The 943,575-nt window shown below is 53.7% G+C and overlaps 18 protein-coding genes, 2 long non-coding RNA genes and 2 pseudogenes across 46 annotated transcripts; 12 read left to right on the forward strand and 10 right to left on the reverse strand.

The window, feature by feature from the left end:
• Positions 1 to 11,014: 11,014 nt before the first annotated feature.
• PPP6R2 (protein phosphatase 6 regulatory subunit 2) lies at positions 11,015 to 134,610 on the reverse strand. Of its 12 annotated transcripts, none has more exons than XM_054987930.1 (23): positions 134,555 to 134,610; positions 133,388 to 133,596; positions 115,450 to 115,695; positions 109,893 to 110,079; positions 107,743 to 107,880; positions 106,837 to 106,902; positions 93,093 to 93,205; positions 90,343 to 90,456; positions 81,411 to 81,543; positions 80,649 to 80,801; positions 80,123 to 80,323; positions 62,876 to 62,940; positions 52,516 to 52,631; positions 50,208 to 50,293; positions 49,845 to 49,937; positions 48,877 to 48,974; positions 47,182 to 47,239; positions 43,485 to 43,615; positions 41,481 to 41,680; positions 40,252 to 40,414; positions 25,818 to 25,906; positions 21,507 to 21,717; positions 11,015 to 12,969 (listed from the first exon to the last, which is right to left on the reverse strand). In XM_054987930.1, the coding sequence occupies exons 3-23, from the start codon at positions 115,674 to 115,676 to the stop codon at positions 12,918 to 12,920; spliced, it is 2,694 nt and encodes an 897-aa protein (XP_054843905.1). In that variant the 5' UTR covers positions 115,677 to 115,695; positions 133,388 to 133,596; positions 134,555 to 134,610; the 3' UTR covers positions 11,015 to 12,917. The 12 variants fall into 12 exon arrangements, with proteins under 12 accessions (XP_054843905.1, XP_054843912.1, XP_054843907.1 ...); XM_054987937.1 differs by lacking the exon at positions 134,555 to 134,610 and adding an exon at positions 116,846 to 117,042 and having other exon boundaries at positions 115,461 to 115,695; positions 133,388 to 134,144; XM_054987932.1 differs by lacking the exon at positions 134,555 to 134,610 and adding an exon at positions 133,872 to 134,143.
• A 1,376-nt stretch (positions 134,611 to 135,986) lies between these two features.
• DENND6B (DENN domain containing 6B) lies at positions 135,987 to 151,293 on the forward strand. Its single transcript, XM_054987698.1, has 20 exons — positions 135,987 to 136,056; positions 136,139 to 136,177; positions 136,267 to 136,309; positions 136,613 to 136,693; positions 137,671 to 137,776; positions 138,420 to 138,499; positions 138,624 to 138,686; positions 138,944 to 138,999; positions 140,062 to 140,184; positions 140,454 to 140,549; positions 140,668 to 140,762; positions 141,117 to 141,182; positions 141,910 to 141,974; positions 144,513 to 144,602; positions 144,914 to 144,967; positions 145,379 to 145,488; positions 148,572 to 148,674; positions 149,146 to 149,220; positions 150,442 to 150,560; positions 151,074 to 151,293. Exons 6-20 carry the CDS (start codon positions 138,482 to 138,484, stop codon positions 151,078 to 151,080), a joined length of 1,140 nt encoding a protein of 379 aa, XP_054843673.1. The 5' UTR covers positions 135,987 to 136,056; positions 136,139 to 136,177; positions 136,267 to 136,309; positions 136,613 to 136,693; positions 137,671 to 137,776; positions 138,420 to 138,481; the 3' UTR covers positions 151,081 to 151,293.
• A 1,352-nt stretch (positions 151,294 to 152,645) lies between these two features.
• Positions 152,646 to 168,010, reverse strand: GCC1 (GRIP and coiled-coil domain containing 1). 3 transcript variants are annotated; one of them, XM_054988097.1, is made up of 5 exons: positions 167,945 to 168,010; positions 167,325 to 167,427; positions 162,043 to 162,268; positions 158,683 to 159,712; positions 152,646 to 155,847 (listed from the first exon to the last, which is right to left on the reverse strand). In XM_054988097.1, the coding sequence occupies exons 4-5, from the start codon at positions 159,688 to 159,690 to the stop codon at positions 154,543 to 154,545; spliced, it is 2,313 nt and encodes a 770-aa protein (XP_054844072.1). In that variant the 5' UTR covers positions 159,691 to 159,712; positions 162,043 to 162,268; positions 167,325 to 167,427; positions 167,945 to 168,010; the 3' UTR covers positions 152,646 to 154,542. The 3 variants fall into 3 exon arrangements, with proteins under 3 accessions (XP_054844072.1, XP_054844071.1, XP_054844074.1); XM_054988096.1 differs by having other exon boundaries at positions 162,043 to 162,271; XM_054988099.1 differs by lacking the exons at positions 162,043 to 162,268; positions 167,325 to 167,427; positions 167,945 to 168,010 and adding an exon at positions 161,706 to 161,796.
• On the forward strand, positions 161,640 to 162,441 carry LOC129335714 (fascin-3-like; annotated as a pseudogene).
• A 634-nt stretch (positions 168,011 to 168,644) lies between the features above and the next one.
• Positions 168,645 to 188,707, forward strand: FSCN3 (fascin actin-bundling protein 3). Its single transcript, XM_054988858.1, has 6 exons — positions 168,645 to 168,743; positions 170,544 to 171,240; positions 171,747 to 171,865; positions 180,724 to 180,883; positions 186,137 to 186,307; positions 188,337 to 188,707. Exons 1-6 carry the CDS (start codon positions 168,645 to 168,647, stop codon positions 188,540 to 188,542), a joined length of 1,452 nt encoding a protein of 483 aa, XP_054844833.1. The 3' UTR covers positions 188,543 to 188,707.
• Positions 188,708 to 191,715: 3,008 nt separating this feature from the next.
• PAX4 (paired box 4) lies at positions 191,716 to 212,205 on the reverse strand. The gene is made up of 7 exons (XM_054988504.1): positions 212,055 to 212,205; positions 211,695 to 211,825; positions 211,199 to 211,414; positions 210,161 to 210,251; positions 195,912 to 196,064; positions 194,907 to 194,989; positions 191,716 to 192,101 (listed from the first exon to the last, which is right to left on the reverse strand). The coding sequence occupies exons 1-7, from the start codon at positions 212,203 to 212,205 to the stop codon at positions 191,979 to 191,981; spliced, it is 948 nt and encodes a 315-aa protein (XP_054844479.1). The 3' UTR covers positions 191,716 to 191,978.
• A 10,390-nt stretch (positions 212,206 to 222,595) lies between these two features.
• Positions 222,596 to 476,631, forward strand: SND1 (staphylococcal nuclease and tudor domain containing 1). Its single transcript, XM_054988223.1, has 24 exons — positions 222,596 to 222,770; positions 227,860 to 228,009; positions 229,205 to 229,325; positions 236,100 to 236,178; positions 239,082 to 239,242; positions 239,419 to 239,510; positions 240,303 to 240,461; positions 241,882 to 241,988; positions 242,460 to 242,550; positions 250,182 to 250,295; positions 310,251 to 310,340; positions 331,853 to 331,953; positions 353,035 to 353,145; positions 360,547 to 360,619; positions 382,726 to 382,867; positions 412,078 to 412,187; positions 460,697 to 460,885; positions 471,086 to 471,227; positions 472,811 to 472,934; positions 473,569 to 473,638; positions 475,144 to 475,257; positions 475,738 to 475,941; positions 476,020 to 476,064; positions 476,250 to 476,631. Exons 1-24 carry the CDS (start codon positions 222,696 to 222,698, stop codon positions 476,313 to 476,315), a joined length of 2,730 nt encoding a protein of 909 aa, XP_054844198.1. The 5' UTR covers positions 222,596 to 222,695; the 3' UTR covers positions 476,316 to 476,631.
• Positions 437,144 to 439,099, reverse strand: LRRC4 (leucine rich repeat containing 4). The gene has a single exon (XM_054988225.1). The coding sequence runs from the start codon at positions 439,097 to 439,099 to the stop codon at positions 437,144 to 437,146; it is 1,956 nt and encodes a 651-aa protein (XP_054844200.1).
• A 29,994-nt stretch (positions 476,632 to 506,625) lies between the features above and the next one.
• LOC129335716 (tRNA-dihydrouridine(16/17) synthase [NAD(P)(+)]-like) lies at positions 506,626 to 507,757 on the forward strand (annotated as a pseudogene).
• Positions 507,758 to 611,407: 103,650 nt separating this feature from the next.
• LOC129335419 (uncharacterized) lies at positions 611,408 to 611,946 on the reverse strand. Of its 2 annotated transcripts, none has more exons than XR_008597610.1 (2): positions 611,845 to 611,946; positions 611,408 to 611,636 (listed from the first exon to the last, which is right to left on the reverse strand). It is a non-coding gene; the product is annotated as an uncharacterized LOC129335419 (long non-coding RNA). The 2 variants fall into 2 exon arrangements; XR_008597611.1 differs by having other exon boundaries at positions 611,408 to 611,765.
• Positions 611,947 to 612,990: 1,044 nt separating this feature from the next.
• On the forward strand, positions 612,991 to 613,529 carry LOC129335404 (uncharacterized). Of its 2 annotated transcripts, none has more exons than XR_008597608.1 (2): positions 612,991 to 613,092; positions 613,172 to 613,529. It is a non-coding gene; the product is annotated as an uncharacterized LOC129335404 (long non-coding RNA). The 2 variants fall into 2 exon arrangements; XR_008597607.1 differs by having other exon boundaries at positions 613,301 to 613,529.
• Positions 613,530 to 634,861: 21,332 nt separating this feature from the next.
• LEP (leptin) lies at positions 634,862 to 636,855 on the forward strand. The gene is made up of 2 exons (XM_054989383.1): positions 634,862 to 634,996; positions 635,808 to 636,855. Exons 1-2 carry the CDS (start codon positions 634,862 to 634,864, stop codon positions 636,168 to 636,170), a joined length of 498 nt encoding a protein of 165 aa, XP_054845358.1. The 3' UTR covers positions 636,171 to 636,855.
• Positions 636,856 to 670,789: 33,934 nt separating this feature from the next.
• On the reverse strand, positions 670,790 to 692,314 carry RBM28 (RNA binding motif protein 28). 2 transcript variants are annotated; one of them, XM_054989376.1, is made up of 19 exons: positions 692,116 to 692,314; positions 690,001 to 690,150; positions 686,542 to 686,636; positions 686,075 to 686,150; positions 685,547 to 685,639; positions 684,017 to 684,091; positions 680,136 to 680,268; positions 679,814 to 679,965; positions 679,023 to 679,101; positions 678,655 to 678,764; positions 677,998 to 678,071; positions 677,718 to 677,853; positions 676,171 to 676,235; positions 674,956 to 675,114; positions 674,102 to 674,251; positions 672,804 to 672,878; positions 671,880 to 672,187; positions 671,181 to 671,280; positions 670,790 to 671,073 (listed from the first exon to the last, which is right to left on the reverse strand). In XM_054989376.1, exons 1-19 carry the CDS (start codon positions 692,252 to 692,254, stop codon positions 670,933 to 670,935), a joined length of 2,310 nt encoding a protein of 769 aa, XP_054845351.1. In that variant the 5' UTR covers positions 692,255 to 692,314; the 3' UTR covers positions 670,790 to 670,932. The 2 variants fall into 2 exon arrangements, with proteins under 2 accessions (XP_054845351.1, XP_054845350.1); XM_054989375.1 differs by having other exon boundaries at positions 679,781 to 679,965.
• A 35,144-nt stretch (positions 692,315 to 727,458) lies between these two features.
• On the forward strand, positions 727,459 to 728,898 carry LOC129335727 (adenylate kinase 8-like). Its single transcript, XM_054988518.1, has one exon. The coding sequence runs from the start codon at positions 727,459 to 727,461 to the stop codon at positions 728,896 to 728,898; it is 1,440 nt and encodes a 479-aa protein (XP_054844493.1).
• A 24,481-nt stretch (positions 728,899 to 753,379) lies between these two features.
• On the reverse strand, positions 753,380 to 781,326 carry IMPDH1 (inosine monophosphate dehydrogenase 1). Its single transcript, XM_054988157.1, has 15 exons — positions 781,164 to 781,326; positions 780,742 to 780,840; positions 773,742 to 773,790; positions 771,503 to 771,604; positions 770,867 to 770,941; positions 769,191 to 769,397; positions 768,809 to 768,896; positions 768,303 to 768,502; positions 767,421 to 767,511; positions 765,017 to 765,112; positions 762,782 to 762,925; positions 761,709 to 761,853; positions 761,122 to 761,265; positions 759,949 to 760,032; positions 753,380 to 754,303 (listed from the first exon to the last, which is right to left on the reverse strand). The coding sequence occupies exons 1-15, from the start codon at positions 781,184 to 781,186 to the stop codon at positions 754,282 to 754,284; spliced, it is 1,569 nt and encodes a 522-aa protein (XP_054844132.1). The 5' UTR covers positions 781,187 to 781,326; the 3' UTR covers positions 753,380 to 754,281.
• A 43,110-nt stretch (positions 781,327 to 824,436) lies between these two features.
• On the forward strand, positions 824,437 to 828,757 carry LOC129335728 (Golgi-associated RAB2 interactor protein 1A-like). Its single transcript, XM_054988520.1, has 3 exons — positions 824,437 to 824,577; positions 826,044 to 826,231; positions 828,118 to 828,757. Exons 1-3 carry the CDS (start codon positions 824,437 to 824,439, stop codon positions 828,755 to 828,757), a joined length of 969 nt encoding a protein of 322 aa, XP_054844495.1.
• A 17,983-nt stretch (positions 828,758 to 846,740) lies between these two features.
• Positions 846,741 to 851,883, forward strand: LOC129335450 (dromaiocalcin-1-like). The gene is made up of 6 exons (XM_054987960.1): positions 846,741 to 846,774; positions 848,290 to 848,372; positions 848,626 to 848,720; positions 849,832 to 849,966; positions 850,191 to 850,305; positions 851,376 to 851,883. Exons 2-6 carry the CDS (start codon positions 848,306 to 848,308, stop codon positions 851,435 to 851,437), a joined length of 474 nt encoding a protein of 157 aa, XP_054843935.1. The 5' UTR covers positions 846,741 to 846,774; positions 848,290 to 848,305; the 3' UTR covers positions 851,438 to 851,883.
• Positions 851,884 to 854,382: 2,499 nt separating this feature from the next.
• Positions 854,383 to 880,007, reverse strand: CPT1B (carnitine palmitoyltransferase 1B). 8 transcript variants are annotated; one of them, XM_054987955.1, is made up of 19 exons: positions 879,817 to 880,007; positions 874,517 to 874,669; positions 873,716 to 873,855; positions 870,737 to 870,908; positions 869,685 to 869,786; positions 868,389 to 868,526; positions 867,175 to 867,252; positions 866,659 to 866,766; positions 866,265 to 866,349; positions 864,927 to 865,122; positions 864,555 to 864,743; positions 863,471 to 863,576; positions 863,187 to 863,303; positions 859,412 to 859,576; positions 858,815 to 858,949; positions 857,358 to 857,510; positions 856,402 to 856,515; positions 855,775 to 855,867; positions 854,383 to 854,724 (listed from the first exon to the last, which is right to left on the reverse strand). In XM_054987955.1, exons 2-19 carry the CDS (start codon positions 874,655 to 874,657, stop codon positions 854,635 to 854,637), a joined length of 2,322 nt encoding a protein of 773 aa, XP_054843930.1. In that variant the 5' UTR covers positions 874,658 to 874,669; positions 879,817 to 880,007; the 3' UTR covers positions 854,383 to 854,634. The 8 variants fall into 8 exon arrangements, with proteins under 8 accessions (XP_054843930.1, XP_054843934.1, XP_054843931.1 ...); XM_054987959.1 differs by lacking the exon at positions 879,817 to 880,007 and adding an exon at positions 879,737 to 879,757; XM_054987956.1 differs by lacking the exon at positions 879,817 to 880,007 and adding an exon at positions 879,379 to 879,526.
• Positions 880,008 to 881,071: 1,064 nt separating this feature from the next.
• On the reverse strand, positions 881,072 to 887,175 carry LOC129335381 (kelch repeat and BTB domain-containing protein 13-like). Of its 2 annotated transcripts, none has more exons than XM_054987824.1 (4): positions 886,489 to 887,175; positions 885,721 to 886,182; positions 884,313 to 884,613; positions 881,072 to 883,695 (listed from the first exon to the last, which is right to left on the reverse strand). In XM_054987824.1, exons 1-4 carry the CDS (start codon positions 886,777 to 886,779, stop codon positions 883,292 to 883,294), a joined length of 1,458 nt encoding a protein of 485 aa, XP_054843799.1. In that variant the 5' UTR covers positions 886,780 to 887,175; the 3' UTR covers positions 881,072 to 883,291. The 2 variants fall into 2 exon arrangements, with proteins under 2 accessions (XP_054843799.1, XP_054843797.1); XM_054987822.1 differs by having other exon boundaries at positions 885,460 to 886,182; positions 886,489 to 887,174.
• A 2,931-nt stretch (positions 887,176 to 890,106) lies between these two features.
• On the reverse strand, positions 890,107 to 899,824 carry CHKB (choline kinase beta). 3 transcript variants are annotated; one of them, XM_054989262.1, is made up of 11 exons: positions 899,604 to 899,824; positions 898,174 to 898,282; positions 897,456 to 897,569; positions 896,478 to 896,611; positions 895,894 to 895,998; positions 895,319 to 895,377; positions 894,977 to 895,064; positions 893,998 to 894,106; positions 891,994 to 892,100; positions 891,669 to 891,750; positions 890,107 to 891,326 (listed from the first exon to the last, which is right to left on the reverse strand). In XM_054989262.1, exons 1-11 carry the CDS (start codon positions 899,780 to 899,782, stop codon positions 891,270 to 891,272), a joined length of 1,143 nt encoding a protein of 380 aa, XP_054845237.1. In that variant the 5' UTR covers positions 899,783 to 899,824; the 3' UTR covers positions 890,107 to 891,269. The 3 variants fall into 3 exon arrangements, with proteins under 3 accessions (XP_054845237.1, XP_054845236.1, XP_054845238.1); XM_054989261.1 differs by lacking the exon at positions 899,604 to 899,824 and adding an exon at positions 899,175 to 899,509; XM_054989263.1 differs by lacking the exons at positions 897,456 to 897,569; positions 899,604 to 899,824 and adding an exon at positions 899,175 to 899,509.
• A 281-nt stretch (positions 899,825 to 900,105) lies between these two features.
• On the forward strand, positions 900,106 to 907,274 carry LOC129335729 (uncharacterized). Its single transcript, XM_054988521.1, has 6 exons — positions 900,106 to 900,195; positions 901,656 to 901,811; positions 903,193 to 903,294; positions 903,777 to 903,902; positions 905,741 to 905,849; positions 907,105 to 907,274. Exons 2-6 carry the CDS (start codon positions 901,656 to 901,658, stop codon positions 907,272 to 907,274), a joined length of 663 nt encoding a protein of 220 aa, XP_054844496.1. The 5' UTR covers positions 900,106 to 900,195.
• Positions 907,275 to 911,316: 4,042 nt separating this feature from the next.
• MAPK8IP2 (mitogen-activated protein kinase 8 interacting protein 2) lies at positions 911,317 to 940,811 on the forward strand. Its single transcript, XM_054988522.1, has 15 exons — positions 911,317 to 911,381; positions 924,066 to 924,171; positions 926,345 to 926,581; positions 928,781 to 928,977; positions 929,596 to 929,710; positions 930,196 to 930,316; positions 931,989 to 933,280; positions 933,398 to 933,899; positions 934,093 to 934,168; positions 934,540 to 934,712; positions 936,074 to 936,183; positions 937,232 to 937,351; positions 939,560 to 939,630; positions 940,246 to 940,344; positions 940,739 to 940,811. Exons 1-15 carry the CDS (start codon positions 911,317 to 911,319, stop codon positions 940,809 to 940,811), a joined length of 3,357 nt encoding a protein of 1,118 aa, XP_054844497.1.
• The last annotated feature ends 2,764 nt before the right edge of the window (positions 940,812 to 943,575 follow it).

The raw sequence follows: 943,575 nt of genomic DNA on the forward strand, positions 1-943,575 counted from the left end.
GAAAGCAAGAGAGATTCAATACACCTGAATAAAACAGCTGAAGCCTATTTGTATACTGCCACAATTTTGCTAAAGAGAAGCACTGCATGACATAGTGACATGGCTGAAGATGATGGAACAGTAATTAAAGGACTGAAATTGTCAATAATAACATTGGAAGCAAGCCATGTTGGTATGGAAGTTGTCATGACTTGGAATATTTCATGCTGTAGGTGGTGGTGAGCCTGATCTCATCAGATCTCAGAAGCTAGGCAAGGTCAGCCTTGGTTATTAATTGGATGGGAGACCTCCAGTGAAGACCAGAGTTGCAGATACAAGCAACGGCAAAACCATCTGTGTTAGTCACTTGCCATGAAAACCCCACCAGGGGTTGCCATAAGTCAACTCTGACTTGAGGGCAGTCTCCACCACTCCACCAGCACCACCAGGTTTTGTCTATGGGACATGTTTCCCTAAGTTGATAAGCTTGACATCAGAACCATCAACAAGCTGCTGTTTCTACTGGCGATTTAAAAATGAATGTTGGTCTGATATATCAAGGACAGTCATGGATTCCTGACAACTGCAAGTTGCGCAAGGAAAACCCTTCTGTAAAATGCCCATGACCTCCTTGGCTTAGGTTCTTTTGTCTTTTAACCCTGATAACTACCCTGGCAGATACCATTACATTTCCATTGTTTTAAATGGTAAAATTTGTTATTTAACTACAAATAGAAAGAAATGGAAATAACTGTAGTAAATACCACTTAACATGTAAAATGTCTTTGGGGAAATGGTAACATTATAATGAAACAGACTTACATTGACATAGCTATGTCTCACTGCTGCCGCCACCTCCTCCAGCTCCCGGCACAGGGATGGAGAGTGGGCTCCGCGTTGAGGCCATGTGGGTGCCCCGCCACCACAGCCTCCTCCAGTTCCCAGTGCTGGGATTGAGGGACCCCTCGGGCTCAGTGAATAAGCCACACAAGCGCCCGCTCACCGCAGCCACCACCTCCTCCCTCCAGCTCCCGGCACTGGGACTGAGAGGCTGCTTGGCAGGCAAGCAGAGGCCACGCGGGCGTCTGCCCGCCGCCTCTTCCAGCTCCCAGCGCTGGGGTGGAGGGACCTCCCCAGCAGGCACGGCGGAGATGCTGTGTGGGTGCCTGCCCATCACCGCCTCCTGTAGCTCCCAGCACTGGTACTGAGGACCTGCAGCGGGCGTAGTGAAGAGGCCACGCGAGCGCCTGCTCAGCGCCTCCTCCTCCTCCTCCTCCTGGCACCAGGACAGAGAGACTGCTTGGTGGGTCAGCAAAGAGGCCGTGTGGGCGCCCACCCGCTGCTGCCACTGCCGATGCCTCCTCCAGCTCCCAGCGCTGGGATGGAGGAACCCCACAGTGGGCGCGACAGAGAGGCGGTGCAGCCAGCCGCCAATCGCCGCCACCTCTAGCTCCCAGCACTGGGACAAAGGGACCCCGCGGCAGGCATGGCAGAGGCTGTGCGGATGCCTGATCACCCCCACCGCCTCCTCCAGCTCTCGGCACTGGGATGGAAGGATGGCACAGCGGACTTGGAGGGGAGGCCAGTCAGCTGCCCTCCTACCATCACATTCTTCTCTGGCTCCCAGCACCAGGACTGAGAGGCCAAAGAGGGAATTCCTCCATGCCAGGGCCAGAGTCACACCAAGCCCTTGGGAAGGTGGGGCCCAGCGCTAAGTTATAAAGACACACAGGTTAGCAGGAACAGTGGTTCCCTCTACTTTTTTTTTTTTTTAATAAAATTTTTATTGGAATTAGAATAATTTGATTTCACAATACAATCAATTCCCGTTTCCCAATTTCTAACCCCCTCCCTTTCCCCCCTTTTTTGTAGACTTCCAACAGTTTTCCAACCCTTTGTCCCTTTTCCCTTACTCATTTTAAATTCATCTATCTAACAAACATATACTTTCCCTTTAATCTAAGCAATAATTCTTTAACTATTTTTAACTCTCTGTACCCTATCTTTGGGTCCCTTCTTCCATGTTAGACAAACAATTTGTCCCTTTTTCCATTATTTCATAATTTTCTGGTTTCAAATATTTCTATAAGCCATATACCATATAAACCATATAATCCATACATTCATATAAGTCAACCAATTTAACTTATATTCTGTATATTACTTTTTCTACATATCTTCATTCTACTTTAGTTATATTTAATTATATTATATTATTACTTCCTCTTTCTTTAATTATACATCTATATAACTATCGTGAAAAATTATCAATCAATTTGATCCATATATTTCTTCAGGTAGACTTATTCAGTTTAACATGTTACACGTTTATACCAGAAACAATATTAATTAGTCGGTCCTTATAGTTAATTATTTTCTATCCATATTCTATATATTTTTCTATATATAACAATCTAACAAAATAACTGCTTAGACATTTTCATTTCTCTCTCTACCCTCTGGTAAAGTCACCCCCCTCTACATTTTGTCATATTTCAGTAGTTCTCAAACTGCCACAGTTCTCTTCCCACCTCCCATTTCTTCAACACATATTGCTTCAGCTTCTCCCAGTCTGTGTTGAACTGTCCTGGGTCCAGATTTCTCAATTTTCTTGTCATTTTGTCCATTTCGGCCATATACAGCAATTTGTAAGTCCAGTCCTCAATAGTTGGCACTTCTTGTACTTTCCATTTTTGCGCATACAAAAGTCTGGCCGCTGCTGTCATGTAAAATAACAATGTTCTATATTGGGCTGGAATGTTCTCCATTCCCAAGTTCAGTAGTAGGAGTTCTGGGTTCTTATTAATTTGAAATTGTAGAATCTCACTTATTACTTTTATTATTTCTCCCCAGTACTGCCTAGCTACCTCACACGTCCACCACATATGATACAGAGAGCCCTCATGTTTTTTACATTTCCAGCATTTGTTAGAAGTGTTCAGATTCCCTAGCGCAATCTTCTTTGGTGTCATGTACCAACGATAGATCATTTTGTAAATGTTCTCTTTAATATTAGTACACGTTGTAGTCTTCATTGTGTTTTTCCACAAGTGTTCCCATGCCTCCATTGTTATTTCTTTGTTAAAATTTATGGCCCACTTCACCATTTGTACTTTAACTATTTCATCTTCAGTATACCATTTCAACAGTACTTGGTATACCTTGGAAATTTCCTTCTTATCCTCTTTTAAAAGTGTCTGCTCTAGTTCCGAATTCTCTGTTCTTATGCCTCCCTTTGCACAATCTGAATTGTAGAGATCTCTGATCTGCCTGTACTGGAACCAATCATAGTTGGGTGATAACTCGTCCTGTGTCTTTATTTTAAGTTTGGAAGATTCTATTCGGGTTATCTCCTTATATGTTAAACAGTGTTGCTCAGTATCGACAGCTCTCGGATCTATTACTTCATATGGAACTACCCACATGGGGGTTCCTTCTTGTAGAAAGTCTCTATACTTCTTCCAAGTTGCATATAGGCTTTTCCGTATATAATGATGTAGGAACATAGAGTTCGCTTTTACTTTGTCGTACCATAGGTATGCATGCCATCCGAATATTTTTTTATATCCCTCTAGGGCCAGTAATTTCTTATTCTTCAGCGTCATCCAGTCTTTCAGCCACACTAGGCAAATTGCGTCATAGTAAAGTCTTAGATTGGGCAGTTGCATTCCGCCTCTTTCCTTTGCATCTTGTAAAACTTTCATTTTCACTCGAGGCTTCTTGCCTGCCCAAACAAAGTCTGATATTTTCCTCTGCCATTTTTCAAACTGCTTAGAGTCTCGGATAATTGGTATTGTCTGTAACAAAAACATTACTCTTGGTAACACGTTCATTTTAACTGCTGCAATCCTTCCCAACCATGACAAATTCAATCTATTCCATTTGATCAAATCTTGCTCAATCTGAGTCCATAATTTTTCATAGTTGTTTTTGAATAGATCTATATTCTTTGCAGTCAGTTCAATTCCCAAATATTTCACCTTAGTTGTTACTTCACAGTCCGTTATTTCCATTAACAGTTGTTGTTTTTGCTTAGTCATATTTTTGCATAATATCTTTGACTTCTTTTTGTTAATATAAAACCCTGCCAGATCTCCGAACTCCTTAATCTTCTCTATCACTTTTGGCATATTCTCCATTGGGTCTTCCACAATTAACATTATATCGTCCGCAAATGCTCTAACTTTATAAGAAAAGTCTTTTATTTTTATTCCGCGGATTTCTTCATCTTGTCGTATTTGTATCATCAGTATCTCCAATACCAAGATGAATAACAGCGGAGACAGCGGGCAACCTTGTCTTGTTCCTTTACTTATAGTCAATTTCTTAGTAGTCTCATCATTCACCACAATTGCTGCATTCTGGTCTCTGTAGATTTCTTTAACTGCTCTTATGAATCTTTCTCCCATTTGTAGCTTTTCCATAGTGGCAAACATAAAGTCCCAGTTCAAATTGTCAAACGCTTTTTCAGCATCAACAAAGAAGAAACCAACCTCTTTGTCACAACGCTTATCATAATACTCAATAGCATTGATCACTGTCCTTAAATTGTCTCTGATTTGTCTACCAGGTAAGAAACCTGCTTGTTCCTCCTCAATAATTTCCGAAAGCCACCCCTTCACTCTCTCTGCCAGTATCTTCGCAAAAATTTTATAATCATTGTTAAGTAAGGATATAGGCCTGTAATTTTTCACATTAGTCAGATCTTGGCCCTCTTTGGGGATCAATGAAATATTAGCTTCCTTCCATGTATCTGGAATCCGTTGGTCCTTTAATACTCCATTGATCACTTCTTTTAGGAATGGTACGAGTTCGTTGGCCATTGTCTTATAAAATTTAGCTGTAAGTCCGTCTGGCCCTGGCGCCTTTCCCAAATTTGTTGATTGTATTGCCGTTTTTATTTCCTCATCCGTTACTTCATTGTTCAATCTGTCTCTCCACGCTTCCGAAATTACTGGGAGCTTCATTTTCTCCAAATATGTCGCTATTGATTCTTTATTCACCTCTTTCTTATTATACAATTTAGCATAAAATTTATAGAACGCTCTACTAATGGATGTCTGGTCCAAATACGTTTTGTTTTCTTCACATATTTTATTTATTATTTTCTTTTCCTTTCTCTTTTTCAATTGCCATGCCAAATATTTCCCAGGTTTGTTTGCGCCTTCAAACCCTTTTTGATTCAGTCTTTTAAGATTCCACTCCAATTCTTTATTATTCATTGCTGTCAGCTGTTCTTGTAATATTTTAATGTCCTGATAAATTTTCTTTTTCCCTGGTCTCTTCTTTAACTGTATTTCCTTGGCTTTTATTTTCTCCATAATCTCCTGTCTCTTCTCCTCTTTCTTTTTTCTGGCTCTTCCGTTTAAGTCCATTAGTATGCCCCTAATTACCGCCTTATAAGTGTCCCAAAACTTGTTGGTTGGTACTTCTTTATTCATGTTGTATTGTATGAAGAACTTTGTCTCTCTTCTCAGCACCTCCATATTCTCTCCCTCTTGAAGTAAGTCCTCATTTATTCTCCATCCTTTCCTTTTGCTCCTTCTCCCCAATTTCCACATAATTGGATTATGATCCGAGCCTACCATCGGCATTATTTCCGCTTCCTTAGTCCATAACGCTAAGTCTTTTGAGGCCCAGATCATATCAATTCTCGATAGTGTAAAGTGTCTTGCGGAGTAGAACGTAAATTGTCTGCTTTTCGGGTTTTGTCTTCTCCATACATCTTCTAAGGTTTCCTGTTGTATCAATTCAAAAAACAACTTTGGTAACAGTCCTCTCTTCTTTTGTGCAGTTGATGATTTTTTGTCTAGATCCAAATTTGTCACTCCATTGAAGTCTCCAGCAAGTATTATCTGATCATATGAAAGTTCATCTAATTGCTTCCTTAAGTCCTCAAAGAAGCTTTCTTTCGCTCCATTGGGTGCATAAATTCCAACTACCAGCACTCTCTCTGAATTCCATTCGCATTCCACTGCTATAAATCTGGCTTCCACATCTTTCATTACAAACTTTGGCTGCAGCTCCTCTTTAATGTAAAGCACTACTCCTCTTTTTTTCTTATTGGAGGCCGCTGCAAAATCATTGCCCAATTTTTTTGATTTTAAATACTTTACATCTTGTTTTCGAATATGGGTCTCTTGCAAACAAACAATATCACATTTTTGTTTTAATAGCCAGTGAAAAATGCTTTTTCTTATTCGGTGAATTAAGTCCATTTACATTCCAAGATAAAACTTTACACTCCATAATCATAATCTGGTTGCTGGTAAGTCCTTTTCATTGTCTCTTATGAATCGCTCCATCTCTCGTTCAGATCCGATGCGTTTTTTGGCCCCTCCAAATTCAAAGGACACTCCCTCTGGTAATTCCCATCTGTACCTGATTTTCATGTCCTTCAAAATCTGAATTAGCACCTTATATTTTTTCCGGTCCAACAACACCGATCTGGGTATTTCCTTCATAATAATAATCGTCTTGCCGTCAATCTCCAATGGATCTTGAAACTGTTTAGTCACAATCTTCTCTTTCATATTTTGGGTCGTAAATTGCACAATCACATCTCTTGGTAGTTTCCTCTGGGTCGCAATTCTTGAGTTTACACGATATACCACGTCCAGGATAGCCACAACTTCCTCCTCCTCCTTCCCCAGGTATTCAGCTAACACCTCAGTCATCTGTTCTTGCGCTGTCTTTCCTTCCACTTCCGGCAAACCGCGAAATCTTAGCTGCTTCTCCATGTGTTTACTTTCCGCAACCGCCATTCTCCCCCTCATCAGCCTCATCTCTGTTTGTTGCATGTCAGCCAAATTCCCCACCGCGCCTTCTACTACTTTAACTCTCTGCTGTGTTCCTTGCAGTTCATTTTGCATTATTTCCATACCTTTCTTTACTTCTGACAGCTCACTTTTCACTGTCTGTTTAACCTCTTTGATCAGCTCCGGTTTCATGTCCTTAAGTTCTTTAATCACTTCTAAGAGTTTTTTGTCTAGGTTCTCTATTGCCGATTGCCACTCTTTTTTCGACATCGTGGGGCTTGCCTTAGCTCGCTCCCACGAGTCCGCCCTCTTCCTTAACTCCGTGGCGTGAAGTTAAGCGTCTTTTTAATTTTTAATTTAAATGTCCCAGTCTTTTTGCAAAGGAAAAACTTTTAGAAAATCCAAAATGTCGGGCGTCTTTTCTCTATGGTTCTTCTATGGTTTTTGTAATCCAAAATGGCTTACTTCCTCTTCTGCTGAAGCCGCGGCTTTTCCCCTTTCAAAGATGGCGATTCCCTTCTTCCTGCCCTCCGGCAGGAGCCGCTTCTCTCCAGCAACTCTATTGTTATTACATACTTCCTGTCTCCCGACTTCCCACAGTAGCTCTCGCGATGGCAGAATTTTCTCACAGCTCCATAACCGCAAGTATTCAAAACAATAGTCCAAATTCTTTAATAACTTCTTTAAACTTGGTCTTTTTTCTATTTCGACTCTTGCTGAGTCTTCTCCTCCTTATAATTAGCCTGTTGCAGTTTTAAAATCTACTTTTATTCTTCTTTACTTTTAACAATCTGTCCCGTATCAGAAGATAGTGATCTTTACCTTCCCATTCACTTTCCGTGGGTTGTAATCACTGTTTCAATCTTCGTTTCTCCTCCACTTCTCTTTCCCCTGTTGAAGCTTGGGTACGTAGGTCTTATGCCAACCGCATTGGCCCCGAAACTGCCGCAGAGATCTTTGCCGACCTGTCACAGGGTGGGACCTCAAGGGTCGTGAGGGGGCCCGTCGCGTAGAGCCCCCCCTCGCCCGAGATCAACGTGCCCTGAGGTCTTGAGCGTTCTTTGCCTGCTCTCCGCCTGAGAGCAGTCGGCCGCGGGCTATTTTGCCCCCTCCGGCCGCTTAAAACGGCAGTCCGGTCAGCTCCACAGTTGGAGCTGCGTCAGACCTCCATGAATCCCAAACCGGAAGTCGGTTCCCTCTACTTTTGACAACTAATTCATAGTAGCGGGCAGTGATAAATGAGTCTTTAATTACTAGAATGGACCAATCATAACCAGCTCACTTTTTGTGTGTCAATTTTTAAAGATTTATGAAGCTTATTTTATATCTGCATCATGGCATCACTTTTGGCTTTGGCAGTGTCACATGATCAAAATTCTGAAGAATCAACTAAATCTACAGCCAATCATATTTTTATAGCGTTGTCAGGTGTGAAAGATTTCTTAGTAGATAGAACATGCCAATGAGTATAAAAAATGCCATCCAGGTTGCAAGAAGTTCCCAGTCCAAACCCAGGTTTCGGTAAGAATGGCTGAACCTGTGTTCAGAGGTGTGTTTTCAGGCTCTGGCTGAGCTGATTAATGACACCTGCGGAGCAGACTCCGAGTTCCCTAGGGATTTGACCTTGGGAGGTTGTTCTCGGAGATGCTCCATGTTCACTCCCTAGATTTTCACGCCGCTGAAACGCCAATTAACAGCTTGGTCCTGATTGACTCTTGAGTTGCCGGGTGATGCACTGAACCCTAGAAAAGATGGCTTCTCACCTGAGGCCCTTTTCTTTTTTCTTTTCATCTCAGCATGTCCCTACGCCAGACCAACCAAGCATTGGAGAGGGCACATATTCTACCAGAGACATAAAATGAGCAAGGTACGAATGCCAAGTAGAGAAGCTTGGCTCAAGTTTTAGACAGGCAGATTTTATGTAGCAGCAGCAAGGTTTGTTTTATGTCTGTTGCCTGTATGAGAACGTTCTGCTTTTGCAAACACTCCTTAAGCCAATAAATCTAATTTTAATTAAGCCAAATCTGGAATTCATGACTTGGGCACAAGTAGACCCTGGAATGAACCCGGAGTTTGGAAAGCCAAGGTGGAGCTTTCAGTCTCACAAATAAAAGGAAGCACATGCCACCTGCCTAATGGTTGGAGTGGCTGTGGCCAGTGCCCAGAATCAGGAGGACTAGGGCAGCTATCCCTGCATGGGTTACGACAAAGGACCTCTCATGAGGATCATCTAGGTGAGAAATATATTTGTCCGCGTGCTTAGTGAAAATTCACTGTATCTCATACATCTGATTTTAAATCAATCTTAGATCTGTTTGAGAGATGTTAGGAGAACTAATCCTTGTTATATGTTTGTTCGTTAACTATAGATTTCATCTTGATAATCCTTTATGTTTTAGTATCATGCTTAATCTTAACTTTTATTTAAATAAAGATTAAACTTTAAACTCTAAAAGAAATTTCTATGTGCCTTGATGGAAGGTGTTAAAACAAGGAGAACCCATACAAATTATTTGTATTAAGTAACAAGTTCTTTAAAGGTGGATCCCTGTTTTTAGGTCTCATTATTTAAAGTCCTCTGAGCAGTTCACAATTGGAATATAAATCTCAGAACTGGATGGTTTGGAAGCTTTAATGAGGCATGGGTAAAACATTCCATTGCAAGTTATGGCTTGAAGGCACTTCCCACTACGTTCTTAGTAGTTCTTACACCTAAGTTCACTGGCTAGTCATGATGAAAGCAGTCCTTGATCGTTCATTATAGTAGCTGAAAGAATATCAGATTTATTGCTCTTTTAACTGCAAGAGCCAAATTTCGCCTTCTTAATGTTGCTGCAGAAATTAATGAACAATATCAGATTTATTTTAGAGCAACTGTTTTTTTAAAAAATCTCATAGTCACTTTGGGGACCAACATTTTATCTAGAGGACGTTCACATGTTAAAATGATAAAGATTAGTCTTAGTTTGTGGCTGCCACTTCCTTCATAAAAAGTGTCAGCAGAGTGCCCAGGTGAGCCTGGTCTTGTCAGATCTCAGAAGCTAAGCCGGGTTGGCCTTGGTTAGTAATTGGATGGGAGACCTCCAAAGACGGCCAAGGTTGCAGAGGCAGGCAATGGCAAACCACCTCTGTTAGTCTCTTGCCATGAAAACTACACCAGGGGTCACTGTAAGTCCGCTATGACTTGAGGGCACTCTCTACCACAGAGAGCTAATCAAACTTCTATTGATGGGACTCTCAGAAAAGTTATTTTGTGTGTGTAGATGGGCTTCCAAAAACTCCCGTAACATTTTGGAGGTATTTAGCTGAAACTACATTCACATATTCAGTTAAGACAGAGAAATGCTAGTCAATTTCTTATTGCATGTATTTTTTTTCAACCATTTTAGTTCAATTGGCATTTGTATGGACCATTTAAACACTTGTCTGAAAGTTTTTGCTTGGTTTGCTGGTAAAAGATCAAATATTGAACCCACTATATATTCATTGTACTATAAATATAGTTCTCTCAGGTCTGTCTACACAGATGATATTTGGCTAATAAAAACCTGTCTCACCAAGTTAAGTGGATGTGAACTAGTAAACTTGTTATATATCCCTTTCTTCTGCAAGCACAGAAGAGAGTCTAACGGCAGGAGCCACATATGGCTGTATGACGACAATGGGAATCATTTCTTGCTGCTACCCCCGCCCAACCCTCCATTAACTAAATGGCATCAGGAAGAAGCCTGAAGCTTTATACACTGTCCGACAGAAATTGTTACTTCATTCAACAAAGGCATATTGAATCCCCCTAAGAGCTCCACCAGCCCACGAGCATCACTTCTATCTTAGCCCAGATTCCACTTCACCACGTTCTTCTCCATCCATTAGACCACTTACTCTGGTCACTGAGCCAGGGCAGAGCTGCAGTATCCAAGTGTCAGGTTAAAGAAACATCACCGCACTGATGACAGGCAACTCCTAAATTAAGGATGAACTTATTCAAACCCATACTTGTACACATGTAAAACAGCACTGGAGGCAAGGACAGAATGGCGTGGGATGTCACAGTTCACTTTCCGGGCAGAAGAATCCACCTCTGCCATCTGAGCAAAACATAAGACTGCAAACAAAACAGGATAATACTCGTAGTTCCGCTCAAGTAACAAAGCTGCCTCCAGGTTTGCTTCATCTCAACTGAAAGATGGTAGGCCTTCTCAGCAGCTCTGGGACCCAACCTTGCCAATGTGAGGTTAGGGAAGAAACTGGGGGGGGGGGGGGGAGCTTCAGTGCCGTTGTGGAAAATAGGTCAGGGAGTCCAAGAAGCTAGACCCCCTACCACAGAAGGGGGGGAAATCGCTCCGTGCAAGTGAAGACCCTTTAACTTCAGCAGAGCTCACTGTTTACCCTGCCTGGTGCTGAAATCTGCCCTCCTGCATAGCCCAGGAACAGAGAAACTGAAATCCTAAACTTCCAAGTAACTGAGAAGGGCTAAGTAACCAGGCCCCAACTCCAACAAACACAGCTCAAGGGAGGAGCCTTTGCCGCAAATCTACTAATGTTTAATGTAACTGACACCAGGACCTGCTAGAAGCTCGTTCTTGAGTATATAATAAACGCTTACTTTTAATAAGTTTTGTTGAAAACTCTCAACAAGATTACACGTTTTAACTCAGTTTTAATTTGACCCCACCATGAAATCAGGAAAATGCTTCCCCCCCCGCCCCCCCAGCACAGGAAGGCCATCCTGCATCCTCGGCATGGGCAGCAAGGGGCCCTAGAGCCCTCCCTCCCTTTCCTCTCCCTGCCCAGCTCTTCCAGAACACCGAGGCACTCTTCTGCTCTCGCTGCCTTGTCCTGAAGGGGACCACCCAGTTGGACTGGCAAACGACTCCAGAAGCAGGTCAGAGAACACCTGCCGCTGTCAGCCTCAGCCGCCGTTCTCAGGCCCGCACAGCCTCACTTGACACACAGAATCTGTAGAGTGAAAGGTACCGTAATCATACAATTTAAGGAGGCATTCCTAAGACGAGGGAGGGCAGAAGACGGGTGGGCAGGGGTGCAGGCAGGCCGCACTTCTTAGCTGCCTTCGCTTCCGCAGCCCTCCCTCTGAAACCAACCCAGCTTCCTTCCCCAAGGCCAGCTTAGTTCTGCCGCTGGCAATCAGTCGGCCTCCATGGGGCTCTGCAAAAAAAGGGCGGCCTCCGTCAGCTCCTGAACAGGCCAGCCAATGGAACCCCAGCCTCCTGCAGCGTCGCCTGGAGGCAGAGCGTCCTGCTGAGGAAGGGCCCGCCCAGGGTGGCAAGAGGGGTCAACAGCTGCCAGTTCCAGCCTGTCGAGGGGCGCCTCCGGTTCTCAAGAGTCCTTTTGGCAGGGATTTTCTATGGCACCGTTCCCTCCAGAACCCAGGCAGGATCAGATACAAAGTGCAAAGTGTTGCAGTTGCTGCATCCATCACAAACGCCACGAAACAAAATAAGCCAAAAGAATCCAAAGAGACCCATCTCCAGAAGCCCGTTCCCATACCCTAGGCACCTGGCCACCCCCGCAGTCGTCTTGTGGAGTGGCCACTCTCCTCTCTCCTTTCCACCCTCCAAAGCCCAACACCAGGAATGCCATCGCAGAAGTGCCACCCAATGGCTCTGGGAGGAAGGGAGCCATTTCTTGAAGGCAGGATGTTGTGCTCAGGGCAGACCCCCACAAACAACACTCCACAAACAAAGGCAGCGGGGCAAGAGGACCCTAACCCTTCAGTCCCTTGCTGGGGAAACCCTCCCCACCCCTCTCCCTTCTGCCTCAGCCCAAGAGAGAATGTTTCACAAGGCGTTATTGCTGTACAAAAGGGTGTCAGGTGCTGTCCGCTTGGAACGCCCCATCATGGGCACTGGGCACTGTTCTCCAAAAAGAAGCCATGACGCCGGACTACCCCTCAAAGAGCAGAACCGAAGAGGAGTTGCTCTGCAGGAGGGACTGGGGGCTCCTTTCGGAGGCAGGGGGAAGCAGCACAGCCGACCGCTGCTGCACACTGGCCCTGGAGGTCCTTCAGAGCAGAGCGGCAGGTGCAGAATTAGCATCACGGCTCCCTCCCCAAGGCAGCATCCACCACGAAAAGGAAGTTCTGTGTCAGAAACGGGCCTCGGGCCTCATCCCAGGCAGCTGCTGGACCAGCTTCAGGGCAGCCGACTCTGGCCACTTGGGTCACACCGGACCGTTCAGGGCGGCCTCTGATCCTGGCGGGAGCTCCCCTTTCCTGCAGAAACGTAAAACAGAGAAAGGAGGATTCTGTCACATCTTCTGTACCGGGACTGTGTGGATTGAGCCCTTCAGCGGTGCCCGAGAAGTCCTGCAAAACTGTTTGGGATTTTTATGGCACACCGTACCTTTACGCAAGCAACACCAGCCACTCTCAAGTCTGTCTACCCGTTATCTGGTTGCGTGCAGGAAACCTGCAGAATCCTTCCATTTTCCTCCGTATTCCCTTTCCCACACTATTTCCTTTTCGTCTCCTCCTGACAGTCCCGATGTCACCTGCCTTTCCTTTGCTTCCTTTTCTCCTTCCCATTCACCACCCAACCTTTCTTTTTTCTCTCCCCCAGTCGACACCTGTATTTATTATTGATTTGCTTTTGAGAGATTGCAGTTGGCACGAAGACACCCAGTGAGCTTCCATGTCAGAGTGGAGATTCGAACCTGGGTCTCCCAGAACACAGTATGCCACACTAACCACTACACCACACCAGGTTTCCGCTTTCCCTCTGTGCCAGGGAAGATACTGGAGCAGATTATTAAAGGCGTCAATTTGCAAGCATCTGACGGACAACATGATGATTCAGAGCAGTCAGCGCATGGATTTGTCCCTCACAGGTCCTGCCAGACCAACCTCATCTCCCTCTATGATCGACTGACAGGCTTAATGGAATGCTGTCAATGGAGTTTATCTGGATTTCACTAAAGCTTTTGACAAGGATCCTCTTGCTGTTCCGAAGGGTAAACCGGTGGGCTGTGGACTAGGATGGTTAGATGGATAAGGAACTGGCTGGATAACTGCTCCCAAAGAGTGGTTGTCAATGGCATCATGTCTGATTGGAGGGAGGCGTCCAGTGGGGGGCCACAGGGCTTGGTCCTGGACCCAGTGACCCAGTCCTGGACTCTTTACTATTTTTCTACTACACACTAACATGGCTAACTCCTCTGGATCTACAAGCAGATGAGTTGCACAATAACATACGAAAAGTACTTGCTGATAGACAAGTCTTTATTGGTCAAAGTAAAATTAGTTCTATCCAGGGCTTCTTTTCTGGGAAAAGAGGCGGTGGAACTCAGTGGTGGAACTCAAGTCCGCACAATGATGTCACTTTGGGTCAGCTGGAACGAGGGGGGTGGGTTAAAGTTTAAATCGCCCTCGCCAAAAATGGTCACATGGCCAGTGGCCCCGCCCCCTGATCTCCAGACAGAGATGAGTTTAGATTGACCTCCGCGCCGCCCGTTAGAGCATGAAGTTAAAGGGAAGCTGGACCAACCACCGTTCATAAAAATGAACAAGCCAGATAATGGGAATATACCAAATGCCACCCCAAGAGTCGAGAGGGGATCCAGGAAATTAAAAGCCAGTTAGCCTAATATCTATTCCAGGTAATGGTTGTTGTGGGTTTTCCGGGCTGTACTGCCGTGGTCTTGGCATTGTAGTTCCTGACGTTTCGCCAGCAGCTGTGGCTGGCATCTTCAGAGGTGTAGCACCAAAAGACAGAGATCTCTCAGTGTCACAGTGTGGAAAAGATGTAGGTCATTTGTATCTACTCAGGAGGGGTGGGGTTGAGCTGAGTCATCCTGTAAGAGTTTCCCAGGGTGTGGAATGCTAATGGCGGGAGGCTTCACTGTATCCTGAGGAGGTTCTTTTGCATATGGATTGGTGCTTGATGTGCTAATCTTCTCTGCAGGGCTATTGTCGAGTATAGAGTTGTTTTGTTAGCCTGGTGTTTTTCAGAACTGGAAACCATGCTCTGTTCATTCTTAAGGTTTCTTCTTTCCTGTTGAAGTTTTGCTTATGCTTGTGAATTTCAATGGCTTCCCTGTGCAGTCTGACAAAGTAGTTGGAAGTGTTGTCCAGTATTTTGGTGTCCTGGAATAAGATACTGTGCCCTGTTTGAGTTAGGCTATGTTCAGCCACTGCTGATTTTTCAGGTTGTCCAAGTCTGCAGTGTCTTTCATGTTCTTTTATTCTTGTCTGCATGCTACGCTTTGTGGTCCCAATGTACACTTGTCCACAGCTCACCTCTGCAGGAGTATACCGTATACCCAATCCATATGCAAAAGAACCTCCTCAGGATACAGTGAAGCCTCCCGCCATTAGCATTCCACACCCTGGGAAACTCTTACAGGATGACTCAGCTCAACCCCACCCCTCCTGAGTAGATATAAATTACCTGCCAACATCTTCTCCACACTGTGACACTGAGAGATCTCTGTCTTTTGGTGCTACACCTCTGAAGATGCCAGCCACAGCTGCTGGCGAAACGTCAGGAACTACAATGCCAAGACCACGGCAATACAGCCCGGAAAACCCACAACAACCATTGTTCTCCGGCCGTGAAAGCCTTCGACAATACATATTCCAGGTAAGTTAGTAGAAACTGTTATAAAACAGAACATTATTAAGGACCATTGAGGAACAAATTCTGTTCAGAGAAAATAAGCAGATTTTCTACTACCGCTCCCCCTGACACCTCCTCCTCCTCCTCCAGTAACACACCACCTTTCTCCTCAAGGGTGATCCAAAGTGACTTGCGTTGCTCTCCTCCACTTACCCTCACAATAGCCCTGTGAGGTAGGATAGGCTGCAGGGGTGTGACTGGCCCCAGGCCACCCAGCGAGCTTCCAGCCAGGGCAGAGTGGAGATTTTAACCTATCGGAACGATCCTAGACAGGCACAGGGAAGTCTCGGGAAGCCAACCAACCCCTACACTGACATATCCCCGAGTTACACTGGCATAAGTCTGAGTTGCGCCAGCACAGGTCCCTGGCACTGCCCCTCTGAGTTGTTGCACTGGTGGTACCCCACCTCAGCCAGTGCTGGTGTGGGAGTAGGCGGGCCAAGGGGCGGGCTGGGAGTCAGTTGGCTCCCTAAGCCAATCCAGGCTGGGCAACACCCCCAAACAGTAGTGGAAAGTTATGCATATCCCACAGGCACTCATGCAAAGGCAAAAGCTGGCCACCCCTTAGCCACGCATGGCCCCACCCAAATGGCCCGACAGCACAGGATGCCGAATAAAGCAGTGTGGACGAGCTGGCCTCGCTGTCGCTGCATGTCTGTTTCCCTTCAGGCAGGTGGCGATCCAATAGGGAGACTTGAGAGCAGGCATCCTTTCAGACTGCGTTTCCAGCCTGCCTCCAGGAGCAATCTCCCTCAGGCAGCCGTTAGACCGGCGAGCAGCACAAGGGATGGCTCGACCTGCCTCCAAAAGGCCTGAGAGCAGCGCGCACAGACCCCATTGCCATACCAGGAAAAGGGAGCGGGACAAACACGGTTCCCCACAACTGTCATCCTCAGACATTTTCATGCTGTACGTTTTGGAATAATTAAATACTCTGAAAATAAAAGTGTTCCTTACACAAAAAGAGAAAATATTTCATAGAATGGTCTTCCAGCGCTCGTCTACATCTCCTAGTTTTTTCCACTGGAAAAACTGAAAAAGGTCTCAGACTTTTTCATGTTAATCATTTTGACAGTGAAAAACCTTGCCTTACAAAGCATTTTTCTTATTCTGAAAGTAGGAAAAATCATAGTTTTTTTCAAATTTCCCAATAGAAAAAACTGAAAAAGAAAACTAAAAAAAGGGATTCCTCCCAATCCCCCCCCGAAAAACCTTCACATCATTAGACAGGCTTCAGGGCACATATCACTTCAAGAGAGGGTGCTACCAGAAGCCCTGCAGCAGGCAGTGCTCTCCGTCAAAGTTCAGAGTGGCAGAGAACCACCCGGGGTCCAAAAAGCCAAGCTGGTAGCCTTGCGTTTCACAGATTTCTCCCGTAACCACCAAACGAAAGAAATGAAACTGAACCCTAGAGCCAAAAGCAGATCACTATACTAAGTGAACTAAACTAGGCTTGTGTTCCTATAACTGGAAGGGCATTATGCAAAACTTAAACAAGGGAAACGCACTGCCTGCAACAGTCCAAGCCATAGCCACGGCTGCTGTGGGTGATAAACACTATCCAAGGATCAAGCGTGAATCCTCTTGTGCCATCACTTGGACTCCCCCACCCCACCCCACACACACACACTGTGCCTTCTCTGCAGCAGACACACCGCTGGATAACTTGAAGTGCTCGGTCTAGAGTCTACAAGCATGACGGGGTCACTGTATTTTTGAAAATTATCTACCTAGAGAGAGAGTGTGTGTGTGTGCATAAACAGAACTGGAAGACTTTGAACACACTGGAAAAGTGGGCAGATTTGAGTAAGATGCAATTTAACATGGATAAGTGCCAGGCTCTCCACCTGGGTAGTAAAAATGCAAAGCAAGCATGCTGGATGGGGGATACACTTCTTGGTAGCAGTGTATGTGAACAAGATCTTGGGATACGGGTGGATGGGAAGCGAAATATGAGCGGTCAGTGTGATGCAGCAGCGAAAAAGGCAAACACAATCTTGGGGTGTATCAACAAAGGCATAACATCCAAATCACGGGATGTCACTGTCCCAGTATGTACCACCTTGGTCAGGCCCCACCTGGAGTATTGTGTGCAGTTCTGGGGGCCTCACTTTAAACAGGACATGGACAAATTGGAACAGGTGCGGAGGAGAGCAACGAGGATGATCAGGGGCCTGGAGACCGAGCCCTGCATGGAAAGAAAGACTTCAGAATGCCCAGCCTGGAGAGGAGGTGGTTGAGGGGAGACATGGCGGCTCTCTTCAAGGATTTAAAAGGCTGTCACTTAGAGGAGGGATGGGAGCTGTTCCAGTTGGCAGCAGAGGACAGGACTTGCAACAACAACAACAACAACAACAACACCTACGGTACTGAAAAATTCAAGAAGAAAGACGAATATAAATATGGTATGGATTGACTACAAAAAAAGCATTTGATTCACTGCCACACAGTTGGATTAATACCTGCCTAGAAATTTTTGGAATTAGTGAAAACATCAAGCTGTTCCTTAAGGAAAACATGTGAAAATGAAAAACCATGCTAATGGCCTGTGGTCAAGAAACTGGGGAAGCTTGTATCAAAAGAGGCATATTTCAAGGGGACTCCTTCTCGCCTTTATTATTCAACATCTCATTAATCCCCTTGACAATGGTCCTAGAGAAAACTAAAATGGGTTATTATATTTCTGATCAGGCTGGGAAAACATGGATGATTTGAAATTGTATACAAAGAGTCCCACTGAACCTGAATCATTGCTTAATACAGTGAAAATGTACAGTGATGATATTCAAATGAAATCTGCCTTAGACAAATGTGCAGTACTCTCCATGAAGCGTGGAAAAGTAAAAAATATTGACGGAATAGAACTTGAAAATGGCGACATTATGAAATCATTATCAAACAATGAAAATTATAAATATCTTGAAATATTAGAATTAGATAACATCCTGCATGTGAAAGTAAAAGAACGGACTCGGAAAGAATATATCAAGAGAGTATGAAAAATTCTGAAGTCCAAATTAAATGGTGGAAGTACAATCAAGGCCATAAATACATGGGCAGTTCCAGTGATCAGATATCCAGCTGGAATAATAGATTGGACACAAAGCGATTTAGAAAAATTGGACTGAAAAACACGAAAACTAATGAACAAGCATCACTCTTTACACCCAAAAAGTGATGTTGACTGGCTATATTTACCACGAAAAATTGGTGGAAGAGGACTGTTACAAGTACATCAGGTAGTAGAAGAAGAAAAGAGAGGCCTGAATGATTACATTAGTAGAAATACAGAAAATTTACTTCAGGCTGTGAAAACAGAGAACATATTGAAAACAACCGAAACAAAGAAACAGTTTGAGAATAGATTAAATGGCTGGAAGAACAAACCCTTACATGGGCAACATCTAAAAAATATTGAAGGAAAAAGTGACAACAGCCTAACTTGGGCATAGCTAAAGATGGGTACAATCAAGAAAGAAACTGAAGGTCTGACCTTCGCAGCACAAGAACAAGCGTTGCAAACGAATGTTATGAAAGCCAAAATTCAGAAAATCAGTAAAAATTCAAAATGTCAACTTTGCCAGGAAAAAGATGAAACTGTGTCCCACCTTATCTCTGAATGCAGCAAAATTGCACAGACGGACTACAAAGCTGGAAATGACAGGGTCGCAAAGCTGGTCATTGTGTAAAAAGTATAATTTGCCAGTATCAAAGAATTCATGGGAAGATCAGGTAGAAAAGCTGCTAGAAAATGAACAAGTCAAGATCTTGTGGGATTTCAGAATTCAAACTGATCAGCACCTTGAACATAATACACCAGACATAACAGTTGTGGAAAATCGAAAAGTCTGGATAATCGACATTACAATTCCTGGTGATGCCAGAGTCGAAGAAAAAGAACAAGAAAAAATGATTAAATAGAGAGATCTGGCAATAGAACCCACCTGACTACGGAAGAAGAATGCAACAGTAGTCCCCATTGTCATCGGGAGACTTGGAACCATCTTGAAAAACTTTGCAATTCATATGGAAAAACTGCAGCTGACATAACACCTACAGAACTGCAAAAGACCGCGCTACTTGGAACAGAGTACATATTACGCCGATATCTGGTTGATACTTAGGTCTCCGGTGGAAACTTGTATCAGCTTAGCAAGGCTAATCAGTAATAATATGTGACCTCTGCTTATTGTTGATTGTGTTTCAGATAATTCAAATAACAACAACAACAACAATAAATAAATTTATATACTGCCATTGGGGCAATTTAACACCCACTCAGAGCAGTATACAAAGTATGATATTATTATCCCCACAACAATCACCCTGTGAGGTGGGTGGGGCTGAGAGAGCTCTGAGAGAGCTGTGATTGACCCAAGGTCCCCCAGCTGGCTTCAAGCGGAGGAGAGGGGAATCAAACCTGTCTCTCCAGATGAGAGTCCTGCCACTCTTAACCCCTATACCAAACTGGCTCAATAATAAGTAAAAACTATAGGCGGGAAAGTATCGGCTGGATGTTGGAAAAAACTTCTTCGTGTTAAAGAGTAATCCAGCAGTGGAACCGGCTGCCTGGGGACGTGGTGGGTTCCCCCCCACTGGCAGTCCTCAAGGATCGGCTGGATGAATACTTCTTGGGGACGCTTGAGGCTGTTCCTGCACTGGGCAGGGGGTTGGGCTAGGTGGCCCTGCAAGGTCCCTTCCAGCTCCAGGATTTTGTGACTCAACACAAACCAAAGTGATGACAACCACATTCAAGCACTTAGACATCTTACCTCCCCCCCCCCCCGCACCCTAGCGGCTTTCCGTCCTCCCATCATGCCCCACGAATTTTAATAGGCTACTATGACCTTCTTTGGCAGCTCCCTAAGGAGACCTTGAACTGGAACAACTGAAATTAATCTGAACAGCTTTCAAGACCACCTCAGCAGCCAGTCCTTCTGTGGAAAAGAGATGGGACACAGAAGACAACACCAATTTGAGAGATGACTATCCAGTTATCAGACATTCCAAAGAAATCAAAAGCTTTTCATGCCTGGGGGGCTCCCTTCCTCTTTCCCAATTCCAGCTTTGGCCACAGGCTACAACGGAAAGAAAGCTCAGCACCAACAGAAACAGGCAGCCTCTGCCAGCTTCTTGTTCTTCACAGCTTAAGACAGAACTGCCCTCACCTGTCAGTCAGGGGAGGGGGTCCCCAGAGTCAGATGAGCATGTCATGTAGTGCAGGCTTGGGACGGACACACTCCCCAAGTCTCACCTTTCCACTACTCCACCGCAACCATGACTGTGCTGGGAGCGTGAAAAAGGGAAGGAACTGACAGCCAAGCTGCCCTGGCCACCAGCTTTCACAAAGGACACTGAAGCCAAACGGCTCTCCTGCACATGCCACAAACTGCAACGCTGAATCTCTGCAATGCACGACCAGAACAACGCGTATGTAAAGCGATAAAGAGCCCGAGTCAGATTTGATTGTCAAGTATACATCAGTGGTTTATTTCCTCCCACAACGTCTCTTGCTTTTGCAGCCATCGCATCTCAGCAGAAACGTGTGGGGTTTGGCACCCTCACCGCCACCTGGGAGCTTCTTAACCATCAAGCTAGGCTCTGGAAGAGCTCCTGAGCACTACGCAGCTGTTGCTGGCAAAAGGCACACCCTAATTGAGGGAGATGGCCACACCCTTCCCGACAGCCTTCCTCGAAACTCCCTCTTCCTGTGGATCAATGAGACTCGACATCCTGTCAAATCACCGTTTCAGAAACATCCATGATCCTCAAGGCTTGGCACTCTTAAACACTCACAGGCAATCAAAGCGGAAGCAACACCTTTGGGAACACCAGCCTCTTCCCCAGCCTGTGCGATGTGGGCGTTCCAAAGGAACAGCTGTGATCCCCCCCCCTCCAATCCGCACTCACAGCCCCCTCTACCGGGCCTCGCTACAGGGTGCTCCAGCCCAGAAGTGCCTGTGCAGGACGGCCTCCTGCCGGAGCCCCTCTGCAGCGGCCGCTGGCCCAGCGCCACCTGAAGGACATGCGCCTGCAGAGGCTTGCCTGGTGTCCCCTGGGACCCACAGCCGGCAGCATCAGCCACTCCCACCCACACGGCCCTTTCTAGCCTGCCCACCGTCGACTCCTTTCGCACCTGGTGTAAACAGCCTTCTCATTCTTAGTATCCATGGTCAGTTGGATTTTTTCCTGGCCTGAACCTGTGCTGAACGTTTCTGTGACAACATCTTTCTCTTTCTCTTCCTCTTCCTCGCTGTCTGGGCCGCCAAAGGAGCTGCTGTCCGAGGCTACCAGAGGTGCCTTCCTTGCCACGCAGATGTTCCAAACACAAGGAGAGGCAGCACTAACTGCACAGGAAGAAAACAGGTTAAATTCCCCCCCAGAGGACTTGACTTTTCCATGCACAGGACCTTGCCCTCCCTCCGTAGTTCCTGACATAGCTCCACAGCAGCCCAGCAGCACACACAGGATTTTATGGGTCTAGGGTGCGCCTCCACAGAATGGGAGCCCAGCAGAACCTTCTCTCGTAACCAGCAACCTCTCATCCGAACAGCATGCATGGGCAAGAACTTCAAGCAGACTGACAGTTGCCGAACAGTCCCTTTGGAGATCATTTCTAAAGGACGACAAGCTCTAAGTCTCTGCAGAAAATAATTTAAAAAACACTTCAGCTGGGGGGGTGCAAAGAGGGGAAGGGTCATAAAATTTCTTCATTCCCACAAGAAGGTAATATCAGGTAGGTAGCCATGTTAGTCTGTAGCAGCAGGACAGAATTAAGAGTCCAGTGGCACCTTAGAGACCAACGTTTCCCAGGATACCAGCTTTGATGAGTCAAAGCTCACTTCACCTGATACAAACGAGAAGGGAGATCCATCAGCCCTTATATCCAGGTCAGAAGGTAGGAGAATTGTTAGCAAGAACACCAGATGGAGTCAAGCTACAAAAGAACAATGCAAAGGGTAACTAGCTTGGCTGGAGCAAGGAGATCTGCAGAGAGGCGGGAAATGCAGAACAGCATCGGGAAGGAGGTAAGGAAACAGGATGGTGCTGTGACTGCTGTCCATCGACTGCCTTCTGTGCAGGAACACACAGGGACTGAGCAGGCGCAGGCCAGCTGTGGAGGAGACTCTTCCAGCTCAAATAACCTGAGGAGGGAGGCGTCCCTCCCGCCTGGCACACGGTGGTGACATTTCCCACCCAAACTGTCACATGCTGTGAGGGAGCGGTGCCCTTTTCTCTTTTCTGTTTGAATTTTCTTTACTTAAACTATAAACTACACACCATAACATAATAAACAATAAACACAGAGAATAAGAAAAAAAAGGTGCCCCTTTTTCTCAGTTCTTCTAAGCTGCCGCAAGCTCAAAAGAGGCATTAAAATATGAGAGCTTACAGCGGGGCAGGAGGGAGGGCATGTGTGCCTGCACAGAGACACTCCACGAACGGCAGTAACAGGCAAGTGCAACCCGGATTTCATCTTTGGTCTTCTGTGCCGTCCCACATTGGGAGAATGACACGTTACTCACTCAGGAGGTGGGATGAGCCTCTTACTCAAACAAGGAGTGCAACGCAGCCCTTGCCGATTCTTGCCTTGCATCCGTGTCGTCAGAATAGTGCTGGACAAAGCTGTCAGAGAAGGACCAGGCAGCAGGCCTGCCCAGCAACGGAACTCCACAGAAGAATGCAGTTGATAAAGCCTGGCCCTGGTAGAACGAGCACGAATAGGGAGAGCACAAGTTGCTCCAGCCTATTGGTAACACAGGTAATTGGTTGACACAATCCAATGAGAGACAGTAGAAAAGAGCAAGAGTCCAGTAGAACCTATAAGACTAACAAAATTTGTGGTAGGGTAGGAGCTTTTATGAGCCACAGTTCACTTCTTCAGATACCTTGCAGAGGTATCTGTGGTACTCTACCACAAATTTTGTTAGTCTTATAGGTGCTACTGGACTCTTGCTCTTTTCTACTGCTACAGAGAAACTAACATGGAGAGACAGCCTGAGAGGAAGCTGAGTGGCCCTTGCAAGGTCCACAGTGGCACACAAACAGGCTTGAGATTTGTGTAATAAGTGTGATCTTTTAAGACAAAACACTAACACACATTTACTGTCTCAACTGTGTAGTTTGCATTATGCATCTGAGGATGGAGGTGGAAAGAATACAGGTAACATGAGAGCTTGTGCTAGATGGAACCCAGAAACAACCTTTGGGAGAAATTGGATGCTGGATGCAAAACCACTTTTTCAGGATAAAACTGAGTAAAAGGACTATCAGCCCACAGCACTGCCGATCCCCCCACCCTTCTGCTGAGATAATGGCCATCAAAAAACTACGTTTTGAACAAGAGAGGCAGAGGCTCAAAAGGAGCCAGCATTAACCTCAGCAAAACCAAAGACAAACTCCTCTGAGGAACAGTAAGTGGCCTGGGTTGGAAAAGGTTGGCCAAACCTTTGAAAAATTGGTTACAAACATCAGGAGAAAATACAATCTTCCCATCTACTGGTTTGTGAAAAGCCTGAATGGCTGCTAAATGCAGCTTCAGAGGCGAAGAAGCCAAACCAGAAGACTAAAAGGCCATCAAAAGGTATGATGCAAGAAAAAAGAGAGCCTCCTCAATTAAAGGCACCCCAAAAGAAAATCTTTCCCATTTGCAAGCACGGGACATGTGTGTGCAACATTTTCATGCATGAACTCTCAGAAAAAGGTTAGCTTGGACGGTTTAGAAGCCATGCTGTCTGAGCTGTCTGAGTGATACGAGACAAAATACACTCAAATTACAAGGGTAATTCAAGTGTATTTTGTAATTCGAGTGTATTTTGTCTTGTGTGGTTTGACCCTAAGAGAACATTGGAGAGAGACAGAAGGGGTGGGTATAAAGCACCCTTGCGACACTGATGTATCAGAGATCGAGGGAGCCCCTTCCCATAGTCCTGGAAGCCCTGCTACTAGGGGCCTTGGGTGTGACTTGTTGGCAGTGCCAGCAAGTGGAGACTCGGTGCCCCTCTCCAAGGCACAAAAGGCAGAGAGAATGCTGGTCCCTGTGGGTCATGCTGAGCACACATCTTGAGAAGAGCTTTTTGAGGCATGCCTGAAAAACAGATCAGACAAAGAACAGCGACACGGAGGGAACGGAGAGAGAGAGAGACAGATGGAAGGAACTCTTCTCCACAGTGGTAAAAAGAGAACTGAGGGAAGGGCTGCTGCTCCCTCATAGCACATGACAGTTCCGGTGGGGCGGGGCGGGGCGGGGGGGATGCCGTCTCTGTGTGATGTGGGGGGGGGGGGGTGCTGGCCCTCAAACTATTTGAGCTGGAAGATTCTTCTCTGTGGCTGACCTGTGACTGCACAGTCCCAAGCAGGACTGTACAGAAGACCGAAAATGAATCCTATGTTCTTGTTTAAGCTCGGGGGGAGGGGGGGTTACCATTGTCCTGAGCTTGCTGTTGAATTAGAAATCTTTCTCAAGTTCAGGTCAATGGACTCCCCAGGGCTGAAGAGGGACATGGGATTCTTACAGATACTAACTTGCTGCATTCCTCATCTCTATGCATATCTCCTTACTCTAATCAAATGGATTACCCTTTGCATTGCATCTCTGACTCCAGACTCCCAACTGGCCCTTCTTGGCAACAAGCAGCTTTTGTAGCCTCCCGTCTTCTGACATGGATGTCAGAATTTTTACTTGTTTCTGTTGGAGCTTTAACGAACAAGAAGTTATATATAAGGCCTCTAAAGGCAGTCCTCAAGAATCTTTCGTCCAGATACGACGAGTCCTCTCAAAATGAGCCACTGGCTATGCAAGGACAGTATAACTGGCAACTTAGGGCTGCCCCTCTGGTAACAGAGAGAAATCAAACAGGCAATGATTACTGGTGATTGATGACTTGCATTTTTATGAATTTGAAGTGGTTCAGAATTGAAACTTCTTTGTTTCGAACGCAAGCTTGGAATCATTTTCCTTTCCTGCTTTGAAGACAGTTGTTGCTACTGAAACGCCAAAGCATTTCACAGCCAAGCCATCTTCCTTGGCCTATCCAAGCTTCTGAGTACAGAGCTACTGTTGATATGTACTGTGGAGTATAAGCGCTGATATCTGGGCCAGGTGAAGCAACCATCAGGATAAGACTCCTGTAAAGATTGTCCAAGAGGCCAGAAGACAGCTGATCTCCCAAGCATTCTGTGGCAGGGAAAGGGGCAGCAGCCTTCCTAGCTCCAAGTGGAAACTACTCCTAGTACAACTCGCTAAGGCAGCAGGGGAGAAACATTTGCAAGAAGCAGAATGTTAACGTTCCTTCCGCCCACCCTCCTCCACCAGACAAGAAGGACACCCAGTGCCCCAGAAAGGGGCGTCATCAGCCCTCCTCCCAGCAGAGGGGGCTCAAGCCATCAGCTGCCCTTTGGTTTGGACACAGCCCTTCCTCTCATGGCTCAGGTGATCACCACTTACAGTTCTTGTCTTGGCTCTGCTTGGGGTTTCCTTCCGAATCGCTGCTCTCTGTGTCCACAGGAGAACTGCACCTGGGGCCTGCCTCGGAGCTGGAAGGGAAAAGGCACCGAAGCCTCCATCCAAGGATCTCTCTCAAGTTGTTTCACGCTTGTGTAGCCTTGTGACCAGGGTGGTTTTGGGAAAGCAGCCTATCGGTACCCCATGGGAGACTGAGGCTGCATGCGCGAGCAAGCGAGACAGGCAGGAACGGTGCAGGTGAGCTCGGCATGCTGCTAAACAAAGAGCTTGCAGGAAAGCAGGAAACGGGATCCTTTAATGGATGGCCTGTAATGGACGGCCTCTAATTCTGCCCTCCAGATCCCACAGCCAACCCCTGCTAGCTTCCAGCAGCATCAACCAATAGGAGGCTGCAGGCCCTCTGACAGAGGGGGAAGGAAAGGAGTCTGGGGGCAAAGAAAGGCTGCCAAAGCCTCAGGCAGGCCTTGGCAAGCAAAGAGGTGAGGAGAGACAGAAAGGCGTCTCCGCTGGGAAGGACCAGGGTGTGAGGCACTTTGTGCTAAGCGAGGCAGACTCTCTCAGGGAGCGAGGTGTCAGGCGGAAGGCATGGAACCAGGGTAAGGCCCAGGAGTCAGCAAACCGGGTCCTACAGGCAAGTGGACCAGGGAACTGCAGGGACAGGACAGGGGTAACGCCCGCCCTTCTGGCCTCCACGCCCAGCATTGTGCAGGGGGGTGGACCAGATGACCCCAGAGGTCCCCTTCCAGCCCTGCGATTCTAGAGCATTATTTCCCAACCTTTTTTCCCATGAAGGAACCCCTAACTCAATTTTTCAAATCCTAAGGAATTCCCACCTATGAAAACATTTGCAGGCCAGAAAAAGTTAATGGCAGGGAGCACAATTCAATTATGGATAAATTATTGTCAAGAAAATTTATTTATTTTCAAATATGAAGATACTAAATCAAAATAAAGTTTACTGAAACATCAAAATAAAGTTCACATCCAAAGTCAATATCAGGTTTGATTTCAATGTGATATTTGGGCTTTTTCATGGTACTGGGGTTTTTCAACATATTTCAAAGTTTTTGCTTATTTATTTCACAATTTCGCGTAGAACTCCAATGATGTCCTGCAAAACCCTGGCTGGGAAACACTGGGTCAGAGGCAGGCACCACAGGAGCAGGTCTTAAGGAGGCCTGAAAGCAAGCCCCTCTCTCCTGAGGGTCCTCATCCGGGAGGGCGCAGTGCAAGACTGAACACTGCAAAAAACCCTGCCATTCTACTTAGCTGACAATATTGGGGACACACTTAAGTTATAATGTCCGACAACCAAAATAAGCTTTTACTCTTCTTCGGAAGCGACAATACACTTGCAATTGCTTTGTCAAATTAAAGGTGACTGCAAGAGCCACCTGGGGAAGGAAGGAAGAAAAATTTACCTCAGAAACCAGAACTTGCTCTGCCCTGATCTACAATTGACCTCAGAACAGTATATAACCATCAGTATATATAACTGACCTCTAGGCATTTATTGTACACTAATAATTTATTTGGGGGCACACAGGGACACAGAAGTGTGCTTTCTCCAACCGTCAGAATCACCAACGGATGTCTGTGGTAGGAAAGGAATATTAATTAATATACAAACTATCAGTGATGGACTTTAGAACATGTTCATGATGAACTCGTCTCGCCTACTCGGAACAACACAAGAAAATTCAGTCAAGAAACTTTCAGATATAAGCCACAGAAGATGGGATGAGTGCGGGGAAAAAGCATAGCAAAGATTTTAGGAACGGGCAGTTCAGGAGAAAAGACCTAAGGAAGCCGTTCGTTCCAAGGCTGATGCCGTGACCAGGCTCCACACGCTGCCAGGTTTTCCTCTCCATGCAAGTTGTTCCAACCTATCCCCACAAAGTATTTGTGTGAAGAAAACGCAGCGTGTGGACTGGCAAGACACAGGCCTCCTTAGCGAGACCTTTTATGAGAGCAGCAGCAGCTGGAAGAGTTGCAGGGACACTCCCCGAAATTGCTGGTGGACCACTGTTGGCGCATAATTCAGGAACAGCAAAGCAAGTCAACCATTAAAGAGGCTGCGGCAGAGACATGTGACAGGATGATCAAAATGGAGACTTCCTAGCTTGGGCCTGTTTTTCTAAACATTTCCTTTTCCTGACAGCAAGTTCATCTTTGGGTTCTCTTTAAGCGGACTGGCCCTGGAGGCACAGTAAACCTGAGTTTCTTTTATAACGAATCTCGTGGAACAAGCCATTGCAACACGTTTATACAGATGAGATTTTTCAAGACCAAGATCCAGGTAAGGACTGCAACCTGCACTATCCTTCGCAAGCCGTGACCTATTTATGATGCACTGTGCTTTGGGGGAAGCAAGTGACCAATTGTGAAGAAAATGCCGTGTACTGTTTTATACAGAAGCCATCTTTTCTAAAACTTTGGTCAAGAGATCTTTTGCTCGGAAAATTCCTTTCCTCCACACTCCCCCCTTTTCCTGCCAGAGGCCTCACTGAGAAACCAGCTGTCTTACAGCCTCAGCATTCAGCAGCCTTGAGATAACACTTCCAGCTCGTTACCAATCGAGCCTCCACGGCAGAGCTCTCCTTGAAGGAATTACGAAACAATTTGCACCTGCAGAATTGAGTGAGTGTGCCAAGAACTGCAGGCTCGGTCTCACTCCCCCTCCCTCACGTACGCACCTTCTTTTAGGTGACATCAGCACTTGGACACCTGCCTGGCTAACAGGCCTGGGTCACTCTGGTTTCCAAATGACACAAAAGTAGCTACTCAACATGGAGACCTGAAGCTCTGGGTGGGTTTCATTGACTGCAACTTGTCCACTGCTTCGCTCCTGGCTCGAGAACTCCGAGAGGGATGCTGAGGTACCCATCTGTTCACTTTGCTGAGATGCCTAACTGATCTGACTTCTGATCAGAGGCTCTGATTCCTGCACCTCTGACCACATTTTGTTTTGCCTCCTTTTGGAATCCTGTGGTGTGTATTAGCAAGTGCTTACATGCTTTAGGATTTGTTGTTTTATCCTCACATTGTGTCTTGTGTTTTTAGATAACCTTGCACCTTAAAATAAATAATTGTATTTTAGTTCTGTGTGGGTTTATTGACTTTGAAGCTTCAAAGCTACAGATCACTCTGTTGAACTCACTTTTTGAAGCTCATGAACCACCTACCATAACAATATATTTTGTGAACTCTACTTGCAAGCCACCCTTGCAAGGTACACTTCTGTTTGGTTTAGTTCCCTAATAGGCTTGGAGCTTTGTCCCTTTACTCTGGTGCCTTGGGATAGACAAAGGGACTGGTGGCAGTCTACTAAGGCAATTTTGAGACTTTCTCTCATTGCCAGTTTTGTAATCTGTGTGAAATAAGTCTATAGGGCGCTGTGCGGCTCTTCCTCTCAGCTGGGTTGAGGTGGTGGTGCCCTGTAGCTTTGACACCAACGAAACAGAAAAACAGTGTTGCACTTACCTGTAACTGTTGTTCATTGAGGTCTTCCATGCAGGCACACATAGGACTGTGCAAATTCAGGCCTGCCAATTCGGAGGTTACTTTAGCTGAAAATCCACTAGCAGGCGCTCTCACTCTCCATTGCGCATGTGTGGCCGTTTTCCCACCGAAACAGCCCCTAGAAGGGCAGAGTGCCCGGATACCCTCGGTTCCTGTTTCGCCACCATACCACCCCCAATTGGAAGGCTCAGCAGGGAAGGCGGGTATGTGTGCCTGCACGGAAGACCTCGATGAACAACAGTTACAGGTAAGTGCAAAACTGTTTTTCATTGTTGGTCTTTCTGTGCAGTCCCACATGGGAGATTAACAAGCTATTTACCTGGGTGGTAGAAATTGTCACAAAAAAATTGACTGTATTACTGCTGTCCCCACCACTGCCTCTCTCCTGCCTAGGATATCCAGGGCGTGGTGCTTCACAAAGGTGTTGGTTGAAGACCAGGTCACTGCCCTGCAGATGTCTGGCATCAGCATTTCTCTCAACAACACTGCTGATGACGCCTGTGACCTGGTGGAGTGAGCATGCACCGCCAGGGTACACAGTAAGTTAGCGTTCCTATAACACAGTCTAAGTGCCTGTACGATAGTTCGAGCACTGGCTTTCTTCCCCTTGTTAGGACCAGCAAAACAGACAAAGAGTTATGAATCAGGCTTAAATGACCTCATACGGTCAAGGTAAAAAAGGATCGCCCTTCTAAGTGTGGAGGGCTCTTTCTGCCTCATTGGATTGTTCCCTGAAAAAAACAGGCAGGACTATTTCCTGTGGCACATGGAATTTTGATACAATCTTAGGCAGAAACTCCAATTTCCTCCTCAGTACCACCTTATCAGGGTGTACCTTTACAAAGGGTGGGTTTGCGCTCAGTGCAGCTAACTCACTCACTCTCCTTGACGAAGTGACTGCCACCAAGAAGGCTACCTTCATGGACAACCATCTCAAGTGACATGTTGCTAAGGAATCAAAAGACTTATTCAATAATTTTGTTAGAACTAACTGAAGTAACCACTGGGGCACTATCTTCTTAGCAGGGGGAAATAAATTGTTCAGACCCTTCAAAAACAAGTTAGAAGTACGGTGGAAGAAAACAGTCTCATTATCTACTGGCGCATGGAAAGAAGAAATTGCTGCCAAGTAAACTTTAACAGAGGAGTTGGATAACCCTGTGTGTTTTAGTTCCAACAAAAATTCTAAAATTGTAGTTAAAGGGCCTAACCGGGTCTAATTCCTTCCGTTCCACCCAGACTCTGAACCACTCCCATTTCAGACTATACGATTGTCTGGTCGACAATCGCCTGGCATTAAGAATGACGCGCGTCACTGGATCAGAAAGCGACCCGCCTATGTTATCAGCCAGGCCGTCAATTTGAGTCTCTGGATCTCATGGTGAAGGATTCCGTTCCACGACAGGAGGTCTGGATTCGCAGGAAAGTGATGAAATTCCGTTCTGTGACAGGAGGTCTGGATTCGCAGGTGACGAAATTGACTCTTCAATTTCATCAGCAACTGGAACCACAGTTGCCTTGGCCAGAAAGGGGCAATGACTATTGCTCGTGTCCTGTCTGCTTGCATCTTGCAGACCACCCTGGTCAGTAAGGGTATAGGTGGGAAAGCGTAGTAGAACTTTTTGGACCACTGTATCCGGAAGGCGTCTCCCAGAGACCCCAGCCCGTGACCTCCCCTTGAGCAATACAATTTTGTTTTTCGGTTCCCTTCTGAAGCGAATAAATCCATGTCGGGCAAACCCTAACTTTGGAAAATAGTGTCCAAGTAAGTGTCCTTTATTGCACATTCATGTGCGTCTCTTCCTACTCTGCTGAGACAGCCTGTGATCACATTGTCCACCCCAAGAATATAGACTGCTTGCAGCCAGGAGGAATGACTGATAGCCCAAGTCCAAATATATATATATATTTTTTAAAAAATTATTGGTGAGTTTATATTTCATATTTAATACATACATTCCCATCATATCTAATTTACTCTAACCCCCACCCTTTCCTCCCCCTTCCTTATCGGCTTCCAACAGCTTTCCAACCCTTAACCCTTATTACTTAACTTGACTTCACTTATATTCTTCTATAACACATATATCATAATATTTCTTACTCTAAGCATATTCAAATTGTTTTATATATATACTATATTAAAATCACTAATCCACCAATGTGTCCGTTTTACTCTTCCTTGATTAAACTCTATATTCTAAATAAGATTTACTTAAACATAATACTAGCTTAGATTGTAATAATTAAATTCCCCCTTAGTGGTAAAGTTGCTTATCTCTTCTGTTTACAACATCACATTTTAATAGTTCTCAAACTGCCACAGTTCTCCTTTCACATCCCATTTTTTTCCTAAATATTGTTTCAATTTCCCCCAATCAGCAATAAATTGTCCTGGATCAAGATCTTTAAGTTTTCTTGTCATTTTGTCCATCTCCGCCATGTACAGCGATTTATAAATCCAATCTTCTATAGTTGGTATTTCTTGTATTTTCCATTTCTGCGCATACAAAAGTCTTGCCGCTGTGGTCATATAAAATAACAATGTTCTGTACTGCACTGGAACACCTTCCATTCCCAAGTTCAGTAGCAACAATTCTGGGTTCTTATTTATTTGGATTTGTAAAATCTCATTAATTGCTTCAATTATATCTCCCCAGTATTGCTTAGCTACCTCACAAGTCCACAACATATGATATAGTGACCCTTCATGCTTTTTACATTTCCAACATTTGTCTGACATGTTATTGTTTCCTAGTGCAATCTTCTTTGGTGTTAGATACCGTCTATAGATCATTTTGTATACATTCTCTTCGATGTTCGTACAGGTTGAAATCTTCAATGTATTTTTCCACAGGTGCTTCCACGCCTCCATTGTTATTTCTTTATTGAAATTTACTGCCCACTTCACCATCTAGACTTTTACTATTTCATCCTCCGTATGCCATTTTACAAGTACTTTATAAATCTTTGAAATTTCTTTTTTGCCTTCTTGTAATATCACTTCTTCTAATTCTGAGTTTTCCATTCCTATTCCTCCTTTTAAACAGTCCAAATTGAAAAGATCTCTGATCTGTCTATATTGAAACCATCCATAACAAGGAGACAGCTCTTCTTCTGTCTTTATTCTTATTGTTGAATATTGTATTTGTGTTATCTCCTTGTATGTCAAACGTTGCTGTTCATTGTCGACAGTTCTCGGATCTATTACTTCGTAAGGAACCACCCATGAAGGAATTCCATCTTCCAAATAAACCTTATACTTCTGCCAGATTGTGAAGAGGCTTCTTCGAATATAGTGGTGCAAAAACATAGAGTCTGCTTTAACTTTATGATACCACAGATAGGCATGCCATCCAAACAACTTTTTGTGTCCCTCCAAAGCCAGCAATTTACGGTTTTTTAATGTTATCCAATCTTTTAACCATGCCAGACAAATTGCTTCATAGTATAGTCTTATATTGGGCAGTTGCAAACCACCTCTTTCCTTCGCATCCTGTAATACTTTCATTTTCACACGTGGTTTTTTGCCTGCCTACACAAAGTCTGAAATTTTCCTTTGCCATTTGTCAAATTGTTTAGAGTCTCGGATAATTGGGATTGTTTGCAACAAGAACATCACACGTGGTAAAACATTCATCTTTACTGCTGCTATTCTTCCCAACCATGATAAATTCAATTTGTTCCATTTTATCAAGTCTCTCTCTATTTGTATCCACAATTTCTCATAGTTATTTTTAAATAGATCTATGTTTTTCGCAGTCAGTTCAATACCAAGATATTTTACTTTTTTGGTTACCTCACAATCCGTTATCTCCATTAGTTCTTGCTGCTTCTGCTTGGTCATATTTTTACATAGTATCTTCGACTTTTATTCACATAAAATCCAGCCAAATCTCCGAACTCTTTTATTTTGTCCATTATTTTAGGCATATTCTCAATTGGATCGTCTACTATTAACATTATATCATCCGCAAATGCTCTGACCTTGTAGGAAAATTCCTTTATTTTTATGCCTCGAATTGTATCATCCTCACGTATTTGAATCATCAGTATTTCCAAAATCAAAATGAACAACAACGGAGACAGAGGGCAGCCCTGTCTTGTACCTTTACTTATTTTCAACTTTTTAGTTAAGTCGTCGTTCACTACAATCGCTGCACTTTGGTCTCTATAAATTTCTTTAACTGCTTGTATGCACTTTGCTCCCATTTGCAGCTTTTCCATAGTGGCAAACATAAAGTCCCAGTTCAGATTGTCAAATGCTTTTTCTGCGTCCACGAAAAAGAAACCAACCTCCCTATCACAGTGCTTATCATAGTATTCAATAGCGTTTATTACTGTCCTTAAATTGTCTTTAATTTGTCTATTAGGTAAAAATCCAGCCTGCTCTTCTGCAATAAATTCCAACAGCCATCCCTTTATCCTTTCCGCCAAAACTTTTGCAAATATTTTATAGTCATTGTTCAGCAACGAAATTGGCCGATAATTTTTAACATTGGTCAAATCCTGTCCACCTTTCGGAATCAGTGATATGTTAGCTTCATTCCATGAGTCGGGAATCTTATGGCCTTGCATAACTTCACTCATTACCTCTCTCAAAAAAGGTGCCAATTCGCTAGCCATCATTTTGTAGAACTTTGCCGTCAGTCCATCCGGTCCCGGTGCTTTCCCTAATTTCGTGGATTGGATGGCCTCTTTTATTTCTTCCTCTGTCACTTCCCTATTTAATTTTTCTTTCCATTCCTCTGACATTGTTGAAAGTTTCATTCTTTCCAAATACTCCGCTATTGAATCTCTATTCACTTCTTTTTTTTGGTACAGTTTTGCATAAAATTTATAGAAAGCTCTACTAATAGCTGGTTGGTCCAATAATGTTCTGTCTTCCTCTCGTATTTTAATTATGGTTTTCTTCTCTTTTTTCTTTTTTAATTGCCAAGCTAGATATTTGCCAGGTTTATTTGCACCTTCAAATGTTTTTTGATTCATTTTTTTCAAGTCCCACTCCAACTCTTTGTTATTCATTGCCGTCAATTGCTCCTGCAATATTTTTATATCCTGATATATACGTTTCTTCCCTGGTCTTTTCTTAAGTTGTATCTCTTTGGCTTTAATTTTTTTGGTTATTTCCTTTCTTTTTTCTTCTTTTCTCCTTCTGTCCCTTGCATTCAAGTCCATCAATATTAAGTCCAAATATTTATAGCCTCCAAGCAGAGGCTTCCTCAACATTGTGTCTCCCTGTTTGTTGATATAAACTTTCCTGTGAGTCCCTGTCACTGTGGAAAACTGAAATAAACCATAACTGTAAGCGTCTCATTTTCATCCTAGCTAATGGTACCACAGCTGTGGTGGAAGCCATGAACTCTATCAATGTTTGTATCTTCTTTGCGGATTGAAATCTGCAAGCCAGTTTGGTGTAGTGGTTAAGAGTGCGGGAGTCTAATCTGGAGAGCTGGGTTTGATTCCTCACTCCTCCATTCGAAGCCAGCTGGGTGACCTTGGGCTAGTCATGGCTCTCTGGAGCTCTTTCAGGCCCACCTACCTCTCAGGGTGTTTTGTTGTGGGGATAATGAGAGCATACTTTGTAAACTACTATGAGTGGCCATTAAGTTGTCCTGAAGGGCGGTATATAAATCGAATGTTGTTGTTGTTGTTGTTGCATCTCTGGAACATTCTGACCATCCCTTTGATCTTTTGAACCCTGTCGGGTGGAAGAAAGACCTTATTCAGGTCTAAATACTACCCTAATGAATTGGACCTCCTTAGAAGGTGTCGATTTAGACTTCTTTTGATTTAGGAACAACCCAAAACTCAAACAAAGTTGGAGTGTCAAAGAAACTTGCCCCTGGACATCTTGTTCAGACTGACCCACAATTAAACAGCCATCCAAATATGGATACATACAACATCCCATCGATCGTAAATGAGCTATGACCACTGCCATGCATTTAGTGAATACACGAGTGGCTGTAGAAAACCCAAAGGGTAAGACATGGTACTAGAGATGGGCACGAAATGGGGAAAAAAATGAAACGACCGTTTTGTGTTTCGTCGCATTCCATTAATCATGAACTTTCACGAAATTGTCCTGTTTCACGAAATGATTCATTAAGTTTCATGATTCGTCAGAACTCAGGGCACTTCAATGGCCCCTCTCATATCCAGAGATGCCAAACTCACAGGGAGACTTCAGCAGGCTCTCCTCCATCCACCCTCACCCAACAAGCCAGCAAGAACAAATGCTCTAAATAAGGATATAAGCAAAGAAAATTAAAGGGAAAAAAGTAGGCCTCAGTCAAGCTAGGCCCTAGAGCCAGGCAATGCCCTGAGACCGGGGTTGGGTGGGGTGAAGGAAAGAAGGCACCCTCATTCAACCTTCCCAACAAGGCCAAGAGCTGAAAATAAGAAAGAGGCTTTTCAGTCTTTAAAAGCAACAGCAAATCCAGCCAAAAGCTCCCAATTTCACCCTCTCACTCCAAATCCCAGCAACAGGTCCTCCCTTTCCCTGTCTCCTGGAACTGAAAAGCACGTGCCAGACAGCTGTGCCTTATATAAGAAATGCTCATATTGAGCAGAACAGGAGGTCTCTGGTTGGCAGACAGACCTGCCTAACAGGGTTTGGAGGGATGAGATTGGTGTTCCCATGGCTGCAGAAGGCCCATCTCCTCAGTTGCCTGGGGGATTAACCCCTCCTGCTCCTTGCTGTATAGAGCAGAATGGAGGCTCTCCAGTTGGCAGGGAGAGCTGCCTATCAAGATTATGTGGGCTAAGATTGGAGTTTCCAATGGCAACAAAAGGTCTGCAGACATTCCGGGCCTATGTTGCCTAGGGAATCAATGGATTGGAACCAGCCTGTCTGGCATCAAGAATCATTCACGAATCGAACGAATCGGCCCCAAAAGTCATGAATTTCATGAAAACCGTGGCCACACGAAACATGTTTCGTGAAACACGAATCGGCCCGATTTGTCACGAAATTTGATTTGTATTTCGATTCGTGCCCATGTTTACTTGGTACTGATATATTTTTTATCGTACGTGAACCTGAAATACTTTCTGTGTGTCTCACAGATGGAGATGTGGAAGTACGCATCCTTGAGATCAAGAACAGTGAACCAACACCCTGGCGTGAGTAGTACCATGACTAGGTGCAGCGTAGTCATATAAAACCTACGAACAAAAATAAACTTAAGTTCCCTCAGATCCAATATTGGTCTTTTTCCTCCATCTTTTTTATCAACCATAAAGAATCTGGAGTAGAAACCCTCCTGAGATTCACTCTCCCCAACTCAACGTACCACCTCCTTATTGAGCAGGGCCTCAAATTCCATCCCAAGTTCAGGGCATGTGTGTGCATCTGAAAAACTAGGAAGACCCAGACGAGGGAAACTTTCAAACTCAGCTTTATAACCTTGATCAACAATTTTTAGAACCCACACATCAGAAGTAATAACACACCAAACATAATAACAACTATTTAATCTATTTCCAAACACTGGCTCTGGCCCTTGATCTAGTTTGATCTAGGACAGCCAGTTTGGTGTAGTGGTTAAGAGTGCAGGACTCTTAATCTGGAGAGCCGGGTTTGATTCCCCACTCCTCCGCTTGAAGCCAGCTGGGTGACCTTGGGCTAGTCACAGTTCTCTGGAACTCTTTCAGGCCCACCCACCTCACAGGGTGTATGTTGTGGGGATAATAATGACATACTTTGTAAACCGCTCTGAGTGGGCATTGTAGTCCTGAAGAGCGGTATATAAATTGAATGTTGTTGTTGTTGTTATTATTAGTCAGAACTGTTTCTGGCCATTGTTATGCTCCTTGGGTTGCAACTGCAGCCCCTGCCTTTGCCTGTGGCTCTGCTTCCTTCTCTGGAAGGTGTTCTGCGATGCTGGATAGAGCCTTTGATTAGAATACGTGTATCCTTGATACGGTTGGTACTGGTATGCCCTACTTGTATACTGGTGCTGCCTGAATTGTCCCCTCCCTTGCTCCTGTTGGGCATAAGGGATTACTCCACAAGATTTAGCCGTTAGGCAGTCCTTTCGCTTCTGAGTTAAATATTCGTCTGTTTTCTCAGAAAACAAGGTCTTGCCCTCAAAGGGTAAGTCCTCCACTTCATTCCTGATTTTGACAGGAAGTGGTCACTCTCAGCCAGGCATGCCACCTCAATACCACTGCTGAGGCCATTGTCCTCACTGCTGTGTCTAGTGCATTCCCGCTTGCATTAATCTGGTCTTGTGCCAGCTTTGTTGCCTCCTCCTGGATGACTTTTGCGAAGGATTTCTCTTTGTCTGGCAATTTCGCATGGAACGCTGCAGCCTTACTCCATAGGAAGATTTGGCATGCGGCTCTCATCATGGCCATATATTTGGTCACCTTAAAGCTCAAGGCCGCTGAGGAACAGACTTTTCTGCCCATAGCGTTCAATTTCCTCCGGAATGGCTCTTCAAAGGTCTCCAGCTCTGGCAATTGGTTTGCCATCCTAGAGCTAGAGAAGGAGTGGAGTCTACTGACTGGCTCTGGTGAAGGTTCTCTATGCAATATGTTATCAGGAAAGTGTGCCTGGTGTCCACTTGGTAATCGAAAGGCCTTCCACAAGACCAGAAGCTCCTCTCCCTAGAGTGGTAGCTGTCTCTCGGAGACTGGTGGGATCTCTGTCTCCTGGGGGGAAGTTCGCCTTCCCCTTGTGAAGAGTGGTCCGACCATGATTTGGATCAAGTGGAGTGTGACTTCGATCCAACTGATGGTGTACACGAAGGGTCAATTATAAGTACCTCATGCTCCATCTATTGTTCCCTCGGAGTTGATGATGAGGACTCCTGGGCATGCGAGCACCTTGACTTCTTGGATTTCTTCTGAGGGGGTTCGCCCTCCTTCGGAACCGATCAAGCCTCTTTCAGCCTCTTCTCCTTTGTCTTTGTTGGGTTTCGGTCGCCAGATCCGATCTGACTGGTGACCTCGGTTCCAGGTTTGGTTCCCGAGTCAGTTCCATTGCACCCAAGCTAACAGCCAGAGTCGAAGGCTCTCAAGGTCTTGGTGTCTTTGAACCTGAGCGGTTCGGATCCAACTGCCTCACAGCCTCTGAGAAACCCGATGGGGCTGGTGCCGGAGTCATTGTCCGATCTGAGGCCTCAGAACCACCGGCCTTGGTGTCATGAGTCAGCCTCAGCCTCGACTGGCCACCTTACCTCTTGCCCCAGAGTCCTCCTCAGAGGATGAGCAGGAAGAACCAGCAGGGGCTACTCTAGAGCCAGAGCCAGCCATGGAAGAGCCAGCAGGATCTACTCTGGAGCCAGAGCCAGCCGTGACAGCGGCTGCTCTGAAGGAAACTCAGCAGGAGCAGCCAGAATCCTCTGCAGAAGCTGTTGGAGAAAAGGAGCAGCCAGAAACCTCTGGAGAGGCTGTTGGAGACAAAGGCTCCCCCAGAGCAAAAGAGAAACCTGGGCACCTTGGGCCAGCTGAGAAGAGGAAAAATAAGGCAAAGACAGCTCTGTTGGAGAAGAGAAAAAGTGGTCGTTTGCAGGCACAGCACTGGCTGGGGTTATTAGACAAAGAGACAACACCTGCTTCTCATTAGGACAGTATAAGAGAGAGAAGCTGAAGAAGCCAAGTGTGGAAACAACTCAGCTCGCCACTCCCTGTGACCAAAGCTCTGCGCCTGGAAGCTCCTGACCTGCCCTTGCCTTGTGCACTGCTCTGCTTCTCTATTGATCGGACTCTGACCTCGGCCTGCCTTCTGACTTCCCTTCTGCCTGCTCCCCTCTCTGACTGACGTTTTGGCTCTGACACTTGGCCTGACTTCTGGACTCTCGTTTGCCGGCTCCTTGACTACTGACTTCCTGGCAACTAACCATGGGACCATCTGCAGTACCAGTGAGCCACCTGCCTGTTGTGGCCAGCCCCGAGAGTGACACTTGGCGGTTTTCTTAGCCTCTGCTGGGGTCTTGGTTGCGTCTAGCACCCTCTTCCAGGGGGAGGCTTTCAAATGGCCACCTTTCTCAGCCCTCGCCTTAGGGGTGAAATTAAGGCAGTGTCTGCAGGATTGGGTGTTATGGGTCTCCCCTAGGCACATCAAGCACAAGGAATGACCATCTCTTCTGGCCATTTTTCCATTGCAGTGCGTACAGTGATTGTAGAGAGACTTCTCAGACATATTGTACTGAAACGTTAAGATAAGAAGCAAAAATTCAACTTATCCATCTGTTGTATCAGCAAGAACCTCTTCAACTGGCAGCAAAAGAGCGACTGAGGGTATCGAGGGTGCTCTGCCCTCCTAGGGGCCATTTCGGTGGGAAAACAGCCATGCACGCACAATGGAGAGCAAGAGCACCCCTAGTGAATTTTCAGCTAAAGTAACCTCCGAATCAGCAGGCCTGCGCGTGTGGGACTGCCCAGGAAAACCGACAATGAAAGGCCAGTTCCCAGAAGGATCTATACTGGGACAAGTACTATTTCATCTGTTAATCAATGTTCTGGAGCCGGGGAAGACAGCAAGGCCGCCAGGTTCTGAATGACACCAAATCACTCAGGACACTGTGACTTTGCATTTTCTAAAAAGCATTTTATAAGCTAAGCAAGCAACCTAACAGAACAACAGATGTGATTCAATACAAGGTAACATAAGCAGGACAGTCCGATATACTGTAATGGCACTATTAGCTACAAAAGCTAAAAATGGAATCCTTGTATAGCTCTGATTACGAAAGGATTGCTCAGAAAAAGAACTGGCTTATGTTATTATGCCTCAGTTATGTGTTCACCAGATACGTGGTCTGGCCACTGACAAGACACAAAATGCTGGACTAGACATTCTCATATTCTTGCTTCCGCAGGCACGTTCTGCTCACCATGCCTCAGGAGACAACAGTGGTGGTTGCACCCCTATCCCACTTACCAACAGAATGGTTGGAAGTCCGCAAATGTGGCCCAGCCCCTCTCCTCCGAAGTCTTAACATCGGGGGCTGCTGAACCCCACGCACTGGATCCTACATCCATGGCCACGCACGATCCTGGAGGCTTGACACTTACAGGTTCAAACACAGCTGTCCACTCAGATACTGGAGAAACACAAAGGACAGCCGTGTGTTAAGCCAGAAGAAACCCAAGTCTGCAGCAATCCTTGAACACAGTGTTGGTACTTATTGTAGAGAGTCCTTGATGGACAGAGGGAATCCAGGATGGGTGACTTCACCCATTTTTCTCCACATGCAGGCTATGCTAATTCAGCAAGTCTTTTAGTAATCAGGCAGGCTGGGGGGGTGCAGGAGTAGAATCCCAGTTTGGGCCATGGCCACGATTTGACAAGCCATGCGCAAAACTCTTCCTTGTACAGAGGAGAAAAGAAGAAAAGGGCACTCAGTGGGCACAGCAGGAAATTCACCCTTGAATGGGGATGTAAGCAAACCCTGGTCCATGCCACAATCTTCATGACTATCATGAAGCCCTGGATCTGAGATCGGCTGCAGCCTTGGAGGTGACAGCTGTGACTGCAGGTTACAGTTGAATGATGGAGAGGGTGCATTTCCTGGGACCTCTTGGCAACTTCCGATACTGTTGACCCTGTTAGCCTTCCAGAGAGGCTGCTGCCTAGGTCGGGAGTGGAAACATCACTCCTCAGTGGTTCTGCTCTTACCCTGTTGGCTAGTTCCAGAGAAGGATACTGCTATATGCTCCTGGACCCCACGGCATTTATGCTGTGAAGTCTCATAGGAGTCCATTTTGTCACCCGTTCTGTAAACTGCTCGGATTAATCAGGGATTAATCACCAATATGCAGATTACACTCTGCTCCCTTTCTCCCAAACAGCTGTGCCAGATGGGTCTATCTAAGTTCTGATCTAGTAGCAGGAGTGGATGATAGCCAATAAACCAAAGCTTAAGACCATGGTGTTGATGATCAAGGATAAAGTCTCCTGAGGACCGAGGAGTCAGCTATTCCTAAAGGAGGTTGAATCCTCTGAGGGAAGAGTTTTGTAGCTGGAGGATGCTGTTCAAGGTCTTCAGATACAAGAGCATGCAGAAATGACACTGGGCGTGTCTGCAGAAGGCAGCAATTATTGCCTGCCATCTGCAGCAGGTTCCCAGGGACCGCAAACCAACAGGATACCACCAGAGTGCCATTTACCTTCAGAAGAGAAGTCCGAGCTCTTCTGCTCAAAGAGGCTGCAGTTGTCCTCAGTGCTGACCGCAGTCGAGAAAGATGCCTGGCCTGTCTCCTCTCCTCCTGTCTCCTCCCCTCCTCCTTCCCAGTCCCCACGGTCACCATGATCGCCATTCCGTAAGTCACTTTCTGAAGAGCCCTCAGAGGCATGAGACACTCCAAACCTGAAGCACAACATCGGAATCAACAGCATAATTAGGATTGTTCTAATGACTTGTGTTTGTTATAGACTCATAGGGTTGGAAGGTACCTCCACGGTCATCTAGTCCAACCTCCTACACAATGCAGGAAGTTCACAACTACCTGCCCTCCCCATACACCCCCAGTGACCCCTGCTCCATGCCCAGAAGATGGCAAAACACTGCCAGGATCCCTGGCCAAACTGGCCTGAGGAAAACTGCTACCTGAATAGTTAGATAATATACGTCCTTGTCTGGTACCTTCACCAATTGGAAGTCATTCTGTTTCCCCATATTCTGTCCTAACATTTTTAATGTTTTTATAATGTTTTTATTGTTTTAAGCTGCTGTTAAACCACCCTGAGCCCATCTGTCAGGGAGGGCGGTCTAGAAATGCGATTAAATAATAAATAGAATCATAGAATCATCCACCCCACCCCACACACACACACCCAGTGACCCTTACTCCATGCCCAAAAGACGGCAAAACTCCATCAGGATCCCTAGCCAAATTGGCCTGGGGAAAATTGCTAACTGACCCCAAGGTGGCGATTGGCATTACCCTGGGCATGTAAGAAGGGGTCACGAGAACTTAGCACTGATGTAACTCGTTCTGTCCTCCCTCTCATGCCCTGCCCAGGTTCACAGATTCAGCATTGCTGTCAGACGGTCATCTAGCCTCTGCTTTAAAACCTCCAAAGAAGGAGAGCCCACCACCTCCCGAGGAAGCCTGTTCCACTGAGGGACTGCTCTAACTGTCAAGAAAAAAGAGTAGAAAACTATTTTGATTTAATTTCAACTCGTTGGTTCTGGTCCAACCTTCTGGGGCAGCAGAAAGCAACTCTACACCATCCTTTATATGACAGCCCTTCATGTACTTGAAGATGGTTATCATATCACCTCTCAGTCGTCTCCTCTCCAGGCTAAACATACCGAGCTCCTTCAACCTTTCCTCCCAGGACTTGGTCTCCAGACCCCTCACCATCTTCGTTGCTCTTCTTTGGACGTGCTCCAGCTTGTCTGTATCCTTCTTAAATTGTGATGCCCCAAACTCTAACCCAGAGTAGATGGATACCATCACTTTGCGTGATCTGGGCACTATAGTTTTGTTGGTACAGCCCAAAACTGCATTTGCCTTTTTAGCTACAACATCACACTGCTAACTCATGTTCAGTGTATGGTCTACTAAGAACTCTAGATCCCACCCCACATCCCAGCCAGCTTCACTCCACAGCTGCTCCAAAACAAAGCGGGCCATGACTGTTCTGTCAATGTGGCAAGGCGTATGTGATAGTGAGGGTCTCAGAGCATTCAAGACCACCCCCTGCCTCTTCAGCCCTCAGCAAAGCTGTCCTTGGCAAGCAACTGGCTATAGGTATTTGCAGGGCTTTTTTCTGGGAAAAGAGGTGGTGGAACTCAGTGGGTTGCCAGCACAGGGGGCAACTCCTGGCGGGAGGTGGTGCCCCTGGTACCACATGTGTGCGCGCGAAGTATGCCCACGCTCCCAGGACCGCACAATGATGTCACTTTGGGTCAGCTGGAACAAGGGGGGAGTTTTTTAAAGTTTAAATTGCCCTTGGCGAAAATGGTTACATGGCCGGTGGCCCCCGGCCATGTGACTATTTTCAAGAGGTGCCGGAACTCTGTTCCACCGCGTTCTAGCTGAAAAAAAGCCCTGGGTATTTGTGAAGCAGCAGATGAGGAAAAGCCCCAGCAACACAATCAAAAATGGAGACAATACCCTAAGAGCCTGGGGGAAGGGTGTCATGCTGGTTCCCTTTCACCTTACCGTGTCCTGGACTTGACCTGGGTTGTATAGGTTATTTCTTTCTCCTCCCAAATATCTTCCTCCTCCTCTTCATTATCATCGAACTGCTGGATTCGTTCACTGTTGCAAGCTTCAAACAGAGAGGCACTGGGCTACAAAGGTCAACAAAGGGTTACAACTGAGGTGACCTTCTGGAGAGAAGCAAGCAGCAGCCATAGCAAATGCCCAGGGAGGGGGGCAACATCTGACTAAAGAGGCTCCCCAGGATGGAGCCTTTTGTCTTTAATGCAATCTAACAGGTTTCACAAGATCAGAGGCAAAAGCAGCAGAAAGACCACAGGAGCTAAAGAAATCAGTCATTCTGAAGTGGTTCTTAACCCTGGGTGGAAAAAGCAGAAACAGGCACTTGCAGATCTTTTGGGAGCCCCTCAGATCAAGGGCTGCCTCTCCAGTGGTTCCTGAATTAGCTGTTCCAGGAAAAAGTCACACAGACCCCTGGGATATTTCCTGTACCACACAACTGGAAAAGACAGGTTCCTTTTCCGAAACTGTTCGAGTGATCGTCTGTGCATTCACACTGATGGGTTTTGTGCCTGCAAAGCACACAATCTCAGAAACATCTAGAGCAACAAAAAAGTGTGCCCCCCCTCCCCGAGCACATGCTCAAGGGGAGGAGTTGTCCCTCTTCCATGCAGTTCCTTCCAATTTGAGAAAGCCGCTAAAAAGTGAGTACCTCTGTTTTGTGCGTCATGTGAATGTACAGAAGAACAATTATTTCAGGTAAGCAACATGTCTGGACTTCTTTGTGGCCTTTGTCCATCACACTGATTGATGTAGACTAGCAAGCTTGCTTACCTAGAGGTGGGTGTAGGTGCTACTTATGAGAAGATGGACTGGAGTACCTATTACTCAAAGCATGGAATGCTGGCCACGGCATTCCTTGGGTCATGGTGATGGCAGTTTATGTGCTAGCTGGTACTACAACTAAATGGTATGGGAGACCCATCAGGTTCGTTGCTGTGAGGACACAGGTTGACCCATATGCCTGCTGGCATAACAAAATTTCTTACATGAGACCTGAGGTGCGGTCTATGTTGAAAGCCAGTTCCCTCCTCACATCAAGTACATACCGGGTCATCTCTGCATTGCTGGTAGTAGCAGCATGATATTCCGGACCAGATGAAAGTACGAGGTGACTTTATGGCTACAGTCATCTAATCTACCTCCTGATGTACGGTCTAGAACTGAAGCCTTCCCCTTTGATGTGGGGAGGTTCTGATGGGTGAAGAAGATGGAAAGCTCCCTGAAAAGGATCCAGAAGCTCTGCAATAATGGGCCTTGCCTCTTTTCATCCAGGCTGCAATCTTCCAGGCGTTGGAGCACTAACCAGTGGAATGTCAAACAGTCATTCAAATCATACCCCATTTGGAGTGCCATCCAATCCACACACAGCTCATCTGTTTCCAGAACCAAATTTCAGTCCTCTTGCATTCTAAGCAATCCTCGAACACCAAGAAGGAGTTTTGAGGTTCAGCATTATTTTTCTCCCCTTTCCATTCCCATGTAAGTCAACACCTGCATGCACGGGGCCCCATCACTTCTAGCCTGCAGCCCTCACCATCATTATACTAGGAGATGCAAGAGAATCTGACACTGCACCAAAAATGCACGTTTCCACCTTCTTCCCTCTGCCCCACAATCCTCTGTCAGGAGACAGAAAACCTCCTGCTCGAGCACGTGATGGAGCCCCTTCCCTGCTTTCTGTGAAGTTCCTACTCTCAATCGCTCACTAAGCCTCAGAGGAATGACAGACCTTGGCGCATCAATGTCATCACACCACAGAAGCTCAGGAAGACTGCAGTGGCCTCCACGCCCCCCCTCCTGCTCCAAGGAACATGATTCACATCCATATACCTAAAGGATATGAACGGCCACACTGCAATCACGCCTCAGCATCACCAGTTCCTCAGTTTTGGCATGGCCAACCACCATTTTCAGTACAGGGTGTTGTACTTTGGCCACTGAGCCTTTACCAAATGCATGGTGTTAGCTGTAGCTTACCAGAGATACTTTAGTATAACAGTTCCTGTGCCTCAAGGACTCCCACCAGGATAAACAGTACGTCATGGCCAATGCAGCCTCCAGAGGGCGCCACCACAGCAGGATGGCCAAGCAAGCCGTGCCGTCCCTCCAGAGGGAGCCACCTGGGGGGGGGGGGGGAAGCCAGGCGAGCTGGCCCATCACTCCAGCTGGACATTAGGAAAAACTTTCTTCAGCATAAGAGTAATCCAGCAGAGAAACTGGCTGCCTGGGGACGTGGTGGGTTCCCCTTCACTGGCAGTCTCCAAGGAGCAGCTGGACAAACTTTTGTCGGAGAAGCTTTTTAGGTTGTTCCTGCATCGGTCAGGGGGTTGGACTAGATGGTCTGTAAGGGCCCTTCCAGCTCTAGGATTCTAAGCAGGTCTCTAGAGTATGTGGGCTGTGCATATAAAAATTCACACTGCATCGTAAGCTGCCATGAGCAGTTGTGGGAAAATGGGATAAGAATGTTTTGTAGGTTACTGAGCTGTGCAGACATATTTGCGTTCATAACTACCCAGTCCAGCACCTGCTTCCAAGAGGGAGCCTTCGACTGGGTGATCCACAGGAACACTCAGCTCTGTTTGCAGCAGGACCCATCTCAGGAACCGATCAAGGGATGCAGGAGGCGGAGCAAAGGAGGCTCTGCCCGCCCTTAAAACTCACTTTGTGTTCAGTGAAACATGGGCAAAAGGCTCTTCAGTCTCTGCCCAACTCTGCAGAGGCTCTGGCACAATTCTCTGGAGTAAGGCCAACTGCCAGGCCTAGGAGCGCAGAGCAGCAGAGAGCCTGAGGTAGAGAGCTTGGAGCCTGGAGCTTGAGCACAGGGCTTGTACCTACAGGACAACGCAGCCTTCTCAAGCCGCAGCCTGAATAGGCTGGGAGTCAATCAGGCTCAGCCGCACTTGCTGGCAGGTGCTGCCGCTCTGCCCAGGATGCTGCAAGGAAGTTCCAGTCTTGGCCATCTGCTCTGGATCTACAGGGAGGTGGTGGCCAGCCAGTCTGGCGCTTCACCTCCTTTGTGCCATCTCAGCCTGGGCCTTCTGCCACTGCCATCCTGGTAGAGTGGCAGAGGGTACTACGTGCTACAGGCCCAGGTACGTGTCCTGCCTGGTAGACGCCTAGTGGTCACTTCTCACCAGTGGCAGGCTCTGGCAGAGAGGCCTCTGGTGCAACTGGAGGTGGTCCCTCTGGCCTCCTTGGCTCTGCAGGCTCTTCCTCTGAGCACTCTGAGTCAGTCACTGGGTGGGCCAGAGGGGTCATGGCAGTGTCCAAGTGAGCAGTTCACACTCGGGCGGAAAGGGCGATGAGCCCTCGGTCTCTGATCACACAGGAACAACCACTGGGGGGGCGATGATGGGAGCCTGGACGAGCATTCAAGTGGCCATCTTTTCTGTGCTTGTTGCCCATCAAAAATAGGGAGGGGAAGAGGAGCGAGACCATGTACAAACTGTGAAGTCACTCCTCCCACCCAACTCACAAGGCCAGCACTGCCTCCTGGCAAAAGGAACAGCCCTACTACCATTCCTAAAGAGGCACTCACCACCTCTCTGGCATGTTGGAGGCTTCAATAAATAAAGCTGTTCCTTCTACAAATCAATATATCATTTCTGTGGATCCACCCAGAAGAGATACTCACCCTGTCATCATCTGCACTGATATTGAAGCTGATCTCCGCAATCCTGTCAAATGGTGCACTAGAGAAGGAGACAGAATTGTAAGGGGCAGCAGCAGCAGGAACAAGGTGCAGGACTGCCCCTCTCCATTCCCCCCATACGAAGGCTGCCAAGTAGTCCACCACACTCTCCAGAGACACACACGCACACACCACGCTTCAATAACCTGGACCTGAACTGGGGAGAGGAAGCAGTGGGGCCCCACAAGGATCTGTACTGGGATTGGTGCTCTTCAATTGGCTCAAAAATGATCTGGAACTTGGGGTGAACAGTGTAGTGGTCAAGTCTGCAGATGACACAAAACTACTCAGGATGGTGAAAGGCAAAGCCAACTGTGAAGAACTCCAGGAGGATCTCCACAAACTGAGTGAGTGGGCAACAATGTGACAAATGAAGTTCATCATAGAATCACAGGGTGGGAAGGGACCTCTAGGGTCATCTAGTCCACCCCCCTACACAATGCAGGACATTCACAACTACCTCCCCTTCCTACACCCCCAGTGATTCCTGCTCCATGCCCAGAAGATGGCAAACACCTCCAGGATCCCCAGCCAAACTGGCACACTGAAAGAACTCCCAGCTTCAAGTATATGCGAATGGGGTCTCAACTTGTTGAGAATGAGAGGGAAAGAGAGCGGAGGGTCATAGCTCAATGAGAGTGTCAACCCAGTGCGCTGCTGAAGAGAGAAAGGAACTGAAAATAGAACAGCCAATGTTATAATGCCTCTGTACAAATCTATGGTGTGGCTTCATTTGGAATACCGTGTATAGTTCTTGTCACCATATCTCAGAAAGGACACTGTAGAGCTGGAAAAAATATAGAACAGGGCAACCAAGACGACTAGTGGCTCGGAGCATCTTTCCTAGGAGGAAAGTCTGAAAAGTCTGGGACTTCTCAGTTTAGAAAAGACGCAACTAAGGGGAGACATGATAGAGCTTTATAAAATTATACATGGGACAGAGAGAATGGAGATAACTTTTTTCTCCCTCTTCCAAAATGCTACAGCTCAAGGGCATTCAGTGGAGCTGATGGGCAATCGACTCAAGATGATCCAAAGGAAATACTTCTTTATACACCAAGGGATTAAAACACGGAATTTGCTGCCAGCAGACGTAGAGATGGCTGCAGGCACAGACGGCTTTAAAAGGGGATCAGCTAAACGAATGGAGGAGGGGTCTAGCAGTGGCCACTGGGCATGGGGACTACAGGAGCCTCCGCCTTCAGCCACCCTATGAATCCCGGTGCCAGGAGGAAACTTCAGGGGAAGGCCTCGGCCTTTGTGCCCTGCTACTGGCCCTCTAGTCTCCCTGGATGGCCACTGTACGAGGCAGGATGGACACTGGTCTGGTCCAGCAGGGCCCTTCTTGTTTTCTGAGGCTGTGGAACAAGCGCAACATTGCTACTCCCCACAGCCACATCCAATTTCCGGCATCAGAAAACTGCCCGTCCACCCCAGTGATCACGTACAGGCAGGAACTGCAAGCAACCGCCCACCGTCAGCAGCTGGAACCTCTGCCCTCATCCAAGAACCTTCTTCTGTCCGCAGAGGAAGCCAAAGAGTCTGAGCAGCTGTCCAAACCCTTCTTCCACCTCCACATTCCTGCCTCTGGAGGCAGATCTGAATTTAAGGGAACCCCTTAAAGGAGGTGTGGCTCACTTGATATTGTCATCCTGGTCAGCGAACTCTTCGTCACTGAAGCCGAACTGATCCACAAAGTTGGCCGTCATCTGCTGAATCTGGTACTCCGAGAATGCCTGAGGAAACAACTAGGCCATCACTGCAGTGCCAGAATCAGTTCCACCCACTGTGGCTGTCTTGGGACGCTCCACCTGCTGAATCGCTCTGTGACAAACCTGTTAACCCAATTGCTGCTGATGCCGATAGCAACAAAAGTCCCCTCTGACACCCACCCAGCCTGAAAAGGAGAGCTGTGTTATACAGATGTTACATATTTATGGGGTTCTTATAAAGGCAGAATTGCATTCTGAAGACTTCAGCAGACAGGGGTTTGTTTCTAAAAACACATTCCTAATCTTCTGTCTGTCAAAGCTGGCTTAAAAAATAAAAATTCCAAAAGAAGCTGTTTGCAGTCATGTGGGTCCCAAAGTAAAATCCAAAAAACCCCAGGACAGAATTCTACCTAATGCCTTTTATTACGATCAATCAAAGGAGTCGTAACAGTGTGTGAGGTTTTGAGATCAAAAGAACTCTTCAGTCTGGACGTTTCCAATTTTTTTTACAAAATTAAACAAAAAAAGGTAACATACCGCCAATGAAGAGTGCTGACGAACTCAAAGGATCACACATTCTGATGTGACATTTGGTGGGCCCTAATACCAGGTATCACACGGATTGCGTTGCTGCTGCTTGTAAATAAAAACCAGGGCAGCAGCTGGCGAATCCTTATCAGGTGGGGTCTGCACGTGCAGAAAAGTACACGGAATGAGCACTCCAGCTGATCTGAGGAGAGGGCTTCGGCAGCTGCCCACCTCCTTATCCTCCCCCCCCCCCGGTTCCATTATGATCCCTAAGCAGGGGCTACCTGCAAGAGTCCAAAACACAACAAGCTTCGTAATGCCTCGGTCACCACACTGCACCACGCAGACACCAGTGAGGAGGGTTACCTGCTGAAGAGAGAGCTCGTTGGGGAAGGCTGCCTCAATATCCTCATCCTCGCTGGAAGGATGCAAGTGGTGGGTGCTCACCTGGAAGGAGAACTGACATGAGCATCAGCAGTCAGAGGAGCAGCCAGCAGCGCCCGGCCTCTCACTACCTCCCCCCCCCCACCCCATAGCTGCTTCTACAGGAACAAGTCAGAAGAATCAGCTATCAAAGCCCAGCTCCCTCTATTGGAAATGGAGCCCCAAATGCTGTTGTTCAGTGCAGAATCACACCCCAGAGAAAAGCCCCCAAACAAAGCAGCTTCGAATACAGCCAAGCGGAGCCGCTGCTCTCCCACGGGGCCTGCTGCCCCCAGCCTCACTCACCAAGTCCACCGTGTTCCGCCGATTAGCCTCTGTCAGAGTCTCCCCCACAAAGCTCTCCCACCGCCCTCTGCAATCCTCAGGAAGCCCTGAAAGAAAGGGAAGGCTGTGCCAGTGCTCAGAGATACAGGACACGGGGCCGAGAAATCCCTTCCAAGAGAAACCTCTACGCTGTTAACTGACTGGATCACTCAAGCCAGAAGAGACCGGACTCACTCTGGCCAAAACTGTACCCTCCCCAGTACTATGCGGCCCTTCTAAGTAAAAGAGGAAATCATTTGGGAAGGAAAGCAAAAGAAAAATATTAAGTATCATTCTCTTAAGCATTCTGCAGGAACTGAATGTGTAGCTTACTATCCCCTATAAGTTAGATCAAATCCCAGGACTCTCCCAGACTGTGTACAGTCCAATAAACTCCCAACAGCCCCCTGTCTGACAGCCTGGACTGTTTACGTGGACACAACACAAAAACGCAGGCCTCTGTACACACAGGGTATATTAATATGGACCCCCTCTCCTTCTGAAGGACAGAGGCCCACCCCACTCACCTCAGCCTGCCATTTTCCCAACAAGAGACCACCAAGTCCAGTCAGCCATACGCAGCTCCCAAGGCCAAGATGCATCAACTACTCTGCTGTTATTTTACCATATTTTTGTATTTCTCTTTTTCAGTTATTTGCAAATTCGTATGTTGCATTTAATGAGACAAAGTTTCCAATGCTCTTTACAACAGAAGAAATCTTAAAACTATCCAAGCATGGATACAGGACAGTATCCAACAAAAATAACCCCAACCCATCCAAAATGTTGTCAAAAGCATCATTAAAACTGTTGTACCATGTTGACACAGATTATGTTCTGCACAAAGCCAAGCAGGAAGAGGTGGTCTTTAACAGGCCTCCAGGCTGAAAGGATGAAGAGGCAAGATCGGATCCCTGGTGCTACATCAATGGTTGAGAAGGCCTTGTTCCTAGCCAATGCCAGCCCCGCACGTCACCATAGGATGGAATCTGGGGAAGGGCTTCACTGGAGGCCTTCGGAGCAGGCGAGTTCTTATGGGAAAAGATGCTCCCAAAGGAAACCATCTAGGGATCCCAGAGGTGAACCTGGGCAGATCATGCGAGGGAGGGCGGGAAGGGTTACATCAGGGCTTAGTTCTCGTGGCCCCTTCTTACTTGCCCAGGGTAAGGCAGACAACCACCTTAGGGTCAGGTAGCAATTTGCCCCAGGCCAGTTTGGCTAGGGATCCTGACAATTTTGCCATCTTCAGGGCATGGAGCAGGGGTCACTGGGTGTGTGTGTAAGGGGGGGGGAGGTAACTGTGAAACGTGCATTTTTGGTGCAGTGTCAAATTGCGCAGGGGGTTGGACCAGATGACCCTAGAGGTCCCTTCCAACCCTATGATTCTAGGGAAAACTTTCATTATAAATATATGTATGAGCCCACCATAGTCATCTTAACTGAAAAACCCCAGATTCATAAACTGAACTCAAGAATCAAGAGACTCACATCCCTCCAGGATGCTTAGAAGTTAAGTAAAAACACATGAACTGAAGGCCAGACAGAATACCTGTCTCGGATTCGGAAGGGGGCCAGGTTCTCTGGAGAGGCAGCATAGAAATGTCCTAAATAAGTAAATACCCTGAAGTATCTTGCTGTCGGTAGGCCTGCGCATGCCTTGTGGGACTGCACAGAAGAACGACGATGAACCTCAGGATTGTCAGTCTAACCCTGCTAGGCACCACCAGTTCTTTACGTAGTCACGCATCCATACACCTCTAGTTTGAAGGTGTCGCAACGAGAATGCCATCAGGGTTGGCTGGCACTGTGACATCCGCCCTGAATTTTAGCAAGGCAGGCAGGCTATGCACGATGTAAATGAACAGGACTGAGAGCAGGAAGTGCCTGCAGTCAAGGGCCTGGGACAGGCTTTGCCCCAACGGTCTTCTGCTGCCCGCCTGGTCACACTGTCAGGTCAGACGTAAGAAGGGAGCTGGACTGCACGGCCTGGGGCCAGGAGACCCCCCAAAGCCCGCTATTAACTAGTTGGGAGTTGTTCCCCGACTACATCTCCCAGCCCCAGCGCTGATACTGGGGATCTAATTTCTCGACAGCGTAAAGTATGTGACCAAAGGCTCCTCCTCTTTCCAGCATTGTGAATCAACAGGGAGAGAGAAAAGGGTCCGTGTAAAAGCAGACCAGCAGCCAACTGCGCCATTTCTCAAGAAGGGCACTTCACTCCCTTTTCTTCCCTACTTCACACTGCCCCATGGGGCAGCCCCTCCCACCCACCCCCGCCCCCATCTCTTACCTCTAATGAACTCTCTGATCTGGATCTGACCAGGGCCCTTCTCCATATTCTGCACAACAGCATTGGCAATTCGGGTCAGATGGCCCATGTGGCCTCTCCGCATCCCACCATCTGCCCTGGAAAAATAAGAAGTCAGGCAGACTCAGGACGCCAAAGGCAAGCCACTTGGGGTCTTCAGTTTAGGACAAGGAGCAGATGCAGAACAGCAGCCGGAAGCTCTCCGCATCGCACACACTGAACTGCACAAACTGCCCAGTGAGAAACAGCCGCAGCTGTGAGCAAGAAGGACACGGAGCGGACGGCCTGGGTTTCTCTCAGCAAAGAGAAGCTAAGTCGCCTTGCTGTCCTGGGATAACGCGGCTGTTCCCAATGTGTCACCAGCACAGCCAATATGGTGTAGTAGTTAGGATTTCAGACTAAGACCTAGAAAAGCTTGGTTCAAATTCACTCACTGCCATGAAGCTTGCGGGCTGACCTGAAGGCAGTCACGCCCAGCATAACCTACTCTCCAGGGTTGTTGAGAGAAAGTCAAATGAGGGACAGTCATAAACGCCTCTCTGAGCTCCTTGGAGAAAGTGGGATAAAATATACTGAAACGGTACCCCTGAAGCTGGTGGCCAGGAGCAGACAAGAGGGAATGCAGCAATCTCGGGGGGCGGGGGGCGGGGGGGGGGGCGGATCCAGCACTGGCACAAGGCTGGGCAACCGTCGTTCCCTTTCTTCCTGGAGCTGGAGGCAGATGTTTGGGTGACTCTTGCACAGGCTGAAGAGTTCACTTGTTCTGGGGCCAACTTTTCTCTCATCTCTTTCAAACATCTACATGAAATGAGTGGGAGAAATCATCCGATGATCCGGAGGAGGGTCATCAACGCACTGATGACACGCAACTCCTTCCTTCTCCTCTAAATCCAGGGAGCAGAGCTCCCTAATTAGTGGCGTAAAGAGCTGGAGGTGGCAAACCAACAGAAACTTAATCCAGGTAAGACAAGAGTACAGCTGGCCAGTCAGAGAAAAGCCAAACCAGGAGTAGGTACATTGCCTGCTCTGGATGGGGTTGTACTCCCAGTGAAGAGGCAGGTTCACAGGGGAAGGGGGCTCGTACACACTGGATCATGTTCTGAAAATTTTGTTTGAAATGTTAATTGCGAACAGGCTGTCAAGGCAGCAGCCCCATACCCTGACTACCTCCATCAACATGAATACCCTCATGTATAACAACAGAATCACTCCCTAAGTTAGAGAGGGCCTCTGAAACAGCCTCCGACTGCAGATACAGAGAGCTCCATTTGTGACGAGGGCCACTGCCGCCTGCCTTCCTGTGCCTCAAGGCAGAGATCTGTTCAGGGGCCTCTGCAGCTGGCACCTTATCTATTCATTTTAAATAATTATATCCTACTTTCTTCTTTATCAGTGGGACTCAAAGAGGCTCACGTGACATTAAAAACAAATATAAATGCCAACAGAAATACAAATTAAATGAAGCAGACAAGAACCTCCATTCATGGGCTACTAAAAGCAGGCCAGAAGACCTCTGCCTTACAGAGCCTCTAAAGTCTGTGCCAGTTTGGAAGCTCCCTTGCGTTCTCATGACATTGACTGCCTGGCAAAGGTGCAATCACTGGGAAAGCACGCGTGCCAGCCACAACAGTACTGACAGACCCAAATGGAGGAAGTGGTCTGATCAGCGCAGCTGCCTTGCGGACACTCGAGGGTGGAAGTGGTCCTGCAGTTACAAGGGCTCCCATTCGTGAAGATCATTAAAGGCTGACACAGAAAATGGGGCACAGAAGCAAACTGGCAGCCAACGTAGTGATTTTAAATTCAGGAGTCTATATTCAGAAATCTCAACTCCTGCTACCCTCTCCTGCATCAATGGCTTCTAAACATTTATGCTGCTTTAAAGGACATCTTACCATTCTTTACCCAGGTAAAGCATGTCACAATAATCTAATCTTGAGATTATCATAGCATGGGTTATCTGCTTTTCCAGAAAAAGAACATGAGCCAACAGAATAAAACATTGAATCACGAGGTCTTTTTCTCATCATGGGCTGGAAGGCATCCTTTCACAGTGGGCTTATACTTTCCACTCCCGCCACAAGGCAAGGCATGTGTACATGAAGTTGTGAGGCTGTCACATCCAGCTAGAAGTGGATCTCCAGTTCACGGCTTGCCAAGTTTCAAGATAGGGAATCACCTGAACAGAAGAACCAATCCCAGGAAGAATGTTTAACAACCAGAAGCACAAAGGAAAAAACTGGAAAAGACAAGAAAGGAACCCTATTGAATCTGAATCAAAAACTATTTCATGAAAATTCCACTGTACTTAAGAGGGTGGCAAGAACAACTTCCAATCCACTGATGAGAAGAAAACCCCTCTCGGTCAAATGTTTCATTCTCCATTGGTGGAGGAAGGTATCCTTTAACAATGGGATGTGAAGAAGCAGTGCCGTCCGGGGTGGGAGTGTGTTATGTGCCATCAAGTCGCTTTTCACTTATGGCAACCCTATGAATTAAGGATCTCCAAAATGTCCTGTCATTAACAGCCTTGCTCAGGTCTTGCAAGCTGAAGGCCATGGCTTCCTTTATAGTGTCAATCCATCTCATGCTCCGTCTTCCTCTTTTCCCACTGCCTCCCACCTTTCTTGGCATTTTTGTTTTTTCCAGTGAGTCTTCTAAGATCGTGATGTGGCCCAAGTACAATAGCCTCATTTTAGGTTATTGGGAGAATTCAGGCTTGATTTGATCTACAATCCACTTATTTGTCTTTTTGGCCATCCATGGTATCCACAAAACTCTCCTCCAGCACCACATTTCAAAGGAATCCATGTTCTTCCTGTCAGCTTTCTTCACTGTCCGGCTTTCACATCCATAACACAGTAATGTGGAGTACCGTCGTAAGAATGTTCTTGATCTCGGTCCCCAAAGAGACATCCTTCTCCTTAAGGATCTTTTCTAGTTCCTTCACGGCTGCACATTCTAGTTTCAATCTCGTTCTGATTTCTTGGTTGCTGTCTCCCTTTTGGTTGATGATTTGAGCCAAGGAATAGAAAACCTCCAACAATCTCAGTTTCTTCATTATCTATCTTAAAGCTGTGTAATTCCTCGGTAATCATCACTTTTGTCTTTTAGGGGGGGAGACTGCAGCCCAGTGGTAGAGCCCCTGCTTTGAATGAAGAAGGTCCTAGGTTTGATCCCCAGCATCTCCAGTTAAAACGACCAGGAAGTAGGTGATGTGGCCTCTGCCTGAGACGCTGGATAGCTGCTGCCAGCCTGAGCGGACAAGACCAACCTTGAAGGATCACTGGCCTGACTCAGTATAAGGCAGCTCCACGTGTGCTCATGCGTGAGTTTTTGATTTCAGCTGTAATCCTGCTTTGGCACTTTCTCCTTTAACCTTTATCAGAGGTCATTTCAAGTCTTCACTATTTTCTGCTACTAACGCGGCATCACCTGCGTATCTCAAACTATTAATGTTCCTTCCACCAATTTTCATTCCACCTTCATCTAAATCTAATCCAGCTTTCCTTATGATATGCCCTACGTATAGGTAGAACAGACAGGGAGATAATATACATCTTTGTCTGACACCTTTGCCAATCGGAAACCATTCTGTTTCCCCATATTCTGTCTTAACAGAGGCCTCTTGTCTTGAGTACAGATTGTGTGTCAACACATTCAGATGTTGTGGCACACCCATTTCTTTTAGCATCATCCATAGCTTTTCATGACCCACACAGTTCAAAGCTTTGCTGTAATCTATAAAACACAAGGTGATTTTCTTCTCAAATTTCCTGGTATTCTCCCACCAGCTCTGGGTGGGAGACAATGAGGAATTGAAGAACCTGCTGCCCCTCTATCAAGACAGTCTCAACTGGGGCAAATACTACTAAGGCTGGACTACTTCCTGGGGGAGAGATTCTTCAGTGGCTCTCTTACAGATCTTCTCCAATGGTCATATAGGTGGAACAGGTGGCTGAAAGGTGAGCCCTTTATTTTACTTATTTATATCCCACCTTTCTCACTGAGACCCAAGGCATGAGTTCATTTACTCCTAATGTTTTCTGTCATTTAAAGAGTTTCTTTAAAGTGGTTCTTACATGATTTTACCAAGCAGGAATGACAAGGATCCAACACAAAAGTAGTGACCTTGTCGATGTCTGTCACAGTAATTGGGTCAAAGAGGCCCATAAGCAGACCACGAGAAGCACTAGGCATTTCTTATCTGACCTATATTACAGGTAGCACTCAGATCAGAAACTACTCATGTTACTAGCAAAAAAAAAAGCATCATAGCTAACTGCCCGCTCCTGAGATAATAAAGTGTCAGATTTTGGCGTCTACATACTTAGAAACTGGGGAAGCCACGAAGCAGCTGATGCAATGGTTGCAGAAAAATAACATTTCTTTGCTGCTATCACTGCTGCTTCTTACGTCTGTCAATAGGCTCTGTAGCTTGATCTGTCTGATTCAGCATGCGTTTACTGCCAGCATCTTTTTCGACATCTTCCAGCTCTTTAGGTCACTGAGTGTCTCTATACATGACACATAAATTACAAAAAATTACAGAGCCTTCCGATCTGCCTTTTTTTTTTAAAGCTTTCATCAGCTTTACCTCTCTACAAAGAGCCGGAGTTCGCTCCTCAGAGGGTCTGTTATTTCTCCTTCTCTTCCCCCAGGCTATGTTCCTTTCACCTCCCAATCCAGGAGGCAAAGAAGAAATAAACAAACTCTCCGAGGAGCGAACTCCAGCTCTTTGTAGAGAGGTAAAACGGATGAAGCCTTTGGCTCCATCTTTTAAATGCCTACATTTCCCAGAGAGCGTTGCATCTCCCTTCATTTGAGCGTTTTCATGTAAGAGAGCTTGTCTAGAGAGACTCTGAGCTGACTTCTACCCCAAGGGTAGGAGAGGACCACAAGGAGCAATTTTGTTCACAGCTTCAAGGAGCTCTGAGTCCCTAGCCCCTGCTGCAGCCTCAACAGCACGTGTTTGGAATCCTAAAATCATCCAGAACATTTTGGAGTCCAGAAGGATCCAAGAGCCTCCATGGGTGGACCATTTTAACGAGTCCTCTCTTTTTGCAGGGCACTAGCATTACATTCACACTAGATGAGCAGACAGCAGTCAGACCATGTGTCAGGCTGGATCTCCAGCCTGAATGAAGAGCTCCCCCGGCAAGAACTAATGTCTGAAGGATCTTGTGGCGGTCCAAAGATGGGAAATTGTGTGGAGTGGGAGGAACAGAGATCAACACTCCATTACAAAATCCTTTGGTGCAGCTATGCACAGAGAGGGGCTGGCCTTCCATCAGGTCGAGGACACAGAGAAGGGGCAGTCAGTGCTCGAGAGTGCTGAGCTGGCCTATGCATCTCCAATAGCACATGCAACAGTTTATACTTCCAGAACCCTCCCTGCTTAGGAATTAAAGACCTTTTTTTGCTGCCCTATTATGACTGCAACTGCCAAGCAATTGCATAAGCGCACCTGCGGAAGATCAGCTGGAGAGCATCTATGTATCAATGAATTAAGCTGGTTAACGGAGGAAATCAGAATTCTACTTTTAATTTCCAGGCAGAATGTCATGGCTGGGGGATAGCCATATTGCTCTGTAGTGGATGTGCAACATTTGGGTCCAGAGGCTCCTTAAAGACCTACCTGATTTCCAGGGCATGCCCATTCGAGAGTCAGAGCTCCCGGGGCTCTGACTCTCAAAATATGGCTAGTGGAGTGGTTGAGAGAGACTTCTGTGCCCTTGCTACTAGATCAGAGATTCCAGGGGCCACTTGGCCTGCAGGGAGTGATGAACATTTCTTTCACCACCACCACCCAACTAAACCTGCTGAGGGCAACAGAGGAAGAGTCTGGGAAAGGTCTAGTGCAGGGATCCCCGGCATGGTCCCCGGGAGTACCCACAGACCTTTTCTGGTGCCCACCAAGTTCTCTTAGAAAGTAGGCGGAACAAATTGGGTCTTTTGCCCAGCAAGGCTTATGATCAGACATTGGGGATTTGATTGGCTATGCAGTTTTTTTAAAAAAACTGCTTTGGCAGGAGCCACTTCCACAGCACAGTAACTTCACTGTGCAACTGAAGGTAAGGCTGCAGCAGCCACTGTGTGGCAGCCATAGTGTGGGGGCACCCAACACTCTCCAAGGGTGCCTGCAGGTTCAAAAAGCTTGCGGGCTGCTGAAATAGAGGATGTGTGGAGACTTCCAAACAGTGACAGCAACTTCTTCCTTTGACTTCATGTGACGAGAGTAAGAGCAGAAAATTTGTTGCGGCATAAGCTTTCAAGAACCACCGTCAGATGCCTCTGACGAAGAGAGCTGTGGTTCTCAAAAGCTTATGCTACAATAAAGTCAGTTAATCTTAAAGGTGCTACCAGACTCTTTACTATTTTGTGACTACAGACTAACACGGCTAATTTGTCTGGATCTATGAGCAAAAAAATTGGAAATTCATTGTTTGCTAGAATTGATAACTGGTCCAGATAAGGCGTGACTAGCTTCCTGGTGACAACATGAAAGGCTCTGGATTGCAGGACTTACTGCTCTTGGTTCTGGTCATGATGATTATGCCAAACAGCCTTCAGGTACTAAAAAAGCCCTGAAGGGATGCAATATGGGCCTCCACCTGGACAAGCAGTTCTAGAGGCTTTACTGAAAAACACGGGACATAAAGAAACCTCTGACGGACAGTCAAAGACCTAAATCCTAAGGAAATGCCATCTCCTTTTCCTGGGCACAGGTGAAGGCTTGAATCATTTGGAGAGCAGGGAGTGAGGGTGGGTGAAGTACGCCTTGGCTAATGATTTGTGATGCTCACTTGTCACCAGTGGATTGGAACCATACCTTGGCAAAGGCTTGCAGATGGCCACCTATGAAAGTCCAAAGAATAGAACAGTTCCTTGCAGATATGATGGGAAAGATCTGGATGTTGGAATTGGGCTCAAAGGGAATCTAGAATAATTCCTGGAGGACCAGCTGAATCTGGACCCCATGCTGTCTCCACATTGAAATAAGCTACAGTAAAAGCAAGAAGATTTAGACGGACAGATAATTCCAGAGTAATAGCCACGTTAATCCACAGTAGCAAAATAAAACTGAATTCCGACAGTACCTTCAAAGACTAGCAGCGTTTATTCCTGCGTGAGCGACTGTAACACAGAGCTCAGTTTTTCAGATTCTTATAGGCTGGAAATCATTTTGCTCAGTTTTACAAAAGAACGTTATAGAAGAGAACGGAGAAGGAGCTAGGGCAGAGAAAAGTCTGGTGTGAATCCTGCCACACCTTCTGTATATAAAGGAGAAAGATTCTACATGTCCGATAAGCTCTGGCCTCAGGTTACCACAGGTCACTATATAAGCTCTGCAGAAAATGGAAGATTTTTATATCCCACCTTTCTTCTGAGGTGTACAAAGTGGCCATTTAAGCCTCACCACTACACTGAGAGGTGGGTCAAACCCAGAGGAGCTCCATCAAATCAAATCCTCACAATGGCCCTGTGAGGTGGGAAAGGCTGAGGCAGAGCGATGGCCCGAGGCCAGCCAGGAAGCTACATGGCAGCGTGGGGACGAGAACCCGGGAATTCCAAGTCCTAACTGAATCCTCTCACCACTGGACCACCCTCATTCTCCCTACCAGGAGGGGTAGAAATGGAGGCAGCCTTTCCCAAGAAGCAGGAGAAGGCCACAGTCAGGGGAGACTGGTGGAGGCAGCGCTTGTGGATGGCAACCGGTTCTTCTCCCAGCCGTTCCCGCCGCCGCCGCCGCCCCCCCAGCCCCGGCCCCAGCCAGACCAAGCAGGATTCGAAACATGGAGATCCAGCCCAGAGTGGGCACTGTGGCAGCAGAGGCCTGGGCTGAGATGGAGGCTGCATTTTGAGGCTGGCGACCGGAAAACGCCGTGGAGCTCCTGCATGGAGAGGAGGCTTGGGGTCTGGGGAACTGAGGCATATTCTTCCTCGGTTATTCAACCACAGCTTCCAGACAGCACAGCGACAGCTCCTTCTGGAGGATTGTTCAATATGGTGCATAGCTGGGTGCCATCAGCAAGTTAATACAACTAAAAATGTAAAATTTCCAGAAATTTTGAATTTTTTTTTCCTCAAAAAAATCCAGAAATGTTGGGAAATATTCAAATTCATGCATTACCTACTTTTCTATCTCATCTAAACTTTTTTTTACTGATTTAAAAACATAAAATGCAGCATTTCTAACTTACCTAACATATAACACTATACTGTTTGATATATTTATGGAATTTAAAAGATAAATGTCTTTGTTTTCTATAAAAAAACCTGCAAGTATGCTCAATTCTTAAGAGTTGAACAATACTGGATCCTATGCTACCATAGCATATGAATCTTAATCTGAAAGTCCCCCCCCCCCCCCCGCTTTCAGATTAAGATTGAAGGTAGAAAATAAATATATATATGGATATTGTTAAACTTTATAATGTTGAAAACACTGAACTGTCATTAAACATATTTTAGCATATCAGTTGCCAAAATTATTTATATTTACAAAAAAAAATTAAAAATGTTATATACATCTATGGTATACGCAGTAATTATTTAATGCTGTAGATTGTCTTACATAATAATTTTCATTCTATACTTTTTGAGTAAAATCTTTTCACTCATTCAAAAAGGGGGAAAAATCATTTTTTTTAGTGCTCTCCCCCACATTCTAATTTTTGTTGGGGGGGGGGGTGGATTAAAAAAAAGCCCTTGGGGGAAACGTCATCCCCCTGCCCCCCATTTCCCACTTTCCTCTAGGCCTGTACAGATTCTGGGTGACAGCTCTTTCCAAAGCTTTAGACCGCCTTAGCCGGGGGTCTCACCAGATACTAAAGCATGAGTGAGGGAAGACAGAAGCCCTGCACGGTTCCCACCTGGCAGCTCCTCCGCAGCAGGAATTTTATCATCAATAAGCACTTTCTGCACACAGTCAGATAAAAAAAGACCGAACCCATCTCAATCCCGTTAAGTCCGATGCCATAAGTCTAGCAGGGTTAATGAAGCAGGGCTGCCCTGTCTACTGGGACGTGGAGACCACCCACCAGAGCTCCTAATGCTGTCTCCATTCAAGAGTCGGGCCTGCAGACTGACTGAAACGGCTCGAGGGCAGACGACTCCTCCTCCAGAAAACCCTGGCATCGCTCTGCTACCACGCGCTGAGCAGGATCCCGTTGCCATCCAATGAACCCCTGCCTCTTTCAAAGGTCTGGGGAAATCACTCTACCAAAGAGGTCTTTGATAGAAGAAGTCTGAAGTGCTGTCACTGGAGGCTGACCAGCCCATAATGCCCATCCAAGGAAGGGTAAGGAACAGTAACCCACCCCTTGTGACACAATTTACGGCAAATAAACCCACAATCTAGCCTGTAACATCCATACAATTCAAGTGTGGCTAAAGAAAACTTTTTCTCACTTTCCCCAAAATACCAGAACTTGAGATCACTCAGCTTCACTGATAGGCCACAATGATGGGAGAAGACAAAACGAAGTGCTGACAGCTGCGCTGTTCTGTCTACCTTCAGAATGAAACAGCCTCGTCCTGCACTGACGTACCCATGGCCGCTGGCCCCCATGCACAGAACATGCCACTGAACACTCGCTGCTGCTGCCGTTGCTGGGGTGCAAAGCGTGGAGGAGGGCTGGGGGCCTTCGTGCTCTGCTTGCGACTTCCGGGGGCACAGGGCTGACCCCTGCGGGAAACCTAACCTGCTGCTCTTGCGAGTACTGGAAATTATTCAGAGCCCACTACCTGGTTGATGTGCTGCTTTTAAGCTGGGCGGGTAGTTGTTCACACTCCATACAGATTTGGCACATGGGCAAAATCACCATTTTTAAAAAATGGAAACAAAACCTCACTTCTGGCCTGAACAGCAAAGAGTTTTCACTGTTCAGATAACAGAGCTTTCTTGCCCCTTCCTTCTGGAGTCGAATCACTTTTTAAATTGAAAACGTCACTCATTTGAACAGTATTTGTATAGTATTAATTCATAAATTTATATATTGCCTATAGCAAACCTACCATCTTCATCCTGCTATTTAACTACCCCTTTTATATTCCATCTCCACAAAGAGAAAAAAAAAAACTAAAACAAAACAAGAAAATGGAGAACGTTTGTGAGGAAACACAGGGACACACTCAAAGGATTTCGTAATGGGGTGGTTGGTGGCAGGCCTGGGGCGGCTGTGGCAGTTAGCACGGACAGTTTGGGCTGCCCTTTCCCATCATGCATGCTTCTACTTGACAAAGCCACGTTTGACTACGGTTCACAGGACAAAATTTAGAATTCAGAGAAGGTGCAGCTCCAAGCCCAGAGCGACAGCACAAGCAGAAAGAGCCTTACTGTATTTTGTCGTTTGCCTCCCAGGCATCCAGGATCCTTTGAACCAGGCAGCATGTCTGGAATAACTGGAGGGGGAGAGGAGCACAAGATCCATGAACTGCACAGCGTGCTTATGACCACATCCGGAATGAAACTCGGGACAGGCATGAGTCCCAAGAGCACCTGCATTTTGAAACCACATTTCCCTCACACCCCTGCAGAGAAAGCCTAGCCACACAGGGAACAGGTCTGCTGGAATGTTCAGAAGGCGTGGGATTCCAGGAGTGGACACAGTCCCTTTCCGTACATCAGCCATTCCCTTCTCCCCTGCAGATCTAGCACACACTGCCAAGCGTCATTACACAACAGTTAGCAGCAGGGGTACCACAGCAGACGTGCTGGGTCTCTGGTGGGAGAAGCCAGGATTGAAGCTCATTCAGACTTCAAGACAAGAAACACATCTAAATAAATCTTCTAGCCAGCAACAGCTGACCTTTCCATAGCCTTGGACCAGTAAGACTCTCTCAGCATGGTTAAGAGAATCAATCAATTTTCCTTGGATTTCAATGGAGGGGCATTTTGCCAGATCGCTTAAGCAATAGCTGTGAGGGTCAGTGTTTCCCGACTCTTTTTTTCATGGAAGAACCGCTAATTTTTTTTCCCAAATACCGAAGAACCAGTACTTATGAAAATGTTTACAGGCCAGAAACAGCTGCAAGTGGGGTGCGCAATTCAGTTACCGCTAAATTATTGTCAAGAAAATGTATTTGAAAAGAGCTGCTATGTATGTTTTTGCATGTGTTTTTATATATGTGTGCGTGTATCAGCTTGCATTGTAAAATACAAAGGAAACATTTTTCCTGTTGTTTATATTATCTTTTTTTTTCCAAATATATTTATCAAAATAAAATTTCTGTAAACATCAAAGAAAATTTGCATCCAAAGTTGATATAATGGTTGAGTTCAGTGTGATATTTGGACTTGCTTATTTTTGCACAAATGTTGAATTTCTGGATACCTGGAATTTTCTGCAGGATTTCAAAATTTTTATTTATTTATTCCATAATTTCTTGCAGAACTCTGGTTGGAAAACACTCGCTTATTTGTGGTGTAATTTCTGCTACATTGTGGCTCAAAAACAAATTTTAAAAAGCGTGCAGAGGGGTGTTTAGGTGTTCCGAAGTGCTAACAGCCTGTGGACCTACTGGCCGGGCAACCATCAGGGAGAGAAGGCTTTCAAGTCCAGAGCAAGATTTGGATGAGGAGCAGTGGCACAGGCAACACATTAACTCCCTTCCCCCCACTTCCAATTTGTTTTAGCAAATCCACTGATCTCTGATTCATTGGCCAACTGAAATGACAGTCTTTGGAATTGTTATTCCAATTAAAGAAATTAGTTTGTAGTATTATGGCTACATCTAATAGGTCAAAAACCATTAAGGAAAATAACTGAGTTTTGGGTTTGCAGGTAATAATTGCCTTTAGATCTAAGTAGTACCAGAGCAGGTCTGGGGTTTCTCTTCATTTAAGAGATTCTGATAATGTATCCAGGCAACAATAATATTTTCATATTACTGACTGAGAAACCTCATATTTTCCGTCTTGGGGAACTATCTGAAGATAGTCTTGGCTGGAACCGCAAGGCCTGGATGAGATAAGGGATAACGGCAAGTGCCTGCAAGGAGTGGAGATACCGAAGAAACTGGTCGCATGCCCCGCAGTTGATCATCTTATTAACAAGCTGTCTGCCTGAATGCTGGAGCAAACCACCCGATGTCGGGCTTGTGGTGGCTGGGCAGTAGAGGCACTGTCTCCCTGGTGTCTACCTACCTTCCTTCCTGGAACTGAATCACTATGGACTCAGGGCCATAAGGAGGCTTGGTGGAAACTGGAGTTGTGGGCCTGCCAGCTGTTTCTGAAAAATCAGTAGGGTTGTGCCTTTGGGTGGTTTGATGTTTTTTAGTTGTACTTCCGCCCGATGTATCTGCATTATTTTTAGCTGAATTTGGAGGATACGGGGCAATGATGTTGTGCTGCTATTGTATGTTAAATTGTGAGGTGGGATTTGAGGCGGGTAGTGGATATGAGGGAGGAGAATGGGGTGGGGCTGGGGATCCCAGCGCTCTGGGGTCGAGGGAGGTATGGCGGTGCGACATAAGGGTAGAAAGGAAGGTTGCGGAGACATGGTAGGGTTAGGGTTCCCTTCCAACTTGCATCCCATCCCAAGACATGCTGGTAGTGGGGCTAGAAGGTGTAGTCTCCCTCCGGCACTGATATTGTGTAACGCCAAGTCCATTAATAATAAGACCAAAACGCAGCAAGATTTGATTGCAGCGGAAGCAGTGGACCTGGTATGCGTGACCAAGACCTGGGTGAGGGAGGGTGAGATGGTCACCTTGAAAGACCTGGCTCCCCCAGGGTTCTTGGTCCTTCATCAGTCCCGGACAGATGGTTGGGGTGTGTGTGGTGGCAATACTCATTCGAGAGTCTTTCTCCTTCAGGACATTCCTTGCTCCAAAGATCCCCGGTATTGATTGTGTTGGCCTGGCATGGGATGCTGAGGAGAGTTTGGATATCTACTTGGTGTACCAACCACCTAGCGCACCAGTAGCTACCCTGTCGAGTTTGTTAGAGGTGGTATCGGGGTGGGCATTGGATCATCCTAGACTGTTGGTTCTGGGTTATTTCAACATCCATGTTGATGATGCCGCCTCTTCTCAGGCTACGGACCTGGTGTCTTCCATGGTAGCCCTAGGACTCTATCTGTTTCAGCTCCTACGCATCAAGTAGGCTACATGCTGGATTTGATCTTTGGGGCAGGGATTCAGGTGGACCTGGACACTATTAAAGCGGTGCCATGGTCAGACCACCATGACCTGAGGGTTCGTCTGGGTGTACTGGCCCCCTCCTGCATGGGCGGTGAGCGGATTTATGGTCGCCTGCGGAGATTTATGGATCCAATTGGCTTCCAGAATGCTTTGCGGGATCCGATGCCCTCTGGAGGTTCGTTGGATGAGCTGGTGGGGGACTGGCATGACCGTCTCTCGAAAGCCATGGACGAAATCCTCTCCGTCCCCGCATCAGACTGACTCCCTGGTATACAGAGGAGCAACGTCTGATGAAACGGGAACTGAGATGGCTACAGCGAGTGTAGGGGCAGAATCGGGGCAAAGAGGCGAGAACATCTTATAGAGCGTTTATGAAAGCCTATGAGGTGGCTTTGAAGGAGACAAAGAAGGAATACTGTGTCGCCTACATAGCGTCTGCAAGCTCACGCCTGGCTAAATTGTTTCAGGTAGTTCGGTTCTTGGTCTCCATATCGCAGAGACCCCGTCAAATTGGAAATTTGGCTATTAGCTGTGAGGCTATTGGGAGCTTTTTTGCAGATAAAATCTCATCCCTCCGTCGCGATCTGCCAGCCACGATTGATACAGTAAGGGAACTGAAGGCCCCTTGGCCAACTTCCGGCCTATTTTTAGAGCACTTCAGCCTGGTCTCTCAGGAGGAGGTGGACAGGATCCTGTGGCTGGTGAGGCCCACTATGTGCTCCCTGGACCACTGCTTGTTGTGGCTGGTGAAAGCCGGTGCTGATGGGTTGGGGGCCCAATTGGAGGTCATTATTAATACATCATTGAGCTCCGGGATTTTTCCCAGGGTACTAAAGGAAGCCATAGTGAGGCCTCTTTTGAAAAAAAAACATCTTTGGACTCCACTAACTCATCCAGTTACCACCCAGTATCGAACTTCCCGTTCCTGGGAAAGGTGATTAAGTGGGCGGTGAAGGATCACCTACAGGTGTTCCTGGAAGAGATCTCTGTCCTGGATCCATACCAGTCCGGGTTCCATTCGGGCCATGGGACTGAGACAGTATTGGTCACCCTTGTGGACGATCTCTGTAGGCACCTGGTTCGGGGCAGCGCTGCTCATCTTGTTATATCTTTCAGCAGCGTTTGACACAGCCAACCATGAGTTGTTGGCCCACCGCCTTGCCGATGTGGGGATTCGTGGGATGGCCTTGCAGTGGCTTGTCTCTTTTCTCCACCGTCAGGGACAGAGAGTGGCACTGGGGGAGAGACCGTCCGCACGCCAACCTTTAGAGTGCTGCATCCCACAGGGGGCGATACTCTCTACCCTGTTGTTCAATCTTTATATGCGCCCCCTTGCCCAGTTGGTGCAGAGTTTTGGACTTGATTGTCAATATGCAGATGACACGCAGTTGTATCTGTTGATGGGCAGCCAACCTGACTCTGCCTCTGACAACCTGTTGAGAGTTCTGGAGGCCGTGTCTGGGTGGGTAGAACAGAGCAGGCTGAAGTTGAATCCCGTGAAGACAGAGGTCCTGTACTTGGGCCATGGGCTGTCACAGGCAGGGATCCTTCTCCTGACCTTTGGTGGGGGCAATACTTGTGCCCATACCATTGGTTAGGAGTTTGGGTTTGATTCTGCACTCCTCGTCTATGGAGGGCCAGATCGCAGCTGTGGCTCGGGTGGCCTTTTTCCACCTTCAGCAGGCCCGGCAACTGGTGCCCTACCTCTTAGCCCAGGACATAACGACAGTGATCCATGCAATGGTCACCTCCAGGTTGGACTACAGTAACTTGCTCTACTCAGGGCTGCCCTTGGACTTGATCCAGAGACTTCAACGGGTCCAGAACGCTGCTGCACATGTCCTAACTGGAGCTTCGTGTGGGACACACATTATGCCTATCTTGCAGCAGCTTCACTGGCTCCCAGTATAATTCCGGATCTGGTTCAAGGTGTTGGTTCTGACCTAAAAAGCCCTAAACCGACTGGGACCAGCAAACCTAAGGGACCATCTCTCCCCATATGTACCCCAGAGAGCACTCCGTTCAACTGGAAAACATCTATGGGTGGTCCCTGGTCCTAGGGAGGCTTGGCTGGCCTCTACCAGGGCCAGGGAGTTTTCAGTCCTGGCCCCAACCTGGTGGAACTCTGTCTGAGGACACTCGGGCCTGCCAGGATCTTGTATCATTTAGGTGGGCCTGTAAGACAGAGATGTTCCACCAGGTATATGTTGGAGGCGAATTTTAGTTCATCATTGCCGAGCCTTCCACCGGTCTCCCTCTATGAGGGGTTATGGAGAGTCCACTGCTGGCTGCCCCAAAAAGTCTTCTATCTGTCTGCTACTACCTCCTCTTTTTGCATGCTGATGGACAGGAGTGCAGGACTGCCCCGTCTTGGAATGGTTTTATTGACTGCTTTTTTTTGCTATGATTATTGTTTTTATGTTGTATTTTAATCAATGTTGTACCTTGCCCTGAGCCCACTTGCAGGGAGGGAGGGTCAAAAATATAATAAATAAATAAATAAATAAATAAATAAATAAATAAATAAATAAATAAATAAATAAATAAATAAATAAATAAGATGGTCATGTCAAAACCAGAAAGCTACTGGATGCCTCTAATCACATTTGATGTATGTGTTTATCTGCATTTGAACTTCATACTCCTTTGTCTACAAAAGCTCAAAGTTTTTACACAGAAAGAGAATCATATTCCACTGTAATTCAGCTCCACTTTCTAGCGCTTAGCAGTGCTGACTGCATCCAAAGTAGAACAGGGACCATGGGGGGAGGGGAGTCGTGCCTGGGATGGGCGGGCACTGCTGAGACCTGTCTCTTAGTCAAGGCCATTTCTGCCAGGTCACACAAGCAGCCGCTGGAGGCAACTTGTGAAAGCATCCCATCCTTCTCCAGGGAGATGAAGCGTCCACTCAGTGGATTCATCCCGTTTGGAAAGCCTGCTCAGCCTCTGCAATGTTATTGTAAAAGATGGCAGGAAGCCACCTGAGAGACAAATTCTCTGTTGGGTCGTTGGGATGTCCACTGAGCAGATCAAGAAATCTCTTGTCTGTTGGTTAGTTTTATGGACTTTGAACAGTACATTGCTTTTATCATTCCTCTAACCCACATTACTTCTCTAAAGCTCCTTTTGGTATACTTCCTGAGCCCTACAACTAAAGAAAGAAAATGAAAAGGGAGAGGTCTGGAGAAGGAAATCAAAGCTGTGCCTGAGTACCAGCCATTGGGGGACAAACCCTTCCTTGGCCTGTTTTCTTACGTTTTGTCACGGCCCCTTCTGACCAGCCTGAGAGGGCTCAGAGGAAGAGTTTGAAGATCCAAGCCAGGAGGCCAGGGAGGGCCTGATGTCCCAGAGGCAGTCCCTGGCTGTGCTCCAGCAGTGCCAGAAGCCATCCTGCCACAGCTTACAAGGGAGACCTTGCCACCAAGCCTCGGATGGGCGGGATACACACCTGGGCCCACAGCCCCACTCCACAAGAATTGCACGGGTAGGCGGCCAGGGCCAAGGCGGCACAGAGGAGGTAAAGGGCCAGACTGTCAGCATGCAATCCCAGCCGGGATCCAGCTCTGAAAGGATCCTGGCGAAGTACAGGGCAGCCTCGGGAGCCTCTCTACACCTGCCAGCAACTAGAGCCAAGCCAGACTGACTCCCAGCCTATTTAGGCTGGGGCTTGACAAGGCTGCGTTGCTGGATCAGCCCTGTGCTCCAGCTCCTTAGCTCCAGCAGAGATGCCTAAGCCTGCCCAGCTGAACCCGAGGCCTTACTCCAGAGGAGACTAGGCTGCCTGAAGAGTGCAAGACACCTTTTGATAGAAAGTGCAAAACTTATTCCTGAGTCAAGAAATATTTGCTTTGCACTCTGATTCTACACACTCAGAAGCAAGCTAAATGTCAGTTAAACTCAAGTATTTGGGAAGCGGGATTGCAGTTTATTCAACCCAACTCCCACGCTCAGGATATGCTGGGCAAGTGGGAAATTTAAATTTGTTTTCTCATTTCCCCCACAGTGCACTTGCAGGCCTTCCCACCCTCATACCCCCCCCCACCCCACTTTCGCTGCTTCTTTTCTTCTAGTGAGCTGGTGCCCATCCTAGTCCCTCCTCCACAACCGTAAAAATCGGTAATGGAGTGGACAACAGTAGCGATGGCAGCACCGAGAAGGAGAGGGACAGGGGGCGGCTGGGCAGGTGCCTGCATCCACACACCGGTCCTGGCAAGCAAGTCTCCTTCCACAGACACATTCATCCAACTACAGTGCATCTGCTGGCACCGTCCACCTGGCAAGGAGCTCAGTCCCAGGGCTGGGATCTCTGCTTTTCACTCACCTCCCCCTTGGCTGCCCAATGTAACCTTTCCCCAAATCTCTAGAATTTGGCAATCTAGTGCATATTTTTTTCAAAGCAGAGATGTCACTACTTTACTAAAAATGGAGGTGGTCATTTGGTGATAACATGAAGACACTTTGCACGTGTTCTGAGACATGCTTTTGAACTATTCTTTCTTCTTGGAACTTCTAAACAGTATTGATTTCCAAAAAAGATGCTGGGGTTCGTTTTCTTAAAAGAGACACGCCTCTCTCAAAGCTATCCTCTACATGTTCAGCGGGTGGCAATTTCTCAGTGGTAGGCATGGCAAAAGCTCTCTCAGCATGCCTAAGGCACTCTTAAATTACTGAACTCCACAGCTGAGCCCTGATGGAAAACAAGCCTTGGGTAATGCCTGGCGAGCCTCGTGCGCATGAAGATGCTTCTGACTGGCAGGCTGGCAATGGCTGCCAGAAAGAGAGACCGGGATGCCTTCCGATTGTTTAGCCAACAGTGAGGTGAACAAGGTTGTCTGAGAGGCACGCAAATCTCTACACAGCCTCAGGCTATGCCAGTTGGGAATGGAGCAGGTGTCTGCACCTGGAAAGCATGCTGTGCAGCAGGCCAGGCCAAGCCAAGTTTGTGCAAGGACACCTGCCTTGACCAGGAGCCGAGAACGGCTGCTTCCCCGCAGGCTTTCTGAATAGGTTTGCATTTTCTGGTGGGCCTTCTATGAGAAGTAGGGTGGCATGGGGAGTGGCACGACTGGGACACTGTATGGCACTCAATGAACAGATCTTTATTTTTCTGAGTGACTTTGCATTCAGTTACTGTGCTGTAAACTAATCAAACAACTAACGTATCCGCCTGAATTCTTTGAGAACAGGACACTTACCATGAGGGTTCCTTCTCATCTGTGGACGAAAGGGTCCCTGAGATGAGTCACACCTCCCCACTTGTTTCACAGCAAAGCTTAGGCCACATTTTCGTCGCAAGACCTTCCATATCCCGTTGAACCCCAGTCCATATAGCTTGCCATGCCTGAAGCCAAAGTCTCTTCCCAGGCAACAGTCAGAATGGGCTGACAAGCCTCAGAGATAAGAGGGGAAAAGATTCTAGAGGGACACTCGAAATAAGACCGGAAGTCATGGAAGAAAAGAAAAACCTCTCGGCAACTCAGAACCCCACCCTAAGGAGCAGAAGTGCAATAGATCACCCCCGTGTTAACTAGTATGAACAAAGCAGGAGAGGCAGCAAACAGGTTGAGCTTTTAAATGGCAAAGCAGATACATAGTCTTAGAAGTACAAATATGCCTGTGGGAGATACTCGCTGACGTTTGTTGGAAGCAGTGGTTACTACCCAGAGAAAAGTAGGTGCCCTGGGGGAAAGGGGGCACACTGCCAGGTGGAGACCTGGGACAGCTGTGGAGCTTTACCAAGCTCCCTGAACAAAGAGGGAGTGGGGCTTGAAAGCCTGATCCTTCACAATTAGGACACAAACATCAAGGTTTGTGATGGTCATGACTGGCCTGGCTGGTGCAAAGGTCGCGGGCATTATGCACTCTCTCGATAGGCTGGAAGTGCTGGGAAGAGCCAGGGTCATGTGTACATTGACACTAAAGACACTGGGAAACATAGCCATGGGTTGCTGGGGGATGAGGTTACCAGGCAACAGGTTAAAGGCCAGGACCCCCAAGGCAGCCTTCTCAGAACTGCTGCCCATTCCATGCACAGGGCCAGCTAGAGAGGCACAGATTACGGGCTGCAGCGTATGCATGGGGAAGTGATGCCAGGAAGAAGGGTCAAGGTTTCTTAGGTGCTGGGGAACTTCAGGAACAAACCCGACCTGTACAAAGGAGACCGGCACCTGGAACTTAATGCCAGGAAGGCGGCATAACAGTTATTAAACTAAGACCTGTCGGAAAGCTGCAGCGCCTCGCATTGAGAATGACTCATCCCAAAACGATGGTTTGTTTTATTTACTTCATTTATACCTCACCTTTCTAATCATCAGGGACAAAAGGTGGCTTGCATAATTCTCCTCTCCTCCATTTTACTCTTACAACAACCCTGGGAGGTAGGTTATAGGTTGAGAATGTCTGACTGCCCAAGGTCACCTTGTGAGATCCCGCGACAGAGTGGGGATTCAAACTTGGTTCTACGAGATCCTAGTCTAACACTCTAACCATGACACCACATTGATTCTATTTAGAATAATGAATAGAAGTTCATGCGGAAGTTCTTAGTTGTATGAATAAAAACTTGATCACTGCATCTCCCTTTCCACCTATCTACGCATTTTATCACATTTCATTTTTATTTTGTGCAAAGCAGCTGTTGCTACCAACAATTTTCAGACAAAATGTTCTATGAACAGGAGATATTAGTGGGAGCATGAAAGAGCTTGAGAGTGACAATGGGTGGGAAAAGGAGGGTTGTCAGCAGAGACCAAAGGGACAAAGGATCACTGCAGAGGTGTCTTCAGGTCAGTGCTAGTACCCAGGATGGGGGAGCCAGAGAACTTGGTGCTAAACAACCATTTAGATATAGTATAGCCATGGTGGAATGGACAAAATCAATGGGATATGATAGTCTGTGCTAGGAGTATGCAATTTGGGTTTCCAGTTCTGGTAAAATACCCGAATCAGACACGATTTGCAAAGATTCAGGATTTCTGGATCAGGCCCAGCATGCTGGGCCCGATTCAGAAACCCCGAATCTAAGCTTCTTGAAGCGATTGGTATCACTTCGGGAAGCTTCGGGTCAAGGGGTTTAATAAATGCCCTTTTCCCATGCTGCTTCACAGCTGATCCAACCCCCAGATCAGCTGCTTGGCAGGGAAATCCTCAGCAAACAAGAAATCCAAGCTGGTGAGGGGGTCAAATGTCCCTTTCTGTGACGCTTCACAGTGGCACAGAAAGGGGTATTTAACCTCCTGGATAAGCTGCTGGGTGGGGAAAGCCCCGCCCAGCAGCTGATCCAAGCTGGTGGAGGTGGCACTTCTCTCCGCCACCCAGCTGGCCCGAGGCAGTGGTGCAGCAGCTCCCGGCCTTCCCGCTGCCTTGATGGCTGGCGTAGCAGCTGCATGGGCAGCGGAGGAGCTGGCTCCAGGCCTTCTTGCCTCCCAGCTGGCTGGCGCAGCGGTGGAAGCAGCAGCAGCGCGCCCTTCCACCACCCAGCTGGGCTTCCCTGCTATCGGAGAGGTTAAGTGGGGTGGGTGGGCTAAGTAGAGTGGGAGGTTGGGACAACACTTCCCCCTTCATGTTGGTATTCCCCAAATCTTTATGGAGCATACCGAAGCATTTTAAAGACCCGAATCTGGAAGCGGCTTTCTGCTTCGGGATTCAGATTATTACGGAATACGGGATTCGGAATTATTACGGTAAACCTAAAGCAGGAAACGTGAATTTCCCCCCGGTGCACACCCCTAGTCAATGTACATAAGCTCTATAGCCAGGAGAGGGAGGGACGAGTTGAGGGAGGTAAAGCAAAGAGAGCATAACCTAGATGAGCTTGACTAGACTCAAAAAAGCTAAAAAACTGTAGAGGAATAAATCCGCCCCCCCCCAACCAGAATTGCTATGGGTGGAGATCCTGGACTCCAAGGGTTATTTAAAAGTGAGGGTATACTATTGCACTCCAATCAAACCTTTGAGGCGGACCTTGAGACAAAGAAGGAAATTATGGAGGTGACTAAAGCAGAAAACATTACAATACTGGGTGAAATAAAGTTCCCGGGCATCATAAATGACTGCACTAGAACCACTGGTTACGGAGCAGTTCAAAAGGATAGTGAATAAATGAAGTTTTTTCAACGGAGGGAAGTGAGCAGTGAGGTCCCACAAAGATCTATATTTTGAGAATTCTTGGAGAACAGGTGAGGTGCCAGAAGACTGGAGGCAGGAAAATGTTGTCCCCATCTTCAAGAAGGGGGAAAAGGAGGTTACAAGTAACTACCGACCTGTCAGCTTGATGTCTATACCTGGAAAAGTTTTGGAACAAATCATCAAACAATCAGTCCTTGAGCATTTAAAAAGGATGGCTGTCATTACTAAGAGCCAGCATGGGTTTCTCAAGAACAAGTCATGCCAGACTAACCTCATGTCCTTTTTTGAGAAAGTCATTACTTTGCTGGTCAGGGGAATGCTATAGACGTAGTTTATCTCGATTTCAGTAAGGCTTTTGATAAGGTTCCACATAATATACTTGTTGACAAGTTGGTAAAACGTAGTTTGGATCCTACTACTGTTAGGTGGATCTGTAACTGATTGACAGATTACACCCAAAGAGTGCTCGTTGATGGTTCCTCATCCACTTGGAGAAGAGTGACAAATGGAGTGCCTCAGGGATCAGTCCTGGAACTTGTTCTGTTCAACATTTTTATAAATGATTTGGACGAAGGAATAGAGGGAAAGTTTATTAGGTCTGCAGATGATACTAAATTGGGAGGTTGAAGACAGTCTGGATCCAGGATAATCTTGACAGGCTGGAAAATCGGGCTAAAAGAAATAAAATGAATTTCAACAGAGATGAATGTAAGTTCTGCTTTTAGGTATAAAAAATCAAATGCACAATTATAGGATGGAGGAGACTTGTCTTGACAGGAGTACGTGTAAAAAGGATCCAGGGGTCTTAGCAGACCATACGCTGAACATCAGTCAGCAGTGTGATGTGGTAGCTAAAAAGGCAAATGCGGTTTTGGGCTATATCAACAGAACCATAGCGTCCAGATCACAAGAAGTGATGGTATCACTCTACTCTGCTCTGGTTAGACCTCACCTAGAGTATTGTGTTCAGTTTTGGGCACCACATTGTTAGAAGGATATAGACAAGCTGGAACGTGTTTAGAGGAGGGCAATGAAGATGGTGAGGGGTCTGGAGACCAAGTCCTATGAGGAAAGGTTGAAGGAGCTCGGAATGTTTAGCCTGGATAGGAGACGACTAAGAAGTGATACGATAACCATCTTCAAGTACTTGAAGGGCTGCCATATAAAGGATGGCACAGAGTTGTTTTCCACTGCCCCAGAAGGTCAGACCAGAACCAACGGGTTGAAATTAAATAAAAAGAGTTTTTGGCTAAACATTAGGAAGAACTTACTGACAATTGGAGCAGTCCCTCAGTGGAACAGGCTTCCTCGGGAGGTGGTGGGCTCTCCTTTTTTGGAGGTTTTTAAGCAGAGGCTAGATGGCCATTGACAGTGATGCTGATTCTGTGAACCTGGGCAGATCCTGAGAGGGAGGGCAGGAAAGGTTACATCAGTGCTTAGCTCTTGTGGCCTCTTCTTACATGCCCAGGGTAATGCCGATCGCCACCTTGGGGTCAGTTAGCAATTTTCCCCAGACCAGTTCGGCTAGGGATCCTGATCAAGTTTTGCTATCTTCTGGGTATGGAGTAAGGGTCACTGTGTGTGTGGGGGGGGGGGGGGTAATTTTGGGATTTCCTGCATTATGCAGTGGGTTGAACTAAATGATCCTAGAGATTCCTTCCAACCCTATAATTCTATGATTCTAACTCCAAAACAAACCGGTAGCCAGTTTAGCTGTTCCGAATGGGCAAAATACATTCCCATCAGCCAGTTTCTGACAATAATGGGGTTGCAACATTCAGGACCAGCTATAGTTTCCAGGTTGGCTTCAAGAGCAGCCCATTGTAGAGCATGTTACCGCAATCTCAACATGATGTTACAAAAGCATGAATCAGTGTGGCCAGATCAACTAAGAAAGGAGAAAGCTAGTAAATCAGGATGCATCTGTCAGAAGGCACTTTGGGTCACCGCGTCATCCTGCTTTTCAAACAGCGAGACTAGATCCATAAAGAGGCTGGATCTCTTAACCTGATCCGCCGCAGCCAATTCCACTCCATCCAAGACAAGTGTACCCAGCCTCTCTGAAACGTCACCCTTCCCAACCAGCATCCCGCCCATCTTGTCTGGATTCTGCTAACTGTGCCTTAGCCTCTTGACCACAGCCTCAAAGCACTGGCTCAGAACAAAGATGGGTGCATGGGAACGTCTGGATAATGAAGGGCAGATCTGGTGTCATCTACCTATTGAAATGAATAAAGGTGCATGGACGGATGTGGAAGCCCTGCAAAGAAGATCTGACGGTGCCTTGACTGCAGAGCCCGTGGGAGGCAAAACCCACCTCAAGGAGACCTTCCTCCACTGACGGAGAATGTGCATGGCGCCTCTGATATGAACTGTAAAATCACACTAAGTTCCCAGAACCACCTACACAAGACAGTTAAAAAATTCTATTTCTACACTTTGTTCATCAATTGTTTTACTATGTATTCTGAAATGCAAATCCTTTCCTCTTAAATTGTTGTTTATCGAGTGGGGGGGGGAGCTCCAGGCTTGGTCTGAAGGGGCATGGTTTTCTTAGACGTTAGACCTGTAGAAGCTAAAGAGGTCTGCTTGGAACCCTACATATGCCACCTTGAACCCATGGTGTAAAAAGGGTGGGACAGAAAAACAGTTATAAATACAATTTTTTTTCCTGAGGGGTTTCTTAAAACAGCTTTCTGTACTGTATTACAGTACTTCTGATCCATTCAGCCATGCCATGAAGACGTGCAGCTGAAATTGTGGGTCAGGCTGTCTGGCTACACACCCCTACACCTTCACACACAGGTTTTTATTTCAGTCTGTGAAGCCAAGGAATGTTAATACTCATAAAAGTTGCTATGCTAAAAATGAAAACTATCCCAAGAGGTTGTGAGAACTTTCTCATGAACTCTCTTGTGCTGTTTAGAACTAATGGCAGTGGTAAAGCATGGGGCGGGAGGGCGAGTACCTTGCATGGTTTAAACTTGGTTTAAAGGGAGAAGGTCGCGGAGATATGGAACGGCTCAGTGCCCTTCTAGCCTACGTCCCATCCTGAGGTATGCTGGTGTTGGAGCTAGGAAAAACTCCCCTTCAACACTGATGTTGTGCAATGCCAGGGCCATAAACAACAAGACAAGAACACTGTGTGATATTTTCACAGCAGCCAATACGGACCTGGTATGTGTGACCGAGAGTTGGGTGAGGGAAGGCGAAGCAGTTGCTCTGGGTGAGCTGACCCCGCCCCCGGGATACTCATTCCTTCATCAGTCGCGAACAGGGGGGAGGGGGGGAGGGGTGGCTATCCTCATCCCGGAGGGATTCTCCTTCAGGCCGCTTCCCATCCCGAAGATCTCGGGCATTGATTGTGTGGGCCTGGTGTGGAATGCCAAGGAGAGTTTGGCTGTCTGTCTGGTGTACCGACCGCCTAGCGCACCAGCAGACGCCCTGCCGCGCCTGTTGGAGGTGGTTGCAGGGTGGGCCTTGGAGTACCCCAGGCTGATAGTGCTGGGGGATTTCAACATCCATGCTAATGATGCCGCCTCTATACAGGCTGCGGACCTGGTGTCAGCCATGGTAATACTGGGACTTTCCAAGTTTGTATCGGCACCCAAATGTGAAGCAGGCCACACGCTAGATTTGATCTTCGGGATGGGATTGGATGTGGTTCTGGACAGAATAGAGCTAGTACCATGGTCAGACTACGCGGTCCTGGATGCTTGGCTGGGTGTGTCACCAGCCCCACTCCCCCTGCAAGGGTGGTGAGCAAATTTGTGCTCACCAGTGGAGACTTATGGATCCAATTGGTTTCCAGAATGCCCTATGGGAACCGATGCTCCACAGTGGTTCATTAGATGAGCTAGTGGAGGACTGGCAAGTCCGGCTCTCCAAGGCCATTGATGAAATCACTCCCTGTCGTCCTCTTCGTTGCCGAAATCACCGAGCTCCTTGGTATATGGAGGAGCTACGGTGACAGAAACAGGAACTAAGACGACTTGAGCGAGTGTGGCAGCGATCTTGTGACGAGGAAGCAAGAACATCTTATAGGTTGTTTATGAGATCCTATGAGATGGCAGTGAAAGCTGTGAAGGAATACTATACGGCTTCAATTGCATAAGCTAGCTCACGCCCAGCTAAATTGTTTAATGTGGTTCACTCTTTGGTCTCCCAATTAGGCAGAGACCTCCAAAATTCAAATTCGGAGATAAGCGGTGAGGCTTTTGCGAGCTTTTTTGTTGGTAAGATCTTGTCTCCGCCGCGATTTACTGGCCACAGTTGATATGGTACATGAACTAGAGGCCCCTTGGCCGTCTTTGGGGTGTATATTTGATCATTTCAGCCCCCTTTTCGGGGAAGATGTGGACAGGATCCTGCAGCTGGTACGGCCTACCACATGCCCCCTGGACCCGTGTCCATCATGGCTGGTAAAAGCCAGTGTTGACGGGCTACGGGATTCCTTGGAGGCTATTGTAAACTTGTCCTTAAGCGCTGGAGTTTTTCCTAGGGCACTAAAGGAGGCTGTGGTACGGCCTCTTTTGAAGAAACTATCATTAGATCCCGCCGATCTGCTCAGTTACCACCCGGTCTCAAACCTCCCGTTTCTGGGTAAGGCAATCGAGTGGGCGGCTGAGAAGCAACTGCAGAGTTTCCTGAAGGAGACTTCGGCCCTAGATCCCTTCCAGTCTGGTTTCCGCCCAGGATATGGGGTCGAGACACTGCTGGTCACCCTCACAGACGATCTCCACAGGCATCTAGATCAAGGGGGATCAGCATTTCTGATTTTATTGGATCTGTCAGCAGCGTTCAATATGGTCGATTATGGTCTTTTGACCCACCACCTCACCAATGTGGGGATACAGGGGACAGCGTTGCAGTGGCTAAGCTCCTTTCTCCATGATCGGGGACAGAGGGTGGCGCTAGGGGAGAGGTTACCGTCCCGTAGGCCACTAGTATGTGGTGTGCCACAGTGAGCGATACTCTCCCCGTTATTACTTAATATCTATATGCGCTCCCTCGCCCAGCTGGTGCGGAGTTTCGGGCATGGGTGTCACCAATATGCGGATTATGCCCAGCTTTATCTGTTGTTGGACGGCCAGCCTGGATCGACACCAGGTGCCCTGGAGCGTGCTTTTGAGGCTGTGGCTGGATGGTTGAGACAAAGCAGGCTGAAACTGAACCCTACGAAGAAGGAGATCATGTATTTGAGTCGTGGAGGGATGGTTTAGGGACCCCGGCTTCCTACACTCGATGGGGCAGTGCTTACACTGGCCCTGAGAGTTAGGAGCCTGGGGGGTGATTTCTGATCCCTCCCTGAAGATGGAGGATCAGATCACTGTGGTTGCCAGGTCTTCTTTTTACCATCTTCGACAAGCCAAGCAACTTACCCCCTATCTATTGTCCCGCGACTTGACTACAGTGGTCCAAGCAATGGTCACCTCTAGGCTGGACTACTGTAACGCACTCTACGCTGGGCTTCCCATGAACCTGATCGGTTACAACTGGTACAGAATGCAGCGGCGCGAGTCATCGTCGGAGCACCTCTATGGGGGCATATTACACCGGTGTTGCGCCAGCTGCATTGGTTGCCGGTGGACTACCGAATCAGGTTCAAAGTTTTGGTACTAACTTATAAAGCCCTACGCGGACTGGGACCGACGTATCTGTGGGACCATCTCTCCCCATATGAGTCCCAGAGGACCCTTCGCTCGTGTAATAAACATCTATTAAAGGTCCCTGGCCCTAGTGAGGCCCGCCCGGCGTCGACCAGAGCCAGGGCCTTCTTGGTCCTGGCCCCAGCCTGGTGGAACGCTCTGTCTCATGAGACCAGGGCCCGGCAAGACTTGTTAACATTTCGCCGGGCCTGTAAGACAGAGTTGTTCTGCCAGGCATATGGTTGATGCTAAGCGGGTGGGGGGGGCAGGGTAAACCATATGCCCTCCCATGCAATGTCGTTATCCATCTTTTTATACTTTTGTTCTGGGAAGAGCTGTTGTATGGAACGTCCAAATCAAATTATGTGCTGCCTTGTTTCTTTGCTCTCTCTCTCTCTCTCTCTCTCTCTGTGTGTGTGTGTGTATAAATGTAATTTTAATGATAAGATGTAGTATTTTTATAATTTTAATGATAGTTAAATATGTTTTAAATTGTGTTGTTATCCGCCTTGAGCCCGCTGATGTGAGGGCGGAGTATAAATCCAATAAATTAAATTAAAATTAAAATTAAATTAATGGAATGAAAAAAAACCCCTTGAAACCACCCCCTTCCAATAGCCCTTGCTAATATTGCCGCTCTGATATAACAACATAAAGAGCCTTACGTGTGTCACCATGATGTTCTCAGGACTGCTGCCTGGGACTTCCAAATCCTCCGAAGCCACGCTCCCATCCAGTGCCGCCTCATTCTCCGTGGCTTTTGGGGCCGATTCGCTTTCATTTGTAGAGTGAGCCAAAATAACGGCTATACACAATTCCACTTGGAAGTGCAAAAAGTTATTCCAAGTGTATTTAAAAAACAAGTCCTGGAATGGAAGGAGGAGAATTACGTTCACTCAGGACACCTTTGAGAACAGAAGAGCAGCCCTGCTGGATCAGACTAGGGAGGCCCATCGCATCTCGCAAACTGTTGCACACAGAGGCCAGCCAGCTGTCCTGGAGGACACAGCAATCCTTTAGGCACGAAAAGATTGTTCTCTGAGCTTAATGGCAGTTCCCTTCCACATGGATTTTTCTGGGAACAAGCAGGAGAAAAACCAACTGGAGTTCCACCTACGTCACAAGGGAGCAACTACCAAGGCAAACCAACGCCAACGGAAGATGGCCTATTCGTTTTCACACATGACTCACCAGCAACAAGCCCACGGTGTTCAGGCGGCACAGCTCCTGGTTGATGCCAGCCGAGTTAGTCTGCAGAAGGGCAGCGATCAGGCGAGCACCATGAAGGCGGGCATTGCCCAGTGGCTCTTCCAAGACCCCAACGGTAGTCAGGATGGAGCTCCTCTGTCACACACAAAGGGCGATCATCTCTTTAGGGCTCCGAGTTTGGCGCAATGCTATGCTCAAGCAAAGAGCACCTGCCCACCTCTCCCCCACCCAGTATCACTACTGATCAGCAAACCAGAAGGTTAAAGTATGCCTATTTGAATAATTACTCAAGGGACATGGAAATGGAGCAGAGGCAGCTGTCTGCCGGCACAGAAATCAAACTTGCTTCTTAGCTCAGAGTAGACCAAAGGCTGGAGGGGAGGGCACAGTACAGGAAAGGTGATATTTTTCACTGGGCCAATTTCAGCTGGAATAAAGCATGCAAGCTTTCAAATTTTGACACAATGAAGAAACTGAAAATGACGAGTCTCAAAAGCTTACATGACCCTTCAACCCCTTGAGAGACTTTTATTTTACGTCTTTTCTTCCACAAATGAAGACTCACAGTTCTACCCAAAACAAACTAGCCTCCCACTCTCCCAAAAGCTATTCTGAATTTCCTACTCCATCCCGATTCCCCACACCACTAGCTAGAGATGCATCTCCCCCCTCCGTCTCCAGCCTACAGAAAGCATTCACAACAGAAGAAACTAAAGACTGTCTATGAGAAGCAAAACCACCTACCTTGGGAGGGTTGAGCAAAAGGCGATGGAAGTCCTCCAGCCGTGCCTCAATGCCAGTCAAGATGCTGCTGCTGCTGCTGACAGCGTAAGACCTTTCAAGCCCTTGAGAGACAGAATCCACGAGCCCCTCCATTCTGCACACAGAGAGGGAGACCCCCCCATCAGCCACAGAACCAAGCCAGCCCCACAGCAACCCCTGCCCTGCAGAACCTGCCACCTGCACAGCCAGAGTCCAAAAGCTCTCAAGAAGATCTTCAAGCCAGCACCACTCGCCCCAAGGAGCGGGGGACAGGGGAGGTGGTTCCCCTTTCCTCCCTGTATCCTCCCCACAGTCCTATGAGGGTGCTGCAGCTGAGAGAGCACAGCTAGGCCAAGGTCACCTAGCATGGTTCACTGAAGGGTGGGAAAGGACTCTGCAGGAGAGATCTAGACAAACCTCACACAGCAGGGTGGAGGGCAGAAAACCATTCAAGAGCATTTGGGGAGTAAAATTAAGAGAATGAGTTGTTTAGCTCAGCTCCTGCACTCTTAATTTTGTGCCTTTAAACTTGCATGGCTTCTAAAATCTAAAAACAGAATCAAAAGCATACACACCAAAACAGCAAAAGTAAAATCAGCTATAAGCCATATAAAGAGCACAGAACAGGGAAAAACCCAAAACCTCCTGCTAAGCAACGTAAAACACTGAGCCACCCACGGCAGTCTACAAATGCCTCAAAAGGGTTCTCTCGATGCCCAAACGCACTCCATTCAGTGCCAAACAAAGAGCTGCAGAGGCGCTGCTCCATGGACAAGGCGCTACAACACAAGAGGCCCCGCCTGTCTTTTATGGCTCCATTAACATCTGGGATTTTAGTCACTATGCCACAGGACCCCAACACCGGACCCACCAACCTCTTTCCTGGTGCCCACTGAGTGTTTTTTAGAAGGTGGCGAGGAGAGGCAGGGCTTTTCCCCAGCAGGGCTTCTGATTGGCTATGCAGATTTTTAAAAAACTGCTTTGGCAACATCTGCCCACACAGCTCAAGGATGTTCACCGTGTGACTGAAGATACACTGTTTGCAAGCAAGAACGTATTTTTAAACAATACATCCATTTTAAAAGGCACCCTGTGAAACAGAGCTTCTTCCTGAATGCTAAAGAGTATCTTTCCCTGACATCTTATGGCTAGCTCCACCTTCTACGCAGCCATTTTCTGGCTGTGCCAACCATCTCATGTCAGAATTCCAAAAAGGCTGGGAACCCCCGGTTTACAGCAGAAGCTTTGATACTCAAATTTTCTCAGATTATAATCCTGTATCTATGACTTGTAAGGGGAAAATGGGTACCTTTAGGTGGAGATTAAATGAAGCTGTGCTACAAAATGAAGGGATTGTTAACGACTGTAAAAGTAAACTAAATGAATTTTTTGAATTAAATTAAAATAAGGGTACAGTCATGAGAGTGGTCTGGGATGCAAATAAAGCTTTTATTAGAGGTTATTTAATTCAATAAAATGCTCAACTGAAGAGAAAGAAAAAGCAAAATATTCTAGATGAGATAAAGAGGAATGAGGAAGAATTGAAAGGAGCTCCTGGAAATACAAATATTTTGCAACAAATTAAGATTTTACAACAATTATCGATGTTAATGTCAAGAAAAATGGAAAGAAAATTGAACTATGCTAAGCAAAGAACGTTCAAACATGCAAATAAGCCAGGGAAATGGCTGGTATATAAACTGAGAAAGGACAGAGAGGAGAATACTGAAAACAGGCAGAGACTGTACTCACAGGCACTTCAGACATACAAGAAGCATTTTATCAATATTACTCAAATCTGTACAGGAGTTGTGAGGTATCAGTGGGAAAAAAGATGAATGTTGGTTGTTGGGGGTTTTCCGGGCTGTATTGCCGTGGTCTTGGCATTGTAGTTCCTGACGTTTCGCCAGCAGCTGTGGCTGGCATCTTCAGAGGTGTAGCACCAAAAGATAGAGATCTCTCAGTGTCACAGTGTGAAAAAGATGTAGGTCATTTGTATCTACTCAGGAGGGGTGGGGTTGAGCTGAGTCATTCTGTAAGAGTTTCCCAGGGTGTGGAATGCTAATGGCGGGAGGCTTCACTGAATCCTGAGGAGGTTCTTTTGCATATGGATTGGTGCTTGATGTGCTAATCTTCTCTGCAGGGCTATTGTCGGGTGTGGAGTGTTTTGTTGGCCTGGTGTTTTTCAGAACTGGAGCCCATGCTCTGTTCATTCTTAAGGTTTCTTCTTTCCTGTTGAAGTTTTGCTTATGCTTGTGAATTTCAATGGCTTCCCTGTGCAGTCTGACAAAGTAGTTGGAAGTGTTGTCCAGTATTTTGGTGTCCTGGAATAAGATACTGTGCCCTGTTTGAGTTAGGCTATGTTCAGCCACTGCTGATTTTTCAGGCTGTCCAAGTCTGCAGTGTCTTTCATGTTCTTTTATTCTTGTCTGGATGCTACGCTTTGTGGTCCCGATGTAAACTTGTCCACAGCTGCAGGGTATACGGTATACTCCTGCAGAGGTGAGGGGGTCTCTGCTGTCTTTTGCTGATCGTAGCATCTGTTGTATTTTTCGGGTGGGTCTGAATACTGCTTGAAGGTTATGCTTTTCCATAAGCTTTCCCATCTGATCAGTAATTCCTTTGATATATGGCAAAAACACTTTTCCTGTAGGTGACTGTTTTTCCTTGGTTGTTTGATTCATCCTGGGTTTGATTGCTCTTCGGATTTCATTTCTGGAGTAGCCATTTGCCTGAAGTGCGTGGTTTAGATGATTAATTTCCTCATTGAGAAAGCGCGGCTCACATATCCGTCTTGCACGATCCACTAATGTTTTCATTATGCCTCTTTTCTGTCGGGGGTGGTGATTGGAGTTTTTGTGTAAGTACCGATCCGTGTGAGTTGGTTTCCTGTAGACCTTGTGACCTAACTGAAAGTTTGCTTTGCGGATGACCAAGGTATCCAGGAATGAGAGTTTTCCCTCACTTTCTTTCTCCATTGTGAATTGTATGTTCAGGTGGATGTTGTTGAGATGATTCAAAAACTCCCTCAATTCTTCCTCCCCATGGCTCCAAATGATGAATGTATCATCCACAAACCGGAACCATACACTGGGTTTGTGGGGTGCTGATTCTAGAGCTGTTTTTTCAAAATGTTCCATGTAGAAGTTTGCTATAACTGGGCTGAGTGGGCTCCCCATGGCCACCCCATCCATCTGTTCATAGAATTCGTTGTCCCATTGGAAGTAACTGGTTGTCAGACAATGATGGAATAAGGCTGTTACATCCTCTGGGAAAATCTGATTAATCAGTGCAATAGTGTCTTTTACTGGAACCTTGGTAAACAGGGATACAACATCAAAACTGACAAGTATGTCTTGTGGATTGAGTTTCAGAGAACTGATTTTCTTGATGAAATCTGCTGAATCTTTGATGTAAGACGAGGTTTTCCCGATGTGGTCCTGCAGGAGATCTGCCAGATGTCTAGCTAATTCATATGTCGGTGAACCAATGGCACTCACAATGGGTCGGAGTGGGACTGAATCTTTATGTATTTTGGGGAGTCCATATAGTCTAGGTGGCTGTGCTTCAGTCTTGCATAGTTTTCTGTGCATGTCGGGATGTAGTGAGGAATTCTTGATCAGCGCATTTGTTAGCCTGGTGATTTTGCAAGTGGGATCTCGTTTTAGTTTTTTGTAGGTGGAGGGGTCCAGGAGTTCCTTAATCTTCTTTTTGTATTCCTCCGTTTTCATGATCACTGTAGCATTGCCTTTATCAGCTGGTAGAATGATGGTGTCTGGATCTGCATTGAGGGTCTTGATGGCATTTCTCTCCTTGCGTGTTAAATTGCTGGTGGGAAGCTTTGCCTTTCGTAGAATCCTGGCTGTCTCTCCTCTTATTTCCTCAGCTTCCTCTTCCGGTAGATGACGGATGGCAGCTTCTACATTTGCAATGATGTCTTCCACAGGAATTCTGGTGGGGGTGACTGCAAAGTTTCCTCCCTTTGCCAAGATGGAGGTTTCTTCTGGTGAGAGTTGACGGTCTGTCAGATTGATGACAATGCGTGCATTGTCGAGCATTGGGCTTGTCTGTCTTTTTTCCTGTAGTTTGTTAAACTTCTGCTTCTGTCTGGATGTGTGGTTGGTAAACACTTGTTCCATCTTCCTGTAGGTGAGATTATCGACCTTGTCCCAATCCTGACTTCTCATTTTATGGCTGGTGTTGATATGCAAGCAAAATAGCTCCTTGTCTGTGGCAGCAAGTTCTCTGCGGGTAGTGTGGATTCTCTCACGTAAGAGGGCCTGTTTTAGACGGTCATAAATGCGGTTCGCCTGTGTGGTTTTGAAGATTCTTTTAGTTGTGAGAAAAGATGGAATGGTTCTTGTGTCCCTGCAGCGTAGAAGAAAGGTCAAAGAACAGAGTAGATGTGCTTTCTTGTTCCGAAGTGTTTCCAATCTTCGGGTCTGTTGGAATGTTTCCTCCCCGTAGAGGTGTTCGATGTATTGCCATTGAAATTCACAAGCATAAGCAAAACTTCAACAGGAAAGAAGAAACCTTAAGAATGAACAGAGCATGGGCTCCAGTTCTGAAAAACACCAGGCCAACAAAACACTCCACACCCGACAATAGCCCTGCAGAGAAGATTAGCACATCAAGCACCAATCCATATGCAAAAGAACCTCCTCAGGATTCAGTGAAGCCTCCCGCCATTAGCATTCCACACCCTGGGAAACTCTTACAGAATGACTCAGCTCAACCCCACCCCTCCTGAGTAGATACAAATGACCTACATCTTTTTCACACTGTGACACTGAGAGATCTCTATCTTTTGGTGCTACACCTCTGAAGATGCCAGCCACAGCTGCTGGCGAAACGTCAGGAACTACAATGCCAAGACCACGGCAATACAGCCCGGAAAACCCCCAACAACCATCGTTCTCCGGCCGTGAAAGCCTTCGACAATACAAAGATGAATGTATTAGTAACCAGAAGTTACCCAAAATCACTGAACAACAAAGACAAATGGTGAATGGACCCGTAACAATAAGAGAAGTGGGGGATGCTACAAAAAAGAGCAAGATGGGAAAAGCGCCTGGGCCAGATGGACTCCCAAATAGTTATTATAAGTGTTTTGAGAATGAACTTTTACAACCTCTACAAAAGACGATGAACACTATCCTAAAGGGAGGTAGAAGGCCTGAGCTGTGGAAGGAAGCCAATGTAACACTTACACCAAAAGAAGGACAAGATCAGACACTGCCGAGAAATTATAGGCCAGTATCACTACTAAATATCTACTATAAGCTGTTTGCAACGATACTGGCTGGAAGACTTACAAGTATTCTTCAAGACCTTATTCATGAAGATCAAAGTGGATTCCTACCTAAGAGGCAGATGAAGGACAATGTAAGAACAGTATTGGATATTTTGGAGTATTTGGAAAGACTTAAGGAAAAACAAAATGCTTTAATTTTTCTAGATGCTGAGAAGGCCCTTGATAATTTAAACTGGAAATTTCTCTTTAAGACTTTGGAAGAAAAGGACTTTGGAGAAAAATTTATAAAATGGACTAACTGGATTTATACATCCCAGTCAGCACAAATAGTTGTTAATGGGGAGTTAAATAAAGCATGTGGGATACAAAGAGGTACAAGACAAGGTTACCCACTGTCACCCTGGTTATTTATACTGGTGACTGAAGTTTTGAACAGAAATATAAGACAGGACGAGAGAACTGGAGGTATAAAGATGACACAAGAGACTTACAAGTTAAGAGCCTTTGTGGATGGTGGTGTTGGTTTTGGAGGACACCCTAAAGGGAATTGAAACTCTAATGTTAAAAATGAAAGAATTTGGTGCAGTGGCTGGCTTCAAGGTTAATAACCAGAAGACCAAAGTGTTAACTAAAAATATGAAAATACAGAATCAAATAAAATTGGACAAAAGTCAGGGTTTAAAATTGAGAAAAAAGTAAAATACTGGGTATTACTTTGTCAAATATGAATTGTATGTTATTCCAAAATAATTATATTAAGACCTGGAATGAAATTAAAAGGGATATGTTAAGAGGGGATAAAATTCAACTATCACTGCTGGGAACAATGGTGGTGGAGAGTGCCTTCAAGTCACAGCTGACTTATGGCGACCCCAGCGGGGTTTTCATGGCAAGAGATTAACAGAAGTGGTTTGCCATTGCCTGCCTCTGCAACCCTGGTCTTCGTTGGAGGTCTCCTATCCAATTACTAACCAAGACTGACCCTGCTTAGCTTCTGAGTAACTTGGGCTATCCAAGTCAGGGTTGTTGGGAACAATAGCTACAATTAAAATGAATGTTTTACCTAGAACGTTATTCTTATTCCAGACAATTCCAGTTTTGACAACTGAAGCACCATTTAAACAATGGCAGAAGGATATATCGATATTTATATGGCAAGACAAAAAAAAACAAGGGTTAAATTTAAGGTTCTGCAGGAGGCAAGGAAAAGAGGAGGTTTGGGTTTATCAGATTTGAGATTATATTTTGCTGCTAACTGTTTGGTTTGGATGAAGGAATGGATTTTGTTAAAAACCAGAAGATTATTGGACCTCGAAGGGCATGACTTAAAATTTGGGTAGAATGGATACCTATGGCATGATAATGCTAAGGATAATGCAGACTTTAATAATCATTACATCAGTTGTGCTATTTTGAGAATATGGAATACATATATACTTAGGTTTGTTCGAAAATACCTCTGTGGCTATCATCGCAAGAAGCACATTTTAGAAGGTAAATGGCGAGTCCAGTTAAATGGTTAACTTATTGTGATTTGTTGGAATTTTCTCAAGGTCAAGTTAAAATTAAATCAAGAGAGGATTTAGTAGCAGGACATGTTTGCCAATGGTTTTCTTATATGCAAATCTTGGAGAGATTTAAGTTAGTACAAGGCAGCCCATTGAACCTCACAGCCACCTTGTAATGTAATGCTGTCGGGGGGGGGGGTGACGGGGAAGTAGCAGCTGTGAATTTCCTGCATTGTGCAAGGGGTTGGACTAGATGACTCTTGGGATCCTTTCCAGCTCTATGTTTCTATGATGGCATGTTTAGATAGTTCTCCTTCTCTCATTTAATCCTCACAATGCCCCTGTGAGGTGGGAAAGGCTGAGGCAGAGCGATGGCCCGAGGCCAGCCAACAAGCTACATGGCAGCGTGGGGACGAGAACCCGGGAATTCCAAGTCCTAACTGAATCCTCTCACCACTGGACCACCCTCATTCTCCCTACCAGGAGGGGTAGAAATGGAGGCAGCCTTTCCCAAGAGGCGGGAGAAGGCCACAGCCGGGGTAGACTGGTGGAGGCAGCGCTTGTGGATGGCAACCGGTTCTTCTCCCAGCCATTCCCGCCGCCGCCGCCGCCCCCCCCCACCCCCAGCCCTGGCCAGACCAAGCAAGATTCGAAACACGGAGATTCAGCCCAGAGTGGGCACAGTGGCAGCAAAGGCCTGGGCTGAGATGGAGGCTGCGTTTTGAGGCTGGTGACTGAAAAACGCCCATGGAGCTCCTGCATAGAAAGGAGGCTTGGGGTCTGGAGAAGTGAACCCAGAGCCTTCCGTGGAGAGATGGCCAAAGCAGCAGCGTATCTGGGCCCCAAATTGTGCTGGAAGAACCACACCCCTTTTCCTTCTACTGCCGCTTTCTTTTTTGCAGGGGCTCCTGAACATCTTGCACAGCCCTTGCGTGATCCAGGAGCAGAGAAGCCCCCTCTGTATTGGAGGTGGGGGTCAGGAGGGCTACAGGCATCCAAGGAGACCCCTGCTGGGAGTCCTGCACCTCCCTCCTAGCCTCCCAAAGTACTCAGAGCACGGGCTTCCACTAAGCGTGATCCTCCACATTCTGGAAGCTCAGAGGCAGAGGGGATAGCTAGAAGAGATCCCCAGAGCAGCTGAAGAGGCTGGGGAGAGGCAGCAGCTCCCAAATGACCCCTGGCGCTGGCTGAGGCCTCCTCAATAGGCTCTTGCGAAGACCCTGGATGAGAAAAGGGGCTTCTGAGCGCTCCCCTTTTTTGCTGAGGATTCAGCAAGGGGAGGGAAGGTGATGACGGGTGTTGCGCAGGGCCATGAATGCTGTCAGCCTTCTCCTGCTCCTCAGACCCGTCCTGAGCCCGCTTGCAGGGAGGGAGGGCTAAATACCAAATAAAGTAAAGGCCCAGGGAGCTGGCAGGGGCAAGCACAAAGATGTTGATGCCAGGCTCTATTGCCTCCTTAAAGTTCTCTCACTGGGGCCGGCTGCAACCGAGGCTTTGGGCAGGGGAGGACTGGCCACGCGCTCCTGTCCATGCCAGGGCCTTGACAAGGGGGAGGAGAGCAGCGGCAATAAAACTACCGCTGCTGCTTCTAAGCTCTCTCATGCGGCCCCCTGCCACCAAGGCCTTGGGGCCGGGTAGGGCAACTGTATAGCTACCGGTCCTCCTGCCAGGATCACGGCCAAGAGCAGCCACAGCAAGCTCCCCTGCCCGTTCCTGCTGGAGTCTGGTTGATGGTGGGCTGCTGGACCCTTTGAGTATTCTTTTACATTGCCTGGTCCCCAGAGAGAAAAGGGTGCTGTGGAAGTGCGTCCTACGACAAAGCAGCCAAGGCATGTGGGGGGGGGCACCTCCAGCTGGATGTGGAAGCCTTGCAAGTTCATTTGTATATGCCCCCCCCCACCTTGGAAGCAAGGGAGAGGCCTAACTCAAACAAGGAGGCCTTCCTCCACTGAGGGAGGGAGCCTGATTTCAGTTCTTCCTTTTTCCTTTCATCAAGCACCTGCCTGTGCCCTACAAGGGCTATGAGCGTAGCACTTAATTATAAACCGCAGGGGCCAGATGACTTCTGAGAAAATGTGCCATGACTGTTTACACAGAAACGCACACAAAATCTTAAGTACAACAACCACCTTGATCAACCAGTCCTTCTTACCCAGCACGCCTTGGCTCAAGCAACGTCAGTAAAACCTGAGTGCCATTCACAAGGCAACTTTCAGTCTGTTCCCCGTCAAACATGTTCTTCAAAAGTTGTTCCACACACTCCTGCCTGGGAACATCAAACACAAGTCAGAGCTGCTTAGACAGCTGGAAACACTGCACATCCTAATGCAGGCAGACAGCAAACGTCCAGCTGGCACACACCACCCACAAGCACTCCTCTGCATCAGGAAGCTGTGGCAAGCCCCATCCCTCCTCTCCTTTCAAGCCTGGCTTCTCCCCCCAATCCACTGGTCTGGCCTCCTGCTGGGTAGGCAGGGGACCACGATCGCCAGGAGCACTTGTCCTTAGCTTTGGCTGGTGAGCAGGCTGCAGCCTTTCCTGGCCTGGCCACCACAGCGCATGCCCTGGGAACATTTAGATTAAATTTCTGCCATGCAGTCCAGCATGGCGCTACCCTCAAAGTGTGTCTGGAAACTACCCCTTGATATGCAATGCTATGGCAAGAATGCTAAGTGGAGAGGGTCACAGGAACCGTATCAGTTCAGTCTCATTCATCTAATCTTCTGCCCGTGGATGAAGGTCTTTTTGTTTTGCTTGGCTTTCCCTTACTGACCCTCCTTCCTGTTGGAAGTTTTTAATGTCCGTTATGTATGTGCAGAGGAGTTAGCCGTGTTAGTCTGTGGTAGCCAAATCAAAAAGAGTCCAGTAGCACCTTTAAGACTAACCAATTTTATTGTAGCATAAGCTTTCGAGAATCAAGTTCTCTTCGTCAGATCTCTGGTACAGAAACTGGTCAAATATAGAGGAGGAGGGGGGAGGAGGAGAGGAGAGAGAATTGCCTCTTCTCTCTCCTCCCCTCCTCCTCCCTCCTCTTCTATATTTGACCAGTTTCTGTACCATGCATCTGACGAAGAGAACTTGATTCTCGAAAGCTTATGCTACAATAAAATTGGTTAGTCTTAAAGGTGCTACTGGACTCTTTTTGTTATATATGTGTGTGTACTCTTTTTAAAATTAGGATTTTTTGGTAACACTATTAGCAATTATCTATGTAAAACAGTAACGACAACAGTAGTAACACATGTGGCGTTATGCTTTCCATTCAACAATTCAGCTCAATATTTCAGACACTGGGACTGCAGCCTGTCCATGAGTAGGAACCCAGCTGGAGGGGATGTGTGGAAGGAAGGAGCCACCCAGCTCCAAGCACAGAGCCCTCGAATGCTTGGTGATGCTAAGGACTCTGGCAGAAGCAGGACAATGGTCTACCATCCCACACCCTGGCGGGAAGGTGACACACCCAGGGACAGAGAGGGAATCAGATAAAATGCTAGAATGCAAACTCGTCCTTAGGAACAGGAAGGGACTGTTGTGTTTTGTCTGACATATACCCCCATAACTGTTACTTGCCCTCCTCCCGAGTTTTGGTGTGAATTATTTGACTGAATTATTTTTATATAACATTTTTAATGTTGTTTTAATGTTGAAATGTTTTGATGTTTGCTGGATGAAAAGGTGTCAGAGAAATGTTTTAAATAAACATTTAAATAAACAAACAAACACACTCTTAGCTTCTAGCTTCTAACCAGGGAGTACAAACTATGCACTAAGATTTTAAAAGGATTCCCTCTTGTCCACATAGCCAGGGACAACGGAGAGAAGACCCTGCTCAGACAACCAAGCTAATGCTGAGCTTTAAACTCCTTCATCTTCAAAAGGTGGCTACTGGCTAGCGTGTCCTAAACATCTTTTAGGATAAGTTCTGAGTACAGGGTAAGGGGACTATTTTTTTCACCTTTTCTTTGTACCCTCTGCTCAGCCTGAACACTTGAACATGTCATGTGCAATACTTCTTTACACAATGAGTGATTAAGATGTGTAGTTTACTGCAGAGGATTTAGTGATGGCCCCAGGCACAAACAGTTTCAAAGGGGAATTAGACAGACCCATGGTCTACCAGTGGCTAATGGCCGTGGTGACTAAAGGGAACCTCTGAGTCCCAGTGCCCGCAGGCAACTTCAGGGGAAGGCCTCGGTCCCTATAGCCTGGCCCTGGCCCTCTGGAGTATCTGGCTGCCTACTATGTGAGACAGGATGCTGTTCTAGATGGATTACTGGTTTGATCCAGCAGGGCCCTTCTTATGTTCATGTGTATTCTTTTTATTCTTATTTATTATACACTTTTTAATATTTGGAAAGCTCTAAACTTGATCCCTGGAAACAAACCGTAACTATCCAGACTTACTATCTAACAGGGAAAGGCAGCGGATAAGCTCAACAGCGTATCCATCTCTTTGGACATTAGTTGTGTAAGACAGATTACTGATACATTCATCACCTTGAGGGCCCTAACTGGGTGGAAAGGAAGGAAAGCAAACAAATGATCTGGGGGAAAACACGTGGAGTCACCCGTGCTATTCCAACGCAGAGGGCACCAATTCTGCCAAATGTCGACTGGCTGGTCAGCGCTTCAGGTACCAACCCTACCTGTATCCACATGAATGGACCAGCAGGGACCAGCAGGGAGCAAGACAGAACTCAGAGACCAAACTGAAAAGAAAAGGCCGCACTGACCTTGCTGGCAAGGAGGCGCAGCTGTGAAATGCGAAGCCGATCACCCGGAGGAGACTATCAGAGCTCTTCTAAAGGTTGTATTAAAGCACCTTGGGGCTAGGCCGTTTGTGCCTCCTGTGTGATTCGCAGAAACAATCAACGGCACGAGGCTTTAACGGCATGTACTTACGACTCCAACACTGCAAGGAGCGGATCAGGCTCAGCCGCCTCCTGGAGTTGGTTGCTCTGATCTCTGCTCAGCCGGATGAGATCACACAAGGCTTGAGAAGCATTTGACTGCCTCTGTAAATAAGGAGACACGGTCACTGCAGGAATGGCCTGCGGAGCACCATCAGGGGGGCCCCTCCTCCTGGACGGCGAGGGGGGCGCCCTCTACACACAGGGGCAGGAATTAGGCTGCAATTCATGGCTCCACCAATCAGGGAGCCCGTGTCCTCCTGCAGTCCGGAGACTTCTGCAGCTGTCTACCAACTCCTACAGTCCTAGGCTGCCGTAACTGAACCCAAGCCCCAACAAATTTTCTTCGCCTGTAGGAAGCAGCCCAGAAATATAGGAGCCAGAATTATTTTTTTTTCTTTTTTAATTAAGAGTTTTATATAGCAAAAGAACAAACCTAAAAATCTACAATTACACAAAAACTCATGAAACAAACAAAAACTGCTAACCAACATACAGGAATAACAAAATTTACAGATAATACATAGAAACAACATACAAAGAAAGAACAAACAATATAAATTTTTAAAGCTTCCTATTTTCTCCACAACAAATATTAGTATCATTTTCAAATTTACGCTTATTCCAAGTGATGATTAAAAGCTCTCTTTTTTCTAATGTTCAAATTCCTTAGTCCACAAGAAGCCAGAATTATTTTTCAACCTTCAGGGTTTTGTCTGTGAATGACCATGTTTTCTTGTTATTGTTACCACAAAATCTAGTTCTTTTTCACAGCTCCTCATAATTTCAGTTCCTTTTCAGAGTTCCAGAAACTGTCTCTTTATGACAAAAGTATTGTGTATGAGATACTCTTGGCTGTCATCACCCCAACAAAAAGCTAACCTATAATCCTAGCCTAACTTCTCCCAATTTCTAGTAAGTTCATTACTATCCTAAAAAGTTTCATTTAACTGAATACTGGAGTCTGTATAGAAAGCAATAGATCAATAAAGACTTTATCTTCTAGTGTATAATTAACAAGTAAGTAATGATAAAAACTTCACACACGTGCACTTTATGTCATACAACAACACAGTCTAAAATGAAACTATAAATAAGCTTTGTACTCCTACCAAGGACTTTTGATAAATAGTACAAAAATATAATAAATCTCTAGGCACCAAGATGACCTGATACCTGGGATGCATCAAGCCCTGACTGAACCAGTAACAGTAACAGTGAAAGAGAGAGAGAGAGAGAGAGAGAGAGAGAGAGAGAGAGAGAGAGAGAGAGAGAGAGAGAGAGAGAGAGAGAGAGAGAGATTTTGTCTCTGCTTCTGGTGGTGTCAGCCGTGAGTCTCATTGGATAGACAACAGACCCCCCCCCCTGCCCTGAAATAACAGCACGGGCCACTTCAAGCAGAAACTTTCAGGAAGGCAGCCCTGTCAGCCTGCAGTAGAATAGCAGGATTTGAGTCCAGTGGCACTTTAGAAACCAACAAGATTTTCAAACCCTGAGCTTTTCGATAGTCAAAGCTCTCCACACTTCAGATAAAAACAAGGTATCTGAAGAAGGGAACTCTGACTTGTGAAAGCTCATACACTAAAAATCTTGTTGGTTTCTAAGGTGCCACTGGACTCAAATCCTTCTGTTCAAACAGAAGGTACCTTTTTAGTAAGCATTTGTGTGTGTGTTATGTACGATCAAGCCGCCTTCGGCCCATGGTGACCCTATGAATGAAAGACCTCCAAAATGTCATTAACAGACTTGCTCAGAACTTGCAAACTGGAGGAATAATAGAATCATAGGGTTTGAAGGTACCTCTAGGGTCATCTAGTCCAACCCCCTGCAAAATGCAAGAATTTCACAAATATCTCCCTCCTCCCCCCACAGGGCATGGCTTCTTTTATTGAGAAGCCATCTCGTTTTAGGTCTTCCTCTTTTCCTACTGCCTTCCACTTTTCCTAGCATTATTGACTTTCCAAGAAAATCTTGTCTTCTCATGATATGACCAAAGTACAGTACCATAGTTTTGTTGTTTTAGCGTCTAGGGAGAATTCAGGCTTGATTTGATCTAGTACCCACTTATTTGTCTTTTTGGCTGTTCATGGTATCCGCAAAACTCTCCCCAGCACCACATTTCAAATGAATAAATGGTCTTCCTGTCTATCTTTCCTCAATGTCCAACTTTCATGTCCATACATAGTAATGGGAAACACCATCGTTTGGATTATCTTGATCTTGGTCCCCACAGAAATATCCTTATCTTTAAGGATCTTTTCTGGTTCCCTCACAGCTACTCTTCCAAGTCTCAGTCTTCTTCTGATTTCTTGGTAACAGTCTCCCTTTAGCTTGATGATTAAGCCAAGGAATAGACAATCTTGAACAATTTCATTTCCTTACTGTCAGCTTTAAAACTGTGTAATTCCTCAGTAGGCATTACTTTTATCTTCTTGATGTTCAGTTGTAATTCTACTTTGGGACTTTCTCCTTTAACCTTCATCAGTAGACGTTTCAAGTCTTCGCTATTTTCTGCCAGTAACATGGTGTCATCTGCATATCTCACATTGTTAATAATCCTTCCACCGATTTTCACCCCACCTTCTTCTAGATCTAATCCACCTTTCCCTATGATATGTTCTACATACAAGTTGAACAGGTAGGGAGATAATATGCATCCTTGTCTTATACCTTTGCCATTTTCCCATATTCTGTCCTAACTGAAGTGGGCATCAAAGGATGTGCCCTGGACTGGTTTAAATCATTTCTCTTGGAGCGGACTTAGAGGGTGGTCATTGGAGATCAACTATCTCCAGAATGGGAACTACCTTGCGGGGTTCTGCAGGGAGCAATCTTATCTCCCATGTTATTCAACCTCTACGTAAAACCTTTAGGAGAACTCATTCACAGCTATGGAGTGGGATGTCATCAATATGCAGATGACACCCAACTCTGTATCTCGCTATCCAGGTCCCCACAGGATGCAGTAGAAATCTTAGATCGCTGCCTGACAGCCATGGTGAAATGGTTGAAAAGTAACAAATTGAAATTGAACCCAGACAAGATCGAAGTGAAGCTTCTTGGGAAAGCAGAGATCTTGAAGAACACTGTACTCCCCAATTTCGATGGAGTTCGTCTGACCTTTGCAGACTCCGTTAAGAGCCTAGGGGTTATACTGGATCCAGCGTTATTACTAGAAAAACAAGTTAAGGCAGTGGCAAAAAATGCTTACTATAACCTCACTCTAGCCTGGAAGATGGCTTCTTATCTTATCTTGACACGGCTGACCTGGCCACCTGGATCCATGCTATGGTAGCATCAAGGCTTGACTATTGTAATGCTCTATACATAGGTCTCCCATCTAAGTTAACTAGGATGCTCCAATTAGTGCAAAATGCTGCAGCTCGACTGTTATTAGGAGCGAGCAGGAGCATGAACATCATTCCCATCCTACAGTTGCTCCATTGGCTACCTATCAGTTACCGTGCTCAGTTCAAGGTATTAGTTATTACATACAAAGTTCTTCATGGCTTTGGTGCGGCGTACATACGGGACCGCCACCCTCCCTATGTTCCTCCATGGCAGCTTCACTCATCTGAACAGGGTCTCCTGCAGGTGCCAGGCTGCACACGGGTGAAGTCAGCAGCAGCCCATACATGGACTTTCTCTGTGGTGACCGCTATGCTGTGGAATGACCTGCCTGAAGAGGTCAGGAGAGCCCCCACTCTCCTGGCTTTCTGCAAACGATGCAAAACCGAACTATTCAAAAAGGTTTTTTATTCAAATGGGAGGGCTGTATTGTAAGGAAGGGGTTTCAGATGCTTCGCTAATGAGTTAGGGACCATAGACTTCATCACTATATTGCCTTACATATTATCTGCTGCTTTAAATATGTACTCCTATGTACCACCAGTGCTCCATGTTGTCTAATGTTAGTCCTAGAACTGATATGTTCTGCTTCACTATTTTTTCTACGCTGTATTGGATTCTTGCTAATACTATGTCTTTTAAACTTGTATCTATTTACCATATGGTATTTTTTATGAAATGTCCTTGATACTGTATTGAAGTGTCCTTGATACTGATTGTACTAATCACACACTGTGTAATCCGCTTTGAGTCTCAGTGAGAAAGGCAGACTATAAATGACATAAATAAAAAATAAATAAATAAATAAAACAGCCTCTTGTCGAGAACACAAGTTGCACATCTAAACAATCACATGTTGTGGCACATCCATTTCTTTTAACACTCTCCAAAACTTTTTTAAACCAGGTTTAAATTTTTATTTTATTGTGGAAAAATTAAAAAGAAAAACAGAAAAGAAAAAAATACTTAAGACTAATAAAGGCCTAGAATGGCCTTTACAAAGTGAACTAAAAAGGAGAGCTAACTCATATTGTTAATCATTACAGTTTTTCCCCTACAACACTTTACTCTTCACATCTGTCAGGGCTTGCCACCGCTGCCACTGGGCGTGGCACTGGGCGGTCTGCTCCTGACGTCATAGGGGGGCCAGGGATTCTGCAGGACCCTGCTCTGTGGAAGGAGGGGCGGTATACCTCACCCAGACTCCCTCTCAGTCCACTCGCTGGCCTGCTCAACCTGGCCTGCTTACCCTCTGCGTCCTCTTTCACTTCTTCCTCCCAGAGCTCTCCTCCAAACCCCCACGCTTGCATCACACCGCTCTCACTCCACATCATCACTCCCTACTCACACCCACCACCACAGGGCTCTTCCCAGCCAGCTTTTATAGGGATTCCTTCTACTGTCCCACCCCTCTTCCAGCCTGGTCTTGGGCTGCACCAAGCAGTTGCAGCTGGGGTAGCTGATCTGGCCCCACTGACCAGCACCAGCTGTGCCTTGTTCCCTGGCTGCCCAGCCTCCCTGCCTTGGCTGATTGCTGCAGGCCTGTCCAGCTGCAGTCCCCTGGCTAGCAGCCCAGCCTGCCTGGCTGAGCTGATGGCTGAAGGTGGGTCCAGCTGCGGCTCCTTGGCTGGTTGCCCAGGGCTTCCTGCAGAGTGCCTCCAATAGCCCCACCTGGAGTGGCTTGGCTTTTGGCAACTCCTGGGCCAGGCTACTATTTTCTAGCTGGGGCGTGGCTTTGGGTTGTTGGGGCTGCTGCTGCTTCTCCTCCTCAGGTAAGGTTTTTGGGTGGGTGACTGCTGGGCCCCCAATCCCTCTGCCCTTGCCCCCTTCTGCCTTGCTTAGTCCCCTTTCCTTCCCCAGGGGAGTGGGACTCGCTGGCCTCCTTCTGTCTCCCCCTGCCTCCTGAGGCCCTGGGCCTTTGCCCCTTGCCCCTGGCACAGGCAGGTTCTGGCTCCATTTGCCCATGGGAGGGGTTGACCTGCTGTCCCCTGGCTGCCCCCTCTGCTTGCCAGTCAGACCGGTTGACCTACTGTCTGCTGGCTGACCAGTTGACCTGCTGGCTGCTGGCTGCCCCCTCTGTTTGCCCGTCGGCCCGGCTGACCTGCTGTTCCCTCTTGTCAAGTCTGGGGGCTGGGGCTCAGACCCCGGACACACACCCCCACTTGGCTTTGAGTTGTGGGGGTCCGGTTCAGCCTCGAACATGCGGGACATGAAGTCCGCGTCCACATGCCGTGCCCCCTGGCGGTATTTGATGGTGAATTGGAAAGGTAGGAGGGAGAGGTACCACCGCAGCACCCTGGGGTTGTGTGCCTTCATGCGATGGAGCCACTGCAGGGGTGCATGGTCTGTCAGCAGTACAAAGGGGTTGTTGGCCAGGTAGTACTGCAGGGCCCCCACCGCCCACTTGACCGCTAGGGCCTCCCGCTCCACCGTGGCATAGCGCTTCTCGGCGGGCTGGAGCTTCCGGCTTAGGAACAGAATTGGGACATCCACGCCATCCCGCTCCTGGGTCAGCACAGCCCCGAGGCCGGTGTCCAAGGGCTGGTCAAAGTCCGGGTTCCATAAGGCCGTGGCATTGGAGAGGGCTAACCGCAGGTCCTTAAAAGCTGCCTCTAGTTCTGGGGTCCACCGGACTTGGTTGGGCAGCCCCTTCCTTAAGCTGTCCGTCAGGGGCGCCGCTCGGGAGGCAAAGTGGGGGATGAACCGCCCGTAATACCCCAGCAGTCCTAGGAATCGCCGAACCTGCCTCTTGGTCTTGGGCTGTGGGGCGTCGGCTATTGAGGCCACCTTGTCCGGTGGTGGCCTGACTCGTCCTCCCCCGACCACAAAGCCCAGGTATTGGAGTTCCTGGAACCCCAGGTGGCTCTTTTTTGGGTTTGCCCTTAGTCCAGCTCGTTGGAGGGCCCTTAAGACGGCTTCCAGGTGTTGGAGGTGGGTGGGCCAGTCGGGGCTGAAGATAATAATATCATCAATGTACGCCATGGCGTATGCCCGGCACTCTCCCAGCACCTGGTCCACCAGCCGCTGAAAGGTGGCTGCTGCCCCATGCAGGCCAAACGGCATCTTCTTGAATTGGAAGAGGCCTTGGGGGGTGGCAAAGGCCGTCTTCTCCCGGTCCTCCGGCCGTACGGGCACCTGCCAGTAGCCCTTTGTTAAGTCCAGGGCCGACAGGTAGCGGGCGGACCCCAGGTGGTCCACTAGCACGTCTGCTCGGGGCATGGGGTAGGCGTCGAACTGGGCCACCTTATTCAGTTCACGATAGTCAATGCAAAACCGGGTGGTCCCATCTGGCTTGGGCACCAGGACCATCGGGCTCCTCCAGGCACTTCGTGAGGGTTCGATTACACCCAGCCGGAGCATCTCGTTTGTCTCCTTCTCCACTGCCTCCCACCGCTTCCTGGGGATGGGGCGCCAGGTAGCCCGGGCTGTCTGCCCCGGGCTGGTCGGGATGGCATGTTGAATCAGGCTGGTGCTGCCCGGCCTGCGGGAGAAGACCCCGGTAACCCGTGCACAGAGGTCTCGTAGCTGGGCCCGTTGAGCTGGATCGAGCTGGGGGTCTACCTTGGGCTCCTCGAACTCCGGGGCTTCGGAGGTCCATGGCAGCTCACTGTCAGGAAGCTCCAACGGGTCCTCGGCCACGCCACACTCCTCTTCTGGGCGCTCATGCTACCGCTTCAGGAGATTCACATGCAGGGTCCTCCGCCGACGCCGGCCAACCCCGCACTGGACTTCGTAAGTAGTGGGGCCCAGCACCCTCCGAATCGGGTAGGGGCCCCTCCATGGGTCCCCTTCCTCTCTGGGGAATACCGAGTGGTGCACCAGGACCTTCTCTCCCGCCTGGAAGGCCCTCATCCGTGCACCCCGGTCGTAAGTGGCCTTCTGCTTCGCCTGGGTGCGAGTCAGTCTGCGGTTCGCCTCGGCTTGGGACTGTTGCACCCGGTTACGGAGTTGGCTTATGTACTCCTGTGTGGTGGGCGCAGGGCTGCTGGCCTGGGGCGCCCAGCGTTCTGTCAGCCGGGAGAGCATCCCTCTTGGCTTGCGCCCATACAGCAGCTCGAACGGGCTGAAGCCAGTGGAGGCCTGCGGGGCCTCCCTGAGGGCAAACATGAGTGGGTCGATGTACAGGTCCCACTGATGAGGCTTCTCCTGTGTCATCTTCTTCAGGGCCTCTTTGATGGTCTGGTTCAGCCGCTCTGCCAAACCGTCTGTCTGAGGGTGGTAAGCCGAGGTGAACACCTGCCGGATCCCCAAACTCTGGCAGAGTTGGCGCATGGCGGTGGCACGGAACGGGCCTCCTCGATCTGTCAAGATTTCATCCGGCAGCCCCACCATCGCGAAGAACTTGGACAGTGCCCGGACCACCCCCGGGGTCTGCATGGTCCTCAGCGGGATGACCTCGGGGAACCGTGTGGCGTAGTCCACAATCACCAGGGCAAAGCGATGGCCCCGGGGTGTGCGTGGCAGTGGTCCAATGAAGTCCATCGCGATGCGTTGGAAGGGCGTCCCCATGACGGGTAGTGGGGAGAGGGGGGCCTTCGGTGGGCGGCGGGCTGCCACCCGCTGGCAGGTGGGACATGAGCGGCAGTGGGCCTTCACGTCGGCATTCACGGAGGGCCAGTAGAACTGCTCAAGGATCTTCTTCAGGGTCTTGTGGTGCCCCAGATGCCCGGCCCACGCATGCTCATGGGCCGTGCGGAGGACTTCGGCCCGGTAAGCAGTCGGCACCAATAGCTGGCGGACCTCCCCCTGGCCACTTGGGGCGCGAGCTACGCGAACCCAAACCCCTCCTTGCTTCTCGATGCGCGGGAGCCATTGGGACCTCCGCTCATCCCGCACTAGCTCCTCCTCACGAGCTGCCATCTCTTGTAAGCGCTGCAAGGACTCATCTGCCCCTTGGGCGTCACAGAATGGGCGATCGGCCGGGGGCCCAGCTGGGTCTCCAGTCCGTGGTTCTGCCCCTGGTCTGGTGGAGGGACCCTCTCCCAGGTCGTCGGCCTCCTCCACTTGCAGAGCGGTGTCAACTTGGGGGTCTGTCAATTCCCCTGCCGCCTTCAACCGAGACCCGGCGATCCCTGGGGTGTCTCTTCCCAATTTCTTCGCTGCCAGCTGGAGGAGCCTGAAGAACCCCGGGGCATCTCTTCCCAGCAGCATTGGCACGGGTAGGTGAGCTAACTGGGCAACTTCCATTTGGTGGCGGACCCCTAGGTACTCTATCATGATTAGGGCCGTAGGGTACGGCTGGGTGCGGCCCATCACATCTGTCACCGGGATCCAGCAGTGCACTGGGGTAGCAGCTGGGAGGAGCTGGGGCCGAATTGCTGAGACTGCACTCCCAGAGTCTAACAGGGCTTGTAGGATCAGCCGGCCTATCTTCACGGTGGCGCATAGACTCTGCACCTGCTTGCCAGGCAGTGGGTTATTTTCCCAAACGAGGGCACAAACCCTTGGCAAGGCCTCTGTGAGCGCGCTGGCTTGCAACCGCAGCTCCGCTGTCTGTGCTAGTCCCACTGGAGCGGCTGGGTAGGCTGCCTCCAGCTTTCCCCACATCCTATCCTGGCGTTCCTCCAGCCACAGTCCAAGCTCCGCTGGGGCGGCGGCCTTGGGAGGCCGCCCCTTGACTGGCGCCTGCGTCGGAACATCTCTCCCCGTACGGGCCACCAACTTGTCAGGGCTTGCCACCGCTGCCACTGGGCGTGGCACTGGGCGGTCTGCTCCTGACGTCATAGGGGGGCCAGGGATTCTGCAGGACCCTGCTCTGTGGAAGGAGGGGCGGTATACCTCACCCAGACTCCCTCTCAGTCCACTCGCTGGCCTGCTCAACCTGGCCTGCTTACCCTCTGCGTCCTCTTTCACTTCTTCCTCCCAGAGCTCTCCTCCAAACCCCCACGCTTGCATCACACCACTCTCACTCCACATCATCACTCCCTACTCACACCCACCACCACAGGGCTCTTCCCAGCCAGCTTTTATAGGGATTCCTTCTACTGTCCCACCCCTCTTCCAGCCTGGTCTTGGGCTGCACCAAGCAGTTGCAGCTGGGGTAGCTGATCTGGCCCCACTGACCAGCACCAGCTGTGCCTTGTTCCCTGGCTGCCCAGCCTCCCTGCCTTGGCTGATTGCTGCAGGCCTGTCCAGCTGCAGTCCCCTGGCTAGCAGCCCGGCCTGCCTGGCTAAGCTGAATGCTGAAGGTGGGTCCAGCTGCGGCTCCTTGGCTGGTTGCCCAGGGCTTCCTGCAGAGTGCCTCCAATAGCCCCACCTGGAGTGGCTTGGCTTTTGGCAACTCCTGGGCCAGGCTACTATTTTCTAGCTGGGGCGTGGCTTTGGGTTGTTGGGGCTGCTGCTGCTTCTCCTCCTCAGGTAAGGTTTTTGGGTGGGTGACTGCTGGGCCCCCAATCCCTCTGCCCTTGCCCCCTTCTGCCTTGCTTAGTCCCCTTTCCTTCCCCAGGGGAGTGGGACTCGCTGGCCTCCTTCTGTCTCTCCCTGCCTCCTGAGGCCCTGGGCCTTTGCCCCTTGCCCCTGGCACAGGCAGGTTCTGGCTCCATTTACCCATGGGAGGGGTTGACCTGCTGTCCCCTGGCTGCCCCCTCTGCTTGCCAGTCAGACCGGTTGACCTACTGTCTGCTGGCTGACCAGTTGACCTGCTGGCTGCTGGCTGCCCCCTCTGTTTGCCCGTCGGCCCGGCTGACCTGCTGTTCCCTCTTGTCAAGTCTGGGGGCTGGGGCTCAGACCCCGGACAACATCAATCATTCTTCTTCTTCAGTCAGAGAGAGTCATCCAGGGCTTCCAATTTGCTATGTATATAAAAATATTTTTATCTCTTTACAATTATAAGTTTGACAATCTCAATTAGAGCCCACATCATTCAAATCCAATCCCTCCACTAACAGCAGATAAGCCACTTTAACATTTCCCAATATAACATTACCAACAAAAAACCCCACCATACTCTCTTCCCCTTCTCCCCTGTCATATTTCCCAACAGATACAACCCTGGTCTAAACTAAAAATTGATCTTTCAAATACACATTAGCCACCCAAAGTAATACAATAATACTTCTATTCCTCTTCTTTTGGGTCAACTGTCTGATGTAGATGCCGAACAGTCCAAGTCCATTCTTTGGGTATATCATATGAGGCAAAGAGAAACCTCAACCATTCTTTTCTTTTTCTTTTTTTATCAGTCCCTTAAGTTAAATTCTTTCCCTATTCAGTTCCAATAAAATCCAATTATTTTAATGTAATTAAAGTCCAATTTCAGAGTTTTCATAATATTATTTCGCATAGATCCAGAAATTAGTGTTATTGAGCCAGAGTTCTATAGCCAAAAACATAAAATAATTTCAGAGAAACAGGGGCCTCTCAAGATTTGTTGTCATTTAGCCGGCTTATCTTCAAGGCTGTTACTTCGCACTACATTCCAGCTTGTCATGCCAGATTGCTTACCTTATCAAGTCGTAAAAAAGACACACAGGCTTCCACACACACATAGCAAAAAAGTCACCCCAGGTCCGTTTGAAACTTTCTTCTTCCAATATAAATAAAACAAGCTCTTGTGTGTATAATCATTTCTTCTCATTCTTGTTTTCCAACATATAAAAGACTTCCAAGCTAGACAAGAGTTAAGTAAGAGAAATTTTCTCACCAAAGCTGCACAGAATCATTCTGTATTGCAGGTTCCAAACTGTAGTTAAGAAATCGAAGAAAGCAATTAGTGGGTAAGATTGGGAGGGGTCACTGTTCACTCCAGCATAGCTTCTAACTATGTTGCATTCCCGGTCCTCAGCACTTCGACATCGGACACTACCCTGACATAGTCTAGGGAGTAAATCTTTCCGTCAAACTCACCAAATGAGGCACAGATGGGTATCTTCCTATCATTCTCTTATTAAGAATGATAAACGGCTGAAGAAAGACTCTCTAGCCACAAAAAGCAGCTGCATGTCGCTCCCAGACATGGGAGTGTCTGGATGCCATTGCCTCCCGAAGGGGCAGGCAACACTCTCCAAAACTTTTCATGATCCACAGACAAAAGCTTTGCTGTAATCTATAAAACATAGGCTGATTTTTTTCTGAAATTCCCTTCCATTGGCTATTGTAAATTTGTATGTGATCTCTAGTGCGCCTCTTCCTTTTCTGAATCCAGTTAGAACATCTGGCATTTCTTGTTCCATTTATGGTAAGAGTCTTTGCTGTAGACTTTTGAGCATCAAGTTGCTTGCACAGAAAACCAACACAATAGTCTGACAGTTGCTGCACTCTTTGGCATCCCCTTTTTTTGGAACTGGAACTAGTGTTTTCAGTCTGTGGGCCATTGTTGTGTTTTCCATTTGTTGACAGATTTGGTAAATACAATGGTCCAATTCCACTGGATGAAGGAGAAGGGTAGCCTTGTGTTATGTCCACTATAGAGGTTTGGGGTTTTTTTTGTTTTTTAAATATCAAACGCTGCCAATAAGGCAATGCTCTTGAGCAAGTGTGTTGATCCTTCCAGGGTATTGTTGTTCCTATGAAACTTGTACCAAGCATAAACATTTTCTGGAGACACGACTTGTATCTGTCCAAAATAAAGAGTCTATTCCTGAAGTATTTCTGTACAAAGAAAACTTTCACCCAGATCTATTTGACAATGACTGAGCCAATCTGCTAGAATACTGTTGAATCTCCTTAGTACAGATGTGAAAGCTCAGAAGAAACCCCAGAAAAATTAGGAGAAAAGACTAACACACCCATTCCCTCCAAAGGACTTTTTTTTTTTAAGGTGGGGGGCACTGAGGGAAAAGCTCCTACAGAATATATTTTCTTTTTGCGTAGAACATTTCACTCATTCCTAAAGTCAGAGGATTTTGTTTCTCATATGGAAAAAGTGGTAAATGTCGGGGAACACTGAAAAGAAACTTTTTCCCTTTTACAATGAATTAAGTCAAGGTTTTACTCAAAATGTATAGTATGAAGTTTTTATGTAAGAATCTACAGCAGTAGATAATAATAATTCTTAGTTATTTACATACCTCATTTTAAAGAATATTTTTGTCTATAGCATTCAATATTACCAAAACTATTTACATTTAATAACACATTAAAGAGTTTAATGTTTTTAGTTTTATGTTTATTTTAATATTAAAATATGACAGTCCTACCTATTTTGACTGTATGAGCGCTTCTCTTTGAATACATTTTCTTTTGTTTACTACAGAATTTGTTTTCTACTTTTAACTTTTTATTTTTTCCTACCTCTCAGATGGTAGAAATTAAAATACGTGTACTTTGGTAATATAGCAGTTTGCAACTCTATCAAGTATGGGGTATAACTGGGTATACTTTCATATAGAAAATGAAAAAAATACTTTTATAAAGTCCATAGATATGCCAAATAGCACTCTGTCATACAAGAAATAATTTCTATATGATCCATTTTATGTTGTAAAATCAGTAAAGAAGTTTAAGTTTGATAGGGAAGTGAGTATAGGTTTTTTTCCAGTTTTTTCCAAAAGTTTTCCTTACTCAAACTAGAAACCCCCTATCCCCCGGCTTCAAACTTTCTGAATATATGACATCGCTAGCTCTCAGGGGGCTAGATATTTCTCGGCTCATGGACAAACATACTGCGCTTCTTGTAATATGGTCCTTGATTTTGCTCCATCACCCCAATGGTACAGATGAGCCCTGGCTGTCACTTTTTCTGTCCTGATGCTAACCTCTAGGTGCTCAGCGTTGGATGGGAAATGAAGCAGGCAGTCGCCCCTGGTGGCAAAGATCAAAGCTGCAACCTAATTCTTGCCTCCAGGGCATGACGGAAAGAACAGCCTCATCTTTACACAGTGCCCTCTCTCTCCTCCAAGTGAAAGGCAGCAGAGCAGCAGATGATCATGCAAAAGTCCACATTATGGAGCTATAGCAGGCTTCCCTAGAAGAACCAGTGTCCTACTGAATAACCTTTCATTTCCAGTTTAAACTCTTATATAATCCTCTAGAATAGAACAGCTACCAAGAAGTAATTTTAAAAATCAAACGATAATGCATTCCCCATGCTGAAGCCTCTGCTAAAGACAGCTCAGCTGCCCTTCCCACCCATGAGCACCCCTTCCTTAACACACACATATCCAAGGAGCTAGTCACAGGGCAACAGCCAGTCTGATCAACACAACAGACAGACGCCGAGGAAAGAACTGGCTCCTTCCAAAGACTATTGAACAAAAACCTGGAAAAGAGATCTATGTATTGCATTTCATTGGATGAAAGTATTTATAGATCAGGTTTCATCAAGTCAATATGTGCAATAGTGTGCCTTCCCTCCCCTTCTCTTAACACCAAGAACCAATGTACAATTCCAAAATGCCTCTTCTGGCAGACACAGAACCAGACAAAGTCATTAGTGGGGTCACACTCACATCCTCTTCTTGGCTTGGACAGATCAGCTCCACGAGTCTCTGAATGACCTTCGCTTCATTCAGCCACTGAAGGGACCAAAGAAAAAAAGGATATAGACCTGATGGTTATTCTACAGACACCCCCAAAACCAGAACACCCTTTTGGAAAGGGAGTTTCTCTCCCTCAACAGCAGACACTGTAGCCCATACATGCAAGTAGGGATTCTCACCACCTTCCTCACTTCTCGCCACAGAGTGGAGACTTCCTCAGAAAAGTCATCACACACCTTACACAAAGACAATTTGACCCCACTGTCTCCTGCCAGGCCACCCCCAACAAAGGCCAGCATGCAACAAGCAGAGAAAACCCATTGCCCTGCAGGAAAGGAAAGGCAGCCCTGCCAGACCAACAGCTGCAGGTGACTCACCCCAAGAAACCAAGCCCTGCAGGAAAGACGAGCATCTCCCAGGGCCCTTCGCTCTCACTCCCAAACAGGGCAGCTATTCAACCTAACCCAACAAAATATGCTCTCCAATATCCAGATTTAAACAGGACCAGGGTGTTGAAACACCTGAGGGACACAAGAAGCCTAGGTAACCACTGGCTGAATGGAACAGGGTGGGGCCCTTCCTGGACTCCAGTGGCCACGTTACAAGACCGCCCCTCCTGTCTATTCAACGTACAGCTGGGAAGCCGCCTGCAGAAAGGGAAGGTCCTGCTCCATCAAATGGGACAGAACACCAACTGCAGCCCCTGTACAACAGTGCCCTTTTGCAAGCCTTGGCCACCAAAGAAGCTGGCGCAGAGCCCTGCTTTCACTCTCTCCTGTTGCATAAAGATGAAACACACACACACACACACACACCAAGAAAGAGTTCTAGTTGCCTCCAAGACAAAAAGCAGCGCAACGCAACACAAGTCCTCACATTCAGCACTTCCTGCCGCAGCTGGGCTGGCTCCACGCAGCTGACGAGTCGCAGGAGAAGGTCCATCATGGCAGAGGCATCGATGTGTTTCAGCACCAGGTCAATGAACTTGACTTTTTTTCTCAGAAACAAAATCATCTAAAAGAATAAAGCTCAGCATGAGTTCTTTTTTTGTTTGTTAACCATAAGCTGCTGTACAAAACAGCAAAGATCCAGACAGACAGGAGGAAACAAAAACTGCTTTTAAAAAACTCCACGAGAATGCATACTTTGGGGGGGCGTGGCGTCGATGGAGAGGAGGAAGGACGCTTAGTGCAAGAGCTCCGTCGTCCCCCCCTCCAATTTCTCCTTTAAAATCATCACAACAAAAAGAAACACACTAATTATGGGAAAGCAGATGTCCGAGAAAAAGAGGCACCAGGTAAAAGCGATAAAAAACTTACAGAACTTTTTTACAAGCCGGGAAACAGCATTAGAGTCAGGGAGACAGCAGGGAGAGGAAGACAAAATGGCGGACGCAACTAAACCGGCCGAAATAAGCTCACCCTCCCAACAGGACAGCTTTACTGAACTGATAAAACAAATGGAACAAAATCTGCTTGACAACATAAAAATGTTATCACAGCAATTTACAGCACAATTTGCTGAAATGAAAATCGAAATAAATAAAGCAACTCACAGTGCTAATAAAGCGGTGGAAATAATGCAACTCAGATAGAAGTCAAAGAGCTTCAACGTATAAATACTTATCATCAGGAAAGATTATTAAGGTTGGAAATGGCTATAAGACAGAGGAATGTTAAATTTAGAGGATTTAAAGAAAATATTGATACAAATGAAGAGTTGCCAGACTTTCTGTTCTCATGGCTAACAAAGCAGCTGCAGTGGAATGAGAATGAAGATGAGCCTTTAAAAATAGAAAATGCTTACAGAGCGGGATCAAGGAACAGCGGAAGGAACAAATATTCCAGGGACATCATAGCTACTTTTCAAGATGGGAGCATTAAGAAAAAAATTCTTGCAACAGCTAGAGCGAGGGGAGCACTCGATTACAACGGAAACCCAATATTAGCCTTCACTGAGCTACCACCAGAAGTACTGAGCAAAAGAAGAGAGCTGAAAAGAACAACTGAGGCTCTGAAGAAAGCTCATATCAACTATAAATGGACTAATCTTGGTCATCTAGAGGTCACACATCAAGAACAAATCTACAGAGCTATTGATCAAGAGTCTGGAGAAGCACTTCTTAGAGCCATTGGAATTGACTCCACAATAGAAATGGAGAGGAACACACAGAAAAGAAGAAAGCTATCTGCCTTATCTCCCATTAAGAATAGCAAAATACCAGTTCGTTTGAATTAGAGGATTGTTCTCAATAAGCAGGACATAATTTTTCATGTTGTGAATTTAAAAAAACAAGCATTTAATTAAGATACTATAGGGGATTGGGGTGGTAGGGGGGATAGGGGGTAATTGCATTGAGCCCTCATTGTCTTTTCCTGCTCTTGGAATTGGTATTTTTATACCAATAACCTGTTAGGTAATTACCTACAGGTCACCGTGTCAGGATTGTCTATATGTGGGGTTAGGGGAATGAAAGAAAGGGGGGGAGGGAGGGGGATGAAGAGGGAGGGAACTGCAAGTCAGGAGAATTTATGATTGATAACTATCTTTAGGGGGGAAAGAGGGGGGAGGGGGGAGGGAGGGGGATGAAGAGGGAGCGAACTGCAAGTCAGGAGAATTTATGATTGATAACTATCTTTAGGGGGGAAAGAGGGGGGAGGGGGGAGGGAAGAAGGATTTGTTCTTGTAATGTTGTAGTGATTCAATGATAGTTATGTATTATTGCCTTTTTTCCTCACTATTTTCAAGCCCAAGTTTATAACTAAAGTTTGTCTACCTTTTGTGAAACAATTTTAGACTATCTACTAGAAAGATACTTTATGCAGTATACCACAAATGTCTCACTAAGAACATTTATCTATTAGTACTTTTGGAATAGTTATCTCTAAAAGCTTTGTAACTATTTTGTATTTGTAAGCATTATTAATTTAAAAAATTTTTTAAAACAAACAAAGCAGTAGCTGTTGAAAATGAAAATGAAAAGAGAATGCACACACTGAATGGGAGGGGGAACACTGGCCCTCTACCTGCTCGGCTTTCCTTGCGACGAGGTTGCTCACGGTCTTGCTGAAGAAACTGGCAAGCAGAGGGTTCAGCGGAGGCTCCTGATGCAGGAAGTCGCAGAGGATGTCCAGTAAGGCCTCATCCCCGCCAAGCCGGTCACTGATCTGTGGCACGTCAGAGGTCAGCAGCTCGCAGGCCGTGTTGGGATACCTGCGGGAGGGAGCCGGTGCAGCTATTGAGGCTGTGACACAGCCCTCAAGCGGTGCATGAGCGCTCCAAGCTGGGCCCCTCCCCTGCCTACCCATTCCTGACCAACGAGGGTGGTCAGGGCTTCCACCCATCCCCGCAGCAGCTGGATCAAGCCACACAGTGAGAACAGCAACCCAGTCCTTCCAACTAAAGGGCAGCTGTAGCTTGAATTAAGGTTCTAGTAGGACAAGTAGTCCTTGCTGGGGCGATTCTGGGATTGGCCAATTTACAGCCGCATGTGTGGCACACGCGAAAGGCAGCTGATGAAAAAGGCTTCTGCCCGCCTAAGCTGAAAACCTCAAGTTCAGCTATTGCTTCTGGGCCCAGTGGAATAAATCTGCAGTAGAGGGAGAGCAAACGTGCTTGAGAGTGCAGCAGCTGCATGAGTTACAAAGGAGAAACCAGGAAGGGAATCGGAACTACATCTCTGGAGGCTGCTTTCTCGGTCTCTCATACGGGCAGTGACTCTTCTGTCAGCCTGTGTGGCTTCGAGCCCACCGCACCTGCCCCTCTTGTAGGGGGTCCCCTACAAGGCCTGGCATGGAAGGAAGGCTGCTGAACTTGTCTTAACGCACCACTCTCTCCCTGGAGTGAGGCTGCCTCCTTTTCTGGCAGGTACAGCCTGATCTCCAATGTAACCCAGAAAGCAGCCCTGAGTCAAGAGCCGTGTTTTTTTGGCACCTTCGTGACTTCCCAGGCCAAAGGCTAACTGAGATTGCGGGAGGGAGGTCGGCCACAGGAAAGCTGACTCACTCACAGGGATGCAGTCATGTCCCCCCACGGGCCAAGACACTCCCTTAGGAACAGCCCCTATCCTTTGGTTTCCTAAGGGCTCATCACGAGTCAGGTCATGTTTAAAAACCGAAGTCTGCTGGACAATAATTGACCTCTAGGCCTATTCAGTGAGCTGCACCACAATGAAGAGCTTCCTGGAAACCTCATCAGAAGGGAGGCCAGGGCTACCAGCCATCCGCTCTGTGTGTGATGGGCCACCAAGTCGCCGCCGACCTAGGGCGACCCTATGAATGGAAGGCCTCCAAAACGTCCTCTCGTTAACAGACTTGCTCAGATCCTGCCAGCCTTTGCTCATCAGGATTGTCACCGAGATAACTCAGGTCTCCGCTCTGACTCACTGCTTTGAGGTTGTGGTCAGGAGCCTAAGGCGGAACAAGCGGAAGCTAATCCAGACAAGGCAGAGGTAATTCTGGTCCAGGAGGCTGATATTCAAGGGGGTCTGGATTCACGTGCCCTATACAAAGTAACATTGGCTTTTTCAGTGCAAGTTAAGAGACACTGGGGGGTGGGGGGCGGGGTCATGGACCCTTTTAGAAAACCAGGCTGGCACGGTGACCAGGAGTGCTTTCTATCACCTGCATCTGGTTTACTAACTCGTTACCTAGGATTCATGCTTCTGGAACTTCAGGGCTGGATTACTCTAACAAGGTCTACACGGGGCTGCCCCTGAAAACAACCCATAAACCACAACTGGTCCAGTATGCAGCAGCCTGACAATTGTCAGGAGCATGGTGCTGGGAAAATATGCTGCCCATTTTGAAACAACAATGTATCAAAGTATCGTGATGTTCTAACGAAATAAAGTACTACTACAACAGTTACAAAATAATTAACTTGTTCTTATTTCATCTGTGCACAATTTACCATCAACATACCAGTACACGCAATCTTCCCACCTTCAGACCTATACATAAAGTGCTAGTGCATTTAATACAACTGATGAACAGTCATTTAACAACATTCAATATTGCCGAAGGCTTTCATGGCCGGAGAACGATGGTTGTTGTGGGTTTTCCAGGCTGTATTGCCGTGGTCTTGGCATTGTAGTTCCTGACGTTTCACCAGCAGCTGTGGCTGGCATCTTCAGAGGTGTAGCACCAAAAGAGAGATCTCTCAGTGTCACAGTGTGGAAAAGATGTTGGCAGGTCATTTGTATCTACTCAGGAGGGGTGGGGTTGGGCTGAGTCATCCTGTAAGAGTTTCCCAGGGTGTGGAATGCTAATGGCGGGAGACTTCACTGTATCCTGAGGAGGTTCTTCAGGCACTTCAGGCAAATGGCTACTCCAGAAATGAAATCCGAAGAGCAATCAAACCCAGGATGAATCAAACAACCAAGAAAAAACAGTCTCCCACAGGAAAAGTGTTTTTGCCATATATCAAAGGAATTAATAATCAGATGGGAAAGCTTATGAAAAAGCATAACCTTCAAGCAGTATTCAGACCCACCCGAAAAATACAACAGATGCTACGATCAGCAAAAGACAGTAGAGACCCCCTCACCTCTGCAGGAGTATACTGTATACCCTGCAGCTGTGGACAAGTTTACATCAGGACCACAAAGCGTAGCATCCAGACAAGAATAAAAGAACATGAAAGACACTGCAGACTTGGACAACCTGAAAAATCAGCAGTGGCTGAACACAGCCTAACACAAACAGGGCACAGTATCTTATTCCAGGACACCAAAATACTGGACAACACTTCCAACTACTTTGTCAGACTGCACAGGGAAGCCATTGAAATTCACAAGCATAAGCAAAACTTCAACAGGAAAGAAGAAGCCTTAAGAATGAACAGAGCATGGTTTCCAGTTCTGAAAAACACCAGGCTAACAAAACACTCTATACTCGACAATAGCCCTGCAGAGATTAGCACATCAAGCACCAATCCATATGCAAAAGAACCTCCTCAGGATACAGTGAAGTCTCCCGCCATTAGCATTCCACACCCTGGGAAACTCTTACAGGATGACTCAGCTCAACCCCACCCCTCTTGAGTAGATACAAATGACCTGCCAACATCTTTTCCACACTGTGACACTGAGAGATCTCTGTCTTTTGGTGCTACACCTCTGAAGATGCCAGCCACAGCTGCTGGCGAAACGTCAGGAACTACAATGCCAAGACCACGGCAATACAGCCCGGAAAACCCACAATAACCATCATTCAATATTGCTTTTTGTAAACAATTCTTGATATAAGGTGCATGAAGTCCATCAATGCCAACTGTAGGTCAAGGTGTGCAGGATGGAAAGGAAACCATCTAACGGGCTGACCGGTTCGCTATAGGTCCCGCTTCAGTTCTTTGTCAAAGATGGTCAAAGAGCCAAAGTCAATTTCACCATTCCTGAAACCATTCTATTCAATCAGTAGTAAGCCAGACGTCAGGTAATGCTCCTAAGAACCTGTCAGCCTGTTTCTGAGCTCAATTCAAGGCGCTAGTTATGACCTTTAAAGCCCTTCACAACCTGGAACCCACATCTTTGAAGGAACCATCTCCTTCCATATGTCCCTGTGCACCAGCTGTGGTCTGCATGCAGCCCTCTGCCTGATATCTTACCTCTCAGAGTGGCCTATCTGTCTTCAACCAGAGCCAGGGCCTTTTCCACTGTGGCCCCTGCTCTGTGGAATGGGCTCCCTGAAGAGGTGAGGGTGTGGGAAATGGATTTAATGAAAGAGATTTTATATACCTTTCTGTGCCTTTCAGTATTATGCACTTTTACTATTCTCAGGAGCTAAAGTAGAACTTGCAAGAAAATGAAACTTGAAACAAAAGACCAAAGAAGAATGTATGTAAATCACTGTAAAATGTAAGATCAAAGCACTGTGACGCTTGCTATCAGTAGATTGTGCGCAATTCATTTGATGAGCACCTGTTGATTCCTGACACCTGTTACTTACTTGATACAGAAATCCCCTTTGTAGAACTGTCTACGCAAAATGTTGCAATAAAAGCAAGCTAGGATTAGAAACATCTCTCTCACAGCTGAGAGAGAGAAACTGCAAAACTGGAGCCAGGGGCTGTAACCACAAGCGCATTCCAATAGCGCTTTTCCACCCACGGAACCCAGCTCGCTTGAAAGCCCCCAAGGTTGCAAGAAGCGACTCCGGGGCGCCGCTGTTAAATGTTACATTGGCCAAATGAGTGGGCAGGAATAAGCCCATAAGAGGAGACGTGTGAGAAAGGAAGATGTTCCTTCCAGAGATAACACCAAGGACAGATAAGGAATTGCAATCTTGCAATTTCTGTAATTATGCTGCTGACCTAAGTTGCTTCCTCCAATCAGAATGCCCCTGGACATTGTGTCATGATAGGTGGTCCCCCCTTCTTTGCCAATGAGGGACCCCTGTATTCTGCGAGCCAATAAGATAACAAATATGATAATTAACCAAAAGGTATGAATTGCTTTGCACTGCTATTGTAGCTCTGATGAGCTTTGGACACGAGGAGACCTTCTACTCCCGGTGTAAATTGCTCCTCCATTGTTTAATAAACAATTTTAGATTACTTCCTCTACAGAACTCCGTGCGTTTGTGTCTCTTATCAAGATTGGCCAGAGGGACATTCAAGGTACCTAATTTGTACAAACAAGGGGAGCCCCCACCTTGGAGATCTTCAGGAGGCACTGCAAGGTCTGTCTGTTTGCAAGGGCTTTTGAGGGGGTGGTGAATGGCATGCACTTTTTAAGGGGGTGGGTGGAATTTAGGGGGTTGTTATTTTGGTTTTAGTTGCAAATGGCAGCTCTCCGATAATTGCCCCAAGTTAACTTTTCTCATACCGAATATGGTTGACCATACCCATATGTAGAGCTCTTATTACATTCTACTCCCGTAAAATTCAAAGCCCAATGTTTCAAAATTCCCATCAAAGGTAAGACTCAGTGTCAAGCCTTCATCTTTCTACCTCTGTTTTTGTACTGCTACCCAATAATACAATCAATACGCTTCCAGTTCTATCCTTCTCTCTGGATAACTCACCCGACTTCCAACTCTTTTATTCTCTGTTGCAATCCTTTGTGTTATGAAAAGAACCCATGTTATCCTGCAGCTCCCAACCTTCCATATAACCAGCCTTGCAGGTAGGTCTGTGTCCATATAACCAGCAAGAACTCTGAGATCAGCCCAAGCCAATCTGCTAAACATACCATCATTTGCAGACAATCGTTTGGCATGCATTCAGAGCAAGTGTTGCGGCAATGCCCTCCCTTGAGAAGCTCACTTAGTTCTGACTTTGAGATCTTTCTGAAGATACACAAAAACGTTCTGTTCTACCAGGCCTTGGGGAATGGAGACCATATATTCCTAAACTTGTTTTGTAATGTTTTTGTGGATTATTTTTTGTATTCTTAACTGATTTTAGGATTTTATTTATCTTATTGCAACCCACTTTGGAAGCAGCTGTTGACAGACACCCTGCTATCTCTGCCACCAGTGGGCCAAGCCCCCAGCCATTCCCCTTCAGGCAACGCACCCAATGAGCTGCCCAACACAACAGGACTTCTGGGAGCCAGCAGTCCTGAAGAAGCCAGGTACATACTTGAAGCGGACCTTCTCATCCATGTCCCAGGGTGGCTCATGAGTGACGAGGCTGACCAGCTCCTCCAAGCAGTGCTGCTGACACAGGAAGTCCACCAGCTTGCGGTTCTGCGCTTTGCACTCCTGGAGAAGATCATCTTCGTCCATTAGCTCTTGTAGCGTCACATCTTCCTTGTCTAGCAGCTTGTCAACGTGTGACGTCGTATTCAGATCAAATTTCCAGAACATGGTGAGGACACAGACCTACCTGCAAGGCCAGGACACCAAAAGTAGGCCAATTACTAAGCTGTGATTAGTTTTCTACTTGCCGTTCATATTCCAAGCTGCGCTCAATGTTGGCTAAGCACTGGATCCTCACAGCAGCTACACATTCCAGGGAAACTGGAAAACACATGGTCCTAGCCCCATGAACTAGAGCGTCATCTCTTGCTAGTTAGGCAGACACCCAGTGTTAATCGAAGTGAAGGAAAAAATTAGTCACAGGAGAGCCCACAGAACTCCATCAGCAGGAGCCCCAGGCTGACGCTTCCCTATGCGCTCTCACCCAGCCTCCAGTTTCCTCTCACCCGCCTCTATGCAAAAGGAAATGCTCAGTTTTAGTAAGACAAAATGTTCCCTTCCCCTACTCCCTCCCAAAGGCAAAGGGCTGAGTTTGTGTACACCTACTGGTGAAAACAAGGACCTACCCAAGCTTTTACTGAGCAAGTTCTTAACCTGAGAGCAACCTGATTCTGGCTTCCCACAATTCTGAGGCTGCATGCACCACCCTTCCCCCACCCCCACAGAAAAATAACCAAAATTGCAATCTCAAGATAATGTGATGCTGGACAGCTACTACTTAGCACTCCTTAACTGTTCTATATTGCTACATTTAACTTCAAAAAAAAATCTCAAAATGTGAGGATTAATCAAAAGAAAGTTAGCAAGTTAACAGTGCAATCCTAAGAACAGTTGCACCCTTCTAAGTCTATTAACTTCAACGGAGTGAGAAAGATGTAATAGTGTTTGCGACAGCACTGAAAATCTCTTGAGGATATTCCTATCTTCTTCAAATTCATATTAACTGAAGTTCACATGGCACACATACCACACTAAAAAATGTTTAGAAGACGTATTAGCAATACCCCCACAAAAAGTAATGAAGTACAGGACAGGAAGAATATACCACCAACGGGGCAAAAGGCAAATATGACCTTAATATATAAAGAAGAGAATGATCCATTATTACTGTAATCATACAGGCCAATCTCCCTATTGAATGTGGACTACAAATTTTTTACAACGATAATGGCAGAGAGACTAAAAAAACGTATTCCAGATTTACAGTGCAATCCTAAGCAGCAGGGTGGAAAAGCACATAGAGAACTAAGGCTTGCGCAGGCATAAATGGCACTTACATGGATGTAACTCCTGCTTCGCCGGCGCCCGCCCGAGGCACACTACCACAGATGGGTCGCCGCCAGCAGGCACGCTTGGTGGCCGGGCGGAGGTGTAAGTGTGGCGCAAGGTCCCGCGCTGGCGCTGGAGGGCACAGGGCAGGCCGCAAGTTAGTCAGCTTCCAAAGCCGCTCCAGGCCCAGGAACGCCCCCTGAAGCTGTGGAAAGTTATGCCACAAGAAAAGGAGGTGTAGCCTATAGGCGCCCATTGAACGGGAAAACTTGGGCCCCTCTCCCTGCACCCAGCCCCACCCCCGCGGCCTGAAGGAACATAGGATGGGAAATACCACAGGGGCCAATCCGCGTGCACTTCACCTGCCCATGCACCCTACAAAACCTCCGGCTGCGCCGCTCATGAACTCAGGTAGGTGAGCACACAGCCGGAGGATCTGCCCGTCAGCCTCCTGCCAAGGGGACTTTGTGTGCGAGGCAGGAGAGTGGGCACTCATGATGGTGGGCCATTAATGCACTGGGGGGACTTGGTGGAAAATTGGGAGCACTTTGCACTCGCTCAAGGGAAGAAGGGCAAAGTCTAGAATGTCTGACCAACTAACGATAACCACTCAAGTCCCCTTGTAGGTTATTTGACTCTGGTGTCCCAGCTCGAGAAGGAGCAAGACAGCACTGACAAGTAAGAAGGAGCTGGGGGGAGGGCGGCTGGGGGGGGGGACAGGTTGCTTAGATGTTTGTAACACCCTGTTGCTGGAGGGTGCTCAGTCCCTTGACTTTCTCCCTCACAGGATAAGATCATCCCAAGGCAGAGCACTTTCTCACCAGAGGGTCATGCATCATCTGGTCATAAGCTGCACCTGTGGAGTTGCTGCCGCTGCTGCTCCCAGGCACTGCAGGTTGGGTTTGACCTTGGCCGTGGACTGGGCTGGTTCACTAGCAACACTTGGGTCTGTTTCCCTTGCAGGCAGTCACAACTCATCCAGGAGACCATGGAGCATGGCTGTTTTAGCCCCAGTTATCCCCTGGGCATGCAATTCAGGTCTGGCCCAGGGAGCCATTTCCCAAAGCAGCCAGCCTGGCTCCAGCCGAGGAACATTGGCAGGAAACACACCCAAAGCGCCTCTGCACCTTTTCCAGTTTAATAAAATATGTGTAGAAAAACAACAAACTGCCTGTCTTTTGCTTGCTTTCCTGACATTGACAGTCCCCCACCCCACCCCCAACTCCCCGCCGGGATGTCTTCTCACACATCCCCAGAAAAGTTTCTTGGCTCGGGGCTGGGATGGAAGGGGTGGGCTCTGCTGCCAAGAGGAGGTGTGAAGTGGTGCCCCATTCGGCTTCCCTCCTCCTCCCCCCCCTCAATGTAATTTCAGGAAGTGGGGTGGGAAATGAAGTGTGGCCTGTGAATGTCTGGCGGGGGGGGGTGCTCCACTGAGGACTTTCATTCTCTGTCAGACTGAGCTGCTGGCATCTGATAAGCCAGGAAGACGGTCGCTGCATGCGGGAAAAGGAGGACGTTGCTGCCAGGAGGTGGGGGATGTGGAGCAATTATCTTCAGATCTCCAGGGCTCCTCCTCCGGGAGGATGGACCACCTTCCTTTTTGCTGTTTGCAGAAGCAGAGATGGACTTGGGAAATCTGGCCCGGGGAGAGAGTGGGCAATGGCCCCCAGAGCAGTTTCTCTCCTCCCGCGGGTGTCATGGGCTAGGACAGCCCAAGCAGAGTTGTCCAAGTCCGGTCTGAGGTCAGTGTACAGGTCCAAAGCCAGGAGTGAGTACCGAGTTCAAAGTCCAGAATCCGAGAGCCGAGTCAAGAGGTCCGTAGGTCAGTTACCAATCCGAGCAAGGGCGATCCAGAAACAAGGTCAAGGCGCAGTCCAGAGGTCACACGGCAAGGCAAGAACAAGGCAAGGTTCAGCAGAGTGGTCGCGGTCAGAGCAGGATCCTGACGTGTTGCTTCCCCGCCTCCTGGTCTTCTGGGGCTGGGTTTTATAGACAGGCTGGGCTTGCAGCCAGCTGCTTGGGAGCTGTTCTGTGCTCGCTCCTCATCGCTCTCAACAAGCAGCTGGCGTCTGGCCAGGAGGTGTGTGCACTCTGCCGCCTTTCCTGCAGCTCCACACACTGCTTTTGTCTGCGGCGCTCTCTGGGCGAGGCTGGAGGTTTTGGCATCCTTGGCTGTGCTTCACCAGTGGTGTTGGCGCCGGAGGGCATTGGTGCCTGTGACTCAGCTGCTGACTGAGGACTTTGGGCAACTGGTGGCTGGGCTTCACTGGTGGTGTTGGAGCTGGCTCAGCTGCTGGCTGTGGACTCTGATTAGCCAGCAGCTGCTCTTCCTGATCACCGGCTTCTGCTGAGTCAGGGCTGGCTACACGGAGCTCCTCTTCTCCTGAGGACTTAGGACTGGCTACACGAGGCTCCTCTCCTTCTGAGGAGTCCTCACTCTCAGTGAGCCCAGACTGGCCCATGACAGCAGGCTTCAATTCACTCTGGGGGGCATCACCCCTGAACCGAGGCACGGCTCTCAAGGTCCAACCAGTGTTCTCGCATCGTCGTGATGCAGTGATATGTTCCAATGGTGCTGCTGCAAGTCAGTGGGCGCTTTTCACTCCCTTCTGGCCTCTCGCGTGGTTCCCAATGGGCATTCCTGTCAGTCACTGAAGAACCCGCCCTCTCCCTCCCACCTGCCTCTCCAGAACCTGGGGGCTGATCCCAAGTGCAGCAGGCTGCGAGTGCGACTCTCGCCAGGTCCTATCGCCTTTCTGGTCCCACTTTTCAGGGAGGGGAAACCTGTTTCTCGCAGCGGCGGCGGCGGGGGGGATTTGCGCCGAGCTGCAGCCACCAGCCTGGTCCTCAATGGAAATGCGGGCTGGACGGGTGAGAGAGTGGGCGTCCAATCCACACCTTCAGTGTTACCTCTGCCCCCCCCCACCATCCCAGCAGGGAGGCCTGCTCCCTGACGAGGGGGTTGTTGGTGGGTGGCGGGGATCGCGGCCTCCCCACTGGCTGCACCGCCACTTGCCCCTTGCCCGCATGTCAGAGGAGTGATGCAGCCATTGGCTGCTGTGGGCGGGGTTGTCAGGGGAACGGCGGGTGGGTGCTCTTGGCAGCGGCCATGCTGAGCTCTTGCGCCAGCAGGACCCTCCGGCAAAAGTCCATAGGGAAGCAGCAGAGGGGATGTCACATTTACGTCAGAGATATACGAGGGACAATAGCAGGTATCTACTAGATGCAACTGAACATTCAAGGAGGAAAGAAGAAGAATGGCATTTATGTTTTTGGATGCCAAGAAAGCCTTTGACAATGCGTCTGGAAAATTTTTGATGAAAGTATTACAAAATATGAACCGTGGGACTGAATTCATAAATTGGATGCAAAGTATTTACATTGATCAGCAAGCTAAAATCCCAGTAAACAGCTTCCCAATGGAAAAAATAGAAATAGCAAAAGGAACTCAACAGGGATGTCCAATATTTCCATTACTGCTTATTATCATATTGGAAGTGCTGGATGTGAAAATAAGGAAGGACCCCAGAACTGTTGGAATAAAAGAAGGCAAAGAATAATATAAAATGAAATACGTAATGGAACAAACAGAGGCTGCTCTAGCAGACCTGAAAAGAGTATGGAGGAGGGCAACTAAGATGATCAAAGGGTTGCAGCACCTGTCTTGTGAGAAAAGGCTAAAGAGACCAGAACTTTCCAGTTTAGAAAAAAAAGATGGTGGGGGGGGGGACATGATGGTAAAGAATGCCACCAAGTCATAGCTGACTTATGCCGACCCCTGCTGGGGTTTTCAAGGCAAGAGACTGAGGGGGTTTGCCATTGCCTGCTTCTGCATAGACACCCTTGGAAGGTCTCTCATCCAATTACTAACCCAAACTGACCCTGCTTAACTTCTGAGATCTGACGAGATCAGGCTTGCTCAGGCGATCCAGATCAGGGAAGGAACCTGACAGGGGTTTATAAAATCATATGTGTGTATATATAAAATTTCCATATAGATTATTACATAGGTAATTGAACATTAACTAGGAATAAACAGGAATATGAGCTATTAGTTAACAAGCACTACACCAAGGAACAGAGAAAGACTCAAACCATAAATTATTACTTCATCACTAGTGAGTTAGGAGAATTATAAACTTAAAGTATTGTCTAGATATCTACAAAACAAAAAATTAAGGAAAATTTATCGGGCAGCCCAATCCTAAGAAGGGCACGGAAAGTGAACAGGAACCGAACTAAGGCTTGCGAGGGCGCATCTAGCCCGTACGCCCGCGTAAGTGGCCCTCCGCCCGCGCTGGGACGCGGCGCTGGCCCGCCGGCGGGCCAGCACCGGTGCAAGCCACAGGCGCCCGGGCGGCAGCGCAGAAGTGGCGTAGAGCCCTACGCCGACGCAGGGGGGGGCGGGGAGCAAGGCGGGGTCGGAGTTAGTCCGCTCCCTAAGCTCCTCCAGAAGCGGGAACGCCCACAGCGGCGCAAAAAAGCTACGCCACGGAAAAAGAAGGCGTAGCCCATAGGCGTCCATGGAACGGCGAAAAATCAGCCCCCTCTCTGAGCGCCCCGCCCCGCCCCTATGGCCCGAAGGAGCATAGGATGAGAACTATCCCGGGGACCAATCAGCGTGCGCGCCCGGCGTGGACGAGCCCCCCTCTCTGCACCCAATCACCTGCGACCGCGCCCTACAAAACATCCGGCCAGCGCCGCCCAAACCCCCAGGTAAGGGAGCACTCGGCCGGAGGCTCTGCCCGTCTGCTGAGTGGCATTGCCCCTTTGAAAACCGAAACGGGCTGAGGGCATTCACATTGGCAGGCGCAGAATGCACTTGGGGGACTTTGCGAAAAACTGGGGGAACTTCGCATAAAAGGGAAGAGGTGCAAATGTCTGCCTAACTCTCTTTCTACCGTGATAGAAAGAATGACTCCACAGCTAACTGATGCATGCTAGTTGCTTCTAACTAAGCACAAACAAACTAACCCTTCCGTGGCAGAAGGGAATGACACTTTGCAAATTAACCGCATGCTCTCCCGTTTCCTTGCAGGTGCCCTGACTCTGGCGCTCCCACCTGGTGATGACCGACAGAGCGCTGACAGGTAAGGAGGAGGTGGGGGGGGCATTCCGCAGATTAGTGCAAACCGCCCATTCACCTGAACCCACCCGCTCACTTGCCGCTTTGGGTGAGGCCCAGCAGGGGTGGGGGGCAACCATGGCCGCCCCTGGCTGCCTCAGAGGCAGGCGCCTCGAAAACCACATGTGGCCAGGTGTTTGTTGTGACCAGCTCATTCCCTCCCATAAAGGTAAAGGCTTCCCAAGGCTGAGTGCATCCTCGCCAGACTGTCAGGCATCAGCTGCTGCCCTCGACCATGTGCAACCCCCCCCGGATGGCGGAGTGTGGGGCTTGCCTTGCCAGTGGAACGAGGCAAAGCTCACACGTGTCTTTTTCCCCCACAGGCACGTCCAGGGCATGGCTGCTCCCCCGCGCCCCGCCCTCCCCAAACATCTCTGACGGACGGTTGGCTGCAGCCCAGGAAGCACCGTCGCGCCGCGGCCTGCATCCCAGCCCCGCCCCTCCGAGCGGGAAGGAGGGCTGTGTGGAATGCTCCAGCTCCCTCGCCAGCCTAAACGCAAGCCCGCTCTTTCCAGTGCAATAAAACGAGATGTACAACAACTGTTTTCTGTGTCTGCGAGTCTGACTTCGTCCTCCGCCCCTCCCCCAACACTCCCGTCACATCTCCCCACCTGCACATTGCCACAAATGTATCCGACACACCCCGTCTTGCCTCCCCGCCCCCTCCCTCCCTCCTCCTCCCCCCCTCCTCCTCTGTATTTGACCAGTGTCTGTACCACCCATCTGCCAAAGAGAACTTGATTCTCAGAAGCCTATGCCACAATAAAATTGGATAGTTTTAAAGGTGCTACGGGACCCTTTTTGAATTCGCTACCACAGGCTAACACGGCTAACCCCCCTGCATCTATGGCCAGGTAGAGGGTTGGGGCGGGGCATGTGAGCGGGGGGGGGATCAATCCCCGGTGGGGAGAGTAGCTGGCACCCGATAAGCAAGGGAGAGGGTGGTGCGAGCTGCCGCTGCAAGGGGGCGGGAGATGGCAGGGGAAACGGTCCACTCGCGGGAACCCTAGCCCCCACCAATGGAGAATCCAGGGTAGTGGCAGGCGGATGCCATATCCCGGGCAGGAGGTCTCGCGCGCCTGGGGAGGGTCGCCCCCATCGCAGCCGCAGCCCCAGCAACACAGTCCCATGAGCGGCCGCCTCCCAGAGTGGGTCCAGCCCCTCGGGCGTCTGCAGCAGCCCCATTGGTCATTCCAACACCTTCCACCCCAGGGCGTCCTGCCTCGCATCCAATCCCGTGGAGCAGTTGCCAGCCTCCCACGCCAACAGGCCATGGTTGTTGGGAGGGGTGGGGTGTGTCCGAGGCTGCGCGTGGCTCCGCCCTGGCTCGGCGCCGTTTCCTGCGTTCAGCAATTGTGGCCACTCGCGTTGCCCTGCCGGGGGGGGGAACCACTCCGAGGCTGCCAGCCCCGCCAATCCTGCAGGGAAGGCCGCTGGCCCCGCCCACAGGGGCAGTGGAAGAGCGCATCAGCTGCGCAAAGTGGCTAAAATGCGGGAGCCCGAGGCCTTCCGGCTGGCTGCCACAGCGTGCCCCTTCCCCGGCCGGGCCATGCAGGCTGGGTGGCCACCCCAGGCCCGGGAGGGCCCCCCGATGGCAGGTTGCGTGACTGCCCCAGCTCAGGGCGGCATGCCAGGCAGGGCAGGTGCGTTAGGGCAATATGGAAGACATGCCAGAGCGGCCCCTGGCCAGTCCTTGTGCATCCTAAGCCCCCCCCCCTTGGAAGGGATGCGCTGTCACCGCGGGCCTGGTCATGCGCTCATGGTGCCAGGGCAGGATATGGCTGGCAGTTCACCAAAGTATCGCAGGCAGACATGGGTCCATGTGTAGATGAGCTTTATTCCCAGTCCCACGGCGCAACGTACAGCCAGGCCCAAGGGTTCACGTCCCGCAAGGATGCACTTGAGCAGCACAGCATCCCCGCAAGGGAAGAGGGCCCTGGGGCCATAGGAAGCCAACCACCACGGCCCCCTCCCCTCCAACCCACAGGTCTGAGACGGGGGGGGGGCTGTGCTGAACCTATCCATGAACTATGCAGCTGCCAGACAGAAGATAGGGAATTGTTACATCTCAGACCCTCCAAGGTCATGCCGGCGGGCGGTGTAGTTCGGTGGGCAGCACAGAAACACTATACCCACAGCGGTCCCGGCTGCATGGAGGGCGACGGGTGGCGGGAGCAGTGGGCGGCCAGGCTCGGGGCCCAGCTCATTGCCAAGGCAGCCGGGAATGACCTCCTGGCAGATGAGGGTGCGATGACTGCGCGGCCAGTTTACCTGGAGGAGCTCTTCCCTGGCCGTGCGGAGGAGGCCCACCTCATACGAGCGTGGCTAGACACGGCGCTGTGCGAGGTGGAGCATGACCTCCTGGAAGAGGAGGTGGCTGCGGGCCCCGCGCGCAGTAAGTCAGGGTCCTCGGCGTCATCCAGGGAGCCTCCTCCGCTGCCACAGAGGGCAGGCCGTAAGGGCCCGGAAGCGTCCCAGCCACTTCCGTCGAGGCGCAGGTTGCAGGTGCTTGCAGCAGATGCCGGGCTGCCACCAACGGGTGCCCCCCCTCCCTCTCTCCCCCCTCTGCAGGGACCATCAATGACAGGTGGATGGCTGCCATGGACCGGGTTCACGGGGCATTCCAGCAGGCGCGGGCAGCGGCACCATGTGAGTCTCGCCAACAGGAGGGGCACGGGCATGTGGGGTGGGGCGGCCTGCGGCCGCGACAACAACCCCAGAGCCCACAGGGGCCCTGACGCTCCCATCCCCCACCTCTTGCCCCCACAGCGGCGCCCGCCCGGAGCCCCTCGCCAGATGAGGAGGAACTTGGGAGGGGCTTCACCGCCTGGTCTCCACCCCGCTAACCGCCACCCGCTGAAGACCCAGAGGGTGACTCAGTGGAGGGGCCTGGCAGGAAGCGGCCGAAGCTGGAGCCCGTCCCCGCAGACGGCCGGGCAGCTGCCGATATGCCATCCCAGGCACAGGCATCTTGGACCCCAGCCGGGCCCCTGCTCTGTAACGGGGATGCCGTGGCGGGGCCGCTGGCCTCCCCCTGCTCCGACGCGCTACCTAGCCCTCACCCTCCTGGCTGCTGAGGCCGGGGTTCTGGGTTGGCAAGCTGCTCTCTGAGCGCCTGATGCGGCCCTGGAATCGATTGGGAATAAAGCCAAGTTCGTTAACCGCTTTTCCCGTGCAGCCCGTCCATGGGGGGCGGTGGCTGCTGGCCGGGGCGGCTTTCCCATGCTCTCTACATGCAGGGGTTGAGGGAGCGGGGACTCAGAGGGGCCGCCTGGGACACCATAGGGGCGTAAAGGGCGAGTGTTTGGCCGGCCGAGCCCCCCATGGCCAGGCATGGCCCTCAGCGCGCAGCATGCCACAGGTGCTCCGCGACCCTGTCTCGCACAGCTCGGTCATGCTCCTGGGGCTCTGCAGGGGCGTCAGGAGAAAGGCGACCGGCGGGCGGCAGCCAGGGGTCCTCGCCTGGGCCCTCTGTGGCTGGCAAGGGGAGCTGCTGGCGCACGGCAATATTGTGCAGCATGACACAGGCAGCCACGAGCTTGGCGACGGTGAACGGCTGCATGGCCAGGCGGCCGCCCGTGTGATGGAGGCATCTGAAGCGCATTTTCAGCTGACCGAAAGCACGTTCGATCACCATCCTCGTGCGCCGGTGGGCCTGGTTGTAGTTGGCTCTGTCGGCGGGCTCATCCGCAGGGTATGGCGTCAGGAGGTAAGGCAGCAATGGATAGCCACGGTCACCTGCAAGGGGAGGCGGAGTTAGGATCTCCCTTCCCATCCCCGTCCCCTCACAGCTCCCCCACCAACTCCTGACCTAGGAGCCAGCCTCTCCCCTCAGGCCATGATGACAGGAGCCTGTTCAGGCCGGAGGTGGTGAAGATCTGTGCGTCGTGGACGCTTCCCGGGAACTTGGCAACGAGGTCCGTGAAGATCCCCTGGTGGTCACAGGCTGCCTGGACGTTGATACTGTAGAACTGGTGCCGATTCCTGTAGACCTGCGGCTCCTCTCTGGGAGCGCATATGGCCACATGCGTGCAGTCGACTGCTCCAATCACATTGGGGAAGCCTGTAAAGGAGGAGAAGCCAGCCCGGATGGGTGCCAACTCTGCCTCCGAGGTGGGAAAGTGGATGTGCTCGCGGATCCGACCAACTAGGGCGTCCAGGAAGGCATGCAGGCAGCGGCTGGCGGATGACTGGGAGACCTCCAAGGCCTCAGCCATGACTCCCTGGAAGGAGCCGGTCGCAAGGTAGCGGAGGGACAGCAGGACCCTCTGGAGGACGGGGATGCCCCGGGGAGCCGCAGCTTGCCCCTGAAGGGCGGGGCGCGAGCTCCTCGCACAGAGCCTGTATGGCTGCCCTGTCCAGGCGGAAGCGGTCCAGGCAAGTCATGTCGCCCAGGAGCAGGGATGGCACCCTGGCCTGGAACCGGCGGCGGCGTCTGAGGCGGCGCCGCCTGAGGGCCGCTCGGACAACCACGGCTGGCAGGAGGTGGCTGGTCCGGATGGCTGGGAGCCGCGGCGGCAGTGGCGGGCACCAGGCGGGGATGATCAAGGTCCTGCCTGGAAGGAACGCAGGTTGAGTTCCAGCACCCTGAACCCCCCCCCACGCACAGCAGCAGGCCTACCAGTCTCAGCGGCCCGTTGCAAGTGGTGCTCAGGAGCAGGTCCTCTGTCCGCTGCATGGGCCGTCCCAGCCACCCTTCCCGGTCCTGCACCCCCTGTGCCCTCCTCCATCTTGCCGAGGGGATGGGTGAGCACATGACTAGGTGGCTGGTTCCCACCACTTATCTCGGGGACCGGACATTCCAGCGGGCACTACCCCCATGTCTGCTGAGAGCACTAGTGGCGGCGGAAGCCAGCGCCAGGCAAACTGGACAGAGGCCGAGAGAGTGCTGCTTTTTGGGCTCGTGGTGGAGAATGCGGAGGTCGCCCTGAGCACGCACAGGGGCGCCTCGTCCCGGTCTCGACGACGGGCATTCTGGCAGATGGCAGCTGACAGGGTCTCGGCTGTGGGCAACGCGCCCCGCACTGCTCACTCGGCAATGAAGCGCTGGAATGATTCTTTCGGGCCCGCGCGCAAACGAGTGCGCCTCCTCATGTCTCAGGGGGTTCCTTATGAGCGGGCCCTTGACGAGGGGCTCCCAGGCCCAGAGGCGGTCATGCGAGCGGTCATCCCGGAGGCGGTGGTGGGCGGCCTGGGCGTTGAGGTCCTGCCCGGTTAGTATTTGTGGATTCAGGGAGGCGAGGGGGGGGACGTATGGATCGTGGCACATGTGTGACAGGGCCTCTCCCGTGAGTAGGCACGGCCCCTGAGGGTCCAGACCCAAGCCAGGCGGAGGCAGAGGCAGCGGAGTCTGTGCCCCCCCTGGCAGAGAGCGGGGCCCAGGAACCGGCAGCCCTTCCACCGCCACAGCAAGCCCCTGCTGCCAGCGACGAGGAGCCTCAACCGGGCCCGTCGGGGGGCATGGATCCGGAGCACGGTATGTATCTGTGGCCCTGCTGCTGGTGGGGCCAGGGACCGGCTCGGCCGCCGGCCTCGGCCACACATCCGAGGCCACTCATGGCGCCGACCGGTCTCAAGACGAGGGGCTGCGGCCGCAGTTGGAATGGGTGTGCTTGGCCCGGCTCGGTGGCCTGTGGCAGCCCATGTTGGGCCGCTGCTCTTCCCTCCCTGGGGCCTCTTCCCACCCATGTCTCGCTCCAGCAGGGACCATGCGCCTGGAGACAGGCGGGGAGGTGATTGCCCAGCTGCGCGAGCTGCCACCCTCCCGGAGGACCTCTGCTGCCGGAGCGGCTCTCCTGCAGTCGCTCGGCTTCCCTGTGTCGGTGGAGGGTGAAGGTGGCCCTGGGACTCCGCCGGTTCAGGACACCTCATCGACAGAGCCGCTCGAGGAGCTGTCCCAGCATGCAGCACCATCCCCTCCAGCCCCCCCGCCCCCGGGTGCCATGGGCCGTGTGCGGGAAGGACCTGGCTCCGCCTCTGAGGGGGAGGGGCCCATGGAGGGGATCCTTCCAGGCGCACGGGCTCGCGGCCCCCGCCCTGCCCAGCGGCTTCCCCCGACACTAGCCGCAATGTGGGCGGCGATCGAGAGGGAGCGGCTAGAGGTGCACGCTGCATGGGAGGAGGCGAACAACCGCGGCCGGGAGTTCATGGCTGCGGTACTGGAAGTGGGGGAAGGGGTCCGTGCCTCTCAAGTCCGTGCCGAAGCCCTGCTCGGGCGGCTCGTCGCCATCCTCGACCCTCCGGCCCCACCCGCTGCAGCAGCTCCACCCGCCCCAGAGGCACCCCTCCCTCGGGCCCAGTTGCGTGCGAGAGGCCGTGCCCGTGGACGGCCAAGGGGGTCCGGCCGCCGGCCTCACCGGTGACCGCCGCTGCCGCCTTGGGGGTGGGGTGGGGTGTTTTGCTGCACAGACGGCTCTCCTACATGCCTCCCCTTCCTCACGTCTGCTGGGGGAGGTGGGATGATATAATAATAAAGGCTGATTTCTGTGCAATGTTCTTTGCCTTGGGATGGGGACGAGGGGGCAGGCCCGCTGTGTCTGCCTCTTGGTGGCGGCCTCAGGCCAGCCCTCCCCTTCGGCGCCACTTGGGGGCTGTCCCCTGCTGCCAGAGACTGGCTGCTGCCCTGGATTCCTCATGGCAGGGCGCCTGCCAGTCCCATGCCAACCTCTCTGGATGCGGCCGCCACGGACTTGGTGCTACATTGGGCAAACGGGGGAAAGGCTTCTCAGACTACGCCCACCCCTCTCCTTCCCGACTGCGAGCCCCGCCCGACACACGAGCCGAGGCAGTCTGCCGGCATGGGCGCGGTTTGCCTGCTGCTCTGGGGCCTGGCCGGGATCGCGTGCTGCCCATAGGCTGCGCCTTTCCTGGCCCCTCCCCCTGACGCTTGTCAGGAACAGCGCCCTTTGGCTGCTCCTGGCGGCGGCCGTGCATCAGACCCGCCCACAACACTTTCTGGTTCTCCAAAATTGCATCTCTGCGCTGCTGCGGGCGCCGCTGCGGCCACACTTTGCTGGCACAGGATCCGGCCCGGCGCCGCCGCCACACCACCAGTGCAGCCGCGTCGGCGTTGGGGCCGGCCATAGGATTGCGCTGTTAATCTTCCCCAAATACATAATTGCCATCATTTAAAGGGATATATATTCCAAAAAAGAATTTATCATAAACATTCAAAACATAGACACCTCTAAAGGCTCAAAGTAAATATAACGTTAAGCATCCACTTCAAGTATTCTTCCAAAACATAATGAAAAAGTCTGTTTTTCAAGAAACTTGTCAGATAATAAATACCAAACACTTATTACTTATTGTGCATTTATAATAACTCGTTTTGGTCAAATATGCAATATACCAAATTATATACATCCATTCTGATACTGTGGTGGCCCCTACCCTATGGAACAGCCTGCCTGAGGTCAAGAGAGCTCCCACGCTCTTGGCTTTCCACAAACAATGCAAAACTGAATTATTCAAAAAGGCTTTTTTACTCAGATAGGAGGGCGGTATTGTAGGGAGGGGGTCTCGGATGTTTCGCCAATGAGTTGGGAACCATGGGCTCCACCATTATGTTGCTTTACGTATTATCTGTTGCTTTGAATATGTACTCATATATACTGCTTGTGCTTCATGTTGTCTAATGTCAATCCTAGAATTAATTATGTTCTGTTTCAGCAATCCTTTAACCCTGTATTGGATCCTTGCTAATGCTATGTCTCTGTAAACTTGTATTCATCTACTCTATGACATTGTTTATGGAAATGTCCTTGACATTATATGGAACTGATTGTACTTGCTACTGATTGTACTGATCTCACACTATGTAATCCGCCTTGAGTCTCAGTGAGAAAGGCAGAATATCAATGACATACATACATAAAAATATATTTCCAATAACATGCTATGCATACTCACACAGAATTTCCAAAACCTTTCAAGATCAACATCATGGACTATACAAGATTTCAAGGAATAATATATTCAGTGATATATATTAAATCTAATATTGAACTCTAAAACATATGCACCTTTGTTTAGATAAATCAACATATAAAACAATATTGAACTCTAAAACATATGCACCTTTGTTTAGATAAATCAACATATTTCGTTTAATTTTCCCCCTTCCCCCCCTCCTTTCCCACTTCTCTTTTCCTTTCTATTCCCTCCTCCTCCCTAACCCACCCAACTTTGCCCTTTAAGTCTGAATTAGCAATACAAATGAGCTTTAGAAATTTCTCCCCCTCCCTTGATGTTTCCCTTTCCCTAGTTATCTTATCTTTCCCTCCCACGGAACTCTTGGTTGATTAGCTCTAAGATCACAATAATGGGAGATCTATTTCAAATCCTTTCCCTCCCACAAATCCCCTGGCCAGTTGTTACAAACTGCACAAAAATAATAGATTTGTTCCCCAAAGCCCTTTTAGCTAGTGTGTTCTATTCACACACTAGTTTGGTATATACCAAAACTTACCGGGCTTAACTAAAAAAGGAGTTACATTGAAAGGACCGAACTCCCCCCTCCCTTTCTTACCCCGTTTTGAATCTTCAATAAAGAGTATTATGATAACGCTTCCCTTAAATTTTAGCATTGTGGCTAAGTGTCTAAATCAATTGTCTCTTATTGGAATTTTACTTCCCTTCTGAGGGGATGAAGAAATTATTACTGAGAAAATTTTCTTTTTTGACTTGGTTTGCTTGTTTCCATCGGTTCTTCTAGGTTCAGTTCATTTAACATTGATGCTGCAGAGTCGTAGTCGGAAGCGATAAGACGATGTCCTTTGTGATAGACCAGTAGTTTCGTGTAATTCCACCATTTGTATTGTACTTTCGCTCTCCTCAAAGTCTCGGTTGTGGGTTTAAGTTCTTTTCTCTTTAAGAGAACTTCATTACGCAGGTCGCTGTATACTTGTATCTGGGTGTTATTGAATAATAGAAAGCCTTTGGATCTTGCTTCATTGATTATTTTCTTCCTGATGTTAGTATCTGGTACTTCAATAATGATATCTCTCGGCATATTTCTTTTTTTCTGCTGGCTTAAAGATCCGATGCGATAAGCTTTTGTTATGAGTTGGTTTGTGTCTTCCTTAATGCCCAGCAGCTTAGATAGCCAAGGTGTTAATGTTCTGATTATATTTTCGTTTTCTATAAGGGACTCTTCAATCCCACGGAGCTTGAGATTTCTGTAACGAGCTGACACTTCCAGGTGAAGAATTCTTTCCTCCTGCTGTTCTAGTTTATTATATATTTCTCTTACGTCTCTTTGAGACATGATACTAAGTTCCATAGCACTTTCAGCTGTTTGATTTGTCTTTTGAAGTTCTAATTTGATTTCTGTTAATTGTGTAGATAGCGGTTGGATGAGCAGCGTCATTTGCTTGAGCAGGTTTTCTTCAAATTTTGCAAACTGTGCCTCGAGGGAGTGATTATTAGTTTTTGCCACTGCGTTTGTTTCTACAAGTTTCCCGTCGGCCATTTTGGATAGCTCGGCCTTGCTGTGTTCCTGAGGCATAGTTTGGGTTGTGCTGTAAAAGAACTGCTGCAAATTTCTTGCCGATTTTGGACAGATCTTCTTTTCCCTCTGCGTCTGCTTTCTCAAATATATAATGCAGGGTAAGCGATATCAGCTGTTTTCCGGGGTTTACAGAGAGGAAGGAGACGGAGATCTTTCAATGTGCGTCCATACCCAAAGGCTCCGACGCCACGCCCCCCAAACATATGCACCTTGACACAATCCCAAAAAATATGACATAAATCTGCACAAGCAGGTGTATGCTTTCAACATTTATCACTTGGTATATCCTAAATCCTAGACAGTTTATGTGTAGATACAGGCGAAATAATAGTGTAAAGAATTCCCCCCCCCCCCGCCAATATCTACCCAAATTAATTTTGGCAGTAGTTTCACAAATCCAGCGTCATTCATTGATAAAGATTTTTCTCCAATATCATTTCCTATTTTAACAAGTAATTATTCAGTAACTATATGATTCAAAATCAATAAATACAAATAAAATTTTTTCCAGATATCAGTCCCAACATGATTGTTTCATAAGGGGTTTTTAAAACAATGCTACTGACATTTACTATGAAGTACCATTACAATATGTCTTATCTGAAGATATCTGAAAACGTGTCTCATCCATTACCTGTTCAAAAGACAACATAGTGATACGTATATATATCCCCCAGGTTTAGAATGGCCCATTTCTTCATTATAAAGAAGTTAATTCATATAGCTCATATTCCTGTTCAGTTAATGTTTGTCTATGTAATCTATACAGAAAATAAAATTTGTGGAGAAGGCGATCCGTGGTGACTGACTGGGGGACGCTGTCCTCCTATCCACTCGCCCCTGCCCGCACCAGCCCTGCAGCAGCAGGCACTGTCCTCAGGCCCTGCAGTACCACCTCTGTTAGTACCTCAGCTGCAGGTGCCTCTACGGAGCCCCAGGCCACCTTCACCATTAGGACAGCAGCAGCCAATGTCCAGGCACTACCCAGAAGGACAGCCTGCAGCCGCCCAGCAGACCCCCCTTCTCCTGCAGTTGCCTAGGCAGCTCAACTTCAGCCAGGAGATTGTCAGCAGCACAAGCCAGGCAAGCACAGACCCCAAGCTGCCAAGGGAGCCACTGGAGGATTCAGAAGCAGCAGGGGCGAGCCAGGCAGAGAACAGAACAAATGCCCCACCCTAGGCTGGGATGGAGTAGGTGGGGCCCGGAAACTGCAGAGTCTACCCAGCCCTCCCATCAGATAGGCTGGGAGAAGGGCCACTCAAGGAGGCTGGGTGAGGATTGGGAGAAGATCCAGGGAGGTGGGGTAAGGGGGATCCTTTAAAGGCCGGCTAGTGCTGTCACTCTCAGGGCAGGAGAAGGACCAAGGTGGGGCAACCTCCTTCCCTGCCCATCTGAGGCCAGAGGACACTTGCCTGGGGAGCTGCCAGGTGGGGGCACCGGTGAGGGAGGAGCAGCCTCACACAGGGCTACTAGCTGTAATGACTAAAAGGAGCCTCCACAGCTAGTGGTAACAAGTCTCTCAACACCAGGGCTGAGAAGCAGCATCAGGGGAAGGGCTCGGCCTGCCAGGGCGACTGGTTGGCCCCTGTGTGGAACAGGATGCTGATCTAGATAGACCATCACAGGTCTGATTCCACAGAATTTACATTCTAACCATGAGGTATATTTGCAATTTTGCTTGTATAAATAAGACGTTTGTGGCATTAAATTCCATAAATATGCCAATTAGTACAATTTGATATGTTAACTAAGTTATAAATAATGGGTTTTATGTTATTAAAGCAGGAAAGTGTGGTTTGATAGCAAATTAAGCATTGCATATATTTAATTTAACCCCACGTTCTGTCCCCCCCCCCCCGAGATTTCAAAACTACTGGAAATTTTACATCTCTAATTGTTCGATATAAATAATACCTCCAAGCTTGCTTGTGGCTTGAGGAATGAGCTTGAGGAATGTATCCTCAAACCTCAAAAGAAGAAACTGGAACCACTGGTCCTACCCCTTGCCCCAATGCTGTTTCAGAAAGATGTCCTCCACAGGCCCATTTGGATCCCAGCTCCGGCAACGCTCGCCACCTTGAGAATAAGGGCCATTTAATCCAAAGCGTCTCTTGATTCAATCTCTGAGGGAATAAAAAATATGAAAACATTATAAGCAAACGAACTCAAGTCACTGATGTAGCAGAAGGCATTTATGGGTGAATTCATCCGCAGAAGAATTTGCACTAGGCATGAACAGAGCAGCCATAAAAATCTGAACCAGAAAACAGGGTCCCAGGGCAGGCACAAAAGCGATCTTAAAGATAAAAGAGCAAAGCACACGCCCCGCAATAAACACTTTCAGGAGAGTACAGCCAATAATCCGATGCCTGTTTCCTCAGGAGTAAGTGCTGCTGACCCGGCTGGGATGGCCTCTCAGTTAAGGGTGCACAGGATGGCAGCCCGGGTAATTCAGCTCAAGAAGAACCATCCAAAGGAGGTCTGCTCAGAATCTCACACAGGTCTCTTCAGCGGGGCTTGCTCCCGACGCCGCCCTGCACACGGGCGAAGTCCACAGCCGCCCACACGCGGGCTTCCTCTGCGGTGGCCCCGACTACCCTGCCGGAGGAGGTCAGGACCCGAGCCCCCGCCCTCCGGGCTTTCGGCAAACGACGCAAAACCGAATTATTCCGAAGGGCTTTTTGCTCAGCCGGGGGGGGGGGGGGGGCTTGTATCGCGGGGCGGGGCGGGAACGGGGGGGGGGTCCTCGGGTGCTTCTCTAATGAGTTCGGGGGGAGGGGAGGCAGCGACTTCCCCGCGACGTCGTCCCGGAGTCCCGCTAACGACGCGTCTCTGGGAACGCGCGTGTCGGGCCGTGGCAGAGGGAGGCCCCCGCAGCCTCGCGGCCAGAAACCCACCGGCGCCGCGGACCCCCCGCCCCGCCCCGCCCCGCCCCGCCGCTCCTGAGGGCCGCCGAAAGGGCTCCCGGGCGCGCCTCCCGCTCTCCCGGGCGCTGCCGCGGCCTCTCCGCCGTCAGGGGGCCCTGAGGGCCCGGCCGCGCTCCTGCCCCGCTCCCTGCCTGCCTGCGGAGTCGGGCCTCACCTGGGCCGGCGGCTGCGGCTCTCCCGCCTCAAGATGGCGGCGCCGAGGGGGCGGGGCCTGCGGGGCAGCCGGCCGGCCAGCCGGCGGGACCTTGCGCATGCGCCCCCGCGCCTGCCCCTAGTCCGCCTCTCTCGCGGAGGCGCGCGTGGGAAGCCCCTTCTGCGCCCATTTGCCCAGGGTTCAAGCCAGCGGGGGTCCGATACGGCCCGAGGCAACGCCGGCACGCGCGAGTCTAGCGCCGCTCAGGAGGACCTGCCCAGCAGGGTCACTCTCAGAGCGGGCGGGGGGACGCCAGTGGGCGCGCCTTCTCACCCCGCCCCCCCCCCCCGCCTCGTGCGGGAGCTCTCCAGACGGCTTCCTTGCGGCGCAGCAAAAAGCCCAATACGGAACCATTCGGTTTCGCGTGACTTGTGGACGGGGGGGGGGGCTTCCGAACCTCTTCAGCTGGGCCGTTCCATAAGGGGGGGGGGAGAGAATGCAGCTGTCCAGGCCGCGGTGGCTCTGGCCCCCGGGCAAGCGGGCTCCTGCCGCCAGCCTGCTTCAGCTGAGCCGCCCGGTAGCGATGAGGGGCCAGAGCAATGCAGGCCTCGGCGGGCCACGGCCAAGAGACGGCCTTCTTGTACCCGGCGCCGGACACGCAGCCCGCGGAAGGCCTGCCGAACGGGCGCCACGGTCCTGCTGCTGCCAGCGCCCCACCGCCACAGCTGCGCCTCGGCCTCCGCTTAGAGGGGCGCCGCGCCTTGCAGCCGTCGCGCACGGGCGGCCTGGCTCCGGGGACCCGGTTCGCCGCCTCGAGGGCGGGGGAGGGAAGCACTTTTGCAGCGGCGGTGCGGCGGGACCCAGGCTCACCCGCCCCCCGGCTCCCTGCCCTCGGGGCCGGCATCTCTTGCGGGGCGCGTTTGCTCCAGACCCCCGGCGCCGCGCGTCGCTGCCCCAGCCCTGCTGCCGCCCAACTGCACCGCCGCCAGGCAGCCTCCTGGCGGGAGCCGTCGGGTGCCGGCGCCAGACAACGCGGGGGCTGGAAGCGTCGCGGCCGGCTGATTCCTGTGTTTTCCCGGAGCAACAAGATGCGGGGAAGCGGCCTTACCGCGCACTCGCCGCAGACGGCCCCGACAGGCGCCCGCGGCAGGGGGGCAAGGAGGGGGCGCGCACGGGGTCCTCCTGGCGGGGCAGGCAAAGGGCCTTCCGTCCCTCCGTTTTTGCGGCCAGCAGTCCGGAGGGCATGCCGATGGCAGCGCCTGAAGGAGCCGCGGCAGCCACGGGGCTCGAAGCTCCGGCGGGCGGAGAAGGGCTTTCGCGCCTCCCGCCCCGTCCAGCCCCGCCGGCTCTGCGCTGCCCGGGCCGGCCGCCGGGGGCGCTGCGGGGGCCGCGCGGGGCGGAGGCGCGCAGGCCGGGCGATGGCGGGGGCTGCGGGCGGGGCGCGGCGCTGGGGGGGCTTCTCGGCCTGGCTGGAGTGTGTCTGCGCCGTCACCTTCGACCTGGAGCTGGGCCAGGCGCTGGAGGTGGGCGGCGGGGCGGTGCAGGGGGCTGGGGCGGGGGTCCTGCCGGCGGCCTCCCACTGACGCCCTCCCCTCTCCCCCCCAGCTGGTCTTCCCCCCGGGCCACGCCCTCAGCGAGAAGGAGGTAGGCGGGGGAGGGGCGAGGGGGAGAGGCGGGGGAGGGGAGGACCGGGCCGACCCCCCTGACGCCCCCCACCCGCGCGTGTCTTGCAGAGGAGCAGCGTCTGCTTCCTGGCCTTCCCGGACTCCTTCTCAGGTGAGCGGGGAGGGAGGGGCTGGGGGGCGCCCGAGGGGGGTCCAGATGCCCGCGCGCCCCTCCCCCCGCTGAGCCCCTCTCTTTCCCTCCCCCTCTGCAGGCTGCCTGGGCGACACCCAGTTCTGCTTCCGCTTCCGCCAGTCGGGGGGGCTGCGCGGGACCCCCCAGGCCGTCAGACCCCAGCCGGACGCGCCGCCCGCCCTGCAGGTCAGGCGGGAGGGGGAGGGCCCGTGGGGGAGGGGAGGGCCGCCCCCGCCCCCGCCCCCGCCCGCCCTGGTCCGACTGCGGCTCTCTCCCCGCCAGCCGGACCCCGCGCACCGCTTCGGCTACGTGTATTCCCGGCAGGTGCCCGACCGCTCGGTGCGGCGCGGCTACTTCCAGAAGGTGAGCGGCGGCGGGCGGGCGGGCGGCGGGCTTGCCGTGCTTGGCCTTCGGTTGCATGAAAGCAAAAGCGCCCCCCCCGCCCCCTCCGTGCGCCCGCGGCGGGAGAGCGGGAGTGCTGCCGGCGCGCCTGGGGTGCCCGAAGGGGAGGCATGTCCGAAGATGCGTGAGAAAGCCCCGCATCAGGCCGGGGAGGGTGCGCCCGCGGCTGGCCGGGGGGGGGTGTGGTTCGCAGGGACCGGGCCCTCCGGCTGCTGGGCGGGGCGCCGGGGGGGGGCTCTGCTGCCCTGGCTGCCTGGCCCAGCGCAAGTCCCCCCCCCAGTGCTGTGGCGATTCCCTGGGCCGGCTTCTGCAGTCAGGGAGGCAGGCGGGGGCCCCAAGGAGCAACCTGCTCAGTTGCCTTGAGGAGCTCCGCACCCCAGGCAGAGCCGGCCTTGGGATTTCTAAAGCCCCCCGCCCCCCCCCCCGCAGCCTTGGGGAATGCAGAAGGGCCCCTGGCGCCCAAACCCTGGCGCTCCCTCCCGGAGGGATTTGTCCCTCCCCTTCCATCATCCGCAGCACGTGAGGCTATTTCGGTTTTCTGGGGCCTCCCTTCAGAGATCAGCCTGGCCTGGCCGGGACTGAGCCGTCTGCTGGGCCCTGCTGCCGCCTTCAGACACCTGCTCGGGACTTTCAGACCCACCACTCATCTGCTCAAGAGAAACTGAGTGTGTGTTGCATCATTTGCAAATGCTATAGCTTCTTTCACAGATTGTGTTATGCTATACGTTTTAAGTGAGTAAAACTTTAAAAACATTTCAGTCATTCCAAAGGGAAACAGGAGTTTGTTTTCCATACTCCCCAAATGTCCCAGTTGCCCCCCCCCCCAAATTGGGAATACTGAAAGTAGTGTAGCGTTATAGCAGGAGCAGGCAGTACTGCCACCTGCACACAGGCCACCCATTCTTGACGGGGGGGGGGGGTGTTCCTCTCTCTTTCAGTCTCTTGTCCTGGTGTCTCGCCTGCCTTACGTGAATCTTTTCCAGCGTCTGCTGCAGCTCATTGCTCCCGAGTATTTCGACAAGCGGGACCCATGTCTGGAGGCAGGTGAGGAGCTTCGGCACATGTTTTGGCGTTGCTGAGAAGCGTGCTCTGAGTGAGCACACCCAGACCTCACGCATAGTGCCGGATGCGCTGCCACGTCTGCACTGAGGTGGCGGTGCTTCCTTGTTCCCTCCCTGGAGGAAAGATGCCCGGCTTCCCCCCTGTACAGGCAATTGTGTTTTTGCAAAACTGCATAGGAAGACGGCCAAGACATCTGTGTGGCTTTGCCTGTTATCTCCTGCCGGCAGCTGGGGGTCATCCACTGGGAGCCCAGATGTAGAAAAATGCTTTGCTTGACCGTTAGATAAAAGCTCAGCTCCCACGTGGCTCTGGTGTGCTCTTAGAGCAGTGGGATGCTGAATTCGGCCACCGGTGTCGGTGCACTGGAGGCATTGCCTGCCTTCTCCAGCAGCCCAGCCAGCCAGCGGAGGAGCAGAAGCCTAGGTTCCCTCCTTTGCCTGGCAGGTATTTACGGTGTATTTTCTAGCTGCCTTTTCTGCCAGGTTGGCTCCAAAGTGTTTTACCATTCCCAAGAATTGTTCATGTTGCTGTGGAGACGGCGGGGGGGGGGGGAGGGTTTGAAGTGGTGCCCCAGTGGGGGCTGCAAGGGCGCTGAAGCGGCCTGTTGTGCTCTGGGGTTTTTCAGTGTGCAGCGAGATCGACCAATGGCCTGCTCCAGTACCTGGCCGGACTCTGAACCTGCCCGTGATGGGTGTCGTCATTCAGGTATCTAGTGGGGATCCTTCCTTTCCGGGGGGTGGGGGTGGGGGTGGGGGGGGCGACACATTCTGCACGTGTTTTTGCATTCTCACGATGGCCCTCACTTTCTGTCCTGTGCTTTGTCACACAGTTGCGAGTTCCCTCAAAGGCGGACGAACCTGGCTCCAGCCCTGAGCAGCCCGTCAGTCAGGAGGTGAGAGCTTGCCGGATGGATCTTGCTAGGCTGCAGGGGGCTTCCCTGAATGGCTGTGGATTAGCCTGTGTGTGGGATGGATGAGGGCCCCTGTGGGTTGCCTTCCACTCGTCTGTCCTGGGTGCTGAGCACCTGCTGGTTTCCCTGGGTGAAAGGGCACAGGTGTGTCTGGGGAACGGCCTTGTGTCTGGAAGAAAGGGGCAGCAGAGAGTCTTGGCTTCGGGTGAGTTGAGTTGGCTGCCTTCTCTTTTACTCAGAACCTCGTGCCAGCCCCGATCGTTCTCACCAGTGTCTGTGAACTGGACCTCTTTCGGTAGGTGCTTCGCTGCCTCTCCTCCTGGAATCTACTGCGCAGGTGACAAGGGTCTGGGAAGTGAGGAAGTGTGGGGGTCAGACTTGGGGCTAGCCCAGGGCATAAAGCATGAAGCTGCTCCTTCGGCGGGGCAGGGGCAGGGGCAGGGGCTGGAGGGGGGCGGGGTGAGCGACGGCCAGCAGTGCTCGTGGCTTCTCCTCTCTTCGGGCAGGGAGATCAGGCACGGGGGGCTCAGGGAAGGCCAGGTGCCATCTCCTAGTGTGGTTCTTCCGGACTCATTTGGTCAGGCCAGTTTGCTTCTGAGGCAAGGTGGACGTTTTTGGCCCACCAGGCAGGGGCTGGAGTGGTTTGTGCCCAAGAGGGAAATGGCCCGGGGCTGGGCTGGAGGCCCGTCTGTGGGCACGGCCCCCTGGCTGGAGGCCCCCGTGCTCCTTGTTGGGCCCAGGCAGGGAAGCACGAGCAGCAGCCTTCCTGTTTGCTAACTGGCTGCCTGGATCACGCCAGTTCCACCAGCTCAATTGAGACATGGAGCAGCCTTGCACGGGGTTGGAGCGCTGGCCCATTTTGCTCAGCAGGTCTGCCCTGACTGGCAGCGGCTTTTCCAGGCCTGCCAGCAGAGATTTGCTGTGGCTGGCAGTATTGGGGATTGAACCTGAGACGTCAGGTATGTGATGCCGTTGATGTACCCGCCCCCGGGGCATATGATGCTTCCCTCTAGGCAGCCGTCTTGTTTGGTCTTGTCTCCTCTGACGGGCTGCAGCTCTCCTGGGTCTTGGGCGCAGGGGGGGCTTTCCCTGCTCCCAGCGGTTCTTTAATGTGAAGCGGTGCCAGAGTTTGAACCCTGGGCCAGCTACACGTAACATCCGAGTTTTACCGCTGAAGCTGCAAGGTAGTGCTTTTCCAGGGTGCTTGTGAGTTGCCTGACCGAGCTAGTGAGGACTTGGCCAGAAGCCCTTTCTAGTCTCTGTGGGCCTGTCCGTGCCAGCTGGAGGCGTGCGGGTTGTCTCTCTGCCTGGGCCTCATCACACACACGCACCCCCTCACCCGTGTCTGTGGCTGCAGGTGTTTCCAGCCAGTGCTGGCCCACGTGCAGATGCTGTGGGAGCTGCTGCTGCTGGCGGAGCCTCTGGTCGTCATGGCCCCGTCGCCCGCCGTCTCTTCGGAAACGGTTCTGGCGCTTACCGGGTAAGTAAGGGGCTTGAATTCTGTGCCTGACTTGCCCAACTGACCCCAACCCTGCGCTTTGCTCTCGGCGTTTATTCAGAGCCGCTCTGTTGGCCTGCTGTGAGCCTGTTGTCCACAGGGGCTGGTCGGACGGACTGCAGGGGCGGAAGTCGGGCCAGCCCTGTAGCCAGCGGGCAGGCTTTCTCTGCCCGGCCTGTTTGGGAACGGCACTGCTGGCCCTGGCCCCCAAGAGGGTGCGTGCCCCCTGATGCGCTTCCCTCCTCCTCTAGCTGCCTGGCTCCTCTGAAGTACTGCTGTGACTATCGTCCCTATTTCACCATCCACGACAGCGAGTTCAAAGAGTACACCACCCGGACGCAGGCCCCGTGAGTGCGCTCCGGCCAGAGGACTGGCTGTCCTGTGGCTGTGGGGAGGGCGGAGACATGGGGCTTTCTGCTGAGGATTCCCCCTCCCTCTTTCCCTCTCTGGCCTCTTCCTCCTCAGGCCGAACGTTGTGCTCGGAGTCACAAATCCATTTTTTATCAAGACGCTGCAGCACTGGCCCCACATCCTCCGGCTTGGAGAGCTCAAGATGGCTGGTAAGAGGGTGTTGCGGAGATGCTTCTGTCAGGACAGAGAGTCAGCCGGGGCTGCTTGGAGAATGGCCCCTGGGCATGGGGGAAGATAAGGCAGCCCCCTTGATACTTCATCGTGTCGAGGAAAGAGAAAACCCCGCTGAGTAGCCTGCGAAGGACGGCTGTGCCGGGAGTGGGAGACGGGGCTTGTGTGGGTGCGAGCCGTTTCTGTCTTTGGCTTTCGAGCAGAGTGTGCGCGGATCTCCCTGTTCTCAGGCGAGATCTGTGGGGGGGGGGGGAGGCCGCTGGGCTCTGCATGCCGGACGGAGCTGCCGTGATCGTGGCCTGGCCCGGCCCATGCTCTGTCTTGCCCTGCAGGGGAGCTGCCCAAACAGGTAAAGCTGAAGAAGCTTGCCAAGCTGAAGTCGCTGGATGCCAAGCCAGGTACCGCCTGCTTCAGGCAGAGTCTTGAACTTGCCCTCCTTCCCCAAGTGCTGGGCTGGGAACGACGCACAGCAGCCGAGCGTGTGGTTGCTCTGGGTCCATCCCCTCCTGTCCCAGGGAAGGGCTTTTTCTCTGCACTGTTATCTGCAGAAACCCTTGTAGGTTTTATTTTTATTTACTTAAAACATTTGTTTTCCCTCCCAGTTAGAGCTCTCTAGGCAGCAAAGGACACAAAAATCAACTTTAAAAACAATACGTAGATATAAAACAACAAATTAAAACATGCAAAGAGAAGGGTCAATAAGAACACCAAAGCAAAGAAGAAAGTCTTCAACTTCAGATGGCCGATAATGGATTAAGGAGTCAGATTAATCTGCCTGCGGAAGGGAAGCCGCAGTTCTGGTGCCACAGCGGGGGAAGGCCCTTTCTCAGCTCTCCAGCCATCTAGCCTCCCATGACGGGGGCCCCGAGCAGGGCCCCCAAAGACACCGGCAGTGGCCGGGTAGGTCTGTGGGGAGTAGGCAGTCCGTCCGTCCGTCCCTCGGCTGTGCTGGCAGGGCAACGGCTTTCAGCAGAGACGCTCTGCACTCTGTGGGCCCCCCCCAGGACTAGCACTAGGGCAGCTTCGATGCAGAGGCTGGCTGTTCCGGAGCTGGTCACCGCCCTTCTCCAACCCCTGGGATGACGACTGCTTTTTTCTCTTTCTGTTGCTGCTCGCTGTATCTAGGACTTTACTCCTCGTATAAAACATTCTTGCACAAGGACAAGGCCCTCATCAAGAGACTCTTAAAGGTGAGCGCAAGCCAGGGCCGGCCGTTGCCACAGCCAAGCCTCCCCGCTCCGTTCTTGGTGCCTGGCTTCCATCTGCTGCTTCGTGCCCAGCCTCCCATCTTGTGGGGAAGGCCGGAGGGCTTAGAGGTGTGGCCTTTGGTGTAGTCAGCCCACCCAGGTCCTTTTCCAGTTTTGTAGCAGCTGAAGGAGGAACGGGCAGGCTTTGTCCGCCCCGGCTCAGGGTGTCACGACGAGGGGCACTCCTCTGAGACGTACAGAATTGAGTCAAGGCTGTGCTGTGGCACTCCTTGCCTGGGGGGTCTTAAGCTTTTCCCAGAGCTGCTAGGAGCAGAAACTTAGACATGCCAGATACCTGGATTCTCTGGGAGAGGGATGGGCATCTCCGTCAGCCTGGAGACCAGGGCCGCCACCCCCCGCCCCCCGGCCGGCCGGCCTGCATTCATGAACTTGCCTCACTCTGTGGTGCAGTCTTGTTCCCAGAGTGAAGGCAGCTGCCCCAGGATAAAAGGAGAGGGTGCCCTAGAGAAGAAGGGCTCTGGGGTGTGCCCTTCTTGGTCGCCTGCAGACTGGAGAGCATTGCTGCCAGTGCCTGCGCAATCAGCACTGCCTTTCCAGCGTAGTGCGCCAGGCGCCATTTCATACCTGTTGATAGCCGCCTGGCATTCCCAGCCCCGGACGGGACTTTGTTACCCAAATCAGTCCCTTTGTCGAGCCTGCTGCGTGTAGATCGCTCTGCGTGTGAAGAGCCAGTGCTTGCCTTCCAAGACAAGTGATCCTTTCCATATGTTGCGTACATGGGTCCCAGTCTGGCACAATAAGTCTTAATGAGAGAAAACTGGAAAGGAGACGGCCACTTAACCAGTAAGTAACTTTATTACAATACCCAGAGAGCAGAGCAGAAAAAGGGGGACCAGACCAAAGTACAAGGTAGTGTCACCGGACTGTTCAGTTGCAGTAGGACCACAGCAGTTTAGAGACGACATCCAGTAAAAAAACCTTTCACATGTGCCCAGTCCTAGTATGGAGTTGCATGACTTCTAGCCAGAAAGCTAATTCGAAGTTTTTCCAGATTATGTTCCTCCCCTGTGGCTGGTCCAGAGCAAATCAACCTGGAGAGAAGAGAGTTGCCCCAAAGGGATAATTTGGGGAAGGAGTCCTTGGCCTGGCAGGGGGTGGGATAGGGATGGACGGGCTGTCAGTAGGGCAAACCCGCCAAGAGCAGGAGGTGGGAGGAGCCAGGCACGGGGACTGGGCAGAAGGACGGGGAGGGTTAAGTTCAAGAAGGAAGGCAGGGTGACGGGAAGGCGGGGCACACTTTGCTTGCCTTGACGTGGAAGGCGAGGGGGGGAGGTCCAGTGATTTCATGCTTGTAGTGCTGGAAGAAGGCTCTGGAGGGGCACCAGGTGAAAGTATAGGGGTTGAGCTGCCCCTGGGATGCCCTGGTGCCAGCGGCGGGGTGGGGGTGGGGGGCTGCCATTGGCCCAGTCTGGTGCAGAATCAGGATGCCCAGTGGCAATGGGCCAAAGGGGCAGGACCCAGGTGCACCGCGGTGCAGCTTTCGGGCTGTTGGCGCCGGGCTCTGAATCTCAGCTGCCAGAGGACGATCCAAATTCACTGTGTGAGAGAGGCTGGATATGCGGGAGCTGGGCCTCCTTGCAGGGGAATGGCAGGAGCTAGGCGGCCAGGCATGATTCGTACTTGCCAGCCATGGCCAGCGATGGGCTGATGGTCTTTCCCGGGCTTACGATTAAATCACCCGGGAGGCTGTATTGTGAAGGAGAGTCAGGGAGCTTCAGTTGTTGTCCTACAAAGGTGGGGCTGTAGGCCGTGGTTGTAAGGAGCTCTGGAGCGCTAAACAAGAAGCCTTGGTGAATGTGCTCCTGGAGCATTCAGGTAGTGGGGCAACATCCTCTTGCAAGTGCCTAGCAGAATCCCAGCCTTAATTGAGGGACCCTGCCTCAATCTCAAGCAGGCTGGACTTCATCCACAACTCTGACTCCTGAGGGCCGAAGTAGTGTAGGGGTGCAAAAGGCACGGGGCCCGGGAGAGGGGGAGGCTGCACCCAACGGCATGTGGGCTTCAGCTCTGGGTGTCGTCCCAGAGGCTCTGGGGGTCCGTTCCCAGTGCTGGAGTGGGACGAGCTGACTGTAAAGGATGCTTCCTGAGTGGACTAGAATTGCTTTAGGAGAACATGCCCGGGAAGCATCCAAGGCCAGGCTCCACGCAGTGAGGAAGCGAAGGGGTTCCCGGAGCCTGCCTTGCTTCAGCACTGGCTGGGCAGAGGTTCCGCTCCGGGGACGGAAGCAGTGCCACGGGCTGCAGTGGTGTTGCCTGGGCAGCCGTGTGCAGCCACCCCCTCTCAGCGGGCAGGTGCTGCGAGGGTTGCTAGTTGGCCGTCCCCAAGCCAGGCAGTGCTGAGCGCGACCCTGAATTCCTCGCCGGGTCAGGTTCCGTGGCCAAATAAGCCCTTCAGATGTGTGGGGGCCAGGCCTGAGGTCTCACCTCGTGCCCTTTGCCTTCCCTTGTCCCGACCTGCAGGGCATCCACAGGAAGTGTCCCTCCGAGGCCCAGAGCGCCCTGCTGAGGCGACATCTCCTAGAGCTCACACAGAGCTTCCTCGTCCCCTTGGTGAGTCGCCGGGGCTGCCTGCAGGCAAGTGGCTGCTCCCTCGGCCTGAACGGCAGCGTCAGGGAAGGCTGCCCTGCCACTCAGGTCACAAGGGAGGACCACTAGCCACCCCCCCGGGGGGCATCCGGCTGCATCCCCCCCCCCCGAGGGGCAGCTCTTGTGCTGTGGGAAGCTGCCCTGTCCGGTGTGAGGAGCTCTTTTGGGGCGACACCTGCCCACGTGCGGGCCTGGGAGCAGCCGAGGTGCCTCCCTGTGTTCTGGGAGGGTGGCCTGGGGTGGCCCTGACTTCCTCTTCTCCTCTTCTTCCCTAGGAGCACTACATGGCCAGCCTCATGCCCCTGCAAAGAGCCATCACGGCATGGAAGGTGTGGGCCGCCTGCACCTCTTCTGGGCTGCTGCTGAGAGTTGTCCCGTGGGGGAGTTGTGGGCCTTTCTTCGGCTTCCAGATTCTGGGCCAAGGCAGGCCCGCCCTGCCAGCCCCTCCGCCCAAGAATCTCTGCTGCACACGTGGCTGTGCTCTGGGGCCCCTGCCTGAAGCGCGTGTCAGTGGGTGCCAGTTCAGCAGCAGCTGAGTTTTCTCACCGCTTCTTCTTCACCAGGCTGGTGCTAGTATAGAGTACAACCATCCCCCTCCTGCCACCACACACACGCAACTGGGCCTTTTTCCGTGGAAGGCCGGGGGGGGGGGCTTGCTTGAATCTAGTTCACAGGGACATCCCAGCAGACTCGGCGTATGCAAGCTTTGCTCTTACTCCTTCTGTTTCCCCCTCACCCAGAATCCCCCTCAGATCCGCCCGTTCCATCAGGAAGACTTCCTCAAGACCCTTGAACATGCTGGGCCTCAGCTCACCTGCGGGATTAAAGGGGACTGGATTGGCCTGTACAGGTAGGCTGTGTATTGCCCCGCGGTAGGCAAACAGTTCAGAACAAGCGGGTCACATAGCCCTGGAGGCACTCTACCACGTGGGATCTTGTGGGGCCCCTAGATATGCACGGGAAGGAACAGTCACTCCTGGAGCCAACCAATGGGGTGCAGTGACCTTGGACTAGATTCTGAACTCGCCAGTTTGTACATGACACTAGATTATTGGGAGTGCTTAGCAAAAAGAAACGGATTCTGAACAGCTCCAAAAGCATCTCTTCCAAGGGGGGAAATGGGCATTCAAACGGCAAATAAGGTTCAGTGTAAAGGGAATGCATATTGGTTCTAAAAATCCCACCCTCACAAATTCCCAGGGATCTGAGCTCCAGTGACAGGTGAGGAAAGAGATATAATAATAACATTTGATTTATATATCGCCTTTCAGGACAACTTAATGCCCACTCAGAGCAGCTTACAAAGTGTGTTGTTGTTATCCCCACAACGACAATCACCCTGTGAGGTGGGTGGGGCTGAGAGAGCTGAGAAGCTGTGGCTGAGACAAGGTCACCTGGCTGGCTTCAAGCAGAGGAGTGGGGAATCAAACCCGGTTCTCCAGATTGGAGTCCTGCGCTCTTAACCACTACACCAAACTGGCTCTCTGGATCTGGTGGGGTTGGGTGGACAGCCTGATGAAAATGTCAATCCAGTGTGTGGCTACCGAGGAAAAGGAAAATTCCATGCTGGCCATAATTAGACAAGGAATAGAGAATAAAACGGCTGCTATCATACTCTCCTTATGCAACTGTAGGGCAAGACCACGCTTGGGATACTGTCTGCAGTTCTGGTCACCACACCTGAGAAGACGTTCTGGAGCTTGAAACAGTGAAGAAAAGAGCAACCAGAATGATCAGGGGGCGGAGCAACTGCCCAGTGGGGATCAGGCCAAAGGCTTGGGCCTGTTTAGCTGGGCAGAAAGGCAAGGAAGAGGAATATGACTTCATGTTGCGGGGAGAGTGCAGGCAGGGAAGCTTTTCTCTCTCCCCTGCGATGGCAGACTGCAGTGTCAGTCACCCACTGAAGCTGGGAGATTCAGGACAGATAACAGGAAGTACTTCTGCACACAGCACATAGTTAACTTGTGGAACTCACTGCCACAGGATGAGGTGATGGCCACCAACTTACAAGGCCTTAAAAGAGAGTGGGCAAATTCATGGAGGACGGGGCTGTCAATGGCCACTAACCATGATGCGTCCGTCTCTTCTCCCTCCAGCAGAGACAGTTTACCTCATTTGCTGGGAGCCTGGGTGGGAGGGCGCTGTTGCCGTCGGTCGTCTTCTGGGCTTCCTAGAGGCAGCCAGGCAGCCACTAACAACAATAATCATCTGGGTGGACAAGAGGACTGGCCTAGATGGGCCTTTGGTCTGATCCCGCAGGGCTCACGGCCTGGTGCAGTGTGCGGATGCTGTTTTACCAGTTGAGAACAAGGGGACTGCAGCGCTGTTATGTGCAGCATTCGTGTAAGTGGGAAGCTGCTCCCCCATTCCAGAAGTGTTGTGTGAGGGGATGGTCTTTTGAGCCCCATTCCTGTGGCTTCCTGGGAAGTCGGAAATCTGCACAACTGGCCCAGTGCCCCTTTCCTCACTGCTGTGGGTTCCAAAACCAAACCGGACTGCAACTGCTGCCACCAGCAAATCAAAGTCTCTCTCTCTCTGGGTGGGATTGGCACAGCTAGCAACCTGATCCAGGCTTGGAGCATTCAAAATAAAAGGAAGTTTTATGAACAAAACCAAAAAAGGTCTACAGGGCCTGTTCAGGTATCAGGCAGAGCAAGAGTATGAAGGAAAGGGAAAATGCAGTCCTTTCAGTCTACATTCAGTACTTAACCTGAACGATGTTTAATTAAGACAAGTTGGTATCGATTGAAGTTGTGTAGTTAAGTTCCCTTAGTTCTGAGAGCTGGGACTCCCCCCACCCCACCCCCACCGTCCTCACTACGTGGGCAAGATGGAATCGCCAGATAAAGGCTTAGCCCTTCAGGGCCTGTGCCTCCCTCGTCAGAAGCCGTAAGATGGGGGAGAGCTCCTTTCCCATGGCCTGGGAATTTATAATCTGGCCTTGGAAGTCAGCCCCCCCCACCTCCAGATCTTCCTGTCTCAAGAGGAAGAGAAAACTTGAGCCATTTGTCTGTCCGTGACTCTGTGCCTCGAGATGTGACATTCCAGCAAAGTGGGCGATGCAAACCCGCATCACAGTGCATAGCCAAGAGATGCAAACCCGCATCACAGTGCATAGCCAAGAGATGCAAACCTGCATCACAGTGCATAGCCAAGAGATTGGCCCCACTCTGTTCTCAGGGGCCGGGACGCGTCTTTCCTGGCCCTTTCCTCTCTGCCAGCTATAGAGTTGCAAAGGAGCTCCTGCCCTGTGACAAGCAGTGGAACCCAGTGGATAAAAAATTGGGGTGACTTCTGGAACGGAGGACATTTCTCCACATATCATGTATCACTTTAAAAGAAACAAATTCCACACAAGTAGTCATGTGTCTGTCCTGAATTTCCTGCCCAACACTGGATGTTCTCTCTCTGCAATACATAGTTTTTTTCCTCCCTCCCACTTAGTCATTTTCTGGCACCCAGACCTCTACATCCCATTCCAAACGTAGCCACTCGAGTGTATTGCACTCTTCTAAGGACTCTTGTCAATCCCATCATAATAGCAGGCTGCCAAGATGTCCGCTTCACAACTCTCCAATTCCAGGTGACTTGTGCACCGATTAAATGGCACCTGGTCCCAATATAGTTGCAGTGAGTTTTCCCCAGCGTACTTCCTAATAGCTGAATTGAGCCTCTGTTCAGGGGTTGCTATATTTCTGGGTTTTAAGATGCTGGGAACAAACAGGCCGCAGCCCTCCGTTCCTAATCACGCTGCTAGAATTCCTGAGGCTTCTGGCTGGTAACTTGTGCAAAGATGCCAAGCAGAGGTCCCCGCTGCTGAAACCTTGGAAGGCTGCTTCCCCCCCCCCCCCCCGCCCCTGTGCCAAGGGCAGGAGGCGCTCTGTGCCGCCTGGCCTGGCCGCCTCGGGGTGACGCCTCCCCCTCCTCCCCCAGGCGATTCTTCAGGTCACCCAACTTTGACGGATGGTACCGCCAGAGGCGCAAGGAGATGACACTCAAGCTGGAGGCCCTGCACCTGGAGGCGATCTGTGAGGCAGTACGTGGGGAAGGGGGTGGAGCGGGAGGGGGGGGCATCCTGCCTTCCACCTATCCTCTGCAAGCCAGCCCTTGCCCAAGGATTCCTCAGCCCCATGTGCTTGCTCCCGCTGTCTCCTAATGGGTCTGGTCCTAGCAGTAAGCCTAGTTGCTTGCCCTTGGAGTAATTGTCAAGAGACCCTGAATATGACACAGCCAGGGTCCATACCCAGGATCCCGTAACAATTACTCCACAGTAAGTGGCTGAGTTGCAGAGACAAGAATGTCTCAGCCTGTTGATGGATGGTCTCGGTGCCCACCTCGCCCTGTGTTCTGCAAAACCATCTCAGCAGTTGGGAGCTGTGGGGAGGGGCCCTCCAGGAAACAGCCCTTGCTTCCATGTTTCCTGCCCAGCCCCCTGGTCTTGCGACCAGGGAAATGGGGGGCGGGGCGGGGGGGCCCTTTCCTTCTAAAGTGACTGCTCTTCCTGCAGGACATCGGGGCCTGGATGAAGCACAAATCCGAAGTGGAGCTGGTTGACCTGGTCCTGAAGCTCCGTGAGAAGCTGGTGAGCTGCCTCTTCCCCCACAACGGGGGCATGTGCGATTGCCTTGCCCTGAATAACTTGAGTTGGGCCCCCAAAGCAGCCAACGACAGTGTTCTCCCTTCTGCAGTACTATCTTTCCAATAGCAACCTTGAGAGGTAGACGAGGCGGAGAGAGAGAGAGAGAGAGAGTGTGTGCACAGCTACCCCAAGGACCCACGGCAGAGGGGGGGGATTCGAACCTGAGCCTCTCAGACCTTAGTCGAACACTCACCCTGGATTTGTGCCCATTTGTGTTCTCAGAACCTGGAATCTTTCTGGCACTGATGAGTGTGCCCAAGGGAAGAAGTGGGCAGAGGTTAGTTCAGCCCAGTTCATGGCGGAATCGAGGATGCCTTTTCCTGGGTAGGAGCACTTCAGGCCATCCCACGGGGGGAAAATGCTTCCTTGCCTAGAGAAAACAAGCCTTGAGGGGGAAGGATCCAGCTGAGCCTCCCTGACATGACTGTGTGTCATATACCGGAAGTGTTCCTCCTGTGGACGCATTAGAGGATGCAGCCAAAGAGCCTTTTCAAGAACACTTGAACGTACAATAGCACGGGCACATCCGTTCAGGCCGTCCTAGCTAGACACTGCCACCTTCTGTCCAATATTCCCAGGTGCAAAGATCCCCACCCACCCACCCCTTGTTCACAGCGAAAAGAGCAAAAAACCTCCGGGACTTATTAGTCAAGAGTAAACTACCAGAGGCGAAGGACAGCAGCTGTGGAAGTGGGAGGAGAGCGACAACAGGGGTTGCTTTCCTTGTCGACACTGTGCTGGGTGTGGTGGCTCTGCGTGTGCCTAGAAAAACTTTTCATGATTCACCAAATACTAAATCATCGTTCCAAGGGGGGGGGGCATTCTAGCCTTGGTGCCCAAGAGTTCATTTTCCCTTGTGCAACAGTGGAAGTTCAGGGTGCTCCAAGCAAGGGCAGCTGAGCCACACCTGTCCTTCGGCAAGGCTTCAGCCTGTCTGCTGGGACATGCCCGCCCTCCAGTTTTGCAGCTGAAGCACTGCTAGAGGTGGCTGTAGCCATGAAGCGTGGAGTACGTTCCAAAGCCCCAGTGACAAGCCGGTGCTCCTGGCAGCCTTTCCCAGTGCCGGTTGGAACCGTTGGTTCATGCCCTGGGGAGACTAGATGTGCTGTGCTCTGCCTGCCTCTTCCTTTTGTGCTCCTCTCTGTGTTTGGTCTCCCCTTGCAGGTGCGAGCCACGTGCCATCACTTGCCTGTGAAGGAGGAAACTGTCCAGCGTGTGACCCAGTACATCACCACCATCATTGGGTCACTGCCTGAGGATCTCCAGGCAGTGCTGTGTCCACAGTAAGCGGCCCACCGCAGCAGAGCTGGGCTGCCGGTTTGGGGGGCTGCCTGTGATGCGTGGCCCGGGCTTTCTGAGCGGCTCTGGAGGGGCAGACCCTTCTGCCAGACTCTCTTCCTCTCCCCGCTCCCTGAGGTCTGGCGCTCTCTTGCCTCAGTGTTTGCTGGATGATGGAGCCCTGTACCAGCAGCTGGAGGCCTCCACCTGTTGGGCTGAGGAAAGCTCGGAGACTCCCTGATGCCCCCCTCCAGGTCGCCATTCTGGAAAGACCAAGGAGGGTGCTGCCCAGCTCTCCTTCCATGGGGGGTAGAGCGCCCTCCATAGCCCCTGGGCCTGGGCAGAAATGGTGGCTGCCTGTCGTCGTCCCCCCCCCCCCGCCTCTGGCCCCAAGATTGAGTGTTCCTTGGTGTTTGTGCCTCTGCCCTGCCTAGTCCTAAGAACGGCTAGTAAATGTTAAATGTCTGGAAGGCTTGCTGCTGCGTTTTGACCTGGGATCTGTGTGTTGATTTTTACAGCACTTGAGCTGCGCTTGAGAGTCCCAGGGCCGATGCTTCCCAAGCCAGAGAGTGTGGGGCTTGTTTCTTGGCGTCAGGCCCAACTCTGAACAAGGCCCTGCGTTGCCGCTAGAAGGGCGATGCCGTTCTGCAGGGGACTTGCGGAGCACAGCAGAAGCGGGGGGGAGCCTCCTGTGCTGCGCCCCGGCAACTTCTTCCCCGCGGATCCTGGCCCTCCTCAGACGCCACCCCTCCTCCTCCGAAAGGGCGGAGTGCGGAGATGAAAGGGCAGCTGAAGTAGCAGGGTTGGGGGGGCGGGGGGGCGGCAGGAGGAGGAGCGCCCGCGTACCGGTTTGGCAGAAGGCGGGCAGGGGAGGCCCTGCAGGGTTCACTTGAGATGTGGCCCTGCTCCGCCTTGCTTCTGAACACTGAGCGGGTGGCTGGTTGGTTTACTCTGCAGTCGCTGCCTCTCCCTCCATGAATAAAATCATGGCGTTTGCAGTGTCTGGACACAGCGTATTATTAGTGGGTGTTAGCTACAGATGGAGCATCCACGGTTAGCTGCAGTATACCTCAATACTCCATATATTAGAAAGCCAATGGGGTCAGCTGCTGCTGTCATGCCCTGCTGATGAACTTTCTCGACGCCTTTGCCTGCCTACCATGTAAGAACTGGTTGCGGGATTAGATGAGCCCACGTGGGTCTGGTAGAGCAGGTGGGCTAAGACCGCCAACCTGACAACTCTCTGGGCACCTCAAGGGGCTCTGGGTCCAGGGCTGGTGGTTCTGCATGGCAGTTCCCTAGGGCAAGGAGGTAAGGCTGGAGAAGGACCCCGAGAGAAGCGTTTTGGAGCCCCGAGGGCCAGGCTGGGGCTGCCCGCCAGTCAAGCCGTCCCCTTCTGTCCAGCCGGGACGGGCACTCGCCTGCGTTGGTGGTTAACCTAATGAAGGCCAGAGGCTGAGCGCAACCTCAGCTCTTACTCAAGGCCACTCAGTGCTCTGAGCAGTGCTGCTGGGGAGGGTGGGGGGGAGTTCCCATATAGCTTCCTGATGGAAGCTGTCTTGCAGCCGTGCGTACAGCAGGTTGTGCAGGAAGCCTGGCGGGTCTGGGGATGTGTGCGCGTGCAGGTAGGAGATCTGGTATCTTCAGTAGATGAGGAGGGTGGCTGAGAGGGGCTGCAGCCCCCTTTCACCTCCACTGCTCTTAAATGTGTGTATTGAACCTTTATACCCCACCGGCATATGGAGGGCCCGGGGGGAGTGTAGCAGGGCCCTCTGCGAGAGTGGCTCTGGGCACTAGCAGGGCTGTTCGGCTGCTCTCCTCTGTGCTGCCCTCCCAGGGCCTTGTATGTGGCTGCAAACTTCTGGGGGAGCTGGCCAAGGAGTGCTGGACAGTTACGGGCCTGAGCTGCTTGCAGGGTAGCCTTCGGGCCATTGTCTGCACTTAACTTGCTCCCTCATTACTAGATGACTTGGTTGCACAAATGGGCAGTCGGAGGGTTCACCCAGAGGGCCTCCCGTGCAGTGTGTTTCAGGGCAGCTGACACGTTGATCAGATTCTTCTATGGAAGCATGCAGCTTTTTGACAAAAGGTCATGTGACAGCTTGATTTCTGTTTTTATTTTTTAATGCATGTACAAGCGTAAGCAAGTCAACTGTAAATAAGTCAGAATACAGACTCTGCAGGAATACTATATAATCGTCTGCTTGTCTGCCTGAGTTATGTATAGGGCATGTATTCTGATTTACTTAGGCTGCTTGCCAAGTCATTAACTCCAATTCATGGTTGCCTTCACCCACTTCCTTTTCATGCTGCTTTAAAAAAAAAAAGCAGTTGACTATATCAAGGTCTGTGGAATTCTTTTTTCCAATATTAAATGTTTCCAGCTCCCTGAGAAGTAGGCTCAGCTGGCCTGATAAGTGTCTTAACCTGACAAATTCAATCGGTTTACACAGCGTTCTTCTCTCTGACTTCCTTTACCCAGAATTTAATATTCAAGCTTTATCTTCTTAACAGTCCTGTGCAAGTAACATGTTTGCGGCATTTGAACGATCAAGAACTACGCCCTTAGATATTTCCTGGACACAACTGGGGAAAGAGCCCTAGTAGAAAATGCCTTGGGTGGTTTGGAATTGCTCTGTTTGATAATTTCATTGAGAAGAGACTGCCGAAAATGTCTGACTACGGAGCACTTCCTAAACTTGTGCCTGAAAGAGGCGGCGGCTGGTTTTCCAACACATCCCAATTCGCACGATCCATCCAGTTCAATTGGAAACATCAAATACTTTTGCTATATTACTATGCAGAGATTCTCTTCAGCGAAGAGGCAAAGCTCATCTATCAGTCACTTTCAGCTTCACATACAGCTTCCCCCATAAAATGCATAGTGCCCAAGAGTCTCCTAGGGGCACCCTAAGTTCTCTGGACGGCTCTCCGCCCATGCGCACTCTGGTGCCTAGGAGCCAGACTTCCTCCCAAGAAGGCTCGTGCACGAGGCCTGCATGTCTTCATGTTCTTTATTGTCAGAAAAGGCCACATGCCCAGAGCGCAAATCACAGAGGCCCAGGGCACAGAGGTCTGTCTTTCGCATTATTACCCCGCGCTGCCTGCAAGTAACCAAGGGTGGCAGAAATGGTTCTCCTTCCTTTTATCCCCTCAGTAACTCTGAGGTAGGCTAGGCTGAGCGGATGTGCCATTGTCGCCCAGGATGTTTCGTGGCTGAATGGGGATTTGAGTCCTGCTTCCCCAGTCTGACCCTCTAACCACCATACCACACAGGTACACCCCCCCCAACCTTGTAACGACCTTGGAGGCAGGCAGGGGCCTGAGGCCAAGCGGGTTCAGGTGGTGCAGGGCGCAGGGTGATGCAGACCTTACCCTGACCCTTCTTGTCCGTGAGTGACCGGGACCAGGCTAGAGCCACAGAGCAGGGGCTGGCTGGGCCCTGCAGCCAGAATTTGGTAGCCTTTGCCATTGCCCCCCCCCCAGCTGCAAAAGCGCACCCTCCATTGCAGGCAAGCTCCAACCAAGGCTGGCGCCCTCGCCTTGCCCACTGGAGACCGCTCCACTGCTGCCCAGGAGCGCAGGAACGTTTCAAGGGCAACAAGGACTTGGCCCAGAGGATGGGCAGTCGAGGCTCTTTTTATTACCCAATCACAAACAGGGAAGAACGCCATTAGGGTTCAAAGCATTCCCCCTCCCCTTTCATAGCTGGTATAGTTAAAGCAAGAAACAAAAAGAACTCGGAAAAATTCACCTGCTCCTGAGCAGAGGCCCCCTTAAAGATCTCCGGGAAATCCTGGGGGCAGGGAAGCCCACCCCACAGCCCGGCTGCACAACCTGCAGCTCAGCGAGGGGGGGGGGCAGAGTTGAGGTGGGCTGGTCCCAGGGTCATCTCCCCTTCCCCACACCCCTCATTAGAATGGCAACCATCCCCTGGGTACTGGCCCAGGGAGGGAAGCTGCTCCTTTGGCCCAGCGGAGGGGAGCTTCATCTCTTCCCCGAGGGCCACCAGCTGTGGCTGCCCCCCACGTGTCTCAAAACCACCTGCCTCTCCTCGGGGCTAAAGTGAAGGATGGTCAGGATGGCCGTCAGCGTTTGCTGCCGACCCAGCAAGTCTGTCAGGGTTAGGAACCGATAGAAAATGTTTTTGAGATACTCCAGGTTGGCCCCTTCCCTGCTCCGGTCCCTGCAGCCCTTCTGGATGTGGCTCTGGAGAGCGGCGACCTCCTCCTTGTGCTTTTCTCCTTCCTCCAGGAACCTCTCCTGGAAGTGGTGCACCTCTGCCTCCAGCCGGTGCTTCTGTCTCTTCAGGGCAGCCACTTCCACTTCCTTCCGCGCCAGCTGCTCCGTATATAAGAGGAAGCTGGGCTCGTTGGGGGCCGTGAGGCGCAGTGCCTGGGTGAGGGTCTCCAGGGACTCTGCCCCCAGCGGGTCAGGGCTGCTGCTGCTGCTGGCTGGGAGGCCTGGCCCAAGGCCCCTTTTGGCTCCCTGGAGGCCGCAGGGCAAGACCACGGTCCTCAGGTGCTCCAGCTCCTGGTCCTTCTCTGCCAACACAGCCAGAGCTCGGTCCCGCTGCTTGTGCATCTCTTCCTCCACTTTGAGAACTTTCTCCCTGTGGCCCGCCTGGCACCGCTCCAGCTCCTGCCTGTGGACCTGCTGGAGACGGGAGATCTCTTGCTTCTTGGCCTCCAGCTGCTCCTGGTGCTGCTTCTCCACCCCCTCGCAGGAGAGCCGGAGGGAGATGTACTTCTCCTTCAGCTCTGCCAGCTGCTCCTGCGCGTCCTCCAGCTCTTTGGCCAGGCTGCCATCTTTGGCCGACTTGTTCTTGAGGACCACCTGCGCTCTCAGCTTGTACCTCTCAAACTCTTCTTTCAGCTGCTTCAGCTCCTGCTGGTAGTAGGTGGCCGTGGCCTTCTCTCCATCCCCAGCCTCTGTGCCCTTGGGCAGTTCCAGCTGGCAGAACGCCTCCACAGCCGGGAGGGACTGGCCGTGCTTTGCAGCCACCTGCACCAAGTGCCTCAACTTCTCCATCTTCTCCCGCAGGACGTTGACATCCAGGTTGCTCTCCTCCAGGGGAACGTCCAGCGGGGAGCGGCCGGAGGCAGCCATGGCCAGCGTCTTGTTCTCCAGATCCAGCTGGGCAATTCGGTCCTTCAGCTTGTGGATGGTCAGCTGGTCCTTCTGTTTGGCCTTTTCATAGGTCCCCAGAAGTTCGGACACCTCCGACATCTGGGCCTCGAGGCTGGTCACCCTCTGCTCGTCCACCTGGACACGCTCCTCCGCCTGAGCAGTCTAAAAAGAACAAGGCAAACAGGCACTGCTTCATACGGCTCCACTCAGACAGAGCCTGGAGGGGGAAGGGAAGAGGGGTCCCTTTGGCTCTGCCTGGGGAGTGAGAAAGGGAAACGCACATGCCGGGAAAAGGGAGCAAGGAAGGGGACTTTTTTTCCAATTTGCAAGCTTGTTGGGATCCTCAGGAACCTCCATGTTAGCATCCAAAGATTCAAACAGCTACCTGGATGAAAACGGTCATGCCCATCAGAATATCCCAGGTTAGGTTTAAGCAAGCAATCCATGCTGGGGCAGCCCCTTCCTCCCATTCATGGATATACACAGACGGGGTCTGAACACCTGGGACTGAGAGAGAAAGAGAACCTGGCGTGGCAGTGCTACTATTTTCAGGAAGGGAGCCTGAAGGACTGGGTCAGACTGAGGTGAGGAGAGATGAAGTTCTAGGACTACTGGCCAAACTAAAATCCATAAATGTTCTGGTCCACACAGCGTGCATTCCAGGATCCACAAAGAACTCAGATATAAAACTTCGTTTTACATCTGCCCTGAGCCTGCTGGAAATGTGGGGAGGGCGGAATAAAAATCGAAAATAAATACATTCATTTACAAACTTGGGGGTCCCTGGACAGAGTGCTCAAGAGCCCCTTCCCTTCTGCCACCCTGATCGCACCCCTTCCCATGCCCGTTCTCGCCTTCCTGTGTGGCCCCCCACCACGGCCCATGGCCTGTCCTTCCGCTGAGACCTCCCACCCATCTGTGCATCACCTGGCGCGCCCCTTCCCCAGCGGTGGTGCAGGGCAGCTTCATGGGCAAGGGGGGGGCAATGGCTGTGGGCCCTACTGGAAGGTCTGGGCAGCTACTCTACTTTCGGGTGCGCTGATATCAGCCCCGAGCGCCGCCACATGCCACTTGTTGCTGGAGATTAGCAAATGTTACACTGATTTTTTTTTACAGCTGCCCAGAGGGACCCAGGAAATCACACGCCACTGGGCCTAATGTGTGTCCCAAGCCCATTAGTTGAGATGGTAATCAAAGACAAAGTCATTAGGCGCATCAAGGAACAAAGCTGGATGAGGAAAGGCCAGCCTGCATCTGCATGCAGATAACGGTGATTTGACAGACATTATGTACTTGGATTCTCAAAAGGTTTTGACAAGGTGCTTCTCCAAAGAGTTAAGCTTACCAGTCACGGGACGGCGAGTCCTCTAACGGCTCAAAAATTGATTAAATTGCAGGAAACCCAGAGTGGGAATAACTGGTCAGTCTCTGCAGCAGAGAGAAGTGAGCAGTGGCTGGTACTGGGACCGCTCCTGTTTAGTTCATACATTGCCTGAAACTGAGGGGGGGGCACTTTAGGGGCCGCATCTGGGGTGGCGCCAAATAATTCAGGACAAGGACATACAAGGCAGACGGTGAAGAGCTACAGGACGCTCTTTCCACACTGGGGGGGGGGGGAGTGGGATCAGCATCACAGCACTGTGTTTACACACAACTGTTCTGGGCAGAAGACGAGGGCTCCACTCAGAGCGGTGAACAGAGTCAGTGTTGTCATCATCATCCCCACAATGCACCTGGCGAGCTGGGCTGAGGAGTCGAACCAGCAGAGTGCTGATACGCAACCCAAACACTAGCTGCTATGCTACATCAGCTCTCTACATGGCAAATGAAGTTCAATGTGGCTAAGCGCAAGGTCCTGGAACACAAAATCCTGGTTTTAAATATGTGCTGATAGGGTCTGAACTGGCCAAGACTCAGACTGAATGATTTGGGAATCGTAGTGGAAATCCTGAAGAAAACATTGACCCAGAGTGCAACGGCAGTGAAAAACGCAAATGCTATATTGGGAATGATTAGGAAAGTGACTGAAAATAAGAAGTCTATGTTGTTATGGCCCTGTATAAAGCTACGGTGTGGCCTCATTTGAAACACTGGGTGCAGTTCTGGTCACTGTATCACAAAAAGGGTATGGCAGATTTAGGAAGATACAAAGGAGGGCAACCAAGATGATCAGGGGGCTGGAAGACCTTTCCTATGAGGAAAGGCTGAAGAGTCCGGGACTTCTCAGTTTAGAAAAGGGACAACTAAAGGGAGGTGCCAGAGGTTCATACCGTTATGCACGCAGCGGAGGCTTTTTCTCCCTCTCCCATTAGATTAGAACTCGGGGGTAGATTCAGGACAGAAAAAAGGAAGGAGTTCTTTACTCAAGGAGTGATTAAAATGCGGAATTGGCTAACAGAGGATGTGGGGATGGCCACAGGCACAGATGGTTTTAAAAGGGAATCAGGATTCGTGAGGATGGCGCTGTGTGTGTGGTGACTAGCCACGGTCTCAAGGGAACCTCTGCATTTTGGGGCAGTCAACCTCTGAATACCTGTGCAAGAGACAGCACCAGGAAAAGCCCTTGGCCTCTATGCCCCACTGCTGGGTCTCAAAGAGCAACTGGTTGGCCACTGGATGAGAAAGGAGGCTGGACCGGGTGGACCCTCACTGGTCTAGTGGAGGAATATTTTCGGCCTGGATGCAGCAGTAGTGGAAATAGCAAACTCCACGCCAGGGACGATCAAGGAAGGGACTGGAAACAAAATGCCCGGAGAGCTGCCTGCCATTGCTAGGGAGGCCTCAGTGGAATCACCAGGAACGTTGGGACTTCAGGACCCCGATCGGGACCCCCCTCAACATCACGACCAACTTCACGAAGCCTCGCCTGAGGGGGGAAACCAGAAACTGGCCTGAGTGCAAGCCAGGCGAGAGCAACCTCTGTGGCCCTGAGCAGTCCCCAGGCACCCAAGGGGGCCCCAGGGCCCTCCCTTCTCCCCGGGGCGGCACCAGCAGCACCTTTCTCATCTCCTGCAGCAGCTGGGCCTGGAAGTGGCTCTGGAGGGCAGCCATCTCGCCCTGCAGCTCCTGCAGCCGAGGGTCAGGCCTGCGGTTCTCCTCCTGCGAGGCCTGCAGCGCTTTCCTGAGGCTCTCCACCTCCTGGGCCAACTGCTTGGCGTGGCGCTCACAGCCTTCCACCCGGTCAGCCGCCCCTGCTTTCCCAGCCAGCGCCTCTCTGGTCTCCTCCAAGTTCAGCTCCGCTTCCTGCCGCTGGGCACGCTCGCTCTGCAGGAGCCTCTGCAGCTCACGCAGCATGACCGCGTGGTCGCTTTGCTCCTGAGCCCGGTCGTGCTGCTGCGTGATCAGGCGGGCTTTGACCTCTGCTAGCTGCTCCTGGGTCCACTTCAGCTCGCACTCCAACCCACTTCGCTCCTCCTCCGCCCTCCTGCTCAGCTCCTCCGAGTCCTGCTTCATCATCTTCTTGTCTGCTTGGTAAGAGGCCTCCATGCGCGACTTCTCCTGGGTGACGGTGGCCAGGGCGCTGGTGACAGTGGCCAGCTGGGCCTTCAGCTGGAGAAGCCTCCGGTCGGCCTCGCTGGGGTCCCCGCCGCCAGAGCTGACACCGCTCTCCGAACTGCTCGTCTCCTCGAGCTTGGGGGGAGAGGCCGTCCCGGCCACCCTCTCCTCCTCTTGGCCAGGCTCCCCCCTGTTGCTGGCCAGGCTGGCAGCTGTCCCCGCGCTGTCCTCGCTGTGCACAGAAGTCCTGTCGTCACTTGGGTCTGGGCTGGAGCCAGCCAGTCCCAGAGGGTGGCCCACCCTCTGGCCAACGTCCGCCTCATGGGACACAGACAGCACCTTGAGGCTGGCCTCCAGGGCTTCCTTCTCCTTCAGCAGGCTCTTATAGGCCCGCACCACATCCTTCAACCGCGCCTGATAGTAGAGGAGCTCCTTCTTCTGTGACTCAATTGTCTCCAGAAGGTCTTTTTTACTGGGACCACCACCAAAATTCATGCCAAATTTCTCCATAGCTCATGAAGCTCCGCCAGCCCTAAAAAGCCAATGAGAAGAAATGTAAGGTGCAGCAGGCGGAGGCCGGGATGGCCAAGACACCCCTACAAACCCTGCTTGAGAGGCGCCTCTGGGCAGAAGGCCAGGCAATGCAGCCCCCAGAATGCTGCCCTCCAATCAGCAGGATTCCCCCAAAGGATTCCCCAAAGCAGACTGTTCAGTGGCCTCCCCCCAGCCCCTGTGCTGCATGGTCCCAATCCTACCTGCTTCAGGGAGGCTGAGTGAACCCAGCCAGGGTCCAGGAGGGCAGCAGCTCTTTCTTCACCTGCAGTGGCACCTCCCATCCCCACAGTGTGTAGTGACCAAAATGAAACACGGCCGCCTTAAACCCGCCTTTGGGTGCAGAAGGCTTCTCTCTCCTACTGAGCCTCCCTCTCTAAAGCAGCAGGATGGAAAGAGCTTCCCAGGAGTGAGCAGGCTCTGCTTCCATGTTTCCTGGGGAATGAGAGGGGCTGCTTGCAGCTCAGGGATGTCACTCGCATGCGCGTGAGAGTCGGGGCCTTTGGGATGTCCAATATTCAAATGGGAACCCTTCCCTGGCATTTCAAGGGGTGGGGACTGCGCAGAGGGTCCTGTGAAGACCCAAGGTGAGGTGGTCTCTGCCGGGTCTGCCTTGCTACTTTCCTCCCTGCAGGCAGGGGAGTTGCTGCAGAAGACAACTCACACGCAGCTCCGCCACCGCCACCACGAAACCCCTGGGCCCATACTGAGCAGAGGGTGCTGCGGCCCAATGCAGAATGGCCCCCTTTCCCCCCTCACCGTGCACCGGGGGGCCGGGAGCATAGCTGGGGACCGGCCTTGGTCCTCCCCAGAGATTCTTCTCCAGGCAGGCCCAAGGGGGGGCCTGCAGAGCCATTCTGAGTTCAGCCGCGTGTCACAGCGGCCAGGTGGGCTCCCTCTGCCTCCTCCCTCTTGGAATGCCTTCTGAGCCTTCCAGCCTCCCAGGGCCCAGCTGGGCCAGACCACTGTGGGGCACAAGCGGCCTGCCCGCCCGCCCGGCAAGGCATGCAAGAAGGTCCAATCAACTGGACAGGCGGCCACTGGAGTGCTGACTGGGAGCAGAAGCAGGTCACGAGCAGGGAGGGCATCTGGGATGAGGGGCTCCCCAGGCACTCGGCAGAGCTGGTCCCTTGGGCAGCAGCAGGAGAGGAACCTTTTGGTGGGCTTGTTTTATTGCAAACCTGCAAGTGTTGCAGCTGCACCCATTTCCCCTCGGTAAAGTGAAAAAGGAGGAGGTGCCGCCTTGCCCCATCCTGCACAGCTCCGGATGCAGCGTCTGAGGCTGGGGGCCTTTCCTGCCTCGGAGACTGCAGGCTTCGACGTTCCCGGCACCTTCAGCTTTCCTTGTAGAACCCCCAACCGACCTGATGTCAGGTGCTCAGGATCACCTGTCCTATTCAATACCCCCCTGCAGCTGAAGCTGATGCTGTTGGGGTGGTTCTGTTATTTGAACCTGGGGTGGGAAACTCAGAACGTGTTTGTTCCTGTTCTAATCTCTCCTGAGCCTGCTGGACCTTGAGCAGTCCGTGAATCACAGCTTGTTTTCCTGAATACAGAGTTAAAGAGCTGTTAGGAGGAGGAGGGGGATTAGGAGCAGCACTGGGGGGGCCTGTATCTGCGTGATGATTGTCTGTAGTCGCCAGTCCTAGCAAAGATGGCGCAAGTGTGCGATACTGGCAACTTGGCAACGAAGTCTCTTGAGTCTCTTGCCTGGCATCCTTACATTTGACTGCTCCCCCCTGAATGCACCTTTCTGAAGGAGAGCACCAGACACGGTGCGCTTCTCCCCCCTTTGGCTTTACCATTCCAGGAGCGGGCATGCCAAGATGAGGATGGGCAGACTGGCCTCTGCACCTCACCCCGCCCCCCGCCCCCATACTACGATCTTAGCTCCTGAGTGCTTTGCCAATTCGCCTCTTTTGGTCCCTGCAGACCTGGAAGCTGAAGGTCACCACAAAGCAAGGGAAACAAACCGTGGTGGAGCTGATAGGGCATCAGGGGCAACCCCTCTTGGTGGATGCCGATGGCACAGTCCGGTGCGCTCCGCCCGTGTCTGAGCAGCAGAGGCAGTTTCTGCTGGAGGTGCACCCAAGTGGGGCGTGGACCCTCCAGCACATGCACAGCAGGAAGTACCTGGAATCTGACGGAGAAGATGTCTTCTGCATCACCCGGGGCCTGGCCTCCTACCACAGGTGGATGCCCCAACTAGCCATGCACGTCCACGTGGTCTTATTCAACCCGAGCGCTCAGCTCTACGCCCGAGCAGATCCCGAGCTGAATCGGGTCTAGGTCGACACGCCGGTGCCTTACCTCGAGGAGTGCAGCTTTATCCTGAGGTTCAGGAGCGGGGTGTATCATTTGGAGACCTCCAACCGTATGTTTGTCTCCAGATCAGAGACGCTTGTCACGAAGCCATCTGCAGAGACGGCCTTTCACCTGACTCTGAAGCCAGGAGGCCTGGTGTTCCTTGCAGATAGGGAGGGACGTATCCTGTATCCGCATGGCAGTCGTGGGCTCCTGTGCCTCGGAGACAACCCTGCTGATAATGAAGAGTGGTTTGTTATCCAGAGGTGTCCACAGTGGGTCAGTCTGAGGACGAGAACCAAGAGATACATGACCCGTCACATGCAGCCAACCTTGCTGGGAAAAGACCGCAAGAGGCGGGATTGGGGGTGGAGGGTGGGGGAGATCCTCATTCACAAAAGCTGACGGGACCAGGTGGACTCAGCTAGCCAGTGTAGAGGGGTGGTTACAGTGGTGGAGACTCAGGTTCAAATCCTCACTCAACCATGGGCTTTGTGGGGTTAGTCTCAGCCTAGACAACTACCTAAGAGTTGTGGGGATAAACATGGAAACTTCAGCTGAGTGCTGCCATTAGGTAACTACCCATTTTACACCATATGATCATATAACACCTGAGCTTTGGCAGCCTCATTGGTTATCAGTTTGTTTGCATACATATTTCAAGATCCCGGGTGTTATCTTTAAAGCCCTTCACAGCTCGGGTCCCACACAGCTAATAGACTGCCTTTCCCCATATGAGCCCATCCACCGACTGCGCTCTTCAAACATCTCACTTCTGATGGCCCCTTCTGAGAGGTTCATTCAGCTACACGCTCATTTTCAGTGGCTGTGCCTACACCTTAAAATGGCTTGCCAGACACGGTGCAGAAAATCCTACACTCCCTCCCTTCCTTAAAAGGCACAAAGTGGAATTACTTTGCTGCATCTTCGGTGGAAATAACTAAGCAACGTCTCTGGCAATTGGTAGAGCATGTTTATTTTTTGTAAGCTATCTTGGGCACTGAGAAAGGACGGGATATAAATATTTTAAACAACTAAAGTGGAGGGAAAGAGAACTACGACTGCCGCCCCACTTAGTAGAAGGGTACGCTAAAACGAGACATGCAAAGTGGAGTCCAGCGCAGAATTGTGGTCACTCCATGAGTCTGCGTATGGAACTGGCGCAAGGGCTGGATTGTAACAGATTCTTTTATCCTTGACTTACTAAGGATCCCACCATCTGAGAAGAAAAATGTATCTTTACTCTTGGATAACTTTCATCAATTAGTCAAGACCTGCCAAACAGAGACTGTTCTTTGAACAAGTTCTGCTTGTCAGTACATTATTTATAGGGTTCTTCTTGCAATTATTTTCTCACCAAGGCACACAGAAACCTTCTAGAGTTTATTTCTTTCTTTTTATTTAAATTACATTCTAGTCTTTTAAAGAAGCAAGGTATCAAAAATATGGTTATTAATATAAATCCTACAAAAAATAGAACACAGAAAAGTAGTAAGAATTAGGTTTGCTAACATTTCCTAATTAACTCTGTTTGAAACAAATTTTCTATGAAATGCGTTAAGATTCTCAGAGCATACGATACAAAGATAAAAATCTCACCTAGATTCTCATGGGATTTCTTCCAATCAGAACTCTAACATACTATCTGAATTTGCATGTTTTTTAGGTTATCTTATGCAAACATCTAAGATCTTTTTCATGTGACAGCATAGATAAACTATGATTGGTTTAATGCTTAATTAAATATTTGTATTTTCTACTGTATAACGTTCTAATTAACCAAAAAGTGCCATTATATCCAACTTGCAAAACAAAACTATAAATCTGTGAGAAATGATAGAAAGAGTCAATTTGGCAGATCACCACTGGTCCATTCTATGATTGGAGAACATTAATCTAGTTAGTGTTCACTATTTTTAATTGGCTGTCAAAGATGAAAGCACACCTGTTTTAGTTATACAACATTCTGGGGAAAAAACAGACAGTTAATGCAAAGTGCAGAAGTTCACTTAGAATACAAGTGTACTGCTTTATGTAATGTGCTTTAATCTATATCACAGGAAGAGAAAGCACAATGCGCCGCGACCAACTAAATGAAGAAATTACAGTCTAATAAATAGCAATAAAAGATGTCTCGTGGTTAATCAGTATCTTCAATTTCACATATTCATTTAACATCCACGATGACTGCCAAAGTAACAATACAGAACTCAGAGGACGTCACGTACAATCAATCAATCAACAACAGCAATCTAGGCCACAAGATCACAATGTTAAAGCAGAATACTGCAATAAAGTGCTAGATGCTTGTATGCAAGAAATAACAGAAAGAAGGTGACCAGTGCTTACAGATGTAAAGCGACAGTGCCTCGAGTTACAAAGCAGTCAAATAATCCTGTTATGCCATATCTACAAAATTCATGAGGAAACGTTCATTCAGTCCAAGAGAGGGGACATTATTCCAGATATGACGTGTAACCGCAACGGATGTGCTAGCATTCACGTCCCGTTTCTGATATCCTTCTTCCAGGCAGCCTTAAGAGTACGCTTGATACATGCAGGGGATGTTCCTTATTATGAACTGTAAATTTCCATTCTGATAACTGCCTGGAGTGGCTAGACGGCCCTCTGACAGCAATGCTGATTCTGTGAACTTGGGCAGCTCATGAGAGGGAGGGCAGGAAGGGTTACATCAGGGCTTCGTTCTCGTGGCCCCTTCTTACACACCCAGGGTAAGGCCGATCGCCACTTTGGGGTCAGAAGGCAGTTTTCTCTAGGCCAGTTTGGCTAGGGATCCTGACAGTGTTTTGCCATCTTCTGGGCCTGGAGGAGGGGTCTCTAGGGGTGTGGGGAGGGTAGGTAGTTGTGAATTTCCTGTGTTGTGCAGGGGGTTCGACTAGATGACCCTGAAGGTCCCTTCCAACTCTACGATTCTGTGAACTGAGATGATTAGGGGCTTAGAGGACCTTTCCTTTGAGGAAAAGCTGAAGAGTCTGGGACTTTTCACTTTAGATAAGGGCATTATTCTACTTTAGGAAAAAAGTTACCATGACATAGGTTTATAAAACTATGCACAGAGTAGAGAGAGTAGACAGAGAGAATTGCATAGGGTAGAGAGTAGACAGAGAACTTTCTCTCCATTTCCCAAAATACTAGAATTCTGGAGCATCCACTGAAATTGATAGGCAATAGATTCAGGACAGAAAAAAGGAAGTACTTCTTTACACAGTAAGTGATTGAGATATGGAATTCACTGCCAGAGGACACAGTGACGGCCACAGGCACAGACAGCTTTAAAGGGGGGGGGGGGTTAATCAGATACTCGGGGAACTGGTCTATCAGTGGCTACTAGCCATGGGGCCTAACAGGAAGCTCCACATTCAGAGGCAGCAAACCGCTGGATATATCAGGGCCAAGAGGCAACGTCAGGGGAAGCCCTCGGCTGCTACGCCCTGCTGTTGACCCTCCATAGCAACTGGTGGGCCACGGCGAGAGATTAAGGTGCTGGACTAGCTGGCCCACTGGTTTGATCCAGCAGAGCTCTTCTTATGTTCTCCTTAACACATTTAAACAACCTAATCAATGATGACGTTAGTATGCTTAGAGAGGGATAGGGGCTATCCAGAAACTGCAGCCAGTGTCATGACAAATTGTTGGTGTGTGCAAGGGAAGGTCAAGAAAAGGCCAACCCCATTTACAGTAGCAGTCATGTATTATAATAATGCATTTTCCCTGGTTAGCCCTGCCATGGCAAAGAAATCATGAGTAGGGACATGCACACTGGGTTTCGGACTCGGGTTTTTAACCCAAATCGGGCCCAATTTGTAAGACAGAGACGTTTGTCCGTAAAACAGAGATGTTCCGTCAGGCATATGGTTGAGGCTAGACTAGTCCTCCACCGGCCTAAATAGAGGAAGAGAAAGGAAGACCGAGCCCTCTCTGCTAGGGGGATTGTGTGAAGCGAGAGGTGAGGCATTTGAAACTTAAAGCCACCCTTTTCGTGTCACTTCCCTCCTCCCCCTCCCATCAGGGAAAAAAGTGGTAGGGCGGGAAGTTTAAAGTAACACTTTTCTTGCTGCTTGCAAGAAACCTGAAGCGGCTTGCGGGTTATTCTGAATCTTTTTTCGGTGCACGCCCCTAATCATCAGTCTTTGCTTGGGTCTTAAGAAATGTACTACAGTTTCTGGATGAATACTAGTTCAGCAGTTTCAGGCTGGATGGAGCCTGTCTTGGAACGACACAAGCTTCTTTGGGTCCCCCTTGGGTGGGAAGGGAGGGAGGGTCAATCAGCAGAAGTTCACCATACTGCTGTAACTGGGATGCAAGGCCAGGGGCCACTCCACACGCTTCTGTTCTGAACAGGCCCTCTGGCACTCGCCTGCAGCTGCACGGCCAGCCTAGAATTCTGGGGGCACAGCTACAGACCAGCAGCTAACCAGGGGCCTCCAGTTCTTTGCTCATTTCGTGTCTGTGTTTGGGAGAAACTGCAGCTTCCCCTTTCCAGTTTCCATGATAATAATAATAGTAACATTTGATTTATATACTGCCCTTCAGGTGGGGAAGGCAATGGCAAACCACTCTGTACCAAAAAGCCTGCCAAGAAAATGTTGTGATGCAACATCCCCCTATGAGTCAGTAACGACTCGGTGCTTGCGCAGGAGACTACCTTTACCTTTACTGCCCTTCTGGACAACTTAACACCCACTCACAACACAACAAACACCCTGTGTGGTGAATAGAGTCCAGTAGCAAGGTGCTACTGGATTCTTTTCGATTTTGCTACTACAGACTAACACGGCTGACTCCTCTGGATCGATGACCTGTGTGGTGAATGGGGCTGAGAGAGCTCTGAGAGAGCTGTGACTGACCCAAGGTCAGCCCGCTGGCTTCAAGCGGAGGAGTAGGGAATCAAACTCAGTTCTCCAGATCAGAGTCCTGCCGCTCTTAGCCACTACACCAAACTGGTTAGATTTTTTCCTATGGCCACCTTATCCATAAAGCAAACCCTCTCCTCAGCCTGTCCCTCCAGCCTTCCTTGACACCTCTATTCCTACCTGAAGAAGCGAAGAGCAAGTTCTGCTGTTGACCTGCATTCAGACACAGCGATTCACAACATTCCCCAAAACATTCCCCACAACATTCCCCTATTTTTAAATTATTTTTCCCATTTGCGACTAAGAGGAAGAGGAGTAAACGCCAGACCCTACCCTTCCACTCTCTCCTCCAGACTCCCCAAGTGGTGCCCCCAGAAAAGTTCTGGGCTGACGGGCGCCGGTGGCACTACCTACCACTTGCCAGGCTGCCAGCAGAACAGGGATCCTTCTCCAAACTGCGGGTCTGGCGTCTTCCCAGTAGCGGAGGGGTTGGCTGGCCTTGTCGCAGCGCAGGACCCTGTGCCGGAAAGATACGTATTCGCGGAAACAACTCACCTCCGGCCTTTTCCCCAAAACAAGGCCCCCCCCCCCCCAGGCAACGAAAAACAGGCATCACAGAACGTTGAACCGACATACAACAGAACAAAGCGACACAAACGCGGACACACTCGGGAGGGGCACCCGAAAGAGGGCACGGCCCAGAGCGGGGGGGGGGGGCCACCAAGGGCCGTTCGCGGGTCGCGCCTCCCGCAGAGGGCCCCTCGCCCCGGCCCCGGCCCGCCGCGCTCAGCGCCCGACTCCCAGCGCAGCCCCGCCCGGACCCTCCGCCCCGCGGGCGCCCCGGCGGTTCCCGGCAGGAGAGGCCGGCCGAGCCCGGCGCGGCTTCCGGAAGGGGCGCGCGGAGAGGCCTCGGGAGGCGCCCGCCCGCCCGCCCGCCCGCCTCCCTGCCTCCCTCCCTGCCTGCGGGGCCCGGGCCGGGGGCGCGGCGAGGGGGGCCTGAGGCGGAGGGGGCGCCGGGCCGGGCCGGGCCTCACCTGGGCTGGGCTTGGCCGGCGGCTGCGGCTCTCCGACCCCAAGATGGCGGCACCGAGGGGGCGGGGCCCGCAGGACGGCCCGCCGGCGGAATCCTGCGCATGCGCTCTCTCCGCCCCTCCCCGTGGCCTTGGAAGGGCGGGGCCTGCGGGGGCGGGGCCGCCTCGGCTCCCTCCGCGCCGCCGGCGGGGGCGGGGCCGGCGGGGCTCCGGGCTGCAGCCCCGCCCCCTGCGCGCTCGGGCCGGCGGAGCTTCGCCGCGGCCGTGGGCGCCCGAAGAGCCCGGGGCGCGGAAGGGCGGAGCTGCCTGTGCGGCCAGGCCAGGCCCGGCCCGGCTTCGGGCGGAGGGCTCCGCGGGAGAGCGCTGCTCGTGCAGGGGCGTCTGGGGCTCCCCGCCGTCGCTCGCGCCGGCCCGGTGGGCGCCTCCTGCCCTCCTGGAGGGAGCCGCGGGCGAGGCCGGGAAGGACGGCGCCGGCCCGAGCCCCGCCGAGCAGGGGGCGCTGCGCCCAGGCGGGGGTGGGTGGGGTGGGTTGAGGCCAGCCTGGGTCCCCCCCCCCCTCCCGCCCGCCCGGGACTGGGGCTGGAGGGCCCTTGTGAGCTCAGCGGCGTGTCACAGAGAGGCGGCCTGCGGGCTCCCCCCCCCCCCGCTCCCCCCGGGGCCCTCCCGCCTCCCCGGCCCGGCCCAGCCACGCCCCCGGCAAGGCATGCAGGTGGGGCTGATCTGCGGGGCCGGCGGCTACCTGACTGCTGGACGCTACGGGGATGGGGTCACGGCCTTGGGGAGCTCGCTGGGCAAGAAGCAGGTGACAGGCAGGGCAGGGGTCTGGGGCTGATGAGGGGCGCCCCAGGCACTCTGCAGGGCGGCGGCGGCGGCGGGGGGGGGGGGCGCCTACCGGTGGGCTGGTTTCCTTGCAAACCTGCAAGTGTTGCAGCTGCGCCCGTTTCCCCTGGGCAAGGTGAAAAAGGAGGAGGTGCCGCCTTGCCCCATCCTGCGCAGCTCCGGACGCAGCGGCTGAGGCTGGGGGGCCTTCCGTGCCTCGGAGACTGCAGGCTGCCCGGAACCTTCAGCTTTCCTTGTTGGACTTGGTTTCCAGACCCCACAACCAGTTTCATTGCTCTCCCCTGGACCGTTTGAATGCCTCTTTCTGAAGGAGGCGCCCTGAGAACCAGACACACAGCTCTCAGGGTCTCATTTAATTCAGCATAGATAAGTGCACACTGTTAACATCTGGGCCACAAAAAACGTGAAGCACCAATACTGGATGGGGGATTCACTTCTGGGCAGTAGTGTGTGTGAAAAGGATCTTGGGGTAAGAGTGGACTGTAAACTGGATATGAGCAGTCAATGTGATGTGGTGGCAAAAAAGGCTAATTCAATCCTGGGTTGTATCAAAGGGGCCATCGCATCGAAATCGCAGGAGGTCATAGCCCCTCTATACTGCCTTGGTCAGGCCACACCTGAAGTATTGTGTGCAGTTCTGGAGGCCTCACTTCAAAAAGGATGTGGACAAAATCGAGAGGGTGCAGAGGAGAGCGACGAGGATGATCAGGGGTCTGGAGACTGAGCCCTACGAGGAAAGGCTGAGGGCCTTGGGAATGTTTAGTTTGGAGAAGAGGAGGTTGAGGGGGGACATGATTGCTCTCTTTAAGTATTTGAAAGGCTGTCATTTGGAGGAGGGCAAGGAGCTGTTCCAGTTGGCAGCAGAGGGTAGGACGCGAAGCAATGGGCTTAAATTCCATGCACAAAGGTACTGGCTCGATATTAGGAAAAACTTTTTCACGGTCAGAGTAGTTCAAAAGTGGAATCGGCTGCCTAGGGAGGTGATGAGCTCCCCTTTACTGGCAGTTTTCAAGAAGAGACTGAACGAATACTTGTCAGGGATGCTTTAGGCTCATCCTGCATTGGGCAGGGGGTTGGACTAGAAGGTCTGTATGGCCCCTTCCAACTCTGTGGTTCTGTAAAGAGATCACAGTGGTTATATCACAGTTTGCTTTTTAACTCTGATCTAGCAGAGGAGACCCCCCCCCCCCCCGGCTCCCTTGCTGAGTCTTGGTCTTTTCACATAGGTTGTGTGTGAGCTTCCTAGATCTGCTCCCTTCCCTTCGGGCTGGGATCTCTAGTGAAGCAGCCCCCACTGCCTTCCATTGCTCTGAACTGGCCATGAAGTCGGCAAGCAGGTGCTCTGCCCGTGTGTGACTACTCTTGAGAAAGGAATCCCAGGAGAGCCAAAGAATTCTGCCACTCGCTCAGTGTGGCCCAGTGGGAACGAGGGCCCTTGGCTGCCTCTCGGAGTGAGTCACAGCTCTAGTGCCAGGGCCTGCGGGCTGTCCTGCATTCTTGTAGCACAGCTTGTGTAGTCTTTTGCGGTCCCTTGCCAGGCCCACTAGTACCCGCATCTGCCACTGCCAGGGCTCCTGCTGCTGGCAGTGCCATGTGAAGGGGAGAACCTGCTTCTCCCCCCTTTGGCTTTACCTTTCCAGGAGCAGGCATGCCAAGATGAGGATGGGCAGACTGGCCTCTGCACCTCACCCCGCCCCCCGCCCCCATACTACCATCTTAGCTCCTGAGTGCTTTGCCAATTCACCTCTTTTGGTCCCTGCAGACCTGGAAGCTGAAGGTCACCACAAAGCAAGGGGAACAAACCGTGGTGGAGCTGATAGGGCATCAGGGGCAACCCCTCTTGGTGGATGCCGATGGCACAGTCCGGTGCGCTCCGCCCGTGTCTGAGCAGCAGAGGCAGTTTCTGCTGGAGGTGCACCCAAGTGGGGCGTGGACCCTCCAGCACGTGCACAGCAGGAAGTACCTGGAATCTGACGGAGAAGATGTCTTCTGCATCACCCGGGGCCTGGCCTCCTACCACAGGTGGATGCCCCAACTAGCCATGCACGTCCACGTGGTCTTATTCAACCCGAGCGCTCAGCTCTACGCCCGAGCAGATCCCGAGCTGAATCGGGTCTGGGTCGACACGCCGGTGCCTTACCTCGAGGAGTGCAGCTTTATCCTGAGGTTCAGGAGCGGGGTGTACCATTTGGAGACCTCCAACCGTAAGTTTGTCTCCAGATCAGAGACGCTTGTCACGAAGCCATCCGCAGAGACGGCCTTTCACCTGACTCTGACGCCAGGAGGCCTGGTGTTCCTTGCAGATAGGGAGGGACGTATCCTGTATCCGCATGGCAGTCGTGGGCTCCTGTGCCTCGGAGACAACCCTGCTGATAATGAAGAGTGGTTTGTTATCCAGAGGTGTCCACAGTGGGTCAGTCTGAGGACGAGAACCAAGAGATACATGACCATCATATGTGGCAAGTAAATTCCATTTTCTAGTCCAACGTTGCTGGGAAAAGACGGCAAGAAGAGGCGGGATGGGGGGAGAGATCCTCGTTCACAAAGGCTGACGGGACCTGGTGGACTCAGCTAGCCAGAGTAGAGGGGCGGTTACAGTGGTGGAGACTCAGGTTGGAAACTTCAGCTGGTTCAAAGAGTGCTGCCACTAGATAACTGCCCGGTTTACACCTGGGTGGTGGGAACCAAAGCTCAGCCTCTGGATATGACTGGAGGAGATGAACAGGTTCATAGGGGAGAAGGCCGTCCTTCGCATCGACTGCTTCATGGACAAAGGCAAGTCCATGTTTGTTCTGGACCTAGAGCACCGCTCTGCGTTTCACAAGGGGCAGTTCTAATTCAAACCTGCATTTTAAATGGCAATCAATGAATGAACCGACTGAAGCAATTTGTGCTTGTGGGCAAGAGTGGAGAGTGCTCCACTAGCCGTCTTGTGAAGGCTGAGGAAACATTTTCTTCCCCCCAGATTCAGAAGTTTATGCTGGCTCCAAGAAGGTGACCCCGATGTCTGTCTTCCACTTGGAAGTTAACTCCGGTGCCAAAACTGTGCAGTTAAAAGGCATCAATCACAGTTACCTGGCTCAGGTGAGTCACACAGGCATGGACTGATTTGTCATTAAAAACTGTATATGGGGGGGGGGGGGAGGCTTTGATGTCAACCTGCCTCAGCAGCCCGAGGAAAGGAGGGTGCCTGTGGTTCTGCTCGGGTGGATTCTGGGCTTCTTGCCTGGAAGGGGGTGGGAGGAAGTTTCTCCGGGGCTTGCTCTCCTTCCTGCGGCTTCTGGGCAGCTGGGGAGGTGTGAGCCTGATCTTCGTTGCACAGAAGCTGGCATCTCCCAGCCAGGTATTTCAAGCCCAGCAATGCCAGCCTCAGCCTTTCAGCAGTGCAGCGGATAGAATGAGCCCGAGGTTGGGTATGTACACACACACACCAGCCCCTTCAAGAGCTCAGCATAGTGCCCCAGGGCTACCTGGCCCACACATGGCATTGCTGTTGCCCAGGAGGCTGGCAAGGCAGTGGGAGGGCCGTCTTATGGGGGGGGGATTCCCCAGCCTGGGATGGCCTCTTCAGGAAAGCCAGAGCTGAATGGAACGCATGTGGAGCCAGGGAAAGACCAGTCTAGCTGTGCTCATGGGGCAGCTCAGCTCTTTCCTTCAAGTCCTGGGCATGGTCTCCCTCTTCCTCCCCAAACAAAGTCTCCCCAGGAGGATGCAGGTGCTCTTCCAGGTGTAGAAGGCACCGCGATTCCCGTGCCCAGCTTCCACGGATCACAGCCTCCTCACTGCCGCAGGTCAAAGAACCACACAGAGTCATATCTCTTTATAACCCAGAGCTTTAATAATGGTCCTGGCTCTGTGGCTTAATGGCAGTGGGGTTTATTGTGGCTGATAGAATTGAGGGATGCAAGGAGAAATGGTCATAGGACTAAGTAAATTAAATTAGGCAAGCGCAAATTAAAGATAGCAACTTCAAAACAAGGAAGGAATTATGTAAAATTGTTGATGGGAAAACGGAATATGTTTCATTACACTGTCAGATACGCCTCCAGCATATCGGTCATGTGTTATGGATTCCTCGCTGCAGTGTGTAGTGAGAAACATGTAGAGGGAACCTCTGAGAACATGCAGAGGGAACCTGTTTTGCTGACTGGTTGCTAGCTGCTTATCTTGCAGATGTTTTGGTTACCATTTCCTGGCAGGCTTGTGAACGTGGCCTTGAAGTTCCAGCAGAGACTGCACCAACCTCCTAACAGACTGAGCAGAGCTCATCCTTTGCCTCCCCCCCTCTTCCCTGACTCCCTGGCTCAGCGCACCAAAATCCTAATGGACTTTCTTTCCCACTGGGGGGCGTGGACTTTGTCCTATAATTTACCTTGCTTTGCTACCTTGAGTCACTTCAGCCAGTGATCCTGTCTGACCATCTTGATACTGGTATTCTTCTTTAATAAAGTAACTCATACACCTGAGTGATGAAGTGAAGTGCTTGGGGGGGGAAATACCTGGCAAGACCTGACATTTTGGCTGAAGTCCTAAAAGTACCCCTGGAACCAGAGTCCTGAACTTCACTACCTGTGTCATGGCAGACAAAATGGATAAGGGATCTTATGAGATGCCAGAGGGACTACCGTCCAGCCCAGCACAACCACAGGGCTCTGGAGGTGAAGTGCAGAAAGGGTTGGGGGCACGCCCCAAGTCGGGGACCAACTACTTGAACTGGCTGACCGCAACCCCCCAGGAATGGGCAACGCTGGGGCCTGACGGCCGCCGAAGCCAAGAAGAGAAAATGAACCGAAGGGGTAAGTTGTTCAGACTGAGCATGAGCAACCCTACCACCATGCAGGAGGAAGCACAGCCCACCCCAGGAGACAACGAGCCGGAAGGAGATGGCTCTGGCTCAACAAAAGATGAGCCTGAAGATCTGGACAAGCACGAGGCCCACCAAGATGTTACCGAGGAGATGCGTGCCCTCTGGGGGGAGATACATGGCATTAAAGAAGGACTGGGAGAACTACTGGATGGCTTCCGGGAGATAATGCGAATCCTGCCACAACCCGGGCCACCTGTGGGTCCCCCTCCGGATGGCGGTGTGCCAGGTCCGGTCCCAGGACTGTGAGACACACTGGCATTGCCCACACCTCAGCCACAGGGGTGGTGCAAGCTGGACGCCCAGTTGGAGGGAGATCTCAAGGAACTAGGTTTCTTCCTAGTGCAGGCAATGGAGTTCTTCTGAGAGTAGGGTCCTACCTTCCCCAGTGAAGCTAGCCGAGTGAGTTACTTGGGCTCACGGTTGGGGGGCCCAGTAGCAAAGTGGTACATGACCCTGTATGGGGCCCACACCCCAGAACTGTGGAGCTTGGATGCATTCGTCTGAGCCTTAAGAGAGCAGTTTGAGGACCCGCTTGAGGAGGAGAGGGCAAGGACGAAGCTGAAATGGATGTGACAGGGCACCCATCCCATGCGAGAATACGCCGCAGAATTCCGATAGTATGCAGCCAAATTGAGGGACTGGACTGAGGGAGTAAAGATCGAATTCTTCCGGGCAGGCCTGAACCCAGACTTGGTGGCCAAGGCTTTGGTGCAAGACGAGCCCCCGACCCTGCTGGGATGGATTCAACTCACCTGCGAGATCGAGAATCAGGACCAAATTGTCAAGCTACTGCGGATGCAGCACCAAGTGGGTCAGCACAGACACACACCCCTTCAAACGCTGGGGCTCAGGAGAGGAAGCACTCCAGAAGCCTCCTCCCGGCAGCTGAGCGGGCCCTCCACCTAAAACGGGGCCTCTGCTTGCCATCCGTGGGGTCGGGCCATTTCGCCACCGACTGCCCAGGGCCAAGAGCAGAAGCTTCAGAGAGAGGGCACAAGGCTTGGAGGAGCCCAGCGGAAGCTTCAAAGGTGTTGTGGGCTCTGATTCCTCGGAGGATGAAGACTTCGTGGAGGACGACAGGGGAGAGAGTATTCCAAGCTCCTCAGGAGTCAGGCACGTGGAGGACCAGCAGGGAGTGGAACAGCAGGAGCCCTTGCCAGAGCAGGCTGAGGAATCCAGGGCAGACTCAGAGCCAGAAGCTGTTCCCTTACCTGCACCAGCATTTGAGACCAGGGCAACATCCCCACCCAGCTCCCCTGAACCTGAGAGGCAGCACAGGGTGCAGCAGCGTCTTGTTGTACAGGAAAGGAGACAGAGTGCAACGCTTCAGGCACTCAAACAGGGGCGTAGTGACCTTGAGTCCTAGCAGGATGCAGCACTGCCTTGGAGGTGATTGCTCTTAAGCCAGGACGCCCTTTCCCTCATTGCAGAAGCACCTGTGCAACGACCCGCCCGGCTCTACTGCGACCCAGCTCTGCTCTATCTGCTCTCTTGGCTCTGACCTTCTGGACTCGGCTCTCTGGACTACGCTCCCTGCTTTGTTCTTTGGTCGGCTTCGTTAAACTCCGGACTTTAGTGAGGCTTGTGTCAGACTCCCTGCCCGCATTCCAGCACAAAGGGTCACTAAGAAGCCAGCACAGCTGAGGAACGAAGCAGCCATGATGTTAGAGAGTCGTCTAGCGGAGACCCATCTGGGGCTGAGGAAGACAAGAGCCCGCCGGTGGGAAACAAGGACAACTTGCTGTAAGGAGGCCCCACCAGCAGGTCATGGAGAAAGCAGCACCTGAAGAGACAAGACCCAAAGGGGCCTTGTTCTATTTGCCGGTTACCCTAGTGAACCCTCAGAGGGGGACACACATCAAATACGAGCTCCTCCCATCCCAGAAGGTGTGCTGTTGACTACAGAGGAGACACAGCAAATCCCCCCCTGAGTATCGGGACTTGAGCCAAGTGTTTGATGAAAAAGAAGCAGACGAGCTTCCCCCCCCCCATAGGGCCATTGAACTGATCCCCGGACAAAAACTGTCAAAGGGGAAGATATACTCTGTGAGCCCTAGGGAGAGAGCTGAGCTACGGAAGTTCATTGACAAAAATCTGGCAAGAGGTTTTATTAGGCCTACAAGCTCTCCCCACGCCACCCCAGTGCTATTCTGCAAGAAAAAGGGTGGGGGGTTGAGGCTGTATAGACTATAGGGGGTTCAATGCAGTCTTGATGTCTAACGCCTGCACAAATACCTGTACAAAGGGGTGATCATTTATTTAAACAATGTGTTACTGTTTTCTCAAGATTATGAGTCGCATGTGAAATTAGCACGGGAGGTGCTGAAAACCCTGCAGGCCCACCAGCTGCCAGTTAAATTGTCCAAGTGTGAATTCCATAAGAGAGAGTTGGACTTTTTGGGCTACCGAGTCTCAGGTCAAGGGCTGAAAATGGACCCAGCGAAGGTGCAAGCCATGGTGGGGTGGGAAGCCCCCAAAACCCAACAGCAGCTGCAGTCGTTCCTGGGCTTTGCTAACTTTTACCGACCCTTCGTAAAGAACTTTGCCCAAATCTCCTTGCCGTTAACTGACCTGTTGAAAACCAAGCGGAAGGGACCCCAGGGAATAAAGCCTAGTGCTAAACTACCATGGACTGCCGAGTGTCAGGAGGCTTTCAAGTGCCTAAAGCAGTTGTTCACCTCAGAGCCAGTCCTGCGCCACCCAGATGAGACTCGCAAGTTTATAGTGCAGGTGGATGCTAGCGACCTGGCAATGGGGGGGATGATTCTACAGGAGGACAATGAGGGACAATTACACCCCTGCACCTACGTGTCGAAAAAATTTTCGGACTCTGAGCACCACTGGGCGATCTGGGATAAAGAGGCAGCGGCAGTCAAACTGGCTTTGTACACTTGAAGACATTGATCGGAAGGTGCTAAAATGCCATTAAAGGTGTGGACTGATCATAAAAACTTGGAAGTGTTATGCGCCCCTTGCAAATTGGGTGCCAAGCAGTTACGGTGGGCGGAGTTTTTCTCCCGATTCAATTTTATATTGAAGCACCTCTTGGGCAAATCGAACTTCCTGGCTGATGCCCTTTCGTACCTCCCCCAACATGACAGTCAAAAGGAGAAGGTAGTGGACACTCTGTTTTCACCCACTCAGCTGGGAGGGGCAGTCGTTACTAGGCAACAGGCGAGGAGCAAAGCAACGCCGCCTGTTCTCACGGAGTGGGAGGAGAAAGTGAAAGCTGAGGGGGAAAAGGAGGGGGAGGAAGTACCCAAGGAGGAATTGGAGCAGGTCGGGCATGGAGGCTGGTGCCGGCAAGGCAAACTATACGTTCCTGCCAGCCTGAGAGGAGAGGTGCTGAAACGTTGCCATGATGCCAAGTTGGCTGGGCATTTCGGGTACTTGAAAACCTCACACCTACTGCAAAGACAATTTTGGTGGCCCAAAATGAGGCATGATGTGTCGCAATATGTTTCCACTTGCCAAGTGTGCCTGATGGGGAAGAAAAGGCGTGGGGGGGGAAGCCTCCCGGGTTACTGCAGCCGCTTGAAACTCCAGCCCGGCCATGGGCCACAATTTCTATGGACTTTACTACTGACCTTCCCCCCTCCAAGGGAAAGACGGTGGTTCTAGTGGTGGTGGACTTATTTTCAGAACAGGCCCATTTCATACCGTACTTCAAACTACCGACAGCTAAAAACTTGGCCGCTTTGTTTATGCAGCACGTGGTCTGTTTGCACTCGTTTCCTGAGAAGATAATTTTCAACTGGGGTACAGTTCGTGGCCAAGTTCTGGAGGGAGTTGTTGCAGGTGGCGGGGATAGAGCAAGGGTTAAGCTCCTCTCATCATCCCAAGACCAATAGACAAGCAGAAAGGGTTAACCAGGTGTTGGAACAATTTCTAATGTGCTACATTAATTATCAGCAGAATTATCAGCAGAATGGGTGGACTTTCTGGTTTTCGTAGAATATTGTTACAACGATAGCATACACGGCTCCACGGGAACCTCCCCTTCAAGATTGCTCAAGGATTTGAGGGCAAAGCCATGCTGTTCATATGCACCCAGGGTGAGAGCAAAGGGGGATCTGACTGAGTGGTAGACTAAATTAACTGACCAGTGGGACATGATCAAAAGGACGCTGGACAAAGCCAAAGAGGACTATAAGAAGCAAGCAAATCGGAAAACCACTGCCCCCTGGAGTCTAAAAGTGGGAGGCCAAGTTTACGTTTCCACCAAAAATCTGTGGGGGGAGCAGCCAAGCAAGATGCTAGGGTGGAAATATTTGGGACCCTTCGAGGTCACCCGGGTGATCAATGATGTGACTGTGGAAGTAAAACTGCCAAAGAACCTAAAAAATGTTCACCCTGTATTTCATTTCATCCTCCTGAAGAAGGCTCTGTGCCCTGACGTGTGGAACCCAGATCCGGGGGTCCCACCCACCCCTCATTGTGAATGGCCAACCTCACTACAAAGCTGAGGAGGTTTTGGACTCTTAATTGAAATGTGGGGCATTGCATTACTTAATTCAATGGGTTCATTTCAACAAGAGTAATGTAGAGTGGGTAAAAGCTTCTGATGTGAATGTTCCTAAGCTTGTATATCAGTTTCAGAAGAAGTACCCGGAGAAACCCGGGGGAGGGGGTCAATTAAGAAGAAACAGGGGGGGAAGTATGTCAGATACGCCTCCACTATATCTGTCATGTGTTATGGATTCCTTGCTGTAGTGTGTAGTGTACCTCTGAGAACATGCAGTGGGAACCTGTTTTGCTGACTGGTTGCTAGCTGCTTGCAGGTGTTTTGGTTACAATTTCCTGGCAGGCCTGAGAACGTGGCCTTGAAATTCCAGCAGAGACTGCACCAACCTCCTGACAGACGGAGCAGAGCTCATCCTTTCCCTCTTCCCCTCTTCCCTGGCTCAGTGTGCCAAAATCCTAATGGACTTTCTTTCCCACTGGGGGGCGTGTCCTATAATTTACCTTGCTTTGCTACCTTGAGTCATTTCAGCCAATGATCCTGTCTGACCATCTTGATACTGGTATTCTTCTTTAATAAAGTAACTTTAACTCATACACCTGAGTGATGCAGTGAAGTGCTTGTGGGAAATACCTGGCAAGACCTGACATACACATACAAAGCAAAACACAAGAATAAATTCAAAACCTTTTGGAATTATTTATTTATTTACTTTGTTTGTAGTCCTTTCTCACTGAGACCTGTCAGATTGCACAGTTTCAGTTAATAATGGCTTAAGTATTCAGTAACAAGGCAATAGAGCGTGGACTGCAGAAATGTGAGCACAAACAGAAATCCAACACGGAGCTGAAACAAAGCATAACACACGACATACTAACTTATGCAGAAGTTGCCCTGTAAATACACAGTACAAAAGTTCACAGCCCCTGACCCTTAACCAAAGCACCTGAATCATTTCCATACTGTACAGCTCTCCCACCTCTGTTTAAAAAAAAAAAAAGGCCCTGCATAAATCATTAAGGGCGAGTGGGAGCCCCCTTAACCTCCTCAGCAGCCATTCCGTGCGGTGAGGGGCAGGTACGGGCAGTGGTGGGATTTTGCCCAGTTGCAGGGTGGTGCCATCAGAAGGCCCTGTTCAGATAAGCGAAGCTGCCCTGGTGGAGCATAGGGAGGGGGACGGTCCTGCAGATATGAGGGACTGAGGCCGTGAAGGGCTTCCTTTGTGACAGCCGAGACCTTGAAGCGAGGCCAGCAGAGTGACTGCAGAATGGGGATGACGGACATGCTTCACCTGGCTCCCAATAATAACTGAGCGGCGGTGTTCTGCACCAACTAGAGTCTCCAAAGGGCAGTCCCATGTCGAGTGCATTATGGTAGTCTAGTCTTGATGTTACCGTGGCATGGATTCAGGTGGCTAGATGGGCTGTGTCAAGGAGAGGGCCTTTTTTAGGGCTAGACTGCATTGTAAGGTGGTCTTTTCTGCAGCTTTACTGCTTCCCTAGGAGCCGTGCCAGATCCAGTATTACCCCATAGCTCTTAATCGAGTCTGCAAGGGTCAGCTGAACCCCTTTGAAAGTGGGGGGCACGGCACCCTTCAGGATTTCTGCCTTCCCAACTAGCACCCCTTCCAACTTGTCTGGGTTCATTTTCAGTTTATTAGCTTTCAGTCATTTGACCATAGCTGTCAGGCAGCCACCCAAAATCTCTACTGCATCTCCCAGGGATTTGGAGACCAAGATACAGAGGCTGGGAGTCATCTGCATATTGGTGGCATCCAATTCCATAGCTATGAATGATTTCTCCTAAAGTTTTTCCAGAGAGGTTGAATAACATGTAGGATGAAATTGCACTCTGTGGAACCCCACAAAATAATGGCACTGGAGATAGCTGGTCTCCAGCAACAAGCCTTTGGGTCCGTTCTACAAGTAACGATTTACACCAGTCCAAGACGCATCCTTTGATACCAGCTTCTGCCTCCACATTCCTTAACAGGATGGCATGTTCTACACAATGCAAGTGAAAAGCCAACTAAATCCACTGGAGCCAACTCCGCCTGAACCCAGACTGGAAAGGGTCCCGAGCACCAGCATTATCCAAGAAAACCTGAAAGTGGTCCGCTACTAGTCTTATCACTTTGCCTAAAAAGGACAGATTGGAGAAGGGGTGATAATTGGCCGCGTTGTTTTTGTCTAGGTATGGGTTTTTAGGAACTGGACAGATGACCACCTCTTTCAGTGGGCAAGGGAAGGTGCCCTGAGTTAGTGACTGATTTATGAAAGACATCAAGGGCTCCTTTGTGGCCTTGCGAGATTTTAACAACCAAAATGGGGGAGGATCCCGTGTGCAAATAGCGGCCTTCACAAGATAGCAGGACTCCACCAATAGCCATGATTGTAATTGGGCCCAAATGGGCCTTAAATGAACCAGAGAAGAGTGTATTAAGCATTTCTTCTGCCTCACCTGTATTAAAAGTGGCGTGCAGGTCAGAATGCATTCATGCAATTTTATCGGCAAAACGAAGGGGTGTGTGAAATTCCTGGGGCGGGGGGGGGGGGAGATGACCTCATGCTCCAAGCAGCGCTCTCACCTCTGACCCCTGTCTCCCCTCTCCAGAGAGAGTGCAAGAGCGTGGTGGCCGATGGCTGCTGCAGGGAACCAGAGACCAGCTTCCACGTTCTGTGGCATTACGGGAAAACCTTCCTGCGAGCTTGCAATGGCCGCTACCTGGGCACGCTTCCTGTTGGGTTGGTGGTAGCCAGAGCTGTGCACCCAGGTGAGAACAGGAAGGACACCCTAACCCTTCTGCACCCTTCCGTTACTCTCCAGCCTCACTGGGGGGCAGGATTCGCTGACGCCCTCACCGCTGCCAGTGCTGCTGCTCACCTTTGGGAAGAGGGTGTGCATGAGTAGGAACAAATCTGGACGCCTCCTCTGCCCCCCTCTCTTGCGCTCCTGCTGCCCCTGGATGTCAGCCTGGCTTGCTGTGAAGCATGCTGCGTAAGCCCCCCTCCCCACCCCCCAAAGGCAAGGATAGCCGTGCCCCACCCCCGTCTTCTCCCTGGAGTGGCCTTGCTGCCCCTAGGAGCTCTCCTCACAGAAAGCCATGCAAAGGGAGGGAGTAGCCTTCCTAGAAGGGAGGCTCCCTGTGGTCTGCTCTGCCCCTGCCCTGTTGCCTGTTGGCTTTGCTCTTACACATCTGGCCTGCTGTGGCTGGGCTGCGTCATCCCTCCCTTGTGCGCCAACTGTCAAGAGAGCCTATCAACTAGAGAGCTTGGAGCAAAAAAAGTCAATGAGATATAACAGTTTTGCAATGCTCAGTTTAATTGTTTACAATCCAGAAGAACTCTGGGCTGAAACCAGAAGTATTATCAAAGAAGAATGTGCAAAGATTATTCCTGTAGCCAAAATAAAGGAGGAACATAAATGGATGATGACTGAGGAAATGGTGACAGAAATAGAATTCTAAATGCAGCTTTTCAGAGACTTGCATGCAGAGCGAAAGAAATCTGACGGGCAACATGGTGAGATGAGGAAGTGAACAGGGATTTGTCCCCCACAGGTCTTACCAGACCAACCTCATCTCCTTCTATGATCGAGTGACAGGCTTAATGGATCGCGATAATGCTGTCAATGCAGTTTATTTGTATTTTAATAAAGCTTTTGACAACGTTTCTCATCATATTCTGAAGGGTAGACCGTGGACTGGACTGTAGGATGGGTAGATGGACAGGGAACTGGCTGCAGAACCACGTATTTGTCAGTGGCCTCACATCTGGTAGGCGTCCGGGGGAGCGCCGCAGGGCTTGGTTCTGGGCCCAGTGCTGTTCAGTATTTTTTCAGATGGTCTGGAAGGGGGGGGGGGGGTGAAGGGATTACTCAGTAAATCTGCAGATGACACCAAACTGGGAGGAGCAGCAAACACCCTTGAAGACAGGGATAGAATTCAACAAGAACTGAACACACTGGAAAAGTGGGCAGATTTGAATAATATATTGTCGAAGGCTTTCACGGCTGGAGAGCGATGGTTGTTGTGGGTTTTCCGGGCTGTATTGCCGTGGTCTTGGCATTGTAGTTCCTGATGTTTCGCCAGCAGCTGTGGCTGGCATCTTCAGAGGTGTACCACCAAAAGACAGGGATCTCTCAGTGTCACAGTGTGGAAAATAGATATAAATGACTTGCCAACATCTTTTCCACACTGTGACACTGAGAGATCTCTGTCTTTTGGTGCTACACCTCTGAAGATGCCAGCCACAGCTGCTGGCAAAACGTCAGCAACCACAATACCAAGACCACGACAATACAGCCCGGAAAACCCACAACAACCAGATTTGAATAAGATGCAATTTAACATGGATAAGTGCCAGGCTCCCCACCTGGGTAACAAAAATGCAAAGCATGTATACAGGATGAGGGATGCACTTCTGGGTAGCACTGTGTGTGAACAAGATCTTGGGATACGGGTGGATAGGAAGCTAAATATGAGCAGGCAGTGTGCTGCAGCAGCAAAAAAGGCAAACACAATCTTGGGGTGTATCAACAAAGGCATAACAGCCAAATCACAGGATGTCATCCCACTGTATACTGCATTGGTCAAGCCCCACCCTGGAGTTCTGTGTGCAGTTCCGGAGGCCTCACTTCAAAAAGAATGTGGACAAATTGGAACAGGCACAGAGGAGAGCAACCAGGATGATCAGGGGCCTGGAGACCAAGCCCTGCCAGGAAAGACTGAGGGGCCTGGGAATGTCCAGTTGGGAGAAGAGGAGGCTGAGGGGAGGAGACAGGATCGCTCTCTTTAAGTATTTTAAAGGCTGTCACTTAGAATCATAGGGTTGGAAGGTACCTCTAGGGTCATCTAGTCCAACCTCATGCACAATGCGGGAAATTCACAACTATCTCCCCTCCCCACACCCCCACTGACCCTTGCTCCATGCCCAAAAGACGGCAAAACACCATCAGGATTCCTAGCCAAACTGGCCTGGGGGAAATTGCTATCCAAGGTGGCGATTGGCCTTATCCTGGGCATCGTAAGAAGGGTCATGAGAACTACGCACTGTTGTAGCCCTTCCTTCCTTCCCCCTCATGATCTTCCCAGATTCACAGAATCAGCATTGCTGTCAGATGGCCATCTAGCCTCTGCTGAAAAACCTCCAAAGAAGGAGAGCCCATCACCTCCCGAGGAAGCCTGTTCCACTGAGGGACTGCTCTAACTGTCAGGAAGTTCTTGCTAATGTTTAGGTGGAAACTCTTTTGATTTAATTTCAACCCATTGGTTCTGGTCTGACCCGGGGCAGCAGAAAACAACCGTGCCATCCTCTATATGACAGCCCTTCAAGTACTTGAAGATGGTTATCATATCACTTCTCAGTCATCTCCTCTCCAAGCTAAATATAATCTCTGGACATGCTGCAGCTTGTCTATATCCTTCTGAAATTGTGGTGCCCAAAACTGAACACAGTACTTTAGATGAGGTCTAACCAGAGCAGAGTAGAGCAATACCATCACTTCTCGTGATCTGGACACGATGCTTCTGTTGATGCAGCCCAAAACCATATTTGCCTTCTTAGCTACCATATCGCACTGCTGACTCATGCTCAATGTATGGTCTACTAAGACCCCCTAGATCCTTTTCGCACATACTACTGCCAAGACAAGTCTTCTCCGTCCTATAATTATGCCTTTGATTTTTCTTACCTAAATGCAGAAATTTGCATTTACCTCTGTTGAAATTAATTTTATTTCTTTTAGCCCAGTTTTCCAGCCTGTCAAGATCATCCTGTATCCTGACTCTGTCTTCGACCGTATTTGCTACCCCTCCCAATTTAGTTTCATCTGCAAATTTAATAAGCATGCCTTCTGTTCCTTCATCCAAATCATTTATAAAAATGTTGAACAGAACAGGCCCCGTGACCGATCCCTGAGGCACTCCGCTTGTCACTCTTCTACAAGAGAATGAGGAACCATTAACTAGCACTCTTTGGGTGCAATCTGTCATCCAGTTACAGATCCACCTAACAGTAATAGGATTGAAACCACAGGGAAGGGAGCCGTTTTTCCTGTTGGCAATGGAGAATAGGACTCGAAACAATAGGAGGTGCCACAACATCTGATTGTTTTGATGCACAACCTGTACTCTGGGCAAGAGTTGAGAGTATGCAACCTGTACTCAGTGCGCAACCAGTTCAAACCGGCCATGGCCATCTGACAGCAATGCTGCTTCTGTGATTCAGTGTGAACTGAGGCAGATCGTGGGAGGGAGGGCAGAATGGGTTACATCAGGGCTTAGTTCTTGTGGCCCCTTCTTACATGCCCAGGGTAAGGCTGATCGCCACCTTGGAGTCAGGTAGCAATTTCCCCCAGGCCAGTTTGGCTAGGGATCCTGATGGAGTTTTGCCGTCTTTTGGGCATGGAGTAAGGGTCACTGGGTGTGTGTGTGCGGGGTGGGGTAGGTGATTCTATGATTCTACTGTTAGGACAGAATATGGGGAAACAGAATGACTTCCAATTGGTGAAGGTACCAGACAAGGACGTACATTATCTAACTATTCAATCTATGTACAGAACATATCATAAGAAAAGCTGGATTAGATTTAGGATAAGGTGGAGTGAAAATTGGTGGAACATTAATAGTTTGAGATATACAGATTGACACCATGCTTGCTACTGGCAGAAAATAGCAATGACTCAAAATGAATACTGATGAAGGTTAAAGGAGAAAGCGCCAAAGCAGGATTACAGTTGAACATCAAGAAGACAAAAGTAATGATTACCGAGAAATAACACAATTTTAAGGCTAACAATGAGGAAATGGTTCAAGATTTTCCATTCCTTGGCTCAGTCATCAACCAAAAGAGAGACTGCAGCCAAGAGATCAGAAGGAGTTGGAAGCCATGAAGGAGCTAGAAAAGATCCTTAAGGGTAAGCATGTATTACTGGGGATCAAGTTAATTCACATTTTGGTATTCTGCATTCTATGTAAGCAGGGCTTTTTTTCAGGGGGAATGCAGTGGAATGGAGTTCCGGAACCTCTTGGAAATGGTCACATGGCCGGTGGCCCCACCCCCTGATCTCCAGACAGAGGGGAATTGCCCTCCGCGCCGCTCAGCAGAGGGTAATCTCAACTCCCCTCTGTCTGGAGATCAGGGGGCGGGGCCACCGGCCATGTGACCATTTCCTCCGAGGGCAACCCACTGAGTTCCACCACCTCTTTCCCCAGAAAAAAAGCCCTGTATGTAAGGATGTGAAAGTTGGATAAAGAGGAAAGCTGACAGGAAGAACATGGATTCCTTTGAGATGTGGTGCTGTCGTACTTTGGTCACATGAGAAGACAAGACTCACTGGAAAAGACAATAATGTTAGGAAAAGTGGTAGGAAAAGAGGAAGATCCAAAACAAGGTGGAAGGACTTAATAACAGAAGCCACATCCCCCAGTTTGCAGGATCTGAGCAAGTCTGTTAATGAGAGGACCTTTCGGAGAGCTTTCATTCATAGAGTCGCCGCCATAGGTTGGAGGCAACTTGACAGCACATAATACACACCCGTCTAATAAAATATATTAATTATAACTATATTCAATTCCCCTTTTTCTGTCCCATCCTCTCTGGTTACCCTTCTCTGGCAGGGGTGTGCTTTGCCCCTCCTTCTCTGTTGTCCTTACTTGGGACGAGCCAGGGGCCAGCGGCCCACTTCCGAATGGCCAGAACACCCGCGCAGAAGGCAGCGGCTCCCCTTGCTGGTTCTCCCCCCAGCAGGTGGCTGTCAGAGGTAGCCTGCCTCTCAGCCTGGAGGTTCTGTCTAGCTGTTGTGACGCTTGACTGCTGGTAGCCTCCTGCTCCGTGAGCGCATCTTCGAGAGCAAAGGGAGCGGCTGCAGACACCCCTTCTGACTGTGAATGTCACGTGTGAACGTTGCCTGCCCTGGCCTATCTGGCTGGAACTGGGTTTCCCCGGGGCATGCTCCTGCCATGCCCTGACGCTGCAAACCGTGTGCCAGGGGGCTTCTACTGCCTGGGCTGTTCTTCTTGCTGCAGGGCCCAACGAGGAGTTCAGACTGCGCCTCGCCAACCGCTCCTTTGTGATGCTGCGCGGCCGGTACGGTTATGTGGGGAGTTCCGGTGGCCACCGGGTCCTGCGGTGCAACCTCCTGGAGCCAGACTGCATTGAGCTGCTGCCCTGCAAACGTGGCGTCTACCACCTCCAGAGTAAGCATGGGGAGGTGTGGGGGGGGGTCCCTGGTGGCCGTGACACTTCCTGCCACCCAGAGGGAGGCCCTCTCCGCGCTCACCTGGCCCCTGCGAGGGCCCTCTTCCTTCCCCATGTCTCTACGTTTGGCTGTGCAAAAGCCCCCACCAGACCCGAGATAGCCACTCTCCCAGGTTGGGCATGGCTGCTTCTTTGCAGAAGCTTCACCCCCCCAGGTTACTGCATCCCCATAAGCAGCCCACCTATCAGCAGGGCCCTGCATCAGCCTCCTCAAAAGGAGCCTGGGTGGTGTTTCCAAGGGATCAGTGGAGATGCCCAATCTCACTCGTTCCTGGCACACACACACATACCCCAAGCCTGTTCCAGCTGCATATGTGCCAGCTGCGCAGCAGCAGTGGACCCTCTAACCCCCCTTGCCCATCAGCTGGCTCTCAATTCCACACCCAGGGCAAGGAAGAGTGAGGCAGCCAGGGGACCGCTTGAGAGCCCCCAACTGGCTGCTCAGAGAGGGTGGAGGGAAGCCATTGGCTTGGGGGGGGGCAGAGCCATTGGGTCTGGGCCAGATCTGGCTAGAAGTCTCTAAAAGCTGGGGGGGAGAGGGGGAGAGGCCAAGGAGGCCACACAGGCTCCAGCTCCAAGACCAGAGGGAAGAGGAGTTGGACCTGGGTGGCTCATCTTGCCCACCCCTCTTCACCTGAGGCCATTGGGGGGCACCTCTAAGCAGCCGGGGTGTGTGTGGCTGGGCTCCGGAGTCGGACATGATGTCTGCCATCTCTTGGCCTCTGCTGGGAACCACAGACAGCCTCCTGCAAAACACAGCTGCCAACGGCAGGCAGAGAGTCTGTTTTCCCTTTGTGCAATATTGTTTCTGAAGTAAAATGTCTGTTTTTGCTGGGTGTGAAAGAGAGAGAGAGAGAGAGAGAGAGAGAGAGAGAGAGAGAGAGAGAGAGAGAGATCTGGGTCACATTTAGCTGTCTGCAGCTTTTGGGGCTGCATCCCTGTAGTCTCTACGGAAGAGCAGGTCAAGAACCCCTAAGCTGGGTTCCCAGGTTGGGGGAGTCTATCCAGAGCACCCCTGCAGCAGAGGTCAAGGGCTGCCATCAGGTTCCCTGCTAAGTCCTAGCAGTGGGGGGGGGGGTGTTGGGGAGCCACACTCAGGCCTGCCTGTACTTGGAGACCGCAAGCAGCCCCCCCCCCCCTCGCAAGAGTTCCCGAAGGCAGCCCTGGGCCAGACTGGCCAAGACGTTATTTCGGAGGGAAGCAGTTAAACCAATGAAACAGCAACCAGTTGTAAAATACGATTTGTTTATTAGTAAGTGTTTAAGATGTTAAACTGGAAAGTGTGCATAAAGGGTAGGTAAAATAACAAGCTAAGTAACCTGGCATCTAAACGTCCCTGACAGAATCTTTGTGCAGAATAACACAGAGTTCAGCATCAGAGTTTCCAGGACTGTAAATCCAGGTGGCCGACAGCTGAAGTCACACCTAGACCCCAAACTCAAGCGGAACTGAACCAACCTTTATTCCCTGAAGCCCAGCAAGGGGGCAAGATCAGTCAGGACAGGGCCGTCACGTAAGGACATGGGGGCTGCAGCTGAATCAGGCCCCTCTGCCACGGCCCACCCTCCTCTCGAGAACCAAGCTGGTGCAGCCAAGCCAAGGAGAGTGGTTGTTGCCCAGCCACCCCAGTCTCGGCTCCCCTCTTAGCAGTTTCAAGGCGCCTTGCACCTGGGGCAGACAACGAGCCTCGAAATGTCTCTGGAAATCTTCTACTGATGCTTACCCAGAAAATCTTTTTGACCATCTGGTCAGGCAGGCAGCAACTTTTACCATAACTGACGCCCAAAGCAGGCCTGGTTCTTCATGGAGGCATCACCTCCAAGCACCTGGGAGCCTGAATCAGCTTTCAAGTGACGGGTGCCCATCCCTGGGTGTTCTTTACTCTAGCCCCCTCCCTTTGGCACCGTTCTTTGTCCTTGTATGCATGTGGGTCACTGTGGGCAGCTCACAGCTTGTTTCTTTCTGCAGCCCGTGGCAAAAGCTTTTGGTCTCTGACTTCAGAAAAGACATTTAAGACTTGGGGGAAGTTTGCCTTGAATTTCTGCTTGGAGATCCGAGGGAACAACCTTCTGGCTATTCTTGCCCCCAATGGGTACTACCTGCGCGGGGACCGGGAAGGTGCCCTCGTGGCTGACAGCGAGGAAGTGACTGGTGAGAGCATCTGGGAGTTCTAGCTCTAGGAAGGTAACGGGGCAGAGGGCAGTTGGGAGGACCAGCTCCCCGCCCCTGGAGGTGGCCAGTGGATCCCTTTGGGTCTTGATCTGCCCAGCTCCCTTAGCAGCCACTGCAGAACGATCTCTGTCGGTTAACATGGAAAACTTGCCTCGATACCTGGATGTTTAAAATAAGCTTTATATGCTTATCTACAAAATTTCTGAAGCTTCTTTTTAACACTCAAAGCACTGTTTAAATTTTTTTTGAAAAATCAAGATGAATGAAATGGAACAGTATAGTAACTGAAACAAGAGGAGGAGCCAGGAAGCAGCCTTTGAATAGCCCTCCTAGGCAAAAGAGGTTGATTGACGGTCTTGTTGTGCGGTCAACTTTGCCTGCCTGCACCAAAAGGCACATTTTGCAAGAACGGCATGGTTCAGCCCCTTAGAATCCTAGGGCTGGAGGGTATCTCCAAGGTCATCTAGTCCAACCCCCTGCACAATGCAGGAAATGCACGACTACCTCTCCCCCATCACACACCCCCAGTGGCCCCTGCTCCATGCCCAGGCGATGGCAAAACACCTCCAGGGTCCCTGGCCAAACTGGCCTGGGGAAAATTGCTTCCTGACCCCAAAGTGGGCCAGGAAGCCTTCATCAGGCCTCTCTTTCTGAGCAGAATCCCAGGCAGATGGGCTCTGTCTGACCCCTGATCCCTGCAGGCTGACTATGTTGCTGTTGTCCACAGGTGCTGAAGGGGACGAATCATGCAAGAGACCGCATGGGTTGTTCACATATGCCTCGGACTTGTCTCTGGACACTTCAGCCAGAGGAGCTGAGGAGGGGTGTGTGTTTGCTCTTCCACCACCCCACTACACCCCCCCACCCCACCCCCGCCCTGCTTCTGCCAACAGCAGTCAAAGGCATTGACTCTTCCCTTCAGGGCCTCGCCATCCTGGGCTCTGAGCGCTCTCGCCAGTGGCCTGGAATCCTCCCTGCGCCCTCGCATTGCAAGAGGCCCCCTGTGCTGTTGTGGTCCTTCGCCATCCCTCCTTATGCCAAATGCAGAGGTGAGGGCGGAGCTGCGTGGGCGCTCCTCAGTGGGGTGGCACGGGCACAGCCGCCTTTCAAGGAGCAGTGCGGAAATGGAAGCTCAGTCATGGGGGGCCTGTCTGCTCCTGTGTTTTCTTCAGACCATGAATGTTATGGGCTGGAAGCAGAGATACCTGCTTGGTGTTGGGAAATTCAGGGAGATTTGGGGTGGAGCCTAGGGGTGGGTGGGGTTTGGTGAAGGGACCTCAGTGGGGTATAATGCCAAACTGTCCAGCCATTTTCTCCAGGGGAACTGATCTCTGGAGTCTGGAGATCAGGTACAATTCCTGCAGATCGCCAGGCCCCACCTGGGGGCTGGCAACCCTAGAGAGAAGAGGTCCCCCATTGAGTTGGGAGCTCCAGCACGTGGCCTTGTGACATGAGAGGCAGTCCTAAATAAGGCCTCTGAGAACGTACACCTGCTCCTGTGTGGAGAGCCAGACCTGCATCCCCTCAGAACAGGATGCATCCTGCATCCTCCTGGAACGGGAGGGCATTCCTTGTGGCTTCTCAGCAGGCTCCCTAGACTAGCTAAACCCTGGGATGTCCTGGGTTTAGCCTGAAATGATGCCTGGCCATTTACTCCCAGGAAATTCCAGTAGAACAAGGTTGCTTACTCTCCCGGAGGCACCCAAGAGCCTCCTTCATCACAGCCTTCTCCTCTACCCCTATCCCCCCCCCCCCAGAAAACATATGCATTATGACTTGGGATGCTAGTCGTTGTTCTATGTTCCACATTTGAATACAATATTGGAAAGGGGCTCCAGGGGAAGAGAGGCGGGCAGTAGGCAAATCACTAACTCCCTACTGGGGCCCAAGTGGTGTAAACTGTCCCCGTGGAGACGCCCCTTAAGGTGGGGCCTTAGAATGGCAACTCAGGGAAGGGAGCTGGGAGCACCGGCCCTCTCAGCAGACAGTTACTACCAAGGCCAGTTGGTGGCAGCCGCACCAAAAGAGAGAGAGAGCAAGAACCCCTCCGAGGGTCAGGAGAGCTGCGAGAGCGGCAGGGTGGCCGGAGACTTGCACGGCCGCCAGTGCAGAGACATCGTGGAGGGCAGGACAGTGGGGTTATGCGATCACAATAGGAATAGAATCGGGGGCTTCAGGCACACTCCTGGACCACGGGTCCTGTCCCGCTGGAGGTTAGTGCCAAGAAAGAAAGTTCGACTGTCAGCCAAGTATGCAAATCCAGCCAAAAGCCCCGTGAAGACCCTTTTGGGAGGCGAGCATCCCCCAGTGGAGTTCCTAGGAATCCTGAAGCCGTGCAAAGGGGGCTGGCTTACATTCCAGAGGCATTCAACCCGAAGGCCGCCTGGCCATATAGCATCTTGTTAGCTGTCTTGCTGGGCAGGTGTTTTAGAAGCCCTTTACACTAGGGCAACCTCTAGAAGAATTAACTCTGGTCTTGGGGCAGATGCAGAGTTCCAGAAGCAAAAGGCACTGGTAGGGAGGGGGGTTCCGTGGCCCCAGATGGCTGAAGAGGGGAGGCTTCCAGGGCGGCTGGTGCCCATGCTGGTCTCCTGGGTGGGAGAGGCAGTGTTCCTCCAGCAGCCAGCCCTGGGGACAGAGAGCGAGAGATCAGGCACGGCCCAGGCCTCGGGGCAGAGCTCCCTACAATGGAAGCGTGGCCCTCTCTTGCTCCTGGTGCCCCAACTGGCAAGAGGCGTTTGCAGAGTTTCTCCCACCCCTTCCACTCCCACTGGACAACAGACCACCGGAAGGCCACTCTTACCACGGAAGGGCTCATTGCAGGCCCAAGGTGGGGAAGGGGTCAGGTGCAGATGAGATACCGTTCCTAGGTGGAGGCAGACGGAGTTGGAGTCTTGGGCTTCTGGGCCAGGCACGGGGCTCAGCTGCAGAGGGTGAGAACAATGGAAGGGGGGGTGGCAGCCACGGAGGGAGGTGGTGGATGGCCAGGCATCTTTGGCAGAGGAGCTCCTGCTGCCAAGGAAAAGCTGCCACAGCTGCTCCGGAACTTGGTTGTCCCATGAAGAATTCCCAGAGCTCTCAACAGACTGCAGTGGTCAATGGCTCCGTTTGAAGGAAGCTGTGACTGGCAAGCTGAGCTACTTCCAAGCGCGCCCTTCACACTGGCCCTGTCTGCATGGCGCAGGCATCAAGCAAGCACACTGTGAAGCCTCTGCCTACCTGCTCAAAGAGGGCAGCAGTGCTCCTGTGGACAGCTGAAGGAACTGGAGCCCAGCCATGGGCTGCTGGTGCAAAGGAGGCTCCTGGGGTGGAGACGGAGAAAGAGAAGGACCCTTGCACAGTCGCTCCCTGGTCAGTTGGCAAAGAGGCAGTGACCGCCTTTGGCTGGCAGCAGCCTGCAGCCCAGGTGCTTGTCCCCTCCCTCTCCAGGGGTGTTGCTCAGTTCCCCCCACCTTCAAAGCCTGGGGCGGGCCTGGGCACCTGGGGCTGTGCAGGGCAGCCAGGGAGCTGAGATTTCAGAGTCTCCCGTCGCCATCTTGCTCTCCGATTTGAGAACCAGACCTGGTTGGCAAGAAGGAGAAGGAGACAGGCGTCAGGGGAGGGGTGAGGCTGCGCCCTGGGGCCGCACTACATGTTCAGCCCTCGACTGCTGAAGGGCCAAACCACGTTCTTGGGAAGCACCCCCGGCTTTAAGACACAGCCCGGCCCCTGTTGGCTCCACTAACATTGATTCCACACACACGCACACACGTCCCTAACACCCCCCAACGTGGCTGGCATGACTGGCTCTTGCTGATCTGTTACCCTCCCCACCCCACCCCTACACTTGATGAGCAAGCCAACCTGAGCCACCACCCGAAGGAGAAGTGGGTGGCCCTGGAAGCTTTGGAGGGAAGCTGCTGCTGCTGCCTGGCGTGATGCAGAAGCCGCAGTACAGATGCCGGAAGGAATCACTGGGAGGGTGGCTGAGGGCAGTGCAGAAATGCTGGGGGGGGCCCTGTACCCTCACGGCTGGGGCATGGACAATCATGCCTTTTGCACGGCAGCGGAAATCCTACAGAGCCTGAGTGATGCCCTCAGACACAGCCCTTGAAATGGAAAACACTTTCCTGGGAGAATATTTCGGTGCAGAAGGAACCGAGATCCTCCCCTGCTGCCACCCCAAGAAATGTGGCGCAAAGGAGAGATCGAGGGATCTCTCACAGCAAAGACGTACCTTTGTAGGTGTAACCTTGCCATCTAGGAGACCGGGGGCTCCCGGGCGGGAGAAAACAGAAGGACAGCCAAGTCGAGGAGGAGGACAGGGTCCAGAGCCGCTGAGAATCGCTCAACAGGGGGCTGGCTGTTCTCCTGTTTCAACAAGCTTTTTCAAGAGCGTTCAAAGACAGCCCTATTCTACGTCTCCAGTTTGGTCAGATACTGTACGTTCAGCAGTAAACAACCATAATAGGTACCCAGATACAGAGTGAGCCCCCCCGGTCTCCTAGACGGCAAAGTTACGCCTACAAAGGAAGAAGAAAGAACATAATGCGTCATGAGAATTCTGCTACGATGTAAAGGACTTCCCTCAGGTGGTCTCTTATCTAACATCATTAGCACTTTCGGCCGGGCAGTAGAGGAGTACTACCTGACCACATGATCTGTGTGAATTGTGATGGGTTGTTGTAAATTATTGAATGTGCAATTATTGATGGATGTGAACCGTATACTGTTATTTGATAATTAATTATTTATTGTTATTTATTGAACACTGTGCACCTTGCACTTTATATTTAAATATATAATTATTGAGTACCAGTTGGTTTTGCATGGTGCACTTTAACAGATCATAAGCACTGTAAGTCTTTGCCACGGGAGATTCCTCAATCTCTCCTTCGTTCCACATTCTCTGCGGCGGTTCCCCTCTATTGTTTTGGCCCACCCCAAGAAACAGCAGTGGAAATGTCAGAACCCACCACAGAGGCCGATCAAAGGACGGGGGCTGTAAAGAACCTCCAGAATTCAAGGCACTCTACCACTGGCTGCTGGATGCAGAGGCTGTGCCTTGCCCACCGGCATCTGGCTGGTCTGCTGGAAGTGAAACGCTGCCCTTGGTGGACCCACCATCTGGGTCTGACATGTGTAGCCCAGCCCAGCCCAGCCCAGCCCATGGTTTCTCACGCTACCTGCAGACCAGAGGCTGGGTTGTGCAGGGCTTGTGCCCAGGTTGGTTGCTGCTGACCTGTCCACTCATGCCCACGTCTTCCTCTTACAATCTGGGCAGGTTGCACGATTTAACTTCGGGCAATGAGTCTGGGATTTCTAGCTAGGGGGTGCTTTTTGTCTGGGGTGGGGGAGGAGGCTTCAGGGCACAAGGTCTCTGTCAGAAAGGGAGACCGTTTTCTCCGTGGTACAACTAACAATACATGTCCCAGGTCCATCCAGGGCTGAGAGACCAATCCGTGAGGTGAATGCAGGGCCAAGAGGAGTGGGTGCCAGTGCAGAAAGCACGGCTGGAGAGAGGCGCAGAGCGGAGAAGCCGGAACCCGGGCCAACATCCTAACCCAGAGAGCCCTAAAGGTTGGGCTGTCAGTCCTGGGACTCCAATGCCAGAGCTGCATTTTTACAGTGGTTCTGTTCCACCCTGGGGGGCCTTTGAAACCTTCTGAGTAGCCCAGCAAAGGATGTGAAAAATTCCACCACGTGCAGAGTCCACTTTTGTCAGCATAGAGTTGGAAGGGTCCTCCGGGGTCATCTAGTCCAACCCCCTGCACAATGCAAGACTTTCCCAACTACTCCCCCCCCCCCCACACACACACGCACGCACGCACCCAGTGACCTCTGCTTCTTGCCCAGAAGATGACAAAAAACCTCCAGGATCCCTGGCCAATCTGTGACCCATTGTGAGTTGAGGAGAGTACATAAGCTTGACACCAACCAAGTCGCTGGAAGCGTGTATGTGCATGCGTGCGTGCGTGTTTGGTGCATGCTTGCATTGTGCTGCTCTGGACTGACGCTGTTATGTTTGCCTAATCAGCAGACGTGCCGCCTACCTGTTTGCATTTCCAGATAAGGCAAGCTCCTTTCTCCTCACCTGTCCTGGATGCTTGTTGGTGAGGTCAGGGCTAGTGCCCTTGAAACTCCTGGCCAGAGAGAGATGGAAGGCAGGGCAAGGGTGAACTTCTGCTTAGTAGTGGCCAGCTACAGGGGCGAGGGGGGCAGAATCCTGCAGACTCAGGCCAAAGGCTGGGAGCTTTCCTCCCCATGGGCATCGGTGGCCATACTCCAGAGGAACAGCTTTGGTTTCTGGCTGTGTAGGGCTCCCCTCTGGGCTTGTGTGCAAATGTCAGTCTGTGCAATGCTACTTCTGGGGACAGTTTTACTCACACGGATGGTGGCACTGGGCAGCTGAGTCACAGCCGAGAGCTTCTCCCATGTCGCCATCCCTGGGTACTGCCCTCTCAGGAATTCTGGAAGGGAATTCGAAATGCAGTCATCCCTCTCACCCCGGGCGCCAAAGCAACATACTGAGGCTGACGGAACCCATGGAGAAAGACGGTCCCCCCTCCACTGAAGAATGCAGAATTGGTGAGGGTGGCCAAAGCCCACTGAGGCGTTCCCATGTCCCAGCAGTGAATGCATGGGCTTGGTGTAGCCATCTACCCCCGGCTGTTGCGAGGGGGCCGTAGATCGCCCCCCGGCACCGATGGCTCAAAGCCACAGGCAGACCCACCTCCAGACATGCACGGCTGAATGGGACATAAACCAAGCGCCGGGACTGCATCAATGCTTCCCAGGGACATGATCAACGCATGACGGCCCATTGAGCCACAAGCTTCCTCGGGCTGCCTATTTCACTGCCTGATCACAAGAAGCAACATTCTGGGGAATGACCCTTTCTCTCCCTTGAGCTGTTCCCTTCATCCCATTCATACTTTTGTGGTGAGGGGAGAGGGGACACAAATGCCCAAGTAACTGAACCCCTGTCATGTTCCCCCGTCCTCTTTCTTCTGGACTAAGAAACGCCAAAGCCCGCGGCCCCTTCAGCTAGGGAAGATGCTGGAAAGCGAGAGGCAGCTGGAGCTGTCCACGGCAGAATGCGGCCCCCCGCCCCCAGCCCATTCCTGTCTGTGTCTGCTCTCCCAAACAACATGCTGCTTTGGTGGCCGATGGTTCTGCCCTTCTTTATAGGAGGAATGGAAGGAGCAAGGGGGGACCCTGGGAATCAGGCTGCCTCCACCCCATCAGTGGCCCCACCAGGGCCCAGCTTATGTCTGCAAAATGTTCTCCCCAGCTGCCCTCCAAGACCCAGAAACGTTGGCCTTCTGCCCTGACCTCACCCTCCACCTTGGGCCTGCAGGACTCTCAGCCCTGCCCAGGCCTGGCAGTCACCTTCCTCCAAGGCCTCCCGTTGCTGCTTGGAAAAGGCCGTTCTGTTCCTACTGCTCCCCCGGCTCTTGGCTCCCTCCGGCAGGCCTTGGATAGGTGGGGGCTTTGGAGCCTCTAATAAGGCCTTGGTGCCTCCTGTCCCCAGCAAGGAGGGCCCTGCAGAATGGGATGGGAAATACCTGTAAGCTGTTTTTTCTCTTAGACAATGGAGACCCTAGTCAAGAATAAAAACACTCGTATATAACCAGAAATAGAAAATAAACATCAAAAGCATAGACATTAAAACCCAACGTGAGCTGCCCTCTTCACAGGCCAGTTCCCAAGAAAGGGCCCCTTCTCAAGCACAGTAATATATCACTTCTGAAAGGAGGAATGCCTGTGCCAGTTTGGGAGTGTGTTTGTGTCACAGAGATACAATTTTATCTTTGACAACCAATTAAAATTATTTGGGACAGGAGAGATTAATTTTTTTCATTGTTAAGAAGAAAAAGAGTGTAATCTCTTTTTAACATCTTTTAAAGATTTGTGGATTCTTATCTAGGCAGGTGCCCTATGGCCCCCTAGCTGGCCTTCGCAAAATGCCACATGATTACAAATCTGAAGAATCACCTGAATCTAAGACCAATCACATTTTTATATTGCTGTCACCTGTGAAAGACCTTAGAGATGTCTTTCTAGACAGTAAATGTCATCTTACTACCTAATTCAGTAAGCGGGTTTCCGACGACTCGCCCCGTTTCCCAGAGCGCAGGCGTGTTAGTGCGCCCCTAGCGGGGATAAGGGGGAGTCGCTCCCGGCAGCGCCCACCACCTTCTGCGACCGATCCAGCGCACATGGGGCTGAAATGGGTCGAATCCACATTCACCCATTACCCGCATGTTTATCGGATATCTTCCGTTTGCCTCCAATCCGTGATTTTTTTCTCTTCGTTCACATCCCTGCTTCCAATTCGCCTTTCTCGCGCGTCCCTCCGGTCACACGGCTGCTCGAAAACTGCTTTTTTGGGCGGGACCTTTTTTCCCCGCCCATTTTTTAAAAAAATTTTTGAGCTCACTTTTCCGTTATTTCGATCTTGTGTTATAAAGAAACATCATTGAAGATAATGATGCCTCTCTTTCCCCCACTGACAGCACTGATGGCTCTTCCGTTTCTTTTTTGGACATTCTGAAGCATGCGGGAAGCTTTCGTGGGCATTTCCTATGCAGGACAGTTCAGTGCTCGAATTTTACTGAAGTTTCACAAAGCCAAGCTTTGGGCGGGTTCAGGCCGGTCAGTCACTTTGGATGAAGAGGCTGGTTTGAAAGGTGGTTTGAAAGGTGCAGTTTGAAAGGCTGGTTTGAAAGGTGCGGGTTGCATGTCTGTGCGAGTGGAGCGTGCCGAGACGCCACCCAGCCGTCCGCTCCCCCTTCCCCCCTCTCCAAGACTGGAGCGGCAGCGCCTGCGGGGTCAAGCCAGCTTGGTGGCCAGAGGGCCGTTTACCCCAAGGGGGGAAGGCTGCGCCCCCTCCCCTCCCGCGGACCGCCGCGCTGATGGGCGACCTCGCAGGGGCAGGCGCCCAGCGAGCTGGGCCTCTGCGTGGCGAGCGCCTGAGCCGGAGTGCCCACAGTGGAGAGGGCGCCTCGCAGCGCAGCGCATCCTCGCCCCCCGGCAGCGCAGCACTGGCTCACTGCAGAGAGAGGCTTGGAGGGACGCGGCTGTCTCCTCGGCCGGCATCCCCGGCCCGCCGCCGCCGCTTCTCTCGGCAGCAGTTTTTAAAATCCCTGTTCATCTTCAGCCCCCCTCCGCGGATGTGCCAGCCCACGGGCCAAGCCACCTTTGCTGTCCCCCCTACACTACACAACCAAAAAAACTCACCCCAGGCGGAAAATTACAAATTCATGCAATTTAAATGTGTAATTCCAGAAAGCAATAAATATGCAATATTATTGTCAATAAAGGCTGAGGCAATTATAATCCCCAATTTCATGGAAAGGGCAACAGTTCTAGTAGACGTGTATACCAGCCGTAGTCCAACAAGCTGTCCCGGTCCAATACTTGTAGAACCAATTTAAAGACCACTAAGGCAAGATAACGTCCCGGTCCGACGCTAGTAGGAGCCGCTGTAGAAGGAGCGGGAACAGATGAGTAAGGCACAAGGTCAAACACAAAACAAGCCGTCTCAATCCGACGCTTGCAAGAGCCGCTGCGAGGTGAGCGGAAACGGAGAGCTGAGGCAACGAGCAAAAGCCGGCCAATTCTTTCTCTTTATCTCGTTTCAGACCTAGATATGTCTTTCATCAGGCCATAACGTCTAAAAAGTAACATAAAGCAATAATATGCATCGAAGTTAAAGAGAAACATGCTATTACGTAAAATACCCTCCCCCAAAGAGGACATATGAGAATTACTTACAGCATAAGTTACAATTGTGAACTCCCAGGAAATTATCCAACATATGCGGAGTAACGGGGGGTGGGGTAATACAACCACTTAAATATATATCAGGGTGGGACCATAATACATCCAAGTTAAAGACACAGTACAGTAAATTATTTTAAAAGCACAGAGCAATAAATAATTATTCACAAGATAGTTTAACATGTTAATATACAAGATACTATTCAGTAATGATAAATTCCGACTGTCAGCCAAGGGAAGGGGGGGGGAGGGGAAAGGGAGAAGGAGGGAGGAGAAAAAGGAAAGGAGAGGGGGAGGGAGAAAGGAAGGGACTAACAAGCCGGGTAGCTGCCGATCAGGGAAATACCGATCATAAAAAGGAGGAAAGTTCCAAATGGTTATTCAGACCATGTGGGATCATGGACCGAAGTCTAACGAAAAAAATAATTTCAGTAAAGACACAGTACAGTAAAATAATTTACTGTACTGTGTCTTTAACTTGGATGTATTATGGTCCCACCCTGATATATATTTAAGTGGTTGTATTACCCCACCCCCCGTTACTCCGCATATGTTGGATAATTTCCTGGGAGTTCACAATTGTAACTTATGCTGTAAGTAATTCTCATATGTCCTCTTTGGGGGAGGGTATTTTACGTAATAGCATGTTTCTCTTTAACTTCGATGCATATTATTGCTTTATGTTACTTTTTAGACGTTATGGCCTGATGAAAGACATATCTAGGTCTGAAACGAGATAAAGAGAAAGAATTGGCCGGCTTTTGCTCGTTGCCTCAGCTCTCCGTTTCCGCTCACCTCGCAGCGGCTCTTGCAAGCGTCGGATTGAGACGGCTTGTTTTGTGTTTGACCTTGTGCCTTACTCATCTGTTCCCGCTCCTTCTACAGCGGCTCCTACTAGCGTCGGACCGGGACGTTATCTTGCCTTAGTGGTCTTTAAATTGGTTCTACAAGTATTGGACCGGGACAGCTTGTTGGACTACGGCTGGTATACACGTCTACTAGAACTGTTGCCCTTTCCATGAAATTGGGGATTATAATTGCCTCAGCCTTTATTGACAATAATATTGCATATTTATTGCTTTCTGGAATTACACATTTAAATTGCATGAATTTGTAATTTTCCGCCTGGGGTGAGTTTTTTTGGTTGTGTAGTGTATGGTTGAATTGTGTCTAAGCTCTCCACCCCCCTTTGTACTTGTTCTACCTTTGCTGTCCCGGCAGCCCCCGCAAGCCCTGCCGTTCGGCTCAGCCGGGGATGCCTCGGCCAGTCCCTTCTCCGCTCTGAGCTGGGAGCCTCCAGCTGCGCCTGGGCTTCGACTCGGTCTGCCGGGCACCTTCTTGACCCCGGCGGGAGAGGAGGCGAGTGATGAGCCCGCCGGCTTCCCAGCGCCTCCAGCCCTGCCGCTGGGGCGGCCCTCGGCAGCGACTGTTTTCTTTATTTTGAATGATTGATTCACTGTAATTTCGATATTACAGTAATATAAAATTAAAAAAATAAAAAACAGTTAAAAAGGAAGTTTTGCGAGTCCGTTCTGATGATGGATTCACCCCAAAATGATTTTTCAAACTACCAGATTTGATTCAGAAACAGCATAATCAATAAATCCAATGCTATGAAGTCAAAAACAGTCTTTTGCAGACTACGGAGCACTTGCAAGTTGAATCAGCCAATAGGAACTCTCGGAACGGCCGGAGAGACAGGAAGGGGGGGTGGTTTTTAAAAAAACCGCGTAAATTGCGCATTGGACTGTTCACGGCCACCGTGAAACTCCCGTTGAAAAACTGTGACCACATATTCGGGAGAAATGCGAATGAAATGCGTCTGTTTAATGAGGTAATGTGACCGGCACTCAAGATTGCGGGGAGAATGCGGGGAAAACGCAGAAAAAAAGAAGTAATGTGGATTTGGCCATGGATAGCTGCCGGGCGCACAAGCCCACGAGAAGCGCTGCGAGGCGGCCTGAAGGCAGGCAGGGGAGAAGCCACACTGCTGTGTCCCAGCTGCCAGGCAGGCAGGCAGGCAGGCAGGCAGGCAGGCAAGCAGGCACCTGGCTCGCCCCGCTGCCTCCTGAAGGCAGCCAGGTGCCGCATGCCCCCACTCGCGCGTGCGCCCAGCCGCCAGGGTTGTCGTGGCAGCGACTCCGGCTCTCCCCACCTCCTGCAGAGCCCCTCGGAGTGCACAGATCCGGGCCCGCCATAGGACAGCCCCGGGCGGGCAGGAGCCACTCTGCCTTTAACCCTCCCGGCGCTGGGGCTCCTCCTGTGTCAGGGGGCCAGCCGACCAAGCTGCAGCAGAGGAGAGCCCAGTCGGGGGGGCGGGGGGTCTGTGAGGCTGTGCTCCCCCACCACATCCGCCTGGCTGGGGTTTGAAAGGCGGCAGGAGGGAAGCTGTTGGGTTGCCAGCTCCAGGTGGGGAAATTCTGAGGGACGGGGGGGGGGTGGAGCCTGGAGAGGGTGGCCATAGCAGCCCTCTCCTCCAGTGGAAGTGATCTCTGTCAGCTGGAGAAGCTGGGAAGCAGGGTTGGCAGCTTCAGGCTGGAAAATTCCTGGAGAAGGTGGCGTTCGGGGAGGGATGGGATATAATGCCATAGAGTCCCCTCTCCTAAGCAGCCCTCTCCTCCTGCGGAAGGGATCTCCCCCAGCCGGAGTTCAGTTGTAACTGTGTGCACCCTTCTTTTTCTGAGATAAACTTATTCACAAAGTGCCTGGAGCGAAGTGGTGCAGTCGCCGCTATTGGTCTTCGGGGCTCAGCTAGTTTCCCAAGTTCACTGGGGTCTTGAGTGTGCACGTGGGAATGCGCTTAGACGTAAGCCCCACTGCGCACCGCAGCATTTAGTTCTGCGTGAAGGCCCAGTGCTCCAAAGGGTCTTGCGGTTGCAGGGTGGTACTTGCAGAAGGCTTTGGTCAGATGAGTGAAACTGTTGCAGCAGAGTGTATTGGGAGAAGTAAGAATGAGTCCCAGACCATGAAGGACTTCTTCTTACCTCTAAGGAACTTGAATTGAACCTGAATATGAACGGAGCAGCTGATCAGTTGGTGCGATGGGCCTACTCAGCCTAGCAAAACTATAGTCCCATCCTAAGGAGAGTCACCCCTTTCTATGCCCGTAGACTTCAGTGGACTTAGAAGGGTGTGATGGTTGTTGTGGGTTTTCCGGGCTGTATTGCCGTGGTCTTGGCATTGTAGTTCCTGACGTTTCGCCAGCAGCTGTGGCTGGCATCTTCAGAGGTGTAGCACCAAAAAGCTATGGCCAGCCACAGCTGCTGGCGAAACGTCAGGAACTACAATGCCAAGACCACGGCAATACAGCCTGGAAAACCCACAACAACCATCGTTCTCCGGCCGTGAAAGCCTTCGACAATACTTAGAAGGGTGTGTTTAGAAGCGCACGGCTAATCTCCTTAGCCTTGACTCTTGGGGAAAGTGCTCCAATCTCTTGATCATTCTGGATGGTTTTTGGCACCCTTTCCAGCACTACAACCACTTTTCTGAGATAGAGCAACTAGAATTGCACACAGTATTCCAAATGAAGCTGCAGCATAATGCCATAGAAAAGCATTACGATATCGCCGCGGAGGCGGCAGGGAGGCCCGGCTCAGCGCATCCCTCCCAACCGTTTGCTAGAGCCCGTTGCATTTTTTCACGCAACGGGCTTTGTTGCTAGTTTAGTATAAAAGGATGTCACTAAGGTAAGAAACGAAGGGTTTGATGAGGGAGATCGCTAGCAGAAGATTTTAGGTGAGAAATGTATCTGTCTGTGGGTCTATGGAATTTCCAGTGCATTTCATAGTGGTTCATAGATCTGATTTTAAATCATTCTTAGCTTTGATTGAGAAATGTTCAGAGATTTACTTTTCATTTCATGCATATGTACATCAATTATTGGATTCATTTTAATATGCCTGTATATTTTAGCATCTTGCTTAATTAAAAGATTAGGGTTTATTTCAATAAAGATTCTCTTTGTGCCTTGAGGGGAAAGAATTAAATGAGAAGTAACATATATCATTCGTACTGAGAAGCTGGCTCTCTAAAGAGGAATCTCTCTTTTCAGACCCTTTCTGAAGCTTTGAGCTTACCAGAACTTGAGATATAAACCTCTGAACTGGACAGTTAGAAGGTCTAATGAGGTACGGATAAATTACAGGCTCTCCTCTGTTCTCCTTGGAGGTCACAGAGCAGGTGCAGCTATTGAACAAGCCGAGGAGTAGGTGGCCAAGGATCACGCCTGGCCGTAGGCGGGGGGGGGGGGGAGGAAGAGAAAGCAGCCGAATGTCGCTGCTGTGCTGAGTGAACTCGCCAAAACCTCCTTACAGAGAAGCCCACCTGCCTTCTAAAAGGGCATTGGAAGTTGTATGTTATTTTGGCTGAAAAGCAGAGCAATAGCAGGTCATGTACGTTCTGAAGAGAGAAAGCGTGCCCGTAGAATAACACAGTCTCCACTGTGGGATGGGAACAATGACATCCTAAAGCAGCACCTCCGGAATGGAGGACAAGGACCGAATCCTGGGCTCATCTCACCGTTTGGCAAAGCGGTCAAAGGAGCTGGAATGGATCACTTCTAATTTTCCTCCATGGCACCATAACCTCCATTATCCAAACTTCTGAAACAACTAGTCAAGAGCAGGCTCCAAGGGTATCTCTGAGCCTGCAGCCCCATCTCTGGTTGGGTTGGAAAGGAAACTCTATAGAATTGTTAGCTTGGATTGGGCTTGGGTGCCACCGATATCAAAGGCAGGCCCTGTCGGGCTATGCGGAGAGGCTCCATCTTGGACCCATTCCTAGGAAGAACAACATCAAGGCTCTTTTCTAAGATAGGATTAACCAGCAACGTACCTACCTATTGATTCTTTTTCTAGTGTTTGTCTATAACTTTCTGTCTACTGATGGTTCTGAATTATTAATAATTTGAAACAGGGCACCGCATTTCATGCCAGATCGTCATTGGGCTCCCCTCCTTTCATAAGAGTCTCGTCTCACAAGAGTTACAAGAGGTCAGGACAGGGGAGTGTTGCCCAAAGTGAGCCTGACATAGATCTGAGCTTCCTGGGAGGAAGCAGCAAGACCCCCAACGAAGCATGACATGTAATAAATAAATAAAATGTAAGGCTCCGGAGTGCGGGGTGGCCTGAACCACACTACAGGTTGGTATTCAAAGGCCCCAAGACTCAAGCGAGCAGGAAGGGTCCTTGCGAGGAGTTGGCTGAGACTCCTCCATTGAGTAACCCCTTTGTGCTTGATGCAAGTGTCTTGTGCCTTGGTCTGATACCAGGCGAGGGAGGCCGTTGAGCCTTTGGAAAAGGAAAGGAATGAAAGGACTGGCTTAGAAAGATGGGGAGATGGCAGAGAAACCAAAGCAACTCCTTGCAATGGTTTTCACTGGGGAAAATGAGTGGCACGAACCCACACTGGAGCCACGGTTTTTAGGAAGGGGGTCTGAAGGACTGAGAAAAATTAAGGTGACGGAGATGAAGTTTTAGAACTACTAGCCAAACTGAAAACCTGCAGATCCAGGTAGCATACATTCAAGGAGTCTAAAAGAACTAAAATATAACATTGCTGTTCTACTAACTAGTATATGTAACTTGTCGCTCAAGTCAGCCTCTCTGCTGGATGAATGGAAAACAGAAAATGCCACCCCCGTTTTTAAAAAGGGATCCAGAGAGGAACCAGGACGTTATTAGCCAGTTAGCCTAACATCAGTTCCAGGTAAATTAATTGAAAAACTGTTCTTAAAGGAGACGTATTAAGCGCAGTGAGGACCAAAGTCAGCTGAGGGGAAATCAACGTGGCTTCTGCCAAGGGAAGTCCTGCCTCACCAACCTCTTGGGTTTCTGAGCACTTTACCAAACCTGTGGGCAAGGGTGATATAGTAAACATTGGGACAGGTAGACGTGCTCGTCTGTCTGTAGCAGTAAAAAAGAGCAAGAGTCCAGAAGCAGCTAGAAGACCAACAAAATTTGCAGTAGGGTATGAGCTTCCGTGAGTATCTGAAGCAGTGAGCTGTGACTCTTGCTCTTTTCTGCTAGTAGGCATTATATACTTTTGAGTTCTAAAAGGCTTTGGAGAAGGTTCCTCACTAAAGACTAGCAATATTAGCAGGCACGGTGTAAGAGGATGGGTCCTCTTATGCTTTAAAAGTTGGTTAAATGACAGGAAGCCGAGAATAGGAAAAAACAGACAGTCCTCACATCTGAGGGAAGTGAGCAGCAGGGTCCCACAGGATCAGTGTTGGGACTGTGCTATTAATATCTTGGGCTGAGCCGTTCTGGGGCCAAGTTTGCAGATGATACCCAGTTATTCAGAATAGCGAAAGCCAAGGCCAACTGGGAAGAGCGATAACTTGTGTGAGTGGGCAGCCATGTGGCTAATGAAGTTCACCGTGGGTAAGTGAACAGTGGTACCCACTGGAACAAAAATGCCGCATTTTAAATATATGCTGAACTGGCTGCGGCTGAGATTTCTACAGATCTTGGGGCTGTTGTGGAAAGCTCAATAAAAAGGTTGACTCGGTGAGCAGCAGAGAGAGCAGCAAACTCCGTGCCGGGAATTATTAGAAAAGGGAATGAGAATAAAATGGCCGGTGTGGAAATGCGGTTACAAGAAAGCTATGGTGTGGCCTCATCTGGAACACTGTGTGCAACTCCGGTGACCAGGAATCGACGACAAAGGGGAAGAGGGGCAGCACCAAGGCAAAACGAAGAAGAGGCGGCAAGTGGTGGTGCCATTGTACAAATTGTACAATTATTGTGCCATTATTAAAGACTCTTCTCTTTGCTCCACTTAAGAAGAAGCAAGTGGAGCAAAGAGAAGAGTCTTTAATAATGGCACAATAATTTGTTTTGCAATTTTGGTGCCATATCAGAGATATGAATCCTATAGATCTGGAAAAAAGTACAAAGGAGAGGCACCAACATGCCGAGGGGGTTGGACCCCCTTCCTATGAGGAAAGGCTGAAGAGTCTGGGGCTTCACAGCCTAGAAGAAAGACAGCTGAAGAGGGAAGGGACATGACAGAGGTTTATAAAACTGTGCATTGGGCAGAGAAAGTGGATCGAGGGAACATGACCTTGTACTTAGGGGAGACTTTAATTTCCCTGATGCATGCTGGGAGACCAGCTCTGCTACCTGTCCCAAGTCATGCAACTTCCTGACCTGCCTGGCTGGCAACTTCCTTTCTCAAATGGTGGAGGAAGTGACAAGGGGCTCAGTTATACTAGACTTGACATTAACCAACAAGAAAGAGTTGGTTAATAGGGTAAAGGTGGTAGGAACCTTAGGGAGAAGTGAAGACGTCCTCTTAGAATTCCTTTTGCTGTGGAGTACCAAGGGAGTTTGTAGCCAGATTTTAGTTAGGCAAACTTTAATAAACTTAGAGATATGATCATAGAATCATAGAATCATAGAGTTGGAAGGGGCCATACAGACCATCTAGTCCAACCCCCTGCCCAGTGCAGGATCAGCCTAAAGCATCTCTGACAAGTATTCATCCAGCCTCTTCTTGAAAACTGCCAGTGAGGGGGAGCTCACCACCTCCCTAGGCAGCTGATTCCACTTTTGAACTACTCTGACGGTGAAAAAGTTTTTCCTAATATCCAGTCGGTACCATTGTGCATGTAGTTTTAGCCCTTTGTCTCGGGTCCTACCCTCTGCTGCCAACTGGAACAGCTCCTTGCCCTCCTCCATATGACAGCCTTTCAAATATTTAAAGAGAGCAATCATGTCCCCCCTCAACCTCCTCTTCTCCAAACTAAACATTCCCAAGGCCCTCAGCCTTTCCTCGTAGGGCTCAGTCTCCAGACCCCTGATCATCCTCATCGCTCTCCTCTGCACCCTCTCAATTTTGTCCACATCCTTTTTGAAGTGAGGCCTCCAGAACTGCACACAATACTTCAGGTGTGGCCTGACCAAGGCAGTATAGAGAGGGGCTATGACCTCCTGCGATTTTGATGCTATGGCGCCTTTGATACAACCCAGGATTGAATTAGCCTTTTTTTGCCACCGCATCACACTGACTGCTCATATTTAGTTTACAGTCCACTCTTACCCCAAGATCCCTTTCACATATACGACTACCCAGAAGTGTATCCCCCATCCAGTATTTGTGCTTCTCATTTTTGTGGCCCAGATGTAATACTGTGCACTTGTCTTTGTTGAATTGCATCCTATTCACAGCTGCTCACTTCTCCAGAGTATTCAGGTCTTGTTGAATTTTAATTCTATCTTCTTGGGTGTTTGCTACCCCTCCCAATTTGGTATCATCAGCAAATTTAATGAGTAACCCATTTACCCCTTCATCCAGATCACTAATAAAAATATTGAAAAGTACCAGGCCCAAAACCGAGCCCTGCGGCACCCCGCTGGACACCTCCCTCCCTCCAATCTGATGAAATGCCGTTGACCACCACTCTTTGGGTGCGGTCCTCTAACCAGTTCCCTATCCACCGAACTGTCCTATAGTCCAGTCCACAGTCTTCATGAGAGCTATTCCATGATGAGAGCTATTCCACGGACAAGAATGCTGAAGGGGAAAAGAGCGAGTGTAGGGTGGGCTCTCCTAAAAGAAGAGCTCTTGCAGGCTCAAGCTGTCACCATCCTAGCAAGACAGAAACGTGGTAGAGGATCTAGGGAGCCCACGGGGACGAACAGAGAGCTCTGCAATTAGCTAAGGAGGAAAAAGATGTTCAAGGAGCGGAGGGAACAAAGTGCCTCTGAGGAAGATGGCTGGGCACTGTAGGGCAGCTGTCAGAGAGGCCAAAGCTCAGAATGAGCTGAGAAGGGCTAGAGGGGATTACCGGAACAAAAAGACGTTCTTCAGATATGTGAGGAACAAATGGAAGGTGAAGGGGGTGATTCCCCCATTGCTGGGTGAAAATGGAGAAACTCTGACAGAGGAAAGAGAGAAGGCAGAAAGGCTCCATGCTTACTTTGCCTCATTTTTTGCCCCGAAGGAGAGAACAGGCTCACCTAGAGATAATGGTAGACCAAGCATGGCTTCAGGGCTGCTGGTTGACATGCGCAGAGAAGTTGGGGAGGAGCACCTGGCTGCACTAGGTGTGTACAAATCCCCTGGGCCAGAAGAGGTGCACCCAAGAGGGCTTAAAGGACTTTCGAAAGAGCTTGCAGACCCTTCGTTGATCATCTCCCAGGCCTCTTGGAGGACAGGCGATGTGCCGGAAGACTGGAGGAGGACAAGTGTCATCTCAATCTTCAAGAAGGAAAAAAGGACAGTCATGGGAACTACAGGCCAGTCAGCCTTACCTCTGTCCCAGGGAAGGTTCTGGAGCAGATATTGAAGGCATCAGTCTGCAAGTCAGCACGGATTTGTCCCCCACAGGTCCTGCCAGACCAACCCCATCTCCTTCTATGATTGAGTGACAGGCTTAATGGATCGCAGGAACACTGTTGATGGAGTTTATCTGGATTTCAGTAAAGCTTTTGACAAAGTTCCTCATGATGTTCTCATGAATAAACTGGTGGGTTGTGGACTGGACTTTAGGATGGTCAGCTGGATAAGGAACTGGCTGGATAACTGCTCCCAAAGAGTGGTTGTCAATGGCATCGGGTCTGATTGGAGGGAGGCGTCCGGTGGGGGGCCACGGGGCTCGGTCCTGGACCCAGTGCTTTTCAACATTTTTATAAATGATCTGGATGAGGGTATGAAGGGTTAGGGTAGATGATACCAAACTGAGAGGAGCAGCAAACACCCTTGAAGACACCGATGGAATTCAACGAGATCTGAACTCACTGGAAAAGGGGGCAGATTTGAATAAGATGCAATTTAACACGGATAAGTGCCAGGGTCTCCACCAGGGTTACAAAAATGCAAAGCATGCATACTGGATGAGGGATAGCAGTGCGTGTAAACATGATCTTGGGATATAGGTGGATAGGAAGCTAAATATGAGCAGTCAGTGTGATGCAGCAGCAAAAAAGGCAAACACAATCTTGGGGTGTATCAGCAAAGTCATAGCATCCAAATCACAGGATCTCACTGTCCCAATATATACCACATTTGTCAGGAGTATACCTGGAGTATTGTGTGCAGTTCTGGAAGCGTCACTTCAAAAAGGAGGGCAGTGGCCACGAGCAGAGAGAGAAATTCATGGCGGAGAGTCCCATCAGTGGCCATTTGCCGTGCTGACTAAAGGGAGCCTCCAGGTGATCTGGCCAAAGGGAAGAGCTAGTTTGGGGCAATGAAGCCACCAGTGCGATCATGTCAGCAGCCCGAGAGAGACAGGGGGCGGGCTTTGGGGAAGAACACCCAGCGGAGACCTCCCACCCACCGAGCGACCCTTAAAATTACTTCTTCTCCCTCTGTGGTGGTGGGGGGGTGGGGGTTTTTTTGAGGGTTTGTGGGATGAAGTCATGCCCGTTCTTAGAGGGGCAGCCATTCTCTACGTGGTCAAACATGCTTGAGGCACACAGAGGCATGCTAGAGCCTCTGCGGGCACTCTGAAGGAGCCCCACTCCAGCACGTGGTCTGGAGAGAGGGGACCAGCCAGATGGAGGAAGAAGACACTGGAGGCAGGACTGAGATTAACCGGGTCTGAACCACAAACCCAGGACCCCTGACCCATTTTTGCCTTTCTCTTTAACAGAGAGAAGTTTTAGACCTAAGAAAAGATGACTGTTTCATTTTGCTCTGTGCTCAGGTGCTGTAAACTTTTGCTGCTCAGCTTGTAATACTAGTTATATCCATTGAATGTCTATATTCTTAAAGATAACATTCTCCTTTTTGGAACTTGGAGTTATTGGGTCTTTGCAACACAGGAAAATCCTTGTGATTTGGTTCATGCTTAACAAGTATAAGAGAGAAGTGGAGAGAGAGACCTGGGAATAACTCTAACCGGAGAGATTTCCAACGTGCCTAAACCTAGGAGGGGGGCAATGGAAAGCACCCGCCTCTTCCTCCTCCCCTCCCTTGTAGCTTCAGGCTGGGAGGGAGGGGCACACAGAGCCCTGGTCCTGCTCTCCTTCATGCCCTCTCCACCCAACCAGGAGTGGGCAGTTGAGTGCCCTGCATGGAAGAGCCCCTTCTTTTGCAACAGGTCAGGAAAACCCTCCCCTTTGGACCTGATGCGGTCTTTCTCTTCCCAGGAACTGCTGCTTAGCTGAGCTGAAAAGCGATGGCACCTCCAACACAGAGGAGCCACCACCCTCTCCCAGACGAACTTACAGAAGGGGAGCCAGTGGCCGGGAAAGGGCTCGTCCTGGCAGCTGGCAGGCTTCCTCTTGCGCATTATACATGCATCATCCTTTGCCACACGATGCAACAGTCCTGAGATATCTTAGAAAGTGCACAGTTGGATAGCCATCTTTAGGGCACTGGAACAACATGGACCCTTCATTTAGGCCATTCTTTGACTGTCAACAAGGCAGTGCAACTCAAGAGGACGGCTTTATCTGCCTGAGAGAGGGGATGCGGGAGGAAGCAATCGCCAGGCTTTCCCGCATGGGCTTGGCTTGCAGTGCCATCCACACTGAATAGACTTGAGCAGGACTCTGAGTGGACCTGCTCCTATCTGCTTTCTTGGCCACTTACTAACCCAATGGGTGCTCCGCGAGCCAGCATGTGCAAGGCTAACTTGTTCCTCTGACTAGTTCTGCTTCATCCAGCATCAACTCTGCTTGGCATTTGGAAGAACTCATTTTGGTCTTCCAGAGCGAAGCAAGCAGCCCAATAACTACACGGACTGATGGGGTCTGATCCAGGCTGGCCTGCGTGGTCCTGGCGATGGTCTGCCTGTTGCAAAGGCCAGAGCTGCAGCCATGGTTCGCAGGGAGGGGACCGCAGCCCCAGGGACTCCCTGCTTAGGCGGCCCCTGATGGGAGTCTTTGCCTCGCAAGTGTTACCTGACGGCAGAAGGGCAGCCAGGCAAGCAGGTTGGCCTGGGAAAGCCATGTCCCTTTCCGGACCCCTCAGGATGCGGTTGATGGAAGATACCTGGGGGGGACAAGAGCAGATTGGGGCAGACATAGGCACAAGGCATTGGCTGGACTGTCTCGCTTTCGCCTGAATGGCTGGCCCAGAGTCCACGGCACTGCCTCCCAAGTGAACTTGCCGAGGGCCCCTTACAGAGGCAGAAGTCTCTCTCGGTCACAGTTTTGAAACAATGGCTCAGGACTGGCCAGAGTTCAGTACACAAAAAAGCCAGCCCTGCAAGGACCGCTCCCACCTCTTTTCTTCCCTTGGAGGATCGAGCAGCCCTCCTCCCCGCTTCCCTGCTGCTTCCCCCACCAGGTCTCTGCCCTTCATTGCTGAGTGGGAGTGAGTGCAGGTCCCTCATGTGGCGCAGGGGGCCCAGGAAACAGCAGGCGAGAGGGTCGGCCCAGGAGCTGGAGGGAACATCCCTTGGGAGACCTTCAAATGCGCCAGCGAGAGCACAGAGGCTCTACCGGCCCACAGGAACCGGAAGCAGCAAATCCGCACTGAGATCCAAGGTGGATTACCCAGCGCGAGGGAAAATACAAGGGACTTAGACCAGGAAGTCTCCCCTTCAGTTCTATGACTACAAAATGCCTGTATCCTCCACCACATGCAGCTGTTGGGCTGGGATGCCTCGTACACCACACCGGAAAATGCCACACGGAAAGGAAGAAGGACACAATCCCAGCAGACAGGTGGAAGGCCGAGACTCCTGCGGCTGCCAAACCCAAAGCATGTTGGCTGGCCTCAGAATGGCACGCCCACATTCCCCGAAGAGTGTTGGCTGCCCAGGAGAGGCCTTTCCCTCGCACACCTCCCGGTCCTTTTCTCAGGAGATGCCACCAGGGGCTGAACCTGAGACTCCCCTCACGTCAAGCAGATGCTCTGCCGCCGAGCCTCAGCCACCAGCCCTGGTCCCCACATGCCACCCAGAGGCCCATTCAGGTAAGCAGTGAACTACTCACACTGGGCACCCTGTTGGCAGCACAGACCCCCTCTGCCTTCAGCTTCCTTCTGATCTCACAGGCAAAGATGGACGGCTGCGCTTGCTTTAGCTGCACAATCCGGGCCACCACCTGTGGCGTGGACATGCGTGGCTGGCTGCCGCCCATGATCTTTGGCTGGATCACTCCACTCTGGTGGTAGCGAGTGAGAATCTTGCTGACGCACCCGTTGGAAACCTGGAGATACAGAGAGCAGACTGTGTTCGTGTGTGTAGGGATATGGACAGGAGTGGTCAGGCGGCTCTCCTTGGTTCACTCAGCTGAGGAGCCCCACAAGGTTTTCCCTCCTGGATTCTCCAGCCGCACCCCTGACCAGACTGCTCCAGTGGGCTTCTCTTTGGCCGGGTGCTTTAAGTCTCTCCCACATCTCCCGCCCCCCCCCCCCCCGCGCACACTTCTCATGGGAAATGCCACAGACACCTTCCTCCCAGCCTCCCTCCTTCCGTGTTATTGTTACCTTCAGGTGGCGTGAAATGTCCGAGGCCCGCAGTCCACATGAGGCCAACTCGACAATTTCCTTCCTCTTGGAGATGGGGAGGGGGCAGCCATTCACAAAGTGCCCACCCAGCTGGTTCACCCCGGTGGCCCCTGCAAACAGCCCAATATGGCGGGTCATCCAGAGCGTGCAAGGAACTCAGCCCCTTCCGGGGCCCATCTGGAGACGGGGCAAGATTCTGGGGCCACAGTCAACGTGGGCCAGGATCCCAGACGTACAGTAAAAACAACTGGTGAAAGGTGCTCTCGGATTGGGTGCCTCAGAGAATCCCAACGGAGACTCTGTGGCTTGTGACCTCCAGTTTTTGCTGCAGAATATCACGAGTCACTTCTTGCACCGTGTGAAGGGCATTCAGCTGCTGCATGAGAAGCGGGTGGCCGTGGCCGTGGCCAGGCCAGAGTACCACTGGATTGGCAATGTCTCCACCTACTCCGTGCTCAGGCATCTGGTGGAGCAGACTATCCCCCTGCATCGCGTGGCCTTGGAAGCCCACCGTGGGTGCAGAGGGAGACTGCTCAGCCACAGCCAGTCGCTAACTCTCCCCACACGACTGAGCCACTCAGCCTCTACACAGCCAGCTTGGGCCAGCCCTGAAGTCATGGGCTAAAGGCGAAATTGGTCTCCATTTGTGATCCAAGTTAGGGTGGTGTCTAGCTCCTTCCAGAGGAAGAAGCCCTGATGGAGATGCTGCAAAGGAGCACTGAGGCCAAGCTGCAAACTCTTGTCCAGAAGAAGGTCTCCATGTTGGTGAGATCAAGGGCAGCAGCATTGCCTTGCATGTCGATGCTCTCATTCACCGGAGAAAGGGGCTCTGCCAGTGTGAGGCACCTGCAGGCCAAGAGGGGCATGCTGGCCTAGCAGAAGAGCAGGAGGCGGGAGGGAGGAAGCAGTAGCCCCCCCCCAGCCCCCCCAGCTCTTATGCTGGACAGTTTGCCTCTCTCGCCACTGTGGGCACAGCCGGCACGTGGTTGCAGCTCACTGGGCAAGTGTTCCATCCCGGTGAGAAAAGGAGGCAAAGACGGGAGGGTCAGACAGAAGGGACGGGGCGGGGACTGCCTCGCAGGACCTTATGGGTTGCCTGACACGGATCCTTGGAGCTATTGGGGCCCAGAAAGCCACGCTGCGGCCAGGCCTCACTCTTGTAGCCCAGGAGCTCATCCCTTGCCCTCGGAGCATCGTGCAGCGGGAATGGGCCTTTGCCCAGATGGCAACATTGCCAGCCCTCTCCGTTCACGTCTGCTGCCTTGGAGGGTGGAGGAGCTGCCTTTCCTGAAGGTCAACTTGCCACTCTCCCACTGTTCAAACTGGCCTTTGAAAATGAGTGAGCTGAGTGGCATGTGGCCTTGCCGGCCCCTCTTGATCTCTTCGCCAGGGTTGGGGAGAAGAGAACCCTTCTTGTCTCGTCTCTGTCTCACTCTCTTCCCTTTCGGGGGGGGGGGGGGGCGTGTGTCTCTACAGCACCTTAAAAGGCTTTCCTAGAGCAAAGTTAAAAGAAAACCCACGGGGGATATTTGTACTCAAACACGTTTCATAAGCTGGGGTTAAAAAACCAACCCCCACGCCAAAGTGCATACGTAGATTTTCAGGGCACCTCTTTTACTTCAGGGCCTTCTCTGTTTATAGAAAAGACTCTGTAAATGGAAAGTGGCTGCCTTTACTGTGGGAAATACTTTAGAAGAGACAAAAGGATCTAGATCCATCCTGTTCTCTGCACTCTGTGGGGGGAAAGGGGGGGTACAGCCAGGGGGTTTGATATGTGCTGGATATAAAAAAACCTGAGTGATTTATAGTGTTTATTATATGTTTACTCTTTCTTTTCTTTTGATGTATTCATAATTGTGCTATCATTTTTCTTTTTTCTGTCCTGCTTATATTTATAAAAATAAATTCTATATTAAAAAAGAATTTATTCATTGCCTTAAAATACCTATGGCTATAGCTCACGCTAAGTAGCATAGTCCTTAATGCTGGCTGGTGGCAGTCACTTTCAATGTAGCAACAGCCAGATTGCAAGGCCTCAGTTGGACATAATTGCAACATAATTGCTTGGCTCCAATTTACATTTGGAAAACAAAACAATGGCCCATAGACTGGAAACATGGATGTGAAAGTTGGTGAGTGAAGAAAGCTGATAGGAAGAAAATGGATTAATTTGAAATGTGGTGCTGGAGGAGAGTTTTACAGATACCATGGACAGCCAGAAAAACAAATAAATGGGCACTAGATCGAATCAAGCTTGAATTCTCCCTAGAAGCTAAAATGACAAAACTGAGGCTATCGTACTTTGGTCACATCATGAGAAGACAAGTTTCTCTGAAAATGTCAATAACGCTAGGAAAAGTAGAAGGCAGTAGGAAAAGAGGAAGACCTAAAATGAGACGGCTCGACTCAATAACAGAAGCCATGCCCTCCAGATCGCAGGATCTGAGCAAGTCTGTTAATGATAGGACGTTTCGGAGGTCTTTCATTCTTAGGATCGCCATAGATTGGAAGCTACTTGATGGCACATAACAACAACAAGACTCCCCTTCTAACGCTGTCCCTTTCCTCAGGTTTCAGAGGGGGAGAAACTAGAGAGTTAGAAAGATAGACAGGTCAGGGCATCTGTTTACTGTTTACTCCTTTACTACCCTGAACTATCCTTTGATGTGTAGATTGCTAATCCCAGAACTTCCTCCTCAGGAATAGACAGGAATCTGTCTCGCCACATTCCTATGATAAAGAACTCTTACTTCTTTTTTAAAACTAAGCATACGTTTGTTACTTTCTCTTTCACACTCACACCAGCCAGCATGCTCCAACCACCCATTATTATGTTTTCTCTGCAATCAATGCCACTCTGTTAAGGAACAGTTTCTGTTCCTTTTAATAGGGAAAAAGTGAGTCTCTACTTTATTTTACTTTTCAGTTACTTTATCATTACATTGTATTTTGGAAATGGAATACTGGGAAAGGGTCGACCCTATGTTTCCTTGTTGGAATAGCATTGTGTTTTTGTTTTCTTGCTGTTTAGGGGGGAGTTGGGTGTGGGTTAGGGTTATGGTTAGGGAGAACAGTTAGTTTTTTCATGGTAGTGTGTGTGTTTGTGTGTGTGTGGGGGGGTGCTTCAGCCACTCCTAAGCTCCTCTTTCAATTTCCATTCCATTTTTAAATGGAGAGGTGGTATCTATTGCAGAAAAGCACAATTCCTAAAATGGCAGCCTGAGTGCTGTCTCTCTGAAAAATGAGAAAGCCCATCTGCATGAACAAGATTTTGGGGGTGGGGGTGTGCAGATCAGAGCCCTTTAAAAATTTCCTTTTGCCCTGTGTTTTGCAGCCTGGAAATAATGTTGGCAAGGAATGTGCACTTAATTATGTGATTTTGTTAATAATGTGTTCTGGATGTCTGTATTTTTAAGGTCGAATTTTTAAGCAGTGTGCTAAGAAGGCAAGGTATATACAATCCTAGGTAGTATAACTGTGAGTTTTCTTTGGGGTCATGACTAGCACTGTTCTGAATTGCCTCAAAATGTGTTTCTATTCAGTTTGAAATGATAAGGAGATTGCTACTACTCTGAACTTTGTACATTGCTCAGAAATCGAGTGCATAGCAACAGTTTTGTATTCTTCCCTGGTTCAGACTTCAACCACACATTTACCAAGTGAAGGCATCTGCGATGCCACAATTTAGTAAATTTCAGTACTAAGTCACTCTTATGAATAAGGCAGAATCAAGACTCCTGTAAATGAACATCCAGGAAAACTTAAGAAATGTTCCCTTACAGGCTTTTCTGTGTTGACTTTCTTAGTGTTAAATCTGTGACCATTAGTTTGTCCTATACATGTGGTATGTATATTTTTAGATCTTAAAGTGACTATCCTAAAAGTGAATTTCAAAAACAGGACACAGCAGGAGATGGCTAAGATACCACTATTACCACTGGCCAACTCCCACCGTTTTCTAGGTTAGGCCCAGCCCAGGGGCATTGTTAGGGGGTTCACCATGGGTGCCTGGGTCCCACTAAATTTTTGGGAAGCCTCTCCCTAAATCCCCCATGGCCCCGCCTCCATAGATGGTGGCAATGGAAGCCCCTCCCTGTGATGTAATTGGCTCCTTCCTATGACGTCACTGCCCCCCCCCCGTTTGTTTAAGGATGGGATATACAATGCCTCTGGCCCAGCCCGCCCCCCCCACCTGTGGAAATTGGCAAGTCTACGCCCCTGCTGTGGATGTATGATTTGGAGTGGCCCAAAGTTTATTTGGGGTGCAGAAGGGATGCAGCTGTTCTAGTTCCTTATTGAACATGTCTTATCTATGCAGCAGGCTTTGGGCTGGGGAACTGTTTGGGTCCCCTTGTAGGAAATGATTAGTTATGATGGGCTTACCTTGATGTATGGTCCAGCTCCCCCCAGTTTCTTAAGTTTCATTTCATCCCGAGTCCTGGAGCCATTAACTCTAAGACAAGCCTTTGGGCTGAGGAACAGCAGAGGTTCCCTGGTACGGCACAGCCCCCTTATCCTGAGGTATATTCTTTGGGGTGGTCTAATCTTATTTTTAAGTGTCAATATTTGTGGCTGAATTCATGAATAAGGAACTGGAAACCACCTTTCGCCTCCTAGAGAAGACCAAACTGGGGAACAGGCAATTCAGACAGAGAAAGCCTCTGAGATGAGATAAAAGATAAGAGAAAGCAGAGCAAGAAGGTCAGAGAGCTGAGGCTCAACATGGTTTGACTTGCTAGCTGAAAATGACAGTATTATTGGTAGCCGGAACAAAGAGCTACTGATGGGGGGGGAAGACTTCTGGCAAGCAACGCTGACCTTAAGAACAAGGCCGAGGCTTCAAGCAGAGAAGGCCAGAGTTTGGCCTCGGTTGTTTTTTTTTGAAAAGTGTATGAGTAAACCACAATTTGTAACGGCTGGCTTTCATTACCAGCTGAAGCCCTACCCTTTGCTGGAGGAGCGAGCACGGCTTTGTTAACCCCTGAGGTATCTCGCTGGCTGGAAAGAAAGCCCTGCTCAAATCTGGGGGGCGGGGGCGGGCGGGACTCCCAACTGGCACCAGCCTCAGGGGCTCCTGGCCTCAAGGTACCCAGAGCCTGACCCCCCCTCCCTGGTTCTCCATGCTATAGGGGTGGGAGGGAAGTCCTGGCTGCCCCACGGGGCCCAGGGCATTGCTTACCTTGGTGCTGCAGGGTGTGAAGAATGCTTCCAGGGCAGCTGCTCTGGGGCTTCAGGGACTCTGCCGGAGGAGAGAACGGCTTTTAGCTGTGGAGTGGCAGGTCTCAACGGAACGAGTCCAGCTTGAGACCGCCGGAGGGGCCGGGGCGGGGAGGCCCTGCCCAGATAGCCCTCTCCGGCCAGAGCAGAAGAAGCGCGGAGCCTAGGCTGAGCCGGCTGAGTCCCGGGCCTTGGAGAAGGCCTAACCGGACCCTGCGGAAGGCCACAGGCCGGCCGAGGAGGGGGGCGCCGGCAGGAGGGGGCCGCCTTGCGCTGCCTAGCGTCCCCAAGGCCTGGCAGGCAGGGGACAAGCCCAGGCAAGCAAGGAAGCGGCCGTGGGCTGCCACCAGCCCTGCCAAGAAACGGGCCTCCAGGCCCACCGCCTCGCTCACCGTCAATGGAAGACATGGAGCGCCTTCTCTGGACCGCACTTTCGATGAAGGAGGGCCGGGGCGGGGAGGGCGGCAGTGACAGCCCTTGGAAGGCCGGGCCGGGCCGGGCCGCGGGGCGAAGCAGAGCCGGAGGGGGAGCAGCGCCCCTTCGGCAGAGGCAGAGGGCGAGCAGCCGCGGTGGGAAAGCGGCCGCCGGGGGCCCCGGAGTCCGCGCCCGGAAAGGCGCCGGGCGGCAGATCGGGCGGCGGCGTTTCAGCACCGGCGCGGCTGGACAGCGACCGCCCGGCGGCGCGCCTGCCGGTCGGTTGGCTGCGGCTGGGGGCTCGGGGCGCAGAGCGGCTCCGGGGCGGGGGGTGGGGGGCGCCGGCCGGCCGGCCGGCCGTTTGAGCGCAGTCCTCGGGGCAGGCAGGGGCCCTCCGGGGCCAGGCTCGGCTCTCCTCCCGGGCGCGGCGGCTCCCGCCGGCCTGCAAGCGCGCCCGCAGCCCTCCGCCGATCCGGCGCTGAGATCCCACCCTGGACGGGCGCGCGTCCCTCTGCCCGTTCCCCGCCGGGCCGGCGCAGCTGGGTCGGCCGTAGCAGGGAGCCTTCTGCTCAATGGCCGGCACCGGAATGACCCGCCGGCGCCGCCCGGCCCCGCTCCCTTTATTGTGGGTGCCTTTGCCAGGCTGCGCCGAGCAAACAGAAGGCGCTGGGCCCGGGGCAGGGGGGGCGTCCGCCGCCCGCCCCAGCCCCCGAGCCGGCCCAGATGGCCCCCGCGGGGCAGGCGAGCAGAGCGCGGCCCGGCAGGCCGGCGGAATATTTGACGAGCAAATATTGGGCCCGGGCCGCGCTGCTGGGCCGGGGCGCTTGGCAATGGACCCTGGCCAGCCCCCGCCCTCGCCCCCGCCCGGGCTCTGCAGGCTGCCGGGGAAGCGGCCATCTGGCCCCAATTATCCATTAACCACGGCGCCCTCCCGCTGCGCCCTCCCCCAGAGGCCCCAGGCAGCGCGCCAGGCAGCTCCCGCTTGGCCCCGGAGCCGCAGAGGGGAGGGCTGGCTCGGACCCGCCGAGCGGCCGGGCTCTCCGGCGCAGCCTCCGCCGCGCTGCCCTGCGCCAGGAGCGGCCGGGGGGGCGGCCGGGGGCGCGGGAGGGCGTGCGCAAAGAGGCCCGGCGCCGGCCCAGGGGGCCGCCCTGCCAACGGACGGCCGCTCTGCCCGGGAGAGCCCGGGGACTGGGGCCCGCCGCATTCCCTCCCCGGGAGAGCCAGGGCCCCTTCAGACGCTGCGCGGCGGGCAGCGAGACGGCCTGGACGGCCTCGGCGGGGCCAGAAAGGCAGGCGCGCTCGGCTCTCCAGAGCGCACGGCTCCTGCCCGCCCAAGCCGGCTCCGCCCGCCTCTCCGCCCCCCGGTCCCGCTCCGCGCAGAGCCCGGCCCGGCAGAGCCCTGCGGACAAAGGGTGCCCCCCCCCGCTCGATTCGGGCGCAAGAAAAGCGCCGGGCGCCGCCAGCTCACCTCCGAGCTCGGCCAGAGCGCGCCGCAGGGGAGGGCGGAGGAGCCCCCTGCTCTGCTCCCAGCGCTCCCCGGCCCTTCCCCGACGGCACTCGCCCGCCGCCACCCCGCAGCCCCAGCCCCCGTCCGGCCCGCCGGCCCCTGGCTCCCCGGCCTCGCAGGCCTCCGGGGCAACTCTCCGCCCTCCCAAAGCCGTTGGCCCTCCGGGCAGGCCAGGAGCCGGCCCAGGAGCGAAAGCGGGCGGTGGGCAGAGCGGCCCAGGCGGAGCCCCAGGAGTGCCCCCTTCCAGGGGAGACCAGGCGGGCGGGGGCAGATCCCGGCCCTCGGAGAAAGGCCTGCGGGCCGCTCTGCCGCAAGGCGCACCGCGTTCCGCCCGGGAGCCCTCCGGCGGGAAGGCTGCACGTGCCGGCAGGAGCAGCGTCTCCGACGCGGGGAAAGAAGCGCCCGGGCGCAGCGGCAGCTGCCTTCGGGGGCCCGGCTCGTGGCCTTGCAGGCATCGGGGGAAGCCGAGCGGCGGTTCGGCCCCGGGCTGCCCGCGCTGGGAACGGCTCTTCGCTTCCTTTGAACCTGCCTCTCTCTCCAGTGGGGAGGGACCCCACGAGGCCTCCTGCAGGGTATCCTCGCCGCCGCCCCCGCCACCCCCCTGCGCTGCGGGAGTGCCTGCCTGCCTGCCTGCCTGGGGCAAGGTCCCCGGCCAGCGCCCCCGCCAGAGCAGCGGGTCCGAAGCCAGGCCACCACCCGGCGGGCGCGGCGCATCCCGCTGCCAGTCAGGCCTTCGACAGGAACCCTTGCCGGGCGGTTCTGGGAAGGACCCGGTTGCCCCCACAAGCCGGCGGGCTCTGCCCGGGACGCAGACCTGGGGCACCCCGCTCCCGGTCCCGGCAGCTTTGGGGCTCCCGGCCGGCTCCCGAGGGTGCGCGCGCCGCTGCGGGCTGGAGGATGCACCTTCTCCTTGCAGAGTTTGCTTCGGCCAAGGCGCGCTCTGGATTTGTTCCCCGCGTGGCAGCAGCACCGCAAGCATCGCTCAGACGCCCCCGTGAAATGTTTCGGCAAGCAACGCCGCCGCAGAAGCCCCCGGGCAAGGGAACCGCCTTGGGGCAGGCGGAGGGGGCCGAGACTTCCCGCCCGGCACCTCCAGCTGCGAGGGCGCGCGGCGCCTGGTTGCGGGGGGGGCAGGAAGACCCCCCTCTGGTGCCCCCCTGCTCGCTCTCGCTCTCCGCCCGCGCCCGCCCGGCCCGCAAAGGGGGTGCCCCCTCCAGGGAAGGGCGACGCCCATTCGGACGCCTGAGCCTCCAGGGCAGGCCCCGACTGCGGGGAGCTGCGCCCGTAGGAAGCCCCGGTCCTGCCTGGCCGGGGAGCGGCCCAGCCTCGAGGCGCTGCCTGAGCCGCCAGAGAACCGCTCTTCCCCGGGTCACTTTGTTCAAAGCCCCCGCGGAGCCGCTCTTCCAGGCCCGACCCCTGGGCCAGCCCTGCCTCTCCAACCAGCGGCAGAGGGCGCCGCCAGGGAATGGGCGCTCGACATCCAGCCAGGGCGCCACGAGAAGCCGGCCCGCTAATGCGGCTCCCGCCGGAAAGGGTCCCTGGGGCGCCACCGCTGTGCAGGTCCCGCACTCTGTGCCACCGCGTGGCCAATCAGAAGCCTCCTCGGGTCCTTGTGAGGAGAACCACGTCAGTTGCTTTTAGTCTCCACGGGGGAGAAAAGCAAACAAAGAATACCTTTAATAAAGCACTTCACTGAACGCCTCCAAGTTCGAAAGCCATGCTCGCTTCACTTTCTACCCATCACACATACCGCTGAAAGGTTTCGCTCCTTTCCCCCCTCCTCCCCCCTCCTCGTTCAGGGTCAACCCGCCCCTGAATCCCAGAGCCAGGAGGCAGCTTCGAGGGAAGGGCTCAGTCTTTGTTCCCTGTAGTTGGCCCTCCACAGCAACTGGTGGGCCACTGGGCGAGACAGGGTGCTGGCCTAGGTGGACCCCGGGCTGATCCGGAAGGGCCCTTCCTGCGTTCTCTTCCAGGCCAGCGGCTCCCAGGGACTCTCTCCCCGCAGGGGGGGGGCATGCTGACCTTCCTGTAGCTTTCCTCCATATTCCTCCCTGCGTGCTGTCTAGGATCAGCCTCTTTCTCCTCCCTTCAGACAGCTTATCATAGAGCACCAAGAGATGCGAAGACCATTTCAACTGCTCTTAGCAAGCTCCAATCTTGGAAGGTGCCTAAGAGGAACCAGATGGAGTGCCTCACTGTCTCCGGACACCAGAGGGGAGGAAAGCAAGGTTCCAGTGCAGAAATCCCATCAAGTTCAGCCAGGAAGCTGAGAGGGTGACCTTGAGCCAGTCCTGCTCTCTCCATGGCATGAAAGGACGGGTGGGAAGATAAAAGAGATCTGGGTGCTTGATGCCTGGAGAGGTCTGGAGGCACACACAGGTAGGCAGCAGGGCAGGGCTTGGTTACACTGGATTGCTAGGTCTGCTGACACTACTGTGTGGAGAGTCAGGCTGTTGCTCAACAGCTTTGCAAAAGGATGTTTTGACATCCCACAAAAACCAAGGCAAAGATTTCTGCGTTAGCCCCACTGGCTGCCTATCAGCTACTGGGTTTGATCTAAGGTATTGGCTATCACACACAAAGCTCTCCATGGCCCTGGTCATGGCCCACCTTTCTCTCTATGTTCTGCCTTCTGCAGGTGCCACCTTGCACACGGGCAAGATTAACAGCTTGGCTTCCACAGGCTGAAAAATGGAGAAAATGATGAAAAATATAATCTGAATCCCTCCCTACTAAGGTTGTCCACCACCTTATCCTGTTGAGTTGTATCTGCTGCTATCGATTGCCGCCATCTAAATATATATCTGAATATATTTATTTTATATGTGAAATATGTTATAATATGTTTTTTATCAATCGATTTGTGGTTTTTAACTCTATAAATTGATGTGTTTTAATGTGTTGTAATTCGCCCTGAGCCCTTTGTGGGGAGGGCGGAATAGAAATCCAAAGAAAATAAAAAATTGTATGTGGGCTCTCTCAACCTTATGGAACAGCCTGCCTGAAAAGGTCAGGAAAGCCCCCTCCCTCCTGGTTTTCTGCAAAGGATGCGAAACTGAATGATTCAAGAGGATTTTTGGCTCAGATAAGAGGGCTGTTCTGTAAGGAAGCGGTTAAAGACGGAGGCATAAGTAAAGGGATAGGGCCTGTAGACTTTACTACTGTGTACTGTGTTGCTGTAAGTAAGATCCTATAGGATAGCTTATATGTTATAACAACAACATTCGATTTATATACCGCCCTTAACGCCCACTCAGAGCCATTTGCAAAGTATGTTGTTATTATCCCCACCACAACTATCACCCCGCAGGGTCTCTTGGAAGGGCCGGCCACGCGCCCCCCTCCCCTCGGGCAACGGGAGCGTGCCGGAGTCGAGAAAGGCCCCGCCTTTCGGTCCACGTGGCCGCTGGGGATTTCCCCGGGATTCCCAGCTCTTCCACACATGCGCAGTGGGCCGCGAGGAAACGTCTGGCCCCCGCGGCCGCCCACGTGGGGCTGCCGCGCGTGCAGCTCCTTGCCTACGTGTCCTTCTGACGACGCGACCCGGAAGTCCCTCCCCCGGCGCCCCGACGTCGGGGTTTGAACGCGGCCTGTTCCCTCCACTGCGGCCGCCGAGCGCCGCGATTGGCCCGCCGGGGGCCCGAGGGGCGGGGCTTGCTCAGGCGCTCGGCGATTGGCCCCGCGCCGCCAGAGGGGCGGGGCTGCTGCGGCTGCTGCGCGTGCGCGGGGCGGCGGGAGTAATAAATGCCCGCGCGCCGCCGCCCCGCCCCTTCCCCTCCGCCGCTCCGGCCGCGCCGCTTCCCTCCGCCCAGCCCGCCTCGCCTCGCCTCGCCTCGCCCGCCATGGCCGCCTCCGCCGCCGCCTCCGCCGCCCCCGCCAGCGCGCCCCCGGCCCTGCAGCGCGGCATCGTCAAAATGGTGAGCGCCTCTGGGCATGTGCAGAGCGCCCGGCGCGGGAGGGGAGGGGAGGGGAGGGGAGGGGGGTAGCGGCGAGCGGGGCCTCCTCGAGGGCGGCGGGGCTGACCCCTTGCCTGGGCGGCAGGCCTCCCCGCCAGCTCCGGGCCCGAGCGCGGCCGGGGGAGGGAGAAGGGCGGCCCGGCCCGGCCCGGCCTTCCGCCTCGGTCCTCCCGCGGGGCTTGGCGAAGGGGCCTGGCCGGCTCCTGGGCGCCTCCGTCCGCAGGGCCGGGCCGGGGTCAGGGCCGGAGGAGCCTGCGGAGGCCTTTGGCCGGGAAGGCGCGGGGTCTCCGGCAGGCCGGGGCTGGGGTGGGGGGTCGCCCTGCCTCGGCCTGTCTCTCTGCCCCACCAGAGGGTCCCGTGGGCTGCCTTGACTCCCTTTGCCCCCCCCCCCGGCCTCTGGGAGCCCCGGAATGGCGCGCCTCGTCTCCCCCCCCCCCCAGCCCTCCGCCGTCTCCTCACCACAGCCTTGCGAGGTGGGCTTGGCTGAGCGCGCGCTTGGCCCAGGGCCGCCCGGGGAGGGGGCTCGCGAGGGCCCGCTCCCGGATCCTGGTTGGCCACGGCCCTCGCGGCACCAGGCCGGCCCCCGCTGTGATTGTTCTCGCGGCTTTGCTTCGTCTGGAGCTTGTTTGTAAGGCTGTGAGGGTGGGCTGCCTGTGGTGCCCCGGGATGACCCCTGGAGATATTGCACCACACCTTAAGCTAGATTTTCTGACAAGTTCTTTAACAGGTAACCTGGCTCTTTAGTATACCCATCAAATATGTTGATTAAAGGGTTTTTTTGCACTAAATAAAATTAATCTTTTAAAAATATTACACCAAATTTTGTTTCTGACTGGTTGCATTCCCAGCCCTATCAAGGGGCTTTGGCAGTCTTGGCCGGCAGGGGGATTGGGGAGTGGGAGAAGGACAGCTGGTGGCCGAGGGTCTGCATTCTTCACTGGAAGTACCCGGCTCTCCTCTCCTGCATCAGCTGGGAACCAAACGTGTGTTTCTGGGCATCGCTGGGAGTGGCGGGCCTGGCCATCTGTCTGGGGATCAGAGCTCCAAACTCGTGTCTGTGGGCCTCTTCCACACAGGGCTGCCCTCCACAGGTGCAGTATCTTGTGAGCGTGTGGCAAGCCTGCCCGTGTCTCTGCTGAGTGTGCACTGGTCAGGCTCTGTGCCACAGATCCAAACTGATGATCTGGGGGCAGCAGGTGACTTAGCCCACAGGCAGGGGCTGGGGGGGGTGCCGAGGGGGATTTGCTTCGGTATTGGAATGTGCGGTGAGGACCATGTGCTTGTTATAATTAGCTACCGCACTGTCTGTCAGAGATGTGGACGCAACTCTCAGAGCCACCCATGGTACATGCACCCACCCACCCCCCTTTTGTGGCTAGGATGGAGTGGTTTCACAGGGGTACTCATGCAGCAAAGTTAAAAGTATGGCAGTGCCGGAAGGACTAGCAAAATTTGTTTCCGCATGAACTTTCTTGTGTCCGAGCTTCTTTGGAATCATTTGAGGGACGGGGGAGCTGGAGCCGAGAGAGCCTAGTTTGAATCCTGCCATAAACCTTTCAGGTGGGAGTCCCTGTATCAGGGGCAAGAATGATTCATTTGCTGAACATAATGGGAGCTGAGAGAGGTCGGCGGTTCCGGTCTCTCCGATGGAGAGGTGGTGGAAGTAAAGTGTGATGAAGTCAGATGACTGACTGATCAGGGAAAAAGCAGCTTGAAGTGCAAGTTAATATCTGTAAAGGGTTATCCTGTGTGGTAACGTAAAAACGAGTAGCTGTGCTTGCACAAAGAGGACCCTGAATGGATGATGCCCCTTTTAAAAAGAGATTATACATAAAAGCAGATGACCCTGAATATAGAATGATCCCTCCTAAGATAATTTCCTTTTTTGCATCTAGAACATAGGGTTCGAAGGGCCCTCTAGGGTCATCTAGTCCAACCCCCTGCACAATGCAGGAATTTCACAACTACCTCCCCCCCACACCCAGTGACACCAACTGACCCCTCCATTGGAAAGAGTCACCCCAGTGACTTCGCGTTGTGAACTGTTCACGAGTCATGCTGGCGTGTGCTGTTTCAAATTTTAAAAGGCAAGAGATTATCTTTTTAACCCCGCCCCTAGAGGGGAACTGCTATGCAAAGGTTCAGATATTTGACCACCTAAAAAGAATTGCACCCTTCTAAATCTTCTGAAATCAGAGAACTTACAAGGATGTCGGTCTCTTTAGGAATGTGCATTACCTCATTCTGTGCATTTCACAATGCTTTCTGTAGGCCAGGAAGTTACACTTTTCTAACACACGTTCTTCTCCAATCCGGCAGGGTGTTTAAATGCCTTATCCTTCTCACTCTAAAATGTCCACAGGCTCAACAGCTGTAGCTTCTGTTGTGCAAAACTGCTGTATACCCACCAGCTTTTGGAGTTTTCCTTTCTGGAGGGGGAAAAAAGAGTTGAACCGCAAAGCAACTGGCTTGAAGCACAGGGCAAGAAGCCGAAGCTGGTGCAGCATGCTCTTCTGAGCCAAAAACCATGGGGGTCAGTAGAGGAGCTGGCCCCGCCCCCCGCCCCCCCCCACTGTTCCTGCGCTTTGCCACCTGTTAGGCAAGGAGCTGCAGTTTCTGAAGCTGGCCAGTGGTCCCTCCCTTCGAAAGTCGAAGCAGCTTAAAAGGCAGTATCGGCAGAGTCACGGCCTTGCTCTCCCTGTCACTCTTCCCAGCGGGGGAATGAGTCGGCGTGCTTTCTTTTAAGCTCTCCTTGTGTATGCAGTGAATCACCTTTCACACTCAACAAATCTGCGCGCGGAGTGGGAGATGCCCCCCTTTTTAGGAAGCCAAAAACGATGTCTTTTGAGTAAGTTACAGTAATTAAAGAAACTAAAAAGTGACCTTTGTTGAGCTATTAGAAATCACAGTAAGGAAACAGAAGTCTTTGTTTATGCCGGAGTGACCAAAGGGGTTTAATTACTTGATGCGTTCAAATTCAGCACTTTTGCATTATGTATTCCGTTTGAAGATGCTTTAGTAGAACAGTGACTTGCAGGTCTACAGCAGCAAGTCCAGGAGGGTTAAAACCTTCCCATGCTGGATTCTGAATGTTGGGATTTCTAATGTCAAATGAGTGGAGCTGTTTGTTGAACGTAGGAGTAAAAAGGCACAAGACGGCGTATATTAAGTTGGGTAATAGACAAGTGGATGTGCCCGAGAGATGGCTGACAGTAAGCCTCGTAACAGTATTGCCTGAGTGCTTTTGAGGCAGCAGGTATGGCCGGGAGCGCCTTGTCCTAGCTTAGGTTATCCGGTTGCAGCCTTTCCTGGTAGAAAGACTTGCCCACGGCGGTCCGTTCCCTGTTTACACCTAGGTTAGATTACTGCACTTTCCTCTATGTGGGGCTGCCTTTGTGAAGCGTTCAGAAATTTCAGTTGGTGCAGAAGGCTGTAGCCGGGATGTTGAATGCTGATTGCAGCGGTCTGGATTGATATGGTACATATGACCATCCACACAGGCACCTAATATGTTTCTGGGTACAGTTTAAGGTGCTAGTGCTGACTTTTAAAGCCTTACATGGCTTGGGGCGTACATGTCTCAAAGACCATCTAATATGAATTCTCCTGGCCAGTGGGGTCATCTTCTGAGGAGGCCCTGCTTTGGGTGCCCCACCCGGGCGAGGGCCTTTTTTGTTGTGGCTCCCTAAACTTTGGAAGTCTCTCCCTGGGGAGACTCCTCTGGCCCTTTCTGTCACCATTTTCTACCGGCGGGGGGGGGGGGGAGACTTCTTGGCTTTGTGGCTCCCTCAGTGATCCCTTCTTGCCCAATGTTTAGTTGATTTTATGGGGTTTTTTTGAGGCAGAAGGGTGAGGTATAAAATAAAACTGGAGAGCCAGTTTGGTGTACTGGTTAAGAGTGCGGATCTGAAGAGCTGGGTTTGACTCCCCACTTCTCCGCTTGAAGCTGGCTGGGTGATCTTGGGTCAGTCACAGCTCTCTCAGAGCTCTCTCAGCCCTACCCACCTTGCAGGGTGATTGTTGTTGTGGGGATAATAATGACATGCTTTGTAAACCGCTCTGAGTGGGTATTAAGTAGTCCTGAGGGACGTTCTATAAAATGGATGCTGCTGCTGTTAAAATGGATATATGAGGACGAAGTTGGCTTCTAGGTCTGTTGCAGGGCTTGGTGCCTGGATTTCTCTGTCGATAGCAGCCATTGTGCTTATTCTCCCGAATCTTTCAATCTGAAGTATTGGAAGTTTTGTGGCACGATCACATAGCTGACCTATTGTCTGCATTTTACTTGAATTAAAAATCACGCTAGCGGAAACAGCCTGACTCTAAGATAACCATGATTCTTTGCTTACTGTTTTTGTTCCTTTTGAAAAACCTGCTGCCTCTTGCTATTGGGCATGTCATGTTTTGCATATCATTGTCTGAGTCGTTTATTTCTACTTGCTAATGCTGGGTTTTTAAAGCTGTTGCTGTGAGTTAAAGTGCAGGCCTCTGAGGTAAGACAGGGGGGTGGGGGGGGCGGGCGGGGGGGTGAGTGGAGCCCAGTCTCATGGCCAGCAGATGTCTGGGGGGGGGGGCGGGGGCCGCAGAGGGAACTGCAGGTTTTAGTCAGTGCCGAGGGGAAGTTTCCCCCTCAGCTTCAGCATATCTTGGAGGCGATTCCAAGTGTGGCGCCTGATCGTCTGTCTGTGTTTCTGAGAGAGGTTCTGAGGGGCTCTTCCTGCGAGCGTCTTTGGGGGTCTCCGAGGAAGGATTCCGCCGAAGTCAGGCGAGCTGGGGGTGCGCCTGAGGGAGGCGTTATTCCCCTTAGGCCAGGCGAGCTGTGCGGAAAGCCCTGAGTGACTCTGTGCCTGTGTGGATGAGAAGAGAGTCTTGCTGTTAAGGAAGGCACTTGGTGCGACTGAGTCTGCGGAAGAAGAAAGACTCATATTTGCAAGTGCCAGGCTGAAGAACCGTTTGTGCTTTGTGCTGAGGCCTCCTGGCCTGTGGGGTCAGGGGGGTCCTTGGATGGGTGCCGCTTCAACTGACTCCTCCCTTTCTCACCCACCTCCAGGTCCTCTCAGGCTGCGCCATCATAGTTCGAGGCCAACCCCGGGGAGGCCCGCCTCCCGAGAGGCAGATCAACCTCAGCAACATACGTGCCGGAAACCTCGCCCGGCGGGCCGCTGCGGGTCAGCCAGAGGCCAAGGACACCCTGGACGAGGTAGGCGCTGAGCTCCGCAGGCCCAGGGCGCTGGCTCCTGGAGGCGAGAGAGGCAGCAGCTGTGGCTGGCTATTGCTGCCTTCCTGCTGCAAGCAACAGTTCGGCCGGGCGCTTTCCTGGGGAGGAGGCAAAAGTGCCCCAGGGAGCGGGGTGAGGGTGGCCCTGAGAGCACTTCGCAGCAAGAGCAATCCTGTGGTGGCCAAAACGGGCTTACCAGAACCTGGGCTTCTGTCTAAAGCCGGAGGGTAGCGGGCCTCAGTTCCCTCCCGTGGTGGCAGGAGGGGTGTCTCCCCCCTGAGCAGAGCTTGCGGCTTCTGGTCCTTGTAATCTTGAGAGTTTTGTCTCACGTAGATTGCTGTCTTTACTGTGCCAAGCTGCATGTGGCCATATGTTGGAGGCACCACAAGGAATGGGAAGGCTATCCTGACATTCGCCTTGACTCTCGGGGGGGGGGGGGAATAAAATAAGTAAATAGGGAAGGTAGAAGGGATGCTGTCTTGGATGGGTGCCTCTCTCTTCTGTGGCTGACCAGAGATCCATCTTTGTTGCTTCTGGCCAAGCACAATAGTCCAGGGTGCTGAGATGGTGTCCCAGAGTACGTTTGCTGTGCGGGAAGTGTACTGCCATTTTAGAGTATACTTTGTTCTGAGCTGATCTGAGAGTTAAGTGACAATAAAGAATTGATTTTGCTCTTTAACCAATGCTCCAGGCAGTTGTGGTGCCAGTTCTGTGTGAGTGTCTCATCACTTTAGAACCTGTGCTGCTGCTGTTAGGTGTGGGCCCATTCTGTGGCTCTGTGCTCTGCGTGGTGCAGGGTAGACCGTTTCCCTTTGATGAGAATTACATGCCCTCTGAGATGTCCTGTCTCCTGGTCTTGCTGCCCTGAAGTGAGGTTGTGTTGGGATTTTTCACCGTCCTTTGCCTGTTCCAACATCTGGCTCCTTGAAGAAATCATTGGGGTAGAGGTGCCTTCCTTCTCTATGGCAAGACGTGGTGAAGGTGGATTTCAGTATTTCAGTATAGTCTGTTAGTTATAGCCATTAAGCAGGGGAGGTGAAGGGAGCAGCTGGCAGCGTCCTGCTCCAGGGGCCGTTGGTGGGTTTCCCACAGCAAGTGCGGTCTCGTCCAATGGGCCAGAAGGGGCAGGGCAGTGGCTTCTTCTGCAGGTGACGTGTGCGTTGCTTTCTCCTCACAGCCCTGGGGATTTCCAGCCCGTGAATTCCTGCGGAAGAAGCTCATTGGAAAGGAGGTTTGCTTCACAGTGGAGTACAAGACTCCCCAAGGCCGGGAGTATGGAATGGTGTATCTGGGGAAAGGTGAGACTGGCTGACTAGATGGCCAAGCAAAGCTCTGCCGGGCTGACCGTGGTCTGCTCAGCCCCCTCTTCCCTCCTGCAGCTTGAGGGCTGGCCGAGGGGTTGGGGCAGAAGCCTGCCTGCTCTTCTGGGAGCGCTTGGGTGCGGCTCCCGGGCTTGCCTTCTGCAGCAGGCACCGTCAGCAGCATCTCTGGGCCCAGGGGGGCAGCTGAATTCCATCTTGCCTTTGGCACTGCTCCGAGTTGGGTGTTCAGCGGAGACCCAGCATTGATTCTTCAAGATACCTGTAGCTTGCTTTCCTCCCCAATGGAGACCCAGAGCAGCTGCAAGGGTCGTCCCCCTCTCTTCCTTTTATCCTCACAACCACCCCCTGGTGAGGCAGGTAGGTCAGGCGGAGGGTGGCCCAAGGCCATCCAGTGACCTTTCCTGGCAGAGTGGAGGATCGAACCTGAGCCTTCTAGATCCTAGTCTGACGGTCTCGCTATACATTTTTTTCTTCTTTTATATTCTACCTTTCTCCCCCAGTGGGGAGTAGCTCACATCTTTCCTCCATCCTCCCCCCCCCCCCCCCGGACACAGTCAACCTTGGAGGCAGAGGAGGCTGAGACCGTGTGCCTGGCCCGAGGTCGCCCAGTGAGCTGGCAGAGCAAAGCAGGGCATCAGCTTGGACCTCCCAGGTCCATGTCTGTTACTTGCCACTGGGCCACCCTCTTTTTGGCTTCCTGAGTACAATTTATTTTCTCTGGTATATTTCTCTGAGCCTCTTCCCTACATGCTAGGCTGGATAGATGTTACCCAGTTTTCCGTAACACCTGGCTATTTCCTCGTTTTGTTACTGTGCTGGAGGAGCATCTTCCAGCAGGTCAGTCTGGATTTCGTTTGTTTATTTGCCATTTATATGCTGCTTTTCTCTCCTATAGGGACCCCAAATAGCTTGCATCATTCCCCTCTCCTCCATTTTTTCCTCACAACAATCCTGTGAAGTTGGTTAGGCTGAGTGTGTGTGACTGGCCCAAGATTGCCCCTTTTCAGGAGGTCCCTGGATGCTCGCAGCTGGTTACCAGCGGGCTTTCCAGGGAACACTTGTTCTAAGCGAGTTCTTGGCAAAGGAGGCCACACGCCCCGCCCCACCTAACCGTAACAATTGCTGCTGCTGCTCCGTGCTGGCTGTGCTGGGGTCAGCCATCCTGCAGAGGTGAGCCCCCCCCCCCCAGGTAAATTACTGCCAACCTCCATGCTGAGGACCATCCAAGGAAGGTGCTGTGCCTGTTGCCTTGCTGACTTCTTCCTGTTATAAAGTCCTTCCCAGTATTTTCCTTCTAGTTTAGGGATCAGCAACCTTTTCTAATTAAATAGCAATCCTATATAAAAATCAGAGCAAGGGCCAGTAACTGAAAATATACACCTTAGTGTTACTGATGGTTGTTGTGGTGTTGAATAACGTTCAAAGTTTCTGCAGCCCAAACTCTGGCAGGCTGAGGTAGTTAGGAAATAGCACATAATAAATACATACGGGAGTGCCCTGTGCAGTTGTTTTAGCACACTGGGATAAATCTGCGCATGGTTCCCACTTGAATTGGTGGTCTCTATTCGCTTGTGATCTCTTTCTATAAAGCCTCTCCAAGAAATCCTTTAGTGCCCTGAAAACCTGCCCCTGCCTTCAGGGCCGGCGCCAGAGGTTTTGGCGCCTGCGGCAGCGTGCCTTGCGCCTCTGCGCGGCGTGATGACGTCATTGCAGACGTCATCACGCGCCGCAGGGGGGCTGGGCGGCACGCTGACCGCCGAAGCTGCGGGCTCCTGCTGGAGCGGCGCGCGGAGGCTGCTCCGTGCGCCGCCCCAGCAGCAGCTCATGGCTTCTGCGCTCGGCTGGGGCGGAGGAGTGCGCAGTGGAGCTGAGGTGGCTGGCTGCAGCAGTAGCTGCAGCCAGCCAGGCAGCCCCGTGCCGCTGCCGCCACATGCCCCAGCCGAGCGCAGAAGCTGCGAGCCAGGGCTGGGGCGGCGCGCGGAGGCTGCTCCGTGCGCCACCCCAGCAGCAGCTCACGGTTTCTGCGCCCAGCTGGGGTGGAGGAGCGCGCAGCGGAGCTGGCGTGGGCTGGCTACAGCTGCTGCTGCAGCCATCCAGCCAGCTCCGTGCCGCCGCCGCCGCACGCCCCAGCTGGGCGCAGAAGCCGCGAGCCGCTGCTTGAGCGGCGCACAGAGGCTGTGCCCGGCTGGCGTGTGTGGCGGCGGCGGCGGCAGCAAGGGGCTGGCTGGCTGGCTGCAGCAGTAGCTGAAGGCAGCCCAGTCACTCCAGCTTCGCTGCGCGCGCCTCCACCCCCAACACCCCCTCCAGCGCCCCTCCCGTGCACACGCGCCCGAGGCCACAGCCTACCTGGCCTCCATGGGCGCGCCGGCCCTGCCTGCGTTGCCAGTCTGTTCGCATACTGGTTATTCTGGCATCTCGCCAGTCCCTCCAGTATATCTTACTTTAAAATAAGGCCCCTTTTTGGCCTCGGAGCCATAGATGGTCGAGCCCTGCTGCGGCTGACCTTCAGGACTATTTCTCTAGGAAAATGTTATAGATATTTTATTTTGATCATATATACTTAAGTTATACATATGCATTTTTGTAAACTTTGTATGAGTTTTAGTTTAGTTTATCAGAATAAAAAAGTACAAGTGTCCTTTTATCTTTGACAACCAATTAAAAGTAGTTGAAAAGAGCAGATAAATTATTTTTAGTTGCTAGAAATGACAAAGTGTAATCTGTTAATCTAGCTTCAAAGCTTTATATGAACCTTATCTGTGCAGGTGCGCAAATGTTAGCTTTAGCAAAGCATCACGTGATAAAAATGGAGACTTGGTTAAATTTAAGACCAATTACATTTTTATATTATTGTCACATGTGAAAGATCTTAGAGGTGTCTTTATAGATATAAATGTCTATATATAAAAAATATGTCGTCAAGATAAAAACTTGAGCATTTTGACATAAGAAATCTCCTGCAGATGCTTTTAGGTGAGAAAAATGTGTCTATGGAAATTGCAACGCATTTCATAGTAGACCAAGTAGGATCTGATTTTAAATCATTTATATTAGTGATGTTTGAGCACTGTTAAGAGATTTAATTTTTATTGCATGCGTATGTTCATCTCCAGATGGATTTAGTTCAATATGCGCTTACCTTGCTTAACTAAACAGCTTAGGGTTTATTTCAATAAAGATTTAAACTCTGAAAGAAGTCTCTGTGTTGCTTGATGGGCAGGCGTTAACAGGGAGATCCCCCTTACAAATACTTTGTCCTGGGAAGCAGGTTGTCCAGAGAGGTCCTTGTTTTCAGACCCGATTCAAAGCTCATTGATGCTAAATTTTGCTGACTGGACAGTCCAGGAGCTTTAATTAGGTACGGATAAATGAGTCCATCATGCAGAGTCTACCCTTGAACCTTTCGAAAGGTCATATTGCCCGGCACACCCCTCCGCAGGAGCTCTGGCTAGTGTGCACTGATGCCCCTTGGTCTCTGGACAGAAGGGAGAAAAGGGCCTCCCCATTGGTCCCCAGTAGAAATGACCCCTCAGGGAGCCTCCCCAAGGGCCTGACTCATTTCCTCCCCCTCTCCTCCTGCTACCTCCTCCCTCCCCTTTCAGCCTTTGCCTGGTTGAGGGGTTGAGGGGTCTTTCTTCCAGGGCCTGTCCATGCTGATGAAGGTCCCTGGGGAGCCGAGGGTGGGCGGGGCCAGGAGCAAGGTCAGCCTCTCCTGCTGCTGCTGCCGTGGATTCTGTCACGTGCAGCCCTTGGCTGTACATTCCCAGTGCAGGCCTTGGGTCCTAGGCTCACCCTGCGGGGGCGGGGTGCAGGGAGGGGGTCTGATCCTGGCAGGAATGGGGCTGGACTGAAAAGGACCGTGAGGTTCCCTGAGAGAAGCCGCCAGGCTGCCAAAGGTGGAATTTTCCTCCTTGTAGGTTGCAGGGCCAGTAAGCAAAGATCATTTAAATACGTTTCAGTCAGCTGTGGCTGACCCTTCTTAACTTCCAAATTCTGACAAGCTGGGGCTGAGCTGGCTTTTCACATTTAAACAATAAAGTTTAAATAATAAAGTTATCCCTTAATCACTTTGAATATGCCTTACAGAACCTTACAGAACATTTTTCAGACTGTATGTGAGTAACACCTTGTCTTAATAAGTATCTCGCCTGTTCTAAAAGGGAACAATCTTTCACACGAGATTTTTTTCACTGCTTCTTCAAATTTCTCAAAGAATGTCAGAATAAATTGGGGGGGGGAAAGTCTGGTGGGGGAGGAATTTTAGTCATGCTGGAATCCTCTTCCTGTGTTTTCTCTTGTAAAAACCAAGAGAGGTGCTTTAATGCGCAGGCCGCTTGCAGCCTCACAGTGGCGGGGTGTGTGTGCTGCTCTTTCCATAGTCTAGATCAGGGATCCTCAACATGGTGCCCGTGGGCGCTTTTCCGGGCGCCTGCCCAGAATTTGTAGGAAATGGGCAGGGCCTTTCCCTATCAGGCTTCCCCATAGTTCATTACCAAGCAGATTAAAAAGAAGTTCTTTGAGTGGCAGCCACCACACTAGAGAAGCTGTCTGCCTTGGCCGTTACCTCCTTGCCCCCCCCCCCCCGCCCCATGGGAAGAGGGAGAGAAAAGCCCTTTCCTCCGCACATGAGTCGGCCAGGCTGTTCTAGTCTTAGGTGCCCCCCTTGCCGCCAGGGGCACGAGCGAGCCCCTCTTGGGTGTAAGCCAGCTGGCTCTCTTTTGGCCCAGGAGCTGCCGCTGCTGGGATGGTATCAGACTTCCCTCTTCCATGCAAGCTGGTGGGATTGTTCTCACTCAGGCGCTCTTCCCTCTGCTGTGTTTGTGCTACTGCCAGGACAAAGCTGGTGGAGGAGGTGCGAGGAACGCCCCGGACTGAACAGCCAGAGGAAACCCTTCTCTCTCTCTCTCTCCACCACCATTGGGGCTCACCTCTCCCCACCTTGGGCCTTCGTATCAGTTGGTTCTCCCCCCTTTCCCCTCTTCCTTTTAATTTCTCTTCTACCCCCCCCCCTTTTTTTTTGAAACACACACTCGTGGTGTGTGTTTGTGTGAAAGATTTTGTGGGGTTTGTATAATCATAACAGTTTATCATGGTGTAGACCTGTGTTGAGTTTTTGATGTTTATGGTTTAATGCTGGCAGCAGCTTTATCTAAAATAATGGTTTTCATCTCTAAAACTGAAACTACACTAAAAAACACAGTAGGGCTTGCTTTTAACTAAACTGGATTGGACTGCCCATTTGAAATTCTTAATGCGCCTACTGGGTCTTCTATGGAGCATCGGAACGGCCCACAGTTGACTAGCAACCACTGGCTTGGTATCCCATTGAACAGCACTTTGCAAGAACCTTGCCTGAAACGCACGGCTGTTGATTTAGTTTATATCCACTTTCCTCCTCAATAGGAGCCCAAAGTGGCTTACAACAGTCTTCCCTTCTCTATTTTATTCCCACAACGAGCCCGTTAGGCTGTTCCCCAGTGGCACGTTGGAGGTTCAGAGCTGGGAGACCTAGTGTCCTATTCTAGCCGCTGTACCATCTTGGCTCTCATATTGAGGAACTGCTGTCAGAGTTGTGCCTAACTCTCCCTCTGACCTTTTGTGTGGCTGGCCGCATCTCCTACAGAAGCCATTCTGGGGAGGCGCCTACAACATTTTGTCAAAATGCCAATGGTGCCCGCAGACTCGGGGGACCCCTGTCCCACACTAGTATTGAAGCAGCATTTAAACCCCTGTGGTTCTGAGCCAATCCAGGAGTGGTGGCTGTGTCTTCTAGAGCTTGAAGGCACAGCCCGTGGAGAACAGGCAACACCACCAGTAGCCACTTGCTGAATGGCAGGGAGGTAGTGGCAGCTGGCCGTGTCCACAGCAAATCTCCCTGTTCAGCTTCAGTATTTTTATTTGTTTCAGGCCTGCCTTTGCCATTGAGAGTCAAGCTGGATTACAAAATACAGAAAACAGTTCAGACAGCAGCTCACCTCCAATAAGCAACACACTAGGACTAGGGTTACAGAATTGGGTAACAACGCAAACAAAGACCAGTCTAAGGCACGGCACAGAAAGTGGCCTATGCAATAAAAGCAAGGCTATACATCCAATAGACCACAACCCTATTCACTTATAGTAGCGCCCCCTCAAGCTGCTTCATGACACTCCTGCCATCTTTCCTGTGGTGGCGGCAAGAGTTGTTAGCTGCCGTCCGATCTAAGAGTTCCGTTCTGGTTATCTGTCCACTGATCCCTGCTACATTCGGGACTTTTGTGCTGCCTTGGTGGGTCTTACTGCTCTTGTGCGACAGCAAAAATTCAGATGAATAGAGGGGTGGTTCCCAAGGGATGGGGCATGCAGAGCAACCCCCCCCCCCCAGCATGCCAGTGGAACAAGGCAACTTGGCAATAGCAGAGTCTGCATGCCGTACCCTGCGGGGGTGGGGGGGGGGTCGGTAACTGGTTCCTGCTATGGAGAGGCTGGACGCCTGCCCTGGTTTGCCCTTTTCCAGGCTAGCTTCTCATCCCAAGGAGGGTCCCAGCAGCATGAGGTCACCTGACCGAAGGCCCAGCTGTGCTGTGGGGGGCGGTTGTACCAAGCCGCTGGTGTGGCCATCAGTGGCGGTTTCCTTCCTGCCCTCCAGCTCCTCCTCGGCTTGGAGTCTCGGGCTTGTGGGGGAACGCTGGGAGGCCCCGGCAGGAGCGGCTCCTTTGGGCCACGCTCCCCCTTTGCTCTCCTGTGAATTCTGCTTTCTTTTCTCACCAGACACAACAGGGGAGAACATTGCTGAGTCGCTGGTGGCAGAAGGCTTGGCAAGTCGCCGAGAAGGAATACGTGCCAATAAGTACGTTGCCCGGCACCCAGGGAAGGGTCTTGCCGCTGGGTTCTTCTTACGCTTTTGGCTTGGGGCTGGGGTGCCATTTCTCCAGGGTTTGGTGTGGAGTTGGGCATGCGGGTGGGGTCTTGGAGCTCCTTCCGAAAGCCAGCCCAAGCTTTGGCTTGCTGCTGCTGGACAAAGGGGGCTGGAGGCCCTTCTCACCCCCTGCTGTTTGCTTCCTCGGGGGACTGGCTCAGGTTACGGCTTGGTGTCACCTGTGAATCCATCTGATTGGCTTCTCACCTGAGCAGGGGGATTTTGGACTGGTGAGCTTTCCTTTGGGCTGGTCGCAGCTTGGACTGAGCATGGCCCGAGGGGAGGAGGCCGGCCTTCTGTCCTGCTGGTCCCGCTCCTCTGCTGCGGCCGTGGCAACCTGAGAGCCCCGAGAGGCTTCTCTCCGTTTGCTTTTTTCTTAATATTTTTCAGCTACTTGAGGATGGCACTAAATGCTATCCTAAAGTACTGAACTTAGCTGAAGGATTTTTGAGAAATTGTCAACAGAGCTTCAGAGTAGCATTTAGTGCCATCACTAAGTGACAGAAAAATGTAACAAACTAATAGGAAAAATGAACTGTGGAGGAGGAGCTCGTGGCCCAGGAAACTGGCACGGTTGGCTGTGTGTGTGTGTGTGTGTCTGTGCTCACAGCTGTTGGTGGAAAACGCCTCTCTGCTTAGAGTTTCCCCCTCAGGGATGGAGCTTTGTTGTGTCTCTGCAATGAATGCTTTAAGTGCTGCCATAACCTTGCAGTAGCTAAAAAAAGACAGTTCCCTTTGTAAGAGAGCAGCGCGCATTTGATTCCCGGGCCCCCTGGCAGAAACTCACGAGGGAGGTGTGCTGGAAATTGGCTGTTTGCTGGAAGGCTCTCCTGCGGATTGGGTCCTCGTTGGGTTGGAAGGCAGGGAGGCCAGCTGGATGGTCTGTGCCTGCCTGTGATGCACAGAGACCCCACCCAGAGCACAGAAGGGGTTTCTCGCCCTTAACTGGCCCAGCTTCTTCCCTCTGGGCATGGTCAGTTCAAGCCGTGACCAAGTGGGGTGGAGGAGACCTCTGCACCTAAAAGTAAGCTCTAGAAATTGGTGGCTCCTCACTCTGCAGGCGCAAAGCTCATTCGTGGTGACGCACAGGTGTGATGCACACAAAGAGCAACTGTTACAGGTGAGCAACCTGTTTCTGCCGCTTTGTCCTGCAAATCACAGCAGCGCTTGCTTGCTTCGTTGTGTCTGCAGAGTTTCTATTATTGGTTACGCTTGTGGGAGCTGATTCAGACCCATCACCCTTGGCTTGGTGTGGCTGCCTCTGTCTTGGGGGTCTTGGGCAACAACCCTTGTTGTTCCTGTAGGCGAGGGCCGCGTTCCCCTTCCTCTGCGCCGCTGAGCATAACGCTAAGCGCGTGAGCCAAGGCAGCGTGGCTGCTGGGGCGGGGGGTGGGGGGAGGCTTTCCCCCTGCAAGCACAGGTTTCTGGCAGACTTTCCTGTTGCAGTGCTTAACATACGCAGGACTCAGGAGTGCCCGAGGCTGCGCAGAAGGCCCTGCCTTGTCCCAGCCTGCGGGATCGGCTGATGTGTTGAAGGCCTCGGCCCCTCTTGCTGGGCTTCCTGCCGCCCAGTTCCCCCCCCCCCCCCCCCCGAGGCCGCCTCTTGCCTGGCTCACGTTCAGCCTGACTGGGCCTTGCGTATTGAGGAGGGGGCGGTCTGCTGGCCAAGGCCGGGCAGTCCTCTGGAAACACTCGGCTTGCCTGATGCGCAGGCTCAGCAGTGCTGGAAGTGTAGGTGGTGCCCGAACACGGCCTCCGTTTCTGGCCTCGACGGTTGGTGCTCTTACAGCCCTGTGGGCAGGGAAGCCTCAGGAAATTCCGTGGTTCTGAACAGAGGGTGGAAACTTGTCCCTGGCCCACAAATGGCAGCTGGTCCAAAAGACCACAGCCCAGCAGTTGCCAGGAGCTAGTCTATGGGGACGTCTCTTGCAAGTTTTAAATTCCTTCCTAGGCTGCCAGTTGACGTCTGGGTTCAGTTCAGGGTGCTGGGTACGACACGCCCTTCGTGGCCTCGGATGCGTATTTGAAGGACATTCTTGCCCCTTATGTCCCCGTGTGCCAGTTACAGTCTTTAGACTGTATCTGACGAAGAGAGCTGTGGTTCTCAAAAGCTTATGCTACAGTAAAGTGGGTTAGTCTTAAAGGTGCTACTGGACTCCTTTCTGTTTTTCTACTACGGCTCACTCCTCTGAGTCTTTAGACAGTATCTAAGGGTGTTCTTCGTGTCCTCACTTAGGGCCTGTGTTTGCTTTGGAACTGCTCCCGGGCTATGGAATGGGCTTCCCAGGGTGGTGAGGGAAGTGCCATTCTTGGAGACTTTTAGAAAGTTCTGCAGGGCTGTTCTTATTCACCAGAGTGGTTAATAGTGGGCAGGTTGCAGGCCCTGTACTGGGGAGGGGGTGGATTTGGATTTTAATTAAGTATTTTAAGCTGCCTTGATCCTTAGGGAGAGGTGGGATATATGCATGTTTTAATTTAAAAACCCTAACCTGGTTCCCCATTCAGCATGTCTGCTGGTCTGTCTCTCTTGTCCTTTTCTTGGAAATTCGTTCAGGTTGCTGATGAGGGGGACTGATTCTTTTGAGCAAGGCAGTTCCTTGTTTTGTTATCCACTGACCCTGATGAAGCGAGGAGCGGGGTGGGGGCATGGCTGTGGGATGGAGATGATCTACTGTGTGCAGGAGGCGTCCTCAGTCTTGGATTCAGGAAGGTCTCCGGAAGCAGGGCGAGGGCAAGGCCATACTTGCTTGGGGGGACGGGTTCTCCTCCCTCCAGCCCCTGCCTCGTGTTTCTCCGTGTGCGGGGGTCGCCATCTAACAGAAGAATTTCTGCAGCCCTGAACAGAGTAGATTGGCTGAGCTGGAAGATCAGGCCAGAATTGCCAAGAAGGGCATGTGGAGCGAGGGCACCGGCTCACACACCGTTCGTGACCTTAAGTACACCCTTGAGAACCCTCGACACTTCGTTGATTCCATGCACCAGAAGCCTGTGAATGGTGAGTCGTCTGCTCTGGCAGGGAGTGGCAGTTTGGGCTGGCTGTGGTTCGGGGCAGGGGTCAGTGGAGCTGCTGGGGCTCGGAGTCTGCTTTCCCTCGGCTCTGGGTGCGGTGGGGTGGGGTGGTGGGAAGCCCTGGGACAGCAGGGCACTGAGCATCCTGCTTCTGTTCCACAGCTATCATTGAACATGTCCGGGATGGCAGCGTCGTCCGAGCCCTGCTCCTGCCTGACTATAACCTGGTTACAGTCATGCTCTCTGGCATCAAGGTGGGTGGGCATGCTCTTGCCCCTGACTCTCCAGAGCCTGCAGGTGTGTGGTAGAAGGGCAGGGCTTGCCTGGTCTTGGAAGCAGAGGGGGGGGGCGGTGTCTAGGCTGCCTTACTGACGGCAAGTGACGTTCTTCGTTCTGCTGCATTCTAGCAACGTGGAATCTAAGGTGAAGTCCTGTTGCTGTGGTGCGAGGCGAGTCCTGCCCAAGGAGGGGGAGTGTGCCCTGAGGGGGGGTGGTGGTGGCTGTGAGCCCCTCCAGCCGGTCTCTGCAGAGGTGGCATCTCAGTTTCCTCTTTTCTGTCTGTCATGGGGGTCTTCGGGTGTATTCTTCACTTTCCCATTTCAGTGGCGGAACCAAGGCGGGTGTAGGGGCAGAGTTCACATTTACCTTGCCATCAGGTCGATGTGTTTCTAGGCTCTCTGGCTGCACTGAGCCCCACTTCCTGTTGATGGGGAATTGTGCCCAGTGCCCGGAGAGCCTGAATCCAGAGGGGCCAGCAGCTTAGGCCCAGCGAGCTTCCGGTAGGCCTGGTGCTGGCACAGGTCTCGGGTTGCAAGCAATGGGCCTCTGGCGCTGCTGCAGGGTGTGCCGTGGAGAGCGCTGTCGTCCTGTGTCGGAAGCCGTCTCCAGCAGTCTGGAACGGTCTTTCCTGACTGAACTCGTGCACGAATTGGAGGCGATTCATGGCCGCCTGTATGCGCCAAGCTGCTTTTGCGAGGAGGTGGGAAGCGTGGAGGGCTGGCTGCCTTTGAGGGGCTCCTGACCGGATCTTGCCGGTCTGTTGCTAGTGCCCCACGTTCAAGCGGGAAGCGGATGGCACCGAAACACCGGAGCCGTTTGCAGCAGAAGCCAAGTTCTTCACCGAGTCCCGGTTGCTGCAAAGAGACGTGCAGATCGTTCTGGAGAGCTGTCACAACCAGAATATCCTGGGCACCATCCTCCACCCGGTGAGTGGGGCGGGGAGTGGGGAGGCTGGGTGCTGTGGAGGCGGGTGCAGGAGGGCGTGGCTGCTGAGCTGGCGTCCATCCCGGCTTTGTGTATGTGGCGTGGAGGGGAAGGTGAGGGCAGGCCAGGCCCTGCTTCCGAGGAGCTCATGTTCCCTGTGATGGAGGGCAGGGGTGCCTGCGCGCAAGATGCTGCTGGGTGTTCTTTAGCCGAGAGTCGAGCGTGGGCTTTTAGGGGGTTAGGACAAAGCCTTCTTGCAAACGGTCATATTTCTGGAGCGATCTGGAGCAGGGAGGGCCATCAGTTCCATGTTCAGGGAAGGGGTTTGGAGCCTGGGGGCAGCAAGAGAGTCTAGGTGAGGTCACTGGAGCCTGTGCGGCTGGGCAGAAGCGAATGTTCCAGGCAGCCTGGGGCTCTCCTGTGGCTGTGCTGGGAGAGAGGCCCAGGGAGAGGAGTGGTGGGTGTCCCGAAGAACAGAGAGCACGGCCCTGTTTGCAGCCTCCAGTGAGCAGATGCGGGCCCCGAGGCCAGCCCTCAAGCCCAGCTCAGGATAGCGAAGCGTGAGGAAAGCCTGCCTGCCTGCCCAGCCCAAGTCAGCTGCCCCTTCTCTCTGCTCAGCCCCCCTCCCCAGTTGGGCAGTAGCTCTCCAGGGACCTCTCCATTTTGTGTCAGCAGTGTTTGTCTCGGCTCGTTCCCGGAGGCTTGTAATGTTGAGAGTGCCCCCAGTGCATGTGTGGTCAGTCCATGTTGGTGGGTTTCTGCAGACCGGGGAGCGAGCTCAGAGACCCTGGGCGGCTACCCAGGCAGTGCCAGATTGCAGATACAAAACACGACAGTCCATTAGCAAAATGAAAACGACACACGTACAGCAGGTGCCGCCACGTCAGCTGGAGCCACTTATCATTCACCGAATGCCCTCTTTTATGTGACTTGCTGAAGGGAGTGGAGGCCCCTCCGCACCCCCTCTGGGAGGCCATTCCGGAGGACTGGGCCTACCATAGGGAAGCCCGTGGCCTTGCTTATGCCAGACACACTCCTTGGCGAGACTGCCGTAAGGGGAGGGAGGTCTGGAGGTCGTAGCTGATGCACAGGAGTACTCCAGCAGCCGTGGGTGGGGCTGGCTCCGTCTCTGGACTCAGGTTGCTTTATGGCAGGCAGAGTTCGGTCTGGGGCCATAGGAAGCGCTGCCTTCTGGAGGCCCCTTGCAGCGCAGGGCTCTGCCCTGTGGTCTTCCAATCTGGATGGACGTGGGGCGAAACTCCTCCCCTGCCTCCATTCCAGCTGTGCTGAGTTTCCAGCCGACTCACCTTTTTGCTGTGGCTCCTGGGGGGCGGGGGGAGCACTGCCTGCGGAGCCCTGAGTGGCCCTGGGGGGGCCCAGCGTGGTGGGAGTGGGTTGTAACTGCTGTTCTCCTGGCTTCAGAATGGGAACATCACGGAGCTGCTCCTGAAGGAAGGTTTTGCTCGCTGTGTCGACTGGTCCATTGCTGTCTACACCCGAGGAGCTGAGAAGCTGCGTGCGGCGGAAAGGTACCCCCTGGCTGGCCCCCCTTGCTTTCGTTCTTAAGTTGCTGGGCTCAGGTGGCTGGGGGCGGAGGGGGGACACACACACAGAGACTTGCAGCCGCAGGGGGGTTGGTTGCTCCTGGGGAGCATCTGAGAGACCTGGTCTGCAGCCTTCCTGTCTGGCCACTAAAGAACGGCGGTTTGGCGGAGTGTTGCCCTCAGGCACGCTCAGGTCTCCCTAAAGGAAGGGGCCCAGTGGAGTCCCCTCCTGCCCACTCACTGGCAGAGCCCCAGCCCATCAGTTCGTAGGGAGCATCGCTCTGTGCATGAAGGGCTGGGCGGAGGAGAGAGCCTGGCAGGACACTGTAGGGTGGGGTGGGGTGGTGGTGTTGGGGGCAGAGCAGGGGAGAGGACCTCTGAGGTCGGGTGGCCCCTGAGGATATCGGGCCACGGTGGCCCCATGCTCAGCCTTCATGTATGCCCATCTCGTGCCAGGTATGCCAAAGAACGCAAGCTGAGGATCTGGAGGGACTACGTGGCTCCAACGGCCAACTTGGACCAGAAGGACAAGCAGTTTGTAGCCAAGGTGGGTGTGCCGTGTGTCGAGGAAGGTCGCCTGGTGAAGCCCCAGCAGGCACAGCTCTGCTGGGATGGCCGTTGCCCTTGGGCAGCCAGGGCCGTGGCACAGAGGCTGGGCCCGCAGGCCTCCAGGGCTCTCTGCCCAGGCTTGGGGTCTGCCTGCCTTCCCTTTGCCTGGCGTGGCTGGAGGCGCTGGGCTCCTCTTTGAACTCCACCCCCCCTTCTATACGGTTGAAGCAGACCTCTCTGTCCGAATGGATCGCTCCGTTGCTGCCCTGCCCAGGTCGGCTGCACATCTCAGCATAGCTGTGGGAGTTGGCAGCAGCCCATTTCATGCCGGGTATATGCCAGAGAACGCAAGAACAGCAGCCTCCCCAGGACAGCCTGGCCAGGGGGGGGGGGACATGTTTGCATGCGCTTTCAAGCCTTATGAGTCTCTGCTGCCCTTGTCGATGTTGCAGCAGCAGCCCCCAGCGCAAGGCTTTTGTACCTCTGAGTACCTGAAGCTCCAGGGAGCTCCAGACCCCGAGTCATACAAGAATTGCCTGAAATAGTGCCTGAGACATGGCCACTAGGTGGTGCTGTTGGCCCACCTGGCTGTGCATCAGGAGGGAGGCCTCTTTGTTCCCCTTAAGCGTGAACTGGGGCTGGCGCTGAAATGCCGAAGAAAGGAGCAGTCAGACTTGTTGGAAAGCTCTCTTACCCCCCCTGTCCCCCCCTCTGCTTTCTAGGAGCCTTCCCACAACCCAGAGGACTCCTTTGATGCCCCTGCTGGGTCTGGGGTGCTGGCCAGGGCAGGGACCTCTGCTCGACCCCCTGCCGCAGGGATGTGGGGACAAGCTGTGGGGCAGCTGTCGGGTTGTCAGGATGCTGTGACGGGAGTGAATTTCCCTGCTTGTGTGGGCAAGTGCCAGGCAGCTGCCGCCCTGGGGCCTGTCCTTGCCCTGCTTGGCACTCCTGGCTGGATCCCTCCTGCGTGGCGATGGAGATGCCACTTGGCAGCTTCTTCACCCCGAGGAGTGGCCCGGAAGCCTCTCCGGCCCGCTGATGTGCAGCAACTCCCCTACATGCCCCGGCCCTGCAAGATGTGGGACGCCTCTCCCGCAGCAGCAGCAGCAGCAGCAGCAGGGGTCTCCCGGGAGCCATTGCTTGCCTCTCCGGGAATATGGCGGGGGGCTTCGGGGGGGTGCTTGCTATAGGGCAGGCTGCACGCCCCCTTGGCTGGGCTGGCTAGCCCAGCAGTGGTGCTTCTGGCAGCGGGGATCCTCTGGTGGTTGCCGCACAAGGACCGCTGCCTTTGGAGAAGTAAGGCCTGTGCTTGCTGCCAGGGCCGGGGGACAGCTGTGTTCGGCTTCTGCAGCCCGTGCTGGTTGCGGAGGATGCCTCGGTGTCTGTAGGAAAGGCCAGTGCTGTTTGCTTGCAGAATCGTGGCAGGTGGGCCAGAGGGCCAGGCAGGCGGGCTGTCTTCTCCTGGGTTTGGTGTGTGCTCCCTGGAGGAGGAAGCGCTCGGGATTTGGCCCGTTCTTGCTGTCAAGCACGGCAGTGATGAGCTCCCCTGAGTCCGATCCCCATGTCCTGAAATCCTTCCTTGGGCTCAGGACTGAAAACAAAACCGGCCCTTCAGTGCAGCTGCATTCGGAAAACACTGTCCAGTTGTGGTCGCCCCACCTCAAAAGAAGAGCGCGTAGAGCGGGAGGCGGTGCAGAGAAGGGCAGCTGCAAAGCAAGGGCTTAACGCGCCCGCCTGAGCCTGGAAGGCGGACGTGCTTGGGGGCCTTTCCGCTGAGGACAAAAGGGGATGGTGGAGGGGGGGCTGGTGCCGTGGAAAGGGGCGAAGCGTTCTCCTTTTCTTATAACTTTGGGACCTGGATTTGCCCCTTGAGGGTCTGTGCTGTTGATTCAGGACTGCCGAGTGGAGGTGCTGCGCGCTCATGCAATTCATGTCAGGAATGCGTTGGTGGGCGGCTCTGTCAGTGGCCGTTATTAGGCGACGGGAGCTCTGGCTGTGGCTGGCTGCAGTTTGGGATGGGACGCTGGCCGAGGCGGGCCCTGAGTTCGCTCCTGCAAGGCTGCTTTTGTATGTACAAAGTCCTTTCCGTGCCGATCTTGGTCTTCAGCAGCCCCACTACTACCCGAGAGGTTGGAAACGGCAGACGAAGTGGATTGGAACGGCTTCCTTTGGCATGCCTGGCGTGGGTTGTGCCACTGAAGCCCAGCCAAATTTGCTCGGCTGCCGGAGAAACTAGGCAAATGCCCCTTGTAATTTCCTTCCTCTCGTTTCCCAGACTTTGGCTTTCCAGGTTTTCAGCCTTTGGGGTTGTAGGAGGGTGTTTTGGGTTTGTGTGTACTTGGGGGCACAGGAACCTAAGTGGGGCATAAGGGGCTGGTTGGATCAGGAGGTCTGAAGGCTCTCTGGGGTGATTTCCTTCAGTTGTTGTGAAGAGAAGCAAAACTGCTTTGCTTGCAGTCTCCAGCACTCCAGCAATCGGGTGCCTCTGGGAGCTGGCCTGCGCCCAGCCAGCGTGAGCGGTCGGAGGCACATCTGCTCTTGGATGGGATGTGAATTGCTGGTGCCCCTGGGGTTCCCAGCAGGTGCTGTGCCAGGCTTCTCTGGCTGTTGGGCAGGCTGGCAAGCAGCAACCTCCTCTAGGGGCACATTCAGTTTGCCACAGGGAAGAGTGACCTACGTGGTGTGGCTGGTGGTGCTGGCTGCCACCACCGCCGCCACCTTTGGCCGGAGCTAGGGCATTCTTTGCATGGGCCTCCGTGTGCAGGTGTGTCAAGGTGGGCTCCTGGGTTGGCATCCTGGGGTTGTAGTGCTGCTTACCTAAGAAAGGGAGGCTGTTCCTTCTCTGGAGTAGGCCTGGCCTGTGCAGGTCTTGGGCTCTGGGTGATGTCATGGCCTCCACAGCCCCCCCTCCCTGCCTTGTGGTTGCTCTTTCCTCCCCACCCCCCCATGCTGAATCTTGGACAAAGAGTGCATTGCCTGTGACGGAGGCAAAGGTGCTCTGCTGTGTTTTGGCTTGCTGCAGCCTTCGCGTAGCAGGCACCTGTGTGCTCGAGGCGCCTGCCCTGTGTGGGCCGAGGGGGCTACAGCCAGGCACTGACTCAGCTTAGCCAGCAGTTGAGGCTGACTCCGTCCCAACTGAGAGCTCTTCCTGCCTCTTCAGCTTAGCTAGGCAGCCTGTGAACCTCCGAATGATTGGCTGCCCTTTCGTCTGAGACTTTTCCCCCTGCCACGGTGTGCCTGCTCTGCTTCTTTCTCTCTGTCGTTTCTACTGCGGACAGTCCTTTTCTTCCATATGGTCCCTTAGCAAGCGTATGGCCCTTCCCCTCCCCGTCACTGAAAGAGCTCTTCTGAGGGTCTCTTGGGTGCCCTGGAGGAGAGGGGAGCAGCAGGCCTTCTGCATACGCTGTTCCTTGGCCTCCCAGCTGCTCAGCTGATGGTCTGGGGGGGAGGGGAGAGTCGGGGGGGGGAGGCAAAGACCTGGCTGTTCTGGATCACCCTCTGGGGAAAAACCGAGGGCACCAGCTGCAGCTGTGGGGAACCCGCCTCCCCACAGCTCCCTCCACAGGACAATCGTTGAGACTGTTCGTCTGATGTGGGGCGGTGGGGCCCTGGGCTCGGACGCTTGTTTGTAGCAGAGGCCATTTGTCCTGGAGGTGCCCCCAGGCTTCCTTGCAGGCTTCTCCCTTTCCCAGAGGACCCCCCCCCCCCCCGTACCAGTCCTTGCTTTCTGCAAGCCACCAGATGTGTGGCTGAACACTTGCCAGTCGGGGGTTTATTCTGTTGCTTGTCAGGTGGCCTCTTTGTGCCGAATCTGTAGACGTGTGTGTGTGTGTGTTACCTGCTGAGGAGTCCACGGGGAGGGGTTTGTGGTTTGGCCATGTGGTCAGGAGTAGGAGGTAGGTTCCACTGAGTGCTGAACTGCTCAGTGTTCGTCTGTCCTCCCCTCTCTGGATGGAGGCTTCCATAGCTGCTTGAAGTGGTGGAGAGGAGAGGCCAGCGGCTGAGGAAGACATCTTGCAAATGTGCCCTTGGGTGGCCTCATTTCCGAACGTCAGTTTTTGGTCCCTCTCTGCTTCACAGTGAATTGTCAGTGACAAGGAAAATCAGGGGAGATGTCTGAGAGCCTTAAAGTGCAAATGAGCACACGCCGCGCAGGGCTCTTTAAAAGCCTCCTGCGGAAGGGACTCCATCAGCTTGAATCAATCTTCATGATGGGCTTAAGAGGCCCTTTCCGACTGAGGAGGGCAGAATTTGGGCCTGGCAGGAACCTGGGCCCCCCACTGACAGCCGAGCTGGGTGCAGATGTGGCAGATGTGAATTGCTGCGTCTGCATGTCAGGCTGATGAAACTGGACAAGCCCGTGCGGCACAGACAGCCGGCCTGATTGTGGGGGGGGGGGGGTTGTTGCTGTTCTTAGCAGGGAGTGGAGGGAGGGGGTGGGGAAATCCCCTTCCCAAGGTCTGCTCCAGAGAGCGTAAGGCTCTTAGCTCTGCGGCGGGGCAAGATCCGGCAGGCTCCTTGGGTCAGAGAGGCCGTCACCTCACCTTCCCGTTGCTTCCCAGTTTAACGCAGCAGGTTTGGCATCTGGGAGGACCCCCCATTCCTTTTTCTGTAATGGCTCCCACCTTGTGAAGCCGGGTGCCCGGAGGTGCTGAGGAAGGCATCCTCTTTAGAAATTGTTAGCAGGTTCTTTCTTTGCAGGAGCTTTTCAAGGGGGGGGGGAGTTTTTAGGGAGGGGGGCCTTACTGGAGTTCAAGTGTCATTTAGGTTCTTAACCTTCTAATTGCAAGCGGCCATGAGCCACAAGGGAAAGGCAGGGTGTATATTAATAAATAAGGCAGAAGGGAGAAGTCGATGCCGGAAGGGCAGTTGTGAACCCGGCCATAAATCGGCAGAAGTAGCAGTTACGCGTGGATGGTGGATGGTGGAGGAGGTCGGCTGTTGCGTGCCAAAGGCGGCTACCCAGCTGGCGTGTGTGAGGAGAATTTCCCTCTTGCTTGAGTTGTCGTCTTCCTTTGTAGTGTTTTAAGATTCCTACACTAGGAATACAGACTGTGCTTTGATGTATTTAAATTACTGTACTAATTTGCTTTAAAATAGAGTCATTTTAAAAGGAAACCACTTCACAGAAATGGTGCAATAATAAGAAACCACCAAAAGAGCCCAAAGAGGCTGAGAGCGGAACCTGGGTCTCCCAGATCCTACTTCGGATCTCTTAAGTTCTCAGCTTCCCCTCCTCCTGGGAAAAGCTGAGGCAAGTGCCCAGGTGAGTGGTGTGGTGGCAGGAGACTCAGGCGGGCCTGGGGCCCCCTTCTAGGCCTGCCCACTTTGTGCAGAGGCCGCCTCTTAGGAGTGGAAACCAAAGCTTGGTGTTGTTGCCAAGCAACCTCCACAATGACCGCAAGGGCACACATTTTTAAAGGTTTTAAAGGTCTCTGGAGTGCTGCTCGTGCGGCTTTTGGTCCAATTCATGGTGGGCTCCTTGGCCATCAGCGGGGGACAGTCTGCCCCTGAGGACGGCGAGCAGGAGGCAGCCATTAGGCTCTTAACCGTGTTTGTGGCTGCCCCTGGGTGGAAGCAGGATGCTGTGACGGTAGAGGTTGAAAGCACCAATTAAAAAGGTGTTCTTAGTCCTGGGGGGAGCCCTGCTGCTGCCGCCAGAGCCCCTTAGCGGGGCATCCGCTCAGGCCCTTCTTGCAGGCAGATTGGCAGGGGCTTGCCAGCACTTGCTTGGGTGGCGACAGTTGCAGGAGAACTTCATCAGCGGCCCAGGAACTGGCAACAGAAGGGGATTGGTATCTCTTAACAGGTGACCCGCCAAATTAAGCGTGCCGAGCCCAGGGTTGGATGGAGACAGTGTGGTGCAGTGGTTTGCGCGTCAGGCTCAGATCTGGGAGACCCTGGTTCGAATCCCCACTCTGCCGTGGAAACTTGCTGGGTGACCTTGGGCCAGTCCCACGCACTTAGCCTAGCCTACCTCGCAGGGTTATTGTTGAGAGGATAAAATGGAGGAGAGGGAAATGATGTCAGCTGTTCTGGGTCCCCCTTGGGGAGAAACATGGGGTATAAATGAAGTTAAATACAGGTCAAGAAAGAAAAGAAAAGAAAAGAAAAGAAAAGGCAGCCTTCTTGCATGAATGGCGTCACGTAAACCAGCCTCCCGTGTCGTCTGCTGGCTGTGTCTCCTGGTGGTTGCAAGAACAGAAGGGTGCGCAGGGGCCTCGGCAGCCCCTGTGCGTGGCTGTTTGGTGGGTCCTGGTGGGGGTGGATCTGCTTCAGTGACCTCCTCCTCAGGCCACGGTGATTTTTTTCTGCCTCTCGGACAACGCTCATTCCCCAAAGCAGCAGGCATCAGTTCGGAGGAACAGGCTCCTGCCCTTAGCTGAAAATACATGCAAGGGAGGGGAAATGGGATGGAAAGTTGGGGGGAGGGGGTTCCTCCTTTGGCAGTGCCAGTCTTTATATTCCTTGGTGGCCAGCCTGTCCTGCCCTTGGTGGTGAGGTGGCGTGCAGCTTCCCCGTGGCTGGAGGCAGAGGCCACCGTGCCCATGGGCGGTTTGCTCTGGAGGGCAGAGCGGGGGTGCAGCCGCTTTCCTGCCACTGTTCAGGCTCTTCCTGCTGGCTGGGCCCGTGCTGGTCTTTCCCTTGATGCTCTTCCTGAGGCGAAGGAGGTGCAGCTCTCCCTTTGGCCACTGGCACAATGCCCCTCCTCCTGCCCATGGGCGAAGCCCTCTTTCCCCAGAGCGCTGTATTCCGTAGGGGCTGCATTTTGCAGGACTGCAGATGCCCCGGCCCCCTGGGCTGTCCTCTGCTGTGCTTGACCAGCCAGTGACAGGCACCTGTCTGGAAGTGGCACCTGATCCTCTTGCCCCTCTGGCTGAGCTTCTTGTGGGCAAGGGGGGGCGTGTTCCGGGGTGGAGGCAGCGTGCCTTCCTCTTACCTCTCTTCTTGGCAGTTTTTTCCCGAGACCGTTAGGAACCTTTCTGGGTTTGTGGAGGGTGGGGAAAGAGGGGTCTCTCTTGCCCTGGGCACCTTGGCTGCTGCTGCCCAGCGTGCTCTCCTGGGCCTTGGCTGCCACGCTCAGCAGGAAAACTTCTCATTCATTGGCCTGTTGACGTTTTCGCAGTCGGACCCAGCCGGGGAATGCGGGTGGTGAGAGTTCCTTCCGCACAAGTGACAGGCCACACAGATGGTGCAAATGTGGCTAACAAGAGGGAGCAGCTTTCCTGGGGGAGGGAGCAGCAGGTTGGGCTGCCTTGCAGTCCCAAAGTACACTGGCATGGAGGACTGGCGGGGAGCCGGTGGGACCAGGGGAAGGAGGCAGGCAGGAGTGCATGTGCGGAGCAGTTGGCTGACCCAGCAAGGGAGGGGAAGGGAAGGGAAGGGAAGGGAGGGGGGGTGTCCTCTGAGCCCACTTGGAAGGGCTGGCGTGTTGGGATCTGCTGGCTGGCAGAGGCTCATGCCACGACTGCCCCAAGGGACTGGCCAGATGGGGAAAATGGTTCCTGGAAGGGGGAAGGGGGTGAATGCTGGGCATGGGCTGTTTCTAAACAGAAGGGGAGAAATCCCACAGAGCTCCGGGTGGCATTTGGATTCCCCGTCGATTCCTGTTCCTCTGTCTCTCCTCAGGTGATGCAAGTGCTGAACGCAGATGCCATTTCAGTGAAGCTCAACTCTGGTGACTCCAAAACTGTTCACCTCTCCAGCATCCGTCCACCTCGACTAGAAGGCGAAGGCTCTCAGGTGAGGCACCCGCTGCAGTGGGTGGGGTGGGAATGGCTGGTCCAAGCTCCTGCGGCAGTTGGCTGGTTCAGAATGCCCTCGCATTGCTTTAGAAGTGGCCCCGTGGCAGGTCAGGTATGAGTCCTTAAGGGGCCATCTCTGGCGTCCTTCTCCCCTTCTGTGTGAATACTGCTGGGCAGCTGTTGGGGCCAAACAAGTGGAGACCTTGATTTTGAAGAAACGCAGCGCCTATGCCACCTTATTTATTGATAACCCTCTGTCCCCGCGTTTCCTTCAAGGGCTCAGATCAGCTTTTTCCGTGGTCATCTGCAGAAGCCTTTGGGTCAGAGCCCCTTTGTCCTGAGGAAGCGTGATCTTGGGCCCTGCAGGCACAAACTGGGGCGCTGGCTGCTGGCTCTTCTCTGTCAGTGTGGGCGGTGATGGTTCCTGGGGAGTGCAGACCTGCCTTTCCTGCAAAGGAGAAGTTGGGGCGATGTCTGCTCTAGTAGAGCACTCAAGGAGCTGACGTGGTTTATTTGAAGTTCAGAGGGGTGAGATGCAGAGTTTGAAAACTTGTGTGTCCGTGTGTGTGACTGCAAGATATTGAAGCGTTTGATAAGAGTGCCTTTGACATGGTGCCTTAGCCACTGGCGTAGCCTGCCGTGGTCACCCCGGGGGTCCTCCAGATAATAAGCTGCTATGCACATCTGGTTTAATTTCCATTCTCTTCGGCCTGCTTGTGTTTCTCTTCTGAAATGAGCAGAGCTCTGCCAATGTGGCTGTGCCTTAGTGAAGGAGAGGGATTGCTGTTGCCTTGGGACCAAGCTCTGGCTTCTCCTGGCTGTCTTTCTGGCACAGATTCTCTGCCTAAGGGACCGTTGTTCATCTTTGGTTTTTGTCTGAAGACAAATTGTAGGGAGAAGGGCCAGTTCAGCACCAGGGACAGCATCAGATACATCGAACTGCCCTGTTGCGTGTGCGTAATGGTTGCCTTACCTGCACAGACATAGAACCACAGAAGGGGACACAGGAAATGGGCTGGGCGGGTGCCCCTCTGCTCCTCATTCTGTGTGTTTGATAACTTGATAACAGGCTCTTCTGCCAGGAAAACAGCCTGTTCAGCTTCCGTGCAACTGAGATCACATCCCGATCTTGGGTAAGGCAAACAGTCTTCTAGACTGTCCGTGTAACAGGCAGCCTCTACTGGGAATGAGATGGGGAAGCGTGACCCCGTTTTTCTTGGATCTCTCCGGCTTTTGAGACTGGAGCCTGCTCGTGCAGGGGATGCTCTGAACCATGACGGCTCGAGGACCAGCCGCCGGAGCTCAGTCCGGGCGAGAGCGGCTGTGGGGGCCAGTGACGCAGCCGGCCGGAAGGCAGAGGCAGCCTCTTCTCTCTCGCCGGGGCTGCGCTTGCCCCCCCTCGGGGGGGGGGAGGAGGAGGAGGATTGCCGCTTCGGGGGCACTTCTCATTCCTGGCCTTCCTCTGTGCACCATTCTGTAGCACCATTTGCTGTCTTCCATGGCCGTGTCCTTCTCTTGCAAGGCACGATTTGGCCACGCTCGGATCACGTCTAGGGTAGATTACTGCCACGTGCCTTCCAAGGGGCTGCCTTTGAAGACTGGGCCCTTGGGTGTGGCTGTCGGCTGGTACCTCTCCTGCTGGGGCATTATAACCTGCCCGTTTCGAGAGAACTGCCTCTGCTGCCTGTTTGCTTCTGTGCTCAATTCCAAGTTCTCTTTCTTGCTTTGGAAGCCACAAGCCGCCTGGGGCTGAGTCACCTGAACGGCTGCCTGCTTCAGTGCGTGCCTCCTGCGCCACGAACGTCGCCCACGGAGGCCCTCCTCTGCCCCCTTCCTTTTCCTGAGGTGAAACAGGGCCACTTTGGTGGTTGCACCCTGGTAATGAAAAGCCGTCTCCTGAGAGCTGTTCACCTGGCGCTGGTTCCTTGGATGTTCTCCCTCTGAGGCGGAGGACATCTTGAGATGGGTGACTCCCACCCTCTGTTCAGGGAGGCGGGACTGATGTGGACTTCCTGTCTTCCAGTAGCTGTCACTCTTCCCTTCACTTACGGTGACCCCAACAGGGCCTGAAAGTGGTGGCCAGGTGGCTGGGGCAGAACGGGCTGAGGCTCAGTCCAGACAGGATGGAAGCAGTGCTGGGGGCACCGCTCGTGCTCTCACTGCTCCTATTTAGAAGTGAATGTGAGGCGGGTTTTTTTGCTGGCCAGTTACGGGCTTTTGAGTGTTGAAGTCTTTTCTGCAGTGAAGGTCTTATGGGTAGTTCCTTTTGAGCTTTTCAATAACAAAAGCGGGTGTTTTTAACGTCGTTTTGCCGCCGTTGGCCTTTCTGTTATAAGCTGTCTTGGGCCCGTTCAGGGAATGGCAGGTGTGATGGATTTCCTGGGGGTGGGCGCCGCCTTGCCGGATTTCCCCCTCTGCCCCGGCATCACCAGCCAGCCTACCCCATTGCACCTGGATCCCCAGCAGGAAATCAAAAAGAAGGTTTGCGGGGTGGGGGATAGGATCTGGGCCTGAGAGTAGACACCCCCCCCCCCCCAGGCCTGGGTTGATAACTGAGGGAAACTGACTGGCTCGAGGAAGTTTGCCATTCAGAGTGAGCAAGAACTGTATTCAGAACAAACACACAAGGGAGGCAGATACCGACTCTTAACCTGGAATTCTGGGATGTTAGGTTTCAAACTGGACATGCCTCAGGAAAACCTTCTCAGGCATGTTTAATATGGTATCACTGCAGTCCTCTGCTACAACTAAGTTATACGCCAGACATAGCCAAACCCTGCCTGGAATGCCGTGGTATGACCCTCGATTCCCCCGAAGAAGGCGCCTTCCTTAAAGAGCTGAGGTCGCTTCAGACCACCAGTTCATATTCCTGCTAGGGCAGCCCTGTGCTCTCCACCCTCATCGAGGCTCTGCTCGGCTTGCCTCCTGTGCCTCTGTGCACTCTAAATACTATGAATGAATGAAATTAAACAGGCAAGTCCTGTAAAACCCAAGAAATAAGTGGGTCAGATAAGAGCATAAAAGCGATCCAGCCAGTGATCCCCACAGAAATGGAGCTGGGGTGCAGCCCAGAGCAGGCAGGCGGCGAAGATGGCCCTGGCAGACATGACGCCATTTAGTGTCCCCAGGTATGCGCTAGGAACAGTTTTTGCTCTGCGCCGTAAGCGAGGGCCCAGGTTGCCGACTCAGCTTCTCTGGCAGCAGTTCTTTGTCCCTCTGGATGAAAAAGGCAGAAGCCACCGGGGGAGCTGCCCCTTTAATACCTGCACCGCTAGGACCAGAACGGAAGAGTTTTACCCTTCTTACGGTAATAGAAATTGTCCCCTAGATGAACTGAAGTTGCCTCCCGTACAAATCCAGGCTGGAAGCCAGATAAAAATAGGTCAAGGGCAGGTGCCTCCAGGTACAGCTGCCGATGCTCTGCTCCCGTTCTCTTGATCACCTTATCCAAGAAAGGAAAATTGGACGGCAGGGTCTCTCATTGTTCCCACCCGCCTTTGCCAAAGAAGGCTTTTTAAGCAAAGGTATGTTGGCTGCTGCCTTGAGCACTTTTGAGAAATCTGTCGTTTAAGGGAATTGCTGTGTGCGTTGCTGCCATTTTTAAAAGCTGTTTGTAGATTCTTGCTGGTCTCATAATAAAAATGCAAATGTAAACTGTATTGTGGTTCAGCTTTTTTCTGGTTCTGTAAGTTTTTTTCCGCTTTCTGTAAGCTAAGTTGGAAAAAGTGGCAGGATGGAAATGTTAGTAATAAAATATACATTAAATGAGGTGGATCCTACCACGCCACCAAGCAAAGTTTTTTTGGAAGGAAGACCCACTGAAGTGGGAGGCAAGCTCCTTGGAGGATCGTTGGATCCACCGAAGTATAAACTCACATAAAAAATAGTGCCCCCCCCCGACTGTCAAACAGCAGCAGGAAGAAGCCATTTTTGAATGGCTGAAACTGGAGGGAGGCGTGGGAGGCTGCACTGGTGGTGAGTGAGGCAGGGCCGCTGCCGAGGATGCCTGCCCCACGGAAGGGCCCTGAAGCCCTCCAGCGAGGGGAGGCAGGCAGGCATCTCACGCTTTCAGCATCCCTCTTCCACGTGCAGTTTTCTCAGGTCTCTTCTGAGTAGAGCCACACCCCTTGCACCTCATGAGGTGGGGATGTGGTGAAGCCCACAGGAAGACGACGCTTCCGCAGTTCGGGTGGTGATAGGGGGCATATTTCGCTGCGTAACTGATAACGAGTGTACTGTTGGGACAGCAAAAAGTGCAGAATTAATTGTGTCAGGAGCTGAGAGGCCGTAAACTTGTGTGTATATACTGAGGAAGATGGGAGAACAAAAAAGGGGAATTTTATTGGAAGGTAAAGGCCATGTTGATTCCCCCAAACGAAAATAATTAGCCATTTTTGAAAAGCAGATAAGCAGGAACCCTTTGTCACTTCTGAGCATGGAAGGGCCACCTCTGTCTGGAGCAGGGCAGCCTGCAGGCGGCCTGTCCCGAGTTCTCAAATATTTGTCTTCTGTGCCCCCCACCAGTTTCCTGTTACTTCTGTTCCCTCATTGTTTTGTTCTCTTTCAAAACATGGTTGTGGTTTTCCTTGGGTTTTCTGGACATTCCTCTTCTGGAAGGATCTCATCTAGGAACTCTAGAGGGAAACAAAGTTAGCCTTGCGGTCTACTTTAGAGTAAGGTGCAGATATTGGGCCACTTAGAGAGCTGGCTTCAGCGGATGGGGCTGGAGGAGACGGAAGGGAAGGCCAGCTGTGTGAGTTCATAGAATCCCAGGGTTGGAAGGGACCTCTGGGGTCATCTAGTCCAACCCCCTGCATAATGCAGGAAATTCACAACTAACTCTCCCCCCCCCCGCCACACACCCAGTGACCCTTACCACATACCCAGAAAATGGCAATTTGTTGTTATCTATGTGTCATATTTGTCTGCCTTCACGTCTGGTGTTTCTTTCATTTATGATTTGTGTTGTTCCTAATTCATTTTAGTTAAATTACTGGATCTGTGTTCCTTACTGATCTGCATTTGTGCACTGGGACAAGTGAGGATTTAGGTAGCCAGGGATGAGAGAGGCTCTCTCAGTGGGCTCTTGGCATTAGTGGGTGGCCTTTCGAGGCAGCGCCGGGCACTCTCCTCACTCATCGAGGCTCTGCCCTTGGGCCTCCACAGCGAGACCCCGGTCTGCCCCGTCCCGAGATTAGGGTTCCTGTAGCAACTTCAGGCCATCTCTTCAGTGTTATCCTCCTTGTAGGCTTAAGAATAGGCACTCAGAAGGTTTCCACGTGGACAGTGCTTAAATAATCTTCAGTATGTGTGTTCAGAAGCAGGTCCTTTCCTTCAGCGAATGTGACGGCTGACGGTAGGTGTGCTTCCTTCCACGAGGCAGCTCTTGTTAGCAGCCTTTTCCTGTTGGTTCTGCAAGCAGCACAGGCAGTGCCTGCCGTCAGATGACAGAGGGGTGTGTGTGTGTGTGTGTGTGTGTGAGTGCGTCGGGGATTCCTTCGCTAGCAACTTCAGCTTAACTCTGTGTTGCTGGGCTGTATTGGAGCAGCACCGGGAATGGGATCGCTCCTTGGGGCTGTTGAAGTGAATCCTTGTGTCCCGTGGCATGACCGTCTGTCTCATGGGTGAGTAATCCACAGAGGCTGGAGGATGTCGTGTCCCCGCCTGGCTTCTCAGGTCAAGATGGCATGAGACGGGGGCTATTTGCCCTGCTGTAGGACTGCATGTGGACCTCCTGCAGGGAGTGCAGCACAAACAGTGCCCCCCCTACCCCACCCCCAGCATCTGCCATCAGCTTGGGGAAACTCTGTGGGAGGGAAGGCTGAAGCTCTTCTCCACCAGCGCTATGCCACCAAACAGAACTGGTCCTGGAGCTCTGGGGAGGCACTAGTTCCTCAATGGCATGTCTGGCTTAAAAAAGAACAGGCCTGCCCCAACGCGTGTCAGATGTAATGTCTAGTTTGGACCTTAGTTTCGTTTCAGTATACCAGTTGTCTCCTTCTGCCTTGTCCTCCATTCCGGGCTTTATTGCTGGGGGCACCAGCTCCTGCAGCTGCAGAAGAGGCAGCCTTTCACCTTCATTTAGCTTGGAAGATAGTCCCCATCTTGACTTGACTGAACTAGCTACGCGGAGCAACACGATGGCTGCCTTGAGGCTAGGCTATTGCAATCTGCTCTGCATGGGTCTGCCCTGAAACCCAATTCAGAAACTGTTTGGTGCAGTTCAGGTGGGTAGCTGTGTTGGTCTGCAGTAGAAAGGCAGGATGTGAGCCCAGGGGCACCTGAGAGACCAACCAGATTTTCAGGGTCTGAGCTTTCGAGAGTCAGAGCTCCCTTCTTCAGACAGCATTTGGGGCAGACTGCTGCACCCTGGTTACGATGAGGCACGGGGTGCGCAATATGAACGTCGCATCCATTCTGCAGATACTCCATTGGTTGCCGATCAGTTACCAGGTTCAGGTCAAGACTGTAGTTATCACCTGCAAAGCCCTTCCGGGCTGTGGAACTGCATATCTGCAAGACTCTGTCTCCTGCTCTGCGGGTACTTTTTGCTCAGTGAAAAAGGTGGGCTTGGATGTTCATTCGTTCGTTGGTTTTTGGTATTTCATAGAATCATAGAGTTGGAAGGGGCCACCCAGACCATCTAGTCCACCCCCTGCCCAGTGCAGGATCAGCCTAAAGCATCTCTGAAAAGTATTCATCCAGCCTCTTCTTGAAAACTGCCAGGGAAGGGGAGCTCACCACCTCCCTAGGCAGCTGATTCCACCTTTGAACTACTCTGACCGTGGAAAAGTTTTTCCTAATATCCAGCCGGTACCTTTCTGCTTGTAATTTAAGCCCATTGCTTCGGGTCCTACCCTCTGCTGCTAACTGGAACAGCTCCTTGCCCTCCTCCAAATGACAGCCTTTCAGATATTTAAAGAGAGCGATCGTGTCCCCCCTCAACCTCCTTTTCTCCAAACTGAACATTCCCAAGGGCCTTAGCCTTTCATCGTAGGGCTTAGTCTCCAGACCCCTGATAATCCTCGTTGCTCTCCTCTGCACCCTCTCAATTTTGGCCACATCCTTTTTGAAGTGAGGCCTCCAGAACTGCACACAATACTCCAGGTGTGGCCTGACCAAGGCAGTATAGAGAGGGGCTATGACCTCCTGCGATTTCGATGCTATGGCCCCTTTGATACACCCCAGGATTGAATTAGCCTTTTTTTGCCACCGCATCACACTGACTGCTCATATTTAGTTTACAGTCCACTCTTACCGCAAGATCTCTTTTGCATATACTACTGCCCAGAAGTGTATCCCCCATCCAGTATTTGTGCTTCCCATTTTTGTGGCCCAGATGTAATACTGTGCACTTGTCTTTGTTGAATTGCATCCTATTCACAGCTGCCCACTTCTCCAGAGTATTCAGGTCTTGTTGAATTTTAATTCTATCTTCTTAGGTGTTTGCTACTCCTCCCAATTTGCTATCATCAGCAAATTTAATGAGCAGCCCTTCCTCTCCTTCATCCAGATCATTGATAAAAATATTGAAAAGTACCAGGCCCAAAACCGAGCCCTGCGGCACCCCACTGGACACCTCCCTCCAATCTGATGAAATGCCGTTGACCGCCACTCTTTGAGTGCGGTCCTCTAACCAGTTCCCTATCCACCGAACTGTCCTATAGTCTACTCCACAGTCTTCCAGTTTGCCCATCAGAATGTCATGGGGGACCTTATCAAAAGCTTTACTGAAATCCAGATAAATCACATCAACAGAGTTCCCCCGATCCACTAAGCTGGTCACTCGATCAAAGAAGGAAACCAGGTTGGTTTGGCAAGATCTGTTAGGAACAAAACCATGCTGACTTCCCTGGATCACTGCACGGTCCTTCAGATGCTTACAGATTGATCCCTTTAAAATCTGTTCTAATATCTTCCCAGCAACAGAAGTCAGACTGACCGGCCTGTAGTTTCCTGGGTCATCCTTCTTTCTTAAAGATTGGGATAATATTTGCTCTTCTCCAATCTTGTGGCACATCCCCAGTCCTCCAGGAGGTCTTGAAGATGATGGACAGGGGTTCTGCAAGTTCTCTGGAAAGTTATTTCAGCACTCTTGGGTGCACCCCATCCGGCCCAGGGGATTTGTATTCATCCAGTGCAGCCGGGTGCCCCTCCACAACCTCTCTGTCAACGTCAACTAGCCCCTCAGGTGTCCTGTCATGTCTACTACCATCTCTAGATGTGCCTGAGTTCTTCAGGGAGAAAACAGAGGCAAAAAAGCCATTAAGCCTGTCTGCTTTTCCTCTGTCCTGCATCAGAGTTTCCCCATCTACTCCCAACAGCGGTCCAATTGCCTCTTTTACCTTGCGTTTGCTTCTCACATATCTGTAGAAGTTTTTCTTGTTGTAGCGAGCCCTCTTGGCCAGACCCAGCTCGTACTGAGCTTTGGCCTCTCTGATGGCTTGGATGTTCATTCGTTCGTTGGTTTTTGATATTTATAACCTGCCTTTCTCACTAGGACTCAGGTGGATTACACAGAGTAAGTCAATCCAGTCAGCAGGGTGGGACATCCCATAAACAATGCATTGGGAGTTGTACTGTAGAAAGTGGGAACTGACCAGGAATCTAAAAACAGAACTAAAGCAAAGCATAAGTATTAACATGTATCAAATGGTGCAAAATTGCGTCGTAGGACCCTGCTGAAGCAGTATGAGCTGTACACATTTATATACACCATAGTCCCTAAGCCTTTAGCCAAGGAGCTTTCTAAGCTACTGTGTACAGTACAACCATATATGTGCAGAAAAGCACCCTTGAATAAATCAGATTTTCACAGTTTGTGGAAAGCCAGGAGAGTGGGAGCTTTCCTGGCCTCCTCAGGCAGGTTGTTCCATAAGGTGGGGGCCACCACAGAGAAAGCACTTGTGCGGGCAGCCGTTGATTTTACAGAGTGTGCCTGCAGAAGGCCCTGTTCAGATGAGTCGGGCAGTTATGGGGAGAGGCAGTGCTGTGTGCATGAGGGACCAAGGCTGTGTATGTAGTAGCCAGTACCTTAAACTGAGCCCAGTAGCCAGTGGAGTGACTGCAGAATGGGGGCAAGAGGCATGCTCTGCCGAGCTCCCAGTAATAGCCAAGCAATGGCATTCTGCACCTACTGGAGTGTCCAAGTGGAAATGAAGCTAATGATAGTCAGCGCCCTCCTGGCAGTCAGGGAGACTGTTGCTTAGTGGGGGAGAATGCAGGGGAGCTCTTGATCTTGTAGATTGGCTCCCAGAGATGCCCAGTTCCAGGCAGGGAAGTGCTGACTCCTGCAGTCCAGGTAGCCTTCTTGGTCCTTAGGAGCCTCTTCTCAGGGAGCCCTGGCACTGTAGGTAAGGCTTTCAGCCTTCACAGCACGGCGAGGGAGGTGCCGGGGATGGGAAATTTGGCCATGGAGTGCTTCCAGTGCGGCTAACAGAGCAGAATTGGAAGAGGCATCTTCCTACAAAAGGTGACTGTGGAGCTTTGCCTGAAGTCAGCAGGGCTCCTGGCAGCCAGTGTGTTAAGTTGCTCTGGTAGCTGCTGTTATTTCGGGACCTGTGTCGGTGGGGAGCTTCTCTGTGAATAAGCCAGAGCATGGGGGAGACTCTGGGAAGGGCCCCTGCAGCAATGCTGAGAGACTTGGGCTGTGCAGAGTTGCACTGGAGGCGCCTGCATGTTCTGCTCGATGCTTCTGTCTCTGCAGGAGAGCTGCAGCCCGTCTTAAAAGGGTCGTTCTAGACAGAGGCTGGTTGCTGGTGTCGGGGAGGGGGGCCATGCCCATCTTATTCCAGTTGGAAGTAAGGAGGCGGGGCTTGGATGCCCGGGGTCAGGTGGACTGAAGAGGCTGCCTGCAGTGAGTGGGTGTCTTGGCTAGTTCTGCTACGGAGTTCGTGGTGTTCCTTGCAGGCAGCAAGACTGGCCTGTTGGTTGGGTTTAGAGCTGTTGCACAAAGACATTAAGAAACTTGCAGAGCAATAAAAGATGAATGAGAAACGGAGCCATGAGGCGATCAGCATCTCGTCTTAACTAAATGGTGCTACAAGATCACAGGATGTTGTTACATTTATAGTGTAAGAGAGCTAATGGTTGCATCCTCGGAGCCGACTCACTGCATGGTGTGGCTCTCTTGGCTGAGCATCGCCCTGTGAAATGCTAAGTGCTCATAATGCACGCTCTGTCTGTGCCAGGATGTTTAGGGGCTCCAGAAGAGAAGGGTGTGTGTGTGTGTGTGTGTGTGTGTGTGTGTGTGTGTGAATGGTCTGCGTCAGCAGCAGCATCAATATTTAAGTGGTGTCAGAACAGCTTTCCAGGAAGCCGTGCACAATCAGCTCTGTGTGCTGTCAAAACTGGGCTGAGCCCTGGGGGCCAAATGCTGTCCCCACTGGTAAGTTGATTGGCCCGTGGACCTCTCCAGTGCCCCTAGCCTCTCTCTGCATCAGGAAGGAGGGGTCTTTGGCTGGGTGGGCGTTTGGCTCTTAGTTGCTGGGATGCGGCCTGGGGCCAGGGAGGGGGGCTGCCATCTGGACTTGTGGGGATGAATGAGCTGAAAGAAGGGCTGCCAAGGGGTTTGGGTTCTGTGTATCAGCGGACTACGTGATCCACTGTGGATTTTTTTTGATCTGCTGAGAATTGTGTGGGGAAAAAGTGGCCAAGCCATACCACGCAAGCAGAGCTGTGTCAAAATGGTCGTGTTGAAGAAGAATCCTTTGGCCCTTTTGGATGGTGCAGAAGAGCAGAGGGACTTCCCGGCAAAAGGGACAGGACAGTTGTGCACATTGTGTTTCCGTCCGGCATTGTGGAAAGGAGCTCTAGCCTCTCCTAAGCATTTTATGCCCACTTCAGTCTCACAGACATCCAGATTATCTGCAGAATGAGTCGGGAGAGAAAGAGACTCTCTGACCTTCTGTCCACGCAGTCCTGCCACCTCATTATTTGCTCTGCAGATGAACGTACAAAGCGGTCAGGCCAGTGGCTCTTCTAGCTGCATGTGATCTGTTAGTTGCACGGGTGAGACGGTCGGTTTGAGTTAGAAGGCAGGAGTTGTTTCTGTTGAGACTCCGGTATCAATGTTCTAACATACAGGAAGGGTACGTGGCTCCATGGTAGAGTGCCTGCTTAGCATGCAGATTTCCAGTCCCGAGGACCAGATGGCGGGCAGTATGCAAGGCCTCAGCCCAGCCACCCTGCAGACACTGGCCTTGACAGGTCGCGAGGGGGCCCGGCTGGCCAGCAGGCAGCTTCCTGAGAGCGGGCATTGTGGCACTCACTTCTCCCGTTGCCTTGCCTGCGTCCTGAAGTCACTTGATCACCTCTGAGCACCTGTGCCCGGCACAAATCATGACGAAAGCCCAAGCCAGTCTTGCGTCTGGAATACAGCAGATGTGAATGGAATGGAACCGTTTCCGGATGACACGGCAGCTCCTAACGGCTTCCTAAGTTCCCCCCGTTTTCTGAGCATGTCTCAGGTTTTGACAAATGTGGGGGCCAGATCTCAATTGCCCTTTGCTTGAGGCATCTAATTCCAGGGCATCACCCCAGGGGGGGGGCCTGCTTGGATGTGAGCAGAGGTGCAAGTGACGAGATAGTTCTTCTCCAAAAGCTGCTGAAAAGGAGTGAGGACCGGCAGAGCATGGCACCCAGGGAGAGGCGGTTGCTGAGGGTCAAGAGAAGGGATCGGCACAGTGTCTGCACACGGGCACCCGTGTCTATCACAAAAATACGAAGGTCTGCCACAAGGGCCTTCATGTTGTTTCATGGTGCAGTGGAGCAAGGCAATTGTTGCTCTGCATGTGTGGTTGTTTGGTGAGTGTTGGAGCAGGTGCATAGGGTGAGCTCATTCTCCAGCAGGCGGGGTGATGGGAAGAGAGCCAGCGGTTGGCAAGCTCTGCCTTTCGGGCAGCATTCTGTAGTGGGAGGGGTGGGGCTCCCTTTGGGATCAGGGATCCCTGGGACGTTGTGAGATGCGGCAGGAACGGTGAAGTGGTGCGTTTTAATTATTTACTGCTCTCCCCCGTTTCTGTTCCAAAAGAGCACCCAAGGCACTTGCTGAATACTAACCATCCCAACCGAAGACAAATGTTCGGTCATCAGTGGGTCTTTGAAACAGAAGGGCAGGAAGAGGCTGCCATCCTAGGCATACTTGCAGGGAAAACAGCACGCTTAAATTGGCCTGCAGCGCTCAGTAGGAGAAGAGCTGGAAGGGAGGCGGAAAGAAGCCAAGGATGTATTTGCCGCTCCCCATCTCGGCCAGGGTGCTCCTCCTTGCTCCTGCCACCTCCAGAGTACCTTCTCTCCACCCCCCCCCCCCCCACGATAAAGGCCCCATGTGCCTGGGCTTATGGACTGCCCAGTGTTGGTTCTGCCTGGCTTTCTCTGTTGGGGTCCCCAGCGGGGCAGAGACTTGTAGCTTTCGGAATTGGAGAAATATCTGTAAGCTTGGGCGATTTCGCTGCTCCCTCTTGCACTCTCTCTGCTCTGTGCTGAACCAGGGCAAGGCCCCAGCTGCCTGTCTGGAACCTCCTTGTGGGGCACTTGTTGCACTTCACCAAGGGTGTGGGGTGGGGGAAAGGTGGGCAGCCGCCGCCTGGACCCCAGACATGGCAGCTGCCCCAGCTCTGCGCAGGCCTTTCCCTCCTTCCTGTGGCTTAAAATGTGAATTGCATTCCTTCCTTTGCCTTAAAATAGGTCAGGGCATGGGCATGGGCTGCCTTCTCTCCTACTGGCTTGGTTTGAAAAAGCACGACTCAATAAAACCACTGAATGCCACGGCAGCCAATCCCCACCCCACCCCCGCCCAGTGGTCCTCATCTCCCCCTTAATTGTTCTGTTGCCTTTTGCATTGACGGCCCCTGGACACCGGAAACCGGAATGCGCGCCTGCTGGAAGTCCTGGCATTATTCTGACTTGAAAGCGTTTTAAGATCCTGATTGCTGAAATTTTCTTTCCCCCTCTTTTATTTTGTAGTGTCTGGCCTGATGGAGAGTCCTGGGTAACTCCAAAGCTTGCGCACTGTTATGTGTGCTTTGCTCTGTGCTTGGCGCTGCTGCAGCCAACACCGTGCCCACACATGGTGCCCGGGCACCATGAAGTCCAGGTGGCGGGCGGCTCTAAATGCCAGTGGGGCCATGCGGTGGGCCTTCCTGGGCTGGGGGCGCTGCGAGCTGGACGGTGCCTGCATGTTCACCAGATGCGAGTCGGAGCGCACTGTGGGCGCCCTGCTGGCTGCTGGTCCTGTAGTGCCAGGGCTGGGTGGGCCCTGGGAGCAAAACCTCTGAAGGCTCCTCCCTGCGGATGAGTGAGGTGGGCATGTGCCCGCCCACGTGCCTTCTCTTCTTGGGGAATAGCCTGCCTGAGGAAATCAGGGAGGCTCTTGCAGAAGGTGCAGAAGGTGCAAAACAGAAGAATTCAAGCGGGCGTTCTTGGAATGGAGTGAGAACTGCAGTAGGAGAGAAGGGGCCGGAAAGGGGCCCCTTCAGACAGCAGTGGGGGGTGGGCCCTGCCTTGCCTTGTACCTTTGCAACCCCACATTCTGCTTTGCTTGCACTACGCTGGCCTGGGCAGTTGGCTGTTCAAATGGTCATTTAATTTTTCTAATCCTATTGCATTCTTCATTGGGTGTCTTACACTGTCTGATTGCCTCTTTTTCTTTCTGTACTTTAATCCACCCCGAGTCTTTGTGAGAGGAAGTAAATAAGCTACAAAAAATAAACACATGTCATTGGGTTGGTTTGAATAAAAGGTGTTACATCAATTGGGAAAGGATACTACCCCAGGGGATAGATCTTAGAAGGACAAGGGGCCTAGTTGGCAGCATTGGGCGGCAGGGGGGAGTTCACTTTCCCACTCACTGCTTTACAGCCAGGAAGAAGGCAAGGGATGGCTGCGAGCCTGGCGCATTTGCTCTGGAGCTGTCCGGTTTCCATCCTTAGATTTGCAAGTAGGCTGGGAAAGGCTTGGTTTTGAGAAACATTTTCCTGCCTTTCGAGAGCTGCCAGGCAAGCCTTCCTGCTCTTGAAAAAGAGGCTCTGCGGTGAAGAGAGCATCTCGGCAGCCATTTTCTCTTCTTCACCTGTCCCATGGCTTTTGCAGCTGCAGAAGATCATGCTGTGTAGCTTTGGGCAAATCTGAGGTACTGTTAATCTGCCTCAATTTTAATCCAGTCCTTCCTCCCACGGAGGCCAGAACAACAGATGCATTTCCAAATGTGAGCATTTAGAAAGGATCCAGTAGCACCTTTAAGACTAACCAATTTTATTGTAGCATAAGCTTTCGAGAATCAAGTTCTCTTCGTCAGATGCATGATACAGAGACTGGTCAAATATAGAAGAGGAGGGAGGAGAGAGAAGAGGCAATTAGGGGGGGAAAGGGGAGGGTGCAACCAAAACATTTACTAGCAAAGGAATGTTTTGGTTGCATCCTCCCTCTCCCCCCCTAATTGCCTCTTCTCTCTCCTCCCCCCCTCCCCCCTCCTCTTCTATATTTGACCAGTTTCTGTACCATGCATCTGACGAAGAGAACTTGATTCTCGAAAGCTTATGCTACAATAAAATTGGTTAGTCTTAAAGGTGCTACTGGACTCTTTTTGATTTGGCTACTACAGACTAACACGGCTAACTCCTCTGCATTTAGAAAGGATGGCAGTGATAACTAAGACTCAGACCGAAAAGGGAAACCTCCTGATATAACCGTCGTCAAAAAAAGCCGAAGCTCAAGGAGGTGAAAATTGGGGTTAATTCAAACACCCTATACACATATATCACTTGTCAATAACAATGTAATGTACCACGCAATATGTGTCTATTACCATTTCACTACATATAAACAATCCCCAAATGAAAGCGGTACTCGGAGGTATGGGCGATCTCAGCTACGAGCTTTGCCGGCTCCTTTCATATTGGCTAGTTTCGAGTGTTGTCTTCTTCTGGACAATATATTTATTCCTTTCAGCAAGCCTTTCTCCAATCTCCAAATGAGATTGATAGCACTTTAGCCCGGATTGGAGAAAGGCTTGCTGAAAGGAATTAATATATTGGCCAGAAGAAGAGAACACTCGAAACGAGCCAATATGAAAGGAGCCGGCAAAGCTCGTAGCTGAGATCGCCCATACCTCTGAGTACCGCTTTCATTCGACAGCACCGGAGGAATTCCAATGACTGACGTTTTTATGCTGAGCTAACCTGTGTGTTTGAGGAAGGCAACACAAAAATGGGCATGAGTGATGAAATAATCAAATGAAATCTACCCAGTATTTGAATGGGGAAGCGGTTTATATGTAGTGGAATAATCAAATGATGTTTACCCAGTTAATTGAATGGGGAAGCGGACAATGTGATTGTTTATATGTAGTGAAATTGTAATAGACACATATTGCGTGGTACATTACATTGTTATTGACAAGTGATATATGTGTATAGGGTGTTTGAATTAACCCTGATTTTCACCTCCTTGAGCTTCGGCTTTTTTTGACACCAGTGACAACTAAGAGCCAGCATGGGTTTCTCAAGAACAAGTCAGGTCAGACTAACCTCGTCTCTTTTTTGAGAAAGTTACTACCTTACTGAATCGGGGGAATGCTGTAGACAGTTTATCTCAATTTCAGTAAGGCTCCACATAACATCCTTATTGAAAAATTGGTAAAATATGGTTTGGATCCTATTACTGTTAAGTGGATCTGTAACTGGTTGACAGATCGCACCCAAAGAGTGCTAGTTATTGGTGTAGTTAAGAGCGCGGGATTCTAATCTGGAGAGCCGGGTTTGATTCCCCACTCCTCTGCTTGAAGCCATCTGGGTGACCTTGGGTCAGTCACAGGTTCTAGGAGCTCTCTCAGCCCCACCCACCTCACAGGGTGATTGTTGTTGTGGGAATAATAATGGCATACTTCGTAAACTGCTCTGAGTGGGTGTTAAGTCATCCTGAAGGGCGGTATGTAAATTTTTTATTATTATTATCATCATCATCATCATCTTCCTCCTCCTCTTGGAGAAGAGTGACAAGTGGAGTGCCTCAGGGATCGGTCACGGGGCCTGTTCTGTTCAACACTTTTATAAATGATTTGGATGAAGGAATAGAGGAAATGCTTATTAAATTGGGAAGGGTAGCAAATATGGTAGAAGACAGAGTCAGGAAAATAGGTTGGAAAACTGGGCTAAAACAAAATGAATTTCAATGTTCTTTCTGGTGTGTGTGTGTGTGTGTATTTATTGAATTGTTTTAAATACTATTTCAAATGTTATTTTACGTTTAAATTATTTTAAGATGTTTTAAATGGTTAATGTTCTATGACTTGAGGACCCTATTCTGGGTAGAAAGTCTAAATACGGATGTTTTAAATAAATAACATACTTTTAAAAAGGAGAGACTATCCTAGCCAAGAGGCTATTGCAGGAGGGCATACAGTATAAATTGGGTTTTCCATTTAATGATTACATTTTAAGATGAGCTATTTATGATAAAACAGGAGAAGAAGCAAGGAAATTTTTTATTTGTGTTGAACTCTGAAAATGAAATGTTGGCAGAAATACTTAAACTCAATTGGTCAAAGATGTAGCACAAAATAGGAGAGAATCAGTTACATTAAATAGATCCTTCTCTTACCAGCAGGAAAGAAGATTGATATTTAATAAAGGAAATTCTTTTAATTTATTTATTATAAATTTGACCAACAAACATGAGTGATTTTAAGTGGTTTTGAATGTGAATAGCTTAAGCAGCCCTAATAAAAATGTATAATTATACTTAAGAAAGCAAATGTAGATTTTTTTTCTGCAAGAGACGCACATTGAATATGAACATAAAAATATTTATCCTTAAATTTTAAGGGGCAAATTATACATGCTGTGCCTCCCAGTAAAACTTATGGTTTGATGATGATTACATTTAGTAAAAAGATGTTTTGTTACAACCTCAAAAATTAAAGATCAGAACAAAGTTTATTATTTGTTGATAGGAAGCTGAATGGCTGGAAAATTATTTAAGGTTTAATATATACTCCTAATTCAGGCAAACAAAGTTTTTAAATAAATGCTTAAGACAATAGGTAATTGGGTAGAAAGGGAGGTAATGATTGCAGGTGATTTTAATATTGTGTTGGATTTGCAATTGGATACTTCAGCAGAGATCACTCATGTTTTTTCTAGAAATGTATGAAGATGGCTTCAAGAAGTTAACCTTAGATGTATTTAGATTCTTTTTTCCAGGTCAAAAAGAATATACTTTTTTCTCGTATGCAAAGAAACCATATTCACGTGGATGATATTTTGCCTCTTTCAGGTCAGAGCAATTTTAATAATAATAACAATAACAACAACTATAACAACAATAACAACAACAACAACATTTGATTCATATATCGCTCTTCAGGACAACTTAATGCCCACTCAGAGCAGTTTACAAAGTATGTCATTATTATCCCCACAACAAAACACCCTGTGAGGTGGGTGGGGCTGAGAGAGCTCCAGAGAGCAGTGACCAGCCCAAGGTCACCCAGCTGGCTTCACGTGGAGGAGTGGGGAATCAAACCCGGCTCTCCAGATTAGAGTCCTGCACTTTTAACCACTACACCAAACTGGCTCCTGTTTTGGGTAGTCGGGAAAACTTTCAAAACATGCCCGTGTGGGCTTATAATTTTGCAGCAAGACAGTGTCAGTGAACGTAATAACAAAATTTGGGATGAGAGTCTTGCCAGAATTGAAAAATAGTTTTTAGTTTGAGAATCCACCTAGATGAGGCTGATGCATTGAGGAGATCTGAACGTCTTGATGCACGTGGAGCAGCTCAGTTGCCTTTAACTGGGAAACAAACTGCTTAGAAGAACCCCTCAGCAGGGGTGGGTCAATGCATGTGGGATTATCAAATTATGCAAGGGAGATGATCGGAACTGAAGAATCGGTAAGGAATTTTAAAAAATCCTTTTGAGTTTGTACTTGGCTGAAACTGTAGAAGACGCAAACGTTAAAGGTTATTGCAAGATGATTAGACAATAGCCAGAGGAAGGTGCATCAGTTCATAGATAATCCTATTCAAATACAGGAAATTATAAATAAAATAAATAATTTGAAGTTTGGGAAAGCACCTAGTCCTAACATACTGGTCAGTGAACTGTGTGTTATCTTTAAAGTGGATCAAGTTCCACATTTATTAAAATTATATACATTTTTTCTAAAGTGGGGGATTTTCTCAGAATTGGAGTATATTTAGGTAGATCAAACAGGCTTTCTATCAGGTCACTGAATGACAACTAATAGAAAGTTGATTAATATGATGAACATGGTAGAACAAAAACATCTGTCAGAAATTTTTTTGATGCTGAAAAAGCTTTTGGTAGATTTAATTGGTACTTTATGAAGGAAACAACTAAACAATTTGGATTTGATTCTAATTTTTCTGAGTGGATAGATTAGAGATGTGTGTGTGTTATGTACCATCAAGTTGCCTCCAACCTATGGCGACCCTATGAATGAAAGACCTCTAAAAGCCCTATCATTAACAGACTTGCTCAGATCCTGCAAACTGGAGGAAGTGGCTTCTTTTATTGAGTCCAGCCATCTCCTTTTAGGTCTTCCTCTTTTCCTACTGCCTTCCACTTTCCCCAACATTACTGACTTTTCCAGAGAATCTTGTCTTCTCATGATGTGACCAGAGTACGATAGCCTCAGTTTTGTCAATTTAGCTTCTAGGGAGAATTCAGGTTTGATTTGATCTAGTACCTGCTTATTTGTCTTTTTGGCCATCTATGGTATCCATAAAACTCTCCTCCAGCACCACATTTCTAATGAATCAGTTTTCTTCCTGTCAGCTTTCTTCACTGTCCAACTTTCGCATCAATACAGAGTAATGGGGAATACCATTGTTTGGATTATCTTGATCTTGGTTCCCAGAGAGACATCTTTATCTTTAAGGATCTTCTTTTGCTCCCTCACAGCTGCTCTTCCAAGTCTCAATCTTCTTCTGATTTCTTCATTGCAGCCTCCGTTTTGGTTGATGATTGAGCCAAGGAATAAAAAATCTTGAACAATTTCAAATTCCTCATTGTCAACTTTAAAACTGTGTAATTCCTCAGTAGTCATTCGTTTTGTCTTCTTGATGTTCAACTGTAATCCTGCTTTGGCGCTTTCTCCTTTAACCTTCATCAGTAGTCGTTTCTAGTCTTCACTATTTTCTGCTAGTAACGTGGTGTCATCTGCATATCTCAAATTGTTAATGTTCCTTCTATTTTCACTCCACCTTCTTCTAGATATAATCCAGCTTTCCTTATGATGTGCTCTGCATAGAGGTTGAACAGGTAGGGAGCTAATATGCATCCTTGTCTGACACCCTTGCCATTTGGAGACCATTCTGTTTCCCCATATTCTGTCCTAACCGTAGCCTCTTGTCCAGAGTACAGGTTGCGCATCAAAACAATCAGATGTTGCGGCACCCCCATTTCTTTTAACACTCTGTAGCTTTTCATGATCCACACAGATCTGAGATATTCTATTCCAAATGCTCAAATTTTCTTAGGTGGTAAATCAACAAAGAAGTAAAGAGTCCTGAGGCTATGCTACAACAAACTTGATTAGTCTTAAAGGTGCTACAGGACTCTACTATTTTGCAACTACAAACTAACGCAGCTAACTCCTCTGGATATCAACAAAGTTAATCTTTCTTGAGGAACATGGCAGGGTTGCCTACTTTCTCTTTAATTGTTTAGTATCTTTATAGAAAGATTAGCTGTGCAAGTTAAAAAAAAGAGCTCGATTTCTGGTTTTCCTACTGCAATGGGAAATACTATTACTTTTAGATGCAGGTAACATAATTTTTTACGTTAGGTAACTAAAGAAATCCTTGGTGCTGCAATTAAAGATTTTGGAATGGTATCAGGATTTAAAATCATTCTGGAGAAATTGGTGTTGATGGATTATAATATATCTGTTGAAGGGGAAAAGATAATGAATTTTACTAGTTCAGCTTGGGCCAATCAAAATGTAAGTTATTTAAGTATAAATTTTGGTAAGGACATCAATGAATTGACAATTAACTGGACTATTAAGGTTAAAAGGGAACATGACCTTGGCATTTCTATTTCATTGAAGCAATGGGGGGAAACGGTTTAGAAAAACTACTAATATCTTTAAATATAAATATAAGAGAAAACTGTCTATAGATGTATTTTCATTGGTACTAACCCTGGCTCCTTTTGCTAAAGTCACAGGCTAATTAAATGTGGTAAAGAAAAAGGCTACTTGTTATGTTTATGTTAGAACTGTGCTTTGGTTAACTACTGGATGTGAGTTCAATAAGGGCTGGTTTGTGATGGTTAGGGATAAAATCAATGATGTTTTCAGTTTCACAGATCTTGGTTTGCTCATTCATAGAAGTTTGCTTATCTTTAATTTTTGAAATCACCAATATCTCACTCTAAAATGAGAGAAGAAATGCTATAAGGTATTTGATAAGGATCAACTTACAAATGTATATAGGAAATATAAGTGTAACTTTTTAGTTATAAGGGACCTGATAATAGGTAATATTTGTTAAGGTGGTTGTTTTATATACTGGCTGTCTCACTGACCTTTATTTATTTTTTATTTAAAGCCCTGTGATCTCACTGAAATAATCCAATAAGTCTGTCTCTTTAAGTGACTATGCAGCATGTAGATAGATGTAGAGGTTGTATATATAAGGATAAAAAGGTTTTAATTTATTGATAGATTTTAAAGTATCAAACCAATATGAATGCATCAGAGTCTGTTCTTCCTAGCCGTGTTCCCTTTGCTTTACTGTCTAATGTCTAGATTTGTATACTAAGTTTGTTTTAAAATTAATTAAAAAGAGCTATAAAAAAGGGGACAGCCCTGCCGTTTGCTTCCCGCCAAAGCACTCGCCCTCCTGCGTGTCTCAGTGGCTCTTTCCTTGCCCAGTTTCCCCGGCGATTGCTGCTGCATCTGTGAACTTGCCGTGGTCCCGCAGCAGGCCCCGATGGCAGCTCAGCCTGTCCCCTGGCAGAGCTGGTGGGTGTGACGGGCGGAGGGGGCTGCCTCGGTCCTCGGCTTCTGCAGCTGCTCCTTCCCATGCGTGGCACGGACCCGGGTGTGCGGCTTTCATTCCTCGGTGAGGGGCCGGAGTGATTTTCTTTGAGAGCAGCCCCCTCCCACTTGAGCGCCCCCCCCTCCGACAATTGCAGGCCGGTGACCCTTGGCCCCTGGGTCTCTTGGCCTGTAAGCCCCTCTTCCTGCTTCATCTTAAACGGCCAAGGGGAAAGGGACATGGTGGCAAAGCGAGTGAACAAAGCGTGGCCGCCATCGACTGGTTCTTCCCAGAGCTTGTGCTGCTGATTGGACCCCAGCAGGAAAGTTAAACTTGTGGCCTGCGTGCCTCTCGCCAAAGGATGCTTGCAAGGTTGTAGGTTGTAACATCTCGGCCTGATAAAATCTGCTGCCCGCTCCTATCTTCATCCAGCCTGATGAAGAGTTGAGGTGAGCTTGAAAGTATTTCTCCATTGAGTTTTTTAATGGTCATTTTTATGCAACATCAGGGGCCTCCAGCGTGGTGCCGGTGGGCCCTACGGCTCTCCTCAGCACCTTTTCTGGTGCCTGCCAAGCCTCTTTAGAAAGCAGGGGCTGGGCCAGGTCTGGGGCTTTTGCCCTGCAGGGCTTCTGGTTGGCCACTGGAGGTCTGATTGGCTGCGCAGATGTTTGAAAACTGGCTTTTGACAGCAGCTGCCGCCCACCACACAAGGATCTTCATTGCCTGACTGAAGGTAAACTGTGCAGTGTATACAGGAAAATACCTTTAAAACCGTTTGTTCATTTAAAAAGTCATCCTGTTAAACAGAGCTCTGCCTGAAATGCTGAAAAGTTACAATTAGTGTTATGTATGACCTCTTTTCCTTATATTTTGTGGTTGGCTCCGCCTATTGTGGCGGCCATTTTGTGATTGGTCCCATCTCTTGCAGCAGCCATTTTATGGTTGTGCCCCCCCACCTTGTTGCAGGCTCTTGTCTGAGTCAGATATTGGTTGAACAAAAGGGAAGCAGGCCTGACCATGGTTTTATTTTCATTGTTGTAAGGCGTGTTTGCATAGCTAAGTTGTGTGCATGCTGGATAAAGATAAGGCACAATGGTTGGAGGGCAGCCTGGACTAATCTCCTCAGCTGGTTCCGAACTGGAACTAAGTTGGTTAGAGTTGTTTGTATGAGAAAAATCTTCAGCACAGAAAAGACCACGTGGCGTACCAAGGGGGAAGTGACAAGTGGGAGGCTTGTGCAGTGTGGTCATGGGGGTTTCGTGTCATTGCGCCTCTGCCCCAAAGGCACCGAATCTCTCTGATGTGGGTTGCATGGGAATATCTGATCTTTCAGAAAGCGCTCTGGTGAGATTCTTAAATTTCCATTTTATATTTTAGATGTAAGATATATAGGATAAGGGATTATGGCATGATATCTCCTTCGGATTTCATTTATATATGGAACTGTAACTTGTATCTTTGATCTCTGTATATTTGATTATTTGAAGATTGATTTCAAATAAAAGTCTTAAAAGGACAACTGTGAATGATTTCTGGAGGGGATACATTGCTGAATCTGAATGGAATGACGGAAGGCGGTCAAATAATGGCAACGTCCAGAAACCAGTGGGAGAACACTTCAACCTACCAGGACAATTCCATCAAGGACTTAAAGGTCATCATAGCCCAACAGAAACATTTCAAAAGCAAAATCCAACGGGAAGCTGCTGAATTAGAATTCATGTGTAAATTTGACAGTCAGACTTGGATTGAATGGAGACTGTGGATGGTTATCTCATTGCCAGAAGTAACTGCCTTCCAGGCATTCCACTCCAATTCAGCTATGGAGGGGAGGGGCCACACCCAGCCTGGATTACTGCACCTCACCTCTTTCATGACTTTTGCAACTGATTTACATGGCCCTCATTCCCTGCACCTTCTCCCCTCCTCTCACTACCTATATATCTCTGGCCAGTTTCTTCGTACCCTCCGTGCATCTGACGAAGAGAGCTGTGGTTCACGAAAGCTTATGCTGCAATAAAGTTGGTTAGTCTTAAAAGTGCTACTGGACTCTTTCCTATTTTGTTATTTTTTTAACATGGTAGCTGGAATGATGATTGGTGCTTTTCTTAAGTGGCAGGTCATTTGTAGGTGTCCCAAGTATTACTGTCCTATGTCTCTCTCCCGTGAGTAGATGGCCCTAGGAGGGGATGCTCTCTGACAGGGGTCTCTGCCTGATCACCATGGCCTCTCTTCATAATACAAGGCCAGACCGGTATCTTCAGAGCAGGGCAGCCAGCCACTTGATTTTTTTCCAAGAGCCTTGGGAACTACTAGTCACAAGACAACTGCTCGGTTTGGTGGGTGGAGATAGTCAAAAAGTGCTGGCTTGTGCAACATTTATGAACAGGGCTTGGGTGAGGAAATCTCCTCTTCTGACAAAGGGCGGCCTCTCCATTATACCTTGCCCTGCTAGGGGAGAATATTCAGGTGCCTCTGTTTTCCTTGGAAGCTGCAAATGGCAGCTTTGATGCACGGGGAAAGACGGTTCTGGTAGTTGAAGGGGCCCTGCAGGCAGTGAGGGTTGTGGCCGGGGTAGGCAGGGTGCCCTTTGGCCAAACGGTGCTGTGCAGGGAAAGCTGAGCTCCCTGCCCCAGGGAAGCTGCCTTGTGCTTGCCTCTGAGCATACAGCCAGTACTGAGAGGATGGCTCGCGGCAGTGAGCACTGCCGCTCCGCAGCTGAGTTTGTCTCCTGCCGAGAGGGATGATGGGGCAAGGCGGTGTGGGAGCCGGATGCACAGTGGGAGCAAGTGGGTTCCTCCTGTGTGGGCTGGTGAGTGGTGCTGTGCTGACAGATTTCAGTCGCTTTGCCATCCAGGGAGCACTGATGCCCTCAAGCGGCAGTAGATGCCAGGGGGACCGATGTGCCAGGAGAAGGGGAGTGCGCTTCCGCCTGCCGAGCTGTGCCTGGTCCTGCTTGTAGCGCATGGTCCTGCAGAGGGAAGTGCACTCTCATCCGTGAGCCCCCCATAAACTCCTCGTCCTATGCTCTGGGAAGGAAGTAAACACACTGGATGCTGATAAAGGGGAGGGAGACCGCAGACCGTTTGGCCCTGCTGCCATTGGTGGGGCAAGAGGCGTTACTTTTAATATCCCAGCCTGGAGCACTAAAAATCAGTCGTGCGCTATATGATGTGATGGGTTAGATGCAGGCTCAGCAAGAAGCGGGTAACTTCAGTACAGGATTGGTCCCACAGAATTCCTCCTCGCTGGGCAGAGCGAAGGGTCCCATGCTCGGCTCTCTCGGCGCATGTGCTCCAAGGATAGGAATGGGGAGGAACGAAGCCAATGCAGGAATATCCACCCTTCCTTCAAATTTCCTGTTTCGTGTCTCCCATTACTCCCGGAAAGATGCAGAGGGAAGCCAGTGGCCAGTGTGACTTGGCCAGGAGTCTCTTTTGTTCTAGTTTTCTAGCAATCTGAAGCTGGCCTTCTCCACACAGTGTTGTGCTGCTCCAAGGGCCCAATCTTAAGAACATCCAAAGAGTCCAGTTGGATCAGGCCAGTGGAGGTCTTTCTGATCTAGCAGCCTGTCTCACCCCTTGGCCAACTGCTTGCCCTGGAGTACCAATAAACGACTGCAGGTCAAGGCCTTCTCCAGATGTTGCCTCCTGGCCCCGGGACTCAGAGGTTGACTGCCTCTGAATGCGGAGGTTCTCTTTAATCACCATGGCTCGTAGCCACCGATGAGCCTGTCCTCCCTGAATCTGTCTAATCCCCTTTTAAACCTGTCTGTGCTTGTGGCCGTCGCGCCGTTCTTTGGCAGCAAATTCCACCTTTCAGTCTTTGGGATATTGCAACCAGCAGCATACGTAGTATTTCAAAGGACGCCACACCATCGCTCTATACAAGGGCATTAACAAGCGCGGTCTTTTTATTTTCATTTTCATTGAGGGATCCTCTCCAGTCTCAAGGTCTCTCTCAGTCTCAGCCAGTTCAGACCCCAACAGCATATATAGTTAAGATTTTCATCATTTTACACTTGCCTGCGTTCAGCTTCCTTTGCCATGCTGTGGCCTACTCTCCCAATTTAGAATGATCTTCCTAGAGCTCCGCAGTGTCAGATTTGGTTTTCACCGTCTCGCATAATTTGGTGTCACCTGCGAACATGGTAACGGCTCTGCTTGACCTAAATTCTGAATCATTTATGAACAAATTAAATAGCACCGACTGCAGCCTGGAACCTTATGGGACCCCACTGCTCGTCCCCCTTCATGGCAAGAACTCTTCATTTATTCCCACTCTTTGCTTCCTATTGTTTGACCAACTTTCAGTTCATATGTGGACTTTTTTCCTTTTATCCCGTGGATTGCTAAGCTTACTCAGGATTTTTTTCTCAAAAGCCATTTGGAAGTCCAAGTATATATAAAGCCTACTGTGTCAGCCTTGTCCACAGGCCCATTAATTCTAAAAGATTGGAGAGGCAGGACTTTCCTCGGCAGGCTTTGTTCCTCTACGCACTTCATAATTATCTCTTCAATTAAAATTCCTACTAATTTACCTGGAACAGATATTACATGGAGGCCTGCAATTCTCTGGATCATTTCTAGACCCCTTTTTAAAAATCGGTATGGCACATGGTCAGGGATCCTGGAGATTTTTTGCCATCTTCTGGGCATGGAGCAGGGGGTCATTGGGGGTGTGGAGGAGGGGGAGGTCGTTGTGAATTTCCTGCATTGTACAGGGGGTTGGACTAGATGACCCTGGGGGTCCCTTCCAACCATATGATTCTCTTCTATGATTTGATACTTTCTAGTTATCCACCACAGCGGCTGATTTTAGCAACAAATTACCCATGCTTGTTAGTAGTCCACAGTTTCATATTAGAATACCTTAGGAATCCTCGGGCGTATGCCATGCAGACCTGGAGACGTAGGATTTCCAGTTTGTCTAATAGTCCTAGAACTTCATCTCTCATTGCCTTGATTTGACTGAATTCTTCAGTCCCTCTTCCTACAAACAGTGGCTCTGGATTGGTATGTGCCCCCCATTTCCCCCAGTGGAAACAGATGCAGAAAAGTTCATTCAGTTTCTCTGCTATCTCCCCATGTTCTTTAAGCAATCATTTGATTTCTGTCTCCTCCAAAGGCCCAACTGCCTCTGTAGTGGCTATGGTTTGTCTTAATGTTCCTCATTTTTTCCTTCGCCTTACTGTCAACTTACATTCATTTGGCCAGAGCACGTGCCCCCCCCTTCTGTTCTCCCCAGTCAAGGAAAGCTTCCACTTCTTCAAAGAAGCCCCTTTGCCTTTTATGGCTACTGTGATCTGGACTGTTAGCCACTCGGGCGTTCTTTTACACTTGGTGGTGGCCCCCCTCCTGATTTCCTGTACTTGTTCTATCTGGGCCTCAATCAGCATCATTTTAAATCATCTCCAGCATTCTGGAGGGATTTAACTCTCAATTGTGCCTTTTAACTTTGTTCTAATCCCCTCATTTTCGCAACTCTTCCTCTTTTGAAATAAAAAGTGATTGTTTTGGACTTTGGGGGTATTGTGGTCACTGTTCCCAGTTAATGCAACAACCTGTACATCACCTCGCAGCAGGCCTGCTCAGAACGGAGCTCAGAGTTGCTGCGCCTCTGGTTTGCGCTGTGACCAGCTGTTCCAACGCACCGTCATTGGCGACGCCTGGAAGCCGTGTTCCTACAGCAAGATTCAAGCTCAGATTTGCCCAGTCGATGTGAGGATAGTTGAAGTCACCCAGTATTATGCCTGCAGTATAGTCACGTCCCCGATTTCCCTCTCCGTCTTGAGATTTACCTCTTGGATTTGATGTGTGGGGTGGGGGTGGGGAGGGGGTAACAGAAGAGCTGCCAGGGGGAGGGTTGGAAGGAAAACGGAGCGCTAGCCCGGTTAGAACGTCAGAGAGTAAGATTTGGGAGACCAGGTTCAAAAATGCCCAGTGGGCCATGGAGTCCTTCTGGGTGGCTGTGAGCCAGTCACACGGTCTCAGCCGAATCTGCCTCACAGAGTTGTGCGTATAAAATGGAGTAGGGGAGAGTGAGGTGAGCTGCTTTGGGTCCCCATTGTAGAGAAGGGTGGGGTAGAATTGAATTAAATAAGAAATAAAGCTGAAGGTGGGGACACTGACAAAAGAAAGGTTCATTAGCGAGTGGGAAGGAGAGAAAGAAGCAACGAAAAAGGGGGGGGGGAATTGGGGCTGCCAGGAGAAGGGAATATAGAGCAAAACAAAGTGGCCCCTGCACGTCCGGGGGCGGGGGGGGTGTCCTCACTTGTATCTAATGCTCACCATGGCCCTGGCTGCGGGTTCTAAAAATCTAGCATTTGGGGCCATGTACAGCTTCTAGGTGGGGCGGGGTGGTGGTGGTTCCAAAAAGCCTTTGGATTGGAGGCGCAGTGTCTGCGCTTTCCCAGGCATCATAACTGAATCAGTGGATCTCAAAGCACCATTTTGAGTAGGAACCTCTATAAACAACTAACGAAAAACTCACTGGGTGGTCAGGAAGGAGGGAGGGCCAGCTGCAGCCCAGTGCAACATCCTGCCCAGCTCCGTGCTTCAGGTCTCTCTTCCATACAGCAGCGGCAACTGCAGTGGCGACAGAGGCGAGAATGGATGCCCCGAAGTGCTGGGCTGCCCATGCTGCTGTGGCCCTTAAATGGGAATGATATGGTGGGGAGAGGATTAATGGGAGGGCTTGTGGTGTGGGGGAGCAGGGAGACTTTCTTTGTCAACACTCCTGTTCCCATAAGGCAGCTTTCTCTGCCCAAGAAAGTCTTGGGCCTGTGAGAGAGCGAGCGAGCGAGAGAGAGAGAGAGAGCATGCGCAGGCACGCAAAGGAGCATGCAGCGGGGCAGCTTTCAAGGTCTGTCATTGCTGGGCCCAGCGCCTGGGGGGCTTTGGCTTTGCTTCTGCCTTTCTGCTGTGATTCCTCTGCCCCTTTTGAACGCCCCCCCCCCCCTGGCCTGCTGATCTGCAGAGGTGCCCCTCCTGTCTCCCGGGCTTCTTGATTGGGCCAGAGTTTGCCTCCTCACGCTGCAGCCTCTTCTGCCCCCCTCCCCGTTCCTTTGCCCTGGCAGTGCTGAGGGGCCTTGCTCCTCCGTGGCTGCGGCTGTTCATCTCCTCCTCTGCCGGTAGAGCCTCTTTGCGGCACAGGGGGAAGAGGCTCCCAGCCGGGAGCCTGCCAGCATCCGATAAATTGAATTCTCTTCTAGGAGCTTTTATTGCCTGCCTGCCTGCCGGTCTGCCCTCCTCACTATTCTGGAGCACAAAGTGGAGTCCTTAGCAGCAGGCAAGGGAAGAAATCCATTTCCTGGCTGGGAGGGGGGGCGTGTGTGTGTTTTGCCTGGGGAGTGCTGGCACTCTCTGCTCGTTGGGAAGGCCGGAGAGAGCGGGCACTTGGGCTTCCGCGGGGGGGGGGGGGGGGTGGAGGAGGCCTGCTTGGGAGCGGAGTTGTGCCGGGGTTGTGCTCGCCAGACCTTCCGAAGTGTGGCAGCTGGGCCTGGCGATCCACAGGGATGCCTCTCGCCAGCTAATTTCCTTCCGGCCCCAGCTCATCACACCCTCTCTGTTGGGTGCCATTCTGCCCTGGCATTAGCAGCAACAGAGGCTGTCCTGCTATCCTGTGCTGCTGGCAAGCTGCCGTGCTGTGTCTGGTTTGGGTGTCTGGGGGATGGGGAGGGGTTTCCCCCCGTTGAGACTCTGTAGGGCTCCCCCCCCCCAGCATGCCCGCGTGGCTCACGTGGCAAGGGTTGGGGACTTTGTCCCAGCTCCTGCCGCTTGCCTTGCTGGATCCTAGGCCGAGCCTTGTGGGCACTTTAGTCCAGGACTTGCAGCCAGTATATACCACACTGGTGCTCTCAGAGCTCTCGCTCCTCTTCCCTTCCTTCGAAAGTTTGCCTGTCTGTTTTTTCTTCCATGCCCCACAATTGCCACTCCTGCCACCCTTGACTGCATGGCACTGACGATGCTGCGCCCTGAAGCGTGCCACTGGGGGTGGCTCCCCGCAGGCTCATGCTTCCCGAAGACCCAGGCACAGGGAGCCAGCTGGCTAATCAGCTGCGCTGCCTCCTCCGGAAGGTGGCAGGGGCTGGTTGGCGGCGAGGCTCCCCGTGGGACAGCAAATTGTCATGCCTCTCCCGGTTCTCTAACAAGGTGCCACGACGCTTAACACAAGCTGACAAGAGAAACAGCTTCATTAATTTGTGTCTGCTGCTGCTCCGGCACGGGGGATTCTGCTGCCTCTCGGAGTCTTGTGGACGTTGCCATAAATGGAGCTCCGGGAGTTCTAGCTGGTGGGCGGGGAGGGGGGGGAAGAGGCCTCCTGTCCCCCAGGCTCTGGGCTTTCTGCTCCAGCCAATCAACGACAGCTGGAGAGGAAAGAGCAGAGCAGCCTGGGGGGGTCTGAGAGTCTTGCCGCCTGTCTGTGCCAGCAGCGGAGGCATTGGTGTCCCAGTGTGCAGTGTAGGCACACGAGAAGGATGGTCGTGGCGGGGCTTTGCCTGCTGCTGCTTCTGACTGCTCGGCAGCCCTGGGGCTGCTGCGTGGTAGCAGAAGCTTCTTTGCCGCTCGGCTAGGGGCCTTTGGTTCCTTTGCCTCTTTTCTGTCCAGGGACCCCCTCTCCGTGTGTGCCCGTGTCATTGCTGTTTGCTCGCCTGCAAGAGCCTGGCAGGGCAGAGCAAAAATGTCCTTCATCCGTCTCTAGGAGGGGCTACATAAGGCCATCCCCCCCCCCCAAACTGGGGTAACTTCCAGGAAGACCTTGCTCTTAGTGGGTGTCAGCCTCATGTCCACAGAAAGTGACACGTTGAGTAGGGTCTTGTTGCCAGATTTGAATTCATGGAGAAGTGCATATGGCCGGGGATGGGGGGGGCACTTGTGGGCCTGTAGGACTGGGACACTGCGGGAGTTCCTTTTGCTTGTTTGTGTTTGAATCTGTGAGCATCTTGCCGCATGAGACTGGGCATGCCCGGAACGTGCCGCTTCTTGGACCAGAGACGACTCCTGTAGTGATGTGCTGCCAATGCCTCTTGAACGGCGGCCTGCTTGCTCGTGTGAAATAAGGAAAGGATCCCCCCCACCCCTTTGGAAATATGGCTTGGGGGAGGGAAAATAACCCAGAAGGCCTCTCAGCAGGCTCGAGTGGGAGTGGCGCCGGCACGCCCCTCTCTGTCCCCTATTGCTTCAGAAACAGGGATTAATTAATTTATATAAATTATCTGTTAACCAGACTGAAAAGGGTCCAGAGCACCAGAGTCATCCAAGAAGGCCTGGACTCTGCCTGCTGCTGCTCTCTCAATCACATTGCCTAGGAAGAGAAGCAGCGTGGTCGGCGGTGCCCGGCAGCTGCTCTCCAGGGCTTCAGGTGGGAAAGGTAATCGGAAACCCTTTAAATGGGAGATGAATCTGGGCTCTCTTGGAACGCGCAACATGTGCTCTGCCTGCTGCCGACACTCTAAACAATGCTGACCTCTGTGCCAGGAAGCATGGTGGCCACAAGAATCCAGAGGTGTGACAGTTGTGTGTGTGTGTGTGTGTGTGTGTGTCAGGAAGTTGCAGCTGATTTACGGTGACCCTAGCAAGGGGCTTTCAAGGCAAATGACAAGTAGATGTGGTTTATTTATGTCATTTATTGTCTGCTTTTCTCACTGAGACTCAAGGCGGATTATAAAGTGTGAGATCAGTACAATCAGTATCAAGGACATTTGTATAAACAGTGCCATAGGGTAAAATAGATACAAGTTTATAAAGACAGAGCATTAGCAACGATCCAATACAGAGTTGAAGAAATGCTGAAACAGAACATAATCGAGAACTGACATTAAACAACATGAAGCACAGGTAGCACATAAGAGTACATATTTAAAGCCACAGGTAAGATGTAAGGCAAACACAGTGAACATAAGAACATAAGAACATAAGCAAAGCCATGTTGGATCAGGCCAGTGGCCCATCCAGTCCAACATTCTGTCCCACACATTCTGTCACACATCCAGTGCCATCTAAAGGACTGTCAGTGAGGCCAGGACACCAGAATCCCTCCCACTGCCTTCCTTCCAGCACCAAGACAACAGAGCACCACCTCCCCACAAAGAGAATACCATCTATCTCCTGTGGCTAATAGCCACTGATGGACCTCTGCTCCATATATTTGTCCAGTCCCCTCTTGAAGCTGGCAATGCTTGTAGCTGCCACCACCTCCTGTGGCAACGAATTCCATGTGTTTATCACCCTTTGTGTAAAGTAGTATTTTCTTCTATCTGTTCTAACCCGACTGCTCAATAATTTCATAGAGTGCCCACGAGTTCTTGTATTGTGAGAAAGGGAGAAAAACACATCTTTCTCTACCTTCTCTAACCCGTGCATTATCTTGTAAACCTCTATCATGTCTCCCCTCAGTCGTCTTTTCTCCAGGCTAAAGAGCCCCAAGCGCCTCAATCTTTCCTCATAGGGAAAGTGTTCCAACCCTTTAATCATTTTAGTTGCCCTTCTCTGTACTTTTTCCAGTGCTAGGATATCTTTTTTAAGGTGTGGCGACCAGAACTGTACACAGTACTCCAAATGAGGCCTCACCATCGATTTATACAGAGGCATTATGATACCGGCTGATTTGTTTTCAATCCCTTTCCTAATAACCCCTAGCATAGCATTAGCTTTTTTTATGGCAGTCGCACACTGTGCTGACGTTTTTAGTGAGTTATCTATCATGACTCCAAGATCTCTCTCTTGGTCAGTCTCCGCCAGTTCAGACCCCATCAACTTGTATTTATATTTTGGATTTTTGGTTCCAATGTGCATTACTTTGCACTTGGCTACATTGAACCTCATTTGCCACATGGATGCCCACTCTTCTAGCCTCGACAGATCCCTTTGGAGTGCCTCACAATCCTCTCTGGCTTTCACCACCCTGAACAATTTCGTGTCATCTGCAAATTTAGCCACTTCACTGCTTAATCCCAATTCCAAATCATTAATAAACAAGTTAAAAAGCATTGGACCCAATACCGACCCCTGTGGCACCCCACTGCTCACCACCCTCCACTGTGAGAAGTGCCCGTTTATACTCACTCTCTGTTTCCTATTAATTAGCCAGTTTTCGATCCACAAGAGGACTTGGCCCTTTATCCCATAGCTACTGAGCTTACTTAGGAGCCTTTGATGAGGAACTTTGTCAAAAGCTTTCTGGAAGTCAAGATAAACAATATCTATCGGGTCTCCCTTGTCCACTTGTTTGTTCACTCCCTCAAAGAACTCTAACAGATTGGTGAGACAAGATCTTCCCTTACAGAACCCATGCTGAGTTTTCCTCATCAGCTTTTGGTCATCAATGTGCCCACTAATTTTATTTTTGATAATAGTTTCCACCAACTTACCCGGTATTGACGTCAGGCTGACTGGCCTGTAATTTCCCGGATCTCCCCTGGAACCTTTTTTAAAGATGGGGACAACATTAGCTACCTTCCAGTCCTCAGGAACAGTGGTGAGGTCTCTGGTCCCTAACTCATTAGCAAAGCATCTGAGACCCCCTCCCTACAGTACAGCCCTCCTATCTGAGTAAAAAGCCTTTTTGAATAATTCGGTTTTGCATCATTTGTGGAAAGCCAGGAGGGTGGGGGCTCTCCTGACCTTCTCAGGCAGGCCGTTCCACAGGGCTGGGACCACCACAGAGAAAGCCCGTGTAGGGGCTGCTGTTGATTTTGCCCACGTGCAGGCTGGTCCTCTCTGGAGACCCTGTTCCCCATTGCCTTCCCCTGCAGAGCTTCCCTGGGTGATGGATGGCCCACCCAAGCACTGACCCTGCTTAGCTTATGAGCTCTGATGAGATGGGGCTGTTCCATGCTGCCTCTCTCCCAAGTGTCCCAGTTACAGATGTAACATTTCTGGAAATTCTGAAGCCATGGAAATAAAAAATGGGATTTTGAGAAAAATAGAAATATATGCAATACTTATTTCTTATCAAATCTAAACTTCTTTTACTCATTCAACAACATAAAATGCATCACTTACAACTTAGCATATAAAATTGTGCTATTTGGAATATTTATGGTATTTAAAAAGTATAACCATTTTCTATAAGAAATATAGCCCAAAATGACTGATATGTGAGAAGGAGTTACATACTGCTGCACCCTATGCTACTGGGGCACATAGTATCTTAATTTTTCCATCTGAAAAGTGGAGGCAGAAAATAAATTCCATAGTAAACAAAAGAAGGTGTATTTTTTGGATCTGAACACTCTCATCAAGTCACTTATTTGGATAGCATGTCAAACCATAATATTGGAAACACAATTCTTTAATAGTGTATTATATTTACATATTAACTGTTGCCAAAGTTAGTTCAATTTAACCAAAAATCCTTGAAAATATTGTATATATCTATGGTATACATAGGAGTTATCATTAACATGGTCAAATCTGTGGATATTTAGATCCTTGAGATGGGGATCATGGACAAAATAGGTGGCTCTTTCTACAAACCTGAGGAAAACCCCAGATTGGCAGTAAAATTTGAAATTAAAGTAAGATTTGGCCAAAGAAAGGCGGACTACAAATGACATACATACCTACATACCTACACACATACATACCTACATACATACCTAAAAAGGTAGAATTTGTTGCTGGGCAGATGTCTTTAGGAAGGCAGTTTGATAGATGTGGTACCACTAGCAAAAAGTCGTAAGTGGCTGCCCATCTCCATCTGGCAGGCAGGTCTGCGCTGAGACGCAGACAAGCAATTCTTTTAGGGTCCCCAAATGTTTAGGGCTCTAAAGGTTACAGCCAGCACCTTAAATTGTCTCTGGAAACATACTGGAAAGCAATGCAGGCTTCCTCGCACTGGGGCCAAAACGATGACTGGGAACCCCTCTTGGCCTTGCTCCCTCGTATCTGTTTCTGCTCTGTGTCAGATGCAGATTTCTGCACCCCACACCTTATTGTGTGGTGCATTGAATGTGCCAGCTATTGATGCTATTGACTGGCGCTATGCAACCTGCCTTGAGTCCCAGTGAGAAAGGCGGGCTATATATAATGGTTTGGGCCATCTGCTCGACCTGCTTCCCTCTGTTCCTTGCCTCCTCCTCAGCTTGCATTTGTTTTGCTACAACCTGTTTTCTGTTCTGTTTACCTTGTTCAGGCGAGGTTTCCACTTTTTAAAAGGAAGCCCTTTCGCCTTTTGTGACTTGCTTAAATTGAGTCATTAACCACGCAGGCGTCCTTTTAGACCTGGTGGTTCCTTTCTTGATTTAAATTAGTCTTTCTCTTTGGACCTCAGTCAGCTGAGTTTTCAGTAGTTTCCGGTCATCTTGGAGTGGTTTGATTCTCTCAGTTCTCCCTTTGAACGTCCTTCTGCAGTCTGCTCGGTTTAGCAAAGCTCCGTCTTTGGAAATCAAGACAGCTGGTTTGGGACTGGGGCGTGGGGTGGGGGGTAATGCGGCAGGGGTCCCATCATAAAGTGCCACAGCCTGGATGGCAAAGGCAGAAAAGATAGTTGCTGTGGGTTTTCCGGGCTGTATTGCCGTGGTCTTGGCATTGTAGTTCCTGACGTTTCGCCAGCAGCTGTGGCTGGCATCTTCAGAGGTGTAGCACCAAAAGACAGAGATCTCTCAGTGTCTCCACACTGCCAAGACCACGGCAATACAGCCCGGAAAACCCACAGCAACCATCGTTCTCCGGCCGTGAAAGCCTTCGACAATACGCAGAAAAAGGCTTTCACGGCCGGAGAATGATGGTTGTTGTGGGTTTTCCGGGCTGTCTCCACACAATGCCACAAGTGGGCATTGTCTCCACACAATGCCACAGTGGGCAAGTGTCTCCACACAATGCCACAATGCCACAAGTGCCACAGCCTGGATGGCAAAGGCAGAAAAGATAGTTGTTGTGGGTTTTCTGGGCTGTATTGCCGTGGTCTTGGCATTGTAGTTCCTGACGTTTCGCCAGCAGCTGTGGCTGGCATCTTCAGAGGTGTAGCACCAAAAGACAGAGATCTCTCAGTGTCACAGTGTGGAAACGATGTTGGCAGGTCATTTGTATCTACTCAGGAGGGGTGGGGTTGAGCTGAGTCATCCTGTAAGAGTTTCCCAGAATTGATGGGGTTTTTGAATCATCTCAACAACATCCACCGGAACATACAATTCACAATGGAGAAAGAAATCAAGGGAAAACTCCCATTTCTGGATACCTTGGTCATCCGCAAAGCAAACTTTCAGTTAGGTCACAAGGTCTACAGGAAACCAACTCACACTGATCGGTACTTACACAAAAACTCCAATCACCACCCCCGACAGAAAAGAGGCATAATGAAAACATTAGTGGATCGTGCAAGACGGATATGTGAGCCGCACTTTCTCAATGAGGAAATTAATCATTTAAACCACGCACTTCAGGCAAATGGCTACTCCAGAAATGAAATCCGAAGAGCAATCAAACCCAGGATGAATCAAACAACCAAGGAAAAACAGTCTCCTACAGGAAAAGTGTTTTTGCCATATATCAAAGGAATTACTGATCAGATGGGAAAGCTTATGAAAAAGCATAACCTTCAAGCAGTATTCAGACCCACCCGAAAAATACAACAGATGCTACGATCAGCAAAAGACAGTAGAGACCCGCTCACCTCTGCAGGAGTATACCGTATACCCTGCAGCTGTGGACAAGTTTACATCGGGACCACAAAGCGTAGCATCCAGACAAGAATAAAAGAACATGAAAGACACTGCAGACTTGGACAACCTGAAAAATCAGCAGTGGCTGAACATAGCCTAATGCAAACAGGGCACAGTATCTTATTCCAGGACACCAAAATACTGGACAACACTTCCAACTACTTTGTCAGACTGCACAGGGAAGCCATTGAAATTCACAAGCATAAGCAAAACTTCAACAGGAAAGAAGAAACCTTAAGAATGAACAGAGCATGGTTTCCAGTTCTGAAAAACACCAGGCTAACAAAACATTCTATCCCCGACAATAGCCCTGCAGAGAAGATTAGCACATCAAGTACCAATCCATATGCAAAAGAACCTCCTCAGGATACAGTGAAGCCTCCCGCCATTAGCATTCCACACCCTGGGAAACTCTTACAGGATGACTCAGCTCAACCCCACCCCTCCTGAGTAGATACAAATGACCTGCCAACATCTTTTCCACACTGTGACACTGAGAGATCTCTGTCTTTTGGTGCTACACCTCTGAAGATGCCAGCCACAGCTGCTGGCGAAACGTCAGGAACTACAATGCCAAGACCACGGCAATACAGCCCGGAAAACCCACAACAACCATCAATACGCAGAAAAGATAATCCGTGTTCTGCTCACACTCAGGTTAGTTGATTTTAACGCATCTTACGTAGCACTGCCTTTGAAGACTCAAAAGTTTCAAAATGTCTTTGTTTTAAATATTTCATTTTTTTCTGAGTTTCTTCTATCTCTAATAAATCCAGTTGGTTCTTTAGCTTTCTTTCCGTATGTCTTTATCCCTTGTTATTTTGTGTTCTTCTTCCAGTTTCTTCCATTTTTGGGTTAAATGATCCATGGCTCCCAACTTTTTTTTCTTTTTGGATGCCGCTGTTAACAAGGCCCCTCTTACATGGGTTTTGCTGGCTTCCCAGATTGTTATTGGATTAGCATTCATTGTGTGATTTATTCTGAAATAGTCAATCAATTATTTTCTACATTTTTGTAATACATCTTCCTGTAGCAATAGAGCGTCATTTTATGCCCATCTTCTTATTTTCTTATCTCCACTTTGACAAATTACCTCTATCGGGTTATGGTCTGTTAGAGTCCTAGGGAGAATTTCTGCTTTGTCAAGAAGCTTTTGAATATCCAACACATATCTGTTGTGGAATACATTTGATGCTTGTCTGAGAAGAATGTTTAGTCTCTTTCCTTTGTGTGTAACCGTCTCCAAACATCTTCCAATGCCAAAGTAGACATATAATTAGGTACACACTTTGGGAGATTCCCTCCAACCTTGTAGATCTATCTATTTTTGGATTCTAGGACACCATTCATATCTCCAAAAATCAGAATCTCTCCTTCTTGAAAATCTAATAACGCCTGGAAATATCGCTCATAAAACTCCTTTGTGCTATTATTTGGTGCATATATTGACATTAATGTCCATAGTTGTCCATCAGAAAATCTTATTTTTAAAATCAGGTATCTTCCCTCCTCATCTTTTAATTCTAGGAGTATCTGCAGGCTCTGGTTATTGATGTTTTTCTTCGCTTGGGATAACGATGTATAACTGATTTTTTACAGTTTAGTAGATGTTCTTGATCTTTTTAAATATGGGTTTCCTGAATACATACAATGTCTGCTTTGAATTTACTCAGTTGATTGAAACTTCCTGATCTTTTAGAGGAAGACCATTCACATTTGCTGAGATTATCTTCATTTGTCTTCCTTTTTTTCCCTTTTTCTCTTTTCGCTCGCTAATTGTTCCTTCTTTCTCTCTAATTGAAGAATTGACATCTTCTGAGCTTGATGCTTGATCACTGCTGTCCGATTCTAAATCTTGTAGAAGTGCTTCCACTTCTGTAACTGATGTTTCTGTTTTCTTACCTTGACCCAAGAAATATTTCCAATCCACAAGGGATTTTCCAGTGATAACTTATTTCTTTCTGCTGCTGCACTCAGGCTCCCAAATTCTTTTTGTTTCTTTATTGTGTTTGGTTGTCGATTTTGGAATATTTGTATTTCTTTCCCTTCTACTTTCAGTGGTTCCTTCCTGTGTTGTAGAAGAATGGTGTCCTTTGTTTTCTTGTGTGAAAAGGTGACCAGTATAACTCTTGGCACCTTTTGCAGAATTGCGTATTTAGAATTAATCCTAAAGATTTGTTTGGTTTCTGGGAAGTCACCTCAAACTTTCAAATATTTCTGAGTTAACTTTCAGAATTCATTCTCTAAATCCTAGTCCCCAAACATTTCCGAAATTCTATGGAATCTTAAATTTTTGCTTCTGAATTTAATTTCTGAAGTCTCTATTCTTTGGTCTGTGTCTGTCAGGGAACTTGTCTGCTGTTGTTGTGAAGCTTCAACTTGCCTCTTTCAATTCTTTCCGTTAATATTAAATTTCTTGAATACTTTGCTAGTTTTCCTCCATTTTTGTTATTTCTTGCAGTCCAGTTGAAACTTCAGTCCTTAAATTTTGTATGTCCTTCCTGATTTCTGAGAATGTTTCTTCTGTCTTCTGCTCTGTTTTCTGTAACTGTGTTAAGATACTCCTGGTCTCATGTTGCACCTCTCTGACAGTGTCCTTGGACTTCTGTACTAGTTCTGTAGTTAGGGTCTGAAACAGCTGTGTGAGAGAAGACCTTTTCCGCTATTAGTTCTATTTCATCTTCAAAGTTTGAGTTTGCCTTTTCTTGTACTTTTTGCCATTCTCGTTAAGTTTTGCCAGCCTCCTTTGTCTTCTAATGGCTGCTAACAATCTTTCCATACAGCAATATACTCCAAACAATATGCCTCTGCAATCCCACCAACCACCAATCTGTTAATCAAATAGCAAAGCTGCTAGACATCCCACTCTTTAAATTATTAATTGAGTTCTTATACACTATGGGTACCAAATACATATAAAAGGCTTAGATAGATAATAATAACCAAAAAAAAACCCTGTATAAACAGACTAAGTATTGAATAAAACCAACAGAAAACAGGTGTTAGATGCCAGTTTTCTCTCTGGAAAGAACGATGTTAATTCAAGTCAACTTTAATAGTCAATTCTTCATATACACAGCAGATGGCCGGAGAGGGCTATTTATTAAATTGTTAAGTTAGTTAAATCAGTGGTTGGCCATTTTTGCTTTGCTTTGTCTTCAAATAAACATCAACCATTGGTATGCGGTGTCCCCCAGGGGGTGATTCTCTCCTCGTTGTTCAATCTGTATATGCACCCCCTCACCCAGCTGGCACCGAGTTTTGGACTGGGTGGCCACCAGTACGCTGATGACACTCAGTTGTATCTGTTGTTGGACGGCTGGCCTGGCTCAGCTCCAGAAGCCCTGATTAGAGCTTTGGATGCCGTGTCTGGTTGGGTAAAGCAGAGCAGACTGAAGTTAAATCCTACGAAGACAGAGGTCCTGTACTTAGGTCATGGGACGCTAGAGGTGGGGATTCAGCTTCCGGCCTTCGATGGTGCACCACTTGTGCCTGTTTCGCCAGTCAGAAGTCTTGGCGTGATGCTGGACTCCTCTTTATCAATGGAGGACCAGGTCGTGGCAGTTGCCAGGTCTACTTTTTCCCATCTTTAGCAGGCCAGGCAGCTTGCTCCCTGTCTCTCGACCCGTGACCTGAAAACAGTGATCCATGCAATGGTCATCTCCAGATTGGATTACTGTAACTCGCTCTACACAGGGCTTCCTTTGAGTCTGACCTGGAAATTACAGCAGGTCCAGAACGCTGCTGCCCATGTCCTGATGGGTGTGCCTTTCAGGACACATGTAACTCCAGTTCTGCAGCAGCTACACTGGCTTCCCATGGAGTTCTGGATCAGGTTCAGGGTTTTGGTATTAACCTGTAAAGCCCTAAACGGACTGGGACCAGCGTACCTGAGGGACTGTCTCTTCCCATATACTCCCCAGAGGGTGCTGAGATCAGCTGGTAAGCACCAACTGGTGGTCCATGGCCCCAGGGAGGCTCGATTGGCCTCAACCAGGGCCAGGGCTTTTTTGGTCCTGGCCCTGACTTGGTGGAAATTTCTGTCTGAGGACAACCGGGCCAGACAAGATCTTGTCTCCTTCAGGCAGGTCTGTAAGATGGAGGTGTTCTGCCAGGCATATGGTTGAGGCCATCAGGGTTTCCACCAAATGAGCCTCTCTCCCGGTCTCCTCTATGTCTGTAGGGGGTATTGACCATCTATCCCACATATATGAGTAGCCATGCATGGTTAAGCAGCACTTCCACCTCTGTCAGATGTTATATGGTTTTTATACAGTGAGCAGGTGTTTTATTAGAAAGCTGTGTTAATTTATTGTGATTTTATTTTGTATATTTTATCTTCAGTTGTAACCCGCCCTGCGCCTGCTTGCGGGGAGGGTGGGATATAAATATAATAAATAATAATAATAACAAGAATAGATATTTTTAATGTCTTGGCAAAAGCAATAGTGTATCTTCTAACAATGACTTTATAAGTAAAACTAGGCTGAAAGGGCAGCTTTTTACTTATAACAGGAGCATCTTAACACAGTTACAGGAGACAGAGCAGAAGACACAAGCCGATCTGTCTGATGGCGCCTGAATTTTAATGTGTTAATGTTAATAACTGTTTATTATATTTTAACAGTATATTTGTTGGAAGCTGCCCTGAGCCCGCTTGCGGGAAGGGAGGGGTGTAAATTGAATAAATAAATAAATCCATTCTTGATGTCAGTTTTTGTAATCCAAATAGTCAGTCGACTTTTGTAATCCCCATAATGTTTGTATTCCAAACAGGAGGTGAAATTTTTAAAAGTAATTTGTAATCCACAGATGGCAAAGAAAAGGAGATCAAGGGGTGGGGAACCTTCTTTTAGCAGAGAAAATAAGCCAGCAAAGATGCCACTTGTTGGCTAGGTTCCCAGACATTTTTAAAATAGTTCTTTAGGGGGTTGCCTACTCTCAATAAAAACTTCTTTCTATTAAGGCACTTGTATCTCCATTCAGAATTAAAACAAGATAATGTAAGAACTGTGAATCCAAACATGAGTGTTTCCATGGAGAGAACTTGATTTTTGCAAGTTCTGTCTCCCAAACAAGCAGGTAAACAGTGCTTATACCTTTCTGTTTGTTCCTTATATAAATTTCTTATATGAAGTGAAGAATTACAAGAAAGAAAGGATCTTAGCACAGTCTAAAAAGTATCTATTAGAAAAGTGTAGAAATGATCCAGGCGGACTTACCTGGCTTTCTCCACCAATTCGCTCTGCTCCTGCTGGTTGTTTTTGTGTCTTCGGAGTTCCGGGGATTCTTCAGCCCTCTCATTAGAAAGAGCTAAATAATTCCCCAGATGGAACTGGAACACACAGCTTGCTGTGTCCCTTATCAGTAAGGGGCAGGTTTCAGGTTGTTTTTTTCGCAATCCTACCTGGCTATACAGTCCAGGACATGAGCTCCTTATCAGTCACCATATTGGAACGAAGCTCTAAACAAACCTGGAAGATATTTAGCATACTGTTTGAGAAAAGAGAGAGAGAAAAGAACGATACTGGGAATTCGGAATGGCAATCAAGACATCTATAAAGAGCAAGAAATGAAAGACCAAATTGGAACTTTCTTTTCCAACCTCTACAAAGAAGGAGCCATAAAAGAATTCATGCATCTGATGAAGAGAACTGTGGTTCTCAAAAGCTTATGCTACAGTAAAGTTGGTTAGTCTTAAAGGTGCTACTGGTCTCCTTTCTATTTTGCTACTACAGACTAACACAGCTAACTCCTCTGGATAAAAGAATTTGAGATGGAGAAATATCTGCTAGAGACACCAATCAAAGAGTTTATGACCGAGCATAGGAATATTCTAAATCAAGCAATAACAATACAAGAGATTAACTTTGCCATAAAAAACCTAAAGGCAGCAAAGGCTCCCGGTCCAGAAGGATTGATGGCTGGCAATTATAAATGCTTTGAGGATATATTAGCCATACCTCTGCAAAAAGTGATGAAGGAGATACAAGACAGGAAGATCCTACCACAGACATGGCAAGAGGCAAATACACTTTAATACATAAAGAGGGGAGCGATCCATTAATTCTACAATCATACAGACCCATCTCTTTACTGAATGTGGATTATAAGATATTTACAACCGTAATGGCAGAAAGATTAAGATGTATCTCAGAAGTAATTCATGAAGATCAAACAGGCTTTGTCCCAAAGAGATACATGAAAGATAACATCAGATATCTTCTCAATGCAATTTAATATTCAAGAAGGAAGGGTGAAAAACTGGCATTCATGTTTCTAGATGCTGAAAAAGCGTTCGGTAATGTGTCTTGGAAATTTCTTATGAAAGTACTGCTAAGAATGAATTGTGGAACTGAGTTCTTGAATTGGATGCAAAGTATCTACACCAACCAGCAAGCCACAATCCTGGTTAATGTTTTGTTTACAGAGAAAATTGAAATAACAAAAGGAACATGACAGGGATGCCCAATATCACCATTACTGTTCATTGTTGCCTTGGAAATTCTTGTGGTGAGAATAAGGCAAGACAGTCGAATTGATGGAACGAAGGAGGGGAAAGAGATATATAAACTGAAAAACTATGCTGATGATATGGTTATATCAGTGAAAATCTAAACAACTCTCTGACTTATGTAATGGAACAAATATTAAAATTTGGACAGTACTCTGGATATAAGTTGAACAAAAAGAAAACAAAGATAATGTTACAACGACAGAGGAACGAGAAGAGATTGAAAAAATAATGGACTGTGCTATCACTACAAAGCCTGTGAAATACCTAGGAATTAATGTATCAGCACAAAATGAGAACCTATATAAGAATAATTATCAAAAAGTGCAGACAAGCATTACTGAAGACTTGCAAAGATGGGAAAAATTTAATATTTCATGGCTAGGAAGAATTTCTGCTGTTAAAATGAATATACTACCAAAATTGAATTTCCTGTTTCAGAAGGTCCCAATTCATATAGATCAAAAGATTTTAAACAAGTGGCAGAAAGTAATAAATGACTTCATATGGAAAGGGAAGAAACCAAGAATAAAACTTAAAGTATTACAGGATGACAAAAAACGAGGAGGATTGGCAGTACCGAATATTAAACTGCACTACCAGGCAGCTTTGGTTTGGATAACCGATTAGATTATGAATCTGAGAAGAAGACACATCAAATTGGAGACAACTGATGCTAAAGAAGGCATTCATAATTATTTATGGCTTAAGAAATCACTAAAATCCATTCAAAAGCAGCATGGGGTCCATATACTAAGAGATGGACTATTTAAAATATGATGGTTGTTGTGGACTTTCCAGGTTGTATAGCCGTGGTCTTGGCATTGTAGTTCCTGATGTTTCGCCAGCAGCTGTGACTGGCATCTTCAGAGGTGTAGCACCAAAAGACATTTAAAATATGGTTTCAATATAGAAATAGATTGAGCCCACCAATTTTGCCACTGATGTCACCAATAAACATTCACTGTGATGCCACCACCAGAAATAGAATTATCAGTTCAGCTATGAATCTATGATAGACAAGCAAGGAAATGTGAAAACTTGGCAAGAAATTCAAGCACAAGGGAAAAATATTCCATGCTTGATGTATCACCAAACAGTATCTAGGCTTAAAGAACAAACTCTTAAAGAAGGTGGCAGTTTAAGAGAAAAAACAGAATTCGAATTATTAATAAGCGGTGACCTGAAGTATTTATTAAGGAAAAATGCATAAAATTTTACTGCGATACCACATAGAAATGGAGCAAGTTAAAAATTGTATGTTAAAATGGATGAAAAACTTCAGAGAAACCATCCCTATGAATCAGTGGGAAGATATATGGACTAAAGATATTAAATTTACAGATTGTCAGTTGTTAAGTAAGAACTGGTATAAAATTGCTCTTTAGATGTTATGCTACCCCCAAAGACATTGCGAGAATTAGTAAGGACTATAGTGGACTGTGTTGGAAATGTCAATGCATGGATGCAACATTTTATCGTATGTGGTGGACATGTAAGGAAGCATGAAGGTACTGGATAAAGATACATGAAAAGAGTCAGAAGATTCTCAAGCTCAGGTTTGAGCTAAACCCAAAAAACACGCTACTAAACATTTAACTGAAAAATGTTACAAAAGAATAGGGAGATCTTTTCCGGTATGTGGTGACAGCTGCAAGAGCGCTGTATGCAGCGAAGTGGAAAACAGATTCATGCCCTGACGTGCCAGAGTGGATAGACAAGATGGACGAGTATGCATCAATGGCCAAATTAACTTCCTTTGTGCACAGTAGACCAATAGTGGAATTCTGGAAAAAATGGAAAGATTTCTTTGATTACTTAGGTTAAAACTAAGATAAATTAAGATAATTATGTTACAAAGATAAAATACAGGAGAAGTGACTGATTAAAAATTGACATTAAAGTTTGGGTATAAGCAACTAAGGGAGAGGGAATGAGAGCTGTTATACAATTTAGTTGTTTTGTTATATATTCTGAATATAGCTTTCTATTAGCTTAAATTAAATTCAAATGTAGTGCTTGTATAAGTTTATGCACTTTCTATTGTTATATCTTTTCTTTTTAAATAAAATCTTTACTTTAAAAAACCCCTCAAAAGTTCATTTAGTACAAAAAGCTGGCAGCTGCCTCACCATCAATATGGAGAATGTTTGGCTTCATTGGGCTTTGTGCTGCTGAGTGACGACTTTACCTGGCCTGTCTTTTTTGAACTATCAGGGAGGTTCGTTACTTTTCCCTTGGCTATTTCAGTTGTTGATCACCTTGACAATTGTATGTGGCTTGCTCTTGTGTGAGCTGCCTGAAGCAGTCTTGCCCTGGAGAGGTGGCAGAGGAATAAACGTATGGGGAAGAGCTGAGCCAGGCTGTTGTCGTCTTTGCCACGGGACCTGAAAGAAGCAGCACCATGGAAAAGAACAAGAAGAAGCCCCCCAAAGTGCGTGTTGCGCATCTCTTCCCGGGCAGGGGCCGGGGCAGGAGGACTGGGAGCTGAGAAGTGCCGCGTTGTTATTCAGTAGAAACGTCTTCCGTGTTCCCCAGGAGCCCTTTTCCAGGGGAGGCATAATAAGCTTAAACAAGGCTGAGTGAGTTGGTCAATCAGCCCCCAAGGACTGCAGCTGAAGCTTTGGAACGCCACGGTCAGACCGTTGCCTCTCAGACCCGGCCGCCTCTCAGACCCGGCCGCTGAACACGCCTCCCTGTTTATAGAAGTGCGCTTGGAGTGGGGAAAGCGGGCAGAAGAAGGAGCCTTTCCTCCCTGTCCCATGAGACCGGCTCTCAAGGGCAACCAGTGAAATTGCTAGGAAGTAGGTTCAGGCGAGACAAGATTACTGAATGGATAATTAAACTGTGGGATTCCCTCCCTGTGGAGGTAGGGATGGTGGCGAGCAGAGACAGCTTCCAAAGGGTGCCCACCAGTGGCTGCTAGCAAGCCTCGCAGTGCCAGGAGGCAGCTGGATGGGGAGGCCTTGGCCTGAATATTGTTTGTTGGCTGCTGTGTGAGATGGGAAGGTGGGCTGGATGGACCAGTGGTCTGATCCTGGAAGAGCCTTCTTATGTCCTTGTTGTCTAAGCAAAACAGGGATAGTTTAAACACTGCCTGTAGGGCCAGGCACTGCAGAAAGCTCCTCCACAGTCTCCTTTGGGCTGCGTCCTGCTGCCCTGTGGACCCCTCCCTTGCCTTCCTGGCATGGGTCTGGGGCCTAATTCTGGCCTTCTGATGGGCAGTTTCTATTCCATTCCATCCCTGGCAAGCTCAGACTGCAGGGCAGCTAGTGGCTGCCGTGAGCGGGTGGGAAGGGGAGAACCTCGCTGAAGCAGGCTGGTGGTGCAGATTAAAGTGAGCCGCAGGCTGGCCTTGTTCTAATGCAAGCAGGAATAAACTGAGCAGGATTGCCATATCAGCGAGGAGCGAGCCACCTTTTACCACTGAAGAGCCAAACTAAATCAACATTCAGAGCAGGAGAGCAACTGAGTGCCAGAGGAAGAGCCCCTTTGCAGAACTGAAAATGCACAGCTCAGCGTTACTGATCATTGGCGGATTGATAAATAACTCACCAAGTTTCCACCGCCCAGCACTGATTGTTGCCAGTCTTTTTTTAGGAAGTGGCACACGTGAGGCTGCATAATAAGTAATAAACATGAACAGGGGCGCCCTGTGCAGTTGTTTTGGCGCCCCGGCATAAACCTGTGCACGGCTCCTACTTGGATTAGTGGCACCTGTTCACCTCTGTGATCCCTTTCTGTAAAGCCTCTGCAAGAAACCCTTCTGTGCCCTGGAAACCTCTGCCTGCCATTCTTGTCACATACGGGTTATTCTAGCATCTCGCCGACTCTTCCAGTCTCCTTTAACTTAGCGTTTCATCTTCTTTTTTAAAGAGCCAAATTTGGTTCTGTATGGAGCTGCAAGTTGCAGACCCCTGGTGTAGGTTATTGGAAGGGGTCTGACAACGTAAAGCACAGTCTTCAATTGCCTATGCCCTCGCAAGACTGTCTGTATCCAGAACAGGAACGCTGTGTGCCGGCCGTGGCACTTGAAGGCGATGAAGCCCAGCCCCGGAGCCGGATGGATCCAAAGTGCTTTCTGACGGCTCCAGGGGATGTTTCCATTACAGCTGGCCTTTTCTGTCGAAGCCTTGATCAACCTCTGGAACGAGGAAAAAAATGGGTGGTTGAAAGATTGCTCCCAGGTCTCGAAGCCCAAGTAGCCCTCAGTATACGAAGGAGCTGCAGGCTTTGAAAGCCCAAGGGAGATGGCTGGAGCAGCAGCAGAGAGAGGCTCGTGGCGAATCGATGGCGTTCCAACAATCCAGATGGGTGACAAATGCAGGCTAGAGGTCTGTTTATATTTATTCACGTTATTTCCAGTTGCCTACTCTGTGCGGCTGGTGAAGAAATGCTCCTTCTGTAATGATCCTTTGCTTATGTTCAAAGTAAGAAAAAGAGCAAGACATGGTAGGCCCATTGCAGGGACAGGAAAGTGAAATTGTAAAAGGCGATGAAGAGAGGGAAGAACTGCTCGACTCCGACTTTTCCTGTCTTCTCCTGCGAGGGAAATGGTGCTCAGCGTGGCAATGAACAGTGCATGTTGTGTAAGGATACCAGGCAACTCTCAAAAGGCTTCACTTCTGGAGTTAAGCTTCTTTATTGATAAGATGCCAGTTTCATGCTCTTACGCCATCCATGCTAGGACTGGCGGCGACAGACAAGCCTAAAGCAGAGAAAGGTTCCCCACGATTCCTCCTGCTCCCTCCCCCTCCTTCTAACAGTTTTCTGCATGCAGGAAAACAGGCTGTGGGACTCACAGACTTCTCAAGGCCAGGCAGGCTCCCCGGCTAGGGAGGGAGATCAGAGCAGGAATCAACCACCACTTCCCGTTCTCAGTTTCCCACCCCGGTGACAGAACCACAGGCAGAATCACCACAACGACTTCAGCTGCCAGGGGTATGACGGGGGATCCTGAGCACCTGACATGTTGAGGGGAAGGAGATTTCAGCCTGGGATCGGCATAGGGGTGGTACGTAAACACTTAGTTTCGAAGTCCTCAGGACCAGACGAATTGCACCCAAGGGTACTAAAAGAACTTGCGGGTGCAATTTCTGAGCCTCTGTCCATCATTTTTGAGAACTCTTGCAGAACAGGCGAGGTGCCAGAAGATTGGAGGCGGGCAAATGTTGTCTCCATCTTCAAGAAGGGGAAAAAGGAGGTTCCAGGTAACTACTGACCCGTCAGCTTGACGTCTATACCTGGAAAAGAACAAATCATCAGTCAGTCAGTCCTTGAGCATTTAGAAAGGATGGCTGTGATTACTAAGAGCCAGCATGGGTTTCTCAAGAACACGTCACGTCAGACTAACTATCTCTTTCTTTGAGAAAGTTACTACCTTGCTGGATCAGGGGAATGCTGTAGACGCAGTTCATCTTGATTTCAGTAAGGCTTTTGATGCGGTTCCACATAATATCCTTGTTGACAAGCTTGTAAAATGTGGTTTGGATCTTGTTACTGTTAGGTTCATCTGTAATTGGTTGACAGATCACACCCAAAGAATGCTAGTTAATGGTTCCTCATTCTCTTGGAGAAGAGTGACAAGTGGAGGGCCTCTGGGATTGATCCTGGGACCTCTTCTGTTCAACATTTTTATAAATGATTTGGACGAAGGAATAGGGATTATGGAGGAATTTTGCCATCTTCTGGGCATGGAGCAGGGGTCACTGGGTGTGTGTGATGGGGGGGAGGTAGTTGTGAATTTCCTGCATTGTGCAGGAGGTTGGACTAGATGACCTTGGAGGTCCCTTCCAATTCTATGATTCTCTGCTATCATTGTGTCTGCATAGTGTAGGCCTGGGGAACTCTTCTGGGTGGGTAGGGGACTAATGGGATCTGGCCTTTGAGAGGAGATCGACTTCTTGGGGGATCAGCTGTGACCAGTTGGCTCAGCACGTTGCAGGTAAACTCTCTCACTTCCGTACAGATTTGGACTCTACTTCAGCAGTGACAGAGTCAGGCGGTGCCAGGGTGCTGATCTGTTGAATTGTAAGTGACACCTTTCAGTTCATTCAGTCTGAGGATGTGGACAGATTCTTGGAAGTCCCGTCAGCTGCGTGTATGACCCTTGCCCCTTCTGGTTGCTTAAACCTGCTGGGCAGATTGGTTGACTGTGTTCGGAGGCAGTAAACGCGGTCACTGCAGCCTTGCAACAGACTGTGACATGTCCGCTCCTGGACCTGTGCTTTTGGGGGATAGGAAACAGAAGCGTTGGGGGAAATTGAAATATATGGAATACTAGGCTGTCCCGTTAAACCTGAACTAATTTTACTGCTTTAACAACATAACATGAATCATGGAGTTGGAAGGGGTCTTACAGACCATCTAGTCCAACCCCCTGCCCAAAATGCATCATTTATAACTTAGCATATAAAACTGCATTATTTGACACATTTATAGAATTTAAAAGTTACAAATGCCTTTGTTTTCTATGAGTAAAATTGCAAATATACTCAATACTTGAGAGAAAACTGCAAGCTAACGCAACCTTAAAAAAGGTAAAGGTAGTCCCCTGTGCAAGCACCAAGTCGTTACTGACCGGGGGGGGGGGGGGGATGTCGCATCACGACCTTTTCTTGGCAGGCTTTTTGTTACGGGGTGGTTTGCCATTGCCTTCCCTGGTCATCTACACTTTACCCCCAGGAAACTGGGCACTCATTTTACCGGCCTCGGAAGGATGGAAGGCTGAGTCAACCTTGAGCTGGCTACTTGAACCCGGCTTCCGCCAGGATCGAACTCAGGTTGTGAGCAGAGCTTGGGCTGCAGTACTGCCGCTTGCAACTCTGCGCCACGGGGCTCCTTCAACCAGTGCAACCTATGCAACAACCTGATGCAACCTATGTTACTGATTTTTGCTATCTGAAAACAGAAAAAATAGGAATGAAAGAGAAAAGCTTTTGTGATAAATAAAATATATTATTTGGTCAGAAAAAGTGTCACACAAAGGGGCAGTAATGATACCTGCACAGCTGTGTGCCGTTCCAGCCAGACGCCGCCTTCTTCCTTCTGCGACTGCTGGCGAGAGAGAGAGAGCTTGGGACGAAAAGCCGTGTGTGTCTACGGCACGTCCGTTTTGTCTTTAAAAGCATTTCACTCATTCCGAAAGAGAAAATACTTCATAGGAGTTTATTATTATTTTCACTCGCACTATGTAATCTGTCTCGGGTAGAAAGGCAGACTATTAACAGCAACTACTACTACTACTACTACTATTATTCCAGGACTCCCCCAAATTTCTACTTTTTCCATTGGAAAAATTGAAAAAAGCCCCCAGGGCAAAAAGCCACGGTCCCCACACCACCGTTTGGAAAATGTATTGTTTTTTCCCCAGGCCTTCCCATCTCTACCCTGGATGTCCTGGAGCATATTCAGGGAACTCTTTGCAACTGAAGATGAACTACAGCAGCATCCCCCCGCCCCCCCGCCAGGCCTGTCTAGCCCCCTCGCTCTTCTTTGGACCGGCAGCCCCTGCCCAGGGTCTCTGGCGGAGGCTTTCCATGGCTGCCATCTCTCCCCCCCCCCCCCCCGCTGGCAATGCCGAGGATCTTCCGCTTCCCATTAAATTGTGGCCCAGCCAAAGGGATGGCTGAGCAGATGGGGGCCGGGTAGAGAGGGCAGCTGGGCATTGCTGTGGGGCTGCCCCACGCCAGCCTTCCTAATGGCGGTGGTGCCTGCTGTTCAGGTGCTGTGTCGAGCAAGAGCCACTGGCGTGCAAGGATGGCAAGAACTGGCAACGAGGAGGAGGAGGTTTGTGGGTCTGGATTGCCAAGAGACTTTGATGGTGCCGGCAATGATGCTGAGCAGAGCTGGGAGTCTGGGAGGAAAGCTTGAATGCGAGAGTCTGGGGTGGGAGGGGAAGCTTGGAGGAGGAGGAAGAGGAAGAAGCTGTCAAGCATCCCTCACCCTTGGGAATGCTCTGAGGAGACCAGCTGCCGAGAGAAATCAGACATGCGCTGCAGATGTGGCAAGTTTGGATTTGCAAGGGAACATTTGACGAAGTTACCCATTAGTGGCTAATGGCTGAAGCAGCAGAGCTGAGGTCTGGGGTGTGAAATGTGCTAGAGGGAAAATGGATCTAAACAGATGGCACCACCAGCAACCGGGGAAAAGCTGGTGGGGAAATGGGATGAGTCCCTGGGGGGCGGAGGTGCCAACAGCCAGCAGAGAGCTGCAGCAGTAGAGAGTGAACGGGGGCAGGGAGGGTGGCACTGATGCCCGCCAGTCTGGGGGCTTCTATACAAACCCCCACCCTCTGTGGTGCCTAGGGTTCACCGATTTGGAGTGAGTGACATGGTCTGTTTACCCGGCTGCCTGGGTTTGCTTTCCTCCGCCTCCGTGGTTTCAGATTGGAAAACTCCTTTTTCGTGTCCCCTGTAAATCCCCTCGGAAGGATCTGCCGCCGCAGCGTGTCCCTGTGCCAGTAATCTGTGGCCAGGCAGTACCTGGGCAAGGAAGCTGTGAGCCTAGGGCGTGTGCCTTCTGCCCCTTCTCACTCCACCAGCAGCTGGCTGTGCCTCTACCTGTGAGATTTTCTGCTGCCAAAGGAAGTGACAACAGTATCTCCTCCCCCCGCCCCCCATCTTGCATCGCTTGGCCTCCTGTGCCACTTCGACTTGTTCAATTCTGCTAATTATTTAAGAAAATATGAGCGTCTTAATTAGCTCATGTGGCAAATGGAGAGTTGTCCACCCACCTGCCAGGTGGCCCACAAAGCTGCCTCTGAACAGCCTCCCTGTTCTTATCGAGGGGGGGGGGCTGCCAGCTGGACCGCCGATGTCCCACTTGAGCCTGTTGTTCCTCAAGCCCTTTCTCCGCAGCTCCGTGCGCCGGGAAGGGGGCCCCATTTCACAGAAGGAGAATGAAGCCTGGTTCTTCTAGCTTGCCTGCCTGCCGCTTCCTTTTGGCTTTGCACTGGGAGCAAGGAGTTGCTGCGCTTGCCGTGGTGCAAGTGGGGTGGAGACCCTCTCTGTCAGGGGAAGGGGGTGGTCCCTCATGGGTGCTTCCTCTAACATTTTTTGTCTTGTGGTAATCCTGGCGCCTTCCAGTCCTGCCCCTTCCCGAAGAGGGTGAGGGAGAGGAGAAATTGTGACCCCCCCCCAAGGGTGGGCTCTAGCCAGAGCGGATGAAGTTGTGTTGGCCTTGCGCTACCGAGGCCAGGCGCTGGGGCAGGCTTTAGAGCCCCAGAATGAGGCGTGGCGTCCAAGCATGGCTTGCCCTACGTGCCAGCGAGCAAGGGCTGCCCGTCTCCAGAGGGGCTCAAAGGAGGCCCGGCTGCTGAGGCTGCCCAGGAGACGACAGCTGAAGAGCGTCACTGGTGTGAATCTTAATTGTGCTTCTGGCCTCTGCTGCCTTTTAATAAGTTAGCTCTACTTGTTGTTTGTTCAGGAGGGGAGGGGGGGGGGGTCTGCTAGGCCTTTTTGACCTGCCCCAGGGAGTTCACAGAGACGTCCTGTAGTGCTAGCCAGCTTTGGGGCCATTACTGGCAGTTGCCCCGCTCGGAGCCCCCTCTGTGAGAGACAATGTGGTTGCCAGGCCTGGGGCCTCTGCAGGTCAAGGTGTGAGGTGGCGTCGTAAGGGAAGGGAAGCGGGCAACCAGATGGGTTTCAGCCACCGGTCATGGGTGTTGGATGCTGCGGGAAGGGACTGCTGCGCTCGGGTCTCCTGAACGGAGAGGCACGGGCATCGGGTGTGGGAGCCCCCCGGCACTGGCGCTTCTTGACTCTCAGAGCCACGTTCTGCTTAGCGGTGCCTCCGGTGCTCTGGCCCTGGCATGGAGCATGTGCCCATGGATTGGACTGAAGCCCCCCGAGTGTAGAGCAGGAGATCTGTGGAGGCACTGTGGCTGGCTGTGTGGCTGGCTGGCTCTTCCTTCCTTCAGAGGAGAGAGTGAGTGGGGGGGGCCCTTCAGCCTTGGCCCCTCCACCCACCCACCCACTCCCTTTAGTCTTCACTGATCAGCAGCAGGAAGAGCGTCAGTGTGTCAGTGTCGAGGCAAGTTGTGCGGTCCCCTCCTGCTCTGGTTTCTCCAAGTCCGTTTCAGATCAGCAAGAAGTTGGGACAGGCCTGAGCGCGTGCGATGCTGTGGCATTATTAAAGGTAAGCTGAGTCAGTGTGTGGATGGGACAACACGCCGAGCCCCACGGAAACTACTCTGACCTCGCTAAACGAATTGCAGCATTTTCTAACCTTCCAGTGGCTCCACAGGGGGCGACGGGGGGGACTAGAAAGCCCCTCGTGGCTCCTCCCGGCTTTCTCTGCGAGGGCGGAGGGCCCTTTCTTTTGCTGCATGATTGTGTTTGAGAAGGAGGACTGAAGGGAGAGCTTTGCCTGGACGTGGCTGCCGTCTGCTAGGGCAGCTCAGCCTGAAGTAGGAGGTGCAGCACCGGGGTGGAGTGGACGAAGGGGTCTCTTCCAGAAGCCTTTATCATGTAATGTGGGTGGGTGGGTGGGTGGCCCTTTCTTCCTGCCTGGGCACAGCCGCAAAGCGCCCCATGCATGTAGGTCGAGGTCCAGGCCCAGGACTTCCGGGCGGCTGGCTGGGAAATAAGACATTCCTAATGCTCGCTTGGATTGTCCCACAGCATTGCTATCCATCCCTCTCAGTCCGATCTTGGGGCGCTCCAGGCATCTTGGTCTCTCCCCCGCCCTTGCTCTTAAATGATGTTCATTTGAATTGATTGGGTGGTTTTCTGCTGTGGGTAACAACGTGCTGTGGGGGGGGGGGGGCGGGGGAGCTGGCTGCACCCCTCTTGCCTGCACGCCTCCCCTTCCTCCTCCAACTTTTCAGAGCATTGAGGCCTTATTAGGGTCTAATGGGTTCTACCCTGAGAGGGCTGGACAGTTTTGTGACTGACAGGTCCCTGACAGGTTCCTGGTGCTGCGCAGCATTTGGGCAGGTATGATTGGCATTCTTCCTCCAGCCAGCCTGCTTCTGGAGAGGCGTGTGCTGCTGTGCCCACTTGCCTCATGCCATTAGGGTGGGGCTTTTTCCTTCTCAAGCAGATCAAATCAGTCCATCAGATCTCAGGCCACTAATCAGCTAAGATGGCTTTCATTTGACCCCATCCAGGCAGCTTTTTCTGCTGGCAGTTTTTCCAGAGGAGGCTGCCTCTTGCTCCCAGGGAGCAGCGCCCGCCTCCATCTCTGAATGTTCGCCACGCCTTCCGCTAGCGATGCGCAGGATGTGCTGGGCTGCCTCTGCCCAGTGGAGGCTTTGGTCCAGGGCTTGTCAGAGCTCCACCCAGCCTCAGCGGCGAGGCGAGGCTCTGGCTCCCCAAAGGAGGAAACTGGGTTGTGTCTGCCGGGGCTTTTCCTTTCCATTGAGGTGTTCCATACCTCTACCCCTACCCCACGGGCCAAGATTACTTTCTTCTCAAAAGGAGTGACGGAAGCCTTCTGGGAAAAGGGGGAAATGCCCCCCCTCCCCCCTCGATTTCCTCCTGTCTGTTCTGTCTGTTGGTGTTTGAGAGCCGTGCAATAGCTCCCTATTTGACAGTGGCAGAATTTAGCAAGCCTCCTTGCTGTTAGATTGATAGTTAATGTTTATTTGCCAAACCTCAAACCGTGCCTCCAGATTCTTCAGTGGCTTCCCAGATCACTGCCTTGCGTGTTGCCCCCTGATATGAAACATCATTTTTGCTGGCTGGCAAAACGGTATTTAATGGCGGCTGGCGGGAAAGTGTTTAAGGGCAATATGTATTGGACACTTAAGTGTTTCTATTATCTGTCTCCTGGCACAGACCATTGAGTTTTGCCTTGTTCTGGGGACAACAAAAGCCTCGCTTTCTATCAGCATCCGGGAAGACGGTTGCTTTTCCACCTCGTGACCCTCCTCTTTGCTGTGCTCTGCCCGCCTTTCAGGCATGCAAACATTCATCTCGCCTTGGGAGCTCTTTGGAGACAGCTACTGATGCTGAAGCTGCGGCGGGGGGCAGCGGCCCCCAAGGGATGTGTGGACTAAACCAGGAGTTTAATTCTGTGGAGTGCCTGGCTCCACGGTGTGCTGCTAGCTGCGTTCTGCTGGATCCGTGCCATTCCGGGAGTTGCATAAGATGCCGCTGGGCTTCATTCAGAGTTAGCTTTATATAGCTGCTGAAGGTTGGCTTGAGGAGATGCTGCGGGTGGGACGAGGCTGGTTTGCAAGGCAGATTCAAAGAAGCTAATGGAATTTTTGAAGCATGGGAGAAATTATTGCTCTTTCCAGTCCAGGGAATAGGAAGAAGGAGCGGGGCGGGGGGGGGGGGGGGACTGTGAAAGGGACCTCCTCTGATGGTGCCTGCCTTGACTCATGAAACATCTGGGTAATGCCATCTCCCCCCAAATCTGCAAGCCAGGTTTGGTGTATCTGCTCCCTGGAAGTCTCTAATTTGGCTAAAAGATGGGAGGGGCTAATGCCAGGGGAGTCAAGGATCTTGGAAGGTTTTGTGTTGGTTGGTTTGTTGGTTGCTTGGCGTGCGCCAAGTAGGGACTGCTGGGGTTGAGCCTTTTAACTGGGGAACTCATCAGGGGTTTGGTGTGGCTACCCATAATACTCACATTTGCAGTGGATGTGGGAAGGCTGGTTTGTCCGTGTGGAAGGAGATTCCTCAGGTGAGCCAGGGGGATGGAAGGGGGGCTGCCAGGCAGAGCCCTTCTTCTGCGAGTGCTACAGCCAGGCTGAGCAGAGAATGGGGGCGGGGGGGGGGAGAAGAACTCCTCTCCAGAGAGCCCCGTGCTGTGATCAGCCAGCCAGAGGTTCCGAGAATAGCCCTGAACAGGAGCCTGTATGCCACCCCCCCCCCCCCGGCCTCATGGTGCCCTTATCACTTAAGCACGGTGGAGATGTGGAGGTTGCTGGGCCTGTTGCCTCCCCCCCCTGGGCAAAAGAGGAGGCCCCCCCCCCCGCTCAGTACAGGGGATCCATCCCTAACAAATGGCGGTTGGGCCTCTGCTTTGAAGAGCAGGAATTGGGCTGTCAGCCAGAATATTTTGGAACTGATTCAGTGCATCTGATTTTTAAAATTTATGTATGTTATTTATAGTCCGTCTTTCTCACTGAGACTCAAATTTCGATGTGATCACCGTGGCCAGAGCACACTTCGTGGTGGAGGGGTGTGGCTGGCGTGTCGGCTGGAGCTCAGCCCAGGCACTGGACGCACCCCTAACTGGAGGTCCGGAACCAGCAGCACCCCAGGCTATGAACCTGCTTGGTGCGTGCGCGTGCGCGTGCACCACCCTTCCAAGATAAGGAGTTTCCTCTGTCCTCGAGTATCTTCTCAGTTGGCCTCAGTCGTGTCTGGACTGAACTTCAGCTTTCGGCCCTCAGTCACTCCGTTGCCTTCTCCACACACCTGTTCAGGACTTCCACAGACCCGGCTGCTAAGGAGAAATGGAGCTGGGTGTCGTCTGCATGTTGGTGGCTCCGTACTTGGAAGCCCCAGGCAACCTTTCCCTGGGCTTTCAGGTAGATGTTAAAATAGTATGGATGCGTTGGGGGGAGGGCATAGATCCCTTTGGGACTGTGTAGCGTAAATGCCAAAGGCCAAGCAGCCGTGCCCTGGCACCGCCTTCTGGAATTGGCCAGCCAATGAAGAACAGAACTGCTGAGGCAGGGTGCCCCCCACTCCCAGCCCATCCAGCCTCGCCAGACAGATACCATCGGGCATGGGACCAAAACTTGCCAAGAGGTCTAGGAGGATCAGTGGGCGTGCACTCCCCCACCACTCTTCTGGCGAAGAGCTTCAGTCAGGGCCATCAAGACTGTTTTGTCCCCAAAGCCAGGCCTGGATCCAGATCAGAACGGGTCTAGAACATCTGTGGTTCCCTGCACTGCCGAGAGCTGTGAAGCCACCATTTGATGGCGTATCTCGCCCCCAAAAGAAATGTCAGCCACTGGGCAGTAGTTACTTAGGCTGTTCAGGGCCCAGGATGCTTTCTTTTGGGGGGGGGGGTGTCATGGCCACTTTCAGAGCGGTCAGAACGACCCCTCCTGTGGAGAGGTGTTTATTATCTCTGCCCTCTGGACAACCCAGCCCAGCTTGAAACCAGCGGCCTCGAAGGGCACAGGTTGGGCGTCCAGGGGGCGGGTTGCACACTGCGGAGCAGCTTGGCCACATCTTCAAGCCTCGCCAAGAGACCCCCATCCACAGAACTAGGACTGTGCTGCAGTGGCGTCCCGGGACTGAACGAGGTCAGGCACGGCATAAGATTAACCCCAGCAAATGCCCTCAGAGGCAGCAATCGGAGCTGCCAGAGCCAAGTGGATCTCACCAGCTGGGCTTCTGACCCAGGCCTGACTATCAGGGGCACGTAGGGGCACGGGGGTCAGGGCAGGTTCTTCAGCCCGGGGGCAGTCGCGTCCGGCTGGGCTGGGCTGGGCTGGGCTGGGCTGGAGCTCCAGTGCCTTTGTGGGACTCGGCCCAGCCTCCTGGCTCTGGCTCAGGAGAGGAGAAGACAGCTGTCTCTGCCCCACAGGGTTAAAGCGCCCCGTGATCTGCCACCTCCAGGGAAGAGGGAACTGAGCTGGCTTTTATGTTCAGGCAGCAGCGTTCGGGGGATTTGTGGGGAAATACACACGTGTGTGATTTAAGCCACGGGGGCTGTTAAGCCAAAGAAATGTGCGCTGAGGGGAAGCCTGCCCAGTGCCTTGCAACCGCATAACTCAGGTTGGTTTGGGAGCGCTGCATATTTACGTCTCTGTTTGACAAGGGACGTGCCATCCGGCTATAAATTCTTCTGGCACCATTTAAATCACGCCACTGCTTGCCCCGTCCCGTTCTCCTTCCACTGCCAAATTGCGTAAGGCAGGGGGGGGGAGGTCTCGCATGAGGCCTGGGGGTTGCGAGGGGAACTTGCTCGGGGGCCTGGTGGAGTGGGAAGCTTCTCCTGCCCTCCTGGCTTGCCCAGGTCGGGAGCCTTTGCGCCGACTCAGGCTGGAGCTGACTGAGCAGGGGTTGTTCTCGCTGGGAAAAGCGAAGAGCAGGAAGGCGGATGGTTCCCCTAGTGCCTTTCTGGCTGCTCTCGTCACCCCTTTGGGGCAGACCCCTCAGCCAGCCTTTCAGTGCAGCAGCCATATTATCTCTTCAGCCCTGGCCAGAAGGGAGAAAAGGAGCCCCCTCTGCCCGGAGGCCCCCCATCCTCAGCTTCGCTGCCTTCTCTGAACCATGAGAGGAGGGCTGGTCCCCGAGTCTCCGCTTCAGGTGGGTGCTGATGAACTCTGCAGCCCGCCTGTGGTTTGCCCTGAGAGCTTCTGCCCACCCCACCCCATGCCACCCCCCCCCCCCGCCCAGCCCTCCTGTGGAAACCACTTCAAGCAGAAGCCTTGCTCGAGGCCCCCTGGGCCAGCCTGCCCTTCCTCTTCTTGCGTCTCCCCCCTGCCCTCTTTCTTAGGCAAGGGCTGTCCCTTCAGTTGCCTCTTCGGCCTCTGGGGGAACGCTTGAACAGCCGCTGCAGTGCTTGCTGGGGCATCTCTCGATCCGACTGGGGAGGAACACATTGGCCCGGCAGAGGCAGAGTTGTCTTGGCTCTCGCTCCAATTCCTTGGAACTGGCTTCCTGGGGAGGGGCGTCAGCCTTTAAGGAAGGGAGGGTTGGCCTCTGCCGGGGTCCGACTGCAGTCTGCTCAAGGCGAGGGGGCCCGCCGCTCCCAGTGCCGCCTGTGAGGGCTGCGGCTGCTGTTTGCTCCGGGCAGGCAGGGCAGGTCTTCCATAATCAACGCAGGCAGAATGCTGAAGGGTAACGTTGGCGCCTGGTCTGTCTTGGGGTATTGCCAGTCCAAATCCTTTTCTTAAAGGCTGGCAGTTAACCGTTATAGTTCCAGAGAGACCAAAATATTTGCATAGTTAATGAATGTGGTAAACTGGGATTTGTTGGTTTAATTCACAGTACCTTCAGCTCTTTGTTCCTGCTTCCCTGTGAGTCCAGAGAGCTGTTTTGTCTACAGAAGGGAATTCTGTGTTCCTGCGTGCTTTCAGCAGTTTCTCTAGGGAAGAATGCAGGCAGAGAGGTGGCCACATTGTCTGGCAGGGCTTGGGGGCTGGCGCGCAGCTCCTTAGTTGGCAGAACCAGAGGCAATTTGGGGGTGGGAGAGAGATTTACAAATGCACTCAGTTTCTCTCTTTCTCTCTCCCCCCCACACACACTAAAGCAGTGCCCAGAGATCTACTTTGAAAGGTGGGTTCTGTCACTACAAGAAACTATTTCACGCCAGATAGGCTTTAGGTTCGTTTCTTGCCTATAATGTTAGTCTGTAACGAGAGTGCGGTCCCTCCCTCCACTGCCAAGCATACGGAGGCCTTCCACTGGTCTTGTGCAGGGCCTGACCTTTGATCCTGGCGGTGTCTGGAGGGCTGCCCCTGCGACTGCCACTGGCGCTGGGCTGCTCGGATACGCTGGGTGGCAGAGGGGTGCCCACATGCTGCCCCTCGGTCAGTTCAGCCCGTCTCTCTCAGGCATTCTCTGTGGGGGCCAAGCAGCTCTGCTTATGGCTGGGACAGGGGAGGCAGGGGGCATAGGCGATGGGTGTGGGGTCCCTGCACCGGAGGGTTTGGGGGTTTGGGGGTGGGGCGGCATTTGAAAGAACCCCAGCGAAGTCCTGAGCAGTTTCAGGGTGCTTGGTGCCGGTCTCTGAAACGGGTGGCCTGGACAGCTGCTTTGCTCTCCTGAGAGGGGAGGAGCAAGGATGGTCAGGGCAGCCATCGAGGCCGGTGGGGCCCCAGAACCTTCCCCAGCGAGGGTGGCAGCAGGGGCAGGGAAGGAGGAGCTGCGGGGGCTGACCGGTCCGTCTGTGGTCGCCTTCTGTCTGCTCTCCGTAGCCTCGTGGCCTTCAGGGAACTGCTCGGTGGCGGCCTGCAAGTTCCCCTTACTTTAGGCAGGCTGGGGGTGGGAGGCCAAAGAGGCCAAGCCTGGAGGTGACCCCCCGGCTCAAGTTCCACCACCAGCCGAAATTCTGGGCACGAGGGATCCAAAGGTCTCGGCAGCCAAGGAATCCAAAGGCGGAAGAGCAGTGGGTCTGGGAACAGGGCACCCTACCCTTCGGGGGGTACATGGAGATGCAGGGCTTGAGCTGCGTGCCTGCTGCTCAGGCCCACGCAGCACCCCAAGACGTCCTTGCAAGGGGACAAAGGCGCACCAAGGAGGTGCAGCCAGAGTCCAACTCAGCGCCCTCCAAAGTAGCCGGTCGGGGGGGGGGGGAGGGCGGGTGATCCAGAGGGAAAGAGAAGCAGAGAGACAGGGTGGTGCGTAACAACAGGGCCCTTCCCTGGGACCAGGCTGGGGGTGACAGATGGTGGCCAGCGTGAGGCCTGCAGAAATGGGCAGATTAGGGCAGATTCTGGCTTCAGTTATACATTTAGAACGAAGACGAGGTTCTTTTTCCAGGGCTAGAGGAAAGGGGAGGGGAATCCGGGTGAACTGGCCGGTGTGCTCCCCGGTTGGCTGCAGGGGAAGCCATTGTAGAGGCAGTCAGGTGACCTTCCTGAGCTGGGCTTAGTGGCAGGAGGACCTTAAAGCAGAGAAGGCGGCTGGGGGCGGGCTGAGTTCTTTCGAGGGCTTGGCTGTCAAGCGGACACATCCTTTGTACTACAGTACACAGAAGCACTAAGGGGCCCTGACAAATAGCACGGGGGGCTGGAAAGAGCGAGGGGCTGCCTTTGCTTCTGGGTTGCCAACATGGGCTGGGGGGGAGGAGAGAAAGAGAAGCCGTGGTGTGCCGCCAGCTGATCTTCTTTGCTTTCCCATCATCCCCAGGACAAGAACCGGAAGCTCCGTCCTCTCTATGACATCCCCTACATGTTTGAGGCCCGAGAGTTCCTGCGCAAGAAGCTCATTGGGAAGAAGGTAAGCAGCTCTCTTGGCTGTGGGCTTCTGGGTTTCCCCCGGTGTGCATCAGGCCAGAGCATAGGAGAACCTGCAGCTGCGCCAAGCGGCTTGTTTGTCGTGCACAGTTCTGTTGCCTGCTTGCCTCTCATCGCTCTCCTCGGTGGCTTTGTGGTTTGATTTGTTGGCTTGAGAGAGCCAAGGACACTGAAGGGCCTTTGGAAACACCTCTCTGGTCTTTGTGGAAAGGACACATAGGAACACTTGAAGCTTCCTTATACGGGCTCTGACTCATCAGATGCACAGTCTTATCCTCCATGTGATTCAACCTCTATGTCGTGCCTCGAGGAGAGATTTTTTGCAGCTTTGGAACTGGATGTTGTCGACACATGGATGACAACCAGCTCTATATCACGCTATCCAGATCTCAGGTGATGTGGTAGAGATCTTGAGTTGCTGTGCGACAGCTGTGGGCAAATTGCTGAAAGTGGACAAATTGAAACTGAACCCAGACAAGACAGAAGCGATGCTGGTTGGGAAGCCAGAGATATTACAGGACGTTATGCTCCCCTCTTTTGATGGGGTTCAGTTGACCTTTGCAGACTTGGTTAAAAGTCTAAGGATTATACTGGATCCAGCACGGCTGCTAGAGTAGCAAGTTACGGCAGCTGCCAAAGTGCCCTCTTCCAACTCAGCCTAGCCTGACAGATGGTGCCCTCCCTTGACATGGCTGACCTGGCCACCTGGCTCTGTCGCTGGGCTCCTGTAACGCCCTCTACAGAGGCCTCCCATCAGTGGCCGCTTGGAGACTCCAGTTGGTGCGGAACGTTGCCGCTGGATTATTACCAGGAGCCCAGGAGAGCGTGCGTATCCCTCCCATTCTGCAGTCACTGCATTGGCTTCCCAAAAGTTACTAGGTGCAATTCAAGGTCTTGTCAGGTGAATCCCCGAGCACTTCACTGCATCACCTCAGGGTACGCGTTAAAGGCACTTTATTGATGAGATATACCAGTATCAAGATATTCAGACAGGAGCGTTGGCAGAAGTGACACAGGGTGGAAAAGCAAAGTTAATTATAGGGGGACGTTCCCGCCCCCGGAAAGAAAGTCCGTTAGGATTTTGGCACAAAGGGTCCAGGATCTCGGAGAGGAGGGGGAAGGGGGAGGATGAGCTCATCCCAGTCCTTAGGGAAGGTGATAGGGCTTCAGCTGGAACTTCAAGGCCACGTTCTCAAGCCGGCCGGGGAATAGTAACCAAAACACCTGCAAGATAAGCAGCTAACAGCCAAGCAAGCAAACATGTTCCCTTTGCATATTCCCAGAGGTTTAGAATATTGTGCACCAAGACAATCATGGCAGATATACTGGGGTGTAAGTGACAGGTATTGGCAATCAAATGTAAAGCCCTTCATAGCCTTGGCCCTTCATATCTACATGACCACCTCTCTCTCTCTCTACGTTCCACCACGACAGCTTCGCTCATCTGAACAGGGCTTTCTGCAGGTACCACCCTGCAAACGAGAGAAACCAGCCCCTGTCCATGCGCATGTTCTTTGTGGTGGCCCCCACCTTAGGGAATTGCCTGCCTAAAGAGGCCTGGTAAGTTCCCACTCTACTGGCTTTCTGTAAACTGAGCAAAACTGAATGATTCCGGATCAGGAAAGCTTTTTTTTTTTAAACACAGGTAATAGGGCTGCGCAATAAGGGAATGGTCCAGAGAGATGCTTGGGTTGAAGAGGCAGGAGTACGTGTGGACGATACCACTGTCTTTCGCTGACCGTTGCTCCCACAGGATGGTTTCTGCGTTGTTCGATGTGTCATGACCAGCTGTGTTATGTTTTGTTTCAGCTGTGTTCCGTCTCTGTATTGGATTTCTTCTTGTTTTCAAATGTCTGCAGTCCATATCCTATTGCACTGTTGATCGAATGTCCCAGCCATCGATCATATCGACGTCTGTTGTGTAATCTGCCTTGACTCTCAGTGAGAAAGGCAGGCTATAAATAGTGTAAATAAATAAAACGAAGGCGTTGCCTGCTCCGTCTGGCAGCGGCACTCCAGGGTCTCACGCGAGACTTCCCACGCGGCCTGCGGCCTGGTTCTGTTCTCTGGAGATGCCGGCTGGGGCCTTCCACGTGCCAAGCAGACGCTCTCCCCTGAGCACAGCCCCTCCCTGACAGAGACGTGAACCCTGTCTGGGCTGCTGCTCAGCACCACTCCAGGAGAACGGGTGTGGCCACCTCCCTCAGGCCTAGGCAGTGGGGCAGGGTCCGGGACTATGTGGCAGAGCGGGGGCGGGCATGCGGGAGGCCCCAGGCTCAGTGCTCAGCAGCATCTCCAGCTGAACGGTTCAGGCAGTGGGTGATGTGAAAGAGGATCAGAGAATCAGAGGGTTGGAAGGGGCCTCCAGGGTCATCTAGTCCAACCCCCTACACAATGCAGGAAATTCACAGCTACCTCCCCCTCCTCCACACCCCCAGTGAGCCCCTGCTCCATGCCCAGAAGATGGTAAAAGCTGGAGAGCTGATGCCCATCAGAGGAGAGGAGAGGAGATGTGCCCTGAGGGATCAGCTTCACGTGCCACCCAGGACGTGCCTGGCTGCTCTTGGCATGAAGGGCCAGGCCTGTGGGGAGCGGGGGGCCTGGGGGTCATTCCTGTAGCCCCTTGGGCTTTCTTAGGACACAGTCCTGTCTTTCTTCGTAGACAATCCGCAGGAAGGACGATTCGTGGATAGTAGTTCAGTTTCCCATTGAATGGTGAGCTCTGCAGGCGATTTGTGTCAGCAAGCTGTGGAGTGGGACCAGGGAGGGACGGGTCACAGCCTGGTTCTAGGAGTGCTAGTGCAAGGGGTGGGGGTGGGGGTGGGGGGGTCCAGGGTGGCGCCAGGAAGTCCCAGGGCTGCAAGTCTGCTGCAGTTCTGCCGCCGTGCAAGGAAAGCTTGCAGTAGGGTCTGGGAGGGGTGGGGGGTGCTGCTTCCGGAGAAGGAATCAAGCAAACTCATTTTCTAGCCAAACTGGCAGCAAATTAGTCAGGATGTTGGAAACCTGAGTGGATGGCAGGGACCCCACAAGGGTCTGGTTAAACGGGCAAAGATCTGCCATGCGAAAGTCTGTGTAATTACGTGCTTGGATGCTTTCAGACGACAGGGCTGTGGCAGGCTATGAGCCGTGAGTGCCCAAGGGGACCCTCAAGTGCTAAGCCTCTGAGTGTCGGAAGCCAGGGAGCCGTCAGCAGGGGAGGGCTGCGGTCCTCAGGTCCTGCTCGAGGGCTCCCTGGTGCCGGGGCTCCGCTAGATGGCCCCTGCTGGTCTGTTGCGGCAGGGCTACCAGACGTCCTTATGGAGCCCCTGTGCAGAAATGCAAAAAGAGGGTGTAGAGTCTCTGGGGGCTGGGAAGGGCCTCTGGGCCCAGAAGAGTTCTTAGCTTTTCTTGCAGAAGCAGTGGATGAAATTATACACATTGTTCAATTTGCATAATCTTGGCAAGTCCCATGATCACACTTTTCTAGGTCAGAATTCAAATTTCTCTTTTGTATGGAATAGATGCGGCCTTGCAGCTAGAAAGGGGTGGCTGGCGATGCAGGAGTACATGTGGACTGTACCACTGAGGGCCAGCCTCGGCGTTGTGTGTTTGCGAGCAGCAGGAGTGACCACTCAGCCCTGAGGTGGATTTTTGTGGGCACATGCGGGAGGCTCTTCCGGTTGTTGAAATCCTCACCAGAGTCTCCTGGCTCAGTGTGGTGTGTTTTGTGTGCAGATGGCACGAGGCTTGTGCCATCCTGCTCTTGAGAAGTCTGTTGTGCCTCTTCTGGAGCCAAAGAGGGGGCTTGAAGCGCGGATTGTGAGACCCCCTGCTGGGGGCGGTGGGCGCTTTGGGTGGCAGGCAGGGGTCGTCCCGGGGTCCCAGGGGCTCCTTGGCGAAGCGGTTCGCTGCACTTTCCCCCAGAGGCAGCCTAGGGAGCCTCGCCCCCCGTTGCCTTTGGTGCCGCAGAATTTGCTTTCTAAATATTGTCTTTGTCAGCACTGCATTTTTCACTTCCGATTAATTTGATGGATTTGAGCAGTGAAAAAGTCCTTTACGTGAACGATCAAACAGCCCCTGGAGGCTGGAGCTGCCTTTGGACTGGAAGGACGAGCGGAGCCGTGGCAGCTTCGTCCTTACTGTGCTGCCGCCATCCGTCTGGGCTGCCGGCTCTCCTGTTCCTCTGAGCTCATGCCTTCCAGTCCTGGGCGTGGATCGTGTGGCTCTGAAGGCCCCCCTGTCCCCCCAGCTGGTCTTCTCCTCTGCACAAGCCGTGGCTGCCTTGAGGGACCCCCCCCCCGCCCCAGGAAGCAGGGGCTGCAGAGGGTTGCTCGGCTTTGCCTGTGGGGCCATGTTGGCAGGCGGGTATTGCTGGCTTGGCCCTCCCTCACTCACTGCAGATCCATGCCTGTGGACGGTTTGGACCCTGGCCCGTGGAGGGCCAGCCCGGGGGCTGGGGCGGGGGAGACTCCTTTTGGGTGGAGTGAGGTGGGGCGTCTGTAGCTTTCGCAGTTGAGGAACTGGCTTTTATGGCCTTGGTTTTATAGTTGCCTTTGGAAGAGCTGCAGCTTGCCGAGGACTTCATGCGTGTGTGTCAAACTAAGAGGGCCACCCTGGGAACAACCAACCGGCTATCCAAAAGCAACCCCTTCCCGGAGCTAAAGAATATCCACAAAACTATTTGCTTCGTTTATATAATTAATTTATACTTGAATAAAGCGCCCAAGTGGAAAAAGTGCTCAGGAATAAGTATAAGAATGCTGCAGGTGCTTTAAGGAAGGAAATCGTTGATTAGTTGGTCTGTCCACGCCTGATCGTGGCATCGGACCGTCATTATATACCGACATGGTGATGAGCTACTGAATGTTTTTGTCTCTGTGAAAATGTGATTTGTATGATTTTCCATGGTAGCTGGTTAAAGGAGTGGCCATGAGTGCAATTGTAATTTTTATTATAGAGTGTTCATTAAAATGGAAGCCTATGAAGAAGTGATAATACAAAACGGGATTGATGCATGCGGGCAAAGCCCGTTGGCGTCTTTTGCATTTTTGCACTGGATTGCACTTATCTTCTCGGGCGTATGAGCCCATGAACTGTAATACAGAAACATACGGACATATTAATGCATACTCGCATTGCATGAGAAGCTACTACAGCGGAATACACATCATTACAGTACGAGGACTTACCTGCTGTTATTTATTCAAGGAGATTTTTCCTGTACAGACTGTATTTCTCCACCCGTTGGATTGCTGTAGTATTTAATAGAATGAAATGGAAATGTATGTATTTTTATAATTAAATTATGTATGTAATATTTATTGATGTATTTATAGTGGAGAATAGATGGAATATAGTATATGGTTAATTGGATTGTTATAGGAAATATTGAATAGTAGTGGAGCACTTTTTGCTCTTTGGCACTCTATTCGAGTATAAATTAATTATATAAATTAAGCAAATGGTTTTGTGGATACTCTTCAGCTCTTGGAAGGGGTTGCTTTTGGCTAGCCGGAAGACATCGTGCACGCAAAGTGCCGAGCTGTGGCCTTGTCTGGCAGTGGCCCTGCTGGATGAACTTGTCCTAGGAGTGTACCTCTTCCCCTGGGACAAGGGCCTTGCTGCTGCTGGGGCACAACGAGACAGGCCTTGGGAATAATACAGTGCAGGCAGAGGAGGGTATCTTGGTGCAATGCCCTCCCTGCTGGCTACCCAGGGTGAAGGTGCTCCTACGAGAGGCCTGTGTACGAGAGGCCCCTCCATACAGCACCAGGGGACACTGTACTGCTGTAGGACAGAGAAGCCTGAATGGAGGGGGTGACCGCTGCCCTTGATTAGTAATCTGGTGGCAGTTCATTTGGGCGTCTTGGCTGGGCTAACAGCTCTTCCTGCCTTTGGCAGAGAAGTGCTGCTGCTGCTTGCAATGCCCTGTTGCCCCGGAGCTGCTTCCCGGCGGGGGGCGGGGGGGTTGTCCTCAAGGCAGCCACGGCTCGTGCAGAGGAGAAGACCAGCTCAGGGACTGCTTGTCCTCTGGCCAGGGCTAGAAATGCTGCCAGGAGGGTCTGGCTGGTGGCCTGGGATCCCTCCTCAATCCGTGCCATCTTAGGGGGCCTTGGGTAGGCTCTGGCTGCCCCCATCACAGACTGCTAGTGCTGGCAATCGGGAGGCAGCACTGGGGTGGGGGTGAGAGGGTCTGCACAGAGTCCTAGTTCCTGGCTCACCTAACCTTTTCTCTTTTTCTCCTCTCCTTCCACTTTTGAAAATTGGGGGACCAGGGGTGGGGGTGGGGGTGGGGAGAGATAAGGCCAGATGGCATAAAACTCCTTGGGCTTGGGAGGCAGGAGAGAGACTCATGAAGGTTGCGTTTGGCGTGTGCCATCCACATTCTTTAGTCAGCCTTTTCCTTGTGGTGCTGCCATTTCCCAGGCATTCTCCGTGGCTGCTCCCGTCCCCTGGGCTGGCCTCCTTGGGTGGGTCCGGAGGGCCCTTTTGCTCCCTGTAGGCAAGTAATTCTCTTCTGTTCCAAATCTAATTTGGTGATGATAAACCATTTGAACTGCATTTTTTTTTCAATTCTGCACTTTAAAATCTGTAGCCTGAGAATTTTTGTTAAAATCCCGTGTGTCTTTAATCTGTGCATGTTTTGACAACTGCCCATGGGACTGTTGGGTTTGGTGCTGCCTTGAGTCTGAGGAGGGAAGGTGGGATGTTATTTCTTGGAAACATTTAATAAATGTTAATACTCCTCTTGCCTCCTCGGTTGTTGCTTTTTTAAAGTCTGTATTCTGGTTTTCAAGGAGGTGGGGGGGGGTTGGATGTCCTCTGCTGCTTCCGGTTGCTCTCTCTGACCTATTTTAACACTTTTGCTTTACCAGATTGTGCCCTTGGGGCACGGCTGCGCGGACTGGTTCTCTTGCTTGCTATTTCCAGTGGGGTAACCCTGTTAATCTGTTGTAGCAAAACAAAACCAAAGTCCAGGTGAATTGAGAAGCTGAGTGTCTCTCCGGTCTGAAAGGTGCCGCTGGACTTCTCTCTCCATCTCCTGCTTGCTGCCGCTCATTTCTCCGGAGGCTCTTCTGCTGTGAGGAATCACCTGCCACAGAAAGGATGACAAATCTTTCTGCCCAGCCAGCCGTTCCCCCTAACTGCCGGGAAAATAAGCCACCCAATGACTGGATAATCAGGCAGCAACTCGAGGAATTCTTTGGCTGACGGGAGTTTCTTGCTTGGTGGAGCTGGCTGTGTCCCCTTCCAAAGCCGCCTCCCTGTCCCTGTCCAAAGGCAGGCCTTCCCGGCGTTCCTTTGGGCCTGCCCTGCCTGTGCCATGAGCTTGATTGCCACGTGGCGTTCCTTTCTAAAGAGGCATTCTTTGTGGTTGAGGAGCCTCCTTCCAGCCAAATCTTGGCTGGTGCTATCTCCTCCGTGGGTGGAAGAAGCTTCCCATGCCCTGTCGCTGGGTGTGATGGGCACTGAAGGTGGGAGCTTCTGCCTGCGCACCAAGTCCTGCCTCCACCCTTGCTTCCCAGTCCCTGTTTTAACGAGTCTCTCTGAGGATCATGTCCCCAAAGAAGGGCACGGCCACCTTTTGGACATTATTTATTATTTATGTCATTTATAGTCCGCCTTTCTCACTGAGACTCAAGGCGGATTACACAGTATGAGGTTAGCGCAATCAGTATCAAGGACATTTCCATACAGTATCAAGGACATTGCCATAAACAGTGCCACTTAGGGGCCTGCAGCTCTGCACAGGAGAGCAGAGGTCTCTGGCTCTCCAGAGCTGGCCCGTGGCAGAGCCGCTCCCTTGCGGAAGACCTTCTGGCCCTCTGTCCGGGCTGTGGGGGGAGAAGTGCCTGCAGCCTCCGCTCTTGGTTTGGGGACCCCAGCAGATCCGTCCTCCCCGGCACTAGGGGCTTGGCAGCAGAGATGGGAAAGGCCTCTCTGTGCCTGAGGCTTTGGGGAGCAGCTGAGAGTCGGGACAGGCAGTGCCTGGGGAGGTGGCCCAGGAGCCTGGCTCAGGGCCGGGCAGCCCCATGGACTCGCAAGGCTGCCCAGCAAGAAGGGGCTGGGCTTGGCCCCCTCTCTTTAGGAATGGGCTCTGTCCCTCTCGCAGCCTTGGCTGCCAACCTCGGGCCTGGGGGCAAGGTTGATGTTATGGGCCTGGGCTGACAGAGCGAGGCCTAGTGGCTCCAGGGAAGCCTGTACTAGAGTGACTACAGGGCCTACGTTTCCCCGGTCCCCTTTGGGCCCTGTGATTGGTTAAGAGGGGGTTTGGCGGGAAAGATCACACCAATAGGGAAATGGGGGGGATGCCTGGGAAGGAGGGATAAAAGGCCTGGCCTCAGTGGTCGGGGTTCACCCCTGGGGAGCAGAGCTGGGGGGAGGCTGCTGCTGCAGGCGGAGGGACCCTCGGCCAGAAGGGGTGAGTCAGAGCGAAGCCAAGAGACAGCTAGGAACGGTCTAGGTAGACGCGCTAGGGTGGCTTATTTTGTTTGTCCACCCCCTTTTACTGTTCTCGCCATTCTACAAAGTTTTGAACACCAGTTGTTACGAAACCCTTTTAATTAAAGTTGTTTATTATTCTGCTTGGGTCCTCACGCCTCATTTGGTCACATATAAAGTAAAACCGACTGGGAAAGAATAAACAAAAGGGGTTGGTTGGGTGTTCCGGGCCCTTCCGAGGAAGCCTGTACCAGACTGGTGGCAGCCTACAGAGAGCTTCCCTGGCCCCTGGCCTGTGACAGAGAGTAATGCTGGAATCTTCCCGGCTGGGCTGGGCTGGGCTGGGCTGGGCTGAGTGGGAGACAGGGGAGCTCTTGGTGCTGCACCTGCTGTGCTGAACCCTCTGGTTGCCCTGGCCGTGTGTGTGGCTGACCCTGCCTGCGTGGGTGTGTGTGCCACCTGCAGCCCTTTCAATAAATTAATTTATTATATTTACATTATATACAGTCAGCCTTTCTCACTGAGATTCAAGGCGGATTGCACAGTGTGAGCCAGTACAGTCAGTTGCAAAGGCATTTCAATAAACAGTGTAATCGGGGCTATAAATGCAAATTTGCAAAGCTTTAAAATTAGCAGAGTTGAAGAAATGCTGAATGTAGGAACTGTCCAGTAGGACCGTACTTTCAGCAACAGACAGTGCATAGATGCAAAGTCTATAGTCCCTACCCCTTTACTTCTGCATTTCTTTGGGACCACTTCCCTACAGCATAGCCCTCCTGTCTAAGTAAAAAGCCCTTTGCATCATATGTGGAAAGCCAGAAGAGTGAAAGCTTTCCTGACCTCTTCAGGTAGGCTGTTCCATAGCCCTTGGCCTGCCAGAGGTCCAGCTCCAGACCAATAGCCTTCCACTGATGCGGTGTATGTATTCTTGTATTAACAATAGAGAATAAATTATATGGCCCATGAAACAGGCAGAATAAATAGCTAGCAGGCCAGTTGGCCAATTTTGCTTGTTGGCCCACAGTTTGCATACTGCGTGGCATTCTCCACCACCATATCTTCACACCGGGGGGGGAAAAAAAACAGGACTTCATTATTCATTTGGACTATATTTCTACACAACACTTACCTTTTATCTGGTCTGCTGTAAGCCGTTTGATGAACCCTGTTGAAAAGAAAAATATGGGATTGGCGTATGGTTAATTTCCATTTGCTTTGCTGTTGATTTTCTGTCTGACAGGTTATGATAATAGGATTGTTGTCCATGAAAACTATAGAATTTTATTATGGAATATGCACTTATAGCAGTTGCACTTTATTAGTACGAATCTGAAAAGGATATATTGAGTCTATTGTTTTAGTCTCCAGTGGAGGTTTCCTCTGTTGTTAGCTTGTTACCTTACAGGGACCCCTTCCTCTTTGGTTCTGGTCAGTGTTTAGAGCTTGGTCATGCCTGATAACACTTGGACGGCCACATTTTGCATCTACTGAAGTTTCCAGATGGTCTTCAGAGGCAGCATGTGTAGTGGTTAGAGCGGTGGAGATCCCCCAGCCTTTTTGAGCTTTCAAGCACCTTTGGGATTTAATCCTCACAGCAGTCCTTCTGGCTGAGGCCAAGAGATGACTGGCCTAAGGTCACCCCTGAGCTTCTGTGGCTGGGGGGTGGAGGGGGGGTGTTCGAACCTGAACCTCCCCTTTTAGAGCACTCTGGCCACTGCTTCACCGTGGCTTCCTCGTGGGATTGTGTCCCTTTGAACTTGTCCTCAGTCCCTCTGACTGCTTCTCACCAGCTGATTCTGTTGTCCAGGGGAAGGGTCCTCTTGCTAACCCTCCCACCTCTTATTCGCCAGGAGGGTTCCTGTTGGGCACAGGCAACAATGAGTAAGCATCTAAGCCAGTGGCCCTCACTACATCTGGTGGCAGTGAGTTTCAAAGACCAGTTGGTACAAAGAAGTCCTTCTTTGCTGTGGCCTGAGTCTGCTGCCCATCAATGTCATTGGGTGACCCAAGTTCTAGTAATTACAGGTTGAGGAAGAGGAGTTTTCTCTCCACTTTCTTCATGCCACAAGCAAGCTTCATCCAGCTGAGTATTGTTGTGTGACATGCAGAGACTGGAGGAGGGGGTGCAGCTGGAGCCGTTCTGAGAACATCCTGAAGGGGGCTGAATGGCCCAGAGGTCTGGTGACGGAGTGCCGGCAGCCTGAGCTGTGGCAGGGCCCTTCTGTGCATGCCCAGAGCGGGTGAGGCTGGGCACTTGCTGAAGCCCAGGAGAGGGAGCATGCCACGCTGGCCTTTCGTGCTTTGTGTGTGCCCAGCCACCTGAACGTGGGGGTGAGTACTGATCTCTTCCTCCTGGTTTTCTCTAAAGCTGGAGCCGGAGTTCCCCGGAATGGCTTAGGTACCCTTTTTAAACAAATCAGCACTGTGACATTTTCCAGGTGCAGACGTCCTTTCCTCCCTTTCCAAGGCTGATTTAGAGTGAGGGTTGGCCCCCGAATTTTTATTTATTTGTGTCGTTTATAGCCCGCCTTTCTCAATTTTTCGCTGCTGCTGCAGGGCTTGCGAAGGCAGAGCGGGTTTTATTCACCCACTCCTGGCTGGTTACTGATTGGCCACCTCTCCCCCCCCACCCCCCCTCGTGCTCATTGGGTTACAAAGCTTGAGGACCAACAGCATCTTAGGTAGCTTTGTACTGATTTGCCTTGGAGAAGGTCAAGAGAGGAGGTTTGAATGATGAGAACAGCCGATGCTTCCCCCTTAGAACTGCTGCTGCCGAACTCGGTGTATGTACGTGCACACAGTTTTTGTTTTTACTGACAGACAATTTTCTGTTTGGTACTGACAGTCTGCAAACTTACTGACAGTTGGCAAGGCAAAGCAGGGTTGCTCTTGCAACTTAATAATGACAGCGTGTTCCTCTGATTTTTGCAAGCCCTTCCCCCTGTTATCCCCAGAGCTCCGTCAGCCGCTTCTGGCTCTTTCCCGGATTTGGGATCTGAACTCAGATGTCGGTAGCCTTCATAAGGGTCCCCTTTTCCATTTCATGGACAGCTGCAGCTGGGCCTGGAGCTGGGCAGTTGAGGAGCAGGAGGTTCTGAGGGCAGCTGATCAAGTCCAGTTGCTAGGACTGGTGGGCTTTGGGTGCGGGGAGAGGCTGTTTGCCTCACACCATTCCGAGGAGTCAGGGGGGTTAATTTTGGCATGAGGACCCCATTCCAGGGCAACACAGCACTCTGAAGGAGCTGTCAGAATGAACGGAAGGGAAACGCGCAGAAGACTTTGTGGCAGACGCTTTCGTGTGCAAGAGCCCTCCTCTCCCTCCAGAGGCACCCAGTGGTGAGCTCTGGGCCGGCTGATGTCAGGGCTTCTGGTGCACAATAGATCCATTAGCTTCTAAGGTGCCACAGGGCTGCTTATTTTGCCTAATGCAGAACTACCCTTATGACCTTCTATTGTACGGTCAACAGACTTTTATAATACAGACACTAAAATGGAGTAGCAGATACTATAATTTTGACGAGCAGAGTTTTTTCTTGCCAGTGCAGAATGGGAAATGCAGTATCTCCCTTGCTCGGCACCTAAAGAACCTTGTCAAAAGGAAGGCAACTCAAACAGGGCAGGATTCACTTGTAGCCATGCTTCTGAAAGTGCTCAGGCTCATACTTTGGGGGGAGTCCCTGGACCGCGGGATGCCAGAGATGTGGGGCAAGTACCCAGAGTGCCCCTCATCTTGCTCAGCAGTTTCAGTCTTGGAATGTGAGTGGGGTAGAGCTGGCATGGCGAAGTGCTTAGAGTTCCAAGCTGGGGCAACTGGGTCGGGGTCTCTGCGGTGACCCTGGTTCTGTCCCAGTTTCTGAGCCTAATCTACCTCACAGGGTGGTTGTGAGGATAAAGCGGAGGAGGAGAGAATGATGTGATTAGCTGCTTTGGGTCACCATTCCAGAAAAAAGTGAGATATAAATAAAAATGAGGCAGTTAGAGGACTGTCACAGTTGCCTTCAGAGAACGTCAAGGGTGGGGGGGGAGGGCTGTATTTAGCATCTCTTGAGCCACTGGGGAGGCACGTGGGTGCGGACGGAAAGACTGTGTGTTTATTTAAAATCCACTGCATGTGGAACTTGACAGTAGAGGCTAAACAAGCATCGTTGGTTGAAAAAATGGTTATCCTACTTTTGGAGTCCACAGAAGCTCATGACTAACTAGTTCCAAAAGTTTACCAGCTTCAGCCACAGGCGTCATCTCATCTTGCCTGGATAAAATTCCCGCCTCGACCGTTCCACTGCTGCCTTGGCTGAGAAGAGAAGCAGATGTGCCAGGGTGCTGAGTCCACCCAAGATGGAGCTGAGTGCCATCAGCATCTGAATGGCGCCCTCCAGAACGCCCAGTGCTCTCTTGAAAGGGCTTCAGCTGGGGTGGGGCATGGCTCAGCTGCACAGCACTTGCGCTGCATGCACAAGACCCCCTGGTTCCCGGTTTCATCTCTGAGGTATCCAGCAGGGAGCATGTATGGGGAAGGACCTCTGGCTGCCTGAGCAGCTGCCAGTCAGAGGAGACAATCTGGAGCTCGGTGGCTCAGTGCTCTGACTCAGCAGTAGCGGCTGCATCTGCTCATCTCAGCAGCATCGATGGCACAGACACATGGTGCCTAACAACCCTTCTGGGGTGTGTGTGTGAGAGAGAGCTGCGGTGTGTGTGCTGACACAAAAGAACAGAGCCGAATGAACAGGTTCCAGACTCCTGCCGGCCCTTCCCACCAGCTCCACGGACTTACTCACTGTGCCAAAACCTGCAGAGCTCCAAGTGGATTGAGAGGGGAAGTTCCATTTGTCAACTTTCAACCAGGCCAGAAGAAGCCCAGTTACGAAAGGTGTTGAGGAAGTATTCTCCACTACCACATTTCATTTCCCAGTCCCCGAACGGTTCAGATTCCAAGCGAACTGAATTTGGAATTCCCTGAGTTTACTTCTTCAGGTTCTCTGTACACTACACTGATGTGCAGAGGCGAGATCCCGAAACTTCTAAAGCTTGCTTCTAGATGTGGAAGGTTCCCCCTCCTAGACGCAGCTTTGGCCTGTGCATGCCCCGAAGAGAGGGAGGACATGCCCTTTCCTGCTCTGCTTTCATTTGTCTGCCGCAGGGGAAGTGAGTTTCAGGTAGGGAGCCATGTGGCAACAGGAACCGCAGGATCTGAGTCCGTGTCATCTGGGAGATTTTGGGGGTTTGAGCTTTCGAGAATCAGAGGTCCCCTCCTCGGGTTCCGGAGTTGGAGCTTGCCACTGCAGTTTCTGACATATTTGGTTGGTAAGAAAAATTAGTGGCTTATAGATATGGAGTTGCCTGTCATTCTCATTGTAGTGGCTGAGGTAATACTGGGGTAGAGAATTTCTCTCTTCACCAGTGGTGTTTAGCCACTGATGGTGCAAAAGACTACCTTTAAGAGTGGAGGAAATCTCCCTTCTTTGGACGGCCACAGCCATGGCCTTCTTTGTTTGGGAGAGCAGCACAAAGTAGACTCCTTTGGCTGAGTATTTTCCTGAAACATCTGTACCCTCCTTCTGGTCGATACCTGTCAGTCTGAGGCACAGAGACTGCAAAGAAGTCCAGACAGGCCACTTCCATCCACACGGTGCTCCCATCCCTTCACAACCGTTGCTGCCTTGACTTGCTGTGGGGGGATGTGACTGCTCCTCTGCTCCCCAGTCCTGCTCCGCTGAGGGGGAGGTTTTCATCCCTAAAAGTCCCACAACTTCTGGTTGTCCAAATGCAGCATCCAGGCTTCACTCAAGGGCAGGACACAGAGACTGAATCCTCCCCCTGCTGGAAGAACCGGGCTGCCTTCTCGTCTCTTTGTGGACACAACTGAGCCAGTTTGCCGTAGTGGTTAAGAGCGCGGGACTCTAATCTGGAGAGCCGGGTTTAATTTCCCACTCCTCTGCTTGAAGCCATCTGGGTGACCATGGGTCAGTCACAGCTCTCTCAGAGCTCTCTCAGCCCCACCCACCTCACAGGGTGTTTGTTGTGGGGATGATAAATAACATACTAAGTAAACCACTCTGTGGGTGTTAAGTTGCCCTGAAGGGTGGTATATAAACTGAACGTTGGTTGTGGTTGTTGTTACGAGTCGAAGTGCTGCTTCTCACCTGTGGGGCCTTAAATGGCTTGGGGTCTGGGTACTTGAAAGACCATCTCTCCTCGGCTGACCAGCCGGCCAGCCCTGTTCTCTGTGCCTCTGCCTGCACTGAGAGGGCAGGTGGTGAGTAGAGAGGCAAGATCTCCTGGAATGTTGGAGCCAGGGGAGGGAGGGTGGCTGGGAAAAAACTGAAATATGTGCAACAACTTTCGTGTCAAACCTGTACCCGTTTTAATACTTTAACAACCTAAAATACATGTTTATGATTTAGTAGAATATTAAATGGTATTAATTGACAAATGTAAAGAGTTTACAAGCAAAACTGAAAATACAATGAATACTGAAGTGACAGAAAGCTGCAAACAGCCACACCCCACAGAGCATATTTCATTCGTTCAAAAAAAAAAAAAAGGAGTAGGGGGAGTTTCATAGGCTGTTTTCGAGAACTCCTCAAAGTCTCCCAATTTTTTTCCGATGGAAGAAGAAAAAAACGGAGCCATACATTTGGGGGTGAATAAAGCCTTGTCTTAAAGGGCCTGTTCCACTCAGTCCAGTGATTTTCCAGTGGTTCCCAGAACTCCCCAGTGACCCAATACCCTACAGTTTAAGTGAGTGGAGCTTCCTGTGAAAAAACATTTCATTCATAAAAAAACGTATTTCATAGGAATTTTTTCAGTGCTCCCCAAAATTTCTGTTGGCCAAATAAAAAAGAGTCCTTATACTTGCATGTTCTGTATTTTGAGTAAGTAAAACCTTGCCTTAAAACCTTGCCTTTCACATATTTCAAAGAAAAATCCTATTCATATGAGTTTGTTTCAATTATCTCCTAAGTTCCCCACTGGAAAAACTGAAAAAATATCATCAAAGAAAACCAGCCCCCCCCCCCTGGATTTTCCCATTTTTTTCACAGGCCTTCTCGTCTCATTTGGCAACCAGACACCGGGCTTTGTCCGTGGTGCACGCCCTTCCTCTTGAGGCTGGCCTGCTGCCCTCTCTACTCTCTTGTAGGTTCCAGGCCAAATAAAATAAACGATAAGTCAGAGCAAGTTTTAGACGTTTCCAAATCCTAGCTGTGGGCAGGTGCAAACTCATCCTTGTCGACACACAGAGCACAGGCTGGTGGGTCTCTGTGCAAAAGCATGGCTCAGAACCGGTCGCAGAGGGCCTGTGTTCGAGCTGCATGCCCAGGGTGCACTGAGCGACTCTCTCCTAGCCAGTGACCTGTGGTAGGCAGGAGAGCGGCACAGAAACAAGAGGGGAGAGCGTTCTTCTGGGTGACCGAATTGCAGGCTGGGCTGGGTGACAATTGATAGTGGATTCCATGTCTGCATTTTCAGGGTCTCGAGTGCTGAAATGTTCAGGCTCTGAGAAAAGCAGGCTGAGGCCAGTCATAACATGAAGCTCTGGCTCGTGATTCGCAGGTGCCTCTGGATGGAATCCTTGGAAGATGATGAGAGGCAGTGTTCATAGTGGTTAGACCGTCAGGTTAGGATCTGGGAGGCTCAGGTTCGAATCCCCACTCCCTAACCAACCTCCGCAGATTGTTGTTGGGCGGCTATAATGGAGGCAGGGGGAATGACGTTGGAAGCTGTTTTGGGTCCTGACTGGAGGGAGAAGCAAGATCTAAATATCTAAGGGAAATGCTTGTAAAGGGCCTGATCTTCTCACTGTTGCTGACATGTCCCATTCCTCCTTGCCCATGATGAAAACACTGTCAGAGAAATCCAGACCAGTTGGGGAATGGGGCGGGAAGAAAGAGCAGCAAGTTCACTTCCAGTCTGCCCGGGACATGACTGGGCCTTCCTTCACTTCCTCAGGGACAGCCTCTCTGCTCTCTGGCTTAGCACAGACAGGAAAGAGTTTTAACTTCTGCAGTTCACTTACAGGGAAGCAGGACTGAGTTTTCACTAACGGAGAGGAAAGAGTTGGGCTAGCACAGCCCCGTCTTCCCTGGCCCAGCTGAGCCCACCTGGCAGGGGAGGGGAGGGTGGAGGTAGGAGTCTGACAAGAAATGCTGCCTCGGGTGGACCTGGCCGGACATAACCAGCCATGGCACCGGCCACCTCAAGGTCTCCTGAAGCAGAAGAGCGAATGCCTTCAGTATTCAGCTGCGTAGACAAGATCATTCCGTTAGGCCGTGCGGATTCTGCACGGCTGTTATCACAGGCAGCTCATTTTCCTGCAGGCGGCAGGTTGAGGCCTGGCGAGAACGGGCAGGAGGTAATCATAGACAATCATAGAATCAAAGAGTTGGAAGGGGCCATACAGACCATCTAGTCCAACCCACTGCCCAGTGCCAGGAGCAGGTCAGAGAGCTGGCCTTGCCTCGGCCACCTGCTGAGGCAAAAAGCTACAGTCACAATGCTGTGCAAGGGAACGTTACCCAAATAGGAGGTCTCTTCAATTAGCTGGGGGAATTAACATTGAAGGAGACAACCCAGAGGGGCAACTAGGAATCTCCTCCAATATTTATAGGGATTATTCCTTAAAGGAACTCTCAAATGAATCAGGCAGATGTTCAACTGGAAAGGTGGTTTTTTTTTTTATTAAACCGAAATAAAAGGCAAATGTACTGCAGACCACACACAGCACACATACAGGGCTAACTTAAGAAAATCAGGGAGGAAAGTGGGAGAAAGCAGCTTAGGGAGACTGATCATTACCAGTCTTGAAGAAGTCTGTGGAAGCAGCAAAACCGCCCGCACTTTATGGAGTGAAGAAGAGGGAAGAGAAGGTCCAAATGAATTTGGGGGTGCATGGATGTGTCCCAGAACACACAGCATGTGGCTGGGCGGCCCAGTTAGAGGGCAAAACTGACGTCTGGCTCAGAGCAGTGGCTTGATGGCTGTCCCTGGAGGCAGGCAAAAGAGTTGGGAGAGGTTTGAAGCGACTATCCGGGATGGACTAGAGGTGAGAAGAGTGCTGGATGACCTGGTGAGGACTGGATGAATGGCCTTGATTAGGGTGAGTGGGTGAGGGGGGAAGTCAAGGGAGGTACTGATGAGATCAGGCACGGAGTTTTCTCAGGAAGCCTCCTCATCTCCACGTCTCTCCAGGGTGTGGAGAGATTCTGACTCGTGTCCCGGTAACTTTCCAGTCCTCCTGCCCAGCTGGCATCCGCTCTGGGCCAGGCAGTGCCTTGGACTTACGGCATGTGGGGAGGGGGTTATGCTGTTTCATTCATAAACTGCTCTCTCTATGTGGAGAGGGGGTTTGACTGCTAATAGTGGAAGGGCGCGCTTTCTTTGCTAGCAAAGACCCATTCTGGCCTGTTATTCTTAGGTTGTGCAATATGTGTGATGCTGTCTTCTGTATTGTTGTATTTATTGATGTTTTTGTCTGATTTTAAACTAACGTGTTCACGTTGACTTATATATCCTGTATTCTGCTCTGAGCCCGTTGGCGGGGAGAGCGGATTAGAAAAAACAATCCAAACCATAGCTGGGGTTGGCTGCTTTTTAGTGCCCTTATTACGGAAGCGTGTCCCTTGGCTAACCGGAAGGAGGTTGCCCAGTGGGCCTCCCTCGGGGATCCCCGGCCCTGCGGAGCCTGCAGGCTCTTCTGGGATCTCTCTAAACCACCATGGAATGGCTGCCTTGGCAGGCCCTGACCTGCTCCCACACGTGACTTGCAGGTAAAATTTCCATTAACCGGAAGAGTTCAGCTTTTGTAGGAAGCCGGGCAAGCGTGCCCTTTTGCTCCCCCAAAGCGTGCAGGGAGGGAAAGGCTGAGCGAATTGGACTTCATGCAGATGTGAATGCCCCTCTGCTCACTGTGGTGTTTTCGGGTGTGTGTGTGCGTGTGTGTGTTGGGCGGGCACAGGTGTATGCGCCCCGGCCCACAACCGCTGCCCCTAGAAGGGCTGGGGGAAGAAAGGCGGGATTTCTCTTGGCCGCTTCCTTGTCCCTCCTGCCCCAAGAAGGGCTCCGCTCAGCTGTGGCCCAGCATGCTTCCTGTGGCCCGTTCCAAGCCTGCCTTTGGAGCCCTGGCCGTCTCTTTCCTGGGCACGCTTGTTATGACAACAGTTTCTCTGCAAGGAATTGCTTTCACCCCTGCCCTTAATTGGCTTTCTCCTGACAGAGCTCTCTTTTCTGTGCCTGGAACATGATTAGATGTGTCTTGCGAGTGAGTGATCTGCCAGCAGGAGTTTTTGAGGCAGTGCTACCTCTTTGCATTTGCATGCTCATTTAAAAGCCAGGCTTGTAAAAGAGGAGACAGTTTGAAAGGGTTTTAAAGATGCTCTTGTAACATTGATGAGGCTGAAGCCTGTCCGTCTGTGGCTGCCTCGACTCCCTCAGCTGTAGTGGGAAGTGTGCTGTGGGTGGCGCAGTCCCAAAGGACAAGGAGTGAAAGAGATGGTGTGTGGTGTGTCAGCACCGTATGCTCGGGGACAGACGGACATGTTTTGGAAACCCTGTTCGCCGTGTGATGCCCCCTTTGCCCCTGGCAGCAGAGGCTCACGAGGGGGTCCCTGAAAAGGGCTTGCTGAGGCAAGGCCCCGGCCCCTGTGGCCACGTCCCGTTCCGTTCACACAGCTCTGCTTACCCAGGTGGCCTCCAAGAGGCACAGGAACTCCGGAGCTCTGGGCTGCGCTTGCAGAATCCTGTGCTCCGTCAGGGTGGGAGAATGGCGCAAATGGATGGTGGCGCAAGCGTGCCAAGGGGTGGGTATGGATTTATGGGAGTCTCAACAGCTTTTGGGAAGTTGAGGAATCTGGGCAAGGCAGCTGATTTGAACGTTCAAGCTAAGGTTGCCAGCTCCGGTTGGGAAATACCTGGGGATTTTGGGAGTGGCGCAGGGTTTGGGGAGGGGCTGTAGATCGGCAGGTTATAATGTTACCCCCCGCCCTCCAAAGCAGCCATTTTCTTCAGGGGAACTGATCTCGGTCATCTAGAGATCAGTTTTAATTCCAGGAGATACCTGTGACCCACCGGGAGGCTAGCAATCCTAATTTAAGCATGAGAGTCCAGCAAACAAGATTTCTATTAAAAGAGAAAACTAATCTCCACTATTATTTGAGAACCTGTGAATGCAGCAGGCTCATTAAAAAAAGTGGGCCCTGTGCACAACCTCCTTTGCCTGGTTGTGTGTCCATGTGTGCCTGGATCCTACCCGCCTGTGCTGCGCATGGGGTCCTGCATTTGGCATTGAGTTAAGACGGTCTGCGCGGTATACAAGGCAGTGAGCGTGTGCCTGTGTTGGCAGGTGCGAGTTGGCAGCACTTGCTGGCAGACCAGTTTCACGTGTCCTCCCTCACGGTTTTTGTGGAGGCACACCTGACAGCTCTGCTAAGACTTCTGCAGCTCCTCCACCGCCTATGAAGGAGGGTGCTAGTCCCTATGGGGTGGGTGGATGACCCTGCTGTTCAGCATCGGTCTTCTTCGACTTCTGTGGCAGCCGTGTTGTTTGGCACTTCCTCCACCTCAGATCATGGGTGGAATTCATCTGTTCTTATTCTTCCAGTCTCTCCTCCAGGTTTGCTTCTTTTTCGTCTTGTGAGCTTTTTGTCTTTGCCTCCTGCATTGTCCATTCACGCATCCATGTCACAGTGCTTGCAGTGTGGTGGCAGGTTGCCTCGCCCTCCCCTGGTTCCGTTTCGGTGGCGGACAGAAACGCGGATCTTTAGAGATTCACAGGGCAGGCACATTACAAAGGTGCTGTCTGCCTTAGAGCAACTCTACGGGAACATGTTTAATTAGGGTTGGACACTCTTAGGGGAATTTTGATCATTATCAAGCCTTTAGCTAGAAGTTTCCCCCCGAGCCTAGTCCTTTCCCTAGGGCATCAGGGGCATGAGGCTCGGCTGCCTCCTTCCTGGAGGGCTCTTTCCTCCACTTCTGTTGACTTTCTCTAGAAACTGCCAGGTAAGGAAATCATGGATGTTCCCCTCTTAAAGAGAAAGAGAGGTGTTAGATGGGTGCTAAATTACACCCATGTCGTTTATATGACACACCATCTTTTTAGAAATTACTGACTTAAGCTTCTTGGCTTTTGTAAACTATTCTGCTTTTTAAAACAATTTTCTGATGACTTTGTTTGTAAGAAGGTATAAAAATGGGTGATTTCCTTTCGGGGCAGCACTTTGTCAGACTCCTCTGAAGCGGATCAGTTTATTTGAGTGTTTCTCTCTAAGATCCAGTGTCTTGGAAAGGCTCCCCCCCTCCCCCAATGGGGACACTGGCGGTTCTCCCCTCACAGGCACCGTGGGTCGTGGTCTCCGGTGGCACCGGCTTGTGCCGGAGTGGGCTGCTTGGAAGGCCTCCTAGACTGTGTGAGTCTTGGAGAGGTCAATCCCCAGGAATCAACCCTCACCCAATACGCAGAAGATTTCAGCGTCTCTCAGCCTTACAGCAGAACAAGCTGTTGCTCGTTGGCCTTTCTCATGTTGCTGTATTTGGAAACCACCACTTCGTGGTGTTCGCTGCTGCTCCTTGTTTTGCGGTCTGGTCTTTCCCTTGATGTGCTGGGGCCGTGTGCCGCCCGCAGGGCTCTCCCCGGGCCCTGGACACTCCGAAGCTATTTATGGAGGTTTTGTCAATATCGGTTGCTGCTTTGGGAACTGATAGCTTGGGGGTGCTGGGCAGAAATGTTTGGAGCAGCAATGCTCCTGCCTTCCCTCTTCTGGATTAATTGCTGTCATGGATCAGAACGGTTGATGAGGGCATGTCAGGGCAGTGCTGCCGTTCTGGACCTCTGTGGCCAGCTGCGCTGCTCCTGCGAGGTTTTTCTCACTCCTTGGCTACCCATAAGAACGTAAGAGAAGCCATGTTGGATCAGGCCGGTGGCCCCTCCAGTCCAGCGCTCCGTGTCACACAGTGGCCAACCCCCCCCCAGGTGTCCTCAGGAGGTGTGCCAGTGGGGAAGGGGCACGAGGAGCCCTCCCTCTACCCTGCTCTTCAGGCTGTCCGTTGCAAGACTTCACCACCTTGTACCTTTCATTTCAGGTGAACGTCACCGTGGATTACATCCGGCCAGCCAGCAGTGCAACAGACACCGCACCTGCCTTCTCAGAGCGCACCTGCGCTACGGTCACCATTGGCGGCATGTGAGTAGTTACCGGGGCACCCTCAGGCAGACCTGGGGCATCCGCAGACCCAAACCAAGAGCCTTTGGAAACTGTTGCTAGGGGCCAGTTGGGAAGGCGCCTCCCGCCCTTCTTGGCACTCTGTGTGGATTGCCGGTTCCTCTCCAGCCCTGATTCAAAGTGTTGAAGCCCGGCATAGTCTGGGGCCACAAGAATTGCCGTCTCTCCTGTAGTCCTGTTTGGGCATCGCAGCGCATTTTGGGTCCCCCCCCCACTGTTGAGAAGGTGTGTGTGTGTGGGGGGGGAGCCTTAGGGGAGAGGCAGCACGGTGGTCTTGGCGGTGGTTCCGTGGCTTTCCCTTCTAATGGGAGTTTGTCTCTCCATGTCTTCTTCCTATCATTTAATAAATTCTTAATCCATAAGAGGGACCCCTGTGTGGCAGAGTTTGAAGCCTTCCCACCACTTCCCACATGCCCCTGCAGGGCCTTGAACTCGCATATCTGGAGCACCTCTTACTGTGTGTTCCGCCAAACGGCTCTGCTTATCCACTCAGGGCCTTGCGGGGGGGGGGCGCCTTCCAAATGGGCAAGATCAACAACAGCCCACGCGCACACCTTCTCTTTTGCGGCCCTCATCTGGAGACCGTCGTGCCTGAGGAGATCAGGAGGGCCCCCCCACTCCTGTCATTCCACAAAATGCGTAAAACAGAATGGCTCGCAAGGGCACTCCGTGAAGGCCGCAGGGCTGTCCTGTGATGTGGCAGTTCAGGAAGCCTCTTGAGAAAGGAAAAGGGACTGTGGATTACACCACTGGGCAAAAGACAAGCGGTCAGTTTACTGCCCATGTTATCAACCGGTTGCCATTTCATTGTTTTCTACTGAGGCGGGACCATTTTTCCTTATATCCTCATTCTGTATCATGCTCAACACGCTGCACGCATTCAGATTCTGCTCATCCTAGTCCTACTACACTGCTCATTAGATGCCTCTCCATATTGATTGGGTCGACCTACCCTGCCTCTTGGTATGGAATGTTATCGATCCACAGGGTGTAATCCTCTTTGAGTCTTGGAGAGAGTTAGTAACTGAGCAAGTGAATAAAATATCCCCTGGCTGCCAAGCTTATGCAGGAGACTTGGGAGTGGGCCTTTGTCAGAAGCTTTTGGAAGTCCCAGCATGTAATGCCCACTGGGTCACTCTTGTCTGCCTGCTGATTAATCCCAAGAGACAGCTGAGGCAAGACTTCTCGTTGCAGGAGTCATTCTGATCTTCTTTCAGCAGGCTTTGTTCCTCTGTGTACCTAGTAATTCTGGCTTTGATTGCACTTTCTGTTAATTTGCCTGGACCAGATATTAGGAATAACTGGCCTGTAATTCCACGTATCCTTTCTAGACCACTTTTTAAAAACCAGGGTGGCATTTTCTATTTTTCTGTCATCTGGCATGGAGGCTGGTTTTAACAGCAGCAGCAACAGCAACAACGTGCTTTTATTAGTGTCACGCTCAGAGCAGTGAAGAAGTCAGTGTTGTTGTTATCCTCACAATACGGCTGGGGAGCTGGGGCTGAGAGGAGGGGCTTCCCCAAGGCCCCCTGCGGAGCTGAAGGCAATCCTAGGAGTTGAACCAGCGGAGTGCTGATTCACAGCCCAGCCACTTAACCACTATGCTACAGCAGTTAGATACATTTGTTAGTATATCAAGCAGTTTTGAGTTGTTTTAAGAACCCCTGGGTGCGCGCCGCCTAGACTTGCACACTTGTGTGTTTCTCGTTTAGCTGGTGGTTGTAGAACTTAGTCTCTTGCAACCACAGTCCAGCTCGTTTCAGCCTTCCCAAAAACACCGGCTCTGGCATGGGCACATGCCTTACATTTTCCAAATTGAAAACAGATGCAAAGAATTAATTCAGTTTCTCTAGCATGTCCCCGTCTTCCTTAAGCAATCATTTTGTTTCTTTGCCATCCAAAGGTCCAGCGGCTTCCCTGTATTTATTTATTTATTTATAGTCCGCCTTTCTCATTGAGATCCAAGGTGGATTTTGCAGTGTAAGTCCATGTGATCCACAGCTGGGACAGTCAGTAAACAACATAATAGGAGATGAACGCAAGAAGGTTGAAACGAAGCATACAGGCGGAATGCGGGAAGACAGAGATGAAACATGGCTGAAACAAAGCATAAGTAATTTGAGGTGGCCTATTAAATGATACAGAAGTTACACGGTACTATCATTTCTACATCCACAAACAGTACCTGGTAGTATAGTCTACAGTCCCTATCTGTTTACCAAAACAGGTGTGAGGGACAAAGGCCATGAAGGGTTTTGAATGGTGGTAGCCAGAACTTTGCACTGAGCCGTCTGACTGATGGGCAGCCAATGGAGTGACTGCAGAACAGCAGTGATGCGCAGTGCCCCCTGGTTCCTGGCAATGATTGAGCAGCGACGTTTTGCACCCGCTGGAGTTTCCGAGAGGACTTTGAAGGGAGGTCTTTGCAGAGTGCATTGTAGTAGTCTAGTCCTGATGTTAGCAGGTGGCCAGAGCAACTGTGTCCGGTTAGGGGGCCATCTTGCAGGCTAGTCTGAAGCATGAGAAAGCCTTTTTTTGCAGCTGCATTTCCTTGCTTACTGTGGCAGTGCTGGAACCAGCGTAACCCTTAGTCTCTTAACTAGGGTCCGTTGAAATTGGGGAGCAGAATGGCCTTCAAGAGCTCCGCCTCCTCAACCAGCGTCACTTCCATCTTGTCTGGGTTCAGTTTCCATTTGTTCACTTTCAGCCATTTGACCACAGCTGTCAGGCAGCAGCTTAAGGCTTCTGCATCACCAGGGGCTTTGAACTGTGAGATACAGGCCTTCTCTAGACGGGCGGTTTTTGCCAGTTCCGGCCCCATGTTGCTTCCAGTTTTTTTCTGAGTTCCGCATGCTTAACTCTGCCTTCAAATTTCAATGTGGCATTTTCAAGATTTCTCTTTGAATTTTCTGCCTGCACTTATTCCCCAGTGTTTTTCTTGATGTGGTTTTGAATCAGTTTTTTAAATTGTGCAGAATTTTCCTTTTGTTTCCCCCCCCCTCTGCCCTCTGTTCTGCCCTTTGCCCTGCCTCTGCAGGACACGTCTCGCTGCCTCCATCTTTCTCTCAGCCTCTCACTCCCCCTCCTTTCCCAAGACACACCTTTTTTGGGAAGAAAACTTTATGATATTATAATGTTGTTACTGCATTGTGTCGCCCAGCTCTGGGTCAGCCCAGGTGGGGCTCTCTGGTTTGGACTGTGGGGGAGGGTGGTCATAAATCCTGAATAAAAATGTGTACTTGGAGCCTGGCTGTCATGTATTGGGGATTTTTTTTAAAAACCAAGCATAATAATGCTATAATGTTTTTGCCCCTAATGTTTTTTAGCTTATTTGACTTGGCAGCGCTGCCCAACATGTCTCTCCTGCTCCAGTCTATAGAGTTGATATCCAGGGATAAGAGTGTCCCGATGATTTTTCCGTTTCCACTAGGTTTCTGAAATGCCCTCTGTATCTGCGTTGTCAGTTATAGCACCAAGCATTCCTGATCTTGCAGTGGAGACTTCCAGCGTCGGCATATAGGCACCTGTATCTCACTTCCCCCTCTAAGGACTCACAGGGCTCTCCTACTTTCATTCTCAAGTTCTAGCCTGCTCCCACCAATATTATATCAAGATTTCACTACACCATCCCTTTGAAATGAGTTGTTCTAAACCAGACACATTCCAGCTCCTATGGGCTGGAAATTAGTTTAAAAGCTGCTACGCCATTTTTTTTTTATACTAAGTGCCAGCAATGTTGTCCTCTTTTGGTTCAGGTGAAGCCTGTCTCTTTTACTCGGCTAGTCCCAGAAAGTTCCCAGTTCCCACAATATCAAAACTCTTGTGAGATTACACATAATCACAACTCTCAGAAACCAGTGGGAGAACGTTTTAATCTTCCAGGACTTTCCATTGCTGACCTATGAGTGGCTGTCCTCAGACGAAGAATTTTCAAGAGCAGACGGCCAAGTGAGCTTGCGGAACTTGAGTTCATTCACAAGTTCAGAACAGTGGGCTGAATAGATAGGATTCTCGTTTCGGCACGGATGCTAATTTCTGCTCTAATCAAGCTGCATTGTCACATTGTGCCTTTGCACCCTGACTCCCTTCTTTGCTTCTCCCTTCCTACCGCCTGACTGGGATATAAAGGCTCAGGGACCACCATTCCTACTTGTGTCTGAAGAAGGGAGCTCCGACTCTTGACAGCTTATACCTTGGAGATCTAGTTGGTCTCTCAGGCGCCACTGGGCTCAAATCCTGCTGTTCTGCTTCAGACCATCGTTGCTCCCCACCTGGATCTGCACTGTCATTTAGAGGCTCCGCCAGGTCGCCATGACTTCAGCTTCATTCCTTCACACAAGCGCAGGGATGATATCTCACGACTGCAGTTTTGCGCTATTGTGCTCCAAAGATGCCGAGCTCGCCTGCTGCCCCTCATCGTTACTGCACTTGAGATAGCGAGACCGCGTAGCTGTGATGTGGTTACAGAGATTAGATTTTGAGCATTCGAAATATAAGAATGTTTAATGCATGAATAAATCGAATGCACGTGGTCTGCACAAGCAAGGGTACAAAGAAAAGGTGGTAACGTGCAGCCCCCTTTCCCTGTACTTGGTACATCTGCTAAACAGAGTTTAAATAGTTTCAGGTGGGTAGCCATGTCGGTCTGTAGTCGAAGAGCAAGACAGGCCAGTATGACGTGAAGGTGCAGTAGTTTAGAGTTCAGCATTACCTTGGTTCTCATGGCTGTCATGGATGTCTCCCCATTGTCCCTTGCTGCCTGGACGAGAGAGAGTCCCTTGGTCAAAGCTTAGTCCGGCATGGCTTGTGCCTCTCCAGAGAGCAGTTCCAGAGGGCCTCCCCTCCTCCATTCTCCGTGTCCAGAGAATGTATAATCTCCCCTTGTGAGAGTCTTCCCCTTGTTGTTCAGCCCTTCCTGCTTCACGAGGGATTACTCTCTAGACATTTGGCCCTTAGCTGTATCTGTCCCTCTTGGTGTCGCATTTTGTCAAGGAGCGCAATGGCAAACCACTGTCTTGCTTCCACCAGAGCCATTTGCACGTGCAAGTTCTTGGAGTTTGGGCCCCTCTGAGTTTGGTGCTGGCTTTGAACACACTGGGTGCAATCCCAAAGACTGCAGTGAATTCTTGGATGGAGGTCATTTCTCCACACCTCTCAGCCTCCGGATCGTCACTCTCCATGCCAGCAGAGAATCCTTCTGCGCAAGAGTTTAGTGCGGCCCTGGTCTAACAGGATCCTGCGTGTTTCGTCCACATCCTTCTCTGTTTCTCTCAGCTTCTCCTGCTCAATTACCCCAGCCTCAAGGGAACTAACCGACTCCATGGGAGCCAAGAGCTCCGTGCGTCAAGCACACACCCACAATTTCTGCCCAGTGGGCAGATAATTGCACTCTTGGCAGTCTTTGTGAAACATTGGATAGCCTTCCCCACCAGCATTCTAAGTTTGTAGCTGGTTTGGATGTCTAAGGGGGTTACGGGTAGGAAGGGGTCCTTACCTGAAGCTATGCCGGTTTTCATATCAAGAGAGGCTGTCACCCTTGGCTATGCCGAGAACTCGCACAGGCGTTTCAGGACTGAGGCCTTGTGGCTGGTCCCTGGTTAGCTTGTGGTGGAGGGCGCTGCTGCTCATGCTGCTGCCTGCTTCCAGGCAACCTAGCCCATGGCTCGGAAGCCGCCAGATGCAAGGCCTGAACAGCTGGGTGGAGCGGGATCCTTTGGAAAGCATCTCCGCTGGCTGTGGGCAGGAAACGGAGAAGTGTGTCCCGCACGTGTCGGCCGCTCCTGCTGCACTCCGCTTTGAGCAGCAAAAGCCCCATTTCACGGCCTAGCAGGATCCCCTTGCTCCCTCCTTCCCCTGCCCGCAGCCTTTAAAGCCGCGCTTTCCAAACCCCCTTCTTTCCCGCGGGTTTCTTCTGAAGCACCACCTGCTGGCCTTTGTGCTCCAGTTGAGGCCGCTGGGCTGGCCGCTCCAGCAGATGGCCCAGCAGTGGGCCGGGCCAGGTTTGTGCTGGGCAGTCTCCGTGTGTGCCCCCCGCCTCTCCCCCCTCAGGCTGGACCGTCTGCCAAGAGCAGGGTTGTGTGCTTGGCCTCAGGACCAGGTGCTCAGGCAGGTGAGGGGAACTTGTAACATATCTAGACGCCTGCGTGAAGGCTAATGGGGATGAAACCAGTCCCATGCGGAAGACGGGAGGCAGTGGAGGGAGTTTCCTCTCCCGTTGCTGCCTTGGTGAGATTGCAAGGCAGGCAGCCGCTCTCCTGCCAGGGGCTTAGAGAGGAGGGGGCAGAGGACTTCTGGGGCCGGGACCCTCTGCTTCAGCCCAGGCCTCTGGGGCAAGGCCCTGCAGGGGCACGGCAGCTGCCCTCCTGCCCCTTGCAGGCCACGCGGGCCTTTTGCACGGCATCAGAGTCTTCTTTGCAAAGGGGGCCTCTGGACAGTCTGGGCCTGGCTTATGAGGCACTCCCCTCCTATTCGCTCACTCTGCTGCTGCATACATTGCTGGCACCCTGGCTTGGAAGGGAATGGGGGCACGGCTGGGCTGGATCTCTGTGCCGGTGGGGGCGGGCAGAATGCCCGGGTCTCCAGTTCTTAATACTATTTCTGGTGGAGGTTGAGAAGCTAAGAAGCCTAAACTGACCTTTGTAAGTTGGCTTCCTCTGCACCACTAGACCCCAGGTGCATAAGAATATAAAAGGAGTCCCTGGCCCATCAAGTGCCGCGCCCTGTCTCACTCAGCAGCCAGACTGCGTTACCGTGCTGCAGAATTCTGCCATGCTTAGCACAGAAAACATCCCCTCAGCCTCCTGCGGAGTTCTCTGGGCTTCCCCATACAGAGAGGTGATGTGATTGGTGTGTGTGAGTGTGCGCGCGCGCGCGCGTGCGTGCGCCCGCGATTGGGGGCGAGGTCAGACCTTTGCTGCCAAGGAGTGGCTGCCTGGTTTGTAAAGAGAAAGCTCACAGGCCAGACCCCAAAGAACTGTTAACAAAATTACAACAGTTTGGAATGCGTATTATATACAATACAGTTATTTCTTACACTCTCTGCAGTATATAAGCATAGCAAAAAAATATAACAACACAGAGTGTATGCAGAACACGTCCACCATATTCCTGTGTTGGTGCCTGTTTTGTAAGCCGAGGGAGGGAAGAATTGAATTGAATTGTGTCTCTTGCAAGTTGATATGCAGGGAGTCCCAGCTTGAAGAGTCTGGGATTTTTCAGTTTACAGAAGAGGCAGCTGGTGGGGGGGAGGGGGGGGCGCATGACAGAGGTTTATAAAGTTATGCATGGAGAAGAGAGAGTGGTCCGAGGGAACTTCTTCTCCCTCTCCCAAAATACTGGAACTGGAAGGCATCGAATGAAGCTGATTGGCAGTAGATTCAGGAGGGACAAAAGGAAATGCTGCTTTGCCAATAAGTGATTGATTATTATTATTGCATTTCTGAGATGTGGAATTCGCTGCCAGAGGACTCAGTGATGGCCACAGGAACAGACCAGGTGCCAAGAGGCAGCTCCGAGGGAGGGGCTGTGTGTGCTGTTGTTGGCCCTCCGTAGTAACTGGTTGGCTACTGAGTGAGGCAGGCTGCTGGAACTGATGAGCTGCCGGTCTGATCCAGCAGGGCTCTTCTTCAGGAAATGTCCGCTTCGTAGAACACGGTGCAGGAGATGGAAACAACTGGACTTTTTCTGCAGCCCTGCACTTTGGGCTCTGTAGGGTCGTCATAAATTCTGCTGAGAATTTATGTATAGAGAAGGGCTATGACCTCCTGCGATTTCGACGCTATGGCCCCTTTGATACAACCGAAGACTGAATTAGCCTTTTTTGCCACCGCATCATACTGACTGCTCCTATTTCGTTTACAGTCCACTCTTACCCCAAGATCCCTTTCACATAGACTACTGCCCAGAAGCGTATCCCCCATCCAGGGGGATGAGTTCTCACCTACCTGCCGGTAAGAGAACCCTCCCCCACTCCAGCTCTTTGGGTCCCTGGTGCTGGCTGTGGAGGGCTTTTGCCCTTCAGTACCCCACCAGGTGTGGACCAGGTGGCTGCCACCATTTGCAGATCTGGTGAAAAGCCAGACCCTGCTCTGCAGGCAGGGCTAGAGGGGAAAGTGTGAGGGCGCTGTGCTCCCACCCTTAATCTGGTGCAAAAGGAGGGCACTCTTACGGCTTGGGGGGGGGCGGCATGGCTCAATGGAAAAGCAGCCACTTTGCACGCAGAAGGCCAACCTGGGTATCTCCACTTCTCTTGAAGGATCAGGAAGTGGGTGATATGGAAGACTCTCCCAGAGACCCCGAAGAGCCAATAATCGGACTCGGCTGAAGGCGGCTGCGTGTATTGGATGCCTGTGGTGTCCTATGAGGAAAGTGTGTGCCCCCCCCCGCTTTCACTCTTGCCCCTTAGTGGTGCCTTCCGAGGGGCTCTGAGAAGAGCGGTCTTTCTCTCCCCCCCCCCTCAAGTCCTCCTTGCTGGTCAAGACAGCCCCCTCCCTCTTCCTGGTGCTGAATGTAGGGCTCTACTGCTGCAGCCTGTCCTGGCGCAACCAGCCCCTTCCTCAGCTCTCCTGTGATGTTGTGTGTGTAACTGGACAGTGTGGTATTGAGCCAGAAGCTGCCTGGCTAGAGCTCTCCGGGGCTTGTTGAGTGAGGGCCGTCTCTGCTGCTCTGGGCAGGAGTCCGAGGGTGCTCGGATTGGAGAGGCCTTGTGAAGGTTGCCTGAGAGTCCCGTCTGCACTGGCAGTTTCGAGAGTTGCAGGACTGTTTGTCAGCCGCCTCTCAGTGCCCTGCGCAGCCCCCTGTGCCGCTTGCAAGTCTTTCCAGAGGCCAGCAAGGCTTGTGTGCGTGCCTGTGAGTCTGTAAAGTGCAACATGAAAAGGACGTGTGGAAGCCACTGAGCATCCCCCGGCATCCTGTGCTTGGGGGTGGACTGTCACGAAGGGGCGGGCAGCAGCTGTTGCACGCTGCCTTTCACAGCTGCCCATCGCAGGCGAAACCAGCTTAGCGCTGCTGCTTCCTTTTGGAGGAGGTGGACTTTTGGTGTGTTGGGGAGGGAGGGGACCAGACTCACTGGGCTCAATGCTGCTCAGGGGGCTTACGGGGGGCACGGTTAGCCCCCTGCCACTTTGCTGCTGCTGTGCACGACTTCTAGACTCCTGGGAGGTGGAGAAGAAGGGGGCATGGGAGGCCTGTGTGCAGCCACTAGGCCCTTCGATGCTGCCTGCAGAACCTTGCGTGCAGGGCCTGCGGTGGCTCTTGGGCAAGCAGGTGCCGTGGTTGCCTTGGGGCCAAAGAGGTTCCCTTTACCCCTGCCAGCTCTTTGGCTCGTGCCTCTCTGAGCATGCTGAAGGAACAGCGAGTGTGGCATCCGCCCCTCTCACATCTGCTGGATTATAAAGCCCTGCTGTTTGCGGTGCGACTTTGGGCCAGTCACTTTTAGCCTGGCCCACCTTACAGGGTTGTTATAAGAATATAATGGAGGAGGGGAGGACCCTGTGTTACATCCTGAGATGTAGAATAAAAGAGGGAGGGAGAGAAAAAGGAGAGAGAGATTTATATGTCGCACTGTTAATGTACAAGGGCTCTGGAGAGGCAGTTTCCAGTATAAAAGAAAGAGCGATAAATACAGACAAAACCAATTAAAAAGAACCACAATATAATAAACAGCCATAAAACTGAATTGAGAGTGGTGAAAAACAGCAGCAGAAGACACTTTTGCTGCCTGGGGAACAGCCATGAACTCTGAGCCGTTCCCGGTCCCTGTTGGGGCAGCACCCAGTGAAGACGCAGCCACTCGGTTGTGGAGCAGGCTCCAGGTTCCAGAGTGCCCGTCACTATTAATTACCCTCGGAAAAGTTAGCGGCTTCTGTTGAATGGAGTGGAGTTGGCCGCCCTCTTTGTGAACATGGTTCCTTGCAGACTACGTCACAGCCTTGCACTGGCACAAGGTGGGGCATCCTTGGCAGAGGGCTGTTGCAAGGCTGTTTCTCTCTGTGACCTGACCTTTGCTCTCATTCCCTACTCCTGGCACACGGTGGCCTTTGGAAAGGCTCTCTCTGTCTTTGTCTAGAGCCTTTCCCTTGTGCAGCATGTAGGAAAGGACTCCAGGGGAACCTGTGGCTTGTGGCTAGGACAATGGCGTCTCTTTTTGGGCCCAGGGGGGAAATTGGGCATGCCGAGACTGGCAGGCACTACCAAGCTCTTGATCTGAAGACTGGAAGCCCTGCGCCATCTCCCGACCTCTAGGTGTTCTAGTTCAGGCAGGTGCCCAGGGCCCAGGAGCAGCCAAACACATCCTCCAGTCCGCATTTGGGCCCAGCTGGCCCTACTCTTTAAACTACAGGAGGGAAGGTGCTGGCTGGATATCAGGAAAAACTTTTTCACCTTAAGAGGAATCCAGCAGTGGAACCGGCTGCCTAGGGATGTGGTGGGGCCCCCCCTCATTGGCGGTCAGGGATGTTTTAGGCTGCTCCTGCTTTGGGCAGGGCGTTGGACGAGATGGTCTGTAAGGCCCAACTCTAGGATTCTATGAAAAGCTCGCATGGCGCTGCTGTGCTATAGTCCCAATTGTAGCCATTTTTAAACAGCTCCTCCAAAATGGCATTAGCGGCTATGAAGTGGACCTGTGGCTGCTGTCCCGTGTAGTTTGCCCTTTGACCCAGGTTTTTAAAAAAATGCATGAGGCTGGAGAGGCAGAGGCCGTTCCTTGCTGCATCGAGAGACAGCTGACTCCTGCGTGTGAATGAATAGAACAGGTAGCCGCAGGTCAGGATGGAGGGAGGAGGCCAGCTCAAACGGGCTTTCTCGGTGGTGGCCCCTACCCTGTGGGCCTGCCTGCCTGAGGCAGTCGGGAGAGCCCCCACTCTCCTTGCTTTCCGAAAATGATGCAAAACTGAATTATTCAAAGAGGCTTTTGTATTGTGGGGAGGGGCACTCAGATGCTTTGCTAATGAGTTAAGGGCCATAAACTTCATCACTGTGTTGCTTTGCATACTACCTGTTGTCTTAAATATGTGCTCCTATGAGCTCCTTGTGCTTCATGTGGTCTAATGTCAGCCCCAGAACTGCTTATGTTCCGTTTCAGCATTTCTTCAACTCTGTGTTGGATTCTTGCTAATGCTCTGTCTTTGTAAAATTGTGTTTATTTACCCTATGGCTTTGTTTATGGAAATGTCCTTGCTACTGATTGTACTGATCTCACACTGTGTAATTTGCCTGGAGTCTCAGTGAGAAAGGCGGACTATAAATGACATCAATAAAAAAATAAAAATGATAAAAAACTCTTAAGAGGAGGGCACGAGTGAGCTCTCAGGTGCAGGAAGAGGAGGCAGGGATGGCTGGAAAGGTTGGCAGGCATCTCTGCAGCCTTGGAAGCGAGCCCTTGGTTTGGCTGTGGTTGTCTCCTCCTATTCCCTTGGCAGAGATTTCTCTCCCCCCACCCTTAGTTTAAATCATATTTTTTCTCCTTTGCATCCAACGAGATGCATCTGTCCCTGGGGAGGAGATTGACAGCCATTTAATTAAGAGCCTCTCCAGATGTTGCCCAGTCCCATGTGGGCAGGGCATGGGGAAGGGGCTCCGAGTCAGAGTCACGCTCGGCAGCATCTCTGGGGGCCCAGCCACAGCACTGCTGTGCCTCGGCTTCACCCAGCTGTTTCTCCAGAATGCAGAAAGTGATGCCGTCTCTGCCTGGAAGACTAACAGATGACGTTGCCCTGGGGGGCTGCTAGAGTGTCTGGGGGATAAAGGGAAGCAGAGCCTTCTCCCCCCACCCCGCTCCTGTGGCAGGGTTGCTCTTTGCTCCTGTGCCTTGCACAGTCTCCTCTTCTGGGGGAACTGAAGGACCTGTGCCTTCAACCAAGCAACTCCAAGGGCAGAAAGACAGAGGTCGGCCCACTGACTGGGGTGAACCACAGCACCTTGAATAGCAAGTAGAAAAGATGGGAAATGGCACCGGTCCCTTTTTTAACGGGGCGGGCGGGCTGAGATGCAGGCCCTGTGAGGCATGGCTAAAGCTTCGGGGGCTTCTTAGTCTCAACCAAAGGCGACTGAGAGAGGCCACATTTTCTCCCTCTCCCACAATATCACAGTTGCTGGTCACCCTATGAAAATGATCAGTGAACTTGAGACAGACAGATGAAGGGCTTCACACAATGAGTACTTGGTGTGTAGAACTCACTGCCACAAGATGAGTTGAGTGCCACTGGCTTAGGTGGAGCTTAAAGGGGCTGGGGGAGACTTACGGAGGGTAGATTTGTCGCTGGCTCTGTAACATGACAGCTGATGGGTCTTCTGGGTTGAGAGGCAGAGAGTCTCAGGTGCCAAGGCAGACTGTGGAGCGCAAACCCTCCTTGGGGGCTTCCCTGTGGCCTCTGATTGGCCACTTCTGGAAACTATGCTGGATTAGACCCCGCAGGGCTGTACTCCCGTTCGGAGGCTATGAAAGAAGCCGGCCTCTCCTGGGCAAAGACCTGCCCCTTGATGTATTGTCGAAGGCTTTCACGGCCGGAGAACGATGGTTGTTGTGGGTTTTCCGGGCTGTATTGCCGTGGAATACAGCCCGGAAAACCCACAACAACCACCTGCCCTTTGGCTCCCAGTTCTTGCCTGGAGGCAGAATAGTTTGTCTTTCAGCTCTTCCCAGGGAAGGTACTGGGATTGGTCAGGGATGGCTGGCTGGGTACTCGTCAAGGCAGAGGGAGGCTGCTGTAGGCAAACCCCATTCCTTAGAGCTCTTCTTACTTTGACTAGGAAGGTTTAATTATTTAATTCAGAGTTGGAAGATACCCCCCTGGCTCATCTAGGCTGGCCCCCTGTGGAATCAGGTACTACAACTATAATATTCCTGAGAAAGGTCTCCAACGGATGCTTAGAAATTCCCAACAAAGAAGAACCCACCATCTCTCCAGTGTCAAACACATAGCACCATCAGGAAATTCTTCCTCATACTTAATCCAAAGCTCCTTTGCTGTAATTTAGATCCGTAGGTCCGAGTCCTGTCATCCAACCCAACTGAGAACTTTCGTCCCATTTTCCGCACAGCAACCCTTTAGGTGTCAGAAAGTGGCAATCATATCACCTCACAAGTGTACTGGCCTGCTGGCTCCCAGTACTGGGGCTGGGAAGCAGACTGGGCTCCAACACCCAGTCCAAGGCTGAGACTCCAGGGGCCAGGCAAGGCGCGGTCGTTCAGTCCAAGGCCGGGGTTCCAGCAGGCAGGCTAGGCAGGGTCAGGCAGTCCAAGGTCAAGAGTCCAGCAGGCAGGCTTTCTGGCAAGGTAAGGCAGAGCGAGCGGCTTCACAACGATTGTACGCGTTGCATCCACGCTCAGCAGCCTCGCTTGACTGGTTTTATAGCCCCAGGGCTAAGGGCCATGAATGCAGCCAATTGCTTGGGCAAGGATCCTGCACCTACTCTTGCTCATCATCAGGAGCCAGCTGGCGCCGGCCCAGGAGGAGGCGTGCACTTGGCCTCCTTGCCTGCAGTTCCCTTCTCAGCTTCCCTCTATGGCCCTCTAAGGGTGGAGGTGAAACTGGAGGGCTGGGGCCAGCTAACTGAGTCTCACCTGCTGGATCAGAGCTAGAGGGCGTTGGCTCTGCTTCAGGTGTGGGTTGTCCCTGCTGATCAGCACCCTGCTGGTCAGCTTCTGCTAGCCCCCCTTCTCCTGAGGAGTCCTTGCTTTGTGGCAGTTCCAGGCTGGCTGCACGGGGCGCCTCTTCCCCTGAGGAGTCCTCACTATCGCTGAGCCCTGGCCGACTCACGACACCAGTGCCTCTGCTCCAACATTAATATTCTCAGCTCTTTCAGCCTCTCCTCATAGGATGTGGTCTCCAAACCCCTCACCAGCTTTGTTGCCCTACATTGGACTCATTCCAGTTTATTGACATCCTTCCTAAATGGCGGTGCCCCAAACTGAACCCAGTGCGCCAAGGGAGGCCTAGACAAGGCCACGCGCACCAGCACCAGCACCAGCGCCTTGCGAGACCTTCACTCAACACGGCTCTGAACGCAGCCTAAAATCATATTAGCTTTTTTTATCACTGCATCACACTGTGGACTCATACTAAGTTTATGGTCCCCTAGAACCCTCCTTTTCACAGCTGGTACTACCCAGCCAGATTTCATCCATCCAATATTTATACAACAGATTTTGATTATCCAAGTTCAACACTTTACACTTGTCCCTGTTAAGCTTCGTTTTATTTGTCAGGGCTCAGCCCTCCATCCTATCCCAAGACCAGCTGCACCCTATTTCTGCTTCCCCCCCCCCCAGTAGTCTGGTATCTTCCGCAGACTCGATAAGCACATTCTGTCCTCGCTCATCTGATACTTTATAAAGATGTTGCAGAGCGCTGGGCCCAAAAGAGCCCTGGGGCACCACGCTGGTCGCTATCCTTCCAGGAGCCACGAACGATCTCCCTTTGGGTGGGTCTGCCGGCCAGGGCTGAATCCCTCTGACAGCAATAGGGTCTGTTCCGTATCTCACCAACTTCTCCACAAGAAGGTCCCAGGGGCACCCTGTCAACAGGCAAGGAAAAGTGGGCTGTTCAGTCGCGAATTACTCATGTGGTCTCCCATCCCAGTGCTGACCATGGCTGACCCTGCTCAGCTTCCAGGCCTGACGGGACCAGGCTAGTCTGGGCTATTAGGCAAAACAATTTACTAAAATCCAGACAGACCACATCCGAAGCATTTCCTTGATCTGCCAAACTAGTCACTGTGTTGAAAAAAGCAAATAGATTGGTTGGATATGATCTATTCCTTAGAAAGCCGTGCTGAGACTTAACAATCACGCTGTCTCTCTCCGAAAGTTCATAGACGTCTTAATAATCTGTTCTAACATCTTTCCTAGAACTGGCATCAAACGAACCAACCGTTAATTCCTTGGATCGTCCCTTTCCCCGTTCTTAAACATAGGCGCGCTTCTCCTTCGTCCCCTGGCAAAAGAGGAGCTGCTGGGCCGAGTTGGGGCTCACGCGAGTGATTCCCTCCTCCCCCCCCCCGGCTTGTGCCCCGCTTGTTGTGCTGCCCGTGGCAGGAAAGGAACGCAGGTGGGGGGTGGGGGGCTGCGAAGCCATTCCTGGCAGTGCTGGAAACGAAGACCTGGGGCTGGACCCAGGAGGCGGGGCTGCCTGCACGCCTAGCACAGCTCTCTGCTGCTCTTCCTGTTATAGGGGCTCTTGGCTCTGGCAGACTTCCCGAAACCTGGCTGGGATTCTCCTGCCTCCCTTTGGCTCTGCGTGGGGAGGCTGTTTTGCCCCTCTTCCCCAGATCTCCGGGAGTACAGGCCCGGTGCTGGGTGGAGGCAGCTGGTGCTGCGAGGTGGTGTGGGCTGCCGGTGTGAGGCTGCCGTCTGCCTCCTGCTTGCCTCAGATAGGGGAAGGCTGCTTATTCCTGGTTGCCTGGCATTTGGAGCTGTGCGTCTGCAGCTGCCCCTCTCTTTCCTCCTGGCAGCTGATTTCCTCCGTTTCTGATTCTCTGATGTTCTTCTCCCCCATCTCTGCCCGGCCTATTTTTGGCTCTCGGTAACAGCTCTGGTTGGCCTCCTCCCTTAGCGGAGGCAGGAGCTGGGGAGAGCTGGGAGCTGCTACAAGCCTCTCCCTTGAGTTTGGATATGGCCGGCTTGAGGTTATGCCCTGCCTGAGTAACTGTAGGCCGATTACAGAGGCGCCCAGTGAAGGAGAATGAAGGAATTTGCTTAAAGCTGTGCAAAACAGAAGGACTGTCAGTTCAGCTGGCAATTTTCTGGTTGCTGACTTGCAACTGGCATTCCAGGCTCCAGGGGAAAGGCCACCTTCGTGGGGCAGCCCTCAGCCCTCGTGGCTGACAGGTCACATTTCACCCTGGCTGGGCTTCCTCAGGAGGTGGGGGTGGGCTGCTTCTAGGTGAAGTGGGTTACTGTAGGCCACCAGTAAGGTGTCCCTTCGGCTGCCAGGTAAAGGTCTGTCAGATGACAAGAAGAATAGTGTGTGCGTGGATGGACATGGTTGCAGGGGACGGTGAAGAAGTTTGTCCGAACATCCAGCCAGTTCCTTCCCTCCTGTAGCTGAAACCCCTTGTTTCGAGACCTATCCTCTGTTGCCCACAGGAACAGCTCCCTCCTCTCCCCTAAGTGACAGCCTTTTAAATAGTGAAAGAGAGGAGTTATGTTTCCCCTCAAGCTCCTCTTCTCCAAAATGAACATTCCCAGGTCCTTCAGTCCTTCCTCATGGGGCTTGGTCTCCTGGCCCCTGGTCATCCAGGTCGCTCTCCTCTGCACCCTCTCGATTTTGCCCACGTCCTTTTTGAAGTGAGGCCCCCAGAACTGCACTCAGTAGTCCAGGTGGGGCCGAACAAACGTAACACATGATGGGAAAACCGACGCACCGTGATTCGGATGCTCCTGATCTCTGCCATTTCACCAGGTTGGTTCTAGGAGGACATCATCAGACTGGGGCTGCCTTGGTGGTCATGTGAGTGGCAGAGAGGGACACGGGCAGGGCTCGAGGCAATAATTTATATCGTAAGACAAATACAAGTTTTTTTCTACTTGCATAACTCTAGTGAGGATAGAGGTTACAGAACTATGGTGCAGACTAATAAAAGAACCGAAACAGATTGCTAACCTCAGCACCTGAACTCCTCTCCCTGTTGGGAAGTTTAAATAGCTGCATGTCCAGAGCGGCTGTTGTTGTCCTTGGCATGGTCTTGCCCCCCCAGTCATCCTCCCCACAGATGGAACAGCTCCCTTTCTCCCTCCCGTGTGTGTAAAAAGGTCTTAGCCAGTCGGGTTCTTGGGTTCTGGCAGCCTGTCAGAACCGACTTAGCCAATAGAGAGGAGATCCCACGTTTCCCTCCCGGCTGCGAAAACCTTGCCTGTCTGGGCAAGTTGAGGGTTCCCAGCCCAGCTGTCAGTACAAACCCGATCCATCTCAATACATCTCGGCTTCTCCTGCCCTCATTCGTGATAGTCCCAACCTTGAGTAGTATTAAGGTAATGGTGGACTTTCAAATGTTGCAATGTCAAAAATGGCTTGCGTTTCCTAGTAAAACGTTGTTTAGGGTAAGCACAGAGTGCAGGGTGATGTGCTTTCACCTTTTCTTTACATCCTTGCTCAGTCTGTTGCTCAAAGAGACCCTGTATGCTCCCCCCCCCCCATAAAACCTCCATACCTTTTGAATTCTCCGAGCCTGGTCTCTAAACACACCATACTTATTTGGTCATGCTCTCTAAATAGCGGTGAAGAGGAGGGGCAGCAGGGGGCCGCTCCATCCCTTGAGCAGGATAGCTTGACATTGCGATGGTGCAGTCGATCATCCTTGCAGTAGCTTGTAGGAGAGAAGTGGGAGATTCAGCAGCTTGGTGGAGCCTCCAAACGGCAGTGCGGTCCCAGAGTGCTGCACGTGCAAATCCAGCCAGCCAGAGAGAGCCTGTGTTTTGCGGGTGGTGGTAACAGTTACTCTCCAGTTTGGTTTTCATGGATCCTCTCTCCGTTGTCACTGGCCATGTAGACAAGATGGAGTCTCTCAGTAACGCTTAGTCCTTCGTGGCTTGCGCGTCCAAGTCAAGAGCAAGATGCAAGAGAGACCTCCTTCTTCCTCACGCCCTGAGTTTAAGTAATCTCTGCCTTTCTCCCTCCCCTCTCTGGCTGAGCTGACGGCCCCTTCCTGTCGGAAAGGAAGAGTTGACATTCTGGTCACTTGGCTCCTCCCACTCTGTTCCTGGGGGGTCACTGTCCTGCGGGCTGTGGGGTGGTGGACCCTTCCCTTGCTTCTGCCAGTGGCCCTTAGCATCACCCAGTGTTTGAGGGCTCTGTGCTTGGAGCTGGGTGGCCCCTTCCTTCACCCCGCCCCGCCCCCTTCAGCCGGGTTTTTGCTCATGGACAGACTGTCGTCATAGTGACTGAAATACTGGGCTGAATTCTTGGGTGAAGAGCGCATGAGTCCACCCAGATAAAATACAAAGTACAATAAAATAATTATCAACTTGTTCAAAACAGAAGCGTTCAAAGATAACATGATTATACTAGAAACTATGTCACCCCCACGGAAGCTCCTATCACTGGTGGTGGGGGGCGGGGAGAGACTGGCCAGTCAGCCCTCCCTGAAGCCCTCCGAAGGTCTGGGAAACTCCTGGGCCCGTCGGCTCCAAAGGCCCGTGGCCTGGTGAGCAGAGGAGGGGACGGCTTTCTGGATTTGTGGGGCCCTGCAGTTATCTGCCTCCCTTCCAAATCCATGGGGCAGAGGAGCTGCTAAAGAGGCCCTTACATGGCAGGTGAGCTCGAATCTGAGGTGGTGGCTCTGCGGGAGTCCAGGTCCCAGACTCTGCAGAGCTTTGAAGACCACAGCCAGCATTTGGATTGGGCCCAGAACCTCATGGGGAGTCAGAATCCCTCTTTTGAAAGTGGCAAGGTTTGTTCCTGTTGTTAGTGTCAGCTCTCAGTCTCGCTGAGGCTGCCAAGCCAAGGAGTCTCCCAGGGTAGACCCAGGTAGAGCTCCTTACAGTAGTCTAGTCTAAATGCGCTCCGAGCATGGATCACTGTGGCTGGATCACGCTTTTCTAGGAACTGTTACTTCTGGTGCTCCAGCCAGAACTGCTCTGAGACTCTGTGCCACGGAGGAAATCTGGGCTTCCCACTGCCAGCCTGGGTCAAGCAGCACCCCCTGCCCCAGCAGAGAAACCTTTCCAGACTTGAGTGGACTGAGAGGGGATGCGAGAAGCATCTGCAAGTACTTGAAGAGAATGGCGCAGAGTTGTTTTCTGTTGTCCCAGAAGGTTGGACCAGAACCTTCTGGGGTTGAAAGTAAATCTAAAGAGTTGTTGGCGTTATTCAACCTCTATGCCTTTAAGAGAACTCATTCGCAGCTATGGAGTTGGATGTCATCAATATGCAGATGACACCCAGCTCTATATCTCGCTATCCAGGTCCCCACCGGATGCAGCGGAAATCTTAGATCGCTGCCTGACAGCCATGATGAAATGGTTGAAAAACAACAAATTGAAACAGAATCCAGACAAGACTGAATTGATGCTTGTTGGGAAAGCAGAGGTCTTGAAGAACATTGTGCTCCCCAATTTCGATGGAGTTCGTCTGACCTTTGCAGACTCAGTTAAGAGCCTAGGGGTTATACTGGATCCAGCGTTATTGCTAGAAAAACAAGTTAAGGCAGCGTCAAAAATGCTTACTATAACCTCACTCTAGCCTGGAAGATGGCTTCTTATCTTATCTTGACACGGCTGACCTGGCCACCTGGATCCATGCTATGGTAGCATCAAGGCTTGACTATTGTAATGCTCTATACATAGGTCTCCCATCTAAGTTAACTAGGATGCTCCAATTAGTGCAAAATGCTGCAGCTCGACTGTTATTAGGAGCGAGCAGGAGCATGAACATCATTCCCATCCTACAGTCGCTCCATTGGCTACCTATCAGTTACCGTGCTCAGTTCAAGGTATTAGTTATTACATACAAAGTTCTTCATGGCTTTGGTGCGGCGTACATACGGGACCGCCACCCTCCCTATGTTCCTCCATGGCAGCTTCACTCATCTGAACAGGGTCTCCTGCAGGTGCCAGGCTGCACACGGGTGAAGTCAACAGCAGCCCATACATGGACTTTCTCTGTGGTGGCCCCTATTCTGTGGAACGGCCTGCCTGAAGAGGTCAGGAGAGCCCCCACTCTCCTGGCTTTCCGCAAACGATGCAAAACCAAACTATTCAAAAAGGGTTTTTACTCAAATGGGAGGGCTGTATCATAGGGAGGGGTCTCAGATGCTTCGCTAATGAGTTACAGACCATAGACCTTCATCACTATATTGCCTTACATATTATCTGCTGCTTTAAATATGTACCACCTGTGCTCCATGTTGTCTAATGTTAGTCCTAGAATTGATTATGTTCTGTTACAGTATTTTTTCTACTCTGTATTGGATTCTCGCTAATACTATGTCTTTTAAACCTGTATCTATTTACCCTATGGCATTGTTTATGGAAATGTCCTTGATACTGATTGTATTAATCTCATACTGTGTAATTCATCTTGAGTCTCAGTGAGAAAGGCAGACTATAAATGACATAAACAAACAAACATTAGGAAGAACTTCCTGACAGCCAGAGCGGTCCCTCAGTGAGACAGGCTTCCTTGGGAGGTGGTGGGCTCTCCTTTTTTGGAGGTTTTTAAGCAGAGGCTAGATGGCCCTCTGATAGCAATGCTGATTCTGTGAACCTGGGCATGAGGGGGAGGGCAGGAAGGGCTACATTAGTGCTTAGTTCTCATGGCCCTTCTTACATGCCCAGGATAAGGCCAATCACCACTTCGGGATCAGGAAGCAATTTTCCCCAGGCCAGTTTGGCTAGGGATCCTGGAGGTGTTTTGCCATCTTCTGGGTATGGAGCCACTGTGTGTGGGGTGGGTGGGTGGGTGGGGAGGTAGTTGTGAATTTCCTGCATTGTGCAGGGGGTTGATGACTTTGGCGGTTCCTTCCAACCCTAGGATTCTGTGATTCTGTCACTATTTGTTCCCCAACTGGACCAGCAGCACCTCAGTCTGTCTGGGTCTGAGCCTCAGCTTTGTTTGTTTGTTTTACTTACTTCATTATACCCTGCCTGTCTCCCCAGTGGGGACCAAAGTGGCTTACATCATTTTCCTCTTCTCCATTTTATCCCCACAACAACCTTGTGAGGAAGGTTAGGCTGTGTGACTGGAGAGATCCAAGAGTCATTCTGCAGGTGGTGGCAAAAGGCTTCCTCTAGTGGAACTAACCATCCATTAGTGGCTCTTGTGGCTCAGCTCTGAGCTGTCCTGGCAGGAAGCAACTGGGCAAGCCCAGCAGCCACGGCGGTGGCTGGGAGCCTCTCCCTGGTCGGAATGGATCAGGCTAGTATTGCTACCGAAGGTTCGGAAGAGGCTTTAGCAGCAGTACTTGGGAATGAGGGTGGGGAGCTGTAGCTTTTCTGCCTGCCTGTTGGTGGGCTCCTGGCCATGTCCCAGTTTGACCTGGCTAGCCCAGTGCAGGGTCCCCCTTGATGCTGTTCTTGCCTCCATCGGTTTCTCTCTTTCCTTGTAGCAACATTGCTGAAGCCCTGGTCAGCAAGGGCTTGGCGACCGTCATTCGCTACCGCCAGGATGACGACCAGCGTTCCTCACACTACGATGAGCTGCTGGCGGCTGAGGCACGGTGAGTAGGCATGGCTAGGGGGTCTGGGGGTGGCAGCAGGGGGCTGGGTGGGCTTCCCAATTTCCAGGAGCCTGGCAGTTCCGGAAGGCAGGATTCTTCCTGGACGGAGGACTCGTGGCTGCTGGCCATGGGCTGGAGGGTTCTTCCGGCTTGCAGGAGGATTAGCCACTTCAAGGTCCTTCTTGGATTCTACCTAGAAAAGAAAGGGGGCTTGAACCAGGCCGGGTGGTAGCAGAATTGCCAGAGGGGTTCTCTTTGCCTGAATGTTTGCCTCCTGGCATTTCCCCTACCTGTTGAGGGGCCTGAGCATGGCCTGCTGCTGCTGGACAGGTGGGTGGAGGGGCTGCTCTGGCTGGACTTCTGCAGTAGCACGGCCTCTTCCTACCTGGATGGAAGGGTGCCAAGGCTGGGGGTGGGGGCAAAAGCAGGGAAGCTGTGGAGGTACCCTGGAGACCAAAGGGCAGGCAGCAGTACCGGGTCCCTCGGTCCCTCACCGCAGAGCCCTGCTGCTCTGGGGAATCCATCTCCCTTCCAGCAAGGGAGGAGGAAGAGGCAATGGTGGTCCCAGCCTGTTGTGTGGCTGTCCAGGCACAGGCCCTTCTGGCATGCTGGTGCTTAACAGTGTGCCTGGAATGTCCATGTTACTTCTGGAGCGCCTGCTTGGCGCACTAAAGAAGGCGATGTGTCCTGCTGCCTCTGTTTTGCACACGTGTGTGTGCGCGCACTCCTTGAGTGACAGTACAGCAGCCTCCCTGCAGGGGAGCCCTTTCTCATGGGCTGCCCTGCTCATGTAGATGCCAAGCCCTGGGGGTTGGGCTGGGCATGATGTGACAGCGCTTTGCTCCCCAGGCCAGTTGTGAATATGAGGGGCAAGAATGGGAGCCAGGCAAGAATGGGAGCCAGGCATCTTCCTGGCCAGGAAGTCCGGCAAAAGGGCTTCCGGGACTTTTCAAGCTCCAGAACTTGCTTCTTCTCAGTCTCCTGTCTGGAAACCCTGCCATGTCCCATGAATGGAGGCAATGGTCCGCTCAGGGTCTGGCTGGGGCCAGGTAGCAGAGGTCAGCCTTGCCTGTTCGAGCCTGCTTGGTGGTCTGCTAAGGGAAAGTCCCTGAGAAGCTGGCAATGTCCTATGCTGCTTCCGGGCCTGCTGCTGGCCCTGCTGGCTTTCCCAGCAGTCCTTCCACTCTCTTCCGTTGCTTCTTCCCTCCTTCCTTTCCTGGAGCCTCCAAGAGTGGTGCTGGGTTCACTCACAGAACCACAGAGTTGGAAGGGGCCATACAGACCTTCTAGTCCAACCCCCTGCCCAATGCAGAATGAGCCTAAAGCATCCCTGACAAATATTCATCCAGCCTCTTCTTGAAAACTGCCAGTCAAGGGGAGCTCACCACCTCCCTAGGCAGCTGATTCCACCTTTGAAATACTCAGACTGTGAAAAGGTTTTTCCTAATATCCAGCCGGTACCTTTGTGCATGTAGTTTTAGCCCATTGCTTCAGGTCCTACCCTCTGCTGCCAACTGGAACAGCTCCTTGCCCTCCTCCAAATGACAGCCTTTCAGATATTTAAAGAGAGCAATCATGTCCCCCCTCAACCTCCTCTTCTCCAAACTAAACATTCCCATGGCCTTCAGCCTTTCCTCGTAGGGCTCAATCTCCAGACCCCTGATCATCCTCATCGCTCTCCTCTGCACCCTCTCGATTTTGTCCACATCCTTTTTGAAGTGAGGCCTCTAGAACTGCACACAGTACTCCAGGTGCGGCCTGACCAAGGCAGTATAGAGAGGGGCTATGACCTCCTGCGATTTCGACGCTATGGCCCCTTTGATACAACCCAGGATTGAATTAGCCTTTTTTGCCACTGCATCACACTGACTGCTCATATTCAGTTTACAGTCCACTCTTACCCCCAGATCCCTTTCACATACACGACTACCCAGAAGTGTATCCCCCATCCTGTATTTGTGCTGCACATTTTTGTGGCCAAGATACAACACTGTGCACTTACCTATGTTGAATTACATCCTGTTCACAGCTGCCCACTTCTCCAGAGTATTCAGGTCTTGTTGAATTTTAATTCTATCTTCTTGGGTGTTTGCTACTCCTCCCAATTTGGTATCATCAGCAAATTTAATGAGCAAACCTTCCACTCCTTCATCCAGATCATTGATAAAAATATTGAAAAGTGCCGCAGGGCCCTAAACCAAGCCCTGCGGCACCCCACTGGACACCTCCCTCCAATCTGATGAAACACCGTTGACCACCACTCTTTGGGTGCGGTCCTCCAACCAGTTCCCTATCCACCAAACTGTCCTATAGTCTACTCCACAGTCTTCCAGTTTGCCCATTAGAATGTCATGGGGAACCTTATCAGAAGCTTTACTGAAATCCAGATAAATCACGTCAACAGAGTTTCCCCGATCCAGTAAGCTGGTCACTTGATCAAAGAAGAAAACCAGGTTGGTCTGGCAAGATCTGTTGGGGACAAAACCATGTTGACTTCCCCGGATCACTAAGTGCTCAGATGCTTACAGATCGATCCCTTTAAAATCTGGTCTAACACCTTCCCAGAAGTCAGACTGACCGGCCTGTAGTTTCCCGGGTCATCCTTCTTCCCTTTCTTAAAGACTGGGATAACATTCGCTCTTCTCCAATCTTGTGGCACATCCCCAGTCCTCCAGGAGGCCTTGAAGATGATGGACAGGGGTTCTGCAAGTTCTCTAGAAAGTTCTTTCAGCACTCTTGGGTGCACACCATCTCGCCCAGGGGATTTGTATTCGTCCAGTGCAGCCAGGTGCCTCTCTGCAACCTCTCTGTCAATGTCAGCTAGCCCCCCAGGTGTCCTGTCATGTCTACTACCATCTCTAGATGTGCCTGAGTTCTTCAGGGAGAAAACAGAGGCAAAAAAGTCATTAAGCCTGTTTGCTTCTTCATTTCTCCTTCCACTCCCAACAGCAGTCCAATTGCCTCTTTTACCTTGCGTTTGCTTCTCACATATCTGTAGAAGTTTTTCTTGTTGTAGCGAGCCCTCCTGGCCAGACCCAGCTCGTACTGAGCTTTGGCCTCTCTGATGGCTGATCTGCAGTACCTAGTAACCCTCATATACTCCTCTTTAGAGGTCTGTCCTTCTCTCCATTTCCTGAACATTTCCTTTTTCTCCCTTAGCTTATTCTGGAGCTCTCTGTACATCCACATCGGTTTCTTGGAGCCCTTACCATGTTGAGCTTGCAAAAGCTCAAGCCCTTAGCTCAGCTCAAAGAAAGGCTTCCCTGGTGGGGCTGAGAGGCCTCAGCATCTCTCCAGGGTGTTGTGAGCTTTGGCAGCTCCTGGAAAGCAGCGAGGGCTCTAAAGCTGTCCCGCTGGGGAGGGGCAGGCTCCATTGCAACCAAGGCTAGCTGCAATGGGTGCACCTCTGGCTCCCCAGAAGGGTCCCACGCACACAGGGCCTGTGCAGGAGGGAGGGAAGGGCCTGGGCTGACTTTGTTTCAGGGGCCTTTGGTCCAGGGTTGCTGGTGGTGGAGCTGGCTGGCAGTCTTTCAAGCAGAGTGGTTGTGGTATCTGTGTACATGAAACTGTCGCGTTCAGCTTCGTGCTTCTGAAGTCAGTTCCCAGGCCAGCGGTGCTGGTTCTGTGACGGGGACTGTGCTCACTGTATCCTCAGGGCAGCCGCCGTCCGGAAAGCTCCTGGCCCTTGCCTCCTTGCAAGGAGGCAGACAGAGAGGATGCCGGGGCCACGCTGAAGGAGGACCCGCAAAAGGCAGCCCCCTCTCCAGGCCACTGAAGGGGGTGCCTCTCTGAGGCTGACGGATGAGTTGGTGGCACCCTTTAAATGTGATGGGCCTTCTGACGTCCCCTGGAACTGCAGCCGGAATTTCCCTGTGGGCGGGGTTGTTGGATTCTGTGTGCCCCGCCAGGGTGACCTGGCAGCCAGTGGGCACACCGGTCCCAGCATTTCCGGGTTCAGCTCTGGCAGGGCGAGCTCCTCTTCCCTCGCTCCCTGCCTCCCAAGGCAGGCGGGGCTGCTGAGCCGGCTTCCCTTCCATCGCCTGCTTTCCTGCAGGCAGCCGGCCCCCCGACACACCAGTGAGCCCTGCCTGTGATTCGGTGGGCCGGCTGGCCAGCTTTCCTCTCCGAATGGAGTGGCCCTCTTCATTGATTCCACCACAAAGCCCCAGCAGGAGCCCCGGAGTCCTTTGTGAGGCTGGACTGGGCTGAACAAGCAGTGACCCCTGGGCTGGGAGTGGCCATTAAACAGGCCCAGCAGGAGCAGCCAAAAGGCGGGCTCTGCTTTTGCAGGACTGCCGGGGCAGCCAGAACCCAGGAGGCAATAGTGGTTGACTTGGAGCAGGGCGGGGGGCGGGGGGGGGGGGGTGAAAGCAGGCGCTTGCTCTGGAGCCCTTTTATGTAAGCAGCCGTGCAGCTCCTTGTCAGCAAAGAGAATGCAATTAAAAGGAAAGGTTAGCAGCTGGCCATGCTCATGATTTGGCTGTGGGGGAACAGCCTGCCTGCAAATTGAAAATTACCGCCTCCCCCTCGCCCCCCGCCCCATGCTCAGGCAGAAGGACAGCCTTGGGAGCTGGAGTCACAGGGCAGGGCGGGGGGCTGAATGCCCTTCTCCCCCCTCCGCCCCAGCTTCTGGCTTGCTGTGGGGGCCCCTGGCCCGCGAGGCTCTCTTCTCTGGGGCTTTGGGCAGGAGCGGATGGCAGCCCCCTTTCCGAGGCTTCTCTGCTGTTAGTTTTCTCATCTGTTTATGGTAATGGCTCAGTGTTGCCAATGAGCCGCCTTGGAAAGTGGGGCATAAATCTTTGAAATAAACCAGGGCTGGCATTCTCTGTGCTCTGACTGCTCTTCCTTCCCTGCCCACAGGCAACTGCCGCAGATCCCCCGGGCTGGGAGCAGCTGGGTGGTGCTCTGCCGCCACAGAGTGTGGGATCCTCAGCTGCCCCACTGTCTGGGCTGGGGAGTCTGCTCGTGGCTTCCTTCTCTATTGCCTGCATGGGGAGGGAGGGGGCAGGGCTTTGGGGGCCTGTCCTGATAGGCCGGGGGCTCTGTGCAGTCTGTGGTCTGTGTGCTTGCATTTCCCCCTTCCAGATCTGACAGAGATCTTCGCCTCCTGAAAACAGCCAATTTTACTCTGGGGAAAAACTGCGGCAATGAATAAGCCAAGCTTCTGCGGCAATGAATAAGCCAAGCTTCTAGCCCATAAGGCTTCCATCTGTGATGGGAAGAAATGCTTAGCAGAATTACAAAAGCTGTAAGATGGCGGGTGGGGGGGGGGCGGGCGGGCGGGGGGGGATGACCAGTGCTTGGGGAAGGGGGCCCCGCCTCCAGTGTGCTCCACGCAGCAAGTATGTCCTTCTTCAAGCCCAGCAGAGACGGGGAAACCAGTTCAGCCTCTGGGACGTGCCTCAGCGTCTTCCCGCCTGGCTGCCTTCTGCTTTCAGGCATGACTTTCACACACACACACACACACACACACGCACACCTGCACATCACTACCCCTCTCTGTAGGCCCCCCCCCCCCCGCCTCTGGCCCACGGGCAGCCTTCTGAGCTGAGAACTTGCTCGGAGTCCTTCTGAGCAGCGGCTTCAAGGATTCTCCTGTCGGGCGCCTGCCTCTGCGTGCTTCCCTCCTGCCGGGGGTGGGGGTGGGGGGAGGGACGAAGGGGAAGAGAAGAGCTTCTTCAGCAAATGGCGGCAGCAGCATGGCCTGTGGCAAGGGAGGAATGGCCAGCTCGTTCTGCAGAAGGCGGGCTTGCACTTTTCTCTCTGCCTCTTCCTCTCTGCCGCCAAAGACCTTTTGGGTGCTTGGGCTCCCGGCATGTTACTCTCACCATCTCCTCCACCCTGCCCGCCTGGATTTTCTGCCATCCCGTAGAGCGGGGGATGGTTGGGGCTGGCAGCGAGAGTTCTCCCAGTGCCCGCTGGGGAACCGGGCTGCTGGCCCAGTGGGAGTGCACTGCAGGGAATGCTCTGTGGGGCCTAAACCCGGACAACCCCAGAGAGGCGCTGTGGGCCAGGTGCTTTGTACATGCAGGGGGTTGAGGGCTAAGCACAGCCTGGCTTCTCAGCTCTGTGTCCAGCGTCAGTCTTCCTCTGCATGCCAGGTGCTGGGGACAGTCGGTGGAGAATGGGGGGGCTGCTTCTTTGCTGCCCTGCTTGTAGGCCTCTGTTGGAACCGGAGGCTGGGGCAGAAAGCCTGGCCTGAGCCAGCCCGGGGGGGGGGGGGGGTTCTTAGGCTCTTCTCCCCGTTGCTTTGCATACCTGGCTGTGTTGGCTGAAAGGGGGCGAGGGAGGGGCTGCTCATTGTGGGGTTTCTCTGCACAGCAAGCAATTGCTTCTTGGGGACTGCGGCGACAGGGCAGACTCATCAGTGCAGAAGAAGAGCCCTGCTGGATCCGAGACGCGGTTCATCCAGGCCAGCAGCCAGCTCCACACGGAGGCCAAACCAGTTGCCTGGAAGGCCAGCAGACAAAGCGCAACGGCCAAGGCTTCCCCCTGGTGCTGCCTCCTGGCCCTGGGTTCCAGAGGCCGGCTGCCTCTGACCCTGGAGGCTCCCTCTAGTCGCCACGGCTAGTGTCCCCTGACAGACCTCTCCACCACGCCCCTTCCCAGCCCCTTGGTCGCCAGGGTGGCCCTCTTTGGTGGCTGCATCTCACCTGCTGAGAGGGGTCTTTCCCGGGGGGCGGGGGGGGGGGGTCTCTGGGATGCTCCCTGCCGGTTTACAGGAGGGCAGCCTCTTCCTCTGAAGGTCCCCTCCAAGTGCCTGCCTGCTTTGCCCGGAGGGGAGATGGCTGAATGCCCTGGAGGTGGGAAGTGGGAGGGGGCTACCCTGTCCTCTTCTGAGCTTTCACTCAGGGAAACTAAGGGCAGGGGGTAGAGTTTTCACTGCTGCTGCACCCACTGAGCCCTGGGGCTTGTGGAACAGTTGGAGAGGCTAGGACCAGAGTCCAGGGGCGCTGGTGGATTTCTTCCGGTGTGACGTGCTTTCCCTGCACAATACGGCCCCATTCAGGCGACGTCTCATTTAAGAGCAAATCCTGGCAGGAACTGATTTCCATTAGAATTGAAACAGTAGTGGTGTAGTTTGAATGTAAATGCTTCATGGGATTAAGCGCTGAAAGAAACGTTTATTACTTTTGATGCTTGCTGTCCTGTTGACTCTTCTTTTTGTGCTGGGAACAAAGCCGTTTAATGTCAAGCAGTGCCCAGGCCTGCTTCTCTCCTGGAAGTGCCTGGTTTGGAGTCCATACCAGGTGAGCACCTGAAGTGGTGCTCCTTGATATTAACAAGCACGCAAGGCTGGGGCTGCCCCCACCCCCCCTCTTGGCAGGCTGCCTGACAGCAGAAGGGGGCAGAGCCAAATTTGGGGGCTTCTCTCTGACCATCTTATTGTTTCCCCACCAGGGCTATAAAGAACGGCAAAGGACTGCACAGCAAGAAGGAGGTCCCAATCCACCGAGTGGCTGACATCTCTGGGGTAAGCAGAACTTTTTTCAAACCAAATCTGATTTGTGATGCAGTAAGATCCAAGGGGGAGCAGGGGAGGGGGCTCTTGATTGCAGTATTTGAAGAGTGGGGGGGGGACGTGATCACATGACCCCTCCCAATCTTTCCAGCTCTCTGGGTCAGCGTTTCCCAACTTTTTTTTCCCATGGAGGCACTCCTAAATTCATTTTCCAAATCTTGAGGAACCCCACCTATCAAAACGTTTACAGGCCAGAAAAAGCTGATGTTGGGGAGCACAATTCAATTGCTGCTAAATTATTGTCAAGAAAATTTATGTGTACAAACTTCACATCCAAAGTCAATACAAGGTTTACTTTCAGTGCTTGTTTATTTTTGCACAAATGTTGAATTCTGGGCTGAATTTGGATATTTGGCATTTTTGGTGGTATTGCAAATTTATTTATTTATTCCACGATTTCTCATGGAACCCCTGACATGTCCGGTGGAGAACCCGGTTTGCACGGCACCCTGGTTGGGGGAAACTGCTCTAGATAAAGGCCTTGGAAAAGGAGCCTCGCATGTGGCAGATATTCTCCCTGGGAGGCCCCTCAGGCGTGGGGGTGTGAATGAAATCTGCCTTGCTGTCTTATTTTTGTTTAATTGTTTGTTTGTTTAAGACACTTATTGGCCCCCTTTCCACCTAGAGGAGCTCAAGACAGCTTACATATACATCAAAAACAGACATTACATTACATTACAATACAGTTTTAAAAACTATTCCTACATTAAAAAGTAGCTAAACAAAAGCTGTCCTAAATTTTAAAAAAATCTTGTTCCTTTCCCCTCCTTCAATAAGAACACTATTGCTGCTGCTGCTGCTGCCACCATCGCCACCAGACATTTGTAAAGAGAAGCCAGTTTAGGATCCCTTCCTAAAATTAAGCCTCCCCCATTGGCCTATCCTGGTCATATGACACAGAAGACTGGGCAGTCTCATGTCTTGTGGCCATTTGAATCTGGGCCTCTCCCCACCTCCTCTCTCAGCTTGGTATGCCTGGGTCAAATTAGATTTTTCTGTGGGTGCAGAAGAACTCACAAATAAGGCCAAATTCTTCACAAAAGGCAAGTTTTAACTTCACTTGCAATTAACACCATTGACTACAAAAAGGAAGAACATGGATTAACGCAAACTAATAACCAGTGGCAGGATCAAGAACCGTGACCCTGAAGCCGCACCGGGACCCTTCACGTTCCAGGAATCCAGGCATCCTCAGGTTTTGCTGAGCATCCTACAACCTCCCTTCAGAGCTGGGGAAGATCGTGGTCCCGAGACTCCAGAGATGTTCCAGGGAGGAGCTCTTTGAGGGGGTGACATTTTGGTTGCTGTCCCTGCCTTGCTTCTTCTTCAAGCAGAAGGGGTGCTAGCCAGAGAGGCTTCGTCTGCAGCCTTTTGCCTGCATGGAGTGAAGGTTTCTTCAGCTCCTCTCCCTCATTTAAGGCGATCCTCGTGCTTGGAAGGCTGCCCCAGGCCCAGAGGGTGGAAGTGTCTTCCTGATGGTCAGGAGGGCCAACCAGCCAGCACTCCCTGCAGAGAACTGCTCTAGAGCGCCCATCATCAGCACTGGCACGAGGCCCCCAAAGCCCCTGGGTGTCTACTTTTACATCAGGGCCCCCTGGGGTGGGTCGGCTGTCCCCGCCCCTCCCAGTCCGCTCCTCTGGTGTTCGGCTTTCTAGGTGGAGGTATTTTTTAAGGAAGGGCCATTCAACCATAGGAGCCCCCCTCTTGCAGCCCAGGGGGCACTGCCTAGTCCCCTTGGTTGGCTTCTGCCAAAGTCGGGGGACGGAATGGGCTGGCAATTTGGCCTGCATTTAATCATGGCCTCTGTAACGAAATGGTTACCAGGGATGAGATGAGTGCTGGTTGCAGTTAATCTGTCTTAAAGAGAAAAATGTTCCCCCTGAGGTTTGATGGGCTGTAGGGCCAGGGAGGGGCCAGCAGGAGTCTTGGTGTGGGACGCCCTTCTTCCTGGACTACAACTCCCAGCTGCCCCGGGGCCAAGAAAGTGCGGGAAAAATAAGGGGCGGAGCAGCCTGAATGGAGATACCCAGCCCATCCTGAGGGGAAATTAGTCGCCTTCTTGGCTGAAGAAGGGGAGGCTCCTGCTGCTGGGGGAAACCCGGGTGCCTGGGCCCTAAGGGTGGAGGGCCTGGGAGGCAGCAGAAAGGGAATAAAGAGAGTCACCCTTCTTGGTTGAGGAAGGAGAGGCTCCCGCTGCTGGGTGAGACCCGGGTGCCTGGGCCCTAAGTGTGGAGGGCCTGGGAGGCAGCAGAAGGGGAATAAAGAGAGTCACCCTTCTTGGTTGAAGAAGGAGAGGCTCCTGCTGCTGGGTGAGACCCGGGTGCCTGGGCCCTAAGTGTGGAGGGCCTGGGAGGCAGCAGAAGGGGAATAAAGAGAGTCACCCTTCTTGGTTGAAGGAGGAGAAGCTCCTGCTGCTGGGTGAGACCCGGGTGCCTGGGCCCTAAGTGTGGAGGGCCTGGGAGGCAGCAGAAGGGGAATAAAGAGAGTCACCCTTCTTGGTTGAAGGAGGAGAAGCTCCTGCTGCGGGGTGAGACCCGGGTGCCTGGGCCCTAAGTGTGGAGGGCCTGGGAGGCAGCAGAGAGGGAATAAAGAGAGTCACCCTTCTTGGTTGAGGAAGGAGAGGCTCCCGCTGCTGGGTGAGACCCGGGTGCCTGGGCCCTAAGTGTGGAGGGCCTGGGAGGCAGCAGAAAGGGAATAGAGTCACCCTTCTTGGTTGAAGGAGGAGAAGCTCCTGCTGCGGGGTGAGACCCGGGTGCCTGGGCCCTAAGTGTGGAGGGCCTGGGAGGCAGCAGAGAGGGAATAAAGAGAGTCACCCTTCTTGGTTGAGGAAGGAGAGGCTCCCGCTGCTGGGTGAGACCCGGGTGCCTGGGCCCTAAGTGTGGAGGGCCTGGGAGGCAGCAGAAGGGGAATAAAGAGAGTCACCCTTCTTGGTTGAAGGAGGAGAAGCTCCTGCTGCGGGGTGAGACCCGGGTGCCTGGGCCCTAAGTGTGGAGGGCCTGGGAGGCAGCAGAGAGGGAATAAAGAGAGTCACCCTTCTTGGTTGAGGAAGGAGAGGCTCCCGCTGCTGGGTGAGACCCGGGTGCCTGGGCCCTAAGTGTGGAGGGCCTGGGAGGCAGCAGAAGGGGAATAAAGAGAGTCACCCTTCTTGGTTGAAGGAGGAGAGGCTCCTGCTGCGGGGTGAGACCCGGGTGCCTGGGCCCTAAGTGTGGAGGGCCTGGGAGGCAGCAGGAAGGGAATAAAGAGAGTCACCCTTCTTGGCTGAAGAAGGAGAGGCTCCTGCTGCTGGGTGAGACCCGGGTGCCTGGGCCCTAAGTGTGGAGGGCCTGGGAGGCAGCAGAAGGGGAATAAAGAGAGTCACCCTTCTTGGTTGAAGGAGGAGAAGCTCCTGCTGCGGGGTGAGACCCGGGTGCCTGGGCCCTAAGTGTGGAGGGCCTGGGAGGCAGCAGAAGGGGAATAAAGAGAGTCACCCTTCTTGGTTGAAGGAGGAGAAGCTCCTGCTGCTGGGTGAGACCCGGGTGCCTGGGCCCTAAGTGTGGAGGGCCTGGGAGGCAGCAGAAGGGGAATAAAGAGAGTCACCCTTCTTGGTTGAAGGAGGAGAGGCTCCCGCTGCTGGGTGAGACCCGGGTGCCTGGGCCCTAAATGTGGAGGGCCTGGGAGGCAGCAGAAGGGGAATAAAGAGAGTCACCCTTCTGGGTTGAAGGAGGAGAAGCTCCTGCTGCTGGGTGAGACCCGGGTGCCTGGGCCCTAAGTGTGGAGGGCCTGGGAGGCAGCAGAAGGGGAATAAAGAGAGTCACCCTTCTTGGCTGAAGGAGGAGAGGCTCCTGCTGCTGGGTGAGACCCGGGTGCCTGGGCCCTAAGTGTGGAGGGCCTGGGAGGCAGCAGAAAGGGAATAAAGAGAGTCACCCTTCTTGGTTGAAGGAGGAGAGGCTCCTGCTGCTGGGTGAGACCCGGGTGCCTGGGCCCTAAGTGTGGAGGGCCTGGGAGGCAGCAGAAAGGGAATAAAGAGAGTCACCCTTCTTGGCTGAAGGAGGAGAGGCTCCTGCTGCTGGGTGAGACCCGGGTGCCTGGGCCCTAAGTGTGGAGGGCCTGGGAGGCAGCAGAAGGGGAATAAAGAGAGTCACCCTTCTTGGTTGAAGGAGGAGAAGCTCCTGCTGCTGGGTGAGACCCGGGTGCCTGGGCCCTAAGTGTGGAGGGCCTGGGAGGCAGCAGAAGGGGAATAAAGAGAGTCACCCTTCTTGGTTGAAGGAGGAGAAGCTCCTGCTGCTGGGTGAGACCCGGGTGCCTGGGCCCTAAGTGTGGAGGGCCTGGGAGGCAGCAGGAAGGGAATAAAGAGAGTCACCCTTCTTGGCTGAAGAAGGAGAGGCTCCTGCTGCTGGGTGAGACCCGGGTGCCTGGGCCCTAAGTGTGGAGGGCCTGGGAGGCAGCAGAAGGGGAATAAAGAGAGTCACCCTTCTTGGTTGAAGGAGGAGAAGCTCCTGCTGCGGGGTGAGACCCGGGTGCCTGGGCCCTAAGTGTGGAGGGCCTGGGAGGCAGCAGAGAGGGAATAAAGAGAGTCACCCTTCTTGGTTGAGGAAGGAGAGGCTCCCGCTGCTGGGTGAGACCCGGGTGCCTGGGCCCTAAGTGTGGAGGGCCTGGGAGGCAGCAGAAGGGGAATAAAGAGAGTCACCCTTCTTGGTTGAAGGAGGAGAAGCTCCTGCTGCGGGGTGAGACCCGGGTGCCTGGGCCCTAAGTGTGGAGGGCCTGGGAGGCAGCAGAGAGGGAATAAAGAGAGTCACCCTTCTTGGTTGAGGAAGGAGAGGCTCCCGCTGCTGGGTGAGACCCGGGTGCCTGGGCCCTAAGTGTGGAGGGCCTGGGAGGCAGCAGAAGGGGAATAAAGAGAGTCACCCTTCTTGGTTGAAGGAGGAGAGGCTCCTGCTGCGGGGTGAGACCCGGGTGCCTGGGCCCTAAGTGTGGAGGGCCTGGGAGGCAGCAGAAGGGGAATAAAGAGAGTCACCCTTCTGGGTTGAAGGAGGAGAAGCTCCTGCTGCTGGGTGGGACCCGGGTGCCTAGGCCCTAAGTGTGGAGGGCCTGGGAGGCAGCAGAGAGGGAATAAAGAGAGTCACCCTTCTTGGTTGAGGAAGGAGAGGCTCCCGCTGCTGGGTGAGACCCGGGTGCCTGGGCCCTAAGTGTGGAGGGCCTGGGAGGCAGCAGAAGGGGAATAAAGAGAGTCACCCTTCTTGGTTGAAGGAGGAGAGGCTCCTGCTGCGGGGTGAGACCCGGGTGCCTGGGCCCTAAGTGTGGAGGGCCTGGGAGGCAGCAGAAAGGGAATAAAGAGAGTCACCCTTCTTGGTTGAAGGAGGAGAGGCTCCTGCTGCGGGGTGAGACCCGGGTGCCTGGGCCCTAAGTGTGGAGGGCCTGGGAGGCAGCAGAAGGGGAATAAAGAGAGTCACCCTTCTTGGTTGAAGGAGGAGAAGCTCCTGCTGCGGGGTGAGACCCGGGTGCCTGGGCCCTAAGTGTGGAGGGCCTGGGAGGCAGCAGAAAGGGAATAAAGAGAGTCACCCTTCTTGGTTGAAGGAGGAGAGGCTCCTGCTGCTGGGTGAGACCCGGGTGCCTGGGCCCTAAGTGTGGAGGGCCTGGGAGGCAGCAGAAAGGGAATAAAGAGAGTCACCCTTCTTGGCTGAAGGAGGAGAGGCTCCTGCTGCTGGGTGAGACCCGGGTGCCTGGGCCCTAAGTGTGGAGGGCCTGGGAGGCAGCAGAAGGGGAATAAAGAGAGTCACCCTTCTTGGTTGAAGGAGGAGAAGCTCCTGCTGCTGGGTGAGACCCGGGTGCCTGGGCCCTAAGTGTGGAGGGCCTGGGAGGCAGCAGAAGGGGAATAAAGAGAGTCACCCTTCTTGGTTGAAGGAGGAGAAGCTCCTGCTGCTGGGTGAGACCCGGGTGCCTGGGCCCTAAGTGTGGAGGGCCTGGGAGGCAGCAGAGAGGGAATAAAGAGAGTCACCCTTCTTGGTTGAGGAAGGAGAGGCTCCCGCTGCTGGGTGAGACCCGGGTGCCTGGGCCCTAAGTGTGGAGGGCCTGGGAGGCAGCAGAAGGGGAATAAAGAGAGTCACCCTTCTTGGTTGAAGGAGGAGAGGCTCCTGCTGCGGGGTGAGACCCGGGTGCCTGGGCCCTAAGTGTGGAGGGCCTGGGAGGCAGCAGAAAGGGAATAAAGAGAGTCACCCTTCTTGGTTGAAGGAGGAGAGGCTCCTGCTGCTGGGTGAGACCCGGGTGCCTGGGCCCTAAGTGTGGAGGGCCTGGGAGGCAGCAGGAAGGGAATAAAGAGAGTCACCCTTCTTGGCTGAAGAAGGAGAGGCTCCTGCTGCTGGGTGAGACCCGGGTGCCTGGGCCCTAAGTGTGGAGGGCCTGGGAGGCAGCAGAAGGGGAATAAAGAGAGTCACCCTTCTTGGTTGAAGGAGGAGAAGCTCCTGCTGCGGGGTGAGACCCGGGTGCCTGGGCCCTAAGTGTGGAGGGCCTGGGAGGCAGCAGAAAGGGAATAAAGAGAGTCACCCTTCTTGGTTGAAGGAGGAGAGGCTCCTGCTGCTGGGTGAGACCCGGGTGCCTGGGCCCTAAGTGTGGAGGGCCTGGGAGGCAGCAGAAAGGGAATAAAGAGAGTCACCCTTCTTGGCTGAAGGAGGAGAGGCTCCTGCTGCTGGGTGAGACCCGGGTGCCTGGGCCCTAAGTGTGGAGGGCCTGGGAGGCAGCAGAAGGGGAATAAAGAGAGTCACCCTTCTTGGTTGAAGGAGGAGAAGCTCCTGCTGCTGGGTGAGACCCGGGTGCCTGGGCCCTAAGTGTGGAGGGCCTGGGAGGCAGCAGAAGGGGAATAAAGAGAGTCACCCTTCTTGGTTGAAGGAGGAGAAGCTCCTGCTGCTGGGTGAGACCCGGGTGCCTGGGCCCTAAGTGTGGAGGGCCTGGGAGGCAGCAGAAGGGGAATAAAGAGAGTCACCCTTCTTGGTTGAAGGAGGAGAGGCTCCCGCTGCTGGGTGAGACCCGGGTGCCTGGGCCCTAAATGTGGAGGGCCTGGGAGGCAGCAGAAGGGGAATAAAGAGAGTCACCCTTCTGGGTTGAAGGAGGAGAAGCTCCTGCTGCTGGGTGAGACCCGGGTGCCTGGGCCCTAAGTGTGGAGGGCCTGGGAGGCAGCAGAAGGGGAATAAAGAGAGTCACCCTTCTTGGTTGAAGGAGGAGAGGCTCCTGCTGCTGGGTGAGACCCGGGTGCCTGGGCCCTAAGTGTGGAGGGCCTGGGAGGCAGCAGAAGGGGAATAAAGAGAGTCACCCTTCTTGGTTGAAGGAGGAGAGGCTCCTGCTGCTGGGGGAAACCCGGGTGCCTGGGCCCTAAGTGTGGAGGGCCTGGGAGGCAGCAGAAGGGGAATAAAGAGAGTCACCCTTCTTGGTTGCAGGAGGAGAAGCTCCTGCTGCTGGGTGAGACCCGGGTGCCTGGGCCCTAAGTGTGGAGGGCCTGGGAGGCAGCAGAAGGGGAATAAAGAGAGTCACCCTTCTTGGTTGAAGGAGGAGAGGCTCCCGCTGCTGGGTGAGACCCGGGTGCCTGGGCCCTAAATGTGGAGGGCCTGGGAGGCAGCAGAAGGGGAATAAAGAGAGTCACCCTTCTGGGTTGAAGGAGGAGAAGCTCCTGCTGCTGGGGGAAACCCGGGTGCCTGGGCCCTAAGTGTGGAGGGCCTGGGAGGCAGCAGAAGGGGAATAAAGAGAGTCACCCTTCTTGGTTGAAGGAGGAGAGGCTCCTGCTGCTGGGTGAGACCCGGGTGCCTGGGCCCTAAGTGTGGAGGGCCTGGGAGGCAGCAGAAGGGGAATAAAGAGAGTCACCCTTCTTGGTTGAAGGAGGAGAGGCTCCTGCTGCTGGGGGAAACCCGGGTGCCTGGGCCCTAAGTGTGGAGGGCCTGGGAGGCAGCAGAGAGGGAATAAAGGGTGACCCTTCCCTCAGACCCCCACCACCCCCTAAAGGCAGAGCAGGGAACAGTGTGGTAGGGAAAGCAGACGGCGGTTCTCTTCAGTTTGATTTCCTTCCCTATGAGCTCTGAACGGGGGGGGGGGTCTACCCCTATGTGTGGTGCCTTTACCTGCTTTGTATATAGTGCTCTGTTATATGGCTATTAAATTATACTCTTTTGAATATAAAGAACCTTGTGGTGCTCTGACTACGTAACCTCCCCCACTTGGCACGCTACAGGAAGGGAGGGAGCCCGGGAGAAACGGATCAGGCCAGACCTTGGTGGGTTGCCAATTCTCCATGGCCCAACCAAAGATTGGGGAATTCACTTCCCAGTAGGGAAATTCAGCCAGAGGGGTCTCACTGCCCCTCAGTCAGGCGGTGTACAATTCAGTGAGTGGTGGCAGCGATGAAGAGTGTGAGCCACGCCCACCAGGGACAGTGGGAGGCGGACAGTGGGGCTAGCAGGCCACTGACGGCGGCTCAGTTGCCCGGACTGAGAGCCAGCACCCGTTCTGCCACAGCCTCCTTAGCTGCTCAGCTGTGTGTGTTGCAGGGCTGGAGCACGGCAGGCAAACAGCCAACACAGAGGCCCTGCCACGCTGCTCTAACAGCCACACTCCACCCTCTGCAGGGAGCCTTCCTCCGTGCCTCTTGCCTCTTCTCCTTGAGGGCCCTTGGTGGCATTTCCAGGGCTGGGCTTGGGCAAGTGACGGTGCCGCTGCTCCAGTGAAGCCAGCCTAAAACTGCACCGTGGCAGGTGATCTCATTCCAGAGCGGTGCTTGTGGGCATCTGGTTAAATTCACTGCTGTATCACCTGACAAGCTGGTGGCAGCTGAGCTTGTTGGAGGGACTGCCAAGGAGGGTGGTCTTCAAACCCCTGGGAAGCCCCCTCCCCCCACAGGCAGGGCTTGGAAGAAGAGAAGCCTTTGCCCGGCAGGGATACCCCGCTGCTGCCAATGGCCCCTCTGCTGTCCTGCCTGTCTCTCTTTCCTGCGAGGCGCAGAATCCTGCTCTGGAGTAACTTACTGAATAATTTAAGGCATGTAAGACAAATCTGCACTGGGGAGCGTCATACTTTAAACATTGTACATTCCCTCATGGGCTTGCGAGAGCCACAATCAGAGAGTGTACGCACACTCCTGTCCTCCCCCAAGTCCTTGCATAATTTTGCATAATTGCCATCTCTGTATAAAAGCAGTGTTGTGATTCTATTTTTCTCCATTCTATTTGTGCATAATTTCCTTTCTGTTTGAAGATAATTAACACAAGAACGCTGCCTGCTTCTCCTCGGCTAGGAAGCAGCCGGGTCCTCCTCCCTCAACATGGAGCTGGAAAGGGGGCTGACGCCACCTCTTCTGGGGCAGCCCTGCAGCCTTTGGGGGGAGGAGCCAGACGCCCTCCCAGGGCATTTCTCCCCCACAGTCTGCAGCCCGTCAAGCAAGAGTTGAGGGGCGGCAATGGGGTCTCCACGTTCCTGGGCAAGTCCTGGGAAACTGCGTCAGCAGCCGTGCCGAGGACAAGAAGGATGCCCTGTGGAGCTGCCCTTGCACATCCGGTCCCTCTGTTGGGCTCACGAGCCTCGCCTGGTCTCCCCTGACCAGCTGCAATGCTCCAGGGTGTCATGCAGAGGAACGTCCCTCCTGGCATCTTATGCCTGAGCCTTCTTGCTAGGGGGGCCGGATCAGCATTGGTTAGGACTTGGATGGGAGACCTCCAAACAAGACCAGGGCCTCAACGCAGAGGCAGGCAATGATTGATTGATTGATTGATTGATTGATTGATTGATTGATTGATTGATTGATTGATTGATTGATTGATTGATTGATTGATTGTGTCAGTCTATGGAGTTCAAGTTACTCTGATTTCATCTCCCACCCCTTGCAGCAAGAAATCCAAGGACTCTTGAGTCAAAGGTTATTTATTGAGAGAAGGTATTCATAGTACAAGTGTCCATAGGTATCCAAAGGCTAGGCAAGCTTCTGGCTGAACACAAAGTCTTTGTTGAGAATGACGTGTTAGTCTCTTGCAACGGTATATCAAACCCTCCTTTCCATCCCCCCCCCCCCATGCCCCATTAGTATAGACAAACTGGGGGATGTGAAAGTGATTGCTCCAAGGTCTCTGCAGTGAGTCTCCTCAGATAAGGCTGTCTTGGGAGCCACATCTGTTCCTGTGAACCTGCACACAAAACAACACTGGAAAGTTAACAGCAGAGCAGCAGTGAGAAAGCGATATGGCAGTGCGGTGGGTAACAGACCTGACAGATTGATTCGATTTTAGTCCGCTCTCCCCATGAACGGGCTCAGAACAGAGTAACAACAGTTACAAATTACATTAAAAGCATACGTAAGATACTGTTCTTACAATAATAAAACTCTAGAGGACGGTCCCTGTGGCGGAACGGGCGCTGGCTCTCAGTCCGGGCAACTGAGCCGCCGTCAATGGCCTGCTAGCCCCGCTATCCGCCTCCCACTGTCCCGTCGCTGCCAGATAAGCAAGGTGATGAAGTCTACTCAGGAGGAACTATTCTACAGTTTAAGTGAAAATTAACTGATATTGGTAACAAGGCTAAGTAGAACAGCCAACTAAAGTTACGAAGAAGTTGGTCCTGTTAGAGATTGTGGTGACTAAGGAAATCCAAATATCTGCTTAAGGCAGGATGGCATGTAGTGTGAATTCCTTGATGAGTTCTAATTCAGCATTTTATCGTTGTATATTCCTTTTGAAGTTGTTTTTATAGAACCGTGACTTTCAAGTCTGTGAGTGTGTACAGAGAGATGAAAATGTCCCCCGTTGGTTTTTGGATGTTGTGATTTCCTTTGTCTGATATGTGTTAATTGATCCTTTCCCACAGAGAGTGACACTTTTGTCCAGTGTAGATAGCAGACGAGCATTGTTGGCACATGGTGCATATATTGAATGGGATGATGTGCATGTGAAGGAGCCCAGGTTGGTAGCTGATGTCATTAGGTCCCATAACAGTATTGTGTGTGTGTGTGTGTGTGTGTTGTGTGATGATATTAGAATCATAGAGCTAGAAGGGGCCTTCCAGACCTCTAGCCCAACCCCTGCCCAGTGCAGGATCAGCCTAAAGCATCCCTGACAAGGATTTGTCCAGCTGCTCCTTGGAGACTGCCAATGAAGGGGAACCCACCACATCCCTAGGTAGCCGATTCCACTGCTGGATTACTCTTAACATGAGAAAGTTTTTTCTAATGTCCAGCCGGTACCATCCCACCTGAAGTTTAAACCCCTTGTTTCGAGTCCTGTCCTCTGTTGCCAACAGGAACAGCTCCCTTCCTTTCTCTAAGTGACAGCCTTTAAAATACTTAAAGAGAGCGATCCTGTCTCCCCTCAACCTCTTCTCCAAACTGAATGTTCCCGGGTCCCTCAGTCTTTCCTGGCAGGGCTTGGTCTCCAGGCCCCTGATCATCCTGGTTGCTCTCCTCTGCACCCATTCCAATTTGTCCACATTCTTTTTGAAGTGAGGCCTCCAGAACTGCACACAGTACTCCAGGTGGGGCCTGAAAAACGTGCTATATAGTGAGATAATGACATCCTGTGATTTGGCTGTTATGCCTTTGTTAATACACACTGCTCCCCAGAAGTGTATCCCCCATCTAGTACGCATGCTTTTCATTTTTGTTACCCAGGTGGAGAGCCTAGCACTTAGCCATTTTAAATTGCATCTTACTCAAATCTGCCCGCTTTTCCAGTGTGTTCAGTTCTTGTTGAATTCTATCCCTGTCTTCAAGGGTTTTTGCTGCTCCTCCCAGTTTGGTATCATCTGCACATTTAATGAGTAATCCCTTCAGACCATCGTCAAAATATTGAAAAGCATTGGGCCCAGGACTGAGCCCCGTGGCACTCCACTGGACACCTCCCTCCAATCAGACCCGATGCCATTGACAACCACTCTTTGGGTGCAGTTATCCAGCCAGTTCCCTATCCATCTGACCATCCTAGAGTCCAGTCCACAGTCCTCCAGTTTACCCATCATAATATTATGAGGAACCTCAGTTCCTCTTTCACCGCTGAACGAAGAGGTTCTGAACAGCTGGCGTTCCCATCGTCATCTTTTCTTCGATTGAGAACGACCTTCATCTGCAAAATAATGGCAGAAAAGGCTTTATTTAAACGCTGCACAAAGTGTTCTACCAAATTGACCTGAACAGACGGTCATGATTTATGTCTTCTCTGCCCAGGAGAGGGCCATAATGTGCCCACATGTAAGCATTGCCAGAAATTTACATCTAAGGCACAGACGGAGAGGGAGGCGAGAATTAAGGCATCACTATGGAAGCGGGCGCTGTACAGATCCTGCTACTGAAGTGGCAAAATCCTCTGCCTTGTTGGAGGTAGCCACGCGCTCGGATCCGATCCTGTCAGAACCGTCGAAGATGTCTGTAGACATGATCTCGGATCCAACTGGGCATAGGAGTCAGAAACACCGAACTCTAAATGTTTCATCTTCACCTGCCATGCAACACCCCTCGGATCCATCTAACCCACCTTTATACCAACGCCCATCCTCTGGGACCCAAAGCCCACATGACAGACCAGCGAGCCAGCAATCCCAATCAGCCCTGCCTTTGCAGGATTCCTCGGATCCGACTAAGGCTAAAAAGGGCAAAGATCGCTCGGGTTTGACGTGTCAACACGAACTGACACCATTGGCCACAGCACTCCCGGATCCATTGTCAGAATCAGGTCTTCAGCCTGCTGAACTGCCTAAGAAGAAGGCCAAATCCAAGTCTCATGCCCACAAGAACTCACAAGTGACTACGTCTTCAGCCACAGAGGTTCTTCTGCCAGAACCACACCTCACTCAAATACCGAGGAGCCCATCGGTACACTCGGCATCTCACTCCCCATACTCATCCGTAGAGGAGAGTGAATTACCCAATCTGCCATCTGATTGGCTGAGCTGTGACCAAGGTCCTGCATCTTCTCAATCTTCCCATACCGGTAGTCCCTGGTTTTGCCAGCATGCCACTTCTGCTTATGGCATTGACGTGGGAGAGCTTTACAGAACTCACTCAATATCCTCTGCTTATGAGGAGCCCTCTCCACCTAAGCGACACAGAAAGCCTTACTACCTTCCTAAGTCTTCTATGTCATTTTGACTACCGGACCCTGCTCCCGACCCACAACAGGATAAGAGCCCAATCATGTCTTTGGGACGGGCAGCAGATGAAGCACTAATATCTGATCAACCGTCCTCTTTGACCAATGATTTTCGCTTTTCAGAGCAATTAGTATGTATGGCTAAATTCTTAGACTTTGATATTTCAGCCTCGGAATCAAAGCCTAAGGTCAAAATACTGCAATACCTGTATTCATTTACTCCATCTACTATAGCCTTCCCTATTATTGAAGGCTTTACTGAACTGATTTCTTCATTACACGAGAAGCCAGCCTCATTACCTGCTACCTCAAAGAAGATAGCAGGGTGGTATAAAACTAGAGAGGACGCCTGCCCCTTCCTCTTCTCACCCCCACCCCCTTCTTCCCTGATGATGGAAGAACTCCAGTCAAAGCATCATCGGGGTTCCCATTTAACTCTTACTGATAAAGAGGGCAAGAAGTTAGATGGCCTGAGCAGAAAGATTTATACCTCTTCAGCCCTCAACATAAAGATGATGAATTACATCGCCATTATGGGGGCCTATCGGATTTTTTTTAATGGAATAAGAGAACACCATTTCTCAATAGCCTACTCAAACACCAACAGTCACTCGCTTGGGTGCAGCAGGAGGAGACCTTACGACTTTCTACTCAACAAATTAATACTGGCCATAGTGTTGCAGATTCTTCCACAAGAAGCTTGGCATCTGCAATCGTCCTCAGGCAACATGCATGGCTGAAGTCCACCACACTGCCACGTGAAACGAGATCTAAAGTTGAGGATTCCCCTTTGAGGATCAGACTCACTTTTCTCAAAAAACTGATGACTTCCTATCCCAGAAAAAGAAGGATAGGCAGACTGCCCGCTCGTATGGAGTTTTGCTGCCATGACAGCAGTCAGCACAGTACCAGCCATATAGACAACAATACAAGCAACAACCTTACCGGAGTCATTACTATAGATACCAGCCTTACCAGTATCTGCAGAACCGACAGAGCCCTGCCCAGCAGGGCACCTATCAAAGATGGAGGTCTAACCAGAAACAAACACAAGGCCATAACGCCTCCTTGAACAAGGACCCTAACCAACATAACAAACAATTCTGACTAGAATTGGGGTGCCCCATTGTATTTGGGGACAGGCTGTCGTTATTTTTGGCTGAATGGCTTAAAGTTACTTCTGATGTTTGGGTTTTGGATATAGTTTCATCTGGTTATAAAGTTGAATTTAACACTTTCCCACTTCTGAGTCTCCCTCGTCACTCTACCCAAGTGTCTTCCTCAGAATTGACACGGGAGTTGGCAATACTATTAGAAAAAGGGGCAGTCCAATGTGTTCCCCTAGATGACAGCCCTTGGGGCTTTTATTCCAGGTTTTTCCTGGTACAAAAGAGGGATGGTGGTCTCAGACCTATTCTGGACCTCAGGGACCTAAACACCTATATATCTCTGTCTGTAGGTTTCAAATGGTTACCCTGCACACGATCATGCAATTACTGCCACCAGATTCAAGTTCGCAGTGATCAACCTAAAAGATGCTTGCTTTCATATCTCTCTCTCAGGAAATTCCTGAGGTTCACCCTTGACAGACATATTTATCAGTACCAGGTTTTACCCTTCGGGCTTGCTACGGCACCCAGAGTGTTCACCAAATGTTTAGCACCTGTTGTTGCCTATTTGAGGACTCAGGGTTGCTCCTTCTACCCGTATTTAGGTGACTGGCTCATAGTCGCAGCTTCTGAAACCCAGCTACGATCCCATGTACAACTTATTATACAGCAATGCCAGAACCTTGGACTGGTTCTGAACCTAAAAAAACCCTCACCTTGATCCAAGCAGGAGGGTCCAATTCATAGGGGTCATCTTTGATGGGTCTCTCAATAGGGCCTTCCTGCCTCCAGATAGGGCTAAAAGAATACAAGATATGGTTCAAGTTATATGCAGGAGGAATAGATTTCAGCCAGTCATCACTATTCTGACCCTTCAGGGGCTCATGGCGGCCACCATGGCTGTAATCCCACTAGCAAGACTACACATGAGAACCCTTCAACTTTGGTTTCTCTCTGTTTATAAGCCTCTCCTATATTCCCATAGTAAGACATTCACCATACCTAGGTCAGGATGACCACCTTTTTGCCGGGGAAAGCTTTAGGTCACCAGGCATTGATGTCACCATCACGACAGATGCTTCCATGGTAGGTTGGGGTGTATTCTGTGGCGACAGTATCACGCACATGGATTGTGGCAGTCAGACGAAAAGAGATTGCACATTAACGTGTTAGAGCCAAGAGCCATTCGCTACGCCCTTACCTTGTTCTCAGATATGGTGACAGGAAAGAATGTCCTCATTCTCACTGATAGTTTGATGGCGATGTTCTATGTGAACCGTCAGGGTGGCACGACGTCCAGGACACTCTGCAAAAAGGCCGTTCTCCTGTGGAAATGGGCCAGCAACAGACACACTACCCTGCAGATGTCGCATATTCCAGGGACAGACAATGTCATCGCCAACAGGCTAAGCAGACTGGCATCATCCAAGCACACGTGGTCCCTGAAAGACCAGTACATACACAAGGTTTTTAAGATGTGAGGCTTTCCCGATGTGGACTTGTTTGCCACCGAGGAAAATTGGAAGGCACCTGCCTTTTGCTCCAGAGGGGGGCCTAGAACCACCTCTTTAGGAGACGCCTTCCAGCTCACGTGGACGGGCAGGTCTCTTTTATGCCTTCCCTCCTATCCTCCATATCACAAGAAATATAAGCAACATTCAGACAGACAGAACCAATGCCATAGTTGTCACTCCCTTCTGGCCGCACCAGCCATGGTTCCACTGACTAGTTCAGCTGCCCAGGGACACCTTCAGACATTTACTGCTAGTTCCCGATCTCTTAGTCTTCTGAGGCGTGCATCATCACGAAGCGCACAGGCTCAAACCGACTGCCTGGCTGATCACCCAATAGGCACCTTCTCTGAGGGAGTGGCAGAGGTCCTTTTAAAGGCTAGGAAGCAGACAGCTAGGAAATCTTACTCTTACAAAGGGGACAGGTGTGCAGACTGGGCCGCCAACAGGAACATAGACCCATGCAATTGCCCTCTCACACATGTTTTAGAATTTTTGTTACGTTTCAAACACGAGGGATTGTCTAACTCCTCCATCAAAGTTTATTTGGCAGCGATATCAGCCTTTCATGCTCCCATTGACAAGAGAACCATATTCTCGCATCACGCAGCCAAACTGTTCCTTAAAGGTGTGCAAAACATGTTTCCCAGATTGACACCTGTAGTACCTCAATGGTCCCTGTACCTAGTCCTGGCTAAATTAATGCTCCCACCTTTCAGACCACTGGCTTCATGCCCTCTATGGTTCCTGACGATGAAACTAGCATTTCTTGTAGTCATCACTTCAGCTAGAAGGGTAAGCGAACGGGCTGCCCTTCATGTCAACCCACCCTTCCTTCAAATATTTAAAGAAAAAATGGTGTTTAGACCCAGTTTAGAATTTCTTCCCAAAGTTGTCACTAACTTCCATATGTCACAGGCAATAGTTTTGCCAATATTCTTTCCATCCCCGGATTCGGAAGCATAAAAAAGGTTACATACCTTAGACATCCACAGGGTGCTTCTCTTCTGCTTGCATCATACCTTGTCATTTCAGAGGGATGAGCGTCTGTTCGTGTGTTGCGCTGGACCTAAAAAAGGGAAAGCAGCTACGTCTCAAACTATTGCCAAATGGGTCATTCATGCCATACAACTCTGATACAAAAACTCTTAACTTACCTTGTCCTTTGACTATCCATGCACATCCAGCCACGTCTCAGGCAGCCTCGGCAGCACTCCTCGGAGGGGTCCCTCTTCAGGACATCTGCAGAGCGGCCACGTGGGCATCTCCGGACACCTTCATCAAGCACTACGCACTGGATGTCGCTAACAGGAAAGAGGCTGCGGTGGGCCAAGCGGTGCTCCAGTCTCTCTTCAGGTGAGAACCTGCCCACCACCCTAGGTGGGTGGCTTGTTAATCTCCCATGTGGGACTGCACCAGAAGACCGACCGTGAAAACAGAGTGGCACTTACCTGTGGTGTCTGTTCATTGAGGTCTTCTGTGCAGGCGCACACACCCCTCCCTCCTGCCCTGCTAGGTTCTCTCCTCTACCATTGGAGAGACCGGCGGCTCCAGAGGAACTGAGGGCATGGGGGCATCGTCCTCCCGATAGGTGGGCGTTTTCAATGGGAGATGCTCATGCATGCACCTGGGAAGACGGACGCCCCCTTCATAGTTTTTAAAGCTATACGGACCTCGCTGTTTGGCAGGTCTGCATCCATGCTTAATTTTATAAACCTCTATCATGTCTCTCCTTAATAATCTTTTTTCTAAAATGAAACTGTCCCTGGCTTTTCAGCCATTTTATTCTTAATCCCTGTAGTAATAATTACACAGCATGGAGCTTGCCTTTTTTATGAGTCCACATTTTCATCAAGGATTCTACTAAAGCCTCAAGATTTCTTTGTGTCTCAGTCTCAGCAGTTCAGACCACATCAGAATAAGTTTAAAGCTAGGATTTTTTGTTCCAGTGTGCATCACCTTGCACTTACCAACGTTGAACTTCATTTGTTATGTTGTTGCCAACTTCCCCATTTAGAGAGATCATCCTGGAGCTCTTCACAATCATTCACCATCACAGAATCACAGAAGAGTGGGAAGGGGCCGTACAGACCATCTAGTCCAAACCCCTGCCCAATGCAGGATAAGCCTAAAGCATCCCTCACAAATATTCATCCAGCCTCTTCTTGAAAACTGCCAGTGAAGGGGAGCTCACTACCTCCCTAGGCACCTGATTCCACCTTTGAACTACTCTTGACAGTGGAAAAGTTTTTCCTAATATCCAGCCAGTACCTTTCTGCATGTAATTTAAGCCCTTTGTCTCGGGTCCTACCCTCTACTGCCAACTGGAACAGCTCCTTGCCCTCCTCCAAATGACAGCCTTTCAAATAATTAAAGAGAGCAATCATGTCCCCCCTCAACCTCCTCTTCTCCAAACTAAACATTCCCATGGCCCTCAGCCTTTCCTCGTAGGGCTCAGTCTCCAGACCCCTGATCATTCTCGTCGCTCTCCTCTGCACCCTCTCAATTTTCTCCACATCCTTTTTGAGGTGAGGCCTCCAGAACTGCACACAATACTCCAGGTGTGGCCTGACCAAGGCAGTATAGAGAGGGGCTATGACCTGTGATTTCGACACTATGGCCCCTTTGATACAACCCAAGATTGAATTAGCCTTTTTTGCCACTGCATCACACGGACTGCTCATATTTAGTTTACAGTCCACTCTTACCCCAAGATCTCTTTTGCATACACAACTACCCAGAAGTGTATCCCCCATCCTGTATTTGTGCTTCACATTTTTGTGGCCCAGATGCAATACTGTGCGTTTATCCATGTTGAATTGCATCCTGTTCACAACCGCCCACTTCTGCAGAGTATTCAGGTCTTTTTGAATTTTAACTCTGTCTTCTTGGGTGTTTGCCACTCCTCCCAATTTGATATCATCAGAGTAGCCCATTTACCCCTTCATCCAGATCACTGAAATGTATCAGGCCCAAAACTGAGCCCTGCGGCACCCCACTGGACACCATCCTGAATTATTTGGTATCATATTTGGCCGATACGCTGCTCACCCCAGGTCAAGATCATTTATGAACAAATTAAATAGCACTGGTTTCAATACCAGTCCCTGTGGGGCGCCGCTGCTCACTTCTCTCCATGGAGTGAACTGTCCATTTATTCCTACTCTCTGCTTCCTGTTTAACCAATTTTTTATCCATATGAGGACCTGTCCTCTTCTTCCATAATATGAAATAAAGTATATATAAAATAAAAATTCAGTAAAACAATAGAAACAAACACACATAACAATAAGGCAAGAGGGCCAATAAGAGTTACTTGGGGTACTCCAAACAAAATGAAAAAGCTGTATTGTCGAAGGCTTTCACGGCCGGAGAACGATGGTTGTTGGGGGTTTTCCGGGCTGTATTGCCGTGGTCTTGGCATTGTAGTTCCTGACGTTTCGCCAGCAGCTGTGGCTGGCATCTTCAGAGGTGTAGCACCAAAAGACAGAGATCTCTCAGAGAGATCTCTGTCTTTTGGTGCTACACCTCTGAAGATGCCAGCCACAGCTGCTGGCGAAACGTCAGGAACTACAATGCCAAGACCACGGCAATACAGCCCGGAAAACCCCCAACAACCAAAATAAAAAAGCCTTCACCTGCTGGAAGAAGTCACCAATAAAGGGAGACAGACGAGTCTCCCTAGGGAGGAAATTTCAGAGTTTTGGTGCCATGACTAAGAAGGCCCTTTTCTGAATTGCCAGCCACCTAATGTCAGTAGGTGAGGCCCCTCAAGCAGGGCCTTGAAAAATGACTGTAGTAGTCAGGCAGGTTCGTAAAGGTGGTCCTTCAGGTACGTTGGTCCCAAATGATACAGGGTTTAAAGATCAACACCAGCACCTGGAATTGTGCCCAGAACCAGAGAGGGAGCCAGTGTAGATGAAACAATACTGGAGTGATATGATTGGTCCTGGGGGGGAAATTGGCCGAAGACCAGGGAGATCCAGTTAATCCACTGGGGAGGCCACTGAGTTTGCCCAGCGAAGCAGCAGAGCGGGAGTCCTTTTCTGTGCTGCAAAAAAGAGAACTTGGTCCAGGGCAGCCCATAGCAGGCGCCTCTAGGATGTCCCTCCTTGGGCCGCTCGTTTGGGTCCTGCGTGCAGCGGGATATGTGGGAATGAGTGCAGAAGGCCAGTGACTGCCAGGGGCCTGGCGGGGTGGCCAGCCAAAGAGCTCTGTGCAGCCCCGGCGCTAGGGTTTCTGGTGCCCGAGGCCAGCCTCGCGCCCACGCACCTGGACCGTGTGTATATGACATCATCACGTGATGATGTCATCGTGCAGGGCTGCCGGCAGGTAGCTGGGGTGGCGCGCGGAGGCTGCCCGCGCGCCACATGCCGCCCGGGCTGCCCTGGCCCGTGGCTGCTGTGCCCGCCCAGGGGCGTGCGGCAGAGGCGCAGGGCTGGCCGTCGGTGGCACAGGACACGCGCCTCCACCCCCGGCACCCCCTCCTCCGGCCCCGTGGCCCCCGCCTCAACGGTGGCGCCAGCCCTGGCTCTGTGGTGCCCCATCCCTGGTGGTGGGCTACTGGTTGCCTGCTCCGGTTGCCAGTGCTGTCTCCCTGAGACTGCCTCCGCACTGCAGGCTCCACATCCTGCCAAATGATGGCCTTGTGCTGCCTCTTGACTTTGCTAGTCTGGCCAGGTAGCGTCTCGATGAGGTGGAGCCCGGCTGTCGGCCGTGGCAGGAAAGTTGCCTTGGCTGCAGCAAGTTCCCCTTCACCTGCTTCCCTTTGCAGTTCATTTTTCTAAATTAAGGCAAGAGCAAAATAAAAAGCCACCTGGCTCCCCCGCCCCCCCGGTTAACTAAACCAGCAACTGGCAACATTCACCATCTTTGTTCCTGGAGAAAAATAGACTGCAGAGCTCTGGGCTGCTGTTCAAAAGAAGTCAATAGGCGAGCAATTGGAGACTGCCAATAGGAGACTGCATTCCTGAATGCCCTTCCTGGCCAGCGAGGAAACGTGAATGGCCTTCATCGGGTTGTTCTCTGCATCCCAGAAGGCTGAGGGAGCCGCCCTGAGGAGGGGGCAATTCCCCACAAGCCTCGGCCCCTTGCCTCTGTGGTGCCTCAGAGCGTGGCAGGTCGTGGCCTGGCAGAGCCCCCCCCCCCCCCGTCTCCTTCCCCACAGCAGCTGGTCAAGCCACCCCAGGCAGGAGGGAGACTGCCTTGCAGGTGTGCTTTGCAGAATATCCCTTCCCTCCCTCAAAGTCACTGGCCACTTGTTAATTTTTTATTAATGCGTTGCCACAAAGGTAGAGAGAGGTTGCTTGTCACTAGAAGCAGAACGAGCCATAAAATGCAGGTGTTGGATGGAGTAGAGGGGAGGGGTCTGCTCCCGGGAGATCCCTAGATCCATCTGTGCATTGGGAAGGGGCTTGGGGCGGCAGGCATAGCCCTCTTCCCGCACACAGCCCTGCAACTTGCTCAGCTTCAGCGGAATGGGAACCCAGTCACTCTAACCACTGTACCACACAGATCCTGTGTGTCAGTCCTTGGCAGGGAGACCCCCCAAGTCCCTTACAGCAAGCACTCAGGTGCATTGGTTGAAGTAACTTTTATTAGAGATCTATACAGTCCAAGTGATCTATACGAAGGCATTGGCAGAAGTGACTGTTCAAAAAGGGATAGTGTTAATTACAGGGAATCTGTTGACATTCTGGTGTGAAAACCCCAAAGAGTTACAAGGGAACTGATTGGTTTAGGCTAGACAGAGTACAGAATGAAATCATCTCAGTCTCAGAGAAAAGATACGTTGCTCGCTGCCCGCAGCTTGCGTCCAAGGACACTTGCTGGAGAAGCGATGAAAGTAAATACCCTCAACAGGTAACAGACAACCCCCACTGGCTCCCCTGTACATTTCACGTTAGCAGTTTACACACTCTCAGATAATCAACACAGTGTACAGAATATAATCTCAGCAAACATTTATGATCAGCACAAAATGCAAAGCACATTAATGGCAGGTATGCGGGCAGGCACACATGACACTGTGCGGGTGAGGAGAATTGGCCAGGATGGGCCGGTTCCAAGCAGGCCGTGAGAGGGGCTGTGGCTCAGGGGAGGATGCTGTGCTTTGCACGTGGAAGGTCTCAGACCGGTTCAGCCTGAGGCACATGGAGGGGTTGTGGCTTGTGCTCCAAATCTTCACAGGGCCTGTGGAGTTTGGGGGCTGACCAAGTGCAGCCCCTGAGAATACACGCAGCTGCACTAGCGGAAGGCTGACTTCCCTCCCCTGGTTGGGGGGGCGGGGGGGCAGCATGTGCCGCGGGTCCTGATTTCCGGCTTCCTCTCTTCTCTTTCCCCCTCCCTCTCCCCAGGACACCCAGAAAGCCAAGCAGTTCCTGCCTTTCCTGCAGCGGGCTGGTCGGTCGGAGGCTGTGGTGGAGTTCGTCTTCAGCGGCTCCCGCCTCAAGTTGTACTTGCCAAAGGAGACCTGCCTGATCACGTTCCTGCTTGCAGGTGAGTGGGAGGGGGCAGGGTTGGAGTCAGAGGGGGAAGATGGCGGGGCACGTGGGGACGTTGCTGGGGCAAGCTGGCTTGGGGACCCATCCGACCAGACTGTGCTTCTTGGCGGAGGGCATCAGGTGGGCTCTCGTTCTTCTCCTCCTGGCAGGTGCTGCTGAGTCACCTTCCTTTCCTGGGGGCAGGAGGGGGGGGCAAATCCTGCATTGCAGCGGCTCTCCTCCGTCTTAGGCAGAGAGAGGTCTTTGCCCAACCGGAGACTTTCACTCAAAGATGTAAGGCAGGCCCTTCTCCTAGCAAGGCACGCCTCCAAACCGGCTTGGCCTTGGGATTACCAGTATAATTCCCCAGGACTGTCTCTCTTTGGCTGGCTGGCTGGCCCATGCTGCCGTTCTGTGGTGGGAGGGCCCATTCAGCATCCTTAGGCTGCCAACTGAGCTTGGCCCGTAGCCCCCCCAGGAGCCCTTCTGAAGCAAAAGCTGCCGAATTCGGCCTTCGGCTTGGAATGAGCGAGCGAGGCTTCACAGTCGTGTGACCGCCTCCCCAGCGGGTAGTTGAGGGGTGGCTGTCCGCAGATTCATCCTACTTCACCCCCCCCCAGCCCCCCACTCTGCAACCAAGAAATCAGAAGGAGACTGAGACTTGGAAGGGCAGCCTTGAAGGAACTAGAGAAGATCCTTCAGGAGACGGGGGTGCTGCTGGGCGCCGTGTTGTGGTATTCCGAATTACTGTGCATGGATGTGAAAGCTGAACGCTGAAGAGAGCGGTCAGGAAGAAAACGGATTCCTTTGAAATGTGGTGCTGGAGGAGAGTTGTGTGGATACCACAGACAACCAAAAGAAGTGGGCCCAGGATCAAATCAAGCCTGAATCCTCCCTAGAAGCTAAAATGATGAAACTGAGGCTGTCGTACTTTGGTCACATCATGAGAAGATAAGAAAAGGCAGTAATTGCTGGGAAAAGTGGAAGGCAGTAGGACGAGATATCTAGACTCAAGAAAGGAGACTGAGGATAGGATGTGTGTGGGAAGTGGTCGATGCACAGGGGGTGCCATAAGTCGGAAGCGATGTGATGGCACATAACACACACACACACACCCTACTCCTGATTGGCTTGAACCCACCCACTGAGTGTCTCTCCTGCCCTCCTCTTCTCTTCCCTCTTTGCTTCTGTCGTTATCCTCCGCTCAGAAGGAGTTCCATGTATGCGCTCACAAACAGGCGCCTTCGTGTCTTTTCCCATTGGCAAGCATGCATTTATTGGTTTGCTCCCCTAGAAGGCTGCTCAGCCCCATTAAGTGGGCTACGGGTCCCCTCCGGCCTGCAGCGTTGCCTGGGCTGCCGTGGAGTGTCGTTCTCGAGCATGTGGTGGGCTTGGCCACTGCAAGGGCCCCCCTTCTCTGGCCAAGGAGCACAGAAGTTCCACAGAGCAGCTCCTTCTTTCCCGCCGTTCTCTAGGGATGTCCCACCTGGCGAAAAGAAGCGGGTGCTTGTGTTACAGAGCATCTGGCTGCACATCAACTTCTCTCTGTTTGATTAACGCGCCACCATTTGCACCTCCTGTTGAAGTGCATCTCTTCCCTGGGCCAAGTCGGAGTGAAGGGAGTTGCCCCCCCCTCAAGCTGCTGCCTCTCTCTGGGCCAAGGTGGATTGCGAAGGAAGTGGTGGCTGGATTGGGGGGGGGCAGCTAGAGCTGTGCAGGGGGTGGGAGCTTTGTTGGCCTGGACTTAGGGGCAGGGCTGTGGGGCCTGAGGTGGTCTTCTCTAGCTCTCTGGGTCTGACGCTCGTGGCCCACCTTTTGAGGCTTGAGGGGTGGGCGGGCGGTTGTGGCTTGCTGGGCTGGGTGTGCTGGAGTCTTTGGGCCTGGCTGGCTTTGAGGTCCAGCCGCTGAGACATACCAAAGTGTAAAGGGGCGGTGGAGGCTGCCAGCCCAGCCCAGCCCAGCCCAGCCCAGCCCAGGGAGACTCTTTTGCTCTTGGGCCCACCTCAAGGCCCAAGGTTCAGGGGGCCCAGCCCCAGCACTGCCCTCGGGAAGCCTCGGAGTGGCCCTGGGTGGGTGACTCATGAGCGGTGGGCACGTCCTCTGCTTGCTGGGACTGGGGGGGGGCTTTGGGGACCCAAGGAGGCGGTGCTCAGCCCCTCCTAGGCCTGCTTGGAGGTGCTGCCCGGGGCGCCCTTTCTCCAGGGACAGCCACCTCTGAACTTCTGCAGGGCTGCGCTCCCAACCCTCACCCACCCCAGTGGCTCTCTGCCCCAAGGGATGTCCTTGGATATCTGACTATAGGGGGACGTCGGCTCGCTACTCTTTCTGTTGCTATGGCAATCTCTGTAGTAGAAAAGATGGCCCTGAATATTGATTGGTCTCCATAGTTGTGGGGGTTTCAATAGAAACACAGCGATATCCTTGGGTTTGGTTGTTCCCCCACCCAAGCTCATCACGCAGAGAGTGGGGTGTGTGTGTGTGTGTGTGTGTGTCTTTACCTTTCTGACTTCCCAGAGGCACGCAGAGCTGCCCCTGGGCTGGGCCTTGTGACTTCTCAAGCGGCCAGAGTTTCTTCCTAATTATCATCCCGTTTGAAGTCAGTCCCCCCCCCCCACTGGCAGCGTCCACTTGGCGCAGGTCTCAGCCAGTGGCTGGGTGTGGCTGGGGCTGCCCAACATGTGCCCCTGTGTGGTGCAGCTCCTCAGAGCGTCCCAGGCCAACCCACTGCCTCGTGGCTGTCCAGGCTGTGGCGCTGGCTCTGTGGCAGGCTGGCCTGTTGCCCTGGCCCAGCTGAGTGGGTTTCTCCCTGTCCTCCGAGGCAGAGTAGATGCCTGGGGAAGGCCTTTCCTTCAACGTCCTGGAACGAGGACTCGGGGTTTCCTTTTTCTTTTGCTGATGACTGGCTGCTATCTGCAATCTGGCTTAGGAGTTTGTCTGTTTTCAGTGTTAGAAATTGTACCCTTTATTGTCTAAATGGAATTCTTCTTCCCTCTGGGAGCCTCTTCCACTTCCTTCCGTGCTCATTTGCATCTGTGGTACTTGCGCCTCCTCAGCGGCACAAGGCCACCTGTTCCTGGCTGCACATGAATTTCCCACTAGCGCCTCATGCCCAGGGGTGGCGGTGGGGTAGGAGAGTTCTTGGGCCCTTGCTGCTGAGTAGTGGGGGAGGGCCCAGACGCAGGGATGTGTCTCTCACTGTGGCTGCCCCTCCCAGGCTCAGGCCGGTCCTGGGGCTGCTGGTGCAGCATCGGTGTGGCCCCCCTTTGATTGGTGCTGAGCTCCTGCCCTTGCAGTCGTTGGGATGTTGGCTATCCCCAGGCTGAGGCAGGGGGCTGTGAAGAGGCAGCCCCCAGGGCCCGTGGCGTGCTGAGATTCCCACCCTTGGCCCTGGTCCTCAGCTGTGGGCAGCCTGCCTGAGCCCCGGGGCTCTCACGTGGCATGTGTGTAATACAGAGCTAATCCCAGCATTGCATTTATAATTAATTGTTCCTAAGTCAGCTGCGTAAGACAAGAAAATGAGACTCCTTGTTACAGAGCCTGTGATATTTTAAAATTTTAATAAGTGCTAAAACTCCCACTTACGCTAAAAAATAAATAAGAGATGCCACTGCAGAAGGGCAAACTGCTGATGCCTCTGACCTAGGAGGGTTCTCTTGGCTGCTTTGCCTTGCAAGCTGCCGAAATACCAAATCCGGGGTACGCAGGCAGCCCTGGGGATGCTCCCACTGCTGTCGACTTGTGTGTGCGTGTGTGTGTGCACGCGTGCGCCTCTCCACTCTTTGGAGCAGAGTCTGTGCTGTACTCCTCTGGCTTTTGCGGGGTGCACGCTGCAGCTGGCTCATTTCTGCACACTCGTGGATCCCCTGCAGGAGAAGGCATCTTGGGGAGGGGGCACACATGGGGTGTGTTCAGCCGAGAAAACTGCCTCTTGCTCATCCGGGTGAGCCAGGAACACGCAGGGGAAGGGGGCCTCTGCATCTCAGCCCCCTCCCCGTACCTAAGTGGAAATCCCACCGGATGATGATCACCGGGGCCTTAATGGCTCAGCCAGGGAGTGTAATTGCGTTCTTGGCGTCCCAGTCCTTAATTAGGCAATTAGCAGGGCTGTGGAGACTTATGAATTTGCCTTGCTTTCTGTAATTGAATTGCAGTTTTATGGAAATCCAGAAGGGCTACTCCGTCTCCTACCAAATTCCTGCCTCTTCCAATGATGCCATGCCAGCTGGGTCCGGGCTGTGGGGGCGTGGAAGTGTGGAGAGGAGGGGACAACCAGACTCTCCCAGTCTTGACTGGGTACATTTCATGATTAACTAACTACATTTGTTCCAAATTATGTGGTTTTTAACCTTTCAGGATATAGTAGTACTAGCAGTAGAACCATAGACTCAGAGGGTTGCAAGGGACCTCCAGGGTCATCTAGTCCAACCCCCTGCACAATGCAGGACATTCACTACTCCCTCCCCCCACACGCCCCCCAGTGACCCCCTGCTCCATGCCCAGAAGATGGCAAAACACCGTCAGGATCCCCAGCCGAAAGGGCCCAGCCTCTTGATCAAGTAATCCTGGTTTTATGAAGAAAGGGTGGAATGACTTGTCATTGTTAAGCGGTGGCTGTCACCAGTTTAGGTTCCAGTATCAACAGGCATCCGTCTCTCCTTTGGGGAGTTTTCTCCAGTTTACGGCACTATTGGTGGGTAGTAGAGATTTAAAACATGAAACAATTAAATGTATAAACAACCAAGGTCTATTCACCATTTGCTGTAAATGTGTAAACAAGACTGGCAAAACCATTTTGTAACTAGCCACCTTGCATTGTGGAGAAAGGGGCGCCCTGGGGGCTTCCCAACCCCTGGCAGACCTTGTCCAGGGGCACCCCCCCCACACACACACACACACTTTGGCCAAGGCGGCCTCTGAGCGTGCCTTGTATGGACGCGTTGCGCTTGAGCAGGAGCACTCCTTGCGGGCCCTGTGGCGCACTGTGATGACAGCTCACGACCTTTGAAATACGCGAGTCCCTTCCCACATTTCCCGCCTGATCAGATTCCTTCGCAGCCAGAGCGTCACGGGCCCTGTATCGGGAGAGTTTCCGTCTGTGCTAGCAATCGACCCGGTTCTCGACTGCTCTGGCTTGCGGGGGAATTGGCTGGAAGCAGTGGCTAAATATATCCCCACCCACCCCGTTCCCTCTCTTCCTCTGTCATGCAGCAGGTGGGGGCATCATCGGTTGTGCGGGTTGTCTTTGTATCGTGGGGCTAATTGTGGCAGCGGAGAAATTATGGGGAAGGCCCGAAGCCCTTGTGAGGTGAGCAGGCCTTGCCAGGAGTTCTATTTAAGCGCAGTTGCCATAGGAACCAACGGGCACCTGCTCAGGAGTCTGTCTTTACCTGCATGTAATTCTTCAAGGAATATTCTAAGGCTTTTCCATGTACAATCCTCCCCCCCACCCCCGCCTTGCACACACATGCACCCCGTGGGGTGGGTGGGCATGGCCCACTGAGATCATTCATCAGTATATCCTGTTTTTATCCAACTTTCCTCCCAAGGGTGGTGGTTCAACTTTGCCAGCAATACTTGGAAGTGGCCTAAGCTGATCAGGCCCCCCTCGGACTCCCGTCCAGACTCTTGCAAGGGGGGGGGTGCTGCTTAGAGCGGTCCTGCCAGGTGCCTTTCTGTCCCTTTCCCTGCTCTGCTTGGCCTCCAGCCCCCTGGGTACTGCTGGCGCCTGGCTTTCTAGGGGTCCACACGTAGGGCTGTCCCAAGATCGGAGTGACCCAGGAGGCAAGGACTCGCCTGCAGGGCTTTCCTCTTGCCCAGCAGGGGCTTTCTGCTGGCCAGCCACTCATGCCACGCTGCTGTGCAGCGCCCGCCCTGCCTCCCTCCTCTGGCATAGCTGCTTTGCTCTGGAGGCGGCCAGCTGGCACGCCAGCCCTGTGGGGGTCCACGTTCCTCTGACGGGTGATGAGACGGGCTCTGGAGTCACGGGGGCGGGGGGTTAGCTGCAGGTTGTGTGCCTTGTGGAGAATGACTCTTTGCCCCCCAGTTTTTCCTTCAAGTTCCTCGTTCTTGGCCTTCCTTGCAGGTTTTTTGTAAGAAATCAATGTCCATCTCGCAGGGCTCATAAGCCACTAGGAGCAAACCAGCAGGCTGTAAACTCTCCACCCCTCTCTAAGGACAGTCAATCCAGTGGACATGCAAATGGGCTTGTGAAACTCAAGAGGAAGAAATCCCACCTGGAGGGTGGCACCAAAGGATCTCGGGCATCCCAGCGAGGTGGGGGCAGGGGCGGGGCTACAGGTTATACGTTAGCTGGTCACGAAAGGGACTTCCTCCATTCCCCGCCTCTCTTGCTTTGCTCTCATCTCTGGACTCGGACCAGCTGGTATGAAGGATTTTTGACCCTGTGTAGCCACAGAGTGGGAAGAAGCCCAGACTTCAGCATCAAGGTGACAGAACTTCTGGGACTTCCGGTTTGGGATTCATGGAGGTCTGAAGCAGCTCCATTTGCGGAGCTGACCGGACTGCCGTTTTAAGCGGCCAGCGGGGGAAATTTAGCCCGCGGCCGACTGCTCTCAGGCGGAGAGCAGGCAAAGAACGCTCAAGACCCTAGGGTGTGTTAGATCTCGGACGAGTGCAGGGAGGAGGCAGAGCTGGCCTGAGGATCCGGAGGCTTAGGGGGGAGAGCCCTCCTCCCGCCAGTCATACTCTACTAATGGAGTGGGTGGGGGCAACAGCCAAAGAAAGGCTGAGCCCAGGAGCGGAGGGAAGTGTGCCTGTCCCCTGTAGCGAGTTGGGACAGCCTGGAAACTTCTCGACCCCCCATGAGAAAGCGGGGTGGGGGTGATCTTTCCACGTGCCTTAACTTGCTTGTTGCCAGCGGGGCCCTGCAGGTGAGGCAGCCCATTTGGTGAGCACCCGAGGCCACTTGGAGGGCGGGGTTTTCTTGGGCCCCTTTTGAAAACGGCAACAGATGCGCTGGAGCACTGGGAGGGCTTTGACCTTCTCTTTTCTTGCTTCTGCAACTTGGAGGAGAAAAAGCTTTTAGCTGCACTTGGGAATTTTTAAAAACTGGTTGAAAAGCTGCTGGCCCAGCCTCTGGAGGGGGGCCCATCTAAGCCCAGGCAAGGCTGGCATGGTTTTTCTCAAGCCTCTGGGGCAGCTTGTGGGGGGTGCTGCCCCCCCCTGCCCAGTAAGTGGTCTTGCTTGCAGGAAGCAGGGCTGCCCCTCCCAGCCCCTTGCTGTTGCCAAACACTCTTTCCACGGGTGCCTTCAGCAACTGGCCCGGGAGCCCGAGCAGGGAGCGAGCTACCAAGGCAGCTTCTCTTTCAGCTCACGCGTGGGCAGAATGGAAAACCTGCCATCATGGGGCAGTGGACAGCCCCCCCCCCACCCCCACCCGTTGGTGACAAGAGGCAGCCTGTCGCCCCCGAGCCGCTCGTGGAGTGGAGCGGCTTTTGGGCCTGCCGTCCTGAGTTCCGTGGTGGAAGGGAAGAAAGAAGGAGACTGGTAATGCCAAGCTCAGTGGGCAGGCTGGAGCCCTCGGAAGGCCAAACCCTGGGGGGAGCCTGCTTCTCCCCCGCACGCTCTCCTGGGAGTCGCCTTCAGTGTCCCTCCCGTAGTGGCGACTGTGAAATGAAGCCCGTCAATCAATATCCTGGGCAGGCCCGTCTGGCTCAAGGGCTTGCTCAGCTGGGTCTCCCTTGGGTGGCTGGGGCTGGACATGCAGCTCTCTCACCCACGAGGCCGGCGGGCCCCTCTGGCAGGGTGATGATGTCGTTGGTGACGCAGCGACGTCACTTCCATGATCGTGTCGGGACCCTCGCGATCGTTGTTTCCTGCTTTTCTCCCAGCGAAAGCGGGATCCTAGCAGTCCTGCGAGTCCCCCAGGCATAGCCCTGGAATGCAGCCAGCCCTGCCAGGAGCACAGCTGCTGCAGGTGGGCTGAGAGTGGGCGGAGAAGCCTCAGGGCCCCCTCCCCTCAGGTGCACCCCCCCCCCCAGAAAGCCTTCTGGTCCTGTGCTGTTCTGGGGCGGGAGGGGGGGTGTTTGATTTCTCCTCTTCCTCTTCTTCCATAATGTTTAAATTGGACCATGGGATCTGCAGGCTCCCATTGCATGAGGTCTAGCCCCTTTGATGTGATGCCCAGATCATCTTCCCGTCAGTGATGCTTCTGACTTCTCGTTCACTTGTTAGCATTTTCATTTTAAGGTGCAAGGCACCATTCTGGGCTGCTCTTGTGCTGCCTATGGCGGGCATGGCTGGCATGAGGTGTGTGTGAATGGCAGCCAGGCTGTGTCCCTGCCTGCTGCTAGCGAGGGGGCCACAGTCCACGGGCTGCAAGGAGAATGTGGCTGACCAGAGGGAAAGCCGTTCTGGCACAGCGTTTCCAGCCTTTGGAGCTCCTCCGCAAGTATCCCTAGACTGCTGCCCTCTGGCACTTGGCGGGGCAGAAGTTCTGGTTTGGTGAGAACTGAGCTCGAAGGCATCCTGAGGACCTCTGGTCGCCATGGGACACCCTCTCCCCCCAGATCGTTTGGGGGCCCTCGGTGCTCCCCGTCTCTGTGTCCTGCGTCTGCTGTGGGGAATCCCATCAGGTTCCGGTGCTGATTTTTCTGCCTCAGGAGGAGGCCAGGATCCTCCCTCCCTCTGGCGGAAGCAGATGGGGCCCAACCGCGGCCCCGGTCTGGTTGGAGTCTGCCCATTCTGAGCCTCAAGCCACCGGGCTGCTGCCGGGCAAGGCCTTTGCCATTCCCAGGTCAGAGGCGTCCCAGCCTCTGCGTGCCATGGGGTCCCGGGGGGGCCAAAAAAAGAGGTATTTATAGCAGCGACGTGGGATCTGGTGTGGCTCGAGAAGAGCTGGAAGAGGAGCCCCTTCCCAGTGGAGCCATCCCTCCCTCGGCCGTCAGCTGCTGCCTGTGCCCGGGAGGATTTCTGGCTGCCGTGAATTTCTGAGGCACGCCTCTCCTACCAGGGCTGACCCAACCCCCTAAGCAGGCCAGCCCGGGAGTCCCATTGTCCACAGAACTTCCCCCACAGGGTGCTTGCAGCGGGGCAGGTTCCCTTGGTGAACCCCACGGCATGGTTTTCATTTATAATGGTAATGAGTTGTCATACATTCAGTAAAAGTATTCAGAAAGGTTTCTATTAATGTGAATGACTCATTGAACTGTTCTAAAAGTTTTAACCTGGAACTCCAGGATCACCCTACAGTTTCATTTTAAAAAAGAAAGAAAAGAAATTAAAATAGAGATAGATCAGATCCACCGTAAACTGTCTTTGGTCTTCAGATAAAGACAGGCACGCCAAGAGACCCATTCTTCCTGCTTCCAGGTGCCTGCCGTTCTCGCAAGGGGCCGTCGGTAGGACACATTTTTGCCTCCGCTTCCTTGCAGTGTCCCCCTCCTCACGTGCTGGAGGTGCTCAGTTGAGAGGGTCTTCCCTGCACGGCCTGTGGGCTTTGGTGCTGTGCTCTGGGCAGCAGACCCCTGCTCCTGCGCGAGTCTGGACTGGTGCACTGGGCTGGAAACGGCCTTGGGGGGGGGGCTGTGCCTTGGCCCCTCCAAGTGTAGAGATGGGATGCCTGGAAGGAAGGGCTGGTGGGCGGAGGTGTCTGCCCTTTGCCCCGGAGGGGGCCACCTTTGCCCTTCCAGCCTCCCTCCCTCCTTTCCTCCAAAGGCTGCTGCCCCTGCTGGGCTCCTCATGAGCCCCTTGATGTGGCAGGGCGGGAGCTTCCTGGTGGAGCGTCTGGTGGGCGTGGCGTGCAGGAGGCCCCGGGATTCAGCCCCTGGCAGCATCTCCAGGTGGGTCAGGGGCACGTCAGATACGTGCCAAAAGCCGTCCCCGTTCTCCTTCCCGGCTGGAGCGCCAGGCTTTTCCTGGGACATGCCCGTCCTGTTCCTTGGGCTGCTGGACTCTCCCTAGGGCCATGCAGAGTGGCCCTTTGGCCCCACTCTTCCCCCCCCACCCTTCCACGGGTTGGACTCTGCCCGTGGCTCTCTCTCGCTTTCCGAGTGGCTCCGACAAGGAATTGTGCATTGTCTGGGCTAGTGGCCCAGTGAAGGTTTTTGTCTGGAGAAGGGTGGGTGGTGATGGATGGAATTGCCCTGAGTAATTGCACCCTGCCCGTAACGCAGAGGGTTCATCTCCACAAGTCCTGTGGGAGTGCTGGGGCTGCAGGCACCGGGAGAAGCCAGCCCGTCTGATCCAGCAGGGGCCGTGATGGGGGGGGGCCCAAGGGGCCACCTGAGGCTGGGGCTCTCACCCACTCCCTGTTTGGGGCTGAATTCTGGGCCCTGCTTCCAACCATTGGTTGACGTCCTCCTGCTCCCAGAGTCCACCAGTTGACAAGCCCCAGAAGCAGCACCTGACTGGCCAGAGGCCCCTGTCGCTTCAGTTGGGGTCTCTGCAGCCCCTCTGGCAGCACCTGGCGGAAGGTCTCAGTCAGCTCATTTTGGCTCCCCAGTTTGGGGGCAGCTTTCCTTCCGGAGCTGCCAACGGCTCTGCAGTTCTGCAGCGGCTTTGCTGGCTGGGCAGACCATGGCAGGCTCCACTGCAGTTCCCCATCCCCGCAGGACTGATGATGTTTATCTGTGCGATGAGGAGCTGGCACATATATCTTGCCTGGGTCTGTAAGTTATCTGCGGAGCAGTGCCTGGAACCATGATTCACTCAGCCAAGCTCCCTGCAGCAGGAGGGGAGGGCCCATCCCCCCCCTGCTTCTCTCTCCTGGCTCAGGGGAAGGGTCTGGGGGGAGTGGGAGTGGGCTTTGCTGCGGGAGGGGTGTCCTTGACAGCCCCCAGGGTCCCTTGCATTCTGGCTCATCTGCAGAACATGGGCGCACAGTTCTGGCTGCCTCTGGGTCACTCTGAGAATAACAAGGCCCAGAAGGATTCTTCAGCCAAGTAAGTGCCTGTGAGCTCCGTTGCCCTGCCTCTCCCAGTATGGCCTGTGGAGCTGCTATTGAAAGCCCCATACCCACAGGGCCACCCCAGGTCCATGGCCTGTTCTGCTGGATGAGAGTCCGTCATCTGGCACATGGCATGGTGCCTGCCTGCTTCTGCCTCCAGTGCTGCTTCCCATTGCCTGCTGGAGCTGGGCCAGTGAGTGACCCCTGCTGCACAGAGGGCACGAGGGCCTGGCTCTCTTGGGAAGAACTCCTGCTCTGCTGCTGAATGCTACCATTGAGGCTGTGTGCATTTTTTAACAAGTAGTGCACTTGTGTGCCCCAACACAAATCTCTGTACTGTGTGCTTGTCTGGAAGCGTAGCTGCTGGGATTCAGGCTAAGTTGTCAGTGTGAATAACAGCCAATGTCTGGTAAGTGAGGGGAGGTGCAGCAGGCCACAGCAGCTCTGGCCTCCACTGTTATCCAGGGAGCCTTTGCCCCCCTCCAGTCCCCCTCAGGTGCTAAGCACAGAGGCTGCCCTAGCAGGTTAGTTGCCTTCGGTTCAGCTCTCGCTTTTGACAGAGCGCTTCTGGCAGGGGCTGTGCGTGTGGCTGGGTGAGCCCAGGGGGTGCGCCTCAGCATGTGCACGAGGAATCTCAGAACCCAGAATGCAATCCAGAGGAGAACCAACCAAAGGACACTTAACAGTGTTCAAGCTTTCAGGTTCTCTAGAAGTCTTACTCAGGCTGTTTGGCACAAAGAAAATAGGAAAAGGAAAAGACCCGTAAAAGCAGCAGATACCCTGTCACACCAGCTAGAGGTGGTAGCGGGCAGTTATATCTGCTGATGGACGGCCGGCCTGGCTCGGCCCCGGATGTCCTGGGGCATGCTTTCGAAGCCATGACTGTATGGTTGAAGCAAAGTTGGCTGAAATTAAACCCCATGAAGATGGAGATCCTGTACTTGAGCCGCGGGTGCATTGATCTGGGGCTCCGGTTCCCGGCCCTCAATGGGCCATCGCTTACGCCAGTTCCGAGAGTCAGGAGCCTGGAGGTGATCCTAGATGCCTCCCTGAAAATGGAGGCTCAGGGTCGCAGCAGTTGCCAGGTCTTCCATCTTCGACAGATCAGGCAGCTTGCCCCTTCTCTCTCGACCCGCAACTTAATGACAGTGATCCAGGCAATGGTCACCTCTAGGTTAGACTACTGTAACACGCTCTACGCGGGGCTTCCCTTGGGTCTGATCCAGCGGCTGCAGCTGGTTCAAAATGCAGCGGCACAGGGAGTGCCTGGCAGGGTACATATAACACTGGTATGGCACCAGCTGCATTGGCTGCCAGTGGAGTACCAAATCAGATTCAAGGTTTAGGTACTTACCTATAAAGCCCTATGTGGACTGGGACCAGCGTATCTGCGGGACCGCCTCTCCCTATATGTGCCCCAGAGGATGCTTAGATCAGGTGCCAAACAACTGTTAGAGTTCCCAGACCCCAGAGAGGCCTGCTTAGCCTCGATCAGAGCCAGGGCCTTTTTGGTCCTGGCTCCAACCTGATGGAACACTCTGTCCAATGAGACCAGGGCCTGACAGGATTTGTTATCCTTCCGCCGGGCCTGCAAGACGGAGCTGTTCCGCCAGGCGTAAGGTGGAGGCTGAGCTGGGCCCCCACCGGCTGAATAGAGGAGAACGCCCTCCCTACTAGAGGCATTTGCCATCAAACCAGAGAGCCAGTTTGGTGCAGTGGTTAAGAGCGCGGGACTCTACTCTGGAGAGCCAGGTTTGATTCCCCACTCCTCCGCTTTGAAGCCAGCCAGGTGACTTTGGCTCAGTCACAGCTTCTCAGCTCTCTCAGCCCCACCCACCTCACAGGGTGATTATTGTGGGGATAATAATAACATACTTTGTAAACTGCTCTGAGTGGGCGTTAAGTCATCCTGAAGGGCGGTCTGTAAATCGAATGTTGTTATTATTATTATTAAACTGTTTTAACCTAATATGGTGGAGCAGGTGGCAGACTGATTTATCAACTGACTACTCCTGCACTGCTTTTTCTTTAAATATTTATGTTGCACTGTTTGATATGGTTGTTTTAAAATTGTAAAATGTAAGTTTTTAGTGTGTTGTTTTGGGGAGTGTAATCCGCCCTGCGCCTGCTAGTCAGGGAGGGTGGAATAGAAATCGGAGGCCAGTCAGTCCGTCCGTCAGTCAGTGAATGGATCCTGGTGGGCATCTGCCTCGTGCTACAGATGTCGCACGTGTCAGGTCTGGTGCTGCCTCCGGTGCCACCCAGTTGAATGAGCGCCAAGATGGCTTTTATGGATCCCAAGCACATGCGAACAGCAGCTGGATCAGACCCGTGGCCAACCAGTTGCCGTGGCGGGCCCAACAGGACAGGGGCAGGGGGCCCTTCCCTGTGGCTGCCGGCTGGCGCTGGGATCCAGAGGTGGGCTGCCTTTGTAGATGGAGTCTCCTTTCAGCCACCAGGCTGGTAGCCATTGACACTTTAAAGCCATCCAGGCTCAGGCCCCAGGGCAGCACATTCCAGAGAAGGATTTCCTTTCGCCTCTCCTGAACCTGCTGCTCGTCTTCTTCATTGGGCGCCCTTGAGTTGTGGTCTTAGGGGGGAGGCAGAAGAAGCTCCCTCTACACTTCCTCCACTGCAGGCATAATGTTATAAATGCCTGTGTGAGAGACTGGAGGAACAAGAGCCCCTGCCCTGCCCTGCCCTGCCCTGCCCTGCCCTGCCCTGCCCTGCCCTGCCAAGCAAAGCCCTTGCGCTTATGGGCACCCAGTGAAGCTCATGGGCAGCAAATTCAGGACTGACAAAAGGAAAAGCTTCTACAAGTGATCCAGAGACTTGGGTTGAGTTGCCACCAATATGCGGATGACGCTCAGCTCTCTCTGGCACTTCCAGCGGGTCCCGGGGAGGCAGTGGAGAGTGTGGACAGGTGCCTGGAGGCCGTTTGGGAGGCAATAAGGGCCAACAAGCCAGAACTGAATCCTGACAAAACGGGAGTGCTGCTCATGGGGAGAAGGCCTGACCCGAGATTCGGGAGGTCTTCTGTGCTGGATGGAGTTGCCCTCCCCCTTAAAGGAGCCAATTTGTAGCTTGGGGTAGCAGCAGGACCCAGGCCTCCTGTCGGATAAACACAGGCATGTTCCTTGGCTCTGGCCCTTCCTGGGCAGGCGTGATCTTGCCAGTGTGGTGCGTGCCCCGGTAACATCCAGATTAGACTTCTGCCGTGCTGTCTTTGTGAGGCTGCCCTTGGAGACTGCCCTGAAGCTGCAGTTGGTACAGAATGCTGCAGACAGAGAGTGTTGGCTGGAATGGGTTGTAGGGACCGTATCGCTCCAGTTTAGACCCATCTTCACTGGCTTCCAGTCTGCTTCTGGGCCCAGTTCCAGATGCTGGAATTAACATTGAAAGCCCTCCATGGCTTGGGGCCAGGGTACCTTCAGGCCTCCCTGCCCACACCAGTCATCTCCAGAGGCTTGGCTTTGCTCCTTCTGCCATCGGCGGCTAGCGGGGCGGCAACCCAAGAAAGGGCCTTCTCAGTGGTGGCATCAGAACATGGGGGCTCTCTTCCCGGGGAGGTTTGCCGGCCTCCCTCTGGCAGTGGCTTAAGACTTTTCTCTCTCGTTTCACATACCCCCAGTAAACTGTTACTGGCCTCCTCTCTGGTTTGTGCATGTGTTATATTTGTATTGTATTTATATATATATTTTGAATGCTACTTTAGGTTTTAATATCTGTTGCTTGCTGCCTTGGGCACCCTATTTTGAGTGGAAAGGTAGCATATACATACCTGTCTTAAACAAACAGAAACAGTGTCACTCCCTGCCAGTGCAGGCAGTGATGGCCTTGAGCCTCGATAGCTTTCAAGGGGGCAGGACAGATTCCCGGGAGAGAGCTCTCTTGGGGGGCTACTAGCCACCCACCGCCAGCCAAAGGGACCTGCACATCCAGCGGCAGCTCCCCAGTGCCGGAAGGCAGCAGGAGGGGGAGGCCTGGGCCTCGATGCTGGTCCCTCCAGGCGGCTGGCTGGCTGGCTGGCAGGCCGGCCTCTGTGTGAAACGGGGCTCCGGACTAGGCAGGCCCTCGCCAGTCGGCTCCACCAGCATCGCTTCGTGTTGCAGGGCCCTGTGGCTTCCTTAAGCATCCTTGGCATTTTCCGGGCAGGGGGGGCCAGGAGTGTTCAGGACCACTGATTGGTGGCGGAGTTCTTTTGAGACCCTGGGGGAGACTCAGCGGTGGCAGGCAAATGCCGAGGCTCTTTAAACTGCATTGCTCATCAGCACAGATTAAGACATGACCAGTTCCTGCTCAGATCGGGGAGGGGGGCAGAGGCGAGTGAGGGGCGCCAGATGGCTTGCCTCTCTCATCCGTGTGTGGAGGGGGCAGAGAGGACCCCCTTGGATTTGGATGGCTGCTGAGGGCCCCCTCCTGCCCCTTCTCCAGATGTCAGCCAGGATATTGCGTGTTTCTGGATCCTCCCTCACTCTGCCATAGACTGAGCCGCCAATGCTGGAGGTGGCCGGGGGAGCCGTTTCCCACACAGCAGCACAGAGCCCGTCACAGCCTCTGTGGGCAACAGTTTGTCCCATTTTCTGCCCGCCCCCCCTTCCTCAGCTAGACTCTCCAGGGCTTGCTTTTTAATTTGGCTTTTTGCTTGAAGGGCTCCAGCTTTTGTGCAGCTCCTTCTAAAGATTGCTTTCCTTTATTCCTCCTCTGTGCTGCCTATTGTCAGAACCACTTCAGAACATAAACAGTTTTACAGACACCGTGGAAGGTGTGTAAAAAGATAGCCAGGTGCCATCCCAGATGTTTCTGCTTCCATGTCCCCATGGTTGAGGAGCTGTGGCTCTGGGCACTGGGCAGGAGGCAAGGGATGGCCCAGGCTCCCGGTGCCGCCGCTTGACCCTCCTAGTACCCACATCAGGGTCTTTGTAGGGCTTGAATGCCACAGCCCCTGCTCAGTTCATCAAGGCACTGAAGAGTTTAGTACCGTATTCTCCCACCTGCCCAACTGGCATTTGCGGGGGGGGGGGGGAGGTGAGCCGTCAGGCTGCCTTCTCCTGCTCTTGGGATCTTGGACTCATTCTCACCCCTCTCTGTCTCTATCACACAGCACCAGCCTCTCACAGCCAAGGGCTGCCATTTTCCTGTGTAGTGCACAGAGAGAGCAATGGTGTGCAAAGCACATGTGTGCGTGTACGTGCACATGCACACACACAGAGACACGTCAAACTCATAGCTCAGGAAAAGATGAAATTGCCATACCAGCAAGCCCTTCTGCTGCTTTTGGAGGGACTGATACAAGTCTGCCTGCCTTGACTTGCCATATTGGCGAGGGCTGCCACCCACCCATGGGCTGTGGAGCAACTTCAGAGCTCTTCCTCTGGCTCTAGAGCCCCCCTCCTTCCACTCACACAGCATGCAGGCAGCTGCAGCGGGAGAGCTAGGAGGACAGCAAATGCTGCCGCGTTCAGTTGCATTCCATGTTCATGAATGGGCAGGTGGTCTTGCCTGGGGTGTCCCATCAGATATAGAAGTGTCTCTTAAAACCGGAAGCTTTGAAATCCCAAGAGCCGGAGAAAGAGGGCAAAGTGGTGCCGGGCTGCTTCTCTGCCTCAGCTCATGCCCAAGAAAAAGCCATCTGAGGAGGGACAGATAGTGGTTGAGAATCCCTCAGTGCTAGATCTATGGAGGGGCCACACCAGCTTGTCCAGAGCTAGACCTGTGTCTGGTATGTTCCACGGTTCTGTGGTGCTCCGCATTGTGGATTTCAGTAATCCTTCCCTCTGCCCTGGGCCTGGAGAGTCTGGATCTGCCTGCTTTGGGCCCTTTGGTGCAGCTCAGCATCATGTTATTCCCAGCTGTCGGGACGCGTGGATCATCCGGAAGCAGCACTGAGTTCTTAATGGGACCTGTTGTTTCTGGTTTAGCTTCCTTTGCACAGACCGGGCGGATTTCTCTTGGAGGCTCTGGTGATTTGTCCACAGGCAGCATTTCATACATCGCCACTTCAGAGGCACCGACTTCCCTTTCAGCTGCATGCAGCGACTTGGGGGTGGGCATGAATGCCTTGTCTCGGGTAAGGGAGGAAAGCGCTAGACCAGGATCTTCAGCCAGTGTGATGTGCAGAAGCCTCGGCATGAGCCGTGTGAGTACGGGGCAATCTGTCACCATTTCACAATTTCGAGCTATCCTGTTTCAGGGATGGTTGCTGAGCTGCTGCTGCCTTTCCCCTTTACTACACCGGGTTTGATTCCCCACTCCTCTGCTTGAAGCCAGCTGGGTGACCTTGAGTCAGACACAGCTTCTAGGAGCTCTCTCAGCCCCACCCACCTCGCAGGGTGATTGTTATTGTGGTGATAATAGTGACATACTTTTTAAACTGCTCTGAGTGGGTGTTAGTTGCCTTGAAGGGCGGTATATAAATTGATGATGTTGTTATTGTTGTTATTACTACTACTACTATTACTTCAGATGGGAAGACCAAGCAGGCACGGTGTGTTTCCAGAGACCAGACTTAGACCATTCAAATATAAGAGAGGCCAATAAATGAATAAAAAAGAATATATGCAGTCTGTTCAAGTGTTCAGGCTGAACGAGGGTACAAAGAAAAGGTGGAAACATGCACTCAGTACTTAGCCTGGTTGTATTTAATTGGTAAGGCTGGCCTTGCTTCAAGTTTAGCATGACTTTTTCGTTCCTGTGGTTGGCTTCCTCCTCCTTGTCCCTTGCCATCTGGACAAGATGAAGTCCTTAGGCAAATGTTCAGTCCTTAGGCATTTCTCGTGGCCATCCAAGGAGCTGTTCCACGTGGGAAAGGAAGAGAGCATCTTCTTTGCACCCAGAGAATTTGTGGTCTGCCTTGGGGAGTCCGTCCCGCCAGGGGGGTCGTTTAGACCTCCCTGGCTCAGGAGGGAGAGAATGCGTTCGAGCCATTCTGCTGTTTGCCTCTCAGCCCCCTTTGGGTGGCACCGTCCTGCAGGGTGCAGAGTGCTGAGCCGCCATCCTGCTCGGGCCTGGTCCTTAGCATCCCCAAGCGCTTCAGAGCTCTGTGCCTGGAGCTGGGGGGCTCCCTCCCCCAACCGCCTCCTTTCTGCCAGCTACGAGTTCGCAGCACACGGAGAGTGTTGTCACAGTGCTCCGAATACGAAGAGCTCTGCGGGGATGCTCTCCCTGATCATAGCCACCGCTTTCAGCCCGGTGACATGCCATAGTCTTCTGGGCTTCTGCACACAAGGAGAGCTCTTCCTGGCTGGCTTTGGGAGGGTGGAGATCTTGTCCTTCAGGTGACTGAAAAACCAACTGACCTTCCCTTCCTCACAGGAGGCAGCATGGAATACAGCAGTAGAGGGGGACAGACAAATCCCTGGAGAGGGAGTCCTAAAGTCCTGGTGCCACAACTGAGAAGGCCCTTTCTCAGGTTGCAACCTGTCTCACCTCAGCTGGTGGGGGCGCCTGGAGCAGGGGCTCTGTAGATGACCAGAGTGGATGGGCAGGTTCATATAGATAAGGCAGTCCTTCAGGTATGCCAACCCCAAGCCATATAGGGCTTTAAAGGTCAATAACAGGACCTTGAATTGGGCCCAGAAGCAAAGTGAGAGACAGTATAGGTGGAGCAAGACTGGAGTGGTATGGTCCTTATGATCCACTCCAGTTGGCATTCTGGCCACAGTATTCTGAATATTTCGTTGGCTGTTCTCTCAGTCAATCATAGAATCATAGGGTTGGAAGGGACCTCTAGTGTCATCTAGTCCAACCCCCTGCACAATGCAGGAAATTCACAACTACCCCCCCCCCCCCGACTGCTCTAGTGACCCCTGCTGCATGCCCTGAAGATGGCAAAACACTGTCAGGATCCCCAGCCAAACTGGCCTGGGGGAAATTGCTATCCGACCCCAAGGTGGCAATCAGCATTACTCTGGGCAACTAAGAAGGCCACAGGAACTTAGCACTGATGTAACCCATTCTGTCCTCCCCCTCGTGATCTGCCCAGGTTCACAGAATCAGCATTGCTGTCAGATGGCCATCTAGCTTCTGCTTAAAAACCGCCAAAGAAGGCGAGCCCACCACCTCCCGAGGAAGCCTGTTCCACTGAGGGACTCCTCTAATTGTCAGGAAGTTCTTCCCAATGTTTAGCTGAAAACTCTTTTGATTTAATTTCAAGTCGTTGGTTCTGGTCTGACCTTCTGGGGCAGTGGAAAACAACTCTGTGCCATCCTCTATATGGCAGCCCTTCACGTACTTGAAGATGGTTATCATATCACCTCTCAGTCATCTCCTCTCCAGGCTAAACATACCGAGCTCCTTCAATGTTTCCTCCTAGGACTTGGTCTCCAGACCCAAAACCATCTTCATTGCCCTCCTCTGGACACCTTCCAGCTTGTCTATATCCTTCTTAAATTGTGGTGCCCAAAACTGAACACAGTACTCTAGGTGAAGTCTGACCAGAGCAGAGTAGAGCGATACCATCACTTCTCGTGATCTGATACAGCCCAAAACCGCATTTGCCTTTTTAGCTGCCACACCACACGGCTGACTCCTGTTCAATGTATGGTCTACTAAGACCCCTGGATCCTTTTCGCACATGCTACTACCAAGACAAGTCTCCCCCGTCCTATAATTATGCCTTTGATTTTTCTTACCTAAATGCAGAAATTTGCATTTATCTCTGTTGAAATTAATTTTATCAGTTTTAGCCCAGTTTTCCAGCCTGTCAAGATCATCCTGTATCCTGACTCTGTCTTCGACCGTATTTGCTTCCCCTCCCAATTTAGTATCATCTGCAAATTTAATAAGCGTTCCCTCTATTCCTTCATCCAAATCATTTATAAAAATGTTGAACAGGAAAAGGTCCCAGGACAGATCCCCGAGGGGTCCAATGGCGGAGGATGAGCTGAGCAGCAGTTCTGTGCTCCGAGTGGGACTTTTGGCTGCCAAGAGGCTGTGACCTTGGGGGGTGGGGGTGGGGACTCTCACTCCAGACTATTGCCCAGTTTTCCCCGACTGCCATGGCTGCCTCCCCCCCCCGCCCGCCGGTGCTCTTTTTGATCCTGGTTAGGATGGGGGGGGGTGAAGTTGCGTTCTCTCCCTCTCCACTAGCAGTGCTTTCTGGGCCTCAGCACTAACTCGTCAATATACCGGGGAGCTTTCGATGTGAAAGGCAGCATAATCCAGCTTCCCCCAGGGTCATTCCGACGTGGCAGCACACGGGGTGCGGCAAGTTTGCTGCACTAAGCACTTTCTCCTCTGATTTATTCCCCTATTTCTTTGCAGTGCTTTTCTCCCAATTTCCCATCTGAGAAAACTGTACCGTGTGCTATATATATCTGCACCAGGGCTGCCTGGCAGCTGGAGGGAGGGGGCATGTCTGCCTGCTCAGATCTAAGGGGCAGTTGCCCCTTTGTAGTCCAGTGGGTAAGGCTGCGACCCCCACTGGAGAGCACCAGGGCAAGTGGGCCTTTGGCCCCAACGCCACTGGAAGCATTTACGTGCCGTCCTGCAGCTCCACAGGGAACTGGCCCCATCTAGATCCTCTCAGGACGCAGGCACTGAGCATGCCCTGCATGCCCCGCAGGGGCACACCTGCAGCTGGCGGAGGATCTCGTGGCTGGCTTGCCCCTTGCATGGCCTGGGCTGAATGGTGGCGCTTTGCCTAGCCTTCGATTGCCTGCAGGGATGGCTGTGCTCCTTGGGACTCCCCCCCCCCTCCTCATTCCCCTCTTTGGCGTTTCCTGCCTGGCTGCTGTTTTGGCTTCCAGAGAGCAATGGAGGCAAAGTGGGTTTTGAACTGTGCCTGCCCCTGGAGGGCCTCCTCTCCCTTCCTGACTTTATGAGTCTGCTTAAAAAGTGCCAGAAGGCGTGGGCGGTGCTTTGCCTCTCAGGCCTGGTGAGGCCTTGTTCAACTGCTGGTGGGTAGTTTACCTTTGCTGTGTGCCTCTGCAGCCTTCTTAAACGCCAGCCACTGAGAGCCTTGCGAGAGTGTGTTTTAATCCAGTTGTCACCTGTGCCAGTACCAAGGCTAAGAGACTTTTAACCTTGCTGCTCTCTCCGCTGTTTTCCGAAGCCATCATCCTTCATGCTGTGATGGCCAAAAAATGAGCTCAGTCCGTCAAATGGTGCGAGGTTAGAGCTGTGGATCATGTTGGCTGACAGCCGAGTGTGGCCTGCTCTCCCTCCCTCCCTCCTTGGGATCCTGAGCTGCCTTTTGGCTGCCGGCTTTTCTGGCTGTGTTGCAGAGGGAACGGCTTCTGGCCCAGTGACCGTTCCTGGAAGCTGGCGCTCCTGGTCTTTTCTCAGGCACCCTCCAGCCAGTGGCTGCCACTGTGTCTTTGGAGAGGCATCTCAGCCTTCACCTGGGGCCCTGCGAGGGAGCATGTGGTACTTCTGGCCCAGTGCAGCCAACCCGACCAGGGGGTGCCAGGTGGGGGCAGGGGTGGGGAACAGTGTTAAGTCAGTGAGGCCCAGAGAACCACCTTTGCGTTGGGATGCAGCACTAGGAGCTGCAGGAGAGGAAGCTGCTGTACGTGGGGGCAGGGCAGGAAGCAGGCCTCCCTCTCCCTGGCCGCAGCCGTGCTCCCCACAAGGAGCCTGTTGCAAATGTTTGTCTGCAGCGCTGCGTCCAGACAGCACAGCCGCTCAGAGGAGAGAGAGGTTTGGCTGTCATCAGGGCGGGCGGGCGGGCGCATGAGCTTACAGGGACGCATTCAGCCTGCATATCGGGAGGCTGGAGAGGCAAGGAGGGCTCACATGGTGTTCGAGCCCCTCTGTTTAATTAGAGGAGGCTGTGGCCTTTCCATCTTGCTTCAGTTTGTTCTACTGAGGAACTGGGCTTTTGTCCAGCGGCCAGCCCTGGTTTGGCTAGCCAGCAGCAGCAGAGCTCCAAGGCTGGGCGTGGCCTCTCGGAGAGGGGAAAATGGCAGCGAAGCTGGGACCTGGTCTGGGGAAGCCCACCTGCGATTGGTCCCCGTCTACATTTTGGGGACTGTAAGCTGTCCCTTCTTTGTTCAGACACACCCTTTTGAATTGGGGGAAAGCGTCTCAAAAAGCAAGGGCGGGCGGGGGGGGGGGAGTTCTGAACTCTAAAGAGAAGGTGAAACGAAGTTGAAGTCTTGCGCCAAGTCAGCAGGTCTTTGGATGAGTCGGTGAGCAGGGAAACCCATGGAGCCTGAGGGCCGCGCTCCTCCCTGTGGCGGACTGAAGCAGGAGCTCAGCACTCCTCCTCCCACGAGCCCAGGGACCCATGTCTGGAGCTGAGGGCGGCCTGGCTGGCACTCTCTCCCCCAGCAGCTGGGCATGCCCCGGATGGTCTGCTGAGGTACTCCTGGGACTGGGAAGGAGCTCCTGACTCCCCCTTTGGCAAGATGGCTCTCGGGTGCTGCTGGGCCATAAGACAGGTACCCAGAGTATCTGGAAGCCTCAGGCAGAGACCACAAGCAGTGGGGAGCCTGGTCGGAGACTGCCCACTCCCTCCTCTGAAGTGGGTGCAGGATGGCTGCTGTGCTGGTCTCCAGCAGAACAGCAGGATTTCCGGGGCCTGAGCTTTGGGTCGTCCAGGGATTTCTACTCATTCTTGGATCTGACAAAGGGAGCTTTGACTCTTGAAAGCTCATACCTGGAAAATCTGGTTGGTCTCTGAGATGCCACCGGACTCAGATCCTGCTGTCCTCTGAAATGGTTCCTCTTTATTTATTCATTTATTTATTTGTCGTTCATGTTGTTGAGACTCAAGGCAGATTACAGAATTAGAAAACAGTGCAATGAAGACCAGTATATTGCATACAATACACGAAACAATAAAACTGGATTTCACAATTAGAGTATAATGAAATAAAGACGCCGCAATGCATCCAGTAAGCAATGCCGTATGAAGGGGGAATAACTGCAGACAATTAAAACTGCAGCTCTTACTACCTTTATAAAAAGCGCCCCCTGCACGATTCCGTTTACCGCATCCCGATTCCTTTTGCAGGAATGCCCCCTTGAACAGTTCCGTTTTATGCGTTCTGCACCGTGAAGGTGAGCAGAGCGCACCCCGGACCTCTTCAGAGAGGCCATTCCAGCGGAGGAGGCCCAGGGACCAGCCGCGGCCGCTCTTGCCCATCGGCAGGGTGGCACCTTTGGACGGTTACTGCAGCAGAGGTCTCCGGAGAGGTGGTTCCCCAGACGCGTGGGTCCTTGGCCACGAAGGGAAATGATGGCATCGTGAATTTAGCCTGACCATTGGTCAATAACCAGTGGAGCAGCTGCAGAATAAGTGTAATGTGCATACTCTGCCTAGCTCCCTCTTTTTAAAAAATACTTTGTTTTATTAATAAGATTAAAAGCCCAATAAAAAGGTCAGAGGGAAAAAAAGAGAAAAGTGAGGGGGAAAAAGAATAGAAAAGAGAAAGAACAAAGAAAAGAATTTTTTTTAAAGAACGTGTTTCATTTTCCGTTTTTCTCTACAACACCTATTGTATCTTTACAGACAATATAGTTATAGTTCTGATACCTCCAGAATTTAGGTTTTCATTATTGCCCCCCCCCCCACAATATTTATTTTCCCCAAATTGATCTTCTTAGCTTCTGATAGTAAATGGGTCACAGCATTCAGTAGAAGGTCCCAGGATCGATCTCCAGTTCTAAAAAAGGATCCAGTGGCAGGCTACCTGGGGATGCGGGGGATTCCCCCTCTCTGACAGTCTTCAAGGAGCGGCTGGACAAATCCTTGTCGGGGATGCTTCAGGTTTGGGCGGGGGTTGGGCTAGGCAGGCTGCCATGCCCCTTCCAGCTCCAGGGCCCTGTGCAGTGAGAGGCCTTTGCCTGGGCCCCCGGAGAGGTGCTGTGGCTCTTGCTGACGGAGGGCCTGATTCAGCGGAGGCTGGTTCCTGTGCTCCATGTCTCCGTTGGAGTTCTCAAGTTGTCTTCCTGGGTGGGCCCATGTAGAGGGTCTTTCAACAGCCTTGAGGTTCCTGTGGCCTGGCCACAGCAAGGTAGGGAGTCGCTCTCTTTGCTACGTGAAGAGGGAGGAAAGCATTTTTCACAGCTGAATGCTCCACCAGCCTGGTTGGGTCCAGTCGAACCTCCAAGTCACGCAGGGTCAGCCAAACCCCAGGAAATGTGAGCAGCACAGACCCTCCAAGCCGTCAGCTTTCCTGAGCAGCATCGCCTTTGTAGTGCCAGGATTCAGTTTCCGCATGCTTGCCCTTCGCCACTGGCCACAGGCGCTTGGCACTGCTGTGGCTGCACTGAGCCAGTGTCAAGCAGTCCAGACAAAGAAATCGACTGCTTGGTGTCATCAGCATTTTGAAAAATGCCCAGCTCCAAAGCTGTGAGTGATCTCTCCCAAAGGCGCCGTGTGGAGATGGGAAATCGCAAGAGAGAAAACTGGGTCTCGTGGAACCCTGCCGTGCAAGCCCCACGCCGTGGAGAGCTGGTCTCCCACAGCAACTCACGGGGCCCCGCCTGCAAGGAATGGTTCGAGCCTTTCCAGAGCTGTGCCCCAAGATGCAGACTTCTGCCTCGGGGCATCTCAGAGGGATGGAGGGCGTGCTCCAGGGGCGGCATGCGGATGGAGCCATTGGCAGCAACCCAGACGCCCAGGTGGATGGCTGAGGAGGAATGCCCTGAGGTGGTGGCTGAGGGTGTAGGCAGGGTGTAGCAGCCTCCTCTCGGGTGCCAGTCGGCACAGAAGAGGGCACCCTCAGCAACGCCTTCTGTGGTACACCGTGATGAAGCCAAGCGTGGCAATCCGCTGGTGCCAGGCATGCAGCTGGGCCCGTGAGCCCCACTTAGCCAGGTCTCCCGCCTGTTAGCAGGCCTCGTCTGTTCCGGATGGAGAGAACTCTGAGCTAGGCTCGGAACGAGTTGAGCTCGCCGCTTCCGAGTGGGGGAAGGGCACTGGCAGTTGTTACCTGCCTTCCCCCACCCCCCACCCCAAAGCTGGGACGGCCCCACATAGAGGAACCACGCGCGTGCCCCGGCTGCTCCTTGGACGCGGCGCTCCCTTCTGCCAGCCGAGCGTTTGCCCCCCCCCCCCGGATGTGCAGCCTGCTGCCTCAACCTTCTCCTGGACCCTGGGGTGGAACGTTGATGGGCTTCCCTGCGCTCACACTTCATCTGCCCTCAGTGCCATTGGCTCACCAGGGCTTGTTTTTGACCAAGTTCAGTGGCCTCCGCATCAGAGAATCCTAGACTGGAATGGGGCCTTACAGGCCATCTAGCCCAACCCCCTGCCCAATGCAGGAACAGCCTCAAGCTTCCCTGACAGGGATTCCTCCAGCTGCTTCTTGGAGGCTGTCAACGAGGGGGGGGGGAGCCCACCACATCCCCAGGCAGCCGGTTCCACTGCTGGATTACTCTTAACACGAAGAAGTTTTTCCTAACATCCAGCCAGCTCCTTCCCTCCTGTAGTTTAAATCCAACGTTTCAAGTCCTATCCTATGTTGCCAACAGGAACAGCTCCCTTCCCTCCTCTGACAGCCTTTAAAATATGTATTGTCGAAGGCTTTCACGGCCGGAGAACGATGGTTGTTGGGGGTTTTCCGGGCTGTATTGCCGTGGTCTTGGCATTGTAGTTCCTGACGTTTCGCCAGCAGCTGTGGCTGGCATCTTCAGAGGTGTAGCACCTCTTCAGAGGTGTCTACACCTCTGAAGATGCCAGCCACAGCTGCTGGCGAAACGTCAGGAACTACAATGCCAAGACCACGGCAATACAGCCCGGAAAACCCCCAACAACCAGCCTTTAAAATACTTAGAGGGAGCGATCCTGTCTCCCCTCAAGCTCCTCCAAACGGAACGCTCCCGGGTCCCTCAGTCTTTCCTGGCAGGGCTCGGTCTCCAGGCCCCTGATCATCCTGGTTGCTCTCCTCTGCACCCGTTCCAATTTGTCTGCGCTCTTTTTGAAGCGAGGCCTCCAGAACTGCACACAATACTCCAGGTGGGGCCTGCCCTGTTGGGCTCCTTGGCGGGAGCTGGGGGGCCTCTCTGCCTCTCTGTTGCCTGGCCTGTCTCCTTCTGTGGGGCTGCAAACAACTTCCGGCCACCTCTTTCTTTTGGGACACTGACTGGTCCAGATTCCTGCTCAGAGGTGAATGTTCTCGATGCTCCATTGTTGAGCAGTGACACCCCTGGAGAGGGGCTGGTTTTGCTCTCCTCTGGACAAGCCTGCTTTGCTGAACCCAGGCAAGGGCCCGCCTGCCATCAGAGAGGACTTGGGGTGGGTTGACAAGAGAGGTCTGGGTGGGCCATTGCCACAGGTGTGTGTGTGTGTGAGGGGGGCTGTGGCTCTAGGTCAGGAGCCAGCATGATGAGTCTGGGGAGAAACGTCATTCCCACAAGCCCTGGCCTGCCTCTGGGTTCCCTGCCCTCTCTGGTAATGAACTGCTGCAGTCGAGTAGCCCAGCCGATTCCTCTGTCTCTCCCCCTTCCCTTGTGCCCCCCACCCCCCCAGGGCTTCCTGTGTAGGCGCATCCCCTTGAAACTTGCCCAAATGCCTGGAGTGAGTGTCCAGGAGGGAACTTAAGGTCATCCTTCCTGGGGCCTCGGGCCCTAAAGCAGCATCCGGGAGCCCCGGTGGGTCTTCTTTCCCAGAAGGTTCATAGCCCCCGTCCTCCGCTTTGGTCCCCTGTGCTCGTGGCCCTCGGAAGGGGCGCCCCCACCGCAGCAGTGCTGGAGGCAGCACAACACATTTCTTTCAGGCCCTGCCCCAAGGGAGGGACCCCAGTTGGGAGAGCTCAGCCAGCCTTTGGAGAAATATTATTGGGACTCCAATGAGGTCTTTCTAGCTGCTTAAAAAGTCGGTTTTGTTTCGTGGTGCTTGAGAGCATGCCAGGAGCGCAGGGCTGAGACTCATTAGGCGGCGTCATACGGGCAGCTTCAGAGACTGGGCAGCTGACAGTTTGGTGCTGGAGCCCGAGGTCTGGGTCATCTGCGACGGGAGCTGGGAGCCCTGTTGGGCCAGGAGCTCTTGGCTTGGCGGAGAAGAGCACAACGAGAAACGGGGGCGGAGGGCTCTGGGCTTCCGCAAGAGAGGACTTCCGCGCTCCAAAAGAGAGACCTCCCTCAACGGACTCGTCTGCTTCCTCGAGGTTCCCTGCCTCCTGCCTCCCATCACTCCTTGTGTCCTGGCCTGCCTCGTCAAGATAATCCAGGGTCCCTGGCTGCTGCAGATCTCTCCTGCAGGCCCCCTGTCCAGCCCCTAACAGGCTCTCCTTCAAACCTCTAGCGGCTTCAGCCTCCAGAGTCTCTGCTTCCAAGGCCCCGGGACCTTGTGCCAGAAGGGAGCCGAGCCTTCCGGCAGGGGCCTTCTACTTAGCTAGTGACTCTGTTTTGGGCAGCTGTGTCAAGTGTCTTTATGGACTCCATTCTCCATTTTTTCTAAGGCAGCAATACTTTCCCCTCCCTAAACCTTTCTCTCAGGTTAGGTCCCAGTGGGCAGTTTCATTGCTTTTTAAACAGTGTTGGCAAAAGCACCTTCCCGTGCCATGGTCTCTCTTTGTCAGCTCTCAGCCCTCCCCCAGCCAACTTGAGTGAGCTTCCTTGGCGGCTCTGGCCCTCATCTGATCAGCATTCATCTGGCTGAACATGCAAGCTGCAAAGGAAACGCTTCTCCGCCTGCTCGCTCACTTGTGCGCCGCTTTTAAGGAATTAATAGGGATGTGTCTGGTGGCCCCACAGGGGAAGGCGCTGCCTGCACAGTTGAGACGGGCACTTCACAGCTGAGATGTCCAGTGATCCCCCGCCCCATCTGCAAGCTCCCCTCCTCCCAGAAGCCAGGCGCTTGCGGGCTAATTGGGGGCTCTCCTTTGGGGTCCCTGACAAGGCAGCAGCTACCCCCGAGCTCGGGAGGTCACAAAACGGCCTTCTCTGCAGGCTGTGAGTAAAGGTGCCTGGCCGTGGATCTTCGCCTGCGCATCAGCCCAGGCGGGTTTGCTCGCTTCCTCCTCCACCTGCACCTTGAGCCGCCTCCTTCCTTCTGGCCTCCAGCTTCGGGGAACAGGGCTGGGACCAGCGGCAGGCCGCCTGCTTTGCAGTAAAATCTTTCTCAGTCTGAATCGCTGGGGAGCTCTGGCAAGTCAGAGTAGAGAGGCCGGAGCAGGGGTGGGGCTCAGGACAAGGCTGCCCTCTGGGCATGCACTTCTTCCTCTCTGCTTTTCTGGAAGGCGCCAAGGTCACAGGCACAAGTGCCGCCCCAGGCAGGCAGGCAGGCAGTCTGCTGAGTAGCCCTTGCCTCCCTGCTGGCTGGCTTGCTTTCTTCCTTTCTGCAGGGCTGGTTTTGTTTTTTAAAGCCTTGTGGCTGAAACAAAGATGTTTTCTTGAAGCAGTGCTCCCCTTGTCCCTGCAGTCAGCAGGGCCTCTTGCGAAGTCTCTCCAGCCCCAGTCTTGGGTGCCCCCCTGCCCCTCCCCCGCATGCAACCTCATGGGCTCGGCTTTGCCGTCTTGATTTCAGCCCCATTCCAAGGCACATCTCAGAAGTCCATGAAGTAATAAGTGCCTCTAGCGGGTGTGTGGAGTCTTTATTTTTGTTTATTTATTTATTGAAACATTCTTTCCCTGCTTTTCTCGCATATCCAAGGGACTCCGACGGTTTACAAATAAATGCACAAGTCTGCTTTAAACGAACCCACACGTATGCAGCAATACAGGGCTCAGGCATCCGGGGCTGGCATTGGTCTGTTTTCCCCGACAGGCACTTCTTGTGCCAAGGCTCAAGGCTGGCGGTTGTGGAAAAACGGAAGCGCCGCCCAGACGCTGGGGTGAGGGCCGCTTTCAGCGGAGCCAGGCCCAGGCCAGCCTAGTCTGCTCAGACTGGCAGCGGCTTTCCCGCCGCCTCCCACCTGCTCCTTTCGGCTGCAGGTGCTGCTGGGGATTGAGCCGGGAGTCCTCTGCTCTGCCGCTTTTTTGGCAAGACTGGGCCAGACGCGGCTGTTAAGATGTTCCCAGCCTCTCTCTGCCGGGCCCTGAACTAGAGGCAGCCTTCACCTGCCTGAAGCTAGGGGAGGGTTTCTGGGGTCAGTAGGCTTACCTCCCAAGCAGACTGCGTGCTCTCCATTGGCACATGTGTTCCAGATGTGCTGATAGCTCTCCAGTTTGCATCGGGGAATCTGGCCTTCTGTTCGGCTGGAGCCGGACTTGATACTCCCCTCATGCACCTTCCAGCCCTCTGGTTCTGTCACTTGGGCTCCACTTCAGCCACCACATTTCAGCCACACATCCTTCCAGGAATGAGGCGGGGCCCGGAGACCCTCTGTGCAGCTGGGTTAGGGTTGGGGAGTTTTTGCTGGCATCTCTTGTGTCGCTGAGGAAACTGCTTAGAACCCCTCTGACTTGTGGCCTCTCTCCTCCCTCAGGCATCGAGTGTCCCCGTGGAGCACGCAACCTCCCGGGCCTTGTCCAGGAGGGGGAGCCCTTCGCCGAGGAGGCCATGCTCTTCACCAAGGAACTGGTGCTCCAGCGAGAGGTAGGACTCCTGCCGCACCACACCGGTCGTCCTCCATGCCTGCTCCCTTGAAGGGGAGGGTGCCCAGTGCACGCCCGTCAACACGGGCAGCTGCCCCCCAAGTCAGAACCTTGGTCTGTTGAGGTCAGGATTGCCCACTCTGGTGGTGCCGCCCTCTCCAGGGCCTCAGACCTTCCTGCCCCCCCAGCCCTGATTCCCTCTTGGGGTTGCCAGGTCCAGGTTTGGAAATTCCAGGAGATTTGGGGAGTGGAGCCTGGAAAGAGGGGAGTTTGGGGAGGAGAGGAGCCCTAGTTGGGTACAATGCCACAGAGACCACCCTCCAAAGCAGCCATTTTCTGCAGGGGAACTGATCTCTGTGGCCTGGAGACCAGTTGTCATTCCGGGAGATCTCCAGCCACCACCTGGAGGCTGGCAACCCTATTCCCTCCCAACTGCAGCAACTGCCGGGGAGTGGACCTGAGGTTGTTCTCCCACTGGGCCGTCAGCCTCTGGATTGCTGAGGCATCTGTAACAAAAACTCTGGATGGCCCATGAAGGCCAGGGGGGGTTGCAACAAAGCAGGGAGGGGGGGCTGCTATTTTTTAAAGCCTGGAGAAGGAACAGGAAGAGAAGGGAGGAGCAGAGTGGAGAAGGGAGGAAGCCCCATAGGGCCTGGGGGAATCCGTGGCTTGCTCTGGTGTGAGGAAAATTAGGCACGAGGCTTTGGAAAGGGCCCTTGGCCCATCACCCTGCTTTGCCCATGGCCCCACTTCCTGTGGGTTTGTTGGTCTTGGAAGGATGGTTCCAGACCTCTGTCGGTTGTGTGTTCCTTGCCAGGCAGGGACTTCGGGTGTGCCAGGCTGCCTCCTCCCCTTTGGCCCAACCTGGTGGAGGAGATTCTCCTCCCAAGCCCTACTCTCTGTGCCCCGCCTGCAAAGGGAGGGAGTGGCAACCAGAAGCAGGGCTTCTTTCGTGGTGGCACCTCGCTTGCAGAATGCCGTGCCCCTTGAGGCTTCTTTGGCATCTCTGCTACCGTCCTCTAGGCACCAGGCCAGGAGTGTTTCTTTTTACTGATGGATTCTGTCTTTTAGTGTTTTTATGGTCATTTTCTTCTTGCCTGAGGGCTGCTCTGGACTGCTTAGTGTTGTGTTTATATGGCTTGCTTTAACAGTTATAACTTTATACATTTTCTAGAGGAATAACAGGCAGACACTGGCGGGGGGGAGGGGGAAGTCTGGTGTGTGCCGCTGCCTACCCCCTCCTGCTGAGAAGCAGCTACAGAGTTTCTTCCCATCACTTGCCTCTGCCCCCAGCTGCCCTCATCTTCGGGAGCACGGCATTGCACTGTGGCCATTTGCCACCCCTCTTCGGAAATGGATGGTTTGTTTTTATGAGCTGGGCTTGTTCTGCTCCTGGCTACAAGCAGAGGAATATTTATGTATCACTGTTATGGCCTCTCCTTTTATTGCACTTCTTAACAGTTAGCCTGCAATTAGCTTCAGAAGAGGGCTGCCCACTCGAGAACTGGGTGGGGCTGAGAGAGCTCTGAGAGAGCTGTGACTGGCCCAAGGTCACCCAGCTGGCTTCAAGCGGAGGAGTGGGGAATCAAACCCGGCTCTCCAGATTAAAGTCCTGCTGCTCTTAACCACTACACCAAACTGGCTCTGTTAATGATTTAAATGAGCAGTAAATGTATAAAGTGGCAAGTGCTACAAAACTGGGTGGAAGTGCAAATCCTACAGAGGATTGCCAACAAAAATGAAATTCCGTGACATACTGGGTTGGAGGGAGCCTTGGAGCATGGTTCAGGCTTTGTATAACTGGCTAGTTAGCAATCCAGGAAGATGAAAGAAAGTTAATAATAATAATAATAATAATAATAATAATAATCTCTATACGTAATTGAGAAAGCGTGTTCCTGACGACTCACCGTGATTCCATTGCACAGGCATGCTCTTGCATGCCCCTAGCTGGGGATAAGAGGTGAGTCGCAGGAGAAGGCCAGGCTGCCTTCTTCCCTCCCCGCCCTGCTGGAGCTGCACCCATGCCTACCAGCCGCCCAGTTTCCAAGTGGCTGGCAGGCAGGGGCATGCGCCCGACTGCTTTCTCCCTGTGCCCCGCACCTGCCAACTTCCCAGTTCCGGGTGGCTGGCAGGTGGGGGCACGTGCCCCACTGCTTTCTCCCCTTCCTTTCCCTGCGCCCCCGCACCCTACTGCAAGTATGAGGGAATGTTGATCCGTGGCAAAATCATGTAGTCCCTCAAGCAGGCTTTCAAGTGCTCCAGAAGTGTTTGTTCGGCAGGATACGTGGCGGGGAAGGGGCGCTCTCTCTCAGGCCACGCTCTTCTTTTTGGAATTGTGTCCAGATGCTCTGTGATGTGCAAGACCCGCCCCCCCCCCCCCGAGAACTGGCAGAGCGGCTGCCAGCCAAAGCAGACCAGACGGACCGATGGGGGGGGGGGGGTGTTACATGCATTATGGCAACCCTAGGAAGTAGGAGCCTCCAAAACATCCTAACATTGACAGCCTTGCTCAGGTCTTGCAAACCCAAGGGCGTGGCTTCCATTGCTGAGCCCATCCAACTCATCTTGGGTCTGCCTCTTTTCCTGCTTCCTTCAACTTCTCCTAACATTATTGTCTTTTCCAGCCAATGGGCTGGCTGCATATAAAGCAGCTTCATGTGTGTTCAGTATTTATTTTATTTATTTACATTATTTGTAGTCTGCCTTTCTCAGTGGGACTCAGTAGGTCAGTGACATTTGATAACTGACATTTTAGTAGTTTAAAATCAGTAGCTGAAGTATGACTACAGCCTGATTTTATAGTAATTTGTCAGTTACTGGTTTGTTTTTTTAATCTGGTAGTTGGGGAGGGCAGGTGCTGGGGTAAGGTAAAATGGCACAGATGTGGGCAGGTCTGGCAACAATGTGCATGTCCTATCCCCATGGTGTGGTGCACAAGCACTTTCTGACTGCAGTCATTCCCAAAAGATTGCGTCAGACCAGGTCTGGGAAAGATTGGAGCAAAGCAGCGGAGAACCTGGAGAGTGGCCAGTAAGGTACGATGTCACACGTGAGCTTGCGGAGAAAACAGGCTGGCGCCCAGCCTCTCTGTGGAAGCGTACTGAGCAGCTCTTCTGCTAGCAGGACCAGAAAGCCAACTGGGGGGGGGGGTGCTGCTGCTGCTGCGCAGATGGTTTTTTCTCCAGTTGGAAGTGGCTTGTTCTTTACTGGCCAAATCCTGGCATTTCCAGATCAGACGAAAAAAGCAGGCAGTGGTGTTGATCCAAAGCAAAGTCCCAAAATAAAAACCAAAAAGAGTCCAGTAGCACCTTTAAGACTAACCAATTTTATTTTAGCAGAAAGCTTATGCTAAAATAAAATTGGTTAGTCTTAAAGGTGCTACTGGACTCTTTTTGATTTTGCTACCACAGACTAACACGGCTAACTTCTCTGCAAAATAAAAACCGTGCGCTACCTTGTGCTACCGAAAAAATGTGTGCTACCATTACAACGCAGTGTCATTTTAGGCAGGTCGTCATGGTGGCCAGTGGGCAGGTGTCTGAAGAAGGGAGCTCTGAGTCTTGAAAGCTTACATCCTGAAAACCTCGTTGGTCTCCAAGGTGCCACTGGACAACACAGTGTGCAAGATTCATGAGTTTTCCAGAATTCTTCATCAGGTTGGGTGATAATTTAAAAAGTAAAAATCAAACAGCCACCTGGTGGTGAGCAGCAGCTGGCCTTGGTAGGTCCTGGTACCTGCTAATGATTCCAGACCTTTACAGAGAGTGCCGAATGCAAATTGCTGGCTGCTCATCCAGCACAAAGAAGGCCTTTCTCGGGGCCAGTGCGGCTCAGGCGGGTGAGATTGGTGGGCAGGAGGGGTGACCTTTGCCTGCGGTTTCTGGGCTCCAGGGGTGCTGCGTGCTGGTCTCCTTGATGAGCGCGTGGAGAGGAAAGGCGTGAAGCCCATGCCTGTCATATGCAGAGGGACCCGTCTTTCTCTCACTTTCAGTCCAGCTTGGAACGTGAGCTCATTAAAGAGGACGCGGGAAGAAGAGCTGCTAATGAGGGCACAGCTTCCCTGATTGAAGCGGGGGCTCGTCTCCCGTCAGAGGCATTTGGTGTAGTTCTGCTCTGATTTGTAATTCCAACATCAACCCAGCCATGCCTCTTCAGCCTCCTCGCTAAACGACCCCCAGGGTGGGAGGCGCATCCGACAGCCCTTTCTCCTTGGGCACCTGCAGCAAGCATGCAGCTCTTTGGGTGCCGGGATCTTCCTGCCGCTTGCTTTGCATTCAGCGATGTGTTTGTGTAGGGTGGACCTTGCACCCCCTCCACCCCTTGCCTCAGCCCCACTGCAGCAGGCACCTGAGAGCTTCAGGCAGGAGCTCCCTCTGCCCCCATCCCACCTCCCTGTTGCTTGCAAGGAGAGGCCAGGCGTGGAAGGAGGAGGAGGCAACCCTTGCATGTGCTCTGCTACCAGAGGGGCCGAGAGCACTGTGTGAGTTAGCCCTGCCAGAGAGAAGCAGTATCGACTGCCCCGTCAGCAGAAAAGCAGGCCCTGCCCTGCCCTGTTGGCCGTGGGGGCTTGGGGCTTCTTGCATGCCCAGTTTGTGTGCTAGGGCAGGTCAGTTGCATTGCCCAGCCCTGCCTGTGCCCTCCTGGTGCTCAGCCTGTGGCTTCCACACCCCACTGAGTGCAGCATCGTCGCAGCTGCTGTAGTGCCGTCATTTGGCACGGAAGGCTGCCCCTGCATGGCCCCTTGCTCCTGCTCGGGACACCAGTTGTAAAGGGGGGCCCGCGGCTTCCCCCTGACATGTTGTTTTCTAGGTGCACAAGGGGAGCCCTCCTAAGCTGCAGCTGAGGGTCTCGCTAGACAATGCCCGGCTTGCACTGGCTTGAACGGGCTCTGAGCACTCAGGCATCAAGACATCAGCTGAAGGGAACGGCTTCTTTCTTCAAAAAGAGAGTTCATGCAAGCTCAGAACGGCGCCCCCAGGGGAGGGAGAGCGCTCCTGCCTCCCCCAAGCCATTTTCCTGCACTAAAACAGCACGTGACCGGGGGGGGGGGAGTTCTTTTACTGGTTTTGCAAGAGAACGGCATTTGGGGGTGGGCAGGGTCCTTTCCTCCCCCCCCCCCCGAGACACTGTTCTGAGCTCATTTGAGTCTCTCTTTTTTTAAAAGAAGCAGATCTGCTCAGCTGCCATCTGACTGCAGGGAGCGCATTAAAGCCAGTGCAGAAACGTATTGTCTTGCGAGGTGCTGAGGGTCAGGCAGGCCCGAGAAAAGAATCAGTGGCCTGCATTCTGTGGGCTTCTAGCCTGGTCACCACATGCCACAAAATGGGCTGGGAGAATGGACGGCTTCTTGGAAGCCCTGCCTGCATGGACATCTTCGGGCACAGCAGGCGCAGGGCTGGGCAGCAGTTCTTCCTCCCACCTGGGCTGGATCTCTCTTTGCAGGGAGTGGGCCTGAGCCGCCATTGGCTTTGATGCATGAAAGGGACTGGTGCCTTGTTCTGGAGCATGAGAAGGTGTGGAATGAAATGTGCAGGCTCAGCCCTTTGCCGGAGACATCTGTCACTTCCGTGGTCATGCTAGAGCTGGAAAACAGGGATCGTGGCCCCAAAGAAGGCCCTGAGCTGGTGCTTGAAAATCACAGGGCAGAGATGGTGGCCAGCATTGCCTCCTGAGCTGCATGGCCAAAAACTTGGTTGGAGGACTTCCGGGGGTGAAGAGGAGGCATGTGACGTGGTGCCTTCCAGGGCAACCTCCCACGCTTGCTAGATCCTGGGTAAAAAAGCCAGTTCTCCACCGCAGGGGTTCAGAACTGAGCAGCTCAGTTTCAGTGCCGCACCCTTGACACCCACTGTCATGTTGTTTCAAAATTGCAAGAAGGAAATCTGATCATGGGGAAAGCTGGCGCGGCAGACCTGGAGTAAAGCAGGTGAAGCAGGGCATATGGCAGCAATCCCATCTTCCCTGTTTCGTCTCCTGGGGGGCTCGTCAGAGCCATGGGTGACAAGGAGCAGTTGGATGGGTTTCTTATTTCCAGAGGTCCCCTCGTTTTCTTCTTGCTGCCCATGGAGATGGAGCGCACTGCATGCTATTCTGTCACCCCTGCGCTGCTGCACTGGCTGTGTGCAGGTATGCAAGAGAATCGCGGGGCCAGTTCAGGGAAGCCCCTGCCTGCCTGAGCCCCCTTGGCCTGGCTGCCAGCCCCCCTGACTTCGGGTGCCTGGTCAAGCGGGAGCCTGAGCTAAGCTCCCACTGTGGGAATGTTTCCTGCTTAACCCGCCAGCCCTTTTGCCTGCTCTGGAGAATCCTTGGGCCTCGGTGAGAAAGATGAGCCATAAAGGAAGCAGATGCAGAAGTGTTTTGCGAGCGTGTCTGACCAGCATTCAAGGCTTCCCCAAGGCTGTCTGGTCTGAGCTGCCTGCGTGCAAATCTTTGGGGATGCCGGACTGGAAGGCCAGGGGAGTGAGAGGAGGTGGAAGGCAGAGGAATGGCTGGGGGTGGAAGGAGGCCGGGGAAGGGGCAGCCTTCAGAGCTCCCGAGACGACCCGCAGGGCTTGCAGGCCTTCCCTGCTTCTCTGCAGCCTCCCTCTGTTGGGCCTGCGGAGCCCGACATTCCCCGTCTCCTCCTGACTCAAAAGCCGTTTCCGTTCCGTGTGCAGCCTGCCTGCTGCTGCTGGATCTCTGGGGCATCTCTGTTAATTAAGGGCTGCTTTCCCCTCAGGACGCAGCACAGCGCACCGAGTGCCACGTCCCACCCTCCAAGCAGGCTCTCCAAGCAGGAAGCTCCGGGGATGGCCAGGGAAGCGAGTTTGCTTTCTAAGGAGGGCCCAAGAGCTGGCTCTGCCCCTTGGGGGACCAGGGGTGGGAGTTGCAGTGCCCATGCAACGTTCAACTGCCGGAGCGTAGACGCTGCACTGCCAGCCCCATCCCTGCTGCTCTCTCTCTCTCTCTCTCTTGGAGTTGACTGGCTGTCTGTAAATGTAGCCGCAGCTCGCAGTTGGTAGCATCTGCCCAGCCTCCTCTGCTCCCGTGGCCTGCTGCCCACTCCAGGCACCTGGCAAGAGGACCCAGGCCCAGCAGTGCTCCCGTGGTGCTTGTGCCCAGGCCCCGCCAGCCACCCTCAGCGGTACCTCCTGGCAACACATTTGAGGGTGATGAATGTGCTGGCTTCTGCGGCGCCGTCTTAAAGGAGTTGCCATCACGCCACGCAAGTCTTGCAAACGTTGCCTCTGGAGCAGGCCTGCGGCTTTAGATAAGGAGATGTGCCCTGCTCTCCAAGGCCGGAGAGACGGGTGGATTTTTGGCTTGGGGCTAAATGGCAATTTTGGAACAGGGCCAGCTCTGCCTTTTTAGTGTGGGCTCGAGGATTGCCCTCCTGCTGATCTCACACTTTCATCTTTGCCTTCTGGGGCTGAGGCTGCCTAGCTCCCGGGCTGGCCGGCACGAGCTTGAAGATGCCTGCCGTTCGGAGGGCTGCAAAATCGCCCAGCCTGCCTCGGAGCGCTTCCTGATAATCATCGCAGCCCTTCAGCCCCTGCCAGGTCAGCAGCTCACTGCTGGCTCCCCCAGGAATCAGGCAGAGAAGCTCTTTGGCTTTGTTTTTCGCCTTGTTCATCGGAGTTCAGTTTTGGGCCCACCCGGCCACATAATGCTCGGCAGGCTTTCTTAGCGGGTGGGCAGGGAGGCCGGGCTGGTTGCTGAGTCTGCCCTGTGGCTGAGGGTTAATCACTGCCCCTCTGGAATCTCTGGGGTATGTGCACACACGCGTACTCTCACACGTATGTGCCTGTGTTTGTGCTAAATGCCCCTTTCGCCATTGATCAGTTACATAACACATTTAATTTTGCACATTTTGTTTTTTATCCTCCTCAGTCTAAGGTGCTGCTGCAGAGCTTCCCATCTCTAGATTTTGGTTTCTGCTGAGCTGAATGAGATCTTCAGGCTCCCTTCCTGCTTCAGGGGGGCAGCCAGAGACAAGGGCTGTAGTGGGGGGAGGGTAGAAGTGGTACCAGGGGGACAGACCAGGTCTCTCCAGAAAGCGTGGACGGTTATTTAAACTCCCAATGATCAGGCTGCGTTTCTCAGATGAGGAAGGAGGTAGTCTGTAGTAGCAAAATAGTAAAGAGTCCAGTAGCACCTTTAAGACTAACCAACTTTATTGTAGCAGAAGCTTTCGAGAGCCACAGCTCTCTTCGTCAGACGCATGGAGGGTATGAAGAAACTGGCCAGAGATATATAGGAGGGGAGGGGAGGGGAGGGGGTGCAGGGAGTGAGGGCCATGTAAACGTAAATAAGTTACAAGAAGTCATGAAAGAGGTGGAGTGCACAATCCAGGCTGGGTGTGACCCCTCCCCTCCCCTCCACGCCAGAATCTGAATAGAATGGCTGAAGGCAGCTACTTTGGTGATGACGTAACCCCCTCCCCTCTTGACAAAGTCCCTCCCCGAAGGCTCCCAGGTGACCCTTAGCAGTGGAGGGGAAACGGACTGAGTGGTGCAGCGCACAGGGGAGGAGAGAAGGGGCTGCTCTCACGAGGAGCAGGGTTGGGGCCAGCGCTGTTAATGATCTGGAACTGGGGAGTGATCAGGGTGGTAGCGGCGGCCAGGTTTGCAGCTGACACAAACGCCAGGGCTGACTGGAAGGAGCTCCAGAAGGACTTCTCCGTCCCGAGCGAGTGGGCAGCAGTGGGGTAAACAAGGTTCACTGTGAACGAGCCAAGTGAAGGGAACTGTGGCACCTCCCTCCCCAGATCCTACCCCTATGACCCCAGGATAGAAACAGCTGAACAGAAAAGAGAAAGTGAAAATGGTGACGCTGTACGCAGCAGTGGGGAAGAGGCTACATTTTGTGCTGTGGGTTATTGGGAAAGGGACTGGAAATAAAATAGACAGGCTCTTTATAAACTTGAGCGAGCCCCTTTTAGAGTGCCAGTGCACTGTGCAGCGTCCCAGAGGCCCCCTTTCAAAAAGGATGTTGGCCGAGTGGAATTGAACAGCCTCCGTGATCAAGGAGTTAGAGCTCCTCAGTTTATCGTCAGAAGACAGCCAGTATTGTGCAGAGGCCAGAGGGACGGACTAGGGCCTGGGCGACCCAGGTTCGATTCCCCACTCTGCCGTGGGAGCTTGCTGGGTGACCTTGGGCCAGTTACATACGCTTAGCCTAACCTACCTCACGGGGTTATTGTTGAGAGGATAAAATGGAGGAGAGGAGAAGAGTGTAAGCTGCTTTCTGTCTCTGTTAGAGAGGGAGGCGAGGTATAAATGCAGTAATTTTTTTAAAAATATGATGGAGATTTATAAGAGTCTGTTTGCTGGGAAGAACTTTGCACCTCCCACAGCACTGGGGGCGGGGGGGGCGAGCAGGCTGCCCTCCGTCCCTGCAGCAGTGTGGCAAGCCCCGGTGCCTGCAGGTGTCGGAGGCAGAGTGCCTCGGCTTTGGGGCAGAGAGAGCCCTTGGGGGCCTGCGGTGGCGGTCTTCTGCGTCTGGGTTGCTGGCAGCGTAAAGGTGCCTGGGCTGCTCCCGGTGCCCTGTCCACGCTCAGGGATTACTCGAGAAGAGGAAACGCTCCCTGTCCCGGGGCACCAGAGGCCCACATGGCCCCACGCGGCACAAATTCCCTTCCTGGGGATTGGGATCCCTTTCGAGCCCAGTCCTTTGCAGCTAAGCAGTGACGCCTTGCCATTGGGATGCTGGGCAGGGGGAGCAGAGCACGTTGTGCGTTGTGATGGGGGGGGCGGGGGGGAGCCATTCTCCTTGTGAAAGGCGAGCATGGCCGGAGTGGGGGCCTGGGCAGGACTCGGAAAGACCCACGAACAGGAGGCCTTGGGAATGGGGCCTTTCCCAGCTGCCACCTCCCGAAGGACCTGATTAATTTCCAGAATGGGAGGCGATGGCGCTTCCTCCCCCGCAGTGAGCGGCAGTGTTGCAGCCAGCCCCCCCGGCCCAGGTGTCGTTCTCCACCCCCACCCCACCCCCACACGCCCTAGAGGAGCATCTGGATGCCAGCAAGCGCGTGCCAAGGGGAGCCCACGCCCGGTGCCTCCACTCTGGAGTGTTCCTGTGATGCTGAACTCCGATTCACCGTCCATCTTCCTCTTCCCTCTTCTTGGCTTCATGGTGCTGCCGCTGGGGGAGAGGGGCGCCCTGCAGCCTGCATGGGTGGACCGCGTCACGGGAGGTTGTTTCTCTTTGCCTGGACTAGGAGCAGGGCCAGCGGCAGTGGGAGGCTCCAGCCCGGGGCTCCTGCGACTCCGTCCCAGCCCTGCTCCCTCCGGGCCCCTTGCTGTTCGTTGGGCAGGAGGCGACGTCTCTGTTCCGCCGTCCCTTCCCCCCCCCCGCCACTGCCCACCCTCCCTCCTGAGAGTTGTGCTTCACCCAGCTGCCTTTCCGTAGAAATCTGCCTGGGCGGGTTGGTCCCCTGATGCCCCCTGCGTAGTTGCGCCTTCTCACTTCTGGCCCAGGTCTGAGCTGTGGGGACGCAGCAGGAGAGCAACTCCCGGGGACGGCCCAGTCAGTCTCCTGGCCCTGGGACTCAGTGCGGGGTGTGTGGGGGGGGGGGGGCGCGCGCAGGATCTGCCGCGATAGCCGGGCCTCCGCTTCCTCCCTGCCCTGGGCCCAGCGCCTCAGGAAGGAGACTGCTCCGCCTCTGCCAGTGGGAGTGAAAGGGCCCGCCCGTTCCTCCTGGGCACAGGAGCCTCCTTGCTTCCTGTGGGGCGGGACTCTCATAAACTGCCTGCCAGCAGCATCTCCTGTGGACCCACCAATGGAGGCGTTTCCCAGAGAGCCCGGAGGGGGGGCGGCTTCCCCCCCCCCCGCTTGCCTGCGACGTGTACTGCAGCCGGTTGGGAGGTGTCCCCGGGATCGATAGCAATTCACTCTTTCCCCTGCATTGATCAAAGTGACGGGTAGAAACAAATGGCCAGCCTTTGCTCATTTCTCATTTAGCTCTTCTGCCAGAGGGGAGGAGTGGGGCTTTGCCCGCCTGGGGGCTGGGTTGGGCCCCTATTAGGGACACAGTGAGGGGCGGGGGCAAAGAACCAGGAGGTCCAGAGAGGCAGCCAGGAGAGGGTGGGCTGCGGGGGCGGTGGCAGAGAGGCCACAGAGGAGGCACAGAATGACCCGCCTGCCCTCCAGCTGCCAAGCTGCATGGGCCCCTGGGAGGCAGCCCTGGGACCGGGGGGGGGCGCTGTGAAGCTGCCCCCTTTCCAGAGCCAGGGCCGGCCATTGTGAAAGTCACACTGTCCACTTGAGGGAGAGAAACTGACTGGCACAGGCTGTGCGTTCAGGTCAGGAGGGTCAGGCGCTCCTGCGAGCCGGGGGTGGGTGGGTGGGTGGTTGTCCAAGCAGCACTCTCCTCCGGGGGCTCTTGCCCCTGCTGCAGCCCAAACAAGGGGGCCCAGTGGTGCCTCGGAGGTGCCTCCAACAGACAGGTGCCTCCTGTTGCCCTCTGGCTGGCTCTTCTCGAGCTCCCTGCAGGTGCTGCTGGGCTTTGGGGCTGGAGCCCTGGCCCGTCAGTGTGCCTTGATGCCCAGGGACCGGGCAAAGGGAATCCTGCTTGGCTGGCTGGGGCTGGGGGCGGTGAGCAGCGGGTCTCCCGGGGCTGCCCCGGGGCCCTTCCACAGGCATTTGGGGAGAGTGGCTTGTGGCTCCCAGGGCGACTGGCGCCTCAAGGGGAGCGTGGGCCCAGGACTGCCCTTTGCCCCGGAGCACCAAACGAATCCAGCAGGCTTTCTAAAAAGTGCTTGAATTGTGCAAGGATCCTGCTTGCTGGCTTATCATCAAAGAAAAGGTGAGGTCACCCCATGCTCCGGCTTAGATCCAGCAGGTGCTTGAGCCTGAGACTTCCGCTTGACTCACCGGAGCAACCTTGCATGGGGACAACCTGATCTCCCCCCCCCCAAGAGGTAGGAATCCAGTCCTGGGGGGCTGCCTGCCTGCAAACAGACCCCCTGGCTAATTGCTAGACCTCGCTGCTATCCCCCATCACCCCATAACACCACAGTGCTGGGACCCCCCCCCCTTCCTCTGCAAGGAAGGGGGGGTGCAAACGAAACCACTTTCTCTGAACTCGTGGAACGGGGGGGGGGCTCCTCTTCTGCGATTCCCACCGGATGAGCAAAGTGTCGGGCGAGGAGCTGCGTTGGTGTGCGGTGGCGCAGCAGGATTCCGGCCCAGGGGCACCTTGGAGAGCAGGAAGGCAGGGCCAGAGCTGCTTCCTTCAGGCACGAGTCCTTGTGGGGGAGCCTTCGTGGCTCGTGCAGCTTCCTCTTCCCAGCTGATGGAGGGGGGGGGCTACTTTCTACCTCAGCCTGCTGTCCACGGAACACCCCCCCCCCGCCCGCCCGCCCGCCCCATGCAAAGGGAGGGGTCTGTGGTGTCCCCTGGGAAGGCAGAGCGGCTGGTTGCGGGGAGGGGAGGTGTCTGCTTGGCCCTTGGGGGGCTCCTTCCCTCTTCTCCGTGCCTTTTGTGTAATCATTTGTCCACAATCGACCAATTCCAGGCCACGCTGCTGGGGCTGCCACTTCCTTTCCCGCCCAGCTTCTTCACTGCTCCGGGTGCCGGCCTCGTTGGCACCACCTGGGAAATGATTCATCTGTGTGGGTGAGCAGAGCAGAGCGGAGTTGGTGCTGGGTAGGAGGCTGGCCTGGCTCCTGCCCAGATGGGCCAGAGGTTTTGGCTTGCTCCCCCACCCACCCACCCCGCTGCAGTTGCCGGGGCTCTGTATTCCTAGCCATGGGCTCCCAGTGCCCTGATGGGGCTGGGGCTGTGCAGCGCAGCTGCTAAGGAGCCAGTGGATATGGGCAAAATATCCGGCGGGATATTTTGGCGGGGCAGGTGACAAAGCCGGGTTGACAAGAGAGGAGGGAGGAAGCCAGAGAACCCAAAGACCTTCTCATTTTCCTGTACTTAAAAAACATTGTTTCAGGCAGCTGACTCAGCCCCACCAGGTGAAGCTGCAAGCAGGTCTCTGACTAACTCAGCGCGGCCTGCTTGCGGGCGGTGGGAAGGGAGGAAGGACGGGTGCCCTTTGCCGCAAAAGCAGCAGGAGCTGGGAGGAGCCCGTGCTTTAGCTCCTCAGCGCCGAGTCCTCCTTGAACAATTGCCTGCAACTGTAGAACTGTAGCTGTGCCTGAGTGTGCAAGCACACACTGGGAGAGCTGATTGTGGGTGTGACACCGACTTGCACTGGGACACTTTGGCGTGCCTGTTTTCCCTCTTGCATGCTGGCTTTGCGTGTCTCTCTCCTTCCCTCTTTGCCAGCTTTGTCTGTTCTCCGAGCCTAGAGAAAGAGCATCCCAAGCAGGGCCTCGTTTTTGAGGCAAGACTGCCATTCCTCCTGTCTAGTGTGGGCAGATTGGCACACCCTCGATGCTGCTTCTACAGGCCACCGGCCCTTTGGGCACTGCAAGCCCATACCCCAGGCACCGGGGTTTCTGCTCCACTCTCCCCCCCCCTGCCTCGGGGGTCCTCGGGCGCTGCTTACAAGTCCTGCAGCTTCTGTCCAGGGCCTTCGGGACTCTCCATGCGCAGAGTGTTTGTGCTCAGGGCGAGTTCTGCTGTGGAGCAGGTCCGGCGGAGTTTGGGACTGGCAGTGAGCTTTGTGGCAGAGTGGGGATTTGAATCCAGGTTTCTCCACCCCAGCTGTTAAGCCGGTGAGGCAGACAGTCCCTGGCAGAAACCTCCTCTGTGCCACAAACTCTCCATTCACTCCTCTTGGCTGTGGCCTGGCCACCCTCGCAGCGCTCCTGTGAGGATTCAGGGGACGTGATTTGAATGCTCAAAATGTGCCACAGAAACGCCGCCGGAGAGTATCAGGAGGATGATTCAGTGCCTTTCAAAAACCCCCGATTCTGTGCCGAGTGACGCGGCTTTCTGCTCCTGGGAGGAATGTGGCCGGTGCCTGGCAACGGGGCTGCTTCTCCCCGCAGCTCAGGGGTGGGATACCCTCTCCCCTCCCCCCCTCCCCCCCCAGCTGCCCTGCCGTGCCTGTTCCTGTGGGCTGCCTGCCTGTGGGGCTGCCTGTCTAGTCGGTTCTCATCCCGCCCCTCCTTTCAGGTGTCCAGGGAAGCGTGCCCAGCCCTTCCTTCCCCAGTTTCTCCTCACAAGGACCTTGTGGGGCAGGGGAGGCAGAGCGGGAGTGGCTGGCCCAGGGTCACCCCGGGGGGGGGGGGGGGAGGCGCTGAAGCTGGGCCCCCAAGATCTTGGTCTGGTATTTTAACTGCCACGCTAAGATTTTCTGGGTCTGAAATCTGTATTCAGTCCCAGATCTCCTCTTGCAGCCGCCCCCCCCCCCCCCGCCCCCGCTTTAGGGCAGGAGAAGGCCAAGTTAGGCCAGAGCCAGAGGGGAGAGTCCCAGGCCAGTCTAAAGCTCCACACCAGGCTCGGAGGAGCCCCGTGTCCTCTGTCCTGCCTCTGCAAGCAGCTCTGGCTCGGTCAGTCCTTCAGGGTCCCTTTTGGTGAATGGGGCGGCCTTGGAGGTGACATGGTTTGTGTCCGGCCAGGCCCCCCAGCCCCAGCCTGCTCTGAGGAACTCATTTGGACCTTCGCTGGGCCCTCTGCTGTCTCCCCCTCTTCCTGGAAGCCAGCCATGGTGGGAAGTAAAACATACGCCTGTGCAGCATGCCTGGGAGTGAGGGAGACCTGGGGTAATTAGTAACTCATTAGCACTATACTCTGTTTCACAAAGCACGTTCATTACTACAGGCTTGGTGTTTTAGCAGCCAGCGTGTGAAACGGCAATTTTGTTAGCATTCCTGTATTAATATTTATATGGCTACTAATTAAAGCACTGTGTACTTTGACGAGCTTGTGGATGGGAGTATTGCGGTCCCTTCTGGGGTGATGCCGGGTGGTGGCTGCTGGGCCCAGGAGGGCCGACGGGCAGCAGGCAGGGAAGCTTCGCAGGGCCAGAGCGGGTCCCTTCGAGTCAGGGAAAGGCCGCAGGGCCGCCTTTCGAGAAGCCCTGTCCACTTTGGGGCGCCACTGTGCAGCGTCCAAAGTCTGGAGGTTGGGCCTTGAATGGCAAGGATGGTAGAGATGGGGGCAGGGCATATAGGGCCATTTGTGCTCTGCTCTGGGGCTGTGTCAACCTGACAGTTCCTGGAAGTTGTCAAAACTTCCATCGTAACAGTAAAAAAAAGGGGGGGGTGCAAAACCTGGGTGGCAGCCTTGCAGACACTCTGGCTCTTGGTCCCAACGCCCAGTCTTCATGCCCCTGCCCTCTGCCATCCCCAGGAGAGACCCTCGTCTGCGGGAACTGACTCCCTCATTGGAACTCCTGTCACTTAAAGAGCTGGCGTGAAAGCGTCGTCTGAAAAGGTGGCGCTCCTTGCTGGGTGCCATGGCAACCCGACCGATGGGTTCAAATGCCGGGCTGTGGGTGGGCAAGAGGGCTTCCCAGCAGGAGCGGAGTGTGTGTGTGTGTGGGGACGGGGGGGGGGGTCCAGTACTTTAAGCCCCCTTGGCCTCAGGGCAAAGGAGAACTTGCTTCCGGTCCCCGGTTGACAACCTGGCCAGGAGACAGAGGTTCCTCATGGGGCCCTGGGGCAAGAAGCCCCCCTGTCCCCTTCCTCCTTGGCCGCACAAAGTGGGGGTGCCAAAGGGCCAAATGGGGTGGCCTCGCCTCAGGCCAGATGCTGGTTCTCTTGGAAAAGGCGAGCGGCACGCAGACCTGCCGCTCAGCTCCCCATTTCCATTACCAATAATTTTTAAACGGGGGGAAGTTCTCCCAGGCCAGGCTGCCTCTCTGTTCATTTGCCTCTGCTGCTGACCTCCCGCGAGGGCATGTGGCACACAATTCTCTCACGCAGAACAGGTCTCTGCCAGGCGTTCTCTCTTCTGAGCATGGGCCCAGAGAACTGACGTTGTGGTTGAGGGAATGAGCAGGGAGCCAAGAGGCCCCAAACCTATGGAGTCTGCAGCCCCTTGGCCAGTGTGCCCTGCCCAAGCCTAACCGAGTGCCTCTCCAGAGCCTGAGCCCCCCCCCCCCCGGCTTGGCTGCCCACTCAGCAGGTGGCCTCTCCATCCCAGCTAGTCCATTCTCATCCTGCCCTTCCTTTAAGGTGCTCGGAACAGCCGGCCCAGGTCTTGCTTCCCCAGTTTATCCTCACAAGGACCCTGGGAGGCAGGGGAGGCAGAGAGGGAGTGACGGGCCCAGGGTCGCCCGGGGGCCCTCCTAGTGGGGCGGGAGCGGGAGGCCGGAACTCTCTGGGCTTCCTCACTCCCTTGGCTGCTGCTTCTGGCATTACAAAGCTATGGGAGGATTATGGGGATGAGGGGAAGCAGGACTGAGAAGCTCAGGCTGCATCAGGCCAAGGGTCCTTCTGGCCCCTCCGTCAGTCCCAAGCACAGCAAGAGGGAGGTCCTCACGCCTGGCAACCCCAAGAGACAGCCAGGGCTGCGCAGGGTGGATCAGTGGCAGGCGGGCTCTGAGCCCCCGCAGTGGGTGGAGACCCTTCAGCCCTGCGGGCTTTTATCCATGTCTTCTCCCCTCCAGAGCGGCAGGCTAGGCCAAGGAGGAGTGAGGGGTTGGCCCCGGGTCAGCCCACGGGCCTCCAGCACGGCGGTCAAGGCAGACTTTCCTTTTGCCCTCGGAAGTGCAAGCGAGCCCCCCCCCCCCCGCCCCACTCAAGCCTTTCCTTCGCGAGAACCCTCAGCAGCCCCCCACCCCCCCGGCTTTGGCCAGCATAAGAACAGAAGAGCAGCCCTGCTGGGTTCACCAGGAAGGGCCCGTCTCGTCAGGGCAGCCCATTTCCAGCAGCGGCCAGTCAGACGCCACAGGGAAGCTGCCCGGAGTGGCTGCCAGGGAATGTATGCCGCTAGCCTGGGCCCATCTGCGCAGACTGCGAAATGGTTTCCAGGCCCGATTCACAGTGCCAGGGTTGGCCTTTAAAGCCCCCTTTATGATGAGCTTGGGGCCGGCCGAGCTTCAGGACCACCTCCTCCCATATGGCCCTGCTCACCCGCGCCAGTCGTCTTCTGGGACCCTCCTGCCCACCTTCTGAAGCTAGACAGGTGGCAGTCCAAGAAAGGCCCTTCGCTGGTCATGGCACCAAACCTTTGGAACTCCCTCCCCAGGAAGAGGCGCCTGCCTCCCTCCGCCGCCGTTTTATGCCAGCCCGGGTGAAGACTCCTTTGTGATGTCTGATATTCCCTCAGCGGCCTCTCTGCCCTGCCCAATGTTTTAATGGCTGGGTCTGTGCTGCAGCACCTATATTTTACTGATGTTTTCATGAGTGTTTTAAAATGCCCTGCTTTCAATTGTTGGCTGCCTGGGTGGCCCTGACTGGACAGAAAGGCAGAATATCAATTCTGTAAATAAATGAGCCCTCAGGAAGGCCCTGTAGGCCACAGCCTTGCCCAGCTCTGGAGGCCACGTGGTGGCCCATTCAGAGCTGGTGGCAGATCTACCGGCCATAAATCTGTCCGAGCCCCTTTAAGCTCCATTTACTCCAGCGCCCATCCACCCCGACCCACCTCACGGCACTTCCAGAAGCTAAAGAAGTCAAGAGCACATTGCAACACTTTCCCCTGGTTTGTGGTGTGCTTCCTGTTTGGAATGACATGGCCTGGACCTGGGACCCTGTCTCAGAGAAAGCCTCCTCTCATGGGGGCGGGAGGGGGGGGGGCGTGCTCGGTGGCCGGGCATCAGCGTGGCCTGCAGGAGGTCTGCAGTTCAGTCCCCGGCAGCATCTCCAGCTCAAGGGGGATAGGGAAGGCCTCCTCCCTCCCCCCCCCCGAGGCTCTGGTGAGCGCTGCCAGTCAGAGGCCAGGTGTGCTCTGGGAGACCCAGGAAGGGCCTGACTCAGCAGAAGGCCACTTCCTTTGCTCGTGTCACGTCCTCCTCTCTGACGTGGAGAGCGACCTCTGAGGCCCTCCTCTGACCTCCACCCTGTGCGGACACACGAGGCCCTGGCTCTCCCTGTGGGGCTCCTGCCGGGCTCCCCGCTTCTCTGCTCCGCCTGGCCAGGGAGGTGAGCCTCGGGCCTGCACTTTAGCCAGCTGCTGCGGAACCTGCACACGTAGATTTTACTTCTTTCAAAAGTTTGTTTTGGAAGTCATTGTCTTGGATGTTTTATATTGGAGAACACCAGTTAAAAAGCGGCACGGGCATTTACTGAACAAAACAAGCCCCCTGCGGCCGAGGGGAGTTCCCAGGCCGTGTGTGTGGAAGAGGAGCACGGGGGAGTGGCAGCGTGTGGAAGTTGGACCCCAGGCAAGCGGAGAGGGACTCGGCAGTGTTGGGGCTCCCCTCCTCCTCCTCCTCCATCCGACAGCCCCTCTCCTGGCCCCACATTGGGCTCCTCCAGTGCGAGTCTGGGGTGCTGCTTGCCCCACCCTCTTAGGTCCAGCTCTGACGGTGCCTTGGCAATTCATCCTGATACCTGACAGAAATATAAGAGAAGGGTTTGCGCGCGGGTGAGGATTTGGGGCTGAGGTGAGGCCTGAGGGGGAAGGGAGGAGAGAAGTGGGGCGGCCCTCCACGGCCCCAGGATCTGCAGAGCGTGGACATGCCCGTCTAGTGATCTGCCCCTCCCTGCACCCCTTCTTCCTTTCCTGCCCGTGGACCAGCTTCGATCTGGAGCTGTGAGTCGTCTTGGCAAGAGGTGTCCCGCAGCTCCCTTCTGGGACTGCCTCTGAACTTGGCTCAGCAGAGAATTTTCCGGGGGCATTCTTGCCACGCCCGGAGACACACCATTGGACCGGAGATGGCTGGGTCTTGCCAACAGCCCAGCACCTTCAACCAGAGGCCATGTCTCCTACCCAGGGCAAGGGCTCCTCCTGTGCCCAGCCCATATGCAGAGGCCTGGTGTGCTTGGCTTCCTCTTGCAACCCCCCCCACCCCCAGGGCACTCAGCTCACCCTTCAAGGTAGGACTCCCCCTGGCACACTGGACCTGCAGTTGCTTCCCTCTGCTCATTTGAGCTGGGCTCAGCCAGGAGCGGTTTTCCAGCTGCACCTCCTCCTCTGATCACAGAAGTCTGAAACGGGATGGAAAGGGGGCCGCATCCAGCCATCCTCTGGCAGGCCACACACAGAGGCACACAGGACTGCTCCTCACAAGTCTCCAACAAACAGCATGAGTCTCATTCGCCCCCCAGCCCTGACCTGTGACCCCTTTCTGGGATTCCCCCTCTGAGGCCACCTTGCCTGGGTTTTCCCATTTCAAGTCCCGTTTTTATCAGACTCTTCCTCCCAGGAACTCGGGGTGGTCCGCTTTGTTCCATTGTCTCCCGCTTAATCCTCAGACCACCCCTGTGAGGTAGGCTAGACAGAGTGGCGTGCTCAGGGTCACCCTGCGACCTTCAGGACTGTGTGATTTTTAGCCGCACTCCAATTACACCACCACCACCACCACGTGGGCTCTCCGCCCTTCCTCTAGGTTAGCTCTTGGCCAGCAGGGCACGCACCCTTTTGGGCGACTGCACAAGTTGCTGCTCTGGTTTGAAAGCGGCTGGATGGTTCTGGATTGGCAGGAGAGGGGCCAGGCAGGGCAAAGGGCAGGGGCTGGTGCAGCTTCACCAGTGCCTGTCCAGGGTCCCCTTGACTTGCCCCGTCTGAGAAAGGGGGCAGAAGCTGGCCCCGGGTTCTGAAGCCGCACCTGACCCAGGACGCGGCTGGGGAGGGCCCAGGAACGGTGCACAGAGAGGGTTTTTTTTCCCTCGGATGGTGAGCACTCAGGCTGAGCTCAAGGGTGGGTTGGCTCTGATGCCTGGGTGGGTGTGGTCACCTTGGCCTCTGCCCTTGGCCTCCCCCTGGCCTCCCTTTTCCTTCGGGCTCTGCTCTGCAGACGCCCAGCTTGTGCACAGCCCCCAGCGTCATCCCTGTTCCACTCTCAACACAGACAGAGCTGGACAGTACAAGGAAAGACGTCTACTTGCCACCCCCCCCCCCCCCGTCTTCGCGCCCTCCCCTCCTGCTCTCGGCAGTCACTTCGTCTCCTCGCTTCATCACATCTTGCTTTCTGCAGCCCCACATAGCTTGAGCACGCTGTATAAACATCCACCCATGGGAGGATTTGCCCAGTAGCCCCGTTGGCTTTTTAAAGGATTAATCGGAGGGATTGCCTCTCAGCAGCTGCTGGCCCTGATGCTCGGCATGGGGCCTCCCATGTCCACAGACAGTGGGCCTCTGGTCCCCAGGGGCAGGGGGCAAGCTCCCGGGTTCCCTCACCGCTGCCTGCTGGAGAAGACCCAGAGCCGCTGGGGGGCAGAGCCCGACCCATTCGGGCAGTTCTCACCACGGTGTGCCCCCTTTGCCATGCGAGTGTCCCCAGGAAGCCTGCTGTTGCCAGCGACTGCAGCTTCTCGTCCCCTGGGCAGGGCACGGTGCAGATGTTCGATGGGCACTAGCAATGTTCGTCACTTCCCTGCCTTCAGTGCTTGGATGTAGATGCTGTGCATGCTTCAGTCGTTTATCTATTTGGCTTAACTCTTGACTTCATTTTTGCCCCACCTTTCTCCCCAGTGGGGGCCCAAAGGGGCTTACCTCCTCCTCCTCGCCTCCATTTTATCCCCATAACAACCCTGTGAGGTAGGCTGGGCTGCGAGTGTGACTGACCCAAGGCCCCCCAGGAAGCTTCCATGGCAGAGAGGGGATCTGCACCAGGGTCTCCCAGCTCCTACCCGAACTACCCCACCACACCGGCTCCCTAGATTCGTCTCTCGCTGGTTTTGCCGTACTAGTAATGCGCTTATAACAGCAATTCGTGGTTTCCTAGCTCTTGGCATCCTCAGCTGCTGGGAGAGCTCTGCCACGGAGCAGGGCAAAATCGAAGGCCAGTTAAAGTCGTGGGGTGGGGTGGGGTGACAGCCCCTCCAAGAGGCCTTTTCTGCCCCACGGAGGAGGTGGCCTGGCAAGGAGGCCTACCTGGCCTGGCAGCTTGGAACCCATATGGGGAGGGAGGGAGGGAGGGCGCACTGGGGCACAGAGAACGCTTCCACCTTCCTCCGAGTTCTCCTAGTGGCCTTTGGTGTGGTTGCTGGCCTCAGTGCCCCTTCCAGGGACGTGGTGGCCTGTTCACGTGGTGGGCCGTGCCCCGGGGGCCTCCCACTCCCATGCCCCTAGCAGCCTCTTCACCCAGAGGGCCCCTCTGTCCCTTGCTGCCCAAGCACCGGTGCTGATGGTCAACTTTCCACACTTTCAAAACACAGCAAAGGAGCTCTGCCTGGGAGTGCGTGCGCGTGTCTGCACACGCGCACACAGAGGGGCCTCCGCCTCCCCTTCCCTTGTTTCTTCGTACAACTGGGTGCATTGTTGACTCTGGTGTTTTAACAGAAAGGCAAAATTAAAAGCCCAGCATTTCAGCCCAACTGCAGCTATTCTCGCCTGGTCCTTTTCTCTTTCCTTGTCTCTCAAAAGGGTGAGTGAGGTTCAGGGTCTGGGGAGGGGGCGGCACATGGACAGAGAGCCCCTGGGCAAAAACCTCGCTGGCGGTGGAGCTGCTGCTGGAACTGCTGCGTTTTCATTCGTGGGCCCTTCCAAGCGATAAAAGCCAGTGCCACAGGGAAGAGGCAGGCTGTGGGTTTTCATGGCGTGGCTGCTGCTTTGCGCCGGCTGCCTCGCATCCCCTCCCACATGTCGTTGGGCCAGAAAGGCAGGCCCTGGAGACTGGCCGTGGGTCAGTTCGGCAACCCCCCTCCCCAATGGGAGCCTTGGGGCTTTTAAAGCCAGAGCAGGGCTGGCTTCAATACTGCCCAAGAGCCGGTTCAGGACGGTGCCTGGTGCAGCCCTGGGCCCATGAAGAGGGAGGGGCCTTGCACTTCACACGCCTGGGCCCCTGGAAGTGGTTTGGGGGGGGAAGGGGGCATTGAACTGCTGCACTGTGGACAGAAATACAGTGGCTGCACAGGAGGGAGGAAGGGAGCTGGCTGGGTAGCGGTGGAGCTCCTGGGGCAGCTGGATGTTTTACATGCAGGGATCCCACCCCATGTAGCCATGTGCTGACAGCAGGCAGGTTGGCTCACTTCCAGTTCAGCTCAACGCAGTTTCATCCTTGAACCTGCACGGCTGCCTCCTGGCCTAGGGGAAGGTGGCTTGGTTTGCTTCCTTAGCTAGGGCCACCCGTTGCCCTTTGCCTGGGAGCTGCCTCCCCGTCCCTGCTGCCTCTGGAGCTGCTCCTTCCTTCATTCCTCTATTCCTCCCCCCACCTTTAACGACAAATTAATATTTTAGGCAAGGAAACCCGTAAACCACAGCTTAGCTGTTGCTTTCCTGCCTATTGCTTTCCAAGCATCCCCTCCCCTCAGCCCTGAAACTGAAGAGGTGTTCTTGGTGGGCCCATGGCAGAAGAGCCGAGGGTTCTGCTTAAGACCCTTGGGGATTGGGATATCCAGAGAAGATTCCTCTTTGCAGGCAAAAAAGCAATGTTGTGAAAGGAGATCTCTTATTTGGTGTTAGGATTTAGTCTGGGAGGACAACAGTGCGATTGGTTTGGCCTAAGGCAAAAAGCTGGGGGACATGCCCCTCCCCCAACTCTTCGACTGGGGTTGGCCAACCCCCAGCGTGGGATCTGCACTCCAGGGGTGGGGGGAGAAGGGCAGGCTCCTCTGCGCGCGTCCCAGGGCAGAGTCTGAGCAGGCAAAGGAAGGGGGCGCGAGTCTCCTCCTCTGCCGCTGGGGTCACCTTCCCATTCCCAGCCCAGCCGCCCCTGCTGCTGCTCCCAGGCCCTCTGTTGGCTCTAGAGATGCCCCCTCCCAGCCTCAGGCCTGCAGCAAGTGTCTGCCTGCCTGGCCTCCATGGGGGGAAGAGGGGGGGAGGCTTTGCTCGCCTCTGCTGACTGCTGCTAACGGGACTGGGCCTTGAATAGCTGGGCAGTTACCCTGTGCCCACGCAAAGGGGGGCTGGGCAGCTGTAGCTAGCGAGGCTTTTCTGGGGCTGGGGGAGAGAAAAGGCCACCGCCTTCATCCTGGGTGTGGAGATGCCTCCGTGAGGGCTCCACCAAGCATCCCTACTTACGCCCGCCCCCCCCCAAAACACACACACGGAGTTATGCACCCGCCATTCCCAAATGCCTAGCTAGTCCCAAGCCCCTCGCTGGCAGGGCTGCTGGGAGAACCTGCCCCCTCCTACATCGCAACGGAGCACCCTTGTGTCCGTCTCCGGGTTCGATTGCTTAGTGGGCGTGCGGGGGAGGGAGTGGAGGTGTTTGGCGTTTGGGGTTCTGCCCCACTGTGCCCTTGGAGGGGAACTCAGGGTGCAGGGGGCCTGCGTGCCCCTCTCCCAGCTGCTGCGCTGGCAACAGACTGGACGTCTATGGCTGATTCTAGCACTTGAAATGGTTTTATTTTAATTCAAGGAGAGGAGATTTAAACCAATATAAAATACTTCTTGGCAAGGAACCCTTTTTAGCTTCCGTTGCCCACCCCCACTCTCCAAACCTTTTCAATGTCAGCACTGCAGCGAAGGAACGCTCCCCATACCCCCTCCGGAAACGTGGCTGGGGCTTTTATTCTCTCTGCCTCCCCAGTCCCCCACCTCCAGCATTCAGTGTAACCCTTTAGGGACATTGCGTTATTACAAATTTTAACAATATTTATTAAAATACAAAAATACACTTGTCTTAGAATTACAGTCAGATTATTCTGGCTTTTGGATTGACGCGCCCCCGCCCCCGCCCCCGCCAGGTTGTCACCCTTTTGGCCAAATCTCCAGTTCTTAAAAGCTGAAATGAGCAACCAAAGTCATGAGGGTGGGTTCGGCGGACCAGAGCGCCCCTCGGCCTTCCCCTCCCTCCCTCCCTCCCTCCCTCCCTCCCTGGAGGGAGGCGGCTCCATTCCCCCCCCCTGCCCCATTGCCCACCTGGCCTCCTGTGGCACCTGCTTGCATGGTCACAGGAGGGGACACTTGTGCCCTCTGCTAACGCAGCCCGCTGCTGAGCCCCCCCCCCCTCCTCGGGAGAGCCAAAGCACCAGGAGGGATGAGAGCCCCGGCTCTCCCGCCACATGGTGCCCTTCACCCTTGCGTCAGCAAAAGAACGAACAGAAAGCACAACATCGTCGTTTCACGGTTCTACAATCATCGGTCAAACTGCCCGCAAGACTGACCGGCACAGGAGGAGGGGAGGGTGGCTGTTCCCGTGTCCTTGCTCCACATTTCTTTCCTCCTCTCTGCCTGCTTTGCACACCCAGCTTTGTGCACAGAGGGTTAAATGGACTGCAGGAATGTGGTGCAAAGTGAAGCCACCGGTCTGAGCGCAAAGCGGGTCTGCTTTTCAGTGGGGGGAGAGGGCTGCATGCCATCCAGCAAGGCCAGCCCACCCACCCCCCCTTGGGCCTTGGCACATGGTCAACCACACAGCCACACTGGGAGAAGGTGGCGCAGATGCTTGCTGGTCTTGTGCGTGTGCGTGAGAGTGTCGTTTGCTGTTTAATAGATTTCCCTTGTGGTATTTCTCTCTCCCTCTCTCTCTCCCCCCCCTCTCTTAAAAATGGACTTTTATTGCATTTGTAACATTTTGGCACAGTACAAACCCTTGGTGCGCATTTCTGTAAATAAGATAACTCTGTAAATACGGGGGGGGGGGGTTGTCCCCCCCCCGGGCTTTCAGAAAGTGTCTCTATAGAAACGAATTTGTTTTTACTGCATTCTAAGTAGCATCTTCTAAAAAGGACACACCCCACCCCTTGTGAGTCCCTCGGATTTTGCAATGTTCTCTTTTATCTCTCGATTTTGAACAGCCTCACTCCAGAAAGGCTCACTGTCAACTTGCCTTATTTTGAGGAGTGATGGTGGCATGTAACTGCTTCCTCCTTTTCAATAGAACGGACATGTTAGAAAATAGGGATTTTTTGACGCTTTAAAGGTCATTTGCTTTTCTTCTCTCAGCCCATAGACTTAATATATAAGCATATACAAGAAAAATTCTGCCCCCCCACCCACCCTCACCTTTCTGTACAAAAGTTGATGTCGTTTCTGTGTTGTGCATCCTATTGCATTTTGTTCAATAATGGGGGGGAGTCATATTTGCGTTTCCTGCACTTTCTCCTTGGGGTGGGTCTGAATTATATAAGGTTCGGCAATAGTTGTGACCGTGGGGTGCAGCGAGTTCCCCAAGCAGTTTTCTGTCCAGTGGGCCCCGTGGGATGCTTTGTAAGTATTGTAGTTAATGTGGTCATGAATAGCTGGCAGTACAACTGCCCCCTCACCTGATCCACCCGCCGTCCCTGAAGTGGTGGCTGCCGCCGCCGCCGCCGCCGAGGCTGGAATGTCTTCGTCCACTTGGATGATCTCCACAGTCCTGGCAGAGGTGACGGTGCTCCGTTGCTGGTGCCTCTTGCGAAGTTTGTAAAAGACAATCAGCATGGCTGCCGCCAGCAGCGTCACAGCCACAAAGCAGCCGATGATGATCTTGGTGGTCTTCATCACCTCGTCCAGGCTGGTCTGCATCTGGTCGTGGCTGTCGGAAGCAGGGTCTTGCCTGGGCGGCTTGGTGGTCTGGATGAGCACGGTGGTGGTGGTCGTGTAGGCCGGCTGATACCCCGTGGACGTGGTGGGCACTGGCTTGGTGAACTTGGGGAAGATGTCCTCAGGCGAAGTCTCCGTGGTTTCCACCGTGACGGTGGTGAAGAAGCTGTAGTTGGAAGTGTTGAGCTCGGCTGTGCTCACGTTGAGGTAGGCCGAGGCATTGGAATTCCCTGCCACGTTGGTGACCATGCAGGTGTACACCCCCGTGTCCGTGAGGAACACTTGAGAGAAGTTCAAAGTGCCGTCATTGAGGACTGATATCCGGGGGTGGTTGGAAGCGTGGCTCAGCACGGTCCCGTTGGGCAGCAACCACCGGACAGAGGACATGGACGGCGTACGGCATTTGAGCTCAGCCACCCTCCCCTCAGAGATGTTTAGATCTCGAGGGGCATCCATGATGAAGGGGGCCGAACACTGGAAAGCAGTTTGGTCCACTTCCACCAGGAACTTGCCCCGCAGGTGGAGGGGCGCGTGGCAGCGGCCGCAGCAGGTGGAGTTGGTGGGGATGTACTCCCTCAGCCACCACGACAGCCACAGGATGTCACAGTCGCAGCTCCAAGGGTTGTGGTGCAAGTGCAGCTCCACTAGATACCTCAGAGGGGCAAAAAGGTCATGGGGCAGAGAGGTGAGGTTGTTGTGGGCGAGGTTGAGCTCCACCAGGGCCGTGAGGTCATCGAAGGCATTCCGCTCGATCAGGCTGATCTGGGAGCTCATAATCCACAGCTTTTTGAGGGACTTGAGCCCGTGGAAGGAGCCCGGCTTGATGGCGGGGAAGTGGTTGCCGGACATCTCCAGCTCCTCCAAGCCCACCAAGGGCGTCAGGTTGGGCATGTCCTTAATGTTGCACATCCCGAGGTTAAGGTACTTGAGGTTGTACAAGCCCTCGAAGGCCCCCTCGGAGATGTACTTGAGCTTCTTGAGCTCCCCCAGGTCCAGGCGCATGAGCGAGGGGACGCGGTTGAAGGCGTAGGAGGAGATGCTCTCGATGGGGTTGTTGCGCAGCCACAGCTCCCGCAGCTTGGAGAGGTACTCGAAGGCCCCGCTGGGGACGACGGTCAGCCAGTTGTCGAAGAGCTCCAGGGTGTTGAGGCTGGCCAGGCCGTTGAAGGCCCCCACCTCGATCTGCCGGATGGCGTTGCGGCCCAGCTGCAGCACCTCCAGGTGGTGGAGGTGCCGGAAGGTGTCGGCCTGGATGCGCTGGATGCCGTTCTCCATCAGGTTGAGGTGGCGCGTGCTGGAGGGGATGCCCGGGGGCACCTCGGCCAGGCCGCGCCGCGTGCACACCACCTTGCTGAACTGGTTACTGCAGGAGCAGGCCGAGGGGCAGCTCTGCGGGCCGGCCAGCGCGGCCGCCGCGCACCCCAGCCACGTCTGCACCACGAGGGAGAGCACGGCGAGCGGGGCGGCGTTCCAGGCGTGCGGCACCGGCGCCTGCCACAAGAGCTTCATTTTGTGGCACGTCCATAATTCACCATGGCTGGCGAGGTGGCGTCCGGCGGAGAAGCGGCCCCGCGCCTCAGCCCGCCCGCAGCGCGCCGCTCGCCATGGGCCGCCGCCGGGCGGGCGCGCTGCCCGCAGTGCCCTCCTCGGCCCCCTAGGCTCGCCCCATCGGGCTTCCCCGGCAGGCGGCGGCGGCGCGGCGCGGCACTGCGCGCAAGATGGAGCCCTCTCCGCCTCGCCTCGCCTCGCCTCGCCTGGCCTCTAAGTGCGCCTCTGCGGCGCCCCGGACGCGGCTGCCTTCTGGCCGGGCGCGGGGCACGGGTGTCCTTGGGCCGGGCCGCGCTGCCGGCGGGGAGGCCGCCCCATGGCGGCGGCGGCGGCGGCGGCGGCGGCGGGCCGAGGGCGGGCGGCGGGCGCTGCGGCGGAGGCGAGCTGGCTGCCGGCGCGGGCCGCCGCGCTCCTCCCTGCCTGCCTGCCTGCCTGGCCTGCCTCCGTCAAGGCTGGCGCGGCGCCGGGGCGGCCCCGGAGGCGGCGTCGGCGGGCTGCGGCAGCGGCTGGCCGGGGCTGCCTTCAGCGCCTCCTCGCCGGCCGGTCGACTGCGGCAGCGGCGGCGGGCGGGGCTGCGGCGGCGGCGGCGGCGGCCGGGACCATCTCGCGCCCCGCCGGCCGCCTCCTGCTGCTGCTGCTGCTGCTGCTGCGCCTTCGCTTCCTGCTGCTGCTGCTGCGGCTGCTGCGGGGGGTGGCGGCGGCGGTGGCGCGGGTGCAGGCGGCAGCCGCCCGGGCGGCTCTCGCATCCTTTTGTCCTTCACTCCGAGCGGGAATGTGCCGCCGCCGCTGACGCATGGGCTTCTCGGGCGGGCTCCGTTCGCCGGCCCGCCGGCCCTCCTCTGCCGCCGCCTCCGCCGCTTCCCTCCGGGGCTGGGTGGGCGCGCCCGCGGCCGGAGCGCTGCCTGCCTGCCTGCCTGCCTGCCCAGGGGCTCCCGGCGCCCCTCGCTGGCGGGGCGGGGCGGGGCTGGGCGGGCAGGAGCGCGCGGGGCCGGCTCCGCCGCCGGGGGTGGGGCGCGCTGGGCCACGAGTGCTGAGCTGGCTTCGCAGCCGGCGGGGCGGGGCGCGGGGCGGAGAGCCCGCCGAGCGTGCGGCCGCCGGCCCCGCTCCCCGGCAGAACAGAAGCCGGCCGGGCGCCGCGGGAGGCGGGAGCGGCCGGCCCGGAGCGGGGCCTCCGCGGGACAGCCGGCACGGGGGGCTCTGGCTCGGCCCCTGCGGCGCTCGGGGCTCCCTGGCCGAGCGCGGGGCCGGAGGAAGGGGCGTGCGGACGGAGCGGCGCCTCTGCGCTCTCGGCAGAAGCCAGCCGGGGCTTGGCGGGCCCGTTGCAGGCGGCGCGGGACTCGGCTCGGCAGCCGCGAATAAGCCCTGGCTGGGTGGGGGCTTCCCTGGAGAGGCCCCTCCTGGCCCGGCGGAAAGAGAGAGAGCCCCGGCTTGCACCCGCCCGGTGCGAGGGGCCCTGCTGCCTGCCGCCGCCGCCGCGGTGGGTCCCGGCAGCGCTGCTCTTTCGGGCGGCGTGCCTCGCTTGGTTCTGGCGCAGGGGGCTGTGGCGCGGACTGCTGTGGGGCCCGGTCCGGCCTGACTTTGCTGTCCTCGGGACTGAGCGCCTTGGCGCCCCTGAGCCGCGGCCCTTCCTGCCCCCTCCCTGGGTACAGCTCCGTCTGCAGGGAGAGCCCTCCCCCCCCCCCGGGGGCCGTGCCCAGAGCTTGGCTGGGGCTGGGGGAAGAGCTGGGAGGGCTTCCCCCACGTGCCTCAGCAGCCTGCAGAGGACCAGGGCTCCCCCCTCCCCCCCCCGGTCCTCTGGCAGGCAGGTGCATGAACGAGAGGTCAAGGAAGACCCCCTTCGAAAGCCTGCCAGGAGGGCCACAGGAGGGAGGTATCCGGACTAAGGCCTTTGGGAGTTGATTTCCTGCTCCGTCTGGTGGGGAAAGGTTTGCTCTTTGTGATGAGCGGAGGGCTGTTTGCTAGAGCAGCAGCATACCTCTGGGGGCCAGCTAGCTGCCAGGGGCCCAGAGTTGCCTTCTGCCTTGCTTGGGGCCACGTGGACGTACCTGGCTGGCCACTGCTGGCAACAGGATGCTGGTCTCCGTGGGCACAATGGGACCTGATCCTGCAAAGCAGTAGCTCTTGCACAGAAGTAGGAGGCTTGGATTCTCGTTGTGGCCCTGCTTTCTGCCACTGGAGGTCCCTTATTTGCCAGAGAGAGGGAAGGGTCTTCTCAGGGAAGAGGCAGGGTGGGGGGCATGCTGGCCTGTTGGCGTCCCCCTTGTTCTCCTTCAGTTTGAGCTCCATAAGGAAGCTGAGCGGAAGGGCTGGTGCCTGGCAGCTGCACCGTGGCCCTCTGTGGGCTGCAAGGGAGCCTGGGATTGCAAAGGCTGTGGGCCCCCCTCAGCCACTGTTCCCCACAGTCTCTGGGTGAGTTTTGGAAGCCCTCAGTGCCCCACTGCCTGTGGCCAGGCATCCAAGGGACTCGGGGAGTCTTGAAGCGAAGCAGGTCTCTGTTTCCTGTCCATTTCTCATAGTCATGTTTTTACCCCATGCTTCCTGCGTGGTGCTTCAGGTAGCGAGCATGCGTCCCCTCCCCGGGAGAGTGACAAGTTCAAGGTCCCCAAGGAGCTTTGTGACTGAGCAGGGACTTGAACCCAGATCTCCCAGAGTTCGTTTTGGAATCTTTTGCCACCTGAGTGGTCGGGGTCAGGGGTGTTGTGTTGGCACCCAGCAGGCATGTTCCGTGGTGTTGCTCTGATTTGCCACTAGATGTCAACAGTGCCCCACTCTCCAGACGGGTGGGGGCGGGGGTAGGAGCACTGCAGAGTTGGGAGGCTCACGGGGGGGGGGGTCTGGGGGCCCTGGCAGGCCTGTCTCAGTCCGACTGCAGGCTGCATCTGGACAACTTCCTTTTTCCAGTTGAGTGTTGAAAAGCGCTCCAGGATGGCAGGTGACCCTTGTAGCCCACGGGGGGGGGGGAATAGCTCAGCTGGGAAAAACCCAGGAGACCTCATCCCCCCCATCCCCCCCCCCCCGCCGTCCCCATCAGACCCAAAGCTTTGGGTGGCTGGCATGGGCCAGCTTTTAGCCTCTCGGGCCCCTTCAGGCAGCCCTGGGGAAGGGGTGGGAGGGGGCTCCGTGTGCAGTTCGTCCCCCTCCTTTCCCACGGAGAATCTCCCCTCTGCCCCAGAAAGGGCAGCCAGCTCTCCCTGCCAGGCCTGCCTGCTGGCGGCACCAGAGCGTGGCTAACCTGAGCTGATTTCTGGAATGAAAACTACCCCTGACTTGGCTGCTGCCTGATGCTTTCCGGTCAGACTTTTCAAGGTGGGGGCTGGGCTCCCTTCCCCCCACCCCACCCCCAGCTTCTGCACCTGCGAGGCCAGCTCTCATTTGCTGGTCACTTCTGCTGCCCCCCCCCCCACAGCGACCCTAGGCGTTGTTGGCTGCAAGGCAGCCAATAGCAAAGAGGCCTTTAAAGGCCATGCAGGATGCAAAAGGGCATATTTTACAGTTGGGCTGGCCAGTGACAGCCGTGGAAAGCCTGGTGCCTGCGCAACTTTAACGTGCTCCTTGCGCTGGTTCCTGAAGGTTCCCGCTGCAGAAAAAGCTCCCCTGAATGCCTCCAGCAGGCTGTTCTGGAGGTCTGGGGAGGGGGTTGCACCCGTGTTCTTCCATGGATGAGGCACAGAAAGCAAAAGCTCCCAGGAGGAGGAGGAGGAGGGGGGGGTTTTGGAGGAAGAAGTGGCCATGAATTGGGGGGGGGGGCATCTCCTGTGTCTCAGCTACAGACTTGAAGCTTAAGAGCAGGTCAGGCGTCCCACCTGCTGCTCAGACGAGTGCTTAGCTGCTGCCATCATTTACCATTCGTATTGCAAAGCCCCTTTCCTCTGTGTGATGTTGGGCTCTGGGACCCCTTCCCCCAACACGTTCCTTCCACTGCCAAAAGAATCCGCCAGGTGGGAGTGGCTGATGCAGGTCAGGTCCATGGCTGCTCAGTTTTTCTCTCTATGCCCTGGCTTTCTCACAAGGGCGATTACGCAGTGTAAGTAAATGCAGTCAACAATATTAGACATCTAATAAACAATGTAATAGGAATAGGATTAGCGAAATCTGAAGCAAATGCATGAAGTATTAAACATGTTATGTTAAAGAATGCAGAAGATGATACCGCATAAGCGGAGAACAAGGCAGTGAGAGCAAGGTAAATCATACAGCAAACATAATATGTACTATTCCCAGTGGTCTAGTCCCAGCCCTGTTCTCTGTATAAAATCACCTTCCTGAACCGTTCCATAAAAGTGTAGCCCTGTCACCTTGATAGACATACCCTCCTGAACAGTTCTGTTTTACATACTTTGTGGAATGACAGAAGTGTGGGAGCCTTCCTCACCTCTTCAGGCCGGCCACGGCAGGGAATGCGCACGTGTGGGCTGTCGTTGATCTTGCCCGTTTGCTGGGCGGCACCCGCAGAAGGCCCCAAACACATGAGCAAAGCTGTCATGGCAGAGGAGAGGCAGCCCAGCCGAACTGAGGTCCAAGGCCATGAAGCGGTACATGTGTGACAGCCAGCACACCTTGAATGGAGCCCAGGGGGTGGCTGCTGAATTGGTGTAATAAGCTAGCTCCACTGAGCTCCTGATAGTGACTAATCTGTGGCATTCTGTGCCAGCGGGAGTCTCCAAGGGCAGACCCATATAGGGAGTATTACAACGCTCTGGTCTCGGTGTTCCGTGGCATGGATCCAGGTGGCCAGATCGGGGAGCCATCTTCCGAGCTAAGCCATTGGAAGAAAGTAGTTTTTGCTGCTCTTCCTTCTCTAGCAGTACTGCTGGATCCAGTATTACCCCTAGACTCCACAGTCAGTGAGGGTTAGCAGCACCCCATCAAAAAGTGTCCATCAGGATCTTCCCTTCTCAATCAGCATTACTTCTGGTTGTTGTGGATTTCCCCGGCTGTATAGCCGTGGTCTTGGCATTGTAGTTCCTGACGTTTCGCCAGCAGCTGTGGCTGGCATCTTCAGAGGTGTAGCACCAAAAGACAGGGATCTCTCAGTGTCACAGTGTGGAGAAGATAATTTATATCTACTTATATCTTGAGTAGATATAAATTACCTGCCAACATCTTCTCCACACTGTGACACTGAGAGATCTCTGTCTTTTGGTGCTACACCTCTGAAGATGCCAGCCACAGCTGCTGGCGAAACGTCAGGAACTACAATGCCAAGACCACGGCAATACAGCCCGGAAAACCCACAACAACCATCGTTCTCCGGCCGTGAAAGCCTTCGACAGCATTACTTCTGTCTTACCAGGATTTCGTTCCAATTTGTTCACTCTCAGCCATTTAACCATAGCAGAGAGACAGTGGCTCCAGACCGCTACTACATCACCAGGAGATTTGGACAGAGATACAGAGCTAGGTGTTGTCAGCATATTGATGACCCCCAGGTCCAAAATTAGGAACGATTTCTTCTAAGGGTTTTACATAGAGATTGATTATGGTGGGAGACGGGACTCAGCCCTGTGGGACCTCACAGGACAAAATCCCTCCTTGATGGTAATTGGTATCCAATGGCAACCCCTTTGAGTCTCATCGATAAGGCATGATTTAAACCCACCCAGGGCATCCTGTGTCACCTGCTTCTACCTCCAAATGTCTCCGCAAGGTGGCCTGGTCCACTGTATCGAAGGCTGCAGATAAATCCAGTCGGCGCAGTGAAGAGGCATGGCATTTGTCAATGTTCAGGCGGAGGACCTTGACTAAGACCACCAATGCTGCCTCCCTCCCAGAGCCCAACCTGAAAACAAACTGAAAAGATGCAGAGCGCACGAGTTGTCCCGGAAGGCCTGTACTTGGCCTGCTCCTGCTTTCTCAAGCACCTCACCCAGAAAGGCCGATTAGGGACTGGGTGAGAATTGACCTCATTCTTCTGTAGGAATAGTTTTAAATTGTGGGTGGACAACTGAGTCTTTGAGAGGCCAAGAGTCAGCACTCTTGAGTCCATAATTGATTTGTGAAGGACATCCGCAACCTGTGAATACATAATCCTTACCATATTAACCAGTCTGGATAAGAATCCAGAGCCTTCATAGATCCCAGGAATTTGTCAACTTCCATCATGGTACCTGGGTCAAAACTGTCCATAAACAGACCAGACGACAGACATTTTTTCTATCTAAGCCATGTTACAACCAACATCCAAATCAGAACATACTCAAGCAGTTTTATCAGCACAAATTTTTGCAAAAGAATCAAAACTAAGAGTCATGTTTCTGAGACAATAAAGGCTGTGGTTTAGGAGTAAGCAGATCCCAAGATACCTTAAATAACTGTGACGGTTGCGCACTAGAATAATAGAATCACAGGATTTGAAGGTACCTCTAAGGTCATCTAGTCCAACCCCCTGCACAGTGCAGGAAATTTACCATACTTCCCCACATGCTCACCCAGTGGCCTCCATGCCCAGAAGATGGCAAAACGCTGTCAGGAGGATCCCTAGCCAAACGGGCCTGGGGAAGGTTGATGCAGGGCCCCCCCCAAGTTGATGCAATGGTAGCAGAGAAGTCACCTTTCTCTGCTGCTGCCACTGCTGCTTCAAAGGGCTTCCAGTGAGCTGCATAGCACACTTCGTTGGATGCAACACAAGTTTTCCACCGGTTATACTCTATATATCTCCTGGTCCTCTTCAGGCCGTTCAACTGCATTGTAATTCATCTCCATGTGCCATTTCCATGGTCTTGCACAATAGATCCTCAGCATTACAGGTGGTTTGTTATTTCAATATTTATACTCTGCTTTTCTCCCCAAAGGGACCCAAAGCAGTTTACAACAGGAAAAAACCCAATTTAAATAAACCAGTGAGCAAACAACAAACTCTCTTCTGGTCTTGGGCTGGTCCTGGGCACAGTGGCTGGCTCGCCGGAAGGCACAGACCAGGATCCGAGAGCCACGCTGAAGTCTACTGCTGAGAAAGATGGAGCCGCACGCCTGTGCCTCAGGAAGCCCGCTGGGCTGCGGTTCCCTGTCCGCGGGCCCCACAGCCATGACTGGAAGCGGGGGCAGCGGGGGGCTGCAGCATCAAAGCAGGGCTCCCTCCTGCCATAGAAACCAGCATTTCTGGAGCCCACCTCCTGCTCTTTCTGTTTTGGAACCGCTTGGGGCTGGACTTGGACTACAGGAGGCAGGAGTGCCAGGGAGGCAAAGCTCAAAGGCAGAAGGGAGGCAAAGCTCAAAGGCAGAAGGGAGGCAAAGCTCGACGGGGTGGTGGGCAGCAGAATTACTTACGTGGCTGCTGAGAAGAGGCAGCAGTGGGAGGCAGTGGCGAGCTCTCCTGGTAGGTGCAAGCAGAGCAGAGAAGCTGAGTAGGTAACGTGGGCCAGGCTGGGCTCCCCCTTCGGGCGCATTGGCAGGTGACGCTCACCGGCCTGCTTGCTTTGCCTGGAAGCACTTAGTAAGCATGTTTGGAGCAGAATTCATTCTGGCCCAGTTGTGCCCTGGGGAATCGGTGCCGAGTAATTGGGCACGGGGTGGTGCTGGGGCTGGCAGATCAAGCGTCTCCGCAGAGCCTGGACTGGCATTTTCTTCTAATTAAAAGGCATTTCGGAAATTGCAGCAGAAAGCACGAAAGTATGACCCATTACCTCAACTTATGAGGAGTCAAGCAAATTTATGGGCTGCTATAAATACCGCTCCTCGCCTGCCCGAGAGTTGTAACTCAGCCGGGCCCATCGCATCTCCAGCCCCAAGTGAGGGTCTCTCCATTCCTCGATGGGGAGTGGGGGGGGGTTTCTCACGGAAGGCACCAAAAGCATCTGCTGTAAGGCGGGAGGGGGGCTGACAGGGGGGCCTTTGCTTTGGCAGATGACAGGGAGGCAGGTGCCACTCAGGGCCATCAGTGGCCTTCCCTCGAGATAGCGAGGGCATTTCTCCCCTCCTGCTGCTGACTGCGGCCCAGCGGCCAAGCCTGAGGCCGTTTTGCCAGCTGACCATCTGAGGGCCGGCTCCCCTCCCTCATAGGCGCTCTCCTAGGGAAGTGCACAAGCCCTTCCCGGTGCTGGAGACGGGCCTGAGGCTGCACCATGGCTTCTCCTGCTTCCCCTTTGGCCTCTCAGGGAAGTCAAAGAGCCCCCTTCCCTTTCTCCAGTCTGTCCTCCTGCCTTCTGAACCCCCACCCCACCCCAACTCAGGACACTGCCAGGCCCTGCCTGGAGCTTGAAGCACAAACGAGGAGGCGGAGAGAGGGGCCCCTCTTGCCCCCGGGATGCCGCTCAAGGGGAGCCTAAAAGAACCCAGGTGAATGCTGAGCAAGCAGGAATTCCACTTGGAGCCTTGGGAAAGCAAAGTCCTCCTCCCCCCCCCCGCCCCCGCCTGTCCACTCCTGCGGCGCTCCCCACATGCGCTCGCTGCCTTGCCGGCTGGGCTGGGCCTGCTGCGTGTGGACCGGGCCCTCCTCTCTCCCGTCCAGGCCTCGGTCTGATCTGGCGGCCCAGGAGCCAGTGTGCTGCGGACTGAGGGATTCTGCAGTTGGTTCCCCCCCCCCCACCTTGCTAAGCCACATTCCCAGTGGGGGTTGGTCAGCTGGAGCTGTTCGGCATGCCAACTGTGTGCTTGCTTGGCTGGCCAGCTGCCACTCTGGGCATGGCTTTCAAAAGGGCCTTTGTGTAAGCCCCTTCAGGGGTGGTTGCTGTCATTGGGGGCCCAGTTGCCAGCTCCTGGCAGGGCTCGAATGCTCTGACACTGAGCAGGGTAGCAATGGCTGCCCTGCGCCGCCTCCTGTCCTGAGCCAAGGAAGATGCTCTGTTTTCAGGGAGCCCGGCTGCTTTTTCACGCACACGTGCTGGGTCAAGCGAAAGCTCCAGCATCTCCACCATCGCATTCCCCACAGTGCTGACCCACAGCAGGGGTAGGGAGGGCCAAGTCTCCAGTGCTGGTCCCGCCCCCCGCACACACAAACCTTTGCTGTGGCAGCAAGGGGGTCCAGGCAGGCCAGGTCAGCCCTGGGGGAACTTCATGCCGCATTCTCTACTGGCGCCTCCCTTGCCGGCGAGCCCAAAGAGGGTGGATCCCACAGCCCCCTTGCCTGCCTTTGCCTTCTCATTTAGGCTTCTCTCCCTCTCCATAATCGGGTGTGGAAGGGAGATGCCCAGAACCTGTTGCCCACCCCTTCCTTTCCAGGCTCCCTTCTTGTCTTCCTGGCGCCTGGTCGTCTTCTCCCCTCCAGACGGAAGGAGAGAGAGTCTTTTCTCCTGCTTTGTCCGAGGCTGGTCCTCGCCTTCATTGATCCTTGCAGGTCTCCCCACTTCCGGGGGGGCAGGGGGGGCCTGTCCTGATCAGATAAGGGTGTAACAGGAGGGGACAAGTGGCAGAAGCCCCCCTCCCATCTCGGGCTGCCCCCCACCAAGCAAATTGTCCTCTTGCAGAGAAGAGTCTGGACCGTCAGGATCCTGACCGGTGAGGCCCCTCCTGTTCCAGCTTTGCATCCCTGACTGTCCACAAGAAGCGATGCTGGGAAAAGCCTTGGGAGTGCCGCTGGGCGTCTTGACGGCTTCTGCTGCAGCAAACGTGCCTGCGGCGCCACAGTGCCCAGATCTTCCCTTTGGGAAAGGGTCCCACGGGCAGGAAGCCTTGAACGGAGCAGCCCTCTGGCCCTGTTCCCAGAAGCTTGGTTGCCTGGCCTGGCACAGGAGGAGACCTGAGGGCCAGCGCTCCCCTTTGCTTCTGGCAAAAGGCCGCCCCAGCTGCCGTCTTGCCCTGGAGGCCTGGTCTTCAGCAGAGGCCGAGGCAATTCCCATGGAAAGGGCTTTGGATTTGGGTTCTTTTCCCAACTAGATGGAAGGTGCAAAGCAGGCAGGAAACGGGCGGGGGAGAGAGAACTCTTCCCAGCATCCTGAGTTTGGTGCACAGGCTGAGCCATTCTGGGCAATGCGGAGTCCGCCCTGTCCCCAAGGGAGACCGTGTGGGGTGGCTTCCCAACCAGGGGCTTAGGAGGCACCAAGCCCCTCGGCTGCCTTGCGTAGCAGTGACTCGGGAGGCCTTACGTCCTTGGACTTCCAACAGTCTTTTGACAAGGTACCTCACCAAAGTCTCCTTAGCCGTCATAGGGTAAGATGACAGGCCCTCCTATGGGTTAAGAAATGGTTAAATGACCGGGACCAAAGAGCAGGGGGAAATGGAGAGTCTCCGCAATGGAGGGAAGTTAGCAGCGGGGTCCCAGAAGAATCGGTACCAGTGCTGTTCGATTTGCCCGTAAATGATCTGGAAGGGGGTGGGGTAAGTAGCGTAAAAGCCAAGTTTGCGGATGATGCCAAAAGCCAAGGTGGATTGTAAAGAGCTCTAGGAAGAGCTCCATAAATTGAGTGGATCATTGATAACATGGCAAATGGTGTCCACTGCAGCGACGCAGGTTATTGGTGCACATTAAGAATAAATCTTAACATGAAATATATACTAATGGGATCAGAGCTGGCCGAGACCAAGATCAAAAGAAATCTTGGGGTTCAAGTGGAAAACTCAGTGAGAATGTCAACTCATTCTGCAAGGGTTATTAGGAAAGGAGTGGAAAATAAAACGGCCCGTATTGTAATGCGCTTGTCTACGTCTGTGATGCCGCCTCGTTTGGAGACTGTGCAGTTCTGGTTACTGTTTCTTTAAAAAGATAGATTTTGCAGCGCTTGAAGAACTGTCCAAGAAGGCAACAAAGACTGGGGCCCCTTTCCTGTGAGAAAAGGCCAAAAGAGTACGTGGGTTTTCAGTTGCAGGGGGACTGCTTAAGGGGGGACAGGACCGTGGTTTACAAAAATCGTGCATAGGGTAGAGAAAGTGAATCTAGGGAGCTTTTTCTCCCCCTCCCATAATAGCTAGCAATCAGGAGAGCACTCAGTGACATGGTTGGGCAGCAGGTTTAGGACAGACAACCCTTCTTTACTCGAAGGGTAATTCAGTTGTGGAATATCTCGTGGCTAGAGTGATGCCCCCAAGCGCGGATAGCTTTGATGGGGAGTTCGGTTCATGGGGTAGAGGTCTGTGGCAGTCAATAGACCCACCTGCCAGGGGGCATTACTTTGAACAAACGCTAAAACCTCTCTGGCTAAATTAAAGGCATGCATTAGTCGCTGTAAATCACAAGGCTGCGTGTCAGAAGAAAAATTCCTCTGATTCTCACCTTTTGCAGTTCCTCACCTCCAAACCTGAGGAAGGTCAGGAATCTGTTTTTTAACCCCAGGTACAGAATGAAAATCATTTGCTTCCCAAGCCAATAGTCACTCAGTGATTTAGATAATTCCTGTATTTAAAATCAGTCTTAGTTTTCTTGACATGGTTAAAAAGGCAATAATCCCAAAAATACGGATTAAATTTGCATAAGTCATAGCAATGAGGACTCGATGAGCAGACGTGGCCTTTACACTCTATGGAGTCATCGAATGAACTGAAGTCTTTAAGATTCTTACGCAGAGAGAGCAGGTTTCGTTGAATTCCGGGTCTGAGAAATGTAACTACATCACAAGATGTTACCAGCTTTATTTTCCCCCCTCCTTTTATACCCTGCCATTCTCTACAGTGGGGACTCAGAGCCGCTTCCGTTGTTCTCCTCTCCTTGATTTTGTCCTCACAAGCATTGTGTGAGGGTTAGGGTTAGGCTGAGAGGGTGTGCCAGGCCAAGACCACCCAGCCGGCATTCATGGCGGAGTGGGAAGGCGGCCCTGGCTGCTCACCACTAGACCACAGTGCCAGTGCTGACGTGGGCAAACACTTGTCGATCGCATTCCCTGATCTTTACCGGCTAGGGTAGGATGTTGTAACAGTGCTATTCAACAGGTAGCCGCTTCTGTCTGGAGATTTTCTGGGCCTAGGGCCGTAACTCGTCGTAACCCCCTGCACAACAGACTTCCGTAGTGAGAAGCAGATCTGGTTACTTTTCTTTCTCAGGGCTAGAAAATTGAGAAAGGAAAGGTGGCTTCTGACAGCAGGGAGTTTGCAGTGCTGAGAACCAAAATAAGTCCAAACCTGTCAACGTTCTCATAGAAGCAAACTTAGAAAATATGCGCATGTGAACTATGTAGCACAAGTTATCAGCAGTAAATGCCTCCGTGTTTGGAGGCCACAAACTCAGTATGCAGTGCCAGGAGGGCCCGTGGAGGGAGGGTCTGCCCTCTGTCATGTGCTTCTGGCTTGTATTTGCTTGATGTGGCTCTTTGGAGCCAGGTTTCCTCCAACAGAGGATTGCAATGTTGCTGGCTTTGGCGCTGTTGCTGTTTTATCTATAGAAGTGGGGCGGGGGGCAATCTTGCCCCTCCAGGGTTGCGTATGTTCTCAAAGTTTAAACAGGCTGAGTTCTCTCCCCTCCCTGCCCCCTTGCTTTCCTTTAAGTGACTCTCAACTACTTTCAAAATGTTGTCCCTTCTGGAGCATTTTGAATCATTGTGTAAGACCGTTTTAAAAAGGTTTCTGGTTGATTTGCAAACACGTATTTTTCCGTGTACAACCCCCACCCCCACCCCATACTTTTTCTGAGGCACTGAGAGTTTTACTTGAGATTCCAGGATTAGTAAAGGTATTGGGTGGCAAGAGAATGCCGGCAGAGTTCTTTTCTGAATGACCGGGGCGGGGGGGCTGTGCCTGTGCCTTCTGCCTGCAGCCGCCCCCCATTGGAGGTTCACTTCTTGAGAATTTCTTTTGTGGTAGCTGATCTCCCCCTAAGCCTCATGCCAGCACACCTTCCCTTCTCTTTCACACTGTGGGGAGAAAGCTGGGCTGGCTCACATAGGTTACGAAGAGGGTAGACGGCTGGCTGCCCACTGGCTGAGAACGGCGGATGTGGCCGGAAGTTGGCCTGCACCAGAGGTGGCATGCCACAGTGCCTGGCTGTGGAGAGGATCACACTGCCCTGGGCCGGCATGGCGTTCACAAGAGTGGGGTGCATCAAGCGCCCCACTTCCAGTGGGGCCAGATCCAGGTCAGGAGCACTGTGCCCCTCTCTCCCGCTAGCATCCCGAGCTGCCTGCCTGGCACCGTCCGGTCCCTTTTCGGTCTCTCCGCACTCATTCGGTGCAACGGACCTTGCTGCTTCAGGCGTCCCGAGTCCCTCCAGAGCCTCACGAGGTTGCTTACTTTGCTTAACGAGAGCAGTTTTGTGTCTCCTTGGATGCTCTTCAGCCGCCAGCGCAGCAGTTTCCCCAGCCAGGGCTTTGGGGCTGCATTTTGGGTTTGATTCAGGTAAATCTGAGGGAGCAGGTCAGGTCAGGTCAGGTGGGGCCAGGGGATAGCAAAGCCCCTCAAGAAGGGGCCTCCAGACCTTGTTCTGCCCACAGTGATGTAGCCAGCCACGGGGTGGAGTGTATGCACTCCTGCGCTGGAGGAGCGTGTGCAGGCGGCATGCAGAGCTCTGGTGCCACAGGAGGTCTTCCTTCGGTGACCGCTGTGAAGTCAGCACTGTAGGTGGCTAGAGGCGGCCGCCGCTCCTCCCCACTCCCTCCCGTTGGCCTGATTAGTGGCGGCCTGAAGAGAGAGGAGCACCTTGTTGACCCAGCGGACATTCTTCTTGCTTCTGCCCCTTGCATCCCTCCTCAGCCAGATCGTGTTTGGGCCCCTTGCCCGCCCGCCCCTCCCCCAGCATCCCACATGCTTTCTGCATGGGCTGCAGTTGGAGGCCTTGAATGGTGCCGTTCCTTCCACACCTGCCTTTGCGCACTTGTCCTTGTCTGACTCCCACCCTGCCCCGACAGCTGAGTCCTCAAGATGCTCTTGGCTCACCTGCCTCTCCCGATCTGTGGATGCCAGAGCTGGCCACGGGGTGTCCTTGGACACTGTTGGCTGGGGAAACGGATGCCCCGCTGAGTCAGCTCTTTGCCTCTGGGCAGGCAGGTGGCTTGTGCTGGAGGAGCCTCTGATGCCGCAGCAGGACGCGCTAGGAAACGCACTCCTGATGCGAGGTGGTCTCTGGCCTCTGCTCTGTGCCTCAGAGGATGGGCAGCTCTCGTGTCAGAGCTCCTTGTGATGGCGGGTGGAGCGGAAGTGCAAGTGAGAAGGACTGGCGTGTTGTTCTCAGGGGACTGGCTCGTGTGCTCTGTAGGGAGCTCAAAGAATATTTGCTCCGTGGGACTCCTTCCCCACAGAAAACGGAGAGGGGGACTGGATAACAGCTCTGGCGCTGAATCTATGGAGGGCCCAAGATGCAGGCAGTGGGGCTTTACAGCCTGACCTGAAAGTTCTTGTGGTTTGTGGGTTTGGGATTTTGTGTCAACCGGTCATTTGAGCTTATTAAGGGAGGGTTGAAGCTTCAGTAGCACAAAGGAAAGAGCGCTTCCAGAGAAAGGTGGTGCGACGTGTGCAGTGTAGGCCCCACCCGTGGGATCTGCAGCCGTGGACCAAAGCAGAAGCCAAGAGTTCCGGGGTCTGGGCCTTGAAATCAGGGGCTCCTGGTTTCTGCTTGGTCCTCCCGCCCATCAGGGTGCATCCCTTGGATCTACACTCATTCCCTTGGGTGGATCTACAGGTAGAGCAGCTCTCGGGGGTGGGAGGTTAGAACAGGTTGTGTCAAGAAGCATCCGCAAGGCTTACCACCATACAGGATCAAGTGGAGCTCGCTCAGGGGAGACTCCGTCCCAAGTACAACCATTCCCACCCCTGAGACAAAGCGGCTGATCAAGAGCACGCCCTCCTTTCCACTTGGCACAAGCCGGGTCCTTCTTTGCAGAATGCGTTTGTGCTGTTCCAACCAGACCACCCCCACCCACCCCCAGTTTGGTCTGAGAGGTGGCTTGCTTATCCAGATCTTTTGGTGAGCTTATATGCACCTGCCCCCCCCCATGTGCTGCTGCTGGCTCGAGCACCGCAGACTCCTTCTGGGCAGAGAGAGGGGTGTGACAAGTCCCGGCTTACTGCTGCTGTGAGGGACACTGCCTGTGCTGTGGACGGAGCACTCTCAACACCAGGATGAGATAGATATACACTCTGTTTCGGATACGAGACTTGTCAGGGGAAAGGGATCGGGGTACATGGCAAATCCCGTCAATCACTTGTCATCTTGAAGGTTTCTCTGCTGGGCCAGCTGAGCATTGCAGCTGAAAGCAAACCTCTCCGTCTGTTCTTCAGGATACTGAGGGCCAGTGGGAGACACGGGCTAGGCTTTAAGACCCCTCTGCAGGATGAGGGGGTGTCAGTGTCAAGCCCACCCTTGCTGGTGCTTCAGTCTCCGCGAGTGCTCTTCTTTTCCATCTGTTCCCTGTGGTCTGGACTTGTGTTTCTCCAGCTATGTTTTTCTCACCTCTGGGAGCACAAGAAGGGCCCTGCCAGATCAGACACAAGGTCCATCTGTTCCAGCATCCAGGTTCCTACCCAGGTACTCCCGGGAAGCCCCCCCCCCTGCCCAGCATGAGGACCGTTCCCCTCTCCTGCGGTTTGCTATTTGGAAGTATCCAGCCGCTGCCTGGATTGAGAGCCATGGCTGGACCTGCCTTTCCTGGGAGAGCCTTTAGCCTGTTCCCTACACGAAGGATGCCGTCTGGAGAGGGCGTTCTTGGTCTGCCTCTCACTCTCCTATGAAGGCTCAGGTCTGACATGGTGATGGGGGAAGAAAATGGCCTCTGCCGCCTTTCCTCGGACCAGGCACCGGTTTGTGCTCCTCTGTCATGGCTCCCTGTTGTCTTTTGTTCCTGGACCAAGACCCCCAAATGCAGCCCTCCAGACTCTTTATTGTTCTGTTGCCCTTAGCTGCCCTTTTCCAGGCTCCCAGGTGTCCTTTCTGAGAGCGGGTGACCAGAACGGCACAGAATCCCAAATGCAGCTATACTGTGGCTCTACAGGAGGCCCTTTTACTGCCAGTCCCTCCTTTCCCAAGCCGTTCCTCATGTAGGATTTCTCTTCTTCTTTGCGGCTGCATGCTGAGTCACTGTTTTCTACAACTCAAATGCCTCTTTCCTGGTCAGTCTTTGCCAATTCATCGCTATATATGTGGCTAGGATACGGGGGCCCAGCGTGCAGCATTTCCAGCCCACTCACACTGAACATCATGCACACTCACACTGTGTAGCACTTGTCTCATTGTCAGCCACTCTCTGAGTCTAGAGAAACCCTCTGGGAGTGTTTCGCAATCCGCTCTGGTTCTCTCGGTCCAGAAAGATTGGTGTCATTGGCAAACACGGACCCTTCACAGCTCACCCTGCATTGCAGACCATTTCTGAGCAGATTGAAAAGCGCCATCCCTTGGAAGATCGCTGGGAGACCCCCACCCCACCCCCCACCTCGTGAGAACTGTCCCGTGAGGCCTCCTCTCTGCTTTCTGTTGCCCAGCCGGTTCCTAGTCCCTGAGAAGTCTATAGGAATGTCTATAGGAATGCAGTGTGAAATTACAGAGGCCTTGGATCTGTGTGGCCAGATTGGCTGGGTCTGAGAAAGGAGAGTCAGCGAGCCAGAGGTAGCTGATGGAAGGCACCTTTGGCCATGACACACAGCTGCTTTTCAAGCAGCAAGGCAGGGACCACGAGGAGCCACCCCCAGGCTCCCCCCACCGGCTCTGAAGGCAGCAGCCCCGCTCCATCCAGGACAGGGGATCCAGCCCTCCGGAGCATCAGCCTTCCATGCCAGCGTCCCCTCTGTCTCGTTTGGATTCAGCGTCTGCTTGTTCTTCCTTAGCTGCTGGACCACACAAGCCCTAGTTCAGAGCTGTGGGTGGGCTTCCCAGGTGGGTCTTGGAGTCCTCCCAGAATCACAAGTGGTCTCCAGAAATCAGTTCCCCTGGAGGAAATGGCTGCTTTGCAGGGTGGACTCTTGCCAAGTTACTTCTGCTTTGTCGCAGCAGTGCTAAGGCACTGTATTTGGAACTGTGCTTGTTTGCCTATTGTATTGTTTATTGAATGTCCCAGCCGTTGATCATATTGACTTATGCTGTGCAATCCACTTTGAGTCACATTGAGAAAGATGGACTAGAAATAACAGATTTAAAAAAATTAATAATAAAACTGCACCCCTGCTGAACTCCCCCCCCCAAACTCTGGCCTTCTCAGGCTCCATCCCCAAATCTCCAGGAATTCCCCTACCTGGGGCTGGCAAGCCGAGCGTCATCCATATCCACCAGTACTAGACCAACTGCCAGTGTGTTTCTGGGCTAAGACCATGTGGCGCTGCTTTTGACCTTGAAAAGCCTGCATAATCTGGGACCCACGAATGCACAGGGCCTTCTCTTCCCGTGTAGCTCCAGCCGGAACCTGTGCATTTCTCAGCACTTCCTCGCTTAGAGAAAAGTGAACATGGCTGCAGGACATGGACGGGCTTCCCTGGGGCGGTGCTGTTTGTCTGGAATGGGCTGCTATAGGCGGAGCATGCCACTTCCTCTTGGCTTAGATGGTTCATGCTTTGGGGCATGGTTGGAAGGTACATTTTAAGAGAACTGTTTTTAATGGCATTTGTATTTAATATTAATGTAAACTGCCTTGATCCAGAAGGGGAAGGCAAGGAATGTGTCATAAATTCCACAATAAAACCTTTAGCCTCCTCCTGATCTCACCCACCTCAACCACCAGGACAAACAGCCAGCCACAGCCACACACACACACACACACACAAACTTTGGCATGAACTTGTTTTTGAAAGAGCAACTGATGGTCCAATAGAAACACAAAGCTGGAGGTGTTCCAAGGATCATCTAGTCCAACCCCCTTGCACAATGCAGGAAATGCACTCCCCCCCCCGCCCTTCCAGTGACCCCTGGCAAAAAAAATCTAAGATCCCTGGCCAATCTGGCCCAGAGTAAAATTCCTTCCTGACCCCAAAGTGGTGATCGGCATTACCTCGGGCAGGTAAGAAAGGGCCATGAGAGCCCAGCACTGGCTCATTTCTTGCTCTCACAATCTGCCTCAGTTCATGCTGAATCACAGAATCAGCATTGCTGACAGATGGCCATGTAGCCTCTGCTTAGAAACCTCCAAGGAAGGAGAGCCCGCCACCTCCCGAGGAAGCCTGCATCACTGAGGGACCGCTCTACCAGGAAGTTCTTCTTAACGTTCAGCTGAAAAATTTTGAAAACTTTTGCTTTAATTTTGACCCAACCATGTAGGGCAACAGAAAACAACTCTGCGCCATCCTCTATATGAAAGCCCTTCAAGAACAGGATTATCGTATCCCCTTTCAGCCGTCTCCTCTCGAGGCTAAGCATGCCGAGCTCCTTCCGCCTTTCCTCCTAGGACTTGGTGTCCAGATCCCTCGCCATCTCTGTAGCCCTCCTTTGGACATTTCCTAACTTCTCAGCATCAATAATCTCTGAAGCTCTTTACCTGGCCACTCAAATATTGCTTAAAAGTCAGTCCAGCCTAAAACACCAGCTGCTTGGCAACCAGCATCACTCCCCTCTTGTCTAGATGCCGTTTCGGCTCCCACAGCATCCAACACTGGCTCTCCAGATCCAAAGAGACCAGTGAAGACCATGCATCTGACGAAGAGAGCTGTGGTTCTCCAAAGCTTATGCTACAATAAAGTTGGTTAGTCTTAAAGGTGCTACTGGGCTCTTTACTATTTTGGTCTCTCAAGGTCATTCTTGTCTCCTCTGACTAAGAGCGGCTCTCCAGGGTCTCAGGCGAAGGAAGGTCTTTCACATCACCCACTGCCTGATCCGTTCAGCTGGAGATTCCTGGGACCGGACACAAGACCTTCTCCATGCCAAGCACATACCCTGTCCCACAGCTCCTCCCCCAACTAGCTTGGTCCTGGAGACCCCCGGACTGATAGGCCAGCTCAGGATTTCTTGAGACCCTCCAAGGGTCTCACTCAGGTGGTGATGTACCCGCCTCTTAAAATGGGTGCCCTCTGCTCTTAAATTTTTTCCCCTAGGTCTCAGGAGGTTGATCGGCTTTGGTGGCTGAAGGCTCAGCTTGTGCCGTGGCCCAACCACTGCTTCCTCAAGGCACGGGTGAATGTGGTGCTGACCCTCTGTAGGAACCAGGGGCCATGACAACAGATCTGCCCGTGGAGATTCCTGGAGCCTCCTGGATGCAGGAATGCTCTGGTGGGTTTTAGGATCCCGTACGGCAGCTCTGCCAAGTCCATGGAGGGAGCTTGGAACCCGAAGCTCTTAGAAGCTATTGCTGAGGTGGCCTCCTGGTGCAGAATCCAGCCCCCTTGGCTTATTAAAAAGCTGCAAGATGTCTCCAGTGACACTGGCAGAAAACTCGGAGCGGATCTGACGAGAGCATTGCTGCAGAGTCCAGTGGAATGCCTGTGCAGCGGAGGGAAGGGAGGCGAAGAAACGGCGTTTCTCCATCTCCACTACTGTAGTGCGCCAGCAGCCTTGTGCTGACTCAGTTGTTTAGGCTGTTTTGACACCTATCAGTTCCTAAGTCACAGCCTTTAAACCGTCAGGAGCTGGTGATGGGATAACTCGGCAAATTTCTTATGATAAAATCTCTCAAATACATTCTGATTTGGATGCTGATTATAATACAGTTTTAGGTGGGTGGCTGTAGCTGTTGGTCTGCAGTAGAAGAGCAGGACATGAGCCCAGTGGCCCCTCAGAGACCAACCAGATTTTCAAAGTGTAGGCTTTTGAGAGTCAAAGCTCCCTTCTGCTCTGACTCTCAAAAGCTCACACTGTGAAAATCTGGTTAGTCTCTGAGGTGCCACTGAATTTAAATCCTGCTGATTATAATACCGTTCAGGACGGAGAAGTGTCCCGTGTCCCATCTGATCCATATACGGATCATTTCAACCTGATTATTGTGACCATGTTGAGAGGATGTTGGGATCCATGAAGGCTACCACAGGTTCTCTTGACCCTTATCCATGCTGGTTATTGAAGTCCTGTAAGGAGCAGATTAATGAGCCGCTGATGTGCGTATAAACCAGTCTCTGTCTCAGGGTGGAGGCAGTTACCAGTCTGTTACTGTAAAGCCCACCACTGGAGAAGAATGTTGCAGCCAGTTACTGTTGGTCTCTGACCTGCCCTTTCTGGGCAAGCTAACGGAGAGTGGTTGCAACAGCTGCCGAGTTCCAAGATGACGCATCTGCCGTAGGACCTTTTCAGTCAAATTTCAGGGCAGGTTGTAGGATGGAAATGGCTGAGGTGTCTTTAGTTGATAATCTCTTGGCCAGTTGCTTGGCAGTTGCATTCCAGTCCCGCCTTGACTTTATTGGGTTCGTCTGCTGGTTTCAGAGTTAGCCTCTTCTGTACTGACCCAGGCAGCTTGGACAGCTGGCCACAGGTTGCTTCATGGACACCCCCCTACCCCGCTTAGTGGTTAGACACGGATTGCAATCACACTTCACAGGGAAGCTCCCTGGGGAGCCTTAACGCCAGTCACTTTCAGCCTAGGCTGCCTTAAGGGAAACTCACTGGAAGCCCTACTTTCTTGGTGCTGGGATGGGGGATAAGATTTGCGCTGCAGTGTGGGGAGCGTGTCTTTTCCTCTCGCCCCATGCCAGCCAAACACCGAGAAAGAATACTGACTGGCTGTGCTGGATTCATATGCCGGCTGTCCTTGGGTCAGAGTGTGAGTGGAGGGCCAGCCCCGTGCATGGGTGAGCCTTGTTTTGCTGAGTAGGGGAGTGGCACCTCTCCCTGAGTTGTGCCTTTGACAGTCTTTTACTGGGGGGAGGGGGGGTCTGGAGCAGCCCAGGACAGGCAGGGGGGTGAGGAGCCATAGGCCCAAGTCCCTGTTTTATCTGCCTCTCTTCCGTAGCTGTGGCCCTTGGGGGTCAGAGTCCTTCAGGGCCCCCGGGCCTGGTGTTCTGTGAGGTGGAGGTGGAGAACAAGAGGGTGGCAGTGCCTGGTTGCTCCATGGCTGCTGCCCTCGAGGACGGCCCGTGGAACAGCACCTCGGGGTCTTGCCCAGCTCTCCCCAGCAGGGGTGGAGCTCGCTGGCCTCGTTCCGCCTCTGCCAGCGCTGTGCTTGTGCCCTTCTTGGCAAGTCTCATCACATTCCGGAATATTTAGACATCCATTTTATTGCTTAATGGAGCTTGAAGCAGTTTAAATGAATACAAGTGTTTGTTGTCCTGAGGGCAGAGCTTTATGGCCTTGGAGCAGAGGGCTCCTTCTCTACCAGCTTCGGCATCCCAAGCAGAGTGGCAGCACACACAGACTGAGACCAGGGCACTAGAGTTTGTTGCCCTGGGCAGGGGGGTGCCCCAGGGCAAGCAACCCAGGTCCCAAGGGTTACCTTCACCAGCCCCTTGTCTCCCCACTGCTAGGCGTCATTTTAGAAATGGGGTGGCCCCAGGTTTCTCTGCTGCCCCCACACCCACTTGCAAGACCCATGGCATCTAAAATGCATCTCCAAAGTCACAATAGCCCCGAAGCTCACAAAAGTGCCCATCTAGCAAGCATCTGACGGAGGGCTTAAGCAGGGAACGTCTCCGGGAGGCCTGGATGGAAGGCGGGCTTCTAGGCTCATCTCTGGGAGCACTCTTAGGAGGCAGCATGCAGCGACCACTGGGTCCCGCTGCTCTCTTGCCAGTGAAGCAGGCAGCAGGTCCCTCCGAAACCCTGCCTGGTTAAATGTAGGCTGGTCCAAAGCCCGCGCTGGCGTGTCTGTGTGCCCTTGTCGCCTGTGGGCATGTGCCTCACCGCCTTGCCCTTTCTTTCTCTGGCAGGTGGAGGTGGAAGTGGAAAGCATGGATAAAGCCGGGAACTTCATTGGCTGGTTGCACATCGACGGCGTCAACCTCTCGGTGGCCCTGGTGGAGCAGGCCCTCTCCAAGGTGCATTTCACAGCCGAACGCAGCAATTACTACAAGCCCCTCGTGGCTGCCGAGGAAGCTGCCAAGCAGAAGAAAGAGAAGGTACGCGGCTGGTGCTCACACCCACTGCGAGGCCTGGAGGGGGTGCCCCCGGTTTGGGCCTTCAGGGGGAACCATCTCTGAGCTTAGGGGCTCTCCCTTCTCCAGGCTACGGGGCTGTTGGGGGACGGGGGATGGCGGGGGCTTGGGGAGTGGCAGCAGCAGCAGCAGTTCTTTGGAGCCTCTGGCAAGCAACTGACTCCCTTCCTAGCTTTGGGAGCCTGTGGCCCTCTCCCCTCCTGCTAGATCTTGCTGCCCTTTACCGAGTGTACCTCCCCTGTGTGAGAGCTGCTCCCCCAGCTCCTCCCACAGGGGCCGCAGCTCCCCCACCTGCAGCTGGGTTCCCCGTGTGAGCCACAGCTTATAATTGCTCCTTAGTGTTTGCATTTCCCCTCCTGTCTCTGCTGTTTGGTTCACAGCTTCATCCAGACACAAGTTGTGTTGAAAGCTGGGGGGAGGGGAGAATGCCTGCCCCCCTGGGGAGACGGAGGCCTGGCAGTGGTGCAATGGTGCCACCTCAGTTTGGAGATTCACCTTTGTGCATTGCTGCCCTGGAGGCATTGTGGCATGGGGGTGGGGGAGGGCTTTGGAGGCTACAGACCCCACGAAGCCCAGCTGCTAGGTGCAGCGCACCGGTCCTGCAGAGACCGGACTGTTCATGTCTTGAGTGCGTTTTCATCCCACCCTTGCTCCAAGGAGAGCAGAGGAGATGTTTCCTCACAGCACCCTTGTGAGGTAGGCTAGACTGAGAGGGAGGGACTGGCCCAAGGGCACCCAGCCATTGTCCGTGGCAGAGAGGGGGTGGGTGGGGTTGAACCTGGTTCTCCCAGGTCCAAGTCCAGCACTCTCACCACTACACCACACTGGCTCTCACTGGCTGGCTTCAGTAGTTTTGCCATAGCTATGTCTTTCTGGCTACCTGTGAGCAAACCTCAGCTGCGCAAACAAGAGCTCCAGCAATGAGTGATGGAAACAGCGGCTGAACTGGGGTGTTGGTCGTGCTGAAGAGGCCGGGGGGGAGAGGCCCTGGTTCAAGTTCAGCCACAAGCCACCAACACCAAGGCCCTGGACGCTCTTCCTCTCTGGCTTGGGGAACTGCATCACTCCAGATAAACACCTTAGCTGCACGGCGGACAGCACTGGAAGACGGAAGCCTGCAGGGGCGGAGGTGGGGAACGACTCTAGCGTAGCCTGTGGGCCTGCAGTGCGTGTTGGGAGTTCGAGAGTGCACCCTGGAGGCTAAGATTACTGACCTGGACACGGTGAGGAGGGCGGAGAGGCTCCTGGCAGAGACTTTGGGGGAGCTGCCAGCAGGGCTCCCCTCCCATCGCCACGTCCCCTTTGCTGTCCAGGAAGGGGCGTGTGTAAGGCCGAGGAGCAGGAGCGACCCCGATCCTGAACTGAGGGTGCCGCTCTGTGCTTGAGGAGGGGAGGGCTTGCTGGAGGGGGAAATGCGATCCTTAAAGATGTACAGCGGGGTCTACTGGTGACTGACCTGCCTGGGGGAAAGCTACCTGCCATACAGACCGGCTGAAGAAGCAGAAGGCGTGGTCTGCTTGGCCCCCAGGATGTTGGGGAGGGTGGCCCCAGAGGGACACTGAGGCTGCTGTGCAGGAGGTTCAGAGAGGGCTCGCCAAAGGGCTGCCACGGGTGCCACGTGCCAGGCCAGCTAGACAGGAAGAGGTTAGGCAGTTCCTGGATGGAGCTGTCTCAGCCAGCTCAGAACAGCTGCAATGGCTTCCAGTTTATTTCTGTCTCAGGGGGCTGGTTATGCCCTTTAAAGCCCTCCCCAGCTTGGGACCCACATATCGGAAGGACGGCCCTCTCCCATGTGCCCCTGTGTGCCAACTGTGTTCCTCGGGCTGCTGCCTACTAGCGGTTCCCCCGCTTAAGATAGGCTGCCTGGTGTCAAGCGGCACCCGCCCCTTTTCCACTGTAGCTCCCCCTTTGTGGAATGCACTTCCTGAAGAGGTCGGGGGGGCGGGGGGCAGCGTCTCTAGAAATCTTCAGGAGGAGCTGCAAGGCCATTTCACTTGCCAGGGCTTTCATGGGATGCAGACTGCAGGACTTTGTTGGTGGCTCTGGTTTGTGTCTTTTAAGTTGTAACGTTTTAACTGTGAGCTGTCACGAGGCAGGGGCAGGTAATGGCAAACCCCTTCTGTTAGTCTCTTGCCACGAAAACCCCACCAGGGGTAGCCATTAGTTAACTATGTCTTGAAGGCGCTCTCCACCAGGAAAGATGGGATATGAATAAACACACAAACAAATGGGCAAGGGGGTGATGCCAGAGGAATGATTTGGTTGGTTGGGCACTGGGGAGTTTTTAGGGACAAGCTGAACCTGTACAAAAAACACAGGCTTCATCAGAACGGAAAGGGAACCAGGCTGCTGGCGGGCAGAGCAGCTTTTAAGCTAACTCCTGGGGGAAATCCTACTGGAGCTGGAGGGCCTTTGCTTCAAGGTGCTTCCTTCCTTCCTTCCTTCCTTCCAAAGGGAATCTGGATGGGAATGAGCTAAATCTTGACAGTGAGGGCATGTTGGAACGGAAGCGGCTGAAGGGGACCAAAAGAGGAAGCGCCCACATGCCAGAGCCCTCTGAGCCAAGAGGGAGGCTTGGTGTTAGAATGAGAACGTGGGCGCAAGGGGGCTTTCAGAAGCCTGGTGGGGCAGAGAAATCCGTCGGGGGCAGCTGCCCCTGGCCATAAGCGAGAACGGAGGGCGTGTCGGGGTGGAGTGCCTCTGCAGGCAGGCAGAAAATCCAGCAGAAGGCTTGAGAGGAAGGGCCCCCCACGGAATCACTGGGGTGGAAATGGCAGGGCTCGAAAGGAGGCTTGTCCCGGGAACATCCTCTCAACAGACTGAGCAAAGGTCTGAAGCGATCTTCGAACGGAGGAAGAACAAACAAAGGCCGCCAACCTGAGGAGAAAGTTGGGGTAACAGTGGCTGACTTGAGGGACCCTCCCATTGGACAGGCAGATGCGCGCTCCTGAGGAAGAGCAACGATTCCTAGATTTTCTGAACGGTTGTGCCTCGTAGCCCTCAGTCATAGCCAGTCCTGCATTTGGCCTTGAGTGGTGCTCAGCACCTGTATGAGGTGCCAGCATTGTTGCACTGACTGGGAACAGCGATCACACATTTGTGGGAAGCACAGCCCCCTTTGATTTCAGAGCAGGAGGCTTTGTGTATTTACAGCATTTGTAGTCCATCTTTCTCACTGAGACTCCAGGTGCATTGCAGCTAAAGACAATGCGCTAAGAACAGTATAATACACACAACCAAAAGATTGGAGAATGTTGCACAAAGAACAAAGCAGGCATTACAAGATTGGAGAATAATGCAGCGAAACATTTAGAAAAGCTAGATAGATTACAAAATTAAAGAACAATGCTCTAAAAACAGTGCAGTGGTCTGAAATTCAGCATAACGTTTTCCACCTGAAGCATAAATATGCCGGTACTTCTAGTTGGCATTCCAATATCAGACCATTAATCTTCCGGCAAGAGTCGCAGTCAATATTGTCTCTGATTCATGTAGGTAGAGTTCACACATAAATACTATTAAAGAATATTTGCCTACGTTTCATCCTCTACTAAACATATCTGTAACACATTTGACATTCACTTACAAGTCTATGAAAGCACCAGCAGTTAATTCTCCACAGATGATTATAAAATCAAGAGAGCTTTCCACGAGTACAGTATGTGCCTCTCCCAACAGTGGGTAGATTCAGAAGGCAAAGCTCTTTGGGACACGCATACTTGTGCGCTTTCCAGACACCCCTCATCCCCAACTGCCCCTTCGTTCTTGGCTGATTAACTATTTCTTAGGCTTCCAACATCTTACAAAGTTTTCTGGGCTCATATATCCCCTAAAATGAAATGAATGCTTTCTTGCTACTTTTAATCACAATGAGTTTCTCTTCAATCTGCCTGTTTCTGAGCACTGGCCCCAGATCGCAGATCAAGAAATCTGCATCATGGAGCCATGTGCAGACCCCCCCCCCGGGGGGGGGGGTTGCAGAAAAATCCAAAAAGTAGAAAGGGAGTGAAAGGGAGGTGAAAGCTCCCCAATTTAAAGAGAAAAATCTTCTAAGATAGAATCACAAGCTTGCAGTTGCCATTATGGGGGTTGCCAAGCAACCCCCATAAGCAGCGCCACAGTGTGCGGTGGTGGTGGCAGCCAGAGAGGAGGAGGAGGAGGAGGAGGAGGAGGAAGCTGCAGTTTGATGAAAGAGAGAGAGAGAGGCCACAGCAGCAGGATAAACAGAGCTGAGCGGAAGAAGAGGAAGAGGAGGAGGTAGCAGCAGTGGCGGGGTGAAAGAGGCAGCGGGAGGAGGAGGAAGGGTCTTGCCCCCTCAGCACGTTCTGTTTCCGCCACCCTGGTCTCCTTGTCACCACGGCCCAGGTGAGGGAGATGCTTTGCCCTCTAACCCACCCCCATCAGCTGCCCAGCAGGTACAGTGAGCAGCTTACAAAAGAGAGTGCCAAGCCTTTGGCAGGGACGGGCATACTCCCTGCCCTCGGTTCCCAGCTTCTAGCCATCACTGCCTGCTGGCTGATCGGTGTGCTCCCCCACCCTTCCAGCAGATGGCAGCAGCAAAAGGCCTGGAGACTGGGGACAGAAGGACAGAAACGTCAAAGGGAGAGAGAAGGAGAAGTGGCAGTGGGAGGGCTGAGGGCAAGCCGGAGGGGAGGGGAGGGGATGTCCTTGCACGCCCACTTGGCCAAATGGTTCTCGGATGGCCACAAACCATGACATCACATATTTGAACTGTTTCGACGATCATCCTCAATTAGGCCCTTCTCTGAGATGCTTCTGAGAAGAGACTAAGACACAGCCATGTCTGTCTTGCGGGTATTGATTGGAATCTGACTGTCTCTAAATTGCCTCGAGGTCCTGCTCTTTGGAGTTCCTTTATTCTTTGTCTTCCTCCAAGACCTCCTTTATTCTTTGTTCAGCATGTCCAAGTATCTGCTGGAGAAAACAGGCCACCTCTGAGTCTGCCTCCACCAAGGTGCTCTTGGTGATTTTGGTGCTCAAGACCAGCAGCTGCTCCTAGTATTCTTTGCCAGATATGCCACACTCTAAAAAGGGACATTCTTGCCCAAGCAGGGCAAGCAAGGAAGAGTGCCAACTCTCACACAACAAACGTAGATTGCTGATTAGGTGAGCAAGAAGAGACTATGAGTCACATGTTGCTAGAAACAGGTGAACTATAAGAATGACTTCCAGTGCATCAGGAGTGGGGAAGCGGCCAGAGAGGCAGCAGGAGCCTTGAGTGACCAGGGGATGGGAGGTCTGGTAAAGGAAGAGGGAGACTGCAGAGCAGCAGGAGAAGGCATCACACCTGTAGTCACTATGGGAAGTGTGGGGCAGTTACCTACATCGAAACTGCTTTCGTTGGGAAAGGTGTCAGTAGAACTGAGTCAAACGGAGAGGAGAACTGATGAAGTTCTAGAGTGGACAAACATGTCAAGAAGAGCACGCTAGCAGGTCCAGTTAGCATACACCAGAGGGTTAATAATAATTATAATAATAACATTCAATTGCCCTTCAGGACAACTTAATGCCCACTCAGAACAGTTTACAAAATACGCTATTATTAGCCCCACAACAAACACCCTCTGAGGTGGGTGGGGCTGAGAGAACTCTGAGAGAGCTGTGACTGGCCCAAGGTCACCCAGCTGGCTCCAAGAGGAGGGGTGGGGGATCCAACCTGGCTCTCCAGATTAGAGTCCCACGCTCTTAACCACCACACCATACTGGCTCTCAAGAAGGTAAAATAAGAAACTCAAAGGTGAAATGGTTCATCTTACTAAAACTGGCCTCACTTTTAAATGTAGTAAATGTAACCACAGTTCTTCTTCAGAGAACTATGGTTCTCAAAATCTTACGCTACAAAAAAGATGGTTAGTCTTAAAGGTGCTACTGGACTCTTTGCTATTCCACGTTGAGAGGTCTCTGAAGACCAGCAGACGGAGGGCACAGCAGGAACTGGAGGGGCCGTGTGCGGTGGAGCTGGTGTGCTCACCCCTCCAGCGTGTGCCAGTGGGGGCGGGCAGGAGAGTCTGGGCCCTTGCTCTCTTGGCCAGCCTGGCCTGTCAGGGCTCTGCCTGCTCCGCTTGGTCCCCTGCCCAGTGGCTGTCTCTTGGAATGAGCTCCTGTTGTCCTCTGGCGCAGGGGCAGCCAGCTTCTTTTCCTGAAGGCAGGCCTGATGCGTTGCGGGGCACAGTCCTCCCAAAGCTTAATTTGGCTCAGCCCAGTAGGAGGGAGGCTTGTTCCTCCATTCAACTGAGTCGGGACTCGAACGGTTCCTCCCAGTCAGCCTTGTCTCCTCTGGCTGGTGGCACCTCAGGAAGAGGACGGTCTTTTGTCAGAATGTTAGAAGAGCCCTTGGGGCCAGATCAGTGGTCCATGTGGACCAGCATCCTGCTTCCTACAGCAGCCAAGCGGTTGCCCAGTCAGCGGCACAGAGGCCAAGCGGTTTCCCCTGGTGTCGCCTCTTGGCACGGGGATTCAGAGGTTCCCTGTGAACATGGAAGGTTCCTTCAGCCCCCATGGGGCCTCCATGAGGGACCTCTCTCCTCCACGGGTCTGTCTGGACTCCTTTTAAAGCCATCTGTGCCTGCGGCCTTCGCTGCTTCCACTGACATTGAATCACACAATTTAATTATTTATTGAATAAAAAAGTACTCCTTTTATCTGTCCAAATCACATCAACTTCACTGGGTGCCCCTGACTGATACTACTAACAGAGAGGATGAAAACCTCTTTCTAGCTACTTTCTCCACCCAGGTATGATTTTATAAATCTCCATCAGCCCCCCCCCCTTTTCTAAACTGAAAAGCCCCCGACTCTTCAGCCTTGACTCGCAGGAAACGCTCTTCCACCCCTTAGTCCTCTTGTTTGCCCTCTTCTGCCCCTTTTCCAACTCTGCAGTGTCTCTTTTGAGATACAGTGACCACAACTGCACACAGTATTTCAAATGAGGCCACATGCTGGATCTATACAGGGACATTATAATATTGGCCTTTTAAAATTTTCAATCCCTTTCCTAATTACCCCCAGCATGGAGTTTGCCTTTTTCACCACAGCTGCAACTGAGTTGACATTTTCATTGAGCCATCTCCCGTGACCCCAAGATCCCTTTCCCATTCAGTCTCAGCAAGTTCAAATTCCATTAGCATATACTTAAAGTTGCTTGTACCCATGTGCTTCGCCTCACATTTACCTACATTGAACTTCGTTTGCCACGCCCCCACCTGCTCTCCCAGTTTTGAGAGACCCTCTGGAGTTCTTCACAGTTAGCCGTGGATTTCGCCATCCTGAATAATTTTGGGTCATCTGCAAACTCGGCCACGACACTGTTCACCCCCCCCCCCCCGTTCCAGATCATTAATGAACAAATTAAACAGCGCCTGCCCCAACGCCGATCCTTGTGGAAACCCACTGCTCACTCCCCTCCATTGAGCAAACTGCCCGTTTATCCCTACGTTGTGCTGCCTGCCGTTTAACTAATTTTTACTCCCCGAGAGGACCCATCCTTTATCTCATGAGTTAAAGCTGCTCAGAAGTTTTGGGTGAGGTGAATTTTGGAAGTCCAAGATGCTCATAGAGGAGACAGAGCTGACCTGAGAAAACCAAACAAGGAAGGGGGCCAGTGGTTCAGTGGAAGAGCTTCTGTGTGGAAGTGCCCGGGCTCCCTGCCCAGGCTCTCGAGCCAAAAGGGTTGCGTGGGAGAGGACGGGAAGCGCCTTCCTCGCCCTGAGACCCGGGGGAGCTGCTGCCAGCCTGAGGAGACAAGACGGATCTGGATGCACCCCGGGCTGGAGTCAGGATAAAGCTGCTTCGTGTGTTCAGAATATCAGCCGGGTCGTCCTCAGACACACGCTTGCTAAGCCGCCCGCAGGTGGGGGTGAGGCAGATCGTCCCTTCTCCCTCAGCAGCTGTCTCATTCCACACGCCTGATCATTCTGTCTTTAATAACTCTTCTGTAGTATTTATTGGGGTTCTTAATGCTGTAAACTGCTTTGGGCCTCGTTCAAGGGAGAATAGCAAAGAGTCCAGTAGCACCTTTAAGCCTAACCAACTTTATTGTAGCATAAGCTTTGGAGAACCACAGCTCTCTTTGTCAGATGCTGTCTTAAAGGTGCTACTGGACTCTTCACTATTTTGCGACTATAGACTAACACGGCTAACTCCTCTGGATCTATTCAAGGGAGAGGCGGTATAAAAGTCTAATAAACCAACAAGCCTGGGACAGATGTTACACTAGCTGGCCTGTAATTTTCTGGATCCCTCTTGTACCCCTTTATAAAAAATGGTGTCATGTTTGCTTTGGCATTGGAATCTGACTGTAATGACCAGTTGTATACACTAGTTAATAAATCGATACTTTTAAAAATTTGAAACATAGACTCCTAGGGTTGGGAGGGGCCTTACAGGCCATCTAGTCCAACCCTTGCTTAATGCAGGAACAGCCTAAAGGATGCCCAACAAGGATTCGTCCAGCCACTCCTTGGAGACTACCAATGAGGGGGAACCCACCACGCCCCCAATTGCAGTGCTGGAATACTGTTAATGTGAAGATGTTTTTCCTAACGTCCAGCCGGCACCTTCCCTCCTGCAGTTTCATCCCCTTGTTTCGAGTCCTGTTCTCTGTTGCCAGCGGGAACAGCTCCCTTCCTTCCTCTAAGTGACAGCCTTTTAAACACTGAAAGAGAGCGATCCTGTCTCCTCCCCTCAGCCTCCTCTTCTCCAAACGGAACGTTCCCGGGTCCCTCAGTCTTTCCTGGAAGGGCTCGGTCTCCAGGCCCCCGATCATCCTGGTTGCCCTCCTCAGCGCCCGTTCCAATTTGTCCACATCCTTTTTGAAGCGAGGCCTTTAGTGGCACACAGAACTCCAGGTGGGGCCTGATCAACGTAGGATATAGTGGGACAAGGACATCATATGATTTGGGAAAACCTTCCAGCGTTTGGATGAAGGCTTCTTGCCGTCTGTGGCTTCCTTGATGGGGTTGTTAACGACGTGGGCATCCTTTGAAATCGGGGGTAGTTTTGGACTCTGCAGGCCTCTTTCCATCAGCACGAACACTGAACGTTAATAGCCCTGTGATTCCTGCTCCCGATTGGTGCAAATCCTGTCTGCATCTTGCTTCGGATCTTGAGCCCACTCGGAACCAAGATCACCGCCCCTCTGTTTGGCTCCGTGACCAGGGGCTCCGATGCACAGTAATTTGTGATGTCTAGGAGCCTCATCGCTGTGGCATGACTTGAGCACATATTGGCCCAGTCAGTCTGAAGTTGGTTGAAGTCACCCAGTGTTACAGCATTTTCTGCTTTCGTCACCGCCCTTATATCCTTCTCCATCTTTCACTTCATCAGAGCCTTTGAACTGGAGGTGGTGCCAGAATTTGAACCTGGGACTTCCTGCTTACAAACCACTGAGCCCTGCCCCCTCCTCTCCCCTCAAACTGCCACACTGATCATCTTCCAGTGGGCTACTGGTCAGTGCAGCCATGTTCGGACTCTAAGAGCTCTGTCCTGGGAGAGGGCAGGCACCCACGGAGGCTGCAACGTGTGCTGCATGGCTGCCCCCTAAGCTAGGCCCCGAAAGAAGAGAGGGCTGCTGGAGCAGTGGGCTGGCTAGCCACTCCCGCCTCCCAGCAGGGCCCCTTCCCTGGGCCTGGGCCAGCCTGCCTCCCTCCCTCCTTGCTGGAACTCTCCGTTCTTCCACAACCTGCCTGCGCCTCCCCCTCCCCTGCGCCCCAGTCCCCATGTCCTCTGCTGAAATTCAGAGGGGCTGGGGATGAAGCAAGCGGGGTGAGGCAGCCCCAGAGCTCTTGCTGCCACCCAGCCTTTCCCCCTCCTGGGGCTCCGCATTTGGGGGGCGCAAGTTGAGAACTGGGCTGAAGCAGGCAGAGCACGGCGGGGCAGGGGGGTTCTGTTTGTTTTTAGCTGACAGGTTGGATGTTCGATAGAACATCTTGATAGGGTTTGGGGTTCCAGCTTCTGGAGTGAGATCGATCAGCTGTTCACAGAAAGAGGCTGCCTCCCCCCACCCACCCCCACCCCGACTGATTCTGGCCTTGCTGGGCGTCTTTCACTCTCTCCCATTTCCGCGGCATCCAGGATCTCTAGCCTCACCCCGTGTCCTCAATGACACCACTGCATATGATACCAAGCCCCCTTTCCCCTTTCCAGGTGTGGCTGCAATATGAGGAGGCCCCTGTGGAGGACGTGGTGACGGTCCCAGAGGAGAAGGAGCGCACAACCAGCTACAAGGCCGTCTTTGTCACCGAAATTACCGACGACCTGCATTTCTACGTTCAGGATGTGGAGACGGGTAAGGGGGAGATCCGGTCCAGATCTGGGGGGAGGGTGTGCCATTTGGCTGATGGGCAGAGAAACCCGGAGACGGGCTTGAGAGCCACAAATGGCTCTCCCACTTGCCTGCATGGGCCTCCCAAAGCGTCTGGGACTAGGGCAGTGCCCACCGGCCCATCGGCTGCTTCTGCCACTTGTGGGCCAGGGATGGCCCAACCCCCTCCCTCCCACAGCCACTCCCTGGCCCTTCCACACCTGCTTTGGGGGAACCATCAAGGGCTTTGGAGGTCTGGGGCTCCAAGGCTTGGGTTGCACCCTTCTGGGTTCAGGGGCACGCAAGAAAGACGAGCAAGTTCTTTGTGCCGTTTTGGGGCAACGAGGCCCCAGAGTGCATCCTGGGTGGGAAGGGGCAGCTGTGTGGTCCTCTGATTTGTTTCACCCTCATCTGTGCCCAAAGCTGCTCTGGGCTCCTTGCCTGTCCAGTGACGAGAAACCTTACTACCTGGCTTGAGAAGGCAGCGAGGCCTCTTTGCCAGTTTGAGAGCCAGTTTGGTGTGGCGGTTAGGAGTGCAGGACTCTAATCTGGAGAGCCGGGTTTGACTCCCCACTCCTCCGCTTGAAGCCAGCTGGGTGACCTTGGGCCAGTCACAGCTCTCTCAGAGATCTCTCAGCCCCACCCACCTCACAGGGTGTTTTGTTGAGGGGATAATAATGACACACTTTGTAAACTGCTCTGAGTGGGTGTTAAGTCATCCTGAAGGGTGGTATATAAATCGCATGTTATATTATTATATATTTGCATGCATCTGTGCGTGGCCTGGAGAATCCCTGCCATGGGCGCAGCTGGGGCTGCACTAGCAGGACATGCCCTGCCCGCCGAGGCCCTCTTCCCTTCACACACCTGCCCCTCAGCTTTCCCTCTTGGAGCCCTCAGATGATCCAGCTGCCCTTCAGAGCTTCATGCACCAGCACCAGGGCGGATGGGGCCATGGCCCGGAAGCAGGTCCCCACGCCACAGGCCAGGGTGGCCACCCGCAGGCCCCGGGGTGCCCAGCCCCTCCCATGGCACTGCTCAAGCAGAGCCAGTGTTGAGCCCTCCTGGGTTATCCAGGTTACGCTTTGCCCCCAGGCACCCCATCTGGTCCCCAAGTGGGAGGGGTGAGGGCGGCTGCATGGGCAAGCAGGTCACCCACACGGAGGAGGGGCCGAGCTCACTGCTGGAGCCGGGGGCGGCACCGCACAGAGGAGGAGCGTCCCTGGGAGCCTTGGGATGCCCCCTGCACCGGTCGTGGTGGGCCAGGCGGGAGCCCTGGACGTGCGTCTCTTGGCTTGTTTGATCAGAGTGCCTCTAGCCCACCTGCTGGTAGGCACAGGGAGCTCAGGAAAGTGGCGGCCCAGTGAAGTCTCAGAAACCAATGGAAGACTGAGCAGGCCTTCCGCTGGCAGCCCCCAGAGTGGTCCCTCCCAACCCTACTCTGTGGGTGGTGCTGATCGGAGAGATTCGCCTGCCCTACTCTGTGTCCGGCTGTCTGGGGGACAGAGGGGGCTCCCTAGCTGGCTCTTGCCTGCCCATGACCCAGGGCTGTTTTCCCTGGCCGGCAGGAACGCAGCTGGAGAAATTGATGGAAACCATGCGGAGCGAGATTGCTGCCCATCCGCCTGTCGAGGGCTCGTACTCGCCTCGCCGTGGAGACTACTGCCTTGCCAAGTTTGTCGACGGAGAATGGTGCGTGGGTGGGGTTAGGGTCAGCAGCAGTCCTTGAGTATGGAAGCCAGAGCCGAGTCGGAGGACGCCACAAGCCACATCTTGGCTGCTTCGCCCGCATGTCCACCCTGAGGACAGCTTGTTCACGTCTGAGTCTGCGTACTCACAGCAGCAAGGCAAACCGCGGTTCATGCCCAATGGGATACAACCCAGAATGGCTTTTGAAATGAGGGAGGAATATACAGATGCTTCCCTAACAGACCGGGATGGATGTGTTGTGTGTGTCTCTTGTGACGCAGGCTCTGCATGGCGGGGTGTGGTCAGGAGAGACCACCTCCTCTGCCCCCCCCCAGTTTTGCCCTCCTATCACCAGCATCTGTCCTGGGGGGGGGGGTCATTAACTCTTGCTCATGTTCCAGGGTCAGCAGGGTGTTCCTCCTCTCTCCCGTCTGGTGGCTGGAGGGGGTCTCACCTCCCCCATTCCCAGTTTGTGGCTAAACTCACTATTATAACTTGTGTGAGGCAAGGCGTACACACACCCCATTCCCAGCCAGCGACTCCCGCCCGCACAATCTCTCTCGACTGCCCTCATCATTTGCAGCTTGACGTCAGTTTGTGAGGGAGGGTCCTAATTCCCCTCTCCTCACCCCTCCAGGTACCGAGCTCGTGTGGAGAAGGTGGAGTCACCGGCCAAAGTGCATGTCTTCTACATTGACTATGGCAACGTAAGTGTGCCCAGGGGGCTGGCCTTTTGAGTGGAGGCCAGGGCTTCAGTGGGCACTGGCCGGGTGGTCGGCCAGTGGTGGAAGCCTTGGGTGTGATGCTGGTGCCCAGCTCTGGGTGTGCTTGAGGTGGCGGGCAGGCAGGCCCCCTCGCCCCCGCCCCCCGTGTTCCTAAGCGCCGCTCTGTGGCGGGGCTTGTCTTGGCCCAGGGAGCCTCGCGTGGGGCTGGGAGGGAAGGACTTCATCTGCTGAGGTGGGCGAGGCTTAAGCTTGGCCAGAATTCTGCCTCTCCTGAGTCACCTTATTGTAGCATTCCACTGAGGAATCGGGTGTGCAAAACCAAATAAGCACTGCAAGCTTCTAGCCCTTCGGACTGCTTGGTGCGCGGTCAGAACGCCAGGGCTTCCAGGGCAGGGGCTGCTGTTTCTCTTTGCCTCCTCCCTTGGCTAACGAAGGGAGAGGGACAGATGCAAGAAAAACAACTGGGGGCCAAGTTTCAGAATGACCTGGGGATCTGTAGGACTGCAGGATTCGCTCAGCACGTGGGGGAGGGCAGGGTAGCCCCAGATTAGCCATTCTGGAATTGAACGGTGCAAGAGGCTTGCGGGGGGAGGGTGGGTTCAGGTTCCCTCCCTGTCCAGCACTGGGGCGTCCAGACCCCGCGTGCCCTGCCTCTGCGGCAGCAAACCCCACACAGCGGATACGATTCTAGGTCCAAGACCTGGGCGGGACCCCAGATGACGGCTGGAAACCCACATGCCCCCGGAGGAGGGGGCAGAGCAGGGCCCTGGAGGGCCAGTGGGGCTTCCGGGGGCTGCCAGCAAGGCTGTTGCGGAGGAGCCCCCCGGGAGGGCGGCAGGCCCGGCAGTTGGACGTAGGCATCTGCCCTGCCTGGGAGTTGCTGTCAGGGCCTCCCGTTCCAGGCAGTTGGGGGGCGGGGGGGGGGCAGGAGCAGTCCCAGTCAGGGGAGAGGATTGCAGCCGGGGCAGCCCTGGGGCCGGCTTCACTGCGCCCAAACCATTCAGATTCTGCCCTCTGAGGGGCAAGTTGGCCGCATGGAGTTTTGCTGCCCATTCAGCCAATCTGCCGGATTTATTTGGGGGAGGGGGGAGTCCTGGAAAGGGCCAGGAGCTCTGCAGGGCAGTGAATCACCCACCCACCCACCCCCCAAAAAACAATCCAGACTGGCGCTGTTGCTGCAACACCCTTTGCCCGGCCAAACCTCCCACCACTTTCCCCCACCACTTTTTCTCAGGCAACAGGACTAGAAACTTGCTGCCCCTTGCTAGATTTAAAAGCTGAGAGGAGCCCTTTCCACAGTTTGGACCTTGGGGGCGGCGGGGGGGATCTCAGCATAGGCCAAGCCCTGGGCATGCTGTGGGTGTAGGGTAAGGGAGGGTACGCACCTCAATGGCTGCAAGAGACCTCAGAGCATGTGGTGAGTGGGGTGGGGTGGGGGTTAACCCTGGCTACTCCTTTCCTGACTGCTCCCTTCCCTTCCCTTGCAGAAGGAGATGCTGCCCTCCACCCGGCTGGCCGCCCTGCCGCCTGCCTTCAGCACTTGCGCCTTGCCTGCCCAGGCCTCCGAGTACAAGTTTGCTTTCATCCAGGTACCCCAAGATGTAAGTAGCAGGGCTGCGGCCAGCTAGGGATGGGGGAGTGCAAAAATGCACCCGGGTTCTGCTTTCTGCTGCCCTGGAGGGAGAGGAAAGAGCCACAAAGTCCAATCACTAAAGTTGGGAACTGTGCAGTAGGGAGCCCTGCCGGAGCCGAGGAGCAGAGCTTCTGCCGTTTGAGTTCTTTGCTTGAGAAAAACTCAGCCCAAGGGGGATACGATAGCTGTTTCTCAGCTACTTGAAGGCTGGCGAGGGGAGCCATTCTGTCTCCATCTAAAACTACTCACATTGGACAGAAGTCGGTTCTTAAGGGAGGTGGTGATTAGATGGGGAGTGGGGAAGCTCCTGGAAGAGCCCATTCGTGTGGGCTGCACGGACCCTCGTTCTCCAGCACCTGCACGCTTGCGGGGCAAAGCAGGGGGCAGCCCTGCAGCTGAGCTCCGAGACGTGGCTGCTCTGGACCGTGGGCTCTCTGTGTCTATGTAGGAGGAGGCAAGGGCGGACGCTGTGGACAGCGTAGTACGGGACATTCAGAACACGCAGTGCCTGCTGAACGTGGAGCATGCCGGGGCCAGCTGCCCTCACGTCACCCTGCAGTTTGCTGACTCCAAGGGCGACGTGGGGCTGGGGCTGGTGAAGGAGGGGCTCGTCATGGTGGAACCACGCAAAGAGAAGCAGTTCCAGAAAGTGGTATGCCTGCCCTGGCAGGGAGGGCGGACGCGTGGGGCCCTGGCCTTGGGCATACTCTGACGCCACATTTCCTTGCAGATCACTGAATACCTGAATGCACAGGAAGCCGCCAAGAGTGCCAGAGTAAGTGGGCAGGGGGCACTTCCCTGGGGCGGGGCAGGGCGGGGAGAGACTTCAGTGCCCCTTGGAAGGGGGTGCCGTGGCCGGGGAGTGCGTTGCCTCCAGTGCAGCGGCAAAGGGGCTTGCCGGCTCAAGCACACGCACGCTTCCAGCTGCTGCTCGTTCCACACTCTCATCTCCTCTTGCAGCTGAACTTGTGGCGCTACGGAGACTTCCGGGCCGATGACGCTGACGAGTTTGGCTACAGCCGCTAGATGCAAATGGTGACAATCCAGACAGCCCTCCTGAGTCCCAGCCACGCCCCCTCCCGTGCAGAGCTCCGTCCTCTGCCCGGCCCCTGGAACCTCCTGGAAAGCCAAGCAGGGAGGGGGGAGCTCAGCTTCCAGGAGTAGGCGGGCTCAGTGGTCCTGGACCGCAGGGGGGGCGAGGGGCTCTGCGCTGCAACCGGGGCTTCCCCTCCCCACACCGCCAGCCTGCTCCTGTCTCCAGGCGAGTGGGAGGGGAGCAACACTTGTAAAGCTTTGGAAGCGAATAAAGTAGCCAGAAGCTGGGCCAGGCCCTGTTCTTTCAGGCCACGTGTGTGTGTGTGTGTGTGGCGTCATTCCTAGGCGGGCACACAGAGGGGCCCCTGGAGCACAGCAGTCACTCTCCCCCCGCCCCCCCCATGAGCTCTACTGTCGCCACCTGCCCCCCTCCCCATATGGGCGTGGCAGAGTGAGTCACGTCCCTCGGGGAGGTGGGCCACGAGGGCCTCTGTGCCACTGCTGAATGTCTCCATAGCCAGAGCGGCCCACTAATTGGCTCTGCTGGAGGGAAAGAAGCGTCTGGGGCAACTGTAGGAGAGAGCCAGACCTGGCTTAGGCAAGAGGCTGCTCCTGAGCCAGACAGGGCTTGCCTGGGTGAGGGGCCCCTCCCCACTCCCCAAATACTAGAATTCAGGGGTACCCAGTGAAGCTGGAGGTCAGAGAGCAGTCCAGTTAACCAATGGAACTCTTTGCCACAAGACACAGCAATGAGCCCTGGTTTAGATGACTGTGAAAGAGGTTATCTGGGGGTCGGGGGGAGGCCCCTCGCTGGCTGTCAGCCACGATGGAATCCCAGGGCAGGGAGCCAACTGGAGCAAGAGGCTTCGGCCTCCATGACGTGCCAGTGGGCCCTCCTGGGGCGGGGGCACTGTGGGAAGCAGGACGTTGGACTAGATGGACCCCAGGTCCGCCGGGACCTCTCTGGCATTCTTGTCTGCAGTGAACAGGCACACAAGCCTCTGGGGTTGGAATGGAGGGAGAGGGAGCGCACAAGTGCCCCCCGCCCCCCCCCGGAGGCCTCCTTCTGTCTTGGAGCACATCTGCAAAGGGCACCTCCTACTGGAGGAGAGCTCTGTCCCAGCATCTCTGCCCCCTGCCCCACAGGCCGTGCAGGCTCTCCTCAGTGGCCGGAAGGCAACCCCATGGAGACTGTAGGGGAGGTTGTGGCATAGGGGGGAAGGGCCTTCTCTGCACACCACACTGGGGCCTGGTTGGGGGGCTCAGAGGGCAGCACCCTACGACCCACAGGTAGGCAGCGCTCTTCCTGGGTGGGCCTGGCTTCCCTCCAAGTCCAGCTCTTGCCAGCCCCACTCCTCTTGAGCAGGGGCCTGGCACCTTGGCTCCCTAGAGCCCCGTTTCCCTGAGGCAGCAGCAGGCTGGACATGCCCCCCTTAAAAGGCACCAGGGAATTACACTGGAGCCAGGACAGTCCCCCCGCCCCCCCCCCCCCGCTCACAGCCAGTCTTGGGGGCTTTCAGCACAGCTCTTGCACTTCTTCAGGCAGCTGCTGCTGCTGCTGCCATGTTTTGGCTTGGATGGGAATGGCAGGAAACCCCTGAGCACTGCAGGAGAGTTTGGGGCGGACTGCTGCTGGGCCCCTTTCTGGTTTTGTTCAGCGGCTCTTCCATATTCTCCAGTCACTTTACTATGAGGTTTAAAACTTGTGTGAGCTTCTGAGTTATTCAAGAAATGTGTAAGAAAAGCTAAGGCCCACGGCCCGTGAATACTGTGCCCTACCTTGAAGGCTGGAAGCCACTGAACAGCGCACGTGTCCTGGATACGTGGCAATTGATTTCAGACACAGGAACAGACATACAGGGCTGGAAGGGCCCTTAGGGCCATCCAGTCCACCCCCTGACCAATGCAGGAAATTCATGGCTCTCCTCACTCCCCCCGCCCCCCCCCGTGACCCCTGCTGTCCGCCCAGAGGCAAACCTCCACGATCGCTGGCCAGTCTGGCCTGGAGGGAAATGTCTTCCTGGCCCCAAAGTGGCTCAGCATTTGTAAAATGTGGACACCCCAGAAATCGAAAGCACGGCAGAGAAAATAAGGAGGGACGCCCTCAAGGAGCGCCATAAGGAGACGCAGAAGGACAAGCAGGACCTCTTGACTGCACGGCCCCATGTGGCCCAGGGGTGGGGGTGGGGTGGGGATTCCTCTCGGGCAGGAAGGAAGTCGCAGTGCAGGGGAGGGCTCCCTCGCCCTTGCCAGGGAATCTCTGCGGGGATCGCCCAGGCAGCAGGTGTAGACAAATGCGGGGGGGGGGGGGTTCCTCCGTGTGTGTGCGTGTGTGCGTGCGCGCGCGCCGGGTGCCGGGTGCAGTTCTGGTCACTGCATCTCAAAAGGGATATTGCACAGCTGGAAAAAAATGCAGACGAGGGCAGCCAGGAGGATCACCTTTCCTATGAGGACAGGCTGGGGAGTCTGGGACATGTTTATCGTGCTAAGGGGGGACCTGGTAGATTTTTATAAAATCATGCTTGGGGTGAAGAAGGTAGTTAGGCAGAGCTTTTTCTCCCTCTCCCATAATAGCATTGGAGGCACCCAGTGAAGTTGATGGGCAGCAAGTACAGGACAGACAGAAGGAAAAGCTTCTTTACTCGGCCAGTAATTGAGTGGTGGGATGCACAGCCGGTGGGTGGAATGAGGGTTATGAGCACCAAGAGCTTTCAAAGGGGGTCAAACAAACTGGAAGGCTACCAAAGGCCATGGTGAGTTAAGGGAACCTCCACGTTCGGAGGCAGTCAACCTCTGAATCCCAGTGCCAGAGGCAGCGTCAGGGGAAGGCCGGGGCAACTGTTTTGACCTCTGTGTAAGAGACAAAGCCGGGCTAGAAGGACCTCTGGTGTGATCCAACAAGACCCTTCTTACGTTCTTAGGATCGCGAGTCCAGTTCTGCACACGTCAGAGCCCCCAGCGGGAGCAAACGGCAAGCCCGCGGCCAAAGCCAGAACGCAGGACAGAAGGCAGGCATTTGCTTCTCGCGCACAAAGCCGGGATGTGGTGCCCAGGAGGGGGCTGTACCCTCGTGAAGATGATTGCTTCGGGTGTAAAAGCCTCTCTTTTTCCATTCCAGACTGGCTCATCCCTAACCCTGAGGGCTTGACGGTGAAATAAGCAGGGTGAAATCCAATATTGATTACCGAGCAAATTCCAGCTCGCTCTTGTTACGCAATCCAATTGGTTCTTAATTGAATGTTTGCAGTATCTGGTCACTGAGGTGACTCCTGCCTGTGCTGTGTGTTTGCGCTCTCTCTGCCATAGCATCTGAAGCTCGCCCCCCGCCCCCCCCCCCCCCCCGCGCATTCCTGCCGGAAGCCTGGGCACCTCTGTGTGAAGATTGTGTGCTGGGAGCCGGAGGAGGTCCCATTTTCTGGCTGAACTGGTGCAGTGCAAATGGGGTGTGTGTGAGGGGGGGGGCGGTATGGCATAGCTTGAGACTTGCTGGAGGGGAGGGCTGTTGTGCTGCTGCGCGGCCTCCTCTCCCCCCCTTAAACAGCCCTGCCTCTGCAGAAGGGAAGACCAGGCAGAGATGGAAATGCAGTTAAGTGCGGGGGGGGCAGGGGAGGCCCTCCATGGTGGCGCCTGGCCCCTTGCCAGGGCTTCCTTAATGAGCTGGAGAAAAAGCTGCTCGCCACAGCTGCAACTGGCACCGAACTGCTAGTATTTGCAGCCCCCTCACAGGATGGGATTGAGGTTCCAAATTACATTGGAATCCTGGACATAAAAACAGTCCTGAATCCACACAGATGGAAAGCCATTAAAGCGGAGAGGAAGAGGCCGGTTCCAGAAGCCCAGGAGGGGAGGCCGGAGCCGAGAGCCTCGCCCTCTGGAGTGGAGCCGGCCTCTGGGTTGCTCTCCCTGGTGCTGATCCAAGGGATTGGGGGCTCCTTGAGGCCAGGCGCTTGCTCCCCTGGCTGCTCTGGTATTTCCGGAGGGAGCGCTCTAGAAACACCAGCTGGCCTCAAGCCCAGCGACCTGAGCAAGAGGGGCTGTGGGTAGGGCAGTCCCTGGCACAAGCTCCCTGGAGTAAGTACTGGCCCCGTACTGGGCCAAAGATCTTGCCACTGGCAAAAGGCCACGGGTCTTCCTTTCTTCCGCTCAGGGGCCAGCAAAGAAGTGGAGCCTTGCGGTCCAGGGGCGTCACCTCCAGCATGAAGCAGCAGGGCAGAAGCCCCCTGGTTGGCGCCATGCCTCCCAGAATCATGGCAAGGTCTTGGGGTGTGAACATTTTGGGTGGGCAGGCTGGAGGGTCACTCTTTGAGTGGAACCAAGGAGACGGCTAGCTCAGAGGAGGACTTATGCGGACATCCTGGGAGTAGCGAGATTTGGTGCGTGAGGATTGCCAGTCCTGGGTTGGTGCTACCTGCCGGAGAGTCTGCTTCTGTGAAAAGCACCTTCTGCGTGCTGGGAGGGTCAGAAAGCGGCAAGCTGAACGGGCAAGGCCGTAGTTGGACCGCTCAGACAGGAGGAGTTCTCTAGATGGAGAGTCTGGTGTGGCCGTGGAGGTGGCTGTGGCTGTAAGTGGCACCTGCCCTCCACTCACCAGGCCCTGCCCACCCGTCCGGTAGCCTCTTTGGTCTGCCCCAAGGCAGGTCTGCTCCATCACCACCTTGCAGGCAGCTCTTCCAAGGGTTTTGTAAATATTATTCCAATTACAATGATGTGAACACAATAATTATTGAAGCATGCCCTCTGTTGCCCTATACTGTAATTGTGTTCAAATTAAATTAGTGTAGCCCTATGATTAGTACATCAATACCAGGCTGCTGTGCCACTCCTGGGCTGCCCCCTCAAGGTATTCTCCGTAGCAGCCCTCCCTGTTCAGGGATCCAGCCAGTCGAAGAAGCTGGGACAGCCCCCCCACGAGGCCCTCATCCAATGGTCTGGGAGTGGGACGAGGAGGGCCCAGAGGGGAGCGGGACCCCGGTTGGTCGGTGCACAACTTCCGCTGGGTCTGGTCAGACATGCTGCATCCACTTCTGATAGCGAGGCCTGTGGAGACAATTCTTCGGTGTGCCACTCGCCAGAAAGGAGAGGAGCCCAAAAGAGCCTGGAGCCCGCCCACCCCGTGGTGCAGAAGAATGGGGGGAGAACTCCAGAGGGGAGGGGTCTGCGCCTCCTCTTTGCACTGGGCTGTCATTCCTCGCACAGTGAAGACATGAGAGGCATTAAAGGTATGCTCAGGACAGGCAGAAGGGAAGCGAGGGAGGAGAAAGTCACAGGTGCCTGGGGGAAAGGCAGCAGGTAAGGGGAGGGCAAGAGGCTTTATAAAAAGACGGGGAGACGTAGCCCTCCCCCAGCCGGCCTGGCTGCCTCTGACCACCCAGTGGCTGAACAGAGCGGAGGATGGGAGTGCAAAGAGGACCCTCTGCTCTTTCCTCCTCTGTACGAGTGAGGGTCACGACGAAAGTGATGGCCAGTCGGTTGAGGGCGGCCGCAAGAGGAGGGCTCTTTGTGAAGCGCAAAACTAGCCTGTGGCATTCCCAGCCGCCTGCGAGATGAAGGGAAGCCCACAAGTCTAGCCATGGATGGAGGATGGTCTCTCTATGACGACGAGCCACAAGAGGGACCTGGATCTTCTTTAGCCAGAGATGGCACACCCTCAAGGATGAGATGCCACTGGAGGAGGACCACCCCACTCCATGGCCCACCGGTATGGCCACGTCAGGATCCACCCCACTGACTCATTCCGGTGGCCTGCAGGAGCCAAGGGGAGCTGCCAGCCCTTCTTCCGAGGGCAGGGTCTCCTGAAACACTCCCGCTGGGCCTGGGGAGGGCTTTGCAGGCCAGTGCCAGCATGTGCATGTTCAGTAGAGTCCCGGGCATCAAAGCAGCCCCCAGAGACAACCATGTGCTTGTTGTTGCCTGGCACTCGAGTGGGCAGGCATGGCTGGCACTGGCTCACAGGGCACACACAGACTAATGCTGCTGCTGCTGTGGGGCCTGGCATGGCAGTGCCTCTCTCCAGGGAGACGCGCGGCTGTCTCTTGAGGCGGGCAGGCACCTTTCACAAGAGTAGACGCAGCTATGATTGGTGTGATTTCTCCACAAAATGTATACCCTGCCTTTCCGCCCTCCTCAGGGCCACCTAAGGACACGGGTTCAAAATGCAGTCGCTGCCTCTGTGCTGAAGGCAAATCCTCAATTTGAATTTTGAACGGGAACATTCGCCCCAGACTGAGGGCGCTGCCGGTTTTCTGACGTCTCGGGTTTTATGCATAATTCCTAAGCTGCGTGTTTTGTAGGTGTGCCTGTGGGGGCTTTGTATGTAGATGATTTCTACCCAAACCTTCTGTCTACAAACAAACAACCCGTGACTTTCAATCTTAGAGAAAAATCAATCAAAATGCATGGCAGCGGACCCCATCACGGCTCCAGCTTTTTAAAATCTAATGGACAAGCCGTAGCAAACTTGCAGGCGAGCTGCCCCCAGCCAGCCATTAATCCCAGAAAAAGGAGCACGGGCACCGCGGCAGGGAAACGGCAGCAGCCGTGGATCTAATCCCCCCCCCGCCCCAAACATGCAAATGTGAGACTCAGCCCAAGGAGGGGGGCGGGCTGGGCTCTTCCTTGCCATCACAGCCACAGAGCCCCTCCCCTGCCTGTGGATCCCACTGTGGGGGGGAGCACCTGTGGAAATGGGAGGCTGGGCTGGTAGGGCACGTGGGGCCATGTCCTCCAGCCCAGGCCCCTCTGGACTGTGCTCTCCAGGTGGGCTAAGGGGTCAGCCTGCCTCTGCCGTGTGTTTGCCCAGGTCAGCATTTCAGACAAGCAAGTCCCTCCCTACAGAGGGCTTCCTCCCCACACCAGTACAGTGTAGGATTAATTCACTGGGCAGGGTGGCTGTTGCGTGTGGCTCCTCTGAGTCCCTGATGAGAATCGGAGGGCTGGAAGGGAACGCCAGGGTCCTCTGGCCCAACCCCCCCTGCACAACGCAGGAAACTCACAACTACCCCCCCACCCCAGTGACCCCTGCTCCATGCCCAGAAGAGGGCAAAACACCTCCAGGCCTGGAGAAAACTGCTTAATTGGTCAAGGGATACATAAGAAGCCCATCAATCTTTCTCCTTTGCCTAGAAGGAGGGAGGGGAAGGAAAAAAGACCAAACGGGGACTCTCTCGGGTGGCCCCAAAGGGCTGGTGCCCTGCCTCCACAACCTCCCCCCAATTCAGAACCAGGCCCATGCAATAGGGGGAATTCAGCGGGGGGGGGACCCTCCTGACGAGAGGGAGCACAAAGACCCTTTTCTGTTTGTAACAGGGGGAGCCTGGGGGGGGGGGAGGATGCTGGTGGGGGCGGCAGCAGCGTGAAGTGTGTGTGTGTGGGGGGGGAATGTTGCCCTTCAGCCTTTTCCCTAGCTCTGGGATAGGGTTGCCAACCCCAGGTTGGGAAAGTCCTGGAGATTTGGGAATGGTGTCAGGCTATGGATGACAGGCTATGGCAGACAGACCCCTGCCCCACTGCAGCAAGGAGTCCAGGCTCTCAGTTAAATGGTTTTATTCAGAAATCAAATCGTTCCCATATATATGTCCATAGGATTACTCACAAGCAAGGTAAGCATCTAAGCAGTATGAGCAAGATTGACAGGAATAGTAATTCTTGGGGGAAATCTTCCTCTTAACACATGTTTGCTTCTTCCCCCCCTCCCAATAGTAAACAGGATTTTGGCGTGAGTTTGTCCTGAGAACATCTCGCATAGCTGTACTATCAAGCTGAGTCACTGAGAAAGCAAGACGTAGCAATTCATAGGAGTGAGTAGTCTACAAAGTCATGAACACTGAAAGTGTCTACAGTCTGTTAGATAAGCACCTGCAAGCAGCCTGTGAAAGAAACAGTTATGGCACTGGCAATATGACATCAAGTTACAGTATGAAACATTGGTTCAGTGTTAGCATTGGCATGGATGGGGCTCAGACATGACAAATGGAGCCTGGGGAGGGACCATTCTGTGGGGTATAATGTCACAGTGCCCCCCCTCCAAAGCAACCATCTTCTCCAGGGGAACTCATCTCTGTCATCTGGGGGTGCTTTGTAATTCTGGGAGATCTCCAGGCCACCCCTGGAGATTGATAACCCTGGAAGCCTGAGAAGCAAGGGGTGGAAGGTCCTTCCTTCAGCGACTCGGCAGTTGGACAGAATATTGTAGAGTCATAGAACCCGGGGGCTAGAAGGGGCCCTGCATACCATCTAGCCCAACCCCCTGCCCAATGCAGGGTCAGCCTAAAGCATCCCCAGCAGAGACGCTTGGAGACTGCCAATGCGGGGGAACCCACCGCCGCCCCAGGCAGCCGGTTCCACCTTTGGACCACTCCTAACGTGGAGAAGTTTTTCCCAATGTCCAGCCATGCCGTGCCTCCTGTTCTGAGTCCTAACCGCTTGTCCACGCATGCCCCCATCCAGTATGTGTGCTTTGCGTGTTTCCTACCCAGGTGGAGAGCCTGGCACTTACCCATGTTAAGTCGCATCTTATTCAAATCTGCCCCCTTTTCCAGTGTGTTCAGATCTTGTCGAATTCTATCCCAGTTTTTATGGGTATTTGCTGCTCCCAGTTTGGTGTCGTCTGCAAATGTAAGGAGTAATCCCTTCGCACCCTCAACTAGATCCTTTATAAAAATACTGGGCAGCACTGGGCTTAAGGGAAAGGTGGGCACCCCTCTCCAAGTGAACATCTTTGCTGAAAGAAAACCATGATTTCAGCCCCGTTCACACTCTAGCCTGAGAGTGAATTGTAGTGGACGCAGGAGGACAGGTGTCTGCCTAAACCTGCTTAGGACTCTTCACCTGCTCTCAGTTGTTTTGTTGCCAGAATTTCTGGACAATGGAAAGGAAAAGGCGCTGGACTCTTTTTCTGGGACTGGCTTCCCTTAATCTGTTTGGGGCCCGTGTGTGGCGTTCATTTCCCGGTGGCCAGGGGACACTCTTGGCTTCTCCACGGGGCCAGAGGCCTCCTTGCTTTGTGCTGCTTTACACTATGGAGAGGGCGTTCTTTGAGCCAGGGGGCTGGTCTGTCCTGGGTCAGAGTGAGACCCAAACTGCTCTTTGTTGCCTCGTAAACTCTCTCTCCTGACTAGTGTTTAGGTTTTGGGAGGGGGGGGCGCTGTGACAGGATTTCTTTCCTCCATTGTGTATGCCTACCATTGCAAAGGAGAGATCGCCTTCATGTAAGTGTTGAGAATGGTAGTGCTGTGCCAAAATGCTTTACACAGAGAAGGGAAGTCCAAGATTCCCAGGCTCTGCCTGTCATCGGCTCTGCCTCGGCAGCTCGCCTCCCCCAGGGTGGAGAAGCCTTGCCGGAAACCAGCCAGATATCAGAGCATGACGCTCCGTGCGCAGTGCCCCCCACCCCGTTCCTGCTCTCATACAAGCGTTCTGTCGCTCCCAAATATTAAATCTCCTCCGTCAGTTACGAATAGCCTTGCAAGTCAAACGGCAAACAAGGAAATCAAACAGCACTGGATAGCGCAAAGACGGACAGCAGCGATTTGATCAATATTGGATAGAATAATTGCATCCTGCTCTAGTTTAAACTTGCAGTTCCCTGCAGGCTGTCCCAGGACGGAAGGGCAGTGCTGACCTTCAGCCACTTGACTGGACTGTGCCGCCCATTCGCTCCCTCTGAGGGGTGGCACAAATGCCTGACAGAAACCAGGAGCCAAGCCGGCCTCCCGGGGACTTGAGAGAGCTGGTCTTGGAGCTGGACTGTAATGCTGGGAAGACTCCCGTGTTCCTGAGAGCTCTGGGGGAGATCGAGCGAAGTTTTCTTTTGAGGCCCACGATATTGAGGCTACGCACTTGCGCTGCTGCTGCTCCTCCCCTGCCGGGATCTTGCCTTGGCAACCCACGTCCTTTGGACGCTGCATCCTCACGTCCTCCCCTCCAGCATCCCAGGACACCTCCCCCCCCCCCGCCACTGCCCCATAACTCATTCTGTGCCACGTCAGACAGGTTTTCAGAAAAATCCAAAGATGGAATGTGATGGCAAGGGAAGGTCAGGGGAGGGGGCACAGGTCTCGTTTAATGCACAGACCCCACTGAAGCCCCATGTTTCAGGCCTTGTGAAGTTCTGAGCTTTCCTGGGAAGGCTGCTAACAGCTGTGGGGAAAACGGCAAACGGGCCCCCTCCGTGGGGTCAGCCGGAAGGGCGAGAGAGACCCGAGTGTCATCCGCCTGTCAGTGACAACCCGGCCCAAATCTCTGGGTGATCTCACCCAGTGCTTTCATGGAGGTGTTAAAAAGCTTCGGGCAGGGGGGGGGCTGGTGGAACCCTGCAGTGCCCCACAGGCCAAAGGCCTGGGGCTGAGCAGGAGTCCCCAGCGCCACCACCTGACACGTGGCCTCCAGGAAGTGCCGGGAACTCTCCAGAGTGGTGCCTCCCAATGCCAGCCTGAAAAGGTGGTCCAAAAATATGCCATGATAGATAGTATCAAAAGCCACTGAGAGGTCCCTCTGCCCATCTCCCAGGGCCAGTCATCTGCCAGGGCGACCAAGGCGGTGCCAGACCACAACCAGGCCTGAAAACAGGTTGGGAAGGATCTACGTAATTTGCCTCATCCACAAGTTTAAGGAGCAGATTGGGGGGGGGGAGGGGGTTGACCTGCAACAATTTAATACTGCTGAGATGAGGCAGTCAAGAAGCAGAACCAGGAACCCGAACCCTGATCCCGCTGGAGGAGGACTTCACAGAAGGACATGTGCTTGCGACCGCGAACGGAAGGATCCCTCCACCGCCTCCTCCTCGCCTTTGATTTCTCCCGAATGCTTTTGAATTGATGGAGATGAGAGCCCCTCATGGATAAAAAAATCTGCTTCTAATCTTCACGCAGGTAACAAGGAAGGAATCGGGGGGGGAGCGGGGGGGGTGAAAACCCCAGAAGCTAATTACAATTAAAAGGGATTTGAATAATTTGCCAGGAGAATCAGGCAGCAACTGAAAAGGCAAAATGCAAATTGAGAAACCAGACATCAAACTGATGCCTGGAGAACGGATGGGCACCTCCGCCTGGAAGACCAAACGTGGAGAGGGGGGATCTCTGGAGAGAAGAGGGCCAGGCCTTTGTCGGGCTAAGTCCCTGCTGGGGCCACAGGCTGTCAAAGTCCCTGTTTGACCTGAGGGACTTCTGCCAGCCCTTTGTTTGCCAGGAGCCCCTGGACCGAAATGTAGGAGCCTCTCCAAAACTCAGTTTTCAGGATTTGGTATTTTAATGGAGATATTTCCAAACTTCAGTCCTTAGATCTTCACAGGGTCTCATAATGCCACAGAGCTAACTCTTGAAGATAATTGGGGGGGGGGCTTCTTTAGCCTGAGCTGTGTGCAGTTCCTGTAGCAAGCGCTTCTCTTTTCCTCCTGCTGCTCCTCTGAGCCTGCTACACAGACTAAAAGGCCTCCTTCTGGGAGGACAGGTCATCCTCATTCTCTTTTGACTCCAGCACCCCAAGGGGGGGTCCTATTGCCCTCCCCTGATCAATAGCTTGTGTCAGAACTTGAGACGGAAGTAAGGGAGGTGCCTAAATGGGACATGTTGTAACAATGGATCACTGAAACTGCCTTCACATCGACTGGGCAAATGTTGCTCGAGTCGTGCTGTGGAAAGAAGACTTCCAGACATCATCATTTCACGTGGGTTGCCGTGCTAGACTCAGCAGAAGAGAGAGGTTTGAGTTCAGTAGCACCTTAGAGACCAACTAGATTTCCAGGGTATGAGCGCTGACACTTGAAATCTAAGAGTCCAGTAGCTCCCACAAGGCTAACAAAATTTGTGGTTGGGTTTCAGCTTTCGTGAGCCAAAGCTCACTTCTTCGGATATCTGGAAATCTAGTTAGTCTCTAAAGTGCTACTGGATTTGAACCTTGGACATCCTAAATGACGGTGCATTAGAGTAGCTGGTCACGGAGCCGGCCGGGGGCGGAGCAACTCTGGACTTGCTTCTGAGTTGGGCTTGAGGCCTGGGGGGAGACGGAGACGTGGCTGCACTGACTGGGAACAGCAACAGCGATGCCAGTAAGTGCAGGATTGGTGCCAATGAAAGGAGGCCCCCAGGGCCAAAGTCATCACTTTTGATTTCAAAAGAGGAAGCTCTGCTAAAGGAGGGCACTAGTTGGAAGGAGGTTAAAAGGAAGGAATAGAAAAGTCAAATAAATCCAGGATGACCGGAAACTATTTAATGCTATACTAATTGAGGCCCAGATAGAACGCAAACCTCAAATCAGGAAAGGTACCACGAAGTTTAAAAGGATGCTTGTGTGGTTAACGACAAAAGTCAAGGCAGCCGTAAAAGGCAAAAAAGAGCTTCCTTTAAAAAACTGAAAAGTTTTCTCAAATGAGGTGAGCAGAAAGGAGGACCGTTTCAGGTGGGTGGCCGCGTTGGTTTGTACTTGAACGCCAAGTTTCAAATCCGGTAGCACCGTGAAGACCAAGATTTTCAGGGTATAAGGTTTCAAGAGTCGACGCTCCCTTTGTCAGATATCAGCTGGAAAGGAGAAAGGAGGTCAGGTTTCGACAAAACAAATGAAAGCGGACAATAAAACAAGCAAAAAGAGAATCTGAGGAGTGGATTGCTAAAAAATTAAGACAAGTAAGAACTCTTCCTATAAATATATCAGGAGCAGGAAGTGGGCCAGGGAGGCAGCCGGGCCTTTGGATGACAAAGGAATGAAAGGGGTGCTTCAGGAATTCGAGGAGCCGGCAGAGAATCCGAAAGCATTCTTCGCCTTTGTTTTCATTGGGGGGGGGGGGAATGTAGAGACATACCCATGCCAGAACGATTGCTTTTGTGAAGGGTGTTTGAAGAACTGAGTCAAATTAAAGTAACAAAAGGTGACGTTCTCGGATTACTAGCCTAACTGAAAACTAGTAAGACTGCATGTCCAGATAGCAAAACTTGACGGTTCTTAAGTAACTCAATTATGGACTTGTTGACTTATTAACCAGAACATGTAACGTTGCTAACATCTGCCAGAGGACTGGAAAGTCACAGGCATTAAAGGGAGAATTCTTACGCACACCGAGGAAGGAGAATCAGCACGGCTTCTGTCGAGGAAAGTCCTGCTTCGACGACATTTTGGAATTATTTCAGCAAGCCAATAAGTATGGGGCTAAGAGTAGACAATTATATACTTGGCCTTGCAGAAGACTTTTGACAAAGTACCTCCCAAGATCCTGGGTAAGCTTAGCCGACATGGGATAAAAGGGTGGGTCCTCTTAGGGGTTGAAAATCGGTTAAATAACGGGAAGCAGAGAGTAGGAATAAATGGACAGTTCTCTCCATGGAGGGAAGCGAGCAGTGGGGGTCCCACAAGGACAAGTACTGGGGCTGGTGCCGTTTATTGTGTCCATTAATGATCTGGCATTGGGGTTAGCAGTGGAGCGGCCAGATTTGCAGATGTCACAGAATTATTCAGGATGGTGAAAAGCCAGGCAGACTCTGAAGAGTTCCAGGAGGATCTCTTTAAATAGGGTGAATGGGCAACCACGTGGCAAATGAAATTCAGTGTGATTAAAACGATGTACATGGGAACAAAAAATCATAACTTCAACTATATGCTGATGGGTTCTGAAAGAGATTTTGGGGTCATAGTGGACAGCTCAATGAAAATGTCAGCTCAACCTGTGGCAGCTGTTTAAAAGGCAGAGGCAGAGGTGAAAAGGAATCCCTTATTAGGAAAGAGATTCAAAATATAACAGGGAAGAGAGAGTGGTCAGAGAGAACTTTCTTCCCCTCACAAAATACTGGAACTGGAGGGCATCGAGTGAAGCTGGTGGGCAGTAGATTCAGGAGGGGCAAAAGGAAATACTTCTTTGCACAACTAGGGATGAAAATGTGGAATTTGCTGCCAGAGGATGTAGCGATGGCCACAGGCACAGAAGATCAGACAGACTGATGGAGGAGAGGGCTAGCGGTGGGCGTGGAGACTGAAGCGAGCCTCCATATGCAGAGGCAGTCAACCTCTGAATCCCAGTGACAGCAGGCAGCATCAGGGGAAGGCCTCGGCCCCTCGGCCCTGTTGTTGGCCCTCCATCGCAACTCAGTAGCCACTGTGTGGGGTCGGGTGGGATGCCTGATGAGCGGGACCCCTGGGCTGGCCCAGCAGGCCTCCTTTTATGTTCTTACGTTCCCAACGGCCTGTGTGAGAACAGCTCCTTACAGCGTTTGCTTTCTCACGCAGATGTCTCCAGAGAGCCTGCCTCCCTGGCAGGGAACGAGGCTGAAACATACCCGCTTGTCTGACATCAGGCGGCCACGACAACAAAGGAATGAGGAGATTAGGTTTAAGACCAGAACGTGCCCAAGTTCTCTCCATGCTTCTTCATCTGCCCACAGAAGGTATTGTACCGGGGAGCCAAGATATCTGCACCAAAGTCGAACTTCAAATGGCTGTTTGGGGGGTTCTGGTGTCCATTCACTTGCCAGGCAGCAAAGGAGTGAGGTGGACCTGGGCAATTCTGTGGTACTTTGTGTTCAAAAACAGGCTCAGCCAGAGTATCAGGGCTGAGCGGAATCTCCTTCCTCCGTTCCAAACCAGCCCCCTTGCTGTGGTTGTCAGCCAGTCTCTCCTGCTTACTGCTGAAAAGTGCAAAGTACACACAAAGTTGCGGAGGTGTTTGGGGTGAACATACAAGTGCAGGGGTCAGGAAGGAATTTCGCTGCAGGTCAGACTGGGCAGGGATCCTGGAGGATTTTTGCCTTCCTCTGGGCATGGAGCAGGGGGGTGGGGGGAGCTGTGAATTTCCTTCATTATGCAGGGGATGGGACTCGATGACCCTTGTGGCTGTCCTTGGGGCAATCTGTCGATTTGGTTGGTCCGAATAAGAGGTATATCATGGATTTGGTTCCTCCATCTTGACTAAAATACCAGGGTAGGCTGGGCCTTTAACACCCTGGGAACGTTGCCCCTGGGCCACTGCCTTGGAGGCCACCGGGCTGGGACTTTGGGCTGGTGGCAGCACCGGAGGCCCTCTGGATTCACCACAGCAACGGCAGTGGGCGAACCTGCCCCTGTTGTCGTCATGGCTGCAGCCCGGGACTGGGCTGAGTGGCCATGCGGCACTGCAGGAATGGCGGGGGCCACGGGGCCCACCGGTGCCAGCCTGCTTTGCCATCCCAGGCTCCCTCTGCTGAACTCTGTCCACCTCCAACACGGAAAAGCTGGCCAGCTGGCTGCGCGTCTGGCCAGGATGCTCCCGAAAGCTCTTGTCGCCTCTCTAGCTGACTCCCTGAAGTGCATTTAAATGCCATCCAAACATGAGCAAGCACACTTGACACACACACACGCACGTCGTCCTCGAGAGGCACTAAACTCTCAAGAGCAGCTGGAGGAGGTTCCAGAGGGACTCCCTGGGTCCCAGGATGATGGCACAACGTCTCTCAGGACCTCCGGCTCCATCTGACGGGGAGCAGGATGCAGCCCAGCGGGCAGGCACTGAAATGCTGACGCTCTCCAGCCCCATACGCAGCCGGCTTCATCCCCAGGGACTGCTCAGCAGAGGAGGGGAGCAACACGCCTCTGGCAGCCGGCTTCCAGGGAGGAGGGGCAGGAGGACCCCCCCCATTTCCCCTGCAGGCTCTCTGCTCCCACCCCACCCCCAGGCTACAAGCTTAAAGCACTTCCCCTGTGCCGGAGCCTGGGGGTTGTTGTGCTGAGGAGGACTTAGGAATCTCCCAACAGGCGGTTCTCAGCCGTGGCATTGCTGCGGAGCCTCAGCTAAAAGGCGGTCAAACAGGTTGTGAAGGAACAGACTGGCAAGCGCTGTTCCTTCTGGCTCGGGGTGGCCAGAAACCCTGCAGGGTCCCCCACGGCCCTTCTCCTTACCCAAACCGAGCTGGGCAGTAGCCGCTGCCAGCAGGAAATCCGAGAGTCGCTCCTGCTGGAAGGATTTGGACCTCCAGCCCTCTGGGTCCGCACGGCCATTGAGAGGCTCCGCCTGGCTGCCCTGTCTCTGGCACAGCTCCTGCAAACAAGCACCGGGGGGGCGGGCGGGGGGGGGCATCCAGTTTTATGTATTTCTTTTATTTATTTAAAACATTTATGTGCCGCTGTCCCCACCCCCACAGGGCCCCCAGTAGCATCCCCTTCTTCACAGTTTTGAGCCATCCCAGCACTGTGCCCACTGCCCCCCTCCCCGTGACTGGTTGAGTGTGTTGCGTGCCCTCCAGCTGCGTCCCACCTACAGCAAGCCTATGAACACATGGGTGGGGAGGGGGCCAGGTGGAGCCCAACCTTGTCAGCTCTCAGAAGAAGCTGAGCAGGGTGGGTCCTTGACCACTGGGGAAGACTCTGCAGAGGAAGGCAACGGCAAACCACCTCTGCTCACCCTCACCTACCTCGAAAGCACCACAGATGGGGGTCACCATAAGGCGGTTGCAAGTGGATGTCACACATACACAGACATGAATCAATGGCCTGCAAAACATCCTTTAGTCGACAGGCTTGCCCTGGTCTTGCAGACTGGAGGACGTGGCTTCCTGTGCTGACTCCAGTCACGTCATTTTGGGCCTCCCTCTTTTCCTGCTGCCTTCCACTTTTCCTAGCATTATTGACTTTTCCAGAGAATCTTGTCTTCTTATGATGTGCCCAAAGTACGACAGCCTCAGTTTTATCATTTTAGCTTCTAAGGAGAATTCAGGCTTGATTTGATCTAGTATCCACTTATTTGTCTCTTTGGCTGTCCATGGTATCCGCAAAACTCTCCTCCATCACCACATTTCCAGTGAATCCATGTTCTTCCCGTCAGCGTTCTTCACTGTCCAACTTTCACATCCATACACACGAATGTGGAATACCGTCGTAAGAATGCTCTTGCTCTTGATCGCTAGCGACACAGCCTTATCTTAAGGATTTTTCCTAGATTCTTCACCGCTGCCCGTTCTAGTTTCAATCTCCTTCTGATTTCTTGGTTGCAGTCTCCTCTTTGCTTGATGATTGAGCCAAGGAATAGAAAATATTTAACAATTTCAATTTCTTCATTGTCAGTCTTAAAGTTGTGTATTACTTTTGTCTTCTTGATGTTCAACTGTAATCCTGCTTTGGCACTTTCTCTTTTAACTTCCATCAGTAGTCATTTCAAGTCTTCACTATTTTCTGCCAGTAACGTGGCGTCATCTGCATATCTCAAACTGTTAATGTTCCTTCCACCAATTTTCACTCCACCTTCTTCCAAATCTAATCCAGCTTTCTTTTTGATAGGGAGAAAAAATACATCCTTAATCTAACACCTTTTGCCAATAGGAAACCACTCAGTTTCCCCATATTCTGTCCAAACAGTAGCCTCTTGTCCAGAGTACAGGTTGCACATCAACAAAATCAGATGTTGGGGCACCCCCATTTCTTTTAACACCAGCCATAGCTTTTCCTCATTCACAGTCAAAAGCTTTGCTGTAATCTATATAACACAAACAAATTTTCTTCTGAAATTCCCTGGTATGTTCCAGTAACGATTGTACATTTGCAATATGATCTCTAGTGGCACTTCCTTTTCTGAATCCAGCTTGAACATTCCATGTTTGATGTCAGTCTTTGTTGTAAAATTTTGAGCATCACTTTGCTTGCATGGGAAATTAATGTCATGATCTGACGGTTACTGCATTTTCTGGCATCTCCTTTTTTGGGATTGGAACATGGATTGAATGTTTCCAATCTGTGTGCAATTGTTTTATTTTCAATATTGGTTGGCATATTCTTGTTAAGATTTTGATGCACTCAGCTTCTATAGCTTAGAATAGCTCTAGTGACATCTCATGTACTTCTGCTGATTTGTTTCTCCTAATTGCTTTGTGCAGCTTTCACTTGACTTCCTAAAACTGAAGATCCTTCATCAGTAACTTCGCTGAAGGAATCTCTCATCTCTTCATCTCTTCTGTACAGTTCTTCAGTGTATTGTTTCCCTCTTTATTTTGTCCTGATCAGATAATATATTTCTGTGTTGATTTTTCAGCATCTCGAGCCATGGTTTGAATTTCCATTTGATTTCCTGGATCTTATGGAACACATCTCTTGTTCTTCCTTTTTTGATGTTCTCTTCTATTTCTTTGCACTGGTAATTATAATAGTTATCTTTTTCTCTATGTGCAAGTTGCTGCATGAAGAATTCTTACTCTATTTTTGTCGCCTTTTGCTTCTCATCTTTCTTTAGAAATGTTAAGAGTTTCATCAGTCACCCACTGAGGCTTTTCATTTCTTTTGGCTACAGGAACAGTCTTTGCAAATTCTACCTTGCTTCAGTGGTTCATGTTCAGTTGAACTTAGTACTGCAAATCAGTTCTTTGCATGGCCTTTAAAGTCTCCGTTTTACATTTGCGCACGCTGATTGTTTTAGTGTTTATCTTCAGCTTTATTCCAATTTTTGATATTAGCAATTTGTGGTCTGTTCTCGCAAAGAGAACAGAGCTTCTCCATCTTCAGCTTCCAATTATGTAATCTTTCTCATTTCTGTATTGGCTATCCAGTGACATTCATGTATACAGTTGTCTGTTTGCTTGCTTGAGGCATGTGTTTGCAATAAACAAATAGTTGGCTACAAAATTTTATGAAGCGCTCTCCTGCTTCATTTCATTTCTTAATCCTAGTCCAGATTTTCTGACAATATTTGATTTGTTTCCCTCTTTTGCATTCCAGTCACTTCTGATTATCAGCAAGACCAAATATTTGTGGTGTGTTTCCAGAGGTCAGGCTTCCAGCATTCAAAATATAAGAAAAAAAAAATTGACTTCCGGTTTGGGGACTTCCGGTTTGGGATTCATGGAGGTCTGAAGCAGCTCCATTCGCGGAGCTGACCGGACTGCCGTTTTAAGCGGCCGGCGGGGGAAATTTAGCCCGCGGCTGACTGCTCTCAGGCGGAGAGCAGGCAAAGAACGCGCAAGACCCTAGGGTGTGCTAGATCTCGGACGAGGGGGGCTCTGCGCAACGGGTCCCCTCCCGATCCTTGAGGTCCCACCCTGTGACAGGTCGGCTACGATCTCTGCGGCAGTTCTGGGGCCAATTCGGCTGGCATAAGACCTACATACCCAAGCTTCGATTGGGGAAAGAAGTGGAGAGGAGAAGTTATAATCGAAACAGCGATTACAGCCCGAGAAAAGTGAAGGAGAAGGTAAAGATCACTATCTTCTGATACGGGACAGATTGGTAAAAGCAGAGAGGAAGAAAAGTAGATTTTCAAACTGCAACAGGCTAATAATAAGGAGGGGAAGACTCGGCAAGAGTTGTACTTGAAAAGAGACTAAGTTTAAAGAAGTTATTAAAGAAATTGGATTATTGTTTTGAATACTTGCGGTTATGGAGCTGTGAGAAAAAGATACCATCGCGAGACCTACTGTGGGAAGTTGGGAGACAGGAAGTACGTAATAACAATAGAGTTGCTGGAGAGAAGCGGCCCTTGCCGGAGGGCAGGAAGAAGGGAATCGCCATCTTTGAAAGGGGAAGGGTCGCGGCTTCAGCGGAAAAGGAAGTAAGCCATCTTGGATTACAAAATCATAGAGGAACCATAGAGAAAAGACGCCCGACATTTTGGACTCTTTAAAAATTAATTTTTGCAAAGACCGGGACATTTGAAATAAAAAGATATCTAAATTTTACGCCACGGAGTTAAGGAAGAGAGCGGACTCGTGGGAGCGAGCCAAAGCAAGCCCCACGATGTCAAAAAAAGAGTGGCAATCGGCAATAGAAAACCTGGACAAAAAACTTTTAGATGTGATTAAAGAACTTAAGGACACGAAATTGGAGCTGATTAAAGAGGTTAAAGAGGTCAAACAGACAGTAAAATCGGAGCTGTCAGAAGTGAAAAAAGGTATGGAAACAATACAAAGCGAACTACAAGGAACGCAGCAGAGAGTTAAAACAGTAGAAGACGCAATGAAGAACTTAGCAGACACGCAACAAACAGATGAGACTGATGAGGGGAAGAATGTCGGTTGCAGAAACTAAACACATGGAGAAGCAGCTACGGTTTCGTGGATTGCCAGAAGTGGAAGGAAAGTCAGCGCAAGAACAGATGACTGAGGTGTTAGCTGAATACCTGGGGAAGGAGGAGGAGGAAGTTGTGGCTATCCTAGATGTGGCATACCGTGTGAATTCGAGAATTGCAACCCAGAGGAAACTACCAAGAGACGTGATTGTGCAGTTTACGACACGAAATATGAAAGAGAAGATTGTGACAAAATAGTTTCAAGATCCATTGGAGATTGATGGCAAGACGATTATCATAATGAAGGAATTACCCAGGTCAGTGTTATTAGATCGGAAAAAATATAAAGTGCTAATTCAGATCTTGAAGGACATGAAAATCAGGTACAGATGGGAGTTACCAGAAGGTGTGTCCTTTGAGTTTGGAGGGGCCAAAAAGCGTATCAGATCTGAGCGAGAGATGGAGCGATTTATAAGGGACAATGAAAAGGACTTACCAACAAGATCATGAGTATGGAGTGTAAAGTTTTATCTTGGAATGTAAATGGACTAAACTCACCAAACAAGAGAAAAAGTATTTTCCACTGGCTATTAAAACAAAAATGCGATATTGTTTGCTTGCAAGAAACCCATATTCGAAAGCAGGATGCAAAATATTTAAAAATGGGGAAACTGGGCAATGAATTTGTAGCGGCCTCTAATAAGAAAAAAAGAGGAGTGGTGTTGTATATAAAAGAGGAGCTATAGCCAAAATTTGTAATAAAAGACGTGGAAGCCAGATTTATAGCAGTGGAATGTACATGGAACTTAAAAAAAGTATTGGTAGTCGGAATTTATGCACCTAACGGTGCAAAAGAGAGCTTCTTTGAGGATTTGAGGAAGCAATTAGAGGATCTTTCATACGACCAGATAATTCTTGCTGGAGACTTCAATGGAGTGACGAACTTGGAACTAGATAAAAAGACATCAACTGTACAAAAGAAAAGAGGATTGTTACCAAAGCTTTTTTTTGAGCTGATACAACAGGAGACCTTAGAAGATGTATGGAGAAGAGAAAATCCTAAAAGTAGACAATTTACTTTTTACTCTTCAAGACACTGTACACTATCGAGAATTGATATGATCTGGGCCTCAAAAGACTTAGCGTTATGGACTAAGGAGGTAGAAATAATGCCGATGGTAGGCTCAGATCATAATCCAATCATGTGGAAATTAGGGAGGAGGAGAAAAAGGAAAGCATGGAGAATAAATGAGGACTTGTTACAGGAAGGAGAGAACGTGGAGATGTTGAGAAGAGAGACAAAGTTCTTCATACAATATAACGTGAATAAAGAAGTACCAACTGACAAAGTTTGGGATGCCTACAAGGCGGTAATAAGGGGCATACTAATGGACTTAAATGGCAGAGTGAGAAAAAAGAAAGAGGAGAAGAGACAAGAGATTGAGGAGAAAATAAAAGCCAAAGAAATACAGTTAAAAAAGAGACCAGGGAAAAAGAAATTATACCAGGAAATTAAAATACTTCAAGAACAGCTGACAGCAATGAATAATAAAGAATTGGAGTGGAACCTTAAAAGACTGAATCAGAAAGTGTTTGAAGGAGCAAATAAACCTGGAAAGTATTTGGCATGGCAACTAAAAAAGAGAAGGGAAAAGAAAATAATAAACAAAATATGTGAGGACAATAAAACGTATCTGGAACAAACTACCATTAGTAGAGCCTTTTATAAATTTTACGCTAAGTTATACAATAAGAAAGAGGTGAATAAAGAATCAATAGCGACATATTTGGAGAAAATGAAACTCCCAGTAATTTCGGAAGCTTGGAGAAATAGACTGAATAATGAAGTAACGGATGAGGAAATAAGTAAGGCAATACAATCTGTAAATTTGGGAAAGGCGCCAGGGCCAGATGGACTTACGGCTAAATTTTACAAGACAATGGCCAATGAACTGGCACCATTCCTAAAAGAGGTGATTAACGGAGTTTTAAAGGATCAACGGATTCCAGGTACCTGGAATGAAGCGAATATATCACTGATCCCTAAAGAAGGCCAAGACTTGACAAACGTGAAAAATTATAGACCTATATCGTTACTTAATAATGACTATAAAATCTTTGCGAAGATACTGGCGGAGAGACTGAAGGGGTGGCTTTCGGAAGTTATTGAGGAGGAACAAGCAGGCTTTTTGCCAGATAGACAAATCAGAGACAACTTGAGGACAGTGATAAATGCTATTGAATACTATGATAAGCGTTGTGATAAGGAGGTTGGTTTCTTCTTTGTTGATGCTGAAAAGGCGTTTGATAATTTAAACTGGGACTTTATGTTTGCCACTATGGAAAAGCTACAAATGGGAGAAAGATTCATTAGAGCAATTAAGGAAATTTACAGAGACCAGAATGCAGCAATTGTGGTGAATGATGAAGTGACTAAGAAATTAGCTATAAGTAAAGGAACAAGACAAGGTTGCCCGCTGTCTCCGCTGTTGTTCATTTTGGTATTGGAGATCCTGATGATACAAATACGACAAGATGAAGAAATCCGTGGAATAAAAATAAAGGATTATTCTTATAAGGTCAGAGCATTTGCGGATGACATAATGCTAATTGTAGAAGACCCAATGGAGAACATGCCAAAAGTGATAGAGAAGATTAAGGAGTTTGGGGAGCTGGCAGGTTTTTATATCAATAAAAAGAAATCAAAGGTATTATGCAAAAACATGACTAAGCAAAAACAACAATCGCTAATGGAAATAACGGAATGTGAAGTAACAAATAAGGTGAAATATTTGGGAATTGAACTGACTGCAAAGAACATAGACTTATTTAAAAACAACTATGAAAAACTATGGACTCAGATAGAGAGAGATCTGATCAAATGGAACAGACTGAATTTGTCATGGTTGGGAAGGATTGCAGCAGTGAAGATGAATGTGTTACCAAGAGTAATGTTTTTGCTACAGACAATACCAATCATCAGAGACTCTAAGCAATTCGAAAAATGGCAGAGGAAAATATCAGACTTTGTATGGGCAGGCAAGAAGCCTCGAGTGAAAATGAAAGTTTTACAAGATGCAAAAGAAAGAGGCGGAATGCAACTGCCCAATCTAAGACTTTACCATGACGCAATTTGCCTAGTATGGTTGAAAGAGTGGATGACGCTAAAGAATAAGAAACTACTAGCTCTAGAGGGATATAAAAAAACTTTCGGATGGCACGCATACCTATGGCATGATAAAGTAAAGGCAAACTCGATGTTCCTGCATCATTATATACGGAGAAGTTTATACATAATCTGGAAGAAGTACAGAATCTATTTACAAGAAGGAACCCCTTTGTGGGTAGTTCCATATGAGGTGATAGACCCGCGAGCTGTTGATAATGAGCAACAATGTTTAACCTACAAAGAAATAACTAGAATTGAAGCATCTAAACTCAGAATAAAGACTCAGGAGGAACTATCACCCTACTATGATTGGTTCCAGTACAGACAGATTAGAGATTTATATAACTCGGACTCTGTAAAGGGAGGTATACGAACAGAGAATTCGGAACTAGAGCAGACCCTTTTTAAAGAGGACAAGAAAAGAATATCCAAGGTATACCAAGTACTGTTGAAATGGTATACTGAGGATGAAATAGTTAAAGTACAAATGGTGAAATGGGCCATAAACTTCAATAAAGAAATAACAATGGAGGCATGGGAATACTTGTGGAAGACTACAATGAAGATAACGACATGCACCAGCATTAAAGAGAATATTTATAAAATGATTTATCGTTGGTACATGACACCAAAGAAGATTGCGCTAGGGAATTTGAATACTTCTAATAAATGCTGGAAATGCAGGAAGCATGAGGGCTCCCTCTATCATATGTGGTGGACGTGTGAGGTAGCTAGGCAGTACTGGGGGGAAATAATAAGAGAAATGAGTGAGATTTTACAATTTCAAGTAAATAAGAACCCAGAACTCCTGCTACTAAACCTGGGAATGGAGGGAATTCCAGCCCATCATAGGACATTGATATTTTACATGACGGCTGCAGCTAGACTTTTGTACGCACAAAAATGGAAAGTACAAGAAGTGCCAACTATTGAAGATTGGATTTACAAATTGCTGTATATGGCAGAAATGGATAAAATGACAAGAAAACTGAGAAATCTGGACCCAGGACAGTTTAACACAGATTGGGAGAAGCTGAAACAATATTCGGAGAAGAAATGGGAGGTGGGAGGAGAACTGTGGCAGTTTGAGAACTATTGAAGTATAACAAAGTGCAGAGGGGGGTGACTTTACCGGGGGGGAGAAGAGGTAAAAATGAACTTCTAAGCAGCTATGTTATTAGATTGATATATATAGAATAATAAATAGAATATTGATAGAATATAATTAATCATAAGGGTTAACTATAAGGATTGACTAACTAATAATATTTTCTTTCTGATTTTGTATAATATATCAAACGGAATACGTTTATATGAAGGTATATATGAGTCAAATTGATTGATTGATATCATATACAGATCTATGATTGAAGGGAATAGAAATATCAATGTAAACAAATATAACTAAAACAGAAAGAAGAAGATAGAATGAATAATATATAGAGTATAAGTTAAGTTGGTTGATTTATATGACTGTATGGCTTATATAGTTTACATAGTTTACGTTATACAGAAATATTTGAAAACGGAATTATGGGATAAATTGTTTATCCATTATGGGTACAGAGCATTAAAAATAGTTAAAGAAGTATTGCTTAGAATAAAAGGAGAATATACATTTGATTAGATAGAGGAATATATAAAGAGTAAGGGAAAAGGGACAAAGGGTTGGAAAACTGTTGGAAGTCAACAAAAAAGGGGGGAAAGGGAGGGGGTTAGAAATTGGGAAATGGGAAAATTGACTGTGATGTGTAAATATATGATCCTAACCCAATAAAAATTTTTTCAAAAAAAAAAAAAATATAAGAAAAAATTGATTCAGTTTCGTTTTCTCAGCCATGTCAGACGCTCCTCTCCGCAGGTCTGGGAGGAAGCGCCTGAGCAGCCTGACCGGGCGGCTGATCTGCGAAGATTAGCCCCCAGGACTCCCAGTGAGGGAGGCAGGGTCCGGGACGTGGCGGGAAGAGCCCCCTGAAATTGATGCAGGGGGTAAATTGCCCATTTGTTCCTATGGAGGCCGGCAGACGTGCACAGCACCTCGAGTGCTGCCGGGCCATGGAAAACGACAAAGAGCAGAACTAGGCGGAAGCCTGTAAGTAAGCGAATCCCTTCTGTTATTACAAGCGCACGTGAAGGAGTGGTGGGATCTGAAGCTAAGAAGACTCGGATTTCTTCCCCCTCGCTGAGTTTCAGAATTTGGTTGGCGGTCCCCCCCCCCCCTAAAATGGCAGCGAAAAAGCAGAGTCCCGCTTTGGGCAAGTCAATTTTGGCTGCCCTGCAGGCGAAAGGAGAGTCGCTCGAAGACTTGGTGAAAAGGTCGGTTATCGAAGCCATAAAGCCCTTTGTTAACAAGCTGAATGAAACAGATCAAAGGGTGGGCTTAATTGAGAGCGAAGTGAAAACCATCAAGGAAGCAGCGGGGGGGGGGGCAGAGAAGTCTGCCCGGGAAAATGCATCACTCGTGAGGGCAACGAATAAAGAGTTAAAGCTAGTGGAGAACCAGCTGATCGGGCTACAAGTGGAACGAACACAGACAATTTTGCGCCTCCAGAACATGAAAGAGGAGGAAAATGAGGATTTATGGGGGTCTGGCCTCGGAACTATTGGCGACACCCGCGAGGGCAACTAAAGAAGAGGTAAAAAGCGCCATTTTGGAAGTCCATCGGGCTTCTTCAAAATATGCAACGAAGCGTCAGCTGCCTCGCGAGATCATCATCGAGTTTTCATCTAAAAGGATCCGAGACACTATCCTATATAACTCATATAATGCGGATCTGGATTTTCTGGGTAATAAAGTCAAGATACTGAAGGACATCCCATTTTTAGTTCGGAAAAGAAGATTTAAGTATAAAAAACTCGCAGCTCTTCTGAGGGAACGTGGAAAAAAGTACAAATGGCTATTTCCAGAAGGTATTTGGTTCAGTTACAAAGATCAAGCTTACAAGATAACATCAGAAGATCAATTAAGGGATTTTGAGGACAAAAATCAAGAATTTCAGCAAGACACCAAGCAAGAAGAAAAGGCGAAGTCTGAAGGGGGGGGAGGGAACGAGCACTGCGGCTGCAGTTGCTCAGAGAGAATTGCGTCCGAGGCCCGGGGGGGGGGGGAGGAAGACTTAATTTGAATTGTAATTTGTATTTTGCAATCAGCCACTCCATCAATATCATACAAAGTTTTAATTTTTTAATAATGGCAGTATGAAGGGAAAGCATTATGTGTAGTGTAGTGTTGTTATATGTTGCTGTTTTTTTTTCTTTCCCCTGCCCCCCTTCTCTCCCTTTGTATTGTTAGTCAATGTAGTTAATAAAAAAATAAAAAATCTTTAAAAAACAAAAAAACAAAATATAAGAAAAATTTTTAAAAAACAGTCTGTACAAGCATTCAGCCTGAACAAGGGAACAGAGAAAAGATGAAAACGCACAATCCTCTCACCAAACACTTGCTACTTTTCCTAAAAGATGTTGCTAGGATAAACGAGCAATTCTGGAAGTTGCAGCACCCTGGCCTTGGTCTCTTAGAACTGGGACTTCTCTTCCTCGTCACTGAACACGTGGGCAGGAGGGAGTTCCTCGGTCCTTAGTCTGTTTGGCCTCCTTGGGCCAGAATCATCTGTAAGCCCTAAACGACTCTGTATTTGGGGCACAGCCCTTGGCCCCTCTTTCCTGCCAGCTATGAGTTTGCAGCCAGTTGCCCACTCATCTTTCGCAGAGTGTAGTCACCGGGGGCTGCATCGCTGGGAGGAGTTCTAGGGTGGAGGGCGTTTCTCCACACTGGTCTTGGCGTGTCATGTAGATGCGCCTGTGTCTGGGACGGTGGGCAGTGGAATCCAGAACTCTCCTGGCTGCTAATGAAGAGAAGGGAGCACTCAAGGGACTGGCGTTCCTGCCACAGTCTGTGGGTGCCCAGCCCACCTTTTGTTCTGGGAGGGAGTAGAATCAGGTGTCAAGGGCTTTTCCTGTTGGATGCCTGGCTCCCTCTTTTACTTGGCAGAGAAGCAGAAGAACCCCTGAAAAGCATCCTGGGGGGGGAAAGGAGATGGTGCAGGCAGAATCATTACGATACCAACTGGAGGTTTGTTTTTAGCCTTTCAAATCATCATCCCCACAAAGCTAATAACACGAGAAAGTCTAATTAAGAATGCCAGGTGCCTGAAGCACTCTGCACTGAGTGGAGGCACCAGTAATTTGCATTTCTTGGGGAGTGTAATTGAGCTGTAACTGAGCCCTACTAACACCGTCCTCCTCCAGCGTAAAAAATAAATTCCAGGTTACTCTTGCAAGGCTGTAGGTATTTGTTGTTGCAATCAAGCTGCACCCGTCTCTCCTGGAAGGATGCCACAGCTGGCTGGGCCCAGGAAGAGTTGCCAGCCACCTCCCATGCCACAACTGGCTGGGAGGCAGCTGCACCCTGCACTGTGTTGGCGGCACCCTCCTCATTGTGTAGTCACTTCCGAGGCTGTGCTGTAGAACCAGCCTAGAGGCCTGAACATTTTGTCACGAACATTTAGCTTTTGCTGCTCAATCTGATCCCAGAGGTGCTCTCACAATCCTTTGCAAGCCTCGGTATATTGTATATTGTGACCTTAAGAAGATCTCAGTTGTCACTTGGGGCGCTTGGCGCCCTCCCTGTGTTGCTATAGCCTGCACCTCTATATGGGGGGAAACACCCCAGAAAAGACCTTTCTTCCAGAGTCCCCGGCAGCATTTCAGCCCAGGAACTTTGGACCTGAACAGATGGCTGGAATGCAAGGCGCCCCCTCCAAAAATCCTCTGGTCAGGGCGGGAAGACCTCTCTTGGTTTCACAGCAGAAATATCCCAACTACCGAGTGGCAAACAGGATCTTCGGCAGGAAAGGCTGTTTGACACCTCAAGGGCGGCAGGAAGACATCTGAGCAGGCTCCTTTGAGGGTCCCCCTGAACTCCTCACACCTTTGGACTCCTGTACAATGACCCAGGTTTGGAATTGCCAATGGGCCCCCCAATCACACAGCCCTGGCCCATGGGAGGGGTCACAACAGGGAGTCTGACCGCTGGCCAGGCTTTGCAATTGAAGCCCGGGAAAACTCAGGCCCATAAGAAGGGCACACCGTCCCTCTCAGGCTGTGCGGGTGGTCTCATCCCGCCCTCTTCTGTTACTACAGCGCTGCTGCCACCTCGGATCCTCATGTCTTCAAGACAGGCAGCGAATGGCCTGTTCTCTCCTCTTTTGCCTCCCTTCTCTGGTTTAGCCTATTTTCTCGTTTTATCCTGGACTTCCTTCCTTTAGCTACTCCTTCTCTAGTTCAGGATCGGTCTGCCCTCCAGCCAGCCAATCTCTCCTCATACTCAGCCGGGCAGGGAACCCTTCCCTTCTTACCAAAGCTCCGTCCCGTTTTCTCCACCTCACTTTTCAGTCCCATCTCGGGCAACCCATTGATGATGGAAAGTGCCATCAAGTCATGGTTGACTTATGGCAATCCTTTATTGGGGATTTCAAGGCAAGAGACTAACAAAAGTGGTTCGCCATTGCCTGCCTCTGCAGCGCAACCTATTACCTCTCTCCTTTCTCTGGCTGGACTGATTTGCCAACTGCAAGGAACACAGTTTATTGAGTAACATTCATTGTGTATAACACCCTTAGATTTATTGGATTTGCATGCTTTATTGGTCTTGTTTTATATTATCACCCATTGGCTTGATTTTCCTTCTCTTAGTTTCTAATCTGTATCTCGTTAGGGTAATAAAGTTACTCGCTGGTTGACAGCTTTGTCTCCCTTCCACCTTTTCTTGTCTCAGAGATTTTCTGCATGACAATAGACTGGATCATTCCAATTTTGGCCTCAGTATTTGGTGCTCTTACTGTACATGTGCAAAGGGGACATCCTGATACGACAGACGTGGCGCTGGGACTGATTTGGGTAGCTCAGGGTTTGGCTAATGTTCTACTCACTGGTTGGGAGCTGTGAGCCAAGGACTGGGGAGCAGCTTGGCTGTTCTTAGGGAGGCTGGTCCTGCCAGACCAACCTCATCTCCTTCTAGGAAATAAAATTGTGTTTATTTACCCTACGGAAATGTCTTTGAAACTGACTATGCTAATCTCACACTGTGTAATCTGCCTTGAGTCTCAGTGAGAAAGGTGGATTATAAATGACATAAATAAAATAAATAAATAAAATATGATCGAGTGACAGGCTTACTGGATCATGGGAGCGCTGTTGATGTGGTTGATCTGGATTTCAGTAAAGCTTTTGACAAGGTTCCTCATGATGTTCTGATGGGTAAACTGGAGGACTGTGGGCTGGACTCTGGGAGGGTCAGATGGACAGGGAACTGGCTGGACAAACACACCCAAGGGGCATCACGTCTGATTGAAGGGAAGCATCCAGGACTTGGTTCTGGGCCCCCTACTTCTTAATATTTTTATAAATAATCTGGATGAGGGTTTGGAGGGATTTTTCATTAAATTGGTAGATTACACTAAACTGGGAGAAGCAGCAAACACCCTTGAACACAGAGATGGAATTCAATAAGACCTGAATGCACTGGGAAAGTGGGCAGATTTGAATGAGATGTGATTTAACAAGGATAAGTGCCTGGTTCTCCACTTAAGTAACAAAAATGCAAAGCATGCGTACTAGATGGGGGTACACTTCTGGGGAGCAGGGTGTGTGAAAAAGATCTTGGTATATCAGTGGATGGGAAGCTAAATATGAGCAGTCAGTGTGATGCAGCAGCAAAAAAGGCAAACACAATCTTGGGGTGTATTAACAGAGACAGCCTTTTTCTGGCATACTTATGGGACCGCCTCCCTCGCTATGCTCCTCCACGGCAGCTTCGCTCTTCCAAACAGGGTCTCCTGCAGGAGCCAGGCTGCACACAGGTGAAGTCAGCAGCAGTCCGTACATGGGCTTTCTCTGTGGTGGCCCCCACCCTGTGGAATGACCTGCCTGAGGAGGTCAGGAGAGCCCCCACTCTCCCGGCTTTCTGCAAACAATGCAAAACCAAATTATTCAAAAAGGCTTTTTATTCAAATGAGTTAGGAACTTCAACACTAAGTTGCATTGGATTCCTGCTTGTGAACTTGTATCTATTTACCCTGTTGGTATCGTTTATGGAAATGTTCTTGATATTGACTGTACTAATCTCACACTGTGCAATCCACCTTGAGTCTCAGTGAGAAAGGCGGACTATACATGACATAAATAAATTAAATAAATACACCCCTCTGCTGCATGCTCAGGTGTTTGTCAGAGATGCCAGTTACCATAAGGAACGTGTGCAGGGATTCTTTTCTGGAAAAAGGGGGTGGTGGAACTCAGTGGGTTGCCCTCGGAGAAAATGGTCACATGGCTGGTGGCCCCGCCCCCTGATCTCCAGACAGAGGGGAGTTGAGATTGCCCTCCACGTCGCCGAGCAGCATGGAGGGCAATCTCAACTCCCCTCTGTCTGGAGATCAGGGGGCGGGGCCACCAGCCATGTGACCATTTTCAAGAGGTTCTGGAACTCCGTTCCACTGTGTTCCTGCTGAAAAAAAGCCCTGAAGGTGTGCATTGTGAAGTGTGCCCTGAAGACAGCCCTTTGAGCAGGCATTTCTGCGCCAGTGACCCAGAAGTGTTCATCCAGGCCATCTCGTTGGCTCGAGATTACTGTGAGGCTACTGGTCTGAGTCTGAGGTGTCCCCAGGTCACTATGGAGCATTCCTGCAGGAGGAATGGGGCCTCCTTCAGAGAACGATTGCGTTGGCTACTGAGAAGCTCTCGGTTCCTATCACATACAAAAACTGTGTTTTCCCAGAAATCATCAAGACTGTAAAATATGCTCAGTTGCTGGAGAAGGCGGGTTGCCAACTCCTGGCTGTCCCTGGTCACACAAAAGAACAGAAAGGACCTCTTGCTAGTGTGGCTTCCTGGGAGCACATACAGGCTGTGAGCACGGCTGCAAATATTCCTGTGTTTGCAAATGGAAACATCCAGAACCTCAGTAACGTGGAACAATGTATGCAGAAGGCAGGAGCTCGTGGAGTCAGGAGTGCGGAGGGCCAGCTTCACAATCCAGCACTCTTGGTGGGAAGAACCCCTGGGGTCTGGGAAATGGCTGAGGCACACCTGGAAATGGGACCACAATATCTTTGTCCGCTGTCCTACATCAGGGCTCACCTCTTCAGGCGGTGGCATCACACGTTACAAGTTCACCAGCAGCTGTGTGATGAACGGGCAAAAGGAGAGGCATTGGAAGGTCTGGTGGCCACCAACGAAGAGCTGAAGTTGCACTGCCAGGAAGAAATTGCCAGTTTGACGGAAGAAGAGACACTCAAGGGAGGATTACCTGTCTCCCATTGGATTTAATAACAACAACAACAACAACAACAGTGCTTATATACCACTCTTCTAGACAGATTCCCACCCAGAGCAGTGAACAAGTTAGTGTTATCATTATCCCCACAATGCAGCTGGGGCTGAGAGTTGAACCACGGTCAGCCATACATAGTGCAACACAACCTCAGAGCAGGAACCACAGCTGGAGTTTCTCTGCAAACCTGGAAAAACCAGCCTGGACGAGGAACGCCTTGCCCTTGGCTGCGTGAAAGGTTGAGGGTGCAGCCGTCCAAATTCTTTCCCAGGCCCAGCAGCTCTGAGTGGGGGCACGAATGGTGGCCCACACAGGGCCCTGTGGTGCGGCAAGCAAGTCAGGGCAGAGCCATAGCTTGGCGACTGGGGCAACAGCAGGTGGGCCTGTCATTGAGAGAGGGGTTGAAAACAAAATGACGGGCGCGGGTGGATGGTGAAGCCACATTCGGAACGCAGCGTCCAGCCCAGCTCACCTGCCCCCAAAGGGCATTGCAGCAGCAGGAGAGGCGTCGCACAGGGCAACCAAAAGGAGTTGGGGCCCCTTCCCTATGAGGAGAGGCGCAAGGCTCCAAGGATTTTTGGTTCCGAGAAAAGGTGACTAGGATGGGGCAGAGAGAGATCCCATTGAGCACGAGGAAGAGAAAGCGGAGGGAGAGGATGCCCCCCTCTCGCCCCAGAGAATGGAATTGAAAAAGAGTGGCAGCAAGCCCAGAGCCGGCACAAGGAAGCCCCCGTGGGCTGAATGGCCAAATCATCACAGGTTAGTAATGGGGGGGGGGATAGCTGGAGTGCAGCCAGCGTGTCACTGCGGGGAGCACTTGGGGGCACAGGATTGAGCGCCCAGCGCTGTTTTGGGGTCTTCGGGCTAACAGGCCCTCTCTTTGAGGGCTGTGCTCTGCTGCACTCCCTCCTTCAGGGCGTGTTTGTCTTCTGCCAGAAGCTGGAGAGGAGGCCAAAGGGTGCAGGAACACTGCCCAGTACCTCCTCAGCACTCCCCGCTCCACCAGGCTCCGTCTCCTCACCACACATTGCCTGTCACGCAATCCCCACACCCAGAGGCATCCTCCAGCTCCTTCCAGGGGGTCCCTTGAGGCTGGGGGGTCCTGCCAGGCCCCCTCTGTCCTCAGGTGTCCCCTGCTGCTGGCAGACCTGCCAAAGCCCTCCAGAGAAGGCAGATGAAAGCCAGGCCAGGCCAAGCACATTTCATTTCCCATTATGAGTTCAGGAAGGAAATGACCCCTTTGTGGAACTTTCAAAGAGATTGTTTTCAGATCCCATTAGCTCCCTGAAAAATAACGTGTCGGGCCTGATTTGTGGCGGCGGCTGCTCACAGCCGCTCTCTGAGCTCCAGCTGCCAGGCAGGCAGGCAGGCAGGCGGCTCCAGAGAGGGGGGAGGAGGCAAACTCCCTGGGCCCCGACTCCTGGGAGGGGGCAGCTCCAGGGCATCGGCTCAGGCACAGGAGGCTGAAAACTGGGCTGGACGCACCTCTGTAGCGTCTGGACATCCATGCCTAGCTTCCACATGGGCCGTGGCCACTGCAGGGCCCGCCCGCCAGGACCCTTGGGCAGCCCTTGGGAATGGAGAACAGCAAGGCAGGGCGGGCAAGGGGGGGCAGAAGGAGACCTGCAGGGCTCTGCTGTGAGCGGGGGGATGGGGAGGGTGCTGGAGAAAAGGAATGCAGCCCCCCCCAATTGCATTGCTGCAATTGTGCTGTTGAGATTCCATCCCTGGCAAAGGCACTCCCCCTCCACTCCTTCGACTGGCCTGCTCCAGCTTCTAGGTGCTCAGCCGGGTGCCTGGCTGCTTTCTTGTACTTGGGGGCTCGCAGGCTTCTTTCCCAGAAGGAGCTCCCAGCAAAGGAGGCGAGGAGGCTGCCCTCCCTATTCCTCTGCAAATGCCTTCTGCACAGGGCAGGGAGCCATTTCCTAGCTCTCCGCTCCTGGGCAGGGCCTTGAAGCGGGGCGGGGGGGAAGAGGGGGGTCTTGCCTCTGCCAGAGCCCCTCCGCCTGGGGGGGGGGCTCTGCGTGCGTCACGTTGCCTGGCTTTTTCCTGCAGACACAGGGCCCCCACCGTTCTTCTCACCCAGCCGGATGGAGTTGCTTCTGGAAACTCAGTGCTCTTACTAGCAAGTCTCCCCTTGGCATCACTGGGGGGCGAGAGAAAGGGCTGATCGCTTCCTCCAGTATGGATCCTCTGCTGCTGGCCTCTGGCCTGGGGGAAATGAACGGTTCATCTACGGTCTTCCTGTGCAGTCCCACATGGGACTGCGCACGCGCAGGCCTGCCGATACCGGAGATTTTTATAGCTCTAAACCCCTAGGGGGCGCTCCAGCCTCCAATCGCGCATGCGCGGCCGCTTTCCCGCCGAAACGGCTCCTAGGAGGCGGAGCGCCCCTCACATACCCTCAGTTTCTCTTTCGCCGCCGATCGTTGAGGTTCTTGCTCTTCCTTCGTCGCGATGGCTGAGACGGCCTTGTTCAAGCGTTGTGAGACCTGTAACCGCAAGATGACAAGGTCGGATGGCCATTCTATTTGTCTTTACTGTCTTGGAGAAACGCACAATGTTCAGGCGTGTAAACATTGCCGTGCGTTTACCTCCAAGGCTCGGGCCGAGCGGGCGGATCGTTTGCATGCCTCCCTCTGGCAGCGGGCAATGTCGGTAGAAGATCCTCCGCCGAAGTCCTCTTCTGCACCGGCTGCGCCCTCCCGTCCTCTCTCGGAGACGTCGGTTGCTAGAACTCCGCGTTCCAATCCGTCCCCGAGTCGTTCGGCCCCGGCTCGGAGTTCGTCGGAACCGACAGCTTCGGCTCCGAGAACCGTTCGGAGTCGACCTCCTTCAACTTCGTCGGCGGTCTGTACTCCACCTACCCGTGAGGTCAGCGGTGACAGGGCTACCTCGAGTCCGAAGACGATCCCACTGGCTCCCCGAGAGATATCGGATCCGAGAGCTTCGGATCCGACTTCGAAGTCACCTACCAGAACCGAGCCTGAAAAGAAGAAGAAGAAGCGTAAACATTCCAGCAAACATGATAGGGCAGTGTTGGAGACCCTGCTTACCTCTTCGTCCTCGGTTCCGACCGGTCCTACCCCGGCTCCGTCGGAGAGACGCGATGAGTCCGCTGTCCGCCCGCCTTCCAAGACTCCTCCGCCGGAGGCGATCCAGGAGGTGGATGTGGTTCCGATCGACAGGCCCCCTACACCATCGGGTCGGCCTCGATCGACGTCGTTTGAATCGGGCTCGATTCGTTCCACTGGGAGCCGACAAGCCCGCTCCTTTGACCGGAGTTCCCGCCGCTCTTATCGAAGCCGGTCTAGAGGTAGTCGGGGCCGGGACGATCCAGGTACCCGCTCTTATACTAGAGAAGACTCATACTTCTCGGACCACCGTTATCGGAGGATCTCTCTGTCGCCGTCACCCAGAGCCGGTTCCTATGCTGGTCGTGATTATACACCCCGTCCCTCGGAGGTGGTGTCTCCTCGGAGCCGAGCTCGGTACAGTGAATCCCCGTTGTCGGACTCTCCGGAGAGAGAAATTGGGCCCTCGGAGGAGGCTTCCCCAACCGATGATTTCCGAGCCTATAATGAGCTTCTTCAGAGAATGGCCAAGGCTCTGGATTTGGAGGTCACGTCGACTGAATCCAAATTTACCGACAAGATTCTACAGCATATCTATTCGGGGTCTACTCCCTCGATTGCTTTCCCCCTTATTGAAGGGTTTGCTGATATGTGGAAAAAACTTCAGTCGAGACCGGCATCAGCTACCGCTACTAACAGAAAGGTGGAGAGCCTTTACAAGACCAAGGACGATGTGCATTCCTTTCTAGCAGTGCATCCACCTCCGTCGTCACTTGTGACTGAGGAAATGCAGGCTCGTTCTCGCCAGGGTTCCTCTTCAGCTCCAGCTGATAAGGACAGCAGAAAGATTGACAGTATGGGTAGAAAGCTGTATACCTCTGCCACGTTTGGCATTAAGGTGGCTAATTATGCAGCCATGATGTCGGCATACCAATTGTTTTTGTGGAAAAAGGTGGCTTCCTTCCTTCCTAAGATTCCTGAGGAGCAGCGTACTCTCCTTAGGGTCATACAAGAAGAGGCTGTCCGTGTGTCCAGGCATCAAATCAATGCTGGCAGGAGTATGGCGGACACAGCTGCCAGATCTCTTCTCTCCTCTGTGGTCTTGCGCAGGTACGCATGGCTTCGTACAACTGCCCTCCCTGCTGAGACGAGAAATAAGGTGGAGGATTTGCCGTTCGAAGGCACCACGCTGTTCTCGGAAAAGACCGATGAATATCTTTCGAAGAAGAGAACCGACCGCCTGACGGCTCGTTCGTATGGGGTACTACATCAGGCCCCACAGCAATCCTCTCGTCCGTATTACCGTTCCTTCCAGCGTGGCAGACAACATCGTTATCAGCCCTACCAGGGGTACGCGTACCAGCCACACCGACCCTACCAGAGCCCGCAGGCTTCCTTCCCTAGACGGAGGCAGGGCCAGCGTCCTAGGACTGGCTCTCAGCAACATCAACCTAAAGATCAGAGCCAATCACAAAAACAGTTCTGACAATCACAGGGACCTGATCCCTTTTTTGGGGACAGGCTTAGCGCTTTCTGGAGTTCCTGGAATTTGATCTGTTCTGATGTTTGGGTTCTTTCCATAATACAGTTTGGTTATAAAGTTGAATTTGTTGGTTTACCCTACCTGTGTCTCCCTGTTTTTTCTTCGGATGTTCCGCGGTCAGAAATCTTGGGAGAACTCTCAGCTCTTTTACATAAAGGAGCGATAGAGGAGATTCCTGCAGAGTCAGCTGGGTTGGGCTTCTACTCCAACCTGTTCCTAGTGGAGAAAAAAGATGGGGGGCTTAGGCCTATCCTGGACCTCCGGGGCCTAAACGAATTTGTACGGATCCGAAAATTTAAGATGGTCACATTGCAGATGGTTTTGACTTTGCTGCCCCCTTTCTCTTGGTTTGCAGTCCTTGATTTAAAGGACGCCTACTTTCATATTTCTATTTTCCCAGACCATAGAAAATTTTTGCGTTTTACCTATGACCATCGTGTTTTCCAATACAGGGTCTTGCCCTTTGGTTTAGCCACTGCCCCCAGAGTATTCACTAAATGTATGGCAGTGGTAGTAGCCCACCTGCGTCTTCAGGGCTGTTGCATTTTTCCGTACCTGGATGACTGGCTTCTAGTGGGTCAGTCTGAGGCGGATGTGTCCAATCAGGTGGCTCTCACCCTGGACTTATGTCTCCGTTTGGGTCTTTTTGTTAATCAAAAAAAGTCTAAGCTGACTCCTGTTCGCTCCATTCAGTTCATAGGGGTGATTTTGGACGGCGTGCGTAATGCGGGTTTCTTGCCTGAAGAGCGCGCCTCTAAGATTAAGAAGCTCATTTCCACCCTTAAGAGGTGTCGTTTTCAGTCTGCTAAGTTTGTTCAGACTTTGTTGGGTTGCATGGCTTCTACGACTGCAGTGGTCCCTTTGGCCAGGCTGTTTATGCGACCTCTCCAATTATGGTTTAATTCAGTTTTTTCCCCGAGTAGTGATTCCCAGAATAGGAGATTGTCAGTCCCTAGACGGGTGGTATCTGCTTTGGACTGGTGGTTAGAGGACTCTAACCTATTTGGAGGGGTGAAATTTGGGCATCGCCAAACCCATTTATCTGTCACGACCGATGCTTCTTTATTTGGTTGGGGGGCTCACTGTGACGGAGCTTATGCTCATGGGTTATGGTCTGGGTCAGAACGTAGGGAGCACATTAATGTCCTTGAATTAAGGGCAATCTTTTATGCTCTGATCTCCTTTTCAGATGCGGTCCAGAACAAGTCCGTCCAAGTCCTGACAGACAACACGACGGCGATGTTCTATGTCAACAAGCAAGGGGGCACGGCGTCTGTGGCACTATGCACCGAAGCGATGAGGCTTTGGCAGTGGGTATAGACCATGCTGTGTGGTTGCATGCTGTTCACATCCCGGGAGTAGAGAACTCTATGGCGGATCAGTTGAGCAGGATAAAAGGGGACAACCACGAGTGGTCCCTTCAGGACATGTATCTTGCTCCGATTTTTTCCAGGTGGGGGGATCCGGAGCTGGACCTGTTTGCGACAGCAGAGAATCGCAAGGCCCCATGTTTTTGCTCCAGGGGAGGCATAGGCCTAGGGTCACGTGGGGACGCATTTCAACTAAGTTGGTCAGGTCCCCTGTGTTATGCCTTCCCCCCATTCCCGCTGCTAGCCAGGGTGCTCAGCAAGATCCAGAGGGACGGGGCGACAGTCATCCTGGTGGCCCCGTTTTGGCCGAGGCAACCCTGGTTTCACTCCCTCCTGAGTTTGCAGACTCAGTCCATCAGTCTCCCAGTAGTTCCAGACCTTCTGTCCTGCGAGGGGGTGTTTCACCACAACATCGGGAAACTCAGACTGACAGCGTGGCTGATCAGGCCGGGGGTTCCTTTTCTTCAGCAGTAAAGCACGTCTTGCTTAACGCTAGACGTCTGTCTACGAGACAGTCCTATGCTTTGAAGTGGGACAAATTTTCGGCCTGGTGTCGACAGCGAGCCTTGGACCCTTTTTTGGCTCCTCTCTCTGACATATTGGAGTTTTTGTGGGAAGTTAAACAGAAAGGCCTGTCTAATAGTTCAGTTAAGGTTTATTTAGCAGCTATTTCGGCTTTCCATCCTCCTATTGATAAGAAATCTGTGTTCTCCCACTACTCTGCACGTTTGTTTTTACGAGGGTTGAATAATTTGTTTCCCCCCATTCGGGCTCTGATCCCACAATGGTCATTGCCTTTAGTTTTGGCTCGCCTAATGTCCAAACCGTTCGAGCCGTTGGCCTCGTGCCCGTTACGTTTTTTATCCATGAAAGTAGCCTTTTTAGTTGCGGCCACCTCGGCCAGAAGAGTGGGGGAGTTGGCGGCTTTATCTTGCGAACCGCCTTATCTAAAGTTACACCCTGAGAAGGTTGTTCTTCGTACCAAAGTAGAGTTCTTACCTAAGGTGGTGTCTCGTTTTCATCTGTCCCAGGAGCTGATACTGCCAGTTTTCTTTCCAGTTCAGAACTCGGAGGCAGAGAAAGCTCTTCATTCTTTGGACGTCCGCAGAGCTATTCTGTTTTATTTAGATAGGGTTAAGTCTTTTAGGCTTGATTCTAACTTATTTGTTTGTTTTGCGGGGCAGAATAAGGGGAAACGGGCTACGTCCCAGACCATCTCGAGATGGGTGGTCCAGACTATTTTGACTTGTTATTCTGCTGCTAACTTACCTTGCCCCTTGGAGGTGCGTGCCCATTCCACCAGGTCCCAGGCGTCGTCTGCGGCTCTTCTCAGAGGTGTTCCTCTTCACGACATCTGTAGAGCGGCAACGTGGGCCTCGGCGGATACCTTCGTGAAACATTATGCGCTGGACATCCTGGATAGAAAGGAGACAGCGGTGGGCACAGCGGTTCTCCATTCCATCTTTGTGTGATGCTTTGGCGTCACCTCCACCCAGGTATTAAGCTTTGTAATCTTCCCATGTGGGACTGCACAGGAAGACCGTAGATGAAAAACAGGTTTTACTTACCATAACTGTTGTTCATCTAGGTCTTCCGTGCAGGCACACATGCCCTCCGTCCTTCCCCGCTAACTCTCTTGGTACTTACCTTGCAGGGGGTGGCGAAAGAGGAACTGAGGGTATGTGAGGGGCGCTCCGCCTCCTAGGAGCCGTTTCGGCGGGAAAGCGGCCGCGCATGCGCGATTGGAGGCTGGAGCGCCCCCTAGGGGTTTAGAGCTATAAAAATCTCCGGTATCGGCAGGCCTGCGCGTGCGCAGTCCCATGTGTGCCTGCACGGAAGACCTAGATGAACAACAGTTATGGTAAGTAAAACCTGTTTTTTCTGCCTGCAGCCCAGAATCAGTGGGGCGGGGAGGGGGGGAGAGGAGGATTCAGGAGCAGACAGATGCCAAGAGCTGGAGCAAGAAGCACCCTCTGGCAGGGTTGGCTGGAGGCGTTGCATTGCCCCAAATAAGGCCGGCCACCTCCTCTGGAGTCTGCTCTGCTCCAGTGCCACAAAGCCGGGGACCTGGCAATGGCTGCCCAGGAGCAGAAGGGGGTGCCAGTCCCTCCCCCCCGCCCCGCGGCACATCAGTGCCCTTCTCCTTATGCCAAGGCCAATGTGCTTCCTGCCGAGGTGAGTTCCACCCCCTTCTTGGCCATTCCGGAGGCTCAGGTGCCCCTCCCAGCCGCTCGCACCCAGGGCCAATGCTCAGGGCTCTTCCAGCACCCCCACTCGGGAGCAGCAGGGGTTGCTCCCAGCTCGGAGCCTCTTTCTTTCGTCCTCTTTGCTTTCATGCTCCCAGGTGGACCTCTTGATGCTTTCTAGGCATGATAAGTTGCTGTGGCTTTCTCTACAAGCACCAGCATGCATCTGGGGCAGGGGGCTGCTGCGGTCTAGGAGCAAGCAGGGCTGAGGGACCACGGCAGTGCTGCCAGCATTTGAACTCGAGCCACAGGGAGGACGATAATTGTCATGGTTGAGTCCAGGGCGAGGGGTCCTGCAGCACTTCCAGCACCTTGGTGATAGATCCAGGTGGGCAGCAAGAGTCCAGTAGCCCCTAGAGGCCTGACAGCATTTGTGGCAGGGCATGAGCTGTGGCTCACGGAAGCTCAGCACCTTGCTGGGCAGTGGGCAGTGGGCTCTGCTTGCCCCGGGGCTGCTTTAAGGCCCCACCCCCTCCCTCTCCCCCAGCGCAGAGGAATCCCAAGGCCCTGTGATTCTGATTGGTGCCGACACCCCCTGCCTGAAGGGAAAAGGGCTGATTGCCAACTGCCTACCCAGACTTATGGGAATCAAACCAGGCCCGGCCATGCACAGCTGGTAGCTTGGTTACGTTAGTGGGCAGGGGCCAGGCAACCCAGTCCTATGGAAAAGTGGCCTGGAAGAAACTGGGCAAGCAGCAGGCGGTGGCCTGAACCAAGAGGCTTCTCAAAGAGGCAGAGGGTGCAGCGAAGGCATCCAGTCAAGAGGAAGTCTTCAGGGCGAATGAGCCTTCACAAAGGGAGTGCTTTTGAGATGCCATTCTTTCCGGTGCTGAGTTCACATGTTCAGCTGCCAGTCACGAAGAGCAGAGGAGGCCTGGGAGGGCCATGCTAGCGCGAGCCAATCCTTTGCGAATGAAAAGTACAAAAAGTGTTCTGATTTCAGAGCCTCCCGGATTACAGGGGGGTGAAAATTCAGCTTCCTGTCTATTGTGGAAGTGCTGTGACTTTTTCAGACCCCTGTTGGCAAGAGAGCCTCCAGCCCGGTTCGAGAGGGTTGCGTTGGCTGTGTGCAGCCCGGCTCCCCCTCCACAGGAGACAAGCAGGCCCCCTCCCCTTTGCAGGGCCTTGTGTTGGTGCGCCTGAAGGCACGGTGGCTCACGGTGGCCTGCCTCACAAGGCAAAACTAGTCCAGCGCCTGCTGCCAGCGAAGGTACAGAAAAACATTTTCAACTTGGGTTGTCATCACAACCAGGAGCGCCAATGTTTTTCCCTCTGTAAACCACCAGACGATCAAGAATTAAATCAAAACAAGAACATAGAAAGGCTTTCTGTGTAACAATATTCCCAGGGCTAAGCAACCATTTCAGCTCCGAAACCATAACTGCAACGGAGATGTTGCAATGGGCGCCCCTCCCTTCCGTGAAAACGGCCCTGCTGAGGCTGGGAAGAGTAAAGAAAGCGGAGCAACAAGCTGGGCAGAGAGAGCAACAGGTTCCCCTGCGGTGCCTGCTACGGACCACTTGCTCTGGCATCCTCTCCCGTTTGCTGTGTGAGGACCGACTCAGCCAAAGGACAGAGCCAGCAGGGCCAACACTATGCCCAGGGGCACTTCTGCAAACAGCTGGCCACAAGCCACTCTGCCTGGCCTTGTCCCTTGGCCCAGAAGCTGGCATCTCCCGGGGGACATAACATCTGTGTTCGATGCCCCTCGGCTTAGCAGAGAGCCAACTAATGGGTAGAGAGAGACACAAGGAGAAATATGTGCATGGGGGAAGAGGGAGGATGGTGCGTGGGGCTTGCAGATATGCAGCACAGGTATGAGGGTGGGGGAGGACGGAGTGGGGGGGGCGGTCGTGGGGGGGACAGGAAGAGGGCCAGGACACAGGGAGGGTGTGCAGGTGCATGCCGCACCACGGCAGCCATGGGGAGTCCCCTGGCAAACCCTCCAAGGAAGCCCTTGCCCTGCCTTCTTCACAAATTGCCCTCAGGGCAGAGCGGGGCTCAGGTGACTCATCTCAGCCCAACAGAGTGGGCCACGGACAGTTCACACGCCTTCTGGCAGCTGCTGGATCCAGATGTTTCCAGGCAGCCTGTGGGGGTCAGGGGGGGAATCGGGTGCTGGGAAGTTTCATATCACTGCCGTGGTTTGGTAGCGCCGTCTGTGGTGCTTGCTTTCATGCAGGGGAACTCTGCAAACTCACCAGTTTAGGCAGGATTTTTATATACAGGGATTAGAACTGTAGTAGACTGGATAACACGGAAAGTCACTTTTATAAGGGAATTGTACTCCGTTGCAACTTTTTTGAATGTATCCCCTCCCTTTTACTGCACTGTCTTTCACCTTTCTTATTCACCCTCTGCATTATAGTACGTCTAGCCTTAGAGAGGTTTTTGTTTTGTTTTTTTGCTCACTTGTATCTTTTGTTTGCGCTGTGATTCTAGTCTTCGTGTGTGGTTTACTGGATGATATATCCTGCCTGACTGAATTTTTAATTTTTTAAAAATATTTTGTAATCCACTTGGAGCCTCAGTGATAAAGTTGGGCTGTAAATGAAATAAAATAAAATAAAATAAAATTGCAGTATATAAGAACAGTTATTACTATTTATTAAACTATCTAATATTTTGAATTCTCTAAATGTCTAATCTCTGGAACCACATCACAGTTATTTGGTCACTCTTAATATCTGAAGTAATAGGTAATGCAGAGGGCTGCAGGTCAGGTGCCATCTCTGGAGCATAACAACTCCAAATGGCGGTTGTGATAGATCTCCCCCCTCCCCCATACTGTAAGCTGTAGGCCTGGCCTCTGTCTTATTTAATAGTCATTTAACATGGCTACCTGTGATATAAAATCACAAGGCCCTGGATTAAAATGGCAGTTTGGATTGCAGCTAGGGGAGTTCCAGCTAACAGTTGCTGAGTCCTGCCCAGGAGACACAGGCATGAATGGAATTCCGCATAGGAAAGCGGAGAGATTTGGGGTGATTGGTTTTGCAGTCTCCCCAGCCCCTAAGGAATCCAGAGCAAAAAAGGTCTCACCCCCACTTAACACATTCCTTTCCCTCCTTCCATGATGAGATCTCCCATCCATGATTGAGGAGAACATCAACTAGCATTCATAAGTAGTTATAATTAATTCCTGGGAAGGTACATTCCCCAACTAAATTCATCAACTTAGCTCCAGTGGACTTCATTAACAAGCTGCCCTTTTGTGCAGAGTCAGGACAAGTTTTGCATTCTCTTTCACACACCCCAGCAGCTACCAATCATGGTAATCAAAACCTTTGTTACTCCCAGGAACTGACCGTGGAGTCTTTGTTCCAACAGCTAGGTGACCACCTCACCTCAGGGCACGTTTTACCCTATGAAGTAGGGACCCTGGTCCCATTCAAACTGTGCACACTTATTGGATCTGAAGTGCTGCTCCCCTGAGGTTGCTCCAAGCCTCTTGTTCTCCTGGCAGAGAACGCTGGCATTTGCAGCTCTCCGCGGAATTCCCTGCTCTGCGGAAAGGTAATTATTGCCTTGCAATCCCTCAAATCTATTCTACCTTCACCACTGTTTTTCCTAGACCTCTTGTGTGTTTGTGTGCAATTTTGTGTGTGTGTATGCATTTGTCCCTTGAATAAAATTACCCTTTAATTAAGAACACCCGCTTCGTATGCATCCTTAAGATAGGACCCCGTAAATTACTGGTGGAGATCCCGTTGTTACCGCCTCTCACTTAGCCATCCTTCTTGTTGCTTGTTACTCACAAGGACACATTCCAGGTAACAGTACCAGCTGGCAGGAGCAGAAGTGGGAGGTGCAGGAGCGGCAACTAGGCAGAACTTCTAAATGGCATCACAGGTACAGTGCACTAGACATGCAGCTCCATTTAGCAGGAGATACTCTGGCAGCAGGTAAGCAAGGAAAAGGGGCAGGGTCACCAAGAGGGATGGCTGGGGGCTTAAGACCTCCTGGAGAACAACCTGAAGGAAGAGGGAAGGCTTCTGAGCCCATTCCATCACATAGGTCATAGCAATAAAATGTGTTGACTGATATGCTTACAGTATATATACACTTTTGAATGCAATGCAATAAAATACTTAAATAACTTGGAACCCAATGGGTGGGGAGGACAACTGGAAGTTGTTTTGTTTGTAAAATTGGTCAGTGGAGAAAGAGTTAAACACCAGCCCTGCTCCTGCACTTGAAATTGCCCCACCTGAGACCACTTTTTGTTTCAACAAAACAGGACATCATTACGTACATTTTCAAGAAATGTATAGTTTGCCCTTATTGAAATCTGAAACGACATTTTTAGAGACAAAAAGCTTAGGAGAATCCTTTCTTCTTGCTGGACACACCACAGGAAATCCTTCATATGATGCATAATTCGCCTGTGGAAGAGTCAGCTCTGCTCAAGCCGCTCCATAAACATCACGTCATCGTGGCATTTCAACACCTGCAAGTTTGGATGTAGATTTCAGTATGTTGCCAAAATATTGTGAAGCAGAGTGAAGGAAGGAAGGGTGAATAATGTGAATGAGGAGCACTGTCCTGGCTACAGACACACACAGGCAGCAGGCAGGGGGGAAGTCCCAAGTTGTCAGGGCAGCACAAACCACGGTGCCACGGCTGAGGCACAGGTTAGACGACTCACAGCTTTGAGTCCAAAGGGGGTATATTCCAGAATCAAGTCCACAGTAACAGGCCGAGGTCAGAGATGAGGAATCGGTTCCAAGCACCACCAGCAAGGTCAGTAGTAAGGAGCAGCACTGCATCCATGCAGCCACTCCCTTCTCGGCTGCTTTTAAGCCTCACGTTGCATCTGAGTCAGGTTTGTCAGAGTGCATGAATGGCGGGGGTGGGGGGCAGCTTGCATAGCCAAGAAACAGAACCCAGGATGCAAAGGGTGGGAGGGAGCAGATTTTTAAAGAACAGGCTGTAACCACAGAGCACCGGTTCTATGCCAGAGCAGGCGGCTTTTTAGGACCCCAGGAGTCTGGGAACGTCAAACTGCCCTGGCAATCACCTGATATTGCCTGCATATTTGTTTGTTTGTCTCGTAGGTAAGAGTTGCACAAGACTGCCACTGAAACAGCCAACTAATAATTAAGTGCCACCAAATCTGGGTTCCTCCTCCTGCCCCCAACTCAGAGTCAGCCACTGTCCTGGTCACTGACTCACACCGTTTCCTAGTTGTCAGAGCAGGTCGAAGCACAGTTCCAAGGTTCAGGCACAAGTTAGATGACAATCACAGCTTTGGGTCCAAAGGGGGTATTCCAAAATCACAATAACAGGCCGAGGTCAAAGACGAGGGACTCCGTCCCAAACACAGCAGCAAGGTCAGTAGTAAGCAGACAGGCTGCTTCCACACAGCCACTCCCTTCTCTGCTGCTTTTAAGCCTCACATGGCGCCTGCCGGCTGTCTCAGCCCTGCTCCCGCAAGCACTCCTCATCACTGACCATGCTGGGCCGGTGCTGCGCTGCTAGTGCTGGGCCTCCTTCTGGCTTGGAGGGCTCTCCTTGCCCTCCTCTGACGGTGCTCCCGAGGCTCTGGTGATGACGGGGGAGAGCTGGCTGGTGCCTGGCTCCCTGTTGCCGGCCCACGGCTGGGACCGATGTGCTGCGGCCTGGCTGTGGGCCTATATCTGATCCTTCCGAGACGGCCTCCCCCTGCAGTGCCTCTGGTTCAGGTTCGCCAGCTGCCTCTCCCTCAGAAGAGTCCTCTGTGTCTCTCTCCTCGGCTGGGCCAGGCTGGGCCATGACAAGCACTGTGAATATTTTAATTATCTTTCTTGTCTGCCCCAGTTCAGTCCACACTGACAGTCGACCCTCCCAGTCTTGCCAAAGTGCACCCTCATCCAGCACCTTGAATGTTTACAGCGCGATCCGGTGCACTGTTACACCCTTCTAAATCTATTGACTTGGATGGACTTTCTCTGCTTACGCTGCACTATAAGTTGCTCTGTATTGTATCACCTGGACCCTCCCTGTTGAGTAGTGGGAGTGGGGAGAGAGAGAGAGAGAGAGAGAGAGAGAGACTTGCCCAAAGCCACAGGGGGGGGGTGTGGAGGGGGAGGGCAAGCTCATGAGACCGAGGTTTGTGCTCGACTCCAGCCAGTTCCTTGGCCCACTTCCAGTCTCAGAAATTACCTGGTAGAAAGAGGAATTCCTTGCAGGTTATGTTGCTACTATTTATTTATTTATTTATTTATTTATTTATTTATTTATTTATTTATTTATTTATTTATTTATAGTCTGCCTTTCTCACTGAGACTCAGGGCAGATTACGCAGTATGCGATTAGTACAATCAGTATCAAAGATGTTTCCGTACAGTGTCAAGGACATTTCCATAGACAATGCTACAGGGTAAATAAATACAAGTTTTAAAAGACAGAGCATCAGCAAGAATCCAATATAGAGTAGAAGAAATACTGAAACAGAACACAATTCTAGGACTGATATTAGGCAACATAAAGCACAGGTAGTGCATAGGAGTACATACTTAAAGCAACAGATAAGATGTATGGTTTATTCTAACTCATTAATGAAGCATCTGAGACCCCCTCCCTACAATACAGCCCTCCCATTTGAGTAAAAAGCCTTTTTGAATAATTCGGTTTTGTATCGTTTGCAGAAAGCCAAGAGAGTGGGGGCTCTCCTGACCTCCTCAGGCAGGCCGTTCCACAGGGTGGGGGCCACCACAGAGAAAGCCCCTGTAAGGGCTGCTGCTGACTTCACCCGTGTGCAGCCTGGCACCTGCAGGAGACCCTGTTCAGAAGAGCGAAGCTGCCGTGGAGGAGCATAGCGAGGGAGGTGGTCCCATAGGTATGCCAGAAAAAGGCATGCAGCTCCATTTAGGGAGGTGGTCCCTCCCTCTATCAGAGCAACCCTATGCAAAGTTACTCCAGATGGACTTTGCCTAGGATGGTCCTGTTTGTTTAACTGATCGTGAATGTTCATAGGATACTGTTACTGGCTCTGACTTTCCCAGGGCCTTGGGATGTGGCGGGCTATACTCCTATGCTTTTAAAGAAAATGAATAGTCCGCAGGCGTGCCATAATCGCCCCCACACTAGAAATCCTCTGGCTGTAAAGCAGAGTTGGAACCAACCTTCGAAAGGGAAGCTGCGGCCTTCCCATTTCACAGCCTCTTTGGGGCAGATCTTGATAGGGCCATTTGGGCACCTGCAGGTATGAAATCTCAGCCACCAGAAGCCCCACCAAGGCCTGCCCTCTAAGAGACGTCAGAGGTCAAACACTGATGCCAAGTGCAGCTACTGGGTATTTGGGGAACACTTGAGGGCCCTGAGGAGGCACAACACCCTGACGCTCTGACAGAAGCCGCACCAGAGATTGTGAAATGTGCCCTCAAATCAGAGAAGACATCAGCAGAGTTAACAAGGGAGCTGAACAGCTGGTCAATGAGTGGAAATTGGCATCAAAGGCAGAATTATTACAGCCTTCCAAGGAACAAGCCCTGCTGAGGAAGGATCAGCTTGGATTCTGGACAGGGAAGACCTGCCTCCCCAGGTTAACAAGCAGGGTCCAGCAGACATTGCGCTCATCACAGACATCTTTCTGTCCAAAATTGCTGAATGGAGCCTTAATGCATTTCAGCTTCCAGAAAGCTTCTGCCAAAGTCCCTCACCCCGAAGAAGCAGTCCTGGGATGAGAGGGGTTGTGGGTTCATGGCTAGGAGGGTCAGTGTCTGTGGCTCAGTGCCGGTCGAGAGCACCTGCCTGGCATGCGTAAGGTCCCAGGCTCAGTCCTCGGCATCTTCATTTCAAAGGACCAGGTGGGTGATGCAGAAAGAACCACGGCCAGAAGAACCACGGCCAGCCAGAGGAGACAGGACTGAGTTCGATGGGCCAAGGCCGCTTTGTGTGTTCATGTGAATCAAGTGTGTAGTAAGCTGCCCAAACGGTGGGAAACCGGCAGCAGCGGTAGAAGGACCATCCTCACCATAGAGAGGAGGACGGAGTGGCGTCCCATGGGGGGGGCAATGTGGCGGAACGGGCGCTGGCTCTCAGTCCGGGCAACTGAGCCGCCGCCAATGGCCTGCTAGCCCCACTATCCGCCTCCCACCGACCCTGGTGGGCGTGGCTCACACTCTCCGTCGCTGCCACCACTCACTGAATTGTACACCGCCTGACTGAGGGGCAATGAAACCCCTCTGGCTTTTTAGAGCGAGTGTAAAACAACGCTGCAGAATTAAACGCCGAGCTGGTTAGAGAGGCAAAAGCTTTATTTGAGGAAGTTACATACTTGAGGGAAAGGGGGAGAGATAGATCCTAGCTATCTGACTACATCTTGCAGAGACAGAGTAGAAGTGTGGAGCAGGAGAGAGGAGAAGCAGGATATTGCCCTGTTTAGCCCAATAGGAGACAAGACAAGGAAATGACCCCCAGGAAACAAGAGAGGTGCTACTCTCGCTGTCCTAACTAAATGTTACACTGTATGGAAATGTTCCACTGTAGTGATCCTTGCTGCCCCCTGCATGGAAGGCTCTTCTTACCTTCTGGCTGCTGCAGTACACCAGACATTGTTATTTCTAACACCCCTTCTCAATGTCTGGTGTACAAAGTCCACAAAGTTCAGTCTTTCACGTAGACTTTGAAATTTCTCTTTGGCAAGTGGCTTGGTGAGGATGTCTGCTATCATTTCTTCTGTAGGGCAGTACTGTAGCTCAACAAGCCCTTCTTCTTGCATATTTCTCACAACGTGATTCTTTATGTCAATGTGCTTGGTTCTTGATCCAATTCTTTCTGTATTTGCAAGCTTTATGCAAGATTGATTATCTTCAAGGAGTTGTATAGGTTTGGGTTCATTTATCCCAAAGTCTTCTAATAGTTGCAGAATCCACTTAAGTTCTTGGCATGCTTCTGCTGCTGATATGTATGCAGCTTCTGTAGTTGATGCCGCTACTAGGTCTTGCTTTCTGCTTGTCCAACTGATTGCTCCTCCACCATAAAAGAATACTCGTCCACTGGTAGACTTTCTGTCTGTGATGTCTTCTGCCCAGTCAGCATCCATGAATCCCACTAGTTTGGGATTGTCGCTTGCTGGTAGCTTGGTGAAAGAAGGTCTTGTGCCTTTGGCTTGAATACAGCAAACACATTTCTCTGCATCAGGACATTTTCTCATTTGCAAATCATTAGTCAGATTCTGCCTTTCAAGCTGATATATATAATCCATATTAGCATGTCCAAGCCTTCTATGGATAAGACTAGTACAATTCTTGTGAGTGCACTTTTCAATTAAATTCACTGCGCCTTCAGAGCAATCCAGCATATACAGGCCATCCTCTAATGTGCCTTGTGCAATTAATTCACCTTCATTGCTAATAAAACATTTCTCTCCTTTGAATACAGTTTCAATTCCTCTCTTGGCCATAACTGATACAGATAATAAATTAGTTTTAACTTCAGGTATGTAGAGACAATCGGTGATCTGCACTTCTCTAGTTTGGCCACTGGGCAGCGCACAACATGCAGATACGGTCCCTTGTCCCCGCGCTGTTAAAGCCTCTCCATTTGCCGTATACAGTTTTTCGTGACTGTCATTCATCTCATTAAAAAACTTCTCATCTTTGCAAAGATGGTTAGTACATGCACTGTCAATTGCCCATTTGCATATGCTTTGATCATTTTTACCAACATTTAAACAATTCTTATCAGATCTGTTTTTCCTTTGACCATCGGCATTAGGTGACTTAATGGCTGCATTAGCATTCCTAAAGCCTTTTGTTTCCGTCCCTCATGGCGGTTTGCTCACTCTCTGTGAATCACGAAACCAACAGTCTTCCTTTAAATGTCCTTTCTTTCTGCAGATGCTGCAGATGAAATCATTTCTTGAACTGACTCTTAAAGCTAGCCCTTTTGGCTCATGTTTATAAATCTGTTTGTTAAGACTTTCCTCTTGCAGTCTTGCAAGTACATAGTTTAAGCTTAGACTTTCATTTCCAAAACAAGCACAATGCTTGTATAAGATTGAGGAAGGCTGCTTAGCAGAATTATAGCCAAATCCTCATCCTGGATCTCCTTTCCAAGGGATCTTAATTTCTGTGTTAATTCCATGAAATTTGCAATATGGTCTTTTAGTTGTTGCTGAGGTTGCATCTGAATCCAATACAATTGCCTCATTAGCAAAATTTTAGTTTTAATTGATTCTTGACGGTTTATTTCTAGAAGAGACGTCCACATTTGTCTGGAAGTGGGCTCATGAATAACTCTTATCAATTGTTTATCACTTAAAGCATTAATGATAATAGATCTTGCCTTATTGTCCTGCTTGACCCATTTGGCTTCCTTCTGTGGATCTCCAGTCGGTTTTTCATCTGTTACTGCAGACCAGATGTCCAATTGTATGAGGTGCACTTTTATTCTTTCTGCCCAAAGATCGTAGTTTCCCCCGTCTTGTAGTCGGTCGACCTGGAACCCCTGCTGTGCACTATAGGAGTCGGCCATCTTTCCTCTATTGTCTGCCCTCTGTACTTTAGCCTGCGGCTACGGCAGAAGTTTTATTGCTCTCTCTTAACTTCAGCTTGCGTTAATTGCCTCTGTGGCCAATTACCCTGTTAGAGCGAGTGTAAAACAACGCTGTGGAATTAAATGCTGAGCTGGTTAGAGAGGCAAAAGCTTTATTTGAGGAAGTTACATACTTGAGGGAAAGAGGGAGAGATAGATCCTAGCTATCTGACTACATCTTGCAAAGAGAGAGAAGAAGTGTGGCAGGAGAGAGAAGAAGCAGGATATTGCCCTGTTTAGCCCAATAGGAGACAAGACAAGGAAATGACCCCCAGGAAACAAGAGAGGTGCTACTCTCACTGTCCTAACTAAGTGATCCTTGCTGCCCCCTGCATGGTAGGCTCTTCTTACTTCTTGCTGCTGCAGTACACCAGACATTGTTATTTCTAACATGGCTGAGGTTCCTTACTGGGAATTGAATTCCCCAATCTTTGGGTGGGCCCTGGTGAATTGGCAACCCACCAGGGTCTGGCCTGATCAGTTCTCCTGGGCTCCCTCCCTTCCCGTAGGGTGCCAAGTGGGGGAGGTTACGTAGTCAGAGCACCACAAGGTCCTTTATATTCCAAAAAAGTATAATTCAATAACTATATACAGAGCACTATATACAAAGCAGGTAAAGGGGTAGACCCCCCCCCCCGTTCAGAACTCACAGGGCAGAAAATCAAACTGAAGAGAACCGCCGTCTGCTTTCCCTACCACACTGTTCCCTACTGTACCTTAAGGGAGGGGGGGTCTGAGGGAAGGTTCACCCTTTACTTCCTTTCTGCTGCCTCCCAGGCCCTCCACACTTAGGGCCCAGGCACCCGGGTCTCGCCCCGCAGCAGGAGCCTCTCCTTCCTCAACCAAGAGGGAGACTAACTGACATTTTTCCCCTCAGGATCAGCTGAGTCCCTCAATTCCACTCCACCCCTTATTTTTCCTGCCCTTTCTTGGCCCGGGGCAGCTGGGAGTTGTAGTCCAGGAAGAAAGGCGTCCCACACCAAGACTCCTGCAGGCCCCTCCCCGGCCCCACAGCCCATCAGACCCCATGGGGAACATTTCCTCCCCCTTCTACAAAGACAGATCAACAGCAACTGGCACTCATTTCACCCCTGGCAACCATTTTGTTACAGGCAATATAAGGATTGGGCGACTTCGTTTCTTCGTCATTCGCTTGGAATCAGGTGAGGAGGTGCAAAGTGAGCGAGTGGCCACAACAGTATAAGTCAGCTTTAATGCAATAAAAAGGAAAAGCAGAACGAATGAACGAACGAACCCTACTCTGTAAAAGGCAAGCCGTATTTGTGACAACTCGCCTTTTATCCCTGCACAGGGGTACTTGCAGGCCCCTCCACAGGGATAAAAAGTGAGTTGTCAGCAACACAGCTTGCCTCAGAGGCCCCGAGGAGGCTACAGTGGCAGTAGGAAAGCCTGGTGAGGCAGCCCTCCCAAGTCCCCGCAGCAGGGGCCCACTGAATCAGTTTTCTAGAGCCTGCGGTATTTTCCCACCCAATGGGCTCTGTTGCTAAGGAATGAATAAATCCTAAATTCCCATTGCAGGAAAGAGATTTGCGGGTTGTGGTGGGTAGTTATTCTGCGTTGGGAGTTGACTCTGTGTGAGGCAGTGGCGAGCAAGGCCAGTGGAATCGTGGTTGTTGGGCTAGCTTTCGGGAGACCCAGGTTCGAATCCCTGCTCAGCCATGGAAGCCCGCTGAGCAGTCCGGGGCAGCCACACCCGCTCGGTCCAACAGACGTCACAGGGGGGTTGTGGGGATAAAAGATGGAGGGGGGGAGGGGAGGGGGGGCACAAGCTGCTTTGAGTCCCCATCGGGGGAAAGCTGGGCCTGCACGTGAAGTCAATCACAGAAGGCTGCAGCGGCGTCGCCCAGACCGCCCTCTCCCCCCCCCCCCGCCACTCTCTTCAACCGCCTCCAGTGCAGGAAGGCCGCCCCTGAAGCTCCTCCCACTGCCCGAGGCCGCCAGGCCCTCCAGGCCGGGCTTGCCTGCTCCGGCGGGCTGGCAGCTGCTCTCCAGGGCCGCCGCGGGTGGGGAAAGGCCTCCCCCGTCGCCTCCCGGGCCGCGCCCAGAGCGCCGCGGGCGGAGCGGGGCCCAGCAGAGGCTCCGCCAGCCGCCTCCAGCCCCGGCCCGGCCGCTCTGCCGCGGCTGCGGAGGGGGCCTCCGCTCGAGCCCTGCCGGGGCCCGTCGCCGGGCTGCCTCCGGGCTTCGGAGCTTCACCCGGCCCGGGGCCCGCCGGGGCTCGCGCGGCCTCTGCAGAGGCGCGGGCGCGGCGCGGCTGCATCATTCGCAGGCCTGGCGGCTCCCTTCCGGGCAGCTTCTCCCCGGCGGCCGGGCGGGCCTCGACGGCCCGGCTTCTCCCTCCCGCTCAAAGGGCGGCCGGGCCGGGCCGGGCGGGGCGTCCGAGGCGCTCCCTCTACGGGCTCCCGCGGCCCGGGCTGCCGCGCGCAAAGCGCGTCCCCACGAGGCGCGTGTCAAGCCCCGCGGGAAGGCGCGGCACCGGTGGCGCAAAAGCCTCGGCGCAGAGCGGAGACTCCGGACCGGCCCGAGACTCTTGGCCCGCCCGGCCGCCCCGTCGCGCCAGGCAGAGCCGAGGAAGGGGAGCGTCTGCCCAGCGCGGAGCCCGGCCCAAGAACCGCCCCCCCCCCCGGCGCATTTGGGGCCCGGCACACCGACGCCGCCCAGCCGAAGAGCGCCCGCCCCGTCGGGGCCCCGGCCGCGGAGCTGCCCTGGCCCGCCGGGAGGCGGAGGCGCGCAGGAGGGAGGCGGGCGGCCCCCGCGGGAGCTTCTGACCCGCCCGGCGCGCCAAACGGATTTCCCGAACCCGGACAGCGCCGGAGCTTCTCACGAGGTCGGCCCGGGAAGCGCTCCGGGCGAAGGGATTCTTCCCTCCCGAGGCGCACCGCCGGAGCCGCCTTTCGCGTTTCCGTCTTGATCGAGAGAAGCCCTCGGCCTTTTAATTAAGCAAGACGCTAAAATATAACTGCAGGCTACGTTAAATCCGACCGGAGACGAACGAACGAATGCAGGCAATAAAAATTCAATCTCTTCTCATTTCTCTATCACAACTATAAATGATTTAAAATCCGATCACCCTTAGGCCGCTGCGAAACGCCCCGGGGTTTCCCTAGACACACAGAAACGTGCATTTCCCACCCAAAAGTCTTCCTCTTGAGATTCCCTTAGTCAAACCCTCGGTTTCTTATCATGGTGGCATTCCTTTATACTCAATGACTCTTGCTATCTGTAGTAACAACTCTCAGAGCCCTTGCAGGTGACAATAATGTGAATAAAATATAAATTAAAAAAATATTAAAAAAATAAAATAAAAAATGTGATTGGCCTCCAATTTAGCTGATTCTTCACGTTTGAAATCATGTCACGTTTTACTAAAGCCAGCTTGCCACACCCCTGCACACCTACACAGGTAAGATTCTATAAAGGTTTTATTTAACAAGGACTACAAGATAGATTATACATAGTCTTTTCTAGCAACTAAAAATCATTTATCTGCCTTTCCCCAACTACTTTTAATTGGTTATCAAAGATAAAGAAGCAACTGTATTTTCCCACAACCTGCTACTGAACTGCGTTAAAGGTCATACAAAGTTTACCAAGATACACGCACATAACTGGAATATATATGAGTAAAAGGAAATCTTGATAATAGGGGAACTGGACTAAATCCCCTGCACCCAAGAGGAGGGAGCCCGGATTGGTTGCCACTGGAGGAAGAGGGGAAAGGCGGGAGGGGGCACGTGCAACTGCCCTAGCCCTCCAGATGTGTGAGGGCCAGATGTGGGGGACCAGGAAGCGTTCTGTTCTCGGCCAGAGGTGCTGCCCTAGAAGGGAGGCGTGCTTCTCTGCCTGGGGTTGGGGGAAGGGGCTGCGCGGACCCGCGAATTGAAAAGGGCAGCGTGCGTGCGTGCGCGCGCGTGAGAGAGAGAGAGAGAGGAGAAAAGAGAGCGAAGCAATTGCTCTAAGGGGGGGTGGGGGGGTGGAAGCAGAACGGAGATGAGCCGGGAGCAGACCGCTCGTCAGCGCTGGCCTGTCTCCAGCTCCCGCAAGCGCTCCGGGCGAGGGATCCTGCCGCAGGGCCGGAGGGCCTTTTCCGGGTGGCTGCGGAGGCTGAGGGCAGAGAACAGCTGAGCCGGGAGTGGGATTTGCTCTTTGCTCCTGTTCGGAATATTGATGCCGGGAAGAAGAGATCTCAGGCCAGGCGCTGCCGGCCCCTTTCCGGGCTTCCTGAGGAGGGGGCGGCGTCGCTGCCAGGCCCCCTCCCAGCTCCTTTTCTGGCCTGCGCAGATACGCCCGGACTGGAGGCGGCTTCTTCAGGCGGCAGCAGCAGCAGCACCACCGCCACCTGCCGCCGCCTCTCCGGGACAACCGATCCCTGCCCCGCTCAGGCCGGCCAGGCTATAGGAAAGAGGACCCCGTTGGTGCGCTCCCTGCCAGCCCGATCCAAGCTTACTTACCTCGCTGGCGGGGGTAGGGGGCTGGCTGCAAAGGGGGCCTTGGTAGGACGCGTGCCCCGCAGGCCAAGGCCTCGGGTGGAAGGGCCGCCCCCCCGCCCGCCCCCTGAGCCCCCCCCCCAGCTCTGCCTTGCCCCTCTTGTACGCCGTGCTCTCGGTGTCTGCCGGCGGAGAGGAGGCGGGCAGGGAGACCAGAGGAGGGGGCTTCTTCGGAGGCGGCACCTGGGCTCCAGGCCCTCCCCCTCGAGGCCTGCCTGGCCCCCACCTGAGTGTGATGCGCTGCCAGGCCAAAGCGTTGTTCTGTGCCCAGGCCTTTGCCTGGAGGGCTGGCTCGGCCGCTGCGTCCCTGTTTCTACGGCTGCCTCTCACCGGAGGGCTGTTTCCCGCCTGCTGCTCTGCATTTGCTGCGCAAGCAGTTCGACTGCGGTCCGAATGCCCTTTTGTGCGGCTTTGTGCTGCTGTCGCCTCCTGGGGGCCCCTCTGCTCCTTTTAATGCTGGTTTTATTTTTGATTGCTTATTACTGAGCTGTTTATTCTTGAACTGCTTTTTGTCAGCTGCCTCCAATGGCTCGCTGGAGAGAACCCCGAAGACGCGCCTGTCCCTTGGGGCCTCCCCCCCCCCCAGATTATGCAGGTGGGGGCCTGAGGGGGCCTTCTCCGTGGCGGCACCGGAACTCTGGCTCTCTCCCCCAGGGAGGCTGGCAGCCCAGCACCGTCGGGCCTCTTGGGACGCGCCTCTGCCGCGCCGCGCCCGCCGGGCTGCTCCTTCCGCGCTCTGCCGCCGGCTCTGCCCTCCCCTCCGGCCCGCCCCAGCCTGCGCCCTCCTCGGCCGCTGCAGCCCGCCGGCCCTGGGCAGGGCAGGGCAGGGCCTCCCAGTGGGCCGCGGGCCCAGGCGCCCCCCAGCAGCCCGGCCGCAGGGCAGCCTCCCGCGCCAGCCGAGCCCGGGGAAGCGCCCCCTGCCGGCGGCGGAGGCGCTGCGAGGAGCGCTGCGGGCGGGCCAGGCGGGCGCGGCGCCCGGGGAAGAGCCCTGCTGGGGCCGGCCGGGAGAAGCGCCGTCCGCCCCCCCCCAGCGCCTCCAGCGGGCAGCCCCTTCGCCGTCCGCCCGCCCGTCCGTCCGAGCGAAGCCAGGCGGCGCTGCGGCGCTCTCTTGGCGAGGGACGAGCCGCCTGGCCCGGAGCCCGCGGGGAGCCCCGGGCGGGGGGGCACCCGCAGACGGGCCGGCAGCCCCGGCCAAAAGGCCCCTCCGGCTCGGGCAGGCAGGATCCTGCCGCGCTGCCCGCCCGCCTTGCTCGGGGAGGCGCCGGGCTGGTTCCCAAATGGAAAGGCGGTTCAGGCAGCGCAAGACGGCGGTCCCCGAAGGGAGGACGCGAGGCTGCCAAGGCCGGGCCTGCCCTAACCAGGGCGGAGAGGGCGAGCGGGAGCACGGCCGGGGCGAGGCGAGGCGAGGCGGCGGGCAGACGCAACACCGCCGGGGCTGCGACCCCCTTCGCCTCTCAACGCGGCCTCCTGGCCCGCTGCGTGCTACTGAGACCCCAGCCCCTCTGTAAAAAGCCCCCCCCAACACTTCTGCAGAGCACATTTTGCAGAGTTGGAGCCTTTGTCATTTTGCAGAGTGGACCTTGTCAAAAGCTTTACTGAAATCCAGATAAATCACGTCAACAGAGTTCCCCCGATCCAGTAAGCTGGTCACTCGATCAAAGAAGGAAACCAGGTTGGTCTGGCAAGATCTGTTAGGAACAAAACCATGCTGACTTCCCCGGATCACTGAGTGGTCCTTCAGATGCTTACAGACTGATCCCTTTAAAATCTGTTCTAATATCTTCCCAGCAACAGAAGTCAGACTGACCGGCCTGTAGTTTCCCAGGTCATCCTTCTTCCCTTTCTCAAAGATTGGGATAACATTTGCTCTTCTCCAATCTTGTGGCACATCCCCAGTCCTCCAGGAGGCCTTGAAGATGATGGACAGGGGTTCTGCAAGTTCTCTGGAAAGTTCTTTCAGCACTCTTGGGTGCACCCCATCCGGCCGAGGGGATTTGTATTCATCCAGTGCAGCCAGATGCCTCTCCACTACCTCTCTGTCAATGTCAGCTAGCCCCCCAGGTGTCCTGCCACATTTTCTACTATCTCTAGATGTGCCTGAGTTCTTCAGGGAGAAAACAGAGACAAAAAAGTCATTAAGCCTGTCTGCTTTTCCTCTGTCCTGCATCAGAGTTTCTCCATCTACTCCCAACAGCGGTCCAATTGCCTCTTTTACCTTGTGTTTGCTTCTCACATATCTGTAGAAGTTTTTCTTATTGTAGTGAGCCCTCGTGGCCAGACCCTGCTCGTACTGAGCTTTGGCCTCTCATATACTCCTCTTTAGAGGTCTGTCCTTCTCTCCATTTCCTGAACATTTCCTTTTTCTCCCTTAGCTTATTCTGGAGCTCTCTGTGCATCCACATCGGTTTCTTGGAGCCCTTACCATGTTTCCGTCTTGCTGGGATAGTGAAGGCTTGTGCTTGCAAAAGGTCGTGTTTGAGAAGGGCCCACCCTTCACTCGCTCCTTTCCCTTCCAGCACCCACCCCCCACGGAATGACTCTCATCAAGCCTCTGAGTTCATCGAAGTTGGCCCTATGAAAATCTAACCTGCAAGTCTGGCTATGAACTTGCTTGGCCCCCCCACAGCAACTGGAATTCAAGAAGGACATGGTCACTTCCCCCTAAGGTGCCCACCACCTTCATCTCATCTACCAATTCTTCCCTGTTGGTTAATATCAAGTCTAGTATGGCCGAGCCCCTTGTAGCTTCCTCCACCTTTTGAAAAAGGAAGTTATCAGCCAGGCAGGTCAGGAAATTGCGTGATTCATGACACTTTGCTGAGCCTGTCTCCCAGCACACATCGGGGAAGTTGAAGTCACCCATAATTACAAGGTTCTGATGTCTGGATACTCTGCCAATCTGTTCAGAGAGGGCAGCATCCATTTCCTCTCCCTGGTCAGGAGTTCTGTAGCAGACTCCAACAGTAATGCCCTTTGTCCTTCCTCCCCTTATTTCTACCCGTATGCTTTCCACTGGGCTGTCCGCCCCATTCTCCATAACTTCTTTTTTTAATTTTTTTTTATTTTTAACATCTAAAACAGTAAACCACAAAAAACTACAATAGTACAAGGGGAGGAAAAGAAGGGGGGGAAAGGAGAGGGGGAAGGGGGGGTGGAAGAAAGGGGAAGGCAACATACAAATACTAAACACTACACTTCAATGCTTTCCCTTCATACTGCCATAATTGAAAAAAGCTTAATAAAGTAATGATGGAATGGTTAATCTTACAAAATACAAATTACAGTTCAAATTAAATCTCCCCCGCCCCCCCCGGGCATCGGACGCAGTTCTCTCTGAGCAGCTACAGCCGCAGCGCTCGTTGCCTCCCCCCTCCCTTCAGGCTTCGAATCTTCTTCTTTTTGCTTGGTGTCTTGCCCAAATTCTTGATTTTTGTCCACAAAATCCCTTAGCTGATCTTCTGAATTAATCTTGTAAGCTTGATCTTTATAACTAAACCCGATTCCTTCCGGAAAAAGCCATTTGTACTTTATGCCACGTTCCCTCAAAAGAGCTGCCAGCCTCTTATACTTAATTCTTCTCTTCCGAACTAAAAATGGAACATCCTTCAGTATCTTGACTTTATTTCCCAGAAAGTCCAAGTCCGCATTATATGAGTTATATAGGATGATGTCCCTGACCCTCGTAGATGAAAACTCAATAACAATCTCGCGAGGCAGCTGCCGCTTCATTGCATATTTTGAAGATGCCCGACGGGCTCCCAAAATGGCGCTTTTTACTTCTTCTTTAGTTGCCCTCGCAGGTGTCGCTAAAAGTTCCGAGGCAAGATCCCTTAAATCCTCGTTTTCCTCCTCTTTAACATTCTGGAGACGCAAAATGGTCTGTGTTCGCTCCACTTGCAGCCCAATCAGCTGGTTTTCCACCAACTTTAGCTCCTTGTTCGTTGCTCTCATAAGTGATGCATTTTCCCGAGCAGACTTCTCTGCCCCCCCCGCTACTTCCTTGATGGCTTTCACATTGCTCTCAATTAAGCCCACCCTTTGATCTGTAGCATTCAGCTTGTCAACAAAGGGTTTTATGGCTTCGATAACCGACCTTTTCACCAATTCCTCAAGCGACTCGCCTCTTCCCTGCAGGGCAGCCGAAACTGACTTGCCCAAGGCAGGACTCTGCTTTTTCGCTGCCATTTTAGAGGGGGGGGGACCGCCAATCTTCCGAGACTCTGCGAGGGGGAAAAAATCCGAATCTTCTAAACTTCAGATCCCACCACTCCTTCACATATGCTTGTAGTGACAGAAGGGATTCGCTTACTTACAGGCTTCCGCCTAGTTTTGTTCTTTGCCGTTTTCCGTGGCCCGGCAGCACGCGAGGTGCCGTGCACGTCTGCCGGCCTCCATAGGGACAAACGGGCAATTTACCCCCTGCCTCAATATGCCAGAGGGCTCTTCCCGCCGCGTCCCGGACCCAGACTCCCTGCCTGGGAGCCCTGGGGGCTAACCTTTGCAGATCAGCCGCCCGGTCAGGCTGCTCGGCCGCTTCTTCTCGGACCTGCCGAGAGGAGCGTCCGACATGGCCGCGAAAACGAAACCGAATCTCATTCTCCATAACTTCTTGACAATCAAGCCCGCTCCTCGCATACAGTCACACCCTCTCAGCCTCTCCCACCTCACAGGGTTGTTCTGAGGATGAAATGGAGGTGAGGAAAACAATGTGAGCCACTGTGAGTCCTCACTGGGGACAAAACCATGGCAGGCAGGCGGGCTGAGCCATGGGGCAGAGCGTGGCAGCCTTGGGCCACCCAGCCACGGACCCAGGGCCAGGCAGGGCTTCTGGCGTCCAGCCGGGTGTTTATTCACCTCAGCTGTGCAGTTGAAGAATAAAAGATGGGTGGGGGGATTTAGATGACTCAGCGCTGCCCCTTGCTTTCCTCCTGCTCCCCTGAACTCAAGACCCCCCTTCTGTTCAGCCCAGCACCCTAGACCAAGGCCCCCCTTCTGCCCATTTCCCATTCATACTGGCCCTCCCAACCAGTCCTCCCAACCACAGCCTGTGAAGCAGCGAGACCAGTTCATACATACTTGGCGCACGTGTGTGTGTGTGTGGGGGGGGAATGTGTTCAGCTCCTTGGGATGGGCCTGCTGGATTTCATCTCCCTGGGCTGCCTATGGAAGAGGTGTCAGATAAGAACGGCTTGGTTTAAGTGCCAGTTTTGGGCCCATTAGCACCTTATAGACCAACTGGATTCCCAGGGTCTGAGCTCTGGAGAGCCAGAGATCCCTATGTCAGAGATGAATCTTGCTCTCCTACTAGAGGCCTACACAGCTACCCCCTGAAACTTGGCTTTAAATGTGATGCTAGCCAAGGCAAAAGAACTCTTGTCCGTTGTGGGACTTTGTGTGGGCACAGTGGCTGCTACCCAAGCAAAATCAAGCAGGTGGGCCCAGGGAAAAAGTGCTTTGCAAGAGGCCTGCGCAAGGAGCTACTGGTGAGCTGGGGTTTTTTTTCCTGCATGCCTCTGTCTTCCAGAACCACAGATGGGCTGGGTAAAGCTGCCCAAAGTGCCCTCATCTCAAACACTTCCCAAGAGCAGCAGCTCATTGCAACAGTAAGACACTGCCCAGGAGACAGAACAAGGAGGCGTCTGCCTGGACCCCAGGCAAAAGCCATCCAGGGCAGAGGCACTGGGAAGTTGGCTTGGGGTGTGTGTCTTGTGTGTGTGTGTGCGTGCTGATCCAGTGCTTCCAAATGTCAGTGCGGGGGTGGGGGGGGGGAGAAGAGAGGGAGACTTTGACCTTAGCCCCTGGGAGAGTGGAAAGGGCCATGCCAAGTCTCCACCTAGTTGCTGTACCTGCCCACTTCACTCCCCCCGCTGGCATGCGACCACTTGCTGCAGCTCTGCAAATCTAAGCCATTGTCTCCCAGGGATGGTCAACTTAGATGTTGCCCTTGCTTTTACCGCTCTTCAAATAGCAAGACCAAATGGGCTTAGAGCATTTAAAATATAAGAAAGTTTAATAAATGAATAAAAAGGTTGCGTATACATATTATGTATCTTTTTAATCTCTTAGTTACCTCGGTGACTGTAGTGAGGGCAGAAATGTGGGGTATACATTTTGTAATGAAAAGAAATAAAAATTAGGTGGCTCAGTGATTGTGTAACGAGACGGTTGCCCGTGTCTAAAACCAAGTTTCAACTTGCCAGGAGAAAGATGGATCTCTCTCCGGGGAAGCCGAAAGCAGTTAGTCTTTAGACCTGTCAAACAGGTAAGTTCTTTGAACCAACTGTTTATCAGTACATTTATTTATATAGGGTTCAATATTGCTTTGCAACTCCTTATCAAACACACAGACAACAATCTAGAGTTTATTTCACTTTACTGAAAATATACCCTAGTTTTTTAATGAAGCAAGTAATCAAAATATAAATGGCTATTAATATGGATCCTATAACAACAGAACATAGAAAGGCAATAAGAAATAAGTTCACTAACATTTCTCAATAAATCCTAAGTTTAACATTGCTCAAAGTTTCTATGAAATACATAGGTAGAAATAGGTTCTCACCTAGATTCTCCCAAGAGATCTCTTCCATCAGTACCCTGCTTATTCTGTGTTTGCAATTATATACCTCATCATATGCAAATATTTAGGGTCTGTTCACACGATAGCACAAACAAATATTGATTGGTTTGACACTTCACTGAATATTCACAATTTCATAGTACAGCCTTCCAACTAGTTAAAAAATTATGTCATTGTCTGATCTGCAAGAGACTACTATAAATCTCTGACAAGTGTCAAGAAAAAGTTAAGTTGGGCGATCACCATTGGTTGAATCTCTGATAGAAGAACATCAATCTCGGTAGAGTCCACTATTTTAATTAATTGTCAAAGGATGAGAGCACACCTGCTGAATTACCTTACACATAGGAAAAATACACTGAAAGTTCATGCAAAGTTTAAAAGTTCATCTAGAGAGTACAGAAGCTAGGCATAGTATTGTTCAGTATTGATTATTGGCATATGATTTTAATCTATATTGGCATAACAATTGGCCAGGATGCCTCCGCGTTGCCCTGCTGGCTATCAGCTTGTCTAATTTTTATCAGCAGATGTATTTTGGTGGTGGTGTATTTCCCTCCCAAATCAATTATTGCTCTGGATTTGGGGGGGGGGGTGGAGGGGTGCAGATTTTGGACCAAGTTTTTGAGGAGTGGTTGATGCGGACTTAGTTTGTCTTGGTTTCAGTCAGGTAAGGTTCCACATGATAGTCTGGTTGACAAGTTGGTAAAATGTGGTTTGGATCCTATTACTGTTAGGTGGATCTGTACCTGGTTGACAGATGGCACCCAAAGAGTGCTAGTTAATGGTTCCTCATTCTCTTGGAGAGGAGTGACAAGCAGAGTGCCTCAGGGATCGGTCACGGGGCCTGTTCTGTTCAACATTTTTGTAAATGAATTGGAAGAAGAAATAGGGGGGTGCAAACACAGTAGAAGACAGAAGCAAGATTCAAGATGATCTTGATAGGCTGGAAAGTTGGGTTAAAACTAACAAAATGAATTTCATAGGATCATAGGATTGGGAGGGGCCTCCAGGGTCCTGTAGTCCAACTCCCTGCACAATGCAGGAAATTTGCAACTACTTTCTCCCCCCGCACACGCACACACACCCAGTGACCCTTACCGCATGCCCAGAAGATGGCAACAGAGATAAATGTAAAATTCTGCACTTAGGTAGGAAAAATCAAAGGCACAATGATAGGATGGGGGGAACCTGTCTCAGCAGTAATAAAGGTCATCTTGGCCTGTCCAGGTCACGTGAGGTGATGGTCTTGCTTTACTCTGCCCTGGTTAGGGCAACAAAGATGGTGAGGAGTCTGGAGACCAAATCCTAAGAGGAAAAGTTGAAGGAGCTGGGGATGTTCAGCACAAAGAGGAGGCAACTGAGAGGTGATATGATAGCCATTCATGGGTACTTGACGGGCTGTTACATGGAGGATGGAGCAGAGTTTTTTTCAGTCGCCCCAGAGGGTTGGACCAGAACCAATGGGAAAAAATGAAAACAAAAGAGTTTTCAGCTAAACATTAGGAAAACCTTCCTGACATTAGAGCAGGCCCTCACTGGAACAGGCTTCCTCAAGAGGTGGTGGGTTCTCCTTCCTTGGAGGTATTTAAGCAATGCTGATGCTATGACTCAATATGAACATATGCAGATTGTGAGAGGGAGAGCTTGAAGAGATGAGCGGGTGCTGGGTTCTCAGGACCCTTCCTTACACACCGAGGGTAATGCCGGTGGCCACTTTGGGGTCAGGAAGGAATTTTCTTCTGGTCCAGATAAGCCAGGGATCCTTCCTCTGGGTGTAGAGCAGGGGGGCACTGGGGTGGAGCGCAGGTAGCAGTGAATTTCCTGCATTGTAGAGGGGGTTGGACTAGATGACCCTTGGGATCCCTTATGTCAAGAAGGGATGGAGTGCCAATCAGAGTCTTGTAATAAGAGTGGTGTCAGTACTGGAGGTCTCAGTGTATTGGGGTTTTAAGCAGTCACACTTTTTAGGTTGTTTATGACTGAAGTTTGTAGACTGCTTTGGGTCTTGTGTTGCAGGAGAAAAGCAGCATATAAATATTCTAAATAAATACATGCATTGCACCTTCCGATGAGCCGATGCAAGACCAGGAGGAGGGCAGATGGAAGCCCCGAGGCACCACAGGGGGGGGGGAATCACACTTCGCAGAGGGGATCCCAAAGAAGGGCTGCAGGTGTCTCTCAGATGGAGCAATTAATGGCAGAACAATTAGAGAGAACTTTATCCTGTTTGCACACAGCAAACATGTGGAGATGAAAGGCAAACCATGAACAAACATGGCAATAAATATTTTCTTCCCTTTAAACAGCTGTAAAATTAGACTCTCCTGGAGAAGAAAGAGCAGCCGCTGCTTCCAGGGAACCACCGGACTGAGCTGCGGCTGCACCTCTAGATTCCCTTTGCCTGCATTGCTGCCCCAAAAGAGAGAGGCCACCACCCCAGATCCGAGGGACTCCACTGCCCCAAAAGAGAGAGGCCGCCACCCCAGATCCACGGGACTCCACTGCCCCAAAAGAGAGAGGCCGCCACCCCAGATCCGAGGGACTCCACTGCCCCAAAAGAGAGAGGCCGCCACCCCAGATCCGAGGGACTCCACTGCCCCAAAAGAGAGAGGCCGCCACCCCAGATCCGAGGGACTCCACTGCCCCAAAAGAGAGAGGCCGCCACCCCAGATCCGAGGGACTCCACTGCCCCAAAAGAGAGAGGCCGCCACCCCAGATCCGAGGGACTCCACTGCCCCAAAAGAGAGAGGCCGCCACCCCAGATCCGAGGGACTCCACTGCCCCAAAAGAGAGAGGCCGCCACCCCAGATCCGAGGGACTCCACTGCCCCAAAAGAGAGAGGCCGCCACCCCAGATCCGAGGGACTCCACTGCCCCAAAAGAGAGAGCACCGTTTCCCTGGCAGCTCCCAAGCCCAGAAAGAAGGCATCCCGGCTGGCACTGACCTGCGCCTTGTGGTGCCCTCCCCCACCATGTGTCTGCTGCCGCATGTGATTGTCACAATGAGAGGAAAACACACTTAGGCAAAGCAAGTTTAAAATACTGCACAGGGTAAAATGGTCACTACCCCTGATTTGCCCTTTTCAGAAATCAGGTCTTAGTTACTCTCCTGAGACTGAAGGGAGTCAGTTTCAGGTGGGTAGCCATGTTGGCCTGCAGTAGAACTGCAGGATTTGAGTCCGGGGGCACCTCAGAGAAGGACAAGATTTCCCGGGTGTGAGCTTTTGAGAGCCAGGGCTCCCTCTTCCAAATACAGAAGGGAGATGGGGAAGCGAATGCCCAAGGGAGGAAGGCTCGTGTTCAAGTCAATCTTTTCTGCATCTTCCAAAATGAGGACAGCCCAAGCCGAGTCTCCTCTGACCATGGTGATGCTGCACAAAGGAACGCTCGGAAGGAGGCGCTCCTTCAGGTAGCAAGACGAAGCCCTTTAGGCCTTTGAGCACCGGGACCAGCACCAGGAGGTGTGCTCGACACCATCAGGCAATCAGTGCGAGACACTGAGATTGGCATCAGGGCCCCCGGGGTTAATCCCCCCCCCCGAGCTGAGGCCCTGTAGCCTGGACAGTTTCCAAACCCTTTCCGAAGGCAATGCCACATTACAGGAAGGCTACCAGGGCGCTTCTTGGAGAGTATCAAGGCGGGCAGCTCTTCTTGGGCAGTACGGGGCTCCTCTGATTCACCAAGGGCATCTGCGGAAGGTGATTCTGGTAGCCTCCAGGCATCCAGTAGCAAAGCTGGGTCCAGGAAGACGGGCTTCTCTGCCGGAAGAGGCAGGCCTTTCAAAACACACTCAGCGTTAACCGAGATCCATGTGTGTGTGTCCTCCATCAATTTCCCATCTTCTCCAGATGAAGTTTTGGCCCATGCATTTCAGAGTTGGAGGCCTACGGGCACCTCACTGAACCCAAAGGGTCCATCTACCATCTTCTACAGGTTAACTTATAAAGTGGGTCAAAAGAAGGAACAGTCCTTCTTATATAGGCCAAAGGGCTTGAGGATATTCACACTAGTGCAATGCAATGGGTGTGTGTGTGTTTGTGTGACAACCTATGATCCTAGCCAGGGGGATACAACTCCCCCCCTCCAAATAGTGTTATCCATCAGATGCTGAGCACAAGCAAAGTGACCCACGGAGTCATTCCAAGAGGAATTTTCATTGGCCTGTCCACTAGGCAGCCCTTCCCCAGAGAGGAAGGTATGGCAACCAGCCCTGACGCCCCTACCCACCCCCCTGCCTGCAGAGCCCAGAAGGCGCCCCTGGCCCCTGGGGGTGGCAGGCAGGGAGCCTGACTCTTCTTCTGCTCCTTCGCCCCCTGCAGTGGGTGAGCGTGTGCTTGGCCCAGCCTTCTTCCCCCTTCCCTCACTGCCTCATTTCACTTGGGGGGGGAGGCAGGCGGCAGTGTCCTGCCATGCTGCCGCATGAGAGAGGGGGCAGGGAGGATGGGCAGCCTCCTAGGCTTGCCACCTGCAGGCCTCACCACTGCAATCAGGGCGAGGAGGGTGGGTGCCACCTCACCCAAGTGCAGGGGGGATGAAGGGGTGTGCCATCTTCCCCCTCCCCATGGCAAGGCAAGGCAGAGAGGTGAGGAGAACGAGGGGTGCGTGGGTGGGTGGGGTGCCCTGACCGAGGGCACTCAATAGCCTTAGGTGGGCTGTGGGGCTTGTCTGCTGGGATTCCACGAAGCACAGTCCTGTCCCCCATGCTACCCAATCTTTACCTGAAGCCCTTGCAAGAAATCATTTGTAGTTTGGGAACTGGGCCTCATCAATATGCTGTTGACACCCAGCTCTCCATCCAGATCTCCTGGTGTTGTGTTAGAGCTCTTGAGTCGCTGCCTGAGTGGTGAACAAATGGCTAACAATGACCAAATTGACACTGAATCCTGACAAAGAGTTTTCGGCTAAACATTAGGAAGAACTTCCTGACAGTGAGAGCAGTCCCTCAGTGGAACAGGCTTCCTCGGGAGGTGGTGGGCTCTCCTTCTTTAAGCAGAGGCTAGATGGTCATCTGACAGCAATGCTGATTCTGTGCACCTGGGCAGATCATGAGAGGGAGGGCAGGAAGGGCTACATCAGGGCTTAGTTCTTGTGACCCCTTCTTACATGGCCAGGGCAAGGCCAATCACCACCTTGGGGTCAGGAAGGAATCTTCCCCAGACTAGTTCGGCTAGGGATCCTGATGGTGATTTGCTTTGTTTTGTTTCTGACAACCAACACCCTGCCGGGAATATAGCAATATATATCAATTGTATTAAAGTGCATTAAAGTGCAAATGCAAATACAGTGTAAACAGTGTACAAAAAGTAATAAATATATAATTTACAATACAACTCCGTTAATGTCCGTATACATATATATTCCACAATGGGAGATCCAAGGAAGGGGAGGTGGAGTTCAAGTTGGAGAATAAATATCCAGGGTAGTTCATAAATAATTATAAAAAATCATAGTCCATGCATGATGAAACCATTATTGCCGATAGGCAGATATGTGCACTGATGTTCCAAATCCCGTTTCGTGGCAAAAAGACACTTCCTCATGGGCATATATCTTCAGGAAATTAATCACTCCCAGTCCAACACACTCCCGGATCAGTATACACACAATTAGTAAGGCATGGAATCACTGAGGGTGTGTGGGGGAAGGGGAGGTAGTTGTGAATTTCCTGCATTGTGCAGGGGGTTGGGCTAGATGACCCTGGAGGGCCCTTCCAGCCAGATGACTCTATGATTCTAAGGTGGAGATAATGCTGGTTGGGAAGCCTAACACCTTGAATGGAAGGGAACGGAAACACCCGAGTTCAGATATGGAGCCTCCGTGCATGCTGGGTGGTCTTGAGCCAGTCATTCCCTCTCAGCCTAGCCTCCCTCACGAGATTATTGTTGGAATAAAATGGTAAATGGAGACCCTTGGAGAAAGGTGCCTGAGGAGAAATGCATTTTATTTGGAGTGAGTTTTAAACGTTTTTTTCTCTCTCAGCTGGAGGCAGACAGGAATTGCATTGCCAGATACCAAGCACCAGAGCTTTGGAAATGCTAATGGCCATCCTGGTGAGAGCCAATGAAATGGCTCCCTCACACCTGGGCATCTGACCCCTGGGAGGGACACAGAGATTGGGGTGGGAGGGGCTCTGCTTGACTGGATCTTCCTAGAGATTTTAAGAGAAGATCCTTTGACCCTCATGGGGGTGGAAGAGTAGACGAGAGAAGATCCCCTGGCATGGAGGGAGATGGGTCCATTTTGGCAGTGCCCATTCTGGAGGAAGGAGCTCTCACACCAGAGCTCCAGCTGATGGCTGCCACTGTCACGTGGAGCAGGCAGAGGGCTGCCTGCCCGGACAAAGACTCCAAAGCACTGGGAAGCTCTTTGGAAACTGTAACCCCCAAGTTAAAGAGCCTGCCTTAGAATAAGGTCTGCTAGGGCATGTGCAGAGTGAGAGACAGAGGAATTGCCAGTTTGCACCTTCCTTTGCTATCCTTGCTCAACATGTGGCTGTGTAGAGAGTATGGAAGTGGACTTTTTACATTTAATAAAGTCTTCATGATTTTGAATGCTGGTAGTTGCTTTCCATACCACATAGACCTCCACCATTTGAATGCGGTATTCAAACAGACGCCTGGGGAAGGAAGTCAGCCAGGTGCTAAATCTGTTTCCCACAGGGTGCACAGCTGCGGCAGGCTGTCCCTATGCTAACCAGTCCCTGGGGAGCAGAAAACGCAGGCCTTAGAGCAGCACAGAAATCTGTGGGGCTTATTTCTGAACGAGCATGTGTAGCGCTGTGCTAATAAGAAAGCTACATCTAGAGAGAGACAGTAAGAGCTGGGGGGGGGTAAACCTCTCTAGGGGCCTGGACTGGATCTCCAGGAGAAGCAGGAAAGCCCCGCAGAAGAATCAGGCACTTGGCGAAAGAGCTTCCTCTTCCTTTAGCAACTAGCACCAAGCTCAGAAGTTCCAGAGGAGACCCTGCTGGTCTGAGGCTTGAAGGAGGAAGAAGTGGGCCACCAGAGTTTTTACCTCCATCCCCATCACAGAAATAGCTCAAGCCAGGGCGAGCCTAGAAGAAAAGGACCCGGGCTATGTCCCACTAGTCTCTCCCAAAGGCCTGCTCCCTCTTCTCCAGCAGCTGAAGCCACAAGCCCAGACGTGCCTGCTTTGATAGTCTCCTGTGCCCAGACGGGAATGAAACGGTTTTAGTCCCTTTTCCCACGACCTTTTTCTGTGTACCATGCCGGCGTGGCTTCACATTTGTTGAAACGAAGGGAGAGGGTTTGGGGTCCACTTGAAATGGTGGGATCACCTCTCTCTCCGTCTGACCCAACACTGAGCAGTGTTGAAGCAGGGCCACAAAAGGAGGGTGATGCCTGGGAGAATGGCTGCAGATGAAACTCAATAGACCCAAAGAAACATTTTGAGGTTAACAGATTTTATATTGGTGTGTTTGAGGGGAAATGACACCACAACCCAGGTATTTGTGTTGTGAATGTTGTGTGTATACTCTCTGAGCACTCAGGGTTCATCTCAAACTTCCCTTGTGCGTAGTCTAGTAAGGAGAAAGAGTGTCTTCTCTAAGGATGCAGTAGAAACCAAAGGACAGGATAATTTCTGTACCTGTTTTGGTTTTATTAAGGTGCTGTATTTGTAGCAAAAGAGGCGGGTGTAATACGAGTGCAGATTGTCGTTGTGGTTTCTAACAGGAAACACATTGGAGGGTTCTGTGAACTTGGAATCTTGCGCCTGGTTGGTTAAATGGAGCTTGAGAGAGACACAGCTTATTCCCAAAGAAGTTTCGTTCACTCCAAGCAGGTAAAAGACTGGTTCACCAATACTGGGCTCAAACCTGTACAATGCAAGTTGAGAAAACGTTCCATTTAATAGTTCAGTCACGGTTGCCCTCAGACCTCTGGCTTTCAGCCAAAGTATCTCAGTAAGAGCTTGATGCTTATTGGAATGGGCTCATGGTTTTTCCTTCTCCGAAGGAAAGCCCTTCTAATTCCCTCCTTGGCCTGAGGAATTGTGCGGTAGATCCTGATTTCTAATGCCACCTTTTTCTTTTTACCTGCCCCTATTTGGCAGCTTAACTGGCTGTTTCCACTATCAATTCCCCCCTCTCTCCTGATTGGCTGGTTCCTTGCTGAGTAGCGATTGGTGGAGGTGGGACATGGCTGTGATTGTCACAGTCCACCCTCCACGCACACACTTTCTCCAGTCCAAGTTGAAGAATGTGGCTGTCAAGACATTCGTACACTATGGAAAGCAATCCTGTAGCCAGGACTAGACGCCTGGCTGCAGGAAGGCAAGGGGAGCCCCCCTGAGCCTGAGAAGAGACCCGAAGGCTTCCTTCCCTCCCTGGTGAATGTACAGTGGGACAGATCTGGGGGTCTGGCTGGTGGCCCTGAGGAGAAGGGTTAGGGTGGACATGCTGGAAACTCTGTGGAGATTGTCCTGGAGACAGCCATTGGCTCATGGTCTGAAGTGGGGGAGAGGGCCCTCAAGTCATAACTGACTTATGGCGACCCCTGGTGGAATTTTCATGGCAAGAGTCTAACAGAGGTGGTTTGCCATTGCCTGCCTCTTCAGCCCTGGCCTTCGTTGGAGGTCTCCCATCCAATTACTAACCAAGGCAGACCCTGCTTAGCTTCCAAGATCTAACGAGATCAGGCTCACCTGGGCTATCTCCCGCAGAGGGAAATGAAACAGTGAGGAAAGAGGGAAGTAGGGGCATACAAAACAAATTAGCTGGAAATACACCCAGAATTCACTGTTTCACTTTCTTTCATGGCTTCAGGATTTGGGAAACAAAGTTGTAACAAGTCCCCATCACCACAAAGTTCATGTGTTTCATTTCATTTCTTGCCACACACTGGCAGTGCAGGCAGGCACTGGGCCGGCAGCATCTTGTTTTCCTTAACGGTAAGTGCCAACCTCGCCGTCAGAGGAGCCGACTCGGGGGCTTGCTGCTGCTCAGCCCCTGTTGCTCCTTCTCTGCTGGCCAGATATTCAGTGGCCTCCACCACCCCCGTTCCTGCTGCCCGTCAGTCTTGGCCATCAGCCGCACAGATGGGTGTGGCAGGAGGAAAGCAGAGCCCGATGGAGGGCCTGCCTGCCTGCCGCATCCTGTGTGTTAGGGCCTGCTCCCATGTGTGACCAGGAGGTAGAAGAGGGAGCTGCAAGCGAGTCAGGGCCTGGGGGCTGCCACATACTCGTTGCAGGAGACAGGGCACTTGTGTGTGGGGGGGGAGCTTTTGGAGGGCTTCCCTGCTGGGTGTTCCTTCTTAGTGTTTCTGCAGTTCTGGTGATTGCCCACTGTCTGCAGTGATGTCAGGGGCAAGTGGGCGCCTGAGTTTGGAAGGATGGGAATGGTTTTTATTCTGGTGTTTTGGGGGGAGGAGTGACTTAAGGTGGCAGGACGCTAATCGCAGCTTTGGTCTCTACTGATCTTTTTCTTCACTCTATCCTCTCTAATCTCAGGTTAACTCATGGGAGAAGGTGCATATTTGTGCCTTCTTCCTCTTATCAGGGCAATGATAGCAAACAGGCAGAAATAAATGGGAAAGGCTTCTTCCGTGCCTCGTGTCTTGGGCATGCCATTACGTGGGTTCTAGGAGGGTTAGGGTCTCCTACAGCCTCTGAGTCCTGTTGGTGGGACCACAGCCAGGGCAGGGCTCTGCCTTTCCCCTAGCATAGGCACCTATGGTGGCATAACTTTACCCAGGTTGTGAGGGGTATTCGTGGGCTGGAGAGGCTTAGAGAACCGACTAACTCCTAACCCTCCTCCCTTTTGCACCAGTGTGGCCGGCGCACCAGCACATCCAAAGCACTGCACCAGCATCACTCTGGGATGTGCCAGCATTTGAAATATCTGAAATGGGCTCCCTGAGTGAAATCTGAAATGGGCTCCCTGAGTGAAATTTGAAATGGGCTCTGTGGCAGAACGGGCTCTGGCTCTCAGTCAGGGCAACTGAGCCGCCGCCAATGGCCTGCTAGCCCCGCTATCTGCCTCCCACCGTCCCTGGTGGGCATGGCTCACATTCTTCGTTGCTGCCACCACTCACTGATTTGTACACTGCCTGACTGAGGGGCAGTGAGACCCCTCTGGCTGAATTTCCCTACTGGGAAGTGAATTCCCCAATCTTTGGGTGGGCCCTGGAGAATTGGAAACCCACCAAGGTCTGGCCTTATCAGTTTCTTCCGGGCTCCCTCCCTTCCTGTAGCGTGCCAAGTGGGGGAGCTTACGTAGTCAGAGCACCACCAGGTCCTTTATATTCCAAAAAAGTATAATTTAATAACTATATACAGAGCACTATATACAAAGCAGGTAAAGGCCCAACACATAGGGGTAGGACCCCCCCCCCCGTTCAGAGCTCATAGGGAAGGAAATCAAACTGAAGAGAACCGCCGTCTGCTTCCCCTGCCACACTGTCCCTTGCTCTGCCTTAAGGGGCTGGTGGGGGGGTCTGAGGGAAGAAGGTTCCCCCCTTTTATTCCCTTTCTGCTGCCTCCCAGGCCCTCCACATTGAGGGCCCAGGCACTTGGGTCTCACCCAGCAGCAGGGGCCTCTCCTTCCTCAACCAAGAAAGAGACTAACTGATGTTTTTCCCCTCAAGATCGGCTGAGTCTATCTATTCAGGCTCCACCCCTTATTTTTCCCGCCCTTTCTTGGCCCGGGGCAGCTGGGAGTTGTAGTCCAGGAAGAAGGGCATCCCACACCAAGACTCCTGCAGACCCCTCCCTGGCCCCACAGCCCATCAGACCTCATGGGGAACATTTCCTCTCCTTTCTTTAAAGACAGATTAACAGCAAGTGGCACTCATCTCACCCTTGGTAACCATTTCGTTACAGGCTCCCTGAGTGGCTTTTCATTCCTGACCCCCAGGATGGCTCTGGAGTCTGAAGATTAATCTTCAGTTGGGAGATGGAGGGGGGGGGGGGAATTGAACTGGATATGAATTCAAACAGCCCCAGGGCTTATGGAATCAGACCAAAGGTCCTTCTAGCCCCGCATCATTTCCCAAAAGCCCCCCCACCCGCTTTTCTTCTCCCACAGCCAGCCTTGGTAGTCTATTGCTTCCGAACATGGAGGTTCTATTCAGTCATAATGGCTAAGGGAACGTGCTTGATCGCCGTTAACGGAATCTAAGTCAGTAGCTATCGCCACAGTGTGGCTGTGAGTTCCATAAGATTGATTTATTTATGTTTTTATTTATTTTTATTTACTTCTGTATTTCTGTATTGAGTGAAATAGGACATTCCTTTTCCTGTCACTCATCTATTCTGGAAGAAGGTCGGATCCAGAAAGCATTTTGTGTGCCCTTATTCTCGGACTGGCTTGTTTGCAGCCTCTCCAGAGACCTGCTTCCTGCGCCAGGTCAGGCCTCGGCGCAAACTCCCCAGCTGCATGAATCAGCACCGCTGCCGGCAAACTGCCTCCTCTCCTCCCTCAAATTAAGCCACAAATGGCTGGACTGGAGGCCCGCTTTGGTGCAAAGGTGCCCAGGCGAGGGCTCCTGCTTCACGCTCCGCTCCCCACCGGTCTCGTGGGCATCCACTGGCCGCAGGCCCTTTCCAGGGCCAGGACTGAGCTCGACTGGTGCTGCTGGGTCACTCGTGGCCGGAGGAGGCCTGCTTGCAGCTGCTGACTGAGCTTGCACAGAGGGCAGCCAGGAATTGCTTTGGGGCCTCCGAGGTGCCATTTCTTTAGCTGGTAAGTGCAAGCATTATATTAGTGGGACAACATTAGAAGCCCCGACTTTGCCTTACGCACGGAGAGCAGCAGCAGAAGGGGGAGTGGACCACACCAGTGCCTTCCACGTGGGGGTGCCACGGGAGCTGCACCACAGAAGCAGGCAGAGAGAGGGGGGGGTTGGGGTTGGGGAGGCTCAGGTTGATGCGGCCCCACCTGCCCCAAGAGGGCAGGAAGGAAGCGAAGGCTTCCTTGGGTTAGGGCACTTCCACATATATGTTGCAATGTTGCGCTGTTTTGTGGCGAGGGGGGAGTCTCTGTTTCTATTGCGTGTCCTCAGCCTTTGATGGCCTTTCCCCCCTTCTTTTTCTAAAGAGAGGGGGATGCTGGTACGCATCATATGTGCTGTGTTGGGGAACCAAGCCTGCCAGCCTAAAGAGGGCCTGGTGCTGCGGATTGGCACATCCTACCAGAAAAAAACGCTGGCCTTTGAGATGGGGCAGGCTAGGGATGGAAAAGCTCCCCTTCTCCCATGTCCCAGACCGCAGCTCGATGGGCAGCCAGCAGCAGATGGATGGCTTTCAGGAATGAGAGTCGGAGGTTGCAGTTTCCAAAGACAACCCTTTATCAATGCTGACTTGATGGAATTTGTCACGGCACACGCCTGTGCCTCTTTCATCAAAACATGCTGGAAATCCAGGTCGTAAAGAGTTCCAGAAAGTACAGCGAGAGCGCCTCGGCTTCTGTGAAGGCTCAGCTTGGCCTTCTCTGCATGCAGAACAATGCTGGGCCATTCAGGCTGCAGGGAAGCTCTTTCCAAACGGTTTCATTTTAAGGGCCACAGAAGCACCCCTCACCATGCACACTTAGCAGACCCCCCACACACACTGACCCTGGGGTCAGGAAGTGCGTCTGATTGGGAGCACGTGGGAAGGCAACGGGTGACCACCTGACAGCGAGACTCCCTGCCCACCCGGGCCAGAAGGAGCTGTCCCAGTTGGGTCTGAACCTGCTTCTCAAGCCTGCCGTCGGAAGAGGCTTGGGCTGAGGTTTGTCTTAGCCTGATTACACCAACTGGTGCTGTAGCTGAGAAGCTGCACAGCAGATGCAGACCTGGACAGCTGCTGGGAAGCCATGCCACTGGGGACTCATCCTGCCATGCCAAGGCCCACTGTGAACAGAAGGAAGGGGGAGTCCAGTCTGCCGTCTTCCCTCTGCTCATCCTCTCTGAGGATGTGTGTGTCGGGAGCTGCGGAGAGTTGGCCGTGGAGATTACAGTTCTCACTGCAACCCCCCCAAGGGAGGGGGCTAATACTTCATGTACCTGTGCCTAGAAATATTATGTCATTCCTAACAAAGTCTTCGTTATACCATGAACTGGAATTTTTACAATAAATCTTCATATAACCCACCAGTGGAGTCTTTTGTGAATTTTCTTGGCAAGGTCCTGACATCGGATGGCTTTCAGCCCTTGCCCTGCTGGGGAGATGTCTGCAAGCAGCTCGTAGCTCTTGAGAGCATTTCGTGCTCTAAGCTGGGCCTGGACTTTCCGTGGGCGCTTGTGTGCTGTGGGTTTGTGTCGCGGGTGGCCCCACCTGCCTCCTGCCCCTGACACAGCCAGAGCTGTCCAAGAGGGTCTATCCCATACTGTGTGTTTTCTCTGTGTGCTCATCACTTGGGAGTGGCTGGGAATGGGCAGGGCTGGTGGCAGAGTTTCTGGCGCCTGAGGCCGGGGGCAGCTTCAGGGCTGTTGCCGCCCCCACTGCGTGTGACGTCATCACGCAGCATGCTGCTGCGAGCCAGCCCCATTGGTGTGGCAGGCAGCTGGGACGGCGCATGGGTGGCCTCCCACTCCTCCCGCTCAGTTGCCCCGCGCCGCCCTGGCCGCCTGCTGCGCCTGGCCCACAGCTGTGCGCAGGTGGCGGCAGCAGCATGGGGCAAGTGAGCGGGAGGGCTGGGACGCTGCCCACTCAGGCTGTCCCGCACTGACACCACCAGCACGTGCTCCTGGCTGGGCGCAGCAGCGGCGGGCCAGGCACGGCAGGTGCCCGGGGCAGGGCGCGGGCGGCTTCCCATCCCCTCTGCTCAGCTGCCAGTGCTTCCGCTGCCAGATCCGCGGCACAGGCCCCCACCCCCGGCACCCGCTCTGGCTCCTCAGCACTCAAGGCAGCTGCCAGACCCGCCTGCACGGACGCGCCAGCCCTGGGAGTGTGGGCTCGTCCCCCTGCACAGGCCTGCCCTTTTAGGAAGACAGATGCTAAATGCTGCAGCCTTCCCAGTTTGCTCTCCAGACAAAAACCACTTGTGAGCGCTGCACCGTGCCAGTCTCTCTCTTGCCTTTCAGCCAAATAAAAATTAAGACACGTTTGTCGCTCTGTTTCCCCCTTGTGTTGGTCTTTCCCACTGAGCTGCATCGCCTGCCGCACGTGGCCTCCTGTGACCCGGCTGCAGCAGGAGTGCTTCTCTTTCCTTGCCCGTGCTGCCAGTCCCCCCACTTGCAACAAAGAATGCCTTCACTCATACAGATGGTCTCCTGCTCACATTCAGGGCCTGAAACCAACCCAGGACTTCAGTCCTTTCTTAAAGGGTTCCTTCTTTCAACCCAAGGGCCACGGCCAAGGGCATGCGGTGTGTGTGTGTGATGGCTTGGCTTCCTCGTATCCATCCCTGAGGGCTCACTGTCTCCCTCTGTTGTGGCAGAAAGTTGCAAACAGCAGGGTCAAAATGTTGAACAAACAGGGTGAGCCATAATTTGGTAAAATTCAAATGTAATGCAGAAAAGTAAGCAGACCATTCGCCATAGCAGCAATTGCTGACAATACGGCAGGGCTTACTTTTGTTAAGCTGGTGATGCCTGGGAATGACTGAGGCTTCTTTGGTATCAGAATATGGGCTCCAACTGGTTGCTGAATTCTGATCCATCAGTTTCCCAGCGTAGTCTCCATATCCAAATGATGTTTTAAAAATGCCGGGAGCTTCGTCTCTGAATGCCTGGCGTGATGTGCCAACTGAGGCTCTTGTGCAGCTCGGAGGGGCGAGGGGTCCCTGGCTCTTCCCGGTTGCCTATTTATGTGGTGACGGATAGCAAGAAGGTGACAGATACGCCAAAACAGTTAACAAACACCTCCCCTCCCACGCACAAGCCATCATCTAAGTTTATGCTAATTTGTGTTATTACAAGGAAGGATAAACTTCTCTTCAAAATTATCAGTAAAGGAACTGGCTCTTCAGGGGACAACACTATTCCCTTAATTTGCGGCAAGAACTAACTTTGTAGCAAAGGAAAAGTAAATTTTACTTAAAACATCTTCTGCCAAAGCCAAGAGAGATGCAAGATGGGGCCTCGTTCAGATTGTCCTCAGTATCCACTAATGCTTTCTTCTGTGGGATGCTTGTGTAGAGAGCATTAACATCTAAATTAACTAGAATATAATCTTCATCAATCTGTTTTATGTCCTTTAGCATGTTGATAAAATCTGCAGAATCCCTAATGAACAATTCCAGAGCAGAGACAGTCAGCCCGAGAAGATCAGTTCCGCACACCACATCAGCGGATCTCACACAGCCCGGCACCAGGGGCTTGTGGGGTGGCATACAACTCCTTTGTGAAATTTGGGGAAGACATTAGAAATGGGCATTCTATGCTTTTCTTGCAATACAAAATTATATTTCTGAGATGTAATAGACCATATTAACACTCCTTCGAAAAACAATGCTAATTGCATTTTATAGAAGTCAAAGGATTGTAAACACAAGAAATGGTTAAAGGGTGTGCTTTAAATCTGTCTTACTGCCGCTTTCTAATAAGGAACTACTTCTGAAAATAAAACAACCAGTTTCATAATGTCCTTGTATAGATCGACAGTGTGGCTGCATTTTGAACGCTGCATATAATTCAGGTTGCTGTACTTTAAAAAAGATGGTGCAGAACTGGAGAAAATGAAGAAGGTAACCCAGATACTGAAGAGGCGGGAGCTCCTTTCCTACAAAGAAAGGCTACGAAGCTTGAGGCATTCTCTTTAGAAAAGGCGCATTGCAAAGGCTTATGGTACGGAGAAAACGGAAATGGAACTTTTTCTCTTGCACCCGGAATAATAGAACCTGGGGGCATACAATGAAATTGATTGGTTCTAGATTAATGACCCCCAAAGGGATATACTTTACACCACACATAAAGAAGTAAATTAAAAAAATCAATCTTGTGGAACTCACCGTCACACAACATGGTGGTAACTACTGTCTTGGATTCCTTTAAAAGTCGGTCAAGCAAATTCTCTTAGCCATTACGGCTGAATAGAACCTCCATGTTCAGAAGCAACAGACGCCACTAGCACTGCCTGGGAATAGATGAAGGAAGAATAGTAAATAATAAAATAACCATAATAAATACAGATGAGAATCATGTCCCCTTCCAGATGGCAAGCAACCCAAAAGCTGGCAGCACTGCACCACAAGAGAATAAAAGGTTTCTATCCTGTCTATGTGATAAACATATCTAGGCTTCAGAGCACTTCTGCCACCAGGCTAGTGAGACTGTCAAAATGTTTGCAGGTCCCCAATCCCCCCTTCCCCCACGCAAGCCCTGCAACTTTAGAGGCTCCTTGGGAGGCAGTTAAGACAGATTAAGGGCTCTTCCGCCATACGACAAACGTAAAGACACTTGCTCTAAAATGCAACCTGATGCCCACCTCTCTTCCTGGAGTCCCTGCTGGTGCTTCTCTGCCAGATCTCGCCGGAGCTGCTCCTTCTCCGGGGCACGTTTATCCACCAGGATTTGCAGCTGCTCACAGAACCCGTGCTCCAGCTCGGCTTTCTCTTCTTGGACAGTCTGTGCCATGGACCTCATTTTTCCTCCATCCAAACCCCGGCCTGTATCAATTCCTCCCTCTCTCGGTGAAAATTCTCACATGTCTGGTTGCTGGAGAAGAAAAGTGGGGAGCGCCTGTTGCCTGCCTCCAGGCCCAGCTTCCCACTTCTCCAAGACACTGAGCCCCCGCTGGTGGGAGGTGGTGCTGGGCTTGAAGGGACTTTGCTCAGGGTCTGTGGGCTCTGCAGCTGCTTGAATTCATGCCCAGCTCCCCCCCTTAATCTTCAGACCACGGAGCCATCCTGGGGGCCAGGGGCGCAAAGCCACTCAGGGAGCCGACTAGGTGTTACAGCAGCATCTTCGGGATATTTTGAATGCTGGCGGGCATATAAGCTGGTGCAGTGCTTTGGAACTACGCGCTGGTGCACACTGCCTGCATGCCCTTTCCCCGAGGGTGCTGGGTGAAGGGTGCAGCAAGGAGTGCCACTGCCACAGCCACCAGGAATGCTGAGGCTTCGTGCACCACCCATGTGCCCTTCCCCAGCAGAGCTAGCTAGCCTACGCAGCTGGGAGAAGAGGGGACAAAGCCCTCACAAGCAGGGAGTGGAAGGGTGTGAGTGCAGCCACCAGAGGAGATGTCTGAGTAGGGGGTCTGCAGCAGTGGGCCCCACCAAAAGCCACAGGCCTGGCAGCTGCCCTAGCTTGCCCTGTGCTGAAGCCTGGTTTCCCCATGGCCTCTCCGTACAGCTTGCAAAGGCCAGCAGCTATACTGGGCAGAGGGGTGGCCTCCCTCCATCAGCCACCATCACCATTCCCTGTTGCCGCTGCTCAGCCAAGTCTGGCCTGTTCTCCAGTGGAGTCCCTGCGTGACGGGGGATGGGCTGGCGAGCCTTCCTCCCCACTCACAAACACTGCTTGCTGCTGTGAGCACCTCCCACGGGGAGTGCGCTGTGTGGGGGAGAGAGTTATGTTGTCTCTGGGTCATACACTCCTCCATAGCACTGCTGGTGTCTCATAAACTATGAAGCTTTGCAGGAACAAGCTTGGGGTGGGGTATAATCTGTATGTGGCTGGAATGACTCTGGGTTCTCCTCCTGCAGGGGTCAAACCTGGGGCCCTGCCGTGCCACTGGGCCGCCATGCCCAGCTTGGGGATGTGCCTTGCCCAGCTCCACATGACTGGCTATGAAATCAAGGCTGCGGTGGAATGCCTCCTGTCCCGGATCATTCCTCCTTTGCCTGCCTGCCTGCCTGCCCAGAGGTTAGGGTGCTCCCTCGGGTATAGGGGGTGCAGCTTCGAGCCTGGCCTCTGCCTTGTGTTGTGCTGCCACCCAGATCATTGCTGGGGGGGGGAGATGCACTTTGCCTTGGGGCTGCCTCCCCTCCCCAGGGCTTGGACCCACGCTTCCTGTGGGTCACACGGGCTCCTCTCCTCCATGAACTATGAAGGGAAGGAAAATGCTTTGCTGGGGGTGTCCCTCTGTGCTCTCCTCTTGTAGCCCTGGTGTTTGCAGTCCTCTTACATGGCAAAGAGAACTTAGCAATGGGCTGGGACTCGAACACACGTTTGTGAGGCACCCTGGAGTGTTTTGACTCTGGGGCTCCTGACAGTTGCCCTACCAGCCTCCATTGGGGTTGTGGTGCCAGTGGGTCTTTGGGGCTCCGCCTGTGGGTGGGGGCAGCATGACATCTGGAGGCCATGGCCACTCTGGAGGGTTGCGACTGTGTGCCACTCAGAGGGATGCCACCAAGCCCCACTCTGATTTGTGGGCATTCTCGTGCAAGCACTGTGTGGTCTCCGAGTTGCTTCCCCTCCTATGGAGCACCCACAGGGAAGCCACCTGCAGCTCGTCTCCGTGGCACAGCCACATCAATGTAGCTACACTACAGCCAATGGGCTCCCAGGACTGGGCTGCCCAAGAACTTACCGTTATTTGGAAGAAGTTGGAAGTTAGCAAAAAGCCTTTACCTACACAAGCCCATATTCTTTTGACTCTTATAATTACAACAACAACAACATTCAATTTCTGTATTTATATACAGAAAAAAATGTAGCAGGTTACTGATGAGAGTTGAATGGACAGACAGATCCAGAGAAAAGTTGTCTCTCTCAGTCTGGAGGACCAGATGCAAACCACAACCAACGCAAAACCCATTTGCCAAACGTTTGCATTCCCCGATCGTATTTTATATTCGGCAGCCAGCGTCTCTCCAGATTCCATCGAAGCATATCTTGCTTCTGCTCAAACGCTCCAACTGAAACCTGAAGACGGAGACTTTTTGAACGCAGCTATCTTTGCTGAGGAAGTTGCAGCAATAACTGAAAATCTTAAATGAGGGAGACTGTGGGGACTCGATGGTTTCCCAGCTGAGTGCCACAAATCCTTTGCTGTTCTTCTTACACCCCATCTAACCATTTTATTTAATGAAGTGTCAGAGCAAGGCACCACCCCACTCTCTTGGAACAAGCACAGCTTGTTCCAAAACCAGAGGGAGATCCTACAAGCTGCAGCTCTTTTGGGCCCACAGCACTTTTTGGTCAAGGCCATAAAATATTAATCACAATGCTTGCAAATGGTTTTAAATCATATCATCTGTAATTACATTGACGGGGATCAGGCAGGTTTTATGACTCAGCAGACGATGTCAGGCGATTAATTCAGTTCCTAAAGGGCAGCTCTCAAGCGGCTGTAATCAGAGGAGCGGTCCTGGAGCATCTTTGTGGCCATCGCCTTCACTATGGGATGGATCTTCATAGGTGGCAGCCTGCTTTCTTGTTTAGCTTTTAACATTTAGATACATGCTGTTTTTCTCCCCCGTGGAGATCCAAAGCATCTTATAATACAAAGGAGTGGTGTGTGTCTTGGCTAAGCACACCACAGCATATTCCTAAGAAACACTCAAGTCTCAAGGACTTTTTGTAATTTGTGCCACTGAATGTGGAGACGATATTTTTGGATTGGCAGTAGCATTTATTCACTGTATACTTATTTATCTATCAGTGTCTATATCTGCAAGTACTCAAATAACATGCTCTATGTTGGGCTTCCCTTGGGTCTGATCCGGCGGTTGCACCTGGTCTAAAATGCAGCGGCACGTGTCATCACCGGAGTGCCTGGTACTGCATCGGGATTGCGCCAGCTGCATTGGCTGCCAGTGGAGTCCCTCATCAGATTCAAGGTTTTAGTACTAACCTATAAAGCTCTATGTGGGCTGGGACCAGCGTATCTGCGGGACCGCCTCTCCCTATACATGCCCCAGAGGATGCTCCATTCATGTGATAAACAACAACTCGTGGCCCCTGGCCCCAGGGAGGCCCGCCTTACCTCAACCAGAGCCAGGGCCCTTTCAGTCCTGGCGCCAACCTGGTGGAACGCTCTATCCAATGAGACCAGGGCCTGGCAGGATTTGTTATCTTTCTGCCAGGCCTGTAAGACGGAGCTGTTCCACCAGGCGTATGGTTGGGGCTGAGCTGGGCCCCCACCGGCTGAATAGAGGAGAATGGGCCCTCCCTACTAGAAAGAACCCACCGTCTAATTTTTCTAAGCAATTTTTAAGTGAACAGTTGGGTGACAGAATTGAATTATTTCTGTGCTGCTCTTTTGTATCTTTAAAATATTTATATTGTATTACTATAGTTTTAAATTATTAATATGCAAGTTTCATTGAAATGCTTTTATGGAATGTAATCCGCCCTGAGCCTGCTGGTGCAGGGAGGGTGGAATAGAAATCAAAACAAACAAAGAGAGAGAGAGAGACTAACAAAATTGGCGGTAGGTAATGAGCTTTTGTGAGCCACAGCTCACTCCTTCAGCTCACTTCTTCTTTTGTGAGCCACAGTGAGCTGCTCCTGTGCTATGTGCCATCAAATCGTCTCTGACCTATGGTGACCATATGACTGAAAGACCTCCAAAACGTTCTATCTTTAACAGACTTGCTCAGATCCTGCAAACTGGAGGACATGGCTTCTTTTATTGAGTCAAGCCATCTCATTTTAGGTCTTCCTCTTTTCCGACTGCCTTCCGCTTTTCCTAGCATTATTTACTTTTCCCAAGAATCTTGTCTTCTCATGATGTGACCAAAGTATGATAGCTTCAGTTTTGTTATTTTAGCTTCTACGAAGAATTCAGGCTTGTTTGATCTATTACCCACTTATTTGTCTTTTTGGCTGTCCATGGTATCCGCAAAACTCTCCTCCATCACCACACTTCTAATGAATCCATGTTCTTCCTGTCAGCTTTCTTCACCGTCCAGCTTTCACATTCATACATAGTAATGGGGAATACCATTGTTTGAATTATCTTGATCTTGGTTCCCAGAGAGAGACATCATTATCTTTAAGAATCTTATCTAGCTCCCTCACAGCTGCTCTTCCGAGTCTCAATCTCCTTCTGATTTCTTCATTGCAGTCTCCCTGTTGGTTGATGATTGAGCCAAGGAATAGATAGTCTTGGACAACTTCAATTTCCTCATTGTCAACTTCAAAATTGTGTAATTCCTCAGTAGTAATTACCTTTGTCTTCTTGACGTTCAGCTGTAATCCTGCTTTAGCACTTTCTCCTTTAACCTTCATCAGTGGTCATTTCAAGTCTTCACTATTTTTTGCCAGTAAGGTGTCATCTGCATATCTCAAATTGTTAATGTTCCTCCCACCAATTTTCACTCTACCTTCTTCTAGATCTAATCCAGCTTTCCTTATGATATACTCTGCATAGAGATTGAACAGGATCATTTGCATCCTTATCTGACACCCTTGCCAACTGGAAACCATTCTGTTTCCCCATATTCTATTCTGACAGTAGCTTCTTGTTCAGAGTACCGGTTGCGTTTCTTGGATACACTCCTTAACGTGGTGAGGGCGTTTGAGTGTGTCAGTGAAGCTGAGAGCAACACCGTCAGGAGCACAGGCTCGGTCAAGAGTCTAAACTCCCGGAAGAGTCACTCAAGGCAGAACTGTCAAAGCTGAGGCCCCAGACGAAGATGCCTCCACCCCCTTCAGGAATCAACGGTCATGTCAGCAGAAGAGAATTGAATGTCCCGATGGTGATGGGAGCAGAAGAATCCTTGAAGGTCAGCCACTGGGCAGCAGCAGTAGTGGAAGGAGGCACTGGCAGAGAATCTTTCACCTACAATGGCTGTATCACTTTAACTAACCCTGGTTCATACTGCAAAGTGGAAGAAGGCAATAGTAAACCACTTCTGCTAATCTCTTACCTTGAAAATGGTATGATGAGACGAAAGCTACGCCCTCCCACTAATTTTGTTAGTCTTCTGGGTGCTACTGGACTCTCGCTTTTTCCACTGCTACAGGCAGATTACCCATCTTGATCCTTCAGGCAGGTAGCCGTGTTAGTCTGCAGAAGAGCAGCAGGATTCAAGTCCAGGGGCACCTTAGAGACCAGCAAGATGTTCAGAGCATGAACTTCTGAGAATCAGAGCTCCCTTCTTCAGACACAAGTGGGAATGGGGTCCCTGAGCCTTTATAGCCCTGTCAGGAGGTAGGAAGGGAGAAGCAAAGAAGGGAGTCAGGATGCAAAGGTACAATGTGACAATGCAGCTTGATTAGGGCAGAAATTAGCATCTGTAGTGAGATAACAATCCTGTGTCTTTATTCTGCTCTGGGGATTTCTACTGTTCTGAATTTGAAAATGACTCATGTTCAGCAAGCTCACATCGTAATCTGCCCTTGAAGCGTCTTTGTTTGAGGACTGTTACTGTTAGGCCAGCCACGGAAAGTCCTGGAAGATTGCTCTCCCACCGGTTTTTGAGTGGTGTGATTTCTAGTGCCAGATTATTGTCCATTTATTCTTTTGTGTTGGAACCAACCTGTTTGTCCAATGTAGAGAGCGGAGGAGCTCTGCTGACACTTGGTGGGAGACAAAACAGCTGAAGACATCGCACATAAGAACATTCTGCAAGCAAACTGGGAGTGGAATGCAGTGGCACTTATTTTGAACCAACTGCAGTTCGTTTCATCCGGCAGCCCCTTCTCCAGAATCAGGCGTTGGTCAGCTTAGCCCAGGACAGTCTGCGGTGACTAGCAGAGGTGACCATTTGGCTCTGCTGCCCCTCAGACCCTCATCAGCTGATCCTCCTCTGACTGACATTTCACCTCTTCGGTCTGTAGCTGCCGCTGGCAAGTAGCACTCAGAGCCACGCTGACTCCAAACGGGGACACTCCATTCAGGCACCAGGTCTAAAAGGCCCTGGTGGACCTTCTGCTCCGTGCACTGGTCTCTTCACCTTTGGAAAGCCATCTAAACGAATAGGGATCACCAGACGCCATGCCTATGAGTTCCACCTGTTGTTGGAAGAAATACTTCCTGTGCTTTGCCCTCAATCTTCTGTTGTCACCATCAGGTGTCCCCAAGACACGGGAAAGGGAGGAAAAGTGTTCTGGGGCTGCTTCTCCACACCATGCAGAATTTTAACGCTCCCCCCCCCAGTCTTTTCCCTCCTCTAAACAAAAAAGCTCCTTCGCCTTTCCTCCTAGGGAGGCTGTTCCAACCCCTTGGATCATTCCTTGGATTGCCCCGCCTTTTCCAGCTCTGAAATATTTCTTTGGAGGTGTGGTGAGCAGCGCTGCCCCCAGCAGTTCAAGCGTGACTGTCCCTCAGTCCTGAGGCTCGGGGAACAAAGGCAGGGAACTTCTGGCCATTTCCTTTCCATCCCTTTGCTAAATATCCCTAGAGGGATTTTCCTTTTTCACTGCGGCGGCACACGAGGTTCACATTATTATTATTTTTCTTATTCATTTAGGAAATTATCTGCTGCCTTCCCGGGGATTTGCTCAAAATGGCTCTCAAGGTAAACACAATTCATCGATAAAATTCTAAAAACAACAAGGCATAAAAATTATAACACTCAAAGGGACATAAAACCAGCACAAAAGCAAAGTTTAGGAGGATAAACAAACAATTTTAGCAGGGAAGATCAGATCCAAACAACCTGATTTGACCCCTTTCAACCTCCCTTTCAACTTCTTTTTGCTAAACCTCCCACTTTTGAGAAATTTTCTCTTTCGAAACCAAGTGTTGGACTTTTAGAGAAAGGTTTCATTTAGGAAGGAGTTTTGTGGCACCTGAAAGAGTAAAAGATTTATGACCCTGACATATATATCAGCAAGCACTCATGAGCCAAAGGCCACTTCATCAGGTGCATGATGCATCCCACAGAGGGAGCTCTGCCTCGTGAATGTTTATGCCATAATAAATTGGTTCCTCTTTAAGGTGGCACATCATGCTTTTATTATGTTATTATCTTAGCTGAAGGAGACGAACAGTGCAGTCCCTAAATCGTACAGTCCAGTCCAGTCCTGCGCCAACGGTTTTATAAAGGTGCAACATGGTTTGGGATTGCCTGGCAACCGGCTTCTTTGATGGAGTTTTCCATTTCCGGATGATGAACTTCATAGCCCTGAGGCTATTGTTCCCAAATGCCTCGACATCAGGTCCTGAGCGCCGCTCCAGATCAACTGCAGGAGTAGCTCCCTTTCAGTCAGCTCCATGACGAGTTGCTCCAAGGCACTCAACCGTTCATGGCAACTTGAAAAGGTGTCCCTTTGTCGTAACTAGAACACGCATCAACCCAGAAATGTGAAGGGAGTCAAAGTCAGCAGTTTTTCCAACCTTTTCCAGTTTGATCACCTCTTCTCAGCCCTCGGAGTTCTGGTCTGTGCGACAGAGCATCCGTCTCCTGATGTATTTGGCTTCTGGCACCTCCACCTGTGGAAATTCTGTGGGGAAGCTCATTCCTCTCAGGAATCCCAGCTTATTTGATCACTCTGTGACTTTGACAGGAAGAGCAATAGCAGCCCCGACGTGCCTTTTCTGTGGCGTTTCTGTCCAGGGACAACAGCTGCCCACTGGTTTTCCCATTCCACCTGGTTTCTGAAATTAGCTTCCCCCTCTGGCCTCAGAGACATTTCTCATTTGCACCTGGACATCTGCCCCTTGCTCCCCTCTCCACGTGTCCTCAGTGTCTATCCTTCCTCTGCCCCCCTTTATCAGTTGTCGGTCCCTGCCACACTGTCCCACTGTCAAGGCTGAACTCGTCTCATCTGCATAGTTAACCATCACCCCACAGCCACATCACCCTGAACGGGCTCTTCTCCAGCCTCTGTTGGTTTCCCCCAAGAGCCGGTTTTCAAGCTCTTCTGTCACCATCTTGGGAGAGAGAACCCCTGGTCTGGTTCCCTTTTGGCTCAAACAGAGCCTATCTCTTTTGGACAAGGGTTGGCTCATCCCAAAACATTTCCCAGTGCCTATCGAAGCCCAACCCTTCCAATGCCACTGTCTTGTCCCTGCACCAAGTCCCCCCCCCCCATCTCTACCTTATATCTAGCCCTGTGCGTCGAATAGCCAGGCAACATTTCTGAAAAGATACACTCCCCTCTAAAGCCATGCTACAAATTGCTTTTGAGACTCCCATCAGTTTGGAAAGTGATTGGCCAAATCTATGGGGTAGCAGAGGCTACTATGGTAAAGTCAAGCACTAGGCACCTCGGCATTTCCCTACCCCCAAAGGCCTCTGAGAGAACCAAATATCTGTTACATTTTCAAGGAAACAACCTCTTTGCTTTTGGAACTGCCCATGGAAGGGCTCGCTGCAGCTTGGGTCCTGCTAGCAAGAACTGCTTGGAATCTAATTGTTATGGTGCCTTCATTCATTAGCCTCCTGCTTCTTCCTCCTGAGCAATAAACATCCTCCGCCTGATGCAGCATTTCCCCACTCGGACGAGGAACTGCAGGCCTGAACTGCTTGAGAGCTGCTTCCGATATGCTCAAACCTTTTCAAGCTTGGCTATGTTCTAGGGAGGGCCACTCCTTCCATATCCATGCCAGTGTTGCGTGATCTTTGCTTCCAATATTTGGCAGAATTTGACAGCTGCTTTGCAAAGCTCTTTGCCGAGCTTAATTAGTAGCACTAGTAGTTTTTGAATTATTTGGTAGTAGCATTTCGCTGAATGATATAGTCTGTTGTATATCAAGGGGGGAATTAATAATAGACCATAAGTTATTATTTTGGGCTCAGGGTGGCTGTGGCGGAACAGGCGCTGGCTCTCAGTCTGGGCAACTGAGCCGCCGTCAATGGCCTGCTAGCCCCGCTATCCGCCTCCCACCAGCCCTGGTGGGCGTGGCTCACACTCTCCGTCGCTGCCACCACTCACTGATTTGTACACCGCCTGACTGAGGGGCAATGAGACCCCTCTGGCTGAATTTCTGTACTGGGAAGTAAATTACCCAATCTTTGGTTGGGCCCTGGAGAATTGGCAACCCACCAAGGTCTGGCCTTATCAGTTTCTTCCGGGCTCCCTCCCTTCCTGTAGCGTGCCAAGTGGGGGAGCTTACGTAGTCAGAGCACCACAAGGTCCTTTATATTCCAAAAGAGTATAATTCAATAACTATATACAGAGCACTATACACAAAGCAGGTAAAGGCACCACACATAGGGGTAGGACCCCCCCCCCCCGTTCAGAGCTCATAGGGAAGGAAATCAAACTGAAGAGAACCGCCGTCTGCTTTCCCTACCACTCTGTTCCCTACTCTACCATAAGGGGGTGGGGGGGTCTGAGGGAAGAAGGTTCCCCCCTTTCTTTCCCTTTCTGCTGCCTCCCAGGCCCTCCACACTTAGGGCCTAGGCAACCCGGTTTCACCCAGCAGCAGGAGCCTCCCCTTCTTCAACCAAGAAGGCGACTAACTGACGTTTTCCCCTCAGGATGGGCTGGGTAATTCCATTCAGGCTGCTCCACCCCTTATTTTTCCCGCACTTTCTTGGCCCCGGGGCAGCTGGGAGTTGTAGTCCAGGAAGAAGGGCGTCCCACACCAAGACTCCTGCAGGCCCCTCCCTGGCCCCACAGCCCATCAGACCTCATGGGGAACATTTTTTTTTCCTTTTTAAAACAGATTAACTGCAACCAGCACTCATCTCACCCTTGGCAACCATTTCGTTACAGTGGCATTTAACATTTAAAAAAACAAGATGCTGGAATCCAAAGTGGAAGCTGCAGCTGAAGTGGCATAAAAATGACAATACGAAGTCCCAATTACAATAGACAAAAAGTAACGAAGCACTAAAAGTAGCACTGAAGCATGCAACAGCCTCCACACTCAAGCCAGATAAAATAAAAAGAGCCACAAAAACCCACCTTGGCAGAGGGATTGGCTGCTAACAAACCAAAGTGTTGCCTTCAGCTCCCTTTAAAGGAGTAACACAGTCTTAGCCACCCGGCAATGAAGGGGCTGCCCAGGTCTCTGCCTGCAGAGGGACCCCTCTCCCACGTGCCCACAACGGCTGCTTCTTTCACTCCGAGGGCCGCCTGCAGCAATGGATCTTCAATGCTGGGGGAGGTTTGTATGGGTGAAGGCAGGCCCTGGGCACACCAGCCCAGGGATCTTTAGGGCTTTCGCAGTCAATGCCAGCACTCTGGTTTGGGCTGCCACCTGGGGCCACTGAAGCAAAACCAGGCAAATGCTGCCCTTGTGGTGCACCATCAAAGCTTCCGAACCATTTTCCAAAGCAGCCCCTCTCCAACAGTGTGTTACAATTGTCTCGCCTGGAAGCTTCCAGGGCATACACAACAACCAAGGCCCCTGAGGCCAACCATGCCCAGGCTGTGAGCTGCCTCGAGCTGGGAAAAGGCATCCCGTGACACCCCAGTGGCCTAATCTTCAAGCAGCAGAGCAGTGCCTAGTAGCCACAGAACCTGCCTGTCAAGCTCCCCCTGCTCCAGGTCAGAGTCTGGGGCTGTGGCGCCTTCCAGCATCCCCTTTTCTTAGTCCAGTGCGGATGAGCCTTGAACCCTGGAGAGGAGGGAGATATGGCAGCGCCCCCAGCACCCACCCCACCAGAGGCCTCTCCCAAAGCCCCCCAGAAGCTGCCTGGCCCTTCCTCCTTGGCCCTCCCTGGGCCAAGCTAATAAAGGATTGTCTGGGGGTGGGCTGACCCTGGACTCCCCCAATGCCCTCTCTTTGAGGACAGGCCCAAGGTGAGTGAAAGGAATCTGGGCCAATGGCCTCCCTGGCTGGGCCCAGCCCTCACCACGGCTCCTGCCCAGCCCTCCTCAGAGGTTATAAGAGGCTGCGCTGCCTGCCTGCCCAGGCCCCAAGAGGCCCCAGCTGCTGCTGCCGCCGCCCTCCCCCTCTGGCCCATCCCCAGCTGCAGTTGGCTACCTGAGCCCCCCTACCTGAAAGTGAGGGTATGTGGGGTGCCAGGGGGTCCTGTCCTGTCCTCACATGCACGCATAGCTTGTACTCTGCAGGCCTCCTGATGGCGTCGCTTCGGGTTTAAGCCGGATGGTCCCGTGTTTCAGCAAACTCCAAACAACTTTTTCACTGTGTTTTGGGATGGTTGTTAGAGAATTGTCCCCTGCTGAGATGCTGAGCTTGGAAAGAGCCCCTCAGCCTTCTTTGCCCAGTGCATGCCCGTAATCCGTACCTTATGGGATGGAAAAGGCAACACACAGCTTGCTGGTGAGATGTGCCTGCTTACGTCCCCTTGAGAGTTAGAGCAACGCTAGTCTGGAATGGGAGCTGTCCTACAGCCGTTGGGGATATACAGGCGAGCCCAAAGTGATCTTTCCTTCTGGGAGACAATGCAGAGCTGGTCCCAAGAGCCTTTGTGTGTGTGTGTGAGAGAGAGAGAGAGAGAGAGAGAGAGTGTGAGTGAGAGTGAGAGTGAGAGTGAGAGTGAGAGTGAGAGTGAGAGTGAGAGTGAGAGTGAGAGTGAGAGAGACGGGGGGGGGAGGGAAGAACTGGCAGTTTCACAGACAGTAAAACCCATCACAGGTTACTGGCCAGCTGGTCTCCTCTGCTTGGACCACAATAAATGGCATCTATTGACAGGAGAGAGAGGAAGCAGCCCAAGAAAAGCAGAGGTGCAGAGGAACTCCTGAGCTGGTCCTTCCTCTGGCCCCCGCAGCCCCTGCCCACAAAAGGCTACCCTGGCTGTGGACCCCTGTGGCCCCTCCCAGCCCTTTGCTCTCTCTTCTCTTTGGCCTGGCAAGGGGGACCCAGGCAGGCTGCTAACATGCCTCTCATTCAGGCCCCACAACAGCCCTGTGAGGTAGGCTAGGCTGAGAGGGAATGACTCACTCATGGACACGTCCAGGGACCTTCAGGAATGAGGCAGGTTCTGCAGGCAGGCAGGCAGGCAGGCAGGCCCGGGCTCTGGAATCACTAGGCCAGCTGGCTCCCCGGCCTGCCTTGCTCTTGGCCGAGCATGGACTCCTTTCACCCCCGCAACTGAAGGTTCGGGCAGCGGCTGTGGCGAACGCCGTGTCTCTGCCCGAGTCCCTGGACAACAGCCCGTGGGCTCGAAGGCTGCTCGCGCTCTGAGGTTCTGGCACTCCAGGCAGGCGGGCACATCCTTGGGGCTCCTGTGATGCCCTGGGCCCCATCGCCGGGCTCCGGCTGCCAGCCTTGGGATAGCTTTGGCCAGGAAGTGGCGGAGGGAGGAAGCGCACAGCCTGGGGGCAGAAGCCCCAAAAGATGGGGGGGGGTAGAGGCCTGGGGATGGGGCAGGAGGCGCCGGGAGCCCTCGTGCCTCGCCCGGAGCTCTGCCTCCCGCGCCTGCTCCTGGGCAGAGTCGGAGGGAGCCGGAGTGCCTCTGCTCTGAGGACCCGGCCAGGGGAGCGCAGCCGGAACGCGCAGACCCGCCAGAAAGGGCTAGGGGACTCGCCCACCTGGGGAAGAGGCCGGGCTTCCCACGCCTGCCGGCGGTCCCGGTTTCTCCTCCGGAAGGGCCCCTCGCTGCCTCTCGGAGCGGACGGGACTGCCGAGGGGAGGCTCGGACTTCGGGTGCAGCTATCGGGCCCAGGGGGCCCTCCCCTCGCGCCCTCTCCTCCCCTTGCCGGCTTGAGCCTGCCCTGCCGAGGGGCCCGGGGACGCGCGGCTTCCTTGGGCGCAGGGCGAGACCGAGTGCCAGCAGCCTTCGAACCGCCCGGGCACCTGTCCAGGGACTCAGGCAGAGACACGGCGTTCCCCCCGCCGCTGCCTGGATCGGGCCGGCCGTGCCGCTGAGTCAGAGCCCTTCCCGGCCTGGCCCGCCCGTGGCCTGGCGGCGCTGCCCGGAGGAGTCCGGGCGGGCGGGCGGAGGGGCGGCTCCGGGCTGCGGGCTGGGGCCGGCGAGGCGAGCGCGCTATTTTTAGCGGCTCGTGTTTCCAGGGGAAACCTAATGACGCAGTGACGTCAATGCAGGTCAGCGGCGCGGGGGGAGCGCCAGCCAGGCGGGGGCTCCGCGCAGACCGAGCCGAGGCGGCCGGCAGGCCCGGGCTGGAGGGGCGCGGCGCAGCCCGGCCGCCCGTCGGAGGAAGCCCCAGCCCAGCCCAGCCACGACGCGCGCGGGCCGGCCGGCCAGCAGGTAGGCGCGCCCCCGGGGCCGGGCGGGCGGGTGGGCAGGGGTGGGTCTGGGGGCGCGGGCTGCTCCGAGGGGTCGGGGCTGGCCGGGCTCAAGCGGGCGCGCCGGGGTCTTCGCTTGTGCAGGCCGGGACGGCGACCCGCTTCTGCCGGGAAGGCGCCTGGCAGCCCGAGCCGCTGCTGTTCCGCGCCCGCCGTCGGCCCGACTGCGGCGTCGGGGAGCCCCGGCGGCGCTCGCCCCTCCGGGTGCTTCTGGTTCGGTCCGAGGCACACCGGGCCGCTCCCTGGGCCGCCTGGGCTGGCAGCCCGGAGATGTTCGCCTCCTTCAGCTCCACGGGGTGGGTTGGGGCCAGGAGCGCCTCCCCGCGCAGCAGACCTCTCGGGGCTCTTGTGGGGGGTGAAAAGTTCCTTCACTCCTCCCCGGAGGGTTCGCATTGGGTCCCCGAAGCGGCGTGCCCTGCGGACTCTTCGGGACTCCCGTCCCAGGCGCCCGCTTGGAAGCCCAGAGAGGGAGGGACCCCTTCGATGCTGCTGTTGCACGAGGAAGGCTTGGAGCTGCACGAGGAAGGCTTGGCACCGCTCTTCCCGTCCAGCCCCCGTTTCTTCCCGGGAGAGCTGGGCAACCGCGAGATCGCCCCGGGCTGGGCCGTCGGAGCTGGGATGGCCGCAGCCCTTCAGGAGCCTCCTTAGGTGCCCCCTCCCTTGCCGGCTCTTCCCGAACAGACCCCTTCCAGGCTCCCCTCGCATCGGAGAACAGTGTCGGTGCCTTTCCCCGCCGGAGCTGCGCCAGGAGCCACAGCCGCGAAGCAGGGGCGCCTCGGAGGGGCAGCCGCTCTCCCCGCCGCTTCGCAGGGTGGCTGCTTGTGTCAGCACCGGGGACGGCGGACAGCTCCCGCCTGGCCGCGCCGGCGCGGAGGGCGTCGCAGAGCTGCCCCACCCCCGGGCCCCGGGGCCCCCCAGGCAGGGAGCCGCCTTCGAGCCGGGGCTTCTGCTGCTAGCGATGGCTGCCAGGGGGGTAGGTCCCGTCCGGTGTGGCAAAACTGAAAAAAAACCCTCCTTTTAAAATGCTCCCCATTTGATCGTTGGAGTGCTTGAGAAAGAAAGGTAATCCAGACAGAAGGGCAATAAAGTGGGCTGCACCCACCACTGGCGTGGCCAACGGGTGTCGGCTCAAAAGGACGGCATCTTGCGGGGGGGGGGGGACGACCTCCGGTTGTGGGCAACCTGCTCTCGCCTTCGGTGTGAAGCCTGAACCCCGTCGCCAGCCTGGCCAATGCAGTTCCGGCTGCTTCTTCTTCAGCTCGTGCGGTGTACTTCTGGTGGCTTGCAAAACGCTGAGCGTAAAGGCCTAGAAAGGTATTTTCTTGCCTAGTGTTTTGGCTGGAGGGCGAACAAATAGTGAAAGGATGACTTTGTTGTGTTGTATGATCCAAGAAGACGGGTTGTAGCTCTACAAGACTTAAGCTGTTCTAGATCTGATTGGTACCAGTAGGATCCGTCTTACCCAGGGGCATTGTCTCAAAACAGAGAGTGCCACACTGAAAATGTCACCGCTGCTGTGCCCTGTTCATGCCAGGTAGCATTTGACTCAGGCTGGTATCAGTGAAGCTGCCACGGTCTACAGAACACGCGTGAGCCACTGAACATTGCCTCCAGAAGGCCAGGGCTGCCCAAAGGAAAAGGAGGAGGGGAGGAATTTCCGTCACGCGCAAGAGACGGAGGGTCAGAGGGGGGTTGTGCTTCCTTGGGCTCACCCTGGATTTAGGCAGTGCCAGATCTCGCCTTAGGAATCAAAAATACCCATTTCTGTTTGTGCACCAATAAGCCACGGCTGGCCTCCCCCGCAGCTCAGCTCAAGGAGAGCTGCAACGTGCAAAAGTTTGCCAGCACCATGTCTGGAAATCCTGCAGACTCATTCGATGGTGGAACAGCCAAACGTGTTGCGAGACAAAGGCTTGTTTTTCTGTCCAGGCCTTCTGCCTTCGTAGCTGTGCCTTGCGCATCCAAATGTGCTGCAGGTTGAAACAATATTTATTGAAGCAACCAAGAGGGCTTTGTTGCCCCAGCTGCCGGCGGGGCAACAAAGGGTCTGGGTTCAGGACAACAAGATCCTTTCCTGCGCGGCTCTCATGTGGTGCCACCTTTTCAGGTGTTACGAGGCAGCCGGGTCCCTGTGATGCATCACAGCCTGGGGAGGAATCAAAGCACTTGCCGCCCCAGCCTGCACCACCACCCCCCCGGTTCTCATCTGCCCCGGGGGTTGCTTCCATGCAACATTCAACCAGCGCTTTGTTTGTTTGTTTGTTTGTTTGTTTAAATGGGTGCGGAGTGAGGAGCAAGAGGATGCTGTGCCAAGGGAGAGGCTCTCACTCCCCACTTCTGCCACAGTCGGGCCTGCCCTTTGCTCCGGCCTGTAGTTCACACTGATGTGTTGTGGAAGCCGCCCAGCCCCTCTGGAGCGTGAGTACTTCTGCTGAGACACAGCCAAGAACGTCTTCAGGAGAGACCTGCTCTCCACGACGCATGGGCACACTCTCTGGTGCGCCGCTGCTGCTTTTACTCATTTGTGTTTTGTGGGCAGGGTCCCCTGCTTCCCCGAACAGCAGGAAGTGCCAGCTGCTCCAGGATCCCTGTGTGGAAGCTTGTGGGATGTTATTGACAGCTGCTTATTTACAAGTATACATGACTGGCATGAGCAAGCAGAGAGGCCTCCGGACAGCATCAGCTCATTCTTCCAGTTTGTTGCAACCCACTGACCTGTTGCTCTTCCACTGGCTCTGATGAATCTCGTGAATGCTTCTCTAGCCTACACCCGAGCATGTGGTTTGTGCCCTGAATGGGAAGCCACCACTGCAAACACTCTTGGAAGAGAGACCTCTCACCTATTCCAGCTTAGCAACGTAGCCCTTCAGCAAGCTCCACGGCCACCGAGCAAACGTGCCCCTAAACAAGCCATTAAGTTAACAAAATATGGGGATTTCTTCACTGGGCATACGGCAGTAGCATTTCCTATGGTGTCTTTTAGTATATGAAGTAGTTTGCACCGCTTATGGCATCCTCCACACATAACCCACAGCTGGCACATGGAATTTGCTGCCAGCAGTGGCTGTGGGCAAATTCTTATGTTGGCATTCTTGCTGTTGCCTTGTGGGTGGGTATAGGAAACCATTTGGGCAATGTTTAAAAAGGGGGAGAGTGGGCAGAACGAGGCAGCTGCCCCACTGGCAAATTTGGGGTGCCTTTGACGTGGGAGAATACTTCCTTCCTTCTATTGTAATGCATCTCAGTTCATGAGCCAAAGTGGTGGAGGCTGGATTGAACTATGATGCAAGTGAGGCAAAAGCATTCATCCCTCGTTGTTGCACTTGTAACGCATCACATTTAAGCCGGGCTGCTTCACGTGCAAAGGAGTGATGCAGCAGGCCTAATCTGGGCCCTTTTGGGGTGTGTAGCTCCTTTACGTGGGTAGCAGCCCCGTTTGTTTCTTCGTTTGCTTATGTGAAAGACGGATATGCCTCTCTTTCTCCAGAACAGTTCAGGGCCCAAGTTAGGTAACAACCATATAAAATACAATGAACCTATGTACTATCTCAAAAATAAAATAAATATTGAAGCAATAAACATGTTAAAACTACATTACCACAGTAACCTAAAAACACCTTATGCCCAGCTAGCAAGCGATTCCCCCTTTGCCCAGACAGGCGGTGCCCCCGAACTCCCCCAAGCTCTGCTTCTCAGCCCAGTTGGAAAGCCAGGAGAGTGGGAGTCCCCCCTCTTCCAGGGGGCTGCTCCAGAGTCACAGGGCAGAGCCCGGACTGCTGCCGAACATGCCTTAGGCAAGGGCTGGGCAGCGGGGAGGTGGAGGGAGGGGGCTGCCAGTGGACCTCACTGGGAGGGACAAAGTTGCCACCTGGGAGCCTGCGGAGGGAGCTGGCCCGCCAGGTACGTGAATCAGACCCTGAACCTCATGGGCCGGCCATAAAGGGGCTTCGGCACAGGATTAACGTGGCCCTCCCGGCTCACCCCGCGACCTCATTTTGCATCTGCTGAAGTCCCCAGACAGTCTTCAGAGGCAGCGTGGTGAAGTGGTCAGAGTGGGACCCCCCCCCCGCCGCCTTTTTGAGCCTTCAGGCTCCTTTGGGATTTCAAGAGGTGTGGTGAGTACTTCTCCAAAATGGCTGCCACAGGAGGCGGAGCCAAACACAATACCGCCCTTCTCATGTTGCAGAAGAATTGCAGGAAGAGAATAAAAGAAATGAAATAAAGCCTGGGGGGAGGGAGAAGGGAAAAAGAGTGAGGGGAGTAAAAAGAAGGGAGGCCTGAAGGAGGAATGGGACCGCAAGCCTGGATGCTTCATCCCCCACCCCACCCCACCACCCGTTGCAGCCATGGAAACCCCTTTCATTTGATTGAGGGTAGCCAATCACAAGCCCTGCCTTGCAAAGGCCCCGCCTACTTTCTGAAAGGCTCCGTGGGCACCCTGTGAGCCCCATGCTGGCGAACCCTGGGTGAAAGAGTGCTGGACTACATGTCAGCTGCCAAGGGCCTCTCCCTCTGCAACCTTTTGTGAGCAATCTGGCGGAGAGTGACGGCACCATCTCAGCCCTGTGGTGCCCACCCAGACCCCCCCTTACATTCCACTGCTGTGCCAAAGGCTGTCACCATACCGAGTAACAACAGCGGAGATGCGCTACCGTTATCAGTCTGAAGACAAAGGTTTCCCCCCCAGGCCACTAAGGAGAGAGAGTGTGCAGGGGCCAAGTCCCACGGGGAAGAGCTTTTGCCTTGCCGGAGTCAGGAATATCTCAGACCTCTTCCTGGCCTTGAGGGAAGACCCTGTGAAGGGCCCAGACGCCACGCCCCCTTTCCCTGGGAGTGGTGGCATAAGAAGTAAACATATTTCAAATTATCGTCTCATTTCAAGTGGCCAAGGGGCAGCAAGACCCACCTCGCAAAAGAGCTGTAAAAACCAGCCTTTAGATGCCTGGCCAGATACCTCAGCCACGGGCACTGATAATGGAGTAAAGCCGTGATGATGAGTCAGAACCTCCATGTTCAGCAGCAGTCTATCTTGGAGTCTGAGAGGCTGAGTGAGAAAACAGGGTTCTTCTTCTAACCTGGAGCTGATTTTGGAACATTGCATCTTCCCTCCCTTTCATTTGTGGTCCCCAAGGTCACTTGAAGTCACTGGAATTAGGGCTGGAAACAAGTTATTGACTCCTCTGAAGTTGCGTGAAAAGTCCCAGAAGCTTCATTTGGATGCAGGAAGGAATTGCAGCCTGAAGTCAAACACAGGAGTGGGGCCTGTGCTCAACGCCATCACTCCTCAAGGAGCCCTGCGGGAGGAAGAGACAAGGGAACTGTGGCTGGCCACCACAGGGGCGCCTCTGTGTAAGATGTCTCGTGTAGAGACTCTCAGTGGCACATGTGACAAATGCGACTTTGGAAACATAAAACAGAGAGCTGGAAGGGACCGCAAGGGTCTTCTATTCCAAGCCCCTGCACAACACATTCCTAGCCCCCCTCCACTCCCCCAGGGACCCCTGCTCAATGCCCAGGGGAAGGCAAGAACCCCCAGGGTCCCTGGCCAGGGAGCGTCGGGCAGTAAAGGAGAGCCATGTAAAGGGGGGGGCATCTGTACAGAGCGGCCCATGGTAGGGATGCCCAGGCTAGAACCGCCGAGCCAAGCTGGGGGAACTGGAGGGATGGTGTTCAGTGACAATATGCAGTAGATGTGGTGGGAGTTTCAGAAACCTGGTGGAGCAGGGAACATCTATGGGATACGTTTATGTCATTTATTTTTATTTATTTATGTCATTTATAGTCCGCCTTTCTCTCTGAGACTCAAGGCAGATTACCCAGTCAGTACAGTACAGTCCGTAGCAAGGAAATTTCCCTAAACAATGCCTTGGGGTTAATAGATACGAGTTTACAAAGACAGAGCATTAGCAGAGGGGAACCGCAGATAGATGAAACACGCCCAAAGACCCTGGAAACCAAGCCTCGGATTTGTTGAAGATTGGAAAGATTTATATGGAGAATCTAGTTCATTTTGGAAAAAAATTCTGTAGAATACTATATCCAGTGAAGATCATTGTGTGGGTGTGCACCACTGCCAGCTGCAACAATTTGAATCACACCACACAATACAAGAGGTAAAATTGGTCTCGTGTTTTTCTATAAAATATTTCTAGAGTATAGTGGCTGCCAACACTAAAAACGGTTTTTCCCTCCCACTTTTCTCTTTATGCATTTTAGACAAGAGCATCGGGAGCATTTTTGTATCGGTTTCTAAATGTGTGGGTGTGTTTTGTGCAGTTGACCCCTGAGGGAGACCTGAGGGCCAAAAAGCGTCTGGTCTGTCTTTGGGCTGGTCATTGGAGGGTGGCATCATCTGTGTATGGAGAATGTTTTAGTTACTTTTAACAGATGCCTGTAGCCTGTAGTTTAGGCCCTATGTTTTTAATTTGTTTTTAACTACAACCTATTTACACATAATAAATATTTATTTGGAATATTTTTATTTTAGTTTGTAGCTTCACCCCTGTATTTTCCCTAGCCTTGTTTGGGTTGAGCCTGTGAGGGCTTCCCCCCACCCCCTTTTCTTTTTCATTGTTTGATGGATCTGGAGGCCAAGTCCTGGGCGGAAAGGGTGAAGGAGCTGGGAATGTTTAGCCGGGAGAGGAGACGGCTGAGAGGGGAGATGATAACCACCTTCAAGCGCTTGAAGGGCTGCCCTGAGTTGTTTTCTGCTGCCCCAGAAGGTCAGACCAGAACCAACGACTTGAAATTAAATCAAAAGAGTTTTCAGCTAAACATGAGGAAGAACTTCCTGACAGTTAGAGCGGTCCCTCAGTGGAACAGGCTTCCTCGGGCGGTGGTGGGCTCTCCTTCTTTGGAGGTTTTTAAGCAGAGGCTAGATGGCCCTCTGACAGCAATGCTGATTCTGTGAACCTGGGCAGATCGTGAGAGGGAGGGCAGGAAGGGGGTTACATCAGGGCTTAGTTTTCATGGCCCCTTCTTACATGCCCAGGGTAATGCCGATTGCCACCTTGGGGTCAGGAAGGAATTTCCCCCAGGCCAATTTGACTAGGGATCCTGGAGGTGTTTTGCCATCTTCTGGGTGTGGAGCAGGGGGTCACTGTGACAGTCGGGGGTGGGGGTAGTTGTGAATTTCCTGCATTTTGCAGGGGGTTGGACTAGATGACACTAGAGGTCCCTTCCAACCCTATGATTCTATGATTCTAAGTCTAAAAAGTCTTTTAAACCTGTATCTATTTACCCTATGGCATTGTTTATGGAAACGTCCTTGATAATGTATTGAAATGTCCTTGATACTGATTGTACTATTCTCACACTGTGTGATCTGCCTTGAGTTTCAGTGAGAAAGGTGGACTATAAATGACCACAACAACAACAATAACAACAATAATAATAAAGGATCCCTGCATGGTCAACCACCCAAGTCAAGGAAGCCGCAGAAGGCCAAAGGTCTTCCTTTCCAAAAGCGGGCTTCCCCAACCACAGCCCCTCTGCGAAGGCTGTCCATTGGCCAGGTGGCAGCACGTCCACGGAAGCCTTTTGCTTTCTCCTCCCGGCTGTCAGGTCCTTTCTGAGCCTCCTGCCTTGCGTGAGGCCCAGTTCTGTGGTGTCGGGAGAGAAAGAAAGAAGAATCCCTCTCCCTTAAGCTCCCAGAAGGTCATCCCTGATTTTGTAGCCTCTGTGTCCGTTCCTCTCTGTGAATGCTGCCAACCAAAGAGAAAGCACAGACAAGCTCAGACACCTGGTGGGTCAGCTCACCTGGCGGCTCACGCGTCAGGATCCCTGGAGCTGCACGTTGCACAGGCTTTTGTCTCCTAGGCATGACATCTCTGCAGCCTAAAATGGCGTGGATAACCTAGGCCAGACGCAGGCTGCAAAACATCTGAAAAAGAGGAACCTGTCAGTTAAAAAGGCACAAAGCTCACCCAGCATGGCCTTGGGGCTTGTGTCAAGCAGCCAATGAGGAGACCGAGACAAACCAATCTGAGGCTCAACTCATGAGTAGGACGTGGTGGTCTAGCAAAGAATGTTTGCCCGGCAAGCACATTCTCAGCATGCCTCACTGGGAGCTCGAAAACCCTGCTTTGTTTGGGGCTGGCGGGCTCGTCCTTCAATTGGCCCTCACTGTAGACAAATCCCAAATGAACAATGCAAAGCTCATGTAATTCTGTTTTGTTCAGTGAAGTAGGGAACTTTGATTACTTCCTTTCTAACATCGCTAATTACAGCTTCATTAAGTAGGAGAATCAATAGCAAAATACCAATTAAAAAAAAGTGAAGTAGCAACGTATCAAACAACCAGAGAACTGAGCAATCAATCCATACATTAATTAGCATTTTTTAAAAAAATGACCAGAATACTTCCGGGTGGAAGCAAGGCCCAGATTGTCCCAACTGGATTTCATTTATGAATGCCACCAATTAGGACTGGATTTTTAACTTAAAGGGGCATTTGCAAACTGGAGAAGAGGGCTGGATATTAAATTCACTTCTCATCCTAATTAATAGTTCAGTGGAGCTCGAAATGAAATGACGTTTGATTTTGGGAACAAAATGCAGGCGTTTGTGCTTTGCAACAAGCACCTGCTGTTAAAGAGACAACTGTCTTTCCCTCGGCTTGCATATCCTCCATTCCTCTCCATCCCCTATCAGGGTTCCTTATGAGCAAAAGGAGGCCCAAAGACTGGTTGCCTTCGGATTCTGCTGCTTGCCCAAAGAAAAGGGATCAAGCAAAGGTGAGGAGGCCACAGTGCTAAGGGGGAACCAGAGAGAGCTTTGTGGCACTTAGGAACTAACATCTTAACCATGTCATCTGCTTTGGTGATCTCTAGGCCATGAAAACAGATGTCATAATACATCTGGAAGCCCACAAAGTGCAACATCACTGCTCCCCACCACTGCACGAATCCTAAATGTGCACACCTGAAAGCATCTGTGGGTGACCTTGTTCAGATCGGTTTGTGCAATATTCGCATGTTGTATTACAAACAGAGCCAGTTTGGTGTAGTGGTTAAGAGCGGCAGGACTCTAATCTGGAGAGCCAGGTTTGATTCCCCACTCCTCCTCTTGAAGCCAGCTGGGTGACCCTGGGCCAGTCACAGCTCTCTCAGAGCACTCTCAGCCCCACCCGCCTCACAGGGTGTTTTGTTGTGGGGATAATATGACATACTTTGTAAATGACTCTGAGTGGGCATTAGATTGTCCTGAAGGGTGATATATAAATCGAATGTTGTTGTTGTTGTTGTTAAATCACTCTTGGGCATGCAAATGACTTTGGCAGATTGGCCATCACTTGATGCTGGAGAAATGGCTTTTGAGTCGTGATCCACGGCTACTCTGGAATTTGCCCCTGATCCTGCCTGCTGGGATGGAACCACTTGTGCCATTTGGCCTGCAGGGAAAAGTGCGAATTGTGCCCTAGCAAAGGCGGCAAAGAGGTCCCTGTCTGGAGGAAGCGCCTGCTTGGATCCTGGCTGCTGCTGGGGAGGAAGATGCAGGGGTGGGGAGCAGCAGAGTGAAGGGGGGGATGTTGCCCTTCAGCCTTTTCCCTAGCTCTGGGATAGGGTTGCCAACTCCAGGTTGGGAAAGTCCTGGAGATGTGGGAATGGAGCCTGGGGAGGGAGGTGTTGTCCCACTATATACCACGTTGGTCAGGCCCCACCTGGAGTTCTGTGTGCAGTTCCGGAGGCCTCACTTCAAAAAGGATGTGGACAAATTGGAACGGGTGCTGAGGAGGGCAACCAGGATGACCAGGGGCCTGGAGACCGAGCCCTGCCAGGACAGACTGGGGGACCCGGGAGCGTTCCATTGGGAGACGAGGAGACAGGGCTGCTCCCTTCAAGCATTTAAAAGGCTGTCAGTTAAGGGGAGGGGAGGGAGCTGCTCCTGTTGGTTTGGGGAGGGACCATTCTGTGGAGCTGAGTCTCATAGAGTTGGCCCTCCAAGGCAGCCATTTTCTTCCGCAGAAGGCATCGGTGTCACCTGGAGATCCTTTGTAATTCTGGGAGCTCTCCAGGCCATGCCAGGAGGTTGGCAACCCTCATCCAAGAAGCGGAAGGCACTGGAGGTGGAAGGGCACTCCTTCAGAGACGTGGTGGTTGAACAGAGTATCTCCTTAAGGGAAAGGCGCCCCCCCCCCACGAGCATCTTTGTCCAAAGAAAACGAACCCCCTTCAAGCGGGGATCCTGACCCTACTCGCCCTCTAGCCTGAGAGTGGATCCCCCGGACCAGAGGAGGACCTATGTCTGCTCAAAGCCATGCAGGATTCTGCACGTGCTCTCAATTGTTTTGTTGCCAGCATTTCCGAAAAAATGGGAAGGAGAAGGCGCTGGGCCCCGGAGCCTCTTTTTCTGGGGCCAGCCACCCTCCGTCTATTTGGGGCCAGTTGTGTGGAGTTCGTTCCCCAGTGGGGAGGGGAGGGGAGACCCTTGGCTCCTCCCTGGGGCCCGAGGCCTCCTTGCTTTGTGCCACTTCATGCTGGGGCATCTGCGCTGCGCGTATGCTTTTTGCCTCTTAAATATTGTCTTCTGGTTGGCGTGCTGAGGAGTCGGTTTCAGGAACGGGCAAGTTGTGGCAGGCTGGTTTGGGCTGCTCCTCTTTAGCGAATGTCTCCTCAACGCCCCTGTCCTCCTGCCAGGCTGCTAAGGAGGAGGGTGGGGGTGAAGCCAGGATCAGTTGGCTCTGCCCCCCTGACCTTTGCCCCCCCACCCCACCACAATGGGGACCAGCTGGCTCTGGAGCTGGGGGAGAGACGGCAGAGAGGAGCTGCTCCTGGGGGGGGGGGGGGCTGTCCATGGTGGTTCTCAGCAGCCCTGAGTTTAAGGAAAGGAAGCCCCCAGAAGCTGCCTGGGTCCCAAGGGGAACAAGGAAACCAGGGCCACCTCCAGTCCCGTCTGCGGCTGCCCTTCTGGAACCTGCAGGGAAGAACCTCCAAGGAGGCAACCGGGCCTGTAATGCAGCAGTGCGGCAAAGACCCGTGGAACTAATTCCGGGGGGGGGGGGCAGGGGGGGCGTTCCTCGGGCTTCCTGGCTCCTGTTCGCAGCAGGACCGGCTTCTGCCACGCGGCTTCTAGGCAACTGCAATCAGGCCAAAGAGGCCTCAGAAGGAAGGGTCCTTTCGGTTCCTGTCAGTTTCCTGACCCTTTAGCAGGATCACATTTTCAAAGTTTTCTCTGCAACCCTGAAGGCTAGAAAACGGCTTTTTTCAAAAATGAAAGCTGGAAGGTCGTGCTACGAACCCTGCACAGCTCGTGAAGCATTAGAGCTGACACCTCTGCAGGGAGAGAGAAGGGGAATGGGTGCCCCACGCAGCACCCGCTTCCTTCGGGGGGGGGTCAGGAATGATCGGCGAGAGGCGGAGGTGACGGCTCTTTTGCCAGTGGAGAATCTGCTTGTTCTGGGCCTGCGCAGGGACCACCACCCCCCCAGGCAGAAAGCAGGTCCTCTCCGTCCCAGCAAAACCAGAGGAAGGGCGTGCGGAAGAGGCAGGCGGGTGGGGCGCCCCCTTGCGGGCTACGGGGCTCGACCTCTCATTCGGCCACTAAGCGCCTCTGCTGGAAGGCCAGCCTGGAAGGTGCATTCAGAAAACTGCCCTGGCACTCCACTGCCCCTTATAAAAATCAGGACTGGAGTCCTTAGAGACCAAGAGGATTTTCAGAGTGCAAGCTTCGGAGACTCAGAGCTCCCTTCTTCAGACAGGAGTCTTTATAAAAACATTCACAATAATAATGTCCATTATCGATAGAATATAAATTATCAATAGTTAAATTATGATATAATTGAAACAAACACATACAGAGGAAACAATATAACCCAATTTATCTCTTCAAAATGCCACAATAGTATCAATTTTTATACATTTGTGAACCTGAGAAACAATTTGGTTTTTCGAAATAGGTTACTGTGGTTAGATCCAATCAGAGAGCAACAGGGAATCCACTCGTCCCCAACATGGCAAGGCCGTGCCAGCCCTTGCAGTCATTTTTTTAAAAAAGGATCATCATTAACGATAACCATAAAATCAAATCTTTCAAGTTGTGATAATGATTTTGAAGCATTTTGCTTATAAGAGGGAATAAGAAGCAAACTGGGGGCAAAATGGTTTGTCTCCCTGCCACCTCCCTGCCGTGGCACTGAGCCTCCCCATTGCCTCAGGGCTGCCAAGGAGCCATGGCGGGAAGGCTCAGTGTGGCAGCAAGGCCCTCCCCACAGAGGCCAGGGGCACGGCTGCCCGCCATCTCCACGGGGCCTTGGGAGTGGCAGCAGAGGAGCCGCAGGAGGAGCGGGGAGTCCTGATCTCTTCCTGATCTTTTCCCAATCCCCCTTCGACTGATGCCATGGGGGGAAGCTCTCGTGGATCCCTTTCCGCCCCCCCCCCCGGCAGTGCTCCCACCCCCATGCTGGGGAGATGCAATGCCTAGCCCGGGCCCCCTTCCCTCCCCCCCGCCAAGATTGGGGCACAGGCAAGGCAGCAATGGCCAGCCCGACTGCCCTGCACTCCTCCCACCCAGATATGCCACGGGGAAGGGTCAATGCCTGGCCTGGCCTCCCTGCCCTCCCTGCCCACATGGGCTGCAGGGGAGGCAGCAATGCCCGGCCTGGCCCCCCTGCTCTCTTCCCAGCCAGATGGGGCACGGGGGGGGAGGCAGCAAGGACTGGCCCGGGCCTCCTTCCCTCCACCCCCATCCCCACCAAAAGCAGGGTGCAGGGGAAGGGTCAATGCCCGGCCCGGCCACCCTGTGCCCCCCCCAGCTCGATCGGGACATTGTGGAGGTGCCAATGCTCAGCCCGCCTGCCCTGCCCTTTCTAGAGCCCCTTGTATTTTCCCCCACAATGGGCTTTGCTGCCAGTTTTATGTAAATGTATGATTTACCCCCTTAGCAGTGTGGACTCTGCCACTGCACCCTGCCGAGCCTCCTCCTCTCCTCAAATCCCGCCCTCTCCAGGCTCCACCCCCCAAATCTCGAGGAATTTACCACCTTGAAGCTGGCCACCCTAACACCAGCACAAATATTTCGGATCAAAGGGTTAGTATGACATACAGGACCCAAGCATAAACCTACAAGTGATGTGAGCTGGGAGAAAAAGGCAGGAGGAAGTGATATAAGATGGGAAATTTAAATTTAAAATATGAAATTTGGCGACCTCTAAGGAAGGGGAGGAGTTGACCTTTGACCTGGATATGCCATCACAGGATGAGAGGTCATGAAACAAAGAAATGGAAACCTAGAGCTAGAAGTTACCTCAAGGGTCATTTAGTCCAACCCCCTGCGCAATGGAGGCCATTCATAGCTACCTCCCCTCGTTGCTCAGAGGAAGGCAAAAGGTGTGAGACCACATTCCTGCTGATCTCCCTCCTCTCCCCAATTCCGCCCTCCCCAGCACCACCCCAGACCTACCGGATTTCCCTGAGCTGGAGTTGGCAAGCGGAACCGTAACATGCTTCCATGCTTGCACATACCTCTTGCGTGCACACGCGTTCTAACGCCAGCAAGGCACAACAATGCCAGCTCAGGGCAGGAGACAGACCAGTGCAACCTTCCAGCACCTCCACTGGCAACACAGAGATATCAAGGCCGGTGGTTCTAGCCCAGCTTTCCCGACGTGCCAGCTGCCTGTTAGCATGGCGAGTCTCCTTGGCACTGAGCGGCTTTCCAGTAGGTCCCCCCCTCCCCAAGCATCTTAAGGTGATTCCGGCCCTGCTCTTGTTGCCAAAGGCCAGACTTATTTATGTGCACGATAGTCATTGTTGGCTTGGGCGTGCGCATGGCCTCTTGCGGAAATGTCTTTCAATTGCCCAGATTTAGGGGCTGCATCTCAGTGCAGAAAAATCCTGCAGAAAACAATTAGTCCAAATGAAGGTTAACGACCAGGAAATGTGCTAAGTTAACATTTTGAAAGCCATTTGCAAATTGAGGCATTTTGGATTCAGAGAGACGAGTAATATCCGTTTGTCATCCCTCATTAAGGCCCTTGACAGAATATAATTTGTTTATGCAATTTAGAGCAGATCAATGGGAGTGGAGAGTTCAGTGATGCACAATCAGATGAAGCAAAGCCACCCCCTCCAAGTGTGGCTGCCGCCGCAGGGGAAGCGGGCAGGTTACTCCCAGGGGGTCTTGGATAGTCTGTAACCAGGAGATGACAGGATCTCGCGTTTTTAAATATAAATTCTGACATACTCTTTCTTCACCACAACTTTCCCCACACGGTTGAACTTATTGCCATTTATTTAAAATGTTTTGTATCAATGCAGTGTAAATGCCATATAGTTCCGACAAGGGCCCTATCCTGCCCTGCAGCCAGAGGCCTCCTCTCACTTGGCCCTCAGGGCTGGCTCCATTTTTCAGTGATGGGGCCGGCGTGGAGCTTTGATTCACACAGTAAAGGATTCACAAGTTACAAGAAGGTAGGAGGAGAATTGGGGGGGGGGGGAGAGGGATTCACGGACGTGTTTTTGTAAGGAAAAGTGATTTATTTCCTTCATTTCTTTTCTGCCTTTCTCACTCAGATCCAGGGTGGGAAATGAAGGGGAAAGCAGGAGGCGCTTCGTATTTTTCTTTAGTTGTAGCTTCCCGGCAGTGGATGTGGGGTCAGTGATGAATTTTAAAAGCAGGAGGAGGGGCTGGGTCTTGAATCTCTGTGGGAGACGCCCCCTCGCACTGTGAACCTTCCTAGTTTTAAGTATATGGGGAGGGGAGAGACTGCAGCAGTTCAGTGGTGGGCATATGCTCAGACACACACATTTATCTTTTCTTTCTTATTTCTGTTGAGGAATTTTTAGTGTGAATTCAGTGACTGGTACTGAGTGGAGTACCTGCTTCCGCCTCTCAGAGTTTTCCATCTGCAAAACAGTATGGCATTTGTGTCTTATAAATGGACCCGTGACTATGCCTTCCACCAAGTCAGGCCCTTGATTGGTTCCTCGGGGTCTCGTGACTTTCAGGGCTCTTTCCATTCCCCAGCTATCGGATCTGTTTCACAGGAGGCGCTGAGGCTTTCTGCATGCAGAGCAGATGCTCGACTCTCCCACATGCACCCAGGTCGCCTGCACGCAAGGCACGGCGGTCACTTGCTAGTTTGCCCTGGCACTGGTGTTCAAAGGTATACTGCTTTTGGAGATGGAGGATTTGTTTGTCAGTCACGGCTAATAGCCATTTATAGCGACTGAGAGGTGATATGATCAAGTATCTGTTGAAGGGCTGTCACATAGAGGATGGAGCAGAGTTGTTTTCTGTTGTCCCAGAGGGTCAGAGCAGAAGCAATGGGTTAAGATTAAAGCAGGAGACTTTTCGGCTAAACATTAAGAAGAACTTCCTGGCAGAGCAGTTCCTTGCTGGAACAGGCTTCCTCGGGAGGCGGTGGGCTCTCTTTCCTTGGAGGTATTGAAGAGGCTGGATGGTCATCTGACAGCTATGATGATTCTCTGCCTTAATGTGAATGTACGCAGATCAAGAGAGGGAGGGCGTGAAGGGGCGAGCCAGTGCTGGGCTTGCCTGGCCCCTTCTTGCATGCCCAGGGTAATACTGATCGCCACTTGGGGGTCAGGAAGGAATTTTCCTCCGGGCCAGATTGGTTAGGGATCCCAGAAGTTTTATAACTTCCTCTGGGCATAGAGAGGGGGTCACTGAGGGAGGTGAGGGGTATGGGGGGGAGATCACTGTGAATTTCCTGTATTGCGCAGGGGGCTGGACTAGATGTTTCTATGAAGAGTCCAGAAGCAACTTGAAGACTAACCAATTTTGTTATAGCATAAGCTTTTGAGAACCGTGAAGTCATGCATCTGACGAAGAGAGCTGTGGTTCATGAAAGCTTATGCTACAATAAAGTTGGTTAGTCTTAAAGGTGCTACTGGACTCTTTACTGTTTTGCAACTACCGACTATGTTTCTTTGTTTCTATGTTTCTTTACTCACCCTTGGGATAATTTTCTGCAGTGCAGTCATGCCCGATCATGGCCCTCTCCCCGCCCCTTTTCTAAACTGAAGAGTCCCAAACTCTTTGGCCTTTCTTCATAGCAAAGGGGGTCCAACCCCCTCACCACCTCGCTTGTCTCCTTTGTACTTTTCCCAGCTCTGCAATACCCTTTTTGAGATACAGCAACCAGAACTGCACACAGATGAGGCCACACTCCAGATCTATAAAGAGGAATTTATTTTCAATCCCTTTCCTAATTATCTCTAGCATAAAATTTCCCTTTTGCACTGTGGCCACACACACTACAATTCACTCCCATTTTATAGGTTGGGAGTATGGATTTAATTCATAGCCTGGATGAATCTCATTAACCCGAGTCCTCCGTGTCACTGAGTTTTGAAAGCAGCTTAGTACTGTGACTAAGGCAAAGAACGGGCATTTCTCTTTCTGCTCAGACTTCCCCACCCCCAGCTGAGGCCCCTGGGCTCCTCGCCAAGCGCTGGCTTTGAGGGAGACTCTCCGTTTATACCAGGGCCCTCCTGCCCCCCCCCCGAGGCTGAGCTCGGTTGGCAGGCGTATGCGTGTGTTGGCTGGCACCGGCTTTCGCTGAACTGAGACAGGGAAATGCGGGCCCTTGTTCCAAGCTACGCCTCCTCTCCTCTCTGAAATAAAGGGGCTAAAAGGTCTTCACCATGGGCAAGGCCTTCTTCATCCCCCCCCGTTCTTCTCAAGTTGTCCTAAGGAAACGCGGCTGTCAGGACAGGGCTGCCTTTAGCCAGCGCAAGATGAAGCTGTGCAGGATGGCCGGATTGGGCTGCCCGGCCTGTTCTACCATTTCATGGTTCAGAGCAGCACCCTCGTCTTTGGTGAGAGCAACTGTGGTGGGTTCAGCGCTCGGGTCTGACCCTCTCTTTTACACCCTGTCAAGATCTGAAGGTTTAAACCCTCTTTGCCATCTTTGTCCTAACTGAGATGTGGCGAGCCCTGCAAGGAAACAAAGCCTGGCTTCTTACTCTCTCTCTCTCTCTCTCTCTCTCTCTCTCTCTCTCTCTCTCTCTCTCTCTCTCTCTCTCTCTCTCTCTCTCTCTCTCTCGGCAAAGGACTTCACAGTCGTCTGCCCTGCGCAGAATATTTCACAGGTAATAAACTCTCAGCATTTTAAACGTATTCTTTGGAGCAGCTTGGGGGGGGGGGGTGTTGGAGCACCAAGCTTGGCTTGATTGCGCAGCCTGATTCTTCTTCTGCGGTGAGATTTTCACCCCCAAGATATCAGCGTTGGACGCCATGCAAAAGTGGCGGGAGGAGGAAGTAGACCGCCTGCTGCACTTCCTGCTGCTGCACCTTCTGTTGTGCCCAAAACTGGATTTTTATTGAGACCACTGTGACCGGGGAGAGGGTGGCACAGAGCGGCGATTCACCACACCATTGCCGGTCGTGGAACTGCCGGGGTAACAAATGAATTTACTAAGGTCGCCTACAGAGATTCAAATCCATGTCGCTGCTGAATCTTCCAAAGAAATTCTCTGGAGGCCAGACAGGGGACCCTCCAGAGGTTTTCGGTGACTTTTCTGGTGTCTTCAAGAGAGGCCCTCCCAAACTTGCTCAGAGCACACACACACACACACACACACCCTGGACTTTCCCCCATCAACACCTTTTTCTGGCCGGAGTCTTTCAAGTGCAACATCCACCTGCCAACGTGGTGTAGCTGAAGAGCAGCGGGGGGGTGGGGGTGGGGAGAATGGTTGTGCTTGGCCAGACACAATGCACAGGGAGTAGATACGGCTGGTTTTTATCATGGGGGGGGGGACTAAAATAAAACTTCTTTAGAAACGGAAATCTGAGACACCCGTGGTTTGCTCTCAGCGTGTGGCGATTATCCATGTGTAGGGTCTGGTCCTAAAACATGCCTGGCGAGTGGTTCCTGGTGGCTGCCAGTCGGGTGCTTCCGCTCGGCATTTGCTCCTCAGGCTCCTGCTGTCTTCCCCTCTCCCTTCCGCCTCCCAGCCGCAGCCTGGGCCTGTGCCACCGTCAGGGAGCAGCTCCGTGGAGCTCTGTGGTGCGGCCCTGCAAGGCACACCTGCCGGAGACTACCTGCCCCTGAACAAACAGGGCTATGCCCTGATACCGCTTCACCTGTTTTACAGCCTGCAGCCCTTCTCCTCCTTACCTGGGTTGTCTTGTCCAGCTCCCTGCTCTCATCACCTGTAATGTTCCTCTTCCATTGCTCGGAGGAGGAGGAGGAGGAGGGCTTTCTGCTTCCTCGTATTACTTCTTTCCACCCATACAAGCGTGGCCTGCTCCAGCTGCCACGATGAGGCTAGTGGTGGGGTAACTCTGTCTGAATCAGTCCTGATGAGCTGCAAGCTGTGGAGAGCGTGTGCAGGGACGGGGGAAGGCCGCAGCCCCGTCTTCTCAGCTGGGCCTTACAGCAAGCTGGCCAGGGAAGCCTGAGCGCCTCTTTCAAGCCAAAAAGGGAGGCCTGCTCAAGGGGTTTTGTCACCCCCAAGCAAGCGGCACCCGTCACCCCCCCTGGAGTGCTGCTGGCCAAGTCTCGTCCGACCACCTGGGGCAACGCCACTGAGACGTGGCCAGCAGCAGCAGCAGCAGCAGGGCCCGGGAGACAATGCCACACAAGCTCCTGCCTCATGAACGGCTGGGGGCAAGCCAGGCCCTGACAGTGCATTGGCACCGCCGTCAGTGTGCCACCACAAGTAGTCCCCTGCGTGGCGTAGCTAGACAAAGGGCCGTACTGGCGCCACCCTGAGCACGGACAGAGGAATCCCATTCCTCTCTCTCTCTCTCTCTCTCTCTCTCTTGCATCCTCCACTGAGTTTTCACTTTTTTGCAGATCTGGAGGGGATCCTGCTGCCATCACTCCTGGCCTGTTTCTCTCTTGGATCTTTTTGCGGTCTGGGCTTGCTGTTCCTCCAATCAGTAGTCAGGAAGCCCTTACCCCAAAAAGTATTTGCGAGGGATCAACTCAGCACAAGCAACAAAGAGGCCCGGGGGCTTGCAGGTAGGTGAGGCGCCAAACTCCGATGTCGTCACAATGAGCAGGATGCAGCAGGGAGGTCCTTTTTCCAGGCCGCAAGCAAAAGACGACTCCTTTGACCTCTGCCAAAAACAGAGTCTCGGCCCTTCAGACCTGCACCACAGATCATCCCACACGGTCTAGGCGCCAGCCAGCAGAACGCTGCCCTGGTTGAGAAAAGGAGCTTGCAGAACAAATAGCTGAGTCAAACAAGTGAGCCAAGGTGCACACAACGATTCCAGTGGGGTGGAGGATTGTTTCCGATCTCCTGGTATTGCAACTCTGCGATCAAGTGAGCGCCACCTGCTGGTCTCCCAGTGGCTTCATGGCCTGGACGTTGCTCTTTGCAGGACAGCTGGCTCTAGAAGAGAAAACGCTCCTCCTGACGCCCACCTTGAAGTGGTTCCTTCAGCGTATCTTTAAGGCCACAGCAGCCCTTCATGCTAAGTGGCAAGCAGGCTCCCCCCCCCACACTCTCCTGAACCCCCAGTTGGGGTCACAGCTGCCCCCTCCCCCGCTGCCCCTCCAAGGTCGCTGTCCCGGGGCTGACCACCCCCACCCCCATTCAGGTCACAGAGCTCTTTTCTGAGCAGGCTGCTGCCTCTGGGCAGCTGAGAGTAATTGGATCCGGCATTTCAGAGAGAGGCGAGACAGAGGCCAGCGAAAGGGCTTCTCACCCTTCAAAACAAGCAGTGGCAGTTTTTGTGCAGAAGGTAATATCTGACAAATGGCTTGGCCTAGAAACTTCACATGCGGTTTATTCAGACGTCCTCTATGGGCACAAATGCCTTTGACGGGACCTGTGGAAGGCAGGCTGCTTAACTCTGCAGTGACTCGCTTGCAGCTGCTGCCCGTGCTCAGCCCAGATTCCAGGGAGCAAATGAGCAAGAGGGGAGCAGGACGTTGGCTCCGGCCAGGCCAGGCCAGGCCAGGCCAGGCCAGGCTGCACAGGAAGGGGGAACGGAGGCCCAGCAGGGCGTAAAGTGATTCTGGCCAAGGGGCAGAGCTGCCAGCCTCAGCATGCCCACCTTTTCCAAGGGGCGTTTGGGGGCTGTGAGCCAGGAAAGCCACACGCTGCCATTCCGCGCCTGTTGAGAGGGACACTGGCGCACCAGCCGGAAACCTTGCTTGCCGGGCAATCCAGCCTTCTTGGGGGTTGTTTGAACCCATTTCCTTGGCAGTTGTCAAGGGCAACAGACCAGGTTCTTCCCATTCCACGCCCAACCCACCTGCATAAGGTAACTTCGGCACCCTACGGGCCTCTCAAGGAAGGCAGCAGAAGGCTTACAAGGAGCTTTGCTCAGTGGAGCAGGAGAGGTGGGCTGTGGGCAGACACATTCCACTGACTCTGGGGTTCCAGGCGGGAGGGGCATTGCATCACACAAGCCTGGCCAGGCAGGGGGAACCCCCGAGAATATAACGTGAAGGCCGCAGACGTCAGACCTCATGGGGGAGAGAGGCAGGGTTCGAGCAGAGCCCGCCAACCCACGAGGCTTAGATCACACTCGCATATTCTTCTGGGGGCTTGGGTTGACTGCCATTCTGTTCTGAGAGGTGCCTCAGTGTCAGCACTGGCTGCGGTGAAGCAGAACACACACACACACACCCATGAGCAGAGAAGCGGGTTCTGTGAAGCCTCTGCTCAGCTGGGCCAGTTTCTTGAGGAGCTGCTCCGAGGGGATATTCTGAGCCTGCAGCCGAGCAAGGGCTTTAGCTGGGCACCCTCTCGCCTGAGCGTCTGTTATTTCCTGCAATGGCAGCAACTGGTAGCAGGCGCTTGCCGTAATGCTGGAGGCACTTTCCGTTTAGCCCAAGAGCGGTCCGGACGGGTGTGGTTTTGCCTGCAGTCCACTGGCCAGTGGCCTGTAGCACCCCGGAGTGCTCAAACAGCCTGTGCAGGCAGGTCTAGAAGGTCCAGAGCCAGCAAATTAGGGCAACTAATAAATAACAGGTTTTGTTTTAGGAAACGGAATCGCTTGGGATTCAAGCATTTTAAAAAAGCGATTTCTTTGTCTCTGTGTGGGGTGGAGCTGGGGTACAGTGGATGTAGGAATTCATCATCGAGTTTTAAGAGTCGCAGTCCATTTCCAAAGCCGTATCCCGGCCTACAAAGCAGAGCCCAGCTTTCGTCCTCCAGCACACGTGGCCACAAAACAAAGGACATAAACTTGGCCCAGGCCAAAAGAATTTCCTGGATGCCCCTCCCCCCTCCCCGGGACTGCAAAAAGCAGAGCTTGTTTTTAAAAGTCCTATTGGGAAGCTTATCCGAGGATATTTACTGGCTCAACCTATTTGGAATAAAGCAGTCTAAATGCTGAACCATTAATTATGCTGGGAAAGAATATTGATGGGCATTTCAAGGCGACTGGGCAGCTTGAAGCTGGCCCTGATGGATTGGAGGGAGAGTGAGACTTTATTCTCCTGGTAATAGACAGAGGAGCAGAGCTCGGGGGGGGGGAGGCTGCCTGCCTGCCGGCCATTTCCCAAAAGAGTTTGCTGCCCTTGTTAGACAGACACTGGCCCAGAGTCGCTCAGGGTGGCCACAGGAGGCCAGCTGCATCCTGGGCAGTGCAGGGGAAGGGCTGCCTGGGTGGCATTATCAGGTGCCCAGGAAAGGCATGCAGGGAGTGCTGCCTTTGTTCCATGACCGGGCACTGACTCCCTCTCCTTCCCTCCATCTACAGCCTCTCCCTTCTCTGGCCAGCTGACCTTAGCAGGCAGGTTGCCCCTGGATCACCTTCAATCTGCAGCATTGCTGTCCATGCCATGGGAGGGCCAGGCAGGCTAGAGGAGGCCTGCCGAAGAGGGCCAACCCTTCACCCAAAGGGAGCTCCAACAAGCCACTGCCAGGCAGTTCTCCGCTGATGGAAACCCCTTCCAAGTGGCCTGGCAAGACCCCGCAGGGAGTGCCGCGCCTGGGCTCCTTGGCCTGGGCTGTCCTCATGCTTCAAAGTCCCCACAGGGGGGGGGGAATCAAGGCTATGTGGCCTTCCCTGACCGTGCAGAGTCAGTCCGGTGTGGCTCTTGGGCTTATGGGCAGGTCTGCTCCCACAGGCCGCCCTGAATCTCCCCCTGAAATGGGCAGAGGTGGGAAAACGAAAGAGCACTTATTTTTGAAGCGTGGGTTCTTTAATACTGTAATTAAAGCAAATTGTATGAATATCAACCCAAGTGTCCTTTTCACTGCTTTAAATGGAAATGCATTTTCCATATATAGCTCCCCCCACACACATTGAGACAATCCTCTTGATAGCTCAGCCCCTGCCCAGTGGCGCCTCCTGGGCAAATTAGAGAGGAGGAAGCGCCTCCGTCCTCCAGGCCATTAACAGGCTGTCTGTCTTGCATGGCTGGCCCAAGAAGTGCGATCTGGAGTTTAAGTGCATTCCCCCCCCCTCATGCCCTGGATTGTCCAAGGGGCATGTGTGTGTGTGTGTGTGTGTGTGCCAGCGCACCTGCTTTTATTTAAAGGGCATGCGGGCAAGAGCTAAATGCTTCCCCAGGCACCAATTTTTGCTGCTCTGAGGTGCTGTCCACTTATTCCTCCCTGTCTTGCTTCAATATTGACTCAGCCAGGCTGGGGGAAAAAATGCAGACAGCATCGGAATCAGGCCTGGCCTGGAATGCAGCAGAACGAAGTGGTAGAAGCCTAAGGCAGGGCAGGGGGCTGCGTCTCTGCAGACTGTAAGGGCACGTGTGCCACAATTTTCAGAGCCCACACACACAAATCTTTGCCAGTAAAAAACTACAACATGAGAAAGAGAGATTCTGATCCAACAACTCCCAGCTCTTCTTATTTCTGTTTGCTAGCAGTTTTCTCTCCACAGAAGCATTCCGAGTGTGTCCCCCACCAACTTAGGATCCCCACGTTGGCCAGCAATCAAAAACATTCCAAGCTTTAAAAATACATACGCTAACACACACACACTTAAACAACCATTAACAAAACACACAGGCATGGAGTGGGGGTCACTGGGTGTGTGTGTATGTGGAGGGGGGGGGGAGTAGTTGTGAATTTCCTGCACTGTGCAGGGGGTTGGACTAGATGACCCTGGAGGACCCTTCCAACCCTCTGAGTCTATGATCCTATGAACACATACGTGTGAAGGAGAGTCGACACAAAAATGCCACACAGAACAAGAAGTCTTTGCCTGCTGTTGGAAGACACTGACAGGAGGGGGCAGATGAACTTCCTTGGGGAGAGAGCACCATAATATTGGTGCCATGCCCGAGAGGGCCGTGTCTGGCCTCAGGTGGTGGGGGCGCCTGAAGCAGGACACCAGAAGAGGACCGGAGGAAATGGTCATAGGGAAGAAGGCGGTCCTTATAGCCATGCAGGGCTTTAAACATCAATACAGCTACCTGGAAGCAAATTGGAAACCATTTCGGGTGGAACAAGACAGGCGGTACAAACACACGCTTTTCTCGAAAGGAACAGTCGCCTGCCTTTTGCCACCTGGGGGGTGGGAGGGGGCGAGATGAAGTCCTCCTTCCTCATCGCTGAACTTTTGCATCTTCTCTCTTTTTGGAGTGTGTATCTATTGCTAGGGCCGTCTGGGCCCTGGTCTGTCCCGGGGCAGGAGGGTGTCTGTTGCAAGGAGGCAAACCCCAGACCTGGGCCTTCATGCCACGGAGTTGCACCAGCCCAGCCTGCCCGCCAAGCATTTCTCCCCATGTCCGAGCAAAGTGTTCAGGCTGGCCAGGGTTACTGACCAAGGCTGAGGTCCGTAACCTGCACTTGAAACTCTCTGCCTCTGCCTCCCTCCGCCGGCCGGTCTGCCCTGTCCGCCAGCTCCTGTGGCTGCTGTCTGTGGGGTTTCCTCCTGGGAAGGCAAGAGCTGGTTGAGGACTCAGGGGGCGTCAGGACCATGGCTAGCTCACACCGAAGGCGGCCGACAAACTTCCTGGTTATCAGGAAACAGACCCCGCTGCTGGTGCAAAGCTAATCTGCAGCCAAACCGAGGGCTCCATCGAGTCACTCCGCGGACGGGGCTGTGCTGGGAGGACGCTGCCGGGAGCAATAGAGAATGCGCTCCTTAGAGTGGGCCAGCTCCTCCACAGGGCTGCGGTACTTCCCAGCGCCTTGGGCCTTGGGCCTTGGGGGTGCTGGAGGCCTCTCCGGAGCGGCACGTGGCTCTAGGGAGCCTCACTGGAGTCCCGGAAAGAGCCCAGAGCCGCCTTCCCAGGAGCTGTCGGGAGGGATTTCCCTGTCTCTCTCTCGGGGCTCCTGCTCTCTTGGACGTGGCTGCTTCCATGACTCCCTCTTGGGCTGGTTCTTGGGTCCTCCATGACAGTGAAGGGCCAGGTTCTTGGCCCATGAGTGCCTATGAGTGCTGGTGAGTGCCACCTCTGCACCATGGCAGTGCTGGAGTAAAGTCAGAGATCAGGATCTCTGCGTCACTTTGCACAGCCAAATGCTTATCACGGGAGGCCCGACCATTGTGCCTGTCTGAATCAGGCCCCTGTGGGCTCTGCCTGGCTTCTTGTGGTTGCACGCAAAGGACATCCCTGCCTTCATCATCACATGTCATGACCTGCCCAGACATGGGGGGATGATTCCTCAGAGAAGGAGGGTCTTCTCCAGCCTAGGCTGAGAGTGGCTGCCTGCCAGAAACACCAGGCCTTTTCTCTGGTTGTCCAGGCAGAGCAGAATAGTAAAGAGTCCAGTAGCACCTTTAAGACTAACCAACTTTATTGTAGCATAAGCTTTCGAGAGCCACAGCTCTCTTCGTCAGATGCCTGCATCTGATGAAGAGAGCTGTGGCTCACGAAAGCTTATGCTAGAATAAAGTTGGTTAGTCTTGAAGGTGCTACTGGACTCTTTACTGTTTTGCAATTACAGACTAACACGGCTAACTCCTCTGGATCTATGACCAGGCAGAGCAGGACACACAGCCTTGGAGAACATCACAGCTCAGGCAATGTGCTTCTATAGGATCGGAAAGCTCCCCCCAAGGCAGTGAGATAATGTACATAATTGGGAGGAGGTGGAAATGCTGCTCAGAGAACGTGATTGGGGTAATCCTTTTTGGCAGGGACATGGGCTAACTGTTCTGCTTGGACAAGGGCCTTGTCAGAGCGGTATCTGCTGAGTCGCTTCCTCTCTCCTTGCCGTTTCCCCGGCTCCTAGTCCTGGGGAAATGAAATCAGACAACGCAGCACAGCAACAGCTGTCAAGTTCCTGCCAGCTCGCGAATGTCAGAAATGGTTTCCCCCCCTATTTGGATCACTTTCTATATTTCCACATTGGACAAGGCTGAAGTCAGATCATGAACAACAAAGAAGAAAAGGGTGGGGAAGGCCCCCACAAGCTGGGGGGAAATTAGAGGGGTCAAGTTACAACCTAAAATGTAAAACATATTCCAAGGAAGTATTTATTATGGATGTGCACAAAATTAGGTTAAAAACAAGTCAAAAACATAAGGCTTGAGAGGCTGGCTACGTGCATGTGTTAAAATTCGCTAAAACATTCTCCATACACAGATGATGATGATAGAGTTCCGTGACCAACACAAAGACAGACCAGACGCGTTTCGGCCCTCAGGCTTTCCTCAGTGGTCAATTGTACAATATTTATAATCAAACACACCCACCCATTCAGAAACCAATACAGAAACGCTCCCGATGTTTTATCTCTTGCATTGTGTGATATAACACAAATGTTACTGCAGACCAGGACTGCACTCACACAATGCTCTTCATTTGGTATTGTATTCGGAGGCTTGGTTTCCAATGTATGTGGGTGTGTGTCATCAATCTGCAATTGAAATAAAGTGGGCCACACCACACAATTCCCGGGTGACCAGAATCTTTTGATCACACAAGGGCAGCAGCGCAAACTTCCCAAGTGACAGTTTGTAATCCTGACAAAAACAACGGAAAGTGTACCCATTTGCCACAAAATGGCTCAGCTGAGGTGGGACGGAATAAAGCCTCTACTCTTGAGGAGTCATCTCCATTCTGTCTGCAATCTTATGCTTCTGCAGAACGCCAAATATTTGGGAGGGAGTCCAAGGAGGGCAACGCCGCAGGCGCGGCTCAGTGGGGGCAGAGCAAACGTCCTCCTCTGCAAGGACTGGCCCAGCATCTTCATCTCCAAACCTTGGAGAGCAGCTGCGAGTCAAAGCAGAGGGCTTGGGGCACGATGGACCACTGCAGCAGCCCAGCAGCTCATTTTCCATAGGCAGAGAACAAGGGGCTTGTGATGAACTGGGTGGGCGCACAGCACCCTTTCCTGCCTGCAATCTTACCCAGATGAAAGAGGTGAAGTGGTTTAGGCTGCCATTAATCTGCATCATGATGGGAAATCTGGCTGGCTGGTCACCAAGGAAGAGGTGGAGAAGAAGCTGGCTGGGGGCCGAGAGCGAGAGGGCAAAGATCCCGCCATTTCTTGCTGGAGAACCGTTTCCCTGGAGGAAGCTCAAGGTCACTTCCAGGGCAGGGCTTTAGAGCCCTGACTGAATGGGCCAGGTTAGCTTGATCTTGTCAGGACTTAGAAGCTAAGCAAGGCCGGCCCTGGTTGGTTCTTGTATGAGAGATCGCCAAGGAAGGCCGGGGTGGCTATGCAGAGGCTCTGGCCCTGGAAACACTATGGGGTCCATAAGCCGCCTGCACCTTGGTGGGCATTCTACCCTCAGAGAGACTGAGAATGGCTGTTAACACCGAGGCTACAGGAAAAGCAACACGAGCAAAGAAGGAGTGCTACGGACCACAGCAAACGAATGGGAAGCTGGAGAGGCCCTCCCCGACAGGCTCGCCCAGCTGGCCCTCCCTGCTTTCTCCCAGGCCTCATCCTTAAACTCTTCTGAGCAAAGCTCTCTGGTCACCACGGGTTTCCTCCTGTCATGTGTGCCAGCATCCCTGCCACGGTTGTGTTAGATGCCATCACTGTGCTCTTTTTACACTGCTGCATTTCACATCAAGTCAAATCCTGCATCTTATGCCTTTTATGAGAAGATTCCTGAGGGTGTCCAAGCTGCTAATATGAATTGCCGAAGGAGCTGGCAGGCTCCTCCTTACCTCTAAGAAACAGGCGCTTCCATGTCTGTGTGGCCTTTGCTGAGAGCTTGCCGCTGGGTGCTGAACTGTATCTGCTTCACAGGAGAGAGACTCCACCGTGTACCTTCTCTCAGGCTAAGCTGCTTTTTGTTCCCATGCGACTTTTAAGGCTTTTGCGCCTAAATGCAAAGGGGGTTTAGGAGAACGCCTCTCTGTATCAGTAGTCCTAATGTTTTAGTTACTTCTGTCAGCTTTTCCCTATGAGTGAATACCTGAACTGAATGGATCTCCGAATAAAGTTCTTCAACCAATGCCTTTGTTTGCTTGCTGTGAGGGGCTTGGGGATCTCACTGCCAGGGACTGACACCCGAGGACTGGCACCTCCTTCCCTTGCAATGACCGTGTGATGCCAGTCGTGCCTGGACTGATGTGGAGGAGCGCAGGGCGCAGATGTGCATTCCCAGTGACACACCCGTGTTAGGCACAGGGCAGGAAGACAGGTTCTTTCTGGCCACTTCCAAATGTTAGTGCTAAAGAGATTAAAAGAGTAAGAGTCCAGTGGCACCTAGAAGACTAACCACATTTGAGGTAGGGTACAAGCTTTCACGACTCACAAAAGCTCCTACCCTGCCACAAATGTTGTTAGTCGTATAGGTGCTATTGGACTCTTGCTCTTTTCTGCTGTGACAGACAGACTGACACGGCTGCCCATCTTGGTCTTTCCCCTAAAGAGACGAAAGAGAAGCTCCCAAAGGGACCGGCTTGGCTCCACCTGCAGCCGGTGCTCTCTGGTCTCCCATCAGTCTGGCCAACTCACCGCAATACCAGGCCCAGGATCCTCGGCCAGCAGTGGGGCTTCCCTTCACGCAACCACGGGATCATTTGGAGCCCCCACCCCTGCCCCACCCGCCCCTGCCCCCGGGCGGGCTCCTCCGCGTTCTCATCTGACGCCTGGAGCGGGGCCTTTCCCTTCTCTCTCCGTGCACCAAAGGCTTCCCTGCAACGCAAGCGCGCATCGGGAGGAGGAGCTGGGGACTCCAGGGGCAGAGGGAGCCTGGCGCGCATCCGCGGAGAGGAGAGAGCCGCTCAGAGGCCCAGCACGAGGCTACGGCTAGAGGCTGCTGCTGGGCCCAGCAAGGGCAGCATGCCTGTGGCGGCGAGTGTGAAAAACGGGATTCCCGTTTCTAGGGGCTAGCCAGGGGCTGAAGGGAAGGAGCAGCGGCTCCCCCTCCCCCCCGGACTGTGAGCTGGGCTAGTGATGCGAGCCACCGGGATGCCCAGGGGAGATCCAGAGGGAGTCAAGCCAGACGACTTGGAGCGTTGGGCTTCTGTAAGATCCGCTCCCTCTGGCTTTCCGCTCTCAGCACTTACACCCAAGGAACACCAGTGCGGGATTCACATGAGAAGTGATAGAAAGGGGTGCTGGGCTCCAGGGCTTCCGCTGAGCCCCAGTTTCACCCTTTAAATGCTTTACTCAGCGCTTGCTCTCCGCTGAGGAATGCATGACAGGATAAGAGCGGCAGGAGGAAAGAGAGATGAGAGTATCTGATCAGGGCCAGGGAGACGCTCCTTCGTCCCCTTGGTGATCTTTGGCCAGACCGTCTCTCTCTGCCCAGCCTGCCTCACAGGGTGGTTGTGGGGACAGAAAAGGGGAAGGAAAACCATGCCCCCAATTTTTTTGAAGAAAGGGTAGGATTCGTATGCAGAAGATCTTAATAAAAAAGCACGGGAGGGTGACCCTGAGCGCAGGGAGGTGCTCTTCCCTCCCCTCCCCACTGAGTGGTCTTAATCAGCCTCAACATTATCAGGGCCAGATGGAATCAACGGCATTCCTACTATTCTGCTGTCTTGCAAACAGAAAATGGCCCGTCGCTGCGAGTCTGCTGCAGCCCCATTTCCAGGAGAATCCGAGAGCGCCAAGAAGGTCTCGCTGACTGTTCAGATACACTCGGTTTTAAAAGAGGAGCAGAAAAACTGAAGGAGAAAAGGCCTGTCAGCAAAGTGGCTAAGAGTGGAACCTCCATGTTCGGGAATAGTGTACCTCTGATTATTAAATATTGGGGACAATTATTTTACTTTGTGGATATCCCTCCTTTCTCCCCAATGGACACCCAAAATGGCTGACCTTGTTCACCTCTCCTCCGTTGTCTCTTCCCAATAATACCCCATGAAGTGGGCCAGGCTGGATGAGGGTAACTGGCCCAGGGGCACCCGTGGCAGAGAGGGGATTTGAGGCTGGGGCTCCCAGATCCTGTCTGACACTCTAACCACTACACCACACTGGCTCAAACAACTGAAGACCACCATCCACCCCCACTTTACCCTACTTGGGAGGTTTCGGAGGCATCCGCGTGGCTCGGAGGGCATTCTTGTTTTCTTCAGGCATTCCATTTTCTGTACTGGAGAAGGAGCCTGCCGAATATCTAATGCTTGCCAGTCTCCAGCAACAAAGCGGAGATGCCAAGAGGAGGGTCTGGCAAAGATAATTTTCCTGACACAGAACTTGGCTACAGCGGCAGTTCAGTCGTTCCCAGTGTGCTGGCAGGCTAGTGAGGGCTGGAGCAGGCAGCCGCGGGCTTCTCCTCCACAGCCTCTCTGATTCTGCCTGTTGGGGCTGTCGTTGCTCTTGCCCCACAGCAGAGTCCCAGAAGAGCGGCAGGAGTGGAGCTGAGCACCAATGCTGTCTCCAGAGCTAACAGAGAATATTTGAGGAATAAACTGAGGAGCAATTATTGGTCTCTAAGATTTGATTATCCCATTAGAGACCCATTCTCCACCTCCGACTGCCTCGATCAATCTCACCACAGTGGTGTTTAGGGAAATGAGATCCCACACACTGCCGCTGCAGCGAGGAGAGAAGGAAGTGCCCGCGCCAGGCCAAGAGGCTCTTTCCGGTCTCAGGCCTGCCTGCCCTCTTCCTTGCCCTGTGTCTTTGGCCAGGCAGCCAGAGACCAGGTGTGCAGCACGGCCCTGGAAGTGTCATGTTAGCAGGAGGACAAGGCCCAGGCCCGGCCCCCGCCCTGCACTGCCCTTCAATGGGGGGTTTCCACCAACCTGCTCCGGGGGCTGGAAATCAACACGAGCATCATCTGGGACAAGCAAAGAGTCAGGGGAGGGGAGGGGGCAGCTTTGAAGACCCCCTCGTGCCCCGGATTCTCTCAGGGGCTTCAGCAGCCCACCCACCCCCAATCCATTCAGCTCATTCCCAGCTGCTCTCAAGATCCCAGCCTTCCTGGAGTATTCGGCCCCCTCCTCAGGACTGGCTCCCCTCTCGTTCTTTTTCTCTTTCAGTTAATTGGCCAACACGTTTTTTCTGGCCCCGTCCCCTGTTGGCGGCTCCATTCTGCAGCATTTGACCTCCATGCTGGGACCCGGCGGCCCATCATTAGCTGCCCCGGGAGACCTTGAAGGCGCTTCCCACGGTCACATCCCTGCTGCAGCCTTCCCAACAAGCTGGGCGGGGGGGGGGGGCTTCCAGAAAGGAGACCCACAACTGGCGAGCCATCTCGGAAAGGGAGAAGAACCCGGCGCCCAGCTGCAGAGGGCCAGGGGGCCAGGAAAGGAGGCTGGTCTTACACTCTGGCATCACTGGGCCAGAACGGAAGCTGCCCGGGCCAGGCCAGACCCCTGCTCAGGGTCAGGATGGGCTGCTCTGACTGACAGAGCCTCGGGTCGAGAGTTCGAGTCCAGGGGCCCTTCAGTCCAAGGAGACGTCCAGAGTGCAAGCTTCCAAGAGCCTCCACTTCTCCCTCCAGGGCAGGGGCTTTCCTGTCACCTGCTCATTTGGCAAGAGAGGGATCGAACCCGGACCTTCTCCGTACGAAGCAGCTATTATCCTGCTGCTGAGCTGCGGCTCCTCTCCTGCCCCGGAGGCGCAGCTTTCAAGACGTGCCAGAGGCAGCCGGAGAAGGGCGAGATCAGGCCCGGCTGAACCTTTAGCAGCGCAGCTCCCGCTTACGGCATATTCGCTCTCTCTGCTCGAACGCGCGGCAATAGCGCGGCAATGCGCGGCCTGCGGAGACTCAGGGGACGGGGGGGGGGTCTTCATCTCCCCCCCCCGCCGCCATTTCCCGTCCTTCCGGGTCTCTGCACTCACGGGGCTCCGAGGGCCTCTGCCACGAGGGGGCGCCGCCGACCAAGACGGGCCGCGTGCCCGGCGGGCTGAGCGAAACGGGGCTTCCCGGCCGGGTCCGGCGCGGCGAGGCGCGCCCGGCGGCACAAGCGCGGCACGAGAGCGGCGCCCGGCGGCCAGAGGCGGGATTGCCGGGGCGCAGGGGCTGCGTCTCCAGACCGGCCTGCGCCCCGACGCGCCCCGGCTCCGGCCGCCCCCCGCCCCGTTCGTCTGCATGCGGCAAGAGGCGCCCTCGACACGCAGGACGGGGAGCCGAGCGAGGCGGCCGGGACGTGGCCGGGGCTTCGGCCGCCTCCGCCTGGCCCTCGCCCAGGGTTCCCTCGGTCCGGCTTGGGCGGGCCTCTGGTCCGGCCCCACGGCGCCTGGGGCTGTCCTCTCCCGCCCTCTGGGTTTGCAGCCCGCCTGGGTGCCCGGAACCGGGCGGGCCAAAGCATAGGTGTAAACTACGGGGGGGGGGGGGGCTGAGGGGCTCAAGCCCCCCCGGATTTGGCCAGGAGGGGCTGAGCCCCCCCCCCGGCAACCGGTGAACTACATGGGGGCTGAGGGGCTCAAGCCCCCTTGAATTTGGTCAGGGGGCAAGCAGTGACTAACTCACACGAGGGACTCAGTTATAATGGCAGATGAAGCACAGGACTGTCCACCCCTCCTATTTATCATGTTACAATTTCCGTGATTCTTTGGGGCTTCATTCCTGTTTTTTGCCCTTATGTATTTCTGTGTTTATTAAGAATTTATTATTTTTAAAAGGAGTTGCAGTTTATATAAACAATTTACAAAGAAATGCTACAGAAGAATTAAGAGACTCTGACAGAAGATACATAATTCTGAAAATCAGGCTCCTGGAAGGCAAGATTTACACACAAGCAACAATATATGCGCCAAACAATGCAAGAGAAAACTTTTATGAAAATGTTTTCCAATCCTTTTTCGATTTTCAAGCAGATAATGATCTTTGGAGATATGAATGGGGTAATGGATCTTTAAAAAAATGATAGGTGAAAAAAACCAAAGAAGGCGAACTTCCCCAAAATGTGTTTAATTATGTGGCAATGTTACAATTGGAAGATGCTTGGAGGATCAAAAATCTGAATACTGGCGACTTTACTTTCTTTTCTGACAGATGCCAAATGCATTGAAGGATTGATATATACTGGATATAAAAAAACCCTGAGTTATTTATATTGTTTATTATATGTTTACTCTATCATTTCTTTTTCTTTTGATGTAATTATAATTGTGCTATCATTTTTATTTTATTTTCTCTGTTCTGCTTATATTTATAAAAATAAAATTTTATATAAAAAAGAATTTATGCAATGCCTTAAAATGCCTATGGCTATGGCCAACACTGAGTAGCTTAGGCCTTAACCCTGGCTGGCTCCACCCACATTCAATGTAGCAACAGTCAGATTGCAAGGCCTCTGTTGGACATAATTGCAACATAATTGCTTGGCTCCAATTTACATTTTTAAAAAAAACAATGGCCCACAGACTGGAAATGCTCAGTCTACATTATAATTCCCCAAAAAGGCGATGCCAAAGAGAGCAGCAACTATTGAACTATCATGTTAATTTCCCATGCAAGCAAAGTGATGATCAAAATTCAAAACCAAAAACTCTTACCATATATGGAACAAGAAATGCCAGATTTCAAGTTGGATTCAGAAAAGGAAGAGGCACCAGAGATCACATTGCAAATTTATGATGGCTAATGGAACATATCAGGGGATTTCTGAAGAACGCTTGTATTTTATAGATTACAGCTAAGCTTTTGTCTGCATGGATCATGACAACCTACGAAGACTGTTAAAAGAAATGGGGGTACCATAACATCTGATTATTTTGATTTGCAACCTGTACTCGACAAGAGGCTACTGGAAGGACAGGACATGAGGAAACAGAATAGTTTCCAGTTGGCAAAGGTGTCAGACAAGGATTCATATTATCTCCCTACCTGTTCAACCTCTGTGCAGAGCATATCATAAAGAAAGATGGATTAGATCTAGAAGAAGGTGGAGTGAAAACTGGTGGAAGGAACATGAACAGTTTGAGATATGCAGAAGACACCACGTTACTGGCAGAAAATAGTGAAGACTTGAAACGATTACTGATGAAGTTTAAAAGGGAAAGCGTTAAAGCAGGATTACACTGAATATCAAGAAGACAAAAGTAATGACTACTGAGGAATTACACAATTTTAAAGTTGAGAATGAGGAAACTGAAATTGTCCAAGTTTTTCTATTCCTTGGCTCAATCATCAACCAAAAGGGAGACTATAATGAAGAAATCAGAAGAAGATTGAGACTTGGAAGAGCAGCTGTGAGGGAGCAAAAGAAGATCCCTAAAAATAAAGATGTCTCTCTGGGAACCAAGATCAAGATAATCCAAACAATGGTATTCCCCATTACTCTGTATTGATGCGAAAGTTGGACAGTGAAGAAAGCTGACAGGAAGAAAATGGATTAATTTGAAATGTGGTGCTGGAGGAGAGTTTTGCAGATACCATGGACAGCCAGAAAGACATAAAGGTGGATACTAGATCAAATCAAGCCTGAATTCTCCCTAGAAGCTAAAATGACAAAACTGAGGCTATTGTACTTTGGTCACATCATGAGAAGATAAGACTCTCTGGAAAAGTCAATAATGCTAGGAAAAGTAGAAGGCAGTAGGAAAAGAGGAAGACCTAAAATGAGATGGCTTGACTCAATCAAAGAAGCCACATCCTCCAGTTTGCAGGATCTGAGCAAGTCTGTTAATGATAGGATGTTTTGGAGGTCTTTCATAGGGTCCTCATAGGTTGGAGGCAATTTGATGGCACATAACAACAAGACTTCACTTCTAATGCTGTCCTTCAAGTTTCAGAAGAGGAGAAACCGGAGAGTTAGAAAGATAGACAGGTCAGGGCATCTGTTTACTCCTTTACTGCCCTGAATAATCCTTTGATGTGTAGATTGTTAATCTCAGAACTTTCTCCTCAGGAATAGATCGGTAGATAGAAATTTTCTATCCACTTTCCTAACAAAGTACAGAAATCCTATAATAAAGAACTCTTACTTCTTTTCTAAAACTAATGCAAGTATAAGTTTGTTATTTTCTCTTTCTCTTTTACACTGACACCAGCCAGCATGCTCCAACCACCCATCATCACGTTTTCTCTGCAATTAATGCTACTCTGTTAAGGAATAGATTCTGTTCCTTTTAATAGGGAAAATGAGTCTTATTTTATTTTACTTTTCAGTTACTTTATCATTACATTTTATTTTGGAAATGGAACACTGGGGAAGGGGTAGACTTTGTTTCCTTGCTGAAATAGCTTTGTTTGCTTGCTTGCTTGCTGTTTTTTTGTGGGGGGGGGGGCTGGGTGTGGGAGAACAGTTAGTTTTTTCACGGTAGTGTGTGGGGGTGCTTCAGCCACTCCTAAGCTCCTCTTTCAATTTCAATTCTATTTTTAAATGGAGAGGTGGTATCTATTGCCGAAAAGGACAATTCCTAAAATGGCAGCCTGAGTGCTGTCTCTCTGAAACAATGAAAAAGCCCACCTGTATGAACAAGATTGTGGTGGTGGGGGGAAATGCAGATCAGCCTTTTAAAAATTTCCTTTTGCCCTGTGTGCAGCCTGGAGAGAACATTGGCAAGGAATGAGCACTTAATTATGTGATTTTGTTAATAATGTGTTCTGAATGTCTGTGTTTTTAAGGTGGAGTTTTTAAGCAGTGTGCTAAGAAAGCAAGGTATATACAATCCTAGGTAGTATAACTGTGAGTTTTCTTTGGGGTCGTGACTAGCACTGTTCTGAATTGCCTCAAAATGTGCTTGCACTCTCTTAGTGGATATGAGTTGAAATGAGAAGGAGATTGCTACTATTCTGAACTCTGTACATTGCTCAGAAATCGAGTGCACAGCAACTGTTTTGTATTCTGCCCTGGTTCAGACTTCAGCCACACATTTACCAAATGAAGGCATCTGCAATGCCACAATTTAGTAAATTTCAGTACAGGAGTCACCCTTATGAATAAGGCAGAATCAAGACTCCTGTAAATGAACGTCTAGGAAAACTTAAGAAATGTTCCCCCACAGGCTTTTCTGTGTTGACTTCCTTAGTGTCAAATTTGTGACCATTAGTTTGTCCTAAAGTGACTATCCTAAAAGTGAATTTCAAAAACAGGACACAGTGGAGATTGCTGAGATAGCACTATAGCCGCTGGCCAACTCCCACCGTTTTCTAGGTTAGGCCCAGCCCAGGGCATTGTTAGGGGGTTCCCCATGGGTGCCTGAGTCCCCCTAAATTTGTGGGAAGCCCCTCCCTAAATCCCCCATGGCCCCGCCTCCATAGATGGTGGCAATGGAAGCCCCTCCCTCTGATGTCATTGGCTCCTTCCTATGACATCACTGGGCCCCGGTTCTTTTAAGGACCAGATATAGCAGTGCCTCTGGCCCAGCCCCAGCCCCCCCCCCCGGGGAAATGGAAAGTCTACACCCTTGGTCCAAAGGTGAGATGCGCTTCCTGGACAGGATCCTGCCCGTCGCTCCGTCAGTCTCGACTCTTCTTCTCCCTAGACGGGAAGGGGCGCTGGGCGCGAAGCTCTGCTCCCCTCCACAGCTGGGCTTTGTGTGGCCACGGGCTCGGTTTCCTCCCGGTAAGCAAGCCTCCAGGGGCCCCAGCCGGCCCGCCGCCCTCTCCCCGAAGCCTTTCCCATTTAGCTTGTCTTTGGGTGAGACGCTGTAGCGAGGCGGCTGTGGCAGCCCGGGCTCCTTGCTCTGCGCCTGCCAGGCCCGCCATCCGCACCCTTCGCCCCATACCAGAGCTTGCCTTTGTGGCCCCCAGGTCAGAGGCCCAATGGGCAGAGACCACGGGAGGGCTTTACTGGGGGAGATCCGGTAGGTGGCTCCGGTTCTGCTTAGGCCAACAATAGAAACCTAGAGCTGGAAGTGCCGCCAAGGGCCATCTATTCCACCCACTGTGCAATGCAGGAGATTCACAGCCAGGGCTTTTTTTCAGGGGGAACACAGTGGGATGGAGTTCTGGAACCTCTTGAAAATGGTCACATGGCTGGTGGCCCCGCCCCCTGATCTCCAGCCAGACGGGAGTTTAGATTGCCTTCCGCGCCGCTGAGTGGCACGGAGGGCAATGTAAACCCCCCCTCTGTCTAGAGATCAGGGGGCGGGGCCACCAGTCATGTGACCATTTTCTCCAAGGACAACCCACTGAGTTCCACCACTTCTTTCCCCAGAAAAAAAGCCCTGTTCACAGCTATGCCCCCGGGGACCCCTGCTCCATACCCAGAGAAGGCAAAAGGCCTCCAGCTTCCCTGGCCAATCTGGCCTGGCGGGAAATTCCTCCCTGACCCCCCCAGTGGAGATTGATCCGTGTTCCCCTGGGCATGTAAGAAGGAGAGAACCGAGAAGCACCAGCTCCTCCCGCCCTGCCTAAATAGTCCTTCACCTGGTGTGTGAGATCCTAGGCAAGCCACACCTGGCAGCTCAGAGGCATCTCCGTCTCCTTGTGCCTGGCGTCCCCTCCTTTAGTGGCAGCCGGACAGGGGCCTGCTGTGTTGAGGATTATCACATCAAGACTCAAGCCACGCCTCTGTCATGTTGGTGGTCTGTGTGATCAGAAACCCTGACGTGTAGAGCAGGATTCGAGCCCAGGGGCCCCTTAAAGACCCACAAGAATCCCCAGGTAGAAGCATTTGAGAGCCGAGCTCCCTTCATCAGATACAAGTAGGAACGGGAGCTTGACTATCTAAAGCTTCTGCCCGGGAAGATCCCATTGGTCCTTAAGGTGCCCCTGGGCTTGAATCTGGCTTTTCTACTACAAACTGACATGGCTACACACCTGAAACTGCCTGAGAGGGAGGGGTGCCTGAAGGCAGAGCTGCACACGCTTGAGCCCCTCAAGCCTGACTTAAAGGCCTTGCTTTAGTTGAGATTTAGCATGTGGTCTGCGGTCAGTCATGAAAGTGTTAAACTGTTGTTGTGTTGCTCAGTTAGTAAACTTATTTGCATAGGACCATTTAGCTGTCCAGTTAAAGTTCCCGCCATAGAAAGGGGACTCTTTATGATTAATGAAGACGACCTGGGATTCACTACTGGGCAACCAGTTTATGGGGGGGGGGGGGGAATTAGCTAGAAACAAATGCTAAGGTTTTATTGCTCTTTGTCTTCAGTTCAGTTCAGTGTCTGAGTCTTTACATCTGACTATCAGGATGTAGCCAACTAGACAGCTATTCTTTGTTTTCTTACCAATGTAACCTTTTTACCCTGATAGGCAGTAAAGTATTTTTCTAGAGCTTAACATGGGAGCCTGTTCATTTTGTGATCCATTGCACAATACTTACCTCTGCTAATTAATTCCTGCAGCTTTGCCCCTTCTGTGCTCCTGAGCTCTTACTGGTGTCTGGGAACATTGTCTACAAGGAGAAGGCATAAAACCCCACTTCACCCCAGACGTGGCCGTGTCAGGCCCACAACAGCGTGACACGGCCCACTGGGAGTTCCTTCCAGACAATACACATGCACGCGCACACACACACTCCTGAAATCAATGGGAAATGCACCAAACTGCGGCAGATGAACATGGCGCCGTTTTACAGAGGGCCCCCACCCCGCTCTCTTTCTCTGCCCCTCTGCCGTGTCTCCTCTTCAGATCCTCCGGCCTGGCCCAACGCACGCTTTCTTGCCTGTCTGCCGGCAGCCTTCTCCTCTTCCCCTTTCTGTTCCCTGGAGGGGCCACCCTCTTCCCTGCGTTGCAAAGCCCTTCCTGGAGCACCCACTTTGCCCTGTCATCCGACAGCCCCCAGTTTGTCAGCCTTTCGCTCTTCTCGAGCCCTTGCCTTGTTTGCCTAAAACAAGTGAGAGCCGCATTCTGTGCCCGCCTGGAACGGTGCTGGGTGTTGCAGCGACAGGAACATCCTGCAGAAAAGCTCCAGCATAACATTTTCGTCTTCGATGTATTGTCGAAGGCTTTCACGGCTGGAGAACGATGGTTGTTGTGGGTTTTCCGGGCTGTATTGCCGTGCCGTGACACTGAGCGATCTCTATCTTTTGGTGCTACACCTCTGAAGATGCCAGCCACAGCTGCTGGCGAAACGTCAGGAACTACAATGCCAAGACCACGGCAATACAGCCCGGAAAACCCACAACAACCATTTTCGTCTTCCTTTTCTCCTTCCGAGGCCCTGCCCTGCCACCAGAGGGCAGCACTGTGCACCAAGCATCAACATCCTGTCCTGTCCTGTGAAGCAGGACTCCTCTGCAGTAAAAGACAGAGCAGCCCAGGCCTCATCAGCCCGGCCTCCTTTGAGTCTCTCTGCACGTTACTAAGTATCTAGGGATGCTCAAGTGCAGGACTGGATGTGTCCTCCTCAATTCACCCGTCTGGGGCACGTGACTGCCACTTCCACGGGAGCTCCCTTGGCGTGATTACATTTGCAATGACTCCAGCAGGCAAAGTGCCAATTCAGCTCTGTTTTCACTGCAAGAACAAATACTGGAGGCTCCTTTGAATTGCCAATTTGCATTTCTTTAAGGAGTGAGAAAGTGTCAAGATCTGCATTTTAATGAATGGATGTGGGGGAAACTGCGATACTTTTAGCGGTTGAGGAGGAACTGATATCAAATGTGTTAATGTATTCACGTGGAGCAAATTGAAGTGTGACTGAGCGAGTGAGCACATGGGAAGTTGGAGGGGGGACACATGAAATGAGGTTCACTTGAGCGTCGTCCCCAGGTACTCCCTGTCTTGTAGAGAGACTCTTTGTCTGGAATCTGCAGGGCTTGAGAATCTCCTGCCACTGAGTCATACCTGGAAGGTCAGCATCCCCGTGGCTTCATCTGTGAGAATGAAAAGAAGGTTAAAAACGCGCAGAGGAGGGTTCTATTGGGATGCTCCTTGGTTCAGCCTGTGCTGCAGTCCTGCACAGGTACTGGCCTGGAAGCAAATCCCGCTGAACACGGAGCAAGTTGCTTCTTGGTCAGCATATGCACAGTATGCCCAACAGCCCCCCCCCCCGCACACACACACAGCTACTGAAATGCTGCCAGCTTGGAATGGCTATAAGGAGACTGCATAAACGCTGATCAAAGTAGAGGTGAGCCCGGGTTGATGATTTGGGTGGGAATTCCAGTGGCCAGTTCCTAGAGGAACTTTTATCTGCTGGGGAAGGAAGCAGATTCAATGTCCCTGAATGGCTAGAGAGGTCTTCCTAATTGTAGACACAATAGAGTCGGTGGAAGAATTGATAGAGAAGATTTCATGATGCCCAAATGTAATGAGCATTTGCCCGTGTCTAAAACTAAGCTTCGACTAGCCAAGAGAAAGATGAATCTCTCTCCTGGGAAGCTTGCAGCAATTAGTTTTAGACATGTCAAACAGAGAAGTTCTTTGAACCAGCTGTTTATCAGTACATGTGTTTATATAGGGTTCAATATTGCTTTGCAACTCTTTATCAAACACACAGACACCTGTCTAGAGTTTATTTCACTTTATTGAAAATACACCCTAGTTTTTTAATGAAGCAAGTAATCAAAATATAAAAGGCTGTTAATATAAATCCTATAAAAACAGAACACAGAAAGGCAATAAGAAATAAGTTTGCTAACATTTCTTAATAAATCCTAAGTTTAACATGCTCAAAGTTTCTATGAAATACATAGGTAGAATAAGTTCTCACCTAGATTCTCTCAAGAGATTTCCTCCATCAGTACCCTGCCATACTATCTGTGTTTGAAACTTTATACCTCATCATATGCAAATATTTAAGGTCTATTCACATGATAGCACAAACAAATAATGATTGGTTTGACGCTTCACTGAATATTCATAATCTCCATAGTACAGCCTTCCAATTAGTGAAAAATTATGTCATATTCGGATCTGCACAACAAAACTACAAATCTCTAACAAGTGTCAGGAAAAGTTAAGTTGAACGATCACCATTGGTTGAATCTCTGATAGAGGAACATTAATCTCGATAGAGTCCACTATTTCAATTAACTGTCTAAGGATGAAAGCACACCTGTTGAATTACCTAACACATAGAAAAAATACACAGAAAGTTCATGCAAAGTTTAAAATTTCATCTAGAAAATACAGGAGCTTGGCCTAGTACTATTCAGTACTGATTATTGTCATGTGATTTTAATCTATATTGGCATAACACACAGGTATAGGCAGGTTAAAAGGTGATCAAACGCATTCATGGAAGAGAGGTCCATCAGTGGCTGCTAGCCATGGGGACTAAAGGGAGCCTCCATATTTAGTGGCAGTCAGCCTCTGGACCCCAGGGCTAGCAGGTCGCCTCAGTGGAAGGCCTCCGCCTCTGGAACTCTGTTGGACCTCCAGAGTAGCTGGTTGTGAGATGGGCCCAGGATTTGGAAGAGACGGACCACCGGCCAGACCCAGCAGAGGCCTTGGGATGTTGAATTTCTGGTTTTGGAAGTGTTCAGCAACGTTCACCTTTCCGCCCTAGGTAAGGGTCTCCAGATGCAGAGCCATGGGTCTCCGGGCACTGCTCAAGCCGAAGCTGGGTAAGGAAATGACTTCTATGGAAACCGTCATGAAAGAAGCTTAGGCACCCTTTGGGGGAGGGGGTCGGAACAATTTAACCCACCGGCTCTCTGGCTGCTCATCGATTTTGTGGTTCATCTGCACAGCTGAGAACCTCCAGTCAGCCTGCGCTGAAGCCCACGAAGTACAGCAGACAACGGCTGCATTAAATGCAGGGCACCCGTTCCCGGGTCACGTTCCCGGCGTGACGGTTTGCCTCTTGCATTCTTGCTCTGGCTTGGCTGGAGATGGGAAATGGTCTGCTGCATTTTGGGTCTTCCTTGGCTGGTACCCCAAAGGCTTCTTGATTCAGAGATTTTTGGCCCCTTGCCCATTTTCAGGCAGTCCAGCTGACTGTGAAAATAGTAGCTGGTGGGAACATCATGAGTCAGTGTGTTTGAACACATGCATACCTGCCTGCCTGGGCGAATCAGCCGCACACCCGTGTTCAGCCGGAGGGCTTAGCCCATGTACCGAGGGGGGAGGGGGGGAGCATGTGCCGTGGGGATTCGCATAGCACAGACCGGTCAGGCTTTGACTCAGCAATTATTATGCCTAACTAAGCACTAGCAAGAAGGAGCTGATTTCCAGTGACAGCGGGGGCCTTCCAGGTTGCTGTCTCAGAGGAATTGTGGCACACATCGGCCAGCAGTCGTGGAACCTTCCCTTCCTTGGGAAAAGCACCATGCAGCTGGAGGCATCTCTGCGTATGTGTGCAAGTGTGTGTGTGTGTGTGTGTGTGTGTGTGTGAGAGAGAGAGAGAGAGAGAGAGAGAGAGAGAGAGAGAGAGAGAGATTCCAGTACCGTGAGCTGAATCTACACTCTGGGTGCCAAGGTAGCCCAAAACAAATCTGGCATATGGAAGGTAACAATTTGCCTGGGGGGTCACCAGCCAAGATGAAGCAAGGCCATTTCAGACTTCTTTGAGGGTGTAACGAAATGGTTGCCAAGGGTGAGATGAGTGCTGGTTGCAGTTAATCTGTTTTAAAAAGGAAAAAAAATGTTCCCCCTGAGGGCTGATGGGCTGTGGGGCCAGGGAGGGGCCTGCAGGAGTCTTGGTGTGGGACGCCCTTCTTCCTGGACTACAACTCCCAGCTGCCCCAGGGCCAAGAAAAGTGTGGGAAAAATAAGGGGTGGAGCCTGAATATACCCAGCCAATCCTGAGGAGAGAAAAGGAAGTCACCTTCTTGGTTGAAGAAAGAGAGGCTCCTGCTGCTGAGTGAAACCCGGGTGCCTGGGCCCTAAGTGTGGAGGGCCTGGGAGGCAGCAGAAAGGGAAAGAAAGGGTGACCCTTCTTCCCTCAGACCCCCCCACCACCCCCTAAAGGCAGAGCAGGGAACAGTGTGGTAGGGAAAGCAGACGGCGGTTCTCTTCAGTTTGATTTCCTGCCCTGTGGGGTTCTGAAAAGGGGGGGGGTCTGCCCCTACGTGTTGGGCCTTTACCTGCTTTGTATATAGTGCTCTGTATATAGTTATTAAATTACACTTAATTAGACAAAGAGAATTCCTGAATTCAACTTTGTGTGCAGAATCTGACATACAATTTCAGTGTCATTAAAGCAGAAGACTTAGGGGGACACCCTTGCCTAAGATGTGTCCGGTCTCATTTCCCAGCGCTGGAGTTTTCCTTTGTAAGCCTGCACTTGCAGCCAGCTGGGCTTCCATTCAGTTCAGCAGGTGACCAGTTTTGGAGGAGGACAAGTCCACGCGGCAACATGAATGATGTTGCAGGGGGAGGGAGGAGCCAGGGCCACTCCTGCTCGCCTGCCAAGCAGCTGAGCTGGGAGGAAAGAGTCCTCCTCTTGTGTTCCTCTGCGGGAAGAGACTGCAATGCATTCACTGCAACTGGAAGTGGACTAATCACTGCAGAAGGCCCCAGTTAAAAGAATCACGGTGGGGCTGGGCTGGGAGGATGTGGGATGAGCCAACTGAGATTATGCTCAGCAAGGTGGGCCAATGGAGTGACTCGGGGGAAGGCTGTGATGCTCGGGAAGCAACATAAACCAGGCGTATTTCCTTCAATGGGACTTACTCCCAAGAAAGTTTTCTGAGGATCGCAGTCATGACCAGCAATTCAGCATGGATCTTCTGCAACATCTTTCACAACTACGGCAGTGTTTAATGAATTAGTTGATTTTTTCTGTATTTTTTTCTGGATTTGCCTTAAATGTATTTTGGTATTTAAGAATACTGTGTTTTGCTTCTGGAGTTTAGTGCTTGGGCAGCCATTCCCCTGGTTCTCCTACGGACAAAGCCTGAACATTTCATAAAGCAAGTGTGGTGTAGTTGCTCAAGCATGGGACTAGGATCTGGGCGACCCAGGTTCGAATCCCCATGCTGCAATGAAAGCTTGCTGGGTGGCCTTGGGCAAGTCACTCACCCTTAGGCTAACCTACCTCACAGGGTTCTTGTGGGGATAATTTGGAGGAGAGGAAAATGATGTAAGCAACCTTGGGTCTCCGTTGGGAGAGAAATGGAATATAAATGAAGTAAACATGAAATAAAATGTCTGTGTCCTGGTTTAAATGTTACTACAACAGAAGCTCAGTTTTACTCATTTATTTTATTTTTTTTTACTCCTTTATGGCCTGCCTTTCTCCCCAAGTTCAAGGTTCCAGGTTAGGACAGAGGGAGGGAGGGAGGGAGGGTGCACATTTCCAGATGCTCGGGGTGGTGTCGTGCCTGGGAATAGCTTCTTAACAGGGTGAGGTGAAAGACATAAGCACGGTTCAATGAGTTAGGAACAGTCGCCACAGTCCTCTCAAACTCCGAATGTATGCAAGGGGAAATTTGCCCGGGATGTTTCATACAACCACATTTAATTCCAAAAGAGGGAAGGTATTTTTAAAAGAAGAAGAAATGAGATTTTTGTAAGTTGAAAGAGACACACAGGAAGAGTCTCTCCAAGGACCTTGGAAGTTATTTAAAAGCACAATAATCGGAGCTCAGAATTTGTGGCCCAGACAAGGAAAAGCCTAAAGAGGGCAAGAGGGTGCCAATGCAGTTAGTGAGCAAAGTCAAGGAAGTTAGACAAGGCAAGAGACTCCTTGGAGTCTCAGCCAAAGAAGGAGAACAAGAGGGGACAAAAGTGCTTACAAAACAAATGTAGGATGACAGTCATATATTTTAAAAGTATCTCTTTAAATAATCAGAAGCAGGAAGGCTGCTGTCGATGTCTTAACAAAAATATGTGGAAGGATCACTTTGGACTCTGCCAGAGCATTTTTTTCTTTAAAAAGAAGTGCCGACTCTCATGTTGCCAACAGAAAAGAGAGAGAAATTTCTCGTGGGAAACAAACCAAGAATTAATATACTTTTTATATGATATTATAAGGTAATTTCAAAGGCAATTGCACGAAAATTATACAAACTGTTTATATATAGCCAATAAAGATGTCCAGAGAGTCTATCATCTGTGTGTATTCCTCAATGTGTATTCCTTAATCGCAGTAATATCACGGTATGCAGATGAGTCTTCACAAAGTCTTCTCATATAAATTCAGCCAAACAGCTTCTCATATGCATTCAGCTTGGAATATAATCACAAAAGTCTTCTCATATAAATTCAGCTAAACAGCTTATCATATACATTGCCACGCCCAATCTGGGGCCGGCTACAAACAGATTTCGTCCCCTTCTTCAGGGGCGTGGTTTATAGCTGTAAAAAACAACATTCTTACTTTAATATACAATAACCAACATTTAAGTATTATTGCAATCCCCCAAGCGGAACTGACCTGTTGTATTCACACAGCATAGGGTATTTGAATCAATAATTATTGTGGAAACGTGTGTCTCCAGTATCACAGTCACAGCAGCTGTATCTTCTCCTGCTTGTGGCCAAACCCTTCAACTGCAGTTTAAATCACATACTCATTATCCAATCTCAAAACTTTAAAGCAACATAACTGATTATAAAAAACAATTCAATGATAGTTCCGTATTGAGGCCGTGCGGTCTGATCGTCTGCAGAAAGACAATCCAAAATGCTTCCCTCCTCAGTAGCTTAATTTGATTTGCATGTCCCTTAGTTACAACCTCCAGTACCGCTACTTTAAAGGAATTTTCTTCATGGCGATGCTCGATAAAATGTTGTACCAGGGGTGCTTCCATTACTCTGTGCCTAATTCTAGACATATGTTCAAAGATCCTAGTTTTCAATGGTCTTATCGTACAACCCACATAAAAAAGAGCACAGGGACATTCAAGTAAGTATATCACACCCGATGTGTAACATGATGCAAAGTGTTTAACTGTCAGTTTCCGTTCCTTAACAAAAATCTCCTTCCCCTCTAGCATAAATTTACACAAAGTACATCGTACAAGGGATGATTTAGTTCATGCTATGATGCGCACTCAACTTCAGGAAACATCATTACCTGTGGGAAATTTTAAATGTGGCCGATGTACTTTGTGTAAATTTATGCTAGAGGGGAAGGAGATTTTTGTTAAGGAACGGAAACTGACAGTTAAACACTTTGCATCATGTTACACATCGGGTGTGATATACTTACTTGAATGTCCCTGTGCTCTTTTTTATGTGGGTTGTACGATAAGACCATTGAAAACTAGGATCTTTGAACATATGTCTAGAATTAGGCACAGAGTAATGGAAGCACCCCTGGTACAACATTTTATCGAGCATCGCCATGAAGAAAATTCCTTTAAAGTAGCGGTACTGGAGGTTGTAACTAAGGGACATGCAAATCAAATTAAGCTACTGAGGAGGGAAGCATTTTGGATTGTCTTTCTGCAGACGATCAGACCGCACGGCCTCAATACGGAACTATCATTGAATTGTTTTTTATAATCAGTTATGTTGCTTTAAAGTTTTGAGATTGGATAATGAGTATGTGATTTAAACTGCAGTTGAAGGGTTTGGCCACAAGCAGGAGAAGATACAGCTGCTGTGACTGTGATACTGGAGACACACGTTTCCACAATAATTATTGATTCAAATACCCTATGCTGTGTGAATACAACAGGTCAGTTCCGCTTGGGGGATTGCAATAATACTTAAATGTTGGTTATTGTATATTAAAGTAAGAATGTTGTTTTTTACAGCTATAAACCACGCCCCTGAAGAAGGGGACGAAATCTGTTTGTAGCCGGCCCCAGATTGGGCGTGGCAATGTATATGATAAGCTGTTTAGCTGAATTTATATGAGAAGACTTTTGTGATTATATTCCAAGCTGAATGCATATGAGAAGCTGTTTGGCTGAATTTATATGAGAAGACTTTGTGAAGACTCATCTGCATACCGTGATATTACTGCGATTAAGGAATACACATTGAGGAATACACACAGATGATAGACTCTCTGGACATCTTTATTGGCTATATATAAACAGTTTGTATAATTTTCGTGCAATTGCCTTTGAAATTACCTTATAATATCATATAAAAAGTATATTAATTCTTGGTTTGTTTCCCACGAGAAATTTCTCTCTCTTTTCTGTTGGTACTATTTGTGGGGATAGCCTTCATTTCTTGTTTTTGACTCTCATGTTGCCAGCTGCCTTGGAGGCTCAAGTCCACTGGCAACAAGAGGTGCCGGTAGAATGATAGAATCAGAGGGCTGGAAGGGACCTCTAGGGTCATCTAGTTCAACCCCCTGCACAATGCAGGAAATTCACAAATACCACCCCCCCGACTGCCCCAGTGACCCCTGCTTCATGCCCAGAAGATGGTGAAACACCTCCAGGATCCCTAGCCAAACCAGCCTGTGGAAAACTGCCACCCGACCCCAAGGTGGCAATCGGCACCACCCTGAGTATGTAAGAAGGGCTATGAAAACCAAGCAGTGATGCAACCCCTTCTGCCCTCCCTCTCACAATCTGCCCAGGCTCACAGAACCAGCACTGCAGTACTGCGGGAAGAGATGCCCTACTGCCTACTGCCAGGACAAAAGCCCTGGATTCTGCAAAGGAAGTCCGGCCTCATCATCCTTTTGAAGGCTTTTGACAATGTAGGTAAGTAAGAGGATAGTGGTGATGTGTGGCGTAGAAACTGTCAGAAGCTGACAGGCTTGTGGATACCACCAAGTTATCCAGTTGAAGTGGATGAAGAAGAGCTCCAGAAGGGTCTCTCCAAGCCAAGTAAAAGGGTGACCGGGGAACATCAGAAGCTCCAGGTAACTATACAGGGACACAAAGAATCTCATTTTTCAAAGAACAGGGACAGGGTTTGTATTCTCAGTGCCTAGCCTGGAAGGGAACTTTGGGCCCAGCCGGGGATCACTGTGAAAAACCAGATCTGTATGTGGGGGTGGGGGTGGTAGAGAGTGCCCTCAAGTCAGAGTTGACTTATGATGACCCCTGGTGGGGTTTTCAAGGCAAGAGGCTAACAGAGGTGCTTTGCCATTGCCTGCCTCTGCCGCCCTGGTCTTCGTTGGGGGTCTCCCATCCAAGCACCAGCCAAGGCAAACCTTGCTAAACTTCTGAGATCTGATGAGATCAGGCTCATCTGGGCTATCCAGGACAGGGCAGATCCATATGTCAGGGCGATGGAAAAGCCGGTGGCATGACTGGCAGTGCCAGGAAAGGGACTGGAAATTAAGAATGCCAGCATCTTAATGCCATTACTTATGATATTATTTTGTTTTTGATTTTTATTCCACCCTCCCTGCACAGGCAGGCTCAGGGTGGATTACACTCAAATAAAAACATTACAATATGGTTTACGCTTTAAAACAATTTAAAATGACAATAACAAACAGTCCGATATAAATATTTAAAAGAATATAAAATAGCAGCACTCAGCCAGTAGGAGGGACTCGATCTACCGCCTACTATCACTTGAAAAGGACTAGGCGGTGGAGGCCTCGAGTGGGGAGGGCTCCGCTTTCCCCTGTTCTGTTCTGGCACAGCTGCATTTGGGATGCTGTGTACAGTTCTGGTCACCGTATCTCAAAAAGGACTTTGCAGATCTGGGCAAAGTGCTGAAGAGGGCAACCAAGACCAAAGGATTAGAGGAAAGGCTGGAGGGTCTGGGGCTGGTCAGGTTTTTAAAATAAAGATGAATGAGGAAGAAAAGAGAGGTGTTTATAAAATTATGCATGGGGTGGAGAAAGTGAATAGATGCAGGTTTTCCTTCCTCTCCCAGGTCCTCGAACTTTCCCCTGTGATGTTGATGGGCAGCTCATTCAGGAAAGAGGAAGAGGAAATGCTGCTTCCTAGAAAACAGTTTACAGACATTTGGTGCCAAAAGCTATGAGGATACCAGCCTCTCTTCTGGGAGCAGCTGAAAGGACAGGCTGACTCCCCGGTTGCTTCAAGGCGCTGCCTCTTTCAACCCAGATTTTAAAGGAATCCTTACTTACAGTTGGAGCCAGTAAACAAGACATGGTTCAGTCAGAAGCCAGAAGTACATCTTCATTGGTCCAGATTTATTTGTAGACTAGCGGTACATTCACGATGGCCTTTTCATCCTTGCTTGAGGGAGCAAGTTGCCGAACAAAAGGGGGAAGAGAGACCATAAAACTACACTTTAACAGGAAGACCTACCATAAACTTCTGTGTCGGAAGGGGGACTCCAGTTCCCAGGAGTACCAGTTGTTAAAGGGACAGCACATACTTCTGACTACGCAGGTACAGGGGCTTTCTATGCTGCGGTTACAGTACAGCCTCTGTCTCCGATGGCTTTGAAAGGACACTAGACAATGAGGGGTGGCCAAAAAGGCTCCCGGTAACCAGCACATTGAGAAGCCGTGGGCTACTAATGCCAATAGCTGCAGGGCAGCGATTCCCAACAGGGTCCCCCCACGTGTGTTTCTGGGTACTCACTTGCCTCTTCCCCACAACGTGATCTCCCAAGTTTCTCTCCACTTCACTGCACTGGAGTATTAGGGGCATCAAAAGAGGCGAAGAAGCATCCATCACTTTGCGCCTGCGGAAGAACCTCTCTAGAAACTGCGGCCTCCACTGTGGGAGGCGATTTCATTAGCATCCCCCTAACATTTGGACTATCATACTTTGGTCACATTATGAGAAGAGAAGAGAAGATTCTCTGGAAAAGTCAATAATGCCTGGAAAAGTGGAAGGCAGCAGGAAAAGAGGAAGGCCTAAAACGAGGCGGCTTTGTTGCACCAATATAGATAAAAGCACATGGCAATAATCAATACTGAGCCATATTAGGCCAAGCACTTGTATTCTAGATGAACTTTCAGACTTTGCATGAACCGTCTGTGTGTTTTTTTCCTATGTGTTAGGTAATTCTAACAGGTGTGATTTAATCTTTTGACAGTTCATTAAAATAGTGGACTCTATCGAGATGAATGTTCCTCTATCAGAGATTCAACCAATAGTGATCTCTCAACTTAACTTTTTCTGACACTTCTCAGAGATTTATAGTTTTGTTTTGCAAGTTTGAGTATGACGTCCTTTTTTACTAATTGGAAGATTATACAATAGAAATTATGAATATTCAATGAAGCATCAGACCAATTATCGTTTGTTTGTGCTATCATGTGAATAGACCTTAGATATTTGCATATGATGACTTATAAAATTGCAAATTCAGATAGAATGTCAGAGGTCTGATGGAAGAAATCTCTTGAGAGAATTTAGGTGAGAACTTATTTTTACCTATGCATTTCATAGAAACTTTGAATATGTTAAACTTGGAATTTATTAGGAAATGTTAGCAAACTTATTTCTTATTGCCTTTCTGTGTTCTGTTTTTATAGGATTTATATTAATAACCATTTCTATTTTAATTACTTGCTTCATTAAAAAACTAGGGTGTATTTTCAATAAAGTGAAATAAACTCTGGACAGCTGTTTGTGTGTTTGATAAAGAGCTGCAAAGCAATACTGAACCCTATATATAAATAAATGTACTGATAAACAGGTGGTTCAAAGAACTTATCTGTTTGACAGGTCTGAGAACTAATTGCTGAAAGCTTTCCTAGAGAAAAGATACATCTTTCTTTTGGCTAGTAGAAGCTTAGTTTCAGACACGGGCAAAAGCTCGTTACAGCTTGACTCAGTAAAAGACGTGACATCCTCCAATTTGCAGGATCTGAGCAAGTCTGTTAATGAGAGGATGTTTTGGAGGTCTTTCATTCACAGGGTCACCATGGGTTGGGGGTGACTTGACGGCACATCACACACAAACAGCATTTGGGTGGCTGGCCTGTGACTGGGCTCAGCCTGCCCCGTGGCTGCCCCATTGCTTGGGGTCCACTGGCACCAAGCAATTTGGTGTCAAAATTCCAGATGTCCCTATAGGCTCAGTAAATCTGGGGGTGCCTGTGTTACGGCAGCATGGGGGGAGCTGATGCTTCTGCACTCTGCTTTGAGGAGGCACTGAGCTGCTGGGTTGGATAGACCTTTGGCCGGAACCAGCAGGCCTCGGAGCAGGCTTATGGCCCACAGTAATCCGTATTAAAAACATGCCTTGGGTCCGAATGTGGGAAGTGAATCATTCAGCCAATCCAGACCACAGCATGTGACAGTTTCAAGGCCATGGCTTCTAAATCCATACAACTTGTAATAGATTTGCCATTTTAATAGGACCCCCTCCCATACACACACACACACACACATACTGTATGCAGCATTATTCAGCGAATGTCCTAGCTGTCGATTATATTGTATTTGCACTTGCTTTGCGTAATCCATCTTAGATCTCAATGAGAAAATCAGACAAATAAATAAATAAATAAATAGTATTGAATAAACAACAGAGGATAAGGCAGATGTTCCTGAAAGGCACCAAATCACTCAAGAAACCCAAACTGGAGGCCAAGCCCAGCCCACCCCTCTCAGATCTTGCGCTCATTCTTTAATGCTGCTAAAAATATTGGCATCTCACATGGATTGGTGGGTTGCTTCTACCCTGTGGTCTCCTGCCTAAGAGTGGGGGGGGAGGGGACCCAACCTGGACGTGGTTGTCCTCTGCATACGGATCCTTGGGATGGACGCTGCAGGGTCTTGCCATTGCGACAAGAACTCTTATACTGGGTGTAACGAAATGGTTGCCAAGGGTGAAATGAGTGCTGGTTGCAGTTGATCTGTCTTTAAATAAAGGGGAGGAAATGTTCCCCCTGAGGGTTGATGGGCTGTGGGGCCAGGGAGGGGCCTGCAGGAGTCTTGGTGTGGGACGCCCTTCTTCCTGGACTACAACTCCCAGCTGCCCCCGGGGCCAGGAAAGTGCGGGAAAAATAAGGGGTGGAGCCTGAATAGAGATACCCAGCCGATCCGGAGGAGAGAAAAGGGAGTCGCCTTCTTGGTTGAAGAAGGAGAGGCTCCTGCTGCGGGGTGAGACCCAGGTGCCTGGGCCCTAAGTGTGGAGGGCCTGGGAGGCAGCAGAAAGGAAAGAAAGGGGGGAACCTTCTTCCCTGAGACCCCCACCAACCCCTTAAGGTAGAGCAGGGAACAGTGTGGTAGGGAAAGCAGACGGCGGTTCTCTTCAGTTTGGTTTCCTGCCCTAGGGGTTACGAAAGGGGGGTCTACCCCTGTGTGCTGTGCCTTTACCTGCTTTGTGTATAGTGCTCTGTATATAGTTATTGAATTATACTTTTTGAATAGAAAGAACCTTGTGGTGCTCTGAGTACGGAACCTCCCCCACTTGGCAATCAAAAAGAAGGGAGGGAACTCTGGAGAAACTCATAAGGCCAGACCTTGGTGGGTTGCCAATTCTCCAGGGCTCAACTGAAGATCAGGTAATTCACTTCCCAGTACGGAAATTCAGCCGGAGGGGTATCACTGCCCCTCAGTCAGGTGGTGTACAAACCAGTGAGTGGTGGCAGTGACGGAGAGTGTGAGCCATGCCCATCAGGGACGGTGGGAGGCGGATAGCGGGGCTAGCTCAAGGACAAGGAGCCCAGAACCCTTGCTGAGGCCACTGACCTGGCAGACAAGCTGGTAGCCAACCGAGAAGGGGTAGAGTGGGAAAATGTGGCAGGGGGGAGGGGCCCGAGGGGTGGAAAACCAAGCCCTCCTCCTTGGAGAAGGGAGGTTACTACCCCAGCAGGCCCTAAGAAAACCCCAGAGATACCCATGAGAAACAAAACCCCTAGTTGAACGTGTTATCATTGTGAGGACCCAGGGCATATGAAAATGACTTGCTGTAAATTGCAAACAGCATCTCCCAACCCCACTCCTACGGTGCCAGCTGTCTCAAAGGTGAAAGAAGGGAAGGTGGCACTAATCCAACATGAATGCCTCTTTGCCACAATGAAGGCCCTTGATGATTGGGCTGATTTTGTAGAACCAGTGAGGGTGAAAGACCAATTGGTTCTCGGGTATGTCGATACGGGTTCATTCATCTCACTTATAAGGTCTGACCTGGTATCTGACGTGGATGTACTACCAAACAAGGTTTTTAAGATTGTGGGGGCTTGTGGAGGATCTCAGACGGTACCAGTGGTAAGGGTGCCCCTGGAATGGAGGGGAAAAGTTTACCTCATGGAGATGGGGGTGAATGCAGACCAACTTTACCCAGTACTGCTAGGCAGGGACCTTCTGGCAGGCCAATTTCCCATAAACGTAGTGACCCACAGCCAGACCGTAAAGGGTGAAAAACAGCTGGCCCCAGTTCCAGGGAGAAAAGAGACCCATGGGGAAAGTGCATCGGTTAACCCTGGGGGGAAGCCTGAAGGCGTAGGCCAGGTACCCTTAGAGAGGAAGGACCATCCCATCCCTGATCCAGAAAAAGGAGGCAGCTGTAACCAGCTCCAGGGGGAGGCAGGGGAGGCATCAGACACAGAAGGTCTCCCATTGGACCCCCCCTGAAGCACTAGATGATGCGATAATGGGAGGAGAAAGGCTCATACGGGAGCCACAAGACGATGACCTAGTAGAAGGAGTCAGCAGGGAACAATTTACAGGCAGTTTAGGAGATCCAGGGGAGTTCAAGGAAGAGGCTCAGAAGGATCCTAGCCTGGAATCCCTTCGACAGGCTGCTATAGAGCAGGAAAGAGAGCCTTCTGAAAATACTACGGATCAAATCGTATGGGACCAAGGGAAGCTGTATAGGATGTGGTGGCCACAAGAGAATCCAAATCACGGGCAGGTGGTGAAACAGCTAGTAATACCAGCCAAGTACAGAAGAGACCTACTGGGACTAGCCCATGATATCCCTTGTGCCGGGCACCTAGGTGCCAACAAGACAAGGCAGAGGTTGCGATTGAATTTCTACTGGCCTAAACTGGCACAAGATGTGAGGGAGTATTGCAGGACCTGCCTAACATGCCAGAGAGTGGGTAAGGTGGGGTGTAAGACCAGAACCCCCTTACAGCTCCTTCCTATTATGGGAGAAGCCTTCCAGAGGGTAGGCATTGACATTGTGGGGCTGTTCCCAAACCTCACCCAGAGAGGGAAGAGATACATACTGACATTATTAGATCATGCCACACAATATCCAGAAGCCATGCCTTTAGCCTCCACTGAGGCACCAGTTGTAGCTGGGGCTCTAGTTAAGATTTTCTGTCAGCTGGGCTTTCCCACAAAAATTTTAACTGATCATGGCCAAAATTTCCTGTCCGACCTAATGGAGAGTCTATGGAAGTGTTGTGGGGTACGCCATTTAAAAATGACTGTGTACCACCCTCAGACCAATGGGTTGACTGAAAGGTTCAATGGTACCTTAAAGGGAATGTTGAAAGCATATGTGAATTCGCATCCTCATGATTGGAACGAGAAACTGCCCCAACTGTTGTTTGCCTACCGTGAGGTACCCCAAGACTCAACCGGCTTTTCTCCCTTTGAACTGATGTTCGGGAGGAAGGTGCGGGGGTCACTGGATCTTGTAAGAGAGAATTGGGAGGAGAAAATCTCCACGGCTAAGCGGTCAGTAGTAGACTATGTCCTTTCTTTCAGGGAAAGGTTGAAAGACATGATGACCCTGGTAAAGCGAAATTTGGCCAAAGCCCAAACCCACCAGAGTCACTGGTATGACAAAACTGCTAGAACCAGAACTCAAGGCTGCATGGGAGGAATCCCATGTGCTGGTGGACTAACTGGATGACCTTACCTATGTAGTAGAGATGGGGAAAGCTGGAAAAGGGGCTAAAGTGGTGCATATAAACATGATAAAACCCTTTTTGGGAAGAGAAGAGGTGCTGACTATAATTGGCCAAGACTTAGAGGAGGAAGGGACTGGGGAGGACCCCCCTGATGTGTTAGCATACTTTAATGAACCGGACCAGTGGGAGGAGTTGGTGTGGCTGACAAATGTGTCCCTCCGGGAGAGAGAGAACCTCTTGACAGTCTTGCACAAGTACGAGGATCTTTTTAAAACTGAGCCTGGAAGAACCAGTGTCGCCAAACATGGAATTGATACTGGGGATCAGGGGCCTATTCGGTGTCCTCCTTACCATGCCAACGGTCAAGTGCTAGCCAACATACGGAAGGAAGTAGATGAAATGCTCAGGTTGGAAGTAATCCAACCCTCCTCTAGCCCATGGACTGCACCTGTGGTGTTGGTGGCTAAGCCTGAAAAGACTATTCGGTTTTGCGTGGACTATCGGAAATTGAATAGCATTACAAAGTCGGATGTCTACCCTATGCCTAGAGTGGACACCCTACTAAATGTGCTGGGTACAGCAAACGTGATTTCCACCACTGACTTGTGCAAAGGGTACTGGCAAATGGAACTTGAACCTGAGGCCGGACCATAATCAGCCTTTAGAACACCAGATGGGCTATATAAGTTCAACGTCCTTCCATTTGGGCTTAAAAGTGCACCCGTGTCCTTCCAAAGGCTGATCAATAACTTGCTGTCTGGTATGTCTGTGTATGCTGTGGCATACATTGATGATATTGCCATCTTTAGTTAGGACTGGCAATCCCACCTAGAACATCTGGAAAGTGTTCTGAAGGTCCTTAAGAAAGCCGGGCTTACGGTGAAACTGAAAAAATGTCAATTTGGACTGTCTAAGGTTGTGTACCTAGGACATCGTGTAGGGAGTGGGACAATAGCCCCCCTTTGGGACAGAGTAGAGGCCATCCAAGATTGGGAACCACCTAAGACTAAGCGTCAAGTGAGAGCATTTCTGGGACTTGCCGGATACTACAGAAGATTTGTTCCTAACTTTGGGGCTGTTGCAGAACCACTCTCTTTGCTCACTGGAAAGCGACTGCCAGACAAAGTAGAGTGGATGCCAGCCTGTCAAGACTGCATTCAAGGGGTTGAAGCAGGCATTGGTGTCTATGCCAGTCTTAAGAGCCCCAGATTTCTCTAAAAGATTCTTCATAGCTACAGATGCATCTGACCAAGGAATTGGTGAAGTGCTGCTACAAGACTGGGAAGGGACTAAACACCCGGTAGCCTACCTTAGCCAAAATCTCATCCCCAGGGAAAGAAACCTATCATCGGTCCAGAAAGAATGCCTTGCAATTGTGTGGGCTTTGGACAAACTGAAACCTTATGTCTGGGGCCAAGAGTTTACTTTGTTAACTGACCACTCTTCTCTCCAGTGGCTACAAATGATGTAGAACACCAACTCAAAGCTACAACGTTGGTCCTGGAAAATCCAGGAATTTGACATGAAAGTGGAACACATCCCAGGACGGGACAACGTAGTGGCTGACTCCCTATCCAGGAAGGATGACAGAGGCTGAAGGGACTATATCCTCTTGAGTAACAATGTTGTTAGGGTCCGTAGGTTATATGTTTGTTTTGATGTTGACACACCGGTTAACGTGTTTGGCAGCCATGATACCCACTTTTGGGGAGATTCGGCTCCAGTCCCCCCTTCTATGGAAGAGGGGTCCTCCACGTCGAATCTGAGGAGAGGGACGTGTAACGAAATGGTTAGCATGGGTGAAATGAGTGCTGGTTGCAGTTAATCTGTCTTAAAGAAAAAAAAAAGTTCCCCATGAGTTTTAATGGGCTGTAGGGCCAGGGAGGGGCCTGCAGGAGTCTTGGTATGGGACACCCTTCTTTCTGGACTACAACTCCCAGCTGCCCCGGGCCAAGAAAGTGCGGGAAAAATAAGGGGTGGAGCAGCCTCCACAGAAATACCCAGCCCATCCTGAGGGGAAGTTAGTCGTCTTTTTGTTTGAGGAAGGAGAGGCTCCTGCTGCTGGGTGAAACCCGGGTGCCTAGGCCCTAAATATGGAGGGCCTGGGTGGCAGCAGAAAGGAAAGAAAGGGGGAACCTTCCCTGAGACCCCCACCCCCTTAAGGTAGAGCAGGGAACAGTGTGCTAGGGAAAGTAGACAGTGGTTCTCTTCAGTTTAATTTTGTGCCCTATGGGTTCTGAAAAGGGGGGTCTGTACCTAAGTGTTGTGCCTTTATCTGCTTTGTGTGCAAGTGCTCTGTATATAGTTATTGAATTATACTTTTTGAATATAAAGAACTTTGTGGTGCTCTGACTACATAACCTCCCCCACTTGGCACGCTACAAGAAAGGATGTGGCCAAAATCGAGAGGGTGCAGAGGAGAGTGACGAGGATGATCAGGGGTCTGGAGACTGAGCCCTACGAGGAAAGGCTGAGGGCCTTGGGAATGTTTAGTTTGGAGAAGAGGAGGTTGAGGGGGGACATGATTGCTCTCTTTAAGTATTTGAACGGCTGTCATTTGGAGGAGGGCAAGGAGCTGTTCCAGTTGGCAGCAGAGGGTAGGACGCGAAGCAACGGGCTTAAATTACATGCACAAAGGTACCGGCTGGATATTAGGAAAAACTTTTTCACGGTCAGAGTAGTTCAAAAGTGAAATCAGCTGCCTAGGGAGGTGGTGAGCTCCCCCTCCCTGGCAGTTTTCAAGAAGAGGCTGGATGAATACTTGTCAGAGATGCTTTAGGCTGATCCTGCACTAGGCAGGGGGTTGGACTAGATGGTCTGTATGTCCCCTTCCCACTCTATGATTCTATAAGAAAGGACGGAGCCCGGGAGAAACTGATAAGGCTAGACCTTGGTGGGTTGCCAATTCTCCAGGGCCCAACCAAAGATTGGGGAATTCACTTCCCAGTAAGGAATTCAGCCGGAGGGGTCTCACTGCCCCTCAGTCAGGTGGTGTACAAATCAGTGAGTGGTGGCAGTGACGAAGAGTGTGAGCCATGCCCACCAGGGATGGTGTGAGGCAGATAGCGGGGCTAGCAGGCCATTGACGGCGGCTCAGTTGCCCGGACTGAGAGCCAGCACCCGTTCTGCCACACTGTGTCTCAGGACAGCCTCCAGAAGAAGGCCCCAGGGTCTCTCTTGCCAATAGAGCATGGACTGTAGACTAAGCTGGCCCTGGAGTTGCCAACAGCTTGTGTACCACCTTTTGCTTAACAGGGGGCAAGAGCACCCCTTGGGTTCCCCAGGACTTCCTTCTGGACTGAGTGGCTGAGTCAGAGAAGGCTGCTGCTGTAGCCCTGTGAAGTATGTGATCACATAAGAGGCAGGCTGACCAATTCCTGGCTGCTTCTCTGCTTCACTGCAGCCGTCCTTCCCGTAAGGATTAACGGGGCGACAAGGAGTGTTAATCAGCAGAATGCCGCCTGATGATGGTTAGAAGACCCATTATGGGAACTGGGGCGAGACAGAACAAGGCCAGGAAGCCAGGCAGCATTTCAAGCGGCTCTTCATTCCAGACGGGGGTAAAGAGGCCGAGGCAGAAGGAGCCAGAGAAGCCCAAGGGAATTTTCCCACCAAACCGAGGAGGCCAGGCAAGGATGAGAGCTTTGGAATAACACAGCCTTCTTTGGGTTTAAGGAATGGCCAGGTTGTGGGCTAAATAAACAGGGATATGGTCCATAAAGCAAGTGGCACCTAACAGTCACGTAAAGGCTGGGCCCCATGCGCTAGTTCAGGGGAGCTGCCGAGTGAAGAATTGCCTTCTTAGGTCAGCAGGAATTGAGTTCAGTGGCACCCTAGAGACCAACAAGCAGGGCTTTTTTTCAGCTGGAACGCGGCGGAACGGAGTTCTGGCACCTCTTGAAAATGGTCACATGGCTGGTGGTCCCGCCCCCTGATCTCCAGACAGAGGGGAGCTGAGATTGCCCTCCGTGCTGCTCCAGCAATTTAAACTTTAAAAAACTCCCCCTTGTTCCACTGACCCAAAGTGACATCATTGTGCAGTCCTGGGAGTGTGCAGGCACTTTGCATGTGCGCATGTGGTACCAGGGGCACCACCTCCCACCAAGAGTTGTCCCCTGTGCTAGCAACGCACTGAGTTCCACCCAGGGCCGGATCAAGGGGGGCAGTGGGATAGTCCGCCCCCGGCACCGCCAGTGAGGGGGCGCCAGGAACAACTGCCAGAGCATGCAGGTGGCAGTGCGGGCAGCCTCACAGTCCCCTGCGCTGCCTTTCGCCTGCCCCGCAGGCCAGGGGGCGGCCAGCTTGTTGCGTGCCCCCTGTCCTGCAGGGCAGGTGAAAGGCAGTGCGGCCACCCGCACCATTTGCCTGCCCCACATTCGCCCAACATTTGCCCTGCCCCGCAGGACAGGACAGAGCCAGCCGCCCCCTGTCCTGCGGGGCAGGCAAATGGCGCGGGCGGCCTTGCAGCCCCCCACGCTGCCTTTTGTCTGCCCTGCAGGACAGGGGGCGCGTGGCAAGCTGGCTGCCCCCTGTCCTGCGGGGCAGGCAAAAGGCAGTGCGGGGGGCTGCGAGGCCGCCTGCGCCATTCGCCTGCGGGGAGGCGAATGGCGCGTGTGGCTTCCCAGCCCCACACGCCGCCTCCGCCGCTCCGCCCTGCATGATGCCATCACTGAAATGATGTCATCACACAGCGCCGGGCACACGAGAGGGCGGACTAGGGTTGCCCCGGGTGCTGGCAACCCTAGATCCGGCCCTGGTTCCACCACCTCTTTTCCCAGAAAAAAAGCCCTGCGAAGAAGATTTTCAACTCCCTTCAGGGACTTCTGACTCTCAAAAGCATCTTGTTGGCCTCTAAAGTGCCTCAGAACTCAGTTCCTGCCGTTCTACCACAGGCCAACATGGCTACCCACCGGAAACTGCCCTCCCAGGTCATCCCCTTAAACTCCAGAGTTTAAAATAAGAGAGCAGGCAGGCTCACCAAGAAAGGGGGGGGGGGTGGAGAGAGGCCCCTGCCAGCAGGGGGTGTTGCAAATGGACCCTTCCAGACACAACCTGGATAAATGCAACATGAAAAGGCTGAAGGAGGCCAGCAGGTAAACAAACTGGGCTCTGTGAAATCAGGGCCTGCCTGGAACAGCTTTAAAGGAGCCCTTTCAAACAATGAATTGCTCCATGTAATGAAGGAGTGGCCGGACAGGCGAGGTGTGGAGGAGGAGGCCAGCGCCCTTTGTCAGAAGTGATTTGTTATTCATTTGTTCCCTTGGGAGGGACACAGAGTCCCTCAAGGAGAAAAGGGGACAATCTAACAGGGGGGAGAAGCGAAGGAATGCGGTGGACCTGGACCCAGGGGGAGAAGGGGGTGGGGGTGGGGGGTGTTCTGCTCTGTTCGTGGCTGTTCCAGTTTCCTGCCAGGTGGCCGAAGGGGCTGGGCCAAAAGGGTCATAGGAAGTGCCTTCTGGGGGGGGGGATTGGAAGGAAGGGGCGCTTGCAGGCTCCTCGGAGGTGGTTGTGAGGTCGAGGGCAGCAAAGGGGAGCCAAGGGGGAGCGGGCAGAGCCGTCGGAGGGAGGCGGAGAGCTTCGAGCGGCTGCGCGGTGCGGGGGGGGGAGGTCGCAGGCCCGCTCCGAGATCAGAGGGTCTGGGGAGGCCCAGGGGGCTTTGAAGGCGAGGAGAAGGGCCAGGGGCCGGGAGGCCAGGGCAAGGCTGCAGGGGGCCCGGCTGAGCCCAGCGAGAAGGAGCCAGTGGGGGGTGGGTGGGATGGAGAGGACCCCGGGAGGGATCGGGGCCCGCCCGCGGGGTCCATCGGCAGGGGAGGAAAGGGCCTGCGGGGCTGGAGGGAAGAGGGCCAGGAGGGGAGCGAAGAAGGTGCCCGGGCGCTCCGGGACTCTTCGCGTGTCTCTCGGCGCCTAACCGAGGGCGAGAGGAAAGGGGCCCTCGTGCCTGAGAGCCGCTGCTACGACCCCGGGGAGGCAAAAGCCCCCTGCCCCGAACTCACGGGACGGAGGACCTCGAAGGCTTCGTGGCAGGGGGGCCTGTTGCGCAGGGAGGGCGACGGCGGGTGACCTGATGTGTCCATGTTTGAAACCCCTTCCTAGACGCTTCTGCGGGGACTTGCCAGCATCGCTTCTCTTGGGGGTTTGTTTCTTCTTTTGTGTCGCACCAATAAATACTTATTTTTTAAAAGGCAGAAGCTGTCCAGGCGGAAGTCTCGAGGGAGCGGGCAGAGCTTCGGGTTTGTCGCTTGGGGGGGGGCGACCGGGGAGAGGACGGGCCGGGGGGGGCGGGGAGGGAGGAGGGCAGACGGCAGAGCCCAAGGAGCCGACGGAGGGGAAAGGCCCGGAACCCAAGGCCTCCACGGCGGGTCGGTTCGGTGCTGAAGGGGAGGGCGGAACAGCTGCGGGGCGGCTCGGTGCAGAGAAAGGACCCGGAGGGCGCCAGGGGGCGTCGGCCTGGGGAAAGGAGGGGGGTTGTCAGAAAGGAAGGAGGGCCGGGGGTCCCCGAGGACAGGACGGCGTCCCAGAGGGGACCAGAGTCAGGGAGAAGGAATCCGAAGGCTGGGGAGCCATGGGACCGCTGTGGGCAGGGTCTGCAACCGGCCAGTGAGGCTACCGACCCCCAGGTGAGGGCTGGAGCTCTCCCGCAATTACAGCTGACCACCAGACTACGGAGATCAGCTGGGGGAGGGGGCTCCATGGCACCGCATCCCTGCCAGCTTCCTCCCCTCCGCCCCCAAATCTCTAGGAATTTCCCGTGCTGGAGTTGGCAACCTTAGCCCGCCACTACCACCGCCTTCGCCTTCAGCACCAGGACTGCGAGAGGAGAGACCTTCCAAAGAGCGGACTGTGCCAGGGTACCCCTTTGGGGGCGGACAAGAAGCCGGAGCCGTCGGAAGAGGGCAAGGTCCGGAGGGGGAATCTCCGTCTCTCTCTGCGCGCCTCTGTTTTCGGGGTGATGGAGCAGCCCCCCATCGGGAAGGAAGAGAAGGCAACGAAGGGGCGTGAGATGGGGGGGGGGGCGATGCTGGAAAGAGTCGCTGCGAGGCCGAGGAAGGAAGGAGAGCTGCCGGCCATTCCGAGCCCAGGAGGAATGGGGGGGGGCGCTCCTGGGACCAAGCTGCCTCGTCCCCTGACCAGTGAGGCGGCTGGCCTGGTGACGACCCCCTTTTTCGAGACCCTCCAGTTCGACGAGTCTCCTTACGTGTGGCCAGGAGAGAGCGAGCCTGGCACTGAAACGGGCCGATCGAAGGTCGCAGCCCAGCCTTTGAGGACACGCGGTTAGCCGAGAGCAGAGCGGGTGGGATTGGGGTTAGGAGCGGGGCGGAGAGCCCGGGGGAGAGGCGGGGAGAAGGCCGGCGATGTCTTGCTGCAGACTGAGGGTGGGGGTGGGGGCGCTCCTGTGTCTGGGGGCGCAGGGGTCACCGGACAGTTCGGCGGAGAGTTTCCGTCCCTCCCCAGACACATTTTCCCGGTGGGTGTCGCGCTCCGGTCCTGCCCTCCGACCCGGCCACTGCGGAGCAGGCGGGGGACTCGGTGTTTGGACTCCCGCCCCGAGAGGTTGGCCTGATTCTGTCCGGGTTCCTGAGCCCCGCTTGCGGCTCTGCTGTCTTGCGCTTCGGGAGGGTTCCCTCGCCTCCCTTCCTGAGGAAAAAGCCTGCGAGGACCGAGGCTGGCTCCGATCGGTTTAGGGAAAACAGCCCCTTGGAGCCGCCCAGACCCTCGAACGCCGCCGCTTCCGGCTGCCCCTCCGGCTGAAGCAGGGCCAGCCCCGCGCTCGGGCCCGGACTTGGGCGGTTTCGGAAAGCGCCTCTTGGGCGAATGCGGCCTTCCCAGCTAGCCGTGGTGGGAGTGCTGGACCCGGGCCACTGGGGCTCGCCTTTCGCCGCCCTGCCGAAGGGCCCTGGCTCTGCAGTGGCCTTGGGCCTCCTCCCCGGGTGACCTGCACCGAGACTGCGCGTCGCCCAAGCTAGCCCCGGCCCCGGGCTCCTCCTCGCCGCACGCGGTGTCTCTGTCAGCGCGGCGGCGGCAGCACCTCTTCATGGCTGATAGTTGTGTTTGGAACACACGTGTTCTGCACGTGTGAAAGGCAGGGACGAATCCTTCTGGCAAAAAGACTTTGGCGGGGAGGGAAGACCAGGGAGCACCGGGAGGAGCACCCGAAGAGCGACCCCACTCCGTGCCGGCGCGGGAAGGGCACCCCCGCGGGGTGAGGAGCCGGGGTCCCGCTCGCCCTTTCCGAAGCCATTTCCGCGGGGACTGGGCCGCCTCTCGGTTCCGTCGTTGAAGGAAAATGACGGGCGTTTTCTGAGGATTAATTCGATTCCTTCCCGGCCTCTCCAAATGTGTCGGTGGAGCCCCGGTGGGCGGCGCAGGGGAGGGGGGGTCATTGCACTGCCCAACCGGCTCGGCCACTGGAAGGCTCCCTAAACCAGGTTGCAGAGAGACCGGGGCCCCCGGCCGGTAGCAAAATACGAATAGGAGGAGGAGGAGGAGAGCGGGAGAGGAAAGAGCGCAGGGGAAAGAGCGCCTGGAGAGAGACGGAAAGGAAAGGAAAGGAAAAAGGAAAGGAAAGGAAAGGAAAGGAAAGGAAAGGAAAGGAAAGGCAGCCACTGCGGACAGCGACGGGGCCTCCCTCGATCAGCGGGTGGGGTCCGGGGTGGGATCCCGGAGCTGCCCGCTCGAATACGCCTTCCGCTGAAGGCCCGGCCCGGCCCGGCCCGCCGGTTGAAGGCCTCCCGCCACCGCCTGGCGGTTCCGCGGAAGAGGGTCTCCGGCTCTTCGTCTCCCGGGTCCGTCCCGCTTCTCCCGGCGTGTGGCCGAGCCGAGGCCTCGCATTGAAACTATTGCACCGTTAACCGAGACAAAGGTCGGGGGCGCCACAAGGAAGCCCTTGGGAGTCTGGGCGCGAGCAAAACTAACGCGGGGCGGGGCGGGGCGGGGCGGGGCGGGGGGGCTGGGATGCTGACGACCCCCTTCTGGGCCTGGGGCTTCGCGCGAAACGTTTGTTGCAGACCCGCGTCGCTGTCGGAGGCGGCCGAGGGGCGCCTGCCCCCGCCTCTCTCCCGCGGCTTCTCGGGGCGTCAAAGGGCCGCCCGGCCCCACGTCTCGTCCGCGGCCTCCCCGGAGCCGCCTTGCCCTGCCCGCGCAGCGGAGCCCCAGCCGGGCAGCCTCCTCGCCGCGCCCTCGCGTCGCCCCGAAATGGGGCTCTTCCTTCCCGGCTCTCTGCAGCGGCTCGTTTACCGCGGCCGGGACTCGCCGTTAGGCAAACGAAGGACGCCAGACCCGGGATCCCGCGGAAGGGCGGAGAGCTTCGCAGCAAACTGCAGGCGCGGGGCCCGGCCGGTCTGCGGTCGTCGAAGAGCAGGATCCGGCCCAAGAAAGCGCCTCTCTCGCGCAACCGAGATGCCGACTCTGCCCCCCAGTCCCTGGACCGCGCGGCCCCGGCTGCCCCGTCTCCGGCTCTGCCGCTCGTTCACCTTCCGCTCGTTCAAGCGTCAGCAACGCCCGTCAACTCTCTCTGCTGGACCCGCAGGTCGGTCCCTTCCCTAAACTGACTTAAATCTGAAATCAAAAATCACAACTTTTAAAAAATGGGAGAACTTTTTAACCTACCAGGAAATTCTATTGCTTACCGAAGAGTAGCAGTTCTCAAGCAGAGAAACTGCCTCGAGTCTCAGTGAAGAAGGTGGACTAAAAATGACACAAACGAAGAAACATACAAGGAAAGTTACCGCGGGAGATTGGCGGAATTGAGTTTATTTGCATATCTGGAACAATGGAACACCCCCCCCCCCCATTGAACCGGGACATCGGGTTTTTCTCGCCCGGCAGATGCTACTTTTCCGCACTTCGCCCCCAGGCTCCGTGGAGCGGGCCAGGTGTGTCCCCGGCAGCTTCCTGCCCTCTCGTGTCGCGATACCGCTCCGCCCTCTGCTCGGGCTTCCTCTTCGCGTCCCTGAGGAAGGCAGCCGCGGCTCTCCAAAGCCAGCGGGGGCTTCAGGCGCCAGCTGGGCCCGGATCTCGCTCTTGTTGTAAGCACCGACACAGACAGAAACGAAGCCGGGCCCCCGAACGATTTCCCGTTCCCTTTTCGTTCTTTTCCTTGGATAACGAAAAACGGTCGTGGAAGAGGCGGCGCATTTCGTTAGACTGCCCCGCAGGACGCAGCCCCTGGGCTTCCTTCTCCGGGAGAGAGAAACGAGCGCCGCAGAATGCCGCCTCCCCCCCCCTCTAGAAAGACGGACGGGGGTCGATCCAGTCCCGCGCCGCGTTTCCTGCGCCGGGCAGGCCGCAGCACTCGCGAAAGCCAGAAGGCAGCAGCCTCGCCGCTCCCGGTTCCTTGCCGGTGACCGGCGCCGAGGCGACGGCCAGTTTGCCTCGGGAGAAGCCAATCTAGCTCGGGAACGCTTCTGCCGGAACCCTACTTGGGGGGCCTTTCGGGGGGCCACGAGGCCCCTGTCGGTTGGTACTGCAAGGTTGTTTGGGGGGGGCGGATTTCCTTTTCCGAAATTCACTTTTTTAGATTTAGCCATTGATCCTCTTATTCGCTTTTCCCCTCTGTTAAGAGCAGCGTTTCTCTTTCATTTCTCTTCCGAGACACCAAGGGGCCCTTCTATAGCTGCCAAGCCCGGGCCGTTGTTTTACGTTACGCACCCCCGGGTGGTGCTCTCGAAGAAGGACGGGAAGGCTTGGAAGCCACGGCCTGCCTCTGAGCAGCTACAGAGCGAGATTCTGAAACGTTGCGGAACCGCCTGTCCTGCCCCTCCTCTCTTGGATCAAAAGGGCTAGAAATGGACGCCACATTCCTAAAAAGAGGAAACGGATTGTCGGAGTTCAGCAAGAGACTGGACAAAGAGGAGCGAAGAGAATTTCCCTACTGTGAGATGGACGCCCCCCTCGGGCATCGCCCCCTCCCAGTACTCTCTCCTCTCCTCTTTTCTTTTCTTTTTTAAGATACTTTATGTTTAATACATCTAAAAAAATATGCATACACAAAGAACTTAGACATGGAAAAAGCGTCAGTTCAACCCTAACGAGTCTACAAGAATTAGAGCCCGGGAAGACCGAGAAGTATTAAGCCGGAGTATCGTTCCGGCAGGGATCCTTGCGAACTCTGGAGTCAAAGACCCTCGAAGGACGCGTGTTATACTGCAGACACCTCCTGGGCAGGCCGAGCTACGGATGCGCAATGCACGTCTAGGGGGATTTCCTCAGGTGGTCCCCACGGCGCCACACGGAACATCTCCCCCCTCCCCTGTTTTTCCTGAGAGGAGGCATGCCGCACTCCCCTTCCCCTCCGCCGAAAGTTCACACGGAGCCGTTCTGTGGCACCGATAAGCTTCTTCGCTTCAGCCACGTTACCCGGACTCCCTCCCCGCCCCCTTCTTCGAATGGAAGTGTTCCGCCCACTCGCCCACCCAGGAATATGGGTCGCGCTTTTGAGCACCCTTTTCCAGCCCCACGGATCGTCTTTCTTTGGGGGGGGGGCGGAAGAGGGGAGCTCTGCAGGAGGTGCGTGCCGGGGGCGGGGGCACCACCAGACTCGGTGATTTATGTGCAATCTTCACGTTCAGAGTAACCCAGCAGCGGCACCGTCTGCCCGGGGATGTGGTGGGTCTGGCGGTCTCCAGGCAGCGGCTGGACTCTTCCTGCATCGGGCAGGGGCTGGCCCAGGTGGTCTCTGAGGCCCCTTCCAGCTCTCGGGTTCTCTGCTTCTCTGGTTCTGACCTGCTGCCTAATAATGCCACGCACAGAACCTTGTCACTTTAAAATGGTTTTTAAAACTTTATTGCGAAACCCTGATACAAATAGATCAAGATGGGCGGCCCGGTGAGTCCGTCTACAGCAGCAGAAAAGCGCCAGAGCCCAGTAGAGGCTATCAGACTCACAATATTCGGGATAGGGTGTGAGCTTTCGTGAGCCGCAGTCACTTCTTTGGGTACAGATATCTGAAGAAGCGACTTGTGGCTCACGAAAGCTCACACCCTACCACAAATTGCGTGCTGCTGGACTCTTGCTCTTTTCTACTAACACAAATACAATATAATACAAGATACTCTTATCTTTCCAGAACATGAAAAGACAACGGGGGAGGGAGAACCGGGTGAATACATCATCCCACCAGTACTGCTGGGTCTTTCCAGAACTTCAGAACCTGTATTGGCGATTGCGGTTTATTTGACATAAAAGAGCTGAAGCCGGAAAGCGGCCTCAGAGAGCCAGAAGGGCTCGCCTAGCCCAGTAGCGGGGGGAGGGGGGCACATGGGCACGTCCCGCTCCCCAGCGCTAAAGCGCCGGTCTCAGCGGCTGGGGCTCCTGCCAAGGCGGCGGACCCCCTTCCCGGCGCCGGCTCTTCCCCCTGCTTCTGGGCCTCGGAGAAGTCCTCGGGAGGGCGGCTCGGGCGGGGCTCTGCCTCGGCTTCCCTCCCCGCCAGAAGGGGCGGGCCGGGCTCCTGCCCTCCCCCTCGTGCAGCCCTCCTCCGGGCCCGAGGAATAAAAGGGCGGCGGGGGTGATGGAGCCGCAGAGCCGCCGGCGGGGAGACGGCAGCAGCAGCGGCAGGAAGGTGGGTAAAGGCCAGGCCCGGCCCGGCCCCAGAGCCGGGTTGGAGAGCGCATCCCAATTTCCTGCCTCTGAGCGCGTGCAAAGAGCCCGGCCACGGCTGCGAGAGAGGCGGGCGAGAGGGATCCCGGGCGCCTCGGCAGGAAAAGGGAAGGCGAAGGGCGGGACGTCCCGGCCCGCCCTGGAAGGGGCTGGTGACTCTGGCCGGGGTCCACTCCTGGGACTCTGGCCGGGGTCCATTCCGGAGCCCCCACCGAGATGCGCCAGGAGTCTTCCCTTCCGAGGCCCCGGCCCTCCACGGCACGATTCCCCGCGCTCTTCCATTCCTTCGCCCCCCCCCGCCCCACAGACGCCAGAGGGGCTCTGCCTCCCCCCCCCCCCCATGGCAGGCCTCTCATTGTCTCCCTTCCAAAGGGGCCTCCGGGGGAGAGGCGGAAACGGCCATCTCGGGGGGGGGGGCGCTGCCCGGGAGGACGAGGCAGGCTCCGGCCTCCTGGGACTAGGGCAGCTCTTGAAAGCCCGGCAGGTGCCGGTGGGCGCCTGGGAGGGAGACGAGCCGCCGGCGCGGCCAGCCCCTCGGCCTTCCTCCTTGGGGAGCCCAGCAGAGCCTGGCCGCCAGGAGGCCGCCAGGAGGGGGGGGTGCCCTCTCCCTCGCCTCCCCCCTTCCCGGTCCCTAAGGCTTGAAGTCAGCTCGGCTGCAGCTGCCCCGAGGGGACCGAGGGCCGCCCTCTCCCGCCTGGCCCCTGCCCAGAAGACCCCCCCCCCGTTCGCCTGGCCCACCAGGCAGGGACTGGGCGCTCCAGACAGGCCCCGGAGCCTGCCTGCCTTCCCTCCGGTTTCTCTCTCCAGCCGCGGCCCCTGGGCTCCAGGCTCGGGAGCGAAGGAGGTCCGCAGCCGGCCCAGCTGGGAACCTTCAGCCTGGGAGGGCCGCGCACTGCCGGTGCCTGCAGCTTTGCCGGGGTTTCCGGGCAGAGGCTGCGCGTGGCGCTCAGGGCCTGGCAGGCGCGACCTGCGGCTGGCTGCCCTGGACCGGCCTCCACTGGCTCTTACCGGGGGCAGAGAGCGCGTGGGAGAGCGCCGGGAAGCCCGCGGCCCTCCGGCCGGGCGCTGGAGGCAGGACCCTTCCCCTCCCCGCGGGCCTGGGCCTGGGCGCTCCCCGCCCCTTGCCTGCTGCCCAGGGCAGGCCGGCTGACTGGTCTCCCTCTTTGCCTGCGCAGGGCCCCGGCAGAGGATGGGCGCCCCCGGCATCTCCGCGCGCGGCCTCCTGTGCCTCTGGCTGGCCTTCCTCTGCGGCCGGCGGGTGGAAGCCGATCTCAGCTCCGACATCAAAGTCCTGTCCGAAATAACCATCTCCAGGGTTCAGCAGGTACGGCAGGTGTGGGGGGTGTGGGGGGGGGGCGGGAGAGGACAGGATCCGGCCTTCTGCCCCTCGGCAGCCCGCAGGCAGCCCGCCCCCCAGCCGGCTCCAGGCTCCCGAGGTCTCTGCAGGGCTGGAAGGGGTCCCGGGTCTCCGCTCCCACCGCTCTCCGACGAAGGGAGCCTTCGCTCTCCAAGGCCGCATCTACCCCGAATCGCCGTCTTTGGGAGTTCGGATTGACGAGGACGCCGTCCCGCCCTCTGCCCAAGGAGCAACAGGCGTCCCCGCGGCGGACAGTATCCAGGCAGCCGCCCCTGGAGCAGATGCGATGCCCGGGGCGTGGCCGGCCAGAGGTCACCCGGCGACCATCCAGGCCAGAGCGGAGACTCATCCGGCGCGCAATACGCTGCCCCAGCAGGGTGAGGCCGGCGCCAAGAGGAGTCCCAGCTGCCCGGGCCTTGCCAGCTGCAAGAGGCCGCTCGGGCTCCGCTCCGCTCCCGGGGCGGCAGCGCCAGCAGGCCGGACCCTCCCGCCACCAAGCGAGGGGCTTCTTCGGGGCACAGCCCGGGCTCCTCGGGAGCAGCCGCGCTGGGGTAGGAGCTCCCCCGGGAGGGCGAGGGCGGCTCTCCGGGGGGCAGTGCCGGCGCATGAGGCTGAGAAGGCGGGCGAGGCAGGTGCCCGGCCGGCGGCTCCAGGCGCTCCTGGCCCGCCAAGCCTGGGGCGGGCCTCTCTGCCCCGAGCAAGGCCCCGGCCTCGCTGCCCCGGCGGCGCGGAGAGGCAAGGCCCGGCCGGCGCGCTCACGCCTCTCTTTCCCGCGCAGTTCCCGGAGCTGAGCCTGAAGATCAGCGGCCTGGAGTTCATCCCCGAGCGGCCGCCCGCCGCGCGCCTGGGCGCCATCGACCAGGCCCTGGAGCGCTTCCAGCAAGTCCTCGGCCAGCTGCTGGGCCAGGCTCCTGCCGCCCAAGTCTCCAACGACGTGGAGAACCTGCGCAGCCTCCTGCGCCGCCTGGCCGCTCGCCTGGGCTGCGCCCTGCACACGCCCTCCTCGCGGGGAGACCTGGGCGATCTGCGCGACAGGCTGGCCGACTCCTCCTTCACGGTCGTCTCGGTGACTTTCGACCGGCTCCGGGAGCTGCTGCGCTTCATTCAAGAGCACGTGGACGACGTCCGGAGCTGCTACTAGGCGGCCGAGTCCCCGCCCGGCCCGAGGGAGAGCCCCCCGCCCTTGCCGGCGGCGGCCCAGCCGGACTGGACCCCCGCGGCTCTCCCAGGGCTGCTTACCCGGGGCGCGCGGCTGAAACGCGCCAGGGCTGCGGCGAGGGGCGCGGGGCTCCTGGGCATGACGCCCCCGGCCCATTTCCCCGGGCTGCATTCTTAAGGGACTGCGAGGAGAGAGCGAACGGAGCCGGCTCTCCCCAGCGCTCTGGCGCCGACAGGGCCATCCAAGCGAGCCTCTGGTGCAACCCCCCCAAGCTTTCCTCGGAAAGAGAAAGAACTTCTCAGCCCGGCTGGCGAGCGCGGGACTCGGTGTCGGTCTGCCCCGAAGCCCCAGCGCCAAAGCCCCGGCGGAAGGCCCTTCGCCAACGCGCGGCATCTCCGCCGGGCTGAGCCTGGCGGGGCTGGGGCTGGGGCTGACACTGGGCCGGGCCCCCCGGGCAGATTCCAGCTACCTCGAGAGCAGCCCAGCGCCGCAAGGACAGCTGTTGGGCAGCGGCACCAAGGCCCTGCTTCCCGGAGGTGCTTTTCAGGCAGGGCCGCTGAGGCTGCTAGTCCGCAGCGCCAGCCCTGGCCGGCCACTCATTCCCGGGGCAGCTCCACCTTCCGTGCAAAGGGCCGCACGGGTTGGGACGAAAGCTGCCCCCCAGGGCCCGGAGGCCGGTGGGAAGAGCAGGGGGCGCGCGCCTGTCTGGGGGCGCCCCCTCCGCAGCCCCTCCCAGCTGCTTCTCCGCGGGGGGGGGGCGTGTGTGTGTGTGTGTGTGGGGGGAGGTTCCAGGGGCTTGCTTACTGGCGGAAACCAACCCAGCGGGAGAGGCGCAGCTCCGTCCAGCCACCGCGCCCAGTCGCCCGCACAAGCCTGCTGAGGCGGAGGGAGGGCGCCTGGATCTTGGGCGGGGGGGGGGGCGGAGGGCGCGAACCGAGGCGAGCAGGGGACGCCACCCTCTTGGTGATCCAGGTGGTGGGAGGGGGTAGGCTCTCTCTCCTAAGGGGGCGAGCAAAGCTAGTCCTGGCCCAACCAGGCGCCCTTGCACGCCAGAAGCGGAGCGGGGGTCTTCTGATGATTCCGCACACATTGGATAATGCACTTTCAATGCACTTTATCAATCTTTTGAGGTGGATTATTTGTTCCACACACCAAAAAATCCGTTCCAAATGATCTATAAAGAGGATTGGAAGTGCATTATCCAACAGTGTGCGGAATCACTCTTCGTTTCGCCTGGTGGAGCCGGCTGCTCCAGGGAAGCGGCGCTTTTGTAACGGCTGGGCGGGTCCGCCAGCTGTGGCGCTCCGGCCGCGGCCAAAGTCTCTTTCTGCCGGGCCGCCGCAGTTGCTGACAGGAGCCCCTCTTGGTCTCCGCTCTTCCTGCTGCTGAGGCTGGGGGGGGGGTGGCAGACTGGCCCAGAGCTGCCCCTTCCCCGGCGGGAGAGCGCCCGACAGGTCCCGCGCTTCCTCTGCAGAGCCAGCGCCTGGAAAGAGGCGCCGCAGCGTTTGCACAGCCCGACGGCCCAAAGGGTTACAGCGCAGAGCCACGCCGGGTCCCGGACGGAAGCCTCCCGGGAAGAAGCACTCTCTCCGGGGCAGGCGGCGCTGCCAGCGACTGAACCGGTTCTATAGCGCCGATGGGAAACCCTGGGCACCAGGCCCAGCGGTTAGAGCAGACTCTCTGGTCGTGATAAGAGTTCATGACAGCTTTACAAAACCAACACAACCTCGACATTTTTTATTTTTATATGGCTCCTGTGGACTGTCAGGTGAATAAAGGCAGACCTCCCTTCTAGACTCTGCGTCGCTCTCTGTCTTGGGGGGGGGGGGCTCGAATGGGCGTTGGCGCTGCTGCTGCTCCGTCTGCGGTGTAGGAGGAGCTTTACCGAGACTCGCCGAGACTCTGGTGGGCCACCCAGACCAGCCAAAGGAAATCCGAAGAGCCCCCACTGCCAGCTGCATGCCCCCCAGGTGATTCCGCTGACAAAGCTGCTCTTGCCGTTCTTTATTTATTTAAAACTATCACTGCCCCCTTCTTGCCCGGGGCAAGTTTCCCAAGGCGTCAAAGTAAGCTTTTGAAATACATATAGTTTCAAAACGCAACGAAACAAAACACATGCGCAACTGAAACCTATTCGGAAGTTCCTCCTACTGTTCACTCCAGCAACTTACCACTTGCGTAGCCTGCAGGGTCTGCTCCTCTTAAAACTGCATTCGCCTTTCTTGCAGCAGCATCACACGGCTGGCTCACTTTCAGCTTGAGATTGCCTGCAGCCCGGAGTTCCTTTCCCGAGCTCTGCTGCCAAGCCAGGAACCCCCACTTTCACATTCTCCCACTTTGAAATACTGGGGGGGGCGATGCTTGAGGGAGGGTCCGGCCTCTGAGCACTGCTTGTAGACCTAATTTATTTATTATATTTGTTTAGAAAATGTATTCGCTGTCTCTTCTGAGAGGTGCTGAGGTGGCTTACAGCTAAAATAATAAAACTATTAAAACAACCCCATTAAAACAAAGTCAGTAAAAGACAGCTATTTAAAACAAAACAAAACAAAAACACAGGCAAATGGCATTAAAACCAGCTGTCAGTCCTTGGCAAATAAATCCCCAAGTTCTCCACATCAATCACACAGTGGCTTTGGTTGAAGTAACTTTTATTAGAGATCTATCAGGTTCAAGGTGCTCAGACAGTGGAATTGGCAGAAGTGAGGTATTGAGGGAAAGCCTGGTTAGTTATAGGTATCAGAGTTTAGACTACGATAGGCAACAATAGCAAGTTGGAAATGAAATCATTCCCTTTCTTAGGGAAGACAGGATTCAGACTGGCTGCATCTGGCCTCATGGCCGTTGGCTGCAGAAGTGAAAGTGTTTAACTTCAAAGCGGGAGATGACACACTGAACTTCCAAATAACAGGCACTGAAAGGTACTCAGACCTCTCCAGTGTCAGAGGATTAATAGGTTGCACATAACGTATCCATGGCATGTGATGCACCAGCCAGGGCATAACACCATAGAAGTATGCAGACAAAATGATCCTTCAGCTCGAAGCAGACCATAAAATGTATTGTCGAAGGCTTTCACGGCCGGAGAACGATGGTTGTTGGGGGTTTTCCGGGCTGTCTTGCCGTGGTCTTGGCATTGTAGTTCCTGACGTTTCGCCAGCAGCTGTGGCTGGCATCTTCAGAGGTGTAGCACCAAAAAGCTATGGCCAGCCACAGCTGCTGGCGAAACGTCAGGAACTACAATGCCAAGACCACGGCAATACAGCCCGGAAAACCCCCAACAACCATAGACCATAAAATGTCTGAAAGGTAAAAACCTCTCCATTAAAAGCCTGGGTGAAAAGGAGCGTTTTAGCCTGGCATCTAAAAAGAAGCCAAACAGGCACCAGGCAAGCCAAGCCTTGCGGGGGGAGCAACCCAAAAGTGAGGGGCCAGCGCTGCCTCTGCTTGGCCCCTGCCTCACCTCCGCAGGGAGGGGCCGGCGAGCAGGGATTGAAAAGAGGGTCTCAGCTGGAGAGCCGAATCAGCCTACTGGGGGCTGTAAAGGGGAGAAGCAGCCTGGTGTAGCGGTTAGAGTGATGGGCTCAGATCTGGGAGGCCGAGGTTCAAATCCGCTCTCCTCCACTGAGGCCGCTGGTTGACTTCGGGTCAGTCACACGCTGTCAGAAGAGCCGAGCGCACCGGGTTGCTGTGCGGATAAAATGGATTCTTAAAATTTATTTACCTTATTTATAGTCCCCCGCTTCTCTCTGAGACTCAGTGCGGGTTACTTAGTGCCAGTTAGTGCAGGCAGTCAGTTTCAAAGACATTTCAACAAACAATGGAAGAGGGTATATAAATGCAGACTATGCAACGCTCAGTTATTCGGAGGGCTTCTCACTCAGGCAGGAGGAGGGCTGGGCTGCAAGGAAGAGGCACCGGCAGACAGGGACTGTAGACTTTGCCTCTAGGCACTGCCTGTTGCTGTAAGTGGGGTCCCGCTGGACAGTTTCTGTGTTGCTTCAGATGTCAGGCGCGGAACTGCTCGTGCTCGGGGCCGCATTTCTCGAACTCGGCGTCGTTATTCACAGTTCGCTCATCGCGGCGAGGCTCAAGAGCCGCGGTCGCCATCGCCATCGCCATCAGTCTCAGTCTCAGTCTCTCTCTCTCTCTCTCTCTCTCTCTCACACACACACACACACACTCACACATTGTTTGTGGGTCAAGGTTTAGGTGGGTTTTAGCAGGTTTTGAATCTGCGGCAGCTTAGAGACCAACCAGATTGTCAGTTAGATCAAGATGGGCAGCCAGAAAAGAGCAAGAGTCCAGTGGCACCTCTAAGACTAACAACATTTGTGGTAGGGCAGGCGCTTTCGCGAGTCACACAGCTCTCTGCTTCAGCTGCCTGACCACAAAGCCGGTCCGCCTCAAGGCGCTCCTGGCCTCTTGCGCTTTCCCGCTGCTACGGATGGTCCGGCTCAGCTGCCGAGAGTCAGAGCTCCTTCTCCGGGCACCAAATCCTGCGGCAGGTGCCTCAGGCACCTCGCACCGGCCCCAGCCCGGCCCCGCAGCCGCCCCCTCTCTTCTCCCTCCGCAGCTGGGGGGAGGGCCGGGGGGCCGGGCGTGCTTCAGGCCTCGCCCTCCGATTGGCTCCTGGCCCCGTCAGCCAAGCCCTCCCCGGCCAACCCGCCCCCAGGCTGCTGCTCGCCGCGGCCAGAGGACGTCGCCGTTTGGTCCGCGGGCAATGCGGTTGCGCAGGGGGAAATTGGGAGCTGCTGGCAACATCTGGATCCGTCAGAGTTACCGAAGCGCATCGCTCGGTCTCCGGCACGCCGGCAGGCCTGCACACGCCGCTCGGCCTCCTGTGCGCCTTCGCTGCGGATCCGAGCGCCGAAAAGAGCCGGGGAGGGGAGTCTGGAAGAGGCCCGCGGCGGAGGAGCCGCCCATCTGCCCCCAACACCCTCGCCTCTTTCGAGCCAGTTCTCTTGGCTTCCCCCCCCCCCGCCCAGTGCGGAGGCCTGCTCTCCACCCCCCACCCCCCAGGTGCTGCGGAAGGGGTCCCGTGGCACCGCAGAGACCGAAACGATTTTTCAGGGCAGAAGGTTCCGAGAGCCACAGCTCCCTTCTTCGGGTTCTTCGGGCTGCTGGGGGGCAACTTTCCCTCTTTTCCGCCCACAGCTTGCTGGGGAAACAAGTGGCGGGCACTGCCAGGTGCTGCGGATGATGCATTTGCCTGGCGCTTCACTGGCACTGCCTCTCCTTCCCCCTCCTGCCTCCCAGTAATGGAATTGGGCCCTCCACCCTCAACTCTTTCTGGCTTGTAAATGTTTTCCTGTGTAGGGGATCTTTGGGGATCTGAAAAAGTAATGTAGGGGTTTCTCCATGGTTGGAAAGCGCTGCAGTAGGGTATGGATAGCAGAAATCCGAATACAAGTATAAATCCACAGACAGTACCCAGTAGTATAGTCTACAGTCCCTTTATCACAAGCATCTCCCTGAGCCCTTTCCTCACCAGACAGCCCTGTTATCTGCCTTGAAAAGTTCTCCTGAGTACTTCAGCTTTGCATCGTCTGCAGGAAGAGTGGGGGGGCAGGGAGGCTTCCTGACTTCCTCAGGCACAAGGAGGGGCCACCACAGAGCAGTACAGGCAGCTGTTGTGCTGGCCCATTTGCAGGATGGCACCTGCAGAAGGCCCTGCCCAGAGGAGTGAAGCTGCTGTGGCGGTGGTAGAGTGAAGCTTGTGGCTGGGGAGAGAGGTCCAAAAAGGGATGGGCAGAAGGGCTTTGAGGACTGGGCTGTAGCCCTAGAGCGTGGGCCTGGGGGGCAGCAAGGGCGACGTGTCCTTCTTGACAGTCAGGGCCTGCCAGACTCTGCTTTTCAGTCCGTAGGAGACCCAAGGCGAGGACAAGTCACTTGTGATGACAATGGGGTTTATTAAGGTCTAACCAGATGTTATAAGCAGGGTGGTAGTTACACAACAAGGCCAGGTTAAGCAAAGACAGGCTTATGCCATCCCCTTCTGGTGGCACCGGAGGAAGCCTGACTGGGCCCTTGAGAGGTCACTCTGCAGGGCAAATGGCTGGTCAGTCAGCCACGGAGACCCAAAGACCTCGTGGCTTTTCACAAGCCCTGGCTGCCTACTTGGGAGCAAGGGCCGGCTGGCCGCTGGCCTGGGATGGTCTCCCACAGACAAGGGGTTTACTGCCTTCAGCATTATCACTATACACAAATCGGCAGGGAAATTGGCAGTGCCTAAGAGAGCATGAAAGAGGGCGCCAGAGGGAATCCATGGGGTTCTGTAAAGATCCACATCTCCGTGCCGTACAGTGGATCTGCATGGAAGTCCAATACAGGTAGCATGGAAGTCCAATACAGGGGTGGGCTAAAGGCCACAGGGAGCCTCTAGTCCAGATAAACCATAGGAGTATTCACTGGCTGGGTTTTTGGCCTTGGGAATCGACATCAGCAGAGACTCTGTCTCCTTAACCTCGGTGGTGACCTCAGCTGCACCCCAGAAGCCCCCCTTGGTTGCATCTGTCGGCCTTGGTCGCTTGCCAAAGGAAGACGGCGGTGGGATGTTCCAGCCTCCCGGCGGCTCCTCGCATCCCTGCCCCTCCCTCTCCTCAGTGCTGACTTGGCAAATTGCAGGGGGCTTGCCTGAAAGACATCGCTTCCCCTCAAAGGAGACAGGTTCTGTCTCGGTTCCAGCAAGGGCCCCGGGCTTGGCAACAGCCCAAGGAGCTACTCACACCCACGTCCTCCCATAACCTTCCCTCTTGAGCATGGGATGCATTTCATGTCACAGCAAGAGGCCAAGTGGGGACTTTCTTGCACCTGGGGGGAAGGACTCCCGGCTGATTTTCTCATTTCTTGGTGGGACATGGCAAATCAGCGCCCCCCCCTGTGCCCCATCAGTGGTGCATTTACATACCTTTAGCCTATGTACATCAAGCCTTATGGGACCCCCTTTTGATATGGCAAGGTAGATTTTGAATGCAAAGCTACAGGTTTTGCCCCCACCCCCCTCAAGCTGGGGACCCCCGACTTCTGCTCCAACTCCGGCCCTGCCGGTTCTGTTGTCAGCCCAGCACAGAGGCAAGCCCTGGGGGCTGCAATGGGGCCAATGAAATGCTGGGGGACACCTGGAGGGAGTTCACGGGAGGAGGCTGGAAGGGGCAGTCTGACACGCCCCCCCCCTCAAGACCTCCCCTCCCGGGAGCTCTTTCCGTTGTCCACTCAGGTTTTTATCATTCTTTTATTTCCTTCATTTATAGCCTGCCCTTCTCCCCAGTGGGGGCCCAGAGGGACATACACCCTTCTCCTCCCCTCCATGTTATCCCCACAACAACCCTGGGAGGTAGGCTAGGCAGAGAGAGGGTGGCTGGCCCAAGGTCACCCAGCAAGCTTCCGTGGCAGAGTGAGGATTTGAACCTGGGTCACCCAGATCCTCGTCCGACACTCTCACCACTACATCCCACTGGCTTTTACCTGCAGCGAAAGAACAGCTCAAGAAAGGTGTTCCCTGTTGTTGAAAGGAACTCATGCATCGAATAGCCCCTCTGCAGCGGTCCCAGAGGCTGCCAAGTCCTTTAATGATGGAGAGCAGAAGCTGCCTGCCTTTGGGAATGCGGACAGTTCCTCCTTTATTATTGTTGTTGTTATTTTGCCCGGTAAACCACACTTGTGGGCTCCAGGGAAAGGGTTCTCCAAACTAGGAAACTAGGACGTTGACAGAGAGGCAAACTGGTTGTCCTAAATCAGACATCAAAGATCACAACACTCAGTAACCAGTGGGAGAACGTTTTAATCTTCCAGGAAATTTAATTGCTGGCCTAAGGGTGGCTGTCCTCAAACAGAGAAGCTTCAAGGGCAGATTGCAGTGGGAGATTGCGGAACTGGAGTTCATTCACAAATTCACAACAGTGGACACCTCAGGGCAGATGGAGGATTCTCATCTCACTACAGATGCTGTTTTACTGCATTTCCACACTGGCTGTAATCAAGTTGATCACATTTTGCACTGTACCTTTACATCCTGACTCTCTTCTCTGCAATACCCTCCCACCTTCTGGACGGAGATAAAAGGCTCCAGGTTCTCCATTCTCACATGTATTGGACAAAGGGAAAGTGAAGGGACTCTTGAAAGCTTATTTCCTGGGAATCTCGTTCATCTTTAAGGTGCTACTGGACTCGTATCTTGCTGTTCTGTGGCAAACCAATGTGGCTGCCCACCTGAAACCTCCCTTGCCCTTTAAAATGATACCGAAAAAAACAGGGTTGCACTTACCTGTAACTGTTGTTCATCGAGGTCTTCCATGCAGGCACACATGGGGCTGTGCATGCGCAGGCCTGCCAAGATCGGAGATTTCTTTAGCTCAATAGCCACTAGGGGGTGCCCCTGCCTCCCAGAGCCCCTGTGTGGCCGTTTTCCCGCCGAAACAGCCCTCTTAGGAGGCGGGGCACCCCCTTGCACCCTCAGGTCCTCTTTCGCCTCTGTGTCCCACAGGCAATCTAAACAGACACAGTGGGGAAGGAGGGAGGGCCTGCACGGAAGACCTCGATGAACAACAGTTACCGGTAAGTGCAACCCTGTTTTTCATTATCGGTCTTCCTGTGCAGTTCCACATTGGAGATTAACAAGCTATTTACCTGGGCGGTGGAGCTTGTACTGTTCTAGAGGAAGACCGACTGGAGCACAGCTGTACCCCCTGCAGCCTCTTTCCTATCCAGGATGTCCAGATCGTTGTGTCTGACAAACATGTCTGCTGACGACCACATTGCTGCCCGGCAGATGTCCGGAATCGGAACGCCTCTAAGCAGAGCCACTGAAGACGCCTGCAACCTGGTAGAGTGGGCATGGACACAATCGTAACAGGACTTGATGGCCTGAACCACCACCTGGCTGTTGTCTGCGAACTTGCCTTCTTCCCCTTGTTGGGGCCCGCAAAACAGACAAACGGGAGTCCAGTCTAAATGACTTAGTCCTATCCAAATGAAAAAGGAGCACTCCCCGAACATCCGAAGTGTGCAAGGAGCGCTCTGCTGGGTCGCATTGGTCCTTAAAGAAAACAGGCAAGATTATCTCCTTTGACATGTGGAACTTGGAGACCACCTTAGGCAAAAACTCTAATTTTGTCTGCAGAACCACTCTGTCTGGGTGAACTTTCAGGAATGGTGGTTCACAGCTTAGCGCAGCCAACTCACTAATACGCCTGGCCGATGTGAGCGCTACCAAAAGAGTCACCATCAAAGATAGGTATCTGGGGAGACAAGTGGCTCAAAGGGTTTACCGATCCATCTCGTAAGTACCAGAGTCAGGGACTGTTGGGGGACCACCCTACGAGCCGTCAGGAACAGATTCTGGAGACCTTTCAAAACATCTTAGATGTGTAATAGGAGAAAACAGTTTTGTTATCCACAGGGGCATGAAAAGTCGATATTGCTGCCAGGTAAACCTTGATAGACAAGTTTGATAACCCTTTCTGTTTGAGTTCAAACAGAAACTCCAAAACTCTACTCAAGGGGCAATCTATAGTGTTCAGGCCCCTGTCTGACATCCACAAATTAAACTTCTCCCACTTTATTCCATAGGATTGCCTGGTTGAATGATGGCTGGCATTCAGGATGACGTTGGCGACACCCTCCGACAACGTCCCTGTTAGAGGATCAACCATGCCATCAGTCTGAGTTTCTGTATTTCGTGGTGGAGAATCCCATTCCAGGACAGCAGGTTCGGTTCTGCCAGAAACTGATGGACCTCCCTCGCCAATGTCATCAGCCCGTGGAACCACGGCTGTCTCGGCCAGTAGGGCGCTATCAGAATCGCCCTCGACTTCTCTGACTGAAGTCTGCTCATTACCCTGGCCAACAGAGGGAGGGGCGGAAACACATATAGGAAAAGACCTGACCAGGACAGCTGGATCCCCTAGGGATCCCCCTAGGGATCCCCTAGGGATCCTACTCCTAGGCCCCCTCTGGAACAAAAGAGTTCCACCTTTCAATTGTCCCTGGTGGCAAACAGATCTATATCACAGTTGAAACACCACCTTCAGATATTCGTCTTTCACAGGCCATTCGCAGGGATTGTCTGCCAGTCGGCTCAGGCGACCTGCAGTGTCCTGGAATATGGACAGTGCTCAACTGAACTCCGTTCTGTATGGCCCAAGTCCATATGGCAATAGCCTCTGTGCAGAGGCGCGTAGAAGTAGTTCCCCCTTGCTTTACTATATAAAACATGGTAGCGGAATTGTCCATGAGGATTAATACAGGCTTGTGAAGGACGTTAAGGCATTACGCACAGCTTTTAGTTTGAGGAGGTTAATATATGCCTCTCTATCACCATCCTCCCACAGCCCATGGGCATATAACTCCGCACAGTGTGCCCCCCAACCTAGGTTCGAAGCATCTGTGGTGCTGGACAGGTCTGAGTGCAAATGTCCAAAAGGAACTCTTGTTGTCAAATTGGACTCTGTCCGCCACCATAGCAAGGACCGAACCACAGCCCTGGGGACATTGAACGTCCTCATCTGAGAGTCCCTCTCGGAACCATAACTGCAGTTCTCGCATTTTCAGGTGGGCGTATGGGACCACCGCAGTAGTGGAGACCATCATGCCTAGTAGTGCCTGGATCCTCTTAGCTGATTGAAAGCGACAGCGGTGGAATAGCCCCACCAGTCTCTCAATCTTGTTTATCCTGTCAACGGGCAGAAAAGCCCTGTCCTCGCTGCCATCAAGTATGGAACCTATGAACTGCACCCTCCTAGCAGGAGTCAGCTTGGATTTCTTCTGGTTTACCAACAAGCCCAATTCCATGCAGGTACGTAACATTAGCTGAACTTGTCCGTTTACGTCCTCCTCTGATCGGCCCGTTATCAGCCAGTCATTGAGGTAGGGGTAGATGCAACAATCTTTGCTACGCAAGTAGGCTATCACCACCTCTTCACATGTTGTAAAAACCCTCGGTGCTGTGGATAACCCGAAGGGCAACAACCTGTACTGACAGATTTTACCATCAAATGTGAACCCCCGAAACTTCCTGGGTGATTCGTGTATAGAAATATGGAAGAATGCGTCCTTGAGGTCAAGGACTGCAAACCAGCAACCAGGGGTGGGGAGAGTCATCACCGTCTGTACGGTAGTAATCCTAAACTTACGGGTGGGAATAAAACTGTTCAAATTTCCTAAGTCCAAGATGGGTCTGCTGCCACCATCTCTCTCGGTCGACTAGAAGAAACTTGGAGTAAAACCCCAACTGAGGGTCCTCTTCCTGCAATTGTTGAACTGCACCCTTGTCTAGTAAGGCCTGTAACTCCGCCCCTAAGAGGGGGCACGATTGAGATTCTGACAGGTTAGGAAGAGCCAAAGTCGGGTACGTTTCAAACTCTATTTTATAGCCAGGTCAAATAATTGTCAAAAACCAAACACCAGAAGTAACATGCTGCCAAGCAGAAATATGACTATGCAGCCGATCCCCAAACAGAGGGGTTGGATCTTGGCCTAGTCAGAATTGTTTAGCCCCATGCGCTTGCTCCTTGCCCTGATGAAACCGGGAGCCAGGTCTCTGTATCTGTCTCCACTTGGGGAAGGCACCTTGACTGCCCTAAGGTGGATGCTGGGTAGGAGATGAACAAGCCTGATAAGGCTGGTATCTGAAGGATCTGCCGATACTGGGTACAACCCCCTGGCTAGTTGGTAGGAAGGTCTTCCAGGTGCCTGCAGCTGTACAGAAGCTGGGGCAAGATATGTTGGCAGTCCAAGGGAGGGACACCCACCCACCTCCCGCTAGGGTCAAGCCAAGCCCTTTGGCCACTTCACAGACTTGGCCCCTTGCCAGGACATGATTCAGACCCAGCGGAGGTGCCTGTCGCCTCCCATGCCGCTGAGAGCAGGTCGTGGCCCTCCTCATGCCTCTCCTGGCAGCCTCTTGGGAGCTTCAGCTGGAGAACGGGCTTTGGCAGGGCACGTCCCACCAGGGTCCACCTCCAAATGCCAAGGAGCCATGCAGTGCAAAGAGCCACAGGCCCTGCTGTGCAGCACTCCCATGGGGGACAAAGAAAGAACAGGCGCTTTCTGAGAAGATGGGCAGCGACCTGGTGCCCATCCCAAAGGAGCTGCTGATGCCTGCTGGATCCATGTGAGGTGGGTAGGAGCAGCAGTGGGGCCTCTGAGCATCAAGACCAGACAGACATGTGCCAATCCAATGGTTAGACTGCTGATGTCTCGGTAATGGGCCAGGATGATGGTGGATTTATTCAACTGTTTATTTGCTTCATTTATACCCCAGCTTTCTCCCCAGCCCACACTGCAGGGCTGGAGTGAGGCTGGGGGGGAAGCGTGTTTGCCTGGGACCGCCCTGGGAGTTGGTGGCTTAGCTGAAGTTTCGCAGGAGAGCCCTCTGCTCCTGCCTCGTCTTCCCCCTGGGCATGAGCTCTGACGGGTGGGAACTGACTCTGCTCTTGGGATGTTTCACGCTCTAGGTTAGTTCCAGGATGCTGGAATCGGGAGTAGTCCCAGCCCAGGTTTAGCTTACGGCTGGGTAAGCTGCCTCTGTTAGGTCTTGCGTTCTTCTCTGGGGTCTGCTGAACAAAGTTACTTTGTGAGGATTAAAAGAGACCCTCTGCTTAGTCCTGAATGAGTGCAGAATCTTATGACACTGGCAGCCATTGATTTATTTAGACCCCCCTTTTCTCCCCCAAAGCAATTTAGATCATTCCCTCCTCCTCCTCCATGTTACCCTCTTGGCAACAACCCTACGAGGTAGGCTGGGCTGAGAGAGAGACTGGCTCAAAGCCACCCAAGCAAGCTTTCATGGCAGAGGGGAATTTGAATTTGGGTTTCTTAGACCTCCAACCAGTGTCTAACCACTGCACACACCACACCATTCAGTAAGTAATTCACCAAGCGTGAGTTTTTCCCTGGGCTCTTCCTTTCCGACGCGAGGCTTCCCTGCTCCCCGGCTGGAGAGTGCGCAGGCCTCCCTACCTGAGTGCACTCGGAGGAGAGGGAGGCCAACGCCAGAGGGGAGGTGACATCAGTAGGCGAGGGGGAAGTTGCAGCTGGCGTCGCCACGGCAACCCCCGCCCGGGTCAGAGGAGGACAGGCGCGTGCCTGTCAGCCAAGCCCTTCTTGGCCCCTCCTGAGGATCCTGGGGAGCCTGTCAGGACAGCGCCGGCGGGACTGAGGGGAAGCAGGAGGCCCAGCCCCTGCTGAGCCAGGAATCAAGGCCTGTCACAGAAGACAGCCGGCCCGGGGCTGCTCCACCTCTGCCGCCTGCCCTGGGGAGAGCACCTGGCGTGGGCGGGAGCCAAGGAGTCCCAGAGACTGTGCCAAAGTAGCGGTGCTGGAGGTGACTCGGGAGGGGGCACCGAGTCACCCCTGGGCCCCCTCTGCCCCCCCCCAGCTTCCACAGTTCCAACCTTTCCCCTTCCCTCCACTGTGCTTCTGCCCATCTGGGCGGAGGCTCTCCCAGAATGTTTGTTGCTTTCCCAGCTGTCAGGATCTTGGCAACAAGAGGGCTTTGCAACCTTCAGCGAACAAGAGAAGCCCCCCCCCTCCAGTGCTGCAGGCCAGGCAGGGCCAGGCCAGGCCAGGGGGCCGAGGGGAGCGGGGCAGCGGCTCAGTGGCATGCAGGGATTCTCCCCCCTGTGCTACTCAAAGCAGAACAAAGGACGCAAACGCAGCTCCATTCTGTCCTGTTCACACCGCTTGGCAGCCACAATCCTGCCCTTAGGCTGGGGGCAGCAGCCCAAGTGTTGCTTCCAGGCTTGGCATTGAGTGGGGGCCACACAGGACAGCGGCCCTTTGCCCGTCTGGACCAGGGACCAGGCTGGGAGCTGGGCCTGGCTTTTGATTCCTTATCCGCCTTCCCTTCTTCCTTGCCTAGCCAGAGTCTCGCTGGGCTCCTTTCCTTTCATTGCAAAGAGAACCGTTTCCCAGTCCATAATCTGTCCAGTTTCTAGTCTGATGCAGCCCAACCAGGTGGAACGGAGCATTGTCTCTACTGCAGGGTGGGGGGCGGGATTCCATTCGGAAGAGTCACATGGAAACAAAAGAGTCTCTTTGCCTGTTTTAAAGAAGCAAATCTCCAACCACTAAACCACAGAGCTGTATTTAAGGTATCTGTTCTTTCCCACAGATTATCTTTACAGGGAGAGCTGAGAAGTTATTTATGCCAGGTATGACGTGAAAACCATGTTTCCAGCCAATAATCACTCAGTATTGTCTTTAAGACATCTATTAAAAATCAATCTATTCAATCTTGAAACAATCAAATATACACAGATCACAAAGATCTATATTGCAGTTCCAAATATAAAATAAATAAGAAGCAAAAAAAGTATACATGTTATAATCCCTTATCCTATATATCTTAGATCTAAAAGATAAAATGGAAATTTAAGAATCTCACCAAAGCACTTTCTGAAACTCAACTCAGGTTTGATAGATCCGGGGATCTTTGGGGTGTGGCTAGCTAATATAATTTCAAATCCATAGGACCATACCAAGATGAACCTCTGATTTGTTGCTTCCAAGGGCCTGAGACAAGTTTCTATCGGAGTTATGGAACAGATGTTCCAAATCAGTGATCTCTTTTTTCTTCATATTGTAAAGTTTTATTCTGGGAAACAATCTCACTATAGAAGTTTATCTGTTCAAGAATGAACAGCAAGAACTGAATAAATGAAGTGCCTGACAAACATAAAAAAGAAGCATTTGTCAAGCCTGCTTTCCTTTCTGTACCACCAACACTTTTATTGTTGGAGAAGAGTCTGCATCATAGACACGCACGACCTGTGACCGGGCAAAGGAAGGGGCCGTGGAACTCACCAGCCACCCCTTCCCAGTTGCTGAAGCCGAGGCAAGAAACAGAAACCACCGCTGCTGGGCCATCCCACGTGCCTGATGAGCAGCGTTGGGCTCAGCTTCATTCAGGCCTCCTCCACGGACGAGCACCAGCCAGATTTGGGGCCCTGGGAGTGCTGAACGAGCCGAGAACTGAGCACCCCAGAAAGACAGCCGTGTTAGCCTATTCCTGGATTTGAGTCCAGTGACACCTTAGAGACCAACAACATTTTCAGATGTTTTCAATGTTAGCCTATTGTAGCAAAGCAAAACAGAAGTCCAGCGGCATCTTACAGTTTGACAACATTTATTCCAGTATGAGCTTTCTTGAGTCAGAGCTCACTTCTTTAGATACAATGGAAAAACAGAAAATCAATTACCTCATTTAAGATGCAGAAGGGGAGAGGGAAAGGGGGAGTAATCTAGCCAAGTGAGGCTTCGTCTCACAAATCTGGTACGATTCATGCTGCGAAAATAAACAGAAGAGCAATAAAACGGTAAATAAACTAATTAAGGAAGATGCAATTCAAAGCATGAGGAAATTGACCAACATCAGTAAAGAGTACAATACAACATACTGAGAATAGTCTATAAAAGTTTCTAAAACGTGAGTCCAATTGGGTTACTACAAGTCATAACAAGTGAGGAAGCCCAGGTCTCAGTTTAAGCCAGGACAACAGAATGTATTTCAGTTCTTAAAGAGTTCTAATTTAGGACTTTCACACTGTACATTCCATTTGTAGAACAGTGGTGTGCAGCTCTGCAACAATATGCCCAGAAACATTAAAATTTTCCCATAATGGTTCATAAATGTGGCAGTTTTTTATGCCAGGTTTGCATCCATTGATTCTCTCACACAGGGACCAACACGTTTGTCCACTGCAGATCTGGTGGGCTTATAACGGCATACATTATATTGGATGATGTACAACTGGTGAGCCCAAGATGGCATCAAAGGATGTGCCCTGGACTGGCTTAAATCGTTCCTCATTGAACGGACTCAAAGGGTTGCTGTTGGAGATGAGCCATCTCCAGAATGGGAGCTATCTTGTGGGGTTCCTCGGGGCACATGTTATTCAACATCCCATGTTATTCAACCTCTACATAAACCCTTTAGGAGAACTCATTTGCAGCTATGGAGATGGATGTCACCAATATGCAGATGACAGCCAACTCTATATCTCACTATCTAGGTCCCCACCGGATGCAGCAGAAATCTTAGATTGCTGCCATACAGCTGTATTGAAATGGTTGAAAATGAACAAATTGCAGTTGAATCCAGACAAGACTGAAGTGATGCTTGTTGGGAAGGCAGAGATCTTAAAGGACTCTCTACTCCCCACTTTTGACAGAGTTTGTTTAACCCTTGCAGACTCGGTTAAGAGCCTAGGGGTTATACTGAATCCAGTGCTACGGCTATAAAAGCAAGTTAAGGCTTCCTACAACCTCACTCTAGCCTGGAAGACGGCTTCTTACCTCGACACGGCCAACCTGGCCACCTGGATCCATGCTATGGTAACATCAAGGTTTGACTATAGCAATGCTCTATACATAGATCTCCCATCTGAGTGAACTGGGAGACTCCTGCAGCTCGGCTGTTATCAGGAGCAAGTGGGAGCATGAATATCACCCTCATCCTGCCGTTACCGTGCTCCATTCAAGGTAATTTTATGGCCTTGGTCCTGCATCCCTATGGGACTTCCTCTCTCCCTATGTCCCTCCACGGCAGCTTCATTCATCTGAATAGGGTCTCCTGCAGGTGCCAACCTGCACATGGGTGAAATCGACAGCACAGAGGGAGGGAGGGGGGGAGGGATGATATTATTGGATCTGAATGTATATGGGGACAAAGTTAGCATCGAGATCTCAGTGCAGGGCTTGGTTCCTGGGTCTGCTTCTCTGCTGGGTGGTTCACTGATGTAAGTAGAAAGCAGTTTTAAGTTGCGAAGCTGTCTCTAAGCAAGGAACGGCCTGTTGCCCAGAGCTGGTGAAAGAGAAATATCCCTTAGGCAGATGATGCCTTGAACTAGTTTGCGTTTCCTTCCTTGGGTCTGTCTTACTGGGAATTGAGGCTCACAGGTGGAGATGGAGACCAGGGTACCTGCCTTGCCGGGGCCTGCACAGCCTTCCTTGAAAGTTCCTCCCGGCACCGTGACAGAGGCAGCTGCGTTGTTCCTCGACAGGTTCCTACTTGGAGGGGGGGGTGACTCCTTGTCCTCAGGCTTCCCCAGCCCAGGCAGAAGTGGGGGTGGGAGGGGCTGGGTTCTGAGGAGGAGACTCTGCCCTGGGGAGATCCTCTGGCAGGCAGCAAAGGAGGGTTTTAATGAGGCAAAGCAAGACAAATAAAACGGGGAAAGGGCTGACGTCAGCTGCGATGCAAGGAGGAAATCACTGGGGTGGGGGTTGACCCCAGCTGAACCACAATCTGGTCGTGAGTCAACAGCCATTTCCCCGGCTTGCTGGGACGGGGCTGGCCACAGATAATCACATTTGGCCTGGCAGGGAGCCGGCAGTTCAGCCAGGCTTTCCTGCAGATGTACCCTCCACCATTTTCCCTAGGCTGTCAAAACCAGTCCTGTGAGTCTGGAATCACAGCATTTGATGTGGGGGGGGGAGCCCACCTCCAATCCCCCTCCTTCCTCAAGCCACACAGAGCTGGCACAGAGGTGAGGCGGCAAGGTTGCCCTCCAGAGCGCTCCAGAAGTGAGCCCAGACCCAAGCAGCCAGCAGCCCTTCCAGGCCCCCCTGCCCCATACAGGAGAGGAGAATCTCCAGATGTGTCACTGGGAGGCTGTGTAACATCCCCTCTCTCTCTGACTGTTGGGCAAGAAGTTGGCAGGCAGAACTGGACAGCGTTGGACACAGCAGGCGCCACATTTTGCAGTCTCTGACAGCTGCCGTGCATGGTAATGTAGTCCAGGATGGGCACTGGGCTTTGTGAGTCAGGCTGAGCAGCTGCATGTGCCCCCCCCAAGAATGCCTTCTTGTGGGGCAGCTGCTGAGAAGAACTTGGCTGTGCCCTCCTTCTCTCAACTAGGCACCACAAGGGCCCTCTTGATAGCTCTTGGGTTGCAATGCCCTGCTTAGGTGTAGACACAGTGCCCGATAGACTCCGTCTGCCAGGTCAGTTCTTGGGGGGGGGGGCTGTGAAAAGGAACACATGCAGGCCTCAGTGCTGGGGGGGGCATGACTGACCACTCTTCCCTCAGTGACAGGAATACCTACTGGAGGGCAGCCAGTCATGCCCCAGCCCTGCCAGGCACTCCAGCCTCCTTGCATTTGCGTTGACTGATAGCCCCCAAGAACCAAACGGACAGCCCTCCTTGACCATTTCCCTCTTTCCGAGCCTTGCATCAGCCCCCTCTTAATTCAGCAGGGAGGGACAAATCCAAATCTTGGGCGGGAGGAGAAATGAACGTCTCTTCCCAGGCCTAGGAATGCCCCTTCCCAGAAAGTTGGCAGAGGCACTAAGCCTGTGGGAAATACTCGTGCGTAAGAGGTAGTAGCTTGCCAAACGGGGGCCAGCCAGCCAGAGCGATGACTCGGTTCGCCATCACTTCTCTAGGTCATCCTGAACAACCACTTCTAGAGCCATTAAACACAGAGACAGCAGCCAGCAGCAGTCTTCTCGGAAGGAGAGAGATGGACAGCCGGACAGTGCATGGGAGAGGAAAGGCAATAGAAGCCCAGCTGGGAGGGAAGGCTGCTCAGAGACAGGGCCAAGAGATGCAGGCCGACAGGCTGGCTTTCTGGCCTGGCCAGAGCAAGCAGTGCAGAACGGCTGGCCTGCTAGCAATCCCCGAGGGGAAGGCACCAGCCAAGCAACTGGGGCAGGCTCGAGGGCCAAGACACCCCCTGAGAATTTGGTGCGCCTCTCTTTTGTACAAACCACCACGTGGACATTTCTTCTGGGTGTGGGATGGACAGACGTCCAGCTGAAGGGCTTTTGAAACATATGCTCAGAAGTCACATAGCTGATGCAGAAGGGAATGTTTTGCTCCAAGCTCTGTTTGATTGTGGGTTTCGTTCTTTGGCAAGGATAGCACACTGCGAGTGCAGTGCCAGCAGGTCAGGCAAATTGGGTGGGGTCGAAGGCACACAAAGCAAAAACAGGGAGAACTTTCCCCCACAGCCGCTGACTCAACCATCAACCACACGTCTTAATTGTACAAGTTTGTTTCAAAATACATCCGGTGGGGACTCCTCCGAGGTGCGTAAACATTTGTATATGGTAATTTCCCAGGAAAGCCACGTGTCAGTCAACTTTACTCAGGCAGTCACTGGAAATGGCTTTGGGGGAAAAGGTGGACAGAACCGCCCTCTTTCAGAACTTTGAGAAGACAATGGCTGTTCTCCGACACGCCAAGCAGTATTTCTTGAGTCAATCTGTTCATTAAAGGGCTGGTTTTTAAATACTACTTTAATCTAGAAAGTGTTTTTTAAAATTGTCAGTGGTATGTTTCTGTGGTCTACCTTATGATAGCGGGCTTGGTTTTAAAATGCCGGGTTTTAGTTAATCCCTGTTAATATTTTGTTTTTAAGAGTTATTTTGTAAGCTGCCTCGGGAAGGTTCATGGAGAGGTGGCATAAGAGTTTTCTAAATAAATAAATCTAAGATAAAATATTGGATGAGGGGGGCTCTTTCCCTCACTCTTGCTGAATTGCACATCTCACTTCTTAGTTGTCAAGGTACAGTGGCCATCCCTTCCCTTCGTCTGAATTTTCTTTAGTTCATTTATAGCCCATCGTATGTGCCGAGACTCAAAGTGGATGACAGAATATAAAGCAATCAGACAGCAGAGAACTCCAGTTAACACTGCAGTAGGCCTCTGATCACCGAACTGGACAAGAACACACACACAAAGAGGAAGAAGGCAGGACATACCATAACCAGGGCTTTTTTTCTGGGAAAAGAGATGGTGCAACTCAGGACCACACAATGACATCACTTTGGGTCAGCTGGAACAAGGGGGCAGTCTAAATTGCCCTCGGCGAAAATGGTCACATGGCAGGTGGCCCCACCCCCTGATCTCCAGACAGAGGGGAGTTGAGATTGCCCTCTGTCTGGAGATCAGGGGGCGGGGCCACCAGCCATGTGACCATTTTCAAGAGGTGCCGGAACTCCGTTCCACCACGTTCCAGCTGAAAAAAAGCCCTGACCATAATACAGCAGGTGGGTAACAAAGGCAGAAGATGATGCAATAAAAATACACAACCCCTCTCCAGAGCTGTTCCATTCTACCAGATCCGATCCCTTTATCAAAACACCCCCCTGAACCTGTTCTGCGCATTCTGATGCACAACACAAGTGTGGGGCCTTCCTGACCTCCTCAGGTGAGCCGTTCTGCAAGGGGAGAGCCGCCACAGAGCAGGTCCATTAGTTGCTGCTATTACCCGTTTTCAGGGCAGCCCTGAAAACGGGTAACAGATCAGTTCCCCTGGAGAAAATGGAGGGTGGGCACTATGGCATTATACCCCATTGAGGTTCCTCCCCAAACCTCACCCTCTCCAGATTCCACCCCCCAAATCTCCAGGAATTTCCCAACCTGGAGCTGACAGCCCTCTTTTAAGGGCAGAACCAGGCAGAGTGCATGACAGCAGTCTAGCCTGGAGGTAACCATGACAGAGACTCATGTGGCCAGATCAACGGAGTCAAGGCAGGAGGCCACCTTCTGTGCTAAGTGAAGCTGGTAGGAAGGTTTTTTGTAGCTGCGTTAACTTGCTTCTCTAGCAGTACAGCTGGATCCCTTGTAACCAAGCCCGCGAGCATCTGCTGGACCTCATCAAAAGCGGCAAATCCAGTTATCTTGGAGACCTCGGCCTTCCCAGCCAAGAGGCTTCCCCACGTGCTCGCTTACAGCAGGATGCGTGCGGCCCACAAAGTTCAAATCCTCTTTGAGCCTCTGCAACTCCACACTCGAGGGAGTCTCTGGTTTTCATTTCTGCAATTAGAAAAATGCTCCATTTCTGCTGTGGGCTTTCTGGTGGAAGGCGACCTCAGCGGTTTCATCACCATGCCCATTTTTTTGTGCATGCATTGCAACGTTGTTACGCTGGGACTTGAGAGAAGGTTGCGGTTAACCTCTACTGCATCCTGTAGTTGTCTGTCAATAATTAGATGGTGTTATTTGAGCTCCAAGTTTAACATATTTCAGTGTGTTAATTGACTGAGACAATTAACTCCTTCACAAAACGTCTTCCTAAGTAGCTTGTGTGGGTGAGACGACCATTTACTGCTGAGGTTAGCGTGCACACACAACACATTTTTTAGAGGATGAGGGCTGAAAGTGGCGGGGAAAGAAAGGGAGGAAAGGGTGTGTGTCAGGGAGTTGCCCCCTTGTCTCTCTCCCACCCCCCACCCCCAGTCAGCAGCTGGCTGCTCAGGGTCCTGGGAAGTTCTGGAGATGCAAGGGGGTGGGGGGGGGCTCCACTTACCAAGGCTTTTCAGCCTGAGGAAGGACGAGAGCTCGCCCAGGTGACAACAGTATCCAGCGCTAGAGACAGTGAACCAAGACAGGCAAAGTAAAGGTATTTTTATTCTAGGAAATTCAAGAGGGCCAACACAAAAAGCTGGTGTTACCCAGTCAAACTTTGCAAGCATATACATACAATAACAAATCCTTACGGAGACTGAATTAATTGAATCACTTGAACTGGCTGACTATTAATCCCACCGCTGGGCCTCACCAAGAGCAGGGCAAGCTGGTCTTGCAGAACTGGAAGAAAGACACTACCAATGCAGTTGGCGGAGCCTTCCAGGTACCAGCGTTCAAGTCAAAGTGGTGGTCCAGCAGTAGCAGCAGCAGCAGCAGCAGCAGGGAGGTGAGCTGCGCCCGATAGCTGGAAACAGTCACAGCTTACAGCAAATCCAGCCAATCAGGGCAACACAACACTTGACAATTACTGCCCTGAGAAACTTCTGAGAAGGCATGCCGACACACAAGCAATGCCAAAGTCACACAGGTGCTGGCAATTTGCCTGCTGAACCCCCTCTCAAGCATGTGAGACAGCTCTCATGACAATGTATTTTCTCAGGCTTAGGTTCCTTTCCTGACAGCGTGGTTCCACATTGCTGTTCAATCAATCAGGATGCAGGGGGCATAAAGGGGAGGACAAAAGGCACAGCCACTCGTTACACTGAAGAAAACCTTTTGCACTTCAAAAAAGCTGTCTTTTAACTTGGCTGTAAAAAAACCTGGGGTATCGGTGCAGAGAGCAAAACTGCAGAAAACCGTGGGGGAATCAATAAACGTTGCACTAAACTGGCTTTATAACTGGCTATGAAAAGCCAGATTGCACAACTCTACTTAATTCAGCCATTGACATGTAACCACAGCAGAAAGTCACGGCTTCAGGACCTCTACAGCATTACCCGACAATTTCGTGAACCAGAAGGGCCTCCTGACTATAAATGAAATAAAATTAAAATGTATTGCAGCCCAAGAGTGAACACGTTCAATTTAAGCCTTTGAACTCAGTTTTATAACAAAACAGTTGCCCAGCTTCAGTAAGGCCTTCCTGGAAGCAGACTGTTCACGGGTTCCTCCTGGAGTTAGAACGAGACAAAAAGGGGGCTTCTTTGGATAAGGCTTACTTGGGACATGGTAATATAATACTCTCTGAGTGGGAAATGTCTCCGATTGCTTTGGGACTTGGCGAGTAGGAGGGAAGAAAAAATTGCAGCAATTAAAAACAGAATCCTGGAATGCATTTCTCTCTGGTGAAGTCAACTGTGTCATGTAACTGCATAATTTGACACACGCAAAGAAGGATCCTCAAGGGGTGGGTGGAGGAAGGTGGTTGCAACATTGACCTGTCGGCTCTTGGAATTTGGACATGTCAGAGTGACTGATCAATTGCTCAGAATAGCTGAACCAGCGGCCAAAAGGAGAGCGACATTCTGATTCTAAGAGGGCGGTAATTTCATTGGAGTTAATGGCTGGGTTATTAGCAATTAGAAATAGATCATAAACAAGGGGCAGTTTGGTTAATGAGATCTAGTTTCTAGCCTCTGAAGTCTAGGAGCGCACAAGTTTCCCCATGGATTCTACTTGATGCTGAGGTGGTTGAAGGGAATGCCATTCTCAACAAGCAGCTGCTTTGGAATAGGTAGCTCTGGGCTTGCTTTTGGGAAAACGAGTCATAAAACACGGTTAATGTAAGAACAGGGAGGAGCAGCTGAATTCTGGGAGGCTCTGGGATTATTAGGTGACTGGGGGCTGCGGTGTGTGTGTGTGTGTGGGGAGTAACCAAGATGGCTTTTTGCAGAGTGCTGCTGACAGGGTGCTGTTCGCCACGTGCTAGAGCAGGAGCTAACCTTTAAAAGCCTTTTAGAAGTCTTCATTGTCCTGCACAGCTCCAAAAAAATTCAAAGGGGAAGGAGGAACTTCATGCAGCCCTCTGGCTCCATTTTACACCAGTGGAAACGGCCACAGAGCCCCTTTGCCCCTCCTTTCTCCTTGCAGTGTTTGAAGCTACGCAAGATGAAGACATTTTAAAAGTTAGTCCCCATTCTAACATGGGACGACGAGCTGGGCCGGGCCCCTGTATGGCGGCATGTTCCAAACGCAATGTACATTTTGGCCCTTAGTTAACGGGGTGACTAGATGGGGATTGTCAGCAGGCAGAAGACCCCCCTGCTCCCGAGCTAGGGATGACCTCCATAAAGGGCTTGATGGGAGAGACTCTCAACCCCTGCAGCTCTTCCCCCAGCACAGATGTGCTCTGCAACAGGCGTGGATGGACCCCTTCAAAGCCAGCTCTCCAGCCCGGCACCAGTTGTTTAAGCCTCTTCAAGGGCTCGTAGCAAGAGCCAACTCAGCCACCAGGGAGAATTCAGCACAGAGCAATACAAGCCCCTCGCTTCTTCATAACTCTGGAAACAAGATGAGGCTGGCCAGCTTCCAGGCTGATCAGAGCCAGCCCAGCTTTTAATGCCATCCTAGATGGATGGTCTACAAGGCACCCAAAAAACTGGTGCATATTTAAATTGGGAATCCTGGGAGGAACAAGCAGAAGAGATGGAACAAACACATCTAAGGCTGAGGTGCTGCGTGGAAAATGTGCCCCAGACTTTTAAAGTGAGCCCTTTTGCCTTTTATGGCGACCTTGACTTGAGTCCTTAACCACACGTCCAGAGGAGTCAGCCGTGTTAATCTGTAGTTGCAAAATAGTAAAGAGTCCAGTAGCACATTTAAAACTAACTAACTTTATTTAGCATAAGCTTCCGAGAGTCACAGCTCTCTTTGTCAGATGCAAAGAGAGCTGTAGCTTCCACACAGGCATCCTTTTAGACTTGAGGGTGTGTGTGTGTGGTGTGCTATCAAGTTGCCTCTGACCTACGGTGACCCAATGAAAGAAAGACCTCCAGAATGTTCTATCCTTAACAGACTTGCTCAGATCCTGCAAACTGGAGGGTGTGGCTTCTTTTATTGAGTCCAGCCATTTTGTTTTGGGTCTTCCTTTTTTCCTACTGCCTTCCACTTTCCCCAACATTACTGACTTTTCCAGAGAATCTTGTCTTCTCATGATGTGACCAAAGTACGATAGCCTCTGTGGCGGAACGGGCGCTGGCTCTCAGTCCGGGCAACTGAGCTGCCGTCAATGGCCTGCTAGCCCCGCTATCCGCCTCCCACTGTCCCTGGTGGGCGTGGCTCACCCTCTTTGTCGCTGCCACCACTCACTGATTTGTACACCGCCTGACTGAGGGGGCAGTGAGACCCCTCTGGCTGAATTTCCCTACTGGGAAGTGAATTCCCCAATCTTTGGGTGGGCCCTGGAGAATTGGCAAACCACCAAGGTCTGGCCTGATCCATTTCTCCAGGGCTCCCTCCCTTCCTGTAGCGTGCCAAGTGGGGGAGGTTACGTAGTCAGAGCACCACCAGGTCCTTTATATTCCAAAAGAGTATAATTTAATAGCCATATACAGAGCACTATATACAAAGCAGGTAAAGGCACCACACATAGGGGTAGACCCCCCCTTTTCAGAACCCCACAGGGCAGAAAATCAAACTGAAGAGAACCGCCGTCTGCTTTCCCTACCACACTGTTCCCTACTCTACCATAAGGGGGTGGGGGGGTCTGAGGGAAGAAGGTTCCCCCCTTTCTTTCCCTTTCTGCTGCCTCCCAGGCCCTCCATATTTAGGGCCCAGGCACCCGGGTTTCACTCAGCAGCAGGAGCCTCTCTTTCTTCAACCAAGAAGGTGACTTCCTTTTCTCTCCTCAGGATTGGCTGGGTATATTCAGGCTCCACCCCTTATTTTTCCCACACTTTTCTTGGCCCTGGGGCAGCTGGGAGTTGTAGTCCAGGAAGAAGGGCGTCCCACACCAAGACTCCTGCAGGCCCCTCCCCGGCCCCACAGCCCATCAACCCTCACGGGGAACGTTCCCCGTTTCTTAAGACAGATCAACTGCAACCAGCACTCATTTCACCCTTGGCAACCATTTCGTTACAGCCTCAGTCTTGTCATTTTAGCTTCTAGGGAGAATTCAGGCTTGATTTGATCTAGTACCCACTTATTTGTCTTTTGGCTGTCCATGATATCCACAAAACTCTCCTCCAGCACCACATTTCAAAGGAATCAATTTTCTTCCTGTCAGCTTTCTTTACCATCCAACTTTCACATCCATACATGGCAGTGGGGAATACCATAGTTTGGATTATCTTGATCTTGGTCCCCAGAGAGAGACATCTTTATCTTTAAGGTTCTTCTCTTGCTCCCTCACAGCTGCTCTTCCGAGTCTCAATTGTCTGATTTCTTCATTGCAGCCTCCATTTTGGTTGATGACTGAGCCAACGAATAGAAAATTTTGATCAATTTCAAATTCCTCATTGTCAACTTTAAAACTGTGTAATTCCTCAGTAGTCATTCGTTTTGTCTTCTTGATGTTCAGCTGTAATCCTGCTTTGGCACTTTCTCTTTTAACTTCCATCAGTAGTCATTTCAAGTCTTCACTATTTTCTGCCAGTAATGTGGCGTCATCTGCATATCTCACTTTGTTAATGTTCCTTCTACCAATTTTCACTGCACCTTCTTCTAGATCTAATCCAGCTTTCCTTATGATATGCTCTGCATAGAGGTTGAACAGGTAGGGATATAATATGCACCCTTGTCTGACACCCTTGCCAATTGGAAACCATTCTGTTTCTCCATATTCTGTCCTGACAGTAGCCTCTTGTCCAGATTACAGGTTGCGCATCAAAACAATAAGATGTTGTGGCACCCCCATTTCTTTTAAGACTCTCCATTGCTTTTCATTATCCACACAGTCAAAAGCTTTGCTGTAATCTATAAAACACAGGCTGATTTTCTTCTGAAATTCCCTGGCATGTTCCTTTAGCCATCAAAAATTTGCAGTGTGATCTCTTGTGCCTCTTCCTTCTCTGAATCCAGCTTGAACATCTGGTATTCCTTGTTCCATATATGGTAAGAGTCTTTGCTATAGACTTTTGAGCATCACTTTGCTTGCATGGGAAATTAATGCGATTGTCTGATATTTGCTGCACTCCTTGGCGTCCCCTTTTTTGGGGATTGGAATGTAGACTGAGCGTTTCCAGTCGGTGGGCCATTGTTTCCCCCCCCCATATTTGTTGACAGATTCTTGTTAAGATTCTGATGGACTCCATTTCTGTGGCTTGAAATAGCTCTATTGGTATTGCATCTACTCCAGGTGCTTTGTTTCTCCCAATTGCTTTGAGTGCAGCTTTTACTTCACTTTCTACGATTTCTGGTTCTTCATCAAAAGATTCGTCAAAAGTATCTGTCATCCTTCCATCTCTTTTGCATAGTTCCTCCGTGTATTGTTACCATCTTTCCTTTATTTTGTCTTCATCAGATACTGTATTTCCATGTTGATCTTTTAGCATCCCAAGCAGTGGCTTGAATTTCCCTTTGATTTCTCGGATCTTTTGGAACAAATCTCTTGTTCTTCCTTTTTTGTTGTTCTATTTCTTTATGATCTGTATTGCAATCAGACCCTGGTCTTGTTTTAGCAGAGAGAATAGAGCTGCTCCAACTTCTGCTTCCAATTATGTAATCTATTTGGTTCCTATAGCAGCCACCCGGTGATTTCCATGTATACTGTGGCGGAACGGGCGCTGGCTCTCAGTCCGGGCAACTGAGCCACCGTCAATGGCCTGCCAGCCCCGCTATCCGCCTCCCACTGTCCCTGGTGGGCGTGGCTCACCCTCTTCGTCACTGCCACCACTCACTAAATTGTACACCGCCTGACAGAGGGGCAGTGAGACCCCTCTGGCTGAATTTCCCTACTGGGAAGTGAATTCCCCAATCTTTGGGTGGGCCCTGGAGAATTGGAAACCAACCAAGGTCTGGCCTGATCCGTTTCTCCCGGGCTCCCTCCCTTCCTGTAGGGTGCCAAGTGGGGGAGGTTACGTAGTCAGAGCACCACAAGGTCCTTTATATTCCAAAAGAGTATAATTTAATAACTATATACAGAGCACTATATACAAAGCAGGTAAAGGCCCAACACATAGGGGCAGACCCCCCTGTTCAGAACCCCACAGGGCAGAAAATCAAACTGAAGAGAACCGCCGTCTGCTTTCCCTACCACTCTGTTCCCTGCTCTGCCTTTAGGGGGTGGGGGGGTCTGAGGGAAGAAGGTTCCCCCCTTTCTTTCCCTTCTGCTGCCTCCCAGGCCCTCCACACTTAGGGCCCAGGCAACCGGATTTCCCCCAGCAGCAGGAGCCTCTCCTTCTTCAACCAAGAAGCTGACTAACACTTTACCTCAGGATCCGCTGGGTATCTCTATTCAGGCTCCACCCCTTATTTTTCCCGCACTTTCTTGGCCCGGGGCAGCTGGGAGTTGTAGTCCAGGAAGAAGGGCATCCCACACCAAGACTCCTGCAGACCCCTCCCTGGCCCCACAGCCCATCAGACCTCATGGGGAACATTTCCTCTCCTTTCTTTAAAGACAGATTAACAGCAACTGGCATTCATTTCACCCCTGGTAACCATTTCGTTACATATACAATTCTCTTTTTAGTTGTCTGAAGCATGTGTTAGCAATGAAAAGGTTGTTGGCTTCACACAATTCTGAGTTGCTCTCCTGCTTCATTTTGTCATCCTGGTCCAACTTTTTCCAACTACGTTTGATTCTGCTTTATTTCCTACTTTTGCATTCCAGTAACCTATGATGATCAGCATATCTTGTTTAGGTGTATAATCATTTTTTTCTTCAACACATGCATAAAAGTTTTCAGTTTCTTCCTCCTCAGCATCTGTAGTTGGAGCATAAACTTGAATGATGGTTATGTTAATAGGCTTTCCCTGAAGTCTCATTGATATTACTTGGTCAGACTTTGCATTGTAGCTCTGGACTGCTTGTGCTATGTCTTGCTTCACTATTAGCGCAACACTCTTTCTTTTGAGTTCATTTCCGCATAAAACACTGCATGGGTTTCTCACTGAAAATATTCCTGAGTCGGTGTACATTTTATTTATTTAATTATTTGTTTGATTTACACCCCACCCTCTCCACAGATGGGCTCAGGGCAGCTAACAACATTCAAAAATGCATTAAAAGTCACAAAAACATAAAATCAATAATTTTTAAAAAGTCATTAAAATAGTCCAGGAGCAGGCTATTTAAACAAATATTGGGATTCCATATACGGGCATAGCAGATGGCCGAGGGCAGCCCCAGAAGAAGTGGTGGTCTTAGATGGAAGAATATTAACATTAATATTCATTAATGTTAATATTAAACATTAATTCACTCACACCCAGGACTGCCATGTTTAAACATTCAATTTCTTGTATGATTTCTAGCTTACCTGGCTTCATACGCCTCACATTCTATGTTCCTATTATATGTGTCGCACAGCTCTGAGCTTTCCTTTTGCATCTATTCACATCAGCAACTGGACATCCTTTCGGCTTCAATCCAGTCCCATCTTGAAGAACAGCGCCATTCGTACTTGTCCTTGGCTCTCCCCTAGTAGCCAACTGAGTGCCATCTGACCTGGGGGTCCTATCTCCCAGCACTAGATCTTTTTTCATTCCGGACTGTCTCAGCATAGGGGTTTCAAGGAAAGAGATTACCAGAGGCGGTTTACCATTGCCTTCTTCCGCTTTGCAGTACTAACCAGGGTTAGTTGAAGTGACGCTGCCGTGGTCTGTGAGAGATCCTCCGCCAGTGCCCCCTTCCACTACTGCTGCTGCCCAGTAGGTGCCCTTCAAGGATTCCTCCGCTCCCATCACCATCGGGACATTCAATTCTCTTCTGCTGACGTGACCATTGATTCCTGAAGGGGGTGGAGGCATCTTCGTCTGGGGCCTCAGCTGTGACCCTTCCGCCTTGAGTGACTCTTCCGGGAGTTTAGACTCTTGGCCAAGCCTGTGCTCCTGACGGTGTTGCTCTCAGCTTCACTGACACACTCAAACCCCCTCACCGCGTTAAGGTGTGTATCCAAGACTTGAGGGTACCTTTTCTGTTTTGAGGCACGCACTCTCTCTGGGCCTCGGGCAGCATACTTCTAAACCATTTCCAGGCATCCTGGAGGGATTTGGTTCACTTAGTTCTCCCCTTTAACCTCCTTCCAACTAGTGCCCTCATTTAGCAAAGCTTCCTCTTTTGAAATCAAAAGTGATGACTTTGGCCCTGGGGGCCTCCTTTCATTGGCACCAATCCTGCACTTACTGGCATCGCTGTTGCTGTTCCCAGTCAGTGCAGCCACGTCTCCGTCTCCCCCCAGGCCTCAAGCCCAACTCAGAAGCAAGTCCAGAGTTGCTCCGCCCCCGGCCGGCTCCGTGACCAGCTGCGTAGTCATTGATGATGTCTGGAAGCCTTGTTCCTATGGCATGACTCGAGCACAAATTTGCCAACGCGAGGGTAGTTTTAGTCACGCATTGTTGCAACATGTTCCATTTAGTCACCCCCTCATTTCCATCTCAAGTTCTGCCACACGATTTTGATCGGGGGGGGGAGGGAGGGGGAAGAGATACTATGCCCTCACGTTTAAGTCGCTGTGTTTTCTAGCTTGAGACTTACGTTTTCTTTGATATGCAGAGCAACGCTGCCCCCAACCCATCCTTCCCTGTCCTGCTTATAGAGTTTATATCCAGGGACAAGAGGGTCCCCGTGATTTCCCCAGTTCCAAGCTCCCTCCAGCATTGGCATACGGGCACACCTGTACCTCACTGCCCTCTCCAGAGATCCGCCCCCCCTCCCCCCCCAGCCAGGTGTCCTCACATGGCTCTCCTCGTCTGCCCTCTCAGCCTCGTTCTAGCCCACCCCCAGCAATGCTTTCCCAAGAATTTCTCTCGCCCTCTCTCTGGGATGAGACGCTCCACCCTGGAGGCTCTGCAGACCCTGTCAACTTCCCGCCTGGGATTAATTTAAATGCCGCTCTGCCACTTCTTTGATGTTAAGGGCCAAAAGCCGGGCTGCTTTCAGTCCGAGAGAAGCCTCTCTCTCTCGTATCGGTCCTGGTTATCCTAGAAAGCTCCCTGGTGCCTAACTAATCTAAACCCTTCCTCCCAGCACTATTTTCTCATCCACACATTCAGACCAGTCACCTGCACCTGTCTAGCTGGCCCTACCTGTGGAACAGGTAGCAATTCTTGGAAGACTGCCTTGGCTTTCTACCTTCTGCCTAATGACTTTTTCCTCCAGGACTGCCGAACTCCATCTCCCAAAGTAATTGGTGGGCATGCCTGGTAGGCAAGATGGGAAAGGGGGCTCAGTGGGACGCTCAAGTGGAGCGCAGGGCTTGAATGAACGCAGGAAGCTCCCTTTTACCAAGGCTGGCCTGGCCCGTCGAGCCGCACTGTCTCCTCTGGCTGACTGCAGCTCTCCAGGTGTGAGGCACAGGCACATTTCCTGATTCTGCTCGCAGGGATTCTTTTTACCACAACTTGCTGGACCTTTTTGCAGGCAAAGAATGTGCTCTGCCCTGCGTGATGGGCCCTTCATGCTTAAGCGCTTGCTTGTACATCTTTCTTTCTTTCTTTCACCTGACATGCCACCAAACATCTGGGTTTTCAAGTGTGCCCTGCATTTCCCAACCCTTGACATTCTATCAATACATTCTATTACTAAATTACCAAAACTCTATTACACAAAGCCTCTTATGCAAACTTTGACACAACACCTTAACGGAAGACACAGCCCTCTAGCAACACGTATATCTTCAGCTTTCAACAAAACTTTCAACTTCTGAAAAGTGGGACCATCTGGACTGCTTCTGGAAACCCACGGCAGTGACGGGTGGGAGCACCCACCGAACACACTTGGGAGCAGGTCCAGACAACCAAACCCCACCTGACGTTCGGACTCCTTTCATCAATCCAGCCTGCGATTTGCCCACAGCGATCCACACTCTGGTGCCACCTAGGTTAGATCCCTGGAACGCTACATGCAGGGCTGCCTCTGGAAACGGGAAGCTTCACTTGGCCCAGAATCTGGCCCTGAGCAGCAGCCACTCATCTCTGCTCCGTGAAGCTGCAGGCCAACCTCAACCCATCAGCACTTGCAGTACTGGAGCCCCAGTGGAGGGGCTACACCCTGTGTGTGCTTCAAGGAGGGGCAGTCCAGCCTGTGTAGACCCCTTTGAGTTGGCAGTGGGGAAAAAAGCACCCCGCACCTGAGCCCCACGGGCATAATGCTGTCATGTCCTGCACGCAGTGGGCCAGAGATGTTACTTGTTATTGCCTGTGCCTCTCTTTAGTATCTCAGCGGGGAGCAATTCAACAAGGCAGCCATGGTGGACAACCGTCTTAGCATACAAACTGTCTGCAAAGCCACAGCACGCCCACTGGCTGCGGAGACCAGCATGGAGCACACGGCTCGGCCCGGCCCTGGGGCTGCCATCCGTGATGGCGGCCCAGCCCCTGTGCCACCCCGAGCTGCTCAAACAGCTGTCCCTCTCCCAAGCAGGCAGGGACTGAGACAGCACGGCCTCTCTCCGTGGCACAGGGGCCACACCCAGCAGACAGCAATTCAGCGGGCTTGACTACAGTCTCCCTGCCGCTGCTCAATGAAGGCAGGAAGGGCTCTGCCCACTGTGTGTCTGGGCCAGCTGAGGCTTGCTGCCAACCCCCATCTCTACGGGGGTCCTGTCCCTGCCAGCCAGCAACCCCTGCTGTCTTAGCAATGTTCCCTGCTTGGCTCCACGTGGCTGGCAAGGACATCAGGACTGCCTCGGAAAACCAAGCGTCTTCTCCTCTTTCTCACATTTCTACCTCACCTTTCCTTCTAGTCCAAAGCCACTTAGAATAACAGATTAAAAACATTTGCAACTAAAACCACAATCAAATAACCCCCCAAGTCCCTCCCTCCCTCAAAAGGTGCCTGCCACTCAACCCCCCTCGAAAGCCCTGGAAAGCAGCCAAGCCTTGCCTTGCAGCGGCTCCTGAAGACCTCCCCGGTGGGGGCTCCCCTCCCCTCTTCAGGGAGCCCATTCCACAGAGCAGGGGCCACAGTGGAAAAGGCCCTGGCTCAGGTCTACAACAAACCAGCCACCCTAAGAGGTGAGATCTCAGGCAGAGGCCTGCATGCAGACTACACACGGTGCACAGGGACAGATGTATTTACGAAAACATTTCTTCCCTTGTCTTGAATGACAAGAAAAGGTGGGGTAGAAAAGTTTAAATAAATCAATGAGAGGGAGGGGGATACTTCTTTGTCTTTCAAGATTCTTCTAGACTTGGATATCATTCTACCATTACCTAGTTTTGTTCTAACAACACGGCTGCTCACATGGAACATTTAGCACATGCCCCCTCCTCCCTGCTTCCTCAGTGCGCTACGGCAGGGACGGAGAAGCCAGCCAGAGGTGCTGCAAGCAGGGCCTTCTTGACCCCACACCTGAGCAGCTCCCTGGAGTGCTCCATCTCCAGGGCTCCCACCGCACACACCACAAGCCTCCTGAAGTGGCGGCAGGCTGTTCCTCTGTCTTCTGTCTCTGCGCTGGGGGTGGCACGCCATTGCTCTTGGGTGTGCTGTGTGGAGCGCTTACACAGACGGTAGCAGAGTGCTGTTGCTCGACTGGCAGATGCTGCAGGCGTTGCTAGGGGCGCTAGCAGGCTCACTAACCGATTTGGGCCGCGTGGAGGGACGTTTGCTGTTCCTCTCCCCTCTGTGGAATGGCCCGTGATGGCAACTCATGATGTCTGTGTCACGGCGACCTGTGGCACACTGCAACCAACAAGGTTTCAGGCTGGGGTTTCCCACTGGCAAGATCTTTTGCCATACATGCTCCACCGCTGCCAAGAATTCCTGTCTAGCAGAGAAGAACAAATAATTCTGACAAGTGGTGTTTATTCCCGTAAGAACGACTCGCCCACCGTGGGTGCAGACCAGCTGCCACAACCTCAAGAGGCCCCCTCTGCCTTGGCCTCTGAGCGATCTGAAATCAAACCCCCTCCCTCACATGCTGCCACGCTATGGAAGATGATTTTGCTAACTGAGATAAGGAGTGGAATGGTCAATAAGGCCAAACAGAACCCCCTTTGCCAAAAGCAAGCGCCTGCTTTAACTCCTGGCAGTGATTCCCTTCCAGGCCAACGGAACAGGGTCCAGGAGGCAGCTTTCTGGATCTTTGGACTGCTGGACTGAGAGCAGGGGGAAGGGTTCAAGCAGCCCTTCGGCCACAAAGCTTACTAGGTGACCATTAGCCAGTCTCAGTGTTTCTGCCTAACCTACTTCAGGGCTGGTGGGAAGAGAAAAGGTGTGGGTCTCCACATGTGGCACCTGGAGCTCTTGGGAGGAGAGGGGGGGAGGAAAAGGCAACTAATCCGGTGCACAAGGCAGGGGCAAGAAAGTTGCTGTAACTCCTCACAGCCAAGGGCTAAAGCAGAAGTGAGGAAGGTCAGCATCCTGGTTCGTTAAGGGACACTTTTTAAATCTGGGCTGCTGAATGGGAAGGGGCGTGCGCGGAGTTGGTGGAAGATGCAGCCCCTGTTGCTACAGTGGCAAAGCACACCCCGAGCCACTGCCACTTGGAGCTTCCGGCTGCCGTTGCGGTATGGACAGCAGCAGCAGCAGCAGCAGCAGACAGGCTACCTGGAGGTCAGGCTCGGCACACTTGGGGATGGGCAGGGAAATGGCCCTGACCGCAGCCCCGCCCCCGCCAACAGGAGCAGAAGCCAGGGCTTCTGGGACCCATCGGGGGTGGCCTCCCATTCACCCCACCCACCTGCCCCGCAAGGTGCTCCAGTCCCTCCTCACTGGGAGGTGACAGGCAGGCACGCGAAAGGGAGCCCGGCCACCCACACAGAAGCACCACCACTCTTCCCTGGGTGAGAGCACGGAGGGCTCCACCCAGGGCAGGAGGACGCAAGAGAAGCCCAGTTGTTGCTGCTCACACCACACACAACGAGGCCCGCAGCCAGGCACACTGCAGACTGGCCCCCATACACCGCCTGCAAGCAGGGACTTGGCCCCACCCCCGTGGAGCGCTCTAGCCCCAAGCTTCCTGCAGCAGGGGCAGGCCGTTCATGCCTGGCTCCTGTGTGCCTGTCTGTGGCACCCCCCCCCCCATGCCCAGCCTTTAAAGGAAGTTGCCCCAAGAGCAAACCGCAGACCCTCCCCCATGAAGGCTAGGCACCACCCTCCTTCCGCTTGCCAAAACAAGGGGGACACGGAGGCTTCCCCAGTCTGCAGAGGGGCTGCCTTCTCGCCAAGGGCGCCTTGCAAGTTCCCAGCCCAGCACCTGCCAAGGCCTTCCCACCTGTGTGGCACTGCCATAACCTGCACAGACCTTGCCTCCGCTGCCACCTTTGGCACTGGCCTTCCCCCACAGAAAATTCAAAGAACGGCTCTAAAATAGAGGTATGTATATTTAAATAAAAGACGTCTTGTTTAGGGACAAGCCCGGCAGTCTCTGCAGCACCACCGAGTCCTTGTGGCACTGCGCGCTTGAGAGGAATAACGAAGGAAAGCCTGCCCACTTCTGCAGAGCCTCTCAGCTCTCAAACCATTTGCCCCTCTTGGCTGGCAGCGAACTCTTGCTGGTGCCCAGGATCTTGCGCTTGTATTGCTCCACCAGCTGCTCAAAGTGGGCCTCGCCGCGGCTCCCTCTTGCCTGCCGTTGCTTCTTGGGCACCTGCAGGAGGAAAAGCATTGGCGCTTCAACCCATTCTGCACACCGAGGCACTGGGAGAGAAGGGCACTGGCACCCTTTGGGCAAGGGCCAGAGAACTGCCAACTCACCTGCCTGGGCACCTTGTGGCGCTTCTCCTGCCTCTGGGGGATGCTTGGAGCCGTCAGCTTTTTGGCAGTGGGCAGCTTCGCTTTGCCCGTATCACGCTTTCTGCCGGGGGAAGGAGGGAGATAGAGTGTGTGCCTCGCCCAGTCAAGAGACACAGCCAGCTGCCCTGAGCTGCAGGCCTCTCCTCTGCCGGCTAGCCCCTGGCTGCCTAGGCAACCCCACTGTCTGCCCCCCCCCCCGGGAAGGAGGAGGAAGATGGCTACTACTGCCACCTGCCAGGTTCAGTGCCCCTCCCCTTTGGTGAGCCTTTCCTCTGCCTGGCTCTACTAGACAAAGCCCCAGCTGCCCTCCAACACACCCTCCCTCCGCTTGCTTTCTCCAGCTCAGTGCTAGGTGCTGTACTGGACAAAAGAGCTCCAAAATACCCCCTCCCCAATACCACCAAATGAGGCATTTCTAGAACAGCACTGGGAAGGGGCTGAAGAGGAGAGCGGAGAGGAGGCCTGACAGGAGGGGCTTCAGGAGAGGCCAAGGAGCGGGGAGCAGAAGAGCGGGTGGAGAGCAACCGAGACAGCCAAGGAAACAAGGCCAGAGGGGAGGGTCCGAGCAGGCCGGGACGGAAGCAGCAGAGAACCCGCTCCCTGGCACGGCGTGCCCCCTCTTTGGACCTCCCGCTTTGGGCCGGGGAAGCCCTTCCCTACCTGATCTTGGGTCCGCGGTGAGAAGGCAGAGCCAGGACCTTGCGGCGCTTCTTGCCCCCCGGCAGCTCCACGTACTCCACCTCTGTCTGAGTCTGGAAACCGGACCAGGGACCGGACCCTCCTGCCGGCTGCTGGGGTGGGCCTGGGGTGCCCCCGCGCCCCTCGGCAGGCTTCCTGGGCCAGGTCTGGGGCGCCCCTGCTCTTGGCTCCGAGGGCGGCTGCTGTCCCTTGTCCCCCTTGACAGGGGGGGCCGCCACGGCAGAGGCAGCCTTTGGCCCCTCAGCAGCCTGCTTCTGCCTCAGTTGTTGCTGCACAGGAGAGGAGGGAGTTTGTTCCAGCACCAGGAAGGGAGAGCGGCCAAGGAGAAAGAACGAGGCGGCCAGGGAACGGGGCAGGCCCCCCACATCTCCCCTCCCTCCCAATGTTTATGTCTGCCAGAACTGCGAATTCTGTACCAAGGAAAGGCAGAGGGCGTAGCGGGCGTGAGGGTAGCGTCCGCCCTTGAAACTCGAACACAGACTCTTTGGCCCTTGCCCTGGGAGGATCCAACCAGCACGTAATCGGGGCGGGGGGGCGGGGGGGGGGGGCTCCTGAGCTCACACCAAGTAGTGCTCATTTCCACAGGTTCCAGGACTCGGATGCAGACGGATACTTGCCAGGTACCCAATTCCAGACTTGCCGGGACGTGCAGGAGACGCACGGCTCCAGCACAGCGCCCAGAGAGCTGAGCTTGGCTGGCGTGCCAGGACATGGGACTAAACGCCTCCGACACTCATGGGAGAGTAGTCACAACTCTGGGCTCATAAGACAAGCAAGAGGGAGCTGCGCTCTCCGTGGAGGGGGGCTACTGCATTCCCCACCCCCACCCCCCGCCCAGAAGCTACCCCCTGCACCAGCCCGCCTTCCCCAGTCGCAGTCTCCTACCAGGCTGCGTTGAGCTCGCTGCTCCTTCAGCTTCAGCTTCCGTCGATCCTCAAGGGAGAACTCCACAATGGGCCTCTGTGGGAAGACAGCAGGGAACAGAGCCTGGCGTGAAGGCAGCATTCCTTGCAAGGGGCGCAGCCTCGCCCCCACTGGAACGTCGGCCCGCTGCTCCGGCAGCCACACTTGCCACCCTGGCCGCCTCTCTCCCTCGGAGGAGCCAGAGCCGCCCTGGACCCTCCACTGGAGACCCTGCTGCCCCCGGGAGGGGCCACGTGTCAGGCGGTGCTCAGCATTGCCTGCCATGCCCAGCAAGGCCCTGTGCAACGGCTGTGCTCCGAGGCTAGGGGTATAACTGAAGGGTGGCACGATTTCTTAACGGTGATGTGAAAGTACGCAAGGCAGGGGGCTGTCTCTACTGTTATCTGTATTTTCTTCTAAACTCCTCTCTCCTTAGCCTGGGAAGAGATTCTCGCAGGGACACTCACGACCTTGAAATGTCACATACATCAGCTCTGCTTCTTCCTGCCTAGATGCCTCCTCTCGAACTTAGTTGACCGTTACCTCAAGGGGGTGGGGATCTAGGAATTCAGCCGCGCTTAGAATCCTACATATGTCTTGTGCTTGTAGACGTCATTCCTGGCCAAGATGGAGTAAGATCCTGACACTGGCAGCTTACCAACAAAGTTCTTTAACTCCTGCAGTGGAGTCTTTCGGAGGGTCACCGGGCAGACCCTTACCCCATGCTGGTCAACCCCCTTGCAGAACCAAGGGTGGCGGTGGCGCAACACCCTCTCTTCCAAGCGTCTTCCTGGGACTGGAAGAGACTCCACTTCTCTGAAGCCTTGGGGGAGAAATATTCTGCCCCTCTCCCAAGCACTAAAACCAAGCGAGGGGGCTGTCAGGCTCAACCCAATGGACCTGATGGACCGGAGAGCCCTTCTTGATGCACATTTTAACTCAGGGGATTCCCTAACACAGGATGGAGGTAGCAAAGCACTCGCTGAGATGGGCTGTGCACCAAAGGAGAACAGGTCCCTCAAGGGCTCCTGGCCATGATGCCTGAACAAGGCCTCCTCGTTCAGAGGCACAAAGCCCTCTGAGCCGAAGCTGCTCGGGGGCCAAGAGCACCGGGAGCTGGGCCTCCGGCTGGCCACGGCAGGAAACAGGAGACCCCTCTTGGGCTGACCCAGGGAGGCTCCTCTGCTATCATTCACCCTCCTTCCTCCCCATCGAACACACACACCAACTTATTCAGGCAAGCCCCATTCTGAAGGGGTACCGGGGGGGGGGGCCCTCACCTTTTGGTCCCCAAAGATCTGGGGGTTGTTGTTGACCTGGCGCAGGGCGGCCAGTGCCTGCTGGTGCTCCTGGAACTCCACGAAGGCATAGCCCAGGGACTGGCCCTGACCCTTCCCAGCAGGTGCCTTCCGGTCCCGCATCACCCGACACTGCAGAGAGGGGAGAGAAGGCCAGGGGACAGAGTGGCTCCTCTGCCCGCGATCACCGAAGGACGCACGGAGGCCCAGGAGCCAGAGAGGGGCAGGCCGGAAGCTGAGCCATGAAAAGGCGGGTGGCTCTCGGGCAGCTCCTCCCACCTCCCCAACCAGAACAGACACATGGCAAGGACAGGGCAAAACCGCCTGAGCATGCCAAAGGAGAGGCGGGTTCCTGCAAGCTGTCACACGTTCAGATCTGCCCCACTGAACTCACAGAGGGGGCAGCCCTGCTGACTCCAATCACGGAGGCACATCCAGAACTCTTCTCTGTGGGACTGCCAACCAAGCCGGGGGGAGGGGGGCCTAGAGAACCCCCCCTTTTCTTCAAAGGAGATCCAATGTAGGGAAGCGTTAAGAGTGCGGGACTAGAATCTGGGAGGCCCGGGTTTGAACCTCCACTCTGCCATGGAAGCTTGCGGGGTGGCTTTGGGTCAGTCTCTCTCAGCCTAACCTGCCTCACAGGGCTGTTGCTGGGGTACAAAGTACATAAGAATAAAGAGAGAAAAGGAACCAGTTCCTCGCCTTGGGGGCCACAAAGGAAAGTCTGGGAACGCATTGGCTGGGGGGGGCGGGGGGAGGACAGCGGCAGCTCCTGCCCAAAGAAAAGGGACCGCGGCCAATATTCTGGCAATGCCCTTCTCTGAGGCCTGGCTCACCTCCTTGATCCGCACGCTGGGCGGTCCACCTGCGGCATGCAGCATCAGCCTCCGGAGCCGGGCATCATCAACACTCTTGGGCAGATTGTGCACACAGAGCCGCGTGCGAGAGACGAAGATGTTCTGATCCTTCAGCTTCTGGGCCTTCAGCTCCTCAAACTGGAAAGGAGGAAAGGGGGCCATGGCTAGGGAGGGGAGGGAGGAAGCACCCCACGGCCAGGGGCCTTCATTCACCCAAAGCGCCTGTCCACAGATGGGCAGCCACACTCCAATGCGGGGCCTGAGGAGCCAGCGCAGGCAGGGGGTCAAAGGCGAAGCAGAAGGCCTAATGGCCAGGCACGGGGGGCTCTGAAAGAACTCCCCCAGGAAACCCCTCCTCCTCCTAGTGCTGAAAAGCAAAGCTTTCCTCTTTCGGCCTGGCTGGTTTTTAAATTCCAGCCTGCTGCTGCTTTCAGGATGAAAACTCAAAACTTGCACGCTCTCTTGCACTCGTTTCGTTGGCCCTAATAAAGGCCCTGCTTCTGGATTTCCCTAGGAGGGAATTTTGAAGAGCTTGGGCCCTTTATTAGCTTCTATTATGCCCCTTCCCTTTAATCATATATTTCTCAAAGCTAAATATGATTAATGCGGAAGACATGATAGAAGTTTATACAGTTAAGCATGGTTTGGAGAACATGGAGAGAGAAAACAATTGCTCCCTTCCAGAAATAGTAAGCTACGCGCACCTGATATATATATATATATATATATATATATATATATATATATATATATATATATATATATATATATATATATATATATATATATATATATATATATATATATATATATATATATATATATATATATATATATATATATAAAAGAAACTGTTGAGCAGCAGATCCTGGAAAGGCCGAAGGAAGCAGTGTGGGTTTCACTGCCCCGGGGTGTGGTGGTAGCCCCTGTCTTAAGTTGGCTTTGAAAGAGGAGCAGACAAATGCATGGAAGCTGGGAGGACTAAGTGGGACTCCCTGAAGACCAGTGCTGGGTGGGGGCAGCTGGAGCCTTTGCACTCCCCCTTCTGGCATCTGCTCAGCTACGGCAGGGAACAAACAAGGGAGGGGGCGCTGGACTGGGCCTGCCGTGGAGCTAGCCCACCCCTCCGCACAACACACAGAGTGCTGGCCCAGGCCCTGGGGAGCCAGGTTGGCCTCTGTGCCCACTACTCACCCGTGCTCTCTTGGCTAAGTCGGCTGGGCTCACACCTTCAGCAGCTTTGGTGCCTGCACGGATCACTGCAGAGGAAAACAAAGGATGCCAGCTGTAAACATGAAGTGGCTCACTCCAAACGGGAAGGGGGCCCCCTCAATCTTCACCTTCTGAGCCCCTTCCCCCTTTCCTTCCAGCCCTCCCCAGGAGGCCCACCAACCCAAGCAGCTGATCCTGCCCCCCCCCCCGCAAGCCTGCTTGTTTCACAGGCACATCAGTGACCCCTCCTTGATTTACTTCAGCATCTAAAAGACAGCCCAAGCCCCCCCCCCTTTCTCAAAATGCAACAATCCTATGAAAGCAGTTCAGAGGTTCTTTGTCTCCAAGGGGAACAGGGGGAAGGAAAAGGAGGCCTCTTGCAGTTCGAACACATCACACAGGACAGTTGCCAACCTCTCTGAAGGACAAACGAGAGTTCCATCCCCCTGGACTCTATGGCATTACGTCCCTGCCGCCCGCCCTGCCCAGATTCCTCCCTCTCCAGGCTCCCCCCTCAAATCTCCACTAGTCCTCCAACCCAGAGTTGGCAGCCTGAGCACATGGCCAAGGGCACTTCCGCCAGGCCTTCACCACTGCAGCACAATGTAAGAAAGGCAGTTCTCCAACCTAGCTGGGGCTTGGTCAACACCAGTTTTAATGGCACCCCAAAACATGCCCTGTATGCATACTGCAGAAAGCTTCCTTCCCTTATTTATCTAAAACATTGCATGCTGCCTTTCTACCCAAAATAGGGTCCCCCTACTTGGCTGGAAGGGAGCAAGCTAGTCGGCCACATACTGACAAGGCGCAGTCTGGCAAACTGGCCTTCTACTAGACTGCCCTGCCCCGCACACATGAAGCTGGCTGGCTGGCTGGCTCCCAGGGGGAGCTGAGTGCAAAGGACGATGATGATCCCTTCTCACCACCCCCTTACCTACCACTGTGGTAGGGGGAATGTGAGCGTAAGCACAAACAGTAAATGGCTCTCCTCCTACAACAGACCCTGAATGCACCCATGGGAAAGTGCTTCCCAGTTCTCTGCAAGCCACAAGCCCTAGTTCAGCACCAAGACAGCGAGGGTCTGCTCCTCCTCCCTGCACTCCGCTGCTCCCAGTACTTCCCTTCTAGCCTGGCCCTGATGCTGGGAGGCTACGAAGGCAGAGGAGGGGACAGGGCCTAGCTCCCCTTGCCCCCTGTGCCTGGATCACAAGGAAACGGATAACCCTCACCTTTGCTTTAGACGTGAGCAGGGGGTGAGACACACACATACAAGCCTTGCCCCGTTTGGCTGAGTGACCACCCCCCTTCCTTCCCCTCCCCTTTTTACTGCCCCAGCCCTCCTGCACAGCTTGCTGCCTTTCCTCATAATGCCACAGAAAGGTAGAAACTTGCTGTGGTCAGCTTGTGGCCGGGGGGGGGGGCAGCTGGACCCACTCCCCAATTCTGCTCTCACAGCTGGTGTTGTCCAGGATGCAGATCTGGGTCTCCTTTCAGCCCCCAAACCGCCCACCGATGCACAATTCACTCACAGCCTTCACGTGCCAGGTAGAGATTCCGGGTGCCTGTGGGTTTCTTTGCCGCTTTGCTTCGTAGTTGCTGGGCCTCCTCACGGCTAACTGCAAGGTCCACCCGGAGGTGGCGGCCCCCGAGACGCAGCCCTCCACCCTTCCAAGCAAGGAGAGGCAAATGAAACACACAACAGGACAGGAGGGCAGCTGGGAGAGCAAGGGGAACCCGGACCCCGCCAGTCCCAGGGGAGCTGGGAGGAGACCGTGCTCCCTTCTCCCCTTGCCCCACCACAGCCCTTACCTCACTTCCACCCTGAGCCACGTGAAGACACTTCTGGGCCGCCTCCTGTGTCAGGAACTGGGCAAAGGCACAGCCTGTCGAGGGAGTGATAACAACAACAACAACGTATTGTCGAAGGCTTTCACGGCCGGAGAACGATGGTTGTTGGGGGTTTTCCGGGCTGTATTCCCGTGGTCTTGGCATTGTAGTTCCTGACGTTTCGCCAGCAGCTGTGGCTGGCATCTTTTGGTGCTACACCTCTGAAGATGCCAGCCACAGCTGCTGGCGAAACGTCAGGAACTACAATGCCAAGACCACGGCAATACAGCCCGGAAAACCCCCAACAACCAACAACAACAACATTTGATTTATATACCGCCCTTCGGGACAACTTAATGCCCACTCAGAGCGGTTCACAAAGTGTGCAGGCAACCTGCTCAGGTCAGCAGCCCCGGGGACAAAAGGCCCCTTGCTATGGGGTGCCATTTGCTCAGACAGGGGGCTGCTCTTCCTGTTCAACCAATGAGGGATGCAACCGGAGCCCAGAGAACTCGCCCGAAGCCATGCCATGAGTCTGGGGCAAAGGCTGCCCCCCCATCACCCCCCAGGCCTGGCTGCTGAGTCAAGCCGGCTCAGAAACAGGCTGCCCAGCCCCGTCACCAGACGGAGGCCGGTTACCTTTGGAGTGCTCCGTGTCTGGATGCAGCACAACCCGCACGTACTTCAGATCTCCAAACTGCTCCAGCAGTTCACCCAGCTCCTCCTCCTCAGTATCAAAGGACAGATTCCTGGAGGAAAGAAGAGCCCACACGCTAACCCCAGGGCAGGAGGCACACTGGAGTCAAGGCGCCCCACAGCAGTCCTGCCCTGAAGGCCTCTGCTAGGCCTCAGCCCCTTCAGCGCCCACAGCAGGGCAGCCTCACCCCAGCAGACAGGCACACCCGAGGCAGCTCCTTGCCCCCTCAGAGTTCTCCTGTGGGGCCCAGGCTTCTCTCCTGGGATGGAGGCCTCAAAGCCACCCCTCAGAACTGAGGCCTAAAACCCACCTGATGAAGACGGTTCTTCCTTCCGAAACGTCTGATGGGAGCTGCCGTCTCTTTGCCTGCTTTGAGGGGGCATCGGCGCCTGGATAATAATAATAACATTCAATTTATACACCGCCCTTCAGGACGACCTAATGACCACTCAGAGCGGTATACAAAGTGTGTTATTATCATCCCCACAACAATAATCACCCTGTGAGGTGGGTGGGGCTGAGAGAGCTCTGAGAGAGCTGTGACTGACCCAAGGTCACCCAGCTGGCTTCAAGTGGAGTCCCGTGCTCTTAACCACTACACCAAACTGGCCCTCTGGAGGGGGAAAAGGCAGAGGCCTCTTCACTGAAAGAGGCCTTCACAGTTCTCCTCGCAAGGCAATTAACTAACAACACGCTTGACAGGGGAGCAGCTTCTTCTGTGCCCACGTGGCGAGTCTGGACGCCAAGAAAGGGAATGCCCCAGAAGAGCCCCTCTCAGAGATGCCCTCCAGAGCTGCTCTGGGCCTCCACCTCCACGGGGGATTCACCTCCACCCCTACCAGCCCCTGAAGCTGCCCAGTCCATGGCTATCACGGCGGTACACCTTCAAGGGCTGCTGGCTGGCTGGGCTGCCACCTTCCCGTGCCGTCCGGTGCCCTGGCCTTCGTGGGGCATGTAGTGGGGATGCTGGACAGGCAGGCAACCTCTTCCGACGTCCTTGGCAGGAATTATTTTCCAGCAGTGCCCGCAGCTCCTCAACCCCAGCTCCTGAGAACCCCTCAAGCCAACCTTTCCCTCGCTCCTCAGAGTCGTCATCATCACCTTCCTCCTCCTCCTCCTCCTCGCTGTCCCCTGCCTCTCCATCGGAGCTCCCTGCAGGGCTGGGCTCCTCCTCCTCCTGCTGAGCGCTCTCTGCCCCGCTTGCGGGCTCTTCCTCCTCACTCTCCACAGGGGGGGTTTGGCATTCAAAGTACCTGCATGGGGGGTGGGATCATGTGAGCCGAGGCCCTGATCCCTGCGAGCCTCTTTAAGCTTGCGGGAAGCACCTCCGTTATTTTCACCACCAAGCACAACTGCTGCTCTCCCAAAAGGGAATTCACTAGCGGGGGGGGGGGGGGGCGGGGGGGGCAGGAGTGCTGCTAACCTGCCCTGCCCCACGGGATCGGCTGCCCCCGGTCTTTCTTCTCCTTCTCCCTCATCTTCTGTGCTGCTGTTGTCCTCCTTGTAGCTGTCTGTGTCCTCCTGCACAGCCTCGCTGAGTCGTTTCTTGGGCAGCCCTTGGGGGAGAAGTCACAGCGACACGTGAGCAAGGGGCTCCTCTGCCTACTCTCCCCGCCCGACCCCCCGCACCCCCCCCATAACCGAAGGGCGCTCACACCCCTCCTCTGGATCCCCAGGAGCTCGACCATCCGGCAGAGACGACTGAGCATCTCGTCCAGAAGAGGGGAGCCAGTCCACAATACAACTGGCAGAAAGCCAAGAAAAGGGCCAAGAGAAAACACAAAGGCGTTGGCTGGGATGATCAGGACATCGCCACGCAATCTCCTGAATCAAGAACATGCATCCAAAATGCTGAAATGCAACAAGATGCCAGAAAAGACCCCTGTCTCCGGACTGGCGCTTCACTGTGTGACTTTTCTTTATTGTTCGCCTTTCTCACTGAAACTCAAGGCAGATTACACAGCGGAAGTCATGAACTGCTACGGCAAGCACCACAAGCTCCATTCAGATCCAAAAATCTGAAGAGATGTTCTGAGATTCTGTTCCCTGGTACAAAATCATCAAGGCTGGTTTAAATATTCCAACTTGTAAGTTAGTACCTAATTAACAAAGATGCTGTTAAGAACTATATCTGGTTAGTTGTTGTAGATTTTCTGGGCTGTATGGCCATAGTCTTTGCATTGTAGTTCCTAAAGACCATGGCCATACAGCCCGGAAAATCTACAACAACGAACGTTCTCCAGCCATGAAAGCCTTCGACAAAATATATCCAGTTATTTTAGTTAGTTTAGTTGGAAAAGGTAGTGGAAGCCCACCAAGGAGGCGATTCAGCAAGAACCACCCCATCCCTCCTATTCCGAAACCAGGAATGTTACAAAGAAGAACCCGGGACCCACCCAGTGGCCAAAGCCTGTGCATGATGGATTTGGTCTGTTTCAGTCAGTTCATCTTTGCACCAAGCATTTTGCTTGAACTGCAATGAGATTTCTCATGTGTAAAAGAATGTTAGAAGTTTGGTACTTTAATTTTGGAAGGTTTGAGGCAGGGCAGGTGAAACAAAACAAGCGCGCACACAAATACAGAGCTCGCTTCATGTCTAGTCTCCAGGGGATTTGCTCAGTGCTTCAGGGCCCTGAGATAGCCACACATGCAACTCCATCACTCAAGAATCGACTTTAACTGGATATAACTCTTAATATTTTTGTGATTAACTGACTTTATAGTCCACCTTTCTGGCCGAGACTCAAGTTGGATCACGCAATGTAAGCCATGTAAATAGACAGCACAAGGCATTCCATGAACAATGCAATAGGCTTAGGATTACGAAAGGGGGGGGCGCAGAAGGAAAAAGGTATAAGACATTTTATCATAAAAAATGGAATTACAAGTAGGACAACGCAGGAGGAGCAAATTAAAAAATCACAATAAACCTTGGAATAGACTTCAGTCCTGTTCCTTTGATAATAAAGCATCCTCCTGAACCACTGCATTATAACACAGCCCTCTTCCCTTTGTAAAAATGCCCCCCTGAACCGTTCTGTTTTGCACATTCTGCGGAATAAGCAGGCTGTTTCCCAAGGCAGGAGCAGCAGTTGGCCTGCAGGGGGCGCTTTTGCACAGCGGGAGAGAAGGCCCTGCAGCATGTGGGCCATGAAGGGCTTTGCAGGTGGCCGTCAGTGCCCTGAACTGACCCCAGCAACGGCTCATGAATCAACAGAGGGGCTGCCGGATTGGTGCCATTTGCATCCTCTGCCCATCTCCCAGCAGTAATAACAGCAATGTTCGATTTATCTACCGCCCTTCAGGACAACTTAACGCCCACTCAGAGTGGTTTACAAAGTATGCCATCATCATCACCATCATTATTTACTATTATCCCCACAACAATCACCCTGTGAGGTGGGTGGAGCTGAGAGGGCTCTGAGAGAGCTGTGACTGACCCAAGGTCACCCAGCTGGCTTCAAGCGGAGGAGGGGGGAATCAAACCCGGCTCTCCAGATTAGAGTCCTGCCGCTCTTAACCACTACCCCAAACTGGCTCTCTAGTAACTAGACTGCAGCATTCCGTACCAAATAGTTTTCAGTGTTGACGCATGTAAAGTTCATTGCAATAGTCTAGTCTCAAGGTCACTGAGACACAGACCCACACTGCCAGATGGGCCAAGACAAGGTAAGGAACCATTTCCAGGCTAAATGAAGACACCAGAAAGCATTTTTTGCAGCGGCATTCACTCACTTGGGTCCAGAGAACCCCCTCGGTTGTTAACAGTCAGGAAGGGGTGGGTGGATCCCATCTAGCATGGCAAACACAACCTCCTTTAGGACTTTGGCCTCCCCGGCCAGCATCACTTCCGTCTTTAGTTCCCGCGTGTTCACCCACAGCTATTTACCCACAGCATTTAGCCAGTCACTCAGGACCTCCACCACATCACTTGATGGTTTGGCTAGAGAAATACAGCGCTGGCTCTCGTTCTAAGGGCTTTCCACAGCAGCTGAATATTATAGGATATAGGACTGAACCTTGCGGAGCCTCAGAGAATACGTCCCACACTGACGGCAGCTGGTCTCCAGCTAGTCAGTCCATAAGAAATGATTTAAGAAGAACATGTGGTTGGGTTACAACTGAGTCACGGGGCGTTCCAGGCAAGAGAACAGCAGCGCTGGTTTGCCGTTGCCTTCCTCTGCACAGCAGCCCCAGTCCTCCCTGGGGGGTCTCCATCCAAGAACTGCCTGGGGCCAACCCTGCTTAAGCTCCCACGGCCTGACAAGCCCAGGCTAAGCTGTTTGGGCTCCTAAGACACAACGTAAGACGCTCCAAAACACAGCCCTTTGGATCTGCTTCTACCGCAAAATGTCTCGGATGGTCCACAGTATAAACGGCCATTGATAAATCCAGTGAGAGCAACCAAGAGGCACAACCAGTCAGAGACCGTCACCTAAGTGATGATGTCACCAGTGCTGTCTCCGTCCCACAGCCTGACCGGAAACCAGACCGAAAGGGCCAGAGCAGACGGACCACCCAGGAAGGTCCGGAGTTGTGCTGGTGTCATATTGCCCCAGAAGGGCAAACCAGACACCAAGCAACAACTCGCTGCCTCATCCTTCTTTCTCTAGTGATGTCAACTGACCTGACTGAACCTTTAAACCAACTCTGAGGCCACGCAGAGGGATTCCTACCCCTTGTGCAGCTATTTGGATTTGAATGGAGATGCCGCTGTTTGCCACAGCCATTTAGGAAGCTTTTTAAAGAAATCTGAATCTTTTAAAAATTTTAAAAATCTTTTTAAAATCCTGCATGTGAGGCATTCATTCATTCCATAGATTGCCCACTGCAGTATTTCTCTCTCTCGGTCCTCTCCCTGCTCTTCTACACGCCTGGCCAGCTGCCTTTCATTGAGGTGCTTAAATGCCACCCCAAGGCAGGCCAGATGAGCAGCCCCAAACAGCCACACAACAGACACAAAGCCTCAAGCAGAGGCGGAGCATCTCGGCTTCCAAGTCCGAGCTGGGCTGCAGCCAGAGGCCCGCGGGCCCAGAGGACAGGAGCCGCGCCAGGGGAACCATGCAGGGGACTGTTTAGGACAGGAAAATCCGTAAGGAAGGGGGGGGGAGTTTTCCGGGTCAGTCACCTGACTGCTCTGCAGCCAAGCACCAGATGCCCTCTTGACCTTCTCCCCCTTCAGGGGCACAGCTCACCCAAGCCCTGCCAAAGCAAAATGCCATCAAGAGCCCACCTATCAGCAGATTGCCAGAGGGGGCAGCAGGAGCCAAGCCTAGCTTTACCACCACAACCAGAGCCACTCACCAGGAGGCAACACTACAGCCTGCGCCGCTTGGTACTTCTCTCTGGCCACGGCCCAGTCTACAGCCACGGGGCGTTCTGAAGGAGAAGAGGAAAACAGCTGAGATGAGCTTGAGATCAGTGCTTGCACATATGTTGCAAGCCAGAGACACGATAACAACAACATTCAATTTATATACCGCCCTTCAGGACAACTTAATGCCCACTCAGTATGTCATTATTATCCCCACAACAACATTCACCCTGTCGGGTGGGTGGGGCTGAGAGAGCTCTGAGAGAGCTGTGACTGACCCCAGGTCACCCAGCTGGCTTCCAGTGGAGGAGTGGGGAATCAGACCCGGCTCTCCAGATTAGAGTCCTGCCGCTCTTAACCACTACCCCAAACTGGCAGGGGAGAAGAGAAGACAGTCAGGAGTCAGGCATTTCACCAGCCACTGCCTCTCAAGAGGGTCTTTTGCAGACCCTCTTATAGATTAAATGTTGGCTAAATGCCAGGAAGCAGGTCGCAGGAATAAATGGACAGTTTGCTCAATGGAAGGAAGTGAGCAGTGGGGTCCCACAAGGCGGGTGCTGGAGCAGGTGCTATTTAATTTCTTTATTAAGTATCTTGCATTGTGGGGGTGAGCAACGTACTGGTCCAGAGAGCAGACAATACCCTATTATTCAGGATGGTGAAAACCAAGGTGGAGTGTGATGAGTTCCAGGAGGAACTCCACAAAACTGAGTGAATGTCAACTCAAGATGCAGCAGCAGTGGAAAAGGCAAACTCCATGCTGGGAAGGATTAAGAAAATGACTGGAAAACAAAGCCCCCAATATTATAATGCGCCCACATTTAGAATACGGTGTGCTGTTCTGGCCACCATATTTCAAAGACAGTACTGCAGGAGCTGGAAAAAGTACAGGAGAGAGCAACCGAGATGTTTAAGGAGTCTGCAGAACCTTTCTGATGAGGAAAGGCTGAAGAATTTGGACATTTTCAGCTTAGAAAAAGGGTGACGTGGAAGATTTATAAAATTATGTATGGGGTGGAGAAAATGGATCGAAAAAGCTATTTCTCCCTCTCCCATAATAGGACTCAGGGGCACTCAAATGAAATTGATAGGCAATCAATTCAGAACAGACAACAGGCAGAACTTTTCCCCTCAACGAATGATTAAGTTGTGTAATTCGCTGCCAATGGACGTAGGCATGGCCCCGAGAGCAAATGGTGTTAACAGGGGAGAAAAGGTCCCTCCATGGTGAATAAAGGGAACCGCCATACACAAAGGCTGCAAGCCTCTGAATCCCAGTGCTGGGAGGCGGGGCCTTGGTATCCAGGAGAAACAAGACGGCTGGCTGAGGCAGAGCACAGGCCTGACCCAGCAGAGCCCCTCTGCTTGGACTCTGCCGGGCCAGGGCTCTGCCAACACCACCTGATGCCAGTGCTAGAGGAGGAGGGACTCAGGACAGGCAAGCTGGAAGGGCTCGATTCCAAGCACGGGACACCCCCCCCCCCCGCATTGCAACCCTCTCAGAAACCGGCCAGGCTCACCCTTAATCTCCTTCAGGTTCATTCCCTTCAGGGCCTTCCCTGCTTCCAGGATGTTCCTGAACTGCACAAAAGCAAAGCCGCGCATTTTCCCATCTGGAAGAGAGAGACAGGCATCAGGGCCACGCTCAAGATCAGCCTCGGTTCCCAACTCTGTGGCCAGGACGGCTCCAGCCAGCGCAAGGCTGCTTGAAGTTCCGGCCTCCCGGCCTCACACCCTGCTCCAGGTTCAGGGGCTGGAACGACTTGAGAATGAGTCTTCCCTCACTCCAAGCATGAAAGAGGCGCAGGGCTCCCGCTTTGTGACGCTTGAGACAGCAAACGGCAGCGGCAGCAGCACCGTGAATGATTCAAGATCCTCGGCGTCAGTGCTTGTGTCTTAAACAAGCCAGAACATTTCTTGCTCAGACCCAATGTGTCAAGGGCAGCTCAGCTTTAGCCAAGTCAGCTGCCATCTCAGGATAGCACCCTCAAACCTGACTGTGTGAATGAGCTCCACACGCAGGCTGAGCACGCTGCGGCGGGCACTACCTGGCTTCCTGGGGAGAGACACCTCTACAATGGTGCCAAACGGTGCAAACGCTGCCTTCAGGTCTTCCTCTGAGCACTAAGGAGAGAAGAAGCGAGAGCAGAAGTGAGAGGATGCATCCCCCCCCCACACACACCCCGTCCTCTGGCTGGCCTAACCCAAGCAGCCATTTGGGACCGCTGCAAGGAAGACCACAAGGGGTCTCCCCCTACGCCTGCTGCCTTTGGAGCCCTTGAACTGAATGACTGGTTGCAATGCCCACGTGAATCTATCCAGAAATACCAATCACACCCTCAGGGCCCTGCGTAAAATGCAAGGAAGCTCCAAGTACCACGAGTCCCGCTACTTGACTGCAACGATCAGTATAGTGCACACTCCTGAAAAGCAACAGGGCAGCTCGGCAGCAGAACCCCGTGGCTGTCAGACTCACCTCCGCGGGAGCAGGAAACACCCCCGCCCCAGCCAATACCTTAAAGCTTAGGTTGCGAATGATCAGGCGGGCCTTTCGGGAGGTCCGTTTTGCCTTTGTCGGCTTCTCCCCTTTCCCAGGCGCCTCTGCTGCATCTGAAACCAAAGATTTGCAATAGAAAATCTAGCAGGGCTCAGCAGGGCACATGAAGCACACACACACCCTCCACTGAGGTGACCCAGTTATACTTGAAAGAGACACCCAGGAAAAGGTCTCTGGGCGGGGGCCGTCTCACTTTGCAAGCATCGCTGAAACGGGGGATCAGGGATGGGCCCTGGGCCCTGCGTTGTTCAACATCCTTATAAATGACCTGGATGAAGGAATAGAGGGGACGCTCATGAAATCTGCAGATGATACTAAATTGGGAAAGGTCGCAAACACAGAAGCAGCCAGAAGCAAGATTCAAGGTGATCCTGACAGGCTGGAAAACTGGGCTAAAACTAACAAAATGAATTTTAACAGAGAGAAATGAAAAGTTCTGCATTCTGCAATGAGGAAGAAAAAAGCAAACGCATAATTATAGGATGGGGGAGATGTGAAAACGATCTAGGGGTTTTAGTAGACCATACATTGAATACGTGTCAGCACACTGATGCAGCAGCTCAAAGGCTGACTATGGTTTCAGGCTTCATCAACAGAAGTATAGGGTCCCGATCACGTGGAATAGCATCACTTTACTCTGCCCTGATTAAGCTTCCTCTGGAGTACTGTACTTAGCCGTGGGCACTTGCTGATAAGCTGCAAGGTGTCCAAAGGAAGGCTACAAAGATGGTGAGGGGTCTGGAAGCCAAGTCCTATGAAGCAAGGTTGAAGGAGCTGGGTGTGTTTATCCTGGAGAGGAGGTGACTGAGAGGTGATATGACAGCCCACTTCAAATATTTGAAGGGCTGTCACCTGGAGTGGGATTGTTTTCTGTTGCCCCAGAGGGTCAGACCAGAACCAATGGGTTAAATCAAACCAGAAGAGTTTTCAGCTAAACATTTGGAAGAACTTCCTGAGAGTGGGAGAGGTTCCTCCATGGAAGAGGCTTCCTCAGGAAGTGGTGGGCTCTTCTTTGGAGAGTTTTAAGCAGAGGCTAGGTGACCATCTATCAGCAATGCTGATTCTGTGACTCAGTATGAACTTTGGCAGATCATGAGAGAGAGGGCAGGAAGGAACGAGCCGTTACTCTGCTTTCATGGCCCTTTATTATATGCCCAGGGTAGTGCCAATTGCCACTTTGGGGTCAGAAAGGAATTTCCCTCCAGGGCAGAGGCCAGGGATCCTGGAGTTTTTTTTCCTTGCAGGGGTCACGGGGGGAGGTGAAGGAGGGTAGCTGTGAATTTCCTGCATGGTGCAGAGGGTTGGACTAGATGACCACTGGCCTACCTTCCCACTCTGACTCCTTGATTCTGGGTGGCTAGAGATGAGGCCAGGACTGGGCACTGTTTGTATGTATTATACAGAAAATGCACAGCCTGCTTTGTTGGTTTGCCTGCCCTCCCCGCATCCTAACTGCTGCTGCTTCTTTTTTTTAATAAAAATTTTTTATTAGGTGAGTACATGTCTACAACCAATATTTCAATTATCAAACCTAAATATCAAATTTCCCCCACCCTTTCCTCCCCCCTTTTTCCGGTGACTTCCAAGTTTTCCAACCCATATCTTATTGTATAAGCTATTCTTCTATTCTCCCTCTATATAGTAACTTTTTTTTTACATTTATAAACTAGATACTTTCCATTATCTTTGACTCTATCTAAAGTATAAATTCTACCGTAATTAAGATTATTCTTTAAATGGTAAAGATTACTGTCCCCATTAAGTTTCTCTAATAACTTTCAAATTGCCACAGTTTCCCCTTCACGTCCCACTTTTTTTCTAAATACTCCTTCAGTCTACCCCAGTCCTTGAAAAATTCTTCAGCATTCTGATCTCTCAGCTTTCTTGTAATTTTGTCCATTTCCGCCATGTACAGCAACTTTTGTATCCAGTCTGCAATAGATGGTATTTCTTGCACTTTCCATTTCTGCGCATATAAAATTCTTGCCGCTGTTGTCATATAAAATAGCAATGTCCTGTGTTGCATAGGAACATCTTCCATATTTAAGTTCAGTAGTAGGAGTTCTGGGTTCTTTATTATTGAAATCTGCAAAATCTCCTTTATCATTTCTAAAATATCTCCCCAGTACTGCCTAGCTACCTCACAAGTCCACCACATATGATACAGTGATCCTTCATGCCTTTTACATTTCCAACGTTTATCTGACATTTTAGCATTTCCATAAGCTATTTTTTTTGGCGTCAAATACCACCTATATATCATCTTAAAAACATTTTCTTTAATACTGGTACAAGTTGAGATCTTCATTGTATTTTTCCACAAATATTCCCATGACACCATTGTTATGTCCCTTTGACAGTTTATAGCCCACTTCACCATCTGGACTTTAACAACTTCATCCTCTGTATGCCACTTCAAAAGAATTTTGTAAATTTTTGAAATTTTCTTCTTACTTTCTTGCAATATAGCTTCTTCCAATTCCGAATCTTTCCATTTAATTCCACTTTTTAAACGATCCGAGTTATATAAGTCCTTTATCTGCCTATATTGAAACCATCCATAACATGAACCTAACTCTTCTTCTGTTTTGATTCTTAACATGTTTTGTTCCTGAATGAGAATCTTTTTATAGGACAGACACTGGTCTCTATTGTAAATAGCTCTCGGGTCAATAGATTCATATGGTACCACCCACGAGGGGATACCTTCGCCCAGGTAATTTTTATATTTTTTCCAGACTGTGAAGAGACTTCTTCTCACATAATGATGTAAAAACATGGAATCAGCTTTCAATTTGTCATGCCACAAATAGGCGTGCCACCCAAACAATTTTTTATAACCTTCCAAAGTTAGTAGCTTACAGTTCTCAAGTGACATCCAATCTTTAAGCCATACCAAACAAATTGCTTCATAGTATAGTCTGATATTCGGCAATTGCAGTCCAAGAAGCATCCTAACTGCTTCTTGATGTCCAGAACAGAGCTGAAACCGCAGAACTGGAAGGGAAGGTCTTCTTCCCACAAGACATTCCAGACAAATGCAGTACGGACCCCTCCTCAACTGAAAGGACATTCCACAGCCTCCCTAGGCAGCTTGCTCTGTGGCTGAAGCACAATGATCATATTAACATTTTATCCAGTGAGCCTCTGGTACTTCAAAGCCACTGCTTCCTGTCTTTTCCTTGGCACCATTCCTTCTCCTTCATAAAACCCATCAGAACATCTTGAAATGGCCCATGCAGCCCAAGAAGAAGCAGAGTTTGCTACCTGGGCCACAAGCAGCAGCCAAGGTCTGGGAACCACAAAGTTAGCCCCCATGTTGCTCACAGGTGAGCTCCCATTTTTGCACCTGAATGCAGGTGCAAAAAGGCACAGATCCTGCATATCCTCTCTCCCAACACAAACCCCTTAACTCACCATCTTTTTTCTCTTTTCGCCTTGCCTTTGGCTTTGCGAGAGTTACGCTGATCTTCCGGCCTGCAAAGGTGGTGATCTCTTGGATGGCTCTCTGAGCATCCTCAGCCAAGGAGAAGGTGACAAACCCAAAACCACGACAGGACTCGCCACCTATTGAGAGGAGCTGCAGTTAGCAGGAGGGACCAAGAGACGGGAGTGGAGAGGCCCCAGTGAATGGAACTAAAGGGGGAGTGGGCACAGGGCCAAGAGAGGGCTGGGGAGACCCACAGCCAGACCTCTCCTCCACCACTACTGATTAAACAACCGTCACACTCTGTCCTTCAGCTGAACAAAACCAGCCCTGAATCAGCCTCAGGAGAAATGCCAAAAACAATAAAATCACCAACAAAGCAAGAAAGACATCAGGCCAAGACCTCACAGCAGCCTGGAAACAATGTTACAGCTCCAGAAGAGAAATCAGACAAGATTAATAACAGCCAGGAAGCTGGTGATAAAAACAAATGAAGTTCAGGAATGAAGCCATTAAAAGTCTTCTGGAACAAGGCAGGCATCAACAGCTACCAGAAGTAAGAGGGGACAGTGACTGTCCAGGGTAGGGAGTGCCATAAGCGCCACCCAAAAGGCCCCATTCTGGGAAAGTGGACCTCTGAAGGCACCCAAACCAGGATGCCAGATAACAGTCTGAACTCATCCAGGCCAAGGACTCCAGCCAGGGCACTTGCTGAAGCCTCCAGATCCAAAGAAAACCCCATGCCAAGCATGCCACAGCAATCTAGACTCAGTGGAATTCAGGTAGGTGCTGCTGTGGCCAAAGTAGCTCAGCCAGCCCAGCAACAATTGATGGACTCGCTAAAGCAGGCCGACATTCTCCAGAACTGCTGCTTCCCTGAGAAGTTTTTATTCCAGTTTTGTACCCAAACCAGAGCAAGGTTGTGTTATTTGAGAGCATCCACACAAAACTGTCACCTGATTTTTACACTTTGCATATTCCTCATTTACTGGGATTTGTCCCAAACCTGGTTTGGTACAATCTTTCTGAAAAGACTGTAGTCAAAGTGCATTCAAGTGTCATGCCAACAGAAAGGTGCACAGTTTGAAAGGTGCACCATTTCCCTTGCCGTAGTCCACCTTAAATTAAAAAAAAAATACCAGCAGCGGATGTATCTCTATTTATCTACTAGTTATTCCCAGCTTTAATTTTTTTAAAGTAAACCTGTTGCAGAGAATACAACTTTACCCTTTATATATCTGCAACAATAGGGCTAGGGAGACTTAAGAGAGTTTCAGGTGGGGTCTGCAGTCAAAGAGCAAGATTCGGGTCCAGCAGCACCTTAGAGACCAACTAGATTTCCAGCGGGGTAGATCAAGAGAGGTAGCCCTGTTGGTCTGTTTGTGGCAGAGGAAAAGAGCAAGAGTCAAGTAGCAGCTATAAGACTATCACAATTTGTTGGTAGGGTGTGACCTTTCGTAAGCCACAGCTCACTTCTTCAGATACCCAAGATGGGTAGCCGTGTTAGTCTGTTTGTGGCAGAGGAAAAGAGCAAGAGTCCAGTAGCACCTATTAAGACTAACACAATTTAGGCTAGGGGATGAGCTTTAGTAAGCCACAACTCACTTCTTCAGATACCAGTGAGCTGTGATGCAGGAAAGCTCATCCCCTATCCCACATTTTTCAGTCTTAATAGGTGCTACTGGACTCTTTGCAAGATTTCCAGAGGGCAAACTTTGGAGAGTCAGAGCTCCCTTTGTCAGCTACAATGAATGGGGGAAAGAAAGGGTCCCCTGGATGACAGAGACGCCTTCCTTTCTCCGCTCCTCGTACCTGACCAAGGGAGCTCCGACTCTGGCGAGCTCAGCCCTTGGGAATCGGGCCGGTCCCTGAGGTGCGGCTGGGAGTCCTGGAAAGCTGCCGGGGCCTCCGAGCGACACGGGGGCCGGAATGCTGAGCCCGGGGAGGCGAGGGGGGCGCCCAAGCCACGCGCAGCAGGGCAGCCCCGGGCAGCCGCCTCCACTCGGGCGGGCAGCCCCAACGGCAGCCCCGGGGAGCGAGCGGGGCTGAGCCGCCAGCGCCCCTCGCCGCCTCTGGGGTTGGCGCCCCCCGCGCCCGCGGCTCACCGGGTTTCGTGACGGCCACCGCCCGCCGCACCGGCCCCGCCTGCCCGAACTCGCGCTCGAGGTCCGGGCCGCGGGCCGAGGCGGGCAGGCCGCGCACCAGCACCGTCCGCGCCGAGCCCTCCGCCGCCGCCGCCGCCATCGGGCCCACAGTCCGGGCGGGTCTCACGCGGGCGCGGGCGCCGCCATCTTGGTCCGCGCGCAAAAGGCTCCGGCGGGGAAGGCGGCGGCACTCGCGGGTTCCGGCCGCCCGGCGGGACTGCCAATCAAGGGCTCGCGGCCACGCCCCCTAGGCGGAGCGGGCGGGATTTCTGCGCATGCCCAGAGGCAGCCTGGCGCTCTCCGGGGACGAGCGGGGCTGGCGTTCTCGTCCCCCTTTGCCGCGACTCTGCTGCTGCCGGCCCGCCTTCACTCCGCGGCGGGAGACCCTCAGGAAATCTCATAGGCTTCACCGCCTATGTCGCCTTAGGTACTGGCTGTCGCTTTCAGGCTGTGCTCACTGATCTCGCCCCGCGTAATCCGCCTTGAGTGAGAAAGACGGACTACAAGTGACATAGATAGGTCCATGGAAAGACGCTGGCGAGAGGCTCCCAGGGGCGCTGCTAGGGCATGCGACAGAACACGCTGGAGGCCCTATGAAGCGGAAGTGGAAGCAGCAAAGAAACGCAACCAGCCCAGCTGTTCAGGCCTTCGGGACACCCTCGAACCGCTAAATCTGAACCTTTACAGGCCCAAGAACCGACAATTAGCCTTTGCTAAGTCTTTTGCTGATAAAATAGCACGAATACACTCTGATCTAGATGCTGGCTGCAATGCAAACGAGACAGGAGAAGTGCTTAGTGCATCATCTGGCCTGAATCTGGACTGCTTTAAACCAATTACAATGACAGACCTTAACAGGATCCTGGCATCTATGAAAGCCGCTGCTTGTGAGCTCGATCCTTGCCCGTTTTGGCTGTTAAGATCAAGGAAAGATCGCACAAGTGAACCGCTGAGCTCTATTGTAAATCAGTCGCTAACTCCGGGCTCCTTTTCCCTAACCCTAAAAAACCATCCCTGGACAAAAGCGAGGTGGCCAGTTTTAACCCAGTCTCTAATCTGCCCTTTCTCGGCTAAGTGATTGAGAGAGTGGTAGTTAACCAACTCCAGATCACCCTCAAAAACTCTAGCGCTCTGGACACTTTCCAGTCTGGATTCAGACCAGGGCATGGGACAGAGACAGCACTAGTAGCATTAGTGGATGATCTCCGTCTGAATATGGACAAAGGCCACGCCTCCTTATTGTTCCTCCTGGATCTGTCTGCAGCCTTTGGCACAGTAGACCAGGCCATCCGGTTGAGGCGTCTAGAGACAGAAGTGGGCATCAAAGGATGTGCCCTGGACTGGTTTAAATTGTTCCTCGTGGAATGGACCCCAAGGGTGGCTGTTGGAGATCAACTATCTCCAGAATGGGAACTGTCTTGTGGGGTTCCACAGGGCGCAATCTTATCTCCCACATTATTCAACTTCTACGTAAGGCCTTTAGGAGAACTCATTCGCAGCTATGGAGTTGGGATGTCATCAATATGCAGGTGATACCCAACTCTATATCTTGCTATCCAAGCCCTACAGGATGCAGTAGAAATCTTAGATGGCCGCCTGACAGCCGTAGCTGAAAAATAACAAATTGAAATTGAACCCAGACAAGACTGAAGTGATGCTTGTTGGGAAGCCAGAGATCTTGAAAGACATTGTACTCCCCACTTTCGATGGAGTTCATCTGACCCTTGCACACTCTGTTAATAGCCTAGGGGTTATACTGGATCCAACACTGCTACTAGAAAAACAAGGCACCCACAAAAAATACTTACTACAACATCACTCTACAGTCACCCTACAGTCACTCCAGTCCAGGCAGTTCCCGTGCTCAGTTCAAGCTATTGGTTATTACATACAAAGCTGTTCACGGCCTTGGCCCAGCATACCTACGGGACCACCTCCCTCCCTATGTCCCTCCACGGCAGCTTCGCTCATCTGAACAGGGTCTCCTGCAGGTGCCAGCCTGTACATGGGCAAAATCAACAGCTGCCCATACACGGGCTTCCTCTGTGGTGGCCCCTACCCTGTGGAACGGCCTGCCTGAGGAGGTCAGGAGAGCCCCCACCTTTTTGCAAATGATGCAAAACCAAATTATTCAAAAAGGCCTTTTACTCAGATAGGAGGGCTGTACTGTAGGGAGGGGGGGGTCTCAGATGATTTGCTAATGAGTTAGGGACCAGAGACTTCACCACGATGTTGCCTTACATATCATCTGTTGCTTTAAATATGTGCTCCTATGTACTACCTGTGCTTCATGTTGTCTAATGTCTGTCCTAGAATTGATTATGTTCTGTTTCAGCAATTTTTCAACTCTGTATTGGATCCTTGCTAATGCTATGTCTTTGTAAATTCCTGTGACATTGTTTATGGAAATACCCTTGACACTGTATGGAAATGTCCTGATACTGATTGTACTGATCTCACACTATGTAATCCGCCTCGAGTCTCAGTGAGAAAGGCGGACTATAAATCTCCCTCCAATCACATAAATCTCCCTCCAGAACTGGCCCCTCCCCTCTGCAGCCCATAGAAAGTTAACTCCACAAACAGAAGGGTGTTTCTCCACAACATAAATAAAATAAATGAACACATAACATTCTTCGGACACCTGCAATGGTCCCCCTTCTTTCCCTTCATCGCCACCAGTGGACCAAGCCCACAGCTCATGCATCTGACCAAGGAGTCTGTCTGGTTCTTGCTCCTGCGCGCCTTGGGGGGGGGGGTTCGGTTCCCCTGGCAGTAGCAGCTTCGTCTGGCTGCCCCCCGCCTGTGGGTCTGATCTTTCCATGGAGTTTCTGCCAGGGTGGGCAGGGATCCTCTCGCTGTGCGTGTCGCAGGCTGGGGGTCCTCTGGGGTATTCAATGAGGCAGCTCCAAGGAGAGAATCCCCTTCTGCCTGCAGCCTTTTCCTTGCATTCCAGTGCAAATGCAGCCCAGCGTTTTCCTAGCTCCTTTAGGCAGGCTGGGCTTGCAGGACGAAGCTGTTGCTTATTACATACAAAGTCTGTTGCAGACGGGGCCAGAGGTGGCTACTGGTGATCGCTTCTGCTTTGGGGCTGGTCATCTTGAAGCAGCAGCAGGCACAAGGGTCTCCCTGTGGCAGAGGGTGCCTGGAAGCAGATACTGCAGCAAAGCAGAGAGGACCCCCCCCCCACACACACACACACTCCCGCAGGTACCTGCCGAGGGCTTTGCCTGACCCTTGGCCTGGCAGCCTCCCCTTCCTTCAAATGCCACCACAAAGCTGCCTCCAGCGGGTTCCTTTTAGACAACAAGCACTTTTTCTCCCAAGCCGCCTATGATGGAAGCGAAAGAATACCCCCAGTGGCACCAGGGGGCAAATAGGGGGCAGCAGGCTCAGGAGTCGGCAGAATGGAGAATCCGCAGGCATCGCCTGGTGTCCAAAATAAGAAAAGAGAAAGAGAAGAGCAAAGCAGAATTGTGCACGGCCTTGGAAAGACAGAACTGGGTTGGGGAATGGGCACATACACAGCAGAGCCAGCCCTATCCTTACCTCCTGGGGTCAGAGTCCGGCTTTTAGCCATTCCTTGCAGATTTCAGCCCTTCGTTCTGCAAACATTTCCAAATATGGCCCAGCCATGTGCCCTGCCTGCGCAAGTTGGAGAAGAACCAGACAAGCGGGAGGAAGTGTGAGGGCCGCCTGGCCCTTGTGATCCGGAGGGCTGTACGTTGAACAGAGGCGGTTCTGACCCGCTGCACACCGACCGAGGGCAGGATGGTGCTTCGACTGCGTTCCTACATGGAGGCATCAAGTCAAAGAGGGGGAACACTCCTAGCCACCGCAAGCGGTGGGGGGTGGGGGTCGGGGACCGGAGAAACAAAACATTTCAACAGGTTTTCTAGCAAGCAGATAGACTTTAGCCCTAGCTTTAAAATGGAGCCTGTGCAACTTTGCTAAAATGGGAATGGCAAGTGCTGATTTGGGCTCCCTTCCGCTGCAGAAGCTGCTCTCCAGCTTCCTTGCACGGAGTGCAACGGTGGGGAAAGGGTTATTACTGTCTCAGCATCTTCTTGGAGCTCCGAAGGAAAAAGACTCTCTGCATCTTGACTTCTCGCAGGTCCCATTTCCCATTTGTCCTTGCAGCTTCTGTGCCTGGCACGTGCCTGCCTTGTCCTCATTCAACACGGAGCCCTTTACCAGGCAAGCGGCGCTCTCTGCACCCTGCCTGCCTGCCTGCCTAGGAGGGGCTCAAAGGGCAGAGCGGACGGGTACGCAGAGGAAATCTTCCCCTGCCCTGTAAAAACCTCTCCGTAAGCAAAAGAGGAGCCGCAGCTTCTAGACCAACCTGCTCTCTGTCGTGTTGCTCTTCTGCTTGGGCCGAGTTTTTATTACAGAGAGGAACAGGCTCAAAATGTGCCCCCCCCGCATTGCTGTCAGAAATGGGTCTCTCCTAGCTCTGACACCGCAGGACTCTTTGCCTGCTGCGTGCCTGGCAGAGACTGCTTTGCGGGGTCCTCCTCATGAGGCTATTTTGAATTCAGGGCATATTGCAAATGTGCGAGGATCAGAAGCCCACGCGGTGCAGTACTTAGAGTGCCAGACGGGGATCTGCCGGGACGTGGTTGGCATCCCCTCTCTGTCATGGCAGCTCGTTGGGTGACCTTGGGCCAGTTATGCACTCTCAGCCCAGCCTACTTCACAGGGTTGCTGTGAGGATGAAAGGGAGGACAGGAGAACGACGGGAGCCGCTTCGGGTTCCCACGGGGGAGAAATGTAGGGTGGTAATGAAGTCGATAAGTAAATAAATAAACTTGCCCCAAAACTTTGGGTGGAAAGAAACCTCACAGAACAATAACCTGGGCCGATTCCAGACGACTAACCTGAAGGCGCTGCATGCCGCCATGTTCCGGATTGCGACGGGGAAAACGCGAAATATCGCGTTTTCCCCGTCGCGATCCGGAACATGGCGGCATGCAGCGCCTTCAGGTTAGTCGTCTGGAATCGGCCCTGATTTCTAGTTCGCTGCAGGCCACAGCAGATGGGAAGAGGGGCTGCTCCTGGCAGCAGCCTTTGCTTCCAGAAGAGGGCAGCAGCACCACGGGGGCTGCTTGCTGGGCAACCACAGGCCTCCCTCCCTCCCTCCCTCCCTCCTCTGTGTGCTTGTGTGTGCTGGGGTGCCTCACATCATCATCATCATCATCATCATCGTCATCCTTGTGTGCTAATATACTGCTTTTCTAGACAGATGAATCCCCCACTCAGAGCAGTGAACAAAGTCAGTGTCATTATTATCCCCACAATGCAGCTGGGGAGCTGGGCTGAGTGGAGGGGCTCACCCACGGCCCCCTGCTGAGCTCATGGCAGGAGTGGGAGTCAAGCCAGCAGAGTGCTGATTCGCAGCCCAGCCACTTAACCACTGCGCTACAGCAGGTCACCTGCACGTGCACACCCCGGGATGACATGGTCGGCTCCTCCAAGCCAGAAAGGAGAAGTCCTTGGCTGCCCTTGGGGCTTAGACTCCTTCTGCAGCTGGTATGGTGGGCTGGTCATTCTTTCAATGGAAATTTCTCAGCGCGATGCTTTCCTAAGAACCTGCAAGAGCTCCGCTACATCAGACCAGCGAGGGCCCACCTAGTCCAATATCACATTTCACACAAGAGCAAAGCAGCGGCCAGGGAGGGCCAACGAACCCGGCCTGGATGCCGAGCCCCCCCCCCAACGCCACCTCCTGGCCCAGGGGTCCAGAGGTTTGCTGTGAAGCTTCCCTTCGTCCCCACGGCCGGATGCTGCTGGCAGACCCTCCTCCTCCAATCTGCCGGATCCCTTTTTAAAGCCGCCTGTGCTCAGGGCACCCCTACCGAGAGTGGCAGTAAATGCCACAATAAGGTCCTTCCTTTTCCTGTCTTGAACGGACTGCGCGGCAACTGCAGGGGTTCATCATGGGGAAAGTGGGCTGCTGGCAGCCCAAGGAGGGCCAACTGCAAAACGGGAGGCCTGGGATTCCAAAAACACGGGCTCCGTTTGTTTGGGGCTAGGAGTTGAGAGGGGAGGCGGGACATGACTGTTCCTGGGCAGCAAGGAGGGGGTAAACTGTGGATGGACAGAAAGAGGGATTGCAGCCCTCTTCTGGAAGGGCACCGGCCCTGATCCAATCACCCGTGCTTGTGGAGTCCATGGAGCTGAGCTTGGGAAGAATCGGCTGTGCCCAGCTCTGAGTGACCGGTACATCTGCCGTTACTGACCATTCCCTGAACCAGATTTTTAAAAACAATAAAGCTTTGGATTTTAAATCGGGAAACAGTGCTTTAGAGAATGTCAAGCCCAGGTGGGTAGCCTGCTTGAAGCGACGGGGAGGGGCAGAAACAGCAGCTGGGCCATTTCCACACTACTTACCTTCATCCGGAACGCTGTGGAACATCACGGAAAAAACACAGGAGATAGCGTCTTCCACGTTTTTTCTGTGATGTTCCACAGTGTTCCGGATGAAGGTAAGTAGTGCGGAAACGGCCCTGGTGAAGGCTGAGCGGGAGGGGAACCTTCCTTTGCCCCTGAAGTCTCCACTGGGGTGGAAGAGGGACCAGTGCTCGTGTCAGTCTCTGAGACCAGAGGGAAGGAGTCCAGAGGGAGTGGCAGCAGGCAGAGTCCACTCCGGGCAGCCTGCCCTGGGCGGCGGTGGGGGGGGGGGGCTTCTGTGGGTAGTGGACTATGCCATGGCAGGAATGAGGGAGGCCCGGGTGGTGCCGGCCTCTTTTCTTTGTCCTTCTATTCAGATGGAATAGCAGGACCTTTTTTCCAGGGGGAATGCGGGGGAATGGAGTTCCGGCACCTCTTGAAAACACTCGGCAATAGTGCTTGAAAATAATGTGATTTCAAAGAATCCCGTGTGTTTCTTCCTCATTTCTCTCTTGAGAGTTCTGCCACCTCTTTTCCCAGAAAAAAAACCCTGTGGAATAGTATTCACTTTGCATCTCAGTGAGAAAGGCAGACTCTAAATACAGTCCATAAATAAAGAAGTCTTCTGAATGAGCAGGCAGAGGGGGGTATGTGGTGCCTTCCCTCCCGCCCCCCCCCCCCCCCGTGGAGCTCCCCTGTCTGCCCTCGCATGGGCCGCCTGCCCCAGCCCAGAAGAGGCCGGAGCCAGTTGCTTTGCTGGGACCCTGACGCGGAGACCCAGAACCTCCTTGTTCCGAGATGGACCCTTCACCGCAGCCTAGGACGGTTGTCAGAAACGTCTCCCTGCCCCCGAGCTCTCTTCCCCTGCTGCTCTGCCCCTGTTTGCACAGCCAGGGGAGGTGCCGCCCCGACCGTGCCCTGCTGCTCTGCTGCCTCCTGGTCCTGCCCCCACCCCCCGGATGCCACCCTTGGTCCTCTCTCTGGAGTGGTGAGTCACTCTGTTCCCAGCCAGCCGGCCGGCCGACCCGCCTGCCCACCCATTCATGCTGGGGCTTCCATTGTCTTTTGCTTCCAGTGAGTCTGTGGAGCAGGAAGTGAGGCCCGAGGTTCAGATCTGGCAGAGGGGTGGGCCTCTTTGTTTCCAGCCCCAAACGCAGCCCGGCCAAGAGCAGGTGGCAGCCCTGAACCTCCCTGGATGAGGCCAGGCACGAATGTCCCCTTGAGGAAGCCTCACAGCAGCAATCCCCCCTTGGGGGGTGGAAGGGAGCCACGGAACCTGGGGGATTCCTTGTCACTAGACGTGGCTGCGTGGACTGGACAGACCCCTCAGCAATGCCCCGCAGTGTTCAGAGGGAGAGAGGACCCTTGTTATGAGTTTTGCAGATGAGTCTGGGGGGGGGGGCTTGCTGTCGCTCTGGCTGGCTGCTGCACTGGGCCAGAGCCTGGCCTGAGGCCTCACATGTCTGACAAATCTTTTGTGGAGCAAGAGAAACAGACCCCCCTCCCCGTCTCCCTCTCCTGGCTGCCTGCCACTCCTCTGCACTGCTGTACCCCTCCCTGTCCCTGCCGGGCTTGTTTGTGGGGAGGGGAGGGGGAGGGAGGCTCACAGAACAGAGAATCAAACGGGGCTCCTGTTGGGGGCGAGTGGAGATGGCACCTCTGGCAGCCCAGCAAGCAGCCCCCACCTGCACACCTGAAGAGCAGGTGACTGCCATTGAGCAGCCCTCACCTGCTGAGCCTGAGGGCCAAAGACCCCTGAGAAACTCAGAGGGCCTGGGGTGGAGAAGGGCTGGAGAAGGGACCCTGCTCTCGAGTTTGCAGGAAAGCGGTTTGGGGGCTCAGGTGGATAGGAGGGCCAAGATCCAGAGGAGTGAGCCGTGTTAGTCTGAAGTAGCAAAATAGTAAAGAGCCCAGTAGCACCTTTAAGACTAACCAACTTTACTGTAGCATAAGCTTTCGAGAGCCACAGCTCTCTTCGTCAGATGCAGGAGGGCTGAGGAGATCTGGGTGCCTGCTTCAGCCTCCGCTGATCCCTTCCAGAGCCCTGGAGAGCCCCGTGGCTAACGTGGCCTTCGTGCAAATAGGGGAGCTGGGGAGGGGGGGAAGCAGAACACCGATCTGAAGATCCTTCGGGAGCAGAGAGCCGGTGCCAGCCTGGGGTTCAGAGGCGAACCCCCCTGTACACGGGCAGGAGGTGGGATGCAGCCCACAGAACCCCAAGAACGAGCGCCTTTTCATCCCGCTGCCAACCTCCATCTCATCTTCCAGTTATGAGATTATTTGGACTTTCCAGTTCTGGCAATCAGCCCAATGGGCAGGGGGACTCAGTCTGCCCTGGGGCCAGTGCAAGTCACGTGGCCCACTCCCCAGCACGGCCCCTGCCCTTCTTGGCAAGAGTTGCCTTTGATCAGCATAAGTGGCACGTGACACCCTCGGCCATTTCCCAAGCGCCAGGGTACAAAGCCTGAAAACATGGCCGCCAAGCGAATCCTTCTTGCTGTGAGTCCATCAAGGTCTGTCTTGTCTCCTGTGACCGCCAGCGGCTCTCCAGGATCCCACGGAGAGGCCTTTGGCACACCCTAAAGCCCGATCCTTTTCAGTGGCATTGCCAGGGTCTGAACTTGGGACCCTCGACATGCCCAACAGGGGCTCTACCACTGAGCCACTGCACCACAGCCCCTGCGCTTGTTTGCTTGCTCACAAGACCCGCTTCAGTGCGCTGTCACGAGTGGGGAGGGGATGTGGTTGCACATACTTGGAGGCACTCGCCTTGAGCGAGGACTCTTTCAGCAAAAAGCCCTCCTCCTCCTCCTCTTCTGTACATGCTCAGAGGCAAGAACTTATATAACCAGAAGGTGGCTTCCTTAGTCAATCTGAGTGTGCTTGGCTATCATTGGGGGAGATAATCCTGACCCATTTCCACAGCAATGTGGGTTTCGATGGCCATGTCTGCACAGCTATCGAGAAGCCAGTTGGGATCCATGGATCTCTGCCATTCACGGCACACTTGCTCTGGCCCCAGCAGGCGTGGGGATCCCATGTCCCTTTCAGGAGAGGACGCGTGCAGGTGAGGGCCAACTCTGGTGGGAGGCGCCTTGTGCTGGGATCCGGGGTGGGGTGACACCTGCCCGGCTGGCGGACTGAGTTGGGGTGGGGCCATGGCTCTCTGGCAGAGCATCTTCGTGGCCTGCAGAAGGTCCCCGGATGAGTCCCCGGCAGCATCTCCCAGTTAAAGGATCTGGCAGCAGATGATGTCAAAGACCCAGCTTGAGGTCCTGGGGAGACGCTACAAGTCCAAGGAGGCCGGATGGACTTTGAGGGATTCCGCTGAAGGCTGCTTCGCGTGTTCCTGTGGCCCTGGAAGTGGTGCTGCGGACCCTGGATCTGGGGGACTCTCACGGTGCCAGTGAGCCCTCTTGGACTGGTCCAGCTCAGGACTTGGTGGCTGCCGTGGCAACCTTTGGACTGTCCGGGTCGTGTTGGCCCCAGCACACGGGAAGCATCGTGCGCTGCGCCTCCTTCTCTGCGCTGGGGCCTGATTTTCACAGCCGGTCCCTCACCTGCTGAAGGGAGAGCGGGGTCTCTTCCCCCCCCCCCCGCAAGGGTGAGAGACTGGTTAGGATGGTTCAGCCCTAGAATGGCGGGTCCAGTCGGTTTCCAGTCAGCCTTAGGGGGCTTTGAGAGCCTGGGCAGCCGCTCAGTAGGAGCCCTGGCGGCCACAGGGAAGGCTGGTTTGCTAGGTGCTCGCAACCGGGATTCTGCAGTGCAAAGTGTATCACAGCACTCTAGTCTCAGTGTTACTGCAGCAAAATAGTGTTTGTTTGTTTGTTTATTTATTTGGATTTCTATTCCGCCCTCCCCACAAAGGGCGCAGGGCAGATTACAGCATAACTAAAACACATTAAAATTAGTTTATACAGTTAAAACCATAGATTGTTAAAAATATAATATATTCGCGTATAAAATATATATTCAGATGGCGGCAATCAATAGCAGCAGAAACAACTTGACACAATAAGGCGGTGGGCAACCTTAGTAGGGAGGGATTCAGATTTTATACTTCTCCATTTTTCAGCTGGTGGAGGCCAGGCCTGACCTCAGCCTTATGCCTGGCGGAACTTCTCCGTCTTACAGGCCCAGCGAAACGTTAAAAAATCCTGCCGGGCCCTTGTTTTTAGTGGACAGAGAGTGCCACCAGGCTGGGGCCAGGACCGAGAAAGCCCCGGCTCTGGTCGAGGTCAGGCGGGCCTCCCTGGGGCCAGGGACCACCAACAGATGTTTCTCTCCCGATCGGGGCACATATGGGGAGAGGCGGCCTCGCAGATACGCTAGTCCCAGTCCACATAGGGCTTTATAGGTTAATACCAAAACCTTGAACCTGATCTGGTACTCCGCTGGCAGCCGATGCAGCTGGCGCAATATAGGTGTTATATGCGCTCCAGTTGGCGCTCCTGCAATAACACGCGCTGCTGCGTTCTGAACCAGCTGCAGTTTCCGGGTCAGGCTCAAGGAAGGCCCCTCGTAGAGCGAGTTACAGTAGTCCAGCCTAGAGAGGACCATTGCCTGGATCACTGTAGTGAAGCTGCTGACTGAGAGGTACGGGACAAGCTGCCTGGTCCGTCGCAGGTGGAAAAGAGAGGACCTGGCTACCACTGCGACCTGAGCCTCCATTGTCAAGGAGGGATCCAGAATCACCCCCAAACTCCTAACCGACGACACTGGCATAAGCGGCGCCCCGTCGAGGGTCGGGAGTCGGAGTCCGGCACCTAACCCCCCGCAACTCAAATACAGGACTTCCGTCTTTGTAGGATTTAATTTCAGTCGACTCCGTTTCAACCAACCAGTCACGGCATCAAAAGCACACTCCAGGACATCCGGGGTCGAGCCGGGCTGGCCGTACAGCTGGGTGTCATCTGCATATTGGTGACACCCAAGTCCAAAGCTCCGCACCAACTGGGCAAGGGGGCGCATATAGATGTTAAAACAGATGGGGAGAGTATTGCCCCCCGTGGGACACTGCATACCATAGGTGGGCAGGATGACAGTCTCTTCCCAAGCGCCACCCTTTGTCCCCGACCATGGAGAAAATAGTAAAGAGTCCAGTAGCACCTTTAAGACTAACCAACTTTATTGTAGCATAAGCTTTTGAGAACCACAGCTCTCTTTGTCAGATGCATCGTCAGATGCATCTGATAAAGAGAGCTATGGTTCTTGAAAGCTGTCAATGCCTCTGATTAAGAGAGTTGTGGTTCTCAAAAGCTGTCGATGCATCTGACGAAGACAGCTGTGGTTCTTGAAAGCTTATGTTACAATAAAGTTGGTTAGGCTTAAAGGTGCTACTGGGCTCTTTACTGTTTTGCGACTACAGACTAACACGGCTCACTCCTCTGGATCTCTGTTACTGTAGCGTGGATCCAGGGCCTGAATCAGCGTCAAGATAGGGAGGTGTCTTCAGTGCGAGACTGAACGGAAAGAAAGAGATTTTTTGCCACTGCGTTAATTGGCTAGGTTCACCATGTTGTTGCAGTGCAGCCCCCTGACCTGCCTCCGGAATAATTCAACGTCGAATAGTTTGTGAGAAGCCAGGAGAGTGGGACTCTCCTGACCTCCTCAGGCAGGCCGCTCCATACGGTGAGGGACGCCACAGAGAATACGCATGCGCAGCAGGCAGCTGTTGATTTCACACATTGGCAGGGTGGCGCTTGCGGAAGGCCCTGCTCAGCCAAGTGAAGCTGTAGCCGCGGAGCATGGGCTAGGCTGTGTGTGTGAGAGGCAGGGAGGGAGGGGGGAGTGGAAGGTACAGGGTCTCCAAGCAGGGGAGAGTGAGTGGGCGTTTCCCCCTTGGTCCCCCCCCCGTTCTAATTCTACAGTCTGACCACTACGCCACGTGGGATCTCGAGAACCTTCTCGCCCACTAATCAAAATAGTCCCTGACGTATGAATCTACGGAGAGCCCCGCCGGCTCAGGCCAGCCATCTCTCTCGTCCAGCAACCTGTCTCACAGAGCAGCCAGCTGGTTACTCCAGAGGGTCAACAACAGGGCGCAAAGACTGAGGAGGATGCAGAGGTTGACCGCCTACGGAGGTCCCCTTGAGCCCCCCTGGCTAATAAACTGCTGGAAGATCTCTCCTCCGTGAGCCGATCCAAAGGAACTAGCTGCAAGCCACGGGCTGAGAGCCAACGGGCCGGGCAAAGAGCCCTTTCACTCACGCCTCTGGCCGTGCCCAAGCTTTAGAGGAAACTCTGAAACGGAAAAGGGGGGGGCGCCGCTGTTCTGCAAGCCCTTGCAGCTGGCCCAGCTGTTCTTGCCCTTGCCCTCCCATGCAGGGAGTAAAGCAGAACTCTTTGTCCTATCATGGCAAGAAAGGTCCACAGGGCTGTGCCCACTAAACCCAAAGCCACACGGCAGCCTCCCTGAGCGCCAATCAGTATGAGTCAGGGCCCGTCTTTAGCATGGGATGCCAGGTGGAGAGACTGAACATTGCCCACTCTGCCTCTTCAGGGCTGGCATTTGAAAAGCAATCCCAAGCTTGTTCTGGGGCTCAAGTTTAGCCTGGCCGGGCAGTTTCTAGAGGGCATCGCTCATGTTTTGGCACCCCACTTTCAGCTGCCACACCTTGTCCTAACAGATGCCACATGCCAGCTGAGGGTGAAGCTGACTTCCCAGGGCAAACTAGTTTACCCAGGGAGGCAACATTTGCGGTCAGCTGGAGGGCCAAGCTACCCAAGGGCATGCCACCAGCCAGCTTAGGGGGCCCATTTGATAGCCTGGCACTCAAAGCCGCTGGCCGCAGGTCATTCGCCACAACCCAGGCGGCGCCTTCCGTCACTCACGGGCCTTCTCCACAGGGCACAGGAAGGCCTGTTTCCATCAGTCCCTCGCAGGCGGTTGGGCAGGACAACAGAGGTCCTGGGTGGATCTGCCAGGGGCCCTGGGCCAATTCCAGCTACTTGGTTGTTCCACTCAAGGCATGCCCACCTTCCCCTGCTGTGGAAGCCGCCACGTGCTGAGCCCAGGAGCGGGCTGGGGGCTTTCTCGAGTCTGGCCAACACTGCAGAACAGGGCTTTATGGCCACTGTTTCTTCCACGGCCTGCTGGGGCCGCAGGAGTGGGCGGAAGGCCCGTCAGGGTCGGAAGGGCATCAGGAGGCATCTGCTGGGCCTGATCGAGGTTCCGCCCAGCCCAGCCAGTCCCTTGTTTCCAAGAGTGGCTACAGGCTTCCTTCCCCTGCCATTCCTCCATTGCCGGCACCAGCTCTTCCCTCGGAATGTGGCTGCACCATCAACTTGCCATGGCAACAAGCCTGTGATGGGCACGTCCCCCAGCCCAGGACTGGTCTCATTTCCTTTTGAAAGTGATTGAAATGAGCAGCTATCACCAAAGTGTGTGGCCGTGAATCCCAAAAGCAAACTGTGCGCTGTGTGAACTTGTCTGTTCTGCATCTGTTTATTTGCGTCTCCTTGAGTTCTAGGACCATGAGCAAGGGAGAAAACATCCAGGGGACCTCTCCCTGCTTTCGGGGGGGGGGGGTGGTTCTTGCAAGGTCTGGGGTCTCCTCCGGCGACTACTTCGGCTCAAGTTCCGAGTCGGACTCCACACCCTGCCTCCAAGGGTCGGTCCTAACAGCCCGCGCTCTGCTCCTAGTGTGGGGGAAAGCCCTCTGCACATGCTCGGAGGCACTTTTCTTTCCTGAGTCTTGCGCACTGAAAGCTGCCGGCCCCACAGTCCTAGTCCCACCAACCTTTTGCAGGAGCATCCCACCCGGAGTTTGGCTGAGTGCAAGGTTGCCCTAGGGTTGCCAACTCCAGCACGAGAAATTCCAGGGGGTTTGGGGGCAGTGCTTGGGAATGGCCGAATTTGGGGAGGGGACGGAGCTCGGCGGGATGCAACGCCCCGGAGCCCGCCTCCGAACCTGCCGCTTCTTCCAAGGGAACCGGTCCCTGCAGACGGGAGACCCGCGGTAGCTCTGGGAAAGGCGCAGGCTCCGCCTGGAGGCTGGCGCTGGGAGCCCAAGGCTGCGGCCTGCCCGCCTGCCCGCCGTGCGCTCGGAACCCGAACGGTGTCGGAGCTCTGCCTCGGCGCTCCCGCCCGCTCGGGAGTGCGCGCAGTCGGGGCTTCAGTGCGCGCCCCTCCGGCGGGCGGGCAGGGGAGGAGCCGCCGCCTCGGCAGAGCCAGCGGGAGCCCAGCCGAGCCGCAGCAGAGCCCACGCGTGCGGGGAGCGGCAGGAGCCAGCCCCGCCAGGCCAGGTGAGCGCGGCGGACCGGCGCACCCCGACGGGCGCGGCGGGCTCGGCGGGACCCGGCGCGGAAGCCCCCCGGAGCGCGCGTGGAGGGCGCGTCAGACCGCCGCGTTGCCAGCGGGCGCCCCCCGGGCCGGAGACGCGGGTCTCTGGGCGCTCCCCGGGGCAGAAGAGCGGCCCGGCGGAAGGGCTGCCCGCGTCTTGGGGGCGCCGCCCGGGTGCTCGTCCACACGTGCGCTAGCGAGTCTGCCGGAGCGGGGCGGGCGACGCGGGGCTGCTCTGCGGCGCAGGGTGCGCGGGCAGCGGGGGCGACGTGGTGGCGGAGCCCCTCCTGCCCGCCGCAATCCCCGGCACGGGCGCGCGTTGGGCTCGGGGCGCCCGGGCATGCCAGCTGCGTCCTGCCGGAGCTCGGGCGGCCGTCCTGGCCGGGCTCCGGGGCGCAGGGCCGAGCCCCGCTTTGCTCGGGGCGCGCCACCTGTGTCTGGGGAGGGGCCTCCTGGGCCAGGGCGGGCGCTCTGCACACGCACCGAGGCGCCCTGCCGCGGGGGCCAAGCGGGCGACCCCGGCCGACGCGCCCTGCTGGGAACGCGCCCGGCCGGCCGGCCGCATCTGTGCGCTTAGACGCAGGCGCTGGCGGGAAAGGGCTTTCGCCCCCGGGGCGAGCGGAGGGCTGCCTCGGGGGGAAGGCGCGCAGGCGGCAAGCCCGCGGCACGAACTGCCCTGCGGCGCCAGCAGAGGGGCGACTGGCACCCTCCCCTGCGGGACTCGTTATTGGCCAGGCGACCTCTCGGAGCGCGCAAAGCTGCGGCCTGCGCCAGCCTCCGCGCACGGCTGGCCCGCGGCTTGTGGCCGGCGCCTTTCCAAGGCGGGCCCCGGGTTGCCTGCGCGAAACGCCTCCTGCTCTGGCGCCCCCCCCCCCCCGCGGCGAGCGAAAGCCCTCTGCCCATGCACAGAGGCAGGCTGCCAGGCACTGACTCTGCGGCCGCCTCGTCCCCACCTGGGTCAGGGGAAGAACCGGACCGGCTTCCTTGGCTCCCGCGCCCCAGTCTCAGCGAAGCTGGACTTGCGGGTGGGGAGGGGCCTGCGGGGTCCAGCTGCTCCGGCGGGTGACTTGGGGGGCCGCTTGCTTTGTCTGTTGCTTAGGGCTATGCAGGTTGAGATCTGAAGCAATGAGCCATGCCTGGGCGGGGTGTGTGTGTGTGCTTTCACCCGGGTTTGGAGCTTGCCTTGCTGAGCGGGAGCCTCGGAGCTGGAAGTCCGGGCAGGCCTGCGGAGCTGGCTTGGGACCCTCCGGGCTCTGGAGGGAAGCCTCCAGGCTGGGGTCTGGGCAGGGGGAGGGCCAGCTCCCTGCAGCCGCCACGTGAGTGCTGCGCTCTGCTGGGACACGGCTGCGGCCGGGGCTCCCTCTTTCTCTCTCCCGCCTTCAGTCAACGCAGCCCCTCCCTCACTAAGGCTGGCCACAGCCCCCTCTCTTCTCCCTCGGGGCAGCACAGCAGCGGGGTGGGGTGGCGGGCAGCACAGGGCCAGGGGCTTCATTCTGCCCTGCAGTGACACGCCAGGACACCCCGTTGCCCCCCAGGTCGAAAGCAAAGGGCATTCCGTGGCCCTGGGGTGCTGCCTTGTGCTGCGGTGGTCCTGGGCCTGCCCTTCGGGGTGCTGGCAGAGCCTGGGCCCTGCTGGAAGGGAGGCACCAGGGCTGCTCCTCTGGTGCTGAGCTGTGGGCGGCTTGCAGCCGGTGAAGAGGGCTTGGTGAGCATCCAGTGCCCCCCCCCATATGGTTAGACTGTCTGTAGCACATGGAGGTGGGGGGAGCAAGAGGGCATACAAGCTAGGACCTCCTTGCGTGTAGCAGAGTGGTCCAGGCCCAGCCTGGAGGGAAGGCGGGGAGCCGTCCTCTCCAAGAGCCCCCTGGTAAGGCCGAGAGTCAGCCCAGCACAGCCTGGACAGGGACTGCCCTGACTGCGCCTTGGGCGCCTGGCGCATAATGCGAGTGACACCCATAGGCAGGCCGAAATGGCCCGGTGGGTCAAAGCTGGGCCAGGGCCTTTCCCAGTCACTGCTCCATTCTTGCTTCTTTCCCCAGATGTGCAGAGATGCCGGCTATGCCTAGGGCTTGTGTCTGGCACTCAGACCTTATGCTACGCCCCATAGCAAAAGGCCGGCAGCGAGACCCCATGGGATGCTTATGGGGGGGTGGGGGTCAGTGTCCCAGGCCACCCCTGTGCTACAGCTGGCCTGGAGGGAGGGGTCCTCTTACATCCCCCTACCATAATTTCCCCACCCCACTAGTTCAAGGTTGCTACAAGTTTTTATGGGCAAGAAAGCTAAGGGGGGGGCAGGGAGAATTAGGACCTGTGGAAAATCATTTCCTCCACACCTAATTAATCCCTCTCTCTCTCACACACACACATGCACACCCTGAGGCAGAACTTTGAAGAGCTCATTATATCTTAGTACGTGTGCAGAGTGAAATCAGGGTAAGAGTCTTCAAACCCCATTCTCCCCCCCCTCCATTGGAGAGGGAGAGGTTAGGATCCCTTCCTGTCCACTTGGCCTAGGACACCCACCCACCCTGTGGCAGCCAAGGTGCTGTGCCTGGAGCATCGGCAGCCCCAGAGACAGCTGGGCAGGAGGGGTGGGAGGGACCTAGCCAAGAATTTGGCACTTGGGGGGAGATTTCCTCCCCAGTCTCCATGGACTCCTCCATCTGCCCAAGGCTTGGCTCCTAAGTTGCCAGGCCCGGCTGGAGAGGAGCCAGGCCCCTTTGGGCTGCTTCCCAAGGGAGGGGCTGAGTGGCACTCCAGGGGCTCCGGCTGGCCTCGGTCCCGCTTTCCCTTTCTGAGGTCCTTTATAGGGCAGGACTCTTTGCAAGGAATTCTAAACTCCAGCCCAGCCCTCTCTGCGTACCTGAGAGGAGGATAACAACCACAACAACATTCGATTTATATACCACCCTTCAGGATGACTTAACACCCACTCAGAGCGGTTTGCAAAGTATGTCATTATTATCCCCACAACAATCACCCTGTGAGGTAGGTGGGGCTGAGAGAGCTCTGAGAGAGCTGTGACTGGCCCAGGGTCACCCAGCTGGCTTCAAGTGGAGGAGGGGGAATCAAACCCGGTTCTCCAGATTAGAGTCCTGCACTTTTAACCACCACACCAATCTGGCTCCACAGCCTGGGCGTGGCTAATCTGACCCAAGAGCACCGGCTGAACTTCTTGGAGAATCTCTGTGATCCCTGTGGGAGGGTTCATGCGGCCACTTCCTCTGTGTACTTTCAGGTGTGTTGGGTAGCTGTATTGGGTAGCTTCTCCCTCTGAAGAAGGGAGCTCTGACTCTCGAAAGCACACACCCTGGAAATCTAGTTGGTCGTTAAGGTGCCACTGGACCCGAATCTTGCTCCTCCTCTGGGGGTGGGGTTTGGAGGCGAGAGGGGGCAGCCTGTTCGCTTTTTCCTGCTCTCCCTCTCCAGTCATTCAGGGAACACATTATAGGTCTGTGCCAGGGCTGCAGGAGCGGCCACGTATGGACTGTTCAGGCGAGGCCATCCACGTGAGCAGGCGCTGTGTTGGGTCCCAGCCTGTCAGCTCAACTGACATCCTGTCTCCACACCTGTCGGCTAGCCAGCAGCCACAGGGAAGAGTGGTGTCGAGATGCCAGGCTGCATTGGGGCCTGTCGCTTCACATCCCTCCCTGCCTGCACCCAAGATGGGCACCCTGGTTGTACCGATGTGACACAGCAGAGAGAGAGCTTGTCGGAATGCAAACGCCCTGGGCAGAGCCCTGCCCCGCCCCTCCACGTCTTCAGTCAGGCTAGCGGGGAGGGAGGGCCCAGATGACGGGGAGAGGTCTTCCCACTGCAGGACCAGTTTCCTCAAGAAGCCTCCCAGCTTTGCACTGGACAGTGGAGTCCAGCGATTCAACCGACAGCAGGGCAGCCGGGCCCGTTTCTCTGCCTCCTGCAGGGGTGGATTCAGATGGCCAGCCAGGGGTGGCAGAGCCAGAGCCAGGGAGAGGGAGGGGCTGGGCGTGGTGGCTGCTCTGAATAGACGCTGCCGTCACCTCCCGATTATGCCTCCCCCGTTTTGGAAGTATTTGTGGAAGTGGCAGGTGGCAAGCCACGAGGCTGTAACCTAAAGACAGCATTTCCCCGGAGGGTCACTGTGGCTGAGGAGCAGGGGGGAGAGGGACACAGTTCGGTGACCCATGGCAAAATAAGATGGGCCCTCTTCATGCCGGGATCACGCCCCCCCCCCAGGAAAGGGGTGTGTGTGTAGGGGGAGCAATCTTATCGTTGGGCTTCTCTCTGGGTGGCCCTGCAGTGGCACATGGGAAAGAACACGCCTCTGTCCTCCCAAAGCCCTCCAATGGCAGGCAGGCTTGGGCAGGCGGGCAAGAGAAAGGCGGGCTGGATGGACTGCTGATAGGGGAGGGGTTCCGATGGCCCAGCTGGCATGGAGTCCCTCCCTCCCTCCCTCCCTGGGCTCAGAGGCTCCAGACCTGCTCTGGGTCGGATCTGGCAGAGGGGGACTGAAGACACTTTTCCGTGGTGGTGCCTCATTTATACCCACTCCCCAAGACATGTCCGGGATCCCCAGCGAAAGCCTGGGTTATTCTCCGGGGAATTCATTGGTTCATTTTGGCTCTAGGCCTATCTGTTGCTGTTTTTTAAAAAAATAATTTCCATTCCTGATTTCTTGATTATTTTTTTATTGTTTATTGAAAGGAAACGACCTTTCAGGTTTTTACATAAAAGTGGGATGTTCATTTACTTACTTCATTTATAGCTTGTCTCTCTTGCTGAGACTCAAGGTGGATTACAAAATACATTTTTTAAAAAAACATTTACACTGGACTGCACAAATCATCCGGTAAAGAATGCAGTGGGTATAAATGTTTAACTAAGATGGATGCTCCCATTGAGTGGGCAGGGCTTGAACTGGGGCCCTTCCTCTGAACCAATGCTGGGGCACCCCCACCCCGACATGCACCGAACCGTGTGGCAGAGAACCTCTGAACCCCAGTGCTAGGAGGGAGTGTCCTGGAAGGGCCTCGGCCTCTCTGTGTGCCTCTTGGACCCCTCCCCGGGCACCCAGTTGGCCACTGTGTGAGACAGGAACCAGGAACAGACAGCCCGTTGGTTAGATCCAGCAGGGCTCTTCTGGGAGGGTGGGCTGTTGCTCGGCAGTAACGAAGTGAACTCTGCAGACACCCAGGGCACTGTCTCAAAGGAAGCCCCGCTTCACAGCCACGGTGCGCGGCTGGCTCTGTGTTGGCCCAGAATGCTGCGGAGTCCTTCTAGTTTCTTTGGGGTGAGGTTGGGATGGGGGGGGGCTGCTGAGCCATCCTCCCCTTCCTTTAAAAAGCTCCATTTGTGTTTGAAGACGTTCAGGTGGCATCTTAAGACTTTGTTCAGACATGCAGCCAGGAATTTCCCCCCGAGACAGGCTAGGGAAAGTCGGCATCTCTCAAGGGGACGTCTTGACTGTTGGCTAAAGCCCCTTCCATACCAGCTCTTGAGCCCACTTTGGTTTCTGAAGGCAAGTGGATTTTTAAGGATAAAATGCTGTCCTCTCACAGTTAACGAAGCCCTAGTCCAGGGTCTCCAAAACCTCTTTTGATCTCATTTTGGTTTGGGGTGGGAGAGTTTGCTTTATCCTTGTGTGAAGCCTTTACAAAATCCATTTTTCTTCAGAGGCCAAAACAGGTTTAAGAGGGCGCATAACAGGGCCCGGAGAGGTGCATCCGGGCTTACCAGCTTCTGCAGATCACCAGCTGAGCCCAAGGCGGGGCACCTTTGGGAGTTTGTCGGAGGGCCGGCAGATACCTGTGGCATTGGAAAAGGGAGGCCGTCCCCTCCCAGAGAGGCTAGCCAGGCAGCAAGCCGTGCGTGCCCCGGGGGAGCCCTTCCTTCAGCTTCTCAACCCCATTTCCCCGATCCTTCTGCCTCTCCCACTAGCAGGCTGGAGCCTGTGTGGCCGATTCCACAGACTACCATTTTCAGGGGCAGGTTGGCCCTCTCCCTGACCAGAAGAGCTGCTTGTGGGCCACTGCCCTGGAAGGCTGCTAGCCGGCAGGGGCAACTGCGCTGGCAGCACCACAGGCGACCTGTGCCACTTGTCCCTGGTCCCTTTGAGTATCCCTGTCTGCTCCGGATTGTTATTGTGGCGGCCCTGACCCAAGAGTCCATCCTATGGATTCAGCTGTTAGGGCTGCGCTCTGTCTATGAACCGGAGCCTGCTTGGCTGCAAGTTCGCAGCTGGCAAAAGGGAGAAGTGCTGAGGGACGAGGCCTCAACCCCCAAACCAGACCCCGTCGGTGCTTAGCTGTGCAGATGGACCAGGCTGGCTTGGGACAAGGGGCTGATTATCTCACACCTTGCTAGAATGTCACACCTGAAGGGACACCCTTATTTTTAGCTTTTGGCCAGGCAGGTTCAAACCACAAAGAACTAAATCTTTACAAAGAGTAAACCTGTACAAACTTTGCGCACGTGGGGAGAAGTCCCAACTCTGAGAATCAAAATAATTAAGGACCGTTAGATGCTGCAGCTTCAGGAATTTCTAGCCTATCCTATTTATAAACTGCCGTAGCATTGTGATTAAGTGGCTGGACTGAGAGTCAGCACTCCACTGGTTCAACCCCAGGACTGCCACCAGCTCTGCAGGGGGCCTTGGGTCAGCCCCTTCTCCCAGCCCAGCTCCCCAGCCGTGTCGTGGGGATAATAACAACACTGACTTTGTTCACCGCTCTGAGTTGGGCACTAATCTGTCTAGAAGGGCAGTATCTAAGCACACTTGTTGTTGTTGTTGTTGTTGTTATTCACATTGTTTAGGATAAGCATTCGGGTTTAGAGGGGTGCATGTTTTCACCTTTCTTTATATCCTTGCTCTTCCTGATGCTTGTACAGACCATTTGCACTCTCTTTGTTTTTTAATTGTAAGTTTGCTCATATTTTGAATGGTTGAAGCCTGCTCTCTGGAAACACACCCTGCCTATTCAGCCCTGCTTTCCAAAGAGCAGTGAAGAGGAGGGGCAGTGGGCGAGTTCACCATCCCTAAGGCATGAAAATGCAAACATTAGCCAGTCTGAGCAAAGCAGGCGAAGGGGTGTCTCAGCGGAGCCCTTAAATGGCAATGCAGATACAGAGTGCCAGATGTACAGATCCGTCAAGGGGGAGATACTAGTTCAGATTTGTTGGTGGCAGAGACAGAAAACAGTGGTGCGGCGGGAAAAGGAGTTCTATTCTAAAGAGCTTGTTTTTCAAATTTTCTGCTACCATACCATGTGGTATCTCTTTCCACAGGCACGCAGCACGGCTAAGGAGTCTCCCAGTCTTTCAGAGTGCAGGACTTGAAAATCCAGAACTTCCCTGTCTGAGGCAGACGCTGCCAAACTGGGGAAGGGACAGGGGAATCCTGGGGCAGACTGGTGAGACTGGGACGGCAGCCCTCCAGAATGAGGCTGGACTTCATGGCCGTGGTTTGTCTTTCAAGGCCCAGAATGGCTCAGTTCAGCCCAGGCAACGAGTTTCTAAGGTCACCTGAGCTACACACCTGATGGCAGCTGAGCGAGTTTCTCCTTGGCGCCATTCAGTGTGAAGTCATGCGTGATCCCCAGTGGCTGCGGGAATTGTCTACCACGCACTGACTGCAATTTGGGGGCTGGAGCAGAACCTGTCGCCAGGCAACTTCTCTCTCCCTCGTTGTCACATCGATAGCACGGCATCTCCTTCCCGAGAGAGCTTGAGACGAGGGTTCTGCCTTCCGGCCAGAATGCTTGGGGATGAGGGTGGAGGCCAGCACTGTGGGGCTGCTGTCCCCTAGACAGAGAAGCCGGCTTCCCAGCGAAGGAGACCCCAGACGTTCTTGGACGTCTGGTGCGCCTGTGGAGAATTTGCTCTTCACCCTCCCTCACAACAGCCCTATGAGGTCAATCACAGTTATTTCCTCTGTACGGATTGGAAACGGAGCCTGAGAAGGGGGGGGGCAGCCAGGCAGGCTCAACAAAGCCCCTAAAGTGAGCTCTAGAAGATAGGAAGAGGCAGCTTAGATCAGTCCAAAGTCCATCTGGCCCAATGTCCTGTTTTCAATAGTGGCTGGCCAGATATCCGCAGGAAGCAACGTAGGGACACCTATTCTTACCACTAACGGGAACTCGGAGGTTGGCTGCCCCTGAGCCTGGAGGCTCCATTTCGCTCCCACTGCTCACAGCCTCTCTTTGTCCATGCAGCTGTCGAATCTCCCTTTAAAACCATCTAAGCTAGTGACTATAACCACATCCAGTGGCTATGAGTTCCAAAAGAGGCACCATTGATGAAGTCCTTTCTTTGGGCATTCCTAAGGGTATGTACCACCAGTTGGCCTAGTTGGGTGACCCCAATTTCTCACGTTCTCCCCACTATGTTCAATGTTACGAATGTTTGCCGTGTTTCTCTTTAGTCACCTTTTTACTACCAGAGCCTTTGAGTCCCGAGTAGGGCAGAGATCCGCACCCGAATCTTTCCACTCTCGTAATACGCAAGAAGGAAAGACGGGCCTTGCTGGGTCAAACCCCTGAGGGCCCATCCGGTCCGTCTCACGCAGTGGCCTGCCGGTAGCCTTGGGAGGTCAGTGAACAAGGCGAGGAGGCGGAGGCCTTCCCCAATGTTGCTCCTGGCATGGGGATTCGCAGGTTGACTGCCTCTCACCCTGGAGGCTCCCTCCAGTCTCTAGGACTAGTAGCCACTGATAGATATAAAAGGAGACCATAAAAGAGCCACGTGGAGCAGACCTGAGGGGGCCTCTTCTGGCCTTCTGTATCGCCAAAGTCCTAGAATGGATTAGGTTCTGTTTCAGCAATTCTTCAACCCCATATTGGATCCTTGCTAATGCTCTGCCTTTGCAAACTTGTATTCATTTACCCCATGACATTGTTTATGGAAATGTCCTTGACGCTGTATGGAAATGCCTGCCCTTGTCCTTGCCACTGATTGTACGAATCTCACAGTGTGTGATCCGCCTTGAGTCTCAGCGAGAAAGGCAGACTATAAATGTCAATAAATAAATAAATAAATAAATAAATAAATAAATAAATAAATAAATAAATAAATAAAGAAAGAAAGAAAGAAAGAAAGAAAGAAAGAAAGGAAGGAAGGAAGGAAGGAAGGAAGGAAGGAAGGCCCCCCCACCCTGCCCTCTTTGGAGCTGCTGTGCTGCCGAGGCCAAGCCGTCTCTGTAGCCCTCCTTCAGACCCACTGCGGGGCTTTTTGCTCCCTTGCATGAGCCGCCTGCTCCAGGCTGGGCCTTCCCCCTTTCTGATGTTCTCTAATGAGCCCCTCAAGCCCCCGATTTTAATTCCCCATATCCTGCCATTTCTTACCGTCTGATTCGATCACCCAGGTCAGAATCTCTGGCATGGTTGTGCTGCAAATGCACCTTTTTACAGACCCCCCCCCCAGGGCATGTTGTGCATTCCTGGAGCATAACTAATGGGTGGGGGTGTGTGTGTCAGAAGAACGTAACTGGGCCATTGCATCACATTGTGTGGGGGGGGGGGCAGGGCGACCCAGAGAAATACAGATTTGTCTGAAAGATGCTGTGACACGTCTGCCCCTTGAAGGCAGACGCAGAACGCCCCCCACTGGACACAGCTGGCAATCTCCTGTGATCAGCAGGCACCCAGGAGGCAGAGGCAGGCGTGTCCCAAGAGACCCCTCCCATGGCCAGAGGTCTAAGCGCGCCTTCCTAAAATGTGTCCTAAGACCTGAGCTGCACATGCTGCCGGCCACAGGAACGCATGGGAGGGGCTGAGCACTCCAACCCACCCCCTGCTTCAAGGAGCTTATCCCGTGCACTGGCACAGATGTGTCTGCAACGGGCACCACAGTGGCACATCCACCCGGGCCGCTGCCAGTAATGGTGTGCCACCACTTCTGCCAAGTGCAGGAAGTGCATTTAATAGTGACCCCCCCCCTGAGTGAGGGGGGGGACTCTGTGTGTGTGTGTGTGGGGGGGAAATGCTTATGTAGGACCCATAAATAAATCGGCTGCCTGGGCATGTGGTGGGTTCCCCCCATGGGCCGTCTCCAAGGAGCGGCTGCTGAATCCTTGTCAGGGATGCTTTAAGCCCTTCCTGCATGGGGCAGGGGGTTGGGCTCGATGGCCTGTAAGGCCCCCTCCAGCTCTCGGGTCCTATGACCCTAAATCAAGAGGACAACATTGCCAAGCTCTTGCATTCCACTGTTTGCCATGCTTTCCCTCAGATCATTTTAAAGATGAGGTTTGCGGCAGTGCTTGCTACTTTAAATGCAAGCCCAATTGGTTACCATGGTTGGAGGAGTGGCCCATGATGAGGCAGTGGGAGAGGTCCTGTTTGATTCTCTGCTCCCTCCCGCTCTTCCAGGACTGAACTCGCCTTTCCAGGTTTCCTTTTTCACCAACACCCCCCCCCCCGCTCAGCTTAGCAACAGAATTCTACTGGTTGTGGTTTGGTAACCACCCACAGCCACAGAGACCCACCCTTGGGCAGTGCTGCTGATGCCAGCGCCACCCCCACTCCTTGCCGCCTGCTGTTCCTCCTTCCCTTTGCTCATTTGCTCTCTGCCTGCAGGCAGTAAAACAAGCTCTGGAACCCTCCGATCAGCCCCGGGGAGGTCAGAGGCAGCCACAAGCCCGGGAGGTGGCAGCTTGGGGCACACCACCAGCAGCAAAGTGCGCCGGACATGAGAACAAAAAGGACATGGGAGGGGTTGTGGCTCAGTGGAAAAGCTGCCTTGCATGAACGCCCCAGGCTCAATCCCCGGCACCTCCAGCTCAGAGGAAGTGGCCGGCGGTGATGGGAAAGAGCTCGGCCTCAGCCCCTGGGGAGCAGCTGCTGGGCTGACCTCGAGGGACCAGGGACTGAGTCGGTGTGAGGCAGCCTCGGGTGTCCATGGCCACGCTGGGAAAGCGGCAGAAGAGGGCAAGCAAGGCGGGGAGGGGCTTGGAGCCTAAATCCTCGGAGGAAAGGCTGCAGGGTCCAGGGCCCAGAGCGCCTGCCACTGCCCTGCTGGCTGGCTGGCTCGAAAGGAGGGCCGGAGAAGTGTGCTGCAGTGTGCTTGGGAGACCCAAGATCAAACTCTCCCTCAGCCATGGAAGCGTGCTGTGTGGCCCTGGGACAATCTCCCCCCCCCACCTCGGCCTCACTCACCCCACAGGGTTGTTGTGAAGGAGAATCATAGAATGGAATCCTAGGGTTGGAAGGAACCTCCAAGGTCATCTAGTCCAGCCCCCTGCACAGTGTAGGAAATTCACAACTACTCACCCAGTGACCCTTGCTCCATGCCCAGAAGATGGCAAAACACTGTCAGGATCCCAGGCTGAACTGGCCTGGAGAAAATTGCTTCCTGATCCCAAAGAGGCGATCGACATTACCCTGGGCATGTAAGAAACAGCATTACTGTCAGATAGTCATCTAACCTCTGCTTAAAGACCTCCAAAGAAGGAGAACAATGTAAATTGTTTTGGGTCCCTGCTGGGGGGAAAGGTGGGGTATAGGTTACGGAAAGAAATAAGGACACCGGACTTGAGCATCATTTTGATGTACAGATGGAGAAATGCAGAATGAAATTTTTAAAAATAAGATGGCCTGGGGACAAGGGCTGGGAGTCGGATGCCTGTGGCAGAGCAGGCGATTATGTTGTTTTGTTTCCCCTTTGGTTTCATGATTCATTTATGGTTATCTCTTCATTCATCTGTCATTTCCCCTTCTTTGCCGAGTGGGCAGGGCCGGCAAAGGGCCAGGGCCGGGCTGGCACCACAGGAGGCCAATGTGAGCAGAGTCGCCCCCCCCCCAGCGCCTCTCCCGGTGCTCTGTTTTTCCCCTAAAGTATCTGGGAGGCTGTGCCTCTGTGCAGCCTGGGAAATGCAGTCCCTGGGCGCCCAACAATAGCAGTTACTCATTTAAAGCATGCTAGGACTACATTTCCCAGGGTAGACCAAGACGTGGCTCCTTGAGCACATCTGTCAGAGGAGACCCAGCGATTCTGGCCCATGCGGACCCCCCAAGCAGACCTGACTGGATCAGCAAAGGCCCTGGGCCCAGCTCCAGCGCATGCCCGGCCCACCCAGCACTGGGGGCACGGTGGGGAAGAGGCAGGCAGCCCCACGGCAGCCACATTCTCCCGCCCCCCTCCCTTTTCTCCTTGTCGCAAAGCGTCAGAATAAGAACAAGGCATGAATACCAATGGTTTCCTTTCATAACGGTATTAACAAAAATGGCCTTCCGCTTCGTTGTTTGAAGCCTGGGCAGTGCTAAAGGGCTTGCATCTGGAAAGGGCCGGGGGCTTTACTGGCATGCAGCAGCCCTCCCGGAGAGGGTGCGACTGGCCCCAGGTCAGCCAGGAAGCGTCCGTGGCAGGCAGAGTCCACCTCCAAGCCCCGTGTCCAGCACTCGGCCCACTTTGCCATGCTGGCCACCGGTCCCTCCCATCAGCCCAGCAACGAATCGCCGGGAGCTCACGGCCCTCCCAAGCTGCCTTGGCCCATCTGGCCCTCTGCCCAGCCCTGGCAGAGGCTCTCTGGGTGTCTTTGGCAGGGTAAGGTCTTTCTCGGTGCCCATTGCCCAAAGTTGTTCAGCTGGAGGTGTGGGGGGAGCTGAATCTGGGACCATCTGAGTGCCAAGCTGGGGCTCCGGCCCTTCCGTGCTCGGTCATCAGCTGGTTTGTAAGGCTTGGACACACAAAGCTGTCGTCTTCTGGGTGTGTGTGCGTGTGCGCCCAGGGCTTTAAAAATATTGTTTGGTTTTAATTTGTAATGTTTCAAAATGATTGTGCATTAGCTGCCTTGAGCCAAGGAGGATGGTGGGGTGCAACTCAGTCGATGGAAGAGGCTTCCTTGGTCTGCCTAGCCTGCCACGTCTGGCGGCAAATCTCCAGGATCTCAGGCCCAGGCCCTCCTTTCCTAGCCTGCTCCATGGAGAGGGCAGCAATGGAACTGGGTCCTCCTTATGTGCAAAGCACCTGCTGCTCCCCAGATGCTCCCTCCTGTTCCGGGGGGTGGGTGCGGGGTGGGCTTGGCACTGAAACCAGGGATGTGCCAAGAAGGTTCCCCTTAACCCGCCTCCCTCCCCCCGCCAATCGCTTGCAGTCCTGCAAGAGACGCTTGGCGCAATTCTCGGATTGCAGAGAGGCAGGATGCCCCCCTCAGACTGGGGCACCCAAATGCCTTGCTCGAAACGAGGCTGCTGGGGCTTAGATAGGGTTGCCAACCTCCAGGTGGTGGCTGGAGGTCTCCCAGAATTTCACCTGATCTCCAGGTGACGAAGATCAGTTCCCCTGGAGACAATGGCTACCTTGGAAGGTGGACCCACTGAGGCCCCTCCCCAAACCCCACCATTTCCTGGCTCCATCTCTAAATTCTCCAGGAATTTCCCTACCTAGAGTTGGCAACCCGAGTTAGAAATGCCTGGAAATCGGCCTCAAGTGCATCCGTCTTTAAAGTACAAAGCTGCTGCGCCTGCTGAGGGGGGGCCTTCCTTTGTTCTCACTCAGGGCCTTTGGCTGTTGTCTCCGTTGCCCTGCCTGACCTTGTCCCTCCTTTCCCCCTCCCAGGCGCGTCCTGCTTGTGGCTGCTGGATCTGGAGAGAGGAGCCAATGTGGATTTTCCTTGTCCTGCTGGGCCTGCCCTGCCTGGGCTCCAGGATGCCCCCCAACGCACACCACCCCTTGGCTCTCTCGAAGAATGACTCCAGCCTGGCGCTCCAGAGCAGCAGCCCCTCCCCAGCCCTACCAGCGACTCCCACTGCACTGTCTACCCACAGCGAAGCCCCCGCCTTGTCCCTCAACCTGGGGCTCAATTTTAAGATCAAGGTGCGGAGTCAGGGGAAGGGGCAGCAGGGCGAGGGGCCAAGAGGAGCCACCCCCAATCCTGGGCCTCCGCCCACCCACTCCCAGGCACCAGGCAGTCGGCTCTGGGCTGAGGCTCTGGGGGGGTCCGGCTGGCTGGGCCCTGGCCCTGCAGATGAGCTCCCTTCTGGCCCAGGGAGGTGGGCCTGGGAGGGCTCTCCGGTGCACGCGGAACCCAGCCCCCTGGCCTCTAGCCCCACTCCCCAGCTCCCCCTCTCATTCTGGCCACGACTTACCAAGAAAGGGCTGGCAGTGCCCGCCGCAGGGGAGGACAGCAGAGAGCTGGAGCTCAAGATCGACATCGATCTGACCGCTGGTATGGGCAAGGAAGGCAACCTGGCACCCAACAGCAGCAGTCACGGCAGGCACCACCCGCTCCTCCCTGGCCTCCGGGTTGGGATTGCAGAGATCGCCAGCAAACTCCAGGGGGTTCCCGGTGAGTATTTCGTAAGGGCCGAGCTGGGCTGAGAGCACACAGGGGATAGCCATGGGGCTGGGGGGGGTCTTAGGGATTTGGGGGTCATGGAATCACTGCCACCCCCCCACTGGCCCCCCCTGCCAGGGCCAAAGGAAGGCTGCCCCCCCCACTGTGCGAGGTGTGCAGGGCCACCACTGCAAGGGAAGCTGGCTGCTGGAGCCTCGGGGCGGCAAATGGCTCTCGGGGGGCGGGGATAGCAGCTGCCTCTGTTGCCCCTTGGCTACGACTGCTCCTGCAGGTGCAAGTGGGGGGGGGGAGTGCAGTGAGGGCCGTGGAGGGCCGCTGCCCTGCAGAACGCTCAGGAGTGCGGACTGGAACTCGGGGCCTGCCCGGCACGTTGGGCTCTGCGGACACAACTAGGGAATGCAGTTCGGAGGAGTGCTGTGCAGGCAAGAAAGGCCTGCTTGTGAAACCCGCGGTAACAGGCCATGTTAGGGTGACAAAACACCTCCAGGATCCCTAGTCAAACTGGCCTGTGGGAAATTGCTACCTGACCCCAAGGTGGTGACAGGAGGGGGGGCAGAGTCTCAGCCAGAGGTGGGGGTGCTGCTGTCCCCCCTCCCTTCCCCACCTAGTGGAAGCAACAGCACCAGCCATTAGTGGGGGCATAACTCTCTTTGGGGTGCCCCGGAAGCTGCCAGAGGCAGAGCCCATGGGGCAGGGAGGCCGGGGTTCCCTTTGCCCTGCCAAGGTGTGGCGGCGAGTGCCCGCTGCCTCTTCTGCTGCCCGTATGACTGCTTGAGTAGGCTGTGCGGTGGGTGTCTTGGCCAGCTTTGCCACTGCCCGGGGGCAGAGACGCCAAGGCAGAGGAGTTACCCAGGCAAGATACAGACCTTGGTTTGGGGACTCCCAAGGACTGGCACCCAGGCAGGGATCTCACTAGTCCAGGGCATGAGCTGGCCACGGACCCCATTCAATTCTCCCCTTTTCATCCAGGCCTCTTTGGATCCAGGCTGCCCCCAGTGACATGGGAGCCACCGGCGAGGAATGCCACAGGGAGCGTCTGGGAGCCACCCGGGGACTCTTCTCCGACCCCAGAAGGGGCCTTGGAGCCAGGTGAGCATGCCGGAGCAGCCCCTTCGGGAGAGATCTGAGCCCCAGGCAGGGGGCGGGGTGGGACCAGAGGAGCTGGCTGGGTGGGTCAGGCAGCAGCCAGGAATGTGGCTGGCCCAGGCTGGCCAGGTGGTTGTGCTGGTTGGTGTCTGCGTGGGTGGGGGAGTCCCGTTTCCCCCGAGCTCGTAGCCTTTTGGCCTGAGTTGTGGAAGGGGCCACCCTCACACAGTGTCAAAGCGGAAAGGGAGGCCCAGCACACCGTACTGGGGCATCAGGAAGATCACCCCCCCCCCCGCTCCCCTCGTGGTTTTGCCCTGGCTTTGGCACAAGAAGCCATCGTCTCGAGGTTTCCTGTGGGCACCCTTTGCTTTTGTGGGCTGGGTTGCTAACCTCCAGGTAGGGCCTGGAGATATCCCAGAGATGCAAAGGATCTCCGCAAGACCCCGTTCCGTTCCCTGGGAGAAAAGGGCTGCTGTGGAGGGTGGACTCTGGGGCATTAGACCCTGCGGAGGCCCCTCCCCTCTCCAAACCCTGCCCTCCCCAGGCTCCACCCCCCCAAACCTCCAGGAGTTTCTTAACGACCAGTTGATGATCCTAGGTGGAAAGAGTCCAGTTGCACCGTAGAGACCAACAAGATTATCAGGGCGTAAGCTTTCAAGAGTCAGAGCTCCCTTCATCAGATACAACACAGCTACTGACCTGAAACTACCTAGATGGAAAGGGAACCACCAGTGCATTTATCTGATGTCTGCTTCCCCCCACCCCACAATCACCAACGCTTCTGCTACCCTCAGCCTCCCAGCCCAGTGGCCGTTTGAAATCTGCTGTAGTTTTTGGGACAGTCCCCCTCCCACTGCCAAGTAACTCCACAGTATTTCCCCCCCCCCCCGGCAATGGAAAGTTCAAGAGTCTCCCGTCAGTTAAATCTGAGTTTGCATTTCCAATTCTTAGTCTTTATCACTACAGGACATTCCTGAGGAATGGAACCTTTTGCACGCTTTGGGTGGGCAACGGCCCCCCTCCCCCCACACCCTCGGGCCTCCCAGAGCTTCCTCTTCAAGCTCACCCCGTTCTTCTTTCGCCTGCAAGAGAACCACTGGCCCCACCGGGGTCCCGGCCCACAGCGCGAGGACCATCGAGCTGCCCCGGTGCTCCCAGATGGCCTCAGCTCTTTGGGTCCTTCTCTTGGGGATCGTCCTGACCTCCCCCCAGGGACTTTGCAAAGGCGGCCCTTGAGCTGAGGTGGGGAGAGGGCAGCGTGACCCTTTGCAGCCGGGGCCTGCAAAGGGAAAGGGCCCAGCCAGGAAGGCCCTCTGCCGCTTTGCCCCTCCCCTCCAGGAAGCCTCCAAGCCTGGCTGCCCGCAGGATGCAACAGGCCGTCCAGATTGCTGGACATCTGCACGTGCGCCCTGCGACTCTTCTCCTGGCTTCCAGGAGCAAGAGTTGGGATCTCTCTGTCGGGTGTGACAACTCTGACAGTACTGTCTGTAAGGCAGGCAACATCCCACTTTAAAAACACAGTTCAGCGATACATTCGAATGTGTTCAGAAGTCACTTTTAATGTCCAGAGCTCGTGTCGTTCTCTCACTCTTTGCCCCTCTCACGCCTCAACAAACTCATAGGAGGGCAGGCATGCTGCCCACTTGCCCCCAGCGTTTGGGGGGCCAGGCACACTGCCATGTACAGCCCTGCAAAGGATCGTGTGTTGCTTGTGGCTCGCAGATTTTGAGTGGCCCTGAGGGGCACAGGAGGGACCTGGCACCCCCTCTGGGCCTACACCGCCATGGGCTGGGTGCAGGCTGAGCCCCTGTAGGCAGCAGGGACTGGGGGTGTTCTTTACTGGAGAGACAAGATGCTTGAACCGGTTATTAAGCAAGAGCTCTGCCCGTCCTAGCCGACAGGTGGCGTCACCCACGGTTGCCATGCCCACTGCCTGGAACCTGGCAGGGCTACGCTGCCCAGTGACCGGTCACAGTCTGAGGGGCTAAGAGAGGATGCCCAGGGGACCACCCGCCGGCCCACTCCTCCCTCAAGAGCCACCTGCTCTTCTGAGTCTCTCTGCAGAGTGAGGTGCCTCTCGAGGTTTGTGAGGGGGCACAAGAGAGCTGGGAAGGAGTCTGAGGATACGGAGCCCAGCCTCAGGAGCAAAGGGCAGGCGCCTCCAGGAGGGCCCTTGCGGAGCCGAGCAGCCCAGGAGGGCCGCTCCCCTAGCTGCCTGCAGGCCTCGCACCAGAGGGATTCTCATCCGCCTGAAACTGGAGGGGGCCCCGTCATTAACCCCCAGTCCCCTCCCAGATCTCAGGCAAGCCCTGCCACTGTCTAGGGGCCCAGCGTGCCTCGCCTCTGCAGCAGCCTTCCGAGGGCAGGGAGGGATGTGCATCGTGGGTGCTTGGGTCCCAGTCCTGTAGCCCCACAGCTGTGCTCCAAAGCCCTTCCAAAGAGCAGTTGATCCCCAGGCTGTGCAAAATAATGGGCTGCGACATGCACACACGGACGCACACACCAACACCAATTAAAACCACATCACCACAATTTTCAAAAAGGGGTCCAGAGAGGATTGGGGGAATTGCAGGCCAGTTAGCCTAACATTTGTTCCTGGTAAATTAGTAGAAACAGGTTTTTAGACAGAATTATTAGGTTAAAAAAGCCTGCTGAGGGAAAACCCAAGGGAAGGAAAGTCCTGCTGCACCCTCCTTTTTGAGAAAGTGAGCAAGCATTTAGATTGCGGCAGCCTGGTAAACATTGTACATGTGGACTTTGAAACAGCTTTGGATGATGTTCCTCATCAAAGACTCCTGGGCAGGCTTGGCAACCACGGGACGAGAGTCCCAGTCTTCTTGTGGACTGGAAATGGTTTAAACGACAGGAAGCAACGAGAGGGAAAGAGTGGACGGATCTCGCAATGGAGGGACGTGAGCGATGGGGACCCACTCGGATTTGTGCTGGGATTAGTACCATTTAATTTGTTCAAAAATGGGGAAGTGGCCAAGTTTGCAGATGACAAGTTTGAGCAGGGAAGTGGCCAAGTTTGCAGATGACATGAAACTATGCAGGATGGTAAAAAACAAAACCGACCGTGAAGCGCTCCAGGAGGGTCTCTACATAACTGAGTGGGCAACAAAGGTGGCTCATGAAGTTCCACGTGCAAATGGAAGGTGATCCCGACATTACGTGAATGCTCGTGGGCTCGGAACTTGCTGAGCCGGAGGGGCAAAGTGACCTTGGGGTCACCGTGGGTAGCTCAACGAAAACGTTGACCCATTTGAAAAAGGCAAACTCTACACTGGGGATTATTAGGAAAGGGGTTTAAAATAAAAGCCAGTATTAAAACGACCTTGGATGGAATCCTGTGTACAGTTCTGGTGACCATATCCCCAAAAGGACCTTGCAGAGCTGGGGGGAAAGTATAGAAGAGGGCAGCCTAGATTCTTAGGGAGCTGGAAGACCTTTCCTATGAGGAAAGGCCAAAGAGTCTGGGACTTTTCCGTTTAGAAAAGAGACAACTAAGGGGAGACATGATAGAAGTTTATAAAACTATGCATGAGGGAGAGAGAACTTTGTCTCCCTCTCCCCAAGTTCTGGAACTCAAGGACACCCAATGAAGCTGATGGACAGTAAACTGAAGAGGGACGGAAGGAAATGCTTTACAGGAGGAGTGATTAAAATGGGGCATTTGCTGCCAGAGGGCATGGTGGCGGCCCCAGGCACAGGCAGCTTCGAAAGGGGGTGAGGCAGATCCATGCTCTCTCAGTGACTAAAGGGAACCTCCATGTTCAGAGGCAGTCAACCTCTGAATGCCTGTGCCAGGAGGAAGCTTAATAATACTAAATGATAGTGACTGCACTGTCCTACCGCTGTTCTCGACAGATTAGTGCCCCACTCAAAGCGGTGGACATGGCCAGTGTATTATTGCCCTCACAATTGGCCAGGAGAGCGGGGCTGAGAGGAGGGGCTTGCCCAAGGACTCAGGGGAAGGCCTCGGCCTCTGTGCCCTCCTGTTGGCCCTCCATAGCAACCAGCTGGCCACTGTGTGAGACAGGATGCTGGAGCGGACGGGCCACCGCTCTGACCCAGCAGGGCTCTTCTTACGTTCTCAGGCGAGTCCGCTGTATCCAGAGGAGGCCCAAGTCAGAACTCTCTGCTGTTAAGGGACGATGCGGAGAGGTTGATGGCCGCCCTTGGAGACTCTCCAGTGGGGTCTGAGTCTTTGCTGAGAAGAGTGTCTGCCTGCCAGAGGTCTTGGAAGGTGGAGGATCGGTTGAAAAGTCACCGGATCCCTTTGACACGAAACAGGCGGCTGCGCTTGCTGGCTGCTCCTCTGCCGGTTCCAGCAGTGTGCCAGGCCAGAGGCGGAACGTATGTCTGTAAATTTATTCCTAGCTTTACACACGTTTATAAGTCACGGAAGAGTTGATTTATTACACAACAAATATTCAAGGACTTTTCATTCTGTGAACTCTGCGGTCAACTGACAAGTACTATTGGAATTGTACTACCGCATGTTTGGAGCATTGGGTGTCTTGGAGATCGAGTGGCATTATGAGGACTGGTGTTTGTATGGTGCTAAATGAGCATTGGCACTTTATGTATCTGTGCAATTAGAATGACAAATGGCACTCTGGGGACTCGGCACTTTATTGTTATTAATGTGGAGAAGATATTAGACGCCTGAACAAATACAACTTTTGACTTGTTGATTCATCACATGTGTTTTTTTCCTATGATATTTATTAACTGACTTATATACGTGTGTAAAGCTAGGAATAAATTTACAGACGTAAGTTACAACGTGGGTGATTCAATTCTTTTGTGCAATTTAGGCCTGAGGCGGAGGCTCGGGAGTCAAGACAGGCTGCTCTCGATTCTTGAGGTTCCTCCTGCCCGTCACGGGGGGGGGGGGGCTTTTGCAGGAGGCGTCCAGCTGCCTCCCGCCACGGTGGGTGTGAGGGGCCCAGCTGCTCGCCCCTGCTCTGAGTCCACAGCCTCTCTCTCTCTCTGACCAGGAGGAGACTGCAGGCTGGCCCACCAGGACACTGCCGTGGGACGAGCATTAGCAGATCGTGGGTGCAGAGTAGTTCAGAACGCCCACGGATCCGGCAGGGCTCTGCAACATCCCTCTTTGGGGAGATAGTTGTGGGGGGCGTGCATGCATTTGTGTGTGTGTGTTCTTTCCCCGTGCTACTTCCAAGGACTGTGACATCACCAATGTGCTGCTCAGAAACCTTGGAATGCGAGTTCCTTTTTAGAATCTGGCTCAGCCAGACGGAAGCAGGGTGAGATGGACGCCACCAGCAAGCCCCACCAGATCCCTCCCGCGATGGCGCTCTATGCCGAGAAGCACCGCATCTTCCAGCTCATGCAGGCCATGCTGGAAGCCGTCCTCATCGCCCGCCCACAGGATCCCATTGAATTCATGATCGAGCACCTCCAGAAAGACAACGATGAGGTGCCCAGGGTCTTTGTCCTGGGGCCCCCCGCCTCGGGCAAGACGACCATCAGCCGCTGGATGGGCAAGCACCTGAATGCCACCTACCTGTGCCCCCAGGACCTGGTGCATGACCGGAAGCTCAGGAAGTCCAGGGAGGCTCTCGCCCGCCTTGGCCCGCAGGAGGCCATTCCCGATGAGCTGTGGGCCTGCCTGCTGGAGGAGCGCCTGTCTGCGGAGGACTGCACGGCGCTGGGCTGGGTGCTGGACGGCTTTCCGGAGACGAGGCAGCAGGCCCTGCTGCTGCAGGCCAAGGGCATCAGCCCCCAGCACGTCCTCGTGCTCTACGCGCCGGACACGGTGCTGGTGGAGAGGAACCTCGGCAAGCTGCTGGATCCCATCACCAAGGAGGTCTACCATGCCACCTTCGACTGGCCGATGGACTACATGGTGCAGAGGCGCCTGGTGACCCCAGAAGGCATCTCAGAGCAAGCGACCGCCACCCGCCTCCTGGAGAGCCATCGCAGCCTCCCGGGCATCGTCCAGACGTACAAGGAGAACCACAAGGCCGTCAACGCCGACCAGCCCTGCGCAGACGTCTTCGCCCAAGCCCTGAGTTTTGTGCAAAGCCGCCCTTCCTCCAACGCGCCCTTCACCCCCCGGGTTTTGCTCCTGGGCCCTCCTGGGAGCGGCAAACGCTTGCAGGCTGCTCTGCTGGCCCAGAAGTATGGGCTGGTGAGTCTTCGCTTGGGGGAGCTGCTGCGGCAGCAGGTGGCTGACCACATGCCGTTCGGGGACCTCATCAAGCCCTGCCTCGGAAGCGGCTACCCGGTGAGCGACACCGTCGTCCTGAGCGTGCTCAAGGAGCGGCTGGGCCAGCAGGACTGCGTGAGCCGCGGCTGGGTGCTCCACGGCTTCCCTCGCGACATCGACCAGGCCATTCTCATGAAGCACACCGGCTTCAAGCCCAACCGGGTGTTCTTCCTCAACTTGCCCACCGAGGTGGCCTTGCAGCGCCTCTGCCAACGCGCCACAGACCCCGTCTCAGGGGAGAGGTACCACGGCATCTTCAAGCCACCGACAGACACAGAGGTGCACAAGCGCCTGCTCCAGAACCCCCGGGACCGGCCGGGCAGGGTGGAGGAGAAGGTGGACATGTACAACCGGCAAGTGGCTATGCTTGAGGATTTCTACGATGAGGGCATTTCCCTCAACGCCGACCAGGATCCCTACACCATCTTTGAGTACGTGGAGAGCTGCCTGGTGCAGTCCTTGCCCATTTTAAGACAATGAGCCGCCTTCGTGGGCCCCGGGAGTCGGTCCCCTTCTGTGCTCAGAGGAAGTCTGGAAGGAGGAGTGGGCAGGCAGGGAGCATTCGCATGGGCGGGGGGGGGGGGGTAAAGCTGACAGAATAAAATGTTTGGTTTCTGCAGGGGGTCTGCTGCTGCTGCCGCCGCTGCCATTAACCAGGGATCTGCACCATCTGGGACTCTGCCTGAGGCCCTGCTAGCTACTCGCTTCTTCACCTTGGGGTTCAAGGCTGTCTGGAAACGCCCCCCCCCATGGGGATGACCAGCCACCTGCCTGCCAATTCCTGGGGCTGGCTACAGTTGCTCAGTGGGGCAAGGAAGCGGCTCTGCACATGCTCAGAGTAGGGTCTCCAGGATTGTTGGAAAGGGGGAAATGTCTGGCCCTTTGAATGGAGGCTGAAGGGGTGGGATGGGGGGCAGTAACTAGCTTCCCCTCTCCTGGTCATGAACGTCCCAACAAGCCTCTGTTAAGGGGGCAGGACGTTTTGTGTCTCCAGTCCCAGAGCTCAGAAGCCCTGTCCTGCCACCCGCCTCACTTGTTCTAGGGACTCACACACAACCACAAACTGGAGGTGTGCCAAAATTATGAACACATTCATCATTCATTTAAATATTAATTTATATTTTCCCTGAAAAGTGCAAAGTGCTAAAGTACTCGACGTGTGTGTGTGTGTGTACAAACACACATACAACCCCCTGATTTTCTGATAAGAAAAAGATATTTTGGATATTGGTTTAGATTTGCATATATTATGTAAACATATCTGTAGACACTGAACCTGGCCCTCGGGACTCTGTCTACAGATACGTTTATATAACATATGCAAATCTAAACCAAAATATCATTTTCTTATCAGTCAATAAATAACACCTCTCTTGTCGTATGATAAATAGCAAACAAAAATACTTCAGGTCTTAATAGAAATTTGCTATTACAATCGGAAGTATTTTGTATGCTATTTATTGTACAACATGAGAGGTGTTATTTATTGACTAATAAGAAAAAGATATTTTGGATGTTGGTTTAGATTTGTGCGTGTACATACATACGTACGTACGTACATATACACAAACACCCAAATACATACATACTTGTCTAGCACTTTTCAGGAAAAATATACATTAATATTTAAATGATTGATGAATGTGTTAGCAATTTTGGTATACCTCTGGTTTGTGATTTTGTGTTAGCTGGCAGCTCTTTTGGTTCTAGAGGAGCCCTCCTGTGTTTTTTTGTTATGTCCCCTTGTCCTAGGAACAAGCCCTGCCCTTGAGCAGCCTTGCTGGTGCTGAATTCTGCCTTTGCCCCTTTGCTCCACGGGAGCCTCTAAAGAGCCAGGCCCCTTCTGCAGCCCCCCCACCCCTGGCTTTGCTGGATGGCTTGTGCCCAGGCCCCCCCCCCTCAGGACAGCCACAGAGAGTCGGACGGCTCGGGGGCTCTGACCCTCGAAAGCGCCTACCCTGGAGATCCAGTTGGTCTTTGAGGTGCTCCTGGACCCGAATCTTGCTCTTTCTCCCTGACTCCCTCCTGAACCATCTACCCATCAACTTCCTCACCCAATCGGGAACAATCCTCTTGGAGTTCAGGTCCACGTTGGTTGTCTCCATCCTGAGTAACAGACAGTACAATCCCAAGCAATGTTGCACCCTTCTAAGTTCACGGCCTTTAATGGGCTCAGAAGGGCTTAGCTCTGCTTAGGATTGCACTGACCCTCCGCAAACGTGGCCACATCACTGCTCACCCTCTGAGTAAGCAGCACCGGCCCCACTCCTCGCTCTTGCTTATCCCCCTCAGTCACGGAAGTGGTCTGCCTGCTTCCCGTCGCTTTTGATCCACCAGAGGCCTGTTCTGCCATCCCACAACTGCTGTTTCCTCGGGAACCTTTGAGGAGGAATGCCTGAAAAGCTTTTCTAGCAATCCATGTGTATCCGCTGAATCTCCCCTGCCCATGTGATCATTCGTCCTCGGCAAGAATTCTGAATGTTTGGGGAGGCGGGAATTTCTGTAGCACCAAAAGACAGGGATCTCTCAGTGTCACAGTGTACAGGATGACTCAGCTCAACCCCACCCCTCCTGAGTAGATACAAATGACCTGCCAACATCTTCTCCACACTGTGTTTAACACTGAGAGATCTCTGTCTTTTGGTGCTACACCTCTGAAGATGCCAGCCATAGCTGCTGGCGAAACATCGGGAACTACAATGCCAAGACCACGGCAATACAGCCCGGAAAACCCACAACAACCATCTCCCTATCTTCCTTCAGCAATCCTTTCACCCTTTTGTCACCTAAGAGTCCCACTGCCCCCTTGCTTTGGGTGCAATTGAGGCTGTTCTTATAGTTCATTTGAAGGCTATACGTGCCCCATATTCTCCGTCCTCTCACCTTGTCAGCACCTACGCTCTTTCCCATGTCACTCCATTTTGGTGACAATTCCATGTTTGCAAAGAAGCCTTCTTTCCTTTGCTTTTGGGAGTTTGCTGCCATTCTTACATATGGTGCTACCTTTCCTAACCTGTGATATACATTCCACCTGAATTTCCATTATTATGGATTTAAATAACATTCCCACATCTCTTTACCTTCCCTTTCAGCTTCCTTTTGCTTAATAGGAGCCTCATTTTTCTCTTCTGAAATTAAATGTGGCCATGCCAAGATCTCAAGGGCAACTTTCCATTCCCAAAAATGCTGAGCTTAAATAGCATCATCACCATTGTTCCCGATCAGGGCAAGAACAGTACATCTTGAACTAGGAACTGAGCACCGCTCAGGGCTGGCTCCCTGACCGAGGGCTCTAAGGCACGAGCATTCATGAAATCCAGGCATTCCGTCTCTCTGTGGCAGGGCTGGGTGGTGCCCAGGTAGTTTGGAGCTCTGGGCCCTTGGGAGGTAAGGCAAAGGTTCAGACGCCGGGGCCCCCTTCTCCCCCAAGAACATGCCGGACATACCAGTCAGTTTTTGGGTGGATGTTTATTCAGGGCTTTGTACAGTCAACGCAAGGAAATGGTCAGCAGCACCCCTCCCGCAGCCTGTCCCGCTCCCCTTCTTCTTCCTACATCAGCCACCCCGAGGAGCCTCCAGTTGCTGCCGTCAAGGCCTCTCTCCCCCAGTAACCTGGCCTGCCCGCCTCGCTGCTCCACTCTCTCCTGCTGCTGATCTCCGCTGCCCTGCTCGAGTCCAGGGCCCTCAGCTCAAAGCTGCTCCTCCGGAGGCAAGCTCTGCCCTCCGAGGTCAGCTGCTCCATGCTGTCTTTCCCTTCCCTTTCCCTTCCACCTGCAACTCCTGACGGCCTGCAGGCTGCAGTTCCTCTGGTCTCAGCTGGGCGTGGCCTTCCAGCTGGCTGAACCCGTCACTCTCTTCCTCAAGAGCGCTCCTTGGCCCAGCCAATGGAAGCCAGCCATTGTTACCCCCCCCTTTCTCCTCTGACTGCCGGCCTTCTTTCTTTCTCCATTTCAAGATCAACCGCAGGCAGTCGGCAGCATGTCCCCAGCACCAAGTTCCCTTTTGGGCCTGGCATTTCCACCCTCAGCGCTCCCGTGGGTGGCTCTCTTTCTCTCAGGTTTTCTGCCTACTCATATTTAGAGAGCTGCTCTGCCCCATCCGTGCCCCTCCTATATTGCTTGTGGCCAGGGACGGCTTCAGCCCACTGATTTCCCTGCCCCACTAGGTGTCTGAAATGCCCCGCTTCTATGTTCTCATTTCCACTCCGAGCCCTCCAGCTGCCCCATCTTGGCTTAGAGGCTTATGAGGCGCCTGTGTGCTACTTCCTTCTCCATGTGTGACTTTGGCATGTACATCCCCCCCCTTTGGTCTCTTGAAATGGCCACCATTTTCCCAGATCCCCCTTTTGTGAAGTCTAACACAAACTGAGAGCCAGCTTGGTGTAGTGGTTAAGAGCGGCGGGACTCTAATCTGGAGAGCCAGGTTTGATTCCCCCCTCCTCCACTTGAAGCCAGCTGGGTGACCTTAGGTCAGTCTCGACTCTCTCTGCCTCACCCACCTCACAGGGTGATTGTTGTGGGGATAATAATGACATACTTTGTAAACCACTCTGAGTGGATGTTAAGTTGTCCTGAAGGGCGGTATATAAATTGAATGTTGTTATTCTTATCTAAACTGCTGTCTCACCTCCACCTGGGAATGTAAGTCCTGGAGCTTAATGGCCAGCGTGGCGATCTAATTTTTCCCTCCGACTCCTGGCCCAGACGTCTGCACTTCTCACGACCACAGGCTCCTTCCCTGCTCTGCCCACTCTATTTCGACAGTGCGCAACGTCTGCAAAAGCTTCCCTGCCACCATTTCCAGAGGGGCATCTTTGGCTGCAGGCTTCAAGCACATTTGCTTCCCGCTTGCCTCGGTTGCAGCTGTTTTAGATGCTTTTGTTGTTTTCAGCTGACTGGTTGTTCCGAGGGATGGGTCCATTGGGAGGTCTTTTGGTGGCTGCTGATTGGCTGCCTTGTGACTGCCTCGTGCGCAGCCCTGCGGAGAGACGGCTTGTAAGTGCTGGCCTGCGTCCCCATGCGCCGCTCAGCCACGTGGGAAGCCTTCCGCCAGCCTCAGACCCTTCCGCCAGCGGAAGAGCCGTTTCAGCCTCAGGCTTCCGGCTCAGGCCACTTGTCTGGGGGGTGGGGAGACACAGCCGCATGAAGTCAGGAGGCAGGACTGCCACCCCGGGGGGAACTTCTGCAGAGGGGGACTGGAGACAGACACTCACGGGAGTGCGGGGAGGGTGCATACGTGTGCATGCAACATCCTGCGGTGCCAACATTTGTGAGGCTCACTTTGTAATGTGAAAGTTGTTGGTTCAGCTTGGGGCGGGGCGGGTTGTGATTCACAGTCCAGACAAAAAGCTCCCCCCTCCCCCTTTTTCATCCACTTCTGTCTGCCTGTTTGGAGCTGCAGCTTCCCAGTCTGTAGCTTTTGCGTCTCATTGATTTTATGGGAAGAGACGTCTTCAACATTTGATCCCAGCCAATCAGCGATCACATCTCGTGATTCAGCCACACGAGGGTCTCCCACACTGCCCAGGTGAGAAAGGGGACCCTATTGGCTGGGCAGCCGGGTGAATGTTCCTCGCCTGGCTCTGCTGCTGCAGCGGTAGTTTGACCCCTTGCCAGTGCGAAGCAGCAAGACGTTGCCCTTGACCCCATTCTAGATGGGCATAATCAGGACACAGGACTAGTTGAAGCAAAATGGGGAGGGGGCCGTCCTCAGTCCGCTAATTGCCTGGAGCAAGCCGGGTGTGGGAGCCGAGGGTGCAGGTGCCTTGACGCGGGAAATGCATTCCTTCCTCTTGCTCCTCACAAGACGGGGGGGGGGGGCGGGGGGTGCCTGAGCACTTGCCCATTCAGCTCTGGTTCGCTTGTTGTGAGCAGGGCCTCCGTTTCTTGACAGGCTGTTTAATACTGTTCATCCGTTTCATTTTTCATATTCAAAAAGTACAGCACAGCGCGACTGGCAGCATTTGACACTTTGCACGCTTTCACACAGCCTGATGGAAGTCCCCTTCCCGCCCCCCCAGCTCCCCCCCCCGGGGCTCCCCAACCGGAGGTCCCTCTCTGCTCAGCACTCACTCGGCGGGCAACGGCAGGAATCAAGTTAGCCAGTCCCTCAGCAAGCCAGTGAGGATGAACGCTGTTGTTTTGAAATCTATATTTGGTATTTGAGTCCACGTATCATCGCCGAGTCCATGTCACGTGTGTGCGTTTTTTGGCCATAGTACCCTCTCCCCCCCCCAATGCCATTATACTACCAGCCCCAACCATTCAGGACCCCAGGCAAGAATTGATCTCCCTGCTGTGCAGATGCAAGCATGGCTGGTGAGGCACAAGGAAACAAAACATCCCCACTAAATCTGCAACACAGCCACAAAATTGTGCAGCAGCTGTTTGGAGGGGAGGGGAGGGGAGAGGGCAGGCAGGCAGAGCAGAGGCTCCGCTGAACATGGGAAGGCGGCTGTCCAACAGGGCCACGTTCACCCTCCAGATCTGTTCCCTGCCAAGTCTGCAACCTCCCTGTCCCAAGCCATCCCCTTGCAAACAGGTTTATACCTTCAATAAAAATTGATCCCAAGTAGCAGCACGCACAGATTGGCAGGGGCCCAAAAACGTCTCTCTCCTGTTTCAGCCCCATAGTGGTGCAACCTGCCAACGCCCCAGAGCTCTCTGAGGTGGGCCTTGTCCGGCAGGCCACAGCCCCCTGCCTCTGGCCCGCCACCCTCCTGCTTCACTTTATTCCTGCCCTCCCTCTCGGGTGCTGGGGTGCGTGTGGACAGAGTCCTCTCCTCCTCCACGTTGCCCCACGAGAAGCCTGTGGGGAAGGCCAGCTTGAGAGAGAGTGAGCAGGCCGGTGTTTCCCTGTGAGCTTGCCTGCACGAAGGTGTTTGGAACCCAGACCGTCCAGGTCCTCCTCTCCATGCTGGGCAGAGGTCTGTGCAGTTCCGTGGGGCTCATCAGCACCCAGGCATTCATTGTGTTAATTGCCGAAAGAGAAAGGCTCAGGGGGTGCTTGCTCAAAGGGGGCCTCGTGCAGCTGGAGGCGGGCACCCGGATGCTTCCAGAGGGGGAGACTCAAGCAGCGGCGGCATGCTGTGCTGCTGTCAGGGGGACTTGGGCATGCTTGTTTGGGGGTGGGTGCCGAAGACCTCGTATGTCCTCCCTGGACACAAACAGAGCAGCTGTGCTAACGTTACTTGCTTTGATGCCCTCTTACTGCTTGTTCAAGCAGCAATCATGCTTACTGCAAAACCTTTGCCCCCCCCCCCCGTTGCCTTCCCCCGTGAGCTGGGCAGCATCAGGGGGCAGGGGTCTTCCACAAAACCGTGGCTCTCCAGCCATGATGGGAAGAACAGAGCCTTGCCATCGTCCTCAACAGAGAGGGGTCAGCAATCCCCTTCTTCACTACTCACATGAGTAGACAACTTGCGCAAGCTCTCTTGCCAAGGGTAATCAGCCCAAACTAGCTATAAGGAATATCCAAATCGTGTTAACAACAATACAGTCAGACATTCTTACGTTCTGCTCCCCCGCAACCATGCACATTTCTGTTCTCTGTGGCTGTGTTTGCATATCTAGAAAACTTCCCTCCCAGCCACCTTTTGACCCAGTTACGGGCCCACTTCCAATTCCTTCCCGCAGGATTCTTGGGACTGGAAGGGCAAGCCAGGCAGGTACCATGGTGTGGCCCAGGTGCGTCTGCTTTGTCCTTCCTCCCTGCTCACTCTTTGAATCATTAACCTGTGGAAGAGTTCTGAGTGACTCAAAAGCCTGCATCAAGCATTTTAACTGCTATTTGGTTCAATGAAAATTGCACAGATAACCGGCTCCCTCACCCCCACACAGTCTTAATCTCCAGCCACACAGACCCAGGCTGATAAGTCTGTAGCAAAGAGGGACTAATCCCTCCAGGGCCATTGCAGACATCAGGGACTCCCAGGCAGGCGCCAAAGGGCTCTACTCCACTGTTTGTGGAGGGGGGGAGACGTGACTGTCCAGGCAGCCTTAGAGGGAGGGGGAAAGGGGGGAGGGCTTTCCGGGCAAGGGCAGATGTCAGCTTTCTCTGCTCAGCACCCCACCAGGAGCAAAGGCTTGATCTTTCCCTCCCCCAGTGCCCCAGAAGTTGCCGTTGAAGAGGCCCGTACACACGCAAGGAGAAGCCGCTGCGGGGGCTGGCCTATCCGGGCACAGCCGGGCCTGGAGGTCTCCTTCCCTCTGTTGGTCTGTCATGTATTCAAAAGAGCCAGGAAAATCCGGGCCAAGTGCCCTGCCTGCCTCTGTCTCCACATTATCCTGTTCGTTTGCCTTCATCTGGCAAGACATCGCAAGGCCTGCCCCCTCACCCTTTCCAGGCGTCCTCCTGGACCCAGGAGTGCTGCTCAGGGCTGAAGAGCTGCTGCCTGCACAGAAGCCAGATGGAAGGGCCAGTGGAGTGTCCCACGGGCCCAGAGTGCTGACCGTGGCATGGAGGTGTGTGGAGAAAGGCTTTCAGGCCCAACCAGCCTCCCCAGTCACTCATGGGCCACGGGCGAACCCCGGTTTGTTCACGCCTCTCTCCCCTTAGTCATCTTTCTAGCCCAATGGACATATAAAGCACTTTAAAACCAAAACAATTGTAAAAGCACCTCAGATACCAGGAAACCACCACAAAAAACCCAAATGGAGCAGGATCCAGATTACACCAGACACAGGTGGTATGCCAAGCCAAAGGATCCGGTAGCACCTTATAGATCAACAAGATTTTCACGGTGTAAGCATTTGAGAGCCAGAGCTCCCATCTTCAGCTGTCTGAAGAAGGGAGCTCTGACTCTCAAAAGCTTTCACTCTGAAAAATCTAGTTGGTCCTTAAGGTGCCACTGGATTCAAATCCTGCTGCAGGCCAACACAGCTACCCACTGAAACTAACCTGAGATGGAGACCAGTGCAACCCCCTAAATCTGTGAAATGAGACCTCCTGCCCACCCACCCCCTTTTGCCAGGTAAAACTCAAAAGCTTGCTCCACCTGGAAATGCCCTGCCCGTGGGTCCATGTATGTGTCCCACCCTTTTCGAGTGTGTTGAGCTGGGAGACAAAAGTCAATCTGGAATGCGTTCCTGAACGCTGTCACCGTGGGAAGGCAGCCTTGAGAATTATGTGCTCGTTTCTTCAGTACAGGCAGAGGGAAACGCAAGCGATTTCTGGTCTGGTGGGGCCAAAAGCATGTTTCGTGGCTGCTCAGGAGGAGAAAGAGCAGCTGCTGCCCCCTCCTCCCCGGGCTCCAAAAGTGGCCCTGGCCCTCCTGGTGGGCACTCCGGTTTTTCCCCTAATTGAAGTGAAAGAAAACTGGAAAGGAAGGTCAAGGCTGTCTTGACTGACAATCAGCCTGCCTGGGCTGTTGGCCAAGTCCTGCGGCCTCCGCAAAGCACACAGAGGCTCCACGGAGCCAGGGATCCCAGCAACCCCACTCCGGACTGGCTCACACAGAGGAGGAGGAACGGGGCTGCCCCCAACCCCACCGGCTCAGCAGAGGGCAGCGTCCCACCTGGCACGAATAGTGTTCCTGTCCTGCAGGAGCCAGCAGCCAGATGCCACTGGGAAGCCCACGAATCAGGCAGGAAGGCATTGGCCGGCTCCTGTTAGCCACACACACACCCATTCCAGGAACTGAAATTCAGAGCTAGACTGCCTCTGAATATAGAGGTTTTGTTTCGCCCTTACGGCTCTCAGTTTATTGCAAGATTAGGTGAATGAGCCCCCACAGGCAGGTGAGAGTCCTACTCGTGTTTTGTACCACCTGGTTGCATTTGGTAAGGCAGACAGAGGGTGGCGCTTGGGGAGGAGTTGTCATCCCACCACCCACTAGTATGTGGTGTACCGCAGGGGGCGATACTCCCACCACTATTGTTCAACATCTATATGCGCCCCCTCGCCCAGCTGGTGCGAAGCTTCGGGCTTGGGTGTCATCAGTACGCTGATGACACAACCCAGCTATATCTGCTGATGGGCGGCCGGCCTGGATCAGCCCCAGACGCCCTGGAGCATGCTTTTGAAGCCGTGGCTGGATTGTTGTGGCAGAGTCGGCTGAAGTTAAACCCTTCGAAGACGGAGATCCTGTACTTGAGTCGCGAGAACGTGGGTTCGGGACTCCGGCTCCCTGTACTCGATGGGGCTGTGCTTACTCCGGCCCCAAGAGTGCGGAGCCTGGGGGTGATTCTGGATGCCTCCTTCAAAATGGAGGCCCAGATCATGGCGGTTGTCAGGTCGTTGTTTTTCCATCTTCAACAGACCAGGCAACACTCCCCCTATCTCTCGACTCGCGACTTAACTACAGTGGTCCAAGCAATGGTCACCTCTAGGATAGACTACTTTAACACACTCTACACAGGGCTTCCCCTGAACCTGATCCGGTGGTTACAACTGGTCCAAAATGCGGCGGCACAGGTCATTACCAGAGTGCCTTGCACTACACATATAACACCGGTATTGTGCCAGCTGCATTGGTTACCAGTAGGGTACTGGATCAGATTCAAGGTTTTGGTACTAACCTATAAAGCCCTATGCGGACTGGGACTGGCATATCTACGGGACCATCTCTCCCTGTATGAGCCCCGGAGGATGCTTTGATCCAATGACAAACAGCTGCTACTGGTCCCTGGCCCCAGGGAGGCCCGTTTAGTGTTGACCAGAGCCAGGGCCTTTTCGGCCCTGACTCCAACCTGGTGGAATGCTCTCTCTAAAGAGATCAGGGCCCGGCCAGATTTGCTATCCTTCCATCGGGCCTGTAAGACACAGCTGTTCCGCCAGGTGTACGGTTGACGCTCTAGGCCTCCCTGCCGGCGACCTAGAGACAGCTGTGCCCCTACGAAGGGATGTCTGCCACTGAGCCTCTGCCATATATTTCTGGAGGTGGTTGGGTGGTGGTTGCTGGTGAAACCTGCTGCTGTGTTGCTTGTTGTGTGTGTTCTTTTTTAAATATTTAAGATGTTTTCTTGGTTTTAAAGATATTGTATTTTATATTATTCGATTAATTGGAATCCGCCCTGAGCCTGCTGGTGCGGGGAGGGTGGAATACAAATTGAATAAAATAAATAAAAAAGAAAAAGAAAGAACATGCATTTTAAAAAAATAAAAAAGGATCCTGCAAGATAGCAGGAAAGACGGCTGAGCAGATCCTTGACCTCCCTCCCTCTCTGGCCCCTTGCTTGCCCCGAGGAAGAGCTGCCTTTGAAGTCCTGCAAGTGAGGGCGGATTGGGTGGCCTGGTCCAAGCGACAGCGAGAGGAAGGCTGTGAAGGCTGCCGCCTTCACCGCCTTCCTCTCGCTGTCGCTTGGACCAGGCCACCCAATCCGCCCTCACTTGCAGGACTTCAAAGGCAGCTCTTGGGAGGGGCTTGCTGAGAGCATCTGCCAGCTTCCCGTGATGGGCAGTAGATCACCCTCGCAATGGTTTCCTCGTGCAGCTTCCTCAGCCCGTGATCCTTGACGCCGGTGTGTTCGGTGAGCTGACTGATGTCTTCTCTCTGATCGCTTCATGCAGCTTTGGTTGTCTTCATAGATCTAAATGGGAAGCAGAACGTCCATGCCAAGATCCCCCAGTCGTCAAAGAGGCTGTTCTCTTTCTTGACAGCTGACTCCCGCAAAGAGGTGTCCAGCTTCAATGGCTGTCTGGGTTGTCTTGCTTCTTGCTTGACCAACTTATCATTCCACCGCCATAGAAGATGCCCACTGGTGGATTCTCTGGTTTTCTCCCTCATAGTCAGTGTCTGTGTACACAACTAGCACAGGTCAGCTGGTAGCCTGAGCTTGAAATGTGTGGTGCCTTTCAGGTCTCTGACTAGTCTTTTATTGCGTTTCAGTCTGTTGTGGTTGGTGCTGAAGATTTCTGCATAATAAACCCAGTACAGTGCTAATGTCGGGTCTTGTTAGCGGGCTGATGTCCAGTAGCTTGCCTACAGCTGCACAACACTTGTCGGCTGGGAGCTTTTCAGCGTCATCCGGCCACTTTACATAGGTTATTTCCCAAGGAGTTACAACTGGGAATGCCTCTTCCACGTTCATGAAGGTTACAAGCTGAACTTTTGTTCTTGGTTGATAAGCAAACTTCCATCTTCTTCTCCGCATACTTGCATGCCTCGTTTGTGAGTAACATTCCCTAGTTGCTTAATTTCAACACATTTGCGCAGATGTTGCATTGTTTCTTTGCTGTCACTTGGATTCTCACATGCTAGACTCAAATAAGCAACCTAGGTCAGTATGTGCGTCCATTTGCCCTCTTTCGGTCTGGTGTGTAGACAAAGACCGTTCTCGCGCTTCTTGAAGCCTGCTTGAAGGAGCAAATCATTCCGTTTCAAGGGCCAGACTCCAGCTGCTTGCCCAGGCCCTTAGATGCTTGTTTGTCGTCTGCACCCCAGTCGTTCTTTGCCGGGTTTTACAATTCTGGGTTGAGAGGATTGCAAGTAGATTTCTTCTTCTAGTTCACCGTGCAGAAATGCTGCCTTCACATCACGATGCGCCGCATACATGCACCTGCTTGCAGCAACACTTAGAAGCGTTCTCCCTGCGGTGTGTTTGACAACTGGTGCAAAAGTTGCATCAAAATCTTCTCCATTATTTCTGGGAGTGTCCTTTTGCGACTAGTCTTGCTTTGTACCTTTGGACATTGCCGTGCTTAATTCTGAAGGTCCACGTGCAACCCACAGTCTTCCTCTTGTGAGGCAGCTGTGTGAGTGTCCACAGGTTATTCCTGTATAGAGCCTCAAGTTCCTTTTGCGCAGCTTGTCTGAACTTCTCTGCTTCCTCTGATGGTAGCTGAGATAGTTCGTCCCATGTTATAGGTGCAGATATCTCTGCTGTTCTTGCAAGGTAGGACAGCTGCTGAGCTGAATGCCTGTGGCTGAGCGTGTTGGTCATCTTGGCTGCACCTCTGGTTGCTCAGGTGACTCTGGTGAAGCACTCGGCACGGATGGGATGCTGACTAGGATCTGGTTCTGGGGATTCTTTCTTAGGGCAGTTGGTTCAGGATACACTAGTTGGCTGTTCACTTCAGTGTGGGCCCCCTCTACATGCGTGGCGTTCTCACTTTCATTGTACTATACAGTTCTGCGCATGCTGGTCTTATTGATGGGTGGATCAAAGATTCTGTATCTTTGCTTTGTGGTGAATATCCTACAAAAATTCCTTCTGAGGCTCTATTGTCTAGTTTGGACCACTTCTCTTTTGGAATGTGTGCGCGGGCTTTGCTTCCAAATACTCTTAAGTGTTGCACTTTTGGTACATGACTGTGCAAACATTCATATGGTACAACATTAGTAGCTTTAGAGGTCTTAGTAGATCATACATTGAAATAAGTCAGCAGTGTGATGTGTTAACTAAAAAGGCAAATGCGATTTTAGGCTGTATGAGCAGAAGTACAGTGTCCAGATCACGCAGCGTGCTGGTTTCATTTTACTCTGCTCTGGTTAGACCTCTCTTGGAGTACTGTGTTCACTTTTGGGCACCATAGCAGAAGGAGGGTGTTGACAAGCTGGAAGGTGTCCAGAGGAGGGCAATGAAGATGGTGAGGGGTCTGGAGACCAAGTCCTAGGAGGAAAAGTTGAAGGAGCTCGGAATGTTTAGCCTGGAGAGGAGGCGACTGAGAGGTGATATGATAACCATCTTAGAGTATTTGAAGGGCTGTCACACAGAGGATGGTGCGGAGTTGTTTTCTGTTGTCCCAGAGGGTCAGACTAGAATGGATGAGAACAAATTAAAGCAAGAGAGTTTTCAGCTAAACATGAGGAAGAACTTCCTGACTGCTAGAGCGGTCCCTCAGTGGAAACGGCTTCCTCGGGAGGTGGTGGGCTCTCCTTCTCTGGAGGTTTTTAAGCAGAGGCAAGATGGCCACCTGGCAGCACTGATGACTCTATGGCTCAGTATGAATGTGCACAGATCGGGAGAGGGAGAGCAGGAAGGGATGACTGGTGCTAGGCTTCCTGAGCCCTTGCTTACATGCCGAAGGTAACATCGATCCCTACTTTGGGGACAGGGAGGAATTGCCCTCCAGGCCAGATTGGCCAGGGATCCTGGAGGTTTTTTGCCTTCCTTTGGGCATAGAGCAGGGGGCACTGGGGGATTGAGGGGGGGAGATAGCTGTGGATTTCCCACACTGTGCAGGGGGTTGGACTAGGTGACGCTTGGGGACCTTCCAGCCCTGTGTCTCTATGTTTTGTTGGTAGCCTGTTCTGTGTATATATAGCAGCCATTATAGCTTCTTCCCAAACGAAGTTAGGCAGCTGAGCATCATGCAGTGTTCATCTTACCATATCTTGTAGCATCCTATATTTTCTTTCTGCTACTCCATTTTGTTGTGAGCAATACACGACACTGGTTTCATGTTGGATTCCTCCCTCTCAGGAACTGAGGTATAGCACGTGTCATGTATTCTGCGCCATTGTCTGAATGCAGGATCTGTTTCCTTCCAAATTTGTTCTGGACCACAGCTGTATAGTCCTAGAAATCGTCCAGCATCTGGGATTTTTCACTGAGGAGACAGATTACTGAATATTTGCTGAAATCGTCAAAAAAATCAAGAAGTATCTGTGCTTTCCCAGAGTCTGCACAGAGAGCGGGCCACAGACATCTGTATGCACAGATCAAGTGGCTTCTCTGTCTTGCGTTCTTCGTGCTTTGGAAAGGGAGGCCTTGTTGCCGTGGAAGAAATGCAGCATTTACATGTTTGGTTAGTTACGTTGCAGTGTTCTAGATCAATCGCACAGACTAGGCCTTGTTCCTGCTTTTGCAGAATGCGTTCATGACTGCCAAGACCCAGCCTTCTATGCCAAGAACGCAAGCAGGTTCTGCACATGAAAACTGAAAGGTTTGCTTGCTGCTGCAGAGGCCCGTTGTTCTCTCCTAGATTATAGAGGCCTTTGTGCCAGGTCATGGCCACAGCAGGAATCTCTCCGTTTAGTGACATTTTACATGCTCCGTTTTTGCAGTTAAATTCACAGCCTTGCAAATCTGGTTCTGCCTGGGGTATTAAACTGGATTCGAAGCTAGGTATAGGAAGTACATTCTTTTAAAGTAGCTCATGCATTTCTCCATTAGGACGTTTACAGCACAGCACACCATTTCCTTTCTTAGTTATTTTATATGACTGGCCATCAGCAGTCTGTATAAATTCCTGTGGTATATTTTTCAGTTCAGTAAAGAAAGATTCATAGTTTGATATGTGACTTGTGGTCCCTGAATCCAGTATAAACTTATGCATAATAATACCAGCATGCATAACATGGTATGATTTATGGAAGGAATTTGTCCTCTGAAATTTCCCTTTGTCTGATCTATTTCTATGGTTCACAGAATCACTGGTGGATTTCTTAGGACACTCCGCCACCCTGTGACCAAAACTGTTACAGCCGTAACATTGGACTGAGTTCTCTGTTGAATTTACACACAGAGCCAGTGTGGGAAGAAGCCAAGCTCAAGTGGTGGGATACAGGCAGGCAAGCAGAAGGGATCAGATTTCAGGGGAGGATGCCCTCAGAGGGTCTTGGCCGTTTATGTGAAGTGTTTCATCTCTGAACTTCGTCCTTAATTTCTCTGCTCGCATTAGGAAAAGACATAATTTTACATGTTTCAAGGTAACTAATTACACTGGCAAAATTGCTGGGGAGAAATATTAAAAGAGCAGCAATTTTCTGTTGCTCCTCCATGGGAGACTCACAGTCTCTTACCAAAGGCAAGAGTCAGGCAACATGCTTATCCGTGCATTCTCCTTCTCTAGAACGGATAGATGCTCCTTCCCTTTGCAACTGAGATGCGGCCGCCCCACCTGGCCACCTGTGAGCCTGTTCCAGGAGCTGGTAATTCTCCTTGGCTGTTTTAGCATCGCTAATCTGTTCCACGTAATTGTCAGAAAGTGCCCCACTCATCAAATAAACTGCCCTCAAATCCAGCAAATCCCACGCTAGCTTTGCCTCTGGTTCGTGGGGAGGGTTCTCTATAAATTACCTTCCACAGACCTTCAGTTCTGAGAACCAATTCCAAATGCTCCTTCCAGATGCCAAAGTTTCCTGAGCCGATGCCCGCCTCCTGGCAGCAGAGGTCCTGGGTCCCTATGCTCAACCGCTCTCTGGCTGGAGGGGGCATGCTGGGAGCGCCTGCAGCACGAGCGGAGCTGCCTGGAGCAGCACCATTCGAAGACTTTACCCTTTCCCGTTGTTCTCTGCCCCTCTCCCTAATCCCCCCTGCTCTCCTTGGTTAGTTGCATCAGCCAGGGCTCTACTGACCCTACAGGTGCCAGTTATAACTCAGTGGTTAGCAGAGCATCTTATTTAATCCCCCAGCAGATCTTCTAGAGCTCCTGGAGCACAATGTATTGTCGAAGGCTTTCACGGCCGGAGAACGATGGTTGTTGGGGGTTTTCCGGGCTGTATTGCCGTGGTCTTGGCATTGTAGTTCCTGACGTTTCGCCAGCAGCTGTGGCTGGCATCTTCAGAGGTGTAGCACCAAAAGACAGAGATCTCTCAGTGTCTCTCAGTGTCTCTGAGAGATCTCTGTCTTTTGGTGCTACACCTCTGAAGATGCCAGCCACAGCTGCTGGCGAAACGTCAGGAACTACAATGCCAAGACCACGGCAATACAGCCCGGAAAACCCCCAACAACCAACACTCCTGGAGCACCTTAATCTGGCCCCCATAACCAGTTAGCAGAGTTGCATCGTATGCAGTGAAGCCTGTCTGCTTGTGAGCCTGGACTCCAGGGAGCGTGCGTGCATGCGTGCGTGCGTGTGAGAGAGAGAGTGGAGAGAGAAACAAACATACACTGAGAACCTGGGCTGAGCTTTAGAAAAGAGGCGAGGCGGCATTTGCTGCTGGGACTCTGGAGAGGAGAGGCGAGGCGAGGGCAGAGAGGTCTCTTGCTGGGCGTCTCGCCTGAAGAGGCTGGTGGATGCCCGCATGTGTCCTGCATGCAGGGTGACGAGATGGAGAAGAGGGAGTGAGAGAGGGAGGAGGAGATGAGCTGTAAGAAGAGGAAGTCCCCGAGAACGCCACCTCCTCCAGAGTACAAGGAAGCCAACAGAACAAGCAAACGACTGTCTCGGAACGTTTTCTGAGCAAAATGCAGACAAAGGCACATCACAAAGACCCTCTGGAAAGAGGCCAGAAAGGAATAGCCGCTCGAGATGTGAAAAGAACAGTGGGGTGTGTGTGTGTGGGGGGGGGTGTCCCCTGGGCTATGCAAGCTTCGGTAGCCCACCAAGAAGCTAATAAGAGCCCCCTCCCTCCTTGTCTCTCTGCAGGCCCGGAGTCCAGCAGCCTGGCTGCCTCGCCAGGGAGTGGAGGGGCCTTTGTAGGCCTGCCTGGCTGGCTGCCTGATCGCCCCCAGGACTGCGGCTCCCCCCTGCCAGAACCTGATGCCCCACCGCTGTCCTCACTGCTCCTCTTCGTGCCGCTGCAGTCAGACTGGAACGGGGCCCAGGCGGCCTGGGGCCTGGCTTGGGAGGCCCACGCCTACGGGTCCGGCGCCCTCTTTGCTCTTCTCGCCCTGCTCGCGCTGCTAGGCCTGGCTTGCTTGCCCTGCCGATGCCCAGCTGGCTGCAAGCTGCTGGCCCTGCTGCACCTGCTGCTGGTGGGGACAGGCGGGGCTAGGGCCACGCTGCTCTTGGGCGAGGCCTCCGGGCAGCTGGCCCCCTTCCCGGACTTGGCAGTGCAGCTGCTGCACGAGCTGGCGCTCCCGTGCCTGACGTCTTCCCTGGCCCTCAGCTGCCTGCTGCTGTCGCGGCACCCCCAGGCCAAGCGCTCTGGCTTCCGGCACCCTTGCTGGCTGGCCCTCCTGCTGCCCCTGCACTTCTCGGCGGCCACAGGGGCTGTCCTGGCCACTGAGTGGCTACCTCAGTTCCCTGCCCTGCTCCTGGCCTCCCGGGGCGTCTTTGCTGTCCTGGCCGCCCTGCTTTCCTGCTCCTCCTTCGCCTTCTACTGCTTGGCTCAGACCTCCGACCTCCAAGGCAGCGCCCTGCCAGCCTGCCAGTGTCCCTTCGCCGATGCCCGCCAGTGGGGTCGAGCAGCTCGCACAGCCCTGCCCGCTGCCTCCTTCGGACTGCTGAGTGCCGGCCTGCATGCTTACACCGTTCTGCACGCCCTGGGCTATGGCCTGAACCCGGAGCTCTTCAGTCCCTGGCCCTGGTGGGCCCTGCAGCTGGCCTGCCGGCTCTGCGAGGCCGGCATGGGCCTGCCCTTGGCCCTCCTGGGCCTCTACCCACTCTTCTGTGCGCCCTCCTCGGAGGCCTGGTGCCGATGCTGTGGCCTGCTCTGCTGCTGTTGCTGCTGCTCCCCAGAGCGTGCGGCTGTGAAGGCAGCCCCGATCCTGCCCAGCAGCTTCCTGTGGGCCTCATCCCAGCATGAGAAGCTCGTGATGTGCGACACTGTCTTGACCCGCAGCGCATCCGACTACCTGCCTCTATACGCCCTGCCTGCGGAAGAGCCCAGCGGCTCCATCGGGGGCTCCGGTGCCCGGGCCCCGTCCCTGCTCAGCATCGCTGTGGCCGCCAACGACCCAACGGCTGACTTCTGCCCCCCCTCGCCCATTGACCTGCGGCGCAGCATTGACGAGGCCCTGGGCTGCGAGGGGTTGTTCCCGGGGGGCAGGCCCCTCTCTGCCTCCAGCCCCCTCTCTCTCCAGTGGGCCAGGGAGCAGCCTTCGGAGGGCAGCCCTCTGTGCCTGTGCCGCACTGCCTCTTGTGTGGAGATGGTGGGGGCCAAGCCCCAGGGGGAGGCGTCCCTGCAGACCAGGGGGGCCAGCTCCACCCTCCCCTCCCCGGAGCCCTGGAAAGGCAGCAGTGGCGCCAGTTCACCCTTCACGCAGCACCCCACGGACAACTCCTCCCTGGCGCTCTCCCCCAGCCCCGAGGCCCACGGGAGCCCCCCACGCTCCCCTCCACCCCCAGGCCGCCAGCGCTGGGTGCTGGCCCAGCACTCCCAGGAATCCCTGGCCTCTGTGGGGCAGCAGGGGGCAGAGACGGCCCTCCTGCAGGCGGAGTTCATGGACGTTTGCCGACAGATCGACGCACTCAGTGTCAGCAGCGACACCATAGACTTGTAGGGCAGCCGTTCTGGGGCCGCAGGGGAGGTGCGCTCTCCGCTGCTGCTGCTGGAGCAGGAGGCTGCTCTCAGCCCTAGAGGGGAATCCCCCCACAAAGTGCAACAGGGTCTCCCTACGGGGTCTCGGTAGGGCGTGGCCGGGTTTTTTGTCCTGCCCCTTTCCCAAAGGCATAACCGTTGCAATAAACGAAGGACCCCCCCCCCCCGCTCCCCCACAGTGCGGCTTCCCAGCTCACGTCCTGCTGAGGTGTCTCCACCCCTCCATTCCTGCTCGCCCCCATCTCAGGCTTCTCTGCACAGGGGACTTGCCTGCGATGGGATTGGGGCCCCTTTTACGAACAGAGGAGAAGCTGGCTTTGCCCTGTGTGGTGGAATGAATAGCCAAGGACGGTTTTCCTCCGAGCAAGAAGCAGAGTTTTAACCCTTAAATTATCAATAAAAGGATTTTACCTACAAGAGTGCCTGCGTTTCCTGGGGGTGGGGGGCTGCTGGTCTCTTGTCTGCCCTCCTCCCCGGTTTTTGCTCCAGCCTGGCAGGACCTCTTGCACCGCCACAGTGGCCTGATGCTGGCAAGCACGTTGCCCCTCTTCTGTGGCATCCCCCCATTTCCTGCCCGGTGCCAGGTGAAGCCAGAGTCTCACCCCAGGAGCTCCAAGGAGGTCCCCGGCCAGTGCCAGGTGGGGGCTTTCCTAGACAAGCAGGCAGACTTTGAGGGGGCTCTTATGTGGCTCCTTTGCTTGTGGCTTCACTTCGGGGAAGCACACCGGGAGGCAGTGCAGTGCAGTGGTTAGAGCACCAGACTAGGATGTGAGAGGCCCAGCTTCGAATCGCCACTCCGCCAGGGGGGCTAACTGGGTGCCCTCTGGCCAGTCCCTGCACGAAGCAGAACCTGTGACGTTAAAATGGAAGAGAGGAGATCCAAGCCCTTTTGGGTTCCTGGGGGGGGGGGAGAAAAACCGAGTCGATGGGAGTACATGAGGTCTCCTGAAAGAAAGGGGAAGCTTTCCATCTGGGGTGAGAAGCTTTGGGGCACGCCCCCCATCATGCCCCGCACAACAAGTGGCTCCCCGAAGACCCCGCTGGGGTTTCTCATTTTAAAAAGTAGCTTCCAGGCTCAACCTGCAAAAGGAAAAGAAGGGGGTCTCCTGGGGAAAGTGACCCCCCCTGCTGGCAGGCAGCTCTATGGGGCCCATTTGGCGGGCAATTGGCCCTTCTCAATTCTACGACATGGCTTAGCAGGTGACAGGCTGTGGTGGCCGGATGGGTTAGCTTAGACAGAATCAGGCCTCCAGCAATGCAAGGCAGCAGGGGCTTTGCGGGGGCCGCAGGCAGGCCTCTGTTGTGGCACTTCCCAGAGTGGGCCTCCTGCTTCTCTTGCCCCGGGGGGGGGGGGTTGTCCGCATAGGGGTGGACTTCGTTTCCCCATTGCTTCTGCTGAGAGAGTTGCAATAGCCTCTCTCCACCACCCCACCGCAACTGGAGCTTTTTAAAAAACAGAAATTTAATATTGTTGTATCATAACATTATAAGGATTGGTGTATTAGGTTAGCCAAATTCTCAAACGAAAAGCTGGGAATACAGAGACTCTGATACAGAGAGAGGTTTAAGATGGTAGCAACATTCAATTGCCAGTTAAAGTCCCTCTTGCTTGGATGCTCACCTTGATGTGGGGAGGGGGGGTTTGAGCAGGTCAGCGAGGCTGAGAACAACACTGTTGGGAGTGGCTGTCACAAGTCAATCAAGCTGGAACACCAGAAGAAGCTGCAACACCAGAAGAAGATGCATTCCTCTCCCCACACACACTTTTGGGAATCGGGTGACGAGGGCAGAGGGACCCTTGAGGGTTTGCTACTGTGCAGCCGCAGTCGTGGAAGATGGCCCTGGCGGAGGACCTTTGTAGACGACAGCGAGACTTTGGCTAGCCCTAGTTAGCACTGCACAAAAGGCGGCAATGGTAAACCATTTCTGATCAACTCGTACCTCAAAACGCTATGATGAGAAAACCCACAACAAAAGAGCTCGTGGTGGAAGACGGGACCCCGAGGGCAGAAAGCACTCGGCTACTGGGGAGGAGCAGAGAACAAGGCCAAAGAGCATGCTTCTTAATGGCACGCCCGGACTAAAACCGGGACGCCCAGTTGCTGATGTGAAGAGGTGCAAAAGGAAGTCCAAAGCTGTGCAAAGCGTATAAAAGGACCACGGAACGTGAGCAGTGCAGGTCAAGGTAAGCTTGAAACTGTAAAGCAAGCAAGGGAACATTTAAACATTGCCAATCCCGGGTGTGAGCGAACTAAGGTGGACTGGAGGAAGAGGTTTTCGTCCAGAAAATTGCCAAGTGCTTTACTGGGAAATGACAAACTAAGTAGTGGTGGTCTACCAGTGAGGAGAGGCCGAACACAAGCTGTATACAGCGAGTGACCAAGAAGTGGAATGCATGGCCAGAGACTGCAGTGAGGGGGGCACAGGCACAGCTGGCTCCCAAAGCGGGTTCAGACGGATTCCTTGGAGAGAGGTCTGTCAGAGGCCACGAGCCACGGGGGGCTAAAGGGAACCCCCACATTCAGCAGCAGTCCGCCTCCGAATCCCAGGGCCAGGAGGCCACTTCGGGGGGGGGGGCTCGGCTGCTCTGTCCGGCTGTTAGCATCCCCCTCCCCCCAGGGCAACGGCTTGGCTGCTGTGTGAGACGCAGCTGGCCCTGAGGGCCCTCTGCTCTGGTCCAGCGGGGCTGTTTTGTCCTCCTCAGCCAGGAGGATTGGAGAAAAGGCCAGGCAGGAGGGACGGCCTTGGCACAGCTGCCTGTCAGGGCAGACCTCGGGCTGGAGAGCCACCAGGATTCCTGCCTTCCAGGAGATGGATGGGCATGCCTCGCTTGGAGGTGCTGGCAAGGGTGCTGTGGGGCACAGCGTGACTGGTGTTGCCAAGTGCCCGGCTTGGGGGGGGAGACAGGATAAGCAGCACAGCCAGACAACACCCACCCCCCACTCCTGCTTCCTCTGCAGTGCAGCTGCTCAGCAGTGCCCGCCCCCCATTAAGAGAGAGTCCAGGAAAGCCCCTTTTGCCAGGAAGAAGGTGGCACAGCTGCTCAAGCCTCAGGACACTCTGCTTGCAGCTGCTGCAGGCTCCTCAGTTGGGAAGATGCAGCCCCCTCCCCTTGCAAGCAGGAAGAGCATGCCAAGGCCGTGGTGCGCACTGGCCAAACCCGCCCCTCCAAAGCAGGAGCCACGCTGGGCTCTTGCTGCAGTAATAGGGATTAAAGTATATTGCAGTAAGCGATACTAAGCGGTATAAAGCAATATGCTAGGATTCTAGTTGAACTTCTCAACTTTGCATGAACTGTGTTTTTTTGACAGGTAGGTAACAAAAGCAGGAGTCTTTTTGACCTTTGACAGCTAATTAAAAATAGTGGACTCTTATCTAGATTAATGTCCCTCTATCAGAAAATAAACCAATGGTGATCTACCAACTTAACTCTGTCATTTCTCACAGATGTACAGTTTTGTTTTGCAAGTTGGATATAACATCATTTTTTGGCTAATTAGGTTATATAGTAGAAATTATGAGTATCTCATGAAGTATCAAACCAAACATAGTTTGCTTACGCTATCACGTGAAAAGATCTTAGATATTTGAGTGTGATAACCTATAAAACATGCAAATTCAGATAGTGTGTTAAGAGTTCTGATTCTAGGCGAGATTTTTATCTTTGCATTGTATGCTCTGAGAATCTTAACGCATTTCACAGAAACTCTGTTTTAAACATAAGAGTTAATTAGGAAGTGTTAGCAAACCTCATTCTTATTGCCTATGTTGTTTTTGTAGGATTTATATTCATAATCTCTATATATAATTGAGTAAGCGTGTTTCAGACAACTCACTTTATACCCTGGTGCACCACCAGAGGGCGCTGCTGCAAAGGAAAGCCCAGGTAACTCACCATATCGCCCCAGAAAACATGCCATGATGGGAGGCCCAGGCAGAGAACAGGAGCAGAGCAGGTGGCAATGCCCACCCCCTGCTTTAACACAGCTGGTATTAGGAGCAGAGCAGGTGGCAATGCCCGCCATTGCCTTAAACGAGCTGGTATTAGGAGCAGAGCAAGTAGCAATGCCTGCCCCCTGCATTAACCCAGCTGTTAGGAGCAGAGCAGGTGGCAATACCTGCCCCCCTTCAGCCAGCTGGGATCAGGAGCACAGCATGTGGCAATGCCCTCCCGTTTCACTCAGTTGGGATCAGGAGCAGAGCAGGCAGATATGTCCACTCTCCGCCTTAACCCAGCTGGTATTAGGAGCAGAGTAGATGGCGATGCCCGCCCCCCTTCAGCCAGCTGGGATCAGGAGTGGAGAAGGTGGTAATGCCCACCCCCACTTTAACCCAGCAGGTATTAGGAGCAAAGCAGGTGGCAATGCCCACCCCCGCCTTATCACAACTGCCATTAGGAAACAGGTGGCAATGCCCATTCCCCGCCTTAACCCAGGTGGTATTAGGAGCAGAGGTGACAATGCCCGCCCCCCTTTAAGCCAGCTGGAATTAGGAACGCAGCAGGTGGCAATTCCCGTACCTGCCTTAACCCAGCTGGTATTAGGAGTGGAGCAAGTGGCAATGTACACACACACCCCACCCTTAACTCAGCTGGTATTAGGAGCAGAGCAGGTGGCAATGCCCACCCCCTCCCTATCACAACTGGCCTTAGGTGGCAATGCCCACCCCTGCCTTAACCCAGCTGGTATCTGGAGCGGAGCAGGCGGCTGTGCCCACCCCATCGTCTCCCTGTCGCAATCAGGCGCCAAGCAGGCAGCAATCTCCACCCCCCCCTTCAACCTGCCAGAATCATGTTCATGTTGCTGAGATCAGGTATGGAGCAGGTGGCAATGCCCCCCCCACTCCTTCACTGGCCAGGATCAGCAATGGGGGAGGGCATGCCTGCCTGTCCGCTCTCCCCTTTCTAGAGCCCGTTTTTTTTCCCCCCACAACGGGCTTTGTTTCTAGTCATATATATATTTATAACTGGCTTCATTAAGAAACTAAGGTATGATTTCAGTAAAGGAAATAAACTCTAGAAAAGTGTCTGTGTACTTTGATGAGAAGGGGCAAAGTGGTAAGGGCCCTGTATAAATAAAGGTACTGATAAGTAAATGGTCCAAAGAGCATTTCGGTTTGACAGGCCTTACACTGCTGAAATCTACCCAAGAGTAAAAGACAAATCTTTCTTTTGAGATAGCAGAATCTTTAGCAAGGTGCGGATAACGTGTCCCTTACGCTCTCCTTGGCAAAAAGTGTGTGTCTGTGTGGGGGGGGGCCTTGTAGCTAAGCTTCACCACATGGCTGCTATCAGGGGGGTGGGTGGGTAGCAGCCATCCTGGGCCACAGCTCCAGTGGGGAGGGAGACCCTCTTCTCATGCTGCTGCTTCTCCCCCATCACCCAAAGCAAAGGAGAGCTTGTGTGCGACCCTGGGAGGGAGCCCAAACCCGGCTGCAGCAGCGCAGAGCAAGTGTCAAGGCAGCTTCCATAGAGGACGCGGAGTTCAGGGCCGGTGGACGGAAGGGCCCAGCTGCTCTTCTGGTGCCCAGGAAAATGGACAAGACCAGACCAGCCTGGCCCGCACTTCCTGGCTCTTCCTGGCACAGAGGCAGCAATTTTATCAGGCACAGAATGATGGGATAAGTGACCTTTGGGCAACTGCTGGGCCCGAAAGAATTCACTGGAAGGCAGCCGTGGTTCTCCAGCTCTTCTCCCTGGGCCCTTTTGTGACTCCGGGCTGCCCCGCAATTCTCCCAGCACTGGACAGAGAGGTTGGACGGTGCTCCTGCTATGGCCTCCTGGAGCAAGGTGGGGGGGGCGTCCTTTGGCCCTTTGCTGTTCTCTGCTCTTCTTGTCCCTGGATTGGCAGCAACAGAAGACCAGCCACGGCGGCCTGCTAGACACTCTGGATCTTTATTATTTAGTAATAACACAGAGACACAACAGTGGACCCCAACATGCGCAGAAAGTACAGCCTTTGAGGCGGCGGGGGTGGGTGGGGAGAGAGGCTGACCTGAATCTGGCAAGACCCTGCAGAGCCCTGGCAGTTTGCAGCAAGAGAACCGGACCCCCCACCCCAGCACCCAAACGCGGGGGAGTGGGAATAACTTCCAGAAAGAGTTTGACTCCCGGGGGGGGGGGGGGATGGAGAGCCCAACACTTCTCTCTAGGCGAGGGTAATTTGCAAGGGGGAGAGAGAAGAGAGGCCCTCCACACGGCAGCACCTGGCCCCCCTGCCCGAGGAGAGCTCAGCTCCAGCTGGCTCGGCCACTCTCCGGAGGGTCCCCCCTGCTCGCCTCCCCCAACAGACGCACCTTGCCACGAGGGAAGTGAGTGGCCGGCCTGAGAGTGGGGAGAGGCTACCAGGAATCCACCAGGGGCTGGGGGGAGCGCAGACCCGGCCACTTCCCACCTCCACCCGGGATGCCATTTCCGAGGTGTGAAGGCCTGGGGGAGGGGCTTAGGATGATGACTCAGGAGCCCACCCGGCTAGCAGAAAGCCTCGGAGGGAGGGCTGCCCCCCATCACCCAGGAGCAGCCCGGGCGGCTGGGTTCACATCACCCAGGTGAGATCTGTGCTCCCAGCAGGTTCTGCCCATGACGGAGTTTGTCCCCCCTGCACAGCCCCTCACACCGGCTTGGAGGGACAGGGTAGTCCGTAGTGCAAGTCTCTGCCCACAGGCACGGCCCGGATGCCAAGGGGCAAGGAGCTCAGCTGCGGCGGCAGCCAGTGGCGGCAACGGGGGCGGGGACGTTGGGCGTGGCTCGCTGGCTGCTGCTCCGGGAGGCGTCTTCAGTACAGCCGCTTCTCGTAACTGGGAGGGGGAGGAGAGAGAGAACAGAAGGGTCAGCCCAGCCCTCCCTGGCAAATCCATCCCCTGCAAAGGACTGGCAGGCAGATATTCTCACGCTCCCTCAGTCCAGCTCAAAGCCAGACTCCTGCGCTCTCAGTTCGAGAACCCGGAGCCAGGGCCGGCAGCACAGGGCAGTGGTGGATGCTTGGCTTCCTGCCTGAAAATGGGGGGGGGTCTGTGTTCCACTCCAGGAAAGCCAAACCGGACCCCAGTCCCCAAGCAGGGCCTGCTGCGTCCGCTCCTGCCCTCTGGAAGCATCCTCAGGCCCCAGGCCAGCTTGGGCTGGCTTCCTGAAGGCCCCCCACTCACTATGAGGCCATCCAACCGCCCCCGCCTCCGCCCCACCCCCCACCCCAGGAGAACTGTGGCAACAAGCCAAGCAATGGGGGGGGGGACTGAGCAGTTCTGAGCCCAGAGGGCCAGGGGCCTCGCCCCTCCTGTGGGCTCTTCGCCTCTTCCTGTGGGCAGGAGTGGAGCCCTCTCGCAATCCATGCCCTGGCAGTGGCTTAAGCCAGGGGGCTGCGAGGGAGAGAGGCAAACGCCCCCCTTCTCTCCAGGCCGCCATCCTACCTACAAACGGAACAGAAGCCAAGGGCCTTGGGCAGCAACATCCCTGCAGCCCCTTCCACCAGCCCGTCTCACACGTACATCCAGAGCCACAAGGGCTTCCCCTTCCACCCTTCTGGGTCCTTGGACCAAACGCCCCCGACCAAAACACACCAGCAAGATGACCGACAGCGCCAGAGTCCCCCTTCCCCCAGAAACAGCGTCCATGCCAAGAACTGCCCACCCCACTCGCACCGAGGCTCATGTCAGAGGGCCAGGGGGAGAAGCCGCTCTCGCTACCAAAGCAGCAGCCCCTGAAATGGTGCAGGGCCTGTAATTGACCCTTATAAGCACAGGCACAAATGCGGTTTTCATGAGGGGAGAAGTGGAAGGTTTTCGTGCTTCCAGGGCTGTGCCTCGATTTCTACATGGGGCACTGGGCAGCTCTCACTGTAGGGGGAGACACCTTTGCCACCCTAGTCGTAAAATTCCCCCTACATTCTTACCCAGAAGGCAACCCTCTTAAACTCTGGCTACAGGCCAAGCGCAGGGTCACACCTGCAGGCCTCCCCCCAGGGCAGCCCCACTACCCTCCCCACCCCAGTGTACGCGGCCACCCATTTCAGGACCCCCAAGGCAGGTATTTCCCTTCCAGAGATGGGGCAGCAGCAGCAACTGCAAGGAATAACGGGGGCGGGGGGGCCCAACCCCAGGCAGTCTTTTCCCCCTCTGCTGAGCTTCAAAATATGGTGAAAAGAAATGGGGAGAGGCGGAGAAAGTTTTGCAATGGGAAATTCATGGGTTTGATGGGGGAAAGTCCCCTCCGGTCACCATCTGGTAGCCCATTCTTGTTGCTGCAAATACAGGATCGGGGCAAGGGCAAGGGCAAGAGAGGTCCCCCCCAGAAGCAGGGGTTGCCACATGGAAGGGCTCTGAGGGCAGTGGCTGCAGTTCCCCCCCAGGTGGGACAAACAGCCCCGGCGGCCCAGGGCACTGGCCCTGCAGAGGTCCAAAGACACCGGGCTTCAGAGAACTGGGGGGGGGGGTGTTATCTCTGCCCTGTGAATGCGATCCACGCGAGCTCATTGCAGATCCAGGGTGGGAAGATGGGGGGGGGCAGGGAAGAGCTTACCAAAGTGGGGTGGGGGGGAGGTGTGAGGGGCTACAGTGTATCCAGGCCACAGCTCTAGCCATCATCCCAAAGTGAGGGGGAAGTGTCCGAAAGGAAGACCGCAGCAGCTGCCCCCTGCAACACGCGCTAGGGTGGGGCGGGGCGGGACACAGCTGTGGATTCCAGTTACTTACATGGCAGAAACGTAAAGCTACAGGAGAGCCACGGCGTGGGCAGGAGAGAGAGAGAAGGTTACACGGTCAGCACCATCCGGCCCCCAAAGTGTGTGCCCCCTGCTGCCCCTCCCCCACAGCACTGCCACCTCCAAGCCCAGCCGCCACCACCATGCACAGAGGCGTCCGGGCACTCACTCCCCAGCCCGAAGGAGAGCCAGCGCTCTGGGCCCCGCCAGCCCTGCCAGGCCCCTCTAGCCAAACTACCAGCAAAGCTTGCAACTCCCACCTGCTAGCAAAGCCCCGCCCTCCGTCAAGAAAGAGCAACTCCCCCCCCATCTGTTAAGGGCTCCCTTGTCTTAAGAGGCCTGCTTTGTGCCCCCCCTGCCAGTGGGGGCCAGGGAAGCCTACTGGGGGAGGGGGCTCTCGAGGTATGAGCTGCCTCACCAGGGCCTGGAAGACAGAAGAGAATTTGCATTTTTTTCTGGGCTCTCAAACGTTACCCCTGTTCAATCTCCAGCCTCTCTGGTTAGAAAGGATGAGAGCAGAGTCTGGGAGGGACCCCCTGCTGGACCCCCCCCAAAGGCTCTTTTCTGCATTCCGCTTAGAGAAAATTCATCACCAAGTCCAGAAGAACGCAAGGCCAGGCTTTACACAAGAGACGGTGACTCGCAAGCTCTCTTTGGCAAGGTCTGGGGAGGTTGGAAAGGGACGGGAAAAACTCCCACTTGACCATCCTCTACCGACCCCGGCTTCTGCGATTCCACTAGCCACTGCCCACATATTTCAAGCACCTGCTCATGAGGACTGGAAACCAGATGAGTTCCAGGCGGGAAACCAGCAAGTGCGTGACTCGGTGCCCGCCCAATTCCACACACACCATCTAGGAAAACCCATTCCAATCCCCCGTCACAACATACTTCCAGCTACAGATAATGCCACATCTGCTATGGGGACCTGGGGTAATCGCCAAACCCCAGCTGACACCTTCTGCCGGCCTTGGACACCAGAAGGAAGAAGGCTGGACTGGGGTGGGGCCCCATGAAGCCAGAAGGCAACCGCTGCAGGGCTGGGGAAGAGCCCCCAGGGAAACGCAGCCAAGGCCCGAGGCAAAGGCCCTCCCGGTCGCCGCCAAACCTGCCCCACTCGCCTCTCGTTCACCACTTGGGGCCCACCAGGAGACTCACGGCCCAGGAGCCACGGCTGCCTGTGGAAAGCCCAGCTGGGTCGCAACCCCCCCCCCCAAGCAGCCTGTCCAGCAACCCGCCCCGCCCCCCCAAGCAGAGAGAGCAGCCAACCCAACGTTCAGCGCCAGGACCAAGTGGCAGGTGCTGCCCCCTTGCCGCCCTGATGCGTCTCCCCCCCCCCCACTTCCTCCCACCCTCGTGATCCATTTTCTGCTTCTTGCCCAATGGTTTCGTTTGCCAGGGGCACCGAAAAAACCATTTACTGAAAACATACTTGCCCCCAAATTATCTGGCGGCTTACTGAAGGGTGAGCTTTGTTTTATTGAAATGCACCAGAGAAAGGGGGCCTTTTAAAAAAATCCACACCGAAGGGAAGGGCCTTGCTGCGGAGCCCAGCCCAAGCGGGAGGCCCCGTCTCCTTGCTGGCCATCCTGCTTTCCAGAAGAGCTGACGCCAGACGAGATGGGACCCCGTCACGTTTCCGGGCAGGCACTTTCCCATCTCAGGAGAGGAAAACGGAGGCTGCCCATTCAGACCCACCATTCAGGACCACGCCAGCAGCCCACGGCCACCCTCGGTGCCACAGAAACATTTAGGGAGAGGGAAAAAAGAAGCAGAGCTCAAAGCCTCCTAAGCCCAAGAGACCGTCAGGCATCTGCAAAGCTCCTTGGAAACACCACAAAGCCTTTGCCCGCCCCCAGCCCTTGGCTCCTGCACGGCCCCGCCTCCCCTGCAGCTCCCAGCCAAGGTGTCAAGCCAAGCGTCTCGCCCTGGGCCCCCCTGCTCCTGCAGACCCTCCCTGCTTCCACAGCACACCTGCCCTTTCCCTGTGCCGCCCCCCCCCCGCCCCGCCTGCTTAGAGACAGCAAGAAGAGTCCGCCGGGCCCAACGTCAGCAAACACTGCACCCCCACCCCTTCAGCCAGGAGGGAGGCAAGGGGGGGGGCGCTTTCCTGTACTAAATTGACTTTTTGGAAAAGTATGTTTTCAAAGAGCACTGCCTGCCCACGTGGACGAGGCTGGGGGAGGCGCCCTTTCTACACTCACACACACACACTCCCCAGAGCTTGAACTGCGCCTCGTTCTGCCATCGGCCCCTTGGTGGAGAAACCAGAAGTTCTTCCCTTCCCATTCCAGCCAAGTCCAAGCCCAAAGCCCAACCAGGACTCTACGCGCCTTCCGAGAGCAATCTCACCTCTCTGCAAATGCCTGCAGGAGTGACCTGAAGAAGCTGACCCCCCCCACCCCCTTTCCAGAAGAGCAGCAGCCCCCGGGAAGAACCAGGTGAAGCCAGCGGAAGCCGGCACTTGCCCTCGGCCCTTGCAGTGCAGGACGCAGAAGACCCCAGCCAGCCCTCAAGAGCATGGGCTGCAAGAAAGCTGGCGCCAGGCTTGGGGAAGGGCAGGCCAGTCCAGCCCACGCGATGCCCCCAGAGCCCGGGACGAGGAGGAGGAGGAGGAGGGGCAGAGCTCGGCAGCCGCCCTCATCAGTGGCAGCCGCCAGGCAGTGGAGGAATGATGGGATTCACTCTGCCCTACGGCAAGTGGCACAGCAATGCAGAAAGCGCCTCACCCGACACTGTCATGAAGGGCTGCCACAGGCTCCCTGGCCGCGGAGCCCTTTTCTAAAAGCGGGCGCCTCGGCCCAAGCCACGCAAATGAGGCGGACGCCCCTGGCACTCCCTCCCAGGAGGACTTGCACGGAGGCTGCTGAAGCACCAGCCGGGCTTCGTGAAGCACGTCACAGCAGCCCCTCCAAGCACCCTGCGCACCTCACTTGGGGAAGGGAAGGGAGAGGAAAGAGGTCCCCCCCCCTTCACAAAAACCCATCTTCCAGCCAGGGATCTTTCCGAGCAAGAGCCAGGAAAGACACTGGCCAGTGGGAAGGACTGGTACGCCTCCTGCAGACAAAGGGCACCAGGAGATCAGACGGAAGAGACCTCTTCCCATTGGACAGTTTCAGGGGGTGGCCATGAGGGTCTGCAGGAGAAGAGAAGATTCCCGTCCAGCAGCACCTTAAAGACCAACTGGAGGGCCAGTTTGATGTAGTGGTCAAGAGCGGCAGGACTCTCATCTGGAGAGCCGGGTTTGATTCCCCACTCCTCCTCCGCTTGAAGCCAGCTGGGCGACCTTGGGCCAGTCACAGCTCTCTCAGAGCTCTCTCAGCCACATCCACCTCACAGGGTGGTTGTTGCGGGGATAACAACAACACACTTTGTAAACCGCTCTGAGTGGGCGTTAAGTTGCCCTGAAGGGCAGTATATAAACTGAGGATGATGACTGAAGTGCCAGGGTAGGAGCTGTCAAGCGCCAGGCTCCAAAATCTTGATGGTCTTCAAGGTGTTGCTGGGCTCACACCTTGCCCTCCCACACGCCTCCCCCTGCCACAGACCCAGGAAGGAGATTCTGGCCCCGGAGCTGCCAACCGGCCCCTCGCTCTGGAGCCAGAGCGAGGCCTGCCTGAGGAGCCCGCCCCCCTCCTTCTCCGCACCAGGGAACCTCCAAGGCCTCTGGGGATGGTGCTCAGGCCGAAAGGGCTGCCTGGAGAGAAGGGGGGGGGGGTCTGGCCCAGCCGCCGCAGGGACACTTACGAGTGGAGACCGTGGACACCCCCCTCGATCTGGGCCGACATGGTCCGCTTCTCAAACTTCAGTTCCCCGGAGTACATCATGGACCTGGCAAGAGAACATAGGGGGGGGGGGGGCTCAGCCTGCCACCCCTGTCGCTGCTACCAGAACCCCCCACCCCCCACATTTCCTTGTTCTTTTCAGCCACCCCAGAAAAAGAGGCACGTTTTAGAGCATTTTAAATCAACTGCAACTCTTTTCGAGTTCTGCTTTAAATAAAGACATGGTACAAATCTGGGGGGTGTTGCGGGGGAGGCAGGTAGCTTCCAGAGAGGCTTCCCAGTGTGCCCATGAGAATCAAGAATGGAACCCCCATGTTCACGAGCAGTGTATCTTGGAACGTTCCGTGAGGGCTCTTTCCACGGGGTGGGGTGGGGGGCTGGAACAGAGAGGCATCTTCCGCCTCATGCAACGGAAGGGCAGCTCCCACCTCGCAGCCCTCAATCCAAGGGCTGTGCTTTCGGGGTCCGGGGCTGTTTGTGAGGAAGGGGCTCCTTGCACTCTCAAGCTCACATGTGCCAGCGTGGTGCAGCGGTAGAGATTTGGCGAGGATCTGAGAGACCCCGGTTCAAATCCCCACAAGGCCATGGGAGCTAGCTGGGTGATCTTGGGTCATCCCATGCTCTCAGCCTAGCCTACCTCACGGGGTTGTTGTGAGGGCTAAATGGAGAAGGGGAGAATTCTGTAAGCCACCCTGGGCCCCCAGCAGGGAGAAAGGTGAGGTATAAATGAAGGGTATCAATAAATGCAGGGATCCCAGAGGAGGAGCAGCCACAGAGAAGGGGAATATAGAAGCACACAAACCCAGAGAAAGGTGCAAAAGTGCAGGCAAGAGAGAGGGACGTCTTTTTGACACTGGTTTCCTAAATTGCAAAAATAGTAGTAGAAAAAAATACTCATTGGTCTCAAGGAGTCCCCCCCCCCATACGTTTTCATTCATTCCTCCCCAAGACAAGGAAGAGATGTTATAGCAAAAACCTCTTCTGCCTCCATGCCGGTCTGCTGATGACCAAAGCTGGGGGGAAGCGAGGGGGGGCAAGCACCTGCCAACGGCCAATCCTTGAGCAATTCTACAGCCAGTCGCTGGGCATGCAAATCGCCTTGGGAGGGGGCAGCCCCACCCTGTGGCTTCCTCACCGCAGCACAGAGAGGCTTTTCGCTCCGATGTCCTGGCAGCCGTGCTGGATGCCAGCAATCAGGTAGGGCACGAACTTCTGGATGGATCCCTTGTCCTGGATGGAGCCCGAGACGCCCTGTGCCACCTTCACCTTGTCCCCCTCACTGCAGGGCAGGGAGAGACGTGGCAGAGTCAAGCATCCAATGACGGGAGCGCTGCCCCCGAAACGTTGGCTGGTGTCCAACTGGGCCAGTCTTTAAGGTGCAGGAAACTACTGCTGCTACTCAGAGTAGCACAGCTTCCCACTTGGGAATGAAGCCACTGTGAGAATTCCCACCTGCAATCTGAGAGGTCCCCGACGGAGAGGCGCCAACAGCGGAAGCATGTGGCCAAAGCAGGCCCAGCCCTGGAAGGGGCAGCAATGGCATTCGTGCCCCAGACACAGCACCACGCCCCAAAGCCGCCTTGCCTCCCGCCAGCCCCGCTTCCCGGCTTCCCTGCTCCATTCCAGGATGCTGGCCTCAGCAGAGGTGCTCTCTGCACTCCCCCCCCCTCCATCAAAGCCCTGCGGCCCCTTCAGGAGGGCACACAAGACCCCCAGACACACCTGAAGTAACGCTTCTGGCTGCTGCTGTTCTTCTCCATGGCGTCAAGAGACCCCATCCCTCGGTACTTCTTGAGCCGCACCCCATCTGAGAAGAAGTATTCGCCTGGAGCCTCCGTTGTAGCAGCCAGCAAGGAGCCCATCATGACTGGGAGAAAGAAGAGGGGGCTTCAGAGGCCGAACTGGCAGCCTCTCTCCCGCCAGGCCCAAGCAGGTGGCTGGTTCTGACCCTACGCAGCCTAGTCCCACCCCCACAGAGCCCTGCCTGGACCCCCCAGCCCTGCTCTGCACCCCTGCCCAGCCTTGCCTTATGTGGCAGGTGCCCAGGAAGGGCAGGGCCTGCTCAGTGGCTGCCCCTCCTCTGCTTAGGCAAAGCCCTTCCTTCCGCCTGCATCTTGTGGCCATCAGACCGAGATTATTTTTACTTCAGCCGGACTTTAACTGAAGGCAGTTCAATTCATTCAGCATCTTTTGGTCCCCCTCTTACTCTTCTTTCAGTTTCAAGAAGCCACTGCAAGTTTTACTTCAATTATGGCTCATCTTGTTCTTGCTGTGCGTTATTTATTGCTGGTTGCAGAATTTATGTTTTTAGGATCAGACGGATTTTATTCTCTCTGGGATGCAGCAGGATTTCTTTCTATTCCATCGACTGCCCCCGACGGCAGAGGCGGAAGCCCCTCCCCCCCATTTTGGAGCTTGGTTACCCGTCTGCTGGGGCTCAGCCCTCCTTAAGCCCTGCACCCCCCTCCAGGAGCCTCACTGCAGCAGCCCCAGATTTTTTGAAGGGGGGGGCAGGGCCCCAATCACCAGCAGATGAAGAAACCAGCAGAAGATGCCAAATGCAGAAAGGTTTCATTTATTTTGCAAAGAACACCCACAGCCATTTTAAAGACTTAAAAGAGGAAAGAAAATATGCCTGCAGCATCTCAAAAAAAATGGGTTCTGTGCTGGTGTTCATCAAGCGCTTTCCAGTACATTTTTTTGCAATGGGGACTTGAGGCTGCCCTCTTTGGGGTCCCTTCCCCCCGCCCCCCCAGACAGAGGCAGAAGCCTTTTGCATGCCGAGAAGCCGTCACCTGTGGAGGCTCCTAGCGAGAGTGCCTTCACCACGTGGCCCACCGTCTGGATGCCGCCATCAGCGATCACGGGCACGCCGAACCTGCGGGCGTACTCGGCTACTTTGTAAACAGCTGTCCCTTGCGGCCGGCCACACGCCATCACTGAAGGAAGAAAAGGGTCAGCCAGGGCACGCAAGAGGCAAGGCCAGAAGCAGCAGGAATCCAGCCGACAGACCCCCCCCCCCCCACCCTGGCCCTGCAAAGAGTCACTTCCGTGCCCCCGCTGGAAGGTCTAGAGCGGCTCTGACTGCAGAGACTGGGGAAGAACAGACAAACGGGGCCCCGCTAACCAGAAGTGCCACACTCGGTGTACACACGGGCAAACTTTCAAACAACACCAGCAATTTCCTCAAGGGGATTTTTTTTTTTTGTTCCCTGGATCTGCCACCAGCAGCAAAGGTGACCTGGAGTGGGAACTGCAAGCACCCAGGAGGGGCATTCCATTCAGCTGTGACTCATTTTGCCTGCAATTTCCATAAACAAGCAGTCTGCAGCCAAAAGGGCATGCCCTGGGCCTTATACTCAAAATCGGCTTTGTTTTTTAACTCATCACGGCGTGGCAGAAGTTGGTGGGCTTCAGCACCTGGTGTGGCCAGCATCCTGGGACAGAAAAACAGCTGAGAGAGACACTGCCTGCCCGCAGGACGGTATCACACTGTTACAGGCATTTGATTTTAATCATATACACTCATATTACATACGTGCATTTCAGTAAACTTTGTATGTCTTTTAAAGCAGTTCATTAACAGGTTGTGGAAAAATAAAGGTGTCCTCTTATCTTTGACAGCCAATTAAAAGTAGTTGGAAAAGAACAGATAAATGACCTTTTAATTGCAAGAAAAATCTAAATATAATCTGTTAATCTAGTATGTAGCTGTTTTTTATACTTTCATGCTTTCTAAGAAACTATCTTGTGCAGGTGCACAATATTGTATGTTCGCTTTAGCAAAACATCACAATTAAAAATATGAAGAATCGGCTAAATTTAAGACATATCGTATTTTCATATTGTCACATGTAAAAGATCTTAGTGATGTCACTAGAGGTAGCAAATGCCATTAAATATGAAAGGATATCACCACGATAAGAAATTAAGGTTTTGACAAAGGAACCCTCGCTTAGAACATTTTAGGTGAGAAAAACAAGTATCTATGAAAATCCCAGTGTATTCACAGAAGTTTAAGTGTGATCTGATTGTAAATAATTGATATTTAATTATGTTTGAGCACTGTTAAGAGATTTAATTTTTATTGCATGCATATATGTTCATCTCCAGTTGGATCTAGTTCAATATGCGCTTATCTTGCTTAACCAAAAAGCTTAGGGTTTATTTCAATAAAGATTTAAACTCTGAAAGAAGTCTCTGTGTTGCTTGATGGGCAGGCGTTAACAGGGAGATCCCCCTTACAAATACTTTGTCCTGGGAAGCAGGTTGTCCAGAGAGGTCCTTGTTTTCAGACCCGATTCAAAGCTCATTGATGCTAAATTTTGCTGACTGGACAGTCCAGGAGCTTTAATTAGGTACGGATAAATGAGTCTGTTACAACATTGGGGCTCTTGGATTTGTCCCTACACCAAAGCAGATACCCACAACCTGCAGGCCCGGGCTGCTGGTACCAGCTCCTCTGCAGTCCAGCAGTACCAAAGGAACAATGGGACGCTTACATTTCTTTGGTTCAATATGAAAAATCAGAGGAATACATATCATGACGGAGAACGGAACAAATACCACCACTTTGACATGTGACAAAATCAGCCCCAGAACAACTCTTGGTGACAAAAATCCACAGCAAACAGCAACACACCTATCCGAGTGACAACTGAGGGCCAGACACAATTCGGTTGTGCCTCAGCCAACACTCACAGGGAAACGTGGCTACTTTCAGTTTCACAATGAGTAGAAAACTCCCACAGCGACAGCCCGGCAAGCATCACGGGCCAGTGCTGATTACGGGTTACTTTTTGAAAAGCTGAAGGCCAGGCGCCACAGCGGACCAGAGGCCGCACAGCCTGATCCCAGATGGGTGTGCGTGTGCAGCAAACAGATGGCCTGTGATTTTTCAGTGGGGAGGGAGCTGTCCTCTGCACACGCCCAGAGGCAGCTTCATTACTGCTGCCCTGTAGTCTGAAGCTGAGCTCGGCCTCTCCCCCTTAGAGGCAAGGCAGGCCACCTCCCACTCCCCCCGGACTCACCTTCTTGTGTGATACAGATGGAGCCGCAACCCATGCCCACACGCAATGCGTCCACCCCAGCATCGATGAGGTTCTTCGCCTGGGCGGCTGTCACAACTGTGCATCCAACAGGAGAGAAAACAAAACATCCTATGAAACATCTGGCCTCTGGATGTGCTCGAGGCTGGGCAGGAAGGCTGCCAGGGGTGGGGAGGAAGGCGGGCAAACTCCCCAGCACAGAAACTGAGAACTCTGTGGTGGTGAAGCCCCTGGGAGACCTCCCCCCGCCCCCACACCCCAATCTGAAAGTGCTCCCTAGCTCTGGCCCAAGCGCGCTGCTGCCGCACCACAGAGTTAAGCCCTGGGCACACCCCACTGTTTCTATCTGCTGTGGAGCATTCTGCATGGCTTGAGAGAAATGGACACACAACACACACACACACACAAAATTCAAGAAACAAAACTGCACACAAGTGAGCCAGGAGTTCCCTCTCAGCTCGTGGGCACATTCTGTTTTGGAAATCCACAAAAACTGGAAATTACAAACCAGAAATTGCAACTTTCAGACACAGATTTTGACTTAATAAAAGGTACTTGAGCCAAGCTGGTCTTTTCAAGCATCTCTTATTAGTAATTTTTTAAAATATTCATTATATCCTAGTGTTACACGCTCCCTGCCCCAACGATCTCCCACCAGAGGGAGGCATCAGGGCCCAGCGGGTGAAGACATGCTCTGCAGGCAGCAGCCCCCCCCCCCCAGCGCAGCCCTGACAACTTCTCCACCTGGGCCTCCTGGGGTGTGGCCCCAGAAGCCCTTCCCCTGCTACCGTCTGGGCAGAGACAGTCCCTGGCTCAACAGGCCAAAGGCCAGACTGGCAATCAGAGAACTTCTGCAGCCAGATGCACACACACAAACACACAAACACACATCCGGAAACAACAGGCCTAAGAGACTTATTCCTAACCACTGAAACACAGTACCCTTCTGGCTGAGGGGGTCTGGCTTTGCCTAGTTACCACAGGGGCTGCTGGTGGGCAGCTGCTCAGAAAATCGGTCAAAATATCTACCTTTATGGCTAGTGCTTAGTTATGTTAGAGAGAATGGCCATGGAAGTCCCCAGACAGCGGCTGGTCTCAGCAGTTTTGGGGAGAGGCTGCTGTTTTGTGCTGCACCCCTGCCTTCTCCCTGGCAAAACGCTCCCATGCTATACCTTCACACACAGTGGCACCCCCTGGGCAGCAGGGCTCCCGCACTCCTCCTCCGTGCCAAGCCCCAAAGCAGGCCAGGCTGCACAACAACTGTGCAGGCACAGGCCTCCTCTGTGGGCCCCACGCCCCCAGCTGCAGACCCAGGGGCCTCCCTCTGCCCCAGGGGAACTGCAGGGGAACCCTAACCCCAACCCAGCCTGGCGGTGCAGAGCCAGACACGGCCACCGGGCAGCTCTGCTGCAGCCCAGCTCCTCCTCTGGCCTGCAGTCCCCCTGCTGCCTCAACACGGCAGGCCTCGCCCTGGCTCGCCTCTTGTGCTGGGAACTCCCCGCCCCTACAGTGAAAGCCCATGTTTGAACCTCTCGCTATGAAAATGCAGTAACGTCGAGACCATTTATTATTCTGAGCCATCAGTCCAACATCCTTTCATCCATCAGTAAGGGGGGGGGGCGGATTTAGGCAAACCCAAGGAGGAAGAGGAGGAGGAGGAAGAGACATCAGCCAAGATGGCTAAAGGGAATCTTCCTTTCTGGCCCTCTGCTTGAGCATCACGCTGGTTTGATGGGCCGAGAGTCTGATGCAACAGAGCAAGTCTGAGCACGGTTCATGCTGACGGTTCCTGGCCTCTCTGCCCACAACCCCCCTCCTGCCAACGGGTAAAACCACATGCTTCATCACCTCGGAAACACATTTTCAGGCAAAGGGGGCTGCACTGTGCAGTCCCACAACAGAGAGACACACAGTCCGTTCCATGTTGTTAAAACGGTCAAAGGCCACAAGCACCACGCTTGCTCCCCTTATTCCCCAGGGAGCTCTCTGTGGCTCCAACTTCCCCGCTGCCCCATCTGCATGCACTGGAACGCCGGCTTTTCTCTGGGGCACTTCCAGACCCCCTGCAGCACTGCAAGTGCCCACTGGGTGACGCCTTCCGAGACGAGCGGGGCTGCTCCACAGAATGCCGCACCAGCACTGGAGACTGGCACGGGTCGATTGGCACTTCCTCCAAAGTAGACGCCGGACCCCACCGAGGGCCTGAACCAGCAGGAGCAGCCACAGCCTCCACACCTGCCTTTGGCGGGGAAGCAGGGAGCCCCCCACCCTCCACCTCCCAGGCCAGCCCAGCAGGCCGCGCTGCCTCCCCTTCGGAGGGGGCCCCCTGCAGAAGGGCCGGGCCGGGAGCAGCCGCCCCCCAGGGCTAGCCCCTCCCGAGGCTCACCATTGCCACCGATGACCTGAAGCTCCGGGTACTTGTTCTTGATGTGGTGAATCATGCCGATCTGGTAGACGGAGTTGCCCTGAGAGGAGTCCTGTGGGGCAGCGGGGGGGGGGGGGCAGAAGAGACGGGCCCCTGAGAGCTGAAGGGGGCGTGGGGGCCAGACTCTCCCTCCTCCCCCAGAAGGACTGGCACTCCAGGGCCCTTCGCAGATGGCAGGACACGCGCACACGCACCGTGACCACAGACCACACTCAGGAGGGCTGACGGCCACGCACGAGGCTGTCCCCGAGGCAACCAGAAACAGCCCAGGACTCGGCTTGCCGGCAATCTCGGGATTCAGCCTCCCGCTCCTTCCAGGGCAACACGGGGCTCCTGCGGCCAAACCCACCCGGGCCCTGGAGCAGCTGAAAAACGAAGCCATTTCCTTCTCTTGCAAAAATGCCTGAGGGGGGGACAGAACTGGACAACCAATCTGGGGGGCTTCTCTGCTCTTCCCTGCTCCCAGTGGTTCTGGTTTTTTATACTGTTTTAGTGGAATTCTGCGAGTCAAATATTTTCTTGCAAAGTGGGACAGAAAATGTATTTTAACTAAATACATAGAGAGCAAGTTGCACAAAAACGTGAGCCCCGGAGAATAAAAAACGTGGACTGAAACGGCCTCATTTTCAGGCAAGTTGAGAGCTTTCATTTCTCCCAAGCACCACAGCCTCCGCCCCAAGATTCTCCTGCGCAGTCTCCGGCGCCTCTTCATGCCAGGCAGGCCAGCAGGTGCCCAGCCGCACTCGGGACTCCAGGCAGGCCAGCAGGAGCCAGACTGCAGCCAGACATGCCAAGCCTCACCCGCCCCCCCCCCCATCCTCTAGGGCAGCAGCCAGGACCCACCAGCACGACCACGTCCACCCCCGCCTGCATGAGGAGGTCCAGGCGATACTTGTCGTCCTCGCGGGTGCCTATGGCTGCCCCGCAGAGCAGCTGCTTGCGTGCGTCCTTGGAGGCCAACGGGTAGTCGCGGTTCTTCTTCAGGTCCGTGCGGGCAATGATGGCCACTAACTCGTCCTCGTCATTCACGATCGGGAGCTTTCCTGAGGGTGAAGCAAGCAGTCAGAGGGGTGCTGTTTGTGTGGGGAAGCGACCCTTCCTGCCACAGAGCTGGGCGGCGCCTCCCTGGCTGTGGCCCCAGCATTCAGGGGCTGACCCCAAACGCCTGGCCTGAGTGGAGCCCGGCACTGACAGCCCCCCCTCTGGCTGCCCCCCACAGAAGGAGAGGGGGGACCGGGGCCACCCCAGCCAGCAAAGTACGGGGAGGGGAGGGCAGCCCCCCGCCCCCAACGTGCCCCAGCAGGCCTGACGGTCGTCTGCTGCCCACACTAGCAACTTCCCCGCGGTACCCTTTTTGCTCCGCTGAAGAATCTCATTCGCCTCCTTTAAGGTGACGCCAGCTGGAGCCACCACTAGCTCATTGCGCTTGGTCATGACCTGCATGGGGGGAAATAGGGCGGAGAATGGGGCGAGCGCCAGCCCCGCCCCCCATGGGTCTACTATGCCCGGCCAGGCTCTATGCAAGGAGCTGCCCCATCCCCCCGCCCCTTGTGCCCACACAGGAGGCCCCGCGGGCCCCACCCCAGCCACCTCAGGAGGGCAGGGGGCCACACTGGGACATTTTGCAGGGCTCTGGCACGTGGGAAAATGCAGGGGAGAGAGGGGTCACCCCCCGGAGCAAGGGAGGCCCACGGTTCCCAGTGCTGCCGCCATGCCCCCCGCCTCACCCACCTCACTGAGGGGGGTGCCGTAGTCCTTCTCAGAGAGGAAGTCAATGTCCCGCGAGGTGACGATGCCCACAAGCTTACTGCCCATCTTGCCAGTCTCAGTGACCGGGATGCCCGAGAAGCCGTGGCGGATCTTGGCCTCAAAGACGTCGCCCACCGTATGGGTTGGGCTCAGCACCACTGGGTCTGTGATGAAGCCCTGCTCAAACTTCTGCAGAAGGGAGAGAAGGGGAAGAGAGGTCTCCGCTTCAGGAAGAAACTGGAGCTCCCCTCAGCAGTCGCCACCAGACCCGCCCTCGCCTTCGTCCCCACACAGACCCAACGATCTCGCATCCTCCCACTGCCCGAAGAAGCCTTTGCCCCCCACGTGCCAGAAGCTCCCACCCCCCTGCCAGACCTTAGACAGAACAGCCACCCTTGCTCAGCACCCCACACGTCACAGGTGACGCCCTTCCTCGACTTCTCGGGAATCCCCCAAGTTGCCTCCCCTCCATAACGAAGCAAAGATGCAGAAGCCCAGTCCGTTCAGGGCCGGGGCCGGCTTCCGGCACCTGGGGGTGGGCTTTTAGCTCCCAAGCCCCACGGCTGAGTCCCTGTCGCTCTGCATCTTTCATGGACGGCCGGGGCTGGGAGGAAGGACGATTCTCTCCTGGGCTCTTGCCCACCAACCTCACAAACCGCCCGGCTGCTGGTGAAAGCACCCGATGGAGGGAGCTCCTTTCCATGCCCGATTTCAAATGCAGTATTTGGGTTTCCCAGTGAGAACAGAGCGGGTGAGAAATTTGTTTCACTTAAAAGTGAAAGTTTTGCTAATCTGGAAGTTTACAGGAGCTGGCCGATTCAGACCAGGGGCATCGCCTGCGCTCGGCAGGCCAGCTGCTGCACTCTGGAGGGCATTCACCACCACAGGGACTTCGAGACACGCAGAAAACTTGGGAGGCACTCTTGTTCAGGAGATCTGTCTAGACGTTTACATCTCTCTGTCCTCGCCAGGCCAGATCCAAAGCGGATCTTACAAGCATCTTTCGCCCCCACCTCCGTCTTATTCTCATCACCACCACCCGGTGAGGCCGGTGAGGCAGATGTCAGAGTTTCCCTGGCAGATAAAGACTCCCAGATCCCAGACCGACCCCTTTAACCTTTATGCCACGCGCTGGCATTGGGAGAGGGCAGCACCTCTCACCAAACCTGCACCGCCAGTGGCCGAGGCCCGCCAGGCGTCATCCCCTGAACTGGCGCGTGGGATCGGGGCCCACCCCCAGCACTTCCTCCCTCACCATTCTAGAGGGCACTCGGCTGCACCCCACCTCACGAGAACGGCTAGGCCAAAAGCAAGGCCAGGCTCAAGGGACTCTGCCTGCCCCTGGCACAGCTAGCAGCCCCGCCGCCTCCCCCAGCTGTGCCGCTGCAGGCCAGGGATCAGCCAGGCCGGTGCTGCCCTCAAGCGGCTGCCCAAGCTCTCAGTCACAGAACTGGCCCTGGCCAAAAAGGCTTTGCAAGAGCTAGCCCGCAGGCAGGCACTACCCTCGCAAGACCCGTGAGTGAGGGGCCAGTGCCCTCTCCACGGCTCTGCCACAGCCGACTGCACCTGCGGGAGTCAGGCAGCTGGGGGGAGGCCCCCCTCTCGCCTAGGGGAAACAAGCCCCCCCCCCAGCCTGGACACTCACAGGAGGCACCTACCTTGACCTTACGGACCTCGTTGGCCTGGAATTCGGGCGTGCAGTTGTGATGGACAATGCCGATCCCTCCCATCAGCTGCAAGTGAGAAAGAAGCAGGGAACCCTGAAGTCACCGGGGGGGGGGGAGCCGAGAAAGGCCCCCCCTCGGCAGGGCCACCGTTTGGCTGCTCCTGCCCTGCCCACCCCCAGAGCTCCGAGGGCTGCAGGCAAAGAGCGGGGAAGCATGGGCAGAGGGGCCAAGGTACATCCTGCATGGAGGCAGGGCCCTCACGAGCCCACCTGCCCCAGGGTTTCTCTTGGCAAGAGGCCCCGACCACACGCGGCCAAGGAGGAAAAACCCTCTCAGGCCCAGTTCTGCTACTGTGAGGGGAAGCGGTTGATCCTTCCTCTTCTGGCGGTCTTGAATGGCAACTAGGGATCCATTCGCCCCCGAGGCAGAACCACCCCCTCCCCGGACCACCTCCCTTCCCAGAGACCGCCTGACTCGGCGTGGCTAGGAGGGCTCGGCACAGAGCTGGGGGGAGGGCTCTTGTCTGGGTGTGGGTGGGAAGAACAGGCGACTACTGTGCCCCTCCCCTCCCCACTCCACGCCACCTGCAGCCCCTCCCTGACCCTGGGGGAGAAAGCTGTCGCTCACCGCCATTGCGATGGCCATATCTGACTCTGTGACAGTGTCCATGGGGGAAGAAATGAGAGGGGTCTTCAGGGTGATTTTGCGGGTCAGTGCCGAGGTCAAGTCCTGCAGAGAAGAGAGGAGGGAACGGTTCTTGTCTGAACAACAGCCCAGCAGGGCCTAGCAGGGCCAGCTGACTCTCCACACGTGTGACCATTCACGGAAGCTCAAGCGGAGCGGGGGGGGGGAGTGTGTGTGGAAACTGCACTGCAGGCACTGCCCAAGCCTCTAGGCAGCTCCATCTCCCCCCCCCCCCGCATCTCTCCAGCCCTCCAAAAAGCACAAGGCACAAGGTGTGTGTGTGTGTGTGGGGGGGGTGACACTCCAAGCTCATTCCCAGCTAAGGTGCCCCCCCTTCTGCTCCTACTGAGGCCCTGGCAAGACAGCCAGCCTACACATACTGCCCCCCCCAGCTGCAGCCGCTCAGCCTCCCCCCCACAGGGCCTGACCTTCACCAGCCCAGCTGGGAGATTAGGCCCACCCCCCAGCCCCCAGCCCCGCCTCGCTTCTCTCTGCAGGTCCAGGTTTCAATGCACAGACCCACAACCGGCTTTGCAGGACGGCTGACTCTTCCATACCCGCTCTTTGCGTGGTGCTACACCGAGTATCATTCACTATAAAAATCCAACGCAACGCGGCTCCCACCCCTCCCCCTCAGCCCCATTCCTCCAGTAAACTCTGCCCCAACAGCTCAGTGAGGAGCGGCCCAGAAGAAGCGCAATCCACGAGCGCGGGAAGCCGGGGCTGGGGCACAGAGGTGACTCAGGCTTCCCAACACTCTCGCCTCCTGCCTGGCCTTGGGCCATTCCCAGGTACACTCCCCTGCAGCCACGCTCAGAGGAACAACAGATGACCTCCCCGGGGACATTACGAAGTCCCAGTTGAGGCACCGGCACGCTCAGAGAGGTCCAGGCACAGAGCGCAGCACCAGGCCCTCTCTCCAGTCACAAGGGGAAAGATGAAACTACAAATGGGGGGTGGGGGTGGGGGTGGGGGAGAAAGGTCTTCCACAAGGACATTTGTTGCAGGGGCAGGGGAGAGAAAGCCGCATTCCCTGCAGGTGCGGAACAAAGGCCCACCCTGGGCTGCACGGCAGTGGGAAAGGACCCGCAGGCCGAGGTGGAGAAATGCCTCTTCGCTTGGGGAAGAGAGTAATTCTCGAAGGGCCTGCAGTTCTCCCTACAGAGCCAAGCTGCAAGGGACATTTTTCACGTGGAGGACACTTGATGGTTTTCGCAAGTCTTTCTGGGAACTGAAGTCCCTCTCCCCCGCCCCTCTTCCTTCTGTCCCTTCCCTTCTCTGTTAGAATTGCTGCCTGAAGAGCCAGAGAAAAAGCCTGCGGCAGCAGCAGCTTTTGCGAATCGTTCCTCCAGTCACAAGCCTGCTCTCAACGATCTTTGGGGGCGGGCAGCTGCAACTCTCTCCCTGGACGTCCTGCTCAGCTTCACCGACATGTCAGCTTTCTCCAGAGCAGCTCCCCGGGAGCAAGACGATTTGCAAAAGCTGCCGCTGCCGCTGGCTTTCTCTGGCTCTTCAGGCAGCGATTCTAACAGAGAGGGGAAGGAACAGAAAGAAAAGGGGCGGGGGAGAGGGACTTCAGTTCCCAGAAAAACTTGCGAAAACGATCAAGTGTCCTTCACGTGAAAAATGTCACTTGTAGCTTGGCTCTGAGGCTGCTTCAGCTCTAGGAGGCACCACAGCCCTGGCGTTCAGACCCCTCCCCCACAAAGGGCACACGGAGGAAGGAGGACAGGGCACAGAAGGGGAGGAGCCAGAGCTCAGAGGCCAGGCACCTGCTGGGCACGCGCAGCAAGGGCCTGCGGAAGGGCCAGTGATGGGGCACCCCAAAGACATACAAGGCTGCATTTCAGGCGGCCCTTTCCAACGTCCCCAGCTTCACCCAGCCTGACCAAGACAGCCCTGGCTCACAAGAGGCCCCTCCCAGGGTAATACTTTGTCTGACCAAATACGATGCAGGGCCAATGCTGCTCTGGGATCTTGGGCTCGCCTGGGCCTAACAAGGCCGCTGCTCGGGGACTCTGAATGCCGAAAAGGGCTCCCCCCCCCAACTAAGAAAGGCCGCTCTGGGGGAACCCACAACGCTCTGCTGGAGGAACCTGGCTCACTGCCAGGCAGCTCCAGAGGCCCAGAAGATCTTCTGACACCACAGTCGGGCAAACGCTGGCAGAAGATCGGAACTCACCACCTCGTCTGCAGTGAAGTCGATGAAGCCCGGAAGGATCAGAAAGTCGCTGTGGAAAGAGAAACGGGCAGCCGTCACCAGCAAGGCCAGGAGGACACGCAAGAGGGGCCAAGGGCCAGGCCCACCAGCAGCTCTCAGGAGAGACACCTGCTGTCCCCAGCACAACTGGCGCAAGCGGTGCCAGGCGCTGGACCGGGGAGGGGGCCTGGCAGCAGCCACAAGAAGGGGCAAGCAGACGACAGCCGCAGCAGCCCCACCCCACCCCACCTCCAATTCACTAACAGCCACCAGGTGATCAGTTCCACAGACTGCCCCAGGACGGTGCCCTGCAAGGTCACTAAAGGGGTGGCAACTGGTTGGCACAGGATGACCCAAACTGTGCCAGCTAATTGGGGGGGGGGCGTGCTGTTTTTCATCTCTTCTTGGTACAAGAGCTCAAAATGAGTGTGGAGGAGGGTGCAAGGGAACGGGAAGTTCTGTTCTTTGTAAAAGACCCCCCACTGGGGGGGGGTGAGGGCTGGAGGAAGCCCCCACCAAGGCCTTTCTAGACAAGGCCTACCAGCACCGAAGAGCTTACCCAAGCACGGACACAGAGGGCCCTGTGGACTGCCACCAAGCACTGGCCAGCCATGGGTTACAGGGGTGTTGAGATCTGGCCTGCCAAGATTTCAACCTCGTTTGCAGGCAGAGAGATTTCAACTGGGCACAGAAACACACAGCTCAGCCACCACGAGGCCAGACACCGCCAGGAAGGAAAGCAAAAAGCAGGGCTGGCATCTCAACAGAGCCGGCCTCTGCTGCGCCAGTGAGAGAGGGGCAGCTGAGGAGCGCCAGATCACCCAGCCACTTCTCACCCTATGCATAATTTTATAGACTTCTATCATGCCCCCCACTCCGTTGTGTTTTTTCCTTTACAGAAAAGCCCCAGACTCCTTAGCCTTTCCTTACGGAGCAGCTGATCCATCCTCTTGGTCATTGGGATTATCCGTTTCTAGCACTGCAATATCCTTCTTGAGATTCAGAACTGCGCACAGTATTGCAAGTGTGCCGTGTGCAGATCTAGACCACAGCCTCAGGATAGGGGCCCTTTCACTTTCAGCCCCTTTCCGACATCTCTGATGTCCATGAGCAAATTAAAGAGCCCTGTCCCCAGGACCAATCCTAGTGGGACCCCTGCTCACTTCCCTCCAACGCAAGAATGGTCCACTTAAGTCTTACTCTCTGCTTCCTGCCATTTAACCAACTTTCAATCCATACAAGGCCCTGCACTCTTATCCTCTACTACTCAATACAGAAGTGAAGGCCTAGATAAAAATCAGAAAATTTTGAAAAAAAATTTACTTTTTTTCCTGAATTCTAAGCCCCCCCCCCCCGCCCCACTATGTCCAATTGAGAAACTGGAAAATAGTGAAACAGATTCCTATTTCAGAATTAGTGAAATGCTTTTAAAGACAAAACGGACGTGCCGTAGACACACACAGCTTTTGGTTCCAAGCTCTCTCTCTCTCGCCAGCAGCCACAGAAGGAAGAAGGCGGCGTCTGGCTGGAACGGCACATAGATGTGCAGGTACCATTACTGACCCTTTGTGTGACACTTTTTCTGTCACATACAAATAATATATTTTATGTTATTTATCACAAAGTTTGTTTTCTCCTTAACTCCTATTTTTTTCACATAGTAAAAATTAACAGCTTGCAGTTTTCTCTCAAGTATTGGGTATATTTGCAATTTTGCTTGTAGAAAATAAAGCCATTTATAACTTTAACATTTTATACATCAACTACTGCAATTGTATATGCCAAGTAAGTTATAAATGATGCATTTTATGTTGTTAAAGCAGTAAAATTATTTTAGGTTTGATGGAACTGTAAGTATTGCATTTCCCCCCAAAATTTCCACCCCTCCCCCCAACCTATGCTTTTTTCATGGCTTCAAAATTTCCAGAACTTTTACAACACTTCTACTCAAGAGTCGTGGGGAAGGACCCTTGTCAAAAAATCTTTTGTTAAGTCCAAGTGCAGGTCGTCTGCCTATCAGCTCTCCCTTGCCGCATACATGGCGATGCAGCTGGCTTCCCTGCACGGGCGCCCTGCCGATTCCTCTTCAGCGGGGCCTGCGCCATTAGATGTTTGCTCATTCTCTCCCCAATGACAGTTTCCACCAATTTACTAGGAACCGACGTTAGACTAACTGATCTATAAATTCCATTGGTATTGTAGTTGCAGCAGAAACACAGGGGCCAGGAGTAGCAGCAGGAAATTTGGCAAGTGCCAGAATTTCAGGGACTGGGGGGGTGGCCACACTTTGGCAGCCAGTCTGGCCTCGATGCCCTCCCCACCAAACGGCTGTGCCCTCCATAAAACGAATCTACAAAACTGACTGCCACAGAGATGTTCTAAGCAGCTGATTTGAAAACACCACACATTTGGCAGAGAGGCGTCTTCCATGGCAGCCAGGCACTGTCCATCACACCCTGGGAGAAAAAGCAAGGAGGTGGTAGCCATCCTCAGAGGGCCAATTCACCCCAAAGGCATTTAGCATGGTTGGTCATTCCTGGAAGAGCCATTAGCCACGCAGGCTGTGGCACAGATCCGCACCTCCGTTCCTGTCCTTCTTAGGTCTGGGCTGTTTGCTAAAGAAAGCACATGGACCTCAAGGTACCTATCAGAGGGCCTGCTCCCAAGCGCTCAGTCTTCATCTCGCGTGCCGCTAGAGGTGTACGATCTCCAACCAGAATGCCACTAGAGGGGTAAGGTGTTACTATTTTGAAGCCACAATGGAGGGGGAACGCTTTTTCTCGGGGATGGGAGTAACTGCAGGTAAAAATACAGAAACTGGGAAGGAAACTGAAATATATACAATGCTTACTTTCCTATCAAACCTGAACTACTTTTCCCAACCTAACATAAGAGGCATCATTTAGCATATAAAATTGTACTACTTCGCACATTCATCAAATTTAAAAGTAAAAACATCTTAATTTTTGATTAAAAAAATTACAAGTATATTACTTGAGAAAAGCTGAAGTTGGAAAACAAATTCTGCAGTAAACAAAAGGAAGTATTATTTGAACAGAAGTACCCTCACACAGTCACAACAGGTAAGATACCAGAATATTTGGATACCAAGTTAAACTATTATTGAAAACACTGGACTCTTTACTAATGTATCCTCATTAAATACATTATAGCACATTGTTACCATAATTATTTACATTCAAACAAAAAACATTCTTGAAAATATTTTTCCTGTGGAAAAACTGAGGAACTCCTCAGACATTTTCGGGCTATACATTTTGAGTTCAAAAAACCCTTTTCTGAGAAAGCATTTCACACATTCAGAAAAAGAATATATTTCATAGAAGATCCTCCTTCAGTCTCCCCCCAGCTTTCTTAATTTCTCCTTTGGAAAAAGTCCACAGGAAAAAAATCCCCCCCTCCATTTTCCCAGGCTTTCACATCTCCAGGTGCCACACAGCTGGCTCTGACACACACCTTAGGACTTGCCGCAGTCAGTGGGGCAGGGGGTGGCTGCGTGGCAGAGCACAAAGAAGGTCCCCGGATCACTCCAGTTAAAGGGACCAGACAGCAGGTTGTGTGAAATCTGCACGTGGCACCCCTCTTTCACACCTGCCCCTGCACTCTGCAGAACTCCCCCTACCCCAGTCTACAGCTAGGCTGACGCACTTTGCGACTGCCCTCCTCCACTGGACCCGCAAGGAGCATTCATGCTACTTTCAGAACCACGTCGGAATAACCTTGCTGCGTCACATCAGTGCGGGTCCATCCAGTCCAGCACCCTGCCTCATGTGGCTACTCTGGAGGGCCAACAACAGGATCCAGAGGCTGAGGCCTTCCCCTAACCCTCCTGGCCCTGGGACTCAGCGGCTGACTGCCTCTGAAAGTGGAGGCTCCCTTTAGTCCCCATGGCGAGTAGCCACTGATGGGCCTCTCCCCCCGTGCGTCTCTCTAATCCCCTTCTGAAGCTGCCTATGCCTGTTCGGCAGTAAATCCCACATCTCAGTCACTCACTGCGTACAGAAATATTTCCTTTTGTCCCTCTTGAAGCTACTGCCCATCATCTTCACTGGGTGCCCTCCCGTTCCAGTATTTTGGGATAAATCAAGTATTTTGGGAGAAGGAGAAAAAGCTCTCTCTGTCCACTCATTCTAAGCCTCTATCATGCCCCACCTTAGCCGTCCCTTTTCTACACTGAAGAATCCCAGCTCTTCAGCCTGCTGTCATATGCCTATCATAAAACACAGGGATCTTCCATCGGCCGACACTGAACTATTTTATAATTTAGCTGCCCTGGTACATGCTTGCAAGTACGTAGCAGCCTCTCTGAACCACAAACTGGATTTCTCGGCCATTTCACCCACATGCAGCAGAGACAAACTGAAATATGCCAAGATTTGAGTCCCGTGTCTGAAGAAGGGATCTTTGACTCTCCAGAGCTCATGCCCTGACAATCTCGCTGGCCTCTTGGGCCCTACCAGACCCCAATCCTGCTGCTCTTCTGCAGACTAACAAAGATCCCTACCTAGAACTATCACATAGGCCCATAATCCGTCCCGCTGAGCCTCTCAGCACCATTCCTCCATGTCTCATGGCCTCCCTGCAACAGTCCTAAGTATAAGCGAAGAGCCGTTTGCTTCTTAAACTTTGTTTGGCACTTTAAAAAAGGGGGCACACGATTGCCCCCCCCCACAAAACAGATCTCTCCCCCAGTCACTGCTTAATTTTGAAATGGGGGGGCACCCACAGAAGAACCTCTTTAAAAATGAACTCAGTGGGTGGGCAGGCTCCACCAGTCAGGTCCACTCCAAAGGGCACCAAGAGCCCCTGCAAGCCCAGCCCCTGGCCCAGTGCAGCCAGCATCAACCCACTCTGCCTAGCAAGGCTCCTTCAAGGCCTCAAGGAGAGAAAGGCTCTCCAGAAAGCACCTGCAACCAGGGAGCTTCCAGCCAGAGGTGCCAAGAAGCACACCTGGGACTTGCCACACTCCAAGCAGGCCCCCGTGAGCAGCAGCCCTTTCCCCGTGTTTCACGAGCGATGCAAACACCCAGCCTTTTCACCACGCTGTCTCTCAGGTGCAAAGGGCTGCAACTCAGACAAGCTCCTGCGCACAAACCACTGAGAGACAGTCCGTCCCCCCCCTCTCAAGCCCTGCCTCCCCGCCCCCAGATGCAGTGGCTGCCTGGGAGCCTCCTCTGGCTGCAAGTCAGGCTGAAAACTGGAAAGGAACCCAGGGCCAGGGCAGAAGACGACGGCAGCCAACTGCTGAGTCAGCCCTGGCGGTTGAGGCACCTGGCTGCAGCGTGCGCGGGGGGGGGGAGCCCAAAAGACAGCCGTGACAGCCGCACGAGGCAGAAAATGCCCCCAGGCAAAAAGCAGGAGCTGCCCCTCTCTCAGCGTCAGGAGACGACAGAACTCCCCAGCGCAGGGAAACAACAGCATAAATGGCATGGAGACGGCTAAGAGAAAACGGCCTCTCCCTCTCCCGCAATGGAAGAACTCAGAATCACCCGGGACCCAATTTTTGGAACTCACTGCCACCAAATGCACTAGACGAACCGGCAGAGGTGGCTTCAGAGGCGGACAGAACAATGCATGGCGGGGAGGGAGGAGGGGGAGGCACTGGGTTGTGGGTTGTCTGGACCCAACGCTGAACGGTCCTTTCTGACCAGGCACCTCCGGCCGCCCCACAGGCCAGAGGCAGGAGGAGGAAGGCGCAGGGGTCCATTCCAGAGACCTCCTCCGGGAGAGGGAGGGGGGCGGCTGAGCTGGTCTGCAGAGGAGCAGCAGGACTGGAGTCCAGTGGCACCGCAGAGACTGGCAAGATGTTCGGGGCCTGAGCTGCCGAGAGTCAGAACGGAGATCCCTGAGCCTTGATAGCCCAGCCGAAGGTGGGTGGGGGTGTTGCAAGGGAGGGCAGGCCCAATGCAGCTTGATCAGAGCAGAAATTAGCATCTGTCCTGAGACGAGAATCTTCAGCCCCCAAAGGGGTCCAGGGTCCTGAATTTGTGAATGAATCCATTTCAGCAAACTCACGTTGTAATCGCCCCTTGAAGCTTCTCTGAGGACAGCCACTTTTAGGTCAGCAAAAGAAAGCCCTGGAAGGTTAAAATGTCCTCCCACTATTTTTGGAGTGTTGTGATTTCTAAAGTCAGATTTAAGTAGCCCATTTATTCTTTTGCGTAGAGACGGACCTGCTTGTCCAGCGCAGAGAGCGGAGGGGCCTTGCTGACCTTTGACAGCACATGTAACATTGGAAGACGAGCAAGTGAATGAACCTGAGATGGTACAACGGGTGTTGGCATAAATGTGGGTGCAGAGCTGGCATCTCCCTTTGTTGTAGATTCTGGTCCCAGGATCCATGTCAGTGCTGGGAAGTTGTTGATGGTTAGGGGCATGTCTGTGGGCAAGCAAAGGTTTGCCTCCCAATGCTTGGGAGAGAAGAGTGCCACTGTCCAGCGTAGTGCAGAGAGCTGCAGGTGACCCCCCCCCGTGAGGGGGGGGCGTGTTCCGTTGCGGCTCCGTTTTCTGGCAGCTGATCCGGGTCAATCCTGTCGGGTCGGGAAGGTGCCACTGGACTCCCATCGCGCAGCTCCGCCGGGAGAGGCAGCAAGAGGAACCGCCGGCTGCGGAGCGAGGAGACGGCAGCCCAGCCGGGCCCGGGGCGGCCTCATGGGGGCTGCTGCTGCGCCCCCCGCCGCTCCCCGCGGCAGCCTCCCCGCCGGGTTCCTTCCCAGGCGGCGCCGGGCCCGCCCGCAGCAGGCTCCGCTTCTCCGGGGGGGGGGAAGGGGGCGCCTGCGCCTGCGCCTGCTCCGGGCGCGCCGAACCCCCCAGCCCGGCCCAGCCGCCTCGCCCCCGCCCTCCGCCCCCGGGCCGGGCTGCTGCACTGGAGGGCGGCGGCGGCGGCTGCGCCCCGGAAGAAGCCCGCGCCCCCGCGCCGCAGGGAAGGCGCCGCCCGCGCCCCCGCCCCGCCGCCGCTTACTTGTAGGTGAGGCCGTCGGCGATGGCGAAGAGCTGCTGCGCCGTCAGGCCGTCCTCGGGCACGTAGCCGGTGCCGCCGCTGATCAGGTAGTCGGCCATGCTGCGGACGGAGGAAAGCGGGCGTCAGCAGCGCCGCCGGGCCGGGCCGGGCCGGGCCGAGCCCCAGCAGGCCGCGCCCGGCAGGTGCGCCACGCAGCTCGCGCCGAGGGCCCGGCGCCAGCCCCCGAGAGGCGCCTGCAGCGCGGCCCCGCCTGGGCGGCCGCTCTCGGCCCGGCTCCGGGAGGGAAGCGCCGCCTGGCCCGGCCCGGCCCGGCCCCTCCTCCGCGCCCGCGCCGCCGCCGCCGCCGCCGCCTCCTTTCTGGGCGCGGCGCTCCGGCCTCCCCTGCCCTCGCTCCGCTCCGCTCCCGCCCCGCCGCCGCCTACCTGAGCGGCTCCCCCTCGCCCATCGCGCCGCCTCGGGCGCGGCTGCCTCCCCGGCGTGTGCGCGGCGCGCCCTCCTCGGCCGCCGCCGCCGCCGCTCCGGGTCCTTCTGGCGCGCCACGCAGCGGGGCGGAGCCGGCTCGGCCCACTGGCCGCGTCGCCGCCGCGCTCGCCGCCCAGCCCGGCCCAGCCCGGGCGCGCCGCCCTGCCGCCCGCGGAGCCCCCTCCCGGCTGCGGGCTGCGCTCTCGCCCCGACCCGCCGCCCGGGCCCACGGCCCCCCGCCCGCCGCTTGGGCCCGGGGCCGGCTCCGAGGGCGGGCGGGCCTGCCTGGGCTGCGGGCGGGCGGGCGCTCTTCCGCCGCGACCAGAGCCGGCGGCGAGGGGGCGGGAGCGGCGGGGGCCCCTCCCGCGCCCCTCCCGCTCTCGCGCCCCTTGCAAGGAAGGCCCCGCGGCCCCGGCCGGAGGCTGCGGCGACCTGCGCGGGCGTCAGGCCCCGGCTTTGCAGCGGGGCCCTCCCCGCCCCCCTCCCGGGAAGGCGTCCCTCGCGGCCGGAGAGCCAGCCAGCAGAGAGCCCTGCCCGCCCGCCCCCCCCCCGGCAGGGCACAGGCCCAGGCGCTCCCTCGGACTGCTGCCACCTCCCCGCTGCCTGGGATGCCAACCTCCCCGCAGGCCCCCTCCCCTCACCATGCACACCCAGGCGGAGTCAGACCCTCGGGCCGGCAGAGGCCTCCGGGGTCTCTCCTCTCCAGGGTGGAGCAGCAGCGGAGCTTCGCGTGACCGGCTGCCTGGATCTTTGAGCTGGCGCTGCCAAGGGTTGGGCCTGGGCCGGCATGGCGAGCAGATGCTCTGCCGCTGAGCCCTGGCCCCGCTCAAGAAGAGACCACGGGCCACGTGAAGGGTCTCGAGCCCAGCAGGTGAGCTCCTCTGCCGCAGGCCCTCCCACCCCGGGCCAGCCAGAGCCACAGTTGTGGAACCCACCCCCACCCCCCAGAACCCTGCAGGGGGCAGAGATCAGCTGTTGGGCGCCCATCCAGGCCCACACATGGCTGTTGGGGGGACCCCTCTGGACATCTGTTGATGTGCCACCTTGGAGCTGGTCTCCAGACCCACCCGTGGCAAGTGCAGGACTAACTCAGCCCCCCTGGGCGCCTCTGCCCGGCTCCCTGGTCTTCACTAACACTACAGAGAGTGGTTAAGTGGCTGGGCTGTGAATCAGCACTCTGCCAGTTCGACACCCGCTCCTGCCATGAGCTCTGCAGGCGGCCTTGGATCAGCTGCATTGTGGAGATTGTAGTAATAACGTTGCGTCTCTTCACCATTCTGAGCAGGACGCTAAACTATCTAGAAGTGCAGTTGTTGTTGTTGTTTCTACTAAGACCACACAGGCCTGCCCTCCCAGTGGGGTTGTGCCACTGCCAGAAAGGTAGAGATGCTGGGCTAGGGCAGGCATAGACCATGCCATCACAGCAGTGCACAAGCACGCGGAAACAAACTTTAATGGAATCCCAACCTACACACGAGTGAACATCTCACAGCACAAGGGCTCACCCACGAGGGAAGGGGGTGGGGGTGTCCCAGGGGAACAATGTCTCGGCCAGACAGGCATCACCCCTCAGCGACTGGCCCTGCAACACTCCCCACCCTGTGGCTCCCGGAAAAAGTCCAACTGCCCACGCGTGGCCCTGGCCAGCTGCTTCGAGTTCCCCGGGATGACCTCCGGGCCCAACGGCCAGCAGCAGGCCCACAGCAGCCATCTGGTGGCGCAGGAGATGGCGTGTGCTGCGATGTCGCCCCTGGTCCAGCCTGGCCTTGCTGTGCTGCGGGCCTGCCAGAATGACCACCAGCGAAGGCCCGGTGGGGAGGCGCAAAGCTGGCCCCAGGACCAGCTGGACGTGACCCTGTGCCTCGAGCGCCCCCCCCCTGCCTCACGCCCCAAGTGAACAACAGATCTTGGGGGAGCGGATTGGGGGGGGGGTTGTTCTATTATCCTCATTTTAACTAATGGATAAAAATGTATTTTGTAAGCTGCCTCGAGCCCCCAGAAAAAGTGGGGTAAATAAATAAATCTGGCACTCACTGAAGGGAGGCCCTCGCCCTCAATGGGGCGGAGCAGTCTCACGGCCACAGAGAACGCCCAGCTGGTGGGGGGGCGCCCTCCCTTGGTGACTCCTTCCTTCCTTCTTGCAGGGGGGGAGGCTGATGCTAGGCTGTCCGGTGCTCAGGCCGGGGGGGGCAGGGCTGCCCCAAGGCTTGGACATCACAAGTCCAGCTGCACGCCTGGGGGACGAGCCCCTCGGTGCCACCTGGGCCCCTCGACTGCCCTGGGAGGCTCCTCTGTGCCCCCCACTCATCCCGCAGTGGAGAGTCAGGAGGGGTGGGAGGTCCATGACGGTCCAGCCACCCTCAGCGTGACAGCTGCAGGAGCACCTGGGGCAGAAGCGAGGGGGCTGTGGACCCTGGGACGGCAGTGGGCCTGCAAGAGGTGCGGGCGGGACCTGCCAACGGATGCATTGTCCCCCTCTTTTCTTTTGCCCCAACAGAGGAGGTCAAGGCATTTGTGCGCCCTTATCCTTTCGAGATGGACCATGGAGGCTGGTCATCCTTCACAACTTCGGGGCAAGTGGCTGACGGCAGGGCATCACGGCAGGCAGGCGCCACCTCCTTGGACAGGGGGCGAGGGGGGCGCCAGGGGGGCAGAGCACCCTGGCATGGCCCAGATGCTGCGGCTGCCGCAGTCCCCCTGCAATGGGGCTGGGGGTCTGGAGCCACAGCCAGGCCCTCGAGCACAGGACAGTGCACCCCCCGCTTGCCCATGGGGGTGGCCATTGAGGGCGCGAGTGGAGGGATGCCACGCCTCAGGGTCCGCAGTGCTTGTGGCAGCTCAGGTGGTGCCTTCTGGGCACCTGGAGCAGCAGGCAGCTGTTGCCAGCAGGCCCACATAAGAGGGCTGCTCAGAGGGCATCCGTGGCCTCCCCCTGTGGCCTCGTCCCATTCCAGAGCTGCAGAGTTGTTCTGGCTGGCCTGGGTACCGTGGCCGTGGTGCTGGGAGGTACCCCTGCTGGTTACCACCAGGCCCTGTGTCCCTTCTGCACTCCACATGCTACTTTTGGGGGGGGGTTCCCCCATTGCTTTGCATGGAGCTTACTCCTGAGGGAACCTGCTTGCGGGTCCCTCCCAGTGTGCAGAGGGTGGGCCCCCTCCCCCTTTTGTGCTGATGCCTCTGTTCTATTTGGCAGGGACCTGTGCCTTCAGAGGGGCGGGGCGTGTGCCAGGCATGTGGCCCAGCAATGCATGCCCCCTCCCACTCCTCTGCTCGTGTGTCCACAAGGCTGGGTGCCCATGGCTGGAACCCTCCGAACAGCTGGTTCCCACCTGTCTGTCCTGAACATGCAGTCGCACCTCTGTGATACCTCGTGCGCATGACAGGGAGATTGCTGGGCGCACTGGCATGGCCCTGCTGCAGGGGAGGGGAGGCCTCGGCCCCTCGGCCCTGTTCGTTGGCAGTTTTATTGCAAAACCAGATGCCCCACTACTTACTTACTTACATTCGCTTTTCTCCCCAGCGAGCAACACAACAGACGCCAACAGGACGTCGTGTGCATGTGGTGGTTGGGGGGGGGGCGCTTCTGAGTGCCAGAAGGCCTTTCCTCTTTCAGCTCGCGGATCTACCAGCCTTCTCCGGGCTCAGAGGCAAGGCACCTCTGGGCATGCTCGGGCCTTTAGTTTCTGGGAGCAGAGGGGTCAACCCTGCAGTGAACAGAGCAGGACACCAACAGTGGAGCCTCTGCCTCTGCTTCCTTCGCTTCCTTCCACTTTGAGCTAAAACTGAGAGTCGGCAGTGTAGGAATTGCTTATGTGAATGCAGAGGGAACGGCCCTGGTGCCAGATAGGCCCGGCGGGGTCCGCACTCATCCCCGCTCAGGTCGCCTAGGGTGATTCTTTTTGCTCTCCTGGGCTCAGGTCATGTGCCTTTGGAGAGGCCGGGACCTCCATACAGCTGTCACACTGACCACGAGGAGGTGCCGTGCCTCTCTTCCGCCTCTCTCCTTTGCCGCCTTCCGCCCTAGATTTCGAACCGTGTCATAAGATTCCAATCTGACTTTTCCAGGCAATGAATTGCACAGAACTTCCAGACAAGGCGTTCCCAGGGACCCCCTGGTGGGTGATATCGAGGCCTGCAGAGGCCCAGGAGAATCCTGCGCTCCCCCTCCTCCCTCAGCACCCCAGCCAGCTGGGATGGCGGATGGACAGCCTCACAGAATGACCGTTCCTCTGCAGGGGCCCTTTTCTGCCCTGCCACCTGGGAAGTATTTCCGCATTCCAAGCCCTGTGAGGCGGGTCAGGCTCGAGGGGGGTGCCTTGCCCAAGGCCCCCCTCACTGGGCTTCACGGCTGCACAGGGATTTAAGCCCTGGGTTCCCATGTGCAAGCCCAGCACTGTAGCCTTCATTACAGGAACGGAGGTGCCCATTTTCAGCTCACAGTGTTGATTAGCCCACAGGTGGCATCAGGGGGGAGGCCGGCCTGGGACCCTTCCAGGCAGCCCCATCTGGGCTGTTTTCCAGTTTCCGTGCACTCGGAGAACGTGGGACCTGAACGTAGAACAGAGAGAAGCTGCAGGTGTGCTTTACTGCTGCGTGCATTAGACGCAGCAGAGGGAGCTTGACTCTTGCAAGCTGGTCCCACGGAACCCTTGTTGGTCTTTAAGGTGCCCCTGGACTTGAGCCTTGCTCATCCATGGCAGGCCAACACAGTCCCCCCCACCCACCACCCTCCTGGAATTACTCCTTGTGATGGGTGCCTCCTGGCAGCTTCCCAGTCCTTGTTTATTGCAAGCTTGCTTTCCAGAGTTAGGAAGAGAAAGAGACCAGCCCCACCCACCTCTGCCCCTATCGCAGGCGCCCTACTCCTTCAGCCCTTCCATAGCACGGGAGAGGCACTAAAGGGCTGTTCCGTTGTGTTATGAAAACACCACAGCAGCACACACTCCTTAACAGCTGTTGAATAATCGTGGGCTGAAGATTCCTGTGAAACAAGATGCCTGGGAGAGGGGAGCCAGTGTGGGTGAGCGGTTAGAGGGCCAGGCTGCAACTGGGGGGCCTGCCCCACCGTGCCGTGACGTTCATGGGTGATTCTGGGCCAGTCACTCTCAGGCTAGCATGCCTCCCAGTGGGGTGGTTGGGATAAAATGTGCCGGCAACCCCACGTCTCTTGGTGAACTGGTGGGCAAATACCAGTGGGCAAATTCTGGTGGGCAAATTCCTGATAATCACTTGTCTGTTCCCCTTTGATTTGGGCCCAGCACCGCCCTGCGTGCTGCAGAGATGGCAAAAAACTGGCTGCAGCTGAAAGCGTTCAGCCTTTGGTCGCTGACCGCATTGCTGATCGCCAGACAGCTGATCTAAAGTCACAGCTGAAGATCACTCCTGCCACATCACCTGTCCTGCCCTGGGGCTGAGCATTGGTGCCGAAAACCACTTCCCGCTCAAAGCGCTGGTGCAGTTGGGCTAACCAAACCCTCAACTCTACACCCAACTTGGGACAATTCTCTCCACCATTACTCCTGCGCAAATTTCAGGGCTGCCTCCTGACCTGCAGGCAGGCTCTTCCGATTGAAGGGGCTGAGTTCCAACCCCATTGGAAAGAGTCCCGGGATTTCCCCTCCAGACAGACACTCAAAAAGCGACCCGAACTCTTGCTGAGTGAAGCCTGCTTGCGCACACGTGCTGGGTGTGCCTGCATTTGACGGGGGGTGTTTGGGGGGCAGGCGTGCTTGGTCCTCACCTGTTTTCAGCAGGTCCTGCTTGGCCTGGCTAGGGTGGAGGGGGCCAGCAAGCCCGCTGGTCCTAGAGGGCTCCAGAGGCTGCAGAATTAAGGACATGTCCGCGTCTAATAGATGTAGTGTATAATGTCAGAGGAGGATGTATGTATGTTTCCAGCAGAAGTGTACAAAGAAGTCTTTGGGGAGGGGGGGGTGAGGGTCCCTCTTCCACTGCTGCGCCGGAGGAGGCTGGCAGCAGGGAGGCCAAGTCAGCCACAGGTCCTCTAATGCCCGGGCTACTAGAAACCAATAAAGCAAAAAAACCCAAAAAAATGAAAGCCGTTGTCAGGGAGTTGTGAAAAGAACCCTCGGACTGGCACCTTGGCCCGGTTGGCCTTGGGTGACCCCAAAGCGGCAAGCGGGGCCTTTCCTGAAGCAGCTGGGCCCGGGGCTGCCTCCCCTGCCTTGCCCCCTCCCCCGGCAAGTTGCTGAAAGCCACTCTGGTGGAAGCTGCCCTTCAAGGGGCCTTTGTGGCCCCCCCTCCCTGCAGCCTCTGCTTGCCTCCCTCACGGGGGGTTCTGGGGCAGGGGTGTCACGCCCCCCCCTTGTGCATACAAAGCTGGGGGGGCACAAGTGAGAATTCTTATACACACTGATCACGTGTGAGATTTCCCCCCACTTGGGGATGCGGGAAGCGCATTTGGGTTCCGCTTCCCCTGAGCCCCGCCTCCGCCTTCTCTCCCTCCAGCTCCCTGCCGCCTCTTCCTCCCTTCCAGCTCGGCCTCACACAGCTCCTAGGCCATTCCCAGGGGTCTCTGTCAGCCGTTGCTGCGTCCTTGCTGGCTGCCAGAACTCTTCCCCAGGACCGGTGAGGACAGACGGCCTGCTCTGCTGGAGGGTCTGTCCCTCAAGCCGCCTCAAGCCACGCTGGTCTGTTTCCCACCATGTGGCTCCCAAGACTTCAGGGCACTTCAGCTCTCATCAGGGGGCTGCTGAGCCCCCCTCCTGCTGCAGCCCTCTGAGGGCCCCCCCCCAATCCTGTCCCTGGTGGTCAGCAGACACTGGCACACCGGGGGGGGGGCAGAGTGGGCAGAAATTGTCACCTGGAGGACTTCAGTGTCCCGATGCCTTTGGAATGGGTGGCTGTGCCCACTGGCCTTGGAGGCAGCTTACCTGGGCCAGTCGGAAGCCTGCCTGCTACCCTTTTCTCTATTGCTGCCCAGGCAGAAGGATGAGTTTTACCTCCCCTCATTGGCTCAGGCTCACAGGGACGCACGGAACTGCCTTCTCCCGAGTCAGCCCCTTGACCGGTCTCTCCGGATCAGTACTGCCTGCTCAGACGGGCGGTGGCTCTCCAGGGGCTCACACAGGAGGTTTGCCACATCACCTGCCAGGTGACCGTTTTAGCCGGAGATGCCACCAGCGGTTGATGCCGGGGCCTCGTGCCGGCCAAGCAGGTGCTCCTCCTGGCCCTGGCCTCCTTCCAGTTGGGGGGCTGCTCTGGCTCCCTTTCAGCCTCCCGAGACTTTTGCAGCCAGATTAAGCACGACAGAAGGAGCAAAGGGAATGTGCTGAGCCTGTGCCACACACGCAGACCATGCACATGTGCATGCATGCTTTAAACAGCAGCCTCCCATCCGCAGCTGTTCTGTTTCTCAGCCATCCACGTCTACGAGCCCCTTCACCCTGATTGGTCCCCAGAGAGCATAAATGCACGCAAAGACTCTCCGTCTCCTGACTGAGGCACCTCTTCCTACTGTGCTGCAAATGCTAAAATGGGAAGAGTTCTGGCAAACCAGTCGGCAGGGCCAGGGCCGGAGCGGAGGCAAGGGAGCCCTGGCTAGGTGGGGGCCTCTGGAGCCCCACCCTGGAAAGAGGGTCCTGGTTGCAGCGGCGCCACCTTGGTCTGGTCTAGCAGGGCAAGCAATAAGCCCCCGCCCCTTTGCCCTCGCCATGCCTGTGGCAGGAGAGGTCCGCTGACGGAAATGCCTCCCTGCCGTGCTGGTTCCTCCTTCAGGGGAGGGCTGTCCACTGGGTCTGTGTGTGGCCGCAGAGAGGCCGGGGGGTTCTTCCTCTCGCTCATCAAGGGTCTTGTTCGGGGCCGGGACGTCCCCGTCTCGCTTGCCCTTAGAGCCTCAAGGGAATATTCAGGGAGGTGGTTTGTGGCCTTCGTTCCCCGTTCTGGAGAGACCGGCTCATCCAAGTCCCGGCGCCTCTCGCCAGGCTCTGCAGACCTCGCAGGCGGAATCCTCGCAGGCCCCGTCCTCCTCTCTGGGGTCCAGTGGGCCACTTCCGGTGGAATCCTCCCCAACGCTTCCCTGCTGCTGCGGGAGGTCACGAAGGAGCACTGCTGCTTGTGGGGCTGGCCGGGTTTCTCCTAGATCCTGACTGAGTCCCTGACTCGCCCACATCAGGAGTCCCTGCACCAGAAACCGGGGGGGGGGAGGGGGGCATCTGAAGGGGAGGCTGGCGGGCTGGCAGGCTGCCCCTTGCCTTTGGGGGGCAGCAGCCCGACTCTTCACCCTCCTGTGGTTTAGGAAACCAGCCTGGCTCTTGTGCCTTTACCCGCAGTCTGGCCAGTGCTGCCGGGCGGCAGATCCCGTGCTTGGCAAAACAGCCAGCCACAATGACTGCCTCCTGGCTGCTGCTTGCCCAGCCCGGGCAGGCTGGCTCTTTAACTCCCCAGCTGGCTGCTGCCTCGGAGGACCAGTTGGGGGGGAGGGCCCATTGGGCCAGGAACCAGCCAGCAGCAGTGGCCGGGGGCACTCAGGCTGTTCTGGCTTCTCAGCCTGCCTCAATTCAACCTCTCCTTCAGGTTTCCAAAGCAGGAGATCCAGTGCTCCCCCCGCCCCTCCGCAGCAGGGGGCAAGTGTGCTCTTTGCAAACCTTCTCCCCCACCTTCCATTTAGCCTAGCCGAGCAGCTGTTGGGAGGCACGGCCGGAGCAGCAGTCTTCCTGCGGGCCCTTTGTGACCTTTGCTGGCCAGGCAGGTAGGCAAGAGCCACACCTTTCCCATCCCTGCATCTTCTTGTTGGGAAAACGGATGCCTGCCGCGCTTCTCTCTCTCTTGCAGCTTGTGGAAGTGTAAGAGCTTGCCCATTAAAGGGCGGGGGGCATGGGGCAACATTGATCTACTCAGACCGCTTTTGTCCTCTGGGTCCAGAGCTGACCCAGAAAGGGCTGCACACCCTGCCTCGAGAGCCCTAGCAGGCCCCTCACCCTGACCGCTGTTTCCCCGGCCAGTTCCAGCCCTTGCCCGCACCCTCGGGCTTCCCGCCTGCCCTGTGTGGTTGAGACCCTCTGGTTCTCGCACAAACAATGGCCTGAGAGCTGGAGCTGAAGGGCAGGCGTGTGACTCGCCGTCTACAGGAGAGGCAGTCCAGACACATCAGGCAGCCTTCCACCGAGATGGCCTTTGAGAACACGGGATGCCCCGGGATTCACTCCCTGGTGCTGGGCATGCGTGCAGCTCTTGTCCATTCTTGAGATGCCCGGGGTCACAGGAGCTTGGTGGGTAAGCAGCTATGCCCTCCCCCAACCCGTAATTGTCTCTGGCACAGGAAAAACCTCTCCTGCTTCTTGTCTTTGGGTCAAACTGCTCTTGAAGGCAAAGAAACTCCGCTGATTCTCTGGATCCAGAGCTGGTCCATACATGGAACATAACCAAGAAAACAGCCTTGGCAGCCTGCAAAAAAAGGTGGCAATGGAGTAGGGCGGGGGGGGGGGGGGTCTGCTGATCTGCTGGAACAGCCTTGCCCTTCAAACGCAGCTCTGCCTCTTGTTTCTGCCCTCCCTCCAGTTTTCAGAGAGGACAAAACCAGGCAGCCCCAGACCCGCTGGCTGCAAGGCGATCACGCCGTGTCTGCAGGGCCCTTCTGGGCTCTTGTTCACTCCCGGACCACCCAAGGGCCGTCTTTGGGTTGGGCTCCCCAGGGGTGCAGGGGCAGCAAAGCCCTCCTTGCACTCCTGGACTGGAAAGAGCTCTGTGTGTGCCTCATCTTGCTTCCTCAGCTGGAGCAAGGCCCTCCCAAGGGCATGGAACAACCGGCACGGTTTTAATGACTCCCCAGGAGAGGGAACGAGCAAAACAGCCCCATGGCTGCCTTTGTTTTTTTGCGGCGGGGGGGGGGGGATGAAGCTGCTCTGACGGCACCTGGGGCGGGAGGATCAATCGCCTGGGCTTACCTGGCTCGGAGAATCTGCTCTGCTCAGAGGTGTGTGTGTGGGGGGGGGGGGGGTTGAGCTGGAACTGGAAGCTGCTACCCGTGCGGGGTGTGTGTGTGTGCAGCTGCCTGAGCCCCAGCTGTGGCCCAGTCGGCTCCGGAGAGCACAGCAGGTGGGGCCTGCAAGGGAAAGGAAAGGCCAAGGCAGGAGCAAAGGGCGGCCGAGCATCACCCAAGAGCCTGAGGCTGGTGCGGAAGCCGATTTGTTCCCAACCAGATCCCCACCCCCATACTATAAACCCTCTTTGAACATATAAATATTTCCAAAGCGTGTGCATTATCCAGTGTCTTTAATGGACATGGGAGGAAAGCTGATTCCCCAGCATTGGACACCCAACAATATGCCATCCTGGCCCGGCAGCAGAATTTACTACTTGAGCACATCGGCCCGGGTGTCTCTCTGAAACTGCTCAAGGTCAAAAGTAAACATCTCAAAGGTTTGACATCCAGATTTAGTGGAAAATGTCACTTTCCAAATGCGAGCGGTAGAATTTGGGCAACTTTCAAAGAATGGCCTTTGCTCCCGTTTCCCCCACCCCTGAAAACCTTTAGCTGGCTCACCTCATTACTTCCTCTGGCCTGTTGCTGGCCCGAGGCTGTCTTACCAGCCTGACTGGCCACCCCGTGAAGGTGGCCTGCCTCAAGACCTGCCTGGCACCCCTCACGTCCACCACTGCCTGCCTCTCCTTCCATGGCCCACTGCAACAGCTTTGCTCTTTTGAGCAAAGCCTTCTGAAGGCGACACCTGCAGGTAAGTGAGATTGGTAATGGCCCATCTCCACACCTTCTCTGGGGTGGCACCCACAGACCTGTCATTCCACACAATGCATACAACAGAGTTGCTCAAGAGGGCATTTCTGTAGAGGGAACAGAGATGGCCCAGAAGGCTGCTTTTCTAACAGGCTCTTCCACACATTATTCCACACATTATTTTGCTCCTACTTCATTGTTTCCCACTTTTATAATTCTATGTTGGCAGTGTTTATGGCATGTGTGCTATAATCCATATGTATTTTGTTTAATTGCTTTAAATATTTTATACGTACTTGCATTTTTAAATCCAGAAGAGTTAGCCCTGTTAATCTGTAGTTGCAAAATAGTAAAGAGTCCAGTAGCACCTTTAAGACTAACCAAGGTTATTGCAGCATAAGCTTTTGAGAACCACAGCTGTCTTCGTCAGATGCATTGACAGCTTTCAAGAACCACACCTCTCTTTGTCAGATGTATTGACAGCTTTCGAGAACCACAGCTCTCTTCATCAGAGGCATCGGCAGCTTTCAAGAACCACAGACTCTTTACTATTTTGTATTTTCAAATGCTGTTTTTAATGTTTGGAATGTTTTAATATTTGAGTTAATTAAATGTTTGCCACCGTAAGGACCCTGAGTTGTATTTAAAGGTGGTATAGAAATGCTTTCAATAAAAAAAGCAAATAAGTAAATAAAATGTCGAAGGCAAGTAAATAAAATATTTGGTACTTTTTTGCATAATTTTTGCAATGCTGCTCCTCTTGGACTGTTGGTTGGATGTCTCATGCTGTTTGACTGCATCGTTTTACGTCGGGTCATCTGCCTTTCAGCAAGAAAGGTGGGCTATAGACAAGTACGTAGCAAGGCAGCCGCCCACCAGATAGACCAGTCGGTGGCCATTGGCTTCTGGGTGTACTTCAAAACACAGGCTGTGGACTGGGCAACAGGGAGTTCAAAGGGCCGCAGACCAGGATCCTCCAGGGAGACCCTTCTCTGGACACTGCTGCCCGAAGGAAGATGTCGGGCTAGCCGCACGGCCCCTCTTCTGTGGAGGTGCTGAGACTCGGGCATGCCTGGCAAACCCAACTGGGCCAATGTTGGGGGCCACGATTTTTCTCTTGAACTTTGGCCAATTTTCTTCTGTTGTTGCTACCTATCAGGTCTTGCTTTAGATCTCAACGTTTTGCTGAAAGTATTATTTATTGAATTTTGAACTCATGCATTATATTTAGGAGCCTATAATCTTTACAGTGTATAATCTTTACAGGAAGAAACAGGAAATAATCCCGCCAAGGAGAAGGGCTGAGGCAAAGAGGGGCCAGGGCTGCCTTCAGTGAAGGATCATTATAGCTCTCCACCAGAGCTGCCTGCCACTTCTGATTTGGATCTGATCAGGGCTGACATTAACTCCTGTGACGAGATCAAGTGCTGTCTTGTATCCCAGAATAACTGGCATATGCGTGGGCCCTTTCTCACTGGACGGCGAGCCAGCCCAGCCCACCAGCACCTTCCAACCAGTCCCAAGGCAGGAGGGTGGGGTGGAGGGGGAGGGACTTGGTCCTTGTGTGCTGCCCCCCCCCCCAGCACTGGTCAGGCAAAGGTGACACAGGGATCAGCCCCGTCACAGCGAGACCCCAATTAGCGGTGACTGGCAGAGCGCTGGAGATTAGCGGCCACACGTCACTGCTCTATCCGGCTGGGGCAGAAATAGCCTGGCAAGAGGCAGCTTTGCACACAGAGCCCTTCTTCTGCGTGAGGTGTGTGCGCGTGTGTCAGAAATGCCCGTGCACCGGCTCTTAACACATCTGTGCATGTGTGAAACGCAGAGCCACGCTGCCTCAGAGTATGTGTTCTCCAGGCCTAAGGAGAAGTCCTTACTCTCTTGTAAAGATGTGGAGACCCAGGAAGAAATGGGGAAAGTTCAGGAGGAAATTGGTCTCCTCCCCAGGATGTTTATCTTTCGGCTTTTGCAGTTTTGAAAATGAGAAATTTAGGGAACCAATTTAAAAAAAAAACAGATAGTCTCACACAAAAATTTTCAAGCTACATCATTAGACAATGAAAACGTCCGTGTATTTTGGAGACATATGGCATTTTCATTTTTTTCAGCAACAATTAATATATGCTATAAAATGGTTAATAGTAACATGTTCAGTATTTTCAATATTATACATTTTAGCATAATATGTGAATATGTTGGTAGGCTATTCTAACTGTATGGGACTGTTTCTGTCCAAATAAGACACTTTCTGTTGTTTACTACAGAGTGTGTTTTTACTCTCATCTTTTATTTTTTCCTATCTCTCAGATGGCAGAAATTATGACCCCCAGCCTATAGTAGCCAAGGGTGCTGCAGTCTGCATGTTGGGTAGTCTTGCATTGTTCTTATAGAAAACAAAGATATTTATACTTTGAATTACCATAAATAAAGTAGTGACATTGTGTCTACTAACCTAAATGATGCATTTTATGATGTTAATGTTAAATAAGTAAAAGAGGTTTAGGTTTGATGAGAGCAAGAGTCCAGTAGCACCTATAAGACTAATAAAATGAGTGGTAGGGTATGAGTTTTTGTGAGTCACAGCTCACTTCTTCAGATAAAGCTAGAATGTGAGTCCCTCTGTCCTCATATATTGGAGAGTGGAGTGATTTCAGATGCTGGTAAATGACAATCGCAGGCATAATTGGGTAGGGTGGGGTGTGCAGAGGGGTGGTGGGTGTGGAGAAGTCAGCATGGGTAATGAGACAGGAAGCCTAGGCTGATTTCTATGCACCCCCCACCCCTCTGCATACCCCACCCTATCTAATCACACACCTGCTGTGGTCAGAACTGGAGGAAGCCTGTTGCCAGCAACACTGTGATGACCTCGCCCCGAAGACCAATGTGAAGTAGCCGCAGAGCATGTGTGGAAGGACAAAGTAGAGGGAAAGACGGAGGAAAGGGGGCTGAAAAATCCTGCACATGGAAGCTCTCTCACCCTGACGCACACCTCTGCACTCACAGTGGCAACGGAAGCAGGGTGGAAAATCCTTGCCATGTGGAAGAAGCCCGGTGTTGCATTTAAAAAGCTGGCGGGTGCAATAAAATGTACTCAAAATCCTCCACCCGGCTGCCATTATCTGGCCCTGCCCAGGTCCTCTAGGCCTTCTACAACTGATGCAAGCCAAGGGGTCTTCATTTCCTACATTGACATGTATCAGACCCCTCAGCCCGTCATGCTTTCCACCCCGTAATCCCCTCTCTGCGTGCATCCACCACCCAGGGAGGCTCTGCCAAGCAGGATGGCCCCCCCCTGCCTCCTCCGCCTGGCTCCTTCCACGTGGAATAGCCAGCCTGGACAGGGGCCTCTGGGGCACCACTCCCGGGGCAGCAGAGAGCCAGCAGTGGGGAGGGCAGGCATCCGGGGGGGGTACACCCTGCCCTCCTCGCCACTGCCTCTGGCCGCAGGTTGCACGAAGGGTGTCCGAAGTCATTCAGGAGCCTGCAAAACATGTTGGACCAGAGGATGGGAGCAGGATAAAAGGGACCTCTCCAGGCCTTCGGACACGGGGTCATTTTAGGGGTCTCTAAACCCCTCGGATGCCCTGTGGGGTGCTCATGTGGCTGATCCCAAAGGGAGCCCCACAGTCTAGCAGCTCCGTTTTGGACTTGGCTGGGAAATGCGCCTAAGCACATGCAGGCCTTCCGCAGCCGTGTGCAGGTTTGGAGCACGCAGGAGCTTGGCTTCCTGCTGCTAACAAAGCCGGCCACGGCCCGGATGCAGGCGCCTTTGGCGGATGCCCCCTCCCGCCTGCAGCTGCTGTGCCCATCTGAGCACCGTCTGCCCGGTCCACGTTAAGCTTTTGAAAGGCATTATGTAAGTGCTCAGACACTCCCAGCGAGTGCCACTAGCTGCCTTCTGACCTGCTGGCCCAGGCGCTGCTGCACCAGCAGGTAGTAAAACCAGCCCCACTTCCGAGGCGTGGATCCCTTAGCCAGGCTCCGTCCAGGCCAGCCTTCCCGGCGCAGTGAGGGAGAAGCCAAGGCCCCTGCAGCAGCATCCCCCGGCCTCCAGGCATCCCTTCCCACTGGGTGGGGACACAGCCCCTCCCCGGCCACACATCCACCGCGGCTTCCACGGCGCAGAGCAGCTCCTGCCTCCCTGCAGGCGAGCAGCTTCTCTGGCAGCGCGGCACAGCCGGAGCGAGTCCAGACGCTCGGGGCGGCCTGGCTGCTTTGGAGTGGCCAGGAGGGGACCGGTTGTTGGGAGCGCGTCCCGGCCAGCGGGCAAGGCCAGGCCAGGCCACACAGGCCTCCAAGCGCAGCCGCAGAGGCCCAGCATATCGCGAAGGCCGTATTGATCCGAGGGGAAAGTCCGCGTCTTGGGGGCATCCGAACAAAGCAACAGCTGCTGGGCAGCCCCCAGAGAGCAGGTCGTGTCCTATAAAACACGCGCCCGAAGAAACGTTTGGAGAGGCAAGCAAATGGCCCCCCGTTATGCCCAAACCCAACACCTTCAGGGTACCCCGCGGCCAAGGTGGCACAACGTAGGCCTCTTGATGCGGGGGGGGGCACATCCATATTCTGGATCAAGATCTGGGGTTGAAAATTCGATGTGTGTGTTTTTAAGCGCCTGTCCTGCCCCGGGGCCTCTGGGGAGGGGGGGGGGTCATTCTGCCCGCCTGGCGGGTCCTGGCACAGAGTTGTGCTGCCTTTTCTGGCACCGGGTGGTGCTTTGTTTTTAAATTGCGGGGCGTTTGTCTTGCAGTCTGGCTCTCGTTTTCCCCACCTTCACTGGAAGAAGAGAGGCTAAAACTGTCCCCAGCAAACCAATCAAAAAGATCAAGTTGGTGAAGGTGGCACCATCCGTACCCAGCCCCTACCCCCCCCCCAGTAGGGTCTGGGCAGGGGCGACGGAGCTCTGGCGGCCGACTCCGCGGGGCCGCTGCAGGCAGCACGCTAGAAGCAGCCCCCGCCGAGCGCCCGGGGACGCGCCAGCCTCACGTCGGAAGCCCCGGAGGCGCCCCGCTCCCTCCCTCGGGAGAAGCTGGGATGGAAACCGCGGAGGCAGCCGGAGCAGCTCCTGGAAACCGGCCTGGCCGCGGCGGGATCTCCGCTCCGCCGCAGCTGCGCCTTCCTTGCGGCGCTCCAGGGAGCCTCCCCCGGAGGAGCCCGCGGCTCCAGCGCCCTCGCCGGAGCCTCCCGGCCGCCTTCGCCACAGCCCCGCTCCGGGCCGTCAGTTACAGGCCAAGGCCGCCGGGCCGGTTTCCTCCCGGGGCCGCCAGCTGCCCCCGAGAAGCCCGAAGCGGGCAGAGAGGCGGGGCTGCCGGTGCCCCGCGCTCTGGCTCTGCCCTGCGCCGTGCCCGGAGGTGGCGGTCCCGCGGACCGTCCTGGCCAAGCCCGTGCAGAGCAAAGCCCCGTCGTGTTTTACCCTCGGCCGTTTGCGACGAGCCAGGCGCGCCGCGCTCGCTTCGCTGCGCCAAGGGGAGGGCGCCGCCAGGGCTGGCAAATTCGGGGCACCGGAGAGGGCGCGGCGGGCCGACCGGGCGGCAATGCTCCGGGCAGGCGACGCGCTCTGGCTGCGGACTTCCCTCCGGGGGCGGGCCGGCCACTGCCATGTCCTGGGCCCGCAGTCCTGCCCACCTGCGGCGGTGCTTGGCGCGGGGAGGCGGCTGGGGCGCCGGAGAAGCGCCGCTGGGACCGGGAGCCGCTCCCCGCGCTGCTGGGCTGGAGCGGGCGACGGAGAAGCGGCCGGCCTGCAGCAGCCGTCCGGGGAGCCTGCAGGCGCCGACGGCCACGCGCTCCCGAGAGCCCCGACGCCGCCCGCCCGCCCCCCGCGGCCCCTCACCTCTCGGGCTCGTAGCCCGCCTGCAGCAGCCGCGCGCTGTACCGCTGAGCCGCCGTCTCGTGGCCGGCGTGGGACGAGGGGCAGCCGTTGGGGGCTCCTCCGGGGCGCCGCCGCCTCTGCCCGGCCAGCGCCGCCTCTCGCAGCGGCCCCACGATCGGGCTGTAGTCGTAACGCGCCCCGCCGCCCGGTTCCGCCGGCCCGTCCATGGCCTGCGGGCGCCTGGACGGGGCGCACGGCGGCGGCGGCGAGCCCGGCGCAGGTGGTGGCTGGCGGACTCTCGGCAGGCCGGGAGAGGCGGCGGCCCTGAAGATTTGCCCGTCCCTCCGCCTCCTCCGCCTCCTGGCTCGGCACACCCAGCCCTGCCCGCGCCTTCTCCACCCCCGGCGAGAAGCCGGCCCGGCCAGAACCAGTCTGGCCGCGGGGCCGTGCAGAGCCGGGGGCCCTCTGCCCTGCCCCGGCGCAGAAGGCTTGTGGAGGGCAGGGGGCTCTCTGCCGCCAGCAGTGCCGCCCGGGACCCCCCCCCGGGACCCCCCCGGGACCCCTCCCCCCCGAAGCACGTCGGGCTGAGGGTCAGAAGAGCAGCCGGCCGGTAGCCCTCCTCGCTCACCACCGTGTTTCACACCCCTGGCCGGCCGGATGCCCCCCCCGCCCCCCTAGCTGCTAGCTGGGCCAAGGCCTGCACCGGTGCTGGAATCCAGGGGTATGCTGCCTCGGAACATGGAGGTTCCATTTGGCCATCCTGACTACGAGAGGCCTCTTTTTCTATCCCGCCTCCAGGCTATGCATGTCAGTGACCATCCCGACATCAAGGTGGGCAGCAGTCGAAAAGAGCGAGAGTCCAGCCGCACCTGGAAGACTCGCAACATTTGTGATAGGGAAGGAGCTTTCGTGAGCCACTGCTCTTCTGTCTGAAGAAGGGAGCTGTGGCTCACAAAAGCTCATACCCTACCACAAATGTTGTGAGTCTTCCAGGTGCGACTGGACTCTTGCTCTTTCCACCGCTACATCCTGCCGTAGTGAATTCCAAAAGTTAGCTGCTGCTTTGGCCAAGCCTTTCCTTCCGACCAAGAAATATGGGGCTCAGGTAAAGAAGGGCCAAGGAGTCCTCTGCACATATACAGAGTGCCTTTCCCTGCTAAAGCTGCTGGGATTAAGGCTAGCAACCCAACACTTCCCGCTCCAGAAAATGAATGCTGGTAGCTGACTTGGGGGCAGAGCCCAAGCCCCTGCCACTGCCCCCCCCAAAGAGAATACTCCGCTGGTGCTCCACACACGCCCCATCCAAGAATTGCCCTGCGAAGAAATGATGAAGACAGTGTCTCTGAGCATATACCAAGTGCATATTCCTCACCACATCACATCTCACTCACTGGATGAGGAGGGGGTCCTCAGCTCAGGAGCCTGGCTTGCAGCCCCCCTCCCTCTGCTCCTGAAATCTCAAGAATTTGGGGTGGGGGCACACAGGCCCTTTCACAGCTCCCTGCCCTCACTGGGTGCCTCGTTCTCTACAGGGCCTCGCGCAGGCAGGCAGCATCCAGCCAGGCAGGAGGAGGCCCTTGTGGCAGCAGAACAGCCGGGCCAGTGGGAGGTCCCCACCCCCCCCCGCACCCGCGGGACAGTCCTCACGCAAGCACCGCAGGCTTACCTGGGGCACAGAGAAGCCTCCCCCCTCCCCCTCCCTTTCCCTGGGATCCTGCAGCATCCCTGCGAGGGAGGGGCGTGTGTGTGTGTGCCTCGCCCTGCAGCCCTAGGCTCCTGCCCCTGCCCCTGGCCCCGCCCCCCCTTCTTCATGGGTGGTTGGAGGTAGTGGGCCCACTCAGGGGGCTCCGGGTCCACTTGTTCCCCCTGGGTCTGGAGTGGGAGCCAGCTGTGGAAGAGAAGGCAAGGGCTTCTCCTGGTGGCTTGGGGCTGCAGGGGGCCTCCAGGGAGCCACAAGGCGCCTCCTCAGCCAAGGAGCCTCCCCCTCCCCCGAGCGGGGCCAAGGCAGGGCCGCACACAGGAGGGGGTGCCAGGCCAGTGGCCTTGGGGACCAACAGGGACCCTCGGCTGGCACCCACTTGGGCCTCTCCCTTGGTGGCTGCTGGGGGGGGGCTCTGCCCACTGCTTGCATGGTGCTCGCACAGGACTGTGTTTCAGGCAGGATGGCTCTCCCCCCCCCCACACCCCCTTCCACCGCTTTTGCCCCCACAAATGTCTGCCTTCCGTGGGCTCCTCCAGATGAGCCTGCCTCTGGGGTAAAGGGCCACGGGCCCGAGTCCAGTCCTGGGCCCCCACCAGGGGGTCTTTTCTACCTGGGGGTGCTGCAGAGAGGGGCCTGGGAGTGAGGGGGCTGGACTAATTGAGCGTGGCTGTCCGGGAGCCTCTCGGGTGGCCTGTTTTTTATTGTAGTTTATTGATGTCATTGATAGTCTCACCGAGTTTCTCACTGAGACTCAAGGTGGATTACACAGTGTGAGATCAGCACAGTCAGTAAGTGGCAAGGACAAAAGGCGTATGGTTTTTTGCTTCGGGATCATTCCAGCTCCGTACTGGATTTGGGCTTGTTTTGAGGTTCCTGCAAGCCCATACTCTACTGCCTCACCTTAGGGAATATGTCACAGGCATTGACTGACCCTGTTGTCTCCTGTTGTAATCCACCTTCAGTCTCAGAGAGAAAGAGGAAACATAAAAGAAATACCTCCGGACTCAACAAGTGACTTACAATGAAATCCTAAGCAGAGATCCTCCCTTCCGAGCCCATTGATTTCTGCTTAGGACTTAACTGTAAGTTGTGGAATTCACCGCAAGGGGGCGTGGTGGTGGCCCAAAGCACCGGCGGCTTTAAGGGGACTCCCAGTGCAAGGAGGCAGGGGCCAGGGCGGGCCAAGGCGGGCCAGGGCTCCTCTGCCCTGTTTGTAGGCCCTCCTGCACGAAGAGGATGTCGGACTAGATCGATGGGGCACTGGCTCAACTGAGCAGGGCTCTTCTCAAGAGGAGCTCTCTGGCCCCTGCCCCACCCCTCAGCTGCAAGTTCAGAATAAGGCTTCTGATCGGCCTCGCTGAGCGCCTCCTGTGGCAAGCATTAGTCTTCCAAGTGTCAATTGTCCACACAAAGGGGAAAGCTGGTGTAGAAAGGTGTGGAGCCTCTCATCAATCTTCAGTGTGAATCCTCTCTGTAAGCAACTAGAGTAGAATTAGTAGTTAGCAGCAGTGCTGGAAAGCTCTGATTTTAAAAGCCTGCAGCAGGAAGTAGATAGCAAAACCATACGGGAGAAAAACAGAGAGAGAGAGAGAGAGAGAGAGAGAGAGAGAGAGAGAGAGGCTAAGGAGTGAAGGGGCAAAAATTGTGTTGCATATTATTCATCTACTTTATTTGCAGCCCGCCTTCCTCACAGAGACTCAAGACAGAGGATGAGACATCCAAGAAGCAATGCAATGGGAGGAGGTTTACAAAAGTTTGAAACAGAACAAAAATTCATAGACATGAAATGTCAAAGTGCAGAAAACTGTATCACCAAAGTAGAAAGCAATGCAGAAAGAGCAGGGTGATGCATACGTCAAAGAGATAATACATGCAGGGATATTTACTTTTTTAAACTTTTTACTCAGATAGGAGGGAAGTATTGTAGGGAAGGGGTCTCAGATGCTTCGCTAATGAGTTAGGGACCAGAGACTTCACTACGATGTTGCCTTACATATCATCTGTTGCTTTAAATATGTACTCCTATGTACTACCTGTGCTTTACATTGTCTGATGTCAGTCCTAGAATTGCTTATGTTCTGTTCCAGCAATTTTTCAACTCTGTATTAGATCCTTGCTAATGCTATGTCTTTGTACAATCCTGTGACATTGTTTATGGACATGTCCTTGACACTGTACGGAAATGTCCTTGCTACTGATTGTACTGATCTCACACTATGTAATCCGTCTGGAGTCTCAGTGAGAAAGGTGGACTATAAACAAACAAACAAACAAACAAACAAACAATAAATAAATAAATAAAAAGTAAGTAAGTAAGTAAATAAATACACAGCCCTGTTCCTCTTATAAAAGCACCTTTCTGAACTATTCCATTATAGTACAGCACTACTACCATGACAGAGAGGCTTTCCTGAACAATTCTGTTTTACGTCATTTGCAAAATGACAGAGGCGTGGGAGCCTTCCTCATCTCCTCGGGCGGGCTGTTCCAAAAGTCCAGGGCCACAAAAGAAAATACATCTGTGTGGGCAGTTGTTGCTCTCACCCATTTGTAGGGTGGCATCTTTAAAAGGCTTGAGTTAGTGATTTACGATGTATTGTCGAAGGCTTTCACGGCCGGAGAACGATGGTTGTTGTGGGTTTTCCGGGCTGTATTGCCGTGGTCTTGGCATTGTAGTTCCTGATGTTTCGCCAGCAGCTGTGGCTGGCATCTTCAGAGGTGTAGGAACTACAATGCCAAGACCACGGCAATACAGCCCGGAAAACCCACAACAACCATTAGTGATTTACTTCTGTGCCCAATTTGTGAATCATTATAAAAGTTTTTATCACTCTAACTTGCATATTGGGGTGTCTCACTTGCCATCAGTTTAATAACTTCTGTATTCTCTTATCCAAAAAACAGAGGAATTCATATCTAGAACTGGACTCCAAGAACTGCTCGTGCAGAACTGCAGTAGAATTTGCAGTGAAATGAAGCAACTCGTCCTCCAGACCTGGGCCCAGAAAATCCTTCATGACCTTGGCTTTCAAATTACTCCAAAACAAAATTTGGATGCACCCAATAGAGCCACAGCTGGTGTCATGGGCATTCCTGGCTGGAATACTCTCTTTCCAGTAACAGCTTTCTGCTTCCCTTGCAGAAAATTTATGAAGGGAAGAGAAAAGGAGGCTGTAATTACAGTTTTCAGTTTCAATAACTGGAATAAAGGCTCCCACATTTCTGTAACTCTGCAAACTGTGTAAAACAGAGTTGTTTGGGAGCAGGGGCATAGACTTCCCAATTTCTGGGGGGGGGGGCTGGGGCTGGGCTGGTCCTTAAAAGAAGCGGGGGGGGGGGGTCCAGTGACATCATAGGGAGGAGCCAATGACACCACAGGGAGGGGCTTCCATTGCCACCATCTATGGAAGCGGGGCCATGAAGGATTTAGGGAGGGGCTCCCCACAAATTTAGGGGGACTCAGGCACCCATGATCATTACCTGCTTGAAAATCGAAAAAGGATTGGAAAATGTTTTCATAAAAATTTTCTCTTGCATTGTTTGGCGCATATATTGTTGCTAGTGTGTAAATCTTGCCTTCCAGGAGCCTGATTTTCAGAATCATGGATCTTCCGTGAGAGTCTCTGAATTCTTCTCTAGCATTTCTTTGTAAATTGTTCATATAAACTGCAACTCCTTTTAAAAGTCATACATTCTTAATAAACACAGAAATACATAAGGGCAAAAAACAGGAACGAAGCCCCAAAGAATCATAGAAATTGTAACATGATAAATAGGAGGGGTGGACAGTCCTGTGCTTCATCTGCCATTATAACTGAGTCCCTCACATGAGTTTGTCATTGCTTGCTCCCCAAATTCAAGGGGGCTTGAGCCCCTCAGCCCCCATGTAGTTCACTGGTTGTGCGGGGGGGGGGGGCTCAGCCCCTCCTGGCCAAATCCGGGGGGGGGCTTGAGCCCCTCAGCCCCCCTCCCCGTAGTTTATACCTATGTTTGGGAGGACATTTTTATAAAGGTAACGGGGCAATGGAGAATCAACTGTAGGCCGCTGTGTGTTATCCATTGTATATCTATTGTGCTCTTACTTGATTGTTTTCTACTTTTTTCATTCCATTTTCTGCATAGCTTGACATGTGCTGAAACAAAACACAAACTGCCACAACATGTTAAACAACATGACCAGATTTCCTCCCATTTTTCCTGTGTTTTTTCGATATTGCAATCCTGATGCCATTTGGATTGGCAAGGTAAATCAGTACTTTTTAAACAAGAGAGCAGAATAGCATATAGTTTGCTATATCTTCAATATTTACATCAAAAGTAATTTCTGTAAGACTCCAATCGTTTAAAATTATTCACAGGTGGCACTTGACGCCTAAAAGATTGTCTACAATGTCATCCTCTTGCTCTCCCCTGTGTTGGAAGGGTTGTAATGAGGTAGGATCCTTCTCTCATTGTTGGTAGGGTTGTTCACGGATAGCCACATTTTGGAAAGAAATATTGGAAGTAATAAAACAGATAACGAATTACGATATTCCATTATCACCTTCAATTATATTTCTAGACCAATGGAATATTCCACAGATCCCAAAAGCTATCAGGAATCTTATAGCAATATTTTTAGTTGCAGCGAAATCAGCGATAGCTTCAGTCTGGAATCTGAAGAAAGTGCCAACTAAAGAGATGTGGCTCTCTAAGATATGGGACCATTTCATCCTGGATAAAATTAATGATAATATTCTCAATGCTGAACGCTTTCCCGCCAGTTCCAATTTCTATGAGAAATGGTTCCCTTTTCTTGAATTTATAGACATGCACGATTTACATCCCAAAATAAGAATTGCTCAGACGTTGACTCAGTTTTCTGATATTTGGTAATATTATGTATGCTTTGTTTAAAAGTTGTTGTAATGTTCATATTCTTCAAAACTTGTAAACTATTGTTGATTAGTAGTTGTGTTACAGTTAATGTTCATTGTTGATTTCTATTTGTTGTATGTTATAAAGCTTAATTAAAAAGTAAATTAATTTAAAAAAAAACATGGAAACTATCCACTAGGTGCATACTTAGAGCAATAGACAGTATGCAGTAGTATAGTCTACAGTCCCGATCCGTTTACCAACACACCTTTCTGAACCATTTCTTCACAGCACAGTCCTATGACCTATGTAAAAAAGCCCTCCTGAATAATTCTTTTTCACACAGAACGCAGAAAGCCAGGACAGGGGGAGCCATCCTGAGCTCCTCAGGCAGCCCATTCCATATGTGGAATCTGATCCATTTTTCACTTTCCTAATTTTTGTGAGCTTAGTCCTATTGCATTGTTGTATATGCAAGTTAGCAGACTTATGCAAGGTAATAGATCTCTCATGCTATTTGATTACATTTTACACCATATAATCTGCCTTGAGCCACAGAATCAGAGGGTTGGAAGGGACCGCTATGGTCATCTAGTCCAGCCTCCTGCACAATGCAGGAAATTCGCAACTACTTCCCCCACATCCCAACTGACCCCCACTCCATGCCCAGAAGATGGCAAAACACCACCAGGATCCCTATCCGAACTGGCCTGGGGGAAATGGCTCCCTGACCCCAAGGTTTAGCATCAGCATTACCCTGGGCCTGTAAGAAGGGGCCATGAGAACTAAGCACTGATGCAACCCCCTTCCTGCCCTCCCTCGCATGATCTGCCCAGGTTCACGGAAGCAGCATTGTTGTCAGAGGGCCATCTAGCCTCTGCTTAAAGAAGGCGAGCCCACCACCTCCCGAGGAAGCCTGTTCCACTGAGGGACTGCTCTAAATGCCAGGGAGTTCTTCCTAATGTTTAGATGAAAACTCTTTTGATTTAATTTCAACCCGTTGGTTCTGGTCTGACCTTCTGGGGCAGCGGAAAACAACTCCGCACCATTCTCTAAATGGCAGCCCTCCAAGTCTTGGTGAGAAAGGCAGACTGTAAATAAAATAAATAAGCCATGACAAGCTGCCCTCTACTGTACTCATTTCCCCCCCTAACAAAAATGTTCCGGGCGAGTGACATGCAACTTGACCCATTTAATCATTTAGAAAAATCAGCATGATGTGGTGAGTGCCCTCTCACTGCGCTCGTTTGACCCCTAATGAAAACTTTCTGGCTGCAGGCCTGTCCTTGCAGATGAGAAATTGGGATGGCCACCTGGCCAAAGCCTCCCAGAGGTTTCCCCGCTGACCACTGGCCTCCTCCAGGCAAGACCACCTCCAGTTCCAGCTATTCTCCCACATCCTTGTGGGTCCACCTGGCTTTGGCTATTCCTTTCTGCCTCGTCAAGAGCGCCACGTTTCCCCAGAACAAGGATCATGCCGGCCAGATGCACCGACCCTGGGCTGGCCTGGCTGAGCTTCTCGGTGCCAAAGGCGCTCCTGCCTCTTCCTAACACATGGAATATTTCACTGTTTACAAGATGACCTGCTGTCCCCCCACCCCCACCCCTCGCCCCAGGAAAAGAGCCTGCAAATATTTGCACATTGACTGCATCAAAACTATTGATTGCGCCATGGCCAGAACACAAAGCTAAAGGCAAGTCAGAATGAATACTGGACTTCTCAACCCCACCATACTGGTGTCTATCCAGCTACTTCCGTTACCTGATTACATGGGTAGCCTACCTTTCCCCATAGATTTAGAACTGGCAATCCGATCAGAAAACATGCAAAAACTTTCTGCTGTGGGCAGCGATCCAACATAAAAAGGTATGAAACATTGTCTCAGGGGTCGGAAGGCCAGGCTGCCCTTGAAGCCAGGGCCACACGCCCACCAGCCAGGAGGGTGGGCAACAGGCATCGCCCGTTGCCAGATTCGCAGCTGGATGCCGTTGCCTATGCTGGAGAGCCAGCCACGCCCGCCTGAGTCTCTGGCTCCCAGGCAGTGGTATATATTGCTACATACAATGAATTGAGGCCCAGGTGCAGAGCGCGCCTGAGAATAACAAGGATGTCTAACTGCATAGAAGCTGGAGATGTTATTCAAGGATGGAGGTATATTGGCGAAGGGCCAAAAGGTACTCCTGTGTATGGGAAACATATGTAACCACTGATTTTTATGGACAAGTTTTAAGGACTTTGTTAAGACAAAATGTAACAAGAATGAACTAACAATTTTTATATATTTCAAGAAGATGTTTTAAATAGGGATAACTTTGTCTGGTAATTAGATAATTAGTTAGCCAAGAACATGCGCCCTTTGAAGCTGGTCAGTGGGTTATTGCTAGGAGATGGTTCTGAAAGCCAGTAAATATGAGATGCCGGATTTATCGGGAGCGCCTTCCGAGGAGGGACTCCTTGCCTGTGACTTGCTTATCTTCAGGTAAGATACCTTTTTGGACTTGTGTAATTGCTCTCCTTTAACGATCAGCGTAGAAGTTATAATGGGTGGCATGATTTTCTGTTGAGTGAGCCAATATTGAGGGCTGAATAATCATGTTTTATTGATAAAGGCTTAGAATGAAAGCAGAGAGTCTGTGAAAGTATTACTTGTGTACTATACGCAGTAATGAACGTAAAAGATTATTTGTGGTGGGCTTCTTGCCAGGAATTAAATGATTCGATAGAGGAAAGCTAACTAGATGCTTACGGCTTCTTAAGTGCACGCCTGTATCTGGATCAGGCTGAATAGTGATCCGGACAACGGCACATCTCTTGATAACTGATGCAGGTTGTTTGCCCTGGGTCTGGTGCTTTTGGGAAGCCTTTTCCCCTGTTTCTACACAGCATCCTGGTGCATGTGTGCGCCTCCTGGAGTTTTCCCAGCTCTTCCCCCTTTTCCAAAACCTGTTTTGCTGTTTTGGGGGAAATCCCAGCAAAGGCTTGATGGCTGCCACATGGGTGAGAAATTTGGGGGTTTCCCACTCCCACCCACACGGTAGCCATTTCCCATGCCCCTATGCCTTCAGGGGCCGCCCCCTGCCAAATTTTTGAAAATTATTTGTTGAATATTGTTACAACATTATAACGGCCTGTGTACCAGGTTCCGGCAAATCCCGACTTTCATTTTTAAAAAGCAAATCCTTAGCCCCTTTTCATTACAGAGAGAGGCCTTTCCTCTTATATCTCTGCATCAGAAGGGACAAGAGACTTGCGTCTGTGTTTAAATGGAAGCTTATAATTCAGAGAACCTGAACCACAGATGTTATGGCATTATAACATTTTTTAAAAACTGGAAAAGCCCTTGTGCCATAGGGGGTGGGAGGGAGAAGGAATGGCCACTGCCAGGGAAGGGACTGGGGCAGGAAACTGTGGGGCAACCTGCCGTCTAGGAGCCCCACTGCCTCTACGTTGTGTCAGTAGCCATGGAGCAACAGGAAACCCACAAACCTGTTGCTGTGTGCAAAACACCCTCCTCGCCCCCTTTTCATGAGCAAACCTGCCCAAAGTGACTTACACACGTCTAACACACAAGCTGTAAGTCACACACACCATCCCGCAAGCACACCAGTGAGTGAGTACAGGTGGAGTGTTCCTGGGTTATGTTCCAGGACGTCCCCACGTAAAGCACGCGACAGTAGTCCAGCCTGCAGGAACATCCACGGGAGAGAGAGCCCCAGGCTGCGGCGACGAGGGACGCTTTTGAGCAGCTGCAGCTGCAGGGACCTCGGCCACCCCTGGCCCAAGGCAGCCATCCAGCCACCCAACTACCAATCACTTATTAAGAAGAGTTTTCATGCTTAGCATTATTTCTCGAGAAAGGGGTGGTTTTGCTAAATGCCTTCCACTGCCCCCATCCCAGGTGGGCAAGCCCCCCCCCCCGCCCCGCTCCTTGTTCACAGCTCCCCTGCCTGCCTGCCCCATAGCTCCTTAGCCCCTCCCAGCCCCACTCACAAGGCCTGGACACTTGCTAATGGCTCAGATGGGGGGGGGGCGCAAACCAGTCCTTGCCAGCCGCTCCTCACAGTGGAGGGGGCTGGTCAGAGTGACCAGCAAGCTAGTCTGAGAGGATCTGGGCGGGCACATTTTGGGGAGGAGGAGGGAGGGGCAGGGAGCAGGCAGGCAGTTGGTGCTGGAGCTGCTCTGGGGATGGCGGCAGCAGGAGATCCGCTTGTGGGGCGCAAACCAGCCCTCACTCAGCACCTGCCCCGTACCGGGGGTGCCAGAGGCTGGTGCCACTCCTGTCGGTGCCCAGGCTCCCCCACCTGCAGGCCCCGACCACTGACCCAAGGACAGCCTGGCAAAGCGGCCCATGCTCTCAGGGCATTGGATGCAATCTGCCCCTGCCTCAGTGTGACAGACCCTCCCCAGGGCCCTGCCTCGGAAGAGAGTGCCGCTGCCACTGCCGCGCGGCGCTCTCTGGGCTGCTGCTGTCTCCGTTGCACTTCTGGGCCAGGATTAGAGACCGACAAACCCCCCCCCCGGCCAAAGTGGCTGCGAGCCCAAGCTTCTTAGAGCAGCAATCTGGGCTAAGCGGCCCTTTGCAGGCCAAGGACGCTTGCAGGGATTACGGGCTGGCAACCAGCCATGGGGGGGGGGGGGGCGGACAAGGCCCAGGCTGCGCTGCTACCCCCCCCCAACACACACACACACACACACACCTGGGCACGCTGGCCTCAGCTGGAGCCTTTCGCAGGGTCAGGAAGTGTGGGGGGGGGCAGCTCCCGTGGGTCGGGTGCTGCCATGAGGAAGACAGGACCACCGGATGGTGTGGAGCTGCGGCCCCCAGAGCAGACACGCACAGGCTGCGATTCACGTGGAGAAGCACAGGACTCCCAGTTCCCAGAGAGGGCCCTGCCATGGGTTCAAGAAACTGCCTGGGGCTGAGGGGAGGAGGGGCCCTCAAGCACCTCTGCGGGGGGGGGGGCTGCGTTCGGTGTGCGGAGCAAGAAGTGGCGCGGGTTCGCAGGAGAGGCTTCTTTGGGGCAAAGCTTTCACCCACATACTCCAGACCTGGGAAAGACTACCAATGCTTGCAAGAAATCTTTCTGGGACCCGGGAGATGCACCAGGCCGGGACAGAGCAGTTTTGGGTGGGTTCAGGGATGGAGCTCATTGTTAGAAACATAAGAGGTAGAAAGGGCCCAAGGTTCATCTACTCCACCCCCCTGCACAACGCAGGGAATTCACAGATATCCCCCCTCACCTATGCCCAGAGGAAGGCAAAGATCCTGCAGCATCCCTGGCCAATCTGCCCTGAAGGAAAATTCCTTCCTGACCCCAAAGGGGCAATCGGCATTACCCTGGGCATATAAGAAAGGGCCACGAGGGCCAAGCACCAGGTCATCCCTTCCTGCCCTCCCTCTCCGGATCTGTGTACATTCATGTTGAGTTATAGAATCAGCATTGCTGTCAGAGGGCCCTCTAGCTTCTGCTTGCAAACCTCCAAAGAAGGAGAGCCCACCACCTCCCGAGGAAGCCTGTTCCACTGAGGGGCCGCTCTGACCGTCAGGAAGTTCTTCCTAATGTTTAGCTGAAAACTCTTCTGCTCTAATTTTAACGCTTTGTTTCTACTCCAGCCTTCTGAGGCAGTAGAAGACAACTCTGCACCATCCTCTATGTGGCAGCCCTTCAAGTACTTGAAGATGGTTATCATATCCCCTCTCAGTCGCCTCCTCCTCTCCCGGCTAAACATTCCCAGCTCCTTCAATCTTTCTTCATAGGACTTGGTCTCCAGACCCCTCATAGAATCCTAGGGTTGGAAGGTACCTCTACGGTCATCTAGTCCAACCCCCTGCACAATGCAGGAAATGCACAACTACCTCTCCCCCACACCCTCCCAGTGACCCCTGCTCCATGCCCAGAAGATGACACAAAACTAACAAGGGCAACCCTAGTGCAAATTAGCAAAGACAACAAGCCAGGGCTACGGTATAGTCAATAATTGGAGTATAATCTATTATTCACAGTACAAAGTGCAAAAGTGCTATAAATACATACATGAATTATAAGCCAATTTATACAAAAGCAATCACAAGTGCATAGATACAGGTAAGTAGCAAGTATATAATTGTGCAAAATGTCACTGTCCGGAACAAATCTTATCAATTAAAGTGCAAATGCCAAAAAAGTCAAGGAAGAATCGGTAGGTGGGAGCTTGTGCCAAAGGGATATTAGCAGTCCATAGAATCAAAGTATATATAGAAGAAAACGCCGACGGGGACTTGCAGGCAAATAACATTAACCCGTTTCGTGAGGATCACCCCTCACTTCCTCCTGGGCGTGTAGCAATTCGGACTGTACACACTGTGAAGGAAAATTAACAATAAACAAACATACATTCAATTTTAATAAATATTTAAAACATTTTAAATATTTAAAATATTTACCTTTATGGGTACACGTCCGTGAATTGCGTGTCGGAGGAACGGTGGGAGAATCTGTGGTGCTATTTTCATACTGTGAGTCTGTGGTTTGCTGTTTTAAATATTTATTAAAATTGAATGTATGTTTGTTTATTGTTAATTTTCCTTCACAGTGTGTACAGTCCGAATTGCTACACGCCCAGGAGGAAGTGAGGGGTGATCCTCACGAAACGGGTTAATGTTATTTGCCTGCAAGTCCCCGTCGGCGTTTTCTTCTATATATACTTTGATTCTATGGACTGCTAATATCCCTTTGGCACAAGCTCCCACCTACCGATTCTTCCTTGACTTTTTTGGCATTTGCACTTTGATAAGATTTGTTCCAGACAGTGACATTTTGCACAATTATATACTTGCTACTTACCTGTATCTATGCACTTGTGATTGCTTTTGTATAAATTGGCTTATAATTCATGTATGTATTTATAGCACTTTTGCACTTTGTACTGTGAATAATAGATTATACTCCAATTATTGACTATACCGTAGCCCTGGCTTGTTGTTTTTCCATGCCCAGAAGATGGCAAAACACCATCAGGATCCCTAGTCAAACTGGTCTGGGGAAAATTGCTTCCTGACCCCAAGGCGGTGATTGGCCGTACCCTGGGCCTGTAGGAAGGGGCCACGAAAACGAAGCACTGATGTAGCCCTTCCTGCCCTCCCTCTCATGACCTGTCCAGGTTCACGGAATCAGCATTGCTGTCAGAAAGCCATCGAGCCTCTGCTTAAAATCCTCTAAAGAACGAGAGCCCACCACCTACCTTTAGCATATGATCTACTAAAACCCCTAGATCCTTTTCACATCTACTACTGCCAAGACACATCTCCCCCATCCTATAATTATGCCTTTGATTTTTCCTTTCTAAATGCAGAACTGTTGAATTTCATTTTCTTCATTTTAGTCCAGTTTTCTAGCCTGCCAAGAGCCCCTTGAATCTTGCTTCTGGCTGCTTCTGTGTTTGTGACCCCTCCCAATTTAGTATCATCTGCAAATTGAATGAGCACCCCCTCTGTGCCTTCATCCACGTCATTTACAAAGATGTTGAACAGCATAGGGCCCAGGGCTCATCCCGGAGGCACTCCGCTTGTCGCTCCTCTCCAAGAGGATGGGGAACCATTTACAAGCACTCTTTGGGTGTGATCTGCCACCAGGTACACATCCACATAACAGTCATAGGATCCATTCTACAACTTGTCAACAAGAATATCATTTGGAACCTTATCAAAACCCTGACTGAAATCAAGATAAAACTATGTCCACAGCATTCCCCTGATCCAACAAAGTAGTAACTCTTTCAAAAAAGGAGATAAGGTTAGTCTGACATGACTTGTTCTTGAGGAGCCCAGGCTGACTCTTAGTAATCACAGCCGTCTTTTCTAAATGCTCAAGGACCGAATGTTTGATTACTTGTTCCAAGATCTTTCCAGGTATGGATGTCAAGCTGACAGGTCAAGCTGACAGGTCAAGCTGACATTGTTACCTGGCTCCAACTTTTTCCCCTTCGTGAAGATTGGGACAACATTTGCTCACTTCCAGTCTTCTGACATGTCACCTTCTGTCTGTCTTCTGACATGTCACTCCAGCAATTCTCAAAGATGATAGACAGAGGCGCAGCAATTACACCAGCAATTTCCTTGAGTACCCTAGGGTGAAATTCATCTGGTCCCGAGGATGTGATTTAATTTAAAGAAGCCAGGTGTTTACGTACCACCCTGATGTCTATCCTAGGCTGCAATTCCATTTCTTCCTCACGTGTTCCCTTTTTGCCAGGGTGAGCTCAGTTCACCTTGCAAGTGAATACCGAGTGAATACCGAGGGGGAATTCAGCAGTTCTACCGTCTTACTACCTGTTAAAATCGCACTTTCCTCACCTTGCAGTGGGCCTAACACTTCCTTATCCTTTTTCCTGCTCCAAACATAACCAAGGAACCCTTTTTGTTGTGTTTAGCCTCTCTCGCTAGCCTAAGCTCATATTGAGCTTTATTAGCCTTTCTAAAACTCTCTCTGCAAGCAGCGGAAAGCTGTTTATATTCATCTTTGGTTATACAGCCCTCCTTCCAGTATATATGAATTTGGGGCACAACACAAACCCGCCTCTGTCCCATTGGCGCCCCAAAACAGAACCAAATGAGCCAGCACTTGGCCTATGCAGCTCTCCAGTGGACATGTGTGGTATTGCAGCTCTGAAAGATTAAATCACCCCAGACCGGAGTTTAGGGGTTAGGTTGACCAAAAATAACAATAGAATAGGAAATAAAAATAAATAGGAAATACAAAGGTCCACTATACATCCTGTACTGGGATATTTAAGGACACACCATATCGCCCTCTGGCCCACACCCAAAGGCACGCACCTCCAATACAAACCAGGCAAGAGGAGGAAAACAGATGCTCAGCATGGGTCCTAAACAAGTGGCAGCCGTCTTCCCACGCCCCCCTGCCCCCTGTGCTGGCTTGGGGCACCTCAAGGATTAACTAAATGTATCCAGGAGAAAGCTTTCATGAGTCAGAGGTACAGTTGCTAATTCCGGACTGGGAAATTCCTGGGATTTAGAGGCTGTGCCTGGGTAAGGCAGATTTTGAAGAGAGGGGGGAGCCAGCAGGGATGGAGTCCGGCACTGAGTCTGCCCCCCCATCTCCAAAACTGCCACTCCCCTTCAGAGAAACTGATCTCTGTCTCCTGAAGACCAGTGGCAATTGCAGGAGGACTCCAGGCCCCCTAAGGAGACTGGCAACCGTAGGCAGAGCGCACCGCCCTGTGCACCCGGGAAGGCCCATGGCCGTATATTAAAAGCTACAGGTAACAGCATTGAGGCAACAGGTAGTGTGTGTGTGTTACAAGGAGAGGTTAATTTAAAACAAGATCCAATCAAAGGAGTCTTCAAATCAGTCAGAACATGGGGTAGGGGAACCGCTCCCAACTGCTGACATACAAGGTAACATTAACAGAAAATCAGATCTAATCAAAGGAGGCACCTTGTGAAACATGATAAGCCACTGGGCGGCTATTGAATTTTGCAGCAGCTGAACAGCACAGCCAGAGACTGCAGCAAAAAGCCATCATGGCCCACGGCACACAGTGCCAGAGGCACGGCTAGCGGACTGCCAGGACGGCGGGATCTGCGTGCAGTGGCACCTTAGAGATCCACACGATTTTCAGAGTGTAAGCTTCCAAGAGTCACAGCTCCCTTCTTCAGACACGAGACTGCCAGAAAGCACATACGAGGGAGGGTACAAGCCGAAGAAGGGGTGGGGAGGAGGCCCCACAAACCCAGCAGCATGGAGTGCGCCGCGCCATTGCAGGGCCCTGGGCAGAGGAGACGGAAGCCACAAGGAAAGGCTGAACAACGCCCCCCCACCACGAGAGGGGCTGATTCAGACCCAGAGCAGAGGCCGGATGCAGCGGTCAGAGACGGGGCGTGATTCTCGCACTTTCTGACCGGATCTTTTCCTCTCTCCAGACTCTGCAATGAAAAGAAGAAGAATTCCTTTCTGGGGGGACTTAGTCCTGCCCAGCCCCTGCGGAGCCTAAAACCTGCATCAGAACTCCACCCCAGAAGCTTCGCCCCCTCTGAAAAGGGGTGCCAAAATGCGGCACTTCCAAGACTGTCCCAGAATGCCCTGGGTGGCTGTCTGGGTCCATTTAGTATCTGCCCTGGAGATGGTCCAGTATGTGGCGGGGGGGGGGCAGGCGTGTCCGGAGGCACTGCTGGCACAGGAGGCGGAGCAACCCCAGCCAGTGCATTTCACACCCCATGCTTAGTGTGGCAACGGTGCCCCTCCCTGCGGACACTGGACCTCAAGCCCCTGCCAGGCACTGGCTGCCCCAGAGCTTCCCGCAGTACTTCACCCTCCATCTGTCTCTTGGGAGCATCGGGCAGGCAGGTGCTGAGCCACGGTGAGGAGGGGCAGGGGCACGCGAACAGCAAGGCCCAGCCAGCAACTCAGTGCGAGGGAGAAGCTGTCCCTGCCTTCTGCTACAGACCCCCCACCCCACCCCAGAGACAGCCTCCAGCTGGTCACCCCTGCCCCTCCCACTGTGAGGGAGTTCTCCCGGTCTGCCCTGGAGGGACTGGCTTGGCTTCCACCAGCCTCTGCTTGGGATCAGCCTGTTGAGGGAAGACGGTGTGAAGGAGGCCAAGCTGACATGTTGTCTACCTGGACTCCAGAAAGCTTTTGATAAGTTCCTCATCAAAGGCTGCTAAGTAAGCTCAATAGTCATGGGGTAAAAGGACAAGTCCTCTTGTGGATCAAAAACTGGCTGATGAATAGGAAGCAGAGAGTAAGGATAAATGGGCAATATTCACAGTGGAGGGTGGTAAACAGTGGGGCACTGCAGGGCTCAGTATTGGGTCCGGTGCTTTTTAACTTGTTCATTAATGATTTGGAGTTGGGAGTAAGCTGTGAAGTGGCTAAGTTTGTGGATGACACTAAATTGTTCAGGGTGGTGAGAACCAGGGAGGATTGTGAGGCACTCCAAAGGGATCTGTCGAGGCTGGGCGAGTGGGCGTCAACGTGGCCAATGAGGTTCAACGTGGCCAAGTGCAAAGTAATGCACATTGGGGCCCAAAATCCCAAATAGAAATACACAATGATGGGGTCCATACTGGCCGAGACTGACCGAGAGAGAGATCTTGGAGTCGTGGTGGATAACTCACTGAAAATATCAATACAGTGTGTGACTGTATTGAAAACAAATCAGCTAGTATCATAATGCCCCTGTAGAAATCAATGGTACGGCCTCATTTGGAATAGCGTGTACAATTCTGGTCACCACACCTCAGAAAAGAGATTATAGCCCTGGAAAAAGTGCAGAAAAGGGCAACTAGAATGATTAAAGGGACGGAACACTTCCCCTATGAAGAAAGGTTAAAGCGCTTGGGGTTCTTTAGCTTGGAGAAGCGACGACTGAGGGGTGACATGATAGGGGTTTACCAGATTATGCATGGCATAGAGAAGGTAGAGAAAGAAGTATTTCTCTCCCGTTCTCACAATACGAGAACTCGTGGGCACTCAATGAAAATGCTGAGCAGTTGGATTACAACGGAGCAAAGGAAGTCCTTCACCCAAAGGGTGATTAACACATGGAATTCACTGCCACAGGAGGTGGTGGCAGCTTCAAGCATAGACAGCTTCAAGAGGGGATTGGATCAACATGTGGAGCAGAGGTTCATCAGTGGCTCTTAGCCACAAGGTATAGATGGAGCTCTCTGTCTAGGGCAGTGATGCTCTGTATTCCTGGTGTTTGTGGGGGGGCAATCAGTGGGAGGGCTTCTAGTGTCCCTTCCCCACTGGCAGACCTCCTGAGGACACCTGGGTTTTGGCCACTGTGTGACACAGAGTGTTGGACTGGATGGGCAATTGGCTTGATCCAACATGGCTTCTCTTATGTTCTTATGACATCTCCGCCATGGAGGACTGATGTCTGGTGGTTAGCTGAAGCTTGGCTTTCTGGAAGCCAGGCGGGAAATGGCAGTCCCCACAAAGTGTGCCTCTCTAGTCCCTCCCCACCCCGGAGCTGCTCCCCCACACTTTGCTCTTCCAGAAGTTCCCTTTCAAGGGTAGTCTTCAAGGAGAGGCCCCGCAGACAACAGTGATCGGGGCAATGCCTGATTCCAAATCGGAAAGGGAAGTCCCCGGGCTAACTGACCTCACAGAGTTGTTGTGAGGAAAAAATGGGAGGGTAGGAGAACCCTCACTGCAGCCGTATGCCAGTTGCTGAAGGCCCACTTGCCAGGCTATGGATGACAGGATATGGTAGACAGTGTAGGAAAATATAGCAGAGATTGTGCAAAGATTGCGCACTGGAAGTAATGAGAATAGATTCACAAACACACACTCCAGTGTAGCTCTGTAAGAATACTTTACTAAAGGCTAAAAAATTAGGGTTACATTTGGAGAAAATAATAAATTGCTAAGCTGACTACATCTTGCTAGATAAGTGACTCAGAGTAGAGACAAGAAGAAGTGAAGAAGTGGAAGTGGAAGTGAACAAAGAGCAATAAAACTTCAGTACGTAGCATCCATTAATGGCCCCCAATAAACAAACTGCCCAATAGAAAATCCGAATCCTACTTCATTATGCTTAGTGACTCCCCTTTCTATGGCGGGAATCTTATGCGAAGCTCCAATGGTTACATTCAAAGTATGTTTACTAATTAAGTAGGTAACACAAACAGTTTAACTCTTTCATGACTGAAATGGAAACACTTGCCAAATTCCCACAGACAGATCCGTGGACCATCGCAGCGAGACACGGGTTCCCGGTTAAACGGATTTTATTCAGAAATCCAGTTCTTTCCATATATATGTCCATAGATTTGCTCAGAGGCAAGGGAGCATCCAAGCAGTGCACGCTTCCTTGATAGGAACAGAGACTTGAGGAAAATACAGTTCTAAATACTCAAACGTTCCCCACCCCCCACCCCCATCCAGACCACAGAACTGGGAGGGGAACGAGTCTGGGAACTTCTTCTGGAGTTTAGCTGGACAAAAAGGCGTACAGAGAAACGGCAACATTTCAGACAGTACAAGGTCATTTCAGTGAACTTCAAAGAAAGAGATACCACAGCTGTGTTCTCAGGCTGGTAGAGGGAGAGAAATGAAAGTGATGATTAAAGCATTTGCAACCTGAAATCAAGGCACAGTATTAGCAACGGTGCAACACGTAAGACAACAACATGAATGCAGGGTGCAGACATGACGCTACCTACCGCCTATTCACGAGAGACCTAGGTGTTCTCCCACAGAAAACGGCAGCAACCAGCCGGGAGACCTGCTCGGCTGCCACCTGGCTGTGCCAAGAAAGGAAGACAGATTTGCACCCCGTCTTCCTCACTAGGCCCGACCTTTGGCTGCCTCCCATCCCATGCCTGACGCAGGCAAAACGGAAGGGAATCAACGCAGACCGTGCTCCTGGTGCTCCTGCAGAAGAGAGCAATGCGGCAGGCCTCCTGCTGCGTGGGCTGAAGGCAGGGCAGGGCAGCCCCCTCCCCATATTCCATCAGGCGTGGCCGGGCTCACTGGCCTTCCTGCCCTGCTTGGTGAGAGAAATAGCCAGCCTGTCTGGGTCAGGTTTGGCTGCCTGTCGAGATGCCCGCCAGTTGTCTGGGTCGGAGGGCCTCCCTGGCGCTCAGAATGCTCATGCAAAGTCTTAGGAGCCAAGGCCTGCTTGTGCCCAGCCCGGGCGGGGGGCAGTTGCCCTTCCAAAGCAGAGCCGAGCTGGTCTTCAGACTGAAGTTGGGACAAGCAAGGGGTGGGGTGGGTGTCTTACGACTGGGAACTGCACCCATCGCTCCGTGGCAGTGATCGCAGAGTGCTTGGGTGCTGCTCCACAGCACGAGGGCCACTCTGCATGTCCCTCTCAGGTCTTTGGCTCTCTCTGCCCCGCAGTCAACCCACTTTCTGCTTGACACACACTGGTGTGATTGTGGCACCAGGTGGGCTGAAAGGGGGCAACCCTCCCTTGAGCCGGGAGACACGTGGGCTTGGCGGACACTCCCATCCTACAGCCCTGTGCCGAGGAGAGAAGGCGGCATCAAGTTTCTTTTAGCATCAACCTTCTCCCAGACCCCAAGTGAGGATGCCGAGGCTCTTGTGCGGAGGACGAGCTGTGCTGGAAGAGAGCAGCTGCCTAGGATTGGGGCAACCCCACAAAATATACCTCCAGAGCCTGGGCAATACCACAGAGGGTGCCAGGGGCAGCAAAGCATGAGCCAGCCCCTTGGGTGGCATGGGGAAGGCCCCAGAGGAGAACTGCTTGGGTCAGGCCCTCCTCCCTTTGTGCTCAACCTCAGGGGCTGTCGGGGCATGTTCACTCACATGTGGCACAGGGGCCCAATGCAGCGGTTCGCACGCACGTGGAATCCCACATCCTGCCATCCTGTAGTCCCCTCTCAGCAGATGGGCTGGGGGGAAGAAGGGTGGACATCAGCCGGCAGGGTTCCTGCAGACAGGAGAAGAGTCGGCCATCAGCCGATCTCCCCACCCAAGGAAGTGCTTGGGGGGACTGCACAATTGGGGAGGCCCTGGAAATGCCTCTTGCAAATGTTAGGCCATTGTGGGAACCTAAAAGGTCATCTAAGCCTGGCTTTGCCAACCAAAAATGGCCCATCCCTTTAATAGAGTTTAACACAAAGAAATGGGCAGGGGAAGCTTTTCTTGGATGCAGCTAAAGAGCATCACCGGAGAGTTGCTGAAGGACCACCTGACATCAGCGGAGCAGTCCAGGAGCCCCTTCACAAGTGAGCCACCCCCTGGCCAGCTCTTTAGGCGGCAGCCCCCCCCCCCCCCGCCGCAGCTCCTCTGGGGCTGCTCTTTTATGAAAACTCAAGCAAGGGGCTGCTGGATCAGACCAGGGAGAGCCCATGGGGGCCAGCGTCCTGCCTGACACGGTGGCCAACTCTGCAGGGCCAACAGGGCACAGAGGCCGAGGCCTTCCTCTGATGTTGCCCCTGGCACTGGAATGCAGAGGTAGACTGCCTCTGAATATGGAGGTTCCCTGTAGTCCCCGTGGCTGGTAGCCAGCCACTGGTGGAGCACGGACCTGCCCAATCCCATTCTAAGGCTCTCCAGGCCTGTGGCCGTCTCTGCACCCTCTGGCAGCAAATGCCTCCCTTTTAACCACTCGCTGAGTAAACCGGTCTTTCCTTTTGTCTTCCCTGTACGTATTGCCAATCAATAGGCACCCCCAAGTGCTCGCTATCACAGGATAGCCTCTGCAGGCTCCTTGGGTCAGACTGGAAAGTTCCTGGTTGCCACCACCCTGGAGGGACCCATCTGCGCTGTCCTCTGGCATGCACCCATGCAGGGTCCCTCGTGCCACACACACACTGCTGTGTGGCTCCATTCACTCCAACCTGGGCCTGGGCTCCAGGGAGCAGCAGGCGTCTCCCAGGCTCCGTCCTTCACAAAGGAGGCCACATGGCTGTCAGTGGCAGCTGGAGCATAGCCAATGGAGGAGGCCTCCAGAGAGGTCACGGGGGGGGGGGGGGCGGCAAGGGGCCCAGGAGCAATTTGGCGGGGGGGGGGGGAATCGGCTATCCATGCCCCAGAGTATTTGGCATCTGTGCAACTTGGCAGTAACACACACATCTTCAAAGGGGCTCCTTCGCCCACCCAGCCCTGCTAGGATGAAAAGGCACATGGCAGCCAGAGAGAGAAAGTAAGGCAAAGGTCAGCCCTGGGGGCACGGGCTGAGCAGGGGCGGGGAGGGGCTTGAGAACGCTTCCCCCACCTATGTAAAGGCCCAGCTCTCTCCTCGCTCTTTTTACGAGGCAGGATAAAAGTGTCCTCTTAAGGGGCAGCTGCAGTCTTTGCATCTTAAAACCAATACCGGGGCTCTGTGGCAGGTTTTTGTGCCCGCAACCAAGGCTCCTTCCGGAGGCGCCCTTTGCCCCGCATGGCTGCTCCTAATGCCCTGGAAGCCTTCCCAGAGGGTTTAAGACCACCTCCCCCCCTCCGAATTCCATTCAGCTGCTCTGGCCCACCCAGCACAGTTTCCACTCTCTTGCATCAGCCCGACCAGGAAGGGCGGGGGCTCAACAGGTGAGGAGTCCAGCCCCCCCCAGCCCCTCTGCTCCTGACTGCACCAGCCTGAAGTGGGCTGTTGTTTGCATCACACCCCCTGGCAGGGACTCAGACCGGCTTGTGCCAGACTGCAAGTGACGGAATGTTCCTCCATTCAGAAAAAAACAAGATTCGCCTCTCAGGGAGAAGAGGCCTGGCCTGGCGCGGCCTGCCCTATTCCACCTAGATTGTTTATGTGGCGGGAGCAGCATCCATCGTGGGGGGGGGGGGCTCCACCTGCGCTCCTCAGACCAGGCCCAGGAAAGCAGCTCCAAACTTATTTCTTTAATCTGATGCGGCGGTGGGGGGGGGGGATGACCACACAGGAATGGAGGAGCAGCCAGGCCAGCGGGAGAGCCTGTTTTGCCTGCCCCCCCCCCCCCGGGCTGCTTTCTGATCAAACGGGCTCCCCTCTTCTGCTTTCTCACAGGCAGGGAAACCAGGAAACCAGCAAGCCATGGCTAGCCTCGCCGGCAGAACCAGGCCAGAGGCCCCCCCCCCCAATATTTCTTTATAGAGGATATTTCTATGCCGCCTCTTGAGCATATTACATCACTGAACATAAACAGTGTGAAAAGGATCCCGAAAAGAGAAGCAGGGCTTGGGGGGAGGGAAAGTCCCTGCTCGAAAGCCTGGTAAGACGATGTGTTTCTGAAGGACTTGGCGGCGTCACCTGGCAGAAAAATCCAGCTCTGGGGGAGGCCCGCAGGGACAGGGGCCAAGAGGGGCCTGCGCAAGCAGCAGCCCAGACCCTGCCCTCCGAGCTGCACAGGGCTCAGCTGCCCTCCCGCTTCCTCATCCGTGCCCACAGCTCCAGGCAGTCTAGCTGAGGGGAGATTTGAGCTGGCGCAATGCGCGGGAGCAGCCTTCCCCCTTCCCCAGCGAGTGTGCCCTTCCCTCCGGGTCACTGGGAGCTGCTGGTTCCCATTTGCACCTCCTGGTGGGTCACTGCGCATCACCTGGTGGAGGGGAGAGAGATGCCATGGCGGCGACAGTGGCCGGCCTGCCCTCTGGCGTGGGTTCTGGCCAGCAGCCGGGGTGGGGGTGGGAGCTTTCCTGGGCCTGCTGCCCCTCAAAGGGCTGCTCGACTGAACCCCTCATGCCAGTCCATCTGCTCCAGGAAGAGGGGAGTGCCAGGCCGGGCGGGCCCCGACCCTGCCAGGGAGGGTCTGCAGCCGGCTCTGCCCTCGCCTGGGGGCTTCTTTCCAGGCTGGCCTGAGTGACCAAAGCAGGGATGCCCCGCCGCCCTGGGAGACGGAAAGGCCGGTGGGGGTTAAAGGGCAGGGCGGGGATGTAGGCGAAAGGCCCTGGGAAGGCCGCGGAGGGTCAGCGCAAGGCAGGAAGCCGCTCCGTCAGTGCACTGCTGCGGCCCTTTGCCGGGACGGGGTGGCCGCGTTGGCTGGGGGTCCCCGGGAGGGGGCCCCACTAGATTAGCCTTCTGCCAGGCCGGGAAGCCGCCGCGGCAGCTCCAGGCAGGGCAGCGAGAGGCGAGCCTTCCCCCGCCGCTGGCCAAGCGCCCAGTAGGCGCAAGGTCACCGCCGGAGGAGGAGGAGGAGGAGGCAGGCAGGCCCCGCAGCCGCCACGTCTACCCAGCGGCTGGCCCTGCCGGCGTGCGGCACGTGCGCAGCGTGGCCCCTTGCCGTTTGCGGGCGCCCCTCCCTGCCCCGGCGGGCGGCCCGCCCGGCGCCTCTTTCCCGCAAAGCCCTCGACGGGCGCCCCGCCCTCTTCCCCTTTGCTCCGGCGGGCCTATAAAAGCAGGCGGAGGCAGCGGGGAGGGTCGCTGCGTGGCGCTGGCGGGAGGCCGAAGAGACGCCTCGACGGGCTTCTCGGCGCCGGTGAGTGCCCCCACCTCCCTCCCTCGCGGCCGGGCAGGCGCCCCTCCAGCCCCGGAGGCAGTCTATCTGCGGGGAGGAGCCGCGCAGCTCTCCCGAGCGAGAACAGGAGCGGCGCCGGGCAGGCCCTCGGCACGTGCTCAGAGGCCGGCCCGCCGGCCCTCCCTGCAGGCGCCTCCGCGGGGGCCTGGCTGCGCGCTCCGGCTCTGCGGCTCCGGGCCCTTCTTCGCGCCGCCTCCGGCAGCCGCCCTCCCGCGTCCCTCTCTGGCTGCGCGGCTCGGCCGTCGGGCTCTCCTCTCTCCTGCGCGCCTCCCCTCTGGCGGCCGGCAGGTCTTGCCAGAGCGCCGCCGCCGCTCCGGTGCGCTCGAGTAGCGCGGGGCGCCGCGCCTGCCTTGCCCTGGCCGGAGCTGGCCCTGGCGCCCGCCCCGTCTGAGGCCGCCGCCCCTCCTTCTTCTTCGTCTGCAGGAGCGCCGCCCCGCCTCGCCTCGCCGCCGGACCATGCCGTGGCTGCTGCGGCTGTACCTGCTGGGCCTGCTGCTCTCCCTCCTCTCGGTCCTCTTCGGCCTGCTGAGCTTCCTCGGGGAGCCCGCGCCCCAACGGTGGCCGGAGCCCTGCCTGGCTGGCCAGTGGCCCGACGTGAGCGGTGGCAGCCCGGGCCGTGTCCTCCCCAAGGCCCTGCCGCGGCAGGCCAAACTGCGGACCCACAAAGCCATCGGCTCCTACTCCTGAGCCCGGGCAGGGCCAGGGGGTGGGGTGTGTGTGTGTGTGTGTGTGATGGCAGGGCTCTGGGACCAGGACGGAGCAGCGGCAGGAAGACTGAGGCTTGGAGGCCCAACTGGGAGTGACGGTGACCCTCTGGGCTCCTGTGCTGCCAAGGACTCGCTCTCTGCTGGTCAGCCAGGCCTGCCTTGCAAGGTTGTTGCTGATCTGCTGCAGGCCGTGCCGGAAAGAGGACTGTAGATAAGGACTGCTGGTCTCCCCCAGCCCGGTGGCATCCATTCCTGAGGACTTCCCTGCCGGACCTTGCCGGATTCTCACCAGACTGCCCAACCGTGTCAGGCCTGCCAAGGCTTTTCCCAGGCCTTTGCTGTCTCTTTAAGGCTCTGCTTGCAGTGCGGGCTGGGCTGGGAGAGGAAGGGGCGGCAGCGGAGGAGAGGCCCTCCCTCCCGCCCGGTGTGTGGCTGGATGCGGGTGGCCTGGCCCTGCTTCTCTGTTGCTGTGGCCGAGCGTCTCGGGGGTGGTTGGCGGCCAGGCCCAGGCAAGGGGCAAGTGGGCTGGGTGCCAGGGAACGGCCAGAGGGGTCATTTCCGCAGTGGAGTGTGCTTGGAATGTTGTGGGGGGGGTTAGTACCACCGAAATCCCACCCTTCGAAATCGCTGCCTCACCTGACAGCAAAAGGGGGGGGCTTCTCCCACTGAAGCCATGGAAGACAGGCCAAGAGGGCCTTTAGAACAGCTCGAGCTGGTGGGATTTCGTTGGGGGCGGCCTTTCGTGCAGCAGGTGGTCTTTGGTGCCCCCCCCCCCCGCTCCAGAAGAAGCCAAGCTCCCAGGCTCCAAACGCAGGAGCTGCTGCCCTGATGCAGATCTGTGGGGCGGGGCTGAATGGGGCCTGGAGCAGTTAACCTTCCCGGGCTCTGCCTGGCTGAAGATGATGCAGGTGGGGCGGGGGGGGGGGGCGGAGAGGCCCCTTCTTGCTTGGGCCTTCCTAAGGAAGGAGATGACTCACTTCGCTGACATCTACCGCGGTGTCATTTGTTACCTTTAAATAAATGCTTGTTTTTAAAAAGGCTTTTGATTTCCTGGGTGTGATTGGGCGTGGCGTGAGTCTGGTAGGCGTGAATAAAAGTCCTCCAGTCTGAGTTCGCTTTGAAGTGAAAAGATGCCGTTGTGGAAAAATAAGACTCCACTGCAGGGGTGGGGTGCACCTGGGTGCCTCTTCTGCCCCCCCCCCCACTTCTGTACTCCTGTTTTTAGAGTATTAACCAGGTACATGACTTTTCTTTTGAATTACTGTTTGCCACAGAAGAACTCTGCCTAACCCGCAAGCTTATTTCTAGCATTCTGAACCAGGCAGCGCCCCTCTCCAGCTACTCCTTTGCCGTCTCCAAGGAGAGCCAGCTGTCAGTGTGATGTCACAGTCCCAGCCAGCTAGCCCCGCCCCCTTGCCTGGGGGACTGTGACACTTGCTACAGCCCCCCCCCCCCGTTGGCTCTGCCCCTGATGGCTGGCGAGCTCAGCTGGAGAGGACCCAGGTGGGAGCCTTCAGCAGAGGGCTGTGAGGCATGCCCCCCTCTTGAGTTCTGCCCCAAGTGCCCCCATGGCCAGTGGGGTCTCGGCTGGCAACACCGCTGCTGGCCGGAAGCTTGCCTGGGAAGGAGGACAGCTTTGCCAGTTGCTCCGTTCACCGGATTACAACCTTTTCCCCAACTCAGCTGTCTTTGAGAGCGACTTTGTGCAGGTATTTCCCACCCCCTTCTTGCACTCTGTTGTCGAGTTAACACAAGTGGAAGGACACAAGGTGGATTGGGGGTCTCTGAGTCCCAGGTTCTCTTCAGTTTCCCTGCAGGCAGTGCCCAATTCAGACTACCAACGGGGCATGGGAAGAGGGGGGACTTCACACGCACCCCTTTTCTTGACCTGAAATAGTCCATGAATGGGGGCTGTTTGGCTGGATGGGGGTGGGGAACCCACAAGTTCCCCAATGGGTCAAACCATGTCGGCTTGCAGAGGAAAATGGCTCAGGAAGGAGGGCCAAAGCCTCTTCACACATGCAGCAGGTGTCATCCAGATCGCACTACGCACACAGCAACTGAGGACATGCAAGATGTGTGGCTCTTGCATAGGCTGGGGGTCCCAGATCCATCCTGGGCCCCCCAAATCTGCTTTCATTGTCAGTCTCAATGTAAGAGCCCTGCGGGTGGGTGGTTTGGGGAAGATGCTGTTCCCCTCTGGGCTGCTGGGTTCAAAGTTGAATCAGGAATAAATGAGTACAACCAGCCTAGGAAGAAGAGTTCATTGTCCGTTGAGCACAAGAAGAACCCCGCTGTATCGGACCCGTGGTCCCATCTCTTCCCACGTCCTCTATTCTTGCACAGTGGCAAGCTGCTTATCTGGAAGGGCCGGCAACGGGGCGCAGGGGCTGGGACCTCCCCCTGAGGTTTCCTCCTCGCGTCGGGGTTCAGAGCTTTGCTGCCTCTGAATGTGGAAGCTCCCTTGAGGCCCCCCCCCTGTGGCTGGCAGCCCATCGTTCAGCCCTCCTCCGTGACTCCGTCTGGCCGCCTGAGAAGGCTGCCTGTACTTGTGGCCACCACCACTGTGTCCTCTGCTGAAAACGCCACATCTTGTTGAATAAAGGATTACTTCCTTTTGTCCCTCCTGAATCTACTGTCCCTCCACTTCATTGGATGCCCTCGCGTGTCAGGATCTTGAGAGAGGGAGGAAAAGGTCTTTCTGTCCACTCTCGCCTCCCTGCATAATTTTATAACCCCCCCCCGTCTCTTTTGTCCCAGACTCTCCAGCCTATGAATATGTTCCACCCCCTAATCTTCGTTGCCCTCGTCTGCACTTCCTACAGGTTGCATTCTGTCAACGGGCTCAGCAGGGGCTGGCGTTCTCCATGGCCCTGAACGCCAGTCGGTTGGCTGGGCGCCGATTGCAGGGTGTCCCAGGTGTCGGGCACCCTCCGTGCTATCACAAGCGCAGCAGACCGGTGGCTGGTCTCATCAGCACGGCCCCTTCTCCCAGTCTCCCTTTCCAGTTCACATGTGCAAAGATGAGATGGAGTGCAGGACGGTTTCCGCCGAGGAGGCGGCCTGGAGCGGCTGCCCCACAGGCAAGCTTCTCCTGGCTGAGGTGGCTCTCCCTGCTCACGGCTCTTCCTTGGATGGTCCCGATATTGATGGGGGGGTGGGGCTCTTTCTACAGGTCACAAAGGCTGGAAAATGTGTGGACTTCACCAATATGCCCACCGTGGTCTCCATGGGGGTGACCTCTTCGGACCCCTGCCTCCCTCTCCCTAACGTGCTGCTGATGGCCAGGCGCAAGGTGCTGGGCAAAGGCTTTGTGGCAGGCAACGGGCAGAGCTCGGAGCTGCCTGTGCTGGACTTGAGCAGGTGAGTGGGGGCTGTGCTGACGGGGGACGCATCCCCTTGGGCCCTGCGGCTTCCCAGGGAGGGCACTGGTGCACCTCAGGGGTGCTGCCGCTGGGCAGAGACTCAGGTGGATGCAGTGCTGTACTTTGCACCGACCAGCCTCTTGGCACCTGCCTCCCACCCACCCACCCTGGGGTGGTCCTTAGTGTTAGCTGATGGTGCTGGGCTGCTCTGGAGGCAAATCCAGGGACTTTGGCCCCTTCAGAAGTGAGCCCTTGCCTGCCGTGTTCTGGCATCCTGCAGAGGGAGGGGCGCTCCTTATGTGGCTGCTGTTGACCCAAGAGATTCTAAAGGGCCTGGGCCCAGAGCCCCCCCCCCAAGCCTGCCTGCCTGTTCTACTCTGTGGACCAGCAGGCTGTGCCACATCGGGAGTGCGGGAATGCACAAAGGCCTTCTGGGTGGCTGTACAGGAGCTTCGGAGTTTTTGCCCCCGTAGTGACTTGCCTTGTACGTCTTTGGGGGGTGGTCTTTGTTCACGCTGGCTTCTGGCAGCCAGGCTAGTGGGTATGGGCAAAGGCTCTTGGGCTGCCTGGAGAGGCTCCTTCTGCTTGTCTCAGCAGCAATCAAGGGGTGGGACAGCCCCTTCCCACCCTGCTAGCCTCCCCTGGGCTGTAAGGCCAGCCCCGGCACGCAGAGAAGGCCCCCTCTCCTGAAGCGCTGTCCCCTTCCTTGGCGGAGACGGCTGCCAATCTCAAGCATGCCACACAGGCAAGGCCTGCCCTTGTTAGGGTCTTTCAGCGTTTCTCCAGCCCCCCCTCGCCCCCCCCAGTCACTGCACTCCTCAGGGGTTCCTGTTTCTTTGCTCCCTGATCCCCCAAGTAGGAGGAAGGTCCAGAAGGGGCGCTGTGGGCTTTTGTCCTGTTCTCTTCGGTGAGGGCCTGACTGAGCCCTGTCCGAAGGACGTGTACTTCATTTCCAGAGAAGGCCGACAAGCACCCCTACAGCAGGCAGTAAACCCACCCAGCTTGCATCAGATTCCCAGGCAGCCTCTTGGCACCCCTCGGAGCTCCACTGGCCGCTGCTCACAGCTTCCCCCTGACCGTTGGAACTGCTAAGATGTCTCCAAACTGGCAGCAGTTGCCTTCCCTTCCAAAGCCCGGAGAGCGGCTTGTGGGCTTTAATTGCACTTCCTGGTTAAGTGTGCTGTTTTCTTTTTACCCAGGCGGCAGCCGTCCTTCCTTTCTGCTGAAGATGGTCTAGTGACCATTTCAGCCGTTTAGAGGACAAAAGGGATGCTGTAAATCTTGGGAGAGCCCACTTTGTCCTGTGCCACTCTTTCCATGCTGCCCCCCCCACTGCCCCCTAGACCAGGAAGAGCCTCCCCCTCCCCACTTTTCTCAAACCCTGATCCTAGGCCACCCTGGCCCCACAGGGGCCACCTGGCTTTCTCCTCCCCTTACTGCGATTAACACCTGTTCACTCCATTGCCTTCCACTCCTTCTGCCTTTGGCCCGTGAGATTTGCAGTGCGTGCCCTTCAGCCAGGGGTTGCAGTGCAGCACATGTGCAGTGCAGTGCGAACAGCGGTTGCAAGAGGCTCTTGGGTGCAGAGGGCCAAGCCCACCGGTGACCTTGCGCGCAGCACTCGACTCCCCCTTCATGCACCTGCAAAGCCAGGCCGGGTGTGACTGCAATGAGCGCCTCCTGTTGTGCGTTCCTCAACTGGGGGTTTGCTGCCTGGAAGGGCGGATGGAGAGTGCCCTGTCAGGGGGCAGCCTGGGCACCTGTCCTTCAGAGCTCCCTGGAAATGTCTTTCCAGTCACCTGGGTGGGCTGCACCTTGGAGCTCCCCCGGGCACAAGGAGGTCGGGGCCTTCTCCCTGAGACCCCCTGCCTTGCTTTGTCCCAGGCTGCTGCCCCTCCGCTGTGTCAAGCTGTCTGTCCACCACGCAGCGCAACGGATCCTGTGCCTTCAGACGGTGACCCGGAAAGTGTATTACCTGCAGCTCCACCAGGGTTATCCCAAGGCCGTCTTTGGGCTGTGGAGCCGCTTGGCAGACATCCTGCAGAGGGGCCTGTCCATCACCGCCAAGGACCCCGCAGTTCACATCCGGCACAGCCTGGTGCCCAGCGGCAGCAGCCCCTCCAGCAGCTCCTCGGGGGAGGTGAGGCGCTCGCGCGTGCGGCGGCGGCGGCGGCGGCGGCGGCTTCCGAGGGAAGGGCCGGAGCAGGGGGGGAAGGCAGGCGGGGGCTGGGAAGGGGCGGCGCTGTGGGCAGAAGGGGGGGGCGAGAAGGGCGGTCGGGTCGCCCGGGCTGGGAGCGGCGCTGGCTGCGAGGCACGAGGGCTCCAGGGGGAGGCGGCGCGGTCCAGCCACGGGCGTCGTCCGCCGTGGAGGGCTTTGGGCCTGCATGGGGGGGGGGCGGCACGTGAGCGTCCAGCCTTCGCCCCCACGCAGCCGCCCAGGCGCCCTTTGTGCCGCGCCGTGCCCGAGCACGGGGCGGCTCGGGCGGCTTCCAGGATGCCCCGCTGGGTTCAGCCCCTGGCGTAAGAGGCGCCCCGCCTCGCCCAGGTGGACGAGTCACGGCGGGGCTTCGCCGCGGAAGGCGCAGAAGGAGCGCCCCCTACCCCCCCGCGCCCCCTTCCCCGAGCGCTGAGCCTTCCGGCGCTGCTGCAGCCGGGCCCGCCTCGCAGGGGGGCGGCTTTCCCGGAGACGCTCCGCCGGACTTTCCCGCCTCCTTTGCGGGACCCCACCCCGACGCGGCTTGCTCATTTGTCCTGCTGATATCCGGGCGAGGGCGAGGGGGAGGGGCAGGAGGGGGGCCTTCTCCGCAGAGCAGCCCGCGGCTGACCGCCTCCGCCGGGCGCCCTGCAGCCGGGGAGCGGCTCGCGGAAAGACCCCCGGTGCGCCCTCGCAGCCACTGGCCCGGCGGCGCCGGCCTCCCCAGGAGCGCCTTCGCGCAAGAGCGGCCCCCTGCACGCCTGCGGGGCTTCGGCCAAGCCTCGGCCGGGCCAGCGGAGCGCCTCGGCGGGAGACGTGCTGCGCTTTCCGGCGCGGGGCTCCGGGAGGAGGGGACGGGGAAGCCGCCCTCGAGGGCCCGGCCCGGCCCAGCCCAGCGCGCCGGCGGCGAAGAGGCGCCTCCAGCGCGCTCCGCTCTGCCTCTTTCCCCGCCGGCAGGTCTCGGACGCGGCGGCCTCCCGCAGCCGGCGACGGACGGAGCCCCGGGGCCAGAAGGGGCCGCCCGCCCGCCAGTCGCCCCCCGGAAAGGCGCCGTGGAGGAGAGGGAGCCCCCCGGCCGCCCCCAGGAGGTGAGTGGGCGCCGATGGCCGGAGGCCGCCTCCTGGCACAGGCCGGGCGCTTCCTCGGGGGCAGGGTTGCCAGTCTCCAGGCGGGGCCGGTGCGCCGGGCCCCTTCCGGAATTGCTGCCGATCTCCAAAGCACAGAGATCGCCCCCCCCCCGGAGAAAAAAGGTTGCTGGGGGTGGGTTCTGTGGCGCTATGCCCGGCTGGGGCCCCTCCCAGGCTCCGCCCCGAATCTCCAAGAAGTTCCCGACCTGGAGTTGGAAGCCCCGTCGGGTTGTGTGGCTGAGATCCATCCCATGAGGAGGGACGGTCGGGGGTGGCTTGGTCTCCATGGGTGACGTGATCCCCCTCCTCTCAACAAGGAGCAGGAGGGGAGGCTCAAAACTATTGATTAGGACGAGCTGCCCAATGGTCAGAGCAGCTGGAAGAAACAGGGAGGGGGGGGGCTGGTCAGGTGCTCGCCTGGAGTTCTCACCACAAGCTGCAATTCTGAAGGAAAGGGGGGTCTCAGAAGCCGACATGACTGGCCGGGGTCTTTGGCTGGAGCGGCCCCCCTCCACCCGTGCAGTGCGGGGACAGGCAGTGGCCCTCCTGCGCTAGCCAAGCAGGAGACGAACCACAGCAACTCCTTGGCCTGTTCTGTGGCCTCCAGGGCACCCCTGTGTTCCTGTCGCCTGGAGCTCGCTGTTGGCTTTAGAGCAGCCCGCAGTGGGCCCGAAAGACAGGGCTAAGCACGGGAGAGTCAGAGCTGCCTTGAGAGTTCCCAAGTGTGTGTGTGGTGGGGGGTGGGGGGCTTCATTGCTTCCTCGGTCCAGTTTCCCTCTATCTTCAACATACAGCTACGCAGGTGGCGGCAGCCAAGGCCCCACCGGGGCAGGTGCTCCCTCTCCTGGACCACAGTGACGGTGCTTCCTAGGGGATCAGACCCTTTGGGACTTGATAGGATTTACTTCTGGGTAAACATGGTTTGGAGCAGGCTGGATCGCCATTATCAGCTTCTCTGCAGATTACGGCTTCTGTGCAGCTCGGAAGTTTGCATTCTGTACTGCTAATTCCTAAGGCAGATGTCATTTCACTTGTCTCTGAATGTTCTTAAGAAGATCCCATGGAGCGGCCTGAGTTTGAAGAACAGGCAGCGCTCCTAAGCTGTGCTGTGATCCTCTCCCTCCAGAGTGTCCTTCCAGGAGCTTCCAGCCCAACTCAGAGCAGGTGCCCGTGGAGACGTCTCTGCTGTCCACAGTGGCGCTCTAGGTAAGAGTCCAAGGTAAGCAGCTCCCCGGTCCCTCTTTTGCCCTCTTGGCACCCTGCAGCTCTGCCACAGTGCCCAGTCCCAGGTGTTCAGGGGAAGGCTGGGGGGCTTAGCTACAGCTCGATGGCCGGGAGCTTGTAGTCCAGGACAGGAGAGAGAGACCCACACCAGCTTCACACCTGGAGACCAGGAGCTGCTGGCTTGGAACAAGGCCTGTTGGACAACGCCAGCCTCGGCACCTCAGGAATGCAGCCCTGGACTGTTGTGTGTTTGCTGGGAATGCACTAGCATGTTAAACGTGAGGTGTTTTAAGAATGGCTTAGTGCTTCTGGAGGCAACCTTTACCTGGAGTTGGATGGCTGGTGAACGCACAACTCCAGTTCAGATGGGAGCTGGGAGAAGTGGGGGTGGAATTTATCAAAGGTGGCCAGTATCTGGGAAAGGGTTCGCTGCCTTGACAACGCGAGGGCCCCTGTTTCCCCCACCTCTTTGCTAATATGTGCAGTGCTAGATTGGTCAGGCACAAAACTACAGGCCGTGCTGGGTGGGCTGTTGCAGCAGGAGGAAATTGCGTCATGCAGATGGTGGTTAGAGAGGAGGGGTTGCCATTACCCTCCGGGAATCCTCCAACTTCCACCGACCACCAGTGCAAACTATAGCTGGCACTGACTGTGTGCTCCTTATATTGGGAACTAAGGACAGGTGAGGCATTTTGCTTGTCTACCACCTGTCCAGTTTGCCAGTAAGCACCCCTTCTGAGTTGGCAGAGGGGCTCTCGGACACGGTACCAGAGGCACCCAAACTGATTGTGCTGAGCGACTTCAGTATCCATGCGGGATGTTCCCAGCCAGGCATTTCTATCTTCTCTGGCTCTCCTGGGCCTCTCAAGTGGTCACAGGACCAACACCTGAAAGAAGCCACCCCTTGTGCTTCGTCTTCTGCACTGAGCCTCTGAGGGGAGGTCTTCTTTTGGGACTGGAGATTCAGCCTGAGCCCTGGACTGGCCACTATCTACGGACGGCCAGGGGGAACATGTTCCCAACCCCTTTCCAGGGCCGGATTGAGGGGGGGCAGGGGGGCAGTCTGCCCCCAGTGCCACCAAGGAGGGGGTGCTGGGCGCAGCTGCCAGCCGCTGGGAGCGCACGGGTGGCCTCCCAGCTCCCCGTGCTGTTTTTTGCCTGCCCCGCAAGACAGGGGGCAGCCGACTTGCCACGTGCCCCCTGTCCTGCGGGGCAGATGAATGGCGCGGGCAGTTTCCCAGCCCTCCACGCTGCCTCCACCAGCTCCGCAGCGCGCCAGGGCACCTGGCTTGCAGCATGGGCAGCACGCTCTGCCCTGCGTGATGACGGCACGGAAGTGACGTCATCACGCAGCACCAGAAGCACACGCACAGTTGCCCTGGGCGCCGGCAACCCTAGATCCAGCCCTGCCCCTTGCAAAACAGCCCCTCCCCCCATTAAAAGGGTCTGCAAGCTGATCTGCCTGAGCAGGCAACACGGTCTTTGCTTGGGGGGTCTGGCTGGGCAGAGGCGGCTTCATGTGTATTCGTCTAATGGGATGCATGCAGCGTAACGCTCACCCCGGCCCCACATGCCTCCCAAGGTCTGCCTTGCTCCATCTGGCCCAGGTGGCTCCATTTAATTCTGGGAGTAGCGTGAAAGTGACAGCTCCCACCCCGCCCCCGCCCCCGCTCTCTCTGCAGCACTGCCCAGGGCTCGAAGTTGTGCCTCCGTTGAACTTCCAGCCTCGCTTGGCTGTCACAATTAACACCCCCCACCTCCTCCCTGGCAGGCCTGGTTTTAACCCCCCTCCCCTCTCTGGCTCCAGTGATGAGTAAGAGTGTTAAACAGGATCTAATCGTTTCGGGTGATCTCACATACATATCTCAGTGCTGGCTCGGTGCATGTGCTAGATCCCACTTGCCTTTGTTCTCTGCCTTGCAGGCCGGCTTCGTAACGTGCCTCCGCTTCCAGGGTGTACACGATGCAAAGGGCAGCTTCCATGTCCCAGCGGGGAACCCCCGTTCTCTGGGCAGCATCGGGGTGTCTCCGGGATCAAACAACAAGGACCAGTTTCCTGGCTGCAACCACTTTGCCGGCTCCGGCGCAGCAACTTGGAAGATGCTGGAAGGAAGTAGCGCCCCTGTCCCCCGTCCTCGGCCATGGTGCCCAAGCCCTGGTCCACGCCACACCACTAGGAATACGACACAAAAGACTATAGTGAGACGTGCAAAGAGTAATAAATCTGTCAGGCTGGACGGGAGCTGCCTTGTGGGCGACACTCTGGGCTCCTTGGAATCTGTCGGGTCCGATGCCAACTCTGGGGGAGAGTGGCGGTGTGCAGAGGAGGTGGGCAGGACTCTCATACCTGAGCGCTGGGTAGCGGAGGCGCGCCCTCCTCTCCCCAGTGCCAGGGGGGGATTCTTGGTTTGGCAAGCCAGGGAAAAGAGAAAGGGCATGCCTCTGCCATCAAAGCGACACAAGCAGATTTGACAGGTGCCCCGCCCTCTTTCTGGGGCCTAAGTCCCGCCTCCCTTTGCCCTGGAACTTCTACTCCGTGTGGGGTGAAATGCTCCCCTGGCCCGTGTGACCCCAAGAGCTCTCGAAGGGTGTCTTGTGTCCCCTCTATAAACTTGTCTCAGCACCCCGGGCACACAGGAAAGGGTTTTGAGTTTATGGGATATATAGGTGAGATGTTGGGGGACCATTGTGAACCCCCACTTTTGGGCAGCTGCTAAGGTGAGCATGTGACCTCCGCATGAACTTATCTCATCGCTCTGGACCAATAAGAAAGGGTTTTGAGTGGGACACACGGGGGGGGGGGGAAACGTTGGGAAATAGCACCCCGGTCTAAGAGGCCCCTAAGGTGGGGGGGGGGGGTTGAGAGATTCCTCTGCTAGCCTGATCCCCCATCCCAAACCAATAGGAATGAATTTCTGGCGTGCACAGGTGGGAGGCGATATGGCAGGTGCCCCAGGTGGGGGCTGTGTGACCCTTCTATGAACTTTCTCCATCCTTACGGACCAAAAGGGAATGGGTTTTCAATTTGGTCAAGTGGGAAGTAAAGCTAAATCCCCCCCTGTTGTCCCCCAGTGAATTCCCTGAAGGGTGCCTGTGACCCCCCCGCCCCCCGTGAACACATCTCCTTGCCCTGGACCAATAGGAATAGGATTTGAGTTTGTGGGATGCGTGGGGCAGAGAGATCTGTGTATCCCACAAACACTCCATCCCCACAAGACATCCACTCAGGGGTGTGACCCCTGGAAGCACTCTCATCACTCTGGGCCGACAGGAAAGGGTTTTGGTTTGTTGCATGCTCAGTGTGCTGTGAAATGGAAGGGCACCTCCCCTCCCCACCCCCAGCGGCCCCGAAGGGGCTCCGGTGAGGTCCCTAAGAACCTTCCCAGCTCACCTCCACCCAACAGGGAGGATCCTGTTGTTGTTCCGATATGCCAGACGATGAGCGTGCACTTCGCTAGAGACTTAAATGGGGGGACCTTAGACATGTTGTAAATAACTACTTGATTTGTAAAATGAAAAACTGTAAAGATTCTTCAAAGATTTGTGTCTTTTTAATACCACGCTAATTTTAAAAGAATGTTTAAAAATAAACCTGACTTTTTATATTCTCACCGGCAAGTGGCTTTTAGTTTAAACAGGCATAGCAAAGAAACAACTGTAGAGACCTCCCTCGCAACTGACTCTCAAAGATGAGCACAAACTGTCTAGCAATAAGATCAAGATGGGCAGCCGTGTGAGTCTGTCTGTGGCAGCAGAAAAGAGCAGGAGTCCAGGAGCACCTCGAAGACTGTCCTGAAGGACAGACGGACTCCCATGCTAGCTGCATCCAAAGAAGTGAGCTGTGACTCGTGGAAGCTCCTACCCTACCACAAATGTTGTTAGTCTTATAGGTGCTACTGGACTCTTGCTCTTTTCTACTGTCCCTTGACAAGAAGGCAACACCTGTCGCTCCCGTTGTAGCCTCGTACCGAAGCAGCAATGATGCAACTCCCAGAAGATACGGAGCACTGAACAATAACCTCTTCCCTCTGTTGCATTGATGTTCATTCTGTAAGACAGAAAAAGAGCATTTTAATTTGATCAGAATTGTACTTTCCATCGGAAACATTCTGAAATTCCTAATAATGCCATGTGTTCCTGAAACATCTGCAGAGTCTTGGATCCCAGAATAGTAAAGAGCCCAGTAGCACCTTTAAGACTAACCAACTTTACTGTAGCGTAAGCTTTCGAGAACCACAGTTCTCTTCATCAGATGCATCTGATGAAGAGAACTGTGGTTCTCAAAAGCTTATGCTACAGTAAAGTTGGTTAGTCTTAAAGGTACTACTGGACTCTTTACTATTTTACTACTACAGACTAACACGGCTCACTCCTCTGGACCTTGGACCCCAGAGCAGCTCCAGATGTGGCCTGAGTGACTCACCTCCATCAACCTCAATAGATTGGGCACTAACTTGCCAATGCCTGTTGAGGAGGAAACCGTCTTTCTAGCCCTGTTCCTTGGAGTTCCAGAAGATCAGAACAGCTCCCAGTCCTGTGTTGGGTCTCTGCCCCACGAGGCAGCCCTCTCCCATACTCCTGGGATATCAGCTTCTTTCTGGGTAATAAGTGCTGCCATAAACCAACCTGAAAGAGCATCTCCTGGTGTGAGATGGAATTTGTATGTTTAGTGCACTGCACCTGCGTTGCTGTTCAAAGGCTCCACCTCGTGGCCGTCTCTCCCACTTCAGCCTTGCTGGCGTGGCGGGGGGGGCTGACCTCGTGCCACGGATCGCCCTTCTGAGCTATCACACTCAAAGGACGGCGAGCTCAACTGCAGCCCCTCCCCTTTAGCGCTTTTTAGAAATGGGGAGCAAATAGACACGGAGTGGGTGTTACGAAGTTTTATCTACTCCTGGGGGGAAGCAGTTACCTTAACACAGACACACGGGAAGTTAAGAGTCTCTTTGAGTGTGTAGAACAATACATGAGCCACTAAACCACAAGTCTGTATTGAGATTATTATCTCTAATAATCTCTTAACAGGTCATCAGCCCTATGACTGAAAAGAGATCAGTTCTTCAAGGAGTCAAGTGAAAACTCAGCCAAAGATCATTCAATATTACCTTTTGAGAGTTGTATTTAAAAGCTCTTCAAATTATTAAATAGAATCACGATACCAAAAGCACTAGCATATCTCAATGAAAATTAGAAATAAAAGGTATGTGTGTCATCCCTTATCTATTTTAAATTTAAGAGATAAAATACGTTTTCTAAGGTTCTGGCCTAATATTTTCAGAAAAGATAAGAGAGTCTCCCTGCATCCCAAATCCGAGATGTGGTTGTGGCTACCAATAACATGAGCCTCACATGGTTGCATTAAACCACCTAATTTGTTTTCTCTGAAGGCATGATTTAATACACCTCTGAACATTGATGATATTTATTTGAAACTCTGTTTGGCTTGTTATCAGATTTATTCTGGTCATAAAACCCTTCATTCTTAAGGATGAGACAGTAAGAACATTGCTGAAGCAGTAAGAACATGTTTGCAGATTTGAAAAATAAAGGCAAGTCCATAGATCTACTTTGTTCAAGAATCTATGCCGTTAAGGTCAGAGTCTTTAACATGGGTACAGAGTAGGCTTTGAGCACTCAAAATGTAAATTTAATAAACAATTTTTAAAAAGTACACATGGTCTGACCAGCACCAGGCTGAGAAAAGAATAGATAGAAAAGGTGAAAACAAGCAGTTGTCTAACTCCCTAAGCTTTATACCTGTCTTAAACAATGTTTAATTAGAATATGCTAGTCATTCAGGAAGTTGTCGCATTTAAAAGTCCATTATCATCTTAGGTCTCAGAGTGGGATTTCTTCCGCTGTCCTTCCGCTGTCACCTGGTCAGGAAGGACTCCCAATATCAAGGTCTGGTCCTTTATGACTAGAGCCAAGAGTAGGAAAGAGCTTCCTGCCAGAGAAAAGCCAAGCCGTATTGGTGACGACTCGCTTTTTATCCCCATACAGCGGGGCCTGCGTGGTGGTGACACTCTTGAGAGCGACATTGTCGTGCTGGGAATGCATGCTGGGTGGCCCACTCCCACGCCTTTCTCCCCACCAGCCAAGTGAGTGGTGGCAAGGGGGGGAGGCAGGGAGGGGGTTTCCCTCTTTGTCACCAGGGGAATGGCAAATCAAGGCTCCCGAGGCTGCCCTGTGCTTTGCCAGGATCCCGTAAGCAGTAGTGCTCTCAGAACCCTGGATCCCAGCTGCGATCACAAGCTGCCAATCTGGCACTTCACCTCCTGTGATGGAAATATAGATTAGAGCACGTTATACCTTAGCAACACACGTGCATTCTGGTGAAGTTTGTACGAACTTTAATGTCATTTTTTCAACAAGTGGTATGGCCACGCTGATGTTCTTTTCCTTTTTGACAGCCAATTACAAAGAGCGGAGATTAGCAGATAAATGTTCTCTAGTTGTTAGAATGGACCAGTGATGATCTGGCTCGCTTAACTTTCCCTGTCATCTTGAATTATACAGCATATCTTGCAACTGGGCATAGCATCACTTTTTGGCTAGGTAGAATGTCACATGATTGAAAATCTGAAAAATTAACTGAATCTTAAACCAGTCATAATTTTATATTGTGGTCATGTGTAAAGGATTTTAGATTTCTTACCAGATATCATATATCAATCACTATAAAAGATCCTACCCAGATATGGAGTTGGGATCTTGCTGAAAGAAATCTCACGGAGACCTGGGTGGGAACACTGTAATTATCTGACGGAACATTCAGTGCATTTTATAGTAAACTTGATTTTGGATCAGTTTTAGATTTAATTGAGAGATGTTAAGCGAATTAATCCTTGTAGCTTGTATCTGTTCCATTCTTACTCGTTCTACGTTAATAGTAATTTATATTTTGATACCTTGCTTTATTAAAAATGTTAGAATTTATTTCAATAGAAAAGGAACATTAAACTCTCTCTGTGTGCCATGATTGGGAGAGTTAAAACAAGAGGAACCCACACACATTTTTTGTACTAATTGGCAGGCTCTCCGAAAGGGAGACCTCTGCTTTCGGTCCCAATTCACAGGACCTTGCAGCTGCTCAGAGCTGGGATATAAATCTTGGTGCTGACCACTGAGCAGTCCTCAATGAGACGCAGAGAAGTTTTCCATGACGCTCCTTTGCGCTACCTCAGCCTTGGCCTTCCACCGCTGCTGTTCCTGTGAAGTGGGTCCAGGGGCGCTACGGGCCCGGGTCCACGTCCTGCCCAGCAGAGGCCTGGTGGCTCTCTCGGAGGCCGGCACTGAGGTCTCCCTGGCAGGCTCTGGTGAGTGGCCTGGAATGGGGTCAGCAGACCCTTCCTGGTCCCTTTGGCCCTCAGCCACCACCCTTGGCTCCTCAGGCTGCTCCTCCAAGGGCTCTGAGCTGGAGACACTGGGCTGGCCAGAGGGAGTTGTGAGTGACAGCTGTGATGTTCTGGAGTGCACAGCAGGGGGGGGGCAAGGCTGCCTTTGGGCTGTGCATGCGCACGCGTGCGCGTGCACACACACACACACACCATAGTTGTCAGCTGAGTTCAGTGGAGAACGCACCCTCAACAGAATCGTTACATCTTTCCCTCAAGGGAGGGGGCAGGTGGCCTCACCTCCTAGTTGGGCTCCCAAACTATTTTGGAAAATCACAAGCGCTGCCTATGCAGGCCGCTTCCTGCCACCAGCATTCTCTTCACAGCTAGTTCACTTCCCCCCTCCCATGACAAACGTTGCTGAGAGAAAGCGAAGACTTCCCCAGGAGCAGAAGCACTGGGCGAGACGAGGGCCAAGGAGGCACGAGGGGACAGGGTGGATGGGTGGGGCCCGGGCGGTCGGTGGCTCGTCACCGGTGGGTTAGAGTGCGAGGGCACAACCGACGACGCGGCGTTACCCAGTGGGCTTGGATCAGCACCCTGCCCAAATCTCTCTCAGCCCAGCCTGATTCCCAGGCTTCTTGTGAATACAAAATGTGATTCCTTCTCTGGCGTGCCAGATGTCAGAGCTGAAGCCTAGAGCAGGTATCACCTGACAAAGATCTGGAGCATTGCGGGAGCTCTTTTGCAGCCACCCGGGGCCCCCGTGACCAGCACCAGGCGCCCAGATCCAGGCCTGGCATCGCTTTCTGGGGGGACCTGGACCAGGCAGACAGAGAGGGAGTGTTGAATGCCCTTGCGAGTGCGTCGTGTTCCGATCCCGTCCACGTCCCTGGAAGGGGCATTTTTCTTTCCCCAGGGGCCAGAGGAGACATTGCATTTGTGCCCTCAGAATATGGTTGCCAACCTCCCAGTGGGGCCTGGTGATCTTCCAGCATTGCAACTGATCTCCAGACCACAAAGATCAGTTCCCCTGGAGGAAATGGCTACTTTGGAGGGGGGACTCTTTGGCATTATACCCTGCTGTGGTCCCAACGCTTCCCAAACCCCACTGTCTCCTACACATCTCCAGGAATTTCCCATCCCCAAAGTGGCAACCACATGGAGCTGGACGATTTCAAGCAGGCCTGTGGATGGCACTTCTGGGTGCTCACAAGCAAACCCCGATGCCAGCTCCAAGTCCAGCAGCACCTTAAAGACCAGCCCCAATGCCTTGACCTTTCCACAGCCTCTCTGAGGAGCCAACCCTCCGGAGGGTCATGCCGTGCAATGGGGGCCGGGCAGCTGTGGAGCTGGGCCTGGGAACAGGAACCTTATCAGAGGGTCAGCACGGGAGAGGGTGGCCTTCATTGCCCCGCTAGCCGCCACACTCTGCACAGACAAGCACCTTTGCCGAGACAAAGTCTGGAGTCGTCTGGGGGTGGCTGACCTTTCAGTGGTGCTTCTGGAGGCTGGAACTGGGCCCAAACATGGGGAAAGAAATGGACTCAGGGGCGCCAAGATCCAGGGGGGCCTGGCAGGGGACGCAGGATGCCTTCTACTGAGAGCATTGCAGAAGTAAAATAGTGGTCTGTAGTCCATTTCCTTACCCGCCATTTGCCCTGGTTTCGAGGCTGTTGGGAAGTGTGTGTGTGTGTGTTTTCCCCCCTGGCATTGTGCTGCAACCGTGCACCTCCTGGACTCGTCTCCTATTTTTCTCAAACTTGCTTTGCTCTGAAGTTTTGGGAACAACCCAGCAAAGCTTGGGGCGGGGGGGCGGGGGGGCTGCCGTGTGTACAGGAACCTTCCGAGTTTCCTGGTCTCACTGGCAGTCGCTTCCTCTCCCCACGTCCAGGAGGCTTTCTATTTTAAATTGGCAACACACTATTACTATATTGGTATAACATTATAAGAACATGTGAAACTGATTCTCTGAATTCCCAGCTTTCATTTTGAAAAGTCAGTCTCCAGCACTTCTCGTTGCAGAGTTATCAGGGGAAAGGCACAACAAATGGGCTGGAGGCTTACTTCTTTAAAATGAATGTGCACAGGGAATTCAGAGGAGCTGTTACACATGTTGTTATAACATTATATCATTATAACATTCAATTGCCAACTTTGAAAAATAAATTGAAAAAGCCCTGCTGGGAAGTGGGGGGGGGGGGGGCTGGCAGCTGCAGCAGCAACTCGGAACCTTGTGGGCAAAACATGTTGTACTTTCAGGGTGATGTACTGGTTAAGCGTGTCAGACTAGGATCTGGGAGACGCCGGGCTGATTCTCCGCCCTTCTGAGGAAGTTGGCTGGTTGACCTTGGGTCAGCCACACACTCAGCCTAACCCTAACCCTCCCAGTGTTGTTGTGAGGATAAAACAGGGAAGTGGAGAATACTGTACGCCTCTCCAATGGACAGAAAGGCAGGGTATAAATGAAATACATTATTTAGCAATATAGGAGGGGGCAGTGTTTTCAGGCGGCTCCGGGCCCAAAGGATGATGCCCAGTTCTTGCCTGCAACGTGTACCATCCGGCCCAGATGCTGCCCTGTGAGTTATCATCAGCCACCTCCTTCGTAGCTTCACAAATGATCCAATTTCACTCCTCTAACAGACTGGGAAAGGCGGAACGGGGACACACCCGACTCTCTCGTCTTTATTTTAGTTCATTCCTTGCTCAGATCCCACCACTTTTCTCCCCAGGGGACCCAAAGCGGCTTACAATGCCCAAAAGAAACTACAGTAAAAATAAACAGGAGGAAGGGTGGGGCAAAGCGGCTGAGTAGGGAACGGGTCCTCCCCCCTCCCCCCACAGCAGCTCCTTCTCCCAGGCAGGCCTAAAGTTCCTTCAGGGGAGTAAAGGAGAAATAAGCTCAGAGCCAAGCTACAAGTGATGCCTGACACAGGTTGGACACTGGTCAGCTTCCCTCAAGTGCTGATGGGGAATGTAGGCATCCTGGTCTTGCAGCTTGGCTCTCCATTTAATTGAAGTTTACAGAACCCCCCCCCCACACACACACACACCGCGAGGGGAAGGGGGGGCTCCCGGAAACAGCCTGACGCCTGCACTCCCCTCCCGACCGCATGTTCTCCCTCCCATAGACTGCCGCTCTGTAAATGTCAATTAAATGGAGAACCAAGCTGCAAGACCAGAACGCCTACATTTCCCATCAAAACTTGAGGGAAGCTGACAAGTGCCCAACCCTGTGTCAGGCGTCACTTGTAGCTGGGCTCTCAGCCGGATCTTCCCCAGCTGCTGCTCGCAGGGCTTCCCCTCTTCCCCCTGCGCTGCCAGAAGTCAGAAGGATCTTAGGCTGGCTACAGATTGTAACGAATCTCACTCTTCAAGGCTGCTTGGAGACTGCTGGGGGAACTGCAGCAGCATTCCCAAGGGAGCGGGGAGAGTCCTGGCTTGCTGGCCAGATCTCCCAGGCTCCGTCGGGGCATCTCCAGTTCAAGGGTCAGGAAGCAGATGACAGGGAAAGACCCCCCCAGAGCCACTGCTGTGTCAGAGCAGACAAAGCTGGGTCTGGGCAGGCCAGGGGTGACCTATCGGCATGGAATGGAAGATTCAGCTGCAATCCTAAACCTCTCGCATTATGATGTCATCAGGAAAGGGGGGAAAAGGAAAGAGGGCATGGGTCAAGTTAACACAAACATGCACATATCCCTCAATAGATCTACTAAGCCCTCCAGTGTTATTTGGAAGATCTGTTCCATCATGACAAAGAACTGCAAGCATGCATTCTCCTGTGGCTGCGACTGCAGTCCTTTGCACATTTGCCTGAGGGCGAGTTCTACTGAGCTCAGTGGAATTTATTTCCAACTAGACCTGTCTAGGATTGCCTTGCTACCCGCATCCCAACATGACTTGCATTTCCCCAGTTCCCCAAACCATGCACAGCTGTTCCAATTCCGCACTCTCAGCCTGCCAGTAAAGGCAGGCTCCCTTGTGAGCATTACCACATGCAGCTTCTTCTAAAGAGTATCTCCTCCCGAGATGCCTGGGTGCATGTTTGTCAAGTGCTGGGAGACGCCATGTTAGCCAGGAAGTGTAGTTTTAAAAGACAGAGCTGGCAGAGATCATTCTGGAGGGGATAGATTCTCTCACAGCCCTCTGCCGCCTCTAGCTTGCCAGACCGTCTCCCCTTTGCTCTGCTGTCTTCACTGCTTAAAACTTTGAATTAACCAAGTCTCGGCAGGGCAAAGGCTCTGGAAGGGGAGACGGTCTGGAATCCTTACTGGATCTATGTGAGATAAACTCTCTGAGAGAGACCTGTCTTTTATATGACATGTTAGGGTCTTGGCATCTGATATTTTGCAGCAGAACAAAGAACTTCTTTGAGTTAATGATTTTGTTTAAAATAAGACGGGGAGGGCAGTCTAGAAATGTAATAAATAAATAAGACACAACTCTTTTTATTAGCAAGAAATTCATAAACAGATATAGATTCTACTTAATAAATACAAATACAGAAAAAATCACAGGCAATAAAAATCAAGTCTCCTAACATTTCTCAAACTTGGCTAAATACATGGATTATACGGCAAGTCAGGTTTTAGCTGACTGGTAGAATGCTCTCTAAAGTTTCAAAGATATCTCACCTACATTTTTTTCTGACTGGAAGCTGCTAGCAGAAAATCTGATCAGACCCTTGCAAGACACATTTGCTAGAGAAAATTAACCAACATCAGTAAAAGATTAATGCAGCAGATAACATGACAAAATAGAAAACAAGGCAGTAAGATCAGGAGAACACATACCATGCTCAAAACATGTGCAGTCAGCCGGCTCTGCTCACCAGTGTATCAATGGCGCTTTGGCTGTGAGGTCATGCTGCAAAACTCTGGGCCAGTCTAATTTTGATGGGGTTGACTTATAAAAAGATTATGTTAGTAGTTAATTCTTTGGTATTTGAGCGCTTTATTCTTTTTGATTTACTGTCATTATCACACTGTGTTGTGTATTTATATTCATAGACTCATAGGCTTGGAAGGGACCTCCAGGGTCATCTAGTCCAACCCCCTGCACAATGCAGGAAATTCACAAATACCCCCCACACCCACAGTGACCCCTGCTCCATGCCCAGAAGAGGGCAAAACACCTCCAGGATCCCTAGCCAAATCGGCCTGGGGAAAACAGGTTCCTGACCTCAAAGTGGCGGTCGGCATTATCCCGGGCATGTAAGAAGGGGCCACGAAAACCAAGCACTGATGCAACCCCCTTCCTGCCCTCCCCCTCATGATCTTCCCAGGTCCACAGAATCAGCATTGCTGTCAGATGGCCCTCTAGCCTCTGCTTAAAAACCTCCAAGGAAGGAGCGCCCACCACCTCCTGAGGAAGCCGGTTCCACTGAGGGAATGCTCTAAGAGTCAGGAAGTTCTTCCTCATGTTTAGCCAAAAGCTCTTGATTTAATTAGAGCCTGTTGGTACTGGTACTGGTCTGACTTTCTGGGGCAGCAGAAAACAACTCCGCGCCATCCTCTGTATGACAGCCCTTCAAGTATTTGAAGATGGTTATCATATCACCTCTCAGTCATCTCCTCTCCAGGCAAAACACACTGAGCTCCTCCAACCTTTCCTCATAGTACTTGGTGTCCGGATTCCTCACCATCTTCATTGTCCTCCTCTGGACACGCTCCAGCTTGTCTATGTCCTCCTGAAAATGTGTTTCCCCAAACTGAACACAATACTCTAGGTGAGGTCTAACTAGACAGCCCTTCAAGTACTTGAAGATGGTTATCATATCACCTCTCAGTCATCTCCTCTCCGGGCTAAACATACCGAGAGCTCCTTCAAACTTTCCTCCTAGGACTTGGTCTCCAGACCCCTCACCATCTTCGTCACCCTCCTCTGGACGCATTCCAGCTTGTCTGTATCCTTCTTAAATTGTGGTGCCCAAAACTGAACACAAGTATGCCTCGGAGACTTACCTGAAGGGAGGCAATTCCTGCTCAGCCAGTGCAAGAGTCCGGCAAGTTCCAGAGCCCGGGGGGTCCATATTAAGTTGGGCCGGCAGGACTGAGATGCCTCAGCAAATAAATAACTTTTGTACCATTTAAAAATGTGTCGGAATCCAGATGTCTTTCTGGTCCAGAATCTGAGTCATGTCAGTGCAGAATTATCATTCTTTCATTTTATTTGTGCAGCATCTCACTGCCTACTTTTGATCAGCAACGACCAATTTTCTCTACACAAAGAGCTGCGGCTCAGGGCCAAGCTACAAGTGATGAATGACACTTGAACGGCAAGTGGATTGAGTGGAGGGCAAGTGAACAGGGAGAAATACACTTGCCGTTCAAGTGTCATTCGTCACTTGTTGCTTGGCCCTCAGTTGTCAGACTTTGAATGTATTTGGGATGTAGAAAGATGTGGTTGAAACCCTGGAATCTCCACTTCAAAGGTTCTCCGGATTAGGAAACGGCTGCTGCCAGTTAGAGTAGACCACCTGGGGCTGGATAGTTGGGTGCTGCCGAGAAGCTTTATGGGTCTCCCCTAGAGTATCCCAGTGTCACTACTGCAGCAGTACGCATGTCAATCCTGCCTTGGCAGCTGATGTCCCCCTCAATGCTGCTTTATGTTGAAATGGGTGCTTGGTCGCACGCCCAGGTCTTTGGAAGGCTGGTGACATAAGAAGAGAAGAAGGGCCCTGCTCCATGGGCTCAGTGATCCCCCTTTCAAACCCTCTCTTCTCCAGTGGCGGCCTCCAAATCTCCTGGAATTTCCCAACTCTAACCTTTCCTCCCAGTCCAAGGCCTTCCTCTGATGTTGCCTCCTGACTCTGGAGATCTGCGGTTTCCTGCCTCTGTGGAGGCTTCCTTCAGCCCCCGTGACTAGTAGCCACACCCAATCGTTCTCTTTTGTGCCCTTTTTGAGATACAGTGACCAGAACTGTACAGAGCGCTGCAAATGAGGCCACTCTGTACAGAGACATTAGAATACTGCCCCCCCCCCCCCGCTCCTTTCTTGATCATTCCCAGCCTGGAGTTTGGCTTTTTCTCTCCTGCCGCAACAGTTAAGAAGTAGACCAAAGACAGAATAGACGTCGAACTGACAGGGAGATTATTTATAGGGCTCAGAGCCAAGTTACAAGTGATGAATGACACTTGCCTGGCAAGTGAACAGACTCACGTATATTCTTCCCTGTTCACTTGCCCTCCACTTGCCCTCCACTTGATCAAGTGGAGAGCAAGTGAATGGCAAGTGAACAGGGAGGAATCCACGCGAGTCTGTTCAGTTGCCAGGCAAGTGTCATTCATCACTTGTAGCTTGGCTCTCAGACCCAAGCTACAAGTGACGCCTGACACAGGTTGGACACTTGTCAGCTTCCCTCAAGTTTTGATGGGAAATGAAGGCATCCTGGTTTTACAGCTTGACTCTCTATTACAGCTGCAAGACCAGGACGCCTACATTTCCCATCAAAACTAGAGGGAAGCTGACAAGTGTCCAACCTGTGTCAGGCGTCACTTGTAGCTTGGCTATCAGTTTCCCAAAGGGTGAAATACAATTCCACTGTGCAGACTTATTTGTGAGGCCTTTCCTTAAAACAAAGCCTTCACACAGACTGCCCGCAACCAACCTTGTGGGCCAAATGAAACCCTGGGAAAGTTGCCCTCGTCTTTACGGGCAGGGGCTGACAAGAGTAGTATTGCCCTGTGTGAATGCCCAGAGAAAGAGACCTTTGGAGTTTGGGAAGGATTTCCTTGATATGCCTGATCATGAGAACGTTTGCTACCAGAAGTTACAAAATGGCACCTTTGGGTCATGTGTGAAAACAGTCCATTGCTGTTCTCTGCCATGGGGCCCACCTGGTTTCAGGGAGGTCTGCCCTTGTGAGTAATTCTGCACATGGAGCCATCTCCTGTTTCATCTCTTTCAGACCTTTCGTGAGTCACAGCTCTCTTCTTCCAATCCCCCACCACAAAATTTGTTGGCCTTCTAGCTGCTCCTGGACGCCTGCTTTTTTCTGCTGCTACAGACAGACTAACACGGCTGCCCACCTTCATCTTTCAGATCTGTACATTTTTCTTTGAAGTAAACCAGTTAGATGAATGAGGAAATACAGTTGTTTAGCTGCCTTCCCTGGATTGCTACTTTATCTGGTCTGCTGAACACCTTTGACAATATTAGCAGTCTGCTAAGTTTTGTGACAGCTGGTAGTTTTAAGCAAGTATATTTAATATCGATACGGCATGAATAACTTGAGAAATCGGAGCGTTTTGCGTGGTGTATGTATCTTAATTCTTTTTGAAATTCATGTTGGTTGTTTGTATCAAGGGTGGTGTGGCTTGCCTGGCCCCAGGGAAAGTCAACGAGAAGAAGAGCAGGGCTGCCTCTGTGCCCCAGACCTTCAGGACCTGCACTCGGGCCTTTCATCGCAGGCCGCTTCCTTTGATCTCCCTGATAAGAGGACAGCCCCGGCCAGACCACTTGAGGGGTGGGCAGAGGCTCTGCAATCTTTGTTTACCTGGGAGGGTGGGATGGGTCTGTCTGCTACCTGGTTTGCAACCCCGCCCCTTCCAGGCAGGACCTCACCCCAGGTGGCCTATAAACCCTCTGGAATTTGCCAGCCTCTTGCACTGCCTGAGCAGGATTCGCCTCCCTTCAGACAGAGACAGACAAACAGGTAAGTCTCTGCTGCGTGCTTAGCACGGCCTTACTTATAGCTGCAAGCTTAAGACAGCAATGCTGAGCTGCAGATTTTTTTTTAAAACGCAGACCAGGAATTCGGTAAAGAGGAGGCTTGTGGCATTTCAAGAACAAGCAGAAGCAGTTAATTAGTTAATTAACTGAAACATTTTAACCCCCCCCCTTTCCTCTGGTTCAAGGTGACTTTCAATAATAGATTAATAGTGTCTGAAGAAGGGAGCTTTGACTCTCAAAAGCTTATTCCCTGGAAATCTTGTTGGTCTCTAAGGTGCTACAGGTCTCAACGCCTGCAATAATAGATTTAAAACATTTACAGTTAAAATAAAAATAAAATAACAGCCCCCAAACAGCCTCCCCCCATTAAAACAGGCTTGTCATTCACACCCCCTCAAAAGCAAAGACAAGGCAAGGGGGGTGGGCAGGAGCCCCTTCCCTGAGCTCTGTGACTTCTTCAGTTCTGCTACGCTCCACCTCTTTGCTCTCTTAACTCTTGAATTTACCACAAAACTTTTGCTGGTTTAAACTGCAATAGACATAGTTATCCCTTTGGGATCAATTGATGAATGTTTCTCTCCTTTGGAAATAGACCCTGCCGCCAGAGATCCATCTTTATTTGGCCCGAGGGCTCAGATGAAGAAAAGTATCAGTTAAAATGCCCAAAGCGCCTCTTTCTTGGCTTTCCTTTGGCGTCAGGACCATGGCCAAAGCCTGAAGCCCCCCAGAGAAGGTGGGGAGCGGGAAGGAAGAGAGAGAAAGCAAAGAAAAGGTTGTGAAGTGGGGAGTCATCCCACAGTAGGAGCAAAGCTTACTACCTGCTGCAGATGTCTTGACAATGGCAGCTTTTGTTTTATAAAAGAATCCAAAGTTATCTGATTTCTCAAATCCCCTTCCCCCAGAAGCCTCCGAAAGGGAGTTCAACAGATGATTGCAGTACATAACTGTAGAGAGCAATTCCTCAGCTACCTGCCAGGCAGTTAAGTGGAAAGGCCTTGTGCTGATTAAGAATTCCCTTCAGGTTTCCTGGGTAAGCTCCTTGGGGCAGAGGCCTCCACCTCCTTCACATGGCAACAGGAGTCCCGCGTCTTGGGCATGCTCTGCCACTGATAGAAATAAGACCTTCTTGCCATGGCAGAGCCCCTAATCGCTGCTGCAAGCCAACTCCAGTGGAGATGCCAGTCTGCCCATCTCAGCGGCGAGGGCGAGAAGATCCTCGCGGAGGCTGTGGCAGGCAGGCAATCCCACCAGGGATGCCACAGAAGCCTCTGGGGGCAGAAGCGGGACCAAAGGTGCCAGCAATTGAGGGGGGGGAGCGAAGTCTGCAGTGACCCCCACCGACACTCGGGAACAAATGCACACGAGCCAGAACGCTGCACACGGCTGGCCTGGCTGGACCAGCCCCCCTTCCCAGGGGTCAGTGGGGGGGGAGGCATTGCATGTTTGATTGACACCCCTTTGCACCTCACATTTACTGCAAGGCGCTCTTCCTTCCCAGGTGAAGGACTGGGAGGATGGCGCTAGCTGCCTGCTTTAGCTTGGGGCTACTTGCTTGCCTGCTGATTGGACCCTTCACGAGAGGTGAGTCCTGGATTTGGGATCCTGCCATAACTTCCCCTCCCCCCCTTTTTGGGCATCCCACATGGGACCAACCCAGTCCAGCCTGGCAAGAAGTGGGAGACGGCCAGTCGGAGGTCTGGAGCTCTTTGCCCAGGCAGTCAGGAGAGGCCAATCCCCCCTTGCTCTTCCCTGGTGGGCTGGCTGGCGGGGGGGGGGCTGGCAACATGTGCCCACATGCAGGGCTCTCCTCTCACCACCCCTTCTGTGCCCACAGGTGCCCATGCTGCTGACTGCCCCAGGGACTGGCTCTCCTACAACCACCATTGCTATGGCTACTTCCCCCGGGAGCTGACCTGGAGGCAGGCACAGGTGAGTGGTTGAGGGCAGGGCCCCTGGGCGGGAGTGAGTCCTTCGTATGTGGGACCCTAGGCTTGCCAGCTCCGGGTTGGGAAATTTCTAGGGATTTTGGGGTGCAGCCTGGGGATGGCAGAGTTTGGAGAGGGGATGTGGTGCTATAGAGACCACTCTCTGGAGCTGCCATTTCCTCTAGGGAAAGAGATGGCTGTCGCCTGGGGAACAGTTGTAATTCCAGGAGACCTCCAGGCCTCACCTGGATGTTGGCAACCCAAGGGTACACTTGGCACAAGCTCTGTCCACCCTTCCCCACCCTCCCAACCAGAGGCCACCGGCACTGCTACTGGGACCCCCCAGAAGAAACCCCTCTCTATTCTGCCCCCCTCTGGTCTCTGGGGTGCGGGTGGGGGGGGAGATTTGGGGAAGGACCAGGGTCTATGTGTGGGGGGCAGCTGGGGAGGGCAGCTGCATAGGCTTCCCAGAATCCTCCCTCAGGTTGTTTGCAGAAGGGACTGAATCGTGTGTCCAAATCCAGGGAAATCAAGTGTGCCGTGCCTACAAGTGGATATTTCCAACTTATCCAAGCCCTGTTCACAAGTCACCGCAAACACATATACAATCCATGTACAGCGGACACTTTATTTGTGTACACTTGCTGAGTAAGGGGCTCTCTAGACATGCAGGTTTTTAAAGAGCTGGTTCCGGGTTCCTCATGTCCAAATAGCAAATGTGTGTACATGCAGGGGTTGCGTGCATTCACTGCAACTTGCGAGCTGGGCTACGAGTCTTCCCAATCGCAAAGCCAGACAAGTTGCTGATGCTCTTAACAACTACACAGGGGTGATCTGCTGTATTCAAATGAAATGTGTGCGTGCGTGTGTGGTGGTGGTGGTGGTGGTGGTGGTGGCAAGCCCCCGTTCCACGGCTAGGAGCAAACAGACTTGTTGTGAGGCCTTTGGGTGGGGGGGGGGGTAAGTGTGTGTGCATGTGTGGTGAGGGACTGGTGTCTTGGGAAGGCACCTTGAACTGTTGATCAAAAAGGTCCTCTCCGGCTGGCCCCGCTGATGCCGTGGGCAGGGCAGCTTGGCAGGACCCACCCTCCCTCCTCTCTGCCTCCACTGCCCAGGCTCACTGCCAACGCCACAAGGCCAACCTGGCCTCCATTCTGGACGAGGACGAACACTCCGCCATCGCTGACTTCCTGCACCAAGTCCAGTGGGACGACGAGGACGTGTGGCTCGGGCTGTCCCTCCCTGCGCGGGTGAGTGAGGGCTCGTTTGGGGCTCCTAGCGCTCCCCTGCAAGTGCTGCTCAAGCAGGCTGCTGGCCCCAGAGGCGGCATGCACAGCATCCAGGAAGCAACCATCCCTCCGAAGGGAAACAGCATTGCCCAAGAGGCATGCATGCAGGGGGCAAAGAGGGTCGCAGGGCCCCCTCTACATTCCTGCCCTGCTGATGCCTGAATCGCACCCTCTTCCCTCCTCAGGGCCAGAGCTGGGCCTGGGCAGATGGCAGCCCTGTGCGCTACACAGCCTGGGAAAGGTTCAAGCCTTCTCGTGCCTCGAGAGGTGACAACTGCGCCCAGCTGGACGAGGATTCAGGTGCGGAGGGGCTGAGCAGACCTCAGGGGGTGGCAGGAGGGCTGCTTTGGGTGGGGGGACGAGCCTGTAGAACTCACTGCCACTTAATGAGGAGAGGGCAATTCACACAAAGCACAGGACCAGAGAAGCAACCGCTCCGCATGATACACCCCTCACCCCTAGCAAACAATTCCCCCATATTGTGTGTCAGTTGTCATTGCAATTTGGAGAAGCCCCATGGATACTGGAGGGGGAGGAAGGACAAGATCTGGGAGAATTACAAAGTGGGCAGGCCCTGGAGGGGGGCACACCAGCCCAGTCCTCGAGGGCACCTCCCAGTCATTCCCCTAAACAGGCATCTTGAGCCTTTGCATCAGGTCAGGACAGGCAGCAATTCAAGCTGCATTGGAGTGGGCCCCTGGGTGAGTTTTTCCTCTGAAAGGGCTGCAAATGGCACTGAGGAAAGGAAGCAAAGGGAGGCAGGCAGCCACCTCCCCCTAAACACGTCTGGCCTGCAGAAATGGGCCGCTCGGGTTTGTAGAACGGCCAATCCAGCCCCCTTTGCTCTGGAGTCGCTCTGTAGCCTTGGGCATATCTTATTATTTATTTTATTTGCTGTCTGATACCCTGCCTTCTCTCCAGTGAGCACCCAAAGCCGCTTACGTTTTTCTTCCCTCCCCCATTTATCCTCAAAACAGCCCTGTGAGGTAGGTTAGGCTGAGAGTGAGTGACCACCTCAAAGTCACCCAGCAAGCTTCCACAGCAGAGTGGGGATTCGAACCTGGGCCTCCCAGATCCTAGCCCAACATTCTTAAGCACTACACAACTCTGACTCTACCCCACACAAGTCACTCGTTTCTAGCTGCAATTCTCTATGGGAAAAGCCGGCATAACTCCCAGGATGGAGCACACAAAGGGCTTTGCAGTGGATAAACGGAAGCCCCGGGGGGGAAAGGCCCATGGCTGGGCTCGGAGGGGGGCTTGGACAGGGGCCCGCTTGTCTCGTGCTCTCTGGGTTGCTCTGGGCAGGCGTTTGGGGGCAGGTGGACCTGCTCTCCTGGGCCAGGACTGACCCTGCTTTCTTCTTCCAGGTTTCATGCTGTGGGACAATGACTCCTGTGACGACAGGAACCCCTTCCTTTGCAAGCTGTAGACCAAGCACGGGCTCAGGGCCGCCACCCTGTCCTGCACGTGACCCCGTCCCCGACGGTGCTTCGTTGTATCACCACTCCCTACACTTTGCTCTCTTGCTCTGCCCCAACCCCTCACTTGAGGCTGAAAATAAACGACAAGCAGAACATGCCTGGCTTCTTCACCCCCCGCCCCATGCATTTTCTGCCTGGCGAAAGGGCATTTCAAACTCTGGCTTAGGCCACGACATGCTGGCACTCGCTCCAAGGCTGGCCCTGCGAGAAGCTAGCTTGCTGTCTGCAATACCTTTTATCATCAGACCAACCAAACTGACCCAAAACGTTGGTGCAAGCTTTTGAGCTCACTAGTACTCTTCATCAGGCTGGATTATGCTTGCCAGCCTCCAGGTGGTGGCTGGAGATCTCCCGGAATTACAACTGATCTCCAGGCCACAGAGATCAGTTCCCCTGGAGAAAATGGCTGCCTTGGAAGGCGGTCTCTATGGCATTAGACCCCAGTGAAGTACCCCCCCCACCTTCCCAAATCTTGCCCTCTCCAGTCTCTGCCCCCAAATCGCCAGGAATTTCCCAGGCAGGAGCTGGTAACTCTACACTGGAAGTTACCACACTGAAAAGAATCAGCTATGGGAGAGACAGAGAGTTCCTGTCTTGGCAGTTAGACTTGCCTTGCTGGCATTCTCTGTGAGAGGCGAAGTAGCTTCACTTTAGTGCTGCCCTTCAGGCAGAAGAGTTCTGGAGAGCTCAAAAGCTTGCACGGCTGTTGGTGTTAATTTGGTATTACGTGGAGTTTGTACCTGCTTGTAGATTTAGCAGGGCCAGTATGGCTGATTACAATTTTTCTTTTTCTTTGCAAGATGCCTTTGCTCCCCAGGAAGGCGGGGTAGGGGGCAGACTGGAGAGTTTGGGGTAGAAAACCAGAGGGGCTGATGGCATTCTGCAGGGCGGGAGAGCATCTCTGTGCCTCTGGTGGGTGAAAATTAAAGAAACATATCTTTACCCAACCTTGGGGGCAGCAAGGAAGAGCTGCACAGGTTGGATTTCTGTCTGCTGTGCAGCTGTTCAAAGCACAGTGTGTGTGCCAAGAATGGAAGGCGGCCAACACAACTTCTCCGTGATGGTACACGAAGAGGGGATCTTGGCTCCCCAGGCCAAAAGTCACGAAGAACGTTCCCTAGAACTTTACTATGAAACCCAGAGGAGGAGCCCTACGCTAACTGGGTTGCAACTGCAGCTTAAGGGGGCTGTTAGGGGCTTCCTTTGGGCACCTGTGCACATTTTGCAGTCATGCTCATTGACTGGCCACGCACACTCTCTCTTGTTCGGAAGCCTGATCTCCTGCAGCCTCCAGCGTCTGCCCCAACCTCCTCTGCTCTCAGCCTCCAGGGGCAGCCAGGGAGGGCGAGAAGCCTCTGCTGAGGCCTGGGCCTCTGTGCCTAAACAGCCCAGGGACATCTTCGCTTCAGAGCGAGGGGCCGGGCCAGACACCCAGGAGAGCAGCACGCGCGGCATCTCTCGGGACAGTCCTACTGCTTAAAGAGGAAAATGCAGGAGTGACCAGGTCTAGACGGTATAACCCAAGAGTTCTTAAAGAACTCCAAAGTGAAACTGGTTTTCTTCTAACAAAAGTATGTAATTTAACATCCACTCTGTGCCAGAGGACTGGGAAATATCGAGTGCCAGATGGATTTTTAAAAAGGGATCCAGGCTGGACCCAGAAAACTATAGACTAGCTAGCTGAATATCTGTTCTGTGTCACTTGGTATAAAATGCTGTTAAAGACCAAACGGCTAAAATGCATAGGAGGGCAGACGGGGCTTGCTGAAGAGGAATCCACTGGCCTTCTGCAAGGGCCAGTCCTGCCCCAGCCGCCTCGGAGAGTCCTGCAGGGGTGACCCCGAGCACACGGGCAGGGGTGACCCAGCCAGCCAATACGGCACGCCTGGACTTCCCCCGAACGTCTGACAAGGCGCCTCACAAGCAGCTGCTGGCTCAGCACTCATGCAGGGTGTAAGAGAACGGGGTCTGGTGAAAGCGGGGTGGGGGGGGGAGTGTCACAGAGGAAGGGGTGAGCAGTGGAGTCCCCTGGGGTTGTGTGTTGGGACTGGGGCTTCTCCTTTTGCTCATAAACGGCCTGGAACTGGGGCTGAAGTCTGTGGATGCCGCTACATTGCTCAGGGTCCAAGAGGATTGGGACAGGCTCCAAAGGGGTGAGCGGCCAACCAAATGGCAGATAGAATCATAGAGTCATAGGGTAGGAAGGTACCTCCAGGGTCATCTAGTCCAACCCCCTGCACAACTCAGGAAATTCACAACTACCCCAACCAGTAACCCCTGCTCTGTGACCAGAAGATGGCAAAACGTGAAATGGAAGGCGAGCACAAGGTGGCCCACGCTGGGGCGACACTCCCCTCCTCCGGTTTTGCCCACATGCTGATATTGCCCAAACTGGTGCTGACAGTCCGGGAGAAAGACCTTTTGCTTGCGGTGACAGGCCACTGGAGACGTGGGCTCAGGGTGCGCACTGGTGGTTTTAAGGGAGGCCGTCTCAGCACCTGGGATCGGAGGAAACTGCCACGGCAGTCGTGTCCTCTTACAATCCCTGTGGCCGCACGTGGCCTACTGTGGCTAGCTCTGGTGGCCACACCTCCAAAAGGATATCCCAAGGGCTGGGGGAAAGGCAGAAAAGGGTGGTGGCGTGGGGGCCCTGCTGGGGGCCTCCCAGTGGCGTAGGTGGCCACTGCTGGAAATAGGGTGCTCAGCTCTAGGGACCCATCCTGGCCTGTCCCTGCAGGGCTCTTCGGATATCCTCTGACGTTCAGCTGCCAGAAACCCTTCACAACTTCTTTCCCACAAAAACCAGCCTGCTCCCCCTCCTCCTTTGCTGCCTCCTGGGACAGGGAGCGCCCACAGAGAGACCCGCCAATCACCTGCTCATCCACACACCTGCAGCCAGAAAGAACCCTCCTTTATGCTTTGACATCAGAGCAACTCCCCCCCGCCCCCCGCCAGGCCCTCCTCCTGCCCAGCCTCTCGGGTCCGTTGCGGGGCGCCCTGCGGGAAGGGGAAAGACGTGCGGAGGCTGAATTCTGACACGGGGTCCAAGGACCAACTTCTCCTTCAGCGGCTGCTGAGCTCTACAGCCAGTGGCAGCTTTCTCGTGGCTGGGGTTTTCTTCAGTGGCACAGGGGGGGGGGAGGCCTCAGTTGGCCATTTTTCTGGACGGGGTGTCGAAGAGGGCTGCGATGTCCAGCATCGCCTGGCAGATGTTCCTCCCAAAGCGCTTGGAATCCTGCAGGGAGGGAAAGAGAAGAGAAGGTCTCCAGCATCCCCTCCAGAGCTCTCTCAGGGCCACGGAGATCGACTACTGAGATCGCGTCAGCCACGTACCCCTGCAGGGCCAGCAAGTATGGCCTAAATAGCACCCAGTCCGGCACTCACAGTTTCAGGCTGACCGGGTTACAAGAGACCCCGAGGCTGGATTGCACACACACATACACACACACACACATACACCCTCTGTTTGCACACCAGCCTACAAAACACATCATATTCATTTGGAATATTTTCCTCCTGCTTTTAGATTCTGGTGGGTGAATGGAGCAGCAGACATCGCATTAAAGAGTGCATGCCAGAGCTGAACACCACCGGGGGGAAAGCCCTTAGGAACAAAACTCTGTGGTGCTGAGAGGCAGGGAGCTGCACAAGTGAGGGGCCACCACTCAAAAGTCTCTGTGGTTTTAAGCAGCCACTCCACCTCAGGGACTGGAAGAACATGGAGTGTGCCCCCTAGAGATGATCTGAGAGTGCTGGAGACTCGTGGGGGAAGGAAATCCTCGAGGGCTGCAGCCGCAGGGCGGTGAGATCGCAGCAGAGTGGCCTCACGCATGCAAGGAACTGAACAGGCCCTTCGTGAGCTGCACTGTGACTCTGGCCACATGCTCCAGGGAGCGCTTTGCTCTTCCACTTGCTGCCCTGCTCTTGGCCATTCTGCCGACAGCAGCACGGGGGCGGGCGGGGTGGGGGGGAACAGGGGAAAGCAAGGCAAGAGTCTATAAGGTGGGCCATGACACAGCCAGATGTCAGGATCCTCCAGGGCAGAAGGAGAAGAGAGGAGATCTGGGAACTGGCACTCGATGCGGGCTGTCTGGAAAATGAGGGCACTTCAGAAGCTGTGCTCCTAGTCTCAGGACGGCACTGCCACAGCTGCTGGGACTTCTCAAATGGACTTCTCAAATGGCACTGCCAGTCCCAGAGAGAGCCCACCCCCCACCCCGCAACCTTGGCTCCGTAGCTATTGGAAGTCCCACCAGTGCCCGGCTGCTCTCTCACACCAACTCACCGTTTCTGGGCTGGAGCGCTTGCTAGAGACGTGGAAGGTGATGAGGTGTTCGCCTGCAATGATGTAGGAGACCCCGTAGCCATCGTTGGCCACCTGCAGGGACAGGCAGGGAAGCAGGGAGTCAGGCCCCAGCCAGAGGCATGGCCTGAAACGGGGAGGGGGACCCTCTCCGGGCTGAGGGAGGGGTCCCAGGCTGGAAGGCAGCAGGCATGGGAGGCAGAGAGCGGTACAAGCTCAAGCTGGAGCACGGAAGAGGCTTCCCAGGGAAGAAAAGCCTCTGCGCTTCCTTTGGCTTGAGAGACTGCAGCCCGCCCCCCCCTCCAAGCTTCATGTCTGTGTAAAACACGACCGGGGCACTTTCAGGAGACGATCTCAAAACAAAGAGTGTTTTGTTTTCTGTGCAGACACCCGTCCAGCCCCAAGTGGGTTTGGTGGGGGGCAGATCCAGTCCCATGCTCTGGCACGCCTGCCCACTGAGGATGAGCCCCCAGGGCTTGCTGTCCTTTCCCCCAGCTCTGCACCCCCTCCCCACCCCCTTGCAGTGTGCTGTGCCTGTGGTCTCTCTCTCTCTCTCTCTCTCACAGACCTACACGTGGGGCCCAGGGAAGTGGCGCAAGTTGGACTCACCGGCCCGAAGCCACCACCAGAGGAAACGTGATCCGGATTGGTTTCCAAGTCGAACATCTTGATCTGCTGCTGGGGCGTCTGGCTGGTGGAGAGGCGCCAGGGCTCAGACAGCACCTGTGAATGCAGGCAGGGTGAGCGCTGCCTCGGCTGGAGTGCCTCTGCCCCACCCTGGCCCCCCCCAAATCACATGGGGCAAAGGGCCTGCAAGGACTGGACCTTGCCCGGCCACCTCAGCTTGCCAGACCCCCTCCAGGCATCCCCTTCTGCCTGGGCTGAGCGCTCAGCAGGTGGAGTCCATTGAGAGGCCAGCCCATACAGTGGAACAGCAGGGGGAAAGGGGCAGCAAGCCGAGGGGGGTGGGTGGGCGATGGCTGCACCTTTCCTTGGACCAAGCGCCATTTGTGTAGAGCAGACTGCGCCTGCCTGCAAGCTCCAGGCAGGCGGGGGGGGGGGCGGGGGGGGGGCGGGGGGGAGAAGAGAGCAGCCCTGTTGGTTCAACCTGCTCCATGATCAAAGCAGGGCCAAGGCAGGCCCAGGGCCCGGGGCTCTAGCTCTGCTCACGGAGGGATGTGCAGTGACCCCCCCTGCCCCACTTGGCTTCATCTTTGATCCTGACTGGTGGGGAGGGCAGGGTTCGGGGAGAGGGGGGACCTCAGTGGGGTCTAATGCTCTGGAGGCCACCCTCCAAAGCAGCCATCTTCTCCAGGGGAACTGATCTCCGTGGCCTGGAGATCACTTGCAATTCCAGGAGATCTCCAGCCAAACAAGGTTGGCAGTCCTAACTGTGAACTGTCTACCAACTTGCAGGGATGGATAATTCTGGAGAGCGAAAACAGCAGCTGCCCCACCCTGGGCAAGGCTGCTTGTGGGACCCCCTGCCCACCCGGCCGGAGGGCGACTTCTGGCCCAACGCTTGCTGAAGGGGGTCGAGAGGCAGACCTCACAGGGGTCCTCACCTGGGCCAAGAAGGGCGAGTCCACTCCCAGGTAACGGGACACCACGTAGAGGCAGAAGAGGTGCCTGTCGATGCCGGCCCCAGTCATGGCCAGGCGGTACAGGAGCTGGTGCTTCTTGGCTGCCTCCCGGAACAGCTGCAGGCACTCCGAGGGCTGTGGGGAAAGGCGGAGGGGGCTCAGGGGCCGGGCCTGGGCTCCTGGAGAAGACTGCTGGGCAGGAGCCAGAGGTCCCCCCTGCGAATCCCTTCCTTGCGCCTCTCCCTCCCTCCCCAGGTGTGGCACCTGTATTTGCCTGCTGCCTGCTGAGGCTGGTGTGTGTTTGGGGGGTGGTTCGGAAGGCCTCTTTGCAGACCCTGCCGGCCTCTCAACCCCAAAGCCCGGGACACTGGAGCCCGAGGCCCCCCTCCAAGGCCTTCTGCTGCCTTCACACCTGGGCTCGCCTTTCCGATTTCAGAGCAAGCCCTCTGGGAATGGGAGCCATGGCTACTGCGTTCTGATGCACAGCGCCTGTGCCCCCCATAAAACAGAGACTTTGGGGCATGTGAAGTCCCCAGAGGAGGCGAAGGGCCTGCCTTGCCTCTGGCTGGCACATCTGGTGAGCTGGAATGCTTGCACAATGCTTTAACTCAAGCTGGATGTGAGATTGGGTGCCTGTGTCGGGATGCTGCATGACCCACCACAGCGGCCCAACCTTTTCCCCTTCAAGGATCACACTCTCTGCTTGCCTGCTTTGCCACGAGCCCCAAACCCTACAAAACCACGGCTGGGCTTCTGGGGCTTGCAGAGTCAGAGCTGAAGCCCACCTGGCTCAGCACCCCCACCTCCCACAGCAGCGAGCAAAGGAGAATCTGGGAGCCGGAGGGGGGGGCATCTCTGCTGAAGACCTTCCCGGCTCCTGTCTCTGCCTGGGCTCTTGCAGAGGAGGTTTTCACGCCCCCCCCTCCAGTGCTAGGAGCCCCCTTTCCTGCAAGCCCACCGATTCTCACCAGCCTAAAAGCCCCCCCCCCACCCCGAAACAAAGAGCTGCAGAGCTGGGGAGGCGCTGAGTCCCCTCCCAGCAGTCATCTGTGGTGTTCCAAGTATATTCTTTATGAGGTTTCCAGAATTCAGCAGGGTTGGACTTTAGGCAGCTCAGAGCATCTTTAGGACAGAGATGGCCACTCCCTCTGTTGGTTGCATGGAATTGGCTGCGAGTTGCAATACAAGGAATTATTTCAGGCAACCAGGCTGCGACTTCTGGCATCTTTTGCAACTGGCATATGGGACAGTGAAGCGTAGAGAGCGCATCGGTGATATTCTGGCCCTCCACCTGGGTTCTTTTCCTTCTACCCCATGAGACAAGAAAGCCACTGCAAAACAACCTGCCTGTTGCGGACCTCTGTCAGCAGGGGGCACCTGGGGAGGGGTCGGGCCAAAGGGATGAGGAGGGGCCCCCAGCCCAACTGCTCAGAACTCACGCTGGTGTACGGGTCCGCCATGCTGCGCACAAAGGCTGTCGACTCGCGGGTGCAAGAGCGCACCGTCTCTGTGCGGCCCTCCCGGAACATTCGTGTCATGGAGGCCTCGTAGGTCAGGCAGAAGCAGGCTTTGTCCTGCAGCAAGCAGCAGTGAGAGACGGGGAGGTGAGGCTGGATCTAGCCGGGAGTCAGAGAGAGGCGAAGAGGTGGCAGACCTCGTCTGGGGGTTTTCCTGGGCTCACGGGAACCAGGGTGCAGCCTAGCATTAAAGGCACCGGCGGAGAGGCACTCCCCACGTGGAGCGGAGGCGCTGGCAAGAAAAGGCCTGCAAAATCATGGCCCCAAAGCCCTCTTTTCCTGGCCCCCTGCCCCCCATTGAGCCCCTCCCCCTGCACAGCTTCTTCTGGGAATTCATGCCCCCTGTGGGGTTTAGGAAGGACACACACTTAGCTCTACTCCCCCTGGACCATATAAATGCAAGGCTTAATCTAGGCACTGAGATTATACCAGCCAGCTGGAGAGAAATACGGGAAGGAAGAGCACTGGGATGTGTGCGTGTGTGTGTGTGTGTGGTGGGGGGGGCACAGTGGAAGTTACCCGGAAATGTGCCAGCTGCAGGGCGATCTGGATGAAGGCGTCGGGGCTGGTCCGGCATTTCTTGATGCGCCCTTTGCCAAAGTCTACGAAGCGGAAGCAATGGAAGTCCACGTCGTCAGCGAGCGCTTTGGCCACACTGTAGGAGGCATCTATGACCAGCCTACACTGCACAGAGCAACCCGGGATGAGCACGTGAAGGGGCACGCCCACCCCAGCCCTCTCCCCGGCACAGGGACCAGACCGGGCGCCGTCTCCCCTCCCCTGGCACAGCACGTCCCGTCACACCTCTGCCCGTTCCCCCAGGAATGCAAGCGAAGCTCAGAGCAGCACGGAGAAGATGCAGTGAGGCATCGGCTGGAGAAAGGGGGCAGCGGTGGGGATGGGGCCGTCTTCTCAGCAGGAGGACTCCTGACTCTAGGGAGCCCCCCCCCCCGGTGGCCCTCTCACAGCCTAGGGCCAGTTTTCTGTCTGGGCCTCTCCGTTGAGCAAGACCTGGGCCCAGTGCTGGCAAGAAGGGCTACAGGCATAAGAAGACAGCCTCGGACTGTGCTCTTGCTTCTCTGGGGAAGGGGCCAAGGCCTTCTGGGCTGGGCTGGCTAAAGCCAGCAGCAGCCCTGCCCAAGCTCCCCTGCTGCCATGGAGCCAGCAGGACCAGAATCAGCCCCCCCCCTTCTTGATCTGTGTGGCCTGCCCATGGAGCCAGTGAAGAGGGTAACCCTCTTCTGCTGGGGGAGAAGCAACGTTCCTGACAGCTGGCAGAATCCCAGAATCTCAGGAGTTGGAAGGGGCCATACAGACCTTCTAGTCCAACCCCCTGCCCAATGCAGGAGGAGCCTAAAGCATCCCTGACAAATATTCATCCAGCCTCTTCTTGAAAACTTCCAGGGAAGGGGAGCTCACCACCTCCCTAGGCAGCTGATTCCGCCTTTGAACTACTCTGACCGTGAAAAAGTTTTTCCTAATATCCAGTCGGTACCTTTGTGCATGTAGTTTTAGCCCATTGCTTCGAGTCCTACCCTCTGCTGCCAAGTGGAACAGCTCCCTACCCTCCTCCAAATGACAGCCGTTCAAATACTTAAAGAGAGCGATCATGTCCCCCCTCAACCTCCTCTCCTCCAAACTAAACATTCCCCAGGCCCTCAGCCTTTCCTCATAGGGCTCAGTCTCCAGACCCCTGATCATCCTCGTCGCTCTCCTCTGCACCCTCTCGAGTTTGGCCACATCCTTTTTGAAGCGAGGCCTCCAGAACTGCTGACATTTTTTCTGATTTGAAATGAGGGGCATTCATCCTTCTTACCTCCCCAAACTGCCACCCTCAGAGGAGCCAACCTCTATATCTCTGCATGTTCGATGGCTCTGAGCCTATCCCTAAACTGGAAGGAGAAAAATGACGGAGCAGGGACCTGTGCAAAGCTGTGACAGGCACCTGCCCAGAGGTGGGAAGGGGCAATTCTGTCTCCGCGCTGGGAGGGAGCAGTTGAAGGGTCCAGTTGTAACAGGAATACAGAGATATCAGAATATCTTCTCATTATACTTGTGTATTCTATGGAACTGTGTATGAACTTTAATGTAGTTTTTCAACAGGTTGTATAACCACACAGATGTTCCTTTTAAATGGACACAAATCTGACATTAAAAATGGCAACATCCAGAAACCAGTGGGAGAACACTTCAATCTACCAGGACATTCCATCAAGGACTTAAAGGTCGCTGTAGTTCAACAGAAACCTTTCAAAAACAAAATCCAACAGGAAGCTGCTGAATTAGAATTCATATGTAAATTTGACTCAGTCAGGCTTGGATTGAATAGGGACTATGAATGGTTATCTCATTATCAGAAGTAACTGACTTCCTTAACAGAAGCAAACTGATCTCCATATCAGAAGCTACTGTTTGCATCTACTCCGCCCTCCCCTCTCCACCTGTATATCTGACCAGTTTCTTCTTGCCCTCCATGCATCTGACAAAGAGAACTGTGATTCTCAAAAGCTTATGCTACAATAAACTTGGTTAGTCTTAAAGGTGCTACTGGACTCTTTTTGATTTTGCCTTTTATCTTTGACAACCGATTAAATTAGTGAACAATAGTAGACATATGGTTCTTGAATTACTAGAATGGACCAATTATGATATGTTCATTTAACTTTTCTGTCACCTTCCAATGATTTATGACATACATCCTTCACCTGCAACAGGGCTTCACTTTTTAGCTAGGTAGAATTTTACATGATGGGAAAGCTAAAGAAGTGGCTAAACCAAAGACCAATCATGTTTTTATATTGTTGTCATGTGAGAAAGGTCTTAGATACCCTAATAGCTAGCTCAGTTAATTAGTATAGAAGATGCCGCCCAGACAGGAGACGAGGGCTTTGCTGAAAGAAATCTCATGCAGATCTACGTGAGAAAAATATATTTGTACACGCGCTTATTGAAAATTCAATAATTTCATAATACATCCAATTTTAAATCAATCTCAGATTTTTTTGAGAGATATTAGGAGAGTTAATCCTTGTTGCGTGCACTTGCTCATTACTTATGGGTTTTATTTTAATAAATCTTTATATTTTAGTATGTTGCTTAATTAAAAAGATCGGAGTTTATTTCAATAAACAGTAAACATTGATTAATAGTTTTGGACAGATTTGTCATTGTAGAAGTATTTTAATAAATAAGGTAAAATATTTTATAGATGATCTAATAATGAGATTTAAGGATGAAAAGGAAAAATATTTTTGAGTATGGTTGTGTTATAAACGTGAAACTATATTTTAAAGGCCAGACGGATGTTACATTCTCGATAGTCCTTGTAATACATATTTTTAATTTTCATTTCACTCTAATCTCTGTATTTTTTGCTCCCTCCCCCCTTTTTCCTTCTGTGCCCCTTTATCTGGTTTTAAAAAATAATATATATATATATATATATATATATATATATATATATATATATATATATATATATATATATATATATTTTAAAAAAGCCTTTGGAGCTTATCAGAGTTGGACTATAAATCTCAGCACTGGATGACTGGGAAGCTTTAACAAGGCATGGATAAATAATCCTTTGCGCAGCCACAACTGATGCTGAGATGTGCAGCAGCATCCCTTGGCCCCAGTGGAGCCCGGGAGGCGAGGCCAGAGCAGGAGCTCAGGCAGCGTTACGATGGCGGCATCCCCCTCTCTTTTAGGATTTCTTTGTATCTTGCAACACAGTGTGAGAATTAACGCCTTCGACCCGTATAGCATTATTAGATTCCTATTCCTCCCTTCTTCCCTCTGTAGAACTCAGGGAAAGATCGTGGCACTTCGAGCCTTCTCTTATTTCTGCTCAAAATGCTGGTCCGGAAAGCAGGGAAGGTGGACCAAAGGCCTAGAGATGCACGTGCCACGGTGGGTGTTCTCTGTGACGACCGACCGATGCCCAAAGCACCTCCTGCTGCTTGCCACAGAGCCCCTTCCAGGGGCTTTCAGGGCTGCTTTTCAGGGCCGGGTTTAATAGTGACGATTATACAGAGGACGGCCGGTTGTATTGCTTTTGCCCTGTGAGCTGCCTGGAGCAGGACAGCCCTGCGGGGCCAGACCAGCAGTCCATCTAGGCCAGCGCCCTCCTGGGACCAGCGTGCTTGGGACCCAAAAGTAACCCCACAGCCCCCTCAACCTTCCATAGCTGAGCTCTACCCAAGGCCTCCGGACGGGGGACTGCGTCACCCCCCCACACACACACACACACACTGGAAGTAAAACACTTAGGGGGCACGGAAGCAAGACCTACCTCCACAGGAATGTCCCACTGCAAGCGCTGGGGCGGGGGCAGTGCTGTGTTGGGCTCCCCCTGGCAATGCCCGCTGCCGCAATAGCCCAGCTGGAACTGGTCTGTGGCCAGCATGAACTGGGGAGAGGGAGGGAGGGAGGGAGGGAGGAGGCGGGGTCAGGAGAAAGGCGTGCCAGAGGCAGAGCAACAGACCGCGAGACACCCAGGGCCCTGCGCCGTTCCCTTGCGCCCGCGGCCAAAGCAAGGCACCCCACGGGCACAGCCGTTCCCCGGCTGCTTCTCACCTCCCAGAGGTGCCCTATGATGGGGGCATCAGCCCACGAGTGCTCGGCATTGGCACCCAGCTTGCCGTTCCGATACACCACCAATGTGAAGGATTTGTCAAACCACCTGCCAAGAGAACAGCAAACATTTCAGAACTGACACACGGAACTGGGTGAAGCGGATTGAGAGCGTCAGTCGGTTGACCACTGCATGGCAGGAACAAGGGAGCCGCAGGAAATGCCCGGCTGTATTCCTCCAGGGGTGGAGCTAGGGTGGAGCTACCCTCTGTGGGGGAGGGTAAGAGAAAGAGCTAACGGTGGGGGGGGGGGTCCCAAGCACCTTTTGGAAAAAGAGTCAGTTCTCCGTTTGTGCATGGAAAGGGAATCCCGAAATATTGCTTCACAAAAAGTGTCCGAGCAATCCACATACCCCCCTCCGTCAGCCCCATCCGAGCCTCTCCCCTCTCAGCTCCTCAAGTGCCCACCCAGTCCTGAGGAAGCGGAGCTGCCACAAGCCCCCCTCTTTCCACCAGCCAAGGGGGACACGTTCAGGCCCCGGGACCAGGCAGTCCAGAGGTGGGCGTGTGCCGGCACGGTCCAAGCTGCCCTGAGCTTCCCTGCTGGAACTGCTCGGCTGACCCATGCTACGGAGGACTGAAAGCACGCACGCGCACACACGATTTTTAGAGGTTTTTTTGCTGGAAGGGACCGACCCTGAGCAAGCGTAATGCAAGAGACGCAGGCAAAGCCAGCCAGATGCTTTGGGCATGCACACCAAACCACATCCAGAGCTGAGGGAAGGGGCTCCCTGCCCAGGGGGGTTGCCATCCTCTTGGTGGGGCCTGGAGAGCTCCCAGAATGACACCTGATCTCCACTACAGTGGCTGCAGTGGAGGGTGAACTCTATGGCATTACGCCTTACGGAGGTCCCTCCCCTCCCCAGGGCCCCACCCCCAAATCTCCAGGCATCCCCCAACCTGGAGCTGGCAACCCCCAGGAGGATCACTCCCTCTGCAGGCCTCACTGAAGAGGAGCAGCAGCAGCCGCAGCAGCAGCTTCTCTAGCAGCCGGCCAGGCCCAGAGCCCCCTCCCCACGAGGCCACACCTGTCATAGCAGCGCCCGTGCAGGAGGCTCTTGGCAAAGCTGTCCAGGCTCTGCTCCTCCTCCTCCGGGTCGTAGCCACAGGCCTCTTCGTCCAGCGTCAAGAAGAAGGCTGCTCGTTCAATGCAGTCCAGCGCCACCCGGTTCTTTCCTTGGCCGAAGTACTTGGCTCGCGCTTCGGCCCATGGAGGTCTGAAAATCCCAGAACAGACTGAGCCTCCCAAACAGGCTCTCCCCGCCCCGCCCTGCCGTTGCCCACTCCCAAGACCGCTGGCCTCTTCTGGGGAAGGGCAGGATTCCCTCTGAGCTAGGGAGAGACAGACGCCCGCCAGCCCTCCGGTCTCCCGCGCTCCCGTAACCTTCCGCAAGGGCTACCTGTCCCCAGCTGTGAGGGCCGCCAGCTCCTTCTCTCCAGGCTGAGGCAGGGACGGGTCATCCAGGATGCGCTGGAACTGCAGCTCCAGGTCTCGAGGGCCCAGCAGCTTCCCCGCCTGGTACAGCCACACCTTGTAGAAGCGGCCTTTGTGGTAGACGGCCAGGTGCCTGCTGTCCAACAGGTGCAGAAGTGAATCTGCAGAACAGCAGAGCAACTCAGCTGAGACCCCAGAGATGCTGGAAGTGGGACTCATGGGGGGCGGGGGGGGGGTCATCAAGCTCACGGGGAGGGGCGGGGCTTCTCCTCTCTGACAACTGGGTACCTCCCGTCCAAAGATTTCTGAATTCTTCTCGCAGCCCCAAATCATACAGAAGGAAGGGGGCGGGGGCTCTGGTGAACTCTGGGCTCAGCGCTGGGGAGGCCTCGGGGGGGGGGGCCCAAGCACAACCCTGCCAGCCACCCTGGGGGCCACCTCTTCTCTGCCAGGAGTGTGGGGAAGAAGGGCAGTGCGAGGAATGCCCTCTGCGGTTGCTCAGAGGCTCAACTTGCTATTAATTCAGATCTCTAGACTCCTCTTTTCTCCCCAACGGGCACCCAAACCTGCTCACATGGTTCTCTCACCCGTTTTACCCTCACAACGACCATATGAGGTAGGTTAGGCCGAGAGGGAGAGCTTCCGTGGCCGAGGGAGGATCCGAACCTGGCTCCCCCAGATCCTCGTTCATCCCATACGCCACACTGGCCCTCATTCGATATCCCCCCTGCGCACCCCAAACACCATGTAACCATCGAATTGGCTTATGCAGCTGAGCTCAGATTAAGCCCCCCCCCCCCCCCGCTCTTTCAGGCAGATGTAAATCTTCAGACCCCACCTGCCCTTCTCCCCCACGGAAGGCACAGTCCCTGGGCACCTGCCCTGTGCAAGCCCCAAAGAAAAGAGCCTGCAGGCCTCCAGGGCAGCCCCCCTGCCTCGAGGGGAGCCCCTCCCGTTCTCCCACTTCACGGGCCCCACAAAACGCCTCTGGAGCGTTTCAGCAGCCGTTCTCTGGGCCAGACGGACAGTCTGAGTGAAGGACCAGGAGCCCCTCGGTCTGACCCTGACCTGAACCACCAAGTCACCAGGTAGCCTTAGGAAGCCCCCCTCTGCTCAGCCCCCAGCCCCCCTGCAACCTGGGCCAATTGCACCATCCTGCCCCGCAAGGCAGTTCTCTGGACGACAATGAAAGTGCTGAACGTTCACGAGTGCTCCGCCTACATGTGGTGGATTGGGGGGGGGGGTCCGCTCTCCCCTGGCACGGGCTCTGCCTCTCTTGGGCGGCTTTCCTTACCCCACTCACCTGCCTCCTTGCCAGGAATGCGAGTTGTGTTGAAGATCCTCTCCATCTGGTAGGAGCACATGGGCACCACGCCAAGCGCCATCACCTGGCGGCAAAGTGGGGAGGGGGGTAGCTCTTAACAGTGCCTACATCTTCCTTCCTAGACGGCACTGCCCAAGCCCGCCAGGAAGGGTGCCCCTGCGCCAGCTCCAGCGGGTGATGCTTTTGTGACCCCCACCCCACGTTGCAATGAGCCCGTGACCGCCAACAGCTCTGCCTTCCTCTCTTTACATGGCACTCCCGAAGAGGGCCAGAGGCAGCGGGAGGGGATTCTTGGCTCAGATGCCTTTGCGACCTCAGGCCCGTTGCCTTGGAGCCCCCAACATTTTGGAGCCTCCCCATGCGCCCCACTCACAGGGGCCAGCTCCTCACGGTCCAGTTTGCGTCGGTATAGCAGGAGGGAGTGCACAGCGTTGCCCGCCCGAGCAGCCTGGAGCGGAGTGGGTGTTGCATACAGGAAATCCTAGCCAGAGAGGCAGAAGAGTCACCAAGAGGCAAGCCGGCGTGTAGTTCTTCTCAGCTGCCCCACTGAGCGCCGCTGCTGGCCACTGGTCAGGGCAGGGTGTGTGTGTGTGTGTGTGTGTGTGTGGCCCCACAGCCCAAAGTGGGTCCACACACACAAAGTGGGTCCAGGGGCCTCAAATCACGGTGAGTGAGACCAACCAGATTTTAGAGGCCAACCAGATTTTCAGGGTGTAAGCTTCCGAGAGTCAGAGCTCCCTCCTTGGTGTCTGAAGAGGGGGGTTCCGAGACTCGAGAGCACACGCCCTGAAGATCTGGTTGGCCTCTAAGGTGCCCCTGGACTCCAATCCTGCTGTTCTGCTGCAGACCAGCACGGCTCCCCCCCCCCCCGGAAACTCTCTTTACTCACCATGACGTAGTAGTTGCTGTTCACCATGATGGGGCCTCTTCCCCGGAGGTAGATGTATTCCTCCCACCAGTCACTCACCTGTCAAGCAAGGACAGTCTCTCTCAGGGGAGAAGAAGGGGAGACAGAGGAGGCCAGCCGGCGGCACCCAGGGAGCGCCGCCAGCTGGGGAGGGGAGGGGAGTCGGCGGGTTGTGCCCGGGAGCCAGCAGAACCCAGCCCCAGGGACGCTTGCAGGGCCATGAAGGCACCGCATACTCCGCCTGGGCGGTGGCCCTGTGGGAATATTCCTGGTAAGCTGAAGGGCCAATCTGCCCGCAAGGGTAGGGGACTCCCGCCTGGCCCAGCTGTCTCTTTCGGAACATTCCTTTTCCATGTAAAGAAACCGTATGCTGTCTTTCCAGGCCTGCTCTGGGTGACTTGTAACAATGAAAAAAGCAGCCAGTAAAACCCATTAAAAGAAACGACACCAATAAAAACATATCAAGACCAAGTCAATAAGAAGCCCAGTCAAAGCAGCCAATAAAAGCCACCCGAGGCCAACGTAGCAGCCCGTGCAGCAGAGCAGCCCGCAGGACAGCAGCAGGCACTGCGACAGCTAGAAAGGTGGAGCCCCTTAGCTAAAAGCCTGGCTCAAGAGATGTGCTTCAGCCTGGCACCTAACGAAAAGCACAACAGGCGCCTAGCAAGCCTCGTGGCGGGAAGTCACGCCACAGGCAAGGGGCCACTGGAAAAGCCCCCACTCTGGCTGGCACCTGCCCCACTTCTGCAGCCAGGGGCACAGCGAGCAGGGCTCGAGAAGAAGATTTCAGCGGGTGGGCTGGGTGGAGGCGGGCCTCCATGTACACTGGCACAGAGCCATTTACGTCCTTAAGGGGAAGAACCGGCACTCCGAATTGTGCTGGGCAGCCCGTGCAACTCTTTCAACACAGGGGTGATTTGATCTCCGTATGAATCCCCCACCGGGCAGCAATAGCTGGCGGCTGCGTTTTGAACCGGCGGAGGGTTCTGGGCTGTTTTCAAAGGAATGTCCGTCCACGCTGGGCGGTGGGGGCAGCCAACAGCCAGCTCAGGGCTGTGAGGCCAGGGGGGCCTCCAGGGCATGGGGAAGGGGAGGGAAGAGAAGCTCAGAAAGGGGCGGGAGAAGCCATGCTGGGGAGTGGAGGGTGCAGAGGAGCTGGAGGCACCCATTGCGGGCTGGGCTGGGCAGGGACTCACGTAGTTGGAGGCCCACCAGGACTTGAGGATGAGGTACTTCTGGAGCCGAGGGGCCTCCTGCTTCTGGAAATCCCTGGCCAAGGTCTCCATTTGGCTGTACCTCTCGGCATCCAGCAGGTGGTGAACAGATTCCAGATACTGCAGAGAGATGGAAGCAACCAGTGTGTGCGGGGTGTGTGTGTGTGTGTTGCACTTCTCCCAATAGAGGCACATCCTTGGAGCACAAGAGCTGGCTCGAAAGCTCCTACCCTGGAAATTGAGTGGGTATTCATGGCTCCCACATGAAACGATCCCTGGAGCGCATGCGTTCTATGGAGCGGGGGGGGCACAATCCCCCCCCCCCGATGGTCCTAGGAAGCTTCCGAGACTGGCTGGATAAGAAGTCAGGGCCAGCACATGCAACAGACGCGGGGAGGAGGGACTTGAAAAGTCCCCTAATAACCTGAGATAGCAGCGCTGGCACAGGCCGTGGGGACACACACGCACCTGCGTTCCACGGACTCAGACCCTTGGCCTGCCCAGGTCAGTCTTGTCCATTCAGGCTGGCTGCAGCTCTCCAGGGACTCGGGGGGGGGCTTTCCCATCCCTTCCCGCTGGATTGAACGGAGGCCTCCTGCGTACCAAGCAGGCGCTCCCCCATTCAGCCCTGGCCCCTCCCTGGCTGCACCTTGGGGAATTCCCACGGCAAGCCCCTCGCCAGACATGACCTCCCGGAGGGACTCATAGCCAGGGTTGGCTGTCCGGCCAAGTCACCCGAGCACGGTGAGGAGGGGCACTGCAGGGGATGGGCTGGCTCCCTGCGGGGCTGGCAGTGCCTCCTGGGCTCGTGCTGCCAGTGGCAGGACCCAAGATGCAATCTGACAGGAACGCTTGAGGCAACCTGGCCGGGGGCAGGGGGGGGGCTGGGCCCAACCAGCCTTGCTCAACCGCAGCAGCGGTGCCGGTCTTAGATTTACGGCCACCCAGCCCGGGCTTCCCCAGAAGAGCCGCTGCCCATTTCCCTCGGCATGGCTCCTCCTCACCGATTAATCCAGCGGAGCCCCCACCGGAGACTCTGATCTCCCCTTCCCCCAGTTTGCGTCCCAGCCCCTGCTGTGCTCGGGAGCGGCACGGCCCCCAAAGGATCTGGAGACAAAGAATCCTAGAACGCCTTGCTGAGCAGCGGCAGGCAGGGGGCGTGGGAGTGCCGGGCAGTGTCGGTGTGCTCCCCCCTCCCCGAGAGAGCCAACATGCCAGCCCCGCTGCCCTGCCCCATCAGTGCCCCCTGAGCAGCAGCATGCCCAGGGCTCCACTTACCCTCTGGATGGTGTCCTCCACTTTGGGCACAGGCAGTTTGGGCAGGGAGGCCTGGAGGCTGTACAGCATGGGCTGGCGCCCAGACAGCACTTTCACCGTGGCCTGCACCAAGACAGTGGGGGGGGGCAGGGGCGGGGGGGAGGAAAGGCGGACGTTATTGGCAGCTGAGAGCACAACACGCTTGCCCTGGGTGCTGCCTGCTGACTCCAGCATCCGCAGACAGGAGCCTCCTGGCCCAGGTAACTCTGGATTCCAGGTACGTACACAGGAAGCTGCCTTAAGCAGCCTCTGACTGTTGAGTCCATCAAGATCAGTCTTGTCTTCTCAGGCTGGCAGCTGCTCCCCGGGGTCTCGGGCGCAGAAAAGTCCTTCCCGTCACCTCCTATCGGATCCTTTCCCCTGGAGATTCTGAAGACTGAACCGGGGGGCCTCCCGCAGGCCATGCAGAAGCTGCGCCACGGAGCCACGGCCCCCTCCCCAGGTCTGCTACGTTGGTCTGCTGCCAGCTCTCATTCGCACACAAGCTCAGGGCCTCCCACCCTTTGTGGGTCTTGGCGTTCAGACATGCACCAGGAGTTCTGTGCTTGGGACGGCTGTTCCAGGCGGGCGCAGAAGCCCATTCAGGTCACAGGCGCGCCCAGAGAGGGCTTGTGCCTCCCCGTCAACCCGAGCCAGTGTCCTGGCCTGAAAGGGCCCAGGGAAGGGGATGCTCTTCACCCCTGTGGGGAAATCTCACGTTCTGATGGGCTGCCCTTGTTTCCCCAATGGGGAAGCAGCACCCCCCCCCTCTCCCAGGCAGGAAGGTTCAAGTCCCCTCTTTGAATGGGCCACGGTCCCAATCCAGAGCAACCCTACATTCCACACACAGATCTTGCAGCAGGGTCGGGTCACCAAGGCCCAGACCGGGCAGAAGGAAAGCCTTCCCTGTACGTAAGACCTCTCAGAGGACAGCACGCAATGTTGACGCAAACAAACAAGCCCCAGAGGGCCTGGCCAACCCCTGGCCCCACTTCTGCAGGGCGGGGCTCCTCCCCAACAAACAAATGACTCACCGCCCAAATCTTGGTGGTGCTGCTGGTCCTGCCGTGAGGCTCAAACATCCAGCCATGGTAGGAGAGCAGCAGTTTGAGCGTCTTCCGGCAGAGCAGGACGCCCGAGATCCAGACGCCGGAGGAGAACAAGATGGTGCTCAGCAGGGTGCGGTTGCGCAGGCTCCAACAGCCACTGCAGGAAGAGACAAGAGGGAGGTGAAGCCGCCCCGGGAGGGAGCGCAGCGGCTGACGGAGCCAGGGACGCACCCCTTCCAAGGGGTATTTCTCCCAAATACACAGGTGACACCCCCCCACACACATCTCCTGGCACACCCAGCTGGCCCCTAAGGGAGGCAACAATGCTCTAAGCTCTGACTGAGCAAGGGCAGAAGGGAGAACAAGTGTGCTGGGAGGTGGGCAAGAGATGCAGCCCCCCCACCCCCAGGCAGGCAGAACCAGCACGAGGGTGTCCGGGGCACTGCTTTTGGCGGAGGCTGTGACTGACACCATTTCCTGTCTCTGCACAACCGATGTGAAGGTCAGCGCTGGGTGTGTGTGGCTTTGTTCTTGTATACTGGTTTTGATAAGATATTCTTTGGCACTGGAGCTGAGCACCAGGGAAGGCTAGGACAAAATACACCTCCGAAATGAGGTGGGGGGGGGGAGATGCTGAGATTTTAGCAAGTGCCTCATGTTCAGTCATGTGTTATATTGTTGTTGTGTTACTTAGTTAATCAACTCATTAGCACAGGACCACTTAGCTGTCGAGTTAAGTTTCCCACCATAGAAAGGGGAGTGTAATAAAGATCCGGGATTCACTACTGGGGAACCAGTCTACCGGGGAGGAGCAATCAACTAGCAACTTATACTGAAGGTTAATTGCTCTTTGTTCAGTTTGGTGTAGTGGGGCAGCGGGACTCTAATCTGGAGAGAGCCGGGGTTGATTCCCCTCTCCTCTGCTTGAAGCCAGCTGGGTGACCTTGGGCCAGTTGCAGCTCTACCAGAGCTCTCTCAGCCTCATCCAACTCACAGGGTGATTGTTGTGAGGATAAAAATGACATACTTTGTAAACTGCTTTGAGTAGGCATTAAGTTGTCCTGAAGGGAGGTATATAAATCAAATGTTGTTGTGGTTGTTGTTGCTATTAGTCAGTCTTTTGTTCAATGTAGTCACTCTTTGTCTTAGTATATTTTTAGTCTGACCATCAAAATGTAGCAGATAGTTAGATAGATATTCCTTATTTTATCATTAATGTAACCTTTTTATCCTGATATGTAGTAACGTATTTTTTCTAGAGCGAAACACTGGGGCCTGTTCTTATTCTATTCCAATGCTCAATAATGTACTCTGCTGATTAAAGCCCTCCAGAAGGCAGCTTTGCCCCTCCCTCCGCAGGGCACAAAGGTCCTTCCGAAGGACACCAGGCACACGCTGGCGCCTTCCGTCGCTCTCCACGCTGTGCTAGGGAGGGGCTGCGGCTCAGTGGCTGAGCATCCGCTTTGTGTGCAGAAAGTCTGCAGTCAGCTTGAGTGTATCCAATGAGGTTGACGGGCAATCGATGGAGGACAGACCAAACAAAAGATGGTTAAAATGTGGCATTTGCTGCCAGGTGATGCAGGGATGGCCACAGGCAGAGAGAACTTCAGGAAGGGACTGGACGGATTCGTGGAGGAAAGGCCCACTGATGGCTACTAGCCATGGGGACTGAAGGGAACATCCACAGCCAGAGGCAGTCAACCTCTGAATACCGGTGGTGGTGGCAGCACCAGGGGAAGGCCGTGGCTTCTCTGCCCTTCTGTCAGCCCTCCAGAATAACTGGCTGTCTGCTGTCTGAGGTGGGATTGGGCACTCGATGGGCCTCTGCTCTGACCCAGCAGGGCTCATCTGATGTTCTTGTCTTAAACAAAATCAACTGGAGGTTGCAGCTGTATAAGCTAAAACATTCCCAGAGCTGAGCAGAACAGATCTCTAGTCTAAGTGCAAATTAGATAATTCATCACAAACTGATCTCTGCAGTCTGGGAACCACTCATTCCTGGAGATCTCCAGTCCTCACCTGGTGGTGGTTGGCAAACCTATAACGCAGGCTAGAAGCAGGACTAGCCAGGGCTCTCAGCTGAACATGCCAAATAAAGAGTCCAGAGACCCAGAGCAGAACAGCCTTGGAGAACGGCAAGGAACGAAGAAGTAACAAAACAGCAAAGAGTCCAGTAGCACCTTTAAGACTAACCAACTTTATTGTAGCATAAACTTTCAAGAACCACAGCTCTCTTTGTCAGATGCATCAATGGATCTGACAAAGAGAGCGCTGGTTCTCGAAAGCTTCTGCTACAATAAAGTTGGTTAGTCTTAAAGATGCTACTGGACTCTTTGCTATTTTGCCACTACAGACTAACACAGTTAACTCTTCTGTACTGTAGTCTGGAAATCAGTTATCACTTCAGGAGATCACCAGACTCCATCTGGAGGTTGGCAACCCTAGCTTACCACCAAACTATAGCCCCTTCCAGGTTAGGCTCCTGATGGTCGAAACTTGTGCAAAGGACAGATCTTGCAGCAGAGGGTGAGAAAGAGGATTCTTAATCCAGCTTGGGCTTTAGGGTTTGGACAGACACATTGGCTATTATGCATATTAATTTTATTGTATCAAATAAATACCAGTATTAAAAGTTTACAGCAACATTTGAAAGGGAAGGGCAAGTTTGGCTGGCACCTGAAGCCTCATTTGGGAACGCCAAACCACTTATTGGCCAGAAGGCCTGGCTAGCAGGGAGTCCAGAGGCAGGGCGGGGGGGGAGGGGGGAGAAAGTAAAGCTGGCCTCCCAGGCCAGGGATTTCGACCTGGGCAGAGCCCCCCATGATGGCAGCGCCCCTCCCCTCTGTGGCTTATTATAGAAAGCCCCGAGGCCCCTCACCTCCTGGCGTTCGGAGCCCGATTACTTGCCACTGGGAGCCCAGCCGCCTCCCGCTGAGCATGCCAAGAAGATGGAAAGTGACTCACCCCGTGGGCAGGCGTTCTCGGATGCAGAAGATCAGCCCCAGGGACACATCCTTGCGGAGGTACAAGGAACCCAGTGTGGCTATGAAAACCGCCAGCCAGCCCGAAGGGGTTCCGGGATACACCCCTGTCAAGATGCTGTTCTGTGGAAATCAGGCGTGTCAGGGGAGGCCACGCAAGCAATGGGGGCAGGAACAGGCAGAACTGGTTCTGGGCCTAAGGGGCTTCAGCCTCTCTCTGCCGCATTTGGCACCTGTGGGCACCCCTCTCCTCTTGGTTCTGCTCCAGCCTGCCTGCTGAGCCTCTTCCCTCTCCTCCCGTCTAGGCTGTCCCTCCCCTTTCCCTGGCAACTCCAAGGGACCTTTCTTGCTCCCCTTTCCAACCTTCCTCTTCCTAGCAAAAGGCCACCACATGTAAAAGGACTTTGAAATGCACAAGGACCGCTGCACCTGCTTGCTAATTGCACACATGCAGCACCATAAGGAGGCACAGCCCTTGGCTTTGAGGGGCCAGGAGCTGCCGGAGCTGCTGCCCAGGAGAGCCTCAGAGGGGAGGGCTGGCCTCTCCCAGGCTGCAGACGGATTCCCACCCCACCTCGTGCGTGTCGGGTGCTTTCGCTGACAATGGGACTTGTACCTGGGAAGAGAGTCCAGAAAACCCTCCAAGCGTAAGCCCCTTTTCAGTCTTCCCTGCATTCTGTCAGTCCTTAGACGGCTTAATGGGGCCTTCCCTGAGAAACACACATCCCCCAAAGACCCCCATCCCGCACAAAGCCACACAAGGCCACGCAAGGCCACTCCTCACCTTGAGGCGGATAAAGCGCTTCTTCCAGGAGGAGATGCCTGACAAGTAGATCTGCTTAAGGGCCTCGCGGCTCAGCCGGAAATCCACACCCTCGGGGGTGACTGTGAATTGGAAGGCAACGGCCTGGTGGGCTTCCGCCATCTTGGAGGGTCTCTGAAAATGGGCAGAAAGCTGAGATGGGAGCCACACCAAGCACAAAAGGTCTGGGAAGCCAGAGAGGGCCATGCTCACCCCAATCCTGTCACTTCTGGCACAGACTGCCCCAGAAAGCATCACCAGCACCATGCATGGAGCTTGCGCAAGGGAGACACACTGCTGGGCTCTCCAGCTAAGCTCCCCCTGAAGCCCCACCAAGGCCTGGCTCTCTCCCAGCCACCAGCAGCCTGGGAGGTTACTGCATCCCTTCCTTGATACAGGCCACACACACACCCCGGCTATGTCCAGGCCAAGCCCCTGTGGCAGGCAGTTTGACTTTAGCCAGCAACGGACCACAGGGGCGGAAGTATCTTGAACTGCCCTGCCACAGACCACCGTAGAGTGGTTCGACAAGGGGGAGGAGGCAATCCCAGGTGACAATCAAATTGAGGAAAAAGAGATCAAAAAGAGAACAAAACATCAAGATCTAAGATTTGAAGTTCACCATCTCTGGGAGAAACATACAGCTGTTATTCCAGCGGTGATGGGAGCGCTAGGTGCAATTCATAAAGGACTAACTAAACATCTAGGTCATATTGGCATAGGCAGGGTAATAACTGGACAGTTGCCAACAGCCACACTACTTGGAACTTGCCACGTACTAAAGCGAGAGTTCATTGACTCCTAGATTCTTGGATAAAAACAGAGTCAACGAGGGACTAAAAAATTCCCAACCAAATATCTGATTGTGATGACATCTGATGTTATAGATCTAGCATCTGATGAAGAGAGCTGTGGTTCTCGAAAGCTTATGCTACAAATAAGTTGGTTAGTCTTGAAGGTGCTACTGGACTCTTCACTATTTTGCATCTGATGTTGTGTCTTTGTAAACTTGCATTTGTATACCCTTAGGCGTTGTTTACTGAAATGTTCTTGATAGTGACTGTGCTAATCTCACACTAAGTAATCCACCTTGAGTCTCAGTGAGAAAGGCGGACTACAAATGACATAAATAAAACGATAACGATGATGATGATAAAATTTGAGGGGTGCAGTTGAGTTAATCTGGAGCAGCAAAATCCAAGAGGGGTCTCCACCACCACCGCTTAGAGTATACACATATTTGCCTTACAGGTGCACTTTGTGCATCTGATCAAGTGATCTGACTCACAAAAACTCCTGGTGCCTTTCAGGTGGACTCCGGCTTTATTTTGACACCTGGAAAGGGAAAGGATGCTCTGGCCGACCCCCACCTGAGCCCCTGCAGGGTCTGAGAGTGGAGTCCACGGCTAGGGTGGTGATGACTAGGCACAGGGGGAGCTGCCTTGGGGGAGAATGTGGCTGCCCCCCCCGAGCTCTAAGTCGGAGCCACCTGGTATTTCGCCCCTTCCCTCAGCTCGGCTGCTCCAAGGCCCTTCCCCTTAAGGCCTGAGTTCTAGAGCAGGATCAAGAGACAAGCCCCCTTTACGTGACAATAGAAAGCTCCACCATTTCTGCCTGTCTGCTTCAATTCCTGTCCACGGTGCCGAGGAAGCAGGCAGAACTGCAGGGAGTGGAGCTATTCCCACCTGCCACGAAGGCAGCAGCCCCAGAGTATTCTGAAGGGCAGCCCGGCAGGAGAAGGCGCAGTTTCTCCCTGTCATGTAGCGGCCATAGGCTCAGGAGCCCTGCCAGGGAAAAGGAGGGCAGCCCTGGCAGTCCAGACGCAGACATGGGCCGGCACCACAGCACCAGGGGGCCCAGGTACGCAGGGGAGACTCGAGGCACCCTTGATGGATCCCAGCTCTCCACCCGGGGCAGCCAATGCCGCCCTTGTGCCTGGTACACAGAGCTTCACCTGGGGCTGGACGCCTTGCCGAGGCCTCCCTCTGAGCCCCCAACTGCCACGGAATCCCCAGAGCCGGGGTCTTCCATTTCAAGCCACCTGCAACTGCCCCAGCAGAATGTGGCGCTGCCACCCTTGGCAAAGGAACGGCGGCATGACAGTGGAAATCCAGCAGGTAGAGCTGCTGCCCTCACTACACCCCTTTGCCTTCTGAATGCAGAGCCCCTCCCTCTGTAACACAAGAAGACAAGCTGAACTTCCAGCAGAAGTTATTTGCAGCCCGACTCGCCCCCCAAGGCCTGGGGGAGGTCAGCAATATTACCAATGCAAAAGATCCCGCAAAAAGCGAGAGACATACTCAGTCCTGGCTTACGTTGTGCTGGACTCTACCTGCCGAAGGACAGATCAAGGCGGGCCGTTGTGTTCGTCTGTCTGTTGACAGTAGAGAAGAGCAAGAGTCCAGTAGCACCTCTAACAGCTGTGACTCACGAAAGCTCATACCACAAATGGTGGTAGTCTTATAGGTGCTACTGGACTCTTGCTCTTCTCTACTGTCAACAGACAGCATTTTAAATCTGTTTTTCCTCTCACTGTCCTCCTGTCAAACTAGGATCTGGAAGACCCGGGTTCGAATCCCTCCTGCACCACCTTAGGCTAGTCACCATCTCTCCACTTAACCTAGGGTGTGAGGATAAAAGAGAGGCCGGGACGACGATGCTGGAAGTTGCTTTGGGTCTCCCTTGGGGGCGGGGGGGGGGGAAGCAGGGCTGTCTGTCTAAATCAGGAGGTTCCTCAAAGGAGGAATCGCGCATCTGCCACGCCCACCAGTCTGGCAGGCATCTGCGCCCTCCTGATTGGCGCGTGCAGGCCTGTGCTGAGCCGCCTTTTAAATCACGTGACCGCCTCTGCAAAGCCAGCCTGTCCAAGGCGGCTGTCAAGAAAACAGCCCCGCACCCCGACTGTTTCCATCTTGCCCCATCCTCAAGGTTTAGGGCGAGACAATCCCAAAGCATTCCCTGCAACGTGCAGACAAGACCCGGCCAGAGCCCCCACCTCAAGGCCACCCCACCCCCCTGCCCCGCCCCCTCCGGCCAAGCAGAGGAGCTCCCCGTTGAGGTCCCCAAGCGGCGCCCCCCCCCCCGCCTCCTGAGTACCCGCTTCTTTCACGGCCGTCTTTGCCCTGCCGAAGGGCCCTGGCGGGGGGGGGGGGGTCTTCTCGCCCCTTCCCCCTTCTGCTCTGTGTCGCGCCCTCCTGGGAAGGCGGCCGCCCGGCCCTCTGCTGCGGAGGGGCGACTCCCGGAGGGCGGGCAGGGGCCCTTGTCGATGCCTGGCGGGGGCTTTGGCAGCGCGGCTTCCGTCACGCGGAGCGGGGCAGGGGCCAAGCGCGAGGAGAAGGCCCGGGCCGGAGCCGAGGGAGCCCGGGCGGGGGGGGGGGGCGGCGGCTGGTCCCGCACGGAGCTTCTGCCCCGGGCGGCTCGCTCGGCCTCCGCGCTGCAGCGCCGTGTTCGGGACTCGGGAGGAGCAGCGCCCCGGCCTCCGGCCGCCCTGCTGGGCCCTCGCCTCCCCGCAGCCTGACCGGGCACCCCCTTTCGGAGAGGTCGCGGCCAAAGCCCCTCCGGGCGCCGGGCGGGAGGGCAGGGCAGGGGCTGCCAGCGGGGGCGGCGGCGCCGGCGCGCCTCTCCGGGCCTGGGAGGGCACCTTGACCCGCCCCACGAAGCGGCCCCGAGGGACGAAGCGCCGGCCGGCGGGACAGGCGCTGTCCCTCCGCGGGCTCTTCCGGCGCCTGCGAGGCGGCCCCCGACGGCCGGGCCCGCGCCGTCCCCCGAGGCGCAGAAGGCCGCTCGCTCTGCTCGCAAGGCCGTGGCCGCGGGGCAGCCAAGGGCGAGGCGGCGCCACCCCGTCAGCTCGGAGGAGCGGCGGCCGGAGCCACAGCCCGGCAAGCGGCGCTCAGGCAGGCCGCCTCGCAGCGCGGGAGCTCCATGCCGCGCCCGAGGCCCAGCCCGGGGCGCCGCCCTCCGCCGAGGCGCCTTGGCCCGCTGGGGAGCCCTCGAAGCCCGCCCGGCCGCGGGCCGCGGCAGGAAGGCAGGCCGACGCCTCCGCCGCCCGTGGCGGGCCGGGGGGCGAGGGGCTGCCGCTCCTCCGCCGGCGGGGTCGCGCCGTCTGGCAGGCGGCGGCAAGGGAAGCGCCTGCAGGGGCCGCGGCGGCTCTCCTGCTCTCCCCGCCGGAGCCTACCTGCGCCCTTCCCCTTCGCTCCCCTGGGCCGCGGGCGAGGCAGCTGCCTGCAGCCGGGCCCGTCTCCGGAGCGGCGGGAGGCGGCCGGAAGGGCGTCTGGAGGAGGCCGAGCCCCGTGGCCCCGGCCGCAGGCGGGAGGGGCGCCTTCAAGGGGCCAGGGAAGCCTCCCGCCCCCGTGGCCCTGCTGGCCGCAGACAAGCCTCCTCCGGGAGGGGCCTCGGCAGCCGGCCGAAGGCGCTTCGGAGACCCTGCCCCGCCGGGCCGCCCTTGGGAGGGGCCCTTCGGCCGCTCAGGCTGCAGCCCGGCAGGTGCGGAGCTGGGCCGGCCAGCCTGCCCCCCGCCCCACCAGGGGTCTTTTGCCTGGCCCGGCCCAACCTTCCGGCTTTGTCTCCCCCCCCCCCCCCAGCATTTCCTCTCCCTCGGTCTGATGCAAACAATTTTGCCTGTCTTGCAGCTGGCAGAAGTTCGTAGGATAACCAGAGGCAGGTTGAAATCAAGAAGGCTTCGCTTTCCCTTCCGGATGAAAAAAGGAGCCCGCTTCCAAAACTGGCCCCCTTTGGCCCTCAGGCGGGGCGGGGGGGGGGGGTGCTTGGGTGCCTGCAGGAGCGGGAGGCCTCGGCTCACCCTGACCTGAGCTGAGAACGGAGGGAGGTGGCCTTTGGCCTCCCACCTGGCAGCCGACTCGAAAGGGTTGTTGTGAAGGCACGCGAAGTGCTTGGGGGCGCTCGAGGCCCTGCCAAGGGAAGGGACTCGATCGGTGCCGCTTTACAAAGGCTTCGGTTCTGAGCCTGAGCAGCGGGCCTGCTCCTCCTCTGGCCAGCCGCGCAGTGGCCCAGCCAGACACAGGAGGGAGCAGGGCTCAGGATGGCCTTGCCGTCTTCCGTGGAAGGAGGAGGCCCCCCGCCCCTCGCCCCGCCCGCTGCAGCAGCTTGGTGTAGCCCTAACAGGCCAGCTCAACCCGGACAGAATTTCCGGGCCTTTCCTATTTGCAGAGAAGGAAGACTTTTGGCCAGGGCTGCTTCTCTCACCTGCCGGTTGGATGCTTGTTGGTTTGTGACCCTCTTGTGGTCCTCCCTGGGCTACTGGACAGAACATGCACAGCACTTACCAAATACCAAATTCTGCCTGGGAGGGCCAGGGCCAGAAGCTGAGCAAATGGGGGCTCTGCTCCCCCCCCCCCCGAGAAGTTAATGCAAGTTTCTTGGGAGGGAGCAATGCAATCCGCTGGCTCCCTCCTGGGGCTTGGATTCTGCGCAGTGCTGGATCCCTTCGCCTGGCTCAGTGGCGGCCTTGTTGCGAAGAGTGGCCAGGAGGGACCTTGGGAAGTTGTGAGTGTGTGTAGTGCGTGCAGGGAACCAGGGCCTGCTCACAGCCAGGAACACGGGGGGGGGGAACGTGTGCTCACCCAGATTGTGAGGCCAGGGCAGCCTCTGAGGACTAGCAGCTGCCTCGGAAGGCCAGGGCTATAAATAGAGGCTGGTATTTGGGTGAGAGGGCACAGGAGCGGGGAGGGAGGTAGAGGCTGGCTGGCTGGCTGGCTGCGGTCCGGCCAATGGCACAGGCTAGGGCAGAACTGAGAGCCAGCACGGAGCTGTGCCTCTCTCCACTGAAGCGCCAAGGCAGCTCTTGCAGGGGTGGCCCATGGTCCTCCCTCACGCTGAAGGGGCGGGGCGGGGCGGTGGCTGCTTCTCCTGCAAGCTTTCTGCCAGATTAGAGACTCTAACAGAAGAGCCCAGCTGGCTCCCTGGGTTAGTCAAATGCCTTGAGAAAGCTCCCCTGCAGAGCAGAAAGGCTGTCCTGTTGGTTAGCCCCAGCACCTGGTGCTCAGAGGTAGACTGCCTCTGAATATAGAGGTACAACTGGGCCATCATAACTAGCAGCCACAAAACAAAGAGGCAGGACAGGCATTGCCGCCCCCCCCCCGCCCCCTCCAGTGCTCTGAGCAGGATGCCGCATCAGCTGGGGCTGTTTCAGCCTGCTCCTAGAATGCCTGGGGGTGGGTTGGGGGGGGTCTCCAAATAGCTGTAAGAATCCAGTCGCCAGGCTGTCAAGAAAAGCATGTTTCTGTTGTCCTTTGCCCAATGCTGAGGGCCGGAAGTGGCTTGATGACACCAGCCATGCCTGGGGCCGCCTGGACAGGAAGAGGAGGCTGCCTGCGGACCTGCCCCACCTTTGGCAGCAAGCCGGTGGGTGCCAGGACGGGAGAGCTCTGCCGAAATCCCCATTTCACAACGGATCTCCTTGAGTGATCTTGGGCAGTCCCTCTCCCCAGCCCTACTCGGCTTCACAGGACTTGTGAGAACTAAATGGAAACAAGGAGAGTCATACACGTTGCCCCGAGTTTAGTGGAGGAAAGGTGGCATTAAATTTTTTATTTATTTTATTGATTTATGTCATGTATAGTGCGCCTTTCTTACAGAGACTCAAGGTGGATTACAGAGTGTGAGATTAGTAGAGTCAATTTCAAGGGCATTTCCATAGACCATGCCATAGAGTAAATAGATACAAGTTTAGAAGACGTAGTATTAGCAAGAATCCGATACAGAGCAGAAAAAATACTGAAGCAGAACATAATCAATTCTAGGGTTAACAGACAACAGGGAGCACTGGTGGTACATAGGAGTACATATTTAAAGCAGCAGATAATATGTAAGGCAATATAGTGATGAAGGTCTATGGTCTGTAACTCATTAGCGAAGCATCTGAGACCCCTCCCTATGATACAGCCCTCCCATTTGAGTAAAAACCCTTTTTGAATAGTTCGGATTTGCATAGTTTACGAAAAGCCAAGAGAGTGGGGGCTCTCCTGACCTCCTCAGGCAGGCCGTTCCACAGGATAGGGGCCACCACAGAGAAAGCCCTTGTACGGACTGCTGTTGACTTCACCCGTGTGCAGCCTGGCACCTGCAGGAGACCCTGTTCAGATGAGCGAAGCTGCTGTGGAGGAACATAGGGAGGGTGGCAGTCCCAGAGATATGCCAGACCAAGGCATTGAAGAGCTTTGTATATAATAACCAATACCTTGAACTGAGCACGGTAACTGATAGGTAGCCAATGGAGCAGCTGTAGGATGGGAGTGATGTTCATGCTCCTGCTCGCTCCTGATAACAGTCGAGCTGCAGCATTTTGCACTAATTGATGGGTGGTTAGCAGAGGCAGGGCTTGGTCGGTGGTGGCACCTCAGCTATGGACTCCCTCCTCACAGATGGTACCCAGCCTGCTGAAAGGCAGTTGCTCATCCAGGCTTCAGGAGCTATTTAATTTTGCCCCTGCTTGGCTTTATTAACTCGGCCCTCCCTTTTCATCTTTTTTTTGAGCCAATTGATTTTTGGGCTGTTCCCTCTGTCTTTTATTGATGTCAGGCTGTATAGGTGGTTTATCAATTTTGTTTTGTTTGTTAGCTATTTGGAGGACATCTTTGGTTGAGAAGAACAGAATAACTCTTTAAAATCAGCACTCTGCTGGTTCAAATCCCACTATTGCCACAAGCTCAGCAGGAGGCCCTGGTAAGCCACTGCTCTCAGCCCCAGCTGTATTGCGGGGATAAGAACAACACTGACTTTGTTCATCCTTCTGAATGGGGCACCAATCTATCTAGAAGAGTGGTATGTAAGTACAGTTATTAATTAATGACAACGACAAGAAGGCAGTCTGTGAAACAGTCCCTTCAAAACACCCCTTTCCCCAGAAGCCTGCAAGCACAGCATTCCCGGGCGATGTAAACTTGCACCATCGCAAGAGTTCTTGCTCCCCTAGAAAGCCAGCAGGTGGACGGGCTTGGATGTGGGAGAGAGCGCATCGTTTTAGACTGCAAAGCACATCGCTAGTTGAAAATGCTCCGTACGCGTCAAGCGAATGTCAAAAACTAAAACATGCCCAGAGACCTGTGAACTCCCATCAACAAACCAGAGCCTGACGGTTGTGACTGTTGGCAGGTAAAATCCAGGACTGATTCACTGTGTGCCAGCAACCCCCACCCCCCAAGAACTGACTCCATGCAAAGTGATGATAAAGGGAGCAGGATCCTGTCATTTCAGTGGACGTGGCGCCCACCGAAGGGCCCGGGGCTGCTTGCTGTGTGCCAAGAAATGACGTCGCTCCGTTATGTCAATTTGATCCCCTGGGAAAGAGGTCCTGTAAGTCTTGTAAGCGAGCAGCCTAAATAGCTTGAGCTACGTAGGGGCATCCGGTCAACTACGACCATTCAAGGTACTGGGAGCTCACAAAAAGGTCGACTTTGCAACCATGATGGGCAAGAAGCCACCCGCCGCAGTTTGTGGCCTCAGACCGCCCAGCCCCTGTTGTGCGTTTGTGGTGCGATAAGGGTGAATGGGTCTGGCGGGGGAGGGGGGGCTTGGCCATCAAGTGCCATCAAAGGGGAGGGCAGAGGGGAGGCGGCAGGGCACATCTGCCGCCTGTAGCAGCCACTCCTCCCCTCCAGTGATGTCTGCTTGTGCATTTGTAGATAAAGCAAACCTAACAGATGCTGCCCATTCTCAGTGCAAAGAAAACCAGCCATGAGTCAAAATGGGCCAGGAAGTGGGGAGCAGTCCTGAAGAAGTGTGTGTGTGGGGGAGCTCCCTTCACCTCTGGGGATCCTCCTCGCCCTGCTCAGCTGCCCTTTCTCCAGTGGTGGCAGCCTGGGGGAAGTGAAGCAGAAAGAGGGCCTCGTAGCAGAGGGGAAAGGGGGGTGGAGGCAGCAGCAGCCAGCAGGCAGGCCTGCTCAGGTCTGCTTGCAATATGGCCCCCAAGTCAGGGGAAGCCATGTAGAGAAGCCCCTCCCAAACCAGGCCCTGCCCAGCCAAGCTGCACTTGGGCAGAGATCGCACAGGGCCCCACTGGTGCGAAGCCACGCTGAAAGAAGTCACCACGTTGTCCCGAGAGCTGCTGCCCACCACGAAGAGCGGCTCTGTGCCACCCAGGAAGTACAGCCCAGGCAGGTCCGCATCTGCCCGCGTCAGAGTTGGTAGGAGCTCCTGCCAGGTATCTGCAAGGAGAAGACCACCAGGCAGTCATCCACCAGGCTAGGCCCCCCAACCCCCCACCCAGCATTTTCTTGCTTTGTCCCACCATCTCTCTCTCACCCCCCACCCCCCACCCCCTGTAGTGCCCAGGGGTCTTTCTTTGCTCACCAGCTGCCTCTTTGAGGCTGGACTACTTTGCCCCTTCCACAAACCTCAAGGGGTTCTACTAGAGCCCACCATCAATGGGCAGCCGGGGGTACTTTAAATATGACAGTGGTGAATTGTGAACACTGATGTGCCCCCCCCCCCGTTTTGCAGTGCGTCAGTTTACTAGAAAACTTGGCAAGGTCTGGGGTGGGGGACTCAGGCACACCCTCCCCCCTCCCCCCTCCCCCAGACATGCTCGGGCTCCGTGAAGGCAGCTGATATGCAGACTGAACATTCCCGACTGGTTCCAGCTGGCTCTCCTCTGTGGGCTGGTAGCCATTAGCACGGGCCCACCTGGATTACAGAACCCAAGGAAAAGGCGTCCCCCGGGCTCTTGGAGAGCACCAGGAAACTGCATTGTGCGGGCCCAGAGATGGGCCCCCAAAGACCTCAGGAAGAGAAGCCACCAGTTGCTTGGGCCAGCCTCCCTCACCAGTGGCCACGTCGTAGCACAGAAGAAGTTTCTCTCCAGTGCGCTGCACAGTGCCCAGCGTGTAGATGGACCCGGCGTGAGCTGTGCAGAGTGGCAGGTCATGGGACAGCGAGATGGTGAAGGAGAAGTCCCCCATGGGCAGCGATGAGACAAAGGCCCAGCTGTCAGTCCAGGGGTCATAGCGCTCGACGGCTGTGTAGAGGCAGGTGCTGCTGTCTGGAGCCAAAAGGGAATCTAAATACCAGCCGCCGATGGCGTAGATGTGATGCCCAACAACGGCAGTGCTGAAGTGCCGTCGGCGCTGTGGGAAGATCAGGCAGTGAGGCATTGGAGCAGGCAGGAAATATGCCCAAGGCTGGAAATGCGAAAAGCTTGCTTGGCCTATCAAGCCCAGCTATGAGGGGGGACAATGCTCCGTTAAAAGAAAATCTGCAACTCCACAGAGCTATGCAGCAGTAATCTGGGCATGCCATTACAGCACACCTGTGCATTCTCCTAGGGCAGCAGTGCAGGCTTGCAGTCACGTCCCATGACATGTAGAAACCCACCCAGAGTGGCAGAAAAGCCCCTGAACTGGAAGACGGACAGCCAAATGGGGAATGCATGCATTTTTGAACTCCACAAAGCTGCTGCTGAACTGTATGGTTGCACATTTTTTTAAAAAGCATTGAATTTGGGGGAGGGGGAGGGCTAAGAGGGCTTTGAAGACCACAAGGGTCACAGGGAGGGGGCAGCAAGTAGCTCCTTTGATGCCCGCCCTTTGCTGCCGAGCTGCTGCTGCTTCCTGTGCGTGGGCTAGAATGGCGGGAGGATTGGCGGCGGCGGCGGCGGGGGGGGGGGATCGGATGGCCTTATATCCCTCCCAGTTGCATCGCTTCCCAAATCTTGATTCTTTGAGCGCCCCCCCTTCCCCACCCACCCCCAGCCTCTAAGTCCCAGTTCTGGAGCCACATGCATTTAGCTTCTTTGGCTAGGAGAACAGCCCACATCATGTGACTCGGGGGAACTCCTTCACACGCACAAATGCAAAGAGCCATATGGCTTTCTTAGTGGTCCAGGAAGGGGAAGCAGCTCCCAGGTGTGGGCTAGAAGCCTGAAGGCAGGGAGGGGACAGTGCAGATGGGCTGGTCTCGGAGCGTGGTCTGACCTTCTTGGGAGGGGCAGTGGGGTGCCACACGTCCGTCAGGGGATTGTAGCGGAAAGCGGCCATGCGGAAGATGAATCCACGAGCCCCCCTCTTCTCCCGGTAGCCCCCCATGATGAAGAGGTAGTTCAGAAGCTGTGCTGTGCTGAAGCTCCACTTTTCAGCCTGGAAGGGCAGGTGGGTGGCACAGTGCCAATCCCCCTCCTCCGGGGGCAGGGGGCGGCAGTAGAGGCCACGCAAGGGTGGCAGTGGGGCCCCACTCACGTTCTCCTTCTGGAGCACACAGAGCCTGGGAGGGCCATCCAGCCGCAGCCGGGCCAGCTCTTCTTTCATCTGTGGGGCCAACTGGTGTGTGACAGGCCTTGCCAGTTCCAACAGGTGAGCGCTCAGGTACCTACACACCTCTGCCCGCAGCTCAGGACAGCCCACCGCCTCAGCAAAGTGCAAGTAAGAAAAGCAGTTTTGGGGGCCCAGCAGCGGGCGCAAAGCTTCCCAGCACCGGTCCAGGAATCGCGGTAGCAGCAGGTAGCTGGCAGCCTGCACAGCTGGCAAGAGCTCCTCTTCTGCCAGACTGAAGCGCCCTAAGAAAACCCACTGCAGGATGGCATGGAAAGCCCCTGAGGGCACGTGGTCCAGGTGAAGCTGCCCGCCTGCTGCCTCCTGCATGCGGGACCGAGAGAGGGCCTTGAAATAAGCACTCTCAGCCGCCAGCCAGGCCAGGTCAACCTGCCAGACAGGGAGAAAGAAAGACAGCAGCAGTCAGGAGCCTGGGTAGGGTGTGTGTGCGTGTGTGTGTGTGTGTGTGGGGGTGTTATTAAACTGATCTAGTGGGGAGAGGGAGGCAGGGAAAGGGAACGTTGGAAGCACCCTGCTTGCAGCCAGAAGGTGCAGAGGAGCAGCCTTGCGGGTCGAGCTCCAGCCAGGCCTGGACTCGTTCTCCTCTCCTGGGCCCTTTGAAAAAGAGGAGGCCAACTACTCAGGGATTGCTCACGGCTCTTTCCCAGCCTGGCCTCCCCCTGCCCCTCAGCATACCTGAAAGGAGCAGGGCTTGGTGTAGACGGTGAGCAGCTCAGCTTCGGCATCTCCTCCCCTGTAGATCCTCCGTTCGGGGCAGCCCTCCCAGGGCTCAGGAAGCAACACCGAGGCATCACCAGGCCTTTTCCAGGGGTACAGCACAAGGGCGCACAGGCTGCAGAGGGCACGGCACAGGCAACCCAGCCCACGTGTGACAAGAGGGCCCCACGCCAGCCAGGCAGAAGCTACAGAGAGCCCCCGCAACGAGGCGGCACGCAGGCCCCGGCAGGGCATAGCAAGCCTGGGCATTCCCAGGTGGGACGCTCCCTGTGCCTGGCACGCAGGCCAGAAGAGGCCTCTGCTCAAACACCGGAGTTATTTTTAGCTGGACTTCACAGCAAAGCAAGCCAAGTCCCTGCCCTCCCCAGCTCAGCTGGGCATCCATCCCCTGCACCACGCGCAGGGCCCACCCGAGGACCAAAGGTGTCTTTGGGGCCTGCAGGGAGAGGTCAGCAATCTCCGGGGACTGCGCCCCGGGCTGGCCTTGAGGGACGCCCCCCCTCCAGCTGCTTGAACCTAGCCCTGTCCTCCAAAGACCTCAAAGAGGAGGGGGCCCCATAACACCAACCCAGGCAGGGGGCCCACGGAGCCTGGGGAGGGCAGCGTTTGCGGGAGGGGAGGGACCTCAGTGGCAATAGAGCCCACCCTCCGAAGCAGCTGCTTTCTCCTGCGGAGCTCGAGATCTCCAGGCTCCACCTGGGGGTTAGCAACCCTAGATACAAGACAGGAGAAACCCCTTCCTTGGCCACACGCGGCTTTTGCCATCGCCAGAGGTGTGCCGGTCAGCGGGGAGGGCAGCACTGTCCTCACGCGGGGCAGAGCCCAGGCCAAGAGGGTCAGCCCCGCCTCAGGACAATTCTCCGCAGGGAGCCAGCCCTTCACGCGTGCGCGCCCTCCAAGGACGCTGCCCGGGGCTGCCGCCCGTTGCCCCACTGGATCGGCGGCGGGAGGGGGCGTCCAGACAGTCAAGGTCAACGCGCAGGAGCTCGCGAAGGGAGGGGGAGGGGGAGGGGGGTCCTCCTTCGCGCCGCTTTCTGCGCCAGAGGCGGGCCAGTGGAGAAAGGGCGCCCTCTAGTGGCCCGAAGGGCGCAAGAGGGCAGCCGCCAGGCAGGGAGCCAGTTTGGCGCGGGGGTCAAGAGCGCGGGTGGGACTCTAATCTGGAGAGCCGGGTTTGATCCCCCACCCCTCCGCTTGTAGCCAGCGGGGGGACCTGGGGTCAGTCACAGCTCTCTCACAGCCCTCTCAGCCCCACCCACCTCACAGGGTGTTTTGTTGCGGGGATAATAATGACATGTTTTGTAAACAGCTCTGAGTGGGTGTTAAGTCATCCTGAAGGGCGAAATATAAATAAAATATTATCAAATCCAACCCACCAACTCTTTACGGCTTCCTCGCTGCAACCCACCCGGGCTGCTGGGAACACCCCGGTCCGCCTCCAACGTTCCTGGGCCATTTTCGCCAGGCAGTTCAGGAGCCCGGAGAGAAGCGCGCCGCTGAGCGCTGCGCAAAGCTCCCTTGCACCGCCACGTGCAAGCTGCAGCCAGACTCACCGCTGAGGAGCAACGCAGCCAAGCCCCAGCAGCGCTGTCCCGAATGCCACTTTGCGGAGAGGCCGAGGAAACCCCCTCTGCGGTCTGCCCGTCTACCTACCAGCAGGAGGCTGCCCAGAGGGACAGAACTGGCAAAGGGGGGTAAGAAATACTTGGCTCTGAAAAAGGCCGCGGTGCCTCTTCCCCAGTCATTTGGCTGCTGAGCGGCTCCGTGCTCAGCCCCCGTTCTGGGACCTGCTCAGAGCCGGCCAGGCTCCAGGCAGGAGTGCGCTCTCCAGCGGGGCTGCGTGTGCTGCTGGGGGCCATCGCTGCTCCCTTGGGGCTCTTTGCATTGAGCCCCCATCCCTGCTCCGCTCGCGAGGGGTCCTCTGCAGTCCCTCCAGCTGGAAATCCCACGGAGGGGGGGGGGGACTCCTCCTGCTGCAGAGCTCAGGCCCAAACCCGACAGGCCAATCTGGGTAGGGGCCGGCCTCCAGCTCTGCATTCCCCTCACCATGCTGACGGCTTTTGTTCCAAGATTGTACCCCGCCCCCCGCCCGTCCAGCCTCACCTGTGCCCTCAGCCAGCCTCACACAGCAGCAGCAGCAGCAGGCAGCAGCCAAGCACTGCAGCAGACCTCAGGGGGGGCGGGCAGGTAAGGAAGCCGCCTTCCTTACTGGGTAACCCCGAGGAGGAGCCGGGCAAGACTCCTGCCTTACTCTCAAGGCAGTATATGCAGAAGGCACAATTCGCACGGATGTCTACCCAGAACGAAAGCCGTGCTTGCTGAAGGCAAGACCCTTGCGCCGGGGGGGGGGGGAGGCCCCTGCTTTGCCCCGTTGGCAGCTGCCCCCCCCCGTGCTTTCTCTCCTCCTCCTGGGCAGCACTGGCACGCTTTGCCCGGAGGGGGACATGGCCACTACTTAGAAAGAGGGCTGGGTGTGGCTGCTTGGCCGCGGGTGCCCTTCGTAGTGCCATCGGAGCTCCGCTTTCACCCACACGCCTACAACTTTAGTGTTTCGAACTACAACAAGGCCGCTTGTCGCTGAAGTCTATGGGAAGGCAGGGGGTACATTCTCAGAATCAGTACTTAAGGTATGCTGCTTTTATTGGTCACCTTAAGCATTTTTCTCGCATGGGAAGCAGGCACATAAATACAACTGCTACCAATACCTGTGCCTTCCCAGAGCCTTCTCTGTGTGTGTGTGTGAGAGAGAGAGAGAGAGAGAGAAGGCGCCATCTCCTTGATCTGCCTGCTGCAGAAGCCAAGGGAAGCCGCCTCAGTCTGACTGGACAGGTAGCCAATGCTCAGGACAGGAAAGAGGACCATTCGATGGAAGTAGCCCAGGAAGGGCCGGGGCGGGGCGGGGGGGGTTGAAAGCCTCACAGCCCCCGCCCCAGAAGTATCAGGCAGGAGAGACAAGGTTGGCTGTTCCTCTCCTTTGGGGAGGGGGGGGGAATGAGAAGCATTTTTGCTCCCTTGCAAGGCCTGCCCCCCACAAGCTATTTTTTGCAAAACAAGCCCCTGGGGTGTGAGGCTCAGTCACCACTTGACTTCTAGGAGTTACTCCAGGTGAATTCAACATCCGAAAGGCAGCACAGAAACGTTTTACCACAATACCGTTTATCTTGTATTGTCTGCTCAGACTGGAAAGAAGATCCACAAAGCACGGAAGCCCCCAGGCCCACGACATGCGTGAGCCTCGGCATTCTCTGAGAGAGAGGCTGGCAAGGGCCTTGACTCAGTGGCAGAACATCTGTGTGGCACGCAGGTCCCAGGTCCAGTTCCTGGCAAGATCTCCCATTTCAAAGGGCCGGGCAGCAGGTGGCGTGAAAGCCCTTCCCCTCCCGAGACCCCGGGCAGCCGCTTCCAGTCTGAGCGTTGCTGGCCCAATGCTCCGATACCGCCTAAGGCAGCCCGGGGTGTTCCCGTACCCCAGGCAGAAGGGCCGGAGGGCTGCCGCCAAATCCTGCGCAGGCCTGGCAGGAAGCATGGGCCTCCCCCTCCCCAGGCTCTGGCCCCGCACAAAGCACTCCAAGGCAGGTCAACGAGGCCACTTCTTTATTGGTGACGTGACATTCCCCAGCGAGTGGGTTACATCTGAGCAAGAGAGCCCCTGGGGGGGGGGGGCAGGCAAGTGCTTCGAAAGAGAGTGTGCGCCAATCCCTCAGCACGACTGGCTCCTGTGCAACAGCTTCACCCAAACACAGCTGTGGCAAAGCGAAGATCATCAAGACACCCCCCCCCCTTCATCCAGACAGACACAGCCAGGAAGCCTGAGGAAGAGGAGGAACGCTTGGGTGCCCCCTCCCCAAACAGCAGGAGAGGACAGGTGCTGGGGGACACTCGCTTGTGACCACAGCTTGGAGAGCAGGCCCAGAGAAGCACTTATGGCAGCCAGACGGGCTGGAGGGATCCCAGGGCAAGGGACCCCCCCCCCCCAGCAGCAGCACCCCTCCAAGCCCTCCCCATACCCTAAGGTGCCGATGGGCAAAGCACAGCCCACAGCAGGGCACCGCGTGCAGAGAAGCTCCCTAGCCCCGGAGTTTGCAATGGGCGAGGCCTCCAAGGTCCTGCACGACTTCTGCCCAGGGGTTCCTGTGTCCATCCGTGCTGCACGCTGACTAAGCAACTCCCCCCTCACCCCCGGCTTCCTCCCGTCAGTCTGGGACCAGCTCAAAGACCGACATATCAGCCGTGTGTGTGTGTGTGTGTGTGTGAAGACGCCCAGCAAAGGGCGAGGAGGACACAAACATCTGGAAGACATGGGCTAAGCAAGGAGGGGGTTGAGCACATGTACATCCAAAGCAGGGCGGCACAGGCAGAGCAACAGGAGGCCAGGGGGGAGCAGGCGGGCCTGGGGCACATCCCCTCCCTGCCTGGGCAGAGGTCTCCTGGTCCCCCTTCTCCCAATGGTCCCCACCAGCCAATTCCACCTGCAGCGCTTGCACTAGCCAGCAGCCTCCTCTTTGGTGACCGACCTGTAAAAGCCCCCGAGGAAGCTAACCAGGGATGCCCGCTCTCGTCCCCAGCTCCCCCCCCGCCCCCGCCAGAGGTTTTCTGCCATGTTTTCACAGAACAAGGGGCTGTCCAGCCAGCTGAGCTGCCTTCAGGGCCTTTGGTCCACGCTGATGTCCCTTGAGGTCCACGTTGCACGGAGATTCTGCAGGGGGCCAGCCCAGGGGAGGCTCTCCTGGGGAAAGCAGGGGTCACTCACACAGCGCCTTCTGCTGGAAGTAAGCCTCAAAGCGGCACTGCGCATACTCCTGGGGCGGAGAGGACAGAGAGAGTCAGGCAGGAGGACGGACACGCACACGAGAGAGGACCTCCAGCCGCCCACCGTGTTCTCTGTCGACCTGGCTCTACGTGCCTCCTCGTGCCCCATGAGCAGAAGGCCAGAAAGCAGCGCTTTAGTTTCATACCCAGAACGAAGCAGTCACGCAGGAAAAGCAACTCGGCCAGAAAAAGGGGCACAAATTCAGCCAAAGTGGCATGGGTTGTTTTTTTCTGCTTCTGCATGCTGGCAGGAGGGGGGAGCCCCCAGGCCCCCGGCTGAAGGAGCCGACCTGCCCAGGCACATCCAGGGAGGCTCCCCTTGGCCCACTCACCAGGTAGCCAAACTCAATGGTGGAGATCTTGGCCTGCAAGATGGACCAGAGGCCCCAGAAGAAGTGGGAGGCCAGCGTGAACCTGGGAGGAGGGGGGAAGGAAGCACAATGGAGGCGGGGGAGACTGCTCCAGCGTTCTTTCTTCCGACTGCCTTCCTCCCCCTCCCCCTGCCCCCTCCCCTTCCCTCCCCAAGGAGGACAGCGAGCAGAACACCTCCCCTCTTCTCCATGGAAGGCAGAGGGACTTTGGGGCCCATTGCAGGGTCAAAAGAGCTCTCCCTCCCGGCCCCCGGCCCAGAACATCTCTGCTCCTCCTGCCTCTGACCTGCTGATCTCAAGGAGCATTTCGGCCTCCATGCGCTCCTGCTCTTCAGGTGAGGGGGGCGGGCTCTTCCCCCGTGCTTCAGACAGGTAGCTCCGGACAAAGTGCAGCTGTGGAAAGAGCAGGCCTGGAAGCAGCTGGGACAACAGTGTGGGGGGCGCGTTTGTGTCTCTGGCTGCAGCAGCCCCTGGCTCTGCCTTCTTACCTGCACCCCCAAATCATGTTCGGCTCCCTGGAGCTCCGAGGGCATTCACGGTGAGTGCATTTCCTGCCTCTGCGGCTGCCCTCTGTTTGTATCTGACTGTGCCAGGTACGCACTCAGGCCGCACACTGCAGTGTGTCAACTTTGGGGGAGAATCCTGAGCATCTAGCAGCAGGAGGGGAGGGGTGTGTCATCATGCAATTCTCCAGTTTTCTAGGGAGGAGCAAGTGGAGAGCAGTCACTGGGCCAAGGAGCCCCTCCCATAATACTTGAGGCCACTTCTCCCGGGCCAGCCCCTCGGCCCCTCAAGGCCAGCATCAACCCCTCTGCCTGGAAGCAGCTCCTGAAAGTCTTTCACACCAGTCGCCCCTTAAACAGGGACGCTGGGGATTCATGGGCAGACACACCCCTCCCTCAAAGCAACCCGCTCCCCCACCCCACCCCCAAGAAGGCCCACTTCACTTCTCTGGCCTGCTCAACCAGCCCGTCCTGCCTTGCAGCCATCTGCCAAGAGAGGCAAGGGGCGAGGCTCAACATGGTGGGCCAAACGTCACCTACAGGCTGGCCCCAAATTGCATCCTGAAGTTAGCTCCACAGAGAAGACCGAGTGACGGGGAGTAGGAGCGATCTGCCAGTGAGCCTAACAGCCTGGCCGTTTTCCAGGGCTACACCCACAGGGGCTCGGGTCGAAGGGCCAGGCTGGCTTCCCAAGACACCGACAAGCCCTCTGGATCCTTCAGCCGTGGAAGGGGGACCACCTTAACTGGACCACAGTCTGTCTGTAAACCTCGCTAGAGACTAGGAAGAGGGTTTTTCCACGGCCACCCCAGGCACCTTCTCCTCTGGGGACGCCACACGAAGGGTCCGTGTTCTGAGCGAAATGCACGGGGATCAGGACGTCTGGGGACAGCGCCGTGGCTTTCGTGGCAGCCCTGAACTCCTGGGCTGCTCCCACCTTTGCAGCACTAGGCAGTTCTAGTCTCTTTGTGTGCAACGGTGAGCTTCAGTTTCTCTTTGCTACGGAGCTGCTCGTGCCTTGCTCTAAATCTGACCTCCTCTGCTAAGTCTCTCTCTGTGGATGCATTTCATATACTGTAGTATAGCCTTGCTTTACAGTTGGTTGATGGTCGCACTTTTTCTGTTTTATAATTGCTTTGTAAATACAGGAAAACAAAGGAATCCTGACTCTTCTTTTTGAATAGCACAAGCTGATTACCTGTGCTCATCGGCTGTTATCAGGAGGGAGCAGGAGCAGGAACATCACCCCCATCCTGCAATCACTCCATGGGCTACCCATTAGTAACCGTGCTCAGCTCAAGGTATTGGCTCTTCACGGCCTTGGTCCAGCATACCTACGGGACCACCTCCCTCCCTGTGCTCCTCCACGTCACCTTCGCTCATCCGAACCGGGTCTCCTGCAGGTGCCGCCTTGCACATCGGCAAAGTTGACAGCAGCCCACCCTGTGGAAGGGCCTGTTTGAGGAGAGCCCCCACCCTCCAGGCTTTCCACAAACGATGCAAAACCGAATTATTCAGAAAGGCCTTTTACTCAGATAGGAGGGCTGTACTGTAGGGAGGGGGTCTCAGATGATCCGCTAATGCATTAGGAACCATAGACTTCACCACTATCTTGTACTGGATTCCTGATAACGCTATGACTTTATGAACTTGTATCTATTTACCCTGTGGTATCGTTTATGGAAATGTTCCTCATATTGACTGTACTAATCTCACACTGTGTAATCCGCCTTGCGTCTCAGTGAGAAAGGCGGACTATAAATGACATAAAATAAATGTTAAAATACCTGTTGGTGGCGGCTGGGGTAGTTTTCGGGGCTGGCTTTGTAGAAAGGCCACTGGTCATGTGAGTAGTTATAAACCCATTCGCAGAAGTGATTAGCGATGTCAAAACCCCTGAGGAAGAAAAAGAAAAGTCTCAGACCTCCGCTCAGTTGCCAAAGCCACTGCCAGGGACTCTGGCATGCATAAGCCTGCACCTGCCAGGGCGGCATGTCTCATTCACAAAGAGTGACTACAGGTGAAGGATGGGTTTCCAACTGCTACCATGGTAAGGCCGGCCTGCACCAAGAAACAGCCAACACAGAGAAGCCCATCTGTTAAAGGGCCAAACTACACAATACTTTTAACAAGTCCTGTCCGAGTCAGAATATACCAAGCACAACCCCAAAGCCACGCAAATAACTTCCCCCTGGAGCCCTTCTGGCTCAGGAAAATGGCATGGGGGAGGGGGTAAGAACGCATCCTCCCCGCCCCCGCCCCCGCATCACGGTCATAAGCCGAACCAGGCTTCCACAGGTTTGGAAAACGGTGTTCCCTGAAGCTGTTTTGTGGCTGTGAGAAAAACAAATCAGGTCTGGGAAACTCAAGTGCCAAACTCATTATTGTCTAACTTGGCCCAAAGACCAGCTCTATAAAAAACGGGATCACACCATTCTGGCAAAGTAAATTAACAGCCTCTGTGCCAGAGAAACTGTATCCTGACGTGTGGGGGTGGGGGTTGGGGGGGGAGAACCCTTGGATTTTGTAATTATAAGAGGTTGTAGAGCAGTAAGAAATGTTGTGCCGGGGAAAAAAGCCAACGGGCAACATTTGGCTGCAGCTTTTGTTTTCTGGTGAAAAAAGGAGTAGCCAAGCTGCTGACGTGCCCGTGGCTGACCAGAGCCCAGCTAGCGGAGGGAGCCACATGGGCTCAGAGCACTCGCACCAGCTGGGCCACAGGGCCAAGCCAGGCAGATCCCGCCCCCCCCCCCCCGCCCTGCGCACCTGTAATTGTAGCTGCTGTATTCAAAGTCAATCAGCATGAGACGGTCGGAGGAGAGGTTCTCACGCCCAGCCAGGAGCAGAATATTCCCTGGGAAGGCAGTTCAAGGGGGCAGGTGAGGGCAGCTGCAGAAGCATCCCCTGTTCTTGCTCTGAAGGCTGAAGGGCGGGGGAGGACCTGCCCCCCCCCCCTGCTTAGAGGCGTCATCCCAGCCTGCCTGAGATCCAGAAGCCACGGAAGGGGATGGGGAAAGTCCCCCTTCTCCCCCCCACGCATCATCCTTGGCCCACCTTGAGCACTTCAGAGAGGCTCCCGGGCTCCTCTCCCCCCCTCCCCCTTCTCACCTTCTTGCACATCATTGTGGCAGAAAACCACGGGGGACGGAGTGGCCTCCAGGAGAGCCCTGCGGGAATCCCAAGAGACAGGGAGGGTTGGAACAGCCGGAAGGGCTCCCTTCGCTCCCACAAGGACCTGCCCTTCCCCTAGCAGGGAATGCGAAGGGTAAGTGGCCTGGCAGGGAGGGGAATCTAAATCGCCACCACCAAATTTTGCACACAGCAGATGAACTCATTCTGGAACCCACGACTGCCCAACACCACCGCCTTCAAAACAAAAGCCAAGCAAAAGGTGAAGAACGGGCCTCCTGACGACGGCTGCCAGCCCGATAGCCAGCAGTCCAGCCCCCATGTGAGGAGGCCCTTGTGGGCATCCAAAGGGCGGGGGGCGGGGGGTAGCTGCCAGTGTCATGCCCTGCTCAGGAATTTCCTGGGCATCCTCTCAGTAGACTCCAAGCACAGACCCCACCCAGCACAGCGCAACTCGATGGAGCCTCATTAAGAGGTGATCCTGCCCGCACCCACCAAGGAAAACCCAAAGGCATTCTGGGGGGAGTCCCCCCGAAGCAGAGGCAGCCGCTCACCTGAGGCTGCGCATTTCGGCCTCCAGGTTGTACGCCTTGAGCCTGTTGAGCTTCCGTAGCTGAGCTTCCTGGGGGAAGGTGAGTTCGGAGATCTGCTTCAAGTACCTGGGAGCAAAGGAGGGTTGGCCGCTAACTCTCCACTGCCCCAGCACTCCCGCTCAGATTGGCAGGAGGGGAGAAGCCCCCCCCTACCCCCCCTCACTCCTTTGCCTGTAACTTCAAAGAGTTTCAGCCCTGCTCAGCCTACGCCCCTCAGAACCGCACTCTCCGGATCTTGGGCAAGGGCGGAATAACCCTCTGGGTGTTCGTAGCAGACTTCCGACTGCAACAGGAGGGCCAAGGGGGCAGAACGTGCAACGGACCTGCCTGCACTACTCGGGGCCCTGGAGGTCAAAACCGGCCCCCTGAATGGTGGCCCCTGTAGATATGGCACACAAGTCCTCCTTGCCCCACTGCCAGAGAAAAGAAGTGCTGTGACGTCCACACCACCTGCTGAAGCCGGGCGGCTGTCTCCAAGGACGGCATCACGCGGAGCCTATTCCGGCAGTCTACCCAGGAACGCCCAAAGGTATCAATAATATTACCTCTCCATTGTCCCAAACATCCACTTGGGCTCCTTGTTGAAGGGCATAACCATGCCGTGAAAGCGAGCCATCTTCACGGCAATCTCCCCTGATATGCTCGGCTCCGGCAAGTCCTCCGTGAGCAGGCGGCGGCTCTGGAGGGGAGGGGGAGAGGAAAGAAGTCCATGTGGCTGTGTGAGGGGGGGGGGTGGGCTTTGTCAAGAAGAGCTTTTCCTTCTAAGGTGGCAAATGGCTGGAGACATGCAGTCAGCAGAAGCCGAAGCAGAGGGTGGCCCACATATAGGGGGTGCCTCATGCCAAAGAGCCCCACAAGAAGTCTCTGGCACTGTGAGAAAAGCGTTCTTGGGCCAAGCAGAACAAAGGCTGATGCAGTGGAGCGGAGAGCGGATCTGTCTGGGAAGACGCATCGAGTCACCACCTGTATACACCCAGCTTCAGCCCTAGCAAGAAGATCACCCGGTTAGGCGGTCTGAGGCGCCCAACCTCTTTGGTAGTAGGAATTACATCTGCCTTTGCCCTTCCGCTCCAAAGAGCTTGGAGCAGCACACCTAGTTTTCCCACCAAAGTTTTGGCCTCACAACCACCTCAGTGGCAGGCTGAGAGCAACGGTGGGCTGACCTGTCCAGAGTTGGCCACATCATTTCATGGCTGTGCGGGAATGTGAAGCCAGGCCTCCCGCACCCAACCCAGAGCAGGGGCTCAGCTCCCATCTCCTGAACCGTGCAGGTGACTTCATGATTAGGATACTTGGCCATGGCAAGACAGGAAGGTTGCCGGGGGGCTCGGGGGTCCCAAAGGGCACCGGCTGCTTCCCCCTCGGTGCTCTACTGTAGGGCTCTCTCCAGCGATGGCCAGCAGGACACGCTGCGGCCAGCCAATCTGCTGCTGCAGGAGTTTGCGGCACACATTTAATGTCTGCGTGCCGAGATGCGTCCGTGTGCGGGAGAGGAGGAGAGAAAGCAACTGTCGCCACTTTACCGGGATATACTCCTCCAGGCGCCCCTGCGGGAAGATGCCGTAGAGACGTGGCCCCAGAGCCCGCTCCGCCAGGATGGCAAACATGACGCTCTCAAGAACCAGCGAGTCAACACCCTGGCGGAGAGAAAGGGGGCAGATGAGAGCCAGCCCTTCCCCAGTGCCATTCAGGCATCCCTCTCCCAAAGACATGTTCCTTCACGGGCTTGGCCAGACTCAGACACTGGAACTGACACCATGCGGGCAGCCTCCAGACCCCACCAGCAGAACCGAGGCAAGCAGGCACACAACAAACAGCAGTGTGGCTTGGGAAGACAAGGACGGGTGGGAGAGACAAGGACATCAACCCTGGCACAAGGCCCAGAGAGTTCACACTGCCCAGGCCCACACAGTGATCTCTCTCACCCCCAAGCAAGCCTGCCATTTGCACATTTCAGGGGTGCCTGTGGGGGAACCAGAGCTTGAATCCGATAGACAAAGACTCAACAACGGGGGAGGGAATTCCTTTATGACCCTAAAGAAACATAACCAGAACCTAAGCAGGACCAATACCCACCCACAGGCTCCCCGAAGCAGAACCTCCACAGCAGAGGAACGGGCAGCGTCCCCGGAGGAAGCCCCGGACCAGGCGAGTGCGTCAAGACACCCCCATGCCCAAGGCCCCGTGTGCCCAGGCAGAAAGTGGTGCAGGGGGCCCGCAGTGGCTTGGCAAAGGCCTCACCTGGAGGATGGCCCCGTAGATGCGCAACAGAACCTGCCGCGGTTCGTTCTCGGCAGTCGCAATATGATCCGGCAGGGTGCATTTGTACAGAAGGTTGCTGAGCCCTCCACTGCAGAGAAAGCAGAAATGAGGGAAGGAGGGTCAGGGAAGGACCGCAGCCAGGGAGCGCAGGCTGCAGCGGAACACCAGCAGGCCCAGGGGGCAAAGAACAGGGCTCCCCGGGTGGGGGAAGCGGCACCCGTCCTCCTGGCCGAAGCGAGTCAAGAGCATGCACACATGGGGGAGTCTGGTCTGCTGGTTTTTAATGGATCTTTCTTCTTTCTTGTTGTATGTCTGCTGGGCCAGACATAAAACCGCTGTAGAAAAGTGACTCAGGTCCCTCTGCAATACCACTGGGGGTCCCAGTGCCCAGGGTCTGCTCCCCACTTCCTTAGCGGCCCCGGGCATATTGCCACCCCCAAAGGCATCTGGGTCGCTTGGGCTGCTCGGCTCCTAGCTTCCTTCTGGAGGGGTTCCTTCCAGGTTTCTTCTGAAGCAGCCCGTGGACTCTGAGCATATCTGGTGGCTGCGAATGGTGGGCGTGGACTGTGCCGTGTGTGAGGGACTAGCGCGGACAGACACACACAGAATCGGCACCTGTCTCAGTCCACTAGAGGAGGTTGGTCTAACACTAGCTGCAAAAGTTGCCTCCCTGAATGCTTTCCCATGCTAAAAAAAGTTACCCGTATCTTGAAAGGCAGTTACAGTTCTTTCCCTGACATACTCCATTTCCACCGGCAGACAGCTTTCTGCTAGCTGAGTGTGCTAGTCCCAGCTGACTGGGACCTAACAAGTACTACACCCCCCTCCCCAAAAGAGACTTATTTGTGGAATTTCTATTGCTCTTTCCCAGAGGACTGCCCCGGGCAGCTAATGCTATAAAAATAAACTTCGTACACCACCCAACAAAAACTGACTCTAAGAGCAACAAACGATGCCTGAGTTAAACTGGGTTTACCTACCTCCAGGTGGTGGCTAGAGATCTCCCGGAATTACAGGTGATCCCCAGGCCACAGAAATCAGTTCCCCGGGAGAAAATGGCAGCTTTGGAAAGAGGTCTGTCTGCCATCATACCCTGAGGTCCCGCCTCTCCCCAAATCTCCAAAAAATTCCCCACTTGGAGAACCAACTGTGCTGCCGCAGTCACGTGGAACATACAAATATACACGTGTATACACACACACACACACACACACACACACGGGGAGAAGTAAGAAAGCAAGGCGCAGCCACGATGGCCCAGCTTCGGCGGAGAGGCCGCAAAGCCCCCCGCGGCCCCTCGGGGCGCGCGGGCCAGTGGCGGGGAATTCCGCGGGCGAACGGCCGCCCCCTCGCGCCGCGGGGCGGGGCCGGGTGACGTCGCCGAGGGGGCGGGGCGTGGGCGGGGCTACCTGACGGGGGCGACGCCGAGCTGCTCGGGGGCGGCCAGGCGGCGCCAGGCCCCGGCTAGGAACTCGCGGCACCAGAGGAAGGCGCGCAGGCGGGTGGGGGCCGGCACGGCCGGGGCGCCGCGGGGCGAGCCGGGCAGCGCGAAGTCCCCCCCGGGGCCGTCGCCTTCGGGCGCCTCCATCCTGCGCCGCGCAGTTCCGCTGGCCGCGCCGCCAATCGCCGCGCGGCGCCCCTCAGCCGCCCGCCCAATCGCCGCGCCCCCTCCGCCACCCCCGGGCCCGTCTCCGCCAATCGCCTTTCGGCTGCCGGCACGCCGCGGCCAATCACCGCGCGCCGCATTCGCGTGAGGGGACGGTCGCGTCCCGCTCCGCCGTCCTCCAATAGCAACAGAGAATCCCCGCCTCGGGCGGGCCGATTGGTCCGCTGCGGCGCCAACTAGGCGGAGGGCGGGGCTCAGAGAGCGCGGGCCAATCGCTGGGAAGGAGCTGCCCGGGAACTCCGCGGAGGGCGGCGCGGATCAACCGGGAGCGCGGTTGTTCGTCTGAACGGTCTCGCGTGTCAGGGTCAAGGGCTGGCCCCTCCGAGGAGTCCGAGGTGCCGCTGGAGGGGGCGCGGAGCGGCTGCCTCGGTTGGGGGGAGCCCAGAGGGGAGGGAGGGAGGGAGGCGCGTGCCCCGAGGCGTCTCGGTTCCCGGCATGTGCAGCCCGCCTTTCTCGCCGAGACCCGAGGCGGGTGGCGCCCTGCAAGCGAGTGCAACGTAACCGGCAGCTGGGACAGTCATTGGGCGAAGGATAATAGGAGGGCAGAACTCCTGAAAAGCAAGCCTGGAGCCAGGCGCAGAGACTGCCCGGGATATCCTAAGCAGAGCGGCTCCAGCCTGAGCCCCTTGATGCCTTCGATGGCCTTAGAGCGGAGCGGAGCGGCCGCTTAGGATTTCAGAGGACGTCTTTCTGAAACAAAGTGGAACTGCCTGACATGATACCTGTGAGCAACGTGGAAGCTGTCCAGCCGGAAGGAGCCTGCCCACATCAGCAGGCCGTACCCAGTAGCCCAGTCTGCAGACCCGGACTGAGGCGCTCTCTGCACTATTTCTTAGCGCTCCGCCCTCTGATCCGAATAGTTCCGTCTTGCATCGTATGCAGAAAGCCGAGAGAGTGGGCCATCAGGTTATCCTGGCTACCCTGTTGTATCCACTCACCGAATGTCCTAACTGGCTCATGGTTGTACTCTGCTCAGTGAATGTCCTCGCTGTTGATTATATTGTGTTTTCACTCGTGCTGTGCACTCCATCCTGAGTCTCGGAGACTAAGGCAGACTACAAATAAATAAATTCCCTATGACAAGCCTGTGAGGTAGGCAAGGCTGAGAGAGACTGACTGGCCCATTGAGCTCCATGCCCAAGGAGGAATCTGAACCAGAGGCTGTGTGGTTGCAGTCTGACACCCTGGCCCTGTGGTGGGTTAATTGGAGGAGGGGGCAGATAATGCAGCCCTTCAGCCCTCCTGGAACTCGGCCGTGCAGAGAAGCTCCTCCCAAACCGGCAAACATCTGAAATGGGATTATTCTTGAGCCAGGCCCCAGTGCCTGGCAGTGGCTCTCCAGGGTCGTTCCTGAAGGCCTTTTCAGTGAGAGGGCAGGAGGTTCAGTGGGTTTTGCACCCCGTGGCTCCTTAGAGACCAGCAAGATTTTCCGAGTGTGAGCTTTTGAGCGTCAGGGCTCCCTTCTTCAGCATCTTGTGGGTTCCTAGGGGGGCGGATTGGCGCTTCCCCCATATGAGCAGTTATGCCCCTTGTCAGGCAGCTGGACTGCTGCTTTCAGTTGTCTCTTCCTAAAATGCATTACTGTTGAGTGCTGCTAGGTGGACTCTGGATGCATTCCATGCAAGAGGCCTGGCCAGATTGCTAATGCTCCTAGAGTGTGTCCCAGAATCCTCTGCTGCCTTTTGTGGGCAATACACAGGAATGCCTTGGTAGGCAAGTCAACGTGGACAGAATTCCTTAATCTAGGAAGTGCGAAAGCTCCATTTTTCCTGCTGTGGTCCTTGTTCCTTCCCAGATGCCAGCTAACGTGGAGATCAAGGCACGTGTGCGGAATCTGGCACAGCTAGTGAGTCATGCAGAGCGGCTGAGCGGATCACCAGGCCACGCCATTGTTCAGACAGATACCTTCTTTTCTGTGCCCTGTGGACGGCTGAAGTTGCGGGACTTCCGGGTGAGTGCACAAGCAGGCAAGAGCCGTGGCAAGAGGCGCTCCTGCTTTTTCTCTAAGGGATCGGCCCCTTTCCTATTCCTGACCTCAACAGCCGTGGCTTATTTTTGAAGTGTTCCTGCTGCTTCCCAGGAGTTGTGGCCCTTTTGGGATCGGCTTGCCTCTACATCTGATGCCTGAGAAAGGCCAGAGTAGACCTCAAGCTCTTCTTCCAAAGTCCAAGCATTAGGACATTAAAAACATTCAAAAATAAACGAAAGGAACTGAAAACTGTGAATGCACTAATTTTCACACACCCAAAGAGTGGTGTTGGGATGTGTCAGGCTGGCTACCAGGTCGGAATTTCACTGGTGGGGGGGCAGGGGGGCTTCGTTGTCATGGCCCCTGCCTGTAGAAGGGCTTATAGTTTGTGTTCTGCCCCATTCTCACATGCTCAGTTTCACTGAAGATGGTTCTTCTGGAAGGGATTCTGAGCAGCTGGCCACACTTCAGCCCCCATCCTGATTAGTTGTACACGTGCCTGCATACTTTAAATGCACACAGTTTAATATCTCTCTTATACGCCCCCCTTTAAAATGTTTGTTAGAAATGTGAACGTGCCCAGTTTTACTGATACTGTATGCATTCCTTTTGTTATCAATTCTACAAAACAATCCATTTTAGAAAATAGGAATTTTTATGCTGATCACTGGAGTACAGACAGTGTTCCTTTGTGGGAAACGTTCCACCTCTGTCTCTGGGCTGCTGGGAACGCCTCCTTGGAGATCTCCAGGGGTTTTCTCGAGCTACATTTTGTGTTGCTGTCAGGGTGGAGGGGACTACAATTACTCTTGTGTAAGTTTTCAGTGCAGGCAAGCCTGAAGTGTTTCCCCAAGTCATCAACTTGATCGACTTGAGAGCCAGTGCAGAGGGACGGACTAGGGCCTGGGCGACCCAGGTTCGATTCCCCACTCTGCCGTGGGAGCTTGCTGGGTGACCCTGGGCCAGTTACATACACTTAGCCTAACCTACCTCACAGGGTTATTGTTAAGAGGATAAAGTGGAGGAGAGGAGAAGGGTGTAAGCTGCTCTGAGCCCCCATTGGTGAGAAAGGCAGAGTATAAATGAAGTAAAATAAAAATAAAATCAAAAATGAGGATTCTGTTCCCTTTCAGAAGTTTACAAAAAACTTTTCATTTTGTATTCTATCTGGAGGATGATTCTTTTCATCCTGGGTGGATTTCTTGGAGAGGGAAGGGAATGTCCGTGTCCTAATTTCCCAGCTGAGCAGACAGGCTGCTGACCAAGAATGGCCGGGAGGGTGTGGCCCGCCAGCATCCCCCAGGATTCGAATAGGCTTGCAGGAACAAGAGGCACCTTCACGTGTCCCCTGTTGTCTCTGCAGGATGGCCGAGGGCAGCTGATATTTTATGACCGCCCTGACACGGAAGGCCCCAAGCTCTCCCATTATGCCATCTCGTCCACAGAAGACCCTGCAGGCCTGGCGGTAAGAGGCGGTGGTTCCCCCAGTGGACGGAGGAAGAGCCCGTGCTCGGTCCAAGGATGCACAGAGACTCTTCATGGACCAGCACCTGTGTTGACTACAGCCGGGGAGCTGGGGCTGTTGTTCCCATGGAAACAACCCTTTCCTCCAGCATCCACGATCATCATTCAGGGTAGCCAGGGCATTCTCTGCTCTAGGCAACCTAGGATTCGGTGCCCAGAATAAATGATGCAGAAACATTTTGCCAGTTATTGGCTTAATTATGAACACATAAATCTGACCCTTGGTCTGTCTCGCCTAAGACTGAGTGGTAGCGGTTCCCTGAGGCTTCAGGTCCAAGGAGGGTGTTCCCGACCCAGGACTGGAACTGGAGATCTGTGGGATGGGAGACATTGGCCACTCAGGCTGCCCTTCGGCGGGCAAAGCAGAGGCTCTGCTGCTGGCCCCGGCCCCCGTTCTGAGCAGTGGTGCCCTTTCCTCTGCAGGTGGTGCTCTCCCAGGCCCTCGGAGTGAAGGGGGTGGTGAAGAAGGAGCGTCGCCTCTACATAGTGGGCCAGACTCGTGTCCACGTGGATCGAGTAGAAGGGCTGGGTGACTTCATGGAGCTGGAGGCAAGTGACGCTGGGAATGGAGGCGGGTGCCTTTGGGCTTCTTCCCTGCATGCTGCCAGGAACAGGGCTGCTGAGAAAGGGGGGCAGTGGGGGCAAAATTCCCAGGCCCCAGAGTCAGCTGGAGGGCTCTGAGCTGGGCCTCTCTGACAGCCAACACCGCGCAGTTTAGCTTCCCTGGGTCGCTTCTGCTCACTTTGGCTGTTTTGGCTGCACCTGATGACACACCCAGCGAGAGTGTGCTGGGGCTGGCTCAGCTCCCCCTGCCTGCGCCCATCCTGGGTCTGGTAGGCAGCCAGCCCACCTGCAGGGCTGGGCACTGGGAAGGCGGCATGTGCACCACTGTGTGCCCCCACCCCCCGTATGGTGATGAGCAGCCAGTCGCTTCTCCTCCTCCTCCTCCTCCTCCTCCTCCTCCTCCTCCCTGCTATGGAACCTCACTCTGTGATGCACACAAGTTTCCAGGCAGTTGCTCAGAAGGAGCAAAGGATCAAGGACATAACGATCGGGGGGGGGGGGGGGGAGGGTCTCAAAAGCAGTGGGAGTTGCAGACAGGCTTGCCAACTGACCAAGGAAGAGGCTTGATGTGCTTCTCTGCCTTTAAGGGAAGCCTGATCTACAGAAATCAGCAAGTGGTTTTTTGACAAAAACAGAGCCAATGCTTATTATGGTCTCGTTCCTGCAGTCCAAGCTGCTTTAAAAGGCACAGTAGGAGCCAGTAAGAAAAAAGTTGGCAACCCCTCGGTCTAGGTTGCGGGTTGTGGAAGAAGCATTTTGTGCTGGCGAGTGTTGCTTTCTGAAGTTGTGGGAAGACTCCACCACCACCTGGGGGCTCGAATTACTTGTCTCTTCCCCATGGAGGATAAAATGAACTTTTTACATGGCCCCCGTTTTCCTTTCCCCGTTAAGCATCTTTCCATTTTGTCTCTCACTACATTGAATGGGGCTTATTTCCAGAGGTAACTTGCGCCTCGCATCCATTTAACTGACCGGGCGTGGCAGTGTTCCAGCCAGGTCCCTCAGATGGGGGCGGGGCGGTCTTCCTGATTCTCATGAAAAATACGATTGCGCATATTTTTCTGTGAATGTGCACTGTAAGTTTTCCTGTCTTTCAGATGGGTCAGTATGGGTGATCCGAATGAGAGTTCCTTGCAGGCACCAAGGAGACACCTCCTGGGTTGTTTTAAAGCACCTGCTCCTGGACGCGGGGAAAGCTCGGACTCATGCTTTGTTTTGGAGAAGAGAGGCTTTGGGGGCAGAAGGAGGTGGTTGCCAAGCAACACACCTGTGGGTGCCATGATGCCCAAAGGTGCTGGTTGTGAAAAACAGTGTGCCTATTAGCTCTAATCATCTTCTCTCTTCTTTTCCTAAGCAAGACTGTAAGAGCAAGAGAGAGAAAGACAGAGAGAGCCTGCAAAACAGACTGAGAGAAAGCAAGAAAGAATAGGGCCGGAAAGAAGGGGTCACTGCCACAAGCACTTTACTGCAGCGCGCCCTCTGCAAATGAGTAAAATCTGTTCTTTAATAGTCTTGACCCGTTTCCTTTAGCATTTCTTTCCTAACGAAGAATTACTATTCTGTCCGTGATCCAGAGGAGTTAGCCGTGTTAGTCTGTAGTAGCAAAATCAAAAAGAGTCCAGTAGCACCTTTAAGACTAACCAATTTTATTGTAGCATAAGCTTTCGAGAATCAAGTTCTCTTCGTCAGATGCATGATCCGAACTGTTTGGATCATGCATCTGACGAAGAGAACTTGATTCTCGATAGCTTATGCTACAATAAAATTGGTTAGTCTTAAAGGTGCTACTGGACTGTTTTTGATTATTCTGTTCCTGGTATCAGCAGACCTATGACAGCTGGGTTTATCAGGGTCATATGGCGTGGCCAGGCGGTGGGCTCTTTGTCCGGGGGCCCTTGCGGCTCTCAGCAGCCCTGGCCAGGGATGAGATCAGTAAGTTGGCATTGTTGGTTAGAACCTTTGATCTTGGAGCTGGGCGGGGAAACCGCGGATGCCAGCAGGGACAGGAGAGGTGGGTGTCGGGACTCACAGCCTCACTGAGTACAAGAAGAGGCAGAAGTCCAGGCAGGTCCACCTGGGAGCCCCCCTATACAACGCTTCCTGAAGCCTCTTTCCATTTCCTCTGACACAGAGTACCCAAAGCAGCCCCTCACTGGCTGAATCGGCCCTCTGCTATGGGGCTGGGAGGGGATCGGCCTGGGATGGAACAAGCTCTGATTAAGGGTCTTCGTGCAGATCTTCTGAGATTAGCAGAATTTGAGTCCAGTGGCACCTTAGAGACCAGTTCAGCTACCTACCTGAAACCATCTCCTGTGACTGCTGCGTCTGGTTTTTCCTTTTGCTTGTCCTGCCCACTGCCACCCATCTCCAACCCGCTCTTCAATGATTGGCCAATCATCTTTGTCAAGCCACCCCCTCCCCTCCGCCGGGAGCAGGGGATTTGCCCATCTGAAGCCCTCCCACGTTGCACCTCTAGATGAGGCAGGAAGGCAGGAGGCTGCAGCGGGGGCCACTCTCTGCAGAAATGGCCTCAGGCAGCTTTTGTGCCTGGCGGGGCGGGCAGAGCTTATTCACTCCAGCCCCTGGGACTGCCGGGGCAGGAAACTGCTGGTTGTTGGAAAGGGTTCGCATGGCTCAGCTGGCCTTCTTTATTTATTTACTGAAACCTCGATACCCTGCCTCCCTCTTGCCTTCAGGCAGCTTCTGATTTTATCTGCAATATTCCAGAAGGCCAGTCGTTCAGTCTGGGGCTTTCTGGGGCTTTCGCTGGCTTCAGCTTCGCCACCCGCACCACAAGCCTGGACAATGGAGAAGAGACCATGAGGCAGAAGAGGGAGAGCCACAAAGACTCGCCGGGGAGGGGATAGCGCGCACACACACACACACCCCAGCCTGGCTCTGCTGTCTTGCCCCCCCAGGCTCACTCTCCTCTCCACCTGGCCTCCCTGCCCCGGCTTCCTCCCACTTGCCGCTTCAGTCTTTCCTCTGCCCTCCTGCTAGCCGTTTCCTTGTGTTGCTATGCCAACCCAGAATGCCTCCTGCACTCCAAAGGTGCCTGCCTGCTGCTCTTACCGCTGCTACTGTCTAATGTTTAGCCCCCCCCCCATTTTTTTTAAAAAAAGGGTGGGAATAGTGGGCTCCTGCTGCCTCCACCCCCGGATTGCTCCTTCCTTGCTCCGGTGTGTAGGAGAACCGTCCCTTCTTCCGTACCTGCAGGTGGTATTGGAGGACCAGCAGAGCCCCCGGGATGGCGAGCGAGTGGCACAGCAGCTGATGGCGGAGCTGGGTGTGGGCAAGGAGGATCTGCTCTCTGGGGCCTACCTGGACCTGCTGGCAGGAGGGGCGCCTCGTCCGTGAGGCCGCCATCGTGGTGCGCTTAAAGGTCTGTTTCCAGAGAGGGACTAGAATGATGCAGTGGATGTTGGAGAGTCTTTAGATTTCAGAGCGGTGGAGACTCACACCCGGGCTGAAGATGTGACGGGCTGAAAACTGGCTTGGGCCTTCAGAGAAGACAACAGCATTGCTGAGGACTGTATCACAGCACCCCTCCCCCGCTGTAGTGGTGCAGATTTCCATTTCCGCTGGCTTGGAGTGGGTCCCACAGCTCCATTTTCAGGGGTGGAGCTTGCCCGGAAGAGGTTCCCTGGGGCTTGTGCCCTTTGCCTCCTGCCTCGGCTGCCGACTGCCCACCTTTCCATGTGACCTGATAAATCTGGTCCAGCCTGACAGCCTGAGCTGCCCAAGCAGCCTTGAGCCCCTTGAAGAAGGCAGAAGCCAGACCCAAACGCCAGCATGTAAATAAGCAAGGCCAGGAGAGCTGCCTGCCATTTGCCAAGATCCTCTGATGTCCCGGGGCATCTTGGCCCAACGTGTCCAGCCCAGACAAACTTGAGGCAGTAGAAATGTCCCCACTGAAAACGTGTGCTCTGGTCTGTGCAAGTTTGTGCTGCAATAAATCTGTTATTCTTTCAGATGCCGCAAGACCCCTGCTAGTTTTCTCTGCCGTGGACAAGTGCCACCTCCCCTCTGGAGCTCATGAAGAGCAAAGCCCATGCAAGGTCCTCCCCTCTGTGCTGGTGCTGTCTGGGTGGCTGTGGGGGGGGGCAGAGCTGGCCGGCCACATCCGCTATTCACACAAGGGGCCCAAGTGTGTTGGGGGTGGGGGGGATGGCGGTTTCCAGTCTTGCTCACTGCACTAAACTGTTCTGAAAAAAGGAAGCCGGCTGAAACGGCACATTCTCTGTACAGTTGAGTGGGATGTCTGGATTTTCCTGTTTGATCCCTCTCCTACGTGACAAATAAAGAACTTCTTCAGATCACTTCTTGGTGTTTCCCAAATCAGGAGTTGGAGACCGTTTGCTTTGACAAGAGCATCCCCCCCCCCCAGCACTCTCTTCACAAGGGAGAATTCCAACCGAAAATGGACTTTGGCCTCCCTGGTTTAAATCCACACTCAGAAGGTTAACAGATCAGCCACCATAATGGAGCCAGAAAGGCACCCGGGCACAATTAAAGCAGCCAAGGCCCAGGGCGGGCGTGGCGTGTCAGAGAAGCCCAGCTTTCTGTTTGCCTTCCCCCCCCCTTTTTTCTCTTTTTTTGGAAAGGAGGAGAGGACTGCGTTCATCTCTCACTGCAGCCTGTGGAGAAAGCAGGGGCCAGGGAAAGTTTCTTCGCTGTGAAAATATGCAGAGGTTCCCTCAGAAGAAGTCAGCCCCCCTGGAGCTGAGAGGTGTCGGGGCCTTATGCTTCTCCAAGATTCTTTCTCCACCCTCCTTCCTAGCCAGTGGAGAACTTGGGCCAGGTTTCTAGTCCTGCAGGTTTCCCGGGAATTGCTGCCCTCAGCTTCACATGTGAGAGCAGCAGGGATTTGCTTCACAGGACGGACACACAGAAGATGTGTGTTTGAGTGAGCCCGGTCTGGACTGGGCTGTGGGTTTTTAATCACAGAATAATGACATACCCACTCTTTCTTAGTGGGTGGTGCCACTCCGCACAGCCTCAAATAAAAAGTTCATGCCCATCATGCTAGAATTTATTTTCTGTGGGGTCTTCTTGCGAGCCTAGAACACTTTAAAATAGACTGGGGAGGATTTGCAGAGGAGATCGTCGGCACAAGTCTGGCACTGGAGTGTTTGCATCTGCATTTGGGACATGATGTTTCAGAATCAGACTTGCTTTATCTTGAGAGGAAAATGAATGGAAGCTGAACAGCATCTAGATTCTACATTCTTCTCTTTTGAACAGCCCCCCCTCCTTTTCATCATGGGATAACATACAGAAGGGAAGAGCGAAGGGAGTCTCGGTTGCAAAAGCGTTCCTGCTGTGAACTGAGGGGGGGATGAAACGAACCCCATTCGGGTCAGCAGTTCTTACACCAGAGACAGTCCTGGAGGATTTGGGCCCTTTCTCTGGGCCAGGGGATGAAGTCAGTGTTGGGTACAGCCAAGAGGAAAAGTCAGCATCTCATGACTTGGTTCAGTTGTCCCTTGATGTGCTCCCATCCATTTCTTGTATTCAAAACAAGGATGGTGGAAAGTTCCGTAAGGTCATAGCTGAGTTATGGTGACCCCGGCTTATTTATTAGATTTTTCTACTGCCTCTCCCTTGACTGAGGCTTGAAGCAGTTCGAAGGGCCTTTGGGGGGGGGGGACTTCCTGCTCTATTGTGTTGGTTTGCCAGAGTACCACAAAACCTGCTCTTGGCTCCTCCAGTGATCATCTTGCTGGGCTGCAGCGTGCCACATGCAGAGAGCAGGGGGCTGTGGTATAAGCGGGCAGAGCCAGTGGATCCGGGCATGCCCACTGAGTCACACACTTGTTTCAAGTGCAGGCACGGGGGGAGGGGGGAGCTAAAGCCAGATAAGCCTTGCTGGGGGAGGGGGTCCATCCTGGCAGCTAAACAAAGCAGATCGGGTGACTGACTGGCCAATATTGGGAAGAAGACGCGAGGCTCCTGGAAGAGACTGTGACACAGCAAAGTCTCTCTTGCGTTCCTGAGCCCAGTCCGTCACCCCAAGGCAGGCTCCTTCCCCCCCCCAACCCCAGGCGCTCCAGTTCGTGTGCCACCAAGCAGACGGTGCAGAATACCAAAGATGGAGGCCTTGAGCAAAGCAGCCAAGACGCCCAGGAGTGAGCCACACACAGGAACCAAGCAAGGGCGCTTCCCAGCTCCAAATGAAGCGCTGCGCATGTGCCTGTGGTCACATTCCAAGGGCGTGGGAGGCCAGAGAGGTTTGCCTGGACCCCGAAGGCAAAGGATGCCTCCCTGCCACATGTATGCCTTCCAGACCGTGCCAAAGAAAGGGGAGGCTGGGCGCTGTTCTGGGGCGTGTGGGCTCCTGGCAAAATAGGTGGTTAGGCCCCGGCAAGCATCCCGTTGCTGGTGCATGTTCTTCTCCACGTGTGAAGGGAAAGCCTTGCAGGAGAAGGCCTCTTCCTCGGCTGCCCCTGGAGCATCGGGGCTGCTCTTCAAAACAGGAAGCTTTCTCCTCGGCATCCCACTTTTGTCGCCAGAACGGCCAGCTGGGACGAGCCTCTCCTTTGAGTAGTGAGGAAATCATCTGTCCTAGCAGGGGAGGAGGGCCTGCGGAGAGGCCGCCCCGTGTGACAGCTGCGCCACCATGAGGCTGAGCCCCCCCTCCCCCCGGGAAGGTTCGCAGCTGGTGTTTTGCCCCGGGCCGGCTGCACAGCAGCTCCGCAGGGACCCGAGTCGCAGCGCCACAACCAGGCGGCGCGTTCGAACCGGGTGCGAGTAGGAAAGCCCCCGGCGGCAGGCCACAGGTGCCCGGTGGGCGCTGCCTGGGGAGGACCGCCCCCCCCCGAGCCGCGCCCGGAAAGAGCCGAGGGCGCCCCCGCCGCGCCCGCCTGGCCTCGCCCCGCTCTGCCCTTCCGCTTCAGCACCAGGCCGGGGACAGCTCCCGGCACGCCGCGCTTCAGCACCAGGGACAGCGCCCGGCGCGCCCCTCGCCGCCTGAGCCTGCCGGGCGGGCGTCGGGCCAGTGCCGCGCGGGCCGCCTCCTCGGGGGCTCCGGCCGCCCCCCGCCCGCCGCTTTGCGCAGCCGCGCCTCGTCCGGGCCGGGAGCCGGGGGCGCTGTGGAGCCTCGCCCCGCCTCCGCCTCCTCCTCCGCCGCCGCCGTCCCCGTAGCCGAGCGCCGGGCCGGTGGGCATCGTCGGCTGCCGCTCGCTGGCTCGCTCGCTCGCCGGAGCCGCTGGACCCGCAAGAGGCTCAGCCCCCGCCCGCCACTCGACCCTACCGGAGAGCGATGGCTGCAGCTGCGGGCGGCCCCGGACAGCAGCCGCAGTGACCCCCGCCCAGCCGCCCAGCCCGTCGCGCCGCGCCAGCCTCGCCCCGTCCTGCGCCAGCTCCACTCGGCGGCGCCCCGCGCTCGGGCCCAGAGAAGATGGCGGACCGGGCGGAGATGTTCTCGCTCTCCACCTTCCACTCGCTCTCCCCGCCGGGCTGCAGGTAAGGGGGGGGCTTTGCACGGGCGGGGGGCTGCGGGGGCAGCCCCGGGGAGAGAAGGGGCGGGGGGCTGAGGCTCGCCGCGCTCCCCCGCCTCCCAGGCGAGGACGTCAAGCGGAGTCGGCCCTCCCCAAAGCGTCGGGAGGGGGGCAGGCCGGGCAGGCCAGGGACAGCTCTTCCTGCGCGGGGAGGGGGCGTCTGTCTGGCAGCAGCTCCCCCAGGCCCCCCGGGCGCAAAGGAGGCTCTCCTCCCGGGGACAGCGGGACAGCCCTGGCGCCGGGGTGGGAATGGACATCCCGCCCGGCCCTCCCCGACATCTTCCGGCTGCTGCCAGCCCCCTCCTCGGAGCATCCTGCGGCCTGCTGGGCTCCACTGGTCCGGCAGCCGGGCCCTGGGTCCTCCTCCAGCCCTTCGCAGAATCCCCCTCCCCCATTCTGCCTTCCCTTTCCGGGGGTCCTGCTCTTAATAGAGGATTCCTCACTCGGCATGGAAGCCCCCAGCCCTTTCCTAGGAACATTCAATCGCAGAGTCCCTTGCTTGGCCCTGAGGCGCCCTCAGGCTGGGCCTTAGATCTTGGGTGTGGGGGCCAATCCTGCCTGCCCTCTGCCTCCCCTGGCACAGAAAAGGGTGCCCAGCCTTTCCTAGGAGTAGCTCTACGTGTAGAGACTGCAGCAGTGGAGGTTTCCCCCCTTCTCCTCTCAGGCCTCCCCCTCCCTCCGGTCTCTGTCCTTGGGGTGGCATTCCCTCCCTCCCTCCCCCCCATCCCCTCCAATCCTTTAATGGGTGTGTAGCCAAAGCAAGCAGATTTTTCTAGATTAATCTCCCTCTCCGGCTGCTGGAGAAGAGGAGCTCAGCAGTGCCAGGCCAGCCCTTGCCTCCTCCTGCTCTAGCAGAGCATCCCTTCCCAGTCCTTCCCCGCCTGGGGCCAAAGTTCCCATTACAAGGATGGATGGGTGCCCTGCGTGAATTGAGGGTTTCCTTGCCGTGCTTCGGGAGGGCACCAGGCCAGACAAGCCAGGGACGACCCTGAGTTGCCAGGCCTCCATTAGAACTGGAGCCTCACCTGGCTTCTCAGCTGGCTGCTGGGAGGGGGCACCTGGGGAGGCCCCGGTGCTAGAGCGGCACAGCACAGCTCCTGCCAAGGCAGAACAATATGAAGTAGGATCCTGGTGCTCTTGGCAGAGTGATCTACCCACGCCGCCCTCGTCCAGAAGAGAGTCACCTGGCAGGTAGCCAGATCCGCCAGGTTGCAGGGCCAGCAGGGGAGATGGTGCTGCTTCCTCGGGGGAGCCCAGCACGTTGCTCTTGTAACCCCTGGCAACAGCTACCAAACTGGGGCAAGGATTTGAGGGACTTGCTCTTTGGCTCTTGGCTCTCAAGTCCAGGCTTCAGTGGGGAAAGAGGCTCTCAGAGCCGTGGGGAGGGGAAAACACCACTGGGGGGGCCAAGGAGGGCAGGTTGGTTTGCACAGAAGGGAAATAGAGACCTGTGGGTCAGTGCAAGGGAAGGTTCTTAGGAGTGTGTCCCTTCTTTGGAGAATCAGAGAGATCTGGTTTGCGGAACATGGAAATTCTGAATCAAGGAGCTGGAAAGGAAAACACCCACTGAGGGTGTAAGTTGCAAGTTTTGGTGGGGCCCACAGTGGTCTCTGGTAGCCAGTTGGTGTGGCTGCAGACAAAAAAAAATTGAAAAGGAAATGTGATCAAATCAGAGGTGTCGTCAAAGTCAGACAGGGATGCGACCCCTGACCACCCTCGTAAGGGGGACCAGAATGACCCCTACAGGACAGGAGCCACTGGGAGTGGCTGGTGGCAGCGTGGTGATGGGGCCTCCTTTGGGACTGAGGGTCAAGCCGGGTGTGCACTTTTTCAGACTTCGTTCTCAGGCACATCCTGTGTAGACGAGAACATTAAGAGCCCTTGGAAGCTCCAGGCACTGAACATCCCATGCCCATCCAGTCTGGTCCTAAGCTTATAGGAGAGAGCAGAGGTTATGATGGATCTCTTCATTGCTTCTGTGGAAAAAAACAGGCATCTCCTTTGCTTGTGTAGTAGTCCCTGACAGGTGTTTAAAAACACAGGAAGAGCCGCCTCCTTCTCCTCCTCCTCCTCCTCCCCAAACAGATTCGGTGGTGACCTTTCCCTTAACAAAATTCAGATTTGAAAACCAAGCAAAATAGCAGGGAACAACGTGCAAGTTCTCAGGTTGTCCAGAACGATTCAGGGGGCTGGATGTTAACAAACAAACCAAAGACCGGCCGGCCTCGCTGCTGGCACCTGGCGCTCCTAAAGGAGGATGCTGCTAGTCCTCCTGGCCCATCTTGGCGGCCGGGCTACTTGGCCCACTGCAGGGTGGGCTGAGCATGGAATCAGAAAAGCAGCACAGGAGGTGTAGCCACCCACCACATGAGAAACGTGCATGGCTGTGTTCTGACACAAAGCCAGAAAGCGAGATTGGGTCTCTCTGCCTCCTGGGAGTCCTTGCAGGACCCCTCCCTGTGAGGATGCCACCAGAACCAGCACAGCCCTGCTGGACATTCCAGCTCCTCTCAGTTGTGTTGGAAATGGGGCCGCAGGGGCGAAGTCTTCGTTCGCTCGGAAGGAGGAGACTCAGAGATTGTGCCGGGGGTGTTGCTTCCCATCCCAACTGGCCGTCGGGATATCAAACGACACAGGTGGAGTCTCCTGGCTCTGCAGTGTGGGCAGAATGGTGGAGACTGTCACTGCTCACATCCCTCAGGGTCTCTGCTGTGTGACCCACCTGATGAGAAAGTGAGTGCCGTCTCCGGGGTACAGATACCCTCCTGACCGTGGGCAGAGAAACGGCAGCAGCAGCAGCAGGAAATGGCCCAGGGGCACCGGCCGAGATGCACTGATGCCCCCTGCCTGCCCGGCCCCAAGAGCTGCCCTTCTGATGGGGCAGGGTGGGGGGTTAGCAGACCAGAAGCCTGTAGGGTAGGGTGAGCCCCTGGCTCTGCCAAGAAGACTGTCAGCCCGGACTTGAGAGGGCTGCAGCTAAACCAAGGTCGTGGCCTCCAAGGAAGTGGAAGCCATGCAGAGGAACAGCACGTCAGTCTCGTGGGCTGCAAGGTTATCCCAAGGCATGGGGGTTCTCAGTCCCTTGTGATTTCCTCCTGCACGTGTCCCAAGGACAGGGACTTTGGATGTCCCAGACAGTCTCATGCGGCTTCTGCTCCCTTCGGAGGGGCCTGTGCGAGGGAGAGCTTCTCAGTGTTTCCCAGCCTCCCCTGCTGCCACCCTCCCACCAAACCTCCCTGGGGCAGCTGCCTCGCCTTGCCTCCTAGAAAGCACACCTCTGGTGAGCAGGGGCTTTGGATGTCACACACTAGAACACATCCACATCAGGTGCCGCCCCGGGAAGATTTCACCCACTCGTCCATTCCCTTGAATACACGGAGTTGCACCCAAGATACCGAATGGGCAGGAATTCAACCCGGCTCACAATGGACTCGATGAATCACTTCGCTCTCCTAGTCTGCAGTAGGGGAAGTAGCCCGCAGCTGAGGCAAGGATGAAGCCCGTTCAGGCCCTGAAAACTCCCCCCCTGGGGCAGTAACTGCTGCATCCCCCTTCCCGGGGTCAAGGGAAGGCTGAAGCCACCTGGAGGCTTGTGGCCCTGTAAAGATGAGTCTCTAAAGACAGAAGGGTTAGAGGGTCAGACGAGGTGCCGGGAGACCCGGGTTCAAATCCCTGCTTTGCCTGGGAAGCCCACTAGGTGAGCTTCCGCCAGTCCCACACCCTCAGCCAGTCCTACCTCACAGGGTAGTTACTTGCATAAAATGGAGGAAACTAGAATGGTGCAAGCTGTTTGGGGACCTCACCGGGAAGGAAGGCTGGATATTAATATCTAAGAAAATATTAAGGTGGGTGGCCGTGTTAGTCTGTCCGTAGCGGTAGAAAAGAGCAAGAGTCCAGGAGCACCCAGAAGACTAGCAAAATTTGTGGTGAGGTAGGAGCTTTCATGAGCCACAGCTCACTGCTTCAGACAGCTGTGACTCCCCAAAGCTCCTACTTGGTTAGCCTTCTAGGGGCTACTGGACTCTTGCTCTCTTCTACTGCTAAAAAAAATTGTGGCACGAATAGTTCCCCTCCTTCCATTGGACTTTATGAGGGCAGCGGATCGCTGAGAGCCACGAAAGGTTCTGCCACAGTAAATCTGTGAATATTTGAGGTGCCACAAGATGTGTTTTTTGTGTTTGTGGCAACAGGCTGACACGGCTACTCCTCTGGAGGGGTGCAAGCTGGAATGTTGTTTCTGAACCACCTCCACCCCCCCCCCCGTTCTTCTCTGTTCTTAAAAAGCTGCTTTGATGGCTTAAGCGCAAGAGGTGTTGGAGCTCAGGGGGGCTGCTGCTGTCCCCTTTTCTTCCTCCGCAACTTGGGGGCCTCGGCTTGGGGCAGGATCTGATACCCTCCCTGGGTTGCTCTGAGACTGAAAGGAGCTCTCCTGCCACTCGTGAAGGGCTGGGCTCAGAATCCTGCCCTCCAAGAGAGAAACTGTTGGTGGGAGCTACAGAGCAGGCCAGTGGGAGCTCAGCGGTCCCGTCTTTGTCACCCAAGTGCACCAGACTCCTGCTTCTCTGGGGTTCTCTCTCCGGGGGTTGGAGCTGCAGCTGCCCTTGACACACAGCCTTCTCTGGAGAGGCCAGGCTGCAGGGCAGTCCCCCTGGATTGACCCCCCCCCGCCAGTCTCTCACCTCTCAGGGGCAGTTCCATTCCCTATGCCTGAGGTGTACATGCAGCGCACATGAGGCAGCCAGCCTGCTCCATCAGGCCCCCTTGGGCCATCGAGGCCGGGATTGTCTGCTCAGACTGGCAGTGCTCACCAGGGTCTCAGGGGAGGAAGGTCTCCCCTGTCACCTTTGGGCCGGAGATGCTTCTGTGACCCTTCTGCATGCCACTCAGGTGTCCTGTCGCTGAGCCAGGGCTCCTCCTGACGAGGACTCTAAAGGCTCTGGCTGCAGCAGTCCGAGGCTGAAGCCAGGCATGGCACACGCCATCCTCCTCCTGTTGGTTGGCTTCCTGCCCTTGACTGAGGCCAGGCTGCGGTGAGGGTCCACGCTCCGGTAACCTTGATGGCCATTCAGATCAGGGGCTGATGGGCATGTGGGAATGACCAGGTACGAGTGGAGCAGAGCAGTCCCAGGGAGATGGGCAGTGCCCGGGCCTGGCCTGAGCCAACCAGCCTCCGCAGGGCTGCCAGCACCATGGGGCTCAGTCTGGCTTGTTCTCCTGCCCCTGGTTCCACTCCCATGGACTGGTTGTAGTTGTCTCCCACTGAAGCTTGTGGAGCATCTAGGGTGAGCTGAACCAGCACCAGGGATTGCTCGCTTGGCCTCCACCCAGCCCAAGCCTTGGTTTGCTTCCCTGGTTTCCATCGAAGGAGCCCTGGGAAGGGTCAGGAGGGATTCTCTTCCCTCTGGCACCTTTGCAAAATGTGCTGGAGGTTGGAGAAAACCCAGTTCCCTCTGTTGGGCTGAGGATCCCTGTGAACATTTCCAGGTGAATGCTTAATCCTGAGGAGCAGGCATTAGGAAGGGGGGAGCGGCAGGGATATGCTGCACCCCTGAATGTTCCTCTGGACTCTTGGGGTGCTGCTGCTGCAATGGGGCTGGCCTGCAGAAGCCTCTGCGCTGCTCCCTTCTGGGGCCACAGAGCCCCTGGGAAGGGGCCTTCTGGGGTCTGCTGCCTTCCCCCTCCGCCCTGCACCCCTGCCTCTGTGGCCGGACTTCCTTATGCTTAGCCAGGCGGTGCTCGTCTCCCTCCCCCACTTCCTTTCCCCAGTTTGTTTCTGATCTTCCTTGTATCTGTCCCTGGCAAGACTGCTGCTGTTTACAACAAAAATCGTACCTGACCCCAAGAGCTGCTGGTACTCCCAAGGAGAGGGAGGATCCTTCTGTGTCCCCCGAGATGGAAATGCGTGAGGAGCAAAAGAACTCAGAGGAATCACACACACACCCCACCTGTAAGGAATGGCAGGACGGCAGTGTTGCTGGGAAGAATCTGCAGATGCTTGATGTAAAGGAAACGAAATACGTAACATTAAAAAGCAAAGAAGTCTGGCCTCCTAGAGAAGAAAGATTGCAAGCATGGTGCCATGCTAGACAGTCACCCACAGAAAGGCACGAGTCCTTAGCAGGGCTTTTTTCTGAGAAAAGAGGTGGTGGAACTCAGTGGGTTGCCAGCATAGGGGGAAACTCGGCAGGAGGTGGTGCCCCTGGTTCCACATGTGCAAAGTGTGCGCACGTTCCTGGGACTGCACAGTGATGTCACTTTGGGTCAGTTGGAACAAGGGGGAAATTTTTTAAAGTTTAAATCGCCCTCGGAGAAAATGGTCACATGGCCAGTGGCCCCGCCCCCTGATCTCCAGACAGAGGGGAGTTTAGATGGCCCTCCATGTTGCGGCGCGGAGGGCAATCTAAACTCCCCTCTGTCTGGAGATCAGCGTGTGGGGCCACCGGCCATGTGACCATTTTCAAGCAGTGCCGGAACTCTGTTCCAGCTGAAAAAAAGCCCCGGTCCTTAGTCAGATTTTTCCAAGTTGGAGAATCTGGTACAAATATGACCCCCCACACACACACCACCACCACAGGGATTTTGAGACATCTGGGAGAGCTCCTTTCTTCACACTGATTTCTCTTTGGGATCACACTCTTTCGTCCTCTACTAGGTGAACCTCATCCAAAGTCCAGGCCTCCCACAGCCACCAAAGGAAATGAAGTTCTCCCCATTGGGTCCACCACGGAAGCTGCAGGGCAGTTCTCCCCCTCCTCCCTTAGAGGCAGAATTCGCCATCGTGCTGTGAAATGTGGGCCTTGTGGGGCAGCCAATGGTGTGATGGTTTAGCAGCCTCCAAAGAATTTTCTTTCCTCTCCTGGCCCCCCTCACTAGGTCAGGTGAAAACAGGGGAGGGGGGCTCTTGTGGCTCACGGCAGCCAATGGTTGGAGCAGGGGAAGGCTTGCCTTAGCAAGAGAGGCCCAGCTGGGGCTCTGGGGCCAAGAGCTGCGTTCCGTTCAGTGCTGTTGCTACCTTGTCTGGAGTCTGGGGCCTGACCTCTAGAAGGCTGTGTTTTTCTTTGATTTGGATTTCCTTGGGACTCGGGGGAAGGTCCCCATAGATCCATCCTGTCATCTCCCTTCCCTTGTTTGGAACAAGAGGCTGCGGAAGAACGGGAAGCCAAGCTGGGCGTAGCTAAGGAATGAAGTCAGGCCCTGGCTGGGTCAGGCTCAGTGTACAAAAGAGAGAGGGAGAGGTTAGAGCCCTGTAGCCAGAAAGCCATGCCCCTAACCCCGCTGGGGGGAGAGAAGTGCCAAGTCATTGGCTGAGGTTGTCCCGTTCGGGCTGCAGCATCGCAAAGCGATTCTGTCCAGAGCCTGGCTTCAATGGTGCCCTGGGAATGCCTGGGCAATGCTGCTTCTCTTGCCAAAGCCTGGGAAGTGCTGCACATTTTGGAGATGGGGTGGGGCCATGAGAGACCCGGCTCCTCTCCTATTGCAACCTGTAAGGGCCAGGGTTGACGCTGGACCTTTGTGGGGTAGGTGGGAAACAGATCACCCTGATAACTCCCTCTGGAAAGTGACGATTGCCCCAAACCTGAAAGTGGCAGATTTGATTTTGGAATTTTCAGAAGCAGGAGAAAGATTGGGGGGAGGGTGGCTGGAGAAAAGGGCAAGCCGTGGGTCACCCTCTTTCCTGGGGCTAGACAGAGCAGTGGGTGAAGCTGAACAGAAGTAGCCTCGGGCCTGTCTCAAATGTGGCGCTATGGGGGGGGGAGTGCTCCCCTTGGGTCTATGTGGCACCCAGGCTGGTGCCTGTGCAAAGCGGCTATGCACAGTCTCAGCCCCATTTCAGTCTGGTGTTGTGCTAGTGCAAAATCCCCCAGGGAAAAGCTTTTGATTTGCCAGCACGCACTTAAATAGAGCCTGGGATGAATCCTTTGGCAGGGCACAAAGAGCTGGGCTGGGCAAAAGAGGCCCATGTCCGAGGCTCTGCTGTGCCAGGAAACTTGCCAGGAGGGGGTCCAGACCAGTTGCCCTCTCTGCGGCATCCCATCCTATGCTTTCCTGCTGCCGCTGAGCATTCCTGCTGGGACTCCCAAGGGGAGACCGTGGAGGGGCTTCTCCCCGGAAGCGAGCGCCCTTGCCTCCCCCACATCCTGCCAAGGGCAGCCTTCCAGTTCTGCAGCCCTTTGCTGCTCCAGGGTCCTTTTCTTGCGCAGCAGCTCTGAGACCATGGCCAGGAACGGTCAGGCGTGTGCCTTTATTTGGCTGTTTTACCTGATTTGTGCTCATTTATCCTTGCAATCCCATTTGGCCAGAGGAGGCCCCTAGGGGAGTGTTCCAGCTGTGCGAGGACACAGGTGACAGGAGAGAAGGAGCCGCAACTTGTGTCTTCCTCTTAGCTCCAGTAACTGTGGCAACGGAGTCAATGCGGTGACTCCACTCGCTGCTAGATCAGTTTCAAGGCCTGGCGGCGAGGCAGGAGGCGGGTCCTCTCTGTTCGGCTGCTCCTGGGTGTTTCTGTTTTGTCTTTCTGGAGCTGCCAGAGGCCTGAGTGAAGAGAGGGGCACAAGGCCCGCTATTCCAAGCTGCCATGGTTTTGGTCAACCTAAGTACTCACCCACCCGCCCCATCACAGTCAGCCACTTTGAAGTTAGGGGAGGGTGGATGGAGAAGGGGATCCCTTTCCCGTGACTTACCTTCCCCCCCAGTGGCCCTTTGCTCTGGTGAGGGGCAAGCACAGCACCCCCTTGGCTCTGGCCCTGGGGCAGGAGCTCTCAGCCTGGTCTTGAGGGGAGAGTTCTGTCCCCGGGGGTAGGTATTCCCTGCCCTCCTCCCTGGTTGGGCACCCTGAGCAACCAGACATGCAGAGAAATACAGAGACGCAGCTCAATCTTTCTCTGGCATAGTGGGCTGGGCTGCTTCTGACCTCTTCCTGGGGGCATGCATGGGGCGGGTGGAGGGAGGCATCACCTGCCCGAAAATGCTGTTCTGATACCTGCTCTCAGCAAACCCTTTTCTTTCTGAAGTTGAAAATGGGCACCTGCAGGCTCAGTCAGGCCGCAGGCATGACAGTGCCAGTCCCAAGGTCACACCTTTGGCCAGGGCGGAGGAGACGGCAGCTGCCTTGGCCTGCTGAGGGAGGTGGGAAGGAAATAGCAAGGGCAGTAGTTGGAGAGACGGGGAGGGGCAGTTGCAGCCTATGTGCCCCCCCCATTGGGGAACTGGGATCCAATTAAGCCCATCAGATGCCTCCAATTCTGTTGAAGCCGGGGTGGGGGGAGCAAAAAGACTTGGGAAAGGGCGCACACCTAGGCGCAGCACTTCACCCCTGGCAGCACCCAGCAAGTGCTGCCAGGGGTGAAGAGCTGTTCCAGCTCACAGATTCATAAGCCGTTCATAGTGGGGCTGGGCTTAAGCCCTTATTTTCCCTTGGCCATTGCCCTTTGACCCCTGTGTGCTCAGAATGCAGAGCTGGCCATAAACCTGCAGTGGGGGGAGCAGCGTCGAGCCTGCTCTGCTGTGAAACGCTGGCAGCGAGAGGGTCCACTGGGACTGCATGCTGTGCTGGGGCTCCACTGCCACCTCTTCTGGTGGACAAAGCTTGCCAAGGGTCTTCTCTGCACAGCTGGCTTCACAGATGTCTCGGCTCAATCCAGCCTGGCATGGCAAGGTGGGCCGGGTATCCCTTAAGCCACACTGAATGGATTGGTTTTCAGGGTCAAATCCCATTTCTATAGCTCAGTCTGCTAGCGGTGAGCCTACAGAATTGCAGGGGACACAGCGGCACTTGTTACTCGCTCTGCCTTCCATCGCGGTTCAGTTATCGTGGTTAAAAGCCCAGATTCAGAATTCGGAGAAAATTGCAGGAGTGCAGTAAGAACGGGAAGAGCAAGAGAGAGGGCTGCTGCGGAGCTGCTCTTGCATGCGAGAAGGCCGGGCCTTGGCAGGCATCTTGATGACTGCTTGTGCGGTGGAGAGGGTGAGATCACAGCAAGACGGGGTGGGGCAGGGGACTTTATATGCTGCGTTACAAGTGGGAAGAGACTGGCAGCTCCCTGGGGCAGGCCTTCTCCCCCCTGATTGTGTCCCCACTCTGACGACGGGGGCGGGGGCTGTCATGCGCGTTCTTCCTTCAAAACACAAAGGACAGACAGAGCAAGCACGTGCAAGAAAGAACTGTGTGCTTGGGGAGGGGCTGTGGCTCAGGGGCAGAGCAGCTGCTTGGCATGCAAGAGGTTCCAGGTTCCATCCTAAGCATCTCCTATCAAAGTATCAGGTAGCCGGTGATGTGAAGGACCCTCTACCTGAGACTTGGTCGGTCTGAGTTGACAACACTGCCTGATTCAGTAGAAGGCAGGTTCACACTTACTTTCCTCCCCCCTTGCTTGCCCCCACCAGCAAGTGCAAGAAAGGAGGGGTGGCGACTCTTGGCCTTATTCTGTCTCTTTTTCCAGGTCCCTTCATGAAGCACAGGTGGGGGGCAGGCAGAGAAACTTGCCGTGTAGCATCTGTGTGTTTGTCCAGTGGGGCTTTGAGCAGCCAGGATGGCACATGTGGCTGCCCCCAGATCCCATCTGGACATGTGCCCCTCTCCTCTCATCCATCACTGGTCTCTTCTTCCGGGCAAAAGACACTGTCCCCTGCGGGCAAGCCTGCTTGGGAGGGCAAACTGGCCTAAGCCTGGCTCATTCCAGGGTCCGATGACCCCTTGGGAAACGAGAGGCTCTCCCCCTCTACTGCTTTTGAAATGATAGGTGTGCGTGGCGGGCATGGCAGGGGGTGCCTGTGTGCCAGCAGGCACCTTTTCCGCATTCCCAGGCTTTCCATCTCTGGGGCATGATTTGAATGTATCTGAGGATTAGCCTGGGATTTCTTGCTTTCGACAGGCTGGTTTCCATAACAACAAGGCTCCTGTCAAGTCTTTTAACCTCTACGTTGCTGAATTGGGGCTGGGGGTGGGGTGGGGGGAGTTCATATTCTGGGCTCTCCGGTGGAAGCTCCCCTGTGGCGTGGCAGGATTCTCTCCAGGGGTTACTGATTTATGGAAATATTTGCACTTGTCCTTTCCTCGGGGCTCGGGCGGAGGCTCCTACGGCTTGAGTGGCTAGCTGGCAGGTGCCTTCCGAAGAGGAGAGAAAAGGCACCTGCCCAAATTCTCTCTCTTAAAGGCACATGAGACTGACCTCAAGTGGAAGGAAGCAGCTAATGGAACTCTTGGCAGGATATATTTATTAAAATATTTATACCTCTCCTTTCCCATTGGGGCTCAAGACAGCTTACCAGTCCCAATTTAAAAACGTGCAAAGTACAATAAAACTCTAAGTAACCACACCTTTCCCCGCAAATGCCTATATCCCACACGCCAGTAAAAGCCCTAGCAAAGACAACGGCCCTGCCGTTCCTAAAGGCAGCCCCCTCTCCAGGAAAGCCTTCCCATAGGGTGGAAGCTACTGCAGAGAAAGCTTGCCGATGCCAGGCATGCAGTCCTAAGCTGGGCCGGCAGCCTAGGGAACTGAGTTGGCTCATGGAGGTATATGGGAGGAGGCGGACCTTGAGATGTGTGGGCCCCACGTCCCAGGCTGAGAAGGGCTTTAAAGGCCACGGCCAGCACCCTGAATGGCACTCCAAAACTAACTGGCAGCCGGTGTAGCTGTTTAAGATGGGCAAGGTATGTTCCCACCAACAGCCCCGACAGTGACTGGGCGGCAACGTTCACCCCCAGCCGCAGTTTCTGGGTTGCCTTCAAGGGCAGGACAATGCAAGAACGCATTACTATCGTCCATGAGCTTATAAAAGCATCGATCTGTGTGGCCGGATGGGCCAAGTCTAAGGACAGAGAGAGTCTGTGAGCCAGAGGCAGCCGAGAGAAGGCGCCTTTGGCCATGGCACGATCCTGCTTTCCGACCAGCGAGGCAGGGCCCCCGAGTGCCCCACGTTCTTTGCCTACTCTGCAAATGGCAACTCCACCCCATCCCCCAGGAGTGGGTCAGTCTCTCCGAAGCATCAGCATTCCTGACCAGCTGCAGGCAGCTGTTGGGGGGGGCGATTTTGATTCCCAGACTTCCTGGCCACACATGAAGGGGTGAAACACTCTGCATTGTGGCCTTGCTCTGAGGAACGTGGTTGTCTCTGAGAGCCAAACTACAAGTGACGCCTGACACAGTTTGGACACTTGTCAGCTTTCCTCAAGTTTTGATGGGAAATGTAGGCATCCTGGTCTTACAGCTTGGCTCTCCATTTAATTGAAGTTTACAGACCCCCCCCCCACACACACACACACTGCGGAGGGGAAGGGGGGCGCCTGGCGAGAGCCTGACGCCTGCACTCCCCTCCTGACCACATGTTCTCCCTCCCATACACTGCCGCTCTGTCAACTTCAATTAAATGGAGAGCCAAGCTGCAAGACCAGAACACCTACATTTCCCATCAAAACTTGAGGGAAGCTGACAAGTGTCCAACCTGTGTCAGGTGTCACTTGTAGCTGGGCTCTGAGCCCGCGGAGCCCTCCCTCAGCAGGGCACAGCAATGGCGCCGAGTCCCTATCTTCTGCCTTCGAAATCCTGCTATAGGGAAAGCAGTGCTTGTGCTCTGGGTGCAAATCAATCGAGAGGACTTGCCCCCGGTGCCCCCTGCCCTCCTCACTCGCTGCTCTCTGTCCCCTCAGGCCACCCCAGGACATCAGTCTGGAAGAGTTTGACGATGAGGATTTGTCTGAAATTACCGATGACTGCGGCATTGGCCTCAACTACGACTCGGACCACTACGAGAAGGTGAGGGCCTGCTGGGGGAGCAGCCCCAGCCGCCCTAAGTGTGTGTGTGTGGGGGGGGGGTTGATCTTGTTCAAGAGGCCTGCCCTGGGGATACCCTCTGGTCCCCTGGCTCTCAAAACCAGTGCAAGTGAGACCACAGGTTTGTCTTTTTGCCTCTTTCAGTTTTATTTTCATGCAAGTTGTTGGCACCTCTGAGGCTCAGGACAGGTAGTTCTGCCATTTGGCAAGAAGCAGCAGAAAAGCGGGCGTGAAAAGTGTGTCATTTGGAATACATCAGGCTAACAGTAGGGCATGTTTCTCTTGCAAAATACCACGCCTGCTATATAGTGGGTTGAGGTCTGAAGAAGAACACTGTGATCCCCATGGAAAATATGGAAAACCCAGTGCCCAAGTGGACAGCCGTGAGTTCTGGCAGAAGTAGGATGGACAGGCAGTCTTCCAGACCGGAGTCCGCTTTGGTTACAAAAATATGCTATGGAACGTATTAAATACAAAGCAAGCCTCTCCGCCAGGCTTTCTTCTCTCCGGCCTGTGAAAGATGCTCTCTCCATGCTGAGTTGCCATCTTCTTTCTCGGCCCTGCTCCTGTGCTTGATGTGCAGAAATGTGCCAGGGCAGATGTTCCTTGGGATAGAGACTGGGCTAGGGAAAGCTCCAGGGACATCAGAAACAGGCAATCCCAGAAGGAAAGTACATGGAGGAATTTTTTTCTTCGAGCTTGAAATCTGGTGCCTTCCTGCGGAGCTCAGAGGAGCCTCTGGTGAGGAGCCGTCCCGCAGGTTGGTTCCCAAAGTGCCTTTTGCTGGGGCTGCTAAGGCTGACCCAGCAGGTGACGGCTCCCCTGAGGAATGCTGCTGAGTCAGCCCTGCTCCCTGCTGAGTCGGGGGGGGGGAGGGGGCAGCCTGCGAGCTGTGCCTCCCCCTCACTCCGCCCTCAAGGCTCCAAGTCAGCACTTTCAGGCTCAGGACATTGTTGAGCCCTGGTGGGAGAGTGCAGCGAAAGGGATGCCAAGACTTCCTGGAAGCGAGAGTTCTTAATGTGCAGCTCCTTATCCTCGCAGAGCCTGGCTGGGACACGCAGGGGAACGAGGCGCACATTTCGACAGAGCCAAAGGGCCTTGCCTTGCTCTCCGTGCTTAGATCCTTCAGAACATGGGAGCGGAGCAGAGAGACAGGTCCTCACCCAAGAGGGCGGCAGGCAGGCGCCACATGCCAAGGAGGGCTAGTTGGCAGGTTTACTTGAGAGGGAGGCAGAAGCATCCCCGGGACCGCGGCACTGTGAACAGTGGGAACAGCATGCCTCGTGATCAAGTTCTTCCCAGGGATGGAGCGCAGCCTCTGCCCGCTTTCCATGTTCTTCTGTTCCTGACCAGATCCAGACCTACCGGACTTCTAAGACAGAATTGCTGCTGGGAAGTCAGCAATGGAACAGCCTCGTTTCTGGGGTGCCTTTCTTATGATGTTTGGGTGGGGGACCTTGCAGGCACTTTGAGGCCACAGGGGTGCATCGGGCCCCCTCTGCTTGGATGGTTTGCCCACAGCCAGGGTGGTGGAGTTGCAGCATGTCCTGCAGCTCCCCAGGCGGGTGCCGGGGGAGGGTCCTAGATAGACGTCCTGTCGGCAGTTTCCTTCCTGGCTTTGACTTGAGGACATGCCGGTCTCATGTCCAACTAGAGACACCTGCCAGCTTCGGAACAGGACATTCCTGGAGATTTGGGGGGGGGGGGGCGGTGCCTGAGGAGGGTGAGGTTTGGGGAGGGACCTCAGAAGGGTATAATACTATAGAGTCCACCCTCCAAAGCAGTCATTTTCTCCATGGGAACTGATCTCTGTCATCTGAAGATCAGCTGTAATTCTGGAAGCCCTCCAGCCCCCCCGCCCCTTGAGGTTAGCAAACATACAGCTGGAGCTTCCACTAGCAGCCAAGCCCGCCAGAAGGGTCACGGCAGAGCTACCCATTGCCTCGACTCGTGTAGCACTGGGGAGTTCCAAGGCCCTCCTCTTGCCATAGGTCAAGTGAAGCATGAGAACAGCCTGGCCTCTCTTCCCATCTTGGGTTTGGGTGTTGTGCAAATCAGGCAGGCTCTGGGAGAGCAGGAGGCACCTGCTGCAGGGCTGCCCTCCCACCTGCTGGAGTAAAGGGTGACCCTCTCCCACTCACGTCTTTCCTTCCAGGACTGCCTGGTGCTGGAGCGATGCGAACAGCCCCACCCCATCTGCTCCTTCCAGGACGATTTCCAGGAATTTGAGATGATTGACGACAATGAGGAGGAGGAGGAAGAGGAGGAGGAAGGGACAGGGCTTGAGGAGGGTCCCCCCTCCCCTTCAGTCTCCCCAATTCCTTCGCCCACCCCAGAGGAGACCCAGAAGCACCGCCCCACGACTCTCCACCTGACGACAACAGGCACACAGGTGAGAGGAGCATTGCCTGGCCAGCCTGGTATGCTTGTGGGGGGGGGACCCACTGCAGAGGCCTGGCATTGGGAAGGGCAGCTCTCAGGCCCTTTGGGACCTCATGTACTCCTTGCTCCAGAAGGGGTTCAGGATGGCACGTGAGAGGGTTTCCCGCCCAACTGGCCTCTCTGGTTATGTTGAGTAAGGGCAAGGAAGTGTCTCGAGGCCAGCAGGGGAGCTTTGTGGCAAGGTGGGGACTGCAGCCCAGGCCAAGTCCAGTGCCTGACCCATCGCTAGATGTCAGAAGCACCTTCCACAGAGCATGGGCTGAGAGTAGGAAGAGGCAGGCATCCCGACGTGCTAGGCTGCCTCCGACACCTCTTGGCCAGAAAAGCTCCAGAAACATTTCTCAGCATCCAGAAACCAGGATGGAGGCACTGGTATCGAAAGGTGGTTGAGGCAGGCGTGCCACCCAGTCATCTTCCTGCCGTAAGAGGGGCATTGCCCGCCCTGGTCTGCAGTGCATCTGGCAGCTGGCCACCTGTGGATTTTCTGATGTTGAGAGATTTGCGCAATACATGCGCTGCTGTGTTTTACTGAATTGTATTGTAGTTTTTAATGTTTTAAAGATGTTGTCTTTATACTATCTTTATTGATGTGATCTGCTCTGAGCCTGTTCATGGGAAGAGTGGAAGATAAGTATAAATAAATAAATATGCCCCTCCCACCACCCAGAGGACAAAGTCTGCATGCCTAAAACATTGTGCAGGCTGAGCCAAGGGGGGAGGAGAGCAGTCGGTGGCCTCTCGGCCGTCCTGCTGCATCCACAATGGGCTCGCTGTTAATCCAACGGGCAGAGACGCCCCACAGTATTGTTTGGAACACTTTGGCCAGAACTGGAGGGACCAGAGTTGTTTTTTTGGGGGGGGAGGGTCCTCAGGGCTGGGTCAATTAGCCAAAGAAGGCTCCTCCGGCCTGACATGAAATGCAGGTGGCCAGTTGGCGAGTGACACAGCAGGCACGGCGGGGAGGGTGCTGGGCTCCGCAAGAGGCAGGGTGTGGGCATGTCATCCATCCGCTAGCAGCAGGCCGGGGCAGGCGGGAGCAGCCTGGCCAGGAGGCCCCCCTTCCTCCTGCAGCGCCTTCCCCGCCTTGCTCTTCTGCCACTGCCCTCTCCAGCCTGAGGCGGCAGTCCTGGGCAAGAGAGTTTGGCACCCAGGCTGCCGGGGTGGGGTTTCCCTTCAGCTCCTGGAGAGCCATGTGATGTGTGGGCAGGCCAGGCCACGGGGGTGGGGAGTCAGCACGACTGTGGGGCTGGAGTGGGGGGGGTGCTGTGGGGGGGGGGAATGAGCCATGGCAGAACTTTCCCCTCCCCTCAAATGGGCTGCTTTTCTGGAGAGACGGTTTTGACATTCTGCAGTGTGGGAACTAGTCGCAAATGTGACTGGATTGCAGCCGCCCAGCCTACAGCTGTACACGGTGGCAGCTTGGCTTCCAGGAGGCACCTGCTGCTCTCCTCTGCCTCTGCCTCTGGCATTTCAGGGGCTTTCTGGGCTGGAGTGCTTCTTTACGCTGTTCTTCTCCAAGGCTTCTCGGAGAACCTTCTGCACGGCAACCAGAGGCTCTGCCACTGGGCCACGCCCCCTAGCTGATGCCCGTAAAGATCTATATAAGCTGTCCTGGAGGAGCCTGTAAAATGTGCCCTTGGGGCAGCCTGTCCAGAGGAGAGAGCCACGGGAACCTGCCACTCAGCATCTGGTGCTGTCCCTCCCTCTCCAAGCCAAGGCCGGGGTCTCCACCTGCTGGAAGGGACAGGATGTCCTGGCCATTACCCCTCCCAATGCCTCCCCAGTCCCCCGCTTCTGTTTGGCACGTGTGCCCTGGGGTGCAGCTGTGCCCCCCTCCGTGCCCTGCAGCTGCACCCTCCCCCACTAATCCCCGTTGGGATTAAGGCTTGCCACTCCTCCCACTTAATCTGCTACAACATTAACCTTCTGTGGGGGGGACCAGTTGACAGGCTCTCCTCCCACCCTCTTTCCAAACCTGGAGTCCTGCTTTCAGAACTGAGTTTTGGGGCCGGCCCCTCTGGCAGGGAGGAGATGGAAAGAGAGTGCCGAAGAACGTGGTGCAAGAGAGATGAGGGGCAGCTTAGAAAATTAGGGCAAACTCAGGACTCTGAAGAAATGCAAAACGCAGTTGAGACTCATCTGCCTCCAGAAGGAAGCCCAGAACACTCGGGAGCCAGAAAGGCGGGTGCTCAGTCTGCGTGGCGAGCTCTGCCTCCGGGCCTCTCGCACCCACGGATTGTGGCCCTGGGCCTGTGTCCAATGCTTCACGTACCTGGAGACCAAGTCCTTTGAGAAAAGGCGGTCGGAGTTCGGTATGATTAGCCCGGAGAGCAGGACTGAGGAGTGGTATGAGAGCCACCCTCAAGTATTTGAAGGGCCGGCGCACAGAGGACGTTTTCTGTTGCCCTCACAGGTTGGACCAGAAACAACAGGTTAAAATTAGAGCAAAAAAGTTTTCAGCTAAACATTAAGAAGAACTTCCTGATAGTTAGAGCAGTTCCTTAGCGGAACAGGCTTCCATGAGAGGTGGCGTGCTCTCCTCCTCGGAGGTTTTACGCAGCTGCTGGGTGGCTGGCTGTCAGCAATGCCGATTCTATGACTCAGTATGACTTTAGGTGGATCATGAGCGGGGGCAGGAAGGGATAAGCCCGTCCTCAGCTCTTGCGGCCCCTTCTTAGGTGCCCAGGGGAAGGTCGCCACTGTGGCGTCAGGAAGGAATTTTCCTCCAGGCCAGACTAGCTGGGTATATCCTGGTGGTCTTTCGCCTTCCTCTGGGCATTGAGCAGGGGCCCTTGGGGGAGGAGGGGGGAGCTGGGCACTTCCCGCTCTGTGCAGGGGTTGGACCCTTGGGGTCCCTTCCAGCTCTGTGGCTCTATGCACTAGGCATACAAGCAGCAGCCACCGCAGGCCCGCAAACTGCAAAGGGGGCGTAGCATTCTCAGCCCCCTTGCCCTACATCCACAGGCCCCAACTGCTCTTGGGAGCCTTGCTTCAGGGCAGTAGTTTGGGCTGGTGTGGTGGAGTGCTGGGCCTGAGAGGACTGGCTCTGAGCCCCCACTCTGCCACGGAGACCCGCTGGGTAACCCTGGGCCCTTCACACTCTCAGCCGGACCGACCTTCACAAAGTTGCTGACGATTAAAGGGAGAAGGGGAGAACAATGGGAAAAACTTTCAAGAACCACAGCTCTCTTCTTCAGATGCATCTGACGAAGAGATCTGTGGTTCTCGAAAGCTCATGCTACAGTAAAGCTGGTTGGTCTTAAAGGTGCTACTGCACTCTTTACTATTTTGCAACCACAGACTAACAGGGCTACCTCCTCTGTAGCAAAAGCCACTGAGGGTCTCAACTGGGGAGAACAGGGGATATAAATACCTAATAAATGAAAAGAAGCACGTTTCTTATCCCAGGGCTCAAATGCAGTCAGTTAGTGCTGCTGAAGGCCTGTTGATCGGCAGGGTTTACTCCGACATTGTCTTCGGCAGTCCCAGCTGAGGAGAACTCCTGGCCGTGGGCTGTCGTGCGCCCAACCTGACCTGCCCCCCCCTCTCTCTCCATGTGGCCAGGACTCCTTGAACAACAACAGCAGCCGCCGCAACCCAGCCCCCGCTCTCCAGCGGGCCACCTGGCAGGAGACGCTGCGCCTGGCCTCTCCCTCTTCCTCCTCCTCTTCCACAGCCCATGCCGGTGAGTGCCCTGCTGCTGTGACCCACTCTGAAGGAGGAGCGGGAGGTTGCTGGGGGGGGGAGAGGAGAGGGGCCCCTGCAAAAGGGGCCTTGGGGAGCCAGAATATCTCGCGGTGGGGTGGCTGAGCCAACAGCCCCAGATGGGTGTGGGCTGCAGGGGAGCCACTAGGCAGGTTTCTAGATATCTGGAGTGAAAGCGGGGTGGTGAAGAGTCACCTTGGAGGGCGGCCCCGTAACTGGCCTTCGCATTAACAAGGAAAAGAATGAGGGAAGTCTGCACTGCCCAGTCTCTAGCCGGCCAGCCTCTCGCGCCCAGAAGTCCTTCTGATGGTCAGAAGACTGTAGTGGCCGGAGGGAGGTGAACATTTGAGCTTTCTTGCCTCTGCACCAACATGCAACCTCACACGCAAAGACCCCCCCCCCACTTGCCATCTCTTTTTGTTTCCTGCACCATTTTTCTGGCTGAGGTGCCAAGTGAAACAGAAAACAGTTTACTGGCTAAAGGCAATGAAGTGGAGCCTGTGCGGCAAGAAACAAAGTGGAATCAAAGGTCCCTTTGGAACAGTGCTTCTGGGGAGAAGGAGCCCTATATAAGGGTGCCTCAATCTCCACCAATTCCTCCTTCAGGACTTGGGAAGCCCCCACCCACCCAAATGTGCCTGTACCCAGGCAAACCCCACTTTTGAAACAAATAATGCAAGGGTCTTGCCAACGTCATTTATTTATAGTTGTTAAAACGTTGTGATTCCCCCTTTAACAAAATTTAAAACCGAAGCCTTACAAACCATGAACAGGCAGCCACACATCAGCAATATAAACTACAGCCCCCCCCCCCCCAAATCCTGGTCCACCAAAGCCATGAATACTCTCCCAGCTCAGGGTCCCTCAAAAGCCCGCCGTGTGTGTGTGTGTGGGGGGGGGGCAGTGGGGGTGCTGAGCTGACATCGGAAGAGCGCACCTGTGGGTAGTGCCACAAGCAGCTTGCAAAGGGGGCTGTGCTGGAAGGAATTTCAGGCGGGGAGCTGAGCTGTGTGGGCCTGCAGAAGAAGAGCAAAATTCGTATCCAGGAGCGCCTTGACGACTTCCGAGATTTCCAGGATATGAGCTTTCAAGAGTCAAAGTTCCAGAATTGTTGTATCTGATGAAGGGAGGGCAGCTCTGACTCTCAGAAGCTCCCCCCCCCCTGGAATTCTCGGTGGTCTTCAAGGTGCCCCATGACCCGAATCTTACACCAGAAAATGACTCTGTGAGGACCTCTGTGCAGGGGGTGCCCTGCTTCATAGCGGGGGAACCAGTCCCAAAGGTGGTGGTGTGGTGTCTTAGGGTGGTTAGGAGTCTCCCCAGCAGCCTCAAGGCCTGTTCCCTGCCCTTCAGAGCAGAGGCTGGAGGGCGGGGGGGGGGGGTGCGTGTGTGGAGGCAGCACGGCCCAGCCCCCCCCCCCACGCCCTCCTGTCTCACTTGGGGGCTGGGAAGAGCCAGGGCCCTCGGGGAAGCCTCTGGCAGGTGGGCGGGCAGTGCCAAGCCCACCGGGTGGGGGGCCTCGGCTGCCCCGGGAGGAAGGCGCCAGTCCCCAGCCCGGGCTCGGCTGCCGGCCCTGGAGAGGCCCTCCCGGGGGCCACAGCCGGGCAGCGCTGGGCCGGCTCTGAGGGCGCCCCCCCTGCTTCTCCCCGCAGAGCGCGCCTCGCCCCCGCACGCGTGTCTCCAGGACGGGCCTTGCTCGGACGCGCGCGGCAGCCCCGGCCCCGATCCGCCGCAGCCTCCGCGCCAGGCCGGCCTCTACGACGCCGAAGGCAACAGCCGCGCCGCCCAGGGGGCCCCGCCGCCCGCCCGCCGGGCAGAAGACCACAACCGGAACCTCGTCGCCGGCCGCGCGCCCCCCGAGGCGGCCGCGGGCCCGGAGCCGCTGGAGGCGCGCCCCCGCCCCGCCAGCCCGCGCCGCTCGCCGGCCACGGACAGCTACTGCGCCCGCTTCCAGAGGGACGCGGCGGCGGCGGCGGCGGGCCCGGCCGGGGGCTCCCCGCTCTCCCCCGAGGGCCGCCCGTCCGGCGCGCCGGCCAGCCCCGCCGGGGAGGCGGGCGAGGCGCTGAGCTCGGCGGGCGAGGGCGAGCGCGGCAGCCGGGCCGCCTCGTCGGCCACCACGTCGCCCTCGTCGGACCCGGGCATCGAGGCCGACCTGACCAGCCGCACGTCCAAGGCCTTCCCGCCGGGCGGCCGGCGCGGCCACGAGCTCAGCTCGCCGGGCTCCGACTCGGACGTGGAGGGCGAGCTGGCGGCGGCCTTCGCCTGCGGCGGGGCGCGCCTGGCCGGCAACATGATCTCCAGCATCTCGGAGACGGAGCTGGACCTGAGCAGCGAGAGCAGCAGCGGCCGCTCCTCCCACCTCACCAACTCCATCGAGGAGGCCAGCTCGCCCGGTTCCGACGCCGACCCCGAGGCCGAGCTGGAGGCCGAGCGGGAGGCGCCGGCGGGGCGCGTGCGCGGCCTGAAGGACGCCCTGCTGCTCCCGCCCGGCGGCGCGCTCGGCCCGCCCGACGCCCCGCCGGAGCCCCGCCGCGGCCGGGAGAGCCTGCGCCGCTCCTTCTACCTGCCGGTGGGGCCGCAGCTGCTGCCCGCAGGCGGCGAGGGCGAGGAGGAGGAGGAGGCGGCCGACAGCGAGGAGTTCGACTCGGCCTCGGCCTCCGACTCGGAGCCCGACCTCAGCGAGGACTCGGACTCGCCCTGGCTGCTCAGCAACCTGGTGAACAAGATGCTGTCGGAGGGCTCCTACCCGGTGCGCTGCGCAGAGGAGGGCTTCCCCGCGCCGCCCTCGCTGGCCGACACCATCTCGCCCGCCTCCGACCTGGAGGCCGAGCTGCCCGCCGAGCCCGCCCAGGGCCGCGCCGCGCCGCGCAGCATCGAGCTGGTCGACATGGAGACGCTGCGCTGCGCCCTGCAGAGCCCCGCGCGGGCCGCCCAGGAGGAGGAGGCGCCGCCGCCGCCGCCGCCCCGCGCCGCCGGGCCCTTCCTGCTGCTGAGCCACGCCGCCGCCGCCGCCACCATCGCGCCGCTGGGCCCCGGCCGGCCGCTCGCCGCCTGCTGCCAGCCCGAGGCGCCCGAGGAGCGCGGCCCGGCCGCCCTGGCGCCCAAGGACCTCATCGACGACGTGCGGTTAGCGCGGCCCGCCCAGGCGCCCGAGGACGCCGCCCCCACGGCGCAGACCAACCGCGGCTTCCGCCTGGCCTACTCGCCCGACGGCGAGGACGCGGGCAGCCCCCGGGCGCGCCTGCTGCCGCCGCTGGACGACTCGCTGGCCTACGACGCCGTCAAGTACACGCTGGTGGTGGACGAGAACACGCAGCTGGAGCTGGTCAGCCTCAAGCGCTGCACCTCCCTGCTCAGCGACGACGACGACGACGACGGCAGCTGCGGCAGCAGCAGCGGCGCCGAGGAGCTGCCCGGCCGCGCCGACGAGGCGGCCAGCGACCTGGAGGACGGCCCGCGCCGGCGCAGCGGCTCCTCCTCCGAGGACTCCTCGCCCGAGGCCGACCTGCACTTCTCGCGCAAGTTCCTCAACGTCTTCGTCAACAGCACCTCCCGCTCCTCCAGTAAGGCCCGCGGGGCGGGGCGGGGCGGGGCGGGGGTGGGCTGCGCTGGGGTGGGAGGAGAGGCCGAGCTGCGGCCTCCCCGTCGAGCCGAGGCCGGCCCGGCCCTCCGGCCCCTGCTCCCCTTCGAGGCCGCAGCAGGGCTCCCCCCCCCGGTGCCGGCCTGCAGCCATCCGGTCTCTGTCCCCCCCCCCAGGTACGGAGTCCTTCGGTCTCTTTTCTTGCATGGTGAATGGGGAGGAGAGGGAACAGACCCACCGAGCTGTCTTCAGGTGAGGAAGCAGACTGGGGCGGGGCGGGGCAGGGGACCCTTCCAAGGATGGCCCTCCTGCGGCTTCTCCAGGACTCCGGGCAGTTCCCGGGGAGTTTTCTAGCTCCTTCCACTCACCCGCAACGCCCCGAAAACCAGCCAGGAGCCCCAGGAGGGTGCCTGTAATGTGCCCCCCTCCCAGCTGGCACACCCCGGTCTGTTAAGCAGTGCACAGGGAGGTGCCTCTGAGTGCGTGCGGTCTGCCTTTCCCGCAGCCGCCCCATTTGCCCCTCAGCGAGGTAATGGTGGTCCTGAGGAGGGCAGCTGGCCCTGGCCCCCCAGGTTCCTGTCCCGCCTCACCTGCTTTTGCCTGTCTCCCCCTCCCCCCCCCAGGTTCATCCCTCGCCATGAAGATGAACTCGAGCTGGATGTGGATGACCCCATCCTGGTGGAGCTAGAGGAAGATGACTACTGGTGCCGGGGCTACAACATGCGCACGGGGGAGCGCGGCGTCTTCCCTGCCTTCTATGCCCACGAAGTGGTGAGCCAGGCCAAGGAGGTGGCAGGTAGGCCAGGCTGCTGCCGTGGGCACGGGGGGGGGGCGGGCAGGAAGGGTCCTCGTAGCTTTGCTCTCGCTTGCTTGGCTAAGGCTGCTCAGACCCCCCACCCCCACCCCCGTTAGCAAGGTGGAGGCCCAGGGGCCGCCGCCTTCTCTGCACTGCTGTTGTTGCAAGGGAGGAGGAGAAGTCGATGGGGAGAAGGAATCCCATCCCCCCCCACACCTTTCTATGGCCAGAGTCTCCCGCTGCTCCCTCTGAGGGGTCCGACGGGGGACGGTGCTGAGCGCTGTGGCTTGGTGACTGGAGGGCCCAGGCTCAGTCCCCAGCACCTCCCAGCCGAGGCTCTCCGGTCCAAGGAAAAGCCTCTCTCTGCCTGGGTCTCCGGAGAGCCACCCCCAGTCAGGGGAGAGCCCCGAGCTAGCGGGACCAGTGGCTGCTCTCAGCACAGGGCGGTTTCACAAACAAGCCTTGGAGGACGCAGGTTTCCTTGTCTTGACAGCAGCCCGGGATGCCCCGTGGCACGTAGACGGTCTCTGGACTCAGTTTCTGAGAGAGGCCGGAAAGCCCAGTTACCTGCTGGCTGCTGAAGGCCAGTGGGGAAGTCGGCAGTTCCAAGCACCCTCGTGCCGTGCTTCTCTCCCCGCTTCTAGCCTGACAACTGTGGGGCGGGGGCTGGTCTGGTTGGGCCTTGCTCTGTCCCAGCTTGGGAACTCTTCGGACAGCCGGAGAAGAGAAGAGATCTTGCCACGCCTGGCACGCTCGCTTCCTTCCTCACGACCCCCGAGGCGTCTCGCCTGGCGTGGCTCAAGGACCTCTCCTTGTGGGGGTGGCCGGGTGTTCCCGCTGTAGCGCAGGCTGCTTCTGTCTAGGCAGGTGGAGAGAAATATGGGTGGGTAATCGAAAGATCCCATTTTGAAAAAGATTGACAGATACTGCGCTCTCCGTGCACGTGGCGCTCCACGGAGCAACGTGAGCAGGAAAGGCAGGTCCACGCAGCAAGACCCTGGCAGGCTAGAAACGGAGCCCAGGCACCGACAGGGCAGTTTTCGTTGCGCTTGGGAGAGAGAGGGCTGCTCTGGGAGGGATCGCCGCGAATCCGGACAGTCCCAGATGACCAGGTCAGATGCTGCTGAGCCCTTGGCTGAGGTCCTTCGGCCCAGCTCTGCTGCATCACAGAGTCCGGAAGCAATTCTTGATGGAAAGGAGAAATTGCCTAGGAGGGGTCATGTATTTCAATCTTCAATCCTCGTCACGCACCAAAGCCCCTCTTCTCACTCCAGCCTTCCCCTGGTAGAGACGGGGAGGGGAAGGTAGCGGCCCCCTCCCTGTGCAGACGCAGTAATGGATTCCCGGCTTGATCCTTGTAGGCTTGAAGCGGAATCCGTGCTGGCTGGAGCGTTTCAACGTGCAGTTCCTGGGGTCTGTGGAGGTCCCGTACCATCAAGGGAACGGCATCCTGTGTGCGGCCATGCAGAAGGTAAGGCCGGAGAATGGGGGCATAACGTGCCAGGGGGGCCTTATAGGGCTCTCCTCACGCTGCCTCCATCTTTGCAGGCCCTCTCCTCGTGCAAGGCCAGCTGCCACTGCCCCTGGCATTTCTAGACAATTGTGGACTCTGCCAAGGCCTTTGGTTCATGCGAGAGGATGCCTGGCTCTCCCCAAGGCTTCACAGTGCCCCTTTCTCCTGCCCAGCCTCTTGCTTCCTCCCCCTGGCTCCTTCCTCTCGGAGGCCCCACCCCTTGCTTCCCTCAGACTTTTTCTACCCCCGGGTTGCTGTTGGGGCCTGTTTGGACTGGAAGCACCAGTGGGGGCTGCAAGCAATGCCGACGTATTCCCCATTGCGCTGTGTTGCGCCAGCCCTCACCCCACACTGTAGGCTTCGTTTGCCTTGTGCCTGAGGAAGTGTGTGTGTGTGTTGGGTGGGGGGTTCTTCCTCGCAAGCATTGTCCAAATCCCTTTTCAGACCCTGCTGCTCCATGCAGTGGTAACTGCGAGGTTTGATCCTTGTCACTCTACGTTGGGTGGCACTTGAAGTGATTTGGAAGTTCCCTGTCTGTTCTGGAGGGTGGGCTGCAGAGATGCTGACCTATGAGCCAGACCCCGGCAGCAGATTCACTCCGCTCAGCACCAACGGGGGTGGAGGTGAGGGGTATCCGAAGCCCAGCCAGCCCTAAGGAACAGCCTCCTTGTCCCGTCGGCCATTCCATCCAGACTGCAAGATGGGAGCGCCCTGGAGCCTGCTGATGGCTTCCGGCCAGGTGCCTTCACACCTGCGATCTGTAAACTTTCTGCTGGCTGTTCCAATGCTTTAAATTTCCTGTGGTTTTATGTGTTTTAAAATCAGTCATCCCCCTTGAGACTCAGTTGCCCGGGAGAAGGGCAGCTGACAAATGTTTTAAGTGAATAAAGGAGGAGATGGGAGAGGGGTCCCAGCTTCCTCCGGCCGCACTGCCGGCCCCAGCCAGGCGAGGCTGGGTGTTGTGTGAGGGCTGCTGGCTCCTCCTGCCCTGCCTGTGTCCCTGCAGATCGCCACCACCCGCAAGCTGACGGTGCACCTGAGGCCTCCTGCCACCTGTGACTTGGAGATCAGCCTGCAAGGCATCAAGCTCATTCTGAGCATGAACGAGTACAGCCGGGACGAAGAGGTGAGGGGGAGAGGCTTTTGCAGCTGAGCTCCTTGTTTACACGGGAAGGCCCTGGGCCTGTGGAAGCTGGCATTTCCACCCAGCTAGGCAGGTGATATTGCGAGTACCAGCATGGTGCGCGTGTGCCGTAATGAAAACTGGTGTGGCCGTGGGTTTGCCTTTGACCTTTGGGGATGGGAGGACGAGGTTAAGGGCCAGCAGAACTCTTGTACAGTATCAGTTCTAGGATTGGCAGTCCATGTCAGAGAGATCCCCAACCCCCCCTCACAGCAAGTACTCTAGGGTCTTAGATGAAAAGGTTTTATTATAGAGATCCAAATAAGTTCACAGGTACATCCAAAGATGACTAGGAAATTGGCAGGAATGAGAATACAAGTGTATGCACTTTGATATAAGGAGCAGGATTCCCCCTCCCCTGGCGCGAAAGTCCCAATTCTCCTGAGAAACACAATAGCTTTGTCTGGCCAGAGAAAGCCAGAAGATTACAAGGAATTCGACTCTCTCTGTCTCTTGCGGAGAGTTACATTTTAGTACAAGGTCAGTAGCAGGCTTCAGAGATAATAGTTTCAACATTAGGACTTTCGGTTTTAGGCAAGCTCGAGATGGCCTGAACATAATGGTTACAGTACATGAGCATAATAAGAGAGCATATAGTTACACAGTATGATCAAATCCACACAGGGAACAGAGAACATATGAATGGCATGGATGAATGGGATGCAGGCATGACATACGGTATCAAAGCACCCCTAAGATCCTAATGGGACTGGGAGGAAAGCAGTTCAGAGTGCAAAAGGGAGCCTAATTCTGCTTTCTGCCTCTCCTGGCTTCGTTCTGGCCTAGCCCTCAGAAAGGACAGGCGCATAATGGGGCCATGAGGCCAGAGGGCAGGTTGCACCCATATTGGGGTGGCCAAAGACTCTTGACCTTTTATGCACCGGCAGCTGCCCTTGCCCACTGGCCTGGCAGCCCTAGACCCTGGCACGACCCTGGCGGCCTCTTGGAACATGACAGCCGGGAGTGCAGGGAGAATAGCAGTGGAGGCATGTTGCAGCTGGTGGGAGCATCATGCATCACCCAAGGAGCACCAAGGACAGTGGGTCATGATAGGCAGGAGGGAACTTCTAATGGGGCCTGCCCTTGGCAGGATTTAGTGTGTGTGTGTTGGGTGGGGAGGGGGTTGGTTCTTGGGGCATTTTCAGGATGGAGAAAACCATGGGGGAAGGGCTCTAGGAAGGTCTTCCTAAAATGGGCGAGTGGAGAAACAACATGGCAAATGAAGTTCAGTGTAGCTCTCTGTAGGTTGATGCACACTGGAACAAAAAAAATATCGTTCCTTTGAATATACACGGACAAGGTCTAAACTAGAAAAGAGTCCACCTTTTCTATTTTGCTACTACAGACTAACACGGCTAACTCCTCTGGATCTAAGGTCTAAACTGGTTGACACGGGGGGGAAAGATCTTGGAGTTGGAGTGGATAACCCAGTGAAAGCGTCAGCCCAGCGCACCGCGGCCATGAAAAAGGCAAACGTGCTGCAGATTATTAGGAAAGGGATTGGGGGAAAATTATAATGCCCCTCTCTAGATCTATGGTGTGGCCTCATTTGGAACATTATGTGCAGTTCTAGTCACTGTCTCAAGAAGGGCATCGCAGAGCCGTAAAACATAAGAGGGCAACCGAGACGATTAGATAGTTGGAGCACCTTTCCTAGGGGGGAAGGCTGACGAGTCTTTGTTCAGAAAAGACACGACTAAGGGGGTACATGATAGAGGTTTGTAAAATTATGCAGGGGTAGAGAGAATGGACAGGGGGAACCTTTTCTCCCTCTCCCATAATACTGAGACTCAGATGCCCAGCGGCATCGGCAGGCTGTAGATTCAGGACAGACCAAAAGAAATGCATATTTAGTCAGTGAGTCAATAAGTTGTGGAATTAATGGATGGCGTTAAAGGGGGATTAAACAGATGCAGGAAGGAGGGGTCCGTCGATGGCTGCTGAAGTGACTGAAGGGACGTCTCCATATACAGAGCAGCAGGCCTCTAAATACCGGTACTGGGTGGCGCATCGGGGGAAGGTCTCGGCCTCAGTGCCCTCTGGTGGGCCCTCCACTGTAGCTGCTTGGCTGCCATGTGAAACAGGCTCCTGGGGCAGGTGGACCCTCAGAGGCTCTCCTGATGCTCTTTGACTGCCTCCTCTCTTTCCCAGTTTGAACGCTGCAGCCATTTCTTCCAGATGAAGAACATCTCCTTCTGTGGATGCCATCCACGCAACAGCTGGTGAGTTGCAACCTCAGCCCAGGAGGAAAGGGCTCATCCACCCGTTTTCTTACGGCTGTTGTTTCACAGGCTTTTGTCTTGTTGGTTACCCACCACCACCGCCACACACACAGCCCTTTGCAGACAGCTGCTGCGCCTTCTCCTTCCATCGGTTCAGCTGACTGGAAAGCTGACCTTGGCCAGAGCCCTTAGAACATCCCTGGTTGAAGCGGGATTTGAACTGTGTTCCCCTGCAGCCTGCGCTGTGTCCTCCAGGCCCCGCTCCTCCTTTGCAAGCATGGGGGTGGTTGGGCTTCCAGCTCAGCACCCCCATTTCCCCAGAAGCAGTTTTGCATGTCATGGTGCTATCAAGTGACCCTGCCACGGGGCTTGTAGCCACTCCGGCCTCCCGGCCAAGGGTCAGTGGGTGCTGCAGGCACTTGGGGAGGCAGACACACAGGGAGGGGAACTCCAAGGTTGTGCTGTGTGGGGTGGTCGTCCAGGGGTCACTGGGTAAGCCTCCGCCTCTCTTGAGGTGAGCACTGCAGCTGTTCAGTCTGGGGCCTCACCCCCCCCGCCCCGAAGTTGGTTGGGTCTTGCTCTGCCTAGTTCAAAGTTCTCTCCCTTTCCTTGCAGCTATTTCGGCTTCATCACCAAACACCCCGTGCTGAGTCGCTTTGCCTGCCACGTCTTCGTTTCCCAGGAGTCCATGCGGCATGTTGCGGAGTGTGTTGGGTGAGTGAGGGCCTCGGGACAGCTGCAGCTGGGGGGGGGGCGTGTCACAGTAACCCCTCAAATCAGCCTGGAGGCTACAGACATGCCGCTTGGCCCTCAGCTTGCTCTTGGCAGTGTGCGTGGTGGATGGCTTAGCCAAGGGGGTGGCTGTGAGCCCACTCACCTCTCAGAAGAAACATTTTGACGCGGGAAGGTCTGGCTCCGAGAGGAGAGGGGTGGGAGAATCCACTTTGCCCCTGCTGGGACCTGACTGGGTCGGAACACAAGCCCCTCTTGCTCCTTTTCTTGGGACAGCCCTGGACTCGCAGGCAAGAGGAGCTGCCCCTTCTGCTCCACCCTCTTCCATCTTTCTTCGGCCACCGTTCCTTACAGGATGCCTTATCTTCTCTTGCAGACGCGCTTTTCAGGAATATTATCAGGAGCACCTGGAATTTGCTTGCCCCACAGAAGACATTTACCTGGAGTAGGGAAGGAGCCAGCGCGCCTCCTGCTTCTGCACCCCCTCCAGCCCCCCAGGATCCTGTGCTCTGCCAGGCTTGCCTTGCCACAACCCAGGGCTACCCTTCTTTGCGCCAGTACCTTACGGCAACGGGGCTGGGGCCATAGAGGTGGGGGAGAGGCACTGCTGGCGCCTGCCCTTTTCTTTCCCCCCTCCCCCAGCAATGGCCAGGCTTGGCTGGAAGAGGCGAAGTTCTTCGGTGTCCTTTGGGGAAGCACGCAAGCGGGGTGAGAGCAGCAGTCCAGCTGGAGGAGACCATGGCGCAGAGGAGGGGGTTGGGAGCTGCAGTGGTGCAGCAGAGGAACCAGAGCCAGGTGGACCCAGGGGCAGCCCCTTCCCAGAGAGCTCTCCAGCCGTTGCCTGGCATCCCTTTGGGGGCTGGACAGCCTTTTCAGCCCCTCCCTCCTTTGAAAAAGCTTGGCTGGGAGTAGAGCTAGACCCTTTCCACTCCGGTACATCCTCAACATTCCCCGCCCCCTTGTGTGTGCCCAGGGCTTATAGCCATTTCTCAACTTCTTGACCTCTGTGCTCTCCAAGTGGCTACCATTATCACAGGAATGGGGGGGAGGGGTCCACATGTGCCCACCTTCAGTCATTGCAATGCCACAGAACAGCCCCCCCCCATCTTCTTTCTACTAGCGTCCACCCTGCTGGAGACCCACAGCTGAGTGGGATGAAACAGTTAGGGCCATGGACCTGCATGCTGCCTGGGAGTGGGGGACAAGGGAGGGGTGCACTGGCAACTCGGTGGCTTTGTGGGCACAGTGAAACATTTGTCAGAGGTGGTGGGGGACTGGCCCTCAGTTACAGGCAAGGTCCCTGCAGAGCCTTACAAATGGTCTGGGCCTCCTTCCGCCAGATGCCGGGCTCCCTTTCTTTGGAGGGAGTAACCAGGCATGAGGTTATGGGTTGCTTCATCCCCTGCTGTTCCACAGTGGCATCCATGGGGAGTGTCGGCTCCCCTCTTTCTTGCCTGGGGGGCTGGTCTGGCTTCCTCCCCCCTTTGTGACCCCTCCGTTCCCACTGCTGTGCCTCCTTTGCTTGCCTGCCCCGCCTGTCTCAACCCGCTGACTGACTCCCGCTCACAGCTCTCTGTGTATGTACCGATATTTATCTGTAACTTTAGCCAAGCGGCGCAGAGGCCCCGTTGGACAAGGCCTGGTTCAAGGCCCCCCTCCTCACCGCCTTGTCATGGAGTTGGTCTTTCAATAAAATATATGCTTGGTGTCACCGTGGAGCCTTGGCGCTGGCTGTGGCTGTGGCTGGGTGGGTCAGAGCCTTGCAGGGCCCTGGATCCCTTCGGAATGTGTGTGCGCATGCGTGGAGGCGGGTGCTGCCTTTGCAAGAGGAGGGTAAGAATTTCTGCTTGCAGGGAGGAGGAAGTACAGCCGCACTGCCTCCTGGGGCTGGGGCAGTCCTGGCGCTCCAGGCTTCGGTGCAGAGCTTCCCGGGGCAGCAGGTGCCTTGAGAGGAGGCAGCTGTCTGGGGTGAGGCTCGTGGTGTCTGAGAGGCACACGCTCTGGTATCTTGCCTACAGTTCTAGCGTGCCAGGCAGGAGTTTGGTGGGCTGGCATGGCCTGGAGCCCCCCAGGGAGGGAGCTGTGACCCAAGAAGGCTGCAGTTCTGCCCACCCAGGGGCCACTGGGAACCTGGAGTGGTGGATGCTGGCCTGCCCGTAAAGATGGCTGAAACGCACATGGTGGCCTTTGAGCAATGAAAACTGCCATCTCCCAGTATTCTTTGCTGCTGTGCAAGGGGGTCTGGCACCCACTTCTCTGCTTAATCCTCTTAGCAAGGTTTCTGCCCCAACTACTTGCCCCTGGAAGTGCTTGTGGGCACCTCTCGCACCCACTCCTTCCTGCTGCTTGCCTAGAATACCAAAGAGTGGCTTCCCAGCATCTGACAGGGTCCCAGGGATTTCTTTGCCACAGATGGCAGCTTTTGGGGCTGTGGTTTCATTTGGAGCTGGGCGGGGAGGGGTCATTTGACTCACTGCAGTTAAGAACATAAGGGAAGCCATGGTGGATCAGGCCAGTGGCCCATCCAGTCCAGTGCTCCGTGTCACCCAGTGGCCAAAAAAACCCAGGCGTCCTCGGGAGGTCTGCCAGTGGGGAAGGGACACTAGAAGCCCTCCCACTGATTGCCCCCCCAACACCAAGAATACAGAGCGTCACTGCCCTAGGCAGAGAGTTCCATCTATACCTTGTGGCTAAGAGCCACTGGTGGACCTCTCCAATTGCAACCTCAGGGCCATCCAATCCTTCCTGGTGCAGGGGGCAGCGAAGTAGAGTAAAAGCGCAAGTTTGCCTTGGGACCCCCCTGGGTGCTGCCAATCTGGCTGGTGGAGAAACGTTACTCAGCCCTTTCCCTAAGGGCCCCAGTGGCATGTGCACACATGCAGCACCAGTCAGTTGGCAACCATGCAAAGGCAGTTTCTGGCTATTTCATAGAATCATAGGGTTGGAAGGTGCCTCCAGGGTCATCTAGTCCAACGTAGGAAATTCACAACTCCCTCCCCCCAACACACACCCTGCTCCGTGCCCAGAAGATGGCAAAATGTGGGGAGCCCACGCAACTTCCAGGCTGTTGCCATGGATCCTATGGCCTGTTTGTTTTTCCTTAAATTAGCGTTAACCAAAAAAAGGGAGAAAAATATGAAAAGTTTCATGGGTGGCTTCACTTTTGAATGGGTGGTCTGTCCAGGGCCCCCTCAGGCTTGCTTCAACCCTTTC

This window comes from Eublepharis macularius, chromosome 9, assembly GCF_028583425.1.
Source record: "Eublepharis macularius isolate TG4126 chromosome 9, MPM_Emac_v1.0, whole genome shotgun sequence".
In the NCBI taxonomy this organism is placed as follows: Eukaryota; Metazoa; Chordata; class Lepidosauria; order Squamata; family Eublepharidae; genus Eublepharis; species Eublepharis macularius.

What these genes read in the sequence shown, in the direction of transcription:
- LOC129335381 (XM_054987822.1), bottom strand. Translation starts at nt 886,779, where the DNA reads ATGCCCAGGCTTGCTATGCCCTGCCGGGGCCTGCGTGCCGCCTCGTTG. An exon ending in CCACTGCCCCTCCCAAGAAG is followed by an intron (nt 884,614 to 885,459) that starts GTCAGACCACGC and finishes ATCTTCCCACAG; the next exon opens with CGCCGACGGCACTTCAGCAC. An exon ending in GTGCTACGACGTGGCCACTG is followed by an intron (nt 883,696 to 884,312) that starts GTGAGGGAGGCT and finishes TTCTCCTTGCAG; the next exon opens with ATACCTGGCAGGAGCTCCTA.
- LOC129335727 (XM_054988518.1), top strand. Translation starts at nt 727,459, where the DNA reads ATGGACGCCACCAGCAAGCCCCACCAGATCCCTCCCGCGATGGCGCTC.
- RBM28 (XM_054989375.1), bottom strand. Translation starts at nt 692,254, where the DNA reads ATGGCGGCGGCGGCGGCGGAGGGCTCGGCGCGGACGGTGCTGGTGCGC. An exon ending in GGAAGAACCGTCTTCATCAG is followed by an intron (nt 678,765 to 679,022) that starts GTGGGTTTTAGG and finishes TCTTTCCTCCAG; the next exon opens with GAATCTGTCCTTTGATACTG. An exon ending in ACTTAGCCAAGAGAGCACGG is followed by an intron (nt 675,115 to 676,170) that starts GTGAGTAGTGGG and finishes CCTCCTTTCCAG; the next exon opens with TTTGAGGAGCTGAAGGCCCA.
- LRRC4 (XM_054988225.1), bottom strand. Translation starts at nt 439,099, where the DNA reads ATGAAGCTCTTGTGGCAGGCGCCGGTGCCGCACGCCTGGAACGCCGCC.
- DENND6B (XM_054987698.1), top strand. An exon ending in AGCAGCCCGTCAGTCAGGAG is followed by an intron (nt 138,687 to 138,943) that starts GTGAGAGCTTGC and finishes TCTTTTACTCAG; the next exon opens with AACCTCGTGCCAGCCCCGAT. An exon ending in TCATCAAGAGACTCTTAAAG is followed by an intron (nt 141,975 to 144,512) that starts GTGAGCGCAAGC and finishes CCCGACCTGCAG; the next exon opens with GGCATCCACAGGAAGTGTCC.
- CHKB (XM_054989261.1), bottom strand. Translation starts at nt 899,368, where the DNA reads ATGTTCCACGTGACTGCGGCAGCACAGTTGGTTCTCCAAGTGGGGAAT. An exon ending in CCACAATGATGTGCAAGAAG is followed by an intron (nt 895,065 to 895,318) that starts GTGAGAAGGGGG and finishes CTGCCTTCCCAG; the next exon opens with GGAATATTCTGCTCCTGGCT. An exon ending in ATGCTCCTTGAGATCAGCAG is followed by an intron (nt 891,751 to 891,993) that starts GTCAGAGGCAGG and finishes CCCTCCTCCCAG; the next exon opens with GTTCACGCTGGCCTCCCACT.
- CPT1B (XM_054987951.1), bottom strand. Translation starts at nt 874,801, where the DNA reads ATGGTGCTGGTGATGCTTTCTGGGGCAGTCTGTGCCAGAAGTGACAGG. An exon ending in CCTGGTGGGCCTCCAACTAC is followed by an intron (nt 867,253 to 868,388) that starts GTGAGTCCCTGC and finishes CTTGCTTGACAG; the next exon opens with GTGAGTGACTGGTGGGAGGA. An exon ending in TCATAGGGCACCTCTGGGAG is followed by an intron (nt 863,304 to 863,470) that starts GTGAGAAGCAGC and finishes CCCTCTCCCCAG; the next exon opens with TTCATGCTGGCCACAGACCA.
- LEP (XM_054989383.1), top strand. Translation starts at nt 634,862, where the DNA reads ATGGGCGCCCCCGGCATCTCCGCGCGCGGCCTCCTGTGCCTCTGGCTG. An exon ending in CCATCTCCAGGGTTCAGCAG is followed by an intron (nt 634,997 to 635,807) that starts GTACGGCAGGTG and finishes TTTCCCGCGCAG; the next exon opens with TTCCCGGAGCTGAGCCTGAA.
- LOC129335729 (XM_054988521.1), top strand. Translation starts at nt 901,656, where the DNA reads ATGCCAGCTAACGTGGAGATCAAGGCACGTGTGCGGAATCTGGCACAG. An exon ending in GTGACTTCATGGAGCTGGAG is followed by an intron (nt 903,903 to 905,740) that starts GCAAGTGACGCT and finishes TCCTGGTATCAG; the next exon opens with CAGACCTATGACAGCTGGGT. An exon ending in CCTGGCCAGGGATGAGATCA is followed by an intron (nt 905,850 to 907,104) that starts GTAAGTTGGCAT and finishes TCCGGTGTGTAG; the next exon opens with GAGAACCGTCCCTTCTTCCG.
- MAPK8IP2 (XM_054988522.1), top strand. Translation starts at nt 911,317, where the DNA reads ATGGCGGACCGGGCGGAGATGTTCTCGCTCTCCACCTTCCACTCGCTC. An exon ending in CAGCACCTCCCGCTCCTCCA is followed by an intron (nt 933,900 to 934,092) that starts GTAAGGCCCGCG and finishes CCCCCCCCCCAG; the next exon opens with GTACGGAGTCCTTCGGTCTC. An exon ending in TGTGTGCGGCCATGCAGAAG is followed by an intron (nt 936,184 to 937,231) that starts GTAAGGCCGGAG and finishes GTGTCCCTGCAG; the next exon opens with ATCGCCACCACCCGCAAGCT.
- PAX4 (XM_054988504.1), bottom strand. Translation starts at nt 212,205, where the DNA reads ATGCAGGGGGATAGTCTGCTCCACCAGATGCCTGAGCACGGAGTAGGT. An exon ending in ACGGGAGGCCTTGGAGGAAG is followed by an intron (nt 194,990 to 195,911) that starts GTGACTGCCAGG and finishes ATTCCCTTCCAG; the next exon opens with AATTCCTGAGAGGGCAGTAC. An exon ending in TGCCCAGTGCCACCATCCGT is followed by an intron (nt 192,102 to 194,906) that starts GTGAGTAAAACT and finishes CTTGCCAACCAG; the next exon opens with GTCTGGTTCTCAAATCGGAG.
- IMPDH1 (XM_054988157.1), bottom strand. Translation starts at nt 781,186, where the DNA reads ATGGGCGAGGGGGAGCCGCTCAG. An exon ending in GGCGAGGGGGAGCCGCTCAG is followed by an intron (nt 780,841 to 781,163) that starts GTAGGCGGCGGC and finishes CTCCGTCCGCAG; the next exon opens with CATGGCCGACTACCTGATCA. An exon ending in GCCGACGGCCTCACCTACAA is followed by an intron (nt 773,791 to 780,741) that starts GTAAGCGGCGGC and finishes CTCTTTCCACAG; the next exon opens with CGACTTTCTGATCCTTCCGG.
- PPP6R2 (XM_054987930.1), bottom strand. Translation starts at nt 115,676, where the DNA reads ATGTTCTGGAAATTTGATCTGAATACGACGTCACACGTTGACAAGCTG. An exon ending in GTCCAAGCCAAGAAGAGGAT is followed by an intron (nt 93,206 to 106,836) that starts GTGAGTGTGACC and finishes CCTTATTTACAG; the next exon opens with AGGCAGTCAAATGCTTCTCA. An exon ending in CAGGTCAAGTCCAGGACACG is followed by an intron (nt 41,681 to 43,484) that starts GTAAGGTGAAAG and finishes GTTGTGCTTCAG; the next exon opens with GTTTGGAGTGTCTCATGCCT.
- LOC129335450 (XM_054987960.1), top strand. Translation starts at nt 848,306, where the DNA reads ATGGCGCTAGCTGCCTGCTTTAGCTTGGGGCTACTTGCTTGCCTGCTG. An exon ending in GATTGGACCCTTCACGAGAG is followed by an intron (nt 848,373 to 848,625) that starts GTGAGTCCTGGA and finishes CTGTGCCCACAG; the next exon opens with GTGCCCATGCTGCTGACTGC. An exon ending in TGACCTGGAGGCAGGCACAG is followed by an intron (nt 848,721 to 849,831) that starts GTGAGTGGTTGA and finishes TCCACTGCCCAG; the next exon opens with GCTCACTGCCAACGCCACAA.
- LOC129335728 (XM_054988520.1), top strand. Translation starts at nt 824,437, where the DNA reads ATGGCCAGTGGGGTCTCGGCTGGCAACACCGCTGCTGGCCGGAAGCTT. An exon ending in TTGAGAGCGACTTTGTGCAG is followed by an intron (nt 824,578 to 826,043) that starts GTATTTCCCACC and finishes CTCTTTCTACAG; the next exon opens with GTCACAAAGGCTGGAAAATG. An exon ending in CCTGTGCTGGACTTGAGCAG is followed by an intron (nt 826,232 to 828,117) that starts GTGAGTGGGGGC and finishes GCTTTGTCCCAG; the next exon opens with GCTGCTGCCCCTCCGCTGTG.
- FSCN3 (XM_054988858.1), top strand. Translation starts at nt 168,645, where the DNA reads ATGCAGGTGGGGCTGATCTGCGGGGCCGGCGGCTACCTGACTGCTGGA. An exon ending in GCTCGCTGGGCAAGAAGCAG is followed by an intron (nt 168,744 to 170,543) that starts GTGACAGGCAGG and finishes TGGTCCCTGCAG; the next exon opens with ACCTGGAAGCTGAAGGTCAC. An exon ending in ATACATGACCATCATATGTG is followed by an intron (nt 171,241 to 171,746) that starts GCAAGTAAATTC and finishes TCTTCCCCCCAG; the next exon opens with ATTCAGAAGTTTATGCTGGC.
- SND1 (XM_054988223.1), top strand. Translation starts at nt 222,696, where the DNA reads ATGGCCGCCTCCGCCGCCGCCTCCGCCGCCCCCGCCAGCGCGCCCCCG. An exon ending in AGCGCGGCATCGTCAAAATG is followed by an intron (nt 222,771 to 227,859) that starts GTGAGCGCCTCT and finishes ACCCACCTCCAG; the next exon opens with GTCCTCTCAGGCTGCGCCAT. An exon ending in AAGCCGCCAAGAGTGCCAGA is followed by an intron (nt 476,065 to 476,249) that starts GTAAGTGGGCAG and finishes CTCCTCTTGCAG; the next exon opens with CTGAACTTGTGGCGCTACGG.
- GCC1 (XM_054988097.1), bottom strand. Translation starts at nt 159,690, where the DNA reads ATGGAGAAATTTGGCATGAATTTTGGTGGTGGTCCCAGTAAAAAAGAC. An exon ending in TGCTGCAGGAGATGAGAAAG is followed by an intron (nt 155,848 to 158,682) that starts GTGCTGCTGGTG and finishes TGTTCTTTTTAG; the next exon opens with ACTGCTCAGGCGGAGGAGCG.